Here is a 1044779-nt window from a genome sequence, read left to right on the forward strand (position 1 = left end):
ATATTAAATTACATAAAGTTTTCCTTTTCCAGAAAATTCAGACTGGGTGCTATCAATTAAAGCAGCTAAGTGGTACATGTAGAGTCAGGAAGGCCTGAATTCAAATCTGGATTCAGATACTTACTAACTGTGTGATCCTGAGTAACTTCACTAAACCCTGTTTGCCTCAGTTTCCTCATCTTTAAAATGAGCTGGAGAAGGACATGGCAAACCATGGAAGAAAGAAAGAAAAAGAGAGAGGCAGAGAGAGAGAGAGGGGGGGGCGGAAAGGGGAGAGAGAGAGGGAGGGAGGGAGGGAGGGAGGGATGGAGGAAGAAAGAGGCACAAGCATGAAATCTATTTTCTATAGCTTTTGTTCTAGTTGTGTGGGTACATATAGCATCTAGGTTTGTCCAGGCCAAGACTGAGTTTAGGGTTCTAGAGTCTTTTTTCAGTAGTGCAAAGGGTGTAGAGCTATAAAATGTCTTCTAGAGTCCTGGTTCTGTCCCTTACTGTTTTTTTTTTTTAACTTTTGCAACGTGTTTAATATTTCTTAGCTGATTTTAAAACTATTTTAAATATTTTTATTATTGATTCTTTCTTTGGGGTTTTTTAAAAATTATTTGTGCTTTTCAATGACTGCATTCCTTCAAGATACCCCTTTCTTATAATAAATGAGTACAGGCAGATCAAACAATTCAACACATTGGCTATGTCTGAAAATGTTTGCCTCATTCCTCACTTAAAGTACACCATCTCTCTGGCATGTTTCACCCTCAGTCTTATTAAATATTTAGACATTATACTGTCCAGAGTTCTGAAATCTTTCGGTGACGTTTTCTTTTACATTATTGTGCTAATTCTGTGAATTATTCTCCTGGTTCTGCTTCCTTTACTCCACATTGATTGATATAATGTCTTCACAACTTTATCTGAATCTTAATATCTGTCACCTGTTACGTTGTAGTGGTGGTGGTTGTTGTTCAGCCATGTCTGAATCTTCATGATCCTATTTGGGATTTTCTTGGCAAATAGCTAAAGTGGTTTGACATTTCCTTCTCTAGCTCATTTTACAGATAAGGAAACTGAGACAAAGGGAATAAGTGAATTGTTCAGGGCCATACAGCTAATAGGTGTCTGAGGCTGGATTGAATGTATGAAGATAAGTCTTCCTGTTGCTAGACCTGGCACTCTATCACTGTACCACCTAGTAACAAGATATTATTCCATTACCTTTGTAAATCACAATCTGTGCTCAATCAATGGACACTCATTTTCTTCCTGATTTTTACTATAGCAAAAAATGTCACTGAGCCTTAATTACTGTATCTGTCAAACTGGAAATGCTGATATTTTTTCTGTCACATAAGTTTCTTTCTGATCTTAAAATGTCATAGAAAGATAATTTGTACTATTATTTTACCATCACTATAATCATACTTAAAAAGGTAAAAAGACCTCCAAGTATGAATTTATAGCAAAATCTCACTAAAAGAAAAACATAGCTGGAGCTCACCAATTAATAGAAAAATGCAATTTTGCTCCCTTGCCGTGGTAACCTTGAGGATAGTTTTAATAAAGCGATTTGGTCAGAAGTGAAATTCCAAGGGGTTTAGGAGTAAATAACAAAGTAAGTGGATGTAGGGAGATGAAGGGAATTCATTAGTACACATTACTTTTTCTGGGACCTTGGTTATCATAGGTAGGAAAGATGCAGGGCAATATTGAGGGGATACTTCATAGAGTTCAGTGACAGTTTTACTTTTTAATAATGAGAGAAATCTGGGTATATTTGCATATAACAAGAAATAGGCCAATATATATGGAGACTAAAGAGGAGAGAAATAAAAAGAAAGACTGATCAAGGAACTAAGCTCCTAGAGGAGATGAACAGGATGGGATCAAGGGCAAAAGTAAAGGGATTACCCTAAAAAAAGAAGATATAACCTCTGCTTTGAGTACTAGAGTAAGGAAAGAAGGACTGGAGGAAAATGGAAAAGGAATTTGAGGAGGGTATGATGAATTAAATCTTGATTTTCTTAGTAAATAGTAGGCAAGATCTGCATTGAGGGCTTACATAAGAGACTACACATTAAATTGTGATATAAATATCTTTCATTATTAATTATGCTAATGGACAAATGGTTACATTTAATGGTGGGACTGAGATGGGCAGGTAAACATGAAAAACAATGAGTTGGGGTTCAAATAACACCTTCTGTAATAAAAGGATACTGGGGTGCCTATGGATCACTACTAGATGGCTAATGGATCAAGATTTTGCCTACCCTCCTCCCTCAAATGCCTCCCCTATTTCCTCCCTCTCCCTCCTGCCTCCCTTCCCCTCCCCCCTTTTAGTCAGCCACCTTCTAAGTAACTCAAGGTGAACTATGAGTTTTAGAGAAGATACTCTTTTCTCAAGTTAGGGGTGTATTGAGGAAGACAATGAGGTAAGCGGGATGGGGGTTTCCCTAATCTATACAAGGAGTTAGGAGGGTATTGGGAGTATGGCGATCAGTCACTATCAGAGACAGTCAGAGAGAAATAAGAGGACAAATATTTTCTTCTTTCTTCTTCTTCAAACTCAAATCTCAGATATACAATTAGTTCTTCAGGTTCAGCCACCACCATCAGCCATACTAGCCAAAGTTAGTTCAAAAGCCTCTCCCCCAGCTCCAGAAGCCACAAGGGTCTCTTAGCCTAGCTCAGAAGCAAGTTTCTCCAAGTTCAGCTGCTGGCTTAGCTCCAACTCTTTTTCCTGGGAACATTCCAATGGCATGCTCCTTTTGATTGACAGATGATGTCCTTTTCATGCATTGCAGATTCTCTCCTTTACACTTCTTAGAATAGAAATATCATTGCCATAGTGGGAGTAGATAGAAGAAAGAGAGTGCCAGAATGTGTTATTTTGCCCCTGGGATCAAATTCTGGCCTGTGGTTATGCTGATCTTTTGTGTCACTAAGTCCTGGTCCATATTCATAGGGAGAGTTAAGTGTCCCTTCTCCCAATGTAAACTCTACTCTGCCCATGGACTACAGATATCCTCAAAAGGATAGTACTAGAATACACTTCTACAAAGATGAAATATGCAGTTTGTGCTGTTGGATTCCCACCTGGGCAGAGCTGGAAGTGGGGGGAAAGGCCTTTTCATCATAAGAACTAAGGTAGAAACTATCCTGAGAAATACTTTGGCTAACATAGATGGTATATATACTTACACATGAACAAATAACTTTCAGAATCTCATTTTGGTTATACTGATGTTCTTCTTTGTGTTCTGAAGCTGCAACCAAAAAAAAAAAAACAAACAAAAAAAACAAATACTTATAACATGGGTCCTAGTCACTGGACCTCAGAAGACAAGCATAGTATCAGTAATGGAACCAAAGTCACCAAGAAGATTTGAGAAAGAAGATCCATGAAGGACAGATTTCAGAGTTACATAACAGATCAAATAATGGAGGAGGAAACATGTAGATTGGTTGACTAAAATGTAAGGAATTAAGTGGGACTAGCTTCAGTCTTTATATCTAATTGATCAGTCAACCTGCTCAGTACAGATGTGATGGAATATTCATACCACTGTACCCTCACAGCATTGGCACTATATAAATGGACTTTCATCTCTCCATCAATTAAATGAAATTAGGGGATTGTATCCTTTCCAGCTTTAAAATCCCGTATGATTCTATGATTTCACAGTGCGCCATAGTCCTCAGAATAAGCACAACTTAAAATCTTCAACTATCTCAGACAAATCAAATTATGATCAATATATAGAGGATCCTAATGATTTTCAGATTCTCATTTAATTAATCTATTCATTCAAAGTTGCTAATAAAATCACTTTTACTCTCTCATTCAAAGATTGGTATATGAGAAAAAAGCACCACCAGACTGAAAGACAATCAATAGAAGTTCTAATCCTGGCTTTACCACTGGCTTGCTGAGTGACTTTGGATATGTCACTTAACTCCTTTATGCCTCATTTTCCTCATCTGTAAAGTATGATGGTTAAACCAGATACTCTCCATTCTGACTCTGGCAAAAGATCTCTGCCATTACAATCAGGGAACATAGGTTCAAATCCTTCCTCTATGTTTCTTCCCCCTGTGACCTTACACAAGTCACAACCTTCAACCTCAGTTTGTAAAATAAGGTAATTGGACTATTCATCTTGGAAGACCCTTTCACCTCTAGCCCTTTTTTCCTATCATTCCTTTCTTGGAAGAAATTCAAATGCTGAAGGCAGCAGCTTGGAATCTGTCAGCATTTGCCTTATCAGCACAGGCTTACCAAGAAGTGAAGCAGGCAACTGCAGGAACAGTGGCTGAAGAGATGACAGCTTATGCTCAGCCAGCTTTATGATAATCTTCATTTTAATCTTCACATTGCATCATAAATATTAGACCAGACTGTTCTATAGTACTTCGGGAAAGTGAACTAATGTATTCTAGAGTAATGGTTTGGGGAAAGAAACTCAATAAATTTAAATGAACTATACCTAATTAACTAATCTATCAGGACCAAGAATCTTAGGATCACTGATTTTGTCAGGTGATGTAATAAGGGTAAAGGATAAAAGCTGGATAGCACTTATGCTGTGTTGCTACTCATGGTTACCTACGGTTTTAAGAGCATTAGGAGTCTGGTAGTACATACACAAGAATGGTGCAAAATGAAGTTTGAACAGACTTTAATTTCCACTTTAGAGAGAGTACCTCGCCCCATGATATCATAGTTTTATGGATATACTAAAGGGTAATCCATGGTCCAGCACTTTGGATTCACATGAATAAGGGTCAGTCATGGACTCTTGGGATTAGTAATTCTCTGGATCATGTCCACATCTGGAAATATCAGAATTTTGTTCCAAAAACCAAAAAAGGAGAAGCAATGAAAAGCACACCAGCTCTCAAGATATCAAATAAAGGTCAGGTTTCATTTAAAGCAACAGAAAAGACAAAGGCTTCATCTTGAAACCCAACCAAGGAAGAGTCTCAGTTCCAACCAAACAGGAAACCAAGTTTGGATTCATGTTTTTGTGTAAGAAGAAATGGGGGACCAGGGAACTCTAATGGGATAGGGATATGGGATAATACCTAAAGACAGCAGTCAGGAAAAAGAAAGGAAGATTCTCTCTACATTTGCTCAAGTCCTGTCCTGGATAAAACAACTTCCTACTACCTAACCTTTTGTCTTCCCCACTAATCCTTATTACTGCCTCCTACTACTGGGAAAGAGCATTACTTCCATTTTGGAAAATGTTGACCATTTCCCATTAAAGGTTCAACCTAAAGATCACAAGATTATGAGATCATAGAGAAAGTCTTATATTGAACTATGGAAAGGACCTAGTAGGGAAAAAAAAACCTAGAAACAGCCTCAGTGTCTTTTGACTGAGGAATAACACTAGATTGTGGCATGTGAAAATAGCAACACTATTTTGACATGAAAAATGAAAAAAAAATCAAGGATTTCCAAGAATATAGAAGGATTTCTTGTATGAACTAATAAGGAGTGAATTAAGGAGAGCAAATGCACAACAATAGCATTAATATAATAAAAAAGCAAATTACAATAAAACCCATCCAAGTAATTGTAATGATCACTCTTAATCCAAGACAAGAGACCAAAACTTGCCTTCTCTTTCTGATAACAGAGAAGATGAACTTGTCGACTGGTTAAATTGGATTGAAATTAGATGTTAAATTTTCTAACTCCAAAGCAGTGTTCTTTTTCCTCTTTATGAACTTCATAAGCAAATTGTTATCAATTTATTGAACTTCATTGATGATATAATTTTGTAGTTATGAACTTGATCCAAGTCAAAATAAAGGGTCATATTAACCAGAAAACAAGAATCCAAGCCAATATAAACTCATACCTCACTAAAGATTTAACCTTATCCAAAAATTTCCCACCTGTTCTGGAGCCTCAGTGGAAGGGCTTATCCAAGTCTCTGGTTGCATGTCGGGACATCATACCCTGAAGCAGCAGTGACCAGGATTGAATATATCATTAAATCAGTAAAAACTATAAATTGTGCTTTGTGTTTCTATACAAATGTGGCAACAAAGCAGAACTGAGTTAATATGAAATTTGGAGTAGGGTTTAAAAAATCCAATCATTCTACCTATGTCCAGCCCTAGAAAAATAAAAGATGGGGCCAAGAACTATCATAAGTTATTTGAATTCTTTCCATTACCATCTACTCAAAGAATATTTCACAAATTAACACTAATATTTGTCACTGAAACTCAGATCAAAACTCTCTGTTGGAGATTGTTTAATTCGTACAAAATGCACTGTCATATTGTTCTCCAGACTACAGGCTTTGAAGTCCCACAAGATATTAAAAATCCAAACACAAAATATAGAACCAGGCTGCTGAATGCCAACAATGCCTTGGGCTGGGATCCAAGTAGGGGATGGAAAGGAAAAGAAGGTTGAGGAAGACAGAGGGAAGAGGAGGTGCCAGCTAGGCATGATAGCCTCTTTCCAGGTCATCCAAGCAGATCTTCCCCACCTGCAGCAGGGCAAAGTGGAGAAAGTGAGATGACTTGATGCATTTCATGGTACAATTCTTTGGGTGGGCCAGTCACAGTTCATATTTAATGTTCAGGTCATATCAAATAACTGTGAAGTTGTAGTTCCAGGACACTTAAGCAGCCACCTGAAGAACCAAGGAATCAATCAGACAACAGCATCTGAACCTTCTCCTAATGGGAGGGTAGGTAGCCTTTGGTGTTGTTGCCCTTGTCTGTTTTCTGCAGACTCCACTTAGAGCCACTGGGAGTCGGCTTGTAGGCAATCAGGGCACAAGAGCCTGGGGTGAAGCTGAAAGTGATGATGATTGTCTTCTCACCTTGGCATGAGTTATGAAGTCTTGGATGGGGCAAGATCTGGGGGTATTCATCGAGCTAAATGTCGTTCCAGTGAAGGGGTTCTATCTCTTTGAGGTACACAGGCAAGGCAAGCTGGATCACCAGCTACACCATCTGGTTAATGCCCCATTGAGCTACCATCACAACACATCAGATCTCCTTCACTTGAGGGTTACCCAGGAGGCTTGCTCCATAGAGTAGCATTTTTTAAAAAATGACACCATATTAGCAATTTTAATTAAATAGCTGCAAAGGTACATTTGGTTAAACATTTTATAAAAAAATTTCAAGCATAAATTAAATTGATGATATAATTCTGTAGTTATGAACTTGAGCCAATTTAAATATTTTATAAATTTAACCAATTAACTTTTTTGATTAAAACTACTGTTAGCTAAGTTAACAAGAACAAAAATAACAGACCTTGGTGTATTCTCTTCACTAAAATAGAAGGGTTTTTTTACTTTTCATACTGCATAGCATAGCCATTTTACATAGAAATTTCCAGAAATATGAGCAGTTCCTCCATGTTCTCTTCAGTTTTTAGTGAAAAGTAACTTATCTCCTTGTTTTTTTACCTGACAGATTATGGACTGAATATAAGAATACAACAGAGATCCAAGAATAGCCCATTCAGCAAGGTAAGTCACTCCATCACTATAGATCAAGTTCACCTATTGCATACTCAGTCATATCTTTAATGACCATTTACTTTTTATACTTAAAATATAAAATTTTATATAACATTGGTTTTTATTATAGTCATTTCCAGATGTGCCCCCCTTATCCTTCTAACAGAAAGAAAGAAAGAAAGAAAGAAAGAAAGAAAGAAAGAAAGAAAGAAAGAAAGAAAGAAAGAAAGAAAGAAAGAAAGAAAGAAAGAAAGAAGGAAGGAAGGAAGGAAGGAAGGAAGGAAGGAAGGAAGGAAGGAAGGAAGGAAGGAAGGAAGGAAGGAAGGAAGGAAGGAAGGAAGGAAGGAAGGAAGGTCTAATATTAAATCTGAGTTGTGTTCCCAGCACCCCTCAACTTCAATGATATGATTGTTGAATTGTCTTTTAAGAACTTCTGATTAATTATTCCTTTTTATTAAAAGTAATAAATAATTTCCCTTGATTGTTTGTAAGCTCAAAACTCCTCACAGGGTAATGAGAAAATTAACCCACCTGTGAAAAAATCATTTATCTTGTGTGGAACCTTTATGCTGTCAAGAATCTGTAATCACAATACAAGAATATAGAATGTTAATCAAGTGATTTGTTAAAAGTTAATATATCACTTTTCCAATTATCTCCATTTGGACATGTGTATTAGGCAATGTATCTGTGTGCCAAGAAAATGGGTATAAAAATAAAAACCAAGCCTAGGGATGGTGGAGCAGCTATCAGATGCAAAGTATTCCCATGGCCATAATGACAAAGCTGTCTTCCCTTTGTTGTTTTTTTGACTGATCATTTGCCAACTATCAGGAACCCCTGGAGTCTCGAGTGAGGCTGGACTTTGCCCATGGCATCATAGGATTTCTCTAGTACAATTAATCCATTTGTATGGATTCCTTGAGTTAGAGAGTTCTTCCATATTAGCAATTTCTGAATAAAGACCAGAGATTCTTTGGGGGCTACAAATTAACTTAAGATCAATTCTGGAAAACCAAGTTACTTTCAGTGTGATACAGCCACATTTGTAACTTTTAGTTTCTCTTTCAGCAATGACATCTTTAAAGGAAGGACAGCTAAGTAGTGCAGTGCAAAGAGTGCCTTATAGGGCCTGGAATCAGGAAGCTTCATCTTGAATCCAAATGTGACTCTGATACTTATTAGTTGTGTGACCCTGTGCAAGTCACTTTACCCTGTTTGTCTCAGTTTCCTCATCTTTAAAATGAGTTGGAGAAGGAAATAGCAACCTCCTCCAGTATCTTTGCCAAGAAAATTCCAAATGGGGTCACAAAGTCTTAGATATGACTGAAATGACTGAAAATTTTAAAAAAGAAAGAGCTAAAATTATTTTAGATATAGCAAAGGCTACATGACCTGGAGGTAGGAAGTATCAAGTTCAAATCTGATCCCAGACCTATTCTAACTGTATGATGCTAGGTAAATCATTTAACTTCTGTCTACCTCAGTTTCCTCATCTATAAAACGAGAATAATAATAGCACCTATCTCACAAAGCTGTTATAAGGATCAAATGAAATAAGATTTTTCTAGCATTGCTCAAAACTTAAAATGTTTTATAAAGATTTATTATTGTTGTTATTGGAAATATAATGTAGTAGAAAGTAGAGTAGACCTGGAATCAATTTGAATCTTGACTCTGATACATATATCTGCTTTGTAACTCTGGGAAAAACTCCTAACCTCTCTGAACACAAGTTGTCTTATCTGTAAAATGAGAATACTAATCCATCCTAGCACTGTTATGTGGATAGATGTAAAGAATAATAAAAAGATCAGTGTTAGTTTGGTACTGGACCAATAAATTCATTGGCATAGGGAAATACAGGGAAAGGAAATCCAATAGCTATTATCATTATTTCATTCAAACTGATATAAGAATACATTGATATTCGAATACATCTGATTATTCTTTTTATGAGCCTGTCTCTGAAATGTTACAGGTTTTCATGTGCAGGGGTAACATTGTTATCTTAGACTAAAGATGACATACAATCTACTTTTTGATCTATAAATCTTGTTCCAGTTTTTGGCCCAAAGCAATAAGATCTGACCTTCAATTTATTTTTAGAAGGTCTTTTTGAATGACAAGATATGAAGAAATCTGTTTAACTTTGTTTAATCCAGAATCACAGAATGTCAGAGCTGGGAGGAACCCCCAGATGCCTAGTACAATTTGTATCTTAATAAAAATTCCCTCTACAATACACCTGACAAGTGGTCAAGCTTTTGCTTTAAGACCAGCAGCAAGGGAGAACAAGTTACGTCTCTAGGCAATCCATTGTATTTGAGGGTAGCTCTATATGTGAAGAAGTTTTGCCTTACCTTACAGTTGAAATCTGCCTCTTTGTAACAACCATACATTACTGCTAGTTCTGTTTTTTATTATTTTTTTAAAAACCTTATTTCTATTTACCTCTATTTTCCAAGAAGATAGTGTGAGAGACTTGGTCAAGTGCTTTGTCAAAGCTACAGACTACACCGATTGCCTTCACGCACCCAATCTACCATTTTGGGTAGTAACTGTGTGCGCTGGGGAAGGAGGATGAGCTTTATTTACCACGGCATGTTCTTGATGGCTTTTTTGATCACTGCTTCCTTATTGGAATTTGACTATCCCCTTAATAATATGTTTTAGAATTTTTGATCTGTGTTTTATATCATAAGGTTTAGAATTCAAAGGAAGCTTAGTCTAAAATCTCTTTTGATAAGTCAAAAATAGGTTATGACTTTCCCATGGTCACATAGGTAATAAGTAATGGTCAGAAATTGAACCTAAGCCCTCTAACTCCAAATATTAGTGTCCTTTTCATCATAACAGAGCTTTTTTATGTGTTCAGAAGGAACAAACATTTGAAGTTAGGTTACAAAATGGGAAGAAAGAACTTTAAATGATTGTCATTCAGGAGACTGTTATGTTTACATCCATTTGTCTTTTGTCCTTCATTTCAAAGAGCGGCAAGGATATCATGGTGATGCCTTGACTTGTGGGTGAATTGAATTAAAGTGAGGCGGTCACACAAAGTTTTCAACCTCCTTCTCTTTTCCAGATACATCAAAGTCCAGTGGCAAGAAACTGGTGATGGTCCGGGATGCAGTCAATGACTTTGGCATCTTCATTGTCTGACCAAGCTCTAGGCACTCCACAGCACTTGCTTCACAAACCTTCATGGCCATTTTAAAAGCAGTTCAGTGCCAATTTGAGGGGAAAGTGAATAACTAGAAAACTCAAGACTTGGAGATCAAAACCAAAGGAAAGGCAGATGAGATTGGGAGAAATTTAAAATTTTGGAGTATTTAGTGAACCAGAATAAGTGGTTTAAAAAATGGCAACAAGGATTTTGACACCTGTGTTCAAAAAGGCAGCTAAAGATTAATTGGAATTTATATAGATGGAATCAGAATATGTAAAAACAAAATCTTAAAGCCTGAAGGCAGCTATAAAAAGAAAAAAAAAGATAAAGATGTAAAGGATTAGAGCTTATAGTAATTCTTTCTTTGTTTATGATTTATGTACTTTGTGCTTCCAAAAATATTTAAGAGATTAGAGACATAAAGCACTCAGAAAATAGGACAAAAAGCCCAGAACAAAAACAGTTAAAAGAAATAGTGTTAGAACAAATTAATGACAAAGTATTTAACTGACACTCAGATGTCTTTGTTTCTTTTATCACTTGTTCTAACTAGGGCATTTTGTTCTTTATTAGTAGAAAGGTGAACATGTTGAGTGGTTTATCTCTTATTCATTGTTATTTATGACTCAAGTAAAGCTTACTACTGCACTTATTCTATCCTAATCCAACTCCTTAGTAGCTACTTTATCAAGTATAATGTAGTGGTTTACTAAAGAGAAAAACATCTATGGACTTTGCTGAAAATTTAATGGCAGAAATGTCATGAAAGAGTTAAAATAAAATAACATTTTTTTTAATCTACAGTATTCAAGAAAATCAGTTTACTAATATAACACACTCACTTAATCAACTGGTATTTTAACTAAAGACTTTACATGACTTAGAGGCATCTAGGTAGCACAGTGGATAGAGGGCTAGGCTTGGAGTCAGTAAGTCTCATCTTCCTGGGTTCAAATCTGATCTCAGACATTAGCTCTGTCATTCTAAGAAAGTTATTCAATTTTATTTACCTCAGTTCCTCATCTGTAAAATGAGCTGGAGAAAGAGATGACAAACCACTTCAATATCTTTGCCAAGAAAACTCCAAATGGGGTCCCAAGGAGTTTAACATGACTGAACAACAAACATTTTATCTTTTCCATAGAGGGCAGCTGGGTGGTTCAGTGGATTGAAAGCCAGCCCTAGAGATGGGAGGTTCTGGGTTCAAATTTGACCTCAGACAGTTCCTAGCTGTGTGACCCTGGGCAAGCCACTTAATCCCTACTGCCTAGCCCTTACCACTCTTCTGCCTTTGAACCAATACACATTTTAAGTTTTATCTTATCCAGTAAAAAAAATTAAATCAGTTCAAATATATTTTAATTAAATTAACATTTTTTCAGTTAACAAAATTGTATTTTCTTTCCCTGTTACATCATTTCCCATTGAAAACATGAAACACCAAACCCTTATACATAATCAAGAAAAACAATTCTTATATTGGCCATATTCAAACAATATATGTCTCATCCTGAACCTTGAGTCCATCACCTCTCTTTCAGGAGATGGGTAGTATGCTTTATCATGGGCCCTTTGGAATCATGCTTGGTCAAATTCAATAGAATTATTTTTAAAAACCCTTTTTAAAGAGTCATGTATAGGGGCAACTAGGTGGATTAGTGGATGGAGAGCTAGAGATGGAGGTCCTAGGTTCAAATTTGGCCTCAACCCTTCTTAGCTGGGTGCCCCTGGGCAAGTCACTTAACCCCCATTACCTAGCCTTTACTGCAATTCTGCATTAGAACCAAAGTATTGATTCTTTTTTAAATTTATTTTAATTGAAAATTTTAATGAATTAATTTAGAATATTTTTCCATGGTTACATTATTCGTGTTCTTTCCCTTTCCTCCTCCCTTGCCCCACCCCCATAGCCAACAAGCAATTCCACTGGGTTTTACATGTGTAATTGATCAAGATCTATTTCCACATTTTTAATATTTGCATTAGGGCGATAGCTTAGAGTTTACATCCCCAAACATATCCCCATCAAACCATGTGATCAGGTAGTTGCTTTTTTTTCTGCATTTCTGTTCCCACAGTTCTTTCTTTGGATACGGATAGCGATCTTTCTCATAAGTCTCTCAGAATTGTCCTGGGTGATTGGACTGCTGCTAGTAGAGAAGTCCATTACATTTGATTGTACCACAGTGTATCCGTCTCTGTGTACAATGTTCTCCTGGTTCTGTTCCTCTCACTCTGTATCAATTCCTGGAGGTCGTTCCAATTCACATGTAATCCCTCCAGTTCATTATTCCTTTTAGCACAATAGTATTCCATCACCAACATACCACAATTTGTTCAGCCATTCCCCAATTGAAGGGCATCCCCTCGTTTTCCAATTTTTGGCCACCACAAAGAGCGCAGCTGTGAATATTCTTGTACAAGTCACAATATTGATTCTAAGACAGGAGTTTAGGACTTAAAAGAAAAAGATCCTTGTAGATTTTTATGTTCATCATAGGGTAGATGATTTGATGAAAGCATGTTAGTAAAAAAGACCAAAATAATATATCTGATTTGTGTACGGCAGTTTTCTTTATTTTGTTCTTCATTATGTTCTGCCATCCTGAACATAAGAACCTAATGCAAAGTGGTCACTACAAGAATATAACACTTAGCTACCCTAACAGAAAAACAACTCAAACTCATGCTCATGGTGATCAGGAACATCATCTCATAAACCAAGAAAAAGTTTTCGTGTTTAAAGATTTCATATGTTTAGATTCAAGGATCAGCTAAAGTCAAACTGGAAGTGGGCTGGCATTACACCAAAGCAACTAGAACTCGCTGCCTCTGACAGAAGCAGCTGGCGAACCCACATTAACCATGCCGCCACCACCTTTGAAGATGAACGATTTCTTGCCGCTATGCGTGAACACAGACACCAGGCCACAACCGCACCTCCCGTAACAACTGGCGTCCCATGCCCCATGTGCCACAAACTGTGCACCTCAGTCTTTGGACTTCAAAGCCACATGAGGGTACATCAATAGATGATAATGCACAAAGACAATTGTCATTCTCAGTCACCGAGAGACTACCACTATACTAATCACTGATGCTCATATTTATTCCTGACAGCAGCTAAAAAGGTGAATCTTGGTTTGTCCTTTTTGTATAAAGAATTCTCCAACACATTTACTTTCAAAAAGGTCATGATCCCAGGGTTCCCTATAAATGGAACAGAACGGCTACATAAAAACAATGTTTAGGCTGGACAATAAGTATTTAGAATCCTCCAAGTCTCAGATTGTTTTCAAATTAAACTCTTTTCATCACGTAGAAGAAATTATGTCCAAAACCAATCATTTACCCTTGTAATGTTATCTATACTCTTGTTTCATGAGTCAATATTTTAAAAACTTCTATGATTTCATGTGGCTTCTTCTTTGATTGATGCAAACCACTATCCTCCACATTTTAGAAGATGCTTTTAGCTAAAAATTCTTCCCTTTGTGGTCAGTCTTCTGGGAATGAGCCTCCTTATACTTGGGCTAGTCCATGGATGACAGTCACACAATCCAATGCCAAGTCTCTTGGTTTAGCATGGGAGAGTTTGTATTCCACTGAATATCTTCCAAGAACTCAAAGTATTCTCCATGCCATGCGGAGGTAGCAGAAGAGCTCTAAAAGTCATATTTTGATTCTGTAGGCCCATGTGGACACCCCTTCAGCCAGAAAGTCTCTACTAAGTGAACTTGATCACACATGGAAAACAAATGTGACCCTGTTAATATCTCACCTTTGGACATCTCTTTCATCATTTGTGTTTTCATTGAAAATGGTTCCTTCTCAGGAATTGTGAGTTCAATTCAATGAACATTTAATAATATCAATCAACAGGCATTTTTAAGTGTTAACTATGCAGAGGCACTATGTTAAAAATGAGGTTACAAAGCCAAAAGTGAAATAAAGCCTATTCCCAAGGAATGGAGGAAACATGTACATACACACATAGAGAGAGAATGCATTATATATATATATATATATATGTATATAGCTCTGAGGTAATCTCAGAGAATACAGTATTGTAGCAACTGAAAGAAGACCTAAAAAAGGTTTTATGAATTAGACAATACTTGGGCTTAACCTTGAAGGAAACCAAGGATTCCAAAAGACAGAGGTAAAAGAGGAATGCCTTCCAGGAATTGGGGACAGCCATTACAAAATCAAAGAGATGGGAGATGGAGCACCATATGTGAAAGAACAGCCAGAACAAAGAGTATGAAAAGGGTATGGAGCTTAAGACTGAAAAATAGGAAAAGATCAGATTGGGTAGAACTTTAAAAGCCAAACAATGGAGTTTATAGCTGAATCCTAGAGTCAACAGGGTGCCACTGAAGCTGTTTGAATGGGGCCAGAGGTTTTGGTTACAAGATCAGACTGCCCTCCACAAAAGCTGCCCCTGCCCTCAAGGAGCTTTTATTCTCTTGGAGAGAAGGGTATAGTAGGTATATAGATGAGTAATCACAAGGCAAATTGAAGAAAGGGGCAACTCCTAACCACCAAGAGGATAAGACAATTTTCTACAGCAAGATATTCCTGAGCTAAGACTTGAAAGAAGCCAAAAATTCTCTAAGGCAAAGCTGAGGAGGCAGCAGCAAAAATGCTGACCTGCCATATATATATCCTCAGGTGCATCTGAGGGGAATTCCTGTCAGGTGCCTGGTTCATGATTTTGTGGATCTAATGGCAAAGGAAAATCAAGAACTGTTTCAGGAGAGAATTAAGTGGTCACAACTTGGGAAGACAATTGACCTTTCTCTAAGTAAAGCATTTGGAGCCAGGAGTGTGCTCTTCACTAAAGATAATTCCTTTAATATCTCTTACTTACCCCAAATAACATTAAGATTAATTTTAATGTTGCAGAGATGGACGTATTGATTCTTTGCACTGCTTCCTGTGTATCCTGGGTTTCAATAAAAAAAAAATCAAGCTTTAGTTGTCTTTGAAAAATAAAAAGAAAGATTGGCTTAATAAATAGTTAGAAAATTTTTGAGTCTACCGTACATGTCTGTATACATTTTCTATTTGTTTTGATCAATTGTGATAATTTCTAAATATTGCCATCTGGTAATTGAGTTGTAATGATGTGGTCTCTTTGACTGGAAGATGGAGGATAGAAAAAAAATAAAAGTCCCCAGATAACTCAGCCTTGCCAATGCACAACACAGTGGGGAGAGAAGAGATAAATGTGGCATTTACCCTTTCTCCTGAAAATTTGTTTCTGGGGAGGCCAGAGTCAGGGGCTGCAACACCAGTCACAATTAAAACTATCTATTCAAATGTCCTTTATAGGCACAGACCAACTGTTGGAGCCCCATTGAAACTACACAACTCAGCAAGTATTTGGAATAGAGCAGCTGTGTGTTTTGCTTGTTTTACTCAGCTAGTGTCGTTATTGGCTTGAATGCAGGCAAAACACCAGCACAACACTCAGGCAGAGCTTCCCCAGTTCCTGGTGAATGAGTCATTCATCCCCTTTCCCCTCTTTCTTTTCCTTTCCCCTTAAAGTCGACTGGCAATGTGTCTTCTCCTTGCTGACAATGCTTGTGTTTGTGAGATTTGTGTGTCACTTCATATAGAACCAACATAAGGCCATAGATTTAGATCTTAAATGTCATCTAGCCCAATGCTGTCAAAATCAAATAGAAATAAGGGTCACTAATCCATGCAATAAGGAGTCCTGTCTGTGGCATATGATCATAGTTCTAAAACCTAAGAGTTTTATTATATTTTCATTTATTTTCTTAACTATTTCCCAGTTACACAGGTTATACTCAGGAGTGTTGCTAGCCATATGGAACCCCATGTTTGACATTTTTGATCTAACCCAGTTCCCTCGTTTTAATGATAAAGAAATGGAAGTTGAGAGAGTGGAAATTACTTGCTCACAGTCACAGGACAGCATACCTATAATTTTTACCCGAACCCTCTGATTCCAAAAACTAGAAGTCTTTCCACTTCCTTTACCACATTTGCCTCCAAAGAAATTGTCAAGAACCGATGGACAAAAAGTCAGATCAGGCAAGAATATAATCAAATCATAAAGAATAACCTTGATAACCAAGAACATTCTGTTTACCCACATGACTAAAACTCTCATACAGAGAGGAAGAAAACAAGCACTTATTAAATGCAAGTAATGTGCCAGGCATTGTGTTAAGGACTTTAAAAAATATTTTCTCATTTAGTTCTCACAACTCTGGGAGATAGATGCTATTATCTTCATTTTACATTTGAAGAAACTGAGGCAGACTGAGGTTAAGTGACTTCTATAGGGTCACTCAGTTAGTAGGTATTTGAGGCTAGATTTCTAACTCAAGTCTTCCTGATCCAGACCCATTGTTCTATCTACTATACCACTTATTTATGGCTAGGATATAGGATTCTGGGATTTTAAACAACACATTATGTTCATTTATTATTATTTTAACTCTTACCTTCTGTCTTAGAATAAGTATTCATTCCAAGGCAGAAGAGCAATAAGGGTGAGGCAATGGGGGTTAAGTGATTTGACCAGAGTCACACAGCTAGAAAGTGTCTGAAACGAAATTTGAACCCAGGACTTCAGCTCTCAATCTACTCTGCCACCTAGCTGCCCCCTGCATTTATTTGCTATCTGCTTACTATGTTTCAAGTACTATACAAAGTAAACCTGGGAATATGATGAAAAGCAAAAACAGTCCTTGGCTCAAAAAGCTCACATTTCACTGGGAAAGAACCTTAGAGAGACCTAGTCCAGAGGTTCCTAACCTTTTTTGTATCCTGGACCCCTTTGTCAGTCTGGAGGTGTCCAAGGACCCCTTTTCAGAATGTATAATGTAAAATGCATGGAATTACAAAGGAAACAGTTATCGAATTTTTTTTTAGGTTCACAGATAACAGGTTAAATTGAATCTAGTCCAATGCTTCTCATTTCTCTGAGAAGGAATCAAGCTCAGGGTTGAAATGAAATGCCCAAAGTCACAGTTGGCAAGTGACAGAGCCCTTGCAGCCTTTTCCCCACTTTCCCTGGGAAGAAGCTTAGAAAACAACACTTTTATTTTTTCAGAAAGGAAGCAAGCAGAAAATTTAAACAAGTCTTGTTTAAGGCAACAACCAGGCTGGGTTTTTATTCTTTTTTGGCATTGTCATTTTGTATAAATCTTGGAGAGCATAGTAGGAGGTCCCCTTCTAAGCGGCTGTCACATTGTGTGTGTGTGTGTGTGTGTGTGTGTGTGTGTGTGTTGTTTGTTGGGTTGGGAGGGCAACAGTGGAGTTCTGTGTTTTTGAAACAATAACAATTAAAAAAAAACAAAATATCCCTGACAAGGTTGTGGGATTGGAGGCATATTTCAGGAATGTAGAATCTGAAGAGCCCCTTTGATTCTCTCCCAGTCGTTCCAGGTGATAAAAATCCCCCAGGCCGAGGCCTCCTTGTCCTCCCTCCCTCATCCCGGGGATGCTGAACCTCCACCCACTTTCAAAGCTCTTGCCTTCCTCTTGAGGTAGGTAGCTGCTGACAGATACTCGGTAGTAATTGCCAACAGGCAGTGAAGCCTTTTTTAATGTGACTCCTTGAAACAAATAAAGGGAAAGAGGGTTTGGGGGGAGGAAAAGGAAGAACCCCGGAACTCACCCAGCACAACAGTGATGTCTTCAAAGCTGCGCAGGTACGTCCCGGCATGGCATCTCTTTTAACCGTTTTTGTGCCTGGGGAGGCTTTGGAGCATGACCTTGTTAACCATGAGGGGTCTTTGATTGAAAGAAGGTTGCTCTCCATTTAGAGTTGCTACAAGGGCAATAAGGACTCTGATATAGCTAATCCCCAGAGCGAGGTATTTCGACAGATGTCTGTCAACTTACATAAGCCAGCCAAAGCGTCCCACCAAATGAGCTGGCTCTGAATAAATAAGATCCTCAGAATGGGTGTTAATCTTTTTTTCTTTCCATGAACATATTTTTAGCAAAAGTCACCATCAACCCACATGTATCCAAACACATTAACCTTGAAATGTGGGACCTCAAATGGTTTATTTGAAAATAAAGGGAAGTAGATAACTGGAAGTGTTTCAGGGATGAGATTTCCTGTCCCTCTTTTCATTGGTCTCTGTTTCCCTTCTCATTCTCACACTATCCTGTTTTTCCTCTGTCTCCACCTGTTTAATCCCCTCACTTCAGTCTGGAATAAAGAGCCTGAATTTGGTTTAAGATCCAGGAGAGCAGTGTTCAAGTCATGGCTCTCATGTCTCCTCGTTGTGAACAAATCCCTGTGTCTCTCTGATGAGCAGCATCCTCATGTAACATCAATAATACTAATTTTATTATCTACTGTACCTCAGTAATACTGGGGTCATCCCTCAACTCAATAATCTTTAACCTACAACCAGAAGACAAAAATTAGTTTAAAACAAAGGTGTTTAATACATAAACACCATAATACATTTCCCATCTAAAGCTGGAGTAAATTCTCTTCCAGATAAATACATTGATGGAAAGAGTAGACCAATGTGGAGAATTGTGGGTAAAAGTACACCCATGGAGAATGCATATGGCCAGAGAGCATACACGTAGACACATAGACAAATAGGGAACATGTTTTGTTAAGGCAAATTGCAGAGGATGGATATATGGATGGATATATAAAGGAACAATTCATGCCTCCAATAATTCATGGCCACTAATATCTTCTAATTATGTTATTGTGCTAGGCTAATCCTTGAAAGTCTCAGGCTCTAGTAGATGCTTCTCAGTCAGATAAATAGAACATAGGAAGTCTAACAAGCATGATGAACTCAGTCTCCACCAGATGTTGTTTTGTTAGACATTTCACCTCTTCCAGACACTGTACCTCAACTTGAGTCACCACCATCTTCATGTTCTGACTAAATTGGAATCCTTTATAATCTCTTCCTCAGGAAAGAGTGGGTACTTCCATGCTTTCCTGGTCATTCAGAAAAGGCAGGAAAACACTAGAGGACTAGTAAAAGTTTCCCCTGTCTTGATTCTTCACACTCTTGACTACTGAGATCTCTCATCTCCTCAGCAGAAAACTTAGCCCCAAGTACCACTTTCTTTTGAACCAAGAACAAATTTCTCCTAGCTAGTGAACACAGTCTTGGTTACTCTATGGTTTGAGCCCTTCATCTTAGTCTAGAGCAGGCTTGGTGAAGGTTTTCAAGTCTGCGTGCCTAAAGTGCAACTTCAAGCTGCCTGTGAGCCCCACTGCTTTATGCCAGAGAGCAGAGAGAAGTACTCACTTTGGGAGGGCTAGACAGAGGGTCAGAGCATGCAAAAAAAATGTCCTCAGGGTCAGGGACAAGGGGGAATAGCCCCTGGGCACACATACCAATACTTTGCCAGTGCAGGTCTAGAAGCTCTCCCTCCTTCAAAGACATCAACTTATAGTGCAGATTCCATCTCTTTGCAATTTCCAGTCTTTGAAGAGCAGACTATACTTCAGATAATAACTATTTACCAAATAAATACCAAATAGTTCTGAGGTTGAGTTTTTCCCAGATTATGATAACTCTCTCCTCTCTCTTATAAATAAATGGATTTTAAAAAAAACAGATGCAGAGAAAAACTAAGCCCAGGGAACAATATCAATATCTCTGTGACCTTAACTACTTTCCTAGTATTTCACATAGATGTATATATACATTTCATAGATATGCATTCGGACATATACACAGCTATGTTTGTATGTTCATATATACATAGGGCTTTAGGGATATGCCTTAAGAATTGTTTCAAAGAAATTTGTCTATGTAACTATCATTTCTTTCTATCTATCCTTGAATTAGGAGATCTGGGTTCAAATTTTACAACTTTCTAATTTGTGTGATCTTGATCATGGCTTAATCTCTCTGAACCTCAGTTTCTCCCTCTATAAAATAGAGGGGGTGTATGTATGACAAAATGACCTTTAAAGCTTATTCTAGCTCTCAATTTGTGTTTCCTTGACCCATGATATCCTCCCTTTTCCTACTTCTCTCTTCATTCTATCTTCTCTCCCTCTCCCTGCCCCCAAAATACCCACTGTATGCAATTCCTGACATTATCAAGATATCTTTGAAAAACTCTTTTGAAGATGGGTTGTTACCTATTCGAGCAATAGTTTCTGATTGAGAGTATAGCCTTGATAGTTGCTAAATTACAAGAGAAAATTGGAACAATGGCATATTCCAGACTGCCAGCCAAATGAATAGCACGCTCATAAATAATGCTTTGCATTTATAAGGAAAGATCATTTAAAAATGTTCCTTATCTTAATAATGTGTGCAAAAAGACCCTCTGAAGCTTTATAACCTCAATTTGCCTCACCAATGGAAACACTGAGGCCCAGTGATTATTAATAGACTCGCTGAAGGTCACTATCAGTCAGTAGTGCAGCTACAAATCTAATCTAAGACAAAGGGATTCTGATGCTCGGCTACAACACTATTTCAATCCTTTACTATTTTAAGTATATGAGATTTCATTGGTGTAGATATTCCCATTAGTAGACAGGCCTTAGAAGCTTAAAAAAACCTGAACACCTTGCGGCCAGCTTTCCAGTGAAGAATAGCTTCCAAATGATACAGATGATTCTAGGAAGGCAGACACACCGTCCATCACCTACCCCCATGTAAAACCTTTCAAGCTCAGGAGGACCCTGACAAACCTTGAGCTCTCTGGCTTAGCTTCTAAAAATACAATCCCTTGCACAACCCAAGGAGACACAGATGTGGGTTAGATCTGGGAAAGTCATAAAATATCTATATATTAAATAAAATGCACATCTGCATAGGGCTTCTAAGATCTATGCCTAGGTATGTGTGTGTATGTATGTATATATACATATATATGTAAAAATTCTGTACCCTTTATCCATCAGCTCTACAATAGGAAATGGGTAGCATTCTTCATCTTTGTTTCTTCTGGCATCACAGTTAGTGATTACATTGAACGGAGTTCTTAAGCCTTTCAAAATCATTTATCTTTACAATGTTGTATTTGTAGAAATTATTTTCCTGGTTCTGCTCAACTCTCTCTACTTCAGGTCATTCGAGATTTCCCTGATATCTCTGAAATTGTACCAAGCTATTTTTAAGGGTTTTTTGTTGTTGTTGTTCATATCCTTTGACCTTTAGAGATTCCACTGTTAGGCATATATCCAAAGGAGTTCAGTGAAGAAGAGAAAAGATCCTGTACGTCAAATATTTATAGTAATATATATATATTTTTGTAATTGCAAAGAACTGGAAACAAAGTCAATGCCCATCATTTGGGGAATGGCTGAATAAACCATTGATATGTAACAGAAAATTACCAGCAATAAAGAGACACAATATAATAAATTCAAATACTTCTAGGAATTAATACAGAATAAGGTAAACAGAATCAGGAAAATGTTTTACACGATGTCAATTATCAAGTTGAAAATGCAACAATAACAAAAATGAAGCTGCAAACTAAATGAATGTCTACTAAATGAAAGCCATTTTGCTAAGTGTTTGAGATTAAAAAACAAAATGAAGGGGCAGCTAGGTGACTCAATGGATGGAGAGCCAGGTCTAGAGATGAGAGGTCCTGGGTTCAAATCTAACCTCAGACACTTCCTACTTGTATGACCCTGGGCAAGAAATTTAACCCCCATTGCCTAGCCCTTACCACCCTGCTGCCTTGGAACCAATACACAGTATTGACTCTAAAAAGGAAAGTAAGGGTTTAAAAAAAGATAAAATGAAAAATAGTTTCTGTTCAATAACAGAAAAGTAACAGATAATACTTTTCTGTAATAACAGGCACCTGGAAAAAAAGATGATGCTCATCAATTAGGGATTAGATAAATAAAATATGGTACATGAATAAATGGAAATAGATCATTATCATATTCTAAGAAATAATAAATATAAGGAATTTAGAAAACCTTGAAAAGTTTTATATGAACTCATGCAGAATGAAATAAGCAGAACCAGGAAAGTAATACACATAATAACTGTAACAATGTAAATAAAAAAGAACAAAAAACTGAGGTGGGGAACCATGAGTATAAAATATTAACTATATTTTCATACAGTGGTTATGTTGATTAGTTTTGTCATCATTCTATTATAATCCTTGTTACAAGGAAGATGCCCTCCCACAGGTTCCTGCCTCCCTGACCCCTTAAGAGAGGAGTGAGAGATAGCTTTAAAAAATGAAGATGATGCAAAAATAAAAGTTCAATAAATAAGATTTTTTTAATTTTTGTTATTGTCTTATAGGAGCTTACATTCTATTAGAGGGATATACTATGTAAATAGATAGAATATGCAGAAATGTGTATTCCTGATTATTTGATGATGCCAAGCTGAGAAGTTTGCATTTTACACTAGAAACAATAGGGACTCACTGAAGATTCTTGAACAAGGAAGGGGCATAGTTAGACCTGTTTTAGGAGCATTATTTTGGCAGCATTGTGAAGGGTAGATTCAAAAGGGGTTGGGCTAGGAGTTCAGTGAGAAAGCTGTTACAATAGTCTAGGCAAGATGGGATAAGTGCCTGCATTAGGATGATGGAGAAAAGATGGGTCTGAAATAAATTGTAGAGGGATAATTGCCAAGACCTGACAACAGATTGGATAAGAGGGGTGGTGTTTGTTTAGTTTTGATTCTTCGTATATTTATTCTTATATGTATGCATGTCTCCCCCAATAAAAGGAAACTGCTTGGGAGCAAGGACTGTTTAATCTTTTTCTTTGTATCTTCAGTACCTAGCAAGAGTGCTTAACATACAGAAAGCACCTTAAACTGCTGACTGATTGATTGAGGAAAGGAGGAAGGAATGTAAAGGAGGGAGGGAAAAATCCTGGCTATCTGAAATTACAATCATGCGTCATTAGAAGGACAACAGAAATAGGGAAGTTTAAAAAAGGATAGGTTTAGAATACAAGATATACACAGAGAGGTGTAATATATGGAAAGGACTGAAAGGGAAATTGTAGAAGATGAGAATTATTTTGGACATGCTGAGTTAAAAATGTCCATAAGACTTCTAGTTGGAAATATCAAATAGGCAGAAGAGGTGGGATCAAAGCTCAGAAGAACTTTAGATCAACAATGGTGTGGGGAGGGAGGGAGAGATAAAGAGAGAGGGGAAGGGAGGAAGGGAGAGAGAGGGAGGGAGAGAAAGAAAGGGGGAGGGAGAAAGAGGAGGGAAGGAGGGAGGAAGAGAGAGGGAGGGAGAGAAAAAAAGGGAGGAAGAGAGAGGGAGGGAGGAAGAGAGAGGGAGGGAGAGAGAGAGAATAAGAAAGTGCCACATTATTTTGTATTTCTCTGAGGAGCTTGCCAAGTGATGTTGTATATTATAGATAGCTCTATGTCATATTCTTATGCTAGGCATTAAGTTATAAAAGGGTGGGGGCATGTCTTTTCTATACTTGGTACTCCCCAATTATAGCACAGGGCTGTGAACACAGTAGGTGCTTAATCAACATTTGCTAAACAAAATTTAGTACTTTCAAATACCTATTATTATTCTTACTAGTAATTCTCATTCTTTCAATGTTCTCCCAGATTGCTCTATTAAATTGGCCTTTTCCCTTTGGTAAGCATTGATTCCCATGACTACCCTTCATCCCTAATGTTGTATTTCTAATGGAACTTAAAATTAGCATTTTTCTTGCTTCAAAAATATTTCTAGCTAGTGCCTTCACCATATGGAGAAAGGTAATGTGGTTCAGTGGAAAGTGTAAGAGTACTGGGTGTGAAATCTTGCCTTTTATCCTTGTTTAGCTATGTGAATATGATGGAAAGAATACTAAATATGGTACTGGAAGACTTGGGTTTCAGTCCTCCTTTTGCTACTTGTATTTGTGTATTTTGGGGAATTCAATCTCCTCTGGACCTTAATTTTCTCATCTGTAAATTGGGAGTATTGGACTAGAACAAATCTGAGGTTCCATTCAGCTCTGAATATTCAATCCTAAATCATAATTTCTCAAAAACCAAAGGAAACATTGAAATATGAAAAAATGCATATATGTCTATTTTCTTTGATATAAAATGGATAAAAGGATAGCTATGAGGTGGTTATGAGTCTCAAATGAAATAATCAATTGACAAATATTTATTAAGCATTTACCATGTATACCTACTACTCCTCTAGATCTTAGTTTTGTTGAGAGTTTTTATTAATTTCTCCTTTTTTATATTTAAGAAGAAAAGGAGCAATATCATTTTTCAGTAAGAGACACCCTGCTGTGCAGGTTGGCAATTGGTGACCCCATGCTGTGCAGATTGGCAGTTGGTGATAGTTAGAAGGGTGTGGCTGGGTATGGTTGTGTAAGTTGCAGACCATTGGAAAAGGCTTTTGTCTCTGGGTCCCTTGGGGAGAAAAGTGTGTGGCTTGATCTCTGGGACTATTATAGTCAGAAAAACAGATTTAAGGCCTTAATGGCCTTATTGATTATTAATATCTTGTGTAGATAAGGTAGATAGATTATGGCTATATTATGAGAGAGAGAGAGAGAGAGAGAGAGAGAGAGAGAGAGAGAGAGAGAGAGAGAGAGAGAGAGAGAGAGAGAGAGTAGAAGAACAGGTGAGGGCTTTGGCCTAGCAGAAGATACTGCCCTCTGAGGCAGATAGATTTAGGGGTTTTTAGAGAAATTTAGTTAGGATTGGGATCTGCAGTATAGTTACAAGCTATTGTAAAATTACTTTCACTTTCCTCCTTCCTATTTCCTCTCCTCCTGATTTTTGTCAAACTCCTAACCTCAAAAATTTACTCTCAGTTTCTCATCTGTAAATTGGAGCTGTTAGACTAGAAGGTCTGCTTTCCAGTTCTAAATCTGTAATCCTAAATCATAATTTCCCTAAGATTTTGTTTTCTTATCTATAAAATGGATTAAATAATATCTGTAGGGTCATTGTAAGGATCAAATTAAATAATCAATCAATAAATTACTTATTAAGCACCTACTAGGTATAAGAAAGTATGCTAAGTATAAGGGATACCAATAAAAATTGTCTCAGCCTTGTATGTAAATTGACCTATAAACCTTAATTTATAGCATAAATGACTTTCGTCTTCCCTGAGCCACAGAAGAATAGAAGTTGGCAATGTATTATAATCCCAATTTCTCAAATGGGGAAGGAAAGGCAGAGAAATTTTTCATCTATATCAGGACACTAAAAGGCATTATAAAGATGTCTTTGATATGTCATAGAAAGTTCCTATATGGTATTTCTAACCAGGAAATTAGAAGGACGACATAGCAGAGGGAGAAAGGAAGATGATTGGTATGTATATGCTTAAAGGGGATGAATGGACAAGTATATGAGAGAGGGTAAATCTTGCCATGATCCAGAAAGTTCTCCAGTATGTCAAAGACATAAAATGCTTGTAGGAATTCAATTCAGTTCAGTTCAGTTTAATTCAGTAAACATACTACTACATAAGCACCTACTAAGTGCAAAGCATAGTTATATATGGGGATACAAAGCATTAAAAAACATGACCCCTGACCTCCAAGAACTCATGAACAGAAGGTGAAAGGATGTACAAAGAGAAGTGTGATGTAAAGTGGGGATGGAATGGAAAACCGAATTAAAGTCATTCAAAGATATCTGAGCAAAGTTAAGATTTTAGTCAGTATAACCTGATTTCCACTTTAATCTTCCATCTAGCTGTCAGAATTTAGTGGTTAGGAATTACTACTCTCTGGATAAATATCAACCTTGTAATAGGGTCCAAAGAGAGTATGGAACTTGGGTTTTAAAGAAAGGAGATTATAGGCGAATGGTAGATTGGAGAGTAGGTTTATCCAAAGCTGTTTTCACTATATCACAGAAACATCATCTTCCAGTCAAAAAGCAAAAATGAACCCACAATTCTTTTGCAATCAGTTCAGAGATAGGAATCCTAGGGACTAATCAAGAGTCTCAAAAACATTTGCAAAACTTTTTGTTCAATCAAAAATGCTTCAGAGAGGAGAGAAAAAAGGCAAAAGGAAGATCATAAGCTAGCAAAATGCACTTCAGTGGCATGATTTGAAATGGGTTACTGTGTGTTTTATAATCCTCTGCCTGTCACTTACATACAGTGGTGAAGGACAAATTAAAATCCTCTACACTACACTGAGACTGACAAACAAGCTCAACTCTATCAGTAATGGTAATTGGTAGCCCTAGGAAAACTGCTGAACTCAAGCCTTAATTTCTTTCTTCTTAGACATTGTTCTATAGTTCTTTTCTTTCTTTATGGTATTAGGTCTCTTTTACTCTGCCTTTCTGCTGATCCAATCCAATCTAATTCAACAAGCATTCATTGAGTGTCTCCTATTAGAAACAGCCTGGCACAGTAGATGGAGTCTCCTTGGAGACAAGGAGACCTCAGTTCAAGTCCTGCCTCTGACACATATTAGCTGAGTGGTCCTCTGGAAGTCCCTTTACCTGATTATTAATTAGGCAATTAAGAGGGAAGGTAGAGTCAGTTAGATGGCTCAGTGGATAGAGAATCAAGCCTGGAGTCAGGAGGTCTTGGGTTCAAATATGGCCTCTGGCACTTTCCTAGCTGTATAAGTTTGGGCAAGTCACTTAACCCCAATAGTCAAGCCCTTACTGCTCTTCTAACTCAGTACCAATACTCAGAATCAACTAAGATGGAAGGTTAGAATTTAGAAGAAAAAAAAAGAGGGAAGGGAAAGTCAGTACTTATTTGAGTAAGTAAAGGAACCAGGAGTTACCTGGTCACCTTTTATGTCTATATCTATCTATAGATATGTATGTACATACACGCACACACACACACACACACACACACATATACATACATATACACATCTTATAAAAGCTAGTTTCCTTTGATGGGGCTAAGTTGTTATGTCTTCTTCTTAGATGAAGCTGTGTCTGATTCTCCCCAGTCATTAGTATTCTCTCCCCTTTGAAATAATCATGCATCTATTGATCAGCTTAAATGGAATATTTCCCTAAAGAATGTAAGCTACACAGAAGCAGGAACTATTTTGCATCTTGTCTTTGCATCCCCAGCATCTATCACAAGGGCTTTGATTGATTGACAGATAGAAAGAGAGAGAAGAGAGAGAGAGAGAGAGAGAGAGAGAGAGAGAGAGAGAGAGAGAGAGAGAGAGAGAGATGGATGGATAGATAGATACATAGATAAGATACATAGATAGATATGAAACAGTAGGAGAAAGTATGCTGTGAAAAATGTATAATATATATGGTAATGTGATATATATGTTAAATATAGAGAGATGGCATCTTATCTGGGGGGGGGGGGTTAAGGCACTGGAATAGATGTTAGGGATGCAAAGATAAAATTAAAAAATAGTCCCTGCCTCTGAATTGCCTTACATTCTATTAGGGAAATATTCCATTCAAAACTATAAATAGATACATGATTTTTTTGAGGAGAATGAGAACACTACTGACTGGAAAGAATCAGGAAAGGCTTCATTCACCTAAGAAGAAGGCCCAAGGGCTGAACCCCACTGAAGGAATCTAGATATTATAAGGAGGAAGGGGAGAGAAGTTATTCTAGTCATGGGATTGGGGTAAGGTTTCTGAAAGGCCTGCAGAGGAGAGTGAGAGATGGAATCTGAGTTTGGGGAAAAAAGAAATAGACCCTTTTCACTGGAAAGTACAGTGTTTAAAGAAGATTAATATGTAATAAGCCTAAAAAGATAGGCTAAAGCCAAACTGTGAAAGGTCTTAAATGCCAAGCAGAGGGGTTTGTATTTTATTCTAGTAGTAATAGGAAGCTCCTGAAGATTCTTGCTCAAAAGAATAGCATGATAAGCCTTGGGTATCAGTTATTATATTTTAATAATTCTTTTAAAAATGGGTTGGAGAGGGAATATGTTAGTTGCTGGGGTTGTTTTTGTTTTTTTTTTTTTAAGTTTAGTTCACTAGTATTTAACTCCAATAGAACATGGAACTTTATCTCAGATGGACTTGAGTTTACATTTAGCTTCAGACACTTTCTAGGGAAAGTCACCTAACCTCTGCCAGCCTCAGTTTCCTCATCTGTAAAAGGGGAGGATGAATAATGTCACCTACTCCCCAGAGTTACTGTTGATCAAAAGAGATAATGTTTTTAGTGTATTTTGTAAACTTTAAAGCACTATGTAAAAACTAGAATTGTGTATCTTAACTATCCAGAGTTTTGATTTCCCTGCCAGCCTATGAGCTTGAAAAGGCTTTCAATATTATCTTTTCTAAACTTTGGGTCCCTTCTAGCTCCAGGCACAGTAGTCTGCACATAGCAGAGGCTAATAAATTTTTGTTACATATAATTGTATTATACTACTGCTATCTGAAGTTACTAAAAAGTTCTAGGTAACTGACCTAAAGTTTCAAAATCCTTTCCAAAGGGCAGATGCTTGGGGCAACAGTCCCAATTTACCTAACTTGAAAAAACAGTTCAAGATCAAGTTATAAATCTGGAAGGACCTTAAAGATCATTTAGTCCAATCCCAGAATTTTATATTTAGCTCTTGTATGAGACATGAAGGGTGCAAATCACATTAGGGCTTCTGACTCATGTAGCCATGCCTGAATGGCATCAGAGATTGATACATCTAACTCTGGCAAAGGGAGACCATAAGCACAACTTAAAATCATTCAGGCTCACAAGGCATCAACCACAGAATAGATTTTCTTGATGTAGCAAGGATTAGAGAAATAATTATCTTCCAATCTTAGAGAGAGTCAAAAGATGCCCTTTCACCCTCCAGTGGATCTACTCTTCTCCCCAGGCTGTTAGGAGACCTTTACCACCCCTGTTACTCAGAGGACCAGAACAGGTAAAGCTTTGGGTTGTGAGCAGTAAAGTTAGTTCAGGAACTCATCACCAAGATTCTGCTTCCAAGTATTGTCCAATATGGTTCCTCCTTCTGAAAAGCTCATTGCTTCTTGGTTTTCCTTATAGAGATGATGTTAGTTCTCAAATATCTGATCCAGAAATATTTGGCAAGGTTTCTTCATCCATCCAGAACTAATATTATTCCATAACACAATACTGGGTCCCATGAGTCCTGACATGTGCTCATTATCATTTAACAACCAGTTCTAATGATACCCTTTTCATTTTAATCTGCATTATTAACATTTTCAACCATAGTTTTCTTAAGTCTAGACAATCAGCAAAACAATAAATAAATTCCGGAGTTTTAATATTTGCCAATAATTGGTTCTCAGGATCTGGTTCCTGCTGGCTCCAATGTGTCCCTGTTACTATGAGAACTAAATTGAATATTATTTTATACTTCCTAATATATTATGATGGGGAAACTAGGTAGATAAAATGCCAAGCCTAGAATCCGGAGGTCCTGGGTTCAAACACTCAGACACTTCTTAGATGTGTGACTCTGGGCAAGTCACTTAACCCCCATTGCCTGGCCCTTGCTGCTCTTCTGTTTTAGAACTGGGGATTTCTATATTTCCATGTTGACAATACTAAGACAAAGGATAAAGAGATGTGTGTGTATGCATATAATTTAATGGAAAATTTTCCTGTGGGTGTCCCATCTTTCTCAGCTTCTGGGTCAAATATATTCCTTTTGCTTAATATTTCCCATTGACTGGTGAGGTTTGGAAGTGTACCTGCTTTATTCTCACTCTCCTTATCTTTCTATTTTCCAGTCATCCTCCATAGCATCTGAGCCATGCCATGTAGATCCCTCTGGATCTTTTCTGAGTCCCAGGAGGGCATAAAAAAGGGGGAAGCATTCAGACTGAGTTTCTTCTAGTATAGGTTGCTTATGACATAGTAGTGGGAGAGAGTAAGGCATACAAAGACATTTTACTTCATATTGATAAAAAAAAATTGTGTGCCCAAGAAGTTACTGGGTCTGCCTAAGGTTACCCAGGGAGTAATGAGTGGAACTAAAATTCAAAATCAGGTCCTCTAATGGCAGGACCAGTGTCCTTGGCCTCACAGCATGTACTGCTTAGCTCCCATATTTTTCTGTGAGTCACAGTGGCTATGTTTCGCATTTTGTGTCCAGTTAACAAGTATGAATTTGGAATTGGTCAAGTATCAAGAAAAAGACATCCTCTGCAGAGCAGTTTTTAAAATTGGACATGTGAAAATGAGAACATAATAATCAGTGACAAAAAAAATTCCTTTCATTGCCAAATCATGATCATTGAAATTGTATCCTTTGGTGGAAATAGTCCAAGATCTTGTAACAACAAATACCAGATAAAAATCCACAAAAAAAGTCGGGTAATTTCTTCTTTGAGATTTTTTAAAATAACAAAATAAAAAATCTATAAGCTTTTTTGAAAATGAAATTCTGTTTTCTCTAAGCTGGAGCCATTGCTTTTTCAAATCAATGCTTGGTTTCTGAAAAGAGAGAGTTTAATTGATGAACACTGCCATAAAAGCAGAGGTCCTCACCAAGCAGATTTAAAAAGTAAATTGCAATTCCGTAAACTCCCCTTCTTTGCCTGTTCTGTATGCATTTCCATTCTCCCATCACTGATAATTACTGGCAGCCAGATTTTCATTCTCTTCTTTATCCTGTGTGTCTCTGCCATGTTAAAAGCTTCCTGTGAACCAGGGAAGCATGGAGAGGATAAGATGGCACTATCTTCAAGATATAATGTCCAGCAAATAGATCACAAAGGCAGAATTATCCAGCTTACCAAAAAAACAAAAACAAATCATTATAACAACAAAACCCTATTGTAGAATGATAGAACTCCAAAGAAAAGGATGAATGACTTACTCATTCAAATTGAGGCAAGGAATAGGGCTTTTAAAAAGCTAAAAAGGCAGTGTGTCTCAGAGGAGATAAAGCTGATCTTGCCCAGTTCCAGTTGCTACTTTGTGACCCTTAGCAAGTCCCTTGACCTCTTTGTACCCCAGGTAACTTTCTGTAAGGTGAATAATAGTTGGAGATCTCCAGTGACTCATCTCACCAGGGAGTTTCTAGATCCTCAGGAGATCACAGATCTGGATACAAATTAAGTTAAGAAGGATATCTTGAGTGTTTATTTATAGAAGACAATTAATTAGTCACTGGATTCAAAACTACAGCCCCTTCTTATGTAGACCTATAATATTTGAATACTTCCAGGATTTATGACTTCATCCCTATCAATCATCCCTCAAATGATATAGATCTCATATTCATTCCACCTCAGGAGATAACTGGATTGCTGTATCCAAAACCATTAATCAAGCAATAGTCAATCTTCTGGTGATAAGCCTCTCTGAATTTAGGTAGGCTTGCCCTAGAGAAATTGATGCATAGTCTGTTTCTTCACCAGGACCATCTTCAGAGTCTCTCCTGGACTAGCTTTTGAGACCTTGTAGTCCCCTCCATGCCAGGATGAGGCACTGAGGTAAAACTTCAGTGAAAGGATACTTTACTTTAGGGAAAGGATAATCAAAATAACTGTGAACTAGAATAAAGCTAATTAAGAGGAATCAGCTGCCTAAGCAGAATTCTAGAGCAGCTTAAGTACATCTTCGAGAACACTCCCCCCATCTCCCTTTAGCATCCCATACCTGTCCAAGGCAGTCTCCTGAAGCAGCCCTTCATGCTCCTGACCTTTTCCTCTTCAACTACCATCAAAACTAATTTGTCTTATATCCATCCCTGGAGAACACGTCTCTCTGCTAAGTGACAGCCAGGTAATCTGACAACTTGTGCTGGTGCGTTCCTTCCTCCTCCCAGGGAACACCTTTGTAGTTTAACATGGAATCCCTTTGGGTTAAGGCTTTGTGTCTCTAATGCAGCCCTCAACTGTAGTGGGCTGATGAGGGAAATACTGGAAAGCAGGTGACATTTTGCCCCCCCCCTTCCTACTCCTTCCTCTACAACATATAATTCAGTCTAATAATTCAACATGTCATCTATGTACAGAGAGCTGGCCTAAGTCTTGGAGAGATACAAAGCTCAGATAAGACATATTCCCTGTCCTCAGGTAATTTGTAGTCTAATTGGGGGCAAGATAAAAACACAGATGACGAACACACCAAATAATAGAGGGGAGATACAATTCGAGGTGCTACCGATTTGAGATTATGACTTACAGATGTATCAGTCAAGGCATCATACCAGAAGGCTTTAAGCTGTGCTTTAAAAAATAGGAGGCTACCTCCTGACAGAGAAGTGTACAATGGGACATAGTTTTTGGACATGGCTAATATGATATAGGTTCTTTGGGCTTTGCACATTCATTACAAGGATTTGTTTTTCTATTTTCCCTCGTGGGTGGGAATAGTGGTGGGGAGAGTAAGAGATCAGAGAAATAAAGCAGATCATTGTTAAGTAAGAAAAATTAAACTAAAAATTTTTAAATGAAGGATATGAGTTCAAAAATTGGATAGAGAGTGTTACAAGCACAGAGGGCAGCATGGACAAAGAGAAAAAAATAGAAAGTACAGGGTAGGATAATGGGGCAGATAGTAGTCCAAGTTAAACTAGAATATATTACTTCCAATGATTGGCACCAGATTTTGAAGATCCTTTAATGTTGAAAAAAGAATTTATATTTTGCTCAGTAGACACTAGGGAGCCATTGAAGATTTCTGAGCAGAGCCTCAGAACATTGGTTCTGACTGTTAATGTCTTTATCCTTATCTCCCCTGCTGTGCAGTTTTTTAACTAGAAAAGTTTATCCAACAATCTTCAAAAACTTTGAATGTGTGTCTTTGTGTGTGTGTGCATACTGGTCACTTGGTGGTTGTTTTTTGTTCTTGAAGAAGACCAAAATGACATCACTAGGAGTTATGCCTTTGGACTAGCACATAAGCTGACTTGCTAGTGCATTGGATTTAAGTGAGTCAGAGTTGCACAAAATTGTCAGCCTCACTTCTCTCTTCTAGAGTCATCAGAGTCCACTATCACAACAGAAGGCAGGATGACTGATGATGGTCCATGATGCAGTGGATGACATTGACCTCTTCAGTATCTGACCAAGCTTTAAGCACTGCAGGATGCCTGCTTCCATCGCCTGTGTAGCTGTTGGAACCAATTGTTCTCATCCTCCCATTCCACTAGAGGATGTCTTATGCTCAGGGAAGCCATTGCCCTAATTCACTAGCTTTGAGCCTGTCACTTGCCCTCAACCTGGTTTAGTTCATTTGCCAAGATGGTTTCCCAGGGTATGGCCACTCGTTATACTACAACTTCTTAGAGCCAGAGCTGAGAGCTGGGTGACAGATAGACATCAAAGGAGGATGAGCAACCCTGAAAAGGGCTCAGCGAGCCCTCCCACCAGAGGTTCTCATCTTCCCTGAACACACTGCGCATCCTATGCATATACACTAAATTAAATTAAATTGACTAAATATTAAGATATTGCTCTATTGTTAATAATGATGGCTGACACACATAGAACTTTAAGCTTTTCTAGTCACTGAATTCCTCTCAGTTACCTTTTCTGATCCTGGCAAAAATGCTGTGATGTCTTGCAGATGTTATTACCCCATTTTAAAAATGAAGAAACTGAAACTCAATGAGGCTACATGCCTTGCCCATAGTTACTCAGTCATAGTATGAGCAGAGGCAGAATTCAAATCTGAGGCTCTCCTGACTCCTGAGCTGCTTTCTTTCTATTGTGCCATGCTGGTCCAGAATTCTCACCCCCACTCTTCAACCTGCCACTCTCATCCACCTTTGGACATGCTTTGAAACTGGAATAACCAAGTTGTTGATTTTTTTTAATAAAAATCCTCAACTTCCATCTTGGAATCAATATTATGTATTGATTCCAAGGCAGAAGAAGTCAGATGAGCTAAACCAGGTTGAGGGTAACTGGTCAAAGTCAACCACGCATATGAAGACATCCCCTAGTGGAATGGGCAGATGAGAACAATTGGCTCCAACAGCCATGTAGGTGGTAGAAGCAGGCAATTGGGGGTTGTGACTTGCCCAGGATCACACAACTAAGAAGTATCTGACACCAGATTTGAACCCAGAATTTTCTCTCTCTGAGCCTGGCTCTTAGCTGCTGCTACCTAGATTTCTGCTCCTCCATACTGATTTCTTAATTTCTCTGTGCATCTAAACAAAGGAAAGTGTAAAGGAAATAGTATTAAGTATCTGCTATGTGCCAGGGACTGTGCTAAGTCCTTGAGAAATATTTTCTCATTGAATCCTCATAGCCCTGGGAAGTAAGTGCTATTATGATTCCCCATTTTTAATTGAAAATTTTTATTTAACTAATTTAGAATATTATTCCATGGTTACATGATTCATGTTCTTTCCCTCCCCTCCTCCAACCCCCATAGCCAACATGCAATTCCATTGGGTTTTACTCCTGTCATTGATGATCCCCATTTTTATAGTTGAAGAAACTGGAACAGGCTGAGGTTCATCTCTTCTGGGTTGTTCTATCCGCTACACTATTGATGATCAGTCATTTTCAGTTGTGTTTGATTCTTGGTAACCCCATTTGGAGTGTTCTTGGCAAAGATACTGGAATAGTTTGCCACTTCTTTCTCCAGCTCTTTCCCCAGATAAGGAACTATGATTTGCCCAGGATCACACAGTTATAAGTTTCTGAGGCTGGATCTGAACTCAGGAAGAGGAGTCTTCTCTTCTTTCCTCAGTCTTTCCACCACACCACATGGCTGCCCAATTCACTATACTACCTAACAGCAAATAAGAAAAAGAAAAGAGAAAAGAAGATAAATAATAATGTAATACAGTGTAAATCCTCACCAGCCTTCATGACATTGAGTGGTATTGGGTGTATGATTATTAAGTATCTGCTAGACATCTGCCATGTGTGATTGATCATATGCTATGACCCCTTGCTCTAGATGAATCTGCAAGCTACTACCATTCATAGTACTAATGATGCCCACCTTAATACAACAATTTGTACTTTGGGAGTCCTTTACAAATATTATTTTTGGTCACATCACGGCGCAGTGTTTAGCTAGTAATTCCGTGGTTAATTAGTAAGATTATTATTCTCTCTTCACGGGTAAAGAAGCAAGCCTCCAAAAGCAAAGTGATTTTCTCAAGCACTTAATTGTGGCAGGCTGAGTCTAAATGTTGGAGGACTGTGTAAACCAACCAGAAGATAGAAGATGTTGGCTTTGCTGTCAAATGCAAAAGGAAACCATTGTAGATCTCGGAAGAGGGCAGCATCAAAGAACCATAGGCTATAATATCATAAAATGTCCAAGCTGGGCACATCTTAGAGGCTGCTTTCCTTTTACAGATAAGAGAACTGAGGCATTTAGAGTCAGAGTTTGTTAGCAACAGAGCTAGAATTTGAATGAAGGTCTCTACTTCCAGTTCACACTATATTTATTCCAATTGATGGTAAAATGAATTATTGAATGAATGAAGTATTTATTATGCACCAACTATATGCAAAGCACTATGCTAAGGTCGGACTTACAGTTAGGACAGTAAGACAGTTCCTGCTCACATTCTAATACATGTAATAATGTTTAGGCTCATCAGTTTTGGCGACAGTAAGACAGTTCCTGCTCACATTCTAATACATGTAATAATGTTTAGGCTCATCAGTTTTGGCAACAGTGTTCAGGATGTCTTGAGAAGGAAGAGTAAGAGCACAGGGAGACTAGGAAGAAGATTGGTGCAGGCATTCTGGCACAGAGAGCACCTGGAGGAGTAGAGTGATGACAGGGACAACAGAAAGGTGGGACAGAGCTAAGGAATACTTGAAATGAAACAATCAAACTTGGTCATACACTGGACCCAAGGCATGATGGCCAGAAAAGTCAGGCAAGGATGACTTTTTTTGAAGTGGAAAACTAGAGAAATATTTAATTATGGGTGTCTCAGTGGATAGTGTCAGGACTAGAGATGTGAGGTGCTTGGTTCAAATGTAGCCGCAGACACTTCCTAGCTGTGTGAGCCTGGACAAGTCACTTAATCCCCATTGCCTACTCCTTACTACTACTCTTCTGTCTTGAAACCAATACACAGTATTAATTCTAAGATGAAATGTAAGCTTTGTTGTTTTTTTTTAAAGAAATATTTAATTAAATTTTAAAAGGATGGGAAATAAACATGTGAAAAAAGAGAAAAGAGATTGTGGCATAGAGTAAAGAGCAATGGAAAACAGTGGAAAGTCCCAGGTTTAAGTTCCTGATTCTGCTACTCATTTCTGGTGTGATTCTCAGGTGAGTCACCTAACTTCTTGATATCCCTACATTGAAAAAAACGAGGCAATGGAACTAGATGATTTTCAATCTCCCTTTCAGAATGAACATCCTATGACCCTACTGGAATCATAACCACCTAAGTGGTTTAGAGGATAGAGCATTGACCCTGAATTCAGAAAAATCTAAATTCAAATTCATCCTCAAACATTCATATGGTCCACCCTAGTCAAATACAAAGCACTTAACCTCTATCTGCCTGTTTCAGTTTTCTCAAATGTAAAACAGGGATGATAATTACAATAATCTCCCAGGGTTGTTGTGAGACTAAAAAAAGATAATATTTGTAAAGCATTCAGTCTACAGTAGGCACTTAATAAATGCTTGTTTCCTTCCTTCTTTCCTTTGTCCTTTCTTACCATCCTCCCTCCCTCTTTTTTTCCTTTATTTTCTCTCCTTTCTTCCTTTTCTTTCTTTCTTTCTTTCATTTTTTCTTTCTCTCTTCCCCTCTTCCTTCCTTCTTTCCTTCCTTCCTTCTTTCCTTCCCTCTCTCCTTCCTTTTTTCCTACCCCCTTCTCTTCTTTCTTTATTCTTTCCCTTCCTTCCTTCCCTTCTTTCTTTTCCTTCCTTCCTATTTACTCCCCTTTCTCTCTCTTTTCCCTTATTTCCTTCCTTCTTCCCTTTCTAGATCCTTCTTCTTTTTTCTTTTTCTTTCTCTTCCTCCCTTCCTCATTAGCTTTCTTTCTTTCTCCCTCCATATTGTTTGATATAGAGAAAGTAGAGACCTGTGGTCAGTAAGTCAAGATGTTATAAGTGAAAGAGTAATTTGACCATTCAGGCTTCACAAGGCACTGTTAGTATTCTGAGACAGCTTAAAGATTAAACCAAAGGAATTATCATCTTTATACAAATCGAGCTGCTTTGGTTCAGATTTACATCCCTGTTTAAAACAAAACAAAACAGCCCAGCTTCTCAGGAATGTGGTGGCTAATTTTTATAGGCATAATTCTGTGCACTGCCACTCCAGAGTTGAAGACAATAAAAGTACGTTGGAGTGGTAGTGAGTTTTATAGCCTGCCAAGGGCAGAAAAAATCCATCCATATCCTGAAAGAATAAACTTAATGTTCCCAGCTCTGAATGGAAACAACCAGCTTCCATGAGCTATTTATATCCATGTGAGCTAAGATGGAAACAGGTGACTTATTTGTGGCTCAGAATAAGCCAGATTTCATAAGACAACAGTCCTAGTAGACAATCTCCCTTAGAAGCTTAAGAGCATGACATAAAGATCAGGATGGGTGTTCTTAGATTTCACAGTATTTCATAGAACACAGGACACTTGATTTCAGGTGCCATCCTAACCAAGAATTTCTTTAGAAATGCCATGCTAGGAATTAAGACATCTGAATTCAAGACCTTTATCTGCCATTTACTGCCCAAATGACCTTGTGCCTGTTATAAATTAATCTGGGGGCTTATTACCAAATTTATAAGCATTTATTAGTAAAGAGAGAGAAAGATTTATGAATAGATAGGTCTCGGTCTTTCTAACTTTAGGGTACTGAATCCAATTCTCCATTCAACTGGCAGATTACCAGAGATTATCAGATAAGATAAAGAGCAGAGAGTCAGCCCAGGGAGACAAAAATTCTAAAGCTGAAGTAAAAATGGCCATCTCCTTGCTGTGCTCCCTTTTAAAATACTCTAGCTCATCCCTCTGTGGTGATTTTGCATTGGTTCTGGCACTTTGATGCTGGTTGCACCTAGACGCAGCATCAGGGAGTCAGATATGTGACACCCATGTCCCTCCACTAGGGTGGGATCAAAGTCCCCTAAATTATTTGCTTTACATGTGCCACACTTTGTAAGAGTCAAGGACATTTCCTAACAGAGGCACTAACTGGATTATAGGACTAAGAACTAAAAGGTGACCTTATAATCCTGTAGCACCATCACTTTTTTACAGATGAAGAAACTGAGGCTCAGAGAACAAAAGTGAATTTGGACAATGTTTCAGTAGTAGCAGAGCATTTGTACCCAAATCTATTGCCAAATCAAGTATTCTTTCCACTGTGGTATACAGAGGGTCTTCAATACTACAATTTACCTAGAGTCAGTAAAACCAGTGTTGGGTCCTGATTTGTTTCAGCAGCTATCCTGGCACAGGAAATCTGAGGGTACCATTGTTTACTTCTGGTGCTTATTTTCTCAGGAGAGAATGTGGACCACTTCGCTCATACCCTCATTTTGTTTCTATGTATAGACAAGAAAGAAAATGGATCTTAGGGGGAGAAAAGAGCACTTTGGAATCTCCTGGTGAACTGTTGAAGGATAAAACAAAGCCATATTCTCTGGAGAAGCTACCAAATTGTGAAAGTCTCTGCTTTTTCCTCTCACCGCAAATATCTGAGAGGGTGTGTGGTCCTAGGCTGGAAATACTGTGGCAAGAATCCATCTCTGCCCACACAACTCCCTACAACTGCCCCAAACTATGAGATCCATCAAGATATAGGCAGAAAGGACATTAAGTCCATGCCATGACATTGGTCTGTGACGACATATGAAAATATGAAGTCTGGAGGAAGAATAAAAAAGAGGAAGATTCAGAAGTTTCTTCTCTGTTGATACTCCCCTCCATCTAAAGAATATCCTTTATGGCAATAATATGTCAATGTCAGTTATGTGTGTGCTGTGTGTGCATCATGATTCTAAGCCTGTACTTCGCACTGATTGAAGTGCTGACCCTTTAAGAAGGGGATTTGGAACTGAAAGAAACAGAAAGGGCTGTTCTTATAGAATTGAAAGAAGAAGCTCCAGGGGAGGTAGGAGGCTCAGTAGATAGAGGATCAGGCTTGGAGATGGTAGGTCTTGGGTTCAAATGTGAACTCAGACATTTCTTAGCTGTGTGACCCTGGGCAAGTCACTTAACCCCCATTGCCTAGCCCTTATCACTCTTTTGTCTTTTTGAAGGTAAAGGTTTTGGGTTTTGTTTTTTTTTTAAGAAACAAAAGAAAAGAGAAGCTCCAAAAAGAAGCACCTCTGTGTTTTCAGGATCACAGGACAGCCAAGACGCTCAAGTGTGTCATTAAAAAGAAGAGGAAGAAGTACCTTAAGCAATGTAGAAGTGCAACAATGAACTATTCTTAGAGTCAGGGAAACCTGGGTAGTTCATGCCTTTAACACATACTACCTGCATGACTTGGGCAGTTAGATGGCATACTGGCTAGAGTGCTGTGGCTGGTGTCAGGAAGATCCTCTTTCTGAATTTGAAGCTGGCCTCGGACATTGACTATGTGACCCTAGACAAGTCACTTATCCCTATTTCTCTCAGTTTCCTCATCTATAAAATGAGTTAGAAAAAGAAATGGCAAACCATTGCAGTGTCTTTACCAAGCAGACCCAAATGGGCTTACGAAGCATTTGAATATTACTAAAATGACAAAATAACAAATCTGTCTAACTACAGGCAAAGTCCATTTAACTCTTTGATACTCCAAGTAATCTTTTGTCTAAGATGTTAAGCTACTGAGGGGAAGAGTTAGTTACCCACTGGCACTGGAGAAATATTTGTATTTTCAGGAGTAAGTTCACCCTTTTACCCCCAAAAAATCACAAATCAAGAGCAAAAAAAGAAAAAAAAAGATTGCTTCACTAGGAGAACTGGAATTTAAGAATACTTCAAAGATGCAATGTTTTTATTTTTATATATACAAGGCAAAGAAAATAAAGATACAAGAAAAATTTATTTCAAAATGAAATTATAATATCTGCTTGTAATTATTTGTATTAAAATTTCATTGTAGGGGCAGCCAGGTGGCTCAATGGAATGAGAACCAACTCTAGAGATAGGGAGTCCTGGGTTCAAATCTGATCTCAGATACTTCCTAGTTGTATGACCCTGGGCAAGTCACTTAAACCCCATTGTCCAATTTTAACAAGAAGATAAGGGATTTTTTCCTCCTAAAAGTACATTGTGTAGGTAGGAAAAATTATAGTAAAACTATTTTAAAATATTTATGGTGTGATGCACCAAGTTCTCCTAGTTTTAAGTAACTAGAGACCACATGACCACATAAAAATGTGGCCTTAAGTGGTTGCTACATTTTCGGTCTTTTTGGAAAAGATAAAAATATCTATATCTAACACTGATTTTTTAAAAAATTGTAGCACTCAATTCCAGTCAATAAGTTGGTAAGCCAATCAATATCTCTATAATATTTAATCCTCCTTTTCCCACACCCTCAGAGGAAGGAAGAGCAAGAACATTTGGAGTGAGTTAATGAAGTCAACTCTTTCATCCCTTTCTAGATTATAGGCTTCCAAGTTTCCTAGTGCTTTGAGGAGAACAGACAAGCAATCATTACTGAGCACCCTGGCTCCCAACAAAATTTTAAGCCTCATCCCCATTATAATAACTACTAATACTTCTGCTACAGTGGGCATCTGTTGCAGTGTGCATTTCATTCTAGCACAGGCTGCCTCTTGAGATCAGACTCATAAGCCTGGAGCAGCTGCTCTTGTTTCTGAGCTCCCCTCTGATTCTTTGCGCCTCTGCCACTAAATTTCCAACAATAAGTTCACTTTATGACCAAGTGGGTGTCTGGGGTGGGGACCAGGGAGAATGGGGACCAGGGATTGCTGCTGCTGCTGCTGCTTCTATAGTTTTTCTTGCCCAGTAAGGGGCATGGAGGCATCTGGCTCCTGACCTAAGATTTTAAAAAGGTGATGGATGAGATGATGCCATGGCAGTCGAGGTAAAAAGCCCTCTCTTCCCTAGAGTCATTTAACTAATAAAATTAATTTGTCTCTTTAAAATTTAAAATAATGACAAGATGTTTCGATTTTTCCATAAAAGAAGTTTGGCATTAATGGAGGGAAGTTATTTGTATGCTGATTGGGCTGGTGGGGAGCCAAACTGTGGAGAGACTGGCAAAGAGCCACTTAGAAGAGCATCACATCACTCTCGCCACCCTCCTTTCTCTTCTTTATGCAGAGAAAGCAGTGGTGCTGTGGAGGGTCCTTGAGCTCCAAAAGAGGGGTCAGAGGAGGAGGAGGAGGAGAGGAGGGAAAAGGAGATGAGAATGAGAAAAACTGGCCCATCATTTGTCTGGCCACTTTGGGAACTGAGATCAGTGGCCAAGACAGATTTGTCCTCAAAGGTCTTCTTTGAACCAGCCCTCAAAATAACAATTCCCTCAGTGTCCTCTTTGTGCCATGCTGAGCCCCAATTCCCTTTGCCATTTGCCAACCACCAAACAGATGAACTTTGCAAAGCTTCATGAATTCCTGGCAGTTGCCTTTGCAATTTCCACCCCCCCCTCCCCTGGCCACCATCATCCACAGATGGACTTTGGCACCCCATCTACAACCAAAATGGCAATGCTGAATCCTAGAGGGGAAATCCCAATTTCCCGTTCTCTATTCCTGTCTCCCAATCACCCCAGGGTACCATATCCTGAGGCAAATCTGATCATAGTTCTTTTTGAGAATGATCACAACCTACTGTGAGAAGCTGAAAATGAGGTTGTGGCAGAAACTGGGGAGGAGGAGTGAGATTTTAAAACTTTCAAAGAGCTGGGAGATGAAAAAGGCTTTTCAAAGATTGTGTTCTTATACAAAGGGCCAAATTTCGCCATAATAAACTCAATTCAACCCTCAGGGATTAAGATCCTACTAGGTGCAAGGCACTGTGAGAAATAGTATCAAGGGAAAAAATCTGTCCCTGCGCCTCATGAAGTTTACAGCCCAGTGTGAGAGATCAGACCTGAATACAAATAAGGTGAAGGTAAAGATGTATCATCTCGTGGAGTATAATAGAATCAAAGGTGTTACAAGATGTGAGAAACTACCACAAGGTATTCCAAGTGCCTACATTACTTCGAAGGAAAGAGAGACAACTTCTGGTCTGACTTGAGGGATTTGTGGGGTAACAATTTGAGATGATGATAATCAGTTCTCCTACACTAAAATAGAATGAGGGAAAGTAGAGAATCAATCAGTAATAACAACTCACATTTAGTGTTTTAGGATTTACAAAGCAAATTCCTTTCTGTAACCCTATGAAGTAGGTAGACAAGTAATATTATTATGCCCATTTTAAGATGAGGAAACTGAGACTCATAGTACCTTTTGTGAAAGGGAATTTTTTATTCCCTTTGTCTATTTTAAATTAATCAAGAACTTAAACTACCCCTACTTAACACTTAGTAAGTCGCTAATAAAGAAAGTTCTTGAACTAAGAGGTCACAAGCACTGCCCCCCAACCCTGGGCAGTGCCAGACAAATTGAAAGGCTGTGATGGGTTTCTGAGATGTGATAGACCAACCCATAGTGAAAGGAAGGAAGAATCAGAGAGACAGGAAGTGACGTGGATAAAACTGTTTATAAAAAAAAAAAGACAGCCAAGGGCATTCTGATTCATTTTGCTGCCTTGGTGGCTCTTCCTGAGGGAGGACTTCTGCATTGATGTCTCTGCATTGGAGGGTCTTTTGTGTTTGAGGGATTCTTCTGCCTTGGACTTCTGCATTGGAGATTGATTCTGCACTGGTAAGCCTCTTGCTGAAGAGACTAAGGTGACTCCTGGTTGGAGATCAGGACCTGAGGGAACCTTTGTTGGAGTGGAGCTGGATTTCTACAGATTGGCAATTATAGGGAATTTAGCTAGGCAATATTTTCTACCTCCTTCCTACATTCCCCTCTTTACTATCTCTACCCTGTTATAGTAAAGCTACTAAAGTTACTAATATATTCATAGTTTAATTTTTAATTTTTATAACTGGCGACCACAATAATTCTTTTTAAAAATTCTTATATTTGTCAAACTAAACTTTTAAACATTACATTTGGCAACCAATTTTAATTATTACACTGTCTTATACTTTACTACCACTAAAAATTCTATGATACAATGACACAGGCCGTTTTTCTGTGCCTCAAAGAGGACACTACATCAGCCAACTCAGTTTCTTTTCCCATTAATGGAGCACTCTACCTTCTCACCTCTACCTTCTTGGCTTCCTTCAAGATTCAGCCCAAATCCCACCCTCTACAAAAAGTATTCCTCTCTTCCCAATGAATTTATCATCTAATGGTTCACACAACACATAAAAAAGACTACTGACCTGCATAGGAGAGTATGTATCTGAGTCTTGAAGTATGAATGGAACAAAGGGGCAGTAGACTGACACACACTTTTCAGAGGAAATGGTAGTGTTGATTTGATCATAGTTTTCAAAGCAAGAGGTAGAAAGTGCGAAGGAATGAAGGGGGAAAGAATTTGGGAATGGGAGGGCAGTCATTGTTGAGATAAAAGTGAAGATGTCTCATCTTATGGAATATAATAGAATCAAAAGTGGGAAGATTGAATCCCAGTATATTATAATGTTGCTAAATAATATCCTTCTCCAAGAGTTAGTTTAAGTTAATAAACATTTTGATAAGTGACCAGAGGATTTCACTGGGGTTGTTGGGAACTTCAAATGAGGAAACTCCAGTGAGAAGATTAGTAACTCTTTTGCAATACATAGTCTTAAAGAGTTGCCTGAAAACACTAGGAGGTTAAATAATAATTGCTAATAATAGTAGGGGAGCTAGGTGACAGTGGATAGAGTGCCAGTAATTAGGAAGACTCATCTTCCAGAGTTCAAATCTGGCCTCACATATTTACTGGCTATGTGACTCTGGACAAGTCATTTAACCCTTAGCTGTTTGCCTTAGTTTTTTTATGTGTAAAATGAGCTGGAGAAGGAGATGGCAAACCATTTAGTACCTTTGCCAAGAAAAACTCTAAATAGAGTTATGGAATGTTATACACAATGGAAACTACTGAACAATAACAACAACAATAAAAGCTAATATCTATTGAGCTCTTTAGAATTTGGAAAGCACTCTGAAAATATAATCTCAATTTATCCTAAAAGCTCTGGTAGGGAAGTGATGTTATTATCCTTATTTTGCTGAGGAGGAAACAGAGAGAGACACGTATAAGTAACTTACCTAGGGTCTCATAACTAAAAAATTCATGTGGTTAGACTTGAACTCAGCTTTTCTTGAATGGAGGTCCTGCACCAGGTCCATCACATCAATGAGCTGCCATGGTCTTGGCCAGGAAAATACAACCATAGTTGATAGTAGGTTTTAACGACGGGACTTAAACCCAGGTCTTCCTGACTCCATGGTCAATTCTCAATATCTTATGCCAAGCAGACCCTCAAGAAGAAGAAGGAAAGTTTCAACAGTCTAGCCAAAAACCACAGAAGCCTATTCATAATAAAACACTCAAAAAGTAAAAAATGAATAAATTATTCAAAAATGGATATGTTGTTCAAAAAAGGAACTCCATGAACCTTCTAAGAATTTTCTTTTTTTTACTGATTTAACTTCTTGAGGAATGAATTACTTTGCTGTCAGGAGAATCACAAAATCTCAGAATTGGAAGAGCGCCTCAGAAGCGATATTGCATCAAAACCTATTTTGCCTTCCCACAAAATATTTGACAAGGGATCATTGAACTTTACTAAAAAAAAACCCTATAAAAGGAGAACCCTTTATAGCTCCAGATAACCCATTCCATTTGGAGACAGCTGTAATTATGAGAAGTTGTTTTTTTCTAATATGAAAGCTAAATGTAACTCTTTATAACGTTTGCTCCTAGTTTTGCCCTTGGAGCCAAGCACATCAAATTTAATCCCTCTTCTACATAGCAATGCTTTAAATACTTGTAGGCAGTTACCATGTTTCTTCTAAATCTCATCTTCTTCAGACTAAACATCCCCAGTTCCTTCAACTAATTTTTCATTTGACATGCTCCTCATTTCTCTTATCATCCTAGTTGCCCTCCTTGCAACTATAGTTGATAATAGGTATCAACGTTTATTAATATCTTTATTAAACTCTGGTGTCCCAGACTAGGTCCAGTACTCTGGATGTGGTCTGACCAGAGCAGTGTGCAAGAGGAATAGCCCTTTCTCATTCTGTATCCTGTTACTCTCTGCAGCCTACAATTACATTTGATTTTTTTGACTGTCTTAAAAAGCTACTACACTAAGACCCACAACAATAGAAGAGGTCACAAATCCCATAAAAATGTAACTAAAAAGAGGGACTAACTTTGGCATGATGGTACACACTGGGAGTCCCTGCTGCTGGAAGGATCCAATTTGGTGAATTGCTTGAACTCAGAAATTCTGAGCTGCAGTAGAGTTAAATCTGATTAAATGTCTACACTGTTTAGACATCAGAACAGTAAAGTTCTGGGAATAGAGGTCAACAGCTTCTCTAAGGAGGAGCAAACCTGCCCAATTTTTTAAATGGAGATTAGTATTGGGATCAGGCAAGATGGGAAGATCCAACCCTAAAAAAAAAAAAAAAGAGCTGGGTGAATGAGTGGAGTTGAAATGTGATCATTAATGAATCTATGCCAACTTGGAAAGAAGACTATTGGAATATCTCAGAGATCTCTCTTGGCTTCTGCTATTAAATAGCTGAATTCTCTACAGAGACTCTCTGCAGAATTAAGGTGTAATCCTTCCCTTACATTTTTTCTTTTTCCCATTAACTTCTCCAATAACCTGTGGGTACTAACCTGTGAGGATTCTAGTGAGAATCGGGCATTAATAATACCCTTAGCTGACTGTCCATTTGATCAAACCAAGCAATTTCAGTGATATACATCATTCAGTCACAAACTGGTTTCTTCATCAAGAAGACTACCACTAAAATCTTTCCATCTTTAGTATTGTAGCTGGTTAGGAGTCTAGTAAGAGTGGTTTTCCTTGTTTTTTTTTTTTCACATAAGACTATGGAATTGATTAATGAAGGATCTATCCCCTGGAGATTCAGATTTGCTGGCTGGTATTGTTTGGGTGTAGAACTGGCCAGAGGCAGAGGAATGTCCTAGATGACTATTGCATGACCCTTTCACTTTGTTCATTTTATTATTCCAAGTCATTAGTAAATCAGGAGTAGATGAAACTCATCTATGATATTCATTCTCTTAGCCTTTAAAAATGTAAATAAAAAATTCTGGGAGCTGAGTTAATGAAGCCCACATCTCACTGATGACTTATGTGTGTCCCATATTGCCAAAATACAAAATAAGGACATCCAAGATTTTCTGTGGTTTGGTGAAGAGTGCAACTGGAGAACAGGGCAAGAGAACTGATTAACAACATTTTTCATTAAAATTCAGAGAATTTTCAATCTTTCCTTGGGGAGCAGAGAGTAAGTTTTCTTAGACTAAATTATTTCATTACTCAGGACATTACAGTGTTTATAAGGGAATTGAGTCTCTTTGTGTATGTGTGTGAGAAAGAATGAGACAGACAGACAGAGACAGACAGACAAAGAGACAGACAGAAAGGGAGGAATGGAGGAAAGAGAAAGAAAAAGAGAGAGAGGAGGAGAAAGAAAAAGAAAGGAGTAGGAGGAGAAGGAGAAGGAAAAGGACAAGGAGGAGGAGGAGGGGGAGGAGGAGGAGGAGGGGAAGGAGGAGGAGGAGGGGGAGGAGGAGGAGGAGGGGGAGGAGGAGGAAGAGGGGGAGAAGAAAGGGGAGGAGGAGGAGGAGGGGGAGGAGGAGGAGGAGGGGAAGGAGGAGGAGGAGGGGGAGGAGGAGGGGGAGGAGGAGGAAGAGGGGGAGAAGGAAGGGGAGGAGGAGGAGGAGGGGGAGGAGGAGGAGAAGGAGAAGGAGGAGGAGGAGAAGGAGAAGGAGAAGGAGAAGGAGGAGGAGGAGGAGGAGAAGGAGAAGGAGAAGGAGAAGGAGAAGGAGAAGGAGAAGGAGAAGGAGAAGGAGAAGGAGAAGGAGAAGGAGAAGGAGAAGGAGAAGGAGAAGGAGAAGAAGAAGAAGAAGGAGAAGAAGAAGAAGAAGAAGAAGAAGAAGAAGAAGAAGAAGAAGAAGAAGAAGAAGAAGAAGAAGAAGAAGAAGAAGAAGAAGAAGAAGAAGAAGAAGAAGAAGAAGAAGAAGAAGAAGAAGAAGAAGAAGAAGAAGAAGAAGAAGAAGAAGAAGAAGAAGAAGAAGAAGAAGAAGAAGAAGAAGAAGAAGAAGAAGAAGAAGAAGAAGAAGAAGAAGAAGAAGAAGAAGAAGAGAGGAGAGGAGAGGAGAAAGAATCAAAAGGGAAGGAGGGAGAGGGAGAAAGGGAAAAGGAAGCCTGGTGTTTGTGAGAGTTCTCGTCTTTTTTTAAGGGGTCCACCGTATATGCAGTTATGGGACTCATAATGTGACAGACAATGGAAAACAGCTGGAAAATCATGCTGGGGAGAGGCAGATCCTATTTCCACAAAATCTTCCCAAGAGGAGATAATACACAGTGATAAACCTAAAGATATTTTTGTAAGGGGAGTGAGAATAGATTAGGGGATCAGGCTGGAGGAATGGTAGCTTTTACTCCCTCTAGTCTAGGTAATGTGTGAGAACCCAGACCAAGTCATGATGACTGAACTTTATTGCCCTCTGGGAGTCCACTCAGAACAATTTGAGTTTTCTCTGGCTGGCAGCCAATGGGACCAAAATTAGTCTTCCTGAATGGTCACCAATCTGTTTTCAAAGACCAGAAATATGCAGTCCCCTTATAGTATAGCCATCTCGTGTATAACTTCTCTCTCCTAGCAGTTTACAAGTATCTTAAGAGCAGCGACCATGTCTTAGTCATTTTGTGGCCCCACACTGTGGGCCACACACATGAACATATGGTAGGTGAATGTTTTTTAAAGAAGAAATGAATGAGTGGTGCAATAATATACTTTTGTATCATATTTTACAGTTTCCAGAGAGTTTTATGCCCATTTCCTATTTTTCAATGACCCTGAAAAATAGGTGGCACCTCCATTTTACAGATTAGGAGACTGAGATTCATAGAGGTTATGTTACCTACCCATCATTTCACAGCATCAGAGCTGGGGTTTGAGTGAATGAAAACAGCTGAACATTATTACCCTCTTCACTTTCTTCTAATAATCCCTTTCACTAATCACTGTGGACCTTTCTAAGAACCTACTCTGCTTTGCAGAGGACACAATGAGAATAAATTGATAGAAGCAGTAGTGGGGCAAATTTCAGATCTTTAGAAAGAAGGAAAAACTTGGTAGCAGTCAAAGCTATTCCAAGTTGGAGTGGGATGTCCTGGGAGGAAATGAGTTTCCTATCCCTGGCGATTTTCAAGTGAATGCTACATGAGTACTTATTCTGTTTTGCAAAGCAGATTCCTGCTAAGGGACAGATTGGACTCCTTAGCTTTTGAGGTATTGTCTGACTCAGGAATTCTGTAATTCTTTTTTAAAACTAATTAATTAATTAGTTTGTTGGTTGCATTAAAAATCCCAGATATCCCTCTCCTACTCTAGAGAAGGCATTATTTGACCAAAAGATATATGTATAGGGGCAGTTAGGTAGCACAGTGGATAGAGCACAGGTCTGGAGTTAGGAGGAACTGGGTTCAAATTTGACCTCAGACAATTCCTAGCTGTGTGATCCTGGGCTTAAATTCTGATTGCCTAGCCCTTAATGTTCTTATCTTATGGTCCATATTTAGTATGGATTCTAAGATAGAAAGTAAGACTTTTTAAAAAGATATGTATGTTATAAAATCATGTCTTGCTTGTTTCAATTCAATAGTTCCTTCTCTGGAGGTGGATATATGCAAATCAATATTCAAACAATATTTCTATTACAAGATATAATTTTCTCTTAGTTCTGCTTATTTTACAGTTTATAATTTCATGTAGGTCTTTTCATGTAGGACTTCATATAGATTTTAAAAAATTATCCGGCTTGTTTCTTACTGCATAATATCATTCCATCACAATAAAGTGCCAAAATGTGTCTAGCCATTCCCTAATTGATGGGCATCCCATCAGTTTCCAATTCTTTGCCACTCTAAAGAGAGCTGATATATATATATATATATATATATATATATATATATATACATATACATATATATATTTTTTTTTAGAACATACAGACAGGTTCTTTTCCTTTTTCCTTTATCACCTTAGGAAATAAACATAATTGTGTTATTGCTGGGTCAAAAGGTTTACAGTTTTATCAGTCTTTGGGCATAATTCCAGATTGCTCTCCAAAATGATTCAATCAGTTTAGTTCTACCAACAGTGTATTAATGTCCCCATTTTTCCACATCCCCTCTAACATTTGTCATTTTGCCTTTTTGTCATTTTAGCCAATCTGAGTAAGAATTCTATAATTCTTTGATTCTCTAATTGTACAAGGATAGGGGAACACAACTGGTATTTTCATATATATTGTGTTTCATTCTATAGCTAACCAGAGACTTTGGGGGCTCTCTCTCTGGAGGTATACTTCTAGAGCACTAATGTTACTTTTGAGCTATACACATAAAATTCTTCCATCTAAATAAAAGTGTCCAGAAGTCTCCTCATAGAAGTCTTATGGGTCCAGGTATTACTTTTGAAACTTCAGGGAGGATAACTCTGTAGCAAGAAGGGCATTGGATTTAGGATCAGAATCCCTAAGTTAAGAAGTCCAGCTCCATTCCCCATAGAGAAAGAAATAGTCCACAAGAACCCGACAAGCCCCGTATCACAGAGAATCACAAGTACCACAGAAGAACAAAAGCATTAGAGCTGGTAGGTTGTGAGAAATTATATCCCAAAAAAGAGTCAGTAGTAAAATTCAAGGCTTTAGATCTTCATTTACAAATGGACAAAGTATGTATAAGAAGTAGACTTAACTAGAGGATCTAATCTAAGGAAACCCATTTGATCTCATAGATTTCACTGAGACTTTAAAGCTTGGGAATTAAAATGTAAATAGAGCTACTGAAAAATTAATCTTATGTCAAAGTAATGGAATGATATACTTAGTGCCTGGCATATAAGAGGAGATAAGAGATAAGCATTTATTGAACACTGCTTATATTCCAGCCACTTTACAAATATTATCTCATCTGATTCTCATAACAACCCTGGAAGGTAGATACTATTATTATCTCCATTTTATAAATGAAGAAACTAAAGCAAAGAGAGGGTAAGGTGACTTACCCAAAGTTGCATGGCTGGTCAGTGTCTGAGGCAAAATTTGAACTTAGATCTCCCTGACTCCAGGTCCAGGACTCTATCCATGGTGCCACCTAATAAATGTTTGCTTAATGTTCATTAAAATGTATTTAAGCCCTATTTCCCCTGGCCCTCTTAGATACCCCACTACTCAGGTACTGTGAAGGATCCTAGATTATAACCTTGCCTCAATTAAAGACCCTTTTATTAATACTAAAAATGTTTGTGAATTTATAATAAATAAATGTTTGTGAACTGAATATAAGCTAATCTTATAACTTGTTTTGAGAAAGTAACTAGATCGGCACAATCAGGTGAATACTAAACATATATGTGTTATGTGTCTCCACTTACCTGACCACCCCTCAAGTTCAGGACTTTATCATTTCTCACCTAGACTCCTGAAATAGTCTATTTGGTCTCCCTAGCTCAAGCCTCTCACTTTCTCCAATCTGGCTTCCACAAAGCTAATAAAGTGCAAGTGTAACCATTTTATTCCTCTTCTGAATAATCTCCAAAATCTATGTATTGCTTTTAGGATCAAATATAAGCTTCTCTGTATAGCTTTTAAAGCCATTCCCAAGTTGGCCCCAACTTACTCTACATTTGTATTATATATGAGTTCCTTTGTCAAATTCTACAATCTGATATACCTAACTTTCTTGCATGTAACACTTTCTTTCCTACCTCTAGGCTTTTGTGCTGGCTCTCCATCATGTCTAAAATGCACTCCCTCCTCACCTTTACTTCTTAGAATCTCTTCTATCCTTCAGAACTTCTCAAGCAACACCTCCATGCAATCTTTCCTGATCCCTACTCTCACCACACTTCTGCCCAGCTGCTAGTTAGTACTCTCCTTCCAAAAATCTACCTGGAATTTACTTTGTAGCTACAGTTATCTCTTCCACATTGGGTCTTTTCTCATCACAGTTTAGATATAATGCAGTCAGTGTAAGAAATTAAATTGGAATTTGGGACAAGTTTTGCAGAAGCTGTAGGTGACACTTGAAGGCCAGCAGTTAGATGATAGAAAAAAAAAATTAGAAACTCAGAAATGCATACTTAATTTCAAATTTATAATAAGGTACTGTAAATATGCCATAAAAGAAAAATAAAAACTTCAGATTTCTTTGCAGGTAAGAAGGAGGGCCAAGGAATTTTACAAGGTATCCAAGAGGGATGGGAGGAATGGGGTTTAATTGAGGGCACCAGTACCACTAATTCCCAAGATGTGGAAGGTATAACTGTACTTTTGCACATACTATCTTCCAGAATAAAGTGTAAACTCCTTGAAGACAAGAACTACTTTACTTTTTTTCCTGTAAATCCCTAGTACCTAGCACAGTGCCTAACATAATAGATGCTTAATTAACCTTAGTTTTCTTGATTGATTGCTATGTAGTATATTGCAACTTCAGAAAAGTGTCTGAAAAAGTCATGATATAATGTGATTAAAATGGAAAGATATGGGCTAGATGACAGTATAGTCAAACAGCTACAAAAATGTGTGAATGACCACATCTAGTATCCAGACATTAATGGGTCCAATTCAACCTTCAAGGAAGACTGCGTGGAATGAAGCTCAGAGATCTGTTCTCGTGCTGATCTATATTTTTATCAGTGACTTAGAGGAAGACATAAATACAAACAAGTAAATCTGCAGATGGCATGAAAGTGAGCTAGGCAACACATTGATCAACTGAGTTGGTATCCAAAAAGATATTAATAGGACTGAATTGAATAAAAACCAAACTTAACAGAGACAAATGTAGGATTTTATACTTGGGTTAAAAATTTTAATTTCACACATATCAGATAAAGAGGGATGTAGCTAGATGACAATATGTGGGCAAAAATATCTGGGATTGAATTGAATGAAGCTTAAATTAAAGTTCAGTGATGAGTAAAAAAGGAGGGGAGTGAGGGAGGGGGAAGGTAAGGTGGGAGGAAAGAAGGAGGGAGAGAGAGAGGGAAGGGAGAGGGAGAGAGGAAGGAATGGAAGGAGAGAGGAAGATTAAATGCATATTTTGTGCAAAACACTATGCTAAATGTGGGGTACAAATAGAAAAAATAAAAGCAGTACTTATTCTCAAGTATGTCATATTCTAATAGAGTAGTTAACGTATACAGAAAGTTTCAGCAACATAGAGTGACATGGAAAATCCCTATGGTTATGGTCCTTAGCATGCAATGGGAAGAACCCAAATCCTGTTGTAGATTGTATTAAAAGATGTATATCATTCTTGAACGAGGGAGACAATTGTTCTACAGCACTCTCACAGCAGTCAGGTCACCTCTAGGGTAAAGTGCTCCATTGTAGGCACCATAAATGAGGGGGGAAATATATTTAAGGAAAAGTATCATCTAAAAAAGTCATTAGGCTGGTATAAAGGACTGAACAACATGTCAAACAACTATCAGTTGAAGAAACTGGGGAAACTTGGCTTGTGGAAGAGAAGATTGGTTGGGGAAGAAGGGATGGCATAATGGCTATCATTTAGAACAGATTTGTTCCATTTAGCCAAAGCAGGGACAAAGTGGAGCACTGGATGGATGTTGAAATGATGAGGTAAAGAAAAGATGCCTGATAATTAGTTATCCCAGAGAGGAATGAACTCATTAGCAATGCTCACTTCCCTAGATATCAGCAAGCAAAGATTTACTATTTGTTGCAAATATAGAAAGGACTCCAGGTTAGACACAGATTGGACTAAGTAAGGAGTTTTTAACCTGGGTTCTGTGAACTTAACTTTAAAAAAATATTTTGAAAACTCTGTCAGTATAATTTGCTTCTCTTGTAATCCCTTGCATTTTATTTTATGCATTGAAAGCATTTTTTTTCTGAGAAGGGGTGCTTAGACTTCCCCAGACTGCCAAGGGAGTCCATAATGCAAAAACAGGTTAACAACCCACAGTCTAGATGATATATGAAGTCCTTTCCATCTCAGATGTGCAATATCTCTCTGTCAAGCATTGGTTATTTCCCTTCTCTTGGAACTCAGTTCCCTCATCTGTTAAAGGAAAGAACTGGACCAAATGGCCTCCAAGGTCTATCCTAGCTCTGAACTCAATAGAACTTAATTGATCTGGTTCAGAGGGTGTTCTGGAGCCAATCCAAACCAGCTCTCCAGCTGATTATTAAATTTTCAGTGGTATCATTTATATCTTTGGAATCAGCAAATGCAACGATCAGGGTTTGGTTTGTTGTTTTATTGATTGTCAAAACAAGAAAGTGATGGAGAAAATATTAATGATACAGATTAAACTTAAAAGTCTTGTTTCCAGAGCATGCCCCCTGGCTGGTCCCAGGTAAAAGACGTTGAACCAAGCAAGAGCCCCCTAAGGAAAACAGACTGTGTAGACCACAGGTATAGAACAAGGAGGAAAAAAAAGAAGTGTTGGGTTACTGTTTAAATAAATAATCTGAAATACCAATCCCAAAAGATCATTCATTACTCCAGAACCTTGCCTTCTCCAGAAGGATCTTGCCAAGTCTTACAGAATGGGCTTTGTGCTCAAATCAGAGCTTGGAGGCCTGGCTAACTGAATTATGTAGCAACCAGAATACAAATCAAGATGTTTTGTTCAAAATTCCTATTCTGAAGTTTCCTTTGGCTCTCTTGCCATGGAGGAAGAGACATATTTGGTTCCCACCAATTGTGCAAAATGAGACCAAACCATAAAGGGAAAGAAAGCCATCATCGATTTAACGTGTGTCTGAGGCACACTTGATTCCCCTCTCAAAAGGAACTGAGTAATCCCAAATGTCACCACAAACTGTGACAGGTGGAGGCACTCAGAGCTTCAGCATTCAAAGATTTCCATGGTACCCCAGCAGGTGTTGCTTTGGGAGCTGGTTCTTCCTGGCACATAGCCTGCCCTCCTCAGGGTCCCAGCCCAGCCCACTACTTATTCCAAAAAGACCACCCTGCTTCTTATTTATTTTTTTCCCTTTGCTTTTGGAAGGCAACTTCCTCAGTCAGGGGCCTTCACTAGGGTTTTATTTTACAACCAACCACTCTATCTCTGCCCTTAGTGAACCCCAGCTTCTCATCCCACAGAGAAAGACCAGAATAAAATATTTCAACACCAATTTTAAGGCAAAAAGCTCATATTGTCTTCTATTAGTCTGATTAAAAATGAATATCAATGCTGCACCTAAGTACAATAGGTCTGATCCATAGGATGAGGTCCTCAATTTCCTGAGACTTATCCCCAACTCCTTCTTCCCTCAAAGAGGAATTAATGAGGAACTCCACTATTTCCCTGCTTCATTCTAGCCTTTTCATCAGGATTGACTTTATACACTGTGTTCATTCAAAGGCAGCCAGGTTCAAAGTGACATCATGAGAGGTCAGAGCTCTCCAGATTTATATTTGGTGCTTGTGAATCACAGAAGACAAGAGCAAGAAGCCACCAGACCAAAGTTAGACCCACTGTAGTCAGAGAGAGAAGGCTACCTATCAGAAAGACTTCTGCCCCCAAAATCTCTTAGCAGATATTGATTTGAAAATGGCACGAAAAATCATTATTATAGGATACTGAGGTCTAGAAAGATCTAGAGACTTTCCCAGAGTCAAGAGATTAAAAGCTTCTTCTAATATGACATTTCTTGCTTTTTCTTCCTTTTTCTCTACCTGAGATTTTAGCAACCCATTTTCCTTTTTCTTTTCTTTTTTTTTTGATTCATGGATTTCTTTGCCAGCCTGGCAAAATCTCCTCATAATAATGTTTTTAAATGTATAAAATAAAAAAATCAGGAATACAAAAGAAACAGATTAAATTGAAATACACTTATCAAAACATTTTTTTGATTTTTTAATTAATTAATTTTTAATTTTATTTATTTTAAAATATTTTTTCCGTGGTTACATGATTCATGTTCTTTCCCTCCCCTATCAAGAGCTGACAATCAATTCCACTACTGGGTTGCACATGTGTTGTCACTTGATGCCTATTTCCATATTGTTCATTTTTATCATAGAGGAATCTTATCAAAAGATTTTTGAAAAAGTTATAGGACCCTAAGTTAAGAATCCCTCTACTCCATTACTAATTCCTAAAATCCTGCTTTTAGAAATTCCTTCTTTTGTATTAAATATTGCCCTCTCCCTGCAGCCCTTTGAAATAATATTCAAGAGCCCCAAGAAGGCTGAATGCATTAGTCATTTACACCCCTTGCAAAGGCAACTGGACGAAGTGCTGAATAACAGAAAGGGAGACATAATTCATCCCCGGCCTCTTACACACGAATGTTAATCTTGCCCTGTTCCCTAACTCAGGTGCCCAGGATTGCACCCTATGACTAAGGGGCCCTGATCCCATTTGTCCTGTTGGCTGTGTCTAAGCCCTACTAACTCTTCCAGGATCCTGGGACCCTTCTGTTTCCTCTGAGGGGTCGGAAGGTGGATGTGCTCATATGTTAGCAAGGGCAGCCAGGTTCAAAGTGACATCATGAGAGGTCGGAACTGTCCAGATTTATACTTACACTTATAAATCAGAAGACTCAAAAGCTCTCTTTGGGTTACTTCTGAGTCTGAAATTTCAAGTTCCCTTAAATCTGACCTCAGATATAAACTAGCTGTGTGACCCTGCGCAAGTCTCTTAACCTCTCTTTGTCTCTGTTTCACCAACTGTAAAATAATAGCAGCATCTATTTCACAGGGTTGTTGTGAGGATCAAGTGGAAAAATATTTGTATAGTGTTTAGCATATAGTAGGGACTCAATAAATGCTTATTCCCTCTTTTCTTCCTTTCGGAGTCTCTCTCTTTCGCTAGTCACCTATTTCACAAAGAGAAAGGAGAAACCCTCTTTTCTTTATTTCCCTTTTCCCCCCATAAGAAACACATTTGAAAAGCAGTTTTTAAAGAAATCAAATCATTTTTTATTGGCGCTCTCTGGAAGAAATATAGAGGTGTCAAGCCAGGCACTCTGAAAGACTTGTATATTACAGAGCTAAGCTGCTCTACCCACAGCCCCATGCTGCTGATCCACACACAACTGCCTCTTAATCTACCACCCTGGGGCTGTGAATGACAACCCATAAAAGTTCTTAGAAAGTTAAAGTTGTGAGTGTGTGTGTGTGTGTGTGTGTGTGTGTTTTTAAAGAGAAAATTCCTTTTATTAACAGCTGCCATTCGCGGAATGGCAGAGCCAGTAAAGAGCTCATTAGGGCACACTCTGTCAAGTTTGTCTGCCCATTTGTTTCCCTGTCTTCCCTGTAGGTGCAGCAGATACACAATGATGCCTTCACACCTTGGAGCCAGCTTCCTCCGCAGTGATGCTCAAGCCACATGACGCAAATCCCATCTGATACTGTCTTCTGGAACATGCATGGAAAATGCCAGCAGCAAGAATGCCATCCTGTACATCAGAAGTTCTTAACCTCAGGTCCATGAATAGGATTTTAAAAGAATTGAGGAAAAGAGGGCATAACTTTTTTCCCTGTCATCCCATTATGTATTTTATTTTATGCCTCTGAAAGCCTTATTCTGAGAAAGGGTTCATAGACTTCACCAGATGACCAGAGGGGTCCATCATGACACAAAAGATGAAGGACCTCAGCTTTAAGGAGAGGGAATGCCCCTGTGATTTCACTGGTAAAGGGAACTTTTGAATGGAAAAAAAATACAGGTCCTTTACCTTCTCTGAAACTTAGAGTCTTAGTGAGCTGCCTGGAGCACTGAGAAGTCAAATTACTTGCCCAGGATACCCTTTGATCCAGCAATGCCACTACTATATCTGTATCACAAAGAAATCCAAGAAAGGGGGGAAAGGTTATACTTGTACAAAAATGTTTATAGCACTCTTTTTGTGGTTGTAATTAGAAACTGAGAGGATGCCCATCAATTGGAAAATGGCTAAACAAGTTGTGGTATATGATGGTAATTGAAACTAATCTATTAAAAGAAAAGAAATGAGAAACAGGAGGGTTTTAGAAAAATATGGAAAGACTTACAGAATGAAGGGAGCACAACCAGAAGACCATCGTACACAGTAACAACAATATTGTGTGATGAACAATGTGGAGGACTTAGCTAATCTTAGAAATACAGTTATCCTTTTGAAATCTTGGGGGTTGTGGCACCTCCACAATCTAGAAAATCTGAGTAAAATTATTGGCTCTTTCTTCTTTCCAGAGAATTAGTCTGAATTTTTTTCTTTTTCTTTTGGGGGTTGTGGGTATACAGTAACTTATTGTAAATTTGGGGGTATGCTTTTCTGAGTTTCTAAACTTTTTCTGTGTCATCTGTTGGTCTTTGTGGGTTTTCTGCAGCTTCTGGAAAACTCCCCTCAAATTCTCATTTAATTTCTTATGCTGCCCCTCAGCATATCAGAACCTCAATGGGGAAAGTCATGATGTGAAAGAGATAACCTTACAATGATCCAAGATAATCCCAAAGGATTCATAATGAAAAATGTTACTCACAGTCAGAGAAATAACTGATAAAGTCTGAATGCAGATCAAAGCATACCATTTCTACATGGGTATTTTTACATGTCTTCTTCCACATCATGACAAATATGGAAATCTATTTTGTAAGAGAGCACATGTATAACCTACATCAAATTGTTTCCTGTCTCAGGGAGGGGAGAAGGAAGGAGAGAAAGAATGTTTCTATCAGAAAATGTTATAATGTTAGATGTTAGATATTAGATGTTAGAAATGTTAGAAAATTGATAAGAATTGTTTTCACATGCAAATGGAGAAAAACATTACTAAATTTTTAAAAATTACTAGTCTGGGGTCATGCAGATAGTATGTCAGAGACCAAGTTTGAACCCAAGTCTTTATGCCTCTGAGAGCAGCTGTCCATCCAGTAATCCATATACTTTTAAAATAAATTATCTTTATTACTCCATTTTATTTTATGGTACCTAGGTTTTCCCCAACATCAAATATGTTTCTATAGTTTTCTCATTTTATTCTACTCTGTACTAGAATTATAACCATCTTTCACCTGATGAAAAACTGAGTCAAAGTATGGCTAAGTAACTTGTATAAAGTAACAGTGACTTAGGGGCAGAACCAAGAAGAGCACCTCAATCTCCTGCCCTGTTGGTTCTCTTAGAGCAGTTTTTTTTTCCTTATTAGACTTTGCTACTTCTTTCATTGGAGAAAGAGGAGGAAGGGGAGATGAGTTATATTGCAATGGCAAAGATGACAACAATAGTTGTCATTTGTGTAAGACTTAAGATTTATAAACCACAACTTATTTTCCCATTTTGATTCTCACATTAGCTTGTGAAGTAAGTACTCTTATTATCCCCATTTTATAGGTGAAGAAACTGAGACTCAAGGAAGTTGTGAAGAGAGGTGGTACAATTTACCAGATAGAAGACCAACTCTGTAATCAGGAACATCTGGATTCAAGTCCTACTTCAGACATATTAATTCTATAACCACAGACAAGTTATTCAGCCTCTCCATGCATCAGTGAAGGAAGTTGTTCTTTAAGAGTTTCCTACATTAATGAAATCAGAGATCCTAGCATCATCATCATCATTGTCATCATTATCATCACTATCACCATCATCACATCAACTTTGTTGATTTAAGAGAAATAACAATTTTGTTTTCCAAGGAACAGAATACTAGCATAATATGTTGAATAAAGCTAGGCTTGCCAATCAATCACTAGTTAGCTGAGTAACTTTGGACAAGTCAATTCATATTTCTATACCTCAGTTTCCTCATCTAAAAAGTGAAAAAGTTGATATTTAATGTTCCATTAAGTTCTGAAATTTTATCTCCGTCTCTAACTCCACCTTGTAGGCTAGATAAATTCTTTCCATGGCAGGGTTCTTGACCAAGCTTTAAGGGAAAAGTTGTTGAGAGATTAATGGCATCCTTTGTGACATTGCTGCTAAAGGCCACCAAGGCAGAAGAATTTCACATTTAGTTGCTCTGATTTCCCATCTCATCCTTTGACCTCTTCTAGAGAAGTGCATCCTTTGGGCAGATAGCTAAGAAACCTTTGAGTAACTACAATTGTATGTGTGTGCATGCATGCATGTGCACATATAAGCTCTTCATCTACATAACCAATATGTGTGAGAGAAAATATTTCTTGTCTAAACTTTATCTCCCCCAACACTTAGGCTAGTGCTCTGAAAATTTAAGCACTTAATAAATGTTTGATGAATGAAAAAACAATGATAGAATCTCAGAGCTAGAAGGCACTTCAAAGGACATCTAACTTGAAGAGGAATCCACTGGCAAATATCTATGAATCCTCTTCCTTGAAGATTTCTAGGGAAGAAGTACCTATATGTAATCTGTTACTCTTTTGATCTGCTCCTTAATATAATCCCTTAGATGGAATCACCTAGTTCTGATCTGTGAAGTCAAGCAGAAGAGTAATAATAACTCACATTCCTATGACACCTTAAGGTTAAAAAGTGTGGAAAGGAAATTAGACTGACAGTTTGTGGGGGAAGGGGCCAACTGGGAGTGGCAGTTGGGTCTTGGGACTAGCACTTCCTTCCTGCCTGGAGTGGAAGTGGGGTCTTGTGACTAGCACTTCCTTCCTGCTGTGTGGGACTTGCTGCCGGGTGTTGGGGGAGAGAGGAGCTCATTCAGCCCAGTCTGGAGTGGCATGTTCTTCTTGGTTCAGCTGGAAGACACAGGCTTCTGAAGGTTAGACCTGTCCTTGTTTGCTTTCTATCTACTGCTAAGATTCTGAATTATACAAAACTTGACTGATATAGAGTAGACGGGAGTGGGACAAACCTTCCACCAGCCTCTGGGGCCTGGCCTCAGGTCTGAAGCTAAGGAAAAACTCCAATTCCAACTGGTTATTAAACTTTATATTATTTTAATTCGCAGTCAGATAAGTGGACTATCTTTTCTGGTCACAGAGGGAGCTGAACTTCAGTTCAGTCATTCGAACAAGCAATCCTTATTGGACCCCTGCTGTTTCCTCTCAGCAGGGGGAATCTCCCTCCCTTGCATCACCAAGCAATATTCCCTCTCTCCCCTTAACTCCTCCATACCCCATACAAACCTCCCATTATCCCCCTTTTTTTCCAATCCCATTTCCTTTCCCAATAAATATTACAAAAGCACTGTTCATATAACCATACCATGAGCCAAGCAGTACATGTATTAACATATCATCCCCAGTTTCCAGATGAGGAGACTAAGGTTTTGAGAGTTACATAACAGGTACATGAGCACACAAACAATAAATATTTGGGATGAGATTCAAACCCACATCTCTTGACTACAAACAAGTCCATTCCTCTCTTCACTGCATCTAACTGCCTTTCAATTGATCTAGTCCTTCTTCCTCATGTAAGTCCTTCAAATATTTGAATATAGCCATTATGTCCTATCTTCCTCTGCTTCTTTCCTCTGGCTCTTTCCTCACCTGGAAAATTAGTTCCTTATCCTATATCTCATAAATAAGTATAATACAAAATTAAATTGTATAGTCTACCATTATATTGATTAATAAGGAAGAATAACTCAAAATAAATGGTTACTCAAAATGAAGGGTTAAGATACAATTATTTCTAAGGTCCCTTCCAGCTCTGGAATTTTGTGATTCTGTGCTTCTATTGTTGTTTTTAACACTTTCTCTAGCTATAGAGATAAACAGTAGTAGAATAGGGAAAATACAATAAACATTTTGGCAAAGGCTTTTCTTTATATGAGCTAAGTAATTCTAAATTTTACTTTTGGTTATTTTCCAGTTGCACTGATATTGCCAAAGTGGATGCAATTCAAAGTTGATTAGGTTTTTATGATATGCAAGATACCATGCTAGGCTATGAGAACCCAAATATGAAAAACAATTTAATCCTTGTCCTCAAGAATATCTTGGTCCTAATGGGAAATTTGACATGTATAAAAGCAAGATGCATAGTGGAAACCATATTATATTTGGTATTAGAGACTTAAATCTGAATCCTTGAAAATATTACTTTCCCTACCTAGAACTCGGGCTCTTTCCTTACCTGGAAAATGAGAAAGGTAGCATAGATTATCCCTAAGCTCCATCCAACTCTTTATCCTATATCTCACAAATAAGTATAATATAAAATTAAATTTTATAGTCTGCCATTGTGTTGGTTAATAAGGAGGAAAAACTAGATAACAGAATGGAGGAGTCATTTCTGAATCAGCTATCTCAATATATAATCAGGCTAATAGTTTGTTAGAACAAAAACCAAAACAAATACCAGTTTGGAAAAAAATAATATAAATGAGAAGATAAGATATGTAATCAAGACAGCTTCAATCTGACTTAGTTAAATGAGCTATCAATGCTGGAAAAAAAACCAAGAAATGAATAAAAGAACAGACATGAACCTTGAGTATAACCATTTCCTTAGGAAGCTTGCTATTATAAACAAATAAGAGGACAAAAGGACTGAGGAAGTATCCTCTGCCAGCAAATATTTGATCTCATTGATAAGTGAAAAGATATAGCAATTAGAAACAATACCAGTTTAGAATGTAAACTTTAAAATAAAAATCTTAGAAAGGAGAATGCTGCCAGTTCAACAGTATTATCTCATAAATTAACAAGGAGGCAAGGAGGAAAAGTCATGTTTATGGAATGCTTGCCAAGAGATCTAATTAAATCAGGTGATATTGAGAATGTTTAAGGATGAAAATGAAAAGATAAAAACAGATTAAAAATAGAAAAGACCTTCCAAGTCTTTATGACAAAGTATTTCCTCCTCCAGTGATAGTGGTGTCACCATATTTGGGAAGAAGGAGTAACTGATGGGTAACCAGGACACCTCATGCAATATCCATTGAGCCAGGCAATGTCAAGAATCTACAGGAAGATACTCAGCACGGTGAATGCACTGTGGGGGACTTAAAGGAGAAGCACTTAAGACATGCATGACAAGAAATGCTCAGGATAAGATAGCATAAATGTATTAATATCTGCACCATCGGATGAGTTAAATAACTCAACAATATAATTACCTCATTGAAGAACTATTGTATAATGTTGTTGTTGTTCATCCTTTGTTTTCAAAGAGACAAAGTACTCAAAAAAATTTGAAGGAGATGAACTTTTAGCTTAAGTAATTATATGGATAATTTTAATGCAAATATATATATATATATGTATATATATATATGTATATATCTACCTTTTTCCACCTTCTTCCTAAATTCCTATTCCACTTATACCTAAATATAGTTCAAATAAAAATTATCTTTAAAAAAGGAGTTAGAATGACTTGACCAGGTAATTATTTTAATTGGCACTGTTACTTAATATATATAGCTATAACATGCATCTCATTAATTTTGGAGAGACGATTGTGATCTCTCTCTCTCTCTCTCTCTTTGCAGGTACACATACATACATATACATACATATATATTTTGCTGATGTTCAATTGTTTTCAGCCATGTTTGACTCTCTATAATCCCATTTGGGGTTTTCTTGGAAAAGATCCTAGAGTAGTTTGCTACTTCTTTCTCCAGGTCATTTTATAAATGAGGAAACTAAGACAAACAGGGTTAAATGACTTGCCCAGGGTCACACAGCTAGTAAGTGTTTGAGGCCAGATTTAAACTTGGGAAACAAACACTTCCTGGTACTCTATCTACTATGCTACCTTGCTGCTACATACATGTGTGTGTCTAAATATTATTATCACTTAATTATATCTTCCTTGAGGTCAAAAAGCACTTCAGTTTTATATTTGTATAACTAGTGCCTAGATCTGTGCTTGGACCATGGTAGGTACTTAATGTTTTTTGCATGATTGAAGATGTAAAGTATTGCTGTACATAGATATAGAATCATGATTACACAAATTCCTATTTGGCATGTAAAGACCTTTACAGTCTGGCTCCAACCTAGCTTTCCAACTAGTTTTACTCTTATTCTTTCTATGCAACTAAATTAGGGGAGGGGGTGAGGGAGACAGAGAGAGACAGAGAGACAGAGAGACAGAGACAGAGAGACAGAGACAGAGAGACAGAGAGAGACAGAGAGACAGAGAGAGACAGAGAGACAGAGAGACAGAGAGACAGAGAGAGACAGAGAGACAGAGAGACAGAGAGAGACAGAGAGAGAGACAGAGAGACAGAGAGACAGAGAGAGACAGAGAGACAGAGAGACAGAGAGAGACAGAGAGACAGAGAGACAGAGAGACAGAGAGAGACAGAGAGAGAGAGAGAGAGAGAGAGAGAGAGAGAGAGAGGAGACAAAGGAAGGAAGAGGAAGACAGAGATAATGAGTCTTTTTGATTTGATGTGTAGTGTTCTACCTACTGTGACACCTAGCCATAAATCTAGGAAATGACAGAGCCAGGTCCCAAACTCAAGTTTAGACCCATCTAGGTCTAACAATCTTCCCAATACACCATAAGAATTTAATGAGTGTACATGCTCCTTTGAATAGAAATTAAACAATTAAATTTATTTTTTCTTTCCTTCCTCCCTTTCTTCCTCCCTCGTTTCTTTTCCTCTCTTTCTCCCTTCCAGTCTGCCTGTCCCTTTGTTTCCTGATCTGCTCCTTTCCTTGTCTAGCTTCTCAGTGAAGTCTCTAGGCTGACCAAAAACCTAGGAAAAAGCCTTCACAAAACAGCCTCCATTTATAAACTCCTTCAGGAAGGGCCCCAAGCTATACAGTTTCAGGTTCCATAAAAGTTCATACCCTACAGAAACCTGGCAAATTGCAGCTGTCCTTCAAAGAATGTTACTCAGGAATACTGGAAAATTCAAGCTCTTCCTTGAATATACAAACCTTCTGGGAGTCTGTGCTCAAGAATTTATATTTATTTTATCTACTAAAAATAAGTGAGCAGCAGGTGCTATGCTAAACAAGTGTTAAATGATTTAAGCTGCAGTTGGGAAACCTCCATAATGCACTTAATTCATGTTGATGCTCACAGGGAACTGGGGGAAGCTTTCTACGTGACTGTTTAAATTTTACATTATGCCTATTGGCAAAGACATCAAGGTATCCACAGAGCTGGAAGGGGCTGTAGAAATCATTTGGACCAATCTTCTCATTTCACAGGCGAGGAAACTGAGGCTGTCTAGCTTCAAATAGCTATTTAGTGGAAGAGTGAGAATTAGAACCCAGGTTTTTTTATCTCCCATTCTTTTTTCCCCCACTGCATTATATTCCTCTTAACTACCAGTTATTTAGCTGTAATTATGTACAAGCAAAAAATTGGGGCCATTTGAAATAAAACAATATGATATCGTTGAGCACTAGATGTAGTATCTAAGGAGAAGTAGGTTCATATCATGGTTCTGATCCTTAAGACCCTCTTTGTACATTACTCCACTTCTAAGCCCCTAACTTTGATTTCCTCATCTGTAAATTGGGAATAAAATGCCTATACAGCTTACTACCCATCTAATCCAATGAAGTCATTTACTAAATATCTGCTGTGGGGCAAAGTTCTGTGCTAGTTGGTAGAATAGGAAGATTAAAAAAAAAAAACTGTTACCTGTCTAAGAGTTTACATTCGACTAGGGTAATACAACTTATTGGGAAGAGAAGGGGGAGAAAGAATGGGAATGGGTCTGGACATATGATTTTATCAGTATGGTAAATTGAGATGTGAGATCCCTTGTCAATGGAGATAAATGATTGTTTTGCAATTTATAGTCTTGAGAGAGAGTTTCCTGAGACACTTCAAGATTAGGTTACTCCCCCAGGGTCACAGATATACATTAGAAGTAAAACTTGAACACAATCTCCTGAATTTAATGGCATACCTTTATTTACTACTCTCTGCTGCCTCTTATGGATAAGAATATACTTGATAATTTGAAGAGAAAGGAAAGCACTCAAATCAGTTGAATGGAAAGATTTCCCAAAGGAGAAGATCTGAGAGTTGAACTTCCTTGAAGAAAGGTATAGATTCTAAAAGACAGAATTGTGGAGGAAAGCATTCTTGGCACTGGGCACAGGCTAAGGGAAACACAGCAGAAATCCTAAAGCAATAAATACATATTATTAGTTAATACCTCTATCAAAAATCAAGAAAAAGTTCTGTTTAGATAATAGCTAATAAGAATTAATATGATGTAATATTTGTGGTTTATTTTCATTTTCTTTATCTTCTATGAATACATCTGTCATTTGGATAAATAGCTAGGACAACAATTCTGTGTCTTGTAAATGAATTTGGATTAATGAATCACTGCAAATGACAGGAACTTTTTATGTCTCTTAAGTTTCTAGGGAAAAAATGGGATGAGGACAGACACCGAAGTAACATAGCTTGAGTGGCACTAAGAATGATGAAAGACTTTCTGCATTACCACCACAGGCTGCAAGGTGGTGCAGTGTAAAGCCTGGTAGAGTCAGGAAGGTATGAATTCAAATCTTATCACAGATATTTGCTAGCTGTGCAATTTTGGACAAGTTCCTCAAATTCTCTTAGATTCAGTTTCTTCATCTGTAAAATAGTACCTGCCTCCCAGGGTTGTTGTGAGTATGTTTATTATTACTATTATTATTATTATTATTATAAAATTATTACTTAGAGTATGTTGTAAAGTTTAAATCACTGAATACATCTAGGTATTTTGAATTTCCTTGAATTAGTCTCTTCCTTATTTCTGGAGCAATTAGAAGGCAATATTTAATTAGTGGCAAGTATGTTTCTATTCAGACACTTCTCAGAGATTCTTCTCTCTTTTGTGCCCAAAGTGGTTAACCCTTAATGGGTTTCTCAAGTAGTGAGTGATGTAAAAGTTAAATTAATTGATTAATTCTTATCACTTTCTCAGAATTCTCAGCTAGGAAATTCATAGGGCTTTTAGAGGGCAGCTACTGAAGATGGAAACCAGAAGAACAGAGCATCTCCTGACTGTCTCAATTTTCTATCTACTTCTCATTCCCACTCAGGGATGGAGGACAAAGGAGCAATTTTATTTCTCTTCCAAAAATAATATTCTCAAGGAAGCTTCTGATTATGGGGAGATAGTCATTTGAGTCATTAGGCAGTGTGATGAAGTGGAAAGAACACTGGATTTGCAGTCAGAGAACCCAGGTCCTGTGCCAGCAAAACATTTCACAAAGTCTTTCATGCTATCCTTGTGGATATGAGGAAGAAATCAGGACTGGATGGTGGTATAGTTAGGCAAACTCAGAAGTGGCTGAAGGTCTGGACCCAAAGAGGGTTCATTAAAATTTCAATTCAGACAGAAGCCTCTGTTAGAGTGCCTCAGACATCTGTCCCTGATCTTATGCTATTGAGCATTTTTGTCAATGACATGGATGTTGTCATTCATATTGGCCAAGTGGCAGAAAGAAACTGAGCAAGAACCTAAAGTCATAAGCCTCCGATGAGATAGGAAGAGGATTACCAGGCCTTACCATCTGCTCTGCCCTGATGCCCTCCAAATCTGTGGCACAGTCATCTGACCTAAAGACATCTGAACTATGCCATCCACTCTGGTGCTTTACCTTTAGGACTTCTGGCTCTTCCCATTTGCCTGGTAGATGATCTGGCTTTTTGAGTGTTATCTCTTTCAGCATGTGAATTTATGGAAAACTAAGATTGTCTTGCTTTTCCTCTGTTTTCTCAGTATTCTTCATGGTCCTTAGCATAGAAAAAGCACTTCATCAAAGCTTTTTTCATTCCTTCCTTCCTTGGTGGCATGCAAATCCTTTTTGCCAATCACATGAACGTGAGGGATAACTCACATGAAGGATGACAGGATCGGGATCCAAAAAGATCTCCATAGGCTAGAATAATGGGGTGTTGCTAATAGGATGATGAATCCATAATAAGGATAAGCATAAAGTCCTATATAAGGGTTTAAAAACTTAATGCCACAATGATTTCATAGGAAAGCAGGGCTAGACAGCAATTCACATAAAAAGATCTCTACTTTTTCACTCTGAATTCAAAAAATGGAAGAGTTCTCAGAAGCCATCGAGTCCAACTTGTATCTGAATAAGAATATCCATTATAACATATCTGACAAGTAGTCAACCAGCCAGTAGGCAAAGATATTTAACAGAGGTAAGCTCAGTGACTTTAAAACTTAAAAATCTTTAAAAAAAAAAACCTTTAAAAACTTAAAACCAGTATAAATACAAAATCCTCTGTTTGTCCTTTAAAACCCTTTAGGACCTTACTCCTCTCTACTTTACAGTCTACCTACCTTTTACTCTCTTTTCCATATCTTTGCAATTCAGAGACATTGGCCTCCTAGCTATTTCTAGCACATGATGCGCCTTTTCCTGACTCGGAATGTTTTCACTAGATGTCCCCCATGCTTAGAATTCTTTTCCCTCTCATTTCTGCCTCCTGGCTTTCCTGTTTCCCCCAAGTCTCAGCTAATATCCCACCTTATGTAAGAAACCTTTCCTAAAGCCTTCCTTAATCTTAGTGCCTTCCCTCTGTAGGGAATTTATCCAGTATAAATCTTTGTACATAGTTGTTTGAATGTTGTCTCCCACACTACACTGTGAGTTCCAGGAGAATAAATACTATTTGTATTTAATCTTTCTTTGTATTCCCAAAGCTTAGCACAATACCTGGCATATGGTAGCCCCTTAATAAATGCTAGTTGACTGGCTGATACAGCCCTTCAAATTCGACAGCCATTATGACCTTCTTTAAATATTCCCTTCTGCAGGAAGAATAGTCATAGATCCTTCAATAGATTTTCATATCCATATTATCTTTTATAATTAAATTAATTTTTGAACTTAAGAAAATTTGAACCTAAGAAATTAAATTAAATTTGAACCTAGCTAAGAAAAATATTTTTATCCATCTCATTAAATTCCATTTTATTCCATTACTTGGACTTCTTATTGGTGAGCATATTTTGTATGGACTCAGATATACCATTTTACTTTCTGACCATACTTTTGCTCTTTAGCCTCCACTTCCTACCCATCATTCTAAGTTCCTCTCCTGGCAACCTGAGTTTTTGATTGGAGAGCATTAGCATTCATCATCTATAGCCAAGATGTAGAACTATCATACTTCTTGGCCATGTTCTTATGCTCCAGCTTCTTCCTCTGATCTGGCACTCCAAGCTTTGTGTCATGGTACCCTGGGCTTCTGATTAGTGAGCACTCATCTTCCACCAAGAAAAACCACATTCTTTTCTAGTCATCTTCATGTCATGAAATCAAAATTAATCTATCCCTGCTCACCTCTCTGCCACTCTGGCTGCCAAAATGATAGCAACACAACCAACATAATCCTCCTCCCCCTCCACCATTCCCCTATGTTTTGCTATTTTCCCCTATTAAAATATAAACTCCTTAAAGACAGAGATTTTTTTCTTCATTGTATTTGTAACTACAGTGCCTAAAACATACAAATTACTTGATAAATGGGTTTTTTTCATTAATTCAACCATTTTTTTCCATTCAGCCAATGTTCTAACCAGTCAAGATCTGTTTGAATCCTGACTCTTCTATCGAGCATGTTAGCGATCCCTTCTATATTTACATCATCTACAAATTTGATAAGCAGGTCACAAATGCTTTTATTGAATTAATTCATAAAAATGTTAAAGCACAGAGCCAATGACAATCCCTGAGATACTTTACTAGGGACCTCCTTCCAAGTTGACATTAGCCATTAATGATTACACTTTAGGTAGAACCATTAATCGAATTTTAAATCCACTGTACATTGCAATTTCCTCTCCTTCTTATCCACAATAATAGTATTAAAGAATTTAACAAAGCTTTGCCAAAATCTAGGTACATAATGTCTACAATTTTCTCTTGATCAACCAGTCTAGTGATCATGTCTAAAAAGGAAATAAGATTAGTTTGTCATGAATAACTTCTTTTAAGACACAACTTGGATTATAGCTCCCATAAGAACCTTTCCCTGATCGCCCTAATTAGTACTTTCCTCAAATTATCTTGTATTTGTTTATCTGTATAAATATAGTTCTGCCCCCTTCTCAGACAAATATAAACTCCTTGTTTATTAAAAGGTACTTGGGGAAGCTAGGTGGCTCAATGGACAGAAAGCCAGGCCTGGATGTGGGATGTGCTGGGTTCAAATGTGACCCCAAACACTTTCTAGCTGTGTGATCCTGAATAAGTCACTTTACCCCATTTGTCTAGCCCTTGCTGTTCTTCTGCCTTGGAACTCATGTTCAGTAATTGATTCTGAAACTGAAGGTAAAGGTGTTTTTTTAAGGTACTTAATAAATTCTTGCTGAATTTAATTGAATGTATTGAATTATTTGCTCATGATAAAGCCATGCTGATCTTTTGTGATTTCTGTTTCTCTGTTTCTAAATGTTTATTAATCATTCTTTTAACAGTATCTCCTAGAATTCTTTTAGGAATCAGAGTCAAGCCTACTAGCCTAGGGTTAGAAAATTCTATTCTCTTATATTTTTTGAAAATCTGGACATTTGTTCATCTTCAATTTGGCAGCAGCTATCCTATCCTTTCCATGTGTGTTCCCTAAGTCTTTTCTTTTCTAGGATAAAGATCCCTAGTTCCTGGAACTGAATCTTTGTGTAATTTGGTCTCTGAGAATTTCACTATCTTCATGGCCCTCCTTTAGACATATTTGAATTTGTCAATTTCTGTCCTAGAATTTGGTACTCAAAACTATACCTATTCCAGATGTGGTCTCATCTGGACAGAATACAAGTAGACTGTTCCATAGAAGAGGGATTAGACTTGTTTTGCTTGGCTTCATAAAGCAAAACTAGGAAAAATGTCTGGAGGTTATAAAGGGGTAAATTTCAGCCCACTTAAGGATAACTAACCATTGAAATCATCTCAAAGTAGGTTGAAATTCTTCTGAAAGTAATGAATTTCCAGCCACTCAAGATCTTCAAGCTAAGGCTAAAAGAACCACTTGTCTGGGCTGTTGTAAATAGATTCTCTGTTTAGGTATAAATTAGACCAAAGTTCTCAACTCCTGACTATTAAGTCAAAATTATATTTGTAATTACTGAGATTTTGTGGTTTCATGGGGTTTGATCTCAGGGCTGTTATTTACCAACTTTATGGCCTTCAGCAAATCATTTTCCCTTGCTAGGTCTCAGTTTCCTGATCTGCAAAAATGATAAGACTGATAGTTAATAGTGTTCTTCCAGATGTGAAACTTCAGCAGGACTTTAATTCCAAGTTATGCCAACCAAAGAACTAGGAAGTAGTCTACAAACCCCAGAATTTTATACTGTCATGTAGTTGAGAAAGGGAACTAAAAGCCTCTTCCTCTATAGCTATAGGAGGGAACTAGGAGGGGAAGACACTAAAAAATATAACAGTTAACTAAGGAGGATTCTAGGTTGTACTTGGGTATTTATTTCTTTATAGTGCTAAATGAAACTACTTCAGGTTTATCTGCAATAACAAATAATTATATATGTTGTATGTTTTAAATGGATGAGTAGCACAATATTTTAATTGCCATTAATCACCAAATAATTTGAACAATGTGGTTACAATATCTACTGTCACTTATTGACAGTTTATACTAAATTCAAATTGTAAATCTCTTGAAAATATAATTAATATGACATACCCAATAAATTACTTACCTTCCACTGACCTTCCTTGTTACCTAGCATTGGTACAGTGGAAAGAGCCTTGAACTCAGGGTGTTCAACTTGAAGTAACCTTAAAATTGATTCCAGATTGTAGCACTTCCCTATGTGACCTTGGGCAAGTCATGTAACCTCTATGGGTCTCTATTTCCTGACCTATAAAACTAAAAGGTTGTATTTAATAGCATCTAGAGTCCCTTCCAAATCTAAATCCATGATTGAAAGCTCCCTTTCTGCTCTAGTATCTATGATGTTCTTGGAAATCACTTGGAAATAAAGTTGCTGCATCATCCCACCTATTTTCATTGAGTTTTATTTGAGCAAGACTTTCAATATGTAGCTAGGTCCCAATTTTTCCATCTGGATGAGTCTCAATTTAGGGTAAGATCTGATTTACCTTTAGCTCTTAGCTGAAATACCCTTAGCTCTTTGGGGTGGCTTAGGGTGGTTAGAAAGAGGATATGGAGTTGGGAAGTAAACCAAACTGTTAACTAAATTGAGGTTAAATGATCCATTCATTCACTGACTATTTAATGAGCATCTGCTATGTGCAAGACACCATGCAAGGCACTGTGGGGGGAAACAGAGAAATAGAAAGCGTAACCCCTTTCTTCCAAATGCCTAATTAATTGGTGGGTGTGAGGAAAGTCATGTACACAAATAACAATATTCTATAAAATACCAAGGAAGACTTCTTATCTTTTTTTTATGTCATGGTCTCCTTTGGCAATCTGGTAAAGCCTATGGATACCATCTCAAAATAATGTCTCCAAATGCATAAAGAACATATGTTGTATTATAAAAGAAATCAATTATAGCAAAATACAGTTATCGAATTTTTCAAATGAGTTCTTGGGCTCCAGGTTAAGAGCCTCTAGTCTAGACAGAATATAATAAATGCCATATGAGTGGAACAGATCACCCTCAAAAAAAAATCTTTTCTTTCTCCCTTCCTCCTCCCTCCATCCTTTGGATAATGAGAATCATTTTTCCAGTGATACAAGCATGGAAATGTGCTGTACCACACCTGAAATCCTTGGCCCTACTGGGATTTGCAACTTCTTGGAACAGGCTTTAGTGACTCTCTTGTGAGTCTGTGGGGTGCTGGGAAAGATGGACGCAAGACAGGGCTCCTGCATTACAGAAACTGCGCCATCAAGTTAGAATGCTGGACTCCTTCCCTACCTCTCCCTCAGGGAAGGAAGACAGGTAATCATCCACCAAATTATCTCCCCTCCAGCCCCACTGGTTGTTTATAGTCATAAGAATCTCTGCCAAAACACCCCATAAAACAAAGAAAAGGATACGAGGGGAGCATATTTCGTAGCTAGGTTGCTATGCAAAGTTTGAAACCTCACCAAACAACTATTTTTGTGATAGTTAAAGTATTTGGCACAGAGATTTTTTCATGACCCTGTTGAATTATTCTTTTCCCTTCCCCCCTAATGGCAGGAGGCTCCTTGAAAAGAAAAAAGAAAAAGAATGTGCTCTTTCCAGCAGTTCCCCATTCTTCTTGCCAAGGCTCTAGCAAATGGCATTGCCATTTGGAAATAGTTGCCATTTTCTAAAGCATTGGGATATTAAGCTTTGGTCTTTGTTCGGGTCTGCTCAAAGGGGAAACTTGTACTTTGGCATTTCTGCTCCTCTGCTTACAAAATATGCTGGACTGGTCCTCTTTGGTTGCTTTCAAAATCAAAAGGACCCCATTGGTCTGAATCTGAGCAAATTTTCCACCTTGGTCTTAAACCTCCAAATTATTAGACACACCGAGCATCCCTTTCATATGACATGGTATGTCTGAACAGGAATTAAAACAATACTTCAACTCCTCCTTAGGAGCTTGGTCCCATTGTGGCGAGTTGCTAGTGTAATAATCAGTCACCCATTCAATCAGTATTTATGAAGTATATACGGTGTGCCAGGCATTGTGCTAATTGGGGGATATAAAAAGAGGTAAGAGGCAGGTGTTGCCCTCCAGAAGCTTACAATCGAATAAAGGGAACAACATGCAAATATGTACAATGCATGAATTATAAGATAAGTAACTTTGAATTGGTGCAAGGAAGACCCCCCAAATCTCACTTTTCTTGCTCAAGTATTACCATAAGCAGAGCCTCAGTCATGTCTTTTCATATTTTTTGTTTGTTCGTTTTTTAAATATATTAAATTCTTACCCTGGAGCCTATTTTTGTATTATTACAAGAGGATAGCAAATAACACAATAGCTAAAAGGTATATTGTTATGTAGCTTCTGGCTTCCTTTATAATGCAGTGGCAATATTTATTGCAGTCAGAATTTACCAGTCCCTCAGGAAAGTACTGATTTTGAGGGAGTATAATAGACCTGTGTCTAGGGAGGTAAACACTTTTCCCCTGGAATATATCTCCCAGAAGGCTTTGTGCCAAAGAGTGTGTAGGTCATGAGAATGATTTCCCAGGGGTCTGTACATGATGTTTCCATAATGTTAGTAAGTGTATAGAGCTAAAATGAAAAAGACAGAAACAGACATGAGAGGCAGATAATAATAATAGCTCATTTTTTATGTTGTTCACTCATTTCTGTGTCTTTGTGACCCCATCTTGGGGCTTTCTTGGCAAAGATACTGGAGTGGTTCACCATCTCCTTCTTCAAATCATTGAACAGATGAAACTGAAGCAAACAGGATCAAGCAACTTGTCCAGGTTCATGCAATAAAAGGCATTTCTAGCACTTGAAACTTTGCAGAGAGTTTTATATAATGTTATCTCATTTGATTCTCACAACAATCTTGTGACCCAAGTACTATTGTTATTCCCATTTAACAGATGAAGAAACTGAAGGTGAGAGAAGTTAAAGAAATTGTCCAAGGTCACACATCTACTAAGTGTCTGAGGTCAAATTTGAATTCAGGGCTTCCTAACTCTAGCCTTCCATGCACTGGCCATCTAGCAGCCCACAGTGGTAATACAAAAAGTCTTTCCCTGTTTCCTAGCCTGTGGTACCATGCTGTGGAGTTTCCCATTCCACTAGCCTGTAGAGGACCAGAAATGCAAGCCAGAGCCTGATGGGGGCAATCCTACCTAGAGAGAAGGAAAAGGGTCTCTTAAGTGCAATACCTGTCTCTGAATTAATGGGCAGATGAACCATCTCTCTCCTTGAGGGGTGTCATTGTGTGAGAATATATTAAGCAGATGAACTTCCTGATTACCCACCTCATTTTGCAGAATAGAACAAAGAGAAAGGGAACAGACTCCAACCAAAGTCCATGGTTTGCCATGGGACCACACCTATAAAGTGTCTGCAATGTGACATCTAAAAGGGTACCCCTTTCTTGATTTTACCAATATTTTACTATTTATTGAAACTACTCTTTAGTCATAACTACTGAGATGATGCTGATTTGGGAAGGAATGAAAGGGAAAGGTGGGGTGGGAACAGAATCATGAATGATGCCAGACTGATTGATACTATGAGACATAGAGCCAGGGATGTAACATTAAAGGATGGAGACTAGGAAAGGTAGCTGTTTGTCCCCTCGTTCTGGCTATTGACAGCCCAATCTAAGGGAACCTGATAATGCCCTGTATCTTTGAATTATTCCAACATTTCAGTCAATTTGTATTGTTTTAATCCAGATCTTGGAGTGATGTGGTGATTCCTACATTCAGCAGAAGAATATAGAAAAGCTGTAATACATAGTCCCTTGCCTTACAAGGCTGACAATCAAGATAATAGTGCCTGGCTCAAGTGTCTCCTGCACCTGCCTTTATGTACAATGCCTCTATTCAGAGCATACTTTGATGGATAGTTATATCTGTGATACGATAGATAGAAAGAACTGTGAATGGTGAAGGAAATGGTAGAGGAAACAATTCCCTCTATCATTCCTAGATGTCCACTATATGAGTTACTGTACTTAAAACATTCAATGCTCTATAGCTAGAGTCCTTTGTGGAAACCACCTAGATCCATGGCAACATGGAGGCAGTTGCCTAGCATATCCATTGTCTCAAGCAGGAAATCTATATGAGACAACCCACCAATTCATGACACCCAGTATTGATACCTCCATATTATTTCCCCTTACTTGGTCAATGGGTAGCTGTCTTCCATCTTTGAACAGCTATGAAGTCCTTCATGATTCCTGTCTTGCCTTTTAGATTTATCAACTCTGCAGTTTGACTGGGCACAACTTTTGGTTTACCCTCTCAGGAGGGTATTTATTTATTTATCATCACCCCTAATCATCAGCATCTTAGCTTCATCCCCATAAAGAAGCCAAGGATCTGACAGGCCATTAACACCTAGTAAATCTTTTTTTTTTTAGTCACTTTAAAAGAAGCTGTTGGAACAGGTGGGCAGGAATTATTGATCAACTATTGATCTCCTTGGTTCTAGGAGAATATACTGGCACAAAACTGAAAATCCTTTATCTACTCTGATCATAATTATTTGATCAGCTCCTATGTATTTAATTATCATCTCTATGCTGATGAGTCTCAAATCTACCTAATCTTGTCTCAATCTCTCTGATGATCTCCAATCTCACATCTTCAACTGCCTATCAGATATCTCAAACTAGATGTCCAATAGACATCTTAAATTCAACATGTCCAAACCCTCCCCTACCCCCTACTTTTCTAATTACTATAGTGGGCAATATTATCCTCCAAATCCCTCAGACTCACAATTTAGGAGTCTTCCTGGACTCTTCGCTATCATTCACCCCTTACATCTAATCTGTTATGCAGACCTGTTGATTTCACCTTTGCAACATCTTTTGGATATCCCCCACTTTCCTTTAATACTGCCAATAACCTGTTGCAGACATGATTCACCCCATAATCACCTGGTTTATTATTGCAATATTTATTATTATTGTTATTACAATTGCCTGCCTCAGGTCTTTCCCCATGCCAATCCATTCTCTCCATTCATTCATTAAAATGTTTTTTCTAAAGCATAGGACATATTGTATCACCCATCTCCTCTCCACCCCTTATTCAGTAAGGTTTAGTGATTTTCTATTACCTACAGGATCAAATACAAAATGCTGTTTGTCATTCCAAGCCCTTCATAATCTAACTTTTTTCTACCTTTCCAATGTTCTTATACCTCACCCCCCCAAATGTACTCTGATCTAGTGACAGTGACCTTTCTGCCTGTTCCCTCAGCTCTGATCATTTTTTCTAGCTGTTCCTAGTACCTGGAACACTCTCCCTTCTCAACACATCGACTGACCTTCTTACTTCCCAACTAAAATCCCATCTTTTACTGGAAGCCTCCCCAAACCCTCTTGACTTCCCTGTGTTAATCACTTCCTCTTTATCCTATATATAGATTGCTTTTATATATATTTGTTTGCCTCATGAGACTCTAAACTCTTTGAGGGCATTTGGCCTATTACCCTTTTTTGTAACCTCCAGCTCTCAGCACACTGCTTGGCACATGGTAGGCAAGTAAAGTTTATTAACTGACTTGACTGAATTATACTCAAAATGGAACTAGCTATGTGGATCTTCTCTGAATGATGGTGTCAGATACTAGTCACTTGAAAACAAAGACACTGCTTCGTGTGGATTTGTTATCTAATTGTTTCTTTTGCCTTGTGCATTAGTTTTTACTCTCCAGCTAAATTAAGGGCAAAGACCATTTAAAAAATATTTCTTCCTCATCCCTTTCAGTCCCTGACAGAGTGATGGTTGCTTAGAAAATGAGGAAAATTTAACTCATTTTTTTATTAAGGATAAATTTTTAGAAAGAAAAAAAGGAGGGGGGAGAAAAACTATTTGTTCAGGAAATGGCATAAGGAAGAAATACTTCTTCCAAAGTGTCAAACTCGTTAAAGAAGTACCTTATTTCTCCTGCAAATATCCAGATTGCTATATCATTCAACATTAATTCATGACCTATCCGTTCCTGTTCAAAATTCCCTTTGAATTCATTCAACCATCCCCTTTTAGATATGACAGTATTCAATCTGTTTTTTGGTGTCTCTAAACACTCCTCCCTCCTTTCAAGAGCAAATAATCTCTTACATTAGATTGTAAACTCTTTGAAGGCAGGAACTGTCTTTTGCCGCTTTTTGTATCCTTAATGCTTAGCACATTTCTTGGCACATTGTAGGTGCTTTAAAAAGGATTTATTGATTAATTGATCCCTTTCTGGTCACTAACACAACAGTTAAGGTTAGGGAGAAGAAATCCCCTTCTGTTTTTCCATCTGTCTGTCTCCCTCCCTTCCCTATCAGCTATAAAACATTGAGTTTACCTAATAACAGGGGTGGATGTTAATGTTTATTAAATGCTAATTGTCTTCATCATTAAAAATGAATTCATCAGTTTAGAGCATTAGCTAACCACTGAAAAAGACAGGCGACCACAGAAATAATAAGCAAACAGTCAATTGTATATTTAGTCTGAAAAAGGAAGAAAGGAAGGAAGGAAGGAAGGAAGGAAGGAAGGAAGGAAGGAAGGAAGGAAGGAAGGAAGGAAGGAAGGAAGGAAGGAAGGAAGGAAGGAAGGAAGGAAGGAAGGAACATTGAAAAATGTTTTGGCCTGAAGTCAGAAGAGCTGAGTTCAAAACCAGCCTCTTTCATACTACCTGTGTAATCTCGAGCAAATTACTTAATCTCCCTGGTCCTCAGTTCTCTCATCTGTAAAATGAGGAGATTGGACTAGATGACCTATAAGTTTAAAAGCCAATGGAGAAACAAGGAAGAAAGGAGAAGATGCATGGCCCTGAATATAACATTTTGTATAAGGAAGGCTTTCCTCCTCTAGAGTTTAGACCAATTTAATTTCATTTCCCAAGAAGGTGAGTCTACACAAACCAGGTTCCTGGTAATACCTCTATTCTATGATATAAACACATTATTAATTTGGATAGGTCCTCTCTTAACAAGCTTAGTCATTTCACTTAGGAATCATAAAAAAAATAGAGTTTCTTTTCCATTTGCCATCTTTGTTTTAAAGAAATTTTGTACTTTTCTGAAGTTGTTATTGTGACTTCACATCATCACAACAAGTTTAGTAGAGAGGCACCATTATATAGTGGAAAGAATACTATATTACAAGCCAGGAGAACTGATTTATTTGGGAAAATTAGGTTATTGTCATGTGAAGATAATTAAGAGAAATGGGATGAAGAATATGTTCCCATCAAAACTAATTCTTGGCAGGTGAAAATGTATTAAAATAAGAGTGTAATTATTGCTTAAAGCACCAATTGCCCATATTAGCATATTAAAATTTTTAAACCACCATTTTCCGCCAATTTAAAATAATTATACCAAAGAATTATTCATATTTTGGTTTTATTGAATCTCCATGTTTAACTCATCACCACTAAGTAAGTCTAACTTCTGGTGTTGTCCCAGATGTATAATGCAAAATTACCTCAGGCAGGTCAAAATTCTTGCAGTTGGCCTCTTTTCTTATTTTGTGTATACTGATAAAGCAAATACTTTTTCATTTGGGCAATTCTTTTCTGGATTAGGCTATTTTGTATCGAGTTGGTCTCCCTGAATCTCCCTCACTCTCCTAATAAGCTTTAGGACCAATTCCCCATAGTTCTCTGATTTCCTTAAGGTTCAAACCAAAAATCCTCTATCTTCCATGATCAAAGAGCACAGGGGCACATGCAGTCTAATGTGTTTATTTTCATAGTTGCCTCAGGCTTTCCTAAGCTACCCATTATGCCATTCATTTTCTCTCAATATCTCAACTCTACGAGAGGTTCCCTTTAACTTATTATTAGATGCCAATCTTTTAAAGGGTCCAAAGCCCTTGCCCTAATGGTCACAAGAATATAGAATGGAAGAGGGTTTGTGGCTTGTTTGGGGGGGCAGGGAAGGTTGGTTGGTTGATTTTAGTTCTTTCGTTGCCATCAATAATGATCCATTCACCATGATCTCTGCCAAATCTCTTATTTTACAAGCATGGTCAGCAGGATCATAGTGGGAAATGAAATTACAGAGGCCCTTTGTCAAGAACAAGCCTTGCCACTTACTCTAGATTGCTGTGTACTTGGGCAAGTCATATCCTCTCTCTGAGCCTCAGTTACTTCATCTATAAAATAAGAGTTTGACTAGCTGTCTATGGTCTCATCTAGCCCATATTCTAGGATCACACTTCCCTAACCCAAATATATATTCCTCTTGTTTGTGAGAAGTAAGTAATCATTAGAAATTTATTCCCCTGGCATAACATTTTTGTTTTTTTAGAATGGCATTTCCATTCATTCATCCAGTAAACAATTATTAAGCATTTATGATATTCTAGGCTCTATGGTAGTTGCTAAAAACAGGAAGAAAAATGAAACATTGCCTTTAAAGAGCTTATATTGTATTAGATGGAAAACATATATGTGAAATTATACTCAAATGGAAGGAAGGAAGGAAGGAAGGAAGGAAGGAAGGAAGGAAGGAAGGAAGGAAGGAAGGAAGGAAGGAAGGAAGGAAGGAAGGAAGGAAGGAAGGAAGGAAGGAAGGAAGGAAGGAAGGAAGGAAGGAAGGAAGGAAGGAAGGAAGGAAGGAAGGAAGGAAGGAAGGAAAAGAGAAGGGTAATATCTGATAGGAGGCACTAAAAATTTCAGGGTACAGCATATGCTTCTTGTAAGAAGTTGAGGTTGAGAAAATCTTTGAATTTTATAAAACAAAGGTAAAGAGTGATTGCCTTCCAATCATATAAAATCACTCTCAATGTCAACTTCAGTTGGTGCATATATGTTAATGTCAATGTCAGACTATGAAAGTTTAAAATGAGAAGCTCTCTAGAGAATCTCAGGTGCACAAACCTGTCTTGGATCTTTTTTGGGGGATACAGAAAGGAAGCCTGAGCCATGTTTTAGAAATAAAAGAAAGAAAAAAACTCAATAAGAGAAATGACCAAAATACAAATTCAGAAAGAGGACAGTTACCATACAAAAATAAAAATGCATGAATCCTCACAGGAAAATGTGAAAGAATGTCTAGCCCAAAGTAAACTCCTGGAAGAGCTCAAAAAAAGATTAGAAAAATAAATAAGAAAAAACTTATAAGAAAATTTTTAAAAGAAATTGATGGGGAAAAACACAGCAGTTTAGAACAAAAACTTACAGAAGAAAACAGTTCCTTACAAAAAGAAATATAATAACTCAAACAGGAAAATAATACCCTACAAAGAAAGTACAAAGCCTCAAAGAAGAAAACAGTTCCCAAAATATTAAATGCCACCTAATAACTTCATTAGACAGCAAGAAACAATAAAACAAATTCAAAAGAATGAAATAATAGAAGAAAATTTGAAATCTCTACCTGGAAAAACCAATGACCTGGAAAATAGTTCCAGGATAGATAATCTAAACGTTATTAAACTGCCTCAATGCTATGATCAGAAAAATAACCTGGATACCATATTGAAAGAAATTATCAGGGAAAACTGCCATGATGTGAACAAGAAGAGAAAGTAGAAATGGAATTAATTCACCAATTACTTCCTGAAAGAAAACCCAAATTTAAAAATCCTAGGAACATTATAGTCAGATTCCAGAAATCCCAAATCAGGGAGAAAATACTACAATCAGCTAGGGGGAAAAAACAAACAATTGAAATATTGTGAAACCACAACCAGGATTACACAGGATCTAGCAGCTTCTACATTAAAGGATCAGAAGACATGGAATATGATACTCTACAAGCCAAAAAAATCAAGGCCTATAACCAAAAATCACCTGCCCAGAAGAAACTGAAGCTACTACTTCAGGAGAAGAAATGGACATTTAATGAAATAGAGGTATTTCAGGCATTCCTGATTAAATGAACAGAGCTAAAAAGAAAATTCAATGATCAAATTCAACATTCAAGAGAAGCATAAAAGGTAAAATCTCAAGGGATCTCAAGAGAAAAAAATCTCAAGGGAATCAGTGGTGTTAAACTAATCATATCCCTGTGTGAGAAAGTACTTAAAATTTCTATAGTACAAGACATACCTAAAGTAACCAGGAAAAACAATGGGGTTAAACTAATTATGTTCCTTGCCTGGGAAAGTGATAACTAGAATACTAAGATACTTATGGTACAAAGAATATTTCAGATTCTTAAGATACTTTAAGGTAATCAAAGGAGACAAAACTAAGGAAATCAAGGGAATGATTGCGTTACTAATAAGAAGGTGATAAGTAAGATGTTTAAAATATATATAATATTTGAAGTACCTAAGATATCTAAAGTACTTAGGATGCTTAAGGTCCTGAAGATATTTGAGAATTTTATCACCATTGGAGCAAAAAAATAGGAGCATATATAGACAGAGCAGAAATTGAAGCAGAAGTTGAATATAATAGGATATTATTTTTTAAAGTCAAGGGATAAGAAAGAGTTATACACTGGGAAACAAGAAAAAGAGAGGAAGTTTGGGGTAAATTATTTTACATGAGGAGACATGAAAGAATCAGTACAGTAGAAGATGAGAGGGTATTGGGCAATGCTTGAACCTCTTCTCACTGGAACTGACACAAAGTAGGAATAAAATCCACCCAACTATAGAAATCTATTTTGTCCATATGTAAGTGAGAAAGGGAAGGGGGGACAAAAATAGATTGGGGAGGGGGGAACAGATAAAAGGGAGTGAGAACTCAGAAAGGCAGGTAAACAAAAGCAAAAATATTTTTTAACACGGAAGGATTGCATGGAGAGAAAGAGAACGATAAACAGGAAAAAATGAGATAGATCAGAGAAAGGAGAAAAGGAGCTATTTGTGCAAAACTAATTTTCAATAGCTCTTTTTGTAGTGGCAAAAAATTAGAAACTGAAGGGATGAGGTTTTTTTTAATTGAATATGTGACATATGTCTTCAACCATGAGATGGGGAATATGTATTGCATGAAAGCATGGACATAGCCAATATTAGACTATTTAATCCCTCAGAAAGGGCAGGAGCAGGAAGGGAGGGAGGAAGAGAATATGAATTGCAAAAATTGTTTCTACATGTAATTGAAAAAAATAAATAAATAAAAATTTAAAGCCTTTAGATGAGGAATAGTGGGCCAAAAAAGATGAAGTAATTTATCTAAGATTATACACCTGGGAAATGACTACAGTCAGGTCTTCTGATTCTTAGATTCTTTCCTCTCTAGTGGACAGGGATTTTTCATTTTACTTAATCCCTCTGGCTTCAGTTTACACCCATGTCCTCTTGTTCCCTGTAAAGATAGAAACTACTGGTTTTCCTCCTGTACATAGAAGCTCTTCATATAATTGAAGACCATATTAAGTAATTTCTCTTCTTTAGGCTAAATAATCCCAGGTCTTTTAACCTTTCTTCATAGTGCTCATTTCCCAACCCTTAATCATTTTCATTAATGACTTAAAGGGAGAGTAAATAGCACTTTAATGAAATTTTCAGGTGGTATTTCATTAGGAGAAGATAGAAACACCATTGAGAATAAATAAATAATGCTGCCACACTGAAGGGGATAGATAAATTGAGATTTAATTTGGAGAGGGAAGGGAGGGTGAAAATGCTAGTTATTACCCAAGAATGCAATAATCTAAGACCCCAGTAAGCCCATTATGGTCATGATAATAAAAGAGGCATCAGTAAAGTCAGGAATGTGATGTTTGCTCTAAATGGAAGCTGAAATAGTCACAAGACTTCTGTACAACCTGAAAAGCATAGTCTTCTCAGAACCAAACACAAGATTTAAAGGCATTTGGGGACTACAAAGTTGCATGGAAAAGGGCCACTTTTAGCTTCTGAGAGTGATTTGAGTATCAAAAGACTTGGAAAAAAAGAGGAATTGGAACTAGTGCTGCTGTTAGGGGTTAAAAATTGACAATAAACATCCACCACTGTCTTTTAACAGGTAGCAAGAAGGTAGGCAATACTGATGAAATTCTGAGCTTCTTTGAACCAAGAAGGCATAGATTAGATAGAAATATTAGCAGAAAAAATGACAGCCATGCAGGCATTGATTTATAGAGGAAGAGCAGATGGTTCAATTTGCAAAGCCTGGCTAATGACTGAGGAAAGAAAGAAAAGTTCTAAATATTTGAAGGACACAAATACTTTGGAGGCAGCACTATTTAAAAAGCAAGAAAGTGCCATATCTGCTCAGGATAATAGGATGAAATTAAGAAAGAGAGAAATGTAAGTGGAGCATAAGGAAATACTTAAAGTGAAATTTATTATTGTCTGGATGTAGCTTCCAAGGGAAAGGGAAGGGCTCAGCCACTTGAGACTTTTAAAAAATCTGACTGATTGGGAGCACTTGAGGAAATGGTGTTACAGGGATACTTGGGAGCTAGACTGGAGGACTTCAGGGGCCTCTTCATTGTCTCTTTCCTTTTCTATGATCCTGGTAACCATACAATGCTAGAAGCACACATCATTTGAGTTCTCCTTCACCATGAAGAAGGCTTTTAATTGGGTTCCTGTGACTATGTAGGGTTGCTAGACCATCATTTGGAAAACATGTTGCATATATTTCATCCATTATCTCCTCCCATCAGAATCTTAAATTCTGCCCCCTTGAACTCTCACCCTAAGCTTTGATAAATTCACATTTGCCTCATTTGTCCTAGAATCAGGTTTCCACCACACTTCATAGCCACGATCTCCAAATCATGTTACTACCCTCTTCCAAGCCCTTTTTATGTCTTCCCCCTTATTAGAATGCAGGAACTAAGGTCAGGAACTATCTCATAATCTTGTATTTTTATCCTTGGTGCTTAGCACACCAACTGACATATACTAAGTGCCAAATAAATGCGTATTTATTCATCATTCATTCAAAAGTGAAGATTTAAATAGAAAGAATAGGCCCTGGGGCCAGAAAAGAATGGAGAGATGGTCTTTACTCTGCCACTAACTTGGTAGATGACCTTGGCAGGTTAGTTTCCTCATCTATGAAATAAAGAGATTGAATTAGATGACCTGGAATGTTGTTCTAGCTCTCATATTCTATGACTGTGTTTCAGGGTTCCATATCCTCTAAGATACTCTCTGGGTCTACTTTTTTAAGATTCTCTGTGATAGCTCCAAGTGTGATTCAGGGATTAAATTACAAATCTTACAAATAAAGAAGAATCAGCACTTATGTTTAAAATGTTTAAAGCAATTATTCATAAACAAAGAAGAAAGCTCATCTTTCATAACCCTCTTGAGTGAGTCATAAGTCAAGATCTGCCCTCATTTGGGGTCCATCATTATCCCCTCTAGACATATATCCATTTACATACTGCCACCCCTTGGTCTCAGAAGCCCCAACCTAGAGGAGGAGGATTAGCTTCTAAAGAAGCCCATGAAATGCTCTCAGGCAGTAGAAGGTTGTCCTTATATGGAAGTCTCATTGTGAATGCTCCTTGCCTGCTGTCCAGTGCTGATCTCATAGGCTTGCCCTGCTCTCTACTTCTGGTAGGTTTCCTAATTTCTCTTAATTGCTCAATCTTTACTGTGCTGCCTTGGCCTTGTTGGGAAGGCACCATAGCAGTCTAGAAGACCTCTGTTTGAATTCTGCTTCTGATGTTATATTTACTGGGAAACTCACTAACTCTCTGAGTTATATTTTTCTCTTCTGTAAAGTGGGGATAATATCTACAAATACTAACTCCTGGTATACTCCCATATCTAGCTTATTCCTCTATCCCTCTCTCATCCTGTACTTCCAGCCTTGAGATATAATTGTAAACATAATTATAATTTATATAACACATAAAGATTGTCAGTGTTTTACAAATATCTCATTTGATTCTCACAACAGCTCTGGGAGGTAGATGCTATTATCATCCCCTTCCTTTGGATGAGGAAACTAAGACATAAGTTAAATGACTGGACTCACGCTGCTAGTGCATTTCGGAGACTGGATTTGTACTCAAGTCTTTCTCCCTTCAAGTCTAGCACTCAATCTACTGGACCACCTAGTAACCTCCAGGACATCCTGATCTCAATTCATGCCCTTTCCCCACAACCCAGTTGATGGGCTCAAATCCTTAGTTAACCAGTGCTCACACTGTCACCACCATTCCTCAAATCTCAGAGACAGTCATAACCAGTATCTCATAGGGCCCTCATTTCTGCCCCTTTCTGTCTTTTCACTTTTTCCTCTCCTTTTCCTTCTCGCCAATGGTCCATTAGTCCCTCCAAAATCAACTGGAAAGCTAAGATTTTGGGCTGAAAATTTGGTCACCAGCCTCTTGTACTCACTCTTCTCATTAACAGCTCTCTGTATGGAAAACCACTGAAGATCATTACCGTTGTAGTTGAAAGCCAATGTGCCAGGATAATGAAAAACAATTCTGCTGTTCCCCATGCTCTGTTGGTTGTGTTTGTCATAAATGAGTTGTGGAGATTTGGAGTGAATGATCCATATCATATTGAACTGTCCTTTTTTATCGCTGACAATTGAAGGTGACTGAGAAGCAGGGTCAGTGTCAGACTGTATCTAATTGGAAACCTTCCCTCATTAACGTTCGGTGTTGACTTGCATTAGTTGATGAAATTAGGACCACAGTGGAATGGATTCTATTACATCAAACAGAGTGGTTGGGCTCTCTTCCATTGCAGTGTTATTTTAACCTCATTCCACCTCGAGACTATGTGGCAGAAGGAGCCCAGTGGTATAAGGATTTGGAGGAAGGCAGGTCTCAGTGCAAACACAGGGACAGCATCAAAGCTGTGGAAGAAAATGAAAGCATATGGGCTTTTATGACACATATGTTTCAGTAATTCTTGGGTACCTCTCACAGAACCACAGGGCTGGGATATACCTTGGGAGGTCACTTCATCCAGGGCTTTGAACCAAAACCAATCCAATTCAATTGAACAAACATTTGTTCAATAGGTCCTAGGTGCCAGGCTCTCCATTAAAGGTTTATTCTGATGCTTCAAGATAGCCTGAAGGTGGCCTTGGATTTACTCAGAAGTTATACTGGGTGGGTAGCTAGGTGGCTCAGTTTATACAGTGCCAAGCCTGGAGGTAGGAGGTCCTGGGTTCAAATCTAGCCTTAGAAACTTCCTAGCTGTATGACCCTGGGCAGGTCACTTTATCACCATTCCTTACTCCGTAATGCCCTAAAATGAATACATAGTATTGATTCTAAGATATAAAGTAAGGATTTTTTAAAAATCAAGTTCTGCCAATTGACGTCAAGCTCTCCACTTGCTCACAAACTGGAAAGACTATTTAGATCCAGCCTCATGACAGGAAACGCCTGTTGTTCAAGGACTAGTCTAGTTTTGGGATAAATTCATGATCACAAGACTGCCCAGGAACAATTATTTTTTAAGCTAGAGCAATATACACAGACAAGCCACTAAAGCAAAGAAGGTGCTAGTGTTTGCTTTGGTGTTCATAGATTAAGTCACAAATATTTGAATATTGAAAGAGGGGAGCAGCTGGATAGCTCAGTGGACTGAGAGTCAGGACTAGAGATGGGAGGTCCTAGGTTTAAATCTGGCCTCACATACTTCCTACCTGTGTGACCCTGGGTAAGTCACTTGACCCCCATTGCCTAGCCCTTACCACTCTTCTGCCTTGGAATTAATACAGAGTATTGGTTCTAAGGTGGGAGATAAAGGTTATTAAAAAATAAATATTAAAAGATAAGCCAGATTTACACATACAAATATGGGGGGAAATCCAGAACTCAGTCTCTATCAATGTAAGTTCCTTTTTATTTATTTTTTTTGGTCCAGATCCATGAGTTCTTCAATGTGACAACTTCTAGTATGGGAAAAAACCCTTCACTGATATAGATTGGCAACCCACCTATAGTTTTCACTTTTAGAAAATTGCTGAGAGGTTAGATAACTTGTCCGTTACAGCTAGTATGAATCAAAGGTAAGACTTGAACCCATCCAGCATGCTGTCCACTACTATGCTTTCTCTCTTTCTGTTATTAATGGCTTTATAAGTACACCACACATAAAAAAATTTGATACTGGACAGGAAAACTAGGACAAAAGAAAGATCCCAAGTGCTCAGGGAGAATTTGAGGTTTTTATACAGAATGACCCGTCATTGTAAGAAGAAAAGTTTATCTGCTTCTCTTAAATATACTCTTCAAATTTTTCAAAAAATCAAGGCTAAACCTTTTTGAAAATTTGGGTCCTGGACTGAGACAATATTTTCCAAAGTTAAACAAGAACAACTGAGAAATTTAGATTTTTCACTCATTATTGCTTTCCTTTAGACATCCTTTTAGAGCAGCTAGATGGTAGAGAAAATAGAGATTGGGTCTAGTGTCCAGAAGACTTGAGGTCAAATCCAGCCTCAAGACATATATTCTAGTCACTTAACCCTGTTTTCCCCAGTTTCCTCACCTACAAAATGAACTGGAGAAGGAAATGGCAAACCATTCCTGTATCTTTACCAAGAAAACCCCAACAGGGGTCATGAAGAATCCAACAAGACTAAAACAACTGAACGACAAAGATATACTCTACAATCCAGCCAAACTGCCCTTTCTCTATACATTCCATCTCCTCCCTCTAGTCCCTTGGCACAAACTGTCTATCATACCTGAAATTCCTTTCTCCTCTTCCTCTTGCTCTTGCTATCCTTAGGTTCCCTTTAAAGAGTTTAAGTGCCACCTCCTAAGCGAAGCCTTTCCTATTTCTTCCTCACCTCCACCTCCCAGGGCTGACATTCTCTTCAAAACTTTCATATAGTCTGCATAAACTGATCAATCAATCAATCAATCTTTATTAAGTACCTACTGTATGCTAAATGCTGGGAATACATGAAGAGGTAAAAGATAGTCTGTGCCATCAGGGAGTTTATAATCTATTTGTATTTACTTATTTGTTTCATTGGTTCCTAATCTGGAATCCATCATTTTGGGAGATTGAGGAGGGATTGGGGGAAGAGGGGGGTGCTTGTTTTAATGTTCTATTTCCTCTAGTATAAAGGTTCTTTAAAAAAACCTTGACTTCTGTCTTAATATCAATCCCAAGACAGAAGAATGGCAAGAGCAAGGCATTTGAGGTAAAAATGACTTGCACAGGGTCACATAGCTAAAAAAGTATCTGAGATGAGATTTGAACCCAGGTCCTCCTGATTCTAGGCCTGATGCTCTATCCACTGCACAGCTCTTAATTTGCATTTGCTAAACACCTTTTTTTTTTTAGCATTTTGATAACTGCATTTCAGTGTAATTGGTTTTCTTTGTAATTCTATATATTTTATTCTATGCATTTAAAATATTATCCTATAAAAGAGTCCAGATGTTTAATCAGACCACTGAATGTACTCATTCTATGGGAAAAATAAAAAGTTTAAAAATATTTGGTCCCATTGAATGCAAATTCCTTCAGGGTAGGTCCTCTTTTGTATTTGTCTTTGGACCCCATGTGCCAGACCTGGCATATTTAGTCACTTAATACATTATTTCCATCTCCCTTTCCTGAGGCTTACCTCTCAGCAAGAGGAGAAGTAGGGAGGAAAAGAACAAAGCTAGGGAACATTTTGAAAAGATCATTAAAGTGGAGCCTGACAGAGCAAAAAAAAATGTTCCCAAAGTCTTTTTTGCTCTTTTATAAGAAAAGTATCACCAATCCACTATTACCTGTTACTGTGGTTTTTGATTTCAGGAAGTTAGAGAACCTTGGGAGCTGTTCTCTTCTACTGAATGCTTTTGATGGAGCTACCAACAGTCAGAAGTTGCTAGCTCTTTGCAAATCTTCTAGTTTATCTATAAATTGGGGCTGATAATACCTACCAAATCTAGAAGGAATGGAGAGGAGGAGCTAAATACCTAGCAAGCAAGTTTCCAAAATAAGAATGCTTTGGGAATATTTAACAATAACCAACCTGTGCTTAAAACCCACCTGTAAAGTATCACATACCAATACTCCCAGATTTATTTACACTTCTCATATCCCTGTTGTCTCCAGAAATACAACTCTCTTGGATCTATTTCTTGTTGGCTCATACACGTACACTGTCATTTCTTAGGTGTGGACAGAGATGACTATTTGAGTTAGTTAGCATGTCCAATCAAAGCTTGACTCATGCTTTAATGTTTCTGTGTCTTGCTGGCTTATGCATGATATTTTCTTGTCCTTCTTCCCCACCAAACTCTGTGCTCAAACAGATACAGAAGTTAGACAAATCTGGTTTAATGTTGATAATTATGGTCAATCACAATAATAACACATAACACTTTAGAATACCCTTTAAATTATTTTCCATTAATATCTTCCCCAAAAACCTTATTGGGGGGGTTGAAGTGGCCATGGATTCTTGAAGGTTTTTCTGAGACAGGGCAAACTTTGGAAGTCTCCATCAAGCTAGAGAAGTTCCAAAGATGACCTTGGCAATGATCTACAGGTCTGTTGTCTTGGAATCCAGATGAGCTAAATTCAGAGAAGCTCCTCAGGAGGTTGTGATGAAATTTCGGATGCCTGCAGTTCTCAAGGACCCTATGTTAAGTGATAGAGGATTAATAAGCTATGTTGGTGGAGGAAAGTAGCGAGGCAGACAACACTCTGAAGTTATGAAATATGTAAATTTTACAAAGAGATTTTCTAACAACACTCTCTCTAGATCCTAGAAATATAGATTTAGAAATGGAAAGAGACCTTCCATGGTAAGTGCAACACTTATGTTTTAGAGTTGTGGAAACCAAGCCCCAGAGGGGTGAGTTAAATGACTTTCCCACAGTGACAAAATTTCAGAGCAAGGATTTGAACTGAAGACTTTCTGACTGCCAACCTAATACTCCTCTGATGTATACTATCCAAGAATTGAGCATACAATAGTTGTTGAGCTGAATTTTTCAGATAGCATTTAGAAATAAACCTTGAAGCAGCTTTACAAAAACATTTTGGTCTTTCATAAATATTCAAACATTCTCATGATAATGACACTCTGACAGAAGGGCCTTCACTATCACCAATATCTCCAAGGAGCAGTTATGCAGATGAGGTCCAGGTTGAGAATCTCCCTTTAATGGCTTTAATGAACTCCCTTGCTGCTATGCCATCCATGAGGACCCTCTCTGAGGTCATTTCCCTATGGCCACTCCTAAAATAAGCTCCAAAAACCCAGCCCTCAGGGATGCTGCCTAATTTAAGCACTTGCTTGAAGCCTGGTGATGAACACCCAGGAAAAAAATCAAGTCGGTTTACACAAAGGCTATAATCAGGATTTTGCTTCTGTCATTTTAACAACAAAGTGTATGTCCATGAGGAGAGAATTCTTCTCATATAATCGACATGATATTGACCTCAGGAGACTACTTGTTTAAAGGTTCTGCTCAGAGGCTAGGCTTAGATGAAGCCAAACATCTGGAAGAAGAGTGAAAAATTCAGTCCACTGTCCAGATGTTTAATCTATGTGATGCCAAACATCTGGATAGTTAGCAATAGTCAGAACATCTGGACAATGGACTGAATCTTGTGTGTGTGTTTGTGTTTTCTTTCATATAGATGCAATCCCAGATAATCAAGGGGGCTGTCAAACTATGGGAACACAGTGTGAGAATGATGAAGCTATTGGCAGCAGATTTATTCAGTGTTTATAGTTTTGAGCCACTTTGATTCCAGTGAATTTTTAAAGTACACAAAAAGAGGATACCCTGAATTGTAAAAGTGTCTTATTGACATTCAAGGGCAAGAAGCCATTGGCTGAAAGCCACATTGTTTTCCCCCTAAATTGTCATTAAGTGACCTTGCCTTGGCTGCTTTAGCTGTTGTGGGGAAAAGGTGCCGACATTTTGTTGGCATGAGTCTAGGGATTCATAATGGGTATTGTATTTGGCTTCGTTAGCAAACGTCATCCATCTGACAAAGGGAAAGCACTTAATGGGCCCTCTCTTAATTATAACAATCTGGAATAGAAAGAAGTTAGGACAGCAGCTAAAAGCCTTACAAGGTCACTTGATGAAGATTTTTGTCTTTGACTCCATTCTGGTAGGGTTAAGATCATTTCATAGCATGCCCCACCTCCAGTCCAAATCCAAAGCAGAAAAGAGAAAGGAGAAATTGACAAAAGGAAGGAGAAAGGGCTCAATTGTTTTGTTTGTCTACGTGGTTGCTATGACATTTGCTAAAATGTCACAAAAATTCCTGCTGCAAGGGTATTGTTCTCTTCCTCCTTGGGGGTCTTGAGGAGGATATTGAAGGTCAGCCAGGAGTCACAGCCTACTTGGGTCTGGGTACCAAGAGTATTTTCAGAAAGATAAATCCAAGACTTGTTGGTAGTTTATCCATGCCTGAGGATGACATTGGGGCAGCTTCTGTCTGTTTGAGGAGTCCAGAGTCCTTGGGGTGGTCTACCTTCCTTACTAAAGACTATACATTACATATGTGTGGTGCTTTGTAGTTTTCAAAACATTTTATATGCATTATCTTGTACGATTTTTTTCTTTTAGCTTGGCAAAGTTAATGGTCAATGGTTCGAAATCTCTGAGTGATAGTAACATGAAAAACACAATTTTCAGATCTTAACCATTGTACAGCAAGACTGGTTACATTTATGCTTCATGTCCAATGCATAAAGCAGTGTTTATCAAGTGCTCACTTTATTCTCAACCCTATGCTAAATAATGGAAGAGATGAAGAAGTGAAAAAAAGATGGTCCCACAAGCATCTTTCCATCTAGGAAAAATAGTGCTTTGCACAAAAACAAAAACAAACAAACAAACAAAAACACTCAACTAGTAAAACAAAGCAAAAAAATTTAAGCACCAACAGAGGAAACAATTCCTAGAGATAAAAGATAGAATATAAATAAATTTGAAACTGTATAATTTGGAATACAAGTGATGTAGGAGTCCAAAGGAAAAGGAATTGATGAACTAACCAACAAGCATTTATTAAGCACCTAGTGTATGGCAGGTGCTGTGCTAAGTTATAGAAATGGGGATAGGAGCTGGATTTGTGATTTCATTAATAATAGAGCACTCCTAGGTGAGGAAATTCCTTCTATCAAATATAGATTAGCACATTCTTTGAAATTTATAATCCTAGAGAGCTCTCCGGGTAATTGGGGTCTAGTTAGGAGGCTTTTACTCTATCACACAGCCAGTATGTACCCAAGGTAGGTCTGGAATTCAGTCTTCCTGGATCTAAGGCAAGTACTCTATCCTACTCTCACTTAGCTTTCATTCCCCTGGGGAAGTAAACAGAGAGGAATATACAAAGATAAGGAAAAGGACTAAACCTGCAATTTCACTGCCATAAGGAACTCCCAAATGAGAAAACTCTACCAAAGCAGACTTAGAAAGTTGCCCATAGCACTGAGAAGTTAAATGGCAACCAGTCACAAAGTCCTTCCAGAAGTGAGACTTGAACTTGTGTCTTCTTCGCTCTTTGCCCAGCTTTCTATCAGGCTGGCTTATACTATCTAAGCATTTATACTGTTCATTGAAACAGGAAATGCACATTCTATTCTTCCTCTTCTTACAAAAGAGGAATCTGAAGCTTGGAAAATGTAGTAATTTGCCTAGTATCTCCCAACTTCTAAATAGCAGATTTTGGATTTAAAATTCAAGCCTTCTGGTTCAAAGTCCTTTCCATTACATGAATAATAAGGTCTAGTCATGTCAGTTTCCATAGAAAATATGAGGGTGATTACAAGCCCACCTCCATGGCTATTATTGGCAATGTTGCAGATTGACCTCAAGCCATATTTTAGCTATTTGGAATGTAGTAGATAAGAAGCATCTTCCCCCTTAGGTGAGGAGCTGGAGAGAAAGCTTAAATTCTAGCAAGGAATATATATGATGAGGAGCATGTGAATGAGTAGAGTAAATGTGAGAGGTGGGGTCTCCAGCAACAAAACTATAGGTTTGTCTGTTTACCTTGAACTCTTTGCTCTCCAGTTGAACAGGAAAGCTGAGCCCTACCTTTGCTCTGCTGCTCGCTGTCTCCTGACCTTGCACTCTTATTTCTAGGTCAATTCTGATAGTGATAGGCTCTCAGATCAGACCCTACTCTGTCCTCTACCTGGAAGATAAGAGAAAATAATCTTCATCCTTCTTTCTTTTGCTTTCTCCTTCTGTGCTCTTTCCTCCTGTCTCCCTTCTCCCCTCCCTCCACTGACTACACTTCTGGAATACCAAAGTAGTAAAAATATAGTGGTACCTCTCCTCTTTGGAGAAGAAAAGAAGAAATCAAGCATTTATTAAGCAAATGCTATATAATGGTCACTTTGACTGGGAGGTAGATGCTACCACTACTTAAATTTTATACTTGAGAAAACTGAGGCAAAAAGAAGTGAAGTGACTTACTCAGTGTTACACAGTTAGAATGTATAAGGTCAGATTTGAACTGAGATCTTCCTGACTCCAAGTCAAAGACTCTATTCATTTAGTCACCTAGTTGTCTCTATAAATGGTGGTAAATAAAATGCTTTTTCAAGTAGGTGTGTGAGTTGTAGTATTTTCTTTTTCCTCTTTCTTTCTCTGATTTACATTCAGAAGTCTACATGACCCCTTATCCAGGTAGAACTTACAGCCCATCTTTCAGAAACAGGTATATACTTAATAATTTTATAATAATTCTCTGACTAAATTTCAATAAATCAGTATTACTTTGGGTAGTATGTTTGTAATAAGCAGGGAAGTTCCCTGAAAGTCCTTGTGTCAGATAGGTCTCAATTTCTATTGACATAGGTTTGTTATTGAGCTAAGGAATTTCCTCCATAGTCCATATGCCTAATAATTTTCTATAAGTCCTTCTCTTCTTCAATAGTAACTGTCATTAATTAGGTTTAACTTCTAGATCCTCTATTGGTCAATACCTAAAAGATCCCAAGAGTTCCAGACTGATTCCTATATGATCTCAGTCACTAGGTATATTTCCTCTAAACACAAATTAAATTTCCATATCTTCCCCTGGCATACAGTAGGCAAAATTATCAGAATAAAAAACTGCCCATAAATTGCTTATTTTCTTATTTCCTTTGGTTTTTTTTTTGGTCCTAGGGAAGAAAGCATCACAATAGGTGAAAATGGAAATGTGATACTTTTGAGTTTTTGATAGGAAAAAAATGTCTTAATGATTAGAGATTTCAGAGAGTAGAACAGACTACCTTTGAAAGGTGATGCTATTACCATTTGTCAGGGATGCTTGAGAGGAAATTCCTATAATGGGTACAGGTTGGTAACTGTTATTTCCCATCTGCAGCACTGCTTGATTTGATGCTAGAGATCATCATGGCTCACCAAAGAAAAGTTTATTACCTGAAATTTCATTACTATATTGATTGACTCAGTTTTTGATACTCAACAGCATCTCAACTCTTTCAACTACTTCTCCCCCCAATTGGAGGACTGGAGGATGCAGCAATAAACTCCTCCCAAAGCCTTACTTTATTCAGGGCTCAGATTGGAACTTTCCAGAGAACTCTCCATGTTTTTGGTCAGCAATTCTATTTCGTTTTGACTCCATGAAACATCATGTCCTCTGGGCTTCCTCCTGCACACCACTGTCCACTTTTCAGCTTCCTTTTGCTTGATGTGTTACCCCATTTGATTATCAGCTCTTTGAGGGCAAAGGCTGGTTCTTTTTATTATTATTCATATCTTCAGTGTTTTACACAGTACCTGACACATAATAGGTGCTTAACAAATGTTTATTAAATTGAACTGAATTTTACTGTTTCTACATAAGCTGGATGAAATGATTGTGAAAATACCTTCTCGCTCCCATAGTTTATGAAGTTACCTTCTAGCTCAAAGCCTCTGTGATTGAAGCTGCTAAATAAAAAAGTCATTTTGACTTGAGTTATAATATCGGTGACCACATTCTCTTATATTTAGTCAAACCATATTAATTTTATCCCCTATACTATGATTCAATGGTTATTATCTCTCATACAATGTTAACATCACCATGGATTCTAATTCTTTTGATCCTTTTCCTAATATAGTAGCCTGCTCCTTCATACTTAATGTCTATGTGACTCTCCAATGCCTCTCTTTCCTGTTATACCAAACAACTCCATCATTGCAAGGCCTCTTCTGAGCCACACTCTGGAATCAGATCCATAATTCTACTTTGCATTTGGATATACATTTCCCAACACTTCCTTCACAAGGACCCCAAATGCCACCTGGCTATATTACTCTGAGCCTCTTTGATTCATGGAGGCCTTAATAATTAAGTAAAGATAGCAGAAGGAGGAATGTGGATGGACTATAATAAACAAGAGAGAGAAAGGGAATAAATATATAAAAATACATATACTTTCCTTAAGGAATGAAACCAATTCAAGAAAGAACAATGTTTCACTAAAGGAAAGTTCACTAAGGCCACAGGGGGAAAAAAAAAACTTTCTACAGCCAGAGTGGCTTATGAAAATACTTTCCTACATCCTTAGTTGTGATACAATTCCTATGGGCAAGAGCAAGCCCAAAAGTGGAACAACCTGAACAATTGTCTCATCAGAACCATTCATCTGTAAAGAATTAAAATTAAGGGTTTAACTAAATATATGAGAATTTTAAGATAATACTGTGGTTGCCAATTTAAAAATATTATAGCTCAATTTCAAACATTATTCCTTGGTTACAAAAATCATTTTCTATTCCTCCATTCCATTGAAATTGACCAAATAAAAAATAATGTCAAAAAAATAAAAATAAAAATATTATAGCTCAAACCAAAATTATTTTTAGTAGTTTTATTTATAAAAAGGTAGAAAGAGTAAAAGTAGAGAAATATAAAAGAGGGTAGAGAAGATGTCTAGCCTATCACCCTAAATGTTGCTCTGGTTCCCAGGTCAGCTCAGAAGACTTGTTAATCACCAGCCAGAGGACCAGTGGTGAATTAAACAAGGATTCCACCCATGTGGCCTCCTCCAAGAGGGAATAGCCTCTCCAGAACTAATCTCTCCAGAAGCCAGGAAAGGAAGGTCAGCTTCTCACTCACCCAAGCCAAAACTCCAAAGGAGAAGATCCAGGAGCATTCTTACCAGAAGAAGTCCACCATCCAGAGTGCCAGGTCAAAGTCCCAAGTTGTATCTCCAAGGTGAAGTACTAGTCCAAGATCCTCCAAGCTGAAAATTCAAGTAGAAGACCCCTTGGACAGGAAGTTCAGGACTTTTATAGTCCTTTTTCCACATCACTTCATGTCCCTTTCTCCACTTTATGGGAGCCAATTGCAGGCTTTAAATTTGCTTAGCACTGTCCAGGGGGTAGTCAGTCACTTCTGGAGTTGACACCTACTTTTAGCATGTAGCTTGCAGGCCTCTCCACTTAGTGTTAAGTAGGGGTGTTTTCAGTTTTTGTTGATTAATTTTAAAATGGGCAAGGGAAGAGTTAATCCTATCTTCACAAATCTTTCTCTTGTTTCTCTTTCTGATTCCTCTGAACATCCTCGGATCAGCATCTGAAGCTCAGAACCTTTTTGCTGAGAAAGACCTATCTGTAGACTACATGTAGCCCAGGAAAAAAGAAGATTATAGAATGTAATTGCTCTGCAAAGATCTCTTTAGCTAAGATTAGTCAATTGTTAGAAGGGTCTAAGGATCCATCCATGTTATACAAAGGAATAGGCTGCTCTTAGGAATCAAGGGAGGATCAATGACTCATTTTGAAAGAGACTCCTTATTAGGAGGTAGAACTCAAAATGATTAGGGCAATACTACATTATATCCAGAGCTTTCTTCCAATGGGGATTATTTTTTTCTTCTTGGAAAACTAGGATATACCACTCCAGCTTTACATGCTGAAGATGGGAGATAGTGGGAAGAACACTAGATTTGGAATTAGAGAACCTGTTCTCAAATCCTGGCTCTGTCACTTCCAAGAAGACTTGGACATTAATTCCTTCATGCTTCAATTTCCCTATTCAAATGAAGATCATAATGACTTCTTACAAGAATGATTGAAAGATTGTATTTAAGTCTAACCTCGAAACAGTAAGAAATGTACCCCCTCCAAAAAAAAAAGAATAACAACAACAAAGGAAGTAAGGAAAGAAATATTCACAAGGAAATTTCCACAAAGGGGAAAAGTCACTATTAGGACCTGTTGAAATGAGTCAACAACAACAAAAAGCTCCTAATACAATGAAAAAAATCTGATGAGGTAGAAAGAAAATGGGGGGAAATTTATAGGAGAAAAGAATAATTCTACAGTGACAACAACCATAGAATGGTTAGATTCCCTAGAATGTTAGAAAGCCTAATACAATAAAAGAAAAAAGAAAGCAAAAGTGAGGACTCTTCATGAAATATTTCAAAGGAAAATCAGTGATTTAGAAGAAAATCTTCTAATAAAAGCTATCAGGAAAAGGGAATGGAAAAGTCACAACTCAAAAAAGGCACTGATAAAAATTATTAGAGCAAAATCAAAAGACGGTGAAATTGGAAGAACAAAGGAGATCTCTAAAAATCAAAGTCAATTGATCTAGAAAACTGAGAGACAATATAAAAGCCAATTATCTAGAAAATCACAATGACAAACAAAGTGAAAATGATAATTCCCATACTATTTATCTCACAATGTCATTATGAGGATCAAATGGAGAAAGTTATGTGGACCATTGGTGGAGGTAGGGTGAGCAGGGGGGGGGGGGGTGGACAGAGAGAGGACCACCTGTGATTTCACTGGCATAGGAAATCCTTTGAAAAAATTCCTTCCTAATGCAGACCAACCATTATTCTGAAGTTTTATACTCCTAAAACTTACTTGTCCAGGTTCACACAAACAGTAGGACTTTGCTGAAGAAGTTAGCTCTCCATCTACTATACCACATTGTCTCTTATGTTTAATCATAATATACTCCATAAATAATAGAAATTATCATGTACTTCTAAATACTCCATCCCCCGACAGAGCTGGAAGAGGGCTTAGAGATCACCATTTCATCCTCCTCATTTTACAAAGGAGGAAACAGACACGGAAAAAAAAAACAACCCCACAATAGTGTTATATAGGTAATAAGTAGCAGAGCCAGAATTTAAACCCAGGTTCTATGACTCTAATAACTATCTTTAGACTATATCATATAGTTCATTATCTATTAATTCATTATTTTGTTGTTCATCCTTCCTAAGCCACAATTTGGGCAGTGAGGTGGTGCAATGGACAGAATAATAGACCTGAAATCAGGAGGACTCAACTTCCTGAGTTCAAATCTGGTCTCAGACATTTAATGATTGTGAAACCCTGAGCAAGTTACTTCACTCTGTTTGCCTTCGTTTTCCCCTTGAAAAATGAATTGGAGAAGGAAACTGCAACCTATTCCTGTATCTTTGCTAAGAAAATCCCAAAGAGGGTCAAAGTCAGATATAATTGAAACAATTGAATGACAAAAACCTCAGTTTCCTCTGCTACAAAATGAAAGAAAATAAAGAAGGTAAAGCAGATGACCTATAAGGTCCATCCTGCAATAAAATCCCAATCCTGTGATCTCTTAAAGAATTCAGGAAGAAGCTAGATTAAAACACTATTAAACCTAAGTGACATTCTGATTTACCTCAAGTTAAAACTGTTCTCAGCTTCATTGGACTCAACCCCAAACACTGGACTTGAAAGGCTTTTGTTTTAATGAAGCAAGAAAGGAACATTGCCAAGGAGCACTTCCCCTACTGAAGGGCAAAAATGCCAAGGCCATGCTGGACACTGCTAAGGAACAGCAAATTCTTTCTCAGTAAAAACCAAATAGAAGTCTGGAATAGAATAGAGGGACAACGAAATCACAGAATGATTGAATTTTCAAATTTAAAGGACTCTCCAAAGTAATTTAGTCAAATAGAACCAGAAAGAGTTCCCTATTAAACATACCCATCTAGTAGGGGCTATGCTTGCCTTTGTATACAGTCCAGGACTCATGCCATGTCAGATCCACCCTCTACGCATGTCTGTGCCCAACCCTGATCAACCAGACTTTTCTTAAAGACTTTTACATCAACATAATCCATTTCACTTTGAAATAGCTCTACTTGTTAGGAAGTCTGTTTTTAGGAAGTTATTGTGTCAAACTTGTGGTCTGAGGTCTGAAAAACCTGAAAAACAGGCATGAAGACAGGAGGTTTGGGGTTCAAATATAGCCTCAGATACTTCCTAGCTATATGACACCTGGGTAAGTCACTTAACCCCATAGCCTAGCCCTCATCACTCTTCTGCCTTGCAACCAACACACGATATTGATTCTAAGAAAGAAGGTAAGAGTTTAAAATTTTTAATCTTCATTAGGACATGGACTTTGACAACTTCTTGCCTACCTCTGGATGACAAGCAAGTTTCTGCCTGTAATACCTCTTGAAGACTCTGAGAAATTTTCTTGTTTTCATAAAGTTTCATTACTCAGAGTTATAGATTATTAGAACTATAAGAAGTTGAAAACATTAAATGATAGAATGTTGGATTTGGAAAGAGTATGAGCCCATAGAATCATAGATGTCCATCTGGAGGAGACTTCAGAAACCTTCTAGCTAACCTCATTTACAGATGAGCAAACTGAGGCAGAGAACTGAAGTGATTTGCCTCAAGTCAAAAAGACAGTAATAGAGGCAAGATTTGAACCAAGATTCTATGACTTCAGTTATTGCTCATCACATTATGCTTAGGGATCACCTAAGCTAATCTCCTTTTCTACTGGAAAATCTGAATCACAGAAATGTTAGGTGATTTGTTCAAACCCACATGTATGGTAACTTGTGGACTTGGAAATAAAGTCCTTGTCTCCTGATTCACTTTTCACTAAGCAATGTGGTCTCATCAGATTCTTAAGATTTTTTTTTTTGGGGGGGGAGGTTTGCTTGATTTTGTATATCTGTAAAGATAAGGGTAGTCCTGCAAAGGAGACAGATTGAGTCTTTGGTCTCATCTTTCACCATTTCATCCTCCCATATACCATTCCCCAAGATGTCAACCAGCTATAAAGAATTAATGTTAGCCATAATAAAAGCTAGCATTTATATAGCATTTTAAGGTTTGGGAAGAGCTTTACATATATTATCTCATTTTGTCCTCAAAATAACCCTGAAAGACAGGTGCTATAATTATCACCATATTGCAGATGAGGAAATTGGTGCAAGTAGGGTTAAGTCATTTGTCCAGGGTCACGCAGCTAGGAAATAGCTGAGGCCAAATTTGAGCTTAGGTCTCCCTGATTCAATGCTCTTTCCACTGTACTATCTGGGGGTACCCTATCAACCTGGAAAACTCAAATTCAGGGGCCCACAATAACTGTGACTTTCTGTTTAGCCTCTTCAGATCCTTCTAGGCTCTGAGAATCTTTAAGTCTATAAAGCACAGCATTAAGGACATCATGCTTTAAATGTGAAGTTCTAATTGCAGGATCAGTCTACTGGATAGAGACATAACTGTGGCAGATGGTTGTTATCTAAGTTAGAACCCCAGGGAAAATGTGCAATGTTGATAATGAAAATGTTAGTAAGAGGTTATATGTTATCAGGGTATAAGCACTGCATGGAAAGTCAGAGGGCTTGGATTCAAATTCCATATATACTACTTATTATCTGTCTGATGCTAAACAAGCCACTTTATTTTTCCAGTCCTCGGTTTGCTCATCTGTAAAATGGACTAAATTGAACTAGATAATCCCCAAGGTCCTTTTTAACTCCAAATGCTTTGACTCCATGTTTTAACAAAGCATCATATCTTGGAAACAGTACCATAAACATTGCACTAAAAGTTAATGGCCAATGTATAAATGTCTTTGTTTCTCACTGAGCCTCTGACTAACTGCACTGCTGATGATTCAATGTCTGACCTTGGGCAAGCCATTTAACTAATTCCCTTCACAACATTAATTCAATGGGACATTGTCCTAATATGGAGTTGGTCTTCCTCCAAATATTGAAGACAATAAATGAAGGAAAGGTAGTAGAAAGAAGATATGGTTCTAGCTATACTGTAATTGGCTTACAGATAATCACTGAGTATTTACAGTGGGCACAGCACTGTACTAGATGGCTGGAAATAAGCATTTTGCTAAAAATGACATAGTTTTACCTTTACATCACAAATTTAAGCTATTATAAAGCTACTGACTAAACACATTTTTCATTAAATCAATCAGAAAGCATTTATTAAGCTTCTTCTAGGAGCCATGCCCTGTGTTACAAAAGCAAAAGTGAAACATCATTGCCTTCAAGTAGCTTATGTTCTATTTTTTTCATAATATTCATGTCTTCCTCTGATGCCTCATTGTGACACAGAGGGGAACCTGGATGACCTAAGATCCTAGGTTCTGCTTAGTCAGAAAGGCACAGTATATTCCTTATATAGACTGTGAATCTGTTGTATTCATATTAAATGAGGAAAAGCATATTGGTCAATGGTTGGCCACTCAAGCGGTCAATGATGAGATGGTAGTAGGTGATAGTGTCTGGGAGGTGACCGTATCTTTTGGAAACAATGGTAGATGATGAGTATTTATTGGCAACAGAAACTAAAGTCTTCTAGGATGAAGAGGAGATGGGATCCATATTATTTAGAGGGAACTCCAAAATGGATGAAATCCTAGCCCTTCAGGGTAGTGAAATAAAGAATCATTCCTTCCCAAATTTGATACTTCTTCCCTTCTAATCTGATTCTGAAGTATCTTAAGTATTGTTGAATTTTTGTTAGGAAAGGTGGCTGGCATGTTGGGTGAAGGCTCTTTAAGACGAAATGGTCAAATGTCAGGATGAGAAGTGACAAGCAATATGATACAGTAGAAAGAAAGCTAGGTATGGAGTCTGATGACCAAAGTTTGAGTCTGAATTCTGCCACTTACCTATTTCACCATGGACAATTTATTTAACCTATCTAAGTCTCATTTCCTTACCTATAACATTAGGGGTTTGGAACAGTTAATCTCTGAGATTCCTTCCATATGTCTATGATCCTCTGGAGGGAGTTCCGACACCAAAGAGATCTTGATCACACGGGAATATTGAACCACAATGGGGTAGCAGATACACTATCATAGACTTAGACAATAATAAGTAAGTTTTCATACTCATATCCCCAGTACCTAAAATAGTGTGTTGCATTGAATAAATCTTTGTTTAACTGAACAGAAAGTAGGATGGTAGATACAAAAGGTGTAAGATAAAGCCCCTATCCAAAATAAAGAACATATGGTCATGATTCCCAAACTATGCTCTGTGGCTCTCCATCACAGTAAATTCATGGGGGCACCATGGGATATTTCACATTTTTGACTTATCTATTTCATTAATGGAGTTGTTGGGTATTTCTTCTAGCCTGGGGCACCATGAAAAAATTTACTTAGGTAATAGAATGCCATGAACCAAGAAAGTTTAAGAACTTCAGGCATATGGTATAAAAAAAAAACATAAAGCTATATTCTGGAGAATGAGTTCTAAAGCAATCCTATAATCTCAGAGTTGGAAAAGTCCTCAGAGACCATCTAGTTCAGTCTGACCATAAGTCCTTGCTGTAATACTGAGCATTTAGGTCCCATGCCCATCGTGCCAGCAGCCTTTTTTTTTTTACAACTTGTAATCCATTCCACTTTCTTTCTGGGCAATTATATGGGATAATTGGAACTGTAATTAAGTACCTAGACATTTTTTTAAAATGTATTAGTCTTAAGATTTGATAGGAAAAAATAATGAGAGACTCAAAAATGCAAAGAAAACACATAACGGAGAACTAACATGGATTTTTTCAAAAGAGAAGTCTCTCTTGGCCCATAAGACCTAGTCATAGCAACATGATGATGGATTGAGCTTTCCATTTTTCACTCATAAACACGCATCCAACCCTTCATCTACGTCCCTTAATTTCAGAGGAAATGGGAGTCCCTCAATATGGCCCTTTGGAGGTTCATAAAGGCCCAGCTGCTATAAATCAAACCAGTGGTAGCATTAGTGAAGTGGGGGGGGGGGGAGAAAGCTACAAGTAACATTTCCCCTGACCTCTCTGAAAGGGAGTCAAGTCTGGAGTTTAATGGAATGAAATCCCTTCCTTGAGAACATGAATAAGGCTGCTGGAGCAGCATTCTATTGAAATTATTTTTAACTGGCCTCTGAAAAGATTTATACTTAGGTCTCCAAAGTCAGAAGCAGAACCAGGCTGCATTTACCCACCCAGATACACCTGAGGAGAAGAAGCAATGACCAAGCTCAAAGTCCTACACGTAATGCCAAAATGCCTAGAAAGCAAGGAAAGGATGGAAGATGAGCAAGGACCCCCAAGCACGCCAATCCCCAAGGAGAAAGGGAGAACCCCAGCCTCAAAGTAGTGTGAAGAAAAATAAGAAACTCATTTCTGTTCCTAGAGTCCTCACATATTATCCCCTCTGAGCACTTCCCTCATTCCCACTATCAATGGCAGGTTGATTACTGAGAGGGCAATGATTATTTTGCCCCTCAGAATTGTAGGGGTAAACCTAAGGGCCTGTAGTTTTTATTACTGCCACTTAACAAGCTCCCATCTGGTATGCTCTCCATTGATTAGCAATCAGCCAACCAGAATTAATTACCTTTTAGAAAGGAGTATTTGATAAGCAGGTATAATAAGAATAGTTAGTACAAAAACATCCTGCCCAAACCAAGGACACACTCTCCCTTTGCACATATAAGGTTGCTGTGGGAAGAGAGTGTTAGGGGAGGGGGTTAGTGGGTTCTAACTTAGAGCTCATGTGGCTAAAGAATAAATTTAGACCTCTGGATTTTTTTAAAATCCTTAGCTTTTGTCTTAGAATCAATATTCAGTATTGATTCCAAGGCAGATTCCAGGTTAAGGGCTAGATAATTAAGATTAAGTGACTTGCCCAGGGTAACATAGCTAGGAAGTTTCTGAGATCAGATTTGAACCCAAGTCTTTCTGACTTCAGGCCTGTTGCTCTATCCACTGATCCACCTAGCTGCCCTGACTTCTGAATTATTGAAAATCCTTCTCTCCTCTGCCTCCATGAAACAGCTAGTTGGCACAGCAGAACACTCTGGCCCTGAAGAAAGAAAGATCTGAGTTCAAATTCATCCTGAGATATTTCCTAGCTATATGACAAGTAATTAAATTTTTGTCAGTCTCATATTCCCTATATGTAAAGTAGGAATAATTATAACATCTACCTAGCCTAGGTTTTTGTGAAAGTTCAAATGAAATATCTGGAAGGCTCTTAGTGAAGCTCCTGGTTCAGAGTATGCACTTAATAAATGTTTGTTTCTTTTTTCCTTCCTTCCCTTCATGTAGACTGCCAGCTCTTCCTGATTCCCAGTGCAGCAAAATAAATAAACAAATAAAAATAAAGGTGGGGCAGCATTTTTCTTCTTAAGCTCTTGTTTCAAGTCTTACCTTAGTTCCTTTATATACAGATATCTGCTGGTTTCAGAGATTCCTTGCAATTGTAGCAACCTGAAGCCACCTTTCTTCAATAGATCTAAATTGTACTCTGGTTTCTGCTGCTTCTGGGACACTGTTGTGATGATGAAGTGCAAAATTTCCCACCTTTCAAGTTGACAAGGTTATTCCCTTGTGCCTGGGGATGGAGACGCCATCTTCCCCTCTCTTTTGATGCCTGTCTAAGATGTACAATTCTTTCAAGCAATTTCAACATATTTCCTGTGTATCTTCATTTGATTTTATCCAACAACCGGAATTACTTCACTCTTCCCAAACTGATTAAGGATTTGTTCAAATCTAATCTATACCTGTGGTTGATTGACTGATTATGTAACTCAAAGAGATGTTCTCAGCTAATAAAGGTGTCTAGGCTCAGAACATCCTGTTAGTTATATTAATTGGGGTTGGGGCATGGCAGATATCTCTTCTAATAGAATCATAGATTTGGAGTCCAAAGGGATATTCAAGATCTCCTGGTCATATCCTACATTTTATAGAAGTCTGGAGAACCTAAAACATAGAAACTTTGAGTGACTTGCCAGAGATCATATAGGTAGTAAGTTTTAAGAAGGAATATGCACCCAGCTTTTCTTGACTCCAAGTTCAGCACTTTTAAAAGGGGAGCAGTATTCTTCCTCTAAATGTCTTGTGACCGTTTATCTCACTACTAAACTTAGCTATCTGAGAAAGATTGAATTAGTAAATTGGAAAAAGAAATGGACTTGAATTCTAGACCAACCCCTCTTATTTACCCATTGAGTGACTATATACAACTTTCTCTAGTGTCCTCATCTGTATATAGAATATGTTAGATGGGATGATCTCTAAGATGTTTATGAGCTCTAATATTCTGTGATTCATATTCTTTCCCAAAAAATCCATCTCTGCTCAAAAAGAGTGTAGAGTCTTTCATAGTTCACATAAGGCAAATTTTTACAGACTCTGAAGGTTAATAAAGCTCTTTCCTCACAGTGTGAAGTACATAATACAAAGGTTATTTTCAATTTCTTTTTGAAGATGAGGAAACTGAAGCTCAAAGAGTTGAAGCAAATTGCCCAAGGTCTCATAGAAAGTAGATCTCAGACCTGGAACTTGAACTCAGGTCTTTTGAAACCAAGACTAGAAAGTATTCTTACCACTAAACTACTTTAACTCACAGGTAAATACTTGCATGAGGGATCAGATTTATGTGAGAAATTTTGGTGTCATTCATTCATTTTTTCCACAAGCATTTATTAAGTCCTTACGATATACTAGCCACCATAGCAGGTGCTGCTGGCAATGAACCCATTTGCTAGATAACTACATTAAATTAAAAAGGGATTGTACAAATAAAACCAATGCAACCAAGATTAGAAGGCAAACGGGTTGGGGGATGGTATGCAAATATCTCTGACAAAAGCTTCATTTCTCAAATATTTAGAGAACTGAGTCAAATGTATAATGATACAAGTCATTCCCCAATTGATAAATGGACAAAGGTGATAAGCAGGCAGTTCTCAGATAAAGAAACAAATGCCCATTAAAACAACTCTGAGGTACCATCTCGCATCTATCAGACTGGCTAATCTGATAAAATAGGAAAATGATAAATGTTGGAAGGGATGTGGGAAAACTGGGACACTAGTACACTATTGGTAGAGCTGTGAACTGATGTAATCCTTCTGGAGTAATTTAGAACTATGGCCAAAGGGTCTTAAAACTGTGTATATACTCTTTGACCTAGCAATACCATTACTAAGTCTATATCCCAAAGAAATCAAAGATCAAAGATAGGGGGAAAGAGCCTACTTGTGCAAAAAATATGTATAGCAGCTCTTTATGGTGGCAAAGAATTGGAAACTGAAGGGATATCCATCAACTGGAGAATGGCTGAATAAGTAGTTGTGACATATAATTATAATGTAATACTATTGTGTCATCAGAAATGATGAAAAGGACAATCAAAAAATTCTAGAAAGATCTATATGAAGTGATGAAAAGTAAGCAGAACTAGAACATTGTACAGAGTAACAACAATAAAGTATGATAATCAACTGTGAATGACTTAACTGTTATCAGCAAAGCAAAGGTCAAAGACAACTCCAAGGGGCTCATGATGCAAAAGCTATTGACCACCATAAAAGGAACTGATGGAGTCTGACTACAGAGTGAAGCATATCATTTTTCACTTCCTTCATGTGTTTTGTAACTCCCAAATTCTCCTATCTATCTCCTAACCATTTATTTTTTTAAGACCCTTACTTTCTGTCTTGAAGTCAATACTGTATATTGGCTCCAAGGCAGAAGAGCAGTAAGGGCTAGGCAATGGGGGTCAAGTGACTTGCCCAGGGTCACACAGCTGGGAAGTGTCTGAGGCCAGATTTGAACCTAGGACCTCCTGTCTCTCAATCCACTGAGCCACCCAGCTGCCCCCCTCCTAACTATTTATTAGAGCAACCATTCCCCTTCAACAAATAGGATTCCAGACCTTCCTTACAACCTCTCTTTCCAAGATACATTTAGTCTTTAACTTCAAACAATAATCTATTTATGCAGTTCTCTCTGGACTGGTACAACTGGAAATAAATTTTCATTGGTGAATTAAAATAAGACAGGTTCATTTCTCTGGAAACAAGGCAGATTCCTCAGGGTTAGAGCATAGAATGAAAGATCTTATTGAAGAGTTGAAAAGGTTATGTTCTCCCTATGTCTCACTACTCAAGCAAAGGGACTAGGGACAGTGAGCTCTCAAAATGGCTGGGGACTTTCCACCTATAACATGAAGAATAACCTTGTGATATCCTGTGTCAAGAGAACCTTGGATAGTCAAAACTAGAGTGGGGGTCCTGTAACTTCGGTCAATCAGGGGCATGTCCTAAGAAGCTCCATGCTATAAAAAGAAGAAAACTTACTCAGCTATTTAACCTAATCTAATTACTCATAATTGTATTGTGAATCAGAGTCAGTTGATTATCCTTAACTTCACTTAATGTAGATTAATGTCTGTTAGTGCAAAATAATTAGTCACTACTCTATGGAATCATATTAAACTGAATAATACTGATTGGAAAATAACAGGGATAAAATCAGTGATTTAGGATGGATTAGGGTAGGAGTCAAAATATTTCTCAGTTTTTTACTAATATAAACAATATGTGTCTTCTTTCACAAAATGATAAACGTGGAAATATATTACACAATAGCATTTATATAAACTATAATCACATTGCCTGCCATGTTGGGGGGGGGAGGGAGAAAGGGAGAACATGAATTTCAAAATGTCAGAAAACTATTGTTAAAAATTGTATCTACATGTAATCTGGGAAAAACATATGTGTATGTGTTTGTATAAAGAACCCATCTGCTGTCTTCAAGGAGATTTGTTGTTGTTCAGTTGTATCTAACTCTTCTTAACCCCATTTGGGGTTTTCTTGGCAAAAGATACTGAAATGTTTTGCCATTTCCTACTCTGGCTCATTTTACAGATGAGGAAACTGAGGCAAACAGGGTTAAGAGATTTACCTATAATTATATGGCTAGTAAGTATCTGAGGCCAGAAGATGAATCTTCCTGACTACAAGCCAAGCACTCTGTCCATTGTGCCACCTAACTTTCCCCTCAAGGAGCTTACTAATACTTTTATTCCTTATACCCCAAATCCCTGCTCCTTGTCAGCCTATGCTTCTGTAACATTGGCCTCCTTGCTATTCCTAGAATAAGACCCACATCTGTCAACTCAAGGCATTTTCACTGGCTGTCTTTCCTTTGTGGAATGTTCTTTTCTCATCTCTACTTTCTGGCTTCCTTCAAGTCCCAACTATAATCCCACCTTCTAAAAGAAGCATTTCCTGATTCCTCTGGTAATTACCCTCTGGTAATTACTTCCAATTTATCCTTCAGATAGATCATCTGAACATAGCTGCTTACATCATGTCTCCCTCTTTGAACTGTGAGCTCCTTGAGAGCAGGGGTTGTTTTTTATCTTTCTCTGTATTCCCAGGACTTAGCCCATAGTAAATACTTAATGTTTATTCATTAACTATATTGGGGGTAAACAACATGTACTCACATTTTGCATCCCCTCAAAAACAGATTTACATAATGTTTAACTTACAATAGAATTAATACACATGATTTTTTAGAAAGAAAATCATAATGGTAACCTATAGTAATAAAAAATAATATTTATAAATAGCTTTGCTTCTATTCTTCTATCGCTTTTTCCTTCTATAGCTTTCTTCTTATGTGACCCCAATCTTGACTTTTCATTTTATATTTTAGATGAAAAAAAGGAATTCTGATCTCAAATTGAGTTGGGTAGACTAACCCTGGGAAAGCTGCCCTTCTTCATGCCATTTTCTATCTATCTTCATATTCTATTCTATTGAGTATGCAAATATGAGAGAGAGAGAGAGAGAGAGAGAGAGAGAGAGAGAGAGAGAGAGAGAGAGAGAGAGAGAGAGAGAGAGAGAGAGAGAGAGAGAGAGAATGGAGTGACAGAAAGACAGAAATGGACAAAAATGAAGAGAAAGAAGGTGAAAGAGAGATAGAGAAAAAGAAAAAAGAGTGAGAATCCATGTAGACAGACACTCACATCTGACATCTTAACCACACACTTTCTTAGGTAACAATTGCTAACTGCTCCTGAGTGTTCTCTGTAATTCTTGGAAACACTATACCTCCCCTTCCACCAAATGAAATAAGGGGCTCTAATGGCAACGCTGACAGAACTCTACACTATTGCAGCTTGCATTTCAGATATCCATCTGTGCTGGGGAAAATAGCTTGAAATCCTCAATGGGGAGTGCAGACAGAAAGGTCAACAATTATGCAAAATGAATAATGGGCTTGGAACAATCACAACATGCAGCTGCTTCAAGGTGTTCTCTAAAACTATCTGCCAGGTGTCTGTGTCCTTTCCCCAGTGACCAGGGCCAAGTTTTTCTAACCAAGACCATTGGTACAAGGTGTTCTTAAACATCTATGGAAAGTACTTAGTAGCAGAGGTGAAACTAGAAGGGTTTCACCTTTCTATGGACTACGGCCAAGGCAGAAGAGCTTTTCATTTCTTTCTTCCTAAAGTTAGTAAATTATTTATTCCCAGAGGTAAGGGCCTATAAGTAGAGTTAAGAGTCAAGTACCTCTTCTAAAGGTACTGGCAGTCTTTAAAAGCATGACTCTCCAAGCTCCTAAAAAACATCATCTTTACCTATCGACTTAGACTCATATACTGCCTTCCTTAGTGGAATATCTTTAATCAAATTGCAATGATTTATCCTGTCGTTCCCACCCCTATTTACATACTTCTGCCCTCTATGTCAAAGCCCCGCAACTTCTGAAGGGGAAGACTTCAGAAGATACTGTCAAGAAGGAAGTTGTCATCTATTGTATGATGCTAAACCAGATGATAGAGAGGAAGGAGAACTTGGTTTGGAGTCAAAGGCCCTGAGCTTTTATCCAGGTGATATAACAGGTGTCACTTTCAGCAGCTGTTAAAGCCTCTCTTGGCCACACAGCTTCCTTATAGCTCAGCTTTCTACATTCCCTGACTTCCTTCAAGTCTTAGCTAAAGTCCTACCTTCTGCAAGAAGCTCTTCCCAGTTCTCCTTAATTTTAGTGTCTTCCCTCTGAGACCCATCCCCAACTTACAGTTTGTACCTAGTTCTTTGTATGTTGTCTCTCCCATTATACTGTGAGAACTAGGACTGTATTTTGCCTCTCTATGTACCCCCAGTCCTGAGCATAGTGCCTGAAACATAGTAGGCAATTAATAAAAGCCTGCTGACTGACACACAAATGACACATATAGTATGTATATATGGTGTATAAAGCACATAAGATAACTCAACCTGGCTATTAAGGAGTATTAATGGATTATAGAGTGTGATGATGAGGGGGGGAAGCCTAGATAGAGGTAATATCGATCAGGATATTATAATGCAGCCCTTGGAAGCTTAAATTAACACCCATGTCCCCCAGAACTATTATGAACAAGGAAGCTATGGTATAGAGCTAGGACAGTTGGAGGCAACTTCATCTCCAGAGCAAGAAGGCTGAAATCCATCTGGTGATCCTTTGGGCAAAGAGTATTTAACTATGACTCCATGGGTTAAATAAAAGCTTCTGATCTCCTTATGAGGACTGCTTTTACTTGGGGATCACTAAATATGATTTGGTTAAGTAATTATTCCTATGAATCCTCAAGTTCTAAGAGATCCATGAACTCCAACCCACCCACTGGTCAAGAGGAAATGACAATGGATCCTTTAAGTTAATGATTATGGTGAGCAGGAAGATCTGGAAGAGAGCTGGGTTGGGGGGGGGGGGTTGAGAGGGAAGGAACACAGTAGCACATATTCAAAATAGCTTCTTCTAGATTTTTTCACAATATTTTAACTGCCCTCGTACTAGATAGTGTTTCAGGAAGAGCAATTGTTATTAACTATTAGGAGAGAAGCCACAGAATGACAATCTAAGGAATAAAAGATATACCTTCCTTCAGCAAAGAATGGCTAGAACTTTCCTAGACAGCTCTACTGAACAGTATTCCCTCTGATACTAATCACTTCATGTGTCTATTTGCCATACTCTGCTTCCCCAAGCATTTTTTTAAGCCCTTACCTTCTGTCTTATTGATTTCAAGGCAGAAGAGCAATAAGGGCTAAGCAATTGGTGTTAAGTGACTTGCTCAGGGTCACACAGCTAAAAAGTATCTTAGGTCTCCAGACCTGGCTCTCTATCCACTGACCCATCTAGCTGTTCTCTTTCCAAGCACTTTTCAGAAAATATATTTTTATCAGGATCTTTTGTTTTTATATGAACTAAATTTTCCAATGTTTTCCTTCAATCGTTCCTCTCTCAGAGCCATTCATTTATTAAAAAAAGAACAAAAAAATGGTAAAGTTCAATAAAATTAACCAACATATCAAAAAAGTTGGAACTTGCAGACATCAAAGTCTTCTACATCTGAAAAGAAGCAGGACAGAGTAATTTATCTCATCTTTGGAGCTAAACTTGAACATCAAAATTTTGCAGGATTCATGTTCCAATTTTATTGTTGTCATTGTCATTGTTGTTATTTGTATTTTTTGTAATTTAAGTTGTTATTGTTTTGCTAGAGAAATTGCTAGAGAAAGTGCCTTTGCCCAGAAAACTGCAAATGGGAACGTGGAGTCAAATGCAGCAATAGAACCCCAACAACAGCAGGTATTGTTTTATTATTTGTACTTGTATTCTCAGCACCTAGAATAATACCTGTCACACAGCAGAAAATAAACACATGTTGATTGATTGGTCTACTGATTATGGTCATAGTGTATATTGTTTTCTGGATTCTACTTATATCACTTTGAATCTATTCCTGTAAGTCTTCCCATGATTTTCTGCATTCATTATAATTACTCTTTCTTAAAACACAGTAATATTTCACAATGTTCATAAACCATCATTTGAATATCCATTCTCTAGTTGATGGGAATCTACTTTTTTTCCAATTATATTCTATTAAAAAACAAAAAAGGTGGGGCAGGTAGGTGGCTGGGTAGATTGAGGGCCAGGCCAAAAGGCAGGCTCTGGGTTCAAATCTAGACTCAGACCTAGTTGTGTGATGTTGAACAAGTCATTTACCCCCATTGCCTCGCCCTTACCATTATTCTGCCTTTGAAACCGGTATATAGTACCGATTCTAAGTTGGAAGGTAAGGGTTTCTTTAAAAAGTGCTGCCATAAGCACTTTGGTGCCTATGAGAACTTCTTTTGGTCACTGAATTTCTTGGGGTATGTGGTCAGCAGTGGAATCTCTGGACCAAAGGGTCTTTACCAAGTACTTTTTAAATTCTCTCACTGTATTCTGGGCCAAGCAATTCAGCTTTTTCTTTCATTTCCTTAGTAAAACTTATAGCAGCAGAAAGACTTATTGACAGCTTAGAAGTGAGTTAAAGACAGTGATGGAGTTGAAGTCAATGCTCTTTTGACTCTTTAGAGTCTCAAACTTTGATCCACAGGAGGAGAAGCCCTCACCTTGGTGAAGGGAGGTCACAAGTGCAATCAGTTCAGGTAAGGAAGTCTCTTTACCACAAAATACATCAGAAAATGTAGTCTTTACTGAGAAAAGGTCATGAAGAAAACATATGTGATCAGAAGGTCAGTTTGCATCAAGAAGTATTGAACAAATTTATAGTAATCACTTACAAAATAAAAGCAAAATGAAATAGTAATATATAAGGCAGAGGAGCTTTGGAATCAGTAAATCCTGAATTCAAATCCTACCTCTGACCCTAGTTGTTTTTGTTTGAATTTTTGTCATTTGAATTGGTCTTGTTTTGCTGGAGTAGAAAATGACTCCACTATCTTTGCCAGAGGAGGAAGTTCATAGCATCCTAGGAGTCCAGTCTCTGACATCTCTACTAGGAATGTGACCATGGAGAGGCAATCTTCTGGTACCCCCGAGCAACTCTTTCATACTAAAAGTTATAGACAAGTTTCTGATAGGAATGGCTGAGTAGCATTCATATACACTGATAAAATCATAGGTCTAGAACTCTGTACCCACCTTGAAATAATATCTCCCATTTCAGCAGAGATTTTAGGTTTACAAAGGGCTTTTCTCAAAATGACTCTAAAAAGAGAAGTACAAACATTTTGTCCCTTTCTAGAGATTAAAAAAAAAAAAACCAATGCCAAGAGTTGCACCAATCTTTTGCCTTGGCTCTCACTCTTGGCCTGTTTAAATAATTCTTGTCACTTAAAACTCAAATCAAGTTCCACTTGCTCTACAAATCCTGGCTTGATCTCCACTCTACCACCACTGCCTGGCCAAACTCACAAAGCATTGTCATGGATTATTGTGGATTATAATTTTCTGTATTTCATAGTTCAGAGGCAAGCCAGAAGTTGTAGAGAGCAGAACACCTCCAAAAATAATATCCAATGGACACAAGACCATCAGAGACAACTAGTGGATAGAATGTTGGATCTGGGGGTCAAGGACATGTATTCAAATCTGGCCTCAGACACTTGCTAACTGCATGAACCTGGACACATCACATAACTTCTTTCTTCCTCCATTTCCTCATCTGTAAAATGATGATAATAGTAACTCCTACCTTCTAGAATATTTGTGAGGATAAAAGGAGAAAATATTTGTAAAGAATTCTTTAAATGCTAGCTAGTAGCAGTAGCAGTAGTAGCATTAGCAACTGCAATAGCAACAATAGTAACATCATTATCATTGTAACAAGACCAGTGAGAAGCAAATCTGCTAGCCAATCACAAAAAGATATCAGCAACTCAGTAGCATCAAAAATGCAAGATGCTGGGGGCAGCTAGGTCTCTCAGTGGATTGAGAGCCAGGCCTAGAGACGGGAAGTCCTAGGTTCAAATTTGACCTCAGACACTGCCTAGCTGTGTGACCCTGGGCAAGTCACTTGATCCCCATTGCCTAGCCCTTACTGCTCTTCTGCCTTGGAGCCAAAACACAGTATTGACTGTAAGGTAAGGGTTAAAAAAAATGCAAGATACCACTCCATAACTGCACCCTGCTGACATGTTTTCTTGACATGTGTCACCTTTGAACACGGTCCCTGGTCATGTGTGTTCTACATGTTTGCCCCTATATATGCCTTGGACATGCATGTATACCATATGTGCCTATCCACACATCCTCACTATTATGTTCACTAGTTCTACTGCTACAGTGTTTTGTGGGAGAGTTTACCCCATGTTTACAGGGAAATATTTGATTGATAATTTTCTTAGTATGCCCTTTCTTTGGATGAATTGTCCTCTGACTATCCAAGATCAAAATATCTGTATGGGCTCATGAGCTATGAGGGGCAGACTTAGAGAATAGTTTGAATCTGGGATAGATGTTGCTCAGGGAATGCTCCCAAGCACCTTAGAATGTTGGGAGTACAAACTAACCAACTTGATTTTGAACATTCTCAGTTCGACTAACCAATGTAATGTATGAGTGGACTGGTGCATGGCCACATTCTCTGAAGACTCCTAAGCCTTGCCATCTCTGCACCCTTGGGATCTCCAGCCTTTCCAGGGACCTTGAAGCTGAACCCTCCTTTATTCAATATCTTCCCTAATTGAAGAATGACACTTCCCTTGAGAGCAGGGACTTCCTATTAGCATGCACTTAGCACAGGAAGCATAGAGTAAGTTATTAAAAATGATTCACTCATTCATGTCCCACAGGCAGATGTAGAGCTTTAAAGTAAGGTCAGGGCTAAGAGTGGAGAGAGGAGTCATTGGCAAAAAGGCAGAAGTTAGAGCAAAGGGGATGAATGAGATTGTCAATGGAGAGAATGTAGGGAGGGAAAAAAGAGGAACATGCTAAGGGGAATACATTGACGGATGGGCAGTATTGAAATAAAAGCAATATATAATGAGTGGGCATTAAGAGATACAGGGCACAATATGACAGTCAAAGAAATCAAAGATACTATGTTCCATATACATGGCAGTTTGATGGGGCAAGACTTCCAGATGTAACTGCAATTCCACAGGGCAGTTATGTCCTTTCCTCTATAAACACAGACATGATGGGGGAAGGTGGGAACTGGGAGATAAGGAGACATGGAGATAAAGAGGGAAAGAGACAGAGAGAGAAGAAAGAGAGACAGAAAGAGAGAGATAGACAGACAAAAACAGACAGAGATAGACAGGGAAAGAGACAGAGAGAAGGTGGGAAGAGAGAGACATAGAGGAAGGCAAAAATAGAAAGAGGGAGGCAGAGAGAGAAATAGAGAAAGACAGAGCAGGAGACACAAAGAGAGAGAGAGGGAAAGGGATGTAGAGAGGAGATAGTGAGAAGACAGGGTAAGGGATACAGAGAAGACAGAGAGGAGAGGAAGGAGAGAGACAGAGAGAGACAGAAGAAGGAGAAGAGAAGAGAAGAGAAGAGAAGAGAAGAGAAGAGAAGAGAAGAGAAGAGAAGAGAAGAGAAGAGAAGAGAAGAGAAGAGAAGAGAAGAGAAGAGAAGAGAAGAGAAGAGAAGAGAAGAGAAGAGAAGAGAAGAGAAGAGAAGAGAAGAGAAGAAAGGCAAAAGACAGAGGGGGGGCAGCTGGGTGGCTCAGTGGATTGAGAGTCAGGCCTGGAGACAGGAAGTGCTAGGTTCAAATCTGACCTCAGACACTACCCAGCTGTGTGACCCTGGGCAAGTCACTTGACCCCCATTGCCTAGCCCTTACCACTCTTCTGCCTTGGAGCCAATACACAGCATTGACTCCAAGAAGGAAGGTAAGGGTTTATTTAAAAAAAAAAAAGACAGAGAGGAGAGAGAGAGAGAGAAGGAGACAGAGGAGAGAGAGAAAAGGAGAGAAACAGACACACACAGAGGGAGAGAGAGAAGCAGAGACACACAGAGAGACAGAGAGAGAGAAGACAAACAGAGGGAGAAAAGGAAGGAGAGAGAGAGAAAAAGAAAAGTACAGAGGGAGAGAGAGACACTGAGACAGACAGAGAGGAGAGAGAAGAGAGCCAGAGAGATAGAAAAAGGAGGGTGGGACAAGCCTGTGAAAATTAATAAGAGCAAAAAGGGCCAAGAAAAAGGGAGAATAGGTGTCAGAGCCCAAGAGCTAGAAATTTCTATAATGTAATCTCACCTCTTCTTCAATAACTGTCACTGGATACCTTTGCTCAGTTTTTAGATCTGAAAAATAAGGAAGATAAGAGCCTACCCTTCTAAAATATATTCATATAACTTTGAAGTAAAAAAAAAAAAAAGCTGCGAGTGTTTTCCCATTGAGGGCAGGGAGGAGGAGGGGAGTTCTGTGGAGGAAGGCAGAGCCGGGTGGCTTTGACCCCTCATCCTAAGGAATGAAAAGGAAGAATAATCAAGCCGGCACTGAGAAGCTAGAGAAAACAAGCTGTATGCTGACATTTTGGCTGTGTGGCTTTCTTCTGGCTCCGTGACAATGAGAACACATTTTGCTTGCTGTGGTTTCTATTTTCCCACCGCCAGAAAAAGGTCTCTTCACGAAAATGTCACAATGCATCTTATTTTCCATTTTCAGCCTGTGTTCGTGGTGGAGACTGACACCTCATCCTGCCCTCACGCGCCAGTCTGGGAACAACAGCAGCAAAGCCCCCAAAGGTGGGGTACGTGGGGAAGGGAGCGGCACACGGGCTGGTGACTTCCTGACTCCCCCGCCAGCCCCTACATCCTTTATGGGGGAGTCAGTGGGGGGAAGAGAGACTGGAGTGAGAATGGGCGGGTGGGGCCAACAGCGAGTATCTGAGGGGATCTCAAAAATGCACTTAGCTGACAAATCGCAGTCGGGCCCTTCTAGCCTTGTCCTAATTCATAGGATACTTGGCCATCTCATTAAGGTAAATACATTTACGAAGATGAGCTTTTAGTTTCTTTGGCAGTAAGACATGACAACATTTAGTGACACATCTGGATTTCAGCTCAGGGGCTTCACAGGATCATAAGACTGAGAAATGGAAGAGACTATGCAGATACTGCAATCAACCCTAACCTCCTTTTACAGGTGCACAAAATTAAGGTCCTATGAAGGGAAATGACTGGCTCAAGATAAATAAAATGTTGGACATGAAGTCTAGAAGTCCCAAGTTCAAAATCTGCTTCATAGTTACTTAGTTGTGTGAACCTGGGTAAGTCACTTAAACCTCTATCTTCCCCAGTTTCCTGTTCTATAAAATGGAATTAATAATAACACCTCTATAGCTTGTTATAATAGTAAAATGAGATAATTGTGAAATACTTTGCAAACCTTAAAGCTCTGTATAAATGCTAGATTATTATTATTACTAAGGGAAGCAATCGCCCTTCTACCAATCTAGAATATAATTTCTGCTACTCTCCTCTTGTCTTGACTTTCAGATTTGGGGATAGTGAAAATAAAATAGGAGGAAGAGCTAGGTGGTTTAGTGGATAGAGATTTAGGCCTGGAGAAGAGAGGTTATCAGTTCAAATCTGGCTTCAGAAACTTCCTTGCTGTGTGACCCTGGACAAGTCACTTAACCCCAATTGTCTTGCCCTTATTGCTCTTCTGTCTTGGCATCATTTTTTTTCTTTTAAACCCTTAGCTTCCATCTTAAAATCAAAACTGTGTATTGGTTCCAAGGCAGAGGAGTAGTAAGGAATAGGCAATGGGGGTTAAGTGACTTGCCCAGGGTCACACAGCTAGGAAGCTAGGAGTCAGATTTGAACCTAGGACCTTCTATCTCTAGGCCTAGCTCTCAATCTACTGAGCCACCTAGTTGTTCTCATTGGCATCAATTCTAAGACAAAGCATAAGGGTATAAATAAATATATACATATATGTGTGTTTATATATATGTATATATATAGAGAGAGACAGAGAATAGTAGTATCTAAATAATTGGAGAAATATTAATTGTTCATGGCTAGACTAATTCAATATAATAAAAATGACAATACTGTCTAAATTAATTTATTTACTCAGTGACACATTAATCAGAGTGCCAAAGCATTACTTTAGATGGGTTAAAAACAATAACTAAATTCATCTGGAGAAACAAAAGGTCAAAAATATCAAGGATTCGAATTAATGATCATGGAAAAAAGAAGAAAGGAAGGGGCCTCTATCAGACCTCAAACTGTGCTTCTGAGTCATAAATACTAAAAAAATACTAAAAAATACTAAAAAAAATACTAAAAAATACTAAAAAAACAAAAAACAACAATTGTGTTCTTGGTAACAAATAGAGATTGATCAGTGGAACAGATTAGGTACACCATATATTGTTGTTCATCCTTCATTTTCAAAGAAGACGTAAGGAGGTGATAACTTGAAGGTGAATTGGATTTAAGTGAGGCAAAATTGCACAATCATCAGCCTCTTTCTCTCTTATAAAGTCATTAAAGTCCAATGGCAAGAAAAATGTCAGAAGGACTGTTGAAGCTCTGGAATGCAGTGGATAACTCTGGCATCTTCAATGTCTGTCCAAGCTTTAAATGCTCCCCAGTTACTTCAGTTGTCTTGATGACCATTGGAATAAATTGTTTTCATCTGCCCATTTTGTCTTCCCATGGTTGGAGGAGACATCTCCATAACTCACTGACAAGGTTTGAAGCCTATTGGATACCTTCAACCTGGTTTAGCCTATCTGCTAAGACAGTTTTACCTCACAATTTTTGTTAAACAGTGAATTTGGGGGAGTTTATCAAACACTAGGTTGCTAAGGTCATTTACCCATGTATATTATATATATATAAATAAATAAAATCTACTCCATCAATCTACAATCCTGTTTATTAGCCAGTGCCAGATTGTTTTGATGATTACTGCTTTACAGTACAGTTTGAGATCTGGTATTGCTAGACTACCTTCCTTCACATTTTTTCATTAATTCCCCAGATATTCTTGACCTTTTGTTCTTCCAGATGAATTTTTTAATCATTTTTTCTAGTTCTATAAAATCATTATTTGGTAGTTTGATTTGTATGGCACTGAATAAGAAAATTAATCTAGGTAGAATTGTCAATAAAGAAATATTTCTTGTAAAAAATATCATTTAAACTGCAAAGTTTAAATTCTTTTTGAGAAGAATTTTAGGTAAAGAAGATGCTACCTCTCTGAATCCAGAACTGAACTGTTGGAGAAGCCACCATGAAGAAGCCTCCAGACCACAAGTTGCACAAAAAATTGAACTTTGGGTGTGGTTGATTGAACACTTATTTGTATGTATACTTTCATGCCAAAAGGGGACTGCCCCCTAACTGGCTTTTTTGTCAATTTGTCCAGCACTTATTGGTTTGGTTTGGTTTTTTCTCTTATCCTCAAATTATTGTAATCTTTAAGTTGATTATGTTCTCATGATCCTTTTTGGGGAAACTTCACCCCCCAACAACGATCAAATGGAGAAATGTAAAAATGGATTGGAACCCAGGACTTCAATCCCCACAAGCCCTTTCTCCACTTCCCCAAAATGCTTTGTAATCTCACACAATTCTGAGATGGGCTGAGATCCAGGAAGGATTTAAGCTGATTGCAAAGGCTTTTGTGTCTCTCTTTTGGACTTCCGTTTTGGAGCAGAGGCAGCTCTTTCCATAATGTAGGTGAGGTCTTGTCTAGGCCTCTGTGGCCTAGGCACGTTTTTCTTATCCTGTATATTCTTTAATCCTTAACTTTAATAAACCTCATAAAATATAATACTCCTTTCAGAGAGAAACTAATTTCTACCTGCCTCAGTCTCCCCTAAATTTTAACTTACATTCTTAGACATCTAGGGAACTGATTCAATTTTATAAGAATTTAAAAGAATAAGAACCATTCCCCAATTGATAAATAGTTAACAGATATGAATAGGCAGTTTTCAAAGGAAGAAATCCAACCTATTGCCATATGAAAAAATGTTCTGAATCACTGATAAAGGAGTATACATTAAAACAACTCTGAGTTACCACCTCACACCCATCAGATTAACAATGTAGGAAAGTTGGGGGTAAAGGAAAATGACAAATTCTGGAGGGGCTGCCAGAAAATAGGAACATTAATGCACTGTTGGTAGAATTATGAGCTAGTGGACTGGTCCAGCTATTCTGGTAAGTGCTTTGAAAATATATCTTAAAAAGCTTTTAAATTGTGCATATCCTTTGATCTGGTAATATTGCTGGTAGATCTATCCTCTAAAGAGATAAAAGAAAGAGGGAAAAGACCCATATATACAAAAATATTTATAGCAACTCTTTTCATGGTGACAAAGAATTGGATATTGTGGGGATCCACTAGACAGGGGTTGACTAAATACATCATGGTATATGTTTGTGACTGAATGTTATTTATACTATAATAAATGATGAAGGGAATCTGTTTTAGAAAAATTGGAGAAACTTTGTTTGAACTGAGGATGCAAAGTGACTTGAGCAGAACCAAGAGAGCAATTTACAAAATAATAAAAATACTGTAATGACAAACAACTTTGCAAGACTTAGGATCTCTGATCAACAAAATGAACCAACCACAATTCCAGAGGACTCATGATGAAAGATGCTATTAGCTTTCAGGAGAACAGGCAATGGACTTAAAATATTGAAGTTATATATATATATATATATATATAAAGATATGACTGATGGAGATATTTGTTTTGTTTGACGGTACAGATTTGTAACGAATGGGCTTTGCCTTTCTTGATTTCTCAATATGTGTGGGAAGGGAGATGTGAGAATGAAAATTCAGAATTGAAAACAAAATTGAATTTAAAAAAAAAAAGAAATAATAGGACTCAAAAGACCTTAGTTCTAGTCCCAGATCTGTAATTAACAAAATATATGATCTTAGGCTGGTCACTAGACATTCTTCCCCTCAGTGTCAAACATAGAGAAATAGGAGTACACAAAACTATCAAACGTATTAGAGTTGAGACATTTTTATAACAAAAGTTGGTTCCTGGATCATTTCTCAATCATACCCAATATCTCTTCTAGTCTTAAATTCCTATGGCTCTATGAAGGACAGTTTTGCTTAGAGGATATAAGGTCAGCCTTAAAATTAATGAACCAGTTTCTGCCTCTGACTCATGCTAGCTACATGATCATTGGCAACTCACAACCTCTCAGTGCTCTGTTTAGGGCTATGAGTTGTAGAAAATCTGAAGATCTCGGTTCTCTATAGGCTGAATTCTAGAATTTCTCTACTATGCCCCAGAAACCTTTTCATCCATCTATCTATTCAGTCAATAAACATTTACTAAGGACCTAATATAGTACCAGGCATTATATTAAATATTAGTAATACAAAAGGAAGCAAAAGATAAGTACCTGCCCTCAAGAAGCTTACTGTGTAATAGGAGAGACAGTGTTCAAATAAATAAATACAAAGCAAGTTATGTAAAAGATAAATAGGAAATAATAAAAAAAAAAAGGAAAGCATTAGAATTAAGTGGAATTGGGAAAGGCTTCCTGTAAAAAGTGGAAAGGATGCTCACTGAAAGTACCTTCCACTCTTGAGTCCTTGCCCTCTGATTGAATGGCTCCTCCCTGAAACTCATTTAAGCAAAATGTCCAAGCCAACCATGTCTCATTCTTCTTTGGACTGCACTCCAAACTTTCTCTATCATGTCCCAACGCTAGGTTTCTCCTATCCCCCTTTTTAAGCTATATGTTGTCTTCCATTTATTAGAATGTAAGCTCCTTGAGGACAGCAATTGTCTTTCTGCTTATATGTGTTTTCCCGGTGCTTAGTACAGTGCCTCAAATACAGTACACCCTTACTAAGTGCTTGTTGATTGATTCTGAAATAGTAGAAGAGCTCTCTGTCTGATGATATCCTGGTTTGAGACATCCCTTTGCTCTCCTCCCCCTCCCCCCAAAATATTCACTATAGGAATTTTTTTAAAAAGACATAGCTCAGCATTCTAACCTAAAATTTAGAATTTGGAGTAGGAGGAAACATTAGAAGTCATCTAGTACAATCTTCCTTTATTGATGAGAAAACAAGAGGTCAGGAGGTCTAAGAAACTTGTTTGAGGTCACATAGCTAACTAGTTAAAGAGCTAGGAATCTACAACTTGTCTGGATTCTCTGGGCATTCTTTCCACTTGACTATGATGGCTCCATTCAAATGTCTTGATAATTTTTAATACTTTTTTAAAAGATATTTTCATTAAAGTATTATATGAGTCTTTCAACCCACTGCTCAAAGCTCTGGGATACCTTCTTTTTGTCTTCTTTGCTTGACATTCAAGGTCTGTTGTAGTAAGACCCCATCCTACCCTCCCAGGATGACCTTCCACTGCTCCCTTCTAACCTCTCTATGCTCCAATTAAACTAAGCAGACTAGATACTCTCCTTTCCACATTCCCAATACCCTCCTGCCTTTTGACTTGGTCCCTACTATTCCTTGTACCAACAATGTTGTACTTTACTCTCTCACAGCCCTGATGTTAAATTTCTGCCCAGTTTTAAAACTCAGATCAAATGCTACCTCCCTTAACCTCCTAGTGAGAAGCTGCCTTCCCTTTCAGACCTCACATAGCACTTTACATATCTTTCTCTAATATATTCATGTATTATTTTCTACCATTGTGCCATATTACCTTTCTAGAATGTGACCTTGGTGAGGGCAGGGATCTATTCTATTCATGTTGTATCATCCTCCTAGCCCCAAGCACAATGGTTGAATTATGCAATTCTAAAATAAAGCTTAGTTATTTTGCAATAATACCAGTAAATAAAATAGTTATTTCATCAATTACACTGTATTGTTCTGAATTTGTCATGACATGAGTTTTATACAATTCATGACCCCATTTGGGGTTTTCTTGGCAAAGACACTGAAGTGGTTTGCCATTTCCTTCTCTAGCTCATTTCATCAAATGAGGAAACTGAGGCAAACCGGGTTAAGTGACTTGCCCAGGGTAATAAATTAGCAAATTTCTGAGACTAGATTTGAACTCAGGGACTACATTCTATCGACTGTGCTGCCTAGCTGGCATTTTATATATACTAAATAACTGGTTTTTGGTCCCCAGTTATAACATCAACTTTTCAACATTAATAAAGTTTTCTAATAATATATGTGACATTTATGTAAATGGTTAAGATATTAAGATGATGGATTAAAAATTCACTGAGGTCCTCTTAGGAAGATTTTTAAAAAGAGTTCCTTATTATTTTAGAATCATAGGCATTAGAGCTGAAAAAGAATCAAGAACTTACCTCATTTTTTTAATTTAATTAATTAATTTGGAATATTTTTCCATGGTTACAAGATTCATATTCTTTCCCTCCCCTCTCCGCACCCCTGTCCCATAGCTTATGCGCAATTCCACTGGGTTTTACATGTGGCATTGATCAAGACTTATTTCCATATTATTAATATTTGCACTAGGATGATCATTTAGAGTATACCTCCCCAATCCCCATCCCCATCAACTCATGTGATGAAGCAGTTGTTTTTCTCAGGTGTTTCTACTCCCACAGAAGAATTTACCTCATCTAATCCTCATCCTCAAATAGATGGAAAACACTTAGGCTCAAAAAAAATATGACCTGCTCAGGGTCAAATATCTTGGATTGTTATTGGGACCAGAGTCCAGTGCTCACTCTATTACACATCTTTTTTCCCCCTGAAGTTTGAGTTTAGATATAGGATGGAACAATGAGAAATGTGAGGAACTTAAAGTCAGAAAACATGGGTATAAGTTCTAGCTAAGATATATACTAGTTGTATGATACTGATTGAGTTACTGAATCTCTTGTGCCTCAGTGGTTTCATTTATAAAATGAATATGATTCATATTACCTTCTTCATAGCTAAGTGATATGTTTGAGGAGAGTGTAAAGCACAATAAAAATGTGAATTATACTAATTCTCAAATGTTGGAGGTATAGATATAGAGACACTAATTTCTAGAATATAAACTAAATTTTACATATGTGCATATATATGAAGAGAGAGAAGGAAAGATAAAGAGGGAGGGAGAGAGAGGGGGAGAGGGAGAGAGAGAGGGACAGAGACAGAGACAGAGACAGAGAGAGAGAGAGAGAGAGAGAGAGAGAAAATATATGCTAAATTATATAGTATATCCATACTTGAGCAAGAATCTTTTTCTCTGAAAACCTTTAAAAATATAAGTTTTCAACTACACAGGATGCCTGCCAGGTCATAGAACGTTTCAAAGCAACAGAATAATACTCTTACCTCTATGGTAAAACTAAATACTCTCTTAATGGTAAAGATCAATATAGTGCTGGACTAGGAGTCAAGTCACTTAACCTTTCTTAGTCTCAGTTTCCTCATCTGGAAGATAGGGATATTAAAAACACCTATCTCCCTTTGTTGTTATGAGGATCAATTGAGATAATATTTGGAAAGTGCTTTGCAAACCTTAAAGTGCTACATAAATACTAGCCATTGTTTTTAGGATTATTATTACAGCAGATCCTATTTTCTGCTTCTGTTAAAAAAAAAAATTCAACTGGAAATCTGGAGACCTGATCAAACTAAAGCTTGTCTTTAATCATATGAGTTACCTTATGAATGTCCCTCAACATCTCAAAACTTCTATTTTCTACCTATAATAAGGAGAAAGGAACAAATAACCAAAGATCTTTCTTAAGGATTCTACAATTCTGTGTAAAATTTGGTTCCAGAACTGAGAGCAAAATGCCAATTTCATTTCTTTCATTTGTTAAAGTCTACGAAACAGAGGACAATGCTCAATAAAATTCTTCCATCCTAAAAGGATGTATTAAGGTCCATTGTAAATAAAGATTTAAATTAGGGCTAAAATCCATCTCAGCTGTAGCAAAGGCAATAAGCCCATTCATTATAGGATGCATAGAATCGATTTCTTCTTTATACCCAACTCTTGGAATCCCTAGCTTCCTCCAAAGCTCAGTTCAGGTATCTCTTCTTGCTTTAGCCCTTCCTCAACCATTCCCTCCAATTGCTAGTGATCCTTTCTCTCAAAATTAACTTGTATTTACTTTATATACATTTTGTTTGCATTTATATGTATACATGTTAAATGAAAAAGTGCTTAATACAGTTCTTAGCACATAGTAAGTGCAATATAAAGGATTATTTCCTCTTATTCCTCCCTGATCCAATAAAGCGTGGAATCCTTGAGAGCAGATGGAACTGTTTTTTTTTTTTCTTTCTGTACTTTCCGTTTATCTTTTATGTTCTGATTTTGTGTTATCTCCCTGAGTAGAATGTAAGTTCTTTGAAGGAAAAGACTGTTTATCTTTTTATCTCAGGACTTAGCACTGTATGGGGTACAAGGTGGATGTTTAGTGTTTGTTGAATGATTATTATTATTTAAAAATTCTAGCAGAAGGAAATTATATCTTATATCACTTATTTTCAAAGTTAAACCTATACCCTGCATGCAAATTTGCATTCATTCAGACATCTTTATGAAGTATTTTTTATTCAAAAAGCAGAGACCACAAATGTATGGAAACTAATTGAACCATGATTAGCTGTGATCAAACAGCTTAATTATACAGGTCAAAAGAATCCTTGAGCCAGACATTCACAAAAGTATATAATTAGTAGGATTCCAAGATCATATATTGCTACTTTTAAGAAAAATAAAAGAAGAAATGTTATACAAGAATATTCATAAATTAGTTTCTTAGAACATTAAAATATGTGCCCTGGAAAGTCCTCTTATCTGAAATCACCAAAAGAGACAAGCTTTCTCTCTTTAGGATGTTTTGAACTAAAGTTAAATAAAAGGGAGTTGGGAATAGGGAAGGCTGTAGCTCCATTGAAGTCATGGTGGAAAGAGTGCTGAATTCAGAGAAAGAAAACTTGGCTCTAACACTACTTAGATGTGTCACTTTAAGTCACTTTACCTCTCTGAGCCTCAGTTTCCTTGTCTTTAGGATGGGAATAATAAAGGTTATACTGCCTACTATGCATTTTTAATGAATAGAGTGTTTTTGTAATCATTGAAGTGCTATATAAATGCAAACTATTATCATGACACTATAGCAGATGTATCAAATTGCCCTGTAACTAAAACAGGAGCCATTAAGAAGAAACCTATTAGAGGCAATTAGGTGGTTCAGGAATAAAGAAGTCAGATCTAGAGATGGGTCTGGGGTTAAAATCTGGCCTTAGACATTGGCCTGTTGTGTAACCCTGGGCAAGTTTCTTGGCCCCCAATTGCCCAGTCCTTATCTCTCTTCTGCGTTAGAACAGATACTTAGTATTGATTCTAAGACAGAAAAATAATTTTTAAAAAATAGATAAACAAGAAACCTATGGTTAAGCAAGAGAAGCCTAAAATCTTTCACCAAATGGGTCAGAGAAATAAGATGATAGAAACTCAAAAACTATGACAATGACTTTTAGCACTGCAAAGTATATTCCAAGTTGTTTCAGCCCAGGAAAAGTTGGATGAATCTAGAGAGTAAGCTAAAGTATTCTGTCAAAACTTCAGCTAAAAGAAGAAAGAATTCCATTACTGGAGAATTCTGATAGATCAGAACCACCAAAATTCAAGGAATAAAGTTGAAGGATGTGGATTAAAAGATATAGAAGCAGAAAAAAAAGAGAGGAGGGGAAACTATCATCATTAGATTTAGATTTTCTTATGCTGAAAATCAGTTTCTTCTGTCCGATTTGTTTTCATTCTTGTTCAGATCAGTAAACAATGGCAAATCATTGCAAGAATACATGTCATTAACAAAATATAGAGAAATTCAAGACAAGAGGGGGGAGAAAAAGAGTGGAAAGAAGATGAAAAATAAAAACTCCAGGAAAAAGAATTCATAAGAATGCATTTAAGGTCCAGTTGATCTTGCATATTTTGTTATCACTTGATTTGAAACTTTGTTTCAGAAAAACATTCAAGTTGTATATAGAAAGGACTAATGTGAGGTGGACTATGATGAGTTTGCTTTTTACATCAAATCATCTGACTTGGAGAAACATTTTTACAAATATTAAAATAAATGTGGCTACTATATATTTGACAACAACAAAAAGTACATGTAATTAACTAAAAAAAGGAATGAAGTTAGTCTTTCATAATGTTACTGATAAAGATGAGATGGCTTTTAAGTGATCAATGCCTCCCTTTCTAAATGTTCACATACCATCCATCTAATGATACATTATAGAATTTTGTCAAGGATGAATGTCAAGCTCATCCACCAATAGCTTAAAGAAATTTACTTGAAAATTAAGACAGTTATTTCTCTCCAGTTCTATGGTACTTCTTCCTTTTTTCTATGATATTTCAAAGAAAATCATTAGGAGGTCAGTTCATTGCATTTAAGAGGATGAAAGTATTAGAGTGAAAAAGAAAGTACAAAGAATATCTATTCTTCATTCTGTTGTTTTCTGAAACCAATTAGAACTAAATAATTCTTTTTTTAGTACCCTCACTGGAAATATATGGTACATTAATTTCTCATACTTCTTTCTTGGGCTTAGTCTATATTAAATATCAAATTTATTGTTATTTTTATTAACATTGGTAAAAAAAATTCAATACATATACTACATTAGATTTACAAAGTACTTTCTTTATGACGTCTAATTTGGTGTTCATTATGGACCTGTGCCTATAATTATTTTAGGGACCTTCCAGGGCAGAAACTCCTTCCAAAGTTATAAACAGGCAACTCATCTGTAACTTATAGCTTTAGAGGATTGTCTTAGACACCAAAAAGTTTAGTAACTTGCCCATGGATCCACATTCATTTGGAGTGTAGCCTGGATCTCTAGACTGTAAGCCAGTGCTCATCTGCTCCATCTAATGACCTAATTGGCTTCTTTTAAGTCACAACTAATTCCCTGTTTATCACTAGGAACTTTCCATGACCCCTTAATTCTAGTGCTTTCCCTATTTATCCTATAAAAATATGTTTATGTATATTAGCACCATTAGATTCTAAGTTCGTTGAGGGCAAATATTGTCTTTTGCCTCTTTTTGTATCCCCAGCACTTAGCATAGTGCCTTGAACATAGTAGGTACTTCAAAACGTTAGTTAATTGATCTTAGCACTGTACCATACTGCTTCATTTTGCACTATCTGGCAGTGAAAGGTTTCTCAAGAGATTTTTCAAAAATGAAAGGAAGAATTTTTTTAAAGTATGAAGCTACTGTCAAGGTCGCCAGCATATTTCTGGTTTGGGATTGCCCTAGGTGAAATTATTTTAATTTACCAATTTGCAGAGATAAAAAATATCCCACTGTGAAAACCACAATATTCACAGTCAAGTGCAGCCCTGATGAGCCCTGCCATATGATAAAGCAAATTGCGATCAGACATTTGCAAGACCATTTCTTAGTGGGGGGAAAAATCATGCAAAGAGTTATAATGTGCTTAATGGTACTGCAAGGCTGATCTTGCTAATTTTACAATTCTCTTTTGTGCATAGGTTATCATACTAATTAGCTACATCTGGAATATTTGTCATTTTAATGGAGTGTTCTCATATTTCCCTTTACTCATTCTCTCTAACTTCCAACCTGATATTTAGAGGCTCAAACAATCCTTTGCTGAGGCAAAATAATGGGGTTTGAAACAATTCACCTACTTTGATATGGGCAAATCAGCCTAAAAAGTACTATTCATCCCACCAGTCCAGTCCAGCTGTTGCTTCAAAGACATAGTGTTGAAGTCTGATGAACTCTGGCATTGGAGGGGGAAGTCATACTACCTGTATGACCCTGAGCAAGTCAGTTGAATCCTCAATCTGTGCCTCAGTTTCCTTGTCTACTAAGTGAAGTTGGTGGAGTCCATTGTCCCTTCCAGCTCCAAATTCTATGATGCATTAGATAAAACAAAAATGAAAACAAAACAAGAAACTCAAGAGGGACAGAAAGAATAAATACATATTCTGCTTTTTACAAACCCATTCTAAGCTTTTCGATTCATGAGATTGTATCACTTTTCTCTCTTCCTGATCAAATCAGATTGTGTGAAGATTTTATTAAACATTCAAGCCTAAGGCAACACCTTGTTGTCTGCAGCAGGTGTATCCTGGATGATAATGACATTTGAGCACAGCCTGGGAACATGGATTGCCTTTAGCTGATCTGCTGAAAACAGTGATCTGGGCCTCAGGTCTGTGGAAAGGTGATTCACTCAACAAACACTGATTGGCACATATATGAAGAGAGTGCTTGGCTAGGCATTGGGAGAGAGATAAAGTTTAGATATTAGCTCCAAGGGTAGCTGGATGGCTCAGTAGATTGAAAGCCAGGCTTAGAGATAGGAGATCCTGGGTTCAAATGTAACCTCAGACACTTCCTAGCTGTGTGACCCTGGGCAAGTCACTAAAACCCCATTGCCTAGCTATACCATTCTTCTGCCTTGGAACTACTACATAGTATTGATTTTTAAGGCAGGTGGTAAGGGTTTAAAAAAAAAAAAGGACAATTCCTGCTCCAAGCTGAAAATACTTTTACACTGGGGCAGCTAGAAGGCTCAGTGCCTAGAGAACCAGGCCTGGAGGTGAGTGGTCCTGGATTCAAATGAGACCTTAGACACTTTCTAGTTGTGTGACCCTGGGCAAGTCACTTGATCTCAATTACCTAGCCCTCCCCCTAAGAAAGGAAGAAAGAAAGAAAGAAAGAAAGAAAGAAAGAAAGAAAGAAAGAAAGAAAGAAAGAAAGAAAGAAAGAAAGAAAGAAAGAAAGAAAGAAAGAAAGAAAGAAAGAAAGAAAGAAAGAAAGAAAGAAGAGAGAAGAGAGAGAGAGAAAGAAAGAAAGAGAGAGAAAGAGAGAGAGAGAGAGAAAGAGAGAGAGAGAGAAAGAGAGAAAGAGAGAGGGAAAGAAAGAAGGAAAGAGAGAGGGAAAGATTAGAATCAACAATAAGTGGCTGTGTCAAGCACTGTGATAAGCACTTTACAAATATGTCATTTAATCCTCAAAACAACTGTGGGAGGTAGATATTTTTATTACCTCTATTTTAGAGTTGAGGAAATTGAGACATGTAGAAATTAGGTGACTTGCCTAGGGTTACTCAGCTAGTACATATTTGAAGGTAAATTTGAACTCAGTTCTTCCTAAATCCAGACCTAATACTCTATCTACTGCACCAGCTAGTTGCTCTATGTGCCAGGCACTGAAGCCCTATCTACCTAGGTAGGTACTGTAAATCACAGAGACCATACATGTCTCTATGGAATGCTTACTTACTTTCTATGGCTTCACATGTGATTTATGTTACTAAATTATAAATAAAATTTCATGTTTTGAACTTGTAAAGACAGCTAGTTTTATCTTTGAGTGGAGGTATCAGATGTTGAAGTTCCCAAATTGTTTAGCTATCACCAATGGTCTAGAGCTGCAGGAAGTCCTCCAAAGGACACCAAGACCTTCATGTCTAAGGTATCTCACACAAGAGTTATGCAAAGAGTACTGGCCAGGGCATGTACACCTGGGCTGTCCTCTATCTAGAATGAGCTCTAAGAGTACTGGCCTGGAGTTTAGAGGAAAATATAAACTAGATTTGGAGCAGAGGATCTGTCTTTAAGCCTACAATTTGTTTCTTCCTATCTGTATAATTAGGTACCCAGTTCAACCTCCACATTCTCAATACACCATCTTTAATATGAGAGGGTTCACTCACTAAGTATCTATTAAGTAACGGTTACTTACACTAAGGAGGAGCTAGGTGGCACAGTGCATAGAGTGCCAAACCAAAGAATTGGGTTCATGACTCATCACCAACACTTATTTAATTCTGCAACTAAGAGCAAATTACCTTCTTTTGATGAATTTCAGTTTCCTCATTTGTAAATGGAGGTAACATAGTGTGCTTAAATTCATAAGGTTGTTTTGTTTTGAGAAAAGTGCTTTGTAAATTTTAAAGGACTTATTCTCAAATAAAATTATATAAAAAAAAGATATAAATGAAGGAAAAGTAGTTCTTCCAGATAGTGAATTATATCATTAAGTGGTAATTATCAAAACGTTTTGGAACCAATTTTTAAAAAATAAAAATAGATTGTGCAACAGACAATAAAATAAAAAGCAAATTTAGTAACTCAGTGTTCAACAAAGTAGAGCACCTATATTTCTTAGGGAAGAACTCCTTATTCGACAAAAACAGCTGGAAAAACTAAGAAATGGTTTAATGGAAATTAGAATAAGACCATCATTTTATAACATATACCATTATAGGCTCAAAATGGATGCATAATTTGAATATAAAATATCACTAATTTTTTTAATTGAAGAGAACATGATCAAAAACCTTTTAAAATCTGAGAATTCTTAGGTTCTCAGTTCACAGATGGGGAATCTTTATCTAAACAAATATAAAGACAATTGTAAAAGACAAAATATGTCATTTCACTTACATAAAATTGAAAATCTTTTGTACAAACAAAAGAAATGCAGCTAGGATAATAACGAAAAGTACAAATGGGAAAGAAGAAATCTTTGTATCAGATACCTCTGATATAGGTGATAAGGGCCCTGATATCCAAGATATATAGGGAATTAACACAATTATATTTACCCAAGAACCATTTTCCATTGGACAAGAGGTCAAACTATGTGAACAAAAATGTTATCAAAAGAAGTATCATATACTGTTAACAATTATATGAAAAATTCCTCCAAATCACTTAAAAGAGAAATGTAAATCAAAACAGCAGAGGTTTTACTTACATCCTGAAAACTGACAAAGATGACAAAAGGCAGAATTAATTCATGTTTAAGGGGCATGGGAGACAAGTACATTAATACAAAGTTGGTGAGGCTTTGAATTGCTCCAATTATTGTGAAAAACAATTAGGAATTATACTATTTTTAATGATGAATTTGATTTGTATGATGATGTTTAAATTTTCATCAAAACTACTCCTTGTCACAAATTCTGTATTCTAGCCAAACTAAACTACTAACTGTTCCTGACATCTGCCACAATTTCCCATTTCTGTACACAGTGCATTGTATATAGTAAACACCTAATAAATGCTTTTTGCATTTATTCATTGATTTCATATGGAAAGCTTTGGTGCTTCATGAGAATCCTTTTAATGTCAAGAAAATAACCCCAGTAAGTTGGGTAAACTTCCTGGAGTGAACTCAAGGGGGGATGGAAAGGAGTTTTAAAAGGTGAGAAGGCATGGATGGGTTGTAATGTGCATCACTAGAGGTATCCATGCATTAGTGAAATAACAGATCCAATTGAGTATTTCAGAACAAAGAGAGAAGAGGAAAAACAGAAATACCAAGTCTGAATTATAATGTAAATTGCAAGTGTTACCTATAGATGAGAGAGAACATGCAACTGTAATGCCAACTACATCCAAATATCTGAACTGCTTACCATTTATGCCTAATTACTGTGCTTCAAGTGCATGTAATGAAATATATAGTAATTTAATTTTTATTTGATTACAATCCTTTCTTTTGTGTCTACTCAGTCATCATAGTTTTTTGAGCCCAAAGTATTGTCCTCTCCATACAAACTAAAGACAGTGTTAATGTGGTAAGAGTACTAGGCTGCCTGGATTCTCATTTAGAAGGATGGAAGATAAGGTAAGAGAGATAAAGAGGGACAAAATGATAAAAGATTGTTGATAGCAAGGGATTCTTTGAGTTGCTTTTGCAGGCATTGAGGAGACAGCAAAAATTTCTGAGAAAGGGGATGGTCTGGCTATTTTGAGGAAATAAGTAAAAATAGTAGATAGAGCAACAGCATTGCTGCTTCTTCCTTCTGATAAATGATGCTAGAATCTGGCTGAAAAATGGAGTATAACTCTGACATAAATTTCTAATGCTCAGACAAAGCACAAAATACTCACTTGTCCTTTGTGTCTGGTTTGATTCCAAACAGGACCAATTTTCAAGTCACCTGCTATGAGACTATGGTCTCTCCATAAATACCACCACATATGGCTCCTTAAAAAGAAACAGTAAAGATGAATGGCAAAAACACATGTTTATATCTAAACCTGTTCTGCACAAGAGTTTTTGACGGCATAGGAAGAGAATTCCAGTGGGTTAATGTGTGTTTCTGTTGCTCGTAAGAATGATTGTCTGTCAAGTGGTTTTACAGACTCCAAAGATTCCCTAGAGAAGCAGATCCAGGAGGTTGGAAATGGAAGGCATTGTAATCTAGATACCATAACTAGGCAAGGATACATTCTCACCTAGTGACATCTGCAGGTTGGAAAGGGGGCAGTTTGTGGAGTGATCTCATACAACTGGGGCTTGTGCTTCATACTTCTTTTCCTATTCCTGGTTCCCTGAGGTACCTCTTTCTAAAAGTCATCTGCAAAGAATCTGAATGGTCTTGCCATAAGAAAATAATATCACCATATTAACTAAAAGCCTAGGTTCCAAGCTCCATGACTCACTGGGAACAAGCTTTGCTTTTTCAGAGCAAGCCCTACAAAGTTATTAGTCTTTTGAGTATTTTCATTTGGACTTATCTCCACAAACTTGTGTACTTTTCTCTCCATATCTTCCCAAATGACAGACAATAAAGTAGAAGGAACAAAAAGGTTGGCTTTTCTTTAGCTTATACTTTGGATACAAATATACCAAGTGGCAACCATAAGGAATGGCATACAGTACATTGGTTGCTATCACTGTACCTTTTTTTAAAATCCTTATCTTCTTTCTTAAAATCATTATAAATATAGGAAGAAGAGCGGTAAGAAAGACTTAGATAATTGGGGGGTAAGTGACCTTCTTTGGGTTCAAACAGCCAGGGAATGTTTGAGGTCATATTTGAACCCAGGTCCTGCCAACTCCAGGCCTGGCACTCTATCTACTGAGCCATTTAGCTGTTTTGCCATCATTGTATCTTAAATATGTGCCCTGTGATTTGTCAGCAGGGTTGCCAAGACTTTCTAGTTCCTGGTGCTCAAATTATTGGCAAGTGAGATAGGAAGGGCTACAGCAAACACATTGCCCAGCATGAAGTACCAATATGAAGAAGGATTCATCTCCAGAACTTAACAACAATCCCATATTTCCTTTGTGATATAAGTTTGAGAGAGGCCATAGATAACATCCAGTCCAGTCTCTTCATCTTGTAGATGAGGAAATTATGGCTCAAAAAGAAGAATTTGGCCAAGGTCACACAGTTATTATTAGAGCCAGTATTTAAACTCATGTCTCCTGAGTCCAGTGCTCTTTCTACAACCCTCCTCTTTTGGTTTTGGAAGCACGCTAAGAATTTTTTTTACAATGAGTTTTGGCACTAGTGAAGTATAAAATAAATAATTTGCTAATAAAAGACATTGGGGACCACTAAATTGGTTACATCAAGTGAGTACAGGCAGAGAGAACATGATTGCACCATTACCCAGAATCATCAGCATATAGGCTCAGCCCCAAGAGGCTGTGTGATTAATAAAGTAAAAAAATTTTTAAAGATTCATGTATTGAATACATAGTATGTGATCAGTGGATTGTTGATTGATTGACTGAAAACAACTCCATTCTTCTTTCTATGCTTAAGTAAAAAAGAAGAAAATATCTGTTTTCCAGATATCCCTTTGTTTAAAAAATAAGCCTAAGATTTCATCAATATAGGAAAATTCCTCTATGTATACAAATCAGCATACTTTATGCAACATGTAGAGAGTAGCCTGGGACATGGAGAGGTTAAGTGACTTGTCAAGGGTCATATAACAAATATGTGTTAGAAACAAGACTTTAACAGAAGTCTTCCTGACTCTGAAGCCAGCTCTCTATCCATTAAACCACATTGACTTTCTGGTTTTCCCTTAATCCCTAGGGAAAGCAGGAAGCAAAAACAGTAGCTTGGGACCAATGAGACCCAAACCAGCTCTACCCTAGCTGCATGATTATGGGATATTAATTCTACTATTTTTAAGGGAGATTGATATAAATAAAGCCATATCAATGTTAAATCTCTTGCTTTTATTTGTAATTCTTCAGTATTTATAAAGATCTGGGGTTTTGTCTCTATGCACATTCTATTCTCCAATATAGATCACAAGCCCTTCATTCATGTCTTGGTAGATGGTTTTCAGAGTTTTACCCAAGAAAAATTCACCACAGAATCCAACTTTGTGGTGATGACCCTGTCTACATGGTGCTAGACTGTTCCTTGAACAAAGAATATTGGTGGGCCTGCACTGTATAAATGGAAAGATATGAAGTATCTGAGATTTTTTTTATCCATTCTTACTATTGTAAGAGGCACTCAAATATAGACCTTGACTCAACACACTGACCACTGAGACCATTTACTGTCTGAGGATAAAGAAAAGAGGTAACTTTTTTTTCCAATTAAAGTTTTATTATCTTTCCCTTCCACTGCAAAAAAGAAAAAGAAAATCCTTGCAAAATAGGCATAATCTAGCAAATCCCCACATACGAGTCATGTCCTTAAAACTGTTTTATTCTGCATATCCAGTCTATTATCTGAAAGATATAGATATAGAAAGATATAGAAAGAAGTAGTTATTCCTTATCAAAGGTCTTCTAGGATCATAACTGGTCATCAAATTGATTAAGTATTTTTTTAAAATCTTTAATATAATTTTCTTTTATAGATTACATATAGAAATAATTTTAATAATTGTTTTCTGATATTTTATAATCCATGTTCATTCCCTCCCTCTTATCCCTCCTCACTCAGACAGCAGGTAATATGGTATAGATTTTATATGTGCTATCATGCAATACATTTCCATGTTCATCATGATGTTAAAGAAAGCATACATTGTTTTTACAAGAAGAAACTCATGAAGGAAATAAAGTGAAAAATCATATGCTTCAGTCTGCAGTCAGATTCTTCCATGGCAGTGGACATCCTTTTTTTGTAAGGCTCTTGGAGTTAGCTTGAATCTTTGCATTGATGATAATGATTAAGTCATTCACGTGATCATTCACAGGATCATCTTACATTGTTGCTGTTACTGCATACAATTTTCTCCTGGTTCTACTCATTTCACTTTGTATCACTTCATTTCTTTTGAGGAATTAAATCTTCTAAAGTTGTTCAGTTTTTAAAAGTTGTTACAATAGAAATTATTCTCATGGTTCTGTTACCTTCACACTCTATCCAAATCTTCCCAGTCAGGCATTTCATTTTATCTTAGGACATAAGAGTATTTCACTACATTTAAATCCAACTTATTTAGCCATTTCACAATTCATAGGTCCCCTCCAGGCCTTTGCTGTCAAAAAAAAAAGTTTTGTTCATATGAGTCGTATTAGAGGTAGTTGGACATAGACTAGCACCTGTTAGTTCAGATTAGCTATTGGGACAAAATGAGACATCTTCCCACAGTTAGCAAAAGGAGATTTACTTAGCAATATTACAGAAAGGGCATTCAACAAGGATATTCTAGCACTTAACTTAGATAGACGTGGCCCTCCACTTTTCCATATGGAAAGACGTCTGGTCAGCTGAGCAGGGTGTTATGATTCCTGTGGTCTTGGGACATTCATCAAATCTGAAGGGCCCTTACCTCATATGGTGAGTTATATGGTCATGCTGCTTGCTACATTTGGGTATGACCTATATAAACACAATCTGTAACTGGATCTAACTACTCAGTGTTTTTTCTATGGCACCATTCTCTGATTCTTTCCCTTCATCTTAGGGATAAGAAGCCTGAAATCTGAGAGATCAATTCTTTCATCCAAGGTGACATACCAAGTCAGTGAGAGGACTGGGCTTCAAACTGAGGGTCTCTCAGCTTCCAATTCAGTTCTTTTTCCACTACTATATGTACTCAAGAAAGAATAAAGAGGGCTTTGCTGACAGTGCTTGGGTTGGTAAAAGAGGCTGGATCTGATCCAAGTGGTTTTTAGTAACAGCATCAGTGGCACATTTAAAAGGGAAGAGTTGTGTTTCACCTTTTCAAGGGCCAGGGCTTACAAGAGAAAATGGAGCTGACCCTAGTTCAGATTCATGGGGAAGGGAAGAAAGAAAAACAGATGATCGGGGTGTTTTTGCAATTGAGTCTCAAAGCACAAAAGGATTTGAAAGCCTATCATCCTTAGCTAGTGCATTATTTGTGAACACTGGTTAAAGGAGTCTGTTTAAATAGAATTCAAAACTCTACACCTTGCTGGAAACTCACACTGAAAGCTAACCTTCCATTCTAGAAGAGAGAGAAGAAACTATTAACCATGTTAAGAGAGTATAGGTCATCCAACTGTTGCCTATTCCTGCTGCTTTAGATTTCATTTGAAAAAAAAATGTTAGGGACTTTAGGTTTTGTGATCTCAATTACAGAGTATAATATTGAATAGAAACAACTATTCTGGGGACCTTTTGAATGAAAAGCAGGTCACCAAGCCCAGTTGAGCAGCAATTTCTTTTTTTATTTTCTAATTTTAAGTCCTTACGTTCTGTCTCACTACCAATTCTTTTTTAAATTTTATTTATTTAATTAATTTAGAATATTTTACCTTGGTTACATGATTAATATTCTTTCCTTCCCCTTCTCACTTCCCACTCCTGTAGCCAATGAGCAATTCCATTGCGTTTTATATGCACCGTTGATCAAGACCTATTTCCATATTATTAATGTTTGCACTAAGGTGATCATTTAGAGTCTACTTCCCCAGTCATATCCCCATTGAACCATGTGATCAAGCAGTTGTTTTTCTTCTGTGTTTCTGCTCCCACAGTTCTTTCTCTGGTTGTAGATAGTGTTCTTTCTCAGAAGTCCCTCAAAATTATCCTAGATCATTGCATTGCTACTAGTATAGAAGTCCATTACATTCAGTTGTACCACAGTGTATCAATCTCTGTGTACAATGTTCTCCTGGTTCTGTTCCTTTCAGTCTGCATCAGTTCCTGGAGGTCACTCCAGTTCATATGGAATTCCTCCAGTTCATTATTCCTTTTAGTACAATGTTCAGCCATTCCCTAATTGAAGGGCACCCCCTCATTTTCCAATTTTTTGCCACTACAAAGAGCATAGATATAAATATTTTTGTATAGGTTTCTTTCCTTATTATCTCTTTGGAGTACAAACCCAGCAGAGTATGACTGGATCAAAGGGTAGGCAGTCATTTAAAGCCTTTTGGGCATAATTCCAAATTGCCTTCCAGAATGGCTGAAACAGTTCATAGCTCCACTAGCAATTCATTAGTATCTGAATTTTGCCACATCCCCTCCAACATTTATTACTTTCCTTTGCTGCCATATTAGCCAACTTGCTATGTTTGAGATGTTACCTCAGAGTTGTTTTGATTTGCATTTCTCTAATTATGAGAGATTAGAGCACTTCATCATGTGCTTATTGATAGTTTTGATTTCTTTATCTGAAAATTACCTATTCATGTCCCTTGCCCATTTATCAATTGGGGAATGGATTAATTTTTGTACAATTCATTTAGTTTCTTAGAAATTTGTCAGAGGTTTTTGTTATATTTTTCCCAATTTGTTGCTTCCATTCTAATTTTGGTTACATTGGGTTTTGTTTGTACAAAACTTTTCAATTTAATGTAATCAAAATTATTCATTTTACATTTTGTGATATTCTCTATCTCTTGCTTGGTCTTATATTCTTTCTGTTCCCATAGATCTGCCAGGTATACTATTTTATTTTCACTTAATTTACTTGTAGTTTCCTTCTTTATATTTAAATCATTTACCCCTTCTTAATTTATCTTGGTGTAGGGTGTGAGATGTTGATTGAAACCTAATCTCTCCTATACTGTTTTCCAATTTTCCTAGCAGTTTTTGTCAAATAGTGGGTTCTTGTCCCAAAAGCTGGGTTCTTGGGGTTTATCATACACTGTCTTGATGGGGACATTTAGCTCAAGTCTATTCCACTGATCCTTCTATCTCTTAGCCAATACCATATTGTTTTGATGACCACTGCCGGGATTTGGAATCAGTACCATATTTGTGTCATAAAATGAATTTGGTAAGACTCCTTCTTTGCTTATTTTGTCAAATAGTTTGTAAAATAGTAGGATTAGTTATTAAGTGTTTGATAGAATTCACTTGTCAATCCATCCAGTCCTGGGGATTTTTTCTTAGGGAGTTCTTTGCTTGTTCGATTTCTATTTCTGATAAGGGATTATTTTAGTATTCTATTTCCTCTTCTGTTAATCTAGGCAATTTATATTTTTATAAATGTTCATCCATATTACCTAGATTGCCATATTTGTTGCCATATGATTGGGCAAAATAGTTCTTAATAATTACCTTAATTTCCTCCCTCCCACTCTTTCCCCCACCCACTGAGAAGTCAAACAATATGTCAACTATATGTGAAATCATGTAAAACATTTCCATATTTGCTATAATTTTTAAAAAACAAAGTAAGAAAAATCTACTCCAGTTTGTACACGAGTTCATCAGTTCTCTCTTGAGAGATGGATTACACTTTTTCATCATGTGTGCTTTAGACTTGTCTTAGATCGTTGTATTAATCAGAGTAGCCAAGTCTTTTGTAGTTTCTTATTATAACATTACTCTTATTGTACACAATGATTTCCCAAGGGTCTTGCCATGTTTTTCTGAAACCATCTATTTTGTCATTTCTTATAGTACAATAATATTCTGTCACAGTCATGTGCCACAACTTATTCAGCTATTCCCCAACTGATGAGCATCTATCATTTTCCAAATCTTTGTTATCACAAAAAGAACTACTATAAATATTTTTGTACATACTGGTCCCTTTCCATTTTCTTTGGTCTTTTTGGGATAAAGACCTAATGGAGGTATTACTGAGTCAAAGACTATACATGATTTTATATCCCTTTGGGCCTAGTTGCAAATTGTTCTCCAGAATGATTGGACCAATTTCACTACTCCACCAACAGATCATTAGTGTACCTATTTTTCCCTCATCCCCTCTAGCATTTGCTATTTCTAATAGATAACAGGTGGTGCTGCAGAACTGTTTTACTTTGCCTTTCTCTAATCAATAATGATTTAGTACAATTTTTCAAAGTATTGGAGATTGCTTTGATTTCTTCTTTTGAAGATTGCCTGTTCATATCTCTTGAACATTTATCAATTGGGGAATGCTATTATTTTAATAAATTTGATTCACTTCTATATTCAATATATATTTAAGATAAGAGATGCATATCAGAAACACTTGCTATGAAAAATGTTTTCCCCAGTTTTTGGTTTCCCTTTGAGTCTTGGTTCCTTCTTTGAATGAATGAGAATTAGTGAAAGCATTGCCCATCACCTCTTCCTTTTCCCCTCCATTGTAAAAACTCTTCTTGAGAGCAACTAGGTAGCTCAGTGAATTGAGAGCCAGGCCTAGAGACAGAAGGTCCTGGATTCAATATGGCCTCAGACTCTTCCCAACTGTGTGACCCTGGACAAGTCATTTAACTTCTATTGGTTAGCCCTTACTGCTCTTCTGCCTTGGAACCAATACACAGTATTTATTCTAAAATGAAAGATGAGGTGTTTGGTCTTTTTCATTCTTCCTTGATTGCCTTTTTTATGTGAAAAAAATTTTCCCCATTCTACCTCTCCTTCCCACTTCAACCAGTACATCCCTCTTTTCAACTTCAGTTTTGGGGAGATCATTCCAACATAATAAATTTGCATCCATGTCCTTTCTGTAAACTCATTTTAATGTGTGTGTATGTGTGGGTGTGGGTGTGTGTGTAAAATCTGCCCATACCCACAAGTCATATTTTCCAAGACCTACCATAGATAGTTGAAACTTGGATACAAGTAAATAACCGCTCACCCCATTTATATGTGCTTTTTCTCCCTGCTCTTGCCCCTTCCCACAAGCACTGCTCTACAACTTCACACACACATACACACACATATTCTAAAAAGTGATAACGAAAGCAAAAGGGTTGATACGAGAAGGCATTGCCCTCTGAGCTAGACCGCCGCCTGAGGTGGACCTCTGGTGTAAAGAGATGAGACCTTTGCCTCACTCTGCCCACTAGGCTGCCTACCTCCCCATTCAGAACCCAGTTTCCACATTTCTTTGAACACATGTGCTGGCCCCCTTCCTAATCCAGTGGGAGCCCCCTTCCTGTCTCCCTCCTTCCCTTGGAATTCAAAGTTGGCCACAGGTAATAGAAACTATAGAAAGTGAAACCATGGATAAGGGAGGATTACTGTAATGATAAAGTTAGGAGTTATATGTATCATCTTCTCATAAGGGAATATAAACAGTTTAGCTTTATTGAGACCCTTATAGCATACACTTTCATTTTTGCCTCTATATGTTTCTCTTGGGTTTTATGTTTGACTATCAGATTTTTCTAACAATTCTTGAAAGTCCTCTATTTCATTAAATATCCATTTTTCCCCTGATGGACTATAGTCAGTTTTTCTTAACTACCTAGCTGCCCTACTTGTCTCTTTTTTAATTCTTCTAGGAATCCTTATTGAATTTATATTTAATTAGCATTTTTGAGCCTTTTTTATTGCTGTTTTTATTCTGTTGTCATCTGAGTTTTTGTGTTTGTCTTCCCTACTTCCATAGTAGCTTTTGATGGCAGAATTCTTTTTTGTTGTTGTTTGCTCATTAGTCTAGTCTGTTTCTTGACTTTGAATCCCACTTCAGAGTGGGAAGGCATCATCCCAAGCTCAATGCTTTTACATGCTGCTCTTTTCAGACCTAGTTCAGGAGATCTAAAAGATTTTGATGTTTTCAAGGAGGTGTGATCCTGGGAGAGGGATGGTAGTTGTTATCTTGTCTGTATTCTAGTTTTCACCCAGCAAGGGCCTCTGGTTCCCTGTAGCCAGAGGTGCTAGCATTCTCTTTGCCTTAGAATTTCAACAAGGATCCCTTATAATGGACCCCCAGTACTCCTCCTCACCCTGGAACTGCAACCCAGCAGAACTGCAAATATGCAATGGAGCTGCTGAACAGTATGGATATATATATATATATATATATATATATATATATATATATATATATATATATATATATATCAGCAAAGGATTTCCTATCATCTCTTTCTGACTAGTTGTCTAACCTCCTTCCATCTCTGTCCTGAGAGCTCCCAAAGCTGTTGTTGCTGCTGTAGCCACTGGTTCTGTTGTCAACCCTGTTGCTGCTGCCAGCTCAGCTGGGTAGTGTGACAAGTAAAATGTAAAATGCAATAGAAGGGAGACCAAGGCACATTTCTCAGAACAAGATAATAGTTTATTAACTGGGACTTGTATAACTCTTAATAAAGTGGGTCAGACTGGGCCCCCTCAGTCAAGTCAGCAACCTTTATGATTCAAATGGAAATGAGGGAAAAGACCATTTTTATTAAGCCAGGGGAAAGGAGGAGTGTGATTGGTGAGGAGCCTTCTGACTTGGCTACAGCTGAGGAAAGTGGATTGGCTTTCAGGTGTGGCTGATCAGAGCCCCGCTCTGATAATAAAGGAATGTTTATTTTTCTACAGAACTCCTAAGACCTTGACTAGAAAATCAGAACCACCTAAATCAGGACCACCCAGTTAGGGTAGAAGTTACTTTGGGGAAGATCAAATCCACCTTGATTACATGAAGAGAGACCAGTGCAGAAGAACTGTGTTGTGGTGAGGGGCTCCAGCCTAACCTGGTTTTTGTTCACAGACAATAAAGAGAGATCCCTGTTTAAACTGGTTAGCAAGTGAATGTCTCAGGGGCTACTAGAGTCTACATTTTTTAACTTAACTGAGAAATGGGGCTTGCCAAAATGAGGACTAGAGTGGATTCCAGAGTAGAATCAATTATTACATGATGCAGCATGATGTCAAATTTCTTCAGTGAGCTCTGAAGAGGCTTCTATCCCAGTCTCACCAACTTCTTCTGCTGACTTCTTAAGTTTTCTTAGGCCAGAAAGATGTCCCATTTTGACCTTTTGTAGGCACTGGCACTCCAACATTTGATTTAAGGTGTTATTTTAAGGTTGTTTAGAGGAGAATGTTGAAAGCTTCAACTGAGCTGTCTCTAATCCACCATGTTGGCTCAGCGTGCTCTCTCAAGAAGCAATGGTAAGTAGCCTTGATTTGAGTATAGTTCCCAGAGCAAAAAGTAAAGAGAAAGGAGAGAAAAGTGTAGATGGCAATAAGATGAACACAGTGGATGGGGATGTGAAGCATAGTCTGGTCTGAGAAACTATATACAGTGGGCTTTGTTGGTGTTAGTAGTTTCAAATGGGTTCAATTCTTCATAACACCATTTGGAATTTTTGTGGCAGAAACAGGAGTAGTTTTCCATTTCCTTCTCCAGTTGATTTTATAGATGAGGAAACTGAGGCAAACAGGATTAAGTGACTTGCCCATAGTTACATAGTTAATAAATGTCTTGGGCCAGATTTGAAATCAAGATGAATCTTCCTGACTTCAAACCCAGCACTCTATTCACTGCACCACCTACATACTCCATTTGGTGGGTTAGAGCGGTATGAATTTTCTCACCCATCACTCAGTCCGAGATTAAAAGTTCCAAAAGTAGAAGGGTAAATGGAGGGGAGAAAGAAGATGGCATTGACGGATGGCAACTCAATTGTATATTGGCTAGAGACTTGGAATAAAAAAGATCTAAGTTCAAGCCCTGCCTCAGACAATTGTATGACCCTAAGCAAGGCCCTTACCTTCCTCAGCCTCAGTTTACCTATATGTAAAACTGAGATAATACTAGTATCTACCTCACAGGATAGATGAGTGCATATGAAGTTTGTTGCAAACTTTAAAGCACTATCTATGTAAATGCTACCAATTACTATTATAGCTGGTTAGGATATAAAGCTTCAAGGACCTAGTGTCACTTCCATTCAGTTATGAAACATCCAAGGAAAATTTTAATGGAAGTTCTCTGTAACATGAGCATGAAAAGGGATGGCCTCATGCAGGTCACAGTGGTGTTTCTCTTTTCCCATCATTTAGAACCATGTCAAAATCCAATGGCCGGGGAGAAAAAATACCAATTTAATGAAAGACCTTACTCAGCAAAGCTATTTCCATTTCCCAGTGGATAATCCCTAAATCAGAATGTTTTGTTGATTGGATTTCAAAGAGCATTTTTTTCCCAAACAAATGCCTTGCAGAATAGACTTGTCTCTATTCCTATAACATTTGGACTATTCAACCAAAACACTGTGGTTTGGGTTCAGTATACATGATTTCTACTCTAACTGCTCATAGCTGGGTCTCTTAAAGAATAGACAGTATGTCTAAGGGATCAGGGCCAGTATCAGGAATGGGTAGGTACAATGCAAAGGGGAAATTTTATCCGGCAGACCAGCCTATGACCTGGGGCAGCGTTGGTGAAGGTTTTCAAGTTCAAGTGCCCAGACTGCAGTTTCAAGCTAACCAGTGAGCTCCCCTGCCCCATTACTCCTAAGAGCGGAGGAGGTGCTCACTTTGGGCAGCTAGACAAAGGGGCAGGGCATGCAAAAAATGTCCTCTGGTGCTGGGAAGAAGGGGAATGGAGCAGCATCCTAAGTGCTGGCTCTGCACTTGTGCCAATATCTTGCCAACACTGGCCCAGGGTTTCAGACACAGTTTAAATGGAAGCATAAATACAGGCATATAAGCATTTGTCCTCTCTCTATTGTTCCCTATTTTCCTCTTTTCCATGTCCTACCCTACAATCAGGATTCCAAGGAACCCACAAATAGTTCTCAAAAAGCTGCTGATCATGGGCAGCTGGGTTGCTAGATGGATTGAGAGCCACGCCTAGAAACAGGAGGTCCTGGGTCCCAATATAGCCTCAGACACGTCCTAACTGCGTGACCCTGGGCAAGTCACTTAACCCCCATTGCCTAGCCCTTACTGCTCTTCTGCCTTGGACCCAATTGATTCTAAAGGGGAAGGTAAGAGTTTGAAAAAGAAAAAAAAAGCTGTTGTTCACAAATTCAAAGCCTGCTAAAGCCCTACTTTTTTTTTTGTAAACAAAGCACAAAACAGCCTAGTAAGAGCCCCTTTGTAGATTATACTCTAGTAATAGATTCTCACTTAAACTGTAATTCAAATTAATGGGGCCATTTTGAAATTCCATTAAGCCCACTGAAAATGGATTTCATCTCTACCTTTTTAACTTGCCTATAGATGAGTTGAAAAGAATGAATGTGAAGGGAGTTTGGAAAACAGTATAACCAGAAGACACACAGGGAAGTTCAAGTGTTGACCCAGGCTCTCAACTCTGTCCCAGGAAAGCTTCAAGAGAAAAAGCAAGCACATAAATGCGGAGAGGGATGAACCTACATAGAGGTTCTTCAGAAAGTCTCTCCTTTAAAAACATTTTTAAAGACTAATTTTACTTTCAAATGCCACAAGCCTTGTCACAAATCATTTCGAAATTCCAGACATAAGAATCTGTTATGAGGGATGTGTGGTAATGATTTGGACATCATCCTGACAATTTATTCCCTCAGAATGGGATTTGTGACAGGCTGTACTTAATGGGGAAAGTTTATAATAAAGCGGAAAGCTGAAGCTAATTATCTGGAGTTTAAATGGGATTTCCTAGCAAGACCCCCCCACACACACACACTCCTTTCTTCTTTTTGCCCCCTTTGGTTTTTCTTTTTCCAGATATTGTTTATTGGCTATTAGAAGAGAATATGGAGAGTTTGGCCTTTCGTACCTCATGCAGAAAGATATTTCAAGATGTGCCATATAAATCCTGCACTATCCCTCTGCTCTCTTTCTCAGGCAGCTCAGTCATCTGGATGATAAATAAGCTTATGCTGGTGTTAGAGTTTAACTAGCAATGAATTTCACTTTATTGCAATATTTATGAAAGCGTTTAAAAATGTGGTTAAGTGAAAACCTTCGAGTGGGTTACAGTCCATATTTCTTAACAGGAGGAATCTACAAACCTAAAGGGTTTTCCCCCTTCACTGGGGAGACCCGGGCTTTCTAGCTCATTCTCATTCCCTGCTTCTTGGCAAAGAGCTATTTTTACATTCGCCATGAAGATAGCTCATGCCAGGGATGTGGGATGGATTTTTTTTTTTTTATGTCTTATTAAAGGTAGTGTGTTTGGTGTTTTGTTTTGCTTCTTTGGCTGTAAAAGAACATGCCGCCTGGGGATGGGGGCCAAGAAACTTGAGTCACAATAATTACCATTTCCAGGCCCCAGTGCAATGTGTATCCTATTAAGTCAGTAGAGCAATTAGCAATGTTTTATAACAGCTGTGAGAATTGTTGTTTGACCTCGTCTGATTACAGTTCTGACACTTGAAAGAACAAATTGGTAAACAGGGTTGGCTTCAAAGACCATTTCTGAGTTTGGAGAAGAGGAGTTGGCCTGTGGGGAAGGAGACTAGGACAGAAATGGGCTCAGGGGTGGCCTGGGTTAAGAAACAAATGATCCAAGAAAATGGTGTCTTGTTAGCATGCAAGGACAGCTTGTTTCCTTGGTCTGGGAGGCAAAGGCAAAGCCTGTGTCACTATCTGACAGACCTACAAAGAGAACAGCCAGGTCCAGGTGGAAAAATAAACAGCCTTCCAGACTCTGGAAATGGAATTGGCTGTGTGTGGCTAGTGGCCAAAGAGAGAACAACTCATACAGAATCTCTTCCAGGGCTGACTCCTCGGGTACACTTGGCACACTTGAACTTTTCAGTTGTCTCTGGTGGGACGCCCACATGGGCTCCCTGGCATTACTGGGACCTTCTTGGATCTCTAGTGAAAATGGAGAAGCTCCAATGAACTGTTTAGTGGCAGCTGCCTTGCAGATAATCCCTGTGTCTAAAGCCAGGTTGACTTGGGCCAGACTTTAGAATATTGACTTTTTTTTAAGACATAATAGAGTATAATAGAACACAGGGGCTTACAGCGAGGCCATTTGGGTTCAGATCCCAGGTCTGGCACAGGATTAATTTAGCCCAATCCAACAAACATTAAGGGTCTACGTGGTACGAGGCAATAAGTCTCTTCCCCTCAAACAATGTATATTCTATTGAGGGTTGTAAACTGCAAAGCTATGAGGGGCTTTTGAGTTCATCTAATCAAATTTCATTTTGCAAATGATGAAATTGACGTCGGAATAGGGTGCAGCGAAAAGCACTCAGGACTTGAAGTTAGAGGATTCGGAGTCTGTCATTAATTTGTAAATTTAAGTAAATAGTCATTTATTCAACAACCATTTTATTTACTATGTACTAATCTAGTAATTATTCTTGCTAAAATCAGGGTTATAAGAAAAATTGGTAGAAAGGGCCACAAGGTTAGAGTCAGGAGACATGGGTTCTAGTCAGGAGACTGCTTATAGTTGGAAGGAAGGAGAGAAGAAAGGAAAGGAGGGGGGGATAGAAGAAAGGAAGGAAGAAAAGGCAGGGATGGAAGAGAGATCAAGGGAGGGAATGGAGAAAGAAAAGAAGAAGAGACACAGAGAAATAGACAAAGAAAAACTCCTAACATTTGTACTCTTTTTCAAGAAAATAAAGATAGACAGAAACTAGACTTATGATTTCACTGGAACAGGAAACTTCCAGATAAGGAAACTCTCTCTCTCATTCCATCTCTATAACTAATGACCTTAGGGTTACCTAAAACACTGAGAAATCAAGTGACTCTGCAAGGATCACATAACTATCATATGTAAGAGGCAAGACTTGAGCCCAAATCTTCCCTGGTTCCAAGGCCAGTTCTGTACATGCCATGTTGCTTTTCAGTATAAAGACTTCTAATTCCAAATAGTCAGGAGATGACTTCAAACTGAACTTTTGATAGTATTTTTATTTGCAGATGTAGCAGTCTTTTGAGTAGTTTTGAGAAGGAAGGAAGGAAGGAAGGAAGGAAGGAAGGAAGGAAGGAAGGAAGGAAGGAAGGAAGGAAGGAAGGAAGGAAGGAAGAAAGGGAAGGAAAGGAAGGAAGGAAGGAAGGAAGGAAGAAAGGGAAGGAAGGGAAGGAAGGAAGGAAGGAAGGAAGGAAGGAAGGAAGGAAGGAAGGAAGGAAGGAAGAAGGGAAGGAAGGAAAGGAAGGAAGGAAAGGAAGGGAAGGAAGGGAAGGAAGGAAGGAAGGAAGGAAGGAAGGAAGGAAGGAAGGAAGGAAGGAAGGAAGGAAGGAAGGAAGGAAGGAAGGAAGGAAGGGAAGGAAGGAAGGAAAGAAGGAAAGAAGGAAACTGTCTCCCTACAAGAGTGAAATTACAGAATCTGACAAAGAAAAAAATCATCTCATAATTTTACATATCATATTTACTAATCTAAGATAAATTAAGTCATTAATGTATACATCTAAGTAGTCATTTATCAACAACCATTTTATTTACTATGTACTAATCTAGTAATTATTCTTGCTAAAATCAGGTTTATAAGAAAAATTGGTAGAAAGGGCCACAAGGTTAGAGTCAGGAGACATAGGTTACAATCTTGGCCCTTAATACTAATTATCTGTGTGACCTTGGGCAAGTCACTTTTATGGGCTTCAGTACCACATCTACAAATGAGAGATCTGAACTAAAAGGTAAACCCTTTTCTTCCAGATCTTGTTAAATGAAATTTTATGGACAATTGAGTTGCCCTTGAATATACTAGTAGCATGACATCTTAAGATATTGTGCATATTTTCAGAATGGCTAGGAAAGTAATTACTTCCTGCATCTGAATGTATGGTTAAAGTCCTTAATTCTTGCTAACACAACATTTAACATTCTAGTAAACAAGGTGGTTTCTGCTTCTTCAACTGATCTCAACAAGCCTTCAGAATTATTCCTGATACTGCTGCTGTTACTATCAACCAAAGTCACTCCCCTGCTTGGGGAGTTTTGGCAGAGGGAATTATGAGTGGAATTTTATGGAGGAAAAGCATTGCTGGTTTCCCATTCAAAAATAAAGGAAGAGGGGGCAGCAAGGTGGTTCAGTGGATTGAGAGCCAGGCCTAGAGAAGGGAGGTCCTAGGTTCAAATCTGGTCTCAGACACTTCCCAGCTGTGTGACCCTGGGCAAGTCACTTGACCCCCAAGGATTTACTCAAGATAGGGACAGGACTTGTGATTTCATTGGTATATGGAATTCCCCAATGAGGAATTCATTAACTTCTCTGCAATTTATAGTCTTAGAAAATTGCTTAGACCAATGAGAAGCTAAACGATTTTCCAATTGTCACCCAGTGAATGGGTGTCAGAAGCTATGTTTTTTTAAGTCCATGACTTCCTGACACACTATATCTTTTCTAAATTTTCACCTGACAACATAAAATTAAAAAGATGTTTAAAATATAGCTATAATGTTTGAGGGACTATCAGAAGATAGAACAACTGAAGCTCTTGGTGATAGATCTGTGAAGCTTTCCAACTCTTCCAGATTTCAATCTAGAATTTTGCCCCCAAGAAGTGATGTCAATAAGCAAAGAGGGAGTTCTACCAAATTCCTTTTATGACACAAACATGGTTCTGATCCCAAAGCCAGGCAGGCCAAAAACAGAGAAAGAATACTATAGACCAATCTCCCTAATGAATATAGATGCAAAAATCTTAAATAGGATACTAGCAAAAAGACTCCAGCAAGTGATCAGAAGGATCATCCACCATGATCAAGTAGGATTTATACCAGGGATGCAGGGCTGGTTCAATATTAGGAAAACCATCCACATAATTGACCACATCAACAAGCAAACCAACAAAAATCACATGATTATCTCAATAGATGCAGAAAAAGCCTTTGATAAAATACAACACCCATTCCTATTAAAAACACTAGAAAGCATAGGAATAGAAGGGTCATTCCTAAAAATAATAAACAGTATATATCTAAAACCAACAGCTAATATCATCTGCAATGGGGATAAACTAGATGCATTCCCAATAAGATCAGGAGTGAAACAAGGATGCCCATTATCACCTCTATTATTTGAAATTGTACTAGAAACACTAGCAGTAGCAATTATAGAAGAAAAAGAAATTGAAGGCATTAAAATAGGCAAGGAGGAGACCAAGTTATCACTCTTTGCGTATGACATGATAATCTACTTAATGAATCCTAGAGATTCAACCAAAAAGCTAATTGAAATAATCAACAACTTTAGCAAAGTTGCAGGATACAAAATAAACCCACATAAGTCATCAGCTTTTCTATATATCTCCAACACAGCTCAGCAGCAAGAACTAGAAAGAGAAATCCCATTCAAAATCACCTTAGACAAAATAAAATACCTAGGAATCTCTCTCCCGACATAAACACAGGAACTATATGAACACAACTACAAAACACTTTCCACACAACTAAAACTAAACTTGAACAATTGGAAGAACATTAACTGCTCATGGGTAGGATGAGCCAATATAATAAAAATGACCATCCTACCCAAACTCATCTATCTATTTAGTGCCATACCCATGGAACATCCAAATATATTTTTTTTACTGATTTAGAAAAAACCATAACAAAGTTCATTTGGAAGAACAAAGGATCAAGGATATCCAGGGAAACAATGAAAAAAAATACAAAGGAAGGGGGCCTTGCAGTCCCAGATCTCAGACTATATCATAAAGCAGCGGTCATCAAAACAATTTGGTACTGGCTAAGAGACAGAAAGGAGGATCAGTGGAATAGACTCAGGGTAAGTGACCTCAGAAGGACAGTATATGACAAACCCAGAGAATCCAGCTTTTGGGATAAAAATACACTATTTCATAAAAACTGCTGGGAAAATTGGAGGACAGTGTGGGAAAGATTAGGTTTAGATCAACACCTCCCACCCTTCACCAAAATAAATTCAAAATGGGTGAATGACTTGAACATAAAAAAGGAAACTATAAGAAAATTAGGCGAACACAGAATAGTATACATGTCAGACCTTTGGGAAGGGAAAGATTCTAAAACCAAGCAAGGCTTAGAAAGAGTCACAAAATGCAAAATAAATAATTTGGAATACATCAAATTAAAAGGTTTTTGTACAAACAAAACCAATGTAACTAAAATCAGAAGGAAAGCAACAAATTGGGAAGCAATAAAAACCTCTGACAAAGGTTTAATTACTCAAATTTACAAAGAGCTAAATCAATTGTACAAAAAATCAAGCCATTCTCCAATTGATAAATGGGCAAGGGACATGAACAAGCAGTTCTCAGCCAAAGAAATCAAAACTATTAATAAGCACATGAAAAAGTGCTTTACATCTCTTATAATCATAGAGATGCAAATCAAAACAACTCTGAGGTATCACCTCACACCTAGCAGGTTGGCTGACATGACAGCAGAGGAAAGCAGTGAATGCTGGAGGGGATGTGGCAAAGAAGGGACATTAATTCATTGCTGGTGGAGTTGTGAATTCGTCCAACCATTCTGGAGGGCAATTTGGAACTATGCCCAAAGGGTGATAAAAGACTGTCTGCCCTTTGATCCAGCCATAGCACTGCTGGGTTTGTACCCCAAAGAGATAATAAGGAAAAAGACTTGTACAAGAATATTCATAGCTGCACTCTTTGTGGTGGCCAAAAATTGGAAAATGAGGGGATGCCCTTCAATTGGGGAATGGCTGAACAAATTGTGGTATATGTTGGTGATGGAATACTATTGTGCTAAAAGGAATAATATAGTGGAGGAATTCCATGGAGACTGGAACGACCTCCAGGAAGTGATGCAGAGCAAAAGAAGCAGAACCAGGAAATCATTATACACAGAGACTGATACATTGTGGTACAATAGAAGGTAATGGACTTCTCCATTAGGGATGATACAATGTCCCTGAACAATCTTCAGGGATCTAAAAAACACTATCCACAAGCAGAGGATAAACTGTGGGAGTAAAAACACCGAGGAAAAGCAACTGCTTGACTACAGGAGTGGAGGGGATATGACTGAGGAGAGACTCTAAATGAACACTCTAATGCAAATACCAACAACATGGAAATGGGTTCGAGTCAAGAACACATGTGATACCCAGTGGAATCATGCGTCAGCTATGGTAGAGGTGGTGGGAGGGGAGGGAGAGGAAAAGAAAATGATTTTTGTTTCCAATGAATAATGTTTGGAAATGACCAAATAAAAAATTTTTATTAAATAAAAAAGTGATGTCACTTTCCCTTTGACCCAGAGATTCCATTAATGGAAAGAAGTCAAAGACAGAAACAAAGATCCAAAGTATAAAAAATATAGCAGCACTCTTTGTGACAGCAAAGATCCAAAAACAAAATTATTCACTATCAATTTGGAAATGGCTAAAAATTAAAGAATATGAACATAATCTAAGAATATTATGATGCACTAAGAAATAAACATTAAATATTCAGAGAAACTTAAATTTTTGTATGAACTCAAATAGAAAATGAGAACCACAAACTAAAGAAAAAGGTCACTAAGATGAAGTCAAACAGAAATGATAATATCAATGAAGGTCCAAGGGAACCAATAATGAACTCTATCTCTCACCTGGGGTAGGATATTATCAGGGAACTGTTTTGTGTGAGAGCCTCTGTATGTGTCCTTTTTTACTTAACTATTTTTCTTTATCAGAAGGGAGGATTCAATCTGATATTAAGGGTGGAAAATTACTGTGATATAAAGGCAAAATGTATCAATAAAATATTTTTTAAAAGAACAAAAATGGGGAAAGGGAAAGGCAGGAATATGTGGGAGAAAAAGTATGTAAGAAAATACAGTGGAATGGAAATATGGTCTCTGCCTTCAAGTAGCTTTATGGTCTAGTAGAAAGGCAGTAAAACCAAGAAAAGTGAATGCTTTAGTGTTTCACCGAAAGATAGGAGGAGCATATTAAAAGGATATATAGAGATTTAGGGAAGTTTAAAGGGTCTGGAACAAGGTTTGAAACCTAATCTTTGGTTTACTGAAATCAAGACAAATTCATGGTATGTGTAGTGAGTGCTTTTGGCAATAAAGAAGAAAGATGCATGTTTTAAAAATCCATTGTGTGTTTACAGAAACCACAGAGTATTACTGATATGGTCAGAGCCCTTCTTTCTCTGTTTATAGCATGTGAGCATTAATGGTCATGATGCATGATCTAAGTAGTTCTGTACCTTAGGCAGCCCTTAAGAAGACCCCTGCCCATGAACCAATATAATAAAAATGATAATCCTACCTAATTTACTTATTCAGTGCTATGCCAATCATACTATCAAAATTATTTTGCAGAGTTAGAAAAAAAATGATACGGAAATTCACCTGGAAAAACAAAAATATCAAGGGAATCAACAAAAAATGTATCTATAACAGATCTCAAACCATTATAATGTGATAATCATCAAAACAATCTGGTCATGGCTAATAAATTAAGTGGTGGATCAGTGAAAAATAGTAGATACACAGTACTAAAGGGCCACAGAAATTTAGTGTATGATAAACCCCTCCCAAAAAAAATCCAAGCTTTGGAGATAAGAATTCACTATTTGACAAAAATTGCCAGGAAAGCTGAAAGGCAATTTGTCAAAAACTAGGTATAAGAAGACCCCTGCCCATAAAGTAGCACCAGGGAGACCTGCTGGGAATGTGTTGAAGGAATCTTTTGCATCTGCTGACCAATGGCCAGTCAGAAACCAGCTCTAATCTAGAGCAAGGGTTCTTAACCTGGTGTCCACGAACCCTTAAGGAGACTGTAAGTAAGTAATTTTCAGGGAGTCCATGAATTTTTTTCAATAGTTTGAAGACCAGGGCAGCTGGGTGGCTTAGTGGATTGAAAGCCAGGCCCAGAGAAGGGAAGTCCTGGGTTCAAATGTGAACTCAGACACTTCCTAGCTGTGTGACCCTGGGCAAGTCACTTAATCCCCATTGCTTAGCCCTTGCCACTCTTCTGTCTTGGAACCAATACACAGTATTAATTCCAGGACAGAAAAAAAAAGTTTGATGACTATATTGCATATAATTGGTTTCCTTTGCTATCTTACATATTTTTTATGTATGTAAAAATGTTCTGACAAGGGATTCATAGGCTCCATCAGACTGCCCAAGGAGTAGTTAAAGGTTAAGATCTCCATCTCTAAAAGGAAAAAAAAAAGACTACTAGAAGGAAATGGGGTGAAGAGGATAGGAATTACATAACAATAAATATTTTCATACAGTGCTTTACATTCTTTAAATCATTTGGGCTTCACAAAAACCCTGCAAGGTAAGTATTGTAGATATTTTTATTCCAGTTTTACAGATGAGGAAACTAAGGCTGAGGAAGGTTTAATGACTTCCCCATGATCACTGAACTAGTAAGTAGTAACAAGTCTTCCTAATTCTAAATCCAAACTTTATCCACATTGCCTCCCTACAAAGAATGAGGACATTTCTTTTTTAGTCACTAGGTTGTATCTCACTCTTTGTGACCCCATTTTGCTTTTTCTTGACAAAAATACTGGAGTGGTTTGTCATTTCCTTCTCCAGATCATTTTTTTAGATGAGGAAAACGAGTCAAACAGGGTTAAGTAACTTGCCTGGGGGGCGGGGGGGACACAGCCAACCTGAGCCTGGCTTTGAAGCCAAGACCTGGCATTCCATCCACTGAGCCATCTCACTACCCCCAATGAGTACATTAAAGCTGATTTTAACTAAGAAGAAATATCCTTTAACAATGAGAATAAGACCAACTGCAACCAAGGAGTTATGAGACAGTAAACTCCCCAAAACTAGAGGTTTCCAAGAAAAGGTTTCATCCAACTTAGCAAGTTTCTTTCACGAGCACCTAGGATGTTCATGGCACTGTGTAAGCCACTAAGGGTTGCATGAGGAATGAGACTGAGCCTTGCCTTTCTAGAGCTTATCTTTCAAGGATATTGTATTATATGAAAGATTGATGCATATATGAATGGCACTCAATGATTCTATTATTCAGTGGGGAAGGGGAAAAAGAAACAGAAATGGAAGAAAAGGAGGGAGGGAAGAAGATTAAGAAGTTTGTATCAATTGCTGCTGTATCTGTGAGCTAACCAATCTATCTATGCCCACAAGTCATGGTCATGGCCAGTAATCAGGCAAGCAATGAGACTTGGATTCAGGTTCAAATCCTTCCTCTTTCAAGTCAGATTTCAAATCAATTTCTCTCTAAAGACTATGGTGTCTCAATACACTGAAGGTCTGTATCTCACTCAACTGGATCTCCTACATTTGCAAGCCCCAAGAGATAGACAACAAGGATACAAGTATTATGCATATCAGGATGCTAAAGGCTATTTCCTTCCAGAACAATTCATTGTCCCTACTTTGAGTAATTGATTATTCTCCTGCTCTAAAAGCTCCCATGGCTCCCCTATTACTTCTAGGATGAAATACAAACTCCTTTTTTTGACATTCACAGACTTTGGCATTTTGGCTCCAGCTTACCTTTCCATGTTATATCCTTTCTTATATGATACAGTCTAGCCTAAGTACCCTTCTCTTCTTGCTGTTTCTCATTGTTCACAATCCACCTCCTTCTCTCTATCTTTATACAGGATGACTCCAATAGCTGAGATATGCTTCCTCTTTGCCACCACCTCTTAGAATCTCAAACTCCCTTTGGAGTTCAGCTACAATGCCACTTTATATGTGAAACTTTCCCCAATACCACCAATAGCTAACTCCCACCTTGAAATTACTTTTTAAATATTTTGAATTCACTTCTATATGTGCATGTTGTTTCCCTCCAGTGGAATGTAAGCCTCTTTAGGGTGGCAGCTGTTAAATATTTGTTTTTACACCACTGGTCCTTAGCTTAGTCCCTGGTACACAGTAGGCACTTAATATATGTTTTCTGACTGGGCTAGGAAATTTCAAAAGGGGGATTAGATGGTAGTAAAGCAATTTGTCCCAAAGTCCTTGTTACAAGGGAATCACTTTAAAAGACTGATATACATTAATTTAAGGTCGCCCAGGAATCAGCTATGTAATTCCTAAATGAAAAACTCAAGTCAGCCGTCAGCCTTTTTTGGAGTTTAATTACAATAGGAGCAAGAAAGGAATTAGAGATATATATATAAAGAGAAAGGGGAGAGAAGGGAATAGGGCTTAAATACCCCTTCTGTTTAGGCTGGGCCAAAAGGCCCAAGCCCTTAGATAGCTGGGGCAAAGAAAAGAGATCAGTCCCTATTACTCACGTGTCCAAAAATGGAGAAACAGTCTCAGAGGCCCCCACCTTCAGCTTCCTTCAGAGCAAGCTTCCCCCGACCCAGGAACCACACCGACCAAAAAAATCCACCACCCCCAGTCTCCAGACCCTCCTATCTTTAAGGACACCATCCAAGTTGCCTCCCCTCAGTCCTCACATCTACCAATCATTCTTCATCAATTTCCCTGTCAATGGAGGCTCTCGCTTAACCCAGGACCGCCCAGAGGTTTCTGGCTTTTGCACATGTCTGTTGAAGGTCATATTTTCAAATGATTAAATCTATACTCCTTTGCTACAGCCCTTTCTAAATCCTGTTAACTTGAGTATGGTAGAGATTGGAATAATTAAATTTTGATCTAGGCTGCAGCCCTTACTCAATCCTATTAGGACTGAATAGGGTGGAGATTTATTCCAAGTATCTCCATTGTATCAATTCTAAAATCAATCAAGACTCAAAGAAATTCCTGTTCTATGCTTAAGCATAGATCAAAGTCCTTTCCATTGTTCAGCAAAGGGTCTCTGTCCTAAAGTAATCTTAAGAAGGGAAGAGAAAGAACCTCCCATGCCAATGGGGTTCCCATTCCAATAGACTATCAGTAAGAAATTTTCCAAGTATGAAATATCCCAATGGTGAAATTTTCAACAATTATAAGTCTAAGGAAATTTGAGGTTTACATCCTCCAGGAGGTGACTGTGCAAGAACAGAGCTTCTGGTCATTGGCATCCCTAGTTGACGATTGAGATAAGTGGCCTCCAGGTAATTTGGCTCAGGATAACTAACTTCAGGGAAAAGTATCTTTAGGATATGTGATATTGGACTTTGGGATAAATTAGCTTAAGCTATGTGAAATGGTATAATATTTTAAATTCTCATCCAAACAATGGGACACTGATCAGTGGTCCCAGTTCCTGCTAAGTCTTTTCATCTCCCTCACAGCAGCCAGGCATGTCCTCACAGTACAGAGAGATTCTCTAAATGCAGGTAACAGGATGGCATCAGAATCTGGCCAGCTCCTTCTGGCTAAGTAAATACACAGCTCCTTTAGAGAAACTAGGAGGAAACCTTTCCACAAGAGAAAACAGTGTCAAGTTGCAGAAGTCAATAGCACAAGCCCACTCAGACACCATCTGGAAACAAACTGACCAAATAAAAGGACTGCAGATTGCAAAGAAGGTAGAGAATAATGTTATATGAGAAGAGTCAAGACCACCAATGACTAGTGACCAAAAACTGAACCTCTCTCTGGGCTTGAGACAGAATCTACATAGTAGAAGAACTCTTGACTGCCTCCCCTGACACCCTCGCCAAGAAATAAAAAATTAAAAAGCCCCACTCCCACTATCATTTGCAGGGCCTGGGTTTGCTTCTGCCTGCAGTGATGGATCACAGAACATGAAATTGGCCTTGAGCAGCCACCCCAGGGATCAGAGCAAATTGGTTGTCTAGCACAGGTTATCTCTAACTAAAGGGCAGATAAAATTATACTAGGTGCCCAAGGGATACACCAAAGTGGTCACTGAAGACAAGGAAATGCCCTCTTTCCAGGAGAGGTCTTTGTGTTGTAGTCCCTAAACATGCTAAGGGCTGTTTTGTTCCAGAAACAATCTATAAGAATCACATAGGACTTGCATGTCAGCAAGAAGGGTCAACATCATATTGTTTGCGATGAGAAGAGATCCAGGTTGATGTACTCTGTGGGGCTGGACTGGGGATATCCCATAAGCTGGAAAAGATGCTGTTAGCTGACATTGTGACCTATAGTCTGCCCTAAGTACAGGAAATCAAAGAAGTTAGACATGGAAGGAGAGAAGGCAGGATAGAATACAAGAGCTCTGTCTACCATTGGAGAAGTGGCATTAAAAAGGAAAGCGAGTGAAAGGAGGTAAACAGAATTATTAGTCTTTTGCTTTAAACAACAGACAAGCTCTGGAAAAATTCTGCATACATCAAGCTTTCACAAATAAAATCATATTGTAAAGGAAGTAAGAAACTAGCTATTAGGAATTAGGAATCCTTATTACAGGTCTTTTTTCAAGGAATAGAATCATTTTGAAAAAATAAAAAAAATCACCCTGTAATTTGTCTGTGGGACAAATCTGGATTCTCACATAGCAAGCTTGCTTAAAAAGCAGGACCATTTGCATGTTCCAAGAAAGAGACAAACGGGAATATAAGTATTGTGCATATAAGGACAGAATAAAATCATTAGCTGAGCTGGAAGAAAAATGCATCAAGAACTTATAGAACAGGGAAAACATTAAGCAAGAAATCTCTCTCTCCCATCTTTCTTCCTAGAAAGTGGAGCTCATCAAGGTAAGTACCAAACAGAAGTAAATCAAGTATCTAACCGGCTATTTATAACATCTCCCTCTTGTGGTAATTAGAGTGACTTCATCTACTTTGCAGGGGCCATAATTAGACCTGCATAGCAACAAAGTCACAAATATGTGTGCATGGCTGCTTTCACCCAATCATACAACCATAAAAATATATGTGAACACACACAGGAGCATGTATGTGTCCACAGCATTAGAGTATTGGGACTTCATTTACCAAAAGAATTTCAATTGTAGGATTGCCCCTAACCTCTGGGCAGTGCCTTAAACTAAAGGTTGAATAGAAAACATTTCTAGAAAGAGGCAATATTTGTAAAGTGCTCTGCAAACTTCCAACTGCTATGTATAGAGGCTAACTATTAACTACAGAGAGTTAGGATTTTCAGGGCTTTATGGTTCTAGACTCCCCAGTGATAACTGGCGGTTAGTGGTTTTTAAGTCAAGTAAAGAGGCCAGAAGGTAGAAAAACAAGAAAATACTTTATGTTTTGAAGTCTTCTTCATAAAAGACAACAAAGAGGAGAAAGTGCAGGACCTGGGATCCGAATGCTAGCTCAATTACTTACCAGCTGTGTGGACTAGATCCTTCCCCCTCTGGCTTGGAGGTTCTTCCAATAATATCTTTGCACATTCTACCAGGAGAAGTCTTCCTATGCTTGGGTTAGACCTTCCTCTAACTCACCAGTGGGTTTCAGGTCTATCAGTAGCCCTCAACCTGATTTTGCCCACCTGGCAAGATGGTTTACTCAGGTGTGCCCACTGTACGTGCTATAGCTTCTTGGAGCCACAGGTGAGACATCAGAGCCCTGAAAAGGACTCAGCAAGCCCTCACATCACAGGTTCTAGTCCTCTCTGACCACCCCATGCACTCTCTGAAGCAGGTGCTACAGAAGGCTTAGATCTTGGTCAAACACTGAAGATGTAAAGGTCATTCACTGCAGCCATTTCCAGTCATCCTGACTTTGTCTTGTTACTAGACTTCAATGATTGGAAGAGAGAATGAAGCTGATGACTTTGTGCAACTCTACCTCACTTAAATTCAATTCATGGCAAGGATTAACCTGTAATGTCACTAGTCCTCTTTGAAAAAGGACAAATGATAACAACAGTTTAAGTATGAGGCAGACAGAGAATGTGTGGGAATGAAGATGATCCATGAAGAGAAAGGGAAGGCGTTAAGGTGAGGACAAGGGAGGAATATGAGGAGAAAGGAAAGGAATAGGGGGAAAAATTAGTCTAGGAGCTGTGGAGAGACAGAGACAGAAACAGAATCAGAGAGATAGAGAGACAGAGGGAGGGAGAGGGAGAGAGGAAGTGAGAGAGAGAGAGAAAGAGAGAGAGAGAGAGAGAGAGAGAGAGAGAGAGAGAGAGAGAGAAGTGAGGAAGGAGAGAGAAAGGGAGGAGGGAGAGAGAGAGAAAGAGAGAGAGAGAGAGAGAGAGAAGTGAGGAAGGAGAGAGAAAGGGAGGAGGGAGAGAGAGAGAAAGAGAGAGAGAGAGAGAGAGAGAAGTGAGGAAGGAGAGAGAAAGGGAGGAGGGAGAGAGAGAGAAAGAGAGAGAGAGAGAGAGAGAGAAGTGAGGAAGGAGAGAGAAAGGGAGGAGGGAGAGAGAGAGAAAGAGAGAGAGAGAGAGAGAGAGAAGTGAGGAAGGAGAGAGAAAGGGAGGAGGGAGAGAGAGAGAAAGAGAGAGAGAGAGAGAGAGAGAAGTGAGGAAGGAGAGAGAAAGGGAGGAGGGAGAGAGAGAGAAAGAGAGAGAGAGAGAGAAGTGAGGAAGGAGAGAGAAAGGGAGGAGGGAGAGAGAGAGAAAGAGAGAGAGAGAGAGAGAGAGAGAAGTGAGGAAGGAGAGAGAAAGGGAGGAGGGAGAGAGAGAGAAAGAGAGAGAGAGAGAGAGAGAGAGAGAAGTGAGGAAGGAGAGAGAAAGGGAGGAGGGAGAGAGAGAGAAAGAGAGAGAGAGAGAAGTGAGGAAGGAGAGAGAAAGGAAGGAGGGAGGGAGAGAGAGAGAGAGAGAGAGAGAGAGAGAGAGAGAGAGAGAGAGAGAGAGAGAGAGAGAGAGAGAGAGAGAGAGAGAGAGAGAGAGAGAGAGAGAGGAAGGGACAGAGAGAATGGGAGTGTTGGCAGTTTGAGAGTATATATACATATATGTATGTGTGTGTGTATATATGTTGTTTCTACTTGGTAGAATGTAAGTTCCTTCAAGGGGGAAGGCAGGTTTTGTTACACTTTTGTCTTTGTATCTCCAGTGCCTGGTACATAGTTGGCAATTCATAAATGCTTTTTACATTATTATATTCCTTATACTCCTACCTTGAGGTTCAGATTACCAGAGAGTTCAGGTTGCCCCTTGAAGCAAAATTGACTTAGAGTCCATGGAGGTAGGGGAGTAATTCAGAAATAAAAAAGAACATAGAAACAGAGATCTACAGTCTTTGTCTAGCTTGTTTTCAGTTGTCAAGACTGAGCAGTAGTAATTCCATTTCCCTTGGAATGAGTCTAGCATTTTAGGATGGAGTAGGCTCAGAGCTGGCCCATTAGAGAACGAACAACCTGTTAGTCAGCCTGCAGCCCTTGGTGGGAATTAGGCTGTGTTCCATGGGAGTTCGAATGGATCATTTTTACCTCCTCCATTAAGCCATCTCCTACTATTTGAGCCCTTGCTAACTACTAAGTTGTTACTACTAGCTGGGCATTGATAGCTAGTTGAATCCTAACCACTGTTGCAGACATGCTAGTTTTTGTTCCCCAAAAAGATTATAAGCCACTTGAAAGAAAGGGGGACTGTTTTGTCTTATATTCTTCTCATGGTGTTGGACCCTTCCTAATATTGATTGATTGAAAATATTTAATTGATTAATGTTGATTGCTGGTAAATAGCATTTTAAGTGATTTATTAAATGACAAACACTTTGCTAAATACTGGGCTACACTTAAGACATGAAATCTCTGATCTCTAAAAACTGTAAAAGAGATATTTTGGAGGGTATATTTGATGGATAACTAAGAGATCATGTATTTATCTACCAGATTCTGTCCTTTGCATGCATGCCTCTTCCACAAAGCTTAAATTCTAATAGAGAAATGTTGGTCAGAAAAAGATGAAGTCACAGGGATGGTGAGTGGAGTAAATGGGCAGCTGATTTAATTGCCCTTTTCAGAAGTAATGGTAGCATTGAGCTGATGCCTATTCCAACACGATGCAGAAAGTAGCAAACTGTAGGAGTGAAGGAAGGAGAGGAAAGGTCTTGACATCTCTGGGCAGCATTGCAGGAAGAAGGCACCCTCCTAGGGAGTCAATGCCTACCAACTCTCCACAAACAGCATGACCCCACAATGGAAGCTAAATTTAACAAAGGGAGACTACATAAGGAAAAGTGGCTGTGAGAAGCATGGCAGGAAGATGGTGTCGATATTTAAATAAAGATCGGTTTCATTATTGCATATATATTCTTCATATAATTCTAATGACTAAAGGAAGTTTAGTTGTGTGTAGAAGCAGGTAGGAGGGTAGTAGTGGCACAGAGAGCAGTTTAAAAGGAAAGGAGGTGACATCCCCTGATAGTTCAGCATTCAGGTCTACACTAGCACAAAAGCTGAGGAGGAAGACAGGCAATGGGCACCATGAAATTAGAATTATCATTGCAGGATCTAGACTACCACTTGAAAGAATCTCATTTCCCTTCCCTTCCCCATATCAGCACCCTGAGGGAAATCCCCATGTGTCTGTCCCCTGCTAATTATCAGGCCATATCTCTGTGACCCCTCCCTAGCCCTGACCTGACCCTATATTATTTAATACATGCCTTTACAATTTATTAAGAGTTGCTATGGTATAAAAATTCATCAGCTTGTGGGCAACATAGTCACTAACTTTTCCAAATTTAGTCTGTCTTGTTCTCAGATATAATAGACATAGAGCCTATCACCAGATTCACCAGCAGTCATCTCCCATGCAAAAATGAGATACCACTAAGTGGCACTAAAAGAAATTCTTATTAATTAATTAATATAAAATAAGGCATACTAACATTAGAATTTATTTTATAGGTCACCATGAATTAAAGAGAGCCTAGAATAATCTGAAGTCCATCTATGGATCTGTGAACTTGGAGGGAAAGAAAAAATTACATCTTTATCTTCCTAATTTCTGGATTAAATTTAGCATTTGGTTAAATTATGAGTTTTAAGAAATAGAAACATTATTCTAAAAGGGGGTTCAATGGCTTCCCCAATCTACTGCTGAAAGGGTCTATGGTGCATGGTTAAGAATTGCCTCAGTACAGTGAGTAAAAGTCAATTGTCTATGGAGGATTTATGAAGAGATATGAACAAAAAAGAAGAGTGGGATTTGATTGCCTGTAAATCTGTGATCCTGTGAAGATCATACAGCAATAGCAGGCAAGGGGATGATATTGTCTGTCCAGGTGTGGGGAGTATCCAGTCTAGTGTTATCATGAAGCTATTGAAGGAATCTACTTTAGAGTATTCCTGTGATCCTCCTTCTAACTTTCAAATAAAATAGTCTGAATTTCACTGACACACCTAAACCAGTTTTGCAGGGCAAAACTGACAGATTAAGAGCTATGGCATCCTTCTCCCTAAAGCATTTATTTACCTAGCTTGTGAGTAATCTATGTCCTTTCTGACTTTTTTCCTTTCCTGTCATTTCTTCACTTCATATTTGTTCCTTGTTCCATGCTCTTAAAGCCTCCTCCAGTGAGAAGCTAAAATATCAAATCATCTTTTCTTTCCTATTTGCAGTCTTGAAACAGGAATAGTTAGGACAGAAGGAGAAGATATGGGCTCAAATGAAGTTCTGGGATTATACATGAATTGATGGGACATTTAAATAAAAATGCATTAAGACCCGATCTGACAACTTTATAGCCAAAAAATAAATAAAAGTGGATTAGAAATTCTTGCCCCATAGAAATCTGAGATCCTGAACCAAAAAATACAAGGTCCAGACTAAGGACAGATGCTCTTCTTTCCCATGAGAGCCATTTTGGACAGTAACTCCTTCTGAAAAGAATGTTAGCCATTACTAACCATACTGTTCTGCAGGCAATGGAATTAGACAACCTATATTTTTCAACGATGTAATCCAGACAAAGCAATAGGAAAGTATGGTGCCAAGCAATGCACAGGAAATTTATTAAAAAATATTGCAAACCAGATGAAGTAGCCAAGCACTGAAAATGTTTTTGCAAACCTAGTCTTCTTTAGGCCATAACTATATCTAAGATAAAGATAGATTAGGGGAGCAGGGGGAAAATAACAACTAGGAAAATTCCTCCACTAAATTTTCTTCTCCTTGTCTCTAAAAATCCAACAATGTTTCATCTGTGCAAAATATCCTACCCTCCCTCAATACAAACCCTTCCACCACCATTTTATATATGCCCCTGTGCTTAGCTTCATCATCATTTGCTAAATATATCATGACATGCTCTTTCCCTAAGGCCACCATGTCAAGAGACACCATTCCTCCCACCCCAGTCTGAGATTTTCCCTAATAAATCACCCCAATTTGGAACTTCTCTTCCTTAATTTTCCTAGTATAAATATCTATTGCAAAAAAGATAGCAAAGCAATTCTGTTTTGTCATTCATTATCTTTGGTATCATGTCACCATCTCTGAAGCCACATCATCATCTTTGGTATATACGACCTGAGGAACATGATGATTACTCATATTCAGCTATTTCTTTTTTCAACTGTTTTTACAAATGCTTTAAGTTTAATTTAAAAAAAAAAAAAGCTGTGCCAAGCACATTCCACCTTCATTTTCAAGCATGTGGGTTTTAAGGAAAATTCAATCCATACATTTCTGACTCATTTAGACTCAAGTCACTATAATGTTAAAGCATTCAACTATTCTCTGGCCAAAAAACTTTAGCCAACAGTGTAAATGAAATCCTATAGTGAAATGTTGAGGTTCTTTGTTTTTGAGAACATACCTTCCATAAAGTTATTAATACTCCTCAGAATCAAAATGTCAGAGCTATATGGGGACTTAGAGATCACCCAGTCCAATCCCTTCATTTTAAAGATGAATAAACTAAAACATAGAGAGGAAGTGACTTGCCCCAATTTCCCCAGGCCAATGCTCTTTTCCTTATACCTTGAAGCTTTCCATGTTCCCCGTTAGTCATTGATTAGCCATGTTGAACATCTGACCTTTCATCTTTCTACTTCAGTCAATGCTTCCATTACATTCATTATTTCTGCTACTTCTTTCTAAACAAACCCCCACATCAAGCCTCTGCTTTGGTTCCTGAATTGAATATAGACTTTCATGGTAGTATTCTTCAGGGTAGGGAACCCAGTTCTCTCTTTCAGGGGACTATGTCACCTCTATTTCCATCTGGAAATACTGATCTTTTCTTTCACTGGCCCAGAAGAGATAGGCATTTAAGTCCATCAAAGAAATATTCCCTCTTCAGAACAGCAGGGAAGGTTAGTAAAAAGACCAACAAACTAGGAGTCATCAAACCTGGATATTAAACTTAGCTCTCCCACACAGATAGGTGGGTCCCATTTGTAGTATGGATTCTGATTTGTCCCCACCATTCATACTTGTGGATTGGATCTCCCCCTGGAAGATGACTAACACAGGTTCAATGTAGTCTGGGAGTCCACACTCCTAAAACTACAGATCATGAGCTCCCCATCAATGTATTTAACTTGCCTCTAGTTGGCAAAAGAACATTATTAGCTTTAAAAAAAAGGAATTTATTGTAAGGACTTAGTAAAAACTGTTACAATATGACATCTCCCCCATAAACCTGAGACACCTTTTCCCACAAATTCAATGTATCAGTGACAAGAGTGGACCCATACAAAGATCACAAGTAGGAAACATATATAGCCAAGGATCCATGTGTGTGGGGGGTGGGGGGACAATTCAGGATCCCAAAACTCAAGGACCATGTATAGGCTCAGCTCCCACTCACTTTGATCTCATGGTCCGGTATCCACTAGACACTAGTCAGTTCAGCTTAAATTACCTCCTCCTCTAACCTCAAGCTCAACTGACATATAAGCCCAGGTCACTACTTAGGACATTCCAAAAGAAGTGAAATCCTTATCCTAGGGACCAACAGGAATCTTGACTCTAGAGCCTGTCATTTCTGGTGCAGAATCTTGGCTCCAGGCAACTCCTCTCACTGATTAGACTCACCTCCAACATATGATAAATTATTGATTAAAGGAGGGTGGGGTAAGGGTGGAGAAGGAAATCTTGTCTCCCTCTTTGCTGCACCCTGATGAAAATGCTCCTAGTGGCTATCTCTGATTCTGCCTCTCCTTTCTTCCCATTCCACCTCCAGCTCAAATCTAGCAAAACTGACTTCTCTACTTCTAAACTTTTAATCCTTTTAATATGCCTAGTTGGTAAATTGAGAAAAGGACAGACCCTTTAATTTTTTTTTCCATCCTAAATCAAGTTTCCTAACCCTTTCAGATGAAAATGGCTATTCAAGGTCACTCCTTTGACATGCATATTCCATTACACAAAAATGAAAGGGTTTGCCTTTATATCTCACTAGTGTGTTACCTTTACCATATATCCTTTAATTTCAGCAAGTAGATTTTTTTTTGGAGGGGGAGGGAGTGGGATTAGGGATCAAATAATAATGTTTTCCTAATCAATCTCCTCTGCTACACATTAGCTGCCCCAGCAAAATACAAACCCTCTGGGCCTTGTCAATGAAGTGAAAAGGTTGGACTAGATGATCACTTTGGTTCCTTCCAGCACAAAAATTCTATGATTCTGGAAGAAATGTAAATGTTAGAAGGACAGTGATTTTAATCACTCGAATGGAAAATCATATGATCTTCATCCCTGGAGATTGACTTTTTCAGGTTGTATCATGCTGAAAGATTATCTGATTCTTTGATAAAGTCATTGGCAGCTACTATCTTTCATAAGAGGGTGTTGTGGCAAAAAGAACTTAAGAGAGGGAAAAGGCAATAAAAATAAGTTGTTCAAGTAAATACCATCAATTGAGAACTGGAATTATAGGTTCCCCCCCCACACACCTTTCTTTGTAAACTATGATTAGACTGTACTTCTCTCAAGTGTAAGGTAATAATAACTTACAAATCTCCACAATTTTATCCTCAAGTGAGCTCCAATGTATCTTCACCAATTCTAAGAGCTGAATCTTTTCTTAGCAGGGTAGGCATATGGTACCCTCAAAAAAAAGCCCCTCATTCTAAGTTATTTAAATAGTAGATTTCTCTTTTGATATGCAGTGAAGAAGAAAGTTCTCAAAGTCATCTTCCCCAGTGTGTACTTTTGAATAGCAAGTGGGAGTCTGTAGCATCAGCAATAAGTTGGAAGAAGAGAAGGAGATTGGGAATGAAGAGTAACCAGAAGTAGATGTCTGATGAAGTCACTCCACTATTCCCTACAGATTATACTCCCAAGTAAACTCTTAAATGAAAACTTTCAATTCTACCTGCATTCCTGATCACATTCGGAAGCCTTGCCTCCAAGTTCCTACAATGAGAACAAAATGAAAAACTTATCTCGAAAAGGTAAAGTAAGGCATGATGTATAAAATGTTCAAAGAGAAAGTTCTCATAATCTCTTAATAAATGGTATTGAGGGAAAAGGCCACTTGAAGTAAATCCACTTTAAAATGGGGCCAATATTTACAATAAATAGTGGGAAAGAGATTTACTTAAAACTTTGCCTTAAAATGAAATTAAACTTATGGGGGAAAAAAAGTTTATACTTTATCTTATTTTTAGGAGAAATTAGGTTCAAAACATGGCAGCTCATATAACAAATTCTTGGGTAGTCAGGACCTTGCCTACTTTATACATGAGGGGTTTGGGTAGTCTAATTTAGCATTTCCCAACCATGGGTCCGATTAAGATATTTTTATATTGTGGAACAGAACACAAAGGAATAACTTCCTAATAATCAGAGCCTTCCAAGAGTAGAATGAGTTCTCTTGGGAAGTAAAGGTATCCCACTCCCTCAAGTTCTTCAGGTGGATGCTGGATGATCTTCCTTTTTATCTACATGTTGGATCAAATGAACTCTAGAGTCTTGAAATTCTATGGCACTATGAAGTTATGCTGTATGAACAGGATGAAACACTACTGTATTGTAGGAAATGATGAAGATGTTTTGGAGAAACATGTGAAGATATATATTAATAGATGAGAATTAAAATGAAAAGGACCAGGAGAACAACTTATGTAAATGTAACAAATTGGTAAAGACAAATAACTCAAAAGAATTAGAACTCTGATCAGTGTAATAACTAACTATAATTCCAGAAAACAAGCAATGAAATAAGATACTCACCTGCTGATAGAGAAGTAAAGGATTCTAAGTACAAATTAAGACATTTTTTAAAACATGGCCAATGCAGGGATTTGTTTTGCTTGATTATACATGTTTGTAACATAAGGTTTTGTTTTTCTTTTTTTCTCAGTGAGGGAAGGGAGGGTTTGGAAGGAGAGGAAGAAAAATTGGATTTTTGCTCTTAAAAAATAAAATACAATTAAAAAAAGAAAATCTATCTTATGAATGATACTATCTTTGACCCCAACATGAAACCAGGAATCTAAGCAAGAGACAGATGCTTCAGAGCAGCTGAAAAGGTAATATTCACTCTTAAGTTTGAGTCTGCATAGAAAGATATTATTATGTAATTTTTGAGTTGAAAAGGAACCTCTACAATTATCTGGTCCAGTACCTTCCAATTGATACAATTTCATGTATTTAGATTTAGAACAAACCTTAAGAGGCAATATAGCTCTAATTCCTTCATTTTACAAGTGAGGAAACTGGGGTTTAAAGAAGTTAACTGATTATCCTAGTGTCACACGAGAAGAAAACAGCAAAACATGTCCTTTAGGTTCCAAAGCTAACACTCTTTCCACCTAAAGACACAACTGAACTCTGGTCTTCATCCTCTAATTCTGTTGCAGGTCCATTTTACTGATCACAAATGGTTCAGTTCCAATGATCTGCTACAGTTATGAGTCCGTGACAGACTGTCACAGACAGTCAGTGATGCAAACAAGCAAAAATGGCACTGGTGAATAAAGTCAGACGAAAATATCAGAGATTGAGAAAGAAGAAAAATGACCATCCCTTGAAACTGCTCACCCTAGATTTCATGAATAACCAAAACAGTGGCTTCCATTCTTTGATGACAACTGAAATTTAGTCCATCATCATCCTTCTGGCCAAAGGACTATGTCTAACTGGCTTCTCCTTGCTAAATTTAGCTTGGCGTATGTTGGGGGGCGGGGAACACTGACACACAAATATGAATTTATTGGATTAGCTATCACCATTAGAGAACAGGAATCCATATTTAGATGGGGCATAGAATAGATTAATGGGAGAGAGGAGAGAGTATACAAAATGAGAAAGATACAAAGTTTAAGCAGAGCAGAGCCATAGGACAGTTCAGTCTTGGAAGAAGTGGCTACTAAAGGGATTGGGGAAAAGAACAAAATAGCAGAATAAAGTCCTAGAAAGGGAAATAGGACCTCTGAAATTTCACTTACTTAACCATTCATAGGATTATAAATTGGAGGTCTTTATAGTACCCTTCAAATCATACTAATTAGGCACTTACAGCCAGAGTAGTGGTAGGGAAGAGAACTTAAAAATAAGCAAGCCCAACTCCCTCATTCTGCAGATAAGGAAAGTGAGCCTCAAGGAGGAAAAGGGGAGTTGCCTGCTATCACAGAAAATAAGTAGATAGGAGAAGCTGGATGGCACAATGGGTAGAGCATAAGGTCTGGAGTCAGGAGGACCTGGGTTCAAACCTGACCTCAGACACTCCCTAACTGTGTGACTCTGAAGAAGGTCCCTTACCCTCAATCTTCTAGCTCTAACTACTATTCTGCCTTGGAACCATTACTTCATATTAATTCCGAGATAGAAGGTATGGTTTTAAAAAATAAACAATTGAAAAAATAAACAAATAAGTAGATAAACTAGGATTTGAACTTGGGTTCTCTCACTTTAAAGTGAGTATGCTCTATTCATTCCTCCAACAGCTTTTAGTCAATGCACAAGTATTTATTTGGTGCCTCATATATGCCAGGAACTGTGCTAGGCCCTTGGGCCACAAGGACAGAAAATGAAATGTTCCCTATTTGAAATAAGCTTATATTCTAATGGAAGAGACAACAAGTATATCTAAAAATAAATCCAGCCTCACTATAAAGTGAATAAATACAAATATATATATATATATATATATATATATATATATAATAGTTAATTATAAGATAGTTTTGGAGTAAGGACAATTAAGAAAATCAGCAAAAGCTTCATGCAAAAGACAGTGTTTGAGCTACACATGCGATTGCTGTTTAAAGTACATTGGATCATCATGGAGGGTGATGGAACATCACTAAGAAATTAATCTTATGGGAGCAACTAGGTGACTCACTAGGTTGAGAACCAGACTGAGAGATGGGAGATCCTGGGTTCAAAATTGACCTCAGATATTTCCTAGCTTTATGACCATGGGCAAGTCACTTAACCCCCATTGCCCAGCCCTTACTCCTCTTCTGCCTTGGAAATATATACAATATTGATTCTAAGATGGAAAGTAAGGGAAAGAAACAGAGAAGGAAACAAGGAGAAATAAACAAATGAAGAGAGAGTGAGGAGAAAGGAAGAAAATGGGAAAGAAAGAGAAGGAAAGGAGAAAAGGAAGAGAAAGGAAGAGACACCGACAGAAAGAGGGAAGGAAGAGAGGGGGGAGGCAGGGAAAGAGGAAGGAAGGAGGAAGGAAGGAAGGAAGGAAGGAAGGAAGGAAGGAAGAAAGGAAGGAAGGAAGGAAGGAAGGAAGGAAGGAAGGAAGGAAGGAAGGAAGGAAGGAAGGAAGGAAGGAAGGAAGGAAGGAAGGAAGGAAGGAAGGAAGGAAGGAAGGAAGGAAGGAAGGAAGGAAGGAAGGAAGGAAGGAAGGAAGGATCCCTTCCCTTGGGCTCATGGAACTGACAATCCAATAAGGAATATATCCATGTGTTGGGTTACCCTGCCAACCCAAGGACTCAGAAGAGAATGTTGATGTGAGTGAGAAATATTCCACATTATTCTCTGATGCTGACCCTACCTACCCAACTCTACCTGACTTGTTCTAAGAGATCTCCCCACCTTAACTTACCTAATTCATTGAGGGGATTAAAGATTCATTACATTTGAGAACTGTCATTGTGAAGTACTGGGGCTTCCTTGGAAATGGCTTTGTTGAACATGAGCCTCTGCAATCCCACTGCAGACTATGGCACCAGGCGCTGCCAGCGCTGCAGAAGATGTTTCAGCCACATCTGTTTCCAAACCAGAAGTAAATCAGACTCAGCTGCAGCACTCCTGGAGCTCCAGGGTAGGGGCATTTGCTTGGGGCTGTCTAACAGAACTTAGCACATTCTGCCTAGAATGGAAGTTACATTCCAGAAGACTACAGTTTGGGCTGTGTGTGTCTGAGGGGTCATGGGAAAGGAGAGGAAACAAGTTCACAAAAAGCTATAATACTAGGTCACAAAAACTATGATAGGGGACTCATTCTACAGATGCCATGAAACAGGTATAAATAAGAATAGCTGACATTTAAGCAACATATTTACAGTCTGCAAAGTGCCCACCAAGTATTGTCTCATTCAGTTTTCACAAGTCTTTTGAGAAAGGAGCTATGTGTATAATGATTCTATTAAGTGGTTAAGTGACTGGGTTGTTTCCAGAATTCCTTAAAGCTTTAACTTTATGATACTATAATCTTATGATTGCATGATGGTAATAATAATAGCCAGCTCTTCCATAGCACTTCAAGTGGAGGCAGCTAGATAACATAATGGAAAGAGGGCTGGGTCTGCACTCAGGAGGACCCGAGTTAAAATCCAGACTCAGACACATATTATGTGACACTTGCCTCGTCTATAAAATAAGATGAATAATAGCACATTCTTCCCAGGTTTCTTGTGAGGATCAAATTTAAAAAATACTTCATGCCCAATACATAGGAAGCACTACATAAATATTAGCCATTTTTATTCTTATAATTATGATTATTAAACTTTACAAAGCTTCATCTCACTTTATCCTCACAACAATCCTGGGATGATGTGATTAACCTCATTTGATAGATGAGGAAATTGAATCAAACAGAGATTAAGTGACTTGTCCAGTGACACGTAGTCAATAAATGTCCGAGGCTGGATTTGAACTCTGGTCTTCCTGACTCCAAATTCATCTTTCCTCAACACCTATTGTTATTTTTGTACACACACACACACACACACACACACACACACACACACACACAGTAGGACCTCACTTACCATAGATGGCTGAAAATTCAAATAATAAGCATATTATATTATACCTGCTCTCTCCCTGCTTCTGCCCCTTAGCTCCCAATCCATCACACACACACACACACAGAGAAAAAATACCTAAAAAGGAGGTGAAATTGGAAACAGAAGAAACTGCCCCCCTGCTAGCTGACTTCCAATTCTTCTTGAGGACTTCTGGCACTTTGGGTTGATGGGAATAAATGAAACCAAGGAAGGCTTTGGAAAAGGAGTCTTGCATGTATGCTGTGTGTTGATAGATAGATAGATAGATAGATAGATAGATAGATAGATAGATAGATAGACAGACAGACAGACAGAAAGAAAGACAGATGGACGGACTGATGGATGGACAGACAGACAGAAAGACAGATGGACGGACAGACAGAAAGAAAGACAGATGGACGGACTGATGGATGGACAGACAGACAGAAAGACAGATGGACGGACAGACAGACAGAAAGACAGATGGACGGACTGATGGATGGACAGACAGACAGAAAGACAGATGGACGGACAGACAGACAGAAAGACAGATGGACGGACTGATGGACAGACAGAAAGACAGATGGACGGACAGACAGACAGAAAGACAGATGGACGGACTGATGGACAGACAGAAAGACAGATGGACGGACAGACAGACAGAAAGACAGATGGACGGACTGATGGACGGACAGACAGACAGATGGACGGACAGACAGACAGACAGATGGACGGACTGACAGATGGATGGACTGATGGACGGACAGACAGACAGACAGATGGACGGACAGACAGACAGAAGGACAGACAGATGGACAGACTGATGGACGGACGGACTGATGGACGGATGGACAGACAGATGGACGGACGGACAGACTGATGGACGGACAGACAGACAGATAGACAGATGGACGGACGGATGGACTGATGGATGGATGGACAGACAGACAGACAAATGGACGGACTGATGGACGGACTGATGGACGGACGGACAGACAGATGGACGGACAGACAGACAGATGGATGGACGGACTGACGGGCAGACGGACAGACGGAAGGACGGACTGACGGACAGACGGACGGAAGGACGGACTGACGGACGGACGGACGGACGGACGGACGGAAGGACGGACTGACGGACGGACGGACGGACAGACAGACAGACAGACAGACAGACAGACAGACAGACAGATGGACGGATGGACTGATGGACGGAAGGACAGACAGACAGATGGACGGACGGACGGATGGACTGACAGACAGACAGACAGACAGACAGACGGATGGATGGACAGATGGACGGACAGACAGACAGACAGATATATAATATCTATTCCTAATTAATAGATAGGGTTATAACCAGGGAGAGTAGTTCAGTTTAGAGAGTGTGTTAGGAAGAAGGAACAGAATAAACAGAGACAAAGCTGGTATAAGATGAGGAAGATGTGAAGACTCTCAATCCACTGAACCATTCAGCTGCACCCTGGGTAGCTCAGGTCCTGGGTTCAAATCTGACCTCAGACAATTCCCAGCTGTGTGACTCTGGGCAAGTCACTTGACCCCTATTGACCCTTACCACTCTTCTGCCTTGGAGCCAATACACAGTACTGATTCCAATATGGAAGGTAAGGGTTTAAAAAAAAAAAAGAGAGAGATCCAGATTTAAGCCTGAAAGTAAGGATAAACACCCTAACCTAATCATTGTTTCAGGGTTGAATGAGTTGCTTCTTCAGGTAGAGAGAGTGAGACTCTCCTTGTTGCAGGTCTTTGAGTAGAAACTGAATGACTGTGTGAAAACTCTATTAACGGGAATGCCTGTTTTCTTATGATCTGGACGACGTGGTCTCTGACGTTCCACCCCCCACCAAGCCTTGAGATTCTGTAAAGAAGCATGTTTGGGGAGCCACCAGGAGGCCAGTTTTGCTGGAACATATGGAAGATATGAGACGAGGTGATTTTTTGCTAGACTGGCCTTCATCTCGTGATGAAGCATGGACCTCTTCCCCATCCTGTAGAATCCATCTGGTCACGGTCTTAAGGAATGATCTCCCCAAACTCGCCTTGGACTCCAGCAGGGAAGTAACACCTGGCTTTTAATGGTCTGCAGTGGTTGGGAGTTTGGCTTTTAAAGTGGCAGGACACACATATTATACACACACCGTGTGCCTGTCAACATTAAAATACCCCAAATTTCTGTCATGAGATTTATACTATTTCCTGCTTCTAGTTGAACCACAAATGCAGCTGTAAGAACAGATTTTTCTCCTCCTGTGGCATCTTGTTACTCCACTCCTGGCAGGGTAGGCTGGTGTGTAGAAAAAGGAAAAGAGAAAGTAAGAAATTATAGTTCCATACAAATGAGTTTGATATAAATGGGGTTCCCGAGGTAATCATTGGTCCCAAAAAGCTAGTCAAAAATTAGAAAGGGGGAGATTAGGTGGGGTGCAAAGGAGCTTTCAAAGGGGAGGGTGGTCTAGGTAAAAGGAGGCAAGGTAGTCCAATAGAAAGAATACTCCTTCTGGAGTCATCTCAGCTCTGATGCTTCCTACCTGTGTGACCTTTGACAAATCACTCAGCCTCTTCTGAGGGCACAGATTCCTCATCTGTAAAATGCAGGGGTTGCATTAGATGGACTCTCAGGTCACTTTTAGCTGCTATTCTGTGATATTGTAAAAATTGGGCAATGCCCCCCCCCCACATGGGAACTGATTAGAAAAATCCACAAAGTTGGCATTGGAGTTGGAAGCCCGAGATTTGTGCATCCTGATGGTTTCTCTCTAAGGATAGCAGTTCTTTCTACAGAAACGAGCTAGGCAAGGACCTCCTGGAAGGGGCACTCTCTCCAAGAGACCAGGAGCAGCCCCCAGGATTCCTAGCCTGCATGTACTCACCAGAGCCCCAGCAGGAATCCCAGGCACCTATGATCTCCCACAGTTTCCAGCAGCAAAAAGACCAGATGGTATAAATGAGAAAAACCCACCCGAAAGAAGAGAGGTCTAAGATGGATCGACCTGTAGGCAAGGTCCATCGCGGGGTACTGACACCTCCCTGCCTTCTGGAACCTCCTGCCCACCCTGGACCTGCCTAAGGAGATGTCACAAAGTCTTTCTTCCCTGGCTGATCATTTTTCCCTTTGGAGTTTCGTGTTCAGAGGAAAGATTGCCACCTGCAGTTCATTCTGTGACATGATCATTTTAAGAGGATGAATGCAGAGATAAAGGTTCCACACAAAACCTTTCTCTGCGAGAAAGCCAAAAAGGCAAAATGACTAGAAAACCAGCAAATAGTTGATATATGTGACTCAGAGAATGGGGGAACCAAAAGCTCGCCAAGTTTGTGTCCCAATTCCCCACTATTCTTTTTCAGCTAGCTACATTACCTAAGAAGTCTTTTTAGTATGTTGCTGGACCTGCTTTCTGTTGTTGTTGAGTCATTTCAATCATCGATGACTCCTCACGATCCTATGGAGTTTTCTTGGAAAAGATACTGGAGTAGTTACCATTTCCTACTCCACTTCATTTTAAAGATGAGGAAACTGAGAAAAACAAGAATAAGTGACTTGCCCAGGATCACACAGCCAAATAAATATCTGATGATGAATCTGAACTCAGGTCTTCCCAATTTCCAAGCTCTATTCCCTGGGACACCCAGTTGCCATAGTTCCTGATGTAGGTTCAAATTCTACCCCTTATCCTTTCTACCTGTGTATCTATCAAACAATTCCTCTGAGCCTCAGTTCTGTGTCTGTAAACGGCAGTTAGCAATAGATATGGAATTCACCCCACAGGCTTGTCCTGAAACTCAAATGACAGAAAACATTTAAAGTGTTTTACAAACCTCAATGCTACAAAAATAGCTATTAGTATTGGGAGGAGGAGGATGGCAATGAGGTGACACAGTGGTTAAAGCACTGGACTCAAGAGACAGGAAACCCCGAATTTAAATCCTCCCTCAGATGCTGATTAGCCTTGTGACCCTGAGCAAGCCACTGAATTTGCTTTACCTCAGTTTCCTCATCTGTAAAATGCGGCTATTCTTAGCACCCATTTCACAGAACTGTTGTAAAACTGTACGTAAAGCACTTTACAGCCCTTAAAAGATTATTATCAATAGAAGTTACTATGATGATAACATCATTCTGTTACTCAAATAGTCCATTTCTCCCCATTGACACCTGAATCAGCAAATTCCTAATTCTGACATTGAAGGTCCTCTGCAGTCTGGTCTGACCTGCTTGTCCAGGCTCCACTGATATTGGTCACTCTCACCTAGTCCAAATCGAGGTCATACAAACTACTCTTCATCCCTCCTTTTTCTCCGTACCGCACTCTGTTTTGTACATTTATTCATACCACTGCCATGCTTTGAATGGATTCTATAGGCTTGAACCTCTCTCTTCCTTCAAAGTCTATCCAAATGAATCCTTTCCTTTACTTAGGGCTAATTTATTTTCTTTTATTGGGGGCTTAATTCTGATGACACTTCTTTCACAAAGCCTTCTCTGGCCCTCGAAGGCACAATGAAACTTAAGAAAATCATTCCCACTAAGGCAGAGTCCATAAGCACTCAATTAAGTTCTAGCAGTAGGACTAATCCTAAACCTGATGACACTTAGATCTGGTTGCTACCAGGGGCAGCTAGATGGCCCAGTGGATGGAGCACTGGACTTGGAATCAGGAAAATTCATCTTTATAAATTCACAAATTCAACTACAGCCTCAGACACTTACTAGCTATGTGAACCTGGGCAAGTCACCTAACCCTATTTTCCTCAATTTTCTCATCTGAAAAATGAACTAGAGAAAGAAATGGCCAATCATTCCAGAATCTTTGCCAATAAAATGCCAGATGTGGTCAAGGAGAGTTGGACATAACAACAACAGTCAGTCGTTTCTACCCCAACAACCCCTTTCCTCTGGGGCCCCTTTTCTAGGATCCCTAGCAAAGTAAGGCTATTAGAGCTCTCTCTCTCTCTCTTTCCATCTCCTCAGCCATTTCATTGGAAGCCTCTCCTTACACTGAAGATCTCAACCCTTCCAATTTAAAATAAATCCTCCTTACCAAAAGGCTAAGGACATCACAAGTCAGTGGAAAGAACATAGAATTTGGAATCCCAAGACTTGAATTCAAATCCCAGCTCTACCACAAGTCTCTAAAGCTCTCTGGCTCTCTGTTTCTTCCTCATCTATAAAATGAGAATTAGATGACCAGGAAGGGGGGAAGAGAGAAAGAGATGAAGAAGAGAATAAGGAAGGAGAAGAAAAAAGTGGAAAAGTGAGAATAAAGAGAGAGGTAAGGAATAAGAATGGAAGGAGAAATGGACAGAAAGAAGGAAAGGAAGAAAATAAGCATTTATTGAACATCTTTGAGTCAGGCTCTATACTAATCACTTTACAAATAGGATCTCAGTTGCTTCTCACAACCACCTTGCAAAGTAGGTATTATTATTATTCCCATCTTACATCTGAGGAAACTGAGGCAGACAAAGGTCAAGTAACTTACCTAGGGTAAAACAAATAGTAAGCCTCTAAGGTTGGATTTGAATTCATTTTTTCCTGGTTATAGGTCTACCACTCTGTCCACCTAACCACCTAGCTGCCTCTTCCAGTCCTTGACCTATAATTCTATTAACCTGACCCTCAGGTACCCATAACTTACTAAGTTTCTCCTCCCAGCAGGATATAGATTCTGAATCAAGAACTCCCAGGAGAGGGGAATGATCTTAACCCAAGGAAATAAATCCCCATTGGTGGAATTTCAGGCACTATTGCATCTGAGTACTTTAAAAAGAGCATTTATTATATAGGACCCTTTATTTGTGACCTTCAAGATCACACCAAATATATCTCTGCTTTACATAGATTAGGAAGAAAAAGGAAATGAGAGGAGAGGAGGGGAATTAAAGAAAGAAAGGAGAGGAGAGGAGATGGAGGAGAGGAGAGAGGAGGAGAAGAGAGAAGAGGGGAGGGGAGTGCAGGGGAGAGCAGGGGAGGAGAGGAGATAAGAAAGGAGAGGAGGTAGAGGAGAAGAGAGGAGAGGAAAGGGGAGGGGAGGAGAGGGGAGAGCAGGGGAGGAGAGGAGATAAGAAAGGAGAGGAGGTGGAGGAGAAGAGAGGAGAGGAAAGGGGAGGGGAGGAGAGGGGAGAGCAGGGGAGGAGAGGAGAGGAGATGGAGAGAGGAGAGAAGAAAGGAGAAGAGGTGGAGAAGAGAGGAGAGGAGATGGAGGAGAGGAGAGGGGAGGAGAATGTAGGGGAGAGCAGGGGAGGAGAAGAGAGGGGAGGAGAGGGGAAGGGAGGGTATGGGAGAGGAGGGGTAGGGAAAAGAAGGAAATATAGCTATAGTTTAGTAAAACGAGCAGAAGACTTGGAGTCAGATTCCAGCTCAGTGGCCTCCTACATGCAAGCCTGATGGCCTCAGTTTTGTCAGCTGTAAGGCAGGGTAAGTTGGGCTAGAGAGCCCCTTGCAGCTCTAAAATCCTATTATCCTATATCTAAAATACATATTTGACTCATATGCCCTTTCCCAGTAAATGTTTCTTCCAAAGGTCAAAATTTCACAAGGGACCAAAATAGCAACTTCCGAGTATGTTGGCTGGCTACAAAGACCTCCCTGATGTTTCAGGTAGATTTCTTCTAAGTGGTTCCAGGTCAGATTTTCTCTCATTAACATCAGTTTGTCAGGCTAATTAGCCATTTTCCTGGGCCTGTCAGTGCCTTGATGTAGCCGCCCTCCCTTCCAGAAGCCCTTGGAAAGGTTCGGAGCGCCCCATCAGGGACAGAGGAAGAGATGGCCACAGGCTTTCCAGGATGACCAGCATCTCTACATAGATGGAAAACGACAGAGATAGCGCACGAGAAGAAAACAATGTGATGGAAATGCTACCAAGTGCAAGAGAGGTTGAGGGGGAAGCAGAACCTCATAATCACAAGGCTGATGCTTTTTCCCCTTTTATTAGTCTCAAGTATGAAGTGCAGTTTCCTGGCTCTGCAAGCAATGACAACATATGAGAAGCAGGGGCTATTTTTAGCCGCGCTGTATTATTGCTGACCCTGTGTGGGTGCTGGTTTGAATCATTTGGTGCCTTGCACGGGTGAGAGGCCCAACACAATAGGCTGCAGCCACTGGCTAGATAAACAAGCAGCTTCCTGAAACATGAGGCAAAATAATCAAAGGAGAGCATTATCAGAGATTCCATCACCGAGTACATATTCATCTTCTCAAAATCCCAGCAACATGTATGTGTCTTGGTTTCTGCCTCCCTGAATTACCTCCCTGGCCCCCTTTGTTTCAGTCCTCTCCTCAAAATCCCCTAAAGAATTATTTTCTCCCCAATGGAGTAAGCTGGGCTATCTCAGCATCTGTAGCTTCAATCGACAAAAGGGGGCGGGGAGTAGTGAATAAGGGAGACTAGTCCAGTGTCCTGTGGATATTCCAACTCCCAGGAAATTGGACAGCCCACTCAGAAATCCTCTTCCCAGGAAAACTAGAAGGGTAAATGCCTGCTAGAATCTAGCCCCTTATCTTCAAAGATAAGATTGGGCACAAAATTACTGAGCAAGCAAGTGTGACTGAATGCAGTGACCTACACTCTTAGGCATAAAGTCTATTTGTAGTCTATCCTGTTAGCAGAACTTATGGTTACCATTCTAGTTTACTATCCATGATGGAACCTGGGTTAGGCAAGAGGGAGAAGCCCAGAATTAGAGGCTCATAAATTTAAAACTGGAAGGACCCTTCCAGATCCATAAGTCCAACCAGAAGAGGAAACCAAGAGCCTCAGAGAAATTAAAAAAAAATTCTCCAAGATCACATTGTCAGAGCTACGGTTTGAACCCAGGGCCCATGTGATTCCAAAATCAATGCCCTTTTCACAGAGCCAAGTAGCCTCCCAAATTATTAGAAATGATTCAGATGAAGGATGGGGAAAGTCTGGTTCAAAATGCCAAGCAGGAAAAGTTGGTTCATTTATTTTATGAGCTATAAAGGACCTGAGTGATCCTGCTGTCCTAGCCCTTCATTTTACAGATGAGGCAGTTAAAACAAAATAAGGACCAAAATGGCTCCATTTCTAATCACGTTAAAGTTTGCAGTGTACTTTCTTTTTTTTAAACCTTTACCTTCCATCTTGGAGTCAATACTGTGTATTGGCTCCAAGGCAGAAGAGTGGTAAGGGCTAGGCAATGGGGTCAAGTGACTTGCCCAGAGTCACACAGCTAGGAAGTGTCTGAGGCCAGATTTGAACCTAAGACCTCCCGTCTCTAGGCCTGGCTCTCAATCCACTGAGCTGCCCAGCTGCCCCTGGGCAGTGCACTTTCTTTTTAAAAGCTCTGTGGCACAGGTGAGGAAAGCACTATTATTCTCATTTTACAGAAAGGAAAACTGATACGGAAATAGATTGAGTGACTTATCCACAGTCACCATCAAACATCAAGAAAACATAGGGCTTGCTTGAATCCCTGGGATGGGAGTCTAATTTCCTTTCTACTATCCATTCAAATAGTGTATTTATAAGTCAGTTACCTGGTACATGAAATGAATTTCCCATAGAAATAATTTTAAGGATCCCAGATCAGCCCACAAAAAAACTACTTAATTTATAATAAAGTGAGAGGCAGCCTGGCATGGTGGGTAAAAGATAGGATTTGGAGTTAAAAAGGCTCCTCCTAAAGTATGAAGGCTGTGTAAGCCCCAGTCAAATCTTGGTGCCCTAGGAACCTCTCTCAGAGTAAACACTGCAGGACATTTGCAGATTTGCCTCCAGAAAGGGAGTTTTCACCCATTGCAGCTTTCCACAATTATAGAAGTTCAGGTAGGACCAAACAAACAAAGAGGAGCTGAGAGGTAAGACAATGTAATGAAAAGATCAGTGGATTTAGAAACACAAGACCTGGGTTTTAGTGCCAACTCTGTCCTAGATTAGATTATTGCCTTGAGCAAATCACTTAACTTTTTAACACATAACTTTTACATTTTTTAGCCAAAAATGATGGGTTTGGACTAGGTGGCCTAAGGACCTGTCTGGCCCCAGTAGGATATGAATCTAGAAATAACACTACATTATAAATAAACCTGGGATCTAGCCACCATCTGTGACATCACTTCTATGGGAACATGTTTTCCCTCATACAATAATAAGCCTTTATTAAGTACCTGCTATGTTCTAGAGACTATGCTAAACAGTAGACACAAGGAAAGGCAAAAACAGTCCCTGCCCTCCAGGAGCTCACACCCTGGAGAGGCAGACAACAAATACTTACATACAAACTCTATTCAGTTTAGATGGAAGGTGTTCTCTGAGGGAGAGCTAGGGATTTCCTTAGAGAATTCCTCCTAGAATTGAGGGATTAGAGGAAGATCTCTTAGAGAAAGTAGGAACTGAACTGAAATCTAAAGGAAATTGGAGGCAAAGATAAGGAGGGAGAGAACATTACAGGCAAGGAGGAGAGCTAGTGAAAATGCACTGTCAGGAGATGCAGTGAGATGTGCAAGAAGGCTAGTATCCCTGGGTTTCCCATATAGTAAAGAATGAAGTACAGAAATCCTGGTAGGGCAGAAGAGGCAGGTTATGAAGAGGTTTAAAAGCTAGAGTGGATTTTAGATTTGGTCCTGGAGGTAATAGGGAGTCACAGAAGTTTACTAACCAGGAAGGTGACATGTTCAGACCTGAGATTTAGGTAAGATTGCTCTGGCAGCTTATGGAGGAAGGTCCAGATAGGGGAAAGACTTGAGGCAGAAAGGCCAATAAGAAGGCTATTGCTATAGTACAGGTGCAAGGTGATAAGGGTCTACACTAAGGCATCTATGTCAGAAGAGAAAAAGTGGCGTTTGTAAGAGATGTTGCAAAGTAGAATCGACAGGACTTGGCAATGAATTGGACATGTGGGAGTTGGGGGGAGGTAAGTGCAAGTGAGAAATCAAGGATGACATGGACACTGTGAGCCTGGATGACTAGGAGGATGTCAGTGCCTTTAATAGTAATAGATTAGTTGTGGAAAGGGGAAGTTTGGGGGAGAAAGATATGTTCAGTTTTGGACATGATATGATTAAGATAACTACAGAACATCCAATTCAAAATGTCCAATGGTTAGAGATGTAGTCAAGAATGAGGATAGGTCTAGATAAATTGTTCTTCAAATGATCTGGTTAGAGGTTAGATCTCTGTGCAGTAACTAAATCTATAGGAGTTAATCATATCACCAAGCAAATATAGAAGAAAGAGGAAGGAAGGAAGGAAGGAAGGAAGGAAGGAAGGAAGGAAGGAAGGAAGGAAGGAAGGAAGGAAGGAAGGAAGGAAGGAAGGAAGGAAGGAAGGAAGGAAGGAAGGAAGGAAGGAAGGAAGGAAGGAAGGAAGGAAGGAAGGAAGGAAGGAAGGAAGGAAGGAAGGAAGGAAGGAAGGAAGGAAGGAAGGAAGGAAGGAAGGAAGGAAGGAAGGAAGGAAGGAAGGAAGGAAGGAAGGAAGGAAGGAAGGAAGGGAAAAAAGAGAAAGAAAGAAAGAAGGAAGGAAGGAAGGAAGGAAGGAAGGAAGGAAGGAAGGAAGGAAGGAAGGAAGGAAGGAAGGAAGGAAGGAAGGAAGGAAGGAAGGAAGGAAGGAAGGAAGGAAGGAAGGAAGGAAGGAAGGAAGGAAGGAAGGAGGAGGAAGGAAGGAAGGAAGGAAGGAAGGAAGGAAGGAAGGAAGGAAGGAAGGAAGGAAGGAAGAAGAAGGAAGAAAGAAAGAAAGAAAGAAAGAAAGAAAGAAAGAAAGAAAGAAAGAAAGAAAGAAAGAAAGAAAGAAAGAAAGAAAGAAAGAAAGAAAGAAAGAAAGAAAGAAAGAAAGAAAGAAAGAAAGAAAGAAAGAAAGAAAGAAAGAAGAAGAAAGACCTCAGGAAAGAATACTGGGTGGCTCCCCCATAGTTAATAGAGATGGCATAAAATCCAGCAAAAGAGAATGAGGAGTCATCAGACAGTCAGGAGAACCAGTGCTTAGCACAGTGCCTGGCAAATAGGAGGTCCTTCATAAATGTTTACCAAATTGAATTGAAATGAACAAGGAGAAAGCAAAATCATGAAAACCTGGAGAAAAGGGAGCATAAAAGATCAGAGATTGATCGACATTGTCAAAGTCTGCAGAGAGATTAAGAATGGCAAAGCCTGAGAAAAGGCTATTAGATTTGGCGACCAAGAGATCACTGGTAATTTTAGAGAAAGCAATTGTACTTGAATGATGAGGTTGAAGGAACCCCTCTCTCCTGCTGTTCTCCTCTCTCCAGGCAGCCACAATGAAGTATCTTCATTCTCTCTGAATTATAAAAGCAGTTCACATTTCTATAGTTGTGTTGACAAATCCCTTTCCTCACAGATACCATGTGAGGTAGGTAGTACCTTTTGACAGAAGAGGAAATTGAGATTGAGAGAGATCAAATAATTTGACCAAGGCTACAAAGTTTGTGAATGGCAGGAGAGATTTAAACCCAAATCCTGGGATTGCAAATCAGGGGTACTTTCTCACATGTTCCATAGCCTCTTCTCTTATCATTTCCCTTTCAGAAATGCTGCGACTAAATGATAGCAACATCATGTTTTTACAAAGAGTACTCCTTTGAGAGAAAAAATGTTTTATTCATGCCTTTTGTTTCTACATCATAATCTTTTCCATATAAAACCACCACTATCCAATAAATCTTCTCTGTAACAAAAAAAAAAACCCTCAATAATAGCAGCTAGCATTTGTATGGCATTTATTAAAACATTTTGCATATGTTATTTCACTTTATTATTCCTATTTTACAGATGAGGAAACTGAGATTAGGTGATTTGCCCAAAATCACACAGTTTGTGTGGGATAGGATTTGAATTTGGGTCATCTTAAATCCCAAATTTAGTCCTCTATCATTGTACCATCTAATTGTTTCCAGATCTCAAACATTTAAGTACCTATACTTGTATTCAATTCATAGTTCTCTTTCAGTTGTTGTTTAGTCTTTTTTCAGTTGTGTCAGACTCTTTGTCCCCCATTTGGAGTTTTCTTGGCAAAGACTCTGAAGCTCTTTGCCCTCCTTCTCCAACTCATTTTACAGATAAGGAAACTGAGGCAAGTAAGGTTAAGTGACTTGCTCACGATTACACAGGTAGTTAAGTGTCTGAGACCAAATTTAAATTTGGGAAGATGAGTTTTCCTGACTTGAAACCTGTATTCTCTTCACTATGCCACTTAGCTGCCCCCCCATAATTCCCTACCTCCTTATTAAGAGGAAAGAGGTACATTTCCTCTTCCATTCATTGGAGCTAAGATTGGTTAATACACTTGCTCAGCATCTGGCTTTATTTTAGTGTTCTTTTCATTTTCATTGTTATTGTACATATTCTGGTTCTACTGACTTTACTTAGCATCCATTCACCCAGGTCTTCCCACATTTTTTTCTAAATTAGTCCTATATGTCATTTTTGTTTGGAGCAATAATATTCCATTGCATTTATATGCCATAATTTGTCCCACCATCGCCTAGTTGATGGACTTTTATTTATTTTCAGTTTTCTGCAACCATAAAAGTGCCTCTATGATTATTTTAGCATATATAGGGGGCAGCTGGGTAGCTCAGTGGATTGAGAGCCAGTCCTAGAGACGGGAGGTCCTAGGTTCAAATCTGGCCTCAGCCACTTCCCAGCTGCGTGACCCTGGGCAAGTCACTTCACCCCCATTGCCTCGCCCTTACCACTCTTCTGCCTTAGAGCCAATACGCAATATTGACTCCAAGATGGAAAGTAAAGGTTTAAAAAAAAAAAACAATATATGAACCATCAAGACGGCACAATGATTAGACTTGGAGTCAGGAAAAACTGAGTTCAAATCTTCCCTCAGACACTTATTTGCTGTGTGACCCTGAACAAATCATTTAACTCAGTTTTACTTTAGCCTCAGTTTCCTCATTTACAAAGTGAAAATAATAATAGTTCTGGGGATTAAACAAAAGAAAAAATATGAGGTACAAATCTTAAAGCACCATGTAAGTGCCAGCTATTATCATATATTTTACATATAATATGTACATTCTATATATTATTATATTTTGAAAGACTACTCCTTAATTTCTGGGGCTCCATTGGGAATCTCCAGCAAACAAAGCTCAGAGAAGCGCCCTTACATGTTTATAGAGCTCCATCCATCAAGTATTTCTAAGTTCCCTAGTGGAAGAGAAGGAAAACAGAAAGAAATGGAGTCCTTACTTATAAAGGCCATTGTTATTCTAGAGCTGGAACTGTCCTGAACATTTCAAAGGCTTTTCTCCCGTGGAAGTCTATGGCCAGGATTAATGGAATGTATGCCCTCTTCTTGAACCAGCTCAGCCTCTGGGTCTCTGCCATGGCAGAGGTGAAAACCACACTGCAGTGGGAATGAAAGAAGAGAAAAGAAAGAAGGGCAAGGCCAGCCCAAACCCAACAAACCATGTTGTTTTCATTTCCAACAAAGCCCTTTTAGAGACTGGAGACTGGAGGAGCTGAGGGGACTATTGTAAAGTGGGCTGGAAGGCAGCCAAAGTATCTAGTTGCAACTGGCCATTAGGAAGGGCTGAATGTAGATAATCTTCCTCCTGGGACCAAAGAAAGCCACATAGACTTTTCATTTTGTGTTTTCCATCTGTAGGAGGGCTGCAGGCTAATTGGGAAAGATCCTAAAAGAAGTTTAGAAAGAAGAGGAAACAAATTCATGGTTATGAAAGACAATGTGAGAAACTGGGTTAATAACCTGGAAGAATCAACCTCCGGTTCTAGAAGACCTGAGTTCAAATCTTCCTCTCACACATACTAGCTATGTGACTAGTTAAGTCACTTAACTTACAGGGAAGTTAACCATTTTCATAAACAATGGAGCAAGTTTCCATGATAGGAGTTACTTTCACTGATGAAATCATAGGTCCACACAGAAATGCAAATATGATCTCTTACAACAATGACCAATATGGAAGCATGTTATGCATGGTAATACATGTATAATCCAAATCAAATTACTTACCATCTCCAAGAGGGAAGAGGGAAGGGCAGAGAGGGAGACAATTTAGATCTTATCATTTGGGGGAAAGGATGTTGAAAATTTGTATTACATATAATTAGAAAAATAAAATCTTTGAATAAAAAAAGAAAAAAGAAGTATAAATATAAATATGAGAGGCAATATGGTATAGCAGCAAATGTGACTGGAATCTAGAGCCTTATATCCAAATTCCTATAATAAACTTATGAATCGTAGAACCTTGGACAAATCATACCATTCTTCTGAGAATCCATTTTCTCATCTACAAAATGGGAACATTAATTTATTCATTGCCTACCTGTTTTGTAAACCTCAAGGTAGTACAGAGTTCTGAATTATTGTTGGTGTTAAAGCCATTTTAACAAGAGCAAGAAAACCATTTCTTTGGAGGCACACATTTCCACTGAAGCAACCACCATCTTTTCATTGATTCTGTTCAAGCAGTTAATCAAAAAGAGTTATTAAGTACTTAATATGTGATAGGTGGGGCAAATGACCCTGGGCAAATCACTTACACCCTTTTACAGATATGGAATGGAGGCTCCGAGAAGTTGTTTAATAGTAACACGGGTTGGAAGTAAAACAAGTAGATATTTCCTGGGCAAGTGACCCTGGACAAATCACTAACCCCTGTTTGCCTCAGCTTCCTCATCTGTAAAATGAGCTAGAGATGGAAATGGCAAATCCCTCCAATATCTTTGCCAAGAAAATCTCAAATGTAGTCAACAAAGCATCAGACACAACTGAAATGACCAAACAACAAAAATGCGATAGGCATTGTGCTAAGTCCTAGGGACTCAAAGAAAATAGAAAACAGTCCCTGTCTTCAAGAAGTTTACTCTTAGAGTTTAGCACTATAATCAGCATCTCTTTGATACTCTCCTAAGTTTTCATGATATGGCTTTCTCTTGGTTCTCCTCCTACTTGTCTAATGCCTTCTGGGTCTCATTTGCTGGATAGTCCTCCAGGTCATGCTTACTAATTATGAGTATTCCACATGGCTCAGTCCTGGGCTCTTTTCTCTTCTCTTGGTTCACTTGGTGATCTCATTGTTTCTCATGGATTCAATTATATTCCTCAGAAGATGTTTTAGTCCTCTCTTTTGTCTGAGCTCTTGTCATATATCATCAAATGGCGGTACCTTAGAAGTTCTAACTGGATATCTTTAAAGCTGAACATATCAAAAAATGAACTAATCATCTTTACCCTCCAAATCCTCCCCTCTTCTCAACTAACCTTTTAGTATAGAAGTTACCATTTTCCCATTCACCCAGGCTCCTAATCGAAATGTTAGCCTTGACTCTTCCCTTTCACTCACTCCACGTTTCCAATTTCTTGCCAAGTCTTGTCATCCCTACCTTCACAGCATCTCTCACAACTCTTTCTCTTTATATAGCCACTAACCTTGTGTAGGACCACATCATCTCATCTCTAGACTATTACTGTAGACTTTTCTTCCATCTCCTTATTTCAAAACTCTCCTGACTCCAGTCCATCTTCCACTCAGCAGTCAGTGACCTTCCCAAAGAGTAGATCTAGCCTTGCTGGCCCCTCACCCCACTCAATGAGCTCCAGAGGCTCCTTATTACCTCCAGGTTCAAATATAAGACAGACAGATAAAAGATCAAGCAAGAGTCCAGAAGACTAAACGTGAGCACAGCCACAGATACCATTGCTAATTAATATACTTCAAAGCCTCTGAAGTCTGATCAAGAGCTGACTTTATTGATACAGTAGACCAGAAGCATGGCTTTTCTCTATATATAAAAAAACTAAGCTTCAGAAATCATACTAATGCACTAAGTTACTTCCATTCACTATTGGCATACATACATGAAGACTTATTACTGGCCTCAGAAGAACATCAGATAGATTTGTGTTTCAGCACTCTTCCCTGTCCTCTTGGATTCCAGCCACATGTCAATAAACCTTTAATATCTTTCAATAAGCCTCAACTGAATTATGCACTGAATTCTGCCTTTACTCTTTAGTGTCAGAGTGCTAATGGTCACCACAAAACCTTACATTTAAAGAGCATTTGCTACTAAATGTTGGGGAATGACCTAGAAAGACTGATCACCTTTCTGCCTTTGAAATGAGCCCCTTGAAGCACACAATTCATTAGGGGAAGAATCAAGATGAAAATTTAGGTTTCCTGATTCTTATTCTATTGCCCTCTCCCCATATCACATTGCTGACTCCACAAAGTGAATATCTGCTATTACAAAGGAATAACAAGACATCTTTCTAACAAAAAAAACTGCTTTAAGCTCCCAATATATCACATATTAAAGATTGAATATTTTACTGGGGTGCTGAGGGAGAGATAAAATAGACACTTAGGTTTTTATTTCTTCTGCCTCTTGTCTTATAGCAGCAAATATTTTATATATCCTCTGACTTCTTGGCACATTTTGTTCTATAATTAACTTCCATATTCCTCAGTTTCTCTCACTTCTTAGGTATATGATGAAAAGCTATAGCTATCCTCAATGTAATAAGTTTCTATAGTCCACAGTATCCTTCTTTGAGTGTCCTATTTTAGAATACTAGTATAACATAACTATTCTGAACCCACTTGTCTAGTCAGAAAAAAAGAGGAAAAGAAATTCACCCTTTCTGTTAGTCTAGAGGAGCCAAGCTTGATATGGGACCCTGATATGGGTTTCCCTTCAACACCCCAAACTCTGGAAGTCTTTCAGGTCAAACAGAAAGCAGGAAAATTCCTTTCCTTCCTTGCATTTGTGTTAATGCTGCAGAAAAAGTGACTCTGGGAATGAGAACCACCATAAAGAAAGACCCCTGAGAGAAATATTCCCCCTAGATTCTCCCCTAGATTTTGAGATGGCCACAGATAGTATATGTATAATGTATATATATATATATATATATATATATATATATATATATATATATCCCAGTTATGCTCTGATAGCATCAGGCTATATCAAGGGCATCTACTTGTTCCCTAAACTATGCCCTGTCACCCCCTGTATCTTCAGGACACAAAACATCACTGTAGGCCCTAGTCAGATAACAAACATCCCCGACTTCTGCCTAACCTCATTCCATCCCATCATTATCCTTTCTCTAGTCATGTAGCCCCTGTTGTCAAAAGAGTATATAGAGCCCATAACACATCTGCCCTAGGAGGCAGTGCTCTACCTGCATTGTCTCCCACTCAATTCAACATGAATTCCAAATTAATACATTTCTTTTTTATTGTTAAGCTAAATTATGGAGTCTTGCATTTCTTGCAAAGGGTACCTGTCCCAAACCTGGGGTTCACCTCAAGTTACCCAACAACAGGCTTAATATGGAATTAACTTGATAGTGTGCAACTCAAGAATGGAGGCCCCTTTGAGTTGGCCAATCGCTACTACATTTGTGATCTGGACTAGGTAACGTTGCCCTAATCAGTACGTTTGCCTCTTATAAGACTAAGAGAGGTAGGCAATAGATAAAAGGCAGGCTATTTCAGTCCTGGTCTAAGAATTAAATTTCCCAAGGGGAGAAGCCCATTGAGCATTCTGGGATCCAGGGGGTAGCCACATGTCTGATGGAACATAAATACTTGTGTATCCTTTCTCTATTATCTCCATTAAATTATTCAACCCTTAAGGCATATATATAAAATAATCAATTTTTTCTGAACTTTGAAATAGACTAGTCTCATGGACTATGTTCTGAAGAGTCCTAAAATTACTTGAATATTATTTTGCCAATTACCAAATACAATACTTTTAGGAAGATTTCCTAGAAAATTTTCTAGTATGATTCCAACTAACTCCACCACAAATAACAACTCATATTTTCATAGTGCTTTAAAATTGACAAAGCACTTTCTTCCTAATAACCCCATGAGGTCAATAGTACAAATAGTCAGAAATCAAAATGGATCAGAGCTAAAAGATAAATTACCAAGTTTAAGTCAGGTTCCTTCTCAGTACCGTTCAGTGAAAAGAGTACTTAACTAGAATAAGATGTAAGCAATAGTCCAGGTTCTGCCTATTGCTAGCTATTTTACCTTGACCAAGCCACTTCATTTGTATGGATCTCAGTTTTTTCTAGCATAAAATTAAGCAGTTAGAATAGAGGGCATCCACCTTTGTGCTTTTCTCCTGTCTCATTCTGGTATAACAATGACACTGGTTTTCCAAAAGCTATGCCTGGTACTACCAACATGGAAAGGCTTGGTATGCAGTCCAGGTGATGGATGGTACCTCCATCTTATTTCTCAGGGTTCATCACCAGATTGACCACAAGGTGATGAACTTTTCAATCACAGCAATACTCAATGGCCTTCTACTAAGTCATAGAGGCTCTGTAATTGTATGGGAATACCATATGGATAAAACCAGAGACCTTAGAAGCTCCAGAATAAGCAGGCTAGATCATCTCAAAAGTCAGCCCTGAGATTGGTGCCACAAAAGCAAAAATGGAGTTGAGAAGTTGACATTGGCAGGTCAACAGGGGTGAATTCATTGTCACAAGTGTCAATAGGCACAAAATTGCCATGGGCTCGTTTGCTTGTTCCAGCCTCAAGTCAGCATCTGAAGCAAGAAGGTGCTAATGATTCTGTAGGGACAGCGGAGGAGAGAGTCAGGCAACAAGCAGTGAAGGAAATCCAAATTCAAACTAATCTTATCTGAATTTATGATAGCACCAGCCACATTTAAAGGGTCAGTGAGAACACTCTGAAAAGTTGAACTGAGCTCACTAATAATAAAACATTAAGTCAGAACAACAAGAGGCTCTCTCTTTATCGCTTAAAAAAATGAACTCCATCAAAGCAGCAAGCCATTTTCCCAGGCTAGGAAGAGGTGATAATTATTTCTAAAGGTCTGTAAACAAAGAGAATTTATTCCTTGTTGGGGTAGAAAAAATAGAAAATTCAGCTTTTACCAACTGATCTTTTGTAATCATTGTATGTCCTCACATTCAGGCAAGACAGAAGGGGAAATAGGTACAGAGACAGAAAAGTGCCTATGGGGCACCTGAAAAACATAATTATAAGATTTTGAGTTACAAGGACTAAGGTATCATTCAATTCAACAATTTCATTCAAGAGAAGAGATCATTGAGATTCAGAAAATGGAAATTATTTGACCAAGGTCACATCATTAATAAGTTGGAGAGCCAGCATTTGAACCCCAATCTTCTGACTTCAAATTTGGGGCTATTTCCACTACAAAATCCTTTGATCAGGTTTCCAAAGAGACCAAACAACCCAATATCTAACAGATTTTTTTTCACTTGGTAATCTCATCCATTCCACTTAGGCAATCTTACTTCTCCCTATTTTCCAAAGGAGAACTTTGTGTTCCAGTTAGAAGTCCTCTCAATAGGAAGATCTCTCATACTCCTGGTTTGTTTTTATGCATGTTTCTCTGGTCCTGTTTCCCACAAAATCCTCTCTTCTCATGTAGATTTTATCCACTTTCCAAAGCCCACTTCCCCAATAATATCTTTAATCCATATTGATCTCAACTATGCCCCCTCTGATTTTTCCCTTAGAGCTTATTCCATACAGGTTAGAATCTGACTATTTTCTATTTATTTTATGGCGCTCAGACTGGGCAAGAGACTATGTCACACTTTTCTTTTCACCACCTCAGGGCCTAGCACAGTAAATTCACATAGTATGTGATCAATAAACACTCAATCAATGATTTATTTGTTCAAACAGTTATTAAGTGCCTCCTATTTTCAGACTACCAGTCATTGGGAGAGATAACAAAGTTCAATAAGATACTCGGGTACCTTAGTCTAGTAGAGGAATAGAGAATAATCACCATTCTAGTTCTAGATTACTATTATAACCTTATAATTGCTTCCCCTGCTTCCATTTCCCACCCCCTCCAAAGTCTGACCGTGCCACTTCCTTGCTCAAAAACTTTCAGTGGTTCCCTATTGCCTCTCAATCAAAACAGACTCTTCAGTCTGACATTTAAGGTTCTCCACAAATTGGCTCCAATCTATCTCTTTCAGCCTTGTGTCACATTCCTCCCCTCTATGTATGCTGTTGTTCAATCATCTCAGTCCTGTCTGCCTCTACTGAGACCCATTTGAGGTTTTCTTGGCAGAGATACTGAAATGGTTAGCTATGTCCTTCTCTGGCTCATTTCACAGATGAGGAAACTGAGGCAAACAGGGTTAAGTGTCTTATCCAGGGTATCTGGGGCTGGATTTGAACTTGGGTTTCCTGACTGCAGACCTAATGTCTCTCTCCATTGTACCACCTAGCTACAGTTCAGCAAAACTGGACTACGAGTGTTTCCGTTCTATTTCCCACTTCTGTGCATTTCTACGAGGCACTCTTTGCCTGGAATGCCCTGTCTTGGTAAGTCTGTCTGAATAGTCTCTTCCTTCCGGGCGCAGCTCACGTACCATGTCTTCTGGAAAGACTTTTCCTGCTTACACCTCACCCTCATCCCCCAGTGAGTGTTCTCTTCCTCTTCAAACTTCCTTATATTTTACTGATTTGTATATTATGCATTATCACCTGGCACTGTTAAGTTCATTGAGTGCAGGAGCATACAGTTATTGCATTTGCAGCTGCTAGAAAAAAAAATGCTGTGCACATCACAGGGACTTAAAATGTTTGTTGAACTCAATTGAATTTATAATGTGCAATATTGCATGATAAGTGCTTTAGGGAGATTCAAAACAAAGTGCTACATGGAATCTGAGGGGGGAAATCTGAGTGATAGTTTGTTACAGCATCATATCCAAAGAACCACTGATATCCATTTGCCTGGTTCCCACTCTTCTCCAGCTGGGAATGGGGATTTAGGTGCTAATCTCTTGGGAAGAGAGGAGGGGGAAAATCCAAAGCACAACATTTCCTCTATACATAATCCAAGGATAAGTGGAAGTGTTTTTTTTCTGGGCAATTTTCCTATTACCAGCCTCCCGGGAAGCTCTCGGGCTTGTTCCATAGCATCAAAAGAATTGGCTTTTGTGCCCAGATCATCTGAGTTTCCCAGTGTATTTCCCCCTTGCTCACTCCCACATTCGTACACTCTTAACCCAGCCTCTACATGTATGAAGCTCAGCTATTGTTTGTGAGCTAATCTTCTGACTGGGCAGCATCTTACAGGTTCATTCATTAATTCATCCAAAAGGGTTATTTAGCATCGTCTGAATACAGAACACTGAGCTGGTATGTGAGGAACAAAGTTTAAAAAATGGGGTTCCTAACTCAATTGGGTTTACCATCTAGAAGAAGGACACAGAACACTGTACCACTTACCTTTGCATGATCAGAGTCTTTTTTCTTTGCTTTAAACTGGAATCAGGATTTCACTTAAACTGGGAGCTTCCAGTGAGATTCTCCTATCTATGAGTGCTGGTCTCTAGCTCAGTGTCTTTAAGAGTTGCCTAGAGCTTGGAGGAGTTAAGCCACTTGCCCAAGATCTCCCAGGAGAGACAAGACTTGATCTGACTTCCTGACTGAGAGCCATGCTCTATCCACTATGCCATGTTGCATTTCAACAAGTACATTACAACAGACTACAACAAAATAGTATGTGACCTCTGAGAAGTGGTTATTCACTTCCTAGCTGTGTGACCCTGGGCAAGTCACTTAATCCCCATTGCCTAGCCCTTATCATTCTTCTCCCTTAGAACCAATGTATACTATTGATTCTAAGACAGAAGGTAAGGGATTTAAAAAAAAAAGAAATGGTTATTAACTGAAGGGATTAGAGAAGACTTCATAGAGGTGATCTTTGAGTTGACCTTTAAAGTAAAGACCAGGTAGGAAATCAAAAGGCCAACATGAAGAAGGGAGAACGTGATGAATAATCTGAACAATGGCACAGAAATGAGAGTGCTAATAAGACACATTCCATGTTTAAATCTGCCTAAATCAGAAGAGTTAAACATGCAGACTGCAGGACCCATGCAGCTTACAACACTCCCAAGTGTGCCTTGAACCAGATTAAAATGTAATTGAGAAATATTTATCAAAACAAGTTCATTAATAAAAAAAGAAAAATATGAAAATGTGGTTTTCTAAGTCAACTGAATTTGACACCACTGGACTAATGCATTAAGAATTCATTAAGGACTGGAGTTTGAAACTATTGGAAAGATGGGTAAATTGTCGAGGACAATAAATGAAAAACAAAGGTAATCGGGAGCCACCGAAGATTCACAAATAAAAATAGCTCCCATTCCTATGGAACTTTAAGATTTGTCTATAAAATACTTTCCTTACAACAAACTATGAGTCAGGTTCTGAAAAGACCAAAATGGGAATGAACTAGAGACTGAAGACAACTGAGTGAGTTTCTTTCAGGCAGGTTATCTCGGACTAGAGCAGTGGAAAGAATGCTGAATTCTAAGTCAGAAGACTTGGATCCAACTCTCAATGCTGTTTGTGTAACCTTATGAAAATCACTTCCCCTCTCAAAGCCTCAGTATATTCTGTAAAACCAGTGGGTTAGGGGATGGAGTCAAGATCTTGGAATAAAGTTTGCAAGGTCTCACCTGAGCTTCCCCAAATCCCCCCAAGCAACTTTAAAATAATACCTCAAAATGAATTTTGGAGCAGTATAACCAACAAAAGGACAGGGTGGAACAATTTTCTAGCATGAGATGACTTAGAAAATTGATAGGAAAGGTCTGGCTCACTGGTGTGAGAGTGGAGTGCAGTCCAGTTCCAGTGGCACCCCAGAAAGCCAGCAGCAGATTAACAGAAGAGAAAATAGGAAATTCAAATAATTCCATTTTAGCCAAAAAATTTGAACAAGACGTGAATGAGATCCCTAAGAAAAAATTTCTAGGACCAGATGGATTTTCAAATGAATTTTACCAAACATTTAAAAAACAATTAATTCTAGTACTATATAAACTATTTGGAAAAATAGACAAAGGAGTCCTACCAAATTCCTTTTACGACACAAATATGGTGCTGATAACCTAAACCAGGAAGAGTGAAAACAGAGAAAGGAAGCTATAGATCAATTTCCCTAATAAATATTGATGCAAAAACTTTAAATTTAAAAAAAAAGAGTGGGTTAGTCTAGGGCAGGAGACAGCAACCTAAGGCCAGTAGTCTAAATCCTGTGATCTGTTTTGGTACTACACAGGAGCAGTTTTAATTCTGGTGATCACAGGAATGTTATAGTATTCTCAATAATGATACTAATAAATAATATTTGCAGAATATTATAGGTTTGCAAAGTACTTTGCATATATTATTTCATTTGATACATACAACAGCCCTGGGAAATAACATTTATTATTATCCCCATTTTACACATAAGAAAACTAAGATTAACTTGCCCAATGTCATACAGCTAGAAAGTGTCTGAGATAGGATTTGAACTCAGCTCTTTATAACTCTAAATCCAGCACTCTTTCCATTTTACTATCTAGTAACCATACAATTAATGCTTCCCAAACTGTCCTCGAAAATTCAGTAATTCCTTCAGTTAATAAATGTAGACTTGTAAGAATCATAGATTTAAGCCTCTAATTATCCCATCTCTTTTTAAACCCTTACCTTCTGCTTAGAATTAGTACTTAGTATAGGTTCCAAGGTAGTAGAACAAGGGGTAGGCATTAGGGGCCCATTTGCCCAGAGACACACAGTTAGGAAGTGTCTGAGGTCAAATTTGAACCCAGGACCTCCTGCCTATGGGTCTGGCTTTCTAGTCACTCTTCCACCAAGCTGCGCTTTAGCCCTTGCATTTTCAAGATGAAGAAGCTGAGGTCAGGAGGGGTTAAAATGGCTTGCCCAATATTATATACTCAGTAACCAGCTAAACTGGGAACAAAATTCAGACCCTCTAACTCTATATTCCATCTTCTTGTTATTATACCACATTCTCTGACCTTCATAGTAAAAAAATAAAATAAAATAAAATAAGCAAAAAGTAAAAGTACGGATAATGAGAGTTTGTGATATCAAACTTTGAATAATGTCAAGAGCTAGATCAGGGGCTCCCATCCATTGCAGGACTCTCTCAGAATAATGTTTGTTGGTTACATTCGTAAGCAAAAGGAATGCTAATTTTTCAGTTAGAGGTGAATGAAAATAAACATGTAATTTTTTTTTCCCAACTCAAGTATATGACCCTGGAAAATCTATACAAATAAGTAAGCTGGGAGTCAAGAAGACTGGAGCTCATATACATCCTGAGGAACTATAGCTTTGTGACCTGAATGCTATTGAATCTCTGCCTGCCTCAGTTTCTTCAACTGTAAAAATGGGGGTAGCAATAGGGCCTACCTCCCAAGGTTGTTGTGTGACTCAAACGAGATAGTATTTGTAAAGTACTTAGCACAGTGCCTGGAACATAGTAGGTCCTTAAGATAAATGCTTTTTTCTTCCTCCGTGAACCTCTTTGGGATCTAGGGATCCCAACTTAAGAAACTCTGATGTAGAGAGTCATGGCTAAAGCAAGTAGAGTTTTGGCTGGTTTGGGTTTTCTCCCCCCATTCCCTTTCTCTCTACCTTTTCCGATAAGGAGCTCTAGGTGAAATAGAGTCCCTTCCCATTGCTACTAATGGTAGAGCTTCTGGTTTTCATAAGTGATTGGGACGGATATGATTTAGAGCCAGAAGAGTCCTTGGAAATCATCTCACCTAATACCACTACCTTGCAGATAAGGAAGCTGAAGTCCAGATATGTGTTACAAGTTGCCCAACTCCACACAGGTACCATGTGGTAGAACTGGGATTTGAACCTATGATTTCTCACTCCAGATCCCATGCTCTTTTCATCACTGAGTGACTTCTAGATGCTGACTGCTATCTATCTGTCACTCTACTTCCTTATCCCTTCAGATCCCTCTCATAGGTTTTGGGGGGCTTGGGGCAAGGTCACTTATAGCCAGGTTATTTATTCTCTACCAAATTGGAAACAGCCTCTCCTAGGCTTGGGGTGAAAATATGCTTTGAAGAAACAGTCAGAAGAGTCCCATATTTATTGGACATTTACTGCTGCCACTTTATGAGAAAAATTAGTCTTTTATGCTTTCAGTAATGATTCCCTAGGTCCCCCTTTCAAACCAGCCCACTCATAAATTCCTTGTTTTTATAGCAGGGAAGAAACATTCTCAAGCTTACTTCTCTGCTGTCACAGGAACATCTGGCTTGAGAAAGAGAAGCTGCTGGAAATAGGAAGGCTTAGAGGTGAAGGCAAAGCTCAAAAAGGGCAAAGGGGGCTTCTGATGATCCTGGATACTTTCCCCCCTCCCCCTCGGTCTTTCTGTAATGCAAACAAAGGGGCAGGCATCAACAGATAGCCAAGAAAGTCTACCTGGGAAGTACAACTTTCTTATAAACACTGGGTTTCCATTAGGACCAGGCAAAGCCTTTACTTTTGCTTTAGGGTTTTGCTTGGGGTGAGTGATGATCGACAGATGCTGTTTGAAGAGGGTCTCCTAGTGTCTGACATCTGGCAGTGGAGCATTCTCTTTCTGGAAGTCACAAATAAATGTCTAAGAATCAAGAGCATGTGTTCAAGCAGCCCTCAGGCAGCTATGAATGATGAAACCCTCCCTTGAACAGCACAGATATGCTGTGCAGTGGTCAGACTGCCCTGCTCAGCAACAATCATCAGGTCCCCTTTCTTTGCTTGATTCAGCATCAAGGCTTACGTGGCCCCACCCATATACACTTTAGGTCCCACACTTCTGTGATTCTTGGAGACCAGAAAGAAGAAAGCAAAAACAAGTCTGCTTTATGCTCATCGTTGAGATGACATTTGTTTATTTCAGAGGATAATGGACAAGTAGAAGAGAGTGAGTCTTCTATGGTGTGGAGACAACTATCTTTAAGATTAATATCATTATTATCAGTGATGCTGATTTGGACATGAATTAAAAATCAGATCTCATGCTATAGTAATCCCTCAACTTCCAGCCTCTCTTTCCCCTCACTCATCTTCTGTGCCAGCACTCTTTTCTCCCAATAAACACTTTAGCAGAAGGATTTCTGTTTTTCAGAGAACTCATAATGAAGTGAGAAACCCTATAATATTCATTTTCAAAGAAAAGATCCACCCCCCACCCAAAAAACATGATAATTTAGGCTCTGATAGTAAGATCATCTCTTAATAGAAATAATTCAAAATGTATTAGAGATCCTCCTTGCATTTCCATAAAACAGGGCTGTGTCCCGAGAATACTGGAAGATCTTGATGACCAGAGAAAATGTGGGATAGTGGAGTCAGGAAGCTGGGGTTAAAAATCTGTTTTGTTACCCATTACCTATGTGAGTTTGGATAAGCCACTTCCCCTCAGTTTATCCATCTATATAAAAGAGAAGGTTGAAATAAATGATCTCTAAGGTTTCTTGGAGCTTTAAAATCTTAGATTCTAAAGTAGGAGCTCAAGTTCTGATTTTAATATTAACCTTTTAAAGGTCTCGGAGATTTAGTTTGTTCTGCTGTAAAATGAAGAGGTTGAACCATAGTCTCTAAGGTCCATTTTATGTTTCCATGATTCTAGCCCTTGCTTGCTTACATGACAGGAAGAAGAGAACTGACACCATGGGCTTAAAATATTCCAACTTTATGTCCTTCCTTTCTTACAAAAGGAAAAAAAAACTAATTCCCTTCCTCCCATCTGGCTTAATGTCCTGGATGAGACTTTGAGAGACCATCTGTTTCAGGCCTCTAGACTTTTTGATTTTGCTTCATGAGAGGACTGATGTTTTTTTAATTAATTAATTTAGGACTAATTAATTAACGACTAAATTTTTATTAAGCACCTATTATGTGCCCATCACTGTGCCAGATAAAAATAGGACATGGTTCCTACTTTTGAGGCAACTACAATATTCTTTTTTATTTTTAATTTTTTTGGCCATTATAATCTAAATATGAGATAAAAACAAATAATATGTTTATATGTACATTTAGAGGACAAAGTAATCTGTTTGCCTATTTCCCCTTTGGTTATAGGACTTAACCAAGGTACATATGTAAGATGGTATATGCTTCCAAATATGGAAGGACACATGAACAAGAAGGGGAGAGAAGATACTCAATTATGTGAGTGACTACACAGCTATGGCCCTCTCCAGGAAAATACGTACACCAAGAAGTAGAAAAAGCAGAGAACTCTAAGAAGGAAAAGCATGCTTGTGGACAGCATCATTGCTAGTGCCTGGGCGACAACAGGAAACCTCATGTGCTGAGGAGCATTCCAAACCTCAACCTTCACTGATTATTGTTGTTATTCTGTCATTTTAGTCATGTCCAACTCCTTGTAATCCCATTTCAAGGTTTTCTCAGCAAAGATACTGATATGGTGTTGCCATTTCTTTTCCATCTCATTTTACAGTTGAGGAAACTGAGGCTGACAGGTGTAAACTTTAAAATTTCTTAGACTTATAAATGTTGGAAATTTCACCATTGGGAAATTTCATACTTGAAAAATTTCCTATTGAGAGTGGGAACTCTATTGGAATGTGAACCCCATTGGCATGGGAGGTTCCTCATCCTCCCTTCTTAAGATTACTTTAGGACAGAAACCTTTTGCTGAACAATGGAAAGGGCTTTGACCTATGCTTAAGCATAGAACAGGAATTTCTTTGAGTCATGATTGATTTTAGAATTGATACAATGGAGATACTTGGAATAGCAGAACCAGGTCTTGGAAATTGCAATCTCCACCCTACTCAGTCCTAACAGGATTTAGGAAGGGCTGCAGCATAGATCAAAATTTAATTATTCCAATCTCTACCCTACTCAGGGTAACAGGATTTAGGAAGGGCTGTAGCAAAAGATCAAGATTTAATTATTTGAGAATATGACCTTCAACAGACATGTGCAAAGCCACAGACCTCTGGGCGGTCCTGGGTTAAGCTAGAGCCACCATTGGCACAGGGAAAATGATGGACAGTGATTGGTAGATGTGAAAACTGAGGGGAGGGAACTTGGATGGTTTCCTTAAAGATAGAGTGGTCTGAGGACGGGGTGGGTTGGTTGGTTGGTTGGAGAGGTTTTTGGCTCTGAGAGGTTGTGCTGCTCTGAAGGAAGCTGGAGGTGGAGGCCGCTGAGACTGTTTCTCCATTTTGGTCACGTGAGTAATAGGGACTGATCTCCTTTCTTTGCCTCAGCTAAGGGCTTGGGCCTTTTGGCCCAGCCTAAACAGAAGGGGTAGTTAAGCCCTATTCCCTTCTCTCCCCTTTCTCTCTCCCTCTCTCTCTATCTCTAATTCCTTTCTTCCTCCTGTTTGTAATTAAACTCTATAAAAGGTTGACAGCTGACTTGAGTTTTCATTTAGGAATTACATAGCTGAATTCCTTGGCGACCTTAAATTAATATATATCAGTCTTTTAAAGTGATTTCCTTGTCACACAGGGTTAAGTGACTTGCCCAGGGTCACACAGCTATTAAATGTCTCAGACCAGATTTGAACTCAGGTCTTCTGACTTCAGTCCAGTGCTCTATCTACTGTGTCACCTCTGTGCTCTAACAGCCTAAAGAAGAGGCTTTGTTTTGGCAAGCTAGATACTTATATTTTTAGGAATTCCTTCCATAAAGATAGGAACCAAAGAGATTGTGAGAAACTCCCCAAAATGTTATCCTTGGATTAATTAAGCCTCAGCTCCTGATATTTTCTAGTTTAATTGCATGGATTTTTCACAATATGTATCAGACGCTTTCTCACATCTAAGGAAACTGTGAGAATATCACTCTTTGTCTTGTGCATCTCAAATTAAGGTTTAGCTCCTCTGCAAGGTGGCAGATCCATTCTGCCCTGATTATGCTATTTGTAAATTGGCAGACTCTCTGAGAGAATACTGAGAATCAGAAAAAAAGAGAGCTAGCTTGGTAGTAAATAGTTTTTATTGGGCTATTCAAGGGAATTTACCCATAAGATCAGTCAACCTGAGCAACAGCAGGACAGTGTGATGGATCCTACAGGAACCCCAGGCCAAGCCAAATCTTATATAGAAACAGAACAAGGAAGGCAGAGTGCCAGGGATGACCCAGGGTCCTGGGCAAATTGTCCCATTAGAGCTTCTTTTCTGTTGATATTGAAGTGGTTTCCATGAACTGTGGAGTCTCACACTCTGGTTGCTACCATACACACCAACCTTTATGACATACACATACCTTCTTCCCAGTAGTATCTTATACACGGTTCCCTGATTCCCTGAGCAGTAGGTGCATGATTTTGTTAGCATGAAAGAAGCAGGGAAGTCTATGAACTACTTTGGAGCATAATTCAGAACAGCAATATAAGTAAAAGTAGGGAAATAACATAACCAATACATGAATTACCACAATTGTTACAATTTTATTTTACTCTAACCTATGAGGGAGGAAAGAAAGTATCGATGGCATTTGGTGATTGGTGGGAGAATTGTATGTCTAAACCTAACTTATTATAGGCTAGCAGGATTTTGGAGCTACATGACTTGAGTGATTTTACAATATGTTGGGGGTATTATGTAATGGTATCAGAATCATTTGATTTTCTCAATTTCCCTTTTTTTGTCAATGGTATATCTGTTACAAATTTCCATAACTGTTCAACATAAGAACAACATGATTGATTAAACATAGTCCAATCCATAAGAAAAATACCTACAGCCATAATGAATTTAAAGGAGAAATTCACATGACACCAAGATAATGGAAAGAACTGATACAGATACAGTGAAACAGAAAGCCAAAGTAGAAAAATAAAGATCATCAACATCAACAAACATTAAAACATTTTTCCATTTTAGTAACCCACTCAAAATATCCATTTAATCAACACATTTCATCTTATCAACTGGTCTCTGGAAACATTTTCTCTGGACATTTTGGGATAGTTATTGTTCTTAGAGCATCTCTGAAGGGGGTCTCATCTTCATTAGATTTACTTTTCTGGTCCCAAATTTTTTGTAGAGACTCCTTATGTATTCCTGCTAAAAATCTTTCACAAAACAAGTCTCAAAATGAGTGAATAGAGCATCCTAAATTTTACTTCTCCCATTGCTAATTCATGTGGTGAAAACCAGTTTAAACCTTATGGTTTTGATTTTATTAATAACAAAACTATAAGAATAGCATCAAATTAGAAACCCATAGCCCACTTGAAACTTCAGAGAATGTAAATTTTTATATGTCCCATTAGAGTAATTTACATTTGGCTTATAGGATTGTTCAATCTTGTTGTTTTCTTAAAGTTTTTCACTGAAATTAATTCTAATTCTTTCACATTAGGAGGATCAGATACTATTAAGGATCTAATTCTATATATGAAAACATAGGTAACAATATTCTTCACAGGTAGATGCTTTCTATACCTGGTTTTAATGATCACACAAATGAATTTACTTACAATAGGTTGACTTTATTCCAAGTGTAACAAAAAGACCTCAAATGGAATGTGTAAATACACTAATTAATTTCCAATTGTATACATAAGACGGTATAGCAAATGGGTTGTTTTTAGCAAAAACATTTTCAGTGGTTAACCATATTCAAATTGAATAGATATTACATATACATAACTCTTCATTAAGATGACTTATTTCAATGAAATCCTATTTCTTAATACAAATCAGAACTGATTTCTGACTTTAACCTCACAAATTAAACAAAGATCCATATCTTTGTTTTACAATTTTGTTTAGTTATTCCTATGTTGTTCTGAGAGAATGAGGTGCTTCAAGGACTTAATCTTATACATGACTACATAAGGAATAGCAAAGAGGTGGCAAGCCCAAACACTAATTTACTTCATTGCTTGGGATATAGAATGACTACACATTCAGACTGAAAACAGTAAGATCTTATACACTTGCATTGTGCTCATATCTTCTCCTGCTCACCTACTCTGACCTACAAAGTACTCTAAAAGGAAAAAACAAAGACATGATTAGAACAGTATGAGACTGATCTTCCAGACCTAAGCCTAAAGTCACAGAATGACTCAATACACACACATTTACACCAAGATAAAGCATCCTTAACCCTGTTTAATTTCAGGTAAGCCTCATTGTGGACAATAAATCATGCAGCAACACTTCCATCTCAAAGTCAGGCTCAGAAATAACTAGTGGGAAAGAGACCCACTCAAAGGAAATAGCACTATGGGGAGACTGAGTCAAGAGGATCCTATCTTCATTCATGCCAAAGTCATTCTCTAAGCTTTTTTTCCAGAGACAGATATCCACCCACCTGTCACAGTTCAGAATCTTAGTCTTTCTGAGTATCTCCTAGCATTTCTTTCAAATGAGGGATTATGAACTTAAAGATCCATGAGAGAGTTGTACATGAATTCAAATCTCAGAACAATATCAATTACAGAGTCCCAATAAATTTTATTTTAAATAGCAATTTTCACGATTTTCACTCTGGCATTACAATAAGCCAAAAAAAAAAGGTTATCAGGACTCATACTCATACAGATAATTTCACTTAATACCCTTTCCTTGTATTTTTTTTCTTCTCAAGCTTAAATTCATCCTGAATTTTTTTTAAATCATTCATTAGAAATTACTTCTATGTTATAAACAAATTTGCAAATTTTCAGATAAAAAGTTCATTGTTTCAAAATTTCACAACCCTAACAAAGTCTTCCATAGGGCTAATAACCTTGTCCAAACAGATGGCTTTAAGAAACTTGGCAAGTTTACAAATACGGGGACTCTATAAAATCTTTTCTTGGTCATTTCCCAAATAACAATTGCCATTTTCCCTCCTTTTTTCTCCTATAATTTTTCCAGGCCCTACCAAGTCTCATCATTTACTATCATATAACTCTGAGTTCTCAGGAGGATTCAAGCTTGCTCTTCCTGCTCCTTTAAATAAGTGTTTGGTTTTGTAGGGAGGAAGCAAAATAGTTCTTAAAATTCAAGTTGAACATAATCTACTACCAAAATGGATAGGAGTTTCATATAATTTGCTGCTAAGTTTCTAATTTCAAGACACACCAATTTAAAAAGTTGTCTTTAAATTGGCCCATACTTAACTTTAGTTTGTAAGTCTCCCCAAGTATCTAATTAGGTATTCCAATCAAATTCAATTACTTTTTCACTGTTTCCTGATATAAACAAATTTTGCTCTTGCTTTGTGAATCTAGAAAGAGTTGATAACAGGCAGGTAGTTTCTAAGTGCCAGATCTGCTTCAAAGTGTAAAAACGTTAGCCCACTTTTTTTCTTTCTCACTTTGAAACTTTACTCATATCATTCCCTATCTCTTTGTAATCAATGAGATGATTAGTTGTAAAAACAATAAATCTGTAATTCACTGAGGGGGGAAACATTCTTAGTTTCTTTAAAACAAATTCTTAAGAATGTTAACCCAAAATTTGCTAGAATATTCATCATTTTTTAAAAAATTGGTTAAACCACAATATTCTCAGTATACAATTGATACTACAGTTCCAAACCCAGTTTCCATTTTATGTAAAAACATAAAATCTGAGGGAAATCCCTTATTTCTTAGCTTCCTTTTCTCCTATACTCTTTGAATCAGGCCATAGTTCAGGAATGAAAGGAAAAAATTTTGAAAGCTTAGTGAGCTTCCCAGAGAAGTTCACAGTTTTTCCCCAGGAAAAAGTTATTTGACAAGACGGATAAATTTGCTAGCAAAGTCTTTTCCTTTTAACCTCTATGTACATCATTCCATTCATATAGCTTCTGAGAGACACACAAACACAGGAATGGAAAACATTCAAACAGACTGACAGCTGTAAAACAGTGATCCCAATATTTCCCCACTAGTGAGGCTTTCAGTTACCAGCTTTTTGAAAAGTTATTTCTCTTTGCTTGATAATAAGCAAAATTGAGAAACATATTGCTATTCTTAGTTTGGTCATTAGTAAATATTTCCAGAGAACAAGATATCTCTCATTCTCTCTGTCTCTCTCTCTCTCTCTGTCTCTCTCTCTGTGTGTCTCTCTCTGTCTCTCTCTCTGTGTGTGTCTGTGTATGTGTGTGTGTGTCTCTCTCTCACACACACACACACACACACATACACACACACACACACAGAGGGAGGGAGGGAGGGAGGGAGAGAGAGAGAGAGAGAGAGAGAGAGAGAGAGAGAGAGAGAGAGAGAGAGAGAGAGAGAGAGAGAGAGAGAGAGAGAGAGAGAGAGAGAGAGAGAAATAACACTCCAAACAGGAAAAAAGCTATAATTGTCTTGTTTCTTGCATATTTTTATTCTTCACTTCCTTTGCTAATTCCAAATAATTTCACTTCACTGAGTTTTTCTTCCTCCACCTCTACCCTGCCTGTCCTCTGACACAGGCAAGTCAGAAAGGTACATATCAGAAAATAAGGGGGATAGGGAAAGAAAGAAAAGGTGAGAGGGAGAAAGAGAGAGAGAGACAGAGAGAGAGACAGAGAGAGAGACAGAGAGAAACAGAGACAGAGACAGAGACAGAGACAGAGACAGAGAGACAGAGAGAGTCAGTCAGTGAGTCAGTCAGTCAACACTGTCTTTTAGTTCAAAGGGATCCTTACCTTTTTCTATGATACAGAGAGAAATTGCTGTTTAGTCTCTCAGAAGCACAGAAAGTCTTACATTTGCCTAGGCTATAAATCTTCTCTTAAGCAACACAAACAGGCAACCCAGCATACTACAAACCTGTCAAGGCACCAGGGAATGAGCATTTTCTGGGTGTCCCTTTACTCATGCCAGGCATGTAGCATGCTGGTTGCTTCTCCCACACCCAGTTGGATGTGGGTGGCCAATCTAGGATTGCTACTAGAAGATGTGTCACCTCTCCCCACAAGTTGAGGATGGCCTGGATTCCCCTGCAGAGGCCCCTCTCCCCAAGCCCATTTCCTCTGTATCCTGCCAACTACATCAATTGTTCTGCCCTGATTTTGCAGTCTTGGAGGGTAGTAGACCATTTGAGACAATACTGAAATTCTCTAGGAAGAGGCTCCCATGCCAGCTTGGTAGTCAATAGGATTTGCTGGGTTACTTGGGGCAAGTTTATTCCTGAGGCTAGTTGTCTTAAGCAGCAACAGGCCAGGGTGGTGGATTCCTGGGCCAGCCCTGCATTGGGCTAAATGTGATACAGAAATGAAACAGGGGGCAGCTGGGTAGCTCAGTGGATTGAGAGCCAGGCCTAGAGACGGGAGGTCCCAGGTTCAAATCTGGCCTCAGACACTTCTCAGCTGTGTGACCCTGGGCAAGTCACTTGACCCCCATTGCCTAGCCCTTACCACTCTTCTGCCTTGGAGCCAATATACAGTATTGACTCCAAGACAGAAGGTAAGGGTTTAAAAAAAAAGAAAGAAATGAAACAAAGAAGGCATAGTACCATGGACAACCCAGGGTCACATTCGAGTTTTCTTATGGGATAATTAGAGCCTCTTTTGCTGTTTACGGTAAAGATATTTTACATTAACTGTAGAATCATGGGTCATGTTCTCACACTCTGCCTCCCCACTATCCACCTCAATATAACAAATGATCAAATATAGGACTGATTTGATTCAATCTGACCAAAAAACCAAATTTGCAAGTTAGATTTGTACCCAAGTCTCTGCTTCCCACTGAAATCAGGCAATCTTTTTTTCCCCCTTTTTTTTTTAACAATATGGTCCCACCTTCACTTAAGGCCACAACAATCCAGATAATTTATGATAGGAGTGAATAGTTAAATCTGAGCTCTTTGCCATTTCAAAGAATCCTGCACCAGTTCTGATTCCTCTAGAGACAGCAAGGAAAGGTCCATGGGTTTCCTCATCCCCGTTACTATTTTGCCATTTTGATATCTTTGACCATTACTGACTCCTTTGCAAACATAGTTGTCTAGAGAGACCACATAGTTCTGCAGGGCTCTCTCCACACCCTCTTCATCCAGAAGCAGATCCCTCTTAGACGCAAGCTCCAGGCAACAAGGTGGAAAGCTCTTCCCTACATGTCTGCTACAAGAAAAGACTATGATAAAGAAACTAAAGATAACTGATAGCCACAATCGTTTAAACTAATCTGTCCTCTGCAAAATCTACAAATGTGAAAGCAAAAAAAAAAAGTCAAACAATATAATACAAATGATATAAAGAAGCCAAGTGCAAAAATAAATTAAAAACTAAAACACAACTGAATTCATCAGATAAACCAAGAGCTTTTGAAAGACTAAAAAAATGACAAGCCATCAGCAAAGCATTCAAAAAAAGGACAAACCACTGAAATTAGAACTAAAACGGGAGAGATCACAACAAATTCAAAATGCATGTCCATATTTTAATAAATTAATAGATACAAAGAAACTATTTGTAAGAATATAATTAAGCATTAGTTTTCCCTATACCCTAACAGTAGAAATAACTTTGTATTTATTTCATCTGTATAAGTTGGCTACCACTACTGTCTGGGACAGTGTCTATTTTGCAAGTACAGAAGGAGATTGGCTTAGACAATGCTGACTGTGATGAATGTAGCTGCTTTTATCCAGAATATCATGTAACACTAGAACTCTGCGGATACTAGAAGGTGTGTGAGCAATCTGTGATATCTAAGGTGCTGGATCACAATCCAATGGACATGTACCTGAGAGCCTGAGATTTTCACCAGCCAGCCAGCCAAATGCATATGCAAACCTTGTTTCACTGAACCTTGCCACGGTTGTCTATGCATGACTGGCAGTGAGAACAGATGGCTGATGAAAGACTAATGGAGATGATACAGGCTAAAAAGCAAGGCTGTGAATCTGACGTTCCAGATAGCAGAAGACGTCTTCCTGCTAAGAAATGGCAGAAGTTGTAGTTGTTCAGTGGAGTGCTACATCAGACCATGACTTGTCCCATGCATAGAACCAGAGAGCAGCTGGTGCTACCCCAAGCATACCATCTAATAGCCTTGAATGCCTTCCATGACGATTTTGGACATATGGGTCAAGAACCCTAGAGCTGGTAAGAAATAGATTTCACTAGTCCCAGAGTGCTATAAATGTCAAGAAGAAGTATAAAACTTGCACTAGATATGTACAAAGAAAAGTATTACCAACCCAAGCTGTATATTTGAAAAACGTAAGTACAAGCAATCCTTGGGAACATATCTCTATTGACTTTTTATCTCTAGAAGGGAATAATAAAAATACATCATATCTTAATGGTGATTGACCATTTCTCCAGGTATAAACAAGCATACACGATCAGAGATCAGAAAGCATCTACCTCCTGTTACCAAATGCTACAGGGAAAGAAATTTTCAGTGTATGTATCCCTGGGCAGGTAGGTGGCACAGAGGATAGAGTGCCAGGACTAGAGTCAGAAGACTGGATTCAAATCTAGCCTTAGAAATCTACTAGCTGTGTGATCCTGGGAAATTAATTGAGCCCTGTTCGCCTCAGTTTCCTCAACTGTAAATGAGACTGAAGAAGGAAATGGTAAGCCCCTCGAGTATCTTTGCCAAGAAAACTTTGAAAGGGGGTCTTGAAGACCTTAATGCAACTGAAAATAATTTCCCCAGGTGGTGAATAGAAAGCAGCATCGAGTCCCTCCATGTGAGATGACGTCATTTGGACATCCAGGACTTCAGCAATGAAGAATGTAAAGAAATTCTATGAAGGGCAAGTTGTTAAAGCAGTTGTGTATCACAGGGTTCCTGGATAGTGATTTATTTGGAACTTTAGGCTCATGAGATTATGGGCAGATTCTGTGGCCCAGACCCTAGTCTGGATCTTCTTTCATTTAGAATTCACCTGAAACACAAAACCAGACCAAGGACCAGTTGGTAAAATGTTCTCTCTTTCAGACAATACTCAGGGAAGCCTGGGTGAGTTATGTCCTTTAAGAATATAAAGAGGAGGTGATGAATAGATTTAAGGGATTACACCTGGTAGACAAAGTGCCAAAGAACTAGGGACAGAAATTCACAATATTTTATAGGAGGCAGTAACAAAAAAAAAAACATCCCAAATAAAAAGAAAAGCAAGAAAGCAAAATGGCTGTCTTGTGAGGCTTTACAAATAAAAGAAAGAAAGGAAGGAAGGAAGGAAGGAAGGAAGGAAGGAAGGAAGGAAGGAAGGAAGGAAGGAAGGAAGGAAGGAAGGAAGGAAGGAAGGAAGGAAGGAAGGAAGGAAGGAAGGAAGGAAGGAAGGAAGGAAGGAAGGAAGGAAGGAAGGAAGGAAGGAAGAAAGAAAGAAAGAAGTAAAGGAGAAAGGGAAAGATATACCCAACGTAATGTAGAATTCCAGAGAATAGCAAGAAGATAAGGTTTTTTTAATTAGCAATTCAAAGAAATAGAAGAGAAAAATAGAATAGGAAAGAAGAAATTTCAAGAAAATTACAGCTATCAAGGGAATGTATCATAGAAAATGGGCATGATAAAAAAAAAAACTTGGGGCAACTAAATGGCTCAGTGGATAAAAAGCCAGACCTAGAGTCAAGAGGACTTGGGTTCAAATTTAGCCTTGGACTGTGTGACTCCAGGCAAGTCACTTAACTCCAATTGCCTAGCCCTTGCTACTCTCCTGTCTTGGAACCAATACTTTATCTCTATATCACTGCTAAGACAGAATGTAAGGGTTGGGTTTTTTTTAATGATAGGGACTTAACAGAAGTAGAAGAAATTAATAAAAGGTGACAAGAAAATACAGAAGAACTATACAAAAAAAATCTTAATGTCACTGATAACCACAATGGTGTGGTTACTGATCTGGAGCCATATGTCCTAGAGAATAAAGTCAAATAAGTCTTAAAAAGCATTGCTAATAATCAGGAAAGTAGAGGTGATAGAATTACTGTTGAGCTATTTAAGCTCCTAAAAGATGATGCTATTAAAGTACAATACTCATTATGTCAGCAGATTCAAAAAATCAATAGTGGCTACTGATTGGAAAAAAGGTCAATTTACATATTAACCCTAAATAAGGACAATGCCAAAGAATGTTTAAATCACTAAACAAATGCTTGCTCATTCCATATGCCAGCAAGGTTATACTTAAGAATCTGTAAGCTAGCCCACTTCCAGTCAAGATGGCAGCTTAGAGAAAGCTAAAGTCCAGATCTCCTGAAACCCTTCCTTACCGATCTCAAACCGAATGATTCTAGGGCACCGAAATCCAAAACGATCAACAACATAGACCCCGGGCGTCCTCCTCCTGGACCTGGACCTGAATCAAAAGGTACGCCCCCCCCCAAAAGCCAGAACCCCAGACCACTCGGACCTAAGGGGTAGGCAGAAGGAAGGTCCTAGGACCCATTCCCCCCAACCCAGAGCGCCGAGTCCGAGTCCGAGGTAGCAGAGGAAACCTCAAAGCCCCACGGCCTGCTATTCTGAAGGCCGCTTCCTGAAAACACCCAGACAGCAGGGAAACAGAGAGGGACATGGGAGCTCTTAACCCCCTGGGAGGAGCCCTTGGAGCTCCGGGAAGCTGCAGCCCCTCCCCCTCAGAGAACAGGGTCTTCTGAAACAACAGCAACCCTCAGGACTGGCAAAAGGGCCTTGGGAGCCGGCTATTCTGAAGGCCACATCCTGAAAACAACCTGACCCAATCGAGGGGGCACCCAGACAGCAGGGAAACAGAGAGAGAGGGGGGAGCTTGTAACCCCCTGGCTGGATCCTTCCATTGGAGTCTCACGAAAAAAGTCCCTGCCTCAAGGCATACTAAATTCAACCCAGGGAAAGCGAATCTCATTAGGAGCCGTCAGAGCTCCAGGAAGCTGCAGCCCCTCCCCCCCACAGAGTGCTGCAGCAGACCGGCTAAGACACAGGAACAAGGACCAAGCTAGGCTCAGAGCATGGAAGTAAGGCAACGGAAAAGCATCAGGAGGGTGCCGAGGAGAGGAGGACAGTAATAGGGACACACCAGCAATTCCTGGCTCCCCGGGAAGACAGAATAACAACTGCATAGAAAGGACAATCTACCTAGGGCTAAAACCTCTGAACGCCAGACAGAGATAGGAAAAGCTAATCCTTCCCACTCAGATAGAGGTGTCAAACTACACAGAAGCACAAAAGCCCCAAAATCCAAAAGAAACAAGAAGAAGGGGGCAACTTTGGACACATTTTATGGAGCAAAAATACAAAACACAGAGGAGATAGAAGAGGAAACACAAGCAAATGCTCTGATACCTTCCAAAGGAAATGGAAACTCTCCACAAACTTTTGAAGAATTTGAATCTGAAATGAGCAAAAAGATGGAAGCCTTCAGGGAGAGAAAGTGGGAAATAATGCAAAAGAAATTCACGCATCTACAAAACCAGTTTGACCAAACTGTAAAAGAAAACCAGGCTTTAAAGCAAGAACTAATAAAGCAAAGCCAAAAGACCAAGAAATTAGAAGAGAACATAAAATGTCTCACTGACAAAGTGACAGATTTGGAAAATAGAGGGAGAAGAGATAATTTAAGAATAATTGGACTTCCAGAAAAGCCAGAAATAAATACCAAACTCGACATCGTGATACAAGATATAATCAAAGAAAATTGCCCAGAGATTCTAGAACAAGGGGGCAATACAGCCACTGACAGAGCTCACAGAACACCCTCTACACTAAACATCCAAAAGACAACTCCCAGGAATGTAATTGCCAAATTCCAAAACTCTCAAACAAAAGAAAAAATCCTACAAGAAGCCAGAAAAAAGACAATTTAGATATAAAGGAATGCCAATCAGGGTCACACAAGACCTTGCAAGTTCTACTCTAAATGATCGTAAGGCATGGAACATGATCTTCAGAAAGGCAAGAGAACTGGGTCTTCAATCAAGAATCAGCTATCCAGCAAAACTGACTATATACTTCCAAGGGAAAGTATGGGCATTCAACAAAATAGAAGAATTCCAACTTTTTGCAATGAAAAGACCAGAGCTCTGTGAAAAGTTCGATATCGAAAATCAAAGAGCATGGAATACCTGAAAAGGTAAATATGAAGGAAAGGGAAAAGGAAAAAATGTTATCTTCTTCTTTTACTCAAACTCTCTTCTATAAGGACTACATTTATATCAATCTATGTATACTAACACGTGGGGAAAATGTAATGTGTAAATAGGGGGAAAAGAAAGACCAAATAGAATAATCTTTCTCACACAAAGATTCACATGGGAAGGGGAGGGGAAGAAAACTCCTATAAGAAGGAGAGGAAGAGAATTTTTACTTAAACCTTACTCTCAGGGAAATCAACTCTGAGAGGGAAGAACATCCAGATCCATTGGGATCTTGAATTCTATCTTACCCAACAAGGGTAGGGAGAAGGGAAAACCAAGGGGGGGGGAGGGGGAGAGGGAAAACAAAAGGGGAGGGAAAGAGAGGGGGGGAAGGGGAGGGAACAAAAAGGGAGGGACTAAAAAGGGAAACATATCAAGGGAGGGGACAAGGGGGACCAATTTAAAGTAAATCACTGGACTAAAAGGTAGAGCCAAAGAAGAAAAGGTTAGAACTAGGGAAGGATATCAAAATGCCAGGGAGTCCACAAATGACACTCATAACTTTGAACGTGAATGGGATGAACTCACCCATAAAACGTAGACAAATACCAGAATGAGTTAGAATCCAAAACCCTACCATATGTTGTCTTCAAGAAACACACATGAGGCGGGTTGACACCCACAAGGTCAGAATTAAAGGATGGAGTAAGACCTTCTGGGCCTCAACTGACAGAAAGAAGGCAGGAGTGGTAATCATGATATCTGATAAAGCCAAAGCAAAAATAGACCTGATCAAAAGGGATAGGGAAGGTAATTATATTTTGTTAAAAGGGACTTTAGATAATGAGGAAATATTACTAATCAACATGTATGCACCAAATAATATAGCACCCAAATTTCTAATGGAGAAACTAGGAGAATTGAAGGGAGAAATAGACAGTAAAACCATATTAGTGGGAGACTTAAACCAACCATTATCAAATTTAGATAAATCAAACCAAAAAATAAATAAGAAAGAGGTGAAAGAAGTGAATGAAATCTTAGAAAAATTAGAATTAATAGACATATGGAGAAAAATAAATAGGGATAAAAAGGAATACACCTTCTTCTCAGCACCACATGGCACATTCACAAAGATTGACCATACATTAGGTCACAGAAACATAGCACACAAAAGCAGAAAAGCAGAAATAATGAATGCAGCCTTCTCAGATCACAAGCCAATAAAAATAATGATCAGTAAAGGTACATGGAAAACCAAATCAAAAACTAATTGGAAATTAAACAATATGATACTCCAAAATCATTTAGTTAGTGAAGAAATCATAGAAACAATTAATAATTTTACCGAGGAAAATGACAATGGCGAGACATCCTTTCAAACCTTTTGGGATGCAGCCAAAGCGGTAATCAGAGGTAAATTCATATCCTTGAGTGCATATATCAACAAACTAGGGAGAGCAGAGATCAATCAATTGGAAATGCAAATAAAAAAACTTGAAAGCGATCAAATTAAAAACCCCCAGCAGAAAACCAAACTAGAAATCCTAAAAATTAAGGGAGAAATTAATAAAATCGAAAGTGATAGAATTATTTATTTAATAAATAAGACAAGAAGCTGGTACTTTGAAAAAACAAACAAAATAGAGAAAGTACTGGTCAATCTAATTAAAAAAAGTAAGGAAAAAAAGCAAATTAACAGCATCAAAGATGAAAAGGGAGACAGCACCTCCGATGAAGAGGAAATTAAGGCAATCATTAGAAATTACTTTGCCCAATTATATGGCAATAAATACACCAACTTAGGTGATATGGATGAATATATACAAAAATACAAACTGCCTAGACTAACAGAAGAGGAAATGGAATTCTTAAATAATCCCATATCAGAAAATGAAATCCAACAAGCCATCAAAGAACTTCCTAAGAAAAAATCCCCAGGGCCTGATGGATTCACCAGTGAATTCTATCAAACTTTCAGAGAACAGTTAATCCCAATACTATACAAACTATTTGACATAATAAGCAAAGAGGGAGTTCTACCAAACTCCTTTTATGACACAAACATGGTACTGATTCCAAAACCAGGCAGGTCAAAAACAGAGAAAGAAAACTATAGACCAATCTCCCTAATGAATATAGATGCAAAAATCTTAAATAGGATACTAGCAAAACGACTCCAGCAAATGATCAGAAGGGTCATCCATCATGATCAAGTAGGATTTATACCAGGGATGCGGGGCTGGTTCAATATTAGGAAAACCATCCACATAATTGACCACATCCACAAACAAACCAACAAGAATCACATGATTATCTCAATAGACGCAGAAAAAGCCTTTGATAAAATACAACACCCATTCCTATTAAAAACACTAGAAAGCATAGGAATAGAAGGGTCATTCCTAAAAATAATAAACAGTATATATCTAAAACCATCAGCTAATATCATCTGCAATGGGGATAAACTAGACGCATTCCCAATAAGATCAGGAGTGAAACAAGGATGCCCATTATCACCTCTACTATTTGACATTGTACTAGAAACACTAGCAGTAGCAATTAGAGAAGAAAAAGAAATTGAAGGCATCAAAATAGGCAAGGAGGAGACCTAGTTATCACTCTTTGCAGATGACATGATGGTCTACTTAAAGAATCCTAGAGATTCAACCAAAAAGCTAATTGAAATAATCAACAACTTTAGCAAAGTTGCAAGATACAAAATAAACCCACATAAGTCATCAGCTTTTCTATATATCTCCAACACAGCTCAGTAGCAAAAACTAGAAAGAGAAATCCCATTCAAAATCACCTTAGACAAAATAAAATACCTAGGAATCTATCTCCCGAGACAAACACAGGAACTATATGAACACAACTACAAAACACTCTCCACACAACTAAAACTAGACTTGAACAACTGGAAAAACATTAACTGCTCATGGATAGGACGAGCCAATATAATAAAAATGACCATCCTACCCAAACTTATTTATCTATTTAGTGCCATACCCATTGAACTACCAAAATATTTCTTTACTGGTTTAGAAAAAACTATAACAAAATTCATTTGGAATAACAAAAGATCAAGGATATCCAGGGAAATAATGAAAAAAAAACACATAAGATGGGGGCATTGCAGTCCCAGACCTTAAACTATATTACAAAGCAGCAGTCATCAAAACAATTTGGTACTGGCTAAGAAACAGAAAGGAAGATCAGTGGGATAGACTGGGGGAAAGCGACCTCAGCAAGACAGTATATGATAAACCCAAAGATCCCAGCTTTGGGGACAAAAATCCACTATTCGATAAAAACTGCTGGGAAAATTGGAAGACAGTATGGGAGAGATTAGGGATAGATCAACACCTCACACCCTACACCAAGATAAATTCAAAATGGGTGAATGACTTAAACATAAAGAAGGAAACCATAAGTAAATTGGGTAAACACAGAATAGTATACATGTCAGACCTTTGGGAGGGGAAAGACTTTAAAACCAAGCAAGACATAGAAAGAATCACAAAATGTAAAATAAATAATTTTGACTATATCAAATTAAAAAGCTTTTGTACAAACAAAACCAATGTAACTAAAATCAGAGGGAAAGCAACAAATTGGGAAGCAATCTTCATAGAAACCTCTGACAAAGGTTTAATTACTCAAATTTATAAAGAGCTAAATCAATTGTACAAAAAATCAAACCATTCTCCAATTGATAAATGGGCAAGGGACATGGATAGGCAGTTCTCAGATAAAGAAATCAAAACTATTAATAAGCACATGAAGAAGTGTTCTAAATCTCTTATAATCAGAGAGATGCAAATAAAAACAACTCTGAGGTATCACCTCACACCAAGCAGACTGGCTAGCATGATAGCAAAGGAAAGTAATGAATGCTGGAGGGGATGTGGCAAAGTCAGGACATTAATTCATTGCTGGTGGAGTTGTGAACTGATCCAACCATTCTGGAGGGCAATTTGGAACTATGCCCAAAGGGCGACAAAAGAATATCTACCCTTTGATCCAGCCATAGCACTGTTGGGTCTGTACCCCAAAGAGATAATGGACAAAAAGACTTGTATAAAAATATTCATAGCTGCACTCTTTGTGGTGGCCAAAAACTGGAAAACGAGGGGATGCCCATCAATTGGGGAATGGCTGAGCAAATTGTGGTATATGTTGGTGATGGAATACTATTGTGCTAAAAGGAATAATAAAGTGGAGGAGTTCCATGGAGACTGGAACAACCTCCAGGAAGTGATGCAGAGCGAGAGGAGCAGAACCAGGAGAACATTGTACACAGAGACTAATACACTGTGGTATAATCAAATGTAATGGACTTCTCCATTGGTGGTGGTGTAATATCCCTGAACAATTTGCAGGGATCTAGGAGAAAAAACACTATGCATAAGCAAAGGATAAACTATGTGAGTGGAAACACTGAGGAAAAGCAACTGCCTGACTACAGCGGTTGAGGGGACATGACAGAGGAGAGACTCTAAAGGAACACTCTAATGCAAATATTAACAACATGGAAATGGGTTCGAATGAAGAACACATGTGACACCCAGTGGAATCACGCATCGGCTATGGGGGTTGAGGGGGAGGAAAAGAAAATGATCTTTGTTTTTAATGAATAATGCTTGGAAATGATCAAATAAAATATTATTTAAAAAAAAGAATCTGTAAGCTAGACTTCAGTGGTATATGAATTACCAGAAGTACAGGATGATTTTTGAAGAGTCAGAGGAACTTGAGATCAAATTGCTTTCATTCACTGGATTGTAGAGAAAGCAAGAGAGTTCCAGAAAAGCATCTACTTCTGCTTCATTGTCTACACTAGAGTCTTTGGCTGTGTGGATCACAATAACGTGATAAGTCCTCAAAGAGCTAGGAGTTCCAAACCATCCTACTTGTTTACTGAGGAACTTATATGTGAGTAAAGAAGCAATAGTTAGAACCTAGCATGGAACAACTGATTGGTTTGAGATAGGAAAAGGAGTACGGCAAGGCTGTATGCTGTCACCTTATTTAACTTAGATGCAGAGTACATCTTGCAAAATGCCAGACTGGATGAATTCAAAGCTGGAATTAAGGTTTCTGGGAGAAATAATAACTATCTCAAATATGTAAATGATACCACTCTGATCAGCGAAAGTGAAGAAGAATCCACCCTTTTAGAGGGTGAAAAAGGAGAGTGTAAAAGCTGGCTCAAAGCTTAACATTTAAAGGGAAAAAAAAACCCACTAAGATCATGGCAACTGGTTTCATCATTTCCTGGCAAATAGAGAAAGAAGAAATGGAAGTAGTGTCAGATTCTACATTTGGGGGCTCAAAGATCACTGCAGATGGTGACTACATCCATGAAATTAAGAGATTCTTGTTCCTTAGAAGTAAAGCTATGGAGAGTCTGTCATTCTAAAATCATCATACTAAAAAGCAGAGACAATACCTTGCTGACAAACATCCATATAGTCAAAGCAGTCGTTTTTGTTTTTTTTTTGTTTTTCCAGTAGCAATAGATGACAGTGAGAGCTCAACTACAAGGAAAGCTGAGAGCCATAGAAATGACACTTTTGAATTACAGTGTTGGAAATGACTTTTGGGAAGCCCTTGGACAGCAAGAAGATCAAATCAGTCAACTTAAAGAAATTAATTCAGACTATTCATTGGAAAGACAAATATTGGAGCTTGAGCTTAAATACTTTAAATATGTTGGCCACACACAAAGAATCAGACACAACTGAATGACTGAACTTTTTTGTTCATTTTTTGTTATTTTTTTATAACATGAATTTCCTGCCAGAATCAATATTAACTAAGAGTAGAGATTTGAAAACAAGCTACTTAACGATATATGGACCTAGTTAAGTATTAAAAACTCTAGAGTTTATTCTTGAAATTCCCAAAGAAACTTACCACCTGAAATTTTCCCTTCTGTCTTAGAAACCAATAAGTATCAGTTCTAAGGGAGAAGAATGGTGAGGGCTAGGCAACTGGGATCAAATTATTTGCCCAGGGTCACATATCTAGGAAGTGTCTGAAGTCAAATTTGAACCCAAGACTTTCCATCGTTAAGCCTGGATCTCTATCTAAAAAGCCACCTCTTTGTCCAGATTTTTCAGATGCACACTGGTGAATATGATGGGACTTCTGAGACTAGAACAAAAATTTCAGCAAATGTCATTTCTAGTACATACATAAAATTCCACCAGGAAGTGTTTAGGTGACAATTATGCCTAATACCTATCATCTTCTGTTTTGGTTCCTCAGATGAAGGAAGTGAGCAACTACTAACACTCAGTATATTTCTCATTTAAAAGAGAAGCTGAGATAGGACTGATCAATAAGCCATGCCTTCGTCTCAAAAGAGGTTTGAAGGAAACAAAAGACATCATGATGCTCTCATAGGCTTTCAAGACCTCCAACAAGGAGAGAGTTCTGTTGAGAAATCCTGGCTATCAAAGGATTCACACATAAGTCATTGAATACTAATTTTATACAAATTTTTGAGCAAGAAACCACCTTTACCTCTTCACAAAATAGTCCTTGAAATGGAGGTAACCTTCTTGAGACTACTTACTCCAACCACCTGTTGCCCATAGAAGTTGATCTTTCCAATGAATAGATAGGGGAAATTGTTGAGCATTCAATGCTGAGCAAAAGAAACCATTTCTTATTTGTACAGTCTAACTGGCCCAGATATGGGTACTAAAAGCGATATTTCCAGTAAAAGAAACTACAGAGCAGGAAGATTGAACCCAGAGGCATTTCCTTTCTTCTTTAGAATTGCCACAGAGACTCCTGGGGTACAGATGCAATCTACAGAGTGCAGACATATTAATAGCCAACCTGCTCCTGCTGTGAGTCTAGGTACAGACAAAAATGTTTTAATAATCCCAGTGGTCAGTTCATATCATCTACTTGCTTAGGTATAGGAACAGGAGATCAATTAATGAAAAGAAATAGATGGAACAGGTGGGAGACACTTTCTAGCTGTGTGATACTGGGCAAGTCACTTAACCCCAATTGTCAAACATTGCTGCTCTTCTGTATTAGAAATAATAATAAATATTCTATTAATTATTTATTATTATTATATGTTTGTAAATAAAGATATTATAAACAATAATCTTATTAATTATAATTAGATGTTAGGGTTGGGGGTGAGGGGAGAAAGGTGACTCCTGAGACCAGTCATTAGACTTATGTTACAAGTATTCCTAGAGAAGTTTCATATAGAGCTAGGCAACAATTAGAGATTATCTATGTAAATTGGGTCTTCCATTTGTTATTAATTATCATATATTTGAGAGTACTTTATTATTTTGATATATATGTATATATACATACTTTTTGCTATATATATTCATTTTTTGTTGCATATTCTTTTGACTATGTTTTGTTTTGGTCATAATATAGCCATTTGTGAATTCTTTGCTCACTAGTTTGTGGATTATATGTAAGCCACATTTTTATGTAGGCCTATTGATAATGTTGTGGCCAGTTAGCTTTGCTTTATCAATTAGTTTTGCTTTCCTTTGTTATTTGTGGTTAATTGCGTATACTATAGATATGTTCTCAAGATATGCACTCAAGCTGTCCATATTTTGTGTGTATGTCCCTGGGCAAGTCCACTCCAATTGCCTAGCCCATAACACTCTACTGGCTTGAAACTGATTCTTAGTATGGATTCCAATATAGAAGGAAAGGATTGAATAAAAGAAAAACAAATAAACTAGGATTTGGTGAAGAAAGGCAAAGCTGGTGAATCTAAGCTAAGGTCTACCTTCCCCCTTAAAGAGCAATCAAGGAAGCAACTTAACTCCTGAATTCAGACGCATACCTTGAGACAGATATTTGAAAAGTAGCAGGATAGATATAATACTAGCCCTATATGCATCTTAGAGACTAGAAAGGAGATTGACTAGTTTTGGCCGTCCTACACCTTGACTCCTACTCCTTCTAGCTATTGTGATTTTGATGCAGATATAGTCCTTCCCTTCTCTCCCAAAGTGGGTCTTTGGCAGTTTTCAAAGCAATACCCTTTTATGAGGTCCATGAAATTAAAATTATTTTTATAATAATACTCATGTGTTTTAATTTGAAATATAGTAATAATTAATGGGTATTGGATGTAAACAAAAACTCTTTGGGAGATCTTTTATTTTTAAAATTGCCTTAATAATTTTTAAGAGTGGAAAATGGTCCTAAGACCAAAAGATTTGAGAACTGCTACCTTAATTATTAGACTTATATATTTAGACAACCCACAAACATATGTATCTCATATTTAGGTACATATTCATTTTCCCATCAGTGGAAAATAAATTCTTTGAGTGCAAGTATAAATTTATTTTTTCAAAAAATCTTCATTGCATTGAACACATAGGCATATAAAAAGGTTTTTTAACTGAAGGATTAGCCTACAAAAAAAAAAATCTGGTTAGATGTGTTCAAAGATGCATTTTTTCAAACCCTCAAAGCACAAATTTTGAATAAAAAAACAAAAAATGCTGAAGAGGACACAGTAGGAGTAACTGAAAAAATATAGTCATTTAACATATAGAACTTTATTTTTAATGTAATTGTAACAAAATGGGTTTAATTGGTTTTGTTCATAGTTAGTTAAATTCAGAATAAATAATTTAAAAGTAAATCAGACTTATTTTCACAAGCAACACAAGAAAACCAGTCTCTTGTAGTCTCATCAAATATATAACAAGGTGCTAATTAATCACTACAGGCAATAAATGCAAAAGGAGTTAGAAAATCAACAAATCTACACTAGTCTCAAGCATCCTCCTGTCGCTCCTGATTGCTTTGGACACAATTACTCCCTCTTCCCATTGCTCTAGCCACAGGGAACTCTGTTGTTACTTCTCTTTATTCTTCAATTTGAAGGTAAAAGAGCCTTATTTTTTCACTGGTAGTATTCTACAGTGTAGCTAGCCTCAAGGAATCCTCTTTTTATCAACAAGATCATGGACTCACGGAATTTTTCAGAAATGGACAGGACCTCAAAGATCATCTAATCTAACCCATTTTCTGCCCAAACAGCTCCACAATAGGATACACCCTGGCAAATAATCATCCAGGATTTGCTAGAAAACATTCAGAATCACATGTGCCCTCATTTAGTCTTCCAGAGGTCAGGTGACCTCCACTTATGTGCTTTCTCTAAGTTCATATCTTATATTCTCTTTGTAAATTTCTCTCCTTTTGTCTTGTTTCCAATCATTGTAAACACATGCCCCAAACTAAATTTATTATCTTTCCTCTTAACTTTCCCCTCTAAATTTAGCTATTTCTGTTGAAGGTACCACTATCTCTCCAGTCTCCCAGTTTTCAATTCAATTCAATCAATATATATTAAATGCCCATTATGTGCTAAGTCTGTGCTAAGCACTAGGGATTCAAAAGAGGCAAAAAGACAGCCTCTGCGCTTAAGAAACTTCAATCAAATAGACAAGTTATCCTCAAATCCTTGCTCTTTCCCACCCCACACCTCCAATCAATTGTCAGATCTCATTTCTATATTCTCAACATCTCTCATATTTGACCCTCCATTTCCCAGCTACCATCTTGTTCATGCCTTCTTCACCTCTCACATAGATTGTTGCAATAGGCTCCTACCTGATCTTCTTGTCTCATGTCTACTTTGACCCATCCTAAAACTGCTAACAAAATAAGTTTCCTTTAGTGCAGATTTGTCCATGTGAATTCCCTACCAAATCAACTCCAATGGCTTCCTATTCCCTCTAGGACAAAACTATTAACTCTAATAACTTTTAGAACACTACAGAAGCTGTCCCTGACCTAACTCTCCAGACCCTTCTCTTCCTTCACTCTACAATTCAGCTGGCAAACCTCTCTTTTCTCTGAACCACTGCATTGCCTATACCTGATGTCTGGAACACATTCCCCTCCTTACTTCCATATGGAAGAGTTTTTCTCAGAGAAAAACTCTTCCATATGGAAGTAAGGGAATGTTTAAACTTTTTCTAAATTCTTGACTGAAGAAAATTCTAAATTTCATTTTAGACTTGATGGAGAAAGTTCATGGACCTCCCTAACATCTAAGGATGGGTCCCTGGGCTGGAGTGAGGAGACAATTGTCTGTTGACCCCTGGTTCAGAATCTCTGCTATTGAGTAAGAGACAGGCTGCTACCAGGAGGCTATTGTGGTTGTGAGGGCAGGGGAGAGAGAAGCTCATCTGGGAAGCTTCCTGTGTTAACAGGTAGATGGTCTGAGAGCTCCACAGTATCCTTGAGATATCAGGAAAAATCAAAGAAGGTCTCCAGTACATTGGGATGATCATCAGTGGCCAGCTTTTGGAAGAACATATTTGAGAGTTACACAAGTTACATAGGCATGAAAGAGTGATCTGCATTGTTGAGGGAACCCCCCTAGGATACAGATTCATTTGAGAGAGAATATTCTTAATAAGTACTAAGCTCAAAAAGTTTCTAATTTGGTTCAGCTGGGTAGCTCAGTGGATTGAGAGCCAGGTCTAGAGATGGGAGGTCCTAGGTTCAAATCTGGCCTCAGACACTTCCCAGCTGTGTGACCCTGGGCAAGTCACTTGACCCCCATTGCCTAGCCCTTACCACTCTTCTGCCTTGGAGCCAATACACAGTATTGACTCAAAGATGAAAGGTAAGGGTTTAAAAAAAAAGTTTTTAATTTAATGAAAATATGTAACTGTTGTCAGGACTCTTTAAATTTCAGTGACCTGGGGAAAGTCCAGCCACTTTAACAGCTAAATTTTTCACTGACCATATATGTTGTCATGGGGAAGTCTAAATTAACTTTTTGTCTCTTTACAGACAGAGACATACAACAACTTAAGCTTTTTATTCTAGGCTTTGTAAATTCAAGGGATAGTTCGTTATCATCCCCAAAATAAGTGAAGGTTTTGGGGCAGAGTTATTTTAATTTTCTCAGTATCCTCTTCTGTGATTTCAGATTCAAATAGAAATAACCACCGCAGACCACATATTGACTTAGAAAGCTATAAATCAGCATTATCTACACTATATCACATTTTTATTTATTTGGTTAAACATTTCCCCACAATATTTTAATCTGTTTAGAGTTTTGTTTACAGGACAAATGGACAGTGCGTAGGAGTTTGATACCTCTGTAACAGGGGTCGCTAGGGATCTTATTTTCCTGCTTATGTTTAACCTTAGACAATGGACTTTGTTCAACAGACTGGTCTCAGAGAGTAGCTGTTCATCAGATATCATTAAGGAGGATCCACAGGCATTATGTACACAAAACAATGGCTCCATTAACCAAGAAAGGAGCCCATAAATCAAAAGTCACCTCTTGACCCTCCATAAACTTCAAAGTAAAAGAAAAATAGAAAGGAATCCGTGTTTAACTACACAGAAGGAAAACCAATGGGAAGGGAGTTGTTTGACTTTAGAAAACAATGGCTAGTTATGGTCGTTTTAAGTTATAATCAGTGTAATAATTTTTAAGTTTTTTGGTGGTATTTCCCTGACTTTAAAACGTGGACTTTTTTTTGATAGAATATAAGCTGATTAACCATCTCTCACATATTTTTAGAAAAGAAATCTTGACTGGTTGAGATGCTGAGTTTTCAGAGCTGTCTACTCATCCTACATCCTAAAAGCAGACTAGGGAAACTTTCAGTGGAGATCAGATATTGTCTTAGAGGCATGGTGTTGAAAAGTATTACATACTCCTATCTCCTGCCTCTGGACAGAATCAGACAAATCACCCTGTTAAGTTTTGTGTCTCCACATTCCCTTCTTTGGGGAGAGGATAATGGAAAGTAGCCCAGTGGTAACAATTCAGACAGGAGCTCCTCAGTTATAACTGACTTCACAGTTTCAGCATCACTGGCTTCATATTGGTGCCTGTTCTTTAGGGATGTGAGAGCAGGATAAGCTACAAACTCTTAACAAAATAGGTACCTGTGGATAACCATCCCCCACACCAAAATGATGATAGCAGGTAAACTCTCTCCTGTTAAAATTCTAGACTAAGCCAGAAAGAAAAAGGGAAGATGAGAGGGCAGTAAAAAATCCGGGAACTGATTGACTTAGTCCTAGACTAAATGGGTAGCCACTAATTGAGCAATGTCAAAGTAGGATTTCTTTGTGCCGTGCCTTTGGCAGTCTAGTAAATCCTATGCACCTTTTCCTACAATATTTTTTTAAATTCATAATTGAAAGAAATGTTTATTTTCCCCAACCTATAGCTAAAATTTCACATGTCCCTTGAAGTCTATCCATGAGTCTTTAGGTTAAAAATTTCTGAATTAGAGGGATAGTTTTAGTGGAATATCAAAGGAAATCTGTCCTCATATGGCTGGCATTCAATATTTTTATTAATAATCTGGATGAGATCATAGATGAAATAATAATCACATTTTACAATGACCAGAATTTTAGAGGTATATTACCCTATTGAATGGCAGAGCATGGCTACAAAAGGATCTTAAAGGTTAGGATAATAGACTGAACAAAATGTGTCACTAAGTCTTAACATTTTATGCTGGGATTTTTTTAAAGGTTAAAAAGCATAAGATGGGAAGAGATGTATATATATATATATATATATACATATATATATATATCCAATAATTCTTATTACAAAACAAACAAACAACAACGACTGTGGATTTCAAGCTTACCGAGTCAACAATGCGATGGGGCATCCCAAAACCACAAATGTCACCCAAGGCTACATTAAGAAGCATAAAGTACACAAACATCTAAGACAATATCCAGACTATTATCTTTGGTGCCATGTTTTATGAGAGTCACTAATCAACTGGCTGTCTTGCATATTTAAACAACTGACACACAGAAGAAAGAATGATTTGACTTGAATTTTTGTTGTTGTTGTTTCTACACTTTCTATAAAGGGTAGAATGTGCAAAGAGGTAGATTTAGGCTTATGGTAAGGAAAAGCTTCCCAACAATTTTTATTATCCTGGAGTGTAACAGGCTGTCTCTCTCATTGAATATGGTGAAGAAGAAACTGAATGACAACTTATTGCAGATGTTGTAAGAAGGGATTTTTTGATCAGGTATGGGGTGACCACTGAAGCTCCTTGCCTCTCTTAGATCCTGTTATCTGAGATCCAAAGCTAGGCTTTCTAACCTCCTGGTTCCTTCTCAGCATACACCCCTCTGACTCTCACCTAAACAGTCACTCAGAACAATCAGCACATTCTCCATTCAACCCATTTATACTCCCACATAATTACCAGGCCCTCTACTAATAATAATTTCCATGCCTACTCCTTCCACTTTTCTGGCTCCCTTACTTAAATTCTAGGGAAATCAACCCTATTAATTGCTCCTACAGTGAACCATAACATTTATATGGGTCTCTCCATTTTCCAGTCTTGATGTTTCCCCATCTCTTAACAGTTAAGGTTCTTGGGTGAGAAACTCTACAATCTATCTAACTGTTCTTCCCAAATTTACAGAAATAGGATGCCATCAAAATAACCCTAGACTTGGACCTTAGGCAATTCACAATATCTCTGAGCTTCTGTGTCACAGTCTATAAAATGGGGATGATACTTATTCTTGCATTGCCTACCCTGTGTTTGTAGGCAGTGGGTAAAGAGCTAGTACCTAGGAAAGAGATCAAGGATAAGTAAGAGAAGAGTCCATGGATCAAGCTCCTAGGGAACCCAAAAAGGAGAATAAATTGATGGGCAAGTAGAAGGTTTAACTTTGGCAAAAACAAACAAACAAACAAAAAAGTCACTTCATCATAGAAAAGAGGTTGGGAAAGATATAGAGTGGTTCTGATCTTGTGGTGTATGGAAGAAGAGGGAGTTCATGGTAGATGCCTTTTATAGTCTCAGGAAGGTAGAAGGCAAGGGCATCCATTAATGGAGGGGGTAGAGGAGAAGGCACTGAGGATTTGAGAAGAAAGTTTAAAAATAGTTATTAAAGGGAGTAGGAGACAGAGAATAACATTTACCATGCAACAGATAACCCAAGTTTGTTAAAATTCGATATTAAGAAATCTTCAAAGTACTGAGTGGGGGCCTGAGACTTCATCTTTGAAGGGAAGCATCTGGGCTTTGTGAGCTTTTTCAGACCACAGAGACTTTTTCCCACTTGTTTCCAAGTTCACAAAAGCATTCCAGGTGACTTATTTGTCAGAAATTTTACCTCTAGGTTCAAAGAGGTATATATTATAATATCACCATGACACCAACAACCAATAACTCCTAAGGAGAAGGTTATTGTATAAGCATTTCCTTTGGTCCAAATTGTTGGGGGTTTTTTAAATATCCAGTGTGCTTTGAAGTCAAATAATAGAAAGACTGAGAGAATCACTCAGAGCAAGTATAATCCATAATTTTGACTGAATATACAATTTATGTGATTATTGATCAGGCCCAAGCCTCCCACTCCCCACCCCACTACATCTCCCCAAAAAAGAAATCTTAGAATATATAGACCTGGAAAGTATCTGTGAGGTCATCTAATCTAGTTTAAACTTTATCCTCATATTTTACAGATAGGGCATTGATTCTGGCCTCCAACACTTACTAGGTGTGTTGTCCTGGGCAAGTCACCTAAACCTATTTGCCTCAATTTCTGCCTCTGTGAAATGAACTGGAGAAGGAAGTGGCAAACCACACCATTATCTTTGCCAAGAAAACCCCAAATGGGGTCACAAATAGACATGACTAAAATGCCTGAACAACAACAATCACAAATATTTTATAGATGAGGAAACTGAGACTGAGAGAAGCTAAATGAATGGTCTCCATATGCTGCTGACTGATACAAGAAACTTCATCCTCAGGGCTTTATTCCTTAGATTAAGGTTCCAATTTCTGCCTAAATCCTCCTGAGGGAGGATAATGTCTAAAGCTCTTCATTTAATTCCTGAAAATTCCTACTGTGAATGATTAATATGAAAACAGGTGTGCTGAAGGGAAGGGGGAAAAAAAGCAGGGAGGCTGTGTAAATAGAGAAATACATCTATACTCTCACCATTGAGGGGGAAAGAAGTAAGGAGGAAGTTTAGCCATTCAATGAATTCCATCTGTATTGATTTAAGCATCTATTTTGTGCAGGGTATGATTCTTGGCATTGGGAAGATAGAAAACCAAGACACAGAATAGTTCTTTTCTTCAGGAAGCCTACATTCTCTGGTGATAGGAGATACACAATGCATTACAAGGTCATTTGAAAAGATAAAAAGCACCAGGATGTTGGGAAAGGTTTTGTGGAAAAAAAGGAGATTGAGCTGAGCCTTGAAAGAAGATAAAGCTGCTGAGAAGCAATGTTGAAAGTTTGTTTAGGGTATTGAGAAAAGATGGCCTCTCACAGATGGAATGACAAGTTCAGAGAGCTGCTACTTGTCAAATTTGGATAAAGACTGGAATTCACAAAGTGGGGAGGGGGAATATGAGAAATAAATATGAAAAAGTAAGTGGGAACCAGTTGTGAAGGACCTTTCATGCCAGACTGAAGAGGTAATAGGGAGTCACTGAAGGTTTTTGAACAATTAGGGTGTCAAACTGAGACATTTGTCTAAGAAAAACCCTTTCAACAACTGTGTGGAGATTGGAACTGGAAAAGAAATTAGAATGGAAGTGGGGAGGCCCATTAGAAAGTGATTTATTGTAGCTGTGGAAAGGTGGTCAAGGCTTTAATTTTTGCTTTCACTAATAATTCATCTAAAACTTGTTGATAATTCCTAGGGAGTAATCCAACACAAAAAACAGTTTAAAGGACTTAACTATTAAACAGTAAGTGCTTTAGTCAGGTCTCTGAATTAAAAGCACAGCACTCAAAATATTGTTCCCTCTTTTGTTATTTTTTGATAGGGCAGAGTTATTAAAGGAATGATTGGAGCTATAATTTCAATGGTGTAGGGCATTCCCAGAAAGGAAATTTTCTCTACCAATAAAGAGTTGGCAACTACCCCATTGTACCAAACAGTTTCATAACGTTATCTGGAACACTAAAAGGTTAAGTACTTGCCTAAAGTCCCCTAGCCAGTATAGGTGAGAGATAGAACTAAAACTCTGGGCTTCCTGATGGACTCTTTTTCTAATAATCATCAATCAATGAATAGATGAGTGTGCACAAAGACACTTGTGCGTGAAGGAGATTTAAGTGGAAACGTCGATGCACAGAGACAGTCCCACTCTCTCGGCGTTGGAAGCCTGGGTCCATTGGCACGAAAAATCATTATACCTGGAGACTTCCGCAGCTGCATTGGGTGGCCGTGTTGTCTTTTGTGCTCCAACACGCCCTAAGCACTCCACAGTGCTTTGCTGCGTCGCCATCTCAGCCGTTGAACCTTCTTATTGGTTTCTTCCGCCTGTTCCACCGAAGCAGTCTTCACATGCTGGGTGAGCAAAGCCCTGGTTCACCAGGGGTCCACGACGACCCAATGGCTACCCTCACAAGGTTTAGCCGGCCTGTCGAAGCCATTGCCCAGGGTGTGGCCGCTGCCACATGCTAGCAGCTACTGGGAGCCACAAGTGAGAGCTGGGTGTCAGGTGGGGGTCAGAGGTTGGAGAGCTGCCCTAGGAGGGCATGACAAGCCCTCCATACCAGAGATACTACCCCTCCCTGAGCACCCCATACACCCCAATCAATGAATAAACATTTATTAAGCACCTACTATCCCCCAGGCACTTTGTTGGTGCTTGGATATGCCACACAGCCTCTCTCTCTCACTCTGCTTCTTTTTTTGATTATTAAGGACATTAAAAAGCATTAAAATCCAGTACCAAAAATTATTCTTTCAGGTAATCCCAGAAATGGTGGTATACAATTAGTCCCAAAGACAGAGCTCAAAGTATCTCCTTGGCCTGGCTAGCTTTCTTCTCAAGAGTGACACTTGGTAAATGGCCATTTTCCACTGCCTGCCTCAAAACCTTAGCTCTCTAAACCAAATGTCAGGGAAGCAAGCAGAATCAAGGGCCTCTTTGAATAATTTATATGATTGTTACTTTTATAACTACAACACATCCAAGTCTAAATCCAATATGCAGGAATGATTGTGAAATAGTCTACTCTCTACAAATTAAGCCAAAGAGGAATAAACCTATTGCATTTTTCTAGGCATGAGAAAAACACAGAAAAAGCAATAAACTAGACAAATACTGATTTCAAAATCATGTGTGATATACACAGCCCTTTTCTGAATTCTGTATTGAAGTAGAATAGGTAGCAACAAATCAAAGAAAAATACATATGTGTACATGTATATGCAAATATAGGTAAATGTGTGTGCACCTAGCCAAGCATGTCGCAATCTAGCAAATAATAATAGTTGAAATTCGTAACACTTTAAGGTTTGTAAAGTATTCTATAAATGGCACATCTCCTTTGATACTATGTCCTTAAGGGCACTGGATTCCAGAAATGGCAACCTGTCAAGTTATGTCTTCCCCAGAATTCACCAGTTTTGGTAATATAGAACTTGTATGAGATCATTTTGGAGAAAGAAGTAGGAAAGAGCATTCACCTTGGGTGCAAGGTGGGAAGTGCATTGAGCAGGAAAGGAATTCAGATAGGAAATGAAGTGTGCTCTCAGCTCCCTCTCAGGCACAACTCCCTGTCTCCCAGGACAGGAACCATCTAAGTTCCTATTGTGGAAGATGATGAGTGGAAGCTGAGGAGCCAGATTCTCTTGTGTCTAACATTCCCTCTACCAAGAGCTGCTGAGGATGGCTGGCAAAGACAGCCGAGCATCTGGAAGAAGCTTCACTACCCTACCTCCTCCTCCTCCTTCTCATTCTCCTCCTCCTGGAGGTAGAGGTAGAGAGACAGAGAGAGAGAGAGACAGACAGACAGACAGAGACAGAGAGACAGAGAGAGACAGAGAGAGAGAGACAGCAAGACAGAGAGAAACAGAGACAGAGAGAGATAGAGACACAGAGACAGAGAGAGACAGAAAGAGAGAGAGACAGAAAGACAGAGACAGAGAGACACAGAAAGAGACAGAGACAGATAGAGAGACAGAGACAGACAGAGACAGAGACAGAAAGACAGAGACACAGAGAGACAGAGACAGAGAGAGACAGACAGAGAGAGAGAGAGAGAGAGAGACAGAGAGAGAGAGAGTTCTTGCTCATTAAATGGAGCTTAATTCAAAGTAATATCTCTCAAGCTTGAGGACAAGGGTCCCCTTGTCTTCTTGGTCTCTCCTCTCTTTAGGATAGGGTGAAGCTTAAGAAGAAAGTTCTGTTCTCAACAGAAAGCAGCTCAGGTAGCTGTTTTCTCATAGATGATTTCTTCCCCATTTGTTTATAACTATTGGCATCACTTAAGAGTTTTTTACCCACTGTTATAAAGTCAAGTGGCATCAAATCTTTGTCCAGTGTGATTAACAATGGCAGTGGGTAAATATTGGGGAAGAGGGTTTGATTCTTTTATTGGGAGACATTCCTACTTTGGTGTGACTTGGGCAAAGAAGAGTTTGGTTCTTGTTTGAGCTTTCCTAAAACAGGAGAAGTGTATTATAGTCATATTCTCTAAGTTCCACATAAAGTTCCCATAAAATGGAGAGCATATAAACAGATGCCATGATTTATATGTCCCTTGACTGAACAGAGATGAGCTCTTAAGACAAATAAGACCCTTGGGAGGCCAGTCTCACATAGTATGGCTTGGGAAAATCAGAGCTCCCTCCCTCTGAAAGCCCCACCTCATCCTTAATCCCTTCCAAGATGTATAATCAAGGTGAAGTCTATACTCTACTTGAGCATCCACCATGGGATATATTACAAAAAGTGGAACCCCCACTTTCTTGCACAAGGTATTCCAATTACATGTACACTGTTTCATCTAGTCCTTACAATAACCCTGAGACGTAATCACTATTATTATTCCCATTTTAAAGAGGAATAAACTAAATTTCAAAAAGGTTAAATGACCTGCCCATAGTCGCACAACTAGAAAACTTCAACATGGTACTAGAACCAAGGATTTCCCAACTCCAGGTAAGCAGGTGATCTCCTTTAAGCACATATCTTTGTCATTTCTTCCTACTCACTTTTCAGAATAGTTTATTCAGTTCAGTTAAAAAACGCAAACTGTGTACAGAACACCATTTTAGCTGCAGAGTAAGAAATAGTTGAAGTCATGATCCTTGTTGTCAAAGAGCTTAATGTGTAGTTGGTGATATCAGATAACTATGATTCACCGTGTCATGGAGTAAAAATTCTTTAGATGGTACAGAAAAGACTGTTACAGAATGAGGGGGATCAGAGAGGCCTTCATGAAGGACCTAGCATTTAAACTAGGCTTTAAAGCATAGGTAGGAATTCAATGGATAAGAAGATAGGGCATTGAAGCCACTGTGGAGAGTTCAAGCAACATCACAGAGAAAGGAGAGAGCACAGCAGAGGTTTCAATGAACAAAGCATCATTCAGTTTGCCTGGAGCATAAAGCATAAAGTATGTGAAAAGAAGTATTAAATAAAACTAGAAAGGTGGGATCATATCTAACTGTGGAAGACGTTGGAGCATACTTTATGGGGTAAGCAACTGGGAGCCATTCAAGAGATCTGAGTAAAGAGCAACATGAGCAGGTCAACATATAATAATCATAGTTGGGGGGCAGCTGGGTGGCTCAGTGGCTTGAGAGCCAGACTCAGAGGTCCTGGGTTCAAATCTGGTCTCAGACACTTCCTAGCTATGTCAAGACTTGACCCCCATTGTCTAGCCCTTACCACTCTTCTGCCTTGGAACCAATACCAAGCATTGATTCTAAAATGGAAGGTAAACGTTAAAAAAAAATAATAGTTGATATTTAGTGTAGCACTTAAAGGTTTACAAAACACTCCATGTACTTTTGTTCCTCACATTTAAGCCTCAAAAAGTCCATGGAGTAACCAGTCACTTCAGATATTAGCCTCATTTTGCAAATGAAAATCCCATCAGAAAGCTTAAGTGATTTTGGCCATAGTTACCCTCAGTAAGTGGTGGAAGCAAAATCTGAACTTAAGTCTTTACTAAGTCTTACACTCTTTTCTATGCTATACAACACACTTCTCAAGATTATTCTGGCAGTGGTAGGAAAGGTAGAGATAAAGTGTGAAGGAGAAGTGACTTGGTTAAGTATTTATTGAGCATTTACTATCTGCCTGGTACTGGGGAAAAGGGGAGGTAGACAAATGCAAGCAAGATAATACCTCTCCTCAAGGAATTTGTAGCCTAAGAAAGAAAAAGAACCTCAAAAGGAGAGCAAGAGGAAGAGACAGCATGATATCAAAAAGCCTAGAAGTGCTACGGAGGTGTGGATCTAAGCGAGATCAAGCCAAAGTTGGCGCATGGGAGCCTAGAAGGTCCTCAGAAGATAATAGCCCAAGGAAAGACTGTACAGCATGGAGGTTGTTGAGAAGTGAGTGCAGAAAGATGCCATTGCAGAACCATTCACCAAGATGCCCAGACCTTTTCTCTATGCTGCAATGGGTATGTTTGGATGAATTTGTTCTACCTTGCTCCATCTGGTGCAGGTGAAAGTGAGGTTAAAGGGACCTTTTAGAAATTGGGCTTCTCTCAGTCCTAACACGTTACCATCTTCCCAGAATCTTTCACTGTATGAATGGTTGCTTGGCCCTTCTATGGATGGTCTTCCCATTCTAGACTTGCATTATGAATTTTTTTAAGTCAAGTAACTGCCAAGACCTTTAGGGGTTCCCTTCCAACCATCATCTTTATTATTTAAAAGGTAACATTCTGACTCACCCACCCTTGTGTGATATGGCTAGGGAAAGAGGGAAATAACTATGGACTAATGTGATATAATAATACACAGTTGCTTAGCAGAATAGCAACTTTCCCATTAACGATATTACTAGTTACGTCCCAACCATAGAACATATAACTCTCATTTCCTCAACAGCCCTATTGACTTGGCAAGCTTTTCAGCATTCTTAAAGACCATAATCAAAATAAATAAGGAGGCTGAAAGACTGGGAAGATCTGCTTACATCTTCTGAATAGCAAAACAGCCCCGATGGCTAGTATTTTGTTTAGGGTTTTTGTATCCACATTCACCAATAAGATTGGTCTCTAATTTTCTTTCTCTGTTTGTTTTCCTTGTTTAAGCATCAATATCATATTTGTTTCATAAAATGAGTTTTGGAAAACTTTTTCTTTACCTGTTATTTCAAATAATTTATTCAGTTCTTAAATGTTTGCTAGAATTCACGTGTAAATCCACCTGGAAATTGCCAAAAATTGTAGAAAGAAAAACTGTGACCTTGGAAATAAGAAGGGAAATAACAGTAATAAGGTCCCAAAGGAACATGAAAGGGAGATAGGTGAGGACTGAGGACCTCAAACATATATTTTCTTTTCTTGACTTCTTTCCAGATGTTCTCTTCATCCTCTTTTCCACCAGTTTTAGAAGTTGAATAAACTAAAGCTGTGTGAAAAGAAATTTTGCTTTAACTCAGGGAAATAGCTAGAAAATAATTTTCTTTCCTGCTTTCAAGAATACTAACGAAGTCAGGCCCAGAAGTGGGAGGTCCTGGGTTCAAAGATAGCCCCAGACACTTCCTAACTGGGTGACTCTGGGCAAATCATTTATCCACCCACTGCCTAATCCTTATTGCTCTTCTGTCTTAGAACCAATACCCAGTATTGATTCTAAAAAAGAAGGCAAGAGTTTAAGGAAAAAAAATACTAACAGTTTATAGATTCAGGTTTAATTGGATCCCCAAACTAAAGTTTGTAGATGTTAATATTCCTTTCTCCCTATGCCTTAATCTCCCTATACAAACTGTTAACTAGGCTCGGAAAACTCAAAACCCCTACCCCACCACCTTGTCCTGTGCTTCAACAGGACTCTAAGCCACCATAGGCCTCCTAAAAAATTTTGTAATTACTAAGAATATCTTAATAGATTTTGAGGAGTTTGAGTATATTCCTTCATATATTGAGATTACAAGTGAACAGGGCATGTTTCTATCTTTTTTGGAGAATGAGAACAGTCTGAAGTGCTTTGATCGTCTAAAAATACCTGAATTGTAACTAATAAAAAAAATTATAGTTGTGATAAGTAAATTAATTTTTTTAAAAGCCACCTGAGTTGAAATTAACTTTACAGCTGGGAAAATGAAAGTTTTAGTGAGTCATTAAATTTTGCTTAAAAATCTGTGCTAAAATTATAAAAGAAAATTTTGGTGGAACATATATAGCCTGGGATACAGATGGACTATAAAGAATGTAGAACTTGAGAAAGAAAAGTTTGGAGAACAATAAGAAAGGAAATCAGAAAGGTGTGGCTTCAAAGACAGATGTATGTTTTAATATGTATGGTGCAAGATGGAGAGAGAAAGAGAGAGAGACACAGAGAGATGGAGACAGACAGACAGACAGAGACAGAGAGAGACAGAGACAGAGAGAGGTTGGAGGGAGAGGGAAAGAGAGAGGCAGAGGCAGAGAGAGACAGAGAGACAGAAAGAGAGAGGACAGAGAGAAAGAAAGAGACAAAGAAGAGACAGAGAGAGAGAGGGAGAGGGAGAAAGAAAGAGAGAGGGGGAGGTAGATAAATTTTAAAAGTTCAAGTAGATCAGAGAAAGGTATGAGGAAGTTTTCTAAATTTATAGGGAAAAATGTGTGATCTGTTATTCTATACTTGATCATAGCCTAAACGCTGAAAAGCGATATAATCTGTTATTCTATAAGTTCTGCTGATCATATGTAGTTAAGAGGACATTTCATTTGAAATTACTTGGCTATTATTTATAAAAATTATGAAACCATTGGTTGTTATTAGGGGTTATGGTGATAATGTTAAAACCTATCATGTATTTAACTGAATATTTTTGAAAGGGGGGAAATTAATAATTAATGGGAAAAGGCACAAAAAAGACCTTGCAAATTTTGCTTGCTTGTAAGTTGACACCCTTTATATCTCAGAATTCTTCTCTAGTTTAAGGCTTGTCCTAATCACCCCCACACGTGAGTCCTGTCTTGGGTGGAATATGACAATAGGATCATTTGTGACCTTAGTTACTTTATGTTCTACTCAGCACTTGGTTTCCAGAAAACAAACAAGAAGTAAGAGGACCACAATTTAAATGCACAGTACAAGGCAGTATCTGATCTTGGAGCCTTGTCATCACCACTCATTCTTTTCTAGTATTCTAAAATCCAGGTGACAGCCATACCCTCATACATAGTTTTTCAACAAGCCCCAGTACAAAGCTTAGTGGTCCTTAGCTTTCCCTTTGCCTTGGCATCCTCTAATTCACTCTTCCTTTGTTCCATACACATTCACTGAAACCACCTAGAGAACAAGGGAAGCCTACTCCAACATCCAAAAGTGGGATTCCCCTTTCTTTGAATTCTTCCTCAATCACTGCTTCTAAGCTAGATCCTCAGCCTTCCAAGCAACCAACACCAGCCAGGAGCCTTTCCTGACAGTCCTAAATATGCCAGTGGAATTTCAGATCCCTGGCTCTCCTTGCAGCCTCCTCGCTATATGTTTTTCTTTTTTCACCTTACTATTCCCACAGTATCCCACGCTTTACAAAAACTGTGATATCAAGGAAAGAATGCCAGATTTGCAGTCAGATAATGGAAGTTTGAATTCTGACTCTGACACTTAACTCCTTATATGACATTAGACAAGGTAGAATTTGCTCAGGGTAAAAGGAAGAAATGAGGAAATAAGCAAACCTGTGTATATTTCACTATAAGAGACACCAATGTAAGATAAGAAGCAGCATATCAGAAGGCTTGAGAAGCACAGGACTTGAAAGACATTTCTAATAATAAATGAACACACAACCAATATTGTAAATGCCACCTGCTTTCCAGTAAAATCTGTTCTCAGAAGCCCCATCATTACAGTATAGTACAGTATGGAAAGGAATAATAAAAAGATTTTTCATAGAGAGGGATGTTTTTGGTGGCCTTTTGACTTTTATTTGGTATACACCAAGCTCCCCTGAAAAGATTTCCTTTTAAAAAACCCCAATTCTTTAACTTACAAGACAAACATGCACTAGACTAGCATGGTCGACAAGTCATAAAAAGCTTCTTTGGTCCATGAGCCTCTGGAGAACAGAGACTAGCCTAATAAAATCTAGGCACAGGGCAAGTTTGTCTAAGCACTCCCAGCCTCCTGTCTTGAGGCTGCCAGTGGGGTCAATCTCTCCCACTTCCCACCACCATCAAATTGTTGCTGTATTCCTTGGCCATCCTCTCTTCTACCTCCTGCAAGCTCAACTCAAGTACATCCTTCTACACAAAGACTCTCCTTTTCTCTACCCCCTTCCTTCTCCTACCCCTAATTCTCACAATTGTTTGTGTGAATGTGTGCAAGTATAGAGATGTGTCTGCATTTCTGCTTATAACTATATGCCTTCAGAGATAATATTTCTCTCTGTGTGTTCATATTGTTTCCATCCTATCTTTCACCTTGAGGGCAAGGAACTTGGACAGAGATGAATGAATGATAAGAATGAAGGAATGTTGGAGACATTCCAAACTATTAAAACAATCTCTCTACCATTGGATGATCTGGATACTCTCACTGTAGAAGAAAAAAGAAGAAAAATTATCTTAAATTGAGGCACATGGGACAAACCACAAAGGAAACTGTAAAAACTACATTTCATAAAGACAAAGAAAACAAGCAAAAACAAGAGGAAACTGAATGCAGAAAAATCTTGAAGTGACTAAAGTTGGGAGTAAATACCTTCAAAGTCAAGAATCTGGCACAAAGTTATCAGGGCATCAGAGTAATTTTAGGTGACATGTTCAATGGAGAAATGAATGATCTCAAGATAAAGTTGGTGAAACTGAATGTGGAAAATATAAATAAGACCAAAAAGTCTGAAAAAGAAATTGTTTCTCGTATCGCAATAACAGAGCAAAAGGAAGAAATTATAAGGCAGCTGAAGGAAAGTGTTAGAAGAGCTCAAAAATGCAATGATAACTCATATCTGGTCACACACACCACTGACTTGTGAGGGTGGTAGCAGTATCAAATAAAGCACAAAAGCATTGGTTTTATAAGTAGATTATGTAATGGAGGAAGGAGGAAAGGGAGAGAAAGATTTACAAGTTACAGCAACAGAATCAATGTCTGACAAATCATCAGAGTCAGCTGTCAAGCAAAAATTTTCAGCTAGTCAGAGAAGACAGAAAGAGGAAAGAGCCCTTAAAAAGGGGAGTCTAAGAAGTTACTCATATCCATTCTCCAGAATCTTCTAAATTGGCTGAAATTACTCACTTAAAGAGACAGTGTGCTTCACCTTAGCATAACTATCAGATTTCACAGGAAAGAAACTCTGCTAAAGAATTCATCAAAACCTTGGGCATTTGGTGGGCAGTCAATGCCTTAATGACTATTCTGATAACTTTGGCCTGAGCAACTCTCCGAAGTAACTTTGCGTCCTAAAAATGATCCCACAAAAGGTGGCACAAGCCCCAGAATCAGAAAACACAGTTTCTCTACTGGATCAGGGGCAGACCTCTTCAGGAAAAGACACGCCTGAATGTGGAACCCAATAATCTTGCTCATTTTTATGGACTATGAAAATTCCACATTCTTCAAAATACTTCTATGTAGTCTAGCACAATTATTCCCCACTACAATCATAGTTTAGTTAAACCTTATCTTTGTTTCTTTCCCTGTGACACTAATATTACCAGAAAAATGAGTCCGAAAGAAGGTGCCAAATCATTATTTTCTCAGTGCCTAGCACAGTGTCTGACAGATAGTATATACTAAATAGATGCTTACTGAATTGCAGTGAAAATCTCCCTCCTACTACACATGAGGAAACTGATGCCCAGAAAAGGGAAGAGACTTGCTTAAGGTTTCACAGCTAGTAAATAAAATTTGAACTGAGTGAGAACTTTAACAGTAAAAGTATTCTACTTCCCCCCTAAGCTATGAGACAATTTTTTATGCTTTTAAAAAAACTCTCAGCCATTTAGTGACCAGGAAGAGAGGGTTTTTCCAGGACAGAAGGACCCTCCAACTATATCCGAAGTCATACTACACAGAGGCTAAAACTTACTCCGGTTATTCACAGAGGCAGATGGAGAAGGAAATATTTCTATGCCCTCCACTCCTTATTTCAAGCCAAGAAGGTTCTGATCATTTAGAAATCTATCTGTTTCATCCACTGACTTTTTCTTCCATTGTTCTTCAGGGGAGGCATGTCTTCCCCAGCTCACTTCCCACCGCCACAAAAAGCAAACCGCATTTCAGGGCTGCCAGGAAGACAGCTTGGCATCGCATGACCTCTTTGTATTCATGGAGGATTCTCTTTTGCACGTTTTTGGCTGGTAGGCACCTCTGGTCCATATTTAATTTAGGCTTGGCATTCATGGTTGCACGTGGCTTATCTCATTCAATCGCCTTCATTTTTAAAAGCTCTATTTCCAAATCAGCCCTCAGCTTCCAGTACCCCCTGCCTCATTTTCTCTGGAAAGGACTAGCTGAAAAGTAACCCGGTCTGTGTTTCTCTTCTGCCTGAGGTATTCGATTGCATTTGGGGCACCAGAGCTCACTACCATCCACCAAAGCTTTTATTGATAATTGCTCCTGATTAACACACAAACATCAATAAGAGAAGGACTGAATGCTTTTTAAAATTAATTAACATCATCAAGTCAAGGAAAACGTCTCTGGGACAGATAGCTGGTGTAAAAATAAATTGACTCATTAATCTTAGCCTTGTGAACACAGTCATGGTACCAAGGTCAGCTGTCAGAAAGAATGGGAAACCCTGGCAGCACATTCACTCACACAGACATGATTTTGTAATTATGCCATTTGCTCCAGCCCAGAATTTCTTGGGACAGTGAAGGTTTTAGGAAGGACATGGTTGTAGAAAAGACAAAAAAAATTATTTTTCCTTGGAAGTAATAGCACAAAGCACAGGGATTCAAAGTACTGAGAACAACAGCAATAAATATTTATCGAATCTAGTCAATTAACATTTATCGGAAAGCTATTTAAAGTGACTCCTAAGATGACTTCCAATGTTAAATCCCCTGATCCTGTGACTACCTTATACAAGGTTCTGTGAAGCCCAGAGATACAAGGAAGGAAGGTATAACACCTATGAGGGCTAAATGTTGACAGGCCCTTAGGAAAAAGGGACACCTGTCAACTTCTATCTTTGTTCATCTATTGCACCCTTAAATCTGGTTGGCCTGGGGTCTTTTTTTGCAGACATCTAATCAAGCAAATGAGCTGTTTTGAGTGCCTGGTATAAGGCAGGAACTGGAGACACAAAAGCAAAAGTAAAAACAGTCAGGGCCCTCAAGGAGTTCACATTCCAGCAAGGTGTCGAGGAGCAGAAAAGAAAAGGAAAGAAAAGAGAGAGGAGAGAAGAGCAAGAGAAAGATGGAGATGGAAATAGGTGTATTTTATATATACACACACTCATATATGTATGTACAAATATTCAAAATAGATACAAAATGAGAGCCAAAGCCCACAAAATAAGCTGTACAATTTTGCTCTAGACAGAGATATTTAGGAGAGACCATCAAAATATAGATTATAGGGGTATTCTGAGCTCAGTAATGAATACACCAATCTCATATAAGTTGAACTACTTAGCATAAGGATGGTCAGGGGAATTGTTAGCTCAACAACATAGAAATCTATCAATAGCATCTTCTATTTTAATAAGAAATGGAATCCATAACAATAATCCTACAATTATAAGGAATTAAATTATTTTCCTCCCCAAAAAGGATAGGTCTCTATTACTTCTGCTAAGCCTAATCAGGCAAATATCTATGTGAATTTCCCTAACAGAAATAGACAACTAGACAGTGAGATAGGCTACAAAACCATACTTCTAGTACTTAGTTCACCTCCAAGTCACAGCACATATAAGATAACAAATCTCGCTGGAAAGGATGGAGACTCAGAGCTGCCTGGACCACTCACCTGAAGAGAAGAGGCCCTGAAAACATCCTAGAGATCACTATTGTCTATAGTCAGGGGAAAGAAGCCTCTAGGAGCAGGGCCTCTGAGACATTAAGACAGCACAAATCAACCAACATTTATTAAGCATCTACTGGATGCCAGGCATTATGCCAAGCCCTGGGCATACAAAAAAAAGGCAAAAAAATATTCCCTGCCCTCAAGGAGCTTATAATCCCATGAGAAAGACAATAAACTAACATGTTCCAAGAAATATGGAGAATAAAGAGAAATAAAAAGAATAAAATAAAATAAGGAGAATAAAAAGGAAATTGTTAACACAGGGAAGGCACTAGAATGAAGAGGACTTGATGAAGCCTTCCTGTAGAAAATGGGATTTTAACTGGAATTTAAAGGTAGTCTTCCCTGCAGGGAAAAGAGAATCCAGTAGGAGCCTAGCAGCTCCTGCTGCAAGTTGGTGTTAAGGGGGAGGGGGGGGATGATGAAAAACAACCTGGAGCAGTAGAAGCACTACTTTGAAGAGCAAGAGCACCTCATAGACATCATGGCATGCAGGGTATGCAGGACAACTATAAGGAAGGCAATGGGAACCTAAGCAATTTGTATGATAACAAGAATGGGTTAAGAAAGGAGGAACTCAAGGCTATTTCAGGACCAAATGAATTTGCAGAATTGTACCAGAGACTCAAACAGATAAAAGAATTCCAACAGAAGCACTGAAATGAGGTCTGTCAACCTCAGTAAAATTTTAAGACCTCCTGAAAACCAGAGAAAATCTTAGTGCAGAGGCACAAAACTGGGTGAAGTTCACAGATGGAGAATATGGCCATTCATTACCTGGATCTTCATGACTGAAGTTCACTAACTTGAAAGCATCTGAGAAGCTTGTCTATTTTTGCCCAGATGTTTGATATTTCTAAGGAAAGGATTCTCAATATAGAAGCATATGAGGCACCTGGAGATGCTACTTGAGTGCCCCCCAGGACTACACAGATAGGCTCAAGCCCCTCCAAGGTCAAAATGAACTGTTTTGGAAGATTCAGAGTAAATTTGAGAAGTGAGACAACGGTGTCCACCCAGGGTGGCCAAAAGAGACAAGCAGTACCTGACCCATGCCAGAGCCCATCTTGACCTTTCTGCATGTTCTCCTTGGGAAGAGTTGGCCTCCTTGGGCTTAGACAGACAAAAGTCTGCACTCTTGGCTTTAGAACTAAAGTATGGTGGGACACTGGAAGGGAGCCCAGAGGCTATTCAGCTATAAAGGCAAGCCCCTAGAATCTTTTGATTCTTCTGTTTGCTAAGAATCCCAAATCCAAAGGAACCAAGAGGGACAATGAGAAGAAGTAAAGACCTTGCTTTCCTTGAAACCCAGATGTATGAGTAATTAGAGATTCTTGGGGAGACAAAGGCATCTCACTCATGAAAATATGAAGCACAAATAGGCAAGGACAGTACAGAAGAAAGGGGAGGAAGAGAAAGAGCCAATAAATGAGAGTGAAAGTAAAATCAAGAGAATGAATGAGATTCTACAACCCCAAAAACCTGCCCCTGGCTTGGGATGGCCAACCCATTCCCTACTGGAATGGCCTCAATATAAATTATAATAGTGAGAACTGTGGGAACTACATCTTCAGAGGACCCAAGGCTTTCTTGAGCCACTTTGCAGAATGATATCATGCTCATAGCATGAGACATTTGGGCATTCCAAATACAGCCCACTTTACTAATGTAACCCAGACTGAAGATGCTTTTTCCTTGTGGGCCAAGTTGAAACTGCAAAAGATTTTTAAGTATAGGCAGCCTGTCACTGAGGAGGAATATGAGGAAATGCAGTAAATGAGAAGATATAGGAGAACTTGAAACACTGAGGACTGCTTCAGGGTCTTGAGCATATATTCTGTGACTGCTCGATCATCCTAAAATTTGGCATTTTTCTATTCCACACAAGTAAATGTTCTCAATGTTCTCTGCTTCATGATCTAACATTCTAACTTATGCCTTGAGAAGACAAGAAATGTGGGCATGTTGAAGGTCTGAAATAATTAAAAATTTTGTTTTCTATTTTAAGGGGTTCTGAAAAAATTCTGCCTAAATTCCTATTATTTGGGTTATATCTTCATTGATATGATACATATAGAGAGGTTGGAGTAGATGGTCTCTGAGGTCCCTTCTAATACTAGGTCTATCATCCTATGATGTCTGTTGATAAATTAGTTGATACATTATTTACTCCCCCTACCTTGAGTGAAACCTTACTTGTAGAAATCTCAGAAGTCATTCTTCAGACCAAGTGGTCTTCCCTGGAGCTATTCATCTCAACATGGTGGCCGTTTAATACTGAGTGCTATGGGAAAAATGTCTTATAAGCAGTAAGTTCATCAGTTTTTCTGCCCTACCTTTCAGAAGCATTTCACTACTTTACTTTTCAGTGAAATCTTTTCAAATGGCATCTCTGCCCTTTAGCAAATGATTCCGGGATTTTCTAGAATTTTGAGTACATTAGTCCCCACCTTCTCAGGCATTTTTAATATTATATCTAATCCAAGGGAGTACTTCATAAATGGAAGTGGGTCATTAGGAGTTATTGCTTTATGTCCCATTTTTTACATTCACTAACTATGAAATCGGGCAAGTCAATTTAGTTTTCTCATCTGTAAAATGGGAGCTATAATGCCTCATACATTTATTGTGAGAAAAGTGCTATGTAAACCTTGAAATTTTGTAAACATGGAAGTTATTAAGACCCTCTTTGAAGAAAACTGCATTGTCCCTAAAGTGGATGTTTTCTGCTTGGGAACAGTGTTTCATTCTGACAATTAACTAAGAAATAATTCAGTACTTTAAGGCTGCATAATTTCATCAGGGTGTGTACCACATCCATTTGGACTTGTGTGGCCCAACCATTCCACACTTTATTCATGAGTTTCTGTAGCCAAAGAAAGTCATCACCTCTGACTACTATTCTACTGATAAGTTTTTTTGTATTTTAACTAAGTGAGTTCAGAGGACAAATAATCCAGCATCAAGCCCATACTCTTAAGTCTTTCCAGCTTGGTAGGAATGACCAAGTCCTACCAAGATTCATGGTGTGAAAGCCTTAAGTAAACCAAGCAATTTTATGATAAAGCAACATGGAAAAACATTAGTGATGTTACCTGTGTAAACTAGCCTTAATCATAGAAAATTAATCTTCAAAAAAAACAAGTTGCCCTATCAATTAAGGGCCATTATCAACCTTATCTTTAACACTAATTATGGAATCTGAAATCTTGCAGATAAATCCCATAATAAGGGATTGGTTTGTGAAATTCTAGTAAATTGTAAAAGGAACCTTAATATCACATGACTTTTTTTCCAAAAGTCAGAGAAGTAAGAAATTTGATTTCAGATAAGCCTCAGGTCTCTTTAATAAAAGAAGGATGGGGGGTGGTATTGCTATTTAAATTCAAAAATGTGTGTTAGGACCTTGGCAGTGAGCTATCTTTATTTGAATCTATAGACCAATTCATTTTAATAAGGTAAAATACACCAAAGAGTTCTTATGTGACCCCTGGTAGCTCAATGATTAGATTACTAGATCTGTAATCAGGAAGACCAGTTCAAATTCAGCTTCAGACATATCCTAGCTCAAGTCATTTTACTTTTGATTGCCTGACAAGAGAATCCACTGGCAAAGAAAATGGCAAACTATTCTAATATCTTTGCCAGGAAAACTCTGTTCAGGACTATTAAGGTCCATGGGTTCATGGAGAATCAGATGTGACTAAAGATCAACAACAAAAACAGCATTTCCATTAAAGTGAAGAAATCTGCCCTTTTTTCTTGTGGGCTTTCCCCCCGATTTAATACAACACTGTCCTAAAATAATTGGAATTAATTAATAGAGGCAACATGGCAGAGTGGAAGGAATCATTGAACCTCTTGGTAGGAAAGACATGGATGAAATTCAATCTCTGCTGCTTACTAGATGTATAGTCATAGGCAAGTCACTTCGTCGCTGTTTTATAAATTTTCAAATGCTAGAGAAATGTGAGTTATTTTATAGCTTATGCCACAGTTTTACAAATGAAAGCAATCTATATTTTCTTTCTAATCACATTTTCATAAATAGAGGAGATCAAGTGAATATCTCAGCTATTCACATAGTCTGTCAAGTCCAAATGATGGCATTGGAACTCTTTCCTACCCATTCTGACTAGACTCACCATTAGCTCAGAATTCAGATTACTATATGATGGGAAACCTAAAGAATTCATCTATCAGCATGTTATAAATAAACAAAATTTGGTCCAAAATTGAACAGCAAGAGAAGACCACACTAGATTGTCTGTAAGAAACTGTGAAGTTCTTTTAATAACTCTGAATGGCTCTGAAACAGAGGCTCACCTTTTTAACACCAATATACTTCCAATGATGTTCTATATCTGTGAGTTATGCAATAGCAAAGTTTCCTAAGAATTGAAGTTGCAGGTCACCTAAAGGGGAACAGAGAGAATCACAGTGGGTGTGAGTAGGGTGCAAAAGAGGGAATTATGTAGGAGAAACTCCATAAAGGTTGTCATCAGAAAATCCCAGCTTTGCTGCTTATTACCTTTGTGACCTTGGGCAAGTCACAATCTGTCTAGTCTTCAGTTTCATTATCCATAAAATGAGTAGGTCAGACTAGATGACCTCTAAGAGACCTTCCAGCTTCCAATCTATAATTCTATAAAACATATGACCAGAAAAATAAGATGACTTTGTCATATAGCAAAAACGAAAGACAAGCAACGAGTAGTCCATATACAGGGCTGGTATCCAAGTTTAATAGCCTTTTGAGAACTGATTGACAATCTGGGATTTGTCATTCAAAGAGATATTCATACCCTCTAAGCCCAGATAAGAGATTCTCTAATGCAATCTTTGAGCAAGACTTGAACCATGACCAGAAACCTTTGAAAAAGACAAGAGTTTTCTAAATGCTGGAGAAAAGAACTGTGATGGCAAGATCTGAGGAGCAGCAGCAATGAGGAAGTGCTGTTGTCAAGCCCTTCTAAAACTCAATGAACTGAATGAGAGTGGCTGCCAAAGGTACAATGGATAAAGAGAAAGAGAGGGTAGGAACTGCCACACCACAGCTTAGAGGTGGTACCTGATCTGAGGCTCAAAGGAGAGATTCTGAGAAACAGAAATGAGGAGAGAATAAATTCTAAAAAAGTTTAGTGGCTTGTGAGAATGCATGGAGACAGGAGACAGAATGTCACATCCAGAGAGAAGTCAGTAATCCAGTTTATCTTGAAGACAAAGAAAATGAAGGGGAATTGAATGAAATAAAGTGGAGATAAATTGGTGCTGATCTGAGGGGAGGACTTTAAATAATATTCTTAAGAATATGCCTTTTTTAATGCTATCAGTGATAAGGAACCACTGAAAGATTCTGAGAAAGTTAATGGCATGGTCAGACCTGTCTCTCCAGGAAGATTATATATAGATGGATTGGAGAAGAAAAAGATCTAAATTTAAAACCCAGCTCTATGACTTTGGGCAAGTAACTTAATTTCCAGGGGGCTCAGTTTCCTGGATTCAATAAACCAAATGACCTCTGACTTTCCAGCCTGGTTTCAACTCCTGGGAACTTCACTTCCCTCCTAGGTTAAGTTCATCCCCTCTAATCTCATCAATGGGCTACCTCAAAATTTGACACCGCCTCTCTCAGCCTCCTTTCCCCTCTAATTGCCATAAAGGAGACTAGAATGTCAAACTCGTCCCAGTGCCTTCCTTTCTAGAGGGAAGAAACTGGACTTTTCATATTCATTCCATTCTGTATCTATTCTTCTGCCTGGTTTCAACTTTGTGGAACAAGTTTCCCTCCAACCCCATCTTCCTGCTTCCTTTTATGTGTTTTCTCCCCACATTAGAGTTGAAGTTCCTTGAAGGATGGCATTGTCTTTTTATTATTTATCTAGCACTTAGCACAGTGCCTGTCACATAGTAGGGACTTAATAAATATTTATTGGATACTGTCATCCTATAAAGGAAGGAATACCTTATAAAGTTATTACTGTAGAGGGAGGATCTTGGCAACTGGCCCCATCACTTCCTGGCAAATAGGGGGATAAGAAATGAAAACTGTCAAATTTATATTCTTGGGATCAAAGATCACAGCAGAAGGTGACTACAGCCATAAAATTAAAAAACTCCTGCTCCTTGGAAGGAAAGGTATGGCAAATCAGGACAGCATACTAAAAAGGAAAGACATCACCTTGCCAACAAAGGTCCATATAATTAGAGCTATAATTTTCCCAGTAGCAATGTATGGTTTGAGAACAGGGCTATAAGGATCAGGCTGCAGAATAAGCACTTTTGAATTGTGGTACTGGAGAAGACCTTTGAGAGTCCCTTGGACAGCAGAGAGATCAGATCAGTCAATAAATAAAGAAATTAATTCAGATTATTTGTTGGAAAAACAAGTACTGAAGCTGAAGCTTCAATACTCTGGCCATGTAATGAGAAGACAAGACTCAAGGAGGCTCAAGAAGAAAGACCCTGATGTTGGGAAAGCCTGAAGACAAAGGAGGAGAAGGAAGAGGATGAGGACAGATAGTGTCATGGAAAGAACAAACATGAACTTGGGCTTCAGAGGATAGTGGAGGACAGAAGGGCCATGATCCAGAGAGTCACAGAGAGTTGGACAATACTGGACACCACATAGGAAAGAATGCCACTGCTAAGGCTATTACAATAGAGCAGATACCAGAGCTCAGCTGAGCTGGGGTGCTGGCTTTGGGAATGGAGAAGACACATGAGAGATGTGGCACCAGTAGAACTTGTTTGACTTGGCAACTGTTAGGACTATGGCAGCTGAGGGAGAGAGGAGAGTCGCCAGACTGTACTGTTAAGGGGTCTTTGAGTTAAAAGTCAAGTTTTAGACTAAATTAGAGAATATTCTTCTCCCCAGGCAGTGTGAACATAGGATCAGTGAATAAAGGTAGCTGATTCAGAGTCCCACTGGAAAAACTATAAGAAAAGGAGTCCTCTTTTAGGATGCTTTTCCCAAAGCCTGCAGCTGGGTCCTGGGATACTAGGTCATCCAATTCAACTCCCTCATTTTATGGATGAGGAAACCAAAATCCAGAGATGAAATGATGTGGAAAAAGTCATGACTTGATGGTAAATCTGTCAATAGAACATATGCCTTCTGACTCCTTGCCCTCCCTACTGGCCAGATGCTAACAGCGACATGGCAGCAGAGTACATGACGTCTGTCAGGGAATCTTGAGAGAAGCAGCTGAAAGGTACTCTGAAAATGTTTTCTGTTTGCTGTCTCACTATTGCACTGATTACTATAAAGAGGCAGCAACCCCAAAGCTCAAAATAATACTTGATTGATATGTATGATTTGAAAAAATTGTATTATTTTTAAATGCATTAATTTTTATTTTTTTCAAGATATTTTATTTTCCCAATTACATATAATAATATTTTAACATGTTTTCTGAAATTATAAGATTTAAACTGTCTCCCTGTTCCCCCCACTCAGAGATGGTAAGCAATTTGATCTGTGCCTTACATGTATTGTCATGTAAAACACACTTCCATATTGGTCATTGTTATAAGACCATACTCATACAAAACCCAAATCCTAAAATAAAACCATAAACACACTGATGTGAAAGTGTATGCTTTAATACACATCCATCTGCCTTCAACAGTTCTTTCTCTGGATGGTGTTATTAAAAAAAAAATTAGAATTAGAAGACCTGAGTTCAAGTTCAATTTCAATTACTAGCAAATCACTTAATAGCTCTGTTCCTCAGTTTCTTCATATGTAAAATGGGAATAATAAGCTTTGAATTAGAATTACATACTACATTGACTCTTTGTGAGGAAAATGCTTCACCTCACATCTTAAAGCATTATAGAAACATGAACTATCACATTTGTTTCATAACTGATGTAGAACAAATCTAGATTTAGTAGCATTAAGCTTAATTCCTTATACCTCTAGAGAACTTTGTAAAATGAAAGAAAGCCCCTCTAATATAAACAAATTTCAGCTAGACAATGAACAAACATGTGATGTAAAGGAAATAAAATGATGTTTGGAACCAGAGAACCAAGGTTCAAATGCTGGCTTTGTTCCTTACTTCTTATTTTACCTTTGGCCAGAAGTCACTACTTCTACAGTTTCTTGTCTGTAAAATGAGAACCATAGACTAGACTATTTAGGTATTTTTTAGCTCTTGGATACATACCAAATCTTTTGCTATTTGAAAGCAGAATGTACTTGGGATTACAAAATTGGAGAGATTTGCAAAAACTATCTATGGTCATTATTATCAAATGAAGCATAAAGCACAAAACTTCACCACTATCATAGAAGAGATCCATCATAGAGTCCACATTCCAAAGAACTTATCTATAGATAACAAGACACTTGTGATCCTCCTATACTGAACACATCAAACTCTAAAACAATGAAGGATTCAAAACAAAATTAATAATCACTCAAGAGAATTTTGCCTGCCTATGCATAATAAAAAGAAATAAATGAAGAACTTTCATATACAGTTGGACAAACAATCCAAAGTACTTGTCTATGTGTATTTGTGTATATATGTGACATTCTACACACACACACACACACACACACACACGAGCGCGCGCACATGCACACACAAACGTGTGCACCTTTGGTCAGAAACAGCAAATCGTTATGAAAAAGATGAGCTTTTTATTTCAGGGAGAAACTTTGATTCATTAAAAAAAAAAACAACCTCAAAACCTTTATGATTTCTCAAATCCAGTTCAGTACGTTATAAATTTCCAAAAAGTCAGCTGGCAGCCTTCCTTTAACAGTCATACAAAGGCTATATTCCTTCCTTCATGGATAAAGGAACCAGGAACAAAATGGCTATGTGGAAAGGCAATTTACCTCTGGGACAGGTCCACTTGGTGTATAAACCTTCAGAGAACTACTCCTTGGGGACATATAACAAGAGTCTCTAGCTTAGAGGTAAGCCCTAATCAAAATTGTAAAGTAAGAGAAATCTGTCTTCAGTGGCCCCAGGTTACCCTTTCTATGTCATTTTTCCTCTTCCCTTTGTCCTTTTGTTGGGGATCCTTTGTTCCTCTACCACCTCAATTCAAAAACCCTCTTCTCCACACAAAATCTGATGCTAGTCATATACACCCTAGTGAAAATTTGTCAAATTTGCTTTTTCCTTTCATGTTTACATTTTAAGCCTTGGTGAATAATTGTGAAATAAAGGGCTTCTCCCCCTCCCCAAAGGAATTTCTGGCATTAATAAGCAAGTAGATTGAGTTTTAGGAAATGGGGAAAAAAACAGAGAATTCTTGGCTATTCACTGAAAGCTTATATTTATATAATATTTCATAAAGTACTTATTCATTTGTTAACTCATTTGGGTCTTTACAACAAATCTGAAATATAAATGGTAATTCAAGTTATTAATTTAAAAAATTAAGCAAAAAGATGTTGAAAAAGAGAATATGCCAGATAGAGGGAACAACCTGAACAAAGACATAAAAGCCAAAGATCAGAGAATGAAGTCAAATTTATAAGGATACAATCATACCCCAAATGACAAATGGTCAAAGGATATGAACAAGTAGTTTTCAGTTGAAGCAAGCGAAATAGTCATATGAAAAAAATGTTCTAAATCGCTCTTGATTAGATAATTGCAAATTAAAGCTACTCTGAGGTATTACCTCACATTTGACCGATTGACCAATATGACAGTAAAAGAAAGTAATAAATGTTGGAGGGGATATGCCAAAAATGGGACACTAATATATTGTTGGTGGAATTCTGAACTAATCCAACCATTCTGGAGGACATTTTGGAATTGTGCCCAAAGGGCTATAAAAGGATACATACCCTCTGATCTTACCCAAAGAGGCCATAAGAAAGAGGAAAGGACTTACCTGTGTGAAAATATTTATAGCAGTTATTTTGGTGGGGTCAAAGAATTAGAAATTAAGGAGATATCCATCAATTGGGGAATGGCTGAATAACTTGTGGTATATGATGGTGATGGAAAAACCACTGTAGTATAAGAAATTATGAGCAAGACGATTTCAGAAAAGCTGGAAAGATCCAAATGAACTGATACAAAGTGAAATAATCAGAACCAGGAAAAATATCATATACAGTAACAGCAATAATGTGCAAAGATCATCTGTGAAAGACTTACTCTCAGCAATACAATGATCCAAGATAGTTCTGAAGGACATGAGAAAGAATGCTATCCACTTCTAGGGAAAGAAGTTAGAATGCAGATCAAAGGATACTATTTTTCACGTTAGTTTGTTTACGGTTTTATTTGAAGGATTTGATTTTATATGAGTATTCTCTTACAACAGTTATGGTGAACCTATGGCACACATGCCAAAGATGGCACTCTCTGTGGGCACGTGTATCCCCCCCACACACTCCTGAGTTTGTTACTAGAAAGGCAGAAGGACTCAGGAGAAACCACTTCCTTCCCCCTCTCCACTGTGCCTGATGACATTTTTTCAAATCACTTGCTCCTCTGCCCAGCAGTCCAATGGGAGTGCTTACTCCCTTTCCCCTCCCCACCCAGGCTGAAAATATTCCTCACTTTACCCACTCCTCTTCCCAGCATCCCAATGGGAATACTTTATTCCTCCCCTGTGTGGGGTAAAGGGGGGAGGACAGCAGGATGTACCCAGAAATCAGTGAGGGCAAAGCATGGCACACAGTCTTTAAAAGTTTCTCCATCATTGCCATACAACAATGACCAACATGGAAGTATGTTTTGCATGATAATATATGTATAACCCAGATAAAATTGCTTACCATCTCTGAGAGGAGGGAAGTAGAGAGGAAGACAATTTGGATCTCATTATATCAGAAAATGTTTGTTGAAAATTGTTATGTATAATTGAGAAAATATCTTTTTTTAAAAAGCCAAAGATGTCTAGCCTTCAGAGAGGGCAGATTGTAGACTAGTCTTGAAATTAGAATGGAAAAGTAGGAAGACTTCAAATTTTAGATGGTATCAAATGCTAGATAGAAGAATTTAAATTTAAATTAGTGGAAAGTAGGGAGCCATGGAAGGCTTTTAAATAGATGATAAACAGAGTCACGTGTGTACCTAAGAAACAGCCTGACTGAGGCATGAAATATGCATTGGAGAAATGAGTGGAAGGGGCAAAAGGCTATTGTAGAAATTATAGAGAGTAGTAATGAAGGCCTGAGTAAGAGTGGTGGCGATGGGAATCAGGTGATGCTGCTGAGATATCACCAATAAGACCTGGTAACTGATCAGCTAAGAGGAAGAGTCTAATAGTTTTTAGAACAGGAGAATGAGGTGAACAATGTGCCATAGGCAGAGTGTCAAGTCAAAAAGAATAACAGGTTTAAGGGGAAAAGATAATAAACCCTTAGAGCTTATTGAGTTTGAAGAACCAAAGTAATATTTAGGTGTGAACATCTTAGACAAATAGGAATGAGGGACTGGTGCTCAGGATAGAAAGAGGTGAAAGACTACAGTGATAGTCTGTAGAGAAGACTGTAGTGATACAAAAGAATCAACCAATCCAATCTAGTCCAAAAATACATTTATTTATCATCTTCTGAAAACAAAATATAGGGTTATATGCTGGGAATACAAAGGGAAAAGGAGAAAAAATGGTCTCAGCCCTCAATGTGCAAAGGGGATACAACCCTGTATACATGCATATGTGTGTGTAAATATATATATATATATATATATATATATATATATATATATATATATACATCCAAAAAGGTGGGTAATTTTTAAAAGGCATGAGCCCTAAAAGCCAGGAGAATAAGAAAAAGCTTCAAAGGCAATGCATGAACTTAACCTTTAAGACAAGCAGGGGTTTTAAAAGCCAGAAGTGAGGGAGGAGGAAGTGCATTCCAGGCATGGGGGATAGGCATGAAATTGAGAGATGGAATAACAAGTTTGTAAAACAGCAAGTAGGTCAGTTTGACTAGAAAATAGAGTATTTGAGATAATGTGAACTAATCTTTAAAGGTAGGCTAGAGCCAGATTATGACGAGTTTTCAATGTTAAACTGAAATTTTTATTTGATTCTAGAGACAACAGGAACTCACTGAAGAGCCTAAGGAAGTGTCTCACAACCAGGTTTGTCCTTTAGCAAGATGGGAGATACCTACACATGTTTGTAGGCATTAAGAAAACATTAAGGAGGTTGAACTTGAAAGGACTGAAACTAGAAACCTAGAGTCCAATTTGAAGGCTGTTGCAATCACATAGGTGAAAGATCATTGAAGTCTGAATTTGGGCTCGATATGGAGAGGGAGCAGAAGTAGAGAGTGATGATGAAGTTTTTAATTTAGCCTCATGATGATAACTATTACAAGGATGATGGTGCCTCCATTCAAAATATGGAAGTTTGAAGGAGTAGATTTTAGGCGAGATAAAGGCAAGGCAATAAGCATTTATTGAGACTACTACATGCTAAGCACTGTGGTAAATGAAGGAGATACATATACCAGAAAAAAAGGAAGACCATTGGTGCCTTTAAGGAGCTTACACTGAAGAGAGTGCATAAAAGGGAAATGAAATTGGCCATAAGGAGATATTCATGCTGGGCAATAGTGTCAAAGTCTGGAAATATCAGAAGCAATGCTGAGAGAAGAATGAAGGATGGCTGGTCTGGACCTCTTCTTGAAATGAACCTCCAGAAGGAACTCACCAATGGAAGAAGACTGGCATAATAAAAGGATATGTCAAGATGAGAAGGTCACAAGGACTCATCAATGGGGATATGGGGGCAAGGATGTATTTAAGGAGTTCAATTTTGAACATGATGAGTTTAACATATTGGTTATCTGTGTGGAAGTAGTCATTGAAGCCATGGGAATGAATGAGACTGCCATTGGAGAGGGAAACCTTGAAATGCCAATTCAGGCTTTGATAAATTAAGCATCCTCTTAATCCATCCATTGGGGAAAAAAGCGTGGTTAAAAAAATACTACTAAACTACTAAAAGACCCTGTTACACAGCCTATAAGATGGTATCTTAATAGGACGTGCAGGTTTTAAACTAACAACAAAATAGTAAATTTCTATTATAGCCCTAGTTGGGCAAACCATCCTCACAATGTCCCCTTCCCCTTTTAATCCTCCAAATCAAACTGCAGGTAGTTTGAAATCCTAGCTACAGAGACTTGTATCAGAAACAGGAATGGGGGAAAAATAGGTCACACTCCTGCTTTCTGTGCTCCCCAAAGAAACCTTGGAATTTCAGCTGTGAGCATGTACGCTTCTATTTCTGATTTTTCCTTTAGGAGGCCCTGCAGGGCTCAGCTGCCCAAGATCTCAACCATATATACTATCCAGCATTGGCACTCTGCTCTAGTTTCTATATTAAAATCCACATTTGTGTGGCCGTGTTTCTCTCCCAAACTCATTTTGCATCATTAAATTCCCTGATTCACACATTTTGGCAGCCAAAAAAAAAAATCTGCCACCTTGTTTCTTCTTATTTCTACCAGGGTTATCCCCAGACACTTGGACTTCTCTTCTTACAATTTTGTTCAAATGAACTACATGTTCCTATAAGGTAACGGTGGTGGATGTTCTCTTCCTACCTGCCTACTTAAATTTAGGTGGAAAGAATTTACTGATATGCAGAAACTTTAAAAAACAAAAACAATTCTTCTGTCTTCTAAAGAATAGAAATTCCACTAATAAATTAAAGAGAATAAAGGAAAGACCACTTGAAACTACAAAGGAGCATTTTTAGCCATACAGGTTTCACCTGATTAACAACATCATCTGCATTTGATGGTCTAATTCAACTCTAATTTGATACCTACCAATCAATCAATCAGCAGACACTGAATAGATTCTAAACTTTCCACCACTAATCTGTTAAACTGGTCAGCTTCAGGGAACACATGCCAGGAGTGTGGGGCTAGCATAGGGCACTCTGAAGTGGCAAAAGGAGAGGCAAAGAAGAAGAGGGTAAGAGAAGGGTATGAGTATTTATATAGTACCCACTAATGCCAGGTACTGTGGTAAGCACTTTTACAAATATGATCTCATTTGATTCCCACAACAACCTTTAGGAGGTAAGTGCTATTATTATTCATTTTACAGTTTAGGAAACTGAGGCAAATAGTGATTAAGTGACTTATCCAGGATCACATAGTTAGTAAGCATCTGAGGAAAAATTTTAACAAATGTCTTCCTAACTATCTACTGCACCACCAACTCTCTATAAGAAGAAATTTTTTTCTTCTTACATAAAAGATACTCATTTGTATCAAGTCAATTTCTCTTTGTGAGCTCCAGTTTTCCCATCTGTCAAATGAGGACAAAGTGCAATTCAGCTGGGCAGTGTAGTTAGATGAAGAAAAGAGACAGGACAAAACATTAGGGGTGTCCAGGGGAAGGCAAGAGTATGATCCTGATCTTCCCAGGGGTACCAGGAAGGAGCAATTAGACAAGCAGAGCCACAGAAGAGGAGACAGTATTCAGCAGGAAGATGTGGTGTACATCAAAGGTGTCAAACATGCATCTCACAGTACTCCAAAGAATAGGACAGGACCAGGTTAAAATGTAATTGGGAAATAGTTAACAAAATAAATAAAAATAGAACACACCACCTTTCAGATTTGCTCTCTACCAAACAACCAATCATATTTCTTTCTAAAACTATTTCAGACTTTGGGATTTGTTCTCATGAATGGCAAAGACATAGATAATGTCACATTTTAAAACTAAATCAATATACAGCCCTAAGAGTTCCTTATATATGGTTTAATGGTGGCCCCTTTTCTATGTGAAAGAGGCAAGCCAGAAAGAGAGAACTTCAGGCTTGCAAACCAAGCTGGAGACCTGATCTGCAAAATCAAGGAAAAGGTTCCAAACGGAATGTTCCCAGGAGGAGAAGGCAGTTAAAGCTGGAGGAGGAGAAACCTCTGGGGTGGACTGACCAGGAGATTTTGGCTCTCTGGGATTTTCTGATCAAAGGAGGCAAGCCTGACTGAAGAGGGAAGAAGCTGAGAACTAATATTATTAGCTTTTGACCTAAGCTGAAGGACCCTTGAGGGGGGCTTCTGAAATTAGGCTGAGACCTTGGTGGCTTTGTGGAGAAGAAAAGAAGAATAACAGTTGTCCTCCATCTCTCTGACTGTCCCTCTGCCACAGCTGTGACTGGACTGATTTCCCAAATTCCTCCTATACCTCATTAGGGATTAGGGAAACCCTCATCCCTCTTACCTCAGTTTCCCATCCTGTTGTTTCCCAATAAACCCCTTACCTGAGAAAGAAAACAAGAGTATCTTCATAGTCCACACAGAGGGGAGGGGCGAAGCCACAAGCTTCAAGAAGAAACTGGGAGGGAGAAGCTGGAAGAAGGGAGGGAGATGAGGGAGTATGTGGGATCTGGGAGTGAGGGGAGGAGGAGGTTAGGAAATAGATTGATCTATCAGCCATCAATAGAGATTATAGGCAAACCCCAGAGCATTCCCCTGTGGCAGCACCTCTCTATCTCTGTAGTACCTCTATCTCCGTTGTAACTAAGAAATCCTCAGGTGTGTCCCCTACCAGCAGCTCTCTAGTCTCAAGCCAGAGTACATCAGTCACTGCAACAAGAAATAATTTCCATACAGATCATCTAATTTATTACATCTATCTGAGTTTGTCCCTACTACCATAATAGATCCAAAATGATAAGGACTTAGGAGAGTTCTAAGAGTTAAGAGATTGTAGGTAAAGCTGCAGAGTTTTGAGGAGTTGCTATCCAGTGGTGGGACCAGAGTGTAAGAGGTTGAGAAAATAGTGGACAGTGAAAAAATGGAGGCAGTAGGTAAAAATATCCTATTGCAGGGATTAGGCTATGAAAGGGAGGTGTATAGGAGAATAGTTTGAGAGGCAGCTCAGTGGATTGAGAGCCAGCCCTAGGAATTTGACTCCTGTGTGTCCAGGAACCCTCTTTGCTGCATTTCATTATTTTTATTATTTTTCCCCAATTACATGTAACAACAAATTTCTGCATAAGTTCTTTGTCATAGTTCAACAAGAGCAGAGCTACTCCCATTTCATCATCTTTTACAAACATGCTATAGACTCAGTTCACATGTTCTTCTGACCTGGGGGAAAAAGTGGGGACTTAATGCTGGGCATCCACCTACAATTTGTGCAAATTGCCCCATCCTTTCACTTCCTTGGACTGCATTAGGACCCCATACCTCATTTTCAGGCTGTCCCTCATCTTCAAGATATTCCATCAAGTCTCTCTCTCTCCATACAATTCTGTCTTCATCAACCTCAGTCCTATCTTCCTTTCCCCTCTCATTTTCCTTCCCTATTCTGGTCTTTCTGGCATTTCTGGTCTTCTCTAGCCACAAGCCAGAGTCCAAGAAGCTGTATTGAATTAGGTAAAAGAGCCTGAATGGAGGAGCCTCCAATATTACTGTGGACTGTGAAATTTAATGTTACTTGCAAATTTGAATTATTTTTAAAGGGGAATAAATATTTCTAATACTGAAAAAAAAATTCACCTTGGATAGTAGAGAATCCTGGAGTAAAGGCAAAAAGAACAGGACATAATAAAAGAGTTTTGAAGTGTTGAATGGAGAAGAAAGATTGAGGAATGAATGGCATCTCTTTTTTCAGTATAATAGGAAAAGAGATCTTCTATTAGGGTAGAAAGGGAAGAAATGATTTGGATGTTCAAGAAGAGAGAAGGTTTGGAATTGGTTTAAGTAAATAGAGGATCTGTACAGTTCCTTCCGTATAAGATGCTCCATGATTCTCAGACCTTCCCACAAAGTGTTCTGATTTGGGGATGCTTGGGGAGATCATATGATCATATAATCAAAGATTTAGAGCCGGAAGTGACCTCAAAGGCCATCTAGTTTCATAGATGAAGACACTAAGGTACAGAAAGTTTAAGCAATTTGTCCAATAAGTAAGTATGAGAAAAATGATTTGAATCCAGGTCCTCTTACTCTAGAGTCAGTCCTTTTTCCACTCTGTTCTAAACATTCAGGGATTGAGGGAGTTAAGGAGAGGTGGAAGCTGCTGCTTCTGAATAAAGAACCCAGGACACTAATGAACCTAAGATGCAAAGCCACTATTGATAACCTCTCAACAGCCTCTGAGACCTCAAATTTCAAGTCATAGGAATCTTGCCTCAGCCTATAAAAAGGCTTACTAGTTTTATACACACATACACATACAGAGTCTGTTCAGCTCCAACCACACACACCAACGGCAAACACATCCAATGGTGTCATCTCTGCTAGGAAAGAAGCATCATATGTTGTGCTGAAAATCCAATTTACAATGATTGCCCATCTCAAGAGCTATGTGCCTGCTCAATAATAATTTGCCTTCTGCTCATTCACATTTTCCCTGCACGAATTTATGGGCCCCAGAAAGTTGACTTACAGAACTGAGCCCTGTAATGAATTTCCCACTTGTAGCATGCTTTTTCCACTCCCTCTATTATTGCTGCTTGTCTGCTTCTTATTTACACAGATGGTTCCAAAATGGAGCCTTAGCAACTAATGGGGGGGGGCATCCCCTCTCCCTGCCTTTCCCCAGCACCCATTCTGCCTGTTATACCCACTTGCAGAGAGCAATAAGGGCTTCATGGAATCAAATCAGATTCGTGGAATTATAAGGGACAACAGAAGTCACCTTCATCCAGAAAACCAAATACTATACATGATCAACCAACCAACAATCATTGATGAAATACCAAGTCTACATCAGAAACTGAAAAGCACTGGAGTCATAAAAATGAAAATGAAACAATCCCTGCCCACAAAGGGCTCCAGTTCTATAGGGGGAAACAGAACCCAAACAAGAGATAGTCTAGCCTCTGCCTGGAGAATTCCAGAGTAAGGGAGCTCACTGTCTCACAATATAACCCATGTATCTCATTAAGAAAGTGCTTTCATATTAACCTATATGACCGTCTTTTTCCTACTCTATAATATGAAGAGGTTGGCGTAGATCAGTGGTTCTCAACCTTTCTAATGCTGTGACCCCGCAATACAGTTCATGTTGCAGTGACCCCAAACCAAAAAATTATTTTGGTGGCTACTTCAAAACTGTAATTTTGCTACAATTATGATTTGGAATGTAAATACCTGATATGCATTATGTATTCTCATTGCTACAAATCAAACATAATTTAAACATAGTGATTAATCACAAAAACAATATTTAATTATACGTTGAGAAATATTAATCCAGCAGGAGACAGCCTGAGCACTGGGGAGGGAGGTAAGTCCTGCCTGGGGAGGGGGTCTGCAGACACTGCCTTCTTCTTCCTGTCGTCCCCCTCCAGCTCGAGCTGAGGCTTCACTTTGCTGGGGTTACTCAGATCCATTATCTGCTCCAGGAGTTATCTGCTCCAGGACTCATTCTTAACCCCTCTGGAGCCAGCACCTGGGTGCTCTCTCTGGGTCTCTGTTTGAGTCCGGTCTCCAGGCAACAGGGTAAATCCATCGCCCCTCATAGGGGGAGAGCTGCTGAAAGGTAACTAATATTAGTACAATGTGTGGGCAGCAGGGTCCCCATTCTTTCTGAGATCTTGCTATAAAGTAGTGCGATTTCTCAGCAGCTAAAGCCATTGGAAATATGTATTTTCCGATGGCTTTAGGCGACCCCTGTTTTTTGGTCATTCGAGCCCCGCAGGGGTCGTGACCCACAGGTTGAGAACCACTGGCATAGATGATCTCTAGGGTCACATCTAGTTTCAGGGTCTATGAGGAACAGAATTCTGCTCCTGTGTAATTTTCAGTCATTGATCCTCCATCCTGGCTTACTACCTCATGACACAGACTAAATCTACTCTCTTCAATAGCCTGGATCTTTGAATACTCACTGTACACACATCTTCAAGTGTGCAAAGCCTTTGTTTCCCAACTATTATATAAAATAGATTTTTCAAATATTTTTATCATCCCTGTTTTAAAGCTAAGGAAATGGGGCCCTAGAGTGCTTGCTCAGGGCCAAATTGCTAGGATCATAAATGGAATTTGAACCCAAGTCTGAATCACAGTTCTCTTTCCATTATACCATGCAGATAGCTATTATGCCTTGAAATTGTCGCTTTTCCAGGCTAATCATCCCCAATTCCTTACCAGCTTTCACTGTGTCTCCGCTGGATGTATTCCCATTTGTTAATGTTCTCATGAACCATGGCTCCAAGAACTGAACATAAAGAGTGCAAAAGTGATCTGACCAACACAGACGATCATAGTTTCTCCAATAATGCTGATAATTCTTGGTCTTTGAGGTCTGAGGAAATGAGAGACAGCAGCCCACAAAGCATATAGAATTGAAAATGGGAGTCCCAGTTAATTTCAAAAGGTCAGCTTCCAAGCTCTAGTCTCAGAGTCATTCTCACAGTTATAAGGTTTGAGCAAAAATGGAGACACTGAACCTCAAAAATAGTCTGTTGTTTGAAATGGCAGCAAACAGATGCTTATAAACTTGGTTTCTGCTTCTCCTTAGAAAGCAAGTTCAAATCCTGACTCTGGCACATGCCAGATGTATCATCCTGGCCAAATCATTCACTTCTACATCTAGGATTTAAAATAATCGATATTAATATAGCACTTTAAGGTTAACAAAGCTTGAGAAGAATCCAATCAAGCTTCCTTAAACAAGAAATATGTAACTGTTGAAGATCCTGCATTGTTGATAGCACCCACAAGTAAAGTCAGGCATAAATAATGCCCACAAACGGTCTATTGCTTGGCACTTCCACCCATCAGCAGCAAAAATCCATATCCTATGACCTCCACTCATTTAACTTCCTGCAGGACATTCCCAGGATGACTTTCTCTAGTCCTGACCAGGCCTGCCCCAACCCAATCTCACCAAACAGTGGCATAAATACCAACACATTTAGATATACATTTTCCTCTCTTTCCATGAAGTTGAGCCCTTCAACTCCAGCTGCAAGGATTACTAGCTAGTGACAAGCTGTGAAAGCTGATTAAATAGCTCCACTTGGATCTCTCAGGCTTTTTCTGCTCACACTATTCAGCCCAAAAAACATTCATCTGGTGATTTCTGCCCCCCCATCCTCCATCCCCATGCTGAAGTGGAAAAAAAACTTTCCGTTTGAACATTTGTTGCCACATTAAAGAAACATTTTTAAAGGGGATTTAATGCCTGTTGGTGAACAGCCTGATAGCCAATAAACATCATTTCCTACCCTTTCTTTGCATTTGCAACATTCCTCACAAGAAATGGAAGATGAGTTTATAGCAAGCGGTCCATAGTAGGGTCATTTCCGAACACTAATTCTTGCCTACTGAGGCATACTTGCATGGAAAGGCCAAATTACTTAGGAATGTTAACTTCCAAACTTCAATGGGATATTCATGAATAATGCAAACAAAAATTCAAACCCCACTTACTGAAATGGATTTCTAAAAAGTCCCATCTAATAATTCTCCAAGTTAAAAAAATATTTTTTTTCTCCTAGTTTCTGACTTGTCAGAAATTACTCAAAGAGTACATACACAAGCAGGGTCCATTAGAAGCCAGAAGCACAGACTGGCCTCTGCTGTAGTTTAGAAGGCAAAAAAACTGTTGAATCAGACACCCTGTGGCAATTCAGAAAAGAAGAGATTCATCCCAATTTATTGCACTAGATGGAAAAAGAGGAAAACTGACTGAGCACAGTTGGGATACACCGAGGGCGACATTTTTATGTGTGGAACAGTCATTTAATTTGTCTCTACTTTTTATGAATTGCCAGCAAAGATGTATTTGCACAAAAATACAGGGGCATTTTTGAAAGCAATTAATTAAGCATGCAATTTATATGAAAACAATTTACTGCAGGGACATTATCGGGGCACCCAAAATGCACATGCAATTTCCTTGCCCTCTAATTTGTGGACATAATTTATTTTGATTGTGCAATTAGGAAAGGAGACCTTTATTAATTTCCAAGCAAATCTAAAGAAGCATGACAAATTCAGCAGCCAAAGAGCCTGCATTTACAAGGAAAGAGAAAAGGGTGGCTTTGGGAAATCGGTAGCTGAAGCTGGTGGTGATGCTATGAATCAGAAGCCAGCAAATGGGTATCATCATTGCACTATCCTTGACTTGATGGGTAACCTCCCCTAATCCCCTTAACCTCTCTGAGCTTCAGTATTTTCCTTTGTAAAATCAAAAAGGAAAAAAATAACTTTCTCTTTGATTAGCAGTATCTCAGTGGATTTTGTGGGTCTGTTCTGGGTTGATTTGACAGTTAGAAATACGCCAGCTTATTTCTGGGTTAGCACTCACATAACTTCCCTCTCTTCTCAACTTAGCTGCACTTACCCACTGGAATGGTGCCAGAGATCATCAGTAAGTATCCCAACACACTTTATGTTTTCCCACTTTTCCCAAAAGAGGAATGGGTTGGCACTGAGTATCTATAAGCTCATTGTTGACCAATGTATACCCATTGATAAAGCAGGAAGGGTCAGTAGTAAAAAATAGAATTTGCCTTGGTGGTAGAAAGCCTGGGTTCAAATATCAGCAGTTGCCATGTCACTAGTTTCTCTGAACCTCAGTTTCCTTATTTGTAACAATAAGAACTTTGGAATAGATTATCTCTAAGATCCCCTCCAGCTCTAAACTATAATTTTCCATCAATAGCTCTGATCAAAGAAAGAAAATAGTTCAGTAGACCTCATTCTTCCCTTCTACATAGGAGCATGCTACTAACCATGAATTCTTTTAGAGGCACAAGGGGCTTAAGGTTCTTTGTTATTTTTATGATATAACTCCAGCCCTTAGTCAGAGATCACAGGCTCTCTATTAGTTCCAAGCTGTATTTTCCCAAGGCTATAACTAGTGCTATGGTAGTGAGGCTCTGCCTCGGGGTGATTTTTAGATTCTTTTGGCAATGGAAACGACAAAGCTATTACGTATTTTGCGAGGCTAATTATTAGGATCAAATCACTGCCAGATGGAAGCCTAGAGTGGGCTCTTCCCTGACCTTGCTCTGCTTCCTGCTCATCCTGAACAGTGATTTCGCAGTTCACCCCAAGTGTGGTGAAATTTACTCTAGCTCAAAAGTTCTTAGCTGAGGCATCTGATGGTGCAGTGGACAGCGCTGGTACTGAAGTCAGAAGACCCCAATCCAAATCCAGCCTCAGACACTTTGTTATGTGACCCCAAAAGCATCACTCAATCTCTGTTTGACTCAGTTTCCTCAACAGGAAAATGGAGATAACAATAGGATCTACCTCATAGGGTTGTTGTGGAATAATATTTGTAAATAGTACTTTGCCTTGCCTTTCCCTTTTCCTACTAACTCCTCACATAGATTTATGAATCTTTTTATAAATATACATATATATATATAACTATATTACAAATCATTCTGCTGCTTTTTTAGCTCCTATTTCCATAGCACTTCAAGGTTTACAAAGTGTTTTTTTAACCATAACTCTATAATGTAGATAATAAATGCAGAATTATGCTCATTTTATAGATCAGTCCAAAAATGATAAATGCCATCATACAATTAAAGAGCATCAGAGATAGGATTCAGATTTTTTACTACAAATCTAATGCCAGGCTCTTTCCATTCCAACATGTCTTATGCATCTCTGTCCAATGTTGGACCAGGACCACAGGTCCATGTTAGTCTCTACTCATGATGTCAATGCCAAGACCAGAATGAAATTAGGCATTTGAATCAAGGTCTCAATTCCATGACAATCTCTTTCCAATGCAGCAAAGGCATTTACTCCTTTCTCATTCATAGTCCACAGGAAGGGCTTTAGAGCTGGAAGAGATCTATGACCCTCTAATCCACCCTTTTCTTTTTACAGAGGAAGACTGAAGCCCAGAAAGAAAAAAACTGCCTATATAAGACCACACAGATTGCAAACAACCCAATCTTGATTTGAAATGTAGTCTTTGGATACTAGATTCAATGCTTTTTTTTCTACCATGTTGTGTTTCCCAGTGGTCCCCCAACTTGCCAAAAAGAATCTTTGCTAATGTGTCTGGAGTGGTATTATTCTAACACACCCCTAATGGGCAGCTCTCAGCTCATCTGGGTTATATAAAAGGTCTTCTCCACACCAAAAAAAGAAAAAATGCCTATGTTCTTAAATTAAGCCAGCCATAGAAAGGTGGAAAACTGGTTTTATTTAGCTACTCATCTTCCTTCCTCTATTAAATAAACTTAGATCTAAGATAGACCTAGATTTATCTACTGTATTTTTCATGTTATCCAGAAAGAAGATTGATTTTCCCATTATTCTACCTAGTAGTTTTTATGTGCCTAATTGCAAAGTATTTTAAAAGGCAATTCTATGCAATGAGAAATAAATGCAATCTGGGTAAGGGAAGATGGCATTATTTTTTTTTACTTCAGAAGGTGGCGTGGTCTTCTAGGTTCCTCTTTTAACATTGTTTCCAGTCCCTCCAAAACATCAAATCCTGATTTCAAAAAAAAGAAAGACTTTCCATTTACAACTCCAGGTCTCGTCAAAGGCTAAAAGGCCCTAATTCCCTGTAGAAAAGGAAATAGTAGTTCCATTCTTGAAGTAGGCAAATTTCATTCAGTCCTAGGAAGGCAACAGGATGTCTGGGTAGCAATTGGTTATAATGAAGGAGTCAGGTTTCCCAAGGTGTCCAGACTCTCCTCTTTTTGGAGTGCTTTCTTTTGGCTTTCTAAGCAGAGTTATATAACTAGAATATTGGATCAGATCTAGTGAAATATCTTAAGGAGAACTATTTCTCTGCTGTCTCGGTAGGAAGGTCTAGGTTTTTTAAACCACATTTATAGGAAATTGAGACCCTTGGGGCACTGAATGACCTGCTTAAAAGTCACAGATCTAGAACTAGTGTCTGGGACTAAATTCTCATAATTCTATCTTCTGGCCACATACTCCTGGTATTAGACAAGTTTCCACTATTATATTTAACAATAATTTTGGAGCAACTGCAACCCATTGGAACCAAAGATAATTAATTTAGAGCTGGAAAGAAAAGCAAAAACAATGTAGTCCAACTCTCCCATTTTACAGATGAGGAAAGTAGGTCCTAGAGAAGTTATTTACCAAAGGTCACATGGAGAGTAAGTAGCACATTTCAGATTTGAACTCATTATCTAACTTCAAATGCAGTATATTCTTACCACTGAACCTTAACTATAGATTAAGACTTGGACAAGAATTTCAGAATAATATAAAAAATTAGTATAGTCTTAAACTAGGTATCATTTAGTTTCATGAATAAGTATGGTCAATTGAAAAAAAAATTCCCTCATCTTTCCTATTCTGTCCTTCTTTTACCATAATTTCTTCTTTTCTCTTAATTTCCTTTAAATTGAAGTATAACATTTTTCAGAGAATTATAGAACATTAGAGGCTTATACGGGGATTTTGACATCCTCCAATCTTTATTTTACAAAGAAGAAACTCAGTCCCAGAAAAAAGTGAATGGTCCAGGGCTACACAACTACTATATAGTCAAAGAGGGACAATGTACTCTAATACTATATTCATCCCTTTTCTTTCTTGTTCCTATTAGTTTTGTGAAAATTTTTACTCCAAAAGGTGCTTGTGTGCTCTAGTGATAGCCAAGACCATTTGAAAGAGGCTGGACCAGAAAGAAATTAGAATGGTAAACAATTTTCTGGTTGATAACAACAAACACTAGAGTATAAGAGTTTAACAAGGACTGGGTATGAATTAACAGACTGGGCTCCACACAATAGGGTAAGAATAACATCTTTTCCAGCTCTACACTCTCTTTAGAACTGGTCAGACTGGCCCTATAAGGGTCAGCACTCATTTTCTGAGAGAGAAGAGGAGATGGTGGGCACAGTGGATTAGCTTTTGGGGAATGCAGCTTGTGTTTTTTCTTCCTAGTTCCCTTTGTGTTATCCTGTAGAATCCTGGATGCTGTTTCCCAAGTGAATAGTCAGGAGCTTGAGTACCATTTCTGTGTTTTCCTGAGGGTCTTCGTGTGACCTATGAAAATTTTTATACTTCTCAGGCACCAGATTACAAATTCAACCAGAGAACAGAGCAGGGATGGCAAATACTGCAGGTTTGGCCTCAGCTATATATCTGACCCTTGATAGTCCAAGTCAAATGCCCAGTCATTTAAGAAGGCTGCCAAGAGTGGTCATATTTGATCAGGCAGTGACAATCATATTACATTCCCCAGGAAGAAGGGAATTGGTTACACAAAGGATAAAAAATAGTAACATGGAGCTTGATCAATTGACTTCCACATGCCATTGGAGAAAACCATTAAAGGTCCTCAAAATCGCCAGAAGATATGATGGAAAAAAATGAAACCAATATTTACATCAAGCAAAGAACATAACTTCCACAAATGAAAAACACTCTCAACGCAAAGAAAATGAGAGATCCTCACTTATGCAGAGAGGAAAAAAAAAAAACCTGAGACACTTATTTGAAGAGAGTAAAGGAAGAGTGAATCTCTAAGGGGCAGAAAATTCACCATGACATAGCCATGGAAATCAATGCTGGAGGCGAAATGAGGAACCAAAAGGATGAGGAGGCCAGTCTAATTCAAGGTGAGAAAGCCATAACAAAGCATGCAGAAAAAGAAAATGTCTCAACCCTAGCAAAGGATGGCAGAAAATTACAAGAAGAGCTGACATTTTATGTAGTATGTTAAGGTTCATGAAATACTCTAAGTACATTATCTCATTTGAGCTTCCCAATATCCCAGTGTGCTAGCTACTAAAGATAATGTTATCCCTATTTTATAGATGAGGAAACAGAGGATCTGAGGACTTAAGTAATTTGCCCATGGCCCTACAGCTTGTAAACATCAAGGCAGGATTCAAGCTTCTAGTTCTGACTTTCTACTATAATTCAATACTTTTCTTCTTTTTTAATTTTTAAAAGTTGTTTTTATTGATATCTTTTGGTTTTAATCGCTTTCATTTCCAATAATACTCCTCCATTCCCCTAGTCAGGTGGCTGTTATAACAAAGAAAAGAAAAAAGCAATTCTGGGAAATGAACCAAAATATCAACCAAGTCTGACATATATTCAATGTTCCTACCTTTGTGCCCCACTTCTGCAAAATAAGGAGAGAGGTAATACTCTCTTGCTTTTTCTTCCTAAGAAAAATTCATCAGCACAGTAGCAAAAAGACTTATAGAATGGAGTCTTAGAACATTTTAAGATAGTGGATTACAGAATTTACTTTGTCTAGGGGAGTAAAGGTCAACATTTAAAAGTTTAGCCTCCACAATTAAGAGTTCAAGAATAATCAGATGTGAAATCAATATTCACCAAGTTAGGGAAAAAAAGATTTGTGCAAGGCTTTACCCTTTGAATAAATTCATAAATTGTTAGAGCTAGAAAGGAATCCATTATCTAGTCCAACCTTCCTTTTAGAGGAGAAACAGTGATTCAGAGGGAAAGTTTTAGTTCAAGAGACCTAGAACTGAGAGAAACAAACTAGTTGACCTTAACTAGGTCAATGTTCTAATTCCCAAGTTCCTCATATGTAAAATGAGTAGGTTGGATTTTATTTCTAAGAGCAATAAATAAGATCATAAATTGAAATAAACCAACAAGTATATATTAAGCTCCTACTACTATGTGTAAGGCACTGTATTGTGTATAAAAAGGAAATAGCACTTGCAATTAAGAAGCTTACATTCTTTTGGGGGTAGACAAAATACACATTTGTTAATATGAGGAAAATAAAGATAGTTTAGAGAAGAAAGGAACAAGCAGATGAAGAAAATCAAGAAAGACTTCACATAGAACAAAGGAGATTCTATGAAGTAGAGGTGAATAAGTAAGTATCCTCCAAGGCATGGAGGATAACCAATTCAAAGGTTTAGACCCAAGGTGATGGGGCAACATCTCAGAAGAGTAGCCAGGACAATTTGTCAAAATCGGTGGTCAGAAAACTACAGCTGGGGGCCAGATCTATCCCTCAGCCTGTTTTTATATAGGTTATAACCTAAGAATAGTGGTTACTTTTTAAAATACAATAAAATGTTATGGCTTTTAAAATGTTACAACCACTGTTTGTTCTTAGGTTGTACAAAAACAAGTGTGAGTTTGGTTTGGCCCTTCTGGCCATTCCTTTGCTGACTCTTAGGACCACAGAGAGTGGGATGAGGAGCAATATGGAAAGGAAGGTTGAAGGACTCTAGAAGCTAAGCAAATTATCCTGAAGGCAATAAGGAATCCCTGTAGTTCTTTGTATAGGGGAGGGTGAACACTGTGTCAGACTTTCACTTAAAGAAAATTTCTCTGGCAGCTGCATGGGGATGGATTGGAATAGGGAAAAGATTTAAGGTGGGGAGACCAATTAGGATGCCATAGCAATGGCTCAGATTAGAGATATTGGAAGTCAAAAGAGACTGGACTAAGGTGATGAGTATATGAGAAGGAAGGAAACAAGCCTGTATTAGGCATCTACTATCTCCTGGGCACTGAGTTAAGTGCTTAAAATTACTATCTCATTAGATCCTCACAACATCTCTGGGAGATAAGGAGTATTGTGATCCCCTTTGGCTAACAAAGGTTAAGAGACTTGTCCAGGGTTAACAACAATCACCAAATAGCTATTATTCCCCCTTACTATTTCTTTGATTTTTGTCCCCTGTGCCATTCCCAACAACCTCATCAAGACATCCATCATTTCTCCACTATGCTTGTAACAGTTGCCTAACCACTTCTCCAACCTATAGTTTCTTCCCCTCTCCAACAGGACATACAGCTTCCAGAATGAGTTCCATTACTTCAACTTTAATTATATTACACCCTCCCCCCACTCCCATCCCAAAGTCTCTGGGGCCTCCATATTGCCTATCAAAGAAGGTCCAAATTCTTTAGTGTGATACTCGAGGTCTTCCACAATTTAGCTCCAACTTACTTTTCTAATCTCATCTCCCACAACTTCATTTATCCTAAGCTGTAGCAAAACTATTTGCCATTCTTCTAATGCCCTCATGCTTTCCCACTTCTCTACCTTTTTTCATACTGTTTATATATCTGGAACATCCTCCACTATAGTTTCCCATCACTAGGCTCTTCTTTGCCCATCCTTCATGGACCAGTTAAATGGTACTTCCTCCATGAAGCCTTCCTTATTCCCCAGCTAAAAGTGAACTCTTCTTTACCACACTGCTTACCGCACTTCATTCTTTAATCATCTTTATTTTTCTTTAATTTTATTTTCAATTCCAAATTCTCCTTCCAATCACTCCAACCATTTTATTGCCTCTTCTGCACTTACAATACTATTTTTTATTATCTATATTTGCATACATATTTTCTCTCTCCTGATAGATTGTAAACTCCTTAAGGGTATAGGCATGACTTATTCTTCTTTGGACCACTAGAATCATAAAAACTCAAGAAATATTTCATGAATAGATGGATGGATTCGAGTTGAAAAGTTTTTGTGGTTCTCTCTAAGATACAAACTGGTTAGAGTAAAGTAGCTAAACTAGGACTGTAATTCCAATTTCATGACTTTCAGTTTTTGATTCCTGGTGTGTCTCCTACCCCCCCCTTCCATTATACCACACTGCACATTCTTCTTCATTTATCATGTGAAAGTACCAGTACTCTCATTGAAGCCTGCCCAAATGTGTAGGACTTATTTTTAAAGGATTAAATTATTTTCTAGGGAAATTACTTTTGTCTGAGAACTCTCTTTCCCTCAGTCTGCTTTTTATTTATTTATTGCCTGCAGAGTTTAAATAAAGATAATAAATTGCATGATCGATAGAAACAACTAAGTTGCTTTGCTTAAAACTGATAATGAAGTATATAGATTTCCCATGAATAATTGAAGAAGCCAGCAAATTGCTCCTGGCAAGGCCTGTTCCTCACTTTGTAGCTCCAAAGTCTGTACCAGAAAAGAAAACAGACTGGATAAAATATTTGAAATATAGAGCTTTTTATTAGCAAAACATTTGTTCCTCCATCTCTTGATCTGAAAAATGGGGAAACGATACTTTACTATCAACATGATTGTTTTAAGGAGTGATTTATAAAACAAAACACTACAGAAATGTAAGGTGTTATCTGTGTTATTAATATTCAAAATAAAGTCTCTCCCATTCATCGACTTAAAGGCAGAGGTGGTATGGTTGTCAAATTTGTAAATTATATAAAGCTGGGAAGGAGTGCTATCACATTGTACGTCAGAGTAAAATTCACTCCCCCTCGATCTCCCAAAGGCTAGAATGCTGAACTGAAATATTCATTATGAGTCAAAGTTAATGAAACCTTAGACTATTCAGATCCAGGATAATTTAAGTTCCTTGAGGGTGAAGATCATTTTACTTATGGTTTTGTAGCTCCATTGCCTAGCATAGTTCCCGATACAGAATAGGTGCATAATAAATGCTTATTAATTGACATAGGAAATGAAGTTACCTCCCTGATATTCTACTTCATTCCAAACACATTTGGAATATTGTATTCAGTTAGGAACTATACTTCACCTAGGACACTGTTATACTGAAGATAAAGCAAAAGAAGTCAGCCAGGAAGTAGTCCACGAATTCAAGACATGGGAGGATCCAAAGTTAGCCTGGAGAAGAGAAGACTTCCAAGGAGTATGATAGCTGTCAATAAGAATTTGAAGGATTTCCACGTAGAAGATTTGTTCTGCTTGGCGCCAGAGGGCAGAACTAAGAGCAAGAATAATAATAGATAACATTTAATCAGTATTTATTATAATGTGCTAGACACATCATAGTTATTCTTAATAGTAAAGATAATAGCTAACATTGATATTAATATGATTATTAATAATAGTAGTAGTTAACATTTATATGATGCCAAGGCATTGTGCTGAATTCTTTATAATTTTTATATTATTTGCTCCTCACCACAACCCTACTTCCTGGTAGGTGCAATTATTCTACCCATTTTTTTCATTAGAAAACTAGACAGATTAAGTTAAGTGATTTACCCAGAGTCATATAGCTAATAAGTGTTTAAAACTAGATTTGAACTCAGCTCTTCCTGACTCAAAGCCTGGTGCTCTACCCACTGTGTCAGCTAGCTAGCTAGTGATGAGTTGAAGTTACAAAAAAAAAAAATTTAGTGGGCTAGAAGTAGAGTTGCTATCCTAAGGGAGACTGAGCTGACCTAGAGAGGTATGGAGTTCCCTGTTGTCCTACATCTTCATGTAGATTCTGGTAGACTCTCAATACATGACATGGTAGAGGATTCTTGCTCAGGCATAGATTAAGTTAGATGGTCTCCAACATCCTTTCCAACTCTGATTCTGGGTTAACCTCAGGAAACTAGTCCTTCAGTCTGATTGTTATAGAAGTGTTTACCATAGGTCGGGTAATGGTGTAAAGAATCATGAGCAAGATAAGGTTCCTGTACTCAAAGGTCCTATAACAGTATTGGCACATGTGCAGAGTGCACACTCAGGGAACTACTCTGTTCCCCCTCTTTCCAGTGCCTGAGGACATTTTCGCATGTCCCATCCCTCTGTCCAGCTGCCAAAGCAAGCACTTCTTCCTCCTGTTCTCTTGGGTAATGGGGGGCAAAAAGGGGGTTAGAGGGGGCTCGTAGACAGCTTGAACTTGCCCTCTGGGCACTCAAACCCAAAAAAAAAAAAAACATTAGCCAACTCTATTCTATAGTCTTGAAACCATTATCTTTAATCACTCCTCTCTGCTCTGTTATTTCCCCTACCTCCATCTCATTGTAAATTATCAACAGTACCATACACAATGCAGGTTTTGAGTGCAACAAAACTATTATAAGTGTTTTTTTTTTTAATTTGCTAGCTTATTAGATAAATAACCATCCTTATCCAGCTTGGGATATATCTTGGTCATCGTTTCATTTGTCAGCCATACAAATCCAACCCCTTCCCCAAAGTCCTCTTCTAACAAGCAGGGAAAAGTAGGTCCCCTCCAAGATTCCAACCAATTTACTATCCATCCCAAAAGAACTTTTGTTATACTAATCTCTAGTTTTCCTGGATAATTCCTGGTGTCAACTGGAAGCCAAGAGATCTGGCTCTTAGTCTCAGTTCTACCACTTTGGACAAAATATCTCTCAAGGCTCAGATTTCCTACATGTAAAATAAAGGGATTGGATGAGATCTCTTGCCCCTTCAAGTTCTGAAATTCTAGAATTCATTACTGGAAGGTTCCAGTTTTCCTTCTCTTTTTAATCATCTTTCCCTTGGTCTCTTGCCCTTCTTTATCTGTTACAAGTGCCAGACCTACAATGTTCTTCCATATAATAATTTTTAATCCCTATGGCTATTGAATAGTACATAACCTCCTCTGTTTTGCACTTAATTCCCTTACTCCAACCTATCTTTCCCACTTTAATTTCCTCTTTACACTACTTCCCTTCAATTACTCTTTGGTTCAACAAACTGATCTTTTCTTCTCACCCAGGATACTCCAGCTCCAATCACTATGTGTCTCCATGAATGAAACAGGGTCTTCTCACTTCTGCTTCTTAAAACCCCCATTTTCCCTTGTAGGTAGCTCAAATACCACCACCTAACATGAGGTTTCTTGATCTCTCCAACTAATAGTGCCAAATAACCTTGCATTTATTTTGTACTTGAATGTCTGTCATACATGTTGCATTACCTGATAGACTATAAGATCCTTTAAGGTGGGGATTATTTCATCTCTCCTTTTGGTATCCATATAGTGTGTTCACTGTGCCCAGCACATGAGAAGAAGAGCTTGGCATATCTTGGTTGCCTAAGATCACACTGCCAAGTAAGTATTGAAAGCAAGATAGAAACCCAGATCTGTCTTCACATCTAATGTTGTTTCCACAACCCCACACTACTTCCCCATCTGGGAAGGGAACTTTAAAAGGAGGCTTTTGTTCACTCTGATGTTGGTTATGCATTCAGAAATTGCTTATTGCCTACTTTGAGGAATATAGCATCTTAAGAAGGGAAATTATTTGATTGTCTACCATATCCCAGACATTATGCTATATCCTTTTTATAAATATTACCGATTTGGAATCTTCCAATAACCCTTCATTTTACAGCTTAGGAAACAAAGGCAGAGAGCTGTTAAGTGACTTGCCCAAATTCATCTGAGGTCAGATTTCAATTCTGGTCTTCCTGACTGTGGTCCAGAACTCTATCCACTACACCATCCAGTTATCTCATTTTAGAAGGCCTTTCAGTAAAAGGCAGAAAAATGGGAGAATTCTTAATGGAAATTCTTCAAGCTATGGATTTTCTCCTTAACACGGAACAAAAAACATGGGAAAGTTGAGCCCTTAATACCAACAAGAACCAAACTGAGGAAAAAGGGTAAAAGAGGTAACCTTTGGTTCATCCATCCTCTTGATTCGGTGCCACATTCTCCTGTTACAAGTCTGTAAGCTTTTTTGTTGTCCAGAAGTTATTCTTTACTATAGGGTTCCTCATTTCTCATTTCCACGACTAAGTGCCACTAATGTTATCACCCTATCCTTTGGCATACTGTGCACCTATAACCTCAGACCTCTTGCAGTATATCCCGACAACAAGACTCACATAAGACACAACAAAGTCATTCATCCAATACTGGACTACCCAAAGCTGCCACCAGGTACTGACTTACATTTGATACTAACTGTCTGGGCAACAAATTCATTCTACTCATAGTACCTCGGGCTGATTATGAGGAACAGCAGAGAAGTCTTTAAGCTCCCTGTTTTTATATCCTGATAGCCTCAATATAGGGGGAAAAAAAAAAGATTGGTGCTCTCATTAGGGCTATTGCCAGCAGCTGCTTCCTCCTTCATACCTCCCACTCACCCAGCTCAACTTCCCTTTGTCCTTGTCTGAGTTGGCATTCTAAGAAGACCCAATTGCTTGCTCCCAACATTCTTTCTCTGAGTAACTCTGAGTAGTGTATGTACTGTTATTCCTTGTTTAGAATCCAAGTACAGTTGGCTTTTGAGCCCCCAAGTGTATTACTTTTAATTCATGCTTCTTCACACCTCAAATCAATTTACCCAATCTACCTGAAAATGCCCCTAATTCCTTGGAATGGCATTGACCATTCCAATTTTCAGCTAGTTTACTTTATAGTAAGAGATGTCTTGAGACTGGATCATTAAATGCATTTGCCCAAATACACAAAGTCTTTATATGGATCACTGCCATAAGATCAAGCACTTTCACTGACCCTGAATTATTTCCTCTTGCTGCAGTCAATGAAAACTAAGCTTCTCAGCTTAATCCAGTTCTATTACCAAGACTGGTCTAATGTGAAAGGATACTAGGAGGCTACCTAGTATGAGCAAGGCACCATGCTAGGTGTGCATGGGAGATTCAGAAACTCATAAGTCAGAGATGCTACAATGAGACATAGTGTGTTGTAATAGAAAGGCACCTCCACACCTGAATAAGCATTGCAATGGGACTTGAATTGAATACTATTATTTATATATATGTATATATATTTTATTATTATTAAATTCTTTCAAGTAAGTGGTATAACCAATAAATATTACAGAACATCAGTAAAGAAAAAGAATATTTCTAACTAAGATGGTCAAAGAAGATGGTCCCTCAAAGACCACTATGGGAAATACTTCTACCCAGTAATTGAAACCTCCTATCTGTGTCACCTCCCCATTAGAATGTGAGTACCTTGAAAGAAGGTACTGAATTACTTTTCTATTTGTCTCCCCAATAGTGAACATAGTGTTCCACACAAAGTAAGCACTTAATACGTTCTCTTTCATCTATTCATTCACTAATTCACTATGGATAGGAGTTTTAAAGGGGTAAAGAGGATGGGGATATGATTGGGGATATAGACTCTAAATGACACCCTAGTACAAATATCAATAATATGGAAATGAGTCTTGATCAATGACACATTGTAAAACCCAATGGAGTTGCATGTTCGCTATAGGAGGGAGGTGAGAGGAGGGGAGGAAAAGAACACAAATCATGTAACCATGGAAAAATATTCTAATTTAATTACTTAAATAAAAATTTCCAAATAAAAAAATAAATAAAATAATCATAATAATGGGGTAAAGGAGAAATGGAGCACTGAAGAAAAAAAGTAAAGATATAGACAGAGGAGAAAGAGTTCCCATATGGGAGGAATATGATGTAAGGTTGGAAAGGTAGGTTGAAGCTATGGTGTAAAGAAAAATACTACTGAAAGATATTGGAACTCAGATCTATGCAATGATAATCAACTTTAGGAGACTAGTGATGAAACCACCTTCCCACAGAAAGTGATGGTAGACTAGTCTCTTGTGGAATGATGCCTTTAGATATAGTTAATGTTGTTTTGATTAACTGTATTTCATTGTTATAAGGAAGAATGTTATGGCTAAGTGTACATGAGTGAGAGGGAAAGGGAGTGAGATAAATTATTCCAAAGGTTTTTGTTTTTAAGCATCAATAAAACTTTTCTTTTTAAGGTGGGTTGAGACCAGGTCACATAGCCTTGAGTCTCAGGCTAAGCAGTTTGGCATATGTTTTTGTAGTCCTGGTGTAATCTCTAGAGGCCTTTTATACCTTGTTAAAATATTTTAAGTTATTATCAGTCAGGGTGAGTCATCCCATGCCCTGATCTTCCCTATCTCTGACTTGTCCTCCAGATGTGCCAGGGAATCTATGTTCCTTATGACCCTCAGGAGACCAGATAGACTCCCTCCCTTTCTCTTCACTCAACCTGGGGGAGCCTATCTTCATGTTGAAATGATTGGACTCACTGTAGGATGTGGTAAAAAATAAATAACCCATTGACTAATCTTATAAACAACAAGCTCATTTTTCACTGCTTCATGGAAGGAGCCAGCCTGCTACCAGCAGGTGTAGGTGAATACATTTCTTGATGGACACGATGTCATTTTCTTTGCTAGAATCATCAGCTGATACCATAGAGAAAGAGTATGCCGCCATTTCTCTTCGCTACAATTGAACTAATAACAGCAGACTCACCATTAGTCAGGGTCTGATTAGTCAATCAAGGTTTGGTTTCTCAAATCCTTCTTCCATCCCTCAGGGCTTTTGGAAGATCCTACTTAATAGGAACTCAGTTAAGTCCAGTTTACTCCTCCATCCAGAGGTTAGAAATAGCTTGGGTGAGAGTTGGAAGGAATGGTTGATTTCTAATGTACCCTGCTACTGCTGCTGGTTCTTGAACCACAAGGTGTAGGATAAGAGAAAGAACTCTAATTTTTGGGGTCAAAAGACCTGGATTTGAATCCTAATTCTGCCACTTACTACCTGTGTGACTACAGGCAAGTCACTTAACCTTGTGAGTCTCAGTTTCTTCATCTGCAAAATGAAAGGATTAGACTAGATGAATTCTAAGATTCCTTTTAAATCTATGATCCTATGATATGAGAAGGAAAGAAGGAAAAAAATAAGGAGGACTAGCTCCCTAAAAATGAGAATTTTGTTCATCACTCTTTCCCCCTTTCCATTACTCCTGATCTGGGCCTCACAAGTCACTCTTCTGTTTGTGATCTCTTTCTGATGTCTCCTTCCCTATTATTCCTGCTCTGTTTATTCTTGACACTATGGCTAGGCAAATATAGATGCCCAGATAAAAACTATCACAGTGGTTTCACCTGGGAACTTGTGAATGAAAAGAGCTGTTGAGAATGAAGGACAATTCACAGCTAGTTTTCAGATGAGAGAGTGATGGACAAGAGCAATCTAAAGCCAGGAAAACTTGTGAAATGTGGGAAACCCTATCCAGCTCGACTCAGCAGGATGTGAGTTATAAAGGGAGGAGGAAAAATGGTGGATCAGCTACTTCTTCTAAGGTAAAGGCTCTACGATGGATTTCAAGGTATTGGGAGGGAAGATGGGTGAACTTAAAGGTCTGGATAAAATCTGATTGAGTTCAGAATACTTGAAGAGTATAGATTGTTCTTAAATATAGAACACTTGTACTGGCTACCTTTTTTTTTTTGCAAAAGAGAAAAGGAAGTGCTAGATATAGCTGCTTCTCTGACAGCAAATGAACAGTCACAGAATAAGAAAGGAAGATGAATATTGCCATCCATCATTGAGGACAAGTTAAGAAAGCAGGGTCACCTAGTATTCAGTCAAAGTCTAGAGTTCCAGTCCTGACTCTGTCAGTAATTATGAGACCTCAGGCAAGTTAACTTCTTTGAGCCTCAATGCTTTATCTATTTAAAAAAAAGATTAACAACTTTTGTATCTCTATGTCATAATATGATTTATATGGCAAACCAGTATAGTGAACACAACTCTGGATTGGAAATAACAGAGCTGACTTTTAATGCTGGTCCTGACACTGAAGTGTGTAAATTTCTGAGCCTTTGTTTACTCATCTGCAAAATAAAGATAGGAAATGTCTATTGGATCTTACATTATAGTTCCATAATCTCTTGCTCTTCATTCAACAAGTTAAGTATTCAATAGGTTCCAGACTCAAAGGAGGTATAATGTAATCAAAAGATAATGGAAAGGTCTGGATTCAAGTCTCCCCCTCTGGTTACAGGACCTTAGACAAGACGCTTAGCTTCTCTGTGTTCCTGGTAATTCTATAACATTTCAAATCATAGACATACCTTGGTAAAGGAGTTCCTATACTTATGATGTCATGGGTCCAGGCCAAAACATAAAATCACACACAGAATCCCCTAATATGTCAGGTACTATGAGAGGAGCTGGGAATACAATCACAAAAAATTAAGTTATATCTTCTATCAAGATATATATATGTACATATATATGTATATATCCCTTTGATGGGGTGTGAAGATGGGAGGCATACTGGGTGGTCCTGAGACCTTACTAGAAACATAAGGCAGAACTCAGATTCTCACAGACACCCCTGAACTTCATCGCCACCCCATTTCATTTATTCATTGCCCCTAAAACCTCCTATAACCACTTCTTCCTCCCAAACTCACAAACCTTCTTTATTATCTAGAAGTTATTCAGCAACCTAGGGATAGTCACTTCTTTTTTTTAAAGATTTAAATCATTAGAATCTTTTTTTTTATTTTAAATTCTTACCTTCTGTCTTAGAACCAATATGAGACAGAAGAGCAGTAGGGGCTATGCAGTGGGGGGTTGTGATTTGCCCAGGGTCACACAGCTGGGAAGTGTCTGAGGCTAGATTTGAACCCAGGACCTCCTTCCTCTAGGCCTGGCTCTCAATCCACTGAGTCACCCAGCTGCCCTGATATTCACTTATTAATAAAGGATTTTTTCAATGTAAAGAAAAAAATTTAGGTACTTTGACAAAGCACTTGGAATAGATTTTTAACGGGTGGAGGTGGGAAGAGGAGATCCTTCCTAAAAGCAAAGAGTATTTACACTAGCAAGGACCTTAATTGGCATCTAGTCCAAACTCTTTATTTTACAGCTGAGCAAACTGAAGTTCAGAAAAGTTAAATGATCTGTACAAGGTCACATAGATACTCAAGACCCCAAGCCACGTGTTCCTTTCACCTACACAGAATGGAGCTTCTCCAATCACACCATACAAGGAATTCTCAGCCAGATGCAAAGAGTGCTGGTTCTGGTGTAAGAAGAGGTGGGCTTGAATCAGCTCTGCTGCCTGAGTGACCTTGGGCAAGTCACTATAACTTCTTAAGTTAGCAAAATGAGGGAGTTTATTTAGAACAAGGGTTCTCACCTGGTGTCCATGAACTTGTATTAAAAACATTTATTTTTAATAACTGGATTTTGGTATAATTGTTTTCCTTTGTAATACTATTACTTTATTTAATGATATTCATCTGAGGATGGATCAGTGCACTTAGTCAGACCGACAAAGGAGTCTGGAACAGAAAAACACTAAGGAATTTTTGGTCTAGAAGAAGTCAAAGCTCCCTCTTACTCCTTAATCCTATGCCCTTCTACCAAACCCCACTGCTCCACCTGCTTATAAATGTATCCATCTAGACTGTGGGACATGCCAACAGGACAGAGCACTAGTGGTAGGGGGCATCTCAGGAAGGAGGGGGCATAATATTTTACCATTAAAAAAATTAAATGAGGTCAGATGCCATAGCTAAGAGAAAAACAAACCAAAAAATAGAAAGAGGGAATTTTCGGCTCCTTACAAGTTCTTTGCCAGTAGGCATCCCTGAGGCATGCTTCTAGGGTTGCTGCTACCTCACTCCCATGGAGATGAGGCCTTGGCAGCTGTTTAAGATACTCTTCTCTAAAAAACCAGCTATGCCCTCTGGCATAACAACAGCCCTCTCTCTGCCCTGACCTACCTCACCTCATCCTTACCTGGACAGTTTCTGTATCAGACTAATCACTGTCCAGACTGAAAACTTCTTGTAAAGAGGCCAACTCAGGACACAGAGATATTAATAAGAGGTTCAGAAGCTGTGTATGAGACTTTGGCCAAGTCATTTCCCTTGTCTGAGCCTAAGTTTCCTTCCAGGTCTAAATCTATGACTCCAGAAAATTCTAAGACTTAAAGGCATCTAGGTGTCAGAGTAGAATGCGGAAAATGGACTTAGGAAGACCTGAATTCAATTTCTGCTTCAGATACTACCTCTGTGATCAAGGGCAAATGACTTAGACCTAGTTTTCTCACCTGTAAAGTGGTGAAAACAATGAGACCTATCTCCTAGGGTTGTTGTGAACATACAATGAGTTACAATTTTAAGGCATTTTGCAGACCTTTAAGCACTCTATACAGCTGGGTCTGGAGTCCAGGAGACTTGAATTCAAAACTGCCTTCACTTATTAGCTCTGAGGAGGTTGGGGGAAGGGGGGAAGAGAGGAGGAGGAGAAAGAGGGAGAGGAAGACATCTGGTGAAGGCAGAGCACTGTCATTTTGGAGAGAGGTGGTGGAGCTGTCCAGCAAAGTGCCTTATGAAATGCTTCTGCTGAAATGGCAGCAGCAGCAATTTTGGGACATGGTAGCTACCGCTATGAGTTGGTGGCAGCAGGGGTAAAATATAGATGATCCCAGAGCAGCAAGGGTGCTACTTTGAAGAGAAGGAGCACCTCATAGATATCATGGCCAAAGAGATGTTCATGAAGAAGTCTACTCCCCAGGCACCACATCAACTCTGACAATGGCATTTGGGCTACTTAGGACAGCTGTCTGGAAGTCAGTGGGAGCCTGAGAGATTTGTATGAGTTCAGAAAGGAGGAGCTCAAGGATATTTCAGGGCCAATTGAGTTTGCAGGTTTATCTAATAGACTCAAACAGATGAAAGAATTCCACCAGAAGAAACCAAATGAGATCTATGTATCAACAGCAATGAAACTTGAAGAGTGCCTGAAAAAATCCTAAGTGCAGAGCCACAAAATTTGGTGGTGTTCTCAAATGAAGGAGGATATGATCATTACCTGGATCATCATGACTTTTACATAAGGTACATTAACTTGAAAGCATCTGAGAAACTGGATTATTTCATATACTTGTCTGTTTCTGACAATTCTTTGATATTTCCAAAGAAAGGAAGAATATAGAGCATATGAGGCAGTTGGAGATGCTACCTGAGTGACCCCAGGACTATACAGACAGGGCCAAGCCCCTATAAGGCCAGAATGAGGTATTTGGGAAGATTCAGAATGAATTTGAGAAGAAGTGGGACAATGTTGTTCTCCCAGGGTGACAAAAAAAAGACAAGCAATGCACTAACCCATGCTAAAGCCCATCTTGACCTCTCTGCATTTTCTCCTTGGGAGGAGTTGACCTCCTTGGGCTTAGACAGACAAAAATCTGCACTCTTGGCTTTAGAATTAAAGTGTGATGGAACACTGGAAGAGGGAACCCAGAAGCTGTTCAGCAATAAAGGCAAGCCCCTGGAATCACATGATTCTTCTGTTTGCCAAGAATCCCAAATCCAAGGGAACTAAGAGGGACACTGAGAAGCATAAATATTTTGCTTCCCTTGAAGCCCAGATTTATGAGTACATACATATTTTGGGGGGACAGAAGCATCTTACTCATAAAAATGTACAGCATTAACAGGCAAGGAAAGGAGAGAAGAAAGGGGAAGAAGAGGAAAAGTCAATAAATGAGAGTAAAAATAAAGATAAGAGAATGAATGACATTTTCTGCAACCCCAAAAACCTGCCTCTGGCTTAGAATGGCCAACCCATTCCCTACTGACATGATCTCAATATGAATTATAATTGTGAGATATGTGGGTGGGAACAATACCTACAGAGTACCCAAGTCTTTCCAGAGCCATTTTGCAGAATGGTGACATGCTCGTGGAGATATTTGGGCATTCCAAATACAACCTACTTGTGTGACCCAGATACTTTCTCCTTGTTTGCCAACTTGAAACTGTAAAAAGTTTCTAAAGCTGGAAACCTGACACTGAGATTTGAGGATTCCAGTGGAAATGCAATGAATAAGAAGATATGGAGAAGGACTTGAAAAACTGAGGACTGCTCTGGAGTCTTGAGGACAAGCTCCATGGCTGCCTGAACATCTTGGGATTTGGCAATTTTATGTTCCACACAAGCACATGTTTCCCGAGTCTTTACTACTTGATCTAACATTTTAGCTTATATCTTATGAAGGCAAAAAATGTAGATATTTTAAAAGAGTGCCTTCCCTTTGATTCAGCCATACCACTGCTGGGTTTGTACCCCCAAAGAGATAATGAGGAAAAAGATATACAAAAATATTTATAGCCACACTTTGTGGTGGCAAAAAATTGGAAAATGAAGGGATGCCCTTTAATTGGGGAATGGCTAAGCAAATTGTGGTATCTGTTAGTGATGGAATACTATTATGCTAAAAGGAATAATGAACTGGAGGAATTCCATGTGAACTGTAATTGATGCAGAGCAAAAGGAACAGAACCAGGAGAGCATTGCACACAGAGACTGATACACTGTGGCACAATCCAATGTAATGGACTGCTCTACTAGCAGCAATGCAGTGATCCAGGACAATTCTGAGAGATTTATGAGAAAGAATGTTATTCATATCCAAAGAAAGAATTGTAGGAGTAGAAAAACAGAAGAAAAACATTTGATTGATTGCATGATTCTATGGGAATATGATTGAGGATGTAGACTAAATGATCACTCTATTTCAAATATTAATAATATAGAAATAGGTCTTGATCAATGACACAGGTAAAACCCAGTGGAATTGTTCATTGGCTATGGGAGTGGAGAGGGGGTAGGGAGAGGAAAGAACATGAATCATGTAATCATGGGAAAATATTCTAAATCAACTAATTAAATAATTTTTAAAATGGAGACATATTGAAAGTTTATTTTCTATTTAAAAGGGTTCTCCCAAAAAAGTTGTCTCACTTCCTATTATTTGATTCATATCTTCATTGATATTGATACATGTGGAGGTTGGAGTATATGATCTCTGAGGTCCCTTCTAACACTAGGTTTATCATCATCCTATGATGTCTATTGATAAATTAGTTGATACATTATTTACTCCACTTACTTTGACTGAAATCTTACTTGTAGGAATCTCAAGGGTCATTCTTTACACCAAGTGGTCTTCCCTGGAGCTATTAATCTCAATATGTTGGTCATTTAGCACATTGAGTCCTAGCAAAAAAAAAGTCTTATAAATAGTAAGTTCATCTATTTTTCTGCCCTACCTGTCAGAGCATTTCATCACTTTACTTTCTAGTGAAATCTTTTCAAATGGCATCTCTACCCTTTAGCAAATGATTCTGGAGTCTTCTAAAATTGTGAGTACATTAGCTTCCCCCCCACACCTTCTGAGGCATTTTTAGTATTGTACCTAATCCAAGAGAGTACTTAGTAAATGGAAATAGGTCATTAGGAGTTTTATGTCCCATTGTTGAGATTTACTTATCATGAAATTGGCCAAGTCAGATTAACTTTCTAAGCCTCAGTTTCCTCATCTGTAAAACAGGAGCCAAAATGCTTCATACATTTATTATGGAAAAAGTGCTTTATAATCCTTAAAATTTTGCAAAATGAAAGTTAAGAGCCTCTTTGAAGAAAATGGCATTGTCTCTAAAATGGGTATTTTCCTCTGGGGAACAGTATTTCATTCTGATAATTAGTTAAGAAATATTTTAATAATTCAATAATCCATGATTTCATCAGGGTGAGTACTACATGCCTTGGGACATGTGTAGCCCAAACCTTCCACACTTTATTCAAGATTTCTATAACCAAAGAAAGTCATCACCTCTGGCCACGATTCTATTGATGAGTTTTTTGTGCTCAAGTAAGCCAGGCAATTTTATGACAAAGCAATATTGGAGAACATTAGTGGTGTTACCTATATAAACTGTTCTTAATCATAGAAAAAAATTCTCTGGACATCCCTCCGCTTAACTGTACCCAATACCAGTTGCCCTACCAATTGGGCCATTCTCAACCTTATCTTCAAAAGTAATTATAAAATTGAAAATGCTACAGACAAATCTAATAATAAGGCATTGGTTTGTGAAATTCTAGTAAATCATAATAGGAACCTTAATATCACATGACATTTTTTCAAAAAGTCAAGCAGGGATCCAAAAATTAGATTTCAGTTTAAGTTTCAGGTCTCTTTAATAAAATGATGGGAATCATATTGCTGTTTAACTTCAGAAATGTATTAGGGCCTTGGGAGTCAGCTGGCTTCATTAAACCTATGGGCCAATTCATTTGAATAGAGCAAAGTACTATAGAGAGTACTTAAGAGGCATCTCAATGGTTAGATCATTGAGCCTGGAGTCAGGAAGACCCAAGTTCAAACCCAGCCTCAGACCAGTCATTTAACCTCTGATTGCCTAACAAAGATCTACTGGAAAAGGAAATGGTAAGCCATGCTAGTATCTTCACCAAGAAAACTCCATGGACCTTGTCCATGGAATCATAAAGAGTCAGACATGACTAAAACATCTGAACAACAAAAACAGCAAAAAAAAGTACTCCAGCAATTAGTAGAAGCAGCATAGTAGAGAAGAAGGAATGGTTGCTAGGAAAAGCATGTATGAAATTCTATCTCTGCTGCTTACTACATATGTGGCCATTGACAAATCCCTTTGCCTCTTTTTATAAATTTTTAAATGCTAGAGAAAAGTGAATTATTGCATAACATAAGCCTAGAGTTTACAAATTAAAACAAACTGCATTTTATTTCTAATCACATTTTTACTGATTAGTGGAGAATGAGTATATTGAGTGAATATGGCTATTCGCGCTATGTTAATTCCATATCAGATGGCATGGTTAACTTTAAAACTCTTTCTTCTCCATTCTTTCCAGACTCACCATTAGTTCAGAGTTCAGACTACTATATGATGGGAAACCTAGAGAGTTCATCTATCAGTATATTATAAAAGAGCAAAATTGAGCCCAGAATTGAACAGGGAGACAAAGCCAAACTAGACTGTCTGTAAGACACTGTGAAGTTCTTTTAATAACCCTGAATTGCTCTGACACAGAGGCTCACCTTTTTAACACCAATGTACTTCTAGTTATATTCTATAACCATGAGTTGTGCGATACCAAAATTGCCAAAGAATGAAGTTGCAGGTCACCTAAAGGGGAATAGAGAGACACATGATGGATATGAGCAGGATGCAACAGAAGGAATTATGTAGGAGAAGCTTCATTAAGGATATCATCAGAAAGTCCTAACTTTGTTGCTTGTTACCTTTGTGACCTTGCACAAGTCACAATTTGTCTGGTCCTCAGTTTCATTATCCATAAAATGAGTAGGTCAGGCTGGATGATCTCTAAGAGACCTTCCAGCCTCCAATCTATAATTTTATAAAGCACATGACCAGAAAACCAAAATAACCAATGGGCAGTCCACCTACACTACTAGTACCCATAGTATTTTGAGAACTGGGTGGCATTCTGGGATTTGTCATTCAAAGGGATACTGATATCCTCTAAGCCAAGATAAGAGATTTTGGACTCATATATTCTTTTAGCTGGTTTTGAACCATACCCAAAAAGATCTGAAAAAGTTTTCAAGAAAGTCAAGTTTCAGAGAAAAGAACTAAAATGACAGAACCTGAGGAGCAGGTCCAAGACTCAATGAATGGAATGGGAATGGTTGCCAAGGGGATAAAGAATGGGGGAGGGGGGAAGAATTAAGTCATAAGGGAAAGGGGGAAAATCATACTGGGAGAATTGGGACAAAGAATTCAAACTGGAAGGAACTCCTTAGAGCAGTGCCTATTTTTACTGTTTAACATTTGTATCTCCAATTCTTATCACAATGCCTTGGTATCTGTTGATGTTGTAATGTCATTTAGTAGTGTCCAACTCTTCATGATCCCATTTCTGTGTAATGTTCTTGACTTGAGTAAAGATACTGGATTGGTTTGCTGTTTTCTTCTCTAGCTTAGCATAACAAATATAACTCATAAATGCCCAATAACTAGTGGCGCAGTGGAGAGAATGCCAGGCCTGATTCATAAAGAGTAATCTTCCTGAGTTTGAATCTGACCTCAGACACTTACTAGCTCTAAGTGACCCTGGCAAGTCACTTAACCCTTTTTGCCTCAGTTTCCTCATCTATAAACTGAGCCAAAAAAAGGAAATGACAAACCATTGCAGTATCATGGCCAAGGAAACCCCAAATAAAGTCATTGAAGAGGACATAAATTAAAATGATTGGATTTGACTTGTCTTGACATCTTTAAAGACTGAAGAAAATTCCAAAATATTTACTCTTTCTTCACCTTCAATTGCCCATTTTAAAAAAATCTAAATTGTTTTCTATATCCTGATTTTTCCTTCATATAAAAAAGAAATCAGGGTTAGTCATGAAGGCTTATATTATATATTTTGTCTGAATAAGAAAAAGGTCATGGAAGAAGCCAGGAGTTAGTTAGAAATCAGCAAAATTTAAATTAGAACAGAGAGATAAACTTCTGTCTAAATTTGAAGAATTTTCCTAGCTAGAGACTCTGAAGTATTATGATTTTATTATTTAATTTTTCATCTGATTCCATAAAATAGTATCATCTTAGTCATTGGCATTGGCACTCAGTGTTTGAGGTAGGAGTGGTGAGAAGGTGGGGTAGGGGATGTTTCCAGAATCACAAAGAATTCCCAAAGGGTGCACCAGGTCATGCTCTGGGCATTCCCATGAGTATTTTGTACATTGTTCATTTAGTTCTAATTTTACTCTGGATCAGATCATACAAATTTTCTCTAGACACTAGACAAAATCAGGAAAGTCTGAGTTCAAATCTTGCTTCAGATATGTATTAACTCTGCTGCCTTTGGTCAATAACATCATCTTTGTCTTAGTTTCTCCATCTACAAAATGGGGCTAATAATCTATCTCACAGGATTGTTGTGAGGGTCAAATAAGATACCTTATATAATGTGCTTTGCAAACCTTAAAGTGCTATGTAAATTCTATCATCATCATCATCATCATCTTTATCATTCTTGATTGGGTTTAACTCCCAGCTCTTTTACATACTATCTGTGTGTCCTTAAGCCAGTTATCTAAGCTCTGTGAGCCTCAGTTTTCTCATCTGTATAATGAGGGGTTTGAACTAGAAGAACTCTCTCAAGGCTCTTCCTCTTAGTTGAGCCTATAAACAAAGTTATCTCTGTAGCTGCATGTATCATGAAATTTTATTACAATCTTAACATACAGTGGGAGACATCTGATTTGGGGAATAGCTACTTTTCCCCCAAAAGTCCATACACATTTATAAAAGAATTGAAACTGAAGGGGAGAATTTGCGTAGGTAACTTTGACTCAGAGTGTTCTCGACAACTTGTGAATGCTTAGCTGAGAAACATCTTATTATCATTGTCTTCCCTTAACACCGTCCAATCAGCTGCATTCAGCTTTCAGCTCCTGGCAAAGATGATCTTTTTTTCTCCCAAATAGTTTTGATATCCTGTTTCCCATGAGATTCATTTACATTTTTTGATGGACAACTATACTGTTCTATCTGTCTGAGAACGGATCAAAGGAGAACAGGATCCCTATCATTTTTATCTCCTTTATGAATTATAAAATTAAATATCATCCCAAATTAAAGTCTCTCTCCATGCTCTTTCCTTGATTATATCATTGAGAAGAAAGACATAGCCTAATAGCAGAAAATCAAAAAAGACTTCTGACTAATCTTTCATTTTCACGGAATCATACACATCACAAAAGTGTTTTATGTGCCTTCTTTCATTTTTTTTTTCAAAGGAAATGATTCCATAAGAACTTGCTTTGGTAGAAAGAACATTAAATTCAGTGTCAAAGGACCTCAATCTCAGCTCTTGCTACTCACTCTCTGTGTGACCTTGGACAATTCATTTAACCTCTATGGACCTCAGTTTCCTCATATGTAAAATTTTGAAGCTGCCAATCAAGAGGCAGGCTCTATGAGGTTCATGCAGAAAAAATCATTTCCACTGGAAAGAAACATTTCCCAGGTCCCTGAAACAGACCATTGGCACCTGCCCTAAATCACACAAGAGTATATTGACAACTGGAATGCCAAAATGATTAAAATTATCTAACAACAATCTGGACATTCAATATTGGGTTCAAAATATTATTCCTAACATACATTTGTATCTCTCTATAATATTATCTATAATATTATGATACTTAATTGGATGAATTGGACTTCTATCTTAGATGAGTTTATTTAATAATACAAAATGTATTTATATACTTTTAAAAACTTTATAAAACAGGTTCCTCACAACAGTCCTGTGAGGTAGATAGATATTGTAATTATCATCAGTATCCTCATCCTTATTATTCCCGTGGGGTTCCAAGGGCAACTAATGGAATTCAATAACAGTGTGAAAAACTGTGGTTGTTGTTGGAGGCAGTATGAAATGGAAGGAGCACTGGACTTGGAGACAAGATAGACATGGGTAGGTTTGAACAGATGCTAAATTTGTGCCTTTGGGGAAATAAACATCTCTGAGTCTCAGTTTCCTCATTCATAAAATGAAAATAATATCTGTAGTATTTAACTCAAAGATTGTCATGAGGCTGCTAGGTAGTATAATGGACAGAGGGGGAAGCTTGATGTCAAAAAGACTGAAATTCAAACCATGTCTCCAAAAGTAGGACCCTGAGTCACTCATTAACCTGTGTCTGTTTCTCATCTCTGAAATGGAAATAATAATTGCTCCCACCCTAAAAAAGTTGTTGTAAGGATCATATGAGAAAACATCTTATAGGTATTGAAGTTTCAATTATTATCAAAGAGAAATAAAGTGACTGTGATACACGGTCCAGGTGCTGGGGCACATTAGGTCACTTTAAAGGGAAAGAGCAAGAGATTTTGAAAGAGAAAACTAATGATAATTGTTAAAAGTTATTAGCATCCTTTCTACTGATTTCTGATTGTTTTCTGCTAAGGACAGAATGAAAAAAATGGAAGTATAAATGTCTAAAGTTGTCAGGCATGCCTATGAAACTGAGCCTACACATAACATATGGACACTGGAAAGAATACTTGTGGTTCCATTCTCAATTCAACAAATAAATACACATATGTATGCACGCATGTGTGTGTGTCTCAAAAGTCATAGGGTAGTTTGCAAGTTTAACAGCTTAAATAATTTTTAAGTTTTAATAGCTTGAAACCTCACTAAGACTTTGAGGGCACCTTCTATTTATTAAGATTATATATGAGATTATTAAGGTGATATATGAGCTCTTTCACATATATAAATGTGAAAGAGCTGGGCAGTTAGGTGGAGTTGTAATGGTTGATAGAGTCTTGGGCTCATCTTCCAGAGATCAAACCAGCTCTGTGCTCTGGGCAAGTCATTTAACCCTGTTTCCTTCAGTTCCATATCTGTAAAATGATCTGGAAAAAGTAATGGCAACCCATTTCAGTATCTTTGCCAAGAAAACCCCAAATGGGATCACAAAGAGTCAGATATAACTGAAACAACTGAACAACAGTATATAAACAGTCTATGTTCAACACTGAGCACGATCAAAGATTTCAAAAAGAAATATTCCCTACTCTTGACTATATTATAATCTATTTGCATGCAACTCAGGAACACAGAATTAAAGGGAAAGTTTGGAAGGAGCTAGAGAAGGGATCGGCAATCAAAAGAGCCAATATAACTGACAAATATGTTATCCAATACTAGTTTCAAATTATTTTTAGAAGGACTATCATATACACACACATATATATGTGTGTGTATATATATTATATATATTATGTACATATAATATACATAAACCCATATACACATATATATACATAAACATGTGTATATGGGTTTATTTATATTATCTATATTCTTTTCTTTATTTAAACATATTTTATTTTCCCAATTACATGTAAAAACAATTTTTAGCATACATTTTCTGAAATAAGATCCAAATTGTCTCTCTCTTCCCTCCTCCTTCTTAGAGATGCTAAGCATTTGCAAAACATACTTCCATATTAGTCATTATTATATGAGAATATTTACATAAAACCAAATCCCCAAATAAAACCCTAAATAAACTAATGTGAAATGTGTGTGCCTCTGATTCTAACAGTTCTTTCTCTGAAAATGGATAGCATTCTTTGTCATAAGTGCTTCAGAACTATTTTGGATCATTGTATTGCAGAAAGTAACATCTTTCACAGTTGATCATTCCACAATATTGCTACTATGTACAATATTCTCCTGGTTCTGCTTATTTCACTCTGTATCAGTTCATGCAGATCTTTCCAGCTTCTTCTAAAATCATCCTTCTCATCATTTCTTATAGTTGTAAGAGAGGCTCCTTAAACTAGGATATTTAAGGTCAGACAAGTGCTGGAACGGTGACACTATGAAATAAGGTTAGAGGAGAAGCTGGGATTCTCACTCCTTCCCCCCACCCCACTTCTGTCTGTCTCTCTCTCAGTTGGTCTTAACAGCTCTTCTCAGATGGTAAGTTGACAGCAGCTTTTATTTACACACTATAGTACCTTCTAAAGGGGATTTATTTTAAAGAAGAAAGATTAAGGAATTGGGAGAAGGAAGAGGAATTAAGACCTCCCTAATTTTCTATAAGTTCAATATAGGAAAGTAAAGCTATTTGTCTTTAAGGGGATATTATTGATGAACTTAAAGGATCTTCAGAGCTATACTCCAGTCTTTCAATGTGAAGTCAATAGCCAGGAATCCAGAGCAGTCTATCTGCCAGCTCCTTCCTCAGAGTTCAAAAGGAAAGAGTGAATGACCAGTTTCAGGTGCTAGTTTATTTAACTGCCTCCCTCCTGACTAGATTCTTCTTTGGAATCTTTCCTTCTCTCCTTGATTGACAGACCTTCAAGCTTCCATTTCTTGCATCTATTTGTACATCTCTCTGTTGTGGTTATCAGTTTCTCACATAGCACAATCATATTACATCACCAGTATATACCACAATTTGTTCAACTATTTCCCAACCAATGAACATCTCATATCTATTTTTTAAACATATAGGTGTGTTACAATCTATATTGGTGGAGGGAAATCCTATATAAATTTAATTACATATACCCTTTATATTGACTAGCCCAAGAAGTTAGAGTAATTTTATCAACACAGTAAACTTAGTTTTCAGTTTCTTGTTCTATTCATGGTCTAGAGATCCAGATGGAGAGATATGATGGCACAGGACCCATTGAAAGTACTGATGATATTTAGTCTGGAGAAGACAAGACTGGGGTGACAAGGGGAAATGACAGCTAACTTCAAGTATATAACTAGGAGTGATGGGTAGACACTAAAAGGCAACAAAAAATTAGTCTTGATATTAGGGGGAAATGTCTTAACAATTAGAGCTATCCAAAAAGATGAATGGATTGGGCAACTAGTAGCACAGTAGTACCAAGCCTGGAGTCAGGGAAGATCTGGGTTCAAAATCTGGCCTCAAATATTTCCTATATGTGTGACCTTGGGCAAGTCACTTAACCCTAATTGCCTAGCCCTTGCCACTCTTCTGTCTTAAAACTAATACTAACACAGAAGTTAAGATAAAAAAAAAATGTAGAATAGGCTATGCAGGGAGGTGGTAGAGTCCCAGTCACTGTGTTTAACCTAGGATCCATAACCTTTCCAAAAAATGTTGATAAGTTGTATTTCCTTATGGCTAGTTTCTTTTTATCTTATGTATACTGTTTTATGCATTTAAAAACACTGTGCTGAAAAGTCCATGATGCAAAAATCTCTTGTGGAGGGGAATTCTTGGCTAGGACCTCTGAAATCCCTTCAAACTTAGATTTTATTGTTCTGGAAGAGGATAAGAAAACACAGTGGCTGCAGGATATATAATTCTACAAAATAAATATACTCAAAAATATTTATTAAGACCTTGCTGTGTCTAAGATATAAGGCTCAATGCTGAGGATACAAGGATGAAAAACAACATAGCCCAGTGTCCTTAATGAATTTGTAACCTACCAAGTAAGCATATCACATATAAACAACTAAACCTAATGTTCCAGATGCCAGAGAGATCCATTTGAGGTACTCTAGATAATCTGAAAGGAAGAGATCAGTTTCAGGAAGGAGAATGGACTTGCTGGAAAAGGAAACATCTGAGTTCTTATGACTAAAACTTTCAGCTACAGTAAAAGAATTCTTCCAAAAAATCATCCTTCAGATAGAACTGGAAACATCACTTCAGTGGAAACAGGTCTCAAGAAAATTCAAGGATTTAATTTGGTTTTGTTATTTTGGCATTCGAAGGTAGGAATTATCACAATTTAATTAGCATCTTCATTTCCTTAGGGGGTGATTAATAATACACAAGAAAATAAGGCTTTACATAATTCATCAACCTGACACAGTCCAGTACCTTTGGAGGTCCCTAAATTTTGAATCCTACTTTGTCTATAATACTTGAAAATCAACCATGAAGTGATATATAGGCTATTTTACTAGCACATAAGACTACTTTATATCCTTTGAAAGTGAGCTGAGAAAAGCCTAATTATTATCTTCCCAAACTTAGGGTCTTATTTTTCTTATTTTTTTAAAACCCTTACCTTCCACCTTAGAATTAATACTATGTATTGGTTTTAAGACAGAAGAGTGGCAAGGGCTAGGCAATGGGGGTTTAGTGACTTGCCCAGGGTCACACAGCGAGGAAGTGTCTGAGGCCAGATTTGAACCTAGGACCTCCCATCTCTAGACCTGGCTCTCAATCTGCTGAGCTACCCAGCTTTCCTACCTTTCTTATTTTTTCAAGAATAAATTAAAAATTCATCCATCATAAGTTTAGAATATAAAAGTAACATATGTAGGGTCATTGCTATTCTTCTTCACCATGACTGGAAGCAATGTGGAACAGTGGAAAGAGCTCTAGGTCTTATCCAGAGTCTGATGACATGGGCTCAGATCCTATCTTGGATATTCCCTATGTGCCTTGAGTTAAGTCACTTAGCTTTCCCTATCCTTATCTATAAGATGAGAAAGAAAGAGCAGATGGCCTCTGAGGTCCTTTAGAACTCTGGTGCTAGGATATTCTGGATGATCTGAGATCTCAAATGGAGGTTCCATGTTACAGAGGAGTCAATATGAAGCAACCCCATGCAAACCTGTGACTAGAATAGTAACCACCCAGATGCAGTGAATGCTAGGCAGTGGAAAGTATGGGGAGAGAGGAGAGAAAGAACAGATGCCAGGGAAGGGAAGGGAAAGGAAGAGAATCAATACCACAGAGGTCAAGACTGGATAGCGACTTAATCAGGGATATCCAAATATGCAATTCTGCCTGGGCTGACTGGGTCCCTTCCAAAGGTAATATTCTTTATAATTGTGCACTGTTTTTCATTCCACCCTTAAGATTGAATGGGTGTGTTTTCTCCTCCAATTCCAGCTATCTATTTGGTATCATATAGATGCAATGAATGTGTCCAGCATTACTCAGAATACTTACCGGAGAAGCAGCTTTGATGGAAGCAACTTGTGATGATGTTGTGGACCATTCACAGTCATTTTATGCATTCCCACAAGACCACAAAACAATTTTAGGGTTTTTTTTCCTTCGTTTTCTCCCCTCAAGCAAGTCAGACAGGCTGAGATGGCTTTGTTTGGTTCTTAAAAGCTAAGTCTATGTCATATTCAGAGATGCTTCGAACTATCCTGCTTTTTTAAAAAGACAGAAAGTTGACATCTAAAGTGTGCTATGTTTCTGGATTTAAAACTCTACGCAGCAAATAATCAATATTTGCCCTGAGGAAGTCCTAGAACTCTTTAGTAAAGCAGAATCTTCCAATACTCTGGTGTCATGTTGCTCTAGGAGAAACATGGTGCCCCTTTAAAAGGGCTGAACTTGGCTGACACACAGAAAAAGGAAGCTTGAATGAGTGACCTCCATATCCCTGGAGGGTGTGGGCTCAACCACAGACTGGAAGCATTTCTTCTTAATTCTCAAATCCATGGAGAGACTTTGCTTTAAATAGGTTTCCACTACCCAGTTCACAAGACTTTGACCCTGTTGAGTATAAATGTTAGTGACAGAGGCTCTTAAGAGAAAGGTTAGAGGGCAAGAGAACATTTCAGTCACTCGACTAACGAGTTACTACTTTTGTTTTCATGGATGTCTTCCCACAATGACCCTGCCTCGAACTTTCCAGAAATATAAGCTGGCAAAGTTAAAGAGTGGCAAGGCAAGGCAAGGCGAAAATGAGCAAATATTTTTTGAGCACTTTTTGTGCTAGGCACAGTGCTGCACACTCCGGATACAAAGATGAAGACAGCCTCTACATGGTCCCTACTCTCAAGAAGCTCCTGTTCTAATGCAAACGCTTATGTACATACAAGATATATACAGAGTAAATGGGATGTATTCTTGAGGTACATACCAGCAGTGGGGGAATAGGAGTACATATTTTAATATTCGGTGGCTTCAATAACAAGGTGAGGATAGGGAAGAAAGGCAAAAGTATATTGGAATATATGACTGAGGATGAAGAAACTAAATAGGTAGGTGGAACAATAGAAAGATCTCTGGACTTCCAAGAGTCAGGAAAACCCAAGTTCAAATCCCAGCTCACCTACTTCAAAGTTGTGTAACCCTGGGCAAGTTTCTTAACTTTTGTCTGCCTCAGTTTTCATGTGTGTAAAATGGGGATAATAATAGCATCTACCTCGAAGGGTGGTTGTGAAAATAAAACAAGATAATATTTGTAAGCACTTTGTAAACCTTAAAGCACCATATAAATGCTAGCTCTCATTAAACAGGCTAAAGATCTATAGATTCCACAGGAGATTTAGACATATATATTTTAGACATATTTATTTATATATATTTACATATTTAGACATAGATATTTTCTTCAAGAAGAGAATAATATGGTAGAAGTCTTGGCTAGCACCATGCAAAATCACAATATATGAAACTGTTCATATCTTAACTGGTAGGAAATTACCATTTACCCATAATGAGTAACTTCCAAGTGAATCAACAAGCATTTATTAGTCACTTATAATATTCCAAGTGCTGTGTTAAATGCTGTGGTTACAAAGAAAAAGCAAAAACAATCCCTTCCCTCAAAGAATTTTTTTATTCTAATGAAGAAGATGAAGAAACATGCAGAGAAGATCCAAGGTAACTGAGGAGAAGGCATTAGCAGCTGGGGAGATTGAGAGGACTCCTGGTATCTGAACTAAGTCTTAAAGGAAGCCAGAGAATCCAGCCATGTGGCTGTGTGCAGGCAGACCAGCAACTTTTAGAACAAACATCACAATCACCATCAAAGTAGAAGGATAAAAATTAGATGACAATTGTAACAACTCCAACCTAGTATCTTCAACAAGTTACAAACACCAAGAAATATGAAACAGCATAAAGAGGTTTTAAAAATTGGCATCACAAATTCCTATGGAAGATTACCCAAGATAAAATAACAGATTCTTTGAGGAGTCCAAATAAGCTCAGAAACCGCCTCACCTAGCACATCCTTGATCTCATTGCCAAGTCGAGACATGGAAGCCAAAGAAAACACCTGTTTAGAATAGAAACCCTTGCAAAGCACTATGGAGGATGGTGAAAGATATAAGCAGCCTAAATTCACAGAACCATGAAGAGTAATAGAACAAAAAACAACAACCAAGTTTTCTAAAATTTTTAACATGAGAACCAATTAGGATAGATGATCCCTAGAACATTTAACGGTAAAAATGGAATTAGGGCAACAGAAAAAAATGGAATAGATTTGTCAGCATTTCTAAATAACATTTTTATCAGTGGGATTATTGCATTTGGACTCTAGTTCTTGCTCCCCAAAGTGCTAGATGAAAAAGTGGAGATGCTACTAAAAAGTCAAAGAATAAAAAGTCAATGAGAATAGATCGAGAATATAAAGAAAGCTATGCTGGCAGTGCCAGCATTTTTCAAGCATTAAAGGGGTCAATTCTTAACATATCTGAAGAAAGGAAAACATCAAATGATTAGGGGGGAAATCCCTTCTAGCCTTATTACCTGCCAAAAAGGCAATTAAGAGGACATCAAAAATTAACAGCTCTTACACTTAGTCTCTCATCTCTATGAAATTTTTATGAGAATGCTCTACAAACCTATCAAGGATATCCTGGAGGAAAATATGAGAAGTTGTTAACAACAAAGGATCTAAGCTCAGAGATCATGGGGAACATCAAGGCAACAAGAGCTTCACCATAGAAGCAAAAACACTTTGTTAAATCAATAGACTTAACGCAAAGATTTTATACTTCATAAAACATGGAAGGAGGGCTTATCAGATCCATGCAGAGTATGCCAGGTGCATGGGGAGCTTCTAGCATCATGACTTTGATCTGGGCAGAAACCTCACGGAGGTACCTTTTTTGATATGGAATTGAGTTCTTTGTCTGGGAATTGGCGCAGCAATTGTATCTCACACAATGGGAACCATCAAATTGTTCAGGACTTAAGGGTTGTACAACACCTAAGGACAAATAGAGGAATTCTACTGGTCAGCTTCAAGCAGAAGTCAGTACATGTCTAAAACTAAGGGAGACTTTTTGTTCAGCTGGTCTTTATATAAATCCTTTTACCCTACAGAAGGGGCCAGGAAGGCTTTTGCATAAGACATTCTGTACCCAAACACATCTTCAGTTGTGTTCATTGGCCAAAAGATAAAGAAAATGCAGGGTCTTCTTATGCTTGTTGTGTTGATCATAACAACAAACAAACCCATTTGGTAGAGCAAGATGAAAACTTGATGGCTTTCCTCCAACAAAGTTGTCCCCATGCACATTTTGGGACATGTATGATTCCGTGAAAGATGCAATAGCTGGGGTATTGTTCAATAATTCTCTTATCAATTTTAAGAAGTGCATAAATCAAAGACTTACCTTCTCATTAAAGGTGTTGGCCACTGTCAGAGAGGCAGTCCAGCACAAATTCCAAAGGAAAGATGAATTCCCTATGGTTGGGGAGATGCTCCAGGTTCTCCTGTTAATTGATAGCATTGAACTGATTAATATCAAGTCCTGGAATACCAGGAAATCACGTAAATGAGAACTACACCTACTTTAAAGAGGTCAGTCTAACAATCTACCCAGGAAAAACTGCTCAGACTGTGAGAAACAGCTTAGTGGACAGCTTTTTGAGGTGGTCCATTAGTACATATATCCTAGGCATGAATCACATATGGACAATGAAAGTGGCACAAAAATGAACAAGAAGAAGAGAATAGACTGGATTGCCTGTGAGAAATTATATAGGATTTTTCTATGAACCCAAGCTCTCCTCTGAAACAAAGACCCATCTTTTCAATGTCATTTTATTAAAACTAAACAATTTTTTTCAGTGAACAAAAATTCACTCCCTCCTCCTTACCTCTCTCTCCAACACCCTCACCCCTAACCTGCATTATTGAAAAAGAGAGAAAAATAAAACAAGTGTAACAAATATTCATAGTCAAGCAGATATAATTTCCATAGTTGCCATGTTCTCCCCCTCCCAAAAAAAAATCTGCCATAAATCAGGAAACACTGAATCTCTAAACAATCACCATCTCTAAACAATCAGGATGACCTAAAGCACAGTTTAAATCATATAGAGGATATAAATAATCCATGGCAATGTGATGTGTGCAAAAAGTTGGATAAAAATATCTGAAAGATGCCTGATCAAAAACCGAGACTGGCCAATCACGTAGCGATTGAGACAATAGCCAATATTTGTATATCCCCTTTAAAGTTCACAAAATCTTTTATCTAAATGTTATTTTATTCTCACAACAACTCCTTGCAAGAATTATTCTATCTATTTTACAGATGAGAAACTAAGGCTTAGAAAGGTTAAATGATTTACCCATGGTCATAAAACTAAGCAAATGTCAAAAGTGGGATTTGAATTCAGGACTTTTCTGATCTCCATCTAACACACTTTCTCCCACACCACACTCCTTTTTCCAATGAACAGTATGAATGTTGCATTAATAACCATATGGAGAATGGCATCCAGTGCCTTATGTGGACCCCATTGAGGATAGACAGATGGACATGCCAAGAATGACACAAGAGAAAAATTCTGACATGGCTTATTATCTGTGCTCTAAGAGAGGGAGTGCCAAAACTGATGAATTCCCCTGATTGTGACTAATAAACAATATTTGCCTGTAATAACTAGGAAACAACGATATATTTTCTTCAACTCAATTCACTACAAGGAACACAAGCCATTATTAGCAACAGAAAGACCTCCGACACAGTGCCTGTGTTTCCTTGTTTTTAGTCATGCCTCACCATTGATGGCCCCATTTGGATTTTTCCTGGCAAAGGTACTTGAAAAGTTTGGCAGATCCTTCTTCAGCTCAGTTTGACACATGAGAAAACTGAGGTAGAGTTAGGTGACTTGCACAAGATCACATAGCAAACATCTTAGCTCAGATTTGAACTCGGGAAGATGAGTCTGCCTCACTCCAAGCCTGGCACTCTATTGTGCCACTATGTGTAGGCATGGGCAAATCATCTCTGCCGGTGCTTTAGCAACTCTTTAAAACCATATTGTGCTGAGGATTTATCTATCTGTTTGGGGAGGAATTTTCCAAAGCAGAATCATGAAATCAAAGGTCTGAACAAAAAAAATGTGTTAGATGCCATATTAGACTCTGGGAATACAGAGACAAAAGTAAAATAATATCTGCCCTCAAGAAGCTTAAATTCTATCATCCAAATATGATCTATGTATGGATATACAAAGTAATAAAAAATAATTTGAATAGAAAACAAGCACTAAACACTAAGGATTATCACATTTTCCTCCTCAGATTCCTCATAACCATCTGTCTGGGCCTTTTCTCCTTGCTCTTTCTTACATTTTAGTTACTTGCGTATATCTTTCAGGGGCAATTGGGTAGGTCAGTAGTAGGTCAGCAGTAGGTCAAATGCAGTAGGAAGACTCATCTTGATGAGTTCAAATCTGACCTCAGACACTTACTAGCTGTGTGATCCTGAATAGTTCACTTACCTCTGTTGCCTCAGTTTCCTCCTGTGTAAAATAAGCTGGAGAAGGAATCTCTGCCTAGAAAACACCAGACAGGATCACGAAGGGTCAGAGTCTATTGAACAAGTACATCTTTCCCCACCCTTTTTGGCTGAAAAAAGGAATGTGTCCTCTCAGTACAGGATATCCTAAAGAGTTTCAGAGCACTTTTAATTTATTAAGTTTAAAGCTTACAACTGTAATGAGACTTTTTGCAATGCTCCACATTTTATGCCTACTTAGCATAGGTTTTTGCATACATTAGATACTAAGTAGACATGTTTTGGTTCCTTAAAGGAAGTTTGAGTTCTTCTATAAGGTCTTGGAATATTGTAATAAGCACAATATTTGAATTTTTAAAATCCCAGTTTGGATCATTTCTCCTACACTTGAAAGAGGACTCAGAAGGGGTTATCAAGGATGTAGCTGTTGCTGCTACTGTGAGGCAAATATATCACTGTTCAATCTTTTGTGTAACCAATGTCCAAGACTTGAAACATCTTGCAACACAGTCTAGTACATGATTCTCTCTCACTGAGGGAACCAGACTTCCCAGAGAGCCATCTGACTTCTTTGCTAGCCTGCCTTCCAAAACGCATAACTCAAAGACCCCAACCTAACACCCTCCTAAAAGCCTTTCCTGTCCTTGCTTTTATAAGCACCCCACAGGCTCCTTCAGAGAGAAACTGGCTGCCCTCATTTGGACAATTTGTAGCAGCTGCTGCCTTCTTTAACGTGCTTCTCCAATTGGGATGATTTCATTATGATTATTAGCCAATTCTCTTTCTCTTTGTCTTGATGACCTTATTATAGAGAGGCTACAGGAAATCTTTTCTATCTAGAGCACAAGAAAGGCAGCAGGTATATTTCCATGGTGCTGCTGGAGAAGATGCTCCGGGGTTTTGTGGCTCACTAAATGAGAAAGGAAAGCCATCTCTGATTGACTCTACATCTTCCATGGTGAATGTCTGAATCTGCAGCTCTTAGAAACCAAGCAGCTCACTTCCCATCTGTATGACCCTGGGCAAGTCACTTGACCCTCATTGCCTAGCCCTTACCACCACTCTTCTGCCTTGGAGCCAATATACAGTATTGACTCCAAGACGGAAAGGAAGGGAAGGGAAGGGAAGGGGAGGGGAGGAGAGGGGCCAAGCAGCTGAAGAGGATGCAGGGTTAGTGTATAGTTTGCATTTTTCAATGAGATGATCCAAAGGGAAGCATTATTCCAGATAAAAAAGAGAGTGAATGCACCATGCCATCAGTCACCTTCTCTAAGACATAATAATATCACAGGACACTTACCCTCAGCATCAGCCTCTTAAGTCTCCATATCCTCCCCAATAAATACTCTTTGCTGATGCCTTACACTTGCCACCTGAGTTTAAACCAAGACGCTAATGAGCACGTAGCAGATGAGGCTTTTATATTAGGCACTGCAGGAAGGTTTGTGCCAACCTCTGATGGATTACAAAAATAGGTCATTCAACTTTAACAGGGAACTATTTTATCATAAAAATCTATAATACGGCTAATAATTCTGTTTTTCCATCTAAGTTGCAAACTGAAACACTGGTAAGAGCATTTAGAGGATGAGATTTATTGGAGATTGGTCTATGAGATCTGCCATACTTAGATTACTGGTTCTAATTGAGAGAGAACAAGATTACAAATGCCCTCTACTTTCCAGGAAGTCCGTGTTCCAAAAAGAAATTGTAAAAATAGTCATTTAAAAATATAATAAACCCTAACAATTCCATCTTGGTTTATAAGATTATTCACTTACAAAAATGAATAATATGGAAATATGTTTCACTGGATAATAAGATATATAACCCAGATTGAATTGTTTGGCAACTCCAGAAGGGGGGAGGGAAGAAGGGAGGAAGACAATATGAAGCATATAACTTTGGAAAACTTATGTGGAAATTTATTATTAAAATAAAATAAAGATCTAAAAATTCATCTTGGGTATAGGCAGGTTGCTGAATAGCACCAGTGATGATTTCTTTAAGAGGAATGTCAAAGAGAATATGAAAGATAAAGAAGGAAGAAAAAGAAATGAGTCAGTCATGTAGGAAGAATGAAGGATAACAGATGGACAATGCAAATACTGTACTACTTACCTACTAAGTGAGTAATAGCAATAACATTGAAGCGGATCATAATCCTCTAGAATATCAATTCTAGAGTTGTCTGCTTTCATCTGCTCTACTAAGATAGAAACTGAGGAAATTGTGGGGATTAGAACACCAAGTGGTTAACTATGGAATTTAAATGAACCACATTGACTCCACCTTGTGACTCAAATCTGGAGTCAGCTCCCTTTTTATCCAATTATGGGTCTAGTCCAACCTCTGTCTTCTGAGAAAAATGTATTCAATTATGAGAATTGGGAAAAATTCTTATTGTTTGAACCGAGTCCTGAGAGGCTAGGAGACTAAACCATCTCCCCTTGCTTTTTAGAGACCCTTAACTAAGGACTTGGCCAGAATACACAATCATACCAAAAAGACTGATACAAAGAGTTTTCTTATAATTGTAAATCTCAAGAAAAATTGACCCCACATTGACCAATTAGTTGTTTCCATGTTCCTTTGATTGTTTGCAGACCCTTTGGGGAATGGGACACTTCCTTTCTGATTTCAGGGAATTGTACCTACTAGTCTCTAATCTTTCGCTCAATTAAAAATCAGATTTCCTAATTTTGTATTGTTTCCTTTTATTTTATAGACCTTATTAAATAAGGCTTATTTGATTGTTTTTAACGTCTAAAAGTCTGACTCCCTGTATTCAGGATCCAGCCCTAAGCTGAGGAAGGACCAAGTCCTGATCTAGTAGGCAATTGCTATACATTGTTTAATAGATCCATTGGCTCAAAAGATGGAACCTTTGTTTCCTTGGTCATTTCATCTTTCCCTCCTCACATAACCTTGTGAGTAGAGAGAAACAGAGGCAAGAGATGTGGAAGTAAAAAGGGTCTATGTGGGGTGAGGAAGGGTGAAGAGTCCAGGAAATGCCAAGTTTTTAACCTAGGACAGCTAGCGATGCCTTAAAGAAAAATAGTAAAGTTTAGAGGAGGGGAGAATCAAAGGGCTGAGAGAGAGTGTGAGTTTCATTTTGAATAGTCTGATAAATCTCTGGCACATTTAGTTTGAAATGCCCCTTCGTGATACAATATTTAAGCTTAGGGCAAAGACTGGATTTGTAAATGATCTGCGGAGAGATAACTGAACCTTTGGAAGCTGACGAGATCACCAAATGAGAGAGTACAAAGAGAAGGGCATTCAGAACAGAACTTTTGGACACAGCCATAGCTAGTGGACTTGACACAGAACCAAGAGATAGAGCTGTGTTCTGAAAACACAAAGAAAGTATCCAAGAGGAGAAGGTGGCCAAAAGTGTCAAATATTGTGGAAGAATGCTATTATATTCAAATAAAAAGATCCCTGGAACTACATGTTACTTAAGAAAACCACAAATTAACCTTGTATTTTATTTCATTTTTATTTATTTTATTAAATATTTCCCAGTTACATTTTTCTTTTCTTTTTTAAATCCTTGCCTTCTATCTTAGAATTGATACTATCAGTTCCAAGGCAAAAGGGCAATAAGGACTAAGCAACTGTGGTCAAGTGACTTGTCCAGGGTCACACATTTAAGAAGTGTGTGAGGCCAGTTGAGCCCTGCAACTCCTGTCTCTAGGATGAGTCCTCTATCTACTAAGCCTCTCAGATGCACCCCAATTACGTTTTAACCTGGTTCCAGCAAAATGTTTAGCCCTACCTGGGGCCTGCTGGTGGTGAATTTGACATTTCTGATATAGAGGATTGATAAAAGGCCATTCGTTGGCATCTAAGAGATCACTAGCAACTCTGGAGAGAGCAGTTTCAGCTCCATGAGGCTAGAAACCAGATTGCTGAGTGTTTTTATAAGTGCCTGAGAGGAGAGACAATGGAGGCACTGAGTGTTGATATGGGATGACTGAAGAGATACGGGAGGGTATCATGGGACTTAGTGAAGGTTTTTTTTATTTTTAATCTGGAGGAGGCTACATGCAAGGTTTTGTGCTAGATACTGGAGGGGATATAAAGTTGGGGTGGGGGTTGATTCTGTTGTTAAAATACTACCTCTGAATCTAAGGAGCTAGTAGGGAATCAAAATCACTCAATGGACTACAAGATAAGATCTGTAATAAGATTACAGAATTTTAGAATTGGAAGGGTCTTCAGTAGTCATTCCAACTTAGAACCAAAGAATAACTATAACATTTATAGCAAATGATTTTCCAACCTTAGCTTGGAAACATCTAGTTTTGCAATATAGAAAACTGATTAGAAAATTGTTCCACTTGTCTCTGAAGAGCAAAATGAGGAGGAATGGGTAGATGAAAAGGTTTAGTCTTAAGGTCAAGAACAATTTTCCAATCAGAGCTATCCCAAAGTAGAAAGAAGGAGGTAGGAGGGTCCCTTACCTAAAAGCTTCCAGGCAAAAACTGAATGAGCAATCTTGTTGGCTATATCAAAAAGAAGAGTTAGGTACGGTTTGGACTATATAGATTCTAAAGTCCCTTTCCATTCTGGGATTGCATTATTTCATAAATAACTATGGTAAGAAAACAGAAGAGGATAAATGCACAAAAGAATTACACAGGGCTATGGGAGAAGAGAGAAAGAAAACAATTTCTGACCAGGAGAATCTGAGAAGGCTCCAAGGAGGAAATGACATTTGAGTTTTTTCTTGAGAGACGGGTAAAATTTTAACAAGTAGAGATTTGTAGAGGGTTGATGGAGATGAAGGCATGAGAGAATGGAGGAAGAAGGGAATAATAGCAAAAGCAAAGTCAGAAAGATAGGAAAGCATAAGAGATGGTCATCTATCCTTGATTAGGCCACTCAAAACTTCTAATCTATGGGGAGCTGACTGGGGATCCATATGAGATAATATTAAGCAGATACACCTTAAAGATTTGGTGGCATGTTTTCCTAATTCATTTTATTCCCTTCTACAGAACCCAGTAGATAGGGAAAGACTCATCATTCTAGAATACTCAAAAGTCATAGAGTCAAAAGGAATATAGGACCCAGCTTATCCTAGACTGGGTAACTTCTGGGCTTAGTTGTCAAAATTTGGGGTTCTGGGTTGGTGACAATGGGATGTGGTAAGCACAAAAAGTTCATTCCACTTCCAGGCAAAAAAAGATTCACTACAGATAGTTGATAGGTCTCCAGAAGCCCTGGGGTAACATTCTTCCAAATTAATTTCTATAAGATTAGACTTTAGGAGAAAGGACATAAAGTAGAGAGATTTCTAAATTGGGAAGGAGCCCCCCAAAATGCTATTTTTAAGTATATGTCTTGGTCTGGGGTTCTCACCCTTGTCATCTTTCTTCCTTTTACTCTGCAAAATGGTTTCTTTATACATGTTTTATTTTTCTTTGTCTTTTTCATCTCTCTCTCTTCTCTCTTCCTTTCTCCTTCCTTTTTCTTTAGCCTCTCTGCTCTCTCACTTTTTTCTCCATCTTACTCTTTTCTCTCTGTGTTTCTTTCTCCTTCCCTCTCTCCTCTCTTTCTCACTACTACTACTACCAACTAATATTTATATAATTCCTTCTATGTGCCTGGTACTGTGCTTTAAATTTATGATCTCACTTAATCCTTACAACAACCCTGATAGGTAGATGCTATTATCATCCCCATTTTACAGATGAGGAAACTGAGGCAAACAGAGATTTAAGTGACAAGTGACTTACCCCAGATCACAGAGCTAGCAAGCAGTTGAGGCTAGATTTGAACTCAAGTCTCCTTCCCAACTCCAGTCCCAGCTTTCTATACATCCTGCCTCCTAACTAGCCCTGTTCTCTCTCCTCTTGGTCCATGGCTCTAACTGATTCTCCAGTTCCCTTTTCATTCTTTGTCTAGTTCTTTTTTCTCAATCTTGTTCTAATTTTCTCCTTCAAATATAAAAAGAATAACTTGATATATGATACAGATCTTGAATGTCAGGCTCAAGCCCTCCGAGAATATTTTCACGGCAGCCATTTCTAATGCTTGAAAATTAGAATCTACAAAGAAAATGCTGACAAAAACCTTAACTACAATGGTGTAATTTAGCTGGAGTCTATGAGGCAGATTTTTAAAATAGGGCCCACACTCACAGTAATTGTGCCCTTAGAAAGGCAGTTATGAAAAAGTTTGTGCTTACTGTCCCCTGTTAGAGACCAGAATTCTAACAATGGACTTGGGGTAGAGATCCCGACTGGAGCAAGAAGAGGTCCTTTTCTCCTGAGTCACTCCCATTGCATTCTCATGCCACAAAGGAACCCCAGGCAAAATAAGAGCAGAGCCATTCATGGGTATTTATGAGAAATAATATTAAATCTAACAAATATATTTTTAGCAGTATACATTTAAGAAAAACACAAATGCTCAGACACTTCCCAGCTGTGTGACCCTGGGCAAGTCACTTAACCCCCATTGCCTAGCCCTTATCACTCTTCTGACTTGGAACTAATATACAGTATCGATTCCAAGACAGAAGGGAAGGAAGGAAGGAAGGAAGGAAGGAAGGAAGGAAGGAAGGAAGGAAGGAAGGAAGGAAGGAAGGAAGGAAGGAAGGAAGGAAGGAAGGAAGGAAGGAAGGAAGGAAGGAAGGAAGGAAGGAAGGAAGGAGAAAGAGAGAGAGAGAGAGAGAGAGAGAGAGAGAGAGAGAGAGAGAGAGAGAGAGAGAGAAAGGGAGGAAGGGAGGAAGGGAGGAAGGGAGAAAGGGAGAAAGGGAGAAAGGGAGAAAGAGAGAGAGAAAGAGAGAGAGAGAGAGAGAGAGAGAGAGAGAGAGAGAGAAAGAGAGAAAGAAAGAAAGAAAGAAAGAAAGAAAGAAAGAAAGAAAGAAAGAAAGAAAGAAAGAAAGAAAGAAAGAAAGAAAGAAAGAAAGAAAGAAAGAAAGAAAGAAAGAAAGAAAGAAAGAAAGAAAGAAAGAAAGAAAGAAAGAAAGAAAGAAAGAAAGAAAGAAAGAAAGAAAGACACAAATGGAAAACTGAGGCAGTGGAATGCCAGCCGGGCATTGCTCTCTCAGAGGGCTAATTTCTCTGAACTCCTGCTATTGGGGCAAGTACCTGAGACAAAACACACAATCACCCATGCCTGGCAAAACACTCCAGTCTCTTTGCCATGAAAATCCCAAATAGGGTTACTAAAAGTCAGACAGGACTAAACAACAAACCTGCTACTCACTTTCCCATGTTCTCACAGCTGTCAGATTCTGCCGATCGACCCTGGGGATGTTGACAGAATTTTTTTAAATGTTTGTTGAATACCTCTGTGAATTCTTGTAGTAAGACGGTGGGTATTAGCATAATCAGAGAGTATGAAGCAGGAAGCAAATGCTGTCAACAGCCCTAAGAATATCACTTCCCCTCTGAGGCTGCCTATAGGTAGCATGTAAATGTACAGGAAGTCTAGTTGTCTGGGCTGATGTTCCTAAACTAGTCATTAAATTGTGGTTATGGACTGATCATGTTGGAAAGAGGGGAAACAAGCAAGGCAGAGGAACTATCTTCAAGAAACAGCTCTGTGATTAAAGCCATCAATAATCAGATGAAAAGATGTTCTAAATCACTCTTGATTAGAGAAATGCCAATTAAAACAACTCTGAGGTACCACCTCACACCTATGAGATTGGCCAATATGGCAATAAAGGAAAGTGGTAAATATTGGAGGGGATGTGGCAAAACTGGGACACGAATGCATAGTTGGTGGAGTTGTGAATTGATCCCACCATTCTGGAGGGCAATTTGGAACTATGCCCAAAGGGTTATAAAACTGTGCATACCCTCTGATCCGGTAATACCACTATTGGGTCTATATCCCAAAGAGATAACAAAAAAGAGGGGAAAGGACCTACATATACAAAAATATTTGTAGCAGCACTTTTTGTAGTGACAAAGAATTTGAAATTGAAGGGATGCCCATCAATTGGGGAATGGGTGAACAAATTGTGATACAGGTTGCTGATGGAATACTATTATGCTGTGAGAAATGGTAGGCAAGATTATTTCAGAAAAAGCTGGAAAGATCTGCAGGAAATTATACAGAGTAAAATAATCAGAACTGGGATTATTTGTGAAAATGCAATGCAATGATTTTGGGAAAATCCTAAAGGACTTATAACAGGAAATGCTATCCATCTCCAAAGAAAGAACCATTGGAATCATATTTCATATCAGTATATTTCTTATTGTATTTTGGGGTTTTGGTTAGGTATGAGTTTGCTCTTACAACAATAACCAATATAGAAGTGTGTTTTTCATGTGTTTTTCATGACCAAGAAAAAGAAAGAAACAGCTCTTTGATCCCAAGGTATTCCATGTGGTGTGATAAAACATCTCAGAACTGGAATATTGAGGTTGAGAAAGTTTCTGATACTCTTAGGTATGCAATAATGAACAAGTCATTTGTCCTCTCTGAGTCTCAGTGTCTCCATCTATTATATGGGAATAAAAATATTCATATTAATAATAATCATAATTGAGAGAGAATAATGGAGACTTACATGATCTAATATAGAATGAAGTATATAAGACCATAAAAGTAATATAAACCATCTCTTTAGCTATATAGTTAGAAACAACAACAAAATTAAATACTATGTAAATTATAATGATAGCTTGATCTGAGAGAAGAGCTGGGAAAGTGAATCTGTAACTTTCTTTGACAGTGGGCAATGATGGGGGTGGAGTATTGTACATACAGTCAGATTTAATTGCCATTTGTTCAGTTTCACTTAGCTACTTTTTTTTCTCCTTTGTATTAAAAGGAATGGGTAGGTGTCAGAGCTAGGGTTAGATTTATAAGCTCATTAAAATTGTCTTTAGGATAACTCTCTTAACAAAAAGGATAACAGGAACTTCATCTAGTTCTCACATAGTTTTAATGTTTTCTGATAGGTCTCTATATTTTGAGAGCTTTTCATTCTACATAGCATGGAAATTATGAGTATTCAATAAGACAACATCAAGTAAAATTTTATTCTTATGTTTTCATGAAGCAATATTATGTCTAGATGCCTATGGGCAACAATTCCATCTGTGATGATGGTCTAATTCCAATACCATTTGTATTGAACTCTCAAAGTCATTTTGAGATCTGACTTTATAGTATGAGGATTTGATATTTTTAATTAATGAAAGATAAAATGAAGTTGTGGTATATAATTCTAGTCACTCAGGTAATTTCTTGTTATATGTTTAATAAGTATTCAATAGCCTGCAATAATTTGTTGCACAGTTTCCCTCATTTTCTTGTATAATCGGCATGGACCAAGACATCTCTACTTCTTAACAATAACTCTTGTGGTTTCTAGTACCTTATCCTAAATTGTCATAAACCCCTCTTTTCTGTAAACAAGACCGCAGGATTCATCCATTTGTGTGGCTCTTCTTTGTTGACAAATTATTGCTTGAGTTCATGTCAATGTCTCCCAGAGAAGACACTCTTGGATATCAGCCATTTCACAGGCTCCATCCTCTTTTGTTAAGTCACTTTTGGCAACATTTAACAAATTCAATGATCAGTATTTACTGCTTCTTTTGACATGATATCTGCTTGTTCCAAAAGTGTTTCTGCATATCTTTGACCTATTTGTCATGTGTTTTGAGAATATTTATCCATCATCATCATTCTTTTTAATGAGAAGATATTTATCTTTCCCCAGCCACCTTCGAGTGCCTTAGCTTTGTTTTAATAATTTTTCAAAGGATTTTATTAAGATACTTTCCAACTCTATTATTAGCTCATTTTACAGCAGCCAAAGAATATATAAAGACCAGTATTGTTTAGGTAATTAATTTCTTTGAATATGTTCTCATTTATCTTTAATTTCAGAATGCCAGAAAGTCTCTCCACAGGTAGAGATAGCCTTCTCTTTGATAGCTTCACATTTGATGTCCTTTGTCTAAAGTAAATCCACACATGTTTACATACTGCCTTTATCCACTGCCTAAGTTTAACCTCTAGATTCCAGTTTGGGACCTTTCAATAGCTATTTTTTTCTTTGACATACATTAAGAATTTTATACTGTGTTGTGTCTTCCTGAGAAAATCATATGTGCTGAATTTTGTTGTATACTTCCTGACATCTTGGGAACAGAATGACTACTTCACAAAGCCATTAGGCCAGAAGAAGAACTTCTGAGCAATCTGCTATTACCTATTCTCTGTTCCGAGTCAAAGGACTGATTAAAAGCTCCCTCTGAGATATAATCAAACCTTCCTGAGTCCTTGGTACAAATTAGCAATCCACTAGTAGACCTTAGTGTTGATTCTACTTTGGAAACTGGCAAGTACATTGGAGTGAGGTCCTCAGAGGAGAGAAAAATCCATCCATGTCTGAGCCTGAGCAATAGGGAAAAGAGTGGCTCACAAGATAAGATATTAAAGACTGAGTCAAGACCAAAAGTGGAGAAAACTCAGTCCTTGTTCAATCAAAACTCAGAAAGGCTCACCAATGATTGGGGCTGGCAATGAACCTAGAGTTAATTCTCATTTGATGGAAAAGGTAACTGAGTTTCAGAGAAAGAAAATCATTTTCAATCGCAAAGCTAGTAAAAAGAGAGGCTGTCTCCAATGTTCACTGTCTTTCCACAACATTAGGCTTTTTAGACTTCCATAGAAAGTTACTTACTTTGCAATTCTCTCTTTTCTTTTTTGTTTTTTAATCTCTTTTCTCTTTCCCTGTTGAGAGAGAGAGAGAGAGAGAGAGAGAGAGAGAGAGAGAGAGAGAGAGAGAAGAGAGAGAGAGAGAGAGAGAGAGAAAGAGAGAGAGAGAGAGAGAGAGAGAGAGAGAAGAGAGAGAGAGAGAGAGAGAGAGAGAGAGAGAGAGAGAGAGAGAGAGAGAGAGAGAGAGAGAGAGAGAGAGAGAACCTAAAGAATGCTTTGTTTCAGAAGGATCTGAGAAGGAAACGTGAAAGAACTAGCTTGTAATTTCTGCAAGAGTCTGGGAAAGAGGAACTCAGCAAAAAAAAAGTGGGGGGGAGGGAACAGGTGAACCAGATTTCTGGTGTTCCGGAAAGAAGAGGGTGAACTGGGAGCCACCTTGATTAGTGTATCCCCAGTGTATCTACAAATACAAGTAAAATGAACATTTATAAGTACCTACTATGTAGAGAGCATTGTACTAAGTACAAAACCTAGGTCAGATATTATCCTTGCCTGCTCTTGAGAGTTTTGCAGTCTAAAGAATATAAAAACACGCAGAAATGACTGTGGTATGAAATATTACATGACATGCCTTAGAAATTTGCTGACAAAATGTTATGTGAGATCTGAGCTCATTCTGCACAGGTGGAAGCAGGAGAGGCTCAATGTAAGCATTGGAGCTGGGTTCCAAAGAAAGAGGAAAGATTTCAGTAGAGAAAGAAGAGAAGCATATTCCAGAGGAATGGTGGCTAAGTGGATCTGTTGATAGAGCACCAGGATTATACCTGGGAGGAACTAGGTTCAAAACTAGCCTCAGACATTTCCTAGACGTGTCACCATGGGCAAGTAACTTAATTCCATTTGCCTAGCTTTTACCATTCTTCTGCCTTCGAACCATTACTTACTCAGAAGGAGAGGTCAAGACACCCCAGGGAAAGCATTATTATAAGCTCTTCCCCTTCTCCTAAGACCCGGTGCCTTTTCATAGCCTGGCCCACAATTTGTACTCAACCATGTTAAATCACTGACATTTTTGAGCAGAGAGACCTCACCAGAGCCCTAAAGAAGATCGGCTATCTGGGGAGCTTTCCATAGGATGAGTTGATGAATGGAGGCTCCATTGCCCCAAAAGTAATGGAGTTGAATTTGGACTCCAGATCTCCTAACTTCTCAATAAAACCACAAATCTTCAAGGTAGAATGTAACACATAAAGCAGCCGTGTCCCGTTATGCCACACTGACAAAATGGTAGAGAAATGAAAACAAATGGCTGAGCTTGAGCTTCCCCACCAGAGACTGGAAGGCTTAGTCACCCAGGAGGAGGGTATTCCATCTCCCATCAAAGACTGCTTCACACAAATGTGACTTATTCCTGGAGAGAGGCCAGAGAATCTCTGTGGCACTTTGGCACAGAGTTGGTGGGCTGCTGGGTAGGAAAGTGTTAGGGTAAAACGAGCAGCAGTCATACGATTTATTGCTTTCTTGAGGCCTGTTTTTCTGGGGCTTTTCTCTTCTTCTGTATTTATTTTTTAAAGGCAGAAGTTGCTTACCCAAAGCAGGGTATATTTGGGGAGGGTCATGGAAGGCTTTGAGTAGAGAAGAGAAAATTGTTAGTGAGCTCCTTGGCACAATTAACAAATGGGTTATAATGACATGAGCCTGCCTTGGGTGAACCTGTCATCTCCATTTGTATTTCTCAGAGCTGGAGTCCTGTCCCTTAGGGCAAATTTTGTGCCTAGTGCCAAACTAGCAGATGGTTTCAGCTAGTTTCAAAATAATGATGATGATGATTATATGAATAACGATGATGATGATGATGATGATATTAGTTGACATTTTAAAAGTGTTTTAAGGTCTACAAAGTACTTTACATACATTGTCTCATTTACTCTATGTACAAGCTAAATTAGTTTAATCCCTTTTGCCCTACTGGGGTCATCTTTCATCTCTTACCTCCATGCTTTTGCCCTGGTTGACCTCCCACATCTAGAAGTCATTTCCGCCTCCCTCCAAATATCACATACATGCTTGTCTCTTTACATGTTGAATGCTCCCACCTCCTCCAAAACTCCAAAATGTAAACTCCAGAAGGGTGTGACTATTGTCTTTGTATTCCACTGTCTGGCCCTAGAGTTTGCATGGAATAAATGCTTGCTGGTTTGGATGTATTGGAGCCTCAAAAGAGTCCTTTGAGGTCAATCACAGGCATTTTTATCCTTCTCTAGATGAAGAAACCGAGGTTCAGAGAGGTTAAATATCTTGCTTGTGATTATAGAGCTGTCAGGGGCCAGGTTTGAACTCAAATCTTAACCACCTCTAAGTCTAGTCTGCAAAAACAGGCTGGATCATGGGAGCCGGGGCTATAAAGTGGGTGAAACAAGTGACAAGCCTGAATAGCACTTTCTTCATGCCCTTCTGTTTGGCTTGGAGCTGAAACACAGTCATTCTCCTGATCTGGATTCCGAACTCATCTAACCTAACCCAACTTCCCATAAATCCTTCTTAGATTTTTAGTGTTGGTTGAGTATGTGTAGAAATAGTTTTAGAAAGACAGATTTGTTTTTTCTTTGGGGGTGGGATAAGAACATTAAATAGTCAGAATTAAATTTAAGAATTCAGATATTTGGCTACTAGTTTAATCCCAGTGCATCTTTGGCTAAGAATGCACGGAAAAGAGAAGTGGGATTTGTAAGGATGGCAAGGGAGAAGCTTGGCAGATCCCTGCACTTTGATGGGCATGCACAGAGGTGACAGTTTGGGACAGCAAAGGATTGTGAGAGAGAACCGTTAGCTGAGGAGAATTCTGGCCAGCCCCAGGACTTCTACTGTATGGGAAGCTAACTAGTTCTATTTCTGAGTGGCCGAGCGACATCTGAAGCCACAAAGAGAGAAGACTCACACTTGCCTTTCTTTGAAGCTGTTTTCTTCAAGGAATCTTCTACTACTTTCCTTCATCTGCCAGCAAGAACTATTGACTCAGAAGAAGTTTGGCTTGGACTCTTTCAAAAACTGAGCCAGCCTTCTTCTTTCTGTGTCTCCCCTTGCCTTCCTTGAACTGATGATAGTGATTTAGTTTAAGTTATAGTCGTATAGTGATTTATAAGAAAGCAGCCTGTAGAGAAGAGGAACTGAGGCACTGAGGCCTCGAGCCAGGGCCCTTGAAACCCAACTGCTATGGAAATAGTCTTAAGAGAGCATCCTCTCCCACCATCCTTCTCCCATATTCCTTCACCCTTACCATATCCCATCCCTTCAATACATTTTCAGTTATAGTCAGATTGGGGTTTGGCTTGGGAAAGTGGGGGCAGAGCTCACAGCTGGGGTTCAGTCCCTTTCTGTGGCAAACCCAAGTTTGGATTGCCACATATTCTCCATTGAGGAAGGAATACCAAACCTGTCCTCGGAAGTTGCCGTTAAGGGGAACAGACCTCTCTTCTTCCCTTCAGCTGTGCTCACAGAGGTATTAAGGGTTGTTGTCTGTCTGACATCCCTTGAGAGGAGGGAGAAAGAGAAGGCCTCTTTCTTCTCTCTAGAGATAATCCTTAACCCCTGCTCCCATTCACCCTAGGAAGGGAAAGATCCTGCCTTAATTCCCTCCAACAACAGGGTATACCAATCCCTTGACATCCCTGTTTCACTTGGTCCTCCCAGCCCTTTCACGAGTATTAAATCCTAACCAGTGAGACAAACCAACTGTCTCACCCAGTTAAAAAAAGAAGGAAAGTCTCCTTTTTTACATAGGCTAATCCTCTCTATTCACTCTCATTAAGGGACTAGCACAGAATTAATTTTCTTCATTAGAGAAGTAGTGTTGAGTAATGGAAAGAGCACTGGATGAGGGCAAAGAGGAGGTTCAGTGGATAAGAAAGTCAGGTCTGGAAACAGGAGGTGCTGGGTTCAAATTAGACCTTTATGAAAGAGAGAAAATGCCAAAATGAATGAAAAAGACTGGATTTGAAAAGCTGTCTCAGAAAAAGATGAGATGGAATCCTGCTGCCATTTTCCCTACTAGTACACCTTGGATACTTCCTAACTGTGTGACTTTGGGTAAGTCACTTCATACCAATTATCTAGCCTTGCTGCTCTTCTGCCTTGGAACCAATAATAAACATTGATTTTAAGACAGAAGGTAAGGGTTGGTTTTGTTTTTTTTTTAAGCATTCAATGAAGAGTTAGGAGGACCGAAGTTCAAACACTGCCTCTAATACTTAATAGCTATGTGACCATGAGCAAGTCTCAAAGGTAATTTTCCTCATCTATAAAATAGTGATAATAATATCTGTAGTACCTCTTTCAGAAGATTGTTTAGAGAATGAAAGAGGGTATATAAAATGCCTTATGAACTTCAGAGTGCCATATACATGTTTGCTCTTTTTATCTGTAAAACAAGGATAAAATGGGTTTTTATAACACTCACTTAAGGAACTATATGGGAAGATATTGCTTTAAAAGCTTTACAAATATAATATATCATGGTCTTATCCATTAATTCTAAGCATAGGAAAAAAGTGATCCCTAAGCTGAGTTTTGAAGAATAGCCAAGACTCTAAACGTCACATAGTAAAGGAAAGGGGAACACAAAGGAAAGAAGGATGAGGATGACATATTTATGAAAGAGAAAAGACAAAAGCAACAGGTACAAGGAAATAGTGGGAGGAAAGGAGGGAGGAGACAAGCATTTATTGGTTACCCATTACGTGCCATGTTCTGTGCTATTGTTGTCCATGCTTCATTTTAGAAGAGGACTGATGACATGACAAATGATATCTTGACTTGCATGAACTGGATTTAAGGGAGACAGAATCACACCATGGTCAACCACTCTCTTCCAGAGCCATCAAAGTCCAACTTGCTATTAGACGAGCGGCAGGACAACTGGCAATGGCCTGGGATGCCTGCTTCCTAGCCAATGGAACCAATTATTCTCCTCTGCCCATTCCACCAGGGGGGTCTTCACATGCTTAGGGTAAACATCCACCCAGCACACCAATATGGATAGTTGAGGTTTTGCAGGAGGACTCTCTGGTACAAGGCCTTGCTGTACCCCTTTTAGGGCCACTTTCGGTGTTCACATTTCACCCAAAACTCACCTGTGGCTCCAATGAGCTGTAGCTCACCGTGGCCACATCCCAGTAAAACCTCTCAGCAGACAGGCTAAGCCAGGTTGAAAGTAACTAACAGACAGACAGACAGGCCAGGACTGTGCCAAGTGCTTATAAATATTATCACATTTGATCTTCACAACAACCCTGAGAGATAGGTACGATTACTATCTCCATTTGTGACAAAGTTAGAAAGTATCTGAGTCAAGATTTGAACTCAGGTCTTTCAGAAATAAGAAAAAAAAGGGGTGGTGGTAAGGGAAGAAAGAGGTACTTGGAGAGACCAGAGCCTGAGCTCTCAGGAACCTCCTGTGCTCCCACCAGAAACCTCTGACAAAAAGCCCCTCCCAGAGTGGGATTGGTCCATTTATAGACCAATCCTACAGCAGAACATAAAGAGAAGGGAACCCTGGGAGAGTAAGGTATGCTGGGGAATGTAGTCCCCCAGCATACAATTTTTTTTTAAACACACACAGACCATAGGCCCAGAATTCTATCCATTGTGCCGCCTAATTGAGAAATAAGATTGGACAGATATTGGAGGATCAAATCTCAAGGGCCTTGAACACTAAAAAGAAGCATATGGACTTGATGTGCTAGGAAACAAGAGGCAGTTGATGGGGACATTGGAAATACATAATTTTTCAATTCTATTCAAGAAATATCTATTAAGTACCTATTATATGTAACAGTCTTATGCTGGCCCTGATAGGCCAGACAGATATAATATTAGCCCTGTTGCTAAGGAGCTCAGAGCTAAGAGCTGTGGAAAGTCAGCTCTACAAACGACCTCAGGACAAGAAAGAGTGGTATAAGCGCAAGGGAGATATCAAAGGAACAAGGCCTCTGAGAAATGTGAGAAAGATACACAATGCAACATGGGACTCTGTTTGATAAGACCAAGAACACAAACCACGGAGGCCAAGATTCACTATTAGACAAGAATTTCTGTCTAATAGTACAAAATTAGAAAGTAACTTGGCGGAAATTGAATTTAGACCAGCAGTTTACACCGAATGCCACAATAAGTTCCAAATGTAAAAAGAAACATTATTTTCTTTAAAATTAAAGGAGAAAGGAGATGCCTTCCACAAGTATGCCTGAAAGGAAATTTCTTAAGCAAAAGAAGTTGAGAGATTATCATAAAAATTAAATAGATAATTTTACTCCATATATTTAACAAGCTTTTGTACTAACAAAATCGGCTTTGGCTAGCTTAAGAGAAATTTTCATGACTAATATCCCCTATAAGCTCAGATGTTCAACATATAATGGTGTAATTATAGATTTAGAGGTAGAAGGAATCTTAGATGTCATCTAATCCAACCTCCTCATTTTATAGATGAGAAAACTGAAGTCCACGGGGTTTTATGTCTTGCCTAATAGCAGATATAGGCAGTAAGTAGGAGAAATGGAATTCAAACTCAGATTCTGTGACTTTGAGTCCAACACTTTTTCCACTGAAAAGGTCTCCATAAGGAATGCAAATGTATAAGAAGAGCCATTCATCAAAAGATATATAGATAAAGGATTCAGATATGCCTGTTTTCAAAAGAAAAAAAGGCAAACCATCAACAGTCCTATGGAAAAAAAATGTTCCAGGTCACCATACTAAGAGAAATGAACATTTAAACATCTCTGAGGTTTCATCTCATTTTCATCAGATTGGAAAAGATGTCAAAATGAAAATACTAGATACTGAAGGGAAGACAGTATATTAATGCACCTTTGGTAGACTATATGAATGAAACAAAAGAAATCACTAAATTAACTATGTATAGGCCCAGCAATACCAATTTGGTGCACATACCATGAGGAGGCCAGAGACAAAGAGGAATGTCTCATAGATTCAAAACTATTTAGAGTAACGTTTTTTGTGATAGTGAAAAATTAGAAACAGAATGGGTGCCCAGCTACTAGGGAACAGTTAAACTAACTACAGTATATAAATTCAATGGAACTTTTTTTTTGCCATAAGAGGTGATAAATATGAAAAACGTAGAAAAACTTTTTAAGACTCCCAAATAAGCAGAACCGAGTAAACAGTTTACACAATGATTGCAATAACAGAAAGGAAAACGGCACTGAACTAAACAGCTGGAATTTGAATTGGTCAAATTATTCCAGAAAAAATAAATAAAACTGAAACTATACCCAAAAGCTCTAAATTGTACATATTTGTCAAAGACACAGTGGAAATCGGTCTAAGGCAGAAGGAAAGAATTCATATGTTCAAAAAATATTTTGTTTGTATGAGCTGCTAGGAGTCACAGTGGACAAAGCACTAGCCTTAGATTTAGGTAAACTTGAGTTCAAATCTGACCTCAACCCTTACTAGCTCTATGACCCTGGGAAAGCCATTTGACCCATGTTTGCCTCAATTTCACCACCTACAAATTGTCGATAATAATGTCCTCCCAAAGTTATGGTGAAGATCAGATGAGATAATAACTGTAAAATCATTAGCACAGTGTCTAATGTAGTAAGCATTATGTAAGTGTTCACTATTATTTTTTCTAGCAACACTTCTTGTTGTTGGAAAGAATTAAAAATAAAATGTTATCCTTCTTATCCTAGAATATCCCTATCCACTAAGGAACAGTTGAACAAAATGTAATATAGGAATGTAACCACAAGAAAAAACATATGAAGGATTCAGAGAAACTAGGAAAGACTTGTAAGAATAAATGTAGCAGGAAAAGAGCAGACAGGACAATTTATATGATGATGAGACTAATTTAAAGGAAAACAACTTTGAAATGCCAGACCTCTGATCAACATGGCACCCAATTATGCTTTGAGGAGCCGCATAATAACATATGCTTCCCACCTGTTGGTGGGGAGATAATGAAGAAATAGAGGCAACCAAAGGTTGTGACCAAGGCTAAATTTAAACTTGGATTTTCCTGACCACAGGACCAGGGCTCTATCTACCATATCACCTAATCACCTGGGAATATAAATAGAGATATAAACAAAATAGCATTATTAAATTTTTGTGGGGAAAAAAGAAAAATAAAATTTTGAGTAAAGGGTATTTCCAGGAAAAGTCTTACAGAGCAACTGGAATCTGAGTTGTGCCTTAAAAGGAAAAAACCAGCAGATGGAATTGGTGAGGATATTGACAAGTGGGAGGCCATTCCAAACATAGGAGATGCCATCAGCAAAGGTATGGAGATGGCGGAAAGCCAGGTGAGAATGGAGAGAGAAAGAAGTTCAATTTGCTTAGAAGCTAAGATATATGAAGAAGAATGAGACAAAATAAAGTTGGCAGATTCCCAAGGACCTCAAATGCCAGTCAGAAATATATATTTCATTTTGGGTAGCAACAGGGACCCATTGAAGGTTTTTGTGCTACAAATAAAATCATCAATTTGATGCATTAGGAAGATTATTAAGGCAGCAGGGTAAAAGAAGCCTTGGAAGAGAAGACCCTGAAGGCAGAAAGAATAGATAGGAAGCTATTACAATTGTGTGGGGAAAAAACTCTAGGACTTCAATTAAGGAGGCTGTAGCGGGAATGGAGAAGAGAGGTGGGAATGCAAGAGATAATTACAAAATGTTGCAAAGCAGTGGCATGTTCTTCTCTCAAGATGGGAGAATATACTTTCCACACTGATTCAAGTGTCAGGTACTTTATGGAATAGGAGACAGGAAAAGTACTGACCAGCATTCCATAGGATTCCAGAGGTTCTTTAGGCAGACGTCCAGAAGTGAAACAGGACCAGAATTGAGTGCACTATTGAGTACACTGTGCTTTGTGTTACATGTTACCAACAGAGGAAACCCAGAGTAGATGTCTTTGTGGTGACCTGTTTCCTTATACAGCTTAGCTTCAGAGATCTTGGGAAAAACCATTGGTACCCATCACCTTGTCAGGAGGGAAAAGCCATCTTTACTAGACTTTTTTATTTTTAATTTTAATTTTTAAGAGGATTTTTTATTTAAATGTTTCATTTTTCATTTTAAAAAGAGGAAATTCTCTTTGTTAGGGCCCCAATAAGCAGAACACCGAAGAAAGACTACTTCAATTAGGTATAGAGGAAAGAGCAGACAGAAGGTCTGAGTTCTAAACTTGGTCTTATTTACTATTTAGGCAAGGCACAACAACCCTTTGGGCCTGTTTCTTCTTTTGTGGCAGAAGGATAAATAATACTTCTACTTCCTACCTTGTAGAATGATTGTAAAGGCACCTTAATATATATATATATATGGAAGTCATTATCATTTTTGAATTATTACACGTAAGTATAACTATCATTTAGATAGTACTCCAAGGTTTATAAAGTGTTTAACATCCATTCCACTTGAACCTCGTAATAATCTACAAAAGAGTAATTTTGCAGATATTATTCTCTCTCTGTTTTTAGATGAAGAGACTGAGACTCTGAGGTATATGACTTGTTTAAGGTCATACACTAGAAAGAGTCAGAGATAGGATTCAAACGCATTCTTTATAAACCCAAGTCTGACACTCCATCCATTATCCTAGGCTGCCTCCCATAGTAGGAAATCCATAGTTTATTCCCTTTTGCTGCTCATAGGAAGGGACCAGGACCTCATTAAAGGAAAAAGTTGGTTTGGTCCTCAAATTTAACCACTAGAAAACAACCTGTAAATATGATTGGTTCCAATTAAAAATGAAGGAGGAGAGTTGATTTCCTTCTAAACCCTTTTGATCCCATGTTCCAGTTTCCTCCCCTGAAAGCATCGAGAGTTGATCCTGTCTGCTATTTCTTCAAGATTTCCTCAGTTAATGTAAGCACAATCATTAGAAGATAATGGTTTCAGGCAAAGGTTGGCAAACTATGGACCTGAGGATCCACCTGTTTTTATAAACCCTGTGAGCTAAGAATATTTTTTTATATTTTTAAATATAAAATGCATATTTTCTAAATGTACATTTTAAACTATAAAAACCTAGCAGTTTGCTAGCTCCTGGTTTTGGGTATTATTTCTCCTAGAGTGATTAGCATTTTAATGAAGAATTTTTTTTAACCACCAAGAAAGACTGCAACAGTGGAATTTGACAAATGGCTAAAGGAGAGATTTTGTTGCAGAAATGGACTCCGGTACCAATCAAACCACATCGTATAAGTGGTTACCAATTCCATTTAAACCCGAAGAAAGTCCAGCTTTGAATTTGGCCTAAATGGTCTTCCTCAATCAGTCCTGGTCAGTGTGTTATTCTCTGAGTCACCTGACTCGGGGTCAATGAAACTTCCTACCATATTTATCATTAGATGCAAAATTATACTTTTCTAGCCAGATGTATTCAAAACTAATTTATTTGCACATGACTTGTGCTCATTGCTTCACTTCCTACCCCAAGAATTTCAACTAACACTTGTGGATGCTTCCCTAGTCAGGAATGATGCATCCATAACTAACCCAGGCACCACAGAATCACAGGATTTTGAGCTCCAAGAACACTTAGAGATCTGGTCTAATAGTTTTGAAACTTTTTTATAGGAATGCCTGTGAAATGCTGCTAAAGGAAACAACTTCAAGCAGAGATCAGCTGTCCTCCCTGTAATTGTCCCTGTCACTCAGAGTTCATAAACAAATGCCCAACAGATCCACAGAGATTATTTTGCTATATAATAGCTGTGGTAGCGAGAACATATTCTTTATTTTATTTTTTATTTTCTTATTTTATTTTTTGGATCACTGGGCCATATGGTTTAGTAAACTCCAGTAGCTTCTTATTGCCTCTAACATAAAATATAAACTTCTCTCTTTAACTTTTTTTTTAAGTTATAGAAAATTTTATTTAATTAATTTAGAATATTTTTCCATGGTTACAAGATTCATGTTCTTTCCCTCTCCTCCCCATATTCTTTATTTTAGAGTCATATTCTTATCCTTTATTTTCATACGGTCATCATTTTCTTTAAGCCACCATCCCCACTGAAGCTTCCTGTATAACAATGAAAAAAATTTAAGGAAAACCTACATAGGATCCCCAAGAGACAAGTCATATTGCACCCCATCATCCCCACCTTTCTACAGAGAGGACAGAGCTATGTTTTATCACCAGTCCTCTGAGAACATGATTAATTATTATCATTAATCAGATTTTTAAAAATTTATTTAATTAATTAATTCATAATATTTTTCCAGGGTTACATGATTCATGTTCTTTCCCTTCCCTCCTCCCACATTAATCAGATTTTGATGGCCTTTCATGTTGTTTTCATTTTCATTATTATGGTTATTGTTCATACATGTATTGTTCCAGGAGCTGCTAGATGGCACAGTGGATAGAATGCCACCACCAGACTGAAGTCAGGAAAACTCATCTTCCTGAATTCAAATTAGACCTCAGACACTTAGTACTGGGGTGATGCTGGGCAAGTTTGCCTCAGTTTCCCCATCTGTAAAATGAGCTGGAGAAGGAAACGGCAAATCACTCTAATATCTTTGCCAGGGAAACTGCAAACAGGGTCACAAAGAATCCCATGCAACCAAAATGACCAAACAACAACACATATGTTGTTCTGGTTCTGCTTATTTTGCCCTCCATTAATTCATATATTTCTCTTTGTATTTCTTTCAATTCTTCATATTCACCATTTCTCAGAGTACAGTAATATTCTGTTACATTCACATACTGAAATTTGTTCACTTATCCCCTAATTGACAAATATCAATTTTGCTTCCTGTCCTTTGCTTCCACAGAAAGTACTCATGAATATTTTGATATCGATGAGGCCTTTCTATATGTGACCTCCTTGGGATAGTGAGATCATTGATTCAAAACATATAAAGAGTTTAGTGGCTTTTTTTTAAAATAGAAATTCTATAAGCCATCAGAAAAATTAATGGAACTTGTGCCCATCTGAGAAAGGCTAGCTTGAATCTTACAGATCAAAACCCCCTCTTCTCTCTTCCTTTCTATAGTATAGCAAAACTGGTTTACAAAATACTTCAGTAAGACCACCTAGTTGTTACCAGTCTTTCATCATAGACTTAAAGAATGCTGGAACTAGAAAAAGAACCTTGGCAGCCAGCTCCAAACCTATGTAGTATCCACCTCTGTAATTCTCTGATGATGATCCATCATGTCCATCTCTTTGTGACCCCATTTCTGGCTTTCTTAGAGAAGATTCTGCAAGTGGTTTACCATTTCCTACTCCAGCCCATTTTATAGATGAGGAAACTGAGTCACTTACCCAGCTAGTAAGTGCCTGAGGCCAGATTTGAAGTCAAAATGGGTCCTCCTGACTACAGGCCCAGCCCTCTATTCATTGTACCACCTAGTTGCCCCAGGTTAATAGCAGATTATCTTCTCTCCAAGAGTATGTACAATGATTGGGAACTCCCAAGGGAACCTTTTCTACTTTTGAACAACTTTCATTGTTAAAAAAAAAAATACCTTCTCTCCTGTGAAAATAATAATCAGCTGGACTTCCTCAAGGTTCCAAACATGGAACCTTGACATATAATAATGCTTTGTAGCTATAAGCTAAACTTGAGAAACCCATTGACTGAACCCTGACTAGACTGCTCTAACCCAGACAGGGAGCAGCTGCCTTGGGGACTTTTCCAGATAAAGCAATCATTATCTCAACCCATCAGTGCTTACTTTCCAGATTAAAACAACTGTTATAGGCCTATTTCCCCAGGATCCTAAAGGCCCACCCCAGGAATTTACTGTCACATCCTTCCCCTTGAGCTTTGGGGATTCTGGGGCAATAAGAAGTTAGCTAGCCCTATCACTTTCTTAGGAGAGGAGTTCTCTGGAGCATGCTGTTCTGCTGAGAAGAATATAATAAGCATAATGCCTGTGCCTTTCTCTCTGTCCAGGCCATGGTCATCTGGGAATGTGGTGGATTGGCTCTCCTAATGAGCCAATCTCTATCTCTCCCATGGTTTCCTTCCTTTGGCTCTAGCTCTGCCACCTGAACTTTGTCTGGTTCATATCCCTTAGATAAGTGATTTCTTATTTCATCCATTCAATAAATAGTTACTGAACAACTACTATAAGCCCATGATTGGTGTTATGGAGGATGCAAAACAGTATAATGCCTGGCTTCTGCCCTCAAGCATAATTTGATGGGGAAGATGAGAAATATGCTCATGAAAAAATTAAATAATAAATCTCATATATGATTTTTTAAGCCCTTACCTTCTGTCTTAGAATCAATAAATACTAAGCATGGGTTCCAACGCAGAAGAAAAATAAGGACTAGGCAATTGGCATTAAATGACTTGCCCACTGCTAGAAAAAACATCTATCTCCAGGCCTGGCTTTCTATTCACCAAGCCATCTGATATAAGGATGATATTAGAAATTAAATCTTATTATATTCGTTTAGAGATAAAAAGTGAAGAAGATGGCTTGAGAAAGAATTAGAGTTTGAAACAGAGTTGAGACAGTGTCAGTTTCAAATGTTGACAGTGTGTAGGGGAGGGGTAACGGTTTTTCTGTGGCAGTTGATCTCTGGCAGTTTCACTCTCTCTGGGAGTGCTGGGAAGAGGTGACATCTTTTCTCTCTCTCCTCACTAAGGTGGAAGGAAAGGAGGGAAAATCCTGAAGGAGCTAAGTGATTGCCTTTTCAAACTTGGGAAACTAATGAATGTCTATTGCTGTTACATAAATTGTTTTTATATCTGAGAAGACCAAAGAAAGGAAAGAAAGGAAAGGAAAAAGTTGGTCTTTGGTTTGAACTCTGAGTCTCTTAATGCTCAGAGTCCTAACTTGGTTCTTGCTGAGGCTCAGCCAACTAGCCTTTGTTATTTTTATAACTTGGAGACAAATTTAAGAAGTGTAAGGATAATAGAGTTTAGTTTATTGTAGAATAGTGAAAATTTGAGTTAGTCAGATCAGGAAGGATCAGTGTAGCCTGTGGAAATAGGAGGAAAAGTTACTTGCAGAACCAGAGAGTTTTATTTGGGTGGAATTAGAATCCCTTAGAGTTAGAAATTTTTTTTTATCCTTATATTCTCAATAAATAGTTTATTTTTATATAACAAGAGTCTCCTTAGCATCCTTGCACCTGGTCTTGAAGAGAGGTTCACTTATGAGCTTCACTTCACTGATATAAAACTGAAGATGCTTTGTAAGCACAGCAGAGTATCAAATCAGTTTATAAATCAATAATCGATTCATTGCTCATTAATTTTATAATTTTCTTGTTATTATTTTTATACTGGTTACCCCAAATCTCATATATAATTAAGTGACAAGCCAATGGAACAAACAATAAGTATTCTAGAAACATAAAGAGCAAGATTCTTCTCAACTAGAATGGTCAGCAAAGGTATCACATGGGTAAAATTTCAGAAGACCTTGAAAGAGGAGGATGATTTGAATATGGTAAGAGGAAAAGAGAAAGCACTCCAGCTACAAGCAGGAAACAGCCTGAGAAAAGGCATGCAGTCAGAATATGAAGGAAAAAGTTGAAAGGACAAGTAAATCAGTTTGCCTAGAGTATAGAGTCCTCTTCCAGGAATAATGAAAGATAAGGTTAGAAAGACAGGTTTGTTGTGGGAGGACTTGAGGTGAACCCCAACTTTGACAGGTACCCTTTGCAAGAATACAAGACTCCAAAACATAGCTTAAAAATAAAAAGAGAAGTTTATTAATTTGATAGTCAGGTTGAAAGGTCAGGGGACAAGTATAAGAGTGGACACTGCCTCCTCGAGAACATGGATTCTGGCTTCTTATACCCCTTGTGACAATGAGGGCTTCCTAACCAAGGATAAGGGAATGAAATGAGGTTGGACAGAAGTGGGGGGTGTTTGTCACCTGACTAGTGCTAGAGTGATATTTTTGTCCCCAAGACTCAGGGGGTGACCAGGAAGAATTTAGGGGATAAGTAGATGTCCTCAATTCAGCCCAATGGTATCAGAGCATAGCCAGAAGATGTGTATCTGTGTCCATCCCAAAATCTAGGGAATAATCCAAGGGAAATGGTTCTCTCAGGGGTCTTTCCTTATCATGAGTCTCTGATGCCCAGAGTCACCTTTTCCTCAGCATTAATAAGAATGCAAGGAATTTTCCTGCTTTCTGTTTGACCTGAAACACCTCTAGGGTTTGGGGTATCCAAGGGAAACCCAGGGTCCCATGCCAGGTTGGTTTTAGCATTTTCCAGGTAGAGAGAGTTGTTATACCTTGTTATCCTGAGCAGTTATCCAGCCTCAGGATGGATCATACGTAGTTACTACTTCTTGCTACAGGAGAAAAAAATATAAAAGAATTCATTGTCCAGGAAGGTTCTACTTTAGTTTCAACTCATATCTGCTTTCTTGACTTTGGCCCATTGTATCTTCTATATTCAATTCGATTCAATTAATAATCATTTTTTTAAGCTCTGCCTCAATGAAAAGCATTATCCTAGGCACTGAGGACACAAAGAAAAAAGGAAATAAAGCTGCCCCCTGCCCTAAAGAACTTGCATTCTACCAGGTTTGGGGCATACAAAACAGACACAAATAAACTCACTCCATTCAATGAGGATTTATTTCAATGCCTACAACTCCCACCCCCACCCCAAGCACTGTGCTAGATTTAGAAAGATAGAAATAAAAGATACTTTGGATAGAGTAGAATGACGGGTACTTGGGTAAGGGAATAAAAAATGTACACAAAATCATTTCAGGGTGGAGGAGAGTACTATCTTGGAGTGGGTGCTAGCAGAGGAAGAAAGGCCTGGCTTGGGTATAAAAGAGTGGCACTTGGGCAAAGTCTTAAAGAGAGCTAAGGATAAGGATTCTAAAAGGCAGAGATGAGGAGAGACCCTTCTGGTTCCTGCCATGGGGATTGCCTCTACAAAGACATGGAGGCCAGAGATGAGCTTAGCAAGGTGTTTGGCACATAGTGGGTGCTTAATAAACTTTTATGGATGGATTGAAATGCCTTATACAAGGAACAGTAAATAGTAAACAGTAAATCCTTTGCCTGGAGTGAGAGTGTGAGAGATGGAAAACCAGTCTCCAAAAGAGAGGATGAGCCCAGATGGCAAAGTTTGTGTTTTAGTGAAGAGCCACTAAAGCCTCTTCAGCAGGGAAATAACACAATGATCTCTGCGCTTGAGGAATATTAATTTGGCAGCTGGGTGAAGGATGGTTTAGAGAGGTAGAAAGCTTAAAGAGGAGGAGATCGAGTAGGAGGCCTTGTAATAGTCCGGGTGAGGGGTGATAAGGACCTGCCCCAGAGTCAGTGGAGTATGAGCAGAGAGGAGAGAAGGGGGCTGAGCATCTGTATACCCTGCAGAATCACCAGAGCTCAGCAAATGATTAGACATATAAGGAGTAGGGGAGAGCCAAGAGCGGCCTCTGATTCTGATGTCGTAAGCCCAGGTTCACAAGGAAATAGATGGCAGAAAGCATTAACACCTGGGGAAATCAAGGAAGACTTCCTAGAGGAGATCCTATCTGAGCTGAACCTTGATGAAAAAGAAAGATTCCTAGAAAGAGTTCTCTAGGGGAGAAAGAGGAGGGGGGAAATGCAAATGCAGAAGGTAGATGACAAAATGTCAACCTCAGGCCACAGCCTGCCATTTAGTTTGACTAGAAATCAGAGAGCATAAAAGGGAGCACTGGGAAATAAGGCTGAAAAACCAGGCTTGGGGAGGCCTTCCATTTGGGCCATTACAAGGGGTTTGTGAATAACAAGAAAACACTGAAGGCCTGTCTCTAGTCCCCCTCGTCTTCTTACTTGAGCCCCTCTCCTACCTCCCTGTGACCTTCTACCCTGGCTTTTATTCCTGGCCTCCCAGTTTTGCTGTAGATCCTGCCTGGCTGCTCGACTTGACCCGGGCTGCTAGGCAAGGCAGGCGGAGCAGAAGAGAAGCTAATGCTAGAGAAAAGCTATAATTAGATCAGCGGCCATCCAGGCAAGCCATAAAGGAGATGAAGCAGCAATTGACTGATCAAGCAGCTCTCCCTTCACCTCCCCAACAGTTCAAGGGCAGTGTGAGATGAAGAGATGAGACCCAGCCTAGGAAGAGGAGAGCCCAAAGCCTGGAGCTCCTTTTCTCAAAATCACCTTTCTTTCTTTCCTTCCTCTCTTCTTTCCTTCCTTTCTTTCCTTTTTCCTTTTTTCCCTCCTTCCCTATTTCTTTCTCTCACCCTGTCTCTTTCTTTTCTTCTCTCTTTTGCTCTCCCTTCTTCCCTCCTTCCCTTTTTTTCTCACTCTTTCTGTCTCTCTCTCCTTCCTTCCTTCCTTCCCTCTTTTCCTTTCATGTCCTGCTTGGGTAAGCCTTTCCTCCTCCTGCTCCTCCCCTCTCCCCCATCCTCTTTAGGTGCCTCTCCTTTGCCCTAGTGGCCTTTATCTCTGCCTTGTAATGCTTATAGACTTTTATAGGATGTTTGTCTATATAGGAATAAAAGCTGAGGGGTAACATGGCTCTTGGGTCACTTTTTACTCCTACAATGCTTTGAGGCCCAGAGAGCCTTGATGCCTAGAGACAGTTTCCCAAAAGGCTTTGGGCCGTCCATCCCAGAATGCTATGCAGAGGTGTGGCAGTATGCAAGAATTGGGAGATTCAAGTTTTCTTTAGGAGACCATGTAATAAAACAGAAAGAACAGAGGTTTTTGGATTCAGAGGACTGGATTCAAGTTCAACCTCTGCTATGTATGACATGTAACTTCGGACAAGGCACTTAATCCCTCTGAACCTCAGTTTCCTCATCTTTCAAACAAAGAGACTGAATGGTCTCTAATGTCCCTTTTGACACTAAAATATATGATGTGATATTTCCTTATGTAGCATTAAGTGGTAGCTTTTCTCTGCTAGTTGGTCTGTGGAAGTCTTCATTAAGCAAAGGATACTCTAGAAAACAGTAAGTACAATGAACACCTTCGCTTTCAGGTTTCCTATTGCTATATTTTAACATGATTATGCTTGGCAGTAGAATGGCTTGAAGGTGCCCCAAGTGATAAGAGTGGGGTCTGGCCCTGGGAAGAGTGGCCTAGGGAAATGGCAGCTAATTAGCTAATGGCTAGAGTGTTTTCTGTGCTTCCTTCCAATTAACCAGATTAAAAGTGTGAATTAAATTAAATTTGTCCCTCACCACTTAGCTTTCTCCAAGGTTTGAGCCAAAGCTAAAAGCTTCCTGCCTTTCCAACAATTGCCTTCTTTCCCAGGCTATGAACTCAACAGTACTTAAATAGGAGACAGCAGTTCATGCATCATTAGAAATGGAAGGGGATTTAAAGATATTCTAATTTCTATAGAAATGGAAACTGAGGCCTAGAGAGGTAAATCATTTTCCCAAAATACAAACATAATAAAATGTCATAGTCAAGATTAAAGATTAGGAAGAAATAAATTAGGAATTATCAGCATAATGAAATGGAGAAAAGTTTAGTACCATAGTCCTAGATCAGTGATAGCAAATCTATTACACAGATGCCAAAGATGACACACAGAGTACTCACTGTAGACAACAGCCTCCCTCCCCACCCTATCAGAGTTTGTTACTAGAAAGGCAGAGGGACTTAGGTGGAGCTACTCCCCTCCTCTTCTCCACTATGCTTGATGACATTTTTTCACATCCCCCACTTCTCTGCCCAGCATCCCAATGGGAGAGCACAAGGGGTAAGGTGGGCAGCTCACAGATGGCAGAGCTGGAGGGGAGCAGAGCACTAGAGCCACTTCCCTCCCCCTCTCTAAACTCCCTGAGGATATTTCTCACTTCACAAACCCCTCCACCCAGCAGCCCAATGGGAGCTCTGTCTCCCTCCCCTATGTGGAATAAGAAGGGAGGGGCAGGGCATAGCATGTGGTCACTTGCGGGGCAAGGCCTCATACTCCATTTCTAAAAGGTTCACCAACTCTGTCCTAGCTGATTCTCATAAGTACCAAAATGACCTAGGAACCAACATCCCAAAGTTTAGGATCAACTAGATATAGGAACTGACACCAAAAGGAGGGTAGCCTTTGCATTTGTTTCAGAAAGACTGTAAACTGAGAGAGTTTTTTAAATCTTTTTTAAAAATTTTGCATTAGTATTTTTTATTTCTTTTCCTCAATTATATATAAAACAATTTTTATTATTCTTTTTTTTGATTTTGATTTTCTTCTCATTCTCCCTCCCTCCTTCAGTCCCTCACACCCTTTTCCCCTCCCTGAGATGGTAAGCAATCTGATATAGATTTACATGTACAATCATACAAAACATCTTCTATATTAGTCATTTTGTGGAAGAGATCTCAAGCAAAAAAAAAAAAGAAGAATGAAGTGAAATATAGTATGTTTTGTTCTGCAATCATGCTCCATCAATTCTTCCTCAGAGAGCAGATGGTATTTTTCATCTTGTCTTGGATTGTCTTGGATCACTGTATTACTGAGAATAAGTAGGCCATTAACAGTTGTTCAAAAAATATTGCTGTTACTGTACAATGTTCATCTAGTTCTGTTCACTTCACTTGTATCAGTTCATGTAAGTCTTTCCAAGCTGAAGTACTTTTTTAGGAACATCAAGGCTAAAGTGAACTCATTCCCTGGGCTCCCACATCCTGGCCCTCTTCTTCAACTAAAGAGCAGGAAGAAATGTTCTATAACATTTTCATGTTAGGAGACTTAGAGACGTGAATCCTATTATTTGGTTCTGTTCTGTCTTCTATGTCTGATCAGTTGTTATAGAAGTACCTTTCATAGGTGGATCCTGTCCTCAGAAGCCTATGGGCATAAAGCTGAGAGGAAATCAACCAAAATGGGAAGAAGACTGGAGATCATATGAGACAATCTGTTCAAGGAACTAGAAATACTTAGTATAGAAAAAAGACTTGGGCTAGAGGGAAATGCATGGTTCCTATATTTAAGCATTTAAAGAGCTGTCATATGGAAGAAGAATTTGACTTGTACTTACCCCAGAGGGAAGAACTGGAGCAATGAGTAAAATTTGTAGAGAAGCAGAAAAACTTTCCCAACAATTAGAGCTATCCAAAAGTAGAGTGCGCTGCTCTGGGCATTAAATAGTTTCTCATCATGGGTGATCTTCAGGTAGAGGCTAGATGTCATATATGTTGTAGAGGGCCTTCCTATTTAGCGACACATATGTCCATAGAATCAACAGATTGAAAATTAAATGTAGACTTAGTGCCAAGACCTGACCCACCTCTGCCATTCCAAATAATCTTTGGCAGGTCACAATTTGGGGGGTGGGGGTGAATTACAGAACCTTTAAATTCCTTTACAACTCCAAATCCATAATCCTATTCTTGTCCTCCAGTTCAGAACTGTCAAACACAAATGGCCAGGAACACTTTCAAGTATAGCGTGAACCAGATTAAAATCTAATTGGGAAATCTTTAACACAATGAAAAACATAAAATAAATATTAATATGTGGTTTCCAAAATTAAGAAGTGGCCCATAGGGATCTTTTTATACATGGTTTAATGGCCCCAGTTGTTTGACACCACTGATCTGGCTCAAACTCTTCATTTTACACTTGGAGTACCAAGGATCCAGAACGGCTAAAGAACTTACTAAAAGTTACGTATGTCCCTTCCAACTGATTCTGTGATTCTCTTATTAAAATGAGATAGGAGGGATAGGAAGGGGCATCTTCAATGGAACCATGGTAAATTAAATAATAAAAGTGGGAGAAAAACATTTTCTCTGGGCAAGGAACTGCTCTGAGAGCCGGTAACTTGTTTCATGGAAACTCAATCTCTGCATTTACTTTGTTTCAAGAGTTTCTAAGCCATTTTGCCCAAAATAGATGTACAATTATTAAAAAGAAAGGAAGAAGGGATGGACAGCACCCTGATGCAGGGCTCCTCAGAGGGCTGACCATTATGCTTTAATATAATCCTCTAAAGAAAAAAGTTAATTGTGTCCACGCTAAAATGATTATATAGCTTTTATCAGTCCACGCAGGGAATGTGAGACCCACAAAGTCTGAGAAACAAGAAATGGCAAGTAGTAGCATGCTTAATTGTCTTCTCTAATTAATGTCTTTTGTTTTTCTCTATCCTCCATCAGAAACGTTGAGTGTTAATGTACACTGTATAATCTATCTGGTGGCTAACTAGTTTAATCCATCACACACTATGGGAAAAAATAAAAGCAGGCTGTACTGACAAGTTAATGGTAGAGGCAAGAAATAAAGAGGGGAAATGCACTTTGATGGATGACGCAGAACTCTTTGGTGCAAGTATGGATGACTGCTGTCTCCCTTTATAGAGTGGCCAATCAAAGCAAAATAGACCCAGTAATTTAGAACTTGAAGTATAATCCCTCAATTAAAAATTTAAAACTAAAGTCAACAAGCATTTATTAAGCATTTACTACATGTCAGGCACTGTGTTAAGGACTGGATATACAAAATCAAGCAGAAACAAAATTGGTCCCTGACCTCAAGGAGCTTCCATTCAACTGGCAGGAGACAACATAGGAAAGGAAGCGGAAAATGAAAGTGGGGGTAGGGAGAGAAAGTTCTGGAACACAGTGAATAAAGGATGGAAAGTCAGGAGTAGAGTCCAGAGAGGAAGATAGACATGACTGGTCTGGGGACTCTTAAAATGGGGGATCTGGTGGGTCTCAGATACTTCCTAGTTGTGTGTGACCCTGGGCAAGTCGCTTAACCCCCATTGCCTAGACCAGTAATGACAAACCTTTTAGAAACAGAGTGCCATGCCCCTCCCAGTCCCCCACTCCTTACCCCCTCTTTGCCCCAGATAGGGGAAGGAAGAAGTGCTCCCATTGGCAGGAGTGCAGGTGATATAAAGCATGGGGGGGAGGGGGGTAGCCCCTGTGAAAAGTGAATCAGAGTTCTTTGTCTATCAATCGGCAATTTTTAAATTAGTCAATCAAAAACTTAAACACCCCTACTTAACACTAAGTAAGAGAGTTCTGTAAACCTCAAATTTCCTTAGACTTATAATTGTTGAAAATTTCACCATTGGGATATTTCATACTTGGAAAATTTCTTACTGATAGTCTATTGGAATGGGAACTCCATTGGCATGGGAGGTTCCTTCTCTTCCCTTCTTAAGATTACTTTAGGACAGAAACCCTTTGCTGAACAATGGAAAGGACTTTGACCTATGCTTGAGCATAGAACAGGAATTTCTTTGAGTCTTGATTGATTTTAGAATTGATATAATGGAGATACTCCACCCTATTCAGTCCTAATAGGATTGAGTAAGGGCTGCAGCCTAGATCAAAATTTAATTATTCCAATCTCTACCATACTCAAGTTAACAGGATTTAGAAAGGGCTGTAGCAAAGGAGTATAGATTTAATCATTTGAAAATATGACCTTCAACAGACATGTGCAAAAGCCAGAAACCTCTGGGCAGTCCTGGGTTAAGCGAGAGCCTCCATTGACAGGGAAATTGATGAAGAGTGATTGGTAGATGTGAGGACTGAGGGGAGGCAACTTGGATGGTGTCCTTAAAGATAGGAGGGTCTGGAGACTGGAGAGATTGGGTTTTTGGTCGGTGTGGTTCCTGGGCTCTGAGGAAGCTTGCTCTGAAGGAAGCTGAAGGTGGGGGCCTCTGAGACTGTTTCTCCATTTTGGACACGTGAGTGAAAGGGACTGATCTCTTTTCTTTGCCCCAGCTATCTAAGGGCTTGGGCCTTTTGGCCCAGCCTAAACAGAAGGGGTATTTAAGCCCTATTCCCTTCTCTCCCCTTTCTCTCTCTATATATATCTCTAATTCCTTTCTTGCTCCTATTGTAATTAAACTCCAAAAAAGGCTGACGGCTGACTTGAGTTTTTCATTTAGGAATTACATAGCTGATTCCTTGGCGACCTTAAATTAATATATATCAGTCTTTTAAAGTGATTCACTTGTAACAGTTCCCAAACCACTTGCTAAAGTGAGTAACAACTCCAGAGGCCATTGTCCTGCCCCTGGGCAGTGCTAGGCAAATTGAAAGACTGCAATTGGTTCCTGTAAAGTAGAGGGAAGGACAGGAAATAATATGGAAAAAGGACTATAAAAAGTCCTGAACTTTCTGTTAAGGGATTTTTTAGACTGTGTACCTTTGACCTTGGCGCTTGGAGTACTTCTTGGAGGACTACTCCTGTATCTTCTCCTTTAGACTTCAGTGTTAGAGGACTTTGCCTTCGGTGGGTGGGTGAGTGACTGGTCCTCCTTTCCTGACTTCTGGTGAGATTGGTTCCAGAGGGGCCTTCCTTTCCTGGAGAAGGCTGTGTTGATAGAATCCTTGCTGAAGACACCACCAGACTTCTGGCTGAAAATTACCAGAAAACCCACATGGGGACAAGGGGCATGGTGAAGCCCTGCTGGGTCTAAGCCTCACACCAGAGCAGTGCTTAGGGTGATCGGCTAGATAATTCTCTACCTTCTTCTTACATTTTCCCAAATTCACTCTTTGCACCTCTTTGTAAATAAACCTACTAAAAGTCATTTTGACTTTAGCTATAATATCTTTAAATCAGTGACCACAATATTACTACAGGATTCTCATATTAGCATTACAACCTAAATTTTAAATTCTTATACCCCTCTAGCTTTGTGCCACACAATAAGCTATGCTCCCCTCACACCCAGCTCCTCTTCAACCCCCACCTGGGAATCACCTTCACCACAGACAACAGGTTGCTGTCTGCACTGTACCCTCACCCAATATGTGAGCCCCCCCACCCTTACCCCAGACAGGGGAGGGAGGAAGCACTCCCATTGGCTTCTGGGCAAAGGGGTAGGTGAAGGGAGGAATGTCCTCAGGTGCATGGAGAGGGGGAGGGCAACAGTTCCATCCCAAGTCCTTCTGACTTTCTAGGAATGACCTCTGGAGGGCAACTGCAGGTGTGCCCACAGAGAGGGGTCTGTGTCCTCTTTTTGGCATGTGTGCCATAGGCACATGTTCCATCACGGGCCTAGCCCTTACTGCTCTTTTGCCTTGGAAGTCATGCACAGGATTGATTTTAAGACAGAGGGGAAGGATTTTTTAATTTTTTTTTATTAAAAAAATTTTAAGTACAAAAGTAGTTGTATAATAGCAAGTTATCCACATTCTCACAAAAATTTCCCCAAATCCCTGATGGCCATTAAAAAAAAAGTTTTTCAGAGTTAAGAGCTAGGATCCAAAATATTTTTGTTTGGTAATAAGCTACTTATGTCCTCCATGAAGGCCTTCCTCTAGAGACTTCTTATTATATAGAAGGTAGCTATGCCAGTGGAGTATTGTATTAGAAATAGGATAATGTGGGAGATATTTCTGGTTATAATAAATGGGATACTCTGGAGATTTCTAGTTATAATAATTGAGATACTCTGGCTGACTAGAGAAATACTAGGGGAAACCTGTGGGTACCTAGTTGTATTGGAGATAGAGATACTTCTGAGAGATAGAGATACTACTAGAGGGGATACTCTGGGGTTGCCTATTGATTACTAATGGCTAATAGATCAAGATATTTCCTACCATCTACCCTTCACCTCCCAGTTTTCCACCCATGCCCTCCTACCTCCCTTCCCCTCTCCCCTGTTAGTCAGCCACCTTTCCATGTAACTCAAAGGTGAACTGTGAGGTTTAGAGAAGATACTTTTTCCCTCTTTCTCAGGTAAGGAGGTTTATTGGGAAAAACAGGACAAGGATGGAAATTGAGGAGAGAGGGATAGGGTTGTCCCTAGTCTATAAGGAGGGTTATGAGGATTTTAGGAAATGTCAGTCCTGTCACAGCTGTGACACAAAATTCTGTCAGGGAAATGGGAGGACAACTGTTTAATCTTCTTTCTTCTTCCTTCAAACTCAAATCTCCAATATACAATCAGTTCTTCATGACCTAAGCCACCAACAAAAGTTAATTTCTTCTCAGCCTTGGCTCCAGAAGCCCCCCAAGGATCCTTCAACCTAGGACAGAAGCTAACAAGGGATCAGTTTCGAGCTTCTTCCCCCTTCAGCCTGGCTTGACTCTCCAACTGATTTTCCTGGGAACATTCTATTTGGAATGTTCACCTTGATTGACAGATGATATCCCCAGCTTTCTGTCTTACATGCATGAAGTTCTCTCTTCCCTCATGCCTCTTCCACAGTATAAATCTTAGAAGGGCCTGCCAAGCTGGAAAGAATTTGGGTTCAGGGACAGGCTATGCATCTGGCATCTGCAGACCAGCCTGGCTAAGTGAGGAAATTCATCACCAAAAGGTTGGTCACTAGAAGATTTTTTTTTCCTTTGGTCACAGCAACCTATGAAAACTATCTCTTGAAGCTTCCAAGGGTTATGGTCTGTGATGGGGGAAGGAGAACGTACATTCATTAAATCACAGCTTCTTAAAGTATTGAAGCAAGGATTTCCATTTTGGCATGCATGGTAAGCTGTTTCAAAGGTCAAATCCACTCTCCGCCACAGACTTAGAGGGGATGCTAGCAGAAGGATTGCAAAATGTACTTGGTGCTTTATGCTAGAGTCAGCATCCTCAAATAGAAATTCATTCCTCCGTTTGCTCAGCTATTCACTCACGACAAATGCAAGACATATTGCCTGGAAAATATCCATCCATTTTGCATACACAACTTTTCACATATGAGAAAAACGTGAAAGGAAGGGATTTAGAAGCGCCTCTGACAATGCCCAGGTTAGTAAATAGGAGAGCAGCAAAGTCAGATTTCCACATTCACCGCACAGACAAATGCTGGATTGGCTATTTTCCCAAGCATTTCATTGTTAAACGTGGCACATATCTGACAGAGTTTCACATTAGCCTAATACCACAGATGGAGCCAATCCTGCACAGATCAAGAAGGTGCCGATAGCTCAGCTTAATGCAGGCTTGGTGATTTCCCTTGCCTGTTATGTCACATTTGACATAAGGGGGAAGTTTATTAAGGAGAGCATGTTTTGCATAACATACCTTCAAAGAGCTAATGGTTATTTTGCAATTCCATTTTGTAATACGCGTGCTGCTCAGTTAACGTGTAAAATAGAGGCACGTCCTCCCCAATGTTCTACCACATAAGTCTTAGGACAACAGAAAACCCCAGTCTCCCTTGTTAAAATGCATCTGTTCCGTTTGCATCCCAATCAGAGCTCTGACAGGGAAGAGAGGCATCCAGGTGTTAGCTTGACTCTGCCACTGACTCTGGATAACCTTGGCACAATTGTCTCCCCTCTGGGAGGTGCTGCACCCCTCTGAGGCTCTTACCTGGAAGGTCCTTCCCCCTAGGCTTCACAAGACAATTTAGTCTCCTCATCGGAAGGCCCAAGCTCTAAACCCAGGTCTACTTACTATCTATCAGGGCAAGGCACTACACCGCTTTGACCTGTTTCCTTATTTGTGATAGAAGGATAAATGATACTTCTATTTCTTTCCTCGTAGAATGAGTATAAAGGCACCCTAAAGCACTAGATATGGAAGTCATGATCATTTTTCTGAAGAAAGACCTAACCATAATATAACTGACATTTAGATAGGACTAAAGGTCTAAAGTGCTTAATGGTCATCATCTCTTTTGATCTTCACAGTAATCTGCACAGGTGTTGCTTTCTCTGTTTATATTTGAGGAGACTGAGGCTCAGAGAGTCTGTGACTTGTCCAGGGTCAAACAACTAGTAAGAGTCAGGGGTGGGAAGGCAATGGGGTGGTTCAGTGGATTGAGAGCCAGGTCTAGAGACAAGAATTCCTGGGTTCATATCTGACCTCAGATACTTCCTAGTTGTGTGACCCTGGGCAAGTCATTTAATCTCCATTTCTTAACCCTTACTGCTCTTCTGCTTTAGAATCAATTGGTTCTAAGAGAGAAGGTAAAGGTTAAAAAAAAAGTTAGGGGTAGGATTCAAACTCATTCTTTGTAAACTCCCAAGTTTGACACTCCATCTACTATCCCAGGCTGCCTCCCATAGTAGCAAATATGTAGTTTATTGCCTTTTGTTGCTCATGGGAGGCAACCAGGACCTCATAAAAAGAAAAAGTTGGTTTGGTCCTCAAATTTAACAGAAAAAAACCCTTAAATATGACTGATTCCAGACAAAACTGAAGGAAGGGGTTTATTTTCCTTCCCATTTCCTTTGATTCCAAGTCCTTATTCCCTCTCCCTAAAGCATCCAGAGTTGATCCTGTCTCCCATTTCCTCAAGGCCTTGTGTTTGCAAGAGTTCCTCAATTAATTTAAGCACAATCATTAGAAGATAATGGTTTACAGCAAGGGTTGGTAAGGACTCGTCTGTTTTTATAAACCCTGTTACCTAAGAATAGGTTTTTTTTGTTTTTAAGTGTAAAATATGTGTTTTTTTTTAAATATATTTTAAAATATAAAATATAAAAAATATTTTTAGCTCATAGGTATGGTTAGCTACATAAAAATAGTATATAGTTTGCTAGCCCTGGCTTATGGGATTATGCCTTTTATCATTAGCATTTTAGTCAAATATTTTTTGACCATCAAGAAAGATTCAAAGGAATGACTGCAATCGGTGCAATTTGACAAAAGTGTAAAGGAGAGATTTTGTTGTAGAGGGTCTACAGTACCAGTCAAACAACACTATGTGAGTGGCCACTAACTCCACTTACAGCCAAAGAAGTCCTGCTCTTGAATTTGGCCTAAATGGTCTTCCTAAATCCTGAAATAAGGTCAGTATGTATTAGTGAGCTAGCCAAATTCTCTGAGTCACCTGACTAAATGATAATAGGCCAGATTTCATGGTTTTACAGAAGGTAAAGAATAGGAATAACAGATAATGGTGCTCTACCCATCTGCTAAAGTTTTTTTTTAATTAAATAAAATTTAAAATAAAAATACTTTAAAATAAAATATTATGGAAATAAATGAAAACTATGAGCCACTTTCTTGTTTAGATTCAGTCCTGGGAGCTGAGGATTATTTTTTCCACTGATCAGTTCTAATAAACTCAAATCCATATCCCTACACCTTCTCAAAAATATGCCAAATCCGGTTCAAACCTTGGATATCTAGCGTACTTGCTATCTAGAAGGTTTTAATGTTACATCTTTTTTAGCTATAACTGACTGCTTTTAATGGAACCATTCTAAGGAGCCTTTTCAGCTTCCCATCATCCTCAAAAAGGGAAAGGAACAAACATTTGTTAAGTACCTAGTATGCGCCAGACACTAAATACTTTATAATATTATCTCATTTGACCTTTCCAACGTTCCTGTGAAGTAGGTGCTATTATTATCCCCATTTTATAGTTGAGTAAGCAGGTTAAATGCTTTGCCTAGGGTCACACAGCTAATCAGTGCCTGAGACTAGATTTGACTCCAGGTTCAACATTCAATCCACTGTATCACCTAATTGCCCCTTGGCATTTTAATCATTCAAAGATGGAGGTTCTAGCAATGAGCATGGGAGATGGGAAAATAAAATAGACCATCCATTTCACTTAGTTGTAAATAGTAAATGGGAAGGGGGTGGAGCAGGTAGAGTGTCAAAATTGAGTGGATGGCTTCTTTCTGGCATGATAAAATGATCCCCTTGTTCCAAAGATGCTGACCATGATGCAGTTGTGCAGATTGGATGAATGAAGGCAAATTTCCATTCATTGAGTAAGGCTTACCTCCTTTGCTGTAAGAAGTAGGCATTGCCTCAGACCTGGATCCTAGCATACAAGTACATGACTAGGTCCATGTGAACTGATTTTTCTGGAAGTGTTAGGTCTAGTTTCAGATAGGCCTCTAAGAGACTTATTTTTTCTTACACTGTCTCCTTCTTGTTGTTGTTCGGGCATTTCAGTCATGTCTGACTTTTCATGATCCCATTTGGGGTCTTTTCTTGGTAAAAATACTGGAGGAGTTTGTAATTTCTGTCTTCAGTTCATTTTACAGATGAGGAAACTGAAGTAAACAGGGGTAAGTGACTTCCCCAGAGTCGTATCTTGTCTGAGGTCAGATTTGAACTTGGGGAGATGAATCTTCCTGATTCCAGGTCTGGCACTATTGTAATAGATAGATATTTCTGAGGGTATCTATTGATTGATTCTCTAGGTGACTTATGTATCAAGTTTTACACTGTCTGCACTGCACCACCTAGCTGCCCATCTTCCTCTTGGGTGGTGACAAAAACATCAGTCTCTTGGCCACTACCCCTACACTCTTTTCTTTTCCAGTGGCCTAGGAGAGTTGGCAACTTTTTAATGCTCTCCTGGTTTCTTCTTTTTGGGCAACCACAAGAGGATAATGCATTTCATCTTCCTCCTCTTGTCCTGGGTCTGCTCCAAACTGAAAATGAGCCAAAGAGTAGAAGGCCTGGCCTTGTAGCCCTTTGCTCTCCTTTTTTTATTTCTGCTAGTAATTAAGAATTTCACATGGCCTCAAGTCCAGTAATACTGGCCTGAGTGTAGGAATAGTAACTGTATTCCATCCTCTTGACAGGAAGAATTTTGTGCCTTATCCAGGGGGTTCCCAAAGTCTTGGGGCAGTTTTAATCTATTGAAACTTAACAATGATCCTAAATTCTTAAACTATTGAATTTTAAAACTATAGTAAGAACTTTGGGGATGCCCTTAATTTTTAGGTTCATTGTTAAGAATTCACTTTTTATTATGTAGAAATCATTTTTGATAGGATTATATGTTCATTATTTCAATCATCAAGTTGGTAATTTCAACCAATAATGCATATGTTTGGTAATTTATCTTATATTAAATTAGTACATTTATAAAATGAATTAAGCACTCCTCTGATAATGGTCTCATTAAATATTTCTCTAACAAGCTAACTCGTTTCTATGTTTTGTAGGGCTCAACTTTAAAGTGCTCTATGTCCAATGCCTAGAAATCAAGAGATCTGGCTTCCAAAATTTTGGGGTTCGGCACACTAAGTAGCAGGTGGAAGTCCTATCTTGTACTGCAAGCACAGAACTTGGACAGTGTCTTTAACCAATGCAGTGAGGCATAATCTGATGCTGTTGCTGGTGTCAGAAGCCCTGTATTTTTGTGAGCAATCCACTTCACTTCTCTGAAACTCAATTTCTTCACCTTTAAATTTGGCATCATAATTCTACCACCTTCCTCATGTGGCCATTGTGAAGAAAATACTTTGTGAATCACAAAATACTTACTACAGAAATGTGAGTTATTAAAATGTCTTCTTTTTATGGGAATGTAGCATTAGTACAAAAACTTCATTTCAAGTAATTTTCTTATGCTGCTGCTATATCTGATAAAACAATAAAGGAAAAAAGATATGTGAATTCTGACAGGGACTGGAGGTTTGAACTGATATTAGACTCTGTGAAAGGGGCCGAAAATTATGTATTTCAGTAAAACTCCTCATTTACCTTTAGCTGATGACTCTAGCTCCATTTCACACTACTCTTCTTCATACATACTACATTCCATTCAAACTGAATATTGTCTAGTCCTGAATCTTATCCTGCCATCTCCCAAATCTGAATATTTGAATAGGCTCTCCTCCATCCCTGGAATATATTTCATCTTCATCTTCACCTGATAAAATCTCTTCCTTCCAGCCTTGGCTAAACCCTCAGCCCTATACCTGAAATTTTCCTAGATCACTGGTGTCAAAGTCAAATAGAAAGGGGGGGGGGAAAGGAGAGACTAAACCTTACGTTCAGATCCCTACAGGCTGCCCATTAGCATAGTTTTAAAATATGACATTACCTACCATTTTTGTATTTTCACTTATTCTGCTAAATATTCCTCAATTACATTTAATTTTTTTTACTAATTTGTTTGTTGGTTACATTAAAATTCCCAGATATCTCCCTTCCTCCCTGCTCTCCCTGACCTAGAGAAGACATCACTTGACAATATATGTATATATAGAAACATATATAAAGTATATCTTTTGCATTTCTGTTTATCAGCTCATTCTCTGGAGGAGGTCATTTATAAATTATTCTTTATTTAAGAAAAAACCCTTGTGTTAATAACAACTTTAACACAGAAGGGCAAAGGATAGGCAAATGAGGTTAAATGACTTGCCCAGAGTTATACAGCTAGAAAGCATCTAAGCTCAGGTCCTCCCAAATCCAGGCCTGGTACTCTATCCACTGAGCAACCTTGGTCCCCCAAAAGTTATTCTTCAAACATGAATTCTATAGCTGTATTATATAATGATCTCTTGGTTCTACTTGTTTCACTTTAATAATTTCATGTAGCTCTTTCCATTTTTAAAAATTACCCTGCTCATCATTTCTTACAATGCAGTCATATTCCATCACAATCATATGCCACCACTTGTTCAGCCATCTGCCAATTAGTGGGTATCCTCTTCATTCAGTTCTTTCCCAGCACAAAGAGAACTGCTATAAATATTTTAGAATATAGAGATTCTTTTCCTTTTACCTGATCATTTTGGGAAACAGACCCAACAGTGGTATTGGTGGGTCTAAGGATATAAAGAGTTTTATAATTCTGGGCATAATTCCAGATTGCTCTCCAAAATGGCTGAATCCACTCACAGTTCCACTAACAGTGTATTAGTGTCTCCACAATTACATTTTAATCTGATTCCAGACACACTGCTGAGTTGTGTGGGCCTCATGTGGCTTGCAAGTTAGATACTTCTGTTCTATAGAATTTTGCCTGGATCCCTTCTCCATACTGATCCTCCCTCCATCTGCCTCACAAAGCAAATAATAAGCTTCTTGAGGGGAGGAGCTATATGGTTCTTCATATCTTTTGTCTTTGTAGTGGCACCCAGCAAAATGCCTGCACTAAACAAAGAGAATAGTGCACATTTCCCTGGTGTTTTAAGTTTTGCAGCACTCATAGTAGGTGCTTAATGTTTATTGAACTTGATGTGAACATTTCTAGGAGTTTTTGCAGTACTCATAGTAGGTGCTTAGTGTTTATTGAACTTGATGTGAACATTTCTAGGAGTTTTTGAAGTACTCATAGTAAGTGCTTAATGTTGATTGAACTTGATGTGAACATTTCTAGGAGTTTTTGAAGTACTCATAGTAGGTCCTTAGTGTTTATTGAACTTGATGTGAACGTTTCTAGGAGTTTTTGCAGTACTCATAGTAGGTGCTTAATGTTCATTGAACTTGATGTGAACATTTCTAGGAGTTTTTGAAGTACTCATAGTAGGTGCTTAATGTTCATTGAACTTGATGTGAACATTTCTAGGAGTTTTTGAAGTACTCATAGTAGGTGCTTAATGTTCATTGAACTTGATGTGAACATTTCTAGGAGTTTTTGAAGTACTCATAGTAGGTGCTTAATGTTCATTGAACTTGATGTGAACATTTCTAGGAGTTTTTGAAGTACTCATAGTAGGTGCTTAATGTTCATTGAACTTGATGTGAACATTTCTAGGAGTTTTTGCAGTACTTATAGTAGGTGCTTAGTGTTTATTGAATCTGATGTGAACATTTCGAAGTTCACCTGCTTTATATTTTAATTGCCACCCAAAACCAAAATTAATTTCTTCAGCATGAACTAAGCTCCAAAAAATCAGAAAACACATCCCAGGTATAGACTGCTTTTTCCTGAAGTCAGAAACAGAAAACATTTGCTTGGCTCCTCCAGGCCTGGAAGGTTAGAAGCACGTTGGAAGGACAAATGTCCACATCCTCATTTAATGGAAAAGAAGCTGATGAATAGATGGAGCTATGGTGGCTTTGCTCCAGGGCAGAAACTCAAGAGGGTACCCAATATGTCTTTTTGTGCTTCTTAATCCCTACACTTGAGCTCCTCCTTTACCTCACTTTGCTTCCAGAGGCAGCAGATTCTTTCAAGGATGTACTGCCTTCCTTCAGAAGCTATACCCTCACTTCATATTTCCCCCCTTCCCCAGCAAAGACCAGCTTTCAACAGTTTAAAAGCCTCAAGATTTACTTCCTCCTCTGGTAACCATAACCCAAGTGGACCTTCTCCTCCCACCTCATCCCACCCTCTGCCTTCTCCTTGTCCCAGTCACACACACACACACACACACACACACACACACACACACAAAGTTTCTTTACAGCTCTGTTGACTGGGGAGTCCAATTTAACAAACATTAGGCACCTGAGCCCTGTGTTCAGGGTTGGCTTTATAAAGAGGAAAACGGACCCAATCCTGGTCCGGAAAAAGCTTCTTGCCCAACAGGAATTATGACAAGCTGGTATTTTATAAGGTGTGATGGAGAAAAAGGAGGTCTGGACACAGTTAAGTTTGGGGAGGGAAAGAGGTCCCTTTTAGTTAAGGGAATGAGGGACCCTTTATGAAGGAAGCAGATCATGTGTTGGACTTAAAGAGAATGTCAGCAGGTGGAACTAAAAAATAAGTAGCTTCAGTGGAAGAAGAGGGACAGACAAGACCATGAACCAGCTAGTATTCCAGTTTGGCTGGCACATGGAATTTGTGAAGAGGGGGTTATAGGGAATGAAGCTGAAAAGGTAGGCTCCATCTAAATTTGAGGCATTTCACACACCTCCTACGAGATTCAGGCAGATCTGTACTGTAAGCTCAAGTGGAGCTACTAGCTCCTGGCTGTAACACTCAGGAGACTTGTGGCGAGGCATGACAGGCCTGTTTCTGGCAGTAAAAAAGATGCCAAGGGCTAACTTTTGAGAGGCGTCAGAACTGGTTCATGCTGCCAGCCCCTTTCATGGTTTCCAATACCTGCGTCTTGGCTATAGACCATCTACATTTAGAAGAAAAATTGAGATTCCCCTACTGATTAGGTTCCAAAGTGCTGAAGAGACAGCTTTAAAAGTACCTGCCTATCCTGGAAAGGGGGCATGACAAAACGTCCTCTAGCTACTCTAGTAGCTCCTTACAATAACTGGCAAGAGTTCAGCAAAATCAATCAGATGTCCTATTAAAAATGCTGGTGGTGTACTTATATTTAGCTTTCAACCATTATTTATGCCCATGTGGAAATCTGAGCCTGAGCCAAGTGATTTTTTTTAGATGCAGGTATCACCTTCCCTCTCAGAGAAAAGGTAAGAGATCAGAATAGGCCAAAATATTTCACTGGGAAGCTTTTCCCACCTTTCATGGGAAATCTCTGAAAGGACTTCAGAAAGCATGGCTCCCAAATACTATCTTGCCAGCTCAGCTGTTCCATATATAGGAAAGGGAGAGCTACAACAGACACAAACCTTCCTCTTTTCTGGGTCCAATCCAAGCACAGGGACCAAATGGCAATTAAAAACAAGTGACCACTAATGAATGATAAGGCCAGCATAGCATTTGTGAAGAGGTCTTTGTATGTTACGGCTTAAGTGACGATGAAAAATTCAGAGAGCCTGGGTTCCAGGTAAGAAAATCAATTTTTTGATCAGGCTAGCAATAACCAATAAATTAATTGGTCAGTGGTCTCTCCTGGTGATCAAAGACATTCAGCATCTTGAATCATTACATACAATTTGGAGGCTCATTATTCAGCCTTCTCCTAAACTTCTCTAATTGGTGAATACTAGATGAGGAGGACTATGACTTTTTTTTGCAGTCCTTCCCTGATTTCTTCCAGGGGTGGGAGGGTATGCCTGGTCATAAGATTCTAATAGCTATCTAGATGGGAAGATCAGGTTGAGTCTAATTAAATCTTGACCTCCAGAGTTCATTTCAATGGGGGACCCAATGGCACTTGTCCTGCCTATCTGCCTGCTCAAGCCAGTTCTTGTTAACCAAACGCTATGGAGCTCACAATCTCTATCCCAACTTAGAAGATGCTCAGAGACAGAGAATGTCAAAGAATGTCAGGACAGAAGGACTTGAAGTACAGACTAAGACTCAATCAGGAAATTATGCAGAACATTACTTAGAATTAGAAATAATATAATATTAGAAATAAATCTTAACACAAAATCAGGGATTGTTCATCTGGGGTCCCTGGACCACACAAGGGTTTGTAGATAGCTTTCAGGGAGTCTGTGAACTTGAGGGTAGGGAAATCACATCTTAATTTTCATCATAATTGGGTTCCTTTGTAATCCTACGTATTTCTTTTCTGCATTTTATTTTGAGAAGGGGTCCAAAGGCTTCATCTGACTTCTAAAGGGGTTCTCTGACATAAAGAAGATTTAGAATCCCTGCTCTAAAGAAATAGGTATTTCCATCCCCAGAATCCCCAGAGGTCTATGCTTGAAATTATTATTGAGAGATAGTCATAAATGTGGAAGCTGGTCATATAATATTATAGATAGCAGAAATCCTAGACATCATCATGACCAGCTCCTTCCTTTTACAGAGGAGAAAACTGAGGCTTAGGGAAGATAAATGTTTTGCTTAAGGTCATACAACTTATTGGTAAGAGAATCAAATTTAGATCTCACTCCAATTTTGAGAAATGTGAGAGGACAAGACACCATGCCATATGATTTCTGGATTTGGAATTTTCCAGGAGACAATGGAGAAGTCTGAATCTGAGCCGTCATAATGAATTTCTAAGACATCATAGGTTTTTGGGTTATCTGCAGGCAAAGGGGAGGTTTAAATCTGACCTCCTGGATTGTCTCTCCTTTAGTTCCTAGGTTATAGTTTACTTATAAACAAAGGGTCTGAGTGACCTGGTCTTGGGGTTGAGTATTCAATCCAACTAAGTATGCTTTTATACACTTTTCTATTATAATAGCTAGAGTTTATATAGTATTTTAAGGTTTACAAAGCACTTTACAACTATTATTTCATTTGATCCTCACAACAACTCAGGGAAGTAGGTACTATTATTATCCCTATTTTAAGTATGAGAAAACTGAGGTGGACAGAGTTTAAGTGACTTGTTCAGTATCATAGCTAGTAAATATCTGAGCCTCTATTTGAAGTAAAATCTATCACTCTATCCACTGTTATACTTAACTACATCTATCATGATAAAAAGAATTTTACACAGATATAGCATATTTATATGATTGAATTATTTTAAAACTTAATAAAGATGGGAAAGATATAGAGTTGTTGTTTTTTTTTCCTAATTGTAGGGTATGGAGAGGAATCAGTTGGATCCATCTATGTACACTAAATTTTTAAAACTAACAAGATTTAGCATTGCCACCTGCAAAAGAGATTAAATAGGTCAAAGGAGCTAGCTCTAGGAGATCTATAAAAGTTTTTCTGATACTGGCTTGAAGACATTACTCTTGGAGGGAACATATTATTGACAACACATGACCCTTTTCACTGAATAACGATAGGTACTTAATCAGCAGCACTACTTGGTTATCTTTGGGCTTTCTATAGATTTCTCCTCCTTCTACAGGGTCCTCCCACAAGTTGGTGACTGTTTTGGAATATCTGTTGTAAGATTTAAAATTAGGTTTGACTAAATATGAGAGGTGCTGTGGGGTGGGCCAGCCTCCCACAGGGGATGGGGTCTTGGAGGTAGGATGGTGTTGGCGGAATGATGGATGGGACACAGCTTTTGTATTCAACTTGCAGCACAGGTTTCACAGGATTAATTGCTCCAACTTTGCTGAGACCTGACTTTATTTTATACTCTCATGATCATACATCTACTTGGCACACAGTTTCATTCTCAACATACATGTTTCTATAGAACCTAACAACAGGCAGGACACCTAGGGAGATAGTCAATGAAACATTGTTGCTAAGGGCAGGATCAGTGGGTAGAATAACATAAAAATGCATACTCAAAAAGAGTAGAGATCCAGATATAGGTTAGGGAATTCAGAGCACAGATTTTCCAGAAGTTTTTATGCTTAGAAAAGAGGGTCCTTTCTAAGTGGGTATATATGTCAAGCACCACAACCTCGAATTTCACACTAGGTTCAAGTCCTTTCATATTGATGTAGAAGTTCATCAATCCCACATGGATTGGTTTCCTTTTGACCTGTGTGCTCTTTTGGCACTTTTCAGGTTAAATCTGTGCTTCTATGGCACCATATAGATAAAGACTATGCTCCTTTTTTTTAATCCCATTTCCTTAAATCAGACACAATCATAAATCACAGTCCCATAACATCTATCAATAAATGGCAGGTTTCCATAGTCTAATGCTTTTTGAGTATGCATTTTTATGCTAAGCAAATGGATATCTTAGCTTATTACAAAAATAAAAAATAGTTTAAAAGAAAATCTTTTCAATACAATTACATGTACATCAAATGCAAAAAAATGAAATAAAAAAATAAAATACTGTATGGCACAAATAAATGATAATAAAATAATACAGATCCATCAATAGGGAATTCTTATAATCAATAGTTAAGTACAATCAATATAGTCAATTATTCATTATCAACAGAAGGTATAATTAGTCACAGAGGTACTATATTAAAAAAAATCCATTTCTTCTTCTTTGCTACTATTTGGAGGAGAGACAAAACTGAAAAGGGTTAATATCAACAAAAACAATAGAGTCTAAGGGGCACCACCTTATGCCCCACGTGGAGAGGCAGTAGCACCCTGAGTATTTTTTGGACAAGCTCCATTTAAGTTATACTGTTGTGGAGTTAGTTGGTTTGAGTTATCATTTTCCCAATTTCTATTTCTATAATTTTGATTTCTAAAATTTTTATTTCCTATAGTCATTATAGTTATTTCTATCAGTTCTAAAGTTGTGATTTCTATGATCATTATTATAGTCATTTCTATAGTTATTATTTCTAAAGTTGTTATTATTTCTTTTTTCCTGTAGCCAGTTTTTATAGACCATCATTACATGGACTTTTTTCCGCAATAAAGGCATGTTATTGATTTATCTGTGTATTCCTGCAAAGGGTCTATGGTCTCTCCCTGATTTTTCAGTTTTCTTTTTAACATTTCAATTTCCTTCTGTAAGTCTTCCTCTGATTTATTGTTTTCCTCATGTCTTTTTGTATGGCCCTTATAAACATAGACTGCTACTCTCCTCAGTTCTTTGAGGTCCATAGAGTCCCAGTTCAGGCAGCTAGTTTTAAAGTAGTCTTTTACCACTGAACAACAATTCTTAATGAATTGTCAACATATTTGTCTAATGTCTCTTTCTCTAGATAGATCAAAGTCCATATATATGTTCCCCACATCAATAAGTCTGTCCATAAACTGGGAGGGAGTCTCATCTATTTCTTGTTTGATGCTTCAAATTTAGACCATGAATATGGTCTATCAGAGCACAATCTCATGGCTGTCAATAATGCTTCTCTGGCCTGGTTTAGTTTTGTATAATCTGGTTCAACATTGGGATTCCAATGTGGATTTTCAGTTGGCCAATAATTTGCTCTCCTAACTTGCTTCTGATTAGCCAAAGAGATGACTTTATTTTTCTCTCTGTTTGTCAGAAATTTTTCTAATAAATCTTCAACATCTCTCCAAGTGGAGTCATAAGTTTTGAATATATTCTCCAATCTTTTTATAATTAATATTGGCTCTTCCTTGACCAAGGGAAGGTCTTCCTTGAATTTATTTAAATCCTCAGGACTGAAAGGTGTATGTTGTCTTATAAATACCAAGTTCCCATTTTTATTGAAAGTTGGAATTTCCCTTAAAAGGAATAAACTTCTATCTGAATTTTCTCCTGTTTCTGTCTCTAGGCTTCTTGCTCCATTTTCAATGGGGTAGATAAGAGAAGGGGAAGGGGTAGGCAAGTTGAGGGGGAGAGGTTGTAGGCCTATAGTGCCAGAAGGATGAGAGGTAGGAGCAGTATGGGAAATGAATTGGGCAAGGTGGGAAGGAGGGGCAAAGAAAGAAAGGATAAGGGCTGGGGGGAGGATGCAGAGGGGGTTGGGCAGGAGGCATGGGAAGGGTGAGGGGGTAGGGCAGAGGGGGTGGGGCAGTCAGCATGGGTGGGGGGAGGAGTGGGTTGAGTAGTAGGGGAAAAAGTAAGTTGGGTATGAGAGGGGATGGTTTGCAAACTAGGAGCCATATTGTGTAGAGCAGGGCGGGACAGAGATTCTGATAATGAGGAAGTATGGAGAGATAAGTCACTCCTACTCTAGGGTGGTTTTAAATTCATTTCATTGTTTTTTATAAAAGCCATGATCTCCCCCAACTCTTCTCCACAATTTCCAGTCAACTTAATTTATACTCAAGCTGAGCTTTTAGTTCTGCATTTTGTTGAGTAGAAGGAACAATTGGTTGATTTGACTGGGAAATGGGTTTTTCAAAGGGAGACTGACATAATTCTCCTATCTGAGTCTCTAGCTTATATATGGTATTTTCCAGGTTTCTCTTAGAGAAAAATAGATACAACATTCCAGCTCCAATAATTAAAATCACAACCAGGAACAGTGTGGAGTATAGCCAGTGCCACACATTCTCTGGGATTATGAAATAGACAAAGAACAATGTTTGTCCAATTTTGGTTATTTTACTGAAAAGTCAGTTGTTAATTAAGTTGTGTACTGGCTCTAACCACATATTTTTAGGTTTGGGTGTGGTCTTTTTAAAAGTTTTAATCCAAATAACTCTTCTGGGTGAAAGGGCCGAGTGAGAGGGCTCCTTTCTCTAGGTTTTCCTCACTGATAGTTAAGAGCAATTCAGCCAGCAAGTACTGTAAGTGAGGGACTGCTAATTGGGTTCTTTGTTCGCTAGGGCAAGGAAGAATTGGAAACAGATTCCCCAGCTAGGACCCTGTTGCTAAGATTAAAACATATGTTTTCTATCTAATTTAAGGGGGGAAAAATTGAACTTACCTCTATAGCTGATCAAAATAATCTATTAAAAGCTAAGGATAGTCACTACAGTAAAGGAAAAGTTAGGAAAGTTAAAAAGATTGAGGGTATTTCATCACAATCAACATGGTCAGCCAGATTGTTAGATTTTTATGGTTGGACTGAATATTTAATTGGTCACCAGGGATTTAATTTCTAAATCCCAGAAGGAATTACTAAAGACAAGTGGAATTTATGGTAGTTTATTTTACAATAGAGGGAAGATATTTAGGGAGAGAGAGAGAGGGAGAGAGAGAGAGAGAGAGAGAGAGTGACCCAGGTAGCAATTCTAAGGCCCCAGCCAAGGGAAAGGAGCCTCAAGACAATGGGCCTTTCCTGGAGGCTCATGCCTCAAGAAAGGGCAAGGAAGTCAGCTTTTACAATTACTACGGTGACCGTCTAAAAGAAAAACAGTCTGAGGTCTCCCACACAAGCTCCTCCAGGGTTGAGTTCCACAGCCAAATCCAAGTGTCCCTCTTCACTCCAAGTCTGAGTCTCCCTCAAGTGTGTCTCTGTTTCCACTTTTAAAGACCTTTTTCTCTTGTGTCACTTCCCCTAAATTTTACATCTACCAATCACAGCCAATGCTCCACTCTAGGACTGCCCACTCTTTCACACATGGGTCACAGACCTCCCACTCAGTGTATGAAATGAGTGTTCATACCTTTTTGTGGTTAAAATCCAAAATGGGTAGATCAATTTTCAGAACTGTGTTTACACTTTGGGAATTAAAATCTAAAAATAGACAGGGGATTACAATTTAATCTTCATAATCAAGGAGAGCTAAGTACCTTCATTGTTACAATCAGGAGAGAGCCAAAAAAAAATCTTCACAATAAGAATCCTTAGGTTTAATTTTGTAAGTGGGTTCTCCTGGTAATATCCTAGGGGGACAGAGTGGGACATCTGTATTAACTCTGCAAGCATGTTGCTCTCATCTATTTTTCCTAGGCTTAAGTAGGAATAATAATCATAGCAATTCCAATAATAAGGGGATGTTAATAAGGAAAGTCACTTGGCAGGGTTTCACTGGGTGTTTCCATCCTTCCTGGGGGCTGCTTTGCAGTCCCCAGTTTCCACATGTGACCATGTCAAACAGCATTGTCTTTGATGGCTCCCAGCAGAGATGTATAAAAGTAAGATTGTGGTCGCCATTTATAAAATATTAACCCTTAAGCCAGAAAATCTGTTAGCTACTTTTATTTACAACTGGATAGCGATATGAAATATAAGAAAGAGGTAGGAAAAAAATTGCCTAGCTACCAATACCCTAATCCTAGACCACAAATGCAGATACAAAAGTGAGTCTCACCAGAATCCAAAGTCCTAATTAGGAAGCTGAAATCCAAAGAGTCAAGAGATGCTGAAAAACCGCTGAGAGCTTTCAGTGCACATGAGGCTAAGACCACCAAAAATATCACCATAGCTCCCGCTGAAGAGGGCATCCCACCAAAATGCCAACCGAGAGAGACTCTCCTCGCCAAAGATCCAAGGAAGCAAAGAGTGAATCATGTCCTCTAGTCTCTCTCTTTTTATAGTCCATTTTCCACATCACTTCCTGTCTCTCTCCCACTTCGTGGGAACCAATCACAGCCTCCCAATTTGCCTAGCACTGGGCAAGGGGAGGGGCAGTGCTTATAGCTTTCATGGGTATAAACTAGTAAGTGGCGTGAGCTTTCTTACTTAATGGTTAGCTAGGTACTAAGGAGGTACTTTAAGTTCTTGATTTGATAAAAATTAAAGGTTGCTGATTGATTACACATTTAAAAAAAAACTAAAGTTTCTAATTCTCTCTGCACACTGTTTTCTGGTTATTAGCCATAAACCTTCCACTTCTGTTCACAAGAGCCAGTGACCTCAAACTTCCCCTACATGCCTTCCCCAATAACCCTAGCTCACTTTGACCTTTCTATCCCCTGAATTCCTGTGCCCCATCATTAGTACTGCTCATTTGGCACTTAGCAAATGTCCCCTTTTTTTGGTAGATACTTTTTAAACTTTTATTACCCTATCTTATCTGGCAAGCTCCATGAGGGCATTGGCAAATCTTTGGTTGTCAAACCAACCAAGCTTCTGGTTGTCCAAATCCTTTGGGTTTCTAGTTGAGTACCATAATAACTGGGGAAATAAGCAGATCCCAATAGAAACAACTATTCTGTGAAAACAGACTAAACTGAGAGCCCAGAAAAGAAATAGGATGCTATGCCATATTAAGTTGTATTCATGGAATAACAAAATCCAAATGGTGGACAGGAGAGAGGAAAAACCATGAACAAAAGAAATTCAGATGTTCTAAAGCAACAGAGAATTGAGGAAAACCCACTATAAGAAAGCAGTTGGCATAGTTGAGGTTCACATGTAACCTTTCCTTTTCTTATGTCAGGCAAGTGAGAAGGATTTATAGGAGCAGGAAAAGGAAGGGTTATGGTTTTAAATATATTGGTGTGTAATTAGAATCTGTTACCCTAAAAAACTATAATTCCCAGCATCCAAATCTCTTCCTGTCATTACATGCTGATATAGACAGGATATAAATTCTGTAGAGTTTTGTCTCTCGTGCTCTTCTCTTCCTGTTGTGGCTTTGGTGGAACAGATTTTTTGAGCAGGTAGAACCACATTAGTGATTATAGAATCACAGATTTAGAGCCTACACAAAACTTAGAGGCCATTGAATCAAATCCCTTTATTTTACAACTTAGAAAACTGAAACCCAGAAAGGTCCAGTTACTTGCCAGTCATTTTTCCAAAATCTTTCTCACTATTTCTAAGGATCTGAGGGAAATCTCAAACTCAGTTTTTGTTGATTGCAACTCCACTGCTCTCTTGTTCATCTGTAAAATTGGAACTATAACAGTCTCACTCCTATCTTCATTGTGAAGAAAGTACTTTGTAAATCATACAGCACTAAATGAATATGAGCAATTTGTTGAAATTGATTGCATGGAAGCCCCATGTTTCTGGAGACAAGGGAACAAGGTGCATTAGGCCCATCACTTGATCATGTTACCCTAAAAACTACAATTCCCAGCATCCCACTCTCCTCACGTTACATGCTGACAGTAGGGAGGATATAAATTTGGTGTAGCCCCACCTCTCACTCTCATCTTCCTGTCGGGGCTTTGGTGGAGCTGGCTTTTTAAACAGACAAGGAGAACTTTGTCACATGGTCTTATTTTTGTTTTGCCTCAAGATCATGACAGAATCTTGCAAATATGTTTTACTCACCTAGTGATCCTAGACAGATAAGTGTTTTTCAAGTACTTATTGATGTCTTTTTTAACATAACCCCATCTTTTTTCCCTTTTATTCTTTCCTATTTCTTCTCCTCGGGTGGTTTTCTGCTGGCCTGGGTCTCAAAGCCTTCTCAGACTCCTCCTAGGGGGGCAAATTTATATTTTCAGGCCTCAGTCTCTGTCCCAAAGTGACTTTTGGGGGGATCAGAACCAGCCCCACGTGGAGGCTGAGCTCTGTGGCTGGGATCCTGCTCCAGGTCCCTCTGTTTCCTTAGTTCTCTGATGGAGTTTTGTTGCCCTACAGAGCCCTGTTGAACCAAAAGGGAGGAAGGGGAGGGACGTGGGGAGAACTGAATTCTGTTTCAAACCCATGGCGGCAGTCATTAGTAAATGAAAATATATTTGCATTTCCACAAGCATGATTAAATTTTCTAAGTGTCACATTTCACAGCAGGAGCCAACGTTAAAGTGGACATCTATGTGCTAACACTTTTTAATTAAAGGAGGCTTACACTTAACCCACAAGCTATAATTCAAAGACAATTTAATAGATTTCAAGTCATTCCCACTCAAATTTTCCAAATTTTTTTTCTGAGATTTACTGTCAAAGATACTTTAGAAGTCAGCTTTTCAACAATGCCTCTTCCTGACTTAAAAAAAAAAAAGGTATCCATTCCTCTTGTAAGTGAATTCTAATAACAAAATGTTTTGCATCTAACTGTAGTCACCGAAATGTCTGATTGGCAAAACAAATCTTTTCAGCGCTGCTCTCCACAGGATAACAACCATAATATCAACAGGACAGAGAGAAAGGAAAAACAAGTACCTTTCTGAAAGCTATCCAGTCTAATTGAGACACAATACCTCCCTCGATTTTTCATATGACAAATTCCCTCTGGCCCAGCTGATCTTCCTTTTGAGTCCCAGAGCAGGCCTGAGATGGTTGACAATAAGTAGATGCCACAGAAACTAATCTCCTGCGAGCAGAGGAAGAGATGTCCAGGGAAATGTGTTGGTCAGGCTCCATATCCTGAAGGAATAGTAACCCTCTGTTTACTGTAGCCCACAGGTCGACCCCTGGGCTTTGGGGCCTTTTTTTTTTTTATTCTTTCACCAGCAACTGATATGATAATAAAAATAAGGCCCTGAAACAGTACATATTGCATGCCGAGAACCACTAAGCATGACAATAAAAGCAGCAGTGGTTTCTGAATTTAAGCACTCCAGTTTTTTCTTCTCAACTCTGACCATGCCAAGGGAAAGTCTGGCAGCGCTGTTTAAAGGCTTCCAGCCTGTTCCTGAGTGCTGCTGGCTTGCCAAAAGGTTACCTCTTATAACACACCTGCAAAATTCCCACAAAGAGGACCCCTGGGAGGCTGAGGAAGAAGAAGAATATTCAGTCGTTTTTAATTAGCTTGATTGCATGAAATTTAAAATTATGGTCTCAGTATTTCTTGAGATCTTTTCCCTTTCACATGTCCTTTTTTTCTCCCTAACCTTTCTTTCCCTGACCCAAAAATAAAGGGGAAAGAGACATGAATGTGAAAGCCTGTCTGACCTGTCCTAGAAAATCTCCCTTTGCTTTAGGTCAGAGACCCATCCTTACTCCTTTTACTGACAGTCAAAAGGCATTGCAACCTAGGACTAGATTATGACTAATCCTGCCACAATCATCATGATTTTTGAGATGTTGGGGTTTTGTTGTATGGCTGTATAGGGGACAGAGTTAGTTTGTCTGTGACGGTTTGAGACAAAGGCTGAAGAGGAATTTATAAATAACAACAAAAATTTCTATAGGTTGTAAGGTTTACAAAGATCCTTTTTTTACTTCTAACAATCCTACAAAATAAAGCATATATTCCAACCTGACCTTGGAGACAATTTTTTTTCCACTACAAGATGCTGCCCCTCAGTGGTCTGTTAGAGATACACAACAGTCTAGAAATTCCTTAGGGCAAGGACCATGGTTTATTTTTCTCCTGTGTTCTCCATCCACCCTAGCACCACATTTGGTAAGCTTGCTGAGGGAAGGGGCTGTTTTTTTATTTTTTAATTTGTATCCCTCAAGACTAGCACAGTGCCTGGCACATAGTAAGCACTTACTAAGTGATGAATGACTGATTGATTGATAGTAGGGAATTCAACCAACATTTTAAAACTACTATTCTAGGCAGTAATAATGAAAAAATAGTAGGATTCAGGTGTTTCCCTCAAAGAGCTTAAAGAAGGAGAAGATGGAAATGTATACAAATTACTGTGATAAAAGAAAAAAATAAGCAAAAGGCAAAGGTTGTTCCAAAATAGCTGAGAGATTTAGAGAAGGATATTTGTAAACTGCTTGACACAGAGTAGGCAATTAATAAATGTTTGTTCCCTTCCCTTTTCAAACAGAAAGGCACCTGAATTGTACCTTGTAAAAATAAAAGGCAAACTGTAAAAATAATAACCAATGAATTGATTATGGGTTATAAACTGATTTAGATACTCTGCTTGCCTTATAACCTTAAAGATAGGGAAAGACTTCAGCAAATGGAGAGGGGTCAGGGTCAAGAGAGAAAGGGGAGAGAACAGACTCTAAGCATAAAGTACAGTGTGAGCAAAGGGAGGAAGGAATGGAGAGTAATCCATTTGGGCTGAAACAAAGAGTGCTATAAAGATGAATATTAAATAATAAAGGTGGGCAGATCAGTTAAATCTATATTATAGATTACAATTATAAAATTTATAAATTTTACTGTTTAAAGACCAAAAAAGTTAGTGTCAGTATCTTGTGGAATGGTATAGTACAGTAATGGCGAACCTTTTAGAGACTGAGTGCCCAAACTGCAACCCTCATGCCCCTCCCCCAGAGAGGAGAGGGAAGAAGCACTCCCACTGGGCTGCTGGGCAGAGGGGCAAGTGATGTGAGAAAAGTCCTCAGGTGCACATGGAGATGGGGAAGGGAGCAGCCAAAATGGGTATCATGTAAAGCGAAATAAGGAAAAGGTAGTAACCTCTAGAATGTATTTATATTTCATATTTATTCCCTTATGATGTAAACCCACTTTATTGATCCTGTAAAAACCAAATAATCATATGCACAGCATGTAGTGACCTTGGACCATTTGAAAGCTTTGGTGTTCCCTTAAGAATAAAGGACTTATCATGAGGCAGATCTAGAAAAAGGTGAGTTCACTAGAAACATAATTTTGAGGGCACAGGCAACAATTATGTTCTAGTGATATGGAACTAATAGACCTTAGTCCATAGTTAACAAAGATAAGTACAAAGATAAGCCTTAAAAATAGGAAGTTGTACCTTCTGTACAAGCCCCAGGTGAATTCTTCCCTGGAGACAGAATCAGAGTGCCCCAAGATGTATCAACATCTTTTTCGTAGGTCAGCGTCCTGGTGTCTCTTCCCAGCTTCAACTGATTTCATCTTAAAAAGTTGATTTGTGGATACATTCTGTGCTGATTTCCCTGGGAATCCAGATGACTGGTATATGGTTCTGGTTTAAGGCAGAATTTTTATTGTAGGTTCCTGCCTATATAACAGGGATGGGGAAATCTCAGAAAATCAACAAGGATTTTTCTGGCATGTACTATATTTTCAACACTCATACCAGGCAGTTGTTGGGGATATAGAAGTACAAAGTATGGTCTCTGTCATCAGGGAGTTAACAAGCTAAGTTAGGAAGCTATGACTAGGGTGGGCTTGGTGGAAAGTGGGAAAGAGCATCTGACTTTGGAGTTCACAAACAAGGGTTTCAATCTGTGTGATTCTGCAAATCCTACCTCTAACATTTACTTAGTGATACCACCCTGGTCAAGTCACTACTCTGAGACTCAGTTTTCCCATTTGTGCAACAAGAGGAATAATACTTACACAGCCTACTGACAGGGTTCTGGTGAAGAAAATGCTCAGTAAACCTTAAAGCACTGGGGGATGTGAGTTATTATTGCTATTAAAAGAGACCTTAAAGATAATTCTTTATTCTTTAAACTGGCATTAGAATGCAGAGGTAGGAAGACGAATAGGTTGCTTTACTCATTGTGTGAAGACTAGGATGGAATGGAGAGAAAGGAACAATTGGGAATTCCATTCATTTTAAGATTCCATCCCACAGTCTTTTCATCCTCTCTGGGTCTTTACAGTGTGCGTGTGTGCGTGTGAGTGTGTGTGTGTGTGTTTACTGGGCAGCCATCTGTGAATATCTTCATGAAACTAGTTAAAGCCTTTTATGAGACCCTAAACTGCTAGTTAAACTAATTTCCCCACTTTCTCCTCCTCCCTCCGGAATTAGGACTTGAATAAACAAAAGTCAAGGCTAAGGACAGAGAGGGATTCAGCAAGTGTTAAACGGAGGGTTTAATCGGAATTGCCGGTGTCTCTTGGCTTGCCTACGGAGCTCCGAAGCCCATATTAACGCGGTCTTTGATAGTTAGTTAGAAAAGCATATTGACAAAGAGTAGCAGGCCAATCATAGCAACGCCCTTTCTTCCTCCACGAAGGCTTTTTCTGGAGTGATTTGATTCCATATGCAGCACGTCATCTACCCACGTGGACTGCATGCACAGAGCTTTCCCTGATGCCCTCGCCGGGGCTGGACCCACGTTGTCTTTGCCCTAATATATGGTTGGATGCCTTTCTAGTTTTTATACTCTATTGTCTAATAAAAAGGATAAATGTCCAGCTGGGTTGAGCACACTGAGAGGATTTCTTCCTGAATACCTGCTGCCCGAGGCTGCTTTGGAGGATAAATCTGCCGCACTGTAACTGGCAATTTTTGTGCCAGAGGCAAGCCATATAAAACACCACCGCAATTGGGGGTGCGATGGAGAGAAAGGTGGGGTGAGGGCTCCCTCTAGCCTGCTGTCTGGGAGCTTTCTATCTTAACTATTCTTACTAACCAACGGTAAACTCTGATATTTCAATCCTGCTCAAGGACTACCAATTTTGACCAAATTTGACATTTTCTTCACTTGGCACCAGGAGGCAAAATCCTGTTCATCCCAATCTGGTTAAGAGTCTTTTGGTCTAGATGTGGTACAGATAAAATGTTGCTATGGGCTTTGAAGCTAAGCCACTTAATCAGAAATTGTATTTTTGTGAATAATAGCTTTTACAATGATTATTCCTTATTCTAGAATATAAATATTATTTGATGGAAACCACAGAGGACAGTATGATGGGAAGAGCACTGTATTTGTAATCTGTGGACCTGAGTTCCACTGCTGCCCTTGCTTTCCATTACCCATACGACAATGGGCAAGTCATTTGATCTCTATGGGTCTTGGTTTCCTCATCTCCTAATTGAGATGATTGAATTAGATGGTCTCTAAGATCCTTTCTCATTCTAAATCTTATGGTACCATACTGGTATAGAAGACCAAGATGGGATCACATTTCAGAAATTATTCATCAGGGCAGGTAATCCGTTCAGTGGATTGAGAGTCAGGCATAGAGATGGGAGGTCCCAGGTTCAAATCTGGCCTCAGACACTTCCTAGTGGTATGACCCTGGGCAAGTCACTTAACCCTCATTGCCTAGCCCTTACCATTCTTCTGCTTTGCAACCAATACACAGTATTGATTCTAAGATGTAAGGTAAGGATTTGAAAAAAATATATATTCATCATTTTCAATGATCATGTGACTTACTGCTTTTTGAAAAAGCACATTTTTCAAAACACCAAAATGGGGTTGATAAAGAGCTGCAAATCATGAAACACAATAATGTCAGAAAAATCCAAAATTTTAGCCAATTTTAACAGGATAATAGGATCATAAAATGGGGAGGAGGGGAGGGATGTAAGTAGGCTATACCAGGCTATATTACCAGTGGCAATATACTCCAGAAGATGCATAATCAAAGAAGTGATCAGTGAAAGGCATGATCACTTCATGAGGTGTATAAATGCTAGCTATTAGAATTATCATAAACAGATTGCACCATGTATGAAAAATGGAGGTTGACAGTGAGAGAACTGTTTGGGTATCCACAAATTATCAAAAGAAACAGAGGAAAGCCTCCAGCCAGTCGAGCTGAGGAACCGAGGTTCTTCTGTGAAGGACTTGCAGAAAGACAAGATTAAAAATCATGCAGTATAAGAAGGCTTAAAAGCATAATGATCTGCACTGATTGATTAAAGTCCTATCAATAAAATCACAGCTACATCCAAGGGTAGATAGCCTTCTAAGGACTGCAAAGAGTATTACAAACATTATGTTTTTGATTCTGACAACATGTTCAAATATATTTGGTCCCATTTTACAAATCAGGAAACTGAGTTTAACAGTTCAGCATCTAGAACTGAAGTATTCTGTTTTGTGGACCAGGTATTGATGCAGGGCCAGTTTGAGACAAAACATAATAAATAGCCATTTGTTTGTTTTTAACACTTTTATCTTTTTGTTCCTGGTCCCCAGATTTTTATATTTATGACTCTTAAGAAAATTGATGCTCATTGGCTAGGGAAGAGGGGTGGGAGGAGGGGAGGGAAAGAACATGAATCATATACCTATGGAAAAATATTCTAAATTAATTAACTAATTAATTAATTAAACTTTTTAAAAATTGAGACTTACAGTTTTCTCTAGCCTTTTTTTGGTTCCACTTGCCCTTATCAAATTTTACTGGTCACATGTCCCTTTAATTTCTTTATTTTTGGTAATTTATTTATTTTTTACTAATTACATATAACAACACATTTTCACATAGGTTTTCCAAGGTTTGTGATCCAAAGTATCTCCCTTCCTCACTTCCATCCCCACCCTGGAGCTGGCAAGCAATTCAATCTGGGTTATATATGTATTACCATGCAAAACATATTTCCATATTATTCATTTTTGTAAGTGAATAATCATATAAAACCAAAACCCCCAAACATAAATCCAAATAAACAAGTGAAAAAGTGTATGCTTTCATCTGCATTTTGACTCTAACAGTTCTTTGTCTGGAGGTAGAAAGCATTCTTTGTCATCCATTCATCAGAATTGTCCTGGATCTTTGTATTGCTGAGTTGCCCTTAACTGTCCTCTAAGTCCTCTAAGGTGACTAGATAGGAATAGACTTATATGAGTGAACGTATTAGTGAATAATAATGTCTTGGTGTGCCAGTATTCCCACTTCTACTCCTTTACCCATGCACTCAGAGTTTTATATTTAAACTGTGATATGAAAGGAATGGTGGAATTTTCAGGTTGTGAGGTATGGTTAGCAGAGCTAATATTTTGAAGCAAGAGAACCTTTCATCACCTAAAAGCATGATGGTACACTACTAAATTTGCTATATTTTGTGCCTGAACATCTGGATTTAAATCCTCATTCTATTGCTTACTAATTGTATGACTTCAGGCAAACCATTTCTCCTGTCTTCAGTTTCCTCATCTGTAAAATGAAGAGGTTGGACTTGCTGGCCCCTAAGGTTTCTTCTAGCTCTGAAATCTTTTGATCCTATGACATCAATTATGTGCCTTTCCATTTAACCTCATGTGAGACCAGACTCCACATGAATAAATGGAGAGATCCGGTTGATACTTTATCAACTCCATTAATCCATGTGCAGACTGGTCTCACATGAGGTTAAATAGGAAGGCACATACTTGATGTCATCTAAACTAATATTGATATGAACACCAATTTCCTAGAGTGACAACTTTCGAGGTACTTTCCAGCTCTAAATCTATGCTCCTATGAAAGGAGTTAAACCAGGATACTGATTTTTTTTCAGGCTATTGATTAGTGATTGAACAATAGGGTTGTCCAGAGCCACCTTCTTTTCTCTAAATAAATATACCTTTCCCTATTAGTGATTTCATTCGTTCGGTTTTAGTCCCAAATGTAAGGGGTAAAATTTATGGATGGACTGAATATATTTTTAGTTGGTCACCAGGGATTTAATTACTAAATCCCAATGAATTATTCAAGTCAGAATGACTTTTATGGTAGTTTATTTACAATAGAGGGAAGAAGTTAAGGAAATGAGAGAGAGAGAGAGAGAGAGAGAGCTGCTCCTGCCTGGTCTGAACCAGGCAGGAATTCAGAGTCCCCAGCCAGGGGGAAGGGGGGGACAGAGAATTAAATTTAACATGGCTTCTAGTCAGGAGGCCCCCTCCAAGATAAGGGGTCTCTCCAGAGGCTAGTGACTCCAGAAAGCCAAGGGAGAAAGAGTCCCAAGATGATGGGCCTCTCAAGAGGCTGGTGCCTCCAGAAAAGCCAAGGAAAGGAAGTCAGCCTTTTCACTCATCATGTGGAAGTCCAAGGGGAAGCAGTCTCAGGTCTCAAGCCAAAGCTCCTCCATGGTCAAGTTCCAAGGCGAAGACCTCCTCACAGGAAGTGACTGTGAAATACAAAGGCAGTTCTCTGCATCAATTCCTGTGTCTTACATGTACCAATGGTGGCTTAAACTTGGCTTTGGACTGCCCTTGGAGGCAGTCAGTTGTTTCTGATTTGTCACTTGCTAGCACACGTGGGTCATAGACCTTCCCCACACACACACACTTAATCCTTAAGTGGGGGTGTATACATTCCTGGTGGCTAATATTCTAAATAATAAGTATGGTGGAGTAAATCTCAATTTCACACTTATCACCAACTACCCATTGAATGTGTAAGTAAATATATTAATTATAGTAGTAAAGCTACCATTTATGTAGTAATTTAAGGTTTGCAAAGTTCTTTACATGTCATCATCTCATTTAGCCTCTCAAACTCAACATGTCCAAAATGGAATCCATTAACTCTTCTTCCTCCCTTTTTCTTTTGGAGTAATCACCATCTTTCCAGTTCCATAGGCTTGCAACTTTCAAATTCTCCTTGACTTTTCCTTATCCGTTGCCATTATAGCCACGCAGTTGCTAAGTCTTATCTATTTCAACTTCATAAAGTATCGTAATGTGGAAGTGTCCTGGAGATATGTAAGATGTTGTAACCCACCTAGGAACTCCTCCGGGCCAATTAAGCACCAAACTCTTTGGTTATAGAAACAAAGTTTATTTTAACAAAAAGGATAAGGGGAACTGGTAAATATGACCCTAATATTCTTTAACCACCTCTACCCAGCTCCTAAGTCCCCTATGAAAGGAGAGCCTTCTGTTCTTCTTTAGGCCTTACCTATACCCCCCCTTATGCTATATAAAACCCTTTCCCAGGTTATCTGACTCAACCCTACTCTTCCCACCAGTAATTAATAAATAAAGAAAAGGAAAAACCTCTGGGTTTGGATACTGTATTAAGTAACTCAAAGTTATAGATGGAAAACTTTGAATTACCTTAACCAATAGAAATTCTGGTAGATGGATCACTGCCAGATGAAGACTGGACTCAAGGAAATTAGTTTTCTCCAAGTAAACCCTCTACCTGGATGCCAAAGATTTCCTCCACGAAAATCCTGACTTTCCAGGGAGAATCTCTCAGAGCAAAACTCCTTCTGCAGCTTGAAATTGTAGACAGAGACAAAACTCACTCAGCTCAGATGGAAGCCAAGAAGGAAGAGAAGTTCAGTTATTTTTAATTTTAGACTCTCACAATTCCTGCCTACCCAGAATCCTTTCCCAGGGCTCATATCAAAATTCCCTTCTTTCCACTAACCTTAGAAAACCAGACCATCCCTAACTTATATTCCTACAGTATCTCATATATGTCCCCTTCTCTCTACCCACATGATTGCCACCCTGAATTTAGGTTCTCGTCTCTCTTACCTGGTCTGCTATATCACCTTCCTAATGTCAACCCATTGTGTGATTTTATGTGATTCAGGAATTCTGCTACACTGGACTGTCTTAGGGTCACACCTGCTCCATCATCAGGAACAGCCACAAGTCTTCAATTGTCTGGTTGGCTCTAGGGCTACTACTGTTAATACACAACTGATTCTCACCAGAGGTCAGAGGGTGTAGATACTTCTCAGATAAGGCAGTATCTTTGTGAAGATGGCCTTTCCAGGTAACAGGGACTACAATCATATTATATAGAAGAGTTCTTTTTTTTTTTACATGACTACTGCATAGACCTTTGTGCCAAAACTAGGAGGATGCTAAATAATAGCAGACAGGATAAAAATTAGTTCTGTCTTACTGAAAACCACAGATTAGACCTGCAGTATCTGTCATCCACACTGCCATTATAAAAGAGATAGTGACTTATGAGAAAAATGTGTCATTGGCTCCAAATTGTTTTTGATGGTGCTGATGGTGATGATGTGTGTGTGTTTAAGGATAATTATATGGTGGGTTTCCTCTTCTCTAATCTGTTTGTTTACAAAAAATATTGAGCATGCATTACACATTAAGCTAAATAATTTTCCCCCATATCTTTGTACTCCAAAATTTGCAGTTAATTAAACTAATTTGTCTGTTTTTGTGGTTTGGAAACTCTTACTGTCATCCTTTCCAATCACTACTTATTTAAATTTCATCCTTGGCCAGTTTCATGATAATCTTTATCTGCTCCAGAGGATTTGAAATGAGAGTAATACACTACGATCCCATTTAATTTCTTCCTTAAAGCAGGAAAAAGCCAAGCATCAACTGGCCAGTTAGATAACACAATTTCCCTTGTAGGTTATTTGCTTAAGATAGCTAGGGGCTAATTTAATTCCAGAGTTGCTTATTTACTGGTTCTGTTAGGGATTCCCTGCAGTTAAGGGTGAACTGTAGACCATTTCTGGAGAGGAGCTTTCTGTGAAAAATTCTCTCAAGCTGACTCCTTAACTAGGTTCTTCAAAGCAAAGAAACTTGCTTCTGATTTCTGTCATCTAAATTCCCTACTCATTCTAATTCTGACTAGAAAGTGGTTCCAAATTACTCTGATATTTTCCCTCCATGGAGAAATAGCACCCACCTAAAAGAATAAACAAGGTAAAACAAATCTTTGTTCATCCTTCCAGTTGATCCTACTGTTAATTTCCCATTTGGAAATAAATGGGTCCCTTAAATAGCATCCTTTCAAGTGTGTTAACTGTACCCACCCTTTCTTTACCTGATACAGGCTGTTATCTAACAAACTAGACCAGGTGGCAGTGCAGAAAGTGTCTCTGAAGACTAAGTTTTTATATCATGGTGGACTATCATATGGAATTCTTGACTGGCCCAAGAGGACATAACTAGGAGCAATGGAGCTAGTTGAAGAGAGGTAGGTATCAATTTTATGTAAAGGAAAACTTCCTAACATTTAGAGCTCTCTGAAAATGGAAAGGGCTAGTTCAGGAAGAAGAAAGTTACCCCTTTCTAGAGTTTTTCAAGTAGATGTTGGATGACTACCTACAAGTAGTGTTGTAGAGAGAAGGGCTTGATTGATTTTGGAATGTTCCAAGTCCTCACACCAATAGCTTTCACTGTAATTGAAGGGTGCTCTTCAAGAGCTACAACTTTTGTACATTCTTTGGAGTAATAGCCATTCTTTAAAACTACAGAATTTTTTTTAAAAACAACAAAAGAAAAGACTAAAGCACATGTGTATAGCACAAAATTCATCATTCAACTGACAGAAAGCTAACTAAAGGAGAGGAAATACGCTCAATCTGGCTCAAGTTCACATGTTCGGAGTCATTACAAGAATCTCATTACAAGTGTACACACGTGACCATTTCTACCACAAAATGAAAGATTATTAAAATGATTACTTTCCTCAAATGATTACATGCTTCTATAGGTAAAAACACATACAAAGTTTGGAGAGGAAAGCCCTACCTGGAAGATGTGATTCAGAAGGAGGCACTAAAGCTGAGTCCTAAAGGAAACAAAGGATTTTAAAGATGGAGAAGAACAATCTGAGCATGAAAGACGGCCAGAAAAAAACCACAAAGATAGAAGAGGAAGGAGCATTGTTTATATGAAACAGCAAATAAGCCAGCATCATTAGAGCATAGAGGATGAGTAAAGGAATTGTGTCTAATACAGCTGGAAAGGTAGAATGGAGCCTATACATTCTAGTGTGAAAAGATTTCAATACCAAATAGAATTTATATTTGATCTTCAAGGTAATAGGTAGCCATTGGAAAGTGGTCAACAATGCAAAATGCTGCAGAGTTCAAGGAAGATGAGTACCAAGGGAACTTCATTGGTTTGGCTATTAAGAGATCAATGTTCACTTTGGAGGGAGCAGTTTTAGTTGAATAATAAGATCAGAAGTCAGGAGGTTTGGAGAAGAAAGAAAGAAAGAAAGAAAGAAAGAAAGAAAGAAAGAAAGAAAGAAAGAAAGAAAGAAAGAAAGAAAGAAAGAAAGAAAGAAAGAAAGAAAGAAAGAAAGAAAGAAAGAAAGAAAGAAAGAAAGAAAGAAAGAAAGAAAGAAAGAAAGAAAGAAAGAAAGAAAGAAAGAAAGAAAGAAAGAAAGAAAGAAAGAGAGAGAGAGAGAGAGAGAGAGAGAGAGAGAGAGAGAGAGAGAGAGAGAGAGAGAGAGAGAGAGAGAGGGAGGGAGGGAGGAAGGGAGAAAGAAAGAAGAGACAAAATGGAGGAAATATGTGTAGACAGATTTTTCAAGTTGTTGCTTGAAAAGGGAGGAGAGATAGAAGACACTATTCACTGGGATAGTAAGGTCTAATGAGAATTTTTTTAAACATTGAAGTCTTGGGATGTTTCCAGAAAGTAACCTGTAGGTAGAGGGAGATTGAAGATTACAAGAGCAAGGATGATAGTGGTGGGTCAATCTGTTGGAGAAGATGAGAGGGGAGAGGATCTGAGCTATGTATAAAAACCCTGACCTTTGCAAGAAGGCTTCTTTGTCAAAGCCTGAAGTAAAGGATGAAATAGTAAGGAGTGAAATTATTGGGTTGTGAGAAGGGAAGAAAAGAAAGTTCAAATCCAATGGTCTTTGATTCAAGAGATAATAGGGAGTCACTAGAGCTTACTGAGCAGAAGAGCAATATGGTTTTACCTGCCCTTTAGTCTGTTGTTGCAAACCAGAACTGAAAAATAGAAATATGTATTCATTGATGGGGGAATGGGTATACAAATTATGACATACAAATCATAGTATATTAATGTAACAATACTATTGTGCCATAAGAAATGATGAATGTGGAAGATGCAGAGAAACCTGGAAAGATTTATACAAACTGACACAGAGTAAAATGAGCAGCACCAAAATAATTTTAGTGAAGACAACAATAGCATGAATAATTGGAAAGTTCTGAACTTTGATTAAAGCTATAAATAATAGAAGCTTCCTAAGGCTGCTGATGAAATATACCTGCCAACCCTTGACTGATTGGTGACAGACTAGAGATGGAGAATGTGACAAGTATTCTCAGACTTAGTCAATATATTGATTTTTTTTTTTTACTGGACCATTCATATTATAAGAGAGCTTGAGGGGTTGGGAAAGAAGGAAGGGGGCAGGTGGAGAGTGGCATGTAAATAAAAAAGAGTATAAATAAAACTTTTTAATGTATAGGAGAAACAAAAAAAAAGAATGCAATCAAATAGAGCAATTTTGCCACTGTTTTAAAATTGTATATATGCAGAGTGTTCCAGAAGTCTTAGTGCAGTTTTAAGCACTGATAGTTTAAATTTTAGTAGTTTTAAATTGCACTAAGACTTTTGGGGCTCTTTCTATTGCTATTTCTTACAAATCAAACTGTACATCACACAGGTTTACAGTCCCTTATACAATTCTATTTCTCATTCTTTGCATATTAAAATGTTTTAATTGGTTCATTAAGTTCACCATAAAAATATTTTTTAAAAGAAAATCATTTTGACAGCTGTATGGAGAATGGTTTAGAGAAAGATGATGATACTTGAAACAAGGAGACCAGTTAGAGGGTGGGAGGTGACTAGGGTGGTGGCCCTGTGAGTAGAGAGAACAGGAGGGATGCTTGAAATGTTGTAGAGGCAAGACTTAGCAAATGATTGGATTTGGGGAGTGAGGGGGAATAAGGAGTCATTGAGGACTCCAGGTTTGGGAACCAATGACAATGGTGGCATCAGCAGAAATAAGGAATTTTGGAGGACGCTTAGGTTTGAGGGCAGAGAAAATGAGTTCTGATGTTTCTACATTCATTTTAGGATCCTGTGGGAACTGCAGTCTGAAATAAGCAATAGGCAGCTAGTGTCTGGAGGGAGTAGAGGGATAGATAGATAGTTCTGAGATCTCCTAGGTTTGTGTCTATTTTTAAAATGTGTCTCTCATATGGAACAAATTGGGGGATTTAATTTTCTTGTTCATTCTGTTTCATTTTATTACATTGGTTAATCCATTCACATTTACGTTTATGATAGTTAGGTCTATGTTTTCCTCCATTTGTTTCTTTTGTGCTGATTTTCATCCCTACCTCCTTTAAGTCAGCACTTTGTTAGTGCTATTAGTTTTAGTTTTGCTTACACTAATTTGATGCCAGTCTATTCCCATAGGCTCTCCCTCTGTTAAGTTACCTGCCCCATCTCAGATTCATTGAACTTACTTTTTATTAATTTCCCTGGCTTTTTATTTATTCATTTTCTTCCTCCTGACCCTTCCTTTTCCCCTCCCAAATAATGGCATCATTCAAAATCTTTCCCATCCCACTTCCACTTCCATCCTCTTAGCTTAAGTTACTTTTTGTTTGTGCTGGTTGTTTTTTTGTTTTTCAAGAAATTTTCAATTACTTTATTCTCTTCTTCACTACTATCTCCTTCTTGTCTATTTTGAATTCCATTCTCCCGTTTATTTCTGTCCCTCATGGGGCATTTGGTACTCAGGAGGACCAGATTTGAGGTATTTTTCAGTATTAATGCATTTGTAGATATCAGCCTATGTCCTTTCCCTTATGTTGTGTACTTAATTTCAGTCTTGCAGGACCTTCTGTTGAACCTCTTGGCATTGAAATACCCAGTATGAAGGGAACAGTGATGTGTGGCATGAGTCACTCTAGGTCCCAAGTCATAAAGCCCAGTTCTGGGTTATCCCTTGCTCTTACCATGCCTACTCCCTATTTTTAAGGCTAATCCTATCTCTAAATCTATATCCCTCCCCTTACCATCCTCACTAACCCTGGGGAGCCATAAATTCTCTCCTGTGAAATGAAATGGATTCTTGGCAAGCACAACTCTTGTTCAGAAAAGGTGGTTTCCTGTTGTGCCATTATCATACTCAGATGACACCTATCAAAAGGTTCTTTTTTCTCACCATCAACATACACCTCACCCCCACACAATCTTTTGCAGTGGGAATATTGTTTAACTGCACCCTTCAATTCAGGTCTATTTCCAGCTCCCCGCTATACTTTGCCCTTGCTCTTCTTGATCAAGAAACTTCCCACAGCTCTCTGTATTGTCCCTCTCCCCCAAAAACATTTTGAGTCACTTATGGGGGAACATGAAATTTCATCCCTAGAATATTATGTTTATCAGTTTAAGGCAATAAGGGATGTCAGAAGTTATCTAATCTTTTTTCAGAGGAGGAACTTGAGTCTCAGGGAGGTTAAACAACCCAGCTCCAGATCACAATGTTATTAAGAGGCAGCCCTGAATTTAAACCTTGATCCTCTAACTCCAATTCCAGCATTCTTTCCACTGTTTCTGTCTTTCTCTTCTAACTGCCTTTAAATATTTAGCTTCCAAGATCCCTTTTGTCTCTTGATTGCTCACTCTTTGTTCGTCACTCCTCAAGATACTTTCTTCAAATTAAAAAAAAAATAGCCTAGAAACATAAGAAAATTGATTTCATTGCTTAATCTTTTCTTGATAACTATACTTAACTGTTTTGTGTTTCTCTTATTTGGAATTTCACAAGACTAAAATGCTATTCACTTCTGAGTTGTTTTATTTCTTTTGTTTGTTTTTTCCTATTTTTGTGAGTGCCTCAAATATGTCTTTTTTGTTGGCAGTCTGTCTTTTTTCACTGGTAATAAGGCTCGAGTTGGCAGATTATGTTCTTTCGGGTTGTGTCTTGTATTGCTTTGTTTTTAAGAATATCTTATTATTCTTTTTCTTTCATTCCTCTTGGCTGTGGAGAAATCCTGTTACTCCAATGAAGATTCCTGCTTGTCTCTACCTCCATTTCCCATGCTCCTAGGTAGGTGCTCCTTTTCTCCTGCATGGTTATCTCAAAGCTAAGTGTCCTCAAGACTCCTCGAGTAGGGGAAATAGGGACTGGTCATGTCCGGTTGGAGCTCTGGTGGTCCCTGTCCTGAGTCACCTCTGAGAGGAGAGCTGTTTCCAACATCCAGTCCCTTAGACACAAGCCCCTACCCTTTCAGCTGGTTCAGTGCTGCCCTATCTGCCTCCTTTTCTCCATCTCTCTCAAGTCATGCAATTGTTGTACTCTCTTTCCTCCACATGACTGGGGAGAATCAATACTTTTTGGCTCTTGGTGTCACCCAGTGGAAGCTCCATAGTGGCAGGGCTTGGGAATTCAACTACGATTAGTATAGATTACGCCCTGTTTCCTTTTTTCGGGTCTGAGACTTATGCAGTGGCTAGTCGGGGAACGCTGGACCATAAGATGGGCCAACTTTGTACCAGTCCCTGACCTTTACCTACTCTCCAGGTTTGCCTGGGGTTCAGTGCTCTGAGGTTGCCTGTCCACTCAGTCACGGACCTGGACTTTCCCTTGTTCCAATTTCACCTTCTTGAGAATCAATTCCATTTTTAATTCTAAGGAGTCTTTGTGGGGGAGACAGGAAGAGGAAGAAAGGAAATAAAGGGGCCCAGAACACCAGCAAGAATCTTGTAGGGAAGAGGCAATTATAGCCCTACACAAAAAGGAATGCCCAGTGGTAGAGTCATAAAAGGATTCCCCTTATTTCAGAGGCCACTTGTTGAGACCTTTGCAACAAGGGCTGCTTCTTAGCTATTAGACATTTCACCAACACTCAGGACAGCCCAATCAATACCAAATGGGCTCTCTCCTTGTGATGGCTTCTGTCTCTGGGAGCTACGCTTTCCCTTTCCACCAATCGGCCCCTGTTGTTATTGCCATCACATCTCTTTGCTAGTCTGTCAGTGGACGCTTATGACAGAGGGAGGAAAAAGGCAAAAGAAAGACCTCGCGCTCAATGAACTCACAGTCTAAGGAGGGAGGTAGCACGTACAGCAATGTACAGACAAACTCTCTGCAGGATAAATTGGAGGTAGTCAAATGAAGGAAGGTGCTAGCAGGAAGGGCGATCACATAAGGAAGACGGAAGAGGAAGAGAATTTCAAGCCTGAGGGACACACAGTGAAAATGCTTAGAGTTGGAAGATGGGGATCTCATGCAAGGAAAAGCCAGTGTCGCTGCATTTCAGGGTATTAAGCGTGAGAAGAGGAGGCGGAAAGTGGGAAGGAGCCAGACTCTTTGAGGCTTTGAATGCCAAACCGAGGATTTTTCATTTGATTCTGGAAGTGACAGAGAGCCACTGAAGTTTATAATAGAGAGGAAATGGGCTCAAATCTGCATGTTAGGGAGATTAATTTGGCAGCTGAATGAAGGATAAACGAGTAAGGAGACTTGAGATAGGAAGACTATTGTCATCAGGCTATAGTAATAGTGCAGGAATGAGGTGATGGGACACAGTCTTGTTACTTTTGTGCCTGGGAATGCAGCCAGTCAGAAGAAGAGACCTTAGGAACAGGATTGTTCCTGTAATATAATTGTGGTCCATTGGACCACAGGAAAGGGCATTAGGCATTCCCAAGGGGGATGTAGAAAACAGCTCCTCTGCCATCATGCTGATCTGGCCTATTCTTATTTTAGAAGTCACCTAATCAATGACAGCCCCCATTTAGTATCATGCTGCAATGCTTAGATAATTCTGAGTACTGGCTCTGAAAATATAGCACTTGACATAGGAAAACAAGATAGTTACAAGGGGCCAAAGGGCTGGGGTAGGGGAATAGAGTCCCATCTATTTACCTTCTTCTCCCTCCCTATTGGCCTTGGAATCAGGAACTCTTGGATTCCAAACACACCTCAGAGGCATTGTTGCTCTGTAACTTCAGGCAAATCATTTAACTTTTGTCACCCTCAGTTTTCTTATCTATAAAAAGAGGGGGCTGGAGTCTATGGTTTCTGAGGTCCTTTCTATCTACAACTAGAGGATCTACAAGTGTATCCTGAGCACAAGAGACAGCTAGTACAAAAGCAAGGAGAATGGTGATAGTCATGTCCAGAACAGCATCGATGATTGGATTGCAGGATTCAAAAAGTATAAAGTTTTATTTTAAAGTTTTTATCTTATTGCAAAGTATAAAGTTGTTCCATCTTAGGCTTCAATGCTTTGTGACCCCATTTGGGGTTTCCTTGCCAAAGATACTGGAGTGGTTCACCATTTCCTTCTCCAACTCATTTTACAGATGAGGAAACTGAGGCCAACAGGGTTAAGTGACTTGTCTGGAATCACACAGCCATGGAAGTGTTTGAGGCCAGATTTGAACTCAGTACAGCCCAATTTGAATTTCCTGGTTCCATATCCAGCATTCTATCCACTCCTCCACTTAGCTGCCCAATAAAGAGGAGAGTCAAGTATAAGAATTATAATGGAAGAAAGAAGATATTTGGTAGACATACACCAAAGGGTGGGTATATGTTAGATGAGAGTTTCTATCTGATCCTAGAGGTAAGAGGGAGCCACTGGAGTTTGTTGAGTAAAGGGGAGGTGAAGAGCTAGAATGACATGGTTAAAAATATACATTAGGAAGACCAGTTTGGCAGCTATGTTTGGAGCTGAGGAAAGGCTTTATGTAGGAAGTCCCTATGTAGGAGGTTATTTCAGTGGTCTTGACAAGAGTTGGAAATGCCCAATATAGAGATGGTTATGTAGACCTGGAGCTCAGGAGAGACTAGAACTGTCTACATAGATCTGGGAAATATCAGCACAAAAAGAAACAAACATTGAGGTCACCAAGAGAGAAAGCGTACCAGGAAAAAGAGGAAAGGAGCCAGGACAGAGCTGTGGGGTCCTCTCACAATCAGTGGGCACAAAATGGGTGATGAATCAGCAAAGAAGACGGAGAAAGAGCAGTGAGACAGCTAAGAGAAAAGAGCGGTGTTCAAAAAAAATAAAAAACAGTGGAGACAGTATCTAGGAGGAGAGAATAGTCAGTAATATCTAATGTGACAGAGAGGTCAAGGTGGATGATGAGAGAAAGATATTAGACTAGAATGGAGAGAGCAATTTCCATTGAATGATGATGTGGGAAGCCAAATTGCTGGTGCTGAAGAAGAGAGGAAAGGAAGTGGAGGCTCAGGATAGATGGCCTTTCTCTAGAAGTGTGACTGCCATGAAACCATAGAGTACCCCTAATAAATAGGGCAGAGCATTTAATAGCATTTATCCTCATCTCTTGGTTGACATGCACGCTAGCAGGATTGGGAAGGAAACACAGAATTGTACTCCTGGCAGATGGGGGGGCACCTACAAATTTGCCCAAGTCTAAGCCTACATGGGAGCCTTGAAATGAAAAGAAAATCTCTTCTGGAAACAGACAGTCACTATGGGCTGGTATGCAGCTGAGTTACACTGATGTATGATGTTTTCGGGATTCAGGATAGAATGGAAGAGAGAGAAGTTAGCCAGATGATGGTGAGAGCCTGGGAGGGTCATGGCAGAGGGAATGGAGAGAAAGGGGTCAGGTAGGGGAGACATTTTGTTGGGAAAAAAAACCATCTTGGTGATTGATTCAGGTTGAAGGGGAGAGGAGGTTAACAATGATGACAAGTTATACAATGTTTATAAAATATGACTTGCAAAGTATTGGAGACCTGTCCCATCTTCCCTGAGGTTGAGGAAAATAACTCAGAAAAATGGCTGGCATTTCTTTTGAGGCTTACCCAGAACACCTGCTTGGACTTAGACATAGGAGTTGTAGCCACTGTCAATGGCTCTTTGTTGCCTCAATGAGGGGAGGGGAGGCAGGGAAAAGTACAGGTGAGAACACCTTGGCAGCAGCCAAGTGGTAATTTACTGCCCCTTGATGTGAGGAGTCTGAGCCAAAGTGCTTTGTGGTCCACATAAACTTCTTGCCCTCTCTCCCACACCACACCAAAGGGATTCCAACTGGCCATGCTGGGGAGCCCGTGTATCTTTGCCAGGCTAGCAGGGAGGACAAAAACTCCAAAGCATCAAGGGATGATGGTGGAGGAATTAAACTTTTATTGTTTTGGGTCATGTGCAAACATATAACTAGTGTGGGGTGCTGGAATCAGTTGACTGTCCAGAGGTAGCTGGCCAACATCAGGGGAGGCCATGGAAATCATTGCAGAGAGTTCTAAACAAGAAAGAATTTTACAGTAAGCATACTTCCTTTTTGGTAAACTGAGTACAGCTTTTCCTTCCTTCCTTTTGTGACTGCCTTCTTTCTTTTCTCTTTTTCTCTTTGTTTCTTCATCCAGTCTTACACCGCCTCTTCTTTTTGATTCTTTTTTCTTTTCTCTTTCTTTCTTCATCCTTCTCTCCCCCCTTTTCCCTCCCTTTTCCCTTGTTCCCTCTTTCTTCCTTCCTATATGCCTCCTTTCCTTCCTTCCTTTTTCTTTCTCTTTTCACTCCCTTTTTTCTCCCTTGCTCTTTTTTCTCTCTCATTCTTATTTTGAAAATTATTATTATTGTCATTGCTATTCTCTGTCTCAATGTATCACAGCTCAAAAGCTCCCTTTCTGGAGTACTACACAGGAAACTTATTCATCTGTAATTTTGGTAAACTATGATCTAATTAAACAATTTAGATTGAATATGCTAATGCAGAGGATTATAAAAAAAGAATAATTACAAAGGGACTTCAAGAGGATAATTACAAATGGGAAATGTTGAATTTGAATAAAATTCCTATTTTCTTTAATTACTGGAAACCCCATTTTAGCCAGAGATTGAGAATATCTTTATTTAAGCATTGTGTACCACAAGTGTCTATTCATGCACTGGAGAAAATATGATCTTGATTAAGCTAGCTTGCAAATCCAAGAGACTCTGGATCTCCAAAACAACATTTAAACCAGTTCCCTTAAATCTGATCTGGGACAAGTCTAGAACTCCAAATTCTGGGCAAACAGGCTGACTTGGGTTGGGCCCTCTATACCCAATGGGCTTTTTCTATCCCAAATATTAGCCAAATTCCTCTGATGATAGGCACTTACAACAGGCTTATAGGGGTTAGAGATGAGTTGATAATCTCTCCTGAGGCAATGTGGTTAAGTGAACTTGCTCTAGCCTGAAGTGAGAAGATATGGGATTGATTTGGCTACCTTAGATAAGTAATTCAACATCAATTTCCCTATAAGTGAGGATAGGTATATATACTTACCTCACAAGGTTGCTATGAGGACAATATTTTGGAAATCTTTAAATCCCCAGGGAAACAAGGGGTCATTATACAAATTGTGTTTATAAAATTGATTTTTATAAACAAAAGTACAGAGCTTAGGTATGAAAATGAGCAGAGCCATAACTAGGATTCTCTTCCCTGGGACAAAAACAGTGGAAAGGCTGGAGCAACTGAGCATCTGCTGTCCCTCCTCTGTCCCCTCCCCTCCAATTGGGCATGGGGAGAGGGAAGCAATACTGAGAGGGGAGAACCACAAGGATGAATGTTTTGATGTGGTTTCTCCCAGGGCACTTTTGCCATCAGTGGGATAGCAGAAGATTGTAAAGCAAGGGACGGGGACAGCAGTCATTTCACTGAGAAAGAACACCCTCATTGAGTGGAAGCATCCCCTATGGCCATGCTGGCAAACCTATGGCACACACACCAGAGGGGCTGCTCCCCTCCCCCTCTCCAACCGTGCCTGAGTACAATTCTCACATGACCTGCCCCTTTGCCCAGCAGCCTAATGGGAGCGCTTCCTCCTTCCCATTTGGGGTAAGGGTGGGGGGCTCACATGCGGCATGAGGGTTGTAATTTGGGCACTCAGACTCTAAAAGGTTTGCCATCACTGCCTATAGGGAAGCCCCCTGGATGCTGTGCTTTAGGGTAAAAATACCAATTTACTTCACTTCTTAACTGTTGTAGTTCCTCAAAAGAATGCTGTCCCTCCAAAGTTATTGCCATGGCAGGTCATATACTTATTCTAAAAGGGATGGACTCAAACTGTGATCTTGGTTCCATCTCTTGCTGCCTCATTTCAAGTTTGTTGAATCAGGGTTTTGACATTGAGAGAAAAAGTAGAAAGAGGAAGGAAGGAAGGAAGGAAGGAAGGAAGGAAGGAAGGAAGGAAGGAAGGAAGGAAGGAAGGAAGGAAGGAAGGAAGGAAGGAAGGAAGGAAGGAAGGAAGGAAGGAAGGAGGAAGGAAGGAGGAAGGAAGGAAGGAAGGAAGGAAGGAAGGAAGGAAGGAAGGAAGGAAGGAAGGAAGGAAGGAAGGAAGGAAGGAAGGAAGGAAGGAAGGAAGGAAGGAAGGAAGGAAGGAGAGATTAACAAAGCAGAGCTAGATGGGGTGAAGCATGATCTCTGCTTATTATGACAAAAAGAAAGATTTTTTTTATAGAAAGTAGAGTACTAAGCATTACATCCTAATTAGGAGGTGTTTCTTTTCCACAGAATATTGTTTATGAAGTGACTTTACCCAGAACATTTCTAGAGCTCCTTCACAGATGCAAGCAAATAGAGAAAGAGCAGCAGCTATTCTGTTCTGAGTAACTTGGGGAAAGGAAGGTCTTGGTCATTAGTCATGACATTACCAAGGCTTCTTTGCTCTTCAAAATAAAGAAAGACTCAAAGTTTTATGATGACCATTTGGGGAAGGAATCCTTCAAGGGTTCTCCTTATCTGATTTTCAGCCTAGACAACCTCTTGCAGCTGTGAGATTTGGACCTTGCCAGAAATCTCAGGCAAACTTACAAGTATGGCTTTTGTTTCTGCATTCCTAAGTGGGTCTAATCCATCCTAGGTTCCTCCATCCAGGTTGTTATATTCTCTTGCCTTTTTCTTAGTGTAAATAAAGAATGACTCATAATTATTCTCCACTTAGACTTTCATATCCTTCAAAAAAATTACCCGGGTTGTTTCCCTGCTTAGAGTCAGAAGACCTCAATTCACATTCTTGCTCTGACACTTAGACATTATAAAACTGGCCAAATAACCACATCTCCTTCCCTCTGTGAGTTGCAATTTTATCATTTGTAAAATAGATATATTAATATTTGTCCTACCTAATTTGGATTCTTATGAGGAAAGTTCTCTATAGTTTATTTTAAAAAGCTACATAGATATGAAATATTATTTATTCCATCTCAAACATATGCAGTCCCAGACTTAGCTCCCATTTTCTAACACAATAAAATTTTGTGTTTTGGGTAACATTTTCCCCCATCCAATCATTAGAATTTTAATCTCATATGGGCCATATGACCATGGGCTTTAGAGATAGAAAGAAGTTCTGAGATGTTCTTTTATAGATAAAGGATCTTGGGCCCTGAGAGATGGATTCACTTGCCCAAAGTCACACAAATAGTACATAATGAAGCTAATATTTGAAATCAGGTCCAGTGATTCCAAATCCAGGGCTCTTATCATCATACCATAATGCTTTCCTTAAATTTGTTATGACATTCAAAATATGCCATTTCCAGTTCTATACATTAATGATGGTATAGTTATTTCTGCCTTAGTAGCTGAAGGAAATGCCAAATACTTAGTTATGCACTGAGGACACTTTCATACAAATTGGGTAGGTTTGGACAATCTCAATTTCATATCATGAGGGAGGCCTAAAAATAAGATGTCAACAATACCTACCACTAAGCTTGAACTTCTCGAAGTGCTCGTAACTGCTTGACTCTTAAAATGTCGGATGGTGGTAAAGTTGTTTCCCATGTGAGAATTGGAATATTTCATAGAGAAAACCAATCCATTTTTGGACAGCTCTAATCATTTGAAAGTTGTTCTTTACATTGAGTCAAACTCTGCCTCATTGCATTTTTCACCCATTGCTAATAGTTTTGCCCTTTTCCATTTGACAGTCCTTCAAATACTTGATATATAGCTAGATACATAGTCCTTGAAGTTAGATCTTCTATCTCCATAAATAATCAATCAGGCATTTATTAAGGAACTACTCTGGGCCAGATATGGTGTTGGAAATATAAATTCAAAGAATAAAACAAACCCTATTCTGAAAGAGCTTCCATTCTTTTGGAGGGGAGTCAAAAAACAAATATAAGTAAAGAAAATGAATATAAAGAAATATAATGTAGTCAAATGCAAAGTATTTAGGAAGAACAATGGCTTTGACACTACTTTGCTAAGGCATCAATATCCCATAATCAAATGGAGAAAAGCAGAAGCAGTAAACACATCTTTTACTGATAACAATACAATAAAAACTATAATAAAGGCCATTTGAAAAATGGTAGCTTAGGAAAGTCTCATCTCTAGAGATTTTGTTTTAATTGGTCTATCTATAGCAAATATTTACATAGTCTCAAATACATAATATATTAGTCTCCAATTTTTTCCATTCCCCTTTTAAATTTCATCTTTTTAAAATATATATTTATTAACATTCTTGAAAATCAACAAACATGAACATTAGCTTATACAAAAGATAGAAAGTGAGAATTATATACTAGTCATGAGCCTAGTAGCACAGCTTTTATTTAAAAGTATTAAATTTAAAATGGTTTTACTAGAATTGTTCTGATTGAGGGTCCCTCTGAATTTCCTTCAGGGTTTTAATTTTTAGAATCTTTTAAATTATTTTAAAAAGCTACAAAGATGTGAAATATTATTTATTCCATATCAAACATATGCAGTCCCAGACTTAGCTCCCATTTTCTAACACAGTAAAATTTTGTGTTTTGGGTAATATTTTTCACAATGTTTTCTTTTTTCTTCCTGTTTTATTATTTTTCACTTATCTCATAATCTTACTCCCCAAATAGTGTCCTTTAACTGTTTGAATATTTAGTAGAAATCATGTGTAAATCTCTCTGGTTATGGGATTTGTTTGTTTGCTTGTTTGTTGATTTGGGAGTGGATATATGACTTCTTCAAGTTCTTTTCCCCAAAAATAGGTTATTCAAATTCATTATTTCTTATTCTGTCATTTTGAACTATATTTTTAGAAATAGTTATATTTTATTCTGTGATTTATCACTTGTTTATTTGGGTATATGTCTGGGGGATTGGGTTTTATAAGATTATTCACTTAACAAAAAAAATGAATAATTTGGAAATATATTTAGTATGATAATCCATGTCTAAATCAGATTGAATTGCTTGTCAATGCCAAAAGTGGGAAGGGAAGAAGGAAGGGAGGCCATATGGATCATATAATTTTGGTAAACTTATGTGGAAATGTTATTAAAATTAAAAAAATTTTTAATGAGAAAAAAGAGGGAAACATGTTTTGTTTATCAGTTTTGTTAGCATATCCTTGGGCAAAATAGTTTCTAATAATTTCCCTTATTTCTTCATCAGTTGTGAAGTCATCTTTTTAATTTTCCATTTTGGCATTTAGCTTTTGTTGTCTCTCCTTTAAATCAAATTAGCCAATTTATCTATTTGATTCATTTCACTCCTCCCTCACAAAAAGTTCCTACTTTTGTCAATTAACAGACTTCTCTACCCCTGCTTTGATTTTAAGAATTTCTATTATTGTTTTTAATTTTTAACTTGCTGCTTGTTCAGTTCCTTTAGTTGCATGTTCTCTCCTTTGCTGATGATAGTGTTTAGAGATATACAATTTTTCTCCTAAGGATTGCTTTAGCTGTATCCTAAAGATTTTGATATATGTTCTTGTTTTCATTGTCTTGGGGAAAATGTATCTACTATTGCTATGATTTGTTCCTCCACCCACTTATTTTTCAAGATTTAATTATTTAATCCTCATTTAAGTTAATTCTTTCCTCAAATAGTTTTTACTACAATTTTTGTTGTTTGATTATCGTAAAGGATATATTTAATATTTCTACTTTTCTCCATTTATTTATGTGATATTTATGCCTTAGCAAAGTAGTATCAAACTCAATTAGAAACCAGGGTCACTAAACAATATTGTAAGGAAGCCTGTGGGCTGTAGGAAAAGCATACATTTACATGATCTATGTTCTGTTATATTTTTATTTTTGAATTAACTATTTCTCAATTAATTTTAATCTGGTTCTAGCTGCATGAAGAAGTGCTGAAGACTACACATTCTATACCTCTGCCCTAGCACATGTCAATCTTCATAAATGTGCTGGGCACAGCATAGAAATACATACATTCATATATATATATATATATATATATATATATATATATATATATATATATACATATATATACATATATATTCTTTTCAGGTTCTTTATTTCTTTATTGTTTCTATTTTAGAGTTCTCTAGGTCTAAAAGGGATTCTTTGAAGACCCAAATTATATGCATATATTTTTATCAATATATTCATATAATTTGATTATCTTTTACTTTTAAGTACTTAGCATCTATTTCATTCAGTGTCTATATTAATGATATTATTTCTTTATCCATAATGCTTTCAAGCACAATGTAGTTATCTTGCTTTTCAAGCAAGGGTTAGGCAATTTGAGTTAAATGACTTACCCAGGGTCACACAACTAGGAAGTATCTATTGCTAAATTTGAACATTTATTCTCTTGACTCCAGACCTGGAGCTCTACCCATTGTGCTACCTAGCTGCTCCATGTATTTTCCATATTAATCTAGACAATCATCCTATGTCCTTTGAGTTTGCTCATAGGAGAGGCAACATGGTTGAGGGGTTAAAGTTGGATATTTGAAGACAAAGATCCTGGATTCAAATTCTAATTGTTTTCATTTACTACCTATGTGACTGTATGCATGTCACTTAACTTCTCCATACCTCAGTTTCTTCAACCTTAAGATAAAAGAATTAAACCACACACGCACATACATACTTCAGTGGTCTCTTTGATATATAACTCTATGATCCTATGATCATCTTCTGCTTTCAGCTGTAAATTTCCAGTAAGCAAAGTATAAACAGGGTCTTCTGGCTTGATGCAATCAATGTAATGGCATCGCCAAATAAAAGCACCTGGAGGACTTGCCATCCATTCCCTTTTCCATTTGGACTCTCTTTTGAATGTTCTCCAAGACAGTCAAATGCTTTGGTAAGTTGTAGAAAATTTCAGTCTCTGAATAATTAAAGGCTGCCAAAACAACCCTGGAGAGGCATGTGGTGGCTATGAGTAGTTTGCAGAATATGACTGACATAGAATTACATAAGAGAAGAGGCATAAAGATATCAACAGGGAGATGAATAATTGGAAAAGAAGATGGCTTTCTCATGAGGTAATGAATTACCAATGGATAGCTTGTGTGCTCCATTAAGGTTATAATATGTGAATATGATCGCTTATAAGAGATGGTAAGGTTGAAAAGTCTTGTCTCTCTGTCTGTCCCAGGATTCGAGCGCAAGATGGCAGCCACAACACTGACACTGACAAACTGGAGGATTTGGGAGGCATAGACAACAGTCACACTGGATGGGAAGAAATGCATTTAAAAATGCCTAAATCAATAAGATTCACCCAAATACTAAAATGGCTAAAGGGCAAGGGATTCTTTCATACACTAGGCATAGGTGAGCCTCCTTCCCTGATCCCTTCCATGCACTTAACAATGCTTACTGGTGGTGCTGATCATGATGGAGACTAATGAGTCAGACCACACCACACCAAGAAGCATGTTAGTTTATAGCCATTCATTTAGGAGCCCTTAGCAATTCCCTATACTTTTTTTTGTGGGAGAGAAGATAGGAAAAGGGAGGGAGAATTTCCGTCCTTTCAACAGCATCTCTCTCATCTTCACTCTTTGTGCATACAGCAATAAAAGCTTCCTCCTATGGCATCTGAAGATGTAGCTGTTGGTACTCTACCATATATACTTCATTTATGTTCTTTACCTCTTTCTTCCCCCATTCCATGAGCAACTCCCTTTATTCCTCCCCCTTTTTGCTATCACTCCTACCTATCACTTGGACTTCTACTGATCAATGTACATTTGTTAAATAGGCTCTATATGCCAGGCACTGTGAATGACTGAAAGCATAAATACAAAAATGAAATACTGTAATCCTTCTTGCACTCAGTGAACTTATAGTCCAACAAAGGGATGTGCATATAAGGCTTACAAAACACTCCTTTTCATTGCCAACTCTTACATAAATAGGGAGTCTGGAGGGTTTTTTTTTTCTCTACATCTCAAAATCTCTTGATATTGTTGCCCATTCTCTGTTCCTTTCTAAGTCAGTAATAGTAAGGAGCTCTGATGTTTCCCAAAGCCAACCTTTCTACATGTACCCTTGATCCCATACCTTCCTGTCATCTCCAACAGATTGCCCTTTCAGTTATCTCCCTTCTCTCTAAATTTCAATCTCCCCCCATGTATTAGTTCTTTTTCTGATACCGTCTCACATCCCTTCAACCTCTCTCATTCCTTTCCTCCCCTTCTTGGCCAAACTCTCTGAAAAAGCTATATACAGTTATTGTGCCCACCTCCTCTACTTTCATTCACCTCTCAGCCCTATGCAGTTTGCTACCAAACTCATTCAATTGAAACTGCCCCTTTCAAAATTACCTGTGATCTCTTAATTGCCAAATCTGATTGCCTTTTCTTAGTTCTCATCATTCTTGACCTCTCTGCTACATTGATATTGTTAATGACCCTCTCCTGTGGATACCTTCACCTTTCTGCGTATTCTCAACACTACACTTTTCTTTCTCCTTCTACCTCTCTGACTACTTCTTTTCAGCCTTATTTGCCTTATATCTCACTTTCTGACAGTATGTGTATTTCAGGACTCTTTTTGGTACCTTTTTCTATTCTCTGACTATACTTATTCTCTTGCTGATTTCATCATTTCCCATAGACTCACCAGCTCCATGTAAATAATTCACAAATCTATATATCCAGAACTGATAGCTCATCTCACCTCCAGTTTCATATAACAAAATGTGCATTGGACATATCAAATGTAATGTCCAGACACAGCTCAAACACGACATATCTGCACTAGAATTCATCTTTCCCCCAAGATCCACTCCTCTTCCAAATGTTCCTATTTCATTTAAGGGTACCATCATTCTTCCTGTCTCCCAGGCTCAATACCTTGGAGTTTTCCTCAACTCCTCATTCTTTCTCACCGCCTATATCCAATCACTTGCCATATCTTTCTGTTGCCATATCTCTCACATCTGACATCTTTCTTACTCATACCTAAAAACATAGTTTAAGTCCTTGTCACTTCTTGTCTGGACTTATGCAGTGTCCTCCTAATTGGACTCCTTGCCTCAAATCCATGTTCCATCTAGCTGCCAAAGTGATTTTTCTAAAATACACATAGAACCATGTCACTCCCCTATTTAATGAATTCTAGTTGCTGCTTCTAGTATAAAACATAAACTTTTCTAGTTTTTAAACCCAATCAGAACCTGGCTCCAACCCATCTTTCCTCATTTTTACATTATTTCCCTTCTATATTCCTATGTATTTAATAGCCCAACCCAAATGACTTTCTCTCCATTCCTTTAGTCTTCAGTTTCCATGCCTCAAGTGTGAGACATTCTCTCCTTCTCAAAGAATCCTTATTCCTTCAAGATTCAGCTCAAGTACAATCTCAGCCTCAAAGCTTTTTCTGATCCCTCCCAAGTGTTGAATTTCCCTAACTGCCTTTTATTTATTTTCTATTTAATCTACATTCCTATTCTTTATGTACTTGTATATCTATTGCTGACTCTGCTGGTATTTTCTTTTAAAATTTTTTTTGTTCATTTTTAACATTTTTTTAAGTCATGAGTTTCAGATTGTATATCTCCCATTCTCTTCCCCACCCACTGAGAAGACAAGCATTATCAATTATACATGTGAAAGCATGCAACACATATTCCCATATTAGTCATATAGCCAAAAAAGGCAAGAAAAATAAAGTGAGACAATTATATTTCAATTCACACTCAGAATTCATCAGTTTTCTCTGGAGGTGAATAGTATTTTTTCATCATGAGTCCTCTGGAATTTTCTTGAATGATTGTATTAATCAGGGTAACTAAATATTTCACAGTTGATCACGATTATAATATTGCTGTTACTGTATACAATGATTTCCTGATTCTACTCATTTCCTTTTGCATCAACTCATATAGTCATGTTTTTCTGAAACTATCTCCCTTTCCATTTGTTATAACAAAATATTATTTCATCACAGTCATATGCCACAACTTGTTCAGTCATTCCTCAATTGATGATCATCCCCTGGATTTCCAATTCTTTGCCACCACAAAATAAATAAATAAATAAAATAAAAGCTGCTATAAATATTTTTGTACATAGAGGTCCTTTTTTCTTTTTTTATCTCATTGGGGTACAAACCTAGTATTGGCATTGCTGGGTCATAGCACTTTGGGCATAGTCACCAATCATTCTCCAGAATGTTTAGACTAGTTCACAAAACATAAATAGTTCATTACTGTACCTATTTTACATCATCCAGTCCATTATTTGTTATTTCTAAAAGGCTCAAGGCTGTTTTAATTTGCACTTTTCTAATCTTTAGTGATTTACAGTATTTTACATGACATAGATGCTGCTTTCTTCTATTGAAAACTGCCTGTCCATATCCCCTGACCATTTATCAATTAGGAAATGGCTCTTATTTTTATAAATTTGATTCATTTCACTATATGTTTGAGAAATGAGCCCTTTATCAGAGAAACTGGCTACAAAATTTTTATATTACTTCCTTGTCTATGTTATCTTTTAGCAAAATGTTTCTCTGATTATCTCTTATTTAGGTCTATTTTTGCTTTCACTTTGTCAGAAATCATGATTGCCATCCCTTCCTTTTTCAGCCAAAACATAATATATTCTGCTTCAATGCCTTATTTTAATTCTTGGTGTGTGTGTGTGTGTTTCTGTTCAAGTGTGTCTTCTGTAAACAACATTGTTGGATTATAATTTATTCTGCTTATCTGTTTTCATTAGATGGGTGAACTTATCCCATTTGGAGTCACATCACTAACCTTACATTTCTAACTTTATAATTACTAACTATGCTTCTCTCCATCCCATTTTCTTTTATCCTTCTCTCTTTCTTTTTATCCTCTTCTTCCTCAAAAGCCAGTTTTGCTACTAGCCACTGACTTCCACAATCCATCCTCCCTTTTATCATCCCCCTATCCCCTTTTCTTATCCCTTTCCCCTCCCATTTCCCGATCAGGTAAGATGTATTTTGGGGGGAGGTGTATGTATCTGTGTATTCTAAGTATGTTTATGTATATACACATATATAAAATATTCTAAATATATACATATTCATTTTATATATAATATAATACATATATATTCTGTATGTATGCACACATATATTCTTCCTTCTTTGAATAAATTCCAATGAGAGGTTAAGCATTGCTTGCAAACTGACTCCTAATATCCCCATCCACTGTTAAAGCTTTTCTTTGTGTGCCTCTTTTATGTGAGAAAATTTTCCATATTCTATTTCTCCCTTCCCCTTTCTCCCAGTGCATCCTTTCTCACCTCTTCATTTTCGGATTTCTTTGTTTTTGTTTTGTTTTGGGTTTTTTTGTATCTTCCTAATATAATCTATTCACACCCAATACTTTCTTTGAGGCTTTATTTGTAGCTAGTTTCGCATTATTTCCTTCTGAATATGTATTTCATTCATACCTGTCACCATAGTAGCTTTTTATGGCCAAGTTCCTTTTTTGTTGTTTGCTCATTTTTTTCCAGCCTATTCCTTGACTTTGAAATTAAGCTAAATAAAGCTGGTCTCTGTTTTCCAAGGGCTGGGGAGGAGCTGCTTCAAACTTCATGCTTTTTTGTGCTTCTGTTTTCAGAAGTGGTTCTGAAGGTCTACAAGTCCTCAAAGCTTCCAAGGTAGTATAATACAGGGAGATCTGTCCTTCTGCTCTGGGCTCTGGGCTTTACCCAAGGAGAGCCCCTGCTCCCCTGCAGCTACAAGTGTTAGCTCTCCTCTTGGTCTTGGAACCATGACCAGCTTCCTTACATTACTGTAGCCCACTAGTGCTAGTGCTCCTCTCTGCCTTGAAACTACATTTAGGCTACCCCCCTGGAACTCTGATCCAGAACTGCGCATGAGCAATAGATTTGCCAGTCTGCCAAAGGTTCCCTGTAATCTTTTTCTAACTATTTGTCTGACTCTGTTACCATTTCTGGGCTGAGAGCTCCCAACTGCTGCTCATGGTCTTATGGCTGCCTCCCAAGCCTATAGCTGGTGCTGTGTGTGTACTCTGGACCAGCCCCTACCCAGCATCACAGACCTCTCCTGCCGGCATCCTAAATTGTCTGAGGCCAGAAAAATGTCTCTTCTTGAACTCTTGCTGGTTCTGCCACTCCAAATTTTGCTTTGAGTCATTAAAGTTGTTTGGAGGGGGATGTTGGAAGAGTTCCTGCCTCTCCTCCACTATCTTGGCTCTGCCCCCACCCTTTTCTGATAGCTTCTTGAGAGCAGGGAGGATTGAAGTTTTTGTCTTTGTATTCCCAGCAATTAATATAATGTCTCACACATGTGAAGTACTTAATAAATGCTTGTTGCATGCTCCATCAATGGACATATGGTACACATATTACTATTTCCTTTTACAAATATGAAAAGAGGGGTGCAGAGATGTACAGTGACTTGTTTGTGGTCACACAGCCAGGAAGCAGTAAAGTTAGAGGACGTGAGCTCAGGTCTCTTGACTAATCAGTTGACAAATCTTTCTGTTATCATAGTATCTTGGCTTTCTGCAGTCCTCTGATTCTAAAGCCAGTACTTTCCAGCTATAGAGGCTCCCTCAGTGACCCCAAAGACGTTAGTCCCATTAATACTCAGGGTTAAAGGGAGCAGCTGGGTAGCTCAGTGGATTGAGAGCCAGGCCTGGATATGAGAGGTTATGGATTCAAATCTGGCTTCAGATACTTCCTAGTTATGTGACCCTGGGCAAGTCACTTAACCCCTATTGCCTAGTCCTTACCACTCTTCTGCCTTGGAGCCAGTACACAGTATTGACTCCAAGATGGAAGGTAAGGGTTTTAAAAAAATTAAAATTAAAAAAATACTAGGTTAAGGAAACATTGACTCCCGGTGCAAAACTTAGCTGCAAAAGGGTAGGATTTCCCAACCTCATCTGCCTCCTTAAAGCAATCACTCTCCTTCCTCCCTGTCTTCCTTCCTCTCCTCAGCAATAAACTTGCGGCTTGATGGAAACTGCTGAATTCCTATTGGGATTACGATCAAAGATTAGGATTTTACTTCTGTCCCCCAGCGTCTTCTCTGCCTCCGCGGCTGGCATTTAGGAGCCACGAGAATGTCCTCGCAGGCTGTATTCTCCAAGGATATAAAGGACCACAGAAGAAAACGACCAAACACGTCCAGGGCTTCCTTGGGTCGAGGTTGGGGTTGGGGTCGGCCTGTTGGGGCGGGTGGGTAGTGAGCACCTGCCGGGGCAGCTTCCTGGGGCGGGAGCCGTGGCCCACGTTCCGGGAGCGGGGTTCCAAAGCCCGCTGTGCCTTCGATCAGCTGTTGTTTTCCAAATGCTTTGGGGCCCACCTGCTGTCTGCACTAATTTAATAGCCAGCGCAGCACCGGGGAGCCCAATAGTTAGCAAGCGTGCGGAGGAGCCGGGAGAGCGGATGCTGAAATAGCAGCATATCCCGGGCATTAAAAAAATAAGCTCGTAGATTCCCAGCCCTGGAGGTTCCGCTGCTAACAGCCAATTAGCAAACGTGCCCCTCGAGGGAAAAATCTTCCCCATCCCATCCATTCCTGTCATGTATCTGTAGCGTTCGTGAGGAGGCTGCAGTTTCCGTTGTCTCTTCACTCCTACCCCTGTGCAGGCTCCACTCTCCGGGTTTGGTTTGGGTTTTGTTACTTGGGGGAGAAGCGGGGCGCTGGAGAAAGGACGGGAAGCCGCCTACCAAACGATGCCCCAGCTGGTACTCCAGACTCCATAAGGCTGTCACAGGCCAGAGCTGTCAGCCATGGGGGAGGGTTTTTGAAGTTTCTCCCTTTTTCCTGTGAGATTTTGCCTCTTAGTCATTCAAGGCTTACATTATTGTCGTTTGCCTTTTTGTAGCTTTTTAGACACCTTATCCTAGGTCACACAATAAATTCATTATAGATCTAGGACTTGAACCCCTGTCTCCTGAACTCCTGATATAAAAGATCTTCCCTCCCCCCCCCCCCCTTGCCTCATGGGTTCCTCCCTTACTTAGCCTCTCTGGGTCCCAGTTTTCTTATCTGTAAAAATGGGGCAATCATAGTTGAACCTTTTAGCTCTGAACTGGCCCCAGAATTGGCAATGGGGAATTGCAAAGTTCTGTTAATGTTCTGAAGATACTCCTGAAGCAAAGGCCCATTAAAAAAATAAAATAAATATATATATATATATATATATAAACAAAAATATATATTATATATAAACAAAAATATATTATACATAAACAAAAATATATATTATATATATTAACAAAATTATATATAGATATATAATTATATATAGATATATAATTTTGTAATGATTTCCCAATTACACATAAAAATTTTTAACTTTTTTTTAAATTTTGAGTTCCAAATTCTCTTTCTGCATCTTGCCTTTTCCTCATCTCTTGGGAAGGTAAGCAATATTATATCAGTTATACCTAGGAAGTAATGAAAAACATATTTCCTCATTAGACATGATTCAAAAAAAAATGCACATGTACACACCCACACAGACAAACAAAGAGCAGGAAAATAAAGAAAATTTAAAGTATGCTTCAGTCTTTACTCAAAGTTTATCATTTCTCTCTCTGGTGGTAAATAACACTTTTCATCATGGGTCTTGTCTTTGGATTTGTCTTGGATCAATGTCTTGGTCAAAGTAGCTCAAGGCCTAAATTTCTAATACCCAAATTCTTCTGGTAATATTGTGTGGCTCAATCATGGAATTCTATAGTCTCTAAAGAATGGAAGAATATAAAGGTCAATGTGGAGGCCTTTGGTAGAAGGAAGCAGCCTGTGAATCACTATAAACAAAGACTTATGCAGGAAAAGTTGTAGAAAGATATCATTAGAGAAATGTGTGACCAGAAAAAAAGAATGATGGGTTGGTCATATAGCTAGAGTGAAGGACAACCAAGGAATGGGTAGTCTGTGTGTTCCACTGGTATACATTCAATGTCAAAGGTACAAGAGGAAAGCCTCCAGCCTATGGTATAGACCCTTTGAAGTCAACTTCAGAGGAGGTGGAGGAGTTTCCCAGGATACACAGGCATGAATGGATTCAATCAGCAGCACTAGAGAGAACAGCCACATCAATGAGATCAGATATATCAGAGATTAAAATACTACCTACTTCATAGAACTATTATGAGGGAAATGTTTTGTAAGTTTTTTGTACCATGGGTTAAACAGGATCAGTATGAAGCTAACCTTCCTGATTCCAGCCTACTACACAGGCTAGCTCAGTGCTTGGAAGGAAAAGCTCAGCAGGAAAACTGCTGCTTCCAATAAAGGAAGTATCCTGCTATATTTAGTACCAAAAGACTCTTGTTATTTGACATGGCAAACCAATTATCTCACTGGTTACTGTAAGGGTTAAATTTAGTGATTGGATCATAAATTTTATGAAATTATGTGGTCACCAATATATATTATATCTCAAATCAGAAATTTATTTACAAATATATACAAATAGAGAAGAAGCAATAAAGAAGAGAAATGTGAGGAGGTTAGAGATTATCTATCCTATCTTAATCCAGGCAGAGATTAATTAGCTCTCAACCAGGAAGGCTGGTAGTGAGTAACCACATGACCTCCTCCAAAATGGAAGCTAGTCTCTCCAGAAACTAGGAAAGGAGTCAGTCTTTCACTCACCCAATTAAGTAGTCCAGGAATCAGTTCAAGTTGAAACCAAGCTCCAAGCTCAAAATCCAAGCCACGGTCTCCAGTGAAGCTCCCTCCAAGACTCTCTCCAGTCAAAAGACTATCTCTACCAGACAGACTCAAGTCAAAGAATTCATGACTTTTATGGTGCTAGTACTGCCCAGGGGGCAGTGTTTGTGGAAATCAGTTTGAATAAAGGTTAAGTATCCAAATCTTAGAAGAGTTTAGTAGAAATTATCAGTTACTTTTAATGCCTAAATTTTCCTGGTAATATTTTATGGTCTATTATGGAATTCCATAGTCTCTGAAGAAATGAAGATTATGTTCCCATTGGATGTACACTTGTGAATTCTGAGTGTTCCATGTTTAGCATTTCTTTTGCATGTAGGAAAAGAATACTTGTCCCATACCTGCTTAATATTACACAGTGAATAATTTTATTCTCCCCTCTTTGAAAAAATCCTAGACATGAGCCAAAATCTTTATGTAAATCATTCTGGGCCATTTACCTGGGTCCAGAATAGATTCCTAAGACGCCTTTAGGGAAAGGAAGACTGCTCCAGTTCCATTAAGGAAGAAGTAATTTTTCTCTCTTAGACTAGCAACACTTATTATTGTTAGAAATGTAGTGAGTTATCATCACTATCATTTTGCACATGCTAAGCTTAAAAAGATATTAAATCCACAAAAACTGACATTTAAAATAAGCTTTCAAGTTTGCAAGGTTTTTTACATACATCATTCTCTCATTTTGAACCTTAATAACAACCCAGTAAGGCAGGTATTATAAGAATTATCATTTTAGAGATGAGGAACTCTAAGTCCAAGAGGTTAAGTGACTTATATATATCATCACACAGCAAAAATTCCCTAACCAGAATTTGACTCAAAATGCCAGGCTACTTCTGATACATATACAAGTGTCTCAAACTCATCTGAAGACTCTCATAGCTAAGGTGGGAGAGGCTCATCAACAAAAATTCAGGCAATAGGCTATTTTGACCCCAGCCACTCATGAAAAAAAATCTACTCATGGAGAAGGCTCATGATCACCATTCAACATAGATGAAATTCTTTTGAAATATGAACTCTATATCATTTTCCCCTTTCCTGTTTCCTCCCAATATTTCCTTGTTCATAAATATCACTTCATATAAAGTCATATAAAGTTCATGATATAAATATCACCTTGAAAACGTCACTATAAATTCTTTCCTTCTTGATTTCATAGAATGGTATAATTTCATATTTGGGAGAGCCTCAGGGATCATTTCTTTCAAAGCTCTTATTTTATAGAGGGAAACTGAGTCCTAAAGAGATGAAATTATTTTTCCAAGTTCAAAGATATCCTTAGAACCTTGAAAAATGTAGTTGCTATGTAGTGATCTCCATCTTTGATGGTTACCTACAATTGTAATTGGCATTAAATCATATACTTTTCTAAAGGCTCTCCTTCATTGTTTCTCCCCAACTAAATTGTAAACTTCCAGAGGGCTGAAGCCAGCCAAGTTTTACATTCCTTTGTATCCCACAGAAAGAGTATTGGACTTGAAAGTTTGGGAATCTGGCTTCGAATGCTAACTGCTACATTTAGTAACTATGTGACCTTGGGTAAGTCACTTCCCTCTCTGACCCTCCGTTCCTTTGGTAAAACGGGGAAAATAAAAATACTTAAGCTATGTACCTCACAAAGGCCTTGTGAGGAAAGTGCTTTGTAAACCTTAAGATATAATAGTGTGCAAGTGTTTATTAATGTTATATCCTATGGCCAGGACTTAACTCAGTGTTAGGCACATAGTAGGTACTCAAAAAATCTTCATTATTGAAGAAACTCCCACCCAATATGACCATAGGATACTTCCTGCCTAGTCTTCCGGATGCCCATATTTCTAGTGAAGTAGCTAACGATTCCCTCTTTTTCCTAGATATGTCTATTGATTGAGTGAGTGATTGATCTACTCCAGAATGCCCCCTCTATCTACATCCCTTCTGCCTCGGTGACAGCAAAACCATCCTTGAAGCTACCATGCATAGGTTGTTTGTGGTCCCCATCTTCACAAACTTTTCAACAACAAAAAACCTAAACTTTTTTTAAATGTTACTTTATCTCGAGTTGAAAACATTCCCCAGCAGATTCAAATCTGTCTCTGATTTCTATCTAAATCTCTTTGGGTTCCCTCTGATACAGATAATATATTGCTCAGAATAGATATAAATATATCATCTACCCCCCAAAAAATTAACCTCAGATGTCCTAAAAAGCATGTAATTCCAGTTCGGAGGACTTGGATGTGGCATCCTGCTTTTGCCCCTTTTGAATGGGGTCCTTTAGGCAAGCTTCAAAGCCTGAACTTTTCCTCTGTTGGTTAGTTACCCCATTTTCTGGGTTCTTCCTTGAGCCCCGTTCCTTTCCTTCAGTTCTACAGTGACAAGAGGAACCTAATGAGAAAAGATTGCCCTGCCCTATTCTTGGCCCTGCTCTAGGGGAGAGGAATCTAGGCTGTTTTGTTAAATAGCGTTTTACTGGGGAAAGAGGTACCATAGACGTGAGTATTAAAAATAACAGGAAGGAGGAAGAAATGGGTGTCTTAGCTGGCCCAGAGAGAGATGTGGTTGCCTGAGGTCAGTAGAGAACATCAGTTTCTCTACTCAGAGTAACTGCTTTCTGTTGGAAGAGTTTATCATGGCTCCTTGCTAGCCAGCAACCCAGATTCCATAGAGCTGTTTATTAGACAAGACTGAAAGAAAAAGAGGTTTCAGGATGATAACAGGTAAAAGGAGATATTTTTGTCCCCTGTGAGCTATTAATAGAGCACTTAAAATGCGTGCTCACTACTTCAGGGGGTGATTTTCACAAGAAACTCAACCCAACAATTGAAGGAAGCATTTTTTTAAGACACCTACTATGCGCAACACACTGTACTACACGCAGAATGGAGGAGATAAGTGGCATAGCAAATAGAATGCCAGGCCTGGATTCAGGTAGATTGATCTTCCTAAATTCAGATCTGCATTTAGATACTTATCACCTGTGTGACCCTGGGCGTGTCACTTAACCCTGTTTGTCTTAATTTCTTTGTCTAGAAAAAGAGCTAGAGAAGGAAATGGTAAACCACTTTAGTGTATCTATCAAGAAAACCCCAAATGGGGCCACAAAGAATTGGACATGATTGAAAAGACTCAGCAACAACAAACATGCCAGACACCTAAAACAAAAACTAATAATCCCTGCCCTCAAGGGACTTCTATCTATTTTACTCCATCTCCCAGCTCAGGTTTTTAAATTGACCCTCAAGTCCGCAATGCACTTTCTTCTCACCATTGCCTCTTAGAATCCTTCTACAGGTTTTGAATTCTTCCTTAACTTTTGGCTCAAATGCTACATGAAGGCTGTCCTGATTTCTCCAGATATTAATATCTTGCCTCACACCCACAAATCGTATTTTTTTGTTTATATGTATTTACAAGTTGCCTCGCTGGGCAAATTATAAACTCCTTGAAGATAGGAACTGTTCTATTTTTGTTCTGGTATATCCCTGTGACCTAACACAGTGCCTGGAAGGGGTAGATATGTAATAAGTAAGTACTTGTAGATGAATGGATTACTAGGGAATACAAAGTGTAAATAGATGAGTCAATTCAAGATTATTTGAAGGAAAATGAGGCTCAGAAAAGTTACTGATTTTCCTTCATTTATTCTCGTATCAGTCCTTCTTTCACAAGCATTTCCTGAGGGATAGAGGATGCCAACCATCATCAAAGGTTTATACATTTATTTGTATATTGGCTTATGCTTCTCAAAATTGTTGTTGTTCTGTCATTTTTTAGTCATAGTCAACTCTTTGTGACCCCATTTGGCATTTTCTTGGCAAAGATACTTTTCAAAATATTCCCACATAAAGGCATATTCTTACATCAGTCCCTGAATACCAGTAAAAGGCAATCAGCAATATGTTCCTTCTCACTCCTATATATTTAGAAATACTTTTTAACAATAATTTTGTTAGTAAGGATGACAAATTACAAAGCTCTGATCTCGAAATGCAATCTTGTCCCACCAACACCAGAATAGAAATCTTCTCAACAATGTCCTTTGCAATGGTCATGGTGCCTAAGCTTGAAGACCCCTTCTACAGAAAGGCTGCTCACTCAGATCTCTTTCTTTCTTTCTTTCTCTTTCTTTCTTTCTTTCTCTTTCTTTCTTTCCCTCTTTCTTTCAATCTTTCTTTCTCTTTCTTTCTTTATTTTTCTTTCTTTCCCTCTTTCTTTCTTTCTTTCTTTCTTTCCTTCTTATTTTTAATCTTCCCTTTTTTATTTAGAATATTTTTCCATGGTTACATGATTCATGATTCCCCTCTTCTTCCCACCTCCTGAATCCAACAAGCAGTTCCACTGGGTTATCCATGTATCATTGTTTAAAACCTATTTCCGTGTTATTTATATCTTCAGCAGAGTGATCGTTTAACATCAAAACCCCAATCATATCCATATCACACTATATGATCAATCACATATTTTTCTAATGCATTTTCATTTTCACAGTTCTTTCTCTGGATGTGGACAGAGTTCTTTCTCCTAAATTCCTCTGGATTGTCCTGGATCACTGCATTGCCACTAATGGAGAAGTCCATTACATTCCATTGTACCACAGTGTATCCGTCTCTGTGTATAATGATTTCCTGGTTCTGCTCCTCTCACTCTACAGCAATTCCTGGAGGTTGTTCCAGTTCACATGGAATTCCTCCACTTTATTATTCCTTTCAGAACAATAATATTCCATCACCAACATATCCCACAATTTATTAAGCCATTCCCCAATCAGTGGATACCCCCTCATTTTCCAATTTTTTTGCTACCACAAAAAGTATAGCTATGAATATTTTTGAACAAGTCTTTTTTCCTTATTGAGAGATATATCTTTCTACTTATGGATAGATGGCTCTGTAGTACTTAGACTCTTTCCTCACCTTAGAACCCTAACTTCATCCTAGTTCTTCTTGGGTCAACTAGACTAGGTCTAATGTCTTTCGTATATGATAGCCCATAGAATCACAGGAGAAAGTTATCTTGACGTCCCAGACCGTTCTTCAAGTTGGCTTTACCCCAGGTATTTTCAGAAATCTTTATATGGCAGAATCTTTTTTGCTCATCATTCTAATTGTCATCTTTATACTACTCATGAGCCAGAACATACCAGGTCATGTGTGAAATAGGGAAAGGAGGCCTTATTGGCCACAGAAAATTTGAACTCATCTAAAGAGATGAAATGACTTGCTTCGATAGTGGCTCTTCAACTAGAATTCAGGGCCCTTGACCAATGGCAGTCGCCACTTTGTTGACAGCCCATGAGTGGGTCTGCCATAGAGAGGGTGAGGCACAGAAACAAGCAGCTAATTTTCCGTCACTTACCATATCTTCTGAACAGACTATTCTTGTGTAAAGACCACGTCCCTAAAATGAGATACATTTGGAAAGAAAAGTATTTGAGTCTAGCAATGGAACCACTGCCGGGCCCAGGAGGTGCCAGTAGCTTCACCCTTTCCGCCTCTATTTTGGACCTTCACTCAGCTCCGGATCCGGGCTCACGGTGTCCAGCTTCAATACTATGGGAGCTGATGCCCTAAAAGATGCACCAACATCCTTGTCTCGTATTCTTTGGCTCATTACACCTCTACTGAGGCCCCGCAGGGAAAGATGATTTATCATTCAGGTTTGGGCTCCCATCTAGGGTCTCCCAAAACAAGAAGCAGAAATGTTCTCCATGAACAATATCACTCGGGTATGGCATGAATACGTTTGCTTCATACAAAAAGTCACTAGCATGCCTTCAAAGAAAACAAAAAATCAGCGGCGGCAGCTCCTGCTCTGCTGTTCTCAGAGGCTAAGATTCAAATCTCAGAGCATGAAGCAGTTTGTAGAGCTACAGAACAGGCACCTGAATTTTTACTTTGGTTCTGCAGAGGTCTAGGCCAGAGATTAGACTCTCTCTTGCTCCTGAACATTTTCTCCATGAGTGCGAAAGGGACTGCCAAGCGCTCTTCCCGAAGCACAACCAGCACTGACCAAGGACCCAGCATGTCTGCTTTCAAACCAACCAGGGGAACCCCAAAGCACCATCTCAGGATCGCTGTTTGAACACCTATATTCAGACAAGCCTAGGAGGCACCCCATTGAAGCTTTTTTTTTTAACCCTTACTTTCCATTCTGGAATCATTACTATGTGTTGGTTCCAAAGCAGAAGAGTGGTAAGGGCTAGGCAATGGGGGTTAAGTGACTTGCCCAGGGTCACACAGCTGGGAAGTGGCTGAGGCCAAATTTGAACCCAGGACCTCCCATCTCTAGGCCTGGCTCTCCATCCACTGAACTACCCAGCTACTCAGCTGCCCCCTCCCCCCCCCCATTGAAGCTTTTAACTGACATATTTGCCAAGGGAGTGAGCAGCTCAGCATTTCTGCTGGGGTGGAATCCTGCTCCTCCCCTTCTCTGGAAGAGTCTGCAATAGTCCTGAAGTGATGAAGTGATTAGAAGAGAAGATGGAAAGAGAAGAAAGCAGCCAATGAGGGGTTGCTTCCCTCTGGAGATCCAGTTACCCTCCCCTTCCTATTTACTCACTATTAGTCAGCCAGCAATCATTTATTAAGGACCAACGATATACCAGGAGTTGTGCTAAGCACTTAGAATACAAAGAAAAGCAAAAATCCTCTCCTTGATCTCCGGGAATTCACAGGGTAGGACAACGTGAGAACAACTATCTACCAGCAGGATCGATAAATACCATCTACACACACACACCCCCTCTGTATAAATCTATATAGATGGGCATGTGTATATATCTATAGACAGATAGACATATTTATCTTTGTTGTTCAGATATTTCAAAGTCATGTCTGACTCTTTGTGACCCCATTTGGGGTCTTCTTGGCAAAGACATTGGAGTCATTTGCTATTTCCTTCTTCAGATCATTTTACAGATAATTAAAGCAAATGGGGTTAAGTGACTTGCCCAGGGTCACATGGCCAGATTTAAACTTAGGAAAATTGGTTTTCCTGATTCCAGACCTAGCATTCTATCTACTATGCCACCTTGCCATTCTATATTGTATTACATATTATTTTTGTGTGTATTAAATATAATTATATATTATATATATTATATGTTTTATATAATAATTTTGCTTGTATTTATTTTGAATAATAAATCATAAAAAATAAATAAATATATTTATGTATAAATATATAAATAAAATATATTGTATTGTAGATTAAATACATGTTATATATAACATAATGTAACATAACAATATATGTGATATGTTATAAATAAATTCTATATTTATATTTAGTACAATATATTTAGCATATATTTAGTATTTATATTTTGTATTATTTATTATATATGTATATATAATATATTTAGTATTTATGTTTATATTTGGTATATATGTATGCATGTATGTTTAGTATTATTTATTATATATGTATACATATATATTTAGTATTTATATTTAGTATACTATATTTAGTATATATGTATATATAATATATTTAGTATTTATATTTAGTATACATGTATATATATATTTAGTATACCATATTTAGTATATATGTATATATAATATATTTAGTAATTATATTTAGTATAATATATTTAGTATACATATATATATTTCGTATACTATATTTAGTATATATGTATATATAATATATTTAGTATTCTACTCTTTTTATGGTAGATAATCAACAGAGAGAAAGCATTAAAGAATAGGCTCTTGAATGTACGCTGAGTCTTAAGTGTCTCTAGACCCTCGAGAAGCTTCCTGAAGAGCGATGGCCCGTGTTCCGTGGCATTGTACCTGCAGGCCCAGTACCATGCTTGCTCCTTGGGTTGCCACCTCTCATTCAGTTTCTATCACAATAAACTCCGGTGGCTCCCTGTCATCTCCAGGATCAAATAGAACATCCTCTGGCTTTTAAAGTCCTCTGCAATCTGGCCCTGGTTTCCAGTCTTTAATGCCCTGCACAGATTTTCAGACCCAACCATGGCTTTTTTGCTGTTCCTTAAACACAACAGGCCAACTCCCGACTCCACACCTTCTCACTGCCTGTCCCCAATGCCCCAAGCAGTCTTCCTCCTCACCTTCTCCTGATTTCCTGAGTTTCCTGCAAGTCTCAGTTCAATTCTCTTTCCACAAACTGCTTTTCCTGACTTCTCTCTACCAGCAGGCCCTTCCCTCTGCAATTACCTCCCATTCACACTGTATAAATAAGTACGTTTATTTTGTCTGTTGTGTCCTCAAAGACAGTCTTTTTTTCCCTTTGACTTTCTTTGTATGCCCAGTGTTTAGTACAGTGCCTGGCACTTAGTAAGTACTTCATAAGTTACATTTTTCAAAATCTGGGTCTATTATTTCATTGGTATGGGCTGTTCTGTCTAACTTTAGCGTTTTAGAGAGTTGCCTGGTGAAGAGACTTCCAAATGACCACAAAGTCAGATTACATCAAAGGCACTATTTGAACCCAGGTCTTCCTGAATCTAAGACTGACCTATTCACTCCCTCACAGTTTTAAAAAATGACTATAATATGTATATGTGTACTGTTAAGAGAGTTTTTTTTATTAATTTTTTTTATATTTAAGAGGAAAAGGAGCAATAATATTTTTCAGTAAGAGACCCCCCCACTGTGCAGGTTGTCAGAGACCCCCTGCTGTGCCTCTTGTCAGTTAGTGACAGTTAGAAGGGTGTGGTGGAGAGGAGTGAGTCAGTTGGAGAGAGTTGCAAAGGGCTTTTTGTCTCTGGGTCTCCTGGGAAGAGGATGTGCTGCTAGCACTCTCTCTGGTTGGAGACAGAGAAATGGAATTAAGGCCTTTATAGCATTCTTGATTATTAAGTTGGGTAGACAGGTAGATAGATATTGTTATATTATTAGATAGTCAGAGTAGAAGAGTTCTGCCTAGCAGAAGATACTGCCCTCTGAGGCAGATAGATTTAGGGGGTTTCTTAGAGAAATTTTAGTTAGGATTGACATATGGGGTATAGATACAAGCTATTATAAGATTATTTTCACTTTCCTCCTTCCTATTTCCTAGCCGTATTTCCTAATAATAAACTGTTTTGCATTTAATAAACTGCACACTGGTTTTTGTTCAAACTCCTACACTCCAAAAACTTAAACCTTCACAGTACACATGAAAGACTTTTTTTTAAACACTTACCTTCCTTCTTGGAATCAATACTGTGTATTGGTTCCAAGGCAGAAGAGTGGTAAGGGCTAGGATATGGGGGTCAAGTGACTTACCCAGGGTCACACAGCTGGGAAACATCTGAGGCCACATTTGAACCTAGGACCTCCCATCTCTAGGCCTGGCTCTCAATTCACTGAGCCACCTAGCTGCCTCCTCACATGAAGGATTTTTAGAAACATTTGTCTTTTTTTTTTAGTCATAATTTGTTTTATTTGTTTTGTTTGTTTTTTTGTGAACCTATGCTGGTTCCTAAAGATGGCTTCTTTCTTTCTTTCTTTTTTTTTTACTTTTTAAACATTATTTTATTTGGTTATTTACAAACATTATTCATTGGAAACACTGATAATTATCTTTTCCTCCCCCCCCCTCCCACCACTTCTCCCATAGCCGGTGCACAATTCCACTGGGTTTCACATGTGTTCTTGGTTCAAACCCATTTCCATGTTGTTGGTATTTGCACTAGAGTGTTCATTTAGAGTCCCTCCTCAGTCATTTCCTCTCAGCCCCTGTAGTCAAGCAGTTGCTTTCCATCGGTGTTTTTACTCCCACAGTTTATCCTCTGCTTGTGAATAGTGTTTTTTAGATCCCTGCAGATTGTTCAGAGACAATCCCTAGTGGAGGAATCCATTACCTTCGATTATACCACAGTGTATCAGTCTCTGTGTACAATGTTTTCCTGGTTCTGCTCCTCTCGCTCTGCATCACTTCCTGGAGGTTGTTCCAGTCTCCATGGAATTCCTCCACTTTATTATTCCTTTTCGCACAATAGTATTCCATCACCAACATATACCACCATTTGTTCAGCCATTCCCCAATTGATGGGCATCCCCTCATTTTCCAATTTTTGGCCACCACAAAGAGCGCACCTATGAATATTCTTGTACGAGTCATTTTCCTTATTATCTCTTTGGGGTACAAACCCAGCCGTGCTATGGCTGGATCAAAGGGCACAGTCTTTTATCACCCTTTGGGCATAGTTCCAAATTGGCCTCCAGAATGGTTGGATCAGTTCACAACTCCACCAGCAATGAAGTAATGTCCCTACTTTGCCACACCCCTTCCAGCATTCACTGCTTTCCTCTGCTGTCATGTTGGCCAATCTGCTAGGTGTGAGGTGATACCTCAGAGTTGTTTTGATTTGCATCTCTCTGATTATAAGAGATGTAGAGCACTTTTTCATGTGCTTATTAATAGTTTTGATTTCTTTGGCTGAGAACTGCCTATCCATGTCCCTTGCCCATTTATCAATTGGAGAATGGCTTGATTTTTTGTACAATTGATTTAGCTCTTTATAAATTTGAGTAATTAAACCTTTGTCAGAGGTTTTTATGAAGATTGCTTCCCAATTTGATGTTTCCCTTCTGATTTTAGTTACATTGGTTTTGTTTGTACAGAAGCTTTTTAATTTGATGTAGTCGCAATTGTTTATTTTACATTTTGTGACTCTTTCTATGTCTTGCTTGGTTTTAAAGTCTTTCCTTTCCCAAAGGTCTGACATGTATACTATTCTGTGTTTGCCTAATTTACTTATAGTTTCCTTCTTTATGTTCATGTCAGTCACTCATTTTGAATTTATCTTGGTGTAGGGTGTCAGGTGTTGATCTAATCCTAATCTCTCCCACACTGTCTTCCAGTTTTCCCAGCAGTTTTTATCGAATAGTGGATTTTTGACCCAAAAGCTGGGATCTTTGGGTTTATCATATATTGTCTTGCTGAGGTCACTTGCCCCAAGTCTATTCCACTGATCCTCCTTTCTGTCTCTTAGCCAGTACCAAATTGTTTTGATGACTGGTGCTTTGTAATATAGTTTGAGATCTGGGACTGCAAGTCCCCCTTCCTTTGTATTTTTTTTTGTTATTTCCCTGGATATCCTTGATCTTTTGTTCTTCCAAATGAACTTTGTTATGGTTTTTTCTAAATCAGTAAAGAAATTTTTTGGAAGTTCTATGGGTATGGCACTAAATAGATAGATAAGTTTGGGTAGGATGGTCATTTTTACTATATTGGCTCATCCTACCCATGAGCAGTTAATGTTTTTCCAATTGCTCAAGTCTAGTTTTAGTTGTGTGGAGAGCGTTTTGTAGTTGTGTTCATATAGTTCCTGTGTTTGTCTCGGGAGATAGATTCCTAAGTATTTTATTTTGTCTAAGGTGATTTTGAATGGGATTTCTCTTTCTAGTTTTTGCTGCTGAACTATGTTGGAGATGTATAGAAATGCTGATGACTTATGCGGGTTTATTTTGTATCTTGCAACTTTGCTAAAGTTGTTGATTATTTCAATTAGCTTTTTGGTTGAATCTCTAGGATTCTTTAAGTAGACCATCATGTCATCTGCAAAGAGCGATAGCTTAGTCTCCTCCTTGCCTATTTTGATGCCTTCAATTTCTTTTTCTTCTCTAATTGCTACTGCTAGTGTTTCTAGTACAATGTCAAATAGTAGAGGTGATAATGGGCATCCTTAGGGTTTCACTCCTGATCTTATTGGGAATGCATTTAGTTTATCCCCATTGCAGATGATATTGGCTGATGGCTTTAGATATATACTGTTTATTATTTTAGGAACGACCATTCTATTCCTATGCTTTCTAGTGTTTTTAATAGGAATGGGTATTGTATTTTATCAAAGGCTTTTTCTGCCTCTATTGAGATAATCATGTGGTTCTTGTTGGTTTGCTTGCTGATGTGGTCAATTATGTGGATGGTTTTCCTAATATTGAACCAGCCCTGCATCCCTGGTATAAATCCTACTTGATCATGGTGGATGACCCTTCTGATCACTTGCTGGAGTCTTTTTGCTAGTATCCTATTTAAGATTTTTGCATCTATATTCATTAGGGAGATTGGTCTATAATTTTCTTTCTCTGTTTTTGACCTGCCTGGTTTTGGAATCAGTACCATCTTTGTGTCATAAAAGGAGTTTGGTAGAACTCCCTCTTTGCTTATTATGTCAAATAGTTTGTATAGTATTGGGATTAACTGTTCTCTGAATGTTTGATAGAATTCACTTGTGAATTCGTTGGGCCCTGGGGATTTTTTCTTAGGGAGTTCTTTGATGGCCTGTTCGATTTCTCCTCTGATTACTGCTTTGGCTGCATCCCAAAAGGTTTGAAAGGATGTCTCACCATTGTCATTTTCCTTGATGAAATTATTGTTTCTGTGATTTCTTCCCTAACTAAACGATTTTGGAGTATCATATTGTTTAATTTCCAATTAATTTTTGATTTGGTTTTCCACATACCATTACTGATCATTATTTTTATTGCCTTGTGATCTGAAAAGGCTGCATTTATTATTTCTGCTTTTCTGCATTTGTATGCCATGTTTCTGTGACCTAGTGTATGGTCAATCTTTGTGAATGTGCCATGTGGTGCTGAGAAGAAGGTGTATTCCTTTTTGTCCCTATTTATTTTTCTCCATATGTCTATTAACTCTAATTTTTCTAAGATTTCATTCACTTCTTTTACCTCTTTCTTATTTATTTTTTGATTTGATTTATCTAAATTTGATAATGGTTGGTTTAAGTCTCCCACTAGTATGGTTTTATTGTCTATTTCTTCCTTCAATTCTCCTAGTTTCTCCATTAGAAATTTGGGTGCTATATTATTTGGTGCATACATGTTGATTAGTGATATTTCCTCATTATCTAATTTTGTTAAAAGGGACTTTTAACAAAATATAATTACCTTCCCTATCCCTTTTAATCAGGTCTATTTTTGTTTTGGCTTTATCAGATATCATGATTGCAACTCCTGCCTTCTTTCTATCAGTTGAGGCCCAGAAGGTCTTACTCCATCCTTTAATTCTGACCTTGTGGGTGTCTTCCCGCTTCATGTGTGTTTCTTGAAGACAACATTTTGGATTCTCACCCATTCTGCAATTCGTCTACATTTTATGGGTGAGTTCATCCCATTCATGTTCAAAGTTATGATTGTGACTCGTGAATTCTCTGGCATTTTGATATCCTTCCCTAATTCTAACCTTTCTTCTTTAGCTCTAACCTTTTAATCCAGTGATTTACTTTAAATCATTCCCTCTTGTCCCCTCCCTTGATGTTTCCCTTTCTAGCCCCTCCCTTTTTGTTCCCTCCCCCTCCCCCCTCTCCTTCCCTTCCCTTTTGTTTTCCCTCCCCCCCCCTTGGTTTTCCCTTCTCCCTACCCTTGTTGGGTAAGATAGAATTCAAGATCCCAATGGATCTGGATGTTTTTCCCTCTCAGAGTTGATTTCCCTGAGAGTAAGGTTTAAGTAAAAACTCTCTTCCTCTCCTTCTTATAGGAGTTTTCTTCACCTCCCCTTCCCATGTGAATCTTTGTGTGAGAAAGATTATTCTATTTGATTTTTCTTTTCCCCCATTTACACATTAAATTTTCCATATATTAATATATATAAATTGATATAAATGTAGTCCTTATAGAAGAGAGTTTGAATAAATGAAAAAATAACAATTTTCTCCTTTTCCCTTTCCATCATATTTACCTTTTCAGGTATTCCATGCTCTTTGATTTTCAATATCGAACTTTCCACAGAGCTCTGGTCTTTTCTTTGCAAAAAGTTGGAAATCTTCTATTTTGTTGAATGCCCATACTTTCCCTTGGAAGTATATCGTCAGTTTTTCTGGATAGCTGATTCTTGGTTGAAGACCCAGCTCTCTTGCCTTTCTGAAAATCATGTTCCATGCCTTATGATCATTCCGAGTGGAACTTGCAAGGTCTTGTGTGACCCTGATTGGCATTCCTTTATATCTAAATTGTCTTTTTCTGGCTTCTTGTAGGATTTTTTCTTTTGCTTGAAAGCTTTGGAATTTGGCAATTACATTCCTGGGAGTTGTCTTTTGGGTGTTTAGTGTAGAGGGTGTTCTGTGAGCTCTGTCAGTGGCTGTATTGCCCCCTTGTTCTAGAATCTCTGGGCAATTTTCTTTGATTATCTCTTGTATTACGATGTCAAGTTTGGTGTTTATTTCTGACTTTTCTGGAAGTCCAATTATTCTTAAATTATCTCTTCTTCCTCTATTTTCCAAGTCTGTCACCTTGTCAGTGAGATATTTTATGTTCTCTTCTAATTTCTTGATCTTTTGGCTTTGCTTTATTGATTCTTGCTCTTTTACCTGCTCGTTGTCTTCCAGTTGCCTAATTCTGACCTTTAAAGCCTGGTTTTCCTTTTCAGTTTGGTCAAACAGTTTTTGTAGTTACATGAAATTCTTTTGCATTAATTCCCACTTTTCCTGCCAGAAGGCTTCCATCTTTTTGATCATTTTCAATTCAAATTCTTCAAAAATTTGTGGAGAGTTTCCATTTCCTTTGGAAGATTTCAGCACATTTGCTTGTGTTTCCTCTTCTATCTCCTCTGTATTTTGTATTTTTTGCTCCATAAAATGTGTCCAAAGTTGCCCCCTTCTTGTTTTTCTTGTGGTTTTGAGGCTTTTTTGCTTCTGTGCTGCTTGCCATCTCTATCCGAGTGAGGGGGGCTGACTCTTCTGTTATCTGTCTGGTGTTCTGTGGCTTTAGCCCCAGGCAAATTGTCTGTCTTCCCCAGGAAGCCCAGAATTGCTGGTGTTTTGGTGTTACTACCCTCCTCAGTTCCCTCCCAGTGCTTCTCTGTTGCCTTACTTCTATGCTCTGCACCCGGCTTGACACTCTCAGATGTATTTCAATGCCTTTGCTGGCCAGAGGAGCCTGCACTCTGAAGGGGAGGGGCCGTGGCTTCCAGGAGCTCCAAGGGTTGGTGATAGGATTAACCTCAGACTGAGTATGCCCTGAGGGAGGGACCTTTGGTGAGACTCAGATAGAAGGATCTGGTCAGGGGGCTACAGGCTTCTCCCCCCCATCTCTCTCTGTTTCCCTGCTGTCTGGGTCCCCCCCCTCCCCCCCCCCCCCCCCCCCGCCGCAACTGGCTCAGGTTGTTTTCAGGGTGCGGCCTTCAGAATAGCCGGCTCCCAAGGCCCTTTTGTCTGCCCTGAGGTTCCTGCTGATGCCTCGAATTCAGCGCTCTGGGTTAGGGGGGATGGGTCCTGGGACCTTCCTTTTGATACCCCTTAGATCCGAGTGATCTCGGGTTCTGACTTTTGGGGGGGGCCATACCTTTTGATCCAGGTCCAGGAGGAGTGTTCCCAGAGTCTATTCTGTTGTTTGTTTTGAATTTCGGTGCCCTAGGAGCATTCAGTTTGAGATCGGTAAGGAAGGGTTTCTGGAGGGTTTCTGGAACTTTAGCTTTCTCTAAGCTGCCATCTTGACCCACATTTGTCTTTTTTAAAAGATGGTTTTATAATTAATTTTTAATTCAGAGCAACAAATATTAATTGTGTACCTAATCCAAGGTACTGTGCAAGGCAGTAAAGATACAAAGACAAAAATAAAAGTGTCTGACCTCAAAAAGCTTTCATTCCATTGGAGGGATATGATACATGCACAATTAGTAAGTGAATTCAATTCATATCACCCAAGAAATTTATCAGGCACTTACTAAGGGCCGGGAATGTTAGGTATACAAAGGCAAAAACAAAACACTCAACACTCTCAAGAAGCTTGCATTCTATTAGGGGCAGGGGCTGGGGTAGGAAGAACAATGTAAACAGATAAGTAAACTTAATGTACATATAAACACACAGAGACATATTTATCATCAATTTCGTTGTTCCATCAAAATCTGCTTCTATTATAGCTCTATCATGGCACGGAGGACCTGGGCTTTTACAAAGGCCATGCTGATGGAGTCCAAGATGTGGCAACACTGGAGAGCCTGAGTGCAGCTCCAGCTAGGGACCAGTCTGTTTGTCTGTGTCCTGAGGACTAACCTCAAAGAAACTAGAGTATGTTTGCCGTGGGGGTGACTAGGTGGTATAGTGAGTGGATAGAGAACTGGGCCTAGAATCGGGAAGGCTTGAATTCAAATCCAGCCAGACACTTTCAGGATATGGGATCCTAGCTTACTCCCTTAACTTCGGTTTGCCTTAATCTACTGGAGAAGGAAATGGCAAATCACTCGAATATCTTTGTCAAGAAAACCCCAGATGGTTCAGTCATGATTCAGACGACTAAGCAACCAAAAAGTTTGCCACAGGATGGAGAACTGTTTTCTTCTCCTGTAGGAACTGTAGAGCATTTCTTCCTAAGGTCTGAAGGGGCCACAGGCTCCCCTCAATGTGATTCTGTGGCGGGAGCACTCACAGCGATAATATCCTAGATCCTAGTCAGGTCTCATGTGAGCCGGAGGGGGAGGAAAGCGTAGGCTGAGACACATAATCCTTCTTATTCGCTCCCCCTTTACCCCAACATGTGCACCTCGATGAGGTCGATTTTAAAAGATCTCCAAGAATCACAGAAGGGAACACGAGGGAGAGAAGCGCGGAACGCAGCCCGACGCAGGCGCCTGGGGGAAGTTGTGAAAACGGGAAGTTAGCAGGACCCGCGAGATTTACAAGCTGACCGCGCACATTCATTTTCACCTCTGGTTTCTTTAGTACTGGCTGCCAAAGCCAACCCTCCAGTTCCTAGCCTTCTCCCTAAAATGCTATTTTTTAATGGAAGGAGCGCAGCATCTGACTCCAGGCCAAATCTTTTCCCGACACTTACTAGCGTTTTCATGCTGGGCAAATCAATAACTACTCTGAACCCCAGTTTTTTCATCCATCAAATGGCGGTGATACACTGCTTCTAACACAAGGCCGAGGTGAGTGAAGCACTTTGTAAACCTTAAAGCATTGCAGCCAGGTGCCCGGTTTTTATTGCCCAGCTTTGCTTCCTTCTCCCCACCCCTACATTGGAGCCTAAAGCTGTTGCCCTGACTCAGCCCCCAGAGACCTCCTGGGTGTTGTCAAGGGTCCTCAGTGCCCTCTTCACCTTTCCAGAGCCCCAGACCTGCCGGCGTTGTTTTCCCATCGACAAGCTTTTGCAGAGTCAACAACTCTGGACAGCATTGGTCCTGATGTGGAAGCAAGTCACAGTCAGATGACTTAGGAATGTTAGGTTACTCCAAACCGTGAGCAAAAGTAATATTTCCTTTCATCCGGAGCTATTCCCCAAGCAGGCATATTTCTCTTTACAAGTCTTCTATGGGCAAAAAGAAATCAAAGACAACTGACTACACCGGGTACCCTGGGTCTCATAACACTGTGGATGGACGAGTGTAAATTTTGAGAGAATAGAACCAAATACACCCAGTCTTTCTGTCCCTGTCGCTGTTGTTTAGTCTTTTTTCAGTAGTGGACGACCCCTGACTCTCTTTAGGGTTTTCTCGACAAAGATACTGGCATGATCTTCCATTTCCTTCCAGATGAGGAAATTGAGGCAAACGGGGCTAAGTGACTTGTCCAGGATCACACAACTATTAAGTGTCTGAGACCAGATTTGGATTGAGGAAGATAAGTCTTCCTGACTCCTGACCTGCCGTTCTATCACTGTGGCACTTGCACTGCCCCGTTTCCATCTGTGGCATAAGGCTAAATTCTGGGTCTCCAAGAAGAAATTTCAAGCAAGGTAAATAATTCATGGTAAATAAATATATCTCTGGGGGAAAGGTTCCATCACAACCTATGGTCCTGTCAATGTGATGTAGAGGAAAGAGCATCCACTGGAGCTGGAGGACCTGAGTCTGGATCCCCAATCTTGGGCAAGATTGAATTTCACATCTTTGAATTTCATTTTCCTAATCTCTAAAATAAGATGGTTGGACTAGATGATCTATCTCTAAGGTCTCTTTCAGCTCCAAATTCTATAATCTTCTAAGAGAGTTGAAATCATTTTTAATTCCACCCAACTGTTGTCCCACATAAATATCTCTTTTCTGTATTCAACATCTTCTATAACTAGACTTTGCAATTCTATGATCCTTCAAAGTTCACAAAGTGCTTTTAGTGCAAATATTCTGATCTTGGGCCTCATTTTACAGATGAAAAAACTGGATCTCTGAGAACTTAAGGGACTCATCCAGAGCCACACAAATCTGCTCCATTCTTTCCACTTCAAATTTCTGGTCCCACTTACGGTAACATTTTGACTTTGCATGAAACATTGTCTTGGGGGCTATATGGTAAGCAAGACAAATAAATCATAGTCTCTATTCTCAAGGAGCTTAAACGCTAGTAGTCTAAATATGATAGGACACAAATCACTATGCTATCAGTGATATGTGCTAAATTCATCGAAAGTGGTACGAATAGAGGTGAGAATGCCAAAAGACTTCTTGGAGGAGGTAGCAGTTGTCCTATGAAGTAAGTTGACTTGACCATGGACAGACTTCATTTCCCACAGGGCATGGAGCCAAGAGAACTTTGCTTATTTGGCAAAAATCCTCTCAGATGAACTTCCAGTCTATTTATGAGCCCAACATGTGACTGTATTCCATGGGGCCCATTTGATTGAGTTGAGTGTTCTCAGCACAAGAGATTTTTTTCTTCAAGGTTAAAAGGATCTTGAATCTTAGAGAGAGGCTAGCAAAAGGTAGGAGAATTGGAAGTAGAGGGGAAAAACATGGAGAGAAAAGGCTCACTCTCTCCTAGGCTGGGCAGCTCTAAAATTCTAGCATCTAGACCTTCATAATTATGAGATTTTGGAAATAAGCTTTAGTGTTCATTCAGTTTATGAGGAATTTGAGCAATCACTTGGCACTAGCTCTTCATGGCCCCACTTGGGAGTTTCTTAGCAAGTAGCATCATTTCTTTCATAAAACCAGCATTAAAAATCTTCTGATTGGTAATGACCTTTCCCCTCAGAGTTCAGGTAGTTCTTTGGTTTTGTCCTTTGTGATAGATACCGTTATCTTGTAAAAGTGTGTACCAGTCAGAGGGGCCATGGTAGCATCAAGTGAAAGTGGGTAGATAGAATGCTCGTGGAAAGTTAAATTCGGTCTAACAAGTAAATATTAAGTGCTTAATAAGCCCAGGGCACAAATGAGGTTTGGGATTAGAAAGATGAAAACACCTTCTACTGGAAAAGATAGAAACTGTAAGGGACTTTGCTGCCAAGAAGACAAAAGTTCTGGAAAAATTCAGTAGGAAGGATGAACTGAGAGACAGACAAAAATGGATTAGACTTTCCTCTGTCTTCTTTCCTCCTTTTTTCTCTTAAATCTCTTTTTGCTTTCTCCCAACTTTACCTTAGGTATGCCTTTGTTATTCGTTCTTGATGCTTCTCAGGTGTCTCCCAGTTTTATTGGAGCCAGCTGTCTCAGGAGAGCTGATTGTTAAATTTGCTGTGTGAACATTACATCTCATCTATCACAAGCATTACAGATCACAAACACTGACTTAATTTACCATTGTTTTTTGTCTAGACTTGAGAAAATGTTGATACGGATTAGACTTTTAAAGTATGTTATACACATTTTTTTTTCAGTGAGCCATTTGTTAATTATTTACCAGCACACGACTGTTTTCAGAATTAAAAGTTTGCAGGGCCTTACAAAAGGTCTGTATTAAGCTATAGAACTACTAAAGAAAGGGGGACATTTTTCTACCCTTTTAATTGACTGGAGATACTAGGATACAGTTTGGATGTGTATCAAAGAATTGAAGACTAACAAGGCTAGAGAAGACACAGATCATTGATTGCATAGGACCACAGCTTTAGAATTATAAGGGATATCAGTGGTCATCTAGTCCAACTCTCCCCTTTGAAAAATAAGGAACTGAGGCCCAGGGAGCTTAAGTGACTTTCCTAAAATAACACTTTTGATAAAGGATTTGAACTTAGGTAGTCTGGTTTAAGAACCAGAACTCTTTCCAATGTGCGACTTTGCAGATGAAAAACCTGAGTTCTGAAGAGGAGAAGAGACTTAACCAAGGTCAGCCATGTAGTTAATGACGGAGTTGGGTCCAGAATCCAGGTCTTCTACCTGCAAGTCAAGTGATTTTTCCTTTACACCTCCTTAGCTAAGCTCAAATCCTGTAGACTCTTCAATAAAAGTTATTTTAAAAGCCAGTTGCATCCATCCTTGTGCATAGTACATTTGTATTTGCCCCTTCCTTTCCACTTGACTCTTAAGGCTTATAAATTCCTGCTGAGTTTGGCCTAAAGTGAAGAAAGAACATTTTTTCCTATTAATATGTGTGTCTCCTGAGCAAAGAGCTTGAAGTCACCTTCTGCATGGCAGACCTGGGCCAACTTTGACACCTGCATTCCCACTGACCAAGCAAGAACCCGTGTCTGACTCCTTGCTAATGCTCTCATTTTAGTAAAAACCAAGTCATCCATGAGCTACTGCTAAGGCCATTGCTCACACACATACACTCTGCCCTTCCTCTCACACATCCTCTGTTACTCATAGCCTAAAATGGAACAAAAAGATTCAATAACAGAACCTTTGTACCAGATATCTTCAAGAGAAACTTCTGGAGCCTTTTGTACAGCTATAAACCTGTCTCCCTGCTGTCTTTCTTGATGGGCATAATCCTTTGATCATGGGATTGCAAACTGAAAGAGACCTTAGAGATCAGCATCTAATCCAATTTCCCTTTTTTTAAAAATAAAGAAACTGAGGTCCTGAGAGAAAGCTTGGGATCCCACATTTCATTCAAGTTATAAGGCGCCTTGGAGGTTATCAAGTCAATCCCCAAGCACAGAGTGGTTCATTTCCCACCAGTTGTATCCCACTCCCAACTCCTTGCCAAAGTCCATCACCAAAAATTGTCTAATCATGAATATTTAACCAATTTTGGTACCTATACCTGTGAAGATTAAATTTAACTCTCCCCTGATTATGAAAACGAAATTAACTCTCCCCTGGTTGTGAAAATTAGCTCTCCTGCCCATTTTTAGATTTAATCACTAAAAGTGTAAACACCCTACTTAAATTGAGTGGGGAGATCTTCCCATTTTTAGATTTAATCACCAAAGGTGTAAATACCCCATTCACACTTGAGTGGGGGAGGTCTGTGACCCACGTATGCAATGGTGGATGATGAATCAGAATTAAACTGACTGCTCCTGGGTAGTCCTAAAGCAGAGCTTCAACTGTGAGTGGTAGGCATAAAATTAGGGGAAGGAATAGGAAGAGATGCAAAAGAAAGTGACTTTAAAGGGGAGTTACAACTTCCTGAGTGCAGAGTTCTACTTGGAGTTGAACTTCTGTGAGACAAAGTTCTTCATTCTTTGGAGTTGAGACTGGAAAAGAATCTGATGACTGGACCTGAGACCCTGTTCCTGGTGAGGCTGTTCTTAAATCTCTTCCTTTGGACTGACACATGGTGAGTGAAAAAGAGCTGACTCCTTTCTTGGATGTTTTCTGAAGAAATTAGCCTCAGGAGAGACCTACCTCTTGAGAGAGACTTCCCCAGGTCCTTGGTTTTGCTGAGGCCTCTCCACCTAAATTAACTCTCCCTGCCCAGATTGAGCCAGGAGCTGCGAGTAAATTACTTAGTGCTTAGGCTAGATATCTTACCCTATCCTCTCTCTGATTTCCTACTTCATTCTTTCTATATTTTGTAAATAAATTATAACTAAATCTCTTTGTAATAAATTAAATTCCTGGCCACCCTATATTTAAATATAATCCAGTCCAACCTTTTATAAATTAGCCCTTTTCTCCCCTTACATACTTCATCAGGACCCTCAATCATCTCTGCTCTTCTACTTGGAGGCCAGGAAGGTAAAGCAAAAAACTCCTCTCAGGAAAAAGACTTGTACAAAAATATTTATAGCTGTGCTATTTGTGATGGCAAAAAACTGGAAAATGAGGGGCTGCCCTTTTATTTGGGAATGGCTCAACAAATTGGTATCTGCTGGTGATGAAATACTATTGTACTCAAAGGAATAATGAACTAGAAGAATTCCATGTGACGTGGAAAAACCTCCAGGAATTGATGCAGAGTGAAAGGAACAGAACCAGAAGAACATTGTACACAGAGACTGATGCACTGTGGCACAATCGAATATAATGGACTTCTCTACTAACAGCAATGTAATGATCCAGGACAATTCTGAGGGACTTATGAGAAAGAACGCTATCCACATCCAGAGGAAGAACTGTGGGAGCAGAAACACAGAAGAAAAACAACTGCTTGATCACATGTGTCAATGGGGATATAATTGGGGATATAGACTCTAAATGATCACCCTAGTACAATTATCAATAAGGAAATAGGTCTTGATCAATGACACCTGTAAAACCCAGTGGAGTTGCTCATTGGCTATGAGAGAGGGGTGGGAGGAGGGGAGGGAAAGAACATGTATCATGGAACTATGGAAAAATATTCTAAATCAATTAATTAAATAAATAAACTTTTTTTTAAAACCTCCTCTCAAAGACCCTATTTAAAAAAGGCTTAGAAGCAACTCATTTGTTCCTAGCTGCATTGCTTGGTTTCAAGTCTACCATCATCACACCCCCTTCCAACTTTTTAGTTCCTTTTGCATGTTGTCTCCCCACACTGGGACAACTAGGTGGCAAAGTCAATAGAGTTCCAGGTCTGAAATCAGAAGACTCCTTTTCCTGAGATCACATCTGTCTTCTGTTAAGATTAAGATTCTCTGGAGACTGCATCTTCCTTTGTAATTATTAAATCAATGAAAAGAGCAGGTGCAAGAAAGAAAAGGCCTCTCGTCATATATGGCTGCTTGTTCCCTTGCCAGACCTCCACGGGCTTCAGAGCTCTTCCCAAGAGCATCGTCTCCTTTTGAAAATCCAAGCCAAAGAGCCCAATTCCTGTCCCAACCCAAACTTTTCTGAGTCACTCTGATTTGTTAACTCTGATCAGAAGCGGGTCTTCCAGAAACCACATGGAACTTGAGGCAAGTGTCTGAGGGGTGCCAGGGAGCCAGGAGGCCCCCGCCTGCCCACTCCCCACTCCCCTACTCCTGCTCTGTGTCTGCCTTCTCAAGTAGTCTATCAGCATAGAAGCATCCACCTGTGTTCCAAACCCAAAGGGTGGGCTTCAGGGAATGGGCTATGTTCACATATTCCTTTTACAGCCCAAGGCTGATAGAAAGATCTGCAGGAATTGATTCAGAATGAAATAAGCAGAACTGGGAGAACATTGTACACAATAATAGCAATATTGGATGATGATCGTCTGTGAAAACGTGGCTCCTCTCAGCAATGCAATGATCTGGGACAATCCTGAAGGACTCATGACGGGGCATGCTCTCCACCTCCAGAGAAAGAACTGTTGGAGCCGTCTTTCACATCAGTGTATTTGTGGTTTTATTTTGGGGTTTTGGTTACATATCAGTTTGCTCTTACAACAATGACCAATATGGAAATGTGTTTTACATGAGAATAAAAATGTATTTTTTTTAAATCCAAGGCCATGGGACCCTGGGTAAGTCACTTGACCTGATTTGCCTTAGTTTTTCTCATACCAAATGAGCTGAAGAAGGAAATGGCAAATCACTCTAGTCTCTTTGCCAAGAAAACCCCAATTGGGGATCACACAATTAGCCACTGCTAAAAGGACTGAATAATTTTACCTGTTAGATTATAAACTCCTTGAGGGCAAGAATATTTTTTTTGGTTAATTTTATTATTTTACTATTATTATTTGTATCTCCAGATTTTATAACAGTGCCTGGAATATAACAGACACTTAATGTGTACTATATTTTATCATATCCTACTCTACTATATTATGTTGTTCTACTTTGCTGGGCATTGCCTTGTATTCAAACTACAAGTGACCCAGTTCCTAGGCCTGGAGAGTTTAATTGGCTTACTTATAGTCACTCTGGACTGCTAGAGGACTCCATGGATAAAAGCACAGGGCCTAAAGTCAGGAAGAACTGGGTTCAAATATGACCTCAGATACTTACTAGCTACATGACCCTGAGCAAATCACTTAACCCTATTTGCCTCAGTTTCCTCATATGTAAAATAAGCCAGAAAAAGAAATGGCAAACTCCTCCAGTATCATTGCCAGGAAAATCCCAAATTGGGTCACAAAGATCTGAACACAACAGAAACAACAGCAACAGTCACTCTGCCAGAACATTTCAAACATGAGATTCGAACCCAGGTCTTCCCAGTTCCTGAGTCCAAGACTCTATTCACTATACTGTCTGTCAAAGGTGAAGGGACTGTCTGAAAGTCACACCATTGGTTAATTAGCAGTGGCAGAATTTGAAACCACATCCTCTGATTCCAGAACATGCAGCTCTCCCTTTCCACTCTACTGTATCTCTTAAGAAAATAGCTAGAGTCCAATGGCATGATCCTAGTGAAGCAAGCCGTGGTCAAGGAACTTGAACCAGAAGCCTTTCAGGATGGAGCTGGAGCCAGAGGGACCCATTAGCTTGAAAGCTGAAGTGCAGTGAGTTCCCCCGATGCCCAAGCCATAAGTTCCCTTTTAATAGATGGAGAAGCCATTTCGCTGTCATTTGATACTGGACACGCTTAGATCCTGTTAAACATAATAATTAGCCAGCAAATGGGCAGCCGACAACCAGTGTGGGGAAATCACACAAGCTGTCTCTGATGAAGCCTTTGTGCAGCTCATCACCCGCCCGCCCCCTGCTTGCCATCCCCATCTAGGCTCAGGCACACACTTCTTCATTACAATCAGTTTTTTTTTTAAGATAATTGAGCCTCTCTTTGCAGAAAATGATGACTGTACTTATGTATCGCCCTGTAGAAAGGGAAACTGCATGGCTCAGTGAATTCTATCATCATTTCACCCCCTAATGAGAGCGATTGTTTGCAGGCAGATGAAATTAAATTGTAAGCTCTATTGGCTTCAACAACAGGTACCATTTGAGCAAATCCAAAGGGAACCATTGAATTGTCAAAAAGATTTAACTCTTCCTGACATGGTGGTATTAGGGATGGGCCTCTCAGTCTCACCATGTTCATCCCCTCCTAGGGCCAAGCTGGGAGAAATGATCATAGTCCCTGTTGCTCCGTCACTGGAAGGTGGCAAAGAAAGTCCCTGGCCAGGACAGCCACCAAGAAGAACTGGAGTTAGCCTCACATGGAGGTGTTCTACAGGCTAGAATTTGAAAGGGAAAAAAATAAATGACCTTCATCCACTTTGAAGTATCACCCAAACCCAAATGTCACACTGCTGAAGATTTCTGGAAATCTTGGGAAAGACTTAGGGTGGAAGAACTTCAATTCCCATCTTGGCTGTGCCACTTACTACCTCTGAGGAGGTGAGGTATTCATTCCCTCCATCTCTCTCCACTTCAGTTTCTTCTGTTGTAAAATGAAGATGGTATGATTCTCAAGAGGCGAGCTTCAAGCAGAAGCTGGATTGACTTTGGACCACCTCTCGTATCCTTCTAAACTAGTGATGGTGGTAGGAGAAGACAATCTACAAGGGAATGCAATGGTCAGCCTTTGTTAATGTTTATTATTCATCTTATTTTTTATTAATAATAGTAATGTTTTTACAAACGTATATATATATACATATATATATTTACATATATATATATAGTCTCATTTGGTCCTCAAGATCAACTTGTACAGTAGGCAGTACCAGAATTACTACACAGAGGAAACAGAGGCTCAGAGGGGTTAAGTCATTTGCCAATCAGTGGTCATTGGACACCCAGATAGAATTTGAACTCAACTTTCTTTTCAGTCTAAATTCAGGGCTCTTCCCACTAAACCCTGTTGTCATCCCATGATATTTTTCATCTATTTTTGTATTCCTTTACTAGAGAACCCTGAGTTCCCAAAAATTATCTAGCAAAAAGACAATAGTAATTTATATCTTCTAAAGTTGGGAATAAAAGTAGTCTGGATCATAGATTTAGAGCAAGAAGGGAATTTACAGATCATTACTTCAACCACTTAATTTTATTAATGAGGAATTGGGTTCAGAATGATTGAGTGGATATAGACAAAGGATAATCCCAAAGCTGGGATTTGAACCCATGTCCTATGACTCGAAACCTAGTACTCTCAGTATCCAAATTCCCAATACTAAGACATTTCCTGATTTCTAGTCCTGACTTTGCCAGTAAATTTGTTACCTTAGTGAAGCAACCTCTTATTTCTGAGTTTTAGTTTCCTCATCTTGAGAAGGCTATTGTTGGGCAAGATGATGTCCAAGGTCTTTCTATCTCACATAGTGAACAAGCCTTTCCTTCTTTCTCTAAGTCAAGAGCCTTCCCAAAATGGGATGGCCTAGATCTATAGGTAGCAGGTATCTTCAGGCTCTGTTTAAAAGTAATGATACAGGGCAGATTTTGTTGCTCAGGGCTGGGTTGACTCCATGCCCTTTGAAGTCTCTTCTTCTAGAGCAGCTATGATTCTGTTGCTGCTCTTAGCTTAAAACCACATTGCCTCCAGATGCAGAACTAGAGAATGTTCTTCAAGGCTCCCTTTCTGGGTGGGAGAAAAGTACATCCCTTTGAAAGTTTTGTTCTGTGGTATAAAATAAAGCCCATGCTTAAAGGTGTGGTGAAGTTGTATTCCAATGCTTGTAAGCTACTTTCTATAAACTCCAGGGGAAAGAAAGGATTATACTTTTTTTAAACCCTTACCAAATTGGTTCCAAGGCAGAAGGGTGGTAAGGGCCAGGAGATGGGGATTTAAGTGACTTGGCCAGGGTCACACAGCTACAAAGTGTCTGCTTCTAGATTTGAACTCAGGACCTCCTGTCTCTAGGCCTGGCTCTTAATCTACTGAGTCACCTAGCCACTACCTAAAAATTATACATTGACTATATGATTCCAGAGAATTGGGGTGCTCAGGGAGGAGTAATATCTTTGGTATGGAGGGCTTGTCGTGCCCTCCTAGGGCAGCTCTCCAGCCTCTGACCCTCACCTGACACCCAGCTCTCACTTGTGGCTCCCAGTAGCTGCTAGCATGTGGCAGCAGCCACACCCTGGGCAATGGCTTCAACAGGCCAGCCAAACCTTGTGAGGGTAGCCATTGGTTCGTCTTCGACCCCTGGTGAACTAGGGCTTTGCTCACCCAGCATGTGAAGACTGTTTCAACATAACAGGTAGAAGAAACCAACAAGAAGGTTCAACGGCTGAGATGGCGATACAGCAAGGCACTGTGGAGTGCTTAGGGCCTGTTGGAGCACAAAAGACAACACGGCCATCCAATGCAGCTGAGGAAGTCTCCAGGTGTAACGACTTTTCGTGCCAATGGACCCAGGCTTCCAACACTGAGAGAGTGGGACTGTCTCTGTGCATTGACTTTTCCACTTAAATCTTCATGCACAAGTGTCTTTGTGCACAAAAATGCACAAAGACAATCATCATCCTCGGTTATGGAGAGACTACTACTACTACCTGTGGAAGAGTCACTCACATCAAGGCTCTTGCCACAGAAGCTGGGAAACTCTCCAAATGTGGTCTCCATTGGAAATGATACTTCAAAGCTATAGAAAATAAAGGAGGGAGGAATATTATGGGAGGAAAATATATTTTCCCCTCAGGGCCACCAGGGAACTTAGTCCAAGGACCAGGGGCATGGAGATAAGAGATACTGGAATGAAGACTGTGTGGGAAAGTGGTATGGTGCATAGAGTGCTGAACAAGACCAGAGTTTAACTCTAGCCTCAGTCACTTACTAATTGTTGTGACCCTGGGCAGGTTACTTAATATTTATCTGCCTCAGTTTCCTTATGGTGATAATACTATCTCCTACTTCCTAGGATTGTTGTGAGGATTAAATAAGATATTATTTGCAAAGTACTTTGTAAATTTTAAAGCACTATATAAATGCTAGATATTGTTATTATTATATAATTTTTTGTAAGTTGATTGAGGAAGGTTTTTTTGCATTTGTCATTTCACTAATTAAATAATAAATTCCTTAAGATTAGATCTGGGTCTTATATAGACACTCAGTAATCATTTGCACAACTTGCACAGAAACTTAATAAATATTCTTTGAATCAAGTTATTGAATTGGACATTTAATATTTTTAGTAAAAATTGAACATATTGGAACTTTTTTGTTACTGTTGGCTGCTTGCCACCATCAATAGCAAAACCCAGAGGAATAACTGAGATGAGGTAACTGGTGTTCTTCCTCAGGGTGACAAATTTAGAGAGAGGTGACAGTACTTTTAATTCTTCAATAGTATAAAAACAACAGAATTTAGCACCTAGTTAGCAAGAAAAAATAATTTAAAATTTGAAGTTACCTCTTTTTGTGGTAGCAAAGAATCAGAAACAAAGGACAAGCCTGTCATTTGTAGACTTACTAAACAAAATGTGGTATATGATGTACTAGCAGGGGATCAGGAACAAAAGTTTGACAGGTAACTAAGAGAGAAGGAACAGATAAAGAGAAACACCATTTCTCTCCCAGGCAGAACTGTCCCAGAGAAAATGGAGTTGGATCTCTGACCAGAGCTGAAAGGTAAGAGAAAATCCCCTTCAATCTCTGTTATTATTCTCTTCTTTGGCTGATTGTTATCTATGATCCCCTTAGTACATTGACGAAGATGTCCAGTTTCTCAGTAAGTTAGCAGATCTATTTATTAGGGGACAAGTTTGGTAGGGTAGGTTATGAAAGAGGGAACAGGAAGTCCCTAATCTATTTTTCCACCTAAAGTTTCTCCAGGGGTTGAAGCTCAGGTCTAGGGACTAAGTCCCATAAGACCTTAGGATCTTTGTGTAGTCAAGATGATGTATTTTCTTAAGACAGAGATATAGCTTTTAAAGGAAATCTTCTAATGGATGGGCTCTTGCTTTCCCCACAGGGAAAAAGTCTATCCAACAACTATAAAGACAGATGATTAGTCTGGATCTCTTCAGTTCAACGAGGGATTTGTATCCAGATAAACTCAGTGAGATTTGCTACTTTCCTCCACAGTTTGGAAGGGGGAAAAAAAGGTGTATCCCCAACTGTTCACCTGCTTTTCTTAGTTGGAGATTCCATTCCCATCCCCCATTGGCAGCCAAAGTTCTATCTCCTTTTAGCCTGAGAAAACACTGCAAAATCCAGACCTTGTATTTCCTTCAGTATCTCTCTCTCTTCCACAATGAATAGAGTGGAATAGTACTGTGTTGTAAGGTGCAATGAATATGAAGAATTCAGAGAAGCATAGGAAAACAAATGATAAAAAACAAAACAGAAAATAATTTAATGAAATAGAACTAGGGAAATGATATACACTATGACTACAATACAAATGAAAAGGGCAACTATATTTTTAAAAAGAAACTTTTTAATATTGTATAATTATGATGACTTGACCCCAAAAACTTGACCCCAGAGAAGGGTTAAAAAAATATACTTCCCTTCATCCTTTGTGGAGCTAAAGGGACAACAGATTTATTACAAATACTGTCACACACATATGTTTCTTGGTTTTGTTGAACTAGTTTTTCCTACTTCTTTAAGACATTTGTTAGAAGTGTTAAATTGCCAGGGGGAGGGATTATACACAGAACTGAAGATGATGTAAAAACAAAAGAGATCAACAAAAATTTTAATGAGCTGAAAACTACCAGATGGTAGCTGCCCCATCCTACCTGGAGCCACTAATGGCCTTCCCAGAAACCAGACTATAATGTAAAGACCAAGAAGCTGTTGTTCAGTCATGTCTGGCTTTTCATGACCCCATTTGGGGTTTTCTTGTCAAAGGTACTGGAGTGGTTTGCCATTTCCTTCTCCAGTTCATTTTATAGATGAGGAAACAGAGGCACACAGGTTTAAGTGACTTGCCCAGGGTCACATATCCAATCAGTATCTGAGGCCATATTTAAACTCTGGGAAATGAGTCTTACTGACCCTAAGCCCAGCATTTTATTCGATGTGCTACCTAATAGCCCCAAAAGTAAAAGGGCTGCTGTTTCTGCCTAGAAGGGCCCCTGAGAACTTAGTGAATTGGCTTGTTCTTGGAATTTCTGTTTTTCAAGACCAATCTGGACAGATAGAAATATGAGAAGTTGGAATCTAAGTTTTGCTTCCTGCCCAGTCATTTGAGAGCATGAAACTTCAGACTTAAATTCTACATAGGAAATTCATCTGCCTCGTCAAAATACATTAAGAAATGTCCCAGTGTTTCTTTCGATGATGCCTTTCCCCTTGAATGACCACACTCCTTGTCAGAGTGACTGTTGGTCTTTACTATCTTACATTCTCTTTTTTTAGGCTATGATTTGATACTTCTCTAGTGTGAATAACAGTCCAATACTTTAGTATTCTATAACTTCAGAAGTCCCTTTTTGAGATTAAATATATGCAAATGATCGTGCCCATTATAGGTCTGCTAAAATTCTCTAATTTCAACTTGAAAGAGGAGAGATCTTGAGACAGCATGACATTATTTGATCCCAAAGAAATAATCAAACTAACTTGGTATCACTTGGGTAGCAATTTATCTCCTCTGCCTGGAGCAGAAAGAAATTTCTTCATGGCAATAATGGATTTATGTCATTTCTTCCAAATCTGCTTCTTCCCATTGAAGGACGATATTCAAAATGTGAAGTCTTTTTAGTCAGGAGTAGCTCCAGGCATGGAACAGTTCAGAGACTTTTCACAGTTGAAGATTCCAACGTTCTCCCCCTGCTGACTTCGGTGACAAGGTTACAAGCAATAGACAGCTCCCTCCAACTGCTAGGTCTCATTCATTTCCTGAGTACACAGAAGATACAGAAACACAGGAAAATGATGGCCCATGTTTGCAGAGATTCCTTGGTGCTCTGAGATCGTAATGAAGTCATAGAGCAACAAGTTCTATTCAGCATCAAAGCATTTTTCAGACTCTCCCCATTCCTATACACATACACCAACACAGGGGAAATTTGCATGGGCTTACATGGGTACCTACCAAGTGCCCATCTTCCTGGGTCCCTGCTGCTTCTCCCAGGCACCCAGGAATCACAAAGACAGGAGAGGCACTGTGCAGGAAAGTGGGCTGTGGGGTACCTGGTGGGATAATGCCGATTTTATTCTGCTAAGGAGGAAAATGTGTTAATAAACGCCTGTGACATTTAATGATGTGGCTTTCATTTTGAACACACCATTGCCCTGATATTGAATCCATTCATTCCAGTAATAGACACTGGGGCCGAGGAACTCACTCTTTGTGTGGGTGGGTGAATGAGCAAATAAATAAATAAATATTGGAGTGACTGAAAGAGGGGAAACTGCATGTGTTAGCATCTTATGAGCTTTGTTCTCATGCGGAGCTTTTCTTTTCCATTCATCTTTCAGGAAATCTAATTTTACTCTTGTGGGCTTGTCTGCCAGTTTTCAAAATTTCTGATCATATACCATATTACTCTTTGTCAGATCGGTTATTCAAACGCAAACATTAAACTCTTATACCTGTTACTGATGTTTTCAATCAAGCTCCAGACAGTTTGGTTCAAGCCTTTTCAAAGGACAATTATTTTCCCCTTCCTTTTTGCTCTCCATCTGGGGCCAGAACAGAAGAAGAGATGAAAATGGGTAAGATGGTTATGAATGATCAATGAAAATCGAGGGAAGATTACCCAAATATCAGTGCACAGTTCTTCAAATCTCCATCATTATTACCATTGCACCTTATAGTAGAAAAATAACTGACCCATATAATTAACCTTAACATAGAATTCAGCCAGTCTTCTACTTCCTTTCATCGATGTTACCTTTTTCTCTCCAAATTTAATCTAACAGAAATCTGTCTCTTTATGACCAGTGGCAGTATTTGAAGAAAAGGTGTCCCATGGCTAGAATCCAGAGTATATATTAATTCTCACTCATCATTCATTATGTGGAACAGAAGCAGCCACATATTTGCTTCCATATTTCAATGGATCAAATATCTTCTTGACATGAGAAAAATGCTCCCCAAGTACAGAGCACAGCCTCTTGGTGCCCTCTCACTCTATGGGCATGTCCATCCCATAAATTCTCCATAGAGAATCCACACAACAGACTGGAAGCCTTTTCTCTGGTTAACACTCTAAGGATGTTAGTGTACGACTCAAGCTGTCCATCGGTTATATAGACGTGACTCACCAACTTACTACGTTTTCTGGTGATACACGTCCTGAATAAGAGCTATCATGCTATTTCTCACCTGTAAGTCATCACTGATAACACTGCAGGTTATAGCCTTTTTCATGAGCTCATTGTATTATTTTCTTTATACATAGCTACTCATTGCCCAACATTAATTGATCTCATGAAAATTCATTAAGTGAAACAACATTACCAGGGAAGTTAGTTCCATAGGAATAATGCTTATGCACAAGCAATAAGAGATATGGCTACGGTAAGCAGATTGATGAAACTCAAGGGGATTAACATTGAGGCCCAAGCATTCCCCCGCGACATCATGAACCATCCAAGTAGTATCTTGGACAATTGACTGAATGATGTTACAGTTAGGTTTTCCAGATTACTGTAAGGTTTGGTCATCATATATTAATAATTATTTTGTTAAATACCATTAGCCTAGACATTATACAGGGTATACCTAGACCAGCATTGGTGAACCTTTTTGAGATTGGGTGCCCAAAGTGCACCTTTGAGCCACCTGGGAGCCCCGTACATCACTCCAGATAGAAGAAGGAGGAAGTGCTTGCATTGAGCAGAGGAGGGCATGTGAAAAATGTCCTCAGGCACTGTGGGGAAAGGGAATGGAGCGGCACCCTCTGGCATACTGGGGCACCTGTGCCAGGTCTTCACCATCACAAACACTTTGCTTTTTATTTACATATTACAGACACACATACAATCCATTATCTATGGTTGTCTTTTGTTAGCAGACACTATTGTCTGAAAACTATTGCTGCACACTATATAGAGAGAACTTAATTTTTTTTAATTGCTAGTAAGTAAGTAAGGGGCAGAATATGTATATTTAGGTAAAAAGAAAGGTTCTATCTTCTGAGAAATTCCCAAGTTACCTGGAGCTAAAGCCCTCACTAGAGGACTAATGAGGTGGTTTATAGATTGTTCATTTTCTACATCATCTGTATTTTTGTGGCTTTATGGGACTCATTCTGATTAGGCTAGAAATTCTCTTCCTTTGGGATCTCTCTTGATTCATCCTCTTGGATGCCATTTGTGAGGGTCCCAGGAACTCTCAGGCATATCCAAGAAAATATAGCAGGGCTCAAAAGCTGTCATTGCCCTTTGGAAAACAGATTCTTCATTTCCAGACCTTTCAGTGACTCTGTACCCAGGACCTTAGACAGCCTGTTAACATGGTGGTATATAGGTCATGAACACAGACACAAAGGGAAGGCTACCCAGTAGCAAACCTCCATATATCACTGTAAAATACATACTGCATGTATGTATTTAGGGGGCTTCTCTTTCTCATGTCTCCTGCCTCTCTTCTCTTTTTCCCTCCCTCCTTTTCTTTAGCTTATTGCTCCTAGTTCTCTCTGGGGCCAAGCAAGCAAGTTTAATCATTCTTCCACATGACAGCCCTTCCAATATCATGTCTCCCCTAAGTCTTCTCTTCTCCAACATCTACAATTCCTGCAACCACTTAGAAATCATCAGGCCAGAACTCTCAGATTCTGACACTTACCTCCCTCAATCTCAGACTACAAATCAAATTTCTAATATCACTTTCAACAGTGCTGTTACAAATAATAATTATGATTTGTGTGAGCAATTAATGGTGGTTCTCTGCAAAGAAACATGTGTGGCAAGTTGCATGTATTTTCCCAGATGGACTGAAACGGGAAATTTCCTGGCTAGTACCAGCTTTAGAAGTGGAGGGTGGGGACATGGAAGGGAATAAGCATTGCATACCACCTACTCTGTGCCAAATAGTGTGCTAAGCACTTTTTGCAAATATTCTCTCCCACAACAATCCTGTGACGTAGATATTATTATTTCCAATTTTATAGTTGAGGAAAGGAAGGAAAATGAAGGTTAAATGACTTACCCAGGATCATAAAGCTAGTTGGTGAGTGTGATCAAATTTAAGGTCTTTCTGACTCTAGGATCAGCATTCTCCTGGCTATCTATCAGCTGCCTCCAGATGGCCTTGTGGGAAATCTCAGATTTGAGAATTTTGAAATCAGACCCATTCGAGAGAAATTCTCTGACACATCCTGATCCTGTGAGAAAGAAGAAGATAGCCCAGACAGTGCCGGTGCCATTGTCATAGATTTCCCCCGCCAATTCCAAAGCTTGGAGAAGTGAGCAGGTTCGCCTCATTGCCCAACATTTATAGCAAGTGCTCTCTAAATGGATAGTTATGTTGTAAATGGTATCTGTGTGACACTAAAAGATGAAAGCAACACACAACTGATATATGTGGCAGAGGGGTTTAATGAAATTTATAGGCAGCTAGATGGTCAATGAAGGAGTAGAGATTATGTAAAAGCTGCCAGGAACCACTTTGGGTTTTTATAGTGGAAAGGCAACCATCTGGGCCCAATGAGTTCCTCATCCTCTACTCCCCTTTAACACAAGATAAAAGTACCAGCAGTCGTGTGAGGGTTCCAGGACGAGTCTTCAGAAGCCCTCTCGACTGCTCTCCATTCCCCAGAAGCTTGTCTTGCTTCACCCTTGGCCCTGAAGATGGGTGATGCTCATGGGCTGGCGTGTATGTGCCTGAGCCCCTGGGGGACGTTCTTCCAATAATTAGCTTAGTGATGAAACATTCAGTAACGCTGGGAGACACCGTTACTTCCGTGCATGTTGTCTGCCCAGTTTAGAGACTGAACGTAATTCCAAGAATGACCTTGAAAAAGCTCCTGCTCTCGTAGGGTACAAGAGGATGAAATAGCAAAGCTTTTGTCCGAAAGGGACAAAGGAAGAAGAAAATCAAGATCCTGCCTGACTTTTAACAAGCAAACCTTGATTTTACCAGTGGTTATACTTCAAAGAAAACAATTAACTCGGCATATACCAAGAAAGGGTAATAATATATCAAACACAATAAAATGATCCCTCTGCTTATGAAAGGAACCTCCCAAAATATAGAAGCTGCAATTGTGGCATCAGTATAAATAAGTAATCATGATAACTGTAATAATGACAATAATAGTTTTATCTATCACTTTGAAATTTTTTATTTAATAATTAATTTAGAATCTTTTTCCATGGCTACATGATTCATGTACTTTCCCTCCCCTCTTCCCACCCCCCTCCCGTAGCCAACGCCCAATTCCGCTGGGTTTTATATGTGTCATTGATCAAGACCTATTTTCATATTATTAATATTTGCACCAAGGTGATCATTTAGAGTCTACATCCCCAGTCATATCACCCATGTGATCAAGCAGTTGTTTTTCTTGTGTTTATGCTCCCACAGTTCTTTCTCTGGATGTGGATAATGTTCTTTCTCATAATTCCCTCAGAATTGTCCTGGATCATTGCATTGCTACTAGTGGAGAAGACCATTACATTTGATTGTACCACAGTGCATCCATTTCTGTGTACCATGTTCTCCTGGTTCTGCTTCTCTCACTCTGCATCACTTCCTGGAGGTTGTTCCAGTTCCCATGGAATTCCTCCACTTTATTATTCCTTTGAGCACAATAGTATTCCATCACCAACATATACCACAATTTGTTCAGCCATTCCCCAATTGAAGGACATCCCCTCATTTTCCAATTTTTTGTCACCACAAAGAGCGCAGCTATGAATATTCTTGTACAAGTCTTTTCCCTTATTATGTCTCTAGGGTACAAACCCAGCAGTGCTATGATTTAGCCTCATTTCTACAGGGAAAAATACACATATCAGAAGTACCTCAAACCATGAGATTGATCCCAGAAGTCAAAATAAGATATTGGTTAATAAAAAGGCTACCCTGTCCAATAGTGACCTACCTGACAGGCAAATACAGCTTATTTTCAGAGAAGTTTGAAGGAAAGGGAATTGATGGTTCAATAGATTTCAAAGTATGGTTACCATCTCTTGTTCACTTGTTTCAGTCATGCATGACATTTCATGAGCCAATTTTGGGTTTTCTTGACAAAGATACTGGAGTGGTTTGCCATTTCCAGCTCATTTTGGAGATGAGGAAATTGACAGAAACAGGGTTAAGTGATTTGCCCAGGGTCACACAACTAGTAAGAATCTGAGGCCAAATTTGAACTCAGGTCTTCCTGATTTGGACTATCACTGTATCAGATGCATATGTCCTACCTTCTCAATGACTATCTAAGGGGAACCTAAACCATAGAGTAGCATTATGTATTCAGAAGGTACTATCTATCACTCTGGGGGAGAGAATTGAATCTGAATGTCAATGGGTTGCCCTGATAGCCTCCCAACCTCCCCACTGTTCAATGTTCTCCTTGAGAAGAGAAGAAAGATGGACCATTCAAGGAGAAGTAGAGACTTACCCATATTTTAGATATGAATTATGCCACAAATAGGTAGTGTTCTGGAAGTAACTTCAGCAAGCTAAAGAGAAAAATTGAGACTCTTGAGTCAAGCCCCCCAGAACCTACAAGACCTCAGAATCTAACTCAATGGTGTAAGCCTAGTCCATGGGTGGACTCTAGGAAAACCCCTTGAGGAGATGCTCATAAGTCATTTTGAGGGTCTTCACTCCAGACTTTCAGCTTATGTTAAAACATTCCAGGGACTAAATGTGGGTAATAAGCACTTGTGGTCTCACTTTATTCTATGGCACCTCTGAAATGATCCATATTCCTTTTGAACATGGACATTACCAATAAGCATGACACCAAGACAGTATTCTTCCTAAAATACTCTTTGTCTTCTCAGATGGTTGAGAAATTGTTTTTCTAATATCCCAGACAATGAAAACACTTCATCTTTTTTTCAGCAGAAATCTTTCAAATGGCAATAAGGCCTGGGGCAAGTCATTACTGCTCTCTGAGCCTTGGTGCTCTCTTCTAAAAAGTGAAAGTTTAGGCTAGAAGGTCTGCAAGTTCCCTTCCAGCTTTAACATTCCTGAACCTGAGGATTTCAGAGTGCTATCTGGTTATAAAAGAAAGAGTTGTCACCTGGCCCTCTCCTTATTTTTCAATTCAAGGTATAAAATGGTACCCTTCAACCAGGCCTGGCTTCCATGCTGCATGTATGGGCAAAGGGAAGCCACCTTTCCAAAGGTCATTGAGCATCTGGATGATGGCTGCTGGGCAGCCTGGGTAGTGGAAAAAACAGGGGACGTTTGCTATCAATAAGTCTATCTTTAAGTCTAGTTCCATCTCTCCCTCACACAAGTTATGTGACATATAGCCCTTTCCCCTTTGGAGTCTCAGTTTACTTGGGTGGAGGAAAGACCCCTGGAGGAGATCAAGATAAAATGGAGATGCTGTGCTACGTACCTCATAGTGTCATTGAAAAGAAAGAGTTTTGTAAATGGTAAAGCTTAGTAAAATTGAGTTATTATTATTAAAAATATGCTTATGCAAAAGTTTTAGAAGGTGAGGAAAGGAGCGACAGTAATGCTTTTCCCTCTAAATCTTTTATCCTGGGAAATGTTGCTGATTTCATTATGTGTGAGGATTTCCACTCGCCAGGTCCCCTATATATATATTTTTTTTTCCCTTGAATGTATGTAAAAATATTTTTTAACCTTTTTTAAAATTTTGAGGCAAATTCCCTGAGATGGCAAGCAATCTGATAAAGATTTTACATGTGCAATCATGTAAAGCATTTGTCCATAACAGTCGTTTTGTGGAAGAGCCCTTGAATGACTCAATGAATGAATCAAAAAAAAAAGGAAGAAAGAATGTGAAATGTATGCTTTAATCTATATTCAGACTCTAGCAGTTCTTTCTCTGGAGGTAAATGGCATTTTTCATCATGAGTCTTTGTTCCTTCAGCCTTCTTTTGATATTCTTCCCACTCTGGAGTAGGACATCTGGTGAATTCTGTTCAATTAGACATGCCACCTTTTCAAGAATGGCATCAGCAAAGTAGAACACATGTGGAAGGTGATCAGTCCTTTGGGCTGTACCTGATACAACAAGCCCTTAAAAATAAATGCTTATTGGTCGATATATTGATTAGGATTGCCAGTGAGGCCATTAGTGACCAAACAAAATGGACATCGGTTGAATGGTCTGAGGATATTTTGACTAGGAAAAAAAAAGGCAAGTCTTAGAGATGAGGGTGTTTAGGTATCTTCCTGTATTTGAAAGGCTGACATATAGAAGGGACTTATATTGTATGACCCAAAAAAGACAGGACAAAGAGCCCTGGGTAGAAGCAAGGAGGTAGATTCTAGGCTAATGTGAGGAAACACTTCCTAGCCATTATGTTGTTGTTTGGCCACTTTTCAGTCATGTCCAAATTTTCATGACCCCATTTGGGGTTTCCTTGGCAAAGATATTGGAGTGATCCATATTCCTTCTCCAGCTCATTTTACAAATGTAGAAACTGAGGCAAACAGGTGAAATGGCTTGCCCAGGGTCACACAGTTAGTAAATGTCTAGGTCAAATTTGAACTCAGTTCTTCCTGACTCCAGGTCCAGTATTCTATCAGCTGAGTCACTTAGCTGTCCTCTTAGCCATTATAGAGTTATCTAAAAGCAGGATGGGGCACTGAGCAAAGTGTTGTGTTCCCTCTCCATCAGTATAGTGAAGATTAAATAACAACTTGTCAGGACCTTTCTGTCAAGTGACAAGTTGGACTAAATCACTTCTGAGGTTTTGTCTACCTTTTCAAGTCTATGATTTTCTTTTGTTTTTTGAGTCTGGAGATACCAAAGAGAAAGGATACATATGCATACATGCATTACATATACACAATATGTATATATATATATATATATATGTATATATATACACACACACACATTATATGTACATATAAAAGTATTCTAGTGTTCCTATTATTTTAAGCCTTCACTGAAATCCTACTTGGCTCCTGAAGATGATATTCTGGTCATGAATACTCATGAAGATAGATAGCGAAGAGAAGGATTGAGTCTATGGCTCTGGAAAACCTTCCCTTTGCCTTTACCATCAAGAGAAACCAAGTATTCAAGGGAGTGTTATTTTTAAACAGCTTTGCTATTACATTCATTCTTCCAGGAAATGACCAAGTACTCTGGGGTTTGCTGAGCCTGTTTTCCTGTAAACAATAATGGGTAATGCAGCAAGAGGGAAAGAGGATGAGAAATAATGAGAGAGACACACAGAGAAAGCAGGAGCAAAATTAAAATTCTGTTTGCTTCTGCAACCATTTTAAATGGGCTGTTACCCTTGTCTTTTCATTGATGCTAGTCCCCCTTGGTTTGCTCCTAGTCATCTGGCTTCTGCCCTGTCTCATTACATTTCCTCTGCTTGGTTATCAGCTCCTGTGGAGAAAACAATGTTCACCCTTCCCAACAAGCTGCCAGGAGCCCCCTGAGAAAGGTATTGGCTCCCTGGCTTTCTGCCAACCAAAGTAAGTGGCTCACAGCATCTCTGCCCGCCTCCCCACCCCAGGCAGTGAAGCCAGAGCAGCCTGTCCCAGAGCTCCCCTTCGGGCTAATGGTCCCTGCCCAGGCCCCCAGAAGGCTTGCCATCTTTGCCAGCCATTTCATTGTCGAGGTAATGAATCCCTGGGGGCAGCGGTCCTGGCTCTTCCTGAAGCTGGCATTCTTTCTGAGGCAAGGTGGGATCAGAGGAACTCGAGAGCTCCATCGACGCTGATGGCTCCTTTTTTGCCTTCCCCCTTTCACCTCCCTTCCCGAGGCTTCCTCCCCTCCCCCTCCCCGCCTCACTTCCAGGAGAGACGGAGCTCTGGACTTCAACAAAAGTCAGCAGCTTTCTTGCCACTTGGGTTTACTGAACTTTTGTCATCCTCCAACCTCACCCAGTGCTTTATCCTCCATCTCCCGAACGCCCTTATCGAATGGCAACGAATAGCATAGGGTAGACCGTAAGCCCCCCGGAGGACAGGAACTCTGTATTATCTCAACTTGGCGCTTCCTCCCAGTGCCTAACCCAACGTGGAGCTCTAGGGCCTGGGGAGATCCTCCAGACCCATTTCTCATTTTTACATAATAAATCCGGGGCTTATAAAAATGAAATTATTCTCCCTAGGCAGAAGCCTATAAGTAGCAGAGTTCAGATTGGATTCCAAGGTTTCTGACTCGGGAAAAATGATGAAGTATGGAAAAGAGCCCTAGATTTGGAGTCGGGGGCCTGAGTTCAAATCCCAGACGTTGGGGCACACGTCCTTGAACCTCTCTAAATCTGCCCCTGTTTCTGTCGCTGTCAAATGAGGGGATCAGACTAGATTTCAGGAGTCCCTTCCAGTTCTCAGTGGCAGCCTAGCACAGCCCAAAGGTTGGAGAAGGTGCTGCGGAAGCTGTTCCGCATGTGGAGTGCCAGGCTCAGCGCTCAGAGTCTGGACGTGGTCTAGCCCTGGACGAGGCTACTCTAAATTCAGCTTGTTGGGTATTCCAGAATAAGACGGGTTTTGTGGAACAGGGGGCATATGGGAAATCTCACTCTGAGGAGGAGAAATCTGGCTTCCTCCCCTAATGTCTGTTACCAGCCTCGGCTGCAGTATAGATTGTGTTTTAGTAGTGTACTCCGTGCGCTGTTCTCCACAGAATGTATTTTGTGATGGATTTTTCTCATCTACCGAAGGATGGAATGGAAATAAAAGTTATTTCTTAAAAAAAAAAATAGTCTAGGCAATATGGCGGAAAAGAAAGGGGCGCGAGCGGAAGCGCTTGCTGAGAGGACCCAAAGCGGTATGATACGGGGAGAGCAGACGGGAATAGCACCCATTTGGTGAACTGAGGTGGATTAGGTCCCTCCAGCTTTGAATGGAGGATCCCGTGACTCCCCGGCTGTTCCTTTCTCCAATCCATCCAGTTTTTTAACTTGAGCCAATTTGGACTTCCTTGAAAAGCCAGGGTCCTGCGGAAACTTCCCCACAGAGCGCATCCCAAGCTGCTTGGCGTGCACCGGGGTGACTGGAGTCTCCGAAGCCTCTCTGCCCCTGATGCACTATAATCACTGTGGCTTTTGGAGCTGGTTCCTTGTAACAAAATGGGTCAAACCCTTTTATGAGGCTTTGTGACTGGGGTCCCTGTATTTTACTGTGCATTGAACAGAAATAGCTCTTTACAGACAAGAGCAAGCCGGGAAATCTAAAGAATGGAAAATCACCTTGGAAGGGTCATTTTAAAAATGAATATCACTTATCCTATTAGAGCCTCAGTTTCTTCATTTGTAAATTAAGAGATTTGGTCTAAATCAGTTCATAACCATTTTTTTTTTGGCAGCTGAGTGGTACAGTGGATAGAACATCTGGCCTAGAATTGGGAAGATTCATCTTCCTGAGTTCGTCTGGCCGCTGACACTAGTTGTGTGATCCTGGGCAAGTCACTTAACTTTGTTTGCCTCAGTTTCCTCATCTGTAAAATGAGCTGGAGAAGGAAATGGTAAACTATGTCAGTATTTCTGCCAAGAAACCCCAAATGGGGTCACAAAGAGTCAGTCACAACTGCACAACAACACAAAAGCCTTTCTGGGGGGCCATAACCTCCTTTCCCAGTTGGCAGAAGTCTATGGATCCCTTCTCAAAACAATGTTCTTAAATCCCTAAAATAAAATACATGGGATTACAATGTATTATATTGAAACATTGTTGTCAAGATGTTTTTAACAAAATAAGTTCATGGACCCCAAGTTAAGAGCTCCCTGAATAGATGTTCCCTTCTAGCTCTAGGATCCAGTGATCACTGTTGCTACTGTGCATAGTTTTCCTGGTTTGGCTTAGGGCAGAGTCTTTTTGAGTGAGGATACAATTAGCAAGTTAAAAATAAGACCTGGGTAGCATAATGGATCAAGTGCCAGTGGAACAGCACAGATCTAGGTTCAAATCTGGCCTCAGATACTTCCAGGCTGTGTGAGCAAGTCACTTAGTCCTAATTCCCTAGCCTTTGTCGCTCCCCTGTATTAGAATTGACACTAAAATGGAAGGTAAGGTTTAAAAAAATGAGGCAACATTGCAAAGGCTCATTTGACCTTTCATTTTTCTTTTTTCTTTTCTTGGGGGGAGGGATGATAATCTGAAGGGAAGTCCTAGTGAGGCAAATGCTTAGATAATAAATTGTAAACCACAGAATTATCACGATGAGAGAGACCTTCTAAGTCCAACTCCCTCAATTTACAGTTGCAGAAAATAAGGCTAAAGAGGCACTTTGTCCTATCTGAGCTCACACAGACAGCGAGGATTCAAACCCAGGTCCTCTGGCAAGAGATATAATTTTTGTTTTTACTGTGCCCTCCACAACTACATTAGGAAGTATCCATAATGAAGAAGGCGATCATTTTACTGTCCTCTGGAGTGCTGTGTTCAGTTCTGAGTGCCACGTTTTAGGAGGGATATTAATTAGCCAGAGAGTACCCAGAGGACAGCAATCAGGATCTTGTTATATGAGTAACGTTGGGAAGAACTGGGAACGTTTAGATTAAAGAAGAAAAGACTTTAGGGGGCCATGACAGTTGTTTTCAAGCACTCGAAGGATGCCATGGGAAGTGACATTTATATATGCTTTGCTTGGCTTTAGAACCCGTTTAGTCATTTTAGCCAAGTTGACTCTTGGTGACCCCATTTGGGGGGTTTCTTGATAAAGGTACTGGAGTCGTTTACCCTTTTCTTCTCCAGCTGTTATAAATAAAAATTAATCTTGGAGGCATGGTCCTAAATTTATAAGGACTTATTAGTGAAGAGAAAGAAAGAGAGAAATAAGGGTTCTAGCCTTTCCAAATTAAAAGATCCTGTCCCAGATTCCAGCCTAGCAAGGTCCCCTCTGCACTGCCTGCCACCACTTGCCAAAAATTCAAAAAGAAGAGCCTCCAGGATGGCTCAAAACCAGGGTCCCAGGAGCCAGACATAGCGAAGAGGGTGACTGAGCTTCCCTCACTGGCTTTCAAATCTCCCTCTCAGGCCCTCCTCCAGATCCTTCCAAATCCTTCCACTGATCCATGGCCTCCACAATATTTCCTGGCCTCCTGGCCTCTGTGACACCTGTAGGCATGTGACTCCGTGACTCCTCTGTCCATCTACTGGGGTAAATCTTCTGGGATTAGAATGGGTCGGAGGTCCCCCAGACATTTTATTCACACGCAGCTCATTTTACAGATGAGAAAACTGAGGCAGAGTTAAGAGACTTGCACAGGGTCCCACAGCTAATGTCTTGAGGCCAGATTTGAACTCAGGAAGAGGAGTCTTCCTGACTCCAGGCCCAGATCTCTAACCACTGTACTACTTTGGCTTCAGAACTAGGGAGCACCTAGTGGGGGGATATTTCTAAGAGGTAGATTTGGGCTTGCTATAAGGAAAGATTTGTTTAACAGTGAAAGCTGTTCAAAAGTGAAAGGGCTACCTTGGAAAGTAGTGAGTTCTCTGTTTCTAGAGGATTTCCTTCAAATGAAGGGTGTCGTTGTGCTATGGAGGTTGTGGGGGGCATTTCAGTTCAGGTGAAGTTTCAACTAGTTGGTCTTTACCATCCCTTCTCCAGTTGAGATACTAAGCTTTCAATTTAATCTAATTCAGCAAATATTTATTAAAGCCTTCATACATTCAAAGTTTTATGCTCTATCGAGAAAGACGAGGACACGTCTTTGCCATTCAATGACTGTGCTAGATGCTAGGGTTGTGGTTCTTACTGCCTGGTCATTTTTCAGCCATGTCTGACGTTTCCTAACTCCACTGGGGAAGAGTTTGCCATTTCCTTCCCCAGCTCATTTTATAGATGAGGAAATGGAGGCAAACAGGTTAAGTGACTTGCCCAGGGTCACACAGCTAGTGAGTATCTGAGCCCATATTTGAACTCTGAAAGCTGTCTTCCTGGCTCCAGGCCGGGTACTTTATCCATTGTGCCACTAAGCTACCCCTTAGGGTTACAGACTGAAAAATGAAATACCATCTCTGCCCTCAAGGTACTTATTTTTGTCTCAGGAATAAAATATAAAAACAGTTGCTTTGCACCACTTACTTTATTTTAAAGTACATAATAAATTCTACATGTATCTCCAAGCCAGCCTCCCTTCTCCTCAGTAACAAAATCACAGTCTTCTCCACCCTGACACCAAATCACTTCCTCAGTTTCTTACCCTCTCAGCCCCATGACTTGTCTCTGGGTGGCTTTGATCATGGGGGAGAGGGCCATAGCCCTCCCCACAGCCCCTAGACTCAGTGGAACTTGTCCCACATGGGCCAGCTCTGAATCGGGTTGTGCTAAAGGTCTGGGTTTGGATTTAGAATAAATGGAACATGGCATCTTGCACTTAATAAAAGTAAGTTACTTGACCACAGCCTCTCCATCTGGTGGACCCCACTGGGGTCAAGCCTGCCTCTTCTTGTGCCAAGCAAGAGGCCTTACAGAGAGTAGACCCTTCACTGCAAGGTGTGCTCTGTCAGCGATTTCCTCTGTTTGTATCTGGATAGACAGACAGACAGACAGACAGATAGATAGATAGATAGATAGATAGATAGATAGATAGATAGATAGATAGATAGATAGATAGATAGATAGATAATTGATAGACAGACATAGAGAGATAGACAAACAGATTGATAGACTGATAGATACACATAAAGACTGATACATAGTGGATAGACAGACTTATGGACAGATAAATAGACATAGATAGACAGATAGATCTATACACCAATAGACAGACAGACTGATAAGACAGATAGATGGACAGATAGATAAGACAGAAAAAAAGATAAAGACAAACAGATAAACTGATCGGTAGATAGATAGATGATAGATCGATAGATAGATAGATAGAGAGATAGATAGATAGATAGATAGATAGATAGATATACTTTTTAGTTCTTGGTAATTTTGAAGAACAAATTAGTTTTACAAATATTGATTTCTAGAAGCAGCTAGATGGATGGTGCAGTGAATGGAACAATCCAACCTCAGATACTTACTGTGTGACTCTAAACAAGTCCTTTAACAACTGTCTGCCTCAGTTTTTCTCAACTGTAAAATGGGGAAAATAAATCTTAATAAATCTCAGATTGCTATGAGGATCAAATGAGATATTTGTAAAATGCTTTGTAAACCCTGAAGTGCCCCATCAGTGGCATTAATCAGTATGTTGCTTTTCATAAGATCATGGAAAACAAACTTTAAATGACCCACCTATTTAATCATCACATTTAAGAAATCTCAGTGTCAGAAGTAAGTGTCTTGCTTGCCATTAGATAGAGACTGTGCATTGGTTCAGACTGTTGAAGTTAGCTTTGGGTTCCGTCTTAGAGGGATGCTGTCTAAGAGTGTGGCACTGTCGTTCAATGCCAAGAGTTTGGTACTTGAGGTCAGACTGAAATCCTGGCTCTGCTGCTTGCTACCCGCCTGACCTTGGGCAAGTCTCCAAGGGCCTTGGTTTCCTAATTTGGAGAATGAGAGGCTCTCCTTACCCCAGACCATCTTGCTGGTCTCTTCCAGCTCCAGATGCTGTGACTGGAGTGAGTGGCTCTCACAGATGTATTTCCTAGAAAGGCTCCAAAAGCTAACAGGGAGGGAGAAAGAAGGTCAAGGGGAGAGGGAGAGGGAGGGAGCCTTCTTAGGGATGTTTATTCTAGATTTAGTGCCTGGGACAGATGGAGGAAACAAGGGCGCCTTTTTTGTGTGCTAGCAGTTAGTCTCTCCCATCCCTGGCATATAACAACATTCAGGTTTGGGCCTGAGGCTGGAGCCTGTGGTATAAGCCTCAGGCTTTAGTTTCTGGGTGCTCTGTCCATGACTCTGGAAGTGGGGACTTTGGTCTGCCAGCTAGCCCCTTAAGGAGTTTTTCCCCAGAAGGAAATTCAGCTTCCTTGTCTCCTTTGCCTGAAGGTACCTGCTGGAAGCTTTTAGCCTTTTAAGTTCAGACAAAAAGCCTTTGCTTGGCCCTTAGGGAGGTTTCGTGTGTGTGTGTGTGTGTGTGTGTGTGTGTGTGTGTGTGTGTGTGTGTGTGTGTGTGTGTGTGTGTGTGTGTGGTTTATGTTTTCTTCTATTTCAGTTGGGGGCTGAGCTAGGGATGGCTTTCCTAAGACTTTCTGTATCAGACGTTAGCCAATCGTTTTATTTCTTTTATCGCTTAAAGAAATCATCTGGGGGCAGCTGGGTAGCTCAGTGGATTAAGAGCCAGTCCTAGAGACGGGAGGTCCTAGGTTCAAATCTGACCTCAGACACTTCCCAGCTGTGTGACCCTGGGCAAGTCACTTAACCCCCATTGCCTAGCCCTTACCACTCTTCTGCCTTGGAGCCAATACACAGTATTGACTCCAAGACGGAAGGTAAGGGTTTAAAAAAAAAAAGAAAGAAACCATCTCCTCACGACCAGGAACCATCTTCTTTGGTTGCCTGGCCTACAACAACCCTCTGGATAGATTTTTAATTTTAATTTTCCGTTTTCTGGGAAATCCGAGGCTTGGCTGGAGAGGTCTCATTTTCTCAAGTCGGTCCACAAGGTGGTGAAATTCTCCGGCCTAGGTAAGTATGGTGGGGTGTAGGGACCAGGGGTGCAGCCCCTCCAAACTCCCCCTCCTCCCTTCTGTGCGATTCCCAAGAGGACGTAGCCTTGAGAAAGACATTTAGGGCGGAGAGCATTCTCCTCCCTGGCTCTAGCCAAAACGATGTGCCTTACTGTTTGATTCTAATTACGCTCCGGGCTTAGTTCCCACTAAAATCAAGACTGCTTTTAGCTTAGGCGAAGCACTAGCTTGCAGCCTGTTGACAGAGGAACATGGTGGATTGACCTAGATTGGCGGACGCCTGCAGAGTGAGAGTCTCTCCTCTCTTCTCGTCGTTCTACCCTACCCCTCGGCCCCCCAATTCTGGGATCCCCAAGATGGCGACAGTAGGGCGGGAAGGAGACCCTGAGAAGGCAACCCTTTGGCTTCAGTTTCTACATCTGTAAAGTGGTGATGGTAGTGCATTGCCTTCTTCGGAAGGTTGCCGTAAAATCGGTTTTTTTGTAAGACGTCATCTCCAAAGCTAGGTGAGTTAGGACCATCATTTTAGCCGCCATCCCTGGGGCCCCGAGTAACACCCAATGGGCATGGACTAGGAGTACTGAGTTAGGATCAAAGATTTAGAACTGGAAGAGAATTTAGGAAGCCATCTAGTCCAACTCCCTCGTTTTACACTTAAGGAAACCGAGAGCTGAAAAAGTTAAGTCAATTTATCCTAGGTCATATAACTAAAGTGGCAGAGGTGGAATTTGAACCCAGGTCCTTTGACTCCAAATAAAGCTCCTTTTGCCCCGCATCATGCTGTCTCTAAGACTTGGCATGCTCAGGTTTTTTAAAGTCTTACTTTCCATCTTAGAATCAACGCTGTGTAATGGTTCCAAGGCAGAAAAGAGCTCTCTCTCTCTCTCACACACACACACAGAGCCAGGGACTCTCAGGGAGTCAGACTCTCAAAGAGTCAGACTCTCACAGGAGCTTCTGGGATCACAGGGAGATGGAAGCTGGAGACAGGGATGGAGATGATGTTAGGACTCTGCAGATAGCTGGAACACATGAACCTCCAACTTTCAGGGAATAGGTAAGTCACCTCCTTCAGGCTTAGACAGAAGTAGCCCAAAGGAAGCTACCACTCGGCTCCCCCTGACAGGACAGGAACAACATATCCCAACAGTCTCAGGGTGTCCGGTTTCATCCCTTCCCCAGATTCTGGAACAGCTCTTTCAGTTCTGTGTGTGTGACCAGACTCTCTTTTGCAAACTCCTGACTTTAGCTTCTTTTGCAAAAGCTCCGCTTTCCTTCATTCTCCCTTACAGTACCTATACCTACAGGATTGCAAATCCATTGAAAATATTACAGTAGGTCTAGTCTTGATCAATGACACATATAAAACCCAAAGGAATTGCACATTGGCTACAAGAGGGGGTTGGGGGAGGGCAGGGAAAGAACATGAATTTTGTAACCATGGAAAAATATTCTAAATTAATTCATTAAATACAATTTTCCAAGTTAAACAAGAAAAAAGAAAAAGTTGAACTTTTCTAAAATCAGCTAGATTTTAAATGAGAAATTAGGTGATTCTTGGGGTGCATAGCCATAGACCTATGATGGTGAACCTATGGCACACATGCCAAATATGGCACATAGAGACCTCAGAGTTAGTTACTAGAAAGGCAGAGGGACTTGGGCAAAGTTGCTCCCTTTCTCCTTTCCTCCATGCCTCCCCAACCCTCTGCCCAGAAGCCCAATAGAAGCACTTATTCTCTCCCCTGAGCAGAGTGCTCAGGTCACTCCCCTCCCTTTCCAGTGTGTGGAGGGATACCACTCAATCTAGGGGAGGCAGGGCACAGCAGGCAGTCTGGGGTGGGTAGGGCATGGCACCTGGTCTCTAAAAGGTTTGTCATCACTGCCATACACCATCCCAAGACAAATAGGGCTTTGCTTCCTAGTACTAATGTGGTGGAATGATACCTCCACCCTTCATTAAGTGCTATCCCAGTCCCCGTTCTCATGCTGCTCCACAACCTTCACCCCAAATGAATTGACTGTCTATGGGCTAACTTTAGCTAGCAGATTTTATTTTATATTTATTATAAAAATGATTTTACTAGCAGAGATAACAGAGCAACTTGAACCCTTTGATTTAGGAACAAAATTCCTTTCTCCCCCAATGCTGTGGGGTTGGTTAGGGTTGTACTTGCACCTTTCCTGATACAACTTTCTCCCATGGTCAGATGGGGAGGCTACTCCCTCCTACATCCAACCCTCCCTTATTTTCCTTGGGTGAAAAAATGTCTATGTATAGCTATGCTGGAGAGGAAAGAGTGAACTCCTCCTCCCAAGCCTCTTTCTGTTCTGAAGTGACTATATGGAACCCTTAGGTTACTCTCCTTTACTGTGCTGCTTTTTGCCACCCAATCAAGGTGCTGGACAGAACAACTTCATTGAGTTGTGTAGAGTCTTTTTGGAGTGCTTACATATATAACCTGGACAAACAATGGTAGAAGCTATGCATATACAATGAGTGAAAAAGTGCACCCTTAGAAGAGCAAAATCTAATGAAATGCTTGGAGATAATTTCAATTAGCAACATTAATCCCAAGCCAAATACCATCATATAGTCTCTTCTCTTCTGCGGCCATCTGTGGTGGCGCTACGGTCAAAATGAAGTTCAATCCCTTTATGACCTTTGATCAAAGCAAGAACCGCAAGAGGCATTTCAATGCCCCTTCCCACATACGGAGGAAGATTATGTCCTCTCCACTTTCTAAGGAGCTGAGACAGAAGTACAATGTCCTCCCCATGCCTATTCGAAAAGATGATGAAGTCCAGGTTGTTCGAGGACACTACAAAGGTCAGCAGATTGGCAAAGTGGTCCAGGTTTATAGAAAGAAATATGTGATCTACATTGAGCGTGTGCAGCGGGAGAAGGCTAATGGTACAACTGTCCATGTGGGCATTCACCCCAGCAAGGTGGTTATCACAAGGCTAAAACTGGACAAAGATCGCAAAAAGATCCTTGAACGAAAAGCCAAATCTCGTCAAGTAGGAAAGGAAAAGGGCAAATATAAGGAAGAAACTATTGAAAAAATGCAAGAATAAAAATTATATGACTAATTAAATTGCTAGAATGAACAAAAAAATTAATAAAAATAAAAAACAAATACCATCATAAATGATCTGATACTAGAATATCAGTTATTGATAAAGCAAAGTATATAATGGAAAGCATAGAGAGCCAAAGTGCTTGGCTATGTACCGATTTGAGTGCTGTTGGGCCAAGAACATTGGTGTTCACTGGAGGGAGCCAGGCAATTACAAGGAATGGTCACAGAATTCCATTCTGTCATCCCAACTTCTGCTTCATTTCACAGCTGGCCAATGGACAAGATGAAGTCACCGATGACTTCAATTCAGTTCAAAACACCAAGCCAGGTGCAAAAAGGCCTTGTGCTTTATACTCTGAGAACAACCCTGCTTAGGGTTAAACGCAGATGACTTGAGGTTGCTTATCCCAGAGAAAAAGAACTACCTCGCAGTGGTAGAGAGTAGGCTTGTCTTACTTGGCCCTACAAATCAGAAGTAAGACTAGTGGGTAGAATTTGCTCTCTGTAACTCCTGAACAGTTTTTGGCTCATTTTTAAGAGGGGAAAATCCCTTCTAGCAATCAGAGTTAATCCAAAATAGATGAAGTACAAGTTGGAATTGATGATCTCTAAAAATCCTTTCAAAACTGACTGATTCTGTGGTTCTCTGAATTATGGGATGAGAGGATAAAATAAGATGAACAGTTAGCCAGAATTACAGTGAAAAATGTTTTTGTTTTTCTCTTAGGATAATTTTTTTTTTTAGTCAAAAAGACTGGTTTGAAATACCTGCTGAAGGTGGGAATTACTTGTGACTCTACTGGAATAGAAAGATCCTCTGACTAAATATTTTCCCACTAGGGCTAGAAAGTGTCTAAAATTATACCATTAGAAATTTATTCCTTTGGGTCATATCACTCACTAATTCCTTAGACTGAATTACTTAATAGCATTGTTTTCTTCTGACACCAAAAAATTCTTCTATTCATAGGTAGGCCAAGGTCCTGTGGAGAGAAGGGGAAGGAAAAGGAGAGGGTGCATTGGTATGGATGAAGAGGAGTATATGGGGAAAAAAGGAAAAGAGTAGGGAAATAGGAAAGAGGATCAAAATTTAGAGCTGGAAGGGTCCTTATTTGTTTAGTTGTTCAGTCAACTCTGCATGACCCCATTATGGGGTTTTCTTGCTAAAGATTTTGGAATGGTTTGCTATTTCCTTCTCCAGTGAATTAAGGCAAAGGTTAAGTGACTAACCCAGGGTCATGTAGTAGGTGTCTGAAGCTAGATTTGAACTCAATTCTTCCTGAAACTGATCAGTCTGGGACTTTCCTCAGGGTGAGTTCTCAGGGGACAAGGACAAATTTGGGGCTCATAAAAACCCAGTTGATACTCAGAGCCAATACACAGTATTGATTCTAAGATGGAAGTTAAGGTTTGTATAAAAAAAAAAATGGGATCTCCCTCCATTGACACAATCTGTCTCTTCCTTAGTGAGGGATATTTCTGAGTTGCTCTGGGTAAAATAATGCATCTCATGGTGCCTGACCTTCCAATAAAGAGGCTTTTTGTATAGGGCTAGAGTGGGCCTCAGACCACAGTCATACCATTCATTTACTGCCAAGTATGACCATCTAAGTCTTTCCAACTTAATAGGACCTGCCTGAGCTCAACACCTTCTGGAATAGCCTTCAAGAAGCCATAGTCTCAGCTGCCCTTTGATCCAGCCATAGCACTGCTGGGTTTGTACCCCAAAGAGATCATAAGGGAAAAGACTTGTACAAAAATATTCATAGCTGTGCTCTTTGTGGTGGCCAAAAATTGGAAAATGAGGGGATGCCCTTCAATTGGGGAATGGCTGAACAAATTGTGGTATATGTTGGTGATGGAATACTATTGTGCTCAAAGGAATAATAAAGTGGAGGAATTCCATGGAGACTGGAACAACCTCCAGGAAGTGATGCAGAGCGAGAGGAGCAGAACCAGGAGAACATTGTACACAGAGACTGATACACTGTGGTATAATCGAACGTAATGGACTTCTCCATTAGTGGCAATGTAGTAATCCGAACAACTTGGAGGGATCTACAAGAAAAAACACTATCCACATTCAGAGGAAAAACTGGGAGTAAAAACACAGAAGAAAAACAACTGCTTGATCACATGGTTCAATGGGGATATGATTGGGGATATAGACTCTAAATGATCACCCTAGTGTAAATATCAATAATATGGAAATAGGTCTTGATCAATGACACATGTAAAACCCAGTAGAATTGCTCATTGGCTATGGGAGGCATGTGGGAGGAAGGGAGGGAAAGAACATGAATCATGGAACCATGGAAAAATATTCTAAATCAATTAGTTAAATAATTAAACTTAAAAAAAAAAAACCTCCTTTCAAAGTCCCTATTTAAAAAGGGTTAGTTGTCCTTTATACTCTGATGTCTTTTTTTCCAGATTAAATGCAGATACAATTTTAATAATTGTTTTCTGTCATTTTGCCATTCATGCCCTTTCTCTCCCTCCTTCCTACTCCTCTCCACTCCCTGAGATGGCAGGTAATATTATATAGGTTGTACATATGCTATAATACAATACATATTTCCATATGCATCATGTTGTAAAAGAAGACACATTGATTATGCTAAAGAAAAATTCATGAAGGAACTAAATAAAGTGAATAATGGTATGCTTCAATCTGCATTCAGACTCCACCAATGCCTTCTATGACAGTGGATAGCCTTTTTTGTCGTGCATCCCTTGGAGTTGTCCTGGATCCTTGCATTATTAATAATAGTTGTCATTCACAATTGTTCATCCTACATTATTGCTGTTAGTGTGTACAATGTTCTCCTGGTTCTGCTTCCTTCACTTTGTATCACTTCATGTAAGTCTTTCTAGGTTTTTTCCTGTTGTCATTTCTTATGGTACAATAATATTCCATTACAATTATATGTATTAAAAAGGGGGGGGGTTAATTTGTAGCCTAAGGGGTTCAGACTTTCAGTATAGAGAGGGGAAAAGAGTGGAGAACCCCCCTTCTCAAAGCAGGGTTTAGGGGAGACAGCTGATATTTAGAGTTGACTCAGAGAGAGGAGAGAGGGTTTGAAATTTTTCCCCCTTCTGCCTTCCCTCCTTAGCTAAAGCTGCTCCCCCCAATTTGCTCTTGTCCCTCTTGTCCCCCCTCTACTACTCAAGACCAAAGGGTCTCCCCTTGATCTGTTCACTCACACTTGTTCACAGCTTGGGAAGCAGATAACTATTTTAATGTCAACTCAATCAGGTAATTCAAAAGGAATAACGGGCAGGAAAATAATGAGAAAGGACAGTGGGGAAAAGGGGGTCCCTCTATTTAAAACCCTTTTCCTCCTTCCTCGCATTTGGGGGGAACTTAGGCCTTGACAGTCTGAGTCCCCTGAGAGAAAGTCAGGTTGACTCACCCCTGGGCAACAGGAGCTGAGGTAAAGTCTGCTCAGGTTTCTCTTCAAAAAGCCCCTTCAATTGGGAAGTGCTATGGGGAAAGATTTCCAGTCACCAGCAGGAAAAATGGGTAACTTTCTCTCTTCAGCTTCTCAAGACTGAGAGTGACCAACTCCTCTACCCACCGGAGCCTTCTCCTTATCCAGATTCCCCTCTCCTTTGGCCCCTCCCCAATGGAGGTGATCAGTTTCACCCACTCTTCTGCCTGGCACTTTTTCTTTAGTGCCAATCTCTGTCACAAATATACCACACCTTGTTTAGTCGTTCCCCAATTGATGGACATCCCTTCAGTTCCAGTTCTTTGCTATCACAAAAGGTAGAACCTTTTCCCCTACCTTTAATCTCTTTAATATGCAGATATAGTAGTGGGATTGCTGGGTGGAGTCATATCTTTTGATTCAAATATAAATTGGATTTAACCAAGACAGAGTTACACAAAATCACCAGCTTCTCTCTTCTGGTTTTCAAAGTCCAGTGGCAAGACAAAAGTCAGGATGACAGAGAATGACTTATGATGAAGTAGATGGCCTTGGCATCTCTGATGTCTGACCAAGTTCTCAGGGCTCCACACTGCCCGCTTCCACCATCTTTCATGGCTGCTGGAATAAACTGTTCCCATCTGCCCCTTCTACCAAGGGAAGTCTTCCCATGCCTGGAGTGGACATCTCCCTGGCTGTATTTGGGAATGGGGATATGGATGGGTTTTAGGAAATGGAGGTGAAGGGATGGAGGGAATAAGGAGGGCTGGTGAGGTAAAGGGAAGGATAACCACTGGGGCTGAGGGACAATCTTTGTATTTCTCCCTTTCCCTAACACTCAACCCACAAGAGAGGTACCCCTAGCTGATGTTAAGGATGAGCAGGGTTGATGTCTCAATGAGTAGACTTCTGGGGAATAATGGAGTTTACTTCTATTAAGGCTTGGCTGGTATTTTAAGCCCAGAAGTCCCACTCGTCTGGCAGGCTGACTGTCCCTGTTGGTTTTCTGTTGTTTAGCCAAGGCTAAATGGCTAGCCTCGCCCACAATCCTCTCTTTCTCTGTTCTTCTACAATTTGAATCTGACTTCGAGTTTCTTCAATATAAAGTTGTTTAATAGTTCAAGTAATAAAAGCAGGGGATAGGTTTGTGGGAATAGGAGACCCTACAGGTTGTCTTTGCCCTACTTCCCCTGAGCCAAATGGCTCAGCCTCAGCTTCTCTTTCTCCTTCCTCTCTAATCACTGTCACTATCCTAAACTAAACAGGTGTCAAGTGTCCTTCTTGGGAAGGTCAAGGGATGGAAAGGGTCTTCAGGGTGACCCCAAGAAGTTTAAAGGATCAGCAACCTTCAGGAGCAGTTGTTGTTTCTTCCTTTAGTTGATGATGTAAAGATATCAGGAATCTTCTCTCTCCAGGGTAAGGGAAATGGAGGCAAGACTCTATCACCATAGGTTGGGATCTTGAGCTTGGGTCCTAGCTCCTCACTCTCCAGAGTTCAGAAGACAAAGACCTCTTTCTTCTTTAACTATTTCTCCCACAAGCCTCTTCTGCTGCTCCAACTGCAGCTCCCTCTCCTGGCAACATTCTAAACAATGGTTTCTCAATCTCAGTTTTCCTTTCCCTGTGACTCACTGGTGGGTTTGAGACCTGACAAGTTACCTTCCACCTGGTTTAGCCTGCCTACTGAGACAGTTTACCAGGGGGTAGCCCTTGCACATGCTATAGCTTCTTGGAGCCACAGGTAAGGGATGGATGGCAAACAGAGACCAAGGAGGATGCCCTGAAAGGGGCTCAGCTCATGCCAGAGGTACTTGTCTTCCCTGAGCCCCACCCCAGCACAGAGATAAGGAGGGAGTGATCAAAGGCAATAGAGGAGGAAAAAGGAAGGTGTGCCAAAAGCTCAAGGGTCCCCAGTGGTTCCAAAGGGAATTTTGCCTTTAATTGTTCTCCCCAGCCTTATGAACAAGGGGCCCTGATAGTGAAAATTCCTCCCAGGAGAGCAGAGGAGAGGCAGGGAAGGGAAGAATTGCCAAGTCTCACTCTGCTCCCCATTGGAGCTAGGGGTGTATGGAAGGGAAATCAGAGTCTTAGCCAGCATGTGGATCATGCAGAAAGGGCTTCAAGATCTTGGGGCAGACTGCAACCTTCCAGCTATAGATGCTAACCCAGGAAGTGCAGCACATTTATGAGAAATGGGAAGAACTCTACTCTCATTTCCAGCAGCCCCCAGCCACCCGGTAGGCCAAACCTTTGTTGCATGAATGAATGAAACCCCTATTGCCACATCCAGTCTGTTTTCCTTTTCACTCAGTTTTAACTTCCTTTACTCTCTGGGGACTATGCTAATAGGCTGGGGACTATGTCATGATTAGGCAGGGTTGACTTTTTGAAATTAAGCTTCTGGCACACTTTCCTCTCCTTCCTTCTGTGGTTCTTGACTGCCCCTGCTCATTCCTACATAGGGGAAAGAGCTTGGATTTGGAGTGAAATGGCCTGGGTTCAAATTCTGCCTCTACTCACTGTGTGATCTGAGGCCGATCACTTCTCTTCTCTGGGCTTCAGTTTCTTTCTCTAGAAAAATGAGGAATTTAGCTTAGATGACAATTAAGGTTCCTTTCACTTCTAGATCTTATAACCCATCCTATGCCTCATTCCCTCAAGAGATTGCTGTCAGCTACATGTCTTAGAATATGAATTTCTAATGGTAGACTTTCAGGCACCAGGATAACAAGTAGAAAAGATATTTTGGGCAGGAGATTTTTTCCTGTTATCTCAAATCATGCCTATTCTCCCTGCTTGGGGGAGGTGGGGAGAGAAGTTTTCCTCTAGCTTGGTAAAAACAATAGTTCTGAAGAAAGACAGATCATTGGCCACTGAGGGTCCCAGCTTGCAGCTAAACAGGTCTAGATTTTCTTTTTAGCCTCTGTGCTATCATAGCTCCAACCTGGTAACTATCTGAATTCATGAAATCGAGCCCAGAAATCGAGGTCAGAAAAGATGTCCATTTCAAAGGCGAAAATTGGCAAGCCAGATCTGGCTTTCAACCCAGCTTTAGCCAAGTAGCCTTCAGCCAGGAACTGGGCAAGAACTAGTTACCAGACCCCAAACTACTCTACTCTTTAAGGAATTCTTTTAGGAGGGGATGTAGTGACCACACAGCAGTGAAAACTCTTTTTACTCTATGTCACATTGCCTCTCCAATAATAGGCCATTTATAAAATGCCTTTCTTTTTTTTTTTAACAGTAGGATTCTTTTTTTCTTTTTTTCAGCTCTTACCTCAGTACCAAGTACAGTTCCAAGTGGTGAGGACTAGGCAATTGGGCTTAAGTGACTTGCCTTGGGTCACACAATTAGGAAGTATTGGAGGCCAAATTTGAACTCAGAACATTCCACCTCCAGGCCTGGCTCTTTATCCACTAAAACATCTAGCTGCCCTCTTACAATGGATTTCTTCACAATAACTTTATCAGATATTGTTAAAGCCATTTTACAAGTAAAGAAACTGATTTTTAGAAAGGATAAGGAACTTGTCACGGGTCACATAGATAGTAAGTGGGTACCAGCAGGACATTATCTTACAAATAAATATTATTTCTTACTCTTGGCATGGCTTCCCTCAGTGATACATCTTATACTATTATTTAAATACAAATCGTTACTGGGAATATGCTACGACCTACCTGTAACCATCATTCATCTCCCTGGTGCCTTTTGTATCATTCAAACTGTATTCCTCAGAGATCCTGGTGCTCTGAGGTCCACAACCACACAGCTTTGCCTAGAATCCATTTGCTTTGAAGAGATGAATCTTTGTACCCCAGAGCAGCTTGGAATCATATGCACGGCACAATTCCCCGAATGTAACCTGGTCATCTCTCCATCTACTTTTTGGTTCTGAGCCCAACTCATTGTCCATCTTTAATTTTTATCTCAGATATATTTATTGATGGGCTAGTTCTACATATTGGCCATCCAGCTGTCTGTTACAAAGAAGAAAAGAAAGAAACACATATTTATAAAGCAGCTGCTATTTGCCAGGCTCTGTGCTACGTGCCTAAGAAACATTGTCTCATTGATTCCTCTCAATAGCTATGGAAGGTAGATGCTATTTATTGTGATCCCCATTTTACTGCTGAAGAAACTATGAATTGCCCAGAGATATACAGTTAGTAAAATCTGAGACTGAATTTGAACTCAGGTCTTCCTGACTCCAGGTCTAGCACCTCACTGCATTTCCCTCCAAACGAAGCCTATGAAATAGCTAAAGATCTAAGAACAGAATCAAAAGGCTCTCCATGGGCAACATCTGTGTGAACTCAGTCAATAACACACCATCAAAGGAGCATCAAACAAATAGCTGCATCGTGCATTTTTGTTTATGGCCATGAGCAGGTTCATAAATTCAGGGTCAGGTCTTTGCTATCAGACATTACAGAAACCCAGATTTGAATGTTCAATGTATATTATTCAACAAAACAGTGAAAACAATGCAACACATCACTACAGTGTTAGGGTTAAAAATTAAGGTTGTACTAAATACATGAGAATGTGGTTGCCAAAATTCATATATCTCAAGTCTAATGACTTTTTAGCAGTATTTATTTATAAAATAGAGGGAAAGAATGAAAGTAGAGAAATGAGAAAGAAGGTGGAGAAGGTACGTTGCCTAGCACAAGAGATAATTCCTCTGGCCCACTTCGCACCAGGCAGGGCTTATTAACTCTCTACCAGAGGGGCTGGTGGTACACTGGATATCCTCTGGGATTCCTTCCCGCTTCCTTGCTTTCCTACCTCCTTTTGTGTATTGCCTCCCTTGAGAGCAGGGACTGTATTTCTTTTATTAAATAAAAATCCTCTGTACTAAGCACAGTGTTTAGCATAAAGTGTATATATTGGATTGGATTGAATTAGAGTGAGATGTAACAAGACTGAAAAGGCAGGAAAAGGTCAGATTCAGAAGTTTTGAAGAGCAAAAAGCAGATTGTGTACTTGACCATAAAGATGAGAAGAAGCCACTGGAGCTTTTGGAATAGGAGAGTGACATGGTCAGACCTTTGCTCTAGGAAAGGATGGACTGAAGTGAGGAGACCCTTGAGTCAGGAAGTCCAGCCAACAAGCCATTGCCATAGCCCCGGTGTACAGTGATAGCTAGCTACCTTTCGTGGGCTGACAGATGATAAATCCCCACAGTACACATATGGATCTGAAAATATCCTGGAGAACTCAGCCAGACCATTATTCATAGACCACCGTAAGGCTCAGAATTGTCCAGATACAACATTGGTCCATGTTAAAAACTTAAAGAGCAGGGGACAGCTAAGTGGCTCAGGAGATTGAGAGCCAGACCCAGAAATGGGAGATCCTGGATTCAAATCTGACATCAAACACTTCTTTGCTGTGTGACTCTGGGTCAATCACTTAACCCCCATTGCTCAGCCCTTACTAATCTTTTTTTTTATTAAGTTTATGTATTTAATAAATTCATTTAGAATATTTTTCCATGGTTAAATGATTCATCTTTTTTCCCTCCCCTCCTCCTCACCCCTCCCTTAGCCAACAAGCATGGATTTTACAAGTGTCATTGAGCAAGACCTATTTCCTTATTATTGATAATTGCACCAGGGTGATCCCCATTCATATCCCCATCGATCCATGTGATCAAGCAGTTGTTTTTCTTCTGTGTTTCTACTCCCACAGTTCTTTCTCTGGATGGGGATAGTGTTCTTTCTCATAAGTTCCTCTGGATTGTCCTGGATCATTGCAATGCTGTTCCTTACTGCTCTTCTGCCTTGGATCTAATAGACCGTATTGATTCTAAGATGGAAGGTAAGGGTTTAAAAAAAAACACAAAAACTTAAGAGCGATGTTTTTAATAGAAGCCACCTTGCCTAGACCTCAATGTCTGAACTAGATGGATCAAAAAGCTTTCCATTCTGTATTTCAAAAATGTAGAGACTTGGCAGATTGAGTCAAAATCATGTGGGAAGAAGACCAGGTATAAATCATGCCTGTTGTTCTCTCTGCTACTTAAGTTGTCCTGAGATAAGTGGAAGGACTTGGGGGGAGTAAGAGCCAGCTTCAGAACCAGGAATACTGGGTTCATTTCCCCTCTTGAACAGTGATTATATGACCTTGGACAAGTCATTTAATCTCAGTACCTAAAATAACTCTCTAACATTAGAAATTGCAGAGAAAGTGCTGATCTGCCTTGGGAAGTCAACAAACCAATAAACATTTGTAAACTGCCTTCTATTTTCCAGGCACTGTTCAAGGCTCTGGGGATATAAAGAAAGGTAAAAGTAGTATTTGTCCTCAAAGAGCTCACAGTCTAACTGGGGAGGCAGCTGGTAAACAACAACATTCAGACAGGATACAGATGTAATCAATTGGAGATAACCAGCAGAGGAAAAGCGCTGTTATTAAGGGAGTTTGGGGAAGACTTCTCAGAGAAGACAGGATTTTAGCTGAGACTTGAGAAGTCCTCTTGTAGAAGTTCCTCATCACGATTTCCCTGTATAGCCGGAATCACAAGTCTGGTTTACAAAATGAGGAGAGAGATGTACCAAGGATGCTTTCAGTGATCCTACAGAGGATGTGTTTGTAGGCTCACTTTCATTCCACTGAAAAAGTTATTTTATCAGTCTGCGCATAATTGATAGAATATTCAATATAAAGGGATAAGATCAGGATAGAAATTAATCTCAGGATTGTTCTACCTGAACTCCTTCAAAAAAAGATGATGATGAAGATGATAGTAAAGGATTCCCTTGTTGAAGAGGCTCCCTCTAGAGCTTCCTCTGGCAGCTGATAGCACATTGAAGTTAGATTTATGACCTTGGGCAACACTTTCCTTAACTGAAATATGGGGATATTAATAGTACAGGATTGTCATAAATATCCACCATAATATTATTTGTAAAAGTGCTTGGCACCTAGCAGGTGCTATATAAATGCTTAGTCCTCCCTCCCTCCCTCCCTCCTTGCTAATAACAACCTGGCATCTTGTCTGTAACTTATAGTTTGAAAGAATTGCTGAGAGGACCGAGAAGTTAAGGTGACTTGCTAGAGTCACACGCAGCCAGTGTGAGTCAGAGGTGGCCCTTGGATCGAGGTCCTTCTGGCTTTCAGACCTGCTTCATCTCGATTCTCTTCCCCGTGCTGCTTCATAATAATGATCAAATCATTTCGACGATGACGACAATGACGATGATGGTAATAGTCAGCCGAATGGGAGTTGACTTGAAATTCAGAAAAAAAAAAGTCATTGACATGTGGATAATGGGGCATTATCTGTGTGGTGCTCAGAGAGGCAGCAATGACTACATCCCATCTCCACGGGGATAGGAACGAGTCTAGAGAGGCTCATTCAGCCCTCAATGCACAGAGAGCCAGATGGTAGCTCCGAGAGGGTAATCATTTCCTCCTCCAGACAGTAGCCAAACCTGCTCTATCCAATTCTTGCCTAATTGCTCTGGCTCCTTTGCTGGGTCTCCTGTGGTCCAGTGTTGCCTTTTCTTCTACTGTGCTTACCTGACTGCCGCTTTAGATGTGAGGAGTCTCTCTCGCTCACTCCCTCCACGGCTCGCTCCATTTCTATTTGTAGGGCTTTAGAGATTCAACTTTCCTTCAAAATTAAATTGAAAAACTTCCTCACCAATAACTCAGGCCCTCTGGTGGAACTCGGCTCTCTGAGGAGCCAGCAAGAAAGAATGATGAAGAGCATGGCTGCCAAAGGAACTTCAGAGCCCAGCTTTCCTATAGGAAGCTGTCTGGAAAACGGAAAATTAAAATACCTGTGGGCTGGACAGATGGCACCCAGAGGGCCATGGGCATGGTACAAATCTGAGGGCAGAGATTTCCTCCGTCAACATGAGTCTCTTCACCTTCCGGAGACTCAGTTTCCACATCTGTAAAATGAGAACAATGCTATTTTCACTACCTACCTCACAGAGTGTGTGTTTTTTTTAATTATATTGCTTTTTTCTCAAACTACATACAGAAATAATTGTTATCATTTGTTTTCTAGCATTTTGCAATCCAAATTCTCTCCCTCCCCATGCTCCTCTCCAAGGCGGCGAGCCATCTGATATAAGTTATGCACGTGCTTTCATGTAATACATATTTCCATGCTCGCCGAGTGGTTGTGAGAAAAGTGCTTTTGTAAACTTTAAAGCTCTACAGAATGGGAACTCTCCTGCTGATGGCTAGTGGGAGAACCTCTTCAAGATTATCCGGCTCAACCGGGGAAGTGATTATGGCAGTCAGGCTTCAAACTTAGGTCCTTTTGTCTTCACAACTTGGATTCTTTCCCTTAACACACTGTTCTGATTTAATTGAATTCAAATGAACAAACATTCATTTATTAAGTGCCTACTGTTTGCAAAGTATTTGCTTTGAGCATTGGGTGTAAAAGATAAAAAATGGAACAGTTATGGCCTTCCCAGCATTCTACTGGAATTAAAACATTAGGTGAGGTCATTTGAATGAGGCCTTTGAATTAAAATTTAAAAGGTTTTCTTTCACCTTTATGATAGGACTGATGGAGGGCACAGGAAGCCATCTGGAAGTGCTGTAAAGGTGATGATGGCTCTTATTTGTTTCCTTATTTCCACATCAGAAACATTTCCCAGAAAATAAAGCATGGCCTGGAGAAAAAGACTCAAGGCCTGGGGTTCAAGTCCTGAAATAGGTGACTAAGATGACTCAAAGAGTTTGTATAGTTGCTGTTTGCATATACTCAGAGGAAGTCACTCTACGGGCCTGGGTAGGCACGAGAGTAAACTCTTAGGCCAGAACGCTATGTGATCCTTCTTTTTAAAGCAGTGATATCGTTTATTCATAGTCAAGTAAAATGACATGATGGAGGACCAGGGAAAAAGGAGTCCCTAAATCTAAAAATCTATATTCTCCACCCAATTTCTACAAGTTCCTCAGGGAACCATCTTCAGGTCTTCAAGCTGCTTAAAGCCGCTGTCTCTAACTAAAATTCCCTCTCTATATAATCTACCGTAACTCACTAGTCCTCAAATTAAATTGTAGACACAGTAAAAGTTCGTCAGAGTAGAAAGAGGATTCGAACTCTTGATGAGCTCAACCTCTTCGGCTGAGACCAAGATGGCTACAAGCCTCTTCTTCAGAGAGGGGGTATGATCTGGGTTCTGGCTCTCACATACACATTCAGTGAGGAATCCTCTCAGGAACCAGGAGCTTACAAGTCTCTGGGAGATGGCAACTGGAGACAGGGATGGACAGGATCTCAGGAATCTCTTAATAGCTGGAAACACAGGAACTTCCTTCAGGCATAGACAACCAACAGGAAGTGATCTCTCTGCTCTCCTGGCTGAACAGGAAAAACGGAGGATCCTCAACAGTCATTGGTCCTCAGTTTTATCCCTTCCCCGGATTCTGAAACTGCTCTTTCAGTTCTGCACATGTGAGCAGACGCTCCTTTGCAACCCCTTGCCTTTGCTACTTCCTACTTGCAGAGCCTTTCTCTCTCTCAATACCCTACATCTCGGCTCTCAGCAAGCCACTTCCCAAAGGCTCAGTCCTCTCATCTATAAAATGGGCATAATGATTCTTGTACTCACTACTCACAGGGATGGAAAAGTATTTTGTAAACTTTAAATCCCTATAGAATAGGCAGCTATCATTATTCACATCATCATCATTCTCATCATTATTATTATTATTTCTTTTCAGGAGAAATGACCCAGGAGGGACTCGAGTCAGGGTGAGCCTTTTTAGAGATGTGGAGCCTTTAGAGCCTTTTTTCCCCCTTCTTCTCCTCTCTTTGGCCCTTTAGGAAGTCAGAAGTAAGACCTGGAAAACCCAAACATCTCTGCTTCTGGTAGGAGCACGGGGGCAGAAAGAAGGCCAGGGACTGTTATTTAGGAAAATCAAGTCAACCACAATTATCATCTATTCATTTTCTATCTCATTTAAATGGCATTCTAATTGCATAAAACAACTAATTTTGTTCATTAGAGTTCAATTAAATTCATCTGAATTTCAGGATAATGGCATTGTTGTTGTACAGCCGTATCAAAGATGAAGCATGATCTCTTTTGACTCTTTCCCTTTGACAAAATAAAGTTGAACTGCTAATGAGCTGGAGATACAAAACATCTTTTATCACCCGCTAACAAAGGTTGCAAATGTAGGCACATCTCTTTTTTTAATTATTATTATCACCAAGCACTTTGTTAGAAAAGTGCACCGATGTGGCTAGTATGAGGTCTGTTATTGAGGAGGGGGAAAAGTCACAGCATAAAGAGTCTCATCATCCTATCTGAGAGAAGTCATTCAGGGGCAGCCTCAAAGCTGTACTGGGGGTCCTCTTTGGTCCAGGAAGACATTCCCATTTCCAACCCTAGTAGAGTCCCTCCCTGAAGGCCCAAGAGGGCCTTTCTCTTTCTCCCGTATCCAGGCTGACAACAGGCTTAGGAGAGTGGAAGGAGTCTGAATTGGAAGGACCCCAAAGCTTTAACCTAAGACCCCTCGTTTCCTACGGGAAATGAGACCCAGAAAGGCCAAGCATCACCTGTAACGATACAGACTGTCAGTCACTGATCTAGATTTCAAACTCGGGTCCTGATGCCAAATTCGCGGCTCTTGGAGGGTCACAGAGAACGTGGGAACACTGGAAGCCTCCCTCGATTTGCTGCGCTGAGTCTCTCCAGGCTCTTCTTCTATCAGTAAACTCAGGACGGGGCTCCCTGAGACGGACCCTGGCTTGCTAGATACCCCCATCTCCTCTCTTTATGGAGCTCCCTTCCCGCCCCTCCCCAACCCTCCCCAGCCCATCACAGCTTGTCTGCAGGAGGCTCGAGGGAAGTCTGTTGAGTGGTGAGAGCTCTGGGCCTAGAATCAGGAAGACCCAAGTTCAAATCCTGCCTTAGACAGCACCACCACTGATACCACGGAGGCGGCAGAGCAACGGACTCCTCCCCAAGGCCTCCCTTCCTAGAGGGCTCAGACTTTCCTGATTCCGTTTCCCAGCGCTCACTAGTCTGCGGCAGAATCATGAGCTCTCCCTTCTGTGATCAGGCCAGGAATGCAGGTCAATCAGCAGGACTGATACCATGGAGAAGAAACCGTCCCGGATCTTCGGACCCCGCCATTGGGATAAGATGGTGAGACATCCAACGTCCCCACGGCAACCCACAGCTTCCGTTTAGCCAGAACGTTCGGTCACAGTTCCTTCTAACTATAGCAGTCGGGTCATGGTTCACAGCCCTGGGGCGCTATCTGGGAGTCGAGCCCTCGGTCCTATTCTTCTCTAGATGAATGACCGGGAGGACGGGCTTGATTATCTCCTCCTTTGTAAAATGAGGGACTCAGACAAAATCATCTCTCAGGTCCTCTCTAGCGCCGGCCGATTGTATTTGCTGTCTACCCACAGATTCCTTTTAGGGACCAAATTGCTAACAGCCTCTGCCACTCCGAGGTAGTGGATGAGGACAGTCATGCATCATACAAATAGATGGGAGCATGTGTCAGTCAGTCAATGAGCAATGATTCACTACCTGTTGTGGGCCGACATTCTGTTGGGCAATGGAGATGCAGAGACAAAAATGAGATCCTTTTTGCTCTCCGGTAGCTGACATTTTTTGGAGAGATGCTAGAAAGACTTTATTTGTAGTCCTCCTCTAGCCCTTTAAGATTTGGAAAGTGTTATTCAAGAAAAATGGTAGGTGGTGAGGAAAAGCTAATTGTTCATCGGTGACTACCTAGATAGAGGTGGGAGGCTGAAGGAACAACCTGGGAGCCGTAATATTAGGCAGGGCTGACCACACTAAGTCCAGCTAATGAAAGGTTCTGTGCTGCCCTGGATGAAGCAAATGACTTGGAAGCGATCAGTTGCAGATCTTCTCCAGAAACATAACAATAACACTTTTTTCTCTTCCTTTTATTCTTTTTTTTTTTCAGTTTTATGTAGAAACAATTTTTTTAAACAATTGTTTTCTGACCTCTTGCAATCCAAATCTTCTCCCTCCCTCATCCCTTCCCCAGACAGTCCTGTGTAGGTTATTCCAGAGTTGTCAGGCAATGCCAATTTGCATTGATATAGGTCTGGGATTTCTCTTTGGCCATTCTGTTAGCACCTCACCCAGGCATGGGGCACAGATTCTCATGAGGAGAATCCCCCAGACCAATGGGCTTTGGGACTGGTATTACAGATATTATTGCTCATCTTATAGGGGAAGACACTGAGACTGTGAGGGAAGTGATTGGCTTAGATCAGGGGTCCCCAAACTATGGCTGGTGGGCCACATGCAGCCCCCTGAGGCCATTTATCCGGCCCCCCACCCACTTCCAGAAGGGGCACCTCTTTCATTGGTGGTCAGTTGCTCACATACAGTACTACTTCCTGTGATGTAATCCTTTGCCCAGGGCCTTGTTCTGAGAGTAACTGAACAAGAATGAGGCGGGGCACAAAGGATTATGGGGCTGCACAATGCTGAGCCGATCTGGGGGAGGGGATTCTGCACTGAGTATACTGCTGCCCGATACAGTGGTGGCAGTGATGGGCCTGTGCAAGGTGTGACAGAATTCCCATGCATTTGTTCATAGTTTTTTATAGTCCGGCCCTCCAACAGTCTGAGGGACAGTGAACTGGCCCCCTGTATAAAAAGTTTGGGGACCCCCGTTTAGATTTACACACTAATAGAACCAGAACTGGGATTCCCACCCTGGTTTCCTGACTTCAAGGCCAGTGACCTTTCTGGCACATTCTTCACTGTCCGACTCTTCAAGACCCCGTGGACATCATGTCCTTCTGTCCTCTACCCTCTCCCAAAGTCTGTCCAAGCTCATGTTCATTGCCTGCATGGCAATATCCCTCAAGCTCATCCTCTGCTGTCCCACATCAGGGCCTTTTCCCATGAGTCCTGTCTTCCCATCATGTGGCCAAAGTATTTAAGCATATTTGACCATCTACAGTAGCCAATTAATACAATACCTTTTTAATAAATGAATGAATAAAAGAACAAATGCTGCAAAGTTGTTTCTACTTCAAGAAACCTTTCTAATTCGCCAGAAGAAAGAGGAGAAGATGGTTTGACATCAGTGAGAAACCAAACTTAAAATATTCTATGTCAGGGGCAATTAGGTGGTTTGATAGATAGAGAGCCCGGCCTAAGGACAGGAGGTCCTGGGTTCAAATCTGACCTCAGACATTTCCTAGTTGTGTGATCTTGGGCATGTCACCTGATCCCAACTGCCTCGCCCATTCTACTCTTCTGCTTTGGAACATATATCTATGGGATTGATTCAAAACCAGAAGATAAAGGTTTAAACAAAAATTCTATGGCAAATGGCGAACTTCAGTCCCCGTGGCCAAATTATTCACAATCCTTCGGATGCCTTTTCCTTAAAGACTAGAGAAGCAGTGCAAGAGTAAGGTAAGGGTCGAGGAAAGGAGACTATGAAAATTCAGACAAAATACAATAAGTATGGATGGGATGAAACTGATTTTTTGGACTTTAGTAGCTGTTTTTTTCTGGTGACTCAATGGCTCCTTGTGACCTTTTCCATATGAAGAGATCAGTAGTCTTGCTGAGTAGTTGCTTCCCTTCTGAGAGAGCTCACAGTTGTCTTTTCTATCTAAAGCCTTGATAATGGTATCAGTTCTTTGGATAGTCAATCTCCTTTTCAACTCCCAACCTCCCCATCTCCTCTGACCCCCATCCCCAAGGCTCTCCCATTTCTTAAGCCAGCCTGAGCCAAGACTCCCCCAACAGCTCCTATGCTCACAGGTCCCCAAGTCTCAGAGAACCTCATGGAATCGAATTCTCTCTTCCATTTTTCTTTTTAAAAATTTTAACCATTACGTTTTTATGAGGGAAGTCAAGAGATAAAGATGAGGAAGGTAAAGCTTCCTCTAAGGGGGAGAGAAGCTTTAAAGTAGGAAGATAGAGAAAGGATAGAAGTTTTAGATACCACAAGGGGGATGAGGGAGTCGAAGTAGAGATATGAGGTGGCAGGAATGAGTTTTTATTAATTACCAATGAGCCACAGCCAAGCTCTAATCAAAGGACCCTTCCGAAGGCTTTCACCAGTCCAGAGATCCATATTCAATACCACACAGGTCGGAGAGATGATAGAGAAAGATTAGAGATGGAGCCTGGCCAGGCTCCAGCAAGGACAGCCATCAGTGTCAGCTGGAAAGGAGGAAGAGCAGAAGAGAGAGAGGCAGAGCTGGCTGGGCCCTATTTATATGCAAATATACACAGTACATAGGGATGATCATCATTGGTTAATGACAAGGTATAGGTGTGGTTTCTCTCAACCAGGTGAGCACAAAGAAACCTGTGTTGCCGCCTAACCTGGGAGAAGCTGGGGTCAAGGGTCAGAGGCTTTCCCAGCTATGTGCAATACTGAGCATGCTCAAGACTGATCATGCTCTCTTCTAAGACAATCTGTACATACCAACTGTTTCCCTTGCCCATAGCTAGGGGTGGACTGCTACAGAAGGAGAGAATTTCAGGAATGGGGAACTATCAGTAAAAATGGCTAATGCTAGGAAGCAACTAGGTCACTCCATGTATAGAGTGCTAGACCTGGAGTGGGGAGGATCTGGGTTCAAATCTGACCCCAGACACTTCCTAGCTGTATGACCCTGGGCAAGTCACTAAACCTTAATAGCCTAGTTCTTAGCCTTCTGGCTTAGAATAGATGCTAAGACAGAAAGCAAGGGTTTTCTTTCTTTAAAATAACCAGAGCTCGGTGATGGAGTGTGTTGCTCAAAATAATCCTGACTAGTAAGTATCAAAGATGGAATTCAAATCTAGAAGTCTGACTCCAAGCTCTGAAAGTGACCTTGGAAACCATCTAGTGTCTAATACTCAGAACAGAGCCTGGCATATAGTAAGTACTTAATGGTGCTTATTGACTGACTAATGTTGGCCAAAGATGTCCCCACTTTGCCACATCCCCTCCAGCATTCATTACTTTCCTTTGCTATCATGTTAGCCAATCTGCTAGGTGTTAGGTGATACCTCAGAGTTGTTTTCATTTGCATCTCTCTGATTATAAGAGACATAGAGCACTTTTTCATGTGCTTATTAATAGTTTTGATTTCTTTGGCTGAGAACTGCCTGTTCATGTCCCTTACCCATTTTTCAATTGGAGAATGGCTTGATTTTTTGTATAACTGGTTTAGCTCTTTATAAATTTGAGTAATTAGACCTTTGTAAGAGATTTTTGTTATGAAGATTGTTTCCTAATTTTGTTGCTTCCCTTCTAATTTTGGTTGCATTGGTTTTGTTTGTACAAAAACTTTTTAATTTGATGTAATCAAAATTATTTATTTTGCATTTTGTGTTAGGACCCAGACTCGGTCTCCTAACCCTCTGACCATGTTCTTTCCTTTCTCTTCTCCCATCTTTTATTTTTTGAGTCAGTGCAGGAGGGCATTCTCAGCCCTCCTGATGCCACATCCTCTGAAGCTGCCCGTAGGGTTGGTCATGAAGGGGGAAGGGAAACATGGTCTGAGGATTTAGCCACATTTAGCCACTGCTGATCCAGTAGTTCTGGAGCCGCCAAGAGCAATCTGTATACCTGAGCTGTTCCTCCGTACATGCCAGTCTCCTTCCTTTTTCTTCTTTTCCATTCTCAAGTCATGTTATGGATGGGGCGACCCAGACCTACACAATGCTGGAACCCTCCGCCCAGCTGAAATAGTGCCAGCACCAAGCCAGAGCAGGAATCCTGGCGACATGAGGCCCCTGTACTCATGGATGTCCCCCAATCCTGGCCTTCAAGGCCAATACTCATGGCTACCCTCTCCACCCCAGGGGCAAACGGACTCCTCCACCATTTCTCTCCCTATCCCTCTCATTCTTGGTCTGGTCACACAGAAAGAAATTGTATCCCTAACCGCCACCTCCTGCTTTTCACCTCCGTCCTTTTCCGTTATGTTGTAGCTGTTCCTTGTTTTCAGACCTTTATGAGTTTTATTGGCAAAGATACTGGAATGGTTTGCTATTTCCTTTACCAGCTCATTTTACAAGTGAGGAAACTGAGGCAAACAGGGTTCCGTGACTCACCAGGGTCACACAGCCAGGTCTGAGGCAGATTGGAACTTGGGAAAAGGAGTCTTTCTGACTCCAGGATGCTGCCCCTTCTCCACTATACATTGCTCAGGACCCCCTTTGCCTCCACTTATACCCTTCACCATCCCCTTTGGAATTTCTGTTGCCTTCACATTTTTCTTTTCTCTCTTTCCTTCCAGGACTTGCACTCCATGAGACTTAACTTCCCCCGGATAACACAGTATCCCTGGTCTCTCCAGGACCACTCACAGGCCCTGAGTTGGATGACGACTTGCCCCACGTTGCCACTGTCAGTTTCCTTTTCCTGTTGCTACAACTTAGTGTTTTCTCCTTCTTTGAAGTTCAAAGTATCAGAATTTTCCTCTCTTCAAATCATGGAGGCTCTTTTTTATGGACAATCTGCCTCCCTCCCCCCCGAACGTTCTTGTTCTCAAGAATTAGCTCCGGGACTCCTTTTCCCTGACACCTCACGATACTTCCTGGAATTTCCTAATCTTCCGATTCCCCCTTCTTCTTAGATCCCCTGACCTTCTGCTCCTTCCCACTATCTCTAGCTTTGCCAGCTCTCCTTCCTTGCCTCCCTTTCATCTGCAGGCTTTCTCTGACTGATTCCTTTGTTGCTTCCCTTGGGCATGCCCACATCTCCTCCATTCTTTTTTTTTTAACCCTTACCTTCCGTCTTGGAATCAATACTATATATTGGTTCCAAGGCAGAAGAGTGGTAAGGGCCAGGCAATGGGGGTTAAGTGACTTGCCCAGGGTCACACAGCTAGGAAGTGTCTAAGGTCAAATTTGAACCCAGGACCTTCCATCTCTAAGCTTGGCTCTCAGTCCACTGAGCTACCCAGCTGACCCTTCTCCTCCATTCTTAAAAAAAATGTTCAGCAAACCCCACTGTGACATCAAATTGTTATCCTGTATTCTCCTTGCTCAGCCAAAACTCCTAGAAAAAGCTGTCTGCCTCCACTTTCCTGCTCTTGCCTTTGTCACCTGGTTCCTAAACTCATTGATCAATTGAAGCTGCTCTCTCCAAAGTAATCTTTAATCGTCATATTTGATTTTTAAAAAATCCTTCTTGACCCGATTTGGCGTATTTGCCACTACTGACCCCCCTTTTGACTTGGCTACCATCTATCTCTTCTCTAGGCTCCCCTGGTCCTCCTCGTCCTCCTCAGGGCCTCCGTGCATATCTCCAGGCTCCTTTGTCTACTCTCTTTAGCTGGGCTGGGCTAAATGGCCATCCCTAAGCCCGCGCTCCTCTCTCTCTGCAGCTTCAGGGCTGTCCTCGCCCTATTTGGAATCGGAGGTCTCAGACACACATCTCAAACTCAACGGGCGCCAAATGGAGCTCATAGCTTTCTCCCTGGGCTCGCTCTCTTCCATTCTGTCTATTTTGGTGGAAGGAAACCCCGCTGTTCTAGTATCCGCCTTGACTCTTGCCTCGCCCCCATTTTGTGACCGTGGGAAAGTCGCTGAACTCCTCAGTGGCTTCGAGTCCCCGAGACGGCAGCGTGGCGCTGTTGCTAACCGACGTCACTGAAGTGAGTTTCCGTACCAGGAGGTCACGACGCTCATGAAATAGAAGGTCCGAACGCCTTTCCCAGCACAAATTTATGTTTGTAAATACAAATACTTTCTTCACAAAAACCCTGCGAGAAAGGAAGCTGCGACTCAAAGATGCTGTCTATCTTGTCTGAGGCCCTGGAGCGGCCTGAGGGACGGGGTGTGACGCCAAAGGCTCTCCTGCCTGCTGCCCGCTGCCTGCTTTCTGCTCACTTGTCCTCTCTAGCCTGGCGTAGTGCCCTAGCCTCACCCTCCTCTTTCCATCTAGCCTTCACACACATGCCAAAGCAATAGTCCTAAAATCCCAATAGCTGAGACAGATAGCACTTTGGGCATTTACTAGGTGCCAGGCACAAAAAATTTTACAATTATTGTCTCATTGGATTCTCACAAAACCCGGAGAGGTGGGCTTTATTATTTGCATTTTTGCATATGAGGAAACTGAGGCAAATACATTAATTAAGCTATTTGACTAGAGTCACCTAGCTAGAGGGTAACAGGCTAGATTTGAACTTGGGTTTTCTTGTCTATGGGAGCCATTTGTCTACTATAACAACCAGAATAGATAAGCCCATGCTCTTCCCCTTGTATAATTGAAAATCTGTTACCCTAAAAAAAAAAAAACCCTACATTTCCCAGGAGCCCACTGACTTCCTGTCATTACCTACTTCCTGGAAATAGGGGATATTAGGCGGGGACATGAAAGGTCCCACCTCTTTACTTCCTGTCCCAAGCTTGGTGGTGGCAAGGCTGGTGTTTGAACTGACTGATCAGCCATGGGCACATGGTCTTTATTTTGTATGTTCTTTATTCCTTGATTTCTAATGATCTTTAATAAATCTCTTAAAATATATTTTTATTATTGAGGTTAAATTTTAACTTTTACACCCTCCCATGGCTTCCAACTGTCTCTTGTACAAATAGAGATCTGCATGACTTTTTTTAAAAGGTTACTTTCTGCCTTAGAATCAATACTGCATATTGGTTCCAAGGTAAGAAGAGTGGTAAGGGCTAGGCAATGGGGGTTAAGAGACTTGTCCAAGGTCACACCACTAGGACATTTCTGTGGTCACATTTGAACCCAGGACCTCCCATCTCTGGGACTGGGTCTCTGTCCACTAAGTCACCTAGGTGCCCCCTGTATGACTTCCAAAACCCCTCCTGAGGCATGTCCCACAATGCTCTTCACACATTCTCTGTTCCAGACAAACTACCCTCCTTGCTGGTCCTCCTGCTGGGACGATATCCACTTCCTATCACCAAGCACTGTTCCACTCCACATTGTACACCCCCAGTTAAAGGGTCACCCCCAAGGAAAGCCTACCCAGCCCCCCCAAATCCCAACTGCTTTTTGTTGTGTCTATCTTCGGAATTACCTGGGATTGTGCCATTTCCCCCATAGAGGTAAGCTCCATGAGGGCAGGGACGGATTCATTTTTGTCTTGGTGGCTCCAATATCTAGAGCAACCTCGAGCACAGTAGACAGCCACAGGAGCTTACTTAGTGCTTTACACGGAGCGCCATCCTCCCTCCTGTGACCTCCTCCTTCCTCTCATGGATATACCACTTTATGGGCCATCAGTCACTCCCCCACAGAGTGTGGGAGCTCCTGGAGGACGGTGACTGCTTTTCTCTTTGCTTTGTTCTTCATCCTTCTGGGGATTGTCTCTACGCTGCTGCCTTGGTGTCACCTTGGCGCAGCCCTGGTGTTCTGGCTGCCAGAGGCTCTGTTTGCATGGCCTCTACTTCTACGTGCACTTGTGGTGCGCTCTGGTGTCCTGGGCAAAGCAGGCCTCCCAGGGAAGAGAGCCTGTGCCATCCTGGAGGGGTTATTCATGCCTCGGTGCCCAGGCAACTGTAAGCTGGAGAGAAGCTGATCTGCACTGGCGCAGGAGCTTCCCTGTACCAGCGCAATCACAGAGAAATGCCCCCTTTAGAGAGAAGCTTCTGGAGGACAGAAAATGGTTCATTTCTGACTTTACAAGCATTTAAGTGATTCATGACTGACACTTAATAAATGCTGGTGGAATGAATTCATGAAATTCGTGTCTCCTAATGGCAGGTCCAGCTCTCAATCTGCTATAGCAGAAGTATCAATCTGGTGGCCCCACACATTAAAATGTAATGTAGAGCAAGAGGCAGGCCTAGAGACAGGAGGTCCTGGGTTCAAATTGGGCTCTCTGACCCTGGGCAAGTCAATCCCTATTGCCTAGCCCTTACCTCTCTTCTGCCTTCAAATCAGAAGGTAAGGGTTTAAAATAAAGTAGTGGAGGCATAGTTAGCCCAGTGGCTAGAGCACCAGGCCTGGTGTCAGCAGGACCCGAGTTCAATTTTGGTCTCAGACACTTCCTAGCTATGTGACCCTGGGCAAGTCACTTGACCCCAATTGCCTGACTTGCTACTCTTCTTAGAATGGATACTAAGATAGAAGGTAAGGATTTTTTTTTTATTCTAATGAAGAAATGTTTGACAGAATAGATAAAAATACACCATAGATAATGCTAATTTGTGGCTTTTTAAGTGAGTAAGCGGCTATCAGGGAGTTTAACACCACAGCACTAGTGATATCACACTGCCCTTTCACATGTCCAGTGATTCTTTCTGGTGATTTGTTAAATAAAGTCCTTTCAAAAAGGTCACAGAAGCTCCATCCTGGAGAACAATTGGGCGTACCTGCGAGCTGTTTAAAGCTCCCCGTGTTTGATTTGTAACAAGTCTACGGCCTTGGGCCCACACTTTGAAGAGGGCGGAAGAGGATTCAAACCCCTCCCTCTGGGAGCACCGCAATGCCTTCTGGGGGGGGGGCGGGGCTGGACACATTCAGTCCGCACACACTAGCATCTTTAGGATAGCGCTGGATGCCTGGGGGGAGGGGCTGGACACATTTAGTCCACAAACACTACTGTCTTTAGGATAGGGCTGGATGCCTGGGGGGAGTGGAGCGGGGCGGGGCTGGACACATTCAGTCCACACACACTAGCATCTTTAGGATAGCGCTGGATGCCTGGGGGGGAGGGGAGTGGGGCGGGGATTGACCCATTCAGTCCACAAACACTACTGTCTTTAGGATAGCGCTGGATGCCTGGGGGGGAGGGGGGAGGGGGGCGGGGCTGGACGCATTCAGTCCACAAACACTACTGTCTTTAGGATAGCGCTGGATGCCGGGGGGGGGGGGGGGGGGGGGGGAAGAGGGGGCGGGGCTGGACGCATTCAGTCCACAAACACTACTGTCTTCAGGATAGTGCTGGATGCCTGGGGGGAGGGGAGTGGGGCGGGGATGGACCCATTCAGTCCACAAACACTCCTGTCTTCAGGATAGCGCTGGATGCCTGGGGGGAGGGGAGTGGGGCGGGGATGGACACATTCAGTCCACAAACACTACTGTCTTTAGGACAGCGGCTAGGTGGATTGCATGTGGAGCAAATGCAGATTTTGAGTCCCGCAGCCCGACACTCTCAGCACCACGGTCTGGCTATGTCCCAGTCTCGCTGCTTATGTTGTAGAAGGAAACTATCCTGGGTCGATTAGTGGGCACCTAGGATGGGCCTCATGTGCCCTGTTCGCACCTCTGCTCCGGCTCGCGGGCTTCTCTGGACGGGTTGAGGCCCGAAGACAACACGGTATCCGCCTACACCTACTCGACCCAAAGGCAAGACCACCGTGGCGATATTATTTTACTGTAGAGAAGGCCGCCTGCCGCCACGCCTCCGGCCTCCACCAGTTACCGTCCAGCCCTCGGCTCAAACACTCTGAGTGGGAGGCGGCAGCCAGGATGTCCGTGTTCACCCATTTAGCGTTCTGGGGGCTTCCCGGTGCCGTAGGGAGATCCGTCGAAGGAACAAGGGATACACCTTGGAGAAGGGAAGTCAGGACGACGACGGTTTCATTCTTTTCGTGTGGAAGAGGCTTTGCCAAGAGCCAGATCAATTTGGGCTTAGCATAAGGAAAGGTTTTCTGTGGATGAGAGCCATCGGAAAATGGGCGGGGCTCTCGCGGGAGGCCATAGGCTCCTCTTTATTGGAGTTGCACAGACTACAGAGTTAGGACTGAAGGGAAGGCCGTCTCATCCAACCAGCTCATTTTGAAGAGCCAGCGAGCCTGGGCATGGGCTCGTAAAAGCCAGGAGGAGTAGAGGCGGTGTAAAGCTTTAAGTCCTCTGGCTCCAGCTCCAGTGTATCTATCGGATCACAGATCAGAAGAGCCCGTGGCTTTGTTGTGGTAGCCATTCCTTTTCAGGTTCGGATGAACTAGCTTTCTGCTGAGGGAAGTCTTTTTTGTCTAGAATTCCAGACAAGATGCACCTCAGAAACTTGTCTGAGAGACATAGGTGGACCTGCCTTTAATGTTTCTCTGGCTGTATAAAGAAGGAAAAAATCCACCAAGAATGAAAACAAGATACATTTCATGTTGCTTTTATTTCAAACATACTTCAACTGTTTTGATATATACCAAGGCAGATTTTATGAAACTCTCCAACTTCATGAGAAAGAAATTGCAATTAGAATTGTCACAGCTAAGCAAATTTTTTTTAAGGCTGGGGGACTTCAACCCATTTCACAGTACAAAAAAAAAGTGTTACCACTAAGAAATTAAAATTACAATTGAGGTGCCATAGTGAAAAGCTTTAACATTCTGGTCAGGCAGCTGATAACCACTTCACCAAGAATGCAGTGAAGTAAAAAGTTGGGTGTCTCTACAGCAAAGGAGCTCATTTATTCCTAGCACTGTACACAGTTGTACTCAGTTAGGAGGCCATTTGTTAGGTGTGACCATGAAAAACAGCTGTATTTAAGATTAAACTGGACTCTGTTCATTTTCTTCCTGTGGTAGCCAATCAGAAATTCTGTTGACAGGCCAACTTGTCCAAAAAGGATAATCCTATTTTGATTAAGTCCTCTAATGCCTTACACAGGCCTACTTTCCTGGCAAACAACTGGTAGATTCAGGTTGGTTCTATTCAAAAATCTGGAAGAATCAAAATCAAAAGAAACCAGAAAAGAATGGGAAAGCTTGGTGAGATGAGTGAGTGTTCTTGTTGCTCTTCTAAAGGGAAGCTTCATGCAGGGAAGAGAGCTCCTGATTAGGTTGACTAGGTTTAAAGCTTTAAGGGGCTCTATTAGAAGTCACCTAATCCAGTGTTTTCATGTTACAAGAGAAGAAACTGAGGCCCAGAGAGGCCGAGAGATTTAATTTGGGTCATGAAGGGCATGAAACAAAGGTGGGTTTTGAGCCAAATGCTTATTCCCTGAACACAAATCTAACACTCTTTCCTCTAAATGAAAGCCAAGTATGGAGCTTGGATCCTAATCCTTTCTCCACCAGTAATTTGCCACTGGCACTTAAAATCCTAAGACTCAATTCAATCCAACATGGATTTCTTAGGTTCCTGGTAATAATGTAGAAAGCACAATTCAAGGCACATGGGATGCAAAGCAAAAATAAATAAATAAATAGAACAATCCCTGCCCTCGAGGAGCTTACATTCTACTGGGACATGTAACATATAAGCAGAGAAAATACACACAAGATGATTAGAAGTGGGAGAAAGCACTAATGACAAGGGAGATGACGAAAGACTTTCTTGGGAAGGATTCCGAGACAAAGGTGAGCAGGACACATACTGCCTACAGAGAAGAGCCCTGCAGCACTGATTTCATCAGCTAGTAGGCCAATCTGGCTGGAATACAGTATGTGTGAAAGGGAGGAGCGTGAAAGAAATCTGAAAGGGCTGGCAGGCCTTTCTGTAGGCCTTCACTGACCAACTAGCTGAGGAATGTGTATGTGATCTTAGAGGCAACTAAGATAACTTCCTCAGTGGGGTCAATAACATGGTCAAAACTGTGCTTCAGGAGGATACCTGGAAGCTGTGTGGGAAAGGACTGGTGGAATAGCAAGGGGGGGCCATGCCAAGGAGATCATTTGAGACATGATGAAAATTACCCCTACGTCATGGCTGGGATGCTGGCTGCTCATATGAAGAGAATGGGACCAATACAAAGAATGATTCAGGAGCAGGTGGCTCAGTGGATAGAGTGCCCAGCCTGGAGATGGGAGGTCCTAGGTTCAAATCTGGCCTCAGGCACTTCCAAGCTGTGTTACTCTGGCAAATCACTTAACCTCAATCCCTTAGACCTCAATGCTCTTCTGCCTTGGAACAAACACTTTATATAGATTTGGAGATGGAAGACAAGGGTTTAAAAAAAAGTGCTGCAAAGTTTGAATGGAAAAAAGTTAATCGTTCAATTGTCTGTAGTGGGTAAACATGAAGTAAATGGACAAAAAACTGAAGTTATAAACTTGAGGGACTGGAACTAAGGTAATATCCGCAAAAGATAATAAGGAAGTTTAAGAGAAGGCTAAGTTTGTAGTAGAAGAAAATATGGTCTGTTTTGGACATAATGAATTTGAGATGCCTACTGGGTATCCGAATAGAGCTACCTAGTAAGCAATTGGTGATGCGGAAATGGACCTGAGAAGGTAAGATTAGGGATGGATATATAGATTGGGAAGTCATTTTTGTAGAGATAATTGAACCTATGGGAGCTAATGAGATTATCAAAGAGAGACCAGGGAGAGAAGAGGGGGCCTAGATCCAGGAAAATTGACTGGAGAGATCAGACAGGTTGGAGAAAAACTGAGGAAAAAGAGTACCATGGAAGTAAAAGGAAGAAAGAGTATATAAGAAGTCACGGCCAAAAGTTTTAAAAGCTACATAGAGGAGACTGAGAAAAGGTCTTTGTATTTACCAAGGCAGTGATTATTAGTAAATTTGGAAAGAGCAACTTCAATGGATTAAAGGGCCAAGAAACTAGACTGAAAGGCGGTTAAGTTGGGAAAGATGTAGAAAGCAAAGCAACATGATACAATGGAAGTAGAAAAGGATTGTGAGTTAAGAGTATGCTGTTTCAAGTCCTATTTATTACCAGCATTATCTAAGCTGAATCATTTAACTTCTCGGACTCAACGGTCTCATCTGAAAAATGAGACTAGATGGCCTCTAATGTCCCTTTGAGCGCTGATCCTTTAGATGGATCCTTCCAGGAGTTTGACTATTAAAGGGAGGAGACATCTAATAAAATAGTTTGGTGGGACCAAGTGGGACAGAAGATACGCCACATATTTGTAAGGAAGGAGACTAAAAATGAGAAAGGAGATGGCTGAAGGGGCAAGCTCCCCAAAGAGACCATGGTCAGGGAGATGCCATCAAAGGCACAAGTAGATGGCTTAGCACTGGTAAAAATCTCTTTACCAAAAGTTCCTCTTCATCAGAGACTGGAACAAAGCAAGACAAGGTGAAAGATCATATTGAGGGGCTCAGAAGCGCAGACTATGACTGGAAAGGTAGTTCACAACAAATGGGTTTGTTAGCAAAGTCCATTGTTAGACAAAGTCCTATTCTGAGGAGGGGGGATGAGATGATATAGGATGGTAGAGGAGGCTTGAGAAAAATTTTGGAATAACTGCTGTGGAGGAATGTACTAGAAAGTCAATCATAAAAGAATAAAAGGACTGCCTTTAAAGAGGAAAAGATCTGTTGACAGATAAGGTAACAAAAAAGTAGGCCCCAACAATGTGGCTGTGTGACTCTCCACTATTGTTAAGCAGCACATGAGTTACAACAGAAAGTTCATAGGATCATAGACTGAAAGGGACCTCTTGGAGGTCTGACAGGGCTTGGATGTGAACCAACATATTCTTTAATCCAAGTCTATGACCTATCCCCCCACCACTCTGCTGCCTCTAACAAAAAGGAAAAACCCAGTAGAAGCATAGGTCAGGCATTTTAAAGCCTAAAGGAGAAGCTAGGAAAATTTTGCAAGGTTTTAGGTTGGTGCTTTGTTAAACACATTTGCTAAAATTTTCTATAGGAACATTAAAACTTTAGTCACATGCTAATACAAAAGGTCTGTGGAAGAGAAGGAAAATCTTCTCAGGTCTGGCAGTTCTTAATTGCCATCAACCCCAAACCCCTTTCTATGACTGATTTTTTTTTTAAACTGGAATAGAGAGTCAGAGAGGTAACTAACCACACCAGAGGACAGTGGGCTGGAGCAAAATGGAATTGTTTATTTTTAAACACTGGTACATTTATTTGCAGGCTGTTTAAAAAGGAAAATTATATTATATTAGTTCAAAACTAGCCATGTAAGCATATATATTTAAACTCTAATTTTACAAACACATAATGAAAGAAACGTGTATTTTACAAATATCTATTTGGAATAAGCATTACAAAAAAAAGTGTTTAAAAATAACTGCCCCAAATTTCCCTCTTTAAATATACAAAAAACCAAAATCAAAACAAAACAAAAGCCCAGATAATTCATAAGAATTCTTTTTTAAAAGCCAAAAAACATTCACAAAGGCCAACAACGCAGTCCCCATCAGACCCAATCAAGAGCAAGAGTGATATAAAAAATTTAACAGCTTTGTACAAGTACAGCACAGGTGCATAATGTCTCAGCACCAGAAGTGCTGCCTTTGTTTTAAAAATGTTTTATAAAAACTTCTCCATTTAAAACAAACAAGTTAAAGTCCTTCCCTGACTTTGGAAAATATTCAAATTTCTCTCTTCCTACCTTGTGGTATAAAGATCTCTGGCCCTGGGGATGGGGTGGAAGGGAGGGGAAGGGGAAAGGGGAGAGAGTGTCCAACAAAAGTCTGCTGCCTGAATGCCCTAAGTCAGGCTTCATCCAGAGTTCTTCAGGGGATTGGGGTTTCTTTTTAGATGACATCTGTAATGACTACCATTCCCTCACACTTGGGAAAATTGATCCGGAATTATACAAAAGTACTGCTTGTGGGTGAGAGGGAGATTGGGACTGATCTTAAATTGATGTGCCAAATCCATGGTGTGTATTAAAATTTTCCTTGTGGCCCAAAACTATAAGTCTGACCCCTTATCCTCAAAAGACACATCCTGCCCCACATCTCACTGAAGCATACTGTTATAACGCCGGCTGGTCATCCGTTGTCACATCTTTTCTCCATTGGTGTACATTGCTATAATTCTCTGGGTGGCCTAGTTAGTTACTCTATAGACCCTTCTGGCACTTCTTCTGAAATGAACTCTTTAAGAAAGTGCGGTACACAGGGTCATCCACGTATTCGTTTTTAAACCTGGAGCTTAGCATTCGTTGCCTCTTCTTTTCTCCTTGAATTATGTCGGCTCCATAAAATGTGTCTTCGAACCGCATATCAGAAGCTGTGGACTAAAAAACAGGCATTACTCAGGTTGAAGATTTCATTTCCAAAAGGACATGACATTTTGGCAAACATCACCCCCAGGAATGGAAATTTATCTGACTTATGTAGATGGGAGTCAGAGTTCACCGGAGACAGCAAAAAAGGCGTGCTAATGAAGTCCTCAATTTGGGGATCACAGGATTTTGGAACTAGAAGATGCCTCTGCCATACTTTATAGATGAAGAAATTAAGGTCTACAAGGGTGAAATGGACTATACGCTTTTTCCCATGTTGCTCCAAGGAAGATACCTGGTTTGCTTTCCTGTTTTCCTAAATCTGTTTTGCAGGGCTGCTTACTCAATTGACCGTAAACATTATACTTAGTGATAGCAAAGTCCATAAAGGGGCGCATGGTATAATCCACATTCAAGAGACACTACTCTGTTCAGTTAGTGAGATGGAGACCTGGTTTAGGTGCCTCAGACAAATGTAGCCAGGGCTGGCAAACCCCCAAATAATGGAACAGCCACTGAGGGACCATTGCTGGCAATCAAAAAATAAAGTAACAAAAAGGGAATTAAAAATGATCCCCTGCTGTGTAATAAGATAATTGTCTTTTGAAAGAACAATCTATTTCCAGGGGAGATTGCCAAATTTTAACCAAGACACAAAGACTAGAATCAAACAAAGGGGTTCCATGGCTTACTTCTCTTCTCTCCCCTCCAAATCAGTGGCAAGCATTTTAATTTTGCTTTGGCAGAAGGCTGCTGCTGAACTATCTTTCACGTTTATAAAGGCTAGAGTTATCACAGGAGAAAATAAAACATCTCTGAAAGTGTTACCACTGTGAAGGCACAGCAAAAGTCAGCCTCTCAAATGCAATAATAAAACCAATTTACCAGTAGCTACAGTTAATTATGCACTGTTGCTATGGTAATTCTCTGAGACAATAAAAAGTAATGGGGCTGTTTCTGAAGTTAGTAGAATATAACCCATCACAATCACTGAGGTGGACTGCTGCTTCTTGTGAAAAATATCTCCTCACACGAACTTGTGTAGAGGGGAGAGTAGAAATCATCAAAACCTGAAGGCATCTCCATATAGTCTGCTAACCTTTTATGGAGTAGAATGGTCTGTGTAGTGTTTTAATAGGATCACAAGTTCATTGATTTTTAGCTAGAATAGGCCTTAGAAGATATCAATTCCAATTCCCTCAATTTTAAAATGAGGAATTGAGGCTTCAAGGTTAAGTGACTTGTCACTTTCGGTCACAGAGAAAGGACATACAGACAGAAATTGAACTCAAATCCTCTCCAAATTTAATCCACTTTCCATTTTACCCATAATCCTTGTAGGGTTCATAATTTGTGTGTGTGTGTGTGGCCCAAAACTAGAAATCTGCTTCATTGTCCTCAAAAGACACATCCCAGTCCTCATCACACTGAAGCTTATTATTATAATGCCAGCTAGTGATTTGTTTGTTAAATACAAAAGAGAAAGAAAAGGAAAGTTTACAGTAATGGGAAAACCTAATCCTGCGAGCCAATAAACAGAGCTAAACTCAACTGAGAGATGTGTTTGGCCACTGGAATTATTCAATGAGCCCCTGGCCATTTCTTTCTGAAGGTCTGCTTTTCTGACTGTGCTCAACTGCATAACATAGACTGTGTATTGAAATCAGTCAGTGGCCCACGTCATAATGTATAATGCATTATGTGGGTCCTCTCTGCCTTGTTTTTCTCTTTTTTTCTTTTTGGTGGGGGGCAATAACGGCAATATTTTCCTTAAGGAGAAACAAAATAAGTGCAAAGGTAGATGTCTTGAGTTAATGGCTCTTGATAACTCTTAGAAGCTGATTTGAGATGATGTTAACTGTTAAGGGTTCCTAAAGGATTTGAGGCCAATTCTATTATGAAACAAAGCAATTACCATCCAAGTAGAAAGAAAAAGGAAAACAGCTCTTTAATGCTATTAGGGAGAGAGTATTTTAAGTCTAAAATATTTAGCTCTCATGCTTTGTATATAAACAATACACTTTTTTAAAGGTCTAGAAAAGAATTTCAGAGGTTATCTACTCCAGTCCATGTCCTTCAATAAATTAGGTCTTTAAAAACAGATTTTAAAAAAGGATAAAAACACAGAAAGTAAGGCAACCATTTCTAGAATCTTAAAAGAGGATGCCTTTCAAAGGATATAGAAGATTTAGAACATCAAAGGTCTTTCAGGCCTGATAGACCTTTGATAGATGTTTAGAAAATGTCTTAGAAAGGACATTTGATTTCACCCTTTCTTGTACATTCTTGTCTACAAGTTGAGTTTTCTTTCACTCATGCAGATTCTCAATATTTTTTGAAGGATGTATTTCTTTTTTAGATAGGGATTACAGTTGTAATCTCAATTCTCTTGATTACACTATTTTTTGTAAGGAATTCTACTCTGAAAGAATAAATTGTCTGGGGAAGCCATTTTGCTCTGGATAATCAAACAGTTAAGAAAACACTTCAATAATGCCCAACATTTAAGGAAAGCTTCATTTTATTCCAAGGGAGCTTGTAGGAGCTGTTTTTGCAAGGGAGAAGAATTTATTACAGACCTGTGATTTCATCCATGTCAGGAATTCTTAGTAGAGAATTGATGAAATGAAGGGGGAGAATGAACACAAATAACTACATCAGAGGAAAAAGCACTTACAAATCGAGCTTTCACTCTTTTGGGCAATTCTTCATCTAAAGTGTAGATGTCCTCTCTCTTCATTGCAATCTGGGATCCATCTTCAAATTCAACCTAAAAAATATATAAATTTAAAAAACCAACAGTTACAATTTATAGGAAGGACACTCACATAAAAAAACAAATATCAATACAGGCACTAATGAAAATGAGATTGGAAGTAGAAATTGTTCTTATCTTCTTAACTGACCTTCCCTAGGTCCTAACAAAAAATCCTTTTCTTTAACAGACCAAAATTCTTGAAAAGAAGTATTTTTGAGAAGAAATGAAAATTACATTCCCTGAAGCAAAAACAAAGGCAAAAAAATAGTTGTAGCTAAAATTATTTTTCAGGATACATGATAATAGCAAATTTAACGATACAACTTGTTGCAAACAGGCTCATTTGGCCCACCTGGGTCATTTGTTTATTTAATATGCAATGACAGCATAAAAAGGAAAGTTGCTTTTCTTTCAGAAAATAAAAGATAATGTAGGTCATGGTGTACAAAAATTTACGTAAACGTAAACCAAATTCTAATTTCCATTAAAGCTACATTAAAATTTTACCTTCCAACATCATGTTAAGTCCAGCATTATTTAACTAAATGATTTGGAATATCTTATAAAGTATCTTATCATCCTCTGTAAACCAGACTGTATGTGATTTACTAAAAGAATGAATGAATGAAAGTCATCTTAAATGGATATGATTTTACATTGTTTCTAACTTACTGAGGGAAGAAATTTCAATACACCACATTTCAAGCTTACAGGCCAATGAAGAGAAAGGAAGAAGTGACAGGAGAAGAAATACCAGTTATATTGGATCTGATGCCTTTTCTTAAAAATGCTTATCACAGATGATAAGCTTTATTATACTTAAATTCTGATCTCGTTCAATGTCATTCCTTTTGCAGAAAATAGGAATAAAGACAGTCAGAAGTAGGAACTGCTGGTTGACGTAGAGAGGATGATGAGCTAATGATTCTGCCCTGGCCAGGTCACATGTGGATTATTAGTTCTTATTACCACATTGTAGGAAATGGCATGAAGCAGAAGAGAAGTGATCAAGATGGTAGAAAGATTAAAGAATATACCAGGATATGGCAATATTTATTTTAGCAAAGGGAAAACTTTGGAAGAGACATGACAGTCATTTTCTAATACTTGAAAGGCTGTCATGTGAAAGAGGATTAGATTTAATCTGCTAGAACCATAGGGACAAAACCAATATTTGTGTGGAAGTGTCAGAGAAGTGTTGAGCTTGATATAAGAAATTTTTTTTGATAATTAGAGCATTTCCAAAGTAGAATGAACTTCCTCAGGAGATAGGGGCCACCTCATTTTTGGAGGCCCTCTGGGAAAAGCTAGATAATTTGTTGGGAATACTGTATTACAGATCCTCAGTCAATTATGAGTCAAGCTCATATAAAGAGACATTTTTCACAAGAAGTAGCAGTACACCTCAATAATTGTGATGGGCTATTTTCCACTAACCTCAGGGGTCTTTCTAACGCTTATTCTGTGAATCCTAAATTATGCATCTTTCAACTAATTATATGCCATTTCTTTTTTTTTAAAAAAACCTTACCTTCTGTCTTACAATCAATACTGTATATTGATTCCATGGCAGAAGAGCAGTAAGGGCTAGGCAATGGGGGCTAAGTGACTTGCCCAGGGTTACACAACTAGGAAGTGTCTGAGGTCAGATTTGGTCTAAGACCTACCATCACTGGGCCTGACTCTCAATTCCCTGAGCCACTCAGATGCCCCCAATTATATGTCTTTTCAAAAGCCACAATTCTTTCCCCCCCCCTTGTATAAAAATGGAGATTTGAACCCCAGACTTCAATCCCCAGAAGTCCTTGGAACTTCCTAGAATTCCTCAGAACTTCGCCTGAGTGCAAGATCACAAATTACTATTTAAAGGGACTCTCCGCCTACTCACTCTCTCTCCCTGCTTCAGATTCTAGGGACATGCGGCTCTCTACCTAGCTGGCAAGCACATACTTTCTTATTTTGTATTTTCTTTATTTCTTAATCTTTAATAAATCTCATAAAATATAATACTTTTAGTAGAGAAATTAATTTTAATTGTTACAATTATGGCGAACCACAAGAGTTGTGACAAAATAACCTCAATTTTTTAAATTTTCCTAAATCTTTACTAAATTCAGCTTTTAATAGTTAGTGCTGTAACAGTTAAAATTTAGGGAAAACTGAGGCAGGTAGAAATTAGTTTCTCTCTGCAAGGAATATTATATTTTTAGAGGTTTATTAAAGGTTAAGGATTAAAGAAAATACAGAATAAGAAAGCAGGTGTCTAGGAAGTGACCTCACCTACATTATGAAAAGAGACGCGTCTGCTTAGAAGCTGCAACAGGAAAAAGAAAAGAGAGGCCCAGAAGCCTTTCCAATCAGATTAAATACCCCATCTCGATCTCAGCCCAGGTGAGAATTCAGTGATATTACAAAGCATTCTGGGGAAGTGGAGCAAGGACTTCTGGGGATTGAAGTCCTGGATTCAAGTCTCCATTTTTACATTCCCTTGTTTGATCCTCTGGGAAGAAGGACTTCCCCAAAGGATCATAAAAACATAATCAATTTAAAGATTGCAATAATTTGGGGATAAGAGAAAAAAAATACAAAACCAGTAATTGCTGGACACATTGACAAAAAAAGCAGTTAGGGGGCAGTCCCCTTTGGCATGAAAGTATACATACAAATAAATGTTCAATCAACTACACCCAAAGTTCAATTTGGATTTGTTTTTTGTGCAGTTTGTGATCCGGAGACATCTTCATGGTGTCTTCTCCAACAGTTCAGTTTCTGGATTCCGGGAAGTAACATCTTTCTTTACCTAAAATTCTTCTCAAAAGGAATTTAAACTTTGAAATTTAAAATAATGATATTTTACATTCCCCCGTTAAGAGGGTGATTGAAGAATCACTTAGGGATGCATGGCTGAGTTATGAGGTATCTGAATCAATTGGTAAGAGAAACTAAAAAGACATCAGAAAAATCCAAATAAAAAAACATTTTCTGGATGAAAATATAGACTATCAAAGTCTTATGTGTAAAAATTCTAAGTAAAAGAAAAATAAATCCATAACAGGTCCTTGAATCAGGGCCCAATTAAAATGATTTAAACAATGATGCATTTACCCAGTCAATAGCCAGGATTACAGAAAGGTACCACACTATGAAAGGCAGAAAAGGGGACCAGATTATAGGAGCCAAGGTTTTGGGGATACTCGTCTGTATTTTCAGAGTGAGTGTGGACACAAGGAAAGCCTATGTCTTCACACTAGGTTCACCTTTGCATTAGCATAGAAGTGCATCAATCCATCCTGGATTGGGTTTTCTTTGGCCCTGTGCAATGGCATTTTTGTGTATATCTTGTCCTGGAATCAGACAAAATCAATAAGCAAAGTCCCATTATTTTTAAATAATTAGTGGCTTCATTTTTATAGTCTCAGAGCTTTTTGGGCATGCATTGACAAATGTATTTTAAACTTATATTACTGAAGAGTCAAAAAGTTAAAGAAAATCTTAATGCTGGTGACATGTGCTTCAAATAGAAAAAGAGAGAGAAAAATAAAAAAACTGAAAAAGTATATTGCACATGCAAGAAAAATATAATAATAAAAGAGCTTTAAAAAATTCAAAAATGTAGCTTATAATCATTGACACACTGTGTCACCTAAGAAAATATAGAATACAAGGCTTTCTCACCAAAAATGAGATCCATTTCCTCTTCATATCTGGCCATGATCCACTGTGAGTACAAGCAAATGAATAGAACAAGGTAACATTTTTCATTTTTAAAGAACAGTATTACAAATATGTAAATATCAATATCCCCCAAATCCTCAATAGCCCAATTAATTACAATAGCAAACAAATACACTATCATATTTCACATAAGTTGCTCTATGGCATTTTTAAAAGCCTATGAACCAATGGATATTTGTCACAAGTTTTTACAAATGTAGCAAATCTTTCAACCTTGGTGAATACACATATTTTTAAACAAAGTAAAATTCATTTTGGGTTTAGAACATCATGAAAAAATATCATTCTGGTGGAAGTAAAGTAGTGAGCTGAAGAGTATAAATGAGAGGTGTTCCTTTTTTGGAGGCTTTCTAGGGGTACAAATGCCCTGACATCAACTGCCCAAACTCCTATTCACATATTTAGAAATGCGAGAAGGTTGGGGGTTATAAAATGTATTTCACTTCAGCTACTTTCTCGTGGTAGGGGCAGGCAAAAATGACCAGAGATTGTAAAAAAAAAAATTCCAATTATCATGTTTAAAAAACCCTTTATATCAATTTGAGATATTTAGCACATTAAATTTTCCAAAGGTTGTTATAGCAATTGTTACCAGTTCTGATGAAGTCCATCTATCCTCTATGTGACAATTTACAAAGGCAAAAATAGAAAGGCTGTTTTTTCATATATGGGCTTAATTACAATATTTGTTCAATATAGTTATAGGGGGAAAGCAACAGCATATAACAGTATTTAAAACTCAGTACACTAAAATGATTTGGTGTAACAGAATAATATTGAATGCAGTAATATATGAATTTAAAATCACAAAGTTAAACCTTAAACAAAGCAATCAGTAAAATGCAATAGAATACAGAGATTTTTTTATAGACGATTGGAGACTGAAATGCCTTAAAATATATAACCTCCAGTCTTTTTAAAGTTCCTTGGGTTTTTTTTTATCAATTTAGATATCTATTGTCAGAAGGCAAATTGATAAGGGGTAAGCAATGAGGTCTAAGCCATCTGCTCAGGGCCACACAGCCATGAATGTCTCAGGCCAGATTCCAACCAAAGACTTCCCACCTCTAGGCCTGGCTCTCAGTCCACTGAGACACCCAGCTGCCTCCTCCCCAAAATTAGCTAAATGGTTGTAGGGAGCTGAATCTCCTCACTGACACACAGGTGAAGTCAATAAAAGGATCAATGCAATTAAAAGATATCCTTGTAAAATAGTCATGCTTTTAAGTTCCTGCTTGAAAAGACCTTTCTTCTTTCCCTCTTGTCTCTCTCCCCTACTACCATCCACATGGTCCATACCCCCATTTTTTACCAGCTAGTAGAAATGAGTCTTGAGTGATGAGCGGATCTGCTCCAAGGCTGGAGTTTGTTGGGCAGGCAGGTCACCAGGTGATCGATATTGAATCAAGAAGGTCAGAAGCGGATGGCTGCCGGCAGGAGCTGATCAAGATGGTTTTCTAAAAAAGCATCTTGGAGAAATGTGGCTTAAAAAAAATTTCTAGGCTAAAAATTTTAAGAAGTTCTCATCCAATCTAGTGGTCACCAAAACAGTTAAAATTTAGGGAAAACTGAGGCAGGTAGAAATTAGTTTCTCTCTGCAAGGAATATTATATTTTTAGAGGTTTATTAAAGGTTAAGGATTAAAGAAAATACAGAATAAGAAAGCACGTGTCTAGGCAGTGAGGCCTAGACAACCTCACCTACATTATGAAAAAAGATCGCGTCTGCTTAGAAGCGGCAATGGGAAAAAGAAAAGAGAGGCCCAGAAGCCTTTCCAATCAGATTAAATACCCCATCTCGATCTTGGCCCAGGTGAGAATTCAGTGATATTACAAAGCATTCTGGGGAAGTGGAGCAAGGAAGTCCTGGGTTCAAGTCTCCATTTTTACAGTGCCTAGGTTGTTTTTTTTTTTAAGCCAAGTTCCTCCAAGAATTTTCAGATAAGCCTCTTGATCACCTGTTTGATTCAAATCGCTCCTGTTCCAGCTGCTGCTCCTGGTCTCTCTCTCTCTCACTCACCTGGTACCCACCCTTCCCACCCCCACCCGACCCAGCTCAGCTTGGCAACTGTTGCCCGCTTCTCTACTCCAGCAATTCGGAACTATGCCTGGTCCCAACCCGCCCAGCCCAGCAACTCTAGCCTCGGAGCGGATCGCTCATCGCCCCAGGCCCAAGACTCACTTCTACCAACTGGCAAAAAACGGGGATGATTTTTCCTTAGGCTACGATTAGCCTCCACATGGACTGGGGACAGGGAATCACGGGGATTGGGGGGGGGGGGAGAAAGAGGACAAGGAAGAGGCTTTTGAACTTAAAACATGGCTACTTTAAGAGGATATCTTTTGACTGTACTGATCCTTTTATTTACTTCACCTGAGTGCCAGGGGAAAAATTCAGCTCCTTGCAACTCCTTAGCCAAATTTGAGATTCCTCACTATGAGGAGGTAACTCAGTGGCTCAGTGAATTGGGAGCCAGGCCTAGAGACTGGAGGTCCTTAGTTGAAATCTGGCCTCAGACACTTCCTGGCGGTGTGGCCCTGTACAGGTCATTTAACCCCCATTGCCTAGCCCTTCCCAATGTTCTGCCTTCTGACAATAGGCATCTAAATGGATAATTAAAAAAAAAACCAAGGAACTTTAAAGAGACTGGAGGTTACATTTTTAAGGCTTTTCGGACTCCCATATTTTATAAAAATCTCTGTATTCTATTGCATTTTGCTGATTGTTTTGTTTAAGGTCTTACTTCGTGATTTTAATTTCATATATTACTGCATTCAATACTATTCTGTTACACTGGATCATTTTAATGTACTGGGTTTTAACTACTGTTAAATTCTGTTGTTTTCCCCCTATAACTGTGCTGAAGAAACATTATTGAGTAGGCCCATATAAAAACAGCTTTTTCTATTTTTGACTTTGTAAATTGTCACATAGAGGATAGATGGACTCCATCAGAAAATTGCTACAACAATCTTTGGAAAATTTAATGAGCTAAATATCTTAAATTGATTTTAAGGGTTCTTTAGACATGATTTTTAGAATTTTTCTTAACAATTTCTGGTCATTTTGCCTGCCCCTAACATGAGATAAGACCCATTTTAGTAGTTGAAGTGAAATACAATTATAATGCCAACTCCCGCATTTATTAAAATGTGAATGGAAGTTGGGAAGTTAATCCTAGGGCATATAGTACCCCTAGGAGCCCTCCCCCCCCCCCAAAAGGGGAGGATCTCTCATTTATACTCTTCAGCTCACTCTACAGAGGTTTGGGTTTAGACTCTTCTGCCACATTTTTATAATGATATCTAGATTTCTTGATGATGTTCTAGACTGAAAATGAGTTTTACTTTGTTTAAAAATGTATTTGCTAAGGTTGAAAGATTTGCTACATTTGTAAAAATTGTGACAAATATCCATCAATTCATAGGCTTTTAAAAAATTCCATACAGCAAGCAGCTCATGTGAAATATGATAGTGGGTTTGTTTGCTATTGTAATTAACTGGACTATGAGAATTTTGGGGATATTGATACTTACATATTTGCACTACCGTTCTTTATTAAAAAAAATGTTACCTTGTGAAATTCATTTGCTTGTACTCACAGTGGATCATGGCCAGATATGAAGAGGAAATGGATCTCATTTTTGGTGAGAAAGCCTTGTTTAGCTGACATAGTGTGTTAATGATTATAAGCTACATTTTTGAATTTTTAAAACTCTTTTTATTATATTTTTCTTGCATGTGCAAAATACTATTTCAGTATTTTTCTCTCCTTTTTATATTTTTAGCATATGTCACCAATATTTTCTTTAACTTTTTGATTTTGCAGTAGTATAAGTTTAAAATACATTTGCTATAATGTCAATGCATACCCCCAAAGCTTAAGACTATAAAAATGATGCCACTAATTGTTTAAAAAAAATTATGGGACTTTGTTTAATGAGTCTGTCTGATTCCAGGACAAGATATACAAAAGAACCAATACACAGGGCCAAAGAGAAACCAATCCAGGAAGGATCAATGTACTTCTAAGCCAATACAAAGGACTTGAACCTAGTGTGAAGACTCAAAGTTGCGACACTTAACATACATTAAGACATAGGCCTTCCTTGTATCCACACTCACTCTGAAAATACTTACAGACGAGTATTCCAAATTTGGCTCCTATAATCTAATCCCTTTTTTGTCCTTCATAGTATGGCAAACTTTCTGTAGACCTGGCTACTGACTTGCTTATATCATTTTATATAAGCTTACTTGCTTATATCATTTTAATTGGGTCCTGATTCAAGGACATGTTATAGATTTATTTTTCCTTTACTTGGGAATTTTTACACATAAGACTTTGATAGTCTATATTTCATCCAGAAATTTTCTTTTTTATTTGGGTTTTTCTGATGTCTTTTTAATATCTCTTGCCAATTGATTCACATACCTCATAACTCAGCCATGCAAACCTAAGTGATTTTTCAATCACCCTTTTCACGGGGAAATGTAAAAATATTATTATTTTAAATCGCAAAGTTTAAATTCCTTTTAAGAAGAATTTTAGGTTAAGAAAGATGCTACCTCTCCGAATCCAGAAACTGAACTGTTTGGAGAAGACACCATGAATATGCCTCCAGACCACAAGCTGCATGAGAAGATCAAGAATGAACTTTGGGTGTGGTTGATTGAACATTTATTTGTATGTATACTTTCATGGCAAAGGGGACTGCCCCCTAACTGGCTTTTGTCAATGTGTCTAGCAATCATTGGTTTTGTTCTTTTTTCCTCTTATCCTCAAATTATTGTAATCTTTAAGTTGATTATGTTTTCATGATCCTTTTGGGGAAAATCTTTCCCAATAGGATCATACGAGGAAATGTAAAAATGGAGATTTGAACCCCGGACTTCAAACCCCAGAAATCCTTGGAACTTCCCAGAATTCCCCAGAATTTTGCCTGAGTGCGAGATCACAAATTATTATTTAAAGGGGCTCTCCACCTACTCACTCTCTCTCCCTGCTTCTGCTTTTGGGGACACGTGGTTTTCTACCTAGCCAGCAAGATGTAGGTTGCACGTGCTTTCTTATTTTGTATTTTCTTTATTTCTTAATCTTTAATAAACCTCATAAAAATATAATATTTTAGTAGAGAAACTAATTTTAACTGCTACACTTGGAAGACTTCATCTATATATGGCACGAGTATTTCCTAATATCTATACTGAACTTAACTTATCATACCTTAAGTATGAATGTAAAATTAGGTCTTCCTAGGTTGGGGGATGTGACTCCTTTCTTATAGATTAAGTAAATGGGTTCTGTGTGTAAACCTTAAAATTTCTTAGACTTATGAATGTTGGAAATTTCACCATTGGGAAATTTCATACTTGGAAAAAATTTCCTACTGATAGTAAGAACTCTATTGGAATGTGAAAACCCTTGGCATGGGAGGGTCCTTCTCCTTCCTATTTAAGATTACTTTAGGACAGAAACCTTTTGCTAAACAATGGAAAGGGCTTTGACCTATGCTTAAGCATAGAACAGGAAGTACTTTGAGTCATGATTGATTTTAGAATTCATACAATAGAGATACTTGGAATGACAGAGCCAGGTCTTGGAACTTACAACCTCCACCCTACTCAGTCTAACAGGATTTAGGAAGGGCTGTAGCATAGATCAAGATTTAATAATTTGAGAATATGACCTACAACAGACATGTGCAAAGGAAACAGACCTCTGGGCGGTCCTGGGTTAAGCTAGAGCCACCATTGGCACAGGGGAGACATCGACAGTGATTGGTAGATGTGAGAACTGAGGGGAGGGGACTTAGATGGTTTCCTTAAAGATAGCAGGGTCTGAGGAGAGGAGGAGGGGGTTTTGCTCTGAGCGAGGTAGCTCTGAAGGAGGATTGAGGAGGTTGCTCTGTGGGAGGACCAGGAGAGAAGGCTGGCTCTGAAGGAGGAGAATTCTCTGGAAACATTTCTTGAAAGGAGGCTCTCTTGAAGGTGGAGCCTGAAGTTGGCATGAGAAGCCTTACCTAGAGAGATCTTGGGTGAGTGATAAAACCAACTGACTGATTTATTCATTCTTTCTTACTTTCTCTCTTTTTCTATTGATTAATCAGCGTATTATAAATTAAATTTCTCTATAAAACCCAGTTGGCTTGGGTATATTCATAAATTGGGAATATATTCCCTGGAGACCATCTTATATTTATATAAAACCAAGACACAGTAGAAAACATATTTCAGCGGTCATAATTGATATATATATTTCCCTTGCTCCCAAACATTTTAATTATCACATGTGTTAATTTTTTAAAGTTTTCATTTCTGAAGCACAGTTGTTCATTTAATTCTCATATAAAATCTAGCTAATCAGTTTTATTCAAGTTGGTTATTAGCACTGATTAAATGCATTACAAAAGCAAACATTAATTTAATTAAATTAAGCAAAAACAAAAGATAAAAATTCCCACCCTCAATTCCACAATGTGGCTGGAACTTTCTCCAGTTTTAGAACATTCTCAAAATCTAAGAATTTATTAACTATGAAACTCTTTAGTCATTTATTGATGGGGATAAATAAGGGGATTGGTGGGTGTCAAAAATGATAGGGTAGGAACTCTGTATGTGGAATTCAGAACAATTTGTGTGTGTGTGGTATAAATGTTATTATTAGACAGAAAACTCCATGAAAGCAGGGAATTGTATCCTATCTAAATTGTATGACTACTCTAGGACTCTGTCCACAGTAGAGAATAATAAATATTGTTACTGAGTTGATTTAGTTTTAATTTTTAAACTATCAGTATGCCCAAAAAGTCATTTTTGATATGATCATGAAGTCTAGCTGAATTTGATGGCGCTAAGATGCTAGTCTTAAATATATCATCTCATTTTAAGAATTTTCATATCGATAAAATGAGTTGGTGAAAATGAAATGGGAACAGTAAGCTTTAACAGATGACTATAATCAATTACATTTTCATAGTCACATCACTATGAGGTGCATAGACTAGAAAATTCTTCAAATCATTGGTTCCATAAAGGCTCCAAAGACTCCCTACTACCTCTAGTACCAATCATTCAATCAAGCAACAAATATTCATTAAGTATTTACTAACCCAGGATTAAAAAAAAAAAATTAAGTGCCCTCAAGGAGCTCACATTCTAATTCTATTAGGTGAGATATATGCAGGCTAATATAATACAGTAATGTGGGGATAGAAGTAACTCCTGTTGGTCATTTCCTACCTCTCTCATGTACTCTAACATCCAAATAAACACAATGGCCATTTTCTTGTTCTCTATACAGCATTTCAAGCTGGGATGTGCTCTTGACTCCTAAAGCCTTGGAATCTAATTTCCTAAAGAACTCAGCTCAAGTGCCAACTCCAGAGGCCTCATCTGATCATCAGTGGCCAATGCTCCCCTCACTGCTACCCCCAATTATCTTATGCTTACTCTGTATATATTGTGTATTTAACTCAAATGTATATATGATCTTTCCAGTAGTAATTTCTTGGAAGATAGAAGCTACTTGTTCCCTTTTCCTTTTGTATTCTTTTTGTATGTTCCTTTGTATCTCTAGTGCTTAGATAGTGCTGCCTGGTAGGTTGAAAGCAATTAATAAATGTTTATTGATTTATTGCTTGATTTTATTCTAACTAATGCCTACTAATTTTAATATAAAAAGACTTGATTTTGTGGAACAAAAAGCAACCTTAAAAGGTCTCATTAAAACAAAGAATGTCCCATGGAAACATTAAAGTAATACAAGATTTTATGATAGACGCTACCACAAGAAAGAAATTTGTCTAATGATCTACTGAGAATCAAGTCAATGTGTCATCAGTAAAGATGCTCGCCTAAAGCACCAAATGTCTAAATAGACAAGTTAAGTCTCATCGATGCTGGATTCTCCAAATGTCACTGGAGGATGAATGGCACTGTACTGATTTTTTTTAACCCTTATTTTCCATCTTAGAATCAATACTATGTATTGGTTCCAAGGCAGAAGAGTGATAAAGGATAGGCAATGGGGGTCAAGTGACTTGCCCAGGATCACACAGCTAGAAAGTGTCTGAGGTCACATTTGAACCCAGGATCTCCCATCTCTGGGCCTGGCTTTCAATCCACTGAGCCACTCAGCTGTCCCTATACTGATAGCTAGGATGATCCCTCAATGAAATCCCTAGTCATTCAAAAAGTTCAAACCAATTATCCACACTGGAAAAATAGAGTGAATGCAAAATGCTTTATGACCAAATTGTAATATCGGCCCATTGTGTTAATCTAGCATACCATATATCTCGAACATATGTCTCAGGTAATGATTAGTTGGACCCAAAACTGAAGAAAAAAAGGTCAGGATAGACTACATTTGGGAAGCTGAAAAGCACTTCAAACTCTCCAGGTGCCCTTACAGCAAACGGCAATTTTTTAAAAACCAAATTTCTTACAATGATCCTAACATGACTAAAAAACATGCAATGATGGCCACATGGTTTAGAAGTGAAGAGATTATCCTGGGAGGGGCATCTTGTTCCCTAGAGCCAATGCTAAGTAGAAGAAGAAGATATGTACAGAAGGAATGAATCCATAAACATTTCTTGAAAGTCTACTTGCATGCTGGACCAAACCTTGAGGATACAAAGTGTAAAAATTAAACAATTCCTGACCTCAAGAAGCTTGCATTCTAAAGGAGAAAATGACACAGGTGTATGTGTGTACACATGCATAAATACACACAAAGTGAGTACAAAGGAGTTTTAGAAGGGAGTGCCCTAGCAGCTGCAGGGTATTAAGATTTGCTTCTTATAAAATGTGGGCTGTAAGCTGAGTCACTAGGAAACCAGTAAGGAGGCAGTACATTCCCAGCATGGACAACAGCCAGAGAAAAGGCTTCAAAATGGGAGATGGAGGATCATCTGTGGGAACAGGATGTAGGCCAGGATGGCTCCATTGCATAATACATGCAGCAGATCATAGTGAAAGAAGTCTAGAATGGTCTGAAAGAGGCAGGCTGTAAAAAAATGTTAGTGCTAATAAAAAGAGTTCATAAATGGTCCTAGAAGATAATAGGGAGCAGGACGTGTGAAACAATCAGACCTGCCTTTTAGGAAAATCACTCTAGCGGTTACGTGCAGCGTGCACTGGCATGAGGAGAGCCCTGAGGGAAGGAGAACAACGGGGAGAGATGACGAGGGTCTAGACCAGGGTGATGACGGTGAGTTAAGTGCACAGAAGATATGAGGGAGATCTTATGGAGTCAGCAGCAATGGGATCTGGCAACTGGTTGGATAGGTGAAGTGTGTGGGAGGAATGAACAATGACAACGAAGCTGCACACCTGGAAATGGGAGCATGGTGGTACTCTTGGCAGTAACAGGGGCATTTTGGAAGAAGAGTGAATATAAGGGGGAAAGAAGGAATTTGTTTTGGTCATATTGAATTTGAGATGCCCGTGGGATATGTTCAAAATGTCCAATAGGTAGGTGCTGCTGTGGGACTGGGGCTAAGGGAAGAGATTGACTGGACTTCTCTCTGTGAGTCTTATTCATAGAGACATCTGAACTTACAAGGTTGCCAAATGAGAGAGCCCCAAGTGAAAATTTAGCAAAAGGGTCTGAGGACTAGGTGGAAAGGGTCAGAAAAAAGCAATGGAATAAAACTCAAAGAGGTGAAAGTATCCAGTAAAGATAGTATAAAAATGATGAAAGATATGTATAACAGAAAAAGGAGGGAGTTTATTCAAGAGTTTGAAGTTTAACATATTTTTAACAGTCCAAGTACTACATGGAGATCCATAAAATATGAAGAAGTCCTGGAGGAAGGGCTCCCATCAGTTTGGCAGATCCTTGACAGACTGATTGCTAACAAAAATTCCATCTCTAGTCTCAAGGCACTTATATTCGTAATGGTGAAATATTGACAGCACAGAGAGATGAGTTAGAAAGGGGAAGAACAGACACTTGAGTGGGTACAATAGGAATGACCTCAACATGCAATGGAGATTTGAAACTGGATTAAAAGGAGGGGGAAACTGGCCTGTCAGAATTCAGCATCATTCCAGGATTGCAGTCCAGGTCTCTAGTGGGCAGGAGGGGCAAGGAGGAGACACTAATGGTCTGAGTGGAGATGGCCAGAAAGAGAAGACTATTTCTCAGCAAGATAAAGCCAAAATAGTATCACAGCCAGGTAGTGCCAGGGAGTGGAGTTCAAGACTGCAGGGAGAAGGTAGTAGAGATGATAGACCAAGTAGAGACTAGATGGCCTAAAGACTGCCAGCAGGGAGAACTAGAAGAGCTGAGAGAGGACCAGCAATCCTTCAGGGCAGAAAATGTTTCCTTTTTGACACTATATCCCTATCACATACCAAGCACCATGTTTGGCACATAAGTATTTTAAAACTGCTTGATGGCTCAATTGTATTCATTCATGAAGTACCCACAATGAGGAGATCACAAATAAATCTAGACAATGATTAAACAAAATTTCACATTTTAATGTCACAAACAAGTAATATCTATCAGCACATAGACCATATGAATGTAATGAGAAAGCTGGCTATATATTTTCATATAGAAGGTGGAGCTTGAATTGAGTCTTGAAAGAAACCAGGAATTCTAACAGGTAGGGAAGAGAAGATAGTGCATGCCAGTCAGGGCAAAGGTGCAGAAATGGGAGATGATGTATCTTTGTGCAAAATAACTCATTCTTTGGAATGAGAACCTTCACTTTTGCATTTATTGTTGAATTAAAGTTGAGTACTCATTTCTTTTTTGCTACTCTTTAACAAATAGAGATTCTCTTAAAAGCTAGAATTATCCCTTAGAATTTTCATAGCCCTATGACCCCTCTGAAATATTTAATGTACCCCAATGTTCTTTCAATCAAGTAACAGAACAGTGCTTCAATATGTTGAAAAGAACAATGGACTTGCAGTCCTAAGAACTGAGTTAAAAGTACGTGTGCTCTTAAGCAAGTCACCTAAACTTCAGAGGTTCAATGTTCTTTTCTATAAAATATTCTTACTTCCTACATCAAGGAGTTTTCGTGAGGAAAGGTAACATTAACTTTAATTCAAAAGTACTATAGAAGTATGAAGTCTTGAACAACTGTCACTTACACCAGTACTACTTGTACATCTTCATGTATCTAAATACCATTTCCTTTATATGACTTTGAAGGCAAATACTGAATGAGGTCAATAAAGCACAAGAAACCTCTTGAAGCACTCAAGTGTGTTTACACCATAACATCCAGGCTTTTTAATGCCATTATCTGAAACCCCTTTCTTTGTGCTACATAGCACAACACAGAAAAGGTAAAAAGCAAGTCACAGATTTCAAAGATGGACCTCACAGGAGAACAAACTATGAGTATTCTCCTGGGTGTACATGCATGCCACATAATATACTCTTATGTGGAACTGAACATACGATTACTTTGTGCTCCAAATCTAAGACTTTGGCCTCTTACTTATACTTTTCTCCTAGCTCCAAAATTCTGCTACCAGTAATAGAACCATGGTCCTACAATCTGACACTGTCTATGCCGTTCTTGGAAAGAGGCCCACCTTCCTCTCTGCTCACCTCCAAATTGCCAGCCACCTCCCTAAATGGTCATCCTCCTCAGCACCATCTGCTTGTATTATTATTCTCAGTGGATTAAATCATTCCTTTGAGCTTGTTTTCCATTAAACTAAGAAAAAAAGTTTATTTCAATTTTTTCAAACTTCTCCAAACAATTACTATATCTGGCACTATGTTCCACTGCAAGATGCAGGTCTATTTAATCCACTTTTCCACTTAAGCTTTGATCCCTTTATCAGTCTTGACACAATGGCTTTGCTGATATAAGCAACCTTATCACTCAAACTGGTTTTCAACTTAACAAGCCTAGAACTTTTGAGGTTTTTTCATTCTTTCCTTAAATCTCCCCATTTTTATGCTACTCTTTAATCTGAGAATAAATCTTCCCTTTTATTGTTTTACTAAATATCCTGCAGTATTTGGACACTAGTGAATAGCATTGGCCTTTTCAGGCTGGATTATCCTCTTTGTGAAGCAAAGCCCAAAGTTCCCTCATATTACCTCTATGGGTATAGATGTTATATAAGTAAAATACAGATCACAGATCTGGTAGCCTCATACCTTTGGGAGGATGGACTCTGTGTTGGCCTAGAAAATGAGCAAATAAGTTCGAAGAAGTGGTGGTAGCTTACCTTTTAAAAGTTTTCAATTCTGCTTTTCTTCCAAAGTATAGTAGTGGTAGGAAGAAGAGGAGAGGGAGATATTGAGGAGGAGAGGAAGGGAGAGGGGGTGGGAATGGGGGTTATGTTTCAAAAGATTTCAGGAATTTATCTAAAACAATACACAATATTTAGGTGAAGAAAATGAGGATCAGAGCAGGTAAATATCATTTGTCCCAGGAAATACAGGTAACAAATAGAAGAAAAAGAATTCAAATCCAAGTCCTCTAATTCTCCTGCCACTAAGCAGTGTTGCTTTGAGTTATGGCAAGTTATTTCAACTTGACTTTCTGTAGTACAGACAACTTCATAGCAAAAATGCTGTGGACCCAGAGTCAAGAAAGATTTGGACTGGTGTACAAGCATGTACTAGTTATGTGACTTTGGGCAAGTCATTTGACTTCTCTGAAACTCAAGTTTCTTCATTTACAAAACAGGGATAATATAACATCTATCACACTTAACAGTTATGAAAAAGTACTAAATAAATCTGAATTAATTACCCCCCATGACTTTATGCCTTCCAATTAAAGTATATCTGAAACTTTCATTGATGTTTCTCATATTAGGGAGAAAATTGATCACCAAGTACACTGGCACACAAAAAGTCCTAGCATAGGTTCTCATTTTTAACCACTTAGTAATTGCATTTTCACTCTGTATTTATTTTTTAAGTTGTGTTTTTATCAGTGTACTGAATACCCTGCCTTCCAATTTGTCTTTTCATTTTATTTCAGAACAAGAAGTGCCCCATGTTGGTACAGAGGGTCAGCTTCATTCACATAGAGAACTCACTCACCTGATACATGTGAGCTACATTGGTGCCCAGGTATTTGGCTCCATAGAGTTTTCCATCAGGCCACTTCACTTGAACAACTTCTCCCTCAGCAGGCGGGCCCAGCTTCAGGCAGTCCCTGCTCTGTTGACAAAGACAGGAGGAATTTTAAAGTTAAGAGACTAAGTTACTGCCTTTGAAACTTACCACATTTTCAAATTCTGGACAATTAGAGAGTTGTTATCTCTGTGCTTCATGCATTAAGATCTTGTATTGGTCTTTAGGGGAGGAGACAGGAGCCAAAAACAGCTATAGACAGTACTATAAAGTCTCAAAGAAGCCACAGAAATGCAAGCAAGGAAAAAATATTTACCTTTGGCATATGACAAGGTTCAGACTATAACCAAAATATTCAAAAGAATAGTTACTGAAAGACAGACCTGGTCGTTCTGTATACCCTCACCTGAAATGTACCCTTTGGTAGGTGCCAACCTTGACTTTCAGAATTACTATGTTTCTTTAGGAATGCTTTTTGCAAATGGGTTAAATAAAGCATTCATAAGTACACAGGCTAACATGATAGAGCTGAATATATGAAATTATACTATCAACTAGGACTGGTAGATTTTTTGCACATTTAGCGATTCATGTTTTGCTAATAGTGACATTTTTCTGATGAGGCCGATTCTACTGATTGAAAAGCACACTTGACCAGTCAAGTTATAAATGGCGAGATTGTGAGTTAGCTTTGTGGTTTCAACATGAGGCACACACAGGAAATATTTGGTTATTTACAGCTAGAAGTCTGCCATGTATTATTTTTTATTATTAGCAGAAATTCTGCATGATAGAAGAGACCCTATTTATCAGCAAAAAAAGGCGACAGTATTCTGTTTGGTTCATGTCATGCATGGAAGGTTTGGCGGTCCATTTATCTGAATGTAGATCAAACATAGGAATGAATTTAGATTATTGTGGATTGGGGCTATTTAAAAAATGCGGTGTTCAAAGGTCTATAGTCTCTAAGACTGAAGAACTGGGATGATGGCAAACCAAGCCCCGAAAACAAATTTGGTATTTTAGTTCACGATAGTTGACTTTTGGGAAATAACAATCTGGAGGATAAAGTGAAGGGAAATTTACTCTGTGAATGCTCAGGGATCTATCATTTTTTCCTTCTTCTCTGACTCATTTCCAAAAGTTTACATGGTACCAATCAGTCAATAAGCATTTGCTTTCTATGCTTTCTATGCCCCAGTACTCTACACCCTTTTAAGACCACTGGAAACTGTCATTTATTTAGGACACATGCAACAAATATGTCAATTTCCTATGTTGATCACAATTTCATTTTTGGTGTGATTAAGTGAATACCTTGTTATGTGGAAAAGTTAAAATTTCCATAGTTTGGACAATTATATGAGGGCACTACTAAGCAACTGCTTTTATACTATAGTAGACAATCTTTTAATTTCATAAATTCAATTAGGAAAATGAATTCAACCTATAATTTTAAGTATTGTGTCACCAGGTGGTAGTAGTGTGCCACAGCAAGAAAATCTAAGCAATAAAGACATAAATCCTAGACCTGTTTAACTAAATTAAGATATTAACCTTTTAAATGAGAGAGGTGGTATTGGAGAGGGTTGGGAGCTATTCACAGAGTCAGCAACATCTGGATTCAAGCCTTGCCTATGATATAAACTGGCTGGGTTCCCCAGATAAGTCACATAGCCACTCAAGTGCCCACAGGCAACTCTATAGGTTGCAGAGATGATGAAGATGGAGGAAACCCATCACCATGAGCAATTTACACTTAAGAAATCATGATTCCAGTTAAAAAAAAAAAACAAAATGAAAAATAAGAATAAGTGATTTTATTTAAAAAAAAAAAACAACTTAAAGTAGCTAAATGCAGCTTTAACTAGTAAGAAAGAATTCTTTTGAAGGAAGCTTTGAAAAATATTTATGATTTAATTTGAAACTTCCCTCCTTAAATCTTTTTTTTTTTTTTAACTCCTACCTTCCATCTTGGAATCAGTACTGTGTATTGGTTCTAAGGCAGAAGAGTGGTAAGGGCTAAGCAATGGGGTTTAAGTGACTTGCCCAGGGTCACACAGCTGGGAAGTGTCTGAGGCCAGATTTGAACCTAGGACCTCCCCATCTTTAGGCCTGGCTCTCAATCCACTGAGCTACCCCACTGCCCCCCTTAAGTCTTAAGTTTTTCCCTATTAATTGGTCTTAAATATAAAAATTGGAGTCAAATACTCTTCTTAGAACTTTGTCCTCAGGATTTCATGACTAAGCATGACTCTCCAAAACTCCCTCATATATACGCTTGTTTTTTCATATTTTAATGTTTTCCCTTGTTTTCTGTTTAAGCAAACCTAAAGCTTATTTTTTAGTGACTAACATTCCTCTAGAAGTCACTCTAAGAGGTCTAAGAAACATATTAAGGTTGTTAAAAGAAATCATAAAAGCCAGCTATTATTATGTTTTAAGCTTACATATATTATTTTGTTTCATCTTTATAGCTCTATGAGTTGGTTAACAAAGGTGATATTCTCATTTCACAGATGAGGAACAGGTTTGGAAAATTTAAATGCTTCTACTCTCATGCTTTTGTATCAAGATGTATTTGTAACTGCTTAGGAAATATTGTCTTTGTAGGACTTAAGATTAATGGATCCCAGCCAAAGGGCTTCCACAAAGACACTAATTATCTTTTGAATAATCAAAGTCTGATTTGCTATTTTCCCTTTTAAAAGTTTTATTTTTATTTTTAAAAAGAACATCCTTTAATGTTACTCAAACCAAGTCCCATAGATAGCAATGTTATGCTACAGTGACTTCCATTTGGCTTTCTAAAGCATTCAGTTGGGGATTTTTAGTTTCTTTTCCAAAAGCATCATTTGGCACTTGGCAAAACTCATTTTCCAAAACATATTTTCTTCCTCATATAGAGAATACATTAGAACTTATTGATCAAATCCCCATGGACCAATTAGTTAGAAAACAATTCTCCTTTAGCTCTGCACAAGAAGAAATGAAATGCTTCAGGAATTCAGGTAAGATTTTTAAAATACATGTGAGGATGATGGTGCATTTTAATGCTGATAAATTATTCAAAAATGTATAGAAGTATTGTGGAATAGTTGGAGTCAGCCTTGGGGGCAGTAAAATTTGGGTTCCAGATCTACCTTTGACACATATTACCTCTGCACCTATAGCATGTCACATGGCCTTCTCAGTGAAATAAGTTTACAATCTGCAGTAATGGAAGGAGCTCCCCACATCATGATATTATTGATCTGGACCATTAATATTATAGAACTAGGTTACAAATGGTAGACATAAAAAAAAAAAACACTCCCAAGTAACCTTACATTGTGAAAAACCACTAAGGGCACTACTACGTACTGAATCTTAGAAAAGAATGAATTTGTTAAAGTTAGTTTTTTAAATTAATTTTGGACTTCTTTTAAAGTTAGGAGGCAAAATAACAGTAATGTTAATGAGCTGACCTAAATGGCTCATTGAAAAAGGGATTTAGGATGGCAGGGTTCACTTCAGCGCTATGAAGAGAAACAGCTCTAAAAATGTTTTATGAATGTGCACCAAATTACAGAATCATAAGGTTAGAAAGAACATTAATAAGGTCATTCACTCCAATTCCCTGCTTTTCAGAGGCTATTCTGGAGCCTCATCACAAAGTATCACATCCTTCTTTGTTGTATTGTTACAAGAATACTTAAAGACCAGATCCCTACAGTCTATCCTAGTTTCATAGGATGGATCAGGACAAGACTATAGTAATACACCAGAGTATTTCCAGCTCTGAAGGAACAACCTGTTTTTAAAAGAATTGCAGTAAGAATAAGACCACAACTTCTTTTGGGTTTAATGTGTTTGTCAAGATATTCTTTCCTCATAAACCTAACCTGAACCTCTCACATTATAGTTTGAATTGATCATTTCTTGTCTGTTTTCAGCATGAGGATATTGTTAGGAGACAAAACTTACAGTTAAAGGATGACAATGTTAGTCCTAGACTTGTTCTTAACAGCTGTGTTGACACCACTATTAGAAGCACAGAATTCAAACACTTTAGGATGGAAGAAAGTCGTATAGCTTTATTCAGCCCTTAACTGTGTAACGAAAACACACTCCCAAGATGAGCTCAACTATTCTGACTGTCAAAGAGGCTATATAATATTGAAGGCCATTCCCAAACATACATAGTTTCTACCTCATCCTTTCCTGTGCTCATAGATTATTCTCTTTTATTTCTATAATAATTTCCTTTCTATGTTCAATTTAATAATTCAGAAAATAAGTATCTACCATGTTACCATGTGCCAGGCATAGAGCTAAGTGCTGAGGGATACAAATAAAAAAGAGAGGTCTTGGGGAGGAGTGAGGATAACCACACATAGCATATAAAAAGATGAAAATTGGAATAGGGGAATGGGTGAGGGCAGCCACCAAGAAGTAAAATGATCTACGAAGACAAAAAAAAAGCAGCTGATAGTTTGATAGAAAATTGAGATCTTTGCCCTTAATAAAAGAAAGCTCTGGGATAAGTTTTGGGATTTCATACTCCAGTCCTCCAATCAGAGGGAAAAGAAGTGCTGAGGGAGCTGAGATGTTAAGTATGCAAAACTGAGTGATTCACCATAATGAAGAGATTTCATGTGATCATCTTATTCTGGGTGAGGCATAATGTTTCCCGGAATCCAAGGAACATATATCTGCATAATTCTGTATAAACCTAAACGCATGCCATCAAGCAGAGAAATATCCCTATCAAGAGATCCTAAGGAAGTATCCTTCTTTCCTCCATCAATCAATCAATCAAACCACAAGTCTTTAGTAAGCTTACTATGTGCCACAGAGTGTAGATGCTAATAACACAAAGACAAAAATATAGCATTCCTTGCTTTCAAATAATTTCTATTCCATCTGGGGAGATGTACTCATGTACTCATATGAATGTATACATATCTACAGAATATACAATGTAGAATTTGCAAATAAAGACTAAACAACACATATAAGGAAGTTTATGGAATAAAGGAACTGGTAGCAGAGGACAGGAAAGATCATGAAAGGCGTCTACAAGAATGTAGTACCTGAGCTGAGTCCTAGAAGACAAAAAGGGGATCATCTTCCAATGTGAAAGTGAGGAGAAAGCACATTAAAAGCTCAGACACAGTTGTTGCTCAGCTAGGTGTAGTTTCTTCCTAGATATCCTTAAGATCTTTCTGAGTTTGCTTATCTCTTTAGTGTACTTTCGACTAATTTTATTTTGAAATTCATTCCATCCAAATGTATCACTCAATTAAGATGCTGGTAACCATTACCAACCAAATCCTAGATCATGCCTTCTTTTTTCTTTTTTCAATGAGTTAAATGATTATTATTTGTAATGATACAATATCCAACTTTTTTACTTTTTAAAGGGTGATTGAAAATTGTTGTTTATTTTATTGTGTATTAGTTCATGTATATCTTACCATGTTTCTTGATATTCAAAATATTTGTCAATTCTTACAACATAGCAATATTCCTGTATATCATAATTTGTCAATATATATCAAATATATATTTGATATATATATCAAAAAATATGACTTCCGGTTAAGATGGCGGCTTAGAGAAAGCTGAAGTTCAGATCTCCGGAAAACCCTTCCCGACCGATCTCAAACTAGAAGCTCCTAAGGCGCCGAAATTCAAAACGATCAACAGCACAGACCCTGGGAACCCTCCTCCTGGACCTGGACCCGGTTCAAAAGGTACGGCTCCCCTTAAAAGCCAGAACCCGAGATCCCTCGGACCTCAGGGGTAGGAGCGCAGAGTCCAAGGCTCCCGGAAGCGGCAGCCGAGCCGGGCTCAGAGAGCAGGGTCTGAGGAACAACAACCCTCAGGGTCTTCTACCCAAGTCCCAGTCCGGGTGAAAGTTACTGCCTGGGGCTTCCGCTGCAGAGAGCCTGTTGGTCCGGGGGAAAGTTACTGCCTGGGGCCTCCGCTGCAGAGAGCTGGTCAAAACAACAGCAACCCTCAGGGCGGGCAAGACAGCCTCACGGGCTGGATCCTGCTATCCAAGTCTCAGTGAAAGTCTGTGCTCTCGGAGCTTGGGGAAGCGGCAGCCCATCCCCCCCGCAGGCCGACGAAACAGCCTCACGGCCAGCGATTCTGAAGGCAACTTCCGGAAATCGAGCCAGGGGGAGAGTGTGGCCTCGTGGTCAGACCCTTCCATTCCAGTTCCAGTGAGGCATATTCAGTTTAACCCAGGGAAAGCTCATAGAACTATCTGCCCAGGACTAAAGCCCCTGAACACCAGAAAGAGACAAGAAAAACTAATCCTCCACATTCAGAAATGGCAAACTCCACAGAACCACAGAAGCCCCAAAATACCAAGAAAAATAAGAAGAAAGGGGCGACTTTGGACACATTCTATGGAGCCAAAATACAAAATACAGAGCAGACAGAAGATAATATAAAAGAAAATGCTCCAAAACCTTCCAAAGGAAATGGAAACTCTCCACAAACCTATGAAGAATTTGAATCAGAAATGACCAAAAAGATGGAAGCCTTCTGGGAGGAAAAGTTGGAAATAATGCAAAAGAAATTCACGCATCTACAAAACCAGTTTGACCAAACTGTAAAAGAAAACCAGGCTTTAAAGGCCAGAATCAGGCAGCTGGAAGACAATGATCGTGTAAAAGAGCAAGAATCAATAAAGCAAAGCCAAAATACCAAGAAATTAGAAGAGAACATAAAATATCTCACCGACAAGGTGATAGATCTGGAAAATAGGGGGAGAAGGGATAATTTAAGAATAATTGGACTCCCAGATAAGCCAGAAATAAACACCAAACTGGACATGGTGATACAAGATATAATCAAAGAAAATTGCCCAGAGATTCTAGAACAAGGGGGCAATACATCCACTGACAGAGCTCACAGAACACCTTCTACACTAAACCCCCAAAAGACAACTCCCAGGAATGTAATTGCCAAATTCCAAAGCTATCAAACAAAAGAAAAAATCCTACAGGAAGCCAGAAAAAGACAATTTAGATATAAAGGAATGCCAATCAGGGTCACCCAAGACCTTGCAAGTTCTACTCTGAATGATCGTAAGGCATGGAACATGATCTTCAGAAAGGCCAGAGAGCTGGGTCTCCAACCAAGAATCAGCTACCCAGCAAAACTGACTATATACTTCCAAGGGAAAGTATGGGCATTCAACAAAATAGAAGACTTCCAACTTTTTGCAAAGAAAAGACCAGAGCTCTGTGGAAAGTTTGATACCGAAAATCAAAGAGCAAGGAATACCTGAAAAGGTAAATATTAAGGAAAGGGGAAAAATGTTATCTTCTTTTACTCAAACTCTCTTCTATAAGGACTACATTTATATCAACCTATGTATACTAATATGTGGGGAAAATGTAATGTATAAATAGGGGGTAAAGAAAGACCAAATAGAATAATGGTTCTCACACAAAGATTCACAGGGGAAGGGGAGGGGAAGAAAACTCCTATAAGAAGGAGAGGAAGAGAGGGGGGGGGTTTACTTAAACCTCAATCTCAGGGAAATCAACTCTGAGAGGGAAAAACATCCAGATCCATTGGGATCTTGAATTCTATCTTACCCAACAAGGGTAAGGAGAAGGGAAAACCAAGGGGGGGAGGGGGAGAGGGAGAACAAAAAGGGAGGGAAAGAGAGGGGGGAAGGGGAGGGAACAAAAAGGGAGGGACTAAAAAGGGAAACATCAAGGGAGGGGACAAGGGGGACTGATTCAAAGTAAATCACTGGACTAAAAGGTAGAGCCGAAGAAGAAAAGGTTAGAATTAGGGAAGGCAATCAAAATGCCAGGGAGTCCACAAATGACAATCATAACTTTGAACGTGAATGGGATGAACTCACCCATAAAACGTAGACGAATAGCAGAATGGATTAGAATCCAAAACCCTACCATATGTTGTCTTCAAGAAACACACATGAGGCGGGTTGACACCCACAAGGTCAGAATTAAAGGATGGAGTAAGACCTTCTGGGCCTCAACTGATAGAAAGAAGGCAGGAGTGGTAATCATGATATCTGATAAAGCCAATGCAAAAATAGACCTGATCAAAAGGGATAGGGAAGGTAATTATATTTTGTTAAAAGGGACTCTAGACAATGAGGAAATATCATTAATCAACATGTATGCACCAAATAATATAGCACCCAAATTTCTAATGGAGAAACTAGGAGAATTGAAGGAAGAAATAGACAATAAAACCATACTAGTGGGAGACTTAAACCAACCATTATCAAATTTAGATAAATCAAATCAAAAAATAAATAAGAAAGAGGTAAAAGAAGTGAATGAAATCTTAGAAAAATTAGAATTAATAGACATATGGAGAAAAATAAATAGGGATAAAAAGGAATACACCTTCTTCTCAGCACCACATGGCACATTCACAAAAATTGACCATACATTAGGTCACAGAAACATAGCACACAAATGCAAAAAAGCAGAAATAATGAATGCAGCCTTCTCAGATCACAAGGCAATAAAAATAATGATTAGTAATGGTACATGGAAAACCAAATCTAAAACCAATTGGAAATTAAACAATATGATACTCCAAAACCGTTTAGCTAAAGAAGAAATCATAGAAACAATTAATAATTTCATCAAGGAAAATGACAACGGCGAAACATCCTTTCAAACCTTTTGGGATGCAGCCAAAGCGGTAATCAGAGGCAAATTCATATCCCTGAAAGCTCATATTAACAAACAAGGGAGAGCAGAGATCAATCAATTGGAAATGCAATTGAAAAAACTCAAAAGCGATCAAATTAAAAACCCCCAGCAGAAAACCAAATTAGAAATCCTAAAAATTAAGGGAGAAATTAATAAAATCGAAAGTGATAGAACTATTGATTTAATAAATAAGACAAGAAGCTGGTACTTTGAAAAAACAAACAAAATAGACAAAGTACTGGTCAATCTAATTAAAAAAAGGAAGGAAGAAAAGCAAATTCACAGCATTAAAGATGAAAAGGGGGACAACACCTCCAATGAGGAGGAAATTAAGGCAATCATTAGAAATTACTTTGCCCAATTATATGGCAATAAATACACCAATTTAGGAGAAATGGATGAATATATACAAAAATACAAACTGCCTAGACTAACAGAAGAGGAAATAGAATTCTTAAATAATCCCATATCAGAAATTGAAATCCATCAAGCCATCAAAGAACTTCCTAAGAAAAAATCCCCAGGGCCTGATGGATTCACCTGTGAATTCTATCAAACATTCAGAGAACAGTTGACCCCAATACTATACAAACTATTTGACATAATAAGCAAAGAGGGAGTTCTACCAAACTCCTTTTACGACACAAACATGGTACTGATTCCAAAACCAGGCAGGTCAAAAACAGAGAAAGAAAACTATAGACCAATCTCCCTAATGAATATAGATGCAAAAATTTTAAATAGGATACTAGCAAAAAGACTCCAGCAAGTGATCAGAAGGATCATTCACCATGATCAAGTAGGATTCATACCAGGGATGCAGGGCTGGTTCAACATTAGGAAAACCATCCACATAATTGACCACATCAACAAGCAAACTAGCAAGAACCACATGATTATCTCAATAGATGCAGAAAAAGCCTTTGATAAAATACAACACCCATTCCTATTAAAAACACTAGAAAGCATAGGAATAGAAGGGTCATTCCTAAAAATAATAAACAGTATATATCTAAAACCAACAGCTAATATCATCTGCAATGGGGATAAACTAGATGCATTCCCAATAAGATCAGGAGTGAAACAAGGATGCCCATTATCACCTCTACTATTTGACATTGTACTAGAAACACTAGCAGTAGCAATTAGAGAAGATAAAGAAATTGAAGGTATCAGAATAGGCAAGGAGGAGACCAAGTTATCACTCTTTGCGGATGACATGATGGTCTACTTAAAGAATCCTAGAGATTCAACCAAAAAGCTAATTGAAATAATCAACAACTTTAGCAAAGTTGCAGGATACAAAATAAACCCACATAAATCATCAGCTTTTCTATATATCTCCAACACAGCTCAGCAGCAAGAACTAGAAAGAGAAATCCCATTCAAAATCACCTTAGACAAAATAAAATACCTAGGAATCTATCTCCCAAGACAAACACAGGAACTATATGAACACAACTACAAAACACTCGCCACACAACTAAAACTAGACTTGAACAATTGGAAAAACATTAACTGCTCATGGATAGGACGAGCCAATATAATAAAAATGACCATCCTACCCAAACTTATTTATCTATTTAGTGCCATACCCATTGAACTACCAAAATACTTCTTCACTGATTTAGAAAAAACCATAACAAAGTTCATTTGGAAGAACAAAAGATCAAGGATATCCAGGGAATTAATGAAAAAAAACACATATGATGGGGGCCTTGCAGTCCCTGACCTAAAACTATATTACAAAGCAGCAGTCATCAAAACAATTTGGTACTGGCTAAGAAACAGAAAGGAAGATCAGTGGAATAGACTGGGGGAAAACGACCTCAGCAAGACAGTATACGATAAACCCAAAGATCCCAGCTTTTGGGACAAAAATCCACTATTCGATAAAAACTGCTGGGAAAATTGGAAGACAGTGTGGGAGAGACTAGGAATAGATCAACACCTCACACCCTACACCAAGATAAATTCAAAATGGGTGAGTGACTTAAACATAAAGAAGGAAACCATAAGTAAATTGGGTAAACACAGAATAGTATACATGTCAGACCTTTGGGAGGGGAAAGGCTTTAAAACCAAGCAAGATATAGAAAGAATCACAAAATGTAAAATAAATAACTTTGACTACATCAAACTAAAAAGCTTTTGTACAAACAAAACCAATATAACTAAAATCAGAAGGGAAACAACAAATTGGGAAAAAATCTTCATAGAAACCTCTGACAAAGGTTTAATTACTCATATTTATAATGAGCTAAATCAATTGTACAAAAAATCAAGCCATTCTCCAATTGATAAGTGGGCAAGGGAAATGGATAGGCAGTTCTCAGATAAAGAAATCAAAACTGTTAACAAGCACATGAAGAAGTGTTCTACATCTCTTATAATCAGAGAGATGCAAATCAAAACAACTCTGAGGTATCACCTCACACCTAGCAGATTGGCTAACATAACAGCAAAGGAAAGTAATGAATGCTGGAGGGGATGTGGCAAAGTAGGGACATTAATTCATTGCTGGTGGAGTTGTGAACTGATCCAACCATTTTGGAGGGCAATTTGGAACTATGCCCAAAGGGCGACAAAAGAATATCTACCCTTTGACCCAGCCATAGCACTGCTGGGTCTGTACCCCAAAGAGATAATGGACACAAAGACTTGTACAAAAATATTCATAGCTGCGCTCTTTGTGGTGGCCCAAAACTGGAAAACGAGGGGATGCCCATCAATTGGGGAATGGCTGAACAAACTGTGGTATATGTTGGTGATGGAATACTATTGTGCTCAAAGGAATAATAAAGTGGAGAAGTCCCATGGAGACTGGAACAACCTCCAGGAAGTGATGCAGAGCGAGAGGAGCAGAACCAGGAGAACATTGTACACAGAGACTAATACACTGTGGTATAATCGAACGTAATGGACTTCTCCATTAGGGGCGGTGTAATGTCCCTGAACAACTTTCAGGGATCCAGGAGAAAAAAAAACACCATTCATAAGCAAAGGATAAACTATGGGAGTGGAAACACCGAGAAAAAGCAACTGCCTGAATACAGAGGTTGAGGGGACATGACAGAGGATAGACTTTAAATGAACACTCTAATGCAAATACTATCAACAAAGCAATGGGTTCAAATCAAGAAAACATCTAATGCCCAGTGGACTTACGCGTCGGCTATGGGGGGTGGGGGGGAGGAAAAGAAAATGATCTATGTCTTTAACGAATAATGCTTGGAAATGATCAAATAAAATATATTTAAAAAAAAATATATATCAAATAATCAATAGGCATCTACCTTGTTTCAAGTTCTTTGCTACCACAAAAAGTGCTACTATAAATATTTTGGTGTACATATGGCTTTATTTTGATCAATGACCTTTTGGGGTTATTTACATACTACTGGACTAGAACATGGGATGTTTTTGTAACTTTTTTTTCATAATTCCAATTTGCTTTCTAAAATGACTGTACAGATTCACAACTCCACAAATAATACAGTAATGTGCCCATATCCCCACAATTCCAATGAAATCGACTCCTCCCATCTTTTGTCATCTTTTCTAATTTGATGGGTGTGTGGTGAAATGTTAAGTGGTTTTTTGTTATTGATTTTCTTCTTATTAAGTGGTCTGGAACTTTTTTACATGATTTTTAATAGTTTGCAATTCTTTTGAGAAATGTTTGCCTGTCTAATAGCTTTTAAGTGCATGCATATGTATGTGTATATATATGCATACATATTTTGGATAACTCACCATTACCCAAAAATTGTGTTATATTTCCCCCGTTCAATCACATTGCTTCCTGTCTTAGATTAGGTTATTTGGGCCAAAGCTTTTCAATTTCATGGAATCAAAATGATCTATTTTATCATTTATAATTGCCTCTATCACTTATTTACATAAGAATGTGTATTTGTCCATAGCTATAAAAGGTATATATTTTGTTTCTCTATTAATATTTGATGGTATGAACTTTAATATTCAGGCTGCATATTCATTTTGAATCTATTCTGGGATATGGTATAAGGTTTTGGCTTATATGTGTACCATTTTTCTCAGCAATTTTTATCAAACAGGAAAATCTTTTTTTTAAACTCTTACTTTCCGCCTTAGAATCAATACTTGTATTGGTTCCAAGGCAGAAGATTATTAAGGGCTAGGCAATGGAGATCAAGTGACTTGCCCAGGGTCACACAGCTAGGAAGTGTCTGAGGTCACATTTGAACCCAGGACCTCCCATCTCTGGGTTCAATCCACTGAGCCATGTAGCTTCCCCCTCAAATACAGAAATCTTAAGAAACTTAGAGGGTTTTAACATTTTGTTTATTGAATGCTACCTATAATATTCATTGTTTCTGATTCTCCTTTGCCTACTCTGTTCCACTGCTCCACTTCTCTACTGTATAACCAATAGCACATGATTTTGAAGACTGCTGTTTTATGAAAGTTTGTGGTTTAGAAGTGCTAATCCTTATTTTTAAGTTTTCCTTGATAGTCTAGATGCTTTGTTTTTCCAAATAAATTTTGATATTTTTATCAACTCCTATAATGTATTTCTTTGATAGCCTTATTGGCATAGCTTTACAATGTAAATAATATTAGAAATATTATCATTTTTATTAAAATGGCACAGCCCAGCCATGAGCATAGACTATTACTATAGCTATTTAAATTGTTCTCTATTTCTTTAAATGGTACTTTATAATAATTGAATCTATTTAAACATGTTATGTGCTTTAGTAGATTGATCCAAATATTTTATGAGTTATTTTGAATTTATTTCCTTTTTTAATACTGCCTCTTGCATTTTGTTATTATTTTGTTGACATTTCTTGTTGATATTTATGGGCTTACTTTGTAGCAGCTATTGTCTGAATTAGCATCTCTGCTGATTCTTTAGTATTTTATCCTTAGACCAGGGTGTCATTAACAAAGATTAGGTTTATTTCTTCCTTCATTTTTTATGCTTTTAAATTTTTCTTGTACTATCTTTATTGCTTTTTTTTAGTACATCAAATAATAGTAAATAATCTACAGAGGGGTGGAAGGAAGGTCAACAAAGTTAAGTTCTGCTGTTTGTTTCCACAGAATGCTGGGGTGAGAGCAGGGGGTGGGCGTGTTTTGGCAGAAACAAAAATAGTAGCAAGGAAATTGCTGAACTTGAAATTGGGCACAAAATTCCATGGGAATGATGGTTTAGCCCTACCCAACACTGAGAATTGCTAGAGATCAGGATGAGTACACATTAGGACACATTAGAAATTAGCATCCTCTGCCACTAAATCTTCAGGTTTTTGACTCAAGACTTCTTGGTGTCTTGGCCTTTGAAGACAACTGCAATTACTTTACCTCTTCTGCATAATTCCTATACTATAAAGTTTTTAGAGGCTGTGAGGATCAGAGAAAATCTCCAGTCTTTCATCTTACTATTACTTTTGAAGTTATTGCTTTTAAATGGCAGTTAGGTGGTGAAATAGATAAACTTGGAATCAGGCACACCTGCTTTTAAATTCAGCCTCATCACTTGCAAAATAAATAATATTAGCAGCTACTTCTTAAGATTGTTGTGGGAATCAAAAGAAATAAGATTTATAAAGTGTCTTCTAAATCATAAAAACTTTATATATGCTAGCATAAAATGAAATCTTAGTGGCCAAATCATTGAATTTTCCTGAAGCCCCAGAAGTACATGAATCTATAAGATTCTCTCTTCTTTCGAGTCCATTTCAACTGTCTCGATATAAATAATTACAGAATTAGCTTTTCTTTGGGATCTTGCACAAGTCATTGTTCCTTCTCTAAGTCATGGAACTGAACTTGATGACTACTAAAAGTCCTTTTGAGCTCTAAATTCGTAAAATGACCATATTATTGTTTTGGTGGGAATAGAAGTAGGAAGTTGGAGGGTTGTTTTTTTGTTTTGTTTTGTTTTGTTTTGTTTTAATGCAGACAGTATAGGCACCAGGATTTCCTAAGGAAGATAAAGCATCAACAAAACCAGAAATAAAATGTGACTGGGTCCATTCTATTAATGCTTTTAATGCAAATTGCATTTTTAATGATAAGTTAGTACATTAATTTCAGTTTAAAGCATTTAACTTATGTAGTCACTTTTACATGTCTCATGAAGAGTGGTACCAGCATAATTACTACGAACATCTTCAAATGATTTGTCATATATAGTAGATAGATAAATAAGATGGTTGAGCAGAAGAGAATGAATCAATTTATTTACTCCACACTATTAGCCTTTGAGGGAAGGAAAATTTTTGGAAACTCCCTAATGATTCTTATCCTGTCAAAAGCCTGTCAAATGTTAGAAAATGTGATGTACCATTAAGGAGATTTTTGCTTTTTGTAGATCTGAAGGCATCATGAAATAAAATGAGTTACAGATAATGTAACAATGTCAAGATTTTAACCAAGCAAGAGCTTTTAATCCATAAAGGCTTAAAATTAGCTTTACTGATTATACTCATGCCTAGAACACATCATGAAAAATTACATTAAGAAATACATCATGTTCCTTCTCAGATAATTAATAAACCTTTGGAGCATGTTCTTTTCCATTCTCTTTTATGTAGGTAGTACATAAGAAACTATTAACAGTGATCTATGCCTCTGGCTAACATCTGACCTATTCAATGAACAATAAGTAGCCAAACAATTGCTGTTTTAACAGTAATGTAATGGGTTTTGTCTAACTGAAGAAATGTAGAAAGACACAGAAAAAAATTTTTTTTACATTTTATTCAGTGTGCAGAGCATTCTAATAAGTAATAGATTAATAGAGACAAGTGCTGGGCCTTTGATTTCATTGTGAAAGAATTCCCTGACCAATGAAATTCAGCATCTTCTCTGCAACTCAGAGTTGCATTGAGAGGTTAACTTGACTTGCCCAGGGTCACACTGTAAATATGTCTCAGAGGTCAAACTTAATAGTTATTTCTGACGTCAAAGCTAACTTTGTCCACTGTAGCATATTCCATCTTGAACTATAGGTATATTGTATAGAACAATGGTTTTTCTGGATGCATACCCACATTTTAGACTGTTTTTTTTAACTCAGGAAAAAATATTGGGCTACATGAATAGAAATAATTAGGGTTTGGAATTCATTAAGAGAAGCATAGTTTCTAAGAACAGCAAGGTGATCATCTTTGATGATCTCATCAGACCTGATCTATAATACTGAGTTCAGCTCTGAGTAATCTGTTTTAAGAATTATACTGGCAAGTTGGAGTCTGTCAAGATTAGAACAACCAGAAAGACTAGGTTGATATTATGTGAGGATTGGTCAAAAGAACTAAGCATGCTTAGTTGGAGAAAAGAAAATGTGGGAGTACACTGTCTTCATGTATTTAAGATGAGTATCATGTGCAGTAAGAATTAGATTTATTCTGCTTAAGACCTGAGGGAAGAACCAGAAGCAATGGATAGAAGATGAAAAGAGGCTTGATATTAGGAAAAACTAACTAACAATTACAGGAGTCCAAAGCTATTATTTCTTATGGCTACATATGCACTTGTAGGCTATTAGAATGGAGATTCATTTAGTATATGGGCTAGATCAGATTGTTCCTCAGGTCCCTTCAAACTCTCCAGTGATGTGATTCTGTGATTTCCTATGGACTATAACATTCTGATGAAGCACCAATCAGTATGAGAAGCAGCAAAACACTGCAGACAAAAGAACCAGCCTAAAAGGCATATAATGACTGGCACCTGGCTAAATCATTTAACCTCTCCATTCTCTAGGCAGCTCTCAAAATCTGTAAAGTTTCAGAAAGGATGCCTACTTTTCTAGAAGGTAGGAGTACCCTCTCTTTGGCAGCAAGATGAAGTCTATGGAACTCTTTCCATGAAAGTCAAGGATATCCTAAAATGTGTCAGGTTAAGAACACCTGCTCAGGTGCAATCCCTATCTCTCTAAAATGCACATATTGTGAATAAATGGGCATACATATAAAAATGACAGAAAATACTTTAATTAAGAATACAATTAAAAGATAATTAAAGAGTAAAAGTAATTATTTTAATGTCTTTTGAAATGTGAACAACAATATGGCAAAATAGATGAGTAGAGAGCTAGCCTCAATATCAGAAAAACATGGGTAATAAATGCTAACTCTTTCACTGGTTTTATAAGTCTAGTCAATTTACTTAACAAGGCAAATACTCAGGAAGACTCATCTTCCTGTGTTGAAATCTGTCAAAAATCAAAAACATCTGAGATTTAGGAAAATACCAAATACTTACTAACTCTGCTACCATGGGCAAGTCACTCGACCCTGTTTACCTCAGTTTCCTTATATGTCAAATGAGCTGAAGGAAAAAATGGCAACCCCCTCCATTAATCTCGTCCAAGAAAATCCTAAATGCGGTCAAACAAAGAGTCAGACAGGACTGATCAAGATGGTTGCTACTTGCTTCTTTCTAAGACTTAAGTGGCATATCACCTGCTACTGTACACGTAGTAGGAGCTTCCCCAGAACAACTGGTCACAGGACCACTGCCCCCAAAACTCCCAATTGTTGACCAAAAAGGGGGTGGGGGGGAGGTTAGATATAGCAAATGAGAGCACATAAAATTGTAAAGGAATGTTAACATTAAATTTCTCAGGCAATTTTTAATGAAAAATATGCAGGAAAGGGAAAAATGAAAGCTTTTGGACTTAATATTTATAGTTGCCCTCAAAGCATTATTTGTATTAGGCCTATTAAATAGTAAGAGCTTCAATTTAAAACACATCTGCTCTCCTCAGAGTATCTCTTTTGTCATTACAGCTTAGAATCATTCAATAGTTCTATTATATATTCTATTTTACAGAGTTTTTACATCTTGGCTTTTTGAAATTATAATGCAAGAGCTAAAGCTTGACTTATATTATCAGTCACTTGTTTTATAGTTATAAATCAGCATAGCTATTTAAAAGACTATTTCATCCTCTATTTAGAAAAAGAAAGAAATGAGTAATAAATGAGATGTGGGGCTTCCTAGTTCTTTATTAAAGGGCTGAACAGATAAAGATTTGTCTTTTGCTTAGAAACAATTTTTAAATGTGTTCTTTTGGTAACTAGAATGTTCTTCATATTGTACATACATAATTTTCACATTCTTATTTCACAGATCAAAAAATCATTGATTTAAAGAGCTAGAAAAGACCTTAGAGACTACTAAGTTTGAGCATTAATTTTAAAGATATTAGACGTAGTTTGAGACTTACCCAAGGAAATACATCTCATAAGGTCTGAGGAGGAGATGTGGAATCCAGATCTTTATGACCCCATAACCACTGCTGTATCCACTACACTATATTTATTATTTATTTGCTTCTGAGTCCACAAAGGGAATCTTAGTTAATATTTTTTTCTTCAAAGTACCTATCACATATGCTTAGATTCACTGGAGAAAATTATCTTTGCTTGAAATTATGGGGTCTAAAAGCTGTGAATATGTAGAAATTATCATCATAATACTGTATAATTACACTGTTTAGACTACACAAAGATTCTATGAATATAAAGTACTGTTACAGAATTAGCTAAAAATTTAAAACACCTGTGATTTAGGAGAATGCCAAGCATTATCGTCTCCATTATAAGGACAGGAAAAATACACAGAGGATAAATGATTTGCAGGAGGAGACAGACCAAGCCAATGATTACAGCTGAGACAAAAGCTTTTAAGAATTTTACTCTTCTTTTTCTGCACGCTGAAACAGTGACTTCTGAAATGCCCAGGAAATACAAAATAAATACAATTTCTCCTGTTGCCTTACATCCTTTTTTTTTTCATTTCATTCAATAATACTTTTATACTTAGTATGAAAGTTATGTGAGCAATATGAATTAGTTAATAAAATTAATTAATGGTCAGTCTGCTCACTCCATAAATATCAATTTACCTCTTTCAAACTAAGTACTCTGGGAAACAAAGTGAAGACTCTTATTTATAAGCCATAAGTAAATAGTACTGGAATGTACTTTCATGAATATTAAACAACAATAATCCAAATTACATCTATTTTAACACATTTATAAATTTGCCATTTAATAAAAGGAGACAGATCTTGGAGAAGGCAGGAGACATGGAGGGAGGATGAGAGGGGATTGTTGAGGATAACCTACAAGTGAAGTCCTGGACTCTGCCCATCTCTACTTTGTTGGTTTTCAACTATATTCTACCCCAGAACATGGGCCCCAAGGAGCACTATTACTTTTATGAGGAAGGGAAAGCCCCTGGATTACAACTAAAAATTGCATCAGGATGATTAAGAGCAAACAAAAAGTATAGAACTCAAGGTTAATGAAGAGGAATGGGCAAGATCTAGTGGAGGGCTGATATGACCTATTTGTGGAAAACACATTTTTATTAGCCTGAGGGTTAATCATGTGAAGGTTGAATTCTACTGGAAGAATTCTATCACCTGTATGGAAGGATTTGGTTTTGGGTACATTGCTCCATTCTAATGCTGTCAATGTTAACCATCAGGTAAATTAAGGTGTAGTAGAAATGTATAGTTACAGAAGGATGAGGTTAAAAGGACCAGTGAAAGTTGATTTCATTTTTACCCTCAATTTTGTTTTAAAGAAATAAACAATACCATTGAGGCTGTAGTTATGGAATAATTGTCACACCCACTTGGTGAAATATTTTTAAAAGGAAGTATCTGAAAATTGTTATTAGTTAACCAGTTTTCTGCATAATTTGAGGACCTGATACAATATTTCTTAAGCACAGTTTATATTTAATATATTTTATGTCAAAGTTATTTTGATTAAATGACATATTATTTTCCTATCATATGTCCAAAAGTAACAAAAAGAACATATCTGTTGACAGATTTGTAGATACCTAATCCTCTGAGAAATATTATCAATTCATGTGATATAGGCAAATGCTTTAGTACCTGGGTTTGGAATGGATTTGAACAATATAAAATGACTTCTAAAAAAAATGTTGCCTCCTCAACTCAGGAATCTCATGCTGTAAGCTCATTATTTCAGAAATCATTGTGCTTATCTATACCAGAGAAAGGGGAACCTATTGAGGAAAACGGGCACTGAATAAACAAGAATGGGGGCCAGGCAGTGATGCTCACTTGTCAAGGGTGGTAACCAGAATGAAGTCAGAGTGGCAAGATTTCAAAAAGCTATAAACCATACTCCTAGAAAGCAAATATATTGTTTCATATTTCAGAAGGAACAGAAGGATCATCATAAACACTGAAGTTTTCTAATACAACACAAGCATGAAGTGTCAATGTCTGCTGTCAGTGAATTTAAGATGAAGGATAAGTAATTTTCATTCTGCTTTTATTTCCTGACAAATGACAACTAAGCCATTTCTGAGGTTCTCTTAAGTAAAGATTTGTGAAATGATGCCACTGGGTCACAGCTCCATGGTAAATGTTCATAGGAGAGTCTGATGAGGTCACTAAAAAGCCTTTCACTTGAGCTATTGTCTGAACTTGGGCCATTAGAAGTGAGAGGTTAACTCACTATTCCATTTGGCCCTCTCTTTGTAATGCTATTATTAATGTCACAAGTGGTGAATTTGTCAATGTCATGAAAACAAAGGAAAACATTAATGAGTATCTTTGGAGAATATCTTGTTTTGATTTAAATAAATTTTCTTCTAAAATGAATTTTTAAAAAGGAAAAGATTTTTGAATCTGATTTTCCTTTCAAATAAAAATTCAAAAAGAAATTCTGATTCTGAATATAATTTTTAAGAGAAAAGAGGTACCATAGCATTTTCCTAACATGTGACTTGTATTGTATGGATGGTGGCGTTTAGTTCCCAGCAGTAAGTTGCTCCATGTGAAATCTTAGTCACTTCATTCAGTTAGCTTTCACTGCTAAATTATATTTGCTACATGACCTTGTACCTATGACATAGAACCACCAGATATATAACTCCTCAGTGCCTCAGTATGTTCTTTAAGTTGAAAACTAGATGACACTCTCCATTTTTTTCTTGAGTTCAGAATGTCAATGAAATCATAAGTATGAACTTACAAACACATACATACACATACACACAAATGTTTATATGTACTCACATATTTTACATACATGTGTATATAAGATTTCCAATTATACAATATATATGCATATATGTAGGTATATATAGATAAACATATACATGAAGATTCTGTGAAGCAACTGTTTGCATTAATATTTAGGTAGTTTAGGAATATTAATAAAATATAACTAAATATTCTTGATCTCTTAACCATCTGAAAGAGTTAACAAGTAGCATGAGAACCTTGTCATAGCTAATTCAGGGCTTAATCACTTTTTCCTAGTCTCCTAATTGTTCTCTCTGTATCCAGTCTCTCTCCATTCTGATGAATCCTCTATATGGCTGCAAAAGGGATATCCTTAAGTACCTAACATTCCACAGCACAAGAAGCTTTAGTGGCTCCCTACTGCTATGAAGCTAAAATACAAACTCCTCTATTTGACCTTCAAAATCAGCTTCTAATATATCTTTCTGAATTTTTACTTTCCAATTAGTCATCTAATTCCAGCTAACGTCAACACCATTCAACAGACGTAGATAGCAAAATACTATACAAAAGTGTAGAGAAGGCTCTGACCACAAAACTAAAAAATGTTAAGACACCATCAGTAGGCATACTAGTGGCATTTGATAACAGAAATTGCCAAGAAGAAAATGATTTAAATTTAGTTTTATAAATATTTATTAACTGCCTACTATATGAAGATAAAGAGCTATGCTAGGAACTTGGAGAAGGATAGATTTAGATCAGACAAATTCAGAGGGTCTCAATGAACAATTTCTAATAGGAAATGATTGCATAGGGAAGGATATATTGGTTTGGAAAGTTACCAAGAGGAAAGTTAAAGGGTAGAAAAGAACTTTAGGGGAGTATACGAGCCCACAGAAGGATTGACAGAATTCATCAGATAATAGATTTATAACCAGAACGGATAAGAAACCAATCATATCCATTTTACAGATAAGAAAACTGAGGCTTGACAGAAGTTAAGGGACTTGTTCAGGGTCACATATCTAGTAAGTGTCTGAGGCAGGATTTAAATTCTGGTATTTCTGACACAAAGTTAAGTAATCCATAGATTAGGGCTGAAGAACTAAACAGGGAACAGGAGAAGACTAGAGGTGGGGCTTGAGGAGCAAGGGCAGCTGGCAAGAAGATGGACAAGAAATAAAGTAAAAATCTTGGACATGGTCTTGACTTAGAAGTCAGAAATGAAAAGTCCAGTTCTTCAATGTAGATAGGCAATAAGAAGACTAGAGTGAATGGTTTTTGGAATTATCTATTTAGAAATAACAGTTGGAATTATGAGAATGAATGTGTTTACCAAGGGAAAATATTTAGAGAAGGGGGAAAAGGCTGAACATGGGAGTTTGAGGAATAACAAAGAGATCAAAAGAATGGAGAAATACTAAAAGAGATAAATATGGACCAGATAAAAAAAATACAAAAAGAGAACCAAGAGAGTGTAGTATCTTAGAATCCAAAGAGGTGAGTTTTCCGAACCACTTCTGGGTTGAAAGATATCCAGGATATGAACTGAAAGTCACCAGATCTGTCAATTAAAAGAACATTAGTGAGTTTTCAGAAAGAAGATTTAGTAATGTTGTAAAGGAAGAAGGGAGAAAAAGAGTCACAATAAAAAGGTGTAGGTAATGAAAAAGGAAACCTAAAGACATCGATTTTCTTTTTAAAGCACAGTAGCACAGATAAGGGGAAAGGGATGATAGCAGGATGAAATAGATGGATCAAAGGAAATCTATTAATGGAAAGAGAAATGCTGTTGAATTTTTGCATCTTTTGGTTGAAAAAAAATGTGTTAAAAAACTTCAGAAACTTCTTTATGGTCCTGGATTAGCATTTGGTAAATAAACTTATAGGGTACTTGGATGGTCTTCCCATGGCTTGAGTATTTAATACTGATTCTCAAAGCACTTAATAACAATATTTTCAAAGAATGGTTCATACACCAAAGCAAACTGAGCCTACTCTACTCCTCCTGTTTAATTATGTATTCAAGTTACTTATTTACACTTTCTGTCTAAATATGTACAAATTCTATCGTTCATTTATCTAAATACACATCATGATCTAGATAAGAGAGATTCTTTACCCACTTGGCTGTTCTGGCACAAATGGGAAATTGTAGAGCTCTTTTAATGACCCCAAACAAATTTCAGAAACAAAGAGACAACTTTTTACAATAGTATTCTATCAGTGTTTGTATGACTTTGTAACATCTGTCACATATGCCCCCTTTGAGAGTGCCACCACTCAGGTGCAGGCCCTTACTACCTCACAACTAGATTACAGTAATATCCTACTGGAGTATCTGCCTGTCCCAAGTCTTTCATCACTTTAATCCATCCTGTGTTCAACAACTAAAGTGATTTTCCTAAAATGCAGTTCTGACCATACCACATGCCTACTCAATAAATTCCAATGTCTCCCTGTTGCTTCCAGAATCAAATACAAAATCTTGTTTAAAACTGAAAGTCCTTCCTAACATAGGTTCTCCCATTCTAGACTTTTTATATCTTACTCTCCATGATATATAATTTCATCCAGATACACTGGTCTCCTAGATTTCCATTAGAAAGTTTGTTTCCCAACTGTACTATGAGCTCTTTGAGAATAAAAATTATCTTCTTTTTTTTAATATTCTGCACAACATATATAAAAATAGGCTTGAAATATTTTAGTTTAATGTCCTAGGAGTTTGAATTCTGCTCTGAATATGGTGAATAAAATTCTAGAAATTAATTCCACTGCTTATTTAATATAGTACAGTAAGTCTTATTGCCAAGAATTAAAGGTGAGACTCTATACATTAAAGAACCTTCATGTTTAGATGGGATGTTCAAAGAACTTGTCCTCTATGAATATTATTTCAAATTCAATTAATATGAAATAATTCCTAAATAAGGATGAAAAAGATATATTGATCAAAAAAGAAGAGATAAATGTGAAGAACACTGGAAATGACAGCTATTTAAACTATAAAGTCATGAGAGCAGTGATGAGTTTTTTTCTGAATAAATAACCAGCATTTCCTATAAATAACTGTAGTGGGAAAGGACTCCTGATTAAGAATTATGGAAACCCAATCATGAATTCATAGCTTTATGGCCACGGTACTGAAACAAGGCAATCACTGTGAGCAGGTAAATGGCCTATCAGGCATAGATACCATATCCAACATAACGTGTCTAATGTGATCTTTCTTAGAGTTCAGTATCTCAGCATCCACAAATGAGGAAACTGAGAGCTAAGTCCTGTGACTTCAAGCTTAATGTATATTTTTTACTGTTCTGCACTTTAATCCTTTATGATTTAAATACACCACTGAGGATAGTCAGTGAAAGTGTAGTAATATGACTATTTGTTGAATGATCAGTTGACAAGAATCTTCTTGAAAGTATAGAATATTAAAGTTAGAATAGATCTTATAGATCATTTAAGGGAGAGTTGTTTGGTAGAAAGAGTACTAGATTTGGAGTAAAAGACCTGATATTGACATTTCCACTTACTACATATCCTTCGGCAAGTACCCCATCCTCAATGGGGTTCACTTTTTCACCTTTAAAATAGAAGGATATTGCAAAACAACATTTAGATACCCACCTAGCTCTAAATTTATAATATTATGGAAAAAATTTTAATTCCAAAACCCTACCATGACATAGAGTCTTGAAATATCTATAATGATATATACCTCATTTCTTTGGAAGTATCCCTTTCTATTATTACTACATAGCACTCTGAAGATAAGATTAGATATTGTTTATGAAAGTCAGAAAAGCAAAAAGTACTATGTGGATTTAAATCTATATTCTTTATATACTTCAACAAATTCATGATTATCGGTATGATATTTCTTGCCTGTAACAACAAAAAGATAGATTATTCATCAATATCTGGCTCTGATCAATAAGAAAAAAAAATCATCCTATGGTAATGAGACTTCCTATTCTTAGCTGGATTGATTATCCTAGTATAATAAACTACAGGTAGTTATTCCAAGCTTTTTAATGTTGTGGACACATATGCCAATTTATTTTCACTTGCATAGACTTTAAAAACAGTTGCCTCCTTGATACATAAGATATCATAAGATATCAGAGCAGGTTTTTGGTGGAAAACTATTATTCTATAAATTATCTATAGTATATGCTTTCAAGCTCAACATTTCACCCAAAAAGGCCTTGTCTCCTTGGCAAGTCATCTAATATCTCAGTGCAATTCTCTGAAACTACAGATTATTATTAGGGAGAGAAGTTTCCACATGATAGGTTCTCTACATTGATTTGAGTAGAGGTGGATATGAGTGAAAGTTGGGAATGTGAAGGACATAGCACATAGGGCTATGTATATTTCAATCATAAAATTATGAACTGAGCCTACCCTCAAAGGAGCTTACAGTCTACTGGGGGGACATAACATGTAAACAAACTAAGGTAATTCATGGTTATCTGAAATGCAGAATAGTTGCCATGGTAGAAGTTTCCTTACCACCAATGAAATTACTGGCCCTCCACCACCAAAGACATATACTACATACATTCTCTCTTTGTCTCTCTCTCTCTCGTTCTCTATCTCAGCAAATCATTATAATATGTTCTTTCATGTGTAAACACTAGCAAAAATTATGAGGAATTATTTCAGTTATGAAGAAATGGTAATGCTGGTAGGAAAAAACCTAATGTTATTCCTGAAAAAAATCATCCAGATAGTGAAAAGTGTTATAACAAGCCTCTAGAAGAATTAAAAGCTTTCCTGTACAAATTAACGTAATGACAGAAGAAGACAGAATTGGTTAAGATGTAAGTGGATTTCAAAAGTTAGCAGTTGATTCTATATTTGACATACACAAACACACAAACAAAAACACAACTTGTTTGAAGAGCCTAGAAGTTAGCTTTTGTTCTAGTGTAGAGTAATTCAACACAGTTCCAGTTTAGCCCTAATTCATGTAGGTTCTTCTTTTATAATCTTTTTTTTTCACCTCCAGTGATTTTATTTTTTTAATTAATTTATTTAGTCAATTTAGAACATTATTCCTTAGTTATAAGAATCACATTATTTCCCTCCCTCGCTTACTCCCACCCTTCTTGGAGCCAACGTTCTATTCCACTGAGTAATACATGTGTCCTTGATCAGAACCTATTTCCATGCTATTGGTGTTTGCATTAGGATGTTCATTTAGAGTCTACATCCCCAGCCATATCCCCTCAACCTATGTATTCAAGTAATTGTTTTTCTTTTGTGTTTCTACTCCCACAGTTTTTCCTCTGAATGTGGATAGTGGTTTTTCTTGTAGATTCCTCCAAGTTGTTCAGCATCATTGCATTGCCAGTAGTGGAGAAGTCCATTGCATTTGATTGTACCACAGTGTATCAGTCTCTGTGTACAATGTTCTCCTGGTTCTGCTCCTTTAGCTCTGCATCAGTTCCTGGAGGTCAGTCCAGTTCCCATGGAATTTCTCCACTTTATTATTTCTTTGAGCACAATAGTATTCCATCACCAACATATACCACAATTTGTTCAGCCATTCCACAACTGGAGAACATCCTCTCATTTTCCAATTCTTTGCCACCACAAAGAGCGCAGCTATGAATATTCTTATACAAGTCTTTTTCTTTATTATCTCTTTAGGTTACAAACCCAGCAGGGCTATGGGTGGATCAAAGGGCAGACAGTCTTTTATTGCCCTTTGGGCATAGTTCCAAATTGCCCTCCAGAATGATTGGTTCAATTCACAACTCCACCAGTAATGCATTAATGTCCTTGACATATACCTCCCAGCATTCATTACTTTCCCTTGCTGTCATGTTAGACAATCTGCTAGGTGTCAGGAAATACATCAGAGTTATATTGATTTGTTTCTCTCTGATTATAAGAGATTTAGAACACTTTTCACGTGCTTATTAATAGTTTTGATTTCTTTAACTGAAAATGGCCTATTCATGTCCCTTATCCATTTATCAATTGGAGAATGACTTGATTTTTTATACAATTGGTTTAGCTCTTTATAAATTTGAGTAATTAGACCTTTGTCAGAGGTTTTTGTTATGAAGATTGTTTCCCAATTGGTTGCTTTCCTTCTAATTTTGGTTACATTGGTTTTGTTTTGTGAACTTTAGATTACTCCACCCTACTTAGTCTAACAAAAACAGGAATGTCTACACCCATACTGAAAGATTAAGAATTTAGGAGGATGGCCTGTGACAGACATATGTTAGCAAATGACAAATCAGAAACAACTGGCAGACCCCTGGGCTGTCCTAAATCAAGTTTAAGCTACCATTGGTATATGTGAAATGCAGGAAAGTGATGTAAAAACTGTCTATACTTCGTGTCCTCTTCCTCTCTTCAGCCTCTTTGACAGCAGAGAGGTAGCTGGCTGCAGTGTGCTGGGCATTTCAGCATCTTGGCGTGGCTGTAGCTATTGTCTGGTTCAGCGATATGTTTTCCTTGATACTATACAGGGAGAAGCTGAGGAGCCTAGTTCAGGTGAGGCATCTCTACTGAGCGATATCAGAGTGTAGGCTGATTCTTTCTCCTTTGGCTTCCAAACACTACCCTCTTAGAAAGCCACTAATCTTCAGAGATCTTGTGGCAGATGACCTTGAACTTCCTCTGGCACAGGCCAGGCGGGAGAAATCCTACACCCTTTCCCTCTCATTTCTTCTTAATTCCATTCCTCTATATTAATTAAACCACCATAAATTTACTAACTCATTTGGGTATTTTATTTGCAATATTCGCTGGCACCCAAAATTAATTTAGTTTTAGGTTACAACACTAAAATTATTCTTACAATCTGTAGGAAACCTTCTTAATTTGATGCAATCAAAATTATTGATTTTACATTTTGTAATTTTTTCCAGCTCTTGCTTGGTTTTAAGGTCTTTCCTTTCTCAAAGATCTGACATGTATACTGTTCTGTGTTTGCCTAATTTGCTTATAGTTTCATTCTTTAATATTCAAGTCATTCACGCATTTAGAGTTTATCTTGGTGTAGGGTGTGACATGTTGATCCAAACCTAATCTCTCCCATACTGTCTTCCAATTTTCCCAGCACTTTTTATCAAATATTGGGTTTTGGTACCCAAAGCTGGGATCTTTGGGCTTATCATAGACTGTCTTGCTAAGGTCACTTACCCCTAGTCTGCTCCACTGATCCTCCTCTCTGTCTCTTACCAGTACCATATTGTTTTGATGACCACTGCTATATAGTATAGTTTGACATCTGATACTGCTGGGCCTCCTTCCTTCACATTTTTTTCATTATTTCCTGGATAACTTTGATCTTTTGTTCTTCCAAATGAACTTTGTTATGGTTTTTTCTAATTCAGTAAAAAAAGTTTTTTGGAAGTTCAATGGGTATGGCACTAAATAAATAGATACAATTGGGTAGGATATTCATTTTTATTATGTTAGCTCATCCTACCTGTGAGCAGTCAATGTTTTTCCAATTGTTTAAATTAGTTTTAACTGTGTGGAGTGTTTTGTATTTGTGTTCATATAGTTCCTGTGTTTGTCTCAGCAGATAGATTCTTAAGTATTTTATATTGTCTAGGGTGATTTTAAATGGAATTTCTCTTTCTAATTCTTGCTGCTGAGAAATGCTGATGACTTATGTGCATTTATTTTGTATCCTGCAACTTTGCTGAAGTTGTTGATTATTTCAACTAGCTTTTTATTTGATTCTCTGGGGTTCTTTAAGTAGACCATCATATCTTCTTTAAAGAGTGAAAGTGTGGTCTCCTCATTACCTATTTTAATACCTTCAATTTTTTTTTCTTCTCTAATTGCTACAACTAGTGTTTCTAGTACAATGTTAAATAATAGAGGTGATAATGGGGCATCCTTGTTTCACTCCTTATCTTATTGGGAAGGCTTCTAGCTTATCCCCATGGCAGATGATGTTTGCTGATGGTTTTAGGTATACTGTTTATTATTTTTAGGAAAGGCCCTTCTATTCCTATGCTTTCTAGTGTTTTCAATAGGAATAAGTGTTGTATTTTATCAAAGGCTTTTTTTGCATCTATTGAGATAATCATGAGATTTTTGTCAGTTTCTTGTTAATATGATCAATTATGTGGATGGTTTTCCTAATATTGAACCATCCCTGCATTCCTGGTATGAATCCTACCTGGTCATAGTGAATAACCCTCATAACTTGCTGGAGTCTTTTTCTGTCCAGGCTTTTTCTTTTGTCATGGTCTCCTGGTAGACCAATGATTCTTAAATTGTCTCTTCTCAAACGATTTTCTAAATCTTCTGTTTTGTGAATGAGACGCTTCATATTTTCTTCAATTTTTTCATTCTTTTGATTTTGTTTTGTAGTGTCCTGCTGCCTTGTGAGGTCACTTGATTCTAGTTGTTGTATTCTGGTTCTTAAAGACTGGACTTCATCCCTGGCTTTTTGGTCATCCTCCTTCTGGTCTGATTTTCTTTGCAGGTCATCTTTCATTCTCTTTACCTCATCTTTCATTTCTTTGTCTCATCTTTCATCTCCTTTGCCTCATTTTCAAGCTGGTTGATTTTGGTTTTCAAGGCACTATTTTATTGTTTTATTTCAAGTGCCTCTGTTCCCAGATATCTTAGTTTTAAAGTTCTTTTCCAAGTTGTCTTTAGCCTCTCTTAATTGTGTTTTGAATTATAGTTTTTGAGTTCTTTCAGAGCCCATATCCAATTAGCTAGGTTTTCTGTTTTTTTTTTTTTGCTTGGTGTTCCATCATCCTTCTCTGTTCCGTTTGCTCTCTGTTCAGTGCCTGTTTAGAAGCTGTCAATTGTAGTTTCTTTTTTCTTTTTCTGTTGTTTCCTCATGTTTACCACTTCTTTACTCTCTGCAGTTGCCTGAGCTCTTGCTCCTCTCTTTTTTTTTGTGGTTTTGGGCTTTTCTTTCCATCTTCACCCTTGGAGTTTTGTCAGTAAATGTCTCAGTGCAGTCTGTAGGGGAGGGGTGTTGGAGCTTGAGCTTACCTGCCCTCTGGAAGCTTTGATGGGATTAAATCTAGCAGTCTGTGGGGGAAGGGTGTTGGAGCTTGAGCTTCCCTGCCCTCTGAAAGCTTTGATGGGATTAAGTCTGGCTGGATTGTTGGATGTGCTCTGAGGCCAAAGGGAAAGGTGTGGGGGGTGGCCCAATATAGAGGGTCTCCACTGCTGAAACTCCTGCACACTCTCATCTCTGTGCTTCTTCTCTATCTGATTCCCCACTGCCTGTGTTAGATGCGCGGTGCCTGGCATAGCTTTACCTGCAAAGTACTCCCTCCAGATCAGCACCTTTGCCTGACCAGAGGGAGCTAAAGACTTAGCGCTCTAGGTGGAAGAGGGGTCCTGGGACCTTCCTTCTTCCTTCCCCTTAAACTGGAGTGTTCTCAAATCCTGGCTTTGGGGGGAGGAGAGGTACCTTTTAAATTGAGTCCATCAGGAGGGTTCCTTGGCTCTGTCTTGTTAGGTTTGATTTTCAGTCCCCTAGGAGCATTTAGTTTGTAATCCATAAGGAAGGGTTTTCAGAGGTCTGAACATTTGCTGCCTCTATGCCGCCATCTTGACTCTACCTCCCTTCTTTTATATTTCAACAGATGTTGAAAACTACAGCAGGCCACTGTGAAAATTCCAGTGATGAACTCTTGCTGTCGAATTTCTAAATGGCCCTGCTCTTTTCATGGCCAGTGGTGAATTTAATGTGCAGTTAGTCACAGAGTGATGGAGCACAGGCTTCAACATTTTCATCACAGTGAATACTCTCTCGGGGCTGCCAGTAAAAGGAGATAGCCACAATAGTGTCAGTGTAATCATACTAAAGGCATCTGGGTTTGTCTCTTGGTTAAAAAGGGGACCCTAGTATTTCTATGCTTATTGAGTTCTTTCAGGTGGAGACACTTCTATTTCAGAGAAATAGCAGGAGACAAAAAAAAAATCATCAGCTCCAATGCTGAAATTTCTTGGACAGGCTGAATCGTAGAGCAATATATCTTTTATTACTTCATCTGACAGCTTCAGATGGCATGCTGAGTTTAACTGAACTGATATACACATTCTGCAGGTATTCTGTTGGGAAGAAATTTTTTAGACAATTTCTGGATGACACAGAAATAAAACATCTGAATATTGGATTTTGGCTTATCTGCTTGTGTTTTGGCTACTTCTCTTAGGTTCTTATCTCAAGACAAGTCAGATAACCTAGGGTTCAGGGAAGAAGAAGGAAGTATTTGTAAAATACTGGCAATCAGAATGAGTTGGGTAGATCTAATTACATTTGTTGTCTTGAGCCACTTAAAAGTAGGCAGTTTAACATGGTAGCCTCAAAGGTCAGTCAAGAAAGTCACCAAGAAGGCAGTGCAGTACATCAGTGGAATTTTCTTCAGAGTAAGATGGGAGAGGAAGATGAGGAGAAAAAAGACAATGTTTATAAATAAATGTACAAAGTATATGTAAAGAAACTGTGGCCTAGAGTATCTGATGCAGGAGAGAAAATTTGAACTCATTAAATATTATTGAGAGTAAGTAGAGTAGGACTCAAAGTGGAATTAGAAAAGTTTAAGCAAAAAGAAGCAATAAATATGGGGTTATTCAAGTACTGAATATCAATTGCCCAATCAGCAAGGATTTATTAAGCACTTTCTATGTGTTAAGCACCATGCTAATCTGTAGAGATAAGAAGCCTATAAGACCAGTTCTAAAGCAAAATACTATAGTAACAGTAGACTTACTTCATCCTGGAAATTTGATGGCAGTCTCTCTGCCAAACACTGAAACACTAATTTGCCTTAATTATAATTTCCCCTTTCAAAAGACTGAAGAAAAACAGGGAATTTACTGTTTGAATCCTGTTGCTCTCTTCCCTCAAGATGCATTTTTAAAAATACTTATTCTGAGTATATAATTACATATGTACTTGTGGTCATCACCAATAAAATATAAATTCCTAAGTAGGATAGTTTCATTAATTTTATTTTTAACTTCACCATAAAGCATGTCACATTAGTAAATGCTTGTTGACTGGACTGATCAAGCAAGATGAAATGGTCATTGATGAAGTTAGAGTAGAAACCTGAAGGACAAATAGCCACTGTATCATATAATTTGAGATAGAAGAGAGGGAAAGCAAGATATAGACTAATTTATGCCTTAAGATTTTAGGAGAATAAAATACAAAGGATTTAGAAAAGCAGAGTTAGGTCCACCGTCTGTCATTCTATTTCCCTATGGGACATAGACAACTTCAATTCTTTAGAAATTAAAGTATTACATACTGAGGTTAAACAGATGGGCTGTTTTGATGGAGCCATTAAAAAGCACTGCTAGTTTCCCAAAGGTTCTATTGATTTTGTTAAAAATATATAGTATGATATTGTTTTGTTTGGACTCTCTAGTTAATAAATGGCAAATAATTTAAATTTAAGAAATTTTAGTTATTATAAAATTATCCTATGTTTGAAGTAACTGAAGTTTGATATGAATGTTGATTTTATAGTTATGTTTAAGGCACACAATAGGTACTGTTGTAGCAGCCTTGGCAATAAAGAGTATGATGCTGGAAAGATGAATGGCAGAAGAGAAGGATAACACTGGTGGATTTATTAAAAAAGCACCCAAATTTTATAAACAAGATCTGACTCTCTAAGTAAGTGTCATTTGAATGTAAACATCTTGAGACCCATGGCTGTCTTATATTTTTTGTTTAAATATAAAATGTTCTGGACATCTGGTCAATATGGCAGCTTAGAGAAAACTAAAGTTCAGATCTCCTGAAAACCCTTCCCTACCGATCTCAAACTATAAGCTCTTAAGGCGTCGAAATTCAAACCGATCAACAGCATAGACCCTGGGAATCCTCCTCCTGGACCTGGACCCGGATCAAAAGGTACAGCCCCCCTCAAAAGCCAGAACCTGAGATCACTTGGACCTAAGGGGTAGGAGCGCAGAGTCCAAGGCTCCGGGAAGCCACAGCCCCACCCAGCTCAGAGAGCAGGGTCGTTTGAAACAACAACAACCCTCAGGGCCTTCTATCCGAGTCCCAGTGAAAGTCACTGCCCTTGGAGCTCCCCCCCGCAGACAGCAGGCTTGTCTGAAACAACAGCAACCCTCAGGGCGGGCAAGACAGCCTCACGGGCTGGATCCTTCTATCCAAGTCTCAGTGAAAGTCACTGCCCTCGGAGCTCCGGGAAGCCGCAGCCCATCCCCCCACAGGCCAACGAAACAGCCTCACGGCCAGCTATTCTGAAGGCAACTTCCGGAAAGCAACCCGACCCAGAGAGCCGGGGGAGAGTGTGGCCCACTGGTCCGACCCTTCCACTCCAGTTCCAGTGAGGCATACTCAATTTAACCCAGGGAAACCTCATAGAACCGACAATCTGCCCAGGACGAAAGCCTCTGAACACCAGACAGAGATAAGAAAAGCTAATCCTCCCCATTCAGAGATGGCAAACTCCACAGAAGCACAGAAGCCCCAAAATACCAAGAAAAATAAGAAGAAAGGGGCCTACTTTGGACACATTCTATGGAACCAAAATACAAAATACAGAGGAGATAGAAGAAGATATACAAGAAAATGCTCCAAAATCTTCCAAAGGAAATGAAAACTCTCCACAAACCCATGAAGAATTTGAATCAGAAATTATCAAAAAGATGGAAGCCTTCTGGGAGGAAAAGTTGGAAATAATGCAAAAGAAATTCACGCATCTACAAAACCGGTGTGATGAAACTGAAAAGGAAAACCAGGCTTTAAAGGCCAGAATCAGGCAGCTGGAAGACAATGATCGTGTAAAAGAGCAAGAATTAATAAAGCAAAGCCAAAATACCAAGAAATTAGAAGAGAACATAAAATATCTCACCGACAAGGTGACAGATCTGGAAAATAGAGGGAGAAGAGATAATTTAAGAATAATTGGACTCCCAGAAAAGCCAGAAATAAACACCAAACTCGACATGGTGATACAAGATATAATCAAAGAAAATTGCCCAGAGATTCTAGAACAAGGGGGCAATACAGCCACTGACAGAGCTCACAGAACACCTTCTACACTAAACCCCCAAAAGACAACTCCCAGGAATGTAATTGCCAAATTCCAAAGCTATCAAACAAAAGAAAAAATCCTACAGGAAGCCAGAAAAAGACAATTTAGATATAAAGGAATGCCAATCAGGGTCACACAAGACCTTGCAAGTTCTACTCTGAATGATCGTAAGGCATGGAACATGATCTTCAGAAAGGCAAGAGAGCTGGGTCTCCAACCAAGAATCAGCTATCCAGCAAAACTGACTATATACTTCCAAGGGAAAGTATGGGCATTCAACAAAATAGAAGATTTCCAACTTTTTGCAAAGAAAAGACCAGAGCTCTGTGGAAAGTTTGATACCGAAAATCAAAGAGCAAGGAATACCTGAAAAGGTAAATATTAAGGAAAGGGGAAAAATGTTATCTTCTTTTACTCAAACTCTCTTCTATAAGGACTATATTTATATCAATCAATGTATACTAATATGTGGGGGAAATGTAATGTATAAATAGGGGGTAAAGAAAGACCAAATAGAATAATCTTTCTCACACAAAGATTCACATGGGAAGGGGAGGGGAAGAAAAGCATAGGAATAGAAGGGTCATTCCTAAAAATAATAAACAGTATATATCTAAAACCATCAGCTAATATCATCTGCAATGGGGATAAACTAAATCCATTCCCATTAAGATCAGGAGTGAAACAAGGATGCCCATTATCACCTCTACTATTTGACATTGTACTAGAAACACTAGCAGTAGCAATTAGAGAAGATAAAGGAATTGAAGGCATCAAAATAGGCAAGGAGGAGACCAAGTTATCACTCTTTGCGGATGACATGATGGTCTACTTAAAGAATCCTAGAGATTCAACCAAAAAGCTAATTGAAATAATCAACAACTTTAGCAAAGTTGCAGGATACAAAATAAACCCACATAAATCATCAGCTTTTCTATATGTCTCCAACACAGCTCAGCAGCAAGAACTAGAAAGAGAAATCCCATTCAAAATCACCTTAGACAAAATAAAATACCTAGGAATCTACCTCCCAAGACAAACACAGGAACTATATGAACACAACTACAAAACACTCGCCACACAACTAAAACTACACTTGAGCAAATGGAAAAACATTAACTGCTCATGGATAGTACAAGCCAATATAATAAAAATGACCATCCTACCCAAACTTATTTATCTATTTAGTCCCATACCCATTGAACTACCAAAATACTTCTTCACTGATTTAGAAAAAACCATAACAAAGTTCATTTGGAAGAACAAAAGATCAAGGATATCCAGGGAAATAATGAAAAAAAAAACACATATGATGGGGGCCTTGCAGTCCCTGACCTTAAACTATATTACAAAGCAGCAGTCATCAAAACAATTTGGTACTGGCTAAGAAACAGAAAGGAAGATCGGTGGAATAGACTGGGGGAAAGCGACCTCAGCAAGACAGTATACGATAAACCCAAAGATCCCAGCTTTTGGGACAAAAATCCACTATTCGACAAAAACTGCTGGGAAAATTGGAAGACAGTGTGGGAGAGACTAGGAATAGATCAACACCTCACACCCTACACCAAGATAAATTCAAAATGGGTGAGTGACTTAAACATAAAGAAGGAAACCATAAGTAAATTGAGGAAACACAGAATAGTATACATGTCAGACCTTTGGGAGGGGAAAGGCTTTAAAACCAAGCAAGACATAGAAAGAATCACAAAATGTAAAATAAATAATTTTGACTACATCAAACTAAAAAGCTTTTGTACAAACAAAACCAATGTAACTAAAATCAGAAGGGAAACAACAAATTGGGAAAAAATCTTCATAGAAACCTCTGACAAAGGTTTAATTACTCATATTTATAATGAGCTAAATCAATTGTACAAAAAATCAAGCCATTCTCCAATTGATAAATGGGCAAGGGAAATGGATAGGCAGTTCTCAGATAAAGAAATCAAAACTATTAACAAGCACATGAAGAAGTGTTCTACATCTCTTATAATCAGAGAGATGCAAATCAAAACAACTCTGAGGTATCACCTCACACCTAGCAGATTGGCTAACATAACAGCAAAGGAAAGTAATGAATGCTGGAGGGGATGTGGCAAAGCAGGGACATTAATTCATTGCTGGTGGAGTTGTGAACTGATCCAACCATTCTGGAGGGCAATTTGGAACTATGCCCAAAGGGCGACAAAAGAATATCTACCCTTTGATCCAGCCATAGCACTGCTGGGTCGGTACCCCAAAGAGATAATGGACACAAAGACTTGTATAAAAATATTCATAGCTGCGCTCTTTGTGGTGGCCCAAAACTGGAAAACGAGGGGATGCCCATCAATTGGGGAATGGCTGAACAAACTGTGGTATATGTTGGTGATGGAGTACTATTGTGCTAAAAGGAATAATAAAGTGGAGAAGTCCCATGGAGACTGGAACAACCTCCAGGAAGTGATGCAGAGCGAGAGGAGCTGAACCAGGAGAACATTGTACACAGAGACTAATACACTGTGGTATAATCGAACGTAATGGACTTCTCCATTAGTGGCGGTGTAATGTCCCTGAACAACTTGCAGGGATCCAGGAGAAAAAAACACCATTCATAAGCAAAGGATAAACTATGGGAGTGGAAACACCGAGAAAAAGTAACTGCCTGAATACAGAGGTTGAGGGGACATGACAGAGGATAGACTCTAAATGAACACTCTAATGCAAATATTATCAACAAAGCAATGGGTTCAAATCAAGAAAACGTCTAATGCCCAGTGGACTTACGCATCGGCTATGGGGGGTGGGGGGGAGGAAAAGAAAATGATCTATGTCTTTAACAAATAATGCTTGGAAATGATCAAATAAAATATATTTTTTTAAAAAAAAGGAGTTTCATATGAAGATTTTTGAAAGCAGAGACTCATGGAAGGAAGTTCAAAGAGCACAGAATGTTTTTCCAAACTGCTAGTCAAAGAATAATTTTCATGGAGTTTTAAGGTTACACAGAAAATAATAGGAAAAAAAAAGGTTTCTTAAGGGGCAGTCTAGAGGAATAATCTGGAGGTTTGAGATTGAAATCTGAACTCATGAATAGATCCTCCCAGAAATAACCTTTCACTCAATCATGGAATATGCCTCATTGTGTTGGGCTTCCAAAATAATAGGTTTTGGAGCTTTAAGAGACACCTAGGAGCATTTATTTTCCAGAAAACTGTGGCTCAGAAAGCTTAGTGACTTGCTCAAGGTCACACTGACGATAAGAAAAAGAAGCAAAATTCAAACCTACCTCTTCCAATTCTTGCTTTTCTTCACTAAGTTCTTATCATGTGCAAGGCACTCTGTTAGTCAGCTAGGGATGAATGTGTCATGAGAAATGACATTGTTTTTAGAGTTTACAAATGAAGGGGATTATAAAATGACACTGGTGACTGGTTTAAGGTTTGGTTTCAGTTATATAATTTGATCCTGATTTTTAAAGTCTTTCATTATAAATATTCTTCAGGTGAAATACTTTACCAAAATGAATGGAGTTCCTAAAGTTCCAATTTTTATCCAAGAAAGAATATAAATTTCATTATAATGGCAAAGTCCTTTCCCTCGTGGAACCCATCATTGTTCCATCATTTATGGCTAGCATCTCAGAAACTTTCTCCATGTGTTTTATCTCTGTTGTTGCCATTGCACTGTTGTCTCCAATGCATAGGGTCAACAGAAAAGCCATTATTTTATTGGTTTTTGTAATATGCTTGTTCCCTGAGCAGTAAATTACGGCATTTGGCTAACAACGAAATGTTGCAGCTAACTTTCAAAATCCCAATTTCTAGTCTATTAAAGAGAGTAATTTACTGCCCATCAGCAGGCTATGATCATGTAGAAATGGAACTTATGTCTAAGGCTTTGAAAAGACATGCAAATAAATGACGTATTGTACTGTATAGGTTATTTATTTTCCCATCTTTTAAATAAGGTCACTTGTGTTGTTTATATACCTGTCTTTCTTAAAAGCGTAGAAATGTTAGCAGAGCAAGTTCAAATTCCTCTTGAGAGACAAATCATGAAGTCAGGTACAATCATATATGGTCACATTAAATATTCAGCTGCTCCTAATGTGTTTTAAAGAGTCATTAAGAAGCTACTTTAATGTACAAACAATATGAAAACATCAGTAAAGATCATCCCCCACTCCTACCTGGGGCTACTGTCTTGTACTTTTGTGATTACAAGAAAGATGATTTTTAAAATGATCACGATCACTCTATTAAATTTTGGTTTCAGTTATACAATTTTATGCTAGTTTCAAAGGTCTTCTATTCCAAATATTCTGATAAATGCCTTGCCAAAATGTACATTAATTCCTCTATAATAAATATACTATGTATTCACAGACATTTAAATTTTTTTTAAAGGGGAGGAGGTACAAAATACTCTGGAAATCATGGCCTGCTTTGCAATTGAGAAACCAAATAAATGGTACATTACTTTTCCTTCATGCTGTTTATCCCCTTTATAGTATTCCACAGAATAGATATAAATGTATATGTACTGTCAGGGAAGAAAAGAAAAAGAAAAGCTTATCCCCTATAATAGGAAAAATTAAGAAATTTAAACCTTCTTAAGAAAAGAATAGGTGAATTCCTATGTCAACTTTTTTGGCTAAACATATTTCTCACTTACCTAATGGAATTTGGAAGATTAGTCTGAATTCTCTCAGAGAAATAGTGGATACTAATTAGAATAAGAAACCTGGGAAGACTGTTAGAAAAACATAATTCTTTGCAATAGAAAATAACAAACATGAACTAAGTAAGTAAAAGATGTTTCAATATTCAAGATCAAAATTAATAAATACTCCTGAGGAATAACTATAATTCATTTACACAGGCACACACACGCACGCACGCACAAGCACACAAAAGAACAAACATAACTCACCACAATGTCTTCAGGAAAAGTATCTCTACTGAAGGAGCCATCATCAAAAACAACTTCATAGAAGGTTTGAGATGTCACCTCTATTACTCTGCAGCTGTAATATCGTGTGTTCCGGTGCTTTGAGATGACAGTCTGACCGACGGTGATTGCCTTTTCACAAGGTTTGGATCTCTTTCATGTGGATAAAGAGAAGAAAAGGAAAGAGAATCAATCAATAAACTTTGCAAGGCACTGTGCAAAGCATTAGGGAATACAAAGACAAAAATTAAATAGTCCCCGCTGTCAAGGAGCTTACATTTTGCCAAATTATTAAAAATATCCATTTCTATGGGCAAGAGATTCTGAGGGTTTTTTGAGACTTTTGTCTTCCTATCTCAACCTGGCTGGAAGTTTTGTAGCTACTCACAGTATCACTTCTGATCAGTATGGAAGTTTGTGACCTGCTCTGTTTCTTACCTGGGCCAGTTTGCTTCACCTTAGGCAATCTAGTTATCCTAGTTAGCCCTGACCTATTCCTAGGGACTTCCCATCTTGGTGCCAGATAATGCAAATACTTAATCAGCATTAACCCCTCTGAAGCTTGGAACTCTAGAGCTTATATGATCCACCAGTCTTATCCTCCCCATAACAGGAATTACAGATATGTGTTAATATAACCAGTTCAAGAGATTTTTTTATGTTATGTTGTTCAACAGAGCTAGGTTGAAAGCACACTGCATTTGTGATCTAGATTAGGAAAAATTTAATCCAGAATAGTTTTATGTTGAAATTAATAATTAGTAAAAATAATAATAATTATCCTCTGCAAAAATCCTACTTTGATGCCTCACCATAATATGAAGGAGACTGTGATCCTTCAAGGACTATTGATGCCTTTGAAATATGAGGCCTAAAAAGTCTTAAGCTAGAAAGGCTTTTAGTTTAAGTTGACAGATAAATTAAAGGCTGACCTCAGTAGCTCTAGAAGACTGTCTACTATGACATAAAATTAAAGGTGCTTGGAGTATTAAAAGCAAGAAGCATACCTAAACGACAGTTTCATGGCATGGAGAATCTCTACTCTATCTATACTCTCTGGAATTAGCATTCTCAAAGCAGCAGGAGAGAAATGTTGTAGACTAGAAGAGTATATGATGAAACACACACATGACCTGGGAAAATAGGCCCACAGTCCCCCCCGGAAAAGCATTCCCGATATCTACAGTGGACCCTATCATCTGGAGGAATGAAATCAAAGTTCTCTTACCAGGTTCATAAGACAAGTGAGTCCCTTCCCTCCAACTCCACCCCTAACTTTTTCCCTGAGCTGGGGATGTGAGCTATAATTTCCTATTGGTTCCTGGGTTGGCTAGGTAAAATTCAATATGCCTCAGGCTGCAGCTGGGCATATAGAAACTTTTTGACAAAAGATGATGTTAATAAGCCTAGAGTGATTGAAATCTTTTTTTAGAACAAATGTTATGAATTAGAAATGTTCACTGAAACAGCTTGAAGACACACTGGATGGATGACAGATGCCAAACCAATTATCCAATTTCCACCAAATGCAATCCAATACCACCAAATGCAATAATAAACACCAGTAGATACAAATATCCTAAAAGATGTGAAACCTTTGTATTTGTAAACTTTAAAAAACAATGGCTTTGAAACAGTTCATGTCAGTTCTTCAGCTTTGTTATTTACCAGTATGTGCTTCAAATTGTTGTTCCTCTTTGGGAGATATTTAAATTAACTAAGAATTACAGCGTAACTCTTGTATCTATAATAGGTCAGTTCTCTTTCCCAGCACATGCTTTATTAGAACTTCTACCCATTAGATATTTATCGCATCTGAATGTATCTACTTAAGATATAGAAAAAGCAGATGGTAATTTAGTTTTAGATTTATTAAATTATCTTTTCTCTAAATTCCATGAAACTAAGAAAGATCAATCAGACCTTACTTAGACTTTTAAAAACCATGGCAACCATATGGCCTAAATCAACTTTACCTTAGATTCTTTTCACTTTAATTTCTGACTATCAACTTTAAACCTTTTTCAGGTGGTTCTGACAAATTGTTGTTTTTTTTTTAGGTGTTCATATCCTTTGGCTATCCTTGTCTATTAGGGAATGCCAAATGGATTTAGATTTGTATGCATTCCCCACAGAATTGAAAATTTATTTTTATTAATTTATTTTCAGATTCATTTTTTTGAAAATTTGAGTTCCAAATTCTATCCTTCCTTCTAGTTCTTCTCCCACCCATTTTGCAGGCAAGCAACCAAATATCACTTATACATTTGAAGTCATGCAAAACTTACTTCCATTTTGGACTTATTGTTGTAGCTGTCCCCCCTCTCCCCTCAAAAGCATTCCCTTTAGGATTTGTCATTTTCTATTTTAGTCACATTTGTTAGTCTGCTAGGTGTGGTAGCTCCTCCTAGTTGTTTTATTCTAACCAAGTGATTGAGCATTTTTTAGTATGACTATTAATGGCTTTGATTTCTTCTCCTGAAAATTACCTATTCATATCATTTATCAATTAGGGAATGGTTTTTTTTTATTTTAATTTAAAATGTATTATTGTCATGCAAAACATACTTTGATATTGGTCACTGATGTAGGAATGCACTCGTATATAACCAAAATTATAAATACACTGCTGTGAAAGACAATTTCAACAGTTCTTTCTCTAGACCGCTAGAATTTTATTAAAAATATAAATCAAATTTTTCCCCAAACCCCTTTTTTCTATTAATACTAGGTATATTTATTTCTGACAAAAATATTTTAATATTAAATAACTGAGATATTTTTGTGATCTATGCTTCATGTATGGCAACAAATTTTTCAGTCATAAGTATGAAAGTTATAGCCTTTCATTTGCCTCTAAATTTGTTATGGGATGATATTTTATATTTAGGATCATAGAATAATAGATTGAGAAGTAAGAGGCCACCTAATTCAACCATAAAACTAATAAGTGTACAAGGCAGGCTTTGAATTTAGATCTTACTGACTAAGTCTAGAGGTATATCCACCCAGCCATCTGACTATGTATAACTCAACAAATCAGTTTGGAATCACACATTAAAGTAGTAACCAACTTCATGTTGGAAGGATTTTATCTGCATCAGGAGCTGAAAATTACATTGAGCATATACTAGATGCACAAAGGAAAGCCAGAGTTCCTTAACACTGGTATGCAGCAGAATGTTGCATACCTAAGAAGAACTTCACGAGAACTCCAAAAATAAAGAAAAAGATTTTAAAACCTTAAGAGTTTACCCCCCTCATCAAATGTTTTAAGTTTAAAAGAACTCTCCCTAGAATTTGGGGGGTACAAGGAAATATTGTGTTTGGAGAGATGATTCTGTACCAATTGTTCCACCTACTATATCAGCTCAGTAAAATAAATCTGGAGAGGGTCATTAATGGGGCTCAAAAATTACAATACCAAAAACAACAACCTCTTTATGGCTTCCCCAAGAACCTTGAGAAGGATTAATTATTGGCTCTCTAGGTACCCAGTCCATCAATGGTAAGTAGTCCTGGAAGGATGACTACTATGTTGTAGTCATGTCCAATTCTTTATGACCCCATTTGGAATTAACATGGCAAAAATACCTGAGTCATTTTCCATTTCCTTCTCCAGCTCACTGTGCAGATGAGGAAACTGAAGCAAACAGGATTAAATGATTTACCCATGGCCACAAAGCTACTTAATGTCTGAGGCCAAATTTGAATGCAGGAAGATATGTCTTCCTGATCCCTACTCAGGGTTCTATTCATTGTACCACTTAGCTGCCCCCAGAATAATTGTTGAATCTAATGATTTGTTTCCTTTTATTCTTCAGCAATTTTTCCTTCTCTTCTTAGATCTCAGTGATTTACTTGTCTCTTTTTAATTAATTAAATTTTGTTTCATTTGCCTTTTTTTTGGAAAACCAGCTTCTTTGTTTTTGGAAAAGCTTTTCTTTAATTTTCAAAATAACTTTGTGCTTATTTATGAATTAACATATCAATTTTCCTAGATTTTTTTAGTTGGATACTGTCGATTAATTGGTTTTTTCTTTCTCATTTTTGTTAATAAAAGTATAGAAAGACATAAATTTCCATATAAGGCTTATTTTAGCTGCATTCCATAAATGTTGGCAATTTCTCTCTTCTCCACACACGTCATCTACTTTATTTAGTAATTCTTTTGGCTGTGATTTATTCTTTGACTCACTCATTCTTTAGGATATTATTTAGTCTATGGCATCTATTTGTATTTCTATTATTAATGATAATTTATCACATTGTAATGTACAATAGAAGCACTTATGAAGTCTTTTTTATACTTATTTATGGTATCCCTTTTATGCCCTAAGCAAAATTTTTAAAAGGAGTTAAGCAAAATTTCAAAATTACACCTTATGATCCTTATTCCATAATCATCATTTATCACATGATTTTTTCTAATATTTTGGGCAGATCCATAATGTCTTTTTAGGTACATTCCCTAAAATTCAGTCTAAGAAGGTATATTGACATCACCTTTGACTATTGTCTTGCCATCTGGATCTTCTCATAATAATTACAGTTCCTTCTGAAATAATGCTTGTTTTTGAAAAGTTGAATATGTTCTAATGTAATTGAAATACCATGGAACAATGTGAGCATAACTTGAATTTTATGTTTGCATGATTTCATTCCAAATAATGAGAAGAATGCAGAAAATTTAACCATTTCAGGTAGCTCACAAACTTCCAATTTTATCCCTCCTTCCACAAGCAACTGTCAGGTCTTTTTGAAGGTAAAGTGTTATATTTATTGAATATCTTCTGGCAGAGTAGCAGCATGGGAAGAGGAAGGCTGGTTTTGGTCTTTACTCATGTAATCTATCCCCAATCTATTCAACCATTCCTGGATTTGAAGGTCTGTAGAAGTTGTCTCTGGTTCCTAGCAACTGAGTTTGGAACCTGGGGTACCATTTTTATTAGGTCCTCCCTCCCTCCCCATCTCCCTCTTCCTCTCTTTCTCCCCCTCTCCTTCTCTTGCCCCTCCCTTCTTCCCTCACCACATGTCACTAAAGAAGCTTTTAAGTGTTCTTTCCCTAACCCCATTTTTTTTTTCAGTTAAGCCATGTGGATGCTATTGCACAATTTTGAAGGGCAGTGATTTTTTGGGAACTCCTACATTATGTTACTGCAAAACTGACTGTATAATTATGATATTATTTAATTATCTAAGGTGCCTTTAGACATAATGTTAATTACCTAACTTATCTCTGGGAAAAAATCTCTCTTTAATATTGCTTTAAGATTGTAATTTCTATTACTATTTTTAATTCAAATGAAGTCTAATAAATTCAACCTCAAACCCTCAAGTTTATTCTTATGTTATACAGCATATACTAAATATAGTAAATTGTTGGTTTTTGCTTTATAATCCATTCTACCCCTCTACATTTTATAAGTTTACCTAGTTCACATTATTTTGATTGTTTTCTGTTCAAGAAAAATTTATTCCTGTCCTTACCTCCTCCTCTCATAGAAATTAGCATCAAGGATTTACTATCTGTATTCACAGCCTCAAAGTTTTGGTATGGAAAGGGAACTCTACCTCACTGAATCTAATCTCATCCTTTTATAAATGTGTAACAGGGGACACAGAGAAAGTGACTTGCCCAAATTCCTACAATTGGTATAGCTTGGAACAATCTCATCCCACTTTCCTCCTTTCCACTTACCTTCCTAGTTGACCATATCACTCAGTGAAATTGCCCTTTCCAAAACTATCAGTAATTTCTCAATTGTCCAATTTGACAGTCTTTTCTAAGCTCTAATTCTTGACTCATCTGCTGCATCTGAGCTATTGACTGAAGAAGAAGCAACATCGTGATGTCAAGGAAGAAAAAAGGGAAAGGAAGTCTCTCCTCTGGATTTTTTATGATACTACTCTCTCCTGGTTCTCTTCCTTCCAATTTAATGACTTATTCTCAGTTTCCTTTACTGGATCATCATCTAAATCATTCCCTCTAACTGTGGATATTCCCAAAGATTCTGGGTTGAGCCTTCCTTCCTTCCTTGGTAATCTAAGCCATTCCTTTGCATTTTATGACTCTCAAAATCCTGACCTATACACAAGATGAATTGCTTATTGAACATTTCAAACTGGATGTACTAAAGACAATCTTAAACTCAACCTATATAAAATGGAATTTATTAGTTTTTACCCCAACCTCATCCCTTTTCTGACCATACTTCTGCCAAAAGGATTACCTTGGACTCCTTGTCCCACTCCAATGCAATTAGTTGCCAAACCTTGCCAACATCTCTTGCATATGACTACTGCCATTCAGTCACAAAGCTGGCTACAAATTTGGTACCTCACCATTTCATTAAGCACAGATCTGATCTTATAATTCCCCTACTCATTCAAGTCAAGGGGCTTCCATTTACCTTTTGAATAAAATCTAAACTTCTCTGCTTAGTTTTTAAATCACTATGTGAGTTAGACTAAACCTATTTTTCTGGTCTCACTGGACACTATTCCTTTTTCTTGTACTCTGCCATACAACCAAACTAGCCTTTCTGTTCTTCACTCAAGAGACTCTATTTCCTATCTCCATTTCTTTTTTTATAGCCAGTTACTATGCCTGGAATGCATCCCTCCTTATTTAGGCCTTATAATTCCCCTGTTCCTTTAAGATGCATTTTTTGTATGAACCCTTTTCCATCTCTCAAGCATAACTTCCTTCCCTCATATTTAAATTTACCTTGTATTCAACTACCTTGTGTAAGTAGTTAGGTAGGTAGGTAGGTAGGTAGGTAGACAGACACAGACAGACAGACAGACAGACATATAGATATGTAATATATATTTATCTGATTTATAATTTATATATACTTTTAGTTTAAAATGCAAGCTCACTGAAATTGTTTCATTCTTTGTATTTGTATCCCTTGTGCCTACTACACTGACAAGCAGGTATACTAGGTGTTTAATCCATACTTGATTATCAGAATATCACAAACAAAACCACTTTTTGGGTATCAGACTTCTGTTTAAGTATCTATGTTTGAATGACTTTATTCCAGGAAGCCTAAATTAGCAATACTAAGTTTCTTCTTCATTCTCTTAAATTTTTTTTTCCAATACCCAAATAGAGAACTTGTCCAGAATATTTTCTCATTGACTCTTTGACTAGGTATAATTTGCAAGGAGCTACCATCTTTCAAATTTTTATGAAAGGATCATTAATCTGATCCTTTCTAGCCATCATCTCTTTTGTCTTCTTTGCATTTCACAAATTTGTAGAGCTCTTATTTTATAAAAAGGGATGCTTAAAAGTCATTAAATCTTTTTGAAATCAATTTTTTCTTGTAATAGAATATTCAAATTTTCAGATTAATTAATCTCGAGTCTAAGGCTTTTTAGCTTGATGATTAGCAATCCTAAATGATTCTTAGTGGAATTCAATGGCAAATAATTTGGTTTTGCAATATTTTCTCTTTTATCTAGCATGACCATTTTATTGGCCAGTACCTTAAATTATTATTGTGATCTACAATTGTTTATTACTTCTCAGTCTATTAAACATTTATAGTTTTCCTCTGTTTTCTTCCATTTAAGCAAAATTACAACCTATCTCCAACCACACCTAACCCCATTGTTTTTTACAAGGTGCCATCTTTAGGTTAATTATGAGAAACTGTTGATTGCAGGCCTCCTATCCAGACAACATCTTTCTGTATCTGAGTTTATAGAAATGACGGAAAAACACTTATTATGTGTTCATTATGGGCCAAAAACTATATGACAAATACTGGGGATACAAATTCAAAAATGACATCGTCTCTATAGTCAAAGAGATCACATTCTAGGTTAGTTATGGTGTGAAAGTCACAAAGATGATGAATAGAATAATAGGGTTGCAAAATGCCATTCCCTTTTCAGAAGCAATGGTTGGGCTAAACTGACTATATAGTTGATTATAGTTCTTAAAGCAATAGGTAGAAAGCTGGGATAATGGAAAGCATTAGAGAAGATTCCTGGTAGTAGCAAAATAAATGACTGGCGTGAAGATAAAGATTCCTGGTCCCCAGGAGTGCAGACCTGAGTGCCTTAACTCCTTCTAGATATAGTCACTTTATGGTGGTGCAGTTTATGCATAGGGCAATCATCAGTAGCAAGAGGGGCCAAAAGCTAGGTGGTAAATGGGCTGGGTAAAGATGAGGGTCCCAGGGTCCTTGAGAATACAGTGAGAATACAGAGAATACAGTTCTTGGCTACTTCTAAGTGCTGTTTCTGGTTATTCACTTTAGAGGTTGCTGAAGGTGCTAAATGTATACTAAGGCTGAGCTGGCCAAAATGCAAATTGTAAATTTCATCCACTGTTTCCCCATATTCTCAAGGTCACTGAGACTGAAAACCCACATCAGAGACAAATGCTCACATAAGAACAAGCTAGGTTCAAATTCCAGTGAGTACTCATCCTATGCATGTACCACAGAAGGACTTGGCAGGTTGTTCTCTCCTACTCCTGTCTGGTTGTAACATGTCCTTAAATAAACCTCACTGAATAATATATGAATTGTGCACTGGGCTTTGCTTTCTACTTTTTAATGGCATGATATTTCCATTAGATGCTGAATCTCTTGAAGTCAAACCCAAAGAATAAATCCCTCAAACAAAAAAACCTATTGGGAATTCTGGCATCTGAGATGTATATTTCTAGATGACTTTAATATGGGATTCATTTCAACTGATGACCAAGGATTTAAATAAGCTTTAGTTTGGTTATTGGTTTAATTTTCTGGGTATTTAAATAAGTTTTTTTTCCTAAAATATATAATATTAAGTCTTTTTGTTTCCACATTTTGGTTTTCTTAGAATTCTGTCAATGGTTCTTTGAAGTCTATTCTCTAGGTCAATTTTTGTTACTGTAGATATTTCAACTGGTCTTACTATTTTGCCTTCAATTTGCCTCTACTATTTTGCGTACCCCTACCACACTGAACCATTGAATTTTTAAAATTGTTTCCTCAATTATATTTTCAAAAATATCCACTGCTTTACTGAGATTTCTTAATTTTCTGTTCTACACCAACAAAATCTCAATGTCATCTATGAAGAGCCCATATTTAAAGTATTATTAATGATTTTACATTCAATTAATAGATAACTCCATTCAAGAAATATCTCTTAAAACAAAGTAAAACATTTAAGTAAACCTAGTAATACAAGACCTCATCTGAGAGTACAAACATTTCAAATCTGTTGTTAATAAATATGTACAGTAAAGCAAACAAATTCTGTGTGTGAAATATATATATAAAATATATACACATATATAGTGTTTGTTCATACTATATCAAAGTAGATATGACATGTAGACACATCGTATCTTAAATCTATCATCTCTTTGTACTAGATTGTTTTGATCTCAGGTTTTAATCACTTTCGAAATTATCTGCTTCTATATAGTTGCTATATAAAATTCAAGATTCTGCTCATTTCGTTGTTCATCAGTTTATAAGTTTTCAAAATTGTTCATTTTTATAATATTGATGTTTTAGTATAAATTGTTCTGGTTCTGGTTATTTCACTATGTAACAGTTCTTGTGCCTTTGAACTACATTTCCTAGGAGCTCACTGAATTCCTGTCATTAAGTGCTGATGTAGAAAGAAGATACATTGGAGGAAATTCCATTGTCTAGGCCTCTTTCCTTCCTGGGTTGGAACATTGGTGGAATGAACTATTTGAACAGGTAGATTAGCCATGGGCATTTTATTTTGTTACTTCTAGTGGTTATTAATAAATCTTATAAAAAGATAATACTGAAATTATTGTATATTTTAAATTTTTACAATATTCTTCACTTCTTACAGAAAAATAGTACACCCATCATATTCATGTCATATTCAGCCATTTCTCAACTGAAAGGCATCCTCTACTGTCCAATTTTTTGCCACCACAAAGAGTTGTATGTATATTTATAAGCATGTATGTGCACATACACAGCCTTTTCTGCTATGATCTCTTATGATAGTGTATACATCTAATAATGGCATAACTGCGTAATTGTACATGGATTATTTAGTAATTTTTTGTGTATAGTTCCAAACTGATACACAGAATGATGGCACCCATTCACAGGTGCACACCAACCATGCATAATACAGAATGCATAAAATACTTGGTAGTTTACATTTCAAGATATGCACAAGATGTATACAAAGAAAATTACAAACAACTCTTTATAGAAATGAAACCACTTTTGAATAAAAAGAAAAAAAATTCATTGTTTATGGGTAGGATAATCCAATAATAAAAATGGCAACATTTCTTTAAATAATTTACTTATCCAATACTATAACAATCAGAAATAGGGAAAAATGTAAAATTTGTATGGTGAAAAAAGATATTCAAGATTATCAAGCAAAATAATAAAAGGAAATGAGAAAAAAGGAGACCTAGAAGTGACAGAAAACAAATTATATCACAAAATACATTAAAAACAACTCTGATAACTGGAACAGCTTAGTTACATATCATGTAGAAACAAAGGTATCTAATACTTTAGTATTTCATTTAACACAAAGACCCAAACTATTGAGATAAGAATTTACTATTCAACAAAAACAAACGAGAAAATTATATTGTGGAACAGAAAAAATTAGGAAAACATCTTCTATATTATACAAAGATAAATTTCAAATAGGTCTATGACACAGATATAAAAGATCATGTCATAAATTAGAGAATCATGGGGGAAATTTACCTATCAAATCTAAAGACAAGAAAAAAGTAATGAAGGAGGAATATTTATTTCCTTTCTAATATATATTAAGTGTATGTATATAAAATCACATAATATATAATGGATAATATTATAGTATAATATGTATTAAGCAACTAATAAATAACTAATTAATATATTAAACATTTAACTATATTATACAGTATATATTATATTAACATTAAACATTTAATATATATATATAAACATTTAAATACATAAACATATACATACATAGAAAGAGAAAGAAAGAGTAAATGAGAGAGAAACAACAGAAATTACTAGAGAAAGAAAAATAAATTTTGATTACATAAAATTAAAAGGGGTTTAATAAACCCCTTTTAATAACAATAAACCAAAAAATCAAAAGGAAAAAATAACTGGGAAAAATTTTTGCAACAAGCTTATCTGATAAAGGTCTTGTTTAAAAGATATTGAAGAAAAAAAGAGAAATACTCCAATAAATAAATGGTCCAAGAATAAGAATAGATATTTCTCAAAGGAAGAAACCCAGGCTATCCTATGAAGAAAATAGTCTTAAGTTACTACTAATTAGAGAAATGCAAATCAATGCAATCTTGAGATTATTTCTCAAAGAATACCAAAAATGACCCCCAAAAGAGGAATATCATAAATGTTGGAAGATCTGTGAGAAATAAGTAGAAACACTAATTTTGTATCTCTTTACTTCTTTTATTCTATTTTACCCACCACTCTCAGCAGCTAAAGAGTACAATAGAGAGATTTCCAGACTTTAGAGTCAGGAAGATTTGAGTTGGAGACCTCAGATACTGATGAGGGACTGGGCAAGTCATTTATCCTCTCACAGCCTCAGTTTCCTAATCTGTAAAATGTGAATAATAATAACAGCTACTTCTAAAGCTGTCATGGGGACCAAATGATATCTGTAAAGCTAATGCTAGTTATTTATATTATTGTCATCATCCCCTATTCTCTGTTCTGAGAGTCTAGTTTTAGTTGAAGAATTACTTTTTCCTAATGATCTTGTATTCCATAGTATAGGCATAATGAATGTTCTTGTGCTTTGCTTTAGTGCACTTAGCAGATACTGAGGGTTTTTGCTTTTTTTTTTAAATTTAAGATTTGTTGCAACCCTACATCAAGCAAATCAATTGGTACCAATTCTCAAAGTGTATGTGCTCACATCATGTCTCTGAGTTATATTTTGGTAATTCTTCCAACATTTCAAATGATTTCATTATTTTTATGTCTGCTATAGTGATCTATGATAAATTATTTTTGATGCTGAATTTGTAATCTTTGGGGGGTGTCCAGAATTGCACTCATATAGGATAGCAAACATAACTGATCAAAGTGTATTCTGACTGCTCCAGCAGCTGGCCATTCCATCTCTCTCTCTCTCTCTCTCTCTCTCTCTCTCTCTCTCTCTCTCTCTCTCTCTCTCTCTCTCTCTCTCTCTCTCCTCTCTCTCTGTCTCTCCTCTCTCCCTGTCTCTCCCTGTCTCTCCCTGTCTCTCCCTCTCTCCCTGTCTCTCCTCTCTCTCTCTCTCTCTCTCTCTCTCTCTCTCTCTCTCTCTCTTCTCTCTCTCTCTCTCTCTCTCTCTCTCTCTCTCTCTCTCTCTCTCTCTCTCTCTCTCTCTCTCTCTCCCTCTCTCTCTCTCTCTCTCTCTCTCTCTCTCTCTCTCTCTCTCTCTCTCTCTCTCTCCCCCCTCCCCCCTCCCCCTCTCTCATTGGGCCCCCCTATTCCTTGTGACAACAATATTTAAATTAGGTCAATAAAAAACCCTACAAATACCTTTAAGTGTTCAAGTGGAAAGAAGAGTCAATTCATGTAGCAAATTTCATTTTTGTCCTATTTTAAGAAACTGGCAATGGTCACCTGAATATTCATCAACTACCACCCTGATCAGTCAGTAGCCATCAACACTGAAACAAGACCCTCCAAGAGCAAACATTACCACTCACTGAAGGCTCAGAAAATGGTTATTTTTTTAAAATATTACATAGCTATAGATAGTATTATATATAGTATAATATACATTGTTTTTATACATAAAAACATACTTAATAGACTACAGCATGGTATAAACATAACTTTTACACACACGGGAAACTTTGTGTGACTATTGCAATATTGGCCTTTAATACAGTGGTCTGGAAACAAACCTGCAATATCTTGTCATTTTATTAGAAATTTTTCTTTGTTTTGTCTGTTTAAGTTTCCTACTACTCTTGCCTTTTTGGGGGGTGAGGGAGGAGAAGGGACCTTGTGGGACCCTTTTTTCTGTTCCCTCTTTTAGCTCTTATACTAGCTATGTGGTGTGTTTCTAGATATTTCTCACTGATAAAGGAGATCTAGGCTACCCATAAAACTATCTTTCTCTCTTTCACTCTGTCTCTATCATTCTCTCTTATTCTCTGCCATTTTGTGAGAAATCTGCAATTTCTACAAATATATTTGAACCATAAATTAAATAGCTGTGGGGCTATACAAAAAGCTAAAGATATAAGCTTATCCTGGTTGCTCACCTGATACTACCCCCAAATTCTCGGAGGGTGAAATCTGTCATGCTTTGCAACTAGTAGAACATGGTAACAGAGGGATCTAGTTGTCTATCTTCAAAGATAAGTGGTTGTTCTGCACCAGAGATGGAATGTCAGACCCTGCCCTCACCCCACCCCACCCCAGACTGAGTGGCTAGCCTGCCTCATCCCCTACCTTGTCTTCCCCGCCCCCCCCCCCCCCAATAGGGGAGGGAGGAACTGTTCCCATTAGGCTGCTAGGTGAAGGGATGGCTAAAGTGAAAAAATGCCCTCAGCACAGGTGAACAGGAAGAGGGGTAGGGGATATGGCCCAATGGCTCAGCTCCCCTCCATTTCTGCCACCTGTGAGCTGCCCACCTTATGCCCTGTGCACTCCCATTGGGCTACAGGACAGAGGAGTAGGGAACAGATGGGGAAGATGTCAAAAAATGTTGTCAGGCACAGTGGAGATGAGGAGGGGAGCAGTCTGTCTGAGTCCCTCTGCCTTCCTAATAATGAATGGGGGGTGGGGAGGTGGGAGTGGGGAGAAGGTGTCATGTGCCCACAAAGAGAGCTCTGCATGCCATATTTGGTACCTGTGCCATAGGTTTTCCATAACTGCTCTACACAATTACAGCTTCCCTCTTTTAGCCATCTGATACAATCTGGGAAAACTCAGCATCAACAGATCTTTAAAAACATACTGCTGAGTTGGGGAAAAAAAAAACTTACAGCCATTAAAAGTACAACAAACCTACATGAAATAGATGACTAGTTAAACATCATTGAATTTAACTGCTATTAACTTCCTTCTCTTTTCTTTTCCCCTCAAGTTGGATGTCTAGTTTTTTCCTGCTTCTTTTTTATGACCTGTCTCATTTTTTTAAAAATAGGAACCTCTTTCACAAGCTTTTACTTTTCTTTTCATATTGTGTGCTCTTGTTTGAAAAAGATCCTAGTCAAGGGCCCATGGGTAATAGGTATATATATGTGGTGTCTTTTTTTTATTAATAGTTTAAAAATAGTTTGCAGGAGGGTCAAACTGAGTCAGGAAATAATTAGGGATCTAGCTAATTGGTGGAGTGGGAAGACTAGTAGATTTGGAATAAAAAGAACCTAGTTAGAATCCCACCTTGGTTACCTGTCTCCCACATAACCTTTAAGAATTTACAACCTCTAAAGGCTTGGGCATACCTAGAGACCTTATTTTCCTCATTTTGAAAAGGAGGAAATTGGACAATGTACTTTTTAGGGATCCTTCTAAATCTAAATTTCTTTGAACAAGAACAGAACTTCAGGGGAGGCAAGAAGCAAAGAGACATGGAAAAACTGTATGCCCCCCAGAAAGGACAATAATGCAAATAGGATACTAAATTATTTTCCCTTGAGAAATGGGCAGAAAGTCAGAGAGGATTGTGTGGAACAATTCACAGGGACCCATAGTAGGCAATGGTAGTGGAAAACACATAGCACAAATATTTCCATCCTGTTGAGGGTATGAAATTTATGTCCTTTGGTTGATGGGAATGGTGGCCAGAAAACACATTTAGTACACAACCTTCATCAAAATAAAAATTCTCATGAGCTTCAAGCATGACCATTTCATGGGGAACACTAGAGGAAAGGCTGCTTCCATAATGCTATTCTGATAGGATTCTTGATTTATTTCTGCAGAAAATTTTATTGACAAGAACAACCTATAATTGATTATACATCCTAAAAAATATTTCCTGTCAGAAAAGACTAAGAGCCTATTGATGTTAAGAATGTCATTTCTGATCAGAAAAGATAGTCGTTATGCAAGAGATGTTATCAGATTAAAGGGATGACTATGGTATTTAAAAGATTAGTGTATAAGCTCTGAGTCTTAAAGCAGAGTTTTCTTTAGCACATGCTAAGCAGAAGTGAGCTAACCACAAGTAGTAAAATTACTTTCTAAAAGATTACTTTTCTAAAAGGACCTTTCCAGAGAATATCAGGAAACAGTAACCAAGAACATTTCTATGGGAATTCTATGAGTGAAAGAACAAAAGTTTTAAAAAATGAGGAGGCAGAATAGCCAAAGATCCAGGTCTTAGTTCTGACTCGAACTATGAGCAAACTCTCAGACCTTTAGAACTGTAATAAGAAAAAATACTTAAAGCCCTTAGAAATCATTAAATCATCACTGTTATCAGGAATTCCTTGCCTGCTATGACAATAAAAATTTAAAAAAAAGTGGATTTTTTAAAAAAGTTGTGGAGCTCATGAACTGCCTCTTGTTTTCCTGGAAATCCATGTCTGTGGCTAATTTTGACAATATTTATTACTGGAGAATGGAATTTTGGTGGTATGAGGAACAAAGCAGCCTGCTGGATAAATGATAAATGAAAAAGCCCTGGGAAAGCTTAAAAACAAAAACAAAAATCCTGACAGGGAAGCTGAGTCACCCATTGTGTGAGACCAAGAGTAAGAATCCAGAACCCCATTTCCCTGAAGGGATTTTAAATATCCACTAACCTCTAATTCCCCAAGGAGTCGTTTTTTCTCTTACTAGCATAAATCAATTCCAATCCATGAGTTCAGGCTTCTAAAACCTATCCTCCAAATCCTTATAGAACATGTCAAGAACTCTATGCAAAACTTCTAGATTTTACCAGTTTAGGAGAGGGTTCTCCATTACAACTGACTGTGCTTTGATTTTTGACTTTTTTATTGTGCTTTTGTAAAGTCCATGTTTCACTGTATGGGACTTTGGTATCCCCCGAGATGCCCCGAGGCTACACAAGACAAGTAGGCATAAAATTTCACTATTTTTTAAATTCACAACTGTTTTTTCAGACTTAACCATTCTAAAAGGTTAGGGTTAGATAAATGGTTAAGATCTATTTGATAGATGCTCAGCAACTTTTGCTTCTAGGAAAGTCTCTTGGCCATTTTGCTTTCTTAATGAAAAAAAATTCTTTGTTTTTTTTTAAAACCTAAAAGTTTAAGGAACCTAAATTAACATGGCTGAAAGTGCTAGGCAAATGGTACTTAGAGAGTGTTGCCTTAAACCCCTTCCCCATGAATTTCCTTCCAGACTGGTGGAATGAAAAAAAAAAATAAACAGCCACAAAATAACTACCTCGAATACACAATCATTCCTAAGCATTAGCTTCTCTGCTCAGTTTTGACTCCACCAGCATCTTGTTTCCTCCCAGAATAAAGTCATCATTTCACATAGTTCAACAGAATCAAAGGCTACTTGGACCAAACACACACACACACACACACACACACACACACACACACACACACACACACACACACACGATAAAAACTAAAACACAACAATAATTTCCCAAAATAAATGCGTATTTAAATTACATAATTACATATCTAAAACAATTCCACTGAATAAAAGGTTGGAGTTGAAATTGTCCCTTATCGTTATTGGGGGGGAAGGGAAGGGAAGGCGGGGGGGGGGGGGGGGGGGGGAGAGGGGGAGAGAGAGAGAGAGAGAATTGGGGGTGCAGGGGGATGGAGAGGTATTTAGTTACAAACTTGAAATGTAAAACATTTGGCTATTCTTTGATTTATAAATACATAATTTTTTTCTTTAAGGGCAAGAGTAACAATACCAATTATCAAATTGTACTTCAGTAGGCGCATAGATGGGAGTATAAAAAGTGAGTAACATATATTTTCTCTTTTTTAATTTCCCACAAAATCTAGGAAACTTTAGGAATTAAGTATATTAAAAAGAGTCCTGGGTTTGGAATCAGAGGATATGGATTCAAACTACGTAGGTGACCTGAAGGAATTACCTAATATCTCTTGGCCTTAGTTCCCGAGTCTAAAAAATGAAAGAGTTAGATTTATTGATCTCGAGGGCTCCTTCCAGCTCTTGGTACTCAAGTCAATAGGATATAAAAATATGACTCAGACTTGCTGAAGAGATTCTATCTTACTTGACTATAGCTACAATTTTAAGCTACCATCAACTTAACCCAGGCCAGGTTAATGAATTAAAATTAAATGGTGGTTATTCACATGAAGTCCAAGGGCAGGGAATTCCATAGGGTCATGTACACATTTAAGACACGGATGAAAAAGGACATAGGTGGGGGAAAATCTATTAGTGATTGGAGAAGTAGAAGCATTCCTTATATTTATCATAACATTAGCAATTGTTAATACTCATGACATCTTTGGAAAATATTTAGCTATGTAGAAGCTATTATAAATGTAAGCAAATGATAAAATATTATGACAATCCATTCTTCTACAGAGGTTTAACTACTTAATATGACTAATCAAATAATTATACTATGCTACATAGCCATGTAGGTGCCTACATGTTATAGATTCCCCAGTTAGATAGATAAGATGGTCTAAAAGAACTCCATAGGTCTGCTACTCTGGAAAGAACTTTGAAAAAAAACATAAATCATGTCTGTCACATTTAATCCCATGAGTAAAAGATGCCCCAATGGCAGAAGCATTATAGAATGCAGTTATAAAGGAGTCATATTTGATATGATATTGGGAAAACCTCTCTCCTTTTTCTCTACCTATACAATCATGTTACCACTAAAATAAAGCAAACTTAAAAAGAACCAACATGGGAAAAATCAACCTGGAAAATGTAACTTGGCGACTTACCCTTAAATCAAACTAAAAAGCCAATGTCAGATTATCCAGAGTGATCTAATCTTACTGTTTCTAAATATAATTTCTATGAGATAATATAGAACTACAGGAAACTGCTCTCAATTTTTTCAAGTTTTCTATCGCATAAAAATGCCTATTCAGGTATTTTAGATATTTTCATTGATAAAATCAGTAAGTGCAAGCTATTCTTAATTTATAATTTTTACATTGCAAGGCATGCAAGTCACTGAGTTGATGCCTCCATTCATCTAAATTTGCCTTGCAAAAAAGGAAACTTATTTATCTACTAAAGACTAGCCAAAAACTAAATAACCAGAAAATTTTGAATTTCCTGTGATTTGGCAAAGATATTCTTCAAATACAAATAAAGTTACAGACACAAAAAATGTCATAAATATTCAATTTTTACCTGCTACTTCATACATATAAACCATTAATTCTTATGATACTTTGTTGTTTTCAACAGACAAAAATACAATATAGTAAGAAATAGCTGCAGTAAGTTCTTTTTGGGCTATATAGGTCATGTGAATAAAAAATAGAGGACTAAACACTTTCTTTATCTTTATCTATTGAACCTCTCCAAAATAAAAATTATGTGAAAGAGATTAAGGCATTTCAGCTGTTTCCACAATCTAAAACACTAAGAACCATAATGAAGCAAAATAACAACAAAACCCCTAGATGAACAAGTAGAGAACACTAATCCCCAATATCTAAAATGCTTATCACCACCACCACCCTTCACCAGCTATCACACTCAAGTAAATACATAAGTTGATCCAAATGCCTGTGTAACTGTAAATAGTGAATCAAACTCTTTGTCTATCAATCAACAATTTTTAACTTAATAACCCAAAAACTTAAGTACCCCTACTTTGTACCTTACTAGTCACTAAGTATGAGAGTTCACAAGTCACTTGCTAGAGTGGGTGTCAACTCCAGAGGCCAATGCCTGACCTTGGACAGTGCAAGGCAGATTGAAAGATTGTAATGGTTTCCATAAAGTGGGGGAGCAACAGGAAGTAATATCAAGAAAATTGCTTTGAAAAGGTCAGTCCAAGGATTCATTGGCTCTCTCTGTGTTGGTGAGCTAGACCAGAGGAGGAGACTTTTTGCTTGGATCTTGCAGTGGTGAGTGGAGTGATTCCTTCCTTGGTTCTTAATTGAGGAGAACCTCTCTGTTCTTTGTCACTTCAATGGGATACTCTCATCAGTTAGAGTTCTGGTGATATATTCTTGGCAGTCTTAGCCTTGCGTGCACTGAAGGTTATGGATTCTTCAGCATCTCCTGGTTCTTTGGATTTCAGCTTCCTAATTAGGACTTTGGATTCTAGTGAGATTCACTTTGGGAATCCCATTTGCAGTCTGGAGATATTAGTATTAAACTTAGGGTATTTTATAGAAAGGCAGTACTTTCTGTCTCTTTATCTACATTTTTCCACTTTTCAATCTTTCCATCTCTTTATAAATAAAGCTGCTAAAAGTCATTTTGACTTAAGCTCTAATATTTTTAAATTGACAACCATAATATCATTTTAGAATTCTGATTATATAACAGAACATAGCTCTACTCCTAATCTTTCTTGTCTCTATGCTATGGAAAACTAAAAGATAAAAGACTGTTCTGTTTGGCAAAACATTGGGGCATGTAAAGATTAAAATTAATATTCAATATTCCAAGTATTATTTTAATACTATTTATTAAAATTGACTTAGAGAAAAGAAAAATTAAAAAAAAATCTCCAGCAAGTACCCAAAAAGCTCCCTCCTTACCGCTGGTACCAGTCAGAGAAAGCATGTGGGTGGAAAAAAGAAACTCAAAACTCTATTCACAAAAGGAGACACACAAACAGGAAAAGGAAAAGGGAATTGTGGGAAATGTAGTCTCTAGGATTCAAGATTCTAAATCAATACATTTCCTCCTGTGATCCTTTGGGAGACCAGTCTCCCCAGTGGATCATGATAACATAACTAACATAACTTGAATTAGAGGAATATACAAATATTATAGTTTTTAAGGGGAAATTAAAATAATTTAGGGATAAATAAAAGGGAAAAGGAGAAAAAACAATAATAGGTGCACTGACAAAAAGCCAATTAGCGGGAAGTCCCCTTTGGCATAAACATTCAAACATGTGTACATACAAAACAAAAGCATTCAACCCCCCTAAGGTTCAAATTCACCATTTATACCTATTTAAATGTTTCTTTACTTGACTTTTATCAGGTAAACTTTACAATTCTACTTAACAAAAGAGTAATACTTTTTCATATGTATGTCCCTTTCCCCCCTCAAAGGTCAAGATAGGCAAATCTTTGTGTCTTCCTTCTATTTGTATGCAAGTTTAATAAGCAATGCTGATACATAGTGAGTTTGAATCTCCAAGAAACAAAAGAATGATTCACAAAGTGTAATATACATATGGGTTCACATTTATACAGCACTTTAAGGTTTACAAAGCTATCTCCTCAACAACCATTAGAAAGAGGTAACAGAAGCATTATTAGCTCAGTTTTACATATGAAGAAACTGAGATTCAGAAATTATATTCTCCTTAAAGACACAAAAATGAGAAAAAAGTTCATGAAACTCTTGAAATAATGAAGTCTTTGTAATTTTAGTCCTTCCAAATTCTAGCTTAATATTCTAGATATGCTAAAATATTTCTGAATGTTTCTATGTAAAATTTTGGCAAATTAAAACATGGCATACATGTACTGAGTAAACTCACTTTCTAAAGAACTACTATTGTGATTGTTTTGTAAAGCAAATACTCATTATCTAATTTACCTTTTATGTAAATTTGTTTTCTTTTGTGTGATGTCAAGCAAGTAGCATTTTAGATTAAAATATACCTAACTACTCATTTATTTGTTGCTGGTGGTTATATTTCCTGGTAGTCAGTAGTGGTGGTCAGTTAAAAATAGAAGTGGTCCATTTCATTATACTTTGTAAATATCTATGAACTTTATTATTATGTTATCTAATTATTGCTTTCTCTACATGAGGAAATAACAAAATGATGCCTCATACTTTACAAAATATTGAAATGTCAAATACTCTTTGTGATTGTACTTCAGTTAGCATCTCTCATTTCTCTTTCTGCTATTCGTAGTGCTTGACTGCCATACTAATTTTAAAAAGTGGAATAGAGTCACTACTTAAGTAGTAGACATGAACAGTAGAGCCTCAACACTAGAAATATATTAGCCATAAGTATGAGGGTTTATATAAACAGAAGAATACTGACTTTATAAAAAAAAAATAAGCAATACATTTTTCTTATGAGAATAAAACTTACTCATGCCAAAATAAAATGCCAAAAGTGGTTGAATGCATAAGACTAAAGGGAGGAGAAAATTTGATTCTTGTAGCACCTCAGAACATATGGTATTGCATTAGGCATTGCTTCCTCCTTTGGTTAACAGACTTCCAATATAGGCTGTAAAACGTTAGGAGTCAAGATGATTTGTTGGTGGTTCATATGTCATATTTCTTGATAACATACTTCGGGGTTTCTAGTCAAGGAATAATACACTAATTATCTTTTGGGTTGGTTCTAATAATTTTGTCTATGTTTAAAAGCCCACAATGGAGAATTTTTATTTAAATAAAATCATGGCACAGTTGGATAAGAGTTCAAGGAGAGGAAAGAATCTAAAAAAGGAAAGTATAATTAAATGAAGAAACATAGAGTACTAGAAGAGATGAGAAAGGAGATATTCATTCCAATTCTCCTTTTATGATCAAGCAAACTTAGGTGTAGAGGAGTTAAGTGACTATCTCAAGGTCATATAATGAATTAGACAATCCCTTCTAAAATGTATCCTTTCTAAATTCTATGATCTCATAGTAGACAGAATGTTAATAATTTAATATTTTCTTGATGACATAAGTGCAGCATAATGAATATTCATTACTGTTTTATGCTGTACATACATATTCCAGTGATACTCTAAGGGGTTGCTGAGATGGGATTTTATAGTGTTAAATATAGTGGGAGATGGCTGGATCTTTCTCCATTTGGATTCTTACAGTGTGGATTTACTTTCTTTTGGTGGACGATGAGAAGAGACTGGTGGTTGTGAGTCTATTCCAAGACAGTTATGCTTTTAGGAGCTACTTTTATCCAGGCCTACGCTCCTTCCCAAGTCATATACCCTAATAATAACAACTGCCTGTCAGACTTTTCTCACTGTACACATTTCAAATTTATTATGTTCAAAACAGAATTGGTTGGCACACCTAGGACGAGCAAGTCAGGACTCCTGGGGTACCAATCCAGTTTTCTAATATATTATGTTCTATCTCTCATTGCTTAGCAAGTTCATATCATTCTTAATGTTAGCTTAATATGGTTTGATAAAAGTAAATACATATATACACATATACATATATATGTATATATTGCTTTGAATATAACTTCCTATAATTGTAATATCATGATGATATTTATTTTGCCTCTTGAAAAAACAAAGAAAATTATCTTATAATTGTTTCCTCTCTACTATACAAAATGTTAATAAAACATACTGGAAAATGTTATGCTTTGATTATAATCTGAAAGTTACTATTCTTCTGAATTGAAGTTATTTGTCAAAATTTAGTATAAATTTAATTAGTATTTATGAATCTACTTTCCATGTACAAAGATCTCCTTTGTTAGTTTTTTTAATGTGAACTACACACTGTGAAAGAAAAAATTTTAAACAATTACTACAGTGAAAACACAGCATGAGTTTGTTGTGAATAGTCCCCTCCCCCCCAAAAAAACTCTATAGAATGATCTCCAGAGACTTGTGCAATTGAAACTTCCTTCACTTCTATGAACTCCCAAACTAAAGTGTTCACAATGGCATACCAACTTTTAAGAAGGCAAGACATATTGGACTGTCCTATGTTTCATGAGAAAAAACATATTTTGTGTCCCATGCCCCATGTGCCACTAACTCTGAGCCTCAGCCTTTGGACTTCAAAGCCACATGAGGGTACATCAATAGATGATAATGCACAAAGACAATTGTCATTCTCGGTCACCAAGAGACTACCACTATGTGTATGAAATGTTTACTATTTAAAAGAATTTTGTGAATGAAATTCAATCCTGAATCTACCTTCTCTTTTCTTCGGTTATAAGATCAGTAGAATAACAAGTCATTTATTCCCTATAACCTGGGGATGAAGATACTTTTGAAAAGTCAACAAGGCAGATAATAGTAATGATGAGGATTCACATATATAAAATACTTTTAAAGTTTGTGAAGCACGATCCTCATAACAACCTTGGGAAGTGGGAAGTACATAGATGTATTGGTAAACTCCATTTTAAAGAGGAGAAAACTAAGGCCTAGGGAAGTTAAAAGGGAGATTAATCCTTTCAATGCAACTTCTTTTGCTATTTTAAAGCAATTTTTTATGACCACAGTATCACAAACTTAAAGCTAGAGGTAACCTCCGAAGATACAGAGTTTGGTTTATCGCTTTTAGAAAAGGGTCAAATAGGTTAAAGGACTTACCTGAGGTCACAAAGACAATAAGGAGCAAAGCTAAGATTTAAACTCATGTTCTCTGGTATCACATCTGTCACTTTCCTCACTGTAATAACCTCTTCTCAAAAATCAAAACGTATCCTTTAAAAAACTGTCTAGTCTTGGACTAGCTAGGTAACACAGTGGATAGAGCAACAAGTCTGGAGTTGGGAGAACCTGGGTTCAAATATGGACTCGGGCACTATCTACTTGTGTGACCCTGGGCAAGTACTCACTTAGCTTCTTCAATTGCCTAGTCCTTGCTGTTCTTCTGCCTTAAAACTGACAGAAGGTGAGGGTTTTTAAATAAATTATCTGACCTCTTATTTAGACTAAATATAATGATAACTTGGCATTTTTGTGAAGAGTTGGGGACATAATCTAGTAATAACCTAAAGGAGTTCCTGAGGTGGGTTTTGCTGTATAAAATAGCCTTGGACAATGGGATTTTGTTGTTCTCCTCATAGATTTTTATAGTAAAGATTAATATTATCTATCTATCTTGGAGGGGTGGGGAGAAGATGGCATGGAGAATGAAACAGATGGTGGTGGGGTCTCTTCCCTGATAGTCAAGTGCTATTTATACAGCCCTGCACTCTTTCCTAAACTATAAACTCTCATATTGACAACTGTCTGTTGGACTTTTCCATTGCAGACATTCAAATTTAACATATTCAAAACAAACCTCATTATTTTTTCCCCAGGAAACTCCAATCTCACATCGTCATCATTTCATAATTTCTCTATTTGTCAGATATTACTATCCCTTCAGTTACTCATATTTATCATTTCAAAGTCATCTTCAATCAACCTTCTCTTGCCCTCTCCCCAAATCCATAGTCAATTCCAGATCCTCAACATCTTTAAATATTTGTCCTCTTTGGTTTTATCCACACAACTACCTTAGTTCAAGCCTTTCTTGCCTCTCACCTAAACTCTGCAATAGCTTCGTAAGTGGGTTCTCTGCCCACTTTTTTTCATTTCTTCACTCAGTTTCACATAGTAATGATTCCCTTTATTGGGATGGACTAATGGGACTTGAATTATAATATAAGAGAAGAGAACAAGTAGAACAATTTGAATTGAACTTAATACATTCCAGAATGGACATTTTTTAAAGAATAAAACAATTTATAAGGGAGAGGGAAAAGTTCTTTTCTTTCTCAGATACACAGTTCAGATGGAGATTTATAGCAGATATGACTCATTAAAATAAATTCCATATTTTTGATCAGTAATGGTTTCAGAAAAACTTCATGTTATATCTTAGATGTTATATGCACTTCCAAAAACAAAAGAAAGGTAACAGAAGATATGTTGGCATCCTCATTTGGGCCTTCAATAGATATTCTTTTTTAAAGACCTGTTTGAAAGCAACTCTGCCCAACTTTGGTATAAAAATATCAGATCTCCCTCTAGTGGCTATAGTTAACAGACAACAATATAAAATCTCCTGGGAAATTCATAGATTACCTACTTTTGAGGCACATATATGATATTGAGGACTTAAATCTCAAGACTATCCTGATTGTTATGCAATTAGCTTCCTGTTGAAAAAATCCATTTTGTGTCTTCTAAATGGTGGATACTTCACATTATAGAAAGATAGATAGATAGATAGATAGATAGATAGATAGATAGATAGATAGATAGATAGATAGATAGATATGATGAATGAACAAATGAAAGAATGAAACTCTGTATACTAGTTTCTACAACCATATTCGATTGTGGCTGAAAATGGTACAGTGGAAGCATATCAATAAATCAATCAAAAAAGTATTTATTAAGTGCTCACTATGTGTCAGACCCTGGAGTAGGTGTTGGGGATAATAATCTAATGAATTAAGTAATCCCTACTTACTAGAAATTTACATTTTGACAGTAGAGACAAGTACATGTATGAATATTTTAAAATAAACATAAAAATAATATACATACATAAGTTAAATATAAGTGAGTGCAGGAACAATTAAGGGGAACAAGAAAAGCTTCATGTAGATTGTGGTGCTTCAGCATCCTGAAGGAAGAAAGGAGTTAGTTAGGGGTAGGGGAAAGATTACATGATTCAAAGAGCAGTTCAGACACTGAGACCAGCCACTACAAAGGTGGAGAGAGAGTTTTGTTGAGAGAAGAAAAGATCAATTTGGGTGGATGATGAGGATCAGAGGAAGTATATTAGAAAGGTATGCTGAGACTAGGTTGTAAAAGTCTTTAAAAAATAAACAAAGGATTTTATATTTGATATTTGAAGCAACAGGGAACCACTACTCCATGGTAAGTAAGAAGGTAAACATGACTTAAGGAAAAATCACTTTGGCAACAATATACAGACTGGGGTAACATAAAGAGATACTTCAGACAAAGAGACCAATTAGGATGCTTTTGTAAAAATTTAGGAGAGAAGACAGAAGAGGTCAGAGTTGAGAAATGCAATGGAGAGCAAGACAGCAAGATTTGTCAGTGGACTAGATGTGTGAGATGAGATTAAGTTAAGATTTATTAGGCATAATTCCAAGATTATCAATCTCAAGGATTAGAAAGATACTAGTACCTCTGACAGAAATAAGGAAAGTTTGGAAGAAGGTAGCATTAGGGGTAGGGATAATGAATTCTATTTCTACCTCATGGAGTTGGATCATCCGATTTTAAATGTCAAACTGATTATTGGTGATGGTGTAAAAATGGAGATTTGAACCCCGGACTTCAATTCCCAGGAGTCCTTGGTAGCTCCCAGAGTTCCCTATAATCTCAGGTGAGGTCATCACCTGGGCTGCAAGGAGAGAGGGGTTTTTAAAATGGACTCCACCTTCTTCTCTCTCTCTGACTACTTCTGCTTCCAAGCAGATGAGTCTCTCATGATGTAGTGTAAGTGAATGCGCCATTCGGCCCTCCTAGGCACGTGCTTTCTTATTTTGTATGTTCATTATTTCTTAACCTTTAATAAACCTCATAAGAATGTAATACTTTTAGCAGAGAAACTAATTTTAACTGCTACAATGGTAAATTGGAGTCCAGGAAGAGACTGTGGCTGGGTATATAGATGGGGGAGTCATCAGGATAGGGATGATCATTAAGCCATGGGAAATAATGAAGTCACCAGGAGAGAGTGTTTTAAAAAAGAAAAATAAAGAGCCAAGGACAGAACCTTGGAGAATACTTAGGGGATGTGATATGGATGATGAGTAGGAGAATACTCAGACCTACTCTGAGGAGTAGATGGATAACCAGGGAACAATGTGGTAACAAGACTTCAGGGGAGAGAGAGTATTCAGAACAAAAGGAGGGTCAGAGGTTATAAAAGATGAAGACTGAGAAAAGTTCATTATTTGGCAATTTAAGAGTTTGAAGAATTTGAAATTAAGCGGGAAAAGTTTCAGTTAAGAAAAAATTGTGAGAAACCATAGAAGTACAAAAGGGAAATGGAGATACTAAATATAAGCAGTTTTTTCCTAGGAGTATGGCTGGAAAAGGTAAGAAATAAGGAGGATGAGAATTTAATCTAGAGAAGAGAATCTAGTGACTGCGTTGTTTAAGGATGAGGGAGAATTTGATATATTTGAAGGCAACAGAGCAAGGAAGGAGAAGAAAGAGCAGATGATGGAGGCTGCAATCTGGAGAAAAATGAGGAAATATAACAATAACTAGCATTTATATAGGCACAGAACTTTGAAAATATTATTTTATTTTGTTCTACAATAACCTAGGAATACTACAGATGTCATCTTCATTTTACAGATGAGGAAACCAAGACAAATAGCTTAAGTGATTTGCCTAGGGTCACACAACTGTGAACACACAAATTCCTGACTCCAAGGCCAGTGCTCTATATCTGCTACCTGCCAATATTGGAGAGGTTGACCATAGGAAGGAAAAGGGCCCCTTATTTTCTGAGACTAGTGGAAAGGAGAAGAATGCCAGGGATATCAAATTTTTTGCAATTAATAGATAAGAGGGGAAATAGGGGAAAAAAAAAACATGATGTGGGTGGGATTAATATCAGTTCAGCTTCTTCCCCCTGGCCAGTTTCAACTCCCAGAGCCAGAGACAGAAACCAAAGTCCAAGTTCTTGCTGCTTCTCCTCAGTGGCCAGACCCCCAACTGCAAACTACTGGGAACATTCTGTTTGGAACCTTCTCCTTGATTGACAAGCAGGTCAGGTCCCCAGCTTGTTTCTTGCATCTTGGCTTACAAGTCCTCTCTCTCTCCATGCCTCTACCACAGAGGGAAGAAGAAATTTGTGTACAATGACCTCAGTTTTCTCAGTAAAATGAGAGATAAGGCACTCAGGGGAGATGAGTAGGTCTGCAGGCTTGAAGAAAAGAGAGAAAGTGAAGAAAATTTTCTGAGGAGTGATACTGCAGATCAATTAGGGAGAAAAGGAAGGTTTGCCTTGACCAAGGGAGGCCCCAGATGAAGTTGGATAACAGGCTGAAAATTATCAGAAGTACAAGTTGGTAGTCAACAAGGCAGTGAAACTAGATACCAAATTACCAACATTCAGTGAATACACTAAATTCTTTGTGTAGATCACAACAAAATGTGACAAGTCCTGAAAGACATGAGAGTGTCAAATCATCTTACTTCTTCCCTGAGAAGTATATATGGGTTAAGAAGTATATTTGGGTTAAGAAGCAATACTTACAGCTAAACATGAAACAATCGATTATTTTAAAATTGGAAATGGAAGCAACGATATTTATTTAACTTACATGTAGAGCAAATTATGGGAAATGCCAAGATAGATGATTCAAAAGCTGGAATTAAGGTTACAAGGAGAAATAAAAATAATCTCAAGATGAAGTAGACAATGTCACTCTGATGGCGGAAACTGAAGAATCTTTAAGAAAACTCTTGAAGAGAGTAAAAGAAGAGAGTTCAAAAACTGGCTTGAATCTTAACATTAAAAAAAAAAACAAACTAAGATCATAGCAATTGTTCTAATCATTTCCTGGCAAAAAGTGAGAAGAAATGCAAGCAGAATAAGATTTTATATTCTTAGACGTAGAGATCCCTGCTAATTAAATCTGTAGTCATGAAATTAAAACATACTCCTTGAAAACAGATTTGCCATATCTAAGAAACATATCACCCTGACAACAAAAGTCCATATAGTCAAAGTTTTAGTTTTTCAAGCAGAAATAGATTTATACTACAATGAAAGCTGAGCATTGCAGAATCAACACTTTCGATTTATGGTCCTGGGAAGTCTTTTGAGAGTCCTTTAGATAGCAAGGAAATCAAATTATTCAGTACTCACAAATTAATTCAAACTACTGGAAAAACAAATACTGAAATTGAAGGTTAAAAACTATGGTAACATAATGAGAAGACAGGACTCATTGGAAAAGACCCTGATGCTGGGAAAAGACTGATCGTCAAAGAAGAGGATGACAGAAGCTAAGATGGATAGTGTCACAGAAGTGACTTGAAGAGGCTGTGGGAAATATGTGGATATAGAAGTAACTGGCACATTATAATACATGGGGTCAGGAAAAATCATACATGATTGAACAACTACAAAACAAAAGCTGTATCTAGTAAGCACAGTTATGTGAATTCTTCCAGGAACATTCAGCATGTAAAAGTGAAGAAAACAGATTGTGGAAATAAACAAGGGATCACTTTTGGCAAGAGATAAACAATGTTAGGATAAAGGAACAAGGCATATCAAAGGACAATGTATAGTTAAATTGGCTATCAGATCAAGCCTGGACAGGTAGAGAAGTGAAATCTAAGCAAGTGTCAAGGCCAAGAAATTGCTCAAAGGAAGAGGGGATTGGAGAATCCAATGAATGAATTTAAAAAGAGAAAGACAAAGGAAGAAATGGAATGATAGATTATGGTCAGATAGAGGAATATCACAGTTTCTAAATGAGGAATTTGAAAACTAGTGGGTAAATTATAATCTATTTATGAAAGAATAATGGAAACAGCAGCAATAAATTCTGGGCCTCAGCTGTATTCTCCTATAATGGGAAATTTTGGGGAATTCAACTATTCAGAGAATATACCAAAAGGCCCATTAAATTTCAGCTTTGGAACATTTCTTCTATGTGACCCCTTCTCTCCTAACACTGCCAACTCCCTGGCACAGGCCCTCATCAACTTGCACTTGGACTACTGCAATAGCCTGCTGGAGGGGGCAGCCTGCATAAAATCTCTCCCAACTCTAAAGTATTCTTCATTCATTCACAAAAGTGATTTTCCTAAAGCATCAGTACAATTATATCATCTTCCTCCCTTTCCCAATCAAGAAACTCATGTGGCTCCTTCTTGACTCCAGGATCAAGTACAAATGCCATTCAAAGCATTTAACACTCTCATTATACTTCACATCAACATTTTTCTTACACTTAACTCTTCAGTCTTGGCATGGGCCTGTAAACCTCAAATTTCCTTAGACTTATAAATGTTGGAAATTTCACCATTGGGATATTTCATACTTGGAAATTTTCTTACTGATAGTCTATTGGAATGGGAACCCCATTGGCATGGGAGGTTCCTTCTCTTCCCTTCTTAAGATTACTTTAGGACAGAAAACCTTTTGCTGAACAATGGAAAGGACTTTGACCTATGCTTGAGCATAGAACAGGAATTTCTTTGAGTCTTGATTGATTTTAGAATTGATACAATGGAGATACTCCACCCTATTCAGTCCTAATAGGATTGAGTAAGGGCTGCAGCCTAGATCAAAATTTAATTATTCCAATCTCTACCATACTCAAGGTAACAGGATTTAGAAAGGGCTGTAACAAAGGAGTATAGATTTAATCATTTGAAAATATGACCTTCAACAGACATGTGCAAAAGCCAAAAACCTCTGGGCGGTCCTGGGTTAAGCGAGAGCCTCCATTGACAGGGAAATTGATGAAGAGTGATTGGTAGATGTGAGGACTGAGGGGAGGCAACTTGGATGGTGTCCTTAAAGATAGGAGGGTCTGGAGACTGGAGGGAGGATTGAGTTTTTGGTCGGTGTGGTTCCTGGGCTCTGAGGAAGCTTGCTCTGAAGGAAGCTGAAGGTGGGGGCCTCTGAGACTGTTTCTCCATTTTGGACACGTGAGTGAAAGGGACTGATCTCCTTTCATTGCCCCAGCTATCTAAGCGCTTGGGCCTTTTGGCCCAGCCTAAACAGAAGGGGTATTTAAGCCCTATTCCCTTCTCTCCCCTTTCTCTCTCTATATATATCTCCAATTCCTTTCTTGCTCCTATTGTAATTAAACTCCAAAAAAAAAGGCTGACGGCTGACTTGAGTTTTTCATTTAGGAATTACATAGCTGATTCCTTGGCGACCTTAAATTAATATATATCAGTCTTTTAAAGTGATTCCCTTGTAACAGGCCTCTTCGATTTTTGAGTGGACAACATTCTAATGCAGATATTTTTTCTCTAGCTATCCCCCATGGCAGGATGTTCTCCTACTTCAACTCTGCCTACTGACCAGCCTGGCTAAAACCCTATCTTCCAAGGGAAGCCTTTCCTAGCTTCTCTTGATTCTAGAGACTTCTCTATCTTAATTATATGCTATTTATCCTGCATATTTCTCTGTACATAGTTTCTATGTTGTCTTTCCCATTTGATTGTTAGCTCCTTAAGAAGGTATTTATCATTTTTCCCCCACCTTTTGTATTACCGACTTTTAGCACAATGCCTAGCACATAGTAGGGGATTAGTGAATGTCACCTGATTATTAGTCTAATTTTTTTAAATTGTATCTCTGACTTTGTCACAAGAGTAAAAAATGAAGAACTTCCTCTACCAAGACTATCATTTTCTTCACCTTCTGTTAGATTTAAAGTCTCAGAATGGTTCCAGGAGCACTGAGTTTAAATTGACTTGCCCAAGACCAGGCAATAAACAAATGCCCCTTGTTATTCTAAATAGTAAGTTAATTTTCTAATCTAAACTCATTAATTGAAGAATGATTAGGTGTCTGAAAAATGGATGAAGTTTTATATATTGAATGACTTAAAAGAGTTCAAGAATTAAACTCACAAATTAGATACAATCGAAAATGTTTAATGCATATTTTCTGTTTTACATTATAGAAGCGGGCCTTTCTAGAAAATAAATAATTTTTTAAAAGCTTACCTTCTGTCTTAATATCAATTCTAAGACAGAAAAGTGGCCAGGGCTAGGCAATCAAGAATTAGAACAACTTGACAGGATCACACAATTATAAAGTGTCTGAGGCAAAATTTGAGCCCAGGTATTCCCAACACCAGGCCTGGTACTCTATACACTGTGCTACTAAGCTGCCCTGAGAAAATAAATAATTAAGAGGCATATAAACATCTCCCTGCAAAAAAAAAATACTTTTATTTACCAAGAAGAGCTATAGAAGTAGTTATTCTCTTATGACTGTTTTTGCTTTATCTTAACTGAAAAATTGGGTTAGGCACTTTAAAATAATCCTCAACTATTCGTTTAAAATCCCACCCTTATATAATTAACATTTGCCAAACAGATTACAGAGTTATACCACCATTCATATTATATGCATCAAATGGTTTCTGTTATGAAAATATAATGTCCTGGCAGGATATTAAGAAGATAAAACTACTTCAACGAATTTGAACTTCTGAATGTTGAAAGAAATAATATTGACAAATCCAACCAATTTAATGAAAGTACTTTTAGTCAAAGGTATCAGTATTGATAAATATCCTCATATTCACTGTCAAAAAAACCATATGAAAAATGTATACTTGAACTGCCCACAGACTCATTTAAGGTATTGCAATAGAGTAGGATAATCTACATGGAACTATTTCTTGTTGCAGTAAATGGATACTGTAAACCTTAAAATTTCATAGACTTATGAATGTTAAAAATTTTACTCCACATTGAGAATCCTCCAATTCCCTACTTGAAATAATTCCCTACCAAATAGTGAGAACTCTACTTGAATGTGAAAACTCCTTGCTATGGAAGGATCTCTACCCCATCCCTACTTGGGACTGCTTCAGGGGAGAAAACTCCTTGCTATGGGAGGACCTCTATTCCACCCCTACTTAATAATGCTTTAGGGCAGAAAACTCCTTGCTGAATAATGAAAGTACTTGAAAACCATACTTATAAAGGAAAGGAGTTCTTTGAGCCATGCCTATTTTTGGAATTGATACAATGGGATGCTAGGTGCCTATAAAGGTGGGGAAACTTGTAAACTACTTAGACCTAAAAGGTGAAAACTTACTCAGAGGTTTTCTCTTAATGAAATTAGTGGCCACAGCAGCATTTTTTTCTGACTTACTAAAGAGATTAATCTACTCAGCTGTGAATTCAAAATGGGCTGTCTTTTGGAAAACATCTACAGTGATTGGTAGATGGAAGAACTTAGGGGAGGTGACATAGGAGATTTTGCCCTTAAAAATAACAGCTCAGAGAAGAGCTGAAAGTCATTCTGAAACATTCAGATTGAGGAGAGTCATTCTGAAACATTCAGATTGAGGAGGTCATTCTGAAACATTCAGATAGAGGAGGGAGCTGGTGAAAGCAGCTGAAATGATGCTGGCCTGGTGTCACTAGAATTCTTGCTTAGGCGGACCTTGTGGTGAGTGTTAAAAGACTGACTGACTGATCTCTCTCTCTTAAGACTCAGCCATGTTGGCTTAAGGCCCTTCATACTTATTTCCTTTTTTCTCTCTTTCTCTCTTTTCTTTAATTCCACATTTGTATTAATTAAAATCTCTATAAAACCCAGTTGACTTGGGTATTTGAATAATTGGGAATATTTCCCTGGCGACCACCATTATATTTGATTTAAAAGCCAAGACACTGTAGTGAAACATATTTTCTGTGGTCAAATTTACTCACCCTCTCTTATATCTATCACAATTTATATCTTCCACCATTTTAACTCACTACAGTTTAAGACCTCAACCATTTTAATTATAACAATACTCTGGCAATGACTAGAGAGCTGCTAGGGGAACCTGAGGGAAGCCTAATTATAATGGAGGTAGATCTGTATCTAGTGAATTTTAGATCTCGGTAAGACACATAAACTCATCGCCAAAGATAAATTTATTTGGAGAAGAAACAGGGAAGACTAGATAATAATTGATTTGAAGTTTAAGGACTGCACTACTGGAATTCTAGCAGTAAACTTTCTATTTTAATTAATTATTCTTGCTCACTAAGTGCCAAGTACTATTGATTATGGGCTAATATTGTCAATTGGTCAGTCTCTGTCTACCTTACACTTACACACTCCCCACATATCTACTATCGATTCTAGTGGATACTGATGACCACTGTGAATATTTCTAAGTTGTATTCTGGTTTCTTTACCCAAACAAAATTAAAAGAAGCAATTCTATAAACATTGTGTGAGTTTCATTCTTAAAAAGGTTCCAGGTGAAATTTCTTTCCATCCTCTACAAAGTAAACCAAGCCTCAGATGTAAATGAAGAGCAAAGTGCTATCAGTTATCAAAATATATCAAAGCACTTAAAAAATAATAAATATGGAAAGGAGTGGGGCCTAGCAGTACCAGATCTCAAAGTATACTATAAAGCAGTGGTGATCAAAACAATATAGTACCAGTTAAGAGACAGAAGTGAGGATCAGTGAAATAGATCTGGGGTGAATGACCTCAGCAAGACAGTGTATGATAAACCAAAGATTCCAGATTTTGGGACAAAGATTAACTATTAAAAAAAAAAACAGCTAGAAAAACTGGAAAACAGTATGGGACAGATTAGGTTTAGATCAACATCTCACACTCTACACCAAGATAAACTCAGAAGGGGTGAATGACTTGAATATAAAGGAGGAAACTATAAGTAAATTAGATGAAAACAAAATAGTATACCTGTCAGATATATGGGAAAGGAAAGATTTTTAAGACCAAGCAAGAGACAAAGAATATTACAAAATACAAAATGAATAACTTTTATTACATTAAATTAAAAAATTTTGTACTAACAAAACCAATACAACCAAAATTAGAAGGGAAGCAACAAATTGGAGGAAAAAATCTTTAATAACAAAAATATCTGGCAAAGGTCTAATTACTCAAATTTATAAGAAGCTAAATCAATTGTACAAAAAAATCAAGCCATTCCCCAATGAATGAATGGTCAAGAGACATGACTAGGCAATTTCCAGATAAAGAAATCAAAACTATCAATAAGCACATGAAAAAGTATTCTAAATCTCTTATAATTAGAGACATGAAAATCAAAACACCCTCAGGTACCAACTCACACCTGGCAGATTGGCTAACATGACAGCAAGGAAAAGTAATGAATGCTGGAGGGGATGTGGCAAAATTGGGACATTAATGCACTGCTGATGGACTTGTAAATTGATCCAACCATTCTGGAAGACAATTTTGAACTATGCCCAAAGGGTGATAAAAGACTGTCTGCCCTTTGATCCAGCCATAGCACTGCTGGGTTTGGACCCCAAAGAGATAATAAGGGAAAAAAAAAAAACTTGTACAAGAATATTCATAGCTGTGCTTTTTGTGTTGGCAAAAAATTGGAAAATGTGGGGATGCCCTTCAATTAGGGAATGGCTGAACAAATTGTGGTATATGTTGGTGATAGAATGCTATTGTGCTCAAAGGAACAATGAACGGGAGGAATTCCATCCAAGAACTGGAACAACCTCCAGGAACTCATACACAGTGAGAAGAGCAGAACCAGGAGAGCATCATACACAGAGACTGATACATTGTGGCACAATCAAATGTAATAGACATCTCTACTGGCAGTAATGTGTGAAGTGTGAACACTTAAGTAAGGGAATTTGCAAGTCACTTGCTAAAATGAGTGATAACTTGTAAAATTTAAAATTTTATCTTAATAGTAAAACTATCATATTTTGTGAGGTTTATCAAATGATCATTAGAAATCAAGGAATAAAGAGTATACAAAATAAAAACCACCTGCCTATGGCTGGTTAGCCATTTTCATCCATCCCTGTGTTTAGCTTACTACCATACTTGCTGCATCATGCAAGAAGAGAGAGAGTGGGAGACATTACTGCCAGTTAAATATTAATAATATGATCCTGCCAAGGTGGAGGCACAGGAGAGATTATAGAAAATTCTGGGAAATACCAAGGACTTCTGGGGAATGAAGTCTAAGGTTCAAAATCTCCATTTATATCAACTCCAGAACTCAACATTAAGTAAGAGTGATGGGAAGTCATTTGTTATAATGGGTGATAACTCAATTAGTCAGAAATTTGTGAATTCTTTTAAGAGTTCACACTCACAGACACTGTTCAATCAGGAAACTGTGAACCATTTGGATGAGAAATTGACCTTTAGAAGGTAGGAACTAATTCCCACAAACACTGTCCCCTAGGTCCTGAATTTCTGGGGATAGGGAAGGAAGTCAACTCCAAGAAGGAAGTCAGCTTCAATAAGGAGTTGGACTTCAAGAAGGAAGTCAGCATCAAGAAGAAGGTTGGCTCAAGGAAGAAAGTTGGCCTCAAGAATCACCTTCAGCTCCAGTCATTGCCTTGACCTGCCTCTTGAAGGGAACTCAGGTGAGTGGATAGCTGGCTTTCCCTTCCTGTCTTCTGGACAGAGTTTAATTCTGGTTGAAGGTCAACAAGTCCTGGCTGAGTAGGTTAATATCTTCTCAACCCTTTTGTATTTCTCTATTTTCATTCTTTCCACCTCTTTTGTAAATAAAAGCTATTACAGGTCACTTCAACTTTGAGCAATAATACTTTGAATCATATATTTTATTCAAACCCTTAATTTTAACCCTTACAAATGCAATGATCTAGGACAATTCTGAGCGAAGTATGAGAAAAAACACTATCCACATCCAGAGAAAGAACTGTGGAAGTAGAAACACAGAAGAAAAAGAACTACTTCATCACATAGATGATGGGGAAATGATCAGGGATGTAGACTCTAAATGATCACCTTAATGCAAATATTAATAATATAGGAATAGGTCTTTATCAATGGCATATGTAAAACCCAGTGGAATTGGGCATTGGCTATGGGAGAAGGGTGGGAGGATGGGAGAGAAAGAATATGAATCATGTAACCATGGAAAAATAGTCTTAATTAATTAATTAAAAAATTAGACAAAAAATAAAAGAATAAAAGAATAAATGTTAAAACATAACATATTCTGAAGATAAATAACCAAAATATATTTTAAATCATGTGGCATTTGGCAAAAAAAGCACTAAATTCCCATTTGCAGAGTAAGCAAAGAACAAAACCATAAAGTAAGCAATTTATTTTCATCATGTTTCCACCACACTTTAAAGCCCTCTCTTTTTTCTTTTTTCCTAAGGAATATCCTTCCTTAAGGTTGTCATTGCTTTCATGATGACATGGGCATTGTACCCCCAGAAACCCAGGCCAGCTGTTATCAGGGAAACTCCCTTGCCCTTGCATCCTTGTGACTCTTAACCTAGAAACACCCAATGATCCCACCCAGGGTCCTGAATGTTTACTCTCTTTTGTCCTCTAGATTTAAGGTGGACAAAGAAATGAATTTTTATGCCTCCAGGCAGAACCCAGTCAGATGACCACCTCACCCCACCAAATGCCTGAGGGCTTACTGCTCTAAATCACCTGCCCACCAAGGCATAGGTTCTGTTGTAAAAAGGTATAAAAACCTCAGAACTAGTGTGTGTGTGGGGGTGGGGGGGGTGGGGGGGGTGGGAGAAGAGCCTTTCCTCCCATGCTGTCCCCATAGGAAACAGCCTTTCCTTTCATGCTGTACTCCCAAGGAACATCTTGTACTCCCCATCTTGCTGTTCTACCTTGCTATCCTCCTGGCTACTCTCAACATTACTTTCTAAATTAATAAATCTCTTTTTGTTTTTAAGCTAAGTTTTGGAGTCATTGCATGCTTGCAAAAGGAATCCTTCCGGAACCTCAAATGGTATCCTTCCCACCCATAACAATGATACCTTGATTTTCCAAGATCCTCTACACACTGGTGACTTTTCCCTAGACAGTATTCTCTGACCTAGCATTTCGTGTTTCTTCCCACCATCTAGTCAACCTTAAAAAATTACCTATCCCTCTTTCATTCCCTCTAAGTGGGACTTCTAGAAAACAGAATTCTTTGAGATAAACTAGAAGGGAATGGAGAAGAGATCTTTCTGAGTTAAGGGGGTAGCTGGTTTTCAGCCCTTCAAATTATAGTAAGTAGGCAACTACCATTTTCATCACAGAGCACATTTTATCATTTTTCTTACTTTTTTCAAAAACGGAAAGAACTTGTGATAGACTATAAAGATTTTATGTGAAGAGAACTAAAAGGCCATTGTTTCTGGGGAAGAATAATAAGGTCTATATATTTCTGATGGTGAGATGAGCTATGAGGAACCCGTTTTTCCTTATTTCCCTTTAAACCAATGCCTTCTGGCTTCCCTTCTCTTTCTCTTCACAGTCAATTCAAATCCTGAATATACCCTTTACTATCTGTATGACATCAGGCAAGTGACAACTTGTCTGGGGCCTCAATTTCCCAAAATGTACAAATTTAGTTGTCTGAATGAACTAGAACAACTCTAAGGCCCTTCTCAGCACTAATTTAAAATACTCTGATTTATTTTCTAAAAACCCAAAGCAGCAGAACTAGTAAAAATTTTAATTTTGCTCATTTTCCTAGACTAAGAATCTTCTTTTATGGTCCTTATTATCATAAGAACTAAAGATGACCAGCCAGTAACTTTTCCAACTCTTTTGCAACCCATAATTTGAGAAGCTTAAGGAGTATCCAAGAAGAAATAGTAGCAGCAAGTTGTCAATATGGGACCAGAGTAAAGAAGAGATATTAGGGCTGCCTATATTGACTTGAGTCTTAAAAAAAGAAAGCATTTGAATTATTTGAAGCAGATGATATTATCAAGAGACAAAAAGTGTAAATAAAAAGAGAAGCTGGCCTAGGTCCATTTTAAAGGCTTAGTAGAAGTATTATGATGCAGGAAAGAAAGATAAAACATAATGAGGAGAACAAAGAGGAAATACTGTCATCAAACCCAATGGAAAAGAGAAAATATCCAAGAGTATAGTGTTATCAGTAGTTCTTAAAGTTGCAAAGAAGTCAAACAGGATAAGGACTGAGAAAAATCTACCAAACTGAATACTTAAATTTTTTTGGAGAAAGCAACTTCAATCAAGTAGAAACCAAATTTGGAAATCACTCAAGTGAATATAATGATATAATTAAAACATAAAATAAATAAGATGAGGAATGAATATGATTCTCAGTATTTGAGAGTAATAAGACAATAACTTAAGGGAAGATAATAGGGTGAAGTGTTTAAAATACCACATCAGACTAGAGTACAGTTTTAGGCAGTGTGAAAGATGCTGGTGTATAAGGAAGGAATAGTGAGGCAGGCATTGAGGAGGTGCTTAACAAGAACTGATTTGAGAAAACTTCTGGATAAGAAAGGAAACAATGGAAACAAAAGCACAAGCATATGGGTTGGTCTTCATAAGAGGATCTTCTAATTTTTCAGATACTTTTCCTCAAATGTAGATATGAAGGAAGAGATGATAGGTGAAGATGCAGAAGAGTGTGGAAGTATGAAGTAGTAGAGGTAAGGCAACTCACAGAGAAGAAACATGAATTTCCAATAAGGTAAGAAATTAGGATGTTAGCTGAGAAAAGAGTACTGTTGGAGGCTTGAGGTTAAAAAAGATTTGAAACTAACAGCAATGGGATAGTTGATCAAAGAAGAGTTGAGGGACTGCAATCAAAGTCCAGTTGAAATAACAAAAATTAATTTGTAATGGACCTAATTCACTCAGTGGTCTGACTTCCTTCAGTTGGAAAGGTAGGAGAATGGAGGTGTGGGTGGGGGAATGACAGAGGAGGAGTCAGCAGTATAGTTGACCTGGTAATAAACTCCAGTCAACATTGTGAAGAGAGAAAAGAAAGGCTAGAGCCTAGGTGAGGTATTGTAGCAGAAATGTATAGAGAAAGATAAATGTTTTCTTTAGATGAATAGTTTTAGAAGGCATATGACAGGAATAGATGGAAGGAAAGGAGATTCAGATTTGAAAGAAGGAACTTCAGTATTCAGAATTTTGGAAGTTGTGCAGTTATGAGTAAAAGTGAAGATATGATCCGGCCTGTGGGAAAACTGAGGTACCGGGTAAAGATGCAGGACATGAAATTAATTATTAAGTATTAAGTATGAAAGCAGGGTTTTTTTAAGTGTCTACTTATCGCCTCAGAACAGGGGTGAGAACAGAAAATGAAACTATGAGCCAAGTATGAGATACCATCATATAAAGAGAGTAAATATCTTCCTACATCATATACTGAAAGGGAACTAGGGCAACGAACCCGGTATAGATAAGCACCCTTCCTAGGCCAACGAACCTTGTGTGATAGCCACATTGACCTCTCCACCCTGTGTGATAGCCACATTAACCGCTCCACCCTGTGTGATAGCCACATTGACCTCTCCTCCCTGTGTGATAGCCACATTGACCTCTCCACCCTGTGCGATAGCCATATTGACCCTCGGTAAGCTCCATGGTCAGCACCAAGGGTATATAAGCCTGCCTTAAAAATTGCTTCGAGGAGGAACTCCCTTTGGGCTCCTCCCTGCGCGTGTGAAGTGTGTTACAATAAACTACCTCTCTGTGCAGATTGCCTCGTCTGTTCTGTTCCTTTGGACCCCTAAACGGACCCTAACAATACGAATATATTTTGCATAATAGATTATAAGAAAACTAATCAGTAGTCATGGAGTGAAAAAGGAAAGACATTTTTTTAAAAAGCTATTAATCACAGTAATTAAGGCTAGTAGTAGGGGGGATTCTGAGATATGAAGTTTAAAGAAAATTTCTTCAATTTTTCCATGAAGAATTGTAGCATTCCAAGCATATTCACATCTATGAAATATAAATGACTGTATGGCTACTGTGTCTCCAAGCATAAGGTTATACCAATGATGTTTGTGAATGTAACCTTGAGACCTGGTCATGTGGCCCTTGGCTAGGAAACATGATTGGAGCATTCCCTTGAGAAAGCACGGGTTGTAATCTACAGCCCAAAGGTGTTTCCTCTACCCTGCCACCCAATCTTAATTGTCTATGCTCTGTGATGTGATTGCTACGTGATTGGAAACACCTCCTTGCTTCCTCAACAATAAAAGCAAAGGCAATCTTATGATAGTTCCTTCTGAACTTCCTCTTGGACTTCCTCTCCACTTTCCTGGAGCTCCACTCACCTCCTAATACTATCTCCCTCTTTCTCTCTCCTTTCTGAATCTCTTCCTCCACAAGGCTACAGCCCCTGTAGGCTTACATTCTCCACCTCCATCTTAACCTCTACCTCGTATTCCATTGATCCTCATAATTTCCTCCCAAAGGGAAAATCATAGGGGTTGCCTGCCCTATTCAAACACTGACTTGTCCTTGTCTGTCATTCTTCACCCTGGTTCACCAATTCCCTACTTCTCCTCGGGTCCCTATCACAAAGGACAACCCTCTTTTGTAGAACCTGTTTATCAGGCTCTACAAGAATCAGATTATTAAAAAATATGTAAAAAGGTCAGCTGGACAAACAAAAAGATTAACTGTTGCATAGACCCATCTCCTCTTTGATGATTAAATCAGCCATTGGTTTAATACTGCTAACTGAACCACTGAGACTAGCCAGGGGACCCAGTGGTACACAATCATAATATCATATAATACAGGTACTAAAGAATTCAGAATACTGAATAATAAATCTATTTTTTAAAAAAACAGGCCAAAAATGATAAAGGGATTTGCTCAAGGCCACAGAGGTAATAAGTAGCACAGATGGGATTCAATTGAATACTTTTATGATCTATATTCAGTGCTTTTCGCCACTAGAAAGGCCACACTGCCTGTTTCTATCCCAGAATTATAGGAAACAATCCCAAAATAGTTTTAGTCCCAACATTTACTATGCTTTTCCTTAAGGGTCTAGATTTAATTTTTCTTATGGAAAAATACAATATTATATGATAATAAAAATTCATAAAAGCCATAGATAGAAAGAAGTACTTACCACATTTTGGTTGATCTTGTGTCGAAAGCAGGTAATATTAACTACATATGGCCAGTCATCAGGTTCCATCAAGACCCCGGTGGCATGGGCACAGGTTACATGAAAGGAAGCTGGGCAGCGTCCATAAGAGCACTGAATGCAAGCCCCAGAAACTTTCTTAACTCTCTGCCTACAGAAGATACATTTCTGTAGGAACAAAACAGAAAATAAAGCAAATTGAAGAACAGTAGTTTCATTGATTCCAACATAATATGGTATAAGAACTATCTTAAAAAACCAAAAAGGTCTTCCACTACCAACAAAATCCATGGCCTCTAGCTGTAGCAAAGTGATGTGAATACAGTCACAAACTCTGTTATATGCTATAAAATAACTATAACGTCTGGTGGGAGGGAAAGCCAAACATATCTGACCACTTTTAGCAAGTCACACAATATAGAAATGAGCCCAGAATACATTTCTGCAAATCAGTCTAGAATGCCAATTCTATCTTTGTTTAAATAGCAGATTTTTATATCAAGAAATGTGTCTCGAGAATAGGAACAAACACTTTAAAACCTGAGGAAATCCATAAAAAAATATCATAAGAATATACAGATGACTGGGGTGGATTTAAATTTTATTTTTCTTTATGGGGAAATTCAGAATGTTAGTCTAATGTGGTAACTGAGGACTCAAATATTTAATAACCCAAATCTGAACCCAAACTGCCTAACATGAAAAGCTGCCTTCTAAACTGTATAAATTGAAAATCTCCCCAAAGGGCTTAATTTTACCAAATATTTGTAGCTGACTGTGCTTAAGGAAGCTAAAATGAAAAAAAAAATAGCAATAATGATTATCACAATTCCAAAATTAAATCGCAGAAAGTCTTATAGCATGTCAGTACATTTCTTATGAGAGCCAGAGAAAATCCAACATTTTATTTTATATAAGCTTTGTAAATGAAATCCATAGGGTTGGTAATCTCTAAAACTACATTGGTAGCCAATAAAACAATAAAAATTGATAAGTAGTGTAGTAAGATGGAAAGAGGGCTGGATTTTGAATTATACCATGAGAAGTCAAATTGTGGCTCTGGCATTTATTACTTATGTGACCCCCTTCCCCCCAAGAGTTATTTTATTTCTGGGATTTAGTTTCCTTTTGCATTATAATAAACATAACCATAACAAAGTTTATCTACTGTGTACAGTAGTACAGGTTTACTGTGTACCATGCCCTGTGCTAAACTCATTACAACAGCTCATGGAGATAGGTACTATTATTATCCTCAGTTTAAAATTACAAAAACTGTGACAGACAGATGTGACCTAAATTACGCAATGCCACATATCTAATAAGTGCTTATGGTCAGATCTGAACTCAAAAGGATGGGTTTTCCCAATGTCAGAACCAACCAGGACTCCATCCACTATGCAACCTACTGATCTAGTCATCTATCTATATAACCTGTGAAGCTCACAGTATGTAGATAGATAGATAGATATAGATATAGATATAGATATATGAACATGAAGTTATGAAATTGAGACCAACAACAAACCAAAATACAAATTCAGAGAGAAAAGGAGAAATTATATGCTGATCAAATGGCAAACCAACTCTTGCTTTTTTCACCTGTAGAATTAAAAAAAAATGCTTCGAACACAAAATTGTAATCGAGGGAGGGGAAAAAATTAATTCAATGATCTTTTTAAAGGAAATATGATTAAATACCACTAGAAAAATTCATGGATCTTTTAAAAGGGTGAAGTTTCCTTTGGATAGTAATTTTTAAAGGCAGTCTCTAGGGAGAGAATGTCAAACAATAACACAGTATTCAAACATTAATGGGAGTGGAGAAAGGAGGGAGAAGGCAGGAAAGGAAATATGTCTATATATTGGAGAGAAACAGAAGCAAAAAATTTCACACTAAACATAGATTATTTTATACCAGATACATAGGAGATTAATATGAATTAATGAAAATAATAAAAATGCATTAAGAAGACAAATTAGTTTGTAGAAGGGCAGGTAATATATGGTACATAACATGGCAAGACAATTGATTGGATGCTGTAGCACAGAGTTATACCAGAAAGCATTATTAGCACTAAGGAGATTATATGACAATGTGGGCAAATTAATTATATAAATAAACATAGCATAATGTGGTAGAAAAAAAAATTGAATTTAGATTCAAATGACTTGTGGTTTAGATCCTATCAGTTATTTCCTTAACTTGTTAGAATTCAGGCAAGTCTTATTTAAAATCAATCAATTCAATATGTATTTAGTACCGATGTATATAAAGCACTGTGGTAGGAGAGCCAAATATCCAAAGACAAAAACAAAACAGTCCAAAACTGACATTTTCTATGGTCAAAGAGCATAATATGAATATAGCACAAGAAAGTAAATATATAATTGACAATTTTAAAAAATTGTAAGAGAGAAAGCGTGAACAAAAGGAAAATTTTTTTTTCTAGAAATTGTGCTGAAGTTGTACTTTGGAAAAACCTAAGTAAGTATATTAAATCTAAGTCGAAGATAATGCCTTCTCTTTGGGTCTCATTTTCCTCATTTGTAAATATGAAGTTTGGAAAAGAATTAAGAAATATTTTTTTTAATCCTTACATTCTAGCTTGGAATTATTACTGTATATTGGTTCCAAGGAGGAAGAGTAGTAAGAACTAGGCAATGGGGGTCAAGTGACTTGCCCAGGGTCACACACCTACAAAGTGTCTGAGGTCAGATTTAAACCCAGGGCCTCGCATCTCAAAGCCTGGCTCTCAACCCACTGAGCTACCCAGCTGCCCCCTATGACATATTTTTAATAATACTGATATACAAAATAAGTGAAGATTCACCTCAAATCCAAAAAATTGACTAAGATGACAAAATATAAAAAATGTGAATATTGTAAGTGCTGTGTCAAAAAAGATTTATAGAAAAGAAACACATTGGTGGAAGTGTAACCAGCCCAACAATCTAAAAAGTAACTAAAATTATGTGAAGTGAGTAAAATGTTAATACCCTTTACCCCTCAGAGACAATGATGAATAATAACGGTCCAGAAAACATCAAATTACTTTTGCCAGGAGATGCTAATCATGACTGGGGAATGGCAGAATATGAACTGATACAAAGTGAAATAAGCAGAAGCAAGAAAATAATATATATCACCTACACCAATACAAATAGAAAAACAAAAAAACATTGAAAATTAATGATGTGAAATTATAATAACCAAGCTCTCAAAATATATGAAAAGCCACCTCGCTATTTCTTTTACAAAAAGTGAGGATTTATCAATATGTAGTACAATACATAGTGTTGACCTGGGCTGATATTCTTAAAGTACTTCATTACTAGGACAACTACTTCCTTGATTTTATTAGTGTTATTTCTCTGGCTCCCCAGTGCAGTTGCTATTGTTCGCACCCCTCAATAACTGATTTCTTGAGTTTCTGAAGTTCAAAAGAGGTAAGTTTAAATTAAATTTCACAAAGCTGGTTCTTGAGAGGATAGAAATAGAGTTAGTGACTAGGCATATATAAAAACCTATCTAAATTGGCAGAATTCAAATTCATAGCCAAGTATACAATTATGGATCAATTAAGCATAAAAAAAAGGTCCAAAAATACAGAACTTTTACATTTTACTAAAAACACAGGCATTAAATTCAAAATATAGAAGAATACGGATAAACGACAGACAAAGGGGACAATGAGAATTTTATGCCACCACAAGCCATAAATATTTTTTGTACAAATGTTTTACCTTAATATCTCATTGTAGTATAAACCCAGTAGTGGTATGGCTGGATCAAAGGATATGGAGTAGTTTAATGCCCTTTGGGCAGAGTTCTAAATTGCCCTCCAGAATGCTTGATTCAATTCACAACTCCAACAGCAGGGCATTAATGTCCCAATTTTGTCATATACGCCCCCAACATCTATTACTTTACTTTGCTATCATATTAGCCAAACTGGTTGGTATGAGGTGGTACCTCATATTTATTTTGATTGCATTTCTCTGATTATAAGAAATTTAGAATACTTTTTCATATGCTTTAATAGCTTTGATTTCTTTATCTGAAAATTGCCTATTCATACCCCTTGTCCATTTATCAATTGGAGAATGGCTTGATTTTTTATACAACTGATTTAGCTCCTTATAAATTTGGGTAAATAGACCTTTATCAAAGATTTTTGTTATGAAAGATTTTTCATCAATTTGATGCATCTCTTCTGGTTTCGGGTATTTTGGCTTTGTTTGTATGAAAACTTTTTAATTAAATGTAATAAAAATTATTTACTTTATATTTTGTAAGATTCTCTATCTCTTGCTTGGAATTAAAATCGTTCCCTTCCCATAGATCTGGCATGTATACCATTTTATGTTCACTTAATTTATAGTTTCCTATATTTACATCATCTCCCCATTCTGAATTTATCTTGCTAGAAGGTGTCAGATATTGATCTAAATCAAATTTCTCCCATATTGTTTTCCAATTTTCCCAGCAGTTTTTGTCAAATAATGGATCTTTGTCCCGAAAGGGGGGATCATTGAGTATATAGTATAATACCTTCCTGAGGCTATTTACCCCAAGTCTATTCAACTGATACTCCCTTTTATCTCTTAAGCAGTAACAATGTTAAATAATAAAGGTAATAATGGGCATCCTTGTTTCACTCCTGATCTTAAATGGAAGGCTTCTAATTCATCCCAATTGAAAATATTGCTTGCTAATGATTTTAAATATATACTATTTATTATTTTTAGGAAAGGCCCCTTCTTTTCCTATACTTTCTAGTGTTTTCAATAGGAATTAGTATTGTATTTTGTCAAGGGCTTTTTCTGTATCTATTGAGATAATCATGTGATTTCTATTGGTTTGGTTATTGATGTGGTCAATTATGTGGATAGTTTTCCTAATATTAAACCATCTATGCATTCCTGGTTTAAATCCAATCTGATGATAGTGAATAATGCTCATGATCACTTGCTGGAGTCTTTTTGCTGGTATTCTATTTAAGATTTTGCATCTATGACCACTGAGGAGATTGGTCTGTACTTTTCTTTCTCTATTTTTGACCTGCCTTGCTTTGGCATCAGTACCACAATTGTTTCATAAAAGGAATTTGGTGAAACTCTTTCTTTGCTTATTTTGGCCAATATTTTATATAATTTTGGGATTGGTTATTCTTTAAATGTTTTATAGAATTAACAAGTGAATCCATGGAGCGAAGAGGGCTTTTTCTTAGGGAGATCTTTGATAGCTCATTCCATTTTTTTTTTCTGATATGAGAATATTTAAGTATTCAATTTCTTCTGGTAATCTAGGCAATTTATATTATTGACAATAATAACACATATAACCTATATTGTCATTATTTATTGCCAAATTATTGGGAAAAATAGTTCTTAATAATTATCTTACTTTCCTCTGCATTAGAGGTGAGGTTGCCCTTTTCATCTTTGATATTGTTAATTAGGTATTCTTCTTTCCCTTTATTATTAGATGAACCTGTATTTCATCTTTTTTATTTGTTTTTTTTTGCAAAGTACAAGCTTCTACTCTTATTTATTAATTCAATAGTTTTCACTTTCAATTTTATTAATTTCTTCTTTAATTATTAGGATTTCTAATTTGGTTTTTATCTGGGGATTTTTAATTTGTTTGCTTTCTAGTTTTTTAATTTGCATGACCAATTCATTGACATCTTCCCTCCTTGACTTATTAATATAAGCATTCAAGGATATAAATTTCCCGAGTACTGCTTTGTGTGCATCCCATAGATTTTGATATGATGTCTCATCATTGTCATTTTCTTCAATGAAATTATTATTTCTATGAACTGTTTTTTAAGCAACCAATTACAGAGAATCATATTAATGACCAATTAAATTTTGATTTGCCTCTCCATGATCCCTTACTAAATATTATTTTTATTACATTATGATCTGGAAAGGTTGCATTTATTATTTTTGCTCTTTTGCATTTGTTTGCCATGTTTTTATACCCTAGTATATGGTGAATCTGTGAATGTATTGTGTGCTACTGAAAATAGGTGCATTCCTTTTGGTACCTACTTATTTTTCTCCATTAATCTATTAACTCTAATTTTTCTAAGATTTCATTCACATATTTTACCTCTTTCTTATTTATTTTTTGGTTTGATTTATCTAGATCTGATAGAGGAAGTTTCAGGTCTCCCAGTATTATAGTTTTATTATCTATTACTTCTTTAAGCTCCATTAGGTTCTCCTTTAAAATTTTAGATGCTATATGATTTGGTGCATACATGTAGAGTACTAATATTTCCTAACTGGCTATACCTTCCCTATCTCTTTTAATCATATCTATTTTAACTTTAGCTTTTTCAGATATCAATATTGCTACACCTGTCTTCTTTTTCTCAATTGGTGCCCAATAGATTTTGCTCCAGCCTCTTACCTTTACCCTATGGGTGTCTAACTGCCTTATGTGTGTTTCTTTTAAACAACATATGATAGGATTTTGGTTTCTAATCCATTCTGCTATTTCCTTCTGTTTTATGAGTGAGTTCATCCCATTCACATTCAGAGTTATGACTAACAGCTGTGTATTCCCCAACATTTTGATTTCCATTCTTAGTCCTATCCTTCCTTCTTTCACTATTCCTTTCTACACCAGTGTTTTGCTGTTAATCAGTCCCCCTATTCACCACCCTTATATTACTTCCCTTCCCACTCCCTCACTTTTTATTCCCCTTTTATTTTCTTTAGGGTTTATTGAATTCCCTCCCCTCTATCTTTCCCTCTTTTTTGGTACTCCTTGCCACTTATTTTTTAATAGAATATGATACACCAATGGATCTAGATGTTCTTACCTCTCAGAGTTGATTCCACTGAGAGTAAGGTTAAAGTATTACCTATTACCACTCTCTTCCTCTCCTTATTATAGTATTCTATCACTCCCTCTCCCATGCACCTCTTTAGGTAGTATAATTTATCCTATTTTTCTTATTACTTCAAGTTTTTCTTGGTGCCATCCTCTATTCCCACCTTTTCTTTTTCTTTTACAAATTACATTAAATCACTTATTACTCCCACAAACACATATGAATACTTCTTCTAGCTACTATGATAGTTAATACAGTGTTTGAGAGTTACAAATATCATTTTTCCATATAGGATTATGAACCATTTAACTTTACTGAAGCCCTTAAAAAATTTTCCCCCTCTCTTCTTTATCTTTTCAAGTTTCTTTTGAGTTTCATATTTCAACATTAAATTTTGAGTTTAGGTATGGTCTTTTCTTTACAAATACTTGGAAATCATCTATTTTGCAAAATGCCCAATTTTTTACCAAGATAATTAAAATTGGGTAAATGACTTAAATAGAAAAAGTGAAATCATAAATAAATGTGGGGAACATAGAATATTATACCTGTCTGATCTGTAGGAAAGGAAGGAATTTAAGACTAAGAAAAAGATACAGAACATTACAAAATATAAAATAAATTATTTTAATTATACAAATTTTAAAAGGTGTTGTAAAAACAAAAACAATACAACTAAAATTAGAAGAAAAGCAAAAAACTCTGAAAACATTTTGATAACAAAACTCTAACAAAGGTTTAATTTGAAAAATAGATAAGGAAATAAGTCAAATCTACAAAAAATAAAGACATTTCTCAATCAACAAATGGTTAAGGGACATAGCCAGTTTTCACAGGATGAGATCAAAACTACCAATAAGCACATGAAAAGGTTTCCCTATATCTGATAATTAGAGAAATGCAAATTAAAACAACTCTGAGGTACCACCTAACAGTTTGAAGATTGTTTATTATGAATGCAAAGGAAATCAATAAATGCTAGAGGAGATGTGGCAAAATAGGGACACTAATACACTGCTATTTGAGTTGTCAATTGGCCCAACCATTCTGAAGGGTAATTGGGAATTATGCATAAATGTCTTTTAAAAAAACACCTTCCATTTGAGCCAGCCATACCACTGATGGGTTTGTACCCCAAAGTGATAATGAGAAAAACTGGTACAAAAATATTCATAAACTCACTAACTGTGGTGGTAAAAAAATTGGAAAATGAGATAGCTTCTTTCAGTTGGGAAATGCCTGAATAAACTGTAGCATATTTTGGTGATGGATGTTATTGTGTTGAAAAGAATAAAGAAAGGGAGGAATTTCATGTGAACTAGAAGGACCTTGGAGCAGTTAAATTTATGACTGAACTGAATACTTTAGCTGGTTGCCAGAGATTTAATTACTAAATCCCAAATGAATTACTAAAGAGAGAATGGATTTTATGGTAGTTTATTTTACAACAAAGAGGGAAGAAATTAAGGAAGAGAGAAAGAGAAGAAAACAGAGAGATAGTTGATCCAGCATCCTCTAAGCCAGGCAGGAGTTCAGAAGCCCCCAGCCAAGGGTAAAGAGTTTCAAGATGATGGACCTCTCCAGAGGCTGCTGCCTCCAGAAAGGCCAATGGAAAGGGAGTCAGCTTTTACACTCACCAGTGTCAGGTCAAAAGAACAGGGTGACCAGGAAAAACAGGTCCAGTCTGCACTGTTCTGAAAGAAGAATTATTCTCTAATCCAGTAGAACTGCCAGTAGAACTCTAGCTAAAGTTGAAATACAAGTTCTTGTCACTCGTTTAGAGAACCTTTTTCTTGGGTCAGGTCTCTTTAATTTTTATGTTTACCAATCACAGTCAACACTCCACTCTAGGAACATCTAGAAGGCAGTCAGTAGATTCTGATTCTTCACCCACTCTCCCACACATGGGTCACAGACCTCCCACTCAATGTGTGCGATGGGTGTTTGTATCTTTTTTGTTTATATCCAAAATTGGCAGATTTCCCTACTCAACTTTAAATACTATGTTTACACATTGGGGGATTAAAATCTAAAAATAGACAGATCTCTATATTCAACGTTAAATACCAAATTTACCCTTTGGGGATTATATCCAAAAACAGACGGGGGATTACAATTCAATCTTCACAATCAAGGAATAGCTAAGTACCTTCATTATTACAATCAGGGAAGAGCCAAACCCCATCTTCACAGAGCAGAACCAGGAGAACAGTCTACACAGAAACTGACACATTATGTCACAATCAATGTAATGGACTTTTCTACCAGCAGCAATGCAATGACCCAGGAAAATCCAGAGGAACTTAGGAGAAAGAACCCTATCCACATTTAGAGAAAGAACTGTGGAACTCGAAATGCATTAGAAAAATATATTATCGACCACATAGCGCATTAGGGATGTGATTAGGGTTTTGATGTCAAAGAAACATTCTACTGTGGCTATGGCACTAACTAGCTGTGTAAACCTCAGCAAATCACTTAACCCCCACTGCCTAACCTTTATTACTCTTCTGCCTTGAACCCAATTATTAGCATCAATTCTCAGACAGAAAGGGAGATAGGGAGATTGGGAGGGAGGGAGAAAGAAAGACAGAGACAGAGAGGGAGACAGAGGAAAAAAGAGAAATTAAATTATTTAAGGGGCAACTAGGTGGCTCAGTGCACTGAGAGTCAGGCCTAGAGATAATATGGCCTGATTTCAAATCTGATTTCAGATACTCCCTAGGTTCATCACTAAGGAACTCATTTAACCCCCCCATTGCCTGGAGCTTCCTACTCTTCAGACTTTGAACCAATATCTCCAAAAAATTACTCTTTTATGTACTAGAAAAAAGGAAAAAGGTTTAAAATGAGGTAACATGAAGATCTTGGCAACTCTAAATCAATACATATGAAAAGGGACTATTTATAAATGAAATATATGAATATGATGTGTTAGAATGTTTTTCATATACAAAAATATTTTTAAAACACCATTAAATTCAGAGTATTTAATATTCAAAAATTGTAGACAAAATAGAAAAAAAGAAACAAAGAACATTTTCTTTTCTCATTAATAGCATTGATTTACAAAGAAATTATAAATTGCATAAAAGAGAACATTTTCAGGGTAGGAATTTATTCCTTCTAAATCCTGAGATTCTAAATCTTTTTGGAAATAAGAAGGCATATTTTTTGTCCTAAAACTTCTGGATGGACAGAAAGGAAGGTAGGAGAGGCGATGAGAGCACCTGAATATGATGATCTAGATCAGGTTAACAGGGTTCAGAAAGACTAGTAAAACAGTGTGAGAGTATACTAAAAAATATGGAAATAGCACTTGAGAGGCATATTTTAGAGAGTAATATGCTTTAAAAATAAAAAAAAGACAATATACAATTAAACCACTGAGATGGAGACCATGGCAATGGCTGTATTCTATTATTTGCCATCAAGTGTAAGAGACCCTTATTTTGAATTGTTTCGGCAGCTAAAATAAAAAAGCATGACATCAGAATAGAGAGAATATGAAAAATTAAACAAAAATAAACAAAAATATGAATTAATAACAAGATTTATGAGAGTCACTCTGAACTCAGTTTCATGGACTCTGACCTCAGTTTTCACAACATTAAAATAGGAAACTTTCTGACCAATTTCACTGGAACTTTAGAGGATAAAAGCCATCAAATGTGTCAGTGATTCTCCCCACCTCCATCTATTATTTCTTTCTCTGGCAAGTACTGGGAGGATTACTCCGGCAAGTAAAATATATATAACACAATGTTGACTCTGAATACTGTAGATTTCTGTACTGATTCCCATGGCATAGGCTATTAAGGCTAATACTAATGGACACAAAAGCTAATGAAGTCAATGATACAGATGATTTGTGAATCACAGAATTTCAGATTGCCTGACTGCACATCATAGCTGTTGTAAAATGATGAGCTAAGAAGATAAGAAGCTTCGTTTTGTTTTTGTATTTTTAAAGTCTCTTTTGTAATATATTACAGTTGTTTTTGTTATCTTTCAAAACTATTATTTCTTTTCTAAGTGAATGACTTTGATTAAATCATACTTTACCTTTAAATTACTGTATGCAATATTTTTAGCAACAATTAACTTCCACTGTTCCACATAAGCTAACATGTTAAAAAGGAAAGTTTTTTTGGCATTGATAGAGAGAAGTCTCCTTCCCCACTCATGAAATCACAGGTGTGGACTAATACCTATATATGTATAAAGACACACATAAACAAATCACTATAGGTTTAAAATTATGACCTTTAATTGCACTGGCAAAGATCATGTCATTTTTTTCTACATTATATCCTTGACATCTAGCTAGCAAATAGTTTAATTTCTTGTTCATAAGAGCAGGCATTTATATAGGGCTTTAAAGTTTATGAAACTCTTTATATGAAGCAACTTATACAATACTCACAACTCTGGAAGATAGTTGCTATCATCATCTGCATTTTACAGCTGAGGAACCTGAGACAAAGGTAAAGTGACTTTCCCAGAGTCACATGTCTAACCTGAGGACAGTCTTGAATTCAGGTAGGCCTGACTCCAGGCCTACCCCTCTATCCATATTGATACCTGCATTAAATGGCATTTATCTGCTGTTATGACCAAATAATAGCTGAAATATTGAAACTAAACTATTATTGATTAACTTATATTCAATAGTTATTATTGGAAATACTATTATAGGTGGTTGACAAACTTCCTGAAGCAGTTTGATACAATGCTTATTTACTTATAGTAGACATAGGGAGAGTAAATAGGAGATAGGAAGTCAGAGAAACGGCCCCCAAAACTCACAGAATTCTCTCTTTTATGCTAGGCCTCTTAAAGAGTCAAAACCAAGATCTCTCTGCTCTTTCTCTTGAAGGAAAAAGTGTGATATTAATAAAACTTCTACTCTTAATAAGACACAATAAACCCAATAAAACTCCTTAAAACAATATACCAAGCTAAGATCTGTTTGAGAGGAATATTTTCCCCAAATGGATCTTCCAAACTAAACATAATCCATATTTTATACTAAGGACAAAAAGAACTAAAAAGAAAGGAAGAAAGGAAGGAGGGAAGGAGAGAGAGAGCAAGAGAGGAAGGAAGGAAGGGGAAAAGGGAGGAAGGGAGGAAGGAAGAGAAAACAAAAGAAAACATCTTGCAAAGTACAAGTCACACATTACATAGATATTTACAGTTACAAAATAACACAATTCTAACTATATTCCACAGAATCAAAACCTAAAGATAAAAATTGAAATTTACTAGAAGCAAAATATACATTAGAGACATTATTTTTTTATTTATTAACATTACTATTTCATCCTTATATTAATAATAGTTTTTAAACATAAATTATACACTTACCTATTACATTCTATTACAAACCTTTATGTACACAAAATAATACAAATCTTTCATTTAAATGCAATGTTCAGTGTCCTCAAAATGATCAGTCGTAACAGACCTTATTGTAGTTAATTGTTCTTGAAAATAGTCCAACTGTTGTAGTTATCTTTGTCCATGAAAATATTTCAGTGGTTCATTTGTTCAGCTGTCCATTGTCCTTGAAAACTGTCTCATTCATGATTGTTAATTTCGATGTCAGGTACTCTTTTTACATGGGAACAATGTATCAATGATGATTTCTCTCCAATACTGATCACTGTCGGTGTTGTTAAGAGAACTTGCAATGGACCTTCCCAGGCCGGCTGAGTTCCTCCTGTTCAGTTAAAGTTCTTAATATAAATCATATCTACAAAATGTAAACCATGTAATGAAAAATCTATTGGTCCAGCCTGTACTAAAAATCCTAATTCGTGTAATTACTAAATCTTTACTTGTAAATCATTTATGTATTCTTCAATCATTGAATCTCTGCCTAATAATAATGTAAAAACCAGATTGAACGGTTTTGTAGGGATAGGTGGTTTGCCAAACAACAATATGTGTAAGTCTGCCCTCTGTCTACTTCTCAGATAAAACAAAGATAATGGTAGGGTATTGGGCACTTTCAAATGTATTTCTGCACATAATTTTCCAATCATTGTTTTGAGTTCTCTGTTTAGTCTTTCTACTTGTCCTGAACTCTTTAGGTGGTATGGCATATGGAATTTAGGTGTTATACCAAGGCATTAATAAAACTGTTCTAAAACTGAATCTGTAAAAAAAAATCTGTTAAAAAAAATCTTATCTATCTGATCAATTTTTGATGGTATATTGAACCTAGGTATAATTTCTTTCAATAATACTTTAACTACTGTGAACTGATCCAACCACTCTGGAGGGCAATTTGTAACTATGCCCAAAGGGCGTTAAAAGACTGTCTGCCCTTTGATCCAACCACAGCAATGCTGGGTTTTTACCCCAAAAAGATAATAAGAAAAAAAAGACTTGTACAAGAATATTCATAGTTGTGCTCTTTGGAAAATGAGGGGATGCCCTTCAATTGTGGTACATGTTGGTGATGGAACACTATTGTGCTCAAAGAAATAATAAACTGGAGGAATTCCATGTGAACAGGAATGACCTCCAGGATTTGATGAAGTGAAAGGAAGAGAACTAAGAGAACATTATAGACAAAGACTGATACACTGTGGTCCAATCAAATATGATGGATTTCTCCATTAGTGGCAATGATCTTGAACATCTCAGAGAGATTAACAAGAAAGAACACTATCCACATTCAGAGGAAAAACTGTGGGAATAGAAATACTGAAGAAAAACAACTGCTTGATTACATGGTTCAAAGGGGATGTGACTGGTGATGTAGACTCTAAATCATCCTAGTACAAATATCAACAACATGGAAATAGGTTCTAATCAAGAATACATGTAAAACTGAGTGGAATTGCGTGTCGCCTATGGGAAGGGATGGGGGTGAAGGGAGTAATGGAAAGAATATGATTCTGGTAACCAAGGAATACTGTTCAAAATTGATTAATAAATTTTTCTGAAATAAATAATAATAACACTTTACCTACAAATGCTGCTGTATTCTTTTTTGTTGGAAACACATATAGCCATCTCATTAATTGGTCCACTATCACTAAAAAGAATTTGTATTGTCTAGCTTTCTGCATTGATATAATATCAATTTGGATATTTTCAGAGAATAAGCCGAAGATCATACTCCAAACACCTTTCCTAAAAATACATTCTGATTGTATGCTTGGCATACTGGACAAGCTGCACAGATTTTTGATTTGATGTTTGTTATGCCAAGGGCTATCCATTACTGAACCAACTATGCATTGCATTCAGAAATGACCATTCTTATGTGCTGACTGGCAAAATTGATGGTAAAATGTTCTGGGCAATATTAGCTTACCTTGTGATGCCACCCACACATCATTAATCTGTTTCACTTTTAAATTCTGCTTCTATTTCTTGATTTATTTTCATTGTACGCCTGAGATAAATCTGTTTAATTTATAATTGTTAAATTCAAAATTAACTCAGGGCCTTCCACTATTCCTAGTTTTGCAGCCATATCTGCTAGATAGTTCTCTCTTGAAGCCAAATCAGTTCCCCCTGTGTATGCACAACAATGCACCACCACTAGTATTTTTGGTAATTGGAGCTCTACAAGAAATTCACTATTATTTTGCCAGATGATGTTAAAAACACTATTTTCAGCCAAAGTGTACCCACAGCATGATAGACACCAGAGGCGGATTTTAAGTCAGTGTATAGTGTAGCTTTATTATCCCTTGCTATTAAAAAGGCTTGCTTTAATGCAATCAATTCTGCTGCGTGTGCATTTAGATTAGATTTAAGTGATGTGTTTCATAAAGTTTCAAATTCTGTCACCACAGATAATCCTGTATATATCTTAACCCATCTCTCATAAATGGTGAACCATCAATAAACAAAAGAATATCTGCATTTTCTAATGAAGTATAAAGCAAATTTTCCCTTGTTTCTCTACCATCAATACTACTGATTCACGATTCTGAAGTGCTTCTCCATTGGTAGGTAAATCAGCTTGCAGTATAGCAGGATACAGTGTTGCTCAGCGTTTTAACATGATTTTCTCATTTTCTAGGAAAGTTAGCTAATATAGTATAAGCCTTTGGTCTGAGAATGCCTGTGTTCTGTGTCTTAACAATAAAGCTTCCACCTCATGTGGGTTCATAATGCTTACTGGACATCTCAACATTAAGTCTGCAGCTTTTGTCACTAGCAGTGCTGTAGCAGCTACCCCTCTCAGACATAAGGGTGCACCAGGAGCTATTGGGCCTATTTGTGATGAATAATAGGCAATCAGACCCTGGAGTGGTCTCAAAAATTGTGTTAGTATGCCAGAAGCTACTCCTTTTCTTTTATGAACATGCAAAGTGAACGGTTTCTTATAATCAGGGATGCCTAAAGCTAGGGTTGACAAAATTGCTCGCTTAAACATATTTAGGGCTGCTAGATGTTCTGAACTCCATTAGAGTGGTTCCATAACTATACCTTTCATTAATTCCACAGGGGATTTGGCGATTTCTCCATGACACAGAATTCATTGCCTGCAAAAACCCATGCTCTTGACTTTTCATTTTGGGGGCACATAATTTTTCAATGTCTTCAATACGTTTTGGACTGATGTAACAGTCACCTTCTGCTAAAACAAATCCTAAATATTCCACTTATGGGAGACACCACTGAATATGTGATTTGGATATCTTGTGTCCTCTCTTGTATAATTCTATCAGAAGGTATGTATTATCTTCCTGACATGCTTCAGTAGTGGGCAAAGTCAAGAGTAAATCATGCACAAAATGTATTAGCCTGCTCTCCTTAAATTTGATATATCCTAGATCTTGTTGAAAATTTGAGAAAATAAGATTGGACTTTCTATATAATCTTGAAGCAATTGGTACCACATGTATTCAAACCCATTCTAGGTAAATGCAAATATTGGGGGGGGGGGGGAAATCTTCATATATAAGTATTGAAAAAATGCAGAGAAGAGATCTACTACTGTTTAGTATTTTGCATTGCTAGGAATAGATGAAATAATAATTGAAGAACTTGGAACAAGTGGACATTTTTTGATTATGTGATTGTTAATAGCTCTCAAATCATGAACAAATCTACATACTGGTTTCCCATTCTCATCTAATTTAATTTTTTAATGGGCAAAAGCAGCTTATTATATTCTGGTTTTCAGGGGATTATTATCATCAGTTTAATTAAAGAGTTTATCACTGGATAATTCCTTCTATGGAATCTTTTGCTAATGGATATTGTGGTATAGACAGAGAAGAACCACCTCTCGTAATCTGGACTGGCACAGCTGATTTTAACAGACCTACATGGTATTGGGAACAAATTCAATGATTCTTCTGGTAATTCTATAGCACCATTTTAGGTACATACTATTGTTGCTCTCAATTTGCACAATAAATATCTCCCTAATAGATTCATTGCAGAGTTAGGCATTAACAGAAATGAATGTTCCACAGATAAAGATCCTATTGACACCATTCTAGGTGAAAGCTTATGGACCTCAAAGGGAGTTCCTGAAATTCCAACATTAATTGAGCCAACAGTACTTCCATTTGAATCAGATGTAATCATGAGAACAGATCTTGATGCCCCAGTATCCAAAAGACAATTGTAAAATATCTTTGAAAGTTACATGTGGTTTGGTGCTGTCTCAAAAAGAATAAACTTAAGTTATTGGTATTATAATATCTTGTTCTGGAAATTCAATTTTTTCAGTCCTTCATTCAATAGTCCTGTTAAACTTCATAATAGACTGTGTGCTCCTTTCTGAGCTTCCTCTCTTTGAGGAGAATTTGCATTCTGGCTTTGGTTATTGTGTAGATGTACACCATTCCCAATAAAATATAACAATTCATTCACTTCATTTTGGTTGTTTCTATCACTGTGTCTATCATTTCCATTTCTGCAATTGTTGCTTTGTGAACCTTAAAAAATTCTCAGACCCTACTTCATAAGGTTGGATTGTGAACCTTAAAAATTCTCAGACCTTACTTCATAGGGTTGGGTTAAGACTATTCCCCATTTTAAACAATGAAGGTACTTAGATCAGGACTACTCCACCCCTACTTAAGTCTGCCCTAGGGGAAGATAAAGTTGTAAACTCTTTGCTGAACAATGAAAAGTACTTAACCCATACTTATAGTAAGGCAAAAGCCCTTAAGCTAAGTCTATGTTTAGATCTAATACAAAAAGGTGCTAAGTACCTATAAAGATCAAGCAACTTGTGAATTTACAAGGATCAAAGAGGTGAGAAACTTACTCAAAGCTTTCCTGGTGTGAATTACTCAAAAATTTATAGCTTCTTAGGTGTGAACTAAGAATGGTCTGTCCTTTGAAAAAATGTCTACTGTGATTGGTAGATGGGAGAAATTAGGGGAGGTGACATAGGAGAGAATTCCCTATATAAGGAGATGACAGTCTCCTAAAGGGAGGAATCTCGAAGAACAGTCTCTAAGGAGGCTGTTGGGAGAGAGCTCTGGAAACAGGTTCTTGGAACAGTCTCTTGAGGACAGTCAGAAGAATCCCTCTCTGGAGAAGGATGGCTGGCTGAACTGGTGTCTATATTCTTGCTTGGACAGATCTTGTGGTGAGTGATTAAGGACTGACTGATCTCTCTCTCTTAAGACTCAGGTCAAGGCCATGTTGGCTTAAGGCCCTTCATACTTATTCCTCTTTTATTCTCTTTCTCCTTCTTTGTATTTGTATTGTATCTCATTGTATTAATTAATTAAAATCTCTATAAAACCCAGTTGACTTGGGTATATTTGAATAATTGCAAATATTTCCCTGGCGACCACCTTATATTTGATTTAAAAACAAAACACTGTAGTGAAAACATATTTCCTGTGGTCACAATTTACTCATCCACTCTTATATCTATCACAATTTAAGTCTTCCACTATTTTAATCACTATAGTTTATGACCTCAAACTATTTTAATTCTTACAGCTTCTAAAATTGTTATTATTATATAAATAAAAACATTATTAAATTTTTTTTCTGTTCCCAAAATTATTTCTAAAGTTTCCCCCTCTACTCCTGAAATTACTAAATGTTTGGGTCGAACATCTACAGTTAAGCATTAGCTGTCCCCTTTTTCCACAGAGATAACATGTTGGTACTTGATCTATAAATTTTCTTTAATTTCTATATTCCCAGACAGCAGCTAATCCAATACTGGTCTCTCCTTTTTCTTAACTTACTAATTTTCTCTTTTAATTCCCTTACCTCCTTTCTTAATTCTTGCACTAATTCATTATCATCCTCATCTTTTTTTCCAGAATAACGATTGTAAACATATATAGTCTAAATAGTTCATCCAAGTCCATGCTACTCAAGTTTAGGCAATTAGTCTTAAAATAATTTTTCACTACATAGCAGTAATTCTTAACAAATTGCCACCTGAGATTCTGAATGTCTCTTCCTCTATTTATATTCCAAATCAACATATCTTTCCCCCAATTCAATTAGCCCTCTTATCTCATTTCACTTTCTTAAATTTGTTTCATGTTCCCAGCCTGTCTGAGCACCCCCTCGTTGCTGTAAGGACCGATTCTGTGGCCTGGCATAACGTCTCATAATGTAAAGGATCATACACATCCCATTCAGGATCAGGTTGAGGCCAGAGAAGAGTTCCCCGGGTTTCATTCATTAGTTTAATGATTTTCTCTTTTCCCCTGATTGTCAACAGCTCATCCATCAAATACTCAAAATCTAGCCAGGTGGGATTACACGGTTTGCAGATATTTTCTTTTATTTTTAATTACTGTTATTGGTTCATTTTCAAGGGAAGGACAGCCTTTCTTAAACCCTTCTATATCAGCAGATGTGAAAGGTCAATGTTTCCTGATGTTTATTAAATCATGTTCTGGATTAAATATTGGCACTTTTCTCAGTGGGAAAAAGATAGTATTGGATTTTTGTAGTTCTTGTTTAGTTGTTTTGGTAGCAATGGTTGTTTTGTACTTGGTTTTAGATGCAGGATTAGGGGTATTAGCAGTTAGTTTGTCAAATTGGTCTATTATGTCATTTTGTCTAGTGATAACTTTCATTGAGTTATACAATAAACTTCTTCACGTACACTAGCCTCATTTCAGCTTCATCAGTTCTTAGTTCTTTTTTCTTTCTTTTTACAATTTGACTAACTATGAGGCACAATTTGCACCCCTGAGATAATCCAGTTAACATAAAAAAGCCAAAGATTGGTAGCAATTTGAGGATATCTAAAACAGTGAGATTTAATATCTCATTAGCAGTTTTGAGGAGAGGCAATTGCTAGAGATAAGATGGAACCTCTTCTTGTATCAGTTGAGCCATAGTCTCAAATACCATGGTTACTATTTCCTTTTTGCCTATTAATGACTCTAGGTTCAAAATTATGTAGCTCGTCAAGCTATTATACAAAATAATAGCTGATAAAGTGAAACTAAACTGTCATTGATAACCTGTTATATCCAAGTAATAGCTATTATTGGAAATAATACTATAGGTGGTTGACAAACTTCCTGAAGCAGTTTGATACAACCCTTATTTATTTATAGTAGAAAGTAGGGAAAGGAAATAGGAGATAGGATTAGAAATTATATCTATTAATCTTATATTATGTCTGAAATTCCTTAATCTATACTAAAATATCTAAATAACCCCCCCCCCCCAATTTAATTGCTTTCTTTTTAGTTTTTTCTTGTCTGGCAGAGCAGGCCTGCTTAACATAATCTCTTATCTGGCAGAACAGTCCTCCTTAACTTACTCTCAACTATCTTTTTTTTTTTTAAACCCTTACCTTCCGTCTTGGAGTCAATATTGTGTATTGGCTCCAAGGCAGAAGAGTGGTAAGGGCTAGGCAATGGGGGTCAAGTGACTTGCCCAGGGTCACATAGCTGGGAAGTGTCTGAGGTCAGATTTGAACCTAGGACCTCCCGTCTCTAGGGCTGGCTCTCAATCCACTGAGCTACCCAGCTGCCCCCTCTCAACTATCTTAAATAATATTTCTCTATCTAATTAAATTGTTCGATTAATAAAATCTTCTTTAACTTCCTTAAAATAAGTATCAGTTCGTTTCAACTCCAACCACCACAAGCCAACTATCAGAATCTCTTCACAGAGAGACACTAATGCACGCCCTGCTCTCAAGTCAGAGAGTGAACAGAGCCCTTCAAAGGCCTCTCCAATAACAGAGTTTAACTCAAATTCATACATGTATCTCCAACTCTCAAAGTCACTGTCTCAAAATAATTAACAGATCTTATTTGTCTGAGAAAAATGATCCAGCAACCCTGTTCCCACATTAGTCAGAGAGAAACCTAATAAAACTCTGTATAACACTGCAAAGATACAAGACCTCATACAAGTAAAAGTTGCATACATATACAAAATAAAATCATTTGTTGATAGGAAAGAGGAAGGACATTAAGATTTGAGGAAACCAGGAAGTAGCACTTGAGGTGAACCAGGAGAGAGGGGTGGGTTCAAAAAGAAGAATGAAAAAAATTTTCTGGTTTCTTTAGTCTAAGGGTAAGACCAAAACACAAACAAAATGAAATTAAATAATAAAATGAAGTCCTAAAACTATATTATAATAAGCACTCATTAATGGAATTCCTCTTCCAAAAAAAATTATTTCAATGTTGTGAGCTTAAAGCATTAAAAAATAAATGGCTCAGAACACACAGGTTGTTAACAATTCGACCTTTATTTTTCTTAATATTTTGCACTGGCTAGATTCACCCTGTTTTGAATGAGAAAATTAGAATCAAGTTAGAGAGTACTCTAAAGGAGGAAAGGCCTATGAGATGAACTCGGCAGTGGTAAAAGACTTAAAAGGAAGATTAGCAGAGATGATTTGAAAAATAAACCTGGAATTTATTAAAAACCTGGAAGGAGAGTCCTTCTTGGTACTGATTAAATGTTAAATAAGGAAAAACAAACAAAAGGACTCTAGAACAAAAATATGAACAATCCAGTTTATATTATAGGTGAGAAATTAATGGATCATAACTTAAATTCACATATCTCTGATGTTAAATAAATGTTACATGATTCTCTATGCCCAATGATACTTTTATCAGATAAGAACACCTCTTTGAGTTATAGGTTCATTCAAGAGATTGGAAATGGGTGAAGTCCCTTAATACATTGAATGAAATCATCACACAATGTATTGGAACTGATTACCAGAATTGAACAAACCTCTGGGTTGGAGATCCCAGCAGGAGTATTCCAGCAACTACTTTAATGGTTAAATTCTAGTAGAACTTTCAAGAGTCATACATTTGTACCTATAACCAGAGGGTGGCAGAGGAGATGAGGGATCTTAAAGGAAGTAACTTAGTCCTGAATTCCCTCCCCAGTGACAATGTCATTGGAGAGATTGGACCAGTGCAAACAGCTGGAAACTGAAGACGACAAATTAGGCACGCTGAGGAAAGACTAGTTCAGGGATCCTGACCTCTTTGTGGCACTGATGTTGAGGATGTCAGAAGAAAAGGGCTACTAGGTACCAGAAGGGACAATATTATAGACTATACTCACCAAAGGGGAACGCTAAGAGAATTGCATGAAAGGAAAAAAAGGACTTCTTGGCAACCTAAAGCCAAGAGATACCCCTTCACCACAACTCTATTAAGCTCACCTTTCTCTGTATTTTCTATATGCTTATGGGAGAATGAGTACCAGTTTTTTCCTGTTTTTTCCTGTTCTTACTCAATGTGGCAGTCATGAATAATACTGCTAGAGAAATTCCACAAATCCTAAGGGTTACTGCTAGAACTGAAAAGATAAAAGTTGTTAAATGTCACCGAGGGACCTGACACAGCTAAGTGAATGGAAATATGGAATTAGTCCAGGAGGAGACGGTACAGAGAAATCAGAGCCTGAGGGGAAAGGAAATTATTTGTCCTAGGTCACATAGCTGGTAAAATGGAACTTCAAATCTGAATCTATTGATTTTATATTTGAAACTCTGTTATACCAGGTAATCTTCCTAATGGTATATATCCATGTACATGGTTGCTACTTCTATGTGCTTAGTTAGAATCAAGTCATTTTCATTTTCTGACTTCCCTAAGTCTAGAAACTGAGGCAGCTAAAAAAAAATGCAGTACCAACATATAAAATAATTTAGACATACAAAGTTAATGGGACAAAAATAATGTATGTCAATAAATCCTTATGGAAAACATTTAAAATGATCCATGAAATTATTATGATATGATATTACTAAGGAATAAAGCAGAGAAAGCTATGCCTAACTGGGCACCTTCCATTCCATCTCCTACACTAATACTCCAGTAAACTCAGTTGGAGAGCCTAGTGAGGCATTTAACTGTCTTCTGTAAACATACTAGTGCTTAACTTGGCCCAGGTGCCTTAGTTCAGGCTCAGAGCCAGAGCATGGCAATGCTGGAACATTATTTAGGGAAAAAGAAAAATCCAGACAGATGAACTCACTCTTCATTTCTCACACCACTAAGTTTACAAAGAGATTAATTGATAACCTCTTTCCCCAAAGGTCAACATAGCTTTTACTATAGAAGTGTACTCCTAACCCTCTCCCACAAGAAGGAAACAGAAACAAAACCAACTACATAGATAAAAATCAGAAAATACCAAAAATATTTTAAGATTTCTTTTGAGGTGATGATTTGTTCTATAAAAGAATTCTTTGATTTATTTTAAGTTTTTAAGTATTCTTTCATTCAACATTTCCCAGCTAATAAATATTTTTTCATCTTTTATTGTTTAAAATAACTTTTACACCTATTATTTATTTGGTCCTTATAAGCCTAAGATATAAGTAGTGCACACATGATTATAAAGAGGAAAATTCAAGCTCAGAGAAGATGAGTAATTTGCCTCAGGTGGCAATGTCAGAACATGAACTTAGATGTGCTGAATCTAAATACAATTCAGTTTTTTTCTATTATACTTTATATTAGACAGCAGAATTACTCAGTTTGGAGAAATTCAAGTTGCAAGCATCTTTTTGTGAATGTGTGTATAAAGTAAGGTCCATCTCTGAATTGTTTGGCATGTGGTTGAAAAAGAGAGCAAAAGGTGCTCTTTTACAATATGGTAGAAAAGAAGAGAGGAGAGGAGAAGGCAAGGCTTCTGCTCCATAATAAAGCTTCTTTTTTTCATTTATCAGAACTAAGCTCAGTTCCTGAACTATGGTCACATCCTACAGACCTAGAAAAGATATAACTGAACAGTAAAACTGCAGAGTGAGGACAAAGAAGAAACAAGGAAAATAAATTAAATATTCGGCTATGGGAAGGGGTGGGGGGAGGAGAGGGAGGGAAAGAATATGATTCTTGTAACCAAGGAATAATGTCCTAAATTGACTAAATAAAAAAAAAAAGACAAGTGACCACATAATAAAATAGGACTCTAGGAAACACTTTCTATTTAGAGAATCCAATCACACACTTTTGGTAGTCTTCCAATCTATCTTGGTGGCAATTCCCATTTCAAATTCCAAGCAAAATTTAAAGGGCAAAAGGGGACACACAATTAGTAAGTTTTGAGGGATTTAGAACAAATTCTACCTATTAAGGAAACATTAAATATCTTTAGGTTGATGTGAGAAAAAAAATCCTTTTAAGCCACAAAATTAATATGCTTTAACTACCTTTGTAGTTGAATTTTTCTCTCTTTTCATTTTAATATTAAGTAGCACCTGTTTCACAGAAGAAATTTTATTATTTGAGATTGTTTGCCAAAGAGTATACTGAAATTCTTACTCTTCGTGAATTTATATTTATGAAGCTCTTTATGTGAACACTCTACATTATCTTTATAAAAATATCCTTCTGTCCAACTTAGTATTTAGTAAATTTCCTGCTGTAGGGAGGGAATTAGCAAAGCTTCCTAAAAATTTTTTCAACTTGTCTCATCAGATCACTTTTTCTTACAAGCCCAAATAATAAAGTCACTTACCCAAACCATTACATTTGTACTTCAAAGAACCATCTTTTCCACAGAGTGGAATTTTTGACACAGACCTCAAGCACTCTATGACACAGTAGAGAGTTATCTAGTCTTGTTCTTAGATGACCAAAAAAAAAATTCTTTACAATGCCTGTACTTTATTTAAGCTTTTCAATCTGATGCGACATACTAGAGGTTGGTGTTAGCTGGAATAGTTTTCTGGAGCAGAGGAACTCCAGCCTTGGTGTTCAACATCACTTTGGCTCCTCCCTCGGATTAGATGGCTTCCCTAAGAACTTAAGTTGTTTTTTTTTCCTGACTACTCTATATCCTAGACTTCAAAAAGTGCACCAAAAGAATACTTCCTCTTATCCCCATTTTAGATTCCTCTTCTGTGTTGTCTTTCCAGTTTGAAGATAAGCTCCTTGAGGGCAGAGACTGCCTTTACCTGAACTGATATTCTTATATCTGTATTTTATTACCTACTGGAGCAAATACAAAATACTCTGTTTGAAATTCACAGACCTTCATAATCTAGCCCTTTCCGCTCTTCTTATACAATATCATGTAGCCTTTGATACTTTGACATTAACTTCCTAGCTGTTCCTTGGAAAAAAAACAGCGTTTTTCTTGGCTCTGAATATTTTTTCTGGCTCTTCTCCTTAACTGAAAAGCTATCCCTCCTCAACTCCACCTACTGACTTCCCTGGACTCCTTTAAATGGAAAAAAAAATCCCTTAGTCTACAGAAATCTATACCTCTTAACTTGAATGCCTTACCTCAATTAATTATTCCTATTTATCCTGCATATACCTTGTTACACAGAAACATACACATGTTTGCATATTATCTCACCTCTCAGATTGTTAGCTCCCTGAGAACAAGATCTGCCCTTTATTCTCTTTCTGTATCCCTAGCATTTACCACATCCCTGGCACATAGCAGGAGCTTAGTAAAAGTTTAATGATTGATTGATCCCCAATGTTTAGCACGATATCTGGCCCTTAGTAAATGTTTAATTATTGATGACTGATTAGTCAACTAATAATAACCTGAGCTTATAAAGTACTTAAAATTTAATATTATGCCACAGTAAAATAGTGGAGAGGTCATGGTATTAAAAACAAATTTATCTTGATATAGTTTACCTAAAGAAACATGCATATGGCTTTCCTCCCTAATTTAGAGGACAAGTAAAATATTGCCTCTCATAAACTATAGCTTGTTAAAGTAACTGATACCAAAGGAAATAATAGTATATGTTTTCTATGTATTTATGGCAACCAATCTGAATTCAATAAAAATCACATATGTTGACTATTTTTTGTGTGTATACGCTCAACAACATAGAGATAGAAATTTCAGATATGACATATCCTTTCCCTAAAGGATCTTATAGTCTAATAGGCCTGAAGAAAAGTTGTTGTGCTAAAGAGATAAACAAAATCCAACACAAGGACAAATAATCCATATTAGTATCAAACATTATTTTATAGAATTAAAGTTTCCTACTATTTTTAAGAAAGAAAAACAACACATTTAGTTCCTTAAACACAGTTTTTAACTGCTACAAAGTAACATTTTTAAGTAAATATATAAAATAAGTCTACTCCAGATACATAATGACATCTCCTATTATTTGAAATTATGGAATGTATTGCTATTACTTATTTCTCCAAAGGAAAGGAAAGCAAAAAGAAATATATGCCAATATCACCAATGAATACAAATTGGAAAAAATTAATTAAATGCTAACAAAAATGCTTCAGTAAATATTTTTTTAAATCATTCAGTATGGTCGAGTTGAATAAAGGAGTTCAACTTTTGGAAAATAAACAAAGTGATCATTTAATTATGAAAACACAATCATATAATATGACATGATTATACCAATAGGAGTGTCAAATGTTTTTGATAAAATATAATGCTGATTTGAGATAAAAACAATATAAAGAATATGCAGGAAAAGATCAGATTTTTAACATGGGGGGAAAGTATGTATCTGAAACAAAAAGTGGAATGGAAAAAAGACACTGGGTAGGGGATAAGGTAGTGGGTGCCCAGTACGTGGCACACTGGGATTGGAATCATCAAGATCTGAGTTCAAATAGGCACTAGTTATGTGATGCTTGGCATGTCACTTCACTTCAGTTTGTCTGTTTTATCAAATATAAAATGAGTATAACAATAGCAGTGTAGTTTTGAGTATCAAATGAGGTATTTGTTTTTTAAAAAACTAGTTAAAAAAACATTGCTGAGGACCAAATAGGAACAAAACAAATGTTTATTTTCCCAGCCCCATCTGCAGATACTTTTTTTAGAAAATTGTACAGAATCTGCCCAAGAAACTATATCAGTAGAATAGCCTACTTTGAACCTTTCTCGAGCTCCTACCTTCGATTTCAAATTTTGAAAGGCATTTTAATTCAATTCAATTTAGCAAAAACATATAAAGCATCTGTTGGATGCCAGATACTCAGATAGCAGCTAGGAACACAAAGACAAAAATGAAATAGTTCTGGCCTTTAAGAAGCTTCTTTTTTATTGGATAAAAATAAGATGATAATAGATAAGGAAAGTAGCAATGTATGATAGATAGATATATATACACACATATAGACTTTATATTTATCTCACACACGTTTGTGAAATTAATCCACAGAATGTATAGGGTCTTATAGAAAAAAAAAACAGTAACAGAAAAATCATTGAAGGGCCCTAGTGCTGCTAAGAGGCAGAGGTAAATGAGAGTTTCCTTGGCCTCAGCAACAGCTTTAACAAAGGTAAAAAGTGCTGTAAGGAGGCAGCTGGGTAGCTCAGTGGATTGAAAGCCAAGCCTAGAGATGAGAGGTCCTAGGTTCAAATTTGGCCTCAGACACTTCCCAGCTGTGTGACCCTGGGCAAGTCACTTAACCCTCATTGCCTAGCCCTTACCACTCTTCTGCCTTGGAGCCAATACATAATATTGACTGCAAGACGGAAGGTAAGAGTTTAAAAAAAAAAAAGTGCTGTAAGCTAGGGTACTGGTGGGATTGAAGAAGCTACAATTGGCCCCTCCACCAATATAATACAAGCAAAATATATATATGTATTATATGAAAGGAAGGGTAAAAGAAATCAGGTTACAATCACGTGATAATGGGATTTAAGAGGGAAAACAATTTGTTATCCTAATGGAAATACAGAGCCATTGAAACCTTTCTGAGCAAGGAAAAAATATTGGATGCACTCTAGGAATTATCAAAGATGGACCAGTGAATGGATCTATATCAATGATGACAAACCTTTAGCCAGGCCCTGCCCCCCATCTCACCCACAGACCAAATGCCATGCCCACCTCCCACAGAGTGCCAGGAATGTCCCCAACCTTTACCCACACAGGGGAGGGAGAAAAAGCTGCCATTGGGCTGCAGGGCAGAGGGGAGGGGGATATGAAAAAATTTCGTCAAGTGCAATGGAGGGGGGATGGGAACAGCTCTATACCAGTCCCTCTATAGCAGTCTTTCCAAGTAACAAACTTTGAGAATGGGGCGTGGGAAGGGAGGGCAGCCAAGTGCTCACAGAGAGAGTTCTGTATGCCATCTTTGGCACCCATGCCATCGGTTCGCTGACAATGTTCTATAGTAAGGTTTCAGAGAGTCTCTCCTATGGCAATGTATAACATTAATAACGTTGGGGAAAGTAGTTATTAAGAAAAACATGTTACAAAGGCATTATCTGCAACAATAACAGCTTTTCACGCAAAGAACAGTGTAATTGTTGCGCAGAGGACCCTAAGAATATCTGACTACTATTTGAAGCAGTCATTGATGAATTGTTCAGTCTGGATCCTTCCTTTTCCTGTGTATGTACTGATCTCTTAAACAACCTAAAAGTGACCAAAAATGTTCAAAACATATAACCAGGGGGGAAAAAACCCTCTACTATCCCCGCCTTTAAATGAAACCCTTCTTTCTGGCATACAAAATTCTATAAAATCAATTTATTTAAAAACATTTTATCTAGTTGTGTCTATTAGAATGGATTCATTATTAAAGATTTATTCTTATGCCACATTGTGGCATTGAGCTGAACACAGATTACAGTCTAAGCTATGTGAACATAGCCCAAGACCTGGAAATTCTTAGCAAGATGAATAGGCTTCAAGTATTGATTTAGTAACTCTTAGAAAAACAGCTTTAGCTGATTGTGGAAAAGGTTCTTTATTGCACTTGTCATCAGTGATGAGTTGACTTCATAAAACAATATACTATTATATTATTATTTGAATGGTTGTGATTTGCCTGAATTAGGGTAGTAACTATACTCCTTTATCAAAATTAATATCTATTCAAATTATAGAGCACTATATTTACAAAGAAATATTCGTAATAAGAGATTCTAGGATTTTCATTTTTACAGATGAGGACCTAGGGAACATAGAACTTGGACTTCTAACTTTTTAAGAGAACATTAGTCCCTGTACTGTGATTACTTTTTAACTCATTCATATCCTGAAAAATACTGAAATCCTTTACATCCAGAAAATTTACAAAAAGAATCAATCAATATTGGATGGACTGTATGCGCTATAGAAAAGCTATGAATTGGCCGAACCATTCTGGGATTTCAAATTACCTGAATTAGGTAAAAGAAAACAAACCAAAGTGGTCACATTCTTAGTCTCAGAAATACTCAAGAAGATGTAGAAAGCAAAAAAAAATTAAAATTAAAATTAAAATTAAAAAATTCTCATCAACTGGTAAATGACTACCAAATTGTAGTATATGAATGTAACAGAATAATTCTGTACCTTAAGACATAATGAAAGGAGGTAAAGAATACAGAGAAACTTCAGGAGACTTATAATAACTGATGAGTAAAGAAAATAAAACCAGGAAAAAGCTGGACTAAGTGACTACAGACAAATAAAAAGAAAGAAAAACAGAGCAAAACTAAATGTTGTGTAATTAACGTGACTAAGTTTAGACAGCAAAGTGAAGCTTTCAAAGCTAAGCATACCACTCTTCCCTTTATTGCACATATGGAAAACTACAGATCTGGAATACTCTAATTTTAAAACATTATATAAATATGAAAAATGTTTATATATAAAGACACAGTATACAAAACTAAACAAAACCCTGATGTGTATGAATATATTATTTTATATATTTTTGGTTTACTTTAATTCCTATTGTTGTTTAGTTTTGTTCAACTCCTTGTTTTCTTCATTTTTTTAACCTCTGTCATTAGAAAAGAAGTATAAGAATGGAGAATGGTATATTCTGAAATGAATGCGATATAAAATTAAAAAAAAAAAGACTCAAAACAAAAATCCTTCTCTGTATATCTGTACCCCTTTGTTACAAGTGACAAAAATCTACAGAAGCAATCAAAATTAAAAAAAACTTTAAAAATTAAAAAAACTTGCCTTAAAGATAGAAGTAACTGACAAAACTAGGGAGACTAAATTCTGAAAGAGGCCAGGAGAGAAGCACTGTAAGAAAATGTAAGCACTGTAAGAAACCACGTGTAGTGTTAGTGGAAAGAAAAGCAGGTATATTGATCCATGGAGTCCATGGAAGAAAATAAACGGAATGATGATGAAACCCTAAATTACCAGTGTGTCTATAACTATTTACCTCCAGGGTGTTCATTTCCATTCTTCATCCCACCATAATAATATAAATCTTATCTGCAGACAAGATGTCTTTTTCCCCAACAAAACATCATTTCATATGTTGCTTACATTTCATAGTGTACTACTACTAAAGACATTTCAGGTATACTAAATATAATAGGCTGAACTGAGACTGAATACAACTATGGAGAATATTTATACAATGTGAAAATATACTTTAATACAGCTGATTTAACAAATGAACTCAGAGAACACAACCACTTATAAGTTAGGCATTGCCTGCATTATTCACAACAATTATAGTAATTCACATTTATGTAGTACTTAAAGGTTAATAAAATATTTTCTTTATGAGAATATTTCTAGATAATGAAAATATTCTAAGCCTGAGTTTACTGATGAAAATAGAGAGGCTCTGGTTAATTAAATGACTTTTCCTGGAACAATTCAAATCCTGACTCTTGACTTTTCCACATATATTGCCCAACTAAAGGACCAAAACTGTTCATCTGTAATTTTTTTTTTCTTCACTGGGATACAAACTATAAATACTTCAAATGCTTAATAATGTCTGTTGTTAAGATAGAAAAAAGAGAAGGACACTACTGTTGAGAAAAAGAATTTTCCTGTTAACAAACAACCTGGACAACTATATTACTAGTTATATTTGTTCTTAAAGTGGTATGTGATAATTATTTCTAACCAAATACTTTTAGTTGGCACATAAGCAATATGTCAAATTACTGACCTTTTGCAGAAAAATTCAATTCACATTTAAAAGTAAATATATTTTGATTACCTAGATGCATCTTGCTTGTTCTTTCCACAATATTTTAAATATTTCCACAATATTGAAAAATTACACTTCTTGAAATCCTTCTCAAAAATAGAAGTAAATTACGCAAGCAGATGTGTGAGGGAATAATACATTCACATTCAGGGAAAAATTTACTGTTTATGTTGTATCTCATTTTGTAATCATAAAGCTAAGTTGTAGTCTTCTGGCATTTAAATTACTTATTCAAATCGAAGGTAATCTGCACGGTCCTGTGATTCAAGCATCTTTTTTTCTCTCCCAGTATAAAAAACTCTCAATTTTTGATATTGAAAATTTTCAATGAATTTTCTGTACATTAAAATGTAAACTGCTTTTCTAATCAGAAAAATTGTTAGTATGTGTATATCCAAATACACAAAAATATATTTGAGTCCAAAATAAAAGTTTTCTGGTTTTGGAAATTTTTAGGGATGAAACAGAAAATATGGGACTCAAAATGTTACTCTGTGCAATGCTACATAAGTGACTGAGCAATAGGAATGTGAATTAAGGGAATAAAAAATTATAGGGCCCTGTAATTTCTCAGTGCCATATGACAGGGATAATATTTAAGGCTTAATGAAGATAATGGGTGATCTGAGCAAGTTCAACTGGTTAAAAGATTATTCTCCTTCTTTCTTGAAGCCCCCACACATAATAGTATCATTTCAAGATCTTTATCTTCAGAGATACCATGCATACAATGTCTATGCCCGTCTTCATAATATGTCTTATGTAAAATTATGATATATATTAGGTTAAGAATATTCGTATACTGTACAAATTATTGTACAATTAATAATTTTATGTATTTAGTAATGTATAAGTAGCTTGTACATAGATATATGCTAGGGGTAAATAAATCCATGTAATATATACATAAAACAAAAAAATATTAAAATATTAAAAAATTCAATACTGACATAGCATACAAATTGCGTTTTTTGTTTTTTTTTTTCCAAGAAGTAGTTTAAACAGAATATCAGCTTTGGGTGTTGATGGTAGGGTGTTAGTCCTTCTTCTTGAGGATGTCTAAGGAAGGTATTTTCCTTCATTGCTGGCTTACAAGACCGGTATTTTTGTTAAATTACTTGGACTTTGTTCTATGGAAATTTTGGTTCAAGTAAATGATCTTCATATATACCTGCTAATGGCATAAAGATAATAATGAGTGAAAAATATAGGATTGAGGCTAGTTGACCAATAATAATAAAAGGTTGTTCTACTGGTTGTCCTCCAATTCATGTAAGGGTTAAAAGGTTGGCTACTAGTAATCAGAACATAATCTGTGAAATTGGTCGGAACATTAGGCTTCGTTGTTTTGATGTGTGGAGCAGTGGGATGATTAGTAGGATTAAGAGAGATGCTAAGAGAGCTAATACTCCTCCTAATTTGTTTGGAATTGATCGTAAGATTGCATAGGCAAATAGGAAATATCATTCTGGTTTAATATGTGGAGGAGTGTTTAATGGGTTGGCTGGTGTAAAGTTGTCTGGGTCACCTAGTATATCGGGTGAGAATATTGCTAGTGATATTAAAACAAGAAGTATAAGGATTAGGCCTAGGGCGTCTTTAATAGTGTAGTAGGGGTGAAATGGGATTTTGTCTGAATTAGGGTTAATTCCTGTAGGATTATTTGATCCGGTTTCATGTAGGAATAGGAGGTGTACAATAACTAATGCGAGGATGATGAAAGGTAAAATAAAATGAAATGCGAAGAATCGAGTTAATGTAGCTTTGTCAACTGAAAACCCCCCTCAGATTCATTCTACTAGAGTGTTACCAATGTATGGAATGGCTGATAAAAGGTTAGTAATAACTGTAGCTCCTCAAAAGGATATTTGTCCTCATGGGAGTACATAGCCTACGAAGGCAGTGGCTATTACAGTAAGTATGAGAATCACTCCGATGTTTCAGGTTTCTTTATATAGGTAGGATCCATAGTAAATTCCTCGTCCTACGTGAAGGAATAGACATATGAAGAATATTGAAGCTCCATTAGCATGTAGGTTTCGGATTAGTCATCCGTAGTTAACATCTCGGCAAATATGTGCTACTGATGAAAAAGCAGTTAGAGTGTCTGATGTATAATGTATAGCTAGAAATAGTCCTGTTAGGATTTGGATAATTAAACATATGCCTAAAAGTGATCCAAAGTTCCATCAAGCAGAGATATTGGAAGGGGCTGGTAGGTCAATGAATGAGTGGTTAATAATTTTTATTAAGGGGTAGTTTTTTCGTAGGTTGGTCATTAATTTTTGTAGTTGAAACACAACAATGGTTTTTCATGCCATAGGTTATGGTTAAAATCCATGCTAAAATAACAATGATAATAATTTTTATTATTTCTTTGCTTTTGATTTTTGGGTTTGTGGCATTTTCTTCTAAACCTTCTCCTGTTTATGGAGGGTTAAGTTTAGTTGCAAGTGGTGGTTTGGGATGTGTTATAGTAGTTAACTTTGAAGATTCTTTTTTAGGACTAGTAGTTTTTTTAGTTTATTTAGGGGGTATATTAGTAGTGTTTGGTTATACTGCCGCTATGGCTACAGAAGAATACCCTGAGACTTGAATTGGAAATATCATGGCTTTTTGTATATTATTATTTGTATTACTTATAGAGATTATATGATACTTTATCTTTGGTAATACTTATGTAGATTCTAATATTGAGTTGATCGATTTCACAGTAATAAGTTGTATTGGTCAAGATTTTAGTGCTGTCCCTTTATTATATTGATGTGGGGGATGAGCTTTAGCTTTGTTAGGATGAATTTTATTTATTACTATCTATGTTGTGTTAGAAGTTGTTCGTGGATATAGATGCGAATATTAGAGTAAGTGTAATTGAGATCAGAAAGGACATAAAGTAAACTTTAATTAGGCCTTTTTGAGTAGAAGTAAGTAATGATGATATTGAAGAATGGATGTTAGTCTGCCCTTTAGGTCCTGTTTTTTCATATCAGTTTATATCAATTAGTATGGTAGCAATGCGTTGGCCTGAATATAGATTTATTAGGGGATAAATTCGATGAGTAAAGTAAGTGAAGTACCCTAATATATTTGAGAAGTTAGTAGTATGTTTTATTGAGTTTATAAGTTTATTAGTGAAAGAGTTAAGTTCTATACCAATTGCTAAGCCTGCTAAGGTAATTAGTGGGGCTGATATTTTAATTATATCTGGCATAGTTATTGTGATTGATGTTATTGGTGGGATGTTTATTGTTAGTAAGAACCCTGCATGTGGAACCATGGTTCCACAGACTAACTAACCTACCTCCTTCTTTCTAGGAAGGAGGAAGGGAGGGAGGGAGGAAGGGAGGAAGGGAGGAAGGGAGGAAGGGAGGAAGGGAGGAAGGGAGGAAGGGAGGAAGGAAGGAAGGAAGGAAGGAAGGAAGGAAGGAAGGAAGGAAGGAAGGAAGGAAGGAAGGAAGGAAGGAAGGAAGGAAGGAAGGAAGGAAGGAAGGAAGGAAGGAAGGAAGGAAGGAAGGAAGGAAGGAAGGAAGGAAGGAAGGAAGGAAGGAAGGAAGGAAGGAAGGAAGGAAGGAAGGAAGGAAGGAAGGAAGGAAGAAAGGAAGGAAGGGAGGAAGGAAGGGAGGAAGGAAGGAACGACCAATCTCTTTAATGAACATAGATGCAAAAATCATAAATAGAATACTAGCAAAAAGACTCCAGCAAGTAATCACGAGGATTATTCATTATGATTAGGTGGGATTTATACCAGGAATGCAAGGATGGTTCAATAATACAAAAAATATCCACATAATTGACCATATTAATAAGCAAACCAAAAGAAAAAAATCACATGCTTATCTCAATAGATACAGAAAAAGTCGTTGACAAAATACAACACACATTCCTATTGAAAACACTAGAAAGCATAGGAATAGAAGGGCCTTTCCTAAAAATAAATAAACAGTATATATATAAAACCATCAGCAAACATCATCTGCAATGGAGATAAACTAGAAGCCTTCCCAATGAGATCAGGAGTGAAACAAGGATGTCCATTATCACCTCTATTATTTAACATTGTACTAGAAACACTAGGTGTAGTGAATAGAGAAGAAAAAGAAATTGAAGGTATTAAAATTGTCAATGAGGAGACCAAGTTATCACTCTTTGCAGATGATATGATGGTCTGCTTAAAGAACCCCAGAGAATCAGCTAAAAAGCTAATAGAAATGATCAACAACTTTAGCAAAGTTGCAGGATACAAAATAAACCCACATAAGTCATCAGCATTTCTATATATCTCCAACACATCTCAGCAGCAAAAATTAGAAAGAGAAATTCCATTTGAAATCACCTTGGATAATATAAAATACATAGGAATCTATCTGCCAATACAAATACAGGAACTATATGAACACAACTACAAAACACTCTCCACACAATTAAGACTAGATCTAAACAATTGGAAAAACACCAATTGCTCATGGGTAGGACGAGCTAACATAATAAAAATGACAATCCTATCAAAATTAATTTACTTATTTAGTGCCATACCTGTTTTACTACCAAAAAACTTTTTTTACTTAATTAGAAAAAAACCATAACAAAGTTCATTTAGAAAAACAAAAGATCAAGGATATCCAGGGAAATCATGAAAAAAATGGGAAGGAAGGTGGCCTTGAAGTCCCAGATGTCAAACTATACTATAAAGCAGAGGTCATCAAAACAATTTGGTACTGGGTAAGAGACAGAAAGGAAGATCAGTGGAATAGACTTGGGGTAAATGACCTCTGCAAGACAGTCTATGATAAGTCCAAAGATTCCAGCTTTTGGGGAAAAAAAAATCCACTATTTGATGAAAAAAAAAAACCAACTGCTGGGAAAATTGGAAAACAGTATGGAAGAGAGATTAGATCTGGATCAACATCTCACACCCTACAAGATAAACTCAGAATGGGTGAATGACTTGAATATAAAGAAGGAAATTATAAGTAAATTAGGTGATAGTATACATGTCAGATCTTTGGGAAAGGAAAGACTTTAAAACCAAGCAAGAGCTAGAAAAAAATCACAAAATGTAAAATCAATAATTTTGATTAGATCAAATTAAAAAGGTTTTTTTATGAACAAAACTAATGCAACCAAAATTAAAAGGGAAGCAACAAATGGGGAAATAATCTTCAAAACAGAACCTCGAACAAAGATCTAATTACTCAAATTTATAAAGAGTTAAACCAATTGTACAAAAAAATCAAGCCATTCTCCAATTGATAAATGGGCATGAGACATGAATAGGAAATTTTCAGTTAAAGAAATCAAAACTATTAAAAAGCACATGAAAAAAGTGTTCTAAATCCAAATCAGAGAGAAGCAAATCAATATAACTCTGATATATTTCCTGACACCTAGCAGATTGGCTAACATGACAGCAAGGGAAAGTAATGAATGCTGGAGGGGATGTGGCAAAATCAGGACATTAATGCATTGCTGGTGGAGTTGTGAATTGATCCAACCATTCTGGATGGCAATTTGGAACTATGCCCAAAGGGTGCTAAAAAACTGTCTGCACTTTGATCCAGCCATAGCACTGCTGGGTTTGGACCCTAAAGAGAAAATAAGGAAAAAGAGTTGTACAAGAATATTCATAGCTGTGCTCTTTGTGGTGGCCAAAAATTGGAAAATGAGGGGATGCCCTTCAATTGGGGAATGGCTGAACAAATTGTGGTATATGTTGGTGATGGAATACTGTGGTGCTCAAAGGAATAATAAAGTGGCGGAATTCCATAGGAACTGGAATGACCTTCAGGAATTGATGCAGAGTGAAAGGAGCAGAACCAGGAAAACATTGTACACAGAGACTGATACACTGTGGTATAATCAAATGCAATGGACTTCTCCATTAGTGTCAATGCAGTGATCCTGAACAACCCAGAAGGATCTACAAGAACACTATCCACATTCAGAGGAAAAACTGTGGGAGTTGAAACACTGAAGAAAAACAACTGCTTTACATGGGTCGGTGGGGATATGATTGGGGATGTAGACTCTAAATGAACAACATGGAAATAGGTTCTGTACAAGGACGCATGTAATACCCAGTGGAATTGTGTGTCAGCTATGGGAAAGGTGGGGGAGGGAAGGGAGGGAAAGAATATGATTCTTGTAACAAAGGAATAATGTTTTAAATTGACTAAAAATGAATAAATAAATAAATAAATTTTAAAAAGAAGATATTTAGAGCATTTTTTCATATACTAATATATGGCTTTGATCTAAAAAATATATGTTCATATCTTTTGCCTATCTATCCATTGTGAGATGGATCTTATCCTTATAAATTTGATGAAGTTCTCTTAAGACCTCTAACTAAGAGGCTGTCTAGAAGAAAAATTTTCCCAAGTTTTCTGTTTTCCTTCTAATATTGGCAATATTTGTTTTATTTATAACAAAAACTTTTCAATTAAATGTACTCAGTTATCCATTTTACATTTCACAATGCGAAAACTCCTATCTTGTTAAGTCAAAAATTCCTTATTCTTCTAATTTACTAATGATATCTGTTTTTATGTCTAGATCATATATAAACCTTGATCTTATCGTAGTAAATACTGTTTAAGATATTGGTTGGTCCCTACCTATAGAAATTTTACCAACAGAACTGAAATCTACATTGTTGGAAAGAAGGCAACCAATAATAAAATCATGTATGGCAGGACTAAATAACATCGGTCAGTCAAAAAGCATTAATCAATCAACTGTTTATGTATTAGGCACACAGTCTCTGACCTCAAGAATTTAATATTCCAGTAACATGAGAAAACAAATTAAGAACAGTAAACATTGTATAACTACATTTCTTAGATTGCAAAGAAATTGCTAGTGGGGTATCAGATTTAGACTTACAAAGACATCTAGTCCAACAATACTTATTAAAAAGGCTAAGAAATTTGGGCCCAAGAAGGTTAATTGATTTCTGCAAAGTAATACAAAGACAAATTGGCAGAACCAAATTTCAAATTCAGATCCCTTTGTCTCTGTCCCCATAGTAAATTCTTCCTATCAACATAATGCCATCCCCTTAACATTTATATAGTATTTGCATAGGAAATATAAACTAATTTTAATATGACACAAAGTAATCCAAGGAAGAGAAGAGATACCTGCCAAAGTCAGTCAGAGTAATTCTAAAGTATATGCTATTATGGATTAGGCCACTCCTTTGATGTAAATAATTGAGAATTAACTATATATTATAAAAATCCACCTCTGAAGCTTTTCCCTCCCTTGACCTTACTTTTACTAATGCAAAGGAAGCTTAACCCTCCTGAAAGCAGTTTAAAGCAGATCGAATTAAAAGTAGCAATAGGGGGATTATTTTCTTAGTAAGAACCTGCAAGCAATTTACTTGCCTAGAGGAAAAAATGCAAAGAAAACTTTTATCACAAAATAGCTTCCTTCATCTCTTCCCCAATAAACCTTCCATCCATTTGAGAATACCTATCCTTTCCTGCTGATATCAACAAGCCACAGAGATAAATATTTTATTTTTCCTATAAAACTCTAAAAAGCTATTTTTAATGTAAAATAAAATAAAACTAACACAAACCTGTAGGGGAAATAGCCCTCAAAAAGGTATATGTCATTTAAAGGTTGCATGTTGAAATATTTAGTAATGGAAATCTACCTGTCAAGTTCATACAGTAAGCTCTGATGAGAATACAAGTCCTCCTATCAAATTTTCATCTACCTTAAGGCAGGCCTCACTGACAAAGCAGCAGAATGTTCCTCTGATTCTGTAAAGGACTTGGAAAGGCTAGAGTTCAGAGCCCTGGGATAAAAAAGGGGTCATGATCAATTATGCAGAAGCTGGCTTTGGAGAAATACCCTGCAATGGCACATGAAGGAATCTGTGTTGGCAATGTCAGGGTAGGCAGCTGCTTTCCTGCTTAGGCTCTCCTGCAGAGACACAGTTGATCACAAAAACCTGTGGTTAAACGGATGAGGGAAACATTAGGAATTGAGGCCATGTGGTAGGAAAAGGCAAAGTCTCCCTAGGTAGGAAAAACTAAACTCAAATCTCTTCTATTATGTTCAAGCATGCTTATTTGTGCAAGTGTTCATCAAACCACAGTAATCAAAAGGCCAGGAAAAGCAAAATCCAGGGGAAATTTTTAAAGACAAATTTTAAAAGTCCCTGGTACCCCACCCTTTAAGTGCATCATGTGCAGTAACTTTTAAAGTGTCAAAGAGCTTATGGGAATATTTAACTTAAAAGCAGTGAGGTTTCTGTACAATTGCTAAAAATCCAAATGCTTTTACTAGAAATGACGTTAATATTTTACTGCAAAAGAATATTGTGTCATATAATCAGACAGCAGTGATAGACAGTATGGTTAAATTATGACCCCTACCATTGCACTTTAACATGTATTAATAAGAATGAAAAATACCCAGCTTAGAAAATCTATAAGGATCCAGTTAGTATTATCTTAGAAATAGTAAAATTCTTCTGCTTTTCTTGCCTTCAAATTCTTACCACCATACAAATTCCAATAGGTAAATATTCTGATCTTATTGCAATCAAGGATAAGGACTGATTCAACTATATGCCACTGAGAACACGGGTCAAACCACTCCCCAACCCTCAAATTTACTCTCTAAGGTAGATTTGTATAAAGTAAATCTTTATTAAATGTTATGTGCTAACATAAGGTAAATTAATAAAATCTACAAAGATTTCATCATATTATCTAATCTTTTTATTTAGTCTTCTGCTTCAAATAACACTCATGTATTTCATAAAAAAAAAAAATCTCCCCATAAGTTTGGAAAACTCCCTCCAGCTACGCGGCAGATCACAAACCCATTTATAATTTAGAATCTTAAGAGAATAGCCTTGAGAATGGGACAGTCAATTAGCATTTATTTATAGTTTAGTATGTAGCAGGCACTTGCCTACAGTCAAGCTGCTAAGATGCAAAAGAGGCAAGCCTTCAAAGCAGATAACCCAGACTCCAAGGCCCAGCCACCCTTCTATTCAATCTGCTATGTTGCCTCTAAATCCCAAGTATAAAAATGACAAAAATGTGGGAGTTGTGCACCTAAAGATACTTTCATTATCTAGTTTTTCATTGTGAATCACTATTAATAACTTTTGTCTTCAAATTCCCAACTTATTTTACTAGTCAAACTGTAGTCATGAAATGAGGTATTTCATCTTGGTCAAAAAATGACCAATGTATCCTTTGCTTGCACAAAACTACAAAAATATGTGAAAACTGATATAATTGGTGAGAACTCCAAACCTCCTACAAAAGCACATAAACTAAACTCAATGACAGCTTGTGCAGTGAACAAATGAGGCATGGAAAATACTTTAAATTAGTGCATTTATCTTATTAAATTCTAGTAAAAGCTAATGATTTCTTACAGATATAAGAGAAGACACCCTTTGCAGGACAATTTTTGGATAGGATAATTTGAAAAGGCAAATCCAACCCTATTTCAATTTCATTTTTTTCCCTAACTGTGTTAGTCTTACCTCATACTTCAAGGGCATTTTAGGTTTATAGTACAATGAAGAGAGCAATTTATTGCACACGGGTCTAAAATTTCTGTATGTCAGATTATTTTAGAAATCAATATTTCATTTTTCAAAAAAATTCATACTAACAAACTTGATATCCTCAAGAAATAAACAAAAAAATTATGTACTAGGCACACAGTCTCTGACCTCAAAAATTTAATACTCCAAGGAACATTTTGAAATCTGAAATATTTACACTCCTTTAAGAAAAATAATTGTACATTTAACCAAAATAAGAATCATCTATACCTTTCTACTTATAAAGCTTCATTGTTTGTGTTTTATGTGATAGAAGTTAGTGAGTATTGTTGTTTTCATTGAGGATTTTGGTCTCAAGTATTTCACATAAGTTTAAAATTTTTCTCCGTAACCCTAGGCAAATCTTAGACCAATACTTATCATGAGAGAAAAGACCAAGAGCATTCTGGTAAATTGTAATTTCAAGTAAAAGCCTAAGCTTTTATTTTAGGGTATGGAGAGAATCCTAATATTCCCATATTGAAACTGAAACAAGCAAAAAAGAGCAATAGACCTGAGACATCCTAGGAAAAGGATGTGAATTATAAGACAAAAAATGGTTGCTCAGCAATTACTGCTGCAACAAAGAAAAGAGCAAGTAATGGAGGTTTGTTCTAACTCTTGTTACCTACTGGCCTGTTAGAAAAATTTTTATTGTATGTTAACATATCAAAGTTTTCAAAGCAATCCTGGAAGGCAATATAAACATTATTATCCCCATTTCCAAATGGAGAAATTCCAGTTCAGAAAGATGAAGCAGGTTATGTCAACCTGATCACAAAGTCAGTGTCAGAACTAGTGTTAAGGCCTGGGATTTCACCCACCACCAAGGAAGACCAAGGACAATGCAATCAGGCAAGGAAAAAGGCCGTTTATTATGAAACTGGTACGCGCACCAGTGGGAACCTCTGCCATTAGAGTTCCGAGATGCTTCTGAAAGGCTGGGCCTTAAATACTTTTCAGCATGTATGGACCCCCTTCAAGCTCCTTATCTGCTACATATGATTCTTGAAACGTTGCCAGCATGTGTGGCTCCCTCAGCCCTTATCAGTTACATACTATTCTTGGGACCTTGACAATTTTTGTTATTGGGGTCTTCTTGGCCTTTATCTGGTACCCACTGCAGCTGGGGTCTTTGGCATATTTATGATTTCTGACACTCCCAAGGTTAGGCAGCTCCCTGTTCAGGCCTTCCTGATCTTCCAAGGCTGGGCATTTCCTGCTCTGGCCTCCCTCATTAGCATCATCTAAACTCAGGACTCCTGCCTCCAAGTCTATATGCTCTTTACACAACATAACGCAAACACAACACAACACATAGTGAACTATATCTAGTAGAAGCTTCTAAGCACAGCATCTAGAAACTTAAGGAAGCATAATCCATATACAAAAAAGCAAGATGGTAAAAGAATAAAGCGGTCCACAGGCTAAGAGAGAAGGCTGCTATAAACTTGCCCACTATCCCTAAGGAGAGGATGGTCTTCCTGGTGGTAGGAGGACTGAGGTGCCACAGAGAGGAGGATAAGGAAGAAAATAGGTACCAATTCTAAGGTTGAGCCTATAATGTGTAAACCTTAAAATTTCTTAGACTTATAAATGTTGGAAATTTCACCATTGGGAAATTTCATACTTGAAAAATTTCCTATTGAGAGTGGGAACTCTATTGGAATGTGAACCCCATTGGCATGGGAGGTTCCTCCTCCTCCCTTCTTAAGATTACTTTAGGACAGAAACCTTTTGCTGAACAATGGAAAGGGCTTTGACCTATGCTTAAGCATAGAACAGGAATTTCTTTGAGTCATGATTGATTTTAAAATTGATACAATGGAGATACTTGGAATGACAGAACCAGGTCTTGGAATTGCAATCTCCACCCTACTCAGTCCTAACAGGATTTAGGAAGGGCTGCAGCATAGATCAAAATTTAATTATTCCAATCTCTACTCTACTCAGGGTAACAGGATTTAGGAAGGGCTGTAGCAAAGGATCAAAGATTTAATTATTTGAGAATATGACCTTCAACAGACATGTGCAAAGCCACAGACCTCTGGGCGGTCCTGGGTTAAGCTAGAGCCACCATTGGCTCAGGGAAGACATGGACAGTGATTGGTAGATGTGAGAACTGAGGGGAGGGAACTTGGATGGTTTCCTTAAAGATAGAGGGGTCTGAGGACTGAGGGGTGGTTGGAGAGTTTTGGCTCTGAGTGGTTGGAGAGGTGCTCTGAGAAGCTTGCTCTGAAGGAAGCTGGAGGTGGAGGCCCCTGAGACTGTTTCTCCATTTTGGTCATGTGAGTAATAGGGACTGATCTCCTTTCTTTGCCCCAGCTATCTAAGGGCTTGGGCCTTTTGGCCCAGCCTAAACAGAAGGGGTATTTAAGCCCTATTCCTTTCTCTCCCCTTTCTCTCTCCCTCTCTCTCTCTATCTCTAATACCTTTCTTCATCCTGTTTGTGATTAAACTCCATAAAAGGTTGACTGCTGACTTGAGTTTTCATTTAGGAATTACATAGCTGAATTCCTTGGCGACCTTAAATTAATATATATCAGTCTTTTAAAGTGATTTCCTTGTCACAAATGTAAGCATGGTGTGCCACGATCCATGTTTATTAGGGTTTGTTGTAATCCATAGTACTCAGTATCTAATATTATATTAACTTTTGTGTCAGATTGCATACTTTCTCACCAGGAAAATTACTATTATAAAATGAGGGCTGTGGTTATCTATGTGTGTGAGGCAGCTGAGTGCCACAGAGGTTAGGGTGTCAGACTTCATAGTTAGGGAAACATCAGCTGAAATCCTTCCTCAGACCAGTTATTTGAGTTTAAGCAAGTCACTTAAACTCTCACCCTCAGTTTACTTGTCTATAAAATGGAAATAAAGATAGGACCTACCTCACAGGGTTGTTGTGAGCAATGAATAAGATAAGACATTCATAGTGCTCTACAAATCGTTAGTGCCCTATATAACTGCTATTACTAAGTTCCTTTATGAAAAATATTATAGTTTAAAAAAAATCCACAATTAGGGTGACTAGGGGGGAAAATGACTTTAAAAACAGAATATCCTATATCTCTGTATAAACATTTTTCTCTATTTAAGGATTAAAACTGAAAAAAAACCAATTTCTTTCATTTTTTAAAAATTTCTTTAAAAAATAAAAGTTAGAAAGGTGACAAAGATTAAGTTACTGCATTATATCCTTTATTCACTTCAGAAGGTGTTAAACTCCAAGTCAAGTAGAAAACACTATTTTCTTTAAATACTAAAATGATCGCAATAGAAAGTCCAAGGAAGAAGGAAAAGAGAGAAACAACCAAATCTAGACAAGGGAAGGGAATATCCTACAAAACCTAAAATCACACTTTTCATATCAGAAGCAGGCATTTTCAGTACACAGCCAACTTAAAGCTATATAGAACATTTGGCCCCCAGGGGATGGGTGCCATAGGCATGAACTCAAAGGAATGTCAAGGGTGCACTTGATACGAATTTAACAGTTTAAAAATTCTGATCACTAAGAGCTATTAAGCTGAATAGGGCCAGGTTTCAACAACTTGTCTTCCTCTTAACTTTGCCAGAAGCAATTATAAGCTATTGAAAGTGGTCTTTCAGCAAAGTCTTGTAGACAAGAAGTTAAGATTTTAGCTCCCTCAGTCTGTGTTTAATGTTTGTTTATGCATCATTATATATGTCCATGTTGCAGGTCTTGTTGCTATATTTTCCTAATTGGGCATTCACAAAAATAAACTGCAGAATTCATCCAAGAAAAGGAGCTAATTAACTTTGGCCTCTAAACTTGATAAGTTTGTTTCATAAATCTTCCTTTTTCTTATTTTGGGAAGGGCACACCAGAAGAAAAAAGGAATGGTTTGGAACACACATAGGGAAATTTTATCCAATAATTTGGCTATTCCCTTAAATTTAATATTAAGATATATTTGTAACTTTGGAAAATTGCTAGTTAGTCTGAAAATGTACTATAATACAGAAGGATTTTATGGTGCTAATTGTGTATCAATTAAAGGTGAAATGTTAGATAAATTTGATTTTGCACAATGCCTATACTACAGAATTGTTTATTATCACTAAGAAGTTTCAGAACTAGTTGAATGTAATTAATAGCCAGCTTGACACTACTTTCTACTTTTCCAAGGTAAAACAAAAAACAAAAAAAAACAAAAAAAACCCATACTGGATGCTTAGCATAAGATATTTGGGTGTAAAGATCAGTCAGACAAAGGTTATAGTGCATTGTGGGGAACTTTTTCTAAGATTTAAATTTTGGATTTTAAAATGAGATGTCCTTTAAAATTACCAACAAGTGATTACATGTTAGCATTGGGATTTTAGAAGTTTAAATTTGATAATCAGTATATGTGAATTTGCATAGGTATTAAGAATTTAGTGTATGGCTAAAATTGGAAATTTTAATGTGTCATACCTGATTGTACTGAGAAATTGTTTTTATCTATTCAAATAATAGTTATAGTGTCATACTGGATGCACACAAAACATGTATGAATTTTTCCTGTGGGAAAAAACTTTTATGCAAATTGTGTATTGTGCATTTGGCAAAGAAAATTTGAGCTCCCCAGAAATCAAATATTATTTGTTATTAGGTTATTAAATATTAAAGAAACATTATTAAGGAACTGCAATGAAAGTCAATTTGGAAGTTGTGAAGTTTTTAATTAGTATATTGGGAGTGATTTAATATCAAGGTTTTAAAAACATGTAATTTAAGTGTTAAATTGAAAAGAAAGGAATAATTTTTTTTTCCCTCAGCAAAATACACTTTTACTAAGAATATAGATAAGGAAAACCTAGGGGGAGGGGGGCACCTTGCCAGTTTTGGGACCTTTTCCAAAAGTAATTTAACCCCTTCTTCAGGCACAAGAAGATCAAATTGCTTGCAATTAACTAAGACATATTAAGGGACTAATAGAGAAGAAAAAAAAACCTTTTTTTAAATAGGTAAAAGTTCTCAGTTACCATATCTAAACTTTAAAGATATAACTGGAAATCCCTGAGATGTTAGTTGACAGCTGGAATAAATTTTGATCTACTAATAAGATATATTAAAGAATAACAGGAATTTTAAGAGTTTATTTGACTATGTCCAAATACTATTACTCCTATATATTATTATTAAGTAAAAATATGAACTTTTATGGAAACAGATTTAAAAAGGGGGGTTATTAGTTGAAACTGCATAATGTGGATATGTGAATCAATATATATAATTGCAGAGTACAAACTACAAATTCAGAATTCTAAAGAAGCTCAGGTTAAAGAACATGTTCCCCTTCAAGTCACAATTGATATGTTAGAGCTAATTGAACTAAAGTAGTAATACAATGATTTATGAATAATTGGATCAACTGTTCAAGATGCTAATGTGAATATATTAGAATTGAAAGACTTATGGTTCAAGTGGTTAGGATAAATTTTTGAGAAAAATCTAGATTGCATATTGATACATCAACATGTCAGTCTTTCCTATAAATTCTACTGTGTGAACCATAATACATTCATGATATTAGTTTAGGATTGCATTTTGAAAAGCTAAATATATTAACCCCTCAAAGGAAACTGTTTAGAATTGCTAGGATATAAACTTGATTCATTGAGTCCTTGCCACACCTCCCTTCTTTCTTTCTCCTCTCAACTAGAGTTAAATAAACATGTATGTTCATTGTAATGACTGACAAACAAAAGCAGGTTTCTGATTACAAGTGATTTCATTGGTTATTGCAAAAAAGGATTCCATTATCAACCATTATGTAAGGGAATCCACATTTAATTTTAAAAACAAAAATCCTATAATTTTAAAACACTACTATTAAAGATTTTATTTTAATTTTTCTGTGTTAACCTCTCTTGTCACACGCCCTTTATCCTGCTACGGAAAGGTTACCCCTCACTTTTTCTACTGCAGTAAAGAGGATTCTTAGAAAGCACTAAAAAGTTTTTTCACCACTATAGTGACATGTACATAAATAAAACTTCTTTGCAGCAAAGTTAGTGAGAACCTTACATTTATCTGAGGTAAATACTTTAGCAATTGCTATATTATGTGAACATGCAAGCAACCTGTTTCCAAAGTATGATAATGGTTCAAATTGGAATATTATTGATTATGGATGGAAATTTTTTGTCCTTTAAGAAAAAAATAACCTCATCTATTAAACTTTGCTTTTTATTGCTATCTGATGCTTAGATTATGCATGTATTTCTAAACAAAATCTTTCCCCCTGCATTTCTGAGATTCTGATTGGTCCACAATTGAATGTCACAAGTACTATTTAGCTATTTACTAGGGATATATAATCTAAATTTTTAAGTTAAAGGTTAGGACATTTAGGGCATGTCCTCGACATGACTCCCACCCCAACAACAAGCCACATGACTATCCCAGCTGGACAGTGATAAAGAGAATGCAGATACAAAGAGACTGTAACTTAGGGTGCTCTACCAGCTTGGTGACAAATTAAGACACTTGCAGCACAAGCACAAGCAAAGATTTGCACTTGCTGATTGTATTGCTGCCTTCAACTTTACACCAATGTTATCCTCCATGACTTTTAGAATTTTTTGTTTACGTTACATCTTAACAATTTGTATCAACCCCTCAATTCCTGCTACTACTATATGTTGTCAAACATCCATCCTTTATTATGATCCTGTTAATATGACTTCTGACTGGTATGATGATACAGGCATTTATGCCCTATAATTAATCACCCATAGTTTAAGTCGCTCTAAGCGTTCCACAGCATCCCCTATTTTGGGTTTTACTGCATTCATCTATGTCATTGCATCCCTAGCAACTTCCACTGCAGCCATTGTTCAAGGAGTCCACACTGCACAACAGTTATCATCCAATACCTAAGTTCCAGCCAACTTCAAGTTGACATAGTTCAAATTGAATTGAAGTCACTTCATTTAAAAAACAGAAAACAGGGAGGGGCGGACTCAAGATTGCAGCTTAGCAAGCAGCAAATGTTCAGACCTCGTGGAAGACCCTTCCTAATCGATACAGACTGAATGCTCCTAGGGCACTGAAATCCAAGCTGAACAACAGGACAGAAGTGGGGAACCCTCCTTCTGGACTCAAATCTAAAGGTACACCCCTCAAAAGCCGGAATCCGAGAATACTCAGGGCTAAGGGGAAGGCAGAGCGAAGGTCCCAGGACCCCTCCCCCACAACCCAGAGGGCTGAGCCACCAGGAGCAGCGGGAACTTCTGAGCGGGCAAAGGTGCTGGTTTGCAGGGTCTACCTTGGGAGCAGCGAGGTGTCCGGCTCAGGGCATCCAGCTTGGACAGCGGGGAGGAACCCAGGGAGAAACAGGCCTTGGCTGGGTCCCTCCGTCTACTCCAGGCTCACCCTTGCCTCAGGCACATCCAGACCAATCCAGTTGAACTAATCCCATCAGAACTCCTCAGAATTTAGGGAGGTGGTCAAAGGCACTTGCAGAGGGCTGAGAAGCAGCTGGAGAGAACTGGAGAGAGCCTGGGCGGCCCAGCTTTCCAGGAGTCTTCAAAGCCTCAGTGCTTCATACCACATACAGCCCAACCCAACTGAACTCAATCCAATCAAAAGTCTCCAGAGGACAGGGAAGCTAACATTCCTCCCCCAGAGAGTGTACCAAGAGATCTGACAAAGCTCCAAGAGAGGAGACAGACAGCCCCAAAACCAAAACAAAATGAGACGAGCAAGAGCACAGCCAAATATGGGGAGCAAAGAAGGGATAAACTCGAGCAAACAACAGAAAAAGAAAGAAATTACAATAGAAAGCTTCTGCACATGTAATGAGCAAAGAACGAATGAAACAGAGGGGGAGGACCCAGCAAAGGAAAAATCAGAAATCCCAGCGAATTGGATACAGGCTTTGGAAGAAATCAAAATACAATTCAAAACACAATTAAAAGAGGCTGAAGACAATTGGGAAAAGAACTTAAAAACTAAGATAAGTCATCTGGAAACAGAAAATAGTGTCTTGAAAGCCAAAATCAACCAGCTGGAAAATGAGGCAAAGGAGATGAAAGATGAGGCAAAGAAGATAAAAGATTAGGCGAAGGAGATGAAAGATGACCTCCAAAGAAAATCCGGCCAAAAGGAAAAGGACGACCAAAAAACTAAGGATGAAATCCAGTCTTTAAGAATCAGAATACAACAACTTGAATTGAAAGACCTCACAAAGCAGCAAGACACTATAAAACAAAACCAAAAGAATGAAAAAATTGAGGAAAATATGAAGCATCTCATTCACAAAACAGACGATTTAGAAAATCGTTCAAGGAGAGACAATTTAAGAATTATTGGCCTAACAGAAGACCATGACAAAAGAAAAAGCCTGGACATTACATTACAGGAAATTATTAAAGAAAACTGCCCCGAAATCCTTGAACAAGAGGGAAAAGTAGAGATTGATAGAATCCACAGATCACCTCCTGTACTTAATCCCCAACTGACAACACCCAGGAATGTTATAGCCAAATTCAAGAACTATCAGATCAAAGAAAAGATATTACAAGCTACCAAGAAATCATTCAGATACCAAGGAACCACAGTGAGGATAACTCAGGATCTGGCTGCATCCACACTGAAAAAAAGAAAGGCATGGAATACGATATTACGGAAAGCAACGGAACTAGGTCTAAACCAAGAATCAACTACCCAGCAAAACTGATTATACTCTTACATGGGAAAGTATGGTCATTCAACAAAATAGAAGAATTTCAAGAATTCGTAAAGAAAAGACCAGACCTGAACAGAAAATTTGATGCCCAAGCACAGAACTCAAGAGAATCATCAAAAGGTAATTAAAAGAGAGGGGGAAAAAAGAAAAACAAAAACAAATTTTTTAAGACACTCAATAAGTTAAAATGATGTGTATCCCTATAAGAAAAGAGGTCATTGGTAACTCTTAAAAACTGTTGTTATTAGCTGGGCAGCAAAAAGAAGTATACTTAGAGGAAACAGCAACAAACTGTATAGGATGAAAGGACGAGACATAAATAGGTATATAGATATATGCATGCAAAAATACATACGCATGAGTATGCATATATAACTAGAGCTTAAAAATAGGTTAATATTAAAAGAAATGGGAAAAGGAACAAATGGGGGTAAATTTATATGTCATAAAGAAGCTCATGGTGGGCAGGGGGAAAACATCAATACACTGGAAGGGTAAAGAGGTCAGAGACAGGAAATACTCAACTTTTACATGCTTTGAAAGTGACTCAAAGAGGGAAAAACAATCCAATCCATTGGAAGCAGAGAATAGATTTGCACCCTATAGGGGAGTAGAAGGGTAACAAATGGTCTGGTGGGGAGGGAAGCAGTACAAGAGAGGGAGGGAGTGGGGTGTTAATTTTAGAAAGACTACAGGGAAAATAAGGGGGGGGGTAAATAGGGAGGGGGGTAGAAAGGGAAGTAAAATAAGGGTGGGAACAAGGGGGACTGTTCAAAAGCAAACATTGGTGTAGAAGAAAATAGTGAAAGAAGAAAAGGCAGGTAAAGGAGCAGAAATCAAAATGCTGGGAAATACACAGCTAGTAATCATAACTCTGAATGTGAATGGAATGAACTCACCCATAAAACGCAAGCAAATAGCAGAGTGGATGAGAGTCCAAAACCCTACCATATGCTGTCTACAAGAAACACATATGAGAAAGGTAGACACACATAGGGCGAAAGTAAGAGGGTGGAGCCAAATCTATTGGGCATCAATTGACAAAAAGAAGGCAGGAGTCGCAATCATGATATCCGACAAAGCCAAAGTAAAAATAAATCTAGTTAAAAGAGATAGGGATGGTAATTACATCCTGATAAAAGGCAGTATAGACAGTGAGGAAATCTCTGTACTCAACATGTATGCACCAAATGGCAGAACATCCAAATTTCTAAAGGAGAAACTAGAGGAACTCAAGGACGAAATAGATAGAAAAACTATACTAGTGGGAGATCTGAACTTTCATCTATCTGAACTAGATAAATCAAACTAAAATAAATAAATAAGAAAGAAGTAAGAGAAGTGAATGAAATCTTAGAAAAATTAGAGTTGATAGACATTTGGAGAAAAATAAATAGGGATAAAAAGGAATATACCTTCTTTTCTGCAGCAAATGGTACATTCACAAAAATTGACCATGTATTAGGGCATAAAAACATTGCAAACAAGTGCAAAAGAGCAGAAATAATAAATGCAAATTTCTCAGATCACAATGCAAATAATAATTAGTAAGGGAACATGGAGAGGTAAATCAAAAATTAATTGGAAATTAAACAATACGATTCTCCAAAAGCAGTTAGTTAAAGAACAAATCATAGGAACAATTAATAACTTCACTGAAGAAAATGACAATGATGAGACATCCTTTCAAAACATATGGGATGCAGCCAAAGCAGTACTCAGGGGGAAATTTATATCCTTGAGTTCATATATTAACAAATTAAGGAGGGCAAAGGTCAATGAATTGGGCATGCAAATTAAAAATTTAGAAAGTGAAAAAATTAAAAATTGTCAAATGAAGACTAAATTAGAAATCCTAAAACTCAAAGGAGAAATTAATAAAATTGAAAGTCAAAGAACTATTGATTTAATAAATAAGATTAGAAGCCGGTACTTTGAAAAAACAAATAAAATAGACAAAGTACTAGTCAGTATAATTAAAAAAAGGAAAGAAATAAACCAAATTGACAGTATCCAAGATGAAAAAGGAGACCTCACCTCTAATGAAGAAGAAATTAAGGCAATCATTAAAAACTACTATGCACAATTATATGGCAACAAATATGGCAATCTAGGTGATATGGATGAATACTTACAAAAATATAAATTGCCTAGACTAAAAGAGGAAGAAATAAATTACCTTAACAACCCCATTTCAGAAAAAGAAATTAAACAAGCCATCAAAGAACTCCCTAAGAAAAAATCCCCAGGTCCAGATGGATTCACAAATGAATTCTATCAAACATTCAAAGAACAACTAATCCCAATATTAAACAAACTATTTGACAGAATAGGCCAAGAAGGAGTTCTACCAAATTCATTCTACGACACAAACATGGTACTGATCCCAAAGCCAGGCAGGTCAAAAACAGAGAAAGAAAAATATAGACCAATCCCCCTAATGAATATAGACACAAAAATGCTAAATAGGATACTAGCAAAAAGACTCCTGCAAGTCATCACAAGGGTCATCCACTATGACCAGGCAGGATTCATACCAGGAATGCAAGGATGGTTCAATATTCGGAAAACCATCCACATAATTGACCATATTAACAAACAACTGACAAAAATCACATAATTATCTCAATAGATGCAGAAAAAGCCTTTGATAAAATACAACAACCATTCCTATTGAAAACATTAGAAAGCATAGGAATAGAAGGGCCTTTCCTAAAAATAATAAACTGTATTTATCTAAAACCATCAGCAAACATCATCTGCAATGGGGGTAAACTAGAAGCCTTTCCAATAAGATCAGGAGTAAAACAAGGATGCCCATTATCACCTCTATTATTTAACATTGTACTAGAAACACTAGCAGTAGCAATTAGAGAAGAAAAAGAAATTGAAGGTATTAAAATTGGCAATGAGGAGACTAAGCTATCACTCTTTGAGGATGATATGATGGTTTACTTAAGGAATCCTAGAGAATCAAACAAAAAGTTACTCGAAATAATCAACAACTTTAGCAAAGTTGTAGGATACAAAATAAACCCGCATAAGTCATGAGCATTTCTATATATCTCTAACCCATTTCAGCAGCAAGAATTAGAGAGCGAAATACCATTCAAAATCACCCTAGACAATATAAAATGCTTAGGAATCTATCTGCCGAGACAAACACAGGAACTATATGAACAAAACTACAAAACACTTTCCACACAGCTAAAACTAGATCTAAACAATTGGAAAAACATTGATTGCTCATGGGTGGGACTAGCTAACATAATAAAAATGACAATCCTACCCAAATTAATTTACTTATTTAGTGCCATACCCATTGAACTACCAAAAAACTTCTTTACTGAATTAGAAAAAACCATAACAAAGTTCATTTGGAAGAACAAAAGATCAAGGATATCCAGGGAAATAATGAAAAAAATTGCAAAGAAAGGAGGACTTGCAGTCCCAGATCTCAAACTATACTATAAAGCAGTGGTTATCAAAACAATTTGGTACTAGCTAAGAGACAGAAAGGAGGATCAGTGGAATAGACTTGGAGTAAATGATCTCAGCAAGACAGTTTATGACAAACCCAAAGATCCCAGCTTTTGGGACAAAAATCCATTATTTGATAAAAACTGCTGGGAAAATTGGAAGACAGTGTGGGAGAGATTAGGTTTGGATCAACACCTCACACCCTACACCAAGATAAATTCAGAATGGTTGAATGACTTGAACATAAAGAAGGAAACTATAAGTAAATTAGGTGAACACAGAATAGTATACCTGTTAGACCCTTGGGAAGGGAAAGGTTTTCAAACCAAGCAAGACATAGAAAGAGTCACAAAATGTAAAATAAATAATTTTGACTACATCAAATTAAAAAGCTTTTGTACAAACAGAACCAATGTAACTAAAATAAGAAGGGTAGCAACAAATTGGGAAACAATCTTCATAAAAACCTCTGACAAAGGTTTAATTACTCAAATTTACAAAGAGCTAAATCTGTAAACCTTAAAATTTCTCCTCCCTACTTAAGACTACTTTAGGACAGAAACCTTTTGCTAAACAATGGAAAGGGCTTTGACCTATGCTTAAGCATAGAACAGGAATTACTTTGAGTCATGATTGATTTTAGAATTGATACAATAGAGATACTTGGAATGACAGAACCAGGTCTTGGAAACTACAATCTCCACCCTACTCAGGTTAACAGGATTTAGGAAGGGCTGCAGCAAAGATCAAGATTTAATTATTTGAGAATATGACCTTCAACAGACATGTGCAAAGGGGACAGACCTCTAGGCGGTCCTGGGTTAAGCTAGAGCCACCATTGGCACAGGGGAGACATCGACAGTGATTGGTAGATGTGAGAACTGAGGGGAGGGAACTTAGATTGTGGGCTTAAAGATAGCGGGGTCTGAGGACAAGAGGGAGTTTTTAGCTCTGAAGGAAGGTCTGAGAGGACAGAGGTCCTGGAGGGAGAGCTGCTGGAGAGATCTTGAAGGAAGCTGTGGAAGGAGAACTCAGGAGGAGTCAGGAGAAGAATTCTCTGGAAACATTTCTTGAAAGGAGGCTCTCTTGATGGTGGAACCTGAGGTTGGCATGAGAAGGCCTTACCTAGAGAGATCTTGGGTGAGTGATAAAACCAACTGACTGATTTATCTCTTAGGACTGAGGTCTAGGCCTTATTGGCTTGAGGCCCTTCATTCTTATTCCTTTCTTACGTTCTCTCTTTTTCTATTGATTAATCAGTGTATTATAAATTAAATTTCTCTATAAAACCCAGTTGGCTTGGGCATATTCATAAATTGGGAATATATTCCCTGGTGACCATCTTATATTTATATAAAACCAAGACACAGTAGAAAACATATTTCAGCGGTCATAATTGTTATATATTTCCCTTGCTCCCAAACATTTTAATTATCACAGTTTATGGCTACCACTCTCTTATCTACAACTATTTAACACTCAAAACTAATTTAAATCTAACAATCAATTGTACAAAAAATCAAGCCATTCTCTAATTGATAAATGGGCAAGGGACATGAACAGGCAGTTCTCAGCCAAAGAAATCAAAACTATTAATAAGCACATGAAAAAGTGCTCTACATCTCTTATAATCAGAGAGATGCCAATTCAAAACAACGCTGAAGTATCACCTCACACCTAGCAGATTGGCTAACATAACAGCTATGGAAAGTAATGAATGCTGGAGGAGATGTGGCAAAGTAGGGACAATAATTCATTGCTGGTGGAGTTGTGAATTAATCCAACCATTCTAGAGGGCAATTTGGAACTATGCCCAAAGGGCGATAAAAGACTGTCTGCCCTTTGATCATGCCATAGCACTACTGGGCTTGTACCCCAAAGATATAATAAGGAAAAAGACTTGTATAAGAATGTTCATAGCTGCAATCTTTTTGGTGGCCAAAAATTGGAAAATGAGGGGATGCCCTTAAATTGGGGTTTGGCTGAACAAATTGTGGTATATGTTGGTGATGGAATACTATTGTGCTCAAAGGAATAATAAAGTGGAGGAATTCCATAGAGACTGGAACAACCTCCAGGAAGTGATGCAGAGCGAAAGGAGCAGAACCAGGAAAACATTGTACACAGAGACTGATACATTGTGGTACAATCGAAGGTAATGGACTTCTCCATTAGTGGCAATGCAATGTCCCTGAACAATCTGCAGGGATCTAAAAAACACTATCCACAAGCAGAAGATAAACTGTGGGAGTAAAAATACCAATTAAAAGCAACTGCTTTACTACAGGGGTGGAGGGGATATGAGTGAGGAGAGACTCTAAATGAACACTCTAATACAAATAGCAACAACATGGAAATGGGTTTGAATCAAGAACACATGTGCTACCCAGTGGATTTGCGCGTCGACTGTGGGAGAGGTGGTGGGAGGGGGGTAAAGAAGAAAAGAAAATGATCTTTGTTTCCAATGAATAATGTTTGGAAATGACCAAATAAAAATTAAAAAAAAAAACAGAAAAGGGGGAGATGCAGGGAGCCATCCAACCCACACTGTCTGAAATGATTGAGCACTGATGCCAGAGTTGTAAGGTGACTTTATGGAAAGATGGAGGCACCCGCTCAGCCCCTCTCTGTTACTTCTTTCACTAACATCCCTTGCCATTGAATTATTATTCTCTCCCTAGTTCTAGGAAAATAATATAGAGCAAATACTTACAGGGTTAACACACATATTTCCCACCCTAATGGCCCCCCACCCCAATTATTACCACAAAGATTACATTCACAGGATAAAAACCCAAAGACCATTACCCACTACCTCTCCCTTCTCTCTCAGCAGTCACATTCAGACTCCCCACACCCATTGCAGGTCAAGCACGACAGGTACATCAATCACTCCTCTGCTATGACACACTTCATTGGATCTGTTTGTGTACGATAACCAGGCAACATCACTAAGTGCCTGAGTGAAAAAGAAAGAAAAATGCTACTTAGAAATAAGAAAGATTTCTACCTAATTTTGGTATTGAATACCTATATTGAATTTGCCCTTTAACCCCATACCTAGCTGCAAAATGTTTTGTTACCTATCTCCTAAGCAATTCTGATTGATTATGAAAGTCGATTCTCTTAGCTGGTCCTCCCACAAGTCAGGGGGAACTGACCCTAACTATATCATTCATCTCTATCACTATTCCTTTGTTACAGCAACATGGTATGCAAGATGATCATAAAATGTTAATTAAACAATCTGTTAGAAATTAATGTGTGACATACAATTACCTGCTAAAAATCGTGTATGCTGAAAAATGATTGTGTGGCAGAAAACCATGTATTCACTTAACTATATAATAAATACAAACTCTGTGCCCCGTTGGAAGGGCTCTGTGATGCCTAAGCACCAGGTCTGAATACTTCAGTTGTCTCCCATTCCTCATTATTCTCCTGAATCATCCCACCTAGACAGAAAACGACCCTCGGCTTTGAGAGACCGCTGGTCCGGCTTTCAAAAATCTACCATTAAAATAATCATTATATGTTTAGACTCAACAATAGTAAATCTAATTTAAGTGAACTGATAAAAACCTTTCTGAAAAAACTCCTCTTGAAAATGCATGAATTTCTTCATCAAGATGGAAAAATGTTTATGTAATGAGAGAAGAGGATTCTTTCCAGCTGGAGAGAAATTAACATGCTTTCCAATCATATGTTGTAGTCACTCTATGAAATGCTTGTACTTTTGAAAAATAAAGAATATTGGGAATATTCTTTATGAAAATAGTTATCTAAGTCACTTTTTTAAAAACCCTTACCTTCCAACTTAGAATCAATACTATGCATTGGTTCTAAGGCAGAAAAGCAGTAAGGGCTAGGCAATGAGGGTTAAATGACTTGTCTGTGGACACAAAGCTAGGAAGTGTTGTGAAGCCAGATCTGAACTTAGGCCCTTCCATCTCTGACCTGGCTCTCAATACACTGAGACACCTAGCTGCCCCTTCTAAGTCACTTCTGATTTGAAATTAACAATAACCCAGCAACAGAAATTGCCCAAGATATTAACATTAAGCATTAAAAACCATCTATAATGTTTGACATTAAAAAAGAAAAATTTCTCCTGAATTTGACAAATTTTGTGTTTAACTGTTTACAACCTGATTATTCTTTTGAGCAGCAAGCATAATGCTACTTTGACTCCTTTGTGTTTTGCTATTGGAAATTCTTGACAAAAAAGTCCAACTTCAGTCTGTATTCCCTGTAGGCCCCTTTACCCTCCAGGCAGCAGATTTAAAGCACAGGAAGATCTAGAGCTCCACATGACAGACAAGTGTTGAGAACTGTCAATCATCAGGCAAATACATGCTGCTTTTTGAGAAAAAGAATAACCGCAGCCCCATTAGCAGGATGTTAGGAATCAGAAGTGAGAAAGGACTTAGTATTTTAGGCCCAAAAATGGCAAGAAGAAAAGTTCTAGTTTCGGTTTCTTCATCACCAGGGTTGTACACTTGACAAAACTGCTGTAGAAGACATAGTTAATTCTGACAATGCCGATCTATTCTTCATTGATTACATTCTCAGGAGGTAAATGAATAGTGCGATCATCATGCCTATATTTATCAAAAGCTTCACAACACAAAAGTGATTTTTAAAAAATTCAGCATTTCTATAATATTTTACTATTTACACAGAGTACTTTCTTGACATTATTTATCACCTAAGTAAATTGAAGCTCAGTGACTTGGCCAGAGTCAAGAAGCCAATAAAACTTGGGGCCATTAGGTCTCCTACTTCAGTTCTCATTCTATCACATGACCTGTCTCTAACCTAACCAAATAATTAGGTTTTTTTACTGGGTCATTTTTTTTTTATAACAATGGACCTGAGACTGAATACAAGTAAGCTGATTGTTTACAGTTTAGATATTTGGCCTTGGAGCTCATGTGGATAGCCCTCTTTTTAATTTAAAGTATTTACAGATATAAATAATCCTAAAAATATTTGAGATCCATCTCAAATTTAATATTGTCATTCTGAGTCAGCAGCTAGCCTTTTCAGATTTTGGCTACAAATCAAGTTGAATTTACATAAATAAATAATCACTAAATGAGTTTTAAAATGTTGTGGCCTCTTTCATCTTGCCCTATATATTTTTTTTTCTTTTAAATCCTTACCTTCTGTCTTTGAATTGATACTAAGCATCACTTTGAAGGTAGAAGAGAGGGAAGAACTAAATAGTTGAGATTAAGGAATATGCCCAGGATCACAGAGCTAGGAAGTATCTGAGGCTACATTTGAACCAAGGATTTCCAGACCTGGCTCTCTGCCTAAAAGGGAACACTATAGATGTAGTGATTTCATGGTTCTTACAGTGCTAATCTTTTTGTCTGCAATTTATTGTTTTCATTTATCAACCACTTTGTAGGAATACTCCCAAAGGTTTCAACTTCCTTTGCCAGCTCTTAAAACTTAATAGAATTTTCTCTAATTATATTAACAAGTCTGACCTTATGCTTCCTAATAAAGTGGGGAGCTACTGCTAAGTGTTCTATTTCTTTGCCTCCTCCACTACACTTGAAGCCAACAGGGTTGCTTCTTTTTTCTACAGGAGAAATGACAGGTGTCTCTCTGGCATTTATGGGTTGCCAACATGTTGACAGTGGAAGAATGACAATATAGCACCAGTTGAGACATTTTTAGTCAAAATGCATGGCACCACAGTGTGCAATCTGATAATCTTCCATGACATTTTAGCAGGTTTGTAATGACTGTCAATGTCAGAGGCCTCTCTTTCCCATTTCCCATTTTCCAAGGTCTCGCCATATTGCTATCAGAGACCCAGTATACGTCTAAGTATATGCACTCAACTAGAATAAATTTAAACCCTAAAGAGGGTAGAACTGCCAAATCGAAATACAAGTAATTATATTCTGTTCAACTCAGTCTTTCCTATAGCATTTTTACTAGATGTTATTCTTTATTTTCTCTCCAAAAACACTTGTCCATGTGAATGCATCTCTTTAATGCATCCAAAAAATAATTCAGAAAGGTTGAGAATGATAATATTTAGTGTTAAGTGAGAGGCCAATGGACTGTGACGGGATAGAGTATTCCATAATTGAGGTACCATGTGAAATCCTGCTCACAGTTAACTCATTCTGAAGTGTTCCTTTTTAAAAGGATATTTTTCAAACCTTCTATTTAAATACCTGATTGATGAGATTCTATTAATAAATTAAAGAAAATGCCTGAAAGGAGGGTAGTCATGGAAAAGTTACAAGTCAGTTTGCTCATTGACATTTCACTTGTATAAAACCCTTTACATCACTTTAAAAGTGGGAGGAAAAAACAACTTTGATTTTAATGAGAATGTGGTAGAGTTTTGGGAGAGACACAATCCATTCAATAATCACTAATCTGGATTACTAAACTAGGGGTGGGGGTGTCAAATAAAAGTAGTGAAGGATCAATTAAGAGAAAAACAGAAAGTCTTTTATTCGGAGGAATTAAATTTTAATGGTCTATATATATGAAAATTATAAATAATTATGGTAGTTGCCAATTTAAAATATTATAGCTCAAAGTCAAAATGACTTTTAATAGCTTTTATTTACAAAAGAGGTGGAAAGAGTGAAAGTAGAGAAATACAAAAGGGTAGAGAAGACATTAGCCTATCAAACTAAATATTGCTCCAGTGCCCAACTCATCCAGGACTTATTGACCTTCAACCTAAATTAAACTCTCTCCAGAAGACAGGAAGGGAAAAGCAGCTATCCACTTACCCAAGTTCCCTCCAAGAGGCAGGTCAAGACAATGAAGGTGACTCCTAAGGCTGCCTTTCTTCCCTGAGCCAACCTTATTCTTGAAGCTGACTTCCTTCATGAAGTCCAACTCCATCTTTAGGTCAACTTCCCTAGCTCCAGAAATTCAGAGCCTTTTATAGTGACTTCTTGTCCCTTCCTCTCTTCATAAGGGCCAATCACAGCTTCCAAATTGCCAAGCACTGCCCAGGGGAAATCACTTCTCACCTTTTGGAGAAGTGAATACTCTTCAAAAGGGTTCACAGTTTCCTGGTTGATTGAATTTCAGAGAGTGTGAATTCACTAAGTGGATTGCAAGCTCCTCCACCTAGTGCTAAGTAGAGTATTCAAGCTTTATTGATTCAATTCAAAAGGAGAAAAAGGAGAGTTAATCCTTTCTATCTTCACAATCTAGTGAGGTACTAAGTAGGGGTACTTAAATGATTGTTAATCAAGTGTTAACTCAAAATAGACAAAGGGAATAAAGGATTCCCTTTTACAAGTGTAAACTCAGAAGAGACAAAGAGAACAAAGAATTCCCTTTTACATATTTCTGGAACCATGGTAGATATCAAGGTGAGTCTGACTTAAGTGGTTTCTTTATATGATTTCTATGGCAGCATTCATAAAACACATATTATTTACTATACCATTACATGAAACAAACATAAGAAACATGGCTATTCATATAACTAAGTAGTTATACAAAAGGAATACATAACCTACTTGTTGAAAAAAAATGTAGATGATTAGTTACAGGAGAAAGATTAGAAGGCCATCATCTTAGCAGAACTACTGTCTACTAGGCCAGGCAAGGAATTGAACCTTCCCTGGACTCTGACATCCTCCATTTTCAGTAATAGACTTTTTGTACCAATATGAGAAGAAAAGGAGACAATGAAGCTGGTTTTCCATTTCACTCATTAATGGACATTTACAACAAAATGGTGGCTACAGAACAAGATGGAGTAGGTATGCCTTTAAGCACAGCAAATTCTAAACAGGTAAGATCTATGTGTTATCCAGTTATGTCAGAGAAGTTCATTGTACAAAACGTGAGGATTTGTAGATATTAAGGTAAATGCAGTGGAGAGGATGACTACAAACTGCTAACATAGGGTCCTTAGCTAAAATCCTTCTGCAGGGGTTCAGGGAGGATAATTTTGTCTAATTCTCTCACAAGAACCTAATACAGACAAACTCTCCTGTGAGTTGGACAGTTAAAAGCTCCAGACTAGAAAACCAGGAAGCTTGTGCTTAATTCCAAGTTTGACACAGAATGGCCTCAGTTTCCTAATCATTCAAACCCACTGACCATGTATCCACTGAATGAGCATTTAATCAGAAGAAAGAAAAAAAACATAGTTGCTATCCTTAAAGAATTAAAAATCTATTAAATGATTATAATAGCTAATTTTAGAGCTCAAACATGCTATGATTCTATGATACAGAATAATACTCTGATGTGAAATATTTATGTGTGTGCACACATAAATAAGTAAAATCATATGATTAAAAACATGGCTTACATTTTAGGAAGTTAAGAGTGTAGGATAGGCTAGAAAATCTTATTGTGAATAGCTTTAAAATTTTTATGTGGTTATGAATTCCACAAAGAAGTATATAACAACCCCATTGAAGTAAGTTAAACAATTGACAGGTAAAAACTAAAACCATGACCGTAATAAAAAAAATTTTTGGAAGGTGAGAAAAACAAGAATCTGTCAATTATTTTTAGAAGATACAAAGGAAAAGCTCTTCTATGTTTTATTAAATGAAATAAAAATTTACAGAAAATGCTGTATAAATTTTAAAGTATTATGTTTATAATATAAAATAAAGAATACACATTCTCACAATCTATTCATCATACAACTGCCCAAATATTATTTTTATGTATAAAAGAGATCATATAAATCCTGCTGAAATATCTTCAATAGTTCCCTAAAAACCACCAAGTTAAGTTCAAACTCTATGAACTGATATTTTAGACTTTCCAATATGTGTCAATACCTTTCAAGCTTTATTTCATATTCTCTTCCTCTACAAATTCTATATTCCTGGGGCTATGAATATCTTTCTATGTGTTCTATGAACACATTGAATTCTTAAGTCTCTTTGTCTTGGATCATGATGCTCCCCATGACAAAAATGCCTCCTTTGCAATTCTTCAATTACTAAATTCTGACCTATCCATAAAAGCTCAAATGAAAGAATCCTTAACTGTGTGACACTGGGCAAGTCACTTAATCTCAAATGCATGGCCCCATATAGATCTTCAGCTTGAAACCTGTCCTAGGAGTATCCATTCTAAGAAAAAAAGATTCAAAAAAAAAAAAAAAGCATAAAAACACGTTTTTCAAGATGCCTACCCTAATCACCAAAATAAGTGAGTATTTCCTACCTCCCAGTCCCATACAGGACTCTTATAACTTTAATATATCTAGCATAATGTTGTATAACATTGTTATCAAATTCAAATAGAAATATAGCCACTAACCTATACATAAGCAATTAGTATAGAACAAATATTCACATAGAAAACCACATGATAGTATTATCAATGTTATACACACACACATATATAGTATTTTTACTTGTTTTGTTAAATATTTCTAAGTTACATTTTTATCTGGCTTGAGCAAACTGAGAATAGCAATAAACCCTTCAGCCATTTGTTGCATACTATACATGTTTGTCTTGGTATCTTACTGAGTACTCTCTCATTTAGCTATTTGAATTAATCTGAATCCACCTATTTCTTCTATTATTACCAAGACCTTCTATGCAACGTGTCCCACAGTATTGCCTCTACCTAAAATCTGTGGAATAAGGAACAATACTTCTATTCTTCTATTAATTTGGAGCACTTCATTATCTTATAGAAGTTATTTCCAGTGTACCAAAGAGCTACTGATTATCAAAATGCAAAGGAATGCCCAGGGAATTCCTTTCCATTTACCATGTTTCAGGTATTTCATTTTGAGTGCTAATGACCTGTCTCCAAGCAGCATGTTTGATAACATGCACTTAAACAGGTCCATTTTCAACATCTGTCATCCTGGCTTCCACATCTGTTTTCAAAAATGCTCATCACACCAACAGAACTCTGATGGATGAGTAGTAGTTTCACCTAAACTGAAAAGATGCTGGAGTGCTTGGAAGTACAGCAAGAAAGTGTGATTCAGGCAGAGGGAAACACAGAGTAGATTCCCCAGGCAACAGCCCTCCAGGCGTGGGATGTGCTGTAATATTAACAATGATACTTCTGACAGTCTTACAAAATGCCTTTCTTTTGGGGAAGAGGATAAGACAATGTACAAAATATATTAACACAACGTTCCTTAGAAAGATTTTGATACATAATCACAGTTTCTATGGTTCTTAAAATGACTGCCAGAAAAATGCACATGGGGAGCTCATTCAAAAAAGTAGAAGGAAGAAACAGGGAGACCCACACATTCTCTCAAACAAACAACACAAGGTGCCATGTAAGATATACAGTGAGTTACGTAAATTCCCAACTCTGATTTAAATGAAACCTCTCTATCCTATTAAAAACAGAGAAAAGTGTAGATGGGTAAGCATGAAACTTGGAAATCAAGGGAAAAATGTCTCTGATGCTTAAAAGCTAAAGAATCATGGCCAAATCAGGTTTAAATGGTACTAACAATATATATATATATATATATATATATATATATATATATATATATATATATATATATATATATATAATACTACATGAAGAGTCAAATAAAAAACCAATGGAAACAAAATAAATCCATACAAATCATCATCATTTTTATATTACAAACAAAACTCAATTAGAAGAAAAAGAAAAAAATTCTATTTAAACTATGTGTACACAGTAGACCTGAGAGTCTACCTGCTATGACACACATAGAACTATATGCACACAATTACAAATCATTATTCAAGCAAATAAAAATGTAATAATTAGAGAAATTTTCATTGCTCAGGGGTGGGTCCAAGCCAATATAATTTAAATGACACTATTTATATCAATTTACTGATTCATGAATAAACAAAATGCCAAAATATTAAACAGCTTAAAAAAAAAAGAAAAGAAAATTCAATTGGAGGAATCAAATGTCAAGAATATGAAAGAGAATCATTTTTTTTATTGGGAAGGAAGGAGACAACATCAAATCTCAAACTGAAATCATTGAAATAATTTGCTCCTGGAGAAGGAATAATAAAATAGATCAGTCGAACTGATCACAGAATAGAATATCATATTAATTTTATCTAATACTACTTAGTATTAATTCTACGTTACCTAACCCCAAATTAAGCACGCTATATATAGAAGTAATTGACCATAAGGGAAGCTAGGTAGTTCAGTGGATAGAAAGTCAAAAGGTCCTAGGTTCAAATCTCACTCAAATATTATAATACTCTTTGTTATAAACAAAGAATTATTTTAAAATATATATTAATACTACTAGTATATGAATGAAAACCTGGTTGTTCTTTTATATATATTTATCGTCATGTCTAGGTACTCAAAAGAAATTTATTTTCATTATGCATGAAAAATCATTTCTTAGAGAATGTTGTAAATTATGTACATTATATGTATCATGACTATAAAGGAAAATTCTTTACAATATCTATCAAAAAGAAGTTTAGTAAAGAAGCAAATTGTACACTTTCACCAATGCCCCACTAAATTAGTATAAATGGCAAAATGAATTTGAAGCCAAAAGACTTGTATTCAAATTCAGACACAGAAACTCAATAGATAATAGACCTTAGACAATTCACTTTATGGGGAAGCCGTTTATTCATCTGGAAAATGGTGTTAATATAATTTGCACTATTGATCTCACACAACTGATGTGAGGAATGATTAAGATAATAGCTACAAAGCAATATTTTTAAAATTTACATTATCACTGGTAATAATAATAATAATTGGGAAAACATAATTTGATCTGATTGGGATCACACTTCTATAAAATTCCTCAACTTAAGACACACTTCCTGGTTATTGGCATTTATGAGACTGCCAAATATATATTCCAACAAGGCATTCCCTTTTATTTTCTCCCATTAACAGCCATTTGGTTATGCAGGACTACATTTGCCCAAATTGAAGGAAAAGGGGATTTTATGGCATTTCAAACAAGGACTTTACTTCAAATATAAAGACTTTTCTAGGTAGAGAGCCTATTACTAAGGACATGAGCTTTTGGCATGTGTCTTCCCCCATTTTACCTAACTATCAGACACAGGCATATCACTGTCATCACTTGTGGCTTCCAAAGTAGAAGACAACTAAACTGTAGAGAACAGTGACAGTGGTTGGATATTGTTTTTGAAATCATGGTGGCTGATTTATTACATTTCAGAGCACTTACAATTTTTAGATGAAAATATGGGTCAACAATCACTAGACGTATCAACAAGTGACACTCATTAAAATAAATCACACAAAACAGCCTGTGCTTTATAACATGTTGTGACACTACCACTGCTTTCATAAATAAAGAATGAGAATTAAACTTCCATAACAAAATGTTTCACTAGTCTAGATTGCAAATTTTGACAGAATCAATTCATCAGTGTAAAAATCAGACAAAGCTCAAGCTGTACTAAGGCAGGAGGCTCATTATTTTATTAAGATTATACTACAGCAGGGATTCACTACTCTTTTCATTAAAAACAATCACCACAAGGCAAAGGGTAATTGGCACCCTAATTTATTATTAATGTTTGAAATCAAAAGCAAGGGACAAATGATAGTTAATTTTTTTAAAAGCGAGCCACAGAATCATAGAACCTTAAAATACATCTTGTTCAACCCATTCCAAACAACAAGTATATGCTCTACAACAGTGGTATTAAAAACCAATAGAAATGAGGCCAGGAAATCTCTCTCTCTCTCTCTCTCTCTCTCTCTCTCTCTCTCTCTCTCTCTCTCTCTCTCTCTCTCTCTCTCTCTCTCTCACACACACACACACACACACACACACACACACACACACACACGCCCCTGTAAACGCAAAGGTTTAGAAAACCACATGTTAACATTATCTACATTTATTTTTAATTCATTTTGTTAAATATTGTCTAATTACATTTTAACCTCATTCAAGCCACTTCACAATGTTTTGGGACTGTGCTATAGACTGTGGTCAGTGGGCTGCATATTTGACACCTCTGTTGTAGAACATAGCTCTAAATGAAATGAGAGAAATCTATGAAATAGAACATACTATGTCATGAAGATTTAAATTTTGTCACAATAAGTCTTTTTAAAAGCCTTGAGTATGACAAGATAATATTTTTTGTAGAAATTTTAGCTCTGAGAAGTTATAATGAGTAACTTAACTCATTAACAAAGAATAAATAAATAACAAACCAGGAATTTGAAGCCAAGTATCCTGACTCTCAAATATAACTTTGGAAAGCTGTGAGTTTTAGTTTAGCTCCATATTTGTGAATAACAATAAATGGGTGGGGAAAGTATTTTAAAAGCATGATTCTTCAGCTTACTATAAATATAACGTAAGTTTTGTAGGGATTCACACAAAACATTATATGCATAAGAAAACAAAAATGAAATGACCAATAGGAATCCCTACTATGAAGAAATGACTTTTTATCAAAAATTAGATTACTTTCTTTCCTATAGAACTATGATAAGAAGATCAGGGGGAAGCTGAGTGACTGAGTGGGTTGAGAGCCAGTCTCCGACACATCCTAGCTATGTGATGCTGGGAATGGGAAAGTCACTTAACCTGCATTGCCAAGACCTTACCCTATACCCTAGACCCGATATTAGTTCTAAGAAAGAATGTAAGGATTTGAAAAAATTAAAGAAGATGGAAACCTTAACGTTACCTTACATAGAAGACAGACAAAAGGAATGAGAAAAAACTATTTTTTAGAAAACATTTGAGTAAATATTAAGTTCAATGAGGTGCTTTTAGAAGATCAACTAATACTGATGCCATCAATTAAATTTTTTAAAACAAAATGAAGCCAATTTTCTTCAATTTAATAACCAATGAGTAAAAATGACAAAGAATATGGAAAAAACATAATAACTGTATTTCTGAATAAATATTATACAAAACGAAAGAACTATTTGATTCGATGTGCCACAAAAGAAAAAAAAATCCTCATTCTGAAAACTGACTTTAGAAAATGGGTACTGAGTTTTGTTTTTTTTTTAAACATCCTTATCTTCTGAAATGTATAAGAATTTGAGCCATTCTACAATTAATACATGGTCGAAAGGAAGAAAAAAGTCCTTAAATTCCTTCTCAGTGAAATATAAAATAGAAGAGCGGCAAATGGCAGTCAATTGGGACTATGACTTGCCCAGGGTCATACAGCTAATAAATGTTTGCAGCAAGATATAAAGCCAGGTCCTATCATCTCCAGGCCTCGCAATATATCCACAGTGATACCTAGCTACTTCAGCTTCTCCCTTCATCTCATTTTCCTCCCTCTCTCTTTTCCTCTCCCTATATCCTTTCCCCCAAACCAAAAGTATGTATTTATATATATATATATATATATATATATATATATATATATACATATATATCAGTTATAAAACACTTTCTAGTTCTTTTACCACTTTTATTAATCATAGAAGTAAAATTTCTACTAACAATATTATACATATCATTAATCGAACTAATATTGTAGACTACTGGAGAATCATGGACTCAAAGACTCAAGATGATTGTTTTTCAGTATGAGCACTAGCATTTACTAGTATTGTGATATTTAGCAGATAACCACTCATTCTCTTATTCTTCATGAAAATAGGGTTATGTCATCTGGAAACAGAAAATAGTGTCTTGAAAGCCAAAATCAACCACCTGGAAAATGAGGAAAAGGAGATGAAATATGAGGCAAAGAAGATAAAAGCTGAAACGAAGGAGATGAGAGATGAGGTAAAGAGAATGTAAGATGACCTCCAAAGAAAATCAGACCAGAAGGAGAAGGATGAACAAAAAGCCAGGGATGAAATCAAGCCTTTAAGAACCAGAATAAAACAACTAGAATTAAGTGCCCTCACAAGTACACTATAAAACAAAAACAAAAGAATGAAAAAATTGAGAAAAATATGAAGCATCTAATTCACAAAACAGAGGATTTAGAAAATCATTCGAGGAGAGACAATTTAAGAATCATTGCTCAACCAGAAGACCATGACAAAAGGAAATGCCTGGACGTAATACTACAGGAAATTATCTAAGAAAACTGCCCCAATAATCTAGAACAAGAGGGAAAAGAGGAGATTTAAAGAATCCACAGATCACCTCCTGTACTTAATCCTCAACTGACAACACCAGGGAACGTTATAGCCAAATTCAAGAACTATCAGACCAAACTAAAGATATTACAAACTGCCAAGAACTCATTCAGATTCCATGCAACCAATGAAGATAACACCGGATATGACTGCATCCACACTGACGGACTGAAAGGCATGGAATGAGATATTCCGGAAAGCAAGGGAACTAGGTCTACAAGCAAGAATCAACTACCCAGCAAAATTGACTATATTCTTACAGGGGAAAGCATGGTCATTCAGCAAAATAGAAGAATTTCAAGAATTTGTAAAGAAAAGACCAGACCTGAACAGAAAATTTGATGCCCAAGCACAGAACTCAAGAGAATCATCATAACTTAATTAAAAAGGACAGGAGAAAAAACAAAACAAAACAAATATTTTAAGAGACTCAATAAGTTAAAATGATATGTATCCTTACAAGAAAAAAAGGTCATTGGTAACTCTTAAAAATTGTTATAATCAACTAGGCAGCAAGAAGAATTACACTTAGAACAGTGACAAAATGTATAGGATGAAATGACAAGATATAAATAGGTATATAGATATATGTATGCATAAATGCATATACGTGTGTGTATATATGTATATACACACAGACACACACATACACACACACTCACATACAACCGGAGCTAAAAAAAAGAGATTAATACTAAAAGAAATGGGAAGAGAAACAAAAGGAGGTGAATTTATATGTCACAAAGAAGCTCATGGCGGGAAGGGGGGAGAACATCAATACACTGGAAGGGAAAAGAGGTTGGAGACAGGAAATACTCAACACTTACATGCATTGAAATTGACCCAAAGAGGGAAAAACAATCCAATCCACTAGGGCAGAGAATAGATTTGCACCCTATAGGGGATTAGAAGGGAAACAAATGGAGTGGTGGGGAGGGAATCAGTATAAGGGAGGGAGAGAGTGGGGGAGGGCAGTTTTAGAAAGACTGCAAGGAAAAATAAGGGGAGGAATAAGAAGGGAGGGGAGTAGAAAGGGAAGTAAAATAAGAGTGAGAACTAGAGGGAATGACTAAAAACAAACAATGGTGTAGAAGGAAATATTGAAAGAAGAAAAGACAGGACCAGGAGTAGAAATCAAAATGCTGGGAAATAACACAGCTAGTAATCATAACTCTGAATGTGAATGGAATGAACTCACCCATAAAACACAAGCGAATAAAAGAGTGGATTAGAATCCAAAACCCCACCATATGCTGTCTAGAAGAAATAAACATGAGGAAGGTAGATACGCATAGGGTGAAATTAAGAGGATGGAGCCAAATCTATTGGGCATCAACTGATAAAAAGAAGGCAGGAGTCACAATCATGATATCTGACAAAGCCAAAGTAAAAATAGATCTAGTTAAGAGAGATTGGGAAGGTAATTACATCCTGATAAAAGGCAGTACAGACAAAGAGGAAATGAGTACTCAACATGTATGCACCAAATGGCATAGCATGCAAATTTCTAAACGAGAAACTAGTGGAGCTCAAGGATGAAATAGATAGAAAAGCTATACTAGTGGAAGAACTGAACCTTCCCTCATCAGAACTAAATAAATCAAACCAAAAAATGAATAAAAAAGAGGTAAGAGAAGTGAATGAAATTTTAGAAAAATTAGTTAGTAGACATGTGGAGAAAGGAATATAACTTCTTTTCAGCAGCACATGCTACATAACAAACACTGACCATGTATTAGGGCATAAAAACATTGCAAACAAGTACAAAAGAGCAAAAATAATTAATGCAAACTTCTCAGATCACAATGCAATGAAAATAATAATTAGCAAGGGTACATGGAGCGGTAAATCAAAAATTGATTGGAAATTAAACAATACAATTCTCCAAAACCGGTTTGTTAGAGAAAGAATCATAGAAACAATTAATAACTTCATTGAAGAAGATGACAATGATGAGACATCCTATCAAAACTTATGGGATGCAGCCAAAGAAGTCAGGGGGAAATTTAAATCCTTGACTTCATATATTAACAAATCAGAGAGAGTAGAGGTCAATAAATTGGGCATGCAAATTAAAAAACCAGAAAATGAACAAAATAAAAATCCCCAGATGAAGACTAAATTAGGGATCTGAAAAAATCAAAGGAGAAATTAATGAAATTGAAAGTCAAAGATCTATTGATTTAATAAATAAGACAAGAAGCTGGTACTTACAGTTTAATTAAAAAAAAAGGAAAGAAATAAACCAAATTGACAGTATCCAAGATGAAAATGGAGACCTCACCTCTAATGAAGAGGAAATTAAGGAATCATTAAAAAATATTATGTCCAATTATATGGCAAAAAATTTGACAATAATATGGATGAATACTTACAAAAATATAAATTGCCTAGGCTAAAAGAGGAAGAAATAAATTATCTAAACAACCCCATATCAGAAAAAGAAATTGAACAAGCCATCAAAGAACTCCCTAAGAAAAAATCCCCAGGTACAGATGGATTCACAAATGAATTTATCAAACATTCAAAGAACAACTAATCCCAATATTATACAAACTATTTGACAGAATATGCAAAGAAGTTCTATCAAATTCCTTTTACGACACATGGTACTGATCCCAAAGCCAGGCAGGTCAAAAACAGAAAGAAAACTATAGACCAATCTCCCTAATGAATATATATGCAAAAATCTTAAATAGGATACTAGCAAAAAGACTCCTGCAAGTCATCACAAGGGTCATCCACTATAACCAGGTAGGATTCATACCAGGAATGCAAGAATGGCTCAATATTAGGAAAACCGTCCACATAATTGACCATATTAATAAGCAAATGGACAAAAATCACATGATCATCTCAATAGATGCAGAAAAAGTCTTTGATAAAATACAAAACCCATTCCTATTGAAAACACTTGAAAGCACAGGAATAGAAGGACCTTTCCAAAAAATAATAAACAGTATATATCTAAAACCATCAACAAACATAATCTGCAATGGAGATAAACTAGAAGCCTTCCCAATAAGATCAGGAGTGAAACAAGGATGCCCATAATCACCTCTATTATTTAACATTGTACTAGAAACACTAGCAGTAGCAATTAGAGAAGAAAAAAAAATTGAAGGTATTAAAATTGACAATGAGGAGACCAAGCTATCAATCTTTGCGGATGATATGATGGTCTACTTAAAGAATCCTACAGAATCAACTAAAAAGCTAGTCAAAATAATCAACAACTTAAGCAAAGTTGCAGGACACAAAATAAACCCGCATAAGTCATCAACATTTCTATATATCTCCAACCCATTTCATCAGCAAGATTTAGAGAAATTCCATTTAAAATCACGCTAGACCAGTGGTTCTCAACCTTTCTAATGCCATGACCCCGCAATACAGTTCCTCATGTTGCAGTGACACCAAAACAAAAAATTATTTTGGTGGCTACTTCAAAACTGTGAATCTTGAAATTTCTCAGACTTGTGAATGTTAAAAAAATTCCCCATTGGGGAATTTTTTATTGGGACTATTCCCCCATTTTAAACAATGAAGCTACTTAGATCTAAAATGTGTGAACTCTACTTAGATCAGAAATGTGAAGACCTCTACTCCACCTGTACTTAAGACTGCTTTAGGGGAGAAAACTCCTTGCTGAACAATGAAAAGTACTTAAACCCATACTTTAGCCATGCCTATGTTTAGAATTAATAAAAAGGGGTGCTAAGTACCTATAAAGGTCAGGCAACTTGTGAATTTACATGGGACAAAGAGGTGAAAAACTTACTCAGCCAGCCTATTCTTTTCTCATTTATATTCTCTCTCTCTCTCTCTCTCTCTCTCTCTCTCTCTCTCTCTCTCTCTCTCTCTGATTCCTCATTGTATTATTTGACTTGGGTATATTCATAATTGGGAATATTTCCCTGGCGACCACCTTATATTTTATTTAAAACAAGACACTGTAGTGAAAACATATTTTCTGTGGTCACAATTTACTCACCCACTATTATATCTACTACAATTTATATCTTCCACTATTTTACTCACTACAGTTTACAACCTCAACCATTTTAACTCTTACAGTTTATGGCATCCACACTTTTAAATGCCACAAAACTGTAATTTTGCTACAGTTATGATTCGGAATGTAAGTACCTGATATGCATTATGTATTCTCATTGCTACAAATTGAGACGTTGAGAACCGCTGCCCTAAATAATATAAAATACTTAGGAATCTATCTGCTGAGGCAAACATAGGAACTATATGAACAAAACTACAAAACACTCTCCACACAATTAAAACTAGATCTAAACAACTGGAAAAACATCCACTGACCATGGGTAGGATGAGCTAACATAATAAAAATGACAATCCTACCAAAATTAATTTACTTACTCAGTGCCATACCCATTGAACTACTAAAAAACTTTTCTACTGAATTAGAAAAAATATAACAAAATTCATTTGGAATAACAAAAGATCAAGGATATCCAGGGAAATTATGAAAAAAAAATGCAAAGGAAGGAGGCCTTCAGTCCCAGATCTCAAAATATACTATAAAGCAGTGGTCATCAAAACAATTTGGTACTGGCTAAGAGACAGATAGGAAGATCAGTGGAATAGACTTGGGGTAAATGACCTCAGCAAGACAGTCTATGATAAAACCAAAGATCCCACTTTTGGAGACCAAAACCCACTATTTGATAAAAACTGCTGGGAAAATTGGAAGATAATATGGTAGAGATTAGGTTTGGATCAACATCTCACACCATACACCAAGATAAACTAAGAATGAGTGAATGACCTGATTTTAAAGAAGGAAACTATAAATAAATTAGGTGAACACCGAATATTATACTTGTCAGATCTTTGGGAAAGACTTTAAAACCAAGCAAGAGCTAGAAAAAAAATCACAAAATGTAAAATAAATAATTTTGACTACATCAAATTAAAAAGGTTTTGTACAAACAAAACTAATGAATCCAAAATTAGAAGGGAAGCAACAAATTGGGAAACAATCTTCATTATAAAAACCTCTGACAAAGGTCTAATTACTCAAATTTATAAAGAGCTAAAACAATTGTACAAAAAATCAAGCCATTCTCTAATTGATAAATGGGCAAGGGGCATGAATAGGCAATTTTCAGTTAAAGAAATCAAAACTATTAATAAGCACATGAAAAAAGTGTTCTAAATCTCTTATAATCAGAGAGAAACAAATCAATATAACTCTGATGTATTTCCTGACACCTAGCAGATTGGCTAACATGACAGCAAGGGAAAGTAATGAATGCTGGGAGGTATATGTCAAAATCAGGACATTAATGCATTGCTGACAGAGTTGTGAATTGATCCAACCATTCTGGAGGGCAAATTGGAACTATGCCCAAAAGGCACTAAAAGACTATCTGCCCTTTGATCCAGCCATAGCACTGCTGGGTTTGTGCCCCAAAGAGATAATAAGGAAAAAGACATATACAAGAATATTCACAGCTGCGTTCTTTGTGGTGGCAAAAATTGGAAAATAAGAGGTGCCCTTCAATTGGTGAATAGTTGAACAAATTGTGGTATATGTTGGTGATGGAACACTGTGGTGCTCAAAGGAATAATAAAGCGGAGGAATTCCATGGGGATTGGAACAACTTCCAGGAATTGACGCATAGTGAAAAGGAGAAGAACCAGGAAAACAATGTACTGTACTGAGACTGATAAACTGTGGTACAATCGAATGTAATGGACTTCTCCATTAGTGACAATGCAGTGATCCTGAACAACTTGGAGGAATATACGAGAAAGAATAGTATCCACATCCAGAGGAAACACTGCAGGAATAAAATCACTGAAGGAAAACAACTGCTTGAATACATGGGTTGAAGGGATATGATTGGGGACAAAGACTCTAAATGAACATCCTAGTGCAAACAACAGCATGGAAATTGGTTCTGATCAAGGACACAAATAATAGCCAATGAAATTGTGTGTTGGCTGCTGGAAGGGTGGATAGAGGGGAGGGAGGGAAATAATGTGATTATTGTAACCAAGGAATAATGTTCTAAATTGACTAAATAAACTAATTCAAATGGGAAAAAAAAAAAAGAAAATATGGTCAGTAGCATTATAATGCCTATCATGCAGTGCTGTTAAGAGAAAAGTGCTATACCTATACTAATAAATACATGATGAATTGAACTGATCTAGGTATTAGATTTTTAAAATGTGAGGTACCAGGGGTTTATAATTTACTGGGAGCAAAACTATGTGATGTTAACATAGGGTACAACATGAAGAGATTCTCCAAATACAGCTCTTTTTAAAGTAGTTTAATATACATATACTTCAGATATACTTCATATGTGTAATTCTTTCTCTACACACACACACACACATTTTTGTTCAAAAATCATTCTGATATATCAAGCTTTTGCAGATTGTCTAAAATGCAGTATTAGCAGATGGTTGACTGCCTGCTACAAAAAACTTGAAATGCATCACTAAATGTGGATCCAAAATCTATATGTTGGCTTTGAAAAGTCTCAGAAAATGACAGTGATGGTCAAATTAGTTGGTTTTACATTTAATTATCTGTCAAAATGTTGAGAAAAGAAAAAATGATTCTTGCTACCACAACAGATGTTCAGTCTCAGCTGATAGAGAAAAGCAAACGTTGCATCCTTTTCTAGTTCTTTTTTATGAAGGCTATAATGTCACATGGACAAATCAAATACTCATTGATATTACTCACCCTCAAAACCATTTTTAGTTGTGTTTTACATTAAATAGACCCTCTCCAACCACAGTTTACTCATTCATTTGTTAATCATTAAGATATCTCTAAGGTATAGATTGTCACTTATTGTAGAGGATGCAAGTTATTGATCTGCATCCAGTCAGAGAGTTTTAATAATGAGAATTACTCATTCTGAATCACAGGTTTGCGCAAAGAAAGAAAGAACATTAAAAAAAATAAATTTAAGTTCTTTTTTACTTTTGGAAAGATAACATCAATTTGTAAAAAAAACAACAACAAAACAAAAACTCTCAAGTTCCAAACAACTCAACAATATTCCTTTATATCAGGGATTCTTAACGTTTTTGATGTATTTGGGTGGTTCATTGATCCCTTCTGAGAATAATGGTTTTAAATGCATTAAAAAGAGGAATGTAAGATTACAAATAGAGGGTGTTCTAAAAGTCTTCTTAATGTTTAAAGCTTTAGTAGCTTAAATGGCTTGGGAGCATCCTCTACACTTGCAAGAATAACTTGGTCATTATAACTATAGAATGTCAAAATGTTTTTGTTGTAATTGTTCTTTTGATTCAAACTGTTGTAATTATGAAATCCCTGCTTAGAGCTCAAATTTCCTTGCTAGTCTTTTTTTATTCACTGGCACTAACTATGGCAGTATGCCTTCTACTAAATGTGGGTGTCCCCCAAGACTCTCCTGGAACTCCTCCTCTTTTCTCTCTAAACTATTTATCTTGGAAATCTCACCAGCTTCCAAGGTTTCAGTTTTCTTTATATAGATGATTAACCAGTCTAAATATTTAGCCCCAATCTCTTTTTAATAGCCACAGTCCTATGTCACCATGCTGAATCATATATGCCACTGGCATCTTAAACTAAAAATGTAAAAAAAAAAAAGTCACACCCTAAGTGTCTTCTCCTTTCTCCTAAATCTTTTGTCTTCAGAACTCCCCAATTATTGTTAAAGGAACCATTAATAACTCAGTCCAAACACCTCATGATCATCCCTTTCACTAATCCCAGAAATCCAGTTTATTACCAAATTTTGTCTTTCCAATCTCTAGAATCCCTTATAAACACATACCTGACATCACTCACACACCTTCCACTCTAGTTCAGGCTCTCATCATTTCTTCCAGAGATAAATAATCCTTTAACTGATTTCTCTCTAACTAGATCAAATAGAATGTAAAATTCAAAAACTGTCTCCTCACCGTTGCAAATTTCCTTCATTTTATTCATACCTTCTCTACAATCTAGCACTGATATCCATTCTATTTACTGTTACTTGCACATGACACTCCATCTCTACACCTTTCAACTTCATGCCTACAATGCTTTGCCTCCTCACGTCTCCTAGTCTTCAGGGTTTCCACTATATCTCAATTCAAAACCCATCTCTTTAAAGGAGGACTTTCTTAAAACATTCTTCACTAAAATACTTCCCATATCTAGTATGTATCTAGTTATTTCTATGTCTCTCCATTAGACTATGAGCTCCTGGGAGGCAAGGACTCAATTTTACTATTCTGGGATTTTGGTGGGATTGGGGGGGTGGGAGGTGCAATTGTTTAACATAGAGGTGGATGGTAGCACAGCAGATAGCTAGCTCTGCCTGGAGTCTTGAAGATATTAATTCAAATATAGCTTCAGAATCTTACTAGCTATGTAACCCTTGACAAGTCATTGAACTTGTGTTTGCCTGAGTTTTCTCAACTATAAAATAGGGATAAATGATAGCACCTACCTCACTGGTTCTTATGAATATAAAAGGAAATATTTGTAAAAAGTGCTTTTTCCTCTTTCTCTTTCCCTAACATCTGATATATTATATTACTTAATAAATCCTTTTTGATCAACTGACTACCAATAAATATTTTGATATATTTGGGGCTTTTCCATCTTTACCTTCCTTCTCTACAAATGCCTAGGAGAGTAATAAAAAGGATACAGGCATTTTAGTAACTTTCTCAAATTATTTTTAAGAATGATTGGATTGATTCATGTAGTACCAGTATTTCTCCAGATCCTCCTACACTGATTATCCCCATTTTTTTACATCATTGCCAATTTGCTAAAATTTAAAGTTATCTTACATTGAATTTCTCTTATTATTTATGACTTGGAATGAATTTTTACAATTGTTTAAGTAGATTACTCAAATTTGTATCATATATAATCATATAAGTGGTCATAAAAATATTGTTCAAATCATATTAATATGACATTTGCATTAATTTAGATATCCTATATTTTTGGAAGAAGCAGTTATGATTAAGTTTTTCTTCTAAGAAATTTATGATCTTACCTGTGGGCAAAAGAAAGCAAAGGCTAAAATCAATCAGTATTTAAATGAAAAGTTCAAGATACTAAGGACCTCTTGTGATTGGAACTTTTGGATCAAGCAATTTTAAGCAACTGAATTCTGGCAATAATGCTAAATAATATAATTTATAAAGCATTTTATTTGAATGCTTTTGAAGCGTATTTTATATTTACATTCTCATATCTCAACACTAAAAGACCAGTGCAATTATCCTAATTTCACAGATAAAGAAACTGAAGCAGACAAATGTTAAATAATTTGACCAGGGTTACACAGCTAATAAGGATATGAAATCAATAAAGATATGAGGTTGGATATAAATTTGGGCCTACTTTACTCCAGGTTCAACACTTTATCCACTTCCCCATTTAGCTAAGACATCCAACATTTGATCTACTACCTGTAATATACCATTAAGCATCTATGATTACAGTGTAATGGAAAAGAATATCTTCACCAAATGCTATCCCAATCCATGTCTAACATATTCTTGCCTGAAGTGAGGAGTTTAAGTGATTTATTCATGGTCACCTACTGGTGCTGGCAAAAAGAATGTGAAACCAAGTATTTTTAACTTCAAGGTTAACTCCACTACATAATGCTAACCTTACACATCTGTCTTATATTTCTGAACAATTAGTTTTTTGTACATTATTTTGAAATGTTAGCCTATTTCGAAAACACAAACAGAAGCTCTGGCAAAAACTGTAATTACAAAAAGAAAGGTGGGGTCATAAAGGTAGTGATGCTGTGACTTTAAGTAAAGGAAGGAATTATCCTTCCTCCAAATTCATTGTTATAAAAAAAATTAAAACTCAAGGAATTATGAATTAAAATCACAGAATTACAAAATTATAGAGCTAAAAGGAAGATTAATAAATCAGTTAAATTCAAGACTTCCATTTTACAGTTGAGGAAACTGAGGCCTAGAGAGATGAAGGACTTGACTATGTAACATTACTGGTAATGGCACAGACAAATCAAGTCTTGAACTCAATCTCTACATTTCCATTCCATTGCTCTTTCCCATATAACACACTCTACTACGACAGCCATTTAACCCTGTACCATCAATAAATGGTCAGATTCATTTCTTCAGTCTGTGGGAGGCAAAATTTAGAATGAAGGGAAAGGAGAAGAGAAGGAATTCCAACTACCCAAAACTTTATGGCATTCCCAGCTTCTGTCCTATTCATCTTCCTTTAAATTATGAAAAGAACCACTTACTTAAGTCAAAATGCAAAGAATGACTCTTCTTTACAATTATTCTAAGCAAGATCTTTTTTATCATTCACTTAAAATGTTTCATGAACAAAATTAGACAATGGTCCTCATATCCAATTAACCATTTTGTAAAAGAAGGTCAGAACTGATCATCAAAGAATAATTAAAATGAAAAAAAGTCATGAGCTTGTACCAGGAACTCAGAGGTTGGTGACAAAATGGTGAATGCAAAAGGAAGGAATGTCTGCATAAAGAAGATTCTATTGCTGTGACAGAATACTGCTGTTTTTTCACATCTCAAGAGATAATTCCCAGTATAACTGAAGCTATATTTACCCTCAAGCAAAGGGTATTCACAATTCAGTCAAATTATTTCTGGCCTTGGAAAGAAATCAAAAGAATCAATTCCATTCGATTTTATATGGCTAAATGCTCTAGGGTAAGAAGATATGTGAAGACAAAAAACAGATGTGCTTTGAAATTTAGATCAATAAAACCAAACCATCATTTAAAAATCTGTCATAATAAAACCTATATTAGTACCAGTATATAAAAATGGTGCTAACATTAGCTAAAGGTGGTGAGGCTATGTTGCTCACTGGAAAGACAGCAAAGGCTTGAAGCGGGAGTACCTGGGTTCAAATCTGGTCTCAGAATCTTCCTAGCCACCTGAACCTGGGCAAGTCTCTTAAACTGAATGAACTAGCCCTTACTACTCTTCTGCCTTGGAAGAGGCACTTATTATTAATTCTAAGACAGAAGGTAAGGGTTATTAAAAACAAAACAAAACAAAACCATTAGTCAAAACCAACTGGAAGCTTGTCTCCTTTAAAAGTCTTAAAGGGCAGATTTAAACTACTTAAGCTAAATCTTTAAAGACAATATATTTAAAGGAGATCAAATGTAAGAAAATGACCTTAACCATTAAACTGAAAGTATAAATTTCTTTCGTTGAGAATTTAGAGCTATTTTCAGATTTTGCAGGTTAGTTTACATAATCTATAGTAATGGTCTATAAATGTTGTAAAAATTTAGCACATACCTCAATATGAATAATTAATTATAAATTATAATTATGTAATGTGACAAGGAAATCACTTTAAAAGACTGATATATATTAATTTAAGGTCGCCAAGGAATTCAGCTATGTAATTCCTAAATGAAAACTCAAGTCAGCAGTCAACCTTTTATGGAGTTTAATTACAAACAGGAGGAAGAAAGGTATTAGAGATAGAGAGAGAAAGGGAGAGAGAAAGGGGAGAGAAGGGAATAGGGCTAAAATACTCCTTCTGTTTAGGCTGGGCCAAAAGGCCCAAGCCCTTAGATAGCTGAGGCAAAGAAAAGAGATCAGTCCCTATCACTCACGTGACCAAAATCGAGAAACAGTCTCAGGGGCCTCCACCTCCAGCTTCCTTCAGAGCAAGCTTCTCAGAGCCCAACCACCTCTCAGAGCAAAACCTCTCCAACCACCCTCCTCTGTCCTCACACCCCCGCTATCTTTTAAGGAAACCATCCAAGTTCCCTCCCCTCAGTTCTCACATCTACCAATCACTGTCCATCTCTTCCCTGTGCCAATGGTGGCTCTAGCTTAACCCAGGACCGCCCAGAGGTTTGTGGCTTTGCACATGTCTATTGAATGTCATATTCTCAAATAATTAAATCTTGACCCTTTGCTACAGCCCTTCCTAAATCCTGTTACCCTGAGTAGGGTGGAGATTGGAATAATTAAATTTTGATCTATGCTGCAGCCCTTCCTAAATCCTGTTACCCTGAGTAGGGTGGAGATTGGAAGTTCCAAGACCTGGTTCTGTCATTCCAAGTATCTCTATTGTATCAATTCTAAAATCAATCATGACTCAAAGAACTTCCTGTTCTATGCTTAAGCATAGGTCAAAGCCCTTTCCATTGTTTAGCAAAAGGTTTTTGTCCTAAAGTAATCTTAAGAAGGGAGGAGGAGGAACCTCCCTTGCCAATGGGGTTCACATTCCAATGGTGAAATTTCCAACATTCACAAGTATAAGTTATAAATAACATTACATTCTAATAATTACATATTATAAAACAAAAATATGAATCTTAAAAAGATCAGAAAAAGGTGAAATAATAGTTGTCCTAAATTCTATAGGAATTAAACATCAGAGTTAAATTATTCTAATTAATTAGTCATGGTCACAGCATTAGCACTTTAGAAAAGCAGATTGGTTAACTCTTGGGGGAGGGAGGATTGGAGTAAAAAGATAGAGAAAGGACAATTAGGAAGATATTGCAATAATCTAATGAGAAGTGATAGAAATTTGAAGTAAAGTGGTAATCATGTTAGTAGAGAAAGGTAGAAGTATACAAGCAAAGTTTTGGATGTAGAATTGATAAGATTTGGCAATTAGGGGGCAGCTGGGTAGCTCAGTGGATTGAGAGCTAGGCCTAGAGATGGGAGGTTCTAGGTTCAAACCTGGACTCAGACACTTCCCAGCTGTGTGACCCTGGGCAGGTCACTTGACCCCCATTGCCTAGCCCTTACCACTCTTCTGCCTTGGAGCCAATACACAGTATTGACTCCAAGAGGGAAGGTAAGGGTTTTAATAAAAAAAAAAAAGATTTGGCAATTAACTGAACAAAAGTATTAGGTAAAGTGAAAAGATACAGATGATTAAGGTATGAGAACCTAAGTATTTGATGGGTGGGACTGACCTTGACAGTAAAGGAAATGACTGGAAAAGGGTTGGGTTTTAGGGAAAGATAATACAATTATACCTGTGACTCACACCAAGTCTATCCATGCAGGCTCATTCTATGTGACCCTCTCAGTTCTACACAATGGTGACAGATCCAGCTACCAAGGTGGACTCAAAACCCAAATCTTTCTGGTTCTAGCAGGCCAACAGCAGAGGCCTGGCCCTTATCTGAGTGAACCAATAATCTCTGTCAGGGAGGGAAAAGGGATTTCCAGCTATTTTTGCTCCTGACTTCCCCCTCCAACTCCAAAATAAGAGTATCAGGAGGCCAGGGATCAATGCAGACTCAGACTCAAAGTCATAAACAGGTTTGTTAAGTGCAATGTACTTTTCAATACGCCTTAGATAAATGATGGCAAACCTTTTAGAAGGGCGGGTGATATGAGAAATGTCCTCAGGAAAGGGGGAGGGGAGCAGCACAGCTCCATGTCCATTGAACAGAGAGGGCGCCGAGTGTCCTCGTGCCATAGGTTTCCCACCACAGTCTTATATACTATGATGTAGTGGCACTGATCTCCTTCCTTGCCTTTCCACAAATAAGACACTACACCCCTGAGCCCCAAACATTCTCACTGGCTCTCCCCTATTACTGGTAACAACCTCTTTCTTCATCTCCACCTTCTGGTTTCTGCGATCCTTTATCTCTAGTTAAGGCCTCTCTACTTAAGGCCTTTATTACTACCTATTGCTGAGAGACTGCAATAGCCTGCTAACTTAAACTGATCTCCCTTCCTCAAATCTTTTGCCACTCAGCCGATAACCTACACACTGCATTCAAGGTGATTTTTCCTCAGTAAAGATCTGACCGTTTGATATCACCCAGGTTCTTAGGTGATCAACTCCCTCTCAACTATAGCTTAAAATATAAATTCCTCTTTGAAAGTGTCACAAAATTTGGTAGCTATCTGTCTTCCCAGGCTATTGGTCATCATTCCCTTGCCAAATTTGGGAAGTTCATGACATTTCTTCCTCACTTCCCTACCCAGGCCATTTTGTCTCCTATCAGGAAGGAGACTAACCTGGAAAGCCCTCGGCACATCACCATTATGTCAACTGAATCCTTCTCATCCTTCAAGAGCAACACAAGTGGCACCTTATGCAGGAAGCATTTTCTGTTATTACCTGTTCCTTCTTCTACAAACAACATTGTATTTCTTTTCCTAATGTTTATTCTATATTTAGAAATACATGTAATATATATTTTTAATAAATAGATTCTAGTATATGTAGCTATCTTTGCCATTAGAGAAGTAGGCTCCTAACAGGTGTTGTTTCATTTGTTGTAGATCTCTCGAACCTAGGAGAGCACCAGGAACATGGTTGGTAGTTAACAAATCCTTTTATTATTGTCTGATTGTCTCCAAGTAAAGTAAGCCCCCAATATGCAAGATTACTGACTCACTATGGCTACTTCTGTTAATAAACAGAATTCTTTTCTATTATTACTTATTCCTTTATATTTTTTATTTATGTATTTGTTGCCCATCTTCCCACCTGAGTGAAAATCTGACCTTGACAGGGGTATCTATTAACAACTACGAGGTGATGTGGAGGGAAAAAGGGAGGCAGAATTTTCCCAAAGGCATTTGTGCAGCTTTAGTGGATAGTGGCTCCCAATATCCACTTCAGAATGAGGAAGAGAGGTGAAAAAGTTCAGGATCCCCAGGGAATAAGAGCAGGTGTGGTTATGTGGAAGATAAGCCATATGATTGCCTATTCTGCAAAGTTACCAACTTATCTATCTTTCTATCTACAAAATGATTGATCATGTTACCTTTTGGTTCAGGACACCAATCCCCACTTTGAATATGCAATTTAAACCCTAAGAGAAAAGGTAATATAGAGTTGTAAGTAGCCCTTCTAGCACAAAGGACAGGCAAGTTGTCCTTAAATTAAGCTGCCTGGAAGTTGTCTAAAAAAAGACCTTTAAAGAGGACGTTGGACCTGTGTAGAGACAAATCCTAAGTCATTGCCCAAAGGGTAGGAGGCAGATACTGACTCCTATAGACAAGGACCTCATAAACACATGAAGTCCTTCCTGAAGGCAGGCTTCTCCTGAAGCAAACAGGAAAACAAAGAACCAAGAACTGAAAGGTTTACATGGTGACAGTGAAGAAGGGGAAGAAATATGCCATCTTGAGGTTCCTTATTTTAAGTATTCTTGAAAATTAGGTGCTGTTTACTACTTTCTACCTGGTAAAGGAATACAAATATAGTAGGTCCTGTGGAGAAAGCCCTAGTTTTGCTCTAATGATAGTTTTGAGGTCAGGAATCCTGGATCACATTGGTAAGGCAGAGAAATGAGACAAATTATCATCATCATTCTTATTATCTGTTGCCAAAATGATACTCCAGTTTGCTGCTCTAGTCAGTCAACAACAATCCAGTCCAAGTAAGAAATCATATCTCCAGCACCGACATTAATAAGTAATTTAATTGGACTTTTTATTATTAATCAGTCCGCACAAATAACCTTGATAAGAGGAGAGCTCAGAAGAACCAAAGAAACTTTTTTCCAACTCCCTCATTTTACAGAAAGGAAATTAAAGTGCAAAAAGTAAAGTGACTTGACCAAGTTCAAATAAGGAGCAAACAGCAGACCCTGGCTTCAATACATGTCACTGATTTGAATTTCAATGCTATTTTCCCCTGGAAAAGACCTCTAACAGCAAATTGGCATTAATATAATTATCGTTGTTTTTCTCCGCTCTTCATTAATCACAAACTATATAAGCAATCCACCAAAAATTATTTTAAATGATTATTCATGAGATATATGGAATCCAAAATTTAAAATTTAAAAACAGTTTCTATCAGGCAAATAGTGATTCCTAGTACATAAGAAAAACCTATACTAACAAGATAATATTTTATACATTTGCACAATTTCTTCTATATACATCTAAAGTCTTCAGAAATTATTATTTGTAGTCAGGCCTATCTGACATTTTTCCATTTTACTCAAAAATTTTATGGTTTGGTATTACAGCAATATACAAATTTGACAGCTTGCAATAGGATCTTGTCACTGTAGCAAATCATGCTGACAGTAAGTACCAGATAGCTGGTAATGTACAATTTTTTAACATAACTCATTAAAAATACTACAAAGAAAGGGATGTGTATGTATGTTTGTGTTTAGAATTTGGACAACATAATGAAGTGAGTAAACTTTTAACAGGTCTTATAAATTATGACATTCAGAAATTATTTCATCAACAATACTCTCCTCCAATTTTGTTTTATTATTTAGAAAAAAGAATAAATGTCTATGAGCATTACCTCAACAATATTAAAAGCATGAAGATTACTTATTTCTGCCTCTGCTCATTATTTCTCAGTATTTCTCTATAGCCTTGCAACAACAACAAAAAAGTTAGATTGTGGTTAAATCAGTACCAGGTAATGGGGAACATAATGACTTCTCTTGATTGCCTGTATACCATTTTTTATATATGCTGAAAGGTAATCGATATGTCTAGATTTCCAGAAATGCATTAACAGTGGCATTTTCAAATGCAGAACTTCATTCCTATGGGAAAGGAAGCTAGAGGTATTATACCCTAACACAGCTATAAAATTACCTAAAGAAATCTAGTAGCAATATTAAAACTCAGAAGGAAAACCTATTCTTATCTTTATGTAATTCTATTTCAAGCAAATTGAAACTGAACTAGTTAGCAACTGAACAAGTGCCTTGTTTGTAGAAGTAGAAAACTCACTTTTTTTTCCCTTCGATTCAACTCTTCCCTTGGAATACCACCATGAAACCACTCTATTTTCAGAATTGATGTACCTTTCAAAACTATAATCTTTAGCTTTCAAGCTCCCTATTATTTGCCTTCAGGTACAAATTTTAAAGTGCATAAAGGCTTCCAAACAGAATAGTATGGTCTCAGCCAGATACTGAAAGACTTGTAGATCAGTCATCATAGTAGCGTAAATTCCTTTTCAAAATAATGGTCCTCACTCAGAGTACTCTTGTGCTTATATTTTGTTGACTTGTCAAATATAAATTTGAGGTCATCAAATGCCTAGGAGCAACTCATGCTATTCCAAAATTCATTCCTACTTCAATTCTGCAGCGGAAATAAGATTTCAAATATAAAAATAATAGAAAAGTTCTACAGATAAAGAACAACTGGCACATTATAAGGAAGCTTGCCATACATGTGGGCAGAGTTAACAGCATATTCAGTTCTTTTCTACACCGAGAGCAATAAAGTAGCTACTGAACTGATGTATAGTATATAAAAAACTGGAACAAAGATATTTTTTAAAGCTTGTTCAGTTAATAAGAAGAGTGCATATACATAATAGCTATGACTATATTATTCAGGGTGTTTTGAAGGGAAGGCTACATGTTCTTAAAAAAGGATTTTTAATATTATTCTGCACAAGACAACTGCTGTTTCATTTAATATATATCAAGTTACTAAGAATACAAAAAGAAAACAAAAATATTAATTACCTAAGAACTGACTTCTGAACATATTCCAAAATGGCAAAATAAATAGTATATGCATATAGGTGGCCATTTTTGTATGGTACTCCTAATTAAGGCACTAATCTTTTTTACAATTTTGTCCTGAATCTTGTGATTTTCCTACTGGCGTCATTTTCATCTTTATTTATTATGGGATTTCTAAGATGACTCTTCTTGCTTTGCCCTCATCCTCTCCTATACATCCCCCCTCTCAACATACTCTTCCCATTTTTAGTGCATTTTTCATTTAATGGGAAAAATGAAAATTAGATATCTTAAATTTCTGCATAAATTTTCTCCCCTTTTTTTAAAATTTTTTTTATTTTAATATATTTTATTTGATCATTTCCAAGCATTATTCGTTAAAGACATAGATCATTTTCTTTTCCTCCCCCCCACCCCCCATAGCCGACACGTAAATCCACTAGGCATTAGATGTTTTCTTGATTTGAACCCATTGCTTTGTTGATAATATTTGCATTAGAGTGTTCATTTAGAGTCTCTCCTCTGTCATGTCCCCTCAACCGCTGTATTCAGGCAGTTGCTTTTCCTCGGTGTTTCCACTCCCATAGTTTATCCTTTGCTTATGAATAGTGTTTTTTTCTCCTGGATCCCTGCAAATTGTTCAGGGACATTACACCACCACTAATGGAGAAGTCCATTACGTTCGATTATACCACAGTGTATTAGTCTCTGTGTACAATGTTCTCCTGGTTCTGCTCCTCTCGCTCTGCATCACTTCCTGGAGGTTGTTCCAGTCTCCATGGAACTTCTCCACTTTATTATTCCTTTGAGCACAATAGTATTCCATCACCAACATATACCACAGTTTGTTCAGCCATTCCCCAATTGATGGGCATGCCCTCGTTTTCCAGTTTTTGGCCACCACAAAGAGCGCAGCTATGAATATTTTTGTACAAGTCTTTTTGTCCATTATCTCTTTGGGGTACAGACCCAGCAGTGCTATGGCTGGATCAAAGGGTAAATATTCAATTTTCTCCCCTTTTCAGTTCTTTGTAAGATTCACTTGCCATCAAAGCTGAATCTACACTGACAGAGATTAAATTTCATATATCTAAGAAAAACTGAATTAATTCTAAATCAATTTTCTAATTTTTTAAACTAAATCATGTTCCTTACTTTAACTCTATGCATATTATTTACACCAACCAATTTATCACTGCACCATGAATCTCTCTCTATCATACACACACACGCAGTCATATTTGCACAATGCATTAATACATACATACATGTGTATAGATGAGGGAAGTGGAACAGTGGACAGACCACTAGACCTGGAGATAGAAAGGCAAATTCAAATCAGACTTTCAGACAATTACTAGCTTTGTGACACTTGGCAAGTCATTTAAACCTTACTATATGAAATTGGAAAAGGAAATGAGGGAAAAAAAAACACACCACAATCCTGACCAAGAAAGGTTGGTATAAGGAAGGGGAGAAGACTAAGGGAAGCCATGAAGAATTGGAATGGGTTAAACAATTCAACAAAACAACACACATACTCACACGGATATCAGTGTGTATGGCTTTCCTTCTCTATATCCTACAAACAAAATAATCCAAAGCACTCATGTTTTCCTACTGGCTCCATTCTTTTCATGAAAAAAAATAATCTAACTAAATCACAATACTTAGTATGATTCTAAGACAGAAGCAGAAAAAATGCTAAATTTAAGAAAATAAAAGATAATCAACTCTCTATACGTGTAAAAACAATGTTGCCTCAACTTAATATAGTTTGGGGAGCTTTTAGGTTAGTACTACCTCACAGCAGAAAGAAATCACTGTACTTTCTTGCCATGGAACCTACTGCAAAGAATCCTCAATTTTGATGATGTTTGAACAAGAGAAAAACTAATCATTCACATCTTTTTTGCATAACATCCAGTTCTGTTTTTGTTCAACTTAAACAATCTGCTATTTTCTCTAGCTTTTGTTACTTATGGATAACAATAAGGAAGGCAGAAAGGAAATAACTATAGGTAGTGAGTGAGTAACTATAAACACAAAAGAAGTAATCATGAAACTTCTTTTAGTGTTAATATTCAGTTATTTTTGTGTTCTAAAGTCTTAATATTAAACTCATATCTTAAAAATTATTGGGTCACAGAAAAATAAAATGAACCAGTGATTAATGTATTTGAAATAATCAGTAGCATTAAAAAAATCAAAATAAAAACTGCTTTGAGAGCTAAGCTGTTTCAGAATTTATTATTAATGTTCACTTTATTTCTCAGAATATAAACTCCACTTTTGCAAGGATTTACCAGGACCACTGGACATTAACAAATTCATTAAGATTCAGGCTATTGATTTGAGTCTGCCATTTCAGAATTTAACTTTCTGAGGGCCATTAGGCACTATTTTATTTTCAACATTCTATAATAGAAAGTAGAGTATTTTTATTTGCTTTGTAAAAACAGATAAGAAAAATCTGAGAATCTAAACAAATACTTTTTTTTTTACAGAATACTTTTCAAAAGCTATAACTTCTATTCCTGAACAAAAGAAAAACAGAATAAGTACTTAAACAATCAAATACCTCAAGAAACATGTTTTATACTACTGAGCATAATAAGCCTTTTAATTTATACTTCATAGTTAGGACAATATTTATTCTTTTAGATTACCTAAAGTGAAAAATTAGTATGTTGCTTTTTTCATGTATATTTTAGGAACCAAGTATGTTAGTGACTTACCCTAGATGACAGTGTTCCTTTTAAAATGAAAAAAATTTTAAAGGGAAAACAAACAAAATATTGAGTCAATGTTTTAACATCATCAGAGCAGTATTTTCCCAGCTGGTCACTAAATTAGGGAATACTCTTAACACACAATCAGATATAACTGCTTAAGAATGATATAGACACGTCTAATATTAAATCTTGATTAGATAGGTGAAGGGTTCCAATTCAGAGACCGGTATGGCAGTGCCACCTAGTGAACAACAAGGAAATATTCTTGGTCAAAATGATGCTCTGGTTCAGCTGAATAAATCTTTAAGACCAGATTCTACAGGCATCTAAGAGCAACTAATACAGAAATATTCAGTAACTGAAGAGGCATGTCAATATCAAAGTTAAATGCTGGGAAAAAACAATCTAGCCAAGATTTGCAGAATAATAAGGAATAAGAAAGCTCTTCCAATGGTCCACATGAAAAGTAGTATGATCTTTGTGTAGAATAGCAACAGAAGAAAAGGAAATAAAGGGATAGATACAGAAGAATATACCATAAAGGACTAACAAGGCTTATTAATGATTAGGTATTTGGGCCAATATATGGGGGAGAAATAAAAATGGCAACCAGATTGACTAGAGAAAAAAAATTATTGATGGGAAAAGATACTGGGAAAACATTCAATTCAACTGTGTATACAATTGCACAGTCCCTATCCTGAAACAACTTAAATTTAATTAAAGAGATATGAAAAGTACCCAAACAAATATAAACCAGGGTATAATGTGGTAAGTGAAAGATCTATTTTGTTTTTGTTGCCTCTATATTCCAAAACAATACTACTGATTTTCACAGTATCTAATAAATGACCAATGAATTGAGATACCTAAGTTGTATATCAAAAGATACATAGAAATAGAATGCTGAAGGTGTGTGAGAGGACATTTAATGAACAGTGAACAATTAATTATTTTAGTAAATGGAGTCAGGAAGATCTAAGTTCAAATCTGGAATTGGGAAAATACGAACTGTGCCACCTTGGGCAAGTTCAAGTTATTTAAAACCTATTTGCCTCAGTTCCTCATCTGTAAAATGAGACACAGGAAAATTAGATGCCAAACTATTCCAGTATCTTTCCCAAGAAAATTCTTGGGGTCAAAGAGTCAGAAACAACTGAACAACAACAAAGTGTCAAGCACTGAGTTAAGCTTTGGAAATTAAGTTTGAATGAATCTGAAAAAATCTTCTCTAGGAAAAAAAAATGGAAAAATAACCAGGAGTCAGCATGAACAGTGGTTGGACATATTTTCTGTTTCATGAAAACAACAGCTTTTGTCTTTACCCAATAGGCTACTCATTTTTGGCTGATCTGGTATTCAACTTTAATCCTCAAATACCTTCTTTCAAGATATGATGATAAAATGAAAGTGATCTCATTAGAAAGGAGCAGAGCCATGACTAGAAATTTTTACACCTGGGCCAACAACACAAAATGCACCTTTGTTGGTTAGAGGGGAAAAGGAAAGGAATTGTTACAAAATGTAAGACAGGTGCTTTGAGATCACATTAATATTAGGAGGTTGCTTTCTAACCCCAACACACACACACACACACACACACACACACACACACACACACACACACACACACACGTGCATGCTCTGTTCATAGATTCATAGATTCTTAGATTCTTTGGGAGACGACTGAAAAAAAGACATGAAAGCAATCCATATCAAAAACCTCAAATAATGATGTTAGAACTAAAAAGAACAACTTTGGGCACGATTAGTCCAACTCCTTATTTAGCAGAAGAAACTAAGACCCCAGGGAAAGGAAGTGACTTCCCACTTGCCTAAGTAAACAGGAAGGTTTATTTACGTGTTTATACATGTTAATAAAATTGAGGTTAAAATAAGATAAAGAGAAATTGAGCATTAAATTTGATAGATTTATATGTTATTTGAGGTGCAATAAAGACCCCCATAGGCACCTCAATAATTTCACAGAGCAGAAAAAAAGTCAGAGTGAATATCTGGGTATATTCTAGATCTAATTCTCTTTGATTTTCAGCCCTGCTGTCTTTTAGCCAAACTAACCCTTGGTGAACCTTTGCTATCACAACCAGATAAAGAATTGAGTAGAGAGGGTAGTCAATATTTCCAGATATACTGTGGTACCAAGCTCATGTTAGCCTTCTACATACTCCTTCAGAACTATTGAGCGGCCTAGGAGGGCAAAACTTTGATAGAAAAAAGTATTCCCAATCAAATATATCCCTGAAGCAAAGGTTCTTCCTGAAGCAAAGTCATCTTCCTGTTCTGACTCTGCCAATTGAAAAGTTCCTGGAACATAGTGACTATTTAATTAGCATTTGTTGATTGCCCTGCCTCAACTGCCACCTGCACCCCAGCCACTCCAAAGGCAATCAGCTCTCCCAGAGAACATTATGATGACAATGCCCTAAAATATTTCCTTTTCCACAAGTTAACTAGAAACTGACCCTAAGGGTCTTGTTTCTTTTCTACTCAAGTCATTCTGCTATTCCCTATCTACTACATCCACCTCCATGCTAATTGTTGAAAAGACAGGATGGACAGTTTAAAGAGTTGAGGCCATGACAAGAAATAAAGAAATCCAAAAGTATTAAGCAAACTTATCAGACACACTACAGCTTATTAAAGTAAGGAAGTTTTACATAAGGAAAAATTCTCACTAAATAAAAATCATAATGGCCTAAGTTAATGATCTGGTGATTTAAAATGTAACAACCTTGCAAGGCTTCTTCAATGTTAACTATATCAGTGGCCTATCTTCTCAATCAGATTTACATTTATAAAAGGGAATCAGTGAAAACATTTCTATAATAATTTCTGAAGTGGTCAGGAGATTATTTGCTGTATAGTTTGTCAAGTCAAGTGAATCTATTTTAAGAGATGAAACCCCTCAGATATAATAAAACTATTTTACACTCATTCATAGCAAGTTGTTGATTAGGAAAAAGAAGAAAATGGAATTGGATTAATTCTTTTGTCTTAAAGACTAAAGTATAGACAAGAAGAGAAAGGAAGAAATAGAAGAAAGGAAGAAATAGAAAAAAGGAAGGAGAGGAGGGAATGGGGAAAAGATGAATGGAGGGAGGGAAGAAAGAAGGGAAGGAGAAACAGAGACAGACAGTCAATCCTTCAAAAAACTTTCTTTAAACTGTGGGTTTTCAACATCTTATACCCTACACCAAGATAAACTCAGAATGGGTGAATCACCTGAATATAAAGAAAGAAACTATAAGCAAATTAGGCGAACACAGAATAGTATAATTGTCAGATCTTTGGAAAAGGAAAGACTTTAAAATCAAGCAAGAGCTAGAAAAAAACCACAAAATGTAAAATCAATAATTTTGATTACATCAAATTAAAAAGTTTTTGTACAAACAAAACTAATGCATCCAAAAGTAGAATTGGGAAACAATTGGAAAACAATCTTCATTACAAAAACCTCTGACAAAGGTCTAAATATTCAAATTTATAAAGAGCTAAAACAATTGTGCAAAAAATCAAGCCATTCTCTAATTGATAAATGGGCAAGGGGCATGAATAGGCAATTTTCAGTTAAAGAAATCAAAACTATTAATAAGCACATGAAAAAGTGTTCTAAATCTCTTATAATCAGAGAGATACAAATCAAAACAACTCTGAGGTATCACCTCACCTCTAGCAGATTGGCACACATGACAGCAAACAAAAGTAATGAATGCTGGAGGGGATGTGGCAAAATTGGGACATTAATTCATTGCTGGTGGAGTTGTGAATTGATCCAACCATTCTGGAGGGCAATCTGGAATTATGCCCAAAGGACACTAAAAGACTGTCTGCCCTTTGATCCAGCTATAGCACTGCTGAGTTTGTATCCCAAAGAGATAATAAGGAAAAAGTCTTGTACAAGAATATTCATAGCTGCGCTCTTTGTGGTGGCAAAAAATTGGAAAATGAGGGGATGACCTTCAATTGGGGAATGGCTGAATAAATTATGGTATATGTTGGTGATAGAATACTATTGTGCTCAAAGGAATTCCTTGTGGAATTCTTCCAAAGTGGAAGAATTCCATGGGGACTGGAACAACCTCCAGGAATTGATGCAGTTAGAGGAGCAGAACCAGGACAACATTATACACAGAAACTGATACACTGTGGTACAATCAAATGTAATGGAGTTCTCCATTAGTGGCAATGCAGTGATCCTGAACAACTTGGAGGAACCTACAAGAAAAACCACTATCCACATTCAGAGGAAACACTGCGAGAGTAAAAACACTGAAGAAAAACAACTGCTTGAATACATGGGTCGAAGGGATATAGTTGGGGGTGTAGACTAAATGAATATCCTAGTGAAAACAACAACATGGAAATAGGTTCTGATCAAGGACACATGTAATACCCAGTGAAATTGACTGTTGGCTGCGGGAAGAGTTGGTGGAGGGGAAGGAGGGAAATAATGTGATTATTGTAACCAAGGAATAATGTTCTAAATTGACTAAATAAACTTATTCAAACGGAAAAATAAAAAAATAAAAAATAAACTGTGGGTTTTCACATATCCAGATTTAATCTAATTTGAAAGTTTATATGAGTTTACAGTATATATAAAAATGGAAAAAATATAAGGTTATGAATATCTTTTGTAAGTCATATGTGAAGTCTTTCTACTCACCAATTTTAACCTCTGTAAAGGTATTCTGCTAATGTCTATTGGTGTCCTTTCTGTAACGTTAACAAATCGAACTTCTGGGATTGCAACTGCACACATTACATGGGCCCACCTACCAAAAAAAAAAAAAGTCATTATAGAAAAGTTCAACTAACTTTATTACCTGAACACATGCACTCCAATATCTTCTCACATTGCACAAACAGACCAAAAGACCACTCACCCATCCCCTTTGCTCTTCAGATTCACTGAAATCTTAGGAGCATAGGAGTAAGTTGTGAATTTTATTTGAGTTTGCACAAATTCATTTGCCATTCTTACTCAAATAAATCTTAATTCTGTAACTGATATAATACCAAATATGAACTAAAAAAACATAAATCTCTTTTTCTCAAGATATTTTATGAATTTACAAACTTAATTCTTGATTTTTGAAGAATTTTGATGAAAATTATTTTAAACAAGAAAGCATGCAGCAATTATAAAGAGACAGAGAAGCTGTGCCAATTTAGCAACACATCTCAGGGGCAGGGGCTCCTCTGTAAGGTAAATTGAAAAAAAGCAGAGTTCAACTTTTCTACTTCATCTAGAACTATTCTACCAAGGTTTAATATGCCTGTCTCTCATCATGTTAACCAAAGATCAGTTTAATGAATGAGCATAGTAAAAATTAAGTTTTCTGTAAAGTAGTTTTATTTTTTAAAAAACCCACATGTCATAAAACCGTAAAATGACAGAAAAATTCTAAATGGATTCATATTATGACAGTAAATATATATTTAAATTTCACAAAAGTTCTGCAAAAAGAATAATAATCTTAGAGATAGCAGGAAATCAAAACTAATCCATTCCTTCTGAGAAGAAACCGGAAGGTTTTACTTGATGTTCATAAAACCTAAAAGAAAGTTTTCACAAAATCAATAGGTAACATTTTCCAGTTACAACCATTATGTCCCCAACTAAATACAATATACTAGAATAATACATGCAGAATCACTGGTTTTAAGGGGAATTCTTCCGAGACTAAGTCAATGAACTGCCCTAAGATCAAACTACATGTAGATTAAAGATCTGAAAATAAGCCTTATTTATGAAGATTCAAAGTTTTGGCAACCATTAGAAAATTCCTCCAAAGGAACCATTAGGAAATTCTTACAACAGTGCCTGGCACATCTGGCACATGAGTAGGCACTTAAAAATTTTTTTACTGACAATTTACTGACGAATCTCTAATGTTATAATAAGCACTACTTTCTCTGATTTTACTCATGGTTAGGATATATAACTATCTTTGTGTGGCGACTAACAAGATTTTCAGACTATATCTAAGGTTTGAGAGTATAAAAGATGGTTGCAGCAATGTGGTCCAGCAGATTGAGAAGCAGGCAGAGGAGAGAGAGGACCTGGGTTTAAATCTGGTCTCAGACAATTCTTTGATGCCAGGCAAGTCACTTAACTTCCTTTGCCTAGCCCTTATCACTCTTCTACCTTGGAATCAATACACAATATTGATTCTAAAACAGAAAGTAAGAGTTTAAGAAAAGTGTAATTTAAAACTCTAAAATTTACATCAAAATACACTTTGAATGTCAAGATTTTATTAATAAAGAAATGATATATGCTTTATAATGCTGAGATATTTTAGATTCATGTGCAAAATTGAAATAGAAGAATGTTCATGCCTCTAATATTAGGTTCAGTCAATAAAAAAGCAATCATTTTATTATTTCAAATAATTTTTTCCTACCTATTAAATCATATTGACCACCTAAGTATGGTTTGTCCCTACATTAATAGATATTAAAAATTGAGACAGAAAGATATGAAAGTGAAATAGTAATATATTGAGGAAATAACCAGAAATGGGAAATTTTCTTCCATGATATATTCACATCATGGAATCATAAAGGATTTCCTCTCCACATTCTTTATCCTGTTCCCTTTGAATCTTAAAATATCAATTTTTGCTTTCTAGTCTTTTGCTTTTAGTAAGAATCACTGTTTGGCTTATTAATTCTAAAGATATGATATCAGTAGGATTCATTTTTCGTTTGTGATCAAGGTTAATAACATTTAACTGAAACAATTAACATTTCATTATTTTCTTCTGAAGCATCTGATAGGTTATATAATAATAGCACAGATACTAGACATTTTCATTGAAATGAAAGGCCTCCTGATGAAAACGTGTACATACAATGGACTACATTTTGTTTTTTGAAATAAATCACAATGCTAATAAGACTAACTCAAAACAAAATAAAAACTGAACAATATCCTTTACTGTCACTATTTGAGTTCAAGATGGGTGGGGGGAACCAGGGTGAATGGCCTAGTTTTAAAGTCATCGTAGATATTTAACACAGTAAAAATAATTAGTTTTGCCTCCTTTAGCAGAGACAAAATTGATCTCAATAGCTATGACAGGAAAAATGCAAACATTTAAAACCTTCAATCTTGGGAGGCAAAAACTTCAAAATATTAGGTTTAATGATAATAAAGTAAATGGTTAAACAAAATGCCTTCCCAATTCCTCTTTAAGTTCTATTTCTATAAGTAAGAAAGAAACTTAGCATAAGGATAAGATTTAGCACTTACTTCTTATTCTTAGTTTGCTTGAGTGCACCACCTCTCAAATTACAGAGACAACATTCCTGGGATGGGAAAGGAAAAAAAAAAGGACAGAAAATCTTTTAAACAAATATATAATTTATCCACCATTATTTAAATGCACAAAAACTTCAGTATTTCAAAAAGATTTTTTTAAATGACCTATTCACTAATAAAAAAAACCTCTTTGTAGTCAAAAATTATGTCCATAAACCCTCAAACCACCTATAACTAGATTGAAACATACATATCTTCTATGATCCTAGAAGCATTTAAAATTATCAGGCATCAGGTGAAATGTCAAACATGAGGCTCATCCCAGACAGTCTTAACTCAGGTACAATAGAAAGAATTATTAACAAAGCCCAAAATTTTATATAAACATTTGGTGATGATTGCCTAATGCTGGAATTCATAACATGGATGGGGTTCATGGACCACAGATAGATGTCATATGAATTGTGAAAATGGATATTAAAATATATACCTTTATTTTTACTAATCTTAAACTACAATTTCTCATTTCCTTAAATTATGCATTTTTAAAAATTGCATAAGAATTTCTAGGCTACACATGGCTAATGGGTTAAAGGGTTGCTTTAACCCATTGGTAAGTGGTAACCCCTATGGTAACATGGGTTAAAGGGTTGCTTGCTACAAAAGAGTTTAAGAACACCAGTCTTGGACTAATACATTATGGCACAATAGAGGGTAATGAATTTTTCCACAGACAATAATGCAATGACCCAGGACAATTAAGAGGAACTTATGAGAAAGAACGCTATCCACATTCAGAGAAAGAACTGTGGAAGTAGAAACAGAAAAGAAAAACATACTATCAATCACATGGTACAATAGGGATATGATTAGGGCTTTGATGTAAAAAGATCTCTCTACTGCAAATATGAAAAACATGGAAATACGTTTTGAACAATGATCCATGTATAATCCAGTGGAACTTCTTGTCAGCTAGGGGAGGGGGGAAGGGAAAGGGGGTGGGAAAAATCATGAATCATGGAAACATGGAAAAATTAAGGAAAGGAAAAAGGAAAGGGGAAAGGAAAGGGGAAACAGATGGGAGAGAAGGGAAGGGGAGGGGAGGGGAGGAAAGGTGAAAAAGGGAAAGAGAAAGAGAAAGAGAAAGAGAAAGAGAAAGAGAAAGAGAAAGAGAAAGAGAAAGAGAAAGAGAAAGAGAAAGAGAAAGAGAAAGAGAAAGAGAAAAAGAGAAAGCGAGAAAAAGAGAAACAGAGAGAGAGAAAGAGAAAGGAAAAGGAAAAGAAAAAGGAAAAGGAAAAGAAAAAGAAAAAGGAAAAGAAAAAGAAAAAGAAAAGCAATACCAGTCTTAGCTTAAAGGCACCTTCAATATTCCTTTAACAATTCCAGGAAGATTAAAAGATAGCTGGAGATCAAAAAATTGACAGTCTTCCTCTAGACATGAGGCCCCTTTTGTCATTGGGGAGAGGGAGTTGGAGGTGGGGATATTTTTAACTAAAACATTCTTGTTTAAAGTAACCTTCTGTGTGATGGTATTTTTGGTAAGAAAAAGGATTTTCAGATCACTTTTTTATACTATATTTTATATTATCTGCAAGGAAAAACAATGGTCAGTCTTAGATTCAAGAAGCTTAAGGTTTAAGTCCTACCTCTGGCATAGAGCTATAAATGTTGCCCAAGACAAGTCAGTCAATTAATCTTTCAGTGGTCAGGGTCTTAAATCACTAATAGAATTCTAAAAAGTCCTTGCACTGGGAAGTCCTCATAGACATTGGGACAAACTAGAAGAAAATTGCATTTTATAGGCTAAAATAACTAGATTGCTGAATTTTTATTTCATTCCTACGTTTCTATAAAGAAATAATTTTGTCTTCTATGTTTTGGGGGCTTATCTTAATCTTCTGTTCTAACCCCTTTACTTGGAATTTTTCTTTTGAACCTTGGTTAAAATAGATAGGTAAAATAGGCCTGCAAAGATGAGTTTCTTGATTCAAACCTGGTGTTTTGAAAAAAATTGGCTAAGCTACTTCAAAAACAATCTTTTATTTCAAGCTTGTCCATGCAGTTCCTTTTACTACATTTAAAAATAATTGGAGGGGGCAACTGGGTAGCTCAGTGAATTGAGAGCCAAGCCTAGAGACTGGAGATCCTAGGTTCAAATCCAACCTCAGACACTTCCCAGCTGTGTAACCCTGGGCAAGTCACTTGACCCCCCATTGCCTAGCCCTTACCACTCTTCTGCCTTGGAGCCAATACACAGTATTGACTCCAAGAAGGAAGGTAAGGGTTACAAAATAAATAAATGAATGAATGAATGAATGGATAAATAAATAAATGAGCAAATAAATAAAAAAAATGAATGAATGAATGAACAAATAAATAAATAATTAAATGAATGAAAATGATTGGAGGATTTTAACATATGTTAAAACTCCTTTGCCCATCAAAGAAAAAACCAAGAAAGTTAAATTTACATCCGACAAATAGAAAATATGAGTGATAAGAGATCTCATGCCACAAAAAAACTAAATAATAAAAAATTAAAAAGATATTATTATATCTCACAAAATAGAGAACCAACACCTGTTAGTTCAATATCTCCTATCTATGTAATGGACGTCGAGAGTGACAAAAGCAGGGCCTTCATTCATGTTCTGAAATTGTTCTTCAAGGTAGCACTAGTTAGCACACATTGCAAAATATTTATTAATCAATAATGTCTTATACTATTTTGTACCCCTTCCTATGCCCCAAATATCCCAACTGATAAGGGCATTCCAGCATTCCAGAAGGGAAGCAATAGCTCTGTTAGGCTGACAAATGATGGCAAGTAGATTTAGGGAACATAAGACATGCACACTGAAGACTCTTCCAGTCCTGGGGAAGCTGCCAAACAGCAACCTGCCCTTTATTCCCTTTTTTGTGTCCTTAAGTTCACCTATGATGTGATATACCCCAAAACAAACCTCTACATGGGTTTTGTAGCCTCTTCCTCTACACCCATATTCCACAGTTTTCTGCCCAGAACATCTCGAACTGCAAGAGGGTGGACTTCTGGGAAAAGGTGAAAAATTTCCAAGAATGGGAGGTGAGACAAGCCCCTGGATCCTCAATAAATATACAAACCAGATCCACCACAGAGACAATTTCATTGTTCATTGATGCCCTTAGGACATTTCATCAGCTTAGGCCTAAAATGGTGAACCCTTGGGGTGGGGTGGGGGGGGGGGGGGGGGGCGCGGGCGGGCCACAGAAGGGAAGCACTCAGAGGTCTTGCTGTGGCTACACTCGCTACAGCCAATGCAAAAAAATTCATCAGTTTGTTACTAGAAAGCCAGAGGGACACATGGTGAGGTGCTTCCCCCCCCCCCCAAGGACATTTCTCACATCATCTATCCCTCTAAAAGGCTTGCCATCATGGGACTCCACTATTTCACTGCTTTAAACCTCATCTTCTTTCAATAAGTACTTTCATACTTCTGGACAGAATGGAGTTTGGAACTTCCAATTTTGGGGCACAATATTGCTATAAACTTTGTTGTGTTTTCCCAAAACATACAAACATATTATCGACCCCCAGCTGGTATGTTAGGATTCTTTGTAGATAGCACAGTAACACAAATCATTTTTGATGATACAACATTTTTTTCCTCTAAATTATCACATAGAAGACTTTTTCCCCCTAAAGAAACTTGTGCATCCTTAGGGTCCTTCCAAGAAAAGGAACTCCTGTCAAATAGAGATTTATGAGAAATCAGAGAGGGAATCACATATCAGCATTATAAGAAAGGTCAAGTCATCTATATCCTCTAACTCCAATGACCCCAAAGACAGTAGGAAGTACTATGTAAGGAACCACTCTGAAGGAAATAAGGAACTATCAACTGATAAGAAAATGAAGGGAAGAAAGATGTAGACAGCAGCAAGCTTCCCTATTGGAAGAAAGTTGGATTGATCTCCCACATAGCTCTGTAAAGGTGCTGAGGAAAAGAAAATGTTTTAGGTAATATGATAAAGCAGGGAGACTCTAATGATCCTGGGTAAAATAAAATCCAACCTGAGATACATCAAACTCATGCAATTCTTATGGATCAGACAGCTGTGTTGTGCACCACGATATTAAAAATTAGATTATTCAATTCAGCACTAAGGGAGTAACAAAACCAGTAAAGAGAGCAGGCTGTTATGTTTTTCTTTAGTAAGAAGGGGAATAAAACAGTAATGGAAGGATGCTTTAAAAAAATTTGACATAACGAAAGACCACTATATTTGAATCCATGTTTTAAAAAGTCTACTAAGGTAAAGTTAAAAATAAGCCTTGGTTTCACAACTTTAAAATTAGACAACATGATCTCTTAACATCTCCTCTTGCTCTAAATCATAGAATCCCAGGATCTGAGAGTTAATAGAGACCTCAATGGTCGTCTAATCCAGTGCATGAATAAAGAGTCACAATGCCACACCCACTGAGCAGCTGTCTAGTTTCTGTCTGAAAGCCACCAAGGATGAGGAGACCACCATCTATGAAGATAAAAAACTTCTACTATTGGACAACGCTAACTGTTAGAGGCATTTTGATGAGGACTAAAATGACATCCTTATAATTTTTACACAATGATCTTGGTTCTTCCATGTGGGGCCAAACATTATAAATCTAATCTCTCCTTCAAAAAAGAGCCATTCAAATACCTGCATAAAAATATTGTTCCCATTTTCTTCTCCAGATTCAAAATACCTGATCATTTAATTCTTCTGTCATGAAATCAAGGTTTTTCATTATCCTGGTTGCCCTCTCTTGACCATTTCCCCCCTTATCAGTATCATATTAAACAACGGTGCCCAGAATTCAACAAAGTATAAGAGATAAAGTCGAAGGGGAGACATCGTGACCTCCTTATTCCTGGAAGCTATGACAAATTTGCACTAGTTTCCTTGATTGTTACATTATATTAATGACAGTAAAATCCCCAGATCCTTTTCCAGACAACTGCTATCTATGCATGCCTCTCATATTTCATGAGTGTGGAGCAGTTTTTTTTGTACTAAACTCTTTTCATTTATACTTATTAAACATCATCTTATTAGGTATAGCCTAATGAACATGCCTGTCAAGCTCCCTTTGGATCTTGGGCCTGAATCTAGGAGTTTAGTTATCCCTCCTAGCTTTTTGTCACCTGAAAATTTGCTGAATACATCTTCTATGCCTTTGTGTAAGTCACTGATGAAAACTTAAGTCAAGTTGAGATGGCTGGCATCCTCCACTAGAGACATACAGCCCAAGGCTGTCAATAAAATATTAACACTCTTTGTCTGGTCATCCAAACTGTTCATTCAATAGGCAATACAATTTAATCTATACTATTCTTTTATCGATAATAGCATGAAATACTCAACAAAAAGCTTTGCTAAAATCTATACCATCTATGTGTACAGCACCGTGCTCAATACTGAAACAGAAAATAAGCATAGTCTGGTGAGACTTATTCTGAATGAAGTCATGATAGATCTCTGAAATAGCGCCAATGTTTCTAGATTATGTTCCCCCTCACCTCTGAAAAGAGTTTCTCTTCTTCTGAGTAAGATGCTTCATATAGTGAAGATAGTAAGAAAGAGCCTTTTCAAATTGTGAATGGTGGCAAGAATTATGACTCTGTAGTCAGGGTCGTGCTGCAATAACAATGAGTTGTCTCAACCAACTCATCCCATGATGAAGTACTAACACTGACATGTTAAGGCAGTGGCTGAGATGGTTTAGAGAGACTTTAATGTGGAGGTTTTATTGTTGTTGTTGTTTTTGGTAGAGGGGTACAGGGAATGGGTTGGTTGAAATGATATAAAAGTTCCTTCCAATTCAAACAATGCCCTTACTTCTTGATTGAAAGATGACAGACAAATAGACTTGGGAGATAGAGAGATAAAGAGATAGAGATATAGATACCAAGTCTCTTTATGACTTAGCTTAAAAATTTGGCAAGTAGTCCTTTATTTTTAAGGGCCATTCCTGTACCAAAATGAAAAACTGTGGGTGGGATGAGTAAAGTGGATTAAAGTCACAGGTAGGAGGAAAGATACCAAGTATGCTACTGTGAAGTAGCCAATGGGAGAAACCATGAGGAAGAAAGAATACACTAATAAATATTTGTTATATAATCCCTAAGAGTTAGTTTTTTTTATTATATCAGTTAGCAACAACATTTCAGGCAAATCTAGAAACATGAATTACTTATAATTTTGATAATGTAGAGGAAAATGTGATACTTTTTGAAGCAAAATAAAAAGTGTTTTTTGGTCTGCAGCGCAACTACAATCATTACCAAATTAACTGTTACTGTTGTTAGTAATAAAGAAGATTAAACAGCTTCACATAACTTGCTACACGTAAAAAATCACAAGAGCTTTTAAACCAAACTTTTTCATCATTTTAATTGCAATCCTTTATTCATGAGGGGAAAGATAAATACAATGCAGACCTATTCATCAAAGTACCCAACCATCTATATTCCACTCATTCATTTGTAGTTGTCCTTTAAAATAATTTCCCCAAAAGGGAAAGAGCAGAGGTACAGGGGCCAGTTGGAATACAATCCTTTATCGGGGGATTTTCTACCACTATGACTAAAATGAAAGTGGTTGTTTATTACATATATTCATTATAACACTTTCACTACACAATAAAACATCCTTTATTACTCTGCAGAGTACAATAAATGCATTTGGGTAGATAATAAATGTGGGCAATTACCTGGTTTATGCATTTCATTATACAAAGTAAGAATTCAAATCTATAATAGGTTTTCATTGGAGAACCTTCTTTTTCATACCATGACAACTTCTAACACAAAAACATTAGAGATATGTTTCTATGCTGTAGTTTCATCAGAAGAAAATAATGAATCTATTCAACACCCAAAATCGAGTTGGAAGAGATAATTTTGAGTAAATAAGAATATGGATAAATGGTTCCATTCAAAATGTATAAAACTAGTTTTTCCTACCGGCAAGAGCCTAGGGTTATATGGTTTAAGGGATCCTCATGAAGTCTAAAAGAACTAAACCCATAAGATTATTGGGCTGCAGTATTCATTCTGATAATTCACCAACAACACTCACTCCTTCTACTCCTCTTAGTTAACAGTTTTGCCTTTTACTGGTCCCATAGTGCAAGTTGAATAATAGCTAATATTTGTATAGCACTTCAAGGTTTATAAAGTTCATTACATTTTTTTATCTAATTCTATTCTCATATTAACCTACCTTTAAGAGAGAATAAGCACCTGCCTGTAGTAAATATTCTCAGTTCCCATGAAGACAAAAATTTACATAAAAATTTAACTGATATATAATTGTACAAAAATTATTACATTATATTAAGATGAAGTCATGAGCACACACTGATTAGTGCTTAATTTCATAATGCTCCTTAGAAAATACATGTGAAAGATGAGAATGGATGTTTAACTATATGCTAAGAGGAAAAAACCCACCACACAACAGCATAAAATAATTTGAGATTATAAATGGAAGGAATTAATTTCCAAAGGACAGAATGAAGAATATGATCCATAACAGAAAGCTAGCTGATGAAGGAGTTACAATAGTAGATCTACAATCAGAAAGACAAGATCAGAGTTCAAATGTAGTCTTCAATACTTACTGTGTGACCATAAGTAAATCACTTAGGCCCTTTTTGCCTCCCTTTTCTCAACTTTAAAATGAAGATCACAGTGGCACAGGTGTGCGAATTATGAAGATAATATTTATAAAATATTTAGCAGAGTGTCTGGTACATAGCAAGTTCTTAATAAATGCTGGGTCTCTTTTCATCACAAGAGGAACCATTTATATAGAATCTACTAAAAACCAGGCATTGTGCTAAACACTTTGTTTGCTTGTGTACTTCATTCCTAAATTAAGGACAGAAGCTTAAATTCATAAAAATTCTGGAGGACAATAAAGAATATTATTTCTCAATCTAAATAATTAAATATGTTCTATTTTAGAAATTTTTAAATCTTATAATTAAATTTTAATTTTATATGTATTTTTATTTTATTATTAAATATTTGTTTTTAGAAAAATTACTAAGTATATTCTTACAAAATGATAATTGAAGGAAAATTTCATTGAAAGGAAAATGAATGATGCCATGTTCTTGGAAAGCCATAGCTGAGCAACATAAGAATTAAAGCAAGAACTTCCAATTAAATAGGCAATTCTATCAATTTGGAAAGAAATGGTTCTCTAAATATTTACTTAAAATTTCAAATGTTTCCTAAATCTTTGATACAGTTCTTATAATAATTAGAATCCTAACTTCTTTGTAGTTCTAATACTGATAAAACATTAAGCTAATTAAATTGTTAGCCAAATCGAAATGTCCCTGTAGGTGAGCAGTTTATTTTCCTCATCTGGCTGAACTCCTATAGAAATATAAGTTAGGGATGGTCTGATTTCTAGGGTTAGTGAAAGGAGGGAATTTTGAGATAAGCCCTGAGAAAGGATTCTGGGTAATAAAGGAATTGTGGGAGTCTAAAACTGAAAAAAAAAAAAAACCTGAAATTTCCTTCTTGGATTTCATCTAAGCTGGAAGTGGGTTTTTGCTCTCTGTCTAAATTTCCAACAAGCTGAAGTAGGATTTTACTCTAAGGGATTCTTCCTGGATTGTAAAGATTTCATGGAGAAATCTTTGGCATGTAGATAGAGGATCTTTTAGGAGAAAACCAAATTTCCTTGAGTCCAAAGATCATCTGACAGTGGTCCATCTGCCAGAATTCCTCTCGGGTTAAGGTAATCCAAAGCTTTCCATCTATAACTTTGGGTTATTTAATACATGAGCCAAACCCAAGGGTTTTCCCTTTCTTTATTAATTACTGTTGGGAAAATTCTGTTGAGTCAGATAGCTTGGGAAAAGGTTTTAGGCAAGACAGGGAGCTGTAGGCAGGGCCTAGAGAAGAAACCAAAGGCTCCCCTTAAGCGGGGAACTTTAGTAGTTGGGAGGAGGTAGATTGAAAAGTATAAGATTATACCTACCAGTTTTATTTATTCCTTTTATTAAAATAAAGTTTGTTTCCATAATACAAGGATTTGGTGCTTAACTGGCCCTGAGGAGTTCCTAGGTAGGTTATAACATCTAACATCCCTCTGGATCAGTTCATTACACTCCTTCATAATTAGAAGGCTATTCCTAAGGAAGTGCTCAAAAAAAAAATTTAAGAGATCACAGGGAGCTAAATTTTAAGAAATCAATGTAAGCTAGGGGAAAAGATACTAAAAAAAAAGAATAACAAGTTTTCAACATTTTAAAAGGCAAGTAGAAATACTTGGGAGCTACATTTAATTGTTATCTTTTGACAGAGATATCTAAAATGATGGTTAAAACTAGAGTAATTACATGAGGAAATGAGTAGATTAAAATGAGTATCAGAAATTAGTAAAGATTCTAAAAGTAAAAGAATCTAGTGACATCCCAAACTCATTTTTAAATATATTTTGAATAATTTAGAATGTGTCCTAAATTAATCACTAAAAGTCACTGTGCATCCATTTCTCCTCTCCTAAAATAACCTAACTCTGAACTCTATGAATATTTACCTACAAATAAATTCCATATCAAATGCAACTAAAAACAGCATAATCCATAAAGGTTAAGTTACAAATCATTATGTAATGATTTGTCTTTCAGATTAAATCAGAAGCATTTTCATTTATTGAATGAGAAATTAGATAGGTAAGAGGGAAAAGATCATGGTTAGTTATGACCTAAGTTAAAAGCTGGTAGAGAATAGCAATTCAATATTCACAGACTGCATACAGAACCCTGCAGAACCTTGTAAATGAGATCAAGAATCGGGCAAAAAAGTTCATCCTAACTGTCCACTGAGGAAAAGTCAAATAAATACATGAAGAATTTCTATTGTTTAGACTGTAACAGTTGTTTTTGTAGTTTAGACTATTGCAGGACAACTTCTAGAGCTGGTTCCTTTCCAAATATATCTTGCTCAGACATCAAAAATGGAAAATAATCTGGTCCAAGAAATGAAAAATAAGAGAAAGTTAGGCCAGAGTGCTTTTAAGAAATGGTCCAGGGCTTTAAATGGCCACAATCTTATCAAAGGAACAAACATCTTTTTATTAGCTATATTCCTCAAATTATACTACATGGCTAAAATATCATAATCATCAAAAAATCAAAGTTAAAAGATACCTGAAGGGCAGAGGTGAGAAAAATAAATATTAGGTATTTGAAGAAAAGAAAAAAAGTGTTATGCATATATATACACACACATATACAATATAAGAATTATATCTGTATTTTTTTAACTTAACTCCATGAATATAAGGATAGTATGTAATAAGTAGTAAGATTAAAGAGAAAAACTGATGTCCTTGCAAAAAGAGAGAAAATGACTCTCAGTGGGCAGTTAACTACATTTGGGATCTAGATAGAAGGATCTTGCTTCATCAAACTATTAAACACTCTTGAGTTGCACTTTGACTCAAATCAAAGGGTCACTGAACCTTATTGAAAGAAGTGAAATTACTCTGTTGGTTCTACTTCAAATCCATATCTAATTTCATTTGGACTCTCATAGCTACTTGGAAATCTTTTATTCTTTCTTGCAGAGTTCCTACAAGAGTCATTCCAATCCTTCTACATGCCACTTAAACTACACATGATGACCCTACTTCATTCTCCATCATTCCCACTAGAAAACTTGGCATGATACTTTAAAAAGGGAAATTGAGCCCAACCATTTTGAGCTTCCTAATAGCTATATATATCTAGTGTAAAATGCCCTCAATATCATTCCCCATTCTCCAATTTGCTCCAATCTCAGAAGAGGATTTTCTCCCTTCCACACCAAAACCTTCTAAAGGTGTACTGTATCCAATCTAGATTTTTAATCTTCTGTAGGATACTGCCATTTTACCTACTTCTTCTCTTTATCCACCAGCAGCATCTCAATTGACTACAAACATGCCTAGTTACTGTTCTAAATTCCACTTTTCTCAATCAGTTTCAAACTCTTAGAAAAAGCAGTTTCGACTCAATTCCTCTATTGGTAAAATCTCCGAGTCATTTCAGAACAAGTAACAATCTAGTTTTCATCATCAAATCTATACTGAAATTGTTTTCTCCAAGGTTGCCAATGAATTCTTAATTGTTTCAATGGCTTTTTACCAGTCCACAGTCTGCACCTTTCTGCAGTATCTGACACTATCAAGGATCCCCAACTTCTGAATACTCTCTCCCATTTGGTTTTTTATGATTTTGCTTTTTGCCCTTTCTTCTACCTAATTACTGCTTCTGATTCTTCATTCCTAGATCTTATCAGCTCTGTGACCCTGGGCAAATCAGTTAATCTTTCAGACTTCCTGAATGTAAAATGTTGAGGAACCTGCTAAATGACTCAGTGCATATAGTGCTGGGCTTAGAAATAGGAAGGCCAAGGTTCAAATCCAGCCTCAGATAGATACAGGCAATGTGACTTCAAGCAAGTCATTTCTTGATTGCCATAATCCATTACTGAAGGAAATAGCCAAATACTCCAGGATATGTGCCAATAAAAATCTATGGAGAAAATAGAGAATCAAGAAGAATCAGGTATGACTGAACAACTAACTGCACAAAAAATGTACCAGAAACAGTTCCAAATACTAGGAGTACAAACAATGAAAAAAAAAGAAAAGAAAAGAAAACTAGTTCCTAATCTCAAGGAGCTCTGAGTTTAAAGGAGAAAATATGGAAATGATTAGATATGAACAAATTATGTACAACATAAATTAAGAGATAATCAGCAGAAGGAAGGCATATTAGCTTCAATAAAGGCTTCTTAAAAATGTTAAAATGTTAGTTGGGGCTTTGACGAATCCACGAAATGGTGACAAGAAGCATTCTTCTGAGGAGGAAAGCCAATGAAATGTTTATAGTCAGGAGATGAGTTTTCTTGTGCAAAGAACATTAAGGAAGCCAGTGTCACTAGATCACACGGTATAAGAGAGGAGAAAATAAGATTATGAAGAGTTTTAAGACTGAACAAAAAGGTTATTTATATATAATTCATTAACTGATCATTCATAGAAATAATGAATGGCGATTAAACCTAGGCATTAAAGGTCCAACACCAAGCTAAAAGGGTTTGAAATATAGGTCTGTACTGTTACTTAAGTCTGAAGATGTAGAGAGGAGGTTAACCAACAAATGACGACATTTTCTTCAGCCACAAAAACTCATGATACTATATACTGAAGCAAATGTTTTGGCAATCTGTGCTTGCCCACAATTAGGAAATCAAGGACATCTGAAGGACTCAGGTAAATACGGTGGCAACTGAAGTATTGTTACATATAAAAGAGTGGTTGCCTTGAACTGACCGCGGAAATATAGTTTCAAGACATTGTCTTGAGTTAAATCTAATATAAAGTGGTCCCCAGGGAAAAATTCCCAAATATGAAATATACCCAAGTCAGCTGGGTTTTTATGTAGATTTTAATTACTACAAATAAGGATTAATGAAAGAGAGAGAGTAAGAGGAAACAATGAGAAAAGGGCTAGGCCAGCTCAGGCCAGCCTAGGCTTTAAGCCCTAAGAATGAGATCAGTCAATCTTTATCCACTAACCACAAGATTTGTCCCAAGTAAGGTTCTAGTGTTCAGAGAGACCCTCCAGTTCAGCTCCTGAGCTCTACTTCAGCTTCCAAGGTTGAATTCCCCTCAGAGGCCTTCTGATTCTCCTTTTAAAGAGAATTTCCTCCTATGTCACCTCCCCTAAGTTCTCACATCTACCAATCATAGTATACATTTTCACAGGGCTGACCATTCTTAATTCACACCTTCTTTAATTCTCAACTTCTCTGGGTAAACTAAAACTTCGGAGTAAGTTCACACCTCTTTGCCCCATGCAAGTTTGCAAGTTGCCTGACCTTTTAATGATTAATTTGACCTTCATAGGTACTTAGCACCTTTTTGTATTAGATCTAAACATAGACTTAGCTTAAGGGCTTTTGCCTTACTATAAGTATGGGTTAAGTACTTTTCATTGTTCAGTAAAGAGTTTACAACTTTATCTTCCCCTAAAGTATGCTTAAGTATGGGTGGAGTAATGTTAGAGTTCTTATATTCCTGATCAAGTACCTTCATTGTTTAAAATGGGGAATGGTCTTAACCAAATGTTCTAAGGTAGAGTCTGAGAATCTTTAACATTCACAAGTCTGAGAAATTTTAAGATTCACAGTATGAACTGTAAATGCTAAAAAGAAATGTCCATTTGTAACATAAATCACAAAACATCTATTTTTTTAAAATAGATCTTTAAAAAAAAGGCACAAGCAGAGAGATAGAGGTAAGCTACTTACTGCCGTCCATGCACTTCTCTTACAGCGAGAGCACAGCCATTCATCTCGGATATCTTGAGAAGGAACACCATAGCAACCTGTTTTTTAAAAAATCAGGATATTGAAGTATTAGTTCATTTCAATCTCATAAATCATTCATAGAATAAAACTAGAAATTTGCAGTGGTCAGAAAGACCACATAAATCTCTTCATTAGTTAAAATATGACACTGACAAATTAAAATGACAAAATGATTTCAGAAAAGCAATTCATCCTCATCTCTTATGACTGAAATTTTAATGGCTACTGCTGCACAATAATTTGACTGACTGACTTAAAAGAAGTCTTAGTTCAAAGATTAGCAGTACAAGACTGCTTTGAGAATATGTAGTTGTCTACACTTTACTGAGCAAGAGCACATAAAGGAATTAAATTAAAATGTAATTTAAAAATAATATTTAACATTAATTCTAATTTTAAAATATATACTATCCAAAGTTTCACCTATCAGATCAAGGATACTCAGTGCATGAATGACATAAATTCAACATTACTGATCAGCATTTTATATTTTTCATTGGAAGAAAAAAGGAATTGCTTGAGCATTACCACTTACACTTGTGTCTACTACCCTCTGAAAGACAAATTTTGTTCATCCATAAAAAGACTATATTTGATACTGATAACTGAGATATAGTTTTAGAATACTGGCTCTGTATTCTATAAAATTTTTTTTCAAAATTTTTTCAAATTATAAAAAAAATTAAAAGATTTTAGGCAAAACTGATAGCCAATTCTGACAGCTTGAGCTAAGAACAAATCAATCATATCTTCTAGGACTTTGGGGACAGAGAAAGATTCTTTTTATGACCAAATGAAGAAAGATCATTAGCTTTAAAAAGAAACAAGAAATCATTTCTCTTTAAAGAAATGGTGAAAAAAGTTGATAAATAAATATCAAAAAAGAGGAACTGAAATTCTGAATAGCTCAGATCTAGTAAAAAAAACTATAGATAGAAAGGCTCATAAATTATTAAATAATCCATTTATTTACTTGCATGAACCTGTACACAACACTTTGCACAGGAAATCAGAAGACTAGTTCCATCCTCTTCAATGAAGGCATTAGATGGAGAATGTTCTGTGTTTTCTTCACTATAAATAAAACACATCTCTGGAATGAGTGGCTTAGTCTTTTCCAAGGCAGAAGTAACTTCATTGGATTTAGATTCCCATTTACAAAAAGAGTCTTCATTACTGTTGTCTGGCTGAAAAATATGATGTTTATATTACATTGAAAGTTAGCAGCACCTTCCTTCAGTACATCTCCTAGTCTAGGAGACTGCAAATCTTGAACATTCAAGGGCAGTGATGGTGAGCCTATGGCACAGGTGCTAAAGATGACATGCAGAGCATTCTCTGGGGGCACAAAGTTAACCTACCCCACACCCCCAGAATTTATACTGGAATGGCAGAGGGACTGGGGAAGAGCTGCACCCCTCCCTGCCTCTACAGCGCCTGACGACATTTTACACATGCCCCACATCTCTGCCCAGCAGCCCAATGGGAGAGAACAAGGTGTAATGCAAGTCACTCCCCTCCTCTTCTCTACACTCACTGAGGACATTCTCCACTTCATTCCCCCCCAACTCAGCAGCCCAATAAGAGCTCTTTCTCACTCCTGTGTATGTGTTTATGTGTGTGCAAGTGGAAGGTGGGAGGGGAGTGGCGGGGGGGGGGGGGGGGGGTGCACAGTTTCTAAAAGGTTCACAAGTTCTACCCTAGGAACTTCAAAAACAGTGACAACAACAATGTAATTGGGAAGAAGAGCAATGAAAACAATCAAAAATAAAAGGTCTAAAATTATACTGATAAACGTTATCCTGAAAGAAGAGATATAAAAAGCCTGTCTTTTTTATGAAGGCAATAGAGTATAACTATGGTACGCTGACTACAATACTGGACTTAAGGCATATTCTATATTATTAGAAATTGAATATAGGAGCAAAAGAAATATAATTTATAAAGTGCTTTAAAACAATGCCTGATACATAGCAAGCAAACAAATGATTGTTTCCTACCTTGATCTCTAGGGTAAGTGTGTGAGGGATGAAATGGGAAAAGTATGAGATGAAAAAGATAAAACGTAAAAAAGATTATTTCCCAAAAATGATTTCTGATTTCACGTGGATCTCTTATTAATCTCATCCACCCAAGGATTTATCTATTATTTCAAAGCTTCTTGCAAGTGATGACAAATCAAAGAGGGAAAATTTTTATTTAAAATTCAAGAAATAGAAAAACTAATTAGTATCAGAAAATGTACTTAAGAGAGGGTAGATTTCAGTCAATTTTGTCACAGCAATTATGCGGTCTCATACTGAATATAATGTGTGAAAGCCTAACTGTTCCCTTCTCGTGTATTGTATAGTTTTATCATAATGATTTTATAGCAATAGGAATATATATGTATAGAAACTACTTATTGAAATTTAAAAAAAAAAAAGAGAGAGGGTAGATGATTTTGCCAACACTTAGCACATAGTCAGTGGCAAAATGAAGAGAAATAAAGCTTTTCTAATCATAACATGTACAAAATTCAAAGTGTGAGCAAAATTTTCCCTTTTTTAAAAAAAGTTTAAAAGAGTAACATGACATTTGTTATATTCTAAAACTGTCTACATGGAAACAATTTATCAGCATACAAGTCTAAAAAATCTGAAATGGTCCTCATATTTTATCTACAAATATCATCATTTACCTACAAATGTCACTTTTACTTATTCTTGTAGAAGTTGAGCTCCTACAAGGCAGAAACTGTCTGTTTAACTTATTCTAATAATGCTCCAAACAGGATCACTTAAGGAGAGGTTAAATCAATGTTAACCCAATCAAGAAGTATTTACTAAGAACCCAGCATGTCCATACCTTCAATTATTTGGAGATGATAACATGATATTAAAAATAAGGGTTCAGAGTTAACACATACAATTTGAAATTTTTTCAATACCTATTATAGAATTACCCTATCTTAAGCTTTTCAAGCTTTAGGTGCTTAAATTTCACCTCCATATTTCCAAACAAGAATATTACTTTTTTTTAAAAGTTGGGGGTAATTATATAAGAACTGGCAGTTTTGGAAATTTATTTTAAAATAAGAAAATACTGACATACAAATGGACCAAAATATTAGTGTTATCTATCAGTGTATTTTACATTCACAATTCACCTTGTTTATATAATAATTAACAGATCTCATACTATTACCAAAAGGCTTTTATTAAAATAAAAATGATAAAGAGACCTTAGTCATTATTTACTTGGGTTCCTAAAATCTTTCATACCTTATAGTAGGGCATCAAGAGAGTACAAATAGCACAGTAGGGTTCCATTTTAGCAACAGCTGCATTGTACTCCTGCTCAGCCACAAAATTTGGTGCTTTGCTCTGCCAAAGGTAGACAAGTGGCTTGGCCCAGGATTCAGTTTCTTGAACTTCTTCCTCAACTGATGGAACCTCAGGCAATTCTTAAAGAAAAGAAATACCTAAAAATATTGGGTTGTTGCAAACTAGAGAAAACAGTATTATAGCTTGATCTTTAGAATAAGAAGATCTGGGCATAACATGAACTAGCAATGCTACATAGTAAGTTTAATGCTTCCTAAAGTATCTCTGTTTAATCACATACCAATAGGATAAAAGAGAAATTTAGTATCTTCTTACTAATTTATTTTATTACTTATCATATTAATTATTCTATTATGAAGACTATTAATCCTTACATCAAGTATTTAGGGAACTTGTTTTTACAGGCAGACTCTGGGATGCCTTTTGTCAATGTTAGCCCACAATTAATACCAAAATGCATATATATCTACTAATCTGAAAGAGACTGATGTGTTAAATTTGGAGAACAAAAAACCTATATAGACAAAGTGTGATAGGAATAAAAAGCATAATGTGACATTCCAAGACAGGCAAAGAAAAATTTACCAAAACAAATCAACACACATTTAATATGTGCCTACTATGCGTCAGAAATTGGGTAAAGTGCTAAGGATACAAATAACAACATAAACCAGTTATCACTATTAGAGTTCTAAGTAATCTAATAGAGGAGGCAATATGCAAAAAAAAAAAAACCTATGAGCATATGAGATTAATACAAGAGAAATGAGAGGTAATGCCGGAAAGAAGGCAGTTCCATTAAGAGGACCAAGAAAGGCTTTTTCTGAAAGTGGGATTTTAGCTGATGCTTGAAAGAAGCCTGGAAATCCAAGAGACTGTGGTGAAGAAGGATGGCATTCTAGGCATGGGAACTAGTCAGTGAGATTGCTGAGGTTGAGAGCAAGAGTCATATTAGAGAAACACCAGAGACCAGTTACTATACCCTATGCCAAAAGAACAGATAGAAGGATAATCAGGTATAAGAAGACTGGAAAAGTAGAAGAGGGCAGACATGACAAAGGATTTAGAAAACAGACATCGGATTTTATATTTGATCCTGGAAGTAAGAAAGAGTCACTGAAATTCATGGATTAGGAAGATGGGGGTTGTCATGGGCAGCTTTGGATTGTGATGGCAATCAGTCTGACACACTAAACACAAAGTAAAGCTCTGCTATGTACAGAAAAGATGCTTTAAAAATTTTACAAAAGGAATGGTATTCATTTTCATGAACTTCAGAGTAAGTAGAGGATCAAGATACACAGATATAGGTAACAACTGAGAAAAAATGCTCAACGCCATAGTTTCCTACCGTTATGTGTTGTAAAATGCCAAGTAAAAGATTCTTCTACCAGTAAGAACCAGGGATGTTGTGAATTGTATGTAATGTACTTAGCAACTAATGGAAAGATATTCTTGACAATCCCTCTCTATTTGTCATCTTTACTATTGACTAAGCTGACTTAATAAATTATGAAGTAGCAGTCACTTCATCAACAGAAAAGATTTGAAGATAGAAACAAAAAGTTTCTAATGAATCCAAAGGAAACAGAAAGTCCTTGTTCAGGAATTATGAAGTAGAGAGTAAGCAGAAGTTTTACCTTATAGTTGAAAACTATCTTAGAAAGTCAATTACATGAAAATGCTATCAATATGGAGGAATCCCTTACATATTAGGAATCTAAACATTCAAAAAATTTGTTGATTGAGCAAAAAATATTTGCTAAATTAAAATGGTTAAATCATGTTCAAACATTAAAACTTCAATGAAATACATATGATCTGCTAACTCTGAACCAATGCACATAGAAACTTTTTTGCAATTCATTCGAAATCATGGGGTTATAAAAGGTTGGAGTCTAAAAAGCAGTGTGTTTTGAGTCTAGTGTTTCAATATAAATTCTAAAGGATATTCATAAAGCATATCAAAAAAACATATTTAACATTTATATGATTTACTGATTTAGTTTTATGAATTTAATTAAGTTTTAGTGTATGTGTGTGTGTGTGTGTAAATAAAAATTTTTCTTTTTATTATTAAAGGCAACCATAGATATGATTTAAAACAACACCTACATTATAAGACAAGGGTCTAACAAAATGATTCTTGAAATCATAAAATGAGATCTGGCAAGCTGTTCTATAATATTCATCATATTAAGCAGAACATTCTAAAGTAAGAGTAGAAAGGTAGGTTGTAGACTGCATTTTAGGTATAAGAAAAAACATAATTATGTCTAGGTTTCTTAGATTAACAATGTCTAAATAATGCATAGGCAATGAAGAGACCAAGGTAAAGTTTTCTTAGTAACTCTGGCATGGTCAAACCTCTGTTATAGGGAAGATTACATTAGTAAGTAAGTAAAAAATTGATTGGAGAAGGGAAGAAACAAAATACATAGAGAGCAGTCAAGAGGCCATTATAATACCTAAAGAAAAGGGCAATATTGACTCAAATGAAAGTATTAAGAAACATATGTATAGAGATATCATGGAGGTAGAAAAGTATAACAAAAATCAAAAAGAACATGGAGGCTGAAGGAGAAGTAAGAGGGAAAGATGATTACTGAGATTACACTGACATGGTTGAATCACATCAGAAACAATTAAGTTGAGATTAGGTTTTTGGAGGGGAAATTGTTGAGGTAGGGTTTTGATGCATTGAATTTGAAGTTCCATTGAAACATCCGAATTGTAATCTCCAAGAGTTATTTGGAAAAGAAAAGAGCTGGGGGAAGAGATATGACCTAGATATACAGATCTAGAAATCACTCACGGAAGAGCTAAATGAAGGTTTAGGAATAGACAGATTTAATCCAAACCGATAAACATTTATTAAATATCTACTATAATTAAAGCACTACAGCCTGATGTTACATTTATGAAACTTCAGCAGAAATATTTGCTGTAATCAGGAAGCTTGGGGTATTGGGAGAAGAATATAAAAAGGAGATAGATACATATACATGATTATTTGAGGAGAAGGGAAAGAGTAATAGCAGGGGCTGGGGAAATATGAAAACTACCTGTAAGAATGTCGACATGAGCTGAGATTTGAGGGATTTTGACAGATGTGAGGAAGGAGCAGGTTCCAGGGACTGATAATGCTGTGAAATTTAGGCTGGAAAGTAGATTGCATAGAGAGAAAAAAAGAAATTAAGAAAGCTTCAAAAATGGCCTGGAACAGGGTATATGACAAGTTGGTGGGAGGCGGAAAGAAGAGCAGGAAAGGAGAATTCCAAGAGAAAGACAGCAGGGAAGGAGTGGAGTGAGTGAGTGAGTGAGTGAGTGTGTGTGTGTGTGTGAGAGAGAGACAGAGAGAGACAGAGAGAAAGACAGAGAGAATAGAGAGACAGAGACAGACAGAGAGACAGTCAGACAGACAGACAGACAGACAGACACAGACAGAGACAGAGAGAGGGATTCAATCTCTTCACTTCACAGGGTATGGAGAGTGAAAAGACTATTTGGAAGAGGTACTGTTGGTGTGTTTATCAATTAGAGATGGATAGAATTTAAATACTACTATGTAGCAGAAAGGTCTACTGAGTTGAATATAATCAGCATCATTTTGAAATTTCCTGCAGAAGGTGCAGAAACTTATTAGGATATTATATAAGTGATTGCTAAAATTGAGTTGTACTTGACAGCCTTCTAATTCTATAAGTTCATGGAACATTTTAACCCTAAAAAATTACCTCTCTTGAAATTTACCATTAACTATTGACCTTAACTTTTGCTTTGTTCCTTCTCAAATCATGACTTACATTATTTTTCTGTTTTTCCAATTTTAAAAATCCACTGACTCAAAACATTAAGGAAAAAAAATTTTCCCTGGTTAAATTACTCCTATGTTCTAGTATCCCATCACTCCCATTACCTATACTTTTCTAAATCTAAAGAAATACTGTTCTCTTTTCTTCCTATAAAAATGTCTTACTTCTCTCATTTGATTTCTATTCAGTCAGGCCTTCTCTCATTCATTACTTGTTTTGAACTTTGCCCAGATTTCCAATTCTCCTATCTTCAGATGTCTAAAAGGGGAAAGAAAGATGTAATTTTTCTCTTGTGGAGCATTGAACCTGCACATTTCATTACTTTCCTAATTTTTTTACCCAAGATTCCCCTCCCCCCAAAAAAAGACTATACTCTCCAAAATAATTATTTTACTATATAATACAATTAACCAAAAATAAATGTGGAATGGAAATATACCACACTATTTTACAGTTTGTGAAGTGTTTTTTTTTTTAATATTAGTTCTTATACCACTTCTATTGTGAAGATTAAATTAACTCCCCTGCCCATTTTTAGATTTAATCACCAAAAGTGTAAACATCCCACGAAATCATTGAGTGGGGGAGGTCTGTGACCCACTTGTGCAATAATAGGTGATGAATCAGAATCAAACTGACTGCCCTCTGGACAGTCCTAAACAAAGTTTCAACTGTAATGGGTGGTTGTAAAAGTGGAGGTAGGCACAGGAAATGACACAAAAGGAAGTGGCATTATAAGGGAGTTACAACTTCCTGTGAGACTTGATCTTCAGAGAGTTGGAGAGTTCTTTGGGCTTCGGATAGGTCTGAGTTCTCTAATTCTTCTGGAGTACAGAGTTTGAGTTGGAGTCTGGTGAAGAATCTACTGAGTGGACCTGAGACCCTGTACTTGGTGAGACTGTTCTTAAATTTCTCCCTTTGGATTGACGCGTGATGAATGAAACGAGCTGACTCCTGTCTTGGACTTTCTGAGGAGATGAGCCTTAGGAGAGACCTATCCTCTTGAGAGAGGCTCCCTGTATCCCCAGGTCCTCAGGTCAAGGCCAAAGCTTCCCCAACTAAGCCCTGCCTGGGTTGAGCTAGGGGTGGGAGCAAAATACTTAATACATAAGCTAGATATCTTCTTACCCTATTCTTTCCCTCATTTTCTTACTTTCACACTTTCTATATTTTGTAAATAAATTGTAAAAATAAATCTCTTTGGAATTAATTAAATTCCTGGCAACCCTATTCTTAAGTAAACAAGCCCAACCTCCTATTTTAAAAAAGCCTTTCTCCCCCTTACACTATGAAGGAAGTACACAAAGGGACAATTATTATTAAGTAGATAATGTGTGGATACTGAATGGCAATACCATAATTCTCTAGAATTTTATTTTCTTGCATATTATCAATCTTATATTAAAAGTTAGGAAATCACTCTGAATATTCTCATTCATTACAGAATAAGGAGAAAGTGAAATGAAATAAAAACCAAAAACAAACTTTATTGTATTTACCAATAATCAAAGGATTTGCTTTTATCACTATAAGTATTCCTTCCATCAAGTCACATTAAAAACCCCTCCTTGGGGACAGCTGGGTAGCTCAGTGGATTGAGAGCCAGGTCTAGGGACTGGAGGTCCTAGGTTCAAATCTGACTTCAGACACTTCCCAGCTGTGTGACCTTGGGCAAGTCACTTAAACCCCAGTTGCCTAGCCCTTACCACTCTTCTGCCTTGGAGCCAATTGGCTCCAAGACAGAAGGTAAGGGTTAAAAAAAAAAACCCTCCTTATCTTAGTATATACATACAAACACAAATATGCATATAAAGTATATATTCTTTTTTAATTTCTATTGGCAAAATATTCATTATCCTATGTATAATTTTATGATGATGAGCCACTCAGAACATAACTAAGAAGCTGGTAACTGGTTAATAGATACACAAAAAATCACTACATTAGTATTGGAACCCTTGCTAGTTGGCTAGCATCTACAATATTTTGTGTTCCACGAGAACAGTCTATGACATCAGAGTACATCTTTGGAGGAGATTTTTAATAATGTAGTGAGGATTGTGATTCTGGGTTCTCCTCCTTTCTAGCATTTCTCTTTGGAGAGAGGGCGGGATGGAGGAAAGAAGGGAAGGAGGAAGGAGAGAAGGATAGAAAGAAGAGACTTAAAGAAATTAGAAATTAGAAATTGATATTTATTAAGCAATGATGAGTCAGGAATTGTACTAAAGTAATTTTTAAAATAGAATCTCATTTGATGTTAATGTTTCTGTGAAAAAGATAATCTCATTATACAGTTGAGGAAATTGCCAGAATGAGGTTGTGTCTTGCTCAATGTCACACATTTTTAGTAAGTGTTATGGCCATTATTGATCTCAGGTCTTCATGACTCCAAATCAAATAGAGATGGCACTCTATCCACTGCACCATCTAGATATCTTACAATCAAAAACTTTGTTAAATACCCTTTTACAAAATCCCTCTTTCAAGTTTGTCAAAATTAACCAGCATTATATAAAGACAACTTGGGGGGGGGGGGGGGTGAGGGGGCATAAAATAAATCAATTTGAATTTTGAAAGCAGTTTCACAAGGGCCATGTTAACCAAGGGATGACTAAAAAAATTCATGTGGATACTATGAAATTATTATTATAAAATGATTTTCTTCCCATTCAAGTTATGAGCCTTAAGCAAAACATATAATTCTACACTAAAAATGTCTTTTTTTCTTAATCCTTTGAATAGACTACAACTACAACATAGAGCTTCCCAGCTGCAAGAGGAAAATGGAACTTGTTTGTATGCAAATAGAATTTTGTGACACTTTCCCCACTTTAAGTAGCGGTTTTAATGATGAAGGCCTAGAAATGCACTCTTCAGAAAACACTGAAATTACTCTGGAGATAAAGATATAGGAAGCAGTTACTTCAAGTTCCAAGTTAAGAAAGAACATCAACTTAAAGTACCAGTGTGTAAGTGGTACTCCATGTGAAAAATATTCTCTTCATAAAAGCAGTGAGCAGTTCAGTAACATAAGACACATCAGAAAACTTTAGGTTTGCGTTTTCTGGCACCTATGTCTTTGAAAATTCTCAAGTGTTTAAAAAAACAAAACAAAACAAGTAGATATGCTATGTTACTAGATGTATTGAACATTGTTATTTATCAGAACAGGTAAATAACTGGGCAGCTTTAAAAAATACAGACAGTGCATTAGTATATATTAATGGTCACTTGAAGGATACCACTTCAAAAAGGGTGTGTGTACACATATAGACACACACAATACTCGTCTGAGAAACAAATATGAATTAAAAAAATAATAATCATCAGTGGCCTGGAATGATTGGGGGGTGGGGGTGGCAAAGATAAGGTGGAGGAGATTTTCCCCTCAGACATGGACCTATTATTCCATCTGGTTCCAAATATTTCTACCCTAATTAGAAGTCCCTGAAAATGGTAGGTTAGAAGAAAAATGCTGAAACTGATCAAAAGACACACTGTCAATAAACACATAGTTATTTGACTATATTAAATGGTATAGAATAAATATAAGAATAAAAAGTATAAGCTTTCAGATTTAACAAAATTATGAAACAGGTCAATTAATATATTTTCATAACGAGTCTGCAATTACTGCCCCTTCCACTTTAATTCTCCCAATCACTGGAATAGCTGGCACTCATTCTCAACTGAAAAATCTTGCCTTCTGTTTCTATACACACTTTTATTCTTTCATAATTGAGATTCCTCACAAAATGTTTCATATCTCTTTCTAAAGACCCAAGTTCACATCAAGACTCAGACATGTATTATATGTGTGACCATAGTCAAATCTCTTGACATCTGTTGGCCTCAGATTCAACATCTGTAACATGGTGATAATAAGAATAAGTGCAGAGTTGTTGCTATTATCTATCAATCAATTTGTGATTGCATCTCAGAATTGTTGTGAGAATAAGATGAAATAAAATTTATGAAGTATTTTTTAAAATTTAAAATGCTATAAAATGCTGGTTATTATTACTACTATGAAACTATTAACATTATCGATACATCACTACCTTTTTTTACAGTATTAGAAATAAAATATACCTTGGAAATGATCTAATCGAATCTCTTCATTTTTCAGCTGAGGAAACTGAGGTCCAGAGATGAACTAACTTGCCCAGGACTAAGTAGCAGACCTAGAATTTAAACCCAATTCTGTTGGACTCTTTCCCTGTGTTTTTTCTCATAATGTGCTGCCAAAAGTATTCAAAATCAGGGTTGTCCAAAAGACATTCTAAAATAATAGTTGCTTGAGTTTTTTTTTTTTTAATATTAGGGAAAAACAGGGATTCAGCATTACAATCCTCAACACTTTCTACTTTTGAGAATATTATTTAGTCTTCTTTCTTAAAGCTCTTAATTTATAAACTTATGATTGTTAGAAACCCATAAATACTAGCTCTAATATATAAACATAGAATTTTTTCAACTGAATATATCTGTGACATCTTTCTATTACATCAATAACATCAATAAAATTACTGAGTGTTTAATCACCATTCCCAGTGTTAAATTATCAGTATGTAAAGAGATAAGTTATTTTTTAAACCTTAATCTATACTGAAAAAAGATTTCTAGAAGAACATGTCTTCCATTGGTACACTAAAATCTAATTTTGTAGCTACTGCTTAACTTTGAATAAGATCTCTATCCATCTAGAAAAAATGTAAAAATGTTTTCATTAAAACATCCTAAAACTTAATTTAACAATTACAGTTGCCAATATACCTCACATCAACACAAGCACAAAGATTAAGTGTGGCACTTGTCATGGAATTAATAATGCATGCCATGCTGGAAAGAACAAGTCACAAAATGGAAACATTACTCTTCACTATCACATCATGTGCAATGAGGTGGTATGACAGTCTTGTGGTATGACATAAGTATAGAGCAGAAATGATCATAAAATATCCTCAAAGATATTAAACAATGGGAAAAGCCTCTGAACACCAAAGATATTGTCAGAATCAGAGTCCAGGGAGGAAAACTATGTTCATTATAAGATAGCAATTATAGATGCCAATATTGTGGTATAGACTATATCCCATTCCTAAATGAAGAAAAAAAGTATATTGTTTACTTGTGTAGGCCATTTGACTTGAAAATATAGATAATTAAATAATTTTATGAAAACCTTTGGATTAATTAGGATTATGGATTCTCATTTCTGATAAACTCAAAAGAACTAAAAATAAATATTTGGGAAGGAAGTAATATTATTCCATAGGAATGTTCTACTATTCATCCTCAGCTTTAACAAAATGAACATTTATAAAACTGTCAAAAATAACATCCTCAAAACTGGCAATTATTTCATTATGTAGAAAGCTGTCAATTACCAAAAAAGCATTAACAACACAGTTATACCCAAAAAAATATTATTTCAAGAATAAATTACTATCTCATTAGAAAAACTGCAAATAATACATAAATTTAAAGGGCAAAATATATACAAACAGAAAGTATAAGATATAAAAGTAATTATTACTTTCTAAATTTTATCTTTTTTCAAATAAAATATTAAGATTTTTTAATATTAAAAGTTTATGAATTTTTATTACAAAATTTAAATAAAAATTTTTAAATGCTTATAATATGTTGATCATATTGCTGTAGTCATTATTTCCCTAATGCTAAATAATTGGAAGAAAAATTAAAATTGAGTCACTAACTTAGATTTCCAAGAAATGTAGAAAAATGCATATTATTGAAGTATAAAAACAAATTTAAAAACTATTTTCAAATACTTAAATATCATGTTCCAAATAGGATTTTGTAAACAATATAATGAATGAAGACATTGACCTGAAAATTAAATTTGTTTTAAATCCCTGAAGTAAATTTATTGAAACACTTAATAATTTCTCTTTGAATAAATTTTGTTTACTAAGTTCAAGTAGAATTCTCAGAAGGAAACCACTGAGGAAATTTGTAGAAGGTCCTGATGCCAATACTTGCTCATCTAACATAGCACATATAAAAAGTAATAGACTCTAATAAAATACAATTTTCTTCTGGCGGTCACAATGATTTTGCTGCTTGAGGTTATATTCCATTGATGTTTTTTGGTTAGAAAATTAGTACCATAATCTGCTATGAAAAACAGCAGAAAAACAGAAAATTTATTAGTCAGGTTCTTGAGTAAAATCCCAGCCCAAATTTCAAATGTCCTGGATGAAATAATGGGTAAAAAATAAGTCACTGAATTTCTACCTTTTTTTTTTCCACTAAGCAATTTCAAAGGCTATAACATACACTCTAAGTTTCTAAAAATAAGCTTAATTAGCTTCAATTTCCTCAGCTAGGATGAGATCAACAACAAAATGAAACATAATTGGCTGGATCCATTTTTTTGTGAAGGTTCAGAAAAGCTGATTTAACGGAATAAAAGCGTCACCAAAAATCCAAAGTTCTTTCTGACAGTTTTGTAGAGATTGTTTTCAGAACAATTTAGTATCCTGGGATCCAAATAAAAAGGAAGGAAACAAGCATTTAATAGCATAGGTGACATAAGGCACTATGAAAATTTCTAGAGATAAAAATGAAAACAAAAAGAAATAGGCTCTGCCCTCTAGGAATGGAAAAAACGTTCCTGAAAAAGAGATCAAAAGAGAAATGTTGAAGGGAGAGGAAATAAAAGTATTGTATGGGCATTGGGAATGGTTTTGAAGTCTAGAAGCCAGGAATAAGACCTGAGGAGTAATGAAAACTGACCTGAGTCCCTCCAGAAAATTAAAAGTTCCAAGAGGAAGTTCTCCATTTTAAGACTGGTGTTTCATGTTGAGAAGGTCATGAGTGTGGTTGAATGTTCAAGAGTGAGAAAACCCCAGCAACTGAGGAAAATTCCAAAGAAAGATCATATAGTTTGGAAGATGAGGAGCCCAGGAAAAAAGTCAAAAGGGGAAAGATTATACCTTGCTCTCAAAACCAGATTAAAAGATCCTTGAAGATAGCTGCTAAATATATTTATATATATATATATATATATATATATATATATATAAAACACGTATCCCCCATACTGATAAACATTGCACTACACATTATGAAAATTCAATGATTATAGGTGGATTTGATATAAGAACAATAACAAAGATCATTTTTATATTTCAATAATGAAAATTAGAATTGGATTTAAATAAAAGGGGTCCAGGACTTGCTTATTAACAGTTTTAAATTTGATTTTTACCCTCAAATCCTCATATATGTCTGCTTAGGTGAGAAGACCTGTGACAACAATTGCATTTGGGTTCTGGGCCTTTCATCTATTCCACATACACCATATCCACTACAGTTAAAGGCTGCTGGAACTAGGTCAGACATTTTCCCATTTGACCCAAAGAATTCACTTCCATTTGTACCAATACAAACCATGTATCTGTTGCCAGTTAAAATTCCCAAGGAGAATATAAAGAAGTTCTGGTACAAAGAACAACCTTTCTTAATTTGATTTCTGGCCTCACATCTCCTGCTGCATTTAGAATATATGATAGAAGAGTAGATTCATTCGCTCTGATGAACATTCTCACATTTCTATCTAGGGCTGTTATGAACTACTCTTCTACCCTCAGTCACACACAAAGATGAGAAGACCCTTAACCTTGCCATGAACAATGAATCCAACATCTCCATGTTCTAAAATTAGAAAGGGCCCTAAACTGGCCACGATCAATTGGTTTTTCCCGTCTCCCACTACATTCTCTTACATAACTCCTTTCATCCATACCATGATCTCCAATCCCTTGACCCCTCAATTCTCTCACAGGCTATCTCTTCTGCATTAACAACTCTCTCCTACCTCATGCTGTACCAATTGAAGTCTATACTCTCCTATTCTCTTGAACACGTAGATTCCTTATCATATTACTGATTATAACCAGCCAAACCAAAGCCTGGAATCACTCTCCCATTCGCTCACCTTAGCTCCCTAAACACATGCTTCTGAATGAAGACGGGAGAAAGCCACACAACCCTTCATGACTGGGTCTCCTACAAATAGATGTTACACAACCTCAATGATGACCTCTGCTAGGTATCCAACTACATGTTTCTTATCAACTCAATATCTCATTCACCACAACACCTCTAACTAATCTTTAAATCCCTCCCCAAGCCTCCCATGCTTCCCTAACTTCATACTTACTCAGCTAAGATCTTTGTCTCACATTTTAGAGGAGGGGGGAAATGAGTTCGTGTTCCATGAACTCTTTCTACTTCCCTTTTCTTCATTTCCCATCACTCCTGCCTCTTACTCTTCATACACATGGTCTCTCACAAGGGAAAGTGTTCTTATTCCTTACCAAGACCAATCCCTCTAGTTGTTCAAATAGCTCTATTCGATCCCACCTCCAAAACATTTTGACCTGTCATCCCTACATTCTCGATTACTTTCTATCTTGCTCTCTCTATTTCTTACTGCCTATAAACATGCCAATGTCTCCCTAAACCTCTTACTATATTGTTCCATCTGTACTATCATCCTAAATCACTTCTGCCCTTTGTAGCTATTTACAAGATGTTTATCTTGAAAAACTGGATAGAATAAGTGACTCCAGTTTTTCTCCTCTCATCTTCTTAAACCCTGAAAATCTAGCTTCCAACCATATTATTCCACTGAAAGGTCTCTGCAAAGTTATAAATGAACTCTTGGTTGCCAAATCCAATGGTTCTATATCAATACTCATTTTTGACACTGGTAATCACTCTCTCCTTATACTCTCTACTTCCTTAGGTTTCAGAACAATACCCTCTCCTTTCCATCTAACCATTGCTTCCCCTCCTGCTGGATCCTTATCATCATCTAAATGTAGGTGTCCCTCAAGATTCTGTCCAAGGCTGCCCCTTCTCTATTCCTTCCACACTACGTCATTTGGTAATCTCATCAGCTTTCAGACATTTAATTACTATGGAGATGAATCTCAAATCTATCTATTTTGACCTAATGTCTTGGTAAACCTCAAATTTCCTTTCTCCAACTACTTTCCATTAGATGTACACTACACATCTTAAACTCAGTAAGTTGAAAATATAATTTATTCATTCCTCCAAAACCAAACATTCCTCTCTTCTACCTTCTCTTTTACTATAAAGGCAGTATCATCCTCCCATTCCATTTGAGTTCACTACTGAGGAATTATCTTTGATTAATTATTCACACCCCACATATCCAAGAAATTGCCATGACCTGTCTCTTTCAACTTTCAACATCCCTCTCATACCCCACCCTTGGCTTCTCTGACACTGCCACCCTAATAGAACAGGCCCACATAATCTAATGTCTGCATTACTTCAATTTAATTCAATGCTTGCCTCAAGTCTCTCCACTTGAATGCATTCTCCATTTAGCAACTAAAGGGATTTTTGGAAAATATGAGTCTGGTCAAGGAACAAACCCTCTATTCAATAAACTCAAAAGGCTGCCTATTGCATCTATTAGTGAATACAATGTAGAATATAAGTGAAGGGGGTGGGGGGGGGTCTGAGATTGGGGAAACAGGAATTCTACATTTTTCTCAAACAGATGGACAGCTCTCTTTCACTTTCTGAAAACTCAAAATTATAAAGGATCACTACAATAGTCAGTATTAAAAGGTGGCATAATCTAATAGAAAAAAATCCCTTATTTTACAGTCTTACACAGGTAAAATCTTACCAGATTGCTTGCCATCTCAGAGGAAAGAGAAGGACAGAGGGTAAGAATTTGGCTATAACTAAAAAAAAAAAAAATCAAACAAGAAAGTTTAAAAACTTGGGGGTTTTTTCCATGTAGTTGTAGAAAAAAATGTTTTTAAAAATAGTATATCAATTTTTTAAAATCCCTAAATAGAAGTTAAAACAACCTTGGTTCTAGCCCTACTGAATGTCATCCCAAAGAATTTAGAGGCAAAACTACCACATGGGCAATAAAAAATGAGACAATAGAACACAACTTTCACCAGTTCTACACCAATCTATTTTCATCATCAGTAAGGCAGAAAAAGTCACCCATAAGTTCTAGGAGAAGCCTTCAAGATGGAACAGTGATGGGGCAGCCCAGTAGCTCAATAAATAGATAGTCAGACCTAGAGACTAAAGAGCCTGAGTTCAGTTCTGGACTCAAAAACTTTCTGGTTGGGAGACCCCAGGCAATTCACTTAACCCCAACTGCTTAGACCTTACTGCAATTCTTTTTTCAAAAACAAATCAGTCAGAAATTGTCACCAAAAGAGGCCAAGTAGACAATGAAGAAATTAATCATTAGGGCAAGATAATATATTATGGAGAAAATGAGAAGTAATAATGTAGGCTCCATTACCGAAAAAAAGAGAACTGAAATATGTTGTCAATCACCAACCACAAATAAGGTGACTTTATCATTATAAGTAGGATGAATACAAAGTGTTGAGGGGTGATCAATAAAAATTAGAAATGGAAATAAGGGTGCTGCCATGTATAATTTCTTACAGACAATAACATTTCTTCAATAATGTGATTTACTCATAAGTGTAGAGAAAAAATGTCTCTATGAATGTTCCTCCTTAAAAAGGAATAAAAGAATTCACAGATAAAACAAAGTAGAGGCTCGAATGCTTCTGCTATTATAATGTACCATAGATATGGAGCTGAAAGGACATTAGAGAACATAAGATGAATATGCTGGAATTCTAAGTTACTCAAAGACCAAAAAATTAATCATTGTGTAAATACAATTATTTCTCTGGTAATGCCATTTGATTGTAACGACAGGGCAATGCAAAGTTATATGATGTGTACAAATACATTGCAACACATTTCCAATAATGGCCTTCAGATATGTAGCATAGAGAACAACACTGTGAAGACATTTCATCACAAAACAAGGTGGCTTGGTTAAATGTGGGGAATGAGGACTAAAATATGGCTCAGGAGACACATTAGTAGGCATGATATAAAAATAAAACTAAAAGAAGACCTTCAGCTAATGGAATGAATGTTTTTTTAAAGAATTATAGCAAAATAAGAACAAAGACAACAAAAGATTAAAAGGCATGGATAGGAGATGATTTTTAGCAGTAAAGATCAATAAGACCATAGATGCAATACAAAAGTATAAGACTAAGCTCACATTGATATATAACATCTCTGCTATAAATGTGAGATAACCACATCCAGCTATAATTGTATCTTATTATAAAACACAAATATATTTAAAGTTAAAATTAAAATCCCAAGGTAAAGGTAAAAAGAACAAAAGTTGTACTCAGGTAAAGGACACTAATCAAAAGCAAATCTTACTATTATAGGAGAAAAAAAATCTGAAAATTAAATTCCTGCAGAATGACTTAATAGCTAATTAGAGAAAGGCAGGCCTGGAGACAGGTTTCCTGGGTTCAAATCTAGGCTCACACACATCCTAGTGATTTAATCTTTGACAAGTCACTTAACCCCCATTGCCTAAGTCTTATCTATCTTTGGCCAGAGAGCTAATACATAGTATTGATTCAAAATTATACAATAAGGGTTCTTTACTTTAAATATGCTAGAAAAGATTTTCTTAATCTGTGTATGAAAATAGTATCACCTATGTATCATTATTAATCATACAGTCAACAAGCATTAAGTGTTTAACTAAGTGCCAGTCACTGTGTTACATATTAAAAAGTAAAGGTCAACATCAACAAGCAAACCAACAAGAACCACATGATTATCTCAATAGACGAAGAAAAAGCCTTTGATAAAATACAACACCCATTCCTACTAAAAACACTACAAGGCATAGGAATAGAAGGGTCATTCCTAAAAATAATAAACAGTATATATCTAAAACCATCAACTAATATCATCTGCAATGGGGATAAACTAAATCCATTCCCATTAAGATCAGGAGTGAAACAAGGATGCCCATTATTACCTCTATTATTTGACACTGTATTAGAAACACTAGCAGTAGCAATTAGAGAAGAAAAAGAAATTGAAGGCATTAAAATGGGCAATGAGGAGACCAAGTTATCACTCTTTGCAGATGACATGATGGTCTACTTAAAGAATCCTAGAGATTCAACCAAAAAGCTAAGCGAAATAATCAACAACTTTAGCAAAGTTGCAGGATACAAAATAAACCCACATAAGTCATCAGCATTTCTATATAATTCCAACACAGCTCAGTAGCAAGAACTAGAAAGAGAAATCCCACTCAAAATCACCTTAGACAAAATAAAATACTTAGGAATCTACCTCCCGAAACAAACACAGGAACTATATGAACACAACTACAAAACACTTTCCACACAACTAAAACTAGACTTGAGCAATTGGAAAAACATTAACTGCTCATGGGTAGGACGAGCCAATATAATAAAAATGACCATTCTACCCAAACTCATCTATCTATTTAGTGCCATACCCATGGAACTTCCAAAAAAAATTTTTACTGATTTAGAAAAAACCATAACAAAGTTGATTTGGAAGAACAAAAGATCAAGGATATCCAGGGAAATAATGAAAAAAAATACAAAGGAAGGGGACCTTGCAGTCCCAGATCTCAAACCATATTATAAAAAAGAGGTCATCAAAACAATTTGGTACTGGCTAAGAGACAGAAAGGAGGATCAGTGGAATAGACTCAGGGTAAGTGACCTCAGCAAGACAGTATATGACAAACCAAAAGATCCCAGCTTTTGGGACAAAAATCCACTATTCCATAAAAACTGCTGGGAAAATTGGAGGACAGTGTGGGAAAGATTAGGTTTGGATCAACACCTCACACCCTACACCAAGATAAATTCAAAATGGGTGAATGACTTGAATATAAAGAAGGAAACTAAGAAAATTAGGTGAACACAGAATAGCATACATGTCAGACCTTTGGGAAGGGAAAGACTTCAAAACCAAGCAAGAATTAGAAAGAGTTAAAAAAAGCAAAATAAATAATCTGGAATACATCAAATTAAAAAGTTTTTGTACAAGCAAAACCAATGAAACCAAAATCAGAAGGGTAGCAACAAATTGGGAAACAATCTTCATAAAAACCTCTGACAAAGGTTTAATTACTCAAATTTACAAAGAACTAAATCAATTGTACAAAAATCCAAGCCATTCTCCAATTGATAAATGGGCAAGGGACATGAACAGGCAGTTCTCAGTCAAAGAAATCAAAACTACTAATAAGCTCATGAAAAAGTGTTCTACATCTCTTATAATCAGAGAGATGCAAATCAAAACAACTCTGAGGTATCACCTCACACCTAGCAGATTAGCTAACATGACAGCTATGGAAAGTAATGAATGCTGGAGGGGATGTGGCAAAGTAGGGACATTAATTCATTGCTGGTGGAGTTGTGAATTGATCCAGCCATTCTGGAGGGCAATTTGGAACTATGCACAAAGGGTGATAGAAGACTGTCTGCCCTTTGATCCAGCTCTAGCACTGCTGGGTCTGTACCCCAAAGAGATAATAAGGAAAAAGATTTGTACAAAAATATTCATAGCTGCACTCTTTAGGGTGGCCAAAAATTGGGAAACGAGGGAATGCCCATCAATTGGGGAATGGCTGAACAAATTGTGGTATATGTTGGTGATGGAATACTATTGTGCTAAAAGGAATAATAAAATAGAGGAATTCCATGGAGACTGGAACAACCTCCAGGAAGTGATGCAGAGCGAAAGGAGCAGAACCAGGAAAACATTGTACACAGAGACTGATACATTGTGGTACAATCGAAGGTGATGGACTTCTCCATTAGTGGCAATGCAGTGATCCTGAACAACCTGCAGGGATCTAAAAAATACTATCCACAAGCAGAGGATAAACTGTGGGAGTAAAAACACCGAGGAAAAGCAACTGCTTGACTACAGGGGTTGAGGGGATGTGACTGAGGAGAGACTCTAAATGAACACTCTAATGCAAATACCAACAAGAGGGAAATGGGTTCGAGTCAAGAACACATGTGATAACCAGTGGAATCGTGCGTCGGCTATGGGAGAGGGAAAGGTGGTGGGAGGGGTGGCGGGGAGGAAAAGAAAATGATCTTTGTTTCCAGTGAATAATGTTTGGAAATGACCTAATTAAAAAATGTTTAAAATTTTTTAAAAAAAAGTAAAGGTCAAACAGTATATGCCAAAGAAACTTACATAAAACATATTTTGCATACACAAAGAGCACACATAAGAGGTTAATATCAGCTATGGTGATACCTTGGCTGGAAGGCTTTCTTTAGAAGATGGTACCTGAATACATCTAGGAGGGAACCAAGAACTGTGAGACCCAAAAGGGTAAGGAAAAAGAGGGAAAGAAAACACTGTAGAGGTGAGAGAAAGCTAGATTAAAAAATACTAGACACAGAAAATGAAATGTCATATTTGAAAAGCAAATAGGCAAATCAGTAAGGACAGACTATAGAATATGGAAGAGGATAATGTTTAAGAGGAATAGACTGGCAGAATGGGAACAGATTAGAAAAGATTTTAAATATGAGAGAGGAATTTCTATTTCATAGACAAGGTAATAAGCAGCCATTGGATTTTATTGAATAGACAAATGACATATTTCAGATATTTGTGAGAGACCTAATACAAGCCTACTACAATAGTCTAAGTAGGGACTGAAATCAAGTATAAATATTAGCAAATGGAAAGGGATGCAGATCAGAGATATGTAGCGATATAATATATGATGTGGAATTTGATTGGATGTGTGATGGGAGTGAAGACTCAAAGAAGACATAGAGGTTATTAACCTTGGTGACTCAAAAGTGGTATCCTCAACAGCAATAAGGAGGAAGATGGGTTTAAAGAGAGAAAAGAAGATCTGCTTGGACAGGTTGAACTTGAAATTCCTAAGACATATTTAATGCAAAATATCCTAGAAGCATTTGGGACTAGGGCTCAAAAATGAGACTAGGACTAGGATTGAGGGTTTTCTTGACAACGAAATGGGAATGGTTTGTCAATTCCTTTTCCACGTCATTTTATACGTGATGAAACTGAAGCCAACAGGGTCATTTGATATGCCAAAAGTCAGCCAGCTAATAAATGTCTGAGGCCAGGTTTAAACTTGGGTCGTTTTAAATGCAGAATGGCCATTCTATACACTGCACCATCTAGCAGCCCAAATGCATACAGAAATAAAATATAAATTTACATTCACATACATGTAAACAAAAATGACAGCTAAATTCAGATAAACTGATGAAGTCAATTAGTGATAAAGCACAGAGAAAAAAAAAAGAAGACAGCCCAAGTCAGAGCTTTCCAGCATAGCCACCATTAAAAAATATGACATTATAGACCCATACATGAGAGGTCCTAGGTTCAAATTTGACCTCAGACACATATAAACCTGAGCAAGACATTTTTACCATTTCCTAGCTCTTACTCTTGTTCTGCCTTAGAACGAACACACAGTATTGATTCAAAGATGGAAGGTAAGGGTTTAAAAAAATGACAGTGGTCACAATGTTGGAAAGAAGAACAAAATATTGAAACAGGATTCAGATTGCCTAGTCTTGAAACCATGTATTAGCATCTTTTAATGTACATTCAAATACATTGTTGGGGGTGGAGGGATTGGAAGAGGGGGTGTTACTTGAATAGGATTCAATGTGAGATCATTTATTTCACTGCTACACATTCAAAAAGTAACAGATTTAGTAATAAATCAGAGGTTCTTAATCTTGTGTAGCATAAACAACTTTGGGATTCTAGTTAAAAAATATGCTCTCTTAAAAAGTCTTAAATTGATAAAATATAATAAAGTAAAAAATGAAATCAATATTTTAAAGTACATTTATGAAAAAAATTTAAGTTCAGAGATGCCAAATTAAGAACTTTTGGGCTAGGAAAAACTGTAAAGAAGTAATTTCATACAAATAGGAGAATAGCCCTATGAACACACAAAAATATATTTCCTGGCGGCTCAACAAGAATCTGACATACGATATGCAAATACTCTAGGAAATAAAAAAGAAAGTAATAAGGATAGTAATAATAATATTTCTATTTTTATTTCACTTATTTTAACAATGATGCAAAATAAGAAATATAAATAGTGATATATTCATCTTAAAATAAGGTAATTAGGGCTAAGATAGGTTTCTTGACTTGCCCAGTGTCACAGATTGTAATGTCTGAAGAGAAATTTGAACCCAGGTATCCCTGATTAAAAACCCAATACATTATCAACTCTGTCATAGCATTTCCATTAGGAAATTATCTAGGAGATCATGGCAGTAATATGCTAAATATAAATTAAGGGCATGTCCAAATCGCAAAACCAAGAGAGTTAAACTGATTAGAGATGACAAAAGCAAGTTTTTCAAAACAACTTTATAATCAACATTTCTGTAACAAAAAGTCAGCATCAAATAAAATGAAAGCACAGACCACATTTCAGCATGGATATAATGTTAGCAGCAATTTAATTTCCATCAAATTGACAAATGAAAGCAAGATCCCTAAACAGCTCCCATATTTGGAGTTAACATGGGAATGATACTTAAGAAGGACAGAAAAAAGAAATGTATTAAAATACAAATAAACAAGCAATAAAGGTATTATAGAATCAATAATGACTAACCAACAACAACATAGATAATTCTAACAGACTGAATACACTAAACAAATGTGCTGTTTTACGAAGGTGTTTCAACATCCACAGATGTCCTTAGTACAAAAATGACTTAACTTCTTGCAAGCATAATAAAAAGAATGACAATGATGAAGATGATGATGATTATACCTAAGAATTCTAAAGTGTTTACAATGTGCCAAGCACTATGTTAAGTGCTTTCTATTATTTCATTAGATCCTTACAGCAACAATAGGACGTAGATGCTTTTATTATTCCTCCATTACAGATGAGAAAAAAGAGGGAAGCAGAAGTTCAGTGAAGTTGCCTAGGGTTTATCTGAGAAGGCATTAGAATACATGCTATGTGATCTCTATCCATTTTCTCAACTAGCTCTTCCATAAGAGCCTGGCCTAATGACTTGTCATTCCACCTAACTATAAGAACACAAACAATTCAGTAAACCTTATGAAGTTTTTATTTCACCACTTGAAACAGAATATTAATCCCTAATCTGACAACTTCACAGTTAATAAATCAGTAACACCTATTAATAACTGCCATGCTTAGGGCACATTGCTAACTATTGGGAATAAAGAAAAAAGTAAAAATGTTGAGGCCCCTGCTCTCAAAGACCTCATGTCTAGAAGGAAACAACATGCTAATAATTAGGTACACACAATACAGATAGATATGAAGACAAAGACAGATATATAAAAATATAGATATACAAACACATAGAAAATCTCAGAGGGAAAGGGAGGGAAAAGAACAAGGCAGAGTCTTAAAGGAAGTCAGGGATTCAGTAATCAGAGGGAAAAAAAGGTCTTCAGGCGTGAGATACAACCAGTAAAAAGGCATGGAGTCTTCTGTGAGGAATAGCAAAGCCAGTGTTAATCAATCAAAGAGCATATAAAGAACAGGAAAAAAGAAGAATATTATAGAAAGGAAATAAGGAACTTGGCTATGAAGGGCTTAAAAAGTCAAACAACAAAATTTATATTTGATGCCAGTTAACCACAGGAAGCTGCCACAAGTTCCTGATATGAGCAGATCTTGGCATTGGGACAATTACTTTGACAGCTGGTCATAGAAGTCAGTGTTTAATAACTCTGACAAAAGACCAATATAACAACAGAAATCAATACCATTCAACACTAACAAAAATTAGGAGGAAATAATGGAAGTAGACAAAGTAACTACAAGATAATAAATAATGAGAAGAATTTGTACAGAACATTAAAGTTTGCTAAGCACATTAATGAATATTGTTCCTGATCCTTACCACAACTGGGGGGGAGGGAGGGAGGTATTTATTTGCAAATAAGGAAACTGAGTTTAACAAAGGTAAAAAGACTTACGCAAGGGGACATAGCTAGTAAGTGTCAGAAGGTAGATTTGAACTTGTCATTCTGCCTTCAGAAAGGATTTGGGTTTTGTTATTCTTCTTCATCTAAGCTTCTCCTCTGATCAGGTTTTCTATTCATTAATCAGTTGCAAATAGCTTAAATGATTATTTTTATAACATAAATTGAAGGCTATTTATTAATTCTTAACTGCTTCATTGCAACTCTTCCGACAATGTTAATTCCCTTTGGTTTCTTAATCTTGAACTATTTTGTTGGTATTTAAAATTTTGGGGAACAGAAAAAAAGTAAAATAGAAAAAAACAAGATAAAATACCCTTCACAACAATTATTAGAGGGAAGAACTTAACTCCCACAAAAATTAATTATGATCTTACTAGATTATTATTATTACTAGGTTGATTTTTAAAGAAATGTAAATTATATAGTTGATTCATGTGTGTATGTAAGAATCAACAAAACTAACATAAACACAATGATAAAAAAAAACTGGGATAAAATATCTTTCCATCAAATACCTCTGAAAGAGGTATTGTTATCCTAAATGTTTTAAATTTATGCAAATGTATAAAACAGAGATTCCTTCATCAATAAATAACCAAGGAAAATTCTTAGAATCCATATCCAAAAAGAAGAATTTCAAGCAATAAAAAGCTATGTTTGCATTTTCAGATCACTAAGAGAAATGTAAATCAAAACAATTCTAAGATGCAATAATACATCTAATGAATTGTAATAACGACAAAAGATAAAAACGGTTAATATTAGAGAAGGTAGACATTGATATTGACATAACTATTAATGGAATGGTGAACTGATTTCATAATTATCAAAATGAATTTGTAATTATGTTATATAAATTACTAAAATAGTTCTAACTTTAGTCATGAATTGTTTTGCAAGGCATTTCTCAAGAAGAATAATGATAACATAAAAAGATGCGATATACCAAAATATGTATTGAAGTGATTATTGTATTGGGCAAGTACTAGAAATACAAGATGATGCAATTGATTGAGGAAAAGCCAAAGAAATTATGTAAATATATGTAATCGAATATTATTCTTTAAGAAATAATGAATATGAAGAATAGAGAGAAGCACAAAAAAATTTTAATGTACTGATTCTATGGAAAATAAGCAGAATCATGACTACAAGAAAGATAATGACTAACATGGGGAAAAGGATCAAAACTAAAAGTTCTGAAATAATAATGAACAAACTGGGGGCAACTGGGTAACCGCTCAGTGGATTGAGAGCCAGGCCTAGAGACGGGAGGTCCTAGGTTCAAATCCAACCTCAGACACTTCCTAGCCGTGTGACCTTTGGCAAGTCACTAGACCCCCATTAGCTAGCCCTTACCACTCTTCTCCTTTGGAACCAATACACAATATTCATTCCAAGATAGAAGGGAAGGTATTAAAAATAATAATTATTATTAGCAAGCTTTGTGCCAAAAGTGTGTCTGAATACAAGGTCCTTCTTAATAGACAAAAAAAAATAATGAATGTGGAGCACAGAATAACTGTGTTGGCCCTGTTACAGTGCTTTATAATAAGAATAAGAGAGGGATATAATAGGAAATAATTTGATTTTTTAAAATATCAATTTCTTTTCACTATAGGACAAGACTAGATACAAAATAATGTCAGAAAATGATCAGAATTTCTACAAATAGTGCTCAAATTACTTTATAAAAGAGGCAAAAACCAGAGAAATATGTTGTTTCTAGTTACTCTGAAACAATGAAATGAATATAATGATAGAATTGAAATAAATTTTTATATACTTCTATTGCAATTAAAGGAAGAAACTAGGTGGCTCAAATCTAGCCTCTGACCTTTACAAGTTATGTGAGTCTAGAAACCAAAACACAGTTTTGACTGGAGAAGGAAAGAACAAAACACTCCATATCTTTATCAAAAAAAATCCCAAAGACTCTATGGTCCACAAGGTCTTGAAGTGTCGTTTACAAATGAATGACTCAGCAAAAACCATAGCAATGGTCTTAAAGGTAAAAAAGACTTCAAATGTGAGTTTGAATGTGGCATCAAGAATTAAATATCTCTATAACCCTGGGTAAATCACTTAATCTGTATTTTCCTCCATATCTTAAACTATAAAATGGAAATTATAATAACAATAGCTCCTATATCCAAGAGTTGTTGCCAGGAATCAATGAGATACTATTTGTAAAGCACTTAGAAAAGTATCAAAAAAGTGAATCAACAAATTAACCTTCTCCATTAAAACATCAGTACAGGAGGCAGCTGGGTAGATCAGTGGATTGAGAGCCAGGCCTAGAGATGGGATGATCCTAGGTTCAAATCTGACCTCAAGACACTTCCCAGCTGTGTGACCCCGGGCAAGTCACTCACTCCCATTGCCTAGCCCTTACCACTCTTCTGCCTTGGAACAATCAATACGCAGTATTGACTCCAACATGGAAGGTAAGGGTTTTAAAAAACAAACATCAAAATAGAAATCACTGAAATTAGGTGAGATCAAAGGAATTCAAATCAAAAATAAATTAATGAATTAATATAATAAACATATTCGCTTTAAGGAGAAGGGGGAGTAGATAAATGAAAACATAAATCAACCAATAGCAAACAATTTTTTAAAAATTATATACCAGAATAACTATCAAAAATGAAAATAAATTCACAACAAATAAATAATAAAGTAAATACCTTGAAATGCATACACAAATTAACATGCCAATAAAATGTGAAAATTTCACTGAAATAGATTAATATTTTTAAATGCAGTACCACTGAGAGCAAACATTAACAATTATATTATTATTGTTATTAAAACTAGAAAAATACTAAAATCCATGTCAAGAAAGAAAGTCTGAAATAGCAAGGAAAATAATCAAAAAAGGAGAAATAAAAAGTCATAACATTACAATACTATAAACAATGATATAAAATAATAATCGTCAAATATCTGCCTCTTTTTTTGAAAAATGAAAAGCAGAATAGAAAAGCAGAATTAAAGACATCTAGAAAAAAACTGAACAATTTAGAGAAATCCAAAAAAACAAGCAAGTGGTATGGGGAAAAGATCGAGACATCAAAAAGACTATGGTATGACAGAAAATTACTTAAGATTGGAATCTCACATTACATATCATGAAAAGCTATAAATGGCCACATAAACAAAATGTAAGAAAATACATTATGACAGAAAAATGAACCTTTCATTATTCAACTAAGGGGAAAGGAGATAAAAGACAAAACAAAAATTTTGGGTTTTAAAACATTAAAAAAAAAAACTTTTGTTTGAATCAAATCAGCATAGCTAAAATAATAAGAGGTAGGGATGGGTGGAGGAGCATTTTTTGTATCAAATGTCTCTGATGAAATGTAATATACAAAGTTATTTTAAAGATCTTAGGCAAATACATGAAATTTAGAATAATTCCCTGAATTATGAGTGTTCAAAATGATTATTTTTTGAAGAGTGAAATTGTCAAGAATAATGTAATAAAGATGCTTAAAAGGTAGGAGGGTAATGAATAATTGACTAAGCATCTACTAATTTCTAGAAACTAGGTTAATTAAATTTAAAATATTATCCTATTAAAACTTTACAACTCTTTAAGATATCTGATATATCATTCTCATTTTGGAGTAAAAAAAAATGAGGCAAGCATCAAACAATAAGTGTTTACCTGAGGTCAGAAAGTTATCAAACATTTAGGACTGGAGGTTAACTCAGATTTTACTAACTCAACATACTATCCATTGAACCACTTAGCTAACTCAACTTCTAGATGTTAATAATGTAAATTATATTATCTTTGAGGTTCTATTTGAGATGTCCAATGAAATAACTGTTCTCATACATTAAAAATTATTTTCATTAACAATCTTCATGGTACCTCAAACCTGAAATTAATGCAATAAACCCTATCGGGGAACAGTTAAAATAAATGGAGTATGTGAACATATCACAAAACTGTTTTCCCAGAAAAAAAATTAGGAATTTGAAGAATGTTGAGAAACTTGAAGACTCTTGCATAAACAAAAGTAGAGATAAAGAGACAAAACTACAAAAAATATACACATAATGACAAAAGAAATGTAATTTTTAAAAAACCAGCAAAGGTAATCAATTTTGGCATAAAAGAACAAGTAATAAACTCATTTTCCCAATATCAGTAGATCAGTAGGGAACTACAAAAGCAGAATGTTAGCTATGCTTGAAGACATGTTAATTTTTTTCAATTTAGCATGATTGCTTTTCTTCATGACTTAGGAGAATTCTTTGGGGGAAGGAAGTACATTGATTTTTTTTTAAAGCAGGTATAAAATATAAAATTCATTTAAAAAAACTTTTGAAAATGAAATTTTATACTTATATCATATGAGAGCATATATTTAAGAGATATGCCCTTACACGGTAGGAGGTTTAGAAGCATGATTTAGAGGAAATTAAGGTCCCTGCTCTCTTTAGCCAACATTTATAAGTTTACTTTGTCAAATTTACCTGAATTCCTACTAGGCAGACAAGACAGTCATTTCAGGTTACCAAGTTAAGAAAGAAACTGGCTTTTACTCTTTTACAATGCAATGGGAATGGGTGTGACTACTTTAAACCTAACAACAAAGTTCAATCAATTTACAGGGAGGTAAATGAAAATTTGCATTAAAGGAAAGGCAATTCATGATTCATGAACACCTCTTCATGATAACATGTACAAAATTTAAATAGGTATAAAAAAACTAATACATATTGTAGACAAGAGAAAATTATAAAAATGTTAAGTAATAACTTTTTTGAAGTATATAATTAAAATATATAAATAATCAGTGACAAAGAGACCTGACTCATGTAATAACAAAAAGAAAGGCTGGGGATAAAAAAGTCAGGTATCATATCAAAATGACAATTATTATAGCAATCATTCTGCCTTCAGCTGAATACAGTATGTTAATCCTGAAAGTTTTGAAAAGAATGTCACTAATTTAGTACAATTAGATTAACAGAATATAAAAATCAAAGAAAGCACTTATTTTTTTTTAATAAAGGTTGACATTTAGACAATGATTAGGGGTTACAAAATATTTTCATTTGAATCTCACAAAGATTGTGAGAAAATTACTCCCATATATCATCATTTTTACAGAAAAAGAAACTGAAGCTCAGAGAGAGAAAATGAGTTCCCTACAAATACTCAGGCATGACTAGATCCTATTAAGAATAATAAATATGAAGCAGAATTATAAATTTTGTAATATTCCAAGTACATAACATAATTTAATCAGTATCATCCATAATGCCCTGCACAATAACTAAAAGTTTAGAATTCTCTGGATATATTTTTAAGTTTACTTCTGCATTACTATATATAGTAGATAATTCCACTGGAGCTTCTAAAGAAGAAAAAACTAACAGCTACATTTTATAATATGTATAGTGTTGAAAGAAATAGCTAATCTATTCAAGCTTTTAAGTAGTGTCCAATGCTTTATGTCAAAATAATGCAGGAAAATATGATCTACAACCAATCAATAAACATTCTTAGCATATTCCTAGTAGTTCTGCTGAATTTTCTATTTTATTGCCTATAATTGCAAAAGCATATTTATATGAAAGTATATTATCATATGTTAATAAGAATGAATTGAACAAAAAAGATCATTATGTAAAAATATTAACATTTGGAGCATGACATTAAAATATACATAGTCCTTTTGTTTCCCTAAAATTGGCCAAAAAAAATTTTTTTTTAAGAAGGGAAAAGGCTTGTTGGTAGGAGATATTCCTGTCCTTCACTATTTTGGTTTCATATTAAATACCAATATAAACAAAGAAAGGGGGAATTAGGGGGAAAGAAGGCTCCTCTTCTCATGCTTTTTCAGGAAATCATAGAATGTTAAAGCTGGAAAGGACCCGAGAGATCATCCTAGTCCAACTCTCTTATTTTACAGATGAGGAAACAAAGGCCCAGAGAGGTTACCTGAGACACAAAAAGGCAAGTAAGTTAGTGGCAAAACTGAGACTCATTATTCCTAATATAAAGACCTAATACTACTAAGCATAAAAAGAATGATAGAAATACATGAATGAAAGTATAAAAAAACATTTTTCATAATAACCTTAAGAGAGAAGAGGTACAAATATTCAGAGCATTTCAGAACTACAAAGAACATTAGAAATGCCTTTTTTTTTAAATTCCTTCTTCTATAAAAGGGGAAGCCAAGGCACACAAAGATATGTCCAAAGTCACTCCAGTAGGATGTCAAATTAGACCTCAAAAAGCACAATGGCATTGTGGATGGAGAGCGACCACTGCTCTCAAGAAGGATTTTGTACCCTCCTGCCTTTCACATACAATGGGTAAATGAGCCTATGAACTTAGTGCACCAAGAAAACTCTTAATGGTAATAGACAAGATGCAAATCTGCTTCAGGGGAGGTAACTTTCTAAATCATGAGAAGCGCACACTCATTAGATACCAAGTATAACTGTACAAAAAGGCACCAAAAAAATAAAAATCTAAATGAAGAAAACTAAACTGTCTCACAGTCAAAAGTACTTGGTTGCATTCTGTTAGAAGAAATGGATAATTTTACTATAAAATATTGGTTATTATGTCATGGAAATGCAAACAGATTGCACTGAGAATTTTGAAGTTAAAAGTATGCTCAATTTAAGGGAAAGAAGGGAGGGAGGGAGGGAGGGAGGGAGGGAGGGAGGGAGGGAGGGAGGGAGGGAGGGAGGGAGGGAGGAAGGAAGGAAGGAAGGAAGGAAGGAAGGAAGGAAGGAAGGAAGGAAGGAAGGAAGGAAGGAAGGAAGGAAGGAAGGAAGGAAGGAAGGAAGGAAGGAAGGAAGGAAGGAAGGAAGGAAGGAAGGAAGGAAGGAAGGAAGGAAGGAAGGAAGGAAGGAAGGAAGGAAGGAAGGAAGGAAGGAAGGAAGGAAGGAAGGAAGGAAGGAAGGAAGGAAGGAAGGAAGGAAGGAAGGAAGGAAGGAAGGAAAGGAGTAGCGATGTTCATGGAGGTAGATACTTCTATAGAGCTTGACTATCAATTTAAACCATAACTAAGGCAACTATAACAAGACGTGAAGCAGGTACATGTGACTAGGTGGGGAAAAAAATTTACAATTTTCTTCCTAATAATGAAAAATAAGGATAAAAAATAGTCACCATGTGCCCAGAATAAGAACTAATTTAAATCTATCACTTTAACATATTTAAATCTTTAATTGCATTACTAAACGAATTCTAATATTAACATAGCTGCTTATTTTTTTAATTACTATAACAATGCCTAAAATCTAATCTCATTTTAGCCCCTTAAGGCATGCAAAAATTACAGAAATATGGATCATAGGCCTAAAATATATTGAATTGCAAAATATATGCTTAACAGCTAATTGAAATACTATACTTGCTAAAATAAGGACAAAGATAAAAACTATAGTTATCTGGACAATTTCTTTTCAAAGCTTAAACCCAAGTCATTATGCTGAACCTGGTAAATGATCAAGGACCTACCAAAGAAAAAGGTTTTTTTAATAATAGCTGTCCTTATAAAAAGATTGTGGGGAATTATCATTGAGAAAATAGAAAATGAAATTGCAAGCTAATATTTTTCTAAAACTGTAAAAAATCATTTTTAATCCAAAAACATAGCAGTAAGAACATTGAATGAAAAGAATAATAGGACATCTCCTTGGTCAAGATTCATTTTGATCTGAACCCCAACAAAAGCTGAAAAGATTGATGATGACAACATTGCTAAAAGCTTCTGCCAAAAGATGCTTATTAAGTTGAAGATAACTTAAAGTGGTTTATCTCTAAATGGAACCTATGAAAAAGCAAAGATTTGAAACCTAGAATCAAAATGCATTCAAAACGGGGAAGCTGGCGAGCTGAGTGGATTGAGAGTCAGGCCAAGAGGCAGGATCCTTGGTTCAAATCAGGACTCACACACTTCCTAGCTGTGTGACCCTGGGGAAGACACTTCACCCCCATTGCCTAGTCCTTACCACTCTTCTGCCTTGGAACCAATACATAATATTGACTCTAAGGCAGAAGGTAAGGGTTTAAAAACAAAAGGCATTCAGTGATCAATACCTACAGGACATAATCCAAAAATATGATGAAAAATAGCAGTTAAAAAGATAGCCTTCAAGAAACAGAAGTTATAATGACAGCAAATGAGAATCAAGTAAATATCACCAAAAATTATAGAATGGTTATTCCTTATGGATTTATATATGTAATCAATGTAGTTTGTGTAAAGAATAGATAGAAACTATGGAACACATTTTAAAATGGGCAATAAGGATTTTAATTTTAAAAAAAGAAAAAAGGGGGTTGGGGGGACCTGCAACAATAAATTTGGGTAGATGGGCCTACAATATTGGAAACGCATCTGTCCTCTGAGATCTACTATTTTGAGAAAAACCAATGTTGAAAATAACCAAATATGAGGGAGGAGAGGAGTGGAGTGGGGAGGGAGAGAGGAAGGAAGGGAATCTGGTCAGCAGGGAAAGAGTGTGGTAACATACCATCTTAGGACTTCTATCAAGTCTGAAAAACAATATAAGCAGTTACCAGGAAGCTTTATCAGAAGTAGAGTCCAAACAATAAATCTGGGGCTAATCAGGGACAACAGTCATCTTTCAGGAAAACCACTAACCAATTCAATATTGTCAGGGGCAATGGGGACCCCTTGAGAGATATGAGGGTCCTAGCAAAAAATGACTGAGGTTGGATTTACACATTAGAAGGATACTATTTTGCATGGAATGACAAACAAAAAAATCTCATTTGTATCCCATTCAAATCTCAAATTAACCTCAAATCAATCAATAAACTGTACCTGAAAAAATCCACTGTAATAGACTTAACTGTGGGCCACACAAGCCTAGATAGAACAAAGATTCAAAAACAAAACACACACACACACACACACACACACACACACACACACACACACACACACACACACAAACCTTAAGACCAAATTTTTTTAAATAGATGCCACCATAACAAATATCCATAAACTCCTAACAGAGTTTAAAAAAAATCTTTCAAAATATAGAAACCAAGCAGGGGGAAACCAAATTTTGTAGAAACAGTACATATAGAATCCTCAGCTTTATAGCTGGCAGTGAATTTAAGAGGTCAATGAATTCAACATTCAGAAAAATGAGACACAGGAATATTAGATGAATTGTTAAAGATTAAAAAAGGAGTGCAAGTAGAAGCTAGGATGTCCCAATTTTGAACCCAGAACTCTATCCACTCACTATATCATCATTCCTTTTGTCCTGTCTGCTACTATAATTGTGGAAAGGATGCTTAAAGTGAAAAATCCAAAGATGACATTTCATCCTAATACTGAACTTATTTTATGTATTATCCATTTATGCAACAATGTTTAGAATATTCATCAGTAAATAAGCATTTATTAAATACTCAACAATTAACAAGCAAAATGCTAAGCAATAGGTACTTCCCCACCCCCAAAAAGGTGGGGCACTATGTGGTATACATGTGTGCACTCCAAAAATACTGTCCCGGATCTTAAGAAACTCTAATTCTAATAGGAAAATTAAATAAAAGTAAATGAAAAGCAAACTCTAAAGGAAGGCATTAGCAGATGGAAGATCTAAGAAAAGCCTCTTGTAAGGTGAGACTGGAGCTAAGTGCCCCTGAAGGAAGTCAGAGAAGCCAGCAAGGAGAAATGAAGAGGAATAGAATTCTATGGAGAAGAGAATGACTAGAGAAAAGGCAAGGAGTGAAATGACAGAGTTCAATGTTTCAGGAAAGCCAAGTAGGCCATTACTGCTAGATTATAGAATATATGGAAAGGGGAAAGATGAAAGAAGATTGTGAGTTAACTAGTAACCACTGGATAAGGAGGTAACAAGGTAAGACCTACACTTTGGGGAAATTAATAGCTAAGTGGAAAATGGTCTGGAATAAGAAGAGACTTGAGGTGGGGAGATGTAATCAGATAATACTTCAATAGTTCAAGAGAGAGATGATGAGAGTCTGAAGCAAGGTGATGAGAAATTTTAGTTCAGGAGGGAGAACTAGATATTTAAATCCAAGAATTATCTTCATAGATATAATAATTGATTCCATGGGAGACAAGGAGATTAACAAGTAAGAAAACACATAAAGAAAAGAAAATGTAGTTCAGGATAAAACCTTAGGGAGTAAAGACTGTTAGTGAACACAAAATGGCTATAAAGATCTAGGAGAGAAGAATGAATAAGAATTTAGGACAAACAACAGGAAAAAAACAATATAATGAAAAAATATTAAAAGTCAAGAGGAAAGAGTAATCAACAAACCGGGTAAAACTGAAGAGAAATAAAGAAAAAAGAGAACTGAAAAAAGGCTATATGATATAACAATTAAGAGATCATTGGTAACTTTGGAGACAGCAGTTTTAGTTAAAAGATGAGATCAAAAGCATGATTGTAGAAGGGGTAAAATCAAATGAGAGGATGGGAAAGGGAGGTCGCTAGTGTAGAAAACTCAATAAAAAAATATGGCATAATAGTAAGAATAACAACATATACCATAAAAAAGTAATGATAATAACACACTAAGCAGACAATAAGGAATTATTAAGCACAAATTTTGTGGTAGGCACTCTGCTGAGTACAAGTGAAACAGACCTTGCCCATAAGGAACTTGTGTGTGTGTGTGTGTGTGTGTGTGTGTGTGTGTGTGTTGGGGGGGTTAGAGTTAACATGCAACATGCAAACAAATCTATAAAGAAAAGCATAACATTTAAACATTTATATTTAATATTTACTTTTTACTTAAGGAAATTTATTTATTTTTATTCCTTTATTTAAGGAAAAAATTACTAGAAGAAAGACACTACAAGTAAAATAAACTAAGAAACACTACCTAAAGAGGCCATTTTAGAACTTAAAAAGAAGCCAGAGAGATCTGGAGTCAAAGTGGAGCCATAGAGGAAATCCAGAGAGAATGCGCAGTGACATGAGATATCTTGGTCATGGCGTAGTCAAGGGAGCCAAGTATGACTATACTATACTGAGGAAAGCCAAATAGACCACTGCCATTAGATTATAGAATATATGGAAAGGGGAAGATAAAAGAAGACGTGAGTTAACAAGTAACCACGGTTAAGGTGTTAAATATTAAGGTGTTACGGTGTAAGAAGGCTGGAAAGGTAAGTCGAAGCAAAGTTTTAAAGGCCTTTAAATATCAAACAGAGCATTATTTTTTATGTTCTTGGAGGCAACAGAGAGCCAATGAAGTTTAGGGAGTGACTTGGTCACACCTGCACTTTAGGAAAATCACTTTAGTGGTTGAATGGAAAATGGATTAGAATGGGGAGAGACTTTAGGCAGGAAGATTGACAAACAGGTTATTGCAATAATCCAGGTCAAGAGGGCAAGTTCAAGAGACATTGCAAAAATAAAAATGGCAAGACTGGTCAATAGCTTAGACATAAGGGAGAAGAGACATTGAGGAATTCCCAAATAACTCCAAGATTATAAATCTGAGAGACTGGTACAATTTTGTCCACTACAATAACAGAGAAGGTAGGAAGAGTGCAGGATTTAGGGGAAAAGAGAAAAAATAAGTTCTAAGATGGACATATTGAATTGAAGATTTGAATATCCAGCTTGAGATAGCTGAAAGGCAGGTGGAAATGTGAGAATGGAGGTCAGCAAAGAGACTGAAGCAGATTTGTGAATTAGTTCCAAGAAAGTAATAAAACTAATGAGAACTGATTAGATCACCAAATGAAGTAGTACAGAGAGAGAAGATAAAAGGGTCTCAGACAAAACCTTTAAGGACACTAGATATAAAGGGCATGATCTGGAGGAGGATCTAGAAAAGGAAACAGAGATAGATAGAAAAAAAAATATTTCTGAAACTAAGGGAGAAAAAAGAGATCAATAATGTGAAAGGCTGCAGAGAGGTCAGGAAAAATAAAGGTTAAAAAGAGACCATTAGTTTAGTCACTTAACAGATCATTAGTCCAAATATCTATCAATTCTACTTAAGATGACTCCCACCTTTAGATATTTACTCCTAATTTATCAATTGAACTACAAAATAGCTAACTTCTGGACACACCTTTCCTAAGGCTTCCCATCAACATGAAATTCAAGATAATCAAAAGAGAGAATAGAACCTAAAGTATATGGAAAACACATAAGTCAGATATAGAGAAACAACCCCATTCCCCACTGTAGCTTGAAACAACCATTAAATATTCAAAGTGTATTCTTTTTAATCCCTTTATAAAACTATTTGTATTTAGTTTTTAATAGCATAAAAAGAGATAAATTTCTCAGTTTAGTACCAGAGAATAAAACATTGAGTTAATAATGAAAGTTTCAGGAAATATCTAATTTAATCAGGGTTAAGAAGAATTTTTGTCATTAGTTCAGAATCTAGCTTTTGGAAAATCAGGTAATTTAAAGATATTTTAAATATAAATAGGCCATATTCATACTTTTAAAAGGCTATACAGATATTAGTCACTTCTTTTCTAATATCTGCCAGGATGTTAAAAATCATAGGCTTTTTTTTCATTGTTTCCCTGGATATCCTTGATCCTTTGTTCTTCCAAATGAACTTTGTTATGGTTTTTTCTAGATCAGTAAAAAAAATTTTTTTGGAAGTTCCATGGGTATGGCACTAAATAGATGAGTTTGGGAAGGATGGTCATTTTTATTATATTGACTCGTCCTACCCATGAGCAGATAATGTTTTTCCAACTGTTCAAGTCTAGTTTTAGTTGTGTGGAAAGTGTTTTGTAGTTGTGTTCATAAAGTTCCTGTGTTTGTCTCGGGAGATAGATTCCTAAGTATTTTATTTTGTCTAAGGTGATTTTGAATGGGATTTCTCTTTCTAGTTCTTGCTGCTGAGCTGTGTTGGAAATATATAGAAATGCTGATGACTTATGTGGGTTTATTTTGTATCCTGCAACTTTTCTAAAGTTGTTGATTATTTCAATTAGCTTCTTGGTTGAATCTCTAGGATTCTTTAAGTAGACCATCATGCCATCCGCAAAGAGTGATAACTTGGTCTCCTCATTGCCAATTTTAATGCCTTCAATTTATTTTTCTTCTCTAATTGCTACTGCTAGTGTTTCTAGTACAATGTCAAATAGTAGAGGTGATGATGGGCATCCTTGTTTCACTCCTGATCTTAATGGGAATGGATTTAGTTTATCCCCATTGCAGATGATATTAGTTGATGGTTTTAGATATATACTGTTTATTATTTTTAGGAACGACCCTTCTATTCCTAGGCTTTCTTTAATAGGAATAGGTGTTGTATTTTATCAAAGGCTTTTTCTGCGTCTATTGAGATAATCATGTGATTTTTGTTGGTTTGCTTGTTGATGTGGTCAATTATGTGGATGGTTTTCCTAATATTGAACCAGCCCTGCATCCATGGTATAAATCCTACTTGATCATGGTGTATGACTCTTCTGATAACTTGCTGGAGTCTTTTTGCTAGTATCCTATTTAAGATTTTTGCATCTATATTCATTAGGAAGATTGGTCTATAATTTTCTTTCTCTGTTTTTGGCCTGCCTGGCTTTGAATTAGTACCATGTTTGTGTCATAAAAGGAATTTGGTAGAACTCCCTCTTTGCTTATTATGTCAAATAGTTTGTATAGTATTGGGGTTAATTGATCTTTGAATGTTTGATAGAATTCACTGGTGAATCCATCAGGCCCTGGGGATTTTTTCTTAGGAAGTTCTTTGATGGCCTGTTGGATTTCTTTTTCTGATATGGGATTATTTAAGAAATCAATTTCTTCTTCTGTTAGTCTAGGCAATTTATATTTTTGTAGATATTCATCCATATCACCTAGGTTGGTATATTTATTGCCATATAGTTGGGCAAAGTAGTTTTTAATGATTGCCTTAATTTCCTCTTCTTTGGAGGTGATGTCCCCCTTTTCATCCTTGATGCTGTTAATTTGCCTTTCTTCTTTCCTTTTTTTAATTAGATTGACGAGTACTTTGTCTATTTTGTCTGTTTTTTCAATGTACCAGCTTCTAGTCTTGTTTATTAGCTCAATAGTATTATCACTTTTGATTTTATTAATTTCTCCCTTAATTTTTAGGATCTCTTGCAGTCCCAGATCTCAAACCATATTATAAAGCAGCGGTCATCAAAACAATTTGGTACTGGCTAAGAGACAGAAAGGAGGATCAGTGGAATAGACTCAGGGTAAGTAACCTCAGCACGACAGTATATGACAAACCAAAAGATCCCAGCTTTTGGGACAAAAATCCACTATTTCATAAAAACTGCTGGGAAAATTGGAGGACAGTGTGGGAAAGATTAGGTTTAGATCAACACCTCACACCCTACACCAAGATAAATTCAAAATGGGTGAATGACTTGAATATAAAGAAGGAAACTATAAGAAAATTAGGCGAACACAGAATAGTATACATATCAGACCTTTGGGAAGGGAGAGGCTTTAAAACCAATCAAGACTTAGAAAGAGTCACAAAATGCAAAATAAATAATCTGGAATACATCAAATTAAAAAGTTTTTGTACAAGCAAAACCAATGTAATTAAAATCAGAAGGGAAGCAACAAATTGGGAAACAATCTCCATAAAAACCTCTGACAAAGGTTTAATTACTCAAATTTACAAAGAGCTACATCAATTGTACAAAAAATCAAGCCATTCTCCAATTGATAAATGGGCAAGGGACATGAACAGGCAGTTCTCAGTCAAAGAAATCAAAACTATTAATAAGCACATGAAAAAGTGTTCTACATCTCTTATAATCAGAGAGATGCAAATCAAAACAACCCTGAGGTATCACCTCACACCTAGCAGATTGGCTAATATGACAGCAAAGGAAGGTAGTGAATGCTGGAGAGGATGTGGCAAAGTAGGGACATTAATTCATTGCTGGTGGAGTTGTGAATTGATCCAGCCATTCTGGAGGGCAATTTGGAACTATGCACAAAGGGTGATAAAAGACTGTCTGCCCTTTGATCCAGCCATAGCACTGCTGGGTTTGTACCCCAAAGAGATAATAAGGAAAAAGACTCGTACAAGAATATTCATAGCTGCACTCTTTGTGGTGGCCAAAAATTGGAAAATGAGGGGATGCCCTTCAATTGGGGAATGGCTGAACAAATTGTGGTATATGTTGGTGATGGAATACTATTGTGCTAAAAGGAATAATAAAGCAGAGGAATTCTATGGAGACTGGAATGACCTCCAAGAAGTGATGCAGAAAGAAAGGAGCAGAACCAGGAAAATATTATACACAGAGACTGATACACTATGGTACAATCGAAGGTGATGGACTCCTCCATTAGTGTCAATGCAATGTCCCTGAACAATCTGCAGGGATCTAAAAAACACTATCCACAAGCAGAGGATAAAGTATGGGAGTAAAAACACCGAGGAAAAGCAACTGCTTGACTACAGGGGGAAAGGGGATACCACTGAGGAGAGACTCTAAATGAACACTCTAATGCAAATAACAACAACATGGAAATGGGTTCGAACCAAGAACACAAGTGATACCCAGTGGAATCGTGCGTCAGCTATGGGAGAGGTGGTGGGAACAGGATAGGAGGGAGGAAAAGAAAATGATCTTTGTTTCCAATGAATAATGTTTGGAAATGACCAAATAAAATAATATTTAAAGTGAAAAAAAAATCATAGGCTTTGTTTTGAGAGATATCCTACTATTCCTATAATGAGGCAAACTTATTCAGGACTACCTAAGTTCAAATTGAGGATCTGACACTCAAAGGCATATGGTCATAAACAAGTCATCTTAGCTCTCCAAGCTTCATTAACTTCATCTACAATAAAAATTAACCTCAGAGGCTTATTGTTGCTCCCACATTTTATATATATATACATACATACATATATATATATATATACACATACACACACATATATGTATGTATGTATATGTATTATATATATTATTGTAGCTAAAGTTACTGAATATAAATATAAATATATATATATATATGTATATATATTTTTCCCCCCCCACAAATCTCAAAATGCTGTTTGAACATTGGAAGGAAGAGAAAAAAAGGGGGGGGGGGGAGAAGAGGATGAGGAGTATTCTCTGTTCAAAATTTGAAGTAACTCATGATGTGCTTGTAACCTGACAATATATTGCTACATATTGTCCTACACAAAGGAATGTTTCAATATATTTATTACTAAGAAAACAGGAAATGTGGCAACATGGATAGAAGGCCAGACTAGATATATGTTAGATTGAGGACCCTGAATAAGTCATTTAAATTAGTGGCCTATGCAATTCACTTAGAAATTACCTATATCCACTGGTAAAGAAAGTTTCAATGCTAAACACTCATTAAAGTAATGAAATTAGGGATTCTACTCTGTCAATTGCACATGTTAAAAGCAGGCACCTACTATCTGCATTCCATTTTACATAACTCTTTAACCCACTTCCCCACCCCACCTACCTACCACCTATCCCTCACAGAGGTAGAAATGAAGTAACATTAGATCTCTAAAATGTCTAAAATGTCTCTGTTCCATTCATGCTTGGGTAGTAGATTAGCAGGAAAGCAGGAAAGATAGATTCAAGTCCTGCCCACAGGCTGTGAGAATTACGAGATTCCCATTACATCTCATTGCACTAGGGAATTCTCTAAGATTATAAGTTGTCTGAAATGTGCCAGACAGCTTTTTAAGAGGAAGTCAGCTCATATACGTGTTCCCAGGATCAATTAAATCATATCACAATGGGATAAAAACCCAGAATGTAGGTTATGTCTGATTTAACCTGCCATCCTTATTAGATACATATTCTCCTTAACTCAATAATATCTTCACTTCTATCTCCTAGCCTTGGAACAGTATTGTCACAAATTAGGCATTTAATAAATGTGTGATGGATTAGTTTGTTTTAAAATAGTGATATCAAGAAAAAATGGGGGAGAGGGGAAAAACCTCAATACCAAACATGAAACTAAATATGACTAGAAATAACAGCATTTTTGATGGTCAGTGATTGGCAGTATTTCTAAATATAAGTGTTGAGACATAAATCAAGTTACCTTCATTTTAAAAACCCTTATCATTTGTCAGTATCAATTCCAAGACAGAAAAACATTAAGGGTCAGGCAATTGGGATCAAGTGACCTGCCAGGGTCACACAGCTAGTAAGTGTCTCAGACCAGATTTGAAACCAGGTCAGCAAAACTCCAGGCTTGACACTGTAACCCCTGTGGTATATACCCAGCTGCCCCTCCATGTTATTACTTTGAATTAAGAAAAATAGATTTTATTTTTTACTCAAGAGTTATTTAACTACACAATATGAATGAAAAATTTTATAAAATACAGATTGTCCAATTTAACGGACTCTTTATTGACTTTAGAAGTTAAAAAGCCTTTTATCCTCAAAGAAAAGAACTTGCACATATAAAAAATTCTATTATTTAATAGTTTTGTATAATTTGCCACAAAGTCAAAGATCTCTCTACCCAAAATGTTCATCACCATGTAGACATCAAAACTCATTTAAGTAAAAAACTCACCTTCATCACTACCTGCCTGCTGCTTTACCAGAGTCATTGGTGATCTAGCTGGAGGCTTACTGAGTGGATGGCGCCAACTCTTAGAAGTTTTGGGTTCCCCTTCCGCCCTCCGATTACAGAACTAAAACAAGGAAAAACCAGGCAGAGTTGGAAGTTAGAGTTGAAATTAGCTACTATCATAACTGCCCAGTTGTCAATTATGCCAAGAAAACATTACAAATATCATTTCTTTTAAGAGATATACCTCCAATTGAGGACTATAAACTAGTATCTTGATTCTTTTTTTAAAAGAAAGAAACATGAAATAAAAACTTTCTCAGTAAGAAATTTTTACAGTAGCAATTTTACCAAGAAGATATTTGACTTTTCTTTGTTCTTCAAATATTTAATCAAGGATAGGTTAAGTTTGTCAGACCTGAAATACAATAGTAAGATCACAATTTCTCAAAGTTCTAATCAAAGCATAAAAATATGTACATTTAGAGTTTTGAATATTTTTTCAAATGAAATTAGACCCAAAAAACCGTGTGAAATACCTATTTCTCACTGAGTAAGAGACAATGTTGTGATATCTCTTCATCTTTATCCTGGGGATAAAAAATTTCTTGGAAACCTGTTTCCTATCCAAATATTTATACCTATGATGGCAAACCTGTGCCACACATGCCAGAAAAAAGATGTAGAGCCCTCTCTATGGACACACACGTCACCTGCCAGAATTCATTACTAGAAAGACAGAGGAACTTAGTCAAGCTGATCCCTTTTCCCCCTCTACCCCCATCTGAGGATATTTTTTCACTTCAACTGCCCCTCTGCCCAGCAGCCCAATGGGAACACTTTTTCCCTTGCAAATCTGCACAACACAAGGACTCTAAAAGGTTCACCACACTGATCTATACCATACTGAAATAGATAGGAAAACTAATTAATTAACAAGAACGAGAAATGAAATACATTTTCCAGAACCTTAGTTTTGTTTTACAGTATTTGGTGAAGAGGATAAAATATTTTCTGAGAGGTTTTATATTTGAGTTTTGACTTGAACTTAAAAAAAGATTACACTAAGATGAACTGCTGACTCCTTATTAGTTCTAGACAAGAAAGAAACAACTAAGGGGATTGGGGAAGAGATTTTACTTTTTGCTTTTCAATTTTCCCTTTCTGTTTTAGACTCAATACTGGTTTCAATGTTAAAAGGGAGGAAAGCAGTGAATCTCTTCTTTCCGAATAGAAAGGTTGTCATCAGGAAGGCACATAATACTTTATTTCCTTTCTTCTTCTGTCAAAAACATGGTATGGGGGAAAATAGCTATATGGGAGAATAATTTCATCAAATTTACCAAAAGTGAAAAAAGAGGACAGGAATAGAAATTATTCAAATAACCTAAAAAAAAGTGAAATAGCTTTTAAGTATAAATTAAAGCTCTCTAATAAAAATCTCAGAATAAAGGACAACAAAAATGATTAAAACTTAAAAATGAAATACCAAACTATATTTATATATTTACTTAAAAATTGTTCTAAAATAACTTCAAATATAATATCTGGAAAACATTTGACAATATTACCTATTTTAATGTAATTATATTTTTATAAAAATGAAAATTCAGTACTTCACTAGATGATGCAATTAACACTATTTCCGCCAAAGATGCAGATTACAACCTATCAAAACTCTTGATTATTAGTGACTTTTGCCCATTGCTTTGCATAAAACATGCCTAGACGACTGACCCAAAGCATTAAGGATGTCATCCTCTCGCTGGCATGGAAAACAACAGAATATAAAGGCTAAGATAGCCCTCACTCTTTTTCGGTAGCATTAATGTTCCACTCTTACATCTCTTACAGCATCCTTTACATTGATTCTCCTATACAATTCTTAGTTGGTAATGTATTTTACTCAAACTCACCACCCATTTCTTCAGATTATAGTTCAACATTAATTTTTAGGAGACTTATATTCTGTAAGTTAAAGACAGATAGCAAAAATGGAAAAATAGTGTTTAAAAAAATTCTTCTTTCACAAAAGAAAATTGGAGTCATTAAAAGCACTGAAAATTTTCCCTAAACCTGCCCAGCAGACTCTATTCTTCCATATGAAGTATGAAGCCATCTTCTCATAAATTCACAGGAATTACCCAAAATAAAAGTACTGATTAACCAAATCTATAGTGTACACATTAAAGAGAGTACTACAGTCTGAAAAATATGGATTCTTCATTCACTTGGTTTCCACAATGTGTACAGATTGTGTACATTCCAGCAATGATGATGAATATCTAATAAAATCTTTTACACGGGAACTTTTTAGTTTTTGTCTTTGTACCTTAGTGACTAGTAAAGTATCTGGAATATTAGATAAACTGTAGTCGAGGCATTGCCGTAAAGGCAGGAGACCTCTTCTTTTCCCTGCTTGGGCTGCATAGTCAAGGTCGTGGGTTGAACTGTGTACGACCTGCCCAGCTGCATGCTCAAGGTTGGAATAGTCAGCAGAGGGAGGTTTGATAAGGTTTGTGAGAAACTGCAAGGTAGGAATAGTCAGCAGAGGGAGGATTGATAATGGCTGTGAGAAACTGTGAGAGACTGTGGGAAACTTGTTTCTCTGCCCTTGTTTGGAATCCTCTCAGTTCCTCCTTGTGACTGGCAGGTAACGTCATGAATTCCTATGAATCTGCCCAATTATTGGTTCCTGCTGTTGCTGGGCGGTAACATCATATCTTCCTGTGGGTCTTAACCTATATATGCTTTGTCTGAATCCAATAAACTTTGTCGCTATGCATTTCATATAGTGTCCATTCATTACTCTTCATTTCGTTACCCCAAGTAAGGTTACACAGGGCTGGTTGACTCTGGAGATGAACCTTACAAAAATGGCGCACAAACAGGGACATATGTCGTCGTAACCCCGATTCCTTTGCTGGTCATAGGATGACGAAGAGTTAACGGCCTCTGCCGTGAGACTGCAGCTCAGGTGGGCAAGGGATCGAACAGAGAAAAAGATTGCTGCATTGGCGGGCCTCCTCTGTTCCCCAACTTTGTCTCTCTCTCTTTCTTTCGCTTTTTAGTTTATCTTTTAGCAGTAATGGGTAATTCTATTCCTGTCTTTTTAAAGGACAAAGATCGGCAAATAGTTCCAAGATCTCCTAGGAACAGGTTAACTCCCCTGTTAATACTCAAGGGAGGCTTGGGAAGGATAGGTTGTGTCTCTCGAGAAGAGTTTTAAATCTGGTGTTCTGCTTACTATAAACGTTCATTATCCCTCTTTGATAATGTTCCAATCTTTCTTTCTTGCGACTTCTCGGACAGCTCTAAGCTGTCCCCCGATAGTTCTAAACTGTGATTGTGGTATAGATAAAAAGAGCACTTAATTAAAGTTACATAATACTTGGGTTCAGAATCTGGCCAAACGATTTACTAGATGTGAGGCTTTTAGTAATACCCTCTATATTCCTTATTTATTAAATGAGATGTTTTTGACTGATTTCTAAGATGATTTTGAGTTTCCACACCTATGATTCCAATGCATTACACTGTCAATTCACAAACATTCTTATTTAAAAAGAAATATTTTTTAAAGCTTAAGTACTTAGAGAATTTACAAGTTGAGAAGGAATCGAAAAGTGTACCTAAGCTGACTCAGAGGCATGCAATAGTTACGAATTGCCAGAATTAATGAATAACTATTCCCTCAATTCAACTTACTGCCCTCTCTCATGACTTCTACATTTCATCTGATAACTTCATCAGAAACAAACATCTAGGGCAGTAAACCCAGAAATACTATTATAAAATGAGAAATATTAAATAATAAATAATTCTGGCAGGAGGAAAAAAGTAAACCCTTTAGAGAGCATGAAATGAAGACCACATTATTCTAGGACCTTAGGGATTGCAGGGCACTTTCCCCACAAAATCCCTATGAGGGAAGTGCAAGTACAGTAATTCTAATGCCACAACAGCAGGAGCAGAAATATAAAGATATTAAGAGTCTGGCCTAACGTCACAGATAGAAAGTACTATAACAATAGAAAGACAAGTAACAATAAATCTGAGTTTCCTCCTCATAAAAATGATAAATGGTCAAGGGACATAAATAGGCAATTTCCAGATAAAGAAATCAAAACTATGAATAAGCACATGAAAAAGTGTTCTAAATCTCTTATAAATCAGAGAAATAAAAATCAAAACAACTCTCAGGTACCACCACACACCTAAAACACTGACTAATATGGCAGCAAAGTAATAAATGTTGGATTTGATGTCGCAAACTTGGGACACTAATGCATTGCTGATGGAGTCATGAACTGATCCAACCAGTATGAAAGACAATTTGGAACTATGCCCAAAAGGGCGCTAAAAGACTGTCTGCCCTTTGAACCAGGCATACCACAGCTGGGTTTGTACCCCAAAGAGATAATAAGGGAAAAGATTTGTACAAGAATATTCATAGCTGTGCTCTTTGTGGTGGCAAAAAATTGGAAAATGAGGGGATGCCCTTCAATTGTGGAATGGCTGAACAAATTGTGGTATATGTTGGTGATGGAATATTATTGTGCTCAAAGGAATAATAATCTGGAATTCTACGTGAATTGGAATGACCTCCAGAAACTGATGCAGAGTGAAAGGAGCGGAACCAGGAGAACATTTTACATAGAGACTGATACACTGTGGCACAGTCAAATATAATAGACTACTCTACTAGCAATAATGCAATAATCTAAGACATTTCTGAGGGACTTATGAGAAAGAATGCTATCAACATCCAGAAAAAGAACTGTGGGAGTAGAAACACAGAAGAAAAGCAACTGCTTGATCACATGGGTTGAGGGAAATATGAATCAGGATGTAGTCTCTAAACAATCACGCTAGTCCAAGCACTAATAACATGGAAATAGGTCTTGATCAATGATACATGTAAAACCCAGTGAAATTACTCATTGGCTACAAGAGGTGGGTGGGAGGAGAGGAGAGAAAGAACATGATTCATGTAACCATGGAAAAATATTCTAAATTAAATAAACTTTTTTTTTTAAATGAGAACTTTGCACTTTTATAAAATGAAAAATAACTTGTTAGTAGTACCAACAACAATGGGTTGCTTTACCTAGAGGCCAAATTGAAAATAAGGGCTGCATACACTGAGAGCAGAGCAAGAGTTGAATTGACAGTACAGTTTTTTAACTTAAAATATTCTCAGTCTTATCCTTTTGTGGAAAGTGTTCAAGGGACAAATGCCTAACAAAATATACAAAATGCACTGGATAGATATTTGGTATTAAAAATAAAATTAAGAAAAAATTTATAAAATAAAATGATCAAAATTAGAATATATTTCTAATTTTGTGAGCACAAATCAGTGCTAATCCGAACAATATATTGATGGAAATATAATTAATATCCTCTGAAACTGCAAATGGAAAATCCCATTATTTGAAAACCAGAAAAATATATTTGACAAAAATGGACTTCATAATATTTCTGTATCTCACTAGATTATAAATAAAAGTAAATGCAGAGATTTTCCACGTACACTTGGAATTTTGAAGTCATTTCGTTCTCCCTTAGTTTTAGCTGGGATTTCTCCAGGTTCTAGGACACTCTCACTGCTTTCAAGATCACTGTCATCTTCCTCTGTGGAAATACTACTATTTTCTTCTTTTTCCAGAATCTCAGCTTCAGAAGAGACAGAATCACATGACTTAGGTCTTGAAACACAATCACTCTCAGACTTTAAATTGTCTTCTATTATACATTCAGCAGCAAGAGGCATAGAGGCAGAAGATTCCATGAGATCAGAAGAAGGAATACTACTATCCACTTTGTCTTTCTCACATTTTATTTCCTGCTCTATAGAATCAGAGTGGAAAGATGTGCTGACGCCATTGCTTCCTGGAGATAAAGAAAACATGGAGTATTAATAAAGTTTATATTACATTATTATCACATAGCATTATTATTCTTTTACCAAATTAATATCAATTTAATAAATGGTCTCAGTTTATTAATATCAATGATTGCAGTAAAAATACTTGTTAAAAGATAGATGAAAAGATGGAAAAATTAGTTTTTATCCAATGAGAAATTAAAGAAATAGCACGATATTCTAACACTATTGCACTTTTATCGTTAAATTATAAAATGTGCTTTAAGTTAAAAATGAAGAAAATGTACTTAAGGGTTTTCATAAAAGTCATTAAGAAATCTAAAATCAATAGTGATGATATTAATTTTTGTGGATTGATTTTGTCCCCAATAAAGAAGTCCTCAATCTTTACAGGTTTGAGTAGGCAAGAAATCTACACATCTAAGATAAATAAAATACTTTCATCATTTGTCTTTAATGTTGATAAAAGATGTTAGGATCTGAAAAGAGAGGGGAATAATAAATTAATATTATATTTAAAAAAATAGTATGGCATATGAGGTTCTGATAGATGTTGGATCTTCAAAGCTGTCCCAGTAACAATTTATAATTTTACACATTAATAGGACATAGAGACCCATAGCCAAATTTTTTCCCCAATCACATACCTGAAGAACTAACAAAAAACTACTCAGCATAGAAGATGGAAACAGAACAAGAAGGATAAAGGCACAAGGTTGCAAAGTCAATCAATTCTGACAGAGTAATAAAAACATTTGCTTCTGATATGGGCATAACTTAGATAATAGTGGTTCAGGTCATCCAATATTAGTTCTTCAGTAATTAAAAAAATCACAAATTGTTTAAAATGTTATATTCCAAATAATGATTTCTTCTTTTTAAATAAATAGTTCTCTAAGAGGAGATTGGGCCTGTTAATAAGCAGGTTTAAAAAAAATAAAAGAGGGCTCTCATGCCCTGATAAGTGATTAAAGCCTAAAAAATATTATTCTTAAATGGGGAATACAGGCTCTGATATATGCCAGAAAAATAACTATCACTGGCTAAACCTCAATACTTTTTAAATGAAGATACATAGACTATCTAACTCACAAGGTGGGAAGGGGAAAAAAAAACACTTTACACCCCGTAAAGTTCCATAAGACAATAATTATATGTAATGATAATTATGTTAAAGGGAAAGTAAGGAAAAAACTGAGTTTTGTGGGGTTGATTGTACTAGCAATTTGCAATTACCAAAACTACATGAAATTAAGGTTAGCATTTGCCTATATTCTTTAATTATGTTCAGAATGAAATTTAATGAATTACAAAATTTGGACAAAGAAAAAGAATGTATCTCTATTAAAAGACAATTATAAAAAAGAAGACCAATATTTTCCCAACAGCTAAAGAAGGTTGTCTACAGGGAAACCAAATAATTCTAAGTACGTGGATAATATAATCTGCTTTAAAAAAGAATTTGTGTAATTTGTTACACTTTATTTTTCATTTAAGCCTTATCAGAAAAATGTGGACTACAAGATGTGGTATAGACTGGCTATAAAAACTCAGAAAAGTTCTCTATTAAGGAACAAAAGATTGGGATGTAGTAGTAGTAGTAGTAGTCTCTCGGTAACCGAGGACGATTGTCTTTGTGCTTTTTCATCTATGATAAATGAGTGTGCACAAAGACACTTGTGTGTGAAAGAGATTTAAGTGGAAAAGTCGATGCACAGAGACAGTCCCACTCTCTCAGCGTTGGAAGCCTGGGTCCACTGGCACGAAAAGTCGTTACACCTGGAGACTTCATCAGCTGATTGGGATGTATATATAAGACAAATGCAAACCAATAAAATCACAGATTTTTAAAAATAATTTACATTTCAAATTCTATTCCATTGTATTCATAAGAAAATCTGTGTATAAGCCTTTTCTTGTTAAATAATCAGCCAAAATATCTCCCTAAAAATATAAATAATATCGTAATAAAATATGGAAGCAATAAAAACTGAGATTAATAAATTGAAAGAAGTGTGAAATAATAAAGCATCATTCCTAATTTTGCTCCCAATTTTATTTTTTGAAGTTCACTATTCTCTTAAGTATAGATTTCATTTCCCATGTATGTTTATAAAGTATCTCCTAAAACTTCAAATTTGAGTTTATTATATATTCTATTTACAATACTACAATATCTATCTGTTCATCCATAGAATGATGGAATTAAATAATCAACAGTTTTTAAGTTGTAAGTAAAATACAGTCTTAATCTCACCTGAGACTTTAACATTATCTGATAAACTCTGATCAACCTGCATTCCTTTAATGGTGGTCTCTTCCCCAGAAGATATTCCAGTGTTCACCAACCCTTTTTTTTCTACTGGCTTTTCATTGACCTTGAAATCATCTGTAGTTGATTCAGTGGCTACAACTTCTGCACCAATTACCATAGCTGATATTTTTTCATCCTCTGGAGTTTTAAGTTTTTTAGATCGAGATCTTGTGTGCTGGAGGCTGTTATAAGAGATATTGCTGTCAAAGCAGAATGGGGCTGTGGTGGATAAGATAAAATGTCTACCAATTTAAATATCACTTTCAACTACTTAAAGTACCAAAAAGAAAAAAAAATCTGAATTTTTTTCCATTTTTTGTGCTGATAAGAGTATGCAGTTTATTAAGTGAGAGATCAAGTAACTGATTAGGTTCCCCCTTTAATTTTCTTATTAAAAAGATAGGAAATAATAAAGCTAAAGCAACCTCCAGTGACTTATTAACCAGTATCAAAATTCATCATTAGAATAAGAGCTACAGGCAAATTCTAAATCAACATATATTTCTAAAATGCCTATATGGAAGAGGTAAGTAAAAGAACTGGACCTTGAAGTATTCTAAAAGAAAGACATAACCCAATCTCCAGCTTGAAAAAATTAACAGTCTTTGTCTCAGTGTGGAGATGATCATGTAAATTCTACTCTCATGTACAGAGAATGAAGCACAAAGTAATAACAAAAAGACATAATATCAGAGACTCTTGTAGGCCCATATATATATATATATATATATATATAAACTATACTTGCATGATTTCTGCCAAGGTAGAAAAAAATGTCAGAGGACTAAGCTCTAAAGCACCCTGACAACCACTTACTAGAAAGGAAATGAAAGGAAAGAGGAAGAAAGAAGAGGAGAGAAAGGGAAGGCAAGTCTCAATATGAGCATTGAGGCAGTTTCTCTGCTCAGATTTCTGAGATGGATATAAGCCCACCTAAAAAACAGAAAATTTGTCCATAGCAGCGATTTTGGAAATGTCTAAAAGTTCATGGAGAATTCTGAGTACTATTCTCTAAAGTGCATGGCCAAACTTGTTTTACTCCCAAGAAAGTCCAGATGTTTTATTCCCAAGAAAGTTCACAATGTCCTCATGAATCTCCATACAAAAAACCACTAAGCATTTTCTTAAGGACTTAAAAAAAAAACTACTCATTCAAAAATAAATTTCACAATGTGGTCCAAAACATAAATACTAAGACTCAAAATACACAACTTGATAATAATGTAAATTTTATGACACATAATTCACTTAAAGCTTCAAATAACTTCATTTCATGTCTCTTTGTGCTGAGATAGAGGAGTGGGTAGAACCTCTGACTCCTTAACCCTCTATTAAAAATACCTAAAGAAAGCATAAATTACCAGTATAAAAGACCCTGGGTAACTCAAACGGTAGTTCTGAAGATCATGACAATCCTCAAATAAGAATTCAACCCACTATAGCTACTTTCAGTGTATAGTTTGTAAAGCTACTGAGCCTATTTATATCCAATTCTAATTACTGAATGGCCTCAGACATTTTGGGCTCTAATTCCCAGAGATTTGGGGAAACACTACAGTTTAAGAAAAAACCATTGCCAAAAAAATCACCAGAAATATGAAGGCTATGCAGGGTTCAACCTCCTTTACAATGCAGTTTTCTCATTACAATGAGTAATTTTTTTCCAAAGTTAATAATTTTGTCAATTGTAAGAGGGAAGGAATAAGTCCATCAGTACCTTGGTAGTCTAGGCTGCAAATTGGGATGAAATGAGATTTGCGTACACAAAAATATTTTTATTGTTGTTTTATCAACACTCTATAGAAAAAACTGCTATCTAGCTATAACAAAAGAAGAAATCTATTGGGTAAAAAGATGGATTGAAATGGTGATGAACAATAGTGCCCTAGAAACAAATGCCTTAAATAGAACTGACTAAATGTGAGAATAATATTCTCTGCACTGTGTGTACCACTTAAAAAAGGTAATTTGAAAATAATATACCATTTATATTTATTACAATCATTAAGAATTAAAAATTATTTGTCAAATTTTCATTCAAATATGAACAAAGGTGAAATTTTTTTAAAAATGGAACAAACATTGAGAAAGGAATTTTAAATGAAGTGTTGTTTTCTGCAAGACAAAAATTAATAAATAGGTGGGAGGAAAATAATTACCTTCTGGATGGCTTTCTAATTTTCTTCCTTTGCATCCACAATTTTACTTCTGGTGTCGATTCTGGAGTGGGCTGTGTGTGATCGATGGTATATATATCCTTGCCTTGTTTCCAAAGATGATACCTGTCTGGCTGAAATTTCTTCACAAAAATATCCATTGAAATTTTCACCATATCTTTCCTGCAGGTGCACTTTAAGACAAAATACAAGACAAATGATATTCGAAAATTCTAAAGCATTTCTGAAATTAAATAAAGGTTAACTTTTCAGAAATAACTAAAACATACCAAATAATTATTTAGTGACTACATAACTACTCATAATGATTTACATTTAAAACATTTAGTTTTCAGTTAAGAACATTTCAAAGGAAGGTTACTGTGAAGGCCTTATGCTAAATCAGACATATTGGAAAAGAGGAATATATTCAACAACAACAAAAAAAGTATAACTATCCAAAAATGTCACTGTGAATTTGATACCAAAAATTTACCAGAAATGGGAGAACGAATTTAAAAAATTGGCCTGTCTTACAGTGATAAACTCTTTATACGAGCTTGATTTTTATCCTACTATGAAAGATAGATATATAAAGCAAAAATGTATATGACTGGGACAAAAGAAAAAAGATCAGTGTGAATGCAGGAATTAACTGAAGTGTAAACAACACTTTTCCCTAACAGAAGAACATTTTTTAGTCTTCAAGAAACGGGAGATCAGAATTACGGAATTTTTAATTATTTTTAAGTAATAAGGCCTCATTAATAAAACACTGCTAGACAATTTTGAACAGTCCAACCTCCACTCCACACCAAAAAGTTCTCAGATAAAAAATACGAGAGAATTTTCCCCTCTATGGTTATGATATACAGGACATTCTATTAAAATGTGGGTGAAAAAAATACAACAATGAAACAATTCCTGGTCTCAGTATGTAAATATACAGCAAGTACACATCTATTTGCAAAGTAGTAAAAAAAATAATTTTAAGAAGGATAGTAAAGGATACTGCCAATAGCAAGAGAGGCTTCAAGAAAGGACTTCTGCAGGAGATGCTCAGTTGTCCAAAAAGGTAAACTAGGAATATTCCAGGGTAAACCTAAATGGCAATTTCATTATAAATTTAGAGGAGCACTGATCAGTCACAAATACAGGAGGAAAAATGACACATATATGAAACAAATTATAGCCCACTTTGCCTATCAGGGAAATGATTGTGATGACAATAATAGCTAGCAATTTTACAGTATTGTGCCATGTGGGAAGCATAGTGGCAAAATGGATGAAATGCAAGGCCTCAGGCCAGAAAGACTTATCTTCTTGAGGAGAAATCTGACTTCAAGATATATACTAGCTATGTGATTCTGGACAAGTCACTTAAGCCTATCTCCCTCAGTTTTGTCATCTGGAAAATGAACAACAAGAAAAAATGACAAAATATTCCAGTATCAGGGGCAGCAAGATGGCTCAGTGGGTTAAGAACCAGGCCAGGAAACGGGAGATCCTGGGTTTAAATCTGGCTTCAGATACTTCCTAGCTGTGTGTCCCTGGGCAAATCACTGAACCCCCATTGCCTGTCCCGTATCACTCTGCTGCCTTTGAACAAATATATAATATGCAATATTTATTTAAAGATGAAAAGTAAAGTTTCTTTAAAAAAAAAACGATTCTAGTATTTTGGGGGAAAAAATCCAAAGAGGGTTCTGAAATGTCCAACACAACTAAAAAGAAGTGAATAAAAATACACCAGGCATTATTATCTCACTTACTCCTCACAATAACCCCAGGGGTACCTATTGTCATCCCACATTCAAGAATCTCACAACTTTAGTAAGTATCTAAGGCCAAATTTGAACTCAAGTTTCTTGACTGCTTGCTCAGCATTATTTCTTTTTTTAATTTAATTAGATGATTTAGAATATTTTTCCACAGTTACAAGACTCATGTTCTTTCCCACCCTACCCCTACGCCATCCCATATCTGACCTGCAATTTAACAAGTTTAACAAGTTTCACTGATCAAGACCTATTTCTATATTATTAATATTTGCACTAGGGTGATCATTTAGAGTCTATATCCCCAGTCATATCCCCATCGACCCATGCGGATCAACCAGTTCTTTTTCTTCTGTGTTTCTTTTCCCACAGTTCTTCCTCTGAATGCGGATAGTGTTCTTTCTCAAAAGTCCTTCCAAATTGTTCTGGATCACTGCATTCCTCCCAGTAGAGAAGTCCATTACATTTGATTATACCACTAGGTTCTCCTGGTTCTGCTCCTCTCACTCTGCATCAATTCCTGGAGGTCGTTCCAGTCCCCATGAAATTCCTCCACTTTATTATTCCTTTGAGCACAATAGTATTCCATCACCAACATATACCATAATTTGTTCAACCATTCCCCAATTTAAGGGCATCCCCTCATTTTCCAATTTTTTGACACCACAAAAAGCACAGCTATGAATATTCTTGTACATGTCTTTTTCCTTATTATCTCTTCGGGTACAAACTCAACAGTGCTATGGCTGGATCAAAGGGCAGATAGTCTTTTAGTGCCCTTTGGGCATAGTTCCAAATTCATGCCCACCATTCCTAACTAGTGTATCATCAGCTATTTCATGTTATATGAAGTACTTAATCAGTCCCCACCACAAAATCTTTTGGCATGACACTAATTAGGGTGTGGTACAAAGAAACTATTTTGATAGAAATAAGATAAGCTTATGAGAGACAGAACCAAATCTTGCAGGAAACTGGGATTCACAAAGATGGAGGTAACAAAATATCAGATGCAAATCTTGGGGTACAGCTGCTGCAAAGGAAAGGAGATAATAAGAGAGCATTTTCTATGAAGAATATCAAGTAGACCAATATAGTCAAAACATAGGCTAAGGAAAAAGAGTATAACAAGAAAATGGAAGAAGTCAGGTCATAAGGAACTTTTAAATGCCAACAGAATATATTTTTAATATGAAAGGTTAATCGGAAGTTGAAGTAATTAAATGAGCATAGTACAACAAGGCAGGCCCCAACCGAACAATAGAACTTGGATACACCTAAGGCAGTAGCAAAGGCTCATAGAACTCTCAGCAGGAGGGGTGGGGATGGGGATGGAGGGGTCCTCAACAACTTCTCATGAGCAGAAAAGGGTCCCTTTGCTGTCACTGGGTGTAAGACTCTTGTCACATTATTCATACTCAGCACCAGGTTGCAGGTTTGGGAAGCTGTCAAGGTGTGAGGGGAAGCATTAACATACACCAGGATTCATAGCCACAGGGTAGCAAAGGACGATGATCATAGTTTTAAAGAGTAAAAGAGTGATTCTGATTACTAACAGAGTTGAGCACAGAATGGGATGATATTAAACACAAATCCCTATATATCATAGAACCTATGGGTCACCAGTGCAGGCTCTGAAGACAGTTGCACAAAGAACCTGAAACTTGAAGAAAGGCTCCCTTCAACACAATTACAGAGTCCAAGTTTAAGTGTTTTAAACTAAAAGAAAAAGGCAGGAAAATTAGCAAAAAAAAAAAAGACAGAAAGAAACTTAACATAGAAAGTTATTTTAGTGACAGGGTAGACTTAAACAATTTGCTATGTAAAGCCTCTAAGAAAAATGTTAATTGCTCAAATCACAAAAAAGAATTAAGAGAAGAGCATAAAAAGGATTTTGAAAATCAAATGAGAGGTAGAAGGAAAAATGGGAAATGAAATCAATGATACAGGGAAATCATTTGTTAAAGGAGACAGACAGACAGACACACACACACACACACACACACACACACACACACACACACCTGAATAAATAAATACCTTAAAAAAAAGGTCAACTAGTAAAAAGAGACAAAAATTCAAAGAGACTGCCTTGAAAGGGAGAACTAGCCAAATGGGAAAAGATATACAAAAATGAACTGAGTAGAAAACTTTCTTGGAAGATAGAATTGGCCCTTTGGGGAAAAAGAGGCACAAAAATTCACTGAGGAAAACAACACTTTACAAAGTAGAATTAGCGAAGCAGAAAAGAAGTTAAAAATGCTTACTCAAGAAAATGATGCTTTAAAAATTAGCACTGGGGAAGTGGAAGTTAATGACTCCATGAGATATTAAGAAAAATCAAAGTATAAGAAATGTAAAATATCTCATGGTAAAAAAAGAAAAACTGAACTAAAAAAATTAAACCAACAAATAATTTAAGAATTTTGGACTACTTGAGAAATATAATTTTAAAAAAAGTTTGGACATCATCTTTCAAGAAATCATAAAGGAAAACTACTTTGATATTCTAGAACCAGGGGATAAAAAAGAAATAATTGAATCTACGAATCACCATCTGAAAGATCAGAAAGATCACTCCCAGGAATATTCTAGTCAAATTACAGAAGACCAAAATTAAGGAGAAAATAATTCACATATAGTGGTGCCACCATCAGAAATTAGCAACTTTCACATTATGTAAGCTTAGAGCCTAGAAGAGGATATTCCAGAGGGCAAAAGAGCTTGGACTTCAAGCAAGAATCATTTATCCAGCAAAATTGAGTATAATCTTTGGCAGGGGGGAGGGGAGAGAAGAATTTGAACAAAAATATTTTTAGCAGCACTTTTTGAAGAGGCAAAAAAAATGGAAAGTATGTCCATTGGAAAATGGAAAATGGTTGAGCAAGTTGTGGAATATGACTGTAATGGAACACTATTGTACCTTAAGAAATGACAACAAAATTAGTTCAGAAAAAACTAGAAGACTTATACAAACAGATACTAAATGAAGTAAGCAGAATCAGGAGGGTATTGGAGGTTCTTTTACTAAGGTACTTAAGGAAAAGGAAAACAACTAGAACAGTAACACCAAGAAATAAGGCTAAAGGAGAGACTCAATTCTCACTCCTCTTCCCCCCACCTACTTCCTGTTCTTTTGTTGGTCTTAATGGCTATTCAACTTTGGTAGTTTTCAACAGACTAATTTCACTTTAAAATATTGAAAAAATGGGATTTATTTTGAAGGAAGAAAAGGTAGAGAGTTGAGATAGGGTAGAGGGAATTTATGGTTTCCCTAATCTATTATAAATTCACTATAAAGAAAGTAAACGTTGAATTGTCTTTAAGGGGATATTGTTAATGACTTGAAAAGATCCTAAGAGCTATGCCCAAAATCTTTCAAGGAGAAATCAATAGCCAGAAGTTTAGAGTAAATCTTCTCTGCCAGTTTCTTCCTCAGAGTCTCAAGGAAGAAGTGAGAAAATCAGTTTTTGTGCCAGCTTATTTAAACTGCCTTCTTCCTGGCCACATTCTTCTTTGGAATCTTCTTCATTGACAGGTCTTCAAACTTCTATTTTTGCAATTGCTTGCAAGTCTTTCTCTAGCAGGAATCAGCTCTTCACAGAAGACAACTGCATACAGTAACAGAAAAACTAAATGATGATGAACTGTGAAGAGTTAGGCTATTACAACCAATGTAAAATTACAATATAATCACAAAGGATTCATGATAAAAAAAAATCATTGGCACAGTTGAAAAGGGAAAATCAAAGCAAAGTATCTTCTACTTTATTTCCTTTGTGATTTTTTAATTTGTTTGATATGTGTTTTCTTTTAAAGCATAAGTAATGTGGAAATATATAAAGCAGCAATATAATTTGTTTCAGACTATTACTGCCTTGGAGTTGGGGGAAGGCGGCAGAAAAAGAGAGAATAAAAATCATAAAGTTTCAGGAAATGATTGTCAAATTGTTTCTCCAGGTAATTTTTTAAAATAATTAGAAATTTTTTTAAAACATAAATCAGGAATTTGGAGAATTCTGTGTTGAGGTTGGGAGAAAAGAAAAATACTTCCACTATAGAGCTACTAAGATATGAAGTCAATGGAGACAGAACAACATGAGTTAAAATAGAGTCTCAGACACTTATTAGCTGTGATACCCTCTGCTTGTTGTAGTTGTTGTTGTTTTAGTAGTAGTAGTAGTTGGAAAACCAATAAGTGTCAGGAAAACCTGGAAATAAAAGAGTATGAAGGGGAAAAGAGTGAAAGTGACCAAAAAAAGACACTTAGAATGAGAATCAAGAAAAGGTCATGAGATTATCAGGATACTGTTAATTTAAGAAAAAGCAATTTTGGTTGAATGGGGAGATCAAAAGCTAGATGGTAGAGTTAAAAAGAGAATGAAAGGGAAAGGAAGTAGAGTATCTATTGTCCATGAACTGCTCAAGGACATTAGGCTCAAAAGACAGAAGAGACATACGTTCATATCTATTAAGAGGTGGATCAGGAGGAAATTACTAAGCATATGTGTATATATGAATGCATATAAATATATGTGCAGGTGTAGTGTGTGTGTGTGTGTGTGAATGAAAACACACACAAACACACAATCTTAGTGAGGTGACATAGTGAATAAAGGTCTGGGCCAGGAGTCAAATTCAAATTTAAATCTAACCTCAGCACTTTATCAGCTGTGTGACTCTGGGCAAATAACATGAACAAATCTCAGTTACTTTATCTATACAATAAGTTAGAGAATGGAGAGCAAATCACTCCAGTATCATAGACAAGGAAATCTCAATAGCGTCATGAGCAGCTACAAGGAAAAATTTGACAGTCTGGAGCAACCACTGTGATAAGTGAGGAAATGGGATAATTAACATGGTGTAAAAGGATTGCTTTGCAGTCATAAGAGTCCAGTTAACGTTTTTTGTGGATACAATTAACATTGTTTTATAATTTCCATAAACTTCACTCAGCATCACATGTATAGAAATAAAGGTAGAAGTGATCCATGGCTAAGATTTTCAGGGTAAGTTCAGTAATATGATGAAAGGAAAAGGGTCTTGAGAAGGGAGTTTAGAGCTGAAGTAGCACCCAAGAAGTAAAGAGGAAGAAGGGCAACAGTGTAGGTTTGAAAAAAAATGGAAAAGAAATGAGAGGTCAAAGATATGGAGGTCAAATTGTTAGGGAAAGGGAAGGCTGAGAAAGAGGTGTATAGATGAAGAGATATGGGAAAATTAAGGAAAATGCGGAACATGGAAGTATTGCATATCTGGGAAAGATAAGATGAAATATATTTTGATAACACTACCTCAGGGTATGTGGTTGATAGGGATAAAAGAATATCTGGAGAATGAGAAAGTTAAGGGCGTTTAAAGGAATGTCAGCATGTATATTGAGTTCCACTAGCTTGAGAAAGAAATGAAGAGGGGATACGGGAAGGGTATAAACTACTGAGTGCCAAGCACTGTGTTAATTGACAAATATGATGTCTTTTCATCTTTACAACAATCCTGTGAGATGAATGCTATTGTTATCTCCATTTTATAATGAAGGAAATTGAAAGGGGTGAGTGGGGGAGACTCAGTAACTTAAGCAGGAACACACAGTTAGTGTCTCAACTTAAGACTTCCTATTTCACAGGCCTAACAGTCCAGCCAGTATACACTGTGCAACAAGCTGCATCTAAGAGGCGGCCTTTCTGCATCAGGACTGAAGTCACAGAAGAAAAAACAGAAGTGACCCAGAAGGTAATATATAGCACCTATAAGAAATTTATGAAATTATCAAAACCAAAGGAAAAAGGTTATTTAATAATGATAATAGAGGAATAATTTTTTTAAACCCTTACCTTCCGTCTTGGAGCCAATACTGTGTATTGGCTCCAAGGCAGAAGAGTGGTAAGGGCCAGGCAATGGGGGTCAAGTGACTTGCCCAGGGTCACACAGCTGGGAAATGTCTGAGGCCAGATTTGAACCTAGGACCTCCCGTCTCTACGCCTGGTTCTCAATCCACTGAGCTATCCAGCTGCCCCCTAGAGGAATAATTTTTAAGTGCAAAAGGGAAGCAAGAATCTAACAGTGGAGCAGGTTTAACACGAGAGGCAGTAGGAAATTATTTAAGGGCAGCCCCTGATATAAATAGAGACCAAGTAGGAACTCAAATCTCAGTGACATCAAAAACACGAGAAAAGTGGACAAAGAAAAGATTTAAGATGAAGGCAAATTTGTTGCCCATGATCAGTCACATTAGAGAACACAGTAAAGGACATGAATGACTTTAGAGAAGAACTTAGGGAGTCAGGACATTAAGGAAAGAAATTAAGGGATTAGAAAAAGGGATACCAAAAAGTGTTTTGAGTAATTACATCAGGAGGTTCAAAATCCCTAGGGATGTGGAGGGTAGGATGAGAGGGGTAGTGTGTTAATCATGTAGTAATCAATTTAGGTAGATGATCAGAAACCATAGAAGTTTAGATTCTGGGTGGAACAAATCTCAAAACTTTAAACAATACAAATAACAGAGCTAAAGGAATATTGTTATGCCGTGCCCAGAAGTCAGGAGACCAAGCTGATAATCAGATGAAATGAACTTTCTCCACTTCCATGGAAGAGAGAAATCGAAAAGTACTTAACACAATGATGTTCCACCTCCTCCTCCTACACGAAAGCAGGAGACCAAGGAGACTTAACATGTGAAAATAGCACTTCCTCCCCATACCAGAAAAGTAGGAAATTGGTTTAAAATAGAATATTTCTCCCCTGCCCCCAGGAGGAACAGCATGTACAAGTTCTTAATAGACTCTACTCGAGAGTTTCCATCTCCACAATTCTTATTTTTCATATAACTACAATGTACTCTCAGTCTGGAATGCCCCTAGGCTTCAAACTTTTGACTCATACCTTTGCCATTCTTAAGAAACAAATTCAACTGGAGGAATTCCATGTGAAATAGAAAGACTTCCAGGAACTGATACAGAGTGAAATAAGCAGAAGAAGGAGAACATTATATATAGAGACTGATACACTGTGGTACAATCGAAGTAATGAAGGTCTCTACAGGCAGCAATGCAATGACCTAGGCCAATGCAAAGGAATTTATGAGAGAGAACACTATCCACATACAAAGAAAATTTTGTGGGAGTAGAAACACAGAAATCATGTTGGTACGTGATTGGGGATGTTGACTTTAATAATATGGAAATCCATTTTGAACACTGATACATGTATAACCCACTGGAATTGCTCAATAGCTCCGGGAAGGGGAGGGAAGATGAGAGGGAAAGAACAAGGATCATGTAACCAAAGAAAACTATTCTAAATTAATTAATTAATTCAAAATAAAATGAAAAGAAATAAAGAAAAAAAAGGATTAAGTTCAAGCCTCTCCTTGAACCATATGGATTTAATCAGAGAATCTTGGTTCAAATTTGGAATCTCTTAGTTATACCAGTATAACCTTGGGCAAATCACTTTTGGTTTCACGTTCCATTCTTTATTATAAATATTAGGATAAGACAAGATAATCACTAAGATTCCTTTAAGTTCTAAAATATTCTATGGTACTAAGGGTTCATTCTTGGCATTCTTACATGTTTTGGCAAAGAAAGGAAATTCAATATCAAAATATTAAGATTTACAAATAAACATCTAAGGCAGAAATCAAAGTTATTTTTGCAAGATATTCTATATAGAAATGAGATTTAATAACAAACTTCAGGAATATGAAAATATTTTGTATAAGAATACGACTAGTCTTCTATGTTAAATGGAAGATGAAATAGGGTGAATTAAATTTAAATTACAGCCTAACGGATTTTCATTAGATTTGCTAAAGAGTCTTCTGAGACTGAAAACTGTTAAATCCTGGGATAAATCATTAGGAAAAACTAGATTTGATAAAGAACTATCTACAAGTTAACTGAATAAAGCATAAAGGGAAAATAATAAAAAATAATAAAATAATATATAATATAAATATAATAATATAATAGAAATAGAAATAGAAAAATCATTATACATTATAGCATAACGATATAGGCATACTTTTTAAATGTTACTAATCACATATTCTGCATATAATGTAGATAAATTAACAATACATGGTGGCATGCAGATTGTAGAATATATAGACTATCATTCTAAATTTTAAAATAATCTCATTCATAATCCTAAGGAAAGAGTTATGAATCTAACGAGTTATTTTCGCGCATGTGCGCGTGTATGTGTGTGCGTGTGTGTGTGTGTGTGTGTGTGTGCACGTGTGTGTGTGTGTGTGTAGAGAGACAGAGACGGAGAGGGAGAGAGAGAGAGAGAGAGAGAGAGAGAGAGAGAGAGAGAGAGAGAGAGAGAGAGAGAGAGAGAGACAGAGAGAGAGACAGAGAGACAGAGAGAGACAGAGAGAGAGACAGAGAGACAGAGAGAGAGAGAGACAGAGACAGAGACAGAGACAGAGACAGAGACAGAGACAGAGACAGAGACAGAGACAGAAAGAGAGAGAGAAATCTTGAGATCAGGGAGTTTTTTTTAATGTTTTAGTAAAATTGATTTGGAGGCAATGTTTAAGTGAGCATGGAGGGGTGGCTAGAGATTACAGAGATAAAAATTCTAATGAAATGTGTTTGTAGACAAAATATCTTGCCACAACATAATCGACTGAATCAATGTGGAAAATACTTCCATGCTATTTCCTTTTAACGCAACAAGTTAAGTACTCCTACCACATTAAAGGATCAAGATATAGCTAACAATATGTCATTTATACATTAAAACCTTACTATGAGAGACTATATCTTGTGAATTTTTTAATCAAAGAGGCAGGAAGTAGCTCTCTTACAAATGTAAGATAGGAAAAACATACACATACTATTTCAGGACATAATGACTTTGTAGACTTTTGTGGATATGTTTTTCATAGCATTTTTTTAATGTAATTTACTAATTGTCATAAAATTGACTGAGAAACATAGAATATAAAAGATATTTTTTAAGTAACTATGCAGGGCTAAATGTGCCACTGAATGACTGTCTTTTGAAAAGTGTGTTTAGGGGGCAGCTAGGTAGCTCAGTGGATTGAGAGCCAGGCCTAGAGAAATGAAGGAGATCCTTTGTTCAAATCTGGCCTCAGACACTTTCTAGCTGCGTGACCCTGGGCAAATCACTTAACCCTTATTACCTAGCCCTTACCATTCTTCTACCTTAACAGAAGATGAGGTGTTAAAGCACGAAAAAAAGAAAAATGTGTTTATAGCCATATGAAAATTATGTAAGAGTGGGCAACTGGGTGACTCAGTGGATTTAGAGACAGGATGAGAGATGGAAGGTCCTGGGTTCAAATCTGCCCTCAGACACTTCCTACCTTTGTAACCTTGGGCAAGTCACTTGCCTAGCCCTTACAACTCTTCTGCCTTAGAACTAATGCACAGAATTGATTCTAAGACAGAAGGTAATGATTTTTTTTAATAATATGAGAATGTACAAAAGTGAAAACTACAAAAATCATTCTTGTCCTAACCTTGAAACAAAAATTGTGATATATATTTATTTTTAATGTATTTATTGTGGTGGTGGTGAATATGTTTTAATGTGAGAAGAAAAATTGGATTAAAATATAATTAATATTGAATAAAATATTAATGGAGTTCTCAAGTCATCTATATGAAGGATAAAAGGAAGTAGATATGGTACTTGCCCAGAAGAAGCTTATAATGTAGAAGATATGCCCAGGAATGGGGCAGTGACTCATTTTCTATCCTTCATCCCAATTTGCGATAACCAGTGCAAGAATCTGACATCAAAGACGAACCAGGAGTTCAGTTCCATGCATGGCCTCCTTGATTTCACAATGGTTGAGGCAAAGAGTAATCTATCAAAACCCACAACATGGTACAAGCTGATTAATAGACCCAAACTTGGGTCAGAAATTTGTAGAATTTAGACCAGAAGAGCAGTGAAGTTCCTTGTGTCTCCAACCACGGGATACAAGCTGGAAAAGCTTATAGGAGTACTGGCCAGAGGGGGAAAAAGATGAGAACAAGAAAATTCTAAATGAAAATACAGTTAGCATGCATAATTGGGAATGTGAAAAGAATGAGCTCACTGGTAAACAAATAATGGCCAAAAAAAATCAGAATGCTTGAGAAACCAGAATACAATATACTGTTTACAAAAGACACACTTCAATACACAGATTTAAATTAAGAAAAAGGAACAGAATACTTTATATCTATCATATTCAGAAAAAATTAGTTGTCCTTATTAATTATGCCCCATTTTTAATCCTATAGTGCTACTCTGCCTTGGATGCAAATCAAGCCATTGATTCTAAGATGGAAGGTAAGGATTTATATATAGAGAGAGAGAGACTAATTGGACTAGAATTCTATCAGGAATAAAATAAGGAAAATTAGGTATAAAACTATATTGGGAAAACTATAACTAAATGAATAATGCAATAACAAAAACCGTATGGCTTGAAGTAGATGGAAAAAAATACTTCAACAAGATACAAAGTCTATTCCTGCTTTTTAAAAAAAGTCAAGCAAGCATAGGGATAAAAGTAGCATTTCTTAAAATAGGTACCTCACTAAAATCTCTATCATGGAGATAGGCAAAAGTCTATCAAGTAAGACTAAGAATAAAAGATTAACATCATTACTCTTCAAAATTAAAAAAACAATACCAATGATAGTGATAAAAACAAGAAAAGGAAATTGTAGGAATAAGTATAAGCAAAGAGGAAATAAAACGATCTCTTTTAAAGAATAAGATGATGGTTTACTTCAAAAACTGTAGAAAATCAATTATAAAACTAACTGAAACAACTAATAATTACAGAAAAGGTACAGGATATAAAATAAACCAACACAAACATCCCCATTAATTAACACATTTGACATATATTAAGCAATTAATAAATATTTCTTTCCTTATTTTTAAATACCTACCTTCCAACTTGGAATCAATATTAATTAATTAATTAATTAATTAATCAGCATTAATTCCAAGGCAAAGAAGTGCTAAGGGTTAGGCAGAATCACACAGCTAGGAAGTGTCTGAGGCTAAATTTCAACCAAAGATCTCCTATCTCTAGACCTGTTTCTCAGTCTACTGACTTATACTTCCTTCCCTCTCAAAGAATAAAATGACATACTGTACATGGATGATGACAATTTGAGTACTGGTTTTGAAGAAGTATCCCTATATGATATAATGAGTTTTTTTTTCCTATTATAAAGGGGGAGGAGGCATGTTTTTGAAAGGAAGAGAAAATAAATGGTAATGAAGTAAAAAAACAAAATGAAATAAAAATTTAACTTCTTAAATAATTCATTACCCAGCTCAAAAATCTTGAGTCACTTCTCATCAAATTAAGTCTTTTTGTAAAATTAAACACATATCAGAAAGATAGGTTTCAAAAATTTAATAACATGTATATGTTTATGAATGTATATGTGTAATGTTATAAACATAACATTCACAACTAATATATATATAAGTAAATCTATAAAAAGATATGATTTTATAATAAAATAAAATTATGATTGTTGTTTATTAAATGTTTCAATTTACAGAAAATTATCATCTACTTCATATAATTTATATAAATTTACAGTTGAGTTTTAAATATACTATCTCTCCTGACACAACAGTCCTGGATTAGCAGAAAAGTATATATGATACCTACTTCAGAGATTCAAAAACTAAGGCTGAAAGAAGTTATATGATTTCCTTAATGTCTAGAACTACTTAGTAATGGAGCCATAATAAGAAAAACCATTTCTTTATGACAATAAACTGTTTAACATCTCTCAATCAGTTTCTCATGTGGAAAATAAGCAGACCTCAAATTCTGTGATTCCATTAAGCTATAATTATAACATTTAAATCTCCAGGCCAAATGATATATGACAGTATACAGTAAGTATCATGTAGCATAGTAAAAAGATCAAAAGAATCAAAGGACCCAATTTTTTTTGCATGATATATCTCTACAACCCAAAGGAAGTCACCAATATCTGGAGAGGTCCTGGATTAGACTAGATGATCTCTCAAGATAACTAACAACCAGCTCTAATATTCAATGACTCCATGATTCAATTCATTTTTCCAATAGCGAGGGAATAAGTAATGATTCTCTGGAAGATTCTCTGGAACAGCTCTGGAAGTCTGGACAGTCTATACATTCAGGATATTTGGGAGTGAATTGTGACTATAGAATAAAAACCAGCAGTGATTCAGATTTCAAAAAAATCAATAAAGTTTTAAACTAATTAATTCAGTGATCAAAATAGTCCTTTCTCCTTATACAGCAACTACCTTATCCAACTAATTAAAACATAGATGCACATTTTTTTATTTTAGGGAATTTTGCTTCCCTATATTTTCCACAAAAATGTGATAATGGAATAGAGAAAACAGAAAAGTAATAAGTCTAACATTGCATTGTAAGGTATATAGAATTGGGAACTAAACTTCTATATTTTCTTTTTTCATGGTTTTGAGCTCTTTATGGTCATGTTAGTGTCTACACTTAAGTCTAGTATCATAAACAATATTTGGTAATGACATTGATAAGACTAAAAATGGGACCAAACTTTTTTACCTTAAAACAAGATGGTCTCACAACATAATTTAAATGTGTAATGATGGGGAGCAGGGAAAAAGAACCATTGGGTTGAAATGGAATTGTTAGAGGTTGACAGTTGCATGAGGCAATAATGGCAGTTGGAAACTGAACAAGGACTTCTGGGAAATTCTCCTAAGCACGGAGTCCTGGGTGCAGAGACATAAAAGGGAATGAAAGGAAGAACTGTTCTTTGGGCCATTTTCAAGACACCTGTGGAGATTTCTGACACTGACAGAAATCTTAACATCACGGGTTCCTGTTTAAAACATTGCTGGTTCCTGTCAAGAAAACTTAATTTTTCTGAAGACTTTCATTCCATGAACTATTGAGATATTAGACTCAAATTGCTGAGCAGTGGTCTCCCCTTTTCTACCTCTCCCCTGCCTTTTACTTCAGTAATTAGATTATTTAGAAAAGATTTAAGGAGACCTACAATCTCTCAAACCTCTATCCCTTTACCCCAATCAACAATTAAATCAAATAAGCGGTCAGATAGCAATTTCAATCTCATTGATTTACATCTACAGAATAAGCCCATTGGGAGACTCCATCTTGTTGCCGGTTTTCAATAAGACACAAGGGAGAGGGGCTTGTGAGCACCCCAAAACAGGGAATATCTGGACTGGGGTCCCTCATACTTTTCCTTGTAGAGAAGACTTCCTTGCTGCCCTTGAGGGCCATCACAGAGGGGAGATTTCCATTTTGTCTCCCCCAAGTAATTCAGGGACTTGGGGGTAGTAGTGAAGGAAGCCATTTTCATCAACCCTTTCTTCACTGTCTTAACTCTCATTTCTCCATCTATGGAGTGTAAGTCCTCCAAAATTACAAATGTAATAAATATTATTTAATGACTGGTTTTGCCACTTGAGAGTTGAGGGTAGAGTTAATTGCAAAGATGATGAGATGTTACCAAGATATTCAGTTTGATCTATCTAATAGGCAATTGGTGATGTGGGACCAAAGATCTGGGAAGAAAATGGTAACTGAGAATAATCAGAATATATTTTGTTCATAAATTAAAATGTGAATTCAAAATTTGATTTAGTCTTATTAAAACAAAATATGACAATAGTTCAAAATTTTAAATGAAGGAACCAGTAAACGTTGATAATAAAGAATAAAAGCCAATCCTGAAAATGCTTCATGATTGTTCATATTTCTGAAAATGATATAAATTCAAGCTGAATTAAAAATGATCTGGGTAATTTGGTCATTTTGAGTTTATATTGATAAAGCAAAAAAGCATTAATTTTAATAACTCAACTATATCGGATTTTCAGAATAACACATGAGAATATTAATAAATAGGTATATCATTAATTTTGTAAATTATGTATTTAAACTTTAAAAATTATTATATTAAAGACTTATTAAATATTACATTGATTTTTAATATGGTACATTTAATTTTTTCCTAGTTACTTCTTCCAGGCAATGAACTATCAGTTTAGATTCCACAAAGTACTATTCATCTCTAGTTACACACAACATGGACACTTTTTTTGATAAAAAGAAATGTACATGAACAAAATTTTTGGATGAATTAACATCAGATATTCTGATAAATTACCCTAAAACAAGAAAGAAAAGCCAACTTCTACCTTCTTATTTTTATAAATCCTTACCTTCCGCCTTAGAATCAATACTATGTATTAGTTCCAAGGCAGAACAATGGTAAGGGCTAGTCAATGGGAGTTAAGTGACTTAACCAGGGTCACACTGCTAGGAAGTGTATGAGACCATATTTGAACCTAGGACCTCCCACCTCTAAGTCTAGCTCTCAATCCACTGAGCTATCTAGCTGACCCAGGAAAAAATACTTTCTAGAATCCATTATTTTATCTTCCTGTCCAAGAGCAGATTATACTTTCTCCATACTTCATTTTGTATAATTTTTATGTAAATCTGCCATAAAAGAGCAACAAAATCAATTATTTCTCTGGCTCTTTTAAAATTCTGTTGGTATCAGTATAATAAGAGAATTAAGAAGAGAAAAACTACGAAGTTCTTTGCATACATTATCTATATTATAATATGCAAAAGCATAGCACTCAAAATCCTAAATATATGTTGAACTCAAGACATTTGTGAGTGACATCCATCACCTTTGGCATATCATTGGCTCACTACATACTTGTGGATCAAGCATGTTTTTCGAGGCAAGAAAAGTTAACATAATATAAAATATTAGAAACTATGATACGTGGGTACAACATGAGAACAGCAGGGGCTTCCATTGAGTAAAATTCTGGAAGGCCTATAAAGACCACTCATCCCCCCAAAGCAAAGACTCTGAGGTAGCCATAGTGCAGCTAAAGTCAGACAAGTAGCTCCTCGCCTGAGGCTTCAATGCTTCACTCTCCTCCGTCTTTGCTAAAACTGGATGCTCGAACCATGTTGATATATGCATTCTCTGGGAATCTGAATTAGATGGTTACATATTGAGATATTGATGTATCAGCCTATAGAAAACTCTGTCTAGATTTGATGAGGTAAACCATATCCATTGTACAACCCTGTAATTATTTGTGAACGCTTACCTGATCTCTCAGACTCTCTATAAAACGGATCTCTCAGACCCTGAATAAAACTTGCCTTGAAAATCATCAGCTTTCCTAGCCCTCCAAATCCCTGCTTTGTTCTCTCTAATTTTCTCTTATTTCCTTTGCCCCTTTCTTGAAGAACCATCAATAAATTGGCAAGGAAAACTTGATAAAATACTTTATAAAATATTAGAATGCAATATACATTTATTAAATGCCTACCATGAACAGACTAGTGTGCCACAAAAAAAAATTAAAAATAAAATTGGTATTAAGGCATAACACTTTTCTTGAGAACTACTATGAAAGATAATTAAACTCCAAGAAAAACAAATTAAACACCCAAAAAAGTACATTTTAAGTGCTTTAATAACTAATAAAACAAAGTTTAACGTAGCATGACTACAACATGCTGGCCAGATTAACTTCATTTGCTTTTTTGGCAAGATTATATTACAGAAATGCTGTGGACATAATCAACTCAATTTTTTTATTATTTTAATGAAGCTTTCTAATATCATGTGAATCCATAAATCTACCTTTTTCCATGACATCCTTGGGTACCCATGTAACAAAGAAAAGAAGCTAAGGACAGTCTCCAAACAAAGGAGAAAAACCTGAATGAAGTAAACTTCCATATTTAAAATTGTTAATGTTCATAAATAAAATGAGGAAGATGGATTTTATCTCCTATCTAGAGCCAAGGTTGGTTATTAAAATCATTCAGTATTCATTTAAACTTTGGTGGTATTTTGATGATGTGATCATAACAATTGGGTACAATAAGGTCTTAGTTCTGCTTACTTCCCTCTACATCAGTACTTACAAATCATAGGAAAATAAATTTAGAACTGGAAGGGACCTTAAAGGCCACTAAGTACAACCCAATCATTTTACTAATTAAGAAAACGATGTTGAGCAAAATAATTTGAAACTCACAAATATTAAAGGTTTATGAGTCAAGTTATGAACTCAGAATTATCTGACTCTAAACTACCTTCTCAAGTTTTTTTCTAAATTATTCATATAGCAAAATAATTTCTTATAGCACAACAATATTCCATTACATTAGCTGACAATCTGCTCAGCCATATCACAATAAATGCCCAATTTTTGTTCTTTGAATATGGTATCTTGAGCTTTATTGCCTTGACTGGATTTACTTGGGGAAATATGCTCAGCACAAAGACCTCTAGATTAAAAATAAAGATACTTTAGTAAATTCTCTAGCATAATCCTGACTGATTAGGGCAAATCACAGTTTTAAATTATATTAGTGTTCCTTCTCTTTAAAAAAAAGTGGAATGGTTTCATATCTTAACATCTCTGCAAATGTGCTAAGTGTTTAAATAAAAGTTTTTTTAATTTGCATTTTGCATTATGTAAGAAGTGAGTACATTTCATGTGATTATAAATTTTAAGGTTCTACTTAAAAGAATTAACACCTTCCTTTTCAATATATATAAAATGGTGAATGATTCCTGAATCTTATATATTTCAGTCTAATGAACAACAGGAGAAAGAAACAGGAATAAAGTGAATGCCTGCCTTGGGCTAAGAAGAAGGAACAAGATTGTAGCAGAGGGCAAGAGAACTACAAGTGAGTTGGGATAACATCAAATACTTAAAGGAAAAGATCAGTGAAGTATAAGGAAAAATTAAAAGTATTACCACATTTGGAAATTTCAATATAACCTTCTACACATGGCCAGATCTTACTGTCCTAACCATTCTATAGAAACTTGGAGTACTTCACACACTATTTACCTGTCTTAACAGTTCTACCTCTTCCTTGAAGAAATGTAATCAAATAAATACTACCTTTACCTGCCTCTACACTTTACCACTTCTCCAAAAAATTAATAAAATCAATACCACAATTACCTCAGGAAAAAGTGTTTGCACTCATCATTTTTCTTGTTTTCCCCCATGCCATTTTGCTGGCCAATATCTCCATTTATGAGTGGTCTCCACAAATAAATAGAAGCTCCTCCAGGTATTAAATTTAATTTTTACATCTTTAAGAATTTATTTATTGAATTTATAAAATTATTTTCTATACTTTTAATTCCTCCTATTTTATATATTTTTAATTATTTTATTAAAACTTTGCATTTTCTTATTACTTCTTATATTTTGTCATTATCATAAAGAAGACCTATTTATTTTTGTGGGCTTATTCTGTAGCCTGAAACTTTATTAAAGCTACAAACTATATAGTTTCATTGTTAATTCCCTAAAAGTATCATACACATAGTAATTACTTCATAAATGGTTTTGTGATCATTGACACAGTCAAGTTAAAGATGAATAGAAATTTAGAAAATATACTAGGAAAGAACTATTCAGTAATTAATAGTAATAAAAAGGAATAGATACTTCTAAACAGGACTAGCAACATTTAAAAATTTTAAAAAACAACAACAAAAAAAAAAAGATAAATACAGGTGAAAAAAATTAAGCAAGTCCATGGTTGCCCAAAATGTAAAGAAAATTATGATTAAACAGTTTATCCGGAGAAATGGTAACATTTTAATGGAATATAAATAATTTAAACCTACATAAAAGAAAAAAGAATCACAGAAATAATAAATAATATCTTCAAAGTAAAAAAACACAGGAATCTTTTTGGGGACTACTTATATCACACTCTAATCAAGGAGAGGAAAAATAGATGAATAAATCAAGAATATCACGACACCAAAACAAAACAGAACAGCAATATCCAAAAAATTAACAACAAATACAAAAAAGAAAATCTAAAAACCAAGAGAAAAACTGTAATAAAAAAAAATTTGATTTATGAATTAAGATAAAAGTTCTTTTTGAAACATCTTGCAAAATAGGCAATTCATTGAAATATTAACCTTTTTTATATGGGAAAAAATTATAATTGCCTAAATTAAAACAAAAAATAAGATGATTCACATCAGAGGAAAAAAATTATAACCTATTTTTATTAATAAAACAGATGAAAGTAATGAATACTACAAATACATAAAATGACCAGATTAATAAAACAAGAAAAAAAATTGAAGAGCCAAACAAAAGGGGTTGCAGAAAAAAAAAACTAAGTCATGAATGGATATCCAAATTAAAAAAAAAAAAGCAGAAGGATTTTAAAGTTTTGACAGACACTGAAAGAAAAATTAATTCCAAAATTCTGTAAAGAGTATTTAAAATTAGGGCAGAAAGCATTCTATCAAAAGCCTTTGATAAGATATATAAGATTCCAGAACATAAACTATAAAGTAATAAAACAGAGAAAGGGAACTATTATTATTATGTGTCTCATCATTGCTAAAACACAAATATTGACTAAAAATCAGCAGAGGACATACAGTAAATAATAGTATGGGTTATGACCACATTAGATTTTTAATTAACTCAACAGCTTAGCTTCAAAAATGGGGAAAACTATAAATATAATAAACCATAATAACAAAAACAAGATAATTCACAAAATTATATATACAGATTAAAAAAAACTTTGAACAAGAAACCTAAATGTTATAATAAAGATATAAATTTTTGAACTACAAGAATAACATTTCCTTTCATCTTGAATAGTATCTATCTGGAATCAATGCATATAAATTATTTATAAGAAGAAATGGTAAGCACCTTTCCAGTAAGATCAAGGGTATTTAAAGTTGCACACTCTCACTATTACTCATTATAATTAAGTGTAAGATAAAATAGGAAGATAAAAGAAAGGCAGAAAGATACAAAATTATCATCTTTGCATATTATAATTTACATGAGAACCATGAGGAAAAAATTATCTCAAAACATTAATTAAGAAAAGGATATAAAACAAAACCACAAAAATAAAAAATTTCTTCATAATAGAAAAAACCCAGAGAATGAAAAATTAAAATTCCATTGAAAATAACTCTAAATCTATAAAATACTTACAAATCTACTCAACAAAGTCAGTTACATAGAAGTAACCACTACCAAAAAAGGATGAAAATGTAAAAAATAATTTTCATATTTAGTATCATATAAATCATTACATAGCAAAAGTTTTCTAGAGAGAAAATCATCTCTACAGGGAAAAATAACAGAATCTCAATGAAATAATGAAGAAGAAAAGGGAGAAAAGGAATAAAGAAAGCCTACGTACCTTATGTCAAACTATTATGAAATGATGAACATAAAATTTAAAATGATACAAGAACATAGAAAATTGATGCAAATTTTAAAAATGGCTTTTCCTCGAAAATAAATGGTTAAAGAATATGAGTAAGTAGTTCTCAAAAGAAGAAAAGGAATATTCAATAAACATGGGAGGAAATGATCAAAAATAACAAAAAATATGAGAAGCAAAAATGTAAGAAACTTTTGATATATCATATTCATCAGATTAGAAAGGACAGCAAAGAAAAAAACAATTATTGACCAAGAGGCTGAGGGTATAATAGGGATATTAATGTACTTTTCATGAAGTTATACATTCCTCCAATAATTATGGAAAGCAAATTGGAGCTATACCATAAATTCAGTAACCTGTGCATAATATTAAAAAAAAAAAACTTTTTACTTTAATGGCCAGGATAGCTCAAGATAAAAAGTTTTAAAGTTAATATTCATAATAAAAACAAAAATATCTAAAACAATATTTTCAACAAACACAGAAAAAGCCACTGAGAAAAGTACAACACTCATTTGCACTCAAAGAAAAAACTTACAAAAAAGGGACGAAAACTTTTTTTAATGCTTAACAGTATCTATTTAAAAGATTAGGGGCAGCTGGGTAGCTCAGTGGATTGAGAGTCGGGCCTAGAGACTGGAGGACCTGGGTTCAAATTTGGCCTCAGACACTTCCCAGCTGTGTAAGCCTGGGCAAAGTCACTTGACCCGCATTGCCTAGTCCTTACCACTCTTCTGCCTTGGAGCCAATACACAGTATTAACTCCAAGAAAGAAGGTAAGGGTTTAAAATTAAAAAAAGATTATATGCAATGGAAACAACAGAAGATTCCTCAAAAAATTTGGGAATTAATTAAAAATGTTACCTTACCTATTAGTGTTTGATAGGATTTTAGAAATGTTAACACATGCAATAAGAAAAGGGAGGAAAAACCCACAAAATGTCAAAGAAAAGATAAAATTATTCCTATTTCTCAAAAATATACAGTAAAAGTGGGAAAGGAAAAGAGTAATTGAAGAACATGGAGGGAAATGGCATATGCAAAGGAAGGTAGATTAGGGGAAAAAAGGTTAGAAGCATACTGAAAAAGATAAACAAGGCAGGAAATAGGATGTTAGAAAGTGAATAATAATGACCATTAATGGGAAGTACTAATACATAAAATTAAATCTTATTCAAGAGTGATTTAAAAAACAATCCATCAATATATTGTTTATGAGAAAAATACCTGAAAAGAAACAAAAAAATATAAAAATAAGGGGCTGCAGAACAAAATCTATTATGCTTTTTAGCTAACATTTAAAAAATAAATAAAACTAGAGGGAATAATTATATGACCAGAAATGAAACAAAAGGATAATTAAAACTAATTGAAAGAGATAAATGAGGAAATTATATTGTGCTCAAAGGTACCAAAGACAATAAATTCATATTAATAATAAAAATATATGCATCAAATGGCAAAGCAACCAAATTTTTAAAGAAAAATGAAATGAGTTACAGGATGAAATAGATACTAAAAGTATTGTGAAAAGGAAAAACAAGCTCTGGATTTTCTACCACTGATGTGGAACAGAAAGCAGTTGGAATGGTATTGACATGGAATAGATATTGGCAATGATGACAGTTGGTGGGAGAAGGGGTGTCTGGGAGAGTGACAGTTGCTCTCAAGTAGTTCTCTTTCCTGGCCCTCAGACTGGAAGGAGCATCTTCTCCCTGTCTCTGGATAGAAGTACCTCTTTTCCTGATTTTTCCCAACTGTGTACTTTACCTGGATACCTGTGATCATGTCATCAAACAAAAGGATTTCAGGGAAATGGTTTGAACTTAAGGCCGATCTTTAGGGGCATCCTCCCAAAAAGACAGGCCCAACCAATTCTGAAAGTCACATTTTCTTCCTCTTGCCGTCTTCTGATAAAGACTTTGAACTTAAGAAAGCTAGCACAGATATAGCAAACAGGAATAAAAGAAACCTTCCACAAGCCTGAGAGGCCTGGCCTCTGATAAAAAGGTGAGAGAGATGCAAACGCAATCTAGGGAAAAGTACAGGGAACCCCTATTCCCTCTTCCCTGATACCTTCCCAATCCAAACTTGTTATTAAATTCAACTTGATTTAAATAACCTGCAGTCAGATAAGAGGAGAACTACCATTTCAGGGGGGCAATAGAAGGAGCAGAACCTAAGGACAGCCATTCAACCATAAAAGGATAAACAGTCCCTAACAGGACTCCTTTCAGGCCACTTAGAGGGGCAGGGGAGGTGGAGGTGGGGGTGGAGACAGGGCTTATCCCTCAGGAGGGTTCTTGATTACCTGCCCCAGGTTATCTTCAACATCAATCAATAGAGAAGACATCCCCTCAGGCTATAATAGTTGGCCCATTTTTCAGGAACTCCATTGTTCAAAGACAGCCTATCAGCAGGAGGTATCTCTCTCCTTTTACCTCAACAGTATCCATATTCCTTCTGTTCCTGAGACTCCTCCATTCCCGGTTATAAACCCTTCCTTATCTCCTGTACCTCTTCCATCCTCTACAATTCCTTTAACTATTACACTATGCTAGTAGGGGATCTCATAATTCCCTCTCTCATTATCCGATAAAGCTAACCAAAAGATAAATAAGAAATAAGTTGAGATGAATACAATTTTAGAAATGTTATATATCATTAAATGATAAGATATAGATGAATATGAATGAGAACAGGAGTATGCCTTTTTGGGGGTTTTACATTGAAGCTTCACAAAAATTAACTATGTAATAAAGAATATAAAATCTCACAATCAAATGCGGAAAATAAACGCATCCTTTGCAGATCATTATGCAAAAGCAATTTCATTCTATAAGGGGCCATAGAAATACAGATAAAAATTAACTAGAGATTAAATAATCTAATACAAAAGAATGAGTGGGATATCATTCTTGAAATGAAAGTCAAAGAAGAACTAGGAAGTTTTCAGAAGAAGGAATCAAAGCCATATATAGTCACACGAATATGGGCCATAAACTACTATTTTTTTTTTTAAACCCTTACCTTCCATCTTAGAATCACTACTAGGTATTGGTTCCAAGGAAGAGGAGCAGTAAGGGCGAGGCAATGGAGCTTAAGTGATTTGTTCAGGGTCACACAGCAAGTGTTTGAGGTCAGATTTGAACTACAAACTACCATCTCCAGATCTGGCTTTCAATCCACTGAGCCACCAAATTGCACTCTCTATTAGAGAAATGATAATTAAATAACTCGGAGGCAGTACCTCATACCCATCAGATTGTCCAATGTGAAAAAAAAAAAAGGAAAATGATGATTGGAACAACATTGATGAAGTTGTGATCCAATATTTTGGAGAGCAATATTTAACTATATCCAAAAGACTATAAAATACTGTATAACCTTTGGTCTACCACCAATGCCATTATTAAGATATCTTTAAATTTTTTTAAGGGTAAAGGACCTATTTTCATAGTTCTTTTCATGGTAGCAAAGAATAAGAAATTATACAACTTTCCATGAAAATAAGGAAATGACTAAACAAGTTGTAGTATTTAAAAATGATGGAATACTATAATGCCATAAAAAAGAAAAAGGACTTCAGAAAATTCTGGAAAGACATACATAAAATGATGCAAAGAGAATTCAGCATAAATAAAAGAGCATTCTAAAAATTAACAGCAATTAAAAAAAAAAACCCTTAACTTCTGTTTTATAATCAATACTGTGTATTGGTTCTAAGGCAAAAAGATCAATAAGGGCTAGGCAATGGGGTTAAGTGTCTTGCCTAGGGTCACACAGCTAAGAACTGTCTAAGGCCAAATTTGAACATAAACCTCCCTTCTCTAATCCAGATTCTCAATCCACTAAGGCACCCAAATGGCCCCTAAAAGCGATGTTTTTTTATAACTGTGAATGGCTTAATTTTTCTCAGCAATTCTAGAGACCCATTATGAAAAATGCCATCTGCCCTGACAGAGAACTGAATGCAACTGAAGCATATTCTTTTTTTTTCTGTTAAGATCTCTTTCACATGATGACTAACATAGCAAAATGACTTAAGTAACTGAACATGAAAAATCTACATTCATAATGTCTTAGGGATAGGGGAGGGAATATGAGGGATATAGGAAGGTAGAGAGAATAGGAAAGAAGGAAAAAATTTAGGAAGAAACAATTAATGAATGTTAAAAATCATTTTTACATGTAATTGGATGAAATGTTATTTTAAAATAAAGCAATAGAAAAAAACAAATAGAAGTATTCAATAATTGAGAAACAGTAGAATAAATGAGATGCAGTCAAAGCAGTCACAGACAAAAATTAATCTCTCTAAACACTTAATATAATAACAAGAGAAAAACAGATCAATGAATTGGGCGTGCAAATTAAAAACAGAAAAAGAACAAATTAATAACACCAAACAAATTGGAAAACCTGAAAAAAAATCACTAGATTAACAAAACTTAAAGTAGGAAAACCAATGGACAAATGAATGAAACTAGGTCCTAGTTATAGGGAGGGAAATAATTTTAAATTTTGATTTTTTTAAAAGAAATAAAGAAGAATAAAGAATGAAAAATAAAAGAAAATGTGAAATATCTCATTTATAAAAACAATTGATGAAGAAAACATACTAAAGAGAAACAATTTAGGAATGCTTAGACTATCAGAAAGCTACAAGCAAAGAAAGCACCAAGACATGTTATTTCAAAAAAAATTATCAAGGAAAGCTAGTCCACTATCTTAGAACAAAAGGGTAAAATAGATGATGGAGGAATCCATTGATGACATTCTAAAAGAGATCCCAAAATGAAAACTTCCATGATTATAATAACCAAATTCCAGATGTCTCATGTCAGAGAAAATATTAAAAGTGATCAGAAAAAAAAAAAACTACCATGAGGACACAGTATCACACAAGACTTAACAGTTACCCATGTTAAAGTAGCAGAGAGCATGGAATATAATATTCCAGAAAGCAAAAAAGATAGAATTCTAACCAATAGTAATTTATCCAGCAAAATTCTATATAATTGCTTCAAGAAAAGAAAAGTAAATTTAATAAAATAGTGGACTTTCGATTATTCCTAAAGTAAAAGCCAGGACTGAATGGAAAATCTGACTTTGAAGTATAAGACTCAAGAGTAACGTTAACAGGCATATGTAAAAAAAAAAAAATCATAAGGGATTTGACATGTTCAATCAGTTTGCATTTCTATATGGTAAGATGATTCACACAGAGAGAGAGAAATATGTTTGAACTTCACTCTCACTAAATTATTCCATGGAGGTTAAGTATATATACACACACTGAATTAGTATTCAAAATCTGACTTAGTTAATTAGTTTAACAAAATCTGGAATGTCTTTAGAACTTTAAATTACTCCACCCTACTTAGACCATACTTTATGGGGAAGATAAAGTTATAATCTCCTGATTGAACAATAAAGGTACTTAACTCTTACCTTATAGTGAAGCTAGAACTTCAAGCTAAGTCTATTTAAGATCTTATTACAAAAAGTTGTAACTATAAAGTATATAAACTATATATAAACTATAAAGTAATAACTCTAAAGGTTAAATCAATCACAAAAAAGGTTAAGTAACTCACAAAAGGTGAACTTAAAAAAAGTGTTAAATAACTCTAAAGAATTAATCTAATCAGAAGAAGATGAGAACTAAAAGTATGGGCAGTCCTGGAGAAAAGCCTTTGATGTGATTGGTAGATGTGAAAATTTAGAGGAGGAGACACAATGATGAAAGATCTACATATTTGGGTCACTTCCTCTCTTCGGGATTTTTTGGGGGCAGAGAGTTGGCTGATAGCAGCATGCTGCGCCTTTCGGCTTCTTAGTGTGGCTACAAGCTATTGTCCGGTTCAGTGGTGAGTTTCTGGCTGAGTATTCCTCCTTTACTTTCAATTTTAAACTCTTAGAAGCCTCTAATCTTCTTCAGAGACCTAGAGGGAAGAATTTTAAATTCCCACTGACATAGGCCAGGCAGGATAAATCCTATATCCTCTTCTCTCTTTCTCCTTAAATTCCTTCCCCCTATATTAAATAAATTGCAATAAATTTCCAGACTGACTTGGGCAATTTATTTGAGATTTCCCTTGGCAACCAATTAAATCTAGATTTAAGTCACAACCCTAAAATTATCTTTACAATACAAAGAGATGATTATTTCATACAACATATCAAGATTCAGTCAAAATTAATAAATGATTTAGATATAAAGAATAAAATCATAAGAAATTAGCCCAGCATAAAAAATGTACCTGACATATCTTTAGATAAGGGAACAAATGAGATAAAAATCACAGTTTAAAATTATTATTTTTATTATCTAAAATTTTAAAAGTTTTACATGAGTGAAACCACTGTAATTAAATTTAGGATGAGAACAGTGAATTGGATTTCTGTTCAAAAGACCTCATTTCCTGAATGTACAGGGAACTAAACCAAAATTATAAAAATTAAGCCATTTCCTAATTTTATAATGGTTAAAGGATAAAAATAAGCAATTTTCAGAAGAAGAAACCAAAGCTAGCAATAGACACATTTAAAATGGCTTACAATCACTTGAGAAATACACATTTTAAAAATTCTGATATACCATCTCATAACTATCACATTAGCTAACTAACATGAGAGAAAAGGAAAATTCATCAATGCCAGACGGGATAAGGAAAAATTGGGACATTATTACACTACTGGTAGATCTTTAGGTTAGTTCAATAACACAGGAGAACAATGTGGAACCATACCCAAAGAGCCATAAAACTGTACACCCTTTGACCAATCTGTACGAAAAAAATATTTATAGCCCAAAAATTTGAAACTGGGGGAAAAGACATCAACTGGGTAATGGCCAAACAAGTTGTGGTATATGACTGTAATGAAATATTACTCTTCTACAAGAAATCGGAAGCAGGAGCATTTCATAAAAAGTGGAAAAGACAATTATAAACTAATGCAAAGTGAAGTGAGCAAAACAGAACACTGAACACAACAATAGCAATACTGTAAAATAATCAACTATGAAAGATTTAGTAACTCTGAACAACGGATTCACCACAATTCTAAAGGTTCCATGATGAAAAATGCTAACCATGTGCAAGGAGAACTCATAAATTCCAAATGTAGATTAAAGAATGCTCTTTTACTTTATTCTTTTTTTCCACTTAAATCCAATTCTTGTATAAGATGACTTCATGTCATTTGTCAACTTAAGGATAAATTACTAAAACACAGCAACATATACAAATTATAAGATTATTTGTTTTCTCAAGAGGTGGAGAAAGGGGTAGAAGGGAGATAATCTGGAACTTAAACATTTTTCTCAATGAATGCCAAACAATTTATATATAATCAGGAAATGTTTAGCGAAAGGAAATAATAAATTTATTAAAATACTAAAATCTAAGCTCAATAAAAGGTAAAGGAAACAACATGTAGGTTGAAGTTGTTCAGTTGTTTCCATCAAGTCTGAAACCTCCTTACTTCATTTAGGAATTATACTGCATTGCCATTTCTTTCTCTAGCTCCATTTTAGGCATGAGGAAACTGAAGCAAATAGGGTTAAGTGTCTGGCCATGGGTCACACAGCTAGTATGTGTCTCAAGCAAAATTTGAGACCCCATCTTTCTAACTCCAGGAGCCCTGTATTACACCACCTAACTGGCCAACATATCAGTATAAAGGGTCAAATGTTCCTAAAATTCTTCCTTAATTAAAAGTAACTATAAGTCTCATCACTTCCCCAATATTTTTACTTGTTATTCAATAATAAGACCGCATTATTATCTGGATTATTACAATAGCCTTTTGCCAAATCTCCTATATTTCATTTTTTCCTTCTCTAATCTAATATGTTAAATAGCTGCCAGCGAGTGATTTACCTTATATACTAATCTGGTCGTGTTTCATCTGTTCAAAAATGTTCAATACTCTACTACTGTTCGATAGTTATTAAATTCCAATTCCTTTCTTCATTAAGATTTTCCAGCTATCTTTTTTTTTTTTAAATAAACCCTTACCTTCTGTATTGGTTCCAAGGCAGAAGAGTGATAAGGGCTAGGCAATGGGGGTCAAGTGACTTGCCCAGGCTCACACAGCTAGGAAGTGTCTGAGTTCACATTTGAACACTCCCATCCATGGGCCTAACTCTCAATCCACTGAATCACCCAGCTGCCCCCACAACCAGCTTACTTAAAGAAAAAAAATTACAGAATGATATGGTCTCAGAGTTGGGATGTTACAAGTTAACTAAATCCTTAAGAACTTAACAATAAAAACTAGATCATAAAAACTAACATCTCGTATTCCATTCTGTTCCCTCTAGCTACACTAGATTACTCTCTGTACCAGAATGCACTTTGCACAGTCCTTCCTGCCTTCCTTGATTATGCCAGTTTCAATTCCTGCAATTATATGTGCTCATTTGATGAATTTCTACACATTAATCCTCAATTAGCTCTTCTACAGAGGATTCCTTAATCTCTACTGGTAAATAACTGTGCTTCTACTTGAATTTTCTCTTATATATCAATGATATATTTATTGTGTAATATTAAGTAATATTAGTTGTTTTTTTGTATTATTCCCCTTCTTTACTGTAAATTCCATTAGAGTATAATTGTTTTCTCTAAACTGTGTACCTTTCCCTCATCCCTGAGTTCCCAGACTGAAAATCTACACACAGGAAGTAATTAAGGAAACATTTTAAAATGTCAAAGGAAAAAGTATTTCACAAATCTCTTTCAACATCTATAAAATTAGAGAGTTTTATTAAATTACCTCTAAAAGGCAACTTTAAAACTGTATAATCCTAAATAATGCACATGAAGTAAAAACCTTGAAATGGGTAGTTCTAGCATTCTTACTGCTGTACCAATAAGTAAAAGGTCTAAATAATACCAAAGATTCTTGAGAGACTCTGCTCCAAGAAACATTTTCATGCTTACTGCAGCAAAGAATGAGCTCTAAACAACTCTGAGCAAAGATCAGTGATGCACAGCCAGAAAGCAAATTTATTCAACACAGTGGGAAAAGAAAACAAATTTCTTTGACTATTGAAACCTAAAAATATTTCAAATGGAGGTGGTTAGTAATGCTATAACACTATTAATTCTTCATAAACTTCAAGAAAAAAATGAAGTAGGATTAAAATCTCACTGGCTAAAAGCACATGTAGCTTCAGAAATATCAACTTCTGATATTATGAAATTTCTTTATGAGATTTTAAAATGTTCATTCTCTTATCTGCCTTCAGTATCTTGGGGAATATACAATGCATTAAAAAATCTCTATTTTGGTAATCCAGAAATTTTGAGAAATTAAGTTGGTTTTTCCATTTTTCGATGCATCATATGGTAAAAATTACCCCCCAACCTAGAGGATAAAGAGATATTTGGATTTTCATTTTAGAGAATTATAACAGGGGAAAGGTAGAATAGCGTTGATTATTTTATGTATTAATTTTCGACTAAAATTCTATTTTGACACAGGATTATGATGTTACATGAAGGCAACAAAAACAAAAATATGTAATTTCTTCTATACTTTAATATTACATATTTTCTAGTTCATTACTTACTATAAAAATGATGACCATTTTTTTGGAGTTACATGTATCATCATTCCAAATAGGAATATAAGGCCTTTAACCTTTCTGGGGCCATTAAATGTTTTCTCTTTTCTGTTCACCTTTACTGTATTTGGGCCTCAAATTTTCTATACAAGCCTGGTCTTTTCTTCAAAAATGCTTGGAAGCCTTCTATTTTATAAAATGACCATACCTTCCCCTGAAAGAATATAATCAGTTTTCCTGGGTAGTTGATTCTTCAGTTCCCTTTCCTTCCCAAATATTATACTCTAAGCCTTCCAGTCCTTCATTGTGGAGGCTGCCAGGTCTTTTGTAATCATGACTGGGGCTCCTTGATATCCGAAATGCTTCCTTCTAGCAGCTTATAGTATTTTCTCTTTGGTCTGGGAGCTCCTGAACTTGACTGTAACATTCCTGGAAGTTTTCAATAGGAGATTTAATGAATGAGATGATCTGTGAATTATTTCAATCTCTATATTTTACCCTCCTATTCAGGTACATCAAGGTCGTTCTCTTGGATAATTTCTTGTAGTATGATGTCAATGGTTTTTTTCTGATCATGGTCTTCAAGTAGTCCAATAATTCTTAAAATGTCTCTCCTGGATCTACTTTTGAGGTCCATCATTTTTTCCATAAAGTGTTCCAGATTTTCTTCTATTTTTTCATTCTATTGATTTTATTTCAAAAAAATCTTGATGCCTTATGAAACCACTAGCTTCTAGTTGGTGAATTCTAATTTTTAAAGACCAGATTTGATCCATGACTTTTTGATCCACCGTTTCCTTTTTGACTATTTTTCTTTGTAATGCTTTTCTTTGTCTTTTAAATTTTTTTTTGCCTCACTTTCAAACTGGTCAATTCTGGCCTTTAAATCACTATTTTCTTATTTTTAGTTCATGTGCCTTTGTATCCAGATAACCTATTTTGCTTTTTTTCCCCAGTTTTCTTCAGTCTGTGTAATTTGATTTTAGAATTTTTTTTTTTAGCTCTTCCAGAGCCTGAATCCAGTTCACTGGAGTTTCTGAGGTTTTACTTAATATTCCTTGGTCTGCCTCTGTTCCATCTGTTCTTTGTTGCTTTGCTGAATAGTGGTTTTCAACCATAGTTTCTTTTTTTCCTTCTGTTGTTTACTCATAACTCTTTCTTTGTACATTTGCTTCTCTGGTTGCTTGTTGACTCTGTGAGTTGGAGCTTTTCTGCCTTCTAAAAGGCTTCTTCTCTTCTCTACTTCTGGAATAGGCCAGTTGAGCTGATATGCAGAGCTAAATGTGCCCTGAAGTCAAAACTTTCTGGCAGAGGCCTAAAATATTAGTATGGTGCCTGAAGGTTGTGATCAGCCTACCCTCTTCTCTGCTTCTGTTCTCAGTTACCTCCTTGCCAGCTGTGGTCTAAGCCCTGAGCTTCCCATAGTTGTGGTATCAAGTTACTCTCTCCTGGGTGGAACCCTAGCCCTGAGATCCCACCATCTGCTCAAGTCTCAGCACATTAGGTGGGGGAGGCGCATTGGGATCTTCCCTATTTCCTTTCCTTATACCATAGAATTCAACCTTCTATGCATACCTTTTATGTTGAATTGAGCAGGAGGGTCCTACAGCTCTGTCTTATTGGATGTAGTTTTCTGCCCCCCATGAAGAGTTTTGTTTTTGATTGGTGTGGAAGACTATTCACAAAAGAATCAATTTTTACTCTCTCTAAGCCCCCATCTTGACACCACCCCTAATTTCTTCTAAACTCATCTATCTTTCAAACAAACCTAAGTTTCTAAAATAAGAAGAGAGCTATTTAGATTCAAGGAAGTAGGCGAAACATTGCAATGGCATGACATATCTAGTTTTGGAGCCAAATAAATCAAGTCATTTAAAACATTTTGTTTTTTGATGTCAGAATATACTTTGGATAGAAAGTTTCTGACATGGTGAATAAGGAGGCAGAGTAGAAAAGCATCTCTATTTAATAAAGTGTCCCTTTCTGTTCTTTTATAATAAGTAAAGTTCTTTTTTATGACATGTATACAAACTACAATGTGTTCCAATTCATAGCCTTCCTGAACCACTACTAGTCTAGACAGTCAGGAAATCAACTACAAGAAAAGTACCACTTAACAAGAAGTGACAGCAGCCAGAGGACTTCACATTATATTCAAAATCTATGAAAAGGATTATCAGGTCATTAGAAATGATCACATCAATTATTCAATACGCATTTATTAAGTGCCTATTATGTACCAATGGGGTGTATGGGGTGCTCAGGGAGGGGTAGCATCTCTGGTATAGAGGGCTTCGTGCCCTCCTAGGGCAGCTCTCCAGCCTCTGACCCTCACCTGACACCCAGCTCTCACTTGTGGCTCCCAGTAGCTGCTAGCATGCGGCAGTGGCCACACCCTGGGCAATAGCTTCGACAGGCCGGCTAAACCTTGTGAGGGTAGCCATCGGGTCGTCAACTCCTGGTGAACCAGGGCTTTGCTCACCCAGCATGTGAAGACTGCTTCGGCTGAACAGACAGAAGAAAACAATAAGAAGGTTCAACAGCTGAGATGGCGACGCAGAAAAGCACTGTGGAGTGCTTAGGGCGTGTTGGAGCACAAAAGACAACACGGCCATCCAATGCAGCTGAGGAAGTCTCCAGGTGTAACGATTTTTCGTGCCACTGGACCCAGGCTTCCAACGCCGAGAGAGTGGGACTGTCTCTGTGCATTGACTCTTCCACTTAAATCTCCTTCACGCACAAGTGTCTTTGTGCACACTCATCTATACACCATAGATGAAAACGCACAAAGACCACCGTCATCCTCGGTTAACGAGAGATTACCACTATTATGTGCCAAGCACTATGCTAAGCACAGCTTCACAAAAAATAAGCAAAAGATAATTCTTGCTCTCAGGGGGCCCATAATCCACATCAAGCCTCATATTACTTTTCACTAATCTCCAAAAATAGTCATCAACTATTTGACTATTAGAAATAGCCAAATGAATGTAAATGTAGCCTAAATTAAAGTAGAGAACAAGATAAGAATGTTCTGAAACATCATCATCACCAAAATTAACATTTGTATGATGCTATAATGTTCACAGAGTCTTCCCTAATAATCTCACAAAGTAGGTAGATACAAGTGTGACAGCACTGTGGATACTGGGTTGAGTGTAAAGGAGGCTGGGTTTGACAGTCAGGCTAATCTTGGCCAAATCAACTCATTTCTTTACATCATCTTCATCATCTCCACATGAGTGGAGTAGCTGATCTCCATGACTACATTCCTATTCTAAATTTCTCTTACTCTGCTGTTGTTGTTCAGACCTTTTCAGACTCTTTGTGAACCCAATTGGGTGTTCTTCACAAATACAAAGGAATAGTTTGCCATTTCCTTCTCCAGCTCATTATAGATGAGAAAATTGAGACAAATGGGGTTAAGTGACTTACCCAGAGACACAAAGCCATGAAGTGTCCGAGTTGAATTTGAACTGAGATCTCCCTGACTACAAGGTGGGCAATCTATACGTTATGCCACGAACCTGCCCACTATTTTTCCCCTCTGCTCTTTTCCCTTTTTTTAAACCTTTACCTTCTGTCTTAGAATCAATACTAAATATTGGTTCCTAATCAGAAGAACAGTAAGGTACAAGCAATTGGGATTTAGTTGCTTGCCCAGGGTCACATGGCTAGGAAGTATCTGAGATCACATTTTAACCAAGAACCTCCACCTAGCTATCCCAATTTTTTCATCAGTACTTTTAACAACAACCAAAAAAACAAGCAAACAAAAAAAAAACACCTTATCTTGTACCTTAGAATTGAAACATAACTGTTCCAAGAGAGAACAGTAAAGACCTAGGCAATGAGGTTTAAGTGACTTGCCCAGAGCCATGTAGCTATGAAGTGGCACACTTGAACTCAGCACCTCCCAAGCCAGGCCTGGCTCTCTAGCCACTCAACTATATATAACTCACTCCTGCTCATTATTTTCTTACATTGTCCCTGAATAGAAGTTGTGTTGTATAATATCACCAAAAGGCACTAAAATTTTTCCCTAAAAGTTCTTAAAAGATGAGCTACAAAAGATAAGATTAACAAACTCAACACTTAAAGGGGAAAAAAGCACTAAAGCAGAAGATCATTAAGCACTCCTGACATTCACTGAATTGACCTTTAGTTATTGCCTACATTCAACTATCCTTTATTTCTTAAAATCTAGAATAACAATTTATTAAACTAAAATTCAAAAACTATCAGAAACTTATTCTCATATGGCTAGCTTCAGGGAATGTCAAATTCAGGTTTTGTTGTTGTTGTTCAGAAGATTTCTGTGAATTTGAAAGTAGGTTTCATTCCTGTGTTTATAGAGATGTATATTTGTATTATCAAAACAAAACTACAACAATAATGTGGGTCACTCTCCATTCTCAACTGTCAAATAACACAATAGAGCTGAGGGTAACTCTACTGAAAAAGAACAAATTAAAATGATGGAAAAAAATTTTGAGTACATGATTATAACTTTAGAAAATACAAACTAAACTCATCCTTAATATGCTCTAATAGACTCATAGAATAATGAATCTAAATTAGAAATTAGTTCACATACATTAATTGAAAGTAAGAAGGTATGATCAACTAGAAACAAATTCATCCATTCTATAAATTCAAGTCAATGTATTAATTGAATGATGAAAGTCTTTAGCATTATATTATGAGGTTCAAGCTCAAAAAATTTTTGGAAACTATCCTCCAAAGACAAAATTAAAACTATTGGCCAGAAAAAAATATATATCAGCCTCAACCTTGTTTAAAAAATCAGTGAAAACTTCTTCACTGATTTAGAAAAAACCATAACAAAGTTCATTTGGAAGAACAAAAGATCAAGGATATCCAGGGAAATAATGAAAAAAAACACATATGATGGGGGCCTTGCAGTCCCAGACCTCAAACTATATTACAAAGCAGCAGTCATCAAAACAATTTGGTACTGGCTAAGAAACAGAAAGGAAGATCAGTGGAATAGACTGGGGGAAAACGACCTCAGCAAGACAGTATACGATAAACCCAAAGATCCCAGCTTTTGGGACAAAAATCCACTATTCGATAAAAACTGCTGGGAAAATTGGAAGACAGTGTGGGAGAGAATAGGAATAGATCAACACCTCACACCCTACACCAAGATAAATTCAAAATGGGTGAGTGACTTAAACATAAAGAAGGAAACCATAAGTAAATTGGGTAAACACAGAATAGTATACATGTCAGACCTTTGGGAGGGGAAAGGCTTTAAAACCAAGCAAGATATAGAAAGAATCACAAAATGTAAAATAAATAATTTTGACTACATCAAACTAAAAAGCTTTTGTACAAACAAAACCAATATAACTAAAATCAGAAGGGAAACAACAAATTGGGAAAAAATCTTCATAGAAACCTCTGACAAAGGTTTAATTACTCATATTTATAATGAGCTAAATCAATTGTACAAAAAATCAAGCCATTCTCCAATTGATAAATGGGCAAGGGACATGGATAGGCGGTTCTCAGATAAAGAAATCAAAACTATTAACAAGCACATGAAGAAGTGCTCCACATCTCTTATAATCAGAGAGATGCAAATCAAAACAACTCTGAGGTATCACCTCACACCTAGCAGATTGGCTAACATAACAGCAAAGGAAAGTAATGAATGCTGGAGGGGATGTGGCAAAGTAGGGACATTAATTCATTGCTGGTGGAGTTGTGAACTGATCCAACCATTCTGGAGGGCAATTTGGAACTATGCCCAAAGGGCGACAAAAGAATATCTACCCTTTGACCCAGCCATAGCACTGCTGGGTCTGTACCCCAAAGAGATAATGGACACAAAGACTTGTACAAAAATATTCATAGCTGCGCTCTTTGTGGTGGCCCAAAACTGGAAAACGAGGGGATGCCCATCAATTGGGGAATGGCTGAACAAACTGTGGTATATGTTGGTGATGGAGTACTATTGTGCTAAAAGGAATAATAAAGTGGAGAAGTTCCATGGAGACTGGAACAACCTCCAGGAAGTGATGCAGAGCGAGAGGAGCAGAACCAGGAGAACATTGTACACAGAGACTAATACACTGTGGTATCATCGAACGTAATGGACTTCTCCATTAGGGGTGGTGTAATGTCCCTGAACAACTTTCAGGGATCCAGGAGAAAAAAAACACCATTCATAAGCAAAGGATAAACTATGGGAGTGGAAACACCGAGAAAAAGCAACTGCCTGAATACAGAGGTTGAGGGGACATGACAGAGGATAGACTTTAAATGAACACTCTAATGCAAATACTATCAACAAAGCAATGGGTTCAAATCAAGAAAACATCTAATGCCCAGTGGACTTACGCGTCGGCTATGGGGGGTGGGGGGGAGGAAAAGAAAATGATCTATGTCTTTAACGAATAATGCTTGGAAATGATCAAATAAAATATATTTAAAAAAAAAATAAAAAAAAAAATCAGTGAAAGTCAAAATCAACACACATTGAGGATTTTTTCACTTTTTATTATACAGAATTATAAAATAATTTAGTCTGCCCCAACTAGAAACAACAATGAAACCAATTAAACAGGAAATGATCATAACTGGTAAATAGAAATCCATTTTAAATATGTACTCTTAAAAGCTTAATTGAACTGCTAGTTCTTCCATACTTCTTGCTTTATCTTCAAAATATAATTATTATGTATCCATATTTGATATATCTCCATATTTATATATTACATTTTGTCCTATTTTGTACACACTATGCAAACATCTATTAAGGTCTAATATGTGCAAGGAACAAGCATGTGCACGTGTACGCACACACCTTTCTTTTTTATGAAAATCTTTCTTATTTTATATTTCCTGATATTTATCATTGTAAATAACAATGAAGTATTCATTTACATTTACATACCACATTTTAATCAAACCTTTCCAACTACAGACCATTTCTATTCTTCCAGTTCTTTCCAAATACATACAATGTTGATGTTCAGTTTTGTGTGCAAATAAAAGTAAAAATGCCCCTTTTCTATTTAAGACAATATTCTTAAGTTATATCAGAGCTGAAAGAAAGCAATAAAAAAAACTAATAAATTTGACTTTCCGCTATTGACTATAAACCATTTTTTAAATACTAGTCAACAACTCTCTTCCTTCTACTTAGAGAGACCCATTTTCAAAGCTCTTACCACCAAAGGTCCAATTGGCCAACTCTTGACTAGCAGACTCTAATGTTAATTCGTGTAAACCAAATATTCTTGGGTTTTGACATTTTTGCCATTCACTGAAATTAGAACAATTTGGGCTTTTCCATTAATCTTAAATTTAATTTTCTTTTATGCGTTATCTTGTCAATTACAAAGTGCTGTACTTAACAGCAGAAACTGCCATGTTTTATCACTTTGTAACACCAGTATTTAGCACTTCTCATTCATATTAGAATCAATGGGGGAATGTTTGCATATCATCTCTTTTTCACTGAACTTTACTATGTTGTAAGAAGAGGCTTGCAGCATTGTTACCAAATATTTGCAGAGCTTGGCACACAACAGGCACTTCTCACACATAGGGAAATATAACATAAGAATATATGGTATCATGACAAGCATAAAGATGAATTTCTTGAGTTTTATCTCATAAGATAAAAATTTGATGAATTCATTATCAAAATAGAATGAGCTAGAGATATAATGGCAAGAACCTTGGATTTTATAAAGTCAGGAAAAACAGAATAACATGAATGTGAATCCTAATCAAGAGAACTTAGCTAAATAATTTAAACTCAACATCAATTTTTTTTACCTATAAAATAAAAGATAAAAAATAAAGACTAGATTTAAAATTTCATTGGTAAAAGTAACATCCAAATAAAGAGGCTCTATCAATGCATGTCATCATCTTTGCTACTTCAAATATTAGAGAATTGGCATAAAACTCAAATAGAAATAAGGGTCTCTATGGCTACATATAAAATTATTTTTTAAATGTAAGGTTATACAGGTTTTATCATATTGCTATTCATTGTTAAATATTTTCCATATAGATTTGAATCTAGTACCAGCACTGCTAAGGAGTTTGACACCCCTTTAAAGAAGGTTACAGAGAGGTGTCAAACCCTTAAATCCCTGGGCCCAAAAGGCCTGCAAAATTTCAGAATGCAGCCCAAACAAGATAAAAATATAACTGGAAAATAAATAACAAAATGCAAATACAACAATGCAATATATAGCCTTCAGGGATCTATTCTTATTTGGCACCAATGGCTTAAAAAAGATAGAAATTAATTGGATTGCCATGGGTCACAAAGTAGTGTCACAGGTAGACATAAACCATTATATTTTTGGCTTTACTACAACAACTTTGTGATGAGATTTTATTTTATAAGATATTCTGCATATATTTTAATATATTCATTATAGAAATTATTACATATTGGATAAATTTATTCAATATATTAAATATACTAAAATTTAATTGATTAGTATTATTACTATTAAAATTATATTATATTACCATATTTTACATATATAAGAAAAGCATTTTGTAAACTTTAAGCCACTGTACATGTCAGCAATTATTGTATACCACAATATCACATTGTGAAATATGATGTTTCACTTTTTTTTTAATTGTTTATGCAGCGAAGCATTCTGAGGTCATTCCCGAATGAACCTTTCCATTTTTACAGGGTCACTTTTTTCAATGTCATTCTCAAAAGTAGGAGCCTTCTATAAAACAGAGTACTTTCTAAAGTATTTTCATCATTCTGCCATGCTGCTAACAAACATCAAACTGAAGTAATAAAATTTCACAATTTTCAGAAGTCACATGACATTATTTTTACAAGCTAATAAAAATAATATTTAGATTAAAATCAACAAAGGAATGAACCAAGGATTTTGGATAAAAGAAGGTGGAAGGAATAGCAGAAATACTATGAATTTTTATTTAGAGAAAATTCAGAATAGATATTTTTAAATTAAGTATTTGCTTTCCCTGGACCAAAAGAAAGAAGTAAAGCGGAAGAATTAATACAATTACTGATCTCAGTTCCCTTGATGATATATGGTATCCAAGAGAAAAACATTCTATTCTTTTCCTTTTCACAACATTCTGCTTGTTCACATTTTTCTTTTTTTCAAAATTCAAGCTGTCCACAGTTATATGGTTACAGAACAGACATGGCACGGAAGGTCAGCTCTGGCTCTCAGGGCTTAGAGAAAACTAACCTTGGATTTTCCATTTAAAACATCAATTAAATTATGCTGATATTAACTTGATAAATTATAAAATCTTGTAATAAAAGGCACAAAGGATCATATAGTTGATATATTCAAAATAAATTCAATTTATTTTAAATATTTAAAATGGTCTATATCAACAAAAGGAGAGGAAGTGCTAGACTTTCTCTTTTTGGCATGGCTTGTCTCTCCCTATTATGGAGCATTTAGGGCAGTGGTAACCTTTTTAATGCCGTGACCCCACAATACAGTTCCTCATGTTGCAGTGACCCCAAACAAAAAATTATTTTGGTGGCTACTTCAAAACTGTAATTTTGCTACAGTTATGATTCTGAATGGAAATACCTGATATGCATTATGTATTCTCATTGCTACAAATTGAGAGGTTGAGAACCGCTGATCTAGGGCTTAGTCTAATCTTATGTGACTGAGCAATCTAGATCTGCCACTGCTTGCATCCACTTGGGCTGTGTCCAGAGGCCTGCTGGAGCTTGTAGACTTTTAGTTAGGATGGATAGGGAATCTTTTTCTCTATCTTTCTCAAACTTTTACTAATAAATAATGTGAAATTAATATAAAGACTCTAGAATTCTTTAATCATAAAAGTTCTTACTTGCTTTTTTTCAACTTTTAATAAACTACATTAACATCATGGGAAGTCAAAAATTTACAAATGCTCTTAGCTTTTAGAGCAATTCCAGTCAATAAAAATAATTTAAGCAATTACCACAACACTCCCTCAGAACCAAATGAAATGGTCTATGCCATTATAAACATATCCTTTGGCTACTGGAAGCTTTGGCAAGGAAATAAGACAGATATATAAATAACAATGATACACAATAATACTAGAAATTGTGCCAAGCCAAGTAATGTGTGAGAGACAAGGGAAATTGTTACTAACAAGAAATATACCAAAAGTCTTCATGGAAGCATATTTGCATTTAAAGTTGGGTGTAAGTTTAACAGATGAATAATAGTTTCGAGGAAAATCAAGTAATAAATCAAAAACATGAAGAAATAAAATGCATGATCCAAAAATGCATGGAAATTAGTTGTCTCAAATTAAAACACAAGGTGGAAAACAGGGAATAAATTAAAATTTATATTTCAAAGTTTTGTATAATGGCATTCAAACAACAAAGGAGACTGAATTCTATTTGGTAAGCAATTGGATTTTAAAAGAGATGTGAAGGGCCCATATCTGATAATATTGTAAAGTGTGAAATAAAAGATGAAGAACCTCAAGCAAAGCGAGAGTCTATTGCACTAATTCAAAAGTGATAATGAGAGCAATGAGTCTGATATGGCTTTAAGACAATACACTTAATAAATGGTTGTTGAAATTATTATTGAAGAGAAATAAAGGGACTAAACCTACATAAAAGCTTCATCACCTCTCATAAAGGGTTTAACTATCATCTCTAGGCAGATGACTCCGAGAGCTCCTCTTTCCCCTGAGTTTCAGTCCTAGATTACCAATACCTTATTAGACATTTCAAATTGGATGACCTGAAGAAATTTTAGATTTTTTGTATAATTGAAAACGTTATACTGACTTCCTGTCGTTATGTACTTCCTGCAATCAGGGGATAAATTCAGTGGATGTGCCTGCTCTGGCCTCTTTGGCATCCTAGCAAGGATAGTGGTGGTAGGCACAGGGGTTTTGAAAGGGTTGATTTGTGGGTTTATCTTCTATCGCTTTTATTCCTTTAATTCTAATGAACATTAATTAAAATATGCTTAAAATATACTAGCTTTAATATTGCACATTTTTATTTCTACATTAGCTTATCCAAAAGTGAATTTGTCTTTCTTTTTGAACCCTCCCTTATAAAATTCCCCATTTCTGTGAAAGAAATTACAATCCTTCCACCCCCTAAAATTCAAATTCTTGGATTTATGTTTGGTTCCTCATAGATCCAATCAGTAACCAAATGTAGCCATTTCAAGCTACATAACAATCTAATTCCATTTCTCTATTCATACACCTACTACCTTAGTTCAAATTCTCATCACAACTATTATGAATTATTGAAACAGCCTTTGAAAGGGTTTTCTTGTCACATACCTTCCCCACCTCGATTTTCCAGCAAACTCTTATCAAAGTAAGTGTGGTTAAGCAACATCTCATCTATGACTTCCAAAAAATCTTCTATTTAGCCTATAATATATTACACAACTTGGCCCCAAATAAGCTTTCCGACTGCAATGGACATTATTCGTTTTCCTACACTACACAATATAGCTAAATTAGCCTTCTCTCTGTTTTTTACACATGACAAACTATCTCCTGTCTTTGTGTCTCTGAATTGGCTATCTGCCATCCCTGGAAAACATTCCCTCCACATATCCATCCCTCTCTTCCTTTAAAATGTAGTTCAAGCACCACTTTCTGAATCAAGATTTACTTTATGCTGGGGACAGCTGGGTAGCTCAGTGGATTAAGAGCGAGTCCTAGAGACAGGAGGTTCTAGGTTGAAATGTGACCTCAGACACTTCCCAGCTATGTGACCCTGGGCAAGTCACTTAACCCCCCATTGTCTAGCCCTTACCACTCTTCTACCTTGGAACCAATACACAGTATTGATTGCAAAACAGAAGGTACAGGTTTAAAACAAAAAAAAAAAGACTTACCGTATCCTCCGAAATGCTAGTGGTTTCCCTATCAAATTCTTGTAAATTTTAATTATTTATTGATTTTCTAGTAATGCTATGAATACTTTATATGTACTGTTATCAATGCCTTTAGAATACAAGTTTGGGGGTAATAGGGATTGATTTATTAATTATTATTGTTCCTGAGGGAAAGAATAGTACGTACCATACAGTAGGTGCTTAAAAAGTAGCTGGTCATTGATTGAATTGCTTAATATCCTCAAATTTATCTAAATACCTAAAGACAATGCTTTCTTGTTTTCCAACATTCATATTACTTCCAAAATAATCTTCCTGATAGAAAAATCTAATTATATCATTTCACTGTTTAAAAAAATATATTCTGTTGTTCAATCAATTCAGTCGTATCAAATTCTATAGGACTCTATTTTGTTTTTTCATGGTAAAGGTACTGGAGTGACTTGCCATTCCCTTTTCCAGCATACTTTTAGATTACAACTGAGGCAATGAGAAGGAAGCCTAGGGTCACAATGCTAGTAACTGTGGCCAGATTTTAATTTGTGAAAATTAATCTTCCTTATTCTCAACCTAGTACTCTATCCTAGATGTAACCCAAAAAAACCTTAGTTCCTACTAATCATTCACAAATTTAATTACAAACGCCTTGTAATAATATGCTTCCCAAACTTATTTCATACAACTTAACTTCATGTACTCTATTCTTAAACTAAAATGGGCCTACCCACACACAGTTCCCCAATTTTGTCCTGCTCCTTCCTCCACTGGTATATATGGAAAATTATTTTCCATTGTCTATTAAGAGACTCGCCTCTTACATTTCTATTTTTGAAATCATTATCAGAAGATTAAAATGGGAAAGGATTTTAAAAGTCAGCTAAACGTATCCCTTTTTTTCACAGAGAAGAGGACACACGGATGATCAAAGTCTTTTAAGTGACTAGCAGCTGAAACAGGCACTTTAAGGTCTAGCTATGGCTCATCACATCAAAGATATCTTCTATCATCTAGAAGAAATCAATGCTCTCCTCAAATTTTTCATACTACTCCTTTAAACTTCATATATTTATTTCATCATATTCTAATACATTATAGCTAATGGTGAATTAGTGCCTTCGTGCAATGAATAACACAGAGTATATGCAGGTAATTAATAAATGTTAGCTGAGGTAAATTGAATCTCTTTAACCTTGAAGACACGCATATTTCAATAGGGGTGAGTTTCTGACAAATCAAAATTAAAGAAAATACAAAGGAATATGAATAATACTGTACTAATAAGAAATATCTACATGATTGAATACTTCTGAAGGAATACTTCTATACTATTAGAAATGAAGAGCAAGAGAGTTTCAAAAAAACCTGGAAAAACTTATAAGAAATAATACAAAGTGAAGGGAGCAGAACAAAGAGAACATTGTACACAGTAAAGTAGATGGTCAACTTTTACTTACTCTGATGCAAGACAATTCCAAAGAATTCACTCATGAGGAAATATACTATCCATCTCTAGAAAGAGAACTGATGAACTCTGGAGTAAAGACTGAAGGATAATTTTTTTCACTTTCTTTAATTTTCTGACATTTTTAGGATCTAGCTAATAAGAACATGTTTTACAGTTTAAATGAACCAGGAAAGGGCAGGAAGGAGAAATTTAAGAAATCAGTTTTTTAAAGTATAATTAAAAATAATAAATTTACTTTTTGAAGATAAGATAAACATTACTGGAAGTAACCTACACAGAAGGGAATTGAAGTTATAGAAATAATGGTGTTACCTAGGGAAAGTATAATGAGAAAAGAAAAAATGCTCAAAGTAAAAATCTTTTTGAAAACATAATAATCCTAATCCTTCTCAATATTTTTGCAGTGGATAATATTGTTGGTCACTTTCCATATATAGTACTATCTATTCCCCAGGTTTTTGTGAACCTTTTAAAGGAATCAAGTAAATAATAGACAAAATGACAAAAATATATAAAACATATTTATTAACATATAAACAAATATAACATATAAACAAAACTACTAAACTGAAAACTAGGAAATGAAATTTAAATGCAAAAAGCTTAGTTCCAATAAAGAGATATAAGAAGGTATCCACTCCTGCTCCATCCTTTCTTTGGAGCCGAGGGAGACTTCAAGAATAAAAAAATGAACATAATGATAAGACTTTCTGACATGTGGATTAATTTTGAAGAACTTTTTCTTCTCTATTGTTTCTGTCACTCAGGATGGCTCTATGGAAGAGATTGGGGAAGGGATACAGCAACATGTAAGTGAAGGAAAGATAAAACATATGAAAAAATGTATTTAAATTTTTTAATAATAATAATAGATTCGGGGGTATAACCAGCTATTATGATTTTGTCTAATAATAATTTTTATGTTATCTTACACAGTCTCTCACACTGGATTAACAGGAATAAGTATACCACTTCTGATAGTTAAGGCTAGATATGGCCATACCCATGACAATATTTCCTTTTTTTTTTTAACTCAAGGAAATCAGTATAGTAAATAATTTTTCTTCCCTTCAAGACAGTCACAGTGCTTGAGGCTACTGCAGCACAAATACAAAATCTCTTCAAGAATGTCTCTAAACAGTCAAGCTGAAAATCTAAGTCAAAGTTTCATTTAACAGCCTGTCAGTTTTTTGATGTGTAGCTAATGAATGCAGTGGCAAACAAATCCATCAAACCAAACATCAAAACAACTGCACTTCATCCCACCAAAGGGAAAAATGAAATACAACCTACAGGGCACAGCTTTGATCTAATCTCTCAACAAAAACCATCTCTAAACAGCTACTGCAGCAAAACATGCAAAGCAATTATGAATTTAATTTCATTTAATCAAAGACCAATGTTTAAGAATCTGAAGACAGCAATGTTAGATCAGACTCCTTGGTTCTAGTGCTAAACGATCATCTAAAGAATACAGAAAATTTTCACCCCACTGAAAATTTTGGCATACTCATTTTAAAAATTAACCAAAATATCATAACCTTTAACATAAACTTTAAAATAGTCTTACAAGTAAATTGTTCATAAAAGTACTTGTTTTAGCTTACTTTTTTCCTGGAGTTAGAAAACATAAAATATATTTATATTGAATACTTTTCTACATGCCTAATGACCCATTTACTTCATTGGATTTGGAATATCTTCTCCCTACCTTCATTTATACAACAATTGAATTTATTTCAATATTTAATTCAATTTTATTTTTTAGTATTAAATTCATTGCCTTCTTTTTCATCTCTCTTTCAATGCTAAAGAAAAACAAAATCTATTATAAATATATACAATGAAGAAAAACAAATTATCACAAGTCATGGGGGGGCAGTGTCTCTGTGTGTGTGTGTGTGTGTGTGTGTGTGTGTGTGTGTGTGTATGTGTGTGTGTGTTGTCTGTATATATTCACACCCACTTACTTGTCTTTATAATTGTAGTTGGTAGTGGCAGCTCAGTGGACTGAGAGTCAGGCATAGAGATAGGAGGTCCTAGGTTCAAATCTGCCCTCAGACACTTCCCAGATGTGTGACCCTGGGCAAGTCACTTGACCCCCATTACCTGTCCCTTAGCACTCTTCAGCCTTGGAACCAATACACATTATTGGTTCCAAGACAGAAGGTATGGGTTTAAAAAAATTTTTTGTTTTAATTGTAGTTGATTGCATTGTGTTTATCAGAGGCTTACTGTATCAATTCCAGAGCAGATGAGTGGTAAGGGATAGCCTAATGAGGTATAATGACTTTGTAGCGATCTGTCCAGCAGCCACTACACAAAAGGGAATATCTACAGGATTATGATTTTCAGGAGAAGAACAGAAGCCGAAGAGAGGTTTAAAGAATTGAGATAGACACCAGATAATATCTTGTTATGGAAGGACGCATCTTCCCTTTACCTTCCTTTACAGGACATACATTGAAGAAAGATTAAAAAAACCAAGAATGCATGGAGAGTAGAATTCTTAAATAGTATTAGGAATCAGGAATGAGGTGAGAAGGAAAGAAAAGAATAAAGATCTTTAGAGGCACAATGGATCTCCATAACAGGAGTAATCCATGTGGGCAGCAGGCAGGTTAGAGAAAAAGAGAGAAAAGGGAAAAGAGAAAGAGAGGCGTCCTTCCTGACTATTTATGTCATAATGATGTATGATGATATATATATATATATATATATATTGATGAGATAATGATGTAAGAGATAGGTAATGCATATAGTGGATTTACATTGGCTTGACAAATCAATGACATACAAGCTAGAGGCGTGGTAAGTTCAGGCCGCTCTTTTCAAACTCCCAGAACAAAGACCATATGGCCTGCTCATAAATCATGCATTGGAATGCTGTCTGACCAGATCCGAGCTGGGCCCTCTGTGGTTCAGTCCAGAGATTCTTCCTGGAATCCTACAAACTTGTCCAGCATCACAAAGCTAATAAGTGTCTGAGGCCAACTTTGAACCCAAGACTTCCTCTCTCAAGTCCTTGCTGAGATATCTAGCTGCCCCCATTCCTAAGTCTTTTGATGTGGTTTTTTAAATATTGCTGTTTTATAAATTGTTATCCTGGTTTTCACTATACTTTGCATCAGTTTTTCTACAAATAAATACTTCCAAGTTTAAAAAAAATCATTCAATTTATTATTGCTTAAGACAAAATAGCATTCAATCACAAATATTCTAATTTCTTAAGCTACTCATCATTTCATGGATAGACTCTCATTTTCCAATTCTTTTCCATCAAAAAATAATTATATATTTGTGCATATGAGTCCTTTTCCTCTTTCTTTAATCTCATTGAGGTATAAACCTAATAACAATATATTGCAGAATCAAAGAATGTGCATATATTATTAGCTTATCAGAAATGGTTCCAAATTCCATTCCAAAAGCAATCAGGTGTAATACAAAAGGGCTAGGTGTGAGATACAGAAATAAAAAGGGTATTAATTTTGAGTTCAAAAAAGGTAAGATGCTACAAGGATGCTTAATTTCTAAACATTCTATTAAAAACAACTAAAATATCTTGCTTCTACTAATAATGACCTCTCTTGGCTTTTTTAATGTACTTTTATACACCTCTCTATAATTCACATATGATAATAGGCAGAAAAAAGAAAGGGAACAGGCATCTATATATATAGAGAGAGAGAGATATGGGGGGAGGGGCCTAATACATGCCAGACATTGAATTAAAGGCTTTTTTTTAATCAAACAGATAATATTTTATTTGATAATTACAAAAATCCTATAAGATAGATACTATAATTGTCACCATTTATAACTAAGGAAAACTGAGCCCTATGGTCAAAAAGCAAGTATCTGAAGCCAAAATTGAACTCAAATTCTGCCTCCAGGTGCACTGCTTTATACACTGTGCCACCTAGCAACATCATATGAAGGAAATAAAAATGAGCCCACAAGAATGAGGTTTACAGAGGCTGAGTGAAGATTGAGGCTTAGAAGGAGCAGAGGTTCAGACCTCTAAATACCCTTTCTAACCAATCATAAACTGAATGCTCCCAGAGGACTGAAAAACAAACTTAACAACAAGACACAGACAAGGAACCCTCCTGCTGGACTTAATTCAAAAGGTACGCCCCCTGAAAAGCCGGAATCCAAGATCACTCGGGTTTAAGGGGAAGACAGAAGGATCCCCTCCCACCCAGAGAACTGAGACTCAAGTGACAGCCGGAACTTTTGGGTGGGCAAAGGTGCTGGTCTGAAGGCTTTACATTGCAACCAGGGCTGTGATAAGTTCAGAGTCTCCAACACAGAAGGCGGGGAAGGAGCTAGAGAGGGAGCATAGACCTGGCAGCCTGGCCAGAGCTCTGGAGATCCTCCATATTTGCTCCAGCCATCCAGGAAGTTTTGGACTCAGAGAACACCCAGCCCAACTTAGCTGAACTTAATCCCATCAAAAGTCTCCAGAACTCAGGAAAGCCAAAGCTCCACAGCCATCCTCATTGACTGCTGGACTTTAATCCAATCAAAAGCCTCCAGAGGACAGGAAAGCTCAAACCCCAACAAACCTCCACCAGAGACTACAACAAGAGGTCTCCTGTAAAAGCTCCAAGAGGGGAGACTGACAGAAACCCCCAAACAAAAAAAATTAGAGGAGCAAGAGCATAGACAAATACAGGGAGTAAAGAAGTGGTGGATTTGAGCAAACAGAAAAAGAAGAAAGAAACTACAATAGACAGCTTCTACTCAGCAAATGGAACAGAGGGGCAGAGATCAGCAAACTTGATAAATCAGAAATCCCAGCGAATTGGATACAAGCTATGGAAGAACTCAAAACACAATTAAGAGAGGCTGAAGACAATTGGGGAAAGAACTTAAAAATTAAGATAACTCGTCTGGAAACAGAGGCACTTGAATGAAAACGAAAAAATAGTGTCTTGAAAGCCAAAATCAACCAGCTGGAAAATGAGGCAAAGGAGATGAAAGATGAGGTGAAGAAGATGAAAGATGAGAAAAAAAGAGATGAAAGACGAGGTGAGGTAAAGAGGATGAAAGATGAACTCCAAAGAAAATCAGACTAGAAGGAGAGGGATGACCAAAAAGCCAGGGATGAAATCCAGTCTTTAATAACCAAAATACAACAACTGGAATTAAGTGACCTCACAAGGGAGCAGGACACTATAAAACAAAATGAAAAGAATGAAAAAATTGAGGAAAATATGATGCATCGCAAACACAAAACAGACAATTAAGAAAATTGTTCAAGAAGAGAAATATAAGAATCATAGGTCTACCAGAAGACCATGACAAAATAAAAAGCCTGGACATAATACTACAGGAAATTATTCAGAAAACTGTCCCCATATCCTAGAACAAGAGGGGAAAGTGGAGATTGAAAGAATCCACAGATGACCTCCTGTATTTAATCTCCAACTGACAACAACCAGGAATGTTATAGCCAAACTCAAAAATTATCAGACCAAAGAAAAGATATTACAAGCTGCCAAGAAGAAGCCATTCAGATACCATGGAAACAGAGTGAGGATAACTCAGGAACTGGCTGCATCAACAATGAAGGACCGAAAGGCATGGAATATAATATTCTGGAAAGCAAAGGAACTAGGTATATAACCAAGAATCACATACCCATCAAAACTGACTATATTCTTAAAGGGGAAAGTATGGTCATTCAACACAATAGCAGAATTCCAAGCATTCGTAAAGAAAAGACCAGAACTGAACAGAAAATGTGATGTCCAAGCACAGAATTCAAGAGAATCATCAAAAAGTAATTAAAAAAGAGGGGAAAAAGAAAAACAAAACAAATGAACAACAACAAAAAATTTTAAGAGACTCAGTAAGTTAAAATATGTATCCCTATAAAAAAATAAGTCATTGGTAACACTTAAAAAACTGTTGCTATCACCTGGGCAGCTAGAAGAATTACACTTAGAGGAACAGTGACAAACTGTATAGGATGAAAGGACTAGACATATATAGGTATACAGATATATGCATGCAAGCACACATATACATGTGTGTATATGCATATATAAACACACATATATATATATAAATATATAACCATAACTTAAAAAAAAGAGGCTAATATTAAAAGAAATGGGAAAAGAAATAAATGGGGGTAAATTGATATGAAACAAAGTAGCTCATGGTGGGAGGGGGGAGAACATCGATACACTGGAAGGGTAAAGAGGTTGGAGATAGGAAATACTCAACTCTTACGTGCTTTGAAACTGACCCAAAGTGGGAAGAAAAATCCAATCCATTGGGGCAGATAATAGATTTGTGCCCTATAGGGGAGTAGAATGCTAAAAAATGGACTGGTGGGGAGGGAAGCAGTACAAGGGAGGGGGGGAGAATTTTTAAAAGACTACAGGGGAAATTGGGAGGGGGGGATAGGGAGGAGGGAGATAGAAAGGGAAGTAAAATAAGGGTGGGAACTAGGGGGACTGATTATAAACAAACACTGGTGTAAAAGGAAAGAGTGAAAGAAGAAAAGGCAGGACCAGGAGAAGAAAACAAAATGCTGGGAAATACACAGCTGGTAATCATAACTCTGAATGTGAATGGAATGAACTCACCCATAAAAAGCAAGCGAATAGCAGAGTGAATTAGAATCCAAAACCCTAACATATGCTGTCTGCAGGAAACACATATGAGAAAGGTAGATACACATAGGTTAAAGTAAGAAGACAAAGCCAAATCCATTGGGGAGCAACTGATAAAAAGAAGGCAGGAGTCGCAATCATGATATCAGACAAAGCCAAAGTAAAAATAAATCTAGTTAAAAGAGATAGGGAAGGTAACTACATCCTGATAAAGGGCAGTATATACAATGAGGAAATGTCTGTACTCAATATGTATGCACCAAATAGCAGAGCACCCAAATTTCTAAAGGAGAAACTAGAGGAGCTCAAGGATGAATTCGACAGAAAAACTATACTGGTGGGAGGTCTGAACCTTCCTCTATCTGAACTAGATAAATCAAACCAAAAAATAAATGAGAAAGAGTTGAGAGAAGCAAATGAAATCTTAGAAAAATTAGAGTTAGTAGACATGTGGAGAAAATAAATAGGGACAAAAAGGAATACACCTTCTTTTCAACAGCACATGATACATTCACAAAAATTGACTGTGTATTAGGGTACAAAAACATTGCAAACAAGTGAAAAAGGACAGAAATAATAAATGCAAACTTCTCAGAACACAATGCAATGAAAATAATAATTAGTAAGGGTACATGGAGAGATAAATCAAAAATTAATTGGAAATTAAACAATATGATTGTCCAAAACTGGCTAGTTAAAGAACAAATTGTAGAAACAATCAATAACTTTATTGAAGAAAACGACAATGGTGAGACATCCTTTCAAAACCTATGGGATGCAGGAAGGATGGTTCAATATTAGGAAAACAATCCACATAATTGACCATATTAACAAGCAAACTGACTTGGCATAAAGACCTCAGCAAGACAGTCTATGACAAACCCAAAGACCCCAGCTTTGGGAACAAAAATCCACTATTTGATAAAAACTGCTGGGAAAATTGGAAGACAGTGTGGGAGAGATTAGTTTTGGATTAACACCTCACACACTATACCAAGAAAAACTCCAAATGGTGTTTCTTTTCAAAAAGGCAAAAAATTGAGTAACAATCTTCATAACAAAAACCTTTGACAAAGGTCTAATTACTCAAATTTATAAAGAGTTAAACCAGTTGTACAAAAAATCAAGCCATTCTCCAATTGAAAAATGGGCAAGGGACATGAATAGGCAGTTTTCAGTTAAAGAAATCAAAACCATTAATAAGCACATGAAAACATATTCTAAATCTCTTATAATCTAAAGAGATGCAAATAAAAACAACTCTGAGGTATCAACTCACTCCTAGCAAATTGGCCAACATGACAGCTATGGAAAGTAATGAATGCTGGAGGGGATGTGGCAAAGTGGGAACACTAATTCATTGCTGGTGGAGTTGTGAATTGATCCAACCATTCTGGAGGGCAATTTGGAACTATGCACAAAGAGCAATAAAAGACTTTCTGCCCTTTGATCCAACCATAGCACTGCTGAGTTTGTAGCCTAAAGAGATAATAAGGAAAAAAGACTTGTACAAGAATATTCATAGCTGCTCTCTTTATGGTGGCAAAACATTGGAAAATGGGGGATGCCCCTCAATTGGGGAATGGCTGAACAAACTATGGTATATGTTGGTGATGGAATACTATTGCGCTAAAAGGAATAATACAGTGGAGGAAGTCCATGGTGACTGGAACAATCTCCAGAAAGTGATGCAGAGTGAAAGGAGTAGAACCAGGAGAACATTGTACACAGAGCCTGATACACTGTGGTTCAATCGAACGTAATGGACTTCTCCATTAATGGCAATACAATGTCCCTAAACAATCTGCAGGGATCTATCAGAAAAAAAACTATCCTCAAGCAGAGGACAAGCTGTGGGAGTAAAAACACCTAGGAAAAGCAACTCTTTGACTACAGGGGAGGAGGGGATATGATTGAGGAGAGACGCTAAATGAGCACCCTAATGCAAATACTAACAACAAGGAAATGGGTTCAGAGCAAGGACACATGTGATACCCAGTGGAATTGCGCGTTGGCTAGGGGAAGGGTGGCATGAGGAGGGGAGGGTGGGGGAGGAAAAGAAAATGATCTCTGTTTCCAATGAATAATGTAGGAAAATGACCAAATAAAATAATATTAAGAAAAAAAAATGAGGTTCAACCACTTACTACCTACTTGGCTAAGAGAAAGTCATTCAACCTCTCTAGACAGCAGTTTCTTCATCTTTAAAATGATGAAATTAGTTACACTAGAAGGCTTTAAAACATCTCTTCCAGGTCTAGATGAGACCCTAATATTTTTTATAAGTTATATCTTTCTGTTTTATCATCTTGATAGATGATAATCTATCTATTAGATTATCTAGACTATAATCTATAAGAAGAGGTATGATACTTATTAAAAAACCTTTCTTCCTATCTTAAAAATCACTTATTAGTGTTCATGCTAAAGTAGAATAGGAGGAAAAACTAGGAAATCACAGTTAAGTGACTTGCCCAGGTTCACATAGGTTGGAAGTGTCTGGGCCATATTTGAACCCAGGGCCTCCGTGTCTCTGGGCGTGGCTCTATACACTAAGATACTTAGCTGGCTCAGGTATATGTTTTACTGAATCTCTATTCCTCCCCTCTAACCTAACACAACACATTAGCTGGAAATTAATATTTTAAAAAATTATAGTTGCTTCCCAATTTGTTGATTCCCTTCTAATTTTAGATGCATTGGTTTTGTTTGTACAAAACCTTTTTAATTTGATGTAATCAAAATTATTGATTTTACATTTTGTGATTTTTTTCCTAGCTCTTGCTTGGTATTAAAGTCTTTCCTTTCCCAAAGATCTGACATGTATACTCTTCTATGTTCACCTAATTTGCTTATAGTTTCCTTCTTTATATTCAGATCATTCTGAGTTTATCTTGGTGTAGGGTGTGAGATGTTGATCCAAACCTAATCTCTCCCATACTGTCTTCCAATTTTCCCAGCAGTTTTCATCAAATAGTGGATTTTGGTCCCAAAAGCTGGGATCTTTGGGCTTATCATAGACTGTCTTGCTGAAGTCACTTACCCCAAGTCTATTCCACAGATCCTCCTCTCTGACTCTTAGCCAGAACCATATTGTTTTGATGACCACTGCTTTATAATATAGTTTGAGATCTGGGACTGCAAATCCTCCTTCCTTCACATTTTTTCATGATTTCCCTGAATATCCTTGATCTTTTGTTCTTCCAAATGAACTTTGTTATGGTTTTTTTCTAATTCAGTAAAAAAGTTTTTTGGACGTTCAATGGGTATGGCAAAAAATAAGTAACTTAATTTGGAAAGGATTGTCATTTTTATTATGTTAGCTCATCCTAACCATGAGCAATTAATGTTTTTCCTATTGTTTAGATCTAGAGTGAGAGGAGCAGAACCAGGAGAGCATTGTACACAGAAACTGATACACTATGGTACAATCGAAAGTAATGTACTTCTCCATTAGTGGCAATACAGTGACCCTGAACAACTTGGAGAAATCTAAGAGAAAAAACACTATTCACATTCAGAGGAAAAACTGTGGAAGTAGAAATACAGAAGAATGGGTGTTGTATTTTGTCAAAGACTTTTTCTGCATCTATTGAGATAATCATGTGGTTTTTGTCGGTTTGCTTGTTTATATGGTCAATTATGTGGATGGTTTTCCTAATATTGAACCATCCTTGAATTCCTGGTATGAATCCTACCTGGTTATAGTGGATAACCCTTGTGATGACTTGCTGCAGTCTTTTTCCTAGTATCCGATTTAAGATTTTTGCATCTATATTCATTAGGGAGATTGGCCTATAGTTTTCTTTCTCTGTTTTTAACCTGCCTGCTTTGGGATGAGTACCATGTTTGTGTCGTAAAAAGAATTTGGTAGAACCCCTTCTTGACTTATGATCTCTGTTTCTAATGAATAATGTATGAAAATGACCAAATAAAATAATGTTTTAAAAACTGAAAAAAAAAAAGAATGCCTACCCGTTGACCCAGCCATACCACTGCTGGGTTTGTATCCCAAAGAGATTTTTAAAAATGGGAAAGGACCTGTTTGTACACAAATATTTATAGCTGCGCTTTTTGTGGTGGCAAAAAATTGGAAAATGAGGGGATGCCCCTCAATTGTGGAATGGCTGAACAAATTGTGGTATATTTGTTGATGGAATACTATCGTGCTATAAGGAATGTCAAATCACTTGATTTCTATAAGAATTGGGAGGACCTACATGAACTGATGCATAGTGAAATGAGCAAAACCAGGAGAACATTGTACACAGAGACTGAAACATTAGATTCTACTACTAAAAGCAATGCAATGACCCAGGACAATTCTGAAGGACTTATGAGAAAGATACTATCCACATTCAGAGAAAGAACTATGGGAGCAGAAACACAGAAGAAAATATATGATTTGTCACTAACAAGTATGGGTATAGAATTTGGGGTTTGGGTTTTAAAAGATTATCTTTTATAAAACAAATAATATGGAAATCGGTTTTGAGTGATAATATATGTATAACCCAGTAGATTATTTGTCAGCTCTGAAAGTGGAGAGGGGAGAGGGAAGGGAGACAACATGAATCACGAAGTCATGGAAAAACATTTTTTTTTTAAAAATAAAATTAAAAATAAATGAGAAAAAAAAGAAACACAGAAGAAAAACAACTGCTTGAATACATGGTTCGAGGGGATATGGCTGGGGATACAGACTCTAAATGAACATCCTAATGCAAACACCAACAACATGGAAATAGGTTTTGATCAAGGACACATGTAATACCCAGTGAAATTGCACATCAGCTACAGGAAGGCTGGGGGTAGGGAAGGGAGGGAAATAATATGATTCTCTTAACCAAAAAATAATGTTTATAAATTGACTAAATAAATTTAATTTAAAAAAATTATAGTTGCTAGACTCCCTTAAATGGCAAAGTTCAAACTTCATATGCATAATGCCGTACTCATAAAAGTCCCAATTCTGGTCAGCAAAACTGAGGACTATTTTTCAAAGTATTTTTATCCTGAACATCAAAACTAATTCTTTCCTAGACAATATCAGTCCTGACCAATGTAAAGATGATATTAGAAACTAAGTATTGTTTTATTTGTTTAGAGATAAGAAGTAAAGTGGCTGCTTGAGAAAGAACTGGAGTTTGAAGCAGAGCTGAGAAAGGATGTTGATTTCAGATGTGACAGTTATAACTAATTTTCTATGTCAATTACTCTCTCTGGCAGTTGGGAGTTGGTCTCTGGCAGTTGGCAGACTCACTCTCAGAGACTCAGGGCTGGAGGAGGTAACATCTTTGCCTCTCTCTCTGTCTGAGGGGAAGATCTGAAGGAGCTCAGTGTTTTCCTTTCCCAACTTGGGAAACATTATTAACTATCTATTGCAGTTTTTATAAATCGGTTTATATCTGATAGGATCAAAGAAAGACCTGGTCTTTGGTTTGGTCTCTGAGTCTGTTAAGTCTCAGAGTCCTAACTTGATTCATGTTGAGACTCAACCAGCTAGCCTTTGCTATTTTATAATTTGGAGGCAAAGTTAAGAATTATAAGGATAATAGCAGCAGTTTTTATTTAGATAGTATAAATTTGGGTTGGTCAGATTAGGAAGGAGAAGTGTAGCCTGTGAAATACAGGAGAAGTGGTTCCTTGCAGAACTAGGGAGCTTATTTGGGTAGATTTAAAATCCCTTAGAAATACAAATACTTTTTTTAGCTATATGTATATTTCAATAAATATTTCATTTTTATAATAAAAGTCTCTTAAGCTTCCTCGTACCTGGCCCTGAAGGGAAGTTCACATTTGAGCTTCACTTTATCACTGAAGATACTTTTGATTACATTTATCAAAAGTATCTAAATAGTTTTGAACCTACATTGAACAGTTTTTTCCATATAAATATTTTATTTTATAACTAGCCAATATATTTTTACACTAAGTAGTTTAAAAGGAAAGGACAAGTCACACCTACCAACTAGAGCAAAATATTTGAGATATAATCAAAGAGAAATTTTTTTAAGAATTTTGGAGTAACTACCACATTAGTAACAATCTTTTAAACCTGTTCCACAGAAAAAGTCTTTATTGTCTTCAAGACACTGCTAGAGAAAAGCAAGCTCTAGGTAGTCCTAAAAAGCTGGAAATTATTTTTTTTATGTAAAGGTCAGCAACAGTTTTTGTCCATCAGCCTAGGATCAAACTATCTAAGATTTGGAGAAGCTCATCACCACGAGGCAGACCAACAAATGTTGAATTATGTTGGAAAAATAAATTCAAGAAACAAACTACAAAAATGTGGATAGATTATGATTAACAGTACTGATTAGAATATTCTCCTGGGTAAAATCATGAATCCTTGAAACATGGAAAAGGTAATGCTCCACAATTCATTCATTTCTTCATCATATGAGGCTGCATGGAATAATAAGAAGCAGGAATTAAGTAGCAGGAAAACTAGAATTAATTATAGCATCAACCATAATTGCTATATGATATTATATTTATCAATTACATTTCATTTATCCCAATTTCCTAATCTACTTGAATTGCCCTATTTATTTTCCATAATTCTATCAGACATGAAAACCGCAATACAGGCAGATTTAGCATAAGCTTCACCAACTCAGCTGTAATATTTTTCAGGCTATGGGATAAAGGACCCAAAATAAAGATAAATAGCACAAAATGTTTTCTTTCCCACTCAATCCATTCATTATCATTTCATCAAAAAGACAAATAGGATGTACCAAAAAGAATACTGTATTCAAAATCACTGAACTGAGTATAAATCCCATGTGTATTACCTACTACGTATATCATGTTAGGAAAGTCGCTGAACTTCCCTAGGCCTCAGTTTCCTAACTTATATCAGTTAATTGGGCATTTTAAGGTCCTTTCTAATTCTAATCCATATGTAATTAAAAAGTCATAAACTGGCAATATTATTAATATGAAGAAATTTTAACCTAGATAAACCAGAGAACGAGTTAGAAGAAATTTCAGTAGCTATTTTCACTTTACTAATAACTAGAAAACATCAAATTAGAATTTGCCTCTTTAGAACTTTTACACATTGCTCCTGGATTATTTCATCAAATTATCACAAGAATTTTCATAAAAGAAATGGGAAGAAAAACTACAAATAGAAAAAAAGGAACAGATTTTGATTGTGATTAACATCAATAAGCATGAAATTACAGTAATTTAACTTTTAACAACTCAGTACTCAAAGTGCTATATGAGGAAAGGGAATTCTTTTCAAAAAGTTGGTAAGTGTTAGTGGAAGAAGCATGAACGGCAATATTTTGAAATTGGAAGGGTGCTCAGAAGCTCAAAAATGACAGGAATATCTACGCCTAGGGGAACAGACTCTGAAGATAGTCTGTTCCACGTGAAAGCTTGAGTTAAGAAGTTTCTCTTGACATGGAATCTCAATTAATCTCTTTACAACCTCCTGCCATTGTCTTCTGCAACCAAACAGATCAAGTTCCATTATTCTACAATATAAAAATTGGTAGCATATGCTCCATGAGTTTTCCCTATTTCAACCTTAACATTCCCAAACGAAAAGTCTTTTCATCACCTTGACTGCCCTCCTAGAGACATGATATAGCAATCAATGATGGTGAACCTTTTAGAAACTGAGTGCCCAAACTGCCTCACTCCATATGTGAGCTCCCTACCCCCAACCATCCATTACCCAAGACAGAGGAGAGAGGAAGCACTCTCATCAATCTTATTGGGCAGAGAGGCGAGTCATGTAAGAAATGTCCTCTGGTGCACCTAGAGAGGGGGAATGGATCAGCCCCCTGTGACACACTCTGAAAAACATGTGACAGGCACATCAATACAGCTCTAGAATTTCAACATATTTTTTGAAACAAGTTTCTCAGAACCAAATATAATAGTTCAGAGAAGCTGTTGTGAAGTCAAAATACAGTAAGATTATGACTTCTTGGCACTGTAGCCTATTTTGGTTGTTCTGTTTTCATAATGACAGAAAAGATAAGATAGCCAAAGTGGATGACAAGATAAGATATTAAGCATAGTCTAAAGGACTGATCTCAGGCCTTAGCTGAGCTCTATTTTAACTCAATCACTAACCAAGCAAGAGAATAATTCCCCAAGAGTAAGATTTCCAAAGTTATAATGAATTTATTTCCCTCAGGAACTATTGGGGGACAAGAAGTAGAGATGAAGGAGTGGAATTTTCTAGTGGCCTGGTCACTTCTAAAAGAATTGATCCAGATAAGACAGTGAGACGAGCAGTAACATATTAGATGGCAAAGTATGGCTCTAAAACATATGAAGACTACTTCAAAGGTCACATCTGGGCTCTACAGCTATTTAGGTGTAACAGACTGACTGAAGTACTGTCAAATATAAGAGAAAAGTAAAGTCCTTAACTCTGCAAAATGCAAAAGTGGACATACTTGAATTCCTAAATATTGAGGACTTCCAGCAAGATGGCAGACTTGAGTGGAGATGCATGTCTAACCATTCCTAGCTTCAAAATAGCCCCACCATTAAGTAAAAGAAAATAAAGGGTGGAAAGGAGTTTAAAAAAACAAGGAAAACATCACAGAAAAATGAGTACTCTAAAGAAATTTTTAATAGCAATAGATAAGTGATATGTACAAAAAGAAAAAATTTTAATAAGAAATGTCCAAAGAAAAAGAAAATACTTCACTAACATCAAAGTCCCCTCTTCTCCAAAATGAGCAATGTTGTATTAGATTCAGATTAATGGAGTAATTACAAGAAAACATGAAAAAAAAGAATTATATGTTAATGATTTTTTTAAAGAAAGAAAAATGATTTTAAAAAAACTAGGAACTTTTTATAAAGGAATAGACACTATAAAATCTAATAACAGCAATAATTGGATTAAAAATGAAGAAAATTAGAAAAGTACTTTAAGCCTCTGTAAAAATGGACACATGTTCCCTCATAGAAACTCAATTAACTAAAATACCTTATTGATTACAGAAAATTATGCAAGAAAATTTATCCAAAAACACTGTGAATAGGAAAGCACAGATTAAAAGAATACTCAGAACTCTGTCAGAGAAAAACCCCAAATTTACCTCCTAAAGAAATAAGGCTGCAAATTGCCAAAACTTTGAGACAAAGAAATAATCTTGTAAGCAGTCAGAAATAAATGATTTATAAATCAAGAAATATAAATTCAAATTGTGGAGTTATGTATTAATGATTAAAAAATTAATTTTTAAAACTGGAATATGAGATAGAAATTAAGTAAAATGGTTTACACCAAGAATGTTACAAAAAAAATATTCTAACATGAAGAAATAACTTAGTGACAAATAATGTTATAAAAGACATCATTCTGTGAAATGAAAAGAGGTAAATTTTATTACAAGTCACTTGGTGAACAAGCACATATTAAGCATACTATGTGCCTGGAGCTGTATTGGCTTCTGTGGTAAGGCACTAACAAACAGGGGGAAAAAAAAACTAAAAAAGGCATCATTCAAACAGCCTGATATGGGTAGATTTTTAACAGAGGTCAAGGAAATGGAGAAGTGAACACATAGAAAATTCGAAGGATGATGATCATCCCTTGCAAAAGAGTTGATTCTTTTAAGGAAAAAAAAGGCATCTTAGAGTGCCTAGAATGTAATGTATGTAGAAAGTAGCAAAGTCAATAATACTGAAAAGACAGAAAGAGACCAGGTGGTGAAGGGGTTTCAATGTGAAACAAAAGACTACAAATATCTTGTAAATAATGAGGAGCCACTTGAGTTTGAGTAAAGGGGGAATGTGATCAGGGTAAATGTAAAGAAAATAATTTTTCTTTTTTATATTTTTTAATTTAAGAAAATAATTTTGATAGCTCAAAGAAACACAAATTAGAATGTACCCAGACATGGAGTAAAGAAACTAATTAGCAACTGCATTAGTCTGGGTGAGAGATAATTATGTCCTGAAATAGGATGGTGGTTGTGTGATAGAAGAGGTAGATAGAAGAGATATTAGGAAGGTAGAAATGGCAAGATTTAGCAATTTGATATTCTTGATTTTAGGGAATTCTATTGATTGAATCTTAGATTATTCAGTTCATTTTGATGCTTAATAATCTAGTCTGTTCTGCTGATCTATTTTTCTATTTTGTAAGGAGTATTAAATATTTTTGATAATTACTACTTGATTTCTAAAAGTACTACTATCCTTTCCATCTTTTCTTTAAATTATATTCTTTGAGTTTCTAGGGCTTATTCCACCCTCCTGAATAATGGTATTTTCTAGCTCAACAGAATAAACTTTTGATAGTTGTAACATATAGTTTAATTTGGGGAGTATGTTTATAATTACATAGCGATAGTACAACCACAAGTAATAATTACATACTCAATTATTTAAGTGAACCTTAATTTCTATAAATTGTTTCATAATTATTAGGTAGATTCACTTAAAAAATGTTTTGTTCAGTTTTGTATTCAAGTTGATTAAGATTTCTCTAATACTTCCTATTAATTTTTACATCAAAGAAATCCAAAAAAGCACAGGCAAGTAAGAGCTATTATAATAGTATAAATATCATACATCTAAAATCAAAAGTTAGGAGTATTTGTAATAAAGAAATACTGACATCAATACCAAAAAAAATGTGAATAAGGATAAACCACTTCTCCCATATAGTTTAATAAAATGCAATTAAAAAAAAGAAGTAACAGGAAATCAAAGGCATAAACACCACCAAAAAGAAATTAATACTTTTAAGAAAACTCTAGATACAAGAAAATGAATGAATTACTAGCATCAGTATAGTAACAGGATTCAAAATAAAACCAAATATTCTTATTAAAATAACTGCTTTATTTCATCAGCCTAATAACTAATCTAAGGAGAGCCACATACAAATTTGAGAAAAATATTGCATAACTGGAAATCCTGTGCCTTTGAACTACAATTCCCAGGAACCCACTGACTTCCTGGCATTATGTACTGACATAGAAAGGAGATAAATATGGTGTGGTCTTCTGTAGCTAGCTCTCTTTCCTTCCTGGATCCGGACATTGGTAGGACTTAAGCAGGTAACTTAGCCATTAGCATGTGGTTTTATTTTGTTAATACTAGTGATTATTAATATATATTATAAAATATAATATTTGCAATTATAGTAGATTAATTTTAATTTTAGCATCACATTATTAATAATGAAAACTAAACAGTTCAGCAGTTGAGATTATTTTGAAATCATTCTTCTATAACCAATATAAACAGTCAACAATAAATAAATGTAAATAGACTGTAATATTAGCAATAATCACAATAGTTCCATCAGAAAACTCTATTAATATGTAAATAATTATATTATCAAGTTTGAATAACTGGAAACTACAAACACACTATATAAAAACAGGAGCCTTTCTGTTTGTCATTTGCCAACCCCTACATAGTTGATCTTACATAGACTACAAATAATTTAGAAGCTGCTCACTGCCAGGAAATGCACCTCCAACAGAAAAAAGAAAGGGGGAAGGGGGAGAGAGTCACAAGAGAAAGTAATCAAATTTAACAGAAGTAACCATCATTTTGAAGCCACCATCAATTTGAAGTCACAAGGGAGAAATAATTAAAATTAATAGAAATTGTCGCTTGCAAACAAAAACACAGAGTGTGTGAACAAAATACAAAGTATTTGGCAGAAGATAGCATTTAATATATCATATAAATAAAATATTTTGTTCTGGAAAATATATTCCAATTTTTGAATGATAAGAAAATCATACTACTGAGAGTAATCAATCCATTTTAACTGTTCACTCATCTCTCTCCTCAATATTTCCCTAAATTTTGGATACACTCTATAACCTGGTCACTAAATAAGCCTTCGTTTTTTCCATTTTACTGCATTTTTACAAGACATATTCCACTTTAACAATCAAGAACATGTCTAAACAATAGAATATTTCAAAAAGTATAAAAATTTGTAGGATTGGGGAACAACATGACTTCATGCAAATTCTTTAACAAGAAGAAATATAGCATAATGACAGAATAAGCTAATGTATTAATTTCATAAAATTATTTCTCAGAGTAATATACAAGTTTTACATGAATGACAACAGGAAAGTATTTTGAAATAACTATTATTTAGCAAGAAGCAAATTTAAAAATCTGAAATAAATTACAACAGTGAAAATCTAAAAATACATATAAAATTTAAAGATCATTTACATGTTAAATTTGTTACCACAATAACTAGAAATGATACATAATTTATACTTGATTTTTGTAGCATAACTCACCAACTTAGCAACTTTTCCATAATCAATCCATCTGACTGTAGCAAAATTTGTAGATTCTGCACAATTAAATCCATGATTGAAACCAGCATGGTATCCATATGGGAAAGTGATCATAAATTCTCCAGCCTCTTGAGTAACCTGCATCATAACAATACATCCAATTTTAAAAGTTTCTTCAAGAAGAAATTAGTAAGATATGATACTTTAAATGAAGAGAAATTTCCTTATAGAACTGAGAATTACAACTCTCTTACTTATTACTTGCTTCCTTAATTCCTTAAATTCCTTTTCATACCTAAAGAATTGAAATCATTTTTTGGTCAAAGAATCTACAATTCAGTCTATTATGTTGAAAATTTTGAAAAATCCCTTTTTAATTTCTTAACCCTATTTACATAATCTTGATTTGGCTATCCAAAAATCCATTTTTGGTAATGAGGAAAGCTCTAAAAGAAAACTCCTATATCACTCCAACCTTTCTAAAGCTTTATTAAAACCAAAAACAACCATAGTTTCCCCAGGCTGAAATTAAGTCACCACTTTCACTTCTCCTAACCCCATTCATCTCCCTCACTCATAAAAAGGCAAGCCCCCCTAGGGTGTGGACCCTCCCCCACGATGGGATTGGGTCATTCAAGACCAATCCCACACCAGGAACTAGGAGAGACCCCTGAGGACATCTGGGAGAAGTAGATCCCCTAGGCCACAACACAGTAGTCAATAAAATTAATTATTATTTATTATAAAATATTCATATAATGCAAATATTAGCTACTATACATTAGTAATAATTCAATTATAAGTAATAGTAGGAGCTATGATTCAGTTGTTTTCAGTCATGTCCAGTTCTTTATTACTTCACTTTGTAGGGTATACTTTGCAAAGATATTGGAGTTATCATTTCATTCCCCAGTTGATTTTACTGATAAGGAAACAGAGGCAAACAGAAATAAATGACTCCCCCAGGTTCACACAGGCATTAAGTATCTGAAGCTAAACTTGAACTCTGGTCTTACTGCCCCATGCCTAGCAATCTATCCACTCGGCCGCCTAGCATTCTATCCACTCTGCCAGCTAACTGGGTCTATAACAATAGTGGCTAATATGTAAATAACATTTTAAGATCTACAAAGCTGTTTAAACATGTTATTTCATCTGCCTAAAATTATATAATTAAAAGTGTTGCTATTATTGCCAATTTGCAGAAAGGAAAACAGGCTGAAAAAATTTAGGTAGAGTTGCCCAAGATCATATAGCTAGTAAATCTCTGAGTCAGAATTTGAAATTCTGCTTTTCCTAACTCTAAACTCAACACTCCATACTCTATGTGACCTACCTAATGAACTATGTATTGAATTTTGTTTAAACTAAAAGTCAATGTAGGTAGGTACATGCGTAGACATAATATATATGCAAGATTATATGCTTATATGCATATTTAATTATGTATATAGTCTCACAGGGCCAATAACATCACTAATTATGTGTTTCTCTCCATTATCAATTTTATCACAGATCTTACTAACAGATTATTTTACCTATTAAAAGTAAACAATTTCATTTTTGTAACAAATTGGATTTATTTGAAGAAATAATGTAAAATAATCCATATAATTAAGAACTCCAATTAAGAACCTAAAAACAAGTAACAATCCATAGTTTTTTGTTTTCTTTGTTCTTGGTTAGGAAAAAAGGTTGTTCGCAGGCCTTATTCTACATATATAGAAAATGAGAACAAGAAAAATTCTCAAAAATTTAAGTATGGAAATTTTACTCAGCCAAAATTTGGTTATGAAGTATTCTTTTATTGCTTGATATTAAACTAATAATTAAAATCTCCTATATGAAGGAGCTAAGAAATGAACTGCTAACATTATAAATTATATGTTAACATTTCCCTCATATTTCAATGTCATTCACATTAGAATAATACAAAAGCTAAGAATTCATTATAAAATCAGGCATCCGGTGAAAGGCTTAATATAACAGCCAACAAAATGGGCATTTTACCTACTAAAAAAAAAAGTGTTATAGTATGGGCTCCTTTGGTAATCTCATGAAGCCTACAGATACTTTTTTCAGAATGATGCCTTTAAATAAATGAAATACAAAGTTTCAGTTAAATGTCAGGGGAAATTAAAATGTAATTTTGTTTCCCATCCAAGTTCAAGAATGCCCTGAAATATATCCATACACTAAGGGAAACTATGTATATGAGTTTAATTCAAAAAGTGAAGATGAATAGAATATATTTATGAAATTTCTGAAAAGTATAAATGGAACATTTTTCATTCCAATTTACATATATTCGGTCACTATAAAAGAAATTCTCCTCGATTCACATCTAATTTTTCTTTTTATTTTCCATCTAGTATCTGTGAGAATGAAAATGGCCAAACTGATTAAAAATTCATAGAATGTTCAAAGTTTTAGATTCTGTTATAATGAACTATCATAGAACGGGTTTGTTACAAGTCACATGGACACAGACCATTTAGAACAAATTTGGTAGGAATGTGGATGAAGGGTCTTAGCAAACACTGCTAGACCCTAATAAAAATGTAAAATCAACAATATCTCTTCATAAGTAGCCAGCATAGGGTTCAATGGATTTTCATCAATCAGTTTTAATGATATTTTAATATATTTTAATGATGATGGAATAAGATATGAATATGTCACACATGAGTTTTCTGTCACAGTGTCACCAAATAAAAGTTAGACATATCTAGAAAGTTTAACCAGTGCTCAATGCCTAATGACATAAACATGTATTCACCATAGCATAATATAATGAACCTATCATAAAAAATTTTTCAAGAGTACAGTAATCAGGATGCGACTTGATTTTTGGAAATTCAAAATGCCTATGTATAATTGAAAATGTTACCCTAAAAAAGAACTACATTTCCGAGGAGCCCACTGACTTCCTCTTATTATATACTTCCTGTATACAGGGGATATTAGGTAAGGACGTGGAGAGTCCGGCTCTCTTTTTGAGCCAGTAGGCAAACATGGCGGTTGTGAGTAGGGATTTTGAAATGGCTGATCAGCCATGGGTACGTGGTCTTTATTTGGAATCTTCTTTATTCCTTGATTTCTAATGATCATTAATGAATCTCATTTAAAAAAATGTAACATTTTATTATTTGAGATCAATTTTAATTCTTACATTGATGGTAACCACGAAAAGATTCCCTAGGCAATAATTAGCCTCCACGTGGCAGGGGACCTCAGAGGGGAAGGGGAAGGAAGTTACTGTTCCAAACAGGAAGTAAAGAACTGCAAACATGGTGCATTCCATAAAAGAGCAGTACCTGTACTGTTTCAAACAGCTTCCAGTTTTAGGGTGTTTTTCCTTTCTACCACTGGTCTTTTCAATTATCTTGCCTGACATTCAGAGAAGAAACTCATCTCCCTACAACCCTTTGTCATTTGGGACTTCCAAGTCTCTGATTCATCCAGTTTGGAATTCCTCAAACACATGTTCTCCTTCTCTGTGGGAGATCATAGAGCTCTGACAAAAAAGTATCTGAATGGATAGAGAAAGGAACTTTAAAGAGACTGGAGGTGAAGATTTTAGACCTTTTCAGACTCCACTATTTTATGAAAGTCTCTGTACTTTATTGTATTTTGCTGATTGTTTTAAGATTTAATTTTGTTGTTTTAAGTTCATATATTAATGTATTCAATACTATTCTGCTATACTGAACAAGTTTAATCTACTGTGTTTTAACTATTAGATATATTCTGTTACCTTTACCCTGTAACCATATTGACAAAATATTTTTAATAAGGCCATAAAAAAATAAATTTTTATTCCATTTTGTAATTGTTAATTGTTACATAGATTATGGATGGACGCAACCTGGCAGATTATGGATGGACTCAACCTGGCAAACAACATTTTAAGACTTTAATGAGCTAAATATCTCAAATTGATTAAGGTAAATTGGTTAAGGGGTCAGAAGACATGATTTTTAAATTTTTTTTTCAAGAATTTTGAATGATCATTTTGCCTACTTCTTAGTTATTTATAACAAGGGGTAAAGGGTCCATTTTAGTTGCTGAAGTAAAGCATTATTATAACCCCATCTCCTCATTTGTAAAAATCTGAATGGATGGACATTAACAGTCTCATACCAAAGGAGGTGATAAGTTGATCCCAGAGCATGGTACTGTAAAGATTAAAATTTGGGGAAAACTTGGGCAGGTAGAAATTAGTTTCTCTCTGCAAGGGGTATTATATTTGTAGAGGTTTATTAAAGATTAAAATATAAAGAAAATACAAGTAAGAGAGGCACATGTCTAGGTCCAAAGAGCCTATTCACGACCACTCACATCTTGCATGCTAGATGGAGAGCCTCGTCTGTTCCCAAGCGGAAGTAAGAAAGAACACCAAAACCCTTTCCAATAAGGTTAAATACCTCTTCTCGATCTCGGCCCAGGTGAGAATTCAGGGATATTACAAGGCAAGGACTTCTGGGGATTGAAGTCCTGGATTCAAGTCTCCATTTTTACAGTACCTTAGATGTCTCCTAAGAGGGAGACCCTCTCATTTGTACCTTATCAGCTTACTCTACACTTCCACCAGAATGATCTAGATTCTTGGTGAAACTTTTTTAAACCCAACATCAACAGTACAGAGGTTTGTTTTTTTCTAGACTCCTCTGCCACATTTTTGTAATGACAGCAGTAATATATATTTTTAAAATATCTCAGCGATTGTGAAATAGAAACCCACAGACTCCATATAGACAATTTAGGTAAATAAAGTCAAAAACCCAAATTTCTCCATGTCAAGGTAGAAAGTTAGATTTTATTGGAAGAGGGCCAAGTCCTCCAATAAAAATATTCTCTTGCACATATTACATTGTTGGACACGGGAAAGAGACAATGCCCAGAGGCTGAGGTCTGGTTTATATAGCAAAATGAATACTTCCTTACAAGGTTGATGACATATCACAAGACATAACATCATACAGACCATATTTTAGAAACAGTTACCCAATTACAAAGCTGATTGATGTATAAATAGAGATTTTGAATCCTAGACTTCATTCCCCAGAAGTCCTTGGTATTTCCCAGAATTCCCTAAAATCTTACCCGAGTCTCCACATAGGCGAGATCACAATTTGTATTTAACTGGCAGTAACACCTCCCACGCTCGCTCTTCCTTCCTTTTTCAATGATGTAGCAAGTATAGTGGTAAGCTAAGTGTGGGGATTTTAAATGGGCTAATCAACCATGGGCACATAGTTTTTATTTTGTATCTTCTTTATTCCTTGATTTCTAATGATCCTTAATGAACCTCATAAAATGTATTTTTATAATTAGAAATATAAATTTAATTTTTACATTGGTTACTTCATTTCAGAAAGCCCATATTAGTCCTTAGACTTAAGGTGGGGGGGGGGGAGGCAGCTGGGTGGCTCAGTTGATTGAGAGTCAGACCTAGAGATGGAAAGTCGTAGGTTCAAATCTGGCCTCAGACACTTCCCAGCTGTGTGATTCTGGGTAAGTCACTTGACCCCCATTGCCTAGCCCCTACGACTCTTCTACCTTGGAGCCAATACACAGTATTGACTCCAAGATGGAAGGTAAGGGTTTTTATAAAATAAAAAAATAAATAAAAATTTTAAAATTAAAAAAAAAAAGACTAATGACTTAGTCAAGTCAATTGACCATTACCTCTCTCTCATCTGATCTGGGGGAAATGATGACTATATCCTAAAATGAAAGGGTACATGATGTTTGAGCCATATTGGGACATGAGATTCAGATAGTCAGTATCTTATGATAAAAGGAAGTACAAACATAGGGAGGGGTTACACATCCCTTTAGAGACAGTTTTTACATAAGTTTTAGTTAGAAATCCTTAAAAAATTATGAATTTTGCCGATTGTATTAAGATTATAATGGAATTTATACTAATCACTTTAGAATCACAATATTGATTATCTTAAACATATCACTATCACTAAAATCCAATCAAGTATAAAGGGGTAAAGGTCTTTTTTCCTAACAAAGCCAAAGTTTAAACATTGCTACACCTGAAAAACTTGTGACAAGCATCCATTAGTTTAAATTATCATATAGCAGTCTCATGTGAATCCTAATGATAGTGGGTTTGTTTGCTATTGTAATTAAATGGGCACATTAAATATGTGGGGATTTTGATACTTCTTGAATGTGCATTATCTGTTGTACTAATATTATTTATAAAAACTGTTACTTTGTAAACAGTGAATCATGGCCAAGTTTGAAAAAGGAAATGGATCTCATTTTTTAGTGAGAAAGAAACCTTTGTATTCTACCTTTCCTTAGCTGACAGTGTTCTATGATTGTAAGCTACATATTAATTTTTAAAACTCTTTTATTGTTTTTGCATGCATGTGCAATATACTATTTCAGTGTTATTTTTTCTCTCCTTTTTGTATTTGAAGCAAATGTCACCAGTATTGAGATTTTCTTTAACTTTTTTAATTTTGTTGAAATATAAGTTAAAATATATATTTGTTATAATATTAATACGTACCCAAAAGCTTTAAAATATGGAAACCTGGCATTTATTGATAAATGTTATGGGACTGTAATTAATGATTGTGCCTATTTCCAGGAAGAACAGTCATTTTTACACTACCAAGAAGCACAAAACATCAAAGAGACCAACCAATTCAATGGGGTTGATGAAAATCTGCACAGTGCCAAGGAGCACAAGGTCAAAAGGGACCAAACCAATCCAGGTAGGATTGATGAACTTCTAAGCCAGTAAAAAGGACTTATACCTAGTGTGCAGACTCAAGGTTGAGATGTTTAACATTAACACCTGTGTTAAGACACAGGACGCCTTTTATCCACATTCTTAGTGAAATACTCAAAGACAGGTACTGAAGTTTAGCTATCATCCTGGCTCCCCCTATTCCTGAGAGTGAAGGTAAAATCAGACCAGAGAATGACACATCCCTATCACACAAAAATCTAGTCCTTTCTTCTCTCTTATAGTATGGCAATTTCCTGTAGTCTTGGCTGCAAATGGGTAAGTGAAATATTACTTCATTTTGTCCTAGAGACTTGTGGGACAGAAATCACTGTAATTGGGTCCTGATTCAAGGACCTGTTAACAAGTTTACTTTCCCTTACATGAAATATTTACTAATAAGACTTTGATAGTCTATATTTCATCCAGAAATTATCTTTTCTCTTTTATTTGGATTTATTTTTTGTTTTTTATTTCTCTTGCCAAGTAATTCATACCTCATAACTCAGCTATGCATTCCTAAGTTATCTCTGTGTTTTTCAATACCCTCTTGGGGGAGGTGGGGGTATGTATAATTATTCTAAAATGAGAAGTTTAAATTCTTTTGAGAGTCATTTTAGGTTAAGAAACATGCTAACTTTCTGAATCCAAAAAGTAAACTGTTTGGAGAAGACCCCATGAAGATACCTCCATAGACCACATAATAGACCAGAAGATCCAGAGTAAACTTTGGGATGTGGTGATTTGAACTGTGTAGTGGTGAATGCATTTGTTTTGTATGTATATTCTTATGCTGAAGGGGACTGCCCCCTAACTGGCTCTTTGTCAATGCTCCTAGCAACCATGGGTTTCTTCTTTTCCTTTTTGCCCCCAAATTATTGTAATTTAGAAGTTGGTTATGTTTACAAGATCCATTGGAGAGACTAGTCTTCCACGGATCTCAAGGGGAATATATAATTGAAAATCTGTTTCCCACAATTTGTTACCCAAAAAAAGAACTACATTTCCCCGGAACCCACTGACTTTCTATTGTTATATAATTCCTGTAGATAGGGGATATTAGTCAGGGACATGGAGAGTCTCCACCTCTTTTTGACGCATGGTGGTTGTGAGTGGGGATTCTGAAATTGCTGATCAATCATGGGCATGTGGTTTTTATTTTGTATCTTCTTAATTCCTTTTTTTCTAATGATCATTAATAAATCTCCTAAAAACATTTTTATTATTTGAGATTAATTTTAATTTTTACACCTATATCCATTAATAACTTAATATATAATAATATATTAAGTTGGTTAAGAATATCTTTCATGGTTAATTGGATGATGTACATAGTACTTCCAAAGGGAAGCATGAAGCTTCATGTATAACACATGGTCTTGTATTATTTAACATCATCATATTTCCTATCTGGAAGGTCCCATAATGCAGTAATTCTTTGAATTCAGAGAACCTGACTCCCAAACCAACCCTGTCTGCCACACAACATTTTGAAGTATATTAATTCATTCTCTGGCCTATTTTCTCACCTGTAAAATGAGAGAGCTAAACTAGGTAATCATTCTAAACTAGGACTTTCCGGGCCAAAATATTATAAACCTAAATAAATTTTTCCTAACAGAAGGTAAAACCTTTCTCAATTAAGATATAATTTATGTGAAGGGACACTTTCTTGTTAATCTGAATAAAATAAGAAAAGAAAGGCAATTTTCAGACTAGCTAAAAAATTTAAAATGGTATACAGAGCAATAAACATCCATTTTAATTAGAAACAAAGGAGGAAATGAGATACAAACTTCTATTTCAACTATGGGGAACTTAAAATGTCTATCAAGTGTCCAGAAATTCACTTCACCAACATTTTTAAAATTGATTCAAATAAATTGAGTACTATTTGAAGGCAAGAAAATAAAATATATAATCTTGCATGATTCTTTAGTTTTGAAATAGCATGATGTGCATGTATACAAAATAAATATAAACATGGTATACACACATAAATACAGGTATACTGAATATGATCCTGAAATGAAAGGAATTAAAATAATGTAGTAAATGTCATCTCAGAACAAGCAGTTCCCCAAATTACCTCATCACCAGGCCCCTTTCACTATTGATAAATGAACCGAGCACAGGAATTTTTATTGTAGTAATAATAACAATTCACTGTTGCCTGGTAAGTGTAACCTCATTTATCACTGTGAAGCATGTTTCAAGTTCCATCTCCCCAAACTGAGAAAGATAGAGTCTGATTATTCAGTTAAATAATTTTCTCCATTACTCTACAAAAAACAACAACAAAAACAACAACTCTCCTCTGCAGGTGTTTAAAAGGATCATCTGTACCAAAAGATCATGCTTCAAAATAGTACTCTTTCTAGTGTATGTAGAAGCATGAAATACCGTATCAAACTATGTTGCAAGAATAAAAGGTTGACTTACTTTTGCCTCTTTGCTGACACATTTACAATAAACTACAGGAACAAAAATAGACATCTATACTATGATACTAAAAGCAAAATTTATATTTACACAAAGTAATATATCCTTATGTGTTTGAGCATGCACTTAATTTACCTTGGTTAGGATAATCTAACTTGCAGGCAAGTTTTCAGTATTTTTAAAATTTTTACAAGTTAGCTCAACAAAGAAAATCAAAGATAAGAAATTTTCATAAAAGTGAAATAATAGGGAGAAGGATAAAAGAACCATACAGTTGGCTGAGCCAATTTTAGGATGAAATTGGCTATAACAGAAATTTATTTTTAAATCAAAACATTTTTAAAACAAAACATTTCTCAGAGGAGAACCAGAAGGTAGTCGTTTTATTTTTCTACTCACTATGGTAATCTAAGAAGTTCAAATATTTCTGAAAAGAAAATTTAAAGGAACAGCAACATAGCTAGTATAAAATCAGACAGAGAGATACAAAACAATGGAAAAGTCTATAATAACAATGCTGTTTGCAATATGCAGCAGCATCTTTCTGCTATATAAATCCTGGTCAATGCTAAATGGCATATGGATGGAAGTGATTCCACAATACATCTTAGGAATCATAGCCATTCATGACTCATAACAATGGCTAAAAATAGAACTGGAAGAACTCTTTGAATTCTTGCCTACAATCTTTGCAGTCATATTATCCTTCCTACAGTTCCATTACTGTCTGAAGAATCTAATCAAGAAAATACTTGGGCAAAAGAAAGATAATGAGTAACAGATACTGACACTAAAAGAAAAGATAAACCAATTAGAAAAAAAATACAGATAATGAAAAACAAAAAGGGAGAACAAACACTAGACATGACAACACAAACTGTAAAGGAGACAAAGGCAGAAGTTCAAATAGCTAAAGAGAAGATAGAGAATCCAGTACCTCTCCTACCCATTTATGATCAAGGCTCGATCAAACCAAATTTTGGCATTGTTCATGTAAAGACTCATAAATCTTTCTCTGCCTCAGACCAAGAAAATCTGAAAAAAGGGTCACCTGCTTTTTTTCCTAAACCTATTCCAGGCCATAAAAGAATTCAAACGCGAGATGAGACTTTTTGATCCAACATTCTCAGACATTGAAATTCTTCTTCGGCAGATATTTACTCTAGCAGAAAAAATAAAATTCATTCAGGAGACTAGAAATAACCCTAAATTAACCTTATGGTCAGAGCATTTTTGAGAATCTGGAACTTTCCAACCATTCAAATTTAGTTTATTTAAGAAAGGCTACAGAGGACTTGGTGGAGAATATGAAAATCTTCACGAAGCATCCTGACTCATGAGGGATATTTGAAAACATAAAACAAGAAACAACAGAGCATTCTTCAACATTCCTTGATCACTTGCTAGAAGCTGGAGAAACAGTACTGGGGTTTCAGGACTGGTCAGAAAATAACTTCCAGCACATCAGGAGTCAATACATTAAAGGCAGTTCCCTACCTATCAGGACATATTTCAAATTACAGTGCCCAGGTTGGGAAAACCTTAATATTGAGGACCCTCATAAAACTGCATCTTATGTTCAGGAAGGACCCCAAGAAATCATTGACTCCAGACTCTAAAAGAAAAAGACCAGATCATCAAATATTTAAAGCATCAATTAAAAGATGAAAAGGAAAACATGAAAAATAGTTAAACTGAGGAAGTGAAATCATTAGCTACTTTCCAAGCCTTTAGACCTAGATAACAAAATCAACAGCTTAGGCAATCAAGAAACTCATACTACATCAAAAACAATAACAAAAGATGTTTCTTATATGGAAAATTCGAGCATACTGTCAGATTTTGCCACTACAGAGCTCAATTAAACTTGAACACAAACAACAGAAATAGGAACTATAACTACAACACAAGAAACATTAGCAATTCAGACAAGTCAAGTAGTTGCTGTGACCACAATTGTAAAATATATAGGCAAAGTCCAGATCTAAAGTCCAGGGAGCAAAGCCTAATTATTCGAGCATGGTTGCAGGACATAACGTAGAATTATGAAGCCAGGATCCAGCCTTAGCAAATAAAACAAAATTTAAGAGGTGCAAGGCTGAGTCTTAAACATGGGGAAAAAAAACGTATAAAAATTTTGAGCTTGGAAATGACTATGAGGATTATGAGGATGGTAAAGGACAAACGAAAAGGAAAGCAAATAGAGCAGGAACATCAGTGTTATGGGATGTAACAGAAATCAAAGATAAAGTATATGGGAAAGAAAATAAAGATTCAAAAACACAAGAAAAATATAAGAATGTTCTTACAACAGAATTAACAGCAAATATAGCAACAGTTTTAATTGACAATGAAAGGGAAATTGCAAAATATAGAGTACCAGAAACTACATAAGTTCAAGAAACAAATTTAAATGAGTGTTCTGAGCAGTTTCTCATACAATCAAGAAGTGACAGGAAAAAAAAAGGTGAAAATCAGTCTTTTAAAGCGGCCATTTGAAAGGAAAGACATAGAAAGTAAAGCAGAGAAACAAGCAGACCTCCCAGAGAAGTGGTAGAAGACAATATCTTTGTTATCAATACAATCAAACCTCAATCCAGAAGTCAAAGAGATTTACCCCAAGCCATCTCCAGAGAACAATTCTATTCAAACAATACCACAACTCCAAGCTTGTGATCTTTCAGGGAAGTCTGCAACTGAAAGTAACTCCATTTGCTTAATTGTCAATCAATCTGAGGAATTAATCCAAAAGCATGTACAAACAAGAGAAAGAAAAGCAAATAAAGGAAACAGAGAACAAACATGGGAAACAGACACAAAGTCAAACAATACCAAAACCTTGTTGCATATACATTCAAACCAGAACAAAATCTTACCTTCAAAATCCCTGACTCTCTATAATCTGAAAACAACATCATCTATAACAGAAGCACCTAAGGGGAAGGGAAGCTTAAATCAATCATGCATTCCCATCACAGATGTATGAATTCCTCAAATGCAAGCTTTCCCTCGATGTAACTTTGTACAGCCTCTGCAAAGCATGTTCAGGGAATCAAAAGAGACTTTAGCTTTAGTGTGGTCACAAAGAAATCCCAAACACGATCTTAACATAATTACTAACAATACATATACACAGAAGTCTAAATCGAACAACATTTTGCAACTAAATGAAGGGAACAGTTATAAAAACAGCACAGAAATACCAACCAGCACAGAGAAAGGAACCCACTGCAAACTCAAGAGACATTGCAAGTTGATAATTCTAGAGCCTGAACAAGCACAAGCCAATTCAAACCAAGAATGGGACATAAGAAAAATTGAGTTACAAGCATTTATGTTTCAAGTCAATCAAGTCTTGAAGACATAGTATATATAAAAAATTTCAACAGAAAAGCTGTAACAGATCCAAAATGGTTAGGTCCACATGAAGTTCTGTTCATTTCTCCATCGGCTATTAAAGTTGCAAAAAAAGATTCATGGTTCCACTCTTCCTACATAAAGCTACAAAAACCAAACACAGACACACAACAAGCAGAACACTCACAAGCTACTCAAAACTTAGAATCAAATCAAAACCCAGAGAATTAATGAAGAAAACACAAGACATCACTGAAAATTCCAATAACTAAAACCAATAAACATCACATCACACTAATATTAAGTTCTAGTGCAAGAGAAAAAATTCCAGCAGTCAACATATAAACCACAGACAAAAATCCAACTACCACAGATGAAGAAAAACAACAAAAGATAGAAGCAAAGAAGAAGTGAATCAACTTACAACAAAAAATGGATGATTAGAACTTTAAAAATTGCAAAAAATGACAGTTCAAGTAGAAAGACAAAAGGGAAACTATAGTAAGATTAGTGTGGCATAAACAACAAAAATCACAAATTAACCTCACACTATAAAAATGCAAACACTACATAACTTCAAGAAAGAAGAGAACCTACAGGCAACTAGTTAGAAAAAGGACACCTTGCAACAAAAAAGGTAAGTATGTGCATACACCAGTACATATTAGACATGGCACAACATAAAAAAACTGATTTCTAAATATTCCCCTCATGTAAATAAACAAGTGTCTGAAGATTGCATACGTGCAAAATGTATGTGTGTAAATGAAGTATAAATGTGTATGCTTCCTAAGTCTATAGTTTTTTAATCTGACATGGACATGTTCCATTTCCCTGAACTGCTAAAATCTCTATGCAAAAAAAACACTTGTAAAAATGTACTTTATGTAAATATAAAAGTAGATAAAACTTACTAACAAAATTCTAACCTATAGAATAGTGTAGCAACTAAACACATTAAAATAATAGCATTATGAAAGATGCAGATAGGGACTAAGAAAAAGTTTTTTTAGCTAGACAGGTTAGGCACAGCATAAGGATAAGACTATAGTATATTGTTATATTTTGGATATGGATACTAACAAAAATAAGATAGATAACTGAATAAAATAATAGCATAACAACATTACTTTGTAAACATGAGTAGGTTAACATTTAAAATAGAAAAGTATACAGCTTAGCAAAGGAAAATGAATGATAAATAAGAAAACTCTAGTATGGTTCATTGAATTTACTCTTTGGTTTTGAGAAAAACCTGTTTGTGGTTACAAAAATTGTTCACCCTTTGTAACATTGTAATACAATTTGTTTTACCCTTTCCTACCCAAAGCATTCTTATATACCTTTCTTAGCATAGGTAGATAGAATCTTAGAAAGAGTAAGATAGTAAAATAGGAATTTATTATTTTGGTGGGACAGAACATAGAATAAGAATAGGAAAAGACAGTGCACAAATGGTGTGAGCCTTTAGCAAAAGACTCACGAAAATCAAAACTGGGATATGATGGGGAGAAGGACAAAAGAACCATTGGGTTGAAATGGAAATGTTGAGAGCTCTACAGTTGCATGACACAGAAACGGCAGTCAGGCAAAAAATTGGAAAATGAGGGGATGCCCTTCAATTGGGGAAAGGCTAAACAAATTGTGGTATATGTTGGTGATGGAATATTTTGTGCCCAAAGGAATAAGGTGGAGGAATTCCATGGGAACTGGAACAACCTCCAGGAAGTGATGCAGCTCAAAAGGAGCAGAAACAGGAGAACATTGTACACAGAGACTGATGGTACAATCGAATGTAATGGACTTCTCTATTAGTGGCAAAACATTGATCATAAACAACATGAAGGGATGTATGAGAAAGAACACTATCCACATTCAGAGAAAAAACTGTGGGAGTAAAAATACCAAAGAAAAACAACTGCTTGATTACATGGGTCGAGGGGAATATGATTGGGGATAAAGACCCTAAATAAACATCCTAGTGCAAACATCAAACAGCATGGAAATAGGTTCTGATCAAGGACACATGTATTACCGAGTGGAATTGTGCCTCGTCTACTGGAAGGGCAGGGGGAGGGGAGGGAGGAATAGAAAATGATTTTTGTAACCAAGGAATAATGTTTGAAATTGACCAAATAAAATTAAGTAAATAAATAAATGGCAGTCAGAAACTGAACAAAGACTTCTGGGAAATTCTCCTGAGGAGAGGGTCTTGGGTGCTAAGACACAGAAGGAAATGAAAGGAGGAACTATTTCTCTGGGTCATCAAGTTCCTGACACTGACAGAAATCTTAAATCATGGGTCCCTGCTTAAAACATAGCTGGTTCCTGTCAAGAAAACTTAATTTTTCTGAAGACATTCATTCTATCAACTATTGAGATACTGGACTCGGATTGGTCTACCTTTCCCCTGCCTATGTGAAAACCTTTTACTTCAGTATTAGATTATTTAGAAAAAGATTTAGGGAGACCTACAATCCCTCTAACCTCTTCCCCTTAACCCCAATCAAGAATTAAATAAAATCAGCAGTCAGATAGTGAATTCAATCTTGTTTATTTACATCTAGAGATGTAAATTGGCATACTCCATCTTGTTGCCAGTTTTCAAGAAGACACAATGGGGAGACTTGTGAGTGCCCCAAATCAGAGAATATCCAGATTGAGGTCCCTCATACCTCTCCTTGTATAGAAGACTTCCCTGCCACCCTTGAGGGACCACCCTGCCATCAAAGGGCAAGTCTTCACAGAGTAGTGACCTCCATTTTGTCTCTCTCAAGTAATTCAGGGACTCAGGGAGGGAGTAGTGAGGGAAGCCATTTTCATCAACCCTTTCCTCACTGCCTTCAACCCTCATTTCTCTCATCTAAGGAGTAAGGGACTTAACAGTAAGGAAAAGGCCCAAGTTTCATCTGAGCAATTTCCAATGAGTAGCCCCATCCCTACACAGACTAGGGGGGGGGGGGGGGGGGGAGATCATAGAACAATAGATCAAGATCTGAAAGGTATCTCAGAGGGCATCTAGCTCATACTTTTCATTTTATAGAAAAGGAAACTGAGGCCCAGAGAAGTTAATCCAAAAATTATACAAATTGTGTCAAAGTTAGAACCAGGTTCTCTGATACTAGAAAGAGCAAGTGCCCTTTCCACCAGGCTGGTCTTAAAAGTGTAGATCATGTAGGGATTTAAGTATGTATATAAGTTCTGTGACCATGAACAAATCTCTTAACCTCTAAAGGCCCCAAACTTTCTAAACTTTGGTTTCAAATGATCTATACCAGTGAAGGCATTTTCTGTACATGGAACTTTTTCATTTTATAACATCACAAATAAAGATCTCTCCTATCTTACCCTTTAAAATACTTGAACTGATCCCACAAAATCTTGAAAGGATTTTATTTTAGAAAGTTGCAGCCTACCATTTCTGTGCCCTCAAAAGCTAAAGTAAGAACTTCATATAGCAGAGACAAAAAAACAGCAGGATTTAAATACAACAAAGCCTGCATAAAGAATGGCCAGCTTACCTACTCTGAACTTTTCTCTGTGGTCCAAAAAATGATTCCTGATGGTTTCCTACTGCCTTTGGCATTCAAGAAGTCCCCAGGGGGCAGCAAAGTAGCTCAAAAGATTGAGAGTCAGGCCCAGAGATGGGAGGTCCTGGGTTCAAATTTGACCTCAGACACTTCCCAGCTATGTAATCGTGGGCAAGTCACTTAACTTGCATTGCCTAGTCCTTACCATTCTTCTGCCTTGGAACCAATACAAAACTATACAATACAAAAGAACCTAATATGCATTTAATTTTGAAGAAATTAATCTGGATAGACACTGAAAAAATAACATCCAAGTAAATCATCCCATAACTTTAACCACAATAAAAGCTGATGTTATAAGGTCTATTGTGACTCAAGTGGAGAGAGAGCTAGGCTTGGCAATTGTCCTGGGTTCAAATATGATTTCAAATACCTTTTTAGTTGTGTGATCCTGGGCAAGTAACAACCCCAATTACCCAGCCTTACCACTCTTCTACCTTGGAACTGAAACTTAATATTAATTCTAAGATAGAAAGTAAGGGTTTAAAAAAAAAAAAGAAAAAGGCCATGTTATAGAAATGAACTATTATCTTAAAATTTCTACTAATTCCAAAATGTAAGATACTAGTCATAGAGTCATTGCTAAGAGTTAATAATTGATACATTTAATTGATCCTGAAAAATAGTATGATTACAAAATGTTCCTCATATAAAAAGGTTAATTTTACCATTTTATTCAAATTTGATTTTATTCGGTAATGATAGAGCACTATGAAATCTATATTAAATTAAATATTTTAAAGATCGTTGATTAGCACTTGATCAATAACTAAACTATTATCAAACAGGGATAAACATTCTCTTAGAAATCCATGTTCTTGGATGACAATTAACACTTGTAATTTAAATCTGAAGTAAAAAATCATTTATTTTATTTACTTTAAATTTAAGTTAGATAAAAATAATAATGGCAGAATTTTTTAATGATTTTCAATATACCTTGTCAAAAGGAATGCCATATTTCTTCAGCACTGAAGGAGATATCAGTGTCATCTTGTGGCGAAGAAATGCATCACACCCTTGAGAGCTGCTTGGGAAGAATCCTAAATAGGAAAAAAGAAACAAACACAACTGATTCAATTACAGTAACAAAGCTGAGCTCAAGGTTTGGTGTGGTTTGGATGGATTGGTTTTATTATTTTTCAAATTCCAGTTCAAATATAACACCTTCAGAGACTGTTGTGTTATACAACATGCTGACTGCAGGAGTCATGAGGCAAGAGATTCAAGAGATGCTGTCGATGAAGAAATGAAAATATTTGTCAACAGGTTAGTTAAGTGGATTAACAGAGGACAATTCCAAGGCTTTGAACCCAGATGATCAAATTAGTGAGTGGTATTAAAGAAATAGAGCATTTGAGATACCATTATTTTACAGACAAAGAAACTGAGGCACCCACAGGTTAATAAACTTCCCCAATATCACAAAAATAGAAAGTCTCTAAAATGAGATTCAAACACAATACCACTGACTCCAAATCCAACACTATTCATACTGCATATGTTCTTTTCTAATAGAAAATGATGGCCTGAGATGAAATTCTTTTAACAGTTCCACAAAAATATTTAAGATGAGTCATATGTAAAGATTCTATTTTTACACAATTTGAATTGAACTCTGCTTTTACATAAATTGCCCTGTCAAATATAGTAAAAATACTAAAGAAGAAGCTGGAAGGATTAGGATTAATCAAAGGATCCCTCATTTAAAGCACTCATCCTAAAAACAATTTAAATTTAACTGAATCATTCATTTGTTCATTGAGTTACTTGTTCTCTTTTTACTCGCCCTTATTTTGCTATTTTGGAAATGAAAATTTCTATCTGAAATCCAAACAATTAACAAGGTAAACTAAAATTAAAGACCAATAAACTTTTAAATTTTTCATTAAAAAAAGAAACAAATTAATTCAAAGTAACCCAGCATAATTTATTTTCAAATGTAATGAATACAAATAAGAACACTTTAAAAATAAATCAGAGTCTGCACTTCATATTCATTACATGAAATAAACTTCATTAGAATTAACAGTGTGAATGATACTGCACTTAACAAGATAGCAAAGGGCTTGTATCTCACATATTTAAAAAAATTAGAAAAATATACAATAAACTAAAAAAAATGTAACCTTTATTTTTCAAGACAGGAATCTCATTCTCTCTCTCTCTCTCTCTCTCTCTCTCTCTCTCTCTCTCTCTCTCTCTCCTTTGACTAGATATTGTGTAATATATACAAAGAACATCAATAGGAATATTTGTTAAAAGGAAGATATTCTCATTATCACTCTCAGTATCTGAGTAACAGATGAGGTGAAGACATTAATGGTCTTTAGTCATACTTTACAAGCACAATACCACAAAAATACTAGGTTACCTTTCAGAAGCTTATTATTTGATCTATGCTCTTTTTATCTATCTGCAGACAAAGATAATATGATGGCAGTACAAATTCTTACTTAATTTGAATTGTAAAACATTCAAGTGTTAAAAATTAATGAAAAAAATTTGTGGCCACATACACTTAAAATCCCTACCAAAAGCAAGCTTAAGTTTCTCCCTCCAACCTATGTTTCTAGTACTCACAATATGTTGGGAGATTGGCATATAAGGCAAAATGATCTAGATGCTCCTAACAATAACCTAAAGCTATTTATCTTAGTCTTGCAGCATCTTTTAGTAACAAGATTTAAAACTGCCCAAGATTAAACTGTGTCTGTAATTTTGAAGTGGAAAAAAAAAATCTTTTGGGAAAACAGCATCCTTCCCACCACCCATAAATAAAGGTCTGAAAAGGTAACATCTATAAAGTTAAAGTTATAAAATATATATTAATGTTTTCCACAATTCAAAAATGCTTAATTTGGTTATTTCTAAATCACTAAAACTTTTATACTTGAACATAAAAATGTAAAGTTTAGGGGCATTCAATTTTGAATGTTAGGAGAGAAATCTTTAATCTCTCCAATGACTTCTAGGTGACTCCCTGTTGCTACACAGAAATATGTTTGTGTCTCCTTTATATCAAAAAAACCCGCAGATAATCCAGAGACATGCCTACTGGCTATCAATTTATGTCCTACTGTCTTTCATTGTTATGAAATAACTCGAATTATTTTCCCCATTTCTTTTCTTTTCACTTTCTTCTAATCCTTTAATAGCCAAGATTCCATGTTCAGCATTTAACTGTTTTATCCAAAGTAACCAATGATCTCATAATATAGCAAACATAACCTCTTTTTGATTTCTCCTGACCAAAAAAAGAATGTCTAGTGTTGAACTTTATGGAATCTTGACATGGTACATCTAAAAATGTATTCATTATCCAAACATTATGCCTTTTCCAAATTTTGCTACAACTGCCAAGTCTTCTCATAACTCAGGTTCTTCACTCATACTCACACTACATAGCCAATCTATTATCAAGATTATCTCTACATTTGAAACATCTCTTATATATGTTCCCACCTCTCCATGTATACAGGGTGCTATTTTAGAGAAGGTCTTTATTACCTCATGCCTAGACAAATTTCTCTCCAATATAAATCTTTTTCCATTGTATTGCTAAAGTGAAATTACCAAAGTACTGGCTTGACCAAACTTCAGTGACAACCTATGATGTCCAAGGTTTTTGTCCAAGATGTCCATTGCTTTTTCAAAGCCCCAAAAAACTTATCCCTTTCTGTATTTCCAGGCTTCTTACTTTACTTCCCTCCAAATACTCTTTTATGAAGGTAAACTACACTTCTTGCTATTCTTAGTATAAGATATTCCATTTCACCAGATTTTTCACTGTTTATCTCCACGTGTATAGAATGCTCAAATTCTTTGCTTCTGCCTAATGTCCTTCAACACCCTAAAGAAGGCCTTCATATGGCCGAATACTCTCCATTTTTTGCACTGTTAAAAGTCTTCTAATTGAGATTATTTTATCCTTATACATAGTTGTTTACATATCTTCTCCAAAATTAAGGAATTATTTTCTTCCATGACCTTTTGATTCTCCTTTTCCATTTCATCCAGTCTACTTTTTGTGTAATTCTTTTCTTTATGGATTTTTTTTTTTGGTCTCTATTTCCAGCTGGTCAATTGTTTTTCAAGAAAATTTTTTCCTTGTTGGATTTTTGGGCCTTTTTTCCACTTGGCCAATTTGGCTTTTTAAGCTGCTATTTTCTTTGTGTAGTACTTTCAATTCTTTTTCCCATTTTTCTTCTACTCTTATTTGATTTTTGAATTTCTAGTACCTGAGACCAATTCTCATTTTCTTCTTGAAGTTTTGCATGTGGCTACTTTGTTTTCACTGTCCCCTGATGAATCAGTTCCTTGTTCATTCCCTCCACAGAAATTTTCAATGGATAGATGTTTCTTTTACTGTTTGCTAATTTTCCTAGCCTTTTTATATCTGTGGACTGGTAGTTCTGAAAGCTCAAGTCTTTCCCCTTTGCTAATGACTTGCAGGACTCCACACTATGAGCTATTCTGTGCTGGGGCTACAGGCTTCACCCCAAGCTTGAAAAAGCCATGGACTATAGATTTAGAGGTCTTGCCACAGTCTAGAATCAAGGATTGGCACACTTCAAGGGGTAAATATGGGGTGCTCTGCCTTAGCTTAGTTGGGTACCAGAGTTTCAAAGTTGGCCTATGCTCAGGCTTGGAACTTGATGGGGCTGGTCAGTCCCCATTCCTCTGTGTTGTAGTTTTACTTCCAGTTATGCAAAAATCAAATCTCTCTATCTTCCTTTCAAGTTGTTTTATACAGAAGAGCCCTCTCACTCTGTTTTGATGTTTCTTTTGTGACTCCTGTCATTTGGAGGCATTATTTTAAAATTAGTTTGGAAGAAATCTCAGAGTAATTCCAGTTTTTGCTGCTACTAAAACACCATCTTGATTCTGCTGCTCCCACCAAAATAAATTATGAGCTACTTAAGGTCAAGTACTATGTTTTGCCTTTCTTTTATTAACCTAGTAGTTAGCACAGTGCTTCAAAAATACCTAGTTAGCTCCAAATACATGTTTATTAATGGATATGTTTAAAAAGATAATTCAAAATGAGCTACTTTTATATAATATTGGTGACAATTTATGCAATTATATATATATGATAAACCAGTCATATATATATATATGATAAACCAATACTAATTACTTTATTAAAATATAGTAACAACTTACACAAAAGTTGACTTTTTATTTAGGACAGTCATGAGAATATCCCTAAAGGTCCCATAGTATTCTTCAATAGTATGTCCATAATGATTTTTAGAAAGTCTACAGATGGCATAAAAGTTTTAAATTAATACAACAAAAAAATTTAAAACTAGAAGGGAAAAGTAATGAAGAAAAAACTGACATAAAATTACTTGAACATACACGAATATAGATTATAATATTTAATTCAGATAACCTGATGTCAAGGTTAAAATACTGATATTATAAAAATCAATATACTGATATCACTCACCCAAAACATGTACTAAGGCAAATTAGGATGAGAGGAGTCATTTAAAACTAATTTTTTTTCATTTCATATAGTATGGGACCCTTTCAAATTAATGATTTGGAACAATTTTCTTTTTGTTAGTATCATCTTTATAAAAGTAGGCATTTCTATGATATTTTTAGACTATCAGTTAAATGATTACTTAAGGGTATATTCATTTGCCACAGTGACACTTCATAATACTATATTTTACTTCTAAAAAACAAACCATGATTCCCCAATTGATAGATGGACAAGGGACATGAATAGGCAATTTTCAGATAAGGAAATCAAAACTATCTATAAGGTACATGAAAAAGAGATCTAAATCTCTCATAATCGGAGAAATGCAAATCAAAACAACTTTGAGGTATGCACTGGCTTGATATCAAGTCCCAGCCATCAGGCATTTTGACTTTGAGTAGTATACTTATTATTGTTATTATTAGTATTCCATCTATTAGTATAATTATTATTACTACGCCTGTTATTGTTTCTATTATACCCATTACTTAATTGTCTCCTAACCTGATTCCTACATCAGCAGTCCCTGTAAAGGTGTCCAATAAGATTACACAGGAAACACCTCCTAGGGCCTGATCTCCTCTCATTTGGTTTATAATTATTAGTATTATACCTTGGCTGTACAGATCTCAATTGTAACCAAGATATAAAACTAATAATTATTAGTGGAAGGAGACAATTGCAGAAATATAGAATCATCAGTCAAATTGAGTATTCAGTCAAAAAGATAAGTAAGGAGAGAGCCATTCCTACAGAAGAGGATAGAAGAGAACAATGTAGATGAAGAGGAGAATTCAGGAATTAATGGACATTGATAAAAGACTAAAAATTTATAAATTTAAAAGACTTTGTGAAACTTGCAATGAAGAGGATTAGAGGATAAATGGACTAATGATTTTATACTTTGGGTAATGTATTATAGTAAATAATAACATAGCATTTATTCACATATAAGCACAAATATATTTACTACTATGGAATTACAGAAGGATATTCAAGGAGGAGATGAGAAGAGAAAGGAAAATTCAAAGTAGGGGTAAGTATGTTGCATTACAACAGTAACATAACTGACTCTTACATAACAGTAACATTGACATTTAAATAGCAAAACAACATGATATAGCAAAAGTAATAAAATAATAAACATAAGCCCTTATTTCCTTTCCATTCCCAAATAATAAAACAAATTTATTTATATGTTTTCCTCTTGTGTTTCTCTTACCCTAAATCCTACCCTAACAGATACCACCTCACATCTAGCAGATTAGCTAACATGACAACAAAGGAAAGTAATAAATGTTGGAGGGAATGTGGCAAAATTGGGACATTAATTCATTGCTGGTGGAGCTGTGAATTGATCCAACCATTCTGAAGGCAATTTGGAACTATGCCCAAAGGGTGCTAAAAGACTGCCTGCCCTTTAATCCAGTCATACCGCTGCCAGGTTTATATCCCAAGAAGACAATAAGGTAAAAGACATACAAAAATATTCATAGCTGCACAATTTGTGGTGACAAAAAATTCGAAAATGAGAGGATACCCTTCGATTGGGGAGTGGTTGAACAAATTGTGATATCTGTTGGTGATGGAATACTATTTTGTTCAAAGAAATAATGAACTGGAGGAATTCCATGTGAACTGGAGCAGCCTCCAGGAATTGAGGCACAGTGAAAGGGGAAGAACCTGGACAACATTGTAAACAGAGATTGATATACTGAGGAACAATCGATTGTAATGAACTTCTCTACTAACAACAATGCAGTGATCCAGAACAATTCTGAGGGATTTATGAGAAAGAACGCTATCCATATCCAAAGGAAGAACTGTGGAAGTAGAAACACAGAAGAAAAACAACTGCTTGATCATATGGGTCAATGGAGATATGATTGGGGATGTAGACTCTAAATGATCATCCTGGTGCAAATACTAATAATATGGAAATGAGTATTGATCAATGACACATGTAAAACCCAGTTGAATTGCTTGTTGGCTATGAGAGGGGTGTGGGAGGAAGGGAGGGAAAGAACATAATTCATAGTTTAAATTAAATAAATAAACATTTAAAAAACATGTTAAGTAAGCTATATATTTAAGAGCTCAATGATTTACAAACTGTTCAAAAATTATGCAAACCGTCACTTCTCTGCCTATAAACTTTTCAAAAATATATTCACAAATTTAAGGCAGTTTTTACACTTCTACATAATTAAAAGCAAGTTTACTAATATGAATCTGATCAAGAAGGCAGAATGGTTTTATATGTGTGATGAATTTATTTCTTAAAGTAATTCTTTTGATTGCTGTTGCAGAAGATAATCATTTTAGAGTGACAATAAAAGGGACTATATATTATACCAAAAACTCCATCAAAGACTCATATAGAATTAAAGAAATGCTGTTTCGTAACCACTGCTGCAATTTTACTTAAGAAAAATTCCTATCATTGGTCGCTATTTCTAAAAATATTTTTAAAGATTTTGAAACCAATAAACTATTCTAAGGATAAGTAATTTTCACTGAAATATTTAACAATGAGTTTATGGATTATCTTACTGTCTAGTTCAAAGTATGTTGAAACATTTACATTACTACTTCATTTAAGAATTTAATGCCTATTTTAATTAATATAATGGAATACTAAATATATAATTCTAAGTCCAAAATAAAACATTCCATTTAGAGAATTATTTTTAACTAAAAATCCACTATGCTGTCTTTTCTTATTTATGATTATACTTTTTTTTATACATTATCCAACTGATTTCAAAAGAAAATTTTTAAAGAATTCGAAGTCATTCTAAATGAGCCTTTGCAATCAGTTTGCTTAAGATTTTTATTACATTTATTTCTATATAAAATTGAAAAAAACTACATGGGAAAGCAGGACAAGGGCTGGTGAAATCTAATGTCTTTGAGATAAACTAATTATAGGTGTGAAGGCAATGAAAATTTCAATGTAAACCAAAGTTGAAAGCATTCATGAATTAAAGACATGGGGGATAATTCTAATGTGTAGACAAAATAATGAAAAATATACTAGTCAACTTTTAATTGTATGTATCAAGCACTGTATTGACTTAACTGTTAAGGCTTTGTTGCATTTGATGATTTTTTATCATTTTAATTATTTAGCATTATTCAATTAATGAATAAAATGGTTGGTCAATGGGACTAAATCTAACATCTTTAAGCATTTTTCTATTGTTTCATTTCTAAGAACTATACAGAAAAGTTTTGCATAAAAGTTCAATTAAGTTTGAATGTCTCATTCATACTTCAAGTTTATTAGCATTTTTTAAAATTAAATACATTGCACTATATGGTTGGCATGTTATTTTAAGAAAGATTACTTGAAAACCGTAGCAATGTTTTGCTGTATAAAGATTATAATATGAAGATACCCATTCATCAATTTTCTCCTGTGATGAAATAATGGGGAAATGTGGATGTAATTATTACTATAAGTTTGTTATCATATAGTTTCAACAAAAAGTTCATTATCTATATATTTATGAATTCTGGTAATCAACTTCCAAGCTCCTCTCTAATCCACTATAAGGACTTAGAACTCATCTATGTTAATATTCATGAAAGTAGTTTGTCCCTGACCAAATTCAGGATTGCAATTATAATGGCCTTAAAGCAATTAACTACACTACAAAAAACAGTATGTATTTCTAATTATCAGCATTCCAGAACTTTAATAATGAGATAACAAAAGTGAGATGCTATAACTCTTCTATCCTTCTTTAAATTAAAAAAAAACTTTTAAGTTTCATTCTAAAACTATTCAAAATTTAGTGACATGGCAAGGAACTGAGTCTCCTTGGACTAATAAATTAATGACAGAAAACTTAACATGAAAATGAACAACTGATGAGAAAAACTATTGATAACAGAAGAATCAATAATAAGTGAAGGTAGAATAATAAGTGAAGGTAGAAAGCTTGCCTGTTCTTGATTTTCAACTCTTATAGAATGCAGTGTCTTTATTGGAACATTTGACAGTCCTCTGGGAAATGAAACCTTACCAATAGTAGGTATCTTTATTCCACGAACAGTATACTTTTTTTATTCAGAAGGATGTCTGACATAACTGGAAAATCAAATGTTAGCAAAGAGAATTCCTCTTCCATATTGTTAGGGTGAGAGCAGGGCATCCTTAGACAAACCATATCTTATATCATGATAATAAAAAAGTAATAGGGAAGATTGTGACTTCCTTCAAACCATCCAGTCACACAAGAGACTTGACCCGGCGCAGAGAAAAAGTACTGGGGAAAGGGTGTGGGGGAGAATAATACTTTTAAAGACTTCCAAAACACAATACATGTTATTTCACTTGATCCTCAGAGATGGGTTCTTTTATTATATCCATTTTACAAATAAGTAAAGTGAGGATAAAAGAAGCAAAATGGAAAGGCCAGAGTAAATGTTTGTAAGAGAATTCAAACTGAAATTCTCCTGGCTCTAAGTGCCACATTATCAACTTCAACACTTAACTACTGATCCACAAAAGGAGAAATCACTCGCTGTTGCAGAAATTACATAAGAAAATCACTTCCACATGCCAACCTATTTATGCTTATAAACATAGTGCTTACGGAGTTTCTCAATAGATAGAATCAAAAGGGATATAATAGTTGTTCATGATAGTTAAAGACAAGATGGCAAAACAAAGACAAAGTAAAGCAGAAATCAGAAAACTTATCCCAGTATTTCCCTCTAAATAACATTAAAATACTATCTCAAATCTAATTCTTATTCTGTTGAGCACACTCAACAAATTCTATCTGTCCAAGATACCTTAGAAGTTCACAAGATCTGTGACATTAGATTGGGGTTGGTGAGGAACACATGGGGATAAAACATGAGTAACGGTACCTGATAGTAGAGACAGAAGCAGCTAGAACTTCAGCTGATCTCAAGACAGAAGCGATGAGTGGACCTGGCAACTAGTAAAAAAGTGATTACCAAATATACATGGGCTAGCACTGGACAAAAGACTAGATGATATTTGTCAAGTCCATCATCTATACCCACTTCCAGGTCAAGGGTAGGAGGAATGCTTTTGGTTACAAAGGAAAAGGAGCCCTGCCTTACTGAGTATTAGAACCAAGAACAAGAAAGTAATGGCCATAACTTATGCCAGATCACAGGTCCTTGAAAGGACCAAAAATTTCAATACCCTCAGAACTAATTCTGCAAATAGTTGTGCAAAAAAGACTAAAACCTAAAACAATGCCATCTCCCAACTTGGGAATAGAGCCCAATTTCTAGAAAAAGTTCAAACAAAGTATAAGCTTAAAAAAAAGTAGCAAACAATAAAACAAAAACCTGACAATAAAAATTTACTATGGTGAAGAAGATCATTCAAGACACAAACTGAGAAGATAATGTTATGTCATATCACCTACAAGGAAAGCCTAAAAAAATTTGAATTGGACATGAGTACTATAAGGACTCCCAAATGACATTAAAAAATGGTTTTAAAAGTAAAGCAAGAATGGTGAAGAAAAAACTGAAAAGGAAAATGAATGGTTCCAGAGAGTTATAAGACAATAGCTTAACAAAAAAAAGGTACAAAATTTCACCAAAGAAAAAAACCTTTTCAAAAACAGAATTGAGGGGGCATTTGGGTAGCTCAGTGGATTGAGAGCCAGACCTAGAGATGGAAGGTACTAGGTCAAATCTGGCCTCAGACACTCCCCAGCTGTGTAACCCTGGACGAGTCACTTGACCCCCATTGCCTAGCCCTTACCACTCTTCTGTGTTGGAACCAATACACAGTATTGATTCCAAGACAGAAGGTACGAGTTTTTAAAACAACAAATTAAAAAAAAAAAAGAATTGACCAAATGAAAAAAAGTGGTACAAAAACTCCCTTAAGAAAACTACTCCATAACAACCAGAATTGAGCAAATGGAACAACTCCATAACATAAAAAGAATCAATAAAAGAAAATCTTTTTAAAAACTGAAAAAATAGAAGAATATGTGAAATAGTTCATTGAAATAACAACTGACATGGAATATATAAGATGAAAAAATGAGAAGGATTTAACTTAAGAATCATAGGACTACCTGAAAGTTATGACTTTTTTTGGAAAGGAGAGCTTAGATATAATACTTTGAGAAATTATCAAAGAAAATGGCCATAATATCCTAAAACAAGAGTAACATAGAAATTGAAAAAATCTGCTAATTATCTCCTATAACAGATCCAAAAAAGAAAACTCCCAGGAACACTACAAGCAAAATCCAGACCTTCCAGATCAAAATGAAAATGCTTTAAGTAGTTAGAAAGAAACCATTCAAATGCCAGAGATCCACAGTCAGTACCATAATAGATATAGCAGGCTCCAGGATAGAGCACCGCAGGGCTAGGAATATAAGATTGCAGAAGGCAAAGAAGGTAGAATAAGAATAAATTGTCTATCAAAAGATGATACACTCCTAATGGAGAAAAAAAGATACTATATGAAATAGAGTATTCCAGAGGAAAAGACCAGAGCAAAGTGGAAATTCTGACTTTCAAATATAAGACTCAAGAGAGGCACTAAAAGACAAGAAAGAGAAATCATAAGGGACTAGATTTTTTAAAGAGACCTAATTAAAAGAAATAAGCAAAGAAAACAAAGTTTTGTAAATAGGAACTAGAAACAATGAAGCATTATAAAGTACTAAACAGTATAATATCCAAATTCATAAAGAAAAATTAAACGGATTATAGTAAAACCTAGACAATAAAATTATACTAATGAAGGACCTTAATTTTTCCCCTCAAAGCTAGGTAAAGCTAAACATAAAATAAATTTTAAAATAGGTTAAGGAAAAGCATAGAATCCTAGAAAAGGTAAAATAACAGCAGAAAAAATAAAATGCTTATAAGTCTACCTGCAAAGACAAACCAAGGGATTATATGATAATAAATACAAAATGCTTTTCACATTTACAAATAAAAGCAATTAAGTTATAAACAGTAACAATTCATGGGGAGGCTAAACCAATGAAATAAAAAATGCCAATTCAACCTAAGCTATTTACTTTTCAGTACCAAACCAATTAAAGTACTGTGGATGGAGTTCTGAAATGCTCCAGTCGTTCTGAAGAATAATTTGGAAACATACTGGAAGGGATATAAAACTGTGTATACCCTTTGACCCAGCAATACTACTACTAAGCCTATAACCCAAAGACATAAAGAAAAGGAAAAATATTTACAGTACCTCTTTCTGTGGTGGCAAAGAATTGGAAACTGAGTAGTGTCCATCAGTTTAGGAATAGCTAAACAAGTAGTATTATAGGTAAATCTCATTTTACTATAATTCACTTTTTGTGCTTTGAAAATGGTACATTTTTTGCAAATTGAAGATCAGCAGCAAATCCAGTCTATTAGCTTCATTTTTCTAATACCATGTGTTCACATTGGGTGTGTGACACATTCTGGGAATTCTTACAATATTGCAAACATTTTCATCAGTATTATATCTGTTACAGTAATCTGTCAATGGTGATCTTTGGTGTTACTATTTTAATTGTTTTGGGGAGCCACAAACCATGCCCAAATATAAAGGCAAACTTAAATGATGAATGCTCAGGAGCATAACAGAGAAAGTCCTGGAGAATCAGGACAGCAGCCCACAGAGGAATGAACAGGGGCCCTTCCTCAAAATGGAGATGCTAGCAGAGATCAATCAATCACAAGGAGGGGCTTCCAAAAGGTCTTTCAATGCATGAAGTCCTCTGCTATTATTCCTACTCTTCTAACTTCTGCTCCTACTATGCCACTGCTAAGCCCTACTATTACTGTTACTCCTCCTGCTCTGAAAGTCCTATCATATGACCCTTGTCATACAAGGACAAGACTACTTAAGTTCAGAAAGTATCAACACTAAATTGGATAGGGGGAAATGAATTTTGAGCCACAATAATTCTTTAAAACAGTCCCCTAAATCATATAGAGAACATGATCTGCAGCCATGTAGGAAAGGTTGTACCAATGAAATCAGAAAGTACCATACCAATAGTATCAATCCTAGAATCAAGACTGTGAATTGGTTACAAGGCAGGAGAGTGGCAAAGGCAAGGCAATGGTAATTAAACGACTCACCCAGAGGCACAAAGCCAGGGAATGCCTGAAGCCAGATTTGAACAAAATATTGTGATTAAAAATCTCAAAAAAAAAGTATCTTAATTTATAATTATTTATCAAATAAACAGGCAGATCTAGATAAAGAAATCAAAGTTATCTATACTACATATGAAAAAATTCTCTAAATCACTCCATGATAAAAATGCAAAATAATACAATTTTAAGGTACCACCAATGACACCACCAATGGTCGATAAAACAGAAAAGGAAAATGATAGAAGTTAGAGGAGATGCAAGAAAATCGAAACACTAATGCACTCGAAGTGGAGTTGTTATCTGATCCAACCATCCTGGAGAATAATGTGTAAATATGTCCAAAGGGTTCTAAAACTGTGCATACCCTTTGATCCATCAATACCACTACTATTCTGGTATCCCAAAGAGATCCAACAAAAGGGAAGACCTACTTGTACAAAAATACTTAAAGGCTGTTTTTAATAAGCTAAAGACAGACCCATGGGTTCTTTTTTTCCCAGTCTTCAAGTATCAAAAGTTAAAGATAGAACTTGATTTTAAAGCAATTAGTAATAATAGAGGATCAAAACTGAAGCATTATGGAATAAATTGAGGAAAAAAACCCATTACAAGTAAATTACCACATTTTTGTGGGAAAAAATTCCAAAGGCAAAATGAACAGAATGAAAATGGAAGAAAGGAAGAAGTGTTGACTCAAACGAGAGAGGGTATGGTATTTCACCAAAGAGTACTCTCATGTTAAAAAGGTGTAATTCAAAAAAGGGGATATAGAGACTTTGGGAAGTACTGGTAAAATGTAAAATGACTATGTCTCAGAATAAATAGAAGACTACAAAGTGAAACTCCTATAGGAACTTGAGTCCATGGAGGGACAGGAGGAAATGAGGTAGATATGAGGACTTGGGCAACTGAAAGTAGAATAATTATGAAGGGAGTATGGAGTAGAATAAACAGATCTGGGTTGGATAATTTCTACAAGGGGACACAGATTCTATCCATATTGCTATCCACACAAATGAATATACCTAAGAATTCAACATAAAACAACAATAATAATACTGACAAAGCTGACAACTGACAAGCACTTAGCACATTACAACTATTACCCTCATTTGATCCTCACAATAACCACAGGATGTGCTACTATTATACTTATTTTACAGTTGGGAAAACTATAACAAACAGAAGCTAAGTAACTTGTCCAACATAGAAGAGCAAGTGTATAGGGCCATATTTGAACTCAAGATCATGACTCTCTGCCTAAGGACCCTATTATATCACCTAAAAGGGAAAATGAGACAAGTTCTATGAAAGATATAACAAAGAAATTAGTTAAAAAGTGGATCTCAAGCTTGGTACTTCAGAAAGTTTAAGTGCATGAGGGAAAAAAAGGAATACAATGGGGAAAAAAAGAATTTAGAACAAATCAGAGAACAAAAGATCACAACTGCCAGACAAGGAAAAAATGAAAAGAACAATGAAATTCTTTTTTTTCCAAATGCAGAGAAAAAAACTAACACAATTATATAGCACTTTAAGAGTTGTAAAATGGTTAAAGAAGTAGACTATATTACATATTGTACCTTTCTAAAGGAGATAAAGGAGATGTATGTATCATGGAAAATTTGATTCATAGTGGAAAACAGACTTTATAGAGGCATTTAAGGTTTTTATGAGTACAGTTAGGTCCATTTTACTTAGCTAGGGCTAAAGAGAACATAAGAAAGCCAAAATACCAAGAATGCCATTTTCCTATACCCATGGAAACCAAATGAGTGGTTGCCTGAAAAGTCACGTACAATGCATGAATTTGGTTACTTCAAATTCAGAAAAATCACACAAAAGAATATAAGCAAAGCATTAACATCTTAAATCAAAACTTTAAGAATAATTTTTAAAGGATAATCATAATAGGAAAGTTCCATAAATTCCAAATATTCCATAGTCCATAGGCTAGAAAACACCGTAACAGATCAAATATATAAAAGTACATCAATATAATGATTAAGCTCTTCAAACAGACAAAATAATGATCTTCATAATGCCTTTAAAATGGTTTTGTCCCTCACATTCTTATTTTCAATGTCTTGGAATATAAAATAGATTACTTTGGGAAATTAACATCACTTCTTAAGAGTGAAAACAAAATTTTACTTCTTGTTCCTTGAAGTAAAGTAGTTCTTGATGTTCATGGTAAAGATATACTTTGACTCTCTACTAGAATTAAAATCCCAAAACATGTGTAGTCAAGTAACACTTCAATAAAGCATCTTCATAAAACTTTCTTTTTTTAAAATAATAGTAATATTTAAATATATCATTTCTCCTTAAGACAGCATTCAACTCTTATCTTCTCAAAATACTGCTCCAGGAAAAAAAAAAAGCAAGAACCCTGCGAAAGGTCATCACAGACATTTTTTACAGAAATATGCATATGGTCCTCTGGAACATAAACTATCATTATTTTGTGTAAAGTCATACATGCATGATGTCCCCCTCATAGACTATAAACTCCTCAAGGGCAATTAGTACTATATTCCTCCAATAATGAGACATTTATAATTCATCTATTTTGATTCAGCTTTAAACATCAGTTCAAGCTTACACTGAACTACATTCAATGGATTCTAAGGGCACAGAAAAGTTTAATAATGAAAAAAAAATTTGTCATTGCCATGGCTCTGAATCAGGAAACTGTAGTCATATGATCACCCTGGGGCAAATGCAAGACAGCATGGATCCCCCAGTGGACAGATACTTCAATGAAATAGATATATTAATAAGATAAACTTTTTTAAAATGGTTATAAATTACTGTGACAGATAATAAAAAGTATTAAATGTATACTTTTTTTAATTAAACCATGATAAACTGGCAATCTATATAAAGTATTAAAAAGAAAAATCATTAATTTCTAAAAGAATTGTTTAGAAAAGAAAATTTTTAAATAATTTTACCTTGAGCTAGCCGTTCAAGTCGCTTTCCATGCTCTGGAGGTATGGCATACCTAAAAATTGCATAAATAAAATTTTTAAAGTTATAATTTTAAAAACACAGCTATAACTAGAACACAAATTTCAAATAACCAATTCAAAATAGAGGGAAAAGAGAAAGACTAAGGAGGAATTTTCCTTTGTTTCAAAGAAAACTCAATTTCATTAATAATTTAAAAAGGAATACATAACAATATAATTTATAGATTTATACGATTGATTGCCCACTTATCCAACATTAAGATTAGAATAGGTCACCATTCATAAGTTTCGGTAAAATGGTTCAAAAGAATATTTTTCATCTATTAATTGCCAGGTAAGATATAATGAAATTAAGTGGCATATGCAAACATTTTCTTATTAACATAATTATCAAGTAAATATAACAAAGATTGCCATTCTTAGAAGCCCCTTCCTTATGTATATTATTAAATTCACTTTTAAAGTAATAATTATATTTATTTACAACCCTTCTAAAATAAAAACACCATTTTATCCATTTGTAAAGATAATATGCTTTAAATTATTTTATTGTTTATTTATAAAATTATTTTTGAAAAATTTTCCCATAATATGAAAATAATACGTAAAATATTTTTACAATTAAAGCTTAAAAAATTAAAAATCCTAACCTTCCCAATTTAAAATGCTATTTCATTTTAGTTTTTCTGAGATTTAACAATCACTATATTTATTTGATCACATTTATAAGCACAAATATGGAAAATCATAAGATTATGGGATAAAATTAAGACATCCCTTTTATAAAGGAGGAAATGGAAGCCATGAGATTTATACAAGGTTCCATATTATATATACATACCAGAGTCAAAAATTTGTCTCCAAATACTCTGATTTCAAGACCAATACTCTTTCATATATACTATAGTGCCTTAGAACTTCTAATTAAATTTAATGTTTAATACTAAATTCAGGTATTCAATGCTTCTGAAAACATACTGCAAAACCTAACCGGACTCAGTAACACTAACCAATTAGATAAAAGTAAACTCAATTATATAATTTTAACTTGGAATCTCTGACTTTTGAAAATATGTACAAGTATTTCAATATAATTGACATCTTTTGTAACCATGCATTAATTCTGTACATTTAAAATACTGTTCTGGGAAAAATTCTGTAAGTTAACCAAACTTCCAAAGAGTGTCTATGAAGTGGGGGAGCAGGCAGAGAGATTAAAAAGCCCCTGTTTAAGGAACTGGCTTGGAGCACTATGAATTTAGGTGACACCCTCTGGGTCACATAGCCAGTATGATTCAGAGTCTGACCTCATATCTAGGTCTCTCTGGCTTCCAGACTGGTTTTTAATGCACTCCAGATGTTCTTAACCATTTTTTTATGATGGTCTCCTATGGCAATCTGAAAAAAATCTAGAAAACTCTGCTCGTTAATAATATTCTATTGCCTCCAATCATAATTTCAGGAAATGCTCATTTTCAGTTAGAAGTTAGTAAAAACATAAGGTTTTAATGATACATGTATAAGCCAGTGGAATTGCTTGTCGACTCCAGGAGGGGGAAGGAAGGAGGGGAAGAAAAAAACATGAATCATGTAACCATGGAAAAATAGTCTAATTTAATTAATTAAATAAATAAAATTTTAAGGGTTAAAAAAAAACAATGGGTTTTTTTATCCCCTTCCAAATTCATAGATCTTTCAACCCACACTCGAGTGACCTCAGTTTAAAAACATACACTACACGAAATTGCTTCAGTAAAACATATACTGTCATAATTTATGAAGGTGGAAATTAAACATTTAATTACATCTTTTCCTGTTTTCCATGGCCAAACAATATCACTGTGCCATGGTTGCTTGTTTGTTTTTTGCAAGTCAAATGCAAGTATTCATTAAATTTAAAAGTGGGACAAAATTTTATCTCTTTCCATATCTGGAATATAAAGGTGAAAATTAATGGTTAGATAATCATTTCATGAAATTATGTGGTCGCCAAATATTCATTATAGCTCAAGTCAGAAATGTATTTACAAATATTTATAAATAAAAAAGAAACAATAAAGAAGAGAAATGTGAGGGGGATAGAGACGTTATCTATCCTATCTCAAACAGGAAGGCTGGTAGTGAGTAACCACACAGCCTCCTCCAAGGTGAAAGCTAGTCTCTTAGGAATCTAGGAAAGTAGTCAGCCTTTCACTCACCCAACAAAGTAGTCCAGGAGTCAGAGTCTAAGTTGAAGCCGAGCTCCAGGCCCACAATCCCAAACTGTAGTCTCCAACAAAGCTCCCTAGAATTCTCTCCCCAATTAGAAGACTATCTCCAGAAGACAATCTCTTAAGACTATCTTCTCAAAGACCATCTGAGGCCATTATGGCTTGCTTTGATATTGATTTCTTGTCTCCTCCCCTCTTCAGAGGGGCCAATCACAGTTTCCAAATTGTCTAGTACTACCCAGGGGGCAGTGCCAGGGGGCAGTCACCTTCTGAAGGTCAAATTCTCATAAAAAATGTTCAGTTTCCTGATTCAACAGTTTCTGAGGGTGTGAATTCACTCTTAAAAGAATTCACAAGTTTCTGACTGATTGAATTTAAAAAAGGGTGGAGCTTTCCAAGTATCTTGCTGGTTTCTCACCTAGGACTAAGTAGGGTACTTCAATCTTTTGTTGATTAAATTTAAACGGTAGACAAAGGACAGTTAATTCTATTTTAATCTTCATAATCCAGTGAGGTACTTAAGTTAGTGTTAACTCAGGATAGACAACAAAGAATTCTCTTTCACAGGGAAGGGTCTACTTGATGGCTTCTTCAAAGTTTTCATGAGAGCTTCTCAAAAATTATTTGGAAAACCAGAAAAAGAACAATTCCCTTCATGCTATTATGTGTGTGTGTGTGTATACACATCCCTAAATTAGCCATCTATTTGATCATGCCAAGATGCAATGAAAGAACTTCAAAAGAATGCCATTGTTCTCTTCATAATTGTAGTCAGCATATCATATCCTTGTTAAGAATATGTCTATTCATCTATATGTTTCTTCTTGCAATATATTGTAAATGGCACGATCATAACAGCATCAGTAAGATGAAATTAAAACTAAATCAGTGTCTATAATCATGAGCTGAAAGCAATATACAAAATTCCATAAAAGGAATCAATCAAATTAGCAACAGGAATTCAGGCTCAGCCCAAAGAAAAATAGAAAGCTGAAAAGGATCAAGGTACAGACTAATAAGAAATAATAGTAAAACATGAAACTGAGGGACCTCTAGGTGGCTCGGTGGATTGAGAACCAGGCCTAAGTCCCAGGTTCAAATCTGAATTCAGACACTTCCTAGCTGTGTAATCCTGGGCAAGTTACTTAAACCCCTTTGCCTAGCCCCTCTTATCAGTTGTCTGCCTTGGAACCAATACACAATATTGATTCTAAGAGGGAAGGTAGGGCATTTAAAAATGAATAAATAAATGAAAACAAATGAAACAAGATTAAAAAAAAAAACTTCAAATTTTAATCACCATTAGATACCTAATAATAATCAATCCAACAACCAAGTACTTCAATAGTCTCTGTGGATAAAAAAGCAAAAATGAAATAGCACATGCCCTCTGGACAATTACCATGTATCAGGAAAGACTACATGTACATAAATAAGAACAAACAAAATAATATAAGACAAATATATGTGGCAGCTAGGTGGCACAGAGCATCATGGTGGTCCACTGCATAGAGTGCTGGGCTTGTAGCCAGAAACACTCTTCTTCCTGAGTTCAAGTATAGTCTCAGACACTACAAGCTATGTGAACACAGGCACATCATGATTCAATTTGTTTCAGTTTCCTGATCTGCAAAATGAGCTAAAGAAATAAATGCCATACAACTCCAGTATTTTTGCCAAGGAAACCCCAAATGAAGTCATAAAGAGTCAGGAATGACTGAAAAATAACTAAAAAACAACAAAAATATATAAGTAGCATCAAGGGGGACCAGGAAAAAATTCATATACATGATGGCACATGAAGAAAGGGGGCAAAAAGGAACAAGATTCTCAAGAGTAAAATCCAAACAATTGGGACAACCACAGCATTGCTACAAATAGGACAAAGGTGTGATCTTGGCGAAGAGTAACAATAAATAAAGTCACTCTGGAAGGGCTGTGAAGGGAAGGAAGTGGATTCATGAATAATTTAGGAAAGTGAGTTGGGACAATAGGGAGGCACTGGTATGGTATGTACTGAGTAGATAGAGTAATATGATCACTTGCATTATTTAAGAGAATATAATATGGACATTTATTTGTAGAATGGCTTGTCATATGCTTAGACCAGCGTTGGTGAAGTATTGGCACATATGCTGAGTCAGCACTCAGGGAGCTTCTCCTCCCCCCCTCTCCACAGTGCCTAAGGACATTTTTGGATGTCCCACCCCCTCGGTCCAGCACCCCAAAGAAAGGACTTCCTCCCTCCACTCTCTGGAATAATGCAGAGGACTGTAAATTTTAAAACTATTCCACCCTAATCAGACCATTCTTTAGAAGATCTGATTTAGCTATTTCCTAATCAGTAAAAATGGAGATACTTGGAATAACAGAATCAGGTCTTGGAAACTCTACATTTCTCTTCCCTTCTTAGTTTAACAAAATTTGGAAGGTCTGCATCAAACTCAAGATTTAATTATCTAAGGAAATGGCCTTCAACAGACATGTGCAGAAAAAAGGACAAACCCCTGGGCTGTCCTAAGTCAAACTAAGCTATCATTGGTACAGATGAGATGCGGAAAAGTGATGTAAAACTGTCTATATAAGGCACGGCACTTCCTCTCTCCTCCTCTTTCCCCAAAGAGAGAATTCTGGCTGGTAGCATGCTAAGCATTCCGACATCTTGGAGTGTTGGTGGTGTCTTTCTAATATTTCAGTTAAAACTACCTAGGCATAAAAAGAGTTCACAGAGATATTCCTCACTATAATTTTACTATGTATTTCTCCTCTAAAATTTTGCCTTTGGTATATTTAGACTCTATGTTATTTGGTGCATATTTACTAGTGTAAACCTTAAAATTTCTTAAGACTTATAAATGTTGGAAATTTCACCATTGGGAAATTTCATACTTGAAGAATTTTCTACTGATAGTCTATTGGAATGTGAACCCCATTGGCATGGGAGGTTCCTTCTCCTCCCTACTTAAGATTACTTTAGGACAGAAACCTTTTGCTGAACAATGGAAAGGGCTTTGACCTATGCTTAAGCATAGAACAGGAAGTTCTTTGAGTCATGATTGATTTTGGAATTGATACAATAAAGATACTTGGAATGACAGAACCAGGTCTTGGAACTTCCAATCTCCACCCTGCTCAGGGTAACAGGATTTAGGAAGGGCTACAGCAAGGGATCAAGATTTAATTATTTGAGAATATGACCTTCAACAGACATGTGCAAAGCCACAGACCTCTGGGCGGTCCTGGGTTAAGCTAGAGCCACCATTGGCACAGGGAAGACATGGACAGTGATTGGTAGATGTGAGAACTGAGGGGAGGGAACTTGGATGGTTTCCTTAAAGATAGCGGGGTCTGAGGACTAGGGTGGTTGGAGAGTTTTTGCTGTGAGAGGTTGTGCTCTGAGAAACTTGCTCTGAAGAAGGCTGGAGGTGGAGGCCTCTGAGACTGTTTCTCCATTTTGGTCACGTGAGTGATAGGTCTTTTTTCTTTGCCTCAGCTATCTAAGGGCTTGGGCCTTTTGGCTCAGCCTAAACAGAGGGGGTATTTAAGCCCTATTTCTCTCTCTCTCTCTCTCTCTCTCTCTCTCTCTCTCTCTCTCTCTCTCTCTCTCTCTCTCTCTCTCTCTCTCTCTCTCATACCTTTCTTCCTCCTTTTTGTAATTTAACTCCATAAAAGGTTGACTGCTGACTTGAGTTTTCATTAAGGAATTACATAGCTGAATTCCTTGGCGACCTTAAATTAATATATATCAGTCTTTTAAAGTGATTTCCATGTCACACTAGGTCTTGTTACTGATTGATGATCAACAGTGCCTTTAAGCACAATGTAACTTTGCCAATTATCTACTTGTATCTATGACTACTATACCTTTATCAGAAATCATTAGTGGTTGTGCCTGGTTTTTTTTAGTATAGCTGAAGCCAAGCATTTTATCCAACTCTTCATTTTAAATTAATTTGCATTATTTGAATAGTAATGTATCATTGTGCTTCTTGTAAGCAACATATTATATATTCTGTTTTCCAATACATTCCTCAGTACTCTTTCAAACTGTGGGTGAAATAATTCTACTCATATTCATAATGATTAATAAGTTTGTCTTTCTCAACATCCTTTCATCTACAATTTTTTCCTTCTTCCTCATATTTTGTTTACAAATAAAAATAAGGGCCTACAAAGGTATGTGTCTAACATTCAAAATCTTTAAATGAAAATGTGTTACCTTTTTTCATCCTCCCTTTACTCCATGGACATAATCCTGGATTGTCTTAATTCTCCATTCATTTTTAATTCTCTTCCCTTCTCTAAAGGAAATTTCCCTTGAAAGTTCCTTATTCTCCCTCCCTCTCATTTCCCTTTTCAATTTAGTGTACTTCTTTACTGTGATATTTCTATGTAGTGGCAACATGTGTACATACATATTTTTTTTTCAAATTTACCTTGTCAAAATCAGAGGAAAATGAAGTTCATGGGATGTCCACTCACCCCATTCCTTATTCAAGTTTAAATACTCTTCATTTTACTCACTTCTACTATAAGATAAAAATTTTCTTTTCCTTCTTCCTCCTCTGATCTCTATTATCATTATCTATTCTTTCCATTTCTATCTTCTCTTAAGATCATTAAAACAAAAATAAAGCCTGGTATCTCAGTCAGATCTACCTTTTTCTACAATCTTTTAAGGTATTATGGTACCAAAAACACATCAATTTCTAATGCCCATTTTGGCAAGAATAAAATTCATTGCCACTTGGTTTCATCCATTTGAACAAATGAGTGCATCACTGTTTTTCTCTTGGTTCCTGTGTTTCAGTTACAAAAAATCTGCTCCCCCAAACCTTTCTATAAGGAACATTTGCAAATCTTTTTCACTGAAGGCTGCTTTTACACCTATCAAAAAGTGTGCTCTGAACTCTCAACGTCTTTAAATTGTCAATTTCCCAGTCTGTGGATTAGGGAGGAAATATAACATGATTTCTGAGATTCTAATATCTAATATTATAATTATCAATCCTACTCCATCCATGTCAGTATTGTTTTATTTGTTTCATTTTTTCCAAATAATCAGTCTTTGGATTTGTATCAAATATTGCTTATGAGTTTTCTGTATGCCTCATTCTGATTTTCTGGGCACTTTTTTCAGTAAAGGTTGCCTCTATTTGTTCTAAAGTAAAAGGTTGATGATTATTTAAGCAAATTCAGATGGGAATCACAAAAAAGAGCACTTTGGTATCTTATTTCCCATTGTTTTGATATTTCATTTTAAATTCAATATTTTCTTCCAGGTACTTTTTTTGGCTATATAAATATTTCTAAGTATAACAATTTTTAAATATTATCGGCAAAAAAAAACTTATTTTTCTCTCATGGAAAAAAAATTTGCTCTAAGAAGAACTTCGGCTATAAAACATGAATTTTTATACATTATATTTATGCCAACAATAATTTGTAATGGCTTCTGTAATATGTTTTAACCAAGACCAGACTCACAAATCTTTTATTTTAAGCCTTTTTACTGGTCATTAATTTAGTATAATGTTCTTAATGAATCCATTTCACTTCTAAAAACAGTTACGCTGTAGACCTGATGTGTTGAATATCAAATTAGAAACAATAATCAAATAGAAGATAAACTTAGTGTTAGGGGGATGTTTTTTACTGTAAGGATGATTTTATGGTTGTGACCTAATCTAAGTTAATTTTGGTCACCAGGGAATATCCCAAATAAAATACCCAAGTCAGCTGGAAATTTATGGTGATTTTAATTAATATAGAGGAAAGGAATTAAGGAGAAGGAAGTGGGAAAGGATATAGGATTTCTCCCGCCAGGCCTGTGCCAGGGGAAGTTCAAAGTCCTCCACAACGAGGTCAAAGTCCTCCACCACGAGGTCTCTAATGATTAGTGGCTTTCTAAGAGGGTAGTGTTTGGAAGGTAAAGGAGAAAGAATCAGCCTAAACTCCAATAGAGCTCAGTAAGATGCCTCACCTAAACTAGGCTTACTCAGCTTCTCCCAGTATAGTATGAAGGAAAACTCACCAACAAACCAGACAATAGTTGCCACCACGTCAAGATGCTGGAATGCTTACGCTCAGCAAGCTGCCGCCAGCTACCTCTCCACCTCCAAAGAGGCCAGAGAGAGGAAGTGAAGCAAAATATATAGATGGTTTTACATCACTTTCTTGCATCTCACCTGTACCAACGGTAGCTTAAGCTTGACTTAGGACAGCCCAGGGGTTTGTCAACTGTTTCTGATTTGTCATTTGCTAGCACATGTCTATCATAGGCCATCCTCCTAAATACTTAATCCTTAAGTATGGGTGTAGACATTCCTGATTTTGTTAGACTAAGTAGGGTGGAGTAATCTAAAGTTCACATTACTAATAGATTATTTTTAGTACTACCCATTACTGATTAATAATAATGGTAACATAATTGTGTATAGCTTTACAAATTAAAAATATTTCTTCTATTACTTTATGATGCAACTGATTAAAATATTATCTTCATTTTAAAAATAAAAAATTCAATGAGATTGTGACTTGCCCATGATCAAATAACCTATGTGGAAATGGGTTTATAACTAAATTTTAAAATAATAAATACAGTACACTTTCCATTACAAACTAACATTTAAAAGCAAAGTTAAAAAAAAGTAATTGTTTTCCATAAGAGAGGATCATGAAAAATAAAATAAGTAATACTGATTACATAAAATGTAAGTTTTTCCAGAAACAAATACAAAGAACTTAAAATGAAAAAAAATTTGGAAACAAAAGGAAAAATTGTGGCAAATCTTCAGATTTGGAAAAAAAAACAGTTAGGATAAATATATATAAAAAAAAACATACAGATATTATATATATATGGTATGTGTATATATGTCATTGATTCAAACTTATAAAGACAAGAGACATTACCTGATAGGAAAACTAAGGATATGAATAGGAAGTTCTTTAAAAAAAAGAAATTCAAAGTATCGACATCCACTGGAAAAAGTTTCCAAATAATAATCATAACAAATCTTAAAACTTCAAGATATATCCATTAGATTAAGAATAACTAATGTTATTAAGAAATACAGGAAAACAGACAGAATAACTGCACTGTTAGTGGAGTTATAAATTGGCTCAAACATTCTGGAAAGGAAGTTGAAACTCAAGAGAAATTAAATTATGCATATTCTTTGACATAACACGACTAGACCTATTATCCACAAAGAGATCCAAAACATCAAAAATGATAGATATAGACCCAGAAATGTAGATATATAAGATAAGAATTACAGATATGTAGAATCGTTTTAAAAGTTATATGTTGGGGGGCATCTTGAGAGCCAGGCCTAGAGATGGGAGGTCGTAGGTTCAAATCTGGCCTCAAACACTTCCTAGCTGTGTGACACTGGGCAAGTCAGTTGACCCCCCCCCCCCCCCATTGCCTAGTCCTTCCACCATTCTGCCGTGGAACCAATACACAGTATTGATTCCAAGACCGAAGGTAAGCACTTTAAAAAAAAATTTTTAAGGCATGTTAAATTCATTAGATATGTTTAAAGATAATACAAGTTGAACATCATGAATCTCTAATTTCAGGTAAAATTTTTTTTGTTCTACTACACATAATATGCCCAGAATCTTAAGTGTTTCAATGTCAATATAATAATATTTTTTAACAAGTGTTAAATCAAAATTTCTAAAGTAATGAAAAATTTGTATTTATAGCACTAAAGTATGAACCAAAGTTTTTTGAACCTGAAATAAAATAATTATTTTTGAAATTTCGCATTATCTCTAGACTCAGAAGAATCAATTCAACTCCCACCTCTTATATTTACAATTATACTAGATACAAATTAGATATCCATCTTCTTAGAAATAGTGAAACACACTTTGTACATGATTAAAATGGAAAGGATAAATATTCCCCAATAAACAAATGATCAAAATGAGTCACTATCAAGAGAGGCAATCCAGGAAACTGACAGCTATTTCTAAAAATCCTTCAAACCATTAATTATTATTAAAATGCAAACTAAAGCAACACTGAGAGTCATCAGACTGTGACTGTGAGATGATGAAAAATAACTACTGGAAGACTGCAAGAAGAAAGGCATATTTAATGCACTAATGATTGTGCAGTTGTGAACTGGTCTTGCTCTTCTGAAAAATAACTTGGAATCATATTCCAGAAGTCATTAAGCTGCAATTCCTTTGTCCCAAGCAATACTTCATTTGTAAGTCTCTATCTAGAGATCAAAGAAAGAGGAAAAGTACCTACATATAAAAAATTATTTACATTTGGTTATAGGAAGAAAATAGAAACAATAGTGGTGACTAGGAAGAGCAAATAGGTGAACAAATTATGGCATGAGAAAGAAATGGAATTATTATTTCATAACAATTCATGATGGAAGGTACCATTTCAGAGAAAGATAGAGAAAACTTGGAATGAAATGATTCAATGATTAGTGAACAGAAACAAGAAACCAGTTTCAAGAAAGAACAATATGATGAAAAACAACTATGAACGCTTATCAAGAAAATGAGCAAAAACATTTACACATGATCCTAACTACTATTGGCCTAAAATGTGGAATATGATATACCTTCAAATGTGGTCACAGTGGGAATTTTTTTTTTTTGCATGGCTATATATTTGTTATATGGGATATGTTTTGCTATTTTGATTTTCAATCAGGATGAGAGGAAGCTGGAGATGGGGAGAGCGGGGAGGAGGGAAAAAGAAGAGGGAGAGAAAGAAGGAGAGACATGGGAAGAGATGGGAGGGTGCCAGAATACATATGAATTTGGATAGGACAGCTTTAAATAAATACAGGTATTCCCTTTCAAATCATGTGAATTAGGGGCACAACTTATCCACAATTAGGGAAATCTGCATGAATTTTTTTGTATTCTCGTACAAAAAAAATTAATTTTCTTTCATGGAGTATCTACATAATCTATTTGAGTCAAATATTTGGTAATAGGCTATATAATTTCTAAACTTTTTCTGTGTTATCTGCTGATTATAAAAAAAGAAAGCTTTATATATGAACTCCATTTCAGGTAAAATCCTCTTCTATTCTACTATATATGTGTATATTTATATATAAATATATGTAAATGTATATTTTATCTGGCTTTTAAATTTTTCAAAAAATAAATTTATAAATATGAAGAAAAATTATGAAAATTATATATGTTTTTCAAAGCATGGGAAGAATTAAATTTACTGGTAGAGAACCAAGCACAATCTGGAAAATATACAATATAGAAGCAAAATGTAAATTATAGCAAAAAAGAAGGATGTTGTATATTTGAAAAAATTTTAAAGACAAAAAATTGAAAAGTTTGTTCTTTAAATAAGCCCATGTAAATGAAAAGAACAATAAAACAATAAAAAACATGAAAGTATGACTAAGGATGGGCACAAACAAAGGATAGGGAAAAAATACCTTCCCTCTTCATTACAGAAAAGTGTGACTATTGAATGAACCAAGAAGACTTTTCAATAGCTTGGTTAGTTTTATTGACTTCTTTCCTTCTTTTTACTCTTCATTATATGAAATGGCATTATTTCTGCTGTTATAATAGTGCATGTTTAAAGTGTATACTACTTTCTATTTTTCTCTATTTTCTGTAAATTGAAAGGCTAAATGAAATTTTTTTAAATGGGAAGAGATATATTATTTTCTACCTAAAAGGATTTGGGTTTATAAGGTCAGTGGTAAGGAGTCATTCTCAGAATACAGTATTAATTTTAACAGTATTGGAGACAATATATAAATTTGTATTTCTGTTAGCCCTATTTGTTCGATGGGAAAACAAATGAAACAAAGCTTAAGTTTTAGGTTTTTTTTTTCTATTCATTGTGCTTAAAGGGCTCATTTTCCTCAGCATTCATTTTTAACCTGGCATATAGATTCAAATAATGAACGCAGGAGAGAAGGAAGAGGTTGTTGTTAGCCACTAAATTCCCAACTTCCAATCAATTATATTGCTTCCCTCACCTTAGTCATGTAATCAATCATGTCATCCTCAACCCCATGCTGTTGCATGTTCTATTCTGTTCTTTATACTGTAAAAATGGAGATTTGAACCCCAGACTTTAATTCCCAGAAGTCCTTGGTAGTTCCCAGAATTCCCTAAAATCACATCTGAGGTCCTCACCTGGGCCGAGAACAAAATGGCTATTTAAACTGACTGTACTGCCTTACTTGCTCTCTTTTAGCTTCAGCTTCTAAGCTCACACAGGCAAGATGTAAGGCTGTGAATGGGCTCTGTGCCTAGGTATGTGCTTTCTTATTTTGTATTTTCTTTATTTCTTCATTCTAATAATCCTTAATAAACCTCTAAAAATATAATAATTTTAGTAGAGAAACTAATTTAATTTTAACAATACAGCCCTTAAAAAATGATTTAACCCTTAATTGCAAGATCTCTAATATAAATAGAGGCAAAGCACTGACCCTTCTAAATAACAGGTTCTATGTCCTATTAATAAAATGTTAGCTTCCTTAGAGAGAACATATCTCAATTTATCCTTTGTAGACTTTTTACTCACAATAATGGGCAAAATAAGAGCACCTGTAGCTCAGGGTTGATGTGAGAGGATTAAATGAATTAACATATGTAAAAAGCTTTGAAAACATTAGAGCATTATACTACTACTACTAATTATCATGAAAAATGTTTAAACTTGCCAAGATTTGGGTTCTCCAAAGTGAAGATAATTAATGCTGTATAGGTCCATATCTTCAGTGTGCCATGCAAATGTAGTTTTCCACATACCAAAATAGAGATAGGGGGTATTTACACCCTCAATAGAAATACCACACTCTTCTCCAACAACATCCAATATGGTATTCAAGTGAGCAATGTTCCATTCATCCACACCCTGGAAAAAAGAGGAAAACAAAAAAATCAATAAACTAATAAATATAAAAATAATCAAAATTAAATCAAGAAATTTATAATATACAAATGTGTTGTTAAAATAATAATCTAAATCAGAATCCACATAATAAATGGGTACATACAAATTAGGTAGAGCTTTCTGAACAATTTTTCAACCATCATAGAAATGAAACTAATCAAAGGAAAACCACTAGAATAGTGAAAGGAATAAAGACCGTGTAATATAAGAACTAGTTCAGAGACCTAGGCAGCTTTAGTTTGGGAAGTTCTTTCAAGAAATGGAGAAGGGGAAGAAAAAGTAATGAAAAATATCTTTAGGTTTATAAAGAAGGGATTGAACTTGTTCTAATTCACTTCTGGTTGCAGAGATACAGTGGGTGGAAATTTTTAGAGAATCAAATATCTGTAAATGGAAAGAAAAAATTCCTTTAACAATTGTCCAAAGATATAAGCAGGCTCAAGAAGTAGCTTCCTCTCAGTTCATACAGAGATGTGATAATCATTTGATGGGGATATCGTAGAAGAGATACTTACTTAAACTGAATTTGGTGGAGCAAATGGGAGCTCAGTGGATTGAGAGTCAGCTCCAGACAAGGAAAGTCCTGGATTCAAATCTACCCTCATTCATTTCCTAACTATTTGACCTTGAGCAAATCACTTATAACCCCAATTTTCTAGCCCTTACCATTCTTCTACCTTGGAACTGATACTTAGTATCAAATTCTAAATAAATTTTAAATTCCAAAAATTCTAAAAGAGAAGATAAGACTTGCTTGGTTTGTTTTGTTTTTTTTTTTCACTAAATATATAAACTGCAAATGGTGACTAAAACTATATTTCTGAGATTCTGAGTTGTTAATCCAATTTTTGTATATGTTCTTTATGATTACAGTCTTGACATACAATTAATGAAAACCAGATTGAAGTCATGTTGGACATCAGCAGCTTGATATATCAAGAAAATATTTTTATCTTCCATCCCTCTTCCCTCATCACAAAACCCCAAATTTTATTTTCACCATATTATACCCAGAGTCTTAGACATTCTATAGACATTAACTTACCATTGCTATAAACATCAATTCTTACAGTTTTATCAATCCATTAAATGTCATTATTAAGCACTGACTGCCCTGGGGCCACAAATATAATAAAGGTAAGGTTTTAACTTTCATGGAACTAATAATCTACTTTACCCTTTTGGAAATAAGAAAAGTCATTCATAACAACATCTGGAAAACTTATAAATGAAAAGAGCATTTTAAAAACTTCAGTGAAATTCAATCAAAATGAGTATGAGAAGAACTAACAAGTCAATCTAGCTGGCAACTTAGTAGAAAGAATGTTGAGTGGGCAGATGAAGCAATCACAGTGTAATTTATTATGACTATATGATCTATAGTGCGGGGAGAAGGAACATTTTAAAATATTTAGAAATTTTACAAATAAAAAATTTCTTATACTAAACTGGAGAATCTAAGTTCAAGTACTTTTTTAAAACAAAGGGGAAGAAGCTTCAAATAGTTCCATCTGTGTGACCCTAGGTAAGTCACTTAACCTCAATTGCCTAACCTTTGCCACTCTACCATCTTAGAATTGATACTAAAAAAAGGTCTTACTTTTTTTTAATGAAGAGAAAGATAATCTTTAAATCAGACTTGACCATGATAAAACACTACTAAATGATGTTAAATTCATAGCCAATTTGCAAATTACTAAAAACTATCTGGTTAAAGAAATGTGAAAATGGCAAATTTAAAATTTCGCTGGGGGGCAGTAGTAGTACTTTAAATAATGCCACAGCTATATGAGGGCAATTATTGGCAATACAGTTAATGAAGTCCTATTTAAATTGAGTTAACTAAAAGTTCCAGAGCATATAATTTAATTCCAGAATCCTTTTAACTTCCTGATCAATCAGTAAATTAAGTTTGAAAATAACAATGTCAATGATTCAGAAACTGGCCATTGTACATACTATTCTAGTCATGAATCTAAGACCCAACTAAACATATATTAGAAAAACAAAGTTATTCCATCAAGTCATACAAAAATAATTATTTCATTTTATTTACAGTGATGCGATCTCCAAAAACCAAGCCAATCAGACATCAGGAGCTCTGCATTCTAATAACATAATTCAATTTAAAAGGTATTCCTGAAATCACAATTCTGTAGTAGTAAATGAAAGGCATATTACATGGATTATTTTTAGATGGATTTTTTTGAACTCTTGCAACTATAATCTTAAGTGATTCCTTCCAAGATTAATCAATTTCAGAAAAACTGCAGTTCCATTGCTGGGTACTGGTAATTTTTGGAGTAGTATTGGCTGATACCTGAATCTATTTTTATTTCAAGAGAAATACAAGCAATAATTATATCAAAATGGGATGTTAAAATTTAGGGGCTTTAGCACAATACCTGAAACATGGTTGGTGCTTCAATAAATTTTTATAGATTCAATAACTTAGTGAGATATAATGCTTGAATACACCATAGAGATGAACCATCAAACTGAAACATTTTGTTTTACATACAGATAAGGAAAATGGTGACTAAGTTAAGTGACTTCGAAAATATCACAAACAGAGCAAAAGATTCATTTTAAGATAATTTATGATCATGAAGAGATGCATCATGCCAAGACAAGATAAAGTTGATATTGGAGTCAAGAAGAACTGGATTCAAGTTATGCCTCAAACATATATTGGCTATGTGATTCTCACAAAAAAAAAAAAAATCACTTCACCTCTCAATGTTCTATTTGTGCTCTCTTTTGGAACCTCATGTTGTCCCAAAGGTTGAATCATCATCTCAATGCATTTTAGTCAGAGGTGCAGACACTTCAATCCCACAAAACCAGCTATTACATGTTTCACTACATGTGCCAGAGATATTTCAAACATTTCCCAAAAAAATTCACTCCTTATACAAACTTCACTATTTATGTCAAAAGGATAGATCACTTTTTAAGTCCCCCAGGATGATGATTTGGGCATAATGACTAAATTCTCACTCTACCTTACTCCCAAATATACCAGTTAGCAATCTTATTTTTACCTCATTATTATCTATATCTGTTCTATAAACATTTAATCTGCATCTACATGTATAACAGAGATCTGAAAAGAACTCTCAGTATAGAGATCATATCTACACACATCTCCCCAATTTAAATATAGACACATCTTTGTAACCTATCTGCAATCTTAGAACCTAGGACACAATTTGGCACAAAAGAGGTGCTTAATAAAATATACGTAACCTGAATGATCATTCTTAGGGACAGTGAAGAATCCACACTACCACTTGATTCTATACCAAAAGATTCTAGTTCTTTTAAGGGGACAACAGATTTTCAAGGAATTCTCTATTACTTACAATTAAATATAAATTCAGTTTTCCTGCTGCTTGCTTTAATGTGATCACTCTCAATGATTTTTACATATGCATTAACAAATTACTTAATCTAATTTCTTGTACTTGTAAAATCATACAAAACATTTTCATATTATCCTCAAAAGGCAATAAAAAATTTTAAGTAAAAAAATTATACTTCAATTTGCACTCAGAGTTTATCAGTTCTCTCTCTGAAGGTAGACAGCATTTTTTCATCACAAGTCCTTTGGAACTGTCTTGGGTAATTGTATTGATCTGAGATGGCAAGTCTTTAATAGTTGATCATCATTAAAAATGACTTTAACTGTGCACAATGATCAGCAAATTCTTCTCATTTCAACTTTCATCAGTTCATTGTGGATCTTGCCATGTTTTTCTGAAACTACACCCTCATTATGCACATCATAATCTTCTGCAACAACTTTTTCAGTCATTCCCTAATTGATAACTACTATAAAAGGGCTGCTATACTTATTTTTGCAGATGTATTCTGATCTCTTTTTGATACAGACCTAGTGTTGCTATTTCAGGGTGAAGAGCTATGCACAGTTTTAAAGCCCTTTGGACATAGATCCAAATTGTTTTCTAGAATGGTTGGACGGGTTCAATATTTTACCAACAGTTAATTAGTGTATATATTTTCCCTCATTCCCTCCAGCTAAACAATATGAATGCAATGGAATGACATTTTGTAGTAAGACATTCATAGGAACCTGGAAGACTTGAATGAATTAATGTTGAATGAAGAAAGCAGATTTAAGAAAATAATTCATACAGTGTTTAAAACATTATAAAGAAAAACTCTGAAAGACTTAAGAATTATAAAGTAATCCCAACTTCAGAATACCAATGGTGAAGCTTATTTCCCATACAAAGGCATAATGAATTAGACATACATCTTCATACATAAGGAATGTGGAATCAATTTGAGTGTCTTTTAAAAAGGTGATAGGATTGTAAGAGGGTGATTGAGGAACAGTGGAGTCCAGGAGAATTTTTCCACCCTAAACACTGTCTTCGTAGTGATCCCTGTTTTAAAAAAAAAAGTATCAACAAGTAAAGCAAATAAGCAGTCATTATGCCCCTTTTTGTACCAGGCAATGATCAACTAGGAGTTGATAAGAGTAAGGAAGCATGTCAATCATTTCCTGACAAAGATCGTTGCTAAACTCACAGTTGGACATATGTGAGGATATCTCTTGTATGATTATGCTTACTTCTTTAAAAGTTGTTTTCCTTCTTAATATGTAGGAGGTGTGGAGAGCAATAAGGTTGTCGGTCCCCTTCCCACCCACACCGCAAAAAACAAAGAGTCATTTAAACATACAGAAAAGAACTAAAGTTTAGAAGGTAAAAGACATACTGGACAACCTTGAAATTAATGAATTAAATTTATGCTTTATTTTTAAAAAGCAAGTTATACATAGATATTAACATTTTGATATGTAATCATTTTCCATTGTATTATGCATTTGGAAATATTTACGGTTCATTAAAATAAAAAACACTTTTAAAATGAAATAAGTAAGAAAAAAATGAAAATTTTAAAATTAAATGTAAAGAATGAATGTCCTTTGATCCAGCAACACCACTACTAGGTTTGTATCCCAAAGATATTTTTTTAAATGGGAAAAAGAGGGGGCAGCTGGGTAGCTCAGTGGATTGAGAACCAGGCCTGGAGATGGAAGGTCCTAGGTTCAAATCTGGCCTCAGACACGTCCTAGCTGTGTGACCCTGGGCAAGTCACTTGACCCCCATTGCCTAGCCCTTACCACTCTTCTGCCTTGGAACCAATAGACAGTATTGACTCTAAGACGTAAGGTAAGGGCTTAAAAAAAATAAAGTGGGAAAAACATATGTTTGTACAAAAATATTCATGGCTGTGCTTTTTGTGGTGGCAAAAAAAATTGGAAAATGAGGGGATGTCCCTCGATTGAGGAATGGCTGAACAAATTGTGGTATATGATGGTGATGGAATACTATTAGGCTATAAGGAATGGTGAATTATTTGATTTCTATAAGTCCTGGAAGGACTTACATGAAGTGATGAAGAGTGAAATGAGCAGAACATTGTACACAAAGACTGAAACATTGTGGGATGATCAAATGTATTAGACTTTGCTACTAGCAGCAATGCAATGATCCAACAATCCTGAGGGACTTAAGAGAAAGAATGCTATCCACATCTAGAGAATGAACTGTGGGAGTAGAAATGCAGAAGATTTATCACTTGTTTATATGGGTAAATGATTTGGGGGGTTGGTTTTAAAAGATTACTCTTTTCCACAAATGAATAATAAAGAAATGGTTTTAAGTGATAATACACATATATCCCAGTGGAATTGCTTGTCAGTTCCAAGGGAGAAGAGGGAAAAGGGGAGGGAGAGAACATGAATCATGTAACCATGGAAAAAATATTTTAAAAATAAAATTAAGATAAAAAAAACTTATTTGAAGTTATCAGAAAAAATTTAAATGTAAAATAACCTCCACAATATCCTTAATATATTAAACATAATATACTTTTCAAAATGGTTCAAAATTTTCACATGACATGGTGAACATTATAACATTACTTTTCTGTCTTAAAAACAAATATGTTTTAAGGCTAAATTAACCTTTTCTTAGTTTGATTTTGTGAAATGAGAACGTCAGAAAACACACATTTCTCATGATTTTCAGACATTTCTACCTACCTAATTATCTATGGCCTTTACCACTGCACAACAAACTTATTTCCTTTCTAAACTACAGTGAAACAGGTTAAATGAAAGGTCATTTATCCAATCTTCACTAATTTGTCATTGCATTAAAGTTTACATTAAGTGATGCCACCAGTTCAGATGGCTGTTACTGGCCTTTATGTAGTAGGATTCACATATAAGGTCTGAGGACCCTGGAAAGGGGGAAGTAAAACCCTAATAGCTCCTTAACATGGAAGATACCAATCACAGTGGTAGAGATAGTCTTCCTTTTCTCAGAAATTTTAAAAAAAAAGTGTAGCTTCAAAAAAAAATCACATACAGATTATTTTTAAGTGCTAAAGATGTTTCTCTATTAGGAAGACCATAAGAAATGTATTTTACTACATAAAAATTAAAATTTAATTAATTACAAGTAGAACACCATTGTAGGGAGACAAAGGATTGTGGCTTCTTCCTTTCTATAGAAATATCCAACCGTTACATTCCATCTTATTCCTTTTTGTCTGGTATTTTGACATATTGTATCTTCATCTATAATGCTATACTCAATTGCCACTCCTTTGTAAATTTTTAACCAGAACCTTATAAAATTAATTTGAAAACAAAAAAAAAATTTCTAGTATCAAATACTGTCAAAGAAAAGGTAACATATTCACCCTAAAAGTAAGCAGAGTAAAAGGGAAAAAGGGATTGTGAAAAAAGGTGGGAAAATTGTCCACTGAAAAGATGAATGGACCACCTATGAAAGCCATGGATTCCAACATCTAATTTGAAGGAGTTGCATTCATGAAAAACAACACAATAATCTTTCCTTTTTGAAAAGAGATGGCATCTATATTTTGACATTCAGCTATATGTAAGAATAACACCATTCTATCATTCTTATAACATCATCCAACGAACACTTTCTTGTGAGATTGTTTTGTGTAATTTGAATCAGTTACCCTAAAAAATTATGATCCCGAGCAAAACTACAATTACCAGGACCCTACACACTTATGTGCTGACATAGATGGGATGTAGATTGTGTGGAATTCATTATCTAGATCTTTTTTTCTTTCCTGTAGGCTTTGGTGGAACAGGTTTTTTTCAGCAGGTAGAAAACTTAGTGATGTAGTTCTATATTGTCAGATGATAAACTTTAAAAATATGATACTTCAAGTATTCAACTTTAATTCCTATACACAATTAAGTGTTTATACATTTTTCCTTCTCTAATCCAATTACGATGAAAGTAAGGCTCAAGCACTGCCTGCCAACCCTTCCATTCCCCCCTTCATTTTAAAGGCCTATTTTAGGTGAAAAAATTTCCCTTATTCTACCTACCTTTCCCTTCCCTCTTCTAATAGCACATCGCTAATTCTCATTACTTCATTTTTTAACAACATCTCAACATAATTTATTCACATTCATTGCCCATTGTAGAAATTTTCTAATCTAATGATAAGAGTTCTTAGAAATTATATGTATAATCTATCCAAATGGAAAAGAAAATAGATTGTTTAAGTCCCTTATACCCCCCAGAACTAGAACCCAGATCTGTGTATGGACAATAGAATTATCAGTTAGCACTATACTCAGCGCCAACAAAGAGGATTCTTGTAATCTCTTTGTTACCAGTTGTTTGATCCCGTTGCCATCTCTAAGCTGACAGTTCCACAAATTGTTGCTGCAGCCTCTGTTGCAACCATTCTCAAAATCCATCAATGGCACTCTGCGCACTCTGGCCTTATAAAATTTAAAAGTAGTGTTTGCCATAAACTGTTACAGATAAGAGTGGTTGCCTTAAACTGTGACCGCGTAAATATGGTTTCAAAAATATAGTGGTCGCCAGGGAAAAATTCCCAAATATGAAATATACCCAAGTCAGCTGGGTTTTTATGGAGATTTTAACTAATACAAATGAAGGAATTAAAGAAAGGGAGAGAAACAGAGTAAGAGGTAATAGTAGGAAAAGGGCTATACCAGCTTAGGCCAGCCTTAAGGCTTAAGTCTTAAGAGAGAGATCAGTCAGTCTTTTATCAACTCACCACAAGATTTGTCCAAGCAAGACTCTAGTGTTCAGAGACCCACCAGAGCTGAACTAAGTTCAGCCATCAAGCCCTTCAAGGCAGCTCTGACAAGCTGCCTCTCTCCAATTCAGCTTTGGCCAGCTGAATCTGCCAGAGACCTCTTTTTAGCTCCTTTTAAATAGAATTTTCTCCTATGCACCTCCCCTAAGTTCTCACATCTACCAATCACAGTAGACCTTTTTCCAAAGGAAATTCACATCTGAGTAGACTAAACTTTTCTGGGAAGACTAAAACTTCTGAGTAAGTTCACACCTCTTTGCAGCTTCCAAGTTTGCAAGTTGCCTGACCTTCATAGGTACTTAGCACTTTCCTAAAAATAGACTTAGCTTAAGTGCTTGGCCTTACTATAAGTATGGGTTAAGTACTTTTCATTGTTCAGTAAAGAGTTTACAACTTTATCTTCCCCTAAAGTATGCTTAAGTATGGGTGGAGCAGAGTTCTCACATTCCTGACTAAGTCTTTTCATGGTTTAAAATGGGGAATGGTCTTAACCAAATGTTCTGAAGAAGGGTCTGAGAATTTTTAAGATTCACAGCCTAGACCTCACACTGATATCACAGATCTATCCTGCCTACCTCCTATGATGTCTTAAGCTGGGAAAATGTCTCAACCCAATATTTTTTGGCTGTAAAATTTTATTTTAATCTTTATTTTAAACTTCATTAGGGGAAAATGTTGCCAGAGTTCAGCCTGGTTGCTGCCTCTAATCTGCCATTCTGGCTCCATCAATCCAATAGACATGTTAAAGTCAACAGATACAATATTAAATCCATTGTCCTTCACCCTCACACCTAAAGAAATTATTTACTTTTCAAACACCCTAGACTGTAGAAATACAAGGGAGCACAAATAAGCAACCAAGCAAAACTACTACCACAAAATAAGAACAAAGAGAGCATTAAGAGTTCTTTCTAAAAGGACACAAAGATGAAAGCAAAAGTCTAACCAAAATGATGAGGGAGAAATAGACCTGAAACACGATTAAAAAATATCTCAGACAACACTTAAGACTATGGGTCTAAAGGCCACAAACAAAAGATGTCAGGCTATACCTAAACAAAACCTATACTACAGGTGAACCAACATTTTTCATTCGACTAAAGGATGTAAACATAAATAAATCAGAACAGATGAGGAAAAAGATAAAGGGAGAGATAGCTGATATAAACTAAAAAGAGATCAAAATCAAGAAATGCATCTTCTGGAGACTCTCAGAAAGAGAGACTAGGAAAAATGAATTAAGTAAAAAGAGAGTGAAACAAAGGAGAAATATTATTTTACTAGTAGAAGAGGATACTGCTGGTAATATTTCCACAAAGAGATATATTCTTTTATTGTCAGAGATACTCTAGTGATTTGCCATTTCTTCTCCAGATCAGTTTACAGAGAAAGAAACTGAGGCAAACAGGATTAAGTGACTTGCCCAGTGTTGCATAGCTAGTAAGTGTCTGAGACCAGATTTGAACTCAGACTTTCCTGACTCTAAGCCTGGCATTCTATCCCCTCAGTTGTGTCCCCAAAAATAATGACAACCAGATGACAGCAGGGTAGCTCAGTGGATTGAGAGTCAAGCCTAGAGATGGGAGGTCCTAGGTTCAAATCTGGCCTCAGACACTTCCCAGCTGTGTGACCCTGGGCAAGTCACTTGACCCCCATTGCTTAGCCCTTACCACTTTTCTGCCTTGGAACCAATACACAGTATTGATTCCAAGACAGAAGGTAAGGGTTTAAAAAAAAAATACAGACCTTGTAGAATATAAGCTACATGAATTTGGATAAAGCAGGAGATAAGAAGTCTAACCTCAAAGGAGAGGGCTGTTAAGAGTTCTCCACATTCCAGTTGGAAGACGGAGCTGGCAGCAGGAGGTTGAGGTGGCAGAGATGGAAATGTTGCTTTGGGGCAAAGAGAATGAATGCAAGTAAAGCTAGTACTGGAATCTATGGCCAGGGATAAACAGACATCCTATGAATAGCTATATAGACACGCACGCACGCATGCACACACACACACACACACACACACACACACACACACACAGAACTCTTGGATTCCTACAATACTTAAATTGAATGTTGATAGAAACAACAGTTTAGGAAACAATTTTTTGCCCAAGTGCACCATCTGGTGGACACAACACTTTTAACAAGCCATTATTAAGAAAAACTTTGTACAGATTAAAACCCATTAGGAGACAAAAGTCTTACTATTAAAAGATTCCCATACCATTATTTAATTTAAATGACATCAAATTCAAGACAATTCCAATGAATATAATTCTGATCCTCCTCTAAAGATCAATTTATCTTTTTGTAGGAAAAAATTCGCTGTTCATAAGCATGAATGATAAATTTTTAGAACTGGAAATTATGTCATAAATCATTTATTGTAACCACATGATCTAATAGATATGAAGCATAACAAGTAACTTGCTAGTGTATTAGATCATTCAAAATTCAATGTGAAAATAAATAGGATAATTCTTTATCTTTTTATGTGTAGAAGATTCTTTTCAAAAGCCTTAATTAGATAAATAAATATCTATATTTATATACACAGGATCTTTTTGTCTTTCATGATCTTTGTGAAAAAGGCATAGGATACTGGATGGCAGAAGAAGATACTGAAATGTGAATGCAATGAAAAAACAAGTTAACAATAAAATTTTTAAAAGGATAAAGAAAGGAAATGAGGCGACTGGGAGAACCTCTATAGTGTGGGTTAGGTGAGGCTTCTTCCCTGAGCCACATTGATGAGGTGACTGACTCCTTCCTTCCTCCTTTCCTTGACCTCCAAACTCCTATCTGGCTTGCCAGAGAAGTCCAATTTCCCTTACCTCTCTCTCTCTCTCTCTTTCTTAATTTCCTTCCTCTACTATAATTAAACCACCGTAAAAAAATCCCAAACTGACTTCAGCATTTTATTGGTACTGAGACCACTAGTATAATATATTGAGTCCAAAACTCCTAATTTTACCCTTAACACCCTGGATATCCCAATACATTTCTATTGGCAAGAAGTCAAAGACAAGGTGTACTTAAGAGAAACCAACATCTCTCATTATTTCACCACAGGAAGAGGCTGTTGTTAAGGAACCCAAGAAGCCCCTTACTCCCAGAACACAGGGTTGAGTCACCAAGACTGCCTTGCTACAACTTCCTGACTTGATTTTATCTTCCAAGTGGCTCAGGCCCTGTCCCTAATCCTTTTATTCTCAACAAAAATCAATTACGAAACATAGGAGAGAAACTATTTCTGTTTTAAAATCAAACCATTCTTAGAGAACTAAAGGGGATATTATTTAATAAAAGATAGACCAATTCTATATTAATTTTCCACAGTTTGGGAAATATTTATTAAATAACGTGGTTTGGTATTATGTCCTGTCTTCAATGTATGTGAAGTGTCTTGGGATCTATTAATCACATAAAACATAATCCTACTGAAATCATAACAGTAACAATATCCCAATACAACTAAATTGAAAATATCTAGATCATTTTTCCCCCAGTCACTCTATATCAACCACAAAGCCATTACTTTCACCTACTTCTTTAATCATTCCATTCAATACTAAATAAGTGATCATTATGCAACATAAAGCTAAATTCCAATGGATCTTGACAAAAAAAGTTATAATATTCACAGATGTACAATAATAATCTCTAAAGCCATACATATAATATTTTCAAATGCTGCCTCATTTCAAGTTGAGTACTGACTATTTTTATTAATTACACTTTTTTAAAAAGGTCTATAATTGACTTAGTATGGTAGGCTTGACCCATGTCAGGCTGAATGCCAAATGCCAAGAAAGAGGAGCAAAACAAAAGAAGGGAGAGCGTGGAAGTAACTGGTGTCAGAGGCATTCACTTATATTGAAAATAACATGTCTCTTCCAGGTAAACATGGCTGCAATCTAGACGCGAATCGCTTCCTCTCCCGGGCACCGAGCAAACTAGACTACCTCAAAAGAGCATAAAAATCACCTTTGGAAGAACGGAGGGACTCTCCAGTACCCCACAGAAATGAAGAGAGGTGGGGTTTGAACATTTCCACACTATAAGAGGAAAAGCTTGCACAAAAATGTGAACTGAGCCGCCCTTCTCCCCCAACCCACCTCCCCCACCAAACCAGAGTAGGGTATCAGAGCACTCAATGGGACAGCGAGTGAGTGAGGAACATCTCTGTTGGGGGGGGGGGGGGGACCACATCAGGGTCCTTGGGATCTAAAGAATGCTAGGAAACGACCTCTCAGGGTAGTTTCACGGGAGAACCCTACACACTGGAGAGCTCAGAGACAGCATGTCCCCTGCAAACTGGGAACACTGAGGAGTCTCGAGAGCCTGTAAAAATTGCCTAAGGCCAAAGGGTTGCCCCTTGCTGGGGGGGGGGGGGGGCAAGCCAGGCTCCCTGGAAACTGACAGGGAATACCAGAGTTCCATCCCTCACAGCGGTTTTACAAGAGATTCCTGTGCAGGGGAGAGAAGAGACCACAGAGCACGGGAGCAGGCACGCTGAACACAGGGGCAGACACTCTAAGAAACCTCAGAGGCTGGGAAGAACTAGTCTGAGGCAATCTAAATTCACAGAAAACCCGCCCATATCACCCAGACCTCAGACCAAAAAGGAAAGCAGAATAAAACCACCAAAGAAATGGCTCACACAGCCAAAATCAAGCCTCCAAGAAGAAAGGGAAAAAATGTGACTATTGAAAACTTTTATGGCGGGAGTACCCAAGGAAATGAAGAGAAAGAGGATGAAATCCAAACAAAATCAAAACATGCGTTCCAAAATGGAAATTATCCACAAGCTATGAAAGAACTCAAATTGGAGCTTATCTAAAAGATGGAAACCTTCTGGGAAAAAAAATGGGAGAAAGAGATCAGCAGTCTGATAGATAAGACCTCACAATTGGAGAAAGAGCTGAAAGCATCTAACAGAAGGGCAGACCAAGATGAAAAGCAAAACTAGTCCCTAAAGACAAGAATAAAGCAACTGAAAGACAGTGAGCTTGCAAAACAGCAAGAATTAATAAAACAAAGCCAAAAAAATAATGAATTAGGAGAAAACATAAAATATCTCACTGAAAAAGTCACAGACCAGGAAAACAGAGGAAGAAGAGACAACTTAAGAATTATTGGTCTGCCCGAAAAACCAGAGATAAGCAAAAACTTAAGATGCTATACTACAGGAGATTATAGAAGAAAATTGCCCACATGTTCTGGAGGAAGAGGGCAAAATAGAAATAGAAAGGGTTCATTGAACACCCTCTATACTAAATCCCCAAAAGACAACCCCCAGAAATGTAATCGCCAAATTCAAGAGCTTCCAAGCAAAGTAGAAAATCCTACAAGAAGCCAAGAAGAGGAGCTTCAGATATAGATGTAATAATTAAAATGGTTGATGTTGTAAACTGTAGTGAGTTAAAATGGTGGAAGATATAAATTGTGATAGATATAAGAGAGGGTGAGTAAATTTGTCCGCAGAAAATATGTTTCACTACAGTGTCTTGGTTTTCAAATCAAATATAAGGTGGTCGCCAGGGAATATATTCCCAAATTATGAATATGCCCAAGTCAACTGGGTTTTATATAGAATTTAATTAATAATACAATGAGGAATTAAAGAAAAGGAGAAGGAGAGAGAAAAGGAATTAATGAGAAGAGAATAGGTCGGCCAAGGGCAGGCCTGGCCAACCCAGGCCTAAGCCTTAAGAGAGAAATCAGTCAGTTATCACTCACCATAAGATTGTCCAAGTAAGGGATTCAGAGGGACAGAGTCTCCCCAGAGGGAGTTCCAGCCAGAGTCAGCCTCCCTTGAGAGACCTCCTTAGAGAATTCCTCCAAGAGCTCCTTCTCAAGCGATCTCCAAAAGAATCTCCTTTAAAGCCTTCAAAAGCCTCCTCCAAAAGGATCTATCTCCAAGGAATCTATCTCCAAGGATCTCCAAGCCTCTCCAAGCCTCCAAGGATCCCTTGCTCAAGAGATTCCTTTTCTTATATAGGAGGTTTTTTCCTATGTCACCTCCCCTAAGTTCTTCCATCTACCAATCACCGTAGATCTTTTCTAAAGGACAGCCCATATGAATTCCTGCTAAATCGACTAATCCCCTAAGTCTGAACCAGAGAAAACACAGCTGAGTTGACTAATCTCATTAAGAGAAAACTTGCCCGACCCTTTTAGGTACTTAGCATCCCACTATCAATTCTAAAAAACAGGCATGGCTCAAAGAACTCCTTGCCTTATTATAAGCATGGGTCCAAGTACTTTCATTGTTTAGCAAGGAGTTTTCTGCCCTAAAGCAGTCTTAAGTATGGGTGGAGTATAGGTCCTCCCATAGCAAGGAGTTTTCTCCCTTAAAGCAGTCTTAAGTACGGGTGGAGTAGAGGTCCTCCCATTTCTGATCCTGGCGAGTTCTCACATCAAAATGGGGAATGTTTCCAGTAGGGAATTTGATCCAATGGAAGATTCCTCAATGTGAAAATTTTTAACATTCACAAGTCTAAGATATTTCAAGATTTACATAGAGGGGCCCCAATAAGGATCACACATGACTTAGCGGCTAATACTCTAAGAGACCACAAAGCATGGAACACGATATTTAAAAAAGCAAGACAACTGGGTCTCCAACCAAAAATCAAGTACTCATCAAAACTGACTATATACTTCCAGGGGAAAGTATGGGCATTCACCAAAATAGAAGATTTCCAAGTATTTACTAAGAAAAGACCAGAACGTGGTGGAAAATTTGATATCCAATCACAGAAAGCAAGAGAAACATGAAAAGGTAAATATGAAAAAAAGGGAAAAGGAGAAAAATCTTATCTTTTTCTTTAAATCAAACTCTCTTCTATAAGGACTACACTTACATCAAATTATATATATGTTAGTATGTGGGGAAAATGTATTGTGTAACTCTCAAAAATTGTATGCATCATAAGAGTAGTTAGAAGAATCATGCATAGGGAAAGATTGGGGCATCAAGAAGATTTGGTGAAAGAGGGGGCAAAGAAAGTAAAAGGGAGGGGAGAGTCAGTAAATGAAGTAGCAATTAGAGAAGAAAAAGAAATTGAAGGCATTAAAATAGGCTAGGAGGAGACCAAGTTATCACTCTTTGCGGATGACATAATGGTTTAAAGAATCCTAGAGGTTCAACCAAAAAGCTAATCGAAATAATCAACAACTTTAGCAAAGTTGCAGGATACAAAATAAACCCCAATAAGTCATCAGAATTTCTATATATTTCCAACACAGCTCAGCAGCAAGAACTAGAAAGAGAAATCCCACTCAAAATCACCTTAGACAAAATAAAATATTTAGGAATCTCTCTCCCGACATAAACACAGGAACTTTATGAACACAACTACAAAACACTCTCCACACAACTAAAACTAGACTTGAACAATTGGAAAAACATTAACTGCTCATGGATAGGACGAGTCAATATAATAAAAATGAACATCCTACCCAAACTTATTTATCTATTTAGTGTCATACCCATTGAACTTCCAAAAACTTTTTTTACTGATTTAGAAAAAATCATAACAAAGTTCATTTGGAAGAACAAAGAATCAAGGATATCCAGGGAAATCATGAAAAAAAATGCAAAGGAAGGAGGCCTTGCAGTACCAGATCTCAATATATACTATAAAACACTGGCAATCAAAACAATTTGATACTGGCTAAGAGACAGAAAGGAGGATCAGTGGAATAGACTAGGAGTAAGAGACCTCAGCAAGACAGTCTATGACAAGGCCTAAGATCCCAGGTTTTGGGACAAAAACCCACTATTTGATAAAAACTGCTGGGGAAATTGGAAGACAGTATGGGAGAGATTAGGTTTGCATCAACATCTCACACCCTACACCAAGATCAACTCAGAATGGGTGAAAGACTTGAATGTAAAGAAGGAAACTATAAGCAAATTAGGTAAACATAGAATAGTATACACATGTCAGATCTTTGGGAAAGGAAAGACATTAAAACCAAGCAAGAGTTAGAAAAAAAAGTGGCAAAATGTAAAATCATTAATTTTGATTACATCAAATTTAAAAAGTTTTGTACAAACAAAACTAAAGCAACCACAATTAGACAGGAAGCAACTAACTGGGAAACAATCTTCACAACAAAAACCTCTGACAAAGATCTAATTACACGAATTTATAAAGAACTAAACCAACTGTACAAAAAACCAAGCTATTCTCCAATAGATAAATGGGCAAGGGACATATCAATTTTAAAAATATTCCACCTAATCAGACCATTCATTAGAAGATGTGATTTAGCTATTTCCTGATCAGTAACAATGGAGATACTTGGAATAACAGAATCAGGTCTTGGAAACTCTACATTCTCCACCCTACTCAGTTTAACAAGATTTTGAAGGTCTGCATCAAATTCAAGATTTAATTATCTGAGGAGATGGCCTTCGAAAGACATGTGCAAAAAAAGGGCAGACCTCTGGGCTGTCCTAAGTCAAGCTAAGTTCTCATTGGTACAGATGAGATGCGGAAAAGTGATGTAAAAACGTCCATATAAAGCATATCAGTTCCTGCTGCTCGCTCTTTCCCCAGAGAGACGACTCTGGCTGGCAGCATGCTAAGTGTTCTGACATATTGAAATGTTGGGTGGTGAGTTTTGCCCTGGAGCTGATTTCAGGTTTGGTCATCTTAGCTGAGCCCCTTTGGAGGTCAAGCTGATTCCTTCCTCCTTCATACTCCGAACCCTTACTCCCTTATCTCTTGATCTCCCTGCCTGATATTAGTCAGGCAGGGGGAGAGGGAGAGAAAAAACCTACTCCTTCTTCTTTCTTCTTCTTAATCTTCTCTACTTTATCAATTGAATCACCATAAAATTTGGAAGCTGACTTGGGTATTTTATTACTTCGGTTTTTCATTAGGATTTTTATAAAGAAAACCGTTGGCGACCTAAATTAATTATACATTCAGTCTCAGCCATAATTTCACCCTTTACAGACATAAATAGGCAATTTTCAGTTAAAGAAATCAAAACTATTAAAAAGCATATGAAAAAGAGTTCTAAATCTCTTATAATCTGAGAGCTGCAAATCAAATCAACTCTGAGTCCCTCCTCATCTCTATCAGATTGGCTAACATAACAGCAATCGACAGTAATGAATGCTGGAAGGGATGAGGCAAAGTTGGACATTAATGCATTGCTGGTGGAGTTGTGAACTGATCCAACCATTCTGGAGGACAATTTGGAACTATGCCCAAAGGACACTAAAAGACTGCACGCCCTTTGATCCAGCCATAGCACTACTGGGTTTGTACCCCAAAGAGATAATGAGGAAAAAGACATGTACAAGAATATTCATAGCTGTGCTCTTTGTGGTGGCAAAAAATTGGAAAATGAGGGGATGACCTTCAATTGGAGAATGGCTGAATAAATTGTGGTATATGCTAGTGATAGAATACTATTGTGCTCAAAGGAATAATGAACTGGAGAGATTCCATGTGAACTGGAGCAACCTCCAGAAATTGATGTAGATGGAAAGGAGAACTAGGAGAACATTGTACACAAAGACTGATACACTGTGGTACAATTGAAAGTAATGGACATCTCCATTAGTGGCAATGCAGTGATCCTGAACAACTACGAGGAATCTACAAGAAAAAACACTATCCACATTCAGAGGAAACACTATGGGAGTAAAAAGACCAAAGAAAAGCAACTGCTTAAATACATGGATCGAAGGGATATGGTTGGGGATGTAGACTCTAAATGAACATCCTAGTGCAAATATGAACAACATGGAAATAGGTTCTGATCGAGGACACAAGTAATACCCAATGAAATTGCGCATCGGCTGTGGGAAGGGTGGGATAGGGGAGGGAGGGAAATAATATGATTATTTTAATCAAGGAATAATGTCCTAAATTGATTAAATAAGCTAATACAAATGGGGAGAAAAAAAGCCTCTGACAAAGGTCTAATTGCGCAAATTTATAAAGAACTAAACCAATTGTACAAAAAAAAAATCAAGCCATTCTCCAATAGATAAATGGTCAAGGAACATGAATAAGCAATTTTCAATTAAGGAAATCAAAACTATTAATAAGCACATGAAAAAGTGCTCTAAATCTCTTATAATCAGAGAGCTACAAATCAAAACAACTCTGAGGTATCACCTCACACCTAGCAGATTGGCTAACATGACAACAATGGAAAGTAATAAATGTTGAAAGGGATGTGGCAAAGTTGGGACACTAATTCATTGCTGGTGGAGTTGTGAACTAATCCAACCATTCTGGAGGGCAATTTGGAAGTATGCCCAAAGGGCGCTAAAAGACTGTCTGCCCTTTGAACCAGCCACAGCAAATACGTTTACAAGAATATTTGTAGCTGTGCTCTTTGTGGTGGCAAAAAATTGGGAAATAAGGGGATGACCTTCAATTGGAGAATGGCTGAGTAAATTGTGGTATATGCTGGTGATAAAATACTATTATGCTCAAAGGAATAATTAACTGGAGAGATTCCATGTGAACTGGAGCAACCTCCAGGAATTGATGCAGAGGGAAAGGAGAACTAGGAGAACATGGTACACAGAGACTGATACACTGTGGTACAATTGAATGTAATGGACATCTCCATTAGTGGCAATGCAGTGATCCTGAACAACTGCGAGGAATCTATAAGAAAAACCACTATCCACATTCAGAGGAAACACTATGGGAGTAAAAACACCAAAGAAAAACAACTGCTTGAATACATGGTTTGAAGAGATATGGTTGGCTGCTGGAAGGGTGGATAGAGGGGAGGGATGCAAATAATGTGATTCTGGTAACCAAGGAATAATGCTCTAAATTGACTAAATAAATTAATTAAAAATCAACAAAAAAATAAATGAAATAAGTGAATAAATAAATAAATGAAAAGAATGTTTAAAAAATTATTTTTACATGTAATGGCATGGAAATAAAATATTACTTTAAAAAAACTATGTTTAGGGGCAAATGGGTGGCATAGTGGATAGAGTACCAGGCTTGAAGTAAGGAAGACCTGGATTCATATCTAGTCTCAAGACTCTTCCTATGTGAAACTTTTTATTTCAATGTTATTTTAATAACTGAATTACAAAGTCTAAATTTTCTATTCTGTTAACATTATATCAATGTTTTATGATTTAAAAACACAAATAACAAAAGCATAAATACTGTAAATCATGGAGCACTAGCTTCAACTTAATATTCTAACGTTTGTTATTTATAACAGATATTTTCATTGAATTTTCATTAAAACAACTTGAAAATGACCCTAATTCTATTAATTCTTCATCATATTCAACAAAAGAGAAATATTCAAAAATGGTATCTATCTAAAAAATTCTGTGGATAATTTGATTGTTAAAGGACACTATATATGCAAACAAATATTAACTATAATAAAGCAGATAGGATATTTTATTACTCCTTTCTATGTACCATTCATACAGCTGTTATGTTTCCTACATCCAAACTAGGACCAAAACATATGTGCTTTTACAAAAAGCTCAAAAAAATAACTCCCAACTCCATTATGGAGAAGGCCTTCTTTAAACAAACATAAACATGAGGCTGCTTTATCTGGACAGAAATTATGCTACTAGTAACTGAAAATTATAAACATTTACCCTACAATGTCACTCTCTGTCTCCTCCTAAATGTATGATTACATGCCAAACCTCAAGAATAACAGTGTTAAACTCAAATAGAAATGGGGCCACTAAACCATAAAGATCCCCGTGTGTGAGTAAAGTTCTTCACATGGCGGCCCACACACATATACCAGCATGCATCTGTGTGAGTCTACACCAGTTTGCATCACCTGTTATCACGGAGCATGGGCCACAGGACTGTAGTCTATGTGCTTGATCCCAGATATGATCCTGACCTTGAACCGGATGTGAAAGTAGGAGAAAAAGCAATGATCCAGGATGTGTGGGCTCTCTCTCTCTCATGTAATGGTGCTGGGGAGCTGATACAGTGACCAGGCTGATACCATTCATATGACTAGTGACAATAGGCTTCTCTCTCATCCCTTTGCCTTTTCATATCCAAGTAAATACTAATCAACTTTTTGAAAAATAAGGACCAGAGTTGTAATTTATTTCTAACAATTGCAGCAGCCAAATTACTCGGACAACCACATAATACCATTATCTATTATGTACTGTATATTTATTTTGTTAAACATTTACAAATAACATTTAATTTGGTTTGTGGACACTCAAAACATTGCAGACAGTCCTGCATGTTTGATACCTCTGAACTAAAATTCATAGTTCATCTTCTAAGTAATTATAAATTGATAGTAAGAAGCACTATTGCACTTGGAACACCAAATATTTTAAACAATAGATGAAAGGGAAGTAAATTTATAATTAATTCAAGATTATTTTTAAATGCCTAGTTTTTGCTCAATTATGTTTGTGACCACTTGGTATAGATACTCATCAAAAGCAACATTTCTAATATTGTGTTTTTTTAATATCCTTGAATCTTTTTAAGAAATAATGCAGGGGGCAGATGGATGGCTCAGTGGATTGAGAGGCAGGCCAAGAGATGGGAGGTCCTAGGTTCAAATATGGCCTTAGACACTTCCCAGCTGTGTGACCCTGGGCAAGTCACTTAACCCCCATTTGCCTAGCCCTTAGCACTCTTCTGCCTTGGAACCAGTACACAGTATTGACTCCAAGACAGAAGGTAAGGGTTTAGAAAATTTAAAAAAATAAATTAAATAAAATTAAATAAATAATGCAGGGGGGCAGCTGGATGGCTCAGTGGATTGGGAGTCAGGCGTAGAGACAGGAGGTCCTAGTTTCAGATCTGGCCTCAAGACACTTCCCAGCTGTGTGACCCTGGGCAAGTCACTTGACCCTCATTGCCTAGCCCTTACCATTCTTCTGCCTTGAAACCAATACACAGTATTGATTCCAAGATGGAAGGTAGGAGTTTAAAAAAAAAGAAAGAAAAGAAAAGAAACAATTCATTTACCAGAAAGATAAATCATTTTGCTGAGCTGCCCCAAATAAAAACGAAATATCAAATGGTCTTTCAGAAAAGGTATAATGTACAAGAACAGACATACTTCATCATATATGCTTCCATTGATATCTGCTCCATAGATGGGTGCAACAAAGGTCAAATTCTTCCAGTATTTGCGCTCCAAATCTTCATAGTCTAAATATCTTGGGGTGCAATACCTGTAAGAAAGATGAAAGTAAGTCTAAAGAATTTTTAAAGAGCATAAAAACTGTCATTCATTCAAATAACTCACCTCTTCAGTCTATACACCATATTAAATTTCTGAACTGGTCTTTTTGGATTCAGTCCATCATATTTCACCAAAACATTTCATACTCCAAGTATTTATGTATCTTCCTAATACACTCTTCTCTATCTCATTCCACTACTCAAATACCAATTTAATCCTTATTATCTACCACATAAAGTATAAACTCTGAATTTTAGCATCCAAAGCCCACCACAAACTGATTTAGGATTGTATTTTAAAACTTTCCTCATGTTGCTCCCCTTCAAGTATTCCATCTGTTTCATTCAAAATGAACTAATCAATAATGTGTAATGCAGTATATAGTGTATCTGGTCAGCAGTAAGGAAGGCCTGAGTTCAAACTTGACCTCATTATCTTTGGAACTTTGGGCCTGTCATCTAATATTTATTTGCCTCAGTTTCATCAACTTTTATAATTGAGGGTAATAATAGCACTAACTTCAAAAGGTTAATGGATCAAATGAAGTACTGTGTGTGTATACACATTCACATTGCATACAAGAACTCCCATGAGATTGAGTTTCCCTATTTCAGCAAGACAGGGGGGTACACTTCACTTAACCACCTCCAGGGATACCAAGGAATTATACCAGGGATAACAAGCATACACCAATAGCGGAATGCTATGCCCCTTATATGTTAGGGACTTTCTCCACATGGGTCATCATGTACTTAAATCTCTCCCTTCTTTTAAGACCCAAACCCGAGTGCCATCTTCCTTCAAGAGGCTTTCTATTACCTTTTTATTGACAATAATAATCAGCTAAAATTTCTCTCATTACTTAAATGTTTCATAATGCTTACCTGAACCTTTCTGATTAAATTTGTTAGTCTTCTATATATTTTATATATGCAGAAATGTCAATGTTTAGGCACATACACACACACACATGCAGAACTGTTAGCTTCCTAAAAATTGGGTCTCTGTAAGTTATCTTTTAAACACTATCATGTGCACAGAGCTAGAATAAATCTGTTAATTGACTAATCTCAAAATAATCAAAACCAGTTCAATAAACATTTCTGTAATCAATAAAAGGATGTTTCAGAAATTCATGACAACAGAAATATAACAGTCAAGTCCATCTCTATCAGTTTCAGAAAGTCACTAAATTCACAGGTTACTTTTCTTCTTTAATAATTTTATATCTTTTCAAATGATGGAAGAAAATATTTTCAAGAAAAATAATTTGTATTAATAGGTAGGGCATATCTGTAATAAAAAATAATGAATAAAAATTCTTATATAATTCTTATATGAGAAATGACAAATAGGATGAGTTAAAAAAAACCTAGAAAGATTTAGATGAAATGTTGCAAAGTAAAGTGAGCAGAACCAGAAAAATGTAAACATAACATAAATATTGTTCGATGATCTATTGTGAAGGATTAAAATATTATCAACAAAACAAGGTTCCAAGATAACCTAAGGGGCTCATAATTAAAAAAAAAATGCCATCCACAGCCAAAAAAAAATGTTGGAATCTGACCAAATAGCAAAGGATGCCATCTTCCACTTCATTTCCTTAATGAAATTTTTTTATTGTATGCGTGACATGTCTTCTGTCACAGAATGCAGAATACAGAAATATGTACTGGATAAAAGCACTAAAATAACTTATGTCAAACCGTTTACCACCTCAGGGAAGAGAGGGAGGAAGTAAGGGAAGGCGAGAATCTCAATCATGATGTCAAACAGATGTCAAGTGTGAAAATATTGTTTCTATGTGTAATTGAAGAAAAAAAATAAATTTAAAAAAAACCTATACAAGTGACCTTTTCAAGCTCAAGACAGATAGACTCTAAGTCAAATCCTCTTTCCAATACACCACATTTGTTTTCTTGTAGAACCCATACTCCGAAAAGGGACATCAAAGTTAGAAAGAGCACAGAAGGAAAATTAGAAACAGGTAAAGTCTAATTTGTTTCCGTCCTGTTTCCTCCAAAAATTGGTACAAATGATGTAGAATAAAATAAGGATCGTTAAAGCAAACATTTATTGGAATAAACATCCTATAGAAGTTAACAAACGATACGTGGATCTCAGTAAAGATCAACAAGTTGAACCTGCAGTGGAAAAGGAAAGAATTATAAAAAGTTAGCTGTATTATTTTGGGGAAACTGCAAAGCTCTTTTACTTTTATATAATGACATGATAGCAAAGTCCAAAGATGTGCAAAAGCAAGGAAGCTGGTAGAAATAATGAACAGGGGAGGATTGTTGAACAGAAATGAGACTATTAGGTAGAAAGATCGGTAAGAAACAGGAACTGAACTAGGTTGCTAGTTGTGTGAATGGACAGAAAAGGACAGATATTGAGAGAAGTTTGGGTGACAAAACTGAAAGGACTTAAAAATTGAATGGACATAAAAAAGTGAAGATGTGGCAGTGATTCGGGTCTAGAGACGAGGTCCTGGGTTCAAATGTGAGTATGGGCCCAACTTATTTAGCTGGCCTTACTAGAATGTGGTGTTGTAAAGGAAATACAGAAATTCTGAAATCTTAATTGTCCAATTATTCTAAAAATAAGGGGACTTAAATCCCTATAATTTATCCTAAAATAACTTTTGTCACATATTTCTTATATTTGTGGAGGAATGCTTGATAATAAAATTGGCACTGAAATAAAATAAATCATAAGTAGAGACTTAATGTAATTGGTGGGAAATTTTTTAATAAGTATATTAGTTGGTCATATCGGAACAGACGGTATAATTCTCAAATTCATAGAAAGGCATTAGAAGTATTAGAAGTAGTCCTTTGATTATGAAGGCTGTAGTATTGAAGTAGGGGGAAGTTGTAATCAACAGATGAGCCCATAAATAGGATAGTTGTTAAGACATTCATTGCAATAATGTTGGCATACTCTACTAGGAAGAATACAGCAAAAGGTATTACAGCATATTCAGCACTAAAACTGATACAAATTCTGATTCTCCTTTTGTTAGATCAAATGGAGCTCGTTTGTTGTGGCTAATGTGGAAATGTATCATATTATGGCTAAGAGTCATGCTGAGGTGATCAAACATAAGTTTTCTTGGGTAATTGTTAAGATTTTTTAGGACGAATGAGCCGTTAATAAGCATAATAAAGAAACTTCCTACCTGTGGAACTCTGGGAAAGTCACTTAAACCCAACAGCCTAACCCTTAATGCTCTTCTGGTTTGGAACCCATCCTTAGTATCAATTCTAAGACAGAAGATAAGGATTAAAAAAAAAAAGGTAGAGGTAGCGAACTATAAAGACTATAAACTATAAAGAAAAGAGAAAAAAGAACTCTTGAGAAATAACCTAAAATATTCACCAATGTCTAACAGTACCAAATCCCAAACTAATATAAAGCAACATCAAAACAATGTGGTACTGGCTAAAAAAAAGAATGGCATATCAATGTAGTAGACTGGATACAAAATATACAGAGGTAAATGGCCTCAGCAACCTAGTATTAGATAAATCCATTGACCCAACCTTTTATAATAAGCACTCACTATTTAACAAAAACTGATGGAAAAACTGGAAAACAATGTGGCAAGAACTAGATATAGACCAATATCTCACACCCTATGCCAAGATACAGTCAAAATGGGTATAAGATTTAGATATAAAGAATAACACCATAAATAAATTAGGGGGAAAATCTTTGCTGAAGGGAAGAATCTAATTTCACAAATTTATAGAGAACTAAGTCAAATTTATAAGACTACAAGCCATTTCCCAATTGACAGTCAAAGTTTATCAACAAGCAATTTTCAGATGAAAAAATCAAAGCCATTAATAATCATATGAAAAAATGTTCTAAATTACTCTTGAATAAAGAAATCCAAATTACAACAATGCTGAAGGACCACCTCACACCTATCACATTGGCCAATATAGCAGTAAAGTGACAAATGTTGGAGAGGATGTGGCAAAATTAGGATACTATTACAGGTGGAGTTACGAACTGATTCAACCATTCTAAAGGATATTTTGGAACTGTGATCGAAGGGCTATAAAACAGTACATACCCTTTGACATAGCAATACCATTACAAGATTTATATCCCAAAGAGTTTTTTTAATTAGGGAGTGGGGAGTACAGCAAGAATGTATATTTACAATAACATCTAAAGCAGCTCCTCTTAGGAGGGCAAAGATTTGGAAAGTGAGGGGATCAATTGGAAAATGGCTAAGTAAGTTAATATGTTACTGTAATGAAATACAATTGTGATATAAGAATTTACTAGCAGGAGGGGCTCAGAAAAAACTTGGACTTATATGAATTGAAGATGAGTGAAATAAGTAGAACCAGGGGAACATTATACAGAGACAGGAATATTTTATAATGAACAAGTGTGAATAACAGCTAGGGATAGCAGTATTCAACAACAAAACATAAAGATTTACATAAAGATATAGATTATAGTCTGGTAACATTAACCCATCACTGTAAAGTATATTTACTCTTTGGGATCAGACCCTTATTAATGGTCAGTATTAACTACGTAGTGTAAAAATAAAATCCTGGAAGACTCTTCTGGGTAAAGATTTAGCTTTATTATGAGTAGAAATCACAGGGCAAGAGATCTGCGGATGCCCCCACTAGAATCTGAGACCCTAAACTGCAAAACACACCCATTTTTATAGTTTCATGTCCCCAACCCTGCCACCCATCAAAAAACATCTCCAAGAGATCTCAGAGACCATTTCCATACTTCCTTGTCTTTGTGACCTTTGCATGACCTGCTAGTCTATAATTTCTTACATAAAATGGTTTGACATAAAGTACATTTAGAAATTGATTCATACACTTAGAATAAACATAGTAACTTACTTATGACTACTAATATGATAACACACACTGAAAATTACTATAACAATACATACACTTGAAATTATAACTCAAATATTATCCTGCTACTACATTCTTAATCTGGTTACATACACAGAACTCTTACCTATATTCTTAATATAAATCACTCTGGCAACCAGTAAGGGCCAGAATGTAAAGGGTTAAAATTAAAGGGTTGGACAAGATATTTAAGAGTGTGGTCACCAGGAATTATTACTCAATACCAAATGAATTTTTATGGTAATTTATTTACAAAAAGAGAAAGAGTGAAAGTAAGAAAATCATAGAGAGTAAATATTTACTCCAGCCTGGTCTGAATCAGGCAGGGTTTCAGAGGCCCCAGCAATGGGGGTCCCGAGAAGTAAATTAAACAAGAGTATTAGCCACAAGGCCTCCTCCAAGACAAGGGGCCTCTCTGGGGGCTAGTACCTCCAGAACAAGCCAGGGAAAGGAGACAGCCTTTTTCACACACCCATGTGGCAGTTCTAATAGAATTTAGATGTTTTCTAAGGTCTTCAGGCAGAGCTCCTCCAGGGTCAAGTTGAAGGTGCAAGACCCCTCACAGGAAGTTCTTAGCACTTCTCATCACTTCCTGTGCCAGTGGATTCTGATTTGTCACCCACTTTCACACATTTGGGTCACAGACCTCCCCCACTTAAGGATAAGTGGGGTGTAGATGCTTTTGATAATTAAATCTAAAAATGAGCAGGGGAGAGTTAATTCCATCTTCACATCACACAGTTACAAGGTATCAAACTAAAGGGATTCTTAAATTAATATAAATGAGGGGCTGCTTAATTAAATTTCTTTCTTACACTCACTGGAATCAAATGTGAAATAAGGAAAATAGAATAGCCTCTCTACTGCATACATTGAAATAAACGTTAAGTGCCCCTTACCTACAGGTGAGAGTTTTGCCTAGATAGGAACAAATGAACAAAAAGATGTAACAACTCTTGTTAACAATGAAAATTATTTCACTTTCAGCACAAATTTCATTCCTGTTCCGAGGACAATATGGTTATTAGAACACTGAAAAGACCAGAGAGAAATACGGCTTAAAATTTAAACAGCAAAACTTTCCTGAAATTTTTAATGAATTGCCAGTTTATTCATTATTATAATAATAATAATAATGATAAAAAATAAAATAATATACTATTTGTTTCACATGGTGATTTTAATGGCTAATGAAATATATCCATACCCTAAATACATAAAATATTGCAACATTGAATTAGATGAAAGTTTTAAGAAAATATTTTTTCATGTTAATTTTCTAATTCAAGAAAATTTCAAACTAAACAAAGAAATAAAATTTAAAAAGAAATGCAGAATATCAAATGCTACAACTAACTGTAGAATCACAGAAATTTCACTGTTGTTAAGTGCTTCAGTGGATGACTACAGATATCTACACTATAATCCCTGTGTAGAAAAAGAATCCCCCTACAAAATGACCAACAAAGAGTCTACCTGCTTTTGCCAGAAAAACATCCCCCAAAAAAACCTCTGCCCTTCAAGGAAAGAACTAATTACATAGCATGAATCGACAGTTTTTTTCTGGACAGCAAGGCTTAATTTGAGTCTTTGACATTCTACCTACCACTTCTCATATTTCCCTCCCAAGACCAAGCAAAACAAAACTAATCCTTTTCAAGACAGCCTTTCAAATACCTGAAGCTCTGTTCTGTCTCCACGGTAAATACTCTTCAATTCCACAATCAATTTTTCCATGAAACCAAGTTGAATGAGATGAACCCCCTGTCCCCCACCAAAGTATTTATGCTTACTTCTGTCAGAGTCACATGCAGTTTGGGCTCTTGAAAAGGCATATTTGGCAGCTCCTTCGGTTATTTTCTTCAAGATTCACTTCTCTACTTTTTATGAGAAGCCTTTCTTGACCTGCCCAAACCCACACATGGATGTTTGAATGTTAACTCCTTAAAAGGGGGGATTTCCATTTGTGTAAGTGTATGCCCCCATTTAACACAATGCCTAACACATAGTAAGAAGTAGATAATAAATGTCTGTTGACAATCTCTATGCAAATGACCCCAATCTTTTTCCTGGGCATTAGTCTTATATTTCCAACACCCTGCTGGTCATATCCATCTAGATAGATGGTAAACATTTCAAACTCCAAAGATTCAAGACAAAAATCATTCTATTTCCCCCTGAACCAACTCCACCAAACTCCTCCCTTTGTGCATCACTAGCTTCTACTCTGGTTTAAAACACAGAAGAGTTGTCTTCAACATATATCTCTCCTCTTATCCCAAAAGCCAACAAGGGGCCAAGTATTAATAGGAGGATATTATATCTATGTTACAAGAGGGATACTATACTGTATATTTCTATCACATACTATAAATTTGTCAAAAAAAGCAAAACCCTAAACTCAATGCAATATAATAATATTGCAACATAGGGTAGATTTACATTTTACTAGAGGGAATCAACACATACATAAACAAGTACAACTTTATTCACTGAAAACTGAAAACTGAAGACATTGTTAACATGCTTAATATTCATGATAATTTCATTCTCAATAATCTTAAGCGCGCGCGCGCACACACACACACACACCCCAGTCACATAGCCACACTCTAGTTCAAGGCCTCATTATTTCTGGCCTAAAGTACTATAAAAGTTTCCTAGTTGTTACCCTTGCTTCTACTTTCTTCACTATCCATTTTATCACCCACCTGCCAAAGATTCAGGTCTAGCTGAAGCTACAAGTTCTCTATTGCCCCTAGGGTTAAAAAGAAAAAGAAAAAGACCTTGCTGGGACATGTAAAGCCCTTCACCATGGAGATAGCATATAAATGATTTCATGACCTGGTGCTTTCATAGCTTTCCAGCGTTCTTATATTCCACTCATTCCACACCAGCCTCAGTGACCTACCTGCTGCTCCTTGACATTCAGCTCTCTCCTCTGGGCCTTTGCCCTAGCTATCCCCTTGCCTGGAATGCTCTCCTTTCTTATCCCAATTCCTAACTTTCTTCAACACTCATCTAAAACCTCACCCACAGAAAAAGATCTTTTCCAGTCATTCCAACTACAAGTACATCTTTCTGGGATTCCCTCTCATTTTCACTTCATGAATATTGATTATTTTCATGTTGACTCTCCCACTAGAATTGAACTTCTTGGGGCAAGGAGAGCATTTTTGTCTTTCTTTGTATTTCCAGCACAGTGCCTGGTATAAAGTAATTAATCACTTAATAATCACCTATTGACCTACACATGTTCACAGAGTTTACATCTTAGCCAACTTGTATATTTGCTATTTCATATGATGTACATATGATCTTTCATTTCATCAACTTGTATATTTGCTATTTCATAAGATGTACATATGATCTTTCATTTGCCATTACCCTGATTAGCGCCCATTCTGGTAATGTTTCTCTCCACATTTCTGCTCAAAAATTCCCTAGCTTCCTTTATCTCAGGAGACTTCTTACAGGACGTTTTTCTGACCAAATTTTATATATACTCTCTCAAGTATCCAAAATTGCCAGATAATTGAACAAAAGTACTATTCATCAAATATATACTTATTATCCAAAGCAATAAAAGTAGGGGTTGATAATGAAGAATATTAAAATGTCAAACTCTTGGGAATTGAATGTTCAATCATTGAAAGCCCAGATACTGCAGCAAAATATTGCTTATGTTTTGCAAAGATATAAAGACTATTTTATTGTATAAGTCAATAAATTCATTTTAAATAACCAAATATTCATCTTTCATATGTTTTGTATTCTTATCTATACACTGTATCCTCCAACAAAGACTTTGTCATTTTTTCCTTTGATTCTTAATACCTTGTACAACAATTCACACATATTGAGCACTTTAAAACAAATGCATCTTGAACCATATCTGAGATCCAAAAAGAAAAATTACATGAGAGAGAATAGGGAGAAAGAAGAAGAAGAAAACTACTGAGATCAAGCTAATAAGCAAAAGAACTAAACTAAATTACAAAAAGTATAAATGATTATTATGTTTATATCAAATATAATTTTAAACTAGATACATGTGTAACACAAATTTTAACTGACAAAAAATGTTATCAGAAGCCCTAATGGAACTATTAAGTGAGACTCATGGATAATTAGCACTTTATTTACTTGAACATGAATTACCTAGAATGCTTAAAACAGTGTTATCTTAAATGGAATAAATATTTCCCTTTCAACCTTTCTCATGGTGTACCTTAGAGAACCTATTCTTCATTATTGTTTAGAAAAGTATCTTTCAATCCAACCCATATGAAATTCCCACAAAATCTCAATGAATTTAAATTGTTATAGAGGTTCGTGCCATTACATACAAAAGGACAAGTATCAAAAGGATAGGTTAAAATTAAATTTTAAAGTGCCTAGGTGGTGCTCAGTGAAAGTCAAAAAAGCCTGGAAACCGGAGGTTCTAGGTTCAAATTTGATCTCAGATACTTCCCAGCTCTGTGACCCTAAGAAAGTTACTTAACCCCAACTGCCTAACCTTACTGTTCTGCCTTGAAACCAATGTCTATACTAAGACAAAAGGTAATGATTTTTTAAAAAAATAAATTAAAAACCAAAAATGTGGTTACATTTGTAGTGCTAGAATACATCATAATCGTGACAGATGCTGGCACTAAAGAAAAGTGTGTGGAACTGATCACCTCAATGGGGGGAGGGGCCCCAGGAATTTGGAATCTTGAGGAGGAGAGGACTCAGGCTGGGAGAAGAGTGGATCTCTCAGCCTTGAGAAGCCAAAAATAGAAGGTGGAAAAAGACTTTCTCCTGAGTGTTACCCACTTTTTCCTGTCTGTGACTAGAAATTCCGCCCCCCCCCCCCATTTCCCAACTGAAAAGACTATTGAAGAGGAAACCTTAGAAAGATATTTTAAATCTCTGCCTGACTTTACTTTAGCTCCTGTTGCCCTGAGTCTGAATGTGGCCAAGGGGCCAAACCCAGGGTTAGTTAACCTGACTTTCTCTCAGGAGGCTCAGGCTGACAAGGCCTGAGTTCCCCCCAAACTCGACGAGGGAGGGAAAAGATAATTTCAAAGGATTCAAGATGAGAAATGCTATTCATTTCCAGAAAAGGAACGGATTTCAGATTAAAGAATACTTCTTTTATTTTGTCTAGTTTTCTTGGGCTTTAGTGTGTATTTTCTTTTGTAATAAGTTTAATATGGAAATATTTTACATGCCTTCTCACAGAACTGATCTAATATTGCTTGCCTTCTCAAGGGGCAGGAGAGGAACAGAAGGAAAAGAAATTAAGATTCAAAAAAATTTTTAAGAAATGTTTAAAAAATTGTAAATATAATTAGTAAATTTTAAAAGAAATAAATAAAAATAAATTCAATGGCCATAACATCCACAAGAATTGAAAAGAACTACAACAAGGTGTTGTACTACTATTAAAGTCTGACCATACAAAAAATCAAAAACAGAGTCGCTATTAAGAGAAATGCTTTAATCTGATCACATAATAAGAATGAGTATTTTTTTAGGGCTTTTTAAAGTATCTCTTACAAACAAGGAAATTCTGATTCATGATAATCAAATCAGTTTAGACTTGTTCTATTTCCAGTCTGCCTTTGGTATCTCATATTAAGATTCCTATTACAGAAGACTGTCCTAAAGAATATTAATATTCTGCATGGTGCTGTCATTCTTCTAATCTCATCCATGTTTATACAAAAAATATACAAAATTATACATTCTTCTACCATAATTTGCTCATCCATTGTTCATTTGAGAGGACCTTCCTAATTTCTGGCTCTTTTCTTCTACCATATATATTTCTACATATATTTCTACATAAACTAAGAACTTTTCTCCAGTCAATTTGAGGGCAGTATTACAAATTGATTTTTTTAAAGCTTTTTTAAAATTTTCCAAAACTATATTTTGCTTTCAATATAAAAATTATTCCCATTATTCTGATTAGTTCTACATCAGAGAATGACAAAAAAAATATATTTAAAACTCAGGAGAAAATTCAATATGAATTTATTATTAGAACAACAAAATTAAATACAAGGGGAAATCAAATATACCTACTTATCACTGTTAGCCAGTTGCCTGAATTCTTTCACAGTCATTGGTTTTTTTTGGATGTTATACTGGGTAAAAAGTCCAGATTGTCCTGTGACCATCTGCTGAATAGGAGCAGGAATGATCAAATTATCTATGTCATCATAACGTTGTCTTGGTTTCCATTCCTTTGGAGGGATCACCTAAACACAGAAAGTAAATAATAGCTTAGGAATATTCCACTTGCCAATAACCGTTTGACAAACAAGAAAATTTAAATATTTTACAGACCATTTATAAAGTGTGGTGAATACTTTCAGCTAATCTGAATGAAAATCAAAAAGGCAAAACTCCAATCAGTATCAGGTTTAGTGAGAGAGACCAGTGTCTCTCAAGGAAGCTGGGTCTTTAGGTTTTCTTCCCAACCTAAGACAAATGAATGACAGTTTTCTCCTCTTTTTATACCTTAACATCATATCATCTGAGATCCTACACTAAGAGTCAACCAATTCTAGCTGAGTGGAACATAAGAGAAATCTCCACAAGGTACCTTGGTACCTTTCTGCCCAGGGTATCTGTGTGCCAAATACAATCACCCCTTCTGATCATGGACAATGAGTGGGATTGATATATATCTAGCAATGATTGGGTGCTAGTTTCTTGAAGATATACAAGTTTTCTGATTGGTCACAAGACACCATGGTTCTTCTCAGTGTGTCCTATATGGCAATGACTCTTGGTCAACTGGTCAGCACATCCCCAGGGCCCCCACTACTCATTATCTGGACATTCCATATACGGATGCTAAGTTTTCCGCTTATTGAATCACACCCTATTGCAAAATGCTAGTTTATAGGAAATTGCAGTAAAAAGAGAAGATGTAGCTAGTACTTAATGCACAATTTAAACTTTTTCCTTTTTAAGATAAAATTACTAGAATTCTACTAATCTTACTATAATTCTGTTAATCATTAATCAGTCCTTGTCCCAGATTAATTACCTCCTTTGGCTACATACTGATTGTGAAAACTGAGGTCTTATTTAAAAAGAGTCAGGGGGTCATAGATTTTTATTCTCTTCAAAAGACAAAGGGAATTTTTCCTATGTAAAACAAAATGTTCATTTTCTTTTTAGGATATGAAAGAGATGACTACATGGCAATAAAAATTAAACTAAGTAAAAATATAGGTTAGTCATATTATTATGTGATTTTCCTTTCTCCAAGTGTAGGGATTCTTAATCTTTTTGTGTTTCAAGGAATAACATTATTGAAAATAATAGTTTAAATGTATGAAATAAGTTACACAGTACTGAAAAATGAGCAAATAATACTGAAATAGTTATCAAAATAATTTTTAAAAAACAAGTTCAATGACCCTAGAGCAAAAATTTCTACATAGTGCTTCAGTCCTTTAAGAACTATGAATAGAGAGGTAGAACTGGAGACAGGAGGTCTTGGATTCTAATCTGAACTCAGATACTTCCTAGCTATATTAAGTCCTGGATAAGTCACTTAACCCCAATTGCCTAGCCCTTACTGCTCTTTCTGCCTTGGAACCAATACTTTGTACCCATTCTAAGGCAGAAGGTAAAGGTTTATTAAAAAAAAAAAAACTGTTAACGATCAAGATTATTCTCAGGATATCTAAAAATACCCAAAACCCCAATGGAGCAGACTACACAAACTACCCCTACAACTGTACTTAAGTGTTTATCTTTCTCTACTTTATTAGAAACTAGGCCATCAGAGGTTTCTTCTCTGAGAAGAGACCAATATCTGAAGATTCTAGCAGTCAAAAGCTTAACATGAGTATGAAAAAGACTGTCCACTAACTCAAGCAGCTGGGTCTCAACCAACTAGTTCTCTTAAATGTTCAGGAAAATTTCAAGAGTGGGAGCATTACTGATAAGGAATGACACTTAAAAAGGGACTTTTTCTCTCTCTATGCAAGAACAATCTAGCCTCAAATTGAATTGCTACTGAAGACCTCCCTTTCAATCTTAACATGTACACTGACTGTATTAACTTATTGAAGAAGAATGGGGGGGGGGGGGGGGGGGAATCACCCTAACTAGAGAGAAAGAAGTATGTCCTTCATCTGAAACTGCCCAAATGGGTTTTGGAAAGTATTCAATGCTAGCTGCTTCAGGTTTTTCTTTAAAATATCCTGCTCATCATTTCTTATAGCATAATACTGTTCCATGACAATCATATACCACAGTTAAAGTCATGCTAAATATGTTTCTATATTAGCCAAAAAATAAAGAAAAATAAAGCAAAAAAAGTACGCTTCAATCTGCACATAGTGTTTGTTCATCAGTTCTCTCTCTGGAGAGATGGCTAAAGAGATTGAGATATTTGAATGTAATTGATTATATTGTTATTAAAAATGAAAAATATTGAAATATAAATAAAATATGGAAAATATATTAAAATATGAAAAGTATAAGAAAATAAGAATATATAGCATGATTACATTTTTTTAAAAATAGCCCAAAAATCAAGAAAAAAAGTATCCAAGTAAAAGAAATCCAAAAAGAACTCAAAAGCTGAGGATGTTTAAATCTATTTATTAGCACAGATAGATAATTTGTATATTTTTAAGCAAACAGTAAATGTGGAGTTTCAGGATTATCATGTAATTCTTTTTATGCTTAGTTCCAATTAAATCTGGTGGTGGTGATGGTTAAGTATCTAATTTTATAAAATTTGTAGAGGTTGTATCTATATTAGAATAAGGAATACCAAAACTTATAAATTCACAAACACAAAGTCAGCAAACGATTAAAGTTCTAAATAAAGAATAATATTTTGATATTGTGATCAATCTGTGATGTCATTCAAAACAACAATATACCAAATACTTCTTTTAGGATGTAATACATAATAAATTTCCATATCAAGAAACAGAAATCTAAAACATGAAGATAAGCCAAAAAATTATTCATATTTCAAAAAAGAAAGTAATTGAAAAATTAAAAACTTCTTTACCTTAGCCAGTCCTGCTCTATGTGCTCCTTTAGACTCCATATATGCTAAATATTTGTTGAATTCTCTAAATTCATCCATAGAAGGTCTGAAAGTCATAATCTTACAACTCAGATTTGGGGGGCTATCCACCTCTGCTGCCTCCATGTTGACTAAGTTTTGTCCTGTAAATAAATTAATATGTGATAAATGTCCATTGTTTTGTACCTATTAATATATTAGTGACGTCACATAGATTAGAATTTCCTGATCAGACGAAAACCTTTTCACGGTCTGGTCCAGCCTACAGTACAGTTCAATTATCCACTTCTTAAAGTATAGTAAAAATTTACTATTATTTATCCTAGGAAGTTCAAAGCATCCACCTTATCTCTACAAACTGAATCTTATTCATCAGGCAATACCCACTACATCTTTGATGATTTCTATAAACATCTTTACCCCACAATGTCTCTTCTTTCTGTGAACTATAGAACTTATTGCTAATAAACACTGTAAAGTCTAGGATATTAGATATAAAGAAGGCTTCTACTCAAATTCTGAACCAAACTTCCTTTGTAATGCTAGGACAAGTCATTAACCTCTTCTCAGCCTCTTTCTTCATATATAAAAGGAGAATAATATCCACAATACCTTATTATAGGATTACTATAATGATCAAATGAGATACTATGAAGTTACTTTTAAAACTTTAAAAGATCATCACAGTATCCCAAAAGTTTTAGAGAAATTTTAAGCTACAAAGTTTTAAAATTCACTGAGACCTTAAGGAGGCCGTGTAAAATACATAGTAGAAACAATATTGCATTTTTATCTCATGCGTGTTACAGCTGTGACACTGAACAAATCTTTTGGGGTCAGCCTCAGTTTCCTCATCTTCAAAATGGAAATGAACCCAAAAGTCTTATTTTACGAGTGTTTTAAGAAATATATATAAAGAACTATCCTCACTCATCATCCTAACCCATGGAGATGATTCCAAACTCCCTGATATTACTCTAGGAAAACAAAGATGAGCACTTTATGAGGAACATCCTACCTAAATATAAAGAGGTTCATCATAACTACATTGGCAAAAAATGATGACAAAGTTTTTGGTTATGACAAAAAAATAAAAATGCTCTTAGTCCTGGGCAACCTGGTACTTCTTCAACAACAACAGTCAAGTGATTGAAAAAGTGAACAAGGAGAAGGATAAACAGGAGAAAAAGCAGGATGGTCAAAAACATTAGTTACCATTAAAAAAAAGTTCAGGGCAAGTTTCTCTGATAAAAGTCTTATTTCTCAAATATATAGAAAACTGAATTCTTAGGAACACAAATCATTTCTCAATTAATAAATGAACAGGTAGCTTACAAAGGAAGAAATCAAAGCTATCTATAATCATATAAAAAAATGCTCTATTTCATTTTTTTTTTAAACCCTGACCTTCCGTCTTGGAGTCAATACTGTGTATTGGCTCCAAGGCAGAAGAGTGGTAAGGTCTAGGCAATGGGGGTCAAGTGACTTGCCCAGGGACACAGCTGGGAAGTGTCTGAGGTCACATTTGAACCCAGGACCTCCCATCTCTAGGCCTGGCTCTCAATCTACTGAGCTACCCAGCTGCCCCTTCTAAGTCATTTTTGACTAGAGAAATACAAAATAAAACAACTTCACAATTAGCTCACTGGCTAATATGACAGAAAAGGTAATGATAAATATAGGAAGGGTGTGGCAAAACTGGCACATTAATTCATAGTCAGTGGTATTGTAAACTGATCCCACCAGCTATAAAGCAATTTGGAACTAAAGCAGATACATTACATCTTTTTACCTAGCAATACCACTACTAAGTCTATAACCCAAAGAGATCACTTAAAAAAAAAAGGAAAATAAAAAGAATGGACATGTTCAAAAACATTTATAGAAGCTCTTTCTGTGGAAGTAAAGAATTGGAAATTGAGGGGTTGCCCATCAATTGAGAAATGAGTAAACAAGTTGTGAGATATGATTGTGATGGAATACAATTGTGCTATGAGAAATAAACAGGATGGTTTCAGAAAAACTAGGGAGTGTAGTGAGAATCAGATTACTGTGCAAAGTAATATTGTATGATGACCGATTGTGCGTGACTTTACTCTTCCCAGCAACACAATGATTTAAGACAACTTCAAAGTACATGACAAAAAAACTGTATTCACTAACAGAGAAAGGATTGATAGGATCTGAATTCATATCAATTCAAATTTATTTTTCTTGGGGGTTTTTTCATCTTTGCTTTCTTTCACAACATGACTTATATGGAGATATGTTTTACATGATTGCACATGTATAAACTATATCAAAGTGCTTGCCTTCTAAATTGGGGGAGGGGTGTAAAGGGATGAAAGAGAGAGAGATGGAGAGGGAGAAAGGAAGGGAGGAAGAATAGGAAACAATGATTTTTTAAAAAGTAATTGTTAAAGGGAGCAGCTAGGTAGCTTAGTGAATAGAGAACCAGGCCCAGAGATAAAAAGTCCTGGGTTCAAATCAAGAATGAAGATGCTTCCTTGCTATGTGACTCTGGGCAAGTTATTTAACCTTCATTGCCTAGCGCTTACTGCTCTTGAGCCTTAGAAACAATACATACTAAGATAGATGGTAGAGGGTTTTTAAAACAAAATCAGAATGTTAAAAATTATTCTTATGTGTGAATAGAAAAAAATTTTTAAATTTTAAAGGGGGGCAGACGGTGCTGAAAGTCACATGGCTTTTGGACAATCAATAAATATTAGCTTAGCTGCTAGAATTCCAAACATGAGGTCCTATCCAATGACCAAGTAGACATACTTCAAGAGGAACTAAATATCAGTCTTGGTATTCTTGCTCTAAACAAAGGTAGAAAAGAAAGGAAATTACAGCCATATAATTAAAGGGTTGACATTCTGGAGGGCAATTTGGAACTATGTCCAAAGGGCGATAAAAGACTGTCTGCCCTTTGATCCAGCCATAGCACTGCTGGGCTTGTACCCCAAAGAGATAATGGACAAAAAGACTTGTACAAAAATATTCATAGCTGCGCTCTTTGTGGTGGCCAAAAATTGGAAAATGAGGGGATGCCCATCAATTGGGGAATGGCTGAACAAATTGTGGTATATGTTGGTGATGGAATACTATTGTGCTCAAAGGAATAATAAAGTGGAGGAATTCCATGGAGACTGGAACAACCTCCAGGAAGTGATGCAGAGCGAGAGGAGCAGAACCAGGAAAACATTATACACAGAGACTGATACATTGTGGTACAATCGAAGGTGATGGACTTCTCCATTAGTATCAATGCAATTTCCCTGAACAATCTGCAGGGATCTAAAAAAAATAAAATAAAATACTACCCACAAGCAGAGGATAAACTGTGGGAGTAAAAACACCGCTGAAAAGCAACTGCTTGACTACAGGGTTGGAGGAGATAAGACTGAGGAGAGACTCTAAATGAACACTATAATGCAAATTCCAACAACAGGGAAATGGGTTCGAGTCAAGAACACATGTGATAACCAGTGGAATCATGCGTCGGCTATGGGAGAGGGAAAGGGGGGGGGGAGGGGAGGAAAAGAAAACGATCTTTGTTTCCAGTGAATAATGTATGAAAACGACCAAATAAAATAATATTTAAAGAGTAAAAAAAAATAATTAAAGGGTTGACACACTTTCCTTAGAAAAGTATGTAATATGTAATGCCCAGTGGATTTACGCGTCGGCTATGAGGGGTGGGGGGGAGGAAAAGAAAATGATCTATGTCTTTAATGAATAATGCTTGGAAATGATCAAATAAAATATATTTTTAAAAAAAAGAAAAGAAAAGTATGTAATAGGGTACACCTGGGTGGCTCAGAGGATTGAGAGCCAGGCCTAGAGATGGGAGGTCCAAGGTTCAAATCTGGTCTCACATAATTCCTACCTGTGTGACCCTGGGCAAGTCACTTAACCCCCATTGCTTAGCCCTTACCACTCTTCTGCCTTGGAACTAATATATAGTATTGATTCTAAGACAGAAGGTAAGGGAGGAAGGGAGAAAGTGAGGGAGGAAGGAAGGAATGGAGGAAGGGAGGGAGGGAGGTAATAAAAGAAGAATTCTATTCTACACATGAAGGCAACAAGAAATTTCATGGCATATGTGGTCATTTTATATTACAGTGCTCATGACTAGTCTTTGCAAAAGAAAACTACCTTGAAAATAAGAATAGCTAACATTTAAACACCTGTTAGGAAGAGGCACAAGACTTCTATGAAGCACTCAAAAAGACTGTGCAAATTAACCACTTATTCAATGACTTCAGTACAAAAGGACAAATAGGTGAAAAGGGGGCAAAAAAATGTCTTGGCAAATATAGCAGTAGTAAGGAATGAGAAAAGTCACAGACACATTAGAATATATATAAGATTTGTGAGTATCCAACATGAATACTTTCAGATAATAGAATCAGAAAATACTAGGATATGGAAAGCTTCAAATAATATTTTTTAAAAGTAGGGCTGATTAACATTTAAGAGACAAGAAAGATCTAATACTAATTGTATACTAATATGTATACTACAATACAAACGTGGGTCTCATTCCAGAATGAGCAATGTAAAGTGAGGTCACTGAGCAAAGATCAAAATTAATACAAAGCTAAAAACATAAAAATGAATAAAAAAGATGTCATGAAATTAAAACAAATCGAACCAAACCTATTCAAGCAAACTATTAATGATGAGATACTGGAAATGGGCAGAAAAGAAAGGGCCATTAAAACAGTTTACAACCATTTTTAATAGAGTTTAATTCAGATAAATAAACTGGCATAATGAAAAAATTTTTTTAAATCTAAAAAAGCTATCTAAATTGGCAAATGCTTGACAACCAGAAAGAAATGTGAGGTTCAGGTCAACAATTTTTTTAGAAAGATAAACTCATTTGTAAACTTTTATGAGGTGAGATATTATAGAAAAATGCATGGCACTGCCTAAAAAAAAAAAAACAGTTTAACACAGTTAAGGAAAAATCCAGTTAAAAAATTAAGCAATTATGTATAAGACGTATTCAAATGGGTTTTGAAATTTCTCATCAATTTGGATGTTACTTCCAATGACCTAGTAACTCATCCCAACCTGCTCATGCTTTGTAACTCAGCCCAACCTGCTCATACTTTGTAACTCATGGCCAGAGGTTTCCAGTCTACCAAGTATGCTGGAAATGTTTCTATTTGTCTCCCAGCATAACAAGAATATCCATAAATACTCTAAGTGGTCTATCATGTCATCCCTTCCTCGCACCAAATGACCAACCCATCTTCTTTTTCTAGCATACTTTTCATGATGAAAACTTTTATTCCTGGTCTTCTTCAAAGTTCCCCATTTGTTATATGTTGCAGCCTGTTCACACCCACCATGCACCTCTCCATTGCCCTTTGTGTGAGATTCACTTCCAGTTCTTCGGAGACTGTTGTGTTCCATGTCTTGAAGCCATACAACACCAACGGTAGAATATAAAAGTATATAACGATGAAACTAAAAGAAAGACAACAAAGAGATGAAAGATGGTAAAGATCAACAAAGACTTTCACAAGAAACACCTTTCACCATCATGAACAGTGAAAGTATCCTATATTGACTCTAATAATACAGTCCCAAATGCCCTTATGGGGGAGTAGAAATGGCACTGAAAAGCAAAGATGAGAAAATAAGATGGAATGGAATTACTATACACAAAGGAGGTCCATTCTGGAAAAGATAGCATTGGGAGGATGTTGAGATATCAATATGTCTGAACGGGGGGAAAGTTTAAGTTGTAGAGAAAATAAGGAGTTCTTATGATTACCAAGAAAATTGACCATGCTATTATGCTAAACTTATGAAGTTTTTTCAAGAAAAATATATACAAATTAACAAGAACATTTTCATGTACATAAAATTTTGGCAAGGACATCATGCATTAAAAGCATTATTGGGGGTTTTAGGAATGAATGCACAGGCTTTCTCAGTTGATGTTTCATGAAGGATTACATCTTCACCATCACCCAAATTAAAGATACTAAAAAGATTCCACTGAAATTAGGGAAAAAGAAAACTAATTTAGTAGAGTAAAACACAGCCTTTTTAAGCTCTGGTCCAATAAAATGCCTCCCATACATGTTTCAAAATTATACAAGAATCATAGAAAAATATAACAAAATTTTGACCAGCAACTCTCTGATGATTGGTTTCAATCAAAAAAGGCAGAAAATAGAAATATGTATGCTTGTGAAAGATGGTAACTACTGTCACTGAAGAGATCCAGAACAAAATCCAAGTTAAAAAAGAAATTCCTTTAGATGGTAGGGCCTTTAAGAGACTCTTAATTCTTGTCTGCACATAAGCACTGTACAGACTCTTATCAAGCCTGCTATTATTGCCAAATAATTGAGAAATATAATTCCTCAAATCAAATAGATACTAAGATTGCCTATGTGCCCTGCCACCATGATGTACATGACCTACGAAGTGTATATGTGTGTCTCAGACATGAAGAAAACACAGACAAGACAATGCAAAAAGATAATGATGTGCCTAGAACTGAAAAGAAGAAAAGTAAACAGAGGGTGAGGGAGTCCTTTGAGAAACTGCAGTTATTATAAAGACTTCAAAAGCTTCCCCTTGCAACAAGGAATCATCTTTTTAATATCACAATTCTTCTAGTAACATTGTATGATATGCCTGAATCATGGAACACCATCCTCTAAAGAAATGAAATTAAGGGTCAACCAAAGGGCAACAGTAAGAGACATAGTAGTTGTGAGGTGGGAAAACATTACAAATAAGAAATTATAAAAGAAAAGTATTAAGATATCATCAAAGAAAGAAAAGGATTAAAAAGATGAGCTGTTATGTGGCAAAAACAAGGAAAGGATTGTCCACTGGTATCCAAACTATGTCAAAAGAACGAGCAAAAGACCCTATACCAAATTTTGGAAAAACAACTATGAAGTTAAACCCAAACAGAGCTGTTGGCGGAAAATGGAGTTACCTGGAAAGATTTCAAAAGTTCAGAGTCCTCTATGAAGGACTAGGCCCTCTAATCAAAGGCAAAAAGTGTACTATCCTAGAAAATATCTTGCGGCCAGATTTGTACCAGGACCTCTCATCTCCAGGCCTTGCATTCTTATCAACTGAATCACCTAATTGCACACCACCACGATCCACATAAGCATTTCAAACTCCATATGTCCAAAACTAAGGTTATCATCTTTGCCATAATACTTACTACTCCTTTATGATATGACTGGTTCTTTTAAGGCAGTACAGATTTATTCACTCGGTGAATGTTCAAGATTTAGATGATAATTTAGACATTTCCTTCTCTTCTAATATGTAATTACCAAGTCCTCTTGATTCATCTTCTACAAAATTTCTTATATTTCTACTCTCTTTTCCCATTGGCACCACCTTAATATAGAGTACAGGTCCTTATTACCACCTGATGAGACACTGAAGAATCCACGAACAGTAATTCATATGGCACCTCCCTGCTCCTCTTCTAGACTCTCCTAAGGTACCTTCTAGCACTGAATTGCATCATCTTTCATACTACTGTGTAAATCTCTCCTCTGGTCACATGACTCCCTATTGCTTGCCATATAAAGTTCAAACCCCCGGCATGAGATGCAAAATAACCCTCCACACTCCAATGCCCCCTTAGCTTTCCAGCTTTATCTAAATTGCTTCCTGTCATATATTATTCTAAAACTGTTTATTCTTTTTCTAAGAACATATTATGGTTTTCTACCTTCATATTTTTGCAGATGTTTCATAAACTTGAAATACCTTCATTTGCATCACCTGCTGAACTTCTTGAACTGTTCAATATAGAATTCCAAATTTAGCATTCTCAAACTTCCCAAAATATCCTATTTTGTACTTCCTTTAATAAACCTACATATTCCTTTGTACCACTGTATCATTAGTAATCATCTAATAAATATTTATTAAATGAATACTACATGCCCTGCACACTCCTGGGTGCTATAGATACAAAGACAAAAAAAAAAGTCTTTGACCTCAAGGACCTTATGCTCTATCTGAGCAGAAAACACATTTACACACTTAATATATAAGATAGGCATTCAAACTTTTTTTAAAATATGGCCATGAAGGATCAGAAAAGGCTTCAGGCTTCATCTAGAAGGTAGCATTTGAGCTGAGTTTTTAAGAAAACTAAGAACTCTAAAAGGCATAGTACATGGATATGGAAAATGAAGTGTTGACTGCAAGAAACAAAAACCAGGTTAGTCGGCCTGAACTGTAAAATGCATAAAATAAAAAATGAGAATAATAATATTCCTGATTGGAGCCACAATTATATGAAGAGATACCCAAAAAAAATCTGACAAAACCCAACACCCATATTTCCATTTTTTAAAAGCTTACTTATATAAACAAATGAACATTTCTTTAATAAAGTAAATGATATAGCAGGAGAGCTAAGTGGCTCAGTGGATTGAGGGCCAGTCCTAAAGACAGAAGGTCCTGGGTTCAAATGTGGCTTCCTAGCTGTGTGACCTTAGACACGTCATCTAACCCTCATTGCCTAGCCCATACCTTAGAACCAATAATACACAGTATTGATTCTAAGGCAGGTGAGGGTTTTAAAAAATAAAAATAAAAAAATTATATATATGTATGTATGTATGTACATACACACAGTACACGGTATATAACTAAAGATGATAGCCAACATTATATATGATTAAGGAAAGCTAAAGGACTCTCAAATAAGATCAAGGATAACAATTTCTTATCACTACTACTAATTTACTTAAATGCTAGAGATATTAGCTATAGCATTAAGACAAGAAAAAGGAAACCAATGGAATTTGCACTGAAAAAGAAACAAAACTACAACTTTTGAAGACATGATAATCTATGTAGAAAATTAAGACAACTAAAAATTGAAACAATAACTACAACAAAGTTGCTAGATAGAAAATTAATCCACTTAAAGCATCTACATCTCATCAGATTACCAACAAAATCCAACCATAAATTCCAGTCCAAATAATGACAATGTAAAACATTTGAGCCTGCCAGCCAATACAGTAATGAATTTAGAAAATTCCCAAAGACAGATATAGATAATTGATAAAATACTACCTGTTCATAGTTAAGTCAAGTCCATATAATATAAATGTCAAATCTAACTAATATGACTATTTACCAAATTACCAAAGGATGATTTTATAAAGGTAGACAAAATAATAATGAAATTCAACCATAACAAAGAATAGGCAAAAAATTACAGCCTGTAGGCCAAATCTAGACCTCTGCCCATTTTTATTTGTTTCACAAGCTTAAAATGCTTTTTAAATAAAGAATTTTTTTAACACTAAAGAAATTTTTTTTTAATGTAAAAGATCTATTTTAGTTCACAAGCCATATTAAAAAAAAAGGAGGGGGCAGTTGGATGGCTCAGTTGATTGAGAGTCAGGCCTAGAGATGGCAGGTCCTAGGTTCAAATCTGGCCTCAAACACTTCCCAGCTGTGTGACCCTGGGGCAAGTCACTTGACCCCCATTGCCTAGCCCTTACAGAGCCAATACACAGTATTGACTCCAAGACAGAAGGTAAGGGTTTTAAAAAAAAAAAAGGAAAGGACCCAGGTTTGGCCTTCAGGCTATAATTTGATGACAAAAAACAATGAGAAAAAATATCTTATACTATTCAATAAACAGTAATCCTCAAAATGATTTAATAGTGACTAAAAACTATAAAGTTCAATCAACAAAAAATATTAGGTCAGATACATAAGGGATACAATATTATAGTGTCCAATAAATGAAAAAACTTCAAATATCAGAGTAAGAATTCGTTATTCAACAAATATTGCTCAGAAAACTGGAAAGCAGTGAAGCAAAAATTAGGTTTAGGACAACATTCACATCATATTCCAAGATAAGTTACAATGGATACATGACTTAGACATAGAGACTTATAAATAAAAGGAAGGAGAAAAGAAAATAAATTTTTGACCTATGAATTGGACAAGAATTGGAAAAGATCAAAGACTCATAAAAGATAAAATTGTACTTTTGATTACATGAGATTACAAAGTTTATGTACCAACAAAATAAATACTGCTGGGGGCAGCTGGGTGGCTCAGTGGATTGAGAGTCAGGCCTAGAGATGGGAGGTCCTGAGTTCAAATTTGACCTGACACTTCCTGGCTATGTCATAACCCCCACTGCCTAGTCCTTACCACTCTTCTGTCTTGGAATCAATGTCCAGTATTGATTCCAAGAAGATATGGGTTTAAACAAAAAAAAATACTAAAATTAGAAGGGAAATTGTGACAAGTTTCTCTGATAAAGGTGTCATGTGTAAGATATATAAGAAAGATCCAAATTTATAAGCATAAAAGCCATGTTCTAATCGACAGATTATCAAAGGAAGAAATCCAAACTACCAACTAACACAAAAAATGTTCTAAATTATTATTAAACTATTACCCAAGCACCTCCAAGGTTTAACTTCACACCTACCAAATGATATCAAAAGAAGCTAAAAGTTATTGGAAAGGATTTAGGAAACCAGGAAAATTAATGCAGAAATGGTACAGATATTAACTGGTCCAGCCATTTTGGAAAGCAATTTGGAACTATGCCTAAAAAGTGTCTCAAGTGTGCAATTCCTTTAACTTGGAAGCTCCATTTCAGAGAGGGGAAGGAGGAGGAGGGAGGGAGGGAGGAAGGAAGGAAGGAAGGAAGACCCCTGTGTACTAAAATATTTACATCAACTATTTTTGTAGTAGCAAAGAACTGGAAACTAAGGTGATGGCTGGGGAACAGCTACACAAATTGAGGAATATGAATAAAATTATATTATGCCATAAGAAATGATGAAATGGATTTCACAGAAAAATAAGAAGGCAGAGTGAAATGGGCAGAACCAAGAGAACAATTTATACAACAATAAAATTTTAAAAAACCACTTGGAAAGATCTGAAAGCTCTAAACAATATAATGGGCAAACCATAATTCCAGAGGACTTCCAGAGGATCAAGCATGCTAACCATCTACTGGCAGAATTATAAAGGGCTCAAAATGGAAAAATAACACACAAATTTACAGTCACAACCAATATCAAATCTGTGAGCTTTATTTTCCTTTTTTTCTAGTTGGGGGTTGGATGGGAAGGAAAGGTATAGGATCTGGCAGATAAAACAAAAACAAAAACAAAAAAAAACAGAGTCATTGAAGCATCTGTTGTTAGAAATTCACAGAAGAAACTAGAAGGCCAGAAAAGAATCTCAGCCAACTGAAAAATTTTGTAAATTATATTCTGATTTTTAGATATTTAAAAATGAAAGCACAATGTATATAACATAAATCCAGGTTCATGCATAATCCTCTTTGGTACTACTATAACAATAGAAAAATTTAGTTCCACCAGAACCAGTATATGTCATAAAATAAAATCACTCATTAATTTGTAGTCATATTATGTTTTTATTAAATGTCACAGCTGAATGAACTACCCTATTGTTATCAAGCTTACTTATCAATCATTTTTGGTTGTTTCCAAAAACCAAACGAAATTATAAAGACTAAAAATTTCCCACCATTGAGTAATTTCAAAAAGTGATTTGTCCAACAGAAGTCATTTTGGAATTAGGATGTAGTCACTCAAAAAGAATCTTTTAAAAAGATTCATTCATTTAACAATATCATTGTCCCATCCATATCTCTTCTTTGTTGCTTCTCTTTTTTACAAGTTTTAAAAATGAACCCTTTTTATGTCCTTAGCTTTCCTCAGTCTCAGCTCATTCTGAGTTTTAGCATTCCAACTGTTATTCTTAAAAAACTATGCCATGCTTTTATATTCTCATTTTCACCTTCTGTATAAGTCTTTCGAAAATTGCATACTTGGTAAATTCCCTGTGCAGCCTCGTTTTCTCCTCAGACCATTCTTCTTTTTCCTCCTGATTATAACTTTTGGGGGTCTTCAGGACTTCAGCTCAAGAACTTCTTCCTTTTGCTCTGACTTCCCCACTAGACAATTTTAGTCTACAGCATCCTATCTTCCTGTCTCTTCTCTCTGAAACATGCTCTCCTAAAAACTGTTAAACAATTCCTAGGTTTTCTTTTCCTGTCACAAAGCGTGAGAGAAAAATCATTTACTCCCTGAAAGTTTCCATTATTTACAACCCAGAAGTAGCTTCTTGGTAAGAGATAATCAGGGGCAGAATAGTTTAATTAATCTTTTAAAATTATCATTAAGGCAAGACCAGATAGCATTGGCTGTTCTTCTTTTAGGCTGAGAGAACTCCCAACATGAGACCAGAAAATTTAAGTTACCTAACATGACTGTTACAAAATTTTGATCCAAAAAGCATCTACTTCCTCTTTCAACTGAGGTATAATTTATATATAACTAATATATATATTAAATTATATATAATTATCACATTATATATAATTATATATAACTAATAAATATATTAAATAATAAATATAAATTAAATATAACTAATATTGCTATCTCGAATGATCTTCCAATGTTCTCCACCATATTTTCCCCCTTCCTGGTTTCTGGATTTCCTCATCTGTCCATATCTTTTTTTATAGACAGTACTACTGTTACCCCTACTTATCACAATTTCTTTTACATGAGGTAGGTAGACTATCTACTAAGTAGTGAGAAAACGGCAATTTGTTTGGCTTGAGAAGAGTATCCAAATCTGTGAAATCACAGATCCTTAAAGTAGTAACATGGTAAAGAAAATTGTCTTAACATTCATTTAATTTTATATATATTACGGAAAATGGCATTTAAATCAAAAGTTTAATGTATATCATTTGCATTAATGATTTAATGTTACTTTGGACCATTTACTAAAAAACTCACCAGTATCAAACTTAATAACTTCAATAATCTTGACAGTCACTAAAAGTTTATGTGCTGGCTTTAATGAATTTGGACAAAGGATAACATAGTCAACAAATCTATTGTGTTCCCAAAAGATCTCACTTTGTACAATTTATTTTATTCTTCAGCTATGATACAATGAAAGGCAAAATAGCATTCAGTCATAGGTCAGAAAGAATTATTCTCATTTTCTCAAAAGCTGATAACATCCATAAAGCCAGGAAACTAAATCATTTAGTCATCAATCATGAGGAATTACTATTATGCCTCTTTTTAAATCTATCTCAACTGAGGCATATTTGGTTATTTTTCAAAGGAAAGGCACTCCCCCAATTTCTGGGGGTCTGCGGGCTATATTGGAGCAAAAATTCCCTGATAATTAATCCAGAATCCAAGGTTTTGTTTTTACTACTTGGTTTAGATTCTTCTTAAGACAATATGTCATGGCTGGATCAGGAGTGAGGGAAAAGCACCCCAGATTTTTTTCACCTACATAGTTATTAAGACATGCAGTCTCGGAGGTGGAATCAAGATGGCGGCATAGAGGCAGCAAAAGTTCAGACATTTCTGAAAACCCTTCCTCACCAATTAAAAACAAAATGCTCCTGGGGACTGAAAACCAAATCTAACAACAAGTCAGAGCTAAGGAACCTTCGAGCTGGACTCAACTTAAAAGGCACATGCCCAAAAAGCCTAAATTAGAGAACACTCGGGTTTAAGGGGAAATAAAAAGGAAGGTCCCAGGACCCCTCCCTCACCTACAGTACTGAGCCTCCAACAGTGGCTGGAATCTCTGGGCAGGCAAGGGTGCTAGTCTGGAGGGAGTAATTTGCAAACAAAACTGTGCCAGGCTCAGGACTTTGAACACAGGCAGCAGGGCAGTAGCAGGAGGAGAACCTCAGAGAAGGCAGCCTAATCCCAATTGACATTCCATATTTACCCACCCACCCCACACCAACCCCGAGGTTTTGGCCTCAGTGCACATCCAGCTCTGCAAGATCAACTCCACTTGGCTTAATCTTATCAAGCCTTCTGAGGGCAGGGAAACTCAAGCCCAAACACCCCTGCCCCCCTCAAACTGCTCTAAGAGCTTTCCTAACTAAGCTCCATGGGTGAAGATTCACAGAAAAGCCCAAACCCACAAATCCAGTACAAAATGAGAGGAAAAAGATAACAGGCAACTATAGGAGTGAAAGAGGGGAAAATATGAGCAAACAACAGAAAAAGAAAAAAGAAATCACAATTAACAGCTTCTATCCAGGCAATGAACAAAGAGCAAATGAAACAGAAGAAGATCAAGAAACGCCTAGCAAAAACACAGAAACTCCAACAAATAGGACACAGGCTTTGGAAGAACTCAAAATACAATTCACAATTAAGAGAGGCTGAAGCAAAATGGGAACTTAAAAAGCAAGATAAGCCATCTGGAAAAACAGGCACTTGAACTAAAACAAAAAAATAAAGTCCTAAAAGCCAAAATGAATAAGCTTGAAAATGAGGCAAAGGAGATGAAATATCAGAAGGAGAAGAATGACTGAAAAGCCAGGTATAAAATTCAGTCTTTAAAAACCAGAATACAACAATTAGAAGCAAGTGACTTCACAAGGCAGCAGGAAACTATGAAACAAAATCAAAAAAATGAAAAAATTGAAGAAAATATGAAACGCCTCATTCAAAAAACAGAAAATTTAGAAAATCGGTCCAGGAGCGACAAATTAAGAATCATTGCTCTACTGGAAGAACAAGACAAAAGAAAACGCCTGGACATCATCTTACAGCAAATTATCCAAGAAAACTGCCCCAACATTCTAGACTAAGAGGGATAAGTGGAGATTGAAAGAATCCACAGATCACCTCCTGTACTTTAATCCCCAACTGACAACACCCAGGAATATTATAGCCAAATTCAAGAACTACCAGACCAAGGAAAAAATATTACAAACTGATAAGAACTCATACAGATACCATGGAACTATACTGAGGATAACACAGGATCTGGCTGCATCTACACTGAAGGACCGAAAGGTATGGAATATGATATTCCAAAAAGGAAGGGAATCAGGTTTATAACCAAGAATCAAATACCCAACAAAAGTGAGTATATATTCTTGGAGGGAAAACTATGGTCATTTAATAAAAGAATTCCAAGCAAATAAAATAACTCTGAGGTATCACCTCACACCTAGCAGATTGGCTAAGATGACAGCAATAGACTGTAATGAATGCTAGAGGGGATGTGGCAAAGTTGGGACATTAATGCATTGTTGGTGGAGTGGTGAATTGATCCAACCATTCCGGAGGGCAATTTGGAACTATGCCCAAAGGGTGATTAAAAAAACTGTCTACAGGGGGCAGCTGGATGGCTCAGTGGATTGAGAGCTAGGCCTAGAGATGGGAGATCCTAGGTTCAAATCTGGCCTCAGACACTTCGCAGCTGTGTGACCCTGGACAAGTCACTTGACCCCCATTGCCTAGCCCTTACCACTCTTCTGCCTTGGAGCCAAAAGACGGAAGGTAAGGGTTTAAAAAAAAAAAACTGTCTACAGTTTGATCCAGCCAGAGCACTTCTGGGTTTGTACCCCAAAGAGATAATAAGGAAAAAGACATGTACAAGAATATTCATAGCTACGCTCTTTGTAGTGGCAAAAAACTGGAAAATTTCAATTGGGAAATGGCTGAACAAACTGTGTTATATGTTGGTAATGGAATAGTATTGTGTTCAAAGGAATAATAAATTGGAGGAATTCCATGGGAACTGGAATGACTTCCAGGAATGGATGCAGAATGAGAGGAGCAGAACCAGGAGAACATTGTACACTGTGATACAATCGAATGTAATGGACTTCTCCATTAGTGGCAAAGCAGTGATCCTGAACAACTCTGAGGGATCTACAAGAAAGCACACTATCCACATTCAAAAGAAAAACTGAGGGAGTAAAAACACAGAAGAAAAACAACTGTTTGATTACATGGGTCAAGGGGGATATGACTGGGGATATAGACTCTAAATGATCACCCTAGTGCAAGCATCAATAATATGGAAATAGATTTTGACCAATGACACATGTTAAAACCCAGTGGAATTGCTCATTGGCTACAGGAGAGGGTGGGAGGAGGTCAGGGAAAGAACATGATTCTTGTAAGCAGTGAAAATTTTTCTAAATTGACTAATTAAATAAAATTTTCCCAAAAAAAAAATTTAAAAAAAAAAAAGATTCTTCAGTATTGTAAGGCTTGATATAATCATCCACATGTCATTTCATCCCCAACATCCCCAAAAAAGGGCATCACCATCTACAGAGGATGCCTCTTCTATTTGGCTTTTTCACTGGCATCTTCCAAGTGACAGTTATAAATGAATTTATGCATCACTAAATATTAATAATCAGAAGGTTAAATTGAGTCGTGGTATAGCCATCCTTTCAGGAATTTTACTTTTTTACTATGTCCATAGAGAATACCTTATTAGAGAAGTCTTTAGGGAAGAATTTATAGTGTTCATGTCTCACAGTGAGCATTAAGAACATACTGAAAGCCCTCCATTCTGAATTCATATACAATTCTAAACTAAATTTCCCATGATGATATATTTTTTGGTTGCTTCTGGACACATGATGAAAAACTCTTATTTTCCTCCCCAAGTAAAGCAAATCTTCCATTTAGCTGCAACTTTCTTTTGGTTTTTGGTTTCATTTATGGGGGCAATGTCATAAATAAAAACACTTTAGCTTCTCAAGCGGTCAGTGAACAGCAATTCAAAGTACCAAGAGCTGGTTAATATTTATAGAGGACTAAAAACAAGGTACTTCTTAGGGCACTCTGCAGAAATGGAAGTCATGCAGGATTTAAGACCATCTTGTATTTTTCTTTGTTTGATATGTTGCCATGGCCAAATGATCAGGCTACTGATTATGAACCTCTCTATACTTTTGTTGGTTATTCCTCAGGAAAGAATATAGTCTATTGACAAGACAATAGAAACCCCCATCAAATTATAATCTGCCAGAGTTTACATTATACTTCATTTGCAAAACTATGAAAAGGGGAAGAATTTATGACCAAAAAAGATAGAGAACATTACAAGATGTAAAATGAATAACTCTGACTCTATGAAATTTAAAAGTTTTTGTACAAGAAAATCAATCTAACCAAGATTAGAAGGGAATGAACTGAGGGAAAATTTTATAACAAATTTTACTGATAAAGGTCTCATTTCAGAATAAAAGCATCAAGAAAAGCTGCTAGAGACAAAAAAAAAACAAAGAAAAAAAGCTGAAATGGACAGCTAAGACTTTGAACTTAGTAAATTTGTTTATATAAGAGGACAGATCGAAAACAAGACTTATATGTAAGACTATGTTGAAATAATAAAACAAAAGTAATTTCACATATTAGGGAAATAGCATGCATCACTACATAATTTGGAAGAAAGAAGAGATCCATCAGTCAACATGAGAAGTGGAAATCTGAAGAAACTTGATAAGTATTAAATCAACACAACACTATTAGACCCAAAACACAAAATCACAAACTAACATATTGAGATCTTGTTTACATAAACAAGTGTCTGAAATTGTATTTATGCAAAATGTAAATATGTATATAGTTAGTTCCATAAGGTCTTAGGCAAATAGAAAGATCAATAGATATTTCTATTTGACTGACATCAGGATGTGAAACAATGTATATTGTATTATATGTAAATAATTTCTATAAATAATGTATTAGTTTTAGTTAACTTAGAGTAAGTAGTATTAGCACTAAGATTCAAATTTCTTGTAATCGTTTTGTTCAACATTTATTGTACTGAATTTATTGTAAAACCCAAAACTACCCTTACCCAAACTTTCCTCCTAAGAATTCCTTAGGGTAGATTTAGTAAATTGGTAACTATAAGTAAGTGACCTTGGGAATGTCACAATAAAAAAAGGGGGAGGATTGTGGAAAGGAAACAAAACTGACAGTTGGTGGGGGAAGGGCCAACTGGGAGTGGCAGTTGGGTCTTATGACTAGCACTTCCTTCCTGGTGTTAGAGGAGGGAGGAGCTCATTCAGCCCAGGCTGGAGTGGCATGCCTCTTCTTGGTTCAGCCAGAAGGTTCAGGCCCAATCACTTCTGAAAGTTAGAATTGTTCTTCTTTGCTTTCTGTCTACTAAGATTCTGAATTAGACAAAGCAAGGACTGATATAGACGGGAGTGGGAGAAACCCTCTGCCAGCCTCTGGGGCCTGGCCTCAGCTCTGAAGCTGAGGAAGAAACTCCAATCCCAATTGGTTATTAAACTTTATATTATTTGAATTCGCAGTCTGATAAGTGGACTATCTTTTCTGGGCATAGAAGGAGCTGAACATCATTTCAGTCATTCAACGACAAACAGTCCTTATTGGACCCCTGCTTCTTCCTCTCGGCAGAGGGCATCTCTCTCCTTTGCCTCACCAAGCAATATTCCTTCTCTCCCTTTAAACTCCTCCATACCCCCATACAAACCTCCCATTTATACGCTGGTTTTTCAATCAACTCCTCCTTTCCCAATAAATATTACAATAATAATATGAAAATATATTCTAAACCACTCCTGATTAGAGAAGTGCAAATTAAAACACCTCTGAGCTACCTCATACCTACCAGACTGGACAATAGTGATAATTGTAGGCAGGGATACAGCAAAATTGAGACACATGCATTTTTTATGAAGTTCTAAAATGATCCAACAATTCAGGAGGGCAATTTGGAACTATTCCCAAAGGGAACAATGTATACTCTCTGACCCAATACCACGCCTAGGTCTATATCCTAAAGAAATTTTTTTTAAAAGGGGGGAGGGTAGCTACTTGTAAAAAAATATATATATTTATAGCAGCTCATTGTGGTGGCAAAAAAATCGGGAAATTGAAGGTTTGTTCATTAATTGATGAATGACAGGACATTGTGGTATATGATGATGAAACACTAATGAGTTGTAAGAATTTATCAACAAGATGATTTCAGAAGGAGATAGAAAGATCTACATAAACTGATACGGAGTGAAATAAGCAGAACCAGAAGAACATTGTACAGAATAAGCAATATTGTGGAATAATAAACTATGATAGCTATTTTCAGCATTGGAATGATAAAGGACAATTCTAAGGGACTTATGTCAAAGAATGCTATCCCACCTCCAGAGAAAAAACTGTCGTAGTCAGATGCAGATCAATGCATATTAGTTTTATCAAAGTTTTGGGTTTTATACAATTATTCTCTTTTTAAAATACATGGAAATGTTTTGTATAACAATATACAGAAAAAATTGCTTGCCAGCTCCAGGAAGAAGAAAAACAATCTGGATCATATAACTTCTGAAAACTTATATGGAAAATTATCACATGAAATTAGTTAAAATAGCTTTACAAAAAAACAAAGAAAATAATTATTTAGAAACTCTCATATCTTACTCTAATGCTCAAACGAATGAACCCAAAATCTCTGTTCTACCAATAATAAAATGTCCTTCATATGAGATCTCTTCCTTTTATGTTCTATCTCATTACATAACTGAAACTCAGTTCTTCCTAAGGGATTTTGCATCTCTGGTTACCTTCTCCAATACTGGATGTATGTCAGGCCCCAAAAAACAGTGCGTCAGAAGAACGAATGGACACCATTTTTGCCCCTGACTTCAACTTCTCAAACTGCTCTCTATATTTGACACTAAGAAAATTCTCCTTTTTTGAGGTTCATTCTATCCAAATATAATCCCCGATCCTCAAAGACACTATACTAGTTAGTCTTCATCCTCTTTCAAGCTTAGTAAACTGATAATGTCCTTGAGTAACCTTCCTATGCTCTTCCCCCACCCTTAAACTTGGAGACTTTGAAGGTAATATCCCCTCAATTATACTTGTTTCTCATATAAATCCCTCAAATCACATGCTCTCCCTCTTCATTCTTGACTCCTGGCCTCCTTCAAATTCCAGCTAAGCCCTACCCACTTTCTAGGAGAAGTCTTCTTCTAATCCCCTTAAAAAAAAAAAAAACTTAACCTGTCTTAGAATTAATACAATATATTGGTTCTAAGGCAGAAGAGCCTTAAAGGCGAGGTAATAGGGGAAATGAAGAGAACATTATATACATTAATAGCAGTACTGTCCAAAAAAAAATGTGAATGACAAAGCTATTAAGTTATATGAATATTCAAATCAATTACAAAGAACCTTTGAAGATGCGAACTACCTCCAGAGAAAGAACATGTATGGTATAATAAATAATTGTATAAACTATGTATTATATAGTTTCATATGCATATGTGTCAAATGTTGACCCTCTCTAGTGCTGGGTTAGGAGGGGAGGGAGGGAAGGAAGGAAACAACTTGGAACTTAAATGTAAAAAATACATTTTTTTTTTAAAGTTAAATTTTAATGAACAAAATGTCCTATTATTTTTATCACCCACTAAACCCACCTTCCCCCATGACTAAACTGAAGCATTTCCTTGTAAAAAATAATGAGGCAAAACAAATCCGTACTTTGGTCACATCTGAGAACAAATTAGGTACTACTAACTAGGCCATCTCTCAGACAAAAAGTTTCATCATAAAGTCTTAACTGAAAGCTGCTTAAGACAAAGCTCAAGTCATTCAATGCTTTCCTTCATATTATTGTTGTCCTTATCCATAAACTGTTGTCATGATTTTGTTTCTTTCATTCTGCATTATCACTTTCTGGCCTTTAATGTTCCTTTGTCCATTGTCCTTTGCTCAACATTTTTAAAAAAATCATATAATCCATAGAATCCCTTAAAACTGTCATAGTCCTAGATATTTACTTCTTTCCACTTTCCTTCTTTATACTTCATAGGCAAACTGTTAGAAGAAAAAAAATCACAAAGCATTGGCCCATTTTTGGCAAAAAATAAAACATCCTCTCCAAAACTTCCTTTCTCTGAATGGATATCTTCTCTCCCTCCAACTGCCACCCATCCTTTTTGGCTCCCCTCTATGTGTTATCTTCCCTCATTAGAGGGAAGGAACTATCATTTTTTTTTTTGCTTAAAGTTATATGCTCAGTACAGTGATGCTATACAATAAGAGCTTAATAATTAGTCTAATCTCTAACTTACATTTAAAAACATGCATTTTTAGTCAGAATTTCAAAAATAATATAGATGGTAAATATGTAATTTTCTTCCTTTTTGACAATTTTATTACTTGAACCATATCATACATCTTTTGAAATGTTCATTTTTCACATATAAATGTAAATAATGTATATCATATTAATATATTCATGTAGTGAACATTTATAATAAGTGTATGTTTTTACATGTAAATGGATACATATGTAAATGCTTGCATAATATGATAGACCTCACACTTTTGTTTTTAGGAAAATTTGAAGCATATGTGAAAAAATTTGAAGCACTGTGGAAAGAATTTGGAGTTTAGAGACTCTTCACTCTAATTTCATCTCCAGTACTTCCAGCTAAGTGGACCTAGGCAAGTAACTTAATCTCTGATAGCCTCAGGTTCCTTTAACAGCAAAATAAGAATTCCACTGGATATAGCCATTTCATAGAGTTGGTGAAGTTGACACAAGATAATATATATGTTTAAGGCATCCCCAGTTACATCTCCTAAGTTACAATTGAGTTCAAACTAAAAAAATAATTTGAGAGATATTCAACCATACAACTTTATTAAGCCAGAAGCCAACAATTCCCCACACAGACTCTCATGCTAGAGGGGAGAAATTAATTCACAATGAGATAAATTCCACGGTAACCATTCCAGCAGAAACTCACAGCAACATGACTTCGTGTGTGTGTGTGTGCGCGCGTGCGTGTGCGTGCGTGTGCGTGCGTGTGCGTGTGCGTGTGTGTGTGTGTGTGTGTGTGTGTGTGTGTGTGTGTTTAAACCCTTACCTTCTGTCTTGAAATCAATACTGTATATTGGTTCCAAGGCAGAAGAGTGGTAAGGGCTAGGCTATGGGGGGTCAAGTGACTTGCCTAGGATCACACAGCTGGGAAGTATCTGAGGCCAGCTTTGAACCTAGGACTTCCAGTCTCTAGGTCTGGATCTCAATCCACTGAGCTACCCAGCTGCACCACCACCACCCCACTTCCTGTGGTTTTGAAGGAACTTTATCCCTCTCTGCTCTTTACTGCTATTTTTACCTATTCAGCTGTTCCCGAATGAAGATTTGGCTCTATTCTGTCAGATGCTTCATTTGTACCTCCTGTATTGCTGTAAATCACTGATTCTTCTCCTCTACAGCTGTCATTTTGTCCTGAAGTTACCATTACCTCAGTCTTCCTGGTTAATATCCAAATAAAACTGGTTCATTACTATCTACTATTGCTTGAATTTCCAGTAAGGTCTCTTCTAGTTTGACACTTCCCAGCTATATTCCTGAACCACTATTTAATGATCTTTGAGTTTTAAATCATTTGAACATCAGGCCTCAGATATATGTCAGAGCCACACTTCCTAGCCCACATCACAATTCTAAAATCTTATGATTCACCTACCTCGTAGCTCCAGCTAAGCGAAGCCTAAAAAAGAGCCCTCAAACAGCTGCCATGAAATACTTCTTTCCAGGGCAGCTAGTTGGCTCTAAAGTCAGCCTGGAATCAGGAGGTCCCGAGTTCAAACCTGACTTCCAATACCCCCTAGCTGTGTGGTCCTACGCAAGTCATTTAGAGCCCTATGACCTAACCTTTACCACTTTTCTATCTACCACAATTACATCAAAGGCCTTGCCTTTTTAAGTATATTGGTGCTTTGCGAACCTTAAGGTTTATTTTTTTTAATCTTATAAGTCTGTATCCTGCTATTATTCTTTTATACTTTATGCCCTATGGATCATTTTGCAAAGGTAAATAAACTGTTATTACTTGAACAAAAGTACTGGAACATAAACTCATCTTCTGCAGGTTCACTGAAAGCAAATCACTATATTTCCATATGAGTTTGATTTAGCCTTTTAGATCTCAAATCTGAAAACTTTCTGTTCCAAATCCCTTATATATCCACATCATCCATATCTATGAAAATTGTTGCTCATAAATTCCTACAGATTGTTATATAGTTTTGGGCTTCAGTTATTTCAGTCTGACACTACAGGAATCATTTGGGTTGGCAAAGATACTGAAGTTGTTTGATATTTCCTTCTCCAGCTCATTTTCAGATAAGGAAACTGAGGGAAACAGGATTAAGTTACTTGCCCAGGGAAATATATATACTTAAGTGTTTGAGGCCAAATATGAATTCAGGACCAGGTCCAGCAGTCTATCCACTGTGTCAAAATGTTAGGCTGTGACCATGCTCAGGTTCTAGTACTGGATTAATTACTCTTCCTATTGATTCTATTTGCCATCTGTATTCAAACTTGAAACATTCAATCTCTATATTTCCTTAAGGGTACATTAAGAATTATACATTTATAAAATTCAAATGACACCTTTTTATCATTGCAGAAAGATCAAGAGATAAAGAGGCTATTTAATTTGACTATTACTAATATGAAGTTCTATAAAACAAAACAATGACAAAATATTTTTGCAAAGCAGGTAATCCTCAGGTAATTTGCAGTTTTTTAAGTATTAGAGAAACTAAAGGAAGTTTAACATAAGTTAGACTTTTACAAATTATAAAATTATTTTAGATTGTTACAAAATAATTAAAATACAGGGGCAATAAGTATATTACAATGCAATCAAGTATCCCCTACAGCAAAACATTAAACAATAAGACTGAATAAAGACTTTCTCCAGACTTGATGGGATATATAATATTCATAGGATTAGATTTAGAATTGAAAGGGGTCTTAGTAAGGAAAATGATGACTACAGATATTAAATGACTTCCCTAAGGTCACACACATAGTAAGAGATAGAGCAGAAGAACTCAAATGCTCAAGACATCAAATACAACATTCTTTCCATCTTACCACAGGACATTCTATTCCAAGGAGTTAATCTTTCCATTCTAGCGACTTTTAGATATTATTGTTCACTGTTTATAACTACATTTGACAATTCTAAAACACTTTACCAATGATTTCTAAAGATAAAATGTCTAACTCAAGTGCTCCTGCCAAAAATATCCTCTAGGTTATATCTGACTATAGCTATTACTAAAACAAAGCCAATAAACAGTATTTTGCTTATTAATAGTGTAACATTCAACTCCCTTAACTAAAGAAATTTTTTAAATTATTCCATTGATTAAATTAGGTGAACACAGAATATTATACTTGTCAGATATTTGCGAAAGGAAAGATTTTAGAACAAAGCAAGAGTTAGAAGAAAATACAAAATATAAAATAAATAATTTTGATTACATTAAATTAAAAAGTTTTATACAAACAAAACCAATGTAACTAAAATTAGAAAGGAAGCAACAAATTGGGAAAAAATCTTCATAGCGAAAACCTGACAAAGGTCTAATTACTCAAATTTATAAAGAGTTAAATCAATTGTACAAAAAAAATCAAGCCATTCTCCAATTGATAAATGGGCAAGAGACATGAATAGGCAATTTGCAGATAAAGAAATCAAAACTATTAATAAGCTATTGAGAGTGTTCTAAATCTCTTATAATCAGATAAATGCAAATCAAAACAACTCTGAGGTATCACCCCACACCTAGCAGATTGGCTAATGTGACAACAAAGGAAAGTAATAAATGCTGGAAGGGATGTGGCAAAATTGGGACATTACTATATTCCTGGTGAAGTTGTAAATTGATCAAACCATTCTGGATGGAAATTTGGAACTATACCCAAAGGGCACTAAAACTGCCTCTGATTCAGCCATACCACTGCTGGGTTTATATCCAAAGAGATAATAAGAATATTCATAGCTGGCGCTCTTTGTAGTGGCAAAAAATTGGAAAATGAGGGGATGTCCTACGATTAGGGAGTAGCTGAACAAATTGTGATATCTGATGGTGATGGAATACTATTGTGCTCAAAGGAATAATGAACTGAAGGAATTCCATGTGAACTGGAATGACCTCCAAAAATTGATGTAGAATGAAAGGAGCAGAACCAGGAGAATATTATACACAGAGACGAATTCACTGTAGTACAATCGAATGTAATGGACTTTTCTACTAGCAGCAATGCAATGATCTAGGACAATTCTAGGGACTTATGAGAAAGAATGCTATCCACACTCAGAGGGAAAACTGTGAGAATAGAAACACAGAAGAAAAATAACTGTTTGATCACATAGGTCGGTGGAGATATGATTGCTTGGGGATATATTATTACCCTAGTGCAAATTATCAATAATATGGAATGGGTCTTGATGAATGACACATGCAAAACCCAGTGGAACTGGGTAGAACTAAGGATCAGCTACGGGAGGGGAGTGGGAGAAGGGGAAGGAAAGAACATGAATCTTGTAACCATGGGAAAATATCCTAAATTAACTAATTAAATAAAATTTTCTGAAAGCCAAAATAAATGAATGAATGAATAAATGAACAGAAAATAATAGAATGGTTAAGCCAACATCTCTTGAAGAAAACAAGAGATCAACGAAAAGTTTCATACAAGAAAATGGTAAGTACATAAAAGAAGTAGAAGAGATCAAGAAGAGGTATCAAGAATACAAAACTACTTACTATACAAGAAAAATCTTAAGGACGGTTACTGATCTTGGAGCCAGATATCCTAGAGAATGGTCTCAAATGGGCGTTAGGAAGTGTTGTTAACAATAAGGCTAATAGGGGGCAGCTGGATGACTCAGTGGATTGAAAGCCAGGCCCAGAGACAGGAGGTCCTGGGTTTAAATCTGGCCTCAGATACTTCCTAGCTGTGTGAACCTGGGCAAGTCACTTGACCCTCATTGCCTAGCCCTTACCACTCTTCTGCCTTAGAACCAATATACAGTATTGATTCTAAGATGAAAGGTAAGAGGTTAAAATTTTAAAAAATAAGGCTAATGGAGTAGTGAAATTCCAAGTGAGCTATTTAAAATCCTAAAAGGTGACACATTAAAGAGCTGTATTCAGTATGCCAACAAATTTGGAAACTCAACAGTGTCCGAAAAGATCAGTTTATATATCAGTCTAAAGAAGGACAATGTCCAAGAATGTTCAAATTACTGAACAAACTGAACAATTGCACATTTTACATGCCAGCAAGGTCATGCTTAAGATTCTGCAAGTGGGGCTTTAGTCATATGTGAACCAAGAATTACCAGAATAGCAGGCTGGTTTTTCAAACAGGCAACATTCCCTGGAGAATTGTGGAGAAAGCAAAGAAGTTCGAAAAAAACATCTTCTGCTTCACTGGTTATACTAAAGCCTTTGTGTGGATCACAACAAAATGTGTCAAATTCTCAAAGAGATGGGAGTACGAGATCATCTTACTTGCCCTCCTGAGGATGTATGCAAACCAAGAAGCAAGAGTTAAAACTGAACATGGAACAACTGCTTGGTTTTAAAAGTGGGAGTATGACAAGGCTACATGTTGTCACATTAATAGAGAACCATCACGCAAAATACGAGGTTGGACAAATTAAAAGCCAGAATTAAAGTTTCTGGGAGAAATATCAACAATCTTAGATATGCAAACAATGCCACTCTGACAGTGGTAAGTGAAGAAATGAGAAGAGATAACAGTCAAAAGTTCAAAAGCTGACTTTAAGCTTACCATGACCAAATGACTTAACAATTACAGCAGCAAAACTATAGCAATTATAATTAAAACTCATGTTTCCTCTTGCCACAAGATCCAGACTCCCTCTCCACTGGTTTACATAAATTTAATTAAGTAATCTAAAAACTAGTCATATATGTTTTAAAGCTGTTATATTTGTTAAATGTTTGGCATAATGGATAGAAAATTGACCATATACCCAGAAAGGCCTGGATTCAACTGCTGCCTCTGACATATGCTAAGTGTTTTCAATACTAGGCAAGTCACCTTGCCCTCAGTACTCCAAGTAATTCTCTTACTGTTAAAGAGTTATTAACCCTTTTTGTGTCATGGACTCCTTAAAGGAAGCCTGAAAAGTCCTTTCCAGAATAATGTTTTTAAAAGCATAAAACATATATTGCTAGAAACTGATTGTTTTAAAATAGTATTTTTTTTAACAATTAAAAAAGTTCATGGACCTCCTGCAAGAATGCCTAACCAAGACAAGTTACAGAGGAAGTGCTTACCTGCTTTGGTGGAGGGGGTTTCTCAGCAGGGAGTTCCTTATCATTGTGAAACCAACAATCTAGTTCTTATCCCTTGCACTGTGTGTATATATATATATATATATATATATATATATATATATATATTAGCTGCATTCGATAATAGCCTATACCCCAGAAATACTGGGATTGATATTTTTTATTGTTTTCTTTCATATGGACATATAGAAATAAGCCTTCTACTTTTACTGGGCATCTTTTAGGGTACCCTAATTAACCTGGCAATTAAAAAATAAAAAAGCAACCAAGTTATAAGAGAAGATTTTGAGTTAATCATTTTTGTGTAGTGCAAATATTTTTGCTTACACTAAATTTCAGCATAACTGGAATTTGCTCATTTCCATACCTCCCTTCCTCAACCCAAGGTCTTATCACTTTTCACATGGAAATTCTTTGAAGTCTATATATTTTATCCTATACATTTCAAAATACTCTGAGAAAAGTGCTCCAGACTCCCAAAGGGGTCTATAAAATAAAAAGATTAAGAACCACAGTTTTTCTAGACAGTTTTCAGAAGGAGAAATCAAAGCTAAAAATAATTATATGAAAAAAAAGTTGTTAATCACTAATAATTAGATGCAAACTAAAACAATCCAAACGAACCACCACCTCACACTCATCTAATCAGCTAGAAAAAGAAAATGACAAATATTGGAGGAGATGTGGGAAAATAGATACATTAATGCACTGCTGGCAGAACTGTGACCAGTCCAACCATTCTGGAGAACAACCTAAAGCAGGGATGGTGAACCTTTTACAAACTACATCCCATGCCCCACCTCACCTACAGACCACTTGACCTGCTCCACCAACTTACCCCAGAGACAGGGGAGGGAAAAAGCACTCCCATAGTTCAGTTGGGCAAAGAGGGGAATGATGTGAAAAAAATGCCCTTAGGATTAGAAACAAATTTAGGGTTATAAACTAATTTAGGATTAGGATTAGAAAGAAATTTAAAGTTACAGTTCAAATTTAGGATTAGGGTTTGAAACGAATTTAGGGTTAGGGAAGGGATGAGAACTCCGCAACCCCTCTACCTCAGTCTCTATCTTGGCAGTCTGTGACCCACTCACCTTATCCCAGACAATCCCAGGCAAGAGAGAATGAGTGCTCCCATTGGACTGCTGGGCAGAGGAGTAGATCAAGTGAAAAAATGTCCTCTTACATGGTGGAGAAGGGAAAGGAAGCAGCTTGACTGGAGTCCCTCTGCCTTTGTAGAACTCTAGCAGGCAACAGGCCCATGCCCACAGAGAGGTCACTGCATGCCTTTTCTAGCATACATGCCTTAGGTTTGCCATCACAGATCTAAGGCAATGCCTAAAGGGCTATAAAACTGTGCATACTCTCTGGTCCAACAATACCCCTATTAGGTCCATACCCCAAAGATAATAAAAAGGAAAGCCATTCATATATACAGAAAACAGTGATAACAGCTCTTTTCATGGAGGCAAAGAATTAGAAACTGAGAAAATGCCCATCAATTGGAGTATGGCTGGACAAGGTATGACATAAGATTGTGATAAAATACTACTGTGCTATAAGAAAAGAAAGACTCCAAAAAACATAAGAATATAAGAATTGGTATAAAGTGAGCAGAATCAGATGAACAAGGAAAACAATCTACTAGTAATAGTAATACGGTAATGATAATCAGCTGTGAAAAACTTAGTAACTCTGACCTATCTATATTGTGATCTACCACAATTCCAAAGGACTCATTATCTAAAACTCTTTTAAAAATCTCCAGAGAATTGATAAAATCAAGAATGTGGTACGAAGAATATTTTTTCTTTATTTACATTAATTTTCCCCCAGAACATGGCTTAACATGAAAATGTTTTGCATGACTTTAGATGTATAATGTGTATTATATTTCTTAACTTCTCAATGGATAGGGAGTGAAGAGAAGAATGAATTTAAAACTGAAAAATAAAAATTAATTTTTTTAAAGAAACCCTATTCAAACAAAGGGCTATAAAACTGTGCATACCTTTTGATCCTATAATACCACTACTGAGTTTTTCTACTAAAGAGATCATAAAAAAAGGGGAAAGGAACTACTTGTACCAAAATATTTATGGCAGCTCTTTGTGTTGTGGCAAAGAATTGGAAATTAAGGGAATGTTTATCAAGTGGGGAATGGCTGAGCAAATTGTGCTATATGTTAGTGATAGAATATTATTGTGCTATAGGAAATGAATAGGAGGATGCTTTCAGAAAAACCTGGAAAGAGCTACATGAACTGATGCAGTGCAAAATATGCAGAACCAGGAAAATATTATACACAGAAACAGCAATATTGTACTCTCATAGCAATTCAATTAATGACCTGGGTCAATTCTAAAGGACTTATGACAAAGAATGGAATCCAACTCCAAAGAAATAACTGTTGGGAGACTGATGTAGATCAAAGCATATTAGCTTTTACATTAGTTTATTTACAGTTTTATTTTGGGATTTTTGTTTGATATGAATATTCTCTTACAACAATGACCGATATCAAATTATGTTTTGTATAATACATGTATTCAAAAAGGAAGTCAGCTTTAAGAAGGTTGGCTCAAGGAAGAAAGTCAGCCTCAGGAATCACCTTCAGCTCGAGTCATTGTCTTCACCTGCCTCTTGAAGGGAACTTGGGTGAGCTGGATTTCCCTTCCTGTCTTCTGGAGAGAATTTAATTCCAGTTGAAGGTCAACAAATCATGGCTGAGTAGGTTAAAGTCTTCTCTACCCTTTTGTATTTCTGTACTTTCACTCTTTCCACCTCTTTTTGTAAATAAAAGCTATTAAAGGTCACTTAAGAGTTTGAGCAATAATACTTTGAATCATGTATTTTAGTCAAACCCTTAATTTTAACCCTTACATGTATAACCTAGAATCAAATTGCTTACCATCTCTGAGAGGGAGAAACAGAAGGAGGAAGATAATTTAGATCTTATAACTTTAGAAAATGTATGATGAACATTGTTATTACATGTAATTGGGAAAATAAATATCTTTGAAAAAAAATAAAAGAACCCCTATTCTAGAATAAGAGGAAATAACACCGAAGGAAACAAAGGGAAAAACAGCTTATACTCATGAAGTATAAACAGGAAAGCTATACTAAAAACAACAAAACTTTGATGGTGTAGTCAATTCTCATGGTATCTGAAAAAAAAAAAGAAATGTCCATTGGTATAAAAAAGATTCTCAGACCTTATAAAGCAGGTTCCATACTATGATATTTGTACAAAATTAATCTCACTTTACATACAATTTTTATAAGGATATTAGATGGGATTGGGCAAATTTTCTAAAGCAATATTCCACAACAGGTCCCTTATTTACTATCAAATAACTACCTGAAAGATGTAGAAAATACAAAGATCCTACTGTGGTTAAACAGTTCACTGACTATGGGGAAAAAAAATAAGCATTTGGTAAGCATAGGTAGAAAAAACATAATAAAGATTTTCCATCAACAAAGTTGTCTTCTATATATACATAAAAATTATTGTTAAAAGTATTTTCTTAATCTCTTCCTCTGTCTCCTTAAGAGGCTGGAGAAGCACAATTTCTAAATAGATCAAAACTGATAGGAGTCAGTGAGGCAGAGCTGAAGATTCCATTACCAGGGAAACCAAGGCAGAGGAGAAAAAGTAGCCAGTCCTCTGACAGAAAGTTAGGGGGGACAGTTGGTGAGTGAGGGGATAAGGAAGCTGCCATGAACAGTTAAAGGTCTTTTGCCTCTGGGATCTCTAGAGAAGACAAGGTCTGTCTCTGAGGCAAGGATCTGCTAACAATTGGCTATTGAAAGTTGGGTAGCTTATAGAAAACATTGGAGTGAATGAGTAAGTGGTAGTTGTCTTATTATTTTGGGGAGTTAGGGAATTAGTGAATAATTTATAGAGTGGGTTGAGATAGGCGTGCCCTGCCAGGCAGAAGAAACTGTCTTCAGAAGACAGAGATTGTTTTAGGACATTTTAGTTAGTATGAGGAATTTTAGGAATATTTATAGGGTATAAGATTAATAATCTCTTTCCTCTTTTCTATCTTCTTATCTCTTTCTCAGATTAAACAAAAATTTCTATTAAACTGCTCTCCTCACTTTGTCGAACTCCTTAATTTAACCCTTACACTATATAAATTATATATTTATGACCTTAAAGATATAACATTACACCTAGCAGATTGGCTAAAATGACAGTAAAGGAAAGTAATGAATGCTGATGGGGAGTTGGCAACATTAGGGCATTACTGCATTGCTGGTGGAGTTGTGAATTGATCCAACCATTCTGGAGGGCAATTTGGAACTATGCCAAAGGGCGCTAAAAGACTGTCTGCCCTTTGATACAGTCATAGCACTGCTGGGTTTGTACCTCAAAGAGATAATAAGGAAAAAGACTTGTACAAGAATATTCATAGCTGCGCTCTTTGTGGTGGCAAAAAATTGGAAAATGAAGGGATGCCCTTCAATTGGGGAATGGCTGAACAAATTGTGGTATATGTTGGTGATGGAATACTATTGTGCTCAAAGGAATAATGAACTGAAGGAATTCCATGTGAACTAGAATGACCTCCAGAAATTGATGCAAAGTGAAAGGAGAAGAACCAGGAGAACATTATACAGAGACTGATACACTGTGGTACAATCGAAAGTAATGGACTTCTCTACTAACAGAAATGCAATCATCCAGGATGATTCTGAGGGACTTATGAGAAAGAACACTATTCACATCCAGAGAAAGAACTGTGGAAGTAGAAACAGAAAAGAAAAACAACTGCCTGATCACATGGGTTAATGGGGTTATACATTGTTTATAGACTCTATAAACAATCACCCTAGTGTAAATATTAATAATATGGAAATAGTATTCTTCCCCTTCCCTTCCCACGCGTATCTTCACACAAAGAAGGGAAGAATACTCTTATAAGAAGGAGAGGAAGAGAGCACTAATAGGTAATACTTAAACCTTACTCTCAGTGAAATCAACTCTGAGAGGGAAGAGCACCTAGATCCACTGGGATCTTGAATTCTATCTTACCCTACAGGGTAAGGGAGAAGGGAAAACTAAGGGGGGGATGGGGGAGGGAGTACAAAAAGGGAGGGACCAAAAAGGGAAGCTAATCAAAGGAGGGAATTAGGGGGATTAATTAAAAGTAAACCACTGCTTTAAAAGGATATAGCAAAATAAGAAAGGACAGAACTAGGAGAGGATATCAAAATGCTGGGGAATTCACAAGCAACAATCATAACTTTGAACATGAATGGGATGAACTCGCCCATAAAACGTAGATGAATAGGACAGTGGAAAAGAATCCAAAATCCTACCATATGTTGTCTACAAGAAACACCTCTGAGGCAGGTAGATACTCACAAGGTCAGAATGAAAGGTTGGAGCAAGAATTGAAGGAGGTAATAGATAGTAAAACCATACTAGTGGGAGCTATGAACCTACCACTATCAAATTTAGATAAATCAAATCAAAAAATAAGAAAAAGGTAAAAGAGGTGAACGAAATCTTAGAAAAGTTAGAATTAATAGATATATGGAGAAAAACAAATACGGACAAAAAGGAATAAACCTTTTCAGCAGCAGATGGTACATTCACAAAGATTGACCACATACTAGGTCATAAAAACATGGCATACAAATGCAGAAAAGCAGAAATAATAAATGCAACCTTTTTAGATCATAAGGCAATAAAAATAATGATAAGGGTACATGGAGAGCCAAATCAAAAATTAATTGGAAATTAAATAATATGATTCTCCAAAATCAGTTAGAGAACAAATCATAGAAACAATAATTTCATTGAAGAAAATTACAATGATGAGACATCCTTTCAAACTTTATGGGATGCAGCCAAAGCAGTACTTAGGGGAAAATTTATACTCTTGAGTTCATATATTAACAAATTAGGAGAATCAATGAATTGAACATGAAAATCAAAAAACTTGAAAGCGAACAAATTAAAAACCCCCAGAAGAAAACAAAATTAGAGATCCTAAAAATTAAGGAAGAAATTAATAAAATCAAAAGTGATAGAACTATTGAACTAATAAATAAGACTAGAAGATGGTATTTTGAGAAAATAAAACAAAATACACAAAGTACTAGTCAATCTAATTTAAAAAGGACAGAAGAAAACCAAATTAACAGTATCATAAATGAAAAGAGAAAACTCACCTCCAATGAAGAGGAAATTAAGGCAATCATTAAAAAATATTTTGCCCAATTATATGGCAATAAATATGCCACTCTAGGTGATATGGATGAATATATACAAAACTATAAATTGCCTTGATTAACAGAAGAAGAAATGGAATTTTAAATAATCCCGTATCAGAAAAAGAAATCGAACAGGCAATCAAAGAACTCCCTAAGAAAAAATCCCCAGGGCCTGATTGATTCACAAGTGAATTCTATCAAACATTCAAAGAACAGCTAATCCCAATACTATACAAACTATTTGACATAATAAGCAAAGAGGGAGTTCTACCAAATTCCTTTTATAACACAAATATGGTACTTATTCCAAAGCCAGGCAGGTCAAAAATGGAGAAAGAAAACTATAGACCAATCTCCTTAATGAACATAGATGCAAAAATCTTAAATAGGATACTAGCAAAAAGATGCCAGCAAGTGATCACGAGGGTTATTCACTATGATCAGGTGAGATTTATGCCAGGAATACAAGGATGGTTCAATATTGGGGAAAGCATCCACATAATTGACCATATCAACAAGCAAACTAACAAAAATCACATGATTATCTCAATAGACACAGAAAAAGCCTTTGACAAAATATACCACTCATTCCTACTGAAAACACTATAAAGTATAGGAAAAGAAGGGTCTTTCATAAAAATAATAAACAGTATCTATCTAAAAACCATTAGCCAACACCATCTGCAATGGGGATAAACTAGATGCATTCCCAATACGATCAGGAGTGAAACAAGGATGCCCATTATCGCCTCTACTATTTAACATTATACTAGAAATACTAGCAGTAGCATTTAAAGAAAAAGAAACTGAAGGTATTAAAATTGGCAATGAAGAGACCAAGCTATTACTCTTTGCAGATGATATGATGGTCTACTTAAAGTGTCCTAGAGAATCAACTAAAAAGCTAGTCAAAATAACAACTTTAGCAAAGTTGCAGGATACAAAATAAACCCACATAAGTCATCAGCATTTCTATATATCTCTAACATATCTCAGCAGCAGGAATTAGAAAGAGAAATTCCATTCAAAATCACCTTAGACACTATAAAATACTTGGTAATCTTTCTGCCGAGACAAACACAGGAACTATATGAACACAACTACAAAACACTTTCCGCACAACTAAAACTAGATTTGAGCAATTGGAAAAACATTAACTGCTCATGGGTAGGATGAGCTAACATAATAAAAATGACCAATCCTACCCAAACTTATCTACTTATTTAGTGCCAAAGCCATCGAACTTCCAAAAAATTTTTACTGAATCAGAAAAAACCATAACAAAGTTCAAATATTTGGAATAACAAAAGATCAAGGATATCCAGGGAAATAATGAAAAAAAAAATACAAAGGTAGGTGGCCTTGCAGTACCAGATCTCAAACTATATTATAAAGCAGTGGTCATCAAAACAATTTGGTACTGGCTAAGAGACAGAAAGGAGGATCAGTGGAACAGACTTGGGGTAAGTGACCTCAGCAAAACAGTGTATGACAAACCCAAAGATCGCAGCTTTTGGGACAAAAATCCACTACTCAACAAAAATTGCTGGGAAAATTGGAAGACAGTGTGAGAGAGATTAGGCTTGGATCAACACCTCACACCCTACACCAAGATAAACTCAGAATGGGTGAATGACTTGAACATAAAGAAGGAAACTATAAGTAAATTAGATGAACACAGAATAGTATACATGTCAGACCTTTGAGAAGGGAAAGATTTTAAAACCAAGCAGGATTTAGAAAGAGTCACAAAATGTAAAATTTTGACTACATCAAATTTAAAAGTTTTTATACAAACAAAACCAATGTAACCAAAATCAGAAGGGAAAAATAACAAACTGGAAAACAATCTTCATAACAAAAACCTCTGACAAAGGTCTAATTACTCAAATTTATAAAGAGCTAAATCAATTGTACAAAAAATCAAGCCATTCTCCAATTGACAAATGGGGAAAGGACATGAATAGGCAATTTTCAGTCAAAGAAATCAAAACCATTAATAAGCACATGAAAAAGTGTTCTACATCTCTTATAATCAGAGAGATGCAAATCAAAACAACTCTGAGGTATCACCTCACACCTAGCAGATTGGCTAACATGACAGCAATGGAAAGTAATGAATGCTGGAGGGGATGTGGCAAAGCTGGGACATTAATGCATTGCTGGTGGAGTTGTAAATTGATCCAACAATTCTGGAGGGCCATTTGGAACTATGCCCAAAGGGTGATAAAAGACTGTCTGCCCTTTGATCCAGCCATAGCACTGCTGGGTCTGTACCCCAAAGAGATAATAAGGAAAAAGACATGTACAAGAATATTAATAGCTGGTGCTCTTTGTGGTGGCAAAAAATTGGAAAATGAAGGGATGCCCTTCAATTGGGGAATGGCTGAACAAATTGTGGTATATGTTGGTGATGGAATACTATTGTGCTCAAAGGAATAATAAAGTGGAGAAATTCCATGGGAACTGGACTGACCTCCAGGAACTGATGCAGAGCTAAAGGAGCAGAACCAGGAGAACATTGTACACAGAGACTAATACACTGTGGTACAATCAAATGTAATGGACTTCTCCATTAGTGACAATGCAGTGATCCTAAACAACTTGGAGGAATCTATGAGAAAGAATACTATCCACATTCAGAGGAAACACTGTGGAAGTAAAAACACCAAAGAAAAACAACTGCTCAATGACATGGGTTGAAGTGGATATGAATGGGGATGTAAACTCTAAATGAACATCATAAATGAATCATGCAACCATGGAAAAATAAACATTTTCAAATAAAAAAAAAGATAGGTTACAAGTTTGGGGTTTCTAGATTCCATATTGACAAACATTACTCTCAAATGAGGAATAATATAGTGTTTATAATATAATCATCATTATCACCATAAGAGCTAACATTCATACAGTACTTTACTATGCCAGACACTGAGCTAAGTACTTACAATATGAAACAAACATGAATACAGTTCCTCACTGCCATAGGTGTTTAATTCTAGGTCACATGATCAGCATGATGGAAAGCAGACACTTTCTCCAATACTCTCACTTTTTTTTTAAACCCTGTCAACATGGAAATATAGAAACCCCCAGTTTATTTAGTTTGAGTGTAGAAACCCCAGGTTTTGACCTTGTCACAGGAGAGGTTCCCCCCTGAGGGAAGGTCCCTCTTCACCAGACAATAAACATCCACTTCAGGTGGGGGGGGGGGAGGGCAGACCCCATCTGAAGTCAAGTAGCTCTTTTGTCTCCAGAAGCCTTTCCCTCCTTAGGAGGATAGAACTCGGGAGTTCTATCCCGAGTTCTATCCCGAGTTCTATCCTCGGGACCTTCATCATTGATGCGCTACCTACTGCGTCAAACCTGAAGTGGATGTTTATTAGAGGGACCTTCCCTCAGGGGGGAACCTCTCCTCTGACAAGGTGGTCAAAACCTGGGGTTTCTACACTCAAACTAAATAAACTGGGGATTTCTATATTTCCATGTTGATTACAACCCTTATCTTCCATCTTTGAGTCAATACTGTGTATTAGTTCTAAGGCAGAAGAGTGGTACGGGCTAGGCAATGAGGGTTAAGTGACTTGCCCAAGGTCACACAGCTAGGAAGTTTCTGAGGCCAGATTTGAACCCAGGCACTTCCTTCTCTAAGTTTGGCTCTCAATCCACTGAGCCACCTAATTGGACCCCCTCACAACTTTTTACACCTCTCCAAAACAGAAATTATGCACCAAAGACAAAACAATTTCACTATCTCTTTAGTCTAGGCCACCAAGAAAAAAGGTTAAAAACTATAAACTAAGTCTAACTCCTGCTCAGTTGGCATCCCCTCCAGCAGTCCACCCAGGATACTCCCAGCACTAGCTAACCTGACCACCCACACTCATGAGCTACAATATAAAGCAACTTTACCCACACCTTGACCTCCAATCCTTCTTGCCAGTTCCTATAGATTCCAAAAGGTAGAAATTTGTGGAAGCCATGCACCTGGGCAGCATTCTGTACTACAGAGTTCTGCAAAACAGCAGAGAAACAAGAAAAGATAGCTGTCTGAGCTGTAATACACCTTGACTTTTCACCCTGGCCCTCTGCCTCCTCTCAGTGAAGCAAAGATCACTCCAAAGGGCAGAAACTTGCAGAAGCTGCAACAGATGCAATATGGTAGGGCTCTGTACCCAAATGGACCAGAGAACTGAGGAATGGAGGGGACAGGGTAGGAAGACAACTTGGGTGAGGAGATGGCTATAAAGCACTACACTAAGCCTGAGGGAAAAAATCCAGCATCCAGTTGGAGCCATTCCCTCACCCCTCCCCTTCATCAAATTACTTGGGGAAAAGAGTGAAGCTAATGAACTGTGAATTAGCAAGAAACTGAGATGCTTTTAGATCCGGCCCCTAAGGAAACCACCATCAGAGGGGAAGAAAGGATAAAAAAGACTGAAATTATGAAGGAACGGAAAGAACACTTCAAAGACTTTGAACATAAGCAGATAAACCCAACAGTTCTAATAAGGTCTCCAGATCTACTAACAGAATTCAGGTTATCTAAGAATAAATCCTGCAAAACCAAGGGAAAGGATTCAACAACTGATAATGCAAAGACACCAGATTTTGAGGAGACATGAAACCACAATATGCTGTTACTGAAAAGTTTAAAGAGAAATGAAAATTCTGAAATCAAAATTTATGGTCTACACTGCAAAAAATAATTGGTAAAATAGAAAAAACTTAAATCTAAGGCAGTAAATTTCACCAAAGAAACAAATGAGTACAACTGACTAGGAATGCAAATACATAGTAATGAAGGACAATCTGGAAGAAGAAAAAAAACAGCAAGGAAAAAAAGAAAAGAAAAAAAGAAAACATAGGCAGTGGGGTGGCTCAGCAGATAGAGCCAGCTCTGGAAATGGGAGGGCCTGGTTTCAAATTTGACCTTCTAGCCCTTACTTATATCGTATCACCTAGCCCTTTTTGCTCTTCTGCCTTAGAACCAATACTTAGTATTGATTCCAAAGCAGAGGGAGGGTAGGAGGAAGAATGGCAGAGAGATAAGGAGGGCATTCTCTCAATACAAGAGAAAAATAATCATTTTAAATACAGAATGCATAGTTTCAACTTAAAAGATCATAGATTTCCCAGGGGGAAAAAAGGTGACCCATAATACAAGACATCATAAAGGAAACTTCCCAGAATTTTTGAACACAGAAAACAAAATGCTATTTGAAAAAATCCATAGATTGTCTCTAAGAAAAGAACCAGATGCTGTAATATCAGACATACAGTTATTTAATTTGACAGCTTTATAGAGAAATAACAAATTCTGCCAGCAACCAGGCAAGTTTCAAAAACAAAGGAAACTCACTAAATATTAAATGTAATGTTAAAAGGAGAAATGTCTCAGCTCAAGATGCAGCCCAATATGACCTATATTCAAGCAGTTGAGTCTAACCATAAATGAAAAAATCTAGTAACAAAAAAGCATTCTCATAAAGAAAGCCAACTTTAAAGAGATTATTTGATTCTCAATCAACTCAGAAACAGAATTTCTATATTTTCTCTTTTAAAGAGTTATTGTTATTGTTCTTCAGTCATTGTCCAATTCTTGCTGATCTCATTTTTGGGTTTTGTGGCAAGTGCAAGCAAATAAAGAGCAACTTCTGCAAAATAAGAAGAGAAACCATTAAGATACTTCTTTCTAAATGCCTACCAAGAGAGAAAGTAAAAAAAAAAGGTAGCAAATAAAAGTTATGGTAGAAAAGGGCTAACCTTATAATACCCTTCAGGTAAATCAATACTTTCTTCAGGACTAAATTGCAAAATGAGAGTCTATAAAGGACTGAGGATGGGGGGGGGGGGAGGAGGAGAAGGGGAGAGGGAGAGAGAGAGGTTGGAAGGGGAAGAGGGAGAAAGGGGGAGAGGGAGAAGAGGGTAGGGGGAAGGAGAGGGAGGGAGAGGGAGAGAGAAAGAGAGAGAGAGAGAGAGAGAGAGAGAGAGAGAGAGAGAGAGAGAGAGAGAGAGAGAGAGAGAGAGAAGTGCCTAAAGAGAGTCTGCATGACTATACATATTTTAATAGGTTTTATTTCCCTTGAGGGAAAATGAGGACACCAAGAGAGATTTGAAAATTAAATGAATTTTTTAAAGAAAAGAATAGGTCCTGAGTTAGATCCTGGAAAGGAGAGTGTGATACAGTGAGAGAAGATTCTGGAGACAAGAAGAGTCACTTGGCTTGGGCTTGGTCCCCCCAGATGGGGATTGTCTTTTACCTTAGGGTCCATTATTCAGTCTGAAACTGCTAGCCTGAGATTCCCTTCAGGGTGGATTCTAACAGGAACAGGGAAGAAGAACAAGTTTTGGGATCTCCAACTTACAAGCTAGTCCTAAACTTGGGATGCATCAGATCTAAATAGGCTACAAGTTTGGGGTTTCTAGATTCCATGTTGACAAAAGTAAAATGAAATCACATCAAAAATTTTTAAAGAGTACCTATTATATAGTTACATGCATGCTAATAAAACTGAAAAAACAAAACAGAAGAATGGCTATCTTCAAGTATATAAAATATGAAAACTGACATAAGGTCAAAAAGATTTTTTTTAAAAACCCTTATCTTCCATCTTGGGCAGAAGAGTGACTTGTCCGGGGTCACATAGCTAGGAAATGTCTGAGGCCAAATTTGAACCCACGACCTCCTGTGTCTGGGCCTGATTCTCAATCCATTGAGCCACATAGCTGCCCCCCCAAACAGATTTTTTTTTTAAATGCTCATCTCGGGAAAGGAGACAGAATTAGATGTAAAGAAACTTTGAGGAAAAAACTGCTGGTTCTCAGAGATTCACAGGCAAATTATATCAAATTTAAGATCAATTAATGCCCATAATACAAAATTATTCTAAAAACTGATAAAGCAGTCTATTAGAAACCTTTTATAAAACAATTATAATCATAATTCCTAAATTAGGGAAGAGGGCAAAATCATTAATGAATATCAATTCAAAAACTTTAAATAAAATCCTATCAGACTAGAGTGATTTATCCAAGAAATAATTCATTATAACCAAGTTGGATTTAAACTAGGAATGCAAGAGTAATTCATAAAGAAAACAATTAACATAATCATATTAAAAATTAAAGCATCCAAAATCACATTATCTCAAAAGATACAGAAAAATACTTTAACAAAGTATGATACTCAACTGCTGCTTAAAAATCTCCAAGTACAGGCACAGAAAGACCTTTTAAAAAATATATCATAAAAAACATCTATCTAAAATCAAAACCAAGCATCATAAGTGATGGGGATACACTAAAATCTTTTTCAATAAATACAGGAATAATTGCTCCCCACTATTATTTGATGCAATTCTGGAAATACAAATAATACAATAAGGCAAAGGAAAAAAAATTAAAAATATTAATTAAAAAGGCAAAACTACAGTGCCTTTTTGCTGATATTATGGTTACACTTAGAAAATCCTTAGGAAATCTGCAAAGATATAAATTGAGACAATAGCTTCAGCAAAATTTAAGGCTACAAATAAACCCTCAAAAATCAACTGCATTACTATATAATAATAACAATTAGGGCAGCAAGGTGGCACAGTAAATAGGGCCTAGAGTCAGGAAGGATCATCTCAGGAAGACTCAAATATGGCCTTAGACACCTGCCAAATGTGTAATTCTGGGAGAGTCACTTGACCCAAGTTTGCCTCAATGCCTTCATCTATAAAATGAGTTGTAGAAGAAAATGGCAAACCATTCCAGTATCTTTGGCAAGAAAACCCCCAATGAGGTCACAAAAAGCGAAACACAACTGAACAACAAGGAATAGCAGAATCCAATAGACAATTACAGAAAAGAAAATCACATTCCAAATATCCACAAATTGCATAAGGTATCTGGAGATCAAACCACCAAAGCACAAAAGACACATAAATTCAATTACAAAATATTCCTTCAAGAAATAAAGAACAATTTGAATAGCTGGAGTTATTTTCAGTTGGCTAAGCCATACTAATGTAATAAAAATAACAATACCAAAGTCAATTTAAACTTTTATGCCAATCAAATTTATCAAAAAATATTTTATATGGTAAAATCAAAACAAAATTCATTTGAAAAAATAAAAGATCTAGAAATCAAGGGAAATGAGGGAAAGAGGCTGAGATAAAGGAAAAAGTAGCACAAATATATTATTTAAAATTTTCAATATTAAAATATATTACTATTATAGAAGACATCAAGATCATCCGGTATTTATTAAAAAGAAGAATGGTAGAGCAATGGAACAAATTAGAAGAGGAAAAATCAAAAACAAAGGATCTCAATATCCTACTGCCAAATAAGGTAGAATGCATAAGGAACTTAGAAAGAATGACCTATTTGATTTTTTTTAACTGAGAAAACTGAAAAGAAGTCCAGCAAAAATTAGCTTAAAACTAATAATTTACATCATATTCCACAATATATTACAAACAGGTGATCTTAATCCTAAAAATTGAATCATAAAAAAAGAACATATCATACATATACTTCTCACAGCCACAGGCAGACATATCATAACCAAACAAGACACAGAGGCAATCCCAAAAGATAAAATGGACAAATTGATTACATGAATTGAAAAGCTTCTGCACAGACAAAACTACATGCAGTTAGGATAAGGGATGTGATCTAAAAGGAAAAAATATTGTTTTATTATAATTATCTAATTTCTCTGATTAGTTTAACATTCAATGCATATAAACAGTTCAATTCTATGTAAGATCAATAGCCCTAGGGCAGACTTCCTATCTGTGTAAGTCACTTACCCTCAATTGCTTAGCCCTCCCTATTCTTGTGTCTTGGAACTGATACAAAGTCAAAAAGTAAGGGTTTGAAGAAAAAAAAGATCAATAACCATTCCTCAACAGATAAATGGTTGTCACAGGATGTGATTTTTTTCTCAGAATAGAATTACAAACAATCACAATCACAATAAAGAATATTTCAAATCATAATTAGAAAAATGCAAATAAAAAAATCCTAAGGTTTTTCATCTGCAAACTGGCAAAGATGATCAAAAAAATGTCATAGTCAAGATTGGAGGGATTTTATGAAGATAAGACTCCATTATGAATTGTTACTGGAGCTTGTGAATCAGTAAATACAATTTAGAAAGCAATATGGAATTATACAAATAAAATAACTAAAATGTTCATATCCTTCCAACCAGAAAATCCATTATTGGGTTTATAACTCAAGGAAGGCACTGACAAAAAGTCTCCATTCACACCAAAATATTTATAGTAGCACTTTTTGTGCTATCCAATATCTGGAAACCAAGTATATACCCATTAACTGGAGAATAGCTAAGCTAATTGTGATATATGAACATAATGGACTATTACTTTGCTTTAAGAAATAATGAATGCCATGGATACAGAACAACATGGGGTGATATCTTGAGCCCTCTTCTCTTTGCTCACTATACAGGGTCATCATCTCTCCCATAAATTTCATTACCTATGCTGTGTAAATCTTGAAATTTCTCAGACTTGTGAATGTTAAAAATTTCCACATTGAGGAATCCTCCACTGGAACAAATTCCCTACTGGGAAACATTCCCCATTTTGATGTGAGAACTCGCCAGGATCAGAAATGGGAGGACCTCTACTCCTCCTGTACTTAAGACTGCTTTAGGGGAAAAAACGCCTTGCTATGGGAGGACCTCTACTCCACCTGTACTTAAGACTACTTTAGGGGAGAAAACTCCTTGCTAAACAATGAAAGTACTTGGACCCATGCTTATAATAAGGCAAGAAGTTCTTTGAGCCATGCCTGTTTTTTAGAATTGATACAATGAGATGCTAGGTACCTAAAAGGGTCAGGCAAGTTTTCTCTTAATGAGATTAGTCAACTCAGCTGTGTTTTCTCTGGTTCAGACTTAGTGAGGAGATTAGTCGAATTAGCAGGAATTCATATGGGCAGTCCTTTGCAAAATGTCTACAGTGATTGGTAGATGTAAGGACTTAGGGGAGGTGACATAGGAAAAAAACCCCTATATAAGAAAAAGCAGAATCTCTTGAGAGGACAATCCTTTTGGAGAAAGCTCTTATGAGAATCGCTTGGGAAGAATCTCTTGAGAAGGGAAGCTCTTTGGAGGACAATCTCTAAGGAGCTCTCACTGGAGCTCCTCTGAGGGGACTCTGTCCCTCTGGAGGCTCTGGAGAGAGGCCCTTTGAAACAGTCTCTGGCTGGATCTCTTTTTGAGGAGGGCTCTGGCTGAACTCTCTCTGGTGAAATCAGCTGAGATGGAGCTGGCCTGGTGTCCCTAGAATCCTTGCTTAGACAGACCTTGTGGTGAGTGATAAAAGACTAGCTGACTGATCTCTCTCTTAAGACTCAGGTCTAGGCCATGTTGGCTTAAGGCCCTTCATACTTATTTCCTTTTTCTCTCTCTCTCTCTTTCTTTGATTACTCATTGTATTATTAATTAAATTCTCTATAAAACCCAGTTGACTTGGGCATATTGAATAATTGGGAATATTTCCCTGGCGACCACCTTATATTTGATTTAAAAACCAAGACACTGTAGTGAAACATATTTTCTGCGGTCACAATTTACTCACCCTCTCTTATATCTATCACAATTTATATCTTCCACCATTTTAACTCACTACAGTTTACAACATCAACCATTTTAATTATAACAGTTTATACCCTTAACTCTTTTAGCTACTTACAATTTATGACCCACAACTATTTTAATTATTACAGTTTAAGCCATATACTATTTTAAATCTCACAGCTGACAACACTCAAATCTATCTATTCTCTCCTAAACTCTCTGCTGACCTCCAACAATCTTTCAGACATCTTGAATTGGATGTCCAGAAGACATCTTAAAACTAAGTATGTCCAAAATTATTTTTCTTTCTAAACCATCCTCTCTCCATCCCATCCTACCTTCCCTATTATGGTAGAAGGTAACATCATCATTCCAGACCTTCAGGCATACAATTAAGAGTCATACTCAATTCCTCCCTATGTCTCCCCCCTACTATGTCCAATCAGTTGCTAATGCCTGTCAGTTTGACCTTGGCAATTTCTCATACCTGCCCTTCTGTCCTTTCACACTGCTACTAGTCTAGTACAAGTCCTCATCACCTCACCTAGACAAGTCTCTATCCTCTGCAATCCATCTTTCATTAAGCAGAACCAAGAAATAAATTTATATAAGGATAAGAAGATAAAGAAAAACAAGTCTGGAAGACTTAGCAACTCTGATCAAAAGCAATGACCAATCATGTCTCCGAACCTATCTCCTGACAGGAAAGTGATAGACCCAAAGTTCAAAAACAAACTTTTTTTGGACCTGTCAATTATGTGCATTAACCAAATTGTCTTAATCATAAATGAAAAAAGAGACCTCAAAACAAATGAGGAAAAAAAGAAAAGTCCTAGAAATTATTTTGCCCAAGTACATGGAAACAAAGATGATAATTTAAATTAAAACAATTAATGATCATCAAAAAATACCCAAATTAACAGAATTTACATCAAAACAATCTAGTACTGGCTAAGAGATAGAAGGGTGGATCAATGGAATAAACTAGGGGTAAATAGGGTAAATAACCTCAGGAATCTTTTGTTCAATAAACCTGAAGATCCCAATTTTGGGGATTAAAAACCCAGTATTTGACAAAAACTGCTGGGAAAATTGGAAAACAGTATGGAAAAAATTAGATTTAGATCAATATCTCATATCCTATATGCCAAGATATGTTCAAAATGGGTATATGATTTAAACATAAAGAGTGATGTAAGTAAATTAGTATACCTGTCAGATCTATGGAGAAGGAAAGAATTTAAGACCAAGCAAGAAATAAAGAACATTACAAGCAGTAAAATGGATAATTTTGATGTTAAATTAAAAAGGTTTTGTACAAATAAAATCAATACAATCAAAATTATAAGGGAAGCTACTGGGGAGAAAATTTTATAACAAAATTCTCTGACAAAGGTCTAATTTCTCAAATATACAAAGAACACTAAATCAAATTTATAAAGAAATCAAATCATTCCACAATTGACGGATATGAATAAGCCGTTTTTCAGATGAATAAATCAAAACTATCAATAATCATATGAAAAATATTCTAAATCCCCCCTGATTAGAGAAATTCAAATTAAAACTCTGAGGTGCCACCTTACACTTGGGAAAGTGGCCAATATGACAGTAAAGAAAAATATTTAAATAAATGTTGGAGAAGATGTGGTAAAATTGAGACACTAATGCATTGCTGATGGAGTTGTGAATCCAATCATTTTGAAAGGCAATTTGGAATTATGACCAAAGGGCTTTAAAAGAAAGTCACTTAACCCAGATTGCCTAGCCCTTACCACTCTTCTGCCTTTGAGTCAATACACAGTATTGACTCTAAGATGAAAGGTAAGAGTTTTTTAATTTAAAAAAATTATTACAAAAATGAATAATAGCAAAATGGGTTTTGAGTGATAGTGGAATTGCTTGTCAACTCTGGGAGTAGTGAGGGAAGAGAGGAGAGAGTCAAGAATAATGTAACCATGGAAAAATTTTTAAAAAGAAAAAAAATCATAATTAACAGAATTTAAATAACCATATCTCAGAAAAAAATGTTCAAGCACAAAGGTATTCTAGAGATGGGCAGAAAACTGGATCTGATGGCTGTACAAGAGAAACTTAAATCAAATATTCAAAAAATAATTCTTTTCAGTATTATATAAACTGCTTACCAAAAGAGGGTAGGAAGCAATCCTACCAAAACTCCTTCAATATAATAAATATAGGTATTCCTTCTCTGACAACAAGATTAGGAGGCACTGACCCTACAATCTGAAAAACTTGCATAAAATTTTTTGAACTTCCCTTTTCACCAGAAGTCTAAATTCTTCTTTTACTTTTATGAAATATTTACAGTACCTTTTTGTAAAATTTGGGTTATTTGGACATGGGCTACATATAGATCAGCATTAACATTTCTAGACTTTGTGTCAGGTGCTAGCTTTGCTGTTCTTACAAACTTTAACTTTTTACTTATTTTAACTTTAAAAAAATTATACATAAATTTATGGTATTAAAAAGTTTGTTGATGTTACACAATGTGATACATATATTTTACACATTTCTGAGATCAGCAACTTCTCTGTGATTTATGGTCAGTTGCCTAGAGCACTAAGGGATAAGTTACCCAGGGTGACAAAATTTCTGTTTGTCAGAGGGAGGATTTGAAACCAGGTCTGTCTATATTGCTTCACTACAGCAATAAAACAATAAAACATAAGAAATAGGCAAAAAAAGAAACAAAATTATCACTTTTTACAGATGCTATCATTTACTTGAAGCAGAGATTTAAAACAAAAATTCAATGAAACAGTAATTAAAATAAAGTACTAAAATAAACTCATTAAATAATGTCTTTTTGCATATTACCAATAACACCAAGCAAAAATAGATAAGAAATTCCTCTGAAAATATCTACAGACTGCATAAAATATTTGGCAGTCTACCTACCAAGAAATACAGGAATTGTGTGAATCCAACTACTAAACACTTTTTAACAGAAACAGATAGGGAAAAAACTGTGAAAGGTGTTAATTCCTTATGCTTAGGCCATGTCAACATAAAATACATGACAATATTAACATTATTACATAATTTAATTTATTTGATGCCATACCAGTCAAACCAAAGTATTATTCTATAACTTAAAAAAGCTAATAATTCATCAGGAGAAACAAAAGTCAAGAATCTCACAAGGAATATTTTTTTAAGGAGGAAAAGGTAGCCTAACAAAAAAGATCTGTGAAATTGGAATTCACCTCCCTTTGTTTTAATTTAATCAGTCAGGGACCTGGAGGTTTGCAAGTATACACATGCCCACAGTGAAAGGAAATTGAAACCAAAGAGATAGGAAATTGATCCCACAGGCAATTGACCCCCAGGGTGGAATCAGGCAAATTAAGGAACTATGATTAGTTCCTGAGATGTGACGTGGGAGAGCTAATGGGTGGAGAAAAATGGCTTATAAAGGCGTTTTCAGAGGGCTAAACACCCATGCTTGTGTTGGTGACACTCTTGCTGGAGAGACTACTGAGCTGGTAACTCTTGCTGAAGGGAGAAGCTTACTCTGGTAACTCTTGCTGATGAGACTCTAGTGGACTTCTGACTGGAGATTGGAACCCTGTTGGTGGTGAGCTAGTTTCCATTAGAATGGCACACAGGGTGGTATAGGCTAGGCAATTCCCCATCTCTTTCCTACATTTCCCTCTTGTTACTATCTCTATTTTGATTAAAATAAATTGTTAAAGTTACAAACAGACTCATAATTTAATTTTTATTTCATTTTAATTATTACAATTTTGGTAACCTTTTAACTATTACAGATCTCAAACTATACTACAAAATAAATATATCATCAAAAATAATTTTTAAAAAAGGAAACTTGGTGCTAGACAGATTAGATAGCACAAAATCCATAAACAAACAAAATATCTGTAGTACAATGCTAAATAAAGAACCACAACTACAAGGATTCAACTACCATTCAAAAAATTCAGCTGGAAAAACTGGAAAGCAGTCTGGGAGAAATTAGGATTAGACCAATATCTCACACAATATATCCCAATATGACTACAGGACCTTGATATAAATTAATGACGTAAACAAATTAGAGAACCAAAGAAACCTTTCTTTCACAACTATGGCCAAAGGAAGACTTCTTGGGAACAAAGAATATCATAGAAAACAAAATGTGTAATTTTATATAAATAAAAACAAAATCACTGCAATTTAAATGAAAAATCTTTACAGCAAACATCTCTGATATAGGTCTAATATCCAAGAACACAAAGCATTGATTTTAAGTTTTAATGACTTAAAACTCCACTAAGGCTTTTGGGACCTTTATATAAGAACAAGCACCACAGCCATTCCCCTTTGAATATCCTAGTCAAACAATATGAACAGATAGTTCTCAAAAGAAATACAAATTGGTCAATAACTATATTAATGAGAAATAAAAATTTAAACAATTTATGGCTTGCACCTCACACCCATATGACTAGCAAGTTATTAGAAAAAAGGAAAATGACAATTGTTACTGGAAATTGGGCAAACCAAATAGATTAAAGGACCGTGACTTTATTCAATCAATTTTGGAAGTCAATTTGGAACTAGACCCAAAAAATATCTAAAACTGTTGGATACCATTCCTAGGGTTTAGAGATCAAAGAGAGAAAGAGGCTATGTAGGCTTTTTTTTTTTATGTATACAGTATGTTTTGTTTTCGCAAAGTGGGTGTCTATCAGTTGGAGACAGCTACACATATATGTAATGGAACATAATTTTTAAAATTATAATTTAAGGGGCAGCTAAGTGACTCAGTGCATAGAGAGCCAGGCTTACAGAAAGAAGGTTCTGAATTCACATCTAATCTCAGATACTTAGCTGTGTGACCCTGGGCAAAATCACTTGATCCCAAATGCCCTTACCACTCTTCTGCCTTTGAATCACTTGATTCTAAGACAGAAGGTAAGGGTTAAAAAATAAATTATCATTTATATAGCACCTACTAAGTACCAGGCACTGTGTTAATTACTTTATAAATATTATCTCATTTGATCCTCACAACTCAGGGAGATGCTAATTATTATTCCCATTTTACAGCCAAGTAAACCAAGGAAAAGAGATTAAGTGATTTACTCAAGATCACAGAATTAGCAAATGCCTGAAGCAGAATTTGAACTTAAAGTCATTCTGACTGTAGATCCATTGTATCATCAACTGCCTGAATTATTGTTCTATTAAAAATTTACTAAAGTCATTGAACTTAAGATCTCAGAAAACTGATTTTGAATCATACTTCCCACCTCTTAACAGAGACGTAATAGTTTAGAGGTATAAAATGAGAAAAAACATTTTACAACAGGGTAAATTTGCCGATTTGTTTTAACTACATTCATTACAAGAGGGAAATTATTTTCCAAGGGGAAAATTTTTAAGGATAATAGTAATACCAACCAAAAAAGAAAAGCATCATTAGACATTATAAAACTAACAAAAGGATAGGAAGAAGTTGAAATAATTATAAGCAGAATAGCATTGGAATTATTGTAAATTACTATATACTTAAAAAATATACATTACTCTTTTCTGTTCTTTGCTTATGGAAATGTTTGTTGATGTCTTTTAAGTTTACAGAAAAATTATAATAGTATCTCCCTCACAAAGTGGATATAATAAAATAATAATAAATGAGATAATGCATATAAATTCCTACATAAGTGCAAGTAGCATCAAGTAGCTACCAATAAGAAGCCTTTTAAAGAAATTAAGTCTAATATTTATGCATCATAAGCATTTTAACTGCCCCTTGATTTTAAAACATAAAATTTATATAAAATAAGTGCCATCCGTATGCTTATCAAAAAAAGAATAAATTGGGGGCAGCTAGATGGCTTAGTGGATAAGAGTGTCAAGCTTGAAGACAGAAAGTCATGGGTTCAAATGTGGCCTCAGTTACTTCCTAGTTGTGTGATTTACTGCTCTTCTGCCTCTACACAGTATTGATCCCTAAGACAAAAAGTAAGGTGTTTTGTTTTGTTTTTTAAGGTAAAATTAAAGTAATTCAGGAATGTAAATAAATTATGAAAATTAATGTTCAGTTCATATGCTACTCCGAGTAAAATATCAGTTAACTAAAGTTTTAATCTCCTTTATGCAAATATATATAATAGGCATCTTTTATGTAATTTCCAAAAAAATTAGTTTTAAATGCATTCATTTCATGAATTTATTTTTTGATCATTGAACAATCTCCATCATTAAATACACAGCCCCTTCAGCAGGTTACTTAAGCAAGATTTACACTAAAGAATAGAAATAAGACTGGGGCTTTCTCATTTGTTGTCTTTGTACTGGGAATGGAAGTTGTTTCCTTCTTTTCAGCAGTTGCAGAATTCAGTTGACAAATATGGTAAACAATTACCAGATGTCAACTACTGGTGACAAAAAATGTACTAACATAATGATAAAAAATAAAGAACTAAAAATGCAGAATGAGAACTATTTTAAAATATGACCAAGTTGGGAATTTGATTTCCTTCCTATATATGTTTGTTACAAGTTTTTCTTTTTTTCCCCCGTGGGAGTAGGGGGACAGAAATGTAGGAGGGAGAAAAAGAAATATGTTAATTAAAAAATAAAGTAAGAGTTGTTTGTTTTCTAATTTAAGTTGTATATGCCTTTCCTCCTCCTTGTAGTCAAGTCAGAACTTTTGTTCAGCACTAGATATATTATCAGCATTTAATAGTTAAAATCATCTTGGAGTTTTGGAAGGTTGAACTAACCTTGCTAAATTTAAAATCTGTGAATGCTGACACCTAAAATAATATTCTATATGCATTTATTCCTACATAGTATTTATAATGCCCTATGTGCCTAGACATTTTTAAAATACTTAATATCAATTAAATATGGCCTATAAACCTTTACTAATCTCAGCCTGTTTTCATCTATCTCTTACCAGATGGCAGTTTATGACAGGGTCCTTTAGCCCTTGCAAAATGGACAACTAGACAATACCATAATTGGGTATTATTAGCTTTCCAAAAAAAGGATAGCAGTATAGTACATAATCCTTGTTATCAGTAATGCTGATAAGATTTAGTGTAGGAAAGGTCTTTAATGATAATCTAGTCATTTTATATAAGAGGAAACTAAGGCTCAGAGAGACTAGTGTTTCATTCAATTTAACAAATATTTATTGAAGTATAAAGATTCTAGAGAGCTCAAATATGAAATAAGGTCCTTATTCAAAAACTGCTCTTTTTTACTACACCAGATAAAAGGATGAGCAATATAGTTCTTTACTTTATCCAAACTAAAAACCACAGAAATAAAAAATTATAGTCATGAAACATGACGTCCAGTAAATAACTGGAGGCACTGTAAACGAATGAGAAATTCTTAAGGTAGATTTTGGAACTAGGTATGATATGATCCCCTACAAACCATACTCTTATGCATTGTCTGATTAGTTTTCCTTTCCCCTTCCTTTGTTAGATCATGAAAGGAATAAGGAAAGAAGGTATAGGGAAGATACAATCCTTGCGTGAGTACTTCCAGTTTGCAAAATCCCTCCAATGAGAGAAGTTAAAGTGACTTTGATAAAGTCAGTGTGTAGTAGAAGACAAAGACAAAGACAGACACACACACACACACACACACACAAAATCCCTCTTTGTCTTTAGGAGAATAGGTAAAATGTATCCCAACCTCTGGACCTAAAAACTTGTCTGGGTACTGTATTTTTAGGCCAAAATTTTCAGTTCCATTTATTCTTTTCATTTATTCCACAAATATTTATCAAGTATGTAGAACCCTACCCTGAGAAATATTAAATTTAGATACCCTTATGGCACATACTATACGGTGAGTAAAAGGATAAAATACAAACACAAATAATTATAATACACAACATTATGTGATAATACTTAGATAGTATGCTCAGTACATGCTGAGCAAAAGATTCTTAGCTATCAAGAACTGTTGGGAGGGCAGCAAGCTGGGTAGCTCAGTGGATTGAGAGCCAGGCCTAGAGATGGGAGTTCCTAGGTTCAAATCTGGCCTCAGACACTTCCCAGCTGTGTGACCCTGGGCAAGTCACTTGACCCCCATTGCCTAGCCCTTACCACTCTTCTGCCTTGGAACCAAAACACAGTATTAATTCCAAGATGGAAGGTAAGGGTTTATAAAAAAAAAAAAAAACTGGGTGCCTTGGGAAACTGATGAGGAAAAGACTTTGGAGATAGTACTGTACTGTGTTTATGTTTTGCTACCTTACTCTACACTACAGTTTTGAATAGCTCACATTAATATAATCTTTTTTACATTTTACAAAACATTTTCCTCCTACTATCCAATATTATGACAAGGCAATTAGTATACATACTATCTAGACATTCTGGTAACCTGATTATTTTCAAACTAGCACTTGTATTTATATTATTCTATAATTGTTTCCTTTTAATTCAAGGCTTTTCAATAAAATCATAAATTATCTTGAGAGCCTGATGCTATCATATTTTGTGACACTAGTATGAGTCACTTAGCTGTTGAATGAATTCTGAAATCACTTGCTGAATGAGTGAAAGTGTCAAGTTTCATTTTAGTTATATATGCATCAAAGTTTGCTATTCTAAATTTCTCAAAAAAAATTTTTAATACTGATCTGATTAACAAATTTAGTATATATTTTGGGGGCAGGTAGGTAGCTCAGTAGATAAGAGTGCCAGGCCTGGAAACAAGAGGCCCTGGTTTCAAACCTGAACAAATACACCCTAGCTGTAGGACCCTGGGCAAATCACTTAATTTCTATTTCCTAGCTTTTACCACTCTTCTGCCTTGGAACCAATACACAATAACAATTTTAAGACAGAAGATAAGAGTTGTCTTTTTAAAGCACATATTTTGACATCTAACAGTATGTTTAATTGACTAAACATTTTTCAAAACCAATAATATCCTATCTTCCTATGAGTCTGTTTCATTCCTTTAAAAAACAGTCATCTCACTTGATGTTACCTGTCAGGTACAGAATAATTTAATCTATACTTTTACTTCATCCCATTGCTCAGAAACATTAAACATCTCATGCCTACTGAATAAAATCCAAAATCCCTAGTCAACAACAACAAGACTCCAATCTAACTTAACAGTCTCATTCTTTGAGCTACCCTTCTTTCTGGACTATACAAAACTTATTGTACAGGACTCATTTCTCAACATAACGCAAGCATTAAGTCTAAATATCATCAGGTGCCTTAAATACTAGCAAATGACAATAAACACAGATCCAACATTCAACTATTGTGCATTGTAAACAATATGGGGTATGCTGCAATAGGGTCAGTAGCAGTTTATTCTACTTACATCACAACTACTATATATCTGCAGGCATACTTTCAAATTTTAATAAAAGAAACAGTTAAAACAAAGACCTAGTCTTTCACTTCTTCAATATTCTAAATTAAACTTTCGAATGTACTCTGCTGTTAATTCTATTTTTCAAACCTTCAACTCTAGACCAAAAAAATAGAATCCAAGCTGTAAGCACTGTATGCCAAATATTGTATTAAGCACTAGTAAGCACTAGGGATACAAAGAAAAAAGTCCCTAATCTCAAACTCAGCCTAATGGAGACAACAAGAAAACATACATACATATAAGATACACAGAGGACAAATTTTCAAGGACTTCCACAGTCTTGTTCTATGCTTTCATTCCAACCTGTATACAATTCTAAATTAGCCTTTTTAATAATTTGAATAGGATTATGATAATTAAAATATGAAATTATACCTCAACATAAAAATTAATAAGTGACAGATTATGTTACTTTAGTCACAAAAACAAAATTCAAGTGATCCAATTTATTTGATGTTACTTCTCAGATAAATAATTTAAAAGTCCATGACAGTAGAAAAAAATTTTTAAAAGTCTGGCCTGCAGCTAAGCCAGCCTATAATCAATAAGCATCTATTCAGTATCTACATAGTTCTAGACACTGTGCTAGATGCTAAAGATACAGATACAAAAGTGAGATTATACCTACCTTCAAGGAATAATGTTCAAATGAGGGGTATAACAATTTTTTTTTAAGTATATTCAAAATACATGGCAATTTAAGAGAGAGAAGGCACCACCAGCTGGGTGTATGGTGGGAGGATTGAGGTCTCAAGAAGATGGTGCTTCAACTGAACTTAGAAGAAAACTAGGGAGTACATTCCAGGCATGGAGAATGATCTTCATCTTGTAGAACAGAAAGTAGGCCAATCTGGCTGGACCTACATAGAGTCATGCACTCTATGGAGAAATGAAATAATCCTGAATGGGAAGGGTGAAGTCAGGTTGGGAAGGATTTTTTAGTGTCACACAAAAGAATTTATATTTTACCTTTATGGCAAAAGGGAGATATTAGTGCTTTTTGAACAAGAAAATGACAGGGTCAGACCTGTATTCTAGGAATATTACTTAGCTGTCATGGAAGATGCATTCTAGAGGGGAATGACTTGAGGATATCACTTTAAAAGGCTATTGCAAAAGCTCAAGTGAAAGGTGCTTAGGGACTGAACTAGACTGGCAAGCCTTCAATGGAAAGGTGAACAATACAAAAGATGTTGTAGAGGCAGAGTGTATAGGGCTAGGCAATTCTCTGGATATTGAAAGTAAGAAAGAATGAAGTTTCTTTCTCCCAAGGGAGCTAACCAGGTTGCAGTGTATAGTTTAGAGAAGAATAAGGGGCTTCACTTAAAAGGCACAATCTAGATTATGTACCAGCAAAACCTAAGAATGGAATTTAAAAATTAAAAGGAGACCCAGGGGAGCAAGTGGATAGAGAGCCAGACTTGGAAACAAGAGGTCCTGGGTTCAAATATTGGCCTCAGAAATTTCCTGTGTGACCCTGGGCAAGTCACTTATTCCCAGTTGCCTACCCCCTTACTGCTCTTCTGACTTAGAACCAATATTCAGTACTGATTCTACAACAGAAGGCAAGGGTTTTTTTAATCAAATTTTTAAAAGGTAAGAATAAGAAAGCCCAGAGAAGACAGTTTACAGAAAAGTTGTTCAACAGTATCAAATCAACAGAGAATCTGAGATTAAGGACTGAGAAAAATAATCAGATTTCACAATTAGGAGAATGTTGGGGGGGGGGGGAATAAAATTTTGAAGTAGGAAAAAAAGGTTAAAAATGTTGGTAATTAAAAGTTTTTAGGTGAATGTGTGGTCAAAAGTCAGATTTGCAAAAGACTGAAGAGTAGACAGTTTTTTCTAGAAAGCTGACTGAGAAAGGAGAAAGATAGGATACATGTTTTGCCAAATGATAAGAGTGAAGTTTTTTTAAGGGAAGAGAGGGAGCTTGGGCATACTTAAATATTAAGATCTCAATATCTGATCATTAAATTTATGGTAGCAATTACACTACTTAGAGCTTTTATACTTAGGTATAAAACCAATAGCAAAGGGGAAATAAGTTGCCCTATAGGCAAGTTTTATATGAAAAATTTTTGACATAATGCTGCATATAGACAAATCACCATATTTCTCATCTTAAAAAAAAGACAGATGAGATAAAAGGTATAGTTTTGTTGTACAAGGATTTAATTCTTACAATGTAACATTCTCAGATGCTAGATTTTATGCTCCAAAAAACAATTGACACCAAACTTCTTCTAAGGAACCTATGTTACTTTGTGAGGGGTAGTCATTTGAATCTACCATATCCCAAGAACACTAACTGAACATATTTCTTTCAACAGTTAAGAAATAATCTAAAGGAGGGTGAACTTCTCATAGGTTTTTGGAAATCTTAGCTTAAAATCAGTTACATTAAAAGAAATATACTATAACTTGGTAAGTATGTATCTAAAAGAATGCTCTATAACCCTTGCTCCAAGAATGCTGCCCTTGTTGGATAAATTTCTGAATATTTTTGAAATTGTCTTAGAAGGTTATGGCATACTTAATCCTATGTTCTCTCCTCCCTAGGATTTAGCTCCCTAGGTTTAAGAGGCAGTCCTGGTATCTGCAAGCAAATAACCATCTATCTCCTTTATACAGTTATACATGGAAAAGGCTTGGACCTAAGCCCTTTCTCTGCAACTCTTTATTTCAAAGATCTCATCAACTAACTCTATGTATATCTCCCAAATCTACAAATCAGTTCTAGTCTTCGATCTGAACTCTGGCTCCACCAAATCAATGGTCAGGCTAGATATCTTACCACTTGAAAGTCTCATAGATATATCAAATTTAACTCATCCAAAACAAAATTTATTATCCTCTAAAACTACCACTTCTACAAAGTACCCTATATTTCAGCTGATAGTTCCAGGATGTTTTTAGTTACTCAACTATAAGACCTCAGAACCATTCTGGAGTTCTCCCTTCCCCCAACCCTTTATGCAAACAGTTCCCAGGTATTATTTATCCTATCTCCAGACACCAGTTCCTTTCTCTTTATTCACAAGACTCACAAGTCTCAGGCACTAATCATATCTCCCAAGGACTTACTGTGATTGATTTACCAATTGGCTTCTGGAAAACAAGGTCCACTTTTTGCTTAAATGTTTTTGCCTTTCTATGTATTCTCAATGCTTACTTAGCACAGTGCCTGGCACATAGTAGGTGAATAAATGCTTAATAGGTCTGCTTCCAGCTTCTCCCCTCTCCTACCCTCCACATCTGCCAAAATGAAAATACAGGTATAACTGTCACTGCTCAGCTCAAAAATCTTCAGTGTCTTCCCTACTGCCTCTAAGAAAAACACAAGCTTCTTAGCCTTGAATTTAAGACCCTCATAATCTGGCTCCACCCTATCTTTACATTAGATTGCCTTCAAGAACTCTTATATTAAAACACCAAACTGGTGTATTTACCGTTGAGACTAAATCTCAAATATCTAGAATATACTCATAAAATCCTTCGCTTCACAGCTCAACTGAGATGCCACTTCCCATACGGACCTAATTCTGATCCTCCTATGTGTACCTCTTTTTAAATTGTGTTCTCTCCCTCCACAAATTCCTAATATTTAGCTACCTAGTTTCATTTTGCATTCCCCTAAAATGTCTTGAGGGCAGGGCATTTTTAAAAAATATTTGTATCTCCAGCCATAACTCAGTGTCTTCATGTTGGTGCTTTAAAAAAAAAAAGGTTTGTTGAGTGGATAAGGTTCAACAGCTGAAAAATATTTGTTAAAGAATATTTTCTAAAGTTTAATCTATAAAAACAAATATCACAAAATGAGTATTTTGAACTGAGATCTATAATAACCTAATGGGAAAAATTATCTTTTGGGCAAATTTGCTTGATATTTTTTATTTTTACTAAATTTCATCATCTGTTTGATTAGAATGCTGTAAAAATTATGCAAAAAGTCTTTCCAATATCTTAAAAGTAGGAATGATAAAAATATTCTGGAACAAATCTAGCTGGAGGAACTGGAACTTTTTAAAAACCAGGTAAAATAAATACACTCAATAAACCAAAATTTTTGGTGTGTTTGCTATTGCTTTTCTTTGAAAAGAGAAATTATACTATTTTCTAATAAACCAACCACTATGAATTACATTCTTAGTAGTTTCTGATAAGATCATAGATCTAAAGCCTAAAGGAACTTTAGATGCCCTCTAAAATTCAACTCTTTATAGACAAGGTAACTGAGGTCCAGAATGGTTAATCAACTTTTTTCAAGGCTGGACAAATAGCAAGTGACAGATACCAGATTTGGACTCAGGACTCATGACTCCAAATTAAGCACTCTTTCAGTGTTCTTTCCACAGCTCCATTATGATTTCAACATTAAAATAGTTATGACTTTTCATACAAAGCAGAAACGTTTAGCCACGGTTTAAAAACCAAGTTACAGCAGGTGCAAAGAAGAAAACTTTCAAGTCAACTGCATCTAAGTAGTCTCTAAAAGAAATTTAACTGAGACTTCAGACACAAAGTTCATAAAGTACAACCTCTAAGTTATCCTTCCGGGGCAGTTTTACAAATGAAAAGAGAGTGTTATGAATAACAAGATCGGAGGGGAGGAGGGGGAGTTTTCCCAGTCTACATTAGAAAGAACCCAAACAATGCTATGGGCTCCCCAAGAACAAGAAGCACCTCCACGAAAAAGGCAGAACGTTGGGGGGGGAGGGGGGGGAAGGCCACAACTCCATGATATTTGCCAAAGGTATCTGAAACAAGCTAGGCTGATTACATTGGCTGAACCATAAAGTAAACAAGCGAGCATCAGCCAAAAGTACCAGTATATGTCTCCCACCTCCACCTCCCCACTTCTCCATGGTATTAGGTATAAGAAATGGGGCAGTGGAAGGGAGAGGAAAGGTAGAGAAAATGGGACAACCCAGGAAGGAGACTGGACGGGTAAAAAGACGAAACAGGGTTAAGATAAAATGGGACTTCGCCGGGTCATACCAAAGTTTAGTTTGTAGAAGGAGGGCATTCCCACGATCAATGGGGTCCAAGAAGGGGTCAACTCCTAAGTGCTAAAGAGTCTAGGCTACCAGACTTGAGAGCTGGAAAAACCTTCAAGGGCCATATATTCCAACCCTCACCAGCACGAGAAAGCATCTTCTATGCCATCCTTGACATGTGGTCATTCCATCCATTGGGATCTCTGCAAAGATGAGGAACCCTCCAGGGGTAGCACCATTCCACCACCACCACCATTCTGCCCTCATTTTTGTGACTGAGGAAACTGAGGCCCAGATAGAAGCAAGAACGCTGGGTCAGCCTGGGGCCTAAAGAGGCCGAGCCTCCAGCCTCCCTCCCAGGAGGACAACTCTGGGGGCCGGCCCTGCACCACCATCTCCTCCCAGTCCTCAGACTCTATGCGAACAATTCCCTTGAGGGATCCGGGGCAGGGGCTGGTAGAGTAGTGAGAAGGGGAGGCGGGGGACCCGACTGTCACCTCCTCTCTCTCTCAAATCGCGCCTGTCGCGATAGCAGCCCCTGACGCTCACCTGGATCTATCATCTCTTCCTGCCACCCTATCCCCTCCTCACCCCACCCCCACCATTTTCCGTTGGCCGACAGGTCCCCGCAGCCGCCAACCCCAAATCCCCGGAGAGCAACGGGGCAATTGTGGGGAGCTAGACGTCCGGCCTCTGGGGGCCTCATCTACGACCGCGGCGCCATCCCCTCCCTGACACCCCACATCCCCGCCCCGGTCAAAGCAGTTACCTGGGCGCGCGGGCAAGGCAGAAGGGGTGGGGGAGGGGCCGGGACCCCCAAGGAGGAGGAAGAGGAGGAAGGAGGAAGGTCGCCTACCGGCTCAGGGGGGAGGGGGGAGGTTTGTATGACTTGTTGTTCCGCACAGGGTGACAGCTGTTTCCTGCGCAGGCGCGCCGGGCCCCCACCACCAACACACCACAGCAAGCCAAATCTCTCTCGCTAGTTCTTACACACCGAGTGGGTGGGGAAAGGGAGGGGAAAGAGATGAAGAGGGAGGAGGAAGGAGCGCGCACCCTTTACCACCGGCACACTCACTTACATACACGCCTACGCAAACATATATACACGGGCTTATCATCCCAGGACCGCGCGCGCGCGTGCGCGCGCACAGCCGGTGCGGAGGTCACGTGAGCTGCCCGGTCTGGGCTGCTAGTGGGGGGTCACGTGGCCCGCCCACCCACACAGGGCCCTGGGATGAGGGCGGCGCTAGTGAGCCGGTGGTTCACATGACCCTCACTGATCTGTGGTTTTCTTGCACTTTTACCCCCCACACACACAAACTTCTTTGACTCCTACCCAGAAGCCTCATCAGTCCCAATCCCGGCCCCCCAGGGGCGAGACGGGGCAGGAGAAGGTGGGCTATAAAAGGGCCCTGGGCCACTGCACGTCAGCAATGGTGGAGCGCCCCCCTCCAGAGCCGACCGGATTAACAGTCTACAGACCACACGTCACAATAATAGCCTTAGGCGTGAACCCATTGGCTGCAGATTTGTGATGTCAGAGCCGATGCAACTTCTTCTAGGCTTCAGACAGACCCAACTGAGAATGACCCCTCACATGGGGGTAGGAGTCATCCATATAAAATGGAAATGATAATTCTTTAATATTCTACCTACCACATAAAACTATTCTAAGCAAGACTGCAAAATTTAAATGGCTGTGTAAATATGAGTGAGTTGCACCATAGCTTAGTAGAAAGAAACTATATTGGGTGTTGGAAAATTTAAAGTCCAGACCTTTCCTTCTCCATTTATTACATGTATGACCTTAAATATTTTTACCTCCCTGCACTTCTCATTTCCCCTCATCAGCTATGAATTCCTTCAGGACAGATTTTTTTCAAGTAAAACTTGTTCATTGAACTTTAAAAATGAAGTTGGATTATATCTCTAAACCTTAATCTTATGACTATATGATACAAAATATTTGCAAATAGGTGAGCTAACATTCCCCCCTGCCCCATTTTTAAATTAATACCCTTTTTTTAAAAGTGCATGAATTCAGAACAGGTAGGTGGCTCAGTAGATACAGAGTAAGGCCTAGAGATTGGAGGTGCCAGATTCAAATCTGGCCTCAGAAGCTTTCTAGCCCTGTGACCCTGGGCAAGTCACTTGACTTGCTTAGTTGTTACTTCTCTTTATTGTTGGAACCAGTACTGAGTACTGATTCCAAGACAGAAAGCAAGGGGTTTTTCAAAAGTATATTAATTTTCCAATAATAGTGTAAAAGGGTTGATAAGAAAAATTAAATTATTTTACCCCATCATTTAAAGTGATAAAATGCCATAATACCCTAACCAATTGAGAATATCTGTTGATCAGTCAAGTACAGAGAAAAATACTTGAATGAATAGAATAATGAAGACCAAAGAGAATGATCAGATTAGCTGAGAAAATTTGGTAATGGTCCCATGAAGACTACAAAAAACAAGAAAATAGTTCAAAAACCAAGAGATTTTCGCCAAAAAGAGAGAGAGAGAGAGAGAGAGAGAGAGAGAGAGAGAGAGAGAGAGAGAGAGAGAGAGAGAGAGAGAGAGAGGAAAAGACATCCAGTTAAACTCCCCACACACAGATTTTGGACTTTGGAGGGAGAAAAAAATCTTGGCTTAGCTAAGTCTTGGCCTCCACCCTCTAACTATTCTTGACAGACTTTGGTGAGGAGAATGTTTTGAACCAACTATTCTTACTATAGACTACCTTTAGTAAAATATCCCAATTAATTAATCATCATAATAAGAAGACCTGGCTTGAGTCCATAAGCTATAGAAATAAAAATGTAAACCTCATGCCCCTCTTCCCCTCAGGTCTACCCCTAAAAGTCTTAAAGAGTTTATAGCCAGCCTTGATATAGAGTCAGACTTGTCAGAGTCAGAATAATCTACTTCAAAGCAAGAGTTTAATCTAGCAAGAGGAAATGTGGCCTTAGGGGATTGAGACCTGTTCTTAAATAGTCTGACACTCTAGGACTTGGGGCTGATCTAAAAGCGTTTTAGTCTGTTAGCATTGTCTTCAAGAATCCAGATGCACCTCCATGCCATGTTGGGACATGAGGAAGAGGACTTTAAGAGAGAAACAATCAAAAGTTTCTAAAAAAAATATGGCCTAACTTTTGGCCTTTTTCAAGAGTAAACAAATATTGTGCCACCTTCCTGTAGGAGAAAGTTTAGAACTGCATTTGTCATTTTCACTTTCATTGTTATATTTTTATAAGATGAGAATCCATTCGTGAGATATAAGCACAAATGTGAAGTGAAAAAGCTGTGTTATCTCTTTCTATTTTTAATTTAAGATAACAAGATATGTAATGACCAATGCTTTAATTGCCTTAAGAAAGGAAGATAATTAACAAACAGAATAATGGTTTATATTTTTTATTCTAATTGTTTTTTTTTAATGATATGGATATATCTGTAAAGGAATCCAAAATTGCTTTGACTCTATAGTCTTCTCTCTCCACTATACAAATGCTTTGAAAATGTCTAAAAACTACATTGATTTCTCTTCACTAAACCCAAAAGGAAGAATGAACACTTTTTACTCATGGAGAAAGGCATGTCCAGAATATCTATGTTTAATAAAATGTGTGGCTAAATCACAGGACTTTATCCCACCATTAAGTCCTATTTCTATCCAACAACAAGAATGTTCCTTTTGTCTTGGTATATGTAATAAGCTGCCTTACCAACAAAATTTCTAGAATTGGAAATGAAAACAGTTTAGGTCTTGAATTCATCTTTTATAAAATCTTGGAAAAGCCCTTGAAATGCAATCTAGTTCATCTAGAACTTTCTGCCATTCCACACTTAAAGTAGCATTTATTCATTTCACTCACTCAACAAATATTTATTGAACATGTATTACATATGAAAGGCACTGAGCTTGGTAATGAAGGAGATACAAAGATGAATGAGACACATGTTTACTCACAAGGAAGTGACAATATATTCTGTTTTTAAATTCTTACAGAAGATTCCACAGTCTATTCATATTTTTAATAGCCTTTAATGATAGATATTCACTCAGCTCCAAACTGAAAATCATAGTGAGGGACCTGGGGAGACAAGCTATGCAGCTTAAGGCAAGTTATTTAACCTTTCTGGTTAAATCTGTAAAATGGGGGGGAGGGGGATAGACTAATTGCTAAGTTCTCCTCCAACTCAAATGATTCTATGCCTATAATTCTAACTATCCTCTGAGATGAAGGAATACCACACCTTCAGAGAGGAGAAATACAAAAGTTATGGCTTATTTATTTGTTTCATTTTTAACCTGTAATTTCATTAGTGTCTAGAACACCCAGTGGAAAGACCCTCTTAAAGAATTGCTTGAGCCACTGAGAATTTCAGGAACTTACTGGGATCACATAGCCAATAGATGTCATAGTTTACATTCTCTAGGAGACAGATATGTACATTTATGGTGTCCACAAAATAGATTTTTTTTTATTATCATGGAAAACACACTTCCATATTGGTCATTGTTGTAAGAACACAGCCATACAAAACCCAAACTCCAAAATGAAACCATAAATACACTGATGTAAAAGACAGTATGCTCCAAAATAGAATTTTTTTAATGGACAAAAAGTAATTTGTGTTGGGGAAGAAAGAGGCAAGGTCCCCAGGGAAAACGTTGGCAGCTAGGTGCATCAGTAAAGACTGCTGGTTGAATAGTGCTTAAACTGAGTCTGGAAGGAATTAAGAGGCCACCTGATAAGATATTTACATTCAAATCTCACCTAAGATACTTAGTAACCATGTGTCTCAAGTCACACCATTTGCTTGCTCTGTGCTCAATATTCTTTATCAATAAAATAAAGACCTGGTGGCATCTTATAACCCCTCCTGCTTTAATGATAGTATTCCTTTAAAACTTTTAAGAGATGGTGCAAATCATGCACAGAGGGACAGTCTATTCAAAGGCAGAGAGGGGTTGGGAGATCTTGCAGAATGGAGGATGAAGAATATCAAAAAAGCCAGTTTGCCTGGAACCAGAGTTTTGTGTTTGTGGTGTTGTTTCTAGGCTAAGGAGAAACAAGTGTCTTGAAACAGTAGCTCTGGGAGGTGACATATTGTTTACTCATTCACTTTAATCATAATTATTCCCTAAAGTCCTTGAATTCTCTTCTCTTTCTTCATCTTCCTCATTCTTTCATTGATATGATCAGTTCACATAGGTTCAGTTACCAATTATTGGGGGCAGCTAGGTGGTCCAATGGATTGAGGATCAGACCTAGAGAGGAGGAGTCCACGTTCCAATTGGGGCCTCAGAAAACTTTCTACCTTTGTGACAACCCCCATTGCCTAGCCCTTATTGCTTTTCTGCCTTGAAATCAATACACAGTATTGATTCTAAGTCAGAAGGTAAGGGGTTAAAAAAGATAAATTATTGTCAGTAAATAGATGAAGCCCAAATCTATGTACATAGCCTTCAATACTGAATCTTTATTTCACACTGACAGCTTCTTGATGGACCTTGATATCCCACTGGTCTTTCACATGCAGCATATCCAAAAAGCAATTCATTATCTTTTCTCACTAAATCACCCCTCATCCAATTTCTATATTTTTGTTTAGATTACTACCATATTAGCAGTAGCTGGGTATCAACAATAAAAATTGACCAAGCGCTTACACTTATTGACCTTAAAAAAATACAGAACTACCAAAGTGGTTATAAAAGTAAGTCTTTAATCAGGAAAAGGAAATTATAATTAAGGAAACAACAGAGACACCAATCAAAAGGCTGATTTCCCCCTAAAGAAAACTGAGTGATTAAATAGTCTTCTGGAAGGGAGCGGGCAAAAGTCAGGTCCTTAGAACTCACAAAAGCTTGGGAAAAGAGCAATAGCTAGAGGGTAGGATGGCTGGGAGTGGGTTTCTGGTTCTTCAGATTTGATTGTCCTCTTTCAAATTCAGCCCTGTACTTTCTTGGAACTAAGTAATATTGATTTATAGTAAATTCAGTCATCACTTGCCTTTTGAATTCTTTTGTTTTAAGACTTTGGGAGAGTCAGTCTGGAGATTCTAACAATAATATTGTCATTTTGTACCAGGCTCCTTACAGAAGATCCAAACACAAAACTCAAAATGACCATTATTCGCAAGGAACTTAGTTTACCTCCACATCTCTTCCATTTGTCCTCTTCTTTCTATGCCTATAACCACAATCTTATTTTAGGCACCCTTACATGGACTATTTGCAAAAATTTCTTAATTAGTCTCAGATATTTATTAGCTGTGTGACACTAAGTCACTTAACCCTGTTTACCTCAGTTTCTTCATCTGTAAAATAAATTGGAGAAGGAAATGGCAAACCATTCCAGTATCTTGGCCTAAAAAACCTCATGAAGAGTCAGACACAACTGCAACAACTGTAAAACAACAACTTAATTGGTCTATTTCTAGTCTCTCCCCTTTCCCATCTATCTTCTACGCAGCTTCCAAAATAATCTTCCCAAAATACAGATCTGACCACATCACTCCTCTGTTCAAAAATCTTCAGGGACTCCCTATTGAGATTAGGATTAAATACAAACTCCTCAGCCTGACATTATTGTCAGTAAATAGATGAAGCCCAAATCTATGTATATAGCCTTCATTTCCTGAATCTTTATTTCACATTGACAGCTTCTTGATGGACCTTGATATCCCGCTGGTCTTTCACATGCAGCATATCCAAAAAGATTCCACCTAACTTTTCATATTTATTTTACATGAGTGGACTTCTCTATTAGCAGCAATGCTAGTAGACATTTCTGGACTTAGGACCAGGACCAGGACATTTCTGAGGGTTTTAGAAGAAATAATGCCATCCACATCCAGAGGAAAACCTGTGGGAGTAGAAATGTAGAAGAAAAACAACTACTTGATCTCATGATTCAATGGGGATATGATTGGGGATGTAGACTCTTAAAGATCACCCTCCTGCAATTATCAATAATATGGAAATAGGTCTTGATCAATGACACATGTAAAACCCAGTGGAATTGCGCATCAGATACAGTAGGGGGTTGGGAGAGGGGAGGGAAAGAACATGAATCATGTAACCACGGAAAAATATTCTAAACTAATTAATTAAATAAAAAATTTCAATTAAAAAATCATTTACTTTACATTATTCCTGTCAACTTGGAAAAACACAGAACTACTAAAGTAGTCAGATAAAAACAAGTCTTTAATCAGTAAAGGGATAGGTCCAATATAATCAGCTGCTATCACAAAGCCAAGCTCCAAAAACCACACAGAATCAAAACCCTGGGGCTCTGGGCACAGTATCTCTAGGGGGGATCAGAAGATTCTCCAAAGAACAATAGAACCCTAGTCTGTTTTATGTACCCTTTGGGGAACTCAGGACATCAAATTTACACTGACAGGGAGTGGTCTACTTACATAGAGACTAAAAGGATGGTTCCTGCACAGGTGTTGGTCTTCTTAGGAATGGATGTTTGAAAAAATGGGGAAAACTTCTAAGACTAAAAGGGTCCTTAACATTTGATTAGATCTGTTAGCTGGGATCATCAAATACGTTTAAGGTCTATTGTTCAGTCTGAAATGGGTGAGTCTGGGACTAACCTCAGAGTGAGTTCTTAAGGGACAGGGGCAGAATTAGGGTCTTCAGATTTCAAGCTGACATTCCCATTCATAAACTTCCAGCCAATTTGACATACTTACTGTTTCCTAAACTCTACACTCTATCTCTTCTTTCCATGTCTTCACCCAGGCTACTCTCCCTATTTGGAATGCATGAAACAGTGTTGGAACCAGCTCAAACTAGCTCTCAAAGACAATTGTTACATTTTTTTAGTATGAGCATCTAAACCTCAGAAAATCATCAAGCTACAAATCAGGGCTATTTATTCTTTAGTGGATTATCTAGACCAAAGAAAGTGATAAAGACATATATTAATAATAAAGGATAAATTAATAGCAGAAGAGTATATCTTTTATCCAGCTGTTAAACATTTACCAGCACACTGGTGAATAGTGAATATACCTCTTCCTTGGCAGCTCTTTCATTCTACTTAGTCATTCTTTTTTTTTTTAAACCCTTAACTTCTGTCTTAGAATCGATACTAAGTATTAATTTTAAGGCACAAGAGCAAGAAGGGCTAGGCAATGGGAGTTGGGAGTTGCCCAGGATCACACAGCTAGAAAGGTCACATTTAAACCCAGATTCTCCCACTTCCAGGCCTGGAATTCTAGCTCTGTCCACTGAGCCACCTCGTTTTCCCTTAAAATCATTCTAGATTCCCATCCCCACAAATGCTCTTTTCTTCCTCAAATATCTTGTATTTACTTTAGGGGGTATTTATTTTTTCTCCCTTTTAAATATGAATTCCTCCTGGAATAATAAAGTAGAGGAATTCCATGGGGACTGGAACAACCTCCAGGAATTGATGCAGAGTGAGAGGAGCAGAACCAGGAGAACATCATACACAGAGACTGATACACTGTGGTACAATCAAATGTAATGGACTTCTCCATTAGTGGCAATGCAGTGATAATGAACAACTCGAAGGGATTTATGAGAAGAACACTATTCACATTCAGAGGAAAAACTGTGGGAGTAGAAACACCGGAAAAAAACAACTGCTTGAATACATGGGTCTGACATGGGTATTGTACCCCCAGACATTCAGGCAAACATTATGGACAGAGAGATGCACCTCCAGGTTACACCTCCATCCTAACAGGCTACATCTCAAGATATCTCTTTGTTAAGGAATCTTTATGCCTCCAGGCAGACCCCAGTCAGATGACCACCTCACCCCACCAAATGCCTGAGGGACTAACACTCTATAGGTCCACACCATGACATAGGATCTGTTGTAAAAAGTAACAGCCTTTCCATCCATGCTGTGCTCCCAAGGAACTACACCCCATCTTGCTGTTCCACCTTGCTATCCTCCTGGCCATTCTCAACATTACCTCCTAAATTAGTAAATTTCTCTTTTTGTTTTTAAGCTAAGTTTTGGAGTCTTTCATTCTTGCAAAAGGTATCCTTCCTGAACCCCAGGGGTACACATCTGAACCCCATAACAGGTTGAGGGGATGTAGTTGGAGATGTAGACTCTAAATGATCATCCTAGTGCAAGCACCAACAACATGAAATGGGTTCTGATCAAGGACACATGTAAAACCCAGTGGAATTGCATGTCAGCTATGGGAAGGGGGGGAAGTGGAGGGAGGGAAAGAATAGGATTCTTGTAACCAAGGAATAATGTTCTAAATTGACTAAATAAAAAATTTTTTAATCTTTAAAATTTTAAAATAAAATTAAATAAATAAAATTTTTTTAAAAGTAAATTCTTCCTAGGCAAGGCTTGTTTTTATTTTTAATATCCTCAGCACCTCAGCAGTGCCTTTAACATAGCAGGTACTTCATAAATGTTTGTTTAATTGAATTATATCTGAGTACTTGAAGATTTTCTTAAAATAGGAAGTGAGGTCAGGATGATAGCTCCAAAGGTAGCTTGTTTTTGAAACAAAAAGTAACAGAGACTGGGCATGAATTTAGTCATGAAAATCAGAGGACACTGCACTCTGCATTTTAGGCACAAATCTGCCAGAGACATTTATTTTTATTAAGTAAATCTTGGCATATCTGTTTGGAGAGAGAGAAAACCAGAAGGGACAAAATTCCCTCATGCTTTTGAAAATTACTCAGACATAAGCCATTTCCACTAACAATTTATAGCATTCCATACAAAAGACAAAAATTCTGCGTAAGTCCTGATACTTCTTCCACTAGAAGTTCAGGTAACAGATTTAATTCATCAAAAAGAATAGACACTTAATTCTTGGAGTGCTCTGGAGGATCATGTTCCTAATATCAATCAATCCCTCTCTAACCACTACCTCTAAGAATTCTTTCAACCTAATTAAAGACAATTTGAAAGCTATTTCTATTTACTTAATCAATCAAAAGTTGTCTTCATTTTCTTGATCTGATCATTAGCTTAGCAAGTCCATCCTGAGCTATTAATAATAGATAACATTTATGTAGAGCTTACTTTGTGACAGTTACTGTACAAAGCTGTAAGGACACGAGATTTGTTGGGGGTAGGAGCAGACTGTCCTGCCAACTATGCCAAATGTAAGGGGACAGATCTGTTCTGCACTGATTATGTCAATTGTAGGGTGATATAACTCTCTAAGAGAATACTGAGATACCAGAGGAAAAAAAGGGGCCCATGCCCCAGATTGGTCATTGATAGGTTTTTATTAAGGTTAATTAGGTTAACAGGGTTCACTGAAGGAGTTTATTCACAGACCAGTCTTGGGCACCAGAAGGACAAAGTAACACAGTAACTCCCTGCCCCAATCCCAGGCCATGTCTGATGTTATATAAAAATAGAACAAAGAAGGCATAATGCCAGGGAAGGCCCAGGGTCACGTGCAATATTTCTCATGGACTAGTTGGAGCTACTTTTAGTGTTTACTCAAGGTAGTTTATATTCTCCACAGAGTCATAGGTTATATTCTCACTCTGGCTACCACTATACAAAAACATTTTACAGTTATAATCTCATTTGGTTCTCACAACAGTCCTAAGGGATAGGTGCTTTGTTATTCTCATTTTATAGATGGGGAAATTGTGGCAAATAGAGGTTGTGTCTTGCCCAGGGTTACATAGCTAGTGTCTGAGGTTGGATTTGAACTCACATCTTTCTGCCTCTAGACTTGTTGCTCTATCCACTATACCAAATCACTACTCAAGATATGTTAAGGTATCTCCCTTTAGAAAATGGTTAAACCTTGGGTCTGATTTGATTTGATTTGATATGATATGAAATGGATTGAATTTATTGATATGAGTTGTTTTTCATCAGTACACTTCAGAAATTTTCTGTTGAAAAATGCTTATTTTATCTTGGCTAAATTAAAAAGAAAAGAGATTTTCTAAATCAGTCAGGATAGATGCTTGGGAAGGCAAATTCCCTAAGGCTTTAGAGGTCAGGTATTGTGGTGGCAAAAGATTCAACTAACCGGAATCCAAAGAAAATCATTAAAGGTAAGCGGCTGAGAAGTAAAAAACCTGGTGGTCTTTCTCAGTCTTTAAAATTTTTGACTTCTTGTCAGATTTTGACATTGCCAACCCCCTTTTCTACTCATTACTCTTAAGGGTTTATCTCATACCAACTCTCCTTCACACACACAAGTATTAATTAAGTACCTTCAATGTATAATGCACTGTGCTGGATCCTAGAATTTCAGAGGCAAAAAAGGAACAATTTCCTATCCTCAAGTAGCTTAAATTCTATTGGAGGATATAGCATACATAAAAAAAAAATTATGTATTAAGGGTAAACTGATCATTAGGGGGGATTCCTTTAATTTTCTGCTGATCTGGAAGAACTGATGACTAGGTAGATGAATGATTCCTTCCTCTTTGTTTGCATTCTTGCTGTAAAGTGGGTAGTATAAGGATGATATCAGAAATTAAGTCTTCTTATATTAGTTTAGAGATGAGAAGTAGAGAAGCTGGCTTGGAAAGAACTGGAATTTCTCTCTCTCAGAGTCCTAACTTGATTCTTGTTGAGACTCAACCAGCTAGCCTTTGTTATTTTTATAACTTGGAGGTGAATTAAAAATTATAAATATAATAGTGTTATTTTATTTAGAATATGGAAAATTTGGGTTAGTCAGATTAGGAAGGATTAGTGTAGCCTGGGAACACAGGAGAAGTGGTTCCTTGTGTTATTTGGGTGAAGTTAGAATCCCTTAGGGTTCAAAATCCTTTCATCCTTATATATTTAAAAAATATTTTATTTTTTATAACAAGAGTATCTTTAGCATCCTTGCGCTTGGCCCTTAAGAGAAGTTCACTTATGAGCTTCCCTTCACTAATATAAACTGAGGATACTTTGTGAGCGCAGAAAGCAGAGTATCCAAATCAGTTTATAATCTATAGTAAACTATTTCAAACTAGTCCCAAGTAAGTCGGCTTGGAGAGGGCTGCCCTGTCTCCCATCAGGCCTCCTTGTGACTGTGTGCCATGGTCAGGTCATCTCTGCCTGTTTTGTATTTGTTCTTCTCTTTAAGTGAACAAATATATAGAAGTATCCAAACAACCTTTTGAGATCTGAAAGATCCATATTTCCTAGAAGGCCTAAATTCATAGAGTGATGATGGCAGATGGAAGTAAAAAACACCATGAAGGTATACAGATACAAAAAACTGTTCTAGGGGTAAAAATGACAATTTCAGGAAATATGATACCTTGTGGCAGTGTGAGAAAGGACTTGGAGCTCCTGAAATGCCAGGTGTTCTAATTTATTCTTTGTCACATATGTATCCTACCTATGTGCCTCACTAACATTATAATCTAAGTTTAAACTTACTTTTTCCACTGAATGCTGTGTATTTATATGGAAGGCATACCCTAGTTTATAAGGAGCTATTTTTCTAACTATTGCTCTTATGACATGTGAATTAATTGCCTTTAATTGGAGCAGGGGAATTGACCTTTTTTGTGTAATGAACCCTGTTGACAGTCTAGTGAAACCATTAAACCCCTTATCAGAATTCCTTTTTTTTTTTTTAGTTGGGTGGTTATTTAAAAAAAATATTAATAGCATGCAAAATACACTTCCATATTGGTCATTGTTGTAAGAGCACATTCATGCATAACCAAAACCCCAAAATAAAACCAAAGATACACTGATGTGAAAGACAATTCCAATAGTTCTTTCTCTGGAGCTGGAGAGCATCCCTCCTCATAAGTCTTTCAGGATTGTTCCAGATCATTGCATTGCTGGGAGTAGCCAAATTTTCACAGAGGTTTATCGTAAGATATTGCTATTATTATGTACAATGTGCTCTCAGTTTTGCTTACTTCACAATGCATCAGTTCCTGCAGATCTTTCCAACTTTTTCTGAAATCATTTTGCTGATGATTTCTTATAGCACAATATCATTCCATCATCAACATGTACCACAATTTGTTCAGCCACTTCCCAAATGATGGACATCCCCTCATTTTCCAACAGAATTCTATTTTTAAATATATAAGATTCAAAAGGAAATTGGTTATACTGACATACAGATATTATAGTATTTTTTAATAAAACAAGTTGACAGATCCTAAGTCAACCCTGGATTAGAGCTAATGAAATCTACTGGCTGATCATTAATGGGAAACATACCAGTGGAGAATTTATGAAAGACAGCATTAGAAAAAATTCCCTAGGGGCAGCTGGGTGGATCAGTGGGTTGAGAGCCAGACTTAGAGATGGGAGGTCCTATGTTCAAATCTGGTCTCAGACACTTCCTAGCTGTGTGACCCTGGGCAAGTCACTTAACCCCCATTGCCTAGCCCTTACCACTCTGCCTTAGAATCAATACTTAATATTCATTCTAAGATGGAAATGTTTACAAAAAAAAGAAAGAAAGAACTCTCCACAGGATTACCCTAAGAAACCAAAGTAGTAGTCATTCCCTCTGGGGATTCAACCTAAGGGTGCTTAATATAAATTTAAGGGAATAGCCAAGAGGTAGTATGTGTATATATACATATATTTGGAGAGGTAAAAATATAAGGAAATAACTGTGATAAAGGCAGTATTTTGTAATATCTTAAAATGAAAATATACCCTGAAAGAGACTAAATAAAATAAAACAGGGTATATTTAGTTACTGTTTAGATTGAAGAATATGTTTACTCACATTTAAAATGCCTATTCCTCAAAAATTAGCAAAATTACATGAAAAAGTTCTCAAAGGAAAAAAATGCATGCTCTAGATGTCATGAAAAACTGCTCTAAACAACTACTTTTTGTTGTTCAGTAGTTTTTCAATTATGTCTGTCTCATGACCCTATTTGGGGTTCTCTTGGCAAGCAGACAGGAGTGATTTGAAATTTCTTTTTCCAACTCATTTTACAGATGAAGAAATTGAGATAAACAGGGTTAAGTGACTTTCCCAGGGTAACACAGCTAGTGTCTGAGGCTGACTCTAGGACCTGAGATCTATCCACTAGGCTAGTCAGTTGACCCAAATAATTATTAAGTGAAATAAAAATTAAAACACAGAAATTCAACCATATAACTATTATGTTAGAAAAGATGGAAATAAAGTGAGATGGTTGTTGGAGGGGCTGCAAGAAAACAGACATTATATAATATGCCTTTGGGAGATGAAAAAGAGCACAGCTGTTCTGGAAAGCAATTTGGAATTCTGCCCCCCAAAATCACCAAATTGTACATAACCTGTGTCAAACTGAAAAAATAGAGAACTACCAAAGTAGTTAGTATAGCAAGTCTTTAATTGGGGCAAGGAGATTTGAAGAGACAATCACACAGAGCTGTTGCCTTGGTATTATAATATGAGGGAGCCACATAGAACTAAAGAACTGGGACTTCCCACTGAACTATAGAAAAAGGAGGGCTTGTATAGATTTATAGGATCAAAGGGGAGCAACAGCTTGTTATCTTGAGTTCACTGAAGCTTAGAGAAATGAGGTAAAAATGGAAAAAATGGGAAAGATACAATAGTCAGAGGCTAGGGTGATTGGAAAAGTATTTAAGGTTTGATTGTCTTCTTTAACTCAGGCATGGGAAAGAGGCAAAATCAGTTCTTAGTTAATTCAACCTTTGCTTTCAAGTTCTGTGTTGTAACAATAAATCAAAGAGTCTGGGAAAGAATTAATCTGGGAACTCCCAGAAGACAATGTTGTCACCTATTACTCAGTAGTATTACTGCTAGGTATAAGTTTCAAAAAAGTCAAAGAGAAAGAACCCATGTTTTCACAAATATTCATAAAATTATTTTTTGTTGTAGCTGGAACTAGAAAACAAAGAACTGGAAATAAAGTGGATGCTTATGAACTGGGAATAGTTAAACAAATTATGGCATATAAAGGTAATGGAATTTTATTGTGCCATAAGAAATGACGGAAAGGCCAGCTACAGAAAATATGAGGACAACACACATGCACTAATAAGCAGTGAAGTGAGAAGAAAAAAGAAAACAATTTTTGCCATGACAAAATAGTTTAAGGGAAAACAACTTTAAAAGACTTAAGAACTTTAATCAATACAATGACCAATAATAGCACCAGAAGCATAATTACAAAGCATGTTACTCATTCCTTGGCAAAGAGAGGATGGTTTGAAAGTGCAAAAAGGACCTACATTTTTATATAAGAACTAAATGGTGTGAACTTGTTTTGCTTGACAATACTTATTTGTTACAAAGGAGGGTTTTAATTGGGAAGGAAGAAAGAGTATAGTGAGGCCAGTGAATATTAATAATGATGCAGAAAAAATAAAGAAAAAAGCATCAATGAAGCATTTTTAGAAATACAGCCTTAGAAGAAGCAAGTCAAGGAGAAAAAGACAAAAAGACAGTGTTGGCACTATTGTAAAAATTTTACTTGTACATACATAAATTTACAAGTATATATATACATATATACACACACATATATGTCTGTATGAATATTTTTTAAAACTATGTACCTAATAAAGATTTAGGGTATTATTATATACAATCCTCTTATCTGTTCTTTGTATATGGAAATATCCATGTGTATGAATGTTTATTAAGGTCATAGTATAAAAAAAAAGAAAAATAAAATTCCCTCAAAATAAGTTTTGAACTAGAAAAAACAATGATAGCATAAACTCTAGTCAAATAAAAAGTACCCAAATGCCTCTTTGAAAACTCCAATTTGACTAAATAATTATAATTGTTTATATATCTTGGTTTAAGCTAAGGACACCATCTGGTATATCTGGGACAGTTCTTAGGGAACACATGATACTAAATCAGCTTTTATTACTGACTCAAGCCCTAAATAAAGAGATTCAGGTGATAAGTGAGAATGTCATGTCTTATTAGAGAGCTGACTAGATGATTAAATAAAACAGGTGGGAAGGATAATGGAAAAAGAATTATTGATGCACTTTTCTTAGTCCATTGAAAAAAGAATTCTCCATTATTTTTTGATGTATACAAGCAATATTAGCTGTAGCAGTAAAACAAATGAACAACAAAAGAAATTAAGGAAAGAAATATAAACAAAGAGAAAACAAAATTATCTCTATGTGTAGACAATATAAGTTTTCTTAGAAAACCCTGGAGAATATACAAAAAGACAAGAAAATAACTTCTATAAAGAAGATATGAAATACTCATAAATTATAAGCATTTATTACTAACAAAAATTAGTAAGGACAAGAAAGATTAGTTTCTTTTAAAACAACAATAAACACTATAAATACAAAACATGACCTATAGAAACACACAGAAGACTTAAAACTTACGAATACATTACAACTTTCACAGAAATAAAAGAAAACCAAAATACTGTAGAGATTTTTAATGTTGATGATTGGGTTTTGCCAACATATTTTAAAATGATGTTACTTGCATATTTAATACAATACTAATCAATTTACCAACGGTGTGGTTTATATAATTATACAAATAAAATTAATTTGGAAAAATAAAACTTCAAGAATATCAAGAGAAAACAATAGCACAAAGAACTAAAAGTAAAGAGTCCTTAATATTGTTATGAATAAAAATTAATCTTGGAGACTTTATACTAAATTATAATTATTTATTAGTAAAGAGGAAGAAATAGAGAAAGAAGAAGATAATAATATATCTGCCTAACTTCCCAATGTCTCTTGCCAAGTTATTTCTGCTTCATCGGGTCTTAGATTCTCCATGGACCCAACTAAGCACATGGTCAAACCAGATGAATTAAGGCTTGAGTTCAGGAAGGGACTGGAGCCCAAGAGACCAAGTTCCTGGATTCCCAGCCTATGTGTGGTTTGCCAGAAAGCACCAGGATGACTTTGAGAGAGCTTCTTTCACAAGCCCAGAAAATGGCAGAGAGCAAGATCCAGCTTCATTTGCTGGTTTTTAAGCTCAGTCTAAACCCATGTTGTTGAACCTATGGCATGCATGCTAGAGGGGGCTACACCCTTCCCTCTCTCCACTGCTCTTGAGGACAGTTTTCACTTTACCCACCCCTCTGCTCAGCAGCCCAATGGGAATACCTCCTCCCTCCCCTGTCTAGGATAAAGAGGAGGCTCCCATGAAGCATGAGGGTGCAGTTTAGGCACTCAGTCTCAAAAAGGTTCACTATCACTGGCCTAAACCCTTCTCTAAGATTTTCTAATTGCCCAAGGTTTCACTTCAGTCCCTTCATGTCATATCCCTTGAATTCCACTAGTCAAGAATCTTGCCTGCCATGCTGGAAAATTAAGACACATGACTCTGTGACATCTATTATATGAGATTTCAGGGATATGGTAGTCTCCTAGATATTTAATTCACACAGTATTAACAAAATAGTAAATGTTATTTATCATAAAGGAGTAATCATTGAAGTTATCTTGTATTGGATAAAAAAATCAGCAAAATATATTAAATAAGGAAGACTTAAAAGTGAATATGTAATAAAATCTAGGACACAATAAATCTAAGACTACAACTGCAGAGGGAGAGAGTCTTTATTCAACAAAAATTACTGAGTGGAAATAGAAAGAAGTTTGATGGAAGAATAGATATGAATAATATCTTATACCATCTACAACAATAAATTTCAAATGAACAAACAAAACTAAAGATCTTTAAAAAGTCAAACTATGAAAAATTAGAGAAGAAAAGATATATTTTTCATAGATATAGATTAGAGAATATTTAATATTCATTCATGGGATAAAGGAGATCATAAAGACAAAATATACAATTCCAGTTTTATCATTATTGAAAGAAGAGAAGCAAATGAAAATGGGAAGAACATAGATGTCTCAGAAGGAAAATCTTTACCTTAAATATCTCTGAATAAAAAAAAACAACTAACACCAAAAATCTGTAGGAAATTGATGAATTTGTAAGATTTAGTGGCCATTCCCCAATTTATAAGTGGTTAAGGGATGTGAGCAATTTCTCCAACAAAATGCAAACTATGGATAGACATTTGAAAAGTTGTTCAAATTCACTAATAATCAAAGAAATTACAATTGAGAAATTCTGAGGTATCATCTTATATTCATCAGATTTATAGAAATAATAATTGAAAATTTCAAGTTGGAATAATTGTGGAAAGAGAGGTATGATAATTTAATGCAGTGGAATTGATTAGATCATTTTAAAATAATTTGAAATTGTGCAAAAAAAAAAAACTACTCAACTGTTTAAATGCTTTGAATCTAAGTTCCTTCTGTAGAATTTGTATCCAAGAATGGTTATTGACAATAAAATATATATACACGTGTAATTTCTGTATGTATATAAATACATACCCATATATATACCTATATAGCAAAGTTGATAATAATAGCAAAAAAAACCAACATTAAAATATTCGTAGCAATATTCTTTTTTTATAACAATACTCTGGAAACAAACAAACAAAAAATATACCACAACTGGACTGAATACATTATGTTGTATAAATAGGTAAATAAAACACAAAACATGATTTTACAAACAGAAACAATAAGTATAAATATTTTAGAGGAACATGGGAAGACTGCAAATTGACGAATAGAGAAGAAAGTAAAATTTTAAAAAAGGATGTAAAGTGATACTTCAAAATTGCTTGATTTTAATTACTTTTGTCAACCCTTAAAATCAGAAAGGAACATTTATCCTGTTCCCCTGAAAATGACTATTATCCCTGAAAAAGAACCATAGTGTGCTAAGCAAATTTATTTCCATTAAAAGAGACAAAACAAAACCACACAGGTGTGAAAGTTGGCATAAAATCAAACTCAGAAAGGAGGAGGAAGTGCTGGGAGCTATCAGGCCACCATGTCTTGACATGGTCACCCATGGAGGTCAGGATGTCACAAAGTGGCTCCTTGGCAGAATGGAAACATCTACTCAGCCCCCTCTGTGTGACTTCTCTCATCAACATCCCTTACTAATGAAATTGATATGATTATTGTCCTCTCCATAGTCTCAGAAAAAGTAATATGAGAGTAAAATACTTGCACACTATTCCCTCAAAAGATCATCAAAAGATCAGACTCACAAAAACAAACCCAAAAGACTATCATGGGTTAACTTTTGCTTGGGTATATAATTCTTAACAAAAGCTGTGCCCAGAAATCCCCTACTCCCATGTACAGAAACAAATTCTCCTAAGCCAGTACATAAATCATCATAAGGAAAGGCTTGTACAATATGCCTTAGTATATCATGCTAAAACCCATCTTGGAAAAATTCCCCCATGAAACTCTGAAAAATTTTTAGCTTAATATTAAAACTAGTTGTGCTTCTATCAACCCTTTGATTCTTCAACTTGGCTACAGTGTTGTTGATTGTCTCTAGAACTTCTGATTGATTATCTATTTTTATTAAAAGTAACATGATTTTCTTTGTGTATCCTGTCAGAATCAATAGTAACAATATAAGTGTATAGAATGATCATAGAATGTTAATCAAACGATTTGTCAAAAGTTAATGTGTCACCCAATTATCTGTATTCGAACACGTATGTTGAATAATGTAGCTGTTTGCCAAGAAAATGGGTATAAAAATTAAAAACCAAACCTGGGCCAAGTGGAAGCAGCTCCATTCAGAGCTTGGCCCCAGGCTGACACACACATAGCTGTCTCCCATAACTCATTTTTGCCTTTGCTGTCACACCTGGCTGAGAACCCCCAAAGTTATGAGCAAGGCAGGCCCTGAGCTCTCAGCAAGGAAGTTACAGGATTCATAGTATTTTAAGAAAGAGGGGAGAAGGTCTCTGGAATTGGGCAAAAAGTGTGGAAATTTCTGCCTAGCAACAGGAGATGTATGTCAGCAGCTTGGAATGTAGAATAGGATATAAATTCAATAATGATTGAAGACAATAGCCTTAGAATTAGTACAGGGACTTAGACTGTTCAGTGTTGATCTGAACTGTTCTTGTATGGGAATATTCCCAAGATTACTTCCAGGGCACATATTATTTTATCAGGTTAATCCTGATGTTCCTCATCAAAATCTAGAAACCAAGGTAATTCTGATAACATAAATCCATCTGAAATAGTATTACCTCTTCAACCCCCAACCTTCCCAGGTATCAGGCTCCATGGATCAGAGTCAAATTGAGTGAGAGACACCAAGAACCAGAGGAAGAGGCATAGACATTATGCTTATTATATTTTTTTCTCAGGAGAACAGCATAAAGAGAAGGAGCCCATCAGATACGAGGCTAGCTAACTTTTTTTTTTTTTGCTCCAAAATAAAAATAAAATACTATAGCACAGGGGGGAAAGTACAACAGTGAAGTCTTGGAATAGGCTTGACAGTAAATTCTTGGGGTGGGTTTGGGGTCCTGGGAAAATAGACCATTTTAAAGCAGTTGTTTTATCTGGAAATCTCTGAAGTTTCTACTGGTTAAAATAATGGTTGCTTTAGTCCAGGTTTAGTTGGGTCAGGTCAGGATTCAGTTGGTGGATTTCTTAAACTTAGCTTATTCCAAAAGATCAGAAATCTCTGGAAAAAATGGGAACTTGAGCAAATCCAACTAATTACTGTAGTCAGAATTCCTTTCATTTTTTACAACCCTGACACTTTCAATATTAGTGAATTGGAACAATGACTTACAATACCAAATTAATATGGGCTGAAATTTCCCACAAACCCTTCCAAGTAGCTGCAGAACATAGAAACAATACCTAGGTTATATTAGAATGGGGGCTACCCTTCATATAAGACATATGAGTTGTTTAAATTTGCATTTATGAAAAAACTCCTCACATCAATCTTTAACGTAACCTAGGTCATTGGTTGGGGGCCTCTGGAAAACAAGTATAAGTGGTTCAGTTTCCCAGTCACAGAGTGCCAGGTTCAAACAATGCTCATTTTCCACATTCACTTTCTTTCTTAAGAGTCAGCACAGAAAGAACAAAACTTGAGCTAAACTTTCCCTGGGGTGTTTAAAATATCATTAACATCCCATTTACATTGTGGTTTGCGCCCCCCCCCCCCCCCCCCCAGTGAGCAAGCAGAATGAAACCATGGGTAAAGTGACATCAGTTTCCTGTAGATTCTGGGCAACAACTGACCAAATGACCTCTTCCATAGTAACTAATCAAGATAACAAGCATTCCTGAGAATTCCTATACACACTTTCTTACTTTTTACTCTTTCCTTACATACTCTTTACTCTCTCACTACCTCTACTTACCATAACTCCTTACCTTACTTTGATTAATTAATTACTATTCTAGCAACTCTATTACTATATTCTCTTGTAATAAGGGTTGTAACCTAGGAATGGAGTCAATTTGAGTCATCGATCAATTCTTTGAACAAGACCGAGTAATAATTAACCCCATCAAAATAAAAAAAATACTAAAAGCCAATAAAACTCAAGTCAAAGATAGCAGACAAACTTGAAATAATTAACATTAACACATTTTCTTTATGTTAAGTAAAAGCAATCACTTGATAGGTGATTTTTTTTTTATTGGTGTAGGGCAGTGATGGAAAACCTTTTAGAGATGGAGTGCTGTGCCAGCCCCCCTAGATGTTGTGCCATGCCCTTCCCCACCACAAGTGCCAAGCATGCCCTTTTACCCCTTTACCCATCACAGAGGAGGGAGAAAGAGCTCCCATAGGGCTCCTGTGTAGAAGGGCAGGTGAAGTGAGGAATGTTCTCAGCTAGCGTAGAGAGGGGGAGGAGAGTGGCCTGAGCACTCCACATACCTTTAGCTCTGCCACATGTGAGCCATCCACTTTACCCACTGTGTGCTCCTGCTGCACTGCTGGGCAGAGGGATAGGTCATATAAAAAAATGTCATCAGGCGTGGTGGAGAGGAGGAGGGGAACAGCTCTATCAGAGTCTCTCTGCCTGCTGGGAGCCATCAGGTCATGATGCCTTGACAGAGTCATGCGTGGTAGCTGAGGAGGCCACAGAGTGGCCCTTGGCAAGATGTGATTGCCCACTCAGTCCCACTTTGCATGACTTCTCTTATCAATGTCCCCTATCTATGGAATTGATATGATTATTATATTCCCTAGTCTCAAAAGGTATAATGCAAGAGCAAAATACCTGTACCCTAATTCTCTAAAACATCACCAAAAAGATCAGACCCTCAAACCCAATCCCAAAAGACTATCATGGATTAACTTTTACTTAGGTATATAATTCCCAGCAAAACCAAGCTACAAGCCAAGCTACAAGCCAAGCCCAGAACTTTCCTACTCACAGAAACTTATTCTCATGAAGCCAGCACACAAATCAATCATAAAGGCCCATACAATAGGTACAGGTACATCAAGCTTCAATATACCTCAGTGACTTGACTTCACAAACCAGTAACTCGCCAGTGGGAAACTCCTTAGTAAACCCTGAAAAATGATCAGTCTAAATTTGAATTGTGTTCCCAGTACCCCCCCCCCCAACCTCAATGATATGATTGTTGAATTGTCTTTTAAGAACTATTGATTAATTATTCTATTTTATTAAAAGCAATAAGTAATTTTCCTTGATTGTTTGTAAACTCAAAACTTCTCACAGGTAATGAGAAAATTAAGCCACCTGTGACAAAATCATTTATCTTGTGTGCAACCTTTTATTCTTCCTGTAATCACAATACAAAAATATAGAATATTAATCAAGTGATTTGTCAAAAGTTAATGTATCACTTTTCCAATTATCTCTCTTTGAACATGTGTGTTACATAATGTATCTGTGTGCCAAGAAAATGGGTTTAAGAATAAATGACAGGCATGGGGATGGCAGAGCAGCTATCAGATGCAAAGCAGTCCCATGGCCATAATGATTAAGCTGTCTTCCATTTGTCATTTTCGTGACTGACCGTTTGCTACCTGTAGGGAACCCCTGGAGTCATGAGTAAGGCTGGACCGTGCCCTTCTAGTAACGAACTCTGGGAGGGTGGGGGACAGGGAGGGCAGTCATATGTCCATAGAGAACATTCTGTGTGCCATCTTTGGCACCTGTGCCATAGATTCTCCTTCGCTGGTCTAGGGAATTTAGCTTGTAGAGGATTCAAGCATTTTGATCTGTTAGATCAGACAAAATTAATCAATAAAGAGAAATGTTAAAAGCAAGCTAGCTAAAAGGAGAGGATGAAAATATATGCCAATGTGGATAGAATAAACTTGATTTTTCTTTTTTAAATTTGGTTTGCTCATCTCACCCAGGTTGGAAGTACAGCAGCCACTTAGGACCTAATCCTACTGATGTTTGGCGTGGAAGCTTCGATTTTTTCTCCTTCCAAGGTAGGCTGGTTAGATATTCTTTCCCCATTCTTGAGTGGTTCTCTGCTTCCCTAAAACACTAGTACTAGATTTACTTCAGGCACATAATTGACTTTAACCCAACTGCTTCTCAGAATTTAAGCCTCAATCAGTCATCAACAAGCATTTATTGAGCACTTATTAATGCCAGAAACTGAGTCAAGTGCTAGAAGATTCAGTGCCAAAAAGAGGACAAAAACAATTCTGCCCTCAAAAGGCTTCTAATGGAGAAGACAATATATAAACAAATCATTACTTACAATATGCTAACAGAATAGATGGGCAGAAACTTTTAATAGAGGAAGGAATGGCAAAGATCCCTTCCAAGAGGTGATATTTGATCTGAAACTTGAAGGAAGCCAGAAACTCTAGAAAGCTGAAAAGTAATAAGAACATACCAAGGTTTGGGAGTGGGGATTAGACATGGAAGACAGAAGATAAGAGATGTAAAGTGGGAGGTAGACTGTGGTATGAATGTCAGTATAGCTAGATTTTAGAATGCATGGAGGGGGATAGGGGAAAAGAAGATTGGAGAAATAGGAAAAGGCCAGGTTGGGTAGAATTTTAAATGACAAACAACTTGTATTTGATCCTACAAGGTAATAAGGAGCCAATGAATTTTGAGTAGGTAGCAACATGTATAGTGAAAAGAATACTAGATTTGGAATCAGAGGACCTGGATTTAAGTCCCATCTCTGCCATTTGCTAGCCTGTGACCTTGAGCAAATCATGAGATTTCTTGTGCTTTATTTCCTTATCTATGAAATGAGGTACCTACAGACCTTAGGAGGCTATTATGCAAAAAGTAATTTATTAATCTATTGTATGAGAGTAAATTAATTATTAATCATACTATATCCTAAATGTATATGTATATGTATATATATATATATATTTTTTTTAAATAAAACCCTTACCTTACATCTTGGAGTCAATACTGTATATTGGCTCCAAGACAGAAGAGTAGTAAGGGCTAGGCAATGGAGGTCAAGTGACTTGCCCAGGGTCGCACAGCTGGGAAGTGTCTGAGGTCAGATTTGAACCTAGGACCTCCCATCTCTAGGCCTGGCTCTCAACAACTGAGCTACCCAGTTTCCCCCTATCCTAAAAAATATTTTGATAGTCATTGTAACACCACAGAAAAAATAAATATTAGTACTTTCGACTTGATGTTTAAACATGTCTTCTGTTTCTCATCAGAGATGATAGGACAGTGATGGCAAACTTTTGGCACATGTGCCAAAGATGGCATGCAGAGTGTTCTCTGTGGGCACATGCACTGTCACCAGCCAGAGTTTGTTACTAGAAAGGCAGAGAAATTCAGGTGGAGTTGCTCCCCTCCCCCTCTCCACTCTGCCTGACTACATTTTTTCACATGACCCACCCCTCAGCCCAGCAGCCCAGTGGAAGTGCTTCATTTCTCCCTTTTCTGGGGTAAGGTGGAGAGTTTACAGGTGGTATAGCTGTAGGGGATCAGAGCCCTCAAGCTACTCCTCTACCCCTCTCTACACTTGCTGAGGACATTCCTTATTTCACTCACCCCTCTGCCCAGCAGCCCAATGGGAGTCCTCTCTCCCTTCCCTGTGTGGAGTAAGGTGGGGTAGGGCATGGCATAGTACAGGATCTCTAAGAGGTTTATCATCACTATTATAGAATATAATAGGTCCAAATTGAGACATATGGCGAATGTATTGATTTGTTTTATTTGATTGTACTTATGTGTTTTAAGGAAGAGTTGCTCTAAAGGTGGTAGTGGTGGCAGGGTAGGGGGGGAATCACTGGGAAAGAACATCAATGTAATAAAAGAAAAAGGCATTAAAGAAAGCTTTTTAAAAGAAGAAAGATTTTAGAAAAATATCAGTAATCTGCCCCTTATTACCAACTGGATTAACTTGGTTAATCACATGCCCTGATGTTGGTCAGTCTTAGCAACCTATAATAGTTTAATATTTTGCTATTTTGGGTGAAACACATACATCTTATTTATTTTCACTGATTCCCCAGTTTTAAAAAAGCACATCTGATGTGGGAAAATTGGGCCACTTATGCATTGTTGGTGGAGTTGTGAATTAATCCAACCATTCTGGAAGACAATTTGGAATTATGCCCAAAGTGCTTTAAATAACTGCCTTCCCTTTGATCTAATCATAGCACTGCTGGGTTTATACCCCAAAGAGATAATAAGGAAAAATACGTGTACAAAAATATTTACACGTGTACAAAAATATTACAAAAAATATTTGTAGCTGCATTCTTTGTAGTGGCAAAAAATTGGAAAATGAGGGGATGCCCTTCAGTTGGGGAATGGCTGAACAAATTGTGGTATCTGTTGGTGATAGAATACTATTGTGCTGTAAGGAATGATGAACTAAAGGAATTTCATGTGAACTGAAAGGAGCTCCAGGAATTGATGCAGAGTGAGAGGAGCAGAACCAGGAGAACATTATACACAGAGACAGATACACTGTGGCACAATCAAACATAATGGACTTCTTGACTAGCAGCAATGCAGTGATACAGGATAATTCTGAGGGATTTAGGAGAAAGAAACATAGAACAAAATTTCCTTGATCATATAGTTTGATGGAGATATGATTGGGGATGTAGACTCTAAATGATCACTCTATTGCAAATATTAATATGGAAATAGATCTTAATCAATGACACATGTAAAATCCAGTGGAATTGTGCTATGGGAGGGAATAGGGAGAAGGGGGAAAGAATATGAAACATGTAACCACAGAAAAATATTCTAAATGAATCAAATAAATTAAAATTTAAAATTAAAAAAAATGAGGAAAACATTTTTTAAAAAGCACATCTGAAGTATATCTGAGGTAGTTGGTCTTAATAGTGATTAATGATCACTTTCAGATAATCAGATAATCTCTTTTGCTAACTTTTCCAGAAAGAAACTCAACAAAAACTCAAAACACAGATAATGACTAAATTTATTTTTTTTTAAAACTCTTACCTTCTGTCTTGGAATGCTGTGTATTGGTTCCAAGGCAGAAGAGTGGTAAGGGCTAGGCAATGGGGTCAAGTGACTTGCCCAGGGCACACAGCTGGGAAGTGTCTGAGGGCAGATTTGAACCCAGGACCTCCCATCTCTAGGCCTGATTATCAATCCACTGACCCATCCAGCTGTCCCCTAATGACTAAATTTAAAAGAGTACAATCAAACTTAAAGAAAGGAAGGCTCACTCCCACACACCTGAGCCTCTGGATATCTCACTCAAAGAGATATCTCCCTATTCCTCTCCCAAGTCTTAGTAAACCCTATCAATCTTGCTGTTGTCCCTCCCCACTTCCAAAAAATTATTCAATTTTCCTCTGTATCTCATTGGGGAATCCAAGAACCATAAGGTGGGAACCCAGATTGCAATCTTTCTGACTAGGATTAAAAACCCTATATTATAATTATTTCAGGGGTTGATTTGAAGGTTGACAAGAGTCAGTATCACCAACTGGAGAATTCTTTTCCATAGCTATCAGAAAAAAGAAGTGGTATTAGAGCATGAATAAAGAAGAACTTGAAGAGAAATTCTTTCTATTTCATCTAAACTTATTTCTTTTTGTACATTAAAACACCCAGGTAACCCTTTCCTACCATAACCCCGCCTCCATTAGGGAAGACATTATTTTACAAAAAAAGATAGGTATATAAAAGACTATGACCTTAAAACTATGAATAGCAAGGAAATATAAAAAGAAAACTACGGAAAGCAATTATCTTGAGTCAAACTGATGTAATTATAAGGCCAGGATCCAGGCTTATTGCAGCTCAGTCAAAAGATGGCAGAGATGAAGAAATGACAAGTGTATAGAATTTATACAAAGGTCAAATATATATAATCTATGCAAAAAAAGTCAGGTTACACAAACTCCTCCCAGAAAGGGAAATTCAGCTGAATGTTTCTTGGGAGAAAGAAACGGTGGAAGCAACCAAAGTTTTGGTCTTCTTCTAAAAGACTTCCTTCTTCAAAAAAGTAAAGTTTTGGGGGGCAGCAGGATGGTTCAGTGGATTGAGAGCCAGGCCTAGAGATGAGAGTTCCTAGGTTCAAATCTGGCCTCAGACACTTCCTAGTTTGGAACCAATATATAGTATTAATTCTAAGATGGAAATTAAGGGTTTAAAAAAAAAAGGAAAATTTTCTTATCTTCGGACCAATTACATCATCTGTTCCACATATGGTTATAAAAAGGCAAACTCATTTCAGGTAGTGAAAAGCCACCTGAGATGACATAAATTTCCCAAAATGCTGAATATCTGGATATCTTGCCAAGGAGTTTCAGAGACTTTTTTCATGATTTTATTCACAATATGATTGATTACTGATTCTCATAAACAATTATTTAATCAATTAATAATTAGGAGTATTCCTTACAATTGTCAACCTTGAAAAACACAGAACTGCCAAAGTAATTAAAAAGAACAAATCTTTAATCAGGACAAGGAAGTGTGAATCTTAAAAATTCTCAGACCCTACTTTAGAACACTTGGTTAAGACCATTCCCCTTTTAAACAATGAAGGTATTTGATCAGGAATGTGAAAACTTTACATTACTCCACCCCTACTTAAGCATACTTTAGGTGAAGATAAAGTTGTAAACTCTGCTGAACAATGAAAAATACTTAACCCATACTTATAGTAAGGCAAAAGTTCTTAAGCTGTGCCTATTTTTAGATCTAATACAAAAGGGTGCTAAGTACCTATAAAGGTCAGGCAAATTGTAAACTTGCAAAGAGCAAAGAGGTAAGAACTTACTCAGAGATTTTAGTCTACTCAGGTGTGAACTTAATCAAAAGTTTAGTCTATTCAGGTATGAATTAAGAATGGTCAGTCCTTTGGAAAACTGTCTACTGTGATTGGTAGATGTGAGAACTTAGGGGAGGTGCATAGGAGAAAATTCCCTTTAAAAGGAGGTCAAAAAGAGGTCTCTGGAGATTCAGCTGGGAAAAGCTGAATTGGAGGAGGCAACTGGCCAAAGCTGCCTTGAAGGGCTTGATGGCTGAACTTGATTGAGCTAGCTGAAGCTGAACTGGTGTTTCTCTAAACACTAGAATCTTGCCTGGGACAAATCTTGTGGTGAGTTGATAAAAGACTGACTGCTCTCTCTCTTAAGGCTTAAACCTTAAGGCTGGCCTAAGCTGGTCTACCCCTTTTCTCGTTATTTCCTTTTTCTCTCTCTCTCCCTTTCATTAATTCCTCATTTGTATTAATTAAAATCTCTATAAAACCCAGCTGACTTGGGTATATTTCATATTTGGGAATTTTTCCCTGGCGACCACCTTATATTTGATTTAAAACAAGACAGTGTCTTGAAACCATATTTTCTGTGGTCACAATTTAAGCCAACCACTCTTTTATCTGCCACAGTTTATGGCCTCCGCTATTTTAACTCTTACAGAAGACACTGCTCTAATTGGTCCTACACAGTGTAAAGGCTAGATACCACACAGAGACAAAGCTCTGGGACTCTGGGAACAATGTGTCTGGGGAAAAACCACCTGGAAAGGAGATTTTCCAACAAGCTGAACAATTTGGTGTCTTATATACACTTTGGGGTAATATAGGCCTGGAAGGTTCAATTGATTGGCTTTATAATGGACACAAGGGAAGGAGGGGTCCTGGAGGAGGCTTGATTCTTTACCTTGGTTACCTTACCAGGTAAGGATGATTCCAGCCAAGGGTTGGACTACCTGGGAGAGGCCTCTGATCTAATGGGAGAAAGTTCTAAGACAAAAGGGCACTTAAGATTTTATTATATCTACTAATTCTATCTAAGCTGAGATCACTGGGTAATTTAAAGTTTATTGTTCAATCTATGACAAGGTCTTAGGTAGGTGCCATTGCCTAACTAAATTAAAGGATGCTTCTCAATAAAAGGCTGATTACCAGTCTGAATTTCTTATTTATATCCCTAAAGATCTGTAGTGATAAGTCATTATGGCTTATCTTGATGTAGCAGATCATATATGTTAGTTTCTCATTAAATAGGGTGAAATAGGTAGTAGAGGGATTATTAGCTCCATTTTATAGATAAGAAAACTGAAGCCCAGATTATATAACTAATAAGTGGTTGAGCTAAGATTCAAATCCAATCTTCTGACTCCATATTAATGCTCTTTTCACTGTACTATGTCTTTTTAAAGTATTAAGGAATTACAATAATCTCTCCAGACTGTTTTTCTCTTTCTTTTTTTTAACTCTTATCTTCCATCTTAGAATCAATACTGTGTATTGGCTCCAAGGCAGAAGAGTGGTAAGGGCTAGGCAATTGGGGTCAAGTGACTTGCCCAGGGTTGCACAACTGGGAAGTGTCTGATGCCAGATTTGAACCCAGGACCTCCTGTCTCTAGGCCTGGTTTTCAATCCACTGAGCTACCCAACTGCCCACCCAGACTGTGTATCTTCACTACTTGTCTATGCCTGGAATTCTCTTCTTTCTCATCTTCATCTCATAACTTCAATGGCTTCTTTAAAATTTCACCTAAAATTCTCTATTTTACAAGAAGTCTTTTTTTTATCTTTCTTGATCCTGTTGCCTTCCCTCTGTTGGTCATCTACAATTTATGCTTCATTGTTCTTGTAAGTACATAACTGTTTTTATGTTGTGTTCTCATTAGACCGTGAATTCCTTGAGGGAGAGTATTTACCATTCTTTGTGGCTAAGTCATAACACAGAGTAAGGGCTTAATAAGTGCCTGATTTTTATTGTATCCAGGAGGGAAGACTACTTAAAAAATAGCCTTAAGATAAGAAGGTTGCCTGTTAACATTTTCTATAGAATCTATTTAAAACAATGAATGTACTTAAAAGCAGCTCAGACTTTGCAAAGGGTTGGTTTTAATACATTTTGTCCCTCAACACCTCTCAATGTAATACAGGTTCTGTGTTTAAAACAGGAACCTTAAAAAAAATAAAACAAAAAAAAACCAGGAACCTTTTCTTTTCCTTTCCTTTCCTTTTTCCTACTGGCTGTTCCTAAGCAGCAGTCAATGCATTAGCTTCACTTCCCAGCAGGACAGCCATCCAAGATACCACACCATCTGCCTGCCATCACCTGGGTATCACTCCCTTCTTGTACCTTCAACCTCCTCATAATATAAATTTCTTCAAGACAGGAACTGTCCTTAAAAACTCACACACATACTCCCAATGCTCAGCAGAGAGTCTAACATAGAATAAGAGCTTAATAAATGTTTTTTCATTCATTCATTCATGAATCTTCTTTCTTTTTTTACCCCAACTAACTCATGGCTTCTTTGTTGTCTATGCACAGGTACAGATTTCCCTCATTCTTAAAAAACAGAAAAGAAACAAACAAACAAAAAAAACCACTGAGCCTTGACTCTACCATCCCCCTCAAGTCTCTCTTCTCATAACTCTTTCTTCCTTTTCAGAGCCAAAATCTTAGAAAGAGCCATCTAGCTGCCTTGCCTCCAGTTTCCACTTATCTTTCCTTTTCTATCTGGTTTCCAGCCTCATCATGCAATAAAATGGTCTCTCCTCCAAAGTTATCAATGATCTCTGAAATGCCAAGTCCAGTTAATTGAATTTTCTCAGTTCTTTTTCTTGACTTCTTTATATCATTTAATAGTATGGGGGGGGGGGTGGAGTAGGTGGCTCAGTGGGTTGAAAGCCAAGCCCAGAGACAGGAGAGAGTTCCTGGATTCAAATCTGAACTTAGACACTTAGACACTTCCTATCTGTGTGACGCTGGGCAAGTCACTTACCCCACCATTGCCCATCTCTCATTATTCTGCTGCCTTGGAACTCATACACACTATTGATTCTAAGACAGAAGATAAGGATTAAAAAACAACAACTATTAACTACTCCTTTCTCCTGGATTGTCTATTCTGTATGGGTTTTTATGCCCCTCCTCTCTCTTGTTCTGATGCCATTTGTCATTTCCTAGATCATTATCCATATCCTAACTGTGGCTAGGTGGTATAGTGGATAGAGTAGCAGACCTGGAGTAAGGAAAAACTGAGTTGAAATCCATTTAACCCTGTTTACCTCAGCTTCCTCATCTGTAAAATGAATTGGAAAGGAAATGGTGACCTACTCTACTGTCTTTGCCATGAAAACCCCAAATGGGGTCACAAAAAACCAGGCATGACTGAAACAACTAAACAATAATCTCTGTAAAAATGGAGATTTGAACTCTGGACTCCAAACCCCAGAAGTTCTTGCTCACTTCCCAAAATGCCTTGTAACCTCACCTGCGCCAAGAGCGAGAGGGGGTATTTAACCTGGTTGTAAAGACTTCTGGCTCTTTTTCCTACTTCTGTTTCGGAGCACAGGGGGCTCTTCACCAGCAGGCAAGATGTGAGTGGTCGTGAATAGGCTCTTTGGGCCTTTCTTACTTGTATTTTCCTAAATTCTCAACCTTTAATAAACCTCTAAAAATATAATACTCCTTGCAGAGGGAAACTAATTTCTACCTGCCTCAGTTTCCCCAAAATTTTAATTCTTACACCTCCTAAGGTTGTTGTAAGAAACAAATGAGATAATAATAATAAATTAATTAGCACTATGTCTGGCACAAATATATAAATGTTAGTTGTTATTATTGTTTTTGCATACCAATCCAGTATAGTGCCTGTTATCACATGGTGGATGCTTAATAGACTGATTACAGAGGGGCAGCTGGGTAATTCAGTGAATTGAGAACCAGGCCTAGAGAGAGGAGGTCCTAGGTTCAAATATGACCTCAGACAGTTCCCAGTCGAGTGATCCTGGGCAAGTCCCTTCACCCCCATTGCCTAGCCCTTACTTACCACTCTTCTGCCTTGGAACCAATACACAGTATTGATTCCAAGATGGAAGGTAAGGGTTTAAAAAAAATTTTTTTTAAATAGACTGATTGCAGAAATTTAAGCACAAAAATATTAAATGATTTGCCCAAAGACATACAGCTAAAAAACTGAACCTAGAATTATACCTATATCCCCTGCACCAATTTCTGAGCTCCCTCCACCATACCCCACAGAATTCATAAATTGTTCAGCAATTTCAATAGTACCAAAATGCTCTTTGCTGTAAAATAGAACAAAACAAAACCAAAAAAAAAAAGCTTTAATAGAATATTCTTCTGGTGATGCTCTTTTGCTATAAATTATGAAACACTATGGTTTCAGATGAAGAATAATCATATTCTCCAACTGACAAGTGGTCAGAGGACATGAACAGGCAATTCTTAGATGAAGTAATTAAAACTATCTTTAGTCAAATGAAAAAATGCTCCAAATAACTATTAATTAGAGAAATGCAAATTAAAACAATTCGGAGGTACCACCCTACATCTGTCAGGCTGTCTATTGTGACAAAAAAAGGGAAAATGATAAATGTTGGAGGGAATGTGGAATAATTGGGACACTAATACCCTCTTGTTGGAGCTATGAATTGAATCAACCATTTTGGAGAGCAATTTGGAACCATGCCCAAAGGGCCATAAAATTATACATACCCTTTGATTCAGCAAAAGCACTACTAGGTTTGTATTCCAAATAGATCAACAATAGGGGAAAAGGAGCTGTATGTACAAAATTATTTATAGCAGTACTTTGTGTGGTGACAAAGAATTGGAAACTGAAAGCATGTGCATCAACTGAGGAAGGGCTGAACAACTTGTGGCATATAATTGTAATGGAATACTATTGTAACATTAGAAGTGATGAACAAAATGATTGCTAAAAAAACTGGAAAGATTTACATATAATGCTACACAATGAAGTCAGCAGAACCTAGAGAATGTTGTACGTAGTAACAGCAATAATGTATGATGGTCAATTGCGAATGACAAGTATTATCAACAATACAAGGCTCTAGGACAACTCCAAAGGACTCATAATTTTAAAAAAGACTATCCACACCCTGCTGTAGAAAGAACTGAGAGAGTTTAAATGCAGATCGAAGCACACCATTCTTCATTTTATCGTTTACTCCATTAATTTTTCTCTAGTGTAAACAATATTTCTTCTTTCCCAATATGGAAATATGTATTGTGTGATAACACATTTACAACCTATGTCATATTACCTGCCATCTTGGGATGTGTAGAGGGATGGAGGAAGAGAGAGAGCATGGATTGCAATTTGTGAGAAAATGATTATTAAAAATTATATAAACCTATCACTTGGAAAAAATTAAAATTAGATTAGGAAAAAAACAACAACAAAGTTGCCTATGGAGAAAGATACAAAGTAGGTACAAGCTACATGCATGCAGTATATTAGAAACTATCATCCTGCTTTCAAAAGACAATATTAACATCACCAAAGAGTGGCATTATTAGAAATAGTGAGTCTTTCATATAATGACTAATGCACAAAAGCCAGATAACTTGAGCATTGAATGATTGTTCTGGCAGCTGAAGGAAAGGAGAAGATAGCTTATTGGAGAGTCAAAAGGTAGCTATATTCAAATTTCCCTCAGCCATTTTAGCTGTGACTTTGGAGCAAGTGATTTAATCTATTTGAACAACGTTAGTTCCCTCATCTATAAAATGGTCATGATGATCACTATAGAGTTACAGGCAAGCTAGCATTGGAGTCAAGATCATCTGTGTTTAACCTCAGCCTCTGGAGCACATCTCTATGGCGGCTTTCTAGAACTATAATGGCAGAAGAGTTGTGGCCAGTCTATAATGGCATGAGATCTCCCTTCTCTGATAAAACCATACAGACAAACAAACAAAAAATATCTGTAGTTCTTATTTCACAGGGTTATAATGAGAGTCAAAAGAGATAAATGTATGCAGAGCACTTTGTCAATCTTAATATGCTATATAAATGTCATCCTAACTCTCTACTACTTCTTTTTCATCTTCTTCCTCCTCTATGGCAGATTTGTAAAAAAATTTAAGAAAAGGGAATTTCAGTCAGTCAATTAATATTTATGGTAGCAGCAGTAGATTGAAATCCAGGTCTAGAAATGGGAGGTCCTGGGTTCAAATGTGACCTTAGACACGTCCTAGTTGTGTGATCTTGGGCAGGTCACTTAACCCCAATTGCCTAAGCCATTATCATTCTTCTGCCTTGGAACTAATACTTACTATTGACTCTAATACAGAAGGTCACAGTTGTGTTTGGGGGGAGGGGGGTTTAAGTGCCTACTATGTGCCAGGCTAAGATTACAAAAAAAGATAAAAGAGTCTATGTTTTCACATTTCACAGGACATTTACTTAACTTTTTTTCCCCTGTGTTAAAAGGAAAGATTCAACAGGTAGGGGAGTATCAAGGAAATAATTGTGATATAAAACAAAAAACCCATAAACTCTTTGAAGAATTGCATAGAATAAGATAGTGTGGAAAAGAGTGCAAAGGCAGGGGAAATACTCACAGGCTAGAAATGAATCTAAAATATCCAATTATTACACAGGTTGTAAATCTAAGATAACGTTTTATGTTTTACTTTCCCAGACCACAAATCATCTGATCTTGACCTGAATGAATTGAGTATCTTCATAATAACTCAGTTCCTTTCTGCCATCCCCAAACAAATCCAGGGAGCTCTCTGTACATCTCGTGCCTTTCTGCTTTCTAGTGTGATTCTCAGAGTACCCGTTTCTCTCCCTTCTATTCTTTTCCTTACTTTAAGTGCCTTCAGGACAGAGACCCTGTCTTAATCTTGGTATCACTCTCCCCAACTAGAACAGAGACTGGCAGAGGTGTTCCATGAATGTTTATGGAATTGAGTTGTACCAATTAGGCTCCTGAGTGATGCAAAGTTCTGAGGATGATGTAAGGTTCTGAGGAAGAGACTGTGCTCCCCGCTGTATGTAATTACTTCATGTTATGAATTACAAAGGAAGTCATTAATGAATTTCTACAATTTATTTACCAGAGCTGTAGTAGATAGACTGTGGCACAGTGTGACATTTATAATATTTTTGAAACCTATTAAATAGTGTAAATTGTCTTTCAGAACACCACTGATTCAGCAGTTAAGAAAACTAGATCATCCATTAACGGTAATAATGAGAATATATTCTACTTTTGTTTTCTATTGAATACCACTGCATATTTTTAAGCTTAAAGTGCTAAAAAAAAAGACTAATAACCTTATATGCTGGTTGCTATTCCTTATTTCCATGGCATACTATTATGAATCAGGTTTAGATTAAACAAATTCTAAAACCTAGGAGATGTCAGAATAGTGCTTAAAAAAGATGTTTTATTATTTATTATTACATCTTTGGTGAACTGTTTTTTCTCAAGCACCACATTATAATGTTTTTTATACAGATAGATTTTTTTTCTTATTGTAAACAAGTTCCTTAGGAGTAAAATCTAGTAGTGGCATTACTGGGCCAAAGGGCATGGAATATTTTGTAACTTTTCTTGGATAATTCCAAATGATTACCCAAAAGAGTTGGACCACTTCACCATTCTTAACAGTCATAAATGAATGTGCCTATTTCCTGTATTGGTGTAAACACCAAAGTTTTGTCACAACCTATTGGACCCAGAGACTCAGCTCTGAGTTTGCAAGGACTGGGCTCAATTTTGGAAGGTTTGGAACGTGTCCTCCACCCAGCTTTCCCTGGTAACCTTAGAATTTGGCTTACTTCACCCCTAGTTAGCAACCCCACCCTGAACATCAGAATGTAGCTCCTGTCTTAGTAGTTACTGATAGGAATAAAAAAGAACCCTCAGTTCTTACGAGGTGAACACTCAAGCTAAAAATACATATTAGGTAGAAGACTGCCTTTATTTCATCACCAAAAACAAAAACAAAACTATCCCTATTACCAGTTGAGACAATAATTGTTTCCTCAGAGAGATTTTACCTTTGCCCCAAAGGGCATTTGAAACCCTCCTGAGAAGGAAATATACTTATGATTATTAGAGACAACACCACTGCCATTCAACTAGCATGGTGCTAATTCATGGCTACCAAAATCTATACTTCGTCTAATTCTCCCTGAATGCTTTTCTAAGTTTTGGACCATGTAGTTTAGTTGTTCTCCTCTTTCCATGAGTTCAGGACCTGGAAGGGAAACACATCTGCCCACCTCCCAAGAGGTTCAATTCAGAGGATCTTATCACTCCAGCACTGTTTCACTGTTTCTCTTTGTTGCCATCTCTCTGGCCAAAAAGTTCCAGGGGGAGTAGGGAGGGAAAGGAAGCTGTTTGCATAAATCTGTTTTCTGGTTCCTGGTCTCTGTTCTCAAGTTTCTCCCTCTCCTTCTCCTCCCTCTCCCTCCTCTCCCTCTCCCTCTCCCTCTCTCTTTCCCTCTCCCTCTTTTTTTACTCCCTCTCCTTCTCCTCCCTCTCCCTTTCCCTCTTCCTCTCCCTTTCCTCTCCCTCCAAATATTTTAACAGTAAGATTATTCACTACTATATGCTTGAGTTTAAGGACACAGTTCAGATCTACACTAGACCATTCACCCATAGAGAGACCATAAAGGAATTTCTGATTTTAATTCCACTGTCTCAGGAAGGAGGATGCTCTCCCAGTGATCAGTAGCATCTTTAATTTGGGGGCCTTTTGTTAACCCTCAATTTAAGGTCAAGTTCATTTATATTCATTTGGGGGATATAGGAAGTTTCTCTAAATCAGGTTTTGGGGGGTTTTTAATAGAATTTTTTTTTAATTACATGTAGAAATTTTCTGACATTTTTTTATTCAGATTCTCTCCCTCCCCATAGAGTAAGTGATCTGATAAAGGTTATATCAGTGCTTTCATGCAATACATATTTCCATATCCCCCATGTCATCCCTGAAATCACATATACAATAAAAAACAAATGAAGGGAATAAACTGAAGGATGACATGCTTTGGTCTGCAATCTTGGGACCTTGTTTTGCTGATAATAATTTAGTCCTTCACAATTGATCATAGCATAATATTTCTGTTACCTTACACACTGTTCTCCTGGTTCTGCTCACTTTACTTTATGTCAGTTCATTTAAGTCTTTCAGGGTTTTCCTGAACTCATTCTGTTTGTCATTTCTTATGGTGCAATAGTTTTCCACAACAACCATATACCACAGCTTGTTCAGTCATTCCCCAATTGATAGATACCCCTCAGTTTCCAATTCTTTGCCACTACCAAAAGAGCTCCTAAACATATCTTTTTGTAAACTGGTCCTTTTCCTTTATCTCTGATCTCTTTTGGATATAGAGCCACAAAGAATCTATGGATAAATTTCAAAAGGGTTATGAACTAGGATGGGAGAAAAATTGATATCTATTTCAATAGAATTGGTTTACTTTGTAATATATTGTATTTATTTTGTACATTTAAAAACATTTATCTGAGGAATCCATAGGCTTCACCAGATTATGAAAGGAGTCCATGAGGTTAAAAGGTTAAAAATCCCTGCTCTAGGCATACATAATTATATTGGATTGAGTTTCTTCCATTCTGTCTGAGTTCAGAATTGCAAATCCATGTAGTATATCCTTACCCTCTACAAGGGACAGAACAAATAGACCGATATTCTACTTAACCCAACAAAATGGAGTGGGGGCTACTAGGTCTCTATCCCAAAGTGATCATAAAAATGGTGAAAGAACCTTCTTCTACAAAATATTTCTAGCTGCTCTTTTTGTGGTGACAAAGAATTGGAACTTGAAGAGATGTCCATTAATTAGGAAATGACTGAACAAATTGTGGTATATGATGGTGAAAGAATATTACTGTGCTATAAGAAATTATGAGCCAGGCAATTTCAGAAAAATCTGGAAAGATCTATATGAATTGATTCAAAGTGAAATAAGTTGAACCAGAAGAATATTATATAATGTTACAACAATATTGTACAATTATCCATTGTGAAAAACTCAATACTTTCAGCAACACGATGATCCAGATTAATTTGAAAAGACTTATGAGATAGAATGCTATCCACCTCCAGAGAAAGAACTATTGGAATCAGAATGCATATCAAAGTATACCATTTTTCACTTTAGTTTATTTATGTTTTTATGTTGAGGTTTCAGTTTAAATGCATATCCTATCATAAAATGACCAATGTGGAAGTATGTTGTTTTGCGTGGTGATTCATATATAACTTAAACCAAATTGCTTACCATCTCCAAGAGGGGGAAGGGAAGGGAGGTAGGGAGACAATTTGGATCTTATAATGTCAGAAAACATTATGTTTAAAATTGTTATTACATGTAATTGGGAAAATCAAATATCTTTTTTTTTTTAATGGAGTGGTGGTGGGGTGAAGAGAAACAATAGGAATCATCAAGAGAGTTTCCTGCCACCTCCCTACAGACCTACCTCCCTTCAATGATTTGATAAGAATATCCATCCTCCTAACTTAGCTTTTCTTTGATTAACTTTAAGTTTCATTTGTTTCAGTTGTTCTCAAAGACAACTTTTATCTTTCTTTCATGGTGTTTGGTATACCCCAATACAAATAAGTCTGCTATTAAAATCATGATTTGTAAAGCTTCGTCATCGGATTTTCCCATGTACATTTAAACACTCAATTTATCTAAATGTAATTTAATTGAAATGTTTTAGGAAATATCTGTTGCTTAAAGCAAAGTGTACCTTTCTCATCTTGGGTCATTTCTGTGGTGTGGAACAAAATGTCAAGATGCATTCTGTGTTGTATTTATCAAAGTCACACTTACTCCACAGATGGACTTAAGTGTGTTCCTATGATTCAGGCTCACTCAAGTCTATGCTCAATAACAAACCTATTCAACAAATATTCATTAAGTATTTTAAAAATAGAACACCAGGTATGGCCCATTATATGCTATAACCAGGTTGTTAAAAAATGGAACATGGGCTAAAACAGGTCAAAAGACACCAAACAGATCCATGTGGGTAAGGTAGGTCCTCCAGGCAGATCTTATAGTATTTTGAGTCTAAAAATACCTTAATTATCATGTAGGAAAGGGAAACTTGAAGAGGCAAGAGTAATAGATGTGGCTTTGCTATCTACTAAGGTAACCTAACACAAGTCCTTTCATGACTCTTGGAGTCTTCTTTGGTTCTAAATTTATTTATCTAGTCCAATTCTTCTCATTTTACAGATGAGGAAAGACTCCTCTGAGCCTCTGAATCTACCTTTCCAAACCTATCACACATTGCTCCCCTATCTCTCTCCAGATAAACTGGCCTACGTCCTCTTCCCTATTTCTTTTTCTTCTCTTATCTCTGAACTTTGCACAAGTTGTCATCCTATATTTTAAGCATTTCCCCTTTTCAACTCTTTCCTTTTATCCTCTCTCCCATCAGGGGTCAGCTCAAGTGCCAGCTCCTTCAAGAGACCTTTTGAGATACACTCAGTGGTTAGTATCCCCTTCCTATCACTGAGTATTTATTTTATACATTTCTAGTATTTACACAACTGTGAAAATATTTTAAGTAGAATTATAAGTTTAGGGTTTAGGGACTGTCTTACTTTTCTATTTGTATCCCCAGTTCTTGGTACAATGTCTGGCCCATAGTAGGTGCTGGCTTGAGTGATTCTCTTTCTCCTTTGCATTTGAACAACTTGAGGGAAATCATTGGTGTTCTCAAGAAAACATAAATTATGATGGATAAGGCTACTGACTGATAATTAAAGAAAAAAGAATCAGAGAGCAGAGAGTGGTGACATCCAAGGAGAGGAAGATAAGTTGTAGGAGGTTTTGACCTCATCTTAAATGGGTAAAATAACACAAGATGGTCTACTTTAGGGACTTCTCCATATCCTTCCTAAGAAACTATAAAGCTCTAATGAAACATGTCCTCATCACCTCTCCTGAAAAAAAAAATACATGCTAGGGATAATCTGACTTTTTTTTTTTTAATGTCTGCTGGTCATAAAGGGATTCTTTGGTTTTGGATAATTTCTAGCCTAAAGAAGGATTCTGAGCTTTAAAATGAAAAATGGTTTTCTTCTCACCCAGAAGGATGGAAATCTTAAGGATTGAGAGCAATAAGAAAAGAGATTGAAGACTGAGTTGCTCTGAAGGTTCAAGGAGAGCAGTCCAATTTTGATTTCAGTCTGAGATTTGAGGGAATGAGATGGAATACAGACATCAAGTAGAAGTCTGTTCCAGGCAGGTTCTTTGTACCAGAGATGTCCCTATTTAGGCAAGCAACATGCATGTTTATAAGTATATACAAGCTACACACACACACAAAATAATAGCTAACAGTAGGAGTAGGGAAAAGGTAGTAACAAAGAGTGAGGCAGAAGTTGGGGGTAGGAAGTGAGAAATGATTTTGTATAGAACATGGATTTTCAACAAGGAGTAGGCCCAGGGAATATTTCAAGGATGAAATAGATAGAACAACTATACTAGTGGGAGACCTGAACCTTCCTCTATCATAACTAGATAAATCAAACCAAAAAAATAATTAAGAAAGAGGTAAGAGAAGTGAATGAAATCTTGGAAAAAATAGAGTTAGTAGATATGTGGAGGAAAATAAATGGAGACAAAAAGGAATACACCTTTTTTTCACCACCACATGGTACATTCAAAAGATTGACCATGTACTGGGGCATAAAAATATTACAAACAAGTGCAAAAGAGCAGAAATAATAAATGCAACCTTCTGAGATCACAATGTAATAAAAATAATAATTAGTAAGGGTACATGGAGAGGTAAATAAAAAATGAATTGTAAATTAAATAATATGATTCTCCAAAATCTGTTAAAGAACAAATCATAGAAACAATGAATAATTTCATTGAAGAAAATGACAATGATGAGACATCCTTTCAAAATCTATGGGATGCAGCCAAAGCAGTACTTAGAGGGAAAGTTATATCCTTGAATTCATATATCAATAATTTAAGGAGGGCAGAGGTCAATGAATTAGGTATGCAAATTAAAAAAACTAGAAAGTGAACAAATTAAAAATCCTCAGATGAAAACTAAATTAGGGATACCAAAAATTAAAGGAGAAATTAATAAAATTGAAAGTCAAAGAGCTATTGATTTAATAAATAAGAATAGAAGCTGGTATTTTGAAAAAACAAATAAAATAAACAACTTATTGGTCAATTTAATAAAAAAAAGGAAAGATGAAAATCAAATTAACAGTATCAAAGATGGAAAAGGAGACCTCATCTCTAATGAAAAGGAAATTAAGAGAATCATTGAAAACTATTTTGCCCAATTATATGGCAATAAATATGGCAATCTAGATGATATGGATGAATATTTTCAAAAATATAAATTGCCTAGATCAAGAGAAGAAGAAATAGAATACCTAAATAACCCCATATCAGAAAAACAAGTTGAACAATCCATCAAAGAACTCCCTAATAAAAAATGTCTAGGACCAGATGGTTTCACAAATGAATTCTATCAAATATTCAAAGAACAACTAATCCCAATATTTTACAATCTATTTGACATAATAAGCAAAGGAGTTCTACCAAATTCCCTTTATGGTAATGATTCCAAAGCCAGGCAGGGCAAAAAAAAGAGAAAGAAAATTATATACCAATCTCCTTAATGAATATAGATGCAAAAATCTTAAATAGAATACTAGAAAAAAGACTCCAGCAAGTGATCATGAGGGTTATTCATTATGATCAGGTGGGATTTATACCAGGAATGCAAGGGTGGTTCAACATTAGGAAAACCATCCACATAATTGACTATATCAACAAGCAAATCAACAAAAATCACATGACTATCTCAATAGATGCAAAAAAAGCCTTTGACAAAATACATAAAAAGGAGTTTTAAAATGAGAGGGGCCATAGAGGGTTGGAGCATGGTGGAGAAAGTCTTGTCCTATTATTCCTATTGAAAACACTAGAAAGTATAGGAATAGAAGGTCCTTTCCCAAAAATAATAAACAGTATATATCTAAAATCATAACATGGTTGGCTAACATGACAGCAAAAGAAATTAATGATTGCTGGAGGGGATGTGGTAAAGTTGGGACATTAATACACTGCTGGTGGAGTTGTGAATTGATCCAATTATTCTAGAGGGCAATTTGCAACTATACCCAAAAGGTGCTGAAAGACTATCCGCCCTTTGATCCAGCCATTGCACTGCTGGGTTTATCTCCCAAAGAGATATTAAGGAAAAAGACTTGTATAAGAATATTCATAGCTGCACTCTTTGTGGTGGCAAAAAATCAGAAAATAAGGGGATTTTCTTCAATTGGGGAATGGCTGAACAGATTGTTGGTGGTATCTGTTGTTGATGGAATACTATTTTGCTCAATGGAATAATGAACTCTAGGAATTCCATGTGACCTGGAACGACCTCCAGGAATTGATGCAGAGTGAGAGGTGCAGAACCAGTAGAACATTATATACAGAGACTGATACACTGTGGTACAAACTTCTCCTTTAATGGCAATGCAATGATCCAGAACAACTTGGAGGGATTTATGAGAAAAATACTATCCACATTCAGAGGAAAAACTGTGGGATTAGAAATACAGAATAAAAACAACTGCTTGATTACATGGGCTGATGGGGATATGATTGGGAATGTAGATTCTAAATGATTACCCTAGTGCAAATATCAATAAAATGGAAATCAGTTTTGATCAAGGACACATGTAAAATCCAGTGGAATTGCTTGTTGGCTATGGAAAAGTGTGGGAGGAGGGAAGGGAACTTGTAACCAAGGGAAAATGTTCTAAATTGACTAAATAAAATAAAAAAAAAAAGAAGTGGTATTCATTTCATCTCACAGGATCTCTGGAACCATTGGTGGCCATTTCATTGGTCAGAGTTCTGGAATCTTTCTAAATTGTTGTGTTTATAGTGTTATTGCTACCATATAAATTGTCCTCCTGGTTCTGTTCATTTTATTCTTAGTTTGTGAAATTCTTCCAAAAAAAATTTTTTTTAATATTAATGTTATGTTATATAGTTATCCCGCACTATATCACAGTTCACTTATCGTGGCTTCACTATAGAGTGAGTTTTAAAAATATATATAATTCTGTATCTTGGAGTTACTTATCGCAACTCACTATTGGCTGATGGAATGAAAGGCAAATAACCACAGTTCTGTGTTCTGTATCCTGGGTACTGATTGGCTCAGTGACTGTAGGTTAATAAGAGTGTGGAAAAGGTTTAAAGGAGAATGGGAAGGATTTATAAAGCCTTAAAATATACATAAATAATAAAATAAATATAACATCACTACTCTATGGATTTTCACATATTGAGGGAGTCTCTGGAGCGAAACTCTCAGGATAAGTGAGGCATCCCTATAAACTGTTCTCTTGGTTCTGCTTACTTCTTTCTGTATCAGCGAATCTTTATTTCCAAACTTCTCTTGGGTATAAAATTTTTGGTTGACAAAAACAAAAATTTCATTAACATTTTTGATGTGTTCTGATAAATATTGAATAACTTGATGATCCTAAAAAATAGTATATATTGAATAAAATTTTCATTAGGAGAAATTAATCTTGAAAGTCCAGGTTGGAGCAGTGAAAATACCAATCTGATAAACTATGGATCTAGGGATTCTTAGTTTTCCTACCTCAGTGAAGAGTCTCCAGTTAGAAGAATCCTTCATGTCTGGATTAGTAGTAGCCCTTGATGTGTAGGCTGGAGGTTCTGGGGCAAGCAGTCATACAGATAATGACTGTTTGTTGGGGTCATATATAAAATATATCTTTAGTCCTTTTGTAGTATTGCCTAATAGTTAGAGAGTTGGCCCTGGATTCAGGAATATATGGAGTTCAGATCTTATTGCCAGTCCATATTGGCTGTGTGGCCCAGGGCAAGTTTCCAAGTCCCCAAACAGTTGCAGAGTAGTTTCTGATGATTATTGATTGATTGAATTTATTTATGATTGAAGAATCTTCCCCCTATGGGAGATCCCTGTGAAATCACAGATCTGGTCAAAACAATAACAATTATTATCTTTAGTTAATTTATATTGTAGGCTGTGGTGATTTCTATGCAGTTAGTGCCTGACTTAGAGGAAAGTTTAAATTCTGCTTCTCCTGCTAACTTGCTGTGTAACCATGAGCTACTCAATTCAACCTTTTTTGATCCCTGGTTTCCTCATGCATAAAATGAGAGGCTGCCCTAGGTGATCCTGACAGTTTCTTCCACAGCTAACAGTCTATGAATCTAACATTATCATGCACTCTCCAGTCACTAACCAAGTCTATCCCCCAGTTAGGATTCTTTCTGACACTAGGTTTTATCACCTGAATGCACCTTCAAGTGAATTTTTCTTCACATATTCTCAATTATGTTTAGTGGAAATTATTTTATAACAAAAAGCAACAGAACAAATTTCGTTTTGTCTTTCTCTCAACAGAATGTCTTGTGGGATGAAGTAGACCCGTATTTTCTGTCTACCAGAATTACAGAAATACTAGCAAGTCAGCCTTAGTGGATTAATCAATTACTCAACAAGCAATTATTAAATGCATATGTTGGGTACAGTGGTGGAGAATGAGGGATACAAATACTTTACAAATAATAAACAATCCTGATTGGCTGAATTTTTGTTTACAGATCTCTGTCTCCCTCTCTCTCATTCCTTATTATAAGGTATCATAGGTATGTTGATGTGAAATCTAGAAATCCCCAAATTTGTAGCCTAGTAAGATCTGATGAACCCCAAGTTTTAGGACTAACTTGTAAGTTGGAGACCCCAAAGATAGTACTTGTTCCCTGTTCCCATGAGAATCCACTCTGAACTTCTCTACTAGCAGTAATGCAATGATCCAGGACAATTCTGAGGGACTTATGAGAAAGAACACTATCCACATTCAGAGAAAGAACTGTGGGAGCAGATAGTGCAAATATCAACAACAAAGAAATAGGTCTTGATCAAGGACACATGTAAAACCCAGTGGAATTGCTCATTGGCTGGGGGGGAGGAGAAGGAAAGAACATGAATCTAGTGACCAGGGAAACATTTTCTAAATTAATTAATTAAAGAAAAAATTTCAATTAAAAAAAAAAAAGAATCCACCCAGAAAGGAATCTCAGGTTAGCAGTTTCAGACTGAATAATGAACCCTCAGGTAAATGACAATCCCAGTTAGGTGGGGCTAAGCAAATGCTAAGTAGTCTTTTTGTCTTGGGTAGTCTCCATTATACCAGAGACCCTTACCCAGGAAGACCCACACCTGGGCAGGAACCATCCTTTTTAGCATCCATAGTAAGTAGCCCCTTCCCTTAGACCCTAGCCTCTAGCTAGGTTTCCTTTCCCAAGCTTGATTGTATCCAGTCTGGATAGTTTGAATATTCCCATTTCCTCATAGCTATGGTAATGTCAATTATCTTTCCCTGCCCCTAGATCCCCCAAATGGTATATAGGTCCCCCAAATTCTTTTGTTCCTTGGAGTTGTCTATCTAGCATTGTTTCCTCTCTCAGGGGTCAGTGACCAGAGCAACCAGAGTCTCCAATCTCTGAACTCTGCGTGGGTGTGTAGCAGGCTTCAGCACAATGTGGAGACCTTGACGAAAGCACTGAACCCCTTTCCTTAATTAAAGACTGTTTTTTTTGGCTATTTTAATAGTTGTGTTTTTTCCCCAGTTAACAGGTACTAGTTCATTTGCACTAACTTTTCTTTAAAAGATGTTAGAATAGCCAGGGGGAAATTGAGCTAAAAAACTTAAGGTTCCAACTACTGAGTAGGTTCTTGCTAGCTTACACACATTAGTCAGCCCACATGCCACCAGAAACTCCTCTCATTCTGTTCATAGCTTCTGACTGAATGCTAGGGTGGCCACCATTAAGCCTTGGAAGCTGTGTCCGACTGAATCAATGTCATATCTTTGTGAACTGTCCTTGTTGTGGCTTAGCAAACTTCAGTTTATTAACTTTTGTTGTGGTTATCTCATTTCATTTCGATCTAGAACCTGTGTGAGATAAAAAATGCTAAGTGCCCACTCAAATAAACTGTCTGGAAACAGAAGGTAGGAGTAAAAAAAGGCAGTTTTCCTGAAAGAAAGCATTTCAATGATGGGTTAAGAAGTGCCCACTGACTAGGCAGCAAAGAGGCAATAAACACAAGCTCCCAACACCAGGTTCCTTCCTCCCCCCACCCCTACAATCTAAAACACCTGTGACTGGTTGTAGCTGCTTCTAACCCAACTCAGGTGAGGTAAGGGTTGCAACTGAGCTTTTCATTGCCCTTTTGGTACCTCCTCAGTCTCCCTCCCAAATTTAATCTGAGTCCTTAATTAACAAAAGGTAACAAACTAGCCTTTGTAAACTAAATGTGCATTCTGAGAATAGCACTGAATTCTGTCTCACACACCCACATTTTACAAATGAGAAAACTGAGACTTACATTGGTGATTTATCCAAAGCTCACACAGGGACAGAGCCAGGATTCACACATAGATTTTGTGATTTGCAGGGCAATGTTCTTTCCACAATCACTCACCTTCTCCATGCTGCTGTCAACATGGAAATCTAGAGATCCCCAGTTTACTTAGTTTGAGGGTAGAAACCCCAGGTTTTGACCGTGTCACAGGAGAGGTTCCCCCCTGAGGGAAGGTCCCACTTCACCAGACAATAGACATCCACTTCAGGTGGGAGGTAAACCCTATCCCAAGTTAAGTAGCTCTTTTGTCTCCAGAAGCCTTTCCCAGTGTATTGAACCAGGGACCTTCAGCTGTAGCTCTACCTACTGTGCCAAAGCTGAAGTAGATGTCTATTGTCTGGGATTTCTAGATTTCCATGTTGACACTGCCCACATCATTATCTAAATCTATTTCCTTCTGCTTAACCTAGAACACCCTAAAACTGACATCAACCACTATTTTCCCTCTCAGAATGTGTGTGTAAAGTGTCCAGTAGCATTTCATTCATATAGAGCAGGGATAGAAGGGGATTATATATCAAGGGTTAGCATGGGCATTGTATTCCCAGAAAATCAGGCAAATCATTATCAGGGAAATTCCTTTGCTCCTTTACAATCCTGTGACTCCCAACCCCAAACATCTGACTTGATAGATTACCCTCCTTTGATTGTCCCATTGATTTGAGATGGACTAAGAGACAAACCTCATCCTCCAAACCACAAGGTCCACCCCCCCCCCATGCCTTTTGGCAACCCCCCCCCCCCCTTTGCTCCAGAGTCAAGTCTTCACTGTTGTAAAGAGTATAAAATCCCCAGAATTGATATCCTGGGGGGAGAGGGGGAGAAACAGCTTTTCCACCCATTCCATTCCACCTAGGTGGCAGGCTTCCACCTATGCTGCCTTCCTGGCTAGCTTCAACATTACCTTCCTAATTAATATATTTCTCTTTTTGTTTTTAAGCTAAGTTTCAGAGTCTTGCATTCTTGCAAAAGGTACCCTTCCTGAACCCTGGGGGTTCACCTCTAGCACCCCACACCAGGGTGAGGAGGGTCCACATTGCTTTGCACATTAGGTAGTTCATTTATGTGATTTTGGTGAAATGGAAGCAGATATGTAACAGCCTTTGTTTACAATTCATAGCTCTTTGTAAAGTGATAAAGGGTTATCTCTCACAATATTTTACAGTGTCTTGTTTTCTGGCAGAATTAAGCAACACATTTAACAATTGGAACTGAAAAAATCCTGCTCAATCAACAAGTATTTTCTAGATAACTTTTATGTGCCAGACATTGTCCTAAGTGCTAGGAACACCGAGACAAACCAAACACATTGCCTTTGAGGAATTCACAATCCAGCCCATGGAGAAAATATTTACACATTATATAGCATATCATATATAGAAACATGATATTTTGGATAAAAAGCTACTAGCAACTTGTGGGATTCAGGAAAGGTTTCATGTAGAAGGTGATGCTTGGATTGAATCTTAAAAGAAACCAAAGATTTCTTTCAACAATGAAGCAGAGAGCAGGAAGTCCATTCCAGGCACCAGTCAGAGGCCTGGAGGTGGGAGATGATTGATGGTATATGAGGAATATGCATTCCAGCTCCTAGCTCTGGGGTTGTGGTGGAGGGAGGGAAGCAGAGGGAATAAACATCATATAGCCCTGTGAACCTGAAAATAAAGAGGAATACCAAAGTAGCAACAAGGGTCTTCAGTCTAGATGGAGGAACTGCAGTTTGGAGTCACTGCACAACATTGGAGTGAGAGTCAGCACCTACTCTGAGGTTTACATGAACTTCAAAGGAGAAGAGTGATGAGAGAGGGAGCAATGGGCAGGAGTGACTAACATTTGGTGAAATCAAAGGCTTTAGATGTGATTAAGTGGCAACTGGGAGGAGTGAGGGAATTCAAGATAGAAGTCTGATCAAATCAAAGGAGGAGGAGTATGTTTCCAGAGATGTCCCAAGACCTGCTCCAATCATAAAGTTAGTGGAGTGAAGATAGCCCTGCATTCCACTGGACCTACTTGCTAAATGCTTCTCAAATAGCTCTTTTGAACTTTACAACAATCCTGTGAACTGTGTTATTATTATCCCCATTTTTCACTTGAAGAAACCAAGGTAAACAGGTTAAGTGACTTGCTGAGGCTCAGTCACACAGCTAGTAAATGTCCAAAGATGGACTTGAACTCAAGTCTTCTTGACTCCAGGCCCAGGGCTATATCCATTGTGCCACCAGATGTATTATAGCCCTGCCTATTAGGGGGCCAATCAGCCAATAGACTGGACTTAAGGATACAAGAAACAATATACAGTAGTGAAAGGAATTCATGGGATCAGAGGATCAACAGTAGATTTAGAAATGGAAGGGACCATTGAGTTCTACCCCCTCATTTTACAAATGGGAAAACTGAAGCATGTAAGATGATGTTCAGATTCTGCCTTAACCACTAACTAGCTGTGTAAAAACCTTGGCATAAGTCACTTTATCTCAGTTCTTCATATATAAAATGAAGGGGGTGGACTTGACTAGTTTATGAAGTCCCAGCTTTAAATTTCTTCCCCTAAAGAGAGGGAGAAGTAGCATCTCTGTGGTCAAAAGAGCCCTTTGTCTGCTCTGAAAATATTTCTCCACTTAAAGGAACAGAAAACTCTTCTATGAGAATGCCAGGATATTTCTCTAACAGAGCCTGGGACAGAGAAAATGGTTTTATATTAACTCTGCCTCTTTAAGAGAACTTGTGACTATTTCTTTTCAATTTTAGGAAGAGACTTAGGTAAGAAAATGGACTTCGAAGACTTTGATGGCTGGATATCCATGATCTGTTAGCAATTCTAGGGAAAAAAACAATTCATCTGCTTGCCTCAAGAGCATTGGAACATAAGTAAGTGATCTGAAGCAGGCAGATGAGAGTTGTTGTCTCTAAGAAGGGTTAAGTATTAGCTCATGACAATCTTTCCCTCACAGAAGTCTGGGGCTTCTCAATCAAATATTACACTCCAGTAAAGTAGGAAGGGCTAGAACACAGAACCAGAAACAGGTTTATGGAAAATGGGAAAAGAACTTAATCTTTGCCTCTTTACCTTAATAATTCTTTATTAGCTAGCTTTCTGACCATGAGGTAATAACACCAAGGCAACTGAGTAATGAGAAGAAAATGTCATCAGCTACTTTATTCCTGATAAGAGTATCAGTCTGTTACTATGTATGAAGTTGCCTGCAAGAAGCAGATAAAATCCAGGCAATCCAAAACTACTTGGCTGGTTTTCAGTCTAGCCAGTAGAAGTTGGTCAATTATGTTGACTAGATGTTGACAGAAAGTGATATTCCTTCACAGTAGAGAACTAAAGCTCCAAAAAGTTTACAGATTAGGATGGCTTTTTTTTTGTTACTGTTAACTATCAAAGTCGTTATAATAAATAATAACATACAACATACACAAGTAATGTTAAAATAAATAATAAATAAAAGATCTTTAGTTGGGAACAGAAAGATTGCAATGGGAGTTCCCTCACAGACTTATGGTGGGAGTATCCAATGAGATAGAGTGGGGTTGGTTAAATAGTTTTTTGGCGAGGGGTGGGGTACAGCAGTCAATACTGTTCCCTGATGCTTTGGCTAGACACAAGAGCCATAGGCTAGGATGGCTGGGGGTGGCTTTCTCCTTCCTTAGATTTGATTGTCCTCAGGCTATGGAGGTTAGTTTCTGGGAAAGAGGCAAGGTCAATTCATAGTCATTATCTATAGTTGACTTTTCTATGTTTTAGCACTCTGGGAAAAAGTCTGAAGATTCTCTGCAAATAAAGTTCTCTTTACTTTTTAACCCCAACACTTTCTGCCTCTTGGAAAGTCTTGTTTGTTGAGCTGTGCTACAAACTGCCTTTGGCATAGAGATCTCTAGGTTGAGCAGACAATTTCACCGGGATGTCAGAAACCACTGTGATTTGATTACATCTTCCAAGACCTTAGTATCACTTCCACTTGAGTCACTTGTACCAACAAAGAACTAAGAATGCCTCAAATGCCCTTGAAGCTAACTAATCAAGCTTTGCAAACAAGAAATTGCTGGACATCTATTCTGACCATCATTGTTTCCAATATTGAATTAAAATAGCTAATACCAGCCAATAGGTCATACCCAGTCCTCCTCAGAAAGGCAGTCCTTAGGGATCTGCTTCCTTTTGAGCCTGGCCAAATCTTGTTCACTTCAGCAAAGTACACTGAAAGCAGAGGTAATCACTCAACTACAGAAAGCCCAATAGTTATTTATAGATTTCTCCTTGCTCTAAGTACTCAATCTTTTCTGACAGAGAACCTTTCCATCAAAGTAAATTATACTTTCACAATGTGTATTGACTTATAATTTATCCATAACAAAATCCATTTGTATGTCATAACTGAAGTTCTGTCTTCAATTCTTTATGAACTGCTAGAAAGTTGGCTTTAAATCATCTCTATAAAGTAAATGGCCAAAATGATGTTCCTATTATTGAGTGTGAATAAATACAAAGTTGAAGTGGGGACCAAGGCATATCCATGAATGGGTTAAGAAGCACTAAGCAAAAGAGACCTAGAAGACTAAAGAATAATGAATGTCTCTTGTTAGAGTCAAAGAAGTTCATACATAAGTTAAGATGTTCTGTACCCATTAATGATTTTCCCTTACTCAGAGCTCCTCCCCACCCTGAATTATAATAGTAGCATTTATATAGAGTACTTTAATTTTTCTGAAGTGCTTTACTAACATTATCATTTGATCCTCACAACAATCCTTGGAGCGGGTGCTTTTATCACCTCCATTTTATAAAGGAGAAAAATTGAAATTGGCATGGGCATTGTACCCCTAGAAACTCAGGCAAAGTATTAGGGAAATTCCTTGCTCCTTTACATACACCCTCTGACTCCCAACCCAAAACATCTGACCCAGAGAGGATTATCCTCCTTTGATTGTCCCTTTGATTTAAGATGGACAAAGATGCACCTCATTCATCTGTCCTCCAAATCAGGAGAACCACCTCATGCCTTCAGGCAAACCTCCTCCCTTCAACCCCTTGCTCCAGTCATGTCCTCACTGCTGTAAAAGAATATAAAAATCCCAGAATTGAGGCACCCTCCAGGTTGCTCCAGTCATGCTGTATTATTGTCTTCTGGAGGAGCAACTCTTTCACCCATGCTGTTCCACTTAGGAGGCAGGCTTCCATCTATGCTGCTTCCTGGTCAGATTCAACATTGCTTTCAAAGTTTTTATAAATTTTAAATAAATAAAATAAATTTCTCTTTATTTTAAGCCAAGTTTCAGAATCACGCATTCTTGCAAAAGGTATCCTTCCTGAACCCCATGACAAAGTCAACTGAAGTTAAACAGCTTGCCTAAGGTCATACAGCTAGTAAATATTAATTACATATTAAATAATTACTAGAACACTTCTATAAATACTAACATTCATTCATCCACCAATCTAAGACTTATTGCACATCCTGCAATTGAGGACCCACTTTTGTTAGGGTCCTGAGACCTCTCTGATTGTCAATGACATGGGCTCTGGCATAGGAATGTCAGAAAGAACAGAAAAAAGTTCATAGGATACTGTCAAAGATGCAGTCTTCCATTTGACATAAAGTCATCTCTGACCAGTCCCTGAAATACTTACTGGGCTTTAAGACCCTCATCAAAACGCAGTGTTGACCACTGCAGAAGTTTCCCCAGGGGTACATGAAGCCAAAGGCATATGAGCACAGACACAGGGAAACCTGGGCAGATAACTAGATTATTTGGAGCTGAATGTTCTGAGTCAGAGTCCTCATCTGGCTATCTAGCTCTCCCAAATTGAAACAATATTATTAGTTCTATAATCTGAAAATCAGTTAAGAAACAGCAACTCAGAAGACTGAAACTAGCTCAACTTTTGTAAGTTGACAGTCAAGATGTAGTCAAGAGTCAGGAGGGGAGTATCCCTTATCTCAAATCTAACTCATACTGATTAGGCAAGAAACCCCAAGGTAAAGGCTAACTATATCCTTTTCTCTCCATCATTATCAGTTTAAACCCATAAACTTGTGTTTTCTCTTTACAATACCCCAATATTTGCTTAAGCAATTAACACCAATTAAATTTTAAAGGGGCAATTTTCTGAGATGAGAAAATAAGAACATAAGTACAAAAAGCTCCCCTGAATTGGGGGGCACATTGTTTCTTGATACTACTTAATTCTCTGAGCAGAATGGGTTCAAATTTAAAGTGAGAGCTTTAAAATATTTGCTGTTCAAAGTTCACTTTCAAATGTCGCAAAAAACAATTAAAGAATAGCTCCCTCTTAGCTGTTGTTGATGCAGGCTCAGACACTGGCAAACTCTAGCATAGATTCCATTGGTGCTCTCTTCAACTTTTGAAGCTCAAAATGTATCAACTTAATCCCTCTTATTTACAGTAGTCTTTTTAACTAAGGAAAGAGAGAATATACAAATGGTGGTGACCAGATTGGAAAGACTTCTAGTATTCTTCCAAGGGCATCTAGATGAACACAGTGAATGAAGTGCCAGACTTGGAGTCAGGAAAATTCATTTTCCTGAGTTCAAATTTGGTCTCAGACCCTGATTAGCTGTGTGATCTTGGGCGAGTCACTTAATCCTGTTTGCCTCAGTTGCTTATCTATAAAATGAGCTGGAGAAGGAGATGGCAAACCACTCTTTCCTGTCTTTGCCACAAAAACCCCAAATAAGGTTGCACCAGAGCAGTCAAGTTCCACTCTTGACTTTCCAGATTTCTCTACCATGCCCCAGAAGCCACTTCATCCTGGGAAGTTCATTCTATCCTTGAACCTTTCAAATCTTTCATTCCTTCTTCTGATTGTCTGATTCCTTCCTAAACTTCAGTTTTAAGGACAGACCCCAGGCAACCCATGTCTTCACTTCTCTCCAGGTTCCATTTCTTTCTTATTCACCAGACTTTCTCCACCATGCTCCAACCCTCTATGGCCCCTCTCATTTTAAAACTCCTTTTTATGTATTGCCTTCCTCCATTAGAATGTAAACTTCTTAAGGACAGGAACTGGTTTTAGTTTTGTTTTATTTTTTAAATTTCTGCTTACATTTGTATTTCCAACCCATAGCACAGTGACTGGTATACACCTGACGCTTAATATATGTTTGTTAATTTAACTGAATACCCTCTCACCCTTGGAGTCTTTTATGTACACAACTAGTTCCAGCTCAGCAGCCTGAATTATCCCAGCAGCACTTGGTTACTGAATTACTTTTTGTTTTTTTTTTAACTTTATTACAAAGGATGACTTGCTGTGAGGGTAGTTGGTGGATGGATTTCTGCAGAAATAATAAATATAAAAAGACAATAGGAATTATATAAAATTGTATGGAAATACAATATAAAAACAAAAGCATCAATAAAATTAAATGAAGTATTTAAAAATTAAAGTTTACCCTGGCAGTAAAAGTATAAATACCATTCATGAACCTATTTACCCTAAAGAGCAAATTAATAGATTATCATCAATCTGAAAAAAGATTTCTAGTGTAGTGCCCTAGGCCCCATACTACTGAATATTTTAATCAGTGACTTGGATGAAGGCATTATTATCAATTTTTCAGAAGTTACTAAACTGGGAGAGCTGATGTATTAAATAATTCCTTGGGGATAGATAGGTGCCATCTTTATTTCTGTTTCTATTTGTATTCCCAGCCTGTAGCATACTTGTTCCTGTGCTTGGCACAAAGATGATACTTTATAAATGTTCCTTGACAAAGTATCTTCTCACCGTGGGAGTCTTTTATGCACAACTAATTCCAGTTTATCAGTCAATCAAAAAGGCAATTCAGCAAATTGACCAGAAACAGTCATAGAAAACCTGAAGCATGGAGCTGGGTTTCTTATTCCATGTCATCACAGTTCTCCAAGAGCAGGTACTATGCTCTGATGCTCAAAGGATAGTTTCTTTTGGACAGTTCTGCAAACTGCCAAATAAATCATGCCTTCCTGATCTGTCCTATCAGTTATTCAGAATTCCTTATCATAGGCATTATTAATTTTGCACAGCTCTGAGGAATAATAATGACGTGTATGTCAATGCCTAGAGTTTGTAATCTAGTAAGAAGTACATCAAAAATTCCCTTTTGTGTTGAATTCTACATGAATCAGCCTAGAAGGGTTTTCTCAAAAATTAAATTCTGAAGATCCAAACAAATCCAATGAGGAAGAAAAGGGAGGATTTTCTAAAGAGACCAATGTGGATATAGAAAAACTTTGACCAATTCAACTTAATAATCATTTATTAAAATCCTACCAGATACAAAACCTACCAAGATGAAGCATTAGCATAGGACTTTTGCCAACTTCCCTCAGGTTATTGATTTTTAGTTGTAAAAAACTTGCTATTAATGCCTGTAAGGGTTAAAAATGGTTTGACTAAGTTTATGAGTTATAAAAGGTTATTGTGGTCACCATTTATCAAAACTAAGGGTCAGTAGGCTGTTTAGTAGCTTTATTTACAGCAAGATAAGAGATATTAAAGTGGAAAGTACAGGAAGGAGGTAGAAAATATTGCCTAGCTAAAAATTCCTAAAATCCTAATCCAAGTGCTTCCAGACCTTGAGTGTGACCTCTTCAGCACAATGCAGGAACCTTCACCGGAATCCAGAGTCCAGATCAAGAAGTCAAAATCCAAAGAACCAAAAGGTGCTGAAAAACACTGAGAGAACGTTCAGTGAGTGCACAAGGGAGCTAAGAACCCCACCAAAGTTTAGCTCAGGAGGATAAGAGCTGCCAGGAATGAAGAGAGCTAATCTCTCTCAGACTCCTGTTTATATACAGTTTTCTCCACCCATTAGCTCTCCTCCTCACATCTCAGTAATCAATCATAGCCTTTCAATTTGCCTAGCATTGCCCTGGGTGGGGGCAGTGCTTGTGGCCCTTTAGGGCATGAACTTTCTTTGTTAGTGACTTACTAAGTGTTAAGTAGGGATACTTTAAGTTCTTGAGTGATTAATTTAAAATGGACAAATGGAATAAAATTTTCCTCTCACAGGTCTCTATAGGAAAGTCTTTTAGGATAATTCTTTGCTATTCTACATATTAGCTTTCTATTTCAGTTTAGTATCTTCTGAAAAATTGATAAGCATGCAATTCATGTCTTCATTCAAGTCACTGATTAAAATATTCAATAGTACAGGGCCAAGGACAGGTCTCTAAGGTACTACACTAGAAATCTCTCTTCCACCTGAGAATAATCTATTAATTTGTTTTTTGGATAAGTAGGTTCATGAATGGTATTTATATTTACACTTTTACTGCCAATGCAAACTCTAATTTTTAAATAATCAATTTTATTGATATCTTTTGATTTTTACATTGTGTTAATTTCAGAATAGATTCATATACCCCCCCATCTGCAGCAAGCCATCCTTTATAATAAAGATTAAAAAACAGAAAAAATGTAGTTCAGCAAACTATTTATTACTGCTGGGATAATCCAGGCTGCTGAGCTATTGTTACATATAAAAATTATTGTTGTACATATAAAAAATTCCAAGAATGGGAAAGCACTTAGTCAAACAAACAAAAGTTTATTAAAGCACCATGTGGTTGGGAACACAAATACAAGTAGAAATAAAGATGGTCCCTGTCCTTAAGGAGTTTGCATTTTAATAGAGGAAGGTAGCACAAAAAAGGAGCTAAAAAGTTAGGTAGCCACTAGGTGGTACAGTAGATAAATTAATAAATCCTGGAGTCAGGACGATCTGAGTTTAAATGTGGCCTCAGACTATTTGTGTCACCCTGCACAAGTCACTTAAAACCCTCTTTACCTTAGTTTTCTCATCTAGAAAATGAGCTAGAGAAGGAAGTGGCAAAACCACTCCAGTAGTTTTGTTTTGTTTTTAAGCCTCACCTTCTGCCTCCACATAAGTTCTAAGACAGAAAAGCAGCAAAGGCCAGGCAACTGGGCTTAAGTGACTTGTCCTTGGTCACACAGCTAGGCAGTTTCTGGGACTTGATTTGAATCCAGGTTCTCTGACTCCAGCCCTGTTGCTACCTAGCTGTTCCACATTCCAGTCTCTTTGCCAAGAAAACTCCAAAAGGCATTGTGAAGAGTCAGCCATGGCTTAAAATGTTTAAAACAACAACAACAACAACCAAAATCAAAATCAAAATCAAGAGGAGGGGGCACAGAGAGGGAGAGGTTTAATCAGCATATCCATATACCTGACAGTATAGGCATTATTCCAAAAATTCATAGCGCCTGACCTTTTCAATGAAGAGAGGGTAGTACATGTTTCTAACTATTTCTACGTTTAACTTGATCATTACAGTTCTACATCATTCACTTTCATTATTACTATTTTCATTTAAAGCAATAATTCTGTTGATGTGGAATCTCGAAACCCCCAAATTTATAGCCTCGGAAAACTTGATGAGCCCCAAATTTTAGGGTTAGCTGATAAGCTGGAGACACAAATTCATCCCAGTTCCAGTCAGAATCCACCCTGAAGGGAGTCTCAGACTAGCAGTTTCAGACTGAACAATAGACCTTAAGATATTTAATGGACTTGGCAAGGGAGAGTTAACAGATTTTAATCAAATGCTAAAATATCCTTTTATCCCAGTAGCTTCTCCGATTGTATCAGAGATCCTTTCCCTAGAAGACCCCCACCTGTGTAGGGACCACCCTTTTGTATAAATAGCCCCTTTTCTTACACCCTAACCTCTGGCTATGTTTCCTTTCCCAAGCTTGAATGTATGGGGTCAGTATAGTTTGAGCACTCCCATTTCCTTGTAGCCATGATAATGCCCATCAATCCTCTTTCCCAGTCGCTGGATTCCCCAAAGAGGGGTCCCCCAAATTCTTTTGTTCCTTGGAGCTGTCATCTAGTGTGGTGGCACTCCCAGGAGTCCAATGACCTGTGAGGAGACCTAATTTAGCGCTGAACTCCTATCCATAATTAAAGAGTAGTTTTTCTGACATTTAAGTAGTTCTGTGTATTTTTCTGTTTAACAATTCTAAATCAAAAGCTTCTATTTTGAGGGCCACTCAGTGGTTTGAGAGCCAGGCCTAGAGATGCGAGGTCCTGGGTTCAAATTTGACCTCAGACACTTCCCTGTGACTCTGGGCAAATCACTTAACCCCCATCGCCTAGCCCTTACCACTCTTCTGCCTTGGAACCAATACACAGTATTGACTCCAAGACGGAAGGTAAGGGTTTTTATTTTAAAAAAAAAAAGCTTCTATTTTGATTATGAGCATTGTGTGATTTAAAAACAGGGTGAATGATATAATTATTTATTTAACGGCTCATTTATTGTGCTCTGTAGGCAGTCCCGTTCCCCCCCCTCCCATTTTTTCATTTCTTAATTAATTTAGAATATTTTCCCAGGGCTACAAGATTCATGTTCTTTCCTTCCCCTCCCCCTACCGGAGTCGAGGAGCAATTACACTGGGTTTTACATGTATCATTGTTCAAAACCTATTTCCACATTACTAATATTTGCAATAGAGTGATCATTTAGAGTCTACATCCCCAATCATATCCAAACCGAACCATGTGATCAAGCAGTTGTTTTTCTTCTGTGTTTCTACTCCCACAGTTCTTTCTCTGGATATGGATAGCGTTCTTTCTCATAAGTCCCTCAGAATTGTCCTGGATCATTGCATTGCTGCTAGTAGAGAAGTCTATTTTGTTTGATTGTAGGCAGTACCACTCTTGTGTCTAACTGAAACTAGTCTCTGCCCAGAGGAAGCTTGCATGGTTACACAGATAAGCAGGAGCAAATAATTTTCACTGTGGCACACTTCAATTCAGCAGCCTTAAATGAATATACTGTTGTGTCTTATACAGATAAGGGCTGGGAGTTAAATTTTGAGAAATAGAGATTCAAAGAAAAATGACATTCCAAAATGGTAGCCCCTACAATGCTGTGAATCTTAATTCATTCGGTGAATATGAATCATTCAATCGAATTGATCTAGCTCTCTGTTAGAAGTCAACAGCATCATGCTCTGCTGACTTGTAAGAAAAGCTTTCCAAGTCCTGCTTCAAATCTTAAGGTTCTAATTTCTTTCTTTAAAACCATGTAGTTAGTCCTTTGTATTGGCTTTAAGCTGGTCCTAAGGGTGTAATATCTGGAAATGGACACTAGATGGGAGCCTTTAGTCAGTTTCACAAGGCTATCCTTTGCCTGCCCTCAAGTCTCCAAATCACTAATCTGGTCAGAATATATAACATTCTTTCCTCAAGAGATCAGACTGCCTCTGAGGGGGAGGCATGTGAGAGATTTAGGAGACTGGTTGCCAGGCAGCCACATTGGAGCAGATAAAGCACCTCTGGATTTTTCTGGGCAGAAAAAAAGTTATCAGAAAAAACATCTCAGTTTCTTTCTTGGGTGTAATTTGTTTTCTTTCTTTTTCAGATCTAACACATTATCTCCCATGAATTTGTATTGACTCAGTAGAGAATCTAATAACCCCAATTATCTACATGTTGTTTAATTTTTTAGATGGTATTTCCCCATCTTTAGTCTCTCTCTTCCTCTGAATTATAGAATCTCAGATTTCGAAGTTCACTCAAAGGCTAATTAGTTATTTCTACCATCAGTTCAATGGAAGGAGGTGGAAGAAAGTGGGGAATCTGCCTGCAGGAGAGAAATGTTGGTACTTATGTTCTGGTCTTATCTTTGAAGTCAATATTTCTTTGTGAAAACTAATTGATGTTAATTGGTTAAATGAAACTGGGATACCATTCTTTGGAGGCTAACAGTGCTGAAACTAGTGGGAGGTTTAGTCAATGGTATTAGGGAAGAGACACCTAAACTCTCCAGGAGCATCCCTAGAACCTTGAGGAGAAGATTTAGCATCTAGGTTTTGAGATGGTATTTACTCCCAGAGAGTAAATGCTACATGAACAAGAATCCTCTCTACATCCAAATCTTACTTGGAGACCTCTAGTGAGAGGAAACTTCACCATCTCAAGGAACAGCCCATTTTAGTTTGGAATACCTCTAATATTAATGAAAATTTTCCTTACATTGAAGCCACATCTTTCAACTTCTATATTTATCTATATCACATCCTTCTCTTTTTGAATTATGATTTATTTCTGGGCCCAGAGCAATAATAATTTGGGAATAAGTTGGCTTCTGGTGATCTGGACTTCCTCCTTCTCTGACTCTGACATATGTACCCCATAAATCTCTATGAATGTATGGTAGGTCAGAGGAGTAAGAAATCACTATTTTGGCATACAAGCTTGTCTGTCTTTTCTTCTTTCTGATGTCTTTAAAAGTTGAACTTCCTGATTGCCATGAAGACCATGGGGATGAGTGCTGCCAACTGAAGTCAAACTGCCAAACTTCTATGAAGTAGGCAGCTAGATGGTGCAGTGGTTAGAATACGGAGACTGGTCAGGAATATTTTAGTTCAGACGCATATGACTCTAGGCAAGTCTCTTTAATCCCTTTCTGTCTCAGTTTCCTCACCTGCAAAATGGGGCTAATAATAGCAAAGACCTCCTCTGGTTTTTGTGAGGATCAAATGAAATAATATTTGTAAAGTACTTTGAAAATCTAAAAGCATTGTATAAATGCCAGTTGTTATTATTAAATCCAAGGGACTTGAACTCTAGCTAAGAAAGCAGTTGCAACCACTGCTTATTCAGCCTGAGACTCAAATGGATAGTGAATAAGACCACTCTAGATTAGCTTGGTGAAATCATCCAAAATTCTGGAGCACAGATCAGACTGGAATTTGAGAAGGAAGCATCTCGAGTCCCAATACTGGCAACTTTTGAGAAGCCTATCAGGGAAAGCAGAATACTGATTTCTGCCATCACACTTCCTTTTGTTTTCTTTTGTTATAGTTTATGATTCTAAGTTTGTTTTTCAGTCTGGTGGCCACATTTCCCCCTTTATTTCTTTCCTCTAAACTGTAATCTAATAACTCAGAAATCGCTCCTCCTCACACCACACCCAAACATCTGGGAGTAGGGAGATTGTCATAAGTGAGAGCTGGTTTAGGAGATAATTGATTCCATGTTAGAGTGCTTGATCCATTAATTTGCAAAATGAGAGGGTTCTTAGCCAGCTGCTCAGGCTTCTTCCAACTTTTCATTTATGATCCAGTGAGCCTTCCATCTTCACTATATTTAACAAATTATATGATCAACACCTTCTCCACCCTCTACTTTTCCAAATGTGTTAAGTATATGAGTTTTGTGTCCAGAGGGAAAAGAGCCTTGGCCTGGGGCAGAGTCTCCAGGATGAGAACAAGAGTTAAGCAGTTTTGAAAGGTTCCTCCAATAGTCCTTTATATCTTATGCATTTTACATGGTGAGGAATTAAGAAGTTGTCCCAAACCCAATACACCTCACAGGAAAGGTTTAGCAGCAGAGGAAGTGGTCTAGGTGTCTTCATGTTGGATACCTTCTTGTAGCTAGAGAAAATTCTTCTTTTAGGATGGCTGGGCTATACATGCCTGGAGTGATGGAGGAGACAACTTGGTGGGTGACTCAGATATCTTACTTCCTAGTTGGATAATTAGTATATAGAAGGGACATACTGCCTTCATACTGATTTAAAGAAAATATCACTTGAGGTAGTTTGAACCACTTATACAACAGCATGAGCCAAGAGCACCAGGGAAGAGTCCTTAAGAACCACAAATATCACATTCAGTGGTATAAAAAAAAATGCCATATATTGTAAGGGGTAAATTTAGGGGTTTTTGACTAATATATTATCCTTATGGTTGCCAGGGATTAATTCAAATCCCAATAAAAATACTCAAGTCAGTTTGGCAATTTTATGGTGCTTTAATTAATATAGAGGGAAGGAATTAAGAAGAAGAGAGAGGGAAAAGGATATAAGATTTCTCTGGCTTAGCCTGAGCCAAGGGGAGTTCAGAAACCTTCCAGCCACTAGGCCTCCTCCAAGATGAGGGACCTCTTAAGAGGATGGTGTTTTTAGGAAAGGTAAAGGAAAAAAAGAATCAGCCTAAACTCCGAGAGAGCTCAGGGAAGATGCCTCACCTGAACCACACAACTAAGTTTCTCCCAGTCACCGCATCAAGGATGCTCACTGCCAAACCCAGATATTACCTGCAGCCATGCCAATACACCAAGACACCCAGCACACTGCCACCAGCCACCTCACCACCAAAAGAGCCTGGAGAGAGGAAGTGATGCAAAATATATAGCCCGTTTTTACAACACTTCCTGCATCCTACATGTCCCAATGGTAGCTTAAGCTTGACTTAAGATAGCCTAGGGGGATCTGTCAGTTGTTTCTGATTGATCATTTGCTAGCACATGTCTGTCATAGGCCATCCTCCTCAACACTTAATCCTTAAGTAGGGCTGTAGACATTCCTTTTTGTTAGACTAAGCAGGGTGGAGTAAATCTAAAATTCACAATCCCCCCTGATGATGATTGGGGGACTAGTCTCGCCAATTGATCATTAAACATAATCATCTTGCTCCTCTAAATTCTTCTAACTGCAGGTGCATACAAAATTTCACCTTCTAAGAGGAAACTACAATAGTTAGATAGAAGAAGGAATAGGAGAAAGACAATATACTTACATAAAATGTAAACATTTCTCTCTGTAACTTTTCTCCCTCCCTCCCTTCTTTCCTTTCCATTTCTCATTTCCACAAATATTTATGGAATGTTTACTGTGTGCATGGAACTCAGTAACATAAAAGTTATGCCCAGCAAACTCAAAATAGAACCTCCAAATCTGAAGTCATCATTAAAAGGGTGATTATATATATATATTTTATATAGATATGTGGATATGTATGCATGAATGCACAGTACATTAGCTAGCATTAATCTAGTGTTTTCTATGTGCCAGGCATTGGGCTAAGTGCTTTCCAATTATTATCTCATTTGATCTTCACAACAATCTTGGAGGTAAGTGCTATTTTTAACCTCATTTTACAGATGAGGAAACTGAGGCAAACAGATGAAATAACTGGCCCAGGGTCACATAGCTAATCAGAGAATGAAGTCATATTTGAATTCAGATCTTCCTGACTCCAGGCTACTTTTGTGGCATGAGTGATTAGAAGAACCCTTGATCACCTTGTCAGTGTTGCAGTGATTGTTATCTTTTATTTTTTTTAGACAGGAACACCTTTAATGGAGCTAGACAAATACTATAGCTTCCTACCGAGAGGATGCAGTGAACTCCTCTGATTAGTCCTCAGGGTCTGGATCTAACAATTGATAATTGGTGATTGAGAGGCAGACTGGACAGACTCCTGTTGGAGGAACTATCCTGTCCCTAACCCCCACCCCAGGGTCTTATAAATATGATCAATATAAGGGCTACACACATATTTTTAAAAACTCTTTTCCTCCTTGGACTTCTAAATCAGAAGAAAATAGGAGATAGGGTATACCTAAGTGACAAAGTGGACTGAGAGCCAAGCCTGGAATCAGGAGGTCCTGGGTTCAAATCTGACCACAGACATATCCTAGTGTGTGACCCTGGGCAAGGCACTTAACCCCCATTGCTTAGCTTTTATCATTCTTCTGCCTTGGAATCAATACATAGTATTGATTTTAAGATGGAAGATAAGGGTTTTAAAAAATAGTAGGAGACAGTTTCTTCCTCTTCTCTCCACAACAGCAATAAAAAGCAAACAAATTTAAAGCAGAAGCACATGGTGAACATGGTCTGTGCTTGCTTGGTGGTTGTGAAACTGAAGTTTCTAGAGTCTAGATTTTTCAGTTCTGTCTTCCTTTTTTTTTGTAGTTCTGTTTTCCTTTCTGAGCATGGATCAGAGACTATACCCTGAGAGTAGATGTTTTCACATTGGGATTATTTCATAGGTAATCCCCATTTGATTATTCAGAGAGAAATGAGTTCTAAATAGAACAATTCTAAGAGGAAAGATCTAACAATAAGATCACTCTGAAGCTGGAGGACTGAAGTCATCCACCCAGAGGCCAGGATATTTGGACATTGCTAGCCTTCTCTGATAAATGCTATGAGTTACTAGGCTAGGGCAGGTCAAAGATCAATAGATAATATCTGTTTGGCAATCCCCTAGCCTAGGCTAGTGTAATAGATATAGTGGATATCTGAATATTTTATGTTTACAGGTTCTCATATGCCCTTTTTAGCTTATGTATTTTCTGTGGAGAGGGGAAAAATGCTGTTTAGTACCCAATATTTATGTTTTACACTGTGTACCTTTATTCCTATAATAAACACCCCTTTGGAAGAAATTCTAGACATGAGTCATACCTTAACTTTATTTTAGAGATCTTTTGGAGTTTTACTCCAAGATCAGGTCAGAGCCAGAGAGGGAGAAGATGATATTGTGACCTTGAGGTTAGGTCTTCTGGATCCAACCTGAGTTAATATTAGTACAGTAGCTCTTGGAGGTGAAGTCCCCTTGACCATAGGTCTCATGGGCTATTAGTTTTATTATTCTTTGGTTGGTCCAAAAAGAGAAAATGGGCAAAAAGAAAGGGACAACTCTGAGATTTACCTCCTTTAGTTTATGTTTTATTTTTGTACTAAGATATTTTATTTTCCCAATTACATCTAATAACAATTTTCAACATATATTTTCCAGAATTATAAAAACCAAATTGTCTACCTCTCATCCTTCCCTCCTCCTTCTAAGAGATGGACAACAATTTGATCTGGGTTATATGCACATTATCACGGAAAACATATTTCCATATTGGTAATTGTTGTAAGAGAACACTCATATAAAACCAAAACCCTAAAATGAAAACAAATAAACAAATGTGAAAAACAGTATGCTTTGATCTGTATAGCAACTCCAACAGTTCTTTCTCCAGAGATGAATAACATTCTTTGTCCTAAGTCCTTTGGAATTGTCATGGATCATTGTATTGCTAAGAGTAGCTGGGTTTTTCACAGTTGATCATTGTACAATGTTGTTACTGTGTATAATGTTCTGGTTCTGTTTATTTCACTCTGCATCAGTTCATGTAAGTTTTTCTAGCTTTTTCTGAAATATCTTGCTCATTGCTTCTTATAGCACAATAGTATTCCATCACCATTATATAACACACTTCCTTTATGTTAGGTCCAATATATATATTTTTTTCACTTTAAACATTATTTTATTTGGTCATTTCCAAACATAATTCATTGGAAACAAAGATCATTTTCTTTTCCTTCCCCCCACCCCCTTCCCACCACCTCTCCCATAGCCGACGCATGATTCCACTGGGTATCACATGTGTTCTTGGTTCGAACCCATTTCCATGTTGTTGGTATATGCATTAGAGTGTTCATTTAGAGTCTCTCCTCAATCGTATCCCCTTCCCCCCTGTAGTCAAGCAGTTGCTTTTCCTTGGTGTTTTTACTCCCACAGTTTATCCTCTGCTTGTGGATAGTGTTTTTTAGATCCCTGCAGATTGTTCAGGGACATTGCATTGACACTAGTGGAGAAGTCCATTACCTTCTATTGTACCATAGTGTATCAGTCTCTGTGTATAATATTTTCCTGGTTCTGCTCCTTTCTTTCTGCATCACTTCTTGGAGGTCGTTCCAGTCTCCATGGAATTCCTCTACTTTATTATTCCTTTTAGCACAATAGTATTCCATCACCAACATATACTACAATTTGTTTAGCCATTCCCCAACTGAAGGGCATCCCCTCATTTTCCAATTTTTGGCCACCGCAAAGAGCGCAGCTATGAATATTCTTGTACAAGTCTTTTTACTTATTGTCTCTTTGGGGTACAAACCCAGCAGTACTATAGCTGGATCAAAGGGCAGACATTCTTTTATCACCCTTTGGGCATAGTTCCAAATTGCTCTCCAGAATGGTTGGATCAATTCACAACTCCACCAGCAATGAATTAATGTCCCTACTTTGCCACATCCCCTCCAGCATTCATTACTTTCCTTTGGTGTCATGTTAGCCAATCTGCTAGGTGTGAGGTGATACCTCAGAGTTGTTTTGATTTGCATCTTTCTGATTATAAGAGATGTAGAACACTTTTTCATGTGCTTATTAATAGTTTTGATTTCTTTATCTGAAAACTGCCTATCCATGTCCCTTGCCCATTTAGCAATTGGAGAATGGCTTGATTTTTTTGTACAATTGATGTAGCTCTTTGTAAATTTGAGTAATTAAACCTTTGTCAGAGGTTTTTATGAAGAATGTTTCCCAATTTGTTGCTTCTCTTCTGATTTTAGTTACATTGGTTTTGTTTGTACAAAACCTTTTTAATTTGATGTATTCCAGATTATTTATTTTGCATTTTGTGACTCTTTCTAAGTCTTGCTTGGTTTTAAAGCCTCTCCCTTCCCAAAGGTCTGACATGTATGCTATTCTGTGTTCACCTAATTTTCTTATAGTTTCCTTCTTTATGTTCAAGTCATTCATCCATTTTGAATTTATCTTGGTGTAGGGTGTGAGGTGTTGATCTAGACCTAATCTTTCCCACACTGTCCTCCAATTTTCCCAGCAGTTTTTATGAAATAGTGAATTTTTGCCCCCAAAGCTGGGATCTTTGGGTTTGTCATATACTGTCTTGCTGAGGTCACTTACCCCGAGTCTATTCCACTGATCCTCCTTTCTGTCTCTTAGCCAGTACCAAATTATTTTGATGAACATTGCTTTATAGTATAGTCTGAGATCTGGGACTGCAAGGCCCCCTTCCTTTGTATTTTTTTTTTTCATTATTTCCCTGGATATCCTTGATCCTTTGTTCTTCCAAATGAACTTTGTTATGGTTTTTTCTAGATCAGTAAAAAAATTTTTTGGAAGTTCCATGGGTATGGCACTAAATAGATAGATGAGTTTGGGTAGGATGGTCATTTTTATTATATTGGCTTGTCCTACCCATGAGCAGTTAATGTTTTTCCAATTGTTCAAGTCTAGTTTTAGTTGTGTGGAGAGTGTTTTGTAGTTGTGTTCATAAAGTTCCTGTGTTTGTCTCGGGAGATAGATTCCTAAGTATTTTATTTTGTCTAAGGTAATTTTGAATGGGATTTCTCTTTCTAGTTTTTGCTGCTGAGCTGTGTTGGAAATATATAGAAATGCTGATGACTTATGTGGGTTTATTTTGTATCCTGCAACTTTACTAAAGTTGTTGATTATTTCAATTAGCTTTTTGGTTGAATCTCTAGGATTCTTTAAGTAGACCATCATGTCATCCGCAAAGAGTGATAACTTGGTCTCCTCATTGCCCATTTTAATGCCTTCAATTTCTTTTTCTTCTCTAATTGCTACTGCTAGTGTTTCTAATACAGTGTCAAATAATAGAGGTAATAATGGACATCCTTGTTTCACTCCTGATCTTAATGGGAATTGATTTAGTTTATCCCCATTGCATATGATATTAGTTGATGGTTTTAGATATATACTGTTTATTATTTTAGGAACGACCATTCTATTCCTATGCTTTCTAGTGTTTTTAATAGGAATGGGTATTGTATTTTATCAAAGGCTTTTTCTGCCTCTATTGAGATAATCATGTGGTTCTTGTTGGTTTGCTTGTTGATGTGGTCAATTATGTGGATGGTTTTCCTAATATTGAACCAGCCCTGCATCCCTGGTATAAATCCTACTTGATCATGGTGAATGTGATCTTCTGATCACTTGCTGGAGTCTTTTTGCTAGTATCCTATTTAAGATTTTTGCATCTATATTCATTAGGGAGATTGGTCTATAATTTTCTTTCTCTGTTTTTGGCCTGCCTGGTTTTGGAATTAGTACCATGTTTGTGTCATAAAAGGAATTTGGTAGAACTCCCTCTTTGCTTATTATGTCAAGTAGTTTGTATAATATTGGGGTTAGTTGTTCTTTGAATGTTTGATAGAATTCACTTGTGAATCCATCAGACCTTGGGGATTTTTTCTTAGGAAGTTCTTTGATGGTCTGTTGGATTTCTGTTTCTGATATGGGATTATTTAAGAAATCTATTTCTTCTTCTGTTAGTCTAGGCAGTTTGTATTTTTGTATATATTCGTCCATATCCCTTAGATTGGTATATTTATTGCCATATAGTTGGGCAAAGTAGTTTTTAATGATTGCCTTAATTTCCTAGGTCCAATATATTAAGGGATGGTTCAGATTTCTAACTGCTCAAAGCTATCAATTCATCCCCAAAAGTTCTACATCAGCCTCTATGCAGTCAAAGGCCCAAATAAAGGCTCACAACCATGTAAGCTTATCAAGTTGACCAAGGAATTCCTTTGAGTCACTTTATTTGTATTAAAACAAGATAAAATTTGAAGGACAAAAATTTAATTTTTATCATGAAATCATAGAATTTGAGAGATAAAAGGGACTTTAGCAGTCATCAAGTCCAACCCATGCCTGAAAAATTCCCCCTAGTAGACCCAAACTTTCATTTCTGGGACCCAAATTCTGGCCATCTTCCTTTCTTCTACCCATTCAACCCATTTTTCCCAAATACATTAGACATTCATTTTTCTGTTCTCTTTCCTCTTCAATCAAAACTTTTTCTTTAAAATTTTTTATTATGAACTTGACTAACATCAATGAACATGATAATTTTTGCATACAAAAAATAGGAAAAGAGATTTGAATGTGAATCATAAATTCCTATTTTGCACACCTTGACTTTTTAGAGTATATTTTAAATTTAACATAGTAGGAGCAACACTGACTGGGTTGTCTATGTCTCTGAGCTTCTTTCTATCTTTTGTGTATTTTAGAATTTCTTTATTGATGCTTTCTTCTTTCTTTTTCATCATTATTATTATCTTTACTTACTTACCATTCTCCCTGCCTCCAACTCTCCTCTTAAATAATAAAAGTCCTCTTTGGTACAAATGAGTGTAGACAAGCAAAACAAACAACCTTCTTGATCATGTCTGAAAATTTATGTTTTATTTAGCACTTGCAAGAGATAAGGCAAGTCAGTCTTCTGGAATTTTGATTGCTCATTGCATTCATCAGAACCTTTGTCTTTTTTTTACCTTGTCTTAGAATCAATAGGTAGGAGAGAGGTAAGGGCCAGGCAATAGAGGTTAAATGACTTGCCCAGGGTCACACAGTGAGGAAATGTCTGAGGTCAGATTTGAACCCAGGATCTCCTGTCTGTAGGCCTGGTTCTCAATTCATTGAGACACCCAGCTGCCCCCCAGAATCCTTACATCTGTCAAAGTTATTTTCCTTTGGGATGTGGTAATCATAATATAGTTTATTATCTTGGTTCTGAAACGTATTCTTAAAAAAGGATCCAATAGCTTTATTATTTTTAATGACTAGGCTTAACTACAATGCCTTTCTTTTCCTGGGAAATTTGTATTTCTAATCAGTTCTAACTAACTATTGCAGTTAAAATTGATAAAGAGAGACCTGGTGAAGTTGGGTCATACAGAAGATCTGTACCTTGGCATGGTCACTAAACTTGTAGAATCTTGATTCTGTCTTTTGCAAGTTCAGAAATACAATTTCGTTAATTCACCAGCTAGATTCAGTTCTTTGTAAGTTCTTTGCAGATGTATTTTTATAAAAGTGTCTGAAAATCTCTTGAAAAAAATGATGCCTCCTTTTTTTTTCCCTGTGTGTATTCAGTCAAGAATAATAGCAATAATAAAGCTAGCATTTCTATGGAAACTTAAAGTTTATAAAGTGCTTTAAATATATTATCTTATCAATCCTGACACCTATTACATCGGTGCTATTATTAGGCCCATTTTATAGCTAAGTAAACTGAGGCAAAGGCTGATTAATAAACCAACTTGATGATTCTTTACTAAAGTTTTCTTCTAATGCTCTTCATAAAATCATGAAATTAGGTAATTCTGAGACAAAAGGGTCATATGGACAATTTAGGATTACAACAGACCTTACTGGTCTTTGAGTCATTTTATAGATAAGGAAATTGAAGTCCAGAGAGGGAAACTGACATGTTCAAAGGACACCCAGAGAAGTGGCAGAGTAGGATTTGAACTTAGTTCCTCTAGCAATAGCTAGCATTTCTATAGGTCATTAAGATTTGTAAAATGTTTTATATAGACAGGAAGATTAATTGCTAAGACAGAGCTATCTGCTTCAGTTTCCTTATCTATAAAATGGGGATTATAATGGCACTTACTTCCCAAGGTTATTGTGAGGATCAATTATTATTTTATTATAAAGCACAAACTTTAAACTCTTAATATCTATAAAGTACAAACCTTAAAGTATGATACAAAAGCTAATAATTATTATGGAGTCCTATAGCTAATAAGTTTCTGAAGTAGGATTTGAATTCAGACCTTTCTGGCCAGCTCTAACTTGTAGCTGCCTTTTTCAATTTCTGTCTCTGAAGTACTTCCTACTAACCATGCTGATTCCTTTACTTCTTTAAAAAACAACAACAAAAAAACCAAAAAATAAACTTAAATTCTGTTTTACAATCAGTTACAATCAGTTCTGAGGGAGAAGAAATATAAGGTTGGGGCAACTGGGGTTAAGTGACTTGCCCAGGGTCAAACATATATAGGAATATATATATAGGAAATATCTGAGGTCAAATTTGAACCTAGAACTTTTAGGATCTAGGATTGGCTCTCTATTCACTGAACCACCTGGCTGCTCCCTTTTTACATTTCTACATTTATTTCACTGGAGAGCACTCTCTCCTCACAGTTCTTACCAATTTGGAAAGCCTAGAGGCTAGACAGGAGTCCAAGGGCACATTTTACTTCCAGGAATTAGACTGGCTATGGATATCTATTGACTGGTTCATCCTCATCAGACATCTGACCACCTGGTGATAATGTTATAGATCCCAGTGAGGCATGAAGACCTGTTAAAGGCAGGGTTGGATTGGGAAGGAGGTAATTATTCTAATGGAATCACAAGTCCTTGAAGCATTGAAATGGAACCAGATGGGATGACCTGTACTGGTTCCTTCTCCAGAACACTCCCTTCTGGAGGATTTGTCCATTCAGAAGATTAAAGTTCAGATTAGAAATTTTGCTTGAGGAAGCATAGAATTAGAGGAGAGGGAATTGGATGTTCTCTAAAAAAAATTATCCATATATTTTGTCTTGTATCTTACAGTCATTTCAACCTCTTCCCCCCAAACGAATCTCACTTGTAACAAAAAGAAACAATTAAGCCAAACATTTGAATTGGTGATCCCATCTGGCAGCATATACAATATTCTGTCCTAGAAGTCCCATGCTCTCATCACATAGTTAGGAGGATATAGATGTATTTTTGAGGGAAAGGTTAAGTTTTACTGAGTTGATGTTCTTAGGGAATGTTTCCACTAACATAGGGTACCTGAAAGAATAGACATTTATCATTCTAAAACATCAGAATTACATTCAGTTTGACAAGCATTTTTTAAGCACCTACAATGTACAAAGCAATATGTTATGTGCTGGGAAAAAAAGACAAAAATGTAAAGAATGAACATACATTTTACTCCTTCCCTTTTCAATAACCATCAGAAATTCCAGGACTCCAAAAACCATCCCCTAGAAGAACTTCGTCTTCAAGACCCCACTTTCTTAAGTTCTAATTGTCTTCCCCTAGAGATGCCATGTTGATAGAATCAACAACTATCTCAAGAAAGCCCTTGTTGTGCTTCATTTCATGCTTTACTACTTGTTCATCCCATTTCTGGAGCATGTGAACAATGATCAGATGAACTCAGTTATTAATACTTGGACTTGTGGGGGGAAGCTAGACAGATGAGTGGATTGAGAACCAGGTCTAGGGTTAGAAGGTTCAAATCTGGCCTCAGACACTTCCTAGCTGGATGACCGTGGGCAAATCACTTAACCACCATTGCCTAGTCCTTATCACCCTTCTGCCTTGGAATCAATACACAGTATTGATCCTAAGATGGAAGGTAAGGGTTTAAAAAAATACATAGAGATTCAAATTCAAAATGGAGTAAACTTGATTAGATTGTAATAGCCAAACATGGTAGCATTTATTCTCTAAGGCTAGAGAACTGAGGAACAGAGGAAACAGGAAAGGACACTGAGTGTGGGAAGGTGCTTTGTAATATTCTGCTAAACCTGAGGGAAGAGCTCTGGGCCAGTTTTATTCCTCTGTATATCCCTTGGGGGTAAAGATCTACACCTAGTGAATTGTGGATTGCAAAGGACATGGGAAATGAGATTCAGCCCCTAGAGATACTACCCTCAGAGGGGAGAGAGACAGAAAGTGAGCAATAGGGGAAAATAAGACTGAAATTTCCAAGGATTTCAGGAGGAATAAAGCTCAGATCCTTTGAGTAGCAGCATATAAACTAATAAGGAGGCCAGTAACAGAAAATATGGCCCCCAGATCTAGTAAATGAGTTCAGGTAGCTACAAATAAATGTTATAAATCAAAGGAAAGGTATTCAACACCTGATGAGAAAACCCTGTGAATTTGGAGGAGATTTGGAACTATGATATGCTCTTCCAGAGTGGTTTTAAAGAAAAATAAGAATTTTGAGGTGAGAATCTATGTCCTTAATAGAAGAAACAATTGACAGAATAGAAAAACTTAAATTCATGGTAGCAAGTCTCAGTAAAGAAACAAAAGGGAAGACAATTGATTGGAAGTGCAAATACACAGAAGTGAAGGACAATTTGGAAGAAGAAAAAAGAAAAACAAACAGTAAAAGAAACCATGCTCTTCATACAAGTAAAACATATTAATTTCAAAGACAGGATACATACAATCTAAGGTTTACCAGAAGAACATAAACTATCTAGAATGTAAGTTCCCTGAAATCAGGAACTGTCTTAGCTTTTATATCTCTATCTGCAATAGAGAGAAGAAGGTGTATGCAAGAGAGGTCATGAAGACAGGATCAACAGGAAACTAATGGGATGTGATGGTTGAGAGAAACATAAATAGGGATGAAAATTTATACTACTAAAGATAATGTGATCATCAAAGAATAGAATATGGAGAAAAAGAAGGTGAAAGAGGGCCCAGGAGAGAGCCTTGGTGGGCCAGCTAGTAGCCAGAGATAAATGATGAACTCAAACAATTGAGTCTGAGAACTAGAATAATAAGGAAAAAGAAATCAAGAAAGCAGCATTATAGAAGCCAAAGAAGAAAAGTGTAACCAGAAGCAGAGGACGGTTGACAGTGTTAAAATGTATAGAGAAAAGATCAAGGAAGAAGAGATGTTATTGTTTTTTAAAAAATTAAACTTTATTTTTTTCTGTCAGCAAAAAATCTGCCTTCTTTCCTTCTGAAAATGAAAGAAAAGCAAAACACTTGTTATAAACATGTGTAGGCAAGCAAAAATAAATTTATTCTTTGCCCATATCCAAAAGAAAAGAAATATGCACACACAACATACACACAGATTTCTGTATTAGTTTGTGCTTTGAGTCTTTTACCTTTCTGTAAGGAGATGGAAAGTATTGTAATAGATGATATTTTGAGGGTGTTTATTTGATGGATACTGATAACTAATGGATCAGGTAATTATCTTCTTTTTGCCTAACCTCCTCCCTTTTGTCCTTCCTCTTCAGAAGCCTTTCAGTCTCCCCTCCCCACTTCTTTAGTCTCCCTCAAGTCACTCAGTGTGAGTTATGAGGTTTCAATGAAATAGTTCTTAATCTTCTTTGTCAAACAAGGGGTTTATTTGGGGAAGGCAGGACAAGGGTGGAGGATAAGGTAAAAGGGGTAGGATATCCCTATTCTCTACAGTGAATATTGGATTGGAGGATATTGAGAGAAATAGCAATTCACTCACTAGCATGAAACAGAACCAGCCAGAGAGAGTTATAAGAACTATTGTCCTTCTTTTCTTCTGCCTTCAAATCAGCCAGGCCACCTCCAACTTGATTATCCCAAGTCCCAGAGTTAAAATAAGCTTTTTGCTTCAGTCACCACCATCAGCCAAAGACCCCCAAATCCAGTCAAACTGTTGGCTCTTGCCTCCAACTGTTTCCCAGTCACATTCCAAATGGAATCTTCATTTGACTGACAGATGATCAATCTCCAGCTTTTGTCCTTTGCATGCATGCCTCTACCACAGTATATCTCATCATTAGTTCTCTGGAACTGTGATTGGACATTGTATAAATCAGAGTTTCTAGGTCTTTCAAAGTTATATGCCTTTATAATATTGTTGTCATTGTATAAATTCTCCTCCTGGTTCTGCTCACTTCACTACCCCACATAGACACCTTGACCCTGATCATGACAGACTCATTTTGAGAACTCCAGAAAAAGGACTTTCTGGAGCTATGTTACCACTTTATGATACTACTTTCTAAGCTTAACCGTACTTCCCCCTGGCCTCTGTATGTATTAGTCAGATAGTTCATCATTCAGTCATGTCCAACTCTTTATGACTCTGTGGATCATATTGTCTATAGGTTTTTCTTGGCAAAGATATTAGAGCGGTTTGCCATTTCCTTCTCCAGGAGATTAAGGCAACCAGAAGTTAAATGACTTGCTTAGGATTACACAGATAGTTTCTTATGGCCAGATTCTGAGCTTGGATTTCCTGACTTCAAGCCCAGCCCTCAATCCAATGAATCACCCTATCAACTATACTACCATGGTAAATAAAACTTCCAAAGACTAATTAAGTCTGGTTAACTGATAACAATTAATATCATGGCTGAAAGTACACTGGTAGAACATCTTGAACCATAGCATTAGAAAGATAAACTCTAACCACTCCAGTCTAACCCTTGAGTCCTGAGAGGCTAGCCATGCTCTGGGTTCCATCAATTTGAGTGGGAGTGAAGATAAGGGTCCTTTCCCTTTAACCTGCCCTAGTATATATGGAATACAACAGAAATATAAAATCACAGAATTTCAGAGTTGGAAGGGATCTCAGTGAGTGTCTTGTCTAATCTATACCTAAAAGTTATCTATCCTTTAATATGTTGTGGTAGGAAAAACTATCTTCTTTCCTCCCTGCAATTTAGGCTAGTTTCTACTTAAAAGCCTTTAAAACCATTCTCAGGATTTGATTGGTTAACAGGAGAACATTATACACAGTAAGTGAAACATTGAGGGATGATCAAATATAATAGACTTTGCTACTAATAGCAATGCAATGATTTAGGACAATCCTGAGGGATTTATGAGAAAGAATGCTATCCACCTCTAGAGAAAGAACTGTGGGAGTAGAAATCCAGAGGAAAACATAATTTATCACCTGTTTATATGGGTGTATGACTTGGACTTTTGGTTTTAAAAGATTACTCTAGTACAAAAATGAATAATATGGAAATAGGTTTTGAGTGATAATATATATAACCCAATTGAATTGCTTGTCAGCTGGGGAAGAAAAAGGGGAGGGAAACAACAAAAATCATATAACCATGGAAAAAATAAAAAAAAAAGAATAAAATTTAAAATAAAAAAAAAAAAAGCTTGATTGAACTAAAGGCTCAGAATATTGTTATCCTTTCCTGATAACCTAATTACAGTCATAAGGAGTTCTAGGCACTTTTTGGTGTTTGGTAGATCAATAGTAAACTTTGGAAAGGGAACTTCATTCACTTGACATTATTTGCCTTCTCTACTAAGTAAAGTAAATCTTTACTTAAGTAAATCTTCTTTTGTTAACTGTTGAATGATATACTGGTGTCTCATTTTGTTCTAATATCTAACTTAAACTGCAAAGTTCAGCTCAGAATCATTTGGCATAATTGTATAAGAGAGGAACAGAATGATCTCATTGAAGTTAGGGATAGGCAGTACAGAAGAAGGTGAGCCTGAATTGGCCCTCATGATGCTGGTGTTGTTTTTTATCATATTTCTAGAGATGGTGGTTGCTTTTTATGAGGCACCTCTTTCCTTTGGGAAATTAGAGAGTAAATTACTTGTGGCCAGTCAGCAAGGAGATATTGCTATGAGAATTAAATTTAATGTTCATGAAGAGAGGTTCAACAAAGGAAAGTATTGCGGAACCTTACATTTTTATCTTGAAATCTAGGAATCTGCCTCTCTAAGGGTGAGGCCATAGTTGTACAAAACCTTAGAGATCATCTAATTAGAAGATCATAGAGCTGGAGGAGACATTGTATTCCATATTGTATAATACTCTCATTTTATAGAAAAGGAAACTGAGGGTCAGAGAAGCCAAATGACTTACACAGTGGAAGAGTCATGGTCTAAACCCAAGTCTCCTGGTGTCAAATCCAACTCATCTGGTCCACTGCTGTAGATAAGAAAGAATGTGGATACTCATCTCAAACTCATTCATCCAAGGTCAAAGGTACCATAGACAGGTGTCCAGTTCCCTGCATGCAAAATATTCTTGCTTGTATGATAAGTTCCCTAAAAGTCTCCATTTTGGGAACCTTTAAATCCAAGTCAAATTTCCTCAGGTTTAATTAGATTTAGAAAAGAGTACCTAAAAACAAAGTAACAAAGGCTGTCTACATTAAGGAGTGGGGAATAATTGGCAATAAAATATTAAATTAACAGATCTCTATAGGGAGTGTATTTGTTAAATCCTTCTGGGCTAAAGTAGAAATTTTAATTAAAAATGGAACACATGACCAAAAGCATTGATTTTGTACTTCCTAAGGCACCTGTTGTTCACTGTCCTCAGCTACCAACATTAAGACAAATAAGATCTTCTAAAGAGGAAAAATATCTATGGGCTCAGTAGATTTTTAAGCCTGAACTTTTTTTTTAAATTAAAAAAAAGTTCTATCTATGGTAGAATCAAAATGGCAGAGTGGGAGGAAGGATTGGACTTAAGTTCACCAGCCATAACTTGTCAATAAAAGTCTAAAAAAGGTACTCCTATGAAATATTTTTTCAGGAAAGCCAAGAAAAAAAAAGTCACAGTGAGTCATTTTTCAGGAGAGGGTGTCTTAGAGAGATAAACAGAGATGTCTATGGACACTGGGGATGGAAGGTGTCCAGGAGTCACCTTGGTGTGTGGTAAGAGGGCCAAGACAGGGCACTTGGGTAACACAGAACAGAAAGGGATCCCAGGGGAGTCCTGATCAAGCACTGGGAGCAGCAGCAGGTGACATCTGGCAGTTCTGTTACTCACTATCTAGTTCCAGGCATAGATCTAAGGCAAAGAATTCTGAGTTAGTCCTAGCTGTGGGTTGAACAAGGAACAAGTTCCATAGAGCAAATAGCTCTGTGGCTCTGATTTCAGGAGCAGAGTACAATATCCCAGACTGAAGGAGAGGTGGTAGTTTAGCTGTTTTGAACCTGCAGAACCTCCCACCAGAATAAAATCATTCTCCCAGCTGATAAATGGTAAGAGGATATGAGCAGACAAATTTTAGAGGAACAATCCAAGTTATCAATTTACATGTGAAAAAATGCTCTAATCACTAATAATAAAAAAGCAAATTAAACAATTTTGAGATTCAGTCTCATATCTATCAGATTGGTTAAAATGATATGAAAGGAAATAAACTATCCATTCCATCCTAGTCTGCCTTACTGTCCTCAGCTGCCAAAATTTGGGCAAATAAGATCTTCTAAAGAGGAAAAATATCTATGGGCTATCTCAAGATATCTGAAATCCAATATGTCTAAAATGAATTTATTTAAAATTTGGTCTCAGACACTTACTTCTAGCTGTGTGACCTTGAGGAAGTCACTTAATTCTAATTGCCTAGCCCTTATGGCTCTTTTGCCTTAGAATTGATACTTAGTATCGATTCTAGGACAGAAAATAAGGGTTTAAACAAAAACCTAAATTTATTATCTTTCCCCCTAAACCCTCCCTTCTTCCTGTCATATTTCTCTTGAAGTCCTTTCAGTGTCGTGGATTTATAATCAGCTGTCAAACCTTGTAATTTCTACTTTCACAACTTTTAAAAAATATGACCCTTTCTTTCCACTCACATCTTAGTACAGATTCTCATAACCTCTCACCTACATTATTGCAAAAACCTCCTAATTAGCCTTCCTGCTGAAAAATTCCATCCAACACACTGCTGCCAAAATAATTTTCCTTAAACACAAATCTGACCATGTGATTGTCCCATTAAACCAACTATAGTGGTTTTCTGTCACCTCTAATATCAACCACAAATTCTCTGTTTAGCTTTCAAAGCCTTTCACAAGCTGGCCCCAGTCTATCTTTTCAGCCTCACTGTGCATTATTCCTTCTCCCAAACAGTTCTTCCATACTGGACTTTTCTCTGTTTCTCATTCACAGAATTCCTTCTTCTATAACCATACCCTTATTATTGATTGTTTCTGACTCTTGGAATTTAATCTCTTCTTATCTCTGCTTCATAGAATTCCTCTCTCCTTTTACAATGCAGCCTAGGCATCATCTTCGGTATGAAACCTTTCCTGTTGTCTGTCCCTCCCCCAATGTTTCTGTACTCTCTCCCAAATTAACTTTTTTTAGCTATTAAGTATCTATACTTATTAATTTTATGCATATTACATATATATTATATGTACTTGTTTGTCTCTCAATTTGAATTTAAACTCTTAGTCAATAAAGATTGATTTACTTTCTGTATACATATCTCTGGTTCTTAGCATACTCCCTGGCACATATTCAGTGTATAATAAATATCAAGGACAGAAATGGATAAGGAAAGATAGTCACCCAAGAGAAAAGCAGCAATATTCCTTAGAGGAGAGAGGAGTGCCAGCTATGGACTTCCAATACCACAAGATGTGAGGTACCAGTATTATATATTTATTCTACTAGTGTGACTTAACCACATGATTGTACTCTTAAGTGTATATTCACTATTCCTAAGGATACTGTGTATATTTTTGAGCCTCAAACTTTTGAGGGGGATGTTTCATACTGTTTATTATGTCATCTCAGGGAAATGCCTTTTATAAAAGCAAATTAAGCCTAGTGGCTGATTGTTAATGGAATCATACCAGTTGGGGCTCAAGAACTACAACGGTAGCATTTATCTCCTCCCAAAAGAATCCTGAGAATGGTGATAGCCACCCTCTGAGGTATTAGAGCAAATCTATAAGAAGAAGTGCAGGTTAAGGAACGTACCTGGACTGGGATGTTGCATATACATACATTTTGGGGAAAGTGTTTGGGTAGGGTTAGAAATGAAAACTTTTGAGCAGAGAGCTACCCTTTTCCAGGCAATGACTATACCAGTCCTTTTCCTATAATAAGCTGCATCTTATATTAGAGCCAATGAATATACCTTGGAAATATAAGGAAGAGCTATTTAATATATACATAGTATGAAGTCAGATGAATGAACTTATGGACCTGTGGACTCCACTGAAGCTGATTTACAAATTATTAGGCAGGCATCAATGGTTCTGCCCTCATATAGGTATGCGAGAGGAGCAAGAAGCTTTATGCTTAAAAATCTCAAATACTCACTAGATTTGAGGAATTATTTGATCAGTATCCAATCTTTTCCTATGTATGACAAAGTGCAAGCAGAAGGACATACATACCTGTAGAGGCAAATGTTTCCCTTGGCTTGAGGCAGCGTTTACATCTCTATTTTCTGTTGAGGCTTTTGCTATTATTTCTTTCTGAGTTTGTAGTAGAGGGTCCTTATTATCAAATAGACTGTTTTCCTTGAGAATTTGGTTTTGTTTATTTTTTCACAAGTTGATCATCCACTGACCTTTGGAATTTACTTTCTGATATCAACATACCTGATGAGTAACTCTCTGATTATGTTGAGCTTACCATGAACTCTCATAGCTCTTTGTTATTACTTCTCATGATCTGTCACATTCCCTTTACGATTGCAGGTTTCTCTGTGCCCATTTTATTCCCACCTTCTAGACTGTAAGTTCCTCAAGAGTAGTTACCATGTTCAAGTCATCTTTGTTATTCTCTCAGTCCAAACATATTGCTTTTCACAGAATAGCTACTCATTAAATGCTTGTTTAATTTAGTTTTCTCTACAGTAATCATTTGATCCTCCATTAAGGTTACTTTCCAATGCCTCACCAGTGATGGGTTATATGACCTTATTTTTGGAGGCTATGGAAAACTGGAAATTCTAATTAAGCTTAGAAGACTTGTCATATAGATCCGTCAATAGTTTTTATGTCTGTGATCTGCAAACTAGTGTACATTCATCACTTAGAAGTTTATCATCCATTAATAAATCTTTTTTATTCTTTCATGAAAATATGATACCTCTTTTCCCATGCCAGTTCTTTAAATACTTGATTATAGTCATCATGCTATCCCTAGTCTTCTCCAGGCTAAATATGTCCAGTTTCTTCAAATGCTCTTCATATGACATGGAATCAAGGCCATTTAACATCCTGGTTGCCATCCTTTAGATACTCTCTTCCCAGGACACATGCTCTTCTCCAGTCTTATAGTACTTCCCCAATTTTCATGATCATTCAATTATCTCTGATGGTGTCAGTCACATCTATCAGTTCTTTTAGGATCCAAGGAAGTAGTTCATTTGGGCTAAGTGATTTGAATTTGTCAAATGCAGATAGGTGTTCTTTTGCTCTACCATCCACTCCTTATTAGTCAATTCCAATGCAAAAATCATTCTCTTTGGCAGAGAAAATAGAGGCAAACTCAGAACTGAGGAATAGTACTTCTGTCTATTGTCACTTATCATTGTCTTATCCACCCTAAACAAGAATGCTATCCTTTATTTGTTCTTCCTTCTTTCCCCCCTCCAAATATAGCTTAAAACAAAGCAAAAAACAACCATAAAAAACTTTTTGTTGTCCTTAACTTTCCTTATCATTCTCACTCCATTCTGAGTTTTTAGTATTTCTAATGTTCTTTTCCAGGATGATGCCATGCTCTTAAAGTCATCCTCTGTAACTTTGACTTGCTTTCAGTAACTCTATATTTATTCTAAAATTTAAGTTGGTCAGCATTGTTCTGATGCCAAGAGACATTGTTCTTTTCCAACAAATTCCACTTTCCCTCCTCACTGGAAGTATATTCTTTTATGTCCTTTGGATTTCATTCTTTAAAAAACGTTTTTTTTTTCAAATTTAGAATATTTTTCCATGGTTACATGATTCATGATTTCCCCCACTCCCTGCTCTTTCCTCCCTCCTCCTGAAGCTAACAAGCAATTCCACTGGGTTATACATGTACCATTTTCAAAACCTATTTCCATGTTATTCATATTTGTAGTAGATTGATCTTTTAACATCAAAACCCTAATAATATCCCTATCAAACTATGTGATTGATCATGTTTTTCTTCTGTGTTTCTGCTCCCACAGTTCTTTCTCTGGATGTGGATAGCGTATTTTCTCATAAGTCCCTCTGAATTGTCATGGGTCATTGTATTGCTGCTAGTAGAAAAGTCTATTACATTTGATTAGGCCATGTTTCAGTCTCTGTGTACAATGTTCTCCTGGTTCTGCTTCTTTCACTCTGCATCAATTCCTGGAGGACTTTCCAGTTCACATGGAATTTCTCCAGTTCATTATTACTTTCAGCACAATAATATTCCATCACCATCATATACCATAATTTATTCAGCCATTCCCCAAACAATGAACACCTCCTCATTTTCCAATAAACTCAGTTCCCTTAGAATTATTACTGTGTATTGGTTCCAAGGTGGAAGAGCAGTAAGGGCTAGGCAATGGGGTGTAAGTGTCTTTCCCAGGGTTACACAGCTAGGAAATGTCTGAATTCAAATTTGAACTCAGAACCTCTCTTTTCTAGGTCTGGTTCTCAAAGTTAACCACCTTGCCACCTCCTGGATTTCATTCTTAATCATCTCTTTCTTTCCTACTAAATTCCCTAGAGAATTCTTTTTCATGTGATTCTATTTATTTTTCCTCTAAACCCTTTGATATTACCTTTTTTTTTAATTGAAAAATTTTATTTAATTAATTGATTTAGGATATTTTCCCATGGTTACATGATTCATGTTCTTTCCCTCTCCTCCCCCTTATCCCCCCTGTAGCCAACACACAATTCCACTGGATTTTACATGTATCATTGATCAAGTAATGTTTCCATATTATTAATAATTGGACTAGAGTGATTGTTTAGGGCCTACACCCCATCAATCTATGTGATTAAGCAGTTGTTTTTCTTCTGTGTTTCTACTCCCACAGTTCTTCCTCTGAATATGGATAGTGTTCTTTCTCATAAGTCCCTCAGAATTGTCCTGGGTCGTTGCATTGCTGCTAGTAGAGAAGTCCATTACATTCAATTGTGCCACAGTGTATCAGTCTCTGTGTACAATGTTTTCCTGGTTCTGCTCCTTTCACTCTGCATCACTTCCTGGAGGTTGTTCCAGGCTCCATGGAATTCCTCCACTTTATTATTCCTTTTAGCACAATAGTATTCCATCACCAACATATACCACCATTTGTTCAGCCATTCCCCAATTGAAGGGCATCCCCTCATTTTACAATTTTTTGCCACCACAAAGAGCGCAGCTATGAATATTCTTGTACAAGTCTTTTTCCGTATTATCTCTTTGGGGTATAAACTTGATATTACCTTTCCCCAAATGTAGTATACATGTCAGAGGAAATGGTTATTTCTCCCCAGGGTTTTTAGAATATTCATCTCAGAAACCATTTCATCTCTGTTATTGAGAATCGGATCTTCATTGTTGTTTTCTCCACTTTTTTGAAAGATGATTTAAATGATTACAAAGATAATTCAGGAAGTTATTAGCTGCTTTGCTTGAAAGACAGAGGGAGAATGAATGAGAGAGAAATATATATATGTATATATATGATGTAATTTATATATAGATCATTGAAATTCCCCATAACTATATCATGCCTCTGAGTGTCATGCTTGTGTTATATTTCTGATGTTGTTCAATCAATTCAGTTGTGTTTGACTATGCATAACCCCATTTTTGGGGTTTATTGACAAAGATGCTGGAATGGTTTGTCATTTTCTTCTCCAACTCATTTTATAGGTGAGGAAGTGAGACAGACAGAGTTAAATGACTTTCCCAGGGTCACAGAGCTAGTGTTTGAGGACAGATTTGAATTCAGGAAGATGTCTTCCTGACTGCAGGCCTGGCACTCTATGCATTGTGCCACCTAGCTGCCCTGTTGTGTTTTTCATGCCTTTTATTGATTTCTCCCTTTCGTTTTCAGGTGAATAAATAATGACACTCCCCTATTCCCAGGTCCCCCCCCCCCCAAAGGATCACAAACAAAAGACAAAGGGTTTCTTTTGCCCCAAGTCTTCCAACATGTCTTTTGCTTCTGATCTCCCCTTTTTGGGGATGAGGAAGGGAAGGAGTCTCCTCATACATTCACCTGAAAAGTGACATCTCTCACTATTGGTAAATCTCACCCCCTTGTCTTTGTCTCATGTACACAGGTTCTTTATCATGCACTTTGAACTCAGGAACTTACCCTGCCATATGCTTGCCCCACAAATCAGTTTATTCTGCATGACTTCAATCTGTGTGTCTTCAGATAGTACCATGGAAGGTTCCCAGCTGCTCTGTTCCCTAATCAGGGCCAGAAGGAATATAATCTTAAAATTATAGAGCTGGAAAGGATTTCAGAGATCACTTAATCCAACACCTTTATTTTATAGATGAGGAAACTGAGGTCCAGATAAATTAAGTGCCAGGACTAGGACTCACATTGGGCTAATTCTTTATAACTTAGGAAGAACTAATAAAGAACATATATTATGTTCTCTCTTTTAATCTTCATAACAATATTTTGATGAGATTTTTTTAAAATTTTCCCTACCTTATACATTTCCCCTCCCCTTTGTATTATCCCTTGATATTTTAAGGCACTATTTAGTTTAATTAAATTAATTAATTAATTTTAATTTAATCATTCAAATTATTAATTATTAGATTAGATTTATTTAATTAATTAAATTAAATTAAATCTAACCTTCCCCATCTTCAAAATTAAGAGAGTAAGAAAAGCAAAACTCCATTATAAACATATAAAGGAAAGCAAAACAAATTATTGTGCCAAGTCCAAAATAACATTATGTTTCACTAATCTATGTTCTGGATTTTTTTTTTAAACCCTCACCTTCCGTCTTAGAATCAATACTCTGTATTTGTTCTAAGGCAGAAAAGCAAGTAAGGGCTAGGCAATGGGGGTCAAGTGACTTGCCCAGGGTCACACAGCTAGGCAATGTCTGAGGCCAGATTTGAACCTAGGACCTCCTGTCTCTAGACCTGGTTCTCAGTCCACTGAGCCACCCATCTGCCCCTATATTCTGTATTTATTGCTTCTCTATCATGAGATGGGTAGCATGCTTCATAATGAATCCTGTGGAATTGGGGTTGGTCACTGATTAGAATTAATACTTTCTTTACCACATCATTGTATAAATTGTCTTTCTGGTTTTTCTCATTTCACTTTGTATCAGTTTATACATCTTTTCAGTTCTCTCTGAAACCACCTCCTTCATTATTTCTTAAAGTACAACAAACAATGTTCTATCATACTCAAGAACTGTAACTTGTTTACCATTCCCCAGTTGAAGCACCCCAGCACTCTACTGTTGTTCACAGGATAATATGGATCAGAGCTGGAAGAGACAAGGAAGATCATCCATTCCTAGCCTTTTATTTTACATTTGGGAAACCTCAGCTTAGAGAATGTTAGTGATTTGTGCAAGCTGAGTAATTTGCCACAGCTAAGGAGGAGAGTTGGGATTTGAACCCAAGTCATCTGACTCCAAATCCTCTCCTTCCCCACCTCCAACACACTATCTCAATTTCTTCCTTCCTTGTATTACATTTAGTTACTAATCTCATCTCATTTGTTTGAATGACAGAATATCATTTTATTCAGTATGTAATATGTCTCTCTGTATTTGACTTGCATGCCAACATTTCCACATAATAGACAGCCAGAGAGGTGCAGGGACTATTGCATCATATTGCTTGACTTAAAGTTTTGAAACTATGGGAAAAAGCAAATAAAGATGACAATCTTTCTAAATATTTGTGCTTGAGGAGATTAGCACATTCGCAGTGACAGAAGACCAATGCCCCTGCTGCCATTGTGTTAACCACAGTCCCTGGCTAAGCAGAGATTGTTGATTACCTTGGCAATTCTTCTATTTGACCAAGAAATCCTGGACAGTGGCACTAACAACTTTGGCATATGCACATTGTCCTTGAGTACTGGCATGGACTCTTCTCCAGGTTCCTGTTCAAGAATTCCTGGAAAATCAAGCATTAAGAACTTTACAAATAAGTGATCTGAGGGCTTGTGGTTCCAAAGGGCTCCCCCAGTTAACCTCTCTGAGCCTCAGTTTCCTCATCTGTAAAATGTGAATATTAATACCTTTAATACCTGTTAAACCTCTATAAGCCACTACTTATCAGACAGTATTCCTCATACTACGGTGGACAAATGGCTTCTATTCTTGACCTAATATCTATTCTGCCTGAAAGTAGGCTACTAGGAGGAGACCTATAAGTGAGTCCTATCTGAGCTTTGTTTCAGAGATTTCCCTGGGGTTATTCCAGAGTGTAAGGTAAGAGTCACAGGAGCAAGAAAGCCCGACTTCTTTCTCTGAGGTTAGGCACCCCCCCTAAACCGCACCCCCAACTTCAGAAGGAAAATAGTTTGTGAATTTAGAGCAGTAGTCCCTTATTAGAGGCAGCTCCCTGGGTCCTGAGTCACATATATTTCAGATTTACTATCACAAATGCCACTGAGGAGGAGAAAGTAAGATTAAAGGCAGGATTCTTTTTTTTTTAACATTATTTTATTTGGTCATTTCCAAACATTATTCATTGGAAACAAAAATCATTTTCTTTTAAGGCAGGATTCTTTTGGGGGTGGGATTTAGGTGTTGGGTTTTTGTTTCTGTTTTTAGAATGGAAAAGTCATTAAGAAATAGCCTGCAGAAGATTTAGCATGGAGCCTGATCTTCTTGAGCTTGATTTTCTTGAGAGATAGGCACAAATTTGTCCAGCATATCCATCTCTATTATTATTGTTTAGAGTGCAACCACACTAGCATTCCAATACTCAATACACTTTGTGAAGAAGTAGAATGAAGAAGACAAAGACAAGGCAAGGCAAGAGGATTTATGCCCATATTACATACCAGATATTGGCTAAATACCAGGGATACAAAGATCAGCAAAAAGATGAAGAAACTTAACAGGAAATCTGTGTTGGAGGTCACACAACTTTTAGAGATGATCAGGGAACAATTTTCCAGATATCTCAAATAATGAAAGATTCCAAAGAAATAGAAAAGATTAAAGAAGGAATTTTTTTCTAAAGCTACTGAGATGATATCAACTGATTTATATGTATAGGTATATTGTCTTTATTATATCTTCATCAGAATTGTCTACACAGATATTGAGTATATCCTTGATGAAAAAAATGAGAAACCGATCAGCAATTTAATAATTTCATTAACTGAGCATTTACAAAAATGTATTTATTTTAAAACCCTTACCTTCTATTTTAGGATCAATACCATGTTTTGGTTCCAAGACAGAAGACCAGTAAGGGCTAGGGCTAGGCAGTGGGGGTTAAGTGACTTGCCCAAGGTCACACAGTTAGGAAGTATCTGAGGACAGATTTGAACCTAAGACCTCCCATTTCTAGGCCTAGTTCTCAATCCACTGAGTTACATAGCTGCCTCTAACAAGCATTTATTAAGCATCTACTATGTCCCAGGCATTTGAGCTAAATGTCAGAGCTACAAAGACAAAAGCAAACAAGAACAGCAAAATAACCCCCCCCACAAGATTTGCTAAATCACATGACAATTAGCTGTAAAGTGTATATAATCCAAGAATCTTTTATGTGTATTGCTTGTTGATGATAACAAATCTTTTTACTAGATAGGGGGAAATACATAGCTTTAAAAACTCATCTCCAAAAGAATATCTTTTATCCTCATGTTAAAATAACACAATTCCTCAATAAAATTTTAAAAATATCTTATTTTCTCAATTACATATATAAACAATGTTTAACATTCTTTTTTAAAAAATTGAGCTTCAAATTTTTCTCTTCCTTCTCCATCCTTGAGAAGCAATCAATTTGACAATATATATATATATATTATATATAATCAGCATGACAATATTTAGTCATGCAAAACATATTTCCACATTAGTCATATTGTTGTGGGGGGCTTGAGGTGAATCCCCTCCCCCCGGGGTTCAGGAAGGGTACCTTTTGCAAGGATGAAAGACTTGAAACTTAGCTTAAAAATAAAAGAAAGATTTATTAGTTTAGAAGATAATGTTGAATCTGGTCAGGAGGACAGCATAGGTAGAAGCCTGCATCCTAGATGGAACAACCTAGATGGAAAGCTGTTCCTTGGAGGGACAACATAGATGGAAAGCTGTCCCCCAGAGGACATCAGTTCTGGGGGTTTGATCCTCTATTCAACAGTGTAGGCATGACTCTAGAGTGGAGCAAGAGGTGGGGGGAGGTTTGCCTGAAGATATAGGGGTAACCCTCATAGTTTAGAGGACAGATGGACGTCTGAGTTACAACTTGATGATATCCAGATGTGTCTCTCTGTCAATTAATCTAAAGGATGATCCAAGGAGGATAATCCTCTCAGGGTTTTATCAAAGTTCTCAGATGTTTGGGGTTAGGAGTCACAACGATGGGAGGGAGCAAAGGAATTTCCCTGCTTATAGTTTGCCTAAAACACTTCTATAGTTTTGAGGGTTCAATGCCCATACCAATATTGTAAAAGAAAACACAAACAACCCCCCCCCCCCAAGAAAAATAAAGTTAAAAAAAAAAGCAAACCTTGATCTGCATTCATACTTCATTGATTCTTTCTCTGGAGGTAGATAGCATTTTTCACCACAAGTCCTTCATAATTATCTTAGATTATTATAATGCTGAGAACTCCCAAGTAATTCACAGTTGTTCATCATACAATTTTTTTAATTTGGAAAATATTATTTAATTAATTAATTTAGAATATTTTTCCATGGTAACAAGATTCAAGTTCTTTCCCTCCCCTCCCGCCAACCCCTTCCATTGCTGACATGCAATTCCCCTGGGTTTGACATGTGTCATTGATCAAGACCTATTTCCATATTATTGATATTTGCATTAGGGTGGTCATTTAGAGTCTATATCCCCAATCACATCCCCATTTTATTATGTGATCAAGCAGTTGTTTTTCTTCTGTGTTTCTACTCCCACAGTTTTTCTTTGAATGTAGATATCATCTTTCTCATAAATCCCTCTGAGTTGTTCAGGGTCATTGCATTGCCACTAATGGAGAAGTCCATTACATTTGATTGTACCACAGTGTATCTGTCTCTGTGTACAATGTTCTCCTCGTTCTGCTCCTCTCGCTCTGCATCAATTCCTGGAGGTTGTTCCATTTCCCATGGAATTCCTCCAGTTAGTTGTTCCTTTCAGCACAATAGTATTCCATCACCAACAGATAGCACAATTTGTTCAGTCATTCCCCAATTGTAGGGCATCCCCTCTTTTCTAATTTTTTGACACCACAAAGAGCACAGCTTTGAATATTTTTGTACAAGTCTTTCCCCTTAGATCATCATACAATATTGTTGTTACTGTGTACACTGTTTTCTTGGTTCTACTCATTTCATTTTGCATCAGATTTGTAAGTTTTTCCTGGCTTTTCAAAGAGGATCCTATTCATCATTTCTTACTAGCATAATAATATTTCATTGCAATCATATATAACAATTTGCTTAGCCATTCCCCACTTGATAAATGTTTAATGGGCATGGTCAAGGCAAATCATTCCTAGTATTTAATTTCTGATGATGTTTGGGTCCCAGAAATCATTACTCATTGGGAGAAATTCTCTGAACTACATTTTCCCAAAAGCTTTATGTCTGGCCACAGACTGGAAGTGTCATTGAGTACAGACTGTGATTTAATGAACAAATAAATGAATGAAAAAGCATCTGTAAGTACTTACTATGTGCCAGCCACTGTGCAAAGTGCTGAGAATACAAATAGAAAATCAAACAGTCCTTGTTCTCAAGGAATTTGCATTCTAAAGAGGGAGAAAATTAATATAGAAGAATAATGGCTATGGAAGGATGTTTTGAACTGGGAAGTCCTGGGGATGGTGAGTTAATTGATATGACCTTTCCAGAAACAGTGTTAGTGTTGATTTCATTACAATTTTTAGAGGAAGAGGAAGAAAAAAGGAGGGAGTTAGGGTATGGTGACAGGTTGGGAGATAGTTTAGAACTGGCATTTGATTTATATAGAGTATGATGAAAGGTGAGAGGATTAAAAACAAGACTTTTGGAGCTGGTGGTGAGGACAGAAAAATCTTCAGTTTTCAACAGCTCAATGTTACATTTGTGGAAGCCCATCCTGGATGTTTATGGATTCATTAAGGGTGTTAAGAGTATTGGACTAAATTGAAACTATCCATTCTGAGATTTTAGTGATTTAAGTTTGATTTGTTTATTTGTTTGCAGTGGAGGGAGAGACTCTTAGGCTACATTTATTTTGCAGAGTGTATTTTGCTTGTTTCGCTTGTCTCACCATTGTGCAGTGGGTAACTTGTTTATTTCAGTAGCCTCTATTCTAGTTTAGTACACTGGAAAAAAAAAAAATTGGCAGCAATTTTTAACTCCCAGCACCAACTCTCTTCCCAGTCCAGGCAGTTTGATTCAAGTATGATTGTATATTGAGTCTTAATAGCTTTTTTGTTTATTATTGAAGTGACATTGTGTACTGTGCAGAAGCAATCTTGGTGGAATGAAGAACAAATGTGTTGAAGGGTATTGTGTATTGATGTGATTTGAAGTGTTTTGAGCAACATGCTTGGATGCTGAGACAGATAATCACCATGGTTTTTAGTTACTAGAGAACTGACATATAGTAGTGGCATGGGCATTGAACCCCTAAAACCATAGAAGTGTTTCAGGCAAACTATAAGCAGGGAAATTCCTTTGCTCCCTTCTATCCTTGTGACTCCTAATCACAAACATCTGAGAACTTTGATAAAACCCTGAGAGGATTATCCCCCTGGACCATTCTTTAGATTTGAGATGGACAGAGAGACCCAGCTCCTGAATATCATCAAGTTGTAACTCAGACGTCCATCTATCCTCTAAACTATGAGGGTCACCCCTATATCTTCAGGCAAACCTCCCCCCACCTCTTGCTCTAGTGTACACCACTCTAGAGTCATGCCTACACTGTTGGATAGAGGATCAAACCCCCAGAACTGATGTCCTCTGGGGGACAGCTTTCCATCCATGTTGTCCCTCCAAGGAACAGCTTTCCATCTAGGCTGTTCCATCTAGGATGTAGGCTTCTACCTATGCTGTCCTCTTGGCCAGACTCAACATTATCTTCTAAACTAATAAATCTTTCTTTTATTTTTAAGCTAAGTTTCGAGTCTTTCATTCTTGCAAAAGGTACCCTTCCTGAACCCCGGGGGGGGGGGTATTTACCTTAAGCCCCCCCCAACAATCATTGTGGAATACTATTGACTGAGATGATTAGGGCATGTAGGTGGTATAGTGGACAGAGTTCTGGGACTAGAGTCAGAAGGATCTGAGTTCCCATCTGACCTTGGACACTTCTTCACTGTGTGCTCTTGGGCACATCACTTACCCTCTGTTTGCCTCAGCTTCCTCAACTATAAATAGAGATAATACTAGCTCTTACCTTTTGGAGTTGGGGGGAATCAACTGGGATAATATCTGTAAACTATTTATCACAGTGCCTGGTACATAGTAGGTGCTATATAAATGTAAACTATTGTTATTATCATAGATGAAGATTTTTATTTTATTTTATTTTTCCCCCATGGTTGTGTGATTCATGTTCTTTCTCTTCCCCCCTCCCAAACCCCTCCCATAGCCAATGCTCAATTTCACTGGGTTGTCTAGATTTAAGAAAGTGATAGAGAAAATGGGTGATTCTTTGCTAAGCATTTTTTAGAACATACGTGAGAAGGAATACTAGGGAAGAAGAGCAGCTATGTGGCTCAGTGGTTAGAGAGCCAGACCTGGAGCCTGAAAGTCCTAGGTTCAAATCTGGCCTCAGACATGTCCCAGCTGTGTTACCCTAGGCAAGTCACTTAAGTCCAATTGCCTAGCCCTTAGTATTCTTCTGCCTTGGAACCAATAGCTAGTATGGATTATAAAACAGAAGATATAAGGGTTAAAAAAAAAGAATACTAGGGAAGAGCGATGTCATAGAAATTAAGGCAGAAGAGAGCGTTCAAGAGGAAAGGCTGATAAGGAATTATAGAAAGAACTGACTTCTTGAAAAAAAAAACACATTTGAGGTTTTCTTGGCAAAGACAGTAGTTTGTCATTTCCTTCTCCAGCGTACTTCACAGATGAGGAAACTGAGGTAAACAAGATCAAGTAATTTGCCCAGGGTCACACAGCAAGCAAGTGTCTGAGACCAGATTTGAATTTAGGTCTTCCTTACTCAAGGTCCAGAGCTCATCTATTGTTCCATCTAGCATTGAAAAAAAAAAGTAAGTACTGAGAATGCAACAAGAAAGGTGAACAGTTCCTGAGTTTAAGGAACTTATATTTGTAAATTATATTATCATCCTCATCTTCTTCTTCCTTTTCAACATTATTAGTCTCCTGTATAGTCACAAACCTTAGAACTTTTAACATTTCTTAATCCTAAATCATATTTTTTAATGAAAAAGTATTTATTAAGTGCTTATTAAGCAGCAAAATTCAAAAGTAAGACAGTCCCTGGCTCTTGGATATTCTAAGAACAAGATACTCCATCTTTTTGCTAAAGGCATTTTCTCTGGTTTTATCCCATGTCTAGAACCCTTCTTTTCCTTTTCTCTTTATTGGCTTCTTTTTAATCCCAACTAAAATCTCACCATAAAAAAAGTTAATTTTAAATATTTTTTCTTTTTAAATTTCAAGTTCCAAATTCTCTCCTTTCTTCCCACCCTTCTCCAAACCACTGAGAAAGCAAGTAATATATCAATTATACATGCAAAATCAAATGTGCAAAACATTTCTGTATAAGTCAAAATGTTTTTGTTATTTTTATTATCATTGACATTGTTGTTATTGTTATTATTGTCATTATCATTATATATCATCATAACAATGATGATTGTTGTTGTTCTTGCTGTTATCATTGTTGTGGTTGTTATTATTGTTATCATGTCTTTATCCTTGTCATCGTTGTTATAATTATTAAAATTGCTGTCTCATTTTCCTTTCATAATTTTGGTTGTTATTGCCATTATCATTGTTGGTGCTATTGCTATAATTTTTGTTGTTATTGTTATTGGTTGTTGTTGTTGTGTCATGACAGAAGCAATGTAAAATAAAAACAATAGAAACAATCTTGGAGCTTATATTTCTAAATCCTTTGGTCTCTGTTATTTGGTATATTTGCCTGGTAGATTTAAATTGTGTTTTCTTGAGAATTTGCTATGTAGCAATCTATCTTACCTTTCAATGTATCTTCCCTTAGAGGCCTGATTTATTGGAGCATCTGTAACAAATAAAAGGGGGTCTGGTCAGAGTTATAAGCATTTACTGAACTGCATTTTTCCACATACTTTTCATCTTCTTTCCCCATGACCAGGGATGTGCTTTCAATGAGTAAAGTTATTAGTATTATTAAATTTCCAGTGTGAGTATTTATATCACAGAAATCCTTAGGCCTTGTTTTATTGACTATGAAGACTTGAGAAAGTATTAATAATACATATTAAATTTAAAAATATGTGTTTATTCATCTACACTTGTTAAACATTACTTGAAAGAAGGTCCTGCCTCCTCAATATTATAAAGGGAAAATAATAATAACTGAGATATAATTTGTCTTTAAGGGATATATTAGCTGGGCAGTTAAAAAGTGATGGTTAATGGACTCTCCAGTTAGTCCAAATACCCCCCAAAAAAGAGTAGAATAAAATATTATTCCCTCCCCAATCAAATATATTTGTGAAGATTAAATTTAACTCTCCCCTGATTGTAACAATGAAGGTACTTAGCTTTTCCCTGATTGTGAAGATTTAAATTGCAACTCATGTCTATTTTTAGATTTAAATCCCTATAAGTGTAAACACCCTACTTAAAAGTTAAGTATGGAAACCTGCCTATTTTTAGATTCAATCACAAAAAAAGTGCAAACACAATACTTACAGTTGAGTGGGAAGATCTGCCTATGTTAGATTCAATCACCAAATGTGTAAACATCCCACTTAGTCATTTAGTGGGAGGTCTGTGACCCACGTGTGTAATAGAGGGTAATCAATCAGAATCGACTAATTGCCTTCTAGGCAGTCCTAGAGCAGAGTGTCAACTGTGATTGGTAGACGTGGAATTAGGGGAAGTGACACAAGAGAAAATGCTTTTAAAAGAGAGAATGCTATACAGAGTTTGGGGGCAGAGTTCATCTTGGCCTTCCACTTCTACTCGAATTCTATTCTTCATGATTTCAAGTTGAGGTTGGTGGAGAGGGTAAGAAGAATCTGCTGACTGGACTGACACTTGAGTGAAAGACTGACTCTAAACTGCTGGATTTTCTAAAGTGACTTCCTGGGTCCTGGCTTTGCTGAGGCCAGCTGAAACTAATTCTCCCTGCCTGGAGGGGCCGAGAGTAAATTACTTAGTGCTCAGGCTACATATCTTACCTTATCCTCTCTCTGATTTCTTGCTTCACTCTTTCTACATTTTGTAGATAAATTGTAAATAAAATCTCTTTGGAATTAATTAAATTTCTGGTGACCAAACTCTTAAATAATCAAGTCCAACCCTTTAAAAATTAACCCCACTTTCCCCCTTACATATTCAAAAGTTTAGCTAATTATAGCAAAAACAATCAACCAGTATACAATTCACAATTCAAAATTATGTAATCTAATTGCTAATTTCAGGAAAGTTTAGAGGCTTTCCAAATTGGGAAGGAAGAATAACTTTCAGTCCAATTGAGAGGGGGATGAGTAAGTTTGGGGGTCCTCCTTCTAATGATAAAATGAAAAGATGTTGATTAACTATATCTACCTATACATATGGAATAATATATGATTTGGATAATCTAATTTCTCATGGATGAAATAAACAAAGTAGAAGAGAGTACATATGACAGTACAAGATGGAGTCTGTACTATTAAGACAGAATCTGATTGGTTGTTCTGAATCTCACCAAACTGAATGCATTTCATACATAGTCTATATGCTCTTAACAGTGTTTTATCTGTATACCGAGGAGGTGGTTTATGTTTCAGTCATCTTGTTTTTAAATATATCTTTTTATTTGGTTCAGAGGATCTTACATAGTTTTTCATAGTATTTCTCAACTTAATATATTTTGGTACATGTTACAATTTCAGGGTGGTGTTTTTACTCATATTTGTCCTGAGGTCACAAGGTGAAATTCCATGAGCTAGATGAAATGAACCTTGTTGTCTTTAGGCTAATGAGGCAGCCATGCATCCTTTATTTGCTTTTTCAAAGAGAACTATTGAGGCATTCTTTCATTTAGCTGCAACTCTTTTGTAAATGAAGGGGAGAGATTAGATAGCCTTGAGGCCAATGTCTCCTTGACACATTGGTTATTGGATAAGACAAATATAGTCAGGAATGTTTTTCAGTGCAAGATTTATACCTGAGAAACTATAAAATGTTATTAACCAAGACCTTATTTATTTTTGTTTTATTTTTGCTGCTTAGATTTAAGAAAGTGATAGAGAAAATATTAATAAAGAAGATTAAAATTAAAAGTGTGTTATATGAGTCTTCAAGATAACTACAAAGGACTTATGATAGAAATACTATCCATAGCCAAAGTAGGAACTGTTGGAATCTATCTATTGAGTTGGAATCAATTCTGTCTTAAGAGTAGACTTCATCTTGGGCTATCTATCACATGTATTCTCCTCTATTTTGTTGTTTGTTATTTAATTCATGAGAAACTAGATTATGAAAATCATTTATTGTCCCATATGTGGATGTAATTAATCAGCATCTTTTCATTTTATGATTAGAGAGGGGAACTCCAAGGATCAAAGCAAACCATCTTCCACTATATTTCCTTCATGAGATATCTATGTATGTGTGATATGTATCTTCTATCATGACATGCGCAATATGGAAATATGTATTACATGAAAGTAGGAGTATAATCTATCTCAGATTATTCATCATCTGAGTGGGGAGGAAAAGAAGGGGGAAAAAATCTGAATTTTAAATGTAAAAAAAACCAAGTGTCAAAAATTCGTTCTAAAATATAAGGGTGAATTAATGGAATATATTAGGGTTAAATGATCATAGCAATCTAGTATTAAACCCAATGATCCAGCTTTCAGGATAAGAACTCACTATTTGACAAAATTGCTGGGAAAATTGGAAAACAATGTCAAAAATTAGGTATAGATCAATATCTCACACCCTATATCAAGATATGATCAAAATAGGTATATGATTTAAACATAGTGATATAATAAGTAAATTAGAGGAATATAGAATATAGAATCTGATTGGTTGTTCTGAATCTCACACCAAACTAAATACATCTTACCTGTCAGATCTTTGGAGAAGGGAAGAATTTATGATCAAATGACAGAGAGCATTACAAGATGTAAAATGAATAATTTTGACTACATTAAATAAAAAAGGTTTTGTACAAATAAAACCAATGTAACCAAGATTAGAAGGGAAGCAACAAACTGGGAAAATTTTTCATAACTAATGTCTCTGATAAAGTCTCATTTCTCAGATATATAAAGAAGTAAGCCAAATGTATAAGAATGCAAGTCATTCCCAAGTTGATAAATAGCTAAGGGGAAAATTTTATAAGAAGTAAAAAAGAGATAGGGGGCAGCTGGGTAGCTCAGTGGATTGAGAGCCAGTCCTAGAGACAGGAGGTCCTAGGTTCAAATCTGGCCTCAGACACTTCCTAGCTGTGTGACCCTGGGCAAGTCACTTGACCCCCATTGCCTAGCCCTTACCACTCTTCTGCCTTGGAGCCAATACACAGTATTGACTCCAAGACGGAAGGTAAGGGTTTAAAAAAAAAAGAAGTAAAAAAGAGATAATTCAGATTATCAAGGACCATCAATCAGGATTACACAAGATCTGGTAACTTCCACACTAAAGGACCACAAGACTTGGAATATGATATTCAGAAAGGCAAGAGAATTGGGTCTTCAACCAAGGATCACATACCCATCCAAACTGACTATATACTTCCAGGGGAAAGTATGGGCATTCAACAAAATATAAGATTTCCAAGTATTTGTAAAGAAAAGACCAGAACTAAGTGGAAAGTTTGATATCCAAACACAAAAATCAAGAGAAACATGAAAAGGTAAATAAAAAAGAGAGGAGAAAGGGAAAAATGTTTTTTTTTTAATTTAAATTTTCTTCTTTAAGGGTTTCAATAAGATCGAATTATTTATATTAATATATGGAAAATGTTATTTTTAATTCTCAAAAATTATATTCACTGTTATAGTAATTAGAAGAATCATTGGTAGATATTGAGGTAATAAGTGGTATAAGATGATATGCAAAAAAAGAAAAGGAGGGGAAATAGAAGATGGCTCCAAGAGAAACTTGAAGGAATAAGATAAATAGGATAATCTATAGCACAGAAAGAAGCACATGGGAAGGGGAAGGGAAGAATACTATTATAAGAAGGAGAAGAAGAGAGTGCTAAAAGGTCATACTTAAACCTTACTCTCAGTGAAATAAATTCTGAGAGGGAAGAACATCTAGATTTATTGAGGTATGGAATTCTATCTTACCCTACAGGGAAAGTGAGATGAGAAACTAAGGAGGGGAGAAAAGGGGTGGGGAATACAAAAAGGGAGGGAAAGAGAGGGGGGAGGGAACTTAATGGACCCTAAAAAAATAATAAGGGAACAATAAAAAGGGAGGGGGCAGAAAGGGGAGCATATTAAGGGTGGGTATTAGAGGGACTGATTAAAAGCAAACCACTGGTTTAAAAGGATATAGCAAAGGAAGAAAGGACAGAACTATGTGAAGATATAAAAATGTTGGGGAATATACAAGTGACAATCTTAACTTTGAATGTGAATGGGATGAACTCACCCATAAAATGAAAACAAATAGCAGAGTGAATTAGAAACTAAAATCCTACCATATGTTGTCTGCAAGAAACACACAAGAGATACTCACAAGGTTAAAATTAAAGGTTGGAGCAAAATCTATTGGGCCTCAACTGAGAGAAAGAAGGCAAGAGTTGCTATCATGATATCTGACAAAGCCAAAGTAAAGATAGATCTGATTAATAGGGATAGGGAAGGTAATTACATCCTGATAAAAGGCAGTATAGACAATGGGGAAATATCAGTAATCAACATGTGAGCACCAAATGGTATAGCATCCAAATTTCTAAAGGAGAAACTAGTGGAGTTGAAGGAAGAAATAGATAGTAAAACTATATTAGTGGGAAACCTGAACTTACCACTCTCAAATCTAGATAAATCAAATAAAAAAATAAATAAGAAAGAGCTAAGAGATGTGAATGAAATCTTGGGAAAATTAAGAGTTAATAGATATATGGAGAAAAATAAATAGGGACAAAAAGGAATACACTTTCTTTTCAGCAGCACATGGTACATTCACAAAGATTGACCAAGTACTAGGGCATAAAAACATGGCAAACAAATGAGTCAAATAAAAAATTAATTGGAAATTAAATTAGTGTACAAAATTGGTTAAATAACAAATCATAGAAACAATAATTTCATTAAAGAAAATGACAATGATGAAACATCCTTTCAAAATCTATGGGATGCAGCCAAAGCAGTACTCAGGGGAAAATTTATATCCTTGAGTTCATATATTAACAAATTATGGAAGGCAGAGGCCAATTAATTGTACATGCAAATTAAAAAACCTGAAAGTGAACAAATTAAAAATTTGTTTAAAAAAATTAGAGATTCTAAAAATTAAGGGTGAAATTAATAAAATCAAAAGTGAAAGAACAATTGAATTAATAAATAAGACTAGAAGCTGGTATTTTGAAAAAACAAATAAAATAGACAAAATACTAGTCAATCTAAAAAAATGAAAGAAGAAAACCAAATTAACAGTATTATAGATGAAAAGGGAGACATTACCTCTGTAAACCTTAAAATTTCTTAGACTTATAAATGTTGGAAATTTCACCATTGGGAAATTTCATACTTGAAAAATTTCCTACTGATAGTCTATTGGAATGTGAACCCCCCTTTGGCATGGGAGGGTCCTTCTCCTCCCTACTTAAGATTACTTTAGGACAGAAACCTTTTGCTGAACAATGGAAAGGGCTTTGACCTATGCTTAAGCATAGAACAGGAAGTTCTTTGAGTCATGATTGATTTTAGAATTGATACAATAGAGATACTTGGAATGACAGAACCAGGTCTTGGAACTTCCAATCTCCACCCCACTCAGTCCTAACAGGATTTAGGAAGGGCTGCAGCAAAGGATCAAGATTTAATTATTTGAGAATATGACCTTCAACAGACATGTGCAAAGCCACAGACCTCTGGGCGGTCCTGGGTTAAGCTAGAGCCACCATTGGCACAGGGAAGACATGGACAGTGATTGGTAGATGTGAGAACTGAGGGGAGGGAACTTGTATGGTTTCCTTAAAGATAGAGGGGTCTGAGGACTGAGGGTTGTTGGTTGGAGAGGTTTTGCTCTGGGAGGTTGTGCTCTGAGAATCTTGCTCTGAAGGAAGCTGGAGGTGGAGGCCCCTGAGACTGTTTCTCCATTTTGGTCACGTGAGTGATAGGGACTGGTCTCTTTTCTTTGCCTCAGCTATCTAAGGGCTTGGGCCTTTTGGCCCAGCCTACACAGAGGGGGGTATTTAAGCCCTATTCCCTTCTCTCTCTCTCTCTCTCTCTCTCTCTCTCTCTCTCTAATACCTTTCTTCCTCCTGTTTGTAATTAAACTCCATAAAAGGTTGACTGCTGACTTGAGTTTTCATTAAGGAATTACATAGCTGAATTCCTTGGTGACCTTAAATTAATATATATCAGTCTTTTAAAGTGATTTCCTTGTCACACCTCTAATGAAGAGGAAATTAAGGCAATCATTAAAAACTATTTGCCCAATAATATGGCAACAAATATGGCAATCTAGGTGATATGGATGAATATTTTAAAAAATATAAATTGTCTAGATTAACAGAAGAAGAAATGGAATTCTTAAATAATCCCATATCAGAAAAAGAAATTGAAGAAGTGATCAAAGAACTCCCTAAGAAAAAATTCCCAGGGTCTGATGGATTCACAAGTGAATTCTATCAAACATTCAAAGAACAACTAATCCCAATATTTTACAAACTATTTGACAGAATAAGCAAAGAAGGAGTTCTACCAAATTCCTTTTATGGTACTGATTCCAAAGCCAGGCAGAGCAAAAAAAAAGAAAACTATAGACCAATCTCCTTAATGAGCATAGATGCAAAAATCTTAAATAGAATACTAGCAAAAAGACTCCAGCAAGTGATCACGAGGCTTATTCATTACGATTAGGTGGGATTTATACCAGGAATACAAGGATGGTTCAATATTAGGAAAAGCATTCACATAATTTATCATATTAACAAGCAACCCAACAAAAGTCACATGATTATCTCAATAGACCCAGAAAAGGCCTTTGACAAAATACAACACTCATTCCTATTGAAAACACTAGAATGTATAAGAATAGAAAGTCCTTTCCTAAAAATAATAAACAGTATAAATCTAAAACCATCAGCAAACATCACCTGCAATGGGGATAAACTAGATGCTTTTCATTTCTTTTATATCTATATTAGAATGTGAACACCTTGGAGGACAGATAGTCTTTCTCTTTGCTTGTATTTGTGTTCCCAACAATTAATGTGAAGCCTGGAGTTCTTAACTGTTTATTGACCTGTCTTGGGAAGTAACAGGAATAGTTTGTGGAGTGGAGCCATAGAGAAGTAGGTTATTAACATATCCTTTAGTGGTGATAGCAAATGAGATAATTGTATAGGCTTAGAACAGGGCCTCACACAAAATAGGCTCTGTATTCCCTTCTCTTCTCTCTAAAATTGATTTGTTACTCCTCATTCTATGTGGACTTTTCTTCTTGGCCCTAGTTGTTGTTCTCATCCTCTTGAAATTACTTTGTATAGATTTCAGTTTAGTTATAGGGGTATTTGTTGTGTCTTCCAAAAGGTAATTATGCTTCCTGAGGATAAGAAGTATTTCATTTTTTTCCTGTGTACCTATGGCACATAACACAGTGCATTATACATAGTAGGTGCTTGATATAATTGTATTTTGGATAATTTCTACTTCTTATTTCTTTAAGAATTTAATCTCTTCTCTTCTCTTCTCTTCTCTTCTCTTCTCTTCTCTTCTCTTCTCTTCTCTTCTTTTCTCTTCTCTTCTCTTCTCCTTCTCCCTTTGTCTCTGTCTTTCTTTTCCCCTCCCCACCTTACATTAAGGATATAACTTTATGTGAACAGTAGCTTCCTAGGTTCCTTTTTGGAATATCATCTGAGGCCAAATGCATTACCAGAAATTGGTAGTTGTCATCTGATTTAAAAGGTTTAGTAAAGATTTTTCTCACATCCTGGATATCTGGCATCAAAGAGATCAGGGGTTCAGAGATAGAAGGGACCTTGGAAGTCATCTAATCCAACTCTTCCTTTAAAATAAAATTAAAAAAAGGAATTTATATCCAGAGAGGGGTAAAATGTTCAAGTTAAAGTCAAACAAGTAGAAATCAGCAGAGCCAGGATTCAAACCCAAATTCGATGACTCCAAATCAGTGTCTGAGACAAGATTTGAACTTGGATCCTCTCGACTCTTAGCCTAGCACCCTATCCTCTGTGCTACCTGACTGTCTCAGAGTTGGAGTTTTAACTCTTAATCCTAATGCTAAAAATCATAACCACAGATTGTCAGAACTCAAAGGGAACTTAGAGGCTATGAAGCCCTTAAAAAATGGATCTGTATAATTCTAATCAAAAGGACAACTAGTTGTCATAATGCCATTCAGCAGGTAGTCAGTCATTAGTTACTGTGACTAATCTTTTCCCCTCTGACCTTTACTATATGATCGCTTGCTTATTTAATAGTACTTTTTCATCCACCTAGATTTCAGAGACATCATTAATATCATTGAAAAGGAAGTAGTTGCTTCCCCCTAAGTAGGTTCAACTCCTTCCCCTTTGGGAGGATTCTCATGTTTTTTATTCAGAATAAAAAAAGTATTTAGTGGTCATTTTTCTTCCTTTGCTTCTTTGTGGCACATTCTTCTATCCTTTAATTTCCTAGAGAAGTAAAATTTCCTCTTGCCACTTCAGATACCTTATCTTTGTTTTCACAGTCAACTCTGACTTCCCTTTTTTTTAAAAAAAGGAACATTTCATTCTTCCTTATTACCTGGAGAGTGTAGAGGTGTTCTTCAAGCCCTTGTGCCTTCTCCTCCTTTCCAGGAGGGAGATTGACCTGTTCTTTAAGTATTAATATCAATCAAATCTGCCTTTTATTGTTCTTGCTAGGAGCTCTTATTTCTTACTTGTTGAGTCTTTCTGTAATTTAATCTATCTTCCATGAAGCTGCCAAACTGATATTCTTAAAGCAAATACATGACCATGTCATCATCAATCTCCTCTTCCCACCAGAAATTCTTCAGTGGCTTCTGATAGAACCAAACACAAAATCCCTAATCGAGTCTTTAAGGGCCTCCCACAATCTGGTAGTCCCACATACTTCCTAATTTTAGTTTGTATTATTTCCCTTCAACATATTCTCTGTTCTAGTCCATCTGAATTGCTAGTGCACTCCATTCCCAATTCAACCTTCTGATTCCATTCCTTTGCATAAGAGGAAACACATTTCTGGAACATATTTCCTCCTCACTTCAACCTTTTGGAATCCATAATTTCCATCAAGATACAACTCAGGAGCCACTTCCAAACTAAAACCTTCTGTGATACCCTGAACTGCTCACACTTTCCCTTTTGGAATTATTTTGTACAGTTTTGTAGTGGAAGGTGAAAAAAATAAAAGGAAGCCAGATGAAATACATAGTGACCACAAACATCTGAGAGGAAAAATGAATAAGAATAAATGGACAGGGGCAGTTAGGTGGCTCATGGAGAGAGAGTCAGGCCTGGAGGTAGGAGGTTCTGGGTTCAAATGTGAACTCAGACACTTCTTAGCTATGTGACTCTGGGCAAATGACTTAATCCCTATTGCCTAACTCTTACCATTCTTATATCTTGGAATTGATACTCAGTATTGATTTTAAGATGGATGGTAAGGTTTGTTTTTTTTAAAATAAGGAATACTGCTGAGACTCAAATGGAGTGATTGAAAAATTATATACTTTACATATTAAAATTAATTTAAATATAAATTATTTCTGAGCAAGTTTAGTGCCTAGCACATAACAAGTGCCTAATAAATGCTCAATGTTTTATTGATTTTGAGTCTTGAGCTTCTAATAAAAACATTTAACCTTACAATTTATATTATGTTTCATTTACTTACATGTATACTTGTATCTTTCTAATAGAATGTAAGCTCCTTGAGAGCAGGAACTATTTTATCTTTGTCTTTTTATCTGAGTAGTGCCATGCACATAGGAGGCACTTAATAAATTTTGTCAAATTAAATTAAATTGTGGCTAATTTCTTGTCAAATCTCTTTTACCTAGTTAGCTCCTTCTTACCTTATTAGTCACTTGACAGCCACGCCTGCCTTCCTTTTATTTGTCTTACCATTTTCTTTATCCTCATTCAGAGTTTCTTTTTTTAGTGTAATTCCTTCTTTTCCTTTCAGCCAGGTTTTTTTTTTTCCTGGAGTCCTTTTTTTTTTTTAATTTGAATTAGTTTATTTAGTCAATTTAGAACATTATTCCTTGGTTACAATAATCACATTATTTCCCTCCCTCCCCTCTACCCACCCTTCCCCCACAGCCAACGCAAAATTTCATTGGGTCTTACTTGTGTCCTTGATCAGAACCTATTTCAATGTTTTTGATGTTTGCACTAGGATGTTCATTTAGAGTCTACATCCCCAACCATAACCCTTTAACCCATGTATTCAAGCAGTTGTTTTTCTTCTGTGTTTCTGCTCCCACAGTTTTTCCTCTGAATGTGGATAGCATTCTTTCTCATAAATCCCTCTGAGTTGTTCAGGGTCATTGCATTGCCACTAATGGAGAAGTCCATTACATTTGATTGTACCACAGCGTATCAGTCTCTGTGTACAATGTTCTCCTGGTTCTGCTCCTCTCACTCTGCATCAATTCCTGGAGGTTGTTCCAGTTCCCATGGAATTCCTCCACTTTATTATTCCTTTGAGCACCATAGTATTCCATCACCAGCATATACCACAATTTGTTTAGCCATTCCCCAATTGAAGGGCATCCCCTCATTTTCTAATTTTTTGCCACCACAAAGAATGCAGCTATGAATATTTTTGTACAGGTCTTTTTCCTTATTATCTCTTTGGGGTACAAACCCAGCAGTGGTATGGCTGGATCAAAGGACAGTCTTTTATTGCCCTTTGGGCATAATTCCAAATTGCCCTCCAGAATGGTTGGATCAATTCACAACCCACCAGCAAGGAAATAATGTCCCAATTTTGCCACATCCCTTTGCCCATCCAGCATTCATTACTTTCCTTTGGTGTCATGTTAGCCAATCTGCTAGGTGTGAGGTGATACTTCAGAGTTGTTTTGATGTGCATTTCTCTGATTATAAGAGATTTAGAACACTTTTTCGTGTGGTTACTAATAGTTTTGATTTCTTTAACTGAAAATTGCCTATTCATGTCCCTTGCCCATTTATCAATTGGAGAATGGCTTGATTTTTTGTATAATTGGTTTAGTTCTTTATAAATTTAAGTAATTAGACCTTTGTCAGAGGTTTTTGTAATGAAGATTGTTTCCCAATTTGTTTCTTCCCTTCTAATTTTGGATGCATTAGTTTTGTTTGTACAAAAACTTTTTAATTTGATGTAATAAAAATTATGGATTTTATATTTTGTGATTTTTTTTCTAGCTCTTGCTTGGTTTTAAAGTCTTTAATTTCCCAAAGATCTGACAAGTATACTATTCTGTGTTTGCCTAATTTGCTTATAGTTTCCTTCTTTATATTCAAGTCATTCACCCAATCTGAGTTTATTTTGGTGTAGGGTGTGAGATGTGGATCCAAACCTAATCTCTCCCATACTGTCTTCCAATTTTCCCAGCAGTTTTTATCAAATAGTGGGTTTTGGTCCCCAAAACTGGGATCTTTGGGCATAGCATAGACTGTCTTGCTGAGGTCATTTACCCCAAGTCTATTCCACTGATCCTCCTTTCTGCCTCTTAGCCAGTCAGTACCAAATTGTTTTGATGACCACTGCTATATAGTATAGTTTGAGATCTGGGACTGCAAGCCCCACCTCCTTCCTTTGCATTTTTTTTTTCATGATGTCCCTGGATATCCTTGATCTTTTGTTCTTCCAAATGAATTTTGTTATTTTTTTTCTAATTCAGTAAAAAAGTTTTTTGATAGTTCAGTGGGTATGGCACTAAATAAGTAAATTAATCCTCAGGATTTTATTTTATTTGGATCCTTCTTAGGCAATTTTTAAAAATTAAAATTATTCATGTTCCTTCATTGCTTCAACAAATACATTTCTCCTCCTTGAAGTAAGACTTTTCTCATTCATATTTTCTTCCATTTTTATCTGATGTTGTCATGTCCAATATTTTGTTGATTGGATCTGTGGACCAATTTTAATACATTTTAATACTGTCCATAGGGTTTTCTTGACAAAAATACCTAGTTTGCCATTTCCTTCTCCAGTGGATTAAGGCAAATAGGAATTAAGTGACCTTCCCAGGATGACATAGTTGGTAAGTGCCTGAGGTGAAATTTAAACTCAAGTCCTTCATGACTCTATCCACTGAATCAGCTAGCTGTCTCTCCATTACTACCTAATATCTAGCAAATACTGGATATTTAATAAATGCTGGGAGCCATCAAAGACCAAGCTATTTGACATGGTCACACATGAAAACCGGGGACTGCAAAGCAGGAAGGATGGAAACATCCATTGAAATCCCCCTAAGTGACTTTCCTTATTAATATCCCCTTATTATTGGAATTGCTATGACTATTATTCTTACTTAACCCCAGGAAAAATAGATGAGAACATGGTTATAGGGTTAACACACATATGCTGTAAACCTCAAAATTCCTTAGACTTATAAATGTTGGAAATTTCACCATTGGGATATTTCATACTTGGAAAATTTCTTACTGATAGTCTATTGGAATGGGAACTCCATTGGCATGGGAGGTTCCTTCTCTTCCCTTCTTAAGATTACTTTAGGACAGAAACCCTTTGCTGAACAATGGAAAGGACTTTGACCTATGCTTAAGCATAGAACAGGAATTTCTTTGAGTCTTGATTGATTTAGAATTGATACAATGGAGATACTTGGAATAAATCTCCACCCTATTCAGTCCTAATAGGATTGAGTAAGGGCTGCAGCCTAGATCAAAATTTAATTATTCCAATCTCTACCATACTCAAGTTAACAGGATTTAGAAAGGGCTGGAACAAAGGAGTAAAGATTTAATCATTTGAAAAATATGACCTTCAACAGACATGTGCAAAAGCCAGAAACCTCTGGGCGGTCCTGGGTTAAGCGAGAGCCTCCATTGACAGGGAAATTGATGAAGAGTGATTGGTAGATGTGAGGACTGAGGGGAGGCAACTTGGATGGTGTCCTTAAAGATAGGAGGGTCTGGAGACTCGAGGGTTTTGGTGGAGTTTTTGAGCGGTGTGGTTCCGGGGTCTGGGGAAGTTTGCTCTGAAGGAAGCTGAAGGTGGGGGCCTCTGAGACTGTTTCTCCATTTTGGACACGTGAGTAATAGGGACTGATCTCCTTTCTTTGCCCCAGCTATCTAAGGGCTTGGGCCTTTTGGCCCAGCCTAAACAGAAGGGGTATTTAAGCCCTATTCCCTTCTCTCCCCTTTCTCTCTCTATATATATCTCTAATTCCCTTCTTACTCCTATTGTAATTAAACTCCAAAAAAGGCTGACGGCTGACTTGAGTTTTTCATTTAGGAATTACATAGCTGATTCCTTGGCGACCTTAAATTAATATATATCAGTCTTTAAAGTGATTCCCTTGTAACAATGCCCTGCTTTAATCCCCCCAGATTATTACCCTAAAAACATTACATTCACAGAATTAAAACCTAAAGATCATCACCCATTACTCCTCCCTTTTCCCTCTTAGCAGAAGTACACTCAGAGGCCCCACACCCACTTTAAGCAAACATAGGAGCCTCAATCAATTACTCCTCTAGAAATACGAGTTACTGACATACTTCACTGCTTTTCTAAGTTTACAATAACCAGGCAACATCGCCAAGGTGCCTTAGTGAAACATGAGAAAAATGTAACTTGGAAATTGAGGAAATTCCTGATTCTGGTCTGTCTTAAATTACCCTCTAACCCCGTACCTAGCTATGAAATGTTTTGTTACCCATCTCCTAAGTAATTGTGATTGATTGTGAAAGCTGATCAAAAGCAACAATGATTCTCCTAGCTGATCAGGAGGAACTAACCTCCAGATCACCCTGTCCATGTCATTCATCTCCATTACAAACCTTTCTGTTGTAGCAACATAGTGGATGATCACAGAATGTTGATTAAATAATTTGTTAATGTGTGACATATCCAATTATCTGGTAGTTCATGTATGTTGAAAAATGATTGCCAGAGAAGCCAGAAAAAGTACTCACTAACACTATAAAATAAACAAACCCCTATGCTAAGGCAGAATGGCTGAATGACAAACAGGTTGGAGCACTCAGTCGTCTCTCATCTCTTATTCGCCTGACAACTCCACTTAGTCAGAAGGACCCTGCACTTTGGGAAACCATGGGCTCAGTTCTCAAAAATAGATACTTACTTGAGATTGAATTTGTAAATAAGTGAGAATGATTCTATTAAATTGTTCTATTAAAATTTTGTCAAATGAAAAAATTTTCAACATATAATAGTAGAAACTTTGGTAAACTCTTCAGTGGCTTCCTAGTGCCTCCAGGATAAAATATGAAATCCTTCGCATGACATTTAAAGTCTTCCACTGTCTTTCTCTCTATCTACTCTTCCCTTATTGTTTCATACTACTCTACACACATTTTCCCTTCAAGTCAAGTTGGCTTAAAGTATTCCCTGAATGTCACATTTCATCTTCTATGTCAAAGAAACAATGAACTGGAGGAACTCCGTGTGAACTGTAATGACTTCCAGGAATTGATACAGAGTGAAAGGTACAGAACCAAGAGAACAATGTACACAGAGACTGATACACTGTGGTAAAATAAAATGTAATGGACTTCTCTACTAGTATCAATGCAATGATCCAGAACTATTTGGAGGGACATATGAGAAAGAGCACTATCCACATCCAGAGGAAGAACTGTCGGAAAAGAAACACAGAAGAAAAACAACTGCTTGGTCGATGTAGACTCTAAAAGATGACCCTAGTGCAAATATCAATTATATGGAAATAGGTCTTGATCAATGATACATGTTAAACCCAGTGGAATTGTGTCAGATATAGTAGGGGTAGAAGGGAGGGGAGGGAAAGAACATGAGTCTTCTAACCATGGCAAAATATTCTAATTAAATAAAATTTTCCAAACAAACAAACAAACAAACAAAAAATAGGTAAATTAATTTGGGTAGGATTGTCATTTTTATTATGTTAGCTCATCCCACCCATGAGCAATCAATGTTTTTCCGATTGTTTAGATCTATTTTTAATTGTGTGGAGAGTGTTTTGAGGTTGTATTCATATAGTTCCTATGTTTGTCTCGGCAGATAGATTCCTAAGTATTTTATATTGTCTAGGGTGATTTTAAATGGAATTTCTCTTTCTAATTCTTGCTGCTGAGATGTATTGGAAATATATAGAAATGCTGATGATTTATGTGGGTTTATTTTGTATCCTGCAACTTTGCTAATGTTGTTGATTATTTCAACTAGCTTTTTGGTTGATTCTCTAGGATTCTTTAAGTAGACCATCATGTCATCTTCAAAGGGTGATAGCTTGGTCTCCTCATTGCCAATTTTAATACCTTCAATTTCTTTATCTTCTCTTATTGCCTTTAAAAAAAAATTATCTCCTGCCTTAGAATCAAGACTGAATATTGGTTCCAAGGCAGACAAGAGGTAAGGGCTAGGCAATTGGGGTTAAGTGACTTGCCCAGAGTCACACAGCTAGGAAATATCTGAGGTTAGATTTGAATCCAGGACCTCCTGTCTAGGCATGTTTCTCTATTCATTAAGCCATGGACCTGCCCTTGTGCAATCTGTAACGGGTTTTTCATACCACTGGCTCAAATATTGCAAATGGTTCTGACTTCTGGATTGGATCAGTTAATCTATCTATCAAAGGTAAGAGTTAGGTATGAAGAAGATAGACATCTGTTTGAATTTATTGAGCATTCAGTCATAAATAGACCAGGTACAAGAAATCCTTGGTCAGTTTGTAAGAAGTAAAAGCCATGGATGAAATGGAATGATGTTGCACCAAAAGTACTTTGGGATTGACTGAAGGAACTCGGTTCTGTATTGTGGATCTTACAGTTCAGAACCCAGTTTTTGAGTGTCCAGTAGCCTAGAGGAGAGAGAAATTCCAGCTAGTTTACAAAGAAATAATTATTTGGGAAATCAGGTTGGAAAAGAGCCTCTTCTATATTGTATACTTTGACCAGAGGAGGAACTTGTAAGGATCCATATCCTAGCAGCATCAGGAGGAACAGCTGGCCACTGTGTCTGTATTGAGAATCCAGGACAAACTAGACCCATTATGGAAAGACGGTTTTCATACCCCACAAGGAGCCTAGCAGCAAGGTATATTATACCTAAGGGGAAATTCAGAGAGCAGGGAAGGACTTCCTCAAAAAGTGGTGTCAATCCAGGTGCTGTAAATTACTCTCTTTGTCACATCATTTGCTTTAGGCTTAAACCACTTGTCACTGGATTTTGGGGAGGCTGTGTCCCTGGTTTGAGTGAAAATGTTCTTATTACACTATCAGTTTCTAAAAACTAATTAACTCTATCTGGTTAATTGACATCAACTTATAATCATTGAAGGAGGAATACCAGTAGTGGTACTTCAACTATATTATTATTAGAAAAATGAGGGGGTCCCTGGGTGGCTCAGTGGATTGAGAGCCAGGCCCAGAGTAGGGAGGTCCTAGGTTCAAATTTGGCCTCAGATACTTCATAGCTGTATGACCTTGGGCAAATCACTTCACCCCCTTTGCCTAGCCCTTATACTTTATTGCTTGGAACCAATACACAGTAGTGATTCTAAAATGGAAGATAAGGGTTTAAAAAAATGAAAAGAAAAAAAAAAGAAAAATGACCCAAATCCCCTCAGAGGTTATCCCTAGAACCTAGGAAATAGAAGTTGCCCTATTCTGCCCCAGTCTGGTAGTCTAAGTGTGAGCTGAGAGAATGAACTTCAGAGCTTTGCTACACTTCTAAATTTTCCCACCACAAATTCAGTGTCCCTTTCACAATTTCAAATCTCTTTCACAATTCTTCCTTTTTCAGCTCAAATCTTTCTCCTGCCCCTTCGTCTAACTTCCCTTCTGTCTAGAGAAATCATGATCAGTCAAAAGAAATCAGCCTGGTAATTTATTCAGAAAGGAACAAGCTGATGAAAAATGTAGGTTGCCCATATTTTACCATGAAGTAAGATGGACAATCCTTGAATCAGCTCATCAACATGTATATCTCAGAAAGGTACTGAAGAAGATTTTTTGAGTAGATGTCTCCAGAGGGCACTTTTAGTGATTCCCAATCTGCTTGCTGTTGAAAAGCTCTGCCTTTTTTGACATTAATATTCTGATGAAGCTATGTGGCTGAATATGATGGAATACTTCTATCTGTAAATAATTAAAATTGTGAGCAAACCAAAAGCCAATGCAAAGATGAGTGGTGTGTATCAATTAGCTTCAATATAATGCCAATGATGATGCTGAGACATGTAAAAGGCATTGGGATTAGAACAGTATTAATACTTTAATAAGTGCTTTTCTACTTACTTATTTTTATATAATTGGAAAAGGAGCCAGGCTAACTAGGCAAGAGAATTTTAAGGTGGTAAATGAATTGAATGGATTTGGGTCCAAAGGAAACTGAATGCTCAAGTAATTGAAGGCAGAAATAGATCTAGTTGATATAAGCACAAAGCCTTCTAAAGAGAAACTTGGCAGTCCTTAGCTGCTGGCTATGGTGCCTTTCGAATAGTCAGTTACAGCTTAGATATGTCTGTAAGTCCCAGAAGGCAGAATGTATTTTTGGCTGGCTAGATCCCTGAAGCAGTGAAACTGGTCACAGCCAGTTTTCTTTGATACTAAATTAGGGATGTCTTTGAGTCCTGGATGCAGAGCACAGCTCCAAAATTTATCCAAAACAAATACATTTCAGAGATGAAGACGTCTGCCCTGTCAACAGCTTTATAATTTCTATAGCATCCTGAGGAAGAGTAAAAGGGAGAGGAGGATATGAAGACATCCTGAAGATCTTCATAAATGTTCCCTGAATACTTTATTTTTTTTTCTCCTTAGATTTTCCCAGACATTTTACTCATTGTGACTATTTGATCTAGTCATCCCATTTCCATTTTTGTTTTCCATCAATGGGTCACTGCTTGTCAAGGATATTGTAGATAGAATTCATAACTTGGGTAGAATTGAATAAGATAATGTTTTAGTCCTTTCAAATTGAGATTTTATAATTGTATGACCACCGTGCTTTCTTCCAGAACCATACCTTTATTGGCCTTCTCTACTCCCATATTAATAAGATTTTTTTCAATCTTCAATAAAACTGAAATGTTAACAAATCAATGGAGATTTCTACTCATCAAAAAAGTAGTGCTCATGCCCCCACCATACTTGCTGTTCACATAACTTGTCCTTTGCCAGCTCTCCAAATCCCATCTCATCTCAGCCCTCCCCATCCCACCTTTAAATAAATTCACTATCCCCTTTTGTTTATACATAATCACAGAATGTTAGAACCAGAAGCTAGCAGAGATCCTTTGGTCCATTAGTTCCCCAAATCTATGAGCATGAAGACCCCTTTTTAATGTCCCCAGATATCTAAATCTAAACAAATACAATGCTCTGCCTCCTCACTTTCAGCACTTAGAATCCCTGACTTCCTTCAAGGTTTAGCTCAAATGCTGTCTTTCACAGGAGGGTTTTTCTAGTCCTCCGATGCTACAGCTTTCTACTCTAAGGTTACATACCTTCCATATACTCTATGCAATTTGTGTGTACTTAATAATTTACTTGTTGAGAATGTGAGATCTTTGAAGATAGAGATTGTTTGGGGCATTTTTTTTTTGCCCCAGCACTTAAGCACAATGCCATATGCATAGTGTTTAATAAATGCTTATTGATTAGATAATTTGTTGATGATTGTGATGTGGGTTGCCATGCAGGTAGGTTGTAATGACAGGTTGCTATAAAGATGAAGGCAGGAGTTCTGCAACTGACCAATCAGTAGGGCCTCGCAAACTAGGGTCTTTTCCCTTCTTTGTAGTCTGTGCAGTATCAGGCAAAAGTAACCTGACCTAATCCCAGGGTGTTTAACATATCATTAGCATTCCATTTAGATTGTAATTTGCTCCACTTCTCCCCCTCCCCCCATGGGGAAACAAGGTGAACCATGGATAAGGTCACATAGACCAAAGTACACTACAGGTGAAGTTCCTTGGGAAAAGGATGGCTAAGCAAACGACCTCTTCCCTAGTAATGAAGCAATATAAAAAGCATTCCTGAAAATGTCTCAGTGTCTTTCCATCAACATGGCTACTCTCTCACCAAAGCCATTCCACTGCCTTCCTCCCCTTTCAGTTAAGCTTGTTCTTTCACCATGGAAATTACCCGAGTCATTAATTCTTTGGATTCCAATCCCCCCTTTCCAACATCATTTTTGGCGCCCAACATGGGATCTATTGTCTTTGGCTCCAATTCTTTCCATTTCAGGCTAAGTGGTACCCCTTGCTTTGCCCCCTTACTTACTCCTTTTTCTTTCTCTTTCATCCTCCAGCACCAGGGTTTAGTTGGGGGTCTAGGTTGGGCCTTCATGGCTGACTATTCCTATGGGGGGATGTCCTATTGGAACCATGCATCTTTGGGGGTCTTGGCAGAATGATTCCTGCCACTGCACCTAGGCCTAGGGCTGACAGTTGTACCTATTCTGAGGCCTGGAAAGACTCACTCTGATGCTATGTGTGGGTTTCTCTTCTGTCTTGCTCCCCTATTTCCCAAACCACTTTGGGACTCAGTCAGGAAAGAAAATCAAACTGCCTGAATGGGTGCCTTTTCACAAGTGGCAATTAGAAATAGCTAAAGGAGAAGCCACAAATAATATGGTTTCTATTAAAAGAATGCTTTTGAAAGTAGAAAGCAAAGAATTCACTATTTAACAAAAACTGCTAGGAAAATTGGAAAACAGTACGGCAAAAATTAGGTATAGATCAATATCTCACAACTTATACCAAAATAAGGTCAAAATGGATTTATGATTTAGACATACAGGGTGATAATATAAGTAAATTAGGAGACTATAGAATAGCTTACCTGTCAGGGCTGTGGAGAAGGGAAGAATTCATGACCAAACCAAGAAATAAAGGACAGTACAAGTTGTAAAATGATTAATTTTGATTATATTAAATTAAAAAGGTTTATACAGACAAAACAAATATAACCAAGATTAGAAGGAAAGCAACAAACTGGGAAATTTTTTAAATGCCAAATTTCTCTGACAAAGATCTAATTTCTGAAATATATAAAGGACTAAGTCAAATTTATAAGAATACAAGTTATTCCCCAATTGACAAATGGTCAAAGGATATGAATAGGCAATTTTCAGATGAAGAAATCAAAGGTATCCATAAACATGAGAAAAAAATGTTCTAAATTCCTCTTGATTAGAGAAATGCAAATTAAAACCACTCTAAGTAAAGGAAAATGGCAAATGTTGGAGAGGATGTGGCAAAATTGGGACACTAATGCATTGTTGGTGTAGTTGTGAACTGATCCAACCATTCTGGAGGGCAATTTGGAATTATGCCCCAAACGCTAAAAAAAAAAATGAATAGCCTTCAATCCAGTAATACCACTACTAGGTTTATATCCCAAAAAGATAAAAAAAAAAAAGGGGGGGGGAAGGACCTACTTGTACAAAAATATTTATAGCAGCTCTTTTTGTGGTGGCAAAGAATTGGAAACTAAAGGTATGTCCATCATTTGGGAAATGATTGAACAAATTGTGGGAAATGATGGTGATGGAATACTATTGTTCTATACGGAATGATGACAGGATGATTTCAGGAAGAGCTGGAAAGACCTACATGAACTGATGCAGAGTGAAATGAGCAGAACCAGGAAAACATTGTACACAGTAACAGCAATATTGTGGAATGATTAAATGTGATAGATTTAGTTACTAATAGCAATACAATGATCCAGAACAATTCTGAGGAACTTATGACAAAGAATGCTATAAACCTTCAAGGAAAGAGATGTCAGAGTAAAACTGCAGATGAATGTATATGATTTTTCACTTGTTTATTTCAGGAATATATTTGGGAGTTTTGATTTTATAAGATTATTTACTTACAAAATAAGCAATATGAAAATATGTATTGTGCATTTAAAAAAGGAAGTAGAAAGCTGCTAGGTACAGGACCAACTTTGCCCCTTCTAGTCAAACTTAATTCTGGTCTATAGTAAATCTAGCTGATAATTCATTTTAACTAAAATTTGGTTCTTTTCATTATTATAAATTTTAAAAACTAAGGCTAGCAAGTATGTGATAATTCCTTTTGATTAATTTGGTCATTGTATAAAAATCTTTGTCTTATGTACTGTTTGGTGTTATTTGTTGTAAAGATTGGATTTAGCTATTTCCTGATTGTAACAATGAAGATACTTAGTTTAACAAAATCAGGAATGTCTTGGGAACTTTAAATTACTCCACCCTACTTAGATGTACTTTAGGGGAGATAAAGTTGTAATATCCTGATTGAACAATGCAGGTACTTAACTCTTACCTTATTCTGGGTCTTGGCATTAGAGTTTGAAGGTAATTTCCATCCTTTAAGACACTATAGCTATAACCTGGGTGTGAGAAGGCTACCCAAACTCCTCATACTGTGGAGGCCCTTCTTAACTCACATCAAACAGCCTTTTGGGCTAGCATGCTAACCAGACTTGAGTCATCACTTCTATTTTATGATTGGTAAAATTTTGGTATTTGAGGTAAAAAATCTTGGGACTATAACTAATATTATTTTGAGTTTTGAATTCAGATATAGTTGTCTGGTGGGTCATTAAGTCAATAATAATCCACCACAAGAGAAAAAGCTACAAATCACTCAGAAGTGTGATCCTGAATCCCTGACAGGTGAAGGTTCTTATCTTGAAAAAGTTGAGAGGACAATCTCAGCATCTGAGATGGGATTGTTGACTGGGAAAAAAACACAGAACTATTAAATAGTCAGAAAAACCACTCTTTAATTAAGGAAAGGGGTACAGTACTGAATTAGGCTTCCATACAGAACTTTGCACCACACACCCATGCAGAGTCCAAGGATTGAACTCTGATTGCTCTGGTCACTGACCCCTGAGAATGCCAACCCTGCTGGAATGGACAATTCCAAAGAGCCATTAAAGTTGGGAAGCTTAACTACCTTTCTAGGGTAACATGGAGACTGAGGATGAGAGGGACAGTTGATTGACTTTACAATGGTAACAAAGGAAAATGAGGAGTCCCAGACAGGAATAACAGTGAGGTACTGATGCTTTACAATGGTCACAAAAGGGAAAGATCCAGCCTTCCCACTTAAACTACTTTAAAGTCTATTGTTAGTCTGAGACTCCTGAAGTTGGACTTTCCCTCCCCAAGAAACTCTCTTGGAATGTGGTCAAAACTGGGGCTTTCATCTTTAAGCTAAGTAACCTGGGGGTCAATAAATCTTTCTAGGCTACAAATTTGGGGGCTTCTAGATTCCATGTTGACAGGATCCTCCTGACTTAAGTGACTAGGAATGTTCCCTCCTGATTATTTCTGAGTCTGGCTGTGAGGTGGAACTGCTACTGCATGCCTGGTTGTTAATCGTCCTCCAAATGTATCTACTATAGCAAGTGGTATGTAAAACTGAAATTTTCTGGAGTTTCAGGGCTAGAGAAACATATTTTCAAGATCGAACTCAATTGTATTAAGTCTTGTTTCTGGCAGGTTTTGGCAGATTTTAATCTATGAATCTCTAGAAGTGATTTGGAACCAAAGATGCAAAGCCTCCTTTAAAGCTGTCCTGAGAATGAAACCAATTACAGATTCCCGAGAAGATATTCAGGAACCAGATAGGGGACATCTGGGACTCCAAATATGGAGAGTCAATGTTGAGAATGAGCACTAGGACACAAGGAGACTTGATCTATAACCTGACTTGCTAAAAAGTAGAGTCCCCACACTGAAAGTCTTTTCCTTTCCTTCTGTGGGAGGGGAAGGGGCCAAAATGGAGAATGTCAGGACCCCAAAGTGAACCCAGCATCCCTTTGGGACTCCCTTAAGTCCTTCCCTCCTTTGGGCAGCTGGTGGTATTCTCTCATATCCCCTTTGTTCTTACTGTTTCTTCTCTTGCCATTCTCATCTCTGATTCATGCCCCTATGCAGCATGAAGCAGTTCCAGAAGACTAAGACTTTGCTCCAATCTCAGGGCTGGGCCCTATGTTATTTGAAGGGGGCAATGATGTGGCAGGCTGTCAGGTTGATGTACAGATGTTGACAGGTTGCTATAAGGATGTAGGCAGGAGTTCTGCAACTGACCAATCAGCACGGGCACAGCAAACTAGGAACTTTCCCTCCTTTGTAGTCAGTGCAGAATCAGGCACCCCCAGAGTGTTTAACATATCATTAGCATCCCATTTAGATTTTGGTTTGCTCCCCACAATATGGGGAAACAAGGTGAACTATGGGTAAGATCACCCACACCAAGATGCACTATAGGTAAAGTGACGGACGTCAGTTCCTTGGGACGACAAATGACTCCTTCCTTAGAAATGAAGCAATGGGGGGTGGGGGGGAGGAAAAGAAAATGATCTTTAACGAATAATGCTTGGAAATGATCAAATAAAATATATTAAAAAAAAAAAGAAGATATGAAAAAAAAAACAAAACAGAGAATAAAATCTGAAAATAAAAAAAAAGAAATGAAGCAATATAAAAAGCATTTCTGAAAACCTCTCAGAGCCTTCCCATCACTTGGGCCACTCCTTCTTCAGGGCCATTTCAAGTCTTCCTCCCTCTTTCAGTAAAGCTTGTTCTCTCACCATGGAGATTGCCTGATTCTTCGGACAAGACCCTAATTTTGTCCCTCCCTCCACATCATGTACTTTTGTTATTTCTTGATTGAGAAAATTTAATGACAAAAAGCTATGTCAAAGAATTTGCATTATTAATCACAATTGTATCTGCATATATTTGAATAATAATAGATATATCAGCTACACCTTCTTAAGTTCATCTATACAAAGCATATTTGTTTATTCATTGATTCTCAGAACTCTGTATATAGCTTGGTTGTATAGTTATTGTCTCCCACAATAGATTATGAGCTCCTGGGAGGGAAAAGACTGTATTTTGCCTCTTATTTTTTTATCCCCAGCACTTTGCAGGGTGGCATGTACCCAGAAT

General features: G+C 36.9%; 2 protein-coding genes, 2 long non-coding RNA genes and 2 pseudogenes across 19 annotated transcripts; 4 read left to right on the plus strand and 2 right to left on the minus strand.

Annotated features, from left to right (window-relative positions):
* The first annotated feature begins 239719 nt into the window (after positions 1-239719).
* LOC100617851 (splicing factor 3A subunit 3-like) lies at positions 239720-241079 on the plus strand (annotated as a pseudogene).
* A 23685-nt stretch (positions 241080-264764) lies between these two features.
* On the plus strand, positions 264765-279713 carry LOC100617804 (splicing factor 3A subunit 3-like; annotated as a pseudogene).
* Positions 279714-402422: 122709 nt separating this feature from the next.
* On the plus strand, positions 402423-416833 carry LOC103096823 (uncharacterized). The gene is made up of 3 exons (XR_008913521.1): positions 402423-402675; positions 414211-414261; positions 414605-416833. It is a non-coding gene; the product is annotated as an uncharacterized LOC103096823 (long non-coding RNA).
* An 18012-nt stretch (positions 416834-434845) lies between these two features.
* Positions 434846-435360, plus strand: LOC100015449 (60S ribosomal protein L26-like). The gene has a single exon (XM_056805426.1). It carries the CDS (start codon positions 434882-434884, stop codon positions 435317-435319), a length of 438 nt encoding a protein of 145 aa, XP_056661404.1. The 5' UTR covers positions 434846-434881; the 3' UTR covers positions 435320-435360.
* Positions 435361-444613: 9253 nt separating this feature from the next.
* Positions 444614-449958, minus strand: LOC103096698 (uncharacterized). The gene is made up of 3 exons (XR_008913522.1): positions 449768-449958; positions 446553-446666; positions 444614-446383 (listed from the first exon to the last, which is right to left on the minus strand). It is a non-coding gene; the product is annotated as an uncharacterized LOC103096698 (long non-coding RNA).
* Positions 449959-460776: 10818 nt separating this feature from the next.
* KDM4C (lysine demethylase 4C) lies at positions 460777-930175 on the minus strand. Of its 16 annotated transcripts, none has more exons than XM_016424248.2 (23): positions 930057-930175; positions 875801-875921; positions 870417-870577; positions 867452-867627; positions 856341-856455; positions 834859-835052; positions 821934-821983; positions 806286-806389; positions 789198-789335; positions 726274-726464; positions 724058-724296; positions 721447-721805; positions 715914-716034; positions 676537-676718; positions 674247-674460; positions 673214-673290; positions 659853-659908; positions 657258-657366; positions 565275-565460; positions 523833-524003; positions 485116-485235; positions 468258-468350; positions 460777-465592 (listed from the first exon to the last, which is right to left on the minus strand). In XM_016424248.2, the coding sequence occupies exons 2-23, from the start codon at positions 875865-875867 to the stop codon at positions 465416-465418; spliced, it is 3300 nt and encodes a 1099-aa protein (XP_016279734.1). In that variant the 5' UTR covers positions 875868-875921; positions 930057-930175; the 3' UTR covers positions 460777-465415. The 16 variants fall into 16 exon arrangements, 15 of the variants coding, with proteins under 15 accessions (XP_016279734.1, XP_007499622.1, XP_007499623.1 ...); XM_007499560.3 differs by lacking the exon at positions 930057-930175 and adding an exon at positions 929800-929910; XM_007499561.2 differs by lacking the exon at positions 930057-930175 and adding an exon at positions 929577-929789.
* Positions 930176-1044779: the final 114604 nt, after the last annotated feature.

The sequence above is a fragment of the Monodelphis domestica genome, chromosome 7 (genome assembly GCF_027887165.1).
Source record: "Monodelphis domestica isolate mMonDom1 chromosome 7, mMonDom1.pri, whole genome shotgun sequence".
Taxonomy (NCBI): Eukaryota; Metazoa; Chordata; class Mammalia; order Didelphimorphia; family Didelphidae; genus Monodelphis; species Monodelphis domestica.

Coding starts and splice junctions, on each gene's coding strand:
- LOC100015449 (XM_056805426.1), top strand. CDS start 434,882: ATGAAGTTCAATCCCTTTATGACCTTTGATCAAAGCAAGAACCGCAAG.
- KDM4C (XM_056805428.1), bottom strand. CDS start 928,987: ATGAGGGCAGAATGGTGGTGGTGGTGGAATGGTGCTACCCCTGGAGGG. Junction 724,297..726,273: donor ATTAGAAAGCCATCCAGAAG/GTAATTATTTTC, acceptor CTCTTATAACAG/CCTCCAGCACACAAGATCTC. Junction 674,461..676,536: donor TCTTGATGCCCTACTATAAG/GTATGAAAGATT, acceptor CATATTTTTCAG/CCAGACAACAGTAATGAAGA.